General features: G+C 43.4%; 1 protein-coding gene and 1 pseudogene across 1 annotated transcript; both read left to right on the top strand.

Annotated features, from left to right (window-relative positions):
- Nucleotides 1–277,220: 277,220 nt before the first annotated feature.
- Nucleotides 277,221–1,108,869, top strand: LOC124553510 (protein doublesex-like). The gene is made up of 5 exons (XM_047127396.1): nucleotides 277,221–277,425; nucleotides 406,611–406,646; nucleotides 688,425–688,568; nucleotides 898,388–898,634; nucleotides 1,105,610–1,108,869. The coding sequence occupies exons 1-4, from the start codon at nucleotides 277,221–277,223 to the stop codon at nucleotides 898,615–898,617; spliced, it is 615 nt and encodes a 204-aa protein (XP_046983352.1). The 3' UTR covers nucleotides 898,618–898,634; nucleotides 1,105,610–1,108,869.
- LOC124556389 lies at nucleotides 593,776–593,893 on the top strand (annotated as a pseudogene).
- Nucleotides 1,108,870–1,153,433: the final 44,564 nt, after the last annotated feature.

Raw genomic sequence — 1,153,433 nt, 5'->3', positions numbered from 1 at the left:
AAATAAATATAAGTAATTTATGAGTCAAATTTTTAAGATAAATAACCTGTGTACAAAAACATATAATCTGTGGAAGATCTATAATGTTATCTGTGTGGACTACCTGCAAGAAGATCTTTAACTGTTTTGTTTACATAAGATATTTTATATGTGTAAAGTGTACAATTTGTGTGTGACGTTTAGTGTGTGTGAGACTCTGCACAAATGGACTATTGGAAAACTGTAAGTACAAATTCTTCTAAATTGCGCTACTAACTTCACAAAAAGAATTGATACCCAACCAAAAATACGCGTGTTTCTTATATATTGCAGTAAAAGTCAACGAAATGAAGCAGCCTCTCACATACTGACAACATCAAAAGAAATGGATTAATACACACAAAAAACGCATTTGAAAATGGAAATTATTTCTCGAAACGCGTCGTGCAAAAAGTAAAATAAAGAAAAATCGTGACTGGTAGCAGAAGATTTATTTATTAATAAACAAACCTATTGTTTCTACAGTCGCAGCCTTTCAAAAACCATTTATAATGGATCAAATCAGGTTCTTTTATTGATCTGAAAAAGCCGACTGAACAAAAGAACAATCTACTGACCAATCAGGTGTTGAAAACAGTTGGTTGTTCCATCACTGGCTACCAGCCGCTACGTATCAATAGTGAGGCCATTGTGGATACAGCGCACCACTCCCCTGCTGCGGTGCGTATCTCATGCCAGCTGATGAATGACAAATGCAATGGTCAGTGAAACAAGGAAACACCTGCCACCCATGCCTGCAGCCTCCCACCAGCCTCCATCTGCGACAAGAGTTGACAGGTGGCGAGGTCATGCACCCGACACAATGCCTGTGTTAAAAAGGCGAGAAACCATCTGGGCCAATAAGAATCAAGCTGCCTACTCTTCCTCCCCACCCTTTTTATTAACAGAGATTTGTCACTCTCATTCTACACTACGTAGAGAAAGGAAGCAGCAGAGTTATTCTACTTAAAAAATGACAGTAAGTATCCAGTACTGATGTCCAGCACTGTACCTGGAGGGGTTAGCTACATTAAAATATTTAGCCGTAAGTATCTGGAGCAAGCTAAAGCAGATTCTGTAACCAAATCAACCACTCACCTCCTTTGAACACGTGGCACTAGATTTGAGAAGTTATGCACCAATGTAGCTTATTTTCAAAGAGCAAAGATCGATGCAGTGCCATTCTCTAGAGATTAAAATTTGTTGGTGGGTGTCAGTCTGCAGTCTGGTAAAAGAGTAGTATCTGTTCAGCGATAGTATCTTCTTCGGCTTCTAAAATATGGTATGCGTTCGAGAACTGAAACGATACTAACATACAATCGTCGTCAGCAAAGTCCTCCTGCACAGTAAGGTACTTGAAAGTCGAAATCATTTCCCGAAACGTAACATGCAAGTGAAAAACGATTCTATACTAGGTGTTTTACGAATGCCACCATTTCCAGCAGCTTATTACCGTCAGAAGTGGTGTCATGATAACAAGTACATTAATATGACTACTCTACAATTCGTATGTAATTGCCTGGCGGACGTGGATCACCCAACCACCCCATACTATACCTCTATCGTTCCTCAATGTAGAGAAAAAAACTAACATTTTAATCTTTCTTCATGATTCCAGCATTTTGTAATCTTGATTATTGCTCCCTATGTATTGGGTGTCAACTTATGAGCACTAAGGGTTTTTAAAATTATTTGTTGGATAATATTTGGGGACGTGCGTACGAAATAGGCTGCACGATGATTCTATACCAACTTTTACATATCTTAAGAAATAGGAATAAGAGATACATGGAACATAAAGTTGATTTAACAACGAGAAATGTAAGGATTTAGCGCATTTTTCATTTCCTTCCAACATGCTATTCAAGAATTAATTTCTCCGATATTGGATCCCTTCAGTCTGCTGCAGTCACGTCGAAGTAGTTTCCTTAAACTAGGAGACAAAATGTGCCGTACGTGTCGACAACAACAGTTGTTAATGGCGGGACTATACATTTATAGTCCTCCAGAGCAATGGTCAAAGAAACCTGTAATTTTTAATTGTACTACGTTTACTGTAGTACCTGCGTAGTATCAGATTTCGACTAGAGTATACCCAACACACCTCACATGGACACGGCATGAACTCATACCCCCGTGTGATCTACATATGTTATTTAGAATTTTAAATGGCATTCGAAATACAACAGCCTTCTGGGATGACGTCAGTTCTATACATGGGGACCATACGGAGAAACAAAATACCTAACACCCGAATAACATCTTACAGTGTGAAACTTCCTGGCAGATTAAAACTGTGTGCCCGACCGAGACTCGAACTCGGGACCATTGCCTTTCGCGGGCAAGTGCTCCCGAGTTCGAGTCTCGGTCGGGCACACAGTTTTAATCTGCTAGGAAGTTTCATATCAGCGCACACTCCGCTGCAGAGTGAAAATCTCATTCTGGATCTTACAGTGTGTGGCACAGGGTAAGTCAACACCCATCTGGCTCCATTCCCACGGAAAGAATAGTTGTCGGTAAACATCCGTTAATCATCGTTGTGACCATTTCATAAGCTGTTTGTACAATCTGATCACAAATCAATTTGAGTGTGCCTACTGCCTCGTAACTTACTGCATTTTATATGTAACACCAAATACATGTAAGCTACCCAAGTTTATCCTCCTATACATCAATCCCTTATGCACAGATTATTCTTTTATAACAGTAGCATTATCATAGTACTTCCTTCCAATGTGTAACACACCAAGTATTGTAGTCAAAAATGCACTTGAAGATCGGAATCGTACCTCAAAAGTGTCGTGGAGGCGGTAAATAATTCTAGTTTTGATGTAACTGGATGGGTATTCGTAGGTATCCTACCGCAGTTTAATGAAAACTGCGCAGTGGATACTGCGACACACACTGTTAGGTGTTTTGTATCGTTACAGCGGCAACGGTCCTGATATATTGGTCAAAGTGCAAATAACACACATGACGAAACAGGAAATCAAGCAAAGCGATTTCGCCATTAGTATCACATGGATATGTTACCGTTGGGTTCGATCAATACGTAACTATTACAAACTTTGATGGGAACCCGTGGAGAGAAGACGCTCCTTTAGCGAAAAAATTGACAAAATCAAGAGATCAGGCATTTATGCCTATTTGATAAATAATTCTACCTCCATCAAAGTACATTTCACGAAAACAACATAAGAGAAATTAGGATTAGTACAGAAGCAGTGGAACGGGAAACGGAACGATTGGTAGACAGGTTGAGGAGTATGTACGTAGATGTAGGAGTATTTGTGCCCTACAATTTAGGAGTCATAATCAAAACTGACGTCATGGTAACGTGACCAGCTTGTAAACATGAAATGACCCAAGTGTGCAGACTAGTATTATGTACTTCAGCTACTCCTCGTACAATTTTTTTAGTTGTGTAAGCGTGATATAGTGTATTACTTATAAATACTTTGGTACTGAGGGCTTCCTTGAAATGGGGTGTTCAATAGCCTTAATGATGCTACTATGGGAAGACGTCTGTGGACAAATTAGGTCCCAGATGGTTTTGCTGGGTATGCTCCAGCCCGTGGATGTACGGAGGGTTTATTTCTTAATCTTTCCGCTGTGATTCTCGTGTGTACACAAAACAACAATCCTTCCAGCTCAGCACTCCACAAGCCGCGACCTACCGGAAAGAAAAATACATCAAGTTCGCTCCCTTGCCTCTGTGGAGCTACAGGAGTCCAAGCAGTTCCTCTCCCGCCCAGCGAGTCACTCCAACCTACCGGCACAGCTCTGTGCTTAGATGAGTACAGTTAGTTCTAAACGCCGTCTTGCGGTTCTATAACTATTATGGTAATACGTTGACGGTGAACAATCGTGTAGTCATGGTATGCAGGTGTTGATTGTACGGATTAATAGGTCTAAGGAGATGAAGAACAGCACCATCCGATGCTGCTACTGCCGAAATAAATGCTTCTTAGAAGATCCCAACAGCATATTTCATGTTCAGGCCTCCCATCATGTTTTGCGGTGGACAACAGAAGGGTGTTGCACCTTTGAATCTGTCTCTTAAAACACAAGTTCGTTATTTTTCGTCTGGACACAGAATTCCGAAGTATGTCATAATACTTTAACGGATCCTGGATTGAGGGAAACAACATTTATCCATCTAAAATACAGCACCTAGCTATAATATCCACGCGCTCTTAGTTGATAGGTATAAAAACCATAAGCAGACAGACAAACATTACTCTATTATCGCACATAATGACGAAACTGTACTTGGATTAATTATCCGGTATGAAGATGGCAATAATTTTATGAAACTGGTAAGGTAAATATTTGCAGTAATTATTCGATCTTGACGTAGCCATAATAGACTGTTACATGATCATTTATAGGGTCGCATTCTTCCACTTGCCAATATGACAATTTTTAAAAATTGTTGCACGAGCTGCAGACGATATGATTTGAAATGTAACCGCCGTCGCAAAAGCTTCCGCACAGTTTGCTGCAGTTTTCTAAGTCAGTGGGTTGCGCAGACCGTTGATTATTTTGGATTGATGAGGAACCTTCCCCTCATACTCTCCACAGTTGCATCTACCAGACTTGGTAGACGAGTTCTTTGCTGTTCACAGAGACAACTGTCGTCCTTAAATTGTCAACACCAACGCACAATGCTCGATTTACATGGGAGTTATTTTTCATAATTCCTTCTAAATGGATGCTGCTCTGTTGTAATAGATAAACATCACCCAAATTCCAACGTACAAAAATTCTTTCCCTCCTTTGTCGCCATTTTGTCAAGGCACTTCACTTGTAACTTCAACTGGCGGGCCTAATGCTAATTCGGTAAGTTTATGCATCAGTCACATTTAGACACGTAATACTTTGGAAAATATAGAGCTCTGAAAAAGAATGAATTATTTATAGTAGCCCTTCATTTGAAAACACGAATCACATTGAAGTGAAACATGAAGAATTAATTTGGAAGTTGCGACACACGTGGTTCACATCTGAATTCAAGCAGGTTTAGTTGAAGTGAAACACGATTAATTATGAGAATCTCTTAAGCCCTATTCCTAGCAAATTTACCCTAAAACTAAAATATAGTGCTAAGATTCGACGAGTGATTTTGTTTATTTACTTTCTGTATCGATATTGAAACTATTTACGGTAAGAAGTAAGCAGTAATCGGATTTACTACCAGAATTTAGGCATTACGTTGTGAAACAACGTGTGCTACAGTAACACGTTTCTATAACAGAACTAAAACATTGAGCGAAGTGATGTACTGGTTCAGACAGGGGGCCCATATTCGCGATAATACTTCGGTTCCCCTCCGGTCGATCTGACATAGGTTTTCACTTTTTCCGTAAATTACATCAAAAGAACTACGTCCGCTTTTCTTGATTAATTGTGCTTAACGTTGTGTTTCTGCAAAGATGTAAAGCACAGAGATTTTTCATCGAAGAACGCTTCCCCTTCTCGAAATACGAAGCTGTAAAGCTAAGCGAAGCGCTATGATCAGTTTTGGACTAGTAGGCAGCTGACTTATTAAATCAACCGAGTTAGTATTTGTGAAGACAATCTGCTTTGTAAACCTGCCCCTTCTGTTTTCATAATTGCCATTTTGCTAAGGGAATCGTAGTTTGCTATCGCACATAATTTATTAATCTAGTGCTATTGAAATATACAGGTTCTGATCTTCAATACAAAAGGCGACAACATTTGTGGTTCGGTTTCGTCGCCGGTGAAATGACAGGCGGCTTCGTAAGAAAACAGCGATAAAGTGACAAGTCCGAGCTCATTTGTAACCGTAAGAAATACGTGAGTACCACTAGCATACAAAGATAAGAACCGAAACGAGACCTCGTAATCATGAGATTTATGCGACTTGTATAATCTCCTCAAGTACAAGAGAGTTAGAAGCAGTAATTGGCTCTCATAAAACAGTTATTTTCAGTACAGTACGGACAGGGCCCAATAAAAGTCACGTAAATCTCAGGCAGAAATCAATTTAATGAACGCTTAAATTCCAGGAGAAATTCGAATGATACTAGTTCGAGTTTATAACCGCAGCTTTTGTTGATAAGCCGACTCTCTACCTGTTTGCTGTAACATTACGATCAATTTGATATTTACTGCCCAGTTTCCGATACACATGTACAGAAGGGCAATGAACGTATTCTGATCCATTACTGCCTTGGAGCAAATCCGGTTACGCCGATATCTATTGTGCTTTCGACAGTATAAATACACGTTTCCTTTTAATGTACCTTACCTGAAGAATACAGCGATCGAAAAGGACGCTGTGCAGACAAAAAGATGAAACATTCTTCGTTAGCCTTGTGCAAACTTTAATACAGACTGAGAGAAAAACATGTTGCCTGCCATCGCAACACTTGTTAAGATTCACATACCTTCGTTTGGGTCCTGCATTTTCACATAACGCACACATTAAGGTCCTCTGTTCTAGGGTATTTGGCCTTTTGTTTATGTGAGTTAGCTGACGATGGAGAATCTAAATCTGGTGATTCAGATTGTAGTCTAGTAAGTTTATTTTGTTTCAGTAATTATTTAATGATTTTTACTACTGAATATAATTCTTTATTTTCATCGTGGAAAGAAATCTCAGCTCTCGATTCCTTACAATAAAAAAAAAAAAATACAGCCTAACAAAGAGTTTTTGAGATTCAACAGACAACTAACACTTTGCCTTGTTGCCCGTCGGGAAATACCAAAACAGTCTCTACTATTATTCAGAACGAACGAGATATGGAAAATGAAAAACGTCGATAATCTGATCATTATGTCTGTCTCTTCGGCACACCAACTGTAACATTGCATATACCATAATGTTCGTCCGCAGCTCATGGTCTAGTACTCTGTAATAAAAAACTGAGTAAGGGAATCAATGATCAACTTGGCTGGCGTTGTTGCCTCTGGGTCACGGGGTCCTGGGTTCGATTCCCGGCCGGGTTGGGAATTTTACAATCTACGGCGATACAGTGGAAGTTGTGGTTTTTTTTATTTTTTCAGTCAAATACTGTAATTTTTTAAGAGTCTCAGACAACTGCTGAAAACAGAATTTGCTAGTATGAAACTAAGCGTGAGATTTCTTATCTTACTGTATAGCAAACCGACAGAATGAGGTTTTCTATAAGCTATTGACCACCGTAGTCGCCTATTACATTTTAGTAAGACACTTCTAACATTCTGCGTGGTGTCTGTTTGTTCTATATCGTGTTTCCCTACCACTTTCGCGCAACGACACTCTGAGCGTGTTTTTTAGGGAATTGACTAGTTTGAACATGGGACCTGTTGCTGGCAAGAAGACGCCAGACCACACATGACATGCAGAGTTCAGAAGAGTTCAGTGAGACTAGCGATGATATAACCAAATATTTAATTTCAGCGTCAGCTCCACTGCACTCCCTGTAAAAGAATCTTAATACTAACTAAATTTAGTGGAAGGGGTTCAAGGCTTTCCTATTTTTAGTTAGCTGGTAAAATAACGTCGAAAAAGCAGTTAAGTTTACCATTGGAAATTTTATTCTACTCACAAAACATTGTTTATAAATTGCACTATTGATAAAACGAAATGTTTGAATACAGGATGGTAAAAACCAACTGCGTTCAACAAAAATGTGAACGAATATTCCCTGAATGGGTTTCCAAGTTCTACAATGGATCGAAGGATGACCTATGCCATATCACATCTATAATCTAGGTTTAAATTAAGATTCACAAAAGAGAAAACTATCAAAATAGTCTACAGTGACCCTCAACTATCTTTAATTACTTATCTAACTTGTCGTAAATTACAGTGGCTGATACGGCTTCTCAATAACTATACAACAGAAAAATCATCGCGTTTCAGATTTTTACTTCAAGTGGCAAATGTGAACACCATGAGCTTTAATTGACGATCGACACTAGTATTACACAAAAAGGGGGTGTAACAGATGAGACTTCTGCTGTTCTGAGTGAAGCTTTATGCGCTGTTATGCGGCATCGCGTGCGTTCAGTACCTTGTCGGTGTTCGTCAGGGGGCGGTGGACAGCACCGCTCCGCTCACCTCGCGGTCTCGGAAGCAACTCTCTCCTAACTTCTCCTTACTACAATTTACCGAAGTTGGTTTAAAAAAACTATCTGGCTGTGTTTTCATCTGACCAATCAGGGTCTCAATATTAACCTTAAGCTCCGCCTACAAAAATTCTGTCTATCCAATGAGAAACGTTACACTTTTCGTGGTGGTGCAATGTTTTTAAAGTTTGCAACGTAACAGAGACACGAAAAAGTCTCACGCGAAAACTTGCCGCTGGTGTGGTCCTTTTAGTATTATCGTAAGATCTAAGGTAAGGAATGAGGAGGTTCTACGCAGAATCGGAGAGGAAAGGAATATGCGGAAAACACTGATAAGGAGAAGGGACAGGATGATAGGACATCTGTTAAGACATGAGGGAATGACTTCCATGGTACTAGAGGGAGCTGTAGAGGGCAAAAACTGTAGAGGAAGACAGAGATTGGAATACGTCAAGCAAATAATTGAGGACGTAGGTTGCAAGTGCTACTATGAGATGAAGAGGTTAGCACAGGAAAGGAATTCGTGGCGGGCCGCATCAAACCAGTCAGTAGACTGATGACCAAAAAAAAAAAAAAAAAAAAGATCTATACTGTTCTTCTGGAGGGCTCTATCTTTTAACATGGGCTGGGGAGTGGTCCTGACGTAACAGAGATGCGAAAGAGTCTCACGCTAAAGCTTGCAGCTGGGGTAGCCCTTTTTGTGTTATCGTAAGATCTATACTGTTCTTGTGGAGGCCTATAGCTTTTAACATGGGCTGGGGGGTGGTCCTAGCGGTTAGCTAGCGACGTGGGTGTCCGTCCCTTATCGTAGGGCCTTCCAGCTTAACACGGTTCTGCTCTCGGCTTCTGTTCTCGTTTCTCCCCTCGGAACTGCGTCTGTCTCACGGTGGGAAGGTATGACATGCATTTAGGCAATCTTGTGTTAGTCTGTGGTATTCCATTTGCTCACTCGTTACTCGTATTACTTTGGTTAATTTAATGTCACGATTTATTCGGAGCTATGTGACATGCTACTGGATTTGCTTATCATGTCAGGGTTTTCACGGAAGGTGTTCGATTTGCCTGACACCTTACACACTGTTCAACGATTCTGTCGGAACAGATATTGTAAGGCGATCTGCGCAATTTTTACCACATTTTAACAAAGAAAACAAATTTAAACCTGTCAACAAGAGAAATGTAGCCGTTCCTCATAACTGAGGATATTTCTTCAGATGAAGAGTAAGTTAACAATTCAGACAAAAATAAATCGCCAATTTTGTTACAATTTTGGTGGACTCCTTTAACCCACCTTAATTTCAATTGCCAACGACTGGAATGAATGGACGATACTCACCATGGTTTTTCTCTCTGTTTTTTATATGAGAAATATGAAAATAATTCGCAACAAATACTGTACAATATTTCTTTTCCTATCCCCATTCACAGTAAACTGGTAAACTTCTCTACCGTAATTGTATTCTGATGGGTTGAAGATAGATTATACATATAGTAGAAGAAGGTGTAATTATATGAATGACTAACACTAATTTCACTTGACGGTTTATTCAGCACTTGCAAATACGTCGCGGAGAGAACTGCCTCCGGCCAGAATACATACAGTATGTATACAGGTACAAAACATTCCGGTACAATGATTCTTGACATTTGTGGATACTTCTAGAATGTATTCGAACCGAATATAGAAACTAAAATTGTACAGTCCAAAGGAGTTTTGAACTCACGAGCTTCCATGCAACACTTAAGTATCGTAACCACTACACCGAGGTTCAAATGGCGCTACGCACTACCACTACACCATGGTGGTACTCAGCTTCTTCTGTGACATTGCTCCCTCCTTGAGGGAACAGCGTCTCGGTGTTACGTCCTCCTAGTCCGGGAACGAGTCATCTGTCATGCATACTCCGCCTCCCGATGACTGATCCTCGCCCTGGTGGTGATCTTCGTAGAACTTCTTTTGCCGCTACGACCTTCGTCGCCTTTCCGCTTGTTGCGTGTCGCTGGAGCTTCGAATTCACCCTGGGTTGCAGGATCCTTATAGGGCTTCATTCTAAGGACGTGGACCATATCTCTGATCTTTCGTTATCTTGTATCGGGGTCGAAATCTTCAACTTCATAAGTAACATCAGACAACTGTCTTACAACCTTACAAGGTCCAAAGTATCGCCTGAGGAGCTTCTCAGAGAGATCAACCTTCCGAGGAGGAGTGAAGATCCAGACGAGGTCACCAGGCTGGTAGACAACAGGGCGGTGGCTCGCGTCATACCTTCGCGATCGTTTTCTTGAGCCTGCAGCGTGCGGAGCCGAGCCAACTGCCGAGCCTCCTCAGCTGGTTAACACCTGGGCGACGTAGTCGTCGTCCACGTCATCAGGATGTAACGGATACACAGTGTCCATCGTCATAGTCGCCTCACGCCTATGCACCAGGAAAAATAGCGTAAATCCTGTGGGGTCTTGTTTGACAATGTTGTAGGTAAACGTCACGAAACGTAGCACTTGATCCCAGTTGCTCTGCTCAACATTGATAGCATGTCGGCCAAGGTCTTATTAAGGCGTTCAGAAAGTCCGTTAGTTTGCGGATGGTAGGCAGTGGTCATGTGATGAGTAATGTTGCACCGACAGTTTATCTCTGCCACAAGATTCGATTGAAAAACTTTCCCTCGATCCGTAATTAACGACCTTGGGGTACCGTGTTTTAATGCAATGCCTTCCACGATGAATTTGCCTACCTCGGATGCTTCGGCTGTTTTCACGCCTTTTGTAATGGCATAGCGTGTCAGATAATCAGTGCAAACAATAATCCATCTGTTGCCACTAGCACACGTTGGAAATCGTCCGAGGAGGTCAATTCCAACACGCTGGAAAGGCATTTCCGCTTGTGGAATTAGTATGAGCCAGCCAGGTGGTTTCTGAGGAACTGCCTTTCTCCTCTGACACTCTCGACAGTGCGACACATAGTGACGGCCACTCCTAATTAATCCTGGCCAGAAAAATCTCTTGCGGATTCTATCGTATGTCTTAATAAATCCTAAATGTACGGCCTCAGATGTGTCATAAAATTTCTGTAGAACATCTAAGCGCATGTGTTTAGGAATCACTGGTAGCCACCTCTTTCCAAACGGATCAGAGTTTTCCTTGCAAATTAATGCATTAACTACCTTAAAATGTCCTTTCATATCATCTGACCGATTTAAGGCAAGCATAATTTGAGATATCTTAGCGTCCTTCTTCTGCTCAGCAGAGATATCCTGGAGTGCAGCGAGACAGTCACTATCTTCATCAAAGACCTGATGGTCTTGCATAGGGTTTCTTGAGAGACAGTCGGCATCTTCGTGTTTTCTTTCACTTTGTATACTACGGTAATACTCTTGAAGACGTAGTGCCCTCCTGGCGAGTCCTCCTGTTGGATCCTTAAGGCCTATCAACCAATAAATTGAATGATGGTCTGTAACAACTGTGAATGGCCTTCTACAGAGATACTGTCGAAATTTGCACGTGGCCCAGATCACAGCAAGACATTCTCTTCTGTAGTTGAGTAGTTTGTCTCGGCTCTTGTAAATGTCGTAGAAGCATAGGCTATAACCTTCTCTTCTCCATCCGAAATTTGCACCAGAACAGCACCGATCCCATATCTGCTGGCATTTGCGTGTAATTGTGCAGGTGCTCGCTCATCTTACAGACCAGATACAGGGTCAGTCGTCAGGCTTTTCGCAGCACATCGAAATAATCTCGTTGAGCACCACCCCAGATAAATTTAGCATCGAATTTTAACAACTCTTGGAGTGGCCAAGCTTTGACACAAAAGTCTTTGATCAAATGACGGTAATAAGATCATAATCCGAGGAAGCTTCTCACGTCTCTAATACCTTTAGGAATAGTAAATTCCGTTAAAGATCTAACCTTTTCTGGGTCTGGCCGCACACCTTCGCTTGACACAAGGTGTCCATGTATTTTGATTTCTTTTGCTTTAAAGAGACACTTTCTTGGATTAAGTTACAGTCCCCCTTGTTGGAGACACTGAAGAACGGCCCTCAGTTTTTTTATATGTTCATCAAATGTCTCTGAGAATACTATAATGTCATCTAAATAACAGCAACACATCGTCCACTTCAGGTGCCTTACAAGATTATCCATCAGCCGTTCAAAAGTTGCTGGTGCATTACACAAACCAAACAGCATTACCTTAAACTCACACAGGCCCTCAGGGGTGATGAATGCAGTTTTCTCACGATCAGCCTTATTTACTTCGATTTGCCAGTATCCCAAGTACATGTCCATGCTTGAGAAAAACTTAGCCCTTTCAGAAAATCTAGTGTATCGTCAATTCGTGGAAGAGGGTAAACGTCCTTTTTAGTTATCTTATTAATCTTCCTGTAATCAACACAAAAGCGCCAACTGCCGTCCTTCTTTCTGACGAGTACCACTAGTGGCGACCATGGGATCTGCGAAGGGTGAATGATGTCATTCTTCATCATTTTCTCTACCTCGTCGCGAATTATTCGACATTCCGTCTCAGACACACGGTATACTCTCTGGCTTATTGGTTGATGGTCTCACTGTCGATTTGTCTCATTTGCTCTTCACCTGCGGATTGAAGCATTCAGAGAAGTCTTGAAGAGTTGCAGGTACCTTCTTCTGTTGTTCCTTAGTGAGATCTGGTGATAGTCAAGATAGAAGATCTTGTCTTGTAGTGGTAGCGCTAATTTCGCCCACAGACTCAGCATGGGAGGTTTTGAAACGTTCCCTTAAAAAAATTAATGAATTACTGTGCTGATAAACCTCCTCATTATTTGCTTTTCAAACAGCTGAGCAAAACTGAACGTACTCAGACATTCACTAAAGTGGCACACAATATTTTTAGCGCAACGCAATCTGACTTTCAGTAATCCCTACAAAAGAATGGCCCTGACTAACAATAACCTATACCTTTCATGAATTCTTACCACACAAAAATCTTCGTTACTCGAACTACTGCAGTATAGCGAGTGCCAATACTGCCAGCTAAATAAAAGATTCTAACTACTGAAGGCACTAACTACTGATAGGTATACTTAGCAAAAGAAAGATTTTGATAGATAACAAACAATGTATTTACCTTAATAGTGTTCAAAACTCATAATATATATATCAGTTCATGACATCCAGTCTTACAAATTTACTGTCTCTGTCCAGATCATCCGCTCTCAAAACTCCGCCATCTCACTACCCACATCCACCACTGCTGGCGGCTCACCTCCAACTGCGCAACGCTACGCGCTGTTAACAGCCAACTGCCCAACACTACAATGGCGAGTATTACAACAATGCCAACCAGCCACAGACTGCACACAGCACAGCCAGTGATTTTCATACAGAGCGCTACGTGGCGTTACCAATATAAAAACCTAACAGCCTACTTACAGTTTCTATGACACTCAGCTGTTCTTCAATTAACGGCTCAGCATTTGCTATGGCACATGCGTCTTGGAAGGATCAGCGGTCCTCGGCGACAGTTAACTATCCTCTATTCACCGAATCCGTTCTTAAACGAGACGACAGAGGCTGGGATGACCAAGTTATTCTTCAGACGTCAGACGTCAGTCTTCCTTGGTGTCCAAACAGGTTCCTCGTGCGGCATTGTAGGAACGTAACTCCGCCTCGGTCTCGACTTTTTCACTGTTTTAAAGGGAAATGAAGGATGAGAGATTGGGTTGAATGTCTGTTCCATTTCCTCCCTTATGACCTCTTGAAGAGTCTCGGTCTTTTGCTCGCCGTGCAATCCAAGTGCCTTCTGAACTTCCTCTCTCACCATCTGACGACGAACACTTGTGAAATCAGTTACATCCTCCATCACAGACATCGATACGACATTTGGAAGCCGTTCAAACTTCTTGCGTGTAATTCTTTTTTTGATGCGTTGTCTCGACATACTGGCACCATTTGATGAAGACGTCTGCTATCGGAACCTCCTCCAGGAGTAGGGCTTGATACACGTCCTCAGCAACACCCTTCATGAGATGGGCAACCTAATCTTCCTCCTTCATTCTAGGATCCACTACTTTACACAGCTCCAAGACTTCTTGAATGTAGGATGCTGTAGTTTCTCCTGGACGCTGTGCCCCGCACTTTAATTTATCGTCAGCCTTGCATTTCTGTCGTTGTGTGTCACCGGAATACTTGCGCAGTTCCTCCTGGAATACTTTCCAGCTTGTGAATTTCTCCTCATTGTTCTCATACCATTGCTTGGCAGTGGCCTCCACGTAGAAAAATACGCTAGCCAAACACACGGTGTCATCCCATTTGTTAAATTTGGCTATACGATCATATACCTTCAGCCACTTGTTTGGATCTTGGCTATCGTCACCGGAGAACGCGGAAGGATGCCTCATGTGGTGGCACACAGTTGCTGTCATCATAACGTCCTCTTCTTCTTCTGTTTCCGATAGATTGCGATCTGCTGAATATGCATCGAACTTGGGTTTCTCGCCACGTAAACAGCGGCTCTATCGTAACCTGATGGGAGCCACTGTGTCGTCGATAATGTGCACTGTCACATGTTCCAACGCCCAGCGTCTCCGCCAGAATAATGTCACGTAGAAGAAGGTGTAATTAGATGAATGAGAAACACTAACTTCAGTTGACGAAGGTTTATTCAGCACTTGCACATACAAGAGCGCGGAGTGAACTGCCTCCGCCCAGAACACATACAGTATATATACAGCTGCAGAACACTCCAGTACAATGGTTCTTGACATTTGTAGATACTTCTAAAATGTACTCGAACCGAATATAGAAATTAAAATTGTACAGTCCAGGTCAGTTTTTTTTATTGCACAAATACAGTAACAAAAATGGCTACAATGAAATGACATAAATAAGGTGACAGATAATTGCAATCATAGATTACAGCATTCTAAGAATGAGTCTTTAGCAGTAGCGCAAGAACTCACGACCCTCCTTGCTACAGTTTAGTATCATAACCACTACACCACGGTGCTATTCGGATTGTTCTGCGACTATTTTAATCTTAATCATTGGTATCAGGCGGTTCATGAAGTAATAATTATCATTTTTCTGTGTTATTGTTATCCACAGATACTACACACACCTAATTTGTTATTTCTAATAGAACAATACTGCATTTTTGCTGCAGAGTAGAACTGACCCAGTAAAAATATTTCGTAACTCTCAAGCTGTGAACACACAAACGACTTGCTGAACCTTGTCAACTATTCTTGAGTCAATATCACTGATGAATTGAAAGCTATTTGTAGTTATAAGATTCACTCCCTCACTGTGTATAGGGATAGAAATGGAAACATGGTACACTATTCGCTGTACTTTTTATATGTCATATCTAAGTGAGGTGTAGAAAAAAAAATTCTTTGTTAAGTTTCAGTTCCAGGCGTTCATTATTAAAGAGACACGGCGTTATAGGATTCCCCTGAAACTGTAACAGAACTGGAGATGCATTTTCAACTGAGTTGTTAAACTTTTTCAGCAAAAAAATAGCCACCAATTACGCTTTTCGGAAAGAGAGAGGTTAAAAAATCAGGCAAAATAAATCATTCCTTTTGTTGCAATTTCAGAGTAATCTTGTAAGCCAGTGTCTTTTTATAAGGAACAGGCGGTACAGAAAATTAGTAAATTATTTTCTTTTTGCGTCTTAGGTCGCCTGAAACAGTGGGTTATTAAGTGACGAACTGAGGGCGAATCAGATTAATAACTTATCAAGAAGTACATCCTCGACAAGAGAATAAATGTGTAATTCCTTCACTTACATTGTTGCAGAAACTCATCGTTTCACCATTGATGGTCCTTAAAAATTACGTGGTCTCATTACTTTATGAACTGCTCAAAACTATTCATTAAATTTGAAACAGGTTACGAATATATACAATATGTCCTTAACAGATTAAAAGAAATTTATAGTGGGAAAGTTCACAACTTCACTCTGAATGGGGACAGGAAAAAAAACGGTACACTATTTGCTGTGAATTATTTTCATATTCCTCGGACGAAAAACAGGGAGAAAATCTTTTTTCAAGCTTCCATTCCAGTCGTACACCATTTAAAAAAAACGCCGGATTACAGGATTCCGCCAAAATTGCAACAGAATTGGCGATTTATTTATGTCTGGATTGTTAACTATTCCTCATTTGAAGAAACACCCTCAGTTATGAGGAACGGTTACATTTCTCTTGTTAACTGGTTTCATTTTACTTTTTGTTTGTTAAGAAACGGTATAAACTGCACAACCTTCCTTGCAATACCCGTTGCGACGGAATAGTGAAACAGAGTGTCTTATTAAAATGCAATAGGCGACTAGGGTGGTCAATAGCTTAAGGAAAACCTCATTCTGTCGGTATGCTGTACAATAAGATAAGAAATCTCACGTTTAGTTTCATAATAGCAAATTCTGTTTTCAACAGTTGTCTAAGACTCTTAAAAAAAATTACAGTACTGGATCGAAAAAATAAAATAAAAATTAAGCTTCCCCTATATCGTCGTCGATAAGAAAGTTTCCTTTGTTAATCATGTAGCAAAACACTCTCGTCTTTGCATTCTGTCGCTTGCCAAAATCTCTTAACGTAATCTTGAACGGTTTGGAAGGTATGAGCAATGTTATGAATATTTCATTCCTGTGCGATCGGAAGTGGTCGTGCAACACAAATTCCTCTTTCTTAAGATTGGAGACAACAGGTAGAGACCTCCTCCCAAGTTTACAGAAAAACTTAATATCTTAGCTAAGTTTCATTAACAGCGACATATGGTGTAATGTGCACCAAACGCAAAATCATAGTGACCCGTAATTGTCGTTGGAAACTATTTTCGAATTCCGCGCAACGTCGTACTTGGATGCAAATGTCACTTTAAGTATTACCATTATCGAAGTTTTGTGCACTTCAGCATGAAGCTGACATATGTGAAAATCATTTATGCCATTTCACTGTAAGCTAGCTATTTTTTTACTGTTTTTGTGGAATAGACGTGTAAGGGCTGAGGATGACACGGCGGTCCGTCGGTTCCGTTGGGCCTTCAAGGTCTGTTCAGATGGTTTTGTTTTTCAGATAAGAGTTGATATGTAATTAATGTTTTTTAAAACAGTATAATCAACTTTTGTAGCAATTTGAAATTCTGCAAAGTATCCCTCCACCATTAATTAATTTCGAGATATGAAAACTTTTGTTACAACATAAATTAAAGAAGCTCTCATACGTATCTATGAAATAAAGTTGTTTTCTGAAATATCATATTTGGAAAATAAGCTGTACACAATGTGCTTTCAGAGTATTTTCAACATAACTAATTTAAATATCTAAACATTCATTGCTATTTAAATTATATATTTTACTTACATTTTCTTTGTGTTTTAAATTGTTATTTTACGTTTTAAATTCATGTTTTTTTTGTTCTTGAGTGTACTATTTCACATACCCGTAGTTTGTTAACTGGAAACAATAAGTAACTCATTATTGTGACATAAAATAATTACAGCAATGGTAATTTGTAAAGAAATGCTTAAAACTTTTTTTCACCTTGAACGTAAAATGAACGATATTTCTTCACATAATATACACGACAGAGAAGACAATACAAAACATAATTCAACTGGATCTCAAATTTTCACGGATGATCCTCTAAATATCCTGATTTGTATCAGGCATATTTCAGTTCACTGGTAAGCCTTGGCGAAGAGAATTTATTATGTATTAGTGACAGTAGCTTGACTGTATTGTTTCTCAAGTGTAGGTTGACATCATAATCATTCATCAAAACTAGATTTGTAAATATTCTCGCAAAGTTCCTCCGACATCGAAATGCGTGTACTTCTGTACCTGTGCCATCGACCAGTATAACTACTGTCCAAATGCGTACCTCTGCTTGAAGCATGTCACACGGCACGGCGCAAGCGTGGGTGCGGGAACATCGTGGAATAAGATCATGTGTACTGACGAGTCGCTGTCTATGTTTGTACACGCTATTGGCGGGGGACAAGTACAACGAAAATATACGTCACCAGAGCGATAGACCGAAGGGGAAATGGTTCCTCTGAAATACAAGTTTCCCGTTGTGGAGACAAAACGTTGTGACAGCGTTGAACATCAGTTTTAAGAACATCGACGCTTTTCAACCAATGATAATTAGCTGTCGATGCATAGACTACGATGATCGAATCGAGATCAGCATCAACGGTTTGTCAACATTGTACATCCCTACACTGAACACTTCACACTGCTCCCCCAGGGGCTCCACAAATCTTCTGTGGATACCTAACTGCTTGGCGAGCACGGGACCCCGAGCTAGTGCAGCTCTCTTTCCCTTCCGGGTTGCGTACCTTCCCTTCCCACATTCCTCCCTGTCGTCGATCCTACCACCTCTCCCCGCCCCTTCCCTTCCTCTTCTCCCTCTCTTTGGGAGTATGTTTTGTGCCTACGTCCGGACGCGGACGCTTATGACTGTACGTGGTTTCTCTTCTTTTCTCTCTATAGTGGCAAGTCTCTGTCCTCACTTCGTCCTTCTCTTTTCCTTGATTCTTCTCTTCCTCGCTTTCTTTGTAACTCCCTCTCTCTTATCTCCCTGCGCTTGTCTGAAGGCCGATCCATGCGTTCCCACGCGTAGCCGGTGACGGGGTAACGCGTAATTCTCCGCCCCGGGTAGAAAAGTAGGACACATACGTACCCCCTGGTAAAGGCCAGGTCCAGGGATGGGTGATTACCCCAGCTAGTACCTTTCGAACGTGCCGATTGGTCCCTCTGTCCATTTCTCTGGAGGTGTGACCTGAGGTGTGGACGATCACCTAAGGTAGGAGTGCCCTCAGAGAGGGCCCCCACTAGGAAGGAGCACAACATCCGAGACGCTGGTAATCATGGGGGATACTTTCGCAATGATTTCCTCTACTTCTACAACTTCTGCTCACAAGAGAAAGTTAGATCAGTCTGAGCCATGGACAATTCTTCCATCATTGTTAAAGTTACTAGCTGTTTCTCTGTCTGATGCAGGTCAAAACTTCTCCAGAGTCAACTCTTTCATTATTCAGAAAGATGTCGAGGCAACTGCAGGCCCTGTCAAGTCTTGTTCCCAGTTACGAAATGGTACCTTGTTGTTAGAAACGGACAGTGCCGTCCAGGCACATACACTGTTTCGAACTACACATCATCCCCATCTGGGTGGAAGCACACCATACGTGAAATTTATCGCACGGGGTGGTTTATACAAGATCACTCAACGGATTATCCAATGAGGACATTCAAAATTACCTGTCTTATCAGGGCATAGCTCCGGTACATCGTGTCCTGAAACGGGTTGAAGAAGAATTAGTACCGACCCATACTCTCCTTTTGACGTTTGACAGAGTTCAGCTTCATCCAACATTAAAGTGGGATATGAGGTCATTTCAGTTCGCCCTTACATTCTCAACCTTACGCGTTGCTATCGGTGTCAGCCATTTAATCATACCAACCAGTCGTGTTCCAAATTGGCCAATGCTTTAACTGTGGTAGGGATGCCCATGAGAGTGATTGTCCACCTCCATCCCCTCTTTGCATCAACTGTATGGGAGACCACGCTGATTCCTCTAGAGCTTGCCCAACCATTGTCCAGGAAATCCGAGTGAAGGAAGAGGTGTCTACGTTTGCTGCTCGTAAGTTATTCGCCAGTAGAATGCTCACTGGTCCCCCAGCCGGTAAATATAGCATTGTCTTCAGCTCTCCTCGACCTACTAAAGAGGTAGACACACAGACTTGCGATCTCACCTTTACTGCCGTAGTTGTCTGATAGGCCAACCCAAAGATCGCCCGTTCAACCTATCCACTATCACCCGCTCAGTCTAAGGCTCAACCTTCATTGGCCCCTGCTAAATCACGAGCCACAAAATCGGACGCCCGGACTTCCAAAAAAGAGCCTACTCGCGAAGATTTCTTACGTGCCCAGACCTCACAACCATCGACTCCTCCCTTTTCTCAACGTCATGCTTCCAAGAAGGCTCATAATAAACAAAGTTCCTCTCCTTCTCCGCACTGCGTGTCTCTTCTACAATGCCACCCAGCAGTAGCCGCCCTCGGCTGTCATCTGTGTTGCCGAGACGCACTGTTGGCGGCCGATCAACCAGCCGATCACTGGCCGCAGGAGCTGCCCCTGGACAACCTATGGATCAGTATATTCTGCCTTTGGCTGAATGCCATTCCACGCCGTCGGTCGCCGGCTCTCAGCGGTCGTTGAGTTGACGGAAACCTTAGCGACATTTTCCCTTTTCTGTCCATCCTATGTCAATTATCCATTGGAATATCCACGGAATTCGCTCCATTCGGGATGAATTGTCGATTACGATCGTACTGCCCGGTTGTCTTCTCTCTTTAGGAAACAAACCTACGTCCCCACAGTCACTTTTATCCCTCATTTCCAATCAGTCAGGTTTGATCTCCCCTCTGTTGATGGCACTCCAGCACATGAGGGACTTACGATTTTTCTCCATGATATTATCCATTATCACTCAATCCCCTTAAATAGTTCGCCCGCATCTCGTGGTCGTGGGGTAGCGTTCTCGCTTCCCACGCCCGGGTTCCCGGGTTCGATTCCCGGCGGGGTCAGGGATTTTCTCTGCCTCGTGATGGCTGGGTGTTGTGTGCTGTCCTTAGGTTAGTTAGGTTTAAGTAGTTCTAAGTTCTAGGGGACTAATGACCATAGATGTTAAGTCCCATATTGCTCAGAGCCATTTGAACCTTAAATAGTTCCTTACAAGCTGTCGCTGTATGTCTTTCCCTTTCTGGATACACCTCCTCTCTTTGTACCATATACATGCCATCGTCCACACCAATGGAAAGAGCCAATCTCCTTCATCTCCTTGGTCTGCTCCAACCCCTCTATTGGATGGTTGGGGTCTTCAATGCTCACCACCTGCTTTGGGAATCTCCGCGTCCTTGTCCGAGAGGCTCCCTATTGACTGACATCTTCCGCCAAGCGGATCTTGTTTGCCTCAACACTGGGGAACCTGCATTTTTGTCTGCCCCCACGTCAACCTTCTCTCATTTGGACCTTTCGGTTGGTACTGTTCAGCTAGCTCGGCGCTTTGAATGGTTTGCTCTTGCTGATACACGCTCGAGTGACCATTTACCATGTGTCCTTCGATTACGGCCACTACTGCCATTTATGCACCCAAGACTCTGGAAGTTCTCTCAAGCCAATTGGACACTTTTCTCCTCTCTAGCAACATTTGATGACCATCCATTTCCTAACATCGACGATCAGGTCACTCATGTTACGGAAGTTATTCTTATAGCCGCGTTACGTTCAATACCTCGTACCTCCCCTTCCCCAGCCCCCCCCCCCCTCCTCCACAGTTCCTTGGTGCAACGAGGCGTGCTTTGACACAATACGCGAGTCGAGTGGAGAAGTGCTCCTCGCGTTTCCGCCACCATCCTACGTTGGCCAACTATATACGCTAGAAGCAGGTACGTGTGCGATGCCATCGCATCATCCGCGATAGCAAGAAGGAAAGCTGGGACTTCCTAACCAGCTCCCTCGTCTGGAGTCTGGAGTCGAATTTGACGTTATCCGGCACGTCTAGTTTCTCCCAGATCTCTGGGCTAACTGTCGCGCAAGATACCTTAGTGGACCCAGTCGCAATTTCTAACTCATTGGGGCAACATTTTGCTGAAATTTCGAGCTCTTCAAATTACCCGGCTGTCTTTCTCCTGAAGAAACGAGCAGCAGAAGTGCGACCTCTTGATTTCACCTCTGAAAATCGCGAAAACTATAATACTGTTTTTTGTATGCGGGGACTCCAATACGCACTCTCTTCGTCTCGCTCTTTCGCCCCAGGACCGGATGACATCCACGTCCAAATGTTGCTGCATTTATTATACCGTAGTCTGCGTTACCTCCTTCGCCTTTATAATCGAATTTGTACTGACAGTACCTTTCCCAGAAGATGGCAGGAAGCTATCGTGATTGCTGTTCCGAAACCTGGAAAGGACAAACATCTCCCCTCAAGCTATCGCCCCATCTCTCTCACGAGTAAATTGCCGTTTAGGCTGGTGGCTGGAGTCCGCAGTTGACCATCTTGTTGCTCTCTCCACTTATGTCACGAACAATTTTCTCAGGAAACGCCAAACGGTAGCTATATTCTTTGATCTGGAGAGGGCATAACATACCTATTGGAGGACAGGCATCCTCCGCACACTGTTCTCTTGGGGCTTTAGAGGTAGTCTACCCCTTTCCATTCGTGTGAAGGCGTGGGTGAACACTGTTCTCTCTCGTACTTTCTCCCAAGATAACGGGGTGCCCCAGGTCTCCGTGTTAAGTGTTGTACTGTTTGGCATCGCCATAAATCCAGTTATGGACTGTCTCCTTCCCGATGTCTCGGGCTCCCTCTTTGTCGACGATTCTACAATCTACTACAGCTCTCAACGGACCAGCCTTCTTTAAGGACGCTTTCAAGGCTTCCGATTTTCTCCCAGTATAACCGTAAATTTTTGGCGTCTTACGGAGTTTTATTCGCCTTCCCTACGTCCAGGCACTGTCGACCATCTGTTCGCGGACGTCGCCAAATTCTTGGGACTTATCGTTGACCGGACATTGTGCTGGTCTTCGGCTCGCTGTCTATGATCCCTCAACACCTTCCGTGTTCTGCGTGGTACCTCCCGGGGAGTGGACCAAGTGGTCCTCGTTCGCCTATATCGCGCCTTAGTGCGCTCGAAATTGGACTATGTAAGCATAGTTTACTGCTCTGCACGGCCGTCTATTCTTCGGCGTCTCGACTCTGTCCACTACTGTGGATTGCGTTTAGCATCTGGAGCTTTTTACACCAGCCTCTTGGAGAGACTTTACTCTGAGACTGCTGAACCTCTGCTGTCCAATTTGCGAGCTGTCCTTCTGTTACGCTAGTCATCTGCCTTCCATGCCTGCTCATCCGATCCATACCCTTTTTTTCGACACCTCCTTGGATTTAGGGTATGCAGGCAGCCCTTCCTCTCTACTAACACCAGGAGTTCGATTCCGTCAACTGCTACATTCCCTTTCCTTCCAATTTCCAAAAACTTCTTGACAAATGGGGATACGGCGCCACCTTGGCTTCGCCCCCGGACCTGCCTTCTCCGTGACCTTTGCCAGCTTCCCAGGATAGTACCGCACTTTTGGTTTATCATCGGGCATTTGCTGCTCTATGCGTACAATTGGAGGATGCCACATTTATTTTCACTGACGGCTCAAAGACCACATTTAGTGTAGGGAGTGCCTATATTGTTGGCGACACCCCTATTAGATTTCGGCTTCCCGACCAGTGTTCGGTTTTCACTGCGGAGCTCTACGCTGTTCTCTAGGCTGTCCAATACATCGTCGCCATAAGCGGATACAGTATGTTATATGCTCGGATCCGCTCAGCTCTCTTCTCAGCCTCCAAGCTCTTTATCCCGTCCATTTTCTGTTCCACCGGTTTCAGGACAGCCTCCACTTGCTCCACTTGGGAGGCGTCTCTGTGGCATTCCTCTGGATCTCAGGGCATGTTGGGATCCGCGGAAACGAAGCAGCCGATATAACGGCAAAGGCGGCAGTCTCTCTCCCTGGCGATCTACAGAGCGTTTTATGTCGTCATGTTGCTCTTTTATGGCACACACATTTGTCTGCACTTCCCAATAATAAATTACGGAACGTCAAACCTCTTCCCTGTGCTTGGACCTCTTCCTCTCAGCCTCGTCGTCGGGAGGAGGTGATTAGTTAAAATCACCTCCGGATAGAGCGCTGTCTTTTTAGCGATCGACATCTTCTAAGTGGTGATCCTCACCCTCTTCAAGCCCACTGCTCTCAACCGTGGACGATGAGACACCTTTTACTTCAGTGCCCCTATTTTAATCCGCTTCGCGCCCGTTTACAGCTATTGCCTGATATATTATCCCTTTCAGCGGATGACACGCGATCAGCCGATTGCGTCCTTATCAGTTTGAGTGAGATGACACCGGTTGTTTAAGCTCTTCTTCGGGGAAGATAACCCACCTTCAATAGCAGTTTTCTAAGAGTTTCTTCAGTTTTTAGTTTCCCTTCTTCTTGAGCTCCGCTCCCATTGCTGCTCATTTGAAATTCGGATTTTTACCCTTCACTAAGCCACAGAAAGGGCGCTTATGACAGTAGCAGTTCCGCGCGCTAAAACCACAACAAAAAAAAGAACTTCACACTGCGATTAGCCAATGAGACCTGAAAATTTCTGACAATATCGATGTTATGTATCTAACTCCATGCTTCACACTGCTTATCTTTTTCGGCAATCTTAACATCAACATTCCTCAAATCCTCGAAACAGTAGAGTGAACAATAGTAAACCAATTAAGTAAGGGTAAGGAAATTTGTCCAGTTTTATGAAAGATAGCACCGTGGAAACATCAGGTTGCCGCAGTTCTGTGTTTTACACTTCGTGTTAGCATATACAGGGCGTTTCAAAAAGAAAGAGCAGATTTCAAACATTTATTTCTCAAAAACTACAAATGATAGAAACACAATTCCAACGGTCCTTCACTCAATATGAGTACCAAATGTTACACAACAAATATCAAAACTGTACCTCAATATGAGCACCATTTGTTACACGACAAATATCAAACCGGTATCTCATTTCTTGCCACACACGACGCAACTGGTCTTTAGTTACCGAATTCACGGCCGCAACAATTCGATGTCGTACCTCTTGAAGAGTAGCGGGCATAGGTGGGACATAAACACAGTCCTTTATATACCCCCACAAATAAAAATCGCAGGGAGTAAGGTCTGGTGACCTGGGAGGCCACAGACGATGACATTGATCTTGTGCTCCTGCTCTTCCAATCCACCGTCCTGGAATGGTGTTATTTAGGTACCGTCGTACAGGTTCAGAGAAGTGTGGTGGGGCGCCATCTTGCATGAAGATGAAGTGATTTGAATCTTCCTGAAGTTGAGGAAATAGCCAGTTTTCTAACATGTCCAGGTAAATGGTTCCTGTGATAGTTTTCTCCATGAAAAAGAAAGGTCCATAAACTTTGTTTACCGAAATTGCACAAAAGACGTTAACCTTTGGTGAGTCTCTTTCATGTTGAATAACGTCCCTCGGAGTTTCACTCGCCCAAATTCGTACGTTATGCCGATTAACTTTACCAGAAATGTGAAACGTTGATTCATCTGAAAAAATTAATCGTTCGGCAAAATTGTCCTCTTCCATGTCCTGTAGAATTGCAGTTGAAAATTCGAACCTTTTGTTGTGGTCGTCAGGACGCAATGCTTGCAATAACTGCAGTTTGTACGGCTTCATGTGCAGACGGTTACTCAGAACGCGCCATACCGTTGTTTTAGACATGTTTAGTTCGTGACTTGCCCGTGCCGTGGATTTTCTAGGGCTCCTTTCGTAAGCTGCACGGACACGCTCGACATTTTCATCCGATGTGCGTGGACGACCCGTGCTTTTTCGCTTGCAGATGCAACCATCTTCTACGAATCTGTGATGCCACTCATAAATTTGCTTATGACGAGGCGGCTGTTTGTTGAATTGACGGCGGAATGCACGTTGCACACCAACAATGGACTCTAACTTTGCAAATTGCAGCACACAAAATGATCGTTCCTGTGGTGTCGTCGCCATTTTCCTACAAACAAACGCCAGCGCCACTGCGGATTTGCATGGAACTTCTGCGCGGACCATTGAAAAACTTTGAACCTTTCTCTGACAAGAAACGTTTGAATTGTGTTTCTATCATTTGTAGTTTTTGAGAAATAAATGTTTGAAATCTGCTCTTTCTTTTTGAAACGCCCTGTACTTTATGGTAGCCACTTCATCAGAATGATTTGCCTGCCCATACGCGCACTTACGTCCTAATAGGCAGCCTCTTTGTGTTACTGACTACTTCACCTGGTCAGTATTCCACATCTGCATTTACATCCGTACTCTGCAAATCATTATGAAGTGCGTGACAGAGGCTACTTCGCACTGCACCAGTTACTGGGGCTTCTTACTATTCCATTCACGTACGAAGCGCCGGAAGAAAGACTATTTAAATTCCTTTGTGAGTCCTGCAGTTAATCAACCTTGCTGTCACCATCCCTAGGTGAGCGATACAAAAGCGGGCTGTGGTTCGTTCCTAGAGCCATCTTTTAAAGCAGGTTCTTGAAACTTTGTAAGTAGGCTTTCTCGGGACAGTTTGCGTCTGTTGTTGCAAGATAAGCTGTAAGTCGCACACTTTTTAAGGAGGAGAATACAACTAATTTTCCATATGACCACAAAAAAATCTGTGCAGGGGACCTGACTGATCACGTGTACGGGTCAAGAAAAGGTGAATAACGTGACAGTGCCGAGAATTTGCAGCTTGCTGGAAGCCCGTGGAGTTGTGAAACTCCCGTAGCACCCAATCTCTGATGTCCTGTGCGGTCAATTACAAAGCGACAGTTAGTTCTGAATGGCCATTGCACGCTCTCTGCATTTCACTAACTTGGCACTGGCCGCTGGTGCTGATAAATAGTGGGATTGTAGCACTCCTCCACAGCTTGCAAATTTGTCATTTGATGCCATAGAAACAGGTGATTCGGCACTAAAGACAAATTTTACGGCGGTGCCATTTGTATCCATAGAAACAGGTGATTCGGCACTAAAGACAGTACTTCATTACACCGTAGCACTCGAGTGTGACATCTCGTAATATCGCTGCAAACGAGGTGTTCTTGGATGAAGACACACAGCAACATTCTCTGGAAGAAATGTGGGAACGATTACGCCGGTCATTAGCGCAGTATATACAGCAGTATGCCAAAAGACGTACACGTCTCGTGTGCCGTACCGAGGCACCCTGGCAAACCTACCGAGGCAATCCCTTCTCCCTCCCTCCCCTGCCACCATCAGCTACCTTTTTTCAATTTTTTCTATGCAGATTTAGCAAATGTTACAATTTTGTATGTAGTTTTAATAAAAATGAAGCATTATTAAAATGATCACTATTACATGGGCTATATTAATGAAAAATAAAGCAAACAACAAATTAAATGTATCAGTGTAGTAAATAAATGAGGAATTGTGTAAATATTCTAAAATAATTCTAAGTAAAACAAAATCAATATCTTCTATTTTATGGCAATTACCGTACCCAGGATCAAAAATGGTTCAAATGGCTCTGAGCACTGTGGGACTTAACATCTGAGGTCATCAGTCCCCTAGAAATTAGAACTACTTAAAACTAACTAACCTAAGGACATCACACACATCCATGCCCGAGGCAGGATTCGAACCTGCGACCGTAGCTCTAGCGCCGTTCCAGACTAAAGCGTCTAGAACCGCTCGGCCACACCTGCCGGCAACTGTACCCAGGTTTTATTACGATGCTTAATAAGGAACAGATTTGATTTCCTCCTCCTCGATTACTAATACTGCATTAACTCTTAATTAAAAATAAAAGAAGAAGGACTCAAGTTAGCAACTGTGTCGTATTCTATCTCCAAGACAGCTAAATCTGATAGTGCATTTTCAACCGTAATCCTTCTTCCCTAGCTTCTTATCAAGCACTGCCCAGTCACATTAATACGGCCATTTGACAAAAACCGAAATAACCATCTTTTGCAGCGCGAATCGCTGCAAGACGTGCAATAAGGGACTGAGTGAGGTTCTGGGAGGTACCAACAGGGATGTGGATCTAAGCTGACTTCAGTCTCGTGGCTAGCTCCACTAGGTTTCTTGATTGAGCATCCGTGGCACAAACACCCCAGTCGAGGTAGATCGAAAGTTTCTCGACTGGGTTTAAATTCAGGAAGTTTGGTGTCCAATGGAGTACGCTAAATTCGTCCTTGTGCTCTTCGATCCAAGCAGGTACACCGCGAGCTGTGGCACTTTGCGTTGTCCTGCTGGTAGACACCATCGCGCCGAGGAAAAACTAACTGCATGAAGGGGTGAACATAGTCCCCAAGGACACATGAATACTTCTGTTGATCAACTGCGCCTTCCAGAATTACGAGATCACATAGGGAATGCCCTCCTGCCTGGATCCCTGCTTTCAAACGTTTTACGCCAACGGACATCTGTTCGATAGTGCATAAAATATGATTCATCCGAAAAAGCCACCTTACGCTACTCGGTGAACGTCCAGCTGCTGTATTAGCGGGCAAATTCCAGCTTCCGTTACCGATGAACAGCAGTCAGCATGGATGCATGAACCAGGCACCTGCTACGGAGACCCTTACGCAGCAACGTTCGCTGAACGGTCGTTCGGGAGATACCGTTGCTTCAATCTGGGCGGTCAGTTGCTCAACAGTTGCACATCTTCGCAGCCAACGCTTATCCCTGTCATCTACAACCCTCGGTGCACCACTGTTGGCTCGGCGCCGGTTTTGGATGGCGCCATTTTGCAACGAGTGGTATACCATAACGGCGGTGAAAAGTTTGCAAACTTAGCCGTCTCGGTAATGCTTCCACCCTTGGACCGAAAGCAATGATCGTGTAGTTTAGGAAGTCAGATAAATCGCACCGTTTCCGTGTCACGACGACTGCACTGTTTTCTGCATTCCCCGAAAAGCTTTATGTACCCTCCACTACCAGTGCTGCCACCTGCCGTCTGTGAGTGGTTATCGCAAGATGGAGTCGAACTTGGCCGGTAGTCACATTAATGTGACTGGACTGTGTTTTTAATTTGTAGAAACTGCTTGCACAAGAAGCTGCAGGTACTGGTATTGTCATAAAAGTTCAAAGCTATTTTGATGTTTGGATGCGTATACTTTAAAATACTAAAACTAAACTCCGTCCGAACAGGCCTTGGAAGGCCCAACGGTACCGACCGGCCTCCGTATCATGCTCAGGCCACAGGCGTCACTGAATACGGACATGGAGAGAGATGTGGTCAGCACCTCGCTCTCCCGGCGATATATCAGTTTCCTGGACAGGAGCCGCTACTTCTCAATCAAGTAGCCCTTCAGTTTGCCTCACAAGAGCTGAGTACATCCCGCTTGCCAATAGCGCTCGGCTGACCGGATGGTCACCCATACAAGTGCTAGCCCAGCCCGGCAGTGCTTAACTTCGATGATCTGACGGGAACCTGTGTTACCACTGCGGCAAGGCCGTTGGCATACTTTAAAGTAAACTTACAAAATACTCAAATGGAAAGTCGTGTCAACGCTCCTTACCAGTCTTCCACTTGGGACTGGCAACCAGCTATTTCGGTTCTCTGCTATATTTGACACGAAAAATCAGCTGCAAATTTTTCAAAATAAGAAGCAGAGCTTTCCTTTAAGGCATTTCCTGTTACATGAAATGGTGATGTATATGGGAGACATGTCTTATATTTCACTTATTGTTCTATCGAATACTTGAAGCACTCTAGCTCAAACAATCTCACCCCGGTCCTCAGATATCGACAAAAACTGGATGCTTTTATTCAATAGCACATTGTTTGCTTCATAGCCTGTTCTCCGGTCTTTGAATTCGTACAACACCTTATTACCGTAGCAGCAGGTACTCCATTCCTGAATATGAGCCAGCTGTGTAGGCGGCAGCTTTGCGATGCAAACTAGCTGTTGCCACATAAACCATGTTAGCGATAGACAGAACTGCTAAAGTATAGTACAGAAGGTAACATAGAAAAATACGTAACGGGGGCAATAGAAATGACGCTTTTATTAAAAGACAAAAATTACAGTGAAGTTACAGAGAAAATCAGCAAATGCCGCGGTGTTCATTTTAAGAGAAGAAAGCCAATGTCCTTACCTGTATTTTCCAAGCAAAAAAAGCAAAAGGAGCAATATGTTAGTCTGATTCTGAGTAACAATTGCGCAAAATATTTAAAACTGCTTATTAGGCTGCAAAGGTAGCCACAAGGAGCAAACTGTGTTAGCTCATGAAGTAAACAAATTTACAAAATTCAGCGACGAGCAAGTGAAAATTAGACGTATGAAGAAAAAGACATTAATGGAGATAAATCTAAAAAAGCAAATAGAACGAAGCATAGGTGCTGGAAGCCGCTGAAGGGAATTCAAATTGTAATTATGCATAACAGTGTGTATCAGTAGCACTCTGCAAGTCTGTAATAATAAAAACGTACTAGAGAGAAAAAAATACAACTTCACACCAAATCTACAAATTTCTCTGGACTGTACAGGCTGTCCCATTTATCTTGATCACCCTAAATAACTGTTTGTCGAGATGCAAATTACAAAATGTTTCAAGTAAATGTTCTTTAGCCGTCAGGGGGACATCAGTCAGCATGAGCGCCTTCGTTGTAGATTTGAACAGCGGTATGACTTTTTTAAATGGCACCCTCTATTTTTTATTCGGTAATTCATTTCCTCTCCTAAATACCTGTTCAAAAATGTATCACAGTGTACCACTCACTGAAACACAACGTTATTAACTACATAACACAACACTGACGTTGACGCTCCCAGCGCTTAGTGCAGGTACTCGAGGTTCAAATGGCTCTGAGCACTATGGGACTTAACATCTGAGGTCATGAGTCCCCTAGAGCTTAGAACTACTTAAACCTAACTAACCTAAGGACATCACACATCCGAAGCAGGATTCGAACCTGCGACCGTAGCAGTCGCGGGGTTCCGGACTGAAGCGCCTAGAACCGCACGGCCACCGCGGCCGAGGTACTCGAAGTAATGGAACACATCCACTTGCTGACGTTGACAGAGGACAAATGTAAACATTAGCAGAATGTACACTCGTCATTCCGTCAACCAACATCAATTGAAGAGTTATGTGAGTAGAATGTACACCAACGAAGAGAAGGTAGAAATGCTATGGGGAATGTTAGTTAGCAGAACAGTAACTGCAACACTGTTTTCTTATGTATTCGTACATTTAGTACAGTACTTTAGTCATCTTAAATACTGTTGTTAGAGTAGGCGTACAGTAAAGGCTGTCCTTCCTACAAACTGCATCGGCATAACGTTTCTTTTATTGTTGTTGTTGAAGGTAGGCGAAATGCTACGCAGGTAACGGAACTGTACAGAAAGCGATATCCTGGCAAGAACCCACCTTCCCGACGGATGTTTTCTCGTCTTTTTTCGACGCTTCAGGAAACGGGAAGTTTCAACCCACGACAACGCAATAGCTGTAGCACTCGCAAAAGCGAAGCTGCCGAAGATACTGTTCTCGCTTCCGTTGCTTTGTATCCACATGTGAGCACACGAGAGCTTGAACACGAGATTGGCATTCCTAAAACCAGTGTACATCGTATTCTTACACGTCACCGTTCCCAACCATACCATATACGCCTACATCAAGAATTGCATGGGAATGATTTCCAGAATAGTGTACAGTTATGTCAGTGGGCACAGCAGCAAATACTCGTCAACCCGAACTTCTTCTCCAATGTTCTAATTACCGATGAATGTTCCTTATCAAACAAAGGACAGGTAAATACAAGGAACATTCATTATTGGCCCAGCGACAACCCACGATGGCTTAGACAGGTGGAACATCAGCCTCAATGGAGAGTTAACGTCTGGTGTGGGATGCTTGGTACTACAATTATTGGCCCTTATTTCGTCAATGGTAGTCTAAACGGCACAGCGTATGCCAACTTCCTCAGACGAATTCCTCCTCCTCTTCTGGACGAAGTGCCGCTAAGAATCAGAATGATTATGCGGTATCAATACGATGGATGTTCGGCACATAATGCCTTGCGTGCACGTCGTGTTCTGAACCGAAAGTATTCTGCCAGGTGGATTGGTCGAGGAGGACAGTTACTTGGCCTGCTAGGTCTCCTGATTTAAATCTTCTGGACTTTTTTCTTTGTAGATGCAATAAAGACGTTGTCTATCGTGATATTCCAAAAACTCCAGAGGACATGCAGGAACGTGTCGTGCTTTCTTGTAATTCTCTTCAGCAAGCAACACTGGAAGCAGTAAATAATTCTTTCATTTAACGAGGACACAAGTGTATCGATGTCCAGGGTCACCATTCTGAGGACCTTTGAATGTTCTACTCCTGGGCAATGGTACAGGAGAGTCAAAGTAAATTTCGTGTTATGATTTTACTTGGTTTTCATTTGTTTTCTGACAAGTCCAGCAAGTGGACGAGTTTGTGATCCCGGGCTCAAAGTCAATGTTGTGTTATATAATTAATAACGTTGTGTTTCAGTGAATGATACATTGTGATACATTTTTGAATAGGTCTTTAGGAGAGGAAATGAATTATCGAATATAAAATACATGGTGCCATTTAAAAAGTTATACCGCTGTTCATATCTTTGTAAAAAATAAAGCTACAACGAAGGAAATCATGTTGATTGATGTCCCCCTGATGGCTAAAGAACATTCGCTTGAAACGTTTTGTAATTTGCATCTGGACAAACAGTTATTTAGGGTGGTCAAGATAAATGGAACACCCTGTGTATGAGATTAAGAGTTGTATAGTAATGAAGCTGCGGATTCACGTCTAACAGGCGTAGCTCAAGTGTCTAAATTTTGAATTCTAGTTGATTTGTTTCAGGTGTGGTGATTCGGCTAAGACAGGTCGTGTGAGCTGCTAAAATGCGATCCATGAAGGAGAAGATAAAAGTTGTGTTTCGGTATGTCCAATTTTCATTCAGTATTGTACTACGAAGGGAGTTTCGTATAAGATAGCGCAAGTCACCGTCAGAAGTATCTGCGCACATGAAACGTGTGTTAAGTACACCGATAATAAGGCGTCTTGCTAATAAAAGAGTAGGAACGGTGCATAATGTCCTTCAAACTCTGCTGAAACTGCATGCACTGACGAAAATCAAGCAGAAAAGAAAATTAAAAAAAAAGTGTCGAACTACCGTCTGAGACACACTTATTTTCTGAAAAAGTTGTATTGTCTCGCGAGAGCATATTACTAATTTACGGAACAATTCACGGACATAACGGGGTTTCAAGATCCACTTAATGTTCTGGAATATTTGTGCGCTCACCCAAATATTACTTATGTAAATGGAATGTGGAGAGGAGAGAAGGGAAGGGAAAGGGAAGGAACTAATGATTTCATCTGCACCGGGACATTACACGGAATCAGCGCTACTGGTTGAAAATGTATGCCGGTCTGGGACTCGAAACCGGAATCTCCTACTTAGGAGGCAGTTGCGTTGAACATGTCCGAAAGAACAGATACCATGCATTCACGTAAACAAAGCTTATTGTCTGATTGGACATGCAGAGCGAATACGCTGTACTCGGATGGTCTACATATGGCGAGTGCTCTCTGTAAGCACAGGACCTGATTTAGAGTATCTTTTGTTTAAGCTAGTAACCTAAGGCCCATCCTTCCGTATCCGAGCTCGTACTCAGTCTTTAAAGAGCCTATCACCGATGGCATTTCAAAGTCTATCTCATTTTCTTCCCTTTTTCCTCAATACGTATCATTTTCTAATCTTGATCACCTGATTCGAAAAATTTCGGTACACATAAAGAAATGGGAGCTGTTGCAAATCAGGCACTAATCTTACAATTTATATTCACACGAAAGATTCCGCCTCAGGTCAGACCCATTTTTCACAAGTGGGTGGAATACGTTGCCAGGTAGCACTTATGACATTGTTATGCTTTCAAACGGAGCTACTTACTTTTTAAATTAAGGGGCTACTGGTTTAACCTCATTTTCATAGACACACTACTTACGCGATTGTCTCGATGTTGTACTAAACGAAAAGATGACGCGAGGAACAGTGGCGACAGTTTAAAATTGTGTGCCAGGCATAGGATCTAACTCAGAGACAGCCTTTCACAGGGACTGCATAATACGCATGCCTCCCTATCTCTAGGAATCATGGCGTGGATAGCTGTTGCATATGACTGCAGGAGCCCACAAGCCCCTTGAGGAATGTGCGGAACCTTAACTCCCTGCTCTGTCCTCTGACTTGACACCTACAGAGCACGTCTGGGAGGCGAAGGAAGACGCATATGTTCATACCAGCCTCTGTCAACTGACACAACATGTTTTCCAGGGATGGCAACAAATTGCTCATGGCAACATTAGGAGGCTGTTCGCTTCCATGCCATAACGAATATAAGATTTTTTTCATGGAGAATAAATCGTCTCCAGTTGTACTTGACAAATGCTTATTTGGACAAAATTGTACACACGAACAGTGTTTCGGGATGTTGATCCTATCTTCAGGCGCAACAAAAAAAAAAAAAAAAAAAAAAAAAAAAAAAAAAAAAAAAAAAAAAAAAAAAAAAAAAAAAAAAACGAAAACTAAGAGGGTTTCTTCATGAAATTAACCAACATTAAAAGGCCCATGCAGATGTGAACATTAAGTTATACACTAATTCACTAATTGCCTACGAGAAAGTCGTACCACTCATGTACAAAATCTGGAAAATTTATCAAGTAGTGTACGAGATCCCGCCCGGGTGAGGCACGAAAAGGTTGTCCTAGTCAACCAGTACCACACTGCGTAAACTGGACCAAACCGAAAAAGCATGAATGTAACAGCAAACGAACACAAATTTCCAGCGTAATTTGATCTATGAACCTACTGCAAACGACTAGATATACAGCATGCGCTTAAGGAATTAAAATGAAGGCATAAAAACTGTAAAATGCCAATTTGCGAACCTAAAAAGTAGCTTACCATGTAGGTGCCCAGTCCGCCGCATATCGTGGAAGCCCTGCTACTACCGTCCGAGAGACTGCCTCGCGAACCACAGGGACTCCTGCTGTGTACACTTATACCTTAGAGAGGACCGCCACAGGAACTAATACCGAGGGGCAGGCAACACCGAAAAAATCAAATCCAACAACACAGTGGCATCCCCACATTTCCTCCCAAGCGCCACCCGTTACTAATAACGATAAAATCACCTAATTTTAGCATGACGTTAGGTAAAATAGACCTAGTATTGAGCAAATAATAAAGGCAAGACATGCAATGTACAAGGCAATTGTCAAGAAATAATTTGAGGTCAAAAAATTTTCATTCTACGGTTTCTATACCTTAATTGTAATTTCTTAATCTCATGCCACATGTCTATTGTTCGCTGTTGCTTCATTGGTTATATTAGACTGGCACTTTGTGCTTATTTGCTGTTACATTCATGTTTTTTTTCTGTTAGGTCCCCTATGCTCTGTGTGGAACTGGCTGTCGCAGAGAACATTTTCAAGCCTCACCCGTACGGGATCTCGCATGCTGCTTCATACATTTGTTGCATTTTTTTACATGACTGTTACGACTTTCTCGTAGGTATAACCTGTAGTTCACATTTTAATGGGCCTTTTTAATGTTAATTTACTTTTTGAAGAATTCCTCTTCTTTTCCTTTTGTAGATGGGGTTTACGTTCTGAAACCCTGATCGTGTGTACGATTTTATCTAAAGAATTTGTCAACTAGAACTGGAGCCGATTTATTCATAACGAAAAATATTAGAAAGCGTTGTGCGTGTCCCGTAGAGAGTATATTATGAATATAAGAGTGTATTCTTTCTGTGGGAGCCACATCCTGTGCTGATGTTGATGCTGCACATCTGTTCTAAATGCAGTCAAAATTGAATCATTTAATACCCATTATGTGATGAACTACTGCACAAAGGCTTGATAAATGTGGGACTGGTGCTTCATGGTCTGGCACTTTCCATTTCCGTCAGTGTAATTTGTAATCTGGTAAAGAAAAGAGAAGAAGAATATTTGTTCCACATTTATGAAAAATTAATGGCGTTTATAATTAAGATGCTCATCTACCTTGTTTCGAAGTTTGATCTTCTAGTTTGCTTAATGTTAAATTAATTTGTAGTCTAGAAGAAATACAAAAAAATGAGAATTTATGTTTAGCAAGTTTCACCCAAGCCGATAATAAATTATTTTACTGTGTTAAAGGCATCACTTCTCGTGCTGTTATTGATGGACCGTGCGTGTTTTTAGGTTGTAGATTTGATTTTGCTATAAGTCAGGCTGTTGCTACTCCGCCTGGTAACTGCAATGGTTGGTTAACTGTTGTCTTTGCTAGGGTTGGAGACATAAGTGGCTCTGAGCACTATGGGACTTAACATCTGTGGTCATCAGTCCCCTAGAACTTAGAACTACTTAAACCTAACTAACCTAAGGACATCACACACATCCATGCCCGAGGCAGGATTCGAACCTGCGACCGTAGCAGTCGCGCGGTTCCGGACTGAGCGCCTGAACCGCTAGACCACCGCGGCCGGCGGAGACATAAGTGAGTACGGTGACCTTGAGAGTTTTGCTCGTAGAGATGTAATCTGTTATCGTTCTTTTCACTTTAGTAGGTGGTAGTAGTTCTTATTTAGTTACCGCGCAAGCTTTGTTTATAAGTACTCGTGGTCGCAAGAGGTAGATGATGTGGCTGTATATTTTTGGTGCAAAGGACATAGTTGCTGTGATGATGTAACACTTGTTGGTGACTTAACCCTGTATTATCGTAAATAAAACGTTGACCTTGAATAAAAAGAATAGTATACAGGTCAAACGGCTCTGAGCACTACGGGACTTAACTTCTGAGGTCATAAGTCCCCTAGAACTTAGAACTACTTAAACCTAACTAACCTAAGGACATCACACACACCCATGGCCGAGGCAGGATTCGAACCTGCGACCGTAGCGGTCGCGCGGTTCCAGACTGTAGCGCCTAGAACCTCTCGGCCACTCCAGTATACGGGTCACATAAACAAACAAAACAGCACCTAACAGGAAGGGAAATGAAAGGAAAAAAATTATAATGGAACAGCAGAAGGAAACATTTCAGTGTGAAGGTAAAAACGAAGGAACTCCTTCTTGCCGAAACCTTGACTTCCCGATTTTTAGCTCAAATATTATTATTATTTTATAAGATGCATCCGATGACAATACTGTTAGTACTGGAACAAAGTTCGTTCTGACCAGTCCATTGTTGCCAAATGTATCCGAGATGGCGGAACCTAGATGGTGGCGAAAGACATGGCAATGTTGCAATGACATCATGGTGGGAAGTTCAAATTCTGGCGGGAAGATAGGTCACTTGGGCTACGTCCACTAACCTGTCATCCGACCTCTTCGTAGGAATTGGTGGGGAAAGGACTCAGACTGTGCTGGATAGGATGGGCATAAGTCTTTATTTTCTGTGTTTATTTAAACAATTAGGCGCAGTACTGCCATCAAGTGTGTTCACCACGAGGTCCAGAGTCTGACTTTTCTTCACTCCTTCTCATTTGTTTGTTGCTTTCCGTCACACGCTAGCAGCTGTGTTGCCAACTTTGTAAAACGAAGTAAGTTTGAGGTGACTACAATAAAAAGTCAGAAAAAGTTGAAATAAAGCAAGGTGTATCATTGTGTTATCAGCCCATTTTAGGAAACCAGGATATTTTGACGTAAAAATATGTTTAAATAGGCATCTTCATGTGAGATTCTTTCGCACATCTTTCTTTTTCTTACAATAATAGTATAAAATTGTGTCTGCTATGTATTTACAGAACAAACTTCACAATATATGCACTGTAATATTGTATTATTTCTTGGACTGTAACACAGTATTACGTCATTTGTTGCACTTAGCAGCCTAATGCACTTAATAGAAGTTCGCTTCAGTCACTGGAATATTGTCTATCGCAACTGTGAAGCGAATGAATTCTGATTCATCCTGCAGAAACCTAAGTATGTCTTGCGTATATTGACTTCCTTTATTATTGTGAAGTTGCGATATTTTGCTGACGTCAGCTGTGCCGCAACAACGTTTCCGGTAATACTCTCCAGATCTTATATATCATATTTTCGTTCTTGGTCTTATGTATGTGTATGCTGATGAGCCCGGAACGCAAACCAACACGGCTTCTGTTTGCTTTGTTGTGCTTTTTGATTCAGTCTATCAATACAATTTCATGGGATTCTACAGCGTGTCTTGAAATCTTAGTTCAGAGCAAACAATTTTCCATTAATCAAAGTGAAGTTCACTTCTTCCCACCAGTCAAGAAAAAAAAAAGCCAGAGCAAATCCGAATAATTGTGAAAAAAGGCAGCTGGTTTGGGAACAGTGACTAGCGGCGGCGGTTAATAAACAGTTGAACATAATAATCGCAGTTCTCCTAACAGCGTTGTTTCGCATTATTTGCTTAAATTATAATTTGCAGTTTATTATAGTAATATTTTAGTACAGTTAAATCCATAACAACCATCTTCAAGCACAGAGAGTTTTGTACTCAGTCAATTAGTGCATAGTAGCCGAAAGAGAACTACTTTCTATACCTAAAGGAAAAAATGTTACCGCTTTGCTTATTCAACGTAGTGTACAATAGGCTTTAGTAATGATACGTTTCTCTGAGTATGTTTTACAAACTGTTGTCACACTTTAATATAGCCCACGTCTTGCGTTTTCGCTGTTTTTTTGAGCGAGAGAATGCTTCTTTATAAGGGTACTGAAGTGTTTTAGCGTGTAACATCTGCATACACGAACTGGTCATATAAAGAAAAGTAAGCTGCATGCCTACTTTCTTACACCGGGCTCTCTCTTCGCAACCTCACGAAGTAAATACAGCATGATGTGTTTCCTCAGTGCAGACCATAATACGGTTTGTCCTGGCTATAAACTCGGAAGTTCGAACCAGCACGGAGCCGACGCTCTTAATGATGTATTGTTACGGACAGAAACCAGGTGAGTTCAAACGCACCGCCGTAGAACAATAATGTAACGTCCGTCGTTCGACTATTATCACGTACAAAGGCAGTTTATAGCCGGCAAACAAACGTTAGCTGTTACGGCGTAAGCGCAGTGGGCTCCTATTCATGGGAGACTGTCATTTGGGCCGAGAGGCATTCCTCGTGCCGTCACTCCCAGAACAAACGCCTGCACATTGTGCCGCCGCTTCCGACGGCTGCGTGGCGCAAGAGGTCATTGCACAAAGTCGGAATATTAGGCCATTCCGCAGCTTCCTCGTCCGCCTTTTTGTGTTATCTTTGGCCACACGATCCTGCTTGCCCACGCTATAATCCTCATTATTATTACCGTCACGCGGCGCTGTGCCACACATTGTCCCGATTTTCGCTTCTCCTGCTGTCGTTCTTTAGGTGCTACGCTAGTTTCGAGCCTCGACATAGAGAACCTCCTAGTTATTTCTTCATACTTGGGTGACTTGCTAATGCTGTGACACATTCGCTTTCGGCTCACAGTGCTGCACTGCCCATTAACGTCTTCAGAAATATAAATTGTGACTTTAGGCCAGGTCTGTTCATCACTGTAGAAGAGCTGCCAGAAACTCAAGTGTCTTGCTCGTTTTTTATTTATTTTTGTTTATACGTTAGTTTCTGCAGGACCAAATTGAGCAGCAAATCTCCAAGCTCATGGGACGTGTCAGTACACGAAGTTACAACGTAACAGTAATAACAGATAAAAATAAAATGTTTGTGATTCCGAAAAAAGTCAGTCCATAAGTTTAAGTAAACGCAATCAACAATACAACAAGAATCAGGTTAATTTTTCAAGAAACTCCTTGACAGAATAGGGGTGACCCATGAGGAAACTCTTCAGTTTCGATTTGAAACCGCGTGGATTACTGCTAAGATTTTTAATTCGAGTCGTAACTTATTGAAAATGGATGCAGCAGTATAGTGCACACCTTTCTGCACAAGAGTTAAGGAAGTCCGATCCAAATGCAGGGTTGATTTCTGACGAATCGTTTCATTGAATCTGTTAATCCCACTGGATAACGTTACCTCGATATACTCCCAGTATACAGTGAAAACGGCTCCTTCAGAAACTAGTTGCTACGAATAATAGAAAAAATAAATAAATGGATGAACAAAACAAATAAATGAAAAAGTAGTCGACAGATGATACGAGCAAATAAATTCACGAAGGTGTTACTAGTCTAAGTTACAGATTGTTACAAATGGTTCAAATGGCTCTGAGCACTATGGGACTTAACTTCTGAGGTCATCAGTTCCCTAGAACTTAAAACTGCTTAAACCAAACTAACCTAAGGACACCACACACATCCATGCCCGAGGCGGGATTCGAACCTGCGACCGTAGCGGTCTCGCGGTTTCAGACTGTAGCGCCTAGAACCGCTCGGCCACTCGGGCCGGCACAGATTGTTACAGCATATGAGCAGTAAACCAGCGTTACTTAACAACTACTTTGAATAAGCGATCAAAGACCGGGCACGAAGGTACATGACCGTGGTTAATAACACTGCGCTGAAGACGTTCAGTTAAATACCAATCAGGAAACGAAGAATGAGGAAGAGTACTGGGTGAAATTAAACTCCACCGACAACATTTCTGAAGTTGTTCCAGCACATTTTCTGAGTTCTGTGGTAGATGTAGGGGTTACCATCCGTCCCAATATATTGGAAGTGTCGCTGTTATGGACCTTCTTATCCCAACAATACGAAATTTTGTCCCATTTCTGCGAAATACTGCTACGAGATTGGCTTAAATACTGACGTAACTCCATCTGTTAGCGCAACACGTAAATGCAGCCTCGGTTACTTTATTTACGTTCACAAGATTATGTTGACAAGGTCGTCCGACAGATGGCGTCGCATGTTCCGTATCCTGTATCGACGATGCAAGCACCTTCTAGATTTAGCGTCATCATTCGAGAAAATACCGGACTTCTCCAGCGGTACGGCGCTGAAACTATTTAACCAGCGCCACGCGGAATAATCGGACAGTTCCCATTTGAAAAGCTATCTGATAAGACGATTCTTTCCAAACATAATATAAGCAATGAGTACAAGTTAGTAATGTTTACTGCGGGTATGTATAGGGTGTTCCAGTAACAGCGTGCAGCTGAAGGAGATATGGAGATACACTTGTCTACCGCTTTGTCTAATGTTACTTTTTTCCAGTTTATTTACAACTAACATGAGTACAAGTTTAGACGTACAGTGCTGCTTATTTACACGTATCTCCCTTATTTCCAGCAAGGAAACGAGGAGGACGAGACTGATTACTATGAAGTATTTTTTGGTCGCTGGATTGGAAGGGAAGATCCTTTCCAAGGCCTGCGAGGTCACCTGACCGGAATCCCCTTGGTTATTTCCTATGGGGATATCTACACTCACTTGCGTTTGAGATCCCACTGGATACGAAAATGGAATTAGTTGGCAGAATTTTAGCTGCCTGTAATGTGATTCAAAACACGCCAGGGATAATTGTCAGAGTGGTCGCAATCTTGTTCGCCGATGTCATGCTTGGATTGAGGTTAATGGCCGTCAGTTTCACCACATGTTGTGAGACACAGTACAAATAGTACTTTCATTGTGTCAGTGATGGTATTTGCAGTTAATGGTAACTATAAAAACTGAACTCCGCCCGAACAGGGCAGGAAGGCCCAACGGTACAGACCGGCCGCCGTGTCATCCTCAGCCACAGGCGGTTATGGAGGGGCATGTGGTCAACACACCGCTCGCCCGACCGTATGTCAGTTTACGAGACCGGAGCCGCTACTTCTCGATCAAGTAGCTCCTCAGTTTGCTTCACAAGGGCTGAGTGCATCCCGCCTGCCAACAGCGCTCGGCAGAAGGGATTGTCACCCATCCAAGTGCTAGCCCAGCTCGACAGCGCTTAACTTTGGTGATCTGACGGGAACCTGTGTTACCACTGCGGCAAGGCTGTTGGCCCAACTTTAACTAATGTAAATAAAAAAGTACACAGTATTGTGATTTTATTCCTAGTATCTCCTTAAGCTGTCTTCTCCTACCTCAAATTGTTCAGCGCAGAATCCTCTTGTGTCGTGTCAAATTTCTGCACGCTGTTATGGAAAGTATGTTGTGACGTTTACTTTGGCGATTAAATTGTTATTGTCGACTGTGTACCGTGTAGCACTTACCATAGCATGCAAAAGGCCTAAGGATGGAAACAGAAAGTGTCACTTTTCGGATGATTACACAAAAGAGTTACCTTTTGTCAAGGAAGGACGTACGGGTCAGGAAGCGTAGTATGAGATTTGTACCTGTTTGATTTCAGTAACTCACGGAAGTAAGGCAGATGTGAGGCATTACGTTTCTACGAACAGCCATACAAATGGATTCGCGGTAGCATCGACAGCAAAGCCTATTTCTAAATTCATGTTGGAAGAAGATGACCAGGAAGAATTGCTTGTAGCTGCTGCAGAACTAGCAACAGCTTTTAAAGTTCTCAAGCATCATCAACTCTTCCGTTCTGTTGACTCTACCGTAAAAAGCATGCTGCAACGTGTCCCGAGTCCAAAGTCGCCGCAAAGATATCTACAACCAGGAACAAAGATATACCGATTGTTAAAAATATTCTCGCCCCACTGTCATTTCTACAGTCCCATTTCAGTGTCCCGACGAGGTCCCTGCCAGACATAGCAATCCTCGGTATACTCTCCAGAGACTAGTTACACATTTATTGCGTATCAATTGATTTCTTACCCCCCTTCATCTTTGAATCTGCACCACGCTAAAAATATTTGCATATCAATGCAAATATCTAAGGTATATGCTGTGTAGAGGTATATTGATGGGAACCAGTTTTTATTGTTGAGTACAGTAATGCCCTTAAAAACTCTTCGTTCACAACCTGGCGTTCAGTACTGCTCGGACCTATCTCCGGCTTGTTTTTTCCGATAGCGTCTGTTGTAAGTTGACAGTGATACAGAGCGGTAGTGTTACTGATGAAGAGCTGATCGACACGCATCTCGTGCGGAAGAGGGCCACGACCACGCCATCCTTATCTTAGCTGATACTGCAGCGACGTTATCCTCGCCACGCTTTTGTACAGGCGGAGGTGAGTGAAATCTTATGGGACTTAACTGCTAAGGTCATCAGTCCCTTAGCTTACACACTACTTAATCTAAATTATCCTAAGGACAAGCACACACACCCATGCACGAGGGAGGAATGGTTCAATGGTTCAATGGCTCTGAGCACTATGGGACTCAACATCTGTGGTCATAAGTCCCCTAGAACGTAGAACTACTTAAACCTAACGACATCACACACATCCATGCCCGAGGCAGGATTCGAACCTGCGACCGTAGCGGTCACGCGGTTCCAGACTGAAGCGCCTTTAACCGCACGGCCACACCGGCCGGCAACGAGGGAGGAATCGAACCTCCGCCGGGACCAGCCGCACAGTGCATGACTGCAGCGCCTGAGACCGCTCGGCTAATCCTGCGCGGTTGGCGGAGGTGAGAGGGCGGGAGTTGGGGGTGGGGTGGGGTGGGGCAAAGAATGGAAACATGAAAAACACGCTGCCAAGATGCCGTATAGAAGGCGGTGGAGGCGTCGCTCAAGACAGACAGTATATAAGACTATAGAAGATGTTGAAATGTCAACAGCCGCCACCGACAAGAAGAAGAATACAATCAAATCTGTTGCCGCACACGCATTGCTAGATGGACCGTCTGTGTTTTGTGGTTGCAGACTGAATTTCAGCACTGATTCGAATGACACATTTTCACATGGTAATGGCTGGTTAACAGTAGCAATTGTACGTGGTGGTACAGGTGTGTCAAACGTGTCTGGACTGGAAAGCTTTGTCGACAGAGACATAATAGCGTATAAAACATATCATGTTACTGAAAATGCTAATAAAGACTTCGGCAAATCAGCATATATGTCCCCATCACCGTTTGTTCTGTATACTCGTAAGAGATGTAAAATGAATGTAAATGAAAGTGTATTTATTTGGTGTAAAGGGAAAGGAGTTTGTGAATACATTAAATTTGATGGCGGCCTCGCTTGGCAGCGAGCACGGCCCTTAAAATTACTAGGGCCGTGCCGCGGAGTTTACATGGGGCTTATAACATGGAGATAACACAGGCCGGCGAGCGCTGTGTTAACGAGGAAAAATGCTGGCATTCAACAGCTTCCAATCATCTGGGAATGAGTAAAAACAGGTCCTTTACAAGAGAGAATTTAACTAGGTTCCTGTGCACAGTGAAATACTTCCTCCTCTCATTTCGAAATAAATGTACCACCAAGCAACTTACATACATGCGTGACTGAATACTATAACTACTCTTGATAATAATAATAACAACAAGTATCTGCATACTTAACACACAACACTCAAGTCAGACAAGAATGTTTAAGGAGTGTTTTCTGTTTAGAAAAATTCGTCGATCACATCTCCATATTGCAGTTGCCGTTTTGTGTTGGAATTAATACAATTGACGGCAAGGCTTTTGACTTCATTCTACGACACTGATTTTTGCAAATAATTCTTAATACTTACGAGTAGTGACAAAGAGCCTTCGGCCGAACATTCGATAGCAGCTGTTAACAAAAGTGTTCGTAGTAATTCTCAAAATTAGAAAATATTTCTTGAATGTGGTTTTCGTGCAACACTCTATACAAAGTAGTTGGGGGGAAGATTTTTACTTCCTTGCTTTTCAAGTATGCTTTAAAATGAAAAACCTCATCATTCAAAAAGACTTCCAAGTCCTCTTTATAACCGTGCTACAATTTTTTAGCACATTTCAATAGTTCAGTGGTGTCTCGTCCAGGAAATTAACACGGAACTCAAAATTTGCAATAAAACTCTTCCAACGACTTTTTCATTTTCTCGAATGCATATCAATCTGTCTACAATAACGAGAAATGTATTCACCAGGAAATCCTCTTTTCCTTCAAAATTAGTACGAAGCTCGATTGTTTCATCCACTTTCAGCTGTCTTGACTTTTCCCTTTTTGTGGCTGTCTTGTACATTTTTATCTTACTCTTTTCGATACCAGCGTTTTCATATGTGTCGTACATTGAACAACTCTCTCAAACGTATTGAAGTAAAAAATTGTACAATTTCATTCGATTCCAATATGGGTATCGACACTTTGCAACAAAGTATTTGTAGCATTAAATCTCTTCAACATCACTGGTCAAAAAGTTGTCATTATCGCAGTTTCCACACTCGACTGCTCTGAATTCCAGTTGCCTCGCCTCTAGTGATGCCTTTCGAGTTTAATCATTCTGATTGCCGAACCAAAGTTGATTATTTTTTTCCCAGCTAATATTGGGACTTTACCAGGCACCGTGACGCCCTGGCAATCGTCTTTCTGACGGTCGTTTTACGGAGAGTGAACTGTATAATTTTGACTGCAAAATATTGCAACTATTCGTTGGAGCAGAGTGAAAAGTGTAATTTTGTTACAAGAAACGGAAATATGAAGCATCTTGAGAACAACGCTCTGCAGCACACTATTCTGTCAAATTGAGTGAGTAAGCTGTACACAGGGCACACACACGAAAAAGGTTGCGTATTTCAATTCTGGCTTGGATGCTAGAGTAAGTACCAACCATATTGCTTGCATTGTCATATGACTGACTTCCATAGTCCTATGGGTTCGACAACATTGTCTAATGTTCTGGTTTGATGGACAGGAATTCATAGTGTGAACGTTGCTTACTTGTGCATTTAGGCCTAATAATTTACTGCAAATGATTTTCAGCGTTCTAGACGTGCATTCTTTGTGACCCAAGTTAAAACTGTTGTTCCGAACGAGAATCTTTGATCCATGTTTAAGGATCAATGAACGTCATTCCTTAATCGAAACCGGTTACCACTGACATGTAATTTTTAATTTTCAATAAAAAAACTTGTGATCAAGACTGATTATTATTACAGATTTCCATATCACATGTTTGGCTCTAACGTTGGAGATGCGGCAGCCGAAAGTGGTACTATTTGATAATATCGCTGCAACTAACTCAGTCCGTCTCCATATTGCTTGAGTGGCGGGATATTAGATGTTTACTAGCAGAAACGTTACTTACTTGAAAACGAGCTACTGCTCTTCCTCTTAGAAGAATCAGCTGCGGTTTCTTGTATTGGATCTTTGAGAAAATACTAACAGTCGTTACTGAGACCAACAATTCCGATAAAATAAAGAACCAGTGGTCAATAAGATATTTTTGAATGTTTGAGTATTTTTATTTCCCTGTTTGAATGTGAATCATGTAAATATTTACCTCCGTATCTTTCGAGACAAATTGGTTATCAATAGCGCTATTCTAAGACGTTTCATAGTGAGTCCTTTGAAATAACTAGTCTGTATAGTTCCTTGCACCCGAGACAACAGTGGGTGCTTCGCTGTGCAGATAGGCCAGCACTTGTGGGGAAACTGTATAACGGAGGATTCGATTCAGGGATGTTAATGCGATGGCATAATTCTATTCTTTAGCGGCCTATTGGAAAAACTAATGACAAGTTAAGGCTGTGAGTACGGCCACGAAGTGAGCTCGTATAGCGCAGTACGTAGACAGAACTGCCAGCGAGAGACAGGGACCCAATGCCATTCTAGTACGCAGTAATTTAACTACGCTGCTTCCAAACAGGTGTTGCAAGGCCCAACGTTACAGACCATCCGCCGTGCCTTTCTCAGACGATAGGCGTCACTGGATGCGGATATGGAGGGGCATGTGGTAAGCACACCACTCTCCCGGCCGGTGTCAGCTTTCGTGACTGAAGCTGAGCTACTCCTCAGTCACGTAACTCCTCAAGTGGCCTCACAGGGGCTGAGAGCATCCCACTTGCCAACAGGGCTCGGCAGACCTGGGCGGTCACCCATTCTAGTGCTAACCAAGCCGGGCAGCACTTGGTTTTAGTGATCTGAAGGGGATGTTACTACTGTGTGAGGCCGTCGGCTGTACGCTACATCGTCGTGTCACATATATGCACAGTAGTATACAAGTCGTTGTACCGGGTGTTCAAAAACTCGGTATAAATTTGAAAACTGAATAAATCACGGAATAATGTAGATAGAAAGGTACAAATTGACACACATGTTTGGAATGACACGGGGTTTTATTAGAACCAAAAAAATACAAAAGTTCAAAAAATGTCCGACAGATGGCGCTTCATCTGATCAGAATAGCAATAATTAGCATAACAAAGTAAGACAAAGCAAAGATGATGTTCTTTACGGGAAATACTCAATATGACCACCATCATTCCTCAACAATAGCTGTAGTCGAGGAATAATGTTGAGAACAGCACTGTAAAGCATGTCCGGAGTTATGATGAGGCATTGGCGTCGGATGTTGTCTTTCAGCATCCCTAGAGATGTCGGTCGATCACGATACACTTGCGACTTCAGGTAACCGCAAAGCCAATAATCGCACGGTCTATGGTCTGGGGACCTGGGAGGCCAATCATGATGAAAGGCGCGCAAGAGATCTTTCACGCGCCATCTGTCGGACATTTTGTGAACATTATTTTTTTTTTTGTTCTAATAAAACCCCATGTCATTCCAAGCATGTGCGTCAATTTTTACCTCTCTATCTACATTATTCCATGTTTTATTAAGTTTTCAAATTTATACTGACTTTTTGATCACCCTGTATGTAAAAAAACACAATTCTTATTCTGAGTGTTTCCATGTACAGCTTGCGCGCACGTTTGTGTGTGTGTGTGTGTGTGTGTGTGTGTGTGTGTGTGTGTGTGTGTGTGCGTGCGCGCACGCTTGTACTAGTGCATATTAATTTTTCGAGGTAGATAGGAAGAGCCAGTGCATAACACCGCATCTATCAGACCAACGATCGTGAATCCCACATGATCATTCGATACAGGTGTGGGTCACCCTGTGTTGAGAGGAAGCCCACTATGTGCTATTTCAGCAAATGTTCGAAATCTCATTAGTAAGGTATTTACATGAAGATACTTGACAGCATGATTGGAAATTTCTTCAGAAATCGCATTCTTATGGCAACGAGGTCCTCTATAGAATCGGCAAGGAAACGAATATATGGAGTCATTGACTATATTGCTATCTGTCAAACGATACGAGGATAAATGTAACCTATGTGAGGTGCGACAAGACGCAGTTAAGCATCTCTGGCCTCTACGAAGATTTTTACGGTTGAATGTTTTCTAGCGCGCGACAGCAATGTTGGCAATTTTTATCGCTGTATATCGCTTACTTCATTGGCGCGTTCCAATAGACTTATCCAAATGTACCCAGATTTTTAATTTTTGAATACGGTTTTGTCAACGAATTTTGTTAACTCGATGATAGCCTATAAACTATTAGTAAAAATGATAAAAACAATTTATTCTGATTTATGTCTACAATATCTGTTTGGTTCATAATATTTTTAATAAAGTGAAATTAACATAGGCTTTAAATATTGCTGCGCGTTTGCTGATGGAGTTGATTATCTTTGCATATAAGGGCACTTTTCACCGCTTCCAGCCTTCTTTATCATGTCTTTGCTCTTTAAGACGTAGTGCTAAAATTCTACACAGTAGAATTGGTAGTTGCCCAGGATCTGCAGGATTGCTTCAAGAGACTCCACTTCCAGTCTGTTGCTTACCTCAATCCACTGGATGTATTGCAAACAAATACGACTGATGTTGATGGTGTTGAGACAGCAACCAGCCACAAATTTATTTTCAGTTCCTTTATGCGAAAGGTACTGTTACCGGTTTCGAATCATTACGATTCATCTTCAGACGGTTTTCATGCTTTCATTAGAACATGTGGTGAGTTTTTTTACATCTACATCTACATCTACATTGATACTCCGCAAGCCACCCAACGGTGTGTGGCGGAGGGCACTTTACGTGCCACTGTCATTACCTCCCTTCCCTGTTCCAGTCGCGTATGGTTCGCGGGAAGAACGACTGTCTGAAAGCCTCCGTGCGCGCTCTAATCTCTCTAATTTTACATTCGTGATCTCCTCGGGAGGTATAAGTAGGGGGAAGCAATATATTCGATACCTCATCCAGAAACGCACTCTCTCGAAACCTGGCGAGCAAGTTACACCGCGATGCAGAGCGCCTCTCTTGCAGAGTCTGCCACTTGAGTTTATTAAACATCTCCGTAACGCTATCACGGTTACCAAATAACCCGGTAACGAAACGCGCCGCTCTTCTTTGGATCTTCTCTATCTCTTCCGTCAACCCGACCTGGTACGGATCCCACACTGATGAGCAATACTCAAGTATAGGTCGAACGAGTGTTTTGTAAGCCACCTCCTTTGTTGATGGACTACATTTTCTAAGCACTCTCCAAATGAATCTCAACCTGGTACCCGCCTTACCAACAATTAATTTTATATGATCATTCCACTTCAAATCATTACGCACGCATACTCCCAGATATTTTACAGACGTAACTGCTACCAGTGTTTGTTCCGCTATCATATAATCATACAATAAAGGATCCTTCTTTCTATGTATTCGCAATACATTACATTTGTCTATCTTAAGGGTCAGTTGCCACTCCCTGCACCAAGTGGCTATCCGCTGCAGATCTTCCTGCATTTCGCTACAATTTTCTAATGCTGCAACTTCTCTGTATCCTACAGCATCATCCGCGAAAAGCTGCATGGAACTTCCGACACTATCTACTAAGTCATCTAATGTGAAAAGCAATGGTCCCATAACACTCCCCTGTGGCACGCCAGAGGTTACTTTAACGTCTGTAGACGTCTCTCCATTGATAACAACATGCTGTGTTCTGTTTGCTAAAAACTCTTCAATCCAGTCACACAGCTGGTCTGATATTCCGTAGGCTCTTACTTTGTTTATCAGGCGACAGTGCGGAACTGTATCGAACGCCTTCCGGAAGTCAAGAAAAATAGCATCTACCTGGGAGCCTGTATCTAATATTTTCTGGGTCTCATGAACAAATAAGGCGAGTTGGGTCTCACACGATCGCTGTTTCCGGAATCCATGTTGATTCCTACATAGTAGATTCGGGGTTTCCAGAAATGACATGATACGCGAGCAAAAAACATGTTCTAAAATTCTACAAGAGATCGACGTCAGAGATATAGGTCTATAGTTTTGCGCATCTGCTCGACGACCCTTCTTGAAGACTGGGACTATCTGTGCTCTTTTCCAATCATTTGGAACCCTCCGTTCCTCTAGAGACTTGCGGTACACGGCTGTTAGAAGGGGGGCAAGTTCTTTCGCGTACTCTGTGTAGAATCGAATTGGAATCCCGTCAGGTCCAGTGGACTTTCCTCTATTGAGTGATTCCAGTTGCTTTTCTATTCCTTGGACACTTATTTCGATGTCAGCCATTTTTTCGTTTGTGCGAGGATTTAGAGAAGGAACTGCAGTGCGGTCTTCCTCTGTGAAACAGCTTTGGAAAAAGGTGTTTAGTATTTCAGCTTTACGCGTGTCATCCTCTGTTTCAATGCCATCATCATCCCGTAGTGTCTGCATATGCTGTTTCGAGCCACTTACTGATTTAACGTAAGACCAGAACTTCCTAGGATTTTCTGTCAAGTCGGTACATAGAATTTTACTTTCGAATTCAATGAACGCTTCACGCATAGCCCTCCTTACGCTAACTTTGCCATCGTTTAGCTTCTGTTTGTCTGAGAGGTTTTGGCTGCGTTTAAACTTGGAGTGGAGCTCTCTTTGCTTTCGCAGTAGTTTCCTAACTTTGTTGTTGTACCACGGTGGGTTTTTCCCGTCCCTCACAGTTTTACTCGGCACGTACCTGTCTAAAACGCATTTTACGATTGCCTTGAACTTTTTCCATAAACACTCAACATTGTCAGTGTCGGAACAGAAATTTTCGTTTTGATCTGTTAGGTAGTCTGAAATCTGCCTTCTATTACTCTTGCTAAACAGATAAACCTTCCTCCCTTTTTTTATATTCCTATTAACTTCCATATTCAGGGATGCTGCAACGGCCTTATGATCACTGATTCCCTGTTCTGTACATATAGAGTCGAAAAGTTCGGGTCTGTTTGTTATCAGTAGGTCCAAGATGTTATCTCCACGAGTCGGTTCTCTGTTTAATTGCTCGAGGTAATTTTCGGATAGTGCACTCAGTATAATGTCACTCGATGCTCTGTCCCTACCACCCGTCCTAAACTTCTGAGTGTCCCAGTCTATATCTGGTAAATTGAAATCTCCACCTAAGACTATAACATGCTGAGAAAATTTATGTGAAATGTATTCCAAATTTTCTCTCAGTTGCTCTGCCACTAATGCTGCTGAGTCGGGAGGTCGGTAAAAGGAGCCAATTATTAACCTAGTTCGGTTGTTTAGTGTAACCTCCACCCATAATAATTCACAGGAACTATCCACTTCTACTTCACTACAGGATAAACTACTACTAACAGCGACGAACACTCCACCACCGGTTGCATGCAATCTATCCTTTCTAAACACCGTCTGTACCTTTGTAAAAATTTCGGCAGAATTTATCTCTGGCTTAAGCCAGCTTTCTGTACCTATAACGATTTCAGCTTCGGTGCTTTGTATCAGCGCTTGAAGTTCCGGTACTTTACCAACGCAGCTTCGACAGTTGACAATTACAATACCGATTGCTGCTTGGTCCCCGCATGTACTGACTTTGCCCCGCACCCGTTGAGGCTGTTGCCCTTTCTGTACTTGGCCAAGGCCATCTAACCTAAAAAACCGCCCAGCCCACGCCACACAACCCCTGCTACCCGTGTAGCCGCTTGTTGCGTGTAGTGGACTCCTGACCTATCCAGCGGAACCCGAAACCCTACCACCCTATGGCGCAAGTCGAGGAATCTGCAGCCCACATGGTCGCAGAACCGTCTCAGCCTCTGATTCAGACCCTCCACTCGGCTCTGTACCAAAGGTCCGCAGTCAGTCCTGTCGACGATTCTGCAGATGGTGAGCTCTGCTTTCATCCCGCTAGCGAGACTGGCAGTCTTCACCAAATCAGATAGCCGCCGGAAGCCAGAGAGGATTTCCTCCGATCCATAGCGACACACATCATTGGTGCCGACATGAGCGACCACCTGCAGATGGGTGCACCCTGTACCCTTCATGGCATCCGGAAGGACCCTTTCCACATCTGGAATGACTCCCCCCGGTATGCACACGGAGTGCACATTGGTTTTCTTCCCCTCTCTTGCTGCCATTTCCCTAAGGGGCCCCATTACGCGCCTGACGTTGGAGCTCCCAACTACCAGTAAGCCCACCCTCTGCAACTGCCCGGATCTTGCAGACTGAGGGGCAACCTCTGGAACAGGACAAGCAGCCATGTCAGGCCGAAGATCAGTATCAGCCTGAGACAGAGCCTGAAACCGGTTCGTCAGACAAACTGGAGAGGCTTTCCGTTCAGCCCTCCGGAATGTCTTTCGCCCCCTGCCACACCTTGAAACGACCTCCCACTCTACCACAGGTGAGGGATCAGCCTCAACGCGGGCAGTATCCCGGGCAACCACAGTCCTAGTCCGATCAGGGAATGCGTGGGACGAGCTGGCCGTCCCCGACAAACCCCCATCCGGACCCCCACAGTGATGCCCATTGGCAACAGCCTCAAGTTGTGTGACCGAAGCCAACACTGCCTGAAGCTGGGAGCGAAGGGATGCCAACTCAGCCTGCATCCGAACACAGGAGTTGCAGTCCCTATCCATGCTAAAAACTGTTTTACAAAGAACGTCTGAACTAATCTACAGAGAGCGCAAACAAATCGACAAAATTTAAACGGTTATTAAAATACAAGATTGCCTAGTAAATGCAGTAATGCTGCTACTTGCGCACTGCTGACACTGCTCGGCGGCGGAAGGAGACTAAGCGAAATTACACTATTCACGTACTAAAACGCGATGCTACACTCTCAAATACTATAATACGCCCGAAATTTATGAATTAAACAATGCAAGTACCAAAAACACGCAAAGAAATTAAGAATTAAACTATGTAAATGAGTGAGCTAGGAGTATACGACTTGCTGCTCAGCTGCTTATCCAACGGCGGCAGGGAGCACACTGTGACCAACCGACACTGGCCGTTCAAAACAAAAACAGTAGACAAACGACTACGCGAATTTACACTATTCAGGTACTAAAACGCGATGCTACAAGTCTCACATACTATAATACGCCCGAAATTTATGAATTAAACGATGCAAGTACCAAAAACACGCAAAGAAATTAAGAATTAAACTATGTAACAAACGAGTGAGCTAGGAGTATACGACTTGCTGCTCAGCTGCTTATCCAACGGCGGCAGGGAGCACTGTCGGGCAGGGATTAACTGTCCTGAAATGTCGGTTTGGAGTTGTTGTTGTCATAGTTTTCGTCCAACAGATGTGAATACATTCCCACTGCATTCTTATCGTTGCACAAGTAAATTTTTCTCAATGGACACTTTATATTTGTCACAGAATAGATTTCTAACATGCGCCACACGTCTAAAACGAGAAACGAGCGTTAAAGTTTGTCTGACATATCATCAGCAGCTACGCTGTTCTGACAATGGCGGTGTTAAAGTGGCGCGACAATCAGACAGTTTTCACACCTCTTCTCAAGTTGTGCGCCTGAAGCTGTTACTACGGCACAACTAATCTCCAGCCATAGTAACGCTTAACATAAATCATTGTTGCTACAGTAATTACTGTGGGACACGGTGGTTTGAAAAATAAGCTAAAATGTAACTTCCTGGCAGATTAAAACTGTGTGCCGGACTGAGACTCGAACTCGGGACCTTTGCCCTTCCCGGGCAAGTGCTCCATCATCTGAGCTACCCCGAGTTCGAGTTCGGTCCGGCACACAGTTTTAATCTGCCAGGAAGTTTCATATCAGCGCTCACTCCGCTGCAGAGTGAAAATCTCGTTCTGGGAGCTAAAATGTATTAACCCGTAGTGTTGTATGCAGTTTAATCAAAATCTGTAAAAAAATTTATAGAACTTCATAAAATATTTAAAAAAAATGAATTCCAGGTCTCTTGAGCGTCCCGCAACAATTTTTCGGGAGGCCGGCCGGTGTGGCCGTGCGGTTAAAGGCGCTTCAGTTTAGAACCGCGTGACCGCTACGGTCGCAAGTTCGAATCCTGCCTCGGCCATGGATGTGTGTGATGTCCTTAGGTTAGTTAGGTTTAATTAGTTCTAAGTTCTAGGCGACTGATGACCTCAGAAGTTAAGTCGCATAGTGCTCAGAACCATTTGAACCATTTGAATTTTTCGGGACACCGTGTGTTATGACGAGAAACCGGGATAATACCCGTTTTCCGGGACGTCTGGTTACCCCAGCCTAATCAGTAATGAGAAGAATGGAATATAGTAGCAAATGATAATAATCGTTATACATTGTCATATTTATAGCATCAAAACGCGTTGGAAAAGAAACCACAGCGAACTTCCACAATTCTCGAAGTGACGTAACACAGGTGCTGTTGCTTGGGCTGAGTACTCCCCTCCATGACTCGTTAAAGATCTCTTGCGATTCTCTCCCAGTAGCGATTAGCTATTCACTGATCCCTTAGGTGTCACGTGCTACTAATTTACTTAGCGTTCTTTGTTGTACATACATTCAAGCAGAAAATATGTTTATTTTAATTTAAAATATCGCCACATTACTGACACATTTTCTCAAGGAGTGTTTAAATGATCCCTGATTTAATGACTGGTTAACAGAGGTTCCTGATAAAAGTGGCAAGGTAATGTGTAAATTTCGTAAATTAGTTTTCCACGCCAAACATAGCGATGTTGTATAGCACATAAAAACACATTCCGTCGTCCAGCATAAGTTCGTAATGTTTAATTGCATGCCTTTTAACATTTGTAAATACAACAAAATATCCGTGTGACGTAGTTTATCTGAATGCAAAACAGTTTAGAATCGAGCGTCTTTAAGTGGGACTTTGTCTTAGGCATTTGGCGCACATTTCCATGTGTGAAGAGTCTTATGTATGTTTATGACTTTATTTTTCTATTCTTGGCTCTGAGCACTAAGGGACTAAACTGTGGTGGTCATCAGTCCCCTGTAACTTAGAACTACTTAAACCTAACTAACCTAAGGACATCACACACATCCATGCCCGAGGCAGGATTCGAACCTGCGACCGTAGCGGTCGCGCGGTTCCAGACTGTAGCGCCTAGAACCGCACGGCCACTCCGGCCGGCTTTCTATTCTTGAAACTGGTACAACTTCTGTTATTTGTTTCAATACCAGGTAGCTTAAAATGCCCAAGGGCACTAAATTAGCTAAGAGCGCAAAATTATGAAGTAAAGTGTTTATTTACAAAATAAAAATAGCCTATGCAAGACAGCGACTTTCCTGAAGAAACCTAGAATGTCATTGAATCTCTTTCAACTTCCACGCTACAGTAGCCACGGACGCTTTCATCCTTAACTGTTTTCTCAGACACTGCAGTGCCAGATACCTATTTCACTACAGGTATGGTTTTTCTTAGACAGTAGGAGCAATGCTAGAAAGATTAGATACAATTGAAAGAAAATCAGCCCTCGGTCACTATTCTTAACAAATTAACCTGGTTTCGATACTGCTAGGAGTGTCTTCCTCAGAATTTAAAACAAAGAAGGGTCTATATTCTATAACATGGTCACAGAATTATGACGAAAAATGTATGATAGAGTCTAAGTACGGAATCGTCGTGAAAGACTGGCAGTACTTATACGTCATTTATAAAATAATAAATATGCCAAAAGGGCATTAAAGATATTTAAGGTAAAGGAAACTGTGATGGCGAGCCACCAAGGGCTGCTCGTTACTTGCGTGGTGCAGGTTGCGAAACGGCTACCGTTATGTACTTTGCAGTTGTTTACGTTCTGTATTCTTTCCATTGTTTCTACTTTATTATCACCTGTTTGTACTGTTTTGTGGCAAAATAAACGCAACCTTTTTAAATTTCAGTATGTTGCTTTAATTATGGAAACCAGTATATCTTACTTTTGTAGTACTCTCGTACATACGTGGTGTATCGTAATGAACAGCGTAAACTGAGGCATGTGAAGGCGTAATATAATAGAATCAAGAACGTTGCAGGTAACTGCGAATGTCTCGTTATGGGCCGCCACAGACTTCAGTATAAAACGTTGTCCAGGTTAGTATAAAATCATTTAAGATGTATACTTTTCGGTTTAGTTCGGTTCAAACGTCATCCATGGCTTACATTAACAAGCAGTTTTACGTCAACACATCACACGTTGCAATTCAATGTACGCTCGTACCTGATAAATGCGCTATTCGACTTGTCTTCCTCTCATTTGGATGGAATTTTGCTTTGTAGTGAGTAACGAATTCTTTCAAACATTGCAGGATCCTCTCGAAAAGCTTAACAAAATGTGCATTTCTCTGATATACAACGTCCAGTCACATTAATGTGACGGTCTGTCAAAAGCCTGCGTAACCACCTTTTGCAGCGTGGACTGCTCCGAGACGTGCAGGAAGAGACACATAGAGGTTCTGGAAGGTATCGACAGGATGCGGGACCATGCCGACTCCAGTGCTGTGGTCAGCTGCGCTAGATTTGTCGGCTGAGCAGTACACCCCATCGAGACGATCACACCGATTCTAAAAAAAAAAGGTTCAAATGGCTCTGAGCACTATGGGACTTAACATCTGAGGTCATCAGTCCCTTAGAACTTAGAACTACTTAAACCTAACTAACCTAAGAACACCACACACATCCATGCCCGAGGCATGATTCGAACCTGCGACCGTAGCGGTCGCGCGGTTCGAGACTCTAGCGCCTAGAACCGCTCGGCCACCCCGGCCGGCGCAGAAATCAGTCTCCCACCCATGTGAAGCTTGGTAATGTGGAGTTCAGGAGAGTACTTCAGTTGGTGAGGATTCTCTTCCCACCTCTACTCTAGTGCTGATTGGTACCCTCTCTCTGTAAAGGACAAATGTAACTTCTATTCAGGCAGTAGCATAATCAATCTTCAGAACAGCTTACAGTTAACTGATTTGGTTATGAATTTTGAATGATCAGTTATCTATATTAATTACTTGTCTCATTCAGCTTGCTTTTGTGAGCTGCCCAGATGCGGAAGACTGAAATTCATTTCTTGTTCCTGAAGTATTTCAACTAACCGCAAGTCCGACGGAGTTTGGAGTCATTTTAGATTAGTTTGCGACACTTCTCAGGATGTTGCTCTGTATTATTCTTTGTCAGATGTTGACTTGACTGGTTTTCTGCTCTTGATCTGACATACGGAGGGTTTTCACCATATTATTCCCACAATTTTTTTTTAACATAATCTCCGTTCAGTGCGACGGCGTTACGCCACCTAATTGGGAGGGCCTGTAAGTCCGCATGGTACTAATCTACTGGTCGACTTCGGAGCCAATGTCTTGCGTGTGACGATGTTCGGCAGAAAATGGTCACGATTAGCCTCCTAACGCACAAGAAATTCCGGACATATTGGCCTTTGTTGCTCTTTAGCGTCTTCTGTAAGACAGCGAGGAACCCAGGATGCACACACCTTTGAGTACCTCGACTGGTGGATGAGTGTGTCAGAACTACCAACGGAGACCTCCAGTCGTGCACCGAGGTGTCTGATTGTGAGCCGCCGATCACCTCGAATGAGAGTGTCCGCACGTTCCAACACTGCAGAAGTTACGGCTGTGTGCGGCCGGCCGGCACGCAGGTGATCGGACATGTTTGCCCGACCTTGTTGCGATGATGACACACGCTTCGACCAACGACTCGGCGTGCTTTTGTTCACTGCCAGGTCTCCGCAGACACTCTGCAAGCGCCTAAGAATATCTGTGATGCTCTGGTTTTCCAACAAAACAATCTCAGTGACAGCTCTCTGCTTGGAATGCACCTCCGCTACAGACGTCAATTTGGAGGTTGCGTATAGCGCCACCACCAATCGAAACTTCACGAAACTATAGGAGATGAAGCGGTAGTATTCCACGATGTCCCAAAACATATTTTTCCCAGAAAAAAAAGTGTTGCATTACTTATTGAACGCCCTTCGTATCTTTCGAGATCCCTAATGTTCTATAATTTCCCTATGGTTACGCGAACCTTAAGTGACAAATATAACCATCTGCATTTCTGAGATGTTTGCTTCACTGCGACGAGTCTCTGTTATGTGCAGCCGCCAAACACTATTTTTAAATATGTAAGAGATGCAGACGTGTAACAAACGTCACACACATGTTTTTATTTGCGGCAATAGTTGATGCACAAGCTATTGAGCCTCACTTTGACCTCTTCCAGGCCTGCTAATTATGTCACTGTTAATGTTAATTGTGTCATGCGGCCCTTGTAGGAACATTTTGTATACTCCACGTTTAATTTCTACATTCAGTAAATCAGCTAATCACACGCTAATGCGCTTCTTCTTTACTACGTGAGGCAGGTAATTTTCAGACTTCAGGACCAAAGTCCCTTCAGGACCAAAGTCCCTTCACTGAGATACTGAACTCGATGAAGATATTACGTGTACAGTGTAACTCACCGGTTTCTACGGTTTATTACGTTAAGATTAGGGGCGCCACCGACTCTAACCATACAACTAATCAAAGGTTTGGCCGAGTCGGAAAATAAATTATTTGATCACAGACCAAAAACTCATAAAAATGCATACGTCGTGATATCGCTCATAGGGGATGCGATGTAATTAATAATATTGCCCGTGCACTGTTCACGAGAATCAAACATTTAAAATAAAATAGAAAATGCATGAACGCTGCGCATAAGATCAGCTCCCAGCAACACACCTGAAAATATAACTTAATCTAAAGCATTTGTTTTAAAATAAAAAGGGAAACTAATCACTGGACCTGTGCGTAAGGAAACATGTTGGATGTGATAACGGGAAAGCTATGAGGTGAGTGGCTTAGGTGCGAAAACGTAACCTCGGAGAGAAAATTGTGGATAAGATCATTTATTCCTAAGATATGGATGTGAGGCATGTACACAATTCCTGACAACATTAATTCCTAAAACATTAAAGAAAGCATCGATACATTCACAGTTATAATCTACACCTAAAGTTGTATTGGTGTGAACCATTCATACAACTACTGTTGCCTGATAACTGATCGCAATAACTCGTGAAACGGTACACGTTTCGCAGTACACCCGCGTGCCCACGTGGTTTGTGAAGACGCAATTTCTAGGTATCGTGGCCACGTTGCAACAATATCACATCACACAATCATGAACAGTTAACATTCTTTAAAACAAACATGAGATCGGACAGTTAGTGATGACGGTAGCCCAACAAACTCTAATGTTCAACCATGTGGTTGGCTCCCCACGGACGAAAGATACATCGAGCAAGGAAAATTTACGAGAAGGCAAAGCTATAATATTTAGAAAAGTAAAAGCTTATACAGTCACCGCTGAAAGCAAACAGAAATTCATACAGAAGCGAGTTCTAACTTCTTATCGACACCGCTCTTCCGGTGGATCCAAGTCTGCTATAGAAATTTACTAAAAGAAAAATCTGCCAAAGGTTTGCACTCCTTGCTGCGACAAGGCCAAGCATCTTTCAGAGTTGAAAAGCGAGACCAAAAGCCAACAGCTCTCCTCTTGCCTAGTAACAACGCGCCAAGCGGTCAGTCTAACTCACCCTTCTTCGATTGGAGCACAGCTGTGGACGCTTCCCGTACCGGCGGCAGACTGCCTCCCTTTTTCTTCTCCAGCCTCTTCCACGCTGTGCGTGGCCCAGAAAACCTAAAGACGCCATTTCCGCCACCAACCTAACGCAGGTGGATTTCTCACAAGTAGCGCAAACCTCTTTGCCTAATTGACCACTACGAGAGTTGGCTAATCTGTACAACTGCTGCTGAATCTGTATGACTATCACAGACTTTCTGCAGCAGATTACGCCACAGTCTAGCAACGTGACACACAACCACATTCATTCAATCACACCACTATGAGAGTTATGAGAAAAGAGAAACAAGGAAAAGAATGAGAAATACTAGTGAAAATGGGCTACCGGACTAATGAAAGTTAGCTACAGGACCGTTGCAACAGTGAAGTGCGATGTAAAATTCCCCATATACAAATCTGACTTAATTGTGCAGCTATGGTCCTCTTCGAAGTTCTTGTAGAGAGCTGAACAGTTCAAAAAAATGGTTCAAATGGCTCTGAGCACTATGGGACTCAACTGCTGAGGTCATTAGTCCCCTAGAACTTAGAACTAGTTAAACCTAACTAACTTAAGGACATCACAAACATCCATGCCCGAGGCAGGATTCGAACCTGCGACCGTAGCGGTCTTGCGGTTCCAGACTGCAGCGCCTTTTTTTCTTTTACTATGTGCCCGACCGAGACTCGAACTCGGGACCTTTGCCTTTCGCGGGCAATTGCTCTGACATCTTTTTTTTTTTTTTTTTTTTTTTTTTAGCTTCTACTTTTTTTTTATATATGAAGGAAGGTAAGAGAAAGGAGAAACGGAAACCTTTATTATTCACAAAATAAACATAGTACGTCCTGACACATGATAACTGTCCTGGAAGGAACCTCGCTGCCGTCCTACCATGCAGCATGAAATAACAACAAAATCAAAATGGGGCCACTTCCGGCACCCTAAAGAAAAGTATTTATGGATATGAAAACAAAATTTGAAGTACATCCAATTGCTAACTGTTCAAGCGTGAGTTTTTCGTAGGTCGCATACTCGCATAGTGTTCTTAGTCGATCACATTACTTGGTCGGTTTCACAACGAAAGCACCGCCCCTCATCTTTGCGCACCCGGCACACCCCAAGTATATGGCGGGTCCGCAAATACCGTTACCAGGAAATTGGCATACCAATCCTTGTACTTTTGTAGCCGTAATAGTTTCGTGTGTCCATCTTGCAAGTATTGCCAGTAATCCAGGACGTTCAGTAAGTTCGTACGTGTGTCTCTATAGATGTAATGGACCGTCATACCTGTGATCCACGCCACTGCGTTCGTCTTATGACGCGGAAAATACGTTTCCTCTGGAAAAAATACCATGTCAGAACAGACTGCTGTATAGATAGTGCGCCGCATGAACGCTATTATCTTTCTTGCGAGAGTCCAGACAGCCAATGCCTCGCCGCAGACCAGCCGATGGTCGTCCGTATCCAGCACGCCGCATTGCTGACACAAGGGCGAATCCGCCAAATGTATTGCGTACTTTTTATCATTTGTAGGGTATTTTCTGTTGACGACAATGTACCATGTTGACCTGACAGATGTAGGTAGGTGGGGGTGGTGGACCGTGCGCCACACCACGTGCCAATTAACAGCTGGATGTTTGCGTTCCACCCTATTCCGGGCGATCTGTCGAAGAAGCAGATGGTACACGTCCTTCGATGTCGACTGTCGGGTCGTCGGTAAACGCTCTCGAACGTAACTGTGTTCCACGAGGAACGTGCGCACATACGTTAAAGGGGGTGATATATGGCCGACACTGACTGGAGGAAGATGCGATGTGGGTACGAGTTCTTCGGTGATCGTCCCCGTAAGCGAGTGATTCCTGTTGCGCCACCGTTTGAGCACAGTATTAATATACATGGCACGCGCCTTCTCGTGCACGTTCACTAAACCAACGCCCCCCTTTCGCGCTGGGAGGGTAAGCGTGTTGTACTGTACCTTAAAGAGTTGTCCCAGGCACACATAGCACCCAAAAGCCGCCTGAATCCTCATAGCCATCGTGCGCGTCAAGGGAAGAAGGTGCGTCAGGTGGCACATCATGGGCGCGAGATAAAGGTTGACGAGTAACACTCGCTGCAGCATATCCATCGACCGTAGGGCGTTTAGTCGTACTGCCGTGCGGACTCTGAGTAACAACCTTCGGTAGTTGTCCGCAGCCGTTCTCGCTGTCTCTTTATGAAAGGTGATACCCAAACAGCGGAGGGTTTCCACCGCAGGTAAGGGTCCTTCCGTTCCAGGTTCTAGTCCACGCCCCACATGCATGAATTGTGATTTTCGGTAGTTGACCACACTTCCAGCTGCCATCCCATACGTCTGTAGCCAATCCAGTGCTGTTTGAGTCTCCCTCTCATTCCGTACGAGGAACACAATATCATCCGCGTATGCTCTGCATTTGAATGATAATTGCCGTAGGGAGATCCCGCTAAGACGGCGGCGAAGGCCTGCGAGGCACGGTTCTAAGGCGACTGCATAAAGGAGGATCGACGAGGGGCAACCCTGTCTCACTGATCTTAAGATCTTAAAATACTCAGTTCTCCCTCCGTTGACCACCATCGCTGATCTGGCGCCGTGCAATAAACGCATCACAGCATTGGTCAATAATGGCGAGACACCCATCCTATTCATCACCGCCGCGAGGTACACATGATCCACGCGATCAAAAGCATGATCGAAATCTACTGCAACCATCGCCCCCCGGAGGCGGCATGCAGCCGCGAGGGCGACGACGTCACGATAGTCTCCCAAGGCTGTGTGGATATTACTGATGCCGCCAAGACAAGTCTGATCGGCATGTATTCGATTCTCCAGCGACTTTTTGATACGACTTCCCAGGATGCGCATGAAGATCTTGTAGTCACTATTAAGGAGGGTCAAGGGGCGATAATCACAAGGCTGTTTGCCACCACGGGGCTTCGGTATTGGTATCATGAGCCCTTCCGTGAATTGAATGTGAACCGGTACTTCTTGCTGCAGAAGCTCATTAAACATACATAGCCACATCGGTGTCATAATGGTCACAAAGGCACGGTAAAATTCCAACGGGAATCCGTCTGGACCTGGGGACTTGTTGCAAGCACCTCGTGTAATCGCTTCCTCCAGCTCTTCACACGTAATTTCAGATAACCTGTCCGCTTCCCCGTTCACACTCTTCGCGTCTGGGATCTCTTCCAGGACGTTCCCCAGCTCCCTCTGACCCTCCCCGTTGCTCGCATAGAATCTGCTAAAATGATCCGTGAACGCCTGTGCTATGCCCCTCTGTGTTGTAAAACGACGGCCATCGCCGAGATCAATCTCATGTATTAAATTCCTGCGTCTTCTTCGTCTTTCCTTTATTACATAATGCATCGAGGGAACCTCGTTGGGCAGGAAATCCTGCGACCTCGCGCGTATCATCGTACCTGCCATCCTCTGCTTCGCAAGTTGTACCAGCTTCGCTTTAACTCGGTGGACGGCCGTCTGGCGTTCTGGTGTAGGTGGTTGTGCTAACAGTTCCCGGCGAGCCGTAAAGTAAAACTCAGTAGTCGTGCGCTGCCATTGAGAAACTTCCTTCCCGTAACCTATTAACGTCCTCCGTAAAGCTGGCTTCGCGCACTCGATCCACCACTGCAGGACAGAACAGAAAGAATTTCGTCGACGGAGGCAGCCATGCCACGCGTCCTCCACCATGCGTCGGCATTCTGCATCTCGCAGGTGGGAGACGTTCATCTTCCAATTACCCCTCCGTCTCCACACCTGCTGTCTATTAAGGTTAACCGTACAAATATATGCCTCGTGGTCTGTAAATGCCGTCGGCCATATTTCTGCGTCCACCGTCGACGTTGCTAACGCCCTTGAAACGTAGATCCGGTCCAAACGGCCTGCGGAGTGGCTAGTAAAAAATGTATATCCTGGTTGGTTTCGATACTTCAGGTCCCATGTATCGACTAATTCCATCCCGTTGACCAGCTCCCTAAGTTCTTGGCTAGTAGTATAGTTAGGTTGTTGGTCCTTTCTATCGAGCACACAATTAAAATCTCCGCCGAGTATGCAACCATCGTATCGTCCCTGGAACAACGGTGTAACCTCATGGGCGTAAAAATCTGCTCTGTCGCTTCTCTTATCCGAGCCTGACGGTGCGTATATGTTGATCAAACGTATTCCACCTATGGTCACGGCCGTACCACGGGCAGAAGGCAAATATTCCACTTCGTCTGCACGTATCCCTTCCTTTAATAGAATAGCTGTGCCAACGCCCCTCTCGTCACACGGGGAACAGTAAATGTCGTAACCGTAAAAGTCCGAGGGGGGAAGTACCCGAACTTCTTGTAATAGTGCTATGTCTAAATCCGCAGCCTTTATCATGTCACTGAGCATCTTGATTTTTACCGGCGTCCCAATGCTATTGATGTTAACAGACCCTATCCGATAAGCTTGTTGCATGGCTGTCAACGTAGATAGGGCACCGTACGGTCGCTAATTCTTCCGTACATAGGCTGCTGTCGTACTAACGTCCCCCGCCGTACCCTCATATGGTCTGCCGTTATTCCGTGCACCCTTCCGGTCTTACACCGGGAGAGTGCGTGGGAGCAGTTCCTCTAGCATCATCAGTTCCCCACGGGGGTGGGTCTTCTGACCAGTCCCCTAGTGTCCCATCGTTGTCGTGCGGTGCAGGCGCCGTAGCTTCCTCAGCAGCCTGTTGCCGTCGATCGAGCGCCTTCGCTGTGTCTGGAGCATCGTCAGCGGTAGGTCGTGCAGCCGTCCCGCTGGCCACCGTTGCATCCACGCTAGGCAGTTCTTCTGTATCCATGGTCGTCTGTTCTGTACCCGTAAACTTCTCAGAATTGTCTGCTAGATCAGAGTGGTCGTTCTCCACCGTGAGGCGACGCTTCTTCCGGCGTTTTGGTGATCGCTGTTTACGTTGCCGGGCCTCGGAATCAGAGGTCAGCATGGTCTTCAGTTGTTCGTGGGGGACGTCGGAATCATGCGCCGTCGTATGATCGACGTCTCCAAGTGCGTTATCTGAAGGGGCCGCAAGCGGAACCGAAGAGAGGGCGTCCTGTGACTGCTGCAGGCGGTCCACCGCAACGTCGTCTTTCTGTGGCTCGCCACGATCCGTCGCTGTCAGTGTGTTCTGGTACGCGTCTGTCTTGCGGCCCACGTCATCGCGTAATGCGGCGACGTAAGTCATGGGGAGCACAGTCGGATGCGGCGTGAGGGGTGGATCATCCCGTGGCAGCTGTAATAACCTTCGTTGAGCACACTCAGAACGTATGTGTCCCTCCTTCCCACATCCAGAGCACGTCCTTGGTTGTCCGTCGTAAATGACAATCGCCCGACAACCGGCGATGTACAAGTATGACGGGACGTGTTTTCGGAGTTCGATCCGTATTTGTCTGACGCCATTGAGGACAGGATACGTCTTGAAACTCGCCCATTTTTCAGCCACGTGGGATAGGACCGTTCCGTAAGGACGCAGGGGGTCTGTCACCAATTCTTCTGGCACTTCGAATGGAAGCTCAAATACGCGGATCGTTCGGAGGCCCATGCCGGGGTGTTCAACAGTTACCGCTCCAACATTCCCGTCCGAATGACAGAAACGAAGTCCTTGTCGGTGTCGAAGTAGTTGTTCGTCACATGCCGCTTCATTTATGAGCTTGACATAGACCACGCTGCTGACTATAGATAAGTGTATTCCAACTAGAACGTCAGGTTCGATTTTCACCTCGTCCCGTAAATAACGTTCGATCTCGTAAGCCTTCGGTCGAGCATATTCGTTAGCAAAACTAAATTTCAGTGTCGATTTGCGGAACGACAAAGCCATGATTCGTTCTATGTATACCGCCACACACCGCTACACACGTAACGTAAACACCTCTCGCGCAAACGTGCGGCAGGGACGTAAACACCGTCCGAACCGCTGCGCCGCCGAAGGCTGACTGAGCCTTTAACCGCACGGCCACTTCGGCCGGCAGCTGAACAGTTCCTAAAACCATGTCCTCATATTGGAATGTAATTCGTGCAGGCCTTCTTGCTCCTCTGCGACGTGCGAAACTCCCGCGATGTCGAAAACACAGATAGATTATTTTCGCTGTACTATTTTCGGGATGTTTTCTTTCAGGGAATTTCTTGTCGGTACCTGCGTGCCGCTTACTGTGCTGTCCTGCAGTAGATGAAGCCCATCTCCGTATACTCGTCTGTGCTGTAAGGTGCCACTGTGATTGCACCTGACACTGCTCAGACGAGTGACGTGACTGCTTTGACTGTGCGTTGTATTTATTATATTTATCGTGTACAATTGTCTTGATTACCACCTATCGGCAGCATTTCTCTAAACAACATCACATCGCGCAACGCTCCTTGTCCGTATTATGCTGAGCATAATGATGTTTATAACGAATGAAGTTAGTGTTTCCTCGTGCTCACTCATTGTCAAAATATCTCGCTAACGATTGGCTTTGGAGACCCATGTTTACAAGATATTTTGCTTAATAGAGTAATACTTTCATTCGTTTCCAGAATGAAATTTTCACACTGCAGTGGAGTGTGCTCTTATATGAGACTTCCGGGCAGACTAAAACGGTGTGCACTTGCCCTCGAAATGCAAAGTTCTCGAGTTCGAGTCCAGGTCTGCCACACAGCTTTAATTTTACAGGGGGGAACTTTCACTCGTGTCAGTTTTGGCTATTTATTGTGACACACCCTGTCTCCTCCTGAGTAATATCAATGCGCTCGATCATCAGTGGCTGAGTACAGATTTAGCGAACAGCTGGTGTTCAGGGTAGTTAGTGGTGGTGAATGCGACAACTTCAAGAAGTATCGGCCAGTGTCGCGAGTCTCCACTATCACAACACCTGTCGGTGCGCCGTTGAACGTTGTGTACGACAGGGAACAATGGTCCAGGCCTCTGTGCTAAACCACCCCCGGCTCCCCTATGTTATAAACCTGTATTAAATGCATCAGTTCTGGTGACGTAACATAAGATTGTGAAGGCAATAGTTTCTATCCTGTAGCACACCAGTTGATTTACGGGTCCCGAAGGTATGCGTAGATGGACTGCAGTAGAATCAGCATTCTTGTTTGTCTGTTCTCAAAAAATGGTTCAAATGGCTCTGAGCACTATGGAACTTAACTTCTGAGGTCATCAGTCCCCTAGAACTTACAACTAGTTAAACCTAACTAACCTAAGGACATCACACACATACGTGCCCGAGGCAGGATTCGAACCTGCGACCGTAGCGGTCGCGCGGTTCCAGACTGTAGCGCCTAGAACTGCTCGGCCACCCCGGCCGGCTTGTCTTCTCTACTGGGCTATAAAACATCGAAGAGATTTCGGTGGGCTATCTCTACTGATCAAACATTTTGAAACGTGGGGCCAACATATCGTAACAACGCCCAACTCGACTAAACTGTCATTAATCAGTCTGAATGTAAGCACAATTAGTGACCCCTAGTAAACATGATGCAGAAGCTGATCCTTTTTTAGTCACCATTCTTCAAGCTGTCCGTCTCTGTAGGTGAGTGGCCAGCTTACGTGGCTGCCATGCGCAGGACCCAGGCTCGGTTCTCGGGTACTGCCAAGGATTTTTCCTTGATGGCACGGAATGCACTAAGCCTCGTTATGCCAACGGAGGAGCTACTCTACAGAATAGTAGCGACTCCACGAGCTGGAAAGTCTGCAAGACTGCCGGGAAAGTGGTGTGCTGACCACGTGCCCCTCTGTTCCGCTTTCTCATGACGCTGCGTGGCGGAGGAAGACGCGACGGTCGGTAGGCATCCCTAGGGCCACGGGCTGGCGACCAGCTCGTGTTTATTATTCTGACTGTTTGATGCGGCCCGCCACGAAATCTTCTCTTGCACCAACCTGTTTGTCTCAGACTAGTACTTCTACCGCATGTCCTCTTAGCTGTAGGATGTATCCCATACTCTGTCTTGCCATATATACAGCTTTTACCTTCTACAGCTAACTCTTGTACCACAGAAACTATTCTCTGATGCCTTATTAACACATGTTCTATCTTCCTGTTTCTTCTTCTTGTATGTGTTTTCCAAATGTTCGTTGCTTCGCTGATACTGCAGAGAACCTTCTCATTCATTGTAAGGCCAACTACTTTTTAGCATCCTTCTATTGCATCACATCTCGAACTCTTCGTTCCTCTTCTTTCCCGATTTTCCAACAATCCACGATTTACTGCCATACAGTGGTGTGCTCTGAACGTTAATTTTCAACAATTTATTACTAAAAAAGGCCTGTGTTTGAAACTAGCAGACTTCTTCTGACAAGGATTGCCCTCTTTCCATGTGCTGTACTACGTTTTATACCTTCGTTGTGCAACGGGGCGGATTCTAACCTCCTCACACTTCTGCACCTAACATAGATCACAGGTCGACCTACAAGTCTGTGTTTGGCATTTCGGTGCAGAATATTCAGTCCACCTCCTTCTTGAAGTTCATACTGTGGATGCATACCGGTTCTACCAACAAAATGCATCGTTGAAGAATCGTTGAGTAAATACCTACCAAACAAAGGCTACCATAACTCAAGCTAGGAGTCAGTTTTCTGCAAGTTCGTAAGAAAATATCGGGCGTTCGAGATTTTATTAGCTTACATTAAAATGGTTAGTTGAAAGGTTAGTTTCTGAAACAAGATTTTTAATGACTATCAAGTTTGCATTTACTGTAGAAACTATTAGCGTTGTAAGTTCACTACGGTATTACTGTGAGTTATCACAAGAAAAGCAGCCAGAATTTTACCAGTCCCACCCAAATAAATTCCACGTTGTAAACAGTCACTGACCCTCTGCTACTCCGTAGTTACCACATCAAGTCGTTCAGTGTTTGTTGTCGTGGCCTTCAGTCCTGAGACTGGTTTGATGCGGCTCTCCGTGCTACTCTATCCTGTGCAAGCTTCTTCATCTCCCAGTACTTACTGCAACCTACATCCTTCTGAATCTGCTAAGTGTATTCATCTCCTGGTCTCCGTCTACGATTTTTACCCTCCACGCTGCCCTCCAATGCTAAATTTGTGATCCCTCGATCCCTCAGAATATGTCCTACCAACCGGTCCCTTCTTCTTGTCAAGTTGTGCGGCAAACTCCTCTTCTCCCCAATTGTATTCAATACCTCCTCATTAGTTATGTGATCTACCCATCTAATCTCCAGCATTCTTGTAGCAACCCATTTCGAAAGCTTCTATTCTCTTCTTGTCCAAACTGTTTATCGTCCATGTTTCAATTCCATACATGGCCACACTCCATACAAATACTTTCAGAAACGACTTCCTGACACTTAAATCTATACTCGATGTTAACAACTTTCTCTTCTTCAGAAACGATTTCCTTGCCATTGCCAGACCACATTTTATATCCTCTCTACTTCGACCATCATCAGTTATTTTGTTCCCCAAATAGCAAAACTCATTTACTACTTTAAGTGTCTCATTTTCTAATCTAATTCCCTCAGCATCTCCCGACTTAATTCGACTACATTCCATTATCCTTGTTGATGTTCATCTTATATCTTCCTTTCAAGACACTGTCCATTCCGTTCAACTGCTCTTCCAAGTCCTTTGCTCTCTCTTGACAGTTGAGTCGTTCAGTGGTCTTCTTAAAAAGAAGTGCTCACCATAATATTCTGAGAATGTTACCGAAACACGTGACATAGAGTTGTTGCACGAGCAGAAATTTCACAAACAAGTAACTCCCAAACAAATTCACTTACAGTTCTCAGATCTTCACTGGAAAGATTAAAACTGAAACACTTCATATTCGTAAAATAACGGAAAGAACAAAAAAGTTTCTTCAGCTTAGCCGAAATTTGTGTATTGCCATTCAACTTGTTCTACACAGACGATTCCCGAGCGACCCTTGTCTACACAGAACACAGGCAAAAAGCTTATACAAAGCGCAGAAATGCTTAATTCCTACTGGCAGCCGATCGGAACCGTTCCAGCCCTTAAATACACGCTGTAATTCGTAACTCGTCCAGTACTACTACAGAAAGCAATTTACGAAAGAACTTCATAATTTTAGAAACCAAATTTAAATAAAACAAATCAAAGTACGAATTATTCCGAGAATAGGAATATTAACTGATGTAACACCTAATTTTTCTTCTGACTGATTTTATACAAAATTAGCGAATCCGGCAACGCTTCGCAATTGCTAAATATACGTGAAAATTGGATCTACATGCTAATATCCTCCTCCCCCATCTCTCTGTCCATTGTCTCCTCTGCATCCATGTCCTGCTCCCACCTCCTTTCATCCATCTCCTTTCCCTTCTCACCTCTCTATGTTCATTCCCCTCCCACCCTCCGTCCATCCCGTCTTGCCTCCTCTCTCTGACCTTCTGCCGCGTTCATTGTTTTTGTGGAGTCGTATTCCATAGTACTGTTCTAATCATGAGCCGATGGGTAGAACATTTCTTTTCCTGTGTAAACCGTTTGCAAGGCAGAAAAAGACATAATTTTAATATAATGAGAAAGAATACGTATGGGTGTAACAATTTGTCTGATTGTGAGAAAGAAAACAAAGCCGCACAGTTTCACAGCAGAGTAATCATGGTATTGTGTACACGTTTTAACTAAATCGGTCAAGAACTGTTCGAGAATTTTGGTCACAAAGTTTCCTCTGTATGTATTACATTTGAAGTAACTCGGTTAAGAACTTTTCGAGATTTTTGATAACAACGTTAAACTATTACTTGTCTTTATATAGTAGTATAGACATGCACAGCGGACATACGTCATATGACTCATGGCTACACAAGAATTTTCCCACACACACTTTTACATAGCCTTTAATCAAATAAAACATCCACACTTTACGTATGGCCTCCATACACTCCCCCCAACTATTCCACAACACTGACAAAACAAAATGGAATTACTGTTTTTAAGTCAATAAGCTTTTGATAGGAGAGCAAAGAAAATTGAAGAGAAACAATGTATATGAACTGATCTTTTTGATCATAATTTCAAATGAGATTATAAATAAATGCAGTAAAATTCACAGTTCTGTTATACAGTAACAGAAAAGTTATTATGATATTTAGGTTTAATTTTTTATCCCTGGAAATAATGAAGATAGTGAACTGGGGTTTAGACAGTATTGTTTTAATACACGCCTGTAGTACAAGAAAAGTTATTGTGGTATTTAGGTAACATTTTATATAACCTGAAGTACTGAAGACAATGAGTTGAGCTCGTAACAGTATTGCTGTAATATCAGCACACGCCAGCATATGTAGTATGAATAAGATCGAATGAAATTTAATACTATTTCCTTAGATTCATAGGGCATGTGCATAGCTTATGGACAGGCCGGTCCATTCCCATATGAAAAGAAAAGCTGATATCGCTCTGGGCTATATAGCAAGACACATTCTTTACTGCAAGGAAAATAAAGACTTGGTATAATCTGTTACGTTACACTTGCTGGGTCCATCACGTGTTGTTTTGCTTCCAAGGTAAAAGAATTTCTTCGCTACAAATATTATGGGGTCACCAAGTTTAGTTTCAAACTCGTTGTTAATTTTTTTACTCCCGTCTTTCTCCTTTATAACGACCTTAATTCGATGAGGAAGATTGGCCGTAAGTAGCTTCATGTACGCCATACCCGACTGAAGGCACTCGTTGATGATTGTATGTCGAAGAGCTAATAAGTTGTGTGGATGTTGATTGCTGGCAAGGAGGAACACCAGTTCCCATCAAATAACCGATGTTAAGCGCTGTCGGGCGTGGCCGGCACTTGGATGGGTGACCATCCGTACTGCCATGCACTGATGCAATTTTTCAGGATGCACTCAGCGCCGTGATGCCGCTTGAGGAGCTACTCGACCGAATAGTAGCGGCTCTGGTCAAAGAAAACCATCATAACGACCGGGAGAGCGGTGTGCTGACCACACGCCCCTCCTATCCGCATCCTCATCTGAGTCAGATGGTCCCGATGGGCCACTGTTCTAAATAGCTACAGTTAATTTCTATGGGATTAAGATCGAATGATTTAGTGGGTCAATTGCATTGCGATACGCTGTCTGAGTGTTCGTTAAATCAGGAACGTATTCCTGCGGCCCTGTGAGCCCAGGAGTTCAAAATGGTTCAAATGGCTCTGAGCACTATGGAACTTAACATCTGAGGTCATCAGTCCCCTAGAACTTAGAACTACTTAAACCTATCTAACCTAAGGGCATCAAACACATCCATGCCCGAGGCAGGATTCGAACCTGCGACAGTAGCGATCGCGCGGTTCCAGACTGAAGTGCCTAGAACCGCTCGGCCACTCCAGCCAGCAAGCCCAGGAGTGTTTTCAGCATACTCGTAATGAGTACGTAGAAGAAAGGACAACACAACATCACCAAGAACGTTGACATATACCTCCAGCTTCGCGTTCACGATAACCTGAATGAATGGACCCAAGAAGAGGCACGAAAAAAAAAAAACCCCAAAGCGTCACTAATTCACTTCGGGTTCGAGTTACAACTCCCATGCACTGTGCGTTAAGCGCCTCATTGCATCTTCGGTGCACACAACGACTTTCACTATTTGAAAACAGGCTAAAATCGCGACTCTTCTGACCACATTGCGCCTCCAATTAGCTGTTAGCTGTGTTGTTTGACCGTTTGAAGATGTGCAGTTTTGTGTGTTTTAGTGAGCAATGGCCTTTGGAAAGTGGTCGATTCCATAAGTCCACTCAACGTAATTCACTTCGCTATGATCGAACGGAATCTGTTTGAGATGGACTTGCAATCATTGACAGTAACTACTCCTGTCGGATTTAAAACAGATTATCACAAGGTGTGACACTCGTCTCCAGTCTGTCAGTTGGACTCCTTTTACGATCCGTGTTCTTGCTCGTCGTTACGTAGCTGCGAATGGTAGACCATTCCTTACAGACGAGTTGGACAGCGCGTGTCGATATGCCACCAAATTTGGCAACTTCATTCACATCCGAACACAGTATCTCCTTTTTGCCGTTCAATTACATCTTCTCCTCGTCACATCTAACCGTGCTGTTTCCATGCAACCGAATGATACCAGGTAGTTATAAGTAAAGTGCAGCTACTCACAGAAGTTCAGCGTGTGCTGCAATTATCGAATATGTTATGCGGAACCGAATTACGATAGAAAAATATTTAGTTCCTTATTTGGCCACCAGGTGGAAATCTGGCGCTGTGAGTGCAAGAAAGACGTATATGTAATAGATTAGAAACGTGACATGGGTAGAAAAGGTCAAATAGGTGAGGAAGGCATAAGGCTGATTTTATTATTAACAGCCGCTCGCACAATTTCTTCTGTATAAGCAGTGGAGGCGTCAACGAGTTGCCACATTGCACCTAATGGTCAAAATTAGAACTAACTTTTTACCATCTTAAATCGGTTCCACATTAAAGCATGAACATATCTTGCAAGTTTCGCATTCGTACGATAATTACAGCCCACAGTGTACCTCCGTGAGTAGCTGTACTTAAATTTGTATTCACTTGGTACACAATCACCACTTCATTGCCATGACTTAAATCTGCAATTAAGGTTGACATGACCGCCTTACATTAGTTCTGCAGCATCACTGTTTCAAAGCGCCAGCCGTGAGCTTATATATAGAAACGCTGGGCGTAGTCTATTGACGATATACAGGTCTTCTCACCTGTTACCCGGTAATTAACGCGTTGTCACTAGGGATGAGTTAAAAGTCCAATGTGCTTATTCTCTCGGCTAAAATAAACTTTCACGATATTTAGCTTTTCTTTATCAAAATGGGCCTCTGACGTGTAACTATGTCTCTAAAACTAGTTAACAGACTAAACATTGGGTCACTGATTGTGAAGAAAGTTAAGTCATAGTCAAATACCAGGTTACAGAAACAAAAACATATATTTTTCGTTTTCGGGCCAGGGTGGGTCATTGTGATGGAACAGCACCACATCGTTAGCTGTATTACTGCAACATGTAGTGACATTACATACACATAAGGGCTGCTGAGCTCCAAGAAGAGGGCTTACACAAAAAGGTCACTGAAGCTAAGATGTATTACAGAAGTAGGCTTGCCATACGCCCGGGATTAGCCCGGACAGTCCTGGATTGTTAGTGTTGTCCGAGGTAATGCCCATGCTAGCAAAAAATTCGAGGTATGAGAATTTTGTGACTGGCAAGGACTTTTTAAAGTTTTAGTCCTATATGTTCGACACTGCGTTTGAAAACTTCTGCCTCTCTCACCCGATCGTCGAGATATCTGGTAAGGATCCCACACCGCGCAGCAGTATTCTGAAAGAGGACGGACAAGCGTAGTGTAGACAGTCTCCTTAGTAGGTCTGTTACATTTTCTAAGTGTCGAGGGGGAGGCGTGGACTGATTCCGCCACAGATTTCCCTTACATCTACATCTACATGAATACTCTGCAAATCACATTTAAGTGCCTGGCAGAGGGTTCATCGAACCACCTTCACAATTCTCCATTATTCCAATCTCGTATAGCGCGCGGTAAGAATGAACACCTATATCTTTCCGTGCAAGCTCTGATTTCCCTTCTTTTTTCTTCGTGATCGTTTCTCCCTATGTAGGTCGGTGTCAAAAAAATATGTTCGCTTTCGGAGGAGAAAGATGGTGATTGGAATTTCGTGAGAAGATTCCGTCGCAACGAAAAACGCCTTTCTTTTAAGGATGTCCAGCCCAAATCCTGTATCATTTCTGTGACGCCCTCTCCCATATTTCGCGATAATACAAAAAGTGTTGCCTTTCTTTGAACTTTTTCGATGCACTCCGTCAGTGCTATCTGGTAAGGATCCCACACCGCGCAGCAGTATTCTGAAAGAGGACGGACAAGCGTAGTGTAGACAGTCTCCTTAGTAGGTCTGTTACATTTTCTAAGTGTCCTGCCAATAAAACGCAGTCTTTGGTTAGCCTTCGCCACGACATTTTCTATGTGTTCCTTCCACTTTAAGTTGTTCGTAATTGTAATACCTAGGTATTTAGTTGAATTTACGGCTTTTAGATTAGACCGATTTACCGTGTAACCGAAGTTTAACGAGTTCCTTTTAGCACTCATGTGGATGACCTCACACTTTTCGTTATTTAGGGTCAACTGCCACTTTTCGCACCATTCAGATATCTTTTCTAAATCGTTTTGCAGTTTGTTTTGATCTTCTAATGAATTTTATAAGTCGGTAAACGACAGCGTCATCTGCAAACAACCGAAGACGGCTGCTCAGATTGTCTCCAAAATCGTTTATGTAGATAAGGAACAGTAAAAAGGCTATAACACTACCTTGGGGAACACCAGAAATCACTTCTGTTCTACTCTATGACTTTCCGTCAGTTACTATTAAGTGTAACCTCTCTGACAGGAAATCACAAATCCAGTCACATAACTGAGATGATATTCCATAAGCACGCAATACCACTACGAGCCGCTTGTGTGGTACAGTATGAAAAGCCTTCCGGAAATCCAGAAATACAGAATCGATCTGAAATCCCTTGTCAATAGCACTCAACACTTCATGTGAATAAAGAGCTGGTTGTGTTTCACAGGAACGATGTTTTCTAAACCCATGTTGACTGTGTGCCAATAGACTGTTTTCTTCGAGGTAATTCTTAATGTTCGAACATATTATATGTTCTAAAATCCTGCTGCATATCGACGTTAACGATATGGGCCTGTAATTTAGTGGATTACTCCTACTACCTTTCTTGAATATTGGTGTGACCTGTGCAACTATCCAGTCTTTGGGTACGGATCTTTCGTCGAGCGAACGGTTGTATACTCTCTTTTATTTATTTAATTATGGATCTAATGCATCAGCATACTCCGAAAGGAACCTAATTGGTATACAGTCTGGACCAGAAGACCAGCTTTTATTAAGTGATTTAAGTTGCTTCACTACTCCGAGGATATATACTTCTACGTTACTCTTCCGCCCCGGTAGCTGAGTGGTCAGCGTGACAGACTGTCAATCCAAAGGGCCCGGGCTAGATTCCCGGCTGGGTCGGAAATTTTCTCCGCTCAGGGACTGGGTGTTGTGTTGTCCTAATCATCATCATTTCATCCCCATCGACGCACAGGTCGCCGAAGTGGCGACAAATCGAAAGACCTGCACCAGGCGAACGGTCTACCCGACGGGAGGCCCTAGCCACACGACATTTCCATTTCTACGTTACTCATGTTGGCAGCTGTTCTCGATTCTAATTCTGGAATATTTACTTCGTCTTCTTTTGTGAAGGCATTTCGGAAGGCTGTGTTTAGTAACTCTGCTGTGGCAGCACTGTCTTCGATAGTATCTCCATTGCTGTCGTGCAGAGAAGGCATTGATTGTTTCTTGCCGCTAACATACTTCACTTACGACCAGATTCTCTTTGGATTTTCTGCCAGGTTTCGAGACAAAGTTTCGTTGTGGAAACTGTAATAGGCATCTCGCATTGAAGCCCGTGCTAAATTTCGAACTTCTGTAAAAGATCGCGAATCTTGGGGATTTTGCGTCTGTTTAAATTTGACATGTTTGTTTCGTTGTTTCTGCAACAGTGTTCTAACCCGTTTTGTGTACCAAGGAGGATCAGCTCCGTCGTTTGTTAATTTATTTGGTATAAATCTCTCAATTGCTGCCGATACTATTTCTTTGAATCTAAGCCACATCTGGGCTACATTTATATTATTAATTTGGAATGAGTGGAGATTGTCTCTCAGGAAGGCGTCAAGTGAACTCAATCTTGCTATGACAACCCTGTGTTCACTAATCCCTGAATCGGTTTTGATGCTCGTTATTAACTCAGGATTATTTGTTGCTAAGAGGTCAAGTGTGTTTTCACAACCGTTTACTACTCGTGTGGTGGGCTCATGAACTAACTGCTCGAAATAATTTTCAGAGAATGCATTTAGCACAATTTCGGATGATATTTTATGCGTACCTCCGAAATTAAACATGTATTTTCGGCAACATATCGGGGGTAAATTAAAGTCACCACCAACTCGTATCGTATGAGTCGGGTACGTGTTTGAAATCAAACTCAATTTTTTTATAACCTTTCAGCCACTGTATCATCTGATTTGGAAGGTCGGTAAAAGGATCCAATTATTATTTTATTCCGCTTGATAACAATGACCTCTGGCCGTATTAACTCACAGGAAGTATCTACTTCAATTTCGCGACAAGTTAAACTACTTCTGACAGCAACAAACACGTCACCGCCAACCGTGTTTAGCCTATCCTTTCGGAACACTTACTTGTTAGTCATTTAGCAGCATAACACCGTCATAGTGTTATCGCGTGGGAAGTAACTAGTCTTTCGGTCAGTTTATCTATTCGTTTTCTGCCCCATCGTGAAGCAATGGTGAAACTAAAGCGTGTTTATTTAAAGTTAACTTGCGACAGCAACACATCTTCCTTGTTGTAATTTTGTGACGTAACAAAAACAAGTAAACCATTCCTCAAAAAGTCATGTCTGCTAAGAAATACAACTGAACAAATAAAGTCCAATGTTTCAGTTAAACTGTTAAGAGGGTTAACTAATTTCAAAAATATGTCGTGAGTTGGACTCAAAAAATATAGCAATATCGCCTGGTTGGAATCGAAAAAGGAATGTGAAGTCTATACATAAGGTAATTTAATCGTTGGGAAACAGTTACATTTACAGTGACGTTTCACTTGTCCGTTTTTATGGATTCTGTTAAAGCAGGAGATACAGGAGATATGAAAATAAAACTACGCATACCAAATCCATGCAAATGCTTACGTGCTAGAGATTTCGGTAGGACCAAAGATGATGAAAGATATGGTAAATTCCGTTTGGCCAGAAGAATGGCAGTTCTCCACACGTCTTCGATGACTTTTCAATTAACCTCTTTGCACTGCGCAGGAAATCTCCTAGCTTCATTGAACAGACGAAAAACCAAGAATCGAACTTGGATAAGCACATACCATATGTAATATGAAAAACATACAACAACATTTTCAGACTCGTTTATTTGCAACGTATTTCGATGTAGTGCTTAGGAAATACATGTACCGGTATACGGAAACAACGGACGCCTCCACGTGGTCTCATTTGCACAGTTAACCGCTTCAAAACCGCTGCCTAGATAAAGCTGCCTAGATAAAATGTGAACTATATCTGGTTTGCAGCTAGTTAGGCGTCTAGGAAACTTCTGCGTGACGTGAGCGCAACTGTCCAGCACTGCATGCCTTCACACTGATTAGGTGACTTCTCTGTCGGAATTACCTACTCAACAAATCTCTTCCGAATCCACTACGTAACCCTTTTTCCTTGTTCGCCCAGAGAAAATAGGAATTTTCATTTGGAACTTATTCATTGACCTTCGTGCTTGTAAGATAGTTCGTTGTCACGAAAGTTGTGGCTGAGTTTCGTTGTTTGCATTGTAACAATAATTTTACCCCTACAAATTAGTGTCCTGGCTGTTACTATAGAGCACTAGAGACAATAAGGTAAGTCCATGTTTAATAATGGCATAATTTTTACCGAAATAATCTAGAAAGAATCACTTCAGAGGCTACGTATTCATGTTTCATTTTACCTGACTGACTTCATGCTGCCGTATAGACTGTACGCCGTCAGTTTTTCGCCTTAATTTAGCTGTGTTTTGCAACAACAATTTCGGGTGGCGCGAAGGTTTTCAATTGGACATCTTTTCGGCGACTTCCGTGTCCCTAAATCTACACCTGTAAGGGTTCGACGTCTCATTCCCAGCGAATGTTCACATCATTGAGTGGTGGAGGGTGCGTTATAGTCAAACTTAAAAATTTCTGCGTCTTGACCGGGATTCGATCTCGCAGTCAGTGGTTTTCAGGCACGAGTTTTTACGCTCCAGCAGCATGCTGGTGGGCATTGTAACTGATGCTTTCGGCACATGTTCTTCGCAGCAAGCATCGGTATTAGTCAGTGGGACTCGATGACGAGTCGATGGGATGCAGTCAGCGTCGGCTAAGGGCCAAGTGACACACTATTGTAGCAACAACATTTCACAACTTGACACAATGCTGGTCTTTAACAAGAAGGCCCATGTGCCTATACTGATACGAAGACTTTACAGCCAATCTCGTAGTTATTAGAGATTCAAATCTAACGATTTTTTTTCACACTAGAAACTTCGACCGACGAGCGAATGGACGTATTCACATCAGAAAGGTACCACTAGGTAATACAGAGACGTAATAAAGACTATCCATTTCTAAGAATAATGAATATATTTGCACAATACGTAATTACAATCCATTTCTGTCATTACAAGGATCTATGTTTTTTCCGTGTTAATCAAAAAGAATGCAAACGACAGATGAACGTATGGCAGTTGGTGGTGGAAGACTGCACGGTTTATCTTGCCTGGAGGTGCACAGGAATTTGCTTGGAAATTTCTCAAGTCAGCAAAAAAAAAAAAAAAAAATGTTCAAATGTGTGTGAAATCTTATGGGACTTAACTGCTAAGGTCATCAGTCCCTAAGCTTGCACACTACTTAACCTAAATTCTCCTAAGGACAAACACACACTCCCATGCCCGAGGGAGGACTCGAACCTCCGCTCGGCTAATCCCCCGCGGCTCACGTCAGCACCAACAAGAGGAAACACGCAGTTACTTGACAATAAATTCCAAGGCAGTGGAAACGTTGCTGATGAATAAAGCTCCGGGAAAGTAGTCCGAATCATTACGTCTTTTAACCCTTAACTGGCACTGGTTGGCTTTAATACGGACACAGGGAACGATACCGCACAATAAACTCTGTCTCAGTGCGGGCAGCAGTGGGCTTGACCAATGTTGTTTGTGATTGCTTGATAAAATCAAATAAAACCTTTAATTGCCCAGGTATAATGTCACTCACGAAACTACCTGTGATCTGCGAGACCTCAAAAAGTAGTTATTACACAGAAATTAAATAAATGCCGTGCAACGTAGGGTCCTATAGATATTTTTATTAAAACCTCCAGATACATACAACATGAATCATAACAATGAAACTTCGAAAACATAGTTAACTGAATAACTGAAAATATTAATAATCATAAGTGACAAAAACTGAGAATTTGTTTCGTACATATGTAAAAAAACAAATGGTCTATGCTTTTTATTCTTCACTAGCGAACCTGGCAGTGCCCCTCAAGTACCAAATATATGTGGGAATTGCATATACATCCTAAATACCTTCCCCCTCCGCTCTCTCTCTGCCCATGTTCTCACCCTCCTGCACTCTAAAATGATGTTTTTTGGTATCAAAACATGTGACAGTTGAACTGTTAAATGAATGCAATTTTCTTTTATTTTCTTTTTCGTCCCACAAATACAATTACCATCCACAATTACGAGCACAACAACAACAACAACAACAACAACAAAATCAACCAAATCGGTCGAGTCGTACTCGGGTGATGATCTTTCACAATCGATTTCAGTTTCCGACTTTTCTGGTGGATTTTCCAAAAATTTTCTTTCATGCTAGCTTTGTCCTGACAAATACGAAAACAACAAAGACAAAACTCAACCAAATCCGTCGAGCCGTTCTTAACTGATGATATTTTATTAACGCTGCAATTGATGTTAATTTCCGACTATTCCATTGTATTTTCCAAACATTTTCTTTCATACAAGCCTTGTTCTGACAATAACGAACCCAACAAACAAATCGATCAACCCGTTCGCAGGTGACAGTCTTTCATACATATGACAACTGATTTTTATTTATGTAGATTCACAGTAACTGTTGGCTTCGAACAAATTTATGCAGTTCAAATACAATCTGAGAATAAATACAGGGGATAGGCAAACCAATGTGAACATCTGTACTTACTTGGGAATAGTTTATTAATAAGGGGTTGGACTCCCATTTGCCCGTAATACAGCTGCTACCATTCTTGAATTCTGACATAAAATACTGGCATATAGTCTCCAGTGGAATGTTATGCCACTCTTCTATCATAACCTCTTCTAATTCCTTTAGTGACGAGAGAGGCGAAAAACTGCTCCGGAGTCTGCGCTCCAATACTGCCCACAAGGGTTCGAGAATGTTCGAGGACCGTGATAGCCAGGGAAGACGTTGCAGTTCAGTTGAATGCATTTCATACGACGATTGTACTGTCCTGTCTGTGTGAATGGGTGCATTATCGTCCTGAAATATATCATCGTTGTTGGGAAACTACATTTAAAGCATGGGGTGCACCTGCTCACCCACACAATCGTTGGCTGTAACACGATCTTTGAGAATAATTGTGGGACCAGCAGAATACCATGATATGGCTGTCCACACCATCACACTTCCGTCTCTATGCTCCGCCGTTGAAATCAAGCACTCAGGATTGTAGGCTTCTTTGGTTGTTCTCCAGATGTAAACCCAGCCCGATGTTGGAATTACGAAATCGTTGACTCGTCGGATCGTACGACGTGTTTCCACAGATCAGCCGTCCAGGATTTATGCTCCTGACACCATGTTTTACGCTTCTTTGCTTTGGTTGTCGTCACTAACCGTTTCGGTATAGCAGCTCGTCCATGAATAGTAGTTTTGTGTTGTATTGACACAATTCGTGTTAGCGTACGACGATCTCTGTCATCTAGTTTTGTTTGCGTCCACTATTACGTTTACACAATGATGTATTTCCATATTTTATGTAGGCTGTCATGACTGTTGCTCTTGACACATTCAATAACTTGTCTGTCTCGGGTACTGATGCTCCAGCTAATCGGGCCCCCATAATCTGTCATTTTTCGAACTCTGTTTGATCTGCCATTGCTCGTCGCCCTGAGCCTCTTAATGCAAATACGAAGTGTGCACTATTCCTAAACAACCTGCACTGATGCCTAGTCCGTACTGAACACGCACAGTCCAGCGCGACACGTGCCTTACCTGCGTTGTTGACCTCCAAACACAACCTTCCCATTACTACCACTGTTCTCACTAGTTTCCATATCCCCTGTACCTTTATTCAACAAAAATGCAAACAACTGCAACTATGACTACACTGTGGTCTTTGGCCATTTTTTGCAGAATCACTGACACTGCTATACCGCGCACATTTTGCATCCATGGAATCAACACCAGCCTCGATTTCATTGTAGTAGGCATTGTAGTTGGCTAGCTTCTTAGGGAAATACATTTTCAATCTGCATCCTGCAGGCAAATCTATCAATATTTCGTCCCCAGTAGCACAGCCCCTATAATGGACAGTTCTATAAACTGAGAAAAGAGACCTGCAGTCGAAGCTGACGGACATATTTTTTTCCTCTCTTCTCTGTAACACGGTTTGTCAAATCTGAGTCACGTCAGTAGAAATACAAATCTGTTCTTTGATGATGCCCACCAGGATATATCTCTGCCGTTTCCATCTGTAGTAGACAGAAGCCCAAATCTTCATGATTAGATTTGAACACTGCAGTATACAGGAGAAGACCAGTGAAAATCTTAATTTCTACTAAATCGGCCGGCCGTGGTGGCCGAGTCGTTCTAGGCGCTACAGTCTGGAACCGCGTGACCGCTACGGTCGCAGGTTCGAAACCTGCCTCGGGAATGGATGCGTGTGATGTCCTTAGGTTAGTTAGTTTTAAGTAGTTCTAAGTTCTAGCGGACTGATGACCTCAGAAGTTAAGTCCCATAGTGATCAGAGCCATTTGAACCATTTTTTTCTACTAAATCGGTTTTCTGGCAATAGTAAGTATCCTTGTATTTCTGTCTTTCAGCCTTAATTTTTATATTTGTCATTTCTACTGCATCTTGGAACAGGGAATCTGCGAGGAGAAAATTCCATACCTTGCTTGGAGTAGCTTCAACTCTCATCGTGCTTGGTGACGTAAACCAGGAAACTGCACAATAATCAGTTGCATTGTTCTAGATGAAGGAGCGCTTCTTTAGCTGACCACTTGACGTTTCCCATACAAGTTTCTTGCGATTCCACTGGGTTCACATACCTCATCAATGTAAGTTTCCCAAACTTCTTCATTATGTTCTTTCTCATCACCTCATGTCTCCAGTTCAGATGCCGAATCATGATTAGTGTCTAGTACAAATTTTTCATCACTGTCACTTAATTCTTCCTTTAACCACTGCAATACTGTAAGATCAAAATTTGGATCATCCAGCTTAATCCCTCGGTAAGGACCGGCCGCCGATGACATAGCTGCTACCCAGGTGTCGTCTCTTAGACCGCGCAAAAAAACAATTCCAAGCTACAAGTTACATCCAATATGAAAACAGCAACGAAATAAACGCAGTCACTAGTCAACAACAATGAAGGACTACGTGTCCGCGCAGCTATGTAGCTCGGCTACCTTAAAACAAAGAGAACTACGCACCTATGATGTTTGATAGACCATACCTGGGGAATTGAGGATTAAGCAAAGGGTTTAACGTGCCAAAATCAAAGATTGTGAAACTTTTAGAATTTGCGCTAAATAAAAAGGCGTATCACATCCAGTGCTTTACAAATTAGGACAACGGTGTTCACGCAGGGCAGCAAGCTGCGTGTAGCTGCACAAGAAGAACACCTTATGAGCAAGTGCAAGTCAACAAACGTAACTGCTGCGAATGGAGTTACGATCCACCTCACGCTACCACTGATTCGCGAAGAGACACATCAAAATTAATAAGTGGCTTTGATTCAAAAAGGCTACAGTATATGGACTCTTTATTTCTACAGAAAAACAACTGCAGGAAACATTTACCTTGACATGCTAGAGTAGTTCCTGGCACCACACGTCAATTAGATGGCATTGCTGACATTCCAACGGGATGGAGCATACCATCATTTTACTCTCAGAAGAAGGGAGTACCGATACCTAAACCGAAGATTAGCCAACAGATGAATAGGTGTAGGTTCAGCAAGACTGTAGCGATCGCGTTCACCTGATTTGACACCCTTGGGTATCTTTACTTGGCGGTAAATAAAGTCAAAAGTGTACAAAACACAGACAAGGAATTTACGTGATCTAAGAGCTCGAATCCGGGATGTAGTGTCGGCTGTATGACAACATAAGCTTCAGAATGCGTTCAGTTCAACTCTAATGGACGGAAGCCATGTTAAAATGCTTTGAAAATGTATACATAGATTGACGATAACATGTTGTTGTTGTTGTGGTCTTCAGTCCTGAGACTGGTTTGATGCAGCTCTCCATGCTACTCTATCCTGTGCAAGCTTCTTCATCTCCCAGTACCTACTGCAACCTACATCCTTCTGAATCTGCTTAGTGTATTCATTTCTTGGTCTCCCTCTACGATTTTTACCCTCCACGCTTCCCTCCAATGCTAAATTTGTGATCCCTTGATGCCTCAAAACATGTCCTACCAACCGATCCCTACTTCTAGTCAAGTTGTGCCACAAACTTCTCTTCTCCCCAATCCTATTCAATACCTCCTCATTAGTTACGTGATCTACCCACCTTATCTTCAGCATTCTTCTGTAGCACCACATTTCGAAAGCTTCTATTCTCTTCTTGTCCATACTAGTTATCGTCCATGTTTCACTTCCATACATGGCTACACTCCATACAAATACTTTCAGAAACGACTTCCTGACACTTAAATCTATACTCGATGTTAACAACTTTCTCTTCTTCAGAAACGATTTCCTTTCCATTGCCAGTCTACATTTTATATCCTCTCTACTTCGACCATCATCAGTTATTTTACTCCCTAAATAGCAAAACTCCTTTACTACTTTAAAGTGTCTCATTTCCTAATCTAATCCCCTCAGCATCACCCGATTTAATTTGACTACATTCCATTATCCTCGTTTTGCTTTTGTTGATGTTCATCTTATATCCTCCTTTCAAGACACTGTCCATTCCGTTCAACTGCTCTTCCAAGTCCTTTGCTGTCTCTGACAGAATTACAATGTCATCGGCGAACCTCAAAGTTTTTACTTCTTCTCCATGAATTTTAATACCTACTCCGAATTTTTCTTTTGTTTCCTTTACTGCTTGCTCAATATACAGATTCAATAACATCGGGGAGAGGCTACAACCCTGTCTCACTCCTTTCCCAACCACTGCTTCTCTTTCATGCCCCTTTCATAACATAGTTTCATCTAAATGCATAAATTATTTCTTAGCAATGTATCGATACTTTATCACCAACTTGTATAGTAAAGGACTGGCAAAACTACATACGCTGAGGAAACGACAGAGCTTGTATATGATGCAGTAGCAGAGTGTAGTCTGATATTCCATGAACTGTTTGACGCCATGCAAAGACGCATAGAAATTATGGATACGGAAGAAAACAGTGAGTTGGGAGACAGCACTAAATTACTCTTCAAGGATAAACCTCGACTCATAAGGGAACTAGTGCTTTCAGCTTGTAAGAGAAATGGTTCATATGACAGAAGACAGCGGCAACAGAAGTAAGAACGAACCTAGTAATACAGCAGAAAACAACACGTCCCATATGATGAGAGTGAACAGGGTCGGTTGAAGAATATTTTGCCGGACAAACGACTTACCATTTGACTCTCTCCACCACCCCTCCCTCCTCCCACCACCGTTTTCCTCCGTACACTTTCACCTGTGTAAGTTTTCGCTACTAATTGTGATGAACACTGTACACAAATCTTGCACTCGTTGTCAGCTTGGCGTCCAAAGCGGCCGTTACTAATTGTGAAACATTGCGTTTCCACTACAGGTCTTGTGAGTTTCGGGTACAGTATTCCTACAGCCATGATCAATTGGACTGGTACCAAGCGAATAAGTACAGCTTACGCTGCACATATATGTTGTTTCACGTAGCACTAGAAAATTTCTGTACTTATTTTTAACCTGGCAACCTATAATTTTGTAACGTATTTACAGCATTTCGTATATCAGCCAAACGTGATTTCTGCGGAGACCAAGATATTTCCTTGCACTGATGTATCCAGCTAACAAATAGTTTTATGTTCGGGTTGTCATTTTTTGTTCTGTTTATAACTGATAATATTTCTCCTGTTGCATTTACGACGGAATTTCTGTACCGACCACAATATTTTCTCATTTTCTGTTATTCGTGTTTACTATTTGCTAAACTTGTCGCATATTGTTCATTTCTAATAGCACCACCTTCCTTTCTCCAATGCAGTTATACTGAGTATTTTCGCCCTGAAACATAATCGTACAGTCAGTACTCCGCTTTAGTGATAGAGAGCAGAAACCACTGGTGTATGTCTCGGCTATAGGAAGCCTGTTGTACGCGAGTTGATTTCAGAACCATGGTCCTCACTTACAACACTGTTAAATATAATAACTTAATTAACAAAAATGAATCTGAATGAGATTTTCACTCTGCAGCGGAGTGTGCGCTGATATGAAACTTCCTGGCTGATTAGAACTGTGTGCCGGACCGAGACTCTAACTCAGGACCTTTGCCTTTCGCGGGCAAGGAAGTTTCATATCAGCGCACACTCCGCTGCAGATTGAAAATCTCATTCTGGAAACATCCCCCAGGCTGTGGCTAAGCCATATCTCCGCAATATCCTTTCTTTCAGGAGTTCTAGTTCTGCAAGGTTCGCAGGAGAGCTTCTGGAAAGTTTGGAAGGTAGGAGACGAGATACTGGCAGAAATAAAGCTGTGAGGACGGGGCGCTAGTCGTGCTTGGATAGGTCAGATGGTAGAACACTTTTCTGTGAAAGGCAAAGGTCCCGAGTTCGAGTCTCGGTCCGGCACACTGTTTTAATCTTCCAGGAAGTTTAAAAAATGAACCTGTTGTTTCTAGGTTCTTACGAAGCGAGTTTGCGCAGTAGTAAGACCGCGAACAAGCATTTGGTTCAGATTCTCGTGTAGGCATCGAGGTTTAGTTTTTTCGTAGCTTACTTAAATCGATAGAGGCTAATTCCTGGATAATTTGTTTGAAAAGAATAATGCCGATTTATTCACTCATCCTCCTCCATTCCAAATTTCTCTGTCACTAACGACCTCGTAATCCACGAGATATTAAAAATCTGCGGATCTTTCCTGTTTTTGGACGGTTTTTGGAAGGTTCATTTGAATAATTTATGCAGAGAAAGCAATCCTAGAACTTTTCCTTTGTTTGTATAAAGTCTGACAGAGACTGCTGTGAATGTCACTACGGATTAGCTGTATTACTGTCAGAAAAAAATCCTTGACAAAATAATTGAAACATCTCATTATTTTGGTTCAAATAAAATTACTGAAATATAGCTAGGTACAGAATCTGTATGTATCATTTCACCACGAGAAAGAAAGAGAAAGAGAAAAGCAGCTACGCTATTACATAATACAATCTGTCAGCTGCACTAAGGCTGCAATCAAGTTGCATCACCTATTTAACACACTGTTTCATTACTTTTTCATATAAGAGGAAATCGTTCCAACAGCTCGTCTAAGCGTTAGCAAGCGAAATATGTGAGGATGAAACGAAACAGAAGCTTCAGCCCTGAACAGCTTGTGGAACAGTCACAGAACGCGTGAGACTGTCTACTACGCACGTGGCGTATATATCGACTGCAACAGTTGCCCTGATAAGTGAACTCGATACCAGTGTTGCATGTACTGCTTGCGCAAACAGCTTGTTAGGAAAGACAAGTCAGAGAACAATTAGTTGGGAAAAACAGAAAAAAGTTGACATGCTTGTCGAATATGTTGTTACCACGGAAATGCAACATGTAGATACCACGTTCGAATAACTGACGGTGTATTCCACTTGCGTCATACATGTGTAGTAGACAACTATATTTGTGAGAGTAAGACGTCAGTTGATTGTGTGACGCTGTGATTAGAATGAAATTAGAGGCTTCGCGAGGCACCTTTCCCAAATGAAATCGACATATTGTGAAGAAGATTTTCTCCTCTGTCATTAACGTAAATCGCTTCTGTGTTCATTTTTGCCTCATTTATGGCCTAGGTTTGTAATTTTGATGTAATATATGCTTCTAGTGATTCTTTTCTTATACAAATCCTAAAATGGAACTTATACGGGATTTCCCATGAGGAATGGTCAATATGCGGTGGTATGAGAGAAACGTTCAGTTGATTTCCGAGACAGAACGTTTTTAATGTACATTGTTATTTATTTTCTTCATTATCATTCAGTACATTGTCATGTTTATACATGTATAGCAGTTAGTAAACATTAGAACGTGCGTTTTGCAAAATGCTTTTCTGCTTCGAATTTCTGAACTAATCTGCTTGTCGAAATAACGGTGAGCTATTGCAACAATAGAGAAGCAAATGTATTCTTGAAAGTTAAGAGTTCATCTGGTTGTTTCAGGTTATTCCCGCAATCTCCTTCTCCACGTACTGACAGTGTGATCTTCTTAAGCTCCTCCAATTTTGACCATTACCATACTGTTCTGCCTTCCACAAAATTAATAATTTTTCCCGTAATTAAGACCATTGCTCTTCCCCATCCGTACACACACATCTGAGTCTCAGATTGACAGCATCTCAGTACCTTGAATTCCCTGCCCCAAATTTCACCTTCTCTTCATTACTATTAAGAAAACGTCTACTTCTTACAAAATATATCTGTCTTTTCACTAATAATCAGACACGTCACTTTTGTCCATCTTAACTCTCTAAGTCCCATCTTAGAATGGCTCTACTTTACTTGTTACTTTCGCGCTGACATATCATTTTATAGATAAAACTTTCTTACATTAACCAAAGCGCCAAAACAGACAGAGGCTATATATAACCATACTGACAGAAGAAGATTAGAAACTCATACATAATTTTATTTAAATTTTCATTTACATACAGTCTTGAAGTAAAGGAAATTAGAAAGATTAGCATAAGACAAGTTTACAATACTGTTAGATATTAAACTGACGAGAGGCTGTTGTGTAATAACAGAAGAGACTGAAAAAAGTCAGTTAAAGGTGCAGTTAAACTGCCGACACTAAGAGTGTTATCCACCTTAGATCAAAACGCTACCAACAAGTTCCTTAAATAGACTTCCAGCATGTCGTGAGGCGGCACGTAAGAACAATAAGTGGCGCCTACCGTACCAACATATGGGAAGACATTATGCAGCTTATGCAGCTGTACTACCAAGCATTCCTAAAAGACCGTGCTACTACCTTGGTATGTACAGGAAGTTTAAGATCACCACGTTCGCTTTCGTTTCACTCACTGGCGGTTCCAGCTGTAACTACATAGACTTCAGTTCATTTGACTCACTCCTATCTGATTGTGATGCTGGAGGAGGACATCGACCACATCAGTTTTGGCTGCCCACTGCTATATTACGCTACAACCAATTTACTGCAGTGCTTAGTGATCGTGGACAACTTCCCACTCACCTTGCTGAATGGACCATGTCCAAAGACCACAATAAAATCAGATTTTAGATCGAATTCTGAGATAGACTATAGCCTAACAGTAAATTTGTTGCATGTAGAAATGTATACCTTTCACAACATCTCGTACACTTAGGATTTTAAGGACACAGTTCCCTCTGAAAGTCCGGACTCTTTTTCTTCTATTCCATGGAGTTCGGCTTTATGAACTCTGTACATGTGCATGCAACGCAGTATTTATTTTCAATTGAACATCCCAGAATCAGAAAACAGTGGTACTCAATCTGTAAAAAAATTACTTGATGCTCACACCAAACCACATTAAATCATTTATACTTTTACTGACAGTGTCGACTCGCTAATATACCATTTCCAGGTTACCTGACTCATTCGATGACACCTTCCAAACCTTTTCAGAATATAATATTCTCCTCAGTATCAACCATATTTCTATAGTTTTTTCATCGTATTCTACAGATTTGCTGATAGAAACTGCACTGTATCTATCTCAGTTACGCTTTTAGCAGTAGGCAAATTTTTGCAGACAAAAATATTTTTCTTGATATGCTGCATAGCTAAGCAATTAATTATTGTTGGAATTATTATGTGAGTTTGCAGAATTGATCTTTCATACCTATATTAGCTATAGACAGAATAAAACGCAATATTGCTGCTGTGTAGACAATTTTTAGAGAAGAAAATAAAACTTTCAGTTTTTATTTAGTAAATATATTCAGTACAATACGATAACAAATTTTCAGAAATAGTTTAAATTATGGATGAATAATTCAACGACAAGAATATATATATATAGGGTATTACAAAAAGGTACGGCAAAACTTTCAGGAAACATTCCTCACACACAAAGAAAGAAAATATGTTATGTGGACATGCTTACTTTCCATGTTAGAGCTCATTTTAATACTTCTCTTCAAATCACATAAATCATGGAATGGAAACACACAGCAACAGAACGTACCAGCGTGACTTCAAACACTTTGTTACAGGAAATGTTCAAAATGTCCTCCGTTAGCGAGGATACATGCATCCACCCTCCATCGCATGGAATCCCTGATGCGCTGATGCAGCCCTGGAGAATGGCGTATTGTATCACAGCCGTCCACAATACGAGCACGAAGAGTCTCTACATTTGGTGTATATATATATATATATATATATATATATATATATATATATATATATATATATATATTGGAAGATGGTTTCTTACTACAAAAAATATTGGTTTGGTAGATAACTACTGAAAAATACCGAATCGAAACTGGGAGAGAAACATGTTTGGCATGATATAACTCTTCAGGCTTTCCCGGCGATCTAATGACATCTTGGGTTGTCGGGTGTTCTGCCAGATATCAGCGTCGTACTTGCACGATATTTCGGTCACGTAGCTCGTGGCCTTCATCAGGTGTGACCTGAGACTACTCCTCGAGTGGACCTGGTCCAGTATTTATGCCTATGGCGTTCCCCCTCCACCAACGGCTGCAGGCGCTTCCTCTGTGGTCCGCGCCCATTCCCTGCGACCTGCTGGAGTTTTTTTTTTCTTTGTTGTGATTTTAAACACCTTATACAAAGGCGGGCTGTCAGCCCAGGAGTCCCCCGATCTTGTTGGATGGACAGAAAACACACAACCCCTAAAAACGTACCCATTTCAGGTTTCATCAGTGCAGTAGAGCAAGTTGCAGCCACACTTCTACCTAATGTGGCAGAGGAAGTCCGCCGAGAGACCTGCAGGGCCCTCACCAAGGCCAGGCCGCCGAAATCGAACATCACAACCGAGGAGAGGCTTGCACCCAAGAAACTAAGGGAAGACAACAGCATTGTGGTACTGCCAGCAGACAAAGGGAACTCCACTGTCGTCTTGCAGCGGGTGGATTATGATGAGAAAGTACGCCAACTTCTGGAGGACCCTGCATACAGAATTCTGTGTGAGTGTGACCCAACGGACAAGGTGGCCAAGAAGACTAGTGCTCTCTTGAAGGAAACAGGGATGCCCGATAAGATCATCAGACAACTACGGGAAAAAGCGCCAGTGCCACCTAGACTCTATGGTCTACCTAAAATACACAAGGAGGGCGTGCCCCTACGGCCTATTGTCAGTAATATTGGGGCACCTACGTACACAACAGCGAAGTACTTGAAAGGTCTCCTGTCTGCATATGTGGGGAAATGTATTCACCACATCCGCAACTCAGAAGATTTCCTGCAACGCCTCAAGCAACTGCACGTCACAGATTCGGACATCATGGTTAGTTTTGATGTGGTATCGCTGTTCACCAGGGCCCCACTGAAGGAATCACTAGAACTGATTGCAGAGAAATTTGACGGTGCTCTGTTGGACCTGTTCAGTCATACACTGACATCCACGTATTTCCTGTAGAGAAACCAGTATTACGAGCAAACTGAAGGTGCAGCTATGGGCAGCCCACTGTCCCCTGTGGTTGCCAACATGTTTACGGAGAGTTTTGAGGAGAGGGCATTGGAGACAGCCACATTTAAACCCACATGCTTCTTTAGGTATGTGGATGACACCTTCGTGATCTGGCCACATGGGATGGACAGGCTCAATGAGTTTCTTGAACATCTTAACTCATGCCACCCTAATATCAAGTTCACCATGGAACTGGAGAAGAATGGCCAGCTGCCATTTATGGATGTACTAGTCCAGAGGAAAGCAGATGGATCAATTGGCCACAGTGTGTACCGAAAACACTGATTTATATCTGCAGGCCAGCAGCTGTCACCACCCTGCACAGAAGAATGGGGTTCTGAAGACTTTGGTCCACAGAGCACGTGCTCTGTCAGACCAAGAGACTCTACCTATAGAGATAGAACGTCTCAAAATGGTTTTCTCCAAGAATGGATACATGGACAGACAAATTGAGAGGGCACTCCAACCAGCCAATATACCACAGGTTCCTGAAGAAGACCAAGATGAAGCAAAGAAGGTGGCATATCTGCCCTATGCTGGCTCTATTTCTGCCAGAATCAGTAGGATCCTCCGTAAATATCAAGTGTGTTTTCTGTCCATCCAACAAGATTGGGGGACTGCTGGGGAGTGTCAAAGACGACCTGGGGTTACGAAAACCGGGGATTTACAATGTGCATTGTCAATGTGGCATGTCCTACATTGGCCAGACGACAAGAACTGTGGAGATCAGATGCAAAGAACATCAGAGACACACTAGATTAAGACAGGTGACTAAGTCAGCCATTGCTGAACACTGTCTAGAACTAGACCATGCAATGAAGTATGAGGATACCAAGATTCTAGCACAAACACCCAGATTTTGGGAGAGTGTTATAAGAGAATCGATAGAAATTAAAATGGCTGACGATCTTATGAACCGCGACACAGGGTACCAGCGAAGCAGAGCCTGGGATCCGGCTCTGGAATTGTTAAAGGAGCAACGGGGCCAGCTGCAACACTACACAAACAGAAGAACCAGAGACATGGAGATGGAAAACGAGCCCCTGACGGACTGCCAGGCGCACCAGACCGAAGATGGAACACCCAGAAGTGGTACTGGTGGGCGCAGACCGCAGAGGGAACATCCAGAGCCGCGCAGCGGACGAAAAACGGAGCGGCAACGCTCCAACAGGTCGTGGTGAGCGACCGCGGACCGCAGGGGGAACATTTGGTACTCCAGACCGTAGATGAAACCCCCAGGAGCGGGTTTGGTGGGCATGGACCGCAGAGGGAACACATAGAACCGCAGCGGACGGAAAACGGAGCAGCAACGCTCCAGCAGGTCGCAGGGAATGGGCGCGGACCACAGAGGAAGCGCCTGCAGCCGTTGGTGGAGGGGGAAGGCCATAGGTATAAATACTGGACCAGGTCCACTCGAGGAGTAGTCTCAGGTCGCACCTGATGAAGGCCACGAGCTACGTGACCGAAATATCGTGCAAGTAAGACGCTGATATCCGGCAGAACGCCTGACAAACCAAGATGTCATGTTTGGCATGACTTGCCTAATCAAGGGGATATGACACATCGTGTAGCATTAAGGAGTAGTTAGTTTGGCGATGGAGAGAATTGTGGGGAGTAAAATGTTGCAGGAGGCAAAGGCTTGACAACAGTAAGTAAGTTCAAGCGGATGTACACTGAAGTGTCAGAAGTCATGTGATAGCGATATGCACGTATAAAGATGGCGGTTGTATCGTGTACACAAGCTATAAGACACCAGTGGATTAGCGGGGCTGTCTTTTGTAGTGAAGTGATCAGTGATTGGAATTGGTTATGTTCGGCAACCTGGAGACCATTTTCAGCCATTCATGTACGTCATTTACCCAAGCAACCATGGAATATTTTTGAACGGCAATGCGCCATGTTACTGGACCACAATTGTTCGGAATTGGTTTGAAGAACATTCTCGACTGTTTGAGCGATTTGTTTCGTCACCTAGATCGCCTGACATGAATCCTGTCGAAAATTTGTAGGACATAATGGATATGTCAGTTTGTACACACCAGGATAGCCAAGAGCACTAATGTGCTGCTTGCTGGACTCAGGTAGGCACACTGGCCCCGGGTCGAATTCGCCTGGTGGATTAACGACGATAGCCAGTATGCCGGCCAGCCTGGATGTGGTTTTTAGGCGGTTTTTCACATCCCGTGAGGTGAATGCCGGGCTGTTCCCCATGTTCCGCCTCAGTTCTACGACTGTCAGACATTTACAACACGTTCGCACTATTCCATGGCTTACACTAGACGCAGACAGCTGGCTGGGGTACACTAATTCTGTTCCGGGGGGGGGGGGGGGGGTTGGGGCGGTAGCAGGAAGGGCATCTTACCACCCACTGCAACTAAAACTGTCAAATCAATGGTAACCAGACCGATTCCACACTGCCGTGAGTCTAAGGCCTCAAGGCAATGATGATGAATAGGTATGTCAGTTTGTGCACAAAATCCTGTACCGGCAACACTTTCGCAATAATGGAAGGTTACAGAAGCAGTATGGTTCAATATTTCTACAGGGGACTAACAACTACTTGTTGAGTCTATACCCACGCAGAGTTGCTGCGCTATGCCAGACAAACGGAGATCCAACACGATGTTGTGAGGGATTCCAAGACTTTTGTCACTTTATTGTAGGTTGCAATACTTCTACAGACATGATAAAACTTGCACAGGATAGACCAGAGTGGAGAGTTGCATCAAATGTTACTTTATGTGTCCGGTCAGTAGAAGGCGGTTATATTTATGAGCGTTATTCATTTAATGATATCTAGCGATGAGGACAGAAGTACGCGATGAACGATCATTGTTTCCAGTAGGCGATAGGTAAGGCATGCTGTGATGGGGTCTGACTCCTCTTTGCTGGAGTTACTTCTCTTATTGCTATCGGAGTTTACTATGAATTCTGTGCCACAGATGAGGTCACTCTATCTATTGGGCACAATAAATTTTATTCAAAAATTTGGTTTATAACGTGTAGCGTAGGTTTTAGGTGGAGTGAGGTCCTAGCTGGGGGTTGTTCAGACCTGGGGTTAATTTAACAATTTTCTTAAGCATTCAAACTGAAGTTAACAAAGTTGTAAACCACTTACTGTAAAACAAAAAATATATTTATGTGGCCCAAAAGAACTTTGAGCACGGCTAAATTAACCAATTTTACAATAATCCTGTAACAACAGCAAAACAAATTCAAATTCAGGGCAAATTCGGTCTTGATCTACAGGGGTAACTGGACACCAAACAACTATTTACCATTTCAGGCACAAGGCTATATAAAGAGTTCAACGCAAAAGAATATTTAACCTTAGCTAGGATCAGAAATATAACCTACTATTTCTACCACCACCAGACAACTAATTCACCAGCTACCCACAGCACCATCAAGCTAACCACGCTTACCTCTGAATTGATAACAAAATATCAATTCAATACGGTTGAGCAACAGGCGCAATCACATAAAATCAAAATCACAATTAACTCTTAAAACCATTGGAGAAACCAATTCGTTTATTCTCATAGTAGTAAACAATCAGTTTCTGTGCGATACACAAAATCAAACCCACATCATATAATAACACAATTATGCTTGCTTTGCCTCACAGCACACACTGCCGCACACCACGCGTGTCTTAAACAACAGGCAACAACTCTAATATGACAAAAGTCATGAGATACCTCCTAATGTCGCGTCGGACCTCCTTTTGGAAGCTGTAGTGCAGCACTTCGAGGTGGCATGGACTCAACAAATCGTTGGAAGTACCTTGCACAAATATTGAGCCATGTTGCGTCTACAACCGTCCATAACTGTGAAAGTGTTGCCGGTACAGGGAGTCATGCACGAACTGACCTCTCGATTATGTGCGCTTGGTGGGATTCATGTAGGGCCGTTTGGATGGCCAAATCAGTGGCTCGAATTCTCCAGAGTGTTCTTCAGTTCAACCGCGAACAACTGTGGCCGAGTGACATGGTGCATTGCCATTCATAAAAAAAGTCATCGTTGTTTGGAAACATGAAGTCCATGAATGGCTGCAAATGGTCTCCAAGTAGCCGAATATAACCACTTCTAGTGAATGATTGATTTAGTTGGACCAGAGGACACAGTCTATTTCATGTAAACGCAGCCCACACCATTACGTAGCCACCAACATCTTGCAAAGTACCTCGTTGACAACTTGCATCCATGGCTTCGAGCGGTCTGCGCCACACTCGAACCCTACCAACAGAAATCGGGACTCATGTGACCAGGCCACAGTTTTGCAGTCGCCTAAGTATCAACCGATGTGGCCAGGAGTCGAGCAGAGGCTCCGCGGGCGATGTCGTGCTGTTAGCAAATGCACTGGCGTCGGTCGTCTGCTGCCGTAGCTCATTAAAGCCAAATTTCGCCACAGTGTCCTAAAGCACACGTTTGTCGTACGTCCCACATTGACTTCTGAAGTTATTTCCCGCAGTGTTCCTTGATTGTTAGCACCACCAATTATACGCAGACACCGCTGCTCTCGGTGAAGGCCGTCGGCCACTGCGTTGTCCGTGGTGAGAGATAATAACCTGAAACGTGGTATTCTCGTCACACTCTTTGTAACACGCCTGGGAGTACAAATAGTAGGGGGACCTTAAACTATTATCTCTTAGACCGCGCGCCCTAGCCACGCCACGTACCTGTTAATCGGCGGCGGTCGTATCATTTCAGCTCCACACTGCTGCCGGCTTGCCTCAAACTATGTATATAAATATGCAAGCGGGTTTATGGGTGCCACTCATCACTAAAGACAATACTGTTCTGCGTCTGGTATGAACAGTTATATCCGGAGACGATAAGAAAATCGCAGGTTGCACCGTTTACACACTAAGTCGCAAGTGCTGATGCCACTATTTCTATTGCCACTATTTGCTATTTTGATGAGAGGTCATAATTATCATTCCCTTATTACTGTAAAATATTCTTGACGATGTTAATGTCTGACACTATTGTACTTCACGCCGTCACACGTATTTCACAGTCTTACTCTAGCCGAACATTCGGTGATATACACACAGGCAATGATGATGATTATCTGTCCACAGTTATCACTTGGACGAGCGTACGCGTAACCGACACGACGCGTGTGATTGTTGATTATGCGGAAGTGCAATGGTCGAAGGAAAGTTCTTACGCTCGTCACGTACACACTGATAGCTGGTACCTTCTTGACACTTGTAATGATACACTAATGGTCATTTAAACTGCTACACCAAGAAGAAATGCCGATGATAAACAGATATTCATTGGACAAATATATTACACTAGAACTGACATGTGATTACATTTTCACGCAATTTAGATGGATAGATCCTGAGAAATCAGTACCCAGAACAACCACCTCTGGCTGTAATAACGGCCTTGATACGCCTGGGCATTGAGTCAAATAGAGCTTGGATGGCGTGTACAGGTACAGCTGCCCATGCAGCTTCAACACGATACCACAGTTCATCAAGAGTAGTGACCGGCGTATTATAACGCGCCAGTTGCTCAGCCACCATTGACCAGACGTTTTCAATTGGTGAGAGATCTGGAGAATGTGCTGGCCAGCGCAGCAGTCGGATACTTTCTGCATCCAGAGAGGCACGTACAGGACCTGCAACATGCCGTCGTGCATTATCCTGCTGAAATGTAGGGTTTCGCAGGGATCGAATGAAGGGTAGAGCCACTGGTCGTAACACATCTGAAATGTAACGTCCACTGTTCAAAGTGCCGTCAATGCGAACAAGAGGTGACCGAGACGTGTAATCAATGGCAGCCCATACCATCACGCCGGGTGGTACGCCAGTATGGCGATGACGAATACACGCTTCCAATGTGCGTTCACCGCGATATAGCCTAAAGGGGATGCGACCATCATGATGCTGTAAACAGAACCTGGTTTCATCCGAGAAAATGACGTTTTGCCATTCGTGCACCCAGGTTCGTCGTTGAGTACACCATCGCAGGCGCTCCTGTCTGTGTTGCAGCGTCAGGGGTAACCGCAGCCATGGTCTCCGAGCTGATAGTCCATACTGCAGCAAACGTCGTCGAACTGTTCGTGCAGATGGTTGTTGCCTTGCAAACGTCCCCATCTGTTGAGTCAGCGATCGAGACGTGGCTGCATGATCCGTTACAGCCATGCGGATAAGATGTTGTCATCTCGACTGCTAGTGATACGAGGCCGTTGGGATCCAGCACGGCGTTCCGTATTACCCTCCTGAACCCACCGATTGCATGTTCTGCTAACAGTCATTGGATCTCGGACAACGCGAGCAGCAATGTCGCGATACGATAAACCGAAATCGCAATAGGCTGCAATCCGACCTTTATCAAAGTCGGAAACGTGATGGTACGCGTTTCTCCACCTCACACGAGGCATCACAACAACGTATCATCAGGCAACGTCGGTCAACTGCTGTTTGTGTATGAGAAATCGGTTGTAAACTTTCCTCATGTCAGCATGTTGTAGGTGTCGCCACCGGCGCCATCCTTGTATGAATGCTCTGAAAAGCTAATCATTTGCATATCACAGCATCTTCTTCATGTCGGTTAAATTTAGCGTCTGTAAAAGCACGTCATCTTCATGGTGTAGCAATTTTAATGGCCAGTAGTGTATAAAACCGTTCATAAAAGTTAATTTACAGTTCACAGTTCTCACTTGTACGAGCGTACGAGTAACCGCCGCTACGCGGCTGATTGTTGATTATGCGGGAACGCGATGTTCTCAATCTCACTTCCAGACACTGGCACATGATTGCTCTTCTTTGCGGTAAACTATTGTAATGATTCACATCATTTTCATTCTGCATGGCCAAACACGACGCGGATGATTGATGTTGTACGGTAAGAGACCTGAGCGGGCGGACACTCAAATACATTATCGGCGGCGCTGCTCGTACTTAATTACTTCTTTAAGCACGTTTCTCTGAATGCACTTCCATATCTCATTACTTCACAGTAATGGTACTTGCAGCCACACTTGAACTTCCATAATAATAATAATGCCTTTCCCATGAAGAGCTACCCAGAACATAAGATAGCAGTCCCGTGTCCCGTGCTCGACTCTGCATTGCAGCCGCTAGCAAAGACACTGCGCAACTAAGCCAGCGATATGACAATATCGCTTGCACATTTTTTTTCTCTCGTTCTTTCAGGAACCTGTATATCATGTCTAGCCATTTTTATCTGTAAACCTTTTTCTTTCATGGACTTAATATTCTTGCGTCTTATTATATTAACTCTTTGTGTATCCACTGTATTGTAAATGTGTTTTGCTATACAGGTTGCGCCAGCAGCGGTGGACGAGCGGTTCTAGGTGCTTCAGTCCGGAACCGCGTGGCTGCTACAGTCGCAGATTCGAATCCTGCCTCGGGCATGGATGTGTGTGATATCCTTAGGTTAGTTAGGTTTATGTAGTTGTAAGTCTAGGGGACTGATGACTTCATATGTTAGGTCGCATAGTGCTTAGAGCCATTTATACAGGTTTCACTGTAGGTAGGGTTCATTTGTTATGTTTTTTCTGTATTTGACAACTGTTTATTTACTTTTTTTATGTTTCTATCATTGTGAGTAACTCATGTATGATCCGCAATGTGTCGATATGACAGTACGCTTAGACCTTGACACTGTGATCCGCTGAATATTGATTTCTAAAATGTTCAAATGTGTGTGAATTTCTAAGGGACCAAACTTCTGAGTTCATCGGCCCCTAGACTTACACACTACTTAAACTAACTTATGCTAGGAACAACACACACACCCATGACCGAGGGACGACTCGAACCTCCGGCGGGAGGGGCAGCGTAGTCACTGACGTGGCGCCTCTAACCGCGCGCTCACTCCGTGCGGCTATTTAACTCTCCACACTACATATCCGAAATGAAATGTTCCATGCGGCTAGCCCCAACTGCCATTCTGTGTTCAAAATCTGTTAATTCCAGCTGTGCGGCCATAACCAAGTCGGAAAGCTTTTCACATGAATCGCGTAAGTACAAATGACAGTTCCGCCAGTGCACCGGCCTTTTGTAGCTTGTCAACGCGTTACTGCCACCAGTTGTATATGCGCAGATCGCTGCACCATGACCCTAGTCACCTCAGTGTAGTAACACATCACCCACAGATTCCGTGCAGAAAGTCGTTTAGAAATTGTTACACACAGTGCACGGTTCGCCTCAACCACAGTACCACCGGGACGCCGCCACAGTTGCGAAACCTCTCTGGTAGTGCTCCTTGTTACGTCCGGAAGCCGTTCCTTCTTCTCCACTGGAAATGCTGTGCGTCCGGCTGGGAAATACGGTAACATTTCCACCAGGCTGTTGTCCACACGGCAGCCGCTCCCGTGCTGACCGTCCGGCACACCGCCTTCTGGAAGCCCTTGGGCTTAGCTCCCCTCGGAACTGCCATCTTCGTGTCACTGCAGCAACGAACAAGCTCCGACAACTTCGGGCCCATTCCGTGACATGTAGGCCGCCGTGTCAAAACGACGCCAAGCGATGCGCCGCAAGGTTGTCCACCGAGATCGCTGCGACGGAACCGGTCTGCGAAGATGTTGCACTGGTTCCAGTCGCTGCAGCTGACTGCTTACCGCCGTTCGTGCCTGTCTTCTGCCCGGCCACGGCGGTGCTGACATCCATCAGTTGCCTCTAGCGCCCGGCCTCTCGCGACGCACGTGCGAAAGTCCACTCGGAAAGAATCTCCGCTGGTGGGGAAAATCGACCGTGCCGTTCTGCACGCCGCAAGTGTCAGCCAAAACGAAGCGCATTAGATAAGGCAGTGAATAACTGCATTAGAGGAGAGCATCGCCAAGATCCTGTGAAACCAGCTACAGAATACGGTGTACGAGGCATGTTCAGAAAGTTTGTGTACTATGCCAACGGGTTGTGGTTTTGTGTTATTTGAGAGCTGGCAACACTGAGTGGTAGAGGGGAATTCCTGACCTCAGCGTGCATCGCAGGAACACAGTAATACGTAAACTCAGATACTACTGTACCGATGCGTGAAAGATGTCGGTATGAAATCCCGCCAATTAAAACGGTTTACCGTAAATATAATATGAACAGAACGAGTATGTTTAAGTAGTATAGGGAGTTAAATGGAGGCAGAGTAAATGTTCATAACTAACAGAGGAGTGGAAGGCCTTACATTTTAAATCAGGAATTGGTGCAAAAAATCGAGGATACTATTCGTGAAGACCACCGATTGCCAGGCGTTGAAATTTCTGTTTCCAGAACTTTCTTATACGGGACACTCACAGAAATGCTGGGATACTGGAAACTGTGAGCAAGACGGGTCCCAAAACAGCAGACAGAGCAGTACAAGAAAAATCGGGTCAATACAGTCCGTGAGTTTCTTGAACGATTTGAAGTGGAAGGTGAAGACTTTCTGAGCTCTATTGTGACTGGAAATGAAACGTGGGTGGCTCATTACGCTCCTGAGAAAAAATGATAGTCATCACAGTGGCATGCCAATGATTTCCCATAATTTTAATAAATGGAATAAAAGGAAATCACCCCTGTCGGGTGTGTGTGGTGAGTAAGGCAATACCTCTCACCCAAATTATAATTTTTTTCAGCGCTCATCTCGCATACTGCGGCCTTGCAGTATCGTGCTGCAGGTTAATGCCTATTCTGTTAACAATCGCTGGGCACTTTTCAATTAAACATTGATTTACTCGATCCAGTTCACAGTAAAGTTCTGCACCCACCGTTTATCCAGGTTTCAGCACATCTAAATGAAAGACCCAGAGAATACTCTATCGAATACACAAAAGCGCCATTTATGGGTGGAAGGCTTGCTTAGGTGTACTTTGTGGCAATTCAGTCGGAGAGAGCCACGGCTTTTTGCGTTTTTGATTATCATAGAGAAGCCATTTGACATGTCCAGTGATCAAAGTATCAAAAAACGTTTCTGAATTGTGTCGCTGAAGCAAAAAGTTGCGTGTGGCAGATCGGTTAGCTTTGTTCGTTTTTACCGACCTGCTACATATGTTCTTGCATGATCGACCAATTTTGTTAAGGGTGTCTGACAGTTCCTCGATTGTCTGACAATGATTTGCTTCCACTTCCGCCTTTGACATGTCACTGTCTAAAGTTGTTGGTCTTCCTGATCGATACAACTCGGAAAGATAATTACTGGATTTGAATCTAGAAAACCACCTTTAGCATTTACGAACGTATAATGCACTTAGATAAACATAGCAAACGTTTTTGGTAGCAGCTGTCACGTTACTACCCTCGCGAAACTCAAAAAGTAAACGATGCCCGGAATGTTCCTCTTCTGGTACTTGGCTGGTCATTTCACCATAAACGTCAAAGAAAGTAAAATTACGAGTAAGCAAGTCACTCTAACCTTAAATTACCTTTGGCACGAATTTGAAGTACACAATGAGCTGATAAATGACAAACGAATATCGGCGTGCTAATAAACGACATTGCTTTTCGGTCCCCCTAATATAATATTTCTTGAATAGCTGCGTCTGCATTAAAATGAGTCTAGCTCTGAATGTGACATCATTCGTTTAGTAGCCACGAGTGTCAGAGCAAAGAAAGAAAAGTAGCAACAGACAGCTAGCGTAAGAGAACTCGTATAGTCAACAATGAGAAGAATAGTGAGATGCACTCGACAGATTTATTTGTTTAGCGTGTGGCATTTATGTACATTTAAGTATTGGATCACGTTATTCTACATTACGTAACATTACATATATTCACAGACAAACATCTAGTAGTTGTATATATTCAGTGGATAGTTTAGGATGCCATGAGGAAATCTTCAAGTCCCCATTGAACGCTCTGGCACTGCATTCTCCTCCGATGTGTTTGATGGGCTGCTTAGGCTCGCCGCAGTCACATGCTGGCGAAGGCAGCAGCCCCCGTTTGAAGAATGAGTCAGCACATCTTCCATGCCCGGTTCTTAGTCGGTTCAGAGTTGACAACATCTTGCGTGGCTGATCAAACCCAGGAACGGCTTCAGTAATACAAGGATTAGGTGACAAGTTGTTCGGGCATTTTGGAGGTATTCTCTTCTTCAAGACTTGATGTCAGCCCAAGTGAGGCTGTCGAGAGCAAGAGGAGGATGTCTTGAACGAAGCCTCTTGATACTCAGGTCAGGTATATCGACGTGTACGGGTAGTTCGGGGTTTGCCTCGATCTTCGTGTATTCCCTGACCGAGGCTGCTTCTCGTCGCGTTTTTGGGGGTGGTCTGTGACTAAGGACAGGTAGCCACATCTAGGTGTAGACGTAACGGTTCCTGAAATAATGGGCATGGTGTTGTTAAGTTCAACATCGAGTTTGCTCACACGCCTGCTGTTTAGCCATACCGGTGCAGAGTGCGCCGCCGCAGAGTATACCAGGCTCAGCGCAGCCGTTGATCCCCAGGTTGCTCCGCAGAGTTCATGGATGAGGTTGCTTCTTGTTTTCACCTTAGCAGCTCATTCTGTAAGGTGTGATTTAAATGACGCGGTTCTGTCTAACGTGATCCCTAGGTACCTTGGCTCCTTGTTGTGACTGAGGCGTGTGTCGTCAAAGTATACTTCCAGAGCTATGTAGGCTTCTCTGTTATTGAGATGGAAGCAAGTGACTTATGTCTAAACCTCTGTTTACGGAAGTATGCTGTCAGGGCAGACAGATCGGATATCAAGGTTTCTTATATTGTATCAAAATCGGTATGCCTTGTTGCAATGGCCCAGTCATCAGCCTAGCCAATTTCCGTACAAGCTGTTTCTGGCACGTCAACAACGTACAGGCTGAAAAGCAGTGGGACTAATACCGAGCCTTGACATAAACTTGACGTAAGAGACAGAGGAAGGAATCAAATTGGAAGAGAGAATGATGAATTAAGAAGGCATTTACCATTTTTATGACTACCAGCAAACCTGCTCTTACATAAAATGTTTTGACGCGACTAGTGTCAACTTTTAGTGACAGCTCAGAGCCTGCCAATAATTACGAAACTGTGAAACTAGTTGTAGCAAAATAAATTTTTATTCGATAACATCTTTTCTTGGTATTTATCAAGAAATATATCTTTTATCGCTGTAGAGCACAACTTGAAGAAAAGCGTATAATGTATAACAACTAAAGCTAATTTTCGCAACACCTTTTAAGCGCCAATGACTATTGATAAATTTTCAGTAAAAGGTATGGCAGAAAACCTATGTCGCTATGGACGAAGCTGACGCTATCCTGTCTTAATCATAAATAAATTCTGAGAATATTAATAGAAGCAAGCATGCTAAACGAGTTAACTAAAATATTTCGGAATCACCATTTTCAGCAATCTACCCAACGAAGAGAAAAAAAACCAACGTCAAGCTTAACAGTTATGTTTCACAGCACCACACACGCATTTGATTCTATTTACATCCTCAGGTGCACTCTCGACAGCCAAAGTAAAAGAATCACCTACGACCTGTGCCGACCATTTCTAAGTATTGCATCGTGTCAAAAGCATGCCCTACGTAAACTCTGCCTCAGTAGTGTAATCTCCGTTCGCCTCACAAGAAGTTTTCAAGAGGAGCCGCATTACGTGGGTAGGTGGTCCTGCCACGATGTTACACTTTTCGGATGGTCGCCACTTGTTGTCCGTTATTGGCAGCGTTTGGTAGGAGAAGGCAGGGTCTGGATGTCCGCCAACACCGAGAGGATAGAGGACGAACGGATTGTCTGTCACCTGGGAACAGACCCAAAGACAACTACAGATGTCATTTGGCTTCTAGGGACCAGCACGTGTGGCACAGGTAGCACAACGCAATGCTTTCTGCAAGCAGATCTTAACGACACACGCCACTGACACACCAGCAGCGCCTTCAGAGACTCGATAATAGCAGCAGGTCTGCTTAGGTGGCCATGACCACCGGGACAATATATGGAGGCCAAGTGGCCGTGTCACGACAAGCGATTTGTTGTATCTCATCAAACTTGGTGCCAGTCTGGTATTACGGCCGGACATGTGTACTAAATGGTGCTACCATCATCCACATGTAAGCGTAGGCTTCCGCGGCCGTTGTCTTCTTCAATAAAATTCTTCAGGGTATCAGACCGCATCGTCATAATTTAAAATGCGCCAACGTTTCGGCCAGCGTTGCAGCTAGCCTTCATCAGGGCCTGATGAAGGCTAGCTGCAACGCTGGCCGAAACGTTGGCGCATTTTAAATTATGACGATGCGGTCTGATACCCTGAAGAATTTTATTGAAGACATCATCCACATATTTACGAACACCGTGGCAACCGCATGGCGTTGGTGGGAGGTCTACAACCGCTAGCGTTGCCGTTCGTCAGCGTCCCCCCCCCCCCCCCCCCCCGCCACCCCACCGCTGTGTCCAGTTTCAGCAAGACGAATTCTTATTTCGCTGCACCTCCCCAGCGTGTTTTGCAACTGTGGGTAATCCGCCGTGGATCGTCGTGTCGACTGATCTCTGCCCGATGGAAGACGTGTGAAGGGCACTCAGGTGCAAACAACGAGTGCGTGGACGTGACCATTACAGGACGCCATTGGCGACCTTTACAAGGTACTGTCACTACATCTGGATTTGTGCATTCGCGAAAATGGTAGCCTGACACCATAGCAATATACCTTTTGTTGGTCACTGTATCTGCTAGAAATGCTATAATCATTTCACGTATCTGGTAGCTTCCACCTGCCTGCTCACAGTGGCTCCACACACCTTGACCTTTTGTGTGTATTTGTGTGGATTTTTTTTTCTACGAGTAATTCCTGTTGTATTTATGTTCTCAGTCTTGTTTTTTCTAAATATTAGATCTGTATGGCTGTAAAAAAATTCGTTACATTGACAGACAGATCCTTATTCATGCATCATAGTACATTTTAGCAGTATCTTCTACGAGGGTAATCCCAAAAGTAAGGCCTCCTACTTTTTATAAGTATACATAGACCTGTTTATTTCTACAATGTGAAACGTCCCCTTAGAAAAATTAGTGAATTACTGTGCTGGTAAACCCCTTACGTTATTTTATTTTCCAACAGCTGAGCAGAATTGAACGTACTCAGACATTTCGCTCTTTGCCTATTCTGATCAACACTAAACTGACATACAATATTTTTAGCGCAACGCAATCTGACGTTGAAAAATCCCTACAAAAGAATGGCCCTGACTAACAGTAACCTATACCTTTCATGAATCACCCATGTCACAAAAATCTTCGTTACTCGAACTACTGTAGTAGAGCGACTGCCAATACTGCCAGCTAAATAAAAGATTCTAACTACTGAAGGCACTAACCACTGACAGGTATAGCTAGCAAATGAAAGATTTTGATAGAGAACAAACAATGTATTTACCTTAATAGTGTTGAAAACTCAAACTCATTATATATATATATATATATATATATATATATATATATATATATATATATGTATATATATATATCAGTTCATGACATCCAGTTTTACAAATTTACTGTCTCTGATGGACACACGTCCAGATCATCCGCTCTCAAAACTCCGCCATCTCTCTCCCCACATCCACCACTGCTGACGGCTCACCTCCAACTGCGCAACGCTACGCGCTGTTCACATCCAGCTGCCCAACACTACAATGGCGAATACTACAACAATGCTAACCAGCCACAGATTGCACACAGCACAGCCAGTGATTTTAATACAGAGCGCCACGTGGCGTTACCAATATAAAAACTTAAACAGCCTTCTTACGAATGGTTTACATCAGTTTACAGCTTGAACATTTTGCTATTTTTCGACATAATCACCATTTCTGTCGCTGGATTTTTGTAGACGCTGTGGCAGTTTTTGTACGCCCATGTCACACCAGCTCCCCGCCTTGCCGTTCAGATAGTTATGTACCTCTTCTTTCACGTCGCCGTCGGAACTGAATTGCTTTCCGGCCAAATGTTCTTTTAACCTAGGGGACACTGGGCGCAAAGTCAGGACTATAGGGTGGGTGGGTGATTGTGTTCCACTGAAACGGTTGCAGGAGAGCAACGGTTTGCCGAACGATGTGTAGGCGAGCGTTGTCACGGAGAATGTGTACGCCCTTCCTCAACATTCCTCTTCTCCAGTTCTGAATTGCCCGTTTGAGTTTTTTCAGAGTATCACAGTACCTGTTAGCGTTAATTGTGGTCCCAGCGATTCAGCTCCGACGATAAGGTGAAAGAAGAGGTTCATAACTTTCTGAACTGTACGGCGGCGAGCAGGTATGACATGGGCATACAAAAACTGCCACAGCGTCTACAAAATGCCTCGACAGAAATGGTGATTATGTCGAAAAATAGTTAAATGTTCAACCTGTAAACTGATGTAAACCATTGTAAAAATAAACAGGTCTATGTACTTATAAAAAAATAGGAGACCTTTCTTTTGGGATTACCCTCGTAGCAAATACCCTCCAATTACCGTTCACGACCAATGTCTCCAGGTGAGTCTCATATAGAACGTTTCAGTCAACAGTACGAAACTGAAATGCCATCACAGGGGCCACAGCAAGAGGCCTACCACAGAAATGAAGCTCCAGTGAACATAGGACAGACGTATATTGTTTTCGAATGGTTGATTTGTTTCGTTTACACTAGTCGCACTATTTAAAAAAAGGCAGGACGCATGTCAGGCTACTGCGGTTTCGTGACATTCCATTCCACCAATAGCTTTTCCCAAGAGCAACACCCATCAGTATGGGCATTGTCAACTAGGTTACATTATCCACAGACCATCAAAATCAACGTCGTCTTTCCAGGTGTACTATTTTTTTCCCGGCAGTGTGTAATTCCCGCTGTAACTTGCTGGATATGAGCTAGGAGGCTGGAGGAAGGCAATGGCATATTCCCCTGAATAAACATATACGAGGGGCGTTCAGAAAGTAAGCTCCGATCGGTCGCGAAATGGAAACGACTATGAAAATCCGATAAAGCTTTGCACAGATGTGTTGGGTAGTGTCTCTAGTATAACCCCAGTTAGCATCACGTCGCTCTTCTCATTTCTGAGCTCGCAGTGAGTGCGTAAAGATGTGTAGAAAATAGTGTCTGCCGCCAAGTACGAGGGCCTGGTGAGAAATTTCGCCTGAAGCTATGCAGCTAACATTACATAACTGTCGTGCTGTTTCTTCTTCAAGACAATTCTCAGCCGCATTCTGCAGGGGCAATGAAGATGCTCCTGCATCGTTTTCAAATGGAAATGTGAGATTACCCACAATACAGTCCGCAATTGTCTCCCCCTGAGTTTCATCTCTGGTCACATGAACCGCTGTCTTTGAAGACAACATTTTGACACAGACAACGAGGTGTAGGCCAGCGTGGAGAATTGGCGGAAAGCACTGGCGGCTGCCTTCTATGATGAGGCTATTGAAAAGTTGGTACAACGCTATGACAAAAGTCTAAGTCAGAACGGCGACTACGTAGAGAAGTAGCTGAAAGGTGTAGCTAATTGTTACAAGTAAAACATTTCTGATGTTCACTGTGGTTTCAATTTGGCAATCAATCGGAGCTTACTTTCTGAACAGGCCTCGTACATCTAGAAAAAAATTAACCTCCTGTTGACGACAGTTTTAGCTTTTTTATCTTGTATGTGCTTATTAGATTAAGTCTTTTTTTATTAAGCTCCTACAGTAATGATGCATTTGTTCAACAAATGATTTCATTCCATTACGTGTATGAAGGAGGCGAATTGAACGGCTAATTTAAAACCCACATCAATGTCACTCACTAGAATCGAATCTTGTCCACTGTATCGCGAGGCAGCGACGGTACAGCGAAGCCACAACGGCAGCTTTTAGTTTTCTTTTGTTCACAGGAATGTAAAGTCCATAAGACTCTAACATGCAATCATGCAGATAAAATAAATTTTATAGAATAGCGTCAGCTGCAATTAGCAAGAGGAGGGTTAAGGTGGATGGATTGTATGGCGACTGTAAACCTGGACGAAGAACAAGCGGAGTGACATGTTGTGTAGAGACTAACTGCAGTCACGTATAAACTCGCTTTACGATCCACTTCGTTGTTTATGAGCGATCCTGCAAGTTCACCACTTGAAGACAGATGGACAGTCGCTACTGCTAACCATCAAAGCACAGCAAAGTCTGTTTAAACATGTAATCTACCTTTCTATCAAATGCACGCACATCTTTTTTTCTCGTGTACACCTAGCATTATTGAGTCACTAAAGTAAACGTGCACTTACGTTTATTAGAAATTTACTGCTAAAGGAGGATGTCTGTGGTTTACATTTAGTTACGAGTATTACTTAGGTAGGGACTATAGGACGTAATAAATATTTTTATCATCAACCTTACTTACGGTTGAGTTTCTGCATATTAACTTTGTGTAATTCAGGTTTATGCAGACTATCAGAGCTAAAGCGTAGAAATGGTGGGAATGCATGATATGTCCTTGACGTTAAAATGAGAGCTTCTGACAAGTATAGAGATACCTAAAATATACTGATTTTTTTCGCTATTGCAATTCAAATAACTGTTTCTGAGAGTCCGTACGCACAAATTTGATATTATGGACTATTCAGTAGTCTTGTCTGGTATGCTTCTAAGTATGTTACACGCATAACCCCACTTGAATTCATGATTAATTATGTATGGTGATTGAAATGAAAATTTAAATTATTATTTGGCACACGAAATAATACAGAAAAATTACAGAAATATCATTTTTCGACTTAGTCCCGAAGACGGGTTACGCACGTATACCACCGCTTCGGACACACGTTGGGAGAAGGATTTTTTTGGTTGCGAATGCAGCCACTGGTACATAGCGGGTTTCACGTCTCCGTCGTTTCTTAAATGCTTGATTCCCAGCTCTTCTTTGAGACTTCCGAACACAATATGAGTGAGGTGTAATGAGAGAGGTGAGTGTTGTCAAATTTCTTCTCCTGTGTACTTGCAATAGTTGAACGGACGATATGCGGACGTCACGTTGCAACAAAATACCTGCACTCAGACGCCCTTGTATTTTACTCCTGATTGAAGGACGAAGACGATTTCTTAGCAGGTACGAATATGAATAACAATTACTGGTCACTGTTGAAGCCGTTTCCATGTTGTTGTTGTGGTCTTCAGTCCAGAGACTGGTTTGAAGCAGCTCTCCATGCTACTCTATCCTGTACAAGCTTCTTCATCTCCCAGTACCTACAGCAACCTACATCCTTCTGAGTCTGTTTAGTGTATTCATCTCTTTATCTCCCTCTAGGATTTTTACCCTCCACGCTGCCCTCCAGTACTAAACTGATGATCTCTTGATGCCTCAGAATATGCCCTACCAACAGATCCCTTGTTCTAGTCAAGTTGTGCCACAGATTTCTCTTCTCTCCAATTCTATTCAATACCTCCTCATTAGTTATGTGATATACCCATCTAATCTTCAGCATTCTTCCGTAGCACCACATTTCGAAAGATTCTATTATCTTCTTGTCTAAACTATTTATCGTCCACGTTTTACTTCCATACATGGCTACACTCCATACAAATACTTTCAAAAACGACTTCCTGACACTTAAATCTATACTCGATGTTAACAAATTTCTCTTCTTTAGGAACGCTCCTTACCATTGCCAGTCTCCATTTTATATCCTCTCTACTTCGCCCATCATCAGTTATTTTGCTCCCCAAATAGCAAAACTCATTTACTACTTTAAGCGTCTCATATCCTAATCTAATTCCCGCAGCATCACCCGATTTGATTTGACTACATTCCATTATCCTAGTTTGGTTTTGTTGATGTTCACCTTATATCCTCCTTTCAAGACATTGTCCATTCCATTCAGCTGCTCTTCCAGATCCTTTGCTGTCTCTGACAGATTTACAATGTCATCGGCGAACCTCAAAGTTTTTATTTCTTCTCCATTGATTTTAATTCCTACTCCGAATTTTTCTTTTGTTTCCTTTACTGCTTGCTCAGTATACAGATTAAATAACATCGGCGATAGGCTACAACTCCGTCTCACTCCCTTCCCAACCACTGCTTCCCTTTCATGCCCCTCGACTCTTATAACTGCCATCTGGTTTCTGTACAAATTGTAAATAGCCTTTCGATCCTTTTTTTTTTTACCCCTGCCACCTTCAGAATTTGAAAGAGAGTATTCCAGTCAGCATTGTCAAGAGCTTTCTCTACAAATGCTAGAAACGTAGGCTTGCCTTTCCTTAATCTATTTTCTTAGGTAAGTCGTAGGGTCAGTATTGCCTCAAATGTGTTCCAACATTTCTGCGGAATCCAAACTGATCTTCCCCGAGGATGGCTTCTACCAGTTTTTCCATTCATTTGTAAGGAATTCGTGTTAGTATTTTGCAGCCGTGGCTTATTGAACTGATAGTTCGCTAATTTTCACATCGGTCAACACCTGCTTTCTTTGGGATTGGAATTACTACATTCTTCTTGAAGTCTGAGGGTATTTCGCCTGTCTCACACATCTTGCTCTCTAGATGGTAGAGTTTTGTTAGGCCTGGCTCTCCCACGGTTGTCAGTAGTTCTAATGGAATGTTGTCTACTCCCGGGACCTTGTTTCGACTTAAGTCTTTCAGTGCTCCGTCAAACTCTTCACGGAGTATCATATCTCCTATTTCATCTTCATCTCCATTCTCTTCCATTTCTGTAATATTCTCCTCAAGAACATCGCCCTTGTATAGACCCTCTATATACTCCTTCCACCTTTATGCTTTCCCTTCTTTGCTTAGAATTTTGTTTCCATCTGAGCTCTTGATATTCATTCAAGTGGTTCTCTTTTCTCCAAAGGTCTCTTTAATTTTCCTGTAGGCAGTATCTATCTTACCACTAGTGATATGCTCCTCTACATCCTTACATTTGTCCTCTAGCTATCCCTGCTTAGCCATTTTGCTCTTCCTGTCGATCTCATTTTTGAGACGTTTGTATTCCTTTTTGCCTGCTTCTTTTACTGCGTATTGGTCCCGAATTACAGCTCTTACACCCCGAAAGAGAGTAGTCATGACATCTCCTATCTCTGATAGAGAGCGGATTTTATTTTGGTTTTGGCGAAGAGCTGTGACACCACTACTTGCTCGATCCTTTCGTTTCAGTTTGGTGACAGTGCGCCCAGTTTTCATCTACAGTATCAGTTTTGATCTGAAATCCATTATCTTCTACTGCGAAACGACGTAAAATTTTCTTATAGGGATCGATGTGGCGATATCTCAGTTCAGCAGTCAACTGACGCCTCACAACTCTGTGCTGAAGGGAGATGGCTTGCATGTGACGTAGGTGGCGTTGTGCCATCTCATTGGTCAACGCTCAGACGCACGCTCAGAATATCTGACCTGCTGGATATTACCCAGCACGTTCGGGAAGACTACCGAACGTTCTATTCCACGCTATGACGTCAGAAACTCTGCACGCTCAGCGCTCAGCGTTCGGATGCACGGTCCGTGTGCCGACGGATTAAAACTGAACGAGAGAGAGTTACAAAAACTGGACATGAGACGGTAGTAAGGATCGAACCCGAGCTAAAGGCTGAGCAGTCTCGTGAAGTATCATTTACGCTGTGACAACAACTGATACTAATTGCACCTAGCGGGCCTCTTGAATTTGGGAGCTCAACGACCTGACTAGCTAACTGCAATGCTGATTAACAGGGAAACGACGAAAAGTATAGAATTTTTTCGTAATAATTATTCCTCAGCACAATCTGCCCTTCAACATCCTTGCAAGCTTTTCACACTATTTCTGACCACCCTGTAAACATATACACATCTGAAAGATGATATCTATTAAAATTTCGCGTCCATCGCATAAAACTGTCGCTAGTAGCGCCTCTAAAAGAATGAAAATCAGATTTGCTCTACATAAGGGCCGCGCGTGCCGTATGATTGTTCGTCCGCCTGGGTTACTTCCCTTCAAGTGGGTTTCTCCCAACATTCCACTGTTTCGTTTATCTCAGCCATCGTCGGTAGTATCGTTCGTGTGTGTCGTTACGTGTTTAGTTCTTTTGTTCATTTGTTTCATTTTTGTCATTGTTAAAATGCTAACTATTGAAGAACGTGCGTTCTCAGTGGAACAAATGTTCAAAGCTAGCGGTAAATACCATACACAGTTTCAGTTCGTCAAACATTTAATTCAGTTTTCCCGGAGACAAGACTCCCACATCGCGATACTGTGGGAGATTTGATTAACAGATTGCGAAGTACGGGTTCAGTAACAAATGCACCGAGAAGTGGTCGTCCTAGCGTTTTGTCTGAGGATAAACTACTCGATATTTCCGATAAAATGTCCATGAGTCCGAACAAGTCAGTAAGAAAACTCGCCCACGAAATCGATGTTAGTGTCGGAACGGCCCACACAGCTGTAATGAAAACATTAGAACTTTTCGCATACAAAGTGACAGTCGTGCAAGAACTGGAAAATACTGATCATGGCAAGAGACTACATTATTGTCAATGGTTCAAAAATTTCGTCCAACAAAATGGAAGGAATATTCTTAATGAAACATTTTTCACTGATGAGGCGTGGTGTCATTTATCCGAGTACATGAACTCGCAAAATTCTCGTATTTGGAGTACTGCTAATCCATTGTGTATTCACGAGGAACCACTTCATTCTGTGAAAATAGGAGTTTGGTTTACAACTTCTAGGCGTCGGATTGTGGGTCCCATATTTTTCAACGAAACAATAAACGCACAACGATACTGCAGTGATATTCTGTACCCATTCATAGGAGAACTTGTGTTAAGTGAAACACTGAACGGTTAGTTTCAACAAGATGGTGCAACCGCGCATACAGCTCGCGTTTCAATGTCACTGCTTGTTGATTTTTTCGCTGATCGCATAATGTCACAGGGACTTTGGCCTCCACGATCGCCTGACCTAACACCACCTCACTTTTTCTTCTGGGGTGCAGCGAAAGCAACTGTCTATTAAAATCGTCCAAAATCCATCGACGAATTGAAAACTGCAATATCCACTTTCGATGCTTCTGTTACAGAAGAATGTTACAGCTTGTGTTTTTAGCACATTGGACTCGCATTCGGGAGGACGACGGTTCAATCCTGCGTCCGGGCATCCTGATTTAGGTTTTCCGTGATTTCCCTAAATCGCTCCAGGCCAATGCCGGGATGGTGCCTTTGAAAGGGCACGGCCGACTTCCTTTCCCATCCTTCCCTAATCCGATGAGACCGATGACCTCGCTGATTGGTCTCTTCCCCCAAATCAACCAACCAACCAACAGCTTGTGTTTGGAAACATGATTAGACAATTTGAATTGTGTATTCAACAACAGGGGGGACACTTTCAACATTTAACGTGAAAATTTGTAAGTAAAAATGAATATTCAATAAATCAATAACTTGTGTTTCACTGAGTTTCATTTAGGTATATTCACTGCGGCATACGGCACGCGTGGCAAACAATCATACGGCACTGCTGAGAGACTTTTTGAACATCCCGTACACTCTGTAACGGACCTGAGTGTTAAGATACATTTGAGATAGAGCTTGTTGAGTTGAAGTTAGTCAAAAATGCTTTTAGGGCGACAAAGACTAAATTATCACCACCGCATTGGGTTTGAACGGCGTCGTGTAATAGGGGTACCAGAAACTGAATGTTCCTTCTGCGATATTGCAGAAAGACATGGCAGGAATGTAGCGACTGCACGTGATTGCTGACTGGGATAGTCACGAGAATGTACGGCAACAAGAACACCGGTTCCGCACGGTCAAGTGACACAACCGCCACGTGGCACTACTGCAAGGGAAAAACATCGTATTCGGTGTATGGCTCCAGGCCTCCTACAGCATCTGCTGCAGTAATTCGAGCAGCAGTTGGCACAACAGTGACACAATGTACTAATACAAATCTGTTACTTCAAGGACAGCTCCGACCCATGCGCCCGGTCGCGTGCATTCTGCTAACCCCAAACCACTGTCATTTGCGACTTCAGTGGTATCAAACGAAATCTCAATGGAGGGCAGGGTGGAGGTCTATTGCGTTTTCTTGTGTAAGCTAATTCTGCCTCGGTGCCAGCTGTGTGTTGAGGACCTGCAACTAACTTGTCTCCGTGCTAGACGCTCTGGACCTATACCTCGAGGTATGGTCTAGGGTGCGATTTCCTATGACAGGAAGAGCTCTCTTGGGGCTATCCCACTTACCCTGACTGCAAATCTGTTCGTCAATCTGGGACTCGATCAGCTGTGCTGTCATTCATGAACAGCATTCCAGGGTGGTTTCCGATAGGATAACACTTGCCCACGTGCCACCGTTGAAGCCCAACATGCTCTACAGATTGTCGACTTGTGGCCTTTGCCTGCTCGATCGCCAGGTCTGTATATAATAGAGCACAAATGGGACGTCACGGGACTTCATCGGGCTGATAACTCCAGCGTCATCCACAACCGGCATTAATCGTTCCTGTATTGGCCGACCACGTGCAACAGGCATCGAACTACATTCAATAAACTGACATACGGCAGTTGTACAAGAAGATGCATGCACTTTTTTTGGCTTCATTCAACATTCTGGCGGCTACAACTGCTATTAATGTACCAACATTTCACATTTGCAATGGCTTATCTCGCGCTTACGTTAACCTGTGATCTTGCGATGTTAATCGTCTAACTATTATTCCTAGAAAAACTGCATGGGGGCTTAATTAAATATAATGCAAATAATTTTTAATTTTTGGTAGCTGCCTGTCCGGTTACGCAGTCTCGTAACCGGTTGGCCCTGACTAGTATTAGTACGCAATGTGACTGCATAGAATAACAACAAAGAATGGAAGAAAACTTCCGTTAACACAATTAATTAATTAAGTCCCCAGCAACTATAAAACCTACGAAACAACAAAACACAAGTGTAACTGTTCTGTGTGTGGAAGTGTGATTCAACGTACACATCTGGCACGGTTCTTCCTCAAAAGACAAGGTATTTTAAGCACCATTTACACTGAATTAATTAAAAAAAACAGAAATACTATAATTGCACATAGAAACCAGAATTACACTCTAATACATGAACACAAGCCAGATGCTTTGTTGACTGAACCTGTGACCAATAGACATTGTTAGTTAGGGCATTTGAAATAAAAAAAATTTTTCTTTACCTTCATATATATTTACGAATCATACACTCTGATCATTACAACATCCGCAATCGAACAGCATCGGCTGTCTAGCCCATCAGAACAACTGCATACAACGTGCTCACAACTAGTCACGGCTACATCAGAACTCCTACTGCCCACTTCTCAATAAGCACTCTCCACGACGACTTCTCGACAAGCACTAACTACGGGAACTTATGAACAAGCACTGCCAGTGGAGGCGGCTGAATAATACTCTTTGGCGCAATCTCTGGCGCTGTGACTCAGTGTATCCACCTTTCATATGCCCCTCCTCCACGGGCTAGAATTTGATGGTATTTTTGCCAGCATTGGTGGTGAAAATACCACCAAATTCGTCAAAAAAAATACAGACAAAAATAAAAGATAATATTAATAAGTAAATATCACATAACTAAATAAATTTTGGCTTTGCACTGACCCTTCAATAACCTAATATATAAAATACAGTAAGGAATACAAATGCTTGCATTCATCTGATTTACATAATAGTTTACACAAGTATCATGTGGTTAAACAATTCAATCAATAGCGTCAGCAATGACAAATAGGTGCAGGTAAGAGTCTCATAACATTTCATAAACAGTAAATACACAAAAAATCAGTTTATACAAATATTCACATAAAATCCTTTCAATAGTTCAATAAACAAGTAGCATTCCGCAGAGTAGTTGACAGTTCCAACAGTAGCACCCAGCATTGATCAACAGGTGCAAATAGCAGTCTCATAACATTTCATCAGCAGTATTTAAACAGCTTCAACAGTGGCACCCAAAAATGGCGAACAGGTGCAAACACCAACAAGTGACATCATTTCAGCAGAAGCAGTCCATCAGTGGCACCCAGTAATGTTGAGCAGGTGCAGACACCAACAAGTGACATCATTTCAGTAGAAGCAGTCCATCAGTGGCACCCAGCATTGTTGAACAGGTGCAGACACCAACAAGTGACATTATCTCAGTAGAAGCAGTTCATCAGTGGCACCCAGTAATGTTGAACAGGTGCAGACACCAACAAGTGACATCATTTCAGTAGAAGCAGTCCATCAGTGGCACCCAGTAATGTTGAACAGGTGCAGACACCAACAAGTGACATCATTTCAGTAGAAGCAGTTCCACCAGTGGCACCCAGCAATGTTGAGCAGGTGCAGACACCAACAAGTGGCATTATTTCAGTAGAAGCAGTTCCATCAGTGGCACCCAGCAATGTTGAGCAGGTGCAGACACCAACAAGTGACATCATTTCAGTAGAAGCAGTCCATCAGTGGCACCAAGTAATGTTGAACAGGTACAGACACCAACAAGTGACATTTCAGTAGAAGCAGTTCCATCAGTGGCACCCAGCAATGTTGAGCAGGTGCAGACACCAACAAGTGACATTATCTCAGTATGAGCAGTTCCAACAGTGGCACCCAGCAATGTTGAACAGGTGCAGGTAACAGTCCAAAATATTCACTATCACTAATCAGACAGTTCATCAGAGTTTATCGGCAGAAATTAAACATTTCCAAGGCACCCATCATTTTGAACAAGTGAAGGTAACAGTCCATAATATTCACTATCACTAATTAGACAGTTCATCAGAGTTCATCAGCAGAAATTAAACATTTCCAAGTGGCACCCATCAATGATGATAGGTGCAAGCACGAACAACAGTTTGAATGCACACACAATTGCTTTCACAAAATAATTATCAATGCTCTTACACTAAACATACAAATTATAACAAATACACAAATGATATCAGATAATCGTCATATTAAATATTACAAATACACAAATATCAGTAAACCTATAATATTTATGGGTGTCAGTGCAAGCCACAACAAACAAGTAAAATAATATTTAGGAGATAGGTCGGTACGAGTTATTTGGGATTAGGAAAGGAAAACACACAAAACACACTCACTCATCTTTCATCCACATTAAGTACTACTGTGTAATTGAATAGTGTTAACTGTGTAAATGCCATTCTGTCAAAGATTTGATGTTCGACATTTGTATCATGTAGTAGTGGCAGCAATGTATAACAGTCGATAATAGTTAGTCAATGTCATAGTCATCATGTCAAGACCAATATTTGCCAAGCCAAATCAAAATATACGGTTGCTGAACAACTGTCAGTGTACCAAGATATGCAAATGGTTCCTCTCTCAAAAAAAAAAAAAATATATGTATACTGCTTATTGATTTAACAAAGTGTGTGTGTAGACAATCTTCTTTCCACTTGAGTGTTCTAGTCTGCTATCTTCATCCTCCTTGTTCCATATAGACCAAAAAAAAAAAAAAAAAAAAAAAATGCTTCTCACTTACATCACCTCTTATCCGCCAAAACTCCAATAATCATTATCATCACATAATCTTAATACTTCAATAATACCCCTTACTTCGATACATATAAACCTTATCATCAATATCATTTACCTTACCTCTTGTCCACCAAAACTCCAATAATCATCAACTTCACACAATCCCAATACCTCAATAATACCTCTTCAATACGTCGATACATATATACCTTATCACCAATATCATTTCACTTCCATAACAACTCTTTCCTCTAGTCAGTCTCCTCGAATAAGTACAGATAAAATCCTAGTGCAAACTTCAGTTCATCATCCCATACAATCCGAAGACACAATGTCCACACACAACTTCTGTGTAATCCATCTGACCCAAATCTTCTACTCATTATGAATTATAAAATAAATTTTGGTTACCTTGTCCATCATTAAATAAAAGAAATGCATACATGACCTCTAACAGCCTTTAGTTTGAATAACTTTCAGTAAGTAGGTGCGAGTACGTTGTATGAAAGATCACATAAGACTTTCAATGAATAAATCGTAATATTTCACAGTGTGTACACCACTTCAAGAATCATGGCAAAACAGAAGCAAACATGTGGAGTATTTCTTGTGTCAGGTGTCACTTACTATTTCAGTTGCTCACGAAGAATGCAGTGTAATAACTGTCAATGGTCTAAACCTAGTGTTGGTGTGTCATGTCGTTAGCTTCCTTTCTATTACCATAAATTTATACGGCTTCCATAAAACCTCCAGCTCATGTGACTTCAATGAAGTTTCTTGTACTAATGTTGTTCGTAGCATTATTGTAGTTCATTTTCTTATCTTAAAAATATAAGGCACTGAGCGTAAGCAAAACATGCAATTGCGAGACAATATACCAGTGGAGAACAGAATGCCAAGCACAATCCCTACGAGGCTCTGCCAAGTGAACAATCTATAATTAATACCATAGTGTGACCTAAACTCCATGTTTGTACACAGTATATCAGCATTTCTATATACCAAATTAAAGAGTAGTTATGACAACATACAGAAATGTGTAAATATGCAATTCATACGCACAGCAGCAAATATATATCTTACACAATAAACAGGTCATTAGCATCATATCAGCATAAGCAAATAATTGTTCATATGTAATCTTAATAAGTAAACATGAAGGCACAAGCAGATAAATCACCAAGTATAACTTACATACATAACCACAGTCAGCACAATTAATCAGGTGACAATTATGATTTAAATAAATAAGCACAGCAGACACATAATAAAAAAATATGACATCAGTGAAAAAGCAGTGCAGCCAAGCGATGCATAACATACACAAGTAACAACCCTGTTCATTAATCAATCATTGTCAACATCAGTTAACACGAAGTATGAATCACATAATCGCGAGCAGCTAATTACGTCTTAAGTTCGTACCAAGTGGAAATATGTTACCTGAAAAATAAACTCAATTAATAGTTACCTTTTTAGTTTATTACTTTCTTCTTCGAAATTACATTATTCCTGAAATTTTCTCGATAGCAAGTCCTCTTAACGTCGGACACACACAGAATTTACCTGATGTTCTTAAATATTTTATACAACCGTATCCTGAAAAATACTGAACGTTAATAACATAATTTATCAAGTCACTATAGCTTTATACTGAATTTAATCGGAGAAATTAGACTGTGTATTTGTTTACGGCTGTCAGAGCATTCGCACTGCGCGCTCGATCAGCTGTAGGTACGCGTGACGTAGGAAGTAATTGTTTGCGGTCAACGACTGCCTTGTGCGGCGCGCAGACTTGACTGTTGCTTTGAGTATGTGCCGCCGCCGGAACACGGCGCGGTATCCTTGTATTCTCTGCATGTTTACGTATAACTGTCAGTTTCTCAAAAGTATGTCATTCCATAAAAATTTTAACGTTCGATATGTGATGTATTCCCTTAGAGCGCCGAGATTTAAGAGTTTCTACTTCGACAGTGTTATCATGAATAATTTTGCGAATCCTATATGGACCATTATAAAGCAGAAAAAATTTGCGACACTAGCCTTTTCCTTTGTGAGACAAACGATGAGACTTAATTACCACCTTTTGACCAACTGACAAGATTTTTAAACGACCGGGATGTTTAGCTGATTTCTGTCTTCTAGCAGCCGCAGATGCAATATTTTGTAGAGCCAGGTTCACAACTTCAGAATGCCGCAGTTTCTGTGTAGGTGGAAAAGGAACTATTTCAGAAATGCTATTTGTCGGTGCTTTATTTTTTAATATCAATATCGGCGGTAAAGAAGTTGAATCATTAGTGAGTTCATTCAGAATGTTTTGAAAAGTATGAAGGTACTGATCCCACGTTCTGTGATTCTGATGACAATAAAGTCGACACAATTTATTGATCTCCTTCATCGATCTCTCTGAAGCGTTAGATTGAGGGTGAAAAAGTGAAATGAAAATTGGTTTAATCTTACGACGCCGTAGAGTACGAAGCCAAATTTTAGATCGAAACTGTGATCCATTATCTGATATAACCTTATCAGCATGACCCACTTCTTTAAGAAAATGTTTGATGAAAGCATTAGATACTGAACGAGCTGTTGCTTTGCGTAAAGGTGTAAAACACACATATTTTGATGTCAATTCCACTGCTACCAAAATGTACGCAAAACCATTAGTAGAACGAACCACTGGACCGAACAAATCGACTGCAGCCATGTACTTCAATTTCGCTGGAATGATAGGAAACAACGGTGCTCTGTGAGAAATAGTTGGCGGCTTAGCCTTTTGACATAATTTGCATTTGGCAAGAACAGATAGAATACGTTTTTCCATATTACTGAAGTAGCAATTTTCTCGTAATTTATGAAAGCATTTTCTGGGACCAAAGTGTGCATAACTGAAATGTGTGTACCAAATCAATTTATTAACCCACTCATCAGGAATGCAAACTAACGAAACAGAGTTGTCGACCGATTTTCGTTTAAAAAGAATATCATTGCGAACTAAATAATACTGTCTAATCGCTACGCTTTCCTTTCCCTTCTACTTCTCCTTAATGTCCTCCCAGATTGGATCCTTGTTTTGCTCCTTAGCGATGTCCTGGAGCGAAGACGAAATAAAATTCTCAAACGCAACACCTTGAATATACATCAGACAATAATTGTTTTCCTTGCAGTCCTCCTCAGCACTTTGTTTCAAACCTATAGGTACACGTGATAAAGCATCAGCAATAATATTTGAAGAACCCTGTATGTAAACAATACTAAAATCCAATTCCTGTAGATACAGCGTCCATCGTGACAATCTTCCATGAGTTAATTTTGTTGACGTAAGAAATACACATCGTCCACCGCAATCCTGACCAGATTCCGAAGAACAGCACGCCGTCGACGCATGCCGACGCCCGCTCAGTACAACCGTCCACTCGCTACATGCAACTGCTCCAGACTGCTACTACTATCCGACTGACTACTCTCTCTGCCCATTCGCCACACACTACTGAACTCTCGCGCGGTCAAGCGCAGACTAGCAACGATAAATAACTCTCTGGTCAGAGATTCTGTCATGCCTCGCCATCGCTGGTAATGAATACATACGTGTTTCAGTAGGAACAGCATAATTACGAATAGCGTCTAGTTTCTCTGGATCAGGAAGAATACCGTCTGTAGAAACAATATGACCAAGAAATTTCACCTGAGAACGACCAAATTCAGATTTTTCCAAGTTCACTGTAATGCCAACTCTAGCAAAAATGCGTAATAATAAATCCAAAATTTTGTTGTGCTCACTCCGAGAACGTTTAGCAATAAGAATATCGTCAACATATGAAGTAATATTGTCACGAAGATAAACAGGTACAATTTCGTTTAAACTACGAATGAATGCTGCTGAAGACACAGTAAGTCCAAACGGTAATTTCCGAAACTGATAACAGTTACCAAAGGCTAAAAAGGCAGTGTATTTTCTACAATCAGGGTGGAGTTCTATCTGCCAAAAACTTGCGCGCATATCAATCGTGGATAAAACTTTAATTCCATGGAAATGTTGAAGAAGCTCATCTAAATTTTGTGGACGGTTAGTTTCAGGAATGATGATATTATTTATCTGTCTGGAATCCAGAACCAAACGAATTGACTCATCCTTTTTAAGAACGACGTGCAATGGGCTGGTATAAGGACTGACTGCTGGCTCAATAATGCCTTGATCTAACATGTATTGAAGTTCACTCTTAACCTTGTCTCTGTAAGCCAAAGGAATAGCGTACGTTTTCCCCCGAAATGGTGTGTGTTCTTTTACTTTAAATGAATATTGTAAGCCTTGTATAGTTCCTGTGTGATGACTAAATACTGTAGCATGTGAAGTCAAAATTTGGTGCAGTTCTTCTCTTGCAACGTCATCTGGCACTTCAGCTTTGTTAACCTTTTCATTAATTAATTCTTCGCTATTAATTATATCATCCATCTCGTCTCTGTATCTATTGTCGTTGTCATGAATGAACACATTGTCGTCATAATACTCAGCGAAAACATCAGAAGTAAGAAACCTTAAACATTTTGTGTCTGATTCAGATTTTGTTAAACACTCGAAAAATTTCAAACATTTCGGCATTCCGGCAACAGTCAAATTCACACTTCCTTCTTTAAAGTTTAAAATTGCCTTATGTGTGTTAAGAAACTCCATACCTAAAATAATTTGTGTATTGAGTAATGGAACAATAATAAAATTAGCAGAAAATTCGTATCCTTGACAAATGAAATTTAGGTTGGTCTGGTGTTTGACTTCCACAGTTTTTCCAGAAATAGCTCCTCGAATTGTAGTTTTAGAAACAGTTAACACAGGACAAGCAGTAGTTCTTACACATATACGAAAAACTGATTCACTAATAACATTCAGTGGGCTCCCAGAATCTAAAACCGCAGTGAACTTATTCTTACCCACACATACTTCAATAACAGGATGTAAAAATGCGTCTACATTGTTTTCCTTTTCGTCTAGCAAAATGTCTCTCATGTCTTCCAGGCGTACGTAGTGTAAAGTCGTAGTGTCATTACTTTCTGAACCGTCTATATTGCTGCCAGAAGCCGAAGTTACAAGTCATTGTCGATTGTTTGCGTCACGTCTTTGATTATTCGCATCATTTCGTGGATCAATTTCTACGATTTGCACTTGTCTCTCTGAATTTCTGTCACGTAAAGTCGTAGTGCCATTACTTTCTGAATCGTCTATATTGCTGCCAGAAGCCGAAGTTACAAGTCATTGTCGATTGTTTGCGTCACGTCTTTGATTATTCGCGTCATTTCGTGGATCAATTTCTACGATTTTCACTTGTCTCTCTGAATTTCTGTCACGTGGAGGATGCCAATTAGGTCCCTCCTGTCTGTTAGATGCAAATTCTTGGTTGTGTCTGTTATTAAAATCTCTATTTTCCTGTCTATCTGCATGACTGCTTCTTGCGTAATTTCGACTGTCACTTCTGAAATTATTGTTATATCTACTACCCTGGTTATTTCTGTAGTAAGAATTTCTATTATTGTATGAATAATTTCTGTCTTGATGATACCGATTACTGTTTCCGTATGATTGATCATTCCGGTAGGAATTTCCGTTATTATAATTGTCTGTGTAATTTCTGTTAGAACGTCTGTTACTGTCATAAGGCTGGTGTCTATTGTCCTGTCTGTTTCGTCTGTCATTCTCAAAATTACCCATATAACGTCCGTTCCGATCATTATCCCTTCTGTCTGAAAATCTACTGTGATTACCGTTACTGAAAAAATTACAAGAAGTCCCGTCGTCGTTGTCACACTCAAGTTCTTGTAGCAAAGTCTTAAAAGTCTCAATGTCGTCTTTACATCTTCCGGCTAAAGCAATTTGTCTTATCGATTGTGGCAGCTTAGTTAAACAAATACGAATTAATTCAGTGGGGCTATAAGGGCTGGAAAGGAACTGTTTCTTTCGAATCATGTCTTCAAAGTATTCTGCTGGCGTGCGGAACTCAGACTGTTTAAAATTACGCTGCATAATAAGACAATGTTTGACTCTGTCTTGCGTGTTTTCGGACCAATATGCCGATAGAAAAGCATGATAAAAATCATTTAGATTATTACAATAAGTGCGCGCATGCGCGTCGCCGGTTCGTTTTCTAAATATCCACCCATAAATTCCAGTTTGTGACTTAGTGGCCAATTTGGTGGAAGAGCGTACATAAATTGATCTAACCATGAACATGGATGTATGTCGTCCTTAGAATTGCGAAAGACCTTAAATTTCCGAACAGTTAAAAAGTGTTTATAGTCAAAGTTTTCTCCTCGTGGCGACAAAGACCTACCGCGTCTGTCCCAGTCCCAATCTCGATTATTGTCAAGTTCGCGCGCCTGGCGCTCTCTTGTTGCATCTCGTAAATGAAATACATTATCATCTTCAAAACCCGCTGCTATCGGTGATTACAAATTTCTTCTGCTGTCTTTTCCAACGATTTCGCTTTCAATATGTTTGACTTGCTTTCGTAATGCCTCAAATTCCCTTTTAACGCGATCATTAAATTTTCCCAGATTTTCAACATGCTTATTTATGTTCTGGTTCAAAAAATGGTTCAAATGGCTCTGAGCACTATGGGACTTAACTTCTGTGGTCATCAGTCCCCTAGAACTTAGAACTACTTAAACCTAACTAACCTAAGGACATCACACACATCCATGCCCGAGGCAGGATTCGAACCTGCGACCGGAGCGGTCACGCGGTTCCAGACTGAAGCGCCTTTAACCGCACGGCCACACCGGCCGGCTATGTTCTGGTACTCTTCGGTTTCTGCAAATGGCAATGGAGCTGTATCATCTGAATCTCTGTCCCCATTTAAACTAAGACTTGTCAATTTATCTGCAATCTCCTCAACTCTTTCCGATAAGTCACCTATTTGTTCTTTCTGTTTATTTACGTCTTCCGTAAGTGTCGCGACTCGGGTTTCGGTATTGACACATTTAGTAGTTAACTGTCCATACTGTTGTGTTAGGTTATTTATTCTGTCATTTGGTACGGATTCCTCGATTCTTTCAAGTATTTCTTTCTTATCATGTGCACGTTGTAAATTTAACTCTGAAAACTTTTGTACTATCACGCGATCTCTTTCTTCCTGTTCTGAATCCTATTGCTTTTGCCTGATTTGTATTGAAATTAATCTATTATTGTGAGCATTCAAAATCGGTTGTACTTCTTCTCTAATTTCATTCTTTAATTCATCTTTCATGTTTTTGAAACGTCCCTATTCATGAGTCCAACCGTGTTTCCATTGTTCCCATATCTGTTTTAATTGTTCCTATATCAGTTTCTAACCGTGTTGCCAAAGTTCCCATCTCTGTTTTTAATTCAGATCCTAACTGCGATCCCAGTGAGTCTAACCGTGTTTCCATTGTTCCCATATCAGTTTTAATTGTTCCTATCTCTGTTTTAATTGTTCCTGTTTGTGATCCCACTGTTTTTAATTCAGATCCCAAATTTAATATTGCACTCATCAACTGCTCCATGTTAATTTGTTCGAAATTCTTTTCGCCCCTAACATTTCCTGTAAAACTAACTTCCTTCGTCATAGCAGTAAAGCTAACTTGTTCGATACTATTCCAGAATCTTCTGTCGTTAATCTCATATTCTGAAAATTTTTTGATTGTGAAAAATTTTGAACTGGTTCTGGACTATTTTCCCGACTTATTAAATTGTTTTCTACTTCATTATTCATCATACCGTTCTCATGTGTTGGCGAGTTCGCCATGTTAACAATTTCGTCATTCTCACTATCCATAATTTTTGCCTTTTTCATCGATCGGGTAATCATTTACAAAACATACAAAACTCGTCACTGTACGAAATTACACACAATATAACACTTTATCACCAACAATACCATTCACACGAAATGCATCCCAACAACACCCCTAACGAACAATTAAAACCTTCACAATTGTACAAATAGTCAAACCCGTATACGACTCATCACAAATTAAATTCCACAAAAATACCGTCAGAAGAATGACAAGACAACTGCAAATGTTCAATTATAAAATCTATACATGCAGTATAAACCACAATTACTAAACTACAAATTACTACAACAATACTACTGTCTGCTATTTTTACTATCAGAAGATTCCAAGGGACGATCCTGGCAGGGTCGCCACGTGCATGGGGGCTTAATTAAATATAATGCAAATAATTTTTAACTTTTGGTAGCTGTCTGTCTGGTTACACAGTCTCGTAACCGGTTGGCCCTGACTAGTATTAGTACGCAATCTGACTGCATAGAATAACAACAAAGAATGAAAGAAAACTTCTGTTAACACAATTAATTAATTAAGTCCCCAGCAACTATAAAACCTATGAAACAACAAAACTCAAGTGTAACTGTTCTGTGTGTGGAAGTGTGATTCAACGTACACATCTGGCACGGTTCTTCCTCAATAAGACAAGGTATTTTAAGCACCATTTACACTGAAGTAATTAAAAAAAAACAGAAATACTATAATTGCACATAGAAACCAGAATTACACACTAATACATGAACACAAGCCAGATGCTTTGTTGACTGAACCTGTGACCAAGAGACATTGTTAGTTAGGACATTTGAAATAAAAAAAAATTTCTTTACCTTCATACACTCTGATCATTACAACATCCGCAATCGAACAGCATCGGCTGTCTAGCCCATCAGAACAACTGCATACAACGTGCTCACAACTAGTCACGGCTACATTAGAACTCCTACTGCCCACTTCTCAAAAAACAATCTCCACGACGACTTCTCGACAAGCACTAACTACGGGAACTTCTGAACAACCACTGCCAGTGGAGGCGGCTGAATAATACTCTTTGGCGCAATCTCTGGCGCTGTGACTCAGTGTAGCCATCTTTCAAAACACATTCCTTAAATTTCGCCACTCTGCACAGCTTGTTTTTTGCTGTTGTTACTTTTTCATATATACTTTGTAATAAGAGCCAACGTCCGTATTTAAATTTTTGTTTTGAACAGACGATCGGTTTCAACAGTACTTTGCTGTCATCTTCGGATCTGTAATACGACATAGACACTGAAACGACCCCTTGGAAAAATTAAGAACGACTGTGCTGGTAAACTTCTACGTTATTTGATACAGAAACAGCTGAGTAAAACTCAACATACTCAGACAGTTTTATCTTTACTTATTCTGATCATCACTAAATTGACACACAATATTTTTAGCGCAGCTCAATTTGACTTTCAATAATCCCCACAAAAGAATGGCCCTGACTAACAGTAACCTATACCTTTCATGAATCACCCATGTCACAAAAATCTTCGGTACTGGAACTACTGTAGTAGAGCGAGTGCCAATACTGCCAGCTAAATAAACGATTCTAACTACTGAAGGCACTAACCACTGACAGGTATAGCTAGCAAATGAAAAATTTTGATGGAGAACAAACGACGTATTTATCTTAATAGTGTTCAAAAGTCATAATATATATATATATATATATCAGTTCATGACATCCAGTCTTACAAATTTCCTTTTTCTGACGGACACATGTCCAAACCGTCCGCTCATAGTAACCTCTCAAAACTCTGGAATCTCTCTCCCCACATTCTCCACAGCTGGCGGCTTACCTTTAACTTCTCAACGCTACGCGCTGTTCACATCCAACTGCCCAACACTACACTAGCGAATGAGCCCGACCAGCCACAGACTGCACACAGCGCAGTCAGCGATTTTCGTAGAGAGCACTACGTGGTGTCACCAACATAAAAACCTAAACAGCCTACTTATAACACATACTGCATTTCCGAATGTATTTTCTATGTCAGTAGTACATACGTACGTATAACGTTTTACATTTAGCTAACATACCTCATCGTTTCCAAAATTATGCCACATATTTCGAGAATGTTGAAACTTCAAGTTGTTAGGAAATATAAGCACTATCAGTAGGTAGATTACAACCGATCAGCATGGCATTAATAAAAAATTCATTCACAAGCACGTTGCCATGCAACTTTCTCCGGTTTCGTCCGACCACACACATGTACGTCTGGAGCTCTGCTGAATCGGGCGTTGTGACAGGCAATCTAGATCTGACATCCGTTAGGTCGGGGCGTCATAACATATGTTACTTTTGCATTTACATTAGGTTCATTATACAATTCACTTACCGTAAATTTTTGCAGTAATTTAAGACGAAAAATCTGAACTGAAAGAAATTACAAACACTGTTCAAAGATTATACATTAGTAATAGCTGTCAACACAGAAGATTTAGTAAAGGAGCAATATTCTAAACAGTGAAAATCCACTTTCGTGTGCTGATTCTTATCCACTTGACAACTCGGCGTGACCGAGCGAAGTGGCGCAGTGGTTAGACACTGGACTCGCATTCGGGAGGACGACGGTTCAATCCCGCGTCCGGCCATCCTGATTTAGGTTTTCCGTGATTTCCCTAAACCGCTCCAGGCAAATGCCGGGATGGTTCCTTTCAAAGGGCAAGGCCGACTTCCTTCCCCGTCCTTCCCTAATCCGATGAGACCGATGACCTCGCTGTCTGGTCTCCTTCCCCAAAATCAACCAACCAACCAACCAACTCGGCGTGAGGTACAATGTAAAATGAACACGTTTCGCAACAGAAAATTTTTGAGACCTGAAGATCACAGAAAAGTCTGTCTAAAACGGTTTTCTTAAATGAATATTTCATCCAGTCTTCGCTGTTGAACTTTTTTTGGCTAGTAAACAGATCGCTCCTTCAGTACTGTCAAAATGAGAAACTCCAATCAAATAGTAATAAATAACAAGCTTATTTTCATGTCTGATGGCGTGTGTCCATGGTTTATTTTTTTGCGCTGGTATTGTGGCATGTACTGTCTGTCTTATTCTTGCATTTTGTAAAATTTAAATATGAAGGACCATCTGAAATATACCGTTTTACTTATTTCCTGTGTTGAACTGTAAGCGTTTGATTTATCATTCCTCTTCTAATTACTGTAATATGTGCTTCTGACAGCATTAAATACTCGAAACCTGCATCCATGGGCGAAAAGAGTCGTCTGTAACATCAGTCAGTCACTTGAAATAAAAGTTACTATTACCAGTGAATGTAACTGCTACCGGAGAATGAAAGTTCCGTTACAAGTGCCAACGGTAGACACTCCAGTAGCATCTGAGTTACTTAGTGCTTCATGTAAACGGCTTTGAATAAGAATAGCCGGGCGTCTGTACCCTGACGGTAGAGTGAAAACAATGACGGACTCTGTCACTGTTGTCTAAAACATTTGTTACGAACAGTGCCTCTAGAACCATTTCACTGTTATCAGAATAGATGCCTGGCATCTATAAAATTTCAAACTATTTATAACAAGTTTACCACGCCGCCTTTTTTAAGCAGACAATTGGAGGTGAAATGCAGCGATTACAGAGAACTGTGAGCGGTTTGGTCACTAAACTACTCTTGTACTTCCTGAGGTGCCGGGTGCTCTGGTGGATATCAGTATCGTCCATGCACGATACTTCGACAACGTGACTTCTTGTCTTTGACAGGTGCTACCTGAGACTGTACTTGTACTAATTGTACAGGTGACACACACTCTGTACCAGCAGGTCCCCATAACAGCCACTGGGTGCTAAGGAATTTTTACAATCCTCTCTCTGACAGCAATACACTTCCTACAGAGCTTTTACAGTGCTGCAGTAACTGTAGACAACTATGCTCCTTGTTACACTAATGACACTGCAGAGAACGACGAGACAATTATTTAAAGTGCTTGCAATCTGTTTGCCGCCTGCAACATTTTCCCACGTAATACCTCTAAAATAATCGAAGTTACGACTTTAAACTTGTGCATTATTTACAATATTTTCCGCTGTTTTAGTACTATAGAAAGGTTGCTCTGTGTAGAATGGTGTAATAGTCACCATTCACCAAAATCACATTCCAATTTATTTTTTTTGGTCTGATAGAAAAACAATGAACTCAGACTCCTATTACAGACGCATCTATTACGTTTATCATACCGTGGTATGCCTATTACCTACAAAATGATACAACATACACATAATTCACTTGCAATGTACACTTATTGACTCCACAGGATAATACCTTCTCCTAGGTTATGTATGAGTAATGCAAATGACAGACCACTGGCGGTTTCCAAGAAGTCTCCGTATCAACTTCTGGAGCAGAAGATTTGCTGAAGGGCAGTTGCGAACAAGAATATCGGCGTTTTGCTCAATAAGAATGACTTTCTGGTTGAAATGGCTCTAAGCACTATGGGACTTAACATCTGACGTCATCAGTCCCCTAGACTTAGAACTACTTAAACCTAACCAACCTAAGGACATCACACACATCCATGCCCGAGGCAGAATTAGAACCTGCAACCGTAGCAGCAGCACGGTTGTGGACTGAAGTGCCTAGAACCGCTCGTCCACAACGGCCAGCAATGACTTTCTGTAAATGGTTTCAGAATTTAGTTCTTTTATCTTCAACGATCTGACCTTGAACCATAATACGTTCTTCCTTGTAGTTCATATATGATATGAATCCTCTTTTTCCTTTTGAGGACTCACTAATTCTCGATTATCTTAAAACTTTCGCTAGTTGAAATCTGAACATAACATATGAAATTTTCACGCCGGTTATGACAGACATCAGTATCGGAGGGGTCATAACCTGTTCCAGTGCCTTTGATGGAGCCGCCACAACTTTAATAAAAATTTGGAAAGACAACTGTAAAACAGCTGTAAACGTTCAAACGTGTGGGAAATCTTATGGGACTTAACTGCTAAGGTCATCAGTCCATAAGCTTACACACTACTTAACCTAAATTATCCTGAGAACAAACGCACACACCCGTGCCCGAGGGAGGACTCGAACCTCCTCCGGGACCAGCCGAAAACAGCTGTACAATACAGAACTTTCTAATGCATACCTCCAGAAAAATTAATCGACAACACAAGCATTAAACGATATCAAGACAGCACTTCATCACTTCTTTGGCTGGTATGTAATTTCAGTTTCAGTGAAACGTAGTCGTCTACAGTTAAAAAGAAATTGTTGCAAGGAAGTTAACACACTCTTCAAAATTTTTATAGTTATTGTTTTGGGTATTACTGAGAGGTGGAACGCCACTTTCTCACTTTAACAACATTGTCAGTCAGATAAATCTTCATATTTTAGGTCATGATCTCCGTGTGCCCCAGCACTACATTTGGTATTTGCGGTTTATGACTCTTTTACATGAGGAATTTGTGGACAGACTGTTGTTGTTATAACTGCATCTGAGGAGTCGTAGTGGACACAACGGAAAACAGGGACAGACATGAATTGGGGCTTAAATTCCGAGTGCCGCAATAGTTCTGTGTGAGTGATTCTTGGAAGCAGCACTCAGTGGACCCTACCTGTAGAGTGACTTCAGGCAGCAGCTCTCTCCTCCCTTCACTTAGTGGTGAACCAGAGGCCAGCCAGTTGGCAAAACATTTTACCTGGGCGAGCCAGCAGTCGGTCGCGAAGGCGGCCACTTGTGGGAAGTGGGTGGAGCAAGCCGTTTAAGAGAGACGGCCGTAAACTGAGCCCTTGTGCAAACGGTGGGAAGACCATAAAACTCTGTGAATTCTCATGTTAGAAGCTGGAAAGATATGTACAGAGAGGCTGGTACATGTGTTTTGTGAGGAAAGAATGTAAATCCCCTGATGCCATGAAGTCGCCAGGTTCTTTTAGTGAGCAGCAAAAAACATATATATATTTCATGGGCACGACTGGCGGGGTGGCTTAACAGACTTCCTTCAGAAATTGGAAATGGTCAGGCAGGAAAGATTAGATCTATCCGCAAATGAGGGACTGTGGTCACATGTAGGTAGATGTGCTTCTTTTTGCACAAACATGACCATGCTTACCATGAGAACGACGCTCTCTAGTCTAAATTCTTCTTTTTGGAGACAAAAGAGATTTGAAGTCGCTAATTGGCTCCTCTTGGGATACGCAAAGTGAAAGCTTCTCCCCCAGCGTTAGAGCCCCAGTGCTGTGTCTGGATTGGCTACCAGGCCAACAGAACAATCGAGAGGGGAGATTCAATGAACAGAGGAGAGTTCGATTGGTTTGTGCAATGTGGGGGCGGTCTCACTCTTGCTAATTCGGCTGCTGTACCGAGGCCTAACGGAAAGTGGTTGTGATTCATTATCTTCTTCGTGTTTCCCTAGTGGGCGAGACTTGTGGTCTGCATCTTGTGGTGAACTAAGAGCCAGTAGTAGTTTCCAAATGCACAGACAGTGTAACTACACACCATCGCATATCACGAGGGTGAACTTATTCTTCCTGTGCCGCCCATAGTTTGATAATTCCACTATACACCATCGTGCCTGTGAGTCAAATTGACTTGGTCAGACGAGCGAATGGATGTACCTCACAGTGAAATGTGCCTATATTTCAGGACTCTGATAGGGAAGTTTCACATATTCTGATAATCAGAACGCCAGACCGTATCGTTTACAAATTTTCATGGACGCTTCAGATCATTGCAGCTGGGCAGCTCCTAGCCCACAGCGTAACATTTTATGCTGCGGCCTGAATGAAGCTGAAAGGGTAAAATACTGCTGCACTTTCGTAGAGCTGTTAAATGATATCCACAGCTCCCTGTTCTCCGGTGAACTATAGTTTGTGGTATACTTGGTCGTATTTCATTCCATCTGAATAGAGTTGGGCCTCACAGTGAGTTCATGTAAACAAAGTCAGACTGTGTTGTAAAACGGATTAATTCAGTAGAATCCGTATAGCTTCCGTCCCAGTGTATGCTTTGCCAATCAAAAACTATCCCTTTTCTGATTCGTGTCTGTCATGTTTTGTGTGAGATTTATCAGCTCATTGTAGTTACAAAAGGATTAATAAAAATTGTCATTAGTTTTTAAACTAAAATATGCCATTGTAGCCATTCATACTTCATCAACTATTCACTGTTTTTATTTTATTGTGGTATAATGGCGTGTGACGAGGGCCTCCCGTCGGGTAGTCCGTTCGCCCGGTGCAAGTGTTTCGATTTGACGCCACTTCGGCGACTTGCGCGTCGATGGGGATGAAATGATGATGATTAGGACAACACAACACCCAGTTCCTGAGCGGAGAAAATCTCCGACCCAGCCGGGAATCGAACCCGGGCCCTTATGAATGACAGTTTGTCGCGCTGACCACTCAGCTACCGGGGGCCGACATTTTATTGTGATGGTACATGGGAATTCAAGTTTCAGTCTTATTAAATTAATTAATTTGATTATCAGTTTGAGTTCAGAAAGTGACTGCTGGCTTAGGCAACAAACGTTCCAAGCCTAAATTCACTAATTTCGTATATAAAAATTATGGGTGCAGCTCACAATTTGAAGGTTACTAGAAAGGTAATAGATTGGACTAGATTCAGTTTGCGTTCCACTGACCCAAAAAATGAGGTGATTCTCGTAGGTATGGAACATGTCACAAAGTATAGCATAAAAACATAAATCATTTGAATATAATACTTATTACCCTGATCATTTGTCAGGACATTGTCGAAATATGTGAATACAATGCGGTACACTGGGACAGCTAATACTTACAGAATTAATTCGCTGTCAGAATGAAACATTGTTATGCACTATTAATAAATTTGTGATACACAATATACCTAATCTTAACTGTTGTGCCCAAGTGCTTTCAAAACTGAACTTTAACAGACATTTTTACTTAAGCTGGCTTAAGAGTCTCCGTTAAGAGATAATCTATAGAGTAGAAGGAGTCGCCTATCAAAAAGTTTTTCAAACTCCGTTTAAACCGTACTTTATCTGAAACCAAGTTTTTGATGGTTGCTGTCAATTTATTGAAAATGTCTGTTTCGTATATTGGACCTCCTTTTGATCAAGGTAAGTGATTTTAGGTCTTTATGTAGATTGTTCTTATTCCTAGTACTGATACAATGTATTGAGCTATTGGTTGGAAACAGAGACGTATTACTTGCCACAAATTTCATTAAGGAATAAATATACTGAGAAGCAGTGGTTAGAATACCAAGTTCTTTGATTAGGTTTCTACATGGTGTTCTTGAATTTACACCACAAGTGATTCTTATCATGCACTTTTGCACAATAAAAACTTTTGCTCAGTTTGATGAGTTGCCCCCGAATATGATCCCATATGAGGTTATAGAATGAAAGTAAGCGAACTATGCAAGTTTTCTTATATTTATGCCTCCTACATACGCCGTCATTCTCGTTGCAAATACGGACTTCTTTAGGTGTTAAAGCAATTCTGTGGTATGCCCTTCCCAACCGAATTTATTTTCGAGTTGTAATCCCAGAAGTTTGTCCGCAGCTCGTGGTCGTGCGGTAGCGTTCTCGCTTCTCGCGCCCTGGTTCCCGGGTTCGATTCCCGGCGGGGTCAGGGATTTTCTCCGCCTCGTGATGACTGGGTGTTGTGTGATGTCCTTAGGTTAGTTAGGTTTAAGTAGTTCTAAGTTCTAGGGGACTGATGACCATAGATGTTAAGTCCCATAGTGCTCAGAGCCAATCCCTGAAGTTTAACACTGTCAACCTCTTTGGTCTGCATGTCTTCATATATTACACACATGCTGGAAGGATATCTCTTACAGGGTCCGCAGCTCGTGGTCTTGCAGTAGCGTTCTTGCTTCCCGCGCACAGGGTCCCGGGTTCGATTCCCGGCGGGGCCAGAGATTTTCTCTGCCTCGTGATGACTGGGTGTTGTGTGTCTTTCATCATCATTTCATCCCCATCGACACGCAAGTCTCCGAAGTGGCGTCAACTCGAAAGACTTGCGCCAGGCGAACGGTCTACCCGACGGGAGGCCCTAGCCACACGGCATTTCCATTTCCATCTCTTACGAGTTCTGAATTGTATATCGTGGGTCTTCTCAAAGATTAATGACACTTAATTAGCTTTAAACCATTTATTAATCTCAGTGAAAATTTGATTAGCAGCTATTTCTAAATCTGTATTTGACTTGCTACTTGTTGCAATGTTTGTATCATCTGCAAACAAAAGAAACTCAGCATCTGGTAATGTAACAGATGAGAGGTCAATAATCTAAACAAGAAAAAGCAATGGACCCAAGATGGAGCCTTGAGGAACATCATGTGTAATTAATTCTAGTCAGATGAAGACCGACTGCTTACTGCACAGGTATTTCACAACGACACCCTTTGTTTCCTGTTAGATGTGTATGATTCAAACCATTTCACAGCATTGCCGGTGACACCATAATATTCTAATTTACTTAAGAGAATGCTGTGGGTCACACAGTCAAAGGCTTTTGAAGGTCACAGAAAATGTCAGTATCTTCTAATTTATTATCTAATGAATTAAGTACATTCTTACTGTAAGAGTAAATAGTTTCCTCTACATCAGAACCCTTAAGAAAACCAAACTTGGACAATATGTTATTTGCAGTTAGATGCTTAAGGAGAATCTTGAACACAACCTTTTCAAATATTTTTGAGAAAGCCGGCAAAAGAGAAATTGATCGATAGTTTGATGGTGTCTCTTTATCCGCCTTCTTGTAAAGAGTCTTAACTTCTGAATATTTTAGCTAGTCTGGAAATGTTCCACTGGTAAGAGATTGATTACACAAATAACTTAAGATAAAACTCAACTAGCATGAGCACTCTTTGATTAACTTCGTTGACATGTTATCATACCCACTGGAGTACTTAGATTTTAAGGATTTTATGATGGATGCCACTTCTTTAGGAGACGTGAAGGTCATTTCCATTTTACTGAAGCTGTTTTTAAAGACTTGTCTCAGATACTCCATCGCATTTTCCTTTTTTTTAAAGATAATGATATTTGGCATTATTCAGACAAATATTTATGATTAAAGCAAACGACAGGTTGAATTACTTTCAGTTAGACAGGACGTAATGAACAGTACTGGTGCTGGTAATTAGTAACCTGTTTTATTCCGTGACCTGAAATATGTTCCCGAGAGACTCTTTGCATCGTATTCTGTGAAAGACAGACTGGTACGAAATGGTGTTTCAATTCAGTTATTCCTAGAATCGTATCCGTGTCAGACTGAACAAGATGACCCCATAGGATGTCAATCAGTTCGGGCAGATGCCCTTTGCCAGGTAATACAAATGTACTGGGTGTGACTAAACTATGTATACAATGTTGTAGAGTTATTAGAAGAAATAAAAAGAAACATCTTCGATATGTGACACAAATGTCACAAGTGCACAGCTTCCTCACTGGTTGTCCTTGAAGGGTTTGACATTGGACTTAGGCCGAAGTTCACCGTTGTTTTCACTGCTTCGTGTACAATACGGTGACAATGGATTTCATTACTTCTGCGTTCACGTCCCTGTATAAACAATCATATAATTTTATGTTTGTTCTTGCAAAAAAGCTTCTACTTGTCTTTGCAGGTTAGTGATGGTTGATTACACTCTAACTGAATTATATGACACGCATATCGTTCTGGGGAAGGCACGATGCAACAGTCGATCATTAAGGAACTTCACGAAAAACGATACACAGAGATGAGGTTAACAAATCAAGTCAATGACTTGTCGCCATTTTCATGAAACAAGATCCCTCAGACTAGACTGACATGAACCACGTAGACCTCATCAAAGTGTGTCAGACGTTCAGCTTTGGGAATTTGTGTTACAGCGAACTGAGAACAAATCCAACACTAGCAAAAGGTTTCATAAATAAGGAACTAAATACATCCAACGCCAGTGTGTGGAATGTTCTGCATGAGACAGACATTCATCCAGTCAAGTATCAGGAGGTACAAGTCCGTGGAATTCTGCAAATAGTGTCTACACCAAATTGTAAACATCCTTGATCTACAATCGTGTCTTTTGTTTACGGACTAGGGTGCTGCTGCGGGAAGCAATATTCGACAGCTTCGATAACCACATCTGGAAGTCTGGGAGCCCTAAAGCAACTCTTGTGCTCCACAATCAACAGAATGTGTTGGTTTGTTCACTATCAACTCATTGGGTCGTTTCTTCTACCTGACACGCTCGGTGGAAGAAATTACCGTACCTTTCTCTGTGAAAAATGTCATTCTAGTAGTTAGCAAGAATTATAGTTACTGCAGACGGTGCCCCACCACACTTAGCCATTGGTATGGGAGAACATTTAGACTATATCTTGCCCATTTGTTGGATTGAGATAGTTGGGCCGATATAGTAGCCACCAAATAATTCTGGCCTCACTCTTATTGATTTCTTCTTATGGAGGGAGATAAAGCATCTGGTGTCTTGTACACCAAACGCAATAAATCGTTAGACGCTTCAAAAGAATTGGTTGCCTGTTTGTCTGAAGTTGCAGCCATTCGTAAAACACCTTGTCGTTTCGAGCGTGGTTAATAATCATTAGCATGCAGACATCCGTTGTGCATTAACGTAAACGGACAACATTTTCAGCTCCATCGCTAGAACAATATTCATCACACGGTAGTTTGGCACCACTTCTGAACGTCACTATCTTAAAAACCTTCATGGAACCCTAGCGTGGAAAAGATGCCCTGTAACGTTCTTACAATATCAAAAATTTGTTTCGTGTTATGTCTTCTAAATATTCTGAAATGTTGTTATATATGTATGTTTTATACCCGGAATATCGCTGGAACAACTGCTCTATCTGCAAATCGTATCATTAGGCAATTTCTTAGATTTTTTAAACCTTTTAGTGAAAACAAAATAAATAGACCTGTACTATGTTCTAACGTCAAGAAAAATGTACTATCCATTAAACTGTGGAAAGAATTAAAATATCAAACTTATGTTATTTTTTCTTTAGTTATGGAACTTTTCAATTATTTCTTTCCACTTGAAAAATATGTGCTAAAACACAAAATTGATGTGTTTAACAAAAGACGTTATTTAACTGCGTTAGTTGTATGTTACACGGTGAAAAGAGACTCAACAATTAATAGTTAAATTTTATAAAAAAATTTCCTAGGATAAAAACATTATATTGAAATTCTTCTAAACTTTAAAATAGGAAAATCTTTCAAAATGAAGTCTGGTTCCATTGACTTCAGGATATTGCTTTCAATGGTTCTTGAGAAAGTGTTGACTTATTACGTGTGTTTATCGATTTGAATTTTGAAAAACGTGTTTCACCACTAGTTACAAGTAAAAGTAGTCGGGAGGAATCGACAGCTATCAAAAGTATTGGAGAGAATACCAATAAAATTTATTTTTGTTACAAAAGGTAATGATGTATGAGGAGAGCTTCCAGCCGGCAGAATGAGGGCTAAAATGAAAATATCATCATTAAGTTCTGTCTTAATGCTGTCACATTCATCACCATCTTAATACAAAGAGCCATCCATGTGGCTTTTAGTTTTCCATCATCCTACGTCTGTAGATCATGAATCTCGCATAGAAAACTGAAGTTCTTACTACGTACATAAGCTGAAATCTATGCTTAGTGAGCAGACAGCTGTATCGATAGTAAGGTAAAAAATAATTACGTTTAAGATGCGTTCTGCTTCATCTTCATCAACAAGTTCAACTCTATACTCCTATGTCACTGGTTTCGGCACTGTCCTGGGACAAATTTTCTCGTCTTCTCCCACGTCTGAAGAGATCCATGTTTGTCAGCAGCCGCTTTTGCATTCGTTATCAGACTGTTAAATCCCTCTTCTGATCTCATCTTCAAAACACTGCCAACGAGTTCAGCTAGCTCTACAGTACTCTGTAGGTTTTCGGTAACACTTTCGAGAGCTTTGGTGACCTGTTTGATCCTAAACATTTTTCATACCAGACATTTTTACAACAAAGAAATCTGAATCCTGGCGTCCGCCTCAATTTGGCGCCGCTTGGCACTGCTTATGCTAAAATATCGAGGAATTACACCGAATGCCAATCATAAACCATAGTTGTTTCAAAAATGTTTGTGAATGCAACTAGATATTTAATAAATACCACTAGAACGGTGTAAACAGCGCTTCTTTAAGTTTTATTTGCTGTGATTAGAAAAAAGAAGTCGCACTGAATCTGTATATAAGTGTCAATTTTCTCATGGCACTACCAGAACGATGTTAATTGTGTTGTTTTATTCGTCGGTGAAGCATAGTTTATAATTTTCTGTAGTATTTATCTGCTGTCGCGAGGGAGATTTCTGTTTCACTGTGAGAAAATGAAACGACTTTTGTAATATTTAATAGTAAAATAAAACGGCGACTGCCTGGGCCGTAACTAGTTCGCGCAACTGGGATACGGGAATAAATTATCGTGCCGTCGTAAATCCCTGTCCTTATCCCCTCGCACGCGGCGCATGCGCGCGCACAAAACGCTCTCCTGGGTCGGCTCGCCCAGAGAATCGCGGTTTGATGACGCCATAAAATAAGAATGGGCGGGGCGTTCCAACGGACGCGCTCGCCCATAACCCGGGCCCGGCCGTCATTTGCTCATTGAATTATGCATTCATTTCGCGTTTATTCGGTTTCCATGACAACTGCACACCACGATAAGTGTCCCCTGATCCCCGCTTGGAGACGCGTAATAACTCCAAACTCGCGAAATCGTAAGCGTGATGGAGGACCAGGGCAGGATTTTGGAGGAACACTCAAAGATTTTTTTCAGTGAAGCTCTGTGCCACCCTCTGAGACAGATGAAAGTGACACACACACACACACACACACACACACACACACACACACACACACAGACAGACACACACACACACACACACACACGATACGTTGAGTTATGTTTACAATTAAATTTAGGAACTCCATATTTTGTAGGATTCATTGCAATGAGGCCGGCCGGGGTGCCCGATCGGTTCTAGGCGCTACAGTCTGAAACCGCGCGACGGCTACGGTCGCAGGTTCGAATCCTGCCTCGGGCATGGATGTGTGTGATGTCCTTAGGTTAGTTAGGTTTAAGTAGTTCTAAGTTCTAGGAGACTGATGGCCATGGTGCTCAGAGCGATTTATGAACATTGCAATGAGTTACAGCATTAACACCAGAGCTCTTTCTCATTCACAATTTCCTTTTTATGCTACGAGATACAGTACTCCGTGAGTAATCCGTGCCTTTTTTAATAATTTTGGTCTTATCTAGGTTACGTTTGGGGGAAATACAGATTTGAAATAAGGTAAGGACTTTATTAATATGTAAGTGTTGTAGTTTTAACTCAAGACATGAGCGCTGTACACATCACCTAGTTCTTGCCGCTGAGGAGTTTCCAGGTAATCCCGAAAGTAAGGTCTCTTATTTTTTTTTTAAAGTACATAGACCTGTTTATTTCTACAATGGTTTACATCAGTTTACAGCTTGAACATTTAGCTATTTTTGGACATAATCACCATTTCTGTCGACGCCTTTTTGTAGACGCTGTGGCAGTTTTTGTATGCCCTTGTCATACCAACTCACCGCCGTGTTCTACAGAAAGTTATGAACCTCCTCTTTCACCTCGTCGTCTGAGCTGAATCGCTTTCCGGCCAAACGTTATTTTAACCTAGGGAACAGGATCAAAAATGGCTCTGAGCACTATGCGACTTAATTTCTGCGGTCATCAGTCGTCTAGAACTTAGGATTAATTAAAGCTAACTAACCTAAGGACCAGCCGCGCAGTCCATGACTGCAGCGCCTTAGACAGCTCGGCTAATCCCACGCGGCTCAGCCCCTCTTTAAACTGTTTCTTGCTGTCCTCCGTATTCTAAAAAAGTTGCTGCTCTGACACCTGAAGCCTCTGCTTTATTATCACTCGAGACATTGCCCCATTTATTCTACTATCAGCCCTGTCAGTTTACCGTTCCTTTCCTTTTGAGGAGAAGGCCATACGCATCCGCTGACATAACAGGAACCATGCCAGAATGTGAACCGACATGAACAATCGCTCCAAACTCAGATCAACTCTCCTGAGAGAAAAGTTCAGGTGACATCAGTTGTGATATCTCGGAACAGATACAAATTCAACACTGGTGAGCTCCGAAGCTGATACTGTCTTTACCAGGTCACATTCTCTGTTGTGCTCGGAATCTCTGTCAAGAATACTTCACGGCGTGTCCATGATAACCGCGATGTCTTTGGTAAAATATTTACACAGCGATCCTAAACCGTCATTCACCTAACCTAGACCAGTACTAGGCTTTAAAGAAATTGGGGGCTTGGTATTTTGAATTTAGTTTATCCCTCGAAAACTGGCCTACGCCACTAGCTTGAGAACTCCATTACAACAAAACTTTTTTCTCTTTACTGACTTCCGTGCACTCTTATTTTTCAGTTTCTTGCCGAAAGTTTATTGTGGCCTGTTTTCACCTATATCTCATTCTAGTTAGCACTGACGTCCTGTCTGTTACTAGGTTGAAACTATTACGGATATAAGATGTCACTGCTACGTATAGATTGATATCTACCATTGGTTTGCATCAAAAACGTTTTTGTGCTTCCTATGCCAGACTCAGCATCCCTCTTTAGTTCTAGATTTTTATACCTATTAGACAGCTAGCCTTATTAGATTATATTTAATATAGTAGCTAGAGAGAAGCAGTATAGAAGGAAATAATAAAGTCCAAATCGTGATAATTGTGTCTTTATTTCTCTTTACTAGCATAGAAGTCATCAGTATCTCGAATAATAGGATGAGTAGAAGGTAGGTTGCGAGTTCGGGTCCCACCCCGGCCATGGGTGAAAGTTTCAAACATGACTTGTATGATTTTTTGGCAAATATTTGCTATTTCATATTTGCAGAGAGTAGCTGGAGTAATCCCAAACAAATACTGCTCCATCGAAACTTTCATGTAACGCCCATTGTCGACAAATACTTCGATTTATTTCCTGTTACAAATAAAATGATTTTGAAGGCGGAATTTTTGGGTAGCCATACGATAGAGAGGTCCCAAATTAGTCTAGTACGATGTTTGTTTCATCAATATGTATTAACAGGGAGAGTGAAACACGAAGAATAACCAGTACTCCAATAGCAACCGATTAGCGCCGCTGCACGGCAGTAGCAGTCAATCTATACGTAGCAGTAGCGGCGCTGCTCAGTGGCTGCTGGAGTACCGGTCGAGGTAAAAGCGGGACAGATGACTCAGGGGGACTGACGCCGCACTTACATGAAGTTTCTTAGTAGACGTTGTTGTGCATGATGACATTGTTGTTTCAATCGCTAACGAGATCAGTTTACTTGCAATTTTTTTGTACTTCAGTAGTCGAAAATAAAAGAGAAATATAAGAAATAATAATTTCGAGGCGAAGGTAAGTCAAGGAAATTTTCACTATTCCTTTTTAACAGTAGCTACTGGTAGATACAAGCCTGGTAGCTTAAAACTTGTACGCATCCTTGCAACGCTAACAGCAGTCCAAACAATTTTGTTTTACAGAAAAATGCATTACGACAACAGACAGCGGAGAATGGACTGCAGAAGACCTCTTAGATGCCGTGAGATAAGTCGAAGAGGAAGGTAATACTAAAAGGAAAGCAGCCCAAATGAAAAATATACCGCAACGAACATTAGGGAGAAGACTTCCTACGCGCAATTTCAGGAAAGCAGCGTATGGACCATTCTCATCCTTGGGTGAAGATGAAGCAAGGAAATTAGTTGCCATTGTAAAGAAGATTGGATTGAAACATAAATTCAGTCAAGAAAAGAAACTTGTAGGGAAAGACTGGCTTCTCTCACTTTTAGAACACAATGAAAACTTAAGCATCAGAAAAGCGCAAGGGCCTTCTGTCGCCAGAGCGATTGGAATGAATTAAGACGAAGTCAGTTAGTTTGCACTACTGACGAAAACGTTGACAGGAAATGGGCTTTTGGATAAAACAGGCAGTATCTACGACGTAGACCAAACTCGTCTACAGTTAAACAGTGAGCATGGAAGGTCGTAGCGACAAAAGAAAGGATGTCATGTTATTATTTCTGCTGAAGAAACGAGAGACAATAACAGTTATTGCCTGTGGTAATGGCGAGGGAGATTTCGTATCACCTTACTGCATTTGCAAAAGGGTAAAGACACTGAAGACAACAGGACTCCAGGATCAGTTGTTATGAGAAGAGAATCCGCTTATGTCGACACTGATATTTTCATGGATTGGTTCAAAAACCATTTCTCATAGAAAGGCCTGCTCTGCAAGATGGTCATGCCTCTCACATGAATTCCGTCACCCTTTTGGATGTTGAAAACGATGTGTCGATAGTTTGTTTGCCTAGTCATACGACACATTTTTACAGCGACTAGAGAGATCGTTTTCCAAGCCGCTAAAATCTCACTTTAAAGAGGCCTGTCATTCAGGGCTTGTAGCTAAGGCAAACACAGACAGAAGAATTACAAGGCAGCAAGTTGGAGACGTGCTCTTCAAAACATCGACTCGTGCTTCAACTGTCCGGATTGGTGTATCCAGATTTAGAGCTGCTGGAATTATCCCGCTTCATGGAGCTGTAATTTTAACCACCCCTTTGTTTCAGACATTAACAATACTGAGACTAAACTCCCAACTATTGAATATGTCTCTAATAATTTGACTCCAGATCAGCCATCAACATCAGTGTCTGAAACAAATTTGTTAACAGGACACACTTCTACTTGCAAACATTGCACAAATTTGGCTACTGGTTGACAAACTGCACACGCAATTGCAGTGCAAATGACTACTCATTGACTCTCAATGGAGAAACTCCATCAAAACTGCTCGAACAGATCTACCTCAGAGAAGTAAATCCAAAAGAAAACAGTCAGCAATGAATCTAACATGCACCACCAAAGAAGCGACTGTTGGAAGACAGTTTCAGAAGTAAGTGATGATGATATTTGCCTATACGACAGCTCCTCTGATGAATTAAATTTGGAAGAAAACTAATGCGTAGAGTCCCTTGAGCTTTATAAGGAAACGTCGTTTACCTCTCATTGGATTCAGTGCGTAGGATGTCCTAGATGGCTTCATGAATCATGCACTCTCTATCAGAACATGTATTGTTTGTGTGGACTATTTAAAAATAAACTTAAATAATAAAAATCAAAGTGAGTGTCATTTTCAGTGTCATTTCCAGTTGTTCATCTGTTCCTTCCTTCTGCGGCATCTTACCCGTTATTTAATATTTCTTGAAAGTTAAAAGCCATTGTACACCGTAAGAGCGATCCTTTGTTATAAAGATTTTTGTAATACTTTAAGTTCTGTAACAATATACGATGTTCAGACCAAAAATCTTGCTTAAATTTATTGTGCGTTACGTGTTTATATGTAGATAAAAATGATCTGGAAAAAAATGCTTGGTGTTTGTCCCGCCTTTGCCTTATTCTTCGTGTGTCACTGTCCCCGTTAATACATACCGATAAAACAAATACCGCACTACACTAATCTGGAGTCGCTCTATCGAATGGGCATATGAAATTCCGGTTCAAAGATCTGTTTGCTTGTAACAGGAAACATACTGACGAATTCCGTCAACAGTGGGCGTCATATGAAAGATTCGCGACGAGCAGTAAGTGTTTGGGCTGTCTCCAGCAACATATTGCAAAAACGAGATTGCAAATATAGGTGTAAGACCAGAGAAAATGCATCTGACGACTCATGGGAGGTACACCTTGTATAAACACACACACACACATTATGTGCATAATGTGGGTCGATACACGTTAAGGATACTAGCTTTGTGTTAATACTGTTTGTGTACCAACCAGATACTAATAATTCAAAAATAGGTAAATAAAAAAATAATTAAAATCTAGGATCTAGTAAAAGAACTCACCGTATCTGATTCAATGACTCCTGATGCCATATTTGTCCCGTCATAAGTACTGATTTGTTCTTCTTGCTCGTCTTGTTTCGTCTCTATAGATCTCTGACGCTTTGTATATTATAATTACTTTAGCTTTCAGTTACTGGTAACCAAAGTTAGTAGTTAAATTCTAATCACCTCGCAAAATAAAAAGTAAAAAAAATTTTCAGCTGCACTTCAGATAATGACACATTACTGACAGATACGCAGCTTCCACAAACAGATACTGGTAAAGGACCAGCCACTAATATCGCCTGATTTATTTCGCGGAAATTAACAGTTAGAAAATATTATTGGTATCATGAAGAAGGCCGTGTAGTGTAACGATAAAGGAAAGATATGAAGTTACTTCTTTTACAATATGATTTTTACAGCGCACAGGTATCACATATTCACGAAATAGCCACAGTCTCTACTTTAAACACTATAAAGTCCATCGTAAACAGAGATAAAACAATTCACCCAGCGGAGGGAAGAACCAGTCTACGAATGCAGTCGGAATCCATTAAGTCAAGCATGTTTATTTAGCTATGAAATGTGGGTAAAATGTGCTGATTCACGTGTAAACTATGGAAATGCGCTGTTAGTTGACCAAAAATACGTGCAGATCTTAACTGGAGTTTGCAGTGCGGAACGGCGAGCTTAATAGCCCTGCCACATCTATTTCACAGTCAGAATCGCCGGAGGACAAGGTACTTGGACTGTGCCGTATGCACTCTGACGAGTAGAGTATTTATCTCTGAACCCACCACCTTCCTCGATGCAGAGAATTTCCCAATGTAGTTCATATTTTGTTAAAGGAAAGTGTACGACCTCAAATACTAGCTGCTAAGGCAGAAGGATGTGAATGTGGAGAAACTCATAAGCATCGCAGCAACATACCGATCTGAATTGCGCCCCTCCTTGAGAATCATCAGACATATGGTGGAATATAATTTAGCTATCTCCACCAGTAACGCCTGTCCTGAACATTTACTGGACCACATTAAGCAGTATGTGGATGTGAATTAACACTACCGTACACGTTATTCCAATAGCATGGCAATGAAGTATCAAAATTGAACAACTTAACACCCCATATTCATGCTTACTGGCTGTACCTTTAGTTGCTTAACTATTGTGTTTTCAGGTTCTCCTAAGTTTGTTGTGAAACGTCACGTATTCACACAGCAAATGTACAAAACTCAAGAATCAACTGACACGCTTCAGACAACAATTTGAGTTGCAATGTACGTCCCTTTAAGTTCCACTAAAAGTCCTACGAGTAACTCGAATTACTTGCGGAATACGTCTCGTCACTCTAACCGCTATTGACATCTATATGCAGAAATTTATTAACCGACTCTTGATGCAACGGTGACTGTGAGTCACAGTAATTCACACAGGACGCTCGTTCTCCCTTGCGTCAGCTTTTTATTTATGGATTTATTTGCTATAATATCTCTGGTTTGTTACTCAGAAGTACAAGCAATAGTACAACTGCTACTACAATCGTATAAAGGAGAAAAAACGGAAGAAAAATTACATTAATTACTTATATAATTAAATTCTAGTAATTAAAAATGGCTCTTAAAAATAGCAAGTTAATTCTATTTCCAAATTAAAACTGGCATCTTATCTGGATATCAGCCACTCAGTATATTAATTACAATAAGTCATAGTATCCTATTCTGGTTCTCCTGACACACACTTCTGATTCGCAGATGCTCTACCTGCCATCTTGTAGCAGATATGCTCTTGGTCTATAATTTTTACTTTCTTGTATTTAGTCATTGTAGTACGGAATAAATCTCAGTGGCTAACTTGCACATTACGTGGTCTATCAAGTCTTGGTATCAGCTCATGCGTTGCGTCTAGCAGCAATCGAGCTCACAGGGCTATCTATTTTGCGTAAGTCATGCTGGCTGCTTCCAAACCGTAACACCAACCTCGTGTTTCCCACGTACACCGTTAGGTTCTCCTCAGAAATTTCGGTTGAACTTATTTCCGACCTTAGCCAGCTTTCAGTACCTACAACGGTTTGTGCATCAGTGCTTTCTGTTAGCGCTTGGAGCTCTGACAGTTTCCCAACACAGGTATGACAATTTATAACTGTTATACCGATGGTTCCTGAATCTACGTTCTTCCTATGTTCGACCTGAATCCTTTGAGACTGAAGCCCTTTTTGTATTTCTCCGAGACCCTTTAACATAAAAACCACCCAGTCCATGCAACACAACCCCTGCTACCGGTGCTGCCAACTCCTACTTGTTCCTCATGTTCCGTCCACAATGTTTTCAATCGCGTGAGGAACCGCTACATTCTCTGCAAAATCCTGTCAGAGCAACCCACGAACAAAACATCAGCACATTCGCTACTCCAGCTGATACGACCTTTCCTATCCCACATTCTCCCTTCCCTTGCTCAATAAAATTTCGCTCTCCTTCCAGCGGCAAAACTAATCATGAAATTTGGTCAGCGTGCACCTGGGTGAATATATCGCAGCTTCACTGTCATCAAGAGACTGATGTGAACTTATAGCATGATCCAAAACATAAAAAAATAACATTAACAATAACACCATTCACACATCATCAAGTGATACATACCTATTCGTACTGATTGTAGCAAAAATACGGCATTAGAGAGAAGACAGTATCACTTATCCGTCTAAAACAGAAAGACTTGAAGGTAGATTAAGTCAAAATCTGCTCTGTACTCCCTCACGTAGGTGCAGGCCCCTCAGGATTAACGGAGAGGAGGACTTTGGGACCAACAAAAGGCTCCAGTGACAGTCAAGACTCCGAGTCGATCTGTGACGTGTGCTCAACTGACACATTTCGTGGGAGACAGGTGTGCGCGTTTGATTTCCGGTAGTACTAGAATATATTTCAACTTTTCGCACATAATCCACACAGCGTTTACTTCTCTCAGCTCAAATAGCACTCCTGTTATTGAAAAAAAGAAGAAACGGGTAGTAAAGGCGAAACGGCAATCAATTTTGAAAGCTCTTAAATAACCACTGTCGACTATTTCTCTGAAAACAAATGGTTTTATTTGTTCGTTTCTCACAGTTCTGTTGGTAGGTACACGAATTTGTTTCGTTATAAGTGGTACGTGGCAGTACATTCGAGCGTGATCAGTTTCATACATTTTCTTTTGACCTTACAATGGGAGGCCACGACGGTGGGATAACGGATTTACCTCAGACTTTGTACACCTTTAGTAGGCCATTGAAACAACATAATGTGAATATAGTAAAGTGCACTACTCTGACAATTCCGAGAAAATCGGAAGAGAACTTTTACGGGTCTATTATTTACATCATGTATCTGAGCAAAGAGGCTGCCTGCACGCATTCATTGTGGCTATAGGTTAGCATTCGCTCGCGACAAGAGGGTCGTAGAAGAGGCGACGGCTCGAATATCATTAACACTTACATTCCAATCTATATTTTTTCATCACTAGTCCCATAATTGTATTTAGATGACATTTGAGAAGTTTGTTTTGTTGTGGTCTTCAGTCCAGAGACTGGTGTGATGCAGCTCTCCATGCTTCTCTATCCTGTGCAAGCTTCTTCATCTCCCAGTACCTACTGCAACCTACATCCTTCTGAATCTGCTTAGTGTATTCATCTATTGGTCTCCCTCTACGATTTTTACCCTCCACGCTGCCCTTCAATACTAAATTGATGATCCCTTGATGCCTCAGAACGTGTCCTACCAACCGATCCTTTCTTCTGGTCAAGTTGTACCACAAACTTCTCTTCTCCCCAATCCTGTTCAATACTTCCTCATTAGTTGTGTGATCTACTCATCTAATCTTCAGCATTATACTGTAGCACCACATTTCGAAAGCTTCTATTCTCTTCTTATCCAAACTATTTATCGTCCATGTTTCACTTCCATGCATGGCTACACTCCATACAAATACTTTAGGAAATGACTTCCTGACACTGAAATCTATACTCGATATTAACAAATTTCTCTTCTTCAGAAACGCTTTTCTTGCCATTGCCAGTCTACTGTATTTCTTTCCTCCATTCCTGTCAATTGAGAAGTAATATAATCAAAAAAATCACAACCATTTTCATGAAGTTGTGAATCTCAAATGTTATTTGACTATTTACTATTTGTAATTAAATTTTCAAAGACGAGGGACAGGCTTGGAAAGCCAAAGTCAAACCTCGATAAATACACTCCTGGAAATTGAAATAAGAACACCGTGAATTCATTGTCCCAGGAAGGGGAAACTTTATTGACACATTCCTGGGGTCAGATACATCACATGATCACACTGACAGAACCACAGGCACATAGACACAGGCAACAGAGCATGCACAATGTCGGCACTAGTACAGTGTATATCCACCTTTTGCAACAATGCAGGCATCTGTTTTCCCATGGAGACGATCGTAGAGATGCTGGATGTAGTCCTGTGGAACGGCTTGCCATGCCATTTCCACCTGGCGCCTCAGTTGGACCAGCGTTCGTGCTGGACGTGCAGACCGCGTGAGACGACGCTTCATCCAGTCCCAAACATGCTCAATGGGGGACAGATCCGGAGATCTTGCTGGCCATGGTAGTTGACTTACACCTTCTAGAGCACGTTGGGTGGCACGGGATACATGCGGACGTGCATTGTCCTGTTGGAACAGCAAGTTCCCTTGCCAGTCTAGGAATGGTAGAACGATGGGTTCGATGACGGTTTGGATGTACCGTGCACTATTCAGTGTCCCCTCGACGATCACCAGTGGTGTACGGCCAGTGTAGCAGATCGCTCCCCACACCATGATGCCGGGTGTTGGCCCTGTGTGCCTCGGTCGTATGCAGTCCTGCACGGCGCCAAACACGCATACGACCATCATTGGCACCAAGGCAGAAGCGACTCTCATCGCTGAAGACGACACGTCTCCATTCGTCCCTCCATTCACGCCTGTCGCGACACCACTGGAGGCGGGCTGCACGATGTTGGGACGTGAGCGGAAGACGGCCTAACGGTGTGCGGGACCGTAGCCCAGCTTCATGGAGACGGTTGCGAATGGTCCTCGCCGATGCCCCAGGAGCAACAGTGTCCCTAATTTGCTGGGAAGTGGCGGTGCGGTCCCCTACGGCACTGCGTAGGATCCTACGGTCTTGGCGTGCATCCGTGCGTCGCTGCGGTCCGGTCCCTGGTTGACGGGCACGTGCACCTTCCGCCGACCACTGGCGACAACATCGATGTACTGTGGAGACCTCACGCCCCACGTGTTGAGCAATTCGGCGGTACGTCCACCCGGCCTCCCGCATGCCCACTATACGCCCTCGCTCGAAGTCCGTCAACTGCACATACGGTTCACGTCCACGCTGTCGCGGCATGCTACCAGTGTTAACGACTGCGATGGAGCTCCGTATGCCACGGCAAACTGGCTGACACTGACGGCGGCGGTGCACAAATGCTGCGCAGCTAGCGCCATTCGACGGCCAACACCGCGGTTCCTGGTGTGTCCGCTGTGCCGTGCGTGTGATCATTGCTTGTACAGCCCTCTCGCAGTGTCCGGAGCAAGTATGGTGGGTCTGACACACCGGTGTCAATGTGTTCTTTTTTCCATTTCCAGGAGTGTAATTATTCCAATGACTTTATTCACAATCAGTAATACAGTACCACGTTGTGGTGCATTATGCTTAGTATCTGAGCCCACATCTTATTCTGTTACTCGCTCCTGTGAACGGGAACGCGATTTCCGGATCCTGGTGTCTCTCGCGTCCATCTAGAAAAGATAACCTGAAGCTGCCTAAATAAGGCGAAACGCGTCGTTGAAAAATAAAAAAACTAAAATTGCAACCAAGACTGTTTTTAACCAATACTGTTAAGCACTGGTTTGCTGTATACCGCATATGGATTGGAAGGATTTCTTAACTATTTATTGTCTAAAGTACACACACACACACACACACACACACACACACAAACACACAAAAACATACACACACACACACACACACACACATACATTCGCAGTCATATACTTACTGTGAAGACATTGTATAAATGAAAGCAGCTGTCAAAATTCAGGGTGTACATAAAGTTCGGGATCACTTTCAATTACTTATTACACACGAACTAAACATTGTACAGATGTCATACATATTGTATTTTGAAGAGAAACTCTGAAAGTTTGTTTTAGAAGTATTCGATATGCGAAGCATGAGTGACCCTGCAGACGCCAATACGGTAATTGTATTCTAGCCATACCCGTCCCAGCATGGCATCCTCGACTGTGGCAGTCGCTTCCCGTATTCTCTCCCGGAGCTCTGCTGCATCACGTGGTAGAGGCGGTACATACACCAGATCTTTAATGTGTCCCCACAGAAAAAAGTCACACGGAGTGAGATCTGGTGATCAGGGAGGCCATTTCATGAAACAGCTGTCCCCTTCTGTAGCGCCGCAACCTGAACTCACCATGCGCTCGCTATCGGCTAATTACCAAACTACGCTGTGGCGGTCTACATGAAAAAAAAAACACACACACACACACTAGTAATCAATCGTGTCGAGAAAACCTTGGAGAACATCAAAATTCATTGACTTTCTTAGATTTTCATATTGTAAACCAGCAGTCATTCGAGATGTGAAGTTGCTCTACGTAAGCATTTGTAGAGATCCACGTAAGGAAACCAGTCCAAGGAAAGTTGGACATTGTGTTCGCATTTGCGACCGAAGCCGTAAGTGCGGTCGCCAGCCGTTCCTTCTGAACAGAGGCTGTTAACTGTGTTTTAATGTGTTTTTCAATGATACCATCTTTCCATAAACCACTTAACATGCTTTTTGTGTTAAGTTGATTGATTGATCTATGCAGGGCTTATTATGATGCTTGCAAAATGGGTAAAAATTGCTTTTTTTATCTTTGTGAGATGGAAACCATTTATGCGTATCACGAAAAGCGCTCAATCCAGTACTGAAATCGTAGTAGGCGACTTTTTTAACTTAGGAGACGACGATTTCTTATGTAAACTGATTAATATACATAATGTAAAAGTTGGTTTCCATTCGTTAAATTCTAGTTAAATCAGTTATTACTCGGAGATTCAACGCGTATATCACAAGTCTGTCAGGCGCATGTTGTGGTTTGCACCGTCAATTGTCTCTGACCCGCCCTACAGAATCCTGATCAATTATTGTGTAATATAATATGGTGTGTCATTGTGCGTTCGGAGAAGTGATTTACGGTATATACATTGGGTAGTTCTTACCAACATCCAATATGTGAGTGCTTCACCATTTTTATTTCGTAAGGCAGTTCAGTTCTTGATGACTTTAGGAAAACAGATAATCAGTTGATGTGGCTGGTAGTATCCAATATCAGTCTTAGTAGCTTTGTTGTACAGTGGCATCACAAAAGCATGTTACAACCTGCCCATATAAATATCAGATGCCGTCTCCTAGTTTTGACACTACTGTAGAAACGACGTGACTGGATGTAGAAACCATACTGATAGTCACCTTAGATTGTTGTGAATTACTTTACTAAACTTGATCTTGTGTGGTCGAGTCTACTCCAGCCACGTAATTCCGATTCTCTGAGCAGTGCTTTTAAGTTTAAAGATTTTAGTCTATTACATGCGCATAGAAATCAACAGGACGGCCATTTTGAATACTGTCATATTGCTTGAATTAAATGAGTGTGTAATTTTCCGAACACTGTGCAGTACCCATGATACCAATATTTTACTACCGCGAGAAATGGATGCGAATGGCGAGAGGGGGGGGGGGGGGATTTGAGGCAGTTCAAGCTTTTTTACGATACAAAATATTGCAACGTAATGTCTCTTTATGACAAGAACACCTTAGAGTCCGTGACCACGCGTTTATGACTACGTATATCTATGCCTCTTCAAACTGCGGCAGTAAAATTCCTTTGGTTCGTAACCGGTGTACAGATTGTCTTACGACTTCCTCTCTTTCTCTTGATTAATTTCGCAGAGTGCTTCTAGCCGTCACACACACACACGCACACACACACACACACACACACACATTGCGTTCTGACATCTCGTCTTACGGGGAAACGTATGAGAAGTTACCAGTACATCCCCTGCTTTTGCGTTTGTTTCATAGATGTTGGCCAGCAAGTGTGAAGGTCATAAGATTCAGATTACTCCGGTTACAGCTATAACTATGGTGACATCCAATCTTGAAACCGATCTATAATGTAGGTTGGGCACCATACGAATTATCACTATCTGTTCTGTCAAAACGTACTTAGCAACAGTTCGCTTTTCTTAACAGTCAGGGTAGTCTAAACTTTACTGCCTTGGCTCTAACTCTCACGTTGACAAGTTTTAATAATTTCTTAGTGGGAGATCTTATTAATTTTCTCGTAAGATTGATATCAGTGGTCGCGCGCTTTGAGGCGCCGTGTCACGGATTGCGCGGCCACTTCCCGCCGGAGGTTCGAGTCCTCCCTCGGGCGTGGGTGTGTGTGTTGTTCGTAGCACAAGTTAGTTTAAGTAGTGTGTAACTCTAGGGACCGATGACCTCAGGAGTATCGTCCCTTAGGAATTCACACAGTTTTTTGATATGAATGTTTGTCATTAATTCGAATCTTGTGTTGCACCGTAAGTAAAAATCGAGTTCTGACTGGACGACTCTATTGATATGGGCATTGGACGACTTTGTTGATATGGACTGCAACTCCTTTTTCTACTCAAAATTATATTCCGGTAAGCAGGAACTGAAAGTTGTTGACTACTAATTGTGAGACTCAGAGATGCGCGGAAGGTTGGTTCAAATGGCTCTGAGCACTATGGGACTCAACTGCTGTGGTCATAAGTCCCCTAGAACTTAGAACTACTTAAACCTAACTAACCTAAGGACATCATACACATCCATGCCAGGGGCGGGATTCGAACCTGCGACCGTAGCGGTCGTGCGGTTCCAGACTGTAGCGCCTTTAACCGCTCGGTCACTCCGGCCGGCGCGGAAGGAAGAGTACCACCGAGCAGTGGCAATCTATTGGCCACTGCAAGTACTAGAAACGTGTAATGGAAGGCGGGATAGTTGTTGCCTCAGGGCTAATACATCGCGTGCACAGCAGGAACAGCAGTTAAGAGCGAACTATTATGGGCTTTTAAACGTGTAAAAAGCTTTCCAGTGTTTTCTGTAATCAGGGCTACCAATATAATTTTTGTATGAGGTGTAAATGTAGACAGTGTTCAACACATCCTCCGCCTGTTATTGCCTGGATCACGACTCAAGTATTACTGTCCTATATTCCGAATGTCACGCTAGAATGATGACTTTTATAATTTATAAAAGTTAATAACTTTCCCGCAGACTAAAATCATTTTTTCATATTTCAGGTAATTTCTAAATAATCAATCAAACAAATTTCTCTTACCCTACAGTAATTGATGTTCTAAAATTAATTTCAGCAGGAATTATTGAAAATAGTACAATCTGGTAATCTTCAATAATTTCCTTTTTATTTAAGTATACTGATTAATTTTTGGGCCTATTGTGTTACATGTATCGATGTTTTTGCTCTTGTACTGTAACTTTGCAAGAGCGGTTTTTGCTTATTTCAAGGTATTAATATTTCATTAAAGGACAACCAAGAAAAATATTTTGGAATTTAAAAATATTTGTCTGTTAGAATTTGCATTAGAAATAGTTACAGTGAGGTCATCATTATTACCACGTTGCGTTCAGCAGTTACTGATTCATTTGTTATTCTATTATTTACCACATTTAGTTGGTTCAAATGGCTCTGAGCACTATGGGACTTAACTTCTGTGGACATCAGTCCCCTAGAACTTAGAACTACTTAAATCTAACTAACCTAAGGACATCACACATATCAATACCCGAGGCAGGATTCGAACCTGCGACCGTAGCAGTCCCGCGGTTCCGGACTGCGCGCCTAGAACCACTAGGCCACCGCGGCCGGCCTGCATTTAGTGGGCTTAAATTTATGATTCTGATATCTAAGGAAAACAAATTTTTAAGTCCGCTAAGTATCGAACTTACTTCCGTGTCAGTAGTGACTGGTGTCACCGGTACGAGTGTGAATGATTGTTACATGAATTCAAGAATAATCACAAGAAGCTAGTTCAAATGAAAACCGTCCGCTTAAAGGCAGGCGGTCAAAATCTTTTATAATATAGTATTTCACTGCAACATGAATATTAAGCCACCTGCTTCTAGGTAACCAATCTTAACTCTACTTGAAATCCTTTTACTTAACTCTTTGTTAAGATGTAATCACGGTCAGTTAAATTAAGCCGAACGAAGTGGGACGGTTAAATGGGTGTATCGAGTGAGGCGTGCAGTAGTATGAGTTTATACCCGCATTCGGGTCGGTTCAGATCTCTGTCCGCTGTTACAGACTTAGATTTTTCATAGTTTCCCTAAATCTATTAAAAGTAATGTCGGGATTTTTATTTTGAAAATAACATGTTCTGTTTCCTTTCCCTGTCATTCCCCGTACAAGGTTTTGGTCTGTTTCTAATGACCATGTCATCGACTGGACGTTAAACCCTAATGCTCCTTCTTTCCAGTAGTGTTTAATCTGTTTCAAGTGAATTATAATTCACTTGTTACCCACCCGTCACACTGTCTCTTTTAACAGACCTCATGGCAGCGCATCTTAAAGCGCTGCATTCAATTCTAGTATAAGGAACAAAAATAATACTTAACCCAGTACCAATACAGTACAGAAATATTGTTACTGTATAAGAGCGGCGTTTTGCACTGTTTTTACAAATAATGCTTGTCGGTCGCCTAGAGGTTTCTTACCATCTGTACGGCAGGAAAGGAAAAAAAATGAATATTTTGTTTTATCGACGGTGTATTCGTTCACGTTCTCGTATGAGTCGTCAAATGTGATGTTCTTAGACGTGTGGCCGAGCGGTTCTAGGCGCTTCAGTCTGGAACCGCGCGACCGCGACGGTCTCAGATTCGAATCCTGCCTCGGGCATGGATATGTATGATGGCCTTAGGTTAGTTAGGTTTAAGTAGTTCTAAGTTCTAGGGGACTGATGACCTCAGATGTTAAGTCCCATAGTGCTCAGAGCCATTCTGTTCTTAGACGCATTTCTTTGCTTATTTCGGCGCTAACACTCTTCTAGCGCATACATGCATTAAGTTACAGGCCTTAAAGTACGTATTAGTCTCCAAGTTAGACACACAGCACATCACCAAATTTCACTGTCGACATGGAGCGTTGTAAGCAATACTCAGCATCATTTCTTGACTATCGATACCATATCCTAAGTGTAGCGTGAAACTATTTCTTATACTCACGTAAGTGTCGTCTCGATAATTATAAAAAGGCTGAAATGGCGGAAAGCAGAAAGTTAGTTCGTACTCCCACAACGATGGATACAGCGTGCCTGTTATCGCAGCATACACGTTATTCAGTTACGATGTGTGCTAATAAATTTCGGCAGAAAAGAACTTCTAGTCACTGTGGCTAAACATAAGACTGATTGGAAATACAGATATCTGGGTTCAGTCACATTTGAAATATTTCGTAATTTCCATAAACCAGTTTCCAGGCTTTTCACATACATCTCCAGCTGCAGGCTGCAGGAATTACTTTTTTTACGTCTATATTTATCTTCTACATTCCTTGTCGGAAGATGAGCCTGGAAAGGTTCGAAAACAAGTTTACGGAAATAAACAAAAATCCGTAAGCAACTGACTACAGTAATCTGTATTTATATTCAACTGATATACGACGCAGTCAAAACGTTCTACAATATCTGTAACAGATAAGCTTAACCAAAGAAAGCTTAAGAAAGTATTTTAATCGTGAACTGGAAAACAATTTTGCACAGATTCTGTACAAACAATAATTTACTGTTCATAAATAAAAGGGAACTGGGAAACACCCTTTGAAATTCTGAAGCCAGAGGGGATAAAATACAGACAGCAGTAAATCTATCTTGTAAAGAAACTAGACTGCAGTTATAAGAGAAGAGGGACGTGAATGGGAAGCAGTACTTCTAGAAGAGAGCAAGACACGTCTGTAGCCTGTCGCTAATGTCATTTAATCTGTTACATTGAGCAAGCTGTGAAGGAAGGCAAGGAGAAATTTGGAAAGGGAATTATAGTTGAGGAACAAGAAATGAAAGCATTGAGGTTTAGCGATGATATAGCAATTGTTTGTGAGTCGGCAAAGGACTTGGACTAGTACTTAAACGGAATAGACTGTTTTTTGAAAGGATTATATGATGAAGATCGTCAAAAATAAAACAGTGGTAATGGAAGTCAGCCGAATTAAATCACTTGATGCTGACAGAATTAGATTAGTAAATGAGACTCTAAAAGCGGTCTGTGTTCTTTTCTGTTTGGGCTGTAAAGTAATTGACTGCAGTAGAAATGTTATAAAACGCAGGGTACAGTAGTAAGACAACCATCTCTGAAAAAAAGAAATTTGCCAGGATATCATCTAAATGTAAATGTTAGGAAGCCGTTGCTGAAGGTATTTATGTGGATTGTAACCTTGTGTGGAAGTGAAATTTGGACGACAAACATTTGGAACAAGAAGCGCATAGAAACTTTTGAAATGCTGCGATACGAAAGAACACTGAAAAACAGACGGATTGAACGAACAACTATTGAAGAGTTGCTGTATCGAACAGTGGACAAAAGAGCATTATAGTCACAACCTGACTAAAAGAAGGTATCGATTGATACGAGCCGGCCAGTGTGACGGAGCGGTCGAAGGTTCGAATCCTGCCTCGGGAATGGATGTGTGTGATGTCCTTAGGTTAGTTAGGTTTAAGTAGTTCTAAGTTCTAGGTGACTGATGACCTCAGAAGTTAAGTCCCATAGTGCACAGAGCCTTTTTTTTTTTTTATGATACTTCCTGAGTCATCCATGTACTGTTTGATGAGGATGGGAAATGTGGAGGGTAGAAATTGTGGAGAAAAGTACAGTACGCAGTTTCAAATGGCTTTAGGTGAAACCTTCCCGTCTCCTCTATATCTCTTTTGTTAGGCAACCGTCCCTTCAACAACAACTTACGAAACCTTCCCTTAGGATTTCTATCTCTTGCTTAACAAATGAAATCTTCCCTTTGAAATTAATTCTCTTTCTCAATCTTCGCATACAAATTTAAATGCTGCTTATTAAAAGTGATTTTCTGATTATTTCGACGAAACATAGAATGTGTCGTCGTCGTGGCCCTCAGAAGTTACCTGCAATAACCCAAAACTGTTTTTGCCTTTCTTACTGTTACTGGATCGCCATCTGACTGCTACATCGAGCTGCGACATGAATATACTTATTCTGTTTTACTATATTAGCTGCTGGTGGGCTGTCATAATAAGTGGCTATATTTATTACCAAAGCTGACGTTATTCTTTAATAGCAAAGCTGACGTTATTCTTTAATTAATTTGACTGAAGTTACGTAATTCATAGTTACACTTTTTCTTGACAACAATAAATTTTTTGCAAAGAGTTACGTTGATGGGTTTTGGGATGCAACATCGCTGGGAAAAATTAATTATATTCTGAAAACGCTTCTTCAAATATTTACTGCTGGTAATGAAATGATTTTACAAACGTTCAAATGGGACTTACTTTTTACAATAATCTTACGACTAGCATTGCGTAAACATACCTTCAGTAGTCTTGAATTTCTCAAAAAATAATTCAATAATATTAGTTCCTCTTATGATAATAGTTAGCTCATGTCTCTGTACATCCGTTTATAGTCTCTTGTAAATCATAGCTCGTGGCTGGCAGGCACACCGCTCCTCTCAACCTCTCGCTTCGGACCTGCTACAGACTCGCTTCACATCTCGCTTGCTACTGACTTCCTATGAACGCTAAGGTTCGGTCTCTCCCGCCAACAATGCTGGCTGGTGCAGACAATCCCTGCTACCATTACAAAATGTATCAATCCGCGGTCTTTCCCGCTCTTTTCTTAAAATGTTCCCATACGTGGTCTCTCCAGCCCTTTTTAAAATTATATCAATGTGCAGTCTCTCCTGCCAACAGTACTTTGGTGCAGACATTCCTTGCTACTACAATTATTTCCAACATGACAAATATTAATTATTCCTACTTAATCCTATCAATAAAATATAAACATCTTTCGTAAATTGTGGTTTGACAATAGACAATAGAAACATACACGTCTTAAATAGGTTACACTGAAATGAAAATGATCGAGTGGTATTGATGACCGGGAGGCCCCACCTGGGGAAGCTCGACCTCTGAGTTGCAAGTCTTATTTCAGGTAATGCTACATTGGGTGACTTGCCTGTTGGTGATGATGGTAGGCAAAGATGTTACCATTCTTTTTTATTTGTACAACCATAAATACAACAGAAAGGCCATCCTTCCGGTGGAACCGACATAAGATATTACACTCGAGCAAGGCGTGCAAAAGTCTTTGTTGACAAGGTGTGGAGAAAAATAATGATAATACTGAAAGTAAACTAAGAAGTGTGAGGCCGTGGAGAAAGAGGGAAGAAGGTATGGGGAGGGGGTAAGATAAGGCTTGCAGGCATCCCCTGCTCGGCAGATGGAGCATGGAGGCAGAGTGGTCAGCGGTTGACATGTGAGGCCCGGCCACGGTGTCTCTGACACCACTACCGGGAAGAAGCACCCGAAAGGAGGGAAGAAGCCAAGAGGAGGCGACAGTAGAGTTATCAATATGCTCTGGTATAACGCAAATTGGACAAAGCGCAGTGTCCGAAAGTCCGATTGCTTGAAGAGTTGATTTGTGTCGAGTTTTCCACATGCGACGTGGTACCATGTTGCCCGAACGGTGGAGGGAAGGAAATGCTGGTGGACATGATGCCAAACCGTGGGCCACTGCGTCGGTGGATGTTTCAATTCGACGGTATTGCAGGGTATATAATGAGGCAATGGAATGTAGAAGTCTTGAGGCCGAGGAAGGCAAGTGCTCCGTAAGTGAGTATGAGCATAACTGAAGTCTAATAATATGTTGTCGGGTTTCCAATCATGTCAGGTGCTTAAAACTACACGAGCCTTCGGCCAAGGGCTCCTTGGCCATTGTCGAGTTGGTGCGCCCTCATATACACCAGCTGCCGGCTGTGACGTCACTGGTGCTCGTGACATTCCCATATATGGGCATGTTTTGAGTCGGCGTTCGATGTGCCCTCTTCAACCGCGCCATCGCTGGATCCCACGCAGCGCTGAGCTGCAAGCCACCGTCTCTATTCAGGGTGTTTGCGGTAACTTTTATTTCAATAGCGTCCTTTATTAAACTGTCCCAGAAGCCGTTAGTGCGACCCACGACAGAGGTATCGTGAAATTTTATGTGGTGAGCGTTTTCTAGCGCACGCTCAGCTAACGCAGATTTCTCTGGATAGTGAAGGCGATAATACCTCTCATGTTCTTTCCAGCGTTGTTCCACAGTGCGCATTGTCTGTGCGATGTACTTCTGACCACACTCACAAGATATTTCGCAGACTCCATGTGTTCTCAGACCTACTGCGTCTTTAACTGGTCTGAGTAATTGACGGATTTTCGTTGGAGGTCTGAAGATTGATTTTATCTTGTGTCTTTTCAACAAGCAGCTTATCTTGGCCGACACAAAGCCACAGAATGGCAGCAAAGCAAGTCTTTTCCTGCTCTTCGTCGGTGATCTTATACTGATATTTCCCAGAAATCACTTCTTTCACTTGACGGGCGCTATAGCCGTTATTGGCTCTGAGCACTATGGGACTCAACTGCTGTGGTCATAAGTCCCCTAGAACTTAGAACTACTTAAATCTAACTAACCTAAGGACATCACACACATCCCATGCCCGAGGCAGGATTCGAACCTGCGACCGTATCGGTCGTGCGGTTCCAGACTGTAGCGCCTTTAACCGCCCGGCCACTCGTAGCCGTTATTCCTGAAAACCTTGCGTAGGTGGCTCAGTTCATGGGGCAGCGCCCATCAAGTGAAAGAAGTGATTTCTGGGAAATATCAGAATAGGACCACCGACGAAGAGTAGGGAAAGAAACTTGCTCTGCTGCCACTCTGTGACTCTGTGTCGGCCAAGGTAAGCCGCCTGTTCAAAAGACACAAGATCAACTCAATCTTCAGGCCTCCAACGAAAATCCGTCAATTACTGAGACCAGTTAAAGACGCAGTAGGTCTTAGCACACCTGGAGTCTACGAAATATTTTGTGAGTGCGGCCAGAAGTACATCGGACAAACAATGCACACTGTGGAACAACGCAGGAAAGAACATGAGAGGTATTATCGCCTACGCTAAAACCAAACCAAAACAAAACAAAGCTATCCAGAAAAATCTGCGTTGGCTGAGCATGCGTTAGAAAACGGTCACCACATAAAATGTGGCGATACCTCTGTCGTGGCTCGCACTAATGGCTTCTGGGACAGTTTAATAAAGGAAGCTATTAAAATAAAAATTACCGCAAACACCCTGAATACAGACGGTAGCTTGCAGCTCAGCGCTGTGTGGGATCCAGCGATCGCGCGGTTGAAGAGGGCACATCGAACGCCGACTCAAAACATGCCAATATATGGGAATGTCACGGGCACCAGTGACGTCACAATCGGCAGCTGGCGTATATAAGGGCGCACCAACAGCCCACTGGCAGTCATGTCACTTGACAATGGCCAAGGAGTGCTTGGCCGTAAGCTCGTGTAGTTTTAAGCACCTGACATGGTTGGAAACCCGAGAACATTTTATTCAATGTTATCGCCGCGAGACTTAGCATTCATACATCACTGAAGTTGACGAGAAAGTGAGAAATGTACGTCAGATGGTGCGTGATGTGGCCTACTGGTACTGGCGACGATATGAGCGCGGGCGTAAGAATGTCCAACAAGCTGCGCATGAGGGAGGCGTCCCCATTCCATTGCTTGCGCATGGTGGACATGTACGAAGATGCCGCTTCGAGTCGCATATTGACAAGACCGAGGGCCCCTGCTCGCGGGGGGAGGGTGAGCGTTTCGTAACGGACCAAAAGAGATACCAGTCGAACGCGGCTTGGAGGCTGCGTCCCAAAGTATGGCGGTGGGAGTACCTGTGCGATGTGGACCACTTTGGACGCCACTTTCTTGATTGAGGTATGGGACACATTGTAAAAAATCGAGTCGGCGCAGGAGATTTTGTTGAGCTGCCATGTAGAAAATGTGGCGAGTACGCCGAAAATTGGTGGCAGCGGAGCGGCGTACGGTGGAGGTGAAGATGATTCCAAGGTACAGTAGCTTCTCTGTACGCAAGCGAGAGGCGCTAAGTTGTCGTGTGAGCAGTCGTCGTGTGAGTGACCGCATCCAATGGGCTTCGGCGAGGATTTATCACATTCATGTTACTGCCTGCTGCAGTTGATATCAAATCAAGAACCAGATGTGTTTCACTCCGTGAGCCGACCAAGAGGAAGAGGTCACCCGCATACGTACGATACCGAAAAGTGTGCTGTCGCAAATGTGGGTCGTCAGACTTCCGATGAGTGGCTCCAGGTTTTTGGCATATACTCAGCTAAGCAGGCATTACAATAGTGTTGCAGAGATGAAGGTATTTGCGAAGAACAGACGAGCGCGAAGAGTTGAATCAAGCCAGTCTTGGTACTGAATACCATAACAACAACAACAAATGAAAAAGCTATTGCAGCGTCGGCAAGTGTCGATAGAGCAGCTTTCGCTAGTTAAGCATTCCGAGGTGACGGCGTGCTTCCGCAGCGCTTGCGCCCTATAGTGACGGCAGACAATTTACTGCATAAGCAAGCCTGCATACCGTCTCGGGCCGCTGTCCAAACAGCCCGCGCGCCGTCGCCGAACACTTGGCTGCTTTGTTGGGAGAGCGCTCGTGCTGACATCCAGCCGGCTGACACAGCCACCCTCTGTTCCAAGTCGAGAGCGTTGCAGTTGGAGCATGATTTATTTGTTTGGCCGAAAACGGCGCGGTAGGATGCATTAGCGGTCGGCCTAGGGACCTGATGCAGCCTCGAGTTCTCACGCGATACTGACCACGTAAAGTGAGGTGGAACTCAGTCGGTGAGACTCAGATAGGTGTCTAACCTTGCATTAGTCCTTTCTGGACGCTGTGTTAACGAAAGTGCTTAACTGGCCCTGTGGGCTGTCGACTACCTTGCTCCCAAACTGTTGCTATTCCCATTAGCTGTGCACGAGTCATGCAGTTTACTTATCACTTCGTAAAAAATAGTTCCTTAAGTAATTTCTGGTTTATTTGCAGGACATGTCTGCAGTCCAGGAACACATTGAAAAACCCTTGCCATAATACCGTGGCAAGCTGCTAGAGGAGAAAAAATATAAATGTACATTCTTGATTAAGATTAATATAGTGCAGTAATTCGTTTTCAGCATCAGCGGAATCGTTATACCACACCAATTCAGAAGGATAAAGAAAAATTCTGGATTGGCCTGAAACAGGTGCAGCATTTCCGATGGCGCCGAAGATGGTTAACCGTACGATTGTCCGCATTGTTAATGCTATTCGCCATTTTGTTTTGGTTGGCTCCCCAGCTGCGTGATGTGGTACTATAGTATGGGAATTTCAGTGTGTACCTAAACTCCAGAGATGTATTGGTAAACAGACAAAAATTTTAAATAAAATTAAAAATTTACGATTATTGGTATTCTCTTCACTGTGAGTTATAGATTGATAGTTTCCTGTTGTTCGACAATCTTCCTCTGCAATAACGATAATTTATGCTTTTAAAATGAAACGTTTGTAATCACCCAATTTTTTGCACGCCATGTGATCAAACTATTAACCGCAGATCAGTTGCCTTGATAAAGTTTACGACTGCAGTAGCGACCATTTCGCAGTTCCGGCTAATCTGATATTGTCAGTACAGGGTGTATATAAAGTCCGCAACACTTTCAATTATTTATTGCACAAGAACCAAACATTGTACAGATATCATGCATATGTCACTTTGAATAGAAACCCTGAAAGTTTTTTTTCATATATACCACCCCAGCCTAGTTTGGTAATTTGCCGATAGTCAGCGCTATCCGCAAATGTGGCGAGTTCAGGTGCGGAGCGAGCATTTTGTGTGTTGGAGTTCGACAAAAGCAAATGTGCTATAGCTGTTCAACAGATGTTTAGAACCAAGTACGGCAAGAAGCCACCAACAAGGAAGGCCATTTACCACTGACACAACTAATTCGTTACGACGGGTTACTTGTGCCCGGCAAAGAGAAGCGGACGCCCCGGTGCGAGTGAAGTGAATGTGGAGCGCGTATGAGACACAATCATAGGAGTCCAAAGAAATCGGTGCGTCGTGCATCTCGTGATCTTGAAATGGCTCCAATGATAGTGTGGAAAGTCCTGCAACAGAAGCTGTCTATGAAATCATCCAAATTGGAGCTAGTGCAGGAGCTCAATGACGACGACAAGGCAGTTGCAACAATTGAATGAAGATTGGGCTGGCATTTTTGATCGCTTGTTTGTAAAAAAAGACTTTCAGAGTTTCTCTTCAATATGCTATACTTGTATGTATGACATCTGTACAACGTTTAGTTCATGTTCAATAAATAATTGAAAGTGTTCCTAGACTTTATATATACCCTTTATATAGTGTACAACAGGACTTTTGTGCTTTTTTGTGTGTGACATACCGTTGGAGACCTAATAAACGTAATTAACTAATGTATAAACTATAAATTATTACTTTCCTTACAGACATGTGGAGTAGTAAAATTTATGGTGGTGTAATAACCATGTAACATTTTCTGTCGTTTAGTGTTCTGGGGTTAAAAGGAATACAAATTCGGTTGCCTTTAGTAACAGGATAGGTGAATCTGATTTAAAATGCGTAGCTGAGTAGAAAAAGTACAGAGGAAATTTCAGTCTAAGTATAAGAAATTCATTAAAATATCTTCGAATAATGTATAGCTTAAGTATTGCGAATGCCATATGTATAAGGGAAACATCACCATAAAGCACTTTTAGAAAAAGCAACATTATTAAAAGAAAATAAAGTATTTCAAACAGGCATCTCACGAAGGTCTATGCTGAAATACAATTTTAAGTATTAATGACGAACGTCTTCTTCTCAAGAGCTATCGAATGCTGTTAAATTACTGTGCTCCATTTAAAACTAACATACTTGCATCATCAGTCTCTTGGTTGATACAAAACTTAAGAGGATTTACCACACAAGACAATTACTTGCCCCACAGCCTGCAATCATACGCGAAAATCCTTGTTTCCTTAATTCGAATTATTCACGAAATAAAAGAGGTTTTACGTCTAAAGTGACTCATAATGTATATTAAATTTTAGACAACAGTTATCTCAAGGCTCAAACGTAGAAACAATGCTGATGATGATAATAATAATAATAATGGTAATAATAAAAAGCAGAAGAAGAGGAGCAATAGAGATGATGGTGGCAGATAATGGCAAATATAGGATTAGGCAAAATAATGCGTTCGCACTAACACATTCAGAAATTTGTAGTGCCGTAGAGAGATGACGTGATGGAAAGTGAAAGAGTATTCTCCCAGATACATCCTGTCGAGGGTAGAGGCCATCATTCTTAGTTTCGTTTAGTAGCATCTATGGGCTAGATGAGCTGTAGCTGTTAAATATTCCCAGTTTGCGGTTAGCAGCTTCCCGTGTCGCCATACATTCTTTCTTCCACTTGCTACGTGTTGCGTAGAGTTTCGTGGAACCTCTCATTAGCGTGTTGGTTTTAATACGAAGATTCTTTACACTAATCAGTAACTTCTAGATCGAAAAATCTTGCTACTGACTGTCAAGGACGGATGCTCTTCCTTTAAGGTCAGGTTAAACAAAGAACTTTTTGACAGATGGAGTAGCTATGAAGTATTACCGAAAAAAATTCTCTTAATTTCCACAGCATCTCCTAGGATTTTTTTCTGCCACACGGTTCTTTTTCAGCTTTGGCAGTAATTTGTTAATGTGAAGTACTGAAATTACACTGTTCGTTTTTTCAAATACTCTGCAGAAGGAGCGGCCAAGACTTCGGCTCGCGGTCCGTGCCCCGGTCCGAGTACCAAAGCACTCAGCTTTGCTTCATATTTTCCCCACCGCGACGCAGCGCTGTCTGAGCGCGAGGAGGGAGAAGGAAGAAACGGCCAACGTGCCGTATTTAAATGGCAGTGCAGTCTCATTGCATAATACTTTGTTTTATATTTCACATTTCTCAACAACATAGGTCAGAAACAATATATATTTCAGTATTATTTAATTATTTTTAGTCACGAAGGTATAATATAATTTTTATCTGGTATAAATTGTCGGCATATGGAACATTTCACAGAGTTTCGCATACAAGTTGACACGTAATCGTGACTTATTTAGTTTCATAATCGAAAAAAAGGTCTTTCATACAAATATATCGATCGAAATATTGTAGCACCTTCGCAGTCTCTTTATGGAGACTTGGAAACTCTATCTGAGGAAAGCAATGTTGACATTCTGGACACTTTTAACATAAAAGAGTTTGTAAGTAAACTCGGAATTACAATGAAGGTCAATCAGTTACATCGGCACATGCTCAGGGACGCTTTCAATTGAAGCGGCAAACGGTCTCGACAACTACTGAAACAGACGTAAGACTGACAGTGTCTTCAAAATTTTTATAAAACTATCCTCGTAATTCTTGCAAAACCTAATGAATTCTTCAAACCTCACGTTTTCTTTAACGCCAGTGAGCTTAGGGAACTGAACTATGTTTGTCAGAATATGTCCCTTGTACAACACGATATTCTTTTTAAGTGCATCCCCATCAAATCAGAAAGAAGTTACCTGTCTTGCTGCGGGCAGTGTACAGTCAAGTCCACTGAAAATGCAAAGCCTGCAATCAATTCCAAACGACGTATTTTCGTTCCTCCACTCCTTTTTCCTTTATAAATTCAAGAACAGGAAGTCTTAAATCGAAAAACGGTTCTAGTCTTCTTCCTTGACTTAACTAGCGTCCTCTGCAGTGATGTATGAAGTCTCCATATTCTTTGTGCGGTTCCATTGGAAACCGTTGCAACTGCCAATACAATAACAAGAACGCCTTTAGAAACTTTACCATTCGTACCACCGATTTCTTCATGTGCTCCAGGCCTGCAAATTTAGCACAAAGGTCTTTTTTACGTACAGAATAAAGAATCCGGACTGTCGATTATTCTGATTTTTCGCTCTCTCATCATGAGCTAAATCTTTAAACTCTTTCTGCGTGGTACTGTAATGTCGTTACATAGCAGATATGCAGTATCTGTCGTTCATGCGTATTGAGAATTATGATCTCTCTCCTCTGTCATTCCCATTCAGGACTGCGACGATAGGTTTCCAGACTGCCTCTTTTTGTGCAAACAGCCACTGGGCCTGTGAACGTCCTTCATACCGCGAAAGAATAGCTCAGGTTGAACAGCACGCTCCTGACGGCCTCAGAAACTTGTGTCGTCCGAACAGTGCCCCATCGCAATGCTAAATGAAGTGTCGCGCTCTTCCGGCTACTTCAGAGAAGGTCCGAACGAAGCCGCGCCTTGATTCGTCCCAGCCGTATTCTGCAGGGATACTTTCCTACGGCATGGAAGACGGCTCGAGTAGTCCCAATACCCAAGCCAGGTAAAGACCCAGCACAACGCAACAGTTACCGGCCAATTAGCCTCTTGCCAACCCTTGGCAAGGTGCTCGAGAGACTGCTGTTGAAGAGGCTCCATGACACGCTTACAGCGCATGATGTTATACGGTTTCAAGGACAAGTTATCTGCCAAACTTCAACTTCTACGGATCACCGAACGGATACAAGAAGGATACAACAAACAGCACTTCACGACTGGTGTATTCCTTGACACCGAAAAAGCTTACGATAAGGTGTGGCGGCCTAACCTTATCGTCAAACTGCATCGCACTACCCCTATTGCGGATTGTTACATTGGACTCATAGACAGCTTTCTGCAGGACAGGAAACTGTATGTCCGAGTCGACGATAAAAACTCCGAAATGAAACTGATCTCCGCAGGAATTCCGCAGGGCTCTGTCATTTCGCCTCTGCTTTTTAACTTATATATAAATGACATCCCAACAATCCCCCCTTGTGATGGCGAGTTTTTATGCGGACGATACGGCTTTTCTGACAACTGGACGACACTTGGACCAGCTAATCGCTAGGATGCAACGACAACTTGCTGTAATGGAACGCTGGGCGCTGCAAAATCAGATAGCGATAAACCCGACGAAGACGGCAGCCGTTCTGTTCACACGGAGGAAACCAGTTCTGAACGACAGACTACAAATAGCTGATCAATTTATCCCATGGTCGCCTGGAGTCAAGTACCTCGGGGTCCACCTTGACAAAATATTACTCTTTACGCAGCTATTGACGACAAGAAGACGGCAGCCCAGAAGATGGCCAGGTCGTTGATTCCGTTCCTGAAGAGTAAGGATCTTAACCCTAAGACTAAACTCCAACTGTATAAGGCAACGGTGGAACCCACAATGTTATATGGCTCCACCTCGTGGGGAACTATGTGCGTCTCCAGCTACAACGAACTCCAAGCGCTGCAAAACATTTGTTATCGATGGATCACAGGAGCTCCATGGTGGACAAGAAACGTCGACATCCGCACCGCACTCCAAGAGACCACTATACAAGTGAAGCTCTATGACAAGGCTCTACGAGTTTTTGACAAAATCGATGCCCTTAGGGACGAAGTTCGACAATTAGAATCGGTAGGAACGGTAAACCCTGCAAGATGGCACAAGTATCGAGTACCGAAGTCAATAACGTTTCAATCTGTCATAACACGAGGAAGCAGTCACACATAATAGCCTAGACACATTTCACCCTCCACAGCAGATAGACATCACCAAAGACAGCAAGCTAAAGGACCCATTGAGTGCCGAAGCCTAACTGATGTCTAATAAATAAAGTGTTTTTCTTTTATCCTTACATCCCATCGTAGAAGAATAAGTCATCAAGGATGATCTCTTCAGCCCACACTACACAGTAAAAAAAAAAAGAAAAAAAAATGGCTCGCATGCGGCACGCACACGGTGATCGGTCCTCGCGTCGGTCCGCCGTGTGCGGCGATAACTTGTCTGACATAACAGATTTGTTATTTATCATGATAGCCATAGTAGTCAATGATGAACTGGAGTCAGTGAATATGACAGAATATTCTGGATTTATGGATGTACATTCTGATGGAAACCTGAACTGGAGGAAATGTACACAAGAAATTAGTTAAGCTAGGTTTGCTCTTTGTGTAAGTGCTAGTCTTGGAAACAAACAAATCAGCCCCTAAAATATTTCGCGTTTTCTACTCAGTAACATCTTATGGAATACTTTTCTGAGTTGACTCATCACTTAGAAAGGAAGTACTGATTGCATGAAAGCGATCTGTAAGAATATGTGGTGCTCACTCACAACCATTTTGCAGATACCTTGTAAAAGAGTCAGGTTTTTTAGCTTATACGTATTCTCCGAACAAATTCGTCATAAATCATAATCTAACAAAATTTGTGAGAAACAGCGAACACCTACAAAAGTAAAAGAAAAAAATGATCCTGCGAACTAGCACTCCTGAATTATCCTTTCTTTCAGGAGTGCTAGTTCTGCATGGTTCGCAGGAGAGCTTCTGCAAAGTTTGGAAAGTAGGAGACGAGGTACTGGCAGAAGTAAAGCTGTGAGGACGGGGCGTGAGTCGTGCTTGGGTAGCGCAGCTGGTAGGGCACTTGCCCGCGCAAGGCAAAGGTCCCGAGTTCGAGTCTCGGTCCGGCACACAGTTTTAATCTGCCAGGAAGTTTCATATCAGCGCACACTCCGCTGCAGAGTGAAAATCTCATTCTGGAAACATCCCCTAGGCTGTGGCTAAGCCATGTCTCCGCAATATCCATTCTTTCAAGAGTGCTAGTCCTGCATGGTTTCGCAGGAGAGCTTCTGTAAAGTTTGGAAGGTAGGAGACGAGGTACTTGCAGAAGTACAGCTGTGAGGACGGGGCGTGAGTCGTGCTTGGGTAGCTCAGTTGGTAGTGCACTTGCCCGCGAAAGGCATGGTCCCAAGTTCGAGTCTCGGTCCGGCACACAGTTTTAATCTGGCAGGAAGTTTCACGTTCACGTTATTTGGGAACAACAACAAATAAAAGGTGACAATAAATTAGCAAGTGTTCCACGGCTGAAGGCCGTAATGACAACAAATTCAAGCTATTTCTCGGCTGAAGGCCCCAATAGTAATAGTTTAAAACTGTTTCACGCTGAAGGCCTGAATAGCAATCTTAAGAACCAGTTAAACTTCTTCAACTTGCAATTGCAGTTATTAAAATATGTTTAAAGAACAATTATCAGAATCTCACTGCTAGAATGCAATTGTCTAATTAAAATTTTAAGACAAGTAACATTCACGGCTGAAGGTCGTAATGACAACAAATTCAAACTACTTCTCAAGTGAAGGCTCCAGTAGTAATAATTTAAAACTGCTTCACGGCTGAAGGCCTGACTAATAATCCCTTTAAGAACCAGTTAAACACCTTCAAACATGAAAATTACAAATGGTTCAAATGGCTCTGAGCACTATGGGACTTAACTTCTAAGGTCATCAGTCCCCTATAACTTAGAACTACTTAAACCTACGTAACCTAAGGACATCACACACATCCATGCCCGAGGTAGGATTCGAACCTCCGACCGTAGCGGTCGCGCGGTTTCAGACTGTAGTGCCTAGAAACACTCGGCCACCTCGGCCGGCTGAAAATTACAGTCATTAAAATATTTTTTTTGAATAAAACAGTCATCAAATCTGACCAAAACAAGGGGGAGAGGGGCCGCAGACGTTGCTCCAAGAATCGACTTGGGAAAATCGCTCAAAACTTGGCAAGCGATGAGACAGGCAGCCAAGAGTTGTATTCACTTCACGAAATGGTAACTCAGACTAATGGCAGTTTAAACGCATGACCAATAATCATTTGCCAAATCTACCTAACGTGCGATGACCAATCCAACGATGCAATAACACACACAAGCCGGAACCGGCGGTCAGCACTACGTCTTCAAACTTCGGTGTTTAGAGCATCCGGAAGCACAAAGGAACAACTACTACCAGAATAGGAAAAAAAAAAATACCACCCGGCTGACAAATCAAGGAAGCTGTCGAACTACACGCCTTACCAGACAGCATCGGCAAGACGAGGAAAAGTACGCTGCCGGAAAAATACGCTAACCTCCAGGACACGTAACTGGGGCGTTAGCGGCCACTAGGCAGGAAAAATACCACTGGTTGGACTTCACAAATAATAACACAGAGAATGCAAAATTTAATGATAAGAAGTGGAATAAGGCTAATTAGGGTCGCCTTCCTCAAACGCTCCACCCGCTGCTCTTCGTCTCGACACTGCGAGCAGCAACACGTAAGCATATGTCGAGATCGCACAATGGTGGAGGTTTCACTACTTGAATTAAGGCCCATTCAAACTTCCTGGGTCCGTGTAACAACGAGGCTGTACCCTTCGCGACTTCGCGTGCCGCCAGTGCTCCTGGCGTGTTCCTGCGCTAAGCGGACCTGGCTGTTCGTCCGTCCCCAACTGAACTGCCAACTTACACGACATGGAAACACCACAACGTTGCCCCAATGATAGTATCACCGCTACTAGATATCGATAACGGCCGCTGCTGCCAGTAGCGGACAGACCACGCTTGCAAACGGAGTGGTGCCAATGAACACAAGAAGACAATAAACCGTAACTATACCGACTTAACGATGCCACTCTAGCAACGGCACCAACGCGAGCCGCAGCACGGCTCAACTATCTTTTGCATTCGGTTCGTGTTTTGTTTAGTTAACAATAGGTTACACACGGTAACAAGTTTTTTTTGTTTTTAAACTACTTGTGCCCTTTCATCATGGCAGACGAAAGAAACGATACGGTTATTTACGATGAATGGGCTAAGCAAAACTTGAAGCTTGCCACTACATAGCGTAGGTCTCATCATGATCCGGTTGACAGACTTTTCGGTCACATAAAGCAACACCAACTAATAGGCCTACGTGCTTCCTAAACGAACAAACGAGGACGAAGAAACTGCCATGCAGTTCCAAAAACAAAAAAAACAGCAAACTTAATGTGCAAGTCTCGTGGAGTTGCGTTACATCTTGGAGAAATACTAAGTACCAAAGACAATCCAAATAAACAAATGTATGAAACAAACAAATTTTGTATTTATTTACGTACATATATCTTCGATATTTCATGAAAGTAGGGGAACAGGGTTGAGAACTTATGAGAACTAACGATGAGATTAGTAAAACGTAACAATTTATAATCTGCTGATAATTTCAAGAACGGCCGGCGACAAGTCAAGTAATCCAGAATTAGCGTTGCCGGCACCAAGAGAATAAATTTGTACGAGACGTGCGGTTGGCAAAGTGTTAAGAACCATATCCCACCTTTTGCAGTTCCTAGGCGACCATTATAAACATGACTTCCGCATAATTACTGTCTTTGAATAAAAGTGTCATTTCTGTGCGTCTCAGCGCGAATTTCTTTCAGGTACCTTATATACAACGCTGTAACAGTTATTTCCATACATGGTCCAAGATTTATCGAGCTATGTTACCTGGCAGTTACACATAATGTCAAAGTTACTTTTGTCCGGAAGTTTTGCACACTACTTTGTATGCGCATAAGACAACTACTTCTTAATTTGGCGACGAACATGCGATTTCAGAATTTTGAGACAAAATCTTTCAGTGACATATTAAATCTCTCTTGCAGCATCCTGTGCTTCAGAGATGATGCTCGCCACATCCGTCGCGTTCCATAAGCCACACGTCCAATTTGGGTCGACGCAAACAGCGACCACTTCATGGAGTTCAGCCTTCCGTAGTTGAGTTGAACCTTGGCAAATTTGTGATTCCCGAACTGAGGGCTGGTGAGAGTCTGCGTATGTTTCAGGAACCACCTTGCGGCGCGTCAGAGGAAGGCAGGTTGTGTGTCATAGGGAGCGGTAGCGAGTCGTCAGTGGCACGTACAACAACGATAAACTCTCTCAGCCGTTCAAGCGGTCCGTTGTGCAGTAATAACACGCTGGAAAACAAGACCACCCGTACAGTTACTCAGCCTGAAAGGTCTTCACACTTGTGTACACAACTTTAGTAAGTGAGCACAATCATTGGCAAAGAATGTGTTTATTGCTAATAAAATAAGTGAATGACCTGTCGCTTTTCCACGTGAACAAAACATTGCAGAGACTTGCAAAGTCACTAAAATGTTTTAAATGGTGCTCTTCTAGTTGAATCACCGAGTACAGGTCGCTCAAATAAGCAAGTTGTTAAACGCTAAATCGCTAGGAGAGTATGCCGTAATTACAGAGCTACACACAGCGCTAAAAGGAGTGGAGAGAAAGTCAGCTTCGTGGACAAAATGCACTTCCACACCAAAGAGCTGCAACAAGATTGGAAAGATTGAAGTGTGATTGAAGTCACAAGTATTATAAAAAAGAGTAAACGAAGAGCTAGAAAATGCAAGGTGTAATTGAAGTCAGAAGCATTATAAAAAGAGTAAACGACGAGGAAGAAAATACAACAGCTCTTATTCTAATATTTTATGTATGAGTACGAAGTTTTAAGTTTCTGCAAAAACATGGATGCTTTGTGGCAAAAAGATTATGTTACACCGTTCAGCTTTAACTGTTTTTCGATTCTCTAAAGAAATTGTCACGACACATCTAGTGTAACCAAAGAAATAAGCGATTCTTTTCTTGGAAGTGTTTCGCGAATGAGCCACTTTTGGTGGCTTCTGTGAATTTTGGAATATTCAAACAATTACTTGCGATTTAGGTTCCGGCTCGTACGAATATATCTGAATGTCGTATCCCGTTACGATGTTGTGTACGGATTTTGAATTTCATTACAGCAATTGAGACAAGCCTATTTTTGAGTTGTACGAAATCTCTCGGAAACAGATATTTTTCATAGCTGAAATTCATCCGAAAATGCACCTTTAGCTCGCGTTGGGTCAAGCGTCGATCTTCTTCAATTACCTTGTGCAACGCCGAAATTTTGTAAACCAAATGTGAACAGTTTTCTATGAAGTTAGTGATTATCACAGGCTGAAAAGAACTTTTAAGCGCATCGCTGTTGAATTAGGCCTTTACGAAAACAAGAAAAAAAGTATCGAACCAAACCCTTCAAATGAATTTTTTATTTTTCATGACACTGTTGTGCGAAATGCTGACCTCCGGAGTGGCGGCACATCCTTTCTTCGTCCATAAAGGCACATTCAGTCATCTGTTATAGTGTATTATATCATCGTACTTCTTTGTGCTTTGATTAATCTCATTATCTCCGAATTTCTTACAACTCGATAAGGATCCCATACTGCAATAGCACTCAGTTTTACCCAACTGGCTTTGTATCTACCACAAATACATATTGCCACTTTCAAGTTCCACTACTCTCCGCATTGGTAAGATCAGGAAAAAGCGTGTCCTATATAGTAGCAGCAGAAGTGGCTCTGAGCACTATGGGACTCAACTGCTGTGGTAATCAGTCCCCTAGAACTTAGAACTACTTAAACCTAACTAACCTAAGGACATCACACACATCCATGCCCGAGGCAGGATTCGAACCTGCGACCGTAGCAGTCGCACGGTTCCGGACTGCGCGCCTAGAACCGCGAGGCCACCGCTGCCGAGCAGCAGAAGTGCTCGATGTTTCACTAGCTTTACGTTTGGTGTAGCTGGAATGCACCAAGCAAGTAGAATAAAAACAAACCACACTGAAACGTAGGCGATCAGTGAAACGAGCTATGGACTTATCGAAACATTCACTGTGCGTAAGCAAGAACTCAGAGTTGACAGTAAAAGGAAAAAAAAAAGAAAAACAACAAAGCACGAAACGCTCATGTGTAAAGCAACGACGCTGCAAATCTGCTTTCGCAAGTACATGGCAAACAACTACGTATTTGAGGAACGTTGGCAGAATAACGTCGACGCCTAATCTGCGAAGTACACTATCCGAGGAAAAGCATCTGGACGCCATATGTAGCGCGGAAATTACCACTAGATGTCACGAGTGGCGGATCCAACAGCATAAAAGGGGACGGGAATATTCTGTCGTCAACAGGGAAACAGGTACAGCAGAACGAATCGATCCGAAGAGCTCCGTGATTTCGATCGTGGACCAGTCATTGCGTGTCACCTGTGTAACAAACCCATCAGGGACATCTGAACGCTTGTAAACCTTCCCACGTTGACTGCTGGCGCAGTGGAATGGAAACATGAAGCAACCACCACAGTTGAACCAAGATCGGGCGTCCCACATGTACTGGCGGACAGAGGCTGTCAATCATTGCGTAGGCTGGTTCCAAGAAACCATTTTAAATTAGTCGAAGGAATCACTCGTGGGTTCCATAGTGCTACCAGCAGTTCGGCTAGCGCAGTGACTCAGTTTAGAAAATTAAAAAGAATGGGGCACAATGGTCGAACAAATCCTCATGAGACATACAACGAGGTGGCAGAAGTCGTGGGATAGCGACATGCACGTACACAGATGGAGGTACCATCACGCACTCAAGGTAAAAAAGGGCAGTGCATACTCGGAGCTGTCATTTGTAGTCAGGTGAGTCACGTGAAAAGGTTCTCGAGGTGGTTATGGCCGCAAGACAGGATTAACAGATTTTGAGCGTGGAATCGTAGTTGGAGCTAGACGCAGCAGACATTCCATTTCGGAAATGGTTAGGGAATTCACCAAGGACAACGCAGTGGCCGACGGCCTTCGCTTAACGACCGACAGCAGCGGCGTTTGCGTATAGTTGTCAGTGCTAACAGACTTGCAACACTGAGTGAAGTGATAGCAGAAATCAATGTACGACATACGACGAACGGTTTGTCGTAACCGTTAGGACAGTGAGGTGAAATCTGATGTTAGCGGGCTATGACAGCAGACGACCGACGCGAGTGCCTTTGCAAACAGCATGACATAGCCTGATGCGCCTCTCCTGGGCTCGTGACCATATCGGTTGGATCCTAGACGTGTGGAAAACCGTGGCCTGACCAGATTAAATCCGATTTCAGTTGGTATGAGCTGACGATAGTGTTCGAATGCGGCGCAGACCCCACGAAGCGATGAACCCAAGCTGTCAACAAGGTACGGTGCAAGCTGGTGGTGGTTGCATAATTGTATAGGCTGCCTTTACTTGGACTGAACTGAATGGTTGTGTTCGGCTATTTAGAGACCATTTTCAGCCATTCATGGATTTCACGTTCACAAACTACGATGGAATTTTTATGGATTACAATGCGCCATGTCATCGGGCCACAGTAATTCGCGACTAGTATGAAGAACATTCTGGACAATTCAAGCGAAGGTCACCCATATCGCCTGACATAAATCCCATACAACATTTATTGGGCGTAAGCCAGAGGTCAGTTCGTGCACAAAATCCTGGACGGGCAACAGTTCAGCAGTTATGGACGGCAATAAAGACAGTATGGCTCAATATTTCCGCAAGGGAGTTCCAACGACTTGTTGAATCCATGCCGTGTTGAGTTGCTGCACAACACTTGCCAAAAGAGGTCCAACACGAATTCTGAGGTATCTCATGACTGTTGCCACCACAGGGTACATTTCTGTAGCGAATGCAAAGTGACGCTTGGGATTGCGTAAAGAACGATGATGCTGTTAGCTAACTTCTCGTAAAGTTGTCAAGTGGTCTAAACCAATTGCAAAATGATTTAGACAAATTGTGTAATTCATGTTAAAAGTGGCTATCGACTCTAAATAATGGAAATCGTGAAGTCATCCACGCGAGTAATAAAAGTAATCCGATAAAATTTCGGTTACACGATAAGTCACACGAATCTAAAAGCCGCAAGTTCAACTAAGTACTTAGAGACTGCAATTACGAATGACTTAAATCTGGACGATCACATAGATGATGTGGGGAATTCAAAGCAAAGACTGCGATTTATTGGCAGAAAATGCAACGGGTCTACTAAAGAAACTGCTTACACTACTTTTGTCCGCCCTCTTCTGGAGTATTACTGTGCGATGTGGGAACGGCCTCAGCTAGGATCGAGGTAGGAAAAAGGGTTGTTTTGTATTATAGCGGAGCATGGAGAGTGTGGCACAGATATGTTACGTGAATTTTTAGCGGCAGTCAGTAAAACAAAGTCGTTTTTCCTTGCTGCAAAATCGTCTCGTGAAATTTCGATGACCAACTTTCTCCTCAGAATTTGAAAATATTTTGTTGAGGTCCACGTACATAGTGAGAAATGATCATCATAAAAAATAAGAGAAATCTCAGTTCTAACGGAAAGATATGTTGAAACGTCTTTGTGTTTACTGAAACTTCTTTGTGTTTACTTAAACTGCTGAGTGCAACTGAACCTACTGTCTCGTTACTCATTTTTATCATTTCAACACTGACCTACGGAATTTTCCCTGACAAAGACAACACAGACTTAACCTATTCATTTATTACCCACAATATATAAGCCCAACGCAATCTGATTGCTCTGCAATGATAACATGTCTTCAAATAATTAACACAAAACTGGAAGATATCCTAACAACCATATTTTTTCATAAGTCACTTACCTCACAGAAAATCTTCATAACACGAATTACAGCAATCACAGCAAATGCAACTACAGCCAGTTAAATAAGAAGATTCTAACTACTATAGACTCTAACTACTAGGAGGCATATTGTTAGCTAAAGAATGATTTTGTTGAGGAGCAAACAATGTATTTAGCAGATTTTACCTTATTCATGTGACATCTAGTTCCTAAAATTATATAGTCGTCAATAATTCCACTACGCAAACATCACCAACTACACCCAACATCATTTTACAATGCTTGTCCTACCAACACTGAGTCTACACGAAGTTCACATGTGCAAGCCGTCCACCCAATAACTGTTAACTGTTAGTCCGCCCAACCACAGAGTCTCTTACTGAGGGCACAGAGCGCAGTCACCGATATTAATTACAGTCTACAGTACTGCCAACATACGAACATATAAACAGGCTACTTACATAGCCCCCTGCTCCCCTCAAAAAATTTTACATAGTGTTTTGGGCAGTGGCCAAGACTAAGTTGTTATTTTTTTCTGTATTAACAATGTCAAATAAATCAGATGCACACAAAGGTTAAGTAATATGCTGTTGGTCAACAAAATAAAAATTCTCCTCACAGTCGCTGATGACAGTTCTAATTCAGCAGAAGAGAAGTCTACGCCAGTTTTATGCACAAAGGCTGAGCAGTAAAAGAAAATGCGCTCGTAAGTAGTGGACCACCATGCAGTCTTGAAGATGTAGTGTTGTTCTCCCCACGGAAACACAGTGCTGATTCTTGATATGAAGATTTCAGTTGAGAAGATTGGTAATGGGCCACAACAGAGCAGACCCGCAGCAGTCTTGAAGGATATTGGTAGAATTGGTGGGTCACCACCGAGCAGACCCACAGTAGTCGTCGTAGAGATTATGTTAGTAATGGGCCACAAAAGGTGCGGACGCACAGTAGTCCTCGTAGAGATTATGATAGTAATGGGCCACAAAAGGTGCGGACGCACAGTAGTCCTTGTAGAGAGGGCCAACAGCCAACCGTTGCGACTGTGCGGGTACACAATCGCAACTGAAAAGTCTTGAGGATAATGTAGCAAGTCCATGAATCACCACTTGTACGCTCACTTTTTTTTCTTTGCAATACTCATAGACTCGGCAATGCTGTTAACCATTCCCTTGTTGAATTATCAAGCCACGTGCATCACTAACACAGTCATATGATCTCTGATTTGATACGTACAGTATGGCCAACAGACAAATGTGTGCAGTAACATGAATCCCTACTGTTTACCTAACTCGAAGAACTGATATCCATACAATTACAGTTTAACAGTATATGGATAAAACTACAAATTTAAAGAAAACATCATTATAGTAAAGAACATGACAATACAAATAACATTTGCAGCAAAAAAGGCTTTAAAAAAAGAATAAAAATAAGCATATATACGAGTATTATAGGAATTACGACATAAATAAATGAAAAAAAAGAATATCAGTAGCAGCATAACAGAATAAATAATGTTTAAAGATCTTCCGAATGTAAAGAACATGGTACGAAAACAGAGATTAGATTTGAGGATAACAGTATTCCTCATCATAGTGAATGTAGCTTAGTATTAGAAGGAAGAAAAATTCTGCCAAATTTATCTTATCAGGTGAAGACACAGAGATAGGAAGAACACAGACACAGAAGGGCACACACAAACACAGCGGGATAACACAAAAGGAAAGGACAGATTCTGTTTTCAAATGTAAATGTGACAAGGTGTAAGTGTAACATCTGATACTGCAGTTCTTGTGGTTACCCTTGTATACCTACACTACTGCCCATTTAAATTGCTAGACCAAGAAGAAATGCAAATGATAAACGGGTATTCATTGGACAAATATATTATACTAGAACTGACATGCGATTACATTTTCACGCAATTTGGGTGTATAGATTCTGAGAAATCAGTACCCAGAACAACCACCGTGATAACGGCCTTGATACGCCTGGGCATTGTGTCAAACAGAGCTTGGATGGTGTGTGTAGGTACAGCTGCCCATGCAGCTTCAACACGACACCACATTTCATCAGGAGTAGTGACTGGCGTATTGTGACGAGCCAGTTGCTCGACCACCATTGACCAGACGTTTTCAATTGGTGAGAGATCTGGAGAATGTGCTGGCCAGGGCAGCAGTTCAACATTTTCTGTATCCAGAAAGGCCCGTACAGGCCTGCAACATGCGGTCGTGCATTATCCTGCTGAAATGTAGGGTTTTGCAGTGATCGAATGAAGGGTAGAGCCACGGGTCGTAACACATCTGAAATGTAACGTCCACTGTTCAAAGTGCCGACAATGCGAACAAGAGGTGACCGAGACCCCATACCATCACGCCGAGTGATACTCCAGTATGGCGATGACGAATACACGCTTCCAATGTGCGTTCACCACGATGTCGCCAAACAAAAATGGTTCAAATGGCTCTGAGCACTATGGAACTTAACATCTGAGGTCATCAGTCCCCTAGAACTTAGAACTACTTAAACCTAACTAACCTAAGGACAGCACACACATCCATGCCCGAGGCAGGATTCGAACCTGCGACCGTAGCAGTCGCGCGGTTCCGGACTGAGCGCCTAGAACCGCTAGACCACCGCGGCCGGCACACCAAACACGGATCCGACCATCATGATGCTATAAACAGAACCTGGATTCATCCGAAAAAATGACGTTCTGTCATTCATGCACCTAGGTTCGCCGTTGAGTACACCATCGCAGGCGCTCATGTCTGTGATGCAGCTTCAAGGGTAACCGCTGCCATGGTCTCCGAGCTGATAGTCCATGCTGCTGCAAACGTCATCAAGCTGTTCGTGCAGATGGTTGTTGTCTTGCAAACGTGCCCATCTGTTGACTCAGGAATCGGGACGTGGCTGCATGATCTGTTACAGCCATGCGGACAAGATGCCTGTCATCTCATCTGCTAGTGCCGGCCAGTGTGGCCGTACGGTTCTAGGCGCTTCAGTCTGGAACCACGTGACCGCTACGGTCGCAGGTTCGAATCCTGCCTCGGGCATGGATGTGTGTGATGACCTTAGGTTAGTTCTAGGGGACTGAAGACCACAGATGTTAAGTCCCATAGTCCTCAGAGACATTTGAACCACTTAGACTGCTAGAGATACGAGGCCGTTGGGATCCAGCACGGCGTTCCGTATTACCCTCCTGAACCCACCGATTCCATATTCTGCTAACAGTCATTGGATCTCGACCAACGCGAGCAGCAATGTCGCGATACGATAAACCGCAATCGCGATAGGCTACAATCCGACCTTTATCAAAGTCGGAAACGTGATGGGACGCATCTCTCCTCCTTGCTCGAGGCATCACAACAACGTTTCACCAGACAACGCCGGTCAACTGCTGTTTGTGTATGAGAAATCGGTTGGAAACTTTCCTCATGTCAGCACGTTGTAGGTGTCACCACCGGCGCCAACCTTGTGTGAATGCTCTGAAAAGCTACTCATTTGCGTATCACAGCATCTTCTTCCTGTCGGTTAAATTTCGCGTCTGTAGCACGTCATCTTCGTGGTGTAGCAATTTTAATGGTTAGTAGTGTACTTTATCCTCATACCTGTTTTACTTTCAACCAAAACTACTTCATTCCCAACTAAAATTTCATTTAATTCTCTCTTACTTCGACATTTGTTTCCACAAAAAAGGCTTATCTGCTGTATTTAACCAAAACGAGTTAATTTCCTCTTTCAAAATAAATATCCTCGTTATACAATACGTTTGGCCAGACCTTTTTCCTATAGCTCCTCAATATATTTCTTTCCAACTCATCATACCTCATTTTCATGTATAGCATCCCCACTTTTTAAGCCTACTTAAATCTACTGAGCTCCAATTCATAAACTTGAGAACGAGACAATGCAGCAGCACAAAACAATTAGCACAATCAACAACGACAAAAACGCAAAGTGGAAAAGCAAGTAGCAGCTTATTTAAATTAGCAAAGCAAATGCAACTTTACCACTAATATAAGGAAATATGCAAGAAACGAGAAGGTGAAACTTCTGTGTGTATGTCCGCTGAAATAAATGAGTATGTGAAACTCCGTTATGTTTACTGAAACTTCTTTGTGTTACTTAAACTGCTGAGTGCACTGAACCTACTGTTTCATTACTAATTTTTATCATTTGAACACTGACCTACGGAATTTTGCCTGACAAAGATAACACAAACTTTACCTATTCATTTATTACCCACAATATACAATCCCAACGCAAATCTGACTGCACTGCAATGACAACATGATTTCAAAGAATGGCCCTCAATTGGAAGACATCCTAACAGTAACCCATAATTTTTCATAATTCACTTACCTCACTAAAAATCCTCGTAACACGAACCACAGCAATAGCAAGCAGCACCTACAGCCAGCTAAATAGAAAGATTCTGACTACTATAGGCTCTAACTCCTGGGAGGCACGTGGTTAGCAAAAGAATGATTTTGTAGAAGAGCTAACAATGTATTTGGGAGATTTTACCTTATTCATGTGACATCCAGTTACAAAAATTATATAGTCGTCAATAATTCCACTACCCAAACATTAGCAACTACATCCATAATCATTTTGCAATGAATGTTGCTAGCTAACATTCCAAAGACGTTCGGGCTCACATGCGGTTCCTTTTCGCCAAAATGTCATGGCTCAAACTCGTCTAGGGGTTAACCGCATGGTTCAAATGGTTCAAATGGCTCTGAGCACTATGCGACTTAACTTCTGAGGTCATCAGTCGCCTAGAACTTAGAACTAATTAAATCTAACTAACCTAAGGACGTCACGCAAATTCATTCCCGAGGCAGGATTCGAACCTGCGACCGAAGCAGTCGCTCGGCTCCAGACTGTAGAACCTAGAACCGCACGGCCACTCCGGCCGGCTGAATAGCATGTGTCGCATTATATGCCATAAATTAGACACTTCTTACCCTTTGGTTAAATTGTCTGTCCGATGGCAAGTTTGCGAAATACAAAGTTAACATAACATATATTTACAGTAATAATAATATCGGGAACTAAATTAACGACTCATAAATGACGTAGGCCTCACAGTTGCTATTTGGTTAGAATAATGTTTATTCAGAAAGCAAACTAATAGCGCAAGTGGTCGTATTTAGAGTTACTGTTACACTCGAGCGCATATCCATTTGACACAATTCGATCATTCACAATCTCTTCGAGAATTATAAGCCCAACCCTCCCCTCGTTAACTACGCGAAAAGTTAGAGTTCACACCGGGCGTGCGGCTGCTCACTGCTCAGATACTAAGTCCCACGATACCACGATTCTAAGTCGTTTCACTTCCTAACTACCTAAAGACCGACCGTCGAATTTCGTGTCTCAGTTCGAACCGTTCCCTTTGGCGTCTCCAGCCGAACTGTACTCTTTGGTGTCTAGATCAGAACTGCCTTCTGCCGTCTCCGACAGCGTTTCCCGCGTGCTGAACATCTTCGCTCAACTGACTGCGCAGTTCCCTTTTCTGAAGCCGTCCATCTGATGGCTACAGCTTATTCTACATTACTTTACATTTTAACATATTTAAATAATCAAAGCTTGACTACTTTCACATTCTAAATTAAGTGACATAATAGCCATTACATAATAAACGTTTATTCTTTTACATAAAACCAATACAATTTTCTTCTTAACTTTAAATGTCACGGCCAGTAGCCTTGTATCAATGTTCTTTCTGATAAATAAATAAGGGACATAAGTAACTATTATGCACTAAAATTTACGACAAATATTCTGTTACCTATTGATTCAATAAGGTGTCATGCTGTCATCGTTATGTGTTTTGCGTGGAGGAAATGATGATCTGATGCTTAACTGAAAATATTGATAGTTTAAATTTACTATATCTTTTAAGGGGGGTAGGACGTCAAACGGGCCGAGGCACCACAGGACATTTTAATTTCTACTGTCTATACTTTTACAAATAAATTCATAATACTTTGTCAGCATGACCAGGAAGGATAATGTTTATTCAGAAAGCAAACTAATAGCGCAAGTGGTCGTATTTAGAGTTACTGTTACACTCGAGCGCATATCCATTTGACACAATTCGATCATTCACAATCTCTTCGAGAATTATAAGCACAACCCTCCCCTCGTTAACTACGCGAAAAGTTAGAGTTCACACCAGGCGCCACGCCAGATACTCACAGCAGTGGAAGTTCAAAAACGTAGCAAAATACCTTTTTTTACATGTGATATTTCATCATTTTTTCACGTACTACTGGTTGCATTTGTTTCTGTAGGTACACTTTTCTTCCTAAGTAAGAGAGATTCTTCGATGAATTTTGCACACCATACAAGTATTACTTACAGGTGTATGAAACTCCAGAATTTTCCAAATCTATTAAAAACTGTGGTAAAAACTGAAATAATTACCTATAAAATTTGAGTTTTTTCTGAACATTAAGTTTAAAATGTAACAGTTCATTCATTTTTTCATGAATTAAATAAACTCTAGAGTTTCATGCACATGTAACTATAGTTCGTATGCTGTGCAAAATTCATCGAAGAATATCTCTTACTTAGGAAGAAAAGTCTACCTACAGCAACAAATGCAGCCAGTAGTAAGTGAAAAAATGATGAAATTTCATATATAAAAAAATGTATTTTGTTACGTTTTTGAGCTTCCACTGCTATGAGTATGAATCCTGAATCCTTCCTGATCATGGTTTCAAAGTTTTATGATTTTATTTGTAAAAGGTAAAGACAGTGGAAATTAAAATGTCCTGTGGTGCCTATCCTGCTCCAAGTCGGCCCGTTTGACGTCCTACCCCCCTTAAGCAAATAAAGTTACAGAGTTGATATTTACAACGTTTTTCATTTTAATGACGCGCTTCTATATGTAAGATCGACCAAAGCGTTCAGATTTTAGCATTCAGATATGTTACAAAACTTGTTAATTTCATTTTAACGGTAAATACTAAACTGTTATTGATATGATCAATATTGAAGTTTTATTGGGATCACAATGAAAATTTATGGAGGATGGCAGATTAAAGGTACTGTGGCTTGATTACCTGCTCTACTACAGAATTAAATAGTTTTCATAAATGTTTCCCTTTATGGCCGATCTTAGGTCCGCCATGTTTAACACTGCTATGTCTCTTTGGCCACGAAAGCCTTCGACGGGTTTTCCCTGTCTCACACGCACACTACAGCGCTTAGGTCTCAATAGACAATAGACGCCTGTGGGTTTCCTGATCTCGTGGTGAATCGGCGCCCTTTATGGCTCGCGGTCCTGGACGGCAGGGTTCATTTCACAATTCCTGTAGCCTGATTCGTTCTACCGTATACTTAAATGAGGGCGAAATGCTCGTTAACTCACAATGTCGTACCAACACTGAGTCTCCACGAGGCACACAAGTCCAAGCCGTCCGCTGCTAAATGTTAACTGCTACTCCGTCCAACCACAGAGTCTCTTACCGAGGGCGCAGAGCGCTGTCAGCGATATTGATTACAGTCTATATTGCTGCCAACATACAAACATATAAAAAGGCTACTCACAACCAGCCAGGCACTTACTGTGAATAACAGAGATATCTTGTAGACGCATATAATGAAGATTAGAGCCTCCACCCGACACAGTTTACGAAGGTGTTAATAATGTAAAAGGCTAGGGCTATACTGTTGTTTCATTTCACACTCCGAGTCACTGCACATAGTATGTGAGGCATTCTAGAGAAACAGCATTTACTGGTCTCGAAAAAATGAAATTATGTTTATAAAAATAACAATCCTTTGAAGTGAAGATAACACTGTAAGGAATTCTGAGATATACAAGGTACTGCAATTACTTTAAACATCGTTTGGAGATTCGGGATTTTGCAAGCGGTGTCCGTGGACAGCCATAGTAATTCGAACACAAACTAGTAAATACATGCGTATAACATTAATGGAGACTAGGACACACTACTAGAAACGGAGCGCTCACAAAGGACCAAAATTAAAAATTTAACTTCATTGAGAAGTGGCAGTGCACGGGTGGTGACCGTTCCGCTTCCGCTCTCTATTTCTGCCCCGAGGGAATCGTGAAGGGGTGGGGAGTTTGTACAATCTTCCCCTTCCTTTGTACTACCATTAACAAATGCAAATCTAGTCACAGGTGGCGTCACTCCATCAACAGAAAGCCATAACTCTACCGTTTGTAGACACATCGGTCTAGGAAGCATATCAGCTCCTGAACAAGACGCCAAAAAGTTTCGAAAACTCGAGTTTTACCTCAAACATAATGCTAATTGAACACCAGTGTAGTGGGCTACTCTTTTACCGCAACTCACAAGATAAATTTGACCGTAATCTCCAGAGACCTATATATTTCTTGGCAACTGAAAGCTTTTATGTGGATCAGTGGGCTGAAAGAGAGATCACCAGGACACAAACACACCTACTTACAATCCCTTCTTCCTATGATTTTCTCGAGGAAGTTTTTTCCGACAAGTCAAGCGAGAGTTGATGACTTCATCGGAAACCTTTATAATTTCGTTAGCTTTTCAAGTATTGGTGGCAGCGGGTTATTCTGGTACAGTTACCACAGTGGAGAACACAAAATAGTGGCTTGTGCCCGAGGAAGGTAACCATTAAAAAGACACATCGTCTGATGTCACATCTTCTTAGCGGGTGTTGCTCACCAAGACAGACAGCAGCATTGTTTACCAAGATAGACAGTAGCAAACTGCTGCTGAATATACCGGCTCCAGTGAAATGGTGGGCACTCAGCATATTACTGAGACAGTTTCTTATTCGAATTCGTTAAACGAGGTTACAGTTATCAGTTTAGAATGAGACATATTAGCGGTTCAGTTGTACTGGCTATAAAAATCACGGATAATCGTCGGAGAGCCTAGAGGTGCAAATCTAATGTCACCGCTACTGATTCGTATTTCCTGTAGTTTCTCCAAATCATAACAACCGTTGGAAGATTTCAGAATGATACCAATTAATATTTCCAAGCCAGTGTCCGATATTTTTATGCACGTGTCCGGTTTTCAGCAGTTAAATCTGTACTCACATGTTTCGTAGATAATTTTTGCATTATGATCTACTAAGAATTTGAGAATTACAGCGAAAATCTCTAAGTCAGTAACGTAAGCAACAATATGCGAACAGCATCTGTGGAGAGATGTTCCTTTACTTTCCTGAAAATTTCAACCTCGGAGCCTCACAGGTGTCGGTATGATGAACAAACCTTTGCAATTTCACAGTGGCACACCACTGATTTCGCGAACCTGCCCCCCCCCCCCCCCCCTTCACGTCACACTGTACTACCGCATCCATAATTTTCATTATTTCAATCTCGTACAAGTGAGGCAATACGCATGGCCTCGCTATTGTCTGGACGTTAAATGTAAAGCCAGAACGTGGTTCCATAAAGAAGACAATTCCTTACCGCAATTTATTCGACACCGACCACTTGATACATTCTTGAAACGGTGCAACTGTGTGTTACGTTGTCAGACAAACAACGTCGTGAGCAATTTTTGATTAAATGTAATCGGCAATATATAATGAAGCGTAATTTTCAATACATAGTGACATCTCGGATAAAACATGTCGTCCATCTTCGTCATAATAGCTAATTATATAGGGATATCTTTCTTTTCCCTAATTGATAGTCTGTTCTGTGGGTATGGAGAGTATTATTCGATGTGTAAACGGCGACCATTTTTCACTTTGGAGTACAAAAGTACCAATTTCAGGTCAATACAGTATCCAAAAACAGTTTCCAAGTGAGTGCTAATAAAGCAGTTTTACTGTCTTAAACAATGCAATAGTTATAGCTAGTTTTTCTGCCATTGACTTAGGAGGATGCTATCTTTCTTGACGTTTGTTTTAGAGCTATTAGTGTGTAACATTTTTAAAGTAGTAGGAGTACACACAGCAGTGGTACAACTCTGCTGGTCTTGATGAAGAAATACTTGGAGAAATAATATTCTATAGAGTTAAGTCACAAACATAATGTGAACAAAGCAAAATTACAGTAATTTAGGCATTCTGCACGGTCATGACGAAGGAAAAGATGACACAGGACTGAGCCATCAAGGCGGCAGTTTGAGGAGCCCTAAAGCCTTGCATGTACGAGCAAATGACGGGGATTACGCCAAAAGGGAAAAATGTAAGGTGTCCAGCGGAAGGAACAGCAGCAGACGTGGTACGATCACTGCGTCCTCAAGTGGCCGCTCAGCTGTGCAGAATAATTATTAAGAGCCCGGCGTGCGTACTAGCCACAATAAAATGTAAATATCAGTAGGCACGCGAGAAATGTGGCTGTTACTCTCAACCTATTATAACGTCCCTAAGATCTTAGGCAAGAAGTAGCAAGGCTACCGTGTTTCTTAAAATGAGCTTGTAATGGTGAATTTATAAAAGCAGCAACAAAAACCCTCGAATCGCACAGAAATATTAAAGGTGGTTTCGTAGGTGGAATACTTTTGTTACTGGGACACAACATGAAAAGAATGACTTACCTCGGACTTATGTAACATTAGAATGTTTCCTAGTGGGAGTGATTAATACGTGTTTGGAACCGTATGAAGAAAAAGTACGTGCCAGTAATTCTTAGCAACGACGGAATTCGCTTACTGAAATCAATTTTGATATGGGGTTGATATTTAAAAGCACATGAACCTGCAGCCAATGAAACTCAAAGGAAAACGTCGACGAAACTCGTAATAAATCCGGTTGTGGGCGGCGCTTTAACAGACCATGTATTGGGCGTGCGAGTATCTACACTCCAAGAGTATGCACATAAATTACTGCCACATTTATACACGCTTGCTGCGCTAGTGCACAAACTGATTCGTCGTCAGCCTTAGTAGTAGGATATTTTACTGTTTTCTGCAAATAGTCTTAAATGTCACTTTATGCTCATAGTATGCTTTTTCCCTCACCAAATTCAGTATTAAAAAGCAAAGAAAACGTAAATGAAATTCAAATAATTTGAAAGCCCGCTAAAGCGCTCCGTTTGAGTCACGTAATGCCTATGACGTCACTAGCTAGCATGTTTCTCCTACTGTTGAAAAGCTCATTCACAGTGTTTTCGAATTTACTTTTCGGACAGTGGATTACAAATGATGCGTAGTATCACATTGTACAAATACCTCTATAAAAACTCTTAAAATTATTTTTTGTGTTCCAAAGAATGAGAAGCTGCTTAAATGTGGTTTAAGTTCGCTCCGAGAGATCTAAATGAGATAATAGTCACTGAGTTTGTTTATTTTTGTGCAGATCATTGTGATACACACCGATGAGCCAAAACATTGTGACCACCTGCTTAATAGCTCGTTTGTCCGTCTTTGAAACTAAATACATCATTGATTCTGCATATCAGGGACCCGATAGTTTGTTGGTAGGTTTTTGGAGGTATGCGGCATTAGATGCCTACGCACAGGTCGTGTAATTCGCTTAAATAACGGGCCGCTGATTTGCGTAGGCGGTGATGGCGCCCGACAGCGATCCAGATAGGTTTCATAGGATTTACACCAGGCGAATTTGTTCGGCGAGACATCAACGTCAGTTCACTATATGCCTTTCAAATCACTGTAGCTCGGTTCTGGCTCCGAGACACCGGTAATTATACTACTGGAAGATGGCTTCGCTGTCAGGGGAAGACATCGAGCATGAAGAGATGCAGCTGGTTCTTAGCTGTCAGCTTATCTTCGATTAATACCAGAGGTCCTACGCAAGCACAGGAGAATGTCTTCCATAGCACAATACCGCTCCCACCAGCCTGCGTCCGTGGTGCGCTGAAAGTTTCGAACCGTCGTCCACCTCGTTTGTGGAGCCGACCACCGACGTGTACCAAAAATGTGATTCAGACGAGGAGCCGACACGTTTCCATTGATCGACGGTCGAATCACGACAGCCCCGTGCCCGCTGCAGTCGTAATTGATGATCTTTCGGTCACCATGTCGTTGCGTCAACATGTGAACACGTAAGGGGTGGTCTGCTGCGGAGCTCCGTATTCAACAATGGACGATGAACGTTGTGCTCCGAAACACTCGTGCCTGCACCAGCATTGTGCTCTTTCGGCAGAATTGCCATAGATCACCATCTTTACAGAGCAGACAAGGCTCCGAACCCCATGTTCTGCGAAGAGCCGTGGACATTCAATCATTTAGCGGCTAGTGATAGTTTCACTGTACTTTGCCTCTTTCCGCAGATGCTCACGAGAGTAGCACGTGAACATTCGATTAGCTTCGCCATTTACTCGTTAACAGGCTCTGCGTAATAATAATCTGCCCCTTGTCAAAGTCGCTTATCTCAATGGATTTCCCCATTTGCAGCCCCTATCTTCGTTGGGGTGATCCCCTGTCAGTGTTTACTCCGCTTACATACTTTTGTCACCGCGTCACGCACTCGCCGTGCCATCAGGTGGCATCGAAAGTCTTGGTGGGCAGTGGTCATAATGTTTTGGCTTATCAGTGTAAAAACACTTCCAATAAACACGTTGTCTCTTGTAACGTACCGGTTCCCGTGAGATCACTCAAGTTAGGCGCTGTCGGACGTGGCTGGCACTTGGATGGGTGACCACCCAGGTCACCATGCGCTGTTGCCTGTTGCCATTTTTCGGGGTGCACTCAGCCTCGTGATGCCAATTGAGGAGCTACTCGACCGAATAGTAGCGGCTCCGGTCACGGAAAACCATCATAACGACCGGGAGAGCGATGTGCTGACCACACGCCCCTCCTATCCGCTCCTCAACTGAGGATGATACGGCGGCCGGATGGTCCCGATGGGCCACTTGTGGCCTGAAGACGGAGTGCTGAGTGCTCTTCTAGTGTAAAAGATAGCGTGCTGGACTCCTTAATGCAATATTTGCAAAATCAATCCTCATTCAGAATGATTTTTTTTTTTTTTTTTTTTTTTTTTTTATTTTGGCCCCTGATGCCACTGTCTTCTTAAGGTTACTTTGTTCGAAATACAGTTACGCAAGACCCTTAAATTCCACATTGACGGAAAAATATCGTAACACCAAAATATAATTAATGTGGATTAATGAAATTTCGGGAATAAATTTGTCTAGGTAACGTACTTAAGTTATTAACATTGCATGATCACAGGTTAATGTAACCGCGATGCCAGTAATGCAAATGTGTATGCATTCGGCTGTACAGGTGCCGGATGTCAGTTTGTGGCTGGAGCTCCGTGCTTGTTGCACTTGGTCGGTCAATGCAGCGACGGCTAACGATGGTAGTGGATGACAGGAGTTGCCATTCGATGATGTCCCATCTAGAGACGATTTGGGACAGATATGGTTATAGAGCAGGCCAAGGTAACGTGTCGTCGCTCTGTAGAGCGTATTGGATTAAAACAGAGGTACTTGGGTGAACGTTATCCTGTTGGAGATGTGATGTCTCTTTTTGTCTCGGCTCGATGGTGATGATTGTCCCAGTCGAGATGACGTGGAACGGCGTCCGTCGATCACGACAGCGCCAGTCTGTAACTATTATAAAAACAAACTCCTCGCGTGGCTTGGTTATTTTTCAGATAGTGTCCCTCAAAACTGATATCAACGTCTCCATGGAGCAGCACGGCGGAGGGTGCGCGTCGCCCTTGGTTGTAATTAAAGCAATGGTGTTCGATGTCTATCGATCTTCTCCACTTATAAATATAGCGACTGCACCACTCGATAACGCGATGACTCCCTTGATCTGAAATGATACCCAAAAGTCCTTTGGGTGTTCGCGACAGACTTTTCAGTTCACGCGAACTTGCTGACTGTAGTTCTTATGCCCGGTTTGAGAATGGGTATTCAAACGTTGAAAATATAATGTCTTGAATCATCAATCTATCACCCAAGCCGATGTCACATCACGATTTTAGCGAGGATATTGAGTTGTTAATTATTAATCCGTCATCAAGGCGACGCTACATCGCGTATTCAAGAACTACACGACGTAATTCTAGACATAGACATAGACATAGAGCAATGCACAGAATGCATCGTATTTCGGGGTAAACTTACAGCTGTTTACAGTTAAATTTTCACTAAATCACCTTTCACTTTTATGTTATCCGAAGAATCAGTTAATTCCACAAATACACTTTAAATGTCCATTAAATGATGTATGCGTCACGAAGAATTAAAGGTAAATTAAAGTTTATTGTTCTTTGTAATTATTTGTCCGTACACTGAGCACACCGATTTTTCATTCAGGGAATTGCGTCTGTTAGCATCAGCAATTCTGACTTTGACAGTAGCTTCTGATAACACGACCCAATTGTAAGTTCTTCGTGACTGCGTTTATCTGCTGCCTCCTCAAGTCTAATAATTGAGTTTATGTCGGCGATCAGTCTCTCTCTGTGTCCTTTGATGTTTGTGACTATTAAGTATCACGAAGGCTAAGTCCCATCACAAATCAGCAATCACACGAGCTATTTTTCTGTCACATGTATCAACTATCCCGTTATCTGTCTAAACGGTAAAGATGATTTTACTTCAGTCCGACTTCTGACTAATACTTCCAACCGTAAAACTTTTAAACTTCAGATCGGTTTTAAAACAATCTAGGAGCTCTTAACATGCGTGCTACTACTGGAAGAGTACAAGAGAGAAGAGAAGTTAACATTTCCATCGCCGAGTTACATTGTAGTCACAGCGAACTTACAGCTCGATGCGGCTACAACTCTCTTCTAGGATAAATGTTATCTTTGGTCGACTTATGGTCTGGTCTTTAACATTCGTACACAACAATTTTCTGAATTCTTTCTTTAATGTTTCTGTTTCGTATAATATAGTATTCTTTCATTCAGACCTTTCTTTATGATAAGCATTAATCAAACTGTCAAGAGTGTAAATTTTGTTGTCAGTAGCTATCATCACTGTCAGGATAACTGATTTTCCTATTTATTTTTGCAACAAAAGGGTGTTCATTATGCGTTCTATAACTGGGGTGTTACACAGAACACCTGGAATCATGTTCATGAATAGCAGTTCAGCAGGTCGAATCACCAGATTAGCACACAAATGTGGTGTTAGGTTGCGTGAGACAACCACGAAAGAGCTCCTACTGTCGTAAGAAATCGCACCCCAGACCTTAACCCCAGTTGTAGGTCCAGTGTATCTAGCACGCAGAAAGCTTGGTTGCAGGCCTCAGCTGGCCTCCTCATAATCAACACACTTCCATGTACAATGGCTACATTCCTGGCAAGTCCTTCTCTAATATCGCGGAAGAAGTATCGAGGCTCCTGTAGCGGTATTACAAAATCTCTTTCAAACTAGTAAGGTGCTGATAATGGCGTCTTTGTCTCTTTAAATCAATTCTTGATGAATATCAATTCACCACTTTCTATCTCAAAGGTAACTAACGCTCACGACCAATACAGCGTATATTTAAAGCAAACCTGATTTGCATATTTGCATCCTCACAGTTTCGTCACTAGCGCTACTCTTATCCAACAAGCGCGAAACTTGAAGAGACATCATGTAGAAACATGCCTACCAACGTTCATTTATGTCGCAAAACTCCTTCTTTTGTTGTGATATCTTTCCATCATTGTACGACAGTTGCCCAGAAATAAATGCACCGCAATTTTTTTCTCAGCCGAAAACAATGCTACGATTGCGAAACGTTACTTAAGTATTATTTGAAGTCTCCTGAGTAAGTGGGTCAAGTTTTCGTCACTTCAGACAGATAGCTTGACAGTTTCAAAATGGCGTCTGTAGGTGATGTACGTTACAAGCGACGTGCTGTTATTGAATTTTTCACACCAGAGAAAGAAACTGTGGGGAATATTCACAAACACTTGTGCAAAGTCTATGGAGCATCTTCTGTCAACATAAGTACGGTTAAACTTACTGGCAGATTAAAACTGTGTGCAGGACCGAGACTCGAACTCGGGACCTTTGCCTTCTGGGGGCAACAGCACTTGCCCGCCAAAAGCAAAGGTCCCGAGTTCGAGTCTCGGTCCGACACACACTTTTAATCTGCCAGGAAGTTTCATATCAGCGCACTCTCCGCTGCAGAGTGAAAATCTCATTCTAGAAGTACAGTTAGTCACTGGGCATGGAGGATGAGGTCATCAGAAGGCAGCTCGGCGGAGCTCCAGGATTTTCAGAGGTCGGGAAGACCATCCACGGCTGTCATATCTTACATGTTTCAGGGAGCTTCCACTTGTATGGGCTATTAAAGGGTGCCATTCTTGGAAGACATTTTGAGGACGATGAGGAGGTGATTCACACAGTGAAGCACTGGATCCGCCACCAGGACAATGATTGGTACCGACAGGGCATACACACCCTTATTTCGCGCAGGAGGAAGGCCATAGAACGGGATGGAAATTTCGTGGAAAAATAGTGTGTGTAGATAAAACACCATTCTTTCGTGAGTGTAATTCTCAGTATTTTCAATAAAGAACTGTTGAAGAAAAAGAATGCGGTGCATTACTTTCTGGGCAACCATCATATATCACATTACATTTTAATATCTATTTTCATTTGATGCCTTCATTTTACACCTGATTTACTTGAAATGAATCATCAGGATGGTTTGGAGAAACTGAATTTCAAGCCTCATCCAGCTCTTAGGCTGCGTTCACACTGGCGGCCGGGCCGCGCCGACACGGCGTGAGCCTCCCGGAGCCGAGCCGACGACATTCCGAGTGTTTAATATTGCCGGCGCGAGCCGACCGCAGGCGCGAGCCTGTGGAGCAGCACTACAGCTTCTGCAGTACACGCATCACACGTCCCCCTTCTGCTTTCTTCACAAGTGTGACTGCACACGTCTTTTATTTTAAGATGTTACCTCACATTTCACAATCAGTGAGGAAAAACTACGTTTATTATGATGATACATGCGAAATTACTTTTATTTCATTTATTTAATCCACCGTATTTACATGCATTTACAACAATAGCTTGCCAGCAATCGCGGCATTGCCGCCACTGAATAGTTCGCATTTACTTATTTACTTGTAAACGGAGGCAGATATGAGTGTCACTGAGGGACGGAAATGTGTCCCTACCAGATGATAATGCATTGTAAAGTCATGCTGTGGCAGTTCCTTATCAGTGGAGATAGAACCACTGAGTCAAAGGGCATTATCTCAAAACTCTTCGCCTATCAATCTGTCTATCTTACAAGGTAATGAAAAGAATTCTGTGAGGTCATCAGTGGCTCCACATGATCAACCATCACCACTGCCAAGCGCTGCATCATGAAGAAAAAAGAAGAAAAAAGTTGGAAAATTCTGAAGGAGTATTTCTGCGATTCTTCGTTGAAGGCACAGCAAGACATTACCCAAAATGACGAAGCTAATTACTTCCTAATGATTCTCAGGAGTCCCATAAACTCTCTTCCTCTCAGAGGTTAGCGTTTGTGAAATTTAAAATACAAAAGCATGACTACAATTAACTGGAGGTAGCGAATGCTGTACAAAGTTCTACTGCAAACCAAAAAGTGTGTACTAACGAATCTTACGTTATCGTTATACACAATTTTTCTTCTGCTGTTATACTTCTGCGAAAATTTGTGTTCTGTTTAGAAATTTTGTCTTGAATGTTCTGCAGCACATACTGAAATGTATTATGATTCATTCTGTAATTTGAATAAAATTTTTCAGGATAGTTTTTAAGTTCTTCATATAAAGAAAAAAACTCTCCTAAATGTCTGTCGCTATTCATAGGATGAATCCATAACCTCCTAGATCTTCTGTACTTCAAAACTCGACGAGTTACTGCAGAGTCAAAACAATACCAATAAAAGAGTGAAGACATTGTTCTACACGACAGCACAAACTAGCTAAAGGCGAGCAACTGTTGACTGCAGCTGCATTTTCTACTGACTTGCTTGTCAGCTGTCGAAGGGTGGAGATCTTTTTAAATTTATTTATTTGGCCTCCCGCCAGCCATTTAGCCAAAGAGTGGGGATTACCTTGACAGTGCAGCGCAGCCCGTCAAGGAAGAAAAAAAAACAATGAAGAACAATGAAACGCACATCTGTGCCGATCTACAGTAGTTTCATTAACTCTCCATTATTTTTTTCTGTCAAAGTAGACAACGAGACTACAGAATTGTGCTTCAGTTATCTTTTAGTTCGAAATACGAAATGTACATCATACTAATTGTAGGATGTTGATGACAAATAATTGTTTGTCTTTTGTGATGCAACGTGTGGCCAATTATAAAAGCATAGCAGATGAATTGTCCAGTAGCCGAGGGAAAAATTCTTATACATTTGGATTTATCTAGAGAATGAGACCATTAAAATAATAAGAGGGACCGGCACTAGGTCTGCGCTGATCACTAGTAATTAGTTTTTTTCTGTCCTGCATTATATGACTACACTAAACCAAGCTGTAACCGCGCGAACTCCGTGGCTTGCGGACGCGGCACTGACGCCACTGAATAGCTCGCATTACTTGAGACCAGAGACAGATATCAGTATCACTATCATTTCAAAAACTTTTTGGTACTTTTAGCTACATTTCATTCCCAACAATGTATGGTCTAAAACGGATCTAACAGTAAGCTAACCGCTACATAACCTTTTCACTACAAGATTTGCAAATCAAGTGCACAACGTTGACAAATAGCATCATTTCACAATGACTGTTAAGAAATATGGAAAGATAAATGATTCAATACGAAGCTAAGATGTTGCACTACCACGTGTACAAAAATCAGATTCTTTAGCAGCATACTTTCTTCAAAATCGGTTGGGAAGCGTTACGAAACTAAGAAATCACGTGAAACGAAAAGTAGACTTTTTCTTTTTTCACGACGTAAGTAACGCTTTTAAGGAAAAAATAAGTTCATAAAACGATGTGGCGAAGTCTTATATACCGCTAAGAATTTTTAAAACATGAAAATCGGAGAAGTGGATTTTCCCCCATTTCGCCGTCCCAGCTCGGCGCGGCGCGCAATGTGAATGCACTACTCGTCGGCTAGCCACGAGCCGAGCCAGTACGCGTCAGCCCGGCTCGGCCCGGCCGGCAGTGTGAACGCAGCCTTATTCTGAAGAAACTGAGAAGTTATTTAAGAACTTCCTACCAATTTATTCTTTTCAGACAAGTCGTTGCTATTTCCACAGATTAATAAATTAAATCAAGAATCTTAATACAAAACGTAAAATAATCATAAAATCAAAATTTGCTACGAGGGCTATCCTTAAAGTACATTACGTTTTCGTTTGTGTCCGTTAGGGACGGGGCTAGCGCGGCCATCTTGGTGTCATGGCATTCCGCCGCTCAGTCGGCATCCTGCCGTGCTAGTGAGAGGTTCGTGCTGTACTCCGTTGAGTTACTGTGACAGTTTGAAATGTCAGCGTTAATCGAAAATGCCGCGAAGTGTGAAGTGCGTGCTGTAATAAGGTTTCTGACTGCAAAAAACTGCACACCGATAGAAACCTATCGGCAGCTCTGTGAAGTGTATGGGGACAACATAATCACTGAAGGTGGAGTGCATCAATGGGTCATAAAATTTAAAAATGGCCGAACTAACGTTCACTACGAAGAGCGAAGTGGAAGACCCAGCATAGTGACTGCCGAACCTGTCGAAAAAGTTGATGCCGTGATGCCGTGAAAACCATAATTTCACAGTAACGTAACTCTCTATGAGTTTTCCACAAATTTCACGAAGTTTGTTGCACGAAATAATTACCGAAAAGCTTGGTTACCACAAGTTTTGTGCAAGATGGATACCAAAAATCTTGACAGAGATTCACAAAAATCAGCGAATGGTTGCAGCGTTAACGTTTTTGGACGCTTACGAGAAAGATGGCGACTCATTACTCGATCGCATCGTTACTGGTGACGATACATGGGTTAAGCATGTGAACTGCGAGACAAAATTGCAGTCAATGCAGTGGGGCACACAAATTCCCCCCAAAAACCCAAGAAATGCATGCAGACAATGTCGGCAAGAAAGGTGATGGTGACTTTCTTTTGGGACAGAAAAGGTGTGATTTTTGTAGATTTCCTGGAAAGAGGCACTACAGTAAACTCTCTAAGGTATTGCCAAACTCTGCACAACCTCAGAAGAGCAATACAAAACAAGCGCAGGGGAAAGTTGGGCTCAAAGATCTTGCTGATTCACGACAGCGCCCGGGCCCACACGGCAAATGCCACTCGTGAATTTCTCGAATCTTTTAAGTGGGAGTTGTTTGCTCATCCGCCGTACAATCCCAACCTGGCACCGAGCGACTTCCACTTATTCCCAGAAATGAAGAAGTGGTTGGCTATGCAGCGTTTTGATGACGACGCACAGCTTCAAGAAGAGGTAACCACGTGGTTGAAGGCGCAGGCGGCCGAATTTTACGACGAAGGGATTTCCAAGCTCGTCCATCGCTACGATAAGTGCCTTAATTTAAATGTCAACTATGTAGACAAGTAGTATTTAAGTGTGTCTTTCATCTGTATATAATAATTTTTTTTTCCAATACTTTATTTATTTTTAATTCCAAAACGTAATGTACTTTGTGAATAGACCTCGTATTTACATCTGTCTCTATTGAACCTGTTGTAAAACTGTATAATTTTGACAAAGGGAAAAATTGAATATTGCCTGGAACCTATCAGGAAACGTAGTAAGACCAGGAAATTACGATAAAATGAACGTTGTTTCCGCTTCAGCGCTTTTGAATAACAATTAAGTTCAAATGGCTCTGAGCACTATGGGACTTAACTACTGAGGTCATCAGTCCCCTAGAACTTAGAACTACTTAAACCTAACTAACCAAAGGACCTCACACACATCCATGCCCGAGGCAGGATTCGAACCTGCGACCGTAGCGGTCACGCGGTTCCAAACTGACGCGCTTAGAACCGCACGGCCACACCGGCCGGCTAACAATTAAGTATGTAGAACGAACTTCTGGTAGTTTAAATAAATGACCCGGAGGAACAGATAAATTGCAATGTGTAAAATTTTTGAGGGTAAAAACGATACGTTCTTACTTCCTCACGAGTGTTTTTACTCAGTTTGAAAATCTGAAAAATGAGAAAAGAGGTACCTGGAAAACCGTAGTAGATCTGGCAACCACCACATGAATTAACAATCAGAATTTATTGTGAAGGCTTTTACTAATTGACCTGCGCCTTTCTTCTTCGTCGAGAAAACTGTGTCTTTCATTACCTACAAATGCTGCAAAACCGGTTGTTTCCTCAAATATTCAGAAACGTTTCCAACATATCTTTCCCAGCCACGGCCTGGGGGTGACCTCTTGATTGTAAGGACGCAAGAGCCAGGAAGCAGTATCGGGTGGATTTGGACACTGTGTATCCTGGAGCCTAAAGAGCTGTAGTCGGAGGCCTGTAGGCTCACTTAAGTGTGTGTGTGTGTGTGTGTGTGTGTGTGTGTGTGTGTGTGTGTGTGTCGTTCATGGGCGCTCAACTGAGAGGTTATCAGCGCCCTTTCGAAAATTAGTAGGAACGAATACGATTAAAAAGGCTAAAAATGTTATACAAGAAGAATGGGCAGTCCTACAGAATGATAAACGCTCTCAAACCCATGTAAAATCACGTTATCTCACTTCCTTCAAGATAACGTAAAAGTGGTGAAATGTTCTAAAACTGATAATTAAAATACGAGAAAGACAAGCGAAAATATATTAAAAGTCATACGACATACGTTTGATTGTCATTAAAATAAAGGGCATATCTGTTGGACGGTCTTCTCGCTGGTGCACGAGGCCGTCCGTCGTAAGGCTTTGTCCTAGGCGGAGATAAATAAGGAGGACCTCACCACGTCTGCGTGCCTGGAAGGAGAGGAGGTGCGTCATGACCATGTTGCAGACTTCACTAGATGCGATACTGACAACTTCTGAACAACACAGGCACTACAATAAGGAATCCATCCTCCGATACCGGACAAGCGACTTACAATTAAAATGACTCCCCTGCACGGTGATATAGGTAATGGATGTACGAGTGCAAGTTGTAGAGTCATGGTTGACGCCATATGGATGTTTCGCCGTGAAGCGTTCTCAGATAGCCTAGTCGCAAGGCGACAAATCGTGATAAACGGGAAATCCAGGTTCGAGTCTCGGTCGGTCGCAAATTTTCTCGGTTTTCATTTCATTATACAGCTGATGGTTGTCCATATTCGCAACTGCGAATAGATTTCATATATTTTACGAGGTGCTGCTTGTTCTCTGACGCTTCCTGTCACTCTTCTTCCCATGCACCAGTTCGTTTCCCTTAATAACAATGTGCCCTGGGTCCCAGCAGAAAGACACCTTCTTCCCAAGCCTTTGCAGGTGGAGAAGGGCCTCCTGGATATTCTGGACCACTTTATCTGCTGGATAGCGAGTGGTGGGCACTCACGGAGTCGTAACAGATGAGGAATTTAGCAGTCGCTACACATGTGACCTGCTCCAGTGTTCCACACAGTTCTGCATCAAACACAGTGAATTCTTGAGATAATCTGATCTTGGAAACGAAATCAGTGAAAACAGCAGAGCAACCAATGGAGTCCCTCTATTTAGAGCCATCTGAGAACGTAGTTTTGGTGATCATATAATACGTCACAAAATATTGTATGAAAAATTGAATCAGTCCGGAACCGCGCGACTGCTACGGTCGCAGGTTCGAATCCTGCCTCGGGCATGGATGTGTGTGATGTCCTTAGGTTAGTTAGGTTTAAGTAGTTCTAAGTTCTAGGGGACTGATGACCACAGATGTTAAGTGCCATCGTGCTCAGAGCGATTTGAACCATTTCAAAAATCGAAAATTGCTCTGGGTCTCTGTGGTAACCAGGATTGCAATCGATTCCAACCCTGGACTTGTGTGTGTACTTCCCCATACCACGAAATCCAAGCACATGTTATATGGGCATCTCTAACGTCCAGGTTGCTCGTGGGCGATTGGAGCAACAGTGTGGTATAGTGGTGGAATGGGAAAAGTGAGAATATTCTAAAATTACCATGAATAGTTGCCAAATATTGATGAATTGCAGTTCCCCAGCCTCAGGACAGGGACTAGGTATGGGGCTGTTCCTGTAAGCCCTCGTGGATTGCCTGATCCCCTCATGGTGGGTAGCGTCAATGATGTTCAGGTAAGAAGGTCTAGCTGATCCGCACACTGTGCACCCATAGTCTAGCCGCGATCGCACGAAGGGCCTATAAAACTAAAGTAGATGTGTTCTGTCCGCTCTTTACGACTTGTGGCTAAGCCACTTTAAGAGCCGGCCGGAGTGGCCGAGCGGTTCTAGGCGCTACAGTCTGGCACCGCGCGACCGCTACGGTCGCAGGTTTGAATCCTGCCTCGGGCATGGATGTGTGTGGTGTCCTTAGGTTAGTTAGGTTTAAGTAGTTCTAAGTTCTAGGGGACTGATGACCTCAGCAGCTTAAGTCCCATAGTGCTCAGAGCCATTGGAACCATTTGAACCACTTTAAGATGTTTCCTGGGTCCTTTCTCTTGGGTTCGCCAGGTGTGGTAACCACGACAGTTTGGAATAAAATATGAAGCCCAGTACCCTAACCAAATCTCTAAAAAGTACAGGGTGCGGAGCGGAAACTTCCTTATTTGGAACGCGCGGCGCACAGCGGCTGTCACTCATTGTCGTGTGGATTTCAGTGCAATCAAAAGTGCGAGACTTAACGTTTTCTTAAAGGTTAATTTAGTAGCGATCATGCAGCGGGCAAGAGAGGAGAGCGCGTTCGCCGTTGCGGCCTACTTTTCGAGTGGACGTTCGGTCATCAGAACCAGCGTGTATACAGGAAACAGTTCAACATCGCACCTGCAGGCCGTGTTCTTGACGGGAAATCAATTGTTATGTGGGCAGACACCTTTATGGATACTGATTGTGTGCAGAAAAAGAAACCAGGACCTTCGAGAACCACCAGAAAACCTGAAAACATCGAGAAGGTAAGTGTGTCGATTTTGAATTCCCCCAAGCGATTTGCACGCAAACATGCACCTGCCTTTACAATTTCTGAATGTGCAGTGTGACGAATTCTTCATGAAGAGTTGAAATTTCATCTGTATAAAGTGTCAGTAGTGCACACACTTCAGCCATTCTCCTGCAAGACCGACATAGTGTGGCACAAAATCTGTTGCTTTGGTACAAATTAACCCGCCGCATGCAACATAGGCCGCAAGATGTTGTCTTTTGCAGCATACTACAAGACGACTCACGCCACATTTCCGTAGCACACCACGAAGTTGTAAGATGTTTCCCCAGCGTAAACGAACCTAAAGATAGTCGTTTTGTAAAAGACCGTCTCCTGTTGCCTGAAGAATTCCGTAACTGCCTGGTGCACATCCTCGTCCGACAGGAATGGTCGACTCACGAAGGCTTTTTTTTGAGGGACCGAAGGCGTGATAATCGCATGGGGAGGGATCGGGACTTTAGGGGTGGGTGCTCGAGTGTCGCTCACTTCAATTTTGCCTAATTTGGCCGTAACGACATTTGCGATATAGAGACGTGCATTATCATGAAGAAACAGCGCCTCCTGGCACACCACACCACAACGGCGCTTTTCGACAGACGTGCTGTCCCATGGACACCCTTCATTCTCCAATGTATGTGTTCAGCTGTCTGGCCTTCGGCAGCCAAGAAAAGAATAGCAGCACCGTGGTCCTGTTCGGACGCATGTGGTAACAACATCGCCGTGGTTCACATTGCCGCATTCCCCACGAATGCCACAGTAATTCCTTGCCTACACATCGGTGCTTATGTACCCGCATCGGAATCGTGTTGCACTGCATATACGCTGCAGCAACACCTTCATACGGAAACCTTTTTGATCGCCCCTTATATTTGGTAAAGTATCAAGTACGACGAAATAACATTACACCAAATTTCTTATACCTTGACTTAAGTAAACACTAGTGAATTCCAGGAGGTCTGTTCTACACATCATAAAATGTTATAGATGTAGCTGTTTTACTTGAAGTTAAATATAAATTTTCCGAGTCCGAAAACGGTTACTTTCAAACATGGCTTCTCAATGTTAATTTATGTATGTTACATAACTACTTTCCGTAGTCCTTAAATTGTGTATATTCTGGTAAATTTGTTCTGTGAAGGTGTTAAAAACTGTAGCCATATTAACCAACAAACTTTACTTCTTGTCTCGGTTCGTGCAGTCCAGTAGCTGTACATTCCATAACGTTGACCTATCCACGTACAGACTAATTACATGCCCATCTTTGTCACGAATCCACTTCCTGGCAACTTCCTTCACCACTTTTTTTGGCCCTCACATCATTGGCATTCGCTTCACTGTGCGTATGCATCGCGGCATTACTCTTCAGTGTCCCGACGATGCCGGTACGCGTTAATAGAACGGTAAGGTGCAATACATATCCCGCTATTTGTTCCTTCATATTAACGTAGGGTGAAACATTCTCAGTGATTCTTTTTTTGTTTATAATTGTATTGAATTTATGTAGGTTGCATTGTTTATCTCTAGAACTTTCGAAATAGTTTAACTGCTCGTGCTGTTCCTGTAGAAGGCAAAACTGCAGATTTTTTCGCTCAGAAACACGTGATGGCCCAAAACAAGCAGTTCCTTGAGTAATTTCATTTAATGTTTGCATGAGTACAGCAAAATAGACCACCAAGATGTGGTAGCGTAAAAACTCTGAAATACGGCACAAATCCTGGACGAAATACGGCCGCTCATTATTCACCGAGTACCGTCACCTCTCCCGACAATGCCGACATAGTTCCCCTTGTCTCACAGCTCCCGAGGGATGGAAGCTGCCATCTGCATGACAGATCTAAATTCACAGGGCACGACTATCACAGATCTTACCCCACTCTCCAACACAGCCAGCGAGCTGACTGGGCGCCGTTTACACGGCGTGCATTACCCGCAAAAAGCCCCCTGAGAGTGAAAAATTCTCACGTGTATTCCTATCCTAAGAAGATTTCCTTTTACGGCGTTTGTAAGTCTCGCAGCATGCTTTATAGGATTGGGTCGTGACCGAGCTCACTATCACGAGATCAGGCAGTACCGAATCCAGCTCCAGCATGGAGATAGGGCAGTTGTAGGATTGAAAATTGTTGGATCTGACATCCAATTCACTCGTCTCGTGGTCATATGGTAAAGGCGGAACGCTGGATCCTGGCTGGCTGAGACAGTGGTCGTCGAAAAACGCTCCGCCATTGCCTGGGCCATTCCTCTGGGCATTGTTTGGAGACACCAGCTCCACTTCTGTAGGTAAACGATGCATCTAACAGAAACTCTCCTGATGGCTTTTCATACTTTCGTAGAACAAGTGGAGCGACTGACAGTTCATGAACGCGTGCCACGCCCTCTGCCTACTCTCGTTGATTATGCGTCGAGGTTTTCTGCTCTTTGGCTGTACTTGAACCGTCGGAGAGCCGCATACACGATCCGTGTTGCTGAGTGAAATGAAGCAATCTACCAAGGTACAGGCTGCCGTCGAAGGTCACGAGATGCCTTCAGGATGCATAAGTAGGTGGCACTGTGGATCACTTGTGTGATGTGCTCCACCCACTCCAGAACGCTACCACTAACTTCTGATACAGCCAAATGGGATAACAGCGTCCACTTAGATCTGTTGATGAACCACCCTGTTGCCTGTCTTACAAGTATTGGTCTACATGTTGGTGAATCCAGAGTGATAAATGGTCATTGAAATGAAGATCCTACATAGGGAAAAGCAGAAAGAGGTCTGTGGCTGATGATGAGCCAGTAGTAGTACTGAAATGAGTGGGACTGCCCGTGTGGAGCATGCACAGCTACTGAAACATCACAAGGGTCTCTAAAATACAGCTCGTGAGGCAATCAGAATGTGTGCTCCATAATACGATTACCTTATGGCTACTGAAGCCTCCCAGGAGGAGAAATGGTAGGTAGAGTTGGTCTATAAGAATCGTGGGAGCCTCAGAATCTATCGCTTCTTGTGGAGGCAAATACAGTGAACTTCATAATGTTTCGGCTCACATGATGTACAACTACTTGCAGGTTAGTAACTAGAAAAACCACGTAGGAGTCGTGTGTGGGATATTGACAAACTCAGGTACCTCTCCAAAAGCCCTGTCTTTGCAGTGGAGGGTACAGCCCAGTAGCACAGAGGTACCAGTAAAAGCGGATCCTCTGTTCAGTAATCACGAGAGGAGGAAGTACACGTGGAAGAGGCCCTGAGACAGTGGAAGATTCCAGTCGGATTATGTAACTGTCAGAACGAGATTCCGAAATCATATATTGGATTAGAATGCTCTCTCAGGTGCGGATATAGACTCAGATAACTAAAACACACCTCGAAAAAATTTTTCATCACCTCGGTTCCGAGAGTTCCGGAAACAGAAAATTGGAATAGAGATCAACATAAACATCATTTTCGCCATTTTTATTGCTCATGAAAACCACACATTGCATGTTGTACCACCATACAGCGAGACCTTCAGAGGTGGTGGTCCAGAATGCTGTACACACCGGTACCTCTAATACCCAGTAGCACGTCCGCTTGCATTGACGCATGCCTGTATCCGTCGTGAGCCCATCTGTACCGCGCTGCTTGGTGTCGTGGTTGCAAAGATGGACGTAGGGAGTGAAGTTGCGCATCATACTGCCTATTGCGCACAGTTTGAGTCGTAGCACGACGCCCTCAACAGTTCCTGTCTCTCTGTATCTCCTCTATGTCCGAACAACATCGCTTTGGTTCACTTCGAGACGCCTGGACACTTTCCTTGTTGAGAGCCTTTCCTGACACAAAGTAACAATGCGGACGCAATCGAACTTCGGTATTGACCGTCTACGCATACTTGAACTACAGACAATACGAACCGTGTACCTCCTTCTTGGTGGAATGACTGGAACTGATCGGCTGTCGGACACCCCTCCGTCTAATAGGCGCTGCTCATGCACGGTTGTTTACATATTTGGGAGGATTTAGTAACATCTCTGAATAGTCAGAGGGACTGTGTCTGTGATACAATACCCACAGTCAACGCCTGTCTTCAGGTGTTCTGTGAACCGGGGTGCTGCAAATGTTTTTTTTTTAATGTAAGTGATGATGACGACTGAAGTTTAAGACAATCGTAATGAAGACTCAGTGAGAAAGGGATGATGAAGTACTCGGCAAGGATAACACAGTAAACATGTGTAAACTGCGATAAGGAACAGAACGCTTAAGTTGAAGAGAGCGGACGTATAGAAAAAGAGCAATCACAAATATTTGAGGCACAGATATAGGTACTACAGAAATAAATGCAAAAAAATGTTGGATAACACACGAAATACTTCAATTGATTGACAAAAAAAAAAAAAATCAAAAATTTTCAGGAAAACGGAAGAAGACAACAACATAAATCATCTAGGAATGAAATAAACAGGAAGTGCAGGTAAGCCAAGGCGAAACGGCTGCAGAAATATGAAAAGGAATAATCGCCGGAAGGACTGAATCAGCATACGGAAAAGTCAAAACAGCCATTGGTGAAATTAGGGGTTGTAGCATTTACAGTACAATGGGAGAGTGGACAGATAGAAAGAGTACACTGAAGGCGCCTATGAGGGAGAGGGAGGAGACTTATGACGAAATTTCACAAGAAGAAATTCGACTTGATAATGAGAGACAGGGGATCGAGTATAAGAGCCAGAATTTCAAAGAGCTCTGGAAGCAATGACATCAAATAGAGCACCAAGTATAGCTAACATTTCATCGAAATTTCCAAAATCTTTGTGGCAGGTGACAACCAGACAGTCATTCAAGTTGGTGTGTAAAACTTATGAGACTGGCGACACACCACCAGACTTTCGAAAAAATGTCATCTATTCAATTCTGTAAAAAGCAAGAGCTGCTAAATGCGAGAAGTATCGCACACTCAGCTTAATAGCTCATGCACTCTGATTGCTGTCATATCTTGTCCGTTGCATATAAGCTTTACCTATTATGAAGCCTTCGTACAGATGTCTCATGAATCAGTGCTGAGAATGTTACGCACCAATTGTCAACCGTGTCAGATATTTACCACAAGATGTTTCAGAACTACATTATCCCATTATCGAGTGCTATAAAACAAGGAAAAAAATTAGTACGTCACAATTCTACAAATACTGACAACTGAACATACGTTTATATCGTCGTACAGCACAACATACCTTAAATCTTCTGTCACTTTTTTTTTTTTTTTTTTGGTCGTCAGTCTACTGACTGGTTTGATGCGGCCCGCCACGAATTCCTTTCCTGTGCTAACCTCTTCATCTCAGAGTAGCACTTGCAACCTAAGTCCTCAATTATTTGCTTGATGTATTCCAATCTCTGTCTTCCTCTACAGTTTTTGCCCTCTACAGCTCCCTCTAGTACCATGGAAGTCATTCCCTCATGTCTTAGCAGATGTCCTATCATCCTGTCCCTTCTCCTTATCAGTGTTTTCCACATATTCCATTCCTCTCCGATTCTGCGTAGAACCTCCTCATTCCTTACCTTATCAGTCCACCTAATTTTCAACATTCGTCTATAGCACCACATCTCAAATGCTTCGATTCTCTTCTGTTCCGGTTTTCCCACAGTCCATGTTTCACTACCATACAATGCTGTACTCCAGACGTACATCCTCAGAAATTTCTTCCTCAAATTAAGGCCGGTATTTGATATTAGTAGACTTCTATTGGCCAGAAATGCCTTTTTTGCCATAGCGAGTCTGCTTTTGATGTCCTCCTTGCTCCGTCCGTCATTGGTTATTTTACTGCCTAGGTAGCAGAATTCCTTAACTTCATTGAATTCGTGACCATCAATCCTGATGTTAAGTTTCTCGCTGTTCTCATTTCTACTACTTCTCATTACCTTGTCTTTCTCCGATTTACTCTCAAAACATACTGTGTACTCATTAGACTGTTCATTCCGTTCATCAGATCATTTAATTCTTCTTCACTTTCACTCAGGATAGCAATGTCATCAGCGAATCGTATCATTGATATCCTTTCGCCTTCTGTCACTAGGCACCTTTAAAAGTAAAGTGTCAGCAATGCGTTGTTAAAAACAAAACTCTTTTAGAACATCTCAGAGTTGCGAATCATACTCTCATAAGAGTCAATGGTAAACAAACGGCAGCTACCTTCATCTATCAAAGACAGTACTATCTTATAACGCATGTGTCACAGCCCCCAACTATACTACTGTGTACCGAAATATCTTTGAACATCGTGTCTCAAGTCCAGCAAATTCTAAAAACCAATACTAGACTATATGAAGCACACGTTACAACAAGATTAGACTAATTAAATACGCACAGAGGCGTTTAAGCAACCACCCTTTCCGTGTTCCACACGCTAATGGAAAGTAGAGAAGTCCATTAACTGGTGTAGTGGAAAATACCCTCTGCCATGCACTTCCCAGTGGTTTGCAGAGTATGGATGTAGATTTAGTTGTAGTTGACGGAGTAGCTGACTATAGAATTTCGAACAAAATACAGCTGAAACGCTGTAGAGTGGATGCTTGGCAGAGAGATGTGTATCTCATGCGGATCGTCGAGTATACGAAGTCTTCCCACGGACCAGGGAAAGATTAAAAATGATTCTTGTCTCTCAAGGTCGGAATGTGATTCACTTCATGACTGGGCACGTTACCTGTCCCCAACATCTGCACCAAAGCCAGCAAAGGCAACGGGATTGTGAAGTGTTTGCAACAGATGAACATATCGTATTTCAAAGTCAAAGGTACCAAATGTTGAGAACGGAAGGCGTCCTTCAGTATTACCGAACCCAGTTCTGTGGCAGAATTTCAAATGTACAGCGGACTATCTCACGATACATACTATTTCAAGATACTCATATTCTGAATTGCCTTTGTGACATGGTTCACCTCGAGGTTAGTCAAAAACCCGAGTAACTGCTTGTCGCTGCGAAACTGGCACTGCATCTGAAGTAGACACTGCAGGTGGTCTACCCAGTTATGGGTCTGATGATGTGCTGTAGCCTGGGCGCAGGGGCATAGCTTACTGTCTCCTGCGACAGCACTCGTGCCATCACCCCTGCCCCTGCCTGACACTTTCTGTTGCCATGGCACCATAGTACCTATTACGATCAACGGGAACATCATCATCATCATCATCGTCGTCGTCGTCATCGCCACCATCGATAACGTAGACGCAAAAAGAGCCTACTGGAACGCGGACACCACACTGACGGTTAGACATAGAATCAAACGTTGGTGCAAAGTCTGTTTGTCATCAATCACCTCAGAATAGCACTTGTTTCCAATGTCTTCAGTTATTCGCTTGATATATTCCAATCTCTGTCTTCCCCTACAGTTTTTTCTCGCTACGGCTCCCTCTTGTACCATGGAAATTATTTCTTTGTATCTGAACACATACCCTACTATCCTGCCCCTTCTCCCTTCAGATTTTTCTGTGTGTTCCTCATTTCGTCGATTCTGCATTGAACCTCCTCATTCCTTACCTTATTGCCACACCAATGATTCAACAACTTTCTGCAGCACCACATCTCAAACGCTTAAATTTTCTTCTTTTCGGTTTTTCCAATGGTCCGTAATTCATTTATATGCAATTCTGTGCTCCAAAGGTACATCATCAGCAATTTCTTCACCAAATTAAGTTCCATGTTTGATATTAGTAGACTTCTTTTTACCCAGAAAGATCTTCGTGCCTTTGACAGACTGCTCTTTATATCCTCTTTTTTCCGAGCGTCATGAGTAATTTTACTGCCAGCATAGCTGAATTTCTTCACCTCGTCTCGTTTGGTGTTAAGTTTATTGCTAATCTCATTTCTGTTACACCACGTTACTTTCGTCTTTCTTCGGTTATTCTCACTCCTATGCTTATTACGCTGTTCTTTCCTCTTCATTTTCACCGACGATAAAAATGTCGTCAGCGATTTGTATCCCCCTGAATTTTAATCCCACTGCTGAAGCTTTCTTTTATTTCCTCATTGTTTCTTCGATGTATAGATGGAACAGTAGCACTTCGCTTTTTGCCTCCCATTCTTATATACTCTTATTGGTTCTTTTACGTATAGTGTATTATCCGTCTTTCTATGTAGCTTACTACCCAGTGAGATGGCACAGGTGGTTAGCACACTACATTCAAATGCGGGAAGAGGGAGGTTCAATTCCCCGTCCGATCACCCTGATTTCAGTTTTCCGTGATCCCTCCAGGCAACTGCCGTGATATTCCATTAAACGGGCGCGGGCGAAATTACCCACTATCCATGAAACAACCCCGACTTGCGCTCCGGCCGGCCGGGGTGGTCGAGCGGTTCTAGGCGCTACAGTCTGGAACCGCGCGACCGCTACGGTCGCAGGTTCGAATCCTGCTTCGGACATGGATGTGTGTGATGTCCTTAGGTTAGTTAGGTTTAAGTAGTTCTAAGTTCTAGGGGACTGATGACCCAGAAGTTAAGTCCCATAGTGCTCAGAGCCACTTGAACCATTGGAACCTTGCGCTCCGTCTCTAATGACCTCGATCCGACGGGCAGTTCAACCCTACTCTACCTACCTCTTCTATCGCTTACTCCGATTTGTCTGTGAATTTCGAACATCTTGCACCATTTTACACTGTCGGAAGCTTTTCTTAGGTCGCCAGATGCTATGAACGTATCTGGAATAATGTGTACTCAGGCTTATAACGAGAAAAACGATGGACGTCGTCTGCCTGTATTCATGGCAGAAAAGAGTATCAGTACAACGAATTCCGAAAGGTTTAGTTAGCTTTTTTCCACTCGGCTGATGGAATATTAGTGCTAGTAATAGTATTAACATAATAATACCCCCTTTCTGTGATTTTAAAATCAATCCAACGAGCGTCAAGTAAGTTCTCTCGCTCTCTCGGCAGAGAATGTTAAAAAGCAGAAATCGCACTCGAGCAACTTCAGCATTGTTTCACAGTGGTACCTATGAAGCTTTCTTCTTTCCTATCCTGTATGCCAAAAGCGATACAGTTTTACACCGAATACTTTCGAGTTATCTCTTAGCATTCGTCACGCTCATAAACTTTTCGCAAACTAATGAACTTAACTGGACTGATTGTAAATCGTGATACTAGCTGAAACTTAAGAAGAAATACTCTGAGTCTAATACAGAAGCTGCGTCAGTAATATAGAAAAAATTATACACAAACATTTTTAGCGGTTTATACGAAGGTACTATTACGGCTAAAAGCTGAAGATTAGCTTCAGTGTTCACACAGTTAAACGTGGCAGGAGAGTAAAGAACGCAAGGCGGTAGCTTTGTTCTCTGCACTAGTCGCTTCCCACAGAATGTTCCTCTCACACTACGTAAGATGCGGACAGAACTAATCAACATATCATGTTGCTCTGAAGTGACCATTCAGCGCCGGCTAAGCAAGCTAAATATGCGTGCAAGCACTTGGGTCACCTGCTTTCCTGCTTTATGACGCTCATGTCTAAATATTAAGAGGGACAATGGCATATGTTTAGGGAAGGAGATTACTCCTAATGGAGCTGTAACGCGTTATGGGTCTATGAGCGGGACAGGCTGCAGTAAGACAGCGAGCAGATACGCGTAACTGCGGTCTACCCGTCGTGCCGACTGCTGGGGAAGTAGACAGTAACAGATACCTACACAGGAGAACACACATTTTTAATGACATTTTCGTTACTCCTGTGTCAACAGGATGAAGTAGCTAACACGGGGCCACCCGAAATACGTTAAATGGTGCTCTGAGTGACCTCTTCCTAATATCTAACGTTTAGAAATTATTGCTGTAAGAAATTATAACATAGTTTTCACACACATGTTCAAGTAAGCAAATAATTCAGATTTACGTATAACAGCCCTATCTACAATTAAAGTAAAAGAGATGCTTTGCAGATGAACCTGGTTGTTAAAAATCGGCATCAGGATACCACTACGAGATATCTCCGGCTTCCGCTCCTTACTTTTGCTGTCGGTAGCCAGGTGTTTTCCTTTCAGGAACCTGGTCTCCAGATAAAGATGTCCTATCGGACAGCATTTCTTGATGCAGGTGAGCAACCAAACAGAGATCGCCGTAATTAAAAACCAACAAATTGTTAACGAGCTGTTTTTGCATCTTAAAAACAAATCAAATTATAAATATCTTTAATTACAGACGAGTGATGAAGCTTTACCTCAATAAACCGAAACGCATTTGGTAAAGAAAACATTCATTTTCTTGTAGTTGTAATAACGGAACGAAAATACCCTCAGGAAGATATATCATCTTCATTGCTTAAAAGTCTGTCTTCCATTCACTTGCAGAACCTTTCATAGAGTGATACTGGATCAATGGAACTAGGCCAAGAAGTACAACTCTTTTCATTTTCTTTCGGAAAAGGAATCCCCTCGCCCTGTAAATGTTCCTTTGCTCTTAGAGCTTAGTTATAATATGTACCTCTATTTACCTTTCTCTCTTCAAACACTCTGCGTTTTTATTTCTTTGATAGCAGTTAAACTGGTCAAACAACTCCTGCAGTGCATTACAGATTAAACCCACATCCAAAATAAAGTCAATACTGGCGATTTTCTAGAAGATCTTCATTCCTTTCCCTGTCATGCTTGTCTCCGGCCATTTCACTCTTAACACTTGTAAAATATGAAACTAGTACCTCATAATTTCTCTACGCTGCTGAAGTACTTCTGAAACCAGAGGTAACCTGCCCAGTACACAAGACTGTCAATTTTCAGAATTTGGGTTTCAAATTTTTCTGCATGTCTTCTTAGTTCTCTGGCATTTTCGTGCGACTGATGGTACTGCATGCACCACTATCCAGGATAGACTTAAAATGTCTAATTTCTGAAAGGAGCTCTTCTCTTATAAATCACCAGTCAATAGCAATAGCTTATGACTGGTACAGAGCCTACTTATAATTTGTGAGAAAGCAATGCAACTGCACCTTTCTTTTCCCGCAACATAACTGCCGCGCTATCACTTGTACTTGAAACAAAATTTTTATTCAGTAACACTTGGTTAAAACCTGAAACCTTTCAGTTATTCTTCACAGCACTGAATATACCTACAGCTATCGTTCATTCTATTGCAATCAAATATAGGGTAGTATTAGTTTGTACTGTCATATCCTGTAGCATTGTTCGAATACAAACCATCAATTAAGACAACTGGCTGATCGTTGAACTTCCGTCAAGTATCGAGGAAATTTTTCTTTGTAATTCAATCATATTTTTGTTGACTCTGGCTTTTATTTCTATGTTGGCACATGCAAGCCTGGAATGAAGAATACGACCAATATCCATTGCATTTAATTTCTGAACATCCACTTCTGACTCATCATCATTTAACAATTCATTCTTTTTGGTAGCTTTTGAGGCGGTTGAGAAAACTTTAGCTGTTCCTGACTCGTCATTCTCCACCTCTGTAACACCGACGGACTCCAAAGATTTTTCACTTGCTGCAGACAATATTTTCAAAGCAGCTTTATGGGCTGAACTTTCTTTGGGTTTAAAAATTTTCTTTCGGAGAACTGTTGTCTGATATGTTTTGGTTTCTTCGAAGTATGACAGCGAAATTACCGAAAACTGCAACGAAATTTTCAATCCTTGTTTGCTTCTTTCTGGCCCTAATGTCCCAACTTTCCTACAACTTTTGCATTCCGATTTCTTGTTTTTAGATATGAGCACTCATTCTTCTACAGACTTCTTTCTGTTCCATTGTCCAATAGTTGGGAAGACCACAATCGACACTTTACAGAAGTAGGCCCGCAAGTGAGTAGCACATATTCAGTGTACGCGGTTTCGTTTCCATTTTCCTTGCTTTCGTCACCTGTGCCATTTTCATATCACTAGCGAAGAACCTAGCCATCTTATTCGCTGTGAATGAGGAATACCGCATAATGTTATGATTCACTTCAACGCTGAAACTCTTACAGAATGCCGGCCGGAGTGGCCGAGCGGTTAAAGGCGCTACAGTCTGGAACCCCACGACCGCTACGGTCGCAGGTTCGAGTCCTGCCTCGGGCATGGATGTGTGTGATGTCTTTGGATTGGTTAGGTTTAAGTAGTTCTAAGTTCTGGGGGACTTATGACCACAGCAGTTGAGTCCCATAGTGCTCAGAGCCATTTGAACCATTTTTCTTACAGAATTCCCCACTTCGCTTCAACTTCTTCAGCACTGAATCCGGAAGTGAACAAAAGATACTACGCCGTAACTGCCTAACACTGAAAGCGTGCCTTCTCGCAATATACTATAAAATCTAACAGCATAAGACTACTAGTTATAACTCTGGCTTAACATTCACAGCCGGCCGCTGTGGCCGAGCGGTTCTAGGCGCTTCAGTCCGGAACCGCGCTGCTGCTGCGGTCGCAGGTTCGAATCCTGCCTCGGGTATGGATGTGTGTGATGTCCTTAGGCTAGTAAGGTTTAAGTAGTTCTAAGTCTAGGGGACTGATGACCTCAGATGGTAAGTCCCATAGTGCTTACAGCCATTTGAACCATTTTTTTAACATTCACATGTGGAAAGATTTCAACAAGATTGTGCACTTAGATATTCTAGTCATGTTTCGGAAGCTGTGAGATTGACTGCCATGGCACCTAAAAGGAATACTAACGCACCATTTATAAATGTCCCAGATATAGACGAAATCGGAAGTCATTACATGCTTTTGCTAATAATGTCATTGATGAATAATTTTTGTGTCTTTTAATATAAATAAAATGCAGTTATTTTTTCTCCCCTGGGGACGCATTCTCGAACGTACCGCTGGAAACTCAGCACCGTGAGAACCACACAGTACAAGTAAATTTGGCTTTGAGTAGTTTCCGAAACGCTACAGCAGAAAATGCGGCGACAGTTCTGACGTAATCAAATAATGTTTAACATTTCTAGCTGCCGAAATAGATTTGTTATTGGAGAGAGCTTTGGAAGACGACTTCGACGACATAAGAAGTGTAGAAATTTATCAAATAGTAACAAGTAAACAGGAGAAGAGGTGCCACAAACGTCTGCTCTCCTGTACCAAATGCAAAGAAATACGTAACTCAAGTACGTTTTGTGTGTTTACCCGAGCGCTTGAACCTCATCAGATTGTGCTCTGCGATCAAACTACTTGCTCGCAGGACTATTGAGATTTTCACGATATATACGAAAGTCGAAAACATTGATATGATTTTCGTTTACGGCGAATGTCATCAATCTTTTAAAGCAGCTATGCAGTTAAGTGTTCAAAGGTATCCTGATCCTGCCAAACCTTCAAATTCTGTCTTTTAAGAAATAAAAAAATGTTTAGAGAAAAGTTTTCAAATGTTTTGTGAAATGATTTGTCTAAAAGTAAAAAATAAACTACGTTAGAGAATCACTTGAGGAGTCTTTAGACGTTGCTCGAAGTCCTGTGCAGCAAATGAAGTGTATCAACTGTTTATCTACTCTTTAGACAATGCACTAGACCATACTTTTACCATTTCTTGTATTTTCAAATTCAAATAGCGTGAAATACATTTAAATATCTGTCAATATCTGTTATTGTTAAGACTAAATACATCCAAAGAAAGCAGAGAACTTTCAATTTATGCTGCAATTTGATACTTATTTTACTTTTCAAGCTGAAAGAAATAATTTCATAATTTGTACACTGTCACTTTTTTGTGGACAATATTGCTTTGGCCCGGAGAGATGAACTTCGCCACTTAATTTAGGCACTGAATAAACGACGACCTAGGTCCATCACTGTGTGGTTGAGCAAACGCATCACCGGTCGCTGTTTTTTGACTATACTCTGAATTTAACTATAGTTATCTACTGCTCCTAACAAATAGGCTGCCGCAGTTGTTGGAACACATCCAAGGCGACGTAAGGTAATCCATATGGTATGAAGCAGATATCTCAACAGTTCCACACAGGTAATTCCATGTTATCCTTACAGAACATTTGGAGACAGCCTTGTATCTACGATATTTCCGAACCGGAGCAGCGCAACCCCACCTACCCCCTCCTCCCACACGACGGTACTCTCTTTTTTTAATCGATTTTTCAAAATATGTTCATTCTGTAGCCCACATCTTTCTGAAGAGGTTGATATACAAATATGTATCATTATAATATAATAATAATAACACATTAAATATAATAATATTTATATTTTGAGGAAATGTAAGACATGTTATTTGGTCTTAATGCCAAAGTGTAGTGCAACGCCTCTTCACACAGCATTCTTCTACCGCACCTCACTGTGCTTCGCTCTGTGGAATTCGAACGTGCATATTTTGTATTGAACACCATCATGCCTATATATCTGACACTGGGTATTAAAATGTCCTGTTGTGCCTCTCCTGCTTCCAGTCGGTCAGTTTGACATCCTACTTCCTGCTAGCTATTGCAATGTTGTCTGCGCGTGAATTTGGGAAGCAGTATGGTATTAAAGAATGGCCCTTAATGCTTTAAATAACTAACACAATTCTGAATATTTGAAACTCAATGTGACTCCAAAGTAGACATTTTACGTGAGTTACCTCATCGCCTATCTTTGATTTAATCTCTGTCTGGTCTTCTCCCTTCATGTATCCAGCAAGTCCCCTCCTGACAGTCTCCAGTAAAAGCCCCCTGTGCTGAAGCGAATATTGCCGCCGTTTCCATAGATACAGAGTGCCATTGTTTAATGGGAACAGTTAAGGAACCATATAATAACACATTAAATACAATAATATGTATATTTTGAGGAAATGTAAGACATGTTATTTGGTCGTAATGCCAGAGTGTAGTGCAACGCCTCTTCACACAGCATTCTTCTACCGCACCTCACTGAGCTTCGCTCTGTGGAATTCGAACGTGCATATTTTGTAATGAACACCATCATGCCTATATATCTGACACTGGGTATTAAAATGTCCTGTTGTGCCTCTCCTGCTTCCAGTCGGTCAGTTTGACATCCTACTACCCTTAAAAAAAACTCACAATTAATACTGGATGCGATTATTTGTGACCGGGAGAATAAGAACTCTTCAGAAAATTTGTACTCTTTTTATTGGCTACTAGCTAATAACATTCTCTTTTTCGTAACATAAAATTAAATATAGGGAACATAAAACCAGCAATGGATAAGAGACAAGCAAGACGGTACACGTTTCTTCAATCCTTAGGTCCAAGTATTTTTTTCTCTCTAATCTTGCTACAGTTCTATATGGCGTGCTTTCCTTTCTGCAAAAGAATGTATTACCTCAGCAAGGTTCGTCAAACTTTTTGCTCCATGAAGTACCAAAACGTCCTTGTTTAGTATTGAAAAAGCTGTTAATACGAATAGTACCAAAGAGTGGCGTGGTTTGTCGATTTGGTTACATCTATTTTGTCACTGTCTGCTCGATAAAACGAAACAGGCCTTCCTAATATTGCAGTAGTTGTAACACACGCCAAATGAGGGAAACTTTTTTGGCACAAATAGCCATTTTTATCTTTCTCATTTTCATGAATAACATGACAGAATATGATTGACGAAGTACCAATATCAAATGCCTACTACGCCTATTACAAGGAAAAAGTTTTATGTTAAGAAATAGTTTCACATGTCGTTCACACGCTCCAGTTTCTCAAGCAGGAGATCACTGTTTAACACTTTATAACACGAAAAGTAATTACTTTAAGAGAACCAAGTATGGTAGCATTAATTTCCAGAGTATGGGGTGCATGATTTCCATGCTTCACAGCGCCACCGTCCAGTTCCTACTATGGCCACCAAGTGCCGAGATCACTCATCGTGACTCATAGTCTCACACACCTGACCAGTTGCAGTGCACTTGTTGACGTGTCAACATGAGCTTGCACGAAAAGAGCAGGGCATTATTGATGAAGCTCTGTTATCAAAACAGTAATGCACTTCGAGTATATCGCCGGCTGAAAGGGTTACGGAAGGGTCCTCTTTCTCCACCTGCTGTGCGGAGCATGATGAAGAAGTTCGAATCAACTGAAGAATTGTGGATCTCTCCGGAAAGAGGCCGACGACCGATTGCACCACAGGTGGTTGATGAAATCGCTGTTGCAGGGCAGACGCTGCGCGCAATCCCCGATAGACGGAGTGCGCGTGCTGTGTCACGACAGTTGAACATCCCGTGGTCCACCGTACGGAATGTGCTTCGAATCGTTGTCAGATGGCATCCGTACAAGAGCCTATCGTACAGCAGCTTGCACCACAGGACGCACAACGACGTGTTGACTTTTCTCGTCACTTTCTCGCAAGGATTGAAGCTGACGAGGGCTGACCCTGGAGCAATGAACAGACGAAGCTCATTTGTCTTTGACGTGTGGGGATTTTCACCTCCAGTCACTGTGAATGAAGTCCCTCTGTATGGTGAACGTGTCACCGTACAGTGGGGCTTCACGGCTACGTTCATCATTCGCATATTCGTTTTTCAACAGTTTGGAGCACAAGGACCAAAGACGTGGAGTGTGACTGGCCAGGGTTACTGCGATATGCCTCGCCAGCATGTCATACCAGCCCTACAGGACAGAGACGCATTGAACTCAACAGTTTTCGTTCGAGGCGGGGCTCCACCGCACATCGCTCGTGAAGTCCATCTGCTTCTCCGAAACACATTTGGAAACGATCGAATTATCAGCTGATCGTTTCCAAATGCTTGGCCGGCACGATCACCTGATCTCAGTTCCTGTGATTTCTGGTTGTGGGGCTACCTGAAGGACAGGTTGAAAGTTCTGTTTCTGATTGTAACAATTGAGCTGTAATAATAAATGAACTGTCGTAATGTAACTTCAAATGTCGTAACGTGAAAGCAAAGCTCTACTGTAACAATAATTAATTGTCGTAATGAAAAGGGAAGTATTTCATACTGTAAAAGTTAGCAATCTGATTGCAAGCATTTTGAAACAGTGTAAACTGCCTGAATAATGAACTTTGACAAGAAACCTTCAATAATTAGTTTTGCAAAACTGATCACAAGAACTGTCTCTGAAAGACGTAAGTTGGCCTCGATTGAGTAAATAAAAGAAGACCATCAAGATATTTAGTCCTTATCTCTGTCCTGCGAAAATCTGGATAACGCCTTGCGGTAGTGCTCTGTCTTGCACGCCGCTATGCTAAAGCTGCGAGTTACTGTATCTACCCAGAGATACTCGAGAGTGCAATGAGTTCTCTGTAACTTGCAAATCGTAGTACTTTCCGAACACACTTGCTTCCATGATCAATCAAAAAATAAACAAGTTAGTCCGACGGCGCAGCAATAGCGAAAAAAAACGTCGTCATTTTAATATTTACCTTTGATGTTCCATTAGACTTCGTCCTTTACGAATAAGTTTCCGTTACAATCTTGATATAATCATGTTTGAAACATAGCACTGCCTTTGCTTCCTCACTCTAACACAGCTTAACATTGTCTGTTCCACTGTGCCGTCGCGCACGTAAGAGATACTCCTTAGCTCTGCGATACAGCTTTACAACATCGCTGCTCGCTCATAATCTATTCAGATAACAAAATTATACATGACACCTATCAAGGTTTACCAGGGGAACAATCACACATGTGCTGATCTGAAGCGCAGCGTATCACGAGACGTTGCAAGCATGCTTACGGACATGCTTCGTTCTGCTGTGTAGAATGCAATCCTGCGTTCTCAGACTCTTCTGGACAGTGATGGGTGTCATATTGAGCGCCCTTTGTAGCAGCAATGGTACCGGTATGTAATGGTATGATGTATCGTAGCAGCACATTAAAAGTGTTTCAATTGAACTGGTTCTGCGTGTCCTTGGCATTAATGCTACCAAGTCTGGTACTCGTACGGTAGTTAGTTTCCGTGTTATAGCGTGTTAAATATGGAAAGTTCAATCAGAGCACGAAATTTTTATACAAATTTGGAATCGTCATATTCTTCTACATAATTTGTGTGATTTCCCCCGTTCCTTTTCCTTCCTCATTCTAATAAACAATCTTGTCATCACTAATTCTGTAACTATTCCTGCCACTGCCAAAACTTATTCTTCGGTTCTTTCGCTAACACTACCAGAATCACCGGTTCAGTCATCCCGTGTTTATTCTCCGGTTAGGCGTTATTAAGTATTTGTACGACGCGTTTACCGCGTTATCCCGAGAACAGAACTTAAGCGGCTGCTAACCGGAGATTCTACAAATGGCCCTTACTAGTGTAGCGATCTGGCAAGACTTTTCTGTCAAAATTTCATTTTCTTGGATACACCAAGAAGATAATATATAATATTTCTTACCTGTTGTTCCTGTTAGCTGTTTATTTCCCCTCCGTTACTCTGAATCTATGGATTTCGCTAATAACTGGAACAACGCTGAACATTCGCACACACAATCAAGCACATAAACAGTGATTGGCATTCACCCTTCGGGTTTATTCGGCTCAGCTCGTGTAGTCCCGCCCCCTTTGTCTGCTGGTATTTTTTCTATTTTTTGATGCGATGGGGATTCCATTGTCAGAGACACCACGCACCTTATGCTCGCATTCACATATCAGTTTATGATTCCGTTCATAAATCAATTAGAATGTGTTCAAAAATTTCAGAAACCATCAGCGATGCGTTTCAATATCATATGAATAATCGATAAACAACGTGTGCTGGATGCTAGGCGCTTTGTGAAACCAGGTTTTTTTCCTCAAGAATATGAATTTGGCGCCCCCTGAAACTGCCGCCCGTGGCAGATACCGCGGTTTGCTCCCCCCCCCCCCCCCCCTTCCCCCCTCCAGGCCTGTTTGGAGATCATTCGAGGAACACAAAATGGCCTGCACGTTCACCAGACTTAACACATCTGGACTTTTATCTCTGTAGAAAACGAAAACATGAGATCTACAAGGGAATACCAACGACTCCCAAAGATATGAAATCCCGTATATTACTGGCCTCTGCTTAAGTTATGTCCGGGCAGTTCTGTCTGTATGGAATCGCTTTACATCATGTAGCAATGCTCGACATTCTGAGCACAAGATATCATGTTTGTATTAACAAACACACGAACCGTACCTGTTTTATGTGTTTGCTTACATTCTGTACACTGGCGGAAACGTTTGTGGGGTCTCCGCTTCTGATACTGGGACACTGGTTTGCGACCTTTACAAGTTCTGCACCTTATACCTACGAGGGGCTGCCTGAAGGGTCTTTAGGTGGCATAAAAGGAGTGTGGAGTTAAATAAAAAAACAAGGTTATTATCATATAGTTCTTATAAGGTACTTCCGTGCATGAGAAAACTCGCCACATTGCACCCTACAACTAAGCGGAAACCGCATCTCAATTTATTTACTCCTTTTGGATATATCTTGGGCTGCCTTTCTTAGCTGAGTTACTCTCTAGAATTGCGGGCGATCATTGTTTTTCAATCCATAGAAAGAAATCCGTATTTGGTAATAGAACTGGCATCATAATGACTAACAAATAGTACTGGTTTTGTAGTTCATATACATATTGTCTACCTAAGATTCATGCGCCTTCTCCAATAAAACTTCGCTGCCTATTCAGATTTAAGAGACCATGAAGTCGTGCAGTTCAGAGCACATACACATTCGGGCACAGCGAGATTCAAAATCCCTTATGGTTATCTAGGTTCCCGTTTCCCATTGTTTCCGCACCACAACTGACATACATTCCATAATGATTCCCATTTTACACTCTTCAAAGTGTGTTCAAAAAGCAACGGTAATTTTGTAATTTCGCGTGTTCCGTTAAGCCGATTTGCGCGAATTTTTCGCTGTTTTGCTGAACACGTCTGGAAAGTATCTATACAGCGGTATCCGTAATGGATATTTAGCCTTTCTTGAGCTGTCAGAAGGATTACATGTGTTTTGGTAGTATCGAAGATTATTTATATTCTATATAAACGCATCACAGAAATGGTATTTAATTTTCCTTAAGACAGGAAAAAAAAGTGCAGCAAAGTTTTTGAACTATTAAATACTGCTTTCGGTGAAATTGCCGTGAGTAATACAACGGTTTTGCGAGTGGTAAAAGCATGTTAAAAATATCGTGAAGACATTGAAGAAGAGGAGTGCCCTGGAGGCCCAGCACGTCATCAGCCAATCAATTCGTGGAAAATAATGTTCACCGAATCACAGTCACGAAAGTTGCTGACAATGTTGTCATGTCACCTGGTTCAACGCGTGAACTTTTTTTTTCAGTGTTTTGGGTATGAAACGTGTGCAGCAAAATTTGTTCCAAAACTGTTGAATTTCGTACAAAAACAGCGGGGAATTCAAGTTGCTTGGGAGCCAGTAGATGAAGTCAACAACTTTTTTTATGTATATAGAGTGAAGTGGAGAGCGACTATTTGTACCAAGGCCGGGAATCGAACCCGGGTCTCCTGATTACTAGATAGGTGTGTTAACCACTTTTTTTAAGGCTAAGTTAATTTTCTTTTGGGGGGGGGGGGTTGTGTCGTGGACCCATCTCCTTATCTAACTAATTTGGATTCTAAAAATAAAGAAACGAAAATCAAATCTGCCCCTACTTGGCACCGCCACATTAAAACCCTAACAAAGAAAAAAGAAAAAAATGAACTATCCCTCTTCAGGCGTTGTCCCTAACTGTTACCATAAATTCTCCCAAGGTGACAGGCTCCACGAGTCTATAACTTTTTCCTTATTTATTTATTTTTTTATTTACCGGTACATGATTAAAATTAGTAAATGAGTGCAAATGAAAATGCTACAAAACAGAATGTTACAATAAAAATATGATTTAAAGCACAAACTAAAATAGAATTTGACAGTTCGATTTCGGCACCAGCTGCCGCCACTTAGAATTCCCGTCGAGTGGAACCTCCGGCGCTGACTGATATAGAAGGCGCTCCGGCATCGTTCGCGCCCGTGCTCCTGGCAACGTTCGACCAGAACTTCCGGGAGGTGTACGACTCAAGCTTCTCGCTGCGAGAGAGACATCTGTTGAAGAGTGGCTGCAATCTTTTCCCTACTGTTCCGGTGGACTGGTCGGGACACATGTTCGGTCAACCGGAGGTTCCAAGCCTTTGCTGGATCGAGTGGACATGAAGAGTGTTATGAAGGGAGCTGCGGCATACCGCCATTCGTCGAATTGTGGACTATTGTAGTGTAACGACGTAAGTTTTTTATAAATGATTTTCTTTTGACATATGACCATGTGTGCACTTCGTCACCTACGTCAGTTACAACACACTTCAAAATTATTTATATTCTTTTTCAATTGTCTCTGAATGGTTCTTGAACGAAACTGTAAAACATCATTTGAGTCGTATGCGCAGAATTACGTCACTCAGTCCAATTGGTTTGCGCAAACTTTTTTCAATTTTTTAGATGTCGTTTGTTTCTCCTCAGAAATTATTTTAATGCACGTTACCTGATTTAATAAATATTAGAACCACATTGAATAAACTTTCGAGATTCAAACTCCCGATGAACGTTGTCAAAAATTAATAATCTTGTCAAATATATTATTAACTCAGTCACATAATTCTTCATAAATAAATTCTCGGAACACGTACATAAACTTTTGTAGCGTCCACTAATTTATTATCTTCCTACATATAGACGTGAACCTGAGCCTTGATAAGACAGAACTGAACATTTACAACATGATTAAACTTTCTATGACGTCATTGTTGTACAAACATTACAAATTCTCAATTTTTTAATTTTTAGAAACACGACGCAACAACTCGGTTTCAGGATCTTCTGTTGCTCTTTGGCTGTCGACCCGCGACGTATAGTGGCCAGCAATTTTCTCTCTGGCCCCGGCAGCGAAGATGCTGTCTCCGTTCGTTGCGCCGCCCTCTCCGTACATGAAACATAAAAAATAAATACAAAACTTTAGATAATTGACAGCTATTACAAATATTACAAAAACACATAAAGAAAACAATACATTAAACTTATATTCACCTGCAAACTGGGCTGACACTGGTGGATGGGGGACGCTTCAATTTCACGTCCCACTACATACCCCACCCACAAGCTCAGTTTGTCAGGTTTCAACCGAAAATAAAACTTTTTCTATATACAATATTTAACTGTTAATATTATACATTTTTCTCACATTTTCCGTAATCTAAAGTTCTTGCTCTTAGATAGATTCAATCCATTTATGACGATATTGTTGTGACTATTTGTCATTTACTTTTAATTGAGCTATTACGGTAATTCACAACCGAATATATGGAGATTACTCCTTTTCATTTAATAGTTGGTAGTAAATAATGATTTTGTACGTTCTTTAACGTTGTTGTATTAGGACAGAGCGTTCAAATTGTGATAGGTTAGTTTCGGATTTATTCATTTACTAGAGTTATTCTCTCCAAACATGTACATTACTAATAAGTTTCTCACAATAACTAATAGTACTATTTACTTTACGTCATTATTTTCCCTAATGCTTTATTTATGCCTGAGGTCAAGAAGAAATAAAGCATACCTTTCTTCAGAATCTCGTCACGGCTTTCTTTACCTTCGGACACTTTGCTGGGTAATGGCAATTTATTTAGGAGAAACAAGCGAGAGAGCCCCGTTTGGTGTGTTCTACGTATATTAACACTATTACAATTCTCTATTAAAGGCACTCTGCTATGTTCTCGTGAGCCATATAGCTCTGGACGCCCATGGTTCCTAAAATTATTAACCATACCCTTTGGTTCCTACTATCCGAGTAAATATAAAATATATAAAATTCCTTCTGACCTAATAACAAAACTTTCTTCCACATAAATCCCCTTTTAGTTATCTTTCCCTTTTTGAAGTACCGGTAGATTATTGTAGAACACTTGTTTAAACTTCCTGTCATTTCTTTAAAAATAGCACGTAACTATCGCGAAAAACTTCACATGAATAAACTATAAATGCTCTTCCGTATGTAACATATACTAAATATTAACTTATTTAGGAATGATGGGTTTCATTTGATCGACACTATATAATCCTTTAATTACACCTGATGAAGGTTCCATAAGAAGTAACGCTTTGGGATGTACAATCTTATGTACAACATATGGACCTTCAAAGATAAAGAAGAATTTTCTACATTCCTTATTGATCTTCGAACTTTTAGGATGAGATCGTACTAATACAAGGTCTTCCTTTTCTCGTTCGGATGGACACTTCGTAGAATAACATTTTTCTTTCCTTTACATAATACGGTAACCTACTAATTAAGACTCGTATTAGCTGACTTTCAATAATTGGTTCTTCAATTAATTTAGCACGGTTTAAATGCCATTTGAAATAATTCCTATAACCTCCCCACCGTTTAGAATATGGAGGAGGGTCTAACAACTCTAAAGTTAAGTGTGGTTGTTCTCCTCTTGACCAATAATTTTGTTTAAACTGCTTATCAAAATCATCCAAGTCCCTAAATTCAGTTCTATGCAGTACTGCCCATTTCTCAGCTTCTGCTTTCTAAATATCCTATTACAAATTGAATCCGTTTCTCATTACTCCATTTAGGAGATAATGAAGTTTCAAAAGCTTTTATAAAGATTATAGGGTGAAGTTCGACTCCTGGTTTGAATACAGGAAATCGACTTGCTACATTGGAATTTGTCGTTATATCATCCCAACATTCTGCGAGAGACATAGTTGGATTTTGTTTAGATTACAGAGACGGAGTTGCGTCGGATTTGCTTGCCGTGATTTCTTTATTTGTGTTGTTGTCGTCCGAGCTAGCAAACACGATGCGACTGTTGTCTCTGATTACGTTATTACTTCTACTACCTGAAATGTTTTCATTATTATCTAATTCCGATAACTGTTTAGTAATTTCCTGTATTCGCATTTCTGTATTGGATACGTGGTTAGCTAATATCGATTCTTCGCTGTGTTCACGATGTGAACGCTCTGTACCTTCGTCAATGTTGTTATCTTTGGAAGTCTCAAGGTTACTGCATATTTCGGTAATTAAAAATTTCATGTTTTCTATTTCAGTATGATCCTTTTCTACTCGATGAGTTAATATCTCTAATTCTACATTATCTATTGAAGAAATCTCTACAGGTTTGGTAGAAACCTCTTTAATAGATTCTAATAATTCTCTACGAACAGTTTCTGTTTGCATAGAAAATTCATCTCGTAACTTATCGTTATTTTTCTCTATTTCATTTACAACTAAGACATTGACATTATCTAGTCTCTTGGTTAAGTCAGTAATATCAATTCGCATGCGAGCTTTTTCCTCACGCGATTCCTGGATATGTTCTTCTAACCTTTTACAATTATCAGCAATCTTATTACTAAGTCCTACTAGTTTTTTCTGCATTTCAACTTTAGAAGCCTCTATTTTATCACTTAATTCTCGACTGGTTTAATTAAGATGTTCCTGTACCTGTCTGTCGATTTTGTTAGCTCCCCTTTAAGTTCCTCTTTTAATCTAGCCGTAGATTCTTCGTTAGACTGTTTTAATCTAGCAGTAGATTCATCGTTAAACTGTTTTAATTCCTGTTTTAGTTCCTCTTTTAATCTAGCAGTAGATTCTTCGTTAGACTGTTTAATTCCTGTTTTAGTTCCTCTTTTAATCTAGCAGTAGATTCTTCGTTAGATTGTTTCAATTTAGCGATCGCCCTAACAAGGGATTTCATGCTCTTGCTCTTCGTCTGACATTTCACTTCCCGATATTATTGTAAGATATTAACTAGTTACACACGCAGACTTGTAATCAACAATCCTATTCAAGCACACACCCTATGTACAACACTCCACTTCCAACTTAAAACAGACTCACCGGACACTAATATTGTAGTTTGTAGTTCTCGATGATCAGTGTGCTGCTATGGGCTGCAGAAGTAACAGCCGTCGATGCAGCCGCTGAGATGCTGCGACCCCGCTTCCGCACCCGGCAGGGCGCTGAGTCGAACACCGGAGACGTCACTGGCTGCAACCACGCCCGGCCCCACCGTAGACAGGCGAAGCCCTCAGCAACACCTCTAATACCAGCCGGAGGAACGCCCCCCTGCTGACGTACTGGGCCTGTTAGTTTAGGGAGAAAAAGGTTGTCGGGGTTTGCAGCGTTCAGCTGCTGCCCAACAGATGCTCCTTCTCGTGGAATAACTGCGTGATCGTACTGCTTGGCTGCGCTCCGTCAGATGCCCACACCCGCGAAGTCGCCGCTGGCTGGTGAAGGCTCTACGAAACTCGCGTTGACTTCCGAAGGACTCTTGATGTTTTGTTTCGTACCTGTGTGTCTTAGTTGCACAAGTCCTGTTTTTAAGGTCGCCACGGTGTAGTGTAACGACGTAAGTTTTTTATAAATGATTTTCTTTTGACATATGACCATGTGTAGACTTCGTCACCTACGTTAGTCACAACACACTTCAAAATTATTTATATTCTTTTTAAATTGTCTCTGAATGGTTCTTGAACGAAACTGTAAAACATCATTTGAGTCGTATGCGCAGAATTACGTCACTCAGTCCAATTGGTTTGCGCAAACTTTTTTCAAATTTTAGATGTCGTTTGTTTCTCCTCAGGGATTATTTTAATGCACGTTATCTGATTTAATAAATATTAGAACCACACTGAATAAACTTTCGAGATTCAAACTCGCGATGAACGTCGTCAAAAATTAATAATCTTGTCAAATATATTATTAATTCATTCACATAATTCTTCATAAGTAAATTCTCGGAACACGTATTTAAACTTTTGTAGCATCCAGTAGTTTATTATCTTCCTACATATAGACGTGAACCTGAGCCTTGACAAGACAGAACTGAACATTTACAACATGATTAAACTTTCTATGACGTCATTGTTGTACAAACATTACAAATTCTTAATTTTTTAATTTTTAGAAGCACGACCGCAACAACTCGGTTTCAGGATCTTCTGTTGCTCTTTGGCTGTCGACCCGCGACGTATAGTGGCCAGCAATTTTCTCTCTGGCCCCGGCAGCGAAGATGCTGTCTCCGTTCGTTGCGCCGCTCTCTCCGTACATGAAACATAAAAAATAAATACAAAACTTTAGATAATTCACAGCTATTACAAATATTACAAAAATACATAAACGAAACAGTAAATTAAACTTATATTCACCTGCAAACTGGGCTGACACTGGTGGATGGGGGACGCTTCAATTTCACGTCCCACTACACTATGAGCGACGATAAACAGTCCCCTGAGCCGGCCGTTGTGGCCGAGCGGTTCTAGGCGCTTCAGTCTATGCTGCTGCTACGGTTGCAGGTTCGAATCCTGCCTCGGGCATGGATGTGCGTGATGTCCTTAGTTTAGTTAGGTTTAAGCAGTCTAAGTTCTAGGGGACTGATGACCTCAGATGGTAAGTCCCATAGTACTCAGAGCCATTTGAACCATTTTTGAAGTCACATGAAAAAAGGTGTTGTTGGCCGAGACTGTTTAGACCATTTGGACTCGAGTGACCATGACATTTTGTAAAGGTGTATTCACTGCTCGGAGATTGAACAACTTTGTTGGTTGCAATGAAGTACGTATCGAAAAATGGCTCTGAGCACTATGGGACTTAACTTCTGAGGTCATCCGTCCCCTAGAACTTAGAACTACTTAAACCGAACTAACCTAAGGACATCTCACACTGCCATGCCCGAGGCAGGATTCGAACCTGCGACCGTAGCAGCAGCGCGGTTCCAGGCTGTAGTGCCTCGAACCGCTCGGCCACACGGCCGGCCACTTGATTATTGTTGGAACGGCTATCGTTCACATTTTGGAAGGAGAACCGTATGTGGGTAATGTTAATGGTGAGTATTATTTACTCTGAAATGCAGGACGGTGAACTCAGTGCATAAATTTGAATATTTCTCGTTGTTAGTGAGATCTATGCGATTTCCGTCTGCCATGTTATTTAAAGGAATTTGTCTGCGTAAAGATTATCTGTGGGTGCTTTAAAGTTGTTTACTCTAAATGCAGGAAGGTGAACCTAGTACTTAATTTGAAAGTTGTTTTGGTTGATTCCAAGTACGCTTATGTCATGCTGGTTTCTTGTTAATTGCTTGTGCGATCTGTGTGATTTCTCTCTACCACGTTAGTTGAAGGGATTTATTTTTTATGTGAATAATATCGGTGGATCCTTTTTAAAACTGCTTATTCTAAATGCAGGAAGATGAACTCAGTACATAATCTTTTGGTTGGTTCTAAGGACGCCGATGTCATGCTGGTTCATTAGCTGTTGTCTTAATATTAGTTGTTTCTTAAGGGTTGGCACATTGCAGGGCACTCTCACTTCTGATTCGGTGTTATGCTGCTTCATGTTCTTATGGAATATGATCTTTACTGCGATTTGACTTCATACATTATGATGAAATAGTGGCAGTAATTAATGGTCTTGTTCGCCTGCTCTAGGGAAGGAATGTCGGTAAGCTTTGCCTGAGTTCAAAGGAATAGGGTGCCGATTTAAACGACTGCAGTGAACGCTGCGGCGATGGCGGACCCAGACAAGCGCGTTTTTTCTGCGGAACATGTGGAGACATATCCGGACGCCCGAGTTCTGCGGTCTCATTGTGAAGACACATTTAGCTGATGCCGGATGGGAGGCAGGCGTGTCCAGTTATACAGACTAGCGCCGAGAAGTCTCCCCTGCACTGGCTAGTGCACTGTAGACCGGCAATAAAGCACAGGATGGGCCCTTGTTACGGAGGAAGCCGACAAAAAGAACTGTGAACGTTCTGTGAATTGCCATGCGACAGGGCGACTAGCACCCAGAAGTAGAGACTGTGTTTCAAAACATATTTATGAAAGCACGAAGCTTTTGGTGGTTATATGGCCGTTCTTTGGAACTTTTGAAATGGACGCAACAGGGGAGGTAACAAGCTGTTTATGGAGGGATGTGCTTCCATCCTGAGCATTTTGTTAGCAAAAGACACAGCAAACGCGTGGGAAAGAGGCTGCTAAGCTGAATATTTTTTCCTTTTTCACACAATTAACTTTAAAGTCTCTGATTGGTCAAATCGGTGTTTGCAGAGCAAAGGCCGCTCTCCCAGCTAAGACTGCTGGGTTCCAGCTCGTGATTGGCTTGTGTGAAAGTGAGAGGAGTCTAAAATGTGAATGTACTTTTGGTACCGAGCTGAGGAGGAAGCGAACAGAAAGGAAGAAGTCTCACTCTTGTACCGCCGGTTCGCTAGGAAAGAACTGCAGGTCTCTACCTAAATGATGAGACGTGTGTCCTTTACTAATGTGCCACTTACAGCCTGTGCCAGTCACTTTCTGTACTGTCGGAGGTACTGCTTATAGCATCACGCACACAACGAGTGAAGCGTGGGTGTACTTATTTGTCTTGAGTCGGCCGTCTAAACATTTGACATATTCCGTCACGCACAGTCGTGGCACGGAGTCAAATTGGTTTGGTAGACCATCAAATGAGTCCACCTGCACACTGGAATCCGCCGGAGTTTCAGAGGCTCATAGGAAAGTACCTGCGTTCCGAATTAACCGAATTCGAGACAGCGTACTTACATTTTTCGGGAACGCGCCATTGATAACATATTGCCGCGGTCCACGACTTCCGTCGCCAAACGCATCGTGGTGTGCCGCCTCGACTAGCAGGAGGGTAAAAGTATTCGCTACTGCCTCTTATTATATGTTTCTCAGCACCCTGTTCTTTCGAACCATATTTTTCTTTTTTGGATAGTATAGCTGGTTGATGGTGGCGTAGTTATGTGCCATAACCCGGATTCACGTGTATGAAGTCAGATAAAGCGATTAGTGTTCTGGTTAGTGTCGTGTGTCGATTCCCAAGTGATCACTTTGTACACCATAGACCCCATGTTTGTGAAAGAGTTTTTTAAATAAAAAATGTTTGTGTAATGTTTCTTTCGACATTTTTGTTGTCTTGTAATGTTAAGAATGAATAAATCTAGTGTCATTTAAATCACAAGTTCGCCCTGAGTTCTGATTAACAGTTCCTTCACATTCTATTATTACAGTCTAGATTAGAAACAGAAGTAGAAGCTTTCAAGGTAAATGGTTAATGAAAGTTTACATTGAAATTTTCACGGTTTATTAATCTTTAAAGTTGTATTTAAAAAACATTGTGTGATAAAATTGTTTTATCGATTCTCTAGTAGGCTAACTGGGGTTTCACATATTGAAAGAATTTTCTGTTAAGTATTTGTGTGTAATAAAAGTATGAAACTTGGTCCATTCGGATGTAATTATGTATGCCTGTAAACCCCAGCACCATCACTCCACTGCACCGACACATTTTTGTTCCGCCAGCACCGCTGCCAGCAGCAGGGGCGTGACCGACACCGGAGCGCCCTCTCAGTCATTAAGACCACCGGAGGCGCTACTCGGCGGGAATTCGAACTGGCGGCAGCTCGCGCCGTAATCGAACCGTCACAGCTCTGTACACTGTTTCCGCTACTTCAGCTAAAAGAATTTTTCTTCACGAAATGGTGCAACTGGAGTTTTCTTGACCACTGTCACTGGCGTTTTCTGCTTCCAATAATGCTTTATAAAATATCTGCAACAGACTCATGCTGCATTGCTCATGCCTCAATGAGTGCAGCGTTTCTTGAATCAGCCGGTCGCTTTCCTTTCGCACTGCTTGTAGTTCAAGTCATTATATCTTCGATATGATGCTGCGTGGTGCTTTACGCATAGCCTGTCACTCATCAACAAGCTGGGGATTAACAAAAAAACTGCGTAAATAATTTACAACACGCGTTCTAAGCGTTGTGAGCGTTTTGCAGGTACCACCGGTAATCAAGCTCCACTGTCAACTCTTCGCAGAAGATGTAGTCGATTTTTATTCCCTTGAACCATGTCAGTGCATGATATTTGAGAGGGAAAAGGAGTAGTCATCCGGACATAAAAGGGACCGAGGCTCAACAACGTCGGATGGGAACGGAGGTAACAAGCTAAGATCTTCTGTGTCAGTCGCCAAACGCCGGACGACAACACACACGTGGAATGATGCTCATGGGTGCTCAGGAGGTGACAGTCGGCATAAAGTGTAAGTCCGTTAATCCAATGGCGTCTCGACGCATATTTTTAGTTGGTGACTTGATGCCACGTCACTCGCACTGTGGTTGGCAGAAAGTGCTGATGTATCGTTTTACACATTCTTGGCCCGTTGACAGTTGGGTACTTGGTTTCTACCACGTTATGCGGAACTCTCCGCAGAAGAGTGTTGTAAAAATCTTGTAAGTGGACGATAGTCACTGACCGATTACCCTCCTGCTGGCTTGTGTACTGGTACGAAGGCCTTCGACGAAGGAAGGTGCTATTGTGCAGCCTGGGGACGTGAGTTCTCGGATCCAGGGACACGACTTCTCGGAACATTGTAACTGTTGTGGCGTAACAAGACAGTTACGCCACACTGAAGTAGCCGAAAGGCACGCGTTAATCTCACGTAGGCTAGAGAGAGGTCTGAAACAGGATACGTAATGAATGGTAGCAAGAAAAGTACGTAGCTGCTATAATACTTAACTTTTAATCCATCATTTGTATACAGCATTCCTTGATGATACAAGTGAGACTCTATCTTAAAATGGTTAATGGCGCCTTGCTAGGTCGTAGCCATTGACTTAGCTGAAGGCTATTCTAACTGTCTCTCGGCAAATGAGAGAAAGGCTTCGTCAGTGTAGTCGCTAGCAAAGTCGTCGTACAACTGGGGCGAGTGCTAGTCCGTATCTCTCGACCTGCCTTGTGGTGGCGCTCGGTCTGCGATCACACATTGGCGACACGCGGGTCCGACATGTACTAATGGACCGCGGCCGATTTAAAGCTACCACCTAGCAAGTGTGGTGTCTGGCGGTGACACCACAGTAACTCAGTGAGGGATCATGATGTCACGGAAAATCCGGTAAACTCGACTGATAACCTTTCTGGTCTTGGAGACAACAGACCACACCCTTGTTCAAGGTGCCCCCACCTCCTCAGACGAGATTTTCTCCATTATTGCCGTCGGCGTTGATCTGTCGATAGTGCGTGTCACCTGCTGTAACGCTTCGCAAGTGGCCTCGTCGTCCATGGCTCTTTCCAAGCAAAGATGACGAAAATGATCCTCCATGGCTTGAGTCATGCAGGAACAACCTTCTTGCGCAGTAAGACGAGTGATTAACAGTCAGCGGTGTCGACGAATATCCGCTGCAATGTAGTTCATGGTGGAGACCTCTGCAGCTGTTCGGTCATGTTGTCGCGAGCGGACTACGGCGCCTTCTGGGTGGCGCTTCGTCAATGATAATACGTGAGCCTTCATTCGGTGCCATTCTCGTTTTCTGTTCGACGACTGAGGTAGAGCGTCGAGCTCCCTGAGCGCCGCATAGCAACAGTGCAGGGTCTGCCGGTGTCAACTAGCCGTGTCCCCGCCAAACTGCACAGGTTTCTTGCGAATTGCCGGTTTGGCACAGAGAAGCCACCTCGCCAAAGTCGAGCGGTACTGGGAGTCACGTCGTTCACATCTGACCCATGTTGCGGCGACTTGCGACTGCAGTCCGGGTCCTGGAGGTGTCTTACATTCATCTTCCAAAGGCAGTTACTAGGCCAGACCTGTTGCGGGTGGAGATGCGTCAAAACAGATGCAGCCACTGTGATCAGAGAAGGCCAGAGGCCATCATTCGGCGGCCACCACTCGCTGCGTAAGACCCTGTGACACATGTATGCAATCCAGCTGGGTCACTGAATGACTGGTAAGATGCTTGTGTTGCACAAGTGAAGATCGTGAATCACCATACCCACTTCCGGACCAGCCATGTAGTGTGGGATTTGGTTCTTGGGGTGCAGGATGCAATTAAAATCTACTGCGAAGACGTTGTGTTCGTACCATCCTAGAAAATGGTGGACAATGTCAGTGGAGTAGGACCTGGCCTGGTCACGACGTTTGATGGTGCCCGGCGGTGCATAAACATGAATCTGGTGTAAAATGCAGTGACCGCACTAAAATTACCGTGAGGGAATACCGGGTGTCACGTACGTTGCGTAGCCATAAAAATTCCGCCATGTTGCTGGAGGAGGAGATTAGTGATTAACGTCCCGTCGACAACGAGGTCTTTAGAGACGGAGCGCAAGCTCGGGTGAGGGAAGGATGGGGAAGGAAATCGGCCGTGCCCTTTCAAAGGAACCATCCCGGCATTTGCCTGAAGCGATTTAGGGAAATCACGGAAAACCTAAATCAGGATGGCCGGAGACGGGTTTGAACCGTCGTCCTCCCGAATGCGAGTCCAATGTGCTAACCACTGCGCCACCTCGCTCGGTCCGCCATGTTGTTGTTCGCATTTCTTGCAGGTATGCAAAGTCGACTCCTGTGGCAGGTATTGTTTCTATTAGAAGTTGGATCTCTGCAGCAGAGCTAATCATGTTGATATTCATCGTGGCCAGGCGGTAAGCCTGGCTGTGCGGTCGTTGGGCAGGGTTATCCGTGGTGATGGTGCAGAGAAGCAGGCGTTGCGAGTGACGTCACACCCCGCAGACCGCGGCCATCCCTTTATTGTTCAGATCCTAGCGGGCCCGGGGTCGGGGTGTAGTTGACAGGGAGGAACCGAACGACCTGGTTCAGAACCTTCCTGTTGATCACTGAGGACTGGCAGACGGACCCCTCGCCCCCGTGTGTTCTGCAGGGGAATGATGTCAGTCTCATGATCGGCGTTCTGCAGCATCAGTTCATCTTCCTCCTGTGAGTGGGAACTGCCGTGTTCTGACGTGGTCCTATGGCGTCATTTTTGGCGTTTTGGAGAGTACAGTTTCCGTGCGTAGCCTTCGTGTCGGACGATGGGACTGACTCACACCTCGCCGGCACAAAGGTACCATAAGTGCATCGATTGCCATCATGATGGCGACAGTGTCTAGTGTCAGGTGGCGTAGATGGCATTGGACGGAGTTCTGCCACTGGCCAGTCTGACCAGGTGTCGGTTTGCGGAGGGCGTTTCCGGTACTGCATCGTCGGTCTGCTGCGCCTCCACGGACAGAGCCGTCATCGGCGCTGCCGCTGAGAGAATTATCGGCGTCGGTGTGGATGGAAGTCGTGTGATACGACGTTGGAGCCACTCAGAACGTAAGATAACTTCCTTTCCGCGTACGGAACGCGTTTTAGGGTGGCAGTCATAAATAACTACGGCCCGGCTGCCTCCTATTAGGAATTATGGTGGTACATGTAGTCAGAGTTCAATGTGCACCTGGCGATCTCCGTTGAGGATCGCATACGTTTTAGTTATGGTCTACTTTTCTGTTACGTGTTCGTGTACTGTACCGTAGGAGCGGACAGCAGCCACTGGTAGTTCGAAGGATAGTTAGAAAAGTTTTGAACACGTGCGTGGGCTTATATACTGCAGCCCCAGTCCGGCATGAGCAGCCACGACGTTACCAACATTTCCGTCTGTGTGGCAGAAAAAGCGGACCTGGAAAAAGCGTTCGACAATATAAAATGGTGCAAGCTGTTCGAGATCCTGAAAAAAAGTTGGGGTAAGCTATAGGGAGAGACGGGTCACATACAACATGTACCACAACCAAGAGGGAATAATAAGAGTGGACGATCAAGAACGAAGTGCTCGTATTAAGAAGAGTGTAAGACAAGGCTGTCGCCTTTCGCCCCTACTCTTCAATCTGCACATCGAGGAAGCAATGATGGAAATAAAAGAAAGGTTCGGGAGTGGAATTAAAATACAAGGTGAAAGGGTATCAATGACACGATTCGCTGATGACATTGCTATCCCGAGCGAAAGTGAAGAAGAATTAAATGATCTGCTGGACGGAATGAACAGTCTAATGAGTACACAGTATGGTTTGAGAGTAAATCGGAGAAAGACAAGGTAATGAGAAGTAGTAGAAATGAGAACAGCGAGAAACTTAACATCAGGATTGATGGTCACGAAGTCAATGAAGTTAAGGAATTCTGCTACCTAGGCAGTAAAATAACCAATGACGGACGGAGCAACGAGGACATCAAAAGTAGACTCGCTATGGCAAAAAAGGCATTTCTGGCCAAGAGAAGTCTACTAATACCAAATACCGGCCTTAATTTGAGGAAGAAATTTCTGAGGATGTACGTCTGGAGTACAGCATTGTATGGTAGTGAAATATGGACTGTGGGAAAACCGGAACAGAAGAGAATCGAAGCATTTGAGATGTGGTGCTATAGACGAATGTTGAAAATTAGGTGGACTGATAAGGTAAGGAATGAGGAGGTTCTACGCAGAATCGGAGAGGAAAGGAATATGTGGAAAACAATGATAATGAGAAGGGACAGGATGATAGGACATCTGCTAAGACATGAGGGCATGACTTCCATGGTACTAGAGGGAGCTGTAGAGGGCAAAAACTGTAGAGGAAGACAGAGATTGGAATACCTCAAGCAAATAATTGAGGACGTAGGTTGCAAGTGCTACTTTGAGATGAAGAGGTTAGCACAGGAAAGGAATTCGTGGCGGGCCGCATCAAACCAGTCAGTAGACTGATGACCAAACAAAAAGGCAGAGGCGTAGTCCTTGTTTCATGTCTCGAAGAACTCTGTTGCATGTAGCGTCGTTAACAATTTTTACACAAACCGTGTTACTTACGATCGAAAAGTGGACGCCGACGACGTCAGCCTCTTCGTTCAAATAGCGCTCGACGTCGAGTGGTTTTGGTCTAGCAAAGTCGCTTCTAAAAGTGAATCTCATTGTCGATTTTCGGTATTGATTCGCCATTATCTTGTTGCGGTACGACGTCGCGGTTGTGTTGGACGAAGGAAGTAAACAAGGTGAGCATGTCCGCGCTGCACTCAAGCGTTATCTTTGCTCGCAAACGATCTACGAGTTTTCTGCAAATCCATAAATATGGCAGTCTGTATTCTCATAGCCGATTATCGTTCGTTGTGTCTCTTCTATATATTTGTATCACATTCTGAGGAAATGTTTTTACAGCAGTTATTTTGTACAGTATAATGTAACATGTCTGTTTCAGCATTTATTATTGAATTTTGTAAAACTATTCTGTGTATATATTATTGTAATGAGAGTTTTAAGTCTTGTGTGCCTGATTGGCTATTACTGACTTCATGCGGTCTCGGCTGGTGGAGCATCGCATATTTAAGCAACAAGTTCGATGTTTTCTTAAGCAGTTGACGTTAGTGGATCCACAATACCTGCTCCGTTCACTACCACACCTGCCATCATACGTATAATTTCTTTCTTTTAACTTCGGTTATATTTCATGTATTTTATGTTTTACTATCAGATTTCCCTCTAAATCTGTCTATATGTATGTTTCAGTGTGATGTGGTCTGAAGATGGTCGCATTTAGACCAAAACAGGTTACCATTGCTAATAAATATATTGCTGCGGTCAGGACCGTTTTCAATTAAATTTTAAAACATTGACATTTGCCTGTCATATGCTGATAGCTGGATAACGTCAGCTTCCACTTGACAACAGTTGAGTTTGGCAGTTAGTGAACAAAGAAACAATTTTTTGATAGTGGTAGCCAGAACAGTGCTGTCATTTTTAAAAGGAGGGCAGTGTTCCCTACTGGGTGTGCTATTCAGTTGCTCCACTTGGGCATTATACGAGTTAATAACAGATCGTGGTCGCGACATTGAAACATGTCTGTTACGGCGACGTAAGAAAGGAGGAGGAGATTAGTATTTAACGTCCCGTCAACATCGTGGTCATTAGAGGCGGAGCAAAAGCTTGGATTGGGGACGGATGTGAAGGGCAATCGGCCGTGCCCCTTCAAAGGAACCACCCCCGGCATTTGCCCGAATCGATTTACGGAAATCACCGAAAACCTAAATCAAGATGCTCGGACATGGGTTTGAACCGCCGTCGTTCCGAATGCGAGTCCAGTGTGCTAACTACTGCGCTCGGTGACGTAAGAAAGACATAAATCAATTACGTATACATTGTTCGAACCACAAGATTTTTTAATTGGTTAGGAGTATACAATATGATGTATAATTTCAAAGCGAGGCATAGATTTTGTGCGGATCGCGCACTCTCCAATGCAGCATTCTGCAGAGATCATGGGAAGAAAGGATTTAAAATAAGGGTCTCTGTGGTTGTGTCCGACACAAGCGTGCAAGGTAGAAATACAGCAATCTGAAGTTTCATTTAAGTTCTGAATGGTATTCTAGCTGCCAAAAAATAGTGTTACCTACTCATTTTCCTGCTGCACGGAGGGCTCGCCCATGGGAAAGTGGCGGCTCGCCACAGCAACCGCAAGATCGTAGCTTTCCATTCGCTGGAGCGGTACGTGACTAGAACTCCGCTGTTTTCTGCAACGCGGGCCGCCGAGCGAGACTGCCACAAAGGGGGCATTTGTGGTGGGCTGCGAATTGGCCTGTGATTGACGGTCTGTCAAGAGGGCCATAGTTCCTATTCTTCTGGAACTCTATTGGTTGATGGGGTACAAATAAAACGGTTGCTTAATAAATTTAAACGGATAATCACTTTGCAGTACTGCACACGTTTCGATGTTATTCAGCCGGCCGCTGTGGCCTAGCGGCTCTAGCCACTTCAGCCTAGAACCGCACGACCGCTACGGTCGCAGGTTCGAATCCTGCCTCGGACATGGATGTGTGTGATGTCCTTAGGTTAGTCAGGTTTAAGTAGTTCTAACAAGGGAACCTCCCCATCGCACCCCCCTCATATTTACTTATAAGTTGCCACAGTGGATAGGCCTTGAAAAACTGAACACAGATCAATCGAGAAAACAGGAAGAAGTTATGTGCAACTATGAAAAAAAGGCAAAATATACAAACTGAGTAGTCCATGCGCAAAATAGGCAACATTAAGGAACAGTGGGCTCATGAGCGCCGTGGTCCTGTGGGTAGCGTGAGGAGCTGCAGAACGAGAGGTCCTTGGTTCGAGTCTCCCCTCGCATGAGAATTTTACTTTCTTTATTTTCGCAAAGTTATGATCTGTCCGTTCTTTCAAAAAAATGGTTCAAATGGCTCTGAGCACTATGGGACTTAACATCTGTGGTCATTAGTCCCCTAGAACTTAGAACTACTTAAACCTAACTAACCTAAGGCTTGACCGCACGGCCACACCGGCCGGCTCCGTTCTTTCATTGACGTCTCTGTTCACTGTAAGAAGTTTAGTGTATGTGTTTTGCGACAGCACCGCAAAACCGTGCGATTAGTAGACGAAAGGACGTGCCTCTACAATGGCAACCGAAAACGTTTGATCCCAAGGTCATAGGTCAACCGATTCCTCCAAAGGAAAACACGTCTGATATATTATATACGACACTCGTGACGGCATATGCGTCACATGACAGGAATATGTTGTCGGCCCACCTAACTTGGCGAATGGGTAAAAAGATTCTTCTACCTTGCCCGATTTAGGTTTTCTTGTTTAGGTGTAGCGTCCCCATACTACGGCGCAGTTACTTCGCATCGGAGGGACGCATAATAATTGTCTGAAAATAAAACATTAAAATTTTTACACGAGGAAAGACTTGAACCAAGGACCTCTCGTTCCGTTGCTGTTCACGCTAACCACGGGACCACTGCGCTCCAGAACTTACATTTGCCTTAATGCTGCTTATCTTGCACATGGACTACTCAGTTTCTATATTTTACTTATTTTTTTCATTGTTGCACACAACTTCTTCCTGTTTTCTCGATTGATCTGTGTTCAGTTTTTCAAGGCCTATCCACTGTACCAACTTATTACTAAATCTGAGTGGGTGCGATGGGGAGGTTCCCTTGTAAGTTCTAGGGGACTGATGACCTCAGCTGTTAACTCCCATAGTCCTCAGAGCCATTTCAACAGCTTTCTCCGAAAAGAAAATTATCTATAAACTTTCGAAGAGGACAAGGCACAAACGATGTTAATTTTAGGAGAATCACAAATGTGTTACACAGCCTCGTGTGGAGGTTTATGAGCAATTAGTTCAGGAGACCACTCGAGGTATAAGAGGTTGTCAAAACAAATTTGACCCCTCAGCAATAAGTCATTCTGAGAAAATAGGGGCCATCATAACAGTAACACGGATTAGTGACGACAAGCTCGTTGTAGCGAGACTGAATATCGCAGCATCCAAACACATCAAAAGTAAACGCAAAATGTATCTATTTAAAAAATGAGATAAAAATTAGCTGCACGCCTTCCTGAAATACGGTACCCATCCCTTCAGAACTAACTTCGTTAGCGTATCCCTGATGTGGCATGAATTCAAAGAAATAATGTCGACAGCAATTGAGAGATTTACATCAAATAAAATAATAAGCGATGGATCTCCCATGGTACACAAAACAGATCAGAATTCATTGGAGAACCAACGAGAAAAGCATGCCAAATTTAGAAGGATTCAAAATGCCCAGGACTGGCGAAGTCATACAGAACGGGAAATTTAGGAGGGAATGGGACTGATATGAGCTATAGTAGCAATCATTGAAACAAAAGCGTTATTCGTTGCCGCGAGATCTTTTCAGGAAATTTCAGTCACCAACTCTCTCCGCTGAATTCGAAAAAATTTTGTTGACACCCACCTACAAAGGGGAAAATTATCATCGTGATAAAATAAAATGAGTGCTCGTACGGAAAGATTTAGGTTTCCGTTTTTTCCTATGCGCTGTTGAAGAGCAGAACTGTAGAGAAATAGTGTGAAAGTGATTCAGTGAATCCTCCTCCAGTCACTTAAATTTGAATTGCAGTGTAGTCATGTCAATGTAGATGTTGTGTGCCACAAATACGCACGTTATGACGGTTCACCTTTCCAGACGCATAAAACGCTAAGCAGCTTCGTCACTGAAAACCAATTTCTGTCAAAAGCCGTTTTCCTCGAGTAGTCGATGCAATCACTACAAAAGTCAGAACGAAGCTCGTTGTCCTGCGTAGTCAGCACATGTAACAACTGCACCCGGCATAGTTTCACAGACAGACGTTTGGTTCAAATGCCTCTGAGCACTATGGGACTCAACTGCTGAGGTCATTAGTCCCCTAGAACTTAGAACTAGTTAAACCTAACTAACCTAAGGACATCACAAACATCCATGCCCGAGGCAGGATTCGAACCTGCGACCGTAGCGGTCTTGCGGTTCCAGACTACAGCGCCTTTAACCGCACGGCCACTTCGGCCGGCACAGACGTTTGCGCAGAAAGCTCCAGACACCTGACTAAGATGTCTGAAGTTCTCTGCTCGCACGTGTCTTTGATTTCTTCCGGTTCCGGACGAACGATTCCTACACGCGCTGCTCCTCCTTTGCTGGTGGTCCCGAACGGCCCGTTTTTTTCACACCATATGAGCAACCAGTCTCACGGAATATGTTGTACAACCCGCAGATTTTGTCTGTTGGAGCTTTCATCTAATACTTGGTACGAAATCTTCGCTGAAATTGACAAACATTAGCGGATTCAAGGACACAAAACGAACGCGTCGCGTCATTACATGCCATGTTGTGACACACCCGCTAGTGGTGCGCTCTGGAAACACGCCACGGTGCGTACTACGAATCTAAACCTAGAGAGAAGCTGTCAATCGTTATTTGTTATTTTTCTGTACGTCCTACAGTTTTCAAGCAGTGATATTCTGAACCCCAGAGATGCTTATAAACAAACCTGTATAACTGCAACATTCTTGGATAATGACATGATATATATGAAGTTGTTCGACGAAAAACTGGTTGTATACCTTTCAGAATAGACGGTTTGATGATATTTGGGGAGACGATTTACTCGTCTTCTCGATCACTTTCGAAAGAGAACTGCGTGTAGCTAGACAGTCTATGTTGACTAGTTCGTCCTAACATGAGGAATAAAGAAAGGTACCCCTTGATGAAAGGGTGTAAGGAAGATATACATGGCCCAGTCATATTTTGTGACCACCAACAATGTCTCACATCAACGTGCAATAACCACTCACAGCCGGCGGGTGGCAGCACTAGCAGTGGCGGATATATAAAGCATGCCGGGGGGGGGGGATGTGGAAAACAATGTTGTCGTAGCGTGTAAACTGTTATTGTGACGCCATAGTTAAAGTATACCGTGCATGGCAAAATGCCACCATCCGAAACTCGGCTCTGAAGTAACTATGGTACACAAAGAGCCATAGATTACGGAGGTGGACAACGGCTGCGGAGATGTGTACCCTGGCGAATAGCAGTGAAAGTGTTGAACAACTTACCGCCCGCGCCCGGATGAATCAAAGGGCTACCAATACCAACTGCTCAACGACAGTGCAGCGACCATCGCAATGCCTTGGGCTGCACAGCAGCGCCTGGTTCATGCACCCATCTTAACTGCTGCTCATCGACGATGAAGGCTGGAATTTGCGCGTCAGGACCGCAACTGGACGTCTACGACAGGTGACCTTTTCATACGAATGGCGTTTTATGCTCCATTGGGCAGATGCCGTTGGCGTATACGGTGCTGCAACAATCGTCGGAAGGGTCCAGGCCAGCGGAGGAAGCGTTATGGTCTGGGGGCTATTTTGTGGCGTCCTCTGGGTGATCTCGTCACTCTGGGAGTCACAGTGGATCAACAAAAGTATTCATCTATCCTTGTCCACCGCTACATGCAGTTTGCGGTACGATGGCATCTGCCAGCAGCAGCACAGTGCAACGTGTATGTGCGTGCTTCGAAGAGCACTAGTTTGCGGAATTCCCCTGGTCACCAAACTGCCCAGATTTAAACCTAATCTATAATCTATGGTACCAACTCAGTCGGGCTGTTCGCGCCACGGATCTTCTTCAGCGTGGCGCCACATCCCTGTCGGTACAGCCCAGGGCCTGACTCTCTTCTTGAACGTCTCGCAGCGGTCACTGCTGCAAAAGGTTTGGGGAATTTTTTTGTGGAATTTCCTGGGTAATATCGTCATTCAGTTTTTGAGACGTGGTCACATTAATGTGGCTGGACAGTGTAGAATAAGCTCGCCTATTAGGGGTGCACTCATTTCTGGAGGAAACTAGGGAAATCATTGGTGATAAGTCATAATATAAATGCTCACTCGCTTTCCTTGCTGATACAGATGAGAACATATCTCTCTCCTATAAGGCTCAATCAAAAGATTACCGTTTGAGGTCGTTTCTGCAACGTATACGCACTGTAGCGCGACTCCAATGCGGGTATACAAGTGCTACCATGTATACAAGGGATTAGAACGGCATTCGCGTTTTTTCATCACGCGTGCAGTAAATTCGGAAACGTGAACTACGGCGACGTTATTGTCAAATGCATCCAAAAAAGACCAGCGTACTGCTATTCTTCTCTTGGTTGCCGAAGGACAAACATGAGTAGACATTCGTCGGAGAATGAAGAATGTCTGTGGTACGACATAAAGGAATTTTACTTTGAGAGAGACTTTGTATGTTGCCATCACTGCACTGAGCGAACTGATTGGGGTTTCTGATAAAGTTCACCAACTTTCAATCTTCTGTAGATGTCCCCTGCGCAGGAAACGGTACGTAGGTCGTAGATCCTTTGTCTTACCCTGTAATAAACTGTTACTGAGGAACTGATAACACTTAAATGACTGATATTTTACTCTTTTTGGAAGCCAGTCGTGTCTGTTCTAGGGAAACACCAGAACCTACGAATTACAATCATTATCCACCGCCTATTTAATAATTCGCCGTTATTAATAATTTCACGAGTTCTCTCTAAATACTGGTAATTTATCATACTTTTACTTATTGTTTCGACTGCTCTAGGATTAACATTCATTTACAGAATTAAAATACAACCGATCGCACTAGACAACGTGTGTGTGCCTAATGACTGCTCGTTCCGGAATAGCTAGGCAGCGTAGTCCACTCTGCTTAGGCGCTCTGTTAAGGTGCTTTGTCTGCCTTTCCGTTTAACTTTTGTTTTTAGCTTTGCTTTTTATTACGACTTTTGAAATTAATAGGCGCTAGCATACAACTTAGTGATGGCTGTATTCGAATTTCAAGGAAATTTATTATATAATTTTTATAATATTAATAATAAAAAGTTAGCATTTTGACGCGCACCTCCGAACACAGTAACCAGTCACAGTGATGGACTACAGTCGAGCAGTTCTTCCCACGAAAGGGGTACCGATCTTGGCATCTGGTACCTCACACTTCTTGTTAAGCCATCTGCTTAATTTTGGAACCTCAGCTGCTCTGAGGAGAGAACCTTGGAGCTAGACATGATAGCTACTTATGCCAGAAATATTACAATGGGACAGCACGTCTGTTGAAAACTGGGAAAACTGCAACAAGGATGCGGCTGTTTCATGATAACGTGCGTCCCCATACCGCAAGTGTCGTACGTGAAAGTTACACCAACTCAAGTGTAAGCGACTCGAGCATCCACCCTATAGTCCTCATCTCTCCCCGTATAATTATCACACATTCGTTCCATTAAAGAAGGCCTTGTTGAGTCGACGGTTCCTGTCGGACGAGGATATGCAGCAGGCAATTGCGAACTTCTTCATGCACCAGGACACGGTTTTTTGCCTAACGGGTATATTGAACCTGGTGATTGCGTCAGTACTCAAGGCGATGTTGGCCGATTGGCATCCCGATTCTGAACTGTATGGCCTTCGATTCGGAAACTTTTTGATCGCCCCTTGTGACTACAGTTCACTATCATAAACACTGATGACAGATTGAGAAAGAAACACGGCCTAATGTGGAACTGAAACCCTGCCGCACTTGAGGTAAAACCAAAAGCATAGTTAGAAGTAAGAACGACACCTAATGCCTACCTACCACAACTGAGCTAAATAAGTATAAACGAACGCGAAAGAATCACAACCCTAACAAAACTCAACACCTTCCTTCCAAAGGGGAGCAGAAGAAATCCGGCGAGTTCATGTACTCAGCTGTTTCACTATGACAGGCCCGAAAGCACTCTCACAAGTCATTCCGCTGTCCTTAGGAGTGGCGGAAGGCAAGATTCGTTAAACTTGTAAACGAGTGATCTGCCTCTCTGACACACAACGTAACTTTTTCAGCCTTCCTGAAACTACCGCTGCCCCAGTTGTCTCTCCACCCCTGCACTTTGCCGTGGACGTCTGTTTTATTCAAAGGGGTGAGGGGAGATTTTGAAAACATCCCATCGCTCTCTCGTTCGAGACTCTGCGAGTTTTCTGTTTCGTTCAGCTTCTGGTCGTCTCTGGCGCATCCAAGACAGCGCTCAGTTCCTAGTTATGGTGGGAGACGTCCGTTAAGTTTGATCAACCAGATCATTCTCTCGTTTGAGATTTTGCGTTTTTCAGTCGTACTCAGGCTCCCTGCCTCTCTACCACGTCCCAGGTGACGTTTTGTTCACAGTAGCGAGGAAAATTTCTCCGAATTTGAACCCAAACTTTCCCGCCTGTTCTATCCCATTCCATCCTCTGCCACCATGCCACATTAATTCTCCCATACAATCGTTCAACTACAATCACAAGTGAAATAAAGGTCAAAGAAACTTAAAAAAATAGCATCCGTAGGAGCAAATAAAAACATCTAGAAGGCACCGGTTCCAGCTTCTTTATGTTGGAGTCAAGATCCAGGCACCCTGTTATGGACGAAGTTAAAATAACAGAAAAAAATGGAAATGAGCGTCAGGCTTCATCGCCCGGGAGGCCCCTTGCGGGGCAGGTCCGGCCGCCTTGGTGCAGGTCTTATTACATTCGACGCCACATTGGCCTACCTGCGGCCGAATGCGGATGAAATGATGATGAAGACAACACAACACTCAGTCCCTGAGCGGAGAAAATCCCCGACTCAGCCGAGAATCGAACCCGGGCCCGTAGGACAGCAATCCGTCACGCTGACCACTTAGCTATTGGGGCGGACAAAATAACAGAAGAGTCCCACAAAAGGCTTAAGAATGCACAGGAAAGCGAAGTTAGCTTATTTCATACGAATGTCAGAGGACTGAAAAATAAAGCAGAAGAGCTTTTTGCCCGTTTGTAAAATTTACTGTGACAGTTTCAACAAACTGCTGGCTCGATGGGAGAAATGTGTGCCTATCTGAGCAACACACAATCACAGGGTTAAAAGAAGTTAAACCTAAAACATTCCACTCCAGCATCTACTTCGTGCGAAATTAAAAAAAACGGAGGGAGAAACTGTCAAATTCTTTAAGACAGAAGTCCAAAAACATTTTGTAGATACTTGTGAATCATTTCTGAAAAATAGTTTGCTCTAAATTATAACTATATCTACGAGGGGGTACTGAAAAGTAATGCCTCCGAATTTTTTATTCTGTTCTCAGTATCAGTTGAGGTATTACATGTCATGCATATTACTCGGTCAACTTTCCCGCTTCGCTGACGCAAGTTCCAACCCTCTGCCGCTAGTGGGCTCCGAGTTGTAGCGAGTAACATGGCGGTGTGTTATGTAACTGTGTCGGTGCACGAGACACGCTTAGAAAGCAGAAAACATGAATTCTAAGAGTTTGTTCACACGTCGAGCACCATCTCCTTCAGCATGACAGACCTAGACCACACACTAGCACTCTGACATCTGCAACAATCCGATGCCATGCGTTCACTGCCATAGATCATCCTCCATACCGTCCCGACTTGACACCATCCGATTTTCATCTGTTCCAGTATTACAGGGTTTATTCGAGGACCTTACTTTAATAGTGACGAAGTGTTGTAAACAGAGATGAGATTGTGGCTATGTAGAAAATGTCAGAGATTCTACAGTGATGGTATCAACAAATTGACCTCTCGTTGGGAGAAATGTGTTCGTTCCCAGAGTGACTATATTGGGAAGTAAATATGTAGACATGAAGAATAAAGATGTGCGGATTAGCCGAGTGGTCTAAGGCGCTGCAGTCATGCACTGTGCGGCTGGTCCCGGCGGAGGTTCGAGTCTTCCCTCGGGCATGGGTGTGTGTGTGTTTGTCCTTACGATAATTTAGGTTAGGTAGTGTGTAAGCTTAGGGACTGATGACCTTAGCAGTTAAGTCCCATAAAATTTCACACACATTTGAACATTTGAAAATTGTGCAATTTTAATAATGTTTGCTTGATTTGAAAACTATAACCGTTTTCGCATACATAATTCGGAGGCGCCGAAACTTCCTGGCAGATTAAAACTGAATGCAGGACCGAGACTCGATCTCGGGACGTTTGCCTTTCGCGGGCAAGTGCTCTACCATCTGAGCTATCCTAGCATGACTCACGCCCCGTCCTCACAGCTTTACTTCTGCCAGTATCTCGTCTCCTATCTTCCATATCAGCGCACACTCCGCTGCAGAGTGAAAATCTGATTCTAGAATTCGGAGGCATTACTTTTCAGCATGTGTTCGTAGATTATGACTGTGCTGTCATATAGCAACGAGCAGTTAATACTCTGTGGTGATTTCAGTGTAGATGTACTAAAGGATTCTGGTAGGGTAAATAACCTGGAAACTTTATTTGAGTTCTGTAAGTTGGTCTCAGTAATTAAATTTCCAGAACAGGTGGATAAAGACAGCAGGAATCTAATAGTTAATGTCGTCTTTGATGAAACTCAGAGAAGAAAACAGTATACCCAGTACAAACTTTGTCTCTGAACATGATGCACAGTTAGTTAGGGTAAATAAGGGCTTACTGAATAGATTCTCTTCAGTGAAAGCCAGAATAACTGACCGCAGGACAAAGGTTTTTGAGCATAGTTTAAGAGAGACGAAATGCGATTAGATTTATAATGAACCAAATGCTGACGTAAAATTTGATCTATTCCGTGACAAATTCATATTATTATTTGAAAATTGCTTCTTCTTAAAGTAATCAGAAAGGACATTAAACAGCCATGTAAAAAAGCCATGTATCACTAGAGGGATTAATGTACTTTGTGAAAGGAAAAGGGAAATATCTCTGTTGGTGAGATCAATTAAAAGACCACGCAGCAGTGGCCGACTACGAAAACCACTCGAAATTTTGATGAAAAATTATAAGAAAATCAGAGAACATGAATGTCAGAAGCTAATAATTCTGAAAACAATCTTAAGTCTATTTGGAATGTAGTGAAACAATAGACGTGACAACATACCGCAGACAGACACTCCTAAAGCAACTTAGTTCAGTCACATTTACTTTGCGAATCACTGAAACATTGAGACAAATCAGTAAGTTAACGCAGTTGCATAATTTTGCTCAATAATGTTGTATGGAATAATTTTCTGAGGTGACCCATCTTTAAGAAAGAAATTCTTCATTGCTCGAGAAGGTTCTCTAACAATAATAAGTGATGCTCTCACAAGATCATTTTGTAGACAACTGTGTAACTGCTTCACGATGTATTTATTCTCTCATATAGTTTTCTTGCAAATAACCCGTTCCAGTTCAATAGGAAAAGTGGTGCACACAATTACAAAACAAAAAGAAAAAAATGTCATCCATTAAGCCAACTTTAGTACGAAATGGAGTGCACCATGTGGCACCAGAATTTTTGGTCACTTACCCAGTGACATAAAAGTCTGACAGTTCTCCTTCACATTTCTGTAATGTGTCAAACAGTTATCTGCAGGAATTAATAATATACATTTATATTAGAAAAAAACGTACAACTAATCCATGGAACATGACCCTAATTACCTAACTAACTAACTCTCATATAGCGTTCCTCTGCAATTTCTTTCTTCAGACTTTGCGGTGATGTAACACAGTCCTTCAATCGTTTTTACTTATGCTCTCTTTTTTAAAGCTGTGGTTTGCATGTTATCTTCCTAAAAAAATACGGATATACTCAAATAACTGCTTTTCTTGTAGTCGCTAACGCAGGAAGGTAGTCCTCACGAATTTTTCCATAGCCTTCGACTGGGGAAGGAAATCAGCCGTGCCGTTACCAGAGGTATTGTCCCAGCATAGTCCTTTAGCTACAAAAGGAGACCACGGAGAACCTAAATATGAATGTTAGTCCGAGTGTACATTTAGTGTAGGTAACGTCACACCCCACTAGCTGATCACCATACAGGAGTATTATCGGCGGTTCAGGGCTTAAACCGTACAATACTGGCCCTTGTATGGAGCGTTGGGCATAACTTTCAGTAATTCGTCTAGCCACGTTGAATGTAACATTGATCCCACGAACTATCCGCCCTCCGTAAGAACCAAGTAGGATCACTTAGTGGGACTTGAAAATGTCCTGGAAGGGAGAACATCGCTAGCCAACGCAAGCTGTCACAGGGGTCCGCAATGTATACACAATTATCTCTGTCGCATATTTCATGTCCGTAATGCTTGCAATTTCTGAGGATTGTTTACGACGCTGTCTGTTGATTATTCGTACCTGAATACGAATTGTCTTTGGTTAATGTGGCATGTACGTCTACATTTAATTCTAGTCTGTTGCATAGTAAAAGGTCTCGTACATTTCCCAGCTCACCAGCCATGTAGGTATGTAGCTTTTAGCACCCAAGTTGGTCTCTGTCATTTCCCTTCTGATTAATTACAGCTTCTGCGTTCATCTGAAAATGAGGTAATGTTTTCTTTAGCAGACCGCAGTCTTTACTGGCAAATGTCGTCAGAAACTGGGGTTCCCAAGTCCTTGGATATCTACCATCGCCACTTTGCAGTGTGGTTGTCAGCAGTCTATTACACGTAGTGTGGTTAAGGTAATTCAGTTCCTGCTCGAAGAGTCTCCAACCGTCCTTTAGTAGTTTCACTGACGTGCTTTGTTTCCGAAATTTGACGCCGCGCCGGCCGCGGTGGCCGAGCGGTTCTAGGCGCTACAGTCTGGAACCGCACCACTGCTGCGGTCGCAGGCTCCAATCCTGCCTCGGGCATGGATGTGTGTGATGTCCTTAGATTAGTTAGGTTTAAGTAGTTCTAAGTTCTAGGGGACTGATGACCTCAGATGTTAAGTCCCATAGTGCTCAGAGCCATTTGAATCAATTTGGTACTGCTGCATGGAGATGGATAGTCCTGTCAATACAGTGTGACCACTACACTTGGACCATTCCATAAGATAGCCAAGTTTGCAGCTGACCGATTTGCTAATAACGCGTTATTTTTGTTTCTGGATGCGACGAGTTTATAAACACGCGTGGACGTGCAGACTAGTTTGACGCTAATAGATCCAGATTCCGCGAAATGTTATTCGCGTAAGGTCAGAGAAGGATCTTCCGCTTTCATCTTACATTTAGCATGTGGCGTAAGCGAAGGGAAAAATGGCATAAGGATACACTATGAGGTAACAGTCAAATGGTTCAAATGGCTCTGAGCACTATGGGACTTAACATCTGAGGTCATCAGTCCCCTAGAACTTAGAACTACTTAAACCTAACTAACCTAAGGACATCACACACATCCATGGCCGAGACAGGATTCGAACCTGCGACCGTAGCGGTCGCGCGGTTCCACACTGAAGCGCCTAGAACCGCTCGGCCACTCCGAGGTAACAGTCAATTTTCCTTATTACATTAGCATTTTTTAAATTTTTTTGTACAGCTTTCATTTCCTACTCACGAAGAACGTGTAGGGTGTTTTAGAACTTCGTCCTTTTCAGCCAATATTGCAATCTACTAGCGAAAAGTCACAAGCGAATGGAGGAAAAGCACCAGTGACTCTTGTATACAAGAAAGGTGAAAGAATGGACCCGCATCAATACAGACGAATCTCCTTAACATCGGTTTTCCGCAGAATTCTTGCACATATTCTGAGTTCGAATGTAATAAATTTCATTGAGACAGAAAAACTTCTGTCGGCATATTACCAATGATTTAGAAGAAAGCATCGCTCATGCGACACAGCTTGCCCTTTTCTCACACACGTTACGTACCATGGACGGAGGGCAAAAGGCAGAGTCCGTTTTCCTACACTTCTGGAAAGTGTTTGCCACGGTGTCCCTCTAGACTGTTGACCTAATGTCCGAGCACACGGCATAAGTTCCCAGATATGTGAGTGGCTCGAAGACTTTTTAAGTAATAGAACCCATTAAGTTATCCTCGAGGGCGAGTGTTCATCAGAGACAAGGGTATCGTCAGTAAAGTGTAATATGGCCGCTGTTATTCTGTGTATGCATAATTGATCTGACGGAGTGAGTGAGCAACAATTTACGGCAGTTTTTTGAAGCTGTGGTGTGCTGGAAGGTATCGACGTCGAGTGAAAAAAATGTTTCAAATGGCTCTGAGCACTATGGGACTTAACTTCTGAGGTCATCAGTCCCCTAGAACTTAGAACTACTTAAACCTAACTAACCTAAGGACATCACACACATCCATGCCCGAGGCAGGATTGGAACCTGCGACCGTAGCGGTCGCGCGGTTCCAGACCATAGTGCGTAGAACCGCTCGGTCACCCCGGCCGTCCCGTCGAGTGACTGTAAGAGTATACGAGATGACTTAGACAGAATTTCTGCTTGGTGTGATGAAAGACAGCTTGCTCTTAATGTAGAAAAACCTAAAGAACAATCATTTGAGGCCAACTGCAGAACGATTTTCCTACCGCCAAAGTACATTTCGCTCGCATAAGGATCACAAAGACAAGATACGGGAAATTCGGGCTCGTTCTGAGGCATTTAGAAGGTCGTTTTTCCCTCGCTCTACTTGCGAGTGGAACAGGAAAGGAAATGACTAGTAGTGGTATGTGGTACTGGGCGGCACACGCGGTACGGTAGCTTGTGCAGTGTGTGTGTAATTGTACAGTGGGGCAGAAGGAGTATTTGGGAGGGGATTTCCAGATCCGGCTTCCCCTAATGACCTAGAGAAACCTCCTGAAAACCTCGATCGAAACCTATTTTAAATTCATCTCTCGAACATTTACTAAAATTGTGTGTGTGTGTGTGTGTGTGTGTGTGTGTGTGTGTGTGTGTGCGTGTGCATGTCATATGACTGCAACCTATTAAAAAGAGCAGGTGACTTCTCTTAGACATAGCAACACTGTGGAGAGTAAAGGAGCAAAGACACATTCTCTCCACATGGAAATGTTGTCTATCACAGCTGTCAGATACAGAGAAATTTAGCCATTCAATCCATCTGCAGATTTTACAGCTATTTATCGGTTCATCTGTCACAATCCAACTACATTTCTAAAAGAGTTTTACTGTTTGATTTTTCTATTCTGTGACAGTAATTATTCTATTGTGCCCGTGCCTCAACGAACTTCACAGTTTCATGATTTCCTGTGAAAGGCGTAGCTATCACTCCTCGTGATTGGTCGAATTCAGCTCCTGCGTTGCTGAGTTAAGATCATTCCGGTTTATGGCCTTGGCAGAGTCTGCACTTGAAGGCGAAAATATAACCCGGATGCACTGTTGTAAAGTTAAATATTCAATTGAGCAGACTAATGTCACGATTCGTATTCTCTCTACACTGACAGACGTAGTTGTTATGCGAAAATGGTTATTCAGCTGCTTCTATGTTCCATAACATTCGTCACTGGGAGATTGCCAAGCTGCAAGCTCTAAACCACCGACTTATTCTAAAGATGCAGTCCGAGTTTATCCGATTAAACGCTCTTAAGTTCTGTATAAATCCGGTGACGCACTGTCTCCCCCTCGCAGCACCAACCTGGGCGGCACCTCATCAGTTTGCCTTAGCCCGCTGTTCTGGAAGTAGTAAAGTTTTGGCGCCGACTTGTGTAGCTTTCCCGCTGATTCGCTACAGCCCGACCTTGTCTCCAAACTGCGCAAGCCGTATTTTTATGGCGCTCTTCTCTGCTCTTCTGTTGTTGATAGCTTCGGAAGATCAACTGTGTTTCCCTCCGGCCACCATACTCTCCGTCGCCTGTAATGCTTCATCACTGAAACAGTACGCTCAATAGGCCGCAGCTACCCATTTAAAACTGTCGGATATGCACGGTGCTCCGTCAAGTCACGCTTTGACAGTGCGTTAGTGCATAGAAAGTGTAAAATAAGTAGTGCGTGTACTATTGAAAGATCTCGCCTCGATCTTCACTTGGAACCTAAATCTATATGACTCCATCGAAAGCGAGCTGAATGCCTTAACTGTTGTTCCACCTCACTCGATGATATCTGGCAAACTTGGATAAACGGAATAGAAAGACGGGAGTTAAACGAATAAATGTCTGTTCCGTCTCCGATTTGTTTATCCACCGCAAGGGTGTCAGAGATATGGTGAACAAACTTCCATCGGGAATGCTAAAAACAAGGCGTCAAGCATTGCGGGAAGCCTTCGTCTCATGCATTGAGGTGACAAAAGTCACAAGACAGCGATGTGCACACATACAGATGGCGGTAGTATCGCGTGTTGTGATTGTGGTGGTCTTCAGTACAGGAACTGATGCAGCCCTCCATGCTACTCTGTCCTGCGCAAGCTTCTTCATCTCCAAGTAACTAGTGCAACCTACATCCTTCTGAATCTGCTTAGCGTATTCATCTCTTGGTCTCCCTCTATGTTTTTACCCTCGACGCTGCCTACAGCACTAAACCGGTGATACCTTGATGCCTCAGAACGCGTTCTACCTACCGATCCCTTCTAGTCAAGTTGTGCCATAAATTCCTCTTCTCCCCAATTCTATTAAGTACCTCCTCATTAATTATGTAATCTACCCATCTAATCTTCAGCGTTCTTCTGTAGCACCACATTTCGAAAGCTTCTATTCTCTTCTTGTCTAAACTAGTTATCGTCCATGTTTCACTTCCATTAATGTCTACACTCCATACAAATATTTTCAGAAATGACTTTTGACTTTTAAATCTACACTCGATGTTAACAAATTTCTCTTTTTAAGAAACGCTTTCCTTGCCATAGCGAGTCTACATTTTATATCATCTCTACTTCGACCATCATGATTTATTTTGCCCCCAAAATAGCAGAACTCATCTACTACTTTAAGTGTCTCATTTCCTAATCTAATTCCCTCAGCATCACCTGATTTAATACGACTACATTCCTTTACACTTGTATTGCTTTTCTTGACGTTCATCTCATATCCTCCTTTCAAGACACTGTCTATTCCGTTCAATTGCTCTTCCAGGTCTTTTACTATCTTTGGCAGAATTACAATGTCATCGGCAAACTGAAAAGTTTTTATTTCTTCTCCTTGGATTTTAATTCCTTCTCAAAATTTTTCTATTGTTTGCTTTACTGCTTGCTCAATATACAGGTTAAATAACCATTGCTTCCCTTTTATGCCCTTCGAATCTTCTAAGTGCTATCTGGTGTCTGTACAAATTGTAAACAGGCTTTCGCTCCTTGTTTTTGCCCCAGCCTATCTTCCAAGATGAGTCGCAGGTTCAGTATTTCCTCACGTATTCCAAAATTTCTGCGGAATCCAAACTGATCCTCCCCGAGGTCGGCTTCTACAAGTTTTTCCGTTCACTTGTAAATAAATCGTGTTAGTATTTTGCAGCCGTGACATATTAAACTGATAGTTTGGTAATTTTCCCACCTGTCAACACCTGCTTTCTTCGGCATTGGAATTATTATATTCTTCTTGAAGTCTGAGGGAATTTCACCTGTCTCATACATATTGCTCACCAGATGGTAGAGCTTTGTCAGGGCTGGCTCTTCCAAGGCTATCAGTAGCTCTAATGGAATGTTGTCTAGTTCCGGGGCCTTGTTTCGACTTAGGTCTTTCAGTTCTCTGTCAAATTCTTCACGCAGTATCATGTCTTCCATTTTATCTTCATCTACGTCCTCTTCCATCTCCATAATATCGCTCCCAAGTACATCGCCCTTGTAATGACCCTCTATATACTCCATCAACCTTTCTGCTTTCCCTTCTTTGCTTAGAACAGGTTTTCCATGTGAACTTTTGATATTCATAGAAGTGGTTCTCTTTTCTCCAAAGGACTCTTTAATTTTTCTGTAGGCAATATCTATCTTATTCCTAGTGAGATATGCCTCTACATCCTTACATTTGTCCTCTAGCCATCTCTGCTTAGTCATTTTGCACTTCCTGTCGATCTCATTTTTGAGACGTTTGTTTTCCTTTTTGCCTCCTTCGTTTACTGCATTTTTATATTTTCACCTATCATCAATCAAATTCAATATCTCTTCTGTTACCCAAGGACTCCTACTAGCACTCGTCTTTGTACCTAGTTGACCTTCTGCTGCCTTAATTATTTCATCTCTCATTGCTACCCATTCTTCTTCTACCGTATTTCTTTCCGCCGTTCTTGTCAATCGTTGCCTAATGCTCTCTCTTCAACTCTCTACAAACTCTCATTCTTTCAGTTTATCCAGATCCTATTTCATTACATTCCCACGTTTTTGCAGTTTCTTCAGTTTTAATCTACAGTTCATAACCAATAGATTGTGGTCAGAGTCCACAACTGCCCCTGGAAAGGTCTTATAATTTTAAACCTGGTTCCCATATCTCTGTCTTACAATTATATAATCTATTTGAAACCTTCCAGTGTCTCTATGCCTCTTCTACGTATACAACCTTCTATCACGATTGTTAAACCAAGTGTTAGCTATGATTAAATTATTCTCTGAGCAAAATTCTACCAGGTGGCTTCCTCTTTCATTCCTTATCCCCATTCCATATTCACCTACTACTTTTCCTTTTCTTCCTTTTCCTACTAATGAATTCCAGTCTCTCATGGCTATTAAATTTTCGTATCCCTTCACTATCTGAATAATTTCTTTTATTTCATCATACATTTCTTCAATCTCTTAGTCATCTTCGGAGCTGATTGGCATATAAACTTGTATTACTGCGGTAGGCGTGGGTTTGGTGTCTATCTTGGCTATAATAGTGCGTTCACATTGCTGTGCGTTGTAGCTTAGCCGCACTCCTATTTTTTTGTTCATTACTAAACCTACTCCTGCATTACCCCTATTTGATTTTGTAATTATAACCCAGTATTCACCTGACCACAAGTCTTGTTCCTCCCTACACCGAACTTCACTAATTCCCACCATATCTAACTTTAACCACATCGCGGAGTAACCGTGCGTCCTAAGACGTCTTGTCACAGACTACGTGGCTCCCTCCGTCGGAGGTTCGAGTCCTCCATCGGGCGTGTGTGTGTGTGTGTGTGTGTGTGTGTGTGTGTGTGTGTCGTCCTTAGCGTAAGTTAGTTTAAGTTAGCTTCAGCAGTGCGTAAGCTTAGGGACCGATGTCCTCAGCAGTTTGGTCACATAAGACCTTACCACAAATTTCCAAATTTCGACTGTACCAAACCATTAGTCACATTGTGGCGTTGCAAGAGTAGATATTTCAGTTTGTACTTGTTCTGAATTACTTTCTTACACTGAAGCACATATATAAATTTGGAGAGATCAACAGCCACAAATAAATGTTCAACCAAGAGGTATTTCGCGTCGTAACTACTAATTGATTTTATAGAGAGTTGTGGTAGATATTCTGCAGGCAGTGTCTCGCACACTGTGGATCTAGGTGCAGATGAACAACTGTCTTGCAGTTTGGCTGAAATCACGTGATTTTTGGACACTTTTTAACCAAATAGGTTCCAAATGGATGCTTTCCTGTTGTCTGCTCATCCGATTTCTTCGCGAACTTCCTACATTATTTCTTCTCTAGTAGACGTCCACAGTTTCAGTGACGATCGTCGCTTGTTTTTCTGTAGATGCCCACCAGCTGAATGTAATGACGCCTGAGTGGTATCTAGTTAAAAAATAGATATTTATGAAGTAAATATTGTAGAATATCAACATTTTTTGTTTTTAATTAACAAATGCCGGCCTGGTGGCCGAGCGGTTCTAGGCGCTTCAGCCTGGAAGCGCGCGACCGCTACCGTCGCAGGTTCGAGTCCTGCCTCAGGCATGGATGTGTGTGATGTCCTTAGGTTAGCTAGATTTAAGTAGTTCTAAGTTCTAGGGGACTGATGACCTCAGATGTTAAGTCCCATTGTGCTCAGAGCCATTTGAACCATTTACAAATATGAAATTCTTGTAACAAGCATCGATGGAAGCATCAATTAACAAAAGAAAAAAAAATTTCAAGAGAACTAATTGCAACCTACCCTTGCTATAATAATTCTCCAAAAAATTTCCGTGTTTACACACAGAAGAAATAATATACTTCTGAGTTTTAAACAAGAAAAAGCATTGTAGGTAGCAAAAATAAAACTAAATAGGATATTAATAAATATATACTTCATTTGAAGACATCTGATATCTCAGTCATTCCTCAAAGAAATGGCTGCGATATGAAGCAAGTAAATTTGAAACACAGTTACTTTCCTTTCCAATTATCGTACAATCAATTCGCGCTATTGCAATTTAATTTAGGGTACCCATAACAGCCGTATATCGAAATATGGTCGCAGAAAATGATACAAAAAAGGTATTACGAATCACATTTAACTACGACGGAAAATTTGCTGACTAGGAGGTAACATACATTAGATTGTACGTTTTCATCAAACAGACCAAAAAGTGAGTGTTCTATAATTTCGCAATAGAATGCTATAACAGGGAAACATGCTTCCGTGTCTGTACTGAAAGCTAAAAACGAACTTAGAAGAAAGGAATCACACTACGATTTAAACGCAGTCATTTCTCCTTAATATTTTACTTCCAGTCTATTGCAGACTATCGGCTGTAATGAAAAGAAAGGTGTTATGCAGTGTAGAGAGCGTAACAAACGTTGTGTGACTTAATTACGAATTATTAAATAAGCAGCATCCACCAAAGATGAGACGTCTCCTTTGAAACACGTCTAGACCTCAACAAAAGATTAAAAATAATCATAAATAGTAACGGCAAACTCCCATCAATTAATTTAAAAAATAGCGTCTCTCTCGTGTATCCAATAACCAGATTCGAATGAGAGGAAACAGTGATTTATCACATGACTCATTTGCGAGTATAGTTCAAATTCTGATCTGGGCATCAAGATTTAACTTTCGACTTAACCACTTTAGTCGAATGAGTCCTTCACAACTGCTAATTTTCGTCTCCATCGATGCTCAACTGTACGAACATGACTGGTTCGTTTCTAATGACAGTGTCGTTCACTGTTCGTTCAGATAAACTATTCCTGGCCGCTTAGTTTGACGAAATGAACCTACCTTAGCGTGTTTTGCACCTTTCATAGGGTGTAAATACAGCGAAGTGCATGACAAGTGAAGGTTCCTAGCGGACATGCGAAAAAAGTGATATTCCGCTGTTTCAGTGTCATCTGCCTCTCTCTTCCTAAAGCCAGGCTAATTATAGCCATATGTTGCACACCGTGTGTGTGGCCCAGTTTTAAGTAATTTTTGGAGAAGGTTATATTGGAAGTCCATTCGACAACCCATCATTAGGTGAGTGCAGTACAGGTTCTTTCAATAGCGCCCAATTCTCGTTCAACGAAACTTTTGCTCGATCTCTATTGACTGGTTCAAATGGCTCTAAGCACTGTGGGACTTAACATCTGAGGTCATCAGTCCCCTACATTTAGAACTACTTAAACCTAATGACATCACACATCCATGCCCGAGGCAGGACTAGAACCTGCGACTATAGCAGCAGCGCGGTTCTGGACGAAAGCGCTTAGAACCGCTCGGCCACAGCGGCCGGCTCGACTGACTTTTATGTCGACAGGGTGTTTGTGTGAAAGGAAAGAAAACCAGCTGCGGCGATCGTCGTTTTAGTTCCCCCTTAAAATATTGCGATTGTCCATCATTCCTTCCAAATGCGACTGCGATGTGCCATCGACTGCACCATTTCCTCGATATGTCGGCACAAATAAATAGGTGAAGTGGTCTTTGTAACGTTATGAAATACGCAGATAATATTATTCAAATAAGTGTGACAAGAAATATCAGCGTTCCAGGAAAAACTCTTTAATACAGGTATAATGAACGATTTCATTGCATTATGCGATTTTATAAAAACAAAAAAATTAGAAAAGGAGCAAGGACGAGTTAATGATCAACTGGAGGTGCAAACTTAAAGCAGGCATAAATTTTCACTGGTGACGTCATTGGAATTGCACCTACTGTACTGCTTGCGCATATGCAAATTACTGCGAGATTACATAAATGCTTCGAGTTTACGTTACAGAGGCTTTAAAGATGAATGTTTTCTACAGCTGATTAACTGTAGAACCATGGCATGGGTGGTCTGGAGACTATTACTGACAAGCCAGATCCAGGAATTCCGTGTCTGTGTAGTAGCAATTAACATTTAGTAACGACTATGTTCAGTATCATTGCAGCTTTCCAGGTGATTACACTGTAAACTCCCACAAATGTCATCACCTGATTATGAGCCTGTTGTGACTTAAAAATCCAGCTAAGGGACAAATAAATAACTTGTGAGAAAGAGTTCTACTGGTTGCTGTTTCTTCTAGGATTATCATCCGAATTTGATCATATCTCACATGTATCTGCAGCTCAAATTGCTCAAATTAAATCTACAGGAAATAAGGAGTAGAAACTACTAAACTTGACCAGTTTTAACTTAAGGAGCAGGTAACAGTTTCTAACTTTGTTTGGATCGTTGATATCGAATGACCCAGAGAAAGTGCTCTTCCATCGCAAAACGCCAATTTCTAGACAATGTTACAATATGAAGTACAAAATCATTAGAATATTGTTCGAGCTGCTCTAGAAAAACGAAGGTATATACATACTGATCTATGCGCGTCGTACTATATCAATAGCGAGGCTAAGCCCGTGCTGTTGTGGTTGTATTTAATTAATTCGAAGAAAAATATTATTTGAGTTTAAGTTGAGCTTCGACTGAAAAACCAAACAATAGCAATGCGGGAAAGAATAGCTTCTTGGAAATATTGCTGTTCTTCACTGAAGCTACATTCGCAACAACCAATAAGATAAACTTATTTCATTGTCATTACACAATACATAATTGTAATTTATAAACCAGAACACAATACGTCAAGAACCACTTACGCGTTTAAAGCTTGAACTGTCACTGATATTTTTACAGATACCAATAATTTCATGAGCGTGGATATTTCGAAAGTTGACCGATTAGTTTGTATCTACAGCACCATGCTTAGCGTCACCTAGTTCATAGGCAATAAATGCGAGGCCTGCCCTGTTCTTTTCTGAAATCATCCATTTTCTTCTGAGTAATCACAGAAATCAGTGTCCGGTCGTACTACCCTAATTTGTGTATGTTCCATGCTCACTGTAAGTCCTATTTGAGATGGGTCCACTGGACACTTGAACAATTTTTCAGTCTCCATTGTAGACTTACTGTACTTCCCAGTATTCTGCCAAGAAACCGAACTCACCATCTGCCTTAGCCACGACTGAGCCCAAGTGATCATTCCATTTCACGTTCCTACAAATCGTTACAAGCAGTTATTTGTATAATTTGACTGATACTGACGGTGACTCACTAATATTGCAGGTGTTTTGTGAAGTGTACAGTTTTACATTTCTTAACATTTTCAACATGCAGGTGGTACCTGCACCTTATTGAAATCTTATCAAGAGCTTACGGAATATGTGTGCAGTTTTTTTCGAACAGTACTTAATTATAGATATCTACATCATTTGTAAAATGTCTCAGATTAGGCCTACAATCAGTATTGTCTTCCAGGTCATTCATATACTACAGGAGCAGCAAAGTTACCAACAAACTTTCCTTTGTCAAGCCTGAAGTTTCTTCTAGAAGTGTCGATGACTCTCTGTCCAAGACGGCCTGCTACGTTCTCCCTGCCAACTCCATATGACCTTACTTTCGTTAATAAGCGTCGGTGTGGTGGTGAGTAAAATGCTTTCCGGAAGTCAAAAGATTTTGCATCTACCTGATTGCCTTGATCAGTGGTTAACAGGATGCCGTGTGAGATAAGCACGAGTTGAGTTTCACATGACCAATGTTTCTGGTATGCATGCTTGTTGGCATGGAGGAGGTCGTTCTGTTCGAGATACCTCATCTACGAAATTCCACCAGTGGCTGCATAAATTTCTTCATTGGACCTAAAATAATTCTCCATAACCACAGATTTGTTCAATTAGGCAGTATCTGGCATCCAGAGGCAGTTAAATCTGACAAATAGTCTGTAAGTTATAACTGTTCGTTGAGCTGATCAGTTTTCCCACGTTCAGTGCACGTTCTGGGCCTATAGATCGACCTTCTGAAAAACTATCTTCCTTCTAAAACCCAAGCATTGTCTCACTTTTTGTCATACAAGAGTACCAGAAAATTTTTGTAATCCTCGCCACCTAATGTTTTACGCTTTGCCATACGGTAAACAGTAAAAAATCCTTTTGCAATCCCACCCAGCTGATAAAACTGCTTACGTCTTTCTTTGTGCAGAGTCACCAGTTGTTTTTATTGCTGTCTCAGTCCTGCATGGAGTGGTGGATCCGCGCTATATAAACAGAAATAATCGGCACTGAGAATCAGTTGGATTATTTTGATAACTTTCCCGACATCGTGGAGCGATTTTGTTTTGAGGAAGCAACAGATGCTGCAAATACCTTGCACAAAGCCATCTCACAGTAAACTTTTCAAGTAAAATACGTTGCATTCTTCCTTCTAATATGTCTACGTCCTCGATTATTTCATACCCGTTTAATCACCCGTTCTCGATTTTTTTCGTCTGTGTTTGCTGTGTTGTAACCAACCTCACATTAGTCGTTTTCAAGAGAATTACAACGAAGTTCTATGTTATTTCAGATAACTATTCCCTAACAGTTGGAAATAAAGAAGCAGACTCGGTACAAATAAAGCTATACCCCAGACCAAGCTGGCATTTAACTTAAGCATAAGTGCGTAACGTGTACCACACATGTTTGCAAGAAATATGGCAGAAATGGCGCACAAAAGAACCGTTCACCATTATTGACATCCATCCGTCTTAGATACATTTGCTGTATTTCATACCTCGCATTTCACGAAATTTAAAGGTTTATTTCACGACATATCACATTCTCAACACAGGGCCAAGCTCAACAATTGAATACGTTATCTAAAGTACGTGTTACATGAGGAGAAAGTTTTTGAAATGAATGTATTCAGTTTTCTCACAAACAGGCAACAGTTTTCACAGATATCTTACACCCTCTAACCATTTAACAGTTGGAATGACTCTAGCACCCCTAGCGGCGAGAGAGCCAGCGGAAAGAACATTGTTTCTTTTTAATTATTTTTCTACATACTTAGCGAAGTAGTTTCTATAATTTTGCGTTCCAAACATTAGAAAATTACCAAGAGACATGAACTGCCGTGAATTAAATGTAGAAACAATCGAATCTCACTGATTCAGTGACTTGAGATGCAACTTATTCACGAAGAAATTCTTTGGAACCCATACATGTTATAAAAATGGATGTATATATCACTGTATGGGTAAGAACCATCTACCTATCATAGATTAGGAGATATGACGTCATAAACACAGAGGTTAGTGAAAAACTTCCGCATCATACATGACGTTTAGATTTATTACTTATTTCCCACTAACTCAATTGGCAACATATTTCGCTAAAGCCATCACATATGCCGTTGAGTGTACCTACACGAATATATCATTATGCGACACTTAATTCGAGAGATATGATGTCCTAAACACCGAGAAGCGGGGAAAAATGCCGCATCACGCATGAAGTTTTAATACGTTTACACTTTACTACTACGACATACCTACAGTTGAGTCAAGGAGATCTCTATCACCTGGCAGCGCTTTTGTCAACTTTCAACTTCGAAGCGCAAACGGCTGTAGGCAAAAACAGCAGACGTCTAGAGTTCTATGAAGAGGCGTTGCCTTGAGACTTTTACAAAATCGCATTATATCTCCTGGGCATGTAACTAGAAATATTGTTTATAATCAAGTTCTGAGTTAAATAAACATTACAGAGAAATTGTATTTTGCATACTATGTTTCTTAAGTTGGATACTGCACTTACGCGTTTGAATGTTATGCATTTCTCTTAGCACGACTGTTACGTATTATCAAAGGTGGCGAATGCTTGGAAATTAATTATTTTTCGATGTTACTCTGTAAGGTGGTCATATCATTTTGGTTTTAGTATGTTATCGATGTGCACGTCAGAGAGACAGCAATTTACATTGCTGTTAAGCCATCTTTGGTCTTGTCGTGGCACAGTCTTTGCCTCTGCGCAGTCTGATACGTTCTTAGTTGAAGCGTGGTGGGTGATGGACGTATTCACTAGTGCTGTGTTGACTTGTGCTTATATCTGTTACATGAAAGATTGGTTGTAAAGGATAGCAAGGATGAATAAGATACACTACTGGCCATCAAAATTGTTACACCACCAAGATGACGTGCTACAGACGCGACATTTAACCGACAGGAAGAAGATACAGTGATATGCAACTGATTAGCTTTTCAGAGCATTCACACAAGGTTGGCGCCGGTGGCGACACCTACAACGTGCTGACATGAGGAAAGTTTCCAACCGATTTCTCATACACAAAAAACGGTTGACCGGCGCTGCCTGTTGAAACCTTTTTGTGATGCCTCGTGTAAGGAGGAGAAATGTGCTACCATCATGTTTCCGACTTTGATAAAGGTCGGATTGTAGCCTATCGCGATTGCAGTTAATCGTATCGCGACATTGCTGCTCGCGTTGGTCGAGATCCAATGACTGTTAGCAGAATATGTAATCGATGGGTTCAGAAGGGCAATACGGAACGCCGTGCTGGATCCCAACGGCTTCGTATCACTAGCAGTCGAGATGACAGGCATCTTATCCGCATGGCTGTAACGGATCGTGCAGCCACGTCTAGATCCCTGAGTCAACAGATGGCGACGTTTGCAAGACAACAACCATCTCACGAACAGTTTGACGACGTTTGCAGCAGCATGGACCATCAGCTCGGACACCACAGCTGCGGTTACCCTTGACGCTGCATCACAGACAGGAGCGCCTGCGATGGTGTACTCAATGACGAACCTGGGTGCACGAATGGCAAAACATCATTTTTTCGGATGAATCCAGGTTCTGTTTACAGCATCATGATGGTCGCATCCGTGTTTGGCGACATAGCAGTGAACGCACATTGGAAGCGTGTAATCGTCATCGCCATACTGGCGTATCACCCAGCGTGATGGTATGGGGTTACACGTCTCGGTCACCTCTTATTCGCATTGACGGCACTTTGAACAGTGGACGTTACATTTGAGATGTGTTACGATCCTTGGCTCTACCCTTCATTCGATCCCTGCGAAACCCTACATTTCAGCAGGATAATGCACGACCGCATGTTGCAGGTCCTGTACGGGCCTTTCTAGATACAGAAAATGTTCGACTGTTACCCTCGCCAGCACATACTCCAGATCTCTCACCAACAGTAAACGTCTGGTCAATGGTGGCCGACCAACTGGCTGGTCACAATACGCCAGTCACTACTCTCGATGAACAGTGGTATCGTGTTGATGTTTCAGGGGCAGCTGTACCTGTACACGCCATCCAAGCTCTGTTTGACTTAATGCCCAGGCCTATCAAGGCCGTTATTACGGCCAGAGGTGGTTGTTCTGGTTTCTGATTTCTCAGGATCTATGCACCCAAACTGCGTGAAAATGTAATCACATGTCAGTTCTAGTATAACATATTTGTCCACTGAATACCCGTTTATCATCTGCATTTCTTCTTGGTGTAGCAATTTTAATGGCCAGTAGTGTATGTGTATTAGAAAGCGAAAAGGATATAAATTTTGAATAACATTATTATTTTGGAAGAAAAGAAGTTTAACGTAAGTCTGCAGCACTGTACAGCTAGGAATGATTATTGTCAGCTAGCTGACTTGCTCAGAGGTGAGAGGAAGACAACCCACTTCTCTGAGTCATGCATTACAATATTAGTTGATTAAACTTTTTGGTTTTTATAGAAATTATCTGTTAAAATTGTACCCTTTTTAAATCATTGTTCACTTTGTTAAGCATAGTATTGTTCAGTTGTATGTTGTGTGTGAAGATCTCACGGAGTTTTACTCTGTCTTTTTGAAAACGTACTTCACTCTAAAATCGTTGTCTTGGAATATCATTTCACGGGAGTAGTTACTCTCTCCACCCCAATTTTTATTATTAAGCATTTTTGGAGAAATCTGCAACAATGTTGTAAAAACGTGAGATAAGTGTAAATTTTGATTGGGGCCAGATAATTGTTTTACTTCAGTTTTCATTTAACATAAAGGCAAATTGCATTCAGACCACAAGTCAGTTCAGATTAGGTTCTGTTTAGTCAAAGATTAGCATACGATTTTAAGTATGACAACAGACTTTCATAGAGTGGGAGGTAAAGTTGGACTAAATTCCATACAGAAACCATACACGGTGGGGAGGTTACTACACTGCAAACACAATTTATTTTTTGTTTCCGTTTCTAGTAGGAAATTGGCAAAATGAACGGTGGAGCAATCCCGTGTTTGTCAGCTAGTATGTTAATAATTGCAACTTACTCCGGTGAAAGCAAAAGAATATAGAAAAATAGTTCATGCATGATAAGCATATATTTCTGTTGTTGTCTGTTCTAATTACGGCAGGCGTTTTCCTTGACACGTAACACTTTTGTATGGAGTGTAATGATTCGCATATCACTTTGTAAGACACGAATATTTTAGTAAATTTAATTACTTTTGCTTCAAAAGTGAATACGTTGAAGAGTCTTGCTGTTTGTGGCGCAAATGTAGCAATAATTGTGGGCTTTGTGTTCTCTGTGTTGGGAAAAAGTTTTATTGCTTTCGACCTTTTATTATGATGTCTGTGTGATTTGCCCCTCCACTAGAGTTTTCTCGGGTTATTTGATACGTTAAATAATATAGATATTGCATTCTACACAAGTTTGTTACGTTCCATATTCACTGGTTTAGCTGGACGCGTAGTGAAGAAAACTTCACGTTGTTGAATAGATATAGGAGGCATTTGTGAATAAAAGTAGGGTCTTCGGCTGTTTAGTCGGCATAGTTTTGTTCTTAAATGAAAACAACAGTCTTCAGTAAATAATTTTTGGCTCACAAAAGAATCGTTAATAAATTTCTCTTTAATGTACCTTTTCATACCCCCCAGTGTTAATAGGAAACTAAAGAAAGACAAATGTGGCGTAGTGCCAATTTTTGTCTCCCTACTTACGCTCCCCATTGTAAAAACGGTATGACAAATGAATATACACTACACTATTCGCAATCATCCCATACCGTATTCATAAGTTTTCATTTCTATCCGCTTAGAGCGCTTCTGTCGCAGTGTATTACGAAAATGGCCAGGAATATCGTGATTGCAGTACCGTGCTAAGTAATAAAAGCTGGGTTGTTTGTAACGACCCGCTTACAGGTGATTTAAAATCAAACAACATGTGGCGTAACCAAGCGAAGTTGCTTCGAGTTAAAATAGCTTCGAATTAAAATAGCACATTACACAACTGAGTGTAACTATGTGGCTACTACATACAGCTGTGTGGAACGTTTCAAATTGTGTCTTCGCATCACAAGATGGTGTGAAGCAATAAATTTGAGAACATTCATTTTCTTATTGCTTTCACATCTGTATTTCTCCCTTGCGGAGACTAACATCACGTACGCTGTAAGTCATCACTATTACGGCCTGTTTCCCGGACTATTTATCTGAGTAGCTGGCATTCTCTTGCGGCACACACCAACATGGCAACGTGCTGCCGTCGTTGTCAGACTCATATATGCGCTGGGACGTAGTCCACATTGAAGGCAGTAAAGTTGGCTTTGAAAAGCGCGCCGCAGCGCGTAGCGTGAAGCAGTCGCCCTCCGTTTTCTGGCGGTGGCGCCGTTGTCGCAATTGAAGGCTTCGGTGCCTCCCTCTAGCGGGAAAGGGGAAAAGTGGGTTGTTCGCCTGGGTTTAAGAAGTGGTTGTATTGGTTCTCGTGGAGAGTTGGCAGTCAGGTCATCAAGAAGAAGCGACTTCTCTGCCGGTGCTAGAGGGACAGCACGCAGACCGCGGCATCAGCGAAGGCGACGCGAGCAGCGGCTCCGTGGTATGAAGCGTTAACTGCTCGTCGCGAAAGGAATCTTCCTGAGCGTGGGTCCGCGAGGGGCCTAATCTGCAGTTCGGCCGTGTGCTGTCGACCGGCGAGGAGGTTCTGAAAATCGGCGCGCTTTCCTCCCTCCGTTGAAACGGCTGACAGCGGGCGGCTCGGCGGAGCATTTGTAGGTGCTGCGTCGGTTCAGTCCTGGGAGTCGTAACGCACCAGAAGTTGAGTATTGATTGTTAACAGATTTTATGAATTCAATTTACTTATTCTTATTAATTATACCAGCCGTATATTTTGGGGGTTTTCCGCCATTCATTCTCGTCTGCCCACCCGCGGGAAGCTGGTAATGTTGAAAAGGGTGTTCCGTTGGTCCCCTTTTGAGGGCGAAAGGGGGTTGGGGTAGGGGGAGTCAGAGTAAATCTGTGGTTCGGATTGCTTCTTTCCCCTCCCAGCTTTCCTAAGGGTTATTCGACTGTTATCCTCTGCCATGTCTGTGAAAGTCTAAGGCACCAATGGCTGTACTGTTTAAAATGCAAGGCACTAAGACCTGATCCATTCTCTCACCTGTCATAACTAGTATTACTAGACTCACGTGTGAAAGGTACTCTAGGAAAGGAGAAAAATTCCTTCTGCCTCATGGTAAGAACTAGTCAATTTCGTAATGAATTCCTGCTCATCTGGAAGCTGTAACTTACGTAAATTTGTGTTTATTTACATTTGGCTATAATCAAGCAAGGTAGTGTATTTTATATATTGCTTCTAGTCAGCAAAAACTTGTGTGTTTTTTTCCAATTCAATACCTTTTAAGGTTTTTACTCAACGTGCTCGTGTCTTTAATACAGGTAGTTGGTTATTAGAGTGTTTTCCTGCCATGCAAAAGTTTGCCATTTCATTACGGGTAGAAATTATTGCCTTGAAATGAGAATGTTGTAAAAGTTCGCAAGTCCTACCTTGCGAGCGTGTGTGTTTGCCGTAAGTTAACTGGCAGAAATTTGTAAAATTTGTTTTTTATATATATTCGAAATGTTTATGTTATTAACTGTGAGCGTCCTCCCCCCCCCCCCGTGTGCATGACTCATGCGTTTTGGTTTTTCTATTTTGAGAACTTTTGTAAACAGGATTGTCTTTATATGTTGCAGACAAGTTAGATTCTGCGCCATTTAATGAGCCTGAGTGACGCTGTTGTGGGCGGGGGTAGCTACGGCTGTTGTAATCAAATGGGAAATTTGTCTGCCCAAAAGTGAAATCATATATTCAAGTTGTATTCATTTATTAATGGAGTGAAATTCACCTGTAATTTATCTGAGCTTGAAATATTATACAGCGTCGCGTTGTATACGTTAAATTACTTGCCTGTACTTGCCTTTTACTGGCGTGAAATTTTTTTATAATAATTTAATAATTTTAGAGTCCTTTCCTATCGTAAATTGTGATTATTCGTTAAATCATTGATGGTTTTTTTTTAATTTTTTAAAGTCTTGCACCAAATTTGAATTAAGAGTGTTACTGAAAATTGTGTGTAATTTCACCAGTTATTCCTTGGCACCTACTTCCACTTTACATTTTGTGTATTAATTGTGATTAATAACCTTTGGTGAACCAGTAGTAATTTTACGCTTCAAGTGTGAAGGAGACGCGTTACCTGTTCATAAATGCAGTGGTGTGAATATAATAATAGATCTGAATGTTTTAACAGCAGTGTTGAAAGAGACTTTAGCACGCAAGTTATGTGGTGGAGATATAGTGCTTTCAGAAGATGTGACTGCTAGGAATGGAATAATGTGTAAACTTAAAATTATAAGAAAAATTATGGTGTTGAAAAATCATTTCTAACTTACCCCAAATGCTCAAAGAATGAACTATATGAAGCCAATGTGCGGTTAGTATATGGGCTTAGGTGTATTGGGAAAAGTAGTAGCAGTGGTAAACTACTTTTCGCTCTCCTGAATCTACCGAACCCTCCCACACAAAATGAGAAGCACACAGAAATTATTGGCAATTGCACAGATTCTGTTGCAACAGAATCCATGAAAATTGCAGCTGTAGAAGCAGTCAGTGATAATGATGGTTTAACAGACATTATTGTAGCATTTGATGGGTCATGGCAAAAGAGGGGCCACACTTCCAAAAATGGATTTACTACTGCAATAAGTGTTGATACTGGTAATGTTCTAGACTTTGAAGTTCTTACTAAATATTGCTAGAGTTGCACCTTAGTTGGTGATAATGAGGAGAAAAAGAGTGTCCATAGGCCTTTGTGTACAAAGAAATATAAGGGATCAAATGGTAGTATGGAGGTAATGTGCACCATTTCTTTTCCAGTTTGTCTGTGTTGTGCATCGGGGCAGTAGGGGCTTGGCGTGCTTCTTCATCTCTCTACTTAGAATTTTGTCAGTGATGCTAGAGTCAAATCCATAGTATAAGGGATCAAGTGGTAGCATGGTGGTCGCAGCAGCTATGGCTATTTTTCATCGATCACAATCAGAGGGAGGTGTTCGATGTATGAAATATCTGGGAGATGGAGACTGCATATCCTTCAACACTGTTTTAAAAAGCATACCCTACGATGAACCTATTACAAAACTTGAAGAGTAGGCCATGGAATGGATCGCAGCCCGCCTTCGGCAGCTGAAAAAGAAACTTGGCACCACCAAATTGTCAGATGGTAAAAGAATATAGTATGCTGCAACGCTTTCTTATAAAGTTATTGATGAATTTCAGGAATACTATGGTTAAGCTATAAGAGAAAACACCCATGATTTGGGAAGCATGAAAAGAGCAGTGTGGCGAACATGCTTTCACAGGCTATCCACAGGCACTAACCCTGTACATAGCTTGTGCCTGCCTGCACCAGATACGTGGTGCAAGTTTAGAAAAGCAGAGGCAGCAGGAAAATTAGATTCATTTAAACATAAACATTCAGTACCTGAAGCAGTAATGGAGGCCATTAAGCCTACATTCAGAGACTTAGCACATCCATACTTGCTAAAGAAATGCCTCCATGGTAAGACACAGAATGTTAATGAGGCATCTAACAATATTGTGTGGACACGGATTACAAAAAATATGTTTGTAGGCATAAAAACTTTAAGATTACATGTGTTTGATGCAGTTATTTCTTTCAATGATGGGAATTATTGGAGATTAAAAGTCCTGTATCAGCTGGGAATAAATATAGGGCAGAATACAGCAAATACATTAGAAGCCATGGACCGATAAAAGAGTACGTAAAGCTGAAATTTCTGCTCAGCGAATGACCAAGGAGGCAAGAAAGAAGAGTAGGATGAAGAATTTAGGTGAAGAAGAAGGATCAAATTATGGAACAGGCTGCCTTGAGCCAGTTTTGTTTTTAAGGAGAAAGGTGTCTTTCTATAGACTTCTTACTTAAACTTGAATTTTCTCAAAACTGTAAATTTTCATGCAAAATACCCATTTTCTCATGAACCAATAAACATATAAATATAAAATTTATGGGGATTGTTTATGTAGAGGAGATGATTATATAGGTCTGCAATCAGTGCTTTGAGAGTTATATAACTGAAGTTGTATTGTATAAAATACAATAATTTGTTGAGATAAACAGGCATATTTATAAAAAACTGTGTCTCAATTTCCACTACGTGTACTTTTTCCATTCTAGATCAGTGAACTAAATACATTCAAATAACCAAATGTTAAAAATTTGGTGGTGATATCTTCAATAGTTTTAGAAATAATGGGTTAAAAGTTGAAAGAATTTATCATCGGTGGCACAGAGGGCCTGATCTAACCTTAAGTCAGTTTATTTGCAAGTAAGGTCCTGTTGTCTCTTTAATTTATTTTAATTCATTTTTAGAATTTTAGCTTCGTAGTTCCTTATCTGACATTTCAGACTTGAGGATCTCCTCCGATGGTCGTGTACACAGTGTTTTCTTTATTACAGTATGCTAGCTGATGGAACTTTAAGTGTTCCGAAACCGGCCATGTTCACAATAAAGGATTGTGGATTAAGCAAGTGTCGTGCGGTTTCTTCAGTTTACAAAATTGACTTACGCAGTTGCAACTGCCCATAAGAAGAACTCATTGTGATAAAGAATTGTGTGTAACATACCACTTTACGTAGCCCTCAAGGACCACCATAAATCGTTCGACATAATCGAAACCTGGGGAGTATAGAGGGCGATGAAACAGCCCGAAATGACTACAGATAGACCAGATTAAGCCAGTGCATTTACGAGAATTCCACTCTCCTTTTGAAAATAAAGGAACACTGTATCACTGGAAAGTTATTTAGTTTGGCTGTGGAGGCAATGTTCATTTGTCCTGAGGATAGAAAGGTATTGACACAGCGACACAAACTAACTATCGATAATGATCTTACAACTCCAAGATACTCCCCAAGCCGTAGACCCCAAAGTTAGCTTTAAGAGAGCCAACGTCATTAGTTTGTATCACGGTTTCCATCGAAAACTGTGCTCTGGACGTAGTAAATGAAAACATTTATTTGCGTCATTAAATCCAGCTTGGGAAATTTTTCTTCAGGTGGGGCACCACAACCGTACATATGTTAAACGATATTTTGAAGCCTGCTGTTTTTTCACAGGCATTCAGTTATCTTGCACGATTGGGCAATTTTGATTTTATAGGCCATTTTGAAGAGCCGTCTACAGAGGAACAGATCAAAATATAACAAGTATGAGTTTGGTTTATTGACTTACAAAACTAATATTTTACAACGAACAGGATAAAATTGTATTTACAGGTGTCTATGTTTTATACGTTTTTTCCTTTAATGTCATTTGAAAGCCCTCTCCCCACATGGGCGGAGTGTGGGCTGTCGACAGATACAAGTCGCCGCTTCTCATACATATGAGAGTAAAAAGTTGAAAACACATTATAAAATTTGGACATAGCAGTTAACAAAACGAATGTTTGACATAATAAAAAGACATAGATTCCACTGCATAGTTCAATATATAAAAGGCAGATTTGTCGATTACGTAAAATACTGACACAGATGAAATGGCTAATAAGCCTTTCACAAAAGACTGCAAACGGAGGGATAGTTACGTTAAAAAGTAAAAAAACCGGTGTGTTGACTAAGATAGAAACATACATGAGTGAAGTGATGAGTGGGCCTAGACTACCCAGAAGAGGGGTGTCACAGAAACGTAGCAGTTGGGGTAATGCGTGAGAGGGTGTTTTTGTGGGTGGTTGTTTGGAAGAGGAATTCGAACGAGTGGAGGGGGATGCCGTTCCGGACCATCTCTAGGATGTGGGCAGAGGAGTGGAACGGAAGGTGGGATGACATCTTCAACTTTTGTAGTCCTGTCTTCCTCAGCTGTGTGTAATATTGCGGTATACCGATAGTTTTTACTTATGGGGCGTCTGACAGCAACTGAATGAAACACAGTTTTAGTGCCATACGCGTTTCGCCTTTATTTTCTGCAAGGCATCACCAGTGGCCTGGAATATTGCATTGAAACAAGCGTTCAGTTCATAGTGCTGTGGAATGTGGGGAAAAAAACCGCAAACTGGCATTCATAAGATTAAGAACAACACCAAAAATGCAACAGGAGCGTAATTTGTAAGAAATTGTCCACGCAACCTGTAAGTAGAGTTCAAAACATTACTACTTAATAGGAAATGCCAACCACCAGAACTGTTTATAACCTATAGGTACAGTGACGAAAATGTAAATTAAATAGCAAACTTATGTACATATTCCAGGCCACTGATGAAGCCTTGCAGAAAATAAAGGCAAAACGCGTATGGCTCTAAAATTGTGTTATATTAATTTGCTGTCAGACGGTCCATAAGTAAAAATTATTAATATACCGAAGGTGGGATGGTTTATTTTTGGATCCGTTATGATAGGTATACATCAGGGTGGGTTTTATGGGCAGGTATGGGAAAGCAATTAAAATTTCGTTGGGAGAGGGTATGGAGTGTGCAGAGGTGCAGTGTTGGGAGAATGTGGTGGTAGATGCGCAGCAGAGTGCCAGGATCAGGGAGCAGGAGGAAAATTAAGGGGTGGATAATGACGAGTTCACGGGTAACGTAGGACATTCAGAGGCATTCAAGACGGAAGAGTAGGCTGGGGAATTTTATAAGTTGGGAGAGAATGCGGATGTGGGAGGCTAAATGGAACCGAAAGGCTTGGCGGGTTGCATGGGGGTCGACGATCTGTAGGGCGTGATAAAAGGAGGGAGGAGCAGAAGTCCGTGCCAAATTGACACAGCAGACGATGGGTCGGATTGGGCTTCATAAAATGGGTGCATATGGCTCTGAGCACTATGGGACTTAACATCTGACGTCATGAGTCCCCTAGAACTTAGAACTACTTAAACCTAACTAACGTAAGGACATCACACACAGCCATGCCCGAGGCAGGATTCGATCCTGCGACCGTAGCAGCAGCGTGGTTCCGGGTTGAAACGCCTAGAACCGCTTAGTACGGCTTAGTACACGGACATTAGTAGAAAGTATTCTCGGAGTATTAGCACGGCCTAGCAGGGAGTGCTACAAGAACAGTTAGTACTAATCCCCAAAGTGTGTGACAGACTTGCCTGAACATTGCATGGATCACAGGACTCGGATTTATGTTGCATATCGCCCATCACTTGAAACACCTTTGTACATTAAAGTTAAGTATTATCAATCTGCTTTATAGAAATAAAAGTACTAATGTTATTTGGTTGAATTGTTGTACAGCATTCCGGGAACGCAGCATCCCTTCAGCACCCTATTCGCGGCGAGTGGGCAAGCTGCGGGTGGTCTGGCGTATAATTATTGCCTGGGCTTCGGTCTGCTTGATTTCGAGGAGCCACGGGTTGCACCAGGAGATGAACTGACTGAAACTGAACTAGAGTGATCCTTGGGATTTCTGGAGGATAGGGTAGAGGGCAAGGAAGGCAATGTCATCGGCAGACTAGAGGAAACAAACAGGAAGAGGGGGCTTTGGCATATCGGCAGTGTGGAGGACATTCAGCAGAGGTGTGAAGGATGTTTTATACAACTATCATCCTGTTAATAAACGGCGATATAGCCGATCTGAATGCGAGTACATAACGTTCAAGCGTTGGAATTAAAACTGGTATGCTTACTGTGTGCAGCAGCTAATGCCACAAAGAAGTGACAGTTAATGTTCGACAACGAGAGTATTCACATATAGTTTCTTATAACGAGGCATTATCTATAAAGATGCCAATTACTGCAAGCTGTAAGCTTTCCAGTTTTAATTCCGACGCTTGCACGTTATGTGCTCGATTTCAGATCGGTTGTATCGCCTTTTGTTGAGAGGATAGTAATTGTATAAAACATCGACATCTGTTAGTACAATTTTAGGCTGTCCGTTGTAAAACAATACTTTTGTAAGTCAGTAAGCCAGACCTATATTTGATGTATCTTTGATCAGTTTTTTAGTAGACCGTGCATGGGGGGCTTAATTAAATTATCATGCAAATAATTTTAATTTTAGAATTTAGTACCTGTCTGTTCGGTTACGCTGTCTCGTAACCGGTTGGCCCTGACTAGTATTAGTACGCAATCTGACTGCATTGAATAACAACAAAGAAAGAAAGAAAACTTCCATTAACACAATTAATTAATTAAGTCCCCAGCAACTATAAAACCTACGAAACAACAAAACACAAATGTAACTGTTCTGTGTGTGGAAGTGTGATTCAACGTACACATCTGGCACGGTTCTTCCTCAATAAGACAAAGTATTTTAAACACTATTTACACTGAATTAATTAAATAAAACTGAAATACTACAATTGCAATTAGAAACCCGAATTACAGTCTAATACATAAACACAAGCCAGATGCTTTGTTGACTGAACCTGTGACCAAGAGGCATTTTTATTTAGCACATTTGAAATAAAAAAATAAAAGATTTTCTTTACCTTCATATACATTGACGAAAAGTACACTCTGATCATTACAACATCCCCAATCCAACAACATCTGGTGTCTAGCGCATCAAAACAAATGCACACGACATGGCTTCAAATAATACAGCTATCAACATCCTCTCAGCAAAGCACAAACCACCACCACTTCTGAACAAGCACTGCCAGTGGAGGCGGCTGAATAATACTCTTTGGCGAAATCTCTGACGCTGTGACTCAGTGTAGCCACCTTTCAACCGCTTGAAAATGGCATGTGAGGTCGAAATTGGGCAGTTGTGCAAGACCTAATGAATTGAACACTTGTGAAAAAACAGTGGTGGTGAAATATTTCAAAATACACTTCAACTTGGGAAAGGTAACCAGCAGCAGTGATCACTGGCCGAATTGACCTGGCCTGGATGGTGTTCGGGTAACGAGGTTACATATTAAGTATAGTGACTGTCTTTATAAACTTAGAAAGAAAGGTTTGTTGGACACGTATCCTCCCAGTAACGACACACAATGACACAACAAACAGCGGCAATCGGCCCCGGGTCTGTCAAAGGGGAACAGAGGGGACACTGCTAGGAGTGAGTTTGAGAGATAGAATCAGAAACAAAGAGATAACGAGAAGAACGGGTGTCTGTGACGTGATTGAGAGGTAGCGTGATGACGCGGTGCTGGGCAGGACAAGTTCAAGAGGACTAAAACGCTGATGGAAAAAAAATTTGGAAATTTGTGGTAAGGCCTTATGGGACCAAACTGCTGAGGTCATCGGTCCCTAAGCTTAGGCACTACTGAAACTAACTTAAACTAACTTACGTTAAGGACAACACACACACCCATGCCCGAGGGATGACTCGAACCTCCCTGGGGGGGAGAGCCGCGCGGACCGTGACAAGGCACCTCGGACCGCGCGGCTACCACGCGCGGCATGCTGATGGAGTGGCGTACGACGTAGTCAGATATAACAAAGAAATATCTCCATACTGCCATATGTTTCCAGAAGTTTCGGCATCTTATTAATGCCATCTTCAGGCCTCTACGCCGTCCATGTATCGAGAATCAGATACGTCAATGCATGCATAACCGGAGCCACCAAAGCCTGGATTCCGTGAAATACGCTACTGGTCATTAAAATTGCTACACCAAGAAGAAATGTAGGTGATACACGGGTATTCATTGGACAAATATATTATACTAGAACTGACATGTGATTACATTTTCACGCAATTTGGGTGCGTAGATCTTGAGAAATCAGTACCCAGAACAACCACCTCTGGCCGTAATAGCGGCCTCAATACGCCTGGGCATTGAGTCAAACAGAGCTTGGATGGCGTGTACAGATACTGTTGCCCATGCAGCTTCAACACGATAGCACAGTTCATCAAGAGTAGTGACTGGCGTATTGTGACGGGACAGTTGCTCGGCCACCATTGACCAGACGTTTTCAATTGGTGAGAGATCTGGAGAATGTGCTGACCAGGGCAGCAGTCGAACATTTTCTGTATCCAGAAAGGCCCGTACAGGACCCCATCTGTTGACTCAGGGATCGAGACGTGGCTACACGATCCGTTACAGCCATGCGGATAAGATACCTGTCATCTCGACTGCTAGTGATACGAGGCCGTTAGGATCCAGCACGGCGTTCCGTATTAGCCTCCTGAACCCACCGATTCCATATTCTGCTAACAGTCATTGGATCTCGACCAACGCGAGCAGCAATGTCGCGATACGATAAACCACAATCGCGACAGGCTGCAATCCGACCTTTATCAAAGTCGGAAACGTGATGGTACGCATTTCTCCTCCTTCCACGAGGCATCACAACAACGTTTCACCAGGCAATGCCGGTCAACTGCTGTTTGTGTATGAGAAATCGGTTGAAAACTTTCCTCATGTCAGCACGTTGTAGGTGTCGCCACCGGCGCCAACCTTGTGTGAACGCTCTGAAAACCTAATCATTTCCATATCACAGCATCTTCTTGCTGTCGGTCAAATTTCGCGTCTGTAGCACGTCATCTCTTTGGTGTAGCTATTTTGATGTCCAGTAGTGTACTAGTGGAGTGTGTACTTCGTAAACTTGACAACGAAGCACACATTCCACAAAAAATTCACGGAATCCAGATATTGATGGCTCCAGTTATGCGTGCATCGAGGTATCTGGTTCTCTATACATTAGAGTGTATTCGGATCTGAAGATGGTGTAAATGAGATGCCGAAACTTGTCGTGTAAATAAAACAATAACTTTCGAAAACATACGGCAGCTTGGTGATTCTTTTTTGTAAATATCTGAGCGGCTGCTGTCCCGTGCCGGCCGGAGTGGCGGAGCGGTTCTAGGCGCTCCAGCCTGGAACCGCCCGACCGCTACGGTCGCAGGTTCGAATCCTCCCTTGGGCATGGTTGCGTGTGATGTCCTTATGTTAGTTAGGTTCAAGTAGTTCTAAGTTATAGGGGACTGATGACCTCAGATGTTAAGTCCCATAGTGCTCAGAGCCATTTGAACCATTTTTGCTGTCCCGTAATCACGATGGATCAACAGGGATAGTCAAAGTCTGAGGACGTGGAGAGACGACATCCGAGGACATGCGGGAGAAAACGGGATCCAGACCGGCCAGCAAACACCGACGTGGAAATTTTCGGAAGAGACATATGCTCTGTAGTGGATAACTAGAAGCTGAAGGAGGAGGTCCGAGTAGCTTTCTTTCTTGTAAGTCTTCAGGCTTTCGTGGCCGTTGTCATTGAAGTCTTCTGGGCTGTTAGGCCGCGTCATATTTCTTCAACAACCTACGTTTCAACCTCTCTGCTGGGATCTTCAGGATCTTGAGCCCAATCTGTAGTGGACACTGAACAAGATCCCACCAGAGGAGTCTAAACGTCGATTGTTTGGAGTAATATGGGGCGACCTAACAACCCAGAAAATTTTAACTTCAGTTCTCTTTCTCTTGCTACGCAGCCAAACACAGATCTGTGCGGTCGACTTCCCCAGACAAGAGGATTGCTTGGCTGCGATCCAATCGGAGCGATTTGCAGATGACAAGAGTACGTGGAGGATGAATATTACTGACCACCAATCTACAGACAGGGATTTTAAGAAGAGGGCGATGTGTTGTGATACGTTAGCGGGTCAGTGGCACGTGTGGACGCGACATGGAAACAGTAGAGTGATCGGATCGAGCCGTGCAGTGGATCTGTGGCAGTTGGCCTGCGGCCAGTGGTGTGGCGCGAGCTCTGGCGACGGGTCGCAGCCCCGGCGGCCGCCGCCGCGTCGCCGGATTGAGATACAATGTGGCACGTGCGGCCGCGGCTATTTTGTACTGGCCAGCGCATCCGCCGCCAGCACGGACATGGGCGCTGCGCTGCTTAGATTCGCGAAACAGTCCAAAAATAAAGACTCGCCGCTCTGCCAGCTGCAGCCGAGGGCGGCCGCGACTGCCCCAATACCGGGGGCGGCAGCCGGTGCATCGCGGCTGCGGGTCACTGGCGGCGGACGCCGCGAAAGGAGAGCGAAGTCCGTGGACGAAGGAACGCGGGAGGGAGAGAGAGAGAGAGAGAGAGAGAGAGAGAAGCGTGCCAGAGGGACAGGTGGTGGGGACGGGCATAAAATGGGGGTCTGGAGGGGGAGACTACAAAATTTCATTGGCCCGGCCAGCGCGTCGCGAACGTTTTACGACCGGTGCACATCAGCCAGGTTGGCTGCGCCGGGCTGAAAAATAATACCGCACCGGAGAGTGCGAATAATGGCAAACTGCAGCGGCTTAAAAAGGTTCGGTCACGGCGCGGGGACGCCACGGGGGCAAGAGGGGCACACGGAGCATGCAAGCAAGCACGCGCGAGGACAACACACGCGCGTATTTCTATTTTTTATTTATTTTTTGGTACTTGTTCATTAAACAATGTTATAGAAGAGAGAAACAGGTCGAACAATCAAAGCAGAGTTATAGCTGCAGCGGCGTCCGCGTCGAGCGATAAGACGGTGCAGTTTATGACGTAAAGTTCGAATGAGACTGCGAGTCGTAAAAGTCCCCCCTCCGCGTGGCGCGGCCAGACCGCGCTCCTCCTCCCGGCCGGCGGCTGCCCCCACCGCCAGCGCCGGGGCTCAAGGAGGCGCTCGCAGAGGCGCTCTGGCGCGCCAGTGCAGTCGCCGGCGCAGCGTGCAGCAGCAGCAGCAACGGTGCCCATGGCGTCGGCGTCGTCGGTTGCCACCACGACCACGAGCCAGCGCACGCCGCCCAACTGCGCGCGCTGCCGGAACCACGGCTACAAGATCCCGCTGAAGGGGCACAAGCGCTACTGCAAGTACCGCTACCACACGTGCGACAAGTGCCTGCTGACGGCCGAGCGCCAGCGCGTCATGGCGATGCAGACGGCGCTGCGGCGCGCCCAGGCGCAGGACGAGGCCATGGGCCTCAAGAAGCCGCCGTCGCCGTCGCCGCCGCCCCCGCCGCCGCCCCCGCCGCTCGCCGCGGGCACCGTGCCCCCCGCCGAAATGGGCGCCGCCGCCGCCGCAGCCGCCGCAGCCGCCATCGTGGTGCCCGGAGAGGAACACTTGCGTCCCGTGGCGGCGGTGCAACCGCGCCACCTGGCCGACGGCAGCTGCGACTCGTCGTGTTCCCCGCCGCCGCCCGGAGGCCGTCGCGGAGAGTCGCCGTCGCAGCACCCCCTGCCGCTGATGCACCACCAGACGCCGTCCGGTGAGTACCGCCCTCCGCCCCCCGCCGCCGAGCCGCACTGCCACGTGCTGCGCCCGGCCGCCTCCGCGCGCCGATTTCAAACTGCCGCCGCCGACAAGCTCTTCTGGCATTCCTCACCTTCCGCACTAACTAGTTACACGTAAGGTGAAAGTTCCTTTAGCCACCGTGTGAAATGCAGGTGCCTTCGGAGCGACTGTCACGACCCTTTTTCGACCGTGACGTGCCTCAAGACTTTCTAAGATCTGATCTATTAGCTATTCATTATTTACCTACGGCAACGAAACACTGGAAGTGACAACATTTTTGGAAAGTGCCAACGTAATGCTCATTCCTCGTGCAATATCTGAGACAGTTTTCCCCCTGAACTGGATCGTCAACATTGAATTTCATACCTGCATCAACTCAACTCTTCACTCACTATTTGTTGCCAAATTATCAGTGGTGTATCAACATTCTAAAATGTAGATAGCATCTGGATAGCCGTCACGACTGCTCTTTGATTGAAGGCTGCAAGCTTATTTTTGAACGCCCCACGACTGGTTTATGACCATGAGTTTTGTTGTAACCCGTGTTCACTCAGGTACGAGCAGCCCTTAGCGGCTCGCCATCTTATTTACAACTTTTCATGACGTCGCCTTTCCGGCTTAGATTTTCTTTAGAATGTGACTTGTAAGTACTGCATCTCTTCCCAGTCAGTACACACTTTAGTTCATTAATGTCTTATATACCTATTATGTTTTAGAACAGTTAGTTTAATTCTGAAGACGACGCTCATAGTAGCGTCGAAACCTGGTCAATTTTGACTTAATATTTGTGACCGAGGGCTCATTTGTTCTAATACAATCTCCATGCGTGATTCGTGAAAACTGGAAAAATATTGAAAGAATGTTAGCACCGAAGTGAAACATTTATTCGTAGTTCATACAGTGGATCTTCGACATAGTTATCTCAATTTTCTTCAGTTGTGCACGCAATCCGGTATGCACGTGGAGAAACTTTATGAACAAAAATTAAATGCGAGAAACAGTGATACAGCTGAGGATATAATTTGTGCCAATAAAGAGCATTGTCGGCTTGTGAGATACAAAGAGCATTCATTTTTCATTTTCCACACGTGTTTAGCACCTTATGTGCTACCTTCAGTGGTTTTTTAATTTTATTTATATTTTATTAAATTTGTATCACTTGACGATGTCATTTGTTTCATGCTGGTAGCGTTTACCTACCATGCTCTAATCCGCTTCACATGTTTCCCCGTGCTGACGTCTTGTTTACTGTTGCTTGAGACATCTTAAATCTCTTACTTTGTTCATCTCGCCGTTTCAACAGTTACAAGAGCTTTTTATTTTTATCTCCTAAAAACAAAATTCCTGCCTGCGGTTCGTGTTTATCAAAAGCCGATTATTGGTGCCAAGCGCAAGAGTAAGTAGCGAATTTACGAGGGTATCAGAGACGTTGGAAGATGAAATTATGTACTTCTTGTAATAGACGGATTGGAGTACTAAGACTGTTCTCTGATAATGGTCGTGTCTCACATAAAGAACAACTTTGTAATTGGTTGCTCACAATTACTGATTTAATTTCTACGTCTGTAACGTCAACATTGCTTAGAGGGTGCAATACTTATGTCTGCATGAAACCTCTACCATGTGCATACCTGGTTTTGTTGCTACATGTGGCCCTCATTTATCCCACACTTCGCCAGTGCAATTTTATCACCTGACGAACCAAAATTAGCTCTTACACATGTCGCTAATCGTCGTAAAATGCACGAATTTCCCGCTTCTGTCCCACCATACTGGAAAGCATTCGACAATGCGAACAGTATAACCGCAGTTCGATCTTCGACAGCTCGAGATGACTGCAATGAGACGATCTGCGGCCACGAGTGTCCGAATAACAGTCAGGGCTAGCCTCAGATTTGGACACTAATGCTCCTTTATCAGTATTGCAGTGTTTCTCTCCACGTTTTAGTGCATTTTAGTAGTATAAAAAAAACTCATTCGCATAACGTGTGCATTTTGCTTTATTAGAGAGTTTGAAGCACTCCATTGTGTCACTGCGCCACAACTCATCTATTTATTTCAGACACAGCTACCAGCTTCCTGAAAGATAAATACTGATTCACTAAATATTGTTATTGGGTCTGCACTCCATTTTGGCCATTAGCTGGTGGTATAAATAATTTTTCTGTGATAATCCCTGTTTATTTTTCATACTTCTTCTTCGTTCTCGCCGGCCGCGGTGGTCTAGCGGTTCTAGGCGCTCAGTCCGGAACCGCGCGACTGCTGCGGTCGCAGGTTCGAATCCTGCCTCGGGCACGGATGTGTGTGATGTCCTCAGGTTAGTTAAGTTTAAGTAGTTCTAAGTTCTAGGGGACTGATGACCACAGATGTTTAGTCCCATAGTGCTCAGAGCCATTTGAACCATTTTTCTTCGTTCTCGTCAAGCTACCGAAATTCACAGGCATTTGTCGATAATAGAATGCACTACAGTCAAGATGACGAAGGGGTGCTGAAACGTAATGCCTCCGAATTTTTCATGTGAATACTTTTAAAGCTTTTAAAATAAAACAAAACGTTATTAACATGCTTCATTTGTATTCTTCATGTCTAAGTATTTATTTCTCAACATAGTAACCCTGGCAATGTACACATTTCTCCCAATGGGAGATCAGTCTGTTGATACCGTCATTGTAGAATGTTCTACTTCAGTGACGGAGCCACAACCTCACATCTGATTTACTGCTTCATCACTATAAAAATGAAGTCCTCGATGGTCTTCTTTAAGTTTTGGAAACAGATGAAAATCGGTTGGAGTCAAGCCAGGACTGAAAATCGGATGGGGCCAAGTCGGGACTGTATGGAAGACGATCGATGACAGACAGTGAACCCAAGGCGTCGGATTGTTGCAGATGCCGCAGAGCTCGTGTGTTTTCTGCTATTGTCACACTGACGTAGAGGGTGCTCTATGTGTAGACGAACTTCAAAAAATGGTTCAAATGGCTCTGAGCACTATGGGACTTAACATCTGTGGTCATCAGTCCCCTAGAACTTAGAACTACTTAAACCTAACTAACCTTAGGACATCACACACATCCATACCCGAGGCAGGATTCGAACCTGCGACCGTAGCAGTCCCGCGGTTCCGGACTGAGCGCCTAGAACCGCTAGACCACCGCGGCCGGCGTAGACCAACTCTTCGAAATCGAAACTCGGTTACTCCATGCTGTTTCTCTCGCAGATCACACAACACGATGTCACACGCTACAATTCCGAGCCATGTATTCTATTTGAAACATGTGATAGAAGCAGCCATGACTTTTAAGACACTAGTATAAAAGTAGACTGCCAACACTGACAGCCATATATAGTTAACGTAACTTTTCTGACTGTATGTTTCATTGTCAAAGACCTCATCGCCAGGTACGCATAAGTCAGTACCAACAGTTGGCGCTTGAATGGAGATAAAAATCTGCCAATAACGTAAGCGGAGTGTAACCCAAATTTCAGTAATTTCTGATAACAACACTAACTCAAAACACACTGCATAAGTTTCTGATAATAAAGTTGGGCCAATTCTGATTGTAGTTTAATGTGATACCATTACTGAAAAAATGAGCATACATTCGTAAAGGAGAATAATTATTTACAGAAGAAAACTGTGTTCCTTTATAGTTTTTGCGATTAGTCTGTCACCAGAATCTTCCAGAAATGTATTACTTTTACAGTTGCGTGTTATTTACCTTTTTAGACAAAAGTAGTTTTCATATAAGTTGTTAACAAGGAATATAAATTTAAATGGAAGAAACTGTTTTCTGAAGGTATTTGTCTCGAGTGTAGCCTTGTAAGGAACTGAGATGTGGATGATAAGCAGTTCAGACGAGAACACAATAGACGCTTTTGAAATATGGTGCTACAGTAGTTGCTGAAGAGTAAACGAGTAAATCGAATAACTGATGAATAACTGAATCGAACTGGGGGGAGAATAAATTGATGGACCAGCTTGAGTAAATGCTGAGATCGTTTGACAGGACACGTCCTGAGACATCAAGAAATTGTCAAGTTAGTAGTGGAAGAAAGTGTCTGAAATGAAACCTGTAGAGGGAGACCAAGGAATGAATAAAGTAAGCAGGTTGAAATCGATGTGGAGACATGAAAAGGCTTACATAGGATATACTAGCCTAGAGAGCTGCATCATACCAGTCTTCGTACTGAAAATCATAACAACAACAACAACAACTGCAACTAAAAGCCGGCCGGTGTGGCCGTGCGGTTAAAGGCGCTTCAGTCTGGAACCGCGTGACCGCTACGGTCGCAGGTTCGAATCCTGCCTCGGGCATGGATGTGTGTGATGTCCTTAGGTTCGTTAGGTTTAATTAGTTCTAAGTTCTAGGCGACTGATGACCTCAGAAGTTAAGTTGCATAGTGCTCAGAGCCATTTTGCAACTAAAACAACATCTGTAGAAAACAAGCCATACAACATTCGCAATTCCGTAATTTATGGTTTTCCAAAAGTATGTAGATCTTACCTGAGCGAACTGCGTTAATGTAATGGTTCATTTACATTTCCCTTTTTGTTTTACTTTTTCAAAAACTATGACTCAGTTAATTCAAAACATACCTTAATCATTTTTATTTTGCTTACAATAGCTGCTGACTCATAACTTGTGTTTGTATTGCTATCCTACTCCTCACAACTGTTGATCACTCTTAACTTACCCTCTCTTCCAAGTAGGCTTAGAACAGTTTCATCCTAGCTTCTTTATCTGTGCTTCAACATGTAGAGATAAGTGGGAAAAGTAATGCCCAATCTATAATTTAATTTCCAACTTTCAGGAAGTCATGTAAAGACACATAATAAAATGCATTGTTGTACTTGGGAACTCTTTACGATAAATTATTCGCCAGCTATTTACCTAAGAATCGTGAAGTCACTAACACTCAGCAGTTTACTAGCGTTTGCAAATATGTCTAACCCGAATATGAAGTGTTTGGATCTGGCTTGAATGCCCATTCTGCGCAATCAGTCCCTTTCGCGTTGACATTTATGGTCTGTTTTAGTATTTCCCCGAGTAATATACTAATTATCGCATACCTTTAATTTCATTTTGGTATCCATTTTATCACAGTACCTGAAATAGAGGCAAACTAAAAAAAAACACGCTTAAGAGGGAAAGAAAACAGACACATAATTACTGTTATCCATCGAAAAAATACCGCATGGAGTTCACCGCGTGTTACCAGGATGCCGTTTCCTTCTTTCTCCCCATTCGCTATTGCGACAGCAAAAAAATGGATGTTTACTCTTTTTGCTACAGACTTTGTAGAGAAAGATACGTCGGAAGCAGCATAATCGTGGTAGAACCTGTAACGCCGTATTCAAAGATTATTTCGTTAGTTTTTCATTAAGAGACCATTGGCTTATTTCTTTCCGTGATCTCCTCGTAATGGTTATGTCTGACTTAGCAGTCCAACTTAAAATTCTTTTATCTCATCAAGAAAAATGAACTCGTCGGGGACCAAAAAGCTGCAACGATATTCAGTAAGTGATATCTTAATAAACAGTCCCCTCAGCAACTGAGTTCTGCCACGAGTGTGTCATAAAACCGATATTTTTTTACACTTGATATTAACTGACACCATTATCCATCTTCTTCTCTCCGAGAACTAGGAGAGGGCAAAGTCTGTTCCGGTGGCCATCCCTTTTTGGTCTTCCAACTCTTCACCTTTTTGGAGCATAGTACACAATTGCTGCCGGTAATCTATGCCCAGGCACCCAGTGTAAATGTACGTAACATATGCTCTTTGTTGCTTTTGTTTGCTTATTCCCCGAAGTTTGAATTGTGTCACTGTCTTCATAAACAATGGAATATGATCATCATTTATGTACACTTTTTGCATTTAGCCACATTTATCGTGAGTTGTTTATTACTGCAGGTACCACTATATCTTACGGTGCCCTACCGACAGCGAAAACTGTACGTAAAATATTAAACCACGTCTATTTTTTACCGCCGGCAGTATGCTTTTGCATAAACTGCAACAACTTGCATTATTCGTTTGCTTTTCTTTGCCCGTCTGCAGCACAGTTTTCCATTGTAAGAGACACATCCTATCTACGTTCTCAACCTCCAACCTTTTCTTGGTCAAACAATACTTTATCTCAGTAACATGGCACAGCACCATTGGCGGATCTCTCCATAATTTTTAAATTTTCTCTTTTTTTGAAAACTTAAATTTAAATTGTTGAAACAAAAGCTTACAACTTTGAAGAATTTCAACAGTTACAATCTTAACGCATGATGGAAATGTCTTTCAATAACGAAACTACCCCAGGTGGCCAATCCACCGTCGGCAACGACGCAAGCAGACCCATGGATTCTGGGGAGTCTGCAACACCATGCAAATCCAACAAGATTAAACCCAGAAAAATCTTCAACATAGCAACTCTCAACATAAACTCCCTTCTCAAAGTGGGAAAACTTAAGCACCTTACAGACCAGTTACACACGGAAGACATACAAATTGTGGCGCTACAAGAAACTCGCTTCACTGATGAAAACACATTTGAATCAAACAAATTCAGAATATTTAAAGGAAAACCTGGAAAAATTGTAATGAAGAAATGCCCTCAGCTTGGCACAGCTTTTGCTGTAAACACAAAAATTCTGAACTCTGTCGAACATTTTTGGTCAACATCATCGAGAACATCTTTCCTCACTTTTCGATGTGCAAATAAGAAATACACATTAATCAATGTTCAAGCTCCCACAAATGACAAAAATAGTGCTAAAAATAGGGAAGAAACAGATGAATTCTGGGAAAACCTTAAGGATCATATATCAGAAATCCCAGAAAACAATGCAAAAATATTTCTAGGAGATTTTAACGCTCAGATTGGAAAAGAAAAGAAATTCCGCGATATTGTCGGCAACTTTCCCACACACAAACGAACCAACAAAAATGGAGAAAGGTTAATTATGCTCTGTAAGCAGTTTAAACTCAAGCTAATGTCAACACGTTTTAAACATCTTCCCAGAAAACAAAAAACCTGGGTATCTCCGATAAAGAGTATCGGAGAATTTCAAATAGATCACGTTGCCATCTCCTCCAAATGTGAAAAAGAAATATTGAACACACGTGTCCGAAAATCTCTAAACCTCGACTCCGATCACTATCTCACGAAAATAAAAACTAAACTGCTCCCACAAAACAAACAGAAAAGCAGAAACGGTGAATATAAAGACAGAAATAAAATAAATTTTGATCTTACAACCCTGAGAAATTACAACCTTAAGTCCAACTCTAACCTCAAGGATTTTCAGAAAAAACTAAAGGCATTCCCCCCTTCACAAAACCTCCAAGAATTTCAGAACAACTTGATTGAGGCAACAGAAACAACCTTTCCAAAAAAGAGCAAACCGAGACACCCGTGGTGGGACAGCAACTGTAATGAAGTTCTGCATGAAAGACTTAAAGCCTGGAAAAAGTGGAACTCACATAAAACTGAAAACAACTTTGATGAATTTAAGCAAGCCAGAAAGAATGCCTCGAAAACTATTCGCAACACCAAGAGACAATATGAAAAACAACAACTGGACTCAACCGAAGAGAATTTCAAGAAATGCAACACGGCAGCTTGGTACAAAACATTCAACCAGAAACTCCGAGGATACCAGTCCCCTTGCCTAAACCTTATGAGAAATAATAAGACTCTCGCCACCAACAATACTGAAAACTGTGAAATCCTGGCTGAATATTTTGAGACACTCCTAAACTGCCAAACACCCATCCAGACTCTCAGTTTTACGCAACCAGAAACATTACCAACACATTCAACACCTCCCACACGAGAGGAAATCACAAACATAATCAAAAATCTCAAAAACAGGAAAGCATGTGGAGAAGACACAATTACAGCAGAAATGCTCAAGCTTGGGGGAGAAACATCAGTAGAAGCACTACACAAAGAACTTGAACAAGTACGGGAAACCAAGAAAATCCCAAGTCACTGGAAAACTGCCCTAATTCACCCTTTGTTTAAAAAAGGTGACAAAAGGGATGTTAACAACTATCGTGGAATATCGCTTCTCCCAGTCCCATACAAAATTCTATCAAAAGCCCTGCTCAATCGTGTATCACCAATTATAGAGGGAAAACTTGGAGAATATCAAGCTGGCTTCAGACCAGGAAGATCCTGCGCCGAACAAATTTTTAACCTCAAAACAACAATGAACTATTTATCTACAAGGAGCAAGAAATATTTCATAACATTCATTGATTTCAAAAAAGCTTGTGACTCAATCGATAGGGACACATTCATCAAAACACTTCGAGAATATGAAATAGATGAAACAACAATCACCATAATCAAAGAAACATTAACAAATACCACATCAAAAGTAAAATTCCAAGGAGAAATTTCACGGCATGTCGAGGTCAAAACCGGCGTCAGACAAGGAGATGCGCTGTCCCCGGTACTCTTCAACTGTATTCTGGATAAAGTCATAGCAGAATGGAGAAAACTCACGCAAAAACATGGAGTTGAGAAAGACCAAATTGGAGGGAAGTGCTACAAAGCCATTGAAACCAACTGTTTTGCCTTCGCTGACGATCTCGCCTGTTTAGCTTACACACAAAAAGACACAATAAAACAAACAGAATTACTTAAAGAAACTGCTGAAAAAGCAGGCTTGCAAATTTCATTTGAAAAGACAGAAATCATTACAAATATCAAAAATCCACCAAAGAAAATAACTACGAAATACGGGAAAATACAGGTATCTAAACATTTTAAATATCTTGGTGAACTAATTCAGCTTGTGGCAAAAGGTCATCCAGCCTGCAGGGCTAGAATACAAAAACTAGAGACAGCAACTCACTACTGCAGACAAATGTATTCAAAAAAATGTATATCCAAAAACATTAAACTCAGACACTACCAGACTGTCATTAGACCGCAGATACTATATGCATCAGAAACACTGGCAAATTTTACATACGCAGAACAGATAGAAAATCGTGAAAGAAGAATTGTGAGGACAATTCTTCGACACAGGAAAATAACAGATGATCAAGGCAAGTCTGTATACAGACTAAAAAGCAACAAAGAAGTGTATACGAAGTGCAGCAAAATTACAGACGAAATTAGAAAAAGGAGATGCTCCTTTTATGCTCACATCATGAGGATGAACCCGAATAGGCTTACAAAACAAATATTTTCGTACATCGCAAATCTAAAAAATAAAAATTTATGGTTTATCAACACAGAAAGAGATCTAAAAGAAATGGACATAGATCAGGAAACAATATTTAACAGAAACCTTTTTAGAAAAAAACTGAATTCATTCACGGGTTTCGGTGTGAAAATTAAGAAGACTTGTGGAACTAAATGGTCTGAAGAGAGAAAAGCCGCCTTCAGCGCAAGAATGAAAGAAGTGTGGACTGAGAGAAAGAAGACTTCCCAGAAGCGCAAGAAATAACTGTTTTCACGGTCTTTAACGGCCAAATTTGTAAAAAAAAAAAAAAAAAAAAAACCTTTACTAACGACAATTAATGCTTTTGCGTATTCGTATCGCATATTGATTCCTGTTGTTTGAATATCAGTAGGAATTATGCACTACGGAAATTCAGTAGTTCTTTATTATGGACGTTGAAGACTACCACGAAGACCTTGTATGCCACAATATTTTACAAACGTAGAGTGGTGACATAGTACACCAAGCCAACCACTTTGTATGAGAAAATGTAGGAGAGAAATGTTTCAAAATGGTTCAAATGGCTCTGAGCACTATGCGACTTAACTTCTGAGGTCATCAGTCGCCTAGAACTTAGAACTAATTAAACCTTGCTAACCTAAGGACATCACACACATCCATGCCCGAGGCAGGATTCGAACCTGTGACCGTAGCGGTCGCTCGGCTCCAGACTGTAGCGCCCAGAACCGCACGGCCACTACGGCCGGCGAGAAAAGTTTAATTTTGTCATAAGTGGCGTAGTATTTTGTTGTTAGGACTGCCAGAAGTATAGGTATATTTAACTGCGGTTCACACAAATGACAGCTAATTGTTACTCTGGTAACTTTGAGACCATCTGAATACAGAGGAGGTACTGTTGGCTAGCCACCAAGACCACGCGACTTGACGTGAATAAGTTGCCTGCCGTTCGATCATGTAAAAAATTTGGAATGCCTGTGAACCGAGCAGGTACTGGAAGATCTCGAGCTTCTGAAAATGTCAGCCAAATAATGGAAATCTTAGGACCAATCCGACAGTCATTCCTGAACAGATTTTTCTGTCGTGACAGTAGTAGCCTGAAGTACTTACAATATTGCGGACAGCGTTATTATTACACATCGGTTTACCACTTTGGCGTTTTGGCTTTCAGAAGGAAAACACCATTTTACAATCCTTTTCTCTTGCATGAAGTTGTTTGGGTTCATATGCTTCATTATCCCTGGAATTTTTTCTTTGCGTTTCGTGTATTATTAATGGTGTCTGTGTATTATTAATGGCATCTGTCCAATTACAAAGCAATTTACTTTAGCCTTCGTCAGTTCTGTCTGTCATTCTTAATATTTTCTGAGAACAAGCACTATACAAGCAAGGACGAGCTAAGACCTTACCCATTGCACTGCACTGTGACGTAACTGCCATTGAAGAGTTATCACTTGTTACCTTTCTCAAACAGGCCAGTTGTTATTTTTGTTTTGGCCTGAGCCTCCAAGAGTTGAGAAATACAGAGCCATAAAAATAAAATATCATGGTTTGGATTGTGACACTCGACAAAGACCTAAGGGTAGGTGTTGATAATCATCGTGTCATAAAATAAACTTCAACAGTAAATTTTTGGATGTAGTCTTGAAAATAAATTTGATAAGAATAAGTAATGTATAATCAACAGCTTAAAACGAAAAAAAATGCACAAATTGTCAAGCAGCGGAATAAATAATGAACAATTGTGCTGAGGGTAGCTGAAGACAATGTTTACATATACAGAAAAAGGTATAACCAGATGAGTCAAGATATCCTGGGAAGCTTTCGGTAAACTAGACTTTTGAAACCTAAGCTGTCTGTAGCACAAACACTACGAAAAGTGTGTATTGCCAGTTGTTACTGTTCGCACCGTGTCATGAACTTTGAAACCTTCAATATGAGAACTTTCAACAGCCAACCGGTTGCACATAGACGGTAGGTATATTGACCTAGATTTCATTCAGAATGAAGTGTTACTAAATCGTAAAATTAGTCTGATGTTTTTCCAAACTAGGCACACGTTGCAAAGGTGAGAACGTTGTATTTTACTTTTGACATGAGCGTAACTGGTCCAAATTCTGGCTATTGCTTTTTAACAATATAATTTTACAATTCAGCAACATTTCATTCTGATGAAGACACCTCTAGTAGGTGTTGAAACCTAGGTCAACGTACCCACCGTTTATAGGCAATCGGTTGGCTGTTTAATCCTGTGTTGAAACTAGTAGCCTATACGGCTGCTAAATAACAGCCATGTTCTAAACTGTAATATGAGAACTTCCAAATCTAATGGTTACTAAGCGGGAAACGAAGTGACTTATGTCGGAAATTATTTGGAGAGACAAGAAAACAAACAAACAGAAAAGGTGACATACTATTGATAGATGATGTAATTATGACTGAAACGAAAATGTAGTTAAGATGGAAGTTAAGGTGAAAGAACGGAAGATGGACTAAGGAAGTTACTTGATGGATTCCACGAGGCAAGACGATATAGAGACGACGACCTAATCGGAGGTGGTTACATGACGTTCGAATGCGTGCAGGAACAACATATGTCAGAATAACTGAAAACTGTAGAGCATGGAATAGTCTGATCGCGGTCTCAGGCCAACAGTGAACGCCGCATGGATGATGATGAAAAATAAAATACCTCTCCAGAAAGAATAGTCGTAATAATGAGCAAAATTGATAATAACTGAATCTGAAAAAAAAGACGCAGGAATAAGAAAAGCGTCAAGAGAAAGAGAGTGGTCTTACTTTTCATGTATTTTGGTGTGTCATTTACATGGGAAGATGATTTTGGATATACGATGGGACTTCAAAAAGTAAGTTACACATTATTATGGCAGGCCAAGTACCTCATATTGAACACTGACAGCACGTCAAAATGACACAGATATTTCTAGCAGTCGTTCAATTTTTCGACGACAGAAATCCCCTCCTTGGTCACGGAACTATTCGACAACCGCTATGTGGACTTTCTCATCTTGGAAAGTCACTTTCCCATCACATGTTCTTTCAAATGCCGAAAGGATTGAAACTGCCTGGAGTAAGATCGTGGGTGCAATGTGAGCACAATTACTGGTGACGAATCCGGACGATGGAATGAACATTGGCTATGGAGAAGCGCACCTGCCGAGGAATGTAAGCGGTAGTCAATCTGCGATTGATGAGAGTCAGTTCCTCGACTACCTGCGCATTGTCGTCTTTGGTTAATCTCGATGGCCTTCCTTTACGATCACTATTACCCACGTCTGTGTGGCCTTAGCCAAATTATTGGCACCATTTCGCTATGGCTCTACCGCTCATTGCAGCTAGTCCATACAGCGCCAGAATCTCACGGTGAATCTGTGTGAAATTTAGATATGTTGCCCACAAGAATCGTACTGTCCGCCGTAAATGAACTTCGGTGGACGTTTTCAGCTGCCCTCCGTTTCATCGCACACTGTGATCTACACGTTACCCGTACCGCAGCGGAACTGTGTCTGAAGGAAACCGGGAACTTTTACTGTGTTCCGAAAATTTGCCACTGTTGTTAAACTATGGTATTAGCTTGGAATGAAACGTGTAATATACTTTCCGAAGTCCCTGCATATTTGGATACGTTATCGAATCTGTTCAAAAAATGGTTCAAATTGCTCTAAGCACTATGGGACTTAACATCTGAGGTCATCGATCGAATCTGTCACGGACACATTGGCACCGGAACGCGCTTGCTTAATTAGAATTTGGATGTTGTCAGTGACGCCAAATAATAATTTTGGAGCGACGACAAACAAGTGAAATTCTTATTTTCCCGTTTTTTCAACTGATCCATGCAAGAAGTGGCAAAGAAATTTGTGAGTTTTAAAATGGCAACGTACTATTTTTTTTAAAAATGGGCACAGTGAAGCACAGTAGATAATGAGAAAAATAGTCAAGAAATATAAAATAATACTCTCGAACATTTTACATTACTAGCGCAGAATATTCTTTCTGTAAATGCCAGGCAACTCTCCCGCTTTTCGTACGCTTTGAGAGCGCACACTGGATGTTTCAGGGAATATCTGACGCGTTGCTTTCATCTCCTTAGAAGCTATTCGAAGTAAGTCTCGCTTTTGAACCTCCAATAACTGCTCATGACAGAAACCTTCATTCTCTAGCAGTTTCCATCAGACACGTGATCCGACTCATCCTGCACGTTTTCGTTAGTAATATATATATATATATATATATATAAAATACCCACTCTACTGTCATCAGTAGTAAAGAGCTTTAATACAGTTAAAATTATTTTATACCCAGACTGCATTCAGATTCCATGTTCCTGTGTCGAGTGCACTCTGCAGAGTGTGTCGGACACCTCCTGCAGAGATTACAGGATGTCACACATTCCTACTGACGGTAGAATGACCGCATACAGAAAAAAAAATTTCTGTAATTGTATATTAGGAAACCAATACCTGTCAGATATGAGCCGTTTTGATTGTGACGAATATGTAGTATTTGGTGGTGAAGCCACTCACAAGTGACGGCACATTAAATTACCAGAAGACGCCCGTGTGGTCAGATGCAAATCCTCGAGAAATCATGGATGTGAGGCACCAGGATCGCTTCGTTATCAGTGTGTGGGCTGGAATTGTCAGCAACAGACTTATAACGCCATACGACCAAACAGATTGAAGGGTGCTATCACCGATTTCTGTGCGATGAATTACAGACGCTATTGCAGAACGTGACCCGTGTGGCAAGACAACGACTGTGGTGTATGCAGGAAGGGACACCACAGTATTTTCTAACGATCGTGCGACAGACCTCACAGCAGTGTTTCATGGGCAATGAACTGGACGAGATCGTTCAACAGTATTGCCTCCAATTTCAACGGACCTGAAACCGTTGTCTTTCTGGCAACGATGATATTTAAAGGCACTGGTGTACGCCCAATACATTGACAATGTGCAGACATCACGGGAGCTTGAGATCTATGCACGTGACACATTCGGAGCCAGATGTACTCGAAACAGTGCGTGATTCACTGAGAAGGAGGGCTGAAGGGTGCGTCAGGAAGCGTGGTAACCACGGCAGCACTGCCTGTAGTGTGTACTTCTATGTAACACACAGATGGGAAAGGGAGAACTGATTGGCCTATATCTCAACAGGAACTGATTTCCGACATTTGATTATAGAAAATTTTCTTCTAGTTTCGATCAGTTCTAGCTACTGAAAGGATATACGAATTTTTTCTCAGCCAATGTAGTGAAGAAAAGTTGACAATAACAGTGCCTGCGTGTTGCTAAGGTGCATGACATCTAGATAATTTACGTGCCTAGACTTTTACGATTAGAACCATTTTCCACTAAATTCTGGATATACGACCACATTATGGTGTAAAATACTTGTGTTTCGGTCACTACTGTCCGGTCGGAACGCTGCACTGCAACTTAACGTCGTGTCACATCCAGAATAAATTATCGAAACTATGTGAACACTAATCATTCATGCAGTTTGGTAATACAGCTGACTCGTGTCAACATACAGAACGTTCGAACCTCCGACTGATAGTCTGAGGAAAAGCCATATGCTGTTTCCAGCATGACTACTCTGTAAATGCGTGGCCCGTTCGAAAAATTTGCCCTCGACGAGACTCTTCTCTCCCAGAACTATTTTTAATGCCGTGAAGCAGGTATGTTGTATTTCTCGGAATATCAGCTTGGGAGAAACAATGAATGATGTTCACTAGCCTTCCAGAAACAGCAAAAATTTTCACCCTGACTAATTTCCCTCTTCCTCCATCTCATTGCATCTTCTATGGTCCACTGGACGTTGAGACTAAAGGCCGAATAGCCTACGCTACATGACGAGAACATAAGCTTTGTGTACTCAGTGCTTACAAAGTCACCCATGGTTTTTCAACGCTAATTTCAAGCGGAAGAAAAAACTACAGTTAATAGTTTAAACGAGAGCTACATGACTAATAAAACCAAGTAACTTCTAAAATGGATTCTGCTGTACAATTACGCCTTTTAATGGGCGGGAGAAGGGGTAGCTTACACCAAACAAAGTACAAAAGCCATTTTCAGGCTTCGCAAAAGTGTTTATTATATCTCATTTCGGTTAGTTCTAAGTTAGTGGAACATCAAAGCCTGCAAATTGGCTTATTCACAGTAGTCTGTAAAACGGAATATTTACAAAAGTCATATGTTGTTACCGGGGTTAGAATATAGTGTTCCTCGGCTGTTCATTTGTCCATATTATTACCACGTGATTGACTAAACGGGTACATGCACTTCAAGAAAACAGTTCAATAACTGACGAGCAGCTGAGGCCGTTGATGTTAGGCGAAGGTAGTGATTATGCAGTGGAATGGGGCACAAGCTCCCACCAAGTGACAATAGGTCGCTGAGTTAACGAGTGATCATAGAGGGAAGATGGTACTTGTATTTGCGGCAGTAGACAAAACTTGTTGCCAGTCGGATACTAACAGAATGCGTTGGCCGAATACAGTGCTCAAACACAAAAGCGTTATTTGAGTTGCTGCGTGTTATATGTTCGGTTAAATTCAAATGTTCAAATGTGTGTGAAATCTTGTGGGACTTAACTGCTAAGGTCATCAGTCCTTAAGCGTACACACTGCTTAACCTAAATTATCCTAAGGACAAGCACACACACCCATGCCCGAGGAAGGACTCGAACCTCCGCCGGGACCAGCCGCACAGTCCATGACTGCAGCGCCTAAGACCGCTCGGCTAATACCGCGCGGCGGTTAAATTAAAAAATAAAAGCATAAATAACGTAACACAAAACAAACTACATAGCAGACACGTCTTTCTAGAGGTACATTTGGAAAAAGAATCTGGCGCATTCGGAAACACAATCGTTTCTAAATTGATGGTCGGCACTGTCTTCGAACGATTCCTTGAATTTCCTGCCACCCTCGATCGTCCTTGATCAAAGGAGATGACTGCCATCTTCCCTTTGTTCGATTATAATGTGAATTATTTTCTCCAGAACACAGTTTCGTTAAGTGTCTAACTTCCAGCAGATGTACCACTGTCTGATGCAGTCTTGAACAGCCTTCTTCAGGTTGTTTAAACTGTTGATTAGCAGTCTTGACACTCTCGTGGTACTGACACACTTGGAGTAAAGAGTGTGGTTCCATCTAGCTGCCGAATATAATAAAAAAGTGTCTCGTTATCGAAGGAAGGCAGGTCTTGTGGAATTGTTACCCAACAACAATCCGAACCTTCTTTTGATTCCCTTACACACATCTCTATCTCCTTCCCAATTTAGTGCCCTTCTATACTTTCCCTCCTTCTTCTTGTTTCTTTTCTTTTCTCTTTCTTCTTCTTCCCTACGTACTTTGCTCTCTGCCTCTTCCTGTTTAATACATGCACATTTACGAGATAGACAGCTACCTAAAAGTGTGTGGTGGAGGGTGTTTCTGATACCACTAACTGATCTCCCATTCCCTGATCCAGTCGCATAAAGCGCGTGGGAAGAACGATTGTAGGTAAGCCTCTGCACTGACTCTAATTTTTCGAATTTTCCCGTTGTGATCAAATGGTTCAAATGGCTCTGAGCACTATGCGACTTAACTTCTGAGGTCATCAGTCGCCTAGAACTTAGAACTAATTAAACCTAACTAAGCTAAGGACATCACACACATCCATGCCCGAGGCAGCATTCGAACATGCGACCGTAGCGGTCGCTGGGCTCCAGACTGTAGCGCCTAGAACCGCACGACCACTCCGGCCGGCCTCGTTGTGATCATTTCGCGAAATATATGTGGGAAGGAATAATAAGTTGCCTGACTCCTCCCAGAAAGTGCTCTCTCCAGATTTTGGTAGTGAACCTCTCCGTGTTGCACTAGGCCACTGTTGCAACTTCTGTCACCAGAGTTCTTCTCTATTTCTGCCATTAGTCCTACCTGGTAAAGATCCTAGACGGGTGTGAAGTCTCAAGAAAAGGCCGAACGAACACAAGTGTCTTGTAAGTAACTTCTTTCATGGATGAGTTACATTTCCTTCAGATTCTTCCTATGAATCTCAGTCTTGCATGTTCTTTTCCCACTGTTTATGTGGCCATTCCACTCAAAGGCCGCCCCGTTACCGAGTGGTCAACGTGTCTGTCATTCAGTGGACACGCGTTCGATTTCCTGAGGGGAGGAGGAGGAGGGGCGGAGATGGTCTCCGGTCGGCTACTGAGTGATGTGTTGTCCTCATCATCATTTCATCATCATCTGCAGGTCGCCCAAAATGGCGTCAACTAAAAAGGCTTGCGACTTCTCGAGTGGAGGGGGGGGGGGGGGACACTCCCGGCCATCAAAGCCATACGATTATTTCATTTCAATTATTCAAAATGACAGTCACAATCGCATTATTTATTTTGCTGCCAACCGGTTTCGACACGCGACGGGGTCATCTTCAGGGCAATATACACTATTTGGTCGTTCGCTGGAGTCGTCACCCTGCCTGTGCACGGTTGGTAACTACCAAAAAAGTTACCAACCGTGCACAGGCACAGTGACGACTCCAGCGAGAGACCAAACGGTGTAAATTGCCCTGAAGATGACCCCATCGCGGGTTGAAACCGGTTGGCGGCAAAATAAATAATCCGATTTTGACTGTCATTTTGAATAATTGCTTATAAGTAAATTAATCGCTGTTTATCTCCATACAACTATTCCAGTTAAGGTCACGCTGGATAGTTACTCCTAGCTATTTCCTTTTCATTTTCTCTTCTTTATTTTTGGCGCCTGTTACAAAACTATGCGTCCATGGGCTTCTCGCGGCTGCCATTTCCTAGTTACACCACAGGTGCCACACTGGCTTTCACCTTCTCATTTCTCTTTGATCGTCTCCACCAACAGAAACAACCCACTAAAAATCCGCACGCGCTGATAGCAATCACAGTCAACACGTACACTTACGACATAGCTGCGCGGGATTAGCCGAGCGGTGTAAGAGGAATTTCCTACAAAAAGGAAGTACACTGTCTTTCTTGTGGATTACCAGAAATCTTCGTTAAACTTATTTAGATGTAGTTCACAATTTAGGCTGTAGGCAAAGAGCTAGTTATTAGTGCTGATAATGATGTGCGGTCCTTATTTTTGATGAATATATCTGGATGCAAGGCTCAGTATGCGATGTTTTGTTTAAACGTGGCGTATATCCCCGTCAGTCCAAAAAGATTAGACACTGGATCCATAAAAAATGAAGTGACGTCAGCCGCGCGGGATTAGCCGAGCGGTCTTAGGCGCTGCAGTCATGGGCTGTGCGGCTGGTCCCGGCGGAGGTTCGAGTCCCCCCTCGGACATGGGTGTGTGTGTTTGTCCTTAGGATAAATTAGTTTAAGTAGTGTGTAAGCTTAGGGACTAATGACCTTAGCAGTTAAGTCCCATAAGATTTCACACACATTAGACATTTTTGACTTACAACATAAAAGATTTTGCGAAGTGCCAGCCTGTATGAGGAAACGAAAACATTACCAATTAGCCAGCTGCACACACGCTACGGGGTTCTTCGAACCAACACGACTTCCCTTTTGCGTGCCGTTCCCGATACTTGCGGAAGAAATACTTGCTGTTCTCGACACGAATAAGCTGTCTCGCCAGGTTGAACGGCAGATGAGCGCGGGCGTAATTAGCCCCTGGAGCCGAGCTATCGGTGGCTCGGCGTCGCGTCGGCGCGAACCGTTTAGGCGGCAGGGCGCCGCGCATGCGCAGACCGTGGCGTCGCCGCCGGCGGCGGTTTGGCCGAGTACCAAACAACGCCACTGCCGTCACGTCACGTTACATATTTATGACGCAATAAAAACCGAACCTACCCCCACTAGGGCAGGCGCGGGTGCCGCCCCTCGTCTCCCTTGCCACCCCGCCTTTGGTTTACGGCGACAGTAAAATTGTTTAACAGGGCCGCGCCTGCACCGCGCCGCCTTTCTGCCCAGACGTGCCTGCTGCAAGCTCCGAACTGCACGTTTACTGCGCGTTTAGCTTAACAGCCGGGACGCGACCTGCTCGCGCGCCGGACCGGCGTGGCGTCCGCTTGTCCTCCGCCTCCGCACCGCAACCGCCGCCGCCGCCCTGGCCCCGAAGCGCTACTTTCAATTTGACGCTTCTCGTAGCTGCCTAGCCCTTTTGGCAACCGATTGCGGCCCCAATGTGCAGAACGGCGTTGGCTGTAACCGCCCCAAGTCAGTCAGCAGAGGCGCGCAACAGCCACTCCGAGAGATGTCGTTCCTCTCGGTGCCGAAGGGTCCTCTAACGGTTCCTCGGAAAACGGCTCAAAGTAACAACGCGGTTTCGTGGGACATCGTGATGGACAGTGTCTCGTGTACTCGTAGAAATCCTCGACACAGAATCTCAGGATTGCACATTCCAGACGATTTAACAGTCCAACGAGGAGTCGTAATGAAGTTAGCCACAATCGACTACCTTGCGAATACACACCTCCTCCCTTCAGCTATTTACACTACTGGCCATTAAAATTGCTACACCACAAAGATTACATGCTACACACCCGAAATTTAACCGACAGGAAGAAGATGCTGTGATATGCAAATGATTAGCTTTTCAGAGCATTCACACAAGGTTGGCGCCGGTGGCGACACCTACAACTTGCTGATATGAGGAAATTTCCAACCGATTTCTCATACACAAACAGCAGTTGACCGCCGTTGCCTGCTGAAACGTTGTTGTGATGCCTCGTGTAAGGAGGAGAAATGCGTACAATCACGTTTCCGATTTGATAAAAGTCGGATTGTAGCCTATCACCATTACGGTTTATCGTATCGCGACGTTACTGCTCGCGTTGGTCGAGATCCAATGACTGTTGGCAGAATATGGAATCTGTGGGTTCAGGAGGGTACGACGGAACGCCGTGCTGGATGCCAAAAGCCTCGTATCACTAGAAGTCGAGATAACAGGCATCTTATCCGCATGGCTGTAACGGATCGTGCAGCCACGTCTCGATCCCTGAGTCAACAGATGGGGACGTTTGCAAGACAATAACCATCTGCATAAACAGTTCGACGACGTTTGCAGCAGCATGGACTATCAGCTCCGAGACCATGGCTGCGGTTAACCTTGAGCTGCATCCCAGACAGGAGTGCCTGCGATGGTGTAATCAACAACGAACCTGGGTCCACGAATGGCAAATCGTCATTTTTTCGGATGAATCCAGGTTCTGTTTACAGTATCATGATGGTTGCATCCGTGTTTGGCGACATCACGGTGAACGCAAATTGGAAGCGTGTATTCGTCATCGTCATACGGGCGTGTCATCCGGCGTGATGGTATGGGTTCCCATTGGTTACACGTCTCCGTCACCTCTTGTTCGCATTGACGGCACTTTGAACAGTGGACGCTACATTTCAGATGTGTTGCGACCCGTGGCTCTCCCCTTCATTCGACCCCAGTGAAACCCTACATTTCAGCTGGATAATGCACGACCGCTTGTTGCAGGTCCTGTACGGGCCTTTCTGCATACAGAAAATGTTCGACTGCTGCCATGGACAGCATATTCTCCATACCTCTCACCAATTGAAAACGTCTGGTCAATGGTGTCCGACTAACTGGCTCGTCACAATACGCCAGGCATTACTCTTGATGAACTGTGGTATCGTGTTGAAGCGGCATGGGCAGCTGTACCTGTACACGCCATCCAAGCTCTGTTTGACTCAATACCCAGACGTATTAAGGCCGTTATACGGCCACAGTTGGTTGATCTGGGTACTGATTTCTCAGGATCTATGCACCCAAACTGCTTGAAAATGCAATCACATGTCAGTTCTAGTATAATATATTTGTCCAATGAATACCCGTTTATCATATGCATTTATTCTTGGTGTAGCAATTGTAATGGCCAGTAGTGTACCATTGTAGACGATATAACTTTGGCTGACTTCTTCCGGCTGATTAGTTGGCTACTTTATAATTTTCCCAGAGGATTTACTTCCAAAATCTGACATTACATTCAATATTTGTATATGGAAGAGCTTATTCAGTCGTTTCACACAGGCGTTTTCTCTAAACTGTCCAACTACTAGTCAACATATGGGCAACTTTCCCATAAATCAAAGATATTGGTTAAAAACAGTCTTGGTTGCAATTTCAGGTTTTTATTTATCAACTATGCGTTTCGCCTTATTTAGGCACCTTCAGGTTGATCTTAATTTGGTATTTCTTAGAACGATCCTTTAGAAAGTGTAGCCAAAGGACATCGCTAAATACCATCAGGCCAACATCGCCGTCGTTAAACTCAGTAAAAGTTGTTACTGAGTTTAACGAAGGCGACGTTGGCCTGAGTTTAACGAAGCCGATGTTAGCCTGATGTATTTGACGATGCCCTTTGGCTACACTTAATATAGGATCGTTCTAAGAAATACCAAATTTAGATCATCCTTAAGATGCTTAAATAAGGCAAAACGCGTAGTTCAAAAAATGGTTCAAATGGCTCTGACCACTATGGGACTTAACATCTAAGGTCATCAGTCCCCTAGAACTACTTAAACCTAACTAACCTAAGAACCACACATCCATGCCCGAGGCAGGATTCGAACCTGCGACCGTAGCAGTCGCGCGGTTCCGGACTGAAGCGCCTAGAACCGCTCGGCCACAGCGGCCGGCAAACGCGTAGTTGAAAAATAAAACCTAAAATTGTAACCAAGACTATTTTTAACCAATACTGTTAAGCACTGGTTTGCTGTATGCCAGAGATGGATTGGAAGATAAATTAAAGAAGTTTTGATCACGGTCACTCAATTTTTTTTTTAGATTCTCCCTTTCCATATAGGTCCACATCGTAACGACCTGTTCCTGTCAACGTCTGATACTCCCGATAATTGTTTTCTATGCAACGCTTCTTTGTAAGGTGCGAGAATTATCGCACAATCAGCTGAACAGCTCATACGTCCAAGTTGGTGCCACGCTTAGTATACAGAAGAATGGGAAAGAAAATTTAGGATATGTTAGATGACGGTCGGTTTGTCTTCAGAAAAGGTGAAGGCACCAGAGAGGCAATTTTGTGGTTGCGGTTGATAGATAATGCAAGCCAGACTGAAGAAAAATCAAGACACCTTCATAGGATTTCCCGTCCTGAAGAAAGCGTTTGACAGTGTGAAATGGTGCAAGATGATCGATGTTCTGAGAAAAACAGGGGTAAGCTATAGGGAGAGGTGGGTAATATACGTACAATATGTACGAAAGCCAAGATGGAATAACAAGAGTGGACGACCCGAATGAAGTGCTCGGATTAAAATGGGTGTAAAACAGGGATGTATATTTTCGCCCCTAGTGTTGTCTGTACATCAAAGAAGCAATGATTGAAATAATAGAAAGGCTCAGGAGTGGAATTAAAATTCAAGGTGAAAGGATACGAATGATAAGATTCGTTGATGACGTTGCTATCCCGAACGAAAGTCAAGATGGATAACAGGATCTCATGAATAAAATGAATCGGTATAGAATATGGACTGAGAGTAAATCGAAGGAAGACGACAGTAATGAGAATTAGCAGAAATGACAAGAGCGAGAAATTTAACATCAGAGGTGGCGATCACGAAGTATGTGAAGTTAAGGAATTCTATTACCTACGCAGCAAAATAACCCACGACGGTCGAAGCAAGGAAGACTTAAAAAGCATGCTAGAAATGGCAAGAAGGACATTCCTGACCAAGAGTAGTTTACTGGTATCAAATGTAGGCCTTAATTTGAGGAAGAAATTTCTGAGAATGTGTGTTTGGAGCAGCACGTTTTATGGTAGTCAAACGTGGACACTGAGAAAACCATAACAGAAGAGAATCTAGGCATTTGAAATGTGGTGTTACTGAAGAATGTTGAAAATTAGGTTAACTGATAAGGTAAGGAATGAGGAAATTCTCCGGAGAACTAGCGAGGAAAGGAATATATGGAAAACACTGGCAGGGAGAAGGGATAGGATGACAGGACATGTGTTAAGGCAACAGGGAATCACTTACATGATACTAGGGGGAGATGTATAGGGTAAAAACTGCACTGCAAGACAGAGATTGGAATACATCTAGCGGATAGTTAAGGACGTAGATGGCGAGTACTACTACTGGTGACTCAAAATAATAAATAAATAGATAAATAAATAAGTAAATAAAAACTGATAACTATAATACCTTTGATATGTGTCGGTAAGTCTATCCAATAAACTTTTATTCCTTCCACTTGAGTTTTTTGCAATTATTACAACCAATAATTGCGTTGATGGCAAATTACTTTACTTTTAAAGCAGAATCACAGAGTTACTGAGAAGAAGGTAAAGGAAATATTTTCTTATAATTTTTTTAATTTTTCCTGCTTTCGTATCCCAATACACTGAACGAGAACGAATGAAAAAAAATATGAGACCTATTTGAATTTTATTTGAGACCATTTTATATACGCCGCGTCAGCATAGTGTTTAAAGAATCTACGTTTCAGATTCTTGACCTGACGCCTTTTAATATGACATCGTCAGCCTCATATGAATGTGACAAATGTCATGTCCTACCTAAGTTCAGATTCCACGTTAAGCAACTGGCAGCAGTAATAAATAATCTAAATCACGGTGACCGCAAATCAAGGAACGATCTGTGAGACAATCACGGGTAGAGCACTTCTGTAATTACTAGTATACCTGACACTCGTGCACTCATCACGGGTAATTATACTGAATGAAGATTGTGGTTAGCGTGTTCATCAGAGACAGAATGAAACCGCGCAAAATGAAACCGCGCAAGTCGTAACGTAGTAAATCGCAGAAACCTTTTCCAAAGAAACCATCGCAACACTCGTTTTCTACCTGAAGTAAGCCCGGGCCACATGTACGGTTACAGAGATGAATTGTACATCGCGAAGAGATTCACTGCTATGATTCTTCGAATCCAAGTCCCGACATGAGTCAGGCTATATATTATTTTCCTTCCATTACATGTCGGAAAGACTATGAAGGGAAAATTAGAGAAATTCACGTCCATGCAAATTCTTACCGACAGTCTTTCTTTCCACGCACTATATCCACAGGGAATATGTAGCGTAGTACCCACCCGCCATACCCATTGCGAAGTAGAGGTGTAGAAAATGCTCAGAATGCCTGTGTTTAACGAGATCAGGTCCAAATCGTTCAAATGCCTCTGAGCACTATGGGACTTAACATCTGAGGTCATCAGTCCCCTAGAACTTAGAACTACTTAAACCTAACTAAACTACGGACATCAGACACATCCATGCCCGAGGCAGGATTCGAACCTGCGACCGTATCGGTCGCACGGCTCCAGACTGATGCGCCTAGAACCGATCGGCCACGCCGATCGGCACGAGATTAGGATTTTTACTCTAAGATCGTAATCACACTACTCGCTTTCATATTCAGCGAATAGAAGACACTGTAACGATCTTTACGACGGAAAAACATCATGAAGTAATGTTGAGAAAGGGCACAGCGCTCTGTAATACTTACTTTAACAGGTTTCAATTTGAATGAACTCTTTCTGCCCCTGCAGAAATAACATAGCCCACTTACTTCTGTTGTGAGGGTGAAACGAGTGGACTAAAGGACAATACTGTTCAAGTACGAGTACCTACTGTTCATTTCTTCATGTATTAAGTTTTCAGTCACTGAAATACACAGAAAAGTACAAGAAAACCGATCACGTAAGGAGAATATACACCTGTGTACGTGATCATGTTCGTTTGGTTTTTTACTTATTCTCAAATCATTTCAAAAAATGATGGGATAATTCCTACTAAGCTCCCGTGATCCCTTGTCACCCCCTCCTGCTCGTTATTAAGATTTGTTGATGATGATGAAGTCCCATACTCCTTGACAGAGCGTAGGGGAACGATGCGGGAGATTTGTTACATAAAGTAAATTTGTATGTTGTTGTTGTGGTCTTCAGTCCTGAGACTGGTTTGATGCAGCTCTCCATGCTACTCTATCCTGTGCAAGTTTCTTCATCTCCCAGTACCTACTGCAACCTACATCCTTCTGAATCTGCTTAGTGTATTCATCTCTTGGTCTCCCTCTACGATTTATACCCTCCACGCTGCTCTCCAATGCTAAATTTGTGATCCCTTGATGCCTCAAAACATGTCCTACCAACCGATCCCTTCTTCTAGTCAAGTTGTGCCACAAACTTCTCTTCTCCCCAATCCTACTCAATACCTCCTCATTAGTTACGTGATCTACCCACCTTATCTTCAGCATTCTTCTGTAGCACCACATTTCGAAAGCTTCTATTCTCTTCTTGTAAAAACTGGTTATCGTCCATGTTTCACATCCATACATGGCTTCACTCCGTACAAATACTTTCAGAAACGACTTCCTGACACTTAAATCTATACTCGATGTTAACAAATTTCTCTTCTTCAGAAACGATTTCCTTGCCATTGCCAGTCTACATTTTATATCCTCTCTACTTCGACCATCATCAGTTATTTTACTCCCTAAATAGCAAAACTCCTTTACTACTTTAAGTGTCTCATTTCCTAATCTAATCCCCTCAGCATCACCCGATTTAATTTGTCTACATTCCATTATCTTCGTTTTGCTTTTGTTGATGTTCATCTTATATCCTCCTTTCAAGACACTGTCCAATCCTTTCAACTGCTCTTCCAAGTCCTTTACTATCTCTGACAGAATTACAATGTCATCGGCGAACCTCAAAGTTTTTACTTCTTCTCCATGAATTTTAATACCTACTCCGAATTTTTCTTTTGTTTCCTTTACTGCTTGCTCAATATACAGATTGAATAACATCGGGGAGAGGCTACAACCCTGTCTCACTCCTTTCCCAACCACTGCTTCCCTTTCATGGCCCTCGACTCTTATAACTGCCATCTGGTTTCTGTACAAATTGTAAATAGCCTTTCGCTCCCTGTATTTTACCCCTGCCACCTTCAGAATTTGAATGAGAGTATTCCAGTTAACGTTGTCAAAAGCTTTCTCTAAGTCTACAAATGCTAGAAACGTAGGTTTGCCTTTTCTTAATCTTTCTTCTAAGATAAGTCGTAAGGTTAGTATTGCCTCACGTGTTCCAACATTTCTACGTAATCCAAACTGATCTTCCCCGAGGTCCGCTTCTACCAGTTTTTCCATTCGTCTGTAAAGGATTCGCGTTAGTATTTTGCAGCTGTGACTTATTAAACTGATAGTTCGGTAATTTTCACATCGGTCTACACCTGCTTTCTTTGGGATTGGAATTATTATATTCTTCTTGAAGTCTGTGGGTATTTCGCCTGACTCATACATCTTGCTCACCAGATGGTAGAGTTTTGTCATGACTGGCTCTCCCAAGGCCATCAGTAGTTCTAATGGAATGTTGTCTACTTACTTACTGGTTACTGTTTAAAGTGAATGTTGTCTACTGCCGGGGCCTTGTTTCGACTCAGGTCTTTCAGTGCTCTGTCAAACTCTTCACGCAGTATCTTATCTCCCATTTCATCTTCATCTACATCCTCTTCCATTTCCATAATATTGTCCTCAAGTACATCGCCCTTGTATAAACCCTCTATATACTCCTTCCACCTTTCTGCTTTCCTTTCTTTGCTTAGAACTGGGTTTCCATCTGAGCTCTTGATGTTCATACAAGTGGTTCTCTTCTCTCCAAAGGTCTCTTTAATTTTACTGTAGGCAGTATCTATCTTACCCCTAGTGAGACAAGCCTCTACATCCTTACGTTTGTCCTCTAGCCATACCTGCTCAGCCATTTTGCACTTCCTATCGATCTCAATTTTGAGACGTTTGTATTCCTTTTTGCCTGCTTCATTTACTGCATTTTTATATTTTCTCCTTTCATCAATTAAATTCAATATTTCTTCTGTTACCCAAGGATTTCTATTAGCCCTCGTCCTTTTACCTACTTGATCGTCTGCTGCCTACACTACTTCATCCCTCAGAGCTACCCATTCTTCTTCTACTGTATTTCTTTCGCCCATTCCTGTCAATTGTTCCCTTATGCTCTCCCTGAAACTCTCTACAACCTCTGGTTCTTTCAGTTTATCCAGGTCCCATCTCCTTAAATTCCCACCTTTTTGCAGTTTCTTCAGTTTCTATCTGCAGTTCATAACCAATAGATTTCGGTCAGAATCCACATCTGCCCCTGGAAATGTCTTACAATTTAAAACCTGGTTCCTAAATCTCTGTAGTACCATTATATAATCTATCTGATACCTCTTAGTATCTCCAGGATTCTTCCAGGTATACAACCTTCTTTTATGATTCTTGAACCAAGTGTTAGCTATGATTAAGTTATGCTCTGTGCAAAATTCTACAAGGCGGCTTCCTCTTTCATTTCTTCCCCCCAATCCCTATTCACGTACTACGTTTCTTCCTCTCCCTTTTCCTACTGACGAATCCCAGTCACCCATGACTATTAAATTTTCGTCTCCCTTCACTACCTGAATAATTTCTTTTATCTCGTCATACATTTCATCTATTTCTTCATCATCTGCAGAGCTAGTTGGCATATAAACTTGTACTGCTGTAGTAGGCATGGGCTTTGTGTCTATCTTGGCCACAATAATGCGTTCACTATGCTGTTTGTAGTAGATAACGCGCACTCCTATTCATTATTAAACCTACTCCTGCATTACCCCTATTTGATTTTGTATTTATAACCCTGTAATCACTTGACCAAAAGTCTTGTTCCTGCTGCCACCGAACTTCACTAATTCCCAACATATCTAAATTTAACCTATCCATTTCCCTTTTTAAATTTTCTAACCTACCTGCCCGATTAAGGGATCTGACATTCCACGCTCCGATCCGTAGAATGCCAGTTTTCTTTCTCCTGATAACGACGTCCTCTTGAGTAGTCCCCGCCCGGAGATCCGGACTATTTTACCTCCGGATAATTTTACCCAAGAGGACGCCATCATCATTTAATCATACAGTAAAGCTGCATGTCCTCGGGAAAAATTACGGCTGTAGTTTCCCGTTGCACGTATGCTATTATTATTGTCTTTTCATTATTATGGGTGTTTTATAATGCATTCCTTTGTTAGTCTGATTTTTTACGTTAATGATTTTGGATAATGTTGGGACATATTCTGCAATTTTATGTTAGTTACTCGAAGTTGCAAGTGCACGAAACGCAAATAAAATAATAGAAGTAATTAACTGAAAGTGAGTACAACAAATCTTACTTCCCGACTACATTATGACTCATTCCGTCATCACTGACCACTCTTTCACGTACAAAAATCACTTTGGTGTCACGACGTAGAAAACCATTCCTATTTTATAATCTTTTAGTCCAAAATGTTCGTCTACAGTTTCTTTCGTCTTTCTGTTGATTTTGGGAAGTTAATACATGTGTGTGCAAAATATGCTGTAGCTCAGCGTTTCTCAACCATCGTCGCGAATACATGTCAACTGTATCGCGAAACTTTTAATTTCTTCTAATCCTCTGGAGATAAAATATCTAGAACATAAAAAAATTACCGCTAAATCGTGTCTTGGAGTAATAAATTTGCAACACACAGTCGTTCCACAGTAAAAATGATTTATCTACTTCATGTGCATCCATTTTTGCACCTGTGAAAAAAAACCACGAGCAGAGGTTGCGCGAAAGTTGGAAACGCACTTTGGTGTGCCCCAAAGGAAAAATAGTTGAGAAACACTGCCTTTGCAGCAAATGAATTACGGTTCTGAGCAGCAATGCAGATGGTACATACACGTATCTGAAATAAAACAAATTGCTACAATTTTTTACTGTCAACTGCTCACTGAAGGTGATACCATTGACGATAATTGAACTTTAATGCTTTGGAATCAGTAGAGATCTACAGGGTGCAAAAGTTAAATGCAGCGACTAGAGCTGCGTGGAACCTCATAATAACAAGAAGATTAGGCTGAGTGAAAAGAGTCACTGCAGATGGAATAACCCGCTAGCTAATTATTCAAAACGTCTGTGTTTATACAATGCTTGTATATTGCACTACAATGTCCTTCAAACAAACATGCGTGTCTGGAGAAACAGACAGTGTTTGACGATTCACAGCTGTTGTAATTATTACGAAATGGATTCGCAAATGGCGAATACAGTTTGACGTGAGCTATATATTTTATTCGTGATACATGAAAATCTGTGCCGTATCGGAACTTTAGCCCGTATTCCCCGCTTATCGCGAACGGTCGCCGTAACAGCCTCGGCTACCTGTGCACGCCTTCCGAACCGACGGTAACTTCCGTGTCGTATATCGCCCACATACCCTAAGCCCGTTCGTTTTTATTCCGGCGCAGGTTCATAAATACCAATGATTTACACAGTGTCTGTGTTTATACAGCGTCTACATATTACATTACATTACAGTGTCTGAAGAACTTTGTAATATAATAAACGGACTCTGTATATACAGTGTTTCTATTTTACCTCACAAAATCGTTCACACATTGTAATGTAAGACGTAGACACTGTAAGCATGCATGTCTAAAGTACATTGCAATGTACGAGGGCTATTCGGAAAGTAAGGAACGATAGGTCGCGAAATGGAAACCACAGTGAAAATCAAAACTGTTTTATTTGCAACAGTTGGCTGCAACATCCAGCTACTTATCTCCATAGTCACCGATCCGACTTAGACGTTTGTCGTAGCGTACCAACTTTCCAATACCCTCGTTATGGAAGGCAGCCGCCAGTGCTTTCCGATGATTCTCTACGCTGGCCTACAGCTCGTTGCCTCTGCCAAAATGTTGTCCTCTTAGCCAGCGGTTCATGTGAGCAGAGATAAAACTCAGATGGAGACAATCACGGGCTGTATTGTGGGTAATCAAACGTTTCCAATTGAAAACGATGCAGGAGCATCTTCATTGCCCCTGCAGAATGCGGCTGAGAACTGTCTTGAAGAAGCAAACGCACGACAGTTATGTAATGTTGGCTGCATAGCTTCAGGCGAAATTTCTCACTAGGCTCTCGTACTTGGCAGGAGACACTATTGTTCTAGGTATCTTTATGTCCTCCCTGTGTGCTCAGAACTAAAAAAAACGACGTAATGCGATCGACGGGCATACTAGAGACACTGCCCAACACACCTGTGCAAAACATCATCAGATTTTCACTGTGGTTTCTATTTCGCGACCCATCGTTCCTTACTTTCCGAATAACCCTCGTAATATATAGACACTGTATAAAATCAAATGTTAAAATGTGTGTGAAGTCCTAAGGGACCAAACTGCTGGGGTCATCGGTCCCTAGACTTACACACTACTTGAACTAACTTAGGCTAAGAAGAACATACACACTCACGCCCGTGGGAGGACTCGAACCTCCGGCGGGAGCGGCCGTGCAATCCGGGATATGGCTCCTCAAACCATGCGGCCACTCCGCGCGGCCAGACACTGTATAAACGCAGACACTGAGTAAATCATTGGTATATGTGTCCCGATGAGCTAAAATGAGAACAATAACGAAATTTTGTCTCTCACTGAGCGGGAATCATAAAGTGCAATCGTAGGGTATACGTACAATACATGACATGTGGAATCACTGAGCGGGAATCATAAAGTGCAAGCGTAGGGTATAGGAACAATATATGACATGTGGAAGTTTGGGTCTGTCCGGGAGGCGTGTACAGATAGCAAAAGTAGTTAAGGCGACCGCTAATGATAAGCGGGAAATCTGGGTTCGTGTCCGAGTCCGGCCCTGCTTTGCATGTGTCAGAAATAAAATACACAGCTGACGTCAAACGCTATTCGCAATTTGCGAACCCATTTCTTAATCGTGTAGCTGTGACCAAATTTCTAAAATTACTTGTTGCGCTTTCGGTGTACTGATCTAAATGACGAAGAAAAACTGTGTAAAAGAAGTAGATTATTTCAACGGAATAGTAGTTTTTAGCTCATTATTGTCTAAGAGGAATTTTCTTGCGGTTTATCTGAAATCTTCGTTAGACTTATTTAGATGTAGTTCATAGTTTAGGCTGATAATGATGTGCGGTCCTTATTTTTGATAAATATATCTGGACGCAAGGGCCAGTATGCAATATTTTGTTTAAACGTGGGGTATACCACCGTCAGGCCAAAAAGATTAGAGACTGGATCCACAAAAAATGGAGTAACGTCAAGATGTGTTTTAATGCTTCAGGTGTGTTACATAGTCTCTTTCCCCTCGAGCACAACGCACTGAACGTCCATAAAACAGTGTGAAACTGTCAGAAAACTCATTCTAAGGGATGTTGTTCAACTCCCTATTCACATAGGCTTTAATGTCGGCATGTCGCTAAAGCGTTGACCCTTCATGCGAATTTCTGCATTTTTCTTTTTGTCATAGGTTAGGACTGGTAACACCAATTCTTGTCACCCTTGATGATTTTTTCCAATGGATAATTATCTGCCTTTAACATTTCAATCAAGTACTGTCAAACATCAACGCTCCGTCATTTTTGTTCAGGAGTCAAACTATAAACCTTGCACACCCTTCTGTCTTTTATAAAAATTGTGTAGAATATCTTGATCAGTTGATTCAGACGTGTTGCTCCGTTGTGATTTGTGACACAACGACGTTAACCGCTACGGTGGAACGTCCACTGCTTAAAACACTGCGCGCTCACAATGGACTGGTATAATGTATATGTATTTATAGTTATTACTTAAAGTTTCGAACGTAGTTATTGCGCTGTCGTCGCATACACGCCAGCAATAAAATCAGATACGGAAATTTTTGGATGGACTGTGTATGAATTTTCGATAGTTGAAGAAGTCATAAATATATGCTGTTTGAATGAAAACGACAATTTTTTTCATTTGGCATAAGCTGTGTCGAAATAGGCGTCGCTCCGCAAGTAAGTGGATGTAATAGCAATACTATATTTGTTTGTAATTTTAGGTGACGTAACACGTGTCAGCAGAGTTTTTTTATCACTACATCCCGCATGACCGTAGTAGGCATATTGAAATGTAGATAATTATTTTGTTATTCTTGAATTGGAAGAATAATTTCTCTCTCTTCTGTTCTTCCGTATTTTGTCTTTTCACGGTAAAAGACTGGTTCACTAGAAAACCGTCGCTTAATCGTGGAGTAAATACAACGATGAATTCCCGAACTGTAGTTTTGACTGCGTTGTCCAGAACCGCAGGCAACACACGCACCCAAAAAAAAGTCTGCCTGTGGTGACAGGGTCCTGTGACAAGAACAGAAATGGTCGTTTTCTGTCATATCACTACGCAGCACATGGTTCAGTCCATAATGGTAGGAAATTATTTTCAAAATCCAACAGAGGACGTTTTGCAAGTACTGATGGAAATAATAATAATAATAACATCTGCAGATCGTTAACGGTGAACAGCATCTAAAAATTTAATTTTTTGTTACGTTCGGGGACACATTTGTAGATACCAGTCTGATAAATATTTTTGATTTTGTTTAAATACGGCGCACTTTGCTACATTTCAGCGAACAACAGCGTCTGAGATGTCCAATGAATTTTACATGATGTTTTGAGGTGTTGTAGGTATAGAGGATTAGGGTGATTCGTGGAATATACTGATATTAGAACAACACAAACTGTTTTTGAGGACTGAAGAATGTTTGATGCAGAATACAAAAAAAAAATTGAAGAATGACTGTCTCCGTGTTTACATTAAGAAGAGGTATTAGAAAAAGAATTGAAAGTTACATTTATTTACGTAATTTCATTTTTTCATTTTTTTATTTGCTGCCATACACGTGTTATCTTAATTACGTACAAATATTTTTCTCAGTGACGCACCTGTCTTCCTCAATAACTGACTCGAACAATAATTCTTTTTACACGTAACGCAATAAACGTAATAAAACTAAGTTTTCTCGGAAGAGAAATTCTGGATCCTGTGAATAAATATGTATGCCCAAATATAGTTTCATGCTCTTTAAATTCCCTTCAGAAAAATTAAAATTTAGCTTGTTAATGGTGCCCGATATCGCGATTTAATTTGAAACTTTTCGTCCCCAAAGGTTTTGGTTCTCCGGTGCATATCATGACCCGTTGTGATAGTTTCTTCCCAGTTGATGGAGAACGACAGATTCATGTACAGAGGGCGACAGACAGAACACTGAAATGACGGGGATAATTCGCTGTCTCTGAGATACCAACAGACGGTCGTAGGTCGAAGCTAGTCCACGGCACGCGTTTGTGACAGCTAACTCTACTTGTGACAGCATACGACAAAAGGTGAACTTCCTACCTGGTAACAAAAATAGTTCCTTATTCTCTGTGCTAGGTAAGCAAGAATTAGACGCTAAGAAAACACGGCACTTCGCTGGCACGTGCAACCTTATCCACATATTCTGTAGATAAAGGCGCTGAGAAACTACTAGCTGCAATTGCTATCAGCCGCACTACTTTGTAATTGCAGACCCTCATATCAGTAAGATAGCATTTTTTACGACCTTCACTCCTAATCGGTTGGATTTTTTCTTGCTCTGTGATTCAAAGAAACAATAGAAGATAATACAATTAATAAGCGGCTTTCTGTAAAGCGACTTATTCTGACTAGTAAAAGCATTTGGTGAAAGGATACATCTGCACTCCGCACACGGATAGCTGCAACGTAGTTGATAACAAGAAATTAGTGGATATGCAGATTGACTTTAATCCGAGCGCTCCGTCGAAATGTAAAAGAAGTAACAATTTGCTACCCAGAACAATCGACATCTACATTTATAACCACACTCCACAAGTCGACGTACGGTGCGTGTCGGAGGCCGCCCTGTACAGCTACTAGTCATTTCCTTTCCTTCTCAGCCGGCCTGAGTGGCCGTGCGGTTCTAGGCGCTACAGTTTGGAACCGCGAGACCGCTATGGTCGCAGGTTCGAATCCTGCCTCGGGCATGGACGTCTGTGATGTCCTTAGGTTAGTTAGGTTTAATTAGTTCTAAGTTCTAGGCGACTGATGACCTTAGAAGTTAAGTCGCATAGGGCTCAGAGCCATTTCCTTTTCTGTACCACTCGCGAACAGAGCGAGGAAAAAACGGCTATCTACATGCCTCCGTATGAGCCCCGGTTTCTCTTATCTTCTGTTCGTGGTCCTCACTCGAAATGTATGCTAGTGGCAATAGATTCGTTCTGGAGGCAGCTTCAAGTGCCAGTTCTCTGAATTTTCTCAGTAGTGTTCCTGGAAAAGAATGGCAGATTCCCTCCAGGGATTTCCGTTCGATTTCCCGAAGCATCTCCGTAATATCTGTATGTTGTTCAAACCTACCTGTAAAAAAACTGAAAAAAAACTCACTGAAAAAGGCCTTTCTGCGAAGTTAGCTGCTCTGTCTCAAACGCGCTACGGGCTTCAACGTCGCGCCTGCATCATTACATATCTTTACACAAGATCAAATGAAACTATTGAGGGTGGTCCACTGATCGTGCCCGGGCCAAATATCTGACGAAATAAGCGTCAAATTTAAAAAACAACAAAGAACGAAAGTTGTCTAGCTTGAAGGGGGAAACCAGATGGCGCTATGGTTGGCCCGCTAGATGGCGCTGCCGTAAGTCAAACGGATATCAGCTGCGGTTTTTTAAAATAGGAACCCCCATTTTTTATTACATATTCGTGTAGTACGTAAAGAAATATGAATGTTTTAGTTGGACCACATTTTTCACTTTGTGATAAATGGCGCAGTAATAGTCACAACATATGGCTCACAATTTCAGACGAACTGTTGGTAACAGGTAGGTTTTTTAAATTAAAATACTGAGCGTAGGTACGTTTGAACATTTTATTTCGGTTGTTCCAATGTGATACGTGTACCTTTGTGAACGTATCATTTCTGAGAATACATACTGTTACAGCGTGATTACCTGTAAATACCACATTACTGTAATAAATGCTCAAAATGATGTCCGTCAACCTCAATGCATTTGGCAATACGTGTAACGACATTCCTCTCAACAGCGAGTAGTGCGCCTTCAGTAATGTTTGCACATGCATTGACAATGCGCTGACGCATGTTGTCAGGCGTTGCCGGTGGATCACGATAGCAAATATCCTTCAACTTTCTCCACAGAAAGAAATCCGGGGACGTCAGATCCGGTGAACGTGCGGGCCATAGTATGGTGCTTCGGCGACCAATCCACCTGTCATGAAATATGCTATTCAATACCGCTTCAACCGCACGCGAGCTATGTGCCGGACACCCATCATGTTGGAAGTACATCGCCATTCTGTCACGCAGTGAAACATCTTGTAGTAACATCGCTAGAACATTATGTAGGAAATCAGAATACATTGCACCATTTAGATTGCCATCGACAAAATGGGGGCCAATTATCCTTCCTCCCATAATGCCGCACCATAGATTAACCCGCCAAGTTCCCTGATGGTACGGGTGCAACAGATGTTGATGTTGCGTTCTCAACACCAACGTTTTTGAGATTCCCGATTCTCGCGCAATTTGTCTGCTACTGATGTGCGGATTAGACGTGACAGCAGCTAAAACACCTACTTGGGCATTAGCATTTGTTGCGGTCTTGACAAGAATGTTAGAGTGCTAATTTTAAATAAATTCTTTCGCTCATGCTGAAGCCAACCAAATATGAATAATGTACAGCGCTGAACCGTGAGGAAAATGGCAATGTTGTTAATTGAAAGCCCATACTAATCTTTTAAAACTAATATTCAGTAGTTATAACATTTGCAAAACCGAGGTTGAAGTGGTCTGTGTCCAGACACTGGTGTTAGAATCTGGTAGAGAATATACTGCCTGGACTTGATATAGTTCGGTATTTTCTCGATTACCAAAAATCTGCGTAGCGGAATATCGAACTGACATTTAATCGACGTGCTATGTAACATATTTTCTACCAAAATATGATCTCATCTAATAAGAAGACTATATTTTCTTGTACCATTAATCCCTTGCTTTTTATATTTGATCGGGTCTCCTTAAGTGTAGCTTCCAAGTATATCAAGAAAATATTTTTTAACTGAATTCAACGTGATCGTAATAAAATTGAAAATTGAAAATGTGAAGCTTCTGCGCAGCATTCCATAGGACGATCTCTCGTGGTCTCTTTCACGAGTGTTGTATATTTTTACAATCGTGGCACGTAGGTGGCGAATAAGAAACAAGTAATGAAACCTGTTAACTTTTACTATTTCTTGCCGCGCGGGGTAACCGTGCCGTCAAGGGCGCCTTGCCACGATCCGCGCGGCTGCCTCCGTCGGAGGTTCGAGTCCTCCCTTGACCATGAGTGTCTGTGTTGTTAGTGTAAGTTAGATTAAGAAGCGTGTAAGCCTAGGGACCGATGACCTCAGCAGTTTCGTCCCATAGAACTTATCACAAATTTCCAGTTTTACTATTTCTTCCAAATTTGGTGTCACGATCTAAGCACGAATTTTAGACGTCTAAACTATAGGCAGTGGCTCAGATTTCACTTACGTGCAGGCTGAGAGGAATCTACGTAGAAACAATTCCATCGTACTTCAGTCCTGTGTTTCTTTGCTTGCAACTCTAGAGCGCTAAATTATGTCTGTGTAATCTACTGGCTGCAAGACGGAATTTACCACTCTATGTAACAGACTTTTGTATTACTTCACTAAGCGTAATTAGTCTCTTCTGATGGCAACCGCTTTCTGCGTGACAATTGACAACACTGAATATTCGTGGGAAGCTTGTGCAGTACACGCTAAAACACGACAAAATTGATATTTTAACTGTGTAAATTAATGAAAGTTGCTATTTACTAACGGAAATTCAGAATTTTATGACTATCGCATCAACAATTATAGGCGCAATTGCACTATAAGATACATTAAAAACTGCAATGATTACCCTTTCATAGTCTGTACCGTTACCTTAGGAGAGAATAATGCCGTCATATCGCGTTGGGAAATAACTAAAATTTTGTGAAAGTACTTCTTTTTTGACCACACTCAAGACACCTATCTTAGGAGACAGTAATGTCGACGAATTAATGAAAATTTTCAAATTGCTTCTTCTTTGGCCACACTCATCACAAAATTGAAAGACGTGCGCGGGCAGAGAATGATAAAAAATTGGATTGTCATCACTCTCAGCCCTCGTAAAAGTCAAATTTGAATGTAAATTCTGAGCCGCATCTGGCCTTCTTCACTGTGTTAACACAATCCGTACATTTCTTGAGATGTAAGATTACCTATTGCCTACTGCCACATAACAGATTATCTACATCGATTTAACTACCTGTTATTTATGCAGGTTGAGTCTAGTCCAGCAGTTTGTTTAACAAGTGCTCTCCGAGGACTTAATTCCTCACCGTCGTCCGTATCGTGTTATAACACCTCAGAAACATCACAACTGCTCCTATCATCAACGCAAAGCTTCTTTTTCTAACAGAATGAAGCGTAATAATTCTCCTTAATATTTTCGATTAAGTGGCAAATAATTTGTTAACGCTTCACACTGTTAAGATATATTTATTTATTCATAAATGTACACAACAGAAAATGCTTCCTACTAAAATAATTTTATGAAATGAGTGTAATTGCTTTTTCCAGATTTTTTCCAAACTGGTCAATCTATGACCGTTATAGAACAGGCGACTCTCATTTTTGAAATCCACGGGACTACTAATTACTTCGTTGTATTCGCAAATTTATTTTCTTAGTAATTTAGTTTTGCTTCTCTATAAATCTCAGATGTGAATCCATACCACTTGTGCACGACCAGCTACTAAGAATCTGAAACAGAAAGGTAGCATTCGTCTCATTCAGTTATTCAAAAAACGGTCTAATAAGGAACCCCTTGAGTGCGAGGTCACAATTTTAGTGAGGCTCATTTTAAAGGGTTGTGTTAACAATTAGGGAAATTTTGGAAATTTGTGGTAAGTTCGTATGGGATCAAACTGCTGACGTCATCGGTCCCTAGGCTTAAACACTACTTAATCTAACTTAAACAAACTTACGCTAAAGACAACACACTCACGGGCTAGAACCTCCGACGGGGAAAGCCGCGCGAGCCGTGGGAAGACGCCTCAGACAGCACGGCTACCCCGCACGGCTGACAGGAAAGGTATCAGCTACTTGTACATCAGAAGGGCGACAAAAAATGAGTGTTCGGGAGGGGTAGAGATCAACCTTCTATGGGGCGTATGTATTACGCTTCACGAAATAGAGATCGTCGACATTCAATGGATGCTCAAAATAAGACATTGACTTGCACCATGATCATCGAACGAAAAATGGCGTGATACTGCGGTCACAAGCGATCGCATCATTAAGATCGAAGGCGAAATCCTTGCGTTACAAACCGTGCAGACGTTCAGCTAGGTACCCACTCTTGTAGAAGAAATTATTTATTTATTTATTTTTCATCAGTCTTCTGAGTGGTTTGATGCGGCCCACCACGAATTCCTCCCCTGCGCCAACCTCTATTATTTGCTGGATGTGTTCCAATCTCTGTCTTCCTCTACAGTTTTCCCCATCTACATCTCCCTCTAGAACCAGGGAACTCATTCCCTGATGGCTTAAAAATGTCCTATCATCCTGTCGCTTCTCGTCAGTATTTTCCATACATTCCTTTCCTCACCGATTCTGCGAAGAACCTCTTCATTCCTTACCTTAGCAGTACACCAAATTTTCCACATTCGTCTGTAGTACCACATCTCAGGTGGTTAGATTCTCTGGTGTTCTGGTTTTCCCACAGTCCATGTTTCACTACCATACAATGCTGTATTCCAGACGTATATTTTCAGAAATGTCTTCCTCAAACTTAAGGCCTATCTATCCGTCAATCATTGGTTACTTTACTGTCTAGGTAGCAGAATTCCTTAACTTCATCTACTTCGTGACCATCAATTCTGATGTTAATTTTCTCGCTGTTCTCATTTCTGCTACTTCTCATTACTTTCGTCTTCCTTCGATTTACTCTCAGTCCATAATCTGTAATAATTAGATTGTTCATTCCATTCAGCAGATCATGAAATTCTTCTTCACTTTTACTCAGGATAGCAATGTCATCAGCGAATCCTATCATTGATACCCCTTCACCTTCAATTTTAATTCTGCTCCTGGACCTTTCTTTTATTTTCATCATTGCTTCTTCGATGTACAGATTGAACTGTATGGGCGAAAGACTACATCCCTGTCTTATACCCATTTTAATCCGAGCATTTCGTTCTTGGTCGTCCACTCTTATTATCCCCTCTTGGGTCTCGTACATATTGTATATTACCCATCTCTCCCTAGTGCTTAATCCTTCTTTTCTCAGAATTTCGAACATCTTGGACCATTTTACATTGTCGAACGCTTTTTCTAGGTCAACAAATCCTATGAACGTGTTTTGATTTTTCTTTAATCGTGCTTCCATTATCAATCGCAACGTCAGAATTGCCTCTCTCGTGCCTTTTCCTTTTCTAAAGCCAAACTGATCGTCATCTAGCACGTCCTCAATTATCATTTCCATTCTGCTGTATATTATTCTTGCCAACAACTTGGATGCATGAACTGTTAAGATAATTGTGCGATAATTCTCGCACTTGTAATCTCTCGCAGTCTTCGGAACTGGATGGATGATATTTTTCCGAAAGTCAGATGCTATGTCCTCCTGCCTTATTTGATCTTCAGTCCTCCAAAGCTGTTTTAAATTCTTATACTTGATCTCCTATCTCTTCTAAATCGACTCCTGTTTCTTCTTCTATCACATCAGACAAATCTCCCTCTCAAAGTGGTCTTCAGTGTACTCTTTCCACCTATCCGCTCTCTCCTATGCATTTAACAGTGTAATTCCCGTTGCACTCTTAATATTATCACCCTTGCTTGTTTTGACTTTCTTATGCTGAGTCTGTCCTTCCGACAATCATTTCTTTTTCAATTTCTTCACATCTTTCATGCAGCCATTTCGTCTCAGCTTCGCTGCACTTCCTATTTATTTCATTCCTCAGCGACTTGGGTTTGTATAGTCCTCAGTTTCCCGCAACATTTTTTTTGTACTCCGTGCTGAAGTATTTCTTGTTACACAAGGATTCTTCGCAGTTACCTTCTTTGTACCTATGTTTTCCTTTCCAACTTCTGTAATGGCCATTTTTAGAGATCTTCATTCCTCTTCAGGTGTACTGCCTACTAAGCTATTCCTTATTGCTGGATCTATAGAGAACTTCAAGCGTATCTCGTCATTCCTTAGTACTTCCGTACCCCACATCTTTGCGTATTGATTCTTCCTAACTAATGTCTTAAACTTCAGCCTACTCTTCACCATACAGAACGCATATAGAATCATATTGGTGTAACGGGGTGAGGAGAACTGATGGAATGTGGTGGCATGCATCCGAATGCGAAACTGTCTGTCATGGAGCTTATGGTGAAACTGGTTATCATTTCAGGCGTTGCTGCAGATAGTGCGATAATGTTCTATAGGCACTGAAAAAATAAACATACAAAGGCCGAATTTGTCCAGTGGTTCCAGGTGGTTTCAGGAGGGATAATTTGCTTTACACCAGTATGATTTTTACATGCAGATCAGGATTCAAGCAAAAGCAAGTTATTTTGACCAGCTATTGGCCAAAAGCAGTGTTCATACCATTGTTCCAGCTCTCTTACGCCCGTTTTCCCACTCTTACTTGCTGTGACCTAAATATTCCCTACTGCCCATGCAAGATCACGCACACGAGTAAGAGTCGTAGAGCCCAGAGCATCTCCAACTTCCTCACAGCACAATAATTAACTTTCCTGCCAATTTACCATCCTGATTAACAGTCCACATAACTGTATACGAATGTGTTAAGGCATTGAAGTTGGCCGATCTTGATACAACTCCCTTGGTACCAACAATTTCCATGGTTACTTTCAGATGAATTTCCTCTTCTAATCCCGATTGGTCGTAGTTGAAAACAAATTCCATACTGAAGGATGGGATAAGTTTGTTTACCTCATTTACAAATTTTCGGCCGATTGCGCATTTTGCTGTGCGTCGTCAAGTTGACATTTTGTTTGAAATTTCGTTACCTTACGTCTCCAATTCTGTAGCACTGTTTAAAGTTCTGCAACCATCGATTTTCTCCCTTGAAATTGCTGTAAAATATGTCGCGCGCAGTTTTATGTGCATAACGCAATAGGTCACTATTATCCACATCCTGCAAATTGTATCGAGAATCCTTGACAGGTGTAGATTCCAGTGTTTCACCAAGTGCACCTTGTCCTCCCTTGAATATCCGTGGCTTTTCTTATGCGCTACAGGGTCATATTGCTGAAGACTCATTCTAAATCTGTTCATAATTTTCTATTTTACTATGCTGCGAATGATCTTCCATGTACGCTATCATATTTAGTAACCGCTCCTTGGACAACGATTGTTCTTTACTGTGTTTCACTGGGGACAGGATTTGTGGCTCCCTGTCCACAAGGGTGATGAAGTGAATGGCACGACACCTCTTTCAAACTCACTTTTATTAAGCACGTATCGTCATCACTGTATTTCTCATGTACATTTTCCGCACTATGGAGCATATACGACGCCACATATTCAACTCTCTCATCTTGCAGAAACGCTAGTATTTGATCTGTCATTTCTTTCTCACTATGCAAAATTTCTTGGGTTCCTTTCTGACGAAATGTCAACTTTGGCAACTGTAGTTGTAGATATAATACAATGTTTGCTTTGTTTATAATCGGCATTTCTCTGCTTTATATCAACACCACTGGCACAGTAGCATTGTTGTGAGTTACTCGTCGATTAAGCAATTCACTCCGTAGCCTCACGCTGTGCTCACCATTAGACATCCTCAACCCGTCCCCTGTTGCCATTATCAACCAGTAGTGTGGTTGGATACCGTAAACGTCATTGCACTTTTGCGACCTCGCACTCCAGGAGTTCCTTGTAAGAGGGTGCTCCGAAAGTTTGCTGTAGCCATCCATGTGTATGAATAATTGAACCTAGTCATTTTTTTTTTGTCATGCTCAACGAACGACGTAAGAAAAATTCTAGTCGAAGAAAGATTGACCAATTACTTGTATTACTTTTGAAGGAGAATTTTACTGGCGAGCCCGTAGTTCACAAAGATATTTGTTTAGGAATAGACTTTCGAAAACTAGACTTTTTCTAGCTTATTTTTGTGTCTTTCTTTCTTTTCGACTATTCTCGGGTCCTCAGCCCCGTAGGCAAGCAATACTACGTCATCAGCCAAGCCGCTGGGCTGGAATCCTGCATCACAAGGGGTAGCAGGAGCAAAGAAACTGTATCGTACAAATGAATTCTCTTGCTAAGCGCTAATGCCTCGTCTGCTGTACGAGTTCAACAAGAATCATAATCATCAGCATATGGCTGTAGGAAGAAGAGATTAGAGCCTTTTTTGTTTGCTATACCAACGTAAGACAGTAGCGAGGAGTCATTAACGTAACTAAGTGTTGATCAAAAATGGTTCAGATGGTCCTGAACAATATGGGACTTAACATCTGAGGTCATCAGTGCCCTAGAACTTAGAACTACTTAAACCTAACTAACCTAAGGACATCACACACATCCATGTTCAAGGCGAGATTTGAACCTGCGACCGTAGCAGTCGCGCGGTTCCGGACTGAGGCGCCTAGAACCGCTCGACCACAGTGTCTATGAGTTACGATGCATTTTGGAAAGATAACTCTGATTTCTGTGAAAGTCAGTGTGGAGTTTCTAAATGTGAGCAAAACGTAAGTGAACCGGCGAGCAACGCCATTATCACGTTAGAATCCAGATGCGTGGGAGAAACGTGGGCCCCTACTACTCCTTTAGCGAAATGTATTTACAATAAGCCACTTCGCTAGCACAGTTCTGAGGTCGTTTACATCTGGAAACTATATCTGATAGTTACATACTCTTTATCCACTACACCACCTTAGCACTGTGGCTGACGCAACCCTCGCACCTGATGTTTGTCAACGCGTCAGGTGTTTGCATCCACCATTAATTTTAGAGTTATTGCCATTGGATTTTTGTCCTACTGGTATCGCATTGCAAATATTATTATCCACAGTTGTTCCCAGATGAGAAATAACCTTACGCAGGGTTTTATGTATGATAAAAATGTCATGTACGACGTGGTTCTAGTACATAACAGGTTTGTCACGACTGAGTGGGTAAGCTGTTTCTGATAAAGTGTGGGACACTAACGCACGAGACTGCAGGATGCGACAAACGTAGATTAGCTTCATGTGCAAGTTAACGAGTACTGCTCAGTAACGAGCTGCATGTGTTTTTCACACTGTTTTCTTCTAAAGTTTTCTTGTAAGACATCAAGCTGATATCCTATTTTCGACTCGCGTGTGTACGGAAACACAGAGAACACAAATGTTTCTTGTCTTGGGGATAGTTGGTCTACACAAAATAACTTCCGCTAAGTCCTTCATAGGTAGGATACGAGTGGTCGAATGGCTGCAGAAATAACTTCCAACTTTCCTTTATTTTGTATCACATGAGAAAGAAACGGCAGACTGGACCTCTACTCTGTTTCATCTACATCTTCATCTCAGTCATCACTCCGCAAACCAACTTTCGTTGTGTGGCGGAGCGTACTTCGTGTACACTATCAGTTCTGCTCTTTGCTGTTCCAGTCGCGAATAATTAGCAGGAAGAAATATTGCCGACGAGGGTATGTGCACGCATCTCTCAAAATTTATCTTCACGGTCTTTTCGTGATATATACGTAGGAGGAAGTGATATATTTGTCGACTCTTCTAGGAAAGTACGCTCTCGCAACTTTCACAGTAAACCACACAGTGATGGGGAACGCGCAGGTATTCTTTTGATCTGCTCTATTTCCACTATCAGTCCTATTTAGCAAGCATCAAATACTGACGAGCAGTACTGAAGTAATGGTCGAACGTGGATTTTGTGAGCTACCCCCTGTGTTGACGGACTTCTACGCCTAGACATTTTAAGGAAATAACTGCTTCCAGTGATTTTTCTGCAATCCTATAATCGTAAAGTGAGGGTCTTTCTGTCTACGTATATGCAGTGCTTTACGTCTGTTTACGCTGAGGATGAATTACCACTCCCTGCACCACTCGTATCCTCTGCAGATGTTCCAGCATTTAGCTACAATTTCTTAGTGTTGCGACTTCCATGTACATAACAGCATCATCCGTGGGAAGCCTCATGGAACTATCGACGTTGCCTAGTACGTCATTTACACAGGGCGTCTTCGCGATGATGTTACAAACTTTCATGGATGATGGAGGAGGGTAAATGTATCAATTTGAGGTAAGAGAGCCTGGTACGGGAAAGGCCGAATCGGATAAGTTAAAAACATTCCGATACCTCTGACAGTAGAATACGAATCCCGGTAATGTTGTTGCTAAGACTGTAAGCAGCTTTCAGAGGTGATAGTATGAACCACATCACGAAAAAATTGTGTGGTAAACGTGGACTCTAAGATGCACTCATTAAGAACAATGAACGCTTGTTCATCTTCGGTATTGTGAAACACATCTCTTATAGTGCAAACTCGTTGGTTGCCGTATTTTTGGAGGCGTTACTATGGACCTAAACAAGAAAAAAATGTCCTGTAAATATGGGTTCTAAAAGGCCTACCCGCAAGTTGCCGAAGTGGCATCAACTCGAAAGACTTGCACCAGGCGAACGGTCTACCCGACAGGAGGCCCTAGCCACACGGCATTTGCAGCCTTAGCAACAACGGTACCAGTACATGTATTCCGTTGGCAGGGCTATCAGAAGAATTTTCGCTTATAGCTTTCGACTCGATCGTTTCCAGAGCCCGGTCCCTTACCCCAAATTGATACATTTACCCTTCTCCATCATCCCTAAAAGTCGGTAATGTCATCGTGGCATCACCCTCTATACTGGGTGTCCAAGAAATGTTGCGACAGACTTCGTGGAGCTGTTAAAGGTGTTGTGAGTAACAAATCCACGGCAGAAACAAATGACTCTAAACGTCATGCAACGATGCTACAGAGCGTCGAAGTCTTAGGGCGCCGTCTCCTGCCACTGCGCCATTCATTCGGCAGCAAACGTGACTCTGTACGGGGACGGACCGAAGTCGGGGTGTCTCAAAATGTGATTTGTTATTCGGTGACAGCGGCTGATCAGCACGATCGCCAGTGGAGAAGACGGGGCTAGTTGCTACGTAGACAGGCCATGTCTCTCATGAATGCGATGCTCTGTTACATCGTTGGATGCCGGTTTCGGACACGAGTTTCCGTCTGCAGTTTATTTTTTTTTTCCTTTTGTTATTGTAGTCTTCAGTCCTGAGACCGGTTTGATGCAACTCTCCATACTACTCTATCCTGTGCAAGCTTCTTCATCTCCCAGTACTTACTGCAACCTACATCCATCTGAATCTGCTTAGTGTATTCATCTCTTGGTCTGCCTCTACGATTTTTACCCTACACGCTGCCCTCCAATGCTAAATTTGTGATCCCTTGATGCCTCAAAACATGTCCTACCAACCGGTCCCTTCTTCTAGTCAAGTTGTGCCACAAACTCCTCTTCTCCCCAATTCTTTTCAATACCTCCTCATTAGTTATGTGATCTACCCATCTAATCTTCAGCATTCTTCTGTAGCACCACATTTCGGAAGCTTCTATTCTCTTCTTGTCCAAACTATTTATCGTCCATGTATCACTTCCATACATGGCTAGACTCCATACAAGTACTTTCAGAAACGACTTCCTGACACTTAAGTCTATACTCGATGCTAACAAATTTCTCTTCTTCAGAAACGCTTTCCTTGCCATTGCCAGTCTACATTTTATATCCTCTCTACTTCGACCATCGTTAGTTATTTTGCTCCCCAAATATCAAAACTTCTTTACTACTTTAAGGGCCTCATTTCCTAATCTAATTCCCTCAGCAACACCCGACTTAATTCGACTACATTCCATTATCCTCGTTTTGCTTTTGTTGATGTTCATCTTACATCCTCCTTTGAAGACACTGTCCATTCCTTTCAACTGCTCTTCCAAGTCCTTTACTATCTCTGACAGAATTACAATGTCATCGGCGAACCTCAAAATTTTTATTTCTTCTCCATGGATTTCAATACCTACTCCGAATTTTTCTTTTGTTTCCTTTTCTGCTTACTCAATATACAGATTGAATAACATCGGGGACGGGCTGCAACCCTGTCTCACTCCCTTGCAAACCACTGCTTCCCTTTCATGTCCCTCGACTCTGATAACTGCCATCTGGTTTCTGTACAAATTGTAAATAGCCTTTCGCTCCCTGTATTTTACCCCTGCCAACTTTAGAATTTGAAAGAGAGTATTCCAGTCAACATTGTCAAAAGCTTTCTCAAAGTCTACAAATGGTAGAAACGTAGGTTTGCCTTTCCTTAATCTTTCTTCTAGGATAAGTCGTAAGGTCATTTTTTTCCTACATATCGAAAAACATTGGATATCTTAGGGGGTCCCAGGACAAAATTTAACTGCAGATCACTGAATAACAAACATCATTTCGAGACTTCCGCCTGCGATCCGTCAGCGTACAAACTCACGTCTGCTGCCGAAGGGCGGCCCAGTAGCAGGCGACTGTACCTGTAACTCCGACGCTTTGTAGCATCGTTGTATGATGCTTCCGGGCACAGATTTGTATCCTCGATTTGTTCCTCAAGACACTCTCTGCGACCCCTCGAAGTCTGTCGCGGCATTTCTGCGACACCGTGCATGTAGTGAAAAGCAATGCTCTTGGGGCATGTCCGAAGCTACTTCAAAATTCGAAGATTTGTCTCCGTCCAGAATGACGCGCTGTGTTCTGTTTGCTAGAACAGGGGAGGCGGGGCGTCGGTGGTGGACGCGGTGGCTGCCACCTGGGTCTGTGATGGCGTGGCGTGGCGTGGTATGGCGCGCTGAATGCGCCAATAACCCGATCGCTGCCTGGGACGTCGCGGTTGTTTATGGGAGTCCCCACGCGCCGCTTCATAATGCCGGCAGTAAACCACCCTACGAATAGCGAGGGAAAAAAATGCCTGCGAGTACAGCATTCGCAAAACGGCCGTGAGAACAAACTTCTGAGGCCACGAACAAGCCGTCGTAAACGCGGTAACGCCGTTTTAATGACTCCTTTTATGAAACGCTGCAAGCTGCGTCGGCGAAGAGTCTCCCAGGCGTGTCTCCCACTGGTTTACACTCTGCGGAGGAGAATATTGGTAGCTATAGCTCTGGAAACAATTGCTACTCGCTCCCAACATGTTTCCACCACAACGCACTGAAAACAGCACTTATCAGCCTTACGAACAGCCAGAAGCGATGGAAGTAGCCGTCTGAGCTAGGGCTAGAAACGCCAAGTTACATGAAACAGCTTTTGACTAAATATTGCTATTTCAGGTATTTGTGTGGTTTGTTGACTCTTAAATGAGCTGTTCTGTTTTCAGTGAATTCTGACACCTGGTGGACAGGGGGGAAGGATTGTTTACGTGTGTTGGTTGAGCAGCGCTGGAACGTGTCCGATGCGCGTGACAAGTGAACAAACGTCGAAAATCACTCTCGAGCATATGACTATTCTATGAATGATAACTATGCGTCCATTCACGGTGTCCAAGAAACGACAAACACCAAGCCGCGTTGTGCCATTATGTGAAGAGAATACATTTAACAGGTCGTCGAGGCTACAGAGAAACCTCTCGAAGCCGACAATACCCCTCCTGACGAGAGATGTTTGAATGTGTTACAGAGACAACGATACCCTTAGCCGCGAGAGACGCTTTGTGTTACAATACGACCGCGCCTGCTTCATCATAACCGCTTTCGTCCAGACTTATGACATTTGCAGGGCTTGATCAGAGATGGTAGTGAGAGTCGTGGGAACGCCAGACGGTAAAGCCTCTACAAACAGTAGCGTTTCTGGCGCGGACCGGGAGAGACATGAGTCACTTAGTTTCCACGCAGCTATAGGCTTAGCGCGATGAGTACAGAATGGTAATTAGAGGGTCGTGATTTCCTTCAGTATAGTCCAGTGAGATAGAACCTTTTATTAACATAAACCACGTCTGTTTTTCTAAAGAAACTTTAAAAGAAACATGTAATTATAATTATGCAGCGTTGACAGCGTGTGCTAGATGCCGAGGAAATTACTGCTTCCCCTGTTTTACGATGAATATCAACGCAGCACGTATTGCATCAAATATAAAATGATAAAAGTAATTTTGTGTACAAAGTTTTCCTGTGGGCTCTACAGTCTCATCCTGGAAAATTATTTGCAATTCCCAGTTTTTCCTTTGCGTTTCCCTTTTCATGTATTTTCTGAAAATATTGAGTATTATTTCTGTTTATTGCAGTATAAGCAACGTAAAAATTGGAGATAAAAAACGTCTGCATAGCGATTCGACCCCACGACCCTTGGATTACCGTTCTATAATCTTTCCGCTGCGCCAACCACTGGCTGAAAACAGAGCTAATGTAAATGGCTCATGCCTCACCCGATCCGCGCCCGAAATGCTGTTTTTTTTTCTAAACGCTCACTATCTGGAGCCCTCATTCCTGTCAGTCTCATTTCTGAAACTTCCTGGTGGATTAAAACTGTGTGCCGGACAGAGACTCGAACTTGGGACCTTTGCCTTTCGCAGGCAAGTGCTCTACCATCTGAGCTACCCAAGCACGACTCACGTCCCGTCATCGCAGCTTTACTTCTGCCAGTAACCTCGTCTCCTACCTTCTCATTCTCGAAACATCCCCCAGGCTGTGGCTAAGCCATGTCTCCGCAATATCCTTTCTTTCAGGAGAGCTAGTTCTGCAAGGTTCGCAGGAGAGCTTCTGTGAAGATTGGAAGATAGGAGACGAGGTACTGGCAGAAGTAAAGCTGTGATGACGGGGCATGAGTCGTGCTTGGGTAGCTCAGGTGGTAGTGCACTTGCCCGCGAAAGGCAAAGGCTGTGAAGATTGGAAGATAGGAGACGAGGTACTGGCAGAAGTAAAGCTGTGATGACGGGGCATGAGTCGTGCTTGGGTAGCTCAGGTGGTAGTGCACTTGCCCGCGAAAGGCAAAGGCTGTGAAGATTGGAAGATAGGAGACGAGGTACTGGCAGAAGTAAAGCTGTGATGACGGGGCATGAGTCGTGCTTGGGTAGCTCAGGTGGTAGTGCACTTGCCCGCGAAAGGCAAAGGCTGTGAAGATTGGAAGATAGGAGACGAGGTACTGGCAGAAGTAAAGCTGTGATGACGGGGCATGAGTCGTGCTTGGGTAGCTCAGGTGGTAGTGCACTTGCCCGCGAAAGGCAAAGGCTGTGAAGATTGGAAGATAGGAGACGAGGTACTGGCAGAAGTAAAGCTGTGATGACGGGGCATGAGTCGTGCTTGGGTAGCTCAGGTGGTAGTGCACTTGCCCGCGAAAGGCAAAGGCTGTGAAGATTGGAAGATAGGAGACGAGGTACTGGCAGAAGTAAAGCTGTGATGACGGGGCATGAGTCGTGCTTGGGTAGCTCAGGTGGTAGTGCACTTGCCCGCGAAAGGCAAAGGCTGTGAAGATTGGAAGATAGGAGACGAGGTACTGGCAGAAGTAAAGCTGTGATGACGGGGCATGAGTCGTGCTTGGGTAGCTCAGGTGGTAGTGCACTTGGCCGCGAAAGGCAAAGGCTGTGAAGATTGGAAGATAGGAGACGAGGTACTGGCAGAAGTAAAGCTGTGATGATGGGGCATGAGTCGTGCTTGGGTAGCTCAGGTGGTAGTGCACTTGCCCGCGAAAGGCAAAGGCTGTGAAGATTGGAAGATAGGAGACGAGGTACTGGCAGAAGTAAAGCTGTGATGACGGGGCATGAGTCGTGCTTGGGTAGCTCAGGTGGTAGTGCACTTGCCCGCGAAAGGCAAAGGTGTCGAGTTCGAGTCTCGGTCCGGCACACAGTTTTAATCTGCCAGAAAGTTTCATATCAGCGCACACTCCGCTGCAGAGTGAAAATCTCATTCTGGAAAAAGTCTCATTTCTGACCAAGCCCTGTACGTAGCGTGTATTTGTATGAAAACGGTGATGACAAGCAGGCACAGTCCCCTTGTTAGGGCCTTAAAGAGAACGTAATAATCCCGGTCCCAGACTGCAGAACGAAGTCGACCACACCCGTGCTGTCGGAGAGTGAATTGTCCAAGCTGGAATCATAGGCATGAAATGACGTTACAGATGACACTGAGCTTCCAGTTCTCCTTGTATTGATTGTGAGCCGGCTACGGTGGCCGAGCGGTTCTAGGCGCTTCAGTCCGGAACCGCGCGTCTGCTACGGCCGCAGGTTCGAATCCTGCCTCGGGCATGGATGTGTGTGATGTCCTTAGGTTGGTTAGGTTTAAGTAGGTCTAAGTTATAGGGGATTGATGACCACAGACGTTAAGTCCCATAGTGCTCAGAGCCATTTGAACCATTTTTGTATTGATTGTGGTCATCTACGAACCACCAGTGACGGAGTGGTAGGAAATAAAGTTAAGGGGTCTCCTCTCCGCCATTTCGCTTATCTACAACAGTTTTCCGTACCGTACAGCATGCAATGAAATCCACTGCAAACAAATCCTACGGCAAGACCGACTATAGAGGAACCCTGTACTCTGATTTAAATGGCTTCTGACAATAAAGGGCCGTAGTGGCGAGAGCTCCAACGAGAAAAAGGCAGCCGCAACGGCGTTTCACTCTCTGCGACGATACAATGTTACTTTAAAGTCATTACCATTTACAAAAAATCATGTGAAAAATTTGAAAGTGACATATGGTGCAGATCTCTGTTGACTCTCGAAGTATATCAAAAATCTTAATTTTAATTGGACCTACAGTAACGTCAATTTTCTGGAAACGGATGAAATTATACCGTCCGTGGAACAGCTTGAAACTTGAGGTGTCATATCTCGAAAATTACTGCACGTACTGAAATACTTTTTTACACTGATTACTATAATACAGTGTCCAGTCACACTAATGTGACACCTGTCAAAAGCCTGAGTAACCACCTTTTGCAGCGCCAACCGCTGCGTGACGTGCAGGTAGAGTGTCACTGAAATTCTGGGAGGTATCAACAGGGATGTGCAGCCGTGCCGACTGCAGTGCAGAGGCTAACTGCACTCGGCTTCTCAGTTGGGGATTCATGGCGAAAACAGCCCGATCGAGGTGGTCCCACAGATTCTCGACTGGGCTTAAAACCGGTGAGTTTGGTGCCAAGTGAGTACGGTACACTAATCCTGGTGCTCTTCAAAAGCCGTGCGTACACATTGTCCTACTGGTACCTCATCGTGCCGAGGAAAAACAAACTGCATGTAAGGGTGGAGCTGGTCCCCAAGGGTAGACGCATACTTGAGTTCATCCAGCGTACTTTCTGCAATGGAGAAAAAAATGTTCAAATGTGTGTGAATTCCTAAGGGACCAAACTGCTTAGGTCATCGGTTCGTAGACTTACACCCTACTTAAACTAACCTACGCTAAGAGCAATACACACAACCATGCCCGATGGAGGAAGTGAACCTCCGACATGAGGGGCCACGCAGTCCGTGACATGACGCCTCAAACCACGCGGCCACTCCGCGCGGCTGCAATGAAGAGATTACCCAGGGAATACACGAAAACATTCCCCCAACGATAAGGCTCCCTCCTATGGCCTGGACCGTTCCGACATTTTTTAGATGTCTAACCTTGTGATTGGAGGCCTGAGGAACTTCGGCGGCTCACTTACGTAATAAAATCATACACTACATCCGTCCTTACATCTACATCTACGTGATTACTCTGCAATTCACATTTAAGTGCTTGGCAGAGGGTTCATCGAACCACAATCATACTATCTTTCTACCATTCTACTCCCGAACAGCGCGCGGGAAAAACGAACACATAAACCTTTCTGTTCGAGCTCTGATTTCTCCTATTTTATTTTGATGATCATTCCTACCTATGTAGGTTGGGCTCAACAAAATACTTTCGTATTCGGAAGAGAAAGTTGGTGACTGAAATTTCGTAAATAGATCTCGCCGCGACGAAAAACGTCTTTGCTTTAATGACTTCCATCCCAACTCGCGTATCATATCTGCCATACTCTCTCCCCTATTACGTGATAATACAAAACGAGCTGCACTTTTTTGCACCCTTTCGATGTCCTCCGTCGATCCCACCTGGTAAGGATCCCACACCGCGCAGCAATATTCTAACAGAGGACGAACGAGTGTAGTGTAAGCTGTCTCTTTAGTAGACTTGTTGCATCTTCTAAGTGTCCTGCAAATGAAACGCAACCTTTGGCTCGCCTTCCCCACAATATTATCTATGTGGTCTTTCCAACTGAAGTGTTTCGTAATTTTAACACCCAGGTACTTAGTTGAACTGACAGCCTTGAGAATTGTACTATTTATCAAGTAATCGAATTCCAACGAATTTCTTTTGGAACTCATGTGGATCACCTCACACTTTTCGTTATTTAGCGTCAATTGCCACCTGCCACACCATACAGCAATCTTTTCTAAATCGCTTTGCAACTGATACTGTCTTCGGATGACCTTACTAGACGGTAAATTACAGCATCATCTGCGAACAACCTAAGAGAACTGCTCAGATTGTCACCCAGGTCATTTACGTAGATCTGGAACAGCAGAGGTCCCAGGACGCTTCCCTGGGGAACACCTGATATCACTTCAATTTTACTCAATGATTTGCCGTCTATTACCACGAACTGCGACCTTCCTGACAGGAAATCACGATGTCATTTACTACTTGGTTAACAGTTTTGGTGGTTCAGTGCACCAGCTTGAGGCCTTAGCTCATGCTGAGCGTGTTAACACCATCCGTGTACATGATTCATCAGTGGCCAACGTCTATAACTGGTTTCCGCAGACTACTTGCAACAGTAATGTTGTCCTCCGTTCATCAACTATCAACTAATAGTTGATGGTTTGAGAGACAACATCGCCGTTACACATAGTCTGCGAAAACCAGTTACAGATGTTGGCCACTCAGCGTCAGCTATGGCCTGAAGACGGTGCACTGAAGTACCGAAACTGGTAGCCATATAATAAATGATATTGTAAGTACAGCAGTAGGTATTCCATGTTATTAAAAATGGTTCAGATGGGGCTTAACATCTGAGATCATCAGTCCCCTAGAACTTAGAACTACTTAAACGTAACTAGCCTAATGACATCACACACACCCATGCTCGAGGTAGGATTCGAACCTGCGACCATAGCGGTCGCGCGGTTCCTGTCTGAAGCGCCTAGAACCGCTCGGCCACTGCGTCTCGCCCATGTTATTACCTTCCGACGACTGGATGACTGTCGCAGGGCGTTTGCTTTCAGTTGTTTGACGCCGTGCACGCCTTCAGACGCTGGAGCTTTAAAACGTGATTCATCAGAAAATGTCATGCCTAGCCCCTCAGTGGGCGTCCAGTACCGGTACTGGCATGCTGCTTCCGATGAACAGTAGTCAGTACGGATGCATGAAACAGGCGCCTGCTACGAATGGCCACATGCAGCAACGTTCGCTGGACGGTCGTTGAGGAGATACTGTTAGTGGCCCCTTGTTTCATCTGCGCCGTCAGTTGCTCAAGAGTTGCACGTCCATTCGCCCGTACGTGTCTCCGCAGGCGTCATTGACCCCTGTCATCTATGGCCCATTGTGCATCACAGTCGCCTCGACGCTGGTTTCGGATAGCGCCATTTGCCGTGCACGGTATGACTTAACCACGGCGGCGCGCGAACTGTTTACAAACTTAGGCATCCTTGGCCCAGAAGCCAATGGTCATTGGACTGAGATAAGTCGCTCCGTTTCCGCATTACTGTTTCCTGCGTCCCCCAAGACACCCTCGACTGCTAGTGATGCCACCTGTCGTCTGTAAGTGGATATTGCACATCGGCGTCGAACACAGGTGATGCTCACATTAATGAGACTGCACCATGTGTTTCGCAAGGCAACGGATCTTAGTATAGTTTCGTCTCGCATTCAGTTGGTCATGTGTAACAAAAGTGAAACGTATGTGGCGCACAGCTCGTGACCCGGCAGGTCCCCTCACTGTAAGTACGACACAGCCTTTCATGGTTGTGGCACAAGGTCAGAGAAGGACGCCTTTTACCCAGGGGAAAAATCTCCGGTACTCATTTTGACAGCAGGCAGAGTGAATCTTGGACACTTCTGGAGCGACCCCAACAAGAAAAAATCCCTGCCCTTACCTTAGACCGAAACCAGGGCATACAGGCCCTCGGGCATGGATGTGTGTGATGTCCTTACGTTAGTTAGGTTTAAGTAGTTCTAAGTTCTAGGGGACTGATGACCTCAGAAGTTGTGTCCCATAGTGCTCAGAGCCATTTGAACCATTTTGAACCATACAGGCCTAGAGTGTAGTGCTCTAAGTTTAGTGCTCCACCCACTGCCACTAAAGGTACCTTTGTCATGTGTAAGTTTCGATTTTTTAAATTTTTTTTCGCAGTTTTCACAATATTTAACTAGCAACTAGCTTAAGGTCTTTGTCTCCTACAAAAGTCATGTGAACATTCTAAAATTCAGTTTTCATAGTCTCTATCGCTATAGAATCTTCTATCCTCCCCTCTTTCGACTACTTTCATCGCACATTGTAAGGCACGCAAGACTTGACGTCACACGAATGGCTCACTGAGAACTGGCAAGAACAATCCTTGAAACTTTTAAATAGGTTTTGGGATGGTAACTGGGAAACTATGAGCGTAGCTAAACATCTCGCCAATAATCTTAAAGAGTTAATCAAAGATTCCAATTACAATTATCTAAAATCTCCTTTGCTACCATACTTTTGGACACGAACAGATCTGTCAGTGTATATTACCTTTTTTATGTGTGAGATCCTGATTAATCTGAAACGCATCTGACTATCTATAAATTAGACTGTATATGAATACTGGTTCACAAAAATACTCAGCATAACTATGTCATGAAACAATGACTAACTGCTACGTAATCTGAATATGCCATGCCACAAAAAAGCGTCTGTCGAATTTACATGAAATTTTAATATTCTCTCAGGAGGTTCATTTAGGCCCCACAACAGTCTTACTCTGCAACGGATAACTCGACCCTGCTCTGCCTGTATTGCAAAATAATGAGCTCAATGATGAGCTTTAATAAATTATTGCGCGGCAGTTTGCCTTTTTATCTTATTTTATTTGATACTGCATCAGCAAATTAAACTTTTGTTCCTCTTCTGAAAATACGATTTACTGTCCACCCAGTACTGCAAGACGTAACAGTACAGGATTCGCCAAATTTATCTTTCTCTTAAAAGCTGCGATAACCTTCATGAGATGTTAATAAATAAATCGGAAAGCATTTTGAGATTATGCTGAACCGTTTCGATGACACAAAAATGACTCATACCATCGTAAAATACTATTTCTCCTTAGTGTTGTCACTCATCAGAAAGTACTACTTTTGTGCACGATCTTTAGATTACATCAGATTCAGTCTCTTCCTTTTTAATAAAATACTTTAACTACCAGTCGAGTGAGAAAACTAATTAAAATACTACAAATAAATCTGGTTATTCTCCTTGGTTGCCAACACGTTCTTTGCCTTCCTAATGAAATTTATTTTTAACTAACAATGGAGGGAGTAAGATAATTAGAATACTTAACACATGACTAATAATTAACTCTGGTACCAACGTGTAGATATTGTCAGACACAATGAAACTTTTACACTTCAAGAATTACTAAAGTAGCGCACTCAGCAAAATAAACTCAGTGCAGTTACCATTTTTCCAAATGACCCGTCTCTTTACACAATCATACCAAATCATTCTCAGTCCTCAGTTATGCCTCACGGAACGTCTTAAATAAAAATCTCTGTGCGGCACATCCGCCTCCAAACTTCTTACTCTGTCATGACACAACACTCTCTCACTCTCCACAATGCGACTACTGCTAACACTTGCAACTTAGCTCGCCCGACCTCTACGCAGTAATACAACCTCTGGTAGCCAAGGAATATGTCATCCATGTGTTCAGGCATGCGAAGATGTTCAAAGTGGTGAACATTCCGAATAACTGATATTTCTCAAGCTAATTACATTTTTTACTACCATTTCTCACAATATGAGTACCTATCATGCTTTGTGTGGCGGAAGCAGCAACACAAAGGTAGCCGACAGTTCCAGACTCCCGTTCCTTTATTGCAAGCAGGAAGAACGCTAGCCCATTAACTGTGAATTGTTAAGTCCAAAAATAAAGTAACAAACGGAAATTTGCAAGACTGTGTTTATTTAGCCAAAAGAAAACTCCAAACAATTGAAAGTATAGTAGGAATAATGCGTAGAATACAGAACGTAAACAACTTCAACAAGCGTAACGGTAGGGAAAAAAAATGTTCTTCGTTTATTCCAACTTGAGTTGTTTGCGCAGACATTCCGACAACTGGTTAATGTGCTCAGTATGGGGTACTACCACCTCTGGAAGCAATACAGGCCTGACAACGATGGGGTATGCCGAGAATGATGTCATCAATCTCATGTCGAGGCAATAATGCCCATTCTTCTTGCAGAGCTGCACGCAGGTCTTGAAGAGTGGTTCGGTGTATGCTGACGTGTTGGAACCCGTCTTCCTAATGCATCACAGACGTGCCCTATGGAATTCAAATCGGGAGAGCCAGCAGGGGATGCCATGTGTGGAGTATCTTCCGTTTCCAAGAAAACATCAACCACCCTCGATATCGGTCTCTTCCCAAAATCTTTGTGTCCTGAAATCGTGTTCCGCGTGCCATAGGGATGCGAATCCGTCGAGAATCACTCTCCAGACCAAATCGGACCTCATCTTTAAAAAGAACATTGTCCCTCTGCTCAATCGTCTACGTTGTATCTTGACGTTCCAAAAATGGTGAAAATGGCTCTGAGCACTATGGGACTTAACATCTGAGGTCATCAGTCCCCTAGAACTTAGAACTACTTAAACCTAACCAACCTAAGGACATCACACACGTCCATTCCTGAGGCAGGATTCGAACCTGCGACCGTAGCGGTCGCGCGGTTCCAGATTGAAGTGCCTAGAACTGCTCGGCCACACCGGCCGACCTTTGACGTTCCCTTCTGTGTCGACGCGTCAGACCTAAATATACAGCGAATTTGGGACAGTGAAGGCCATTCTGCAGAAGCCTTCTGTACACCATCTGCCTCGGCGCGATACGTCCAGTGGATGCTGCGAGGTCAGATGCCAGCTGCAGTGCAGTACTAAGGCCCTTACAGCCGCATAACGGTCCTCTTTTTCTAATGTCACACGTCATCGGCTCTGCCCTGGTTTTCAGGATACAGTTTCGGTCTCTATAAACTGTCGCAACGTCCGAGAAACAACAGAAAGATTCATATTAAACTATCGGGCCACATCAGTTCGCAACTGTCCAGCTTCCATACTTTCTACGGCCCTCCACTGCAGAGTGACTGGTAGACGTCTCCTCTGTGCCATACTGCACCGTCTGTGACTGCGCACACAGTGATTGTGGATGTGGTACTACGCGGCCAATACGACCCCGTTTGATAGGTGCTCTGACGTCATTGTTGGTTGGTTGTCCGTTGACCGGAACGCCATCTTCCGTGCAGAACACGATCCTACGGACATCTGTTGACAGTTTGTATGACTATGGTTCAAATGGCTCTGAGCACTATGGGACTTAACATCTATGGTCATCAGACCCCTAGAACTTAGAACTACTTAAACCTAACTAACCTAAGGACAGCACACAACACCCAGCCATCACGAGGCAGAGAAAATCCCTGACCCCCCCCCCCCCCCCGGGAATCGAACCCGGGAACCCGGGCGTGGGAAGCGAGAACGCTACCGCACGACCACGAGATGCGGGCTTGTATGACTATATCATGAATTAGACACAGGGCGGGGAAATAGCGGTTTGGCGCTACAATTTTGGACACCAGTGTAGCTTCAATCGGACTATAAGCTGCCTCGTAGTCGTGACATTATTAGTCCTAGTTGCCCTACCACCGTTTAGCGAACACACTTTCACAGTGTAATGTTTTTGACCTTGACCTTCAGACGTGAACACACAGTGCTCCAGGACAGTCGGACAAACAGAACTCAGACCTCGGTTTTAGGCAGATGAAACTTGTCACAGCTCCTTTGCTGATACTCACGCGTAATTTTTTAGTGCGCACGGACACACTGTTGCAGTGTTTCTGCACGAATAGCCGCCGACGCTGTTTAGTCTGGCGGCTGGCTCGCAGATGACGTGGCGTCTTGGGCCGGCCACTTAGTGCTGGCCTCCAGCAGAGCAAACGCGTATCTGACTACCGGCTGGTCCACAGCCACCGGCCAGCGAGCGCGGGAGGAAAATCTCCGCTATTCGGGGTATCGCTGTTACCACACGAAAGTGGAGTACCTGAATTTCTAAGCCAGGTACTTATGCACGGGCTCCACGTGCAGGAATCAGCTTCACCCATCTGTACCAGTGACCAACCACTTCCTGCGGGCATAAGGAATTTGCTTCATGCCGATGATATAGCATTTGTGGGACAAGGGAAATCTTTTGAAGATGTTGAAGGCCACCTTACAGAAGCATTTAGAGCAACGAAAACAACCCTGTGCGTTTCGTCTTAACCACAATAAGGCACATCGCAAACTTAAGATCACATGGCATAGGAGACAGCTAGTAAACGAGGCCCACCCAAAATCTTTAGGAGTCACTCTGAGTCGTACTTTGACGTACCAGCAGCGTTGTGAGAGTTCAAGAATGAAGATAGAAGCCAGAAATAATATCCTTCGCAAAATCACTGGTAGCATGTGGGGCCCTCGACCGCAAACTCTCAAACGACAGCACTAGCAAGATGCTACACATTGCTGCAGAGAATGAGTGCTTAGTCTGACAAAAATCCACTCCCACGAACATAGTTGATAAGGCGCTAAACGAAATAGGCTTATTACAGATTGTTTGAAACCAACGCTACTTCCAATATTCTCCAAATTTTGTGACACAGAGACGCCAGATATTCATCGTGAAGCACCTGCCAAGTCAGAGAGAACAAATCAGGCCCAGCAGGAAACCCATTCATTTCATGAGCACATTCCAGCAGCCGCAAGTTTGAGGTCCAGAGGAAGTTCCCTTAAGTTGCTAGGCATAAAGACGACGCGCCTTTTAGTAATGAATGTGTGAAACATTTTCTCCGTAAATTTCCGGAACAAGTCTAGGGACATGCAAGAGAGTACCGAAAAGACAACAGCACTGCAGATGTGTTTTGCGAAACAATGGCACTTGAACGTTTTCTATTTTCAATCTTCAATTGATCGATGCAGTGGAAGAAGCGAGACTGAAGAGACTACTGTGAAAAATGTATCTGCCGTAGTCTGTAGCCACACATATGTTATGTCTGCTGGTTGCCTCGCTGACTACAATGCTTCTCGTCAGATCATCGAAGTTAAGCGACACTGGGCGTAGTCAGTACTTGGGTGGGTAACCGCATGGTTACACTACTATCTGCTGTTGGCTGCTTTCTCTTCGTCCTTGCGTCAGAAAAGAGGAGAGGTGCTCACGTCAGATTCCTGATCACCAGACTTTGCGCCAATGTCCTGGATTAAATTCCAGTTCTTTCCGCAGTGTCTCATGAGGTGAGAACAGGGACACCGTTGATGGTGACTTTTAGTGCGGTGTCCCCTTGGTATTATTCGCGAGGAGTAAGCTACATACCGGCACCGTCTTTCACGATCTCCCTTCCCTCATCATCATCCAGGACAAGAAAGAATTATTAAGCTACACCAGTATTGACCAAAATCTTGTAACGTCACTTGCTCTCAGAGTCGCATACAGAAGATCTTCTTCTGTACAAGATACAGGGCATAGTTGGCAGTCGAGTAGTGCTCCATGGTCTGTGGTTCCCCACAGAGGCAGTTGGTGGTATACACAGAGCAGTGACTTTCTGTAGATTACTCCTGGATCTTCCAGATTGTGCGTCACAGCACGATCCATACTCCCATATATTTTGGATAGTTCATATTTTACTAACTACATTCCTTGCCATGTTACGTCAAGTTTGCGATCGAGTGACATCCACCCGGGCCAAATCTGTTCTTGTCCAGCTTGGAGGGTTTCCCAAGAGAGAGGCAAGGTAGTATTCTCAAGTCGAGAAATCCACAACTGTTTTCGTGCTGTAGCTGCTGTCGTTTGCAGGACTGAAGTGGTCTTGAGGAAACTTCTTATGGACTTCAAACTTGGACACTAACCTTGACATACCCTTTATACTCACCTATACGTATCAGATACTATGAAGCAAATATCTCTTACACTTCTTGAAGAACGGGTGCCACTGTGCAAAGGACAGAACATGTTTTCCAATTAGGTGGCTGAATCTGTCCATGGGGGGTCTTCCTGTCGACAATGGCGAATGACTTTGCTGTATTAAACTCGATAAAAGTGCGGCTATAGACTAAGGCAAGTAAATTTATGTCATTTTATTGGACGCTGTTCCAACCGACAGCATTTGTGTCACGGATATGATACGCGATTTGTGGTGGGAATCGTTAAAGCAAAGGCTTGCTACGCTGCGGGGAGTTTTTACAAAATTTAAACTCTAACTTTCTGCCCCGAACGCGATAATATTTTGTTGACTCCCACGTACATAGGGAGAAGTGATATTGCAATAAGATATGAGAAATCAGTGCTTGCAAGGAGAGATTTAATTGTTCGTTTTCCCGCTCGCTGTTCCAGAATGTAACGATAGAGGCACTGAAGTGCGGACTGCAGAGTAGTCGTGTAGATGTAGACGGTGCTTCGTATGTGCTAGAAGTTATTTTTCGTATCATGGGTGGACAGACGGTATGTGGGGGGCTGTAGGATTTCCTTAGACGCTAAAGTAGGCATTCACAATGCAGTACACATTTTTCTGATAGTCTCATATCAATACAATTCTCGTCGTCCTTTGTAACTATACGATGTAACAAAGTATTACGATCTCCTGTACAACCAACAAACTCCATCACAGCTCTCACACAAGTAAGGAATCAAACACGGCCATTTGCTTTATTCACGACTGATCGTACTTTATCGTTCCATTTCTCTTTTTAATCCATAACTTTGTAGTGTTAAGTTGTTAATGCATGATAACTCTCTACGAGTTTTTAGTAATAATTTAATTCCATGCCAATCTCACAAAATTTGAGTGTAGCAGAAATTAGTTGTAAGCGCTTGTTGTGTAGGAAATCTATAAATATATACGTTAGTGTGGAGAAACGCTGAAGAAGTAGTTGAGTTTCACGTCGCACCACTTGCTTTCGCGTGAACACCCGTGGGCCGACAGAGCTACGTGGACAGTTTTATGGCTTTCTTTTTATTCGCGACGATACAGTTTGGGAACAGAAATCTCAATAGCACTCAAGCGAACTCTTCGAGAATTTATGGCAACAATTCCGAAGTAATAGGGCCGACTTCGACGGACTGTCAATCTAACGGCGTGGAATAAAACGCCAGCCTGCTGATGGAAAGAAATCTCTGTGCTGATGTATTCATGGCGTCACTTCTGAGGAGCCGTCCGGTATAAAAGCTCCACGAAAGCGGGGGTAGCTATCGAAAGCCGAGTAATACGGGTTTCTGTAATTTAATGAACAATTTTGTTTTGCGCACAAGGAAGTCAGGGTGTAAAACACTAACGCGCAGTGAGTAGTCAGCCATGACCAGGTTTATTTGGGGTATCAAGCGTATCTGAAGCTCTTTCAGTACTTACTCTAGTAGCTGGAAATGGGAAAGCGTAACAAAACATATTCCGTCAAAATGTTGTCATCGTTGCGTAACACCAGGGCATCAGATACGTGCTGCAGTATAGTAATTGAACCTATTGTCTGCATCAGAAACATATATTTCTAACCTGGAAATTAATTTGTTTTTGGAAGGGGTCCACCCTTAGCAAAACGCAAGAAACTTTGTTTTGCTGAAAGCTGATACCCTTCCAAAAACAAATTTATTTGCAAACAAACATTGACAGAAGAGCTGATGACAACTGAAAATTAATGCTGAAAGATTACTGCTTTATAGAGGTAACTGTGGATAAGAAGCCTTACCGTTCTAGTGTTGCAAATGCCATACCTCATTATAACTTCAAATGATTTATTTTCAGTTTATCCCTTATTTTGTGGTCATGACTTTATTTTTTCAGTTGCCACACGAATTATCCTGCTAGTCTTTCGCAGACAGTCTGGTTGGCATAGGCATTGCCTGCAAAAGAGAATAGACTGATTCCTAGTCTAGATGTCAAATAATTTCAGTCTGTCCCGGAAATTTCATTGCATCCAAGATCCCACAGAACAGAAGCAACAATGCGGTAATTTCTTTTACATACTTACGTAATTTAAATGGTCGTACAAACCTCAGAGGACGTTGTGATTTGTCTCAAAACTTTTTCCACTGTTATCGATAAATAATACATTTTTTAATGAGCAGCCGAGTTGTCGATAGCATTTTTTGCCTTGAATTTCGGAGAGTAACCAAATTGTCTTTGTTTAGCACCGCGCGCAATGATTACAGATGCAGTCACTGCCTGGAAAGCGACCCGAAGCACGTGACGAAGATGACTACGGCAGACGTAACGTCTACTACACGAAATTATGTCCCATTTTCATACAGACAGAAATAGATTGCGTATGCCTCAGGTAACTTTATCTGATATGAGTCTTTGCTCCATGTACCTCCATGCTTTAAGGGCGATTGTGCGCGGTCGGAAATCATTACATCCTTACTTACCAAAGAGTAGCGGTGTTTGAGGCACCGAACTAATAAGCGAGAGGAGTTGGTTCAAAATACCATCCGGCAAACCAGATAGAGATTTTCTGTTGGTTCGCTCAACTGCTTAACTAAAACGGCATGATGGCTCTTTCTAAAATGAAACGCCCCGGTTCCTTCCTTTTCCTCGTCCAATGCTACCTACTGCCTTATCTTTAAATACTACGTTGTCGACAGTATGTCAAATCCTAATCTCTCTTACGTCATGCGTCTTACATTCCGCCATTTCCGTTTGGCCGATAGTAAATTATAGTATGAGTAAACCATCAGAAATCTACTGAGTGTGTCTGTGATAGCTCCGTTTAATTCGATAGCTAGAACACCAAGATGACTTCAGAAAATAGTGAGGCGAAGACTCAACAACAAAGACCATTAGGTTGTACGGTTCTCGACTCTGAAACTTAAATCTAACGTTGATTATTTTTTGGAAGGGATCTTCCAAAATGGTTCTCAAAGGAATGATGGTATCAGGTGGTTAACGAAACATGTGGTATAAGACTGTTTCTCCCAAAACCACCGATGGATACATAACATGAATTCTTAAGAGGATTTTAAGAAACCGTAAAGTTGCATTGCGAGAAGGCAACTGTCAAAGTTTAGAGCAGATATGCTCAAGTCAAAAATTAAAATTAAAAACGTTCTAGGCTTTGGTACGTATGCCGTACTAGAAATAACATCAGCCTGATGCCAAAGGCTGGAACGTGTTTAATTTTAATTTTTGACTTGAGTATATCTGCTCTCAACTCTGACCATTGCCTTCTCGCATTGTATCTCTACAGTTCCCAATTTTTTATTTTTTTTTCTGGTGAAGACATTCTTAGAGGTGTCGAAACATGGGTCAATGTATGAAACAGTTATTTGCAACCGGTTGGCTGTGTGATTCCTATGTTGAAAGTTATACACAGTTGCTGAGAGACAGTCGTGTTCAAACCTATAACGTAAGTTTATACCTCTTAATGAGTTGATTATGGTAATATTTTATATTTTTAAATTCGGTCAATAATTATAAGAAATAGTGAAAATGATATTTTTCTGGCCCCGGGAAGCCGTTAGACAGACAGCCTGCAACAGAGACAGAGCACCGTGCATCGCGTTACCTCTTTGTTAATGCAGTGTAGATGTTCTTCACCTCTGATTGCCACGCACGAACTTTGATCGGCCGACCCTACTGCGGTGACCACCGTTCGACTGACCGTGTCTTCGTCAACGGATCGTACACAGAACACCATGTTTCATCTTCCGTAGCAGTATTCAACAAAAAATCCGCCTGCATGACGGTTGTCGTAACAGTGCTGTGGTCACGCCTCCACGCCCTTCTTTTCCTGTGGCATCAACTATTGTGGAACAAATAACACATATTCGCTGTAGGCCTAAACTGTCAAGCTTGACACTGTGAACCATGGCTACAGTAATACGGAGTTTTCAGCTATGTTTTTGACGTTAGCCCGTCGGTCACCGTGAAGAAATCCGCTTGCGCATTTCCCGGCTGTTTACTTGCCTAACCGCGTGAGGATCACCTTTAGGGTTCAAATGGTTCAAATGGCTCTGAGCACTATTCGACTTAACTTCTGAGGTCATCAGTCGCCTAGAACGTAGAACTAATTAAACCTAACTAACCTAAGGACATCACACACATCCATGCCCGAGGCAGGATTCGAACCTGCGACCGTTGCAGTCGCTTGGTTCCAGACTGTAGCGCCTAGAACCGCACGGTCACTCCGGCCGGCCACCTTTAGGGGCTCATGACCATTTATGAAACCCGAAAACTATTCCAGCAAGCCGGCCGGAGTGGCCGTGCGGTTCTAGGCGCTGCAGTCTGGAACCGGGTGACCGCTACGGTCGCAGGTTCGAATCCTGCCTCGGGCATGGATGTTTGTGATGTCTTTAGGTTAGTTAGGTTTAATTACTTCTAAGTTCTAGGCGACTGATGACTTCAGAAGTTAAGTCGCATAGTGCTCAGAGCCATTTGAACCATTTTGAACCATTCCAGCACCTTGCTTCGACTCAGATCATCATTTTCATGCGACTGTTGCATCATGTAGTAGGTTCAAATCACTAGTTGCTCTATTTTGACAAATAACAAAAAATAAACTTGCACAATTGCAGTACGTCTCGTGCCAACCACCACAAAAAAACAGTAAGATTTAAGTCTGCACAATTCCGTATTTCTCCGCGTAATATGTTTCTCCTGCAGAAATTCAGTCTCGAAGCATGTTGAACCCACAGTGTAAGTAATGAAACAGTCAACAAAATAGCAGATGGGATATGTGCTCAATGTAGAGTACAATACTACTGGTAGACAGAAGCTGCTGTAGTTTTGAAGTTCACCTTTAGAGAATTGCTCACTTTTGTTAACCGGATAAATTAATTCCTGCCTCCTTTACTTACCATCAGTTGACCGAAACAATGTATGATGTGTTGCATCTAGGACAGGACGTTACTTAGGACATTCTCCCCTCTTCCTATACATATGAGTACATATTCTGTGGTTCATAGAGGCATACAGTTCCAAGAACGTTTACTATGGTGTTTTTAATGGTCATAAGCAAGCTTGGGTGATTCACGCTAGTTAAAATAGTGATTGTTTTAGTATCGAGCTGAACTACCGAATTCTGCTAGCAACAATACTGGTCTAAACGCGAGTCCGCGAGATGTCAGACGAAAGAAAGCGGATTTGAGTGTTGACAGCTAAGTTTGCAAACACTGCGGAATACGGAGAGACGGCGTTGGAAATACAAAAACGTGCACTACAGTTGAAGACAAGCGTCTCTTACGAGCCACATGCCGTTCGAGCCAGGCACTTACGGTGCTAATGGCAGTAAGGAGAAGCGAAGCGCACACATATCACAGTCGCCAGAGCATTAGCACACTTTAATGCTTCCGCCAAGCGTTACTGTAGTACTGTAATAAGCTATGACTGAAGAGATGAACGTGGAGTTAAACGTTCCTCATTTCACTAGGTCGGTACCTACACTGCATCTGCCACACCCCCCCCCCCCCTCACCCCCACCCACTGTGTTCCGCCTCGGCGTTGTCCCCACGTCTTGCAACTGCAGCCAGTGTACTTCCCCTTCGCCATCACGACCGAGTTACGCAACAGAAGATACTAGCATTCACTTAGTATAGGTTGCAAAATATAGATGCAGATACAGAATTTACTTAGAAGAAATAAAACCCTGCAACGTAATTACATAACGGACACGATAGAGCCCGGAATTATAAAAGATAATCCGATCAAACGTAACTTTCTGTTGTTACTTACTTAGTTAGTTAGTTACCTATCCCACATATCATTTGACGGATTGCTGTTTCCAAACGACGTGGATCGATTCAGATTATGGGAGGGGTATACATAATTAGTTTTAATATTAATGAACATAACATTTTTCCACCCTTCTCATTCAACTACATTTAAAACTAGCTATTTTTTTACAGGCTACAAATTTTTAAATAAAAATTCGTCCGTGGTAGTAGCTGACGTAGCCGGCCGCTGTGGCCGAGCAGTTCTAAGCGCTTCAGTCTGGAACCGCGCGGTTGCTACCGTCGCAGGTTCGAATCCTGCCTCGGGCATGGATGTGTGTGATGTCTTTAGGTTAGTTAGGTTTAAGTAGTTCCAAGTCTAGGGAGCTGACGACCTCAGATGTTAAGTCCCATAGCGCTTAGAGCCATTAGAACCATTAGATATCCGTAAGAAAAGATTTTAGGTTCGATTTAAGACTTGCTTCGTTGCCTGTAAGACATATTAAGTTAGGACCTGTTGAGTGAACGTTAAATTTTTTTAAATACAAATTAACGTCGCTCTGAGCCCCTGACACCTTTTATAATCAGTAGAGAAAGACTTTTTTCTTCTAGAGTTGTAGGTAGAGACGGGATTAGAAATAAGAGGTGGAGTTTACCTACATCATTTATTGTTTGCTGATGATCAAATAGTCGTAGCACAAGATGGGGAGGATGCTAACTATATTTGCAGTCAACTAGCAGTAGCATACAAAACTTGGGGTTTGAAGATTAATTACAAAAAAAAAAGGATACTTGACTAATGATTCAGATGAGCTATACATTGAAGGAAAGAAAATCAAAAAGATAAACACGTTCTGTTATTTGGGATCCATTTTAGAAATCGAGGGAAAATCAGAGTCAGAAATCAATAAAAGAATTAGTAGCGGACGGAGGGTCATTGGGATGCTTAACTCAGTCTCATGGAGCAGGAATGTAATGAGCAGAACTAAAAAATTAATATTCAAATCGATATTAGAGAGTGTGGTTCTGTATGGAACGGAGACCTGGACAATTAACATGAAGCACATTAAAAAATTGCAAGCTCTATAGATGGACTTCTGAGAAGATCGGCAAGAATCTTCAGGAAAGAAAAGATAAGGAACACCGAAATAATAAGGAGAATGGAAATAAAAGAAAGCATATATGACGTAATGGATAGGAAGAAATTACAGTGTTACGGGCATGTACGACGAATGGAGGGAGCCAGAATACCAAAATTGATACTGGAGTGGGAACCGGATGGGAGAAGAAGAAGAGGACAACCTATGACCACCTGGCTCCAAAATGTAAAGCACACAATGAGGAGAATGGGCGCAGAGGAAGAGGACACACAAGATCGAAACACCTGGAGGAATATTTTGAAAATATAGTTTAAGAACGTTTGTTCTTTGTATAGTAATTTCCAAGTAAATTATTATGTTGGAGATAAGCCTCTGTAATGAGGAAAAGCTCAAAATAATAATAATAATAATAATAATAATAATAATAAATTGTGATGAAGTATTTGTGACCAATTTCATTAAAACATATTTTTGTTGTGAAAGTGCAGAAAAAAATGCCTAAAAGATGAGTACGGGTGAGCACTGCATATTATTGCTATTGATCGATTTTGTGTAATCAGTATTTTCATTCTAAGTGATAAGTTACCCCAGAAATTTTTTCCATAAGAGTAGAAATACGCAAAATATTTTAGGAGGTTGGTTCATCTTCTTCCAGGGCTACAATTTTTGCGAAGAGCAGAAGTAGCTGAACATAATTATTTTAGTAGCTCAGTAGTATGTTTCTTCCTGTTTACGTTTCCATCAACATGTAGACAAAAGGAATTTGGAGCATTCTGCTCTGTTTTCTGACTCCTATCCTACACCGTTTGCTGTTACTACTATTTATTGTACAGAACTGAATATGTGTGTTTTCTCAAAATTAAAGGAGAAACCATATTCAGAGAGCAACTTAATAATTTTTTGAAAAGCTTGATTAACGATTTCTACTGTTGCTTTCTCTCTAACGGTATGTATTATATCATTTGTACCGTCTATACAAAGTACCGGTACCAGTAAATTGGAAGGTCACTGGCACATCTAAATACTTAAACAAGATCTCTTTTAGTGTAATAATGCGTCATATAGCAGAAAAGGGAAAAGAAAGTAAACATCGACGTTCCGACCGAGGATTAGCAGTTGTTTTCGGGCTTCGAAACCACCGGTTACTGATGATGCATCCCTCAGTGCGTAATTTACGATTTCGGCTCCCATATGAAGATTTTACTGGCGGGTCCACAATCAAGCGCATACTGCCTGATATGTATCGTTCTTGGCAAAAGTGTTTTGATGTACTGGGTGTGTAGTACAAACAACTGACCTCAGTGTTGCTACAAGAGACGTTCTCAAAAATTATTAAACAGTTACTTGTATTTTTACACATACATACATGGTCGTAGGTACTCAGGTTCCTTTGGCTCTTCCCCAGTGCCGACACAAACACTTAACGTTGTAATTTTTAATCATAGTTCCATGTTCACGTATTTGTATGGCCAGTAATCCATTTAGTCAGTCGTAAGGAGTGAACAGACTCATAATATTCTTTTTTAAACAAATGTTTGATCGAGATTTACGATTTTTAAGCAATATGTTCTTTGATTATGTTGTTGCTTACTCGTAGAGGATAACTTAACGATATGAAAATAACGTGTGATGTTTTCAGCTCATTAAACTCAATTAACTGATGTGAAAGATTGTCGTCTGCACGAATAGTGTTGATTTCCCTTTAGCAGAGCTCTGTAATAAACACACATTGTAACAAATTATGTGTTTTTGAACAATACCTCACAAACAATTAGTGAGGAGAATATTTCTTTCTCTACATTCACACTGCTATCACAGTCTAACTCATTGTTTAAATTGTAAACAAGTACATTCTTGTATAACCAGTTATAAATATTACTTAGAAAATGTGAGTAAAAACAAAAAGGAAGAAAGTAAATCAGGAAAAACAAGCAGGAGGTAATATGTTATATGGGTTTCGTTCTCACAAACTGAGCCATACATTAGAAGTCAATAATAATGTTATTGTAGCAATTCATCTTAATAATGTGATAATTAATATATTCCATAGTTCAGAATCCGGCATAATTACATTAATTCATAAATAGAGGGGAAATCTTCCGCGGGTATACAAATTTTTAAACGTGAGACAGAAATGAAAACATTAGGATTAAATGCGTATGTTATCTCCGAGGTAAAGAAAATAAACCAGCTTAGTCTTAATGACTATATAATTAAACGACTAGTTGTAGCCTGCATCTGATTATTGGAATTTAATTTATTGTTTTCGGTACATAACATTGTTAGCACTGTGACAGCACGTATCTGGGCTATAGACGCCGAGCCAGCTCTATAAAGTTTTGTTTTGTCCCCGTCCGTCGCACGTCTCTTCTGTGGAGGTATCCAGGAAAGGGTGGGCGGGCCGAGGTTAGGGCGAACTGGAGTTTCGTTGTCCATGTCGAGATGGAGTCGTAAAACGGCAGCTAAGCGTGCTCTGCGCGTTCTCCTTTTCTTTAGATTGAGTGTATGCTGGAGCGAAGCCTCTCTGACAAAAGTAAGTTCTTCGTTAGAATTCCTGACCTGAGGCTAGACAGCGTCGTAAAACTTGGAAACGTCTTCCAAGTCTTTAAGACGTCGAAAATAGCTTCAGCACGCCGATGTGAAGATGTCGCGTTGGCGGAGCTGCAAACGAAGCAAACTGTTGTCTACTGCCCAATAAGAAGACATGTTTGATACGGCAATAAATACAGGAGTGATCACCTAAAATACTGTTGCCTTTAGGCTGGATTGTCGGGAGAGCATAACTAAGGCCCCTTGAAGTTGTCGTCATCAGTGTCAATGGCATTGACATTCTGAACTGCCTGATCAACGAGTTCAAAATGGTTCAAATTGCACTGAGCACTGTGGGACTTAACAGCTGAGGTCATCAGTCCCCTAGAACTTAGAACTACTTAAACCTAACTAACCTAAGGACATCACACACATCCATGCCCGAGGCAGGATTAGAACCTGCGACCGGAGCGATCAACGAGTTGCCATAGTTTCTAATTCGCGTTGCAGCCGGCATCGTGACCCGCCAAATAACTCGAGATCAGGTTATGCTTCGGAGTCTCTCATACGAATATGGTGCATATTTTTTGCGGGCATTTCACTGCACTAATAATGATCGTAAGCTAAGCGTGCTTACGAATTATTTTGTGGTGGCGCAACAGGAGGCGCTGTCCCTTCCTCAGCCATGTACCGATTCGGCGTGGCACCACAACAAGAATAAATGGTTATCCACCGTTCTAGACGACGCTGTGATTAAGACACAGGACTTGTACTAGGAACGTGGTTCAAACTGATTTAGGGTTTTCGTATCTTTTGTTTCCTAAACGATTCCTCCAACAAGTCTACCATCGATTTCCTTCCTTGTCCGTGTCAAAATGAGTTTCTGCTCAACCTTTAATGACATAAACGGCGATTAGACGACACACTACAATCTACGTATTAACCTTAAATTCAAGACCACACTCCACTTCTATCTTGGACCAGTTTCTTCATACACTTCAGTTCTGTATACGTCTTCTCATACCCCATTACATTCTTCTTTATTCTGGCACAAACTCACCACAGAGTCCTCTCTTCGCCTTGTGCCTTATCTCACACTTTATTCCTCTAACTTCTAACAGCATTCAGCAGCAGCGTACTTCATATTTTTTATTTCTTTTTCTCTTGTGGTTTTACAGCAGTCCATTCCCCTTTATCATACAGATTTGTGTTGAACATACAGACCTCCTGTGTCACTAATTAACACAAAACTTGTAAGCCTCTACACGGGCATAAGTCGACAGTCCGGAAGTCGTGGGAGGAAGTATTTGGGCTTATGATTAACATTCGTAATTTTGTGAAGGAACTGTACAGAGCGTTCAAAAATGTTGTGGCAAAACTAAAAGGAATGATGACGGAGACCAAAATAAATATATTTCTTAAGGCAACCATATTACGGAAACAATATTATTGCAGTACTGGGTATGCAGGAGGTTATTGTGTGTGACTGAGAATTAAACAGTGTTAATTAATTAATGTAGACTGGCAATGGCAAGGAAAGCATTTGTGAAGAAGAGAAATTTGTTAACATCGAGTATATATTTAAGTGTCAGGAAGTCGTTTCTGAAAGTATTTGTATGGAGTGTAGCCATGTATGGAAGTGAAACATGGACGATAAATAGTTTGGACAAGAAGAGAATAGAAGCTTTCGAAATGTGGTGCTACAGAAGAATGCTGAAGATTAGCTGGGTAGATCACATAACTAATGAGGAAGTATTGAATAGAATTGGAGAGAAGAGAAATTTGTGGCACAACTTGACTAGAAGAAGGGATCGGTTGGTAGGGCATATTCTGAGGCATCAAGGGATCACCAATTTAGTATTGGAGGGCAGCGTGGAAGGTAAAAATCGCAGAGGGAGACCAAGAGACGAATACACTAAACAGATTCAGAAGGATGTAGGTTGCAGTAGGTACTGGGAGATGAAGAAGCTTGCACAGGATAGAGTAGCATGGAGAGCTGCATCAAACCAGTCTCAGGACTGAAGACCACAACAACAACAATTGTTTTCGTCGCTTTATTTTTCTGATGACTGTTACGTTACAATAAATGTTTAAAATACGCTCCATTAACATCAGCGCAGAACCGTTATCGACGTAGCAGGCAGTCCCATGTTCGCTGGGTAATGCGTGGGTGATCTGTATTTGTGTGCTGCGAGGAGTGGCAGCGCGGTTGGAGGCGCCATGTCACGAATTGAGCGGCCCCTTCCGCCGGAGGTTCGAGTCCTCCCTCGTGTAAGGGTGTGTATGTTGTGATTAGCGCAAGTTAGTTTCAGTAGTGTGTAAGTCTAGCGACCGCTGACCTCGGCAATTTGGTTCCTTACGAATTCACACGCATTTAAACATTTTTGTATTTGTGTGACCGCTGCAAGAATTCCTGCAACCAAATCCGCTTCCTAGTCAACAGGGCCAGAATACACGCTGGCTCTCATGCAGCCCCAGAGAAAGACGTCTAATGGGGTGAGGTCCGCAGGTCTCGCCGTTCTCCCCCATCTGTAGCGCTCCATGTTGACACTGCAGCTGTCATACAGGCACTAGTGCTGCCCGCTGTGTACTACCTCAGTGTCGAAGAGCAAACATCACAAAATATCACATATCTCAAACTAACATTTGGTGTAACAACGCTAGACACAACGACTTTTATCTGCTACACTCGTGTGTTACCTACGTCTGCTCAGTGCACGCGCAATACGGATTTCCGATACACAGTTTGCGAAACCTATTCTCTTTTGTATCCTGTATCATCCCTCTTGTTTGGACACTGAGATTTTAACTGAATGTGTCTTATCCTTAATAGATATTTTAGAAGCTAGTACTGTTTTATTTAATGGCAGTACAGGAAATTGCAGTTAATTACTTTTTCGAATTACTCTTTTATTTCATAAATTAGTTCTAGCACCTTTTCAGGTTCATGTTCCGATAGTGCACATGGAAGTTCCATGACTATTTCACAACGTGACGCAGGATACTGGCCTGCGACAGTATAAGCGGCTTCTGTGGGTGGTATCCACCTGGCAGCTTCCATTGTGATTTCCTCTTGGTTACAGATCACTCACTCTACACTGGATGTTGACCCAATAGACCGCCAGCATCCAGAATGTGCCGAACAACTGATAAGCAACTGATAACTGTAAACAAGTGGAATCCACAGTGCAAGCTGCGAGATGGATAGCAGTTACAAAAGTCGCTCATACTATCAGAAGCCAGTATCCTGCATCAAGCGCCATCTGAAGAAGAACCTGAAGGGGTTCGAAAACTAGTTTATTGAACGAAAGAGTAATTTGAGGAATGACTGGTTGCAGGTATCTGTATTTACATTTAATACGTATATGTACTTTTCGTGTGACACTACAGACACTTTGAAAATTGACGAATAGAAGGATGACCACCCAAAACTGCGATTGTACCATTCTCACTGAACGCAGGTACATACAGTTAGTCTATAGTTGGACTGCAATATTGGTGTAAGACATGTTTAACAAGATCAAATGTACATTTATTAAATGCAGCAGTGCCAGTTATTACTGATAGCAGAGATGTTTTGAATTGCAATGTAGTTCATAGAGAATTATAGTGCAAGAGGTTCTAGAGGTATCGTCATCTGAAATATGAACGTTGTTTGTCTCAGAACTACCACTGACATTTATTCTAAACTACCGCAGCTGTTAGTGACTGTGTACCAAATGTTTTCGACATGGTGAACGTGTCCGGTCTTGTGAGCATGGAGCACAGAGTGATGCGTAGTATTTGATACGAAATGTACGTAAACTGTTCTTATGCAGCTTTTCATATCATCCAATGAAGTCAGCGTTGGTATATGAACAACAGCCTTTAGTCCGAATTATACAATTGCGCCATTTGACTGTTGTTTATTTGCTTTTGGTCAGTATTAGAATTTCAGTTCTACAGTCATTTTTAAGCAATTCATTCCGATCTTATGGTAATTAGTCATACCGCATGTGCAACGGCATGCATGAAACGAATGTGTCAGACGAAAACTAAAGACAAATGGTTCAAATGGCTCTGAGCACAATGGGACTTAACTTCTGAGGTCATCAGTCCCCTAGAACTTAGAACTACTTAAACCTAACTAACCTAAGGACATCACACTCATCCATGCCCGAGGCAGGATTCGAACCTGCGACCGTAGCGGTCGTGCGGTTCCAGACTGTAGCGCCTACAACCGCTCGGCCACCCCGGCCGACCAACTAAAGACATATTGTCTCAGTGAAGAAATAATAAAATAGCAGCAAACAGAAAGAAAACGAAAGTAGAATAGACAGAGATAAACTATTAGCCAAAATATGGAAGAAGGGTACCTAGGCAAATGAAGGAGACAAAGTTTAACCAAGACTTTTGGCTGCATAACGGGAAGTGATTTAATCTATGGTGCTGATGCCGATGAAAATGTTCGTACTCGTTTCAGAAGCGGTCGTTTTACCTGCTTCGCGTATGTGTTAAAGATTTAACAGAGGCTGCTGCTAGTAATTACAGGTGAGTCACAGCACAGTGCTTCATTTGACGCTGGCGGCGCGTAGCCCATGAAGTGCCTTACGTGTCGCCAAGTAGTGTGAGAGGCATAAAAGGCACACTGAATGACGCCTGCATACTTATGACCGTTTCCTTTCAATCGCAAAGGAGACCTCGCACAAAAACGTTTGAATATTGACATTTGGAAGTACGCCCGTCCTTCTCAACTGGAACTGCATCACTAAAAATACAGAATTGCTTTAGAATAGGAAAAAAGAGACCAACATGCGTGGGAGTTACAGAGTACAAAGTCTGAGAGCAAAACACTAGCAGCGGACTTATGCGATGAGCAAAACAACACGCTGGTGTGGGATGTCTATGGTACAGTGGTTTGAGAATTGCCTAAAAGCAAGGTTCTTGTAGTTGCAAAAACGTAAACAGATAGTTATAGTACCTGCACATGGGAATCCTTGTATACCGATTCTCTGAATTCAGCCAGCAGGGTTTTGTGGAAAACTTTTAGTCTTATTGTCAAATATTGGCATTTAATACCGAGTGTAACCATAACATCAACTTAACACCTTCGCACTGGCGGTACTGACGTGCCAAGTACTTACCTGCTTCGGAAAAGGACATTAGTGTTTAACGTCCTGTCGACAATACGGTCATTAGAGTCGGAGTAGAAGTCCAGTTAGGTGGAGGACTGGAATGAAAATGAGACGTGCCGTTTCAAAAACCAACCCAGTATTCGCCTGACGGGGATTTCCTTAGTTTTTGTTTCTTCCCCTTTTTTCTGTTTGTTAACTATTTTATGCCACTAAGGCTTCATTTACTACTTTTAAATCGATCGGAAACATTAGAAAAACAATGAATATAGCTGTCTGGAGACATAATATAAACAACACATAAATATTGTTCTCAGTAGGAAAATGTTTCAGTGATGAACAAATACATCACAGTTGTGACATGCTTTTATTGACCGACGTCTTACACGACAGAAGTTTCTGTGCACCAACACGGTTTCGGGGTCTTAGCCCCATGTGAAATCTAGCAGTAGTAGGAGTTGTGTACTCACTCACCCGTACAACTAATGAGCAAACAGCTACCATCACAATAGCATCTCAAATTGTGGCTGGAAAGAGTGACAACTTTCAAGCGAGGACTGAGAAAATGCCTCTTGCCCCACAAAATTGCCGCCGGAAACGCATGCAGTCGAACGGTGATACAGAGCGTCTGTGTGCTCTGTTTGACTGCTGCAACAGATTTCAGATACGGCTGGTGATGCGGCTAAGACCGCAACCGTGGTGAGTATAGCGACTTCTGCCATGTAAGACTTCGGTTAACAAAAGAGTTTTACAACTGTGGTGGATTTTTTTACAATGAAGATGTTGCAGAACAGTTGTGGATGTCCCAAAAACAAAAATTTATAGTAAAATATTTACTAATTGACGCTCCCAACATTATGGAAGCAACGAGATTCTCGTTTTCTACTTCATGGAGTAAATAGCCGACTACTGAATGTATCATCTGGTCTTTCCCTTTGGGTGATGTATTATTCATTTAATTAATCGTCGCCGGCCGGTGTGGCCGAGTGGTTCTAGGCGCTTCAGGCTGGAACCGCGTGACCTCTACGGTCGCAGGTTCGAATCCTGCCTCGGGCATGGATGTTTGTGATATCTTTAGGTTAGTTAGGTTTAAGTCGTTCTAAATACTAGGGCACTGATGACCTCGGATGTTAAGTCTCATTGTGCTCAGAGCCATTTGAACCATTTGAATTAATCGTCCATGCCTCTAGTTCTGTCTATAGCGTTGTATTTTATCAGTAAAAGTGCGTGCAGAGAGATAATTATGAGACAATAGTAAAGTCTACAATGCTACAACGTTGTGGAAACTATCAAAAGGAGAAATGACATACACAGTCATCTAATATCATGTACTTGAAATTCACCTCTACGTCAGCGTCCTACTGCTTCGGAACATCAGCCTCATCTTCAGGCAATAGTTCGTGGACATCCACAGGAACATGGCACATTGTGTGACATATGCCTGTTGTACGATCTCATAATGCTTTTGCTGGTGCCGCCAAGTGGCTATAATTGTCCTCGTTCAAAGACTAAAAAATGTTAACCTACCGAAAAACGCAACCTTCAATAAAGAATATCGTCAGACAAGCAAAATTTTAATCGCTGTATTGGTAACTAGTATGAACGGATCACTTATAGATAAGCTGAAGCTAAAATTACGCTTTCAGGGAAAATGAAAGGTTCAAAATGGTTCAAATGGCTCTGAGCACTATGCGACTTAACTTCTGTGGTCATCAGTCGCCTAGAACTTAGAACTAATTAAACCTAACGAACCTAAGGACGTCACACACATCCATGCCCGAGGCAGGATTCAAAATGGCTCTGAGCACTATGGGACTCAACAGCTGAGGTCATTAGTCCCCTAGAACTTAGAACTAGTTAAACCTAACTAACCTAAGGACATCACAAACATCCATGCCCCAGGCAGGATTCGAACCTGCGACCGTAGCGGTCTCTCGGTTCCAGACTGTAGCGCCTCTAACCGCACGGCCACTCCGGCCGGCAAATGAAAGGCTGTACTGTATTACACAGTCGGACCTTATCACACAGTATGAGAATTTTAGGTCTACTACTCGGAAAGCGATGCCCGGCCGGTGGTTGGATACTTTTGTCACCTTAAGTGTACACGAGGGTGAAGACTTAACGTGCTGGTCATTCTGTTTGAGTCTAACCAGTGTGTCAGTGGTACCTCATCGTAGTCCGTTCGGTGAACATTGCCTCTGCACCATTCAACCAGGATGAGTAGCCCAGACGTCTTCTGGCGCCTACGCAGAACCAACTGTGTAAACTCCATGTCAGATCAAAACTGTGTGTAGGACCCAGACTCGAACTCGGTGCTTGCCTTTGTCAGGCACACAGTTTTAATCTGCAAGGAAGTTTGATATTAGCACACAATCAGCAGAAGAGTGAAAATTTCAGACCGGAAAGACGCTGTTGTTTGCCAAGTACAGTATTTCTCGAATATATTGCTCTTTCCTTAAGTTTTCTCTAACGCAAGGGAATCGTCGCATATATCGCAAACAGAGGTAGACGAAAGGAGGAGGATGGCGTATGAGGAGCTGACGAATGCTGTTACTTGGAACCAGCTCGTGACGCTAATGCTGGAGTGCACAGCTTAGCTTGCAGGAGAGATCAAAAACCGCGGGGATAAAAACTCATTAGGTTGCTGACGGCCTGCGGAGGATATGGCGTACAACTGCACGACGACCACCTTAACCGTGTGTCGAGACTGGTAAAGCGAACTGGCATGCAGTGCAGACAGCGGCGATAAAACGAGTTCCAAGACGCGCCAGCCGTTCTGGCGAGGCAGAACACGTGTGGCCAGCCGCAGCCACGGCGCTGGAACGGATCCAGCGGCCAGTGCGGGCAGCGCGGGCCCAACCAGCTCGCGCAGCCACACACTGGCGTCCTCGCATCTGCTCTGCACCGACGCTATCTTATTAGAGGCCATCTCCTGTGCGAACAACGCATGCTGCATTGTGATCATCTCCCTTAGCAGCACCTTCAGCTAGTTTTTTTTTTTCTTTTCTTTTTTGAGTTTAGATTCCTCCCGAAGGGGGCGGGCTGGAAGCAGCTTAGTACGCCGCTCTTCAGCCTGCAGAATTTGTTTCAAAAATATGAAGATAATAAATAACAAAAGCTGGCGATAAAATCGGCGACTTAAATGGTAAAATGACGGAAAATTGTGGAACTTAAAACACAAGACAAAGGGTTGATGATGCTAACAAAATACACAGGTAGCAGAAAAGTAATAGACAGACAATTAAAAAACACTGCGACAGTCTGGTTTCTCTTGGCAAGAGATATAAAGTTCACACCCAGCGACAGCATGATTCCTGTTCGCAACACTTTGGAAAGATGCACAACACTGAACACTCACTTGAACACTGCACTAAAAAGTTGGCGCAAATACGACACACCACAGCCGAGGGCAGATGGGGGGAACTTGGACAGATGATGGGAAAGGAAAGGGGGAAGGAGAGGAAAAAACGAAGTTGGGATGAGGGGGGTGAAGGAGCCGATGGAGGACGAGGACCCATAAGAGGGGGGGGGGGGGAGCGGGCAGACGCGACAGGGAGTGGCGAAAGGCAGAGGAGGGGAACACAAATGACTCAAGGACTCGGGGGGGGGGGGAGAAGGAAGGCAGAGAGAGGTTTGGTTGGGAGAAAACAGGATGGAAGGGGGGAGAGGGAGCCTGGGGAAAGGACAGAGGAAAGGAGGGGGAGATGAGGATCAGAGTTGATAGGAGAGATAAATGGAGGGAGAGAGGGCATCATCTGGAAGGAGGAGTTGACAGAAGCCACCTTGGGAAAGGAGATGAAGGGTGTAGAGATGGAGGGTAGGGGGGACAACAGTGAAGGCGTGGCAGAGGGGAGAAGAGAGGAGAGGAGCAACCAGGGGATGAGGGGGATCAAGGCGGCGGGAGGCGTAGTGTATGCGGATATATTCGAGGAATAGGAGCAAATAGGAGAAGGAAATGAGGTCGTAGAGGATCCGGGTGGGGGAAGGGAGGCGTGTACGGAAGGCGAGGCGGAGTGCATGACGCTCGAGGATCTGAAGGGACATAGAATTTGGGGGAGGGGGGGCTGTATCCAGGTGGGACTGGCATAACAGAGGACTTCAACTAGTTCTCATCCGCTGATAGAAAAGAACCTCCCTAGACTTTTCTGTGTAATAACCATCTACGATGTTCCTCCGTTAGGTCTCTTATGCTTTCCAGCCAACAGCTTCCTTGACCCACCGAACTTGGACTGACTTCCTCGGCCAGTCGATCTTGGACTGTTGAGGTGGAACATTATAATCGTAAACCACCGAATGAATAAACGCAGCGTGGTGGCGTTTTGTGCGTGTTACGTGGTGAGGAAAGTCTATAAGCAAAAGAGACGAACGAGGAATCATTCTAGTGACAGGGTATGTCAAACTGATTCCACATTTCTAAGTTACCAGAAGGGTTTCGATACCGTTCCTCACAAGAAACTACTAATCAAACCACGTGCCTATGGAGTATCGTCTCAGTTGTGGGGCAGTAGTCCTGATTTCCTGTCAGAAAAATCGCTCCTCATAGTAACTGACGGAAAGTCATAGAGTACAACAAAAGTAATGGTTCAAATGGCTCTGAGCACTATGGGACTCAACATCTTAGGTCATAAGTCCCCTAGAACTTAGAACTACTTAAACATAACTAACCTAAGGACATCACACACACCCATGCCCGAGGCAGGATTCGAACCTGCGACCCTAGTAGTCCCGCGGTTCCGAACAAAAGTAATATCTGGCGTAACCCAATGAACTGTTACATATTCTCTGCTGCTTCTGACATGCACAAACGATTGAAGAAACAATCTGAGAAGCTCCCTTACATTTTTTGCATATGACATTGCCGCTTTCTGTTTCCTAGCGTCATCAGAAGATAAAAAAAATTTGCAAAATGATCCTAAAGGTGGCGACTGACTCTAAATAAGGTTCAAATGGCTCTGAGCACTATGGGACTCAACTTCTGAGGTCATCAGTCCCCTAGAACTTAGAACTACTTAAACATAACTAACCTAAGGACATCACACACATTCATGCCCGAGGCAGGATTCGAACCAGCCACCGTAGCGGTCGCGTGGTTCCAGACTGTTAGACTCGGTCTAAATAAGGAAAAGTGTCAGGTCATCCACATAGGTACAGAAAAAAATCGTTAAATTTCGGTTACACGACAAACAGCGCAATTTTGAAAGCTGTTAATTCAAATAAATACCCAGGAATTACAATCACGAAAAACTTATATTAGAATGATAACATAGGTAATATTTCTTTACCGATAGTGTGATAGACGCTCACTTCTTGGGCCGCTTTGATAATCGCTTTGGCGGGCCGTGCGTTTGACACCCCTGACTTACAACATGCAAGAGGTCTACTAAAGACACTACATACACTACACTCGTCCGTCCCCTACGAGAGTACTGCAATGCGGAATGGGCTCCTAATCAGATAGAACTGACAGAGGATACCAAAAATGTCCAAAGAACGGCGGTTCGTTTTGTATTACGCGGCTCGTTTTGTTTTACCAAGAAACAGGGAAGAGAGTATCACGGATGTCATATGCGGGCTGGGATGACAATCATTAAAACAAAGGCATTTTTCGATATCTTTTCACGAAATTGCACTCACTGTCTTTCTCCTCTGTATGTGAAAATAGTTTTGCTGACGCCAACCTACACAAGGAGAAATAATCACCGTCATAAAATAAGCGTAATCAAAGCTCATACAGAAAGATTTAAGTGTTCATTTTCCCCACATATGTTAGAGAGTGTCTGAAAGTCTTTAGAAATAGTCTTAAGGTATTTCGAAAAACCCTATGCCAGGCACTTAAGTGTGAACTGTAAAGTAATCAAGTGGATATAGATGTGGATGAAGGTGTTCGGCTGTTCACGTGCTACTGTCGTGATCACCTACGGAAAGTGGTTGAAGGACAGTGTGGGGAACATTCACCTGAGCTTCTACGGGACCTGTGGTAGTAACCGATGGCACCATGACCTTCGAGACTGTACGCTGGGGACTATATTACGCTGAAGGGAAGGTTCACCTGGGTTTTCACAGGATCTGTGGTAATAACCGATGCACCATGAACTTCAGGACTGGCCACTGGGAACAACATTACACTGCGAGGTACATTCATCTGGGCTTCCACGGGACCTTTGACAATAAAAAAAAAAAAATGGTTAAATGGCTCTGAGCACTATGGGACTTAACTTCTAAGGTCATCAGTCCCCTAGAACATAGAACTACTTAAACCTAACTAACCTAAGGACAACACGCACATCCATGCCCGAGGCAGGATTCGACCCTGCGACGGTAGCGGTCGCGCGGTTCCACACTGTAGCGCCTTTAACCGCTTGGCCACCCCGGCCGGCTATGACAATATCCCATGGCACCATGACCACGAGCACTAGCCGCTGGATACAATATTTCTATGTAGAGAACGTGTACCTGGGCTTCCTCTGCACCTGTAGCAAATAACTGATGACTCCTTGACAATGCAGGCTAGCCGCTGGAAACAATATTACGCTGTGGGGTACATTCACCAGCGCTTCCAAGGGACCTGTGGTAATAACCGATGGCACCATGACCATGTGGATTTTGTTATGGATCATCTGCATCCCTTCATGCTTGATGTCTCACCTGAGGGCGATGGCATCTTCCAGCAGTATAAGAGTCCATGCCTCAAGGCCATAATCATCGTGTGAGGAGCATTATAGTGAACTCAAGCTGACATATTGGCCACCAAATACGTTTAACCTGAGTCTGATCGAACACATCTGCACGGATGGGAAAATGCTCCGTAAAATCAGTAAGTCATTATTTTTCAAAAAATGGCTCTGAGCACTATGGGACTCAACTGCTGAGGTCATTAGTCCCCTAGAACTTAGAACTAGTTAAACCTAACTAACCTAAGAACATCACAAACATCCATGCCCGAGGCAGGATTCGAACCTGCGACCGTAGCGGTCTTGCGGTTCCAGGCTGCAGCGCCTTTAACCGCACGGCCACTTCGGCCGGCATTATTTTTCAGATTGGCCAGTTTCACGTATATTTTTCAGTTTTGGTCTGTGAAGTCAGTTTCATATGATGACTGTACCAATGAAGATTTACGTGATATTAAAAGAGGTTTGTAAGCGGTAAAGCAATGTTTTATGTTGCAGATGGATTGGAAAATCAGAAAAGCCATTCTAGATTCGTCTGAGTATTAACAACCTTGATGTCTATGTTGGGAATGTTATCCAAGTGACGTGAAGTTACTGAAAACTTGGAGATGTTCGGAAAACCTCAATATAAGTCAGAAATTTTCTGTTTTTGGGGCTTCAATGCTGTAGATGAGCATACTTCTTCTCAGAAACACAGAGAACAATGAAAAGTGAAACTGGATTCTATGCAACTACATTTGACTTCTGCCAGTCCTGTATGTAGCAGTGATGCTATAATTTCACCCCCCTGGAACTAAACCATCGACTCAGTTTTATTCTGCTAGACAAGCTGCTTCAAGAGAAGAGTTAATATGGTATTTGAAAATAGCTGGCGGGAACTTTGCTGACCATCCAACTCGTGAACTTGCCGAAAACGCCTACGAGGCGATGTTTCCTGAAAGTGTTACTTTTGAATTCATCCTATCTAGTGCAAAGGCAACATAATTAGCATGTGACACTTTAGCTCTATGAGAAACATTTCATGGGTAATGGACGAGCACATTGCTCTCTTCATTTTGATGAAACTTTACGAGGTGCATACAAGTTCTAAGGCCTCCGATTTTTTTTTCGAATTAACTACTCACCCGAAATTGATGAAACTGGCGTTACTTCTCGACGTAATCGCCCTGCAGACGTACACATTTTTCACAACGCTGGCGCCATGATTCCATGGCAGCGGCGAAGGCTTCTTTAGGAGTCTGTTTTGACCACTGGAAAATCGCTGAGGCAATAGCAGCACGGCTGGTGAATGTGCGGCCACGGAGAGTGTCTTTCATTGTTGGAAAAAGCCAAAAGTCACTAGGAGCCAGGTCAGGTGAGTAGGGAGCATGAGGAATCACTTCAAAGTTGTTATCACGAAGAAACTGTTGCGTAACGTTAGCTCGATGTGCGGGTGCGTTGTCTTGGTGAAACAGCACACGCGCAGCCCTTCCCGGACGTTTTTGTTGCAGTGCAGGAAGGAATTTGGTTTTCAAAACATTTTAATAGGATGCACCTGTTACTGTAGTGCCCTTTGGAACGCAATGGGTAAGGATTACGCCCTCGATGTCCCAGAATATGGACACCATCATTTTTTCAGCACTGGCGGTTACCCGAAATTTTCTTGGTGGCGGTGAATCTGTGTGCTTCCATTGAGCTGACTGGCGCTTTGTTTCTGGATTGAAAAATGGCATCCACGGCTCATCCACTGTCACAACTGACGAAAAGAAAGTCCCATTCATGCTGTCGTTGCGCGTCAACATTGCTTGGCAACATGCCACACGGGCAGCCATGTGGTCGTCCGTCAGCATTCGTGGCACCTACCTGGATGACACTTTTCGCATTTTCAGGTCGTCATGCAGGACTGTCTGCACAGAACCCACAGAAATGCCAACTCTGGAGGCGATCTGTTCAACAGTCATTCGGCGATCCCCCAAAACAGTTCTCTCCACTTTCTCGATCATGTCGTCAGACCAGCTTGTGCGAGCCTGAGGTTGTTTCGGTTTGTTGTCACACGATGTTCTGCCTTCATTAAACTGTCACACCCACGAACACACTTTCGACACATCCATAACTCCATCACCACATGTCTCCTTCAACTGTCAATGAATTTCAATTGGTTTCACACCACGCAAATTCAGAAAACGAATGATTGCACGCTGTTCAAGTAAGGAAAACGTCGCCATTTTAAGTATTTAAAACAGTTCTCATTCTCGCTGCTGGCGGTAAAATTCCATCTGCCGTACGGTGCTGCCATCTCTGGGACGTATTGACAATGAACGCGGCCTCATTTTAAAACAATGCGCATGTTTCTATCTCTTTCCAGTCTGGAGAAAAAAAATCGGAGGCCTTAGAACTTGAATGCACCTCGTAAATGCACCTTCAAAGAAAGTGTTTTAAACCGCAATTAAATACTGACGTACTTCGAAACAAGTGATTGTGGCCCGACATGTACAGACTTTTTTCACTGGTAAAGCCACTGCTAGCGATATTTATTGCAGGTTGACTGAAACAATGGAAAATGTCAACCTTTCTCTTTAAAATGTATTGATGGTAGGTGGTGATGGACCCAATGTTAACAAAACTCAGCATCGTCTAATGACCGACTCTGTAATCGTGTTAGGAAGAAAACAGTTGTTTGTTGTTGACACACGACATCCTCAAAGCAGCAAAAAAAATTGTAAGACTAGTGAAAATGTTTTGGACAGGATCTTGTTTTTGTATAATTCATTTTAATGGCCAAACATCTGATTGGGAAGACTTTGAGAAAATACAATCTGATATGAAACTACCGGGTCGTCGGTTTATGAAACATGTTGCCCCCAGATGGTTGACATTAGAACCAGCTAAAGGGAGACTTCTAGAAAAATACTCTCTCTTCACACTCCAGCACAAAATCAAATTTATAAGTTCTTTGGATTACAAGAATATTATTAAATTAGTAAAAAACAAAACTACCAAAGCATAATTATGTTTGCTTGTGCAAGTACACGTACGTGCTTAAGTTTATTAGGTTTCTTTCAAATGAGAGGTATTTCACTGCATCTAATCTATAACAGAGTCACGAAACTTGTCAGAACACTCATCAGTTGAGTTTGTGTTAATACTTCTCCATTGACCCTGAAAGCATTTTGTGATAAGTATTACTGGCTACTGAAGAACATAGTGTTCGACGATAGAGGAAGTGAATATTTCAAGAAGCTAAGAACGCATGAAAGATGCTGTATTTCCGTGCAAGCTAGGAAGTACTAGGCGTTTGCTTGTCTGAAGGGCTCTGCATAATACACTGTAAAAGACAGACCCAACAAAATAGTATTACGTACATAACAAGCAGAGACAATAATAAATAGAATCTCTCCCTGTGCGGGAATAGCATAAACTGCGCGAGTGCTGGAGGTGGATACATGGTGACATACGGGGTTTGGGTCGGTCCAGGAGGCGTACCCGGATAGACGAAATTGTTAAGGCGATCGCTCGAGTAAAGCGGGATAGCCGGGTCTGACTTCTGGTTTGGCACAAACTCTTGTAGGCCGCCAATAAATTGTGCAGGAGAAGTCTACTCGTAATCGCAAATGTAAATATATTTCTTCTGTGTCGTACAGTTGTGGATCGTAGCAGTGTATGTTCCTTCAGACATGGATACATGTGCCGGCCGGTGGTGGCCGAGCGGTTCTGGCGCTACAGTCTGAAACCACGCGACCGCTACGGTCGCAGGTTCGAATCCTGCCTCGGGCATGGATGTGTGTGTTGTCCTTAGGTTAGTTAGGTTTAAGTAGTTCTAAGTTCTAGGGGACTTATGACCTCAGCAGTTGAGTCCCATAGTGTCAGAGCCATTTGAACCATGCATACATGTCTGAAGGACAAGGCGTAGTAAACCATAAAAAAGACACACCGTCAAATAGTATATTCTCTCTCTGTCCAACAGTGAACTAGAATCTTTTTCATACTGTCACGACTGCACATGTTTTTCTCGTGCCTGTGAGTTTCTATTTTCTTTCTTCGTCAGTTTCTTCATCTCATCTGATTCCCTCCCTTCCCTTTGTGTTACAACCATACATTTATATTACATTTCATTGCTTACATTCGACAAGAGCGTAATGAGGAAACTGCAGCTTGGATAAGACAACGAAGGTTACAGCTTTTACTGATAACTGCTGCTTCTAGTCTACCAGGTACCAGGAGTAAAGAAGACTGGTATAAAGAATTGAGCTATGAGAATTAGCGTCAAACTAATAGGTAAACAGGGAAAAAAGACCATCATTTGCCTATCATTAATTTAATTTCTAGAACAATCGCGTCTGAACTGAGCGCCTTGTCAATTACAAGCGGTGAATTTTATTGTTCCTTTACTAACACAAATGTCTTGTTTTGACCGATAAGGAGACTGATTACTTGCGCAAACAATGTTATTAAGTCAAAAAGAGTTACTGTTGTTACAGACAAGTTGCGTAGAAAAACTTTCTGTTTTTCGTCTACACAAGAACACTTGCTGAAGACTTCATGCAAGCTAGATGTGAATACTCGTATAGTGTTCTTAAAGGGACATAGTACGGTCGTGTTAGATCTGACTGATGTAACCTCGCCGACGTTTCGAAAGTCATTTACTGAAGAGTAGGTCAGTCAACAACACGCTTCTTTCCTATCCAATATAAGCGCTTTCACTTCGCCTGTAACAGCGTCTGGTAGATACAAAGCACAAACGTTGATTTCAGCAATAGAGATTAGGTTTTGCTGAAGCTCGGCTGCTCGTTCTCCTGTGCGACAGTTTGCAAATTCTCCATAAGTCAACACGGTTTTTTGTGACGTTATGAGTCACATAAAAGTATTTTCTCAAAGCTACAGTATTTTGTGCTCCCCATTATATATCTATACGTAGGGGTTCTATGATACTGCTTTTGCTTCCAGCACTAGTAGGTTTGTTCCTTTTACAATCGCAAGGTGAACATCCTTAGCTGCCATATTTCGAAATCGTTGTCATAACATACTTCATTTTGGAATGCAACAACCTAATGCTTGCGTAACGTGGATGTCTCTAAAACAAACCACTACAACACTCACATATCTTATTTGTAATTTTAGAAAAAAATGTATAAGAGAAAATCTCGGTATTTCAGGTTTTGAGTAGCAATGTTGAACGTAAAACAATTTAGGGCAGTAAAAATAAGTCAGTAACCTACGTCATGTAGACGACCGTTGTTCCTTTACGTTAACTGCTATGTAATTAAAAAGGAATGCAATGACTGCTGGTCTGTGAGAAAAATATCTTGGTCATTGTTCCACAAAACGTTGCAGAGTTGAAACAGCTTAGAAGACCTCCCACACATATATACAATCTATTGTTTGTGAAATCATGGTTGAAGAGCATATTCTGTTGCCGTGCATCGACCCATCGAGAACAACATCAAGAGATTTCCCGTTCGAGATTAACTGCAGTCAGGACTATTCGTTTGAAGTTCATGCACAAGAATTGAAGCTGAAATACGAGGGTTGGAACTTTAATAGTGACAACTATCTGTTCAGCTCGTACAAAATAGATAAGTGTTTCGAAGTTTTACTGACCTTCAAAGTAGTGACCAGAATTGTGTATAGCCCGTTGCCAGAGATGTGGAAGTCGTAGGATACTCTTAGCAGTACCAGTTGTGTTGACAGTTCGAGCGGCGCGGTCTATTGCACGACGAATTTGTAACAGTTCTGAAGCGAATGCTGTGAAGTGTTTCCTTCAGTTTAGGAATCGAGTTGAACTCACGAGGGCTTAAGTCAGGGGAGTGCAGTAGGTGGTATAGCACTTAGCAGCCCCATCAGTCAAACAAATCAGTAACAGCTTGCACTGTACGTCCTTGAGCATTGTACTGCAGAATGATGGTCGGGTCCTGCAGAAAGTGTCATCACTTCTGTCTCTATGCTGTTCATTTTTGGAACACAACCTACGACCAGCCGATGGGGCTGCTAAGTGCTATACCACCTACTGCACTTCCTAAACTGAAGGAAACACTTCACGGCATTCGCTTCAGAACTGCTACAAATACGTCTTGCAATAGACCGCGCCGCTCGAACTGTCAACACAACTGTCATTGCTAAGAGTATCCGACGACTTCCACATCTCTGGCAACGGGTTATACACAATGCTGGTGAATACTTTGAAGGTCAGTAAAACTTTGAAACACGTATCTATTTTGTACTAGCTGTAAATAAATAGTTGCCACTATTAAAGTTCTAAACCTCGTAGATTCCATTCATGGTAGTTATTACTTTACCAATACAGATCTACCCTTTGGATGTAAAAAGCGAAGCGAGGCACTGGACAGGAAACTACGTGCGAAAAATTCAAAAACGTGAACTTAGGCGGAACACTATACTATCTTTGAGACACCACTGACAAAACGGCACACAAAAGAAGTCTAAGGTACAAGTCAGACACTAACTGATCAGAATGATTCAGTCTAATTTACACTGCATCTGTTTATCAGGAACATAATATGCACCTCTATTAAGGTTTTCTCTACGTCTACACACAGAGTTAGAAAAAAAAAATTGCCTGCTGTATCTACATAGCTACAAAATCGTGACAACCATATTTAGGTGAGAGTATTTTTCGTCTTTACGCTGATTAATCATTTGCTGTAAGTGTCTATTATTACGTTAAAACGTGTTAGCCTACAGGATGATAGTAAGCTGTTTTCGCATCCGTAGATGCAATTGGCCAATTGTAGTTGAGACAAAATACGAGATCTCTTCGAATTTATTTGAGGGCTGCAGCTAAGTTTTTGACTCACTACTTGCGATCGAGATTTTCGTTCACGCTATCTAGATGACTAGCAATCTGATCATTTTTAGGTAAAGCATAAAGAGAGATATATGCCAGGACGAAACCTCTGATTTTTTCCCCCTGGAGTAATCGGGTTGATTGTTCTTTGCTCATCGCGAATGTTCATGCATATCCGTAACTAGATTTCCTTCTCGATGCTCTTAATAAAATTGGAGGAATGTTGAACAGTCCACCTGCTTGCAAATTGTCAGGTCCGTTCTATGTGTCTTGGGGCTTAACAACTTGTATGCTAAGTTTCTGCCGGCCGGTGTGGCCGAGTGGTTCTAGGCGCTTCAGTCTGGAACCGCGCAACCGCTACGGTCGTAGGTTCGAATCCTGCCTCGGACATGGATGTGTGTGATGTCCTTAGGTTAGTTAGGTTTAAGTAGTTCTAAGTTCTAGGGGACTGATGACCTCAGACGTTAAGTCCCATAGTGCTCAGAGCCATTTGAACCATTTTTCAAGAACAGTTCATGGAACATGGCTGTGAATTATACGAATTTTTCAACATTTAATGAGGGTATTTTTGATCCGTCGTTGCAACTACAAAAACGCGTGATTTTTTCACCAGACGCGTTTCGCTTTATTGAGGTAACGTATCATCAGTTGTAGTGATTTTTCGGCTGTTTTCTCGCTTACATCGGGAAATGCCGTCTGCTAGCACATCGTTGTCAAAAATACAATCATGAATTATAAAGCAACACTATGGCCACTCAAATGAAGACTTTAATGTCGCCCTATTAGCATTGTCTGAATTAAACATTTGTTTTTTCAGAGTAATGAAACATCAAATAATATTTTCTGGACAGTGAATCTCATAGATTTGTTGTGCTGTTTTGGACCATTTGGAGTTCCCTATGGCACCAAGATTGTCTCCAAGGAAGAAAATTGTACTAAATTGGTGATTATAGCTACAATGGTGCAGCTGACACGTCGGCATCATTTTTTTTCTGCAACTATCTTCTTTCGTCGTTTGAAGTTCTGAAGGCACCATTTTAAAAAAACAGACCTATAAACCGAACGAATCCACTGCATTTACTCGTGATTTGTGAACCAAGGAACAGCAGGTTCGCTTGAGTATCGGTGCCGTGACTTAATATGTGGTACTTAGTGGAGATGTAAGATTCGGCTGAAGCCGAAGTACGCCAATTAAAACATTAAGTGTGTAAGTAGCCTCCTAGTTTGTGAGATACGCTGTTATTGGCAATCAAATATCTTTACTGCCAGCGCCGAGCGGGCAGTAAATATTGACTACCCATACAGGAGAATCGAATAAAAATCTTGATGGTATCGTTTAGCGCTGAATGTCGGGCACATTTATTATCATGGCAGATACAAAAGACGCTACTCACGAATCTTTACTTCCAGATACGCTATAACGATCGCGTACACGTAGTACGGGCTTAACATTCAGTTACGGGTAAAGTCGAGTCATAGTGACTCGTTACAATTCCAGTACGGTGTGGCATCAAATCCGCTCTCCAGACACTGTCCTTGCCGACAGGTCTGACGAAGGCGGCCCGGCGAGCGTTTTGAAAAATTTCACGGTAACTGCGTTGCGTATTTGCGAAGAAAAGGCTCCATCATAAATATTTGTTGTTCTGATTTCGGAAATTCCTTTGTGAGAGGAGATGCATGTACCTGTACTTTATGTCCTTGCTTAACGAGATCGCGCAAGGGCGCGTCAATCGCGGATGACTTTACTGCGAGTGCTCGGCGCAGCAATTACCCGTTCGCCTTCCTGCTGTTGGTTTACGGCCCAACTCGTTCGGCTTCATGTCCTTTCCATCGAGCTTACCTCTCTCTTCCGACTGCAAGAGGACATGAAACTTGCTCCGTTTCCAGGTGCACTGTTATGAGTCAACTCAAGAAGTGTTAGTGTTGTGGCAGAATTAGTTTTCGGCGCTAACATTTATTTCCCGGAGTTACGCTTCGGACTTTCGATTTACACCACCAAACACCGTAAGCCCACCTCTGGTAAACCATTCCCTCTTTGCGTCCGGTTCCAGTCGTCGAAGATCCACGATGTCTACCGAGCGAGGTGGCCCAGTAGGTAGCACGCTGGACTCGCATTCGGGAGGACGGCGGCTCACACCGCAAACCCGCGTCTAACCATCCAGGTTTAGTTTTCCGTGATTTCCCTAAATCGCTCCAGACAAATGCCGGGATGGTTCCATTGAAAGGGTACGGCGGATTTCCTTCCCCATTCTTGACACAGTCTGAGCTTACATTCCGTCACTAATGATCTCGATGTCGACGGGGCATTTAAACCCAATCTTCCTTCCTTCCACGATACTACGGCGAACAACCGCTCCGCCATCATCAGGTGGTGCTGAAGTAAGGATGTATGTGCTATGTGCTGGCGGTATTTGTACCTGCCGGTCCAGAGTTCGAGCCTCGCCAGCCAAGCGATGTGCTCGCTGGTGGGGGAGTGGGGGCGGCGTGCAAGCAGTTGGTGGTGGGGGATGGGTGAGAGAGAGTCTCAGTTGCCTTCCGCCCGCCATTCCTGTCGCATCTCGCTTCCGGATGGAGCTTGGTATTGGTTCCCATCCACTGCTCAGTTGGTAGCTCTTGTCCTGTTGAGTAAATTATCGGTCACATGAATTTGAATTGCTTCGTTGAAAATGCAATCCCAAAATTTAAATCGGTAGTAGCCAGCATATACCCCGAGAAAGCTTCAGATCCAGGGTTGCGCACTACCAAAACTACGGTTCGGTAGTTTTGCTACACTACATAAATGACGCAATAAATAGTAGGATTACCGGTAGCACTGGTAGTGGAAGAAACATAAATTAATATGTAAGAGAGAAACTGGGAGCCAGCAACTTCTCTTTCTCTCTCTCTCTCTCTCTCTCTCTTTTTTTTTTTTTTTTCACGTAACCCCACATCATTCAGTGTTAGTCCATTATGTATTTATACCCTTACAGAATATAAATTACATTTCATAACTAATAAAAATTAATTGGTCGCTAACTTTTGCGCCTTTTTTAAATTTATGCAAGTACATTTTATGTGCACAAATATAAAAATTATGTATATAATTATTGTTGTTATTTTGTACTCGATAGAACATTTCCTCATCAAGATCAAAGGCAACAGTTCCCTGTTATTTTTGATTAATGTGGAAGTTGTTTTCAAATAACATAAAACTGTTATATGTAAGGTCGACGAAGTATCGAAGCCATGTTTGACATATTTTGTTTTGCATTTTTTTTTTTTTTTGTTGAGGAAATTGGGTTTTCTAGCGTTGTATGGTAAATCTGTATGGTTTTTTGTTATTTTTACTGTAACATCCCTCTGTTTCGCGTTACAGATTAACACTATTCGAATAAAACCTGAATTAAACACTGACAATTTCAATTTGCTATGAGTAGGGTACTGTTTAGCTTTAAGTGACAGACGGGAGGATAGCTATGTAGAACAAAAATGTTCGATAGGTTACCCTGCCCTTCGTATGTCCTTACTCTGTTTCTAGACGGTTCCTCGCTGCCGGCTTTTAGGGAATCTAGTAAGACACTGGTCGAGTACATAAAGAAAGCGACCGTTATGAGCTACCCTTCAATATCTGAGAAATCGAACTACTCAAGCTGTCGATTCAGTGAACAGGGACCTGTTGATTCGTGTGTAGAATGAAATGGATTACCGTTTCCAGATCTCTCGAGCAACACATGGCGCTCTTGTTGAGTGTATGGTAGAGTCTGTACGTACATAAAACCCTGAACCTTCCCCTATGCAGTGACGTGAGCAATGTGTTTCTATCTTTTGCAGTTTTTCTGTAGTTAACTATTCCAATCTGTTCTTTCCTTTTGAATGAACCTGTACAGATTGTATATTACCCTCATTCACGATCAAAATCAGAGGATCGTAAACCAGTTGATAGATATTCTTGGGAATCAGTTTCAATACGTTGCATAGCTAGTAAGTCCAGTTGATCCCTCCTTTATGCAGTAAGGACGTGATAAAATAATATACAGTTTTGAGAATTAATATTCCAAGGTAGTTTTATCTGTCAACACGAATGGACGTTGGGAGGACCACAGGTTAGACGGGGCGCCGTTAATCGCGCTATCGGAAATGGGTTCTTTTCTAGTGCTGACGCCAAAGAATGAATCTGTAAACCATCTACATTAGCATACATACTCTGCAAGCCACACTCCACAAGTCACCGTGAAGCGCATGGCAAACGGTATTTCCCATTGTGTCACGTATTCCATTCGCATATCGAGCGCGCGAAGTTTGATTCATTTAATGCGTCAACGCCCGTTGTAACTAAAAAATCTGGAGAGATACCTAGAGGACTGTACTATTGTAATGTTGTTGCTTTAATTTGTTCTGATTACGGTGCTGATATTCAATGAAAGCGGGTTAAAAGCTGTGAGCTGTCTGGGGAAGTTAACCTTGCATTACTGCGCAACTGTTTCACCAGGTATCCAGTCTAGCTTACCAAATTCCCAACCAGACTAACATTAATTATAATCTTTTAATAGTCATACGACAACCGGTGATATATATATATATATATATATATATATATATATATATAGAATTTAAATAAAAAGAAATAAATGAGTTTATATTTGGAAATTTATTTTAACATTGATCATTGAAATTTCAGCATCTTAAACTTGATTCATAACTAAACTGGTGCCTTATTTAGAATTGTGAAAATGTGAGATTGTAATCTTACGGAACACATCAAATATGGAGCCAAGATTGGGAGACTGCATACAACATTGCATTCATAAAATAACACACGAAGAACGTTGAAACATATGCAAGAGGAAATTAACCACAACCAACCGATTCAATTTTCACCCAAAGAAGTTACGTTCCTAGCGCAATGCTGTCCATCAAGAAATTACCACACACTGGTATACTAAATTCATACTAACTCTCTGTGAAATCTTCCCGAAAAGAATAGCTGAGGGCTTCTTTGATGCGTACACCACATGCTTCACGTGGTCAACTTGGTTTACACAAAGAGTGTGTAACTCCACAATAATTTTGATAATTAAAATAAATTACATCGAAACGCAATTTACTAAAGAAAAACCTCGAACTGGTTACTATCGTCTTGCTACTAACCTGATGGGTCAAACAATTGTATAAGCACGTGGTACTGGTCTCACAAAGTACACCGTACGTGGGTTGAACATAAGGAAAAGTTGCTACATTGAAAAATATGGTCAAGATGAGACGTTATAATCACACGAGCATTCGAATATAAGATTGATGATCTTAGTTAGAGTTACTGATCAACACGTGGTTCCACTTTACTAACAAGGTAGTGACAAAGCAACTACCGGAAGGTATTCTGAACTTCACACGCGAATTACAATGCGTTGCAATTTAAGATAACATTAGATATTTTAGAGCTAAACCTGAAATAAAGCTGATTAAATTTTCAGTTAGGCTGATCTTAAGAAATCCATTGTCCTACGGACTTAGCAGACACGCGCTTAGCCGGAGATCTTACCACTTCAGACGCTCGCCGCGGACAGACTGCCCTGGTCCCTTCCTGAGGGCGGCTCACAAATACAAACGGAAGTGGCCAGAGAGGCAGCTTCCTATACCAACATGACAAGGGATGGACAGGACCATACTAAGGATAGAAACCTCTCTGCTTTTAGAAAGCGTAGCTACCTGTTCCGACGTTGGTCCTACTGTTCTCTAGCAGACAGGCTTGTCTGCTACCCTCAAGCATGCAACTAGAAATACATTTGCTCATTCATCCTCTCACACAGAAGGGAAGGGGGATGACAGTATCTTATCATATACAGTATATAAAAGAAAGCGGATGTAGGTTCCGTACGAGACTGTGTGACATGAGTTACATATAAACTGTGTTTTAAAGTGTAGTATTGTGACAGATCGTTCTTGTTTAAGTGTAAAAGTAACACGTTTCACTACTCAGTCTCCTTCCAGATAGTCAGAAACGCCACAGTATATTTAGAAGAGGAATTTATGCCGTAAATGACAATAGATTTAAGAAATTAACATGAAAGGAATCCAACAGAGACCTTTCACTATATTCACAGATTGATCACTTAATTTTGCACTTCAAACTATGTAAGTAGGGTTTCGCTGGATAATCAACGACTTATGTTCTAGTAACTGCTAGTTTAGGTTTTACAACCTGTGACCATTCAGCTTATGACCATTCATATTATCCTACTCCTCTATTCGTTCTATCTGATACGGGTCCCACACACTCGGCCATGTTCCATAATGATGGCAGAAGTATACTGTAAACAGCCTGCTTTATAGACTTATTGCAATTTCCCAGTACTATACTAACGAACCGATGCCTACCATCTGCCTCGCAAGCGACTGCGCCCTTGTGACCATTTTATTTCACATACCTAAAAACTAGACCCATCTATGGATTATCTGAACCAACAGTTGCTCAATTACAACGTAGTTAAACACTTGTGAGGTACACAGGTTTACATTTCTCAGCATTCAAAGTAAGCTACCAGTATTTACGCCAAATTGAAATCTTATCAATATGTCTAACTGAATATTTGCGCTGCTTTCTTTCAGGCAGTATCTCACTTCAAATAACTGCATCATCTGTAAAGTTGCAGGTCAATTTTCCTGCTGTCTGCCAGGGTATCAATATACAACATGTGCAGCAATGGCCATAACACAATTCCCCTCGGCTATATCCCAAGTTCCTTCTAGATATGCCGATATCGAAGATGGTTCAAATGGCTCTGAGCACTATGCGACTAAACTTTTGAGGTCATCAGTCGCCTAGAACTTAGAACTAATTAAACCTAACTAACCTAAGGACATCACACACATCCATATCCGAGGCAGGATTCGAACCTGCGACCGTGGCGTTCGATATCGAAGATAATACGTTGAATCTTCCGTACTAAGAAACCCTCAAGCGAATCTCAAATTTCAGTTTCAATTCTATTTGACTGTATTTTCGACAAAAAGAGTCGATATGGTACTCACATACTTTTTGAAAATCATGAAATAGCGCATTTACCTGAGAGCCTTGATTAGTGGTTTCGAGACGTCATATGGGAAAAGCGTACAGCATACCCTCAATACGACCTCGCCTATACTGAATCCGTGGCACGAATTGTGTTCGTTGAAGCCGTCTTTCCAAATCTTTGTTGTTTGCTGATCCAGTATGTTGACTGAAACAACAGACCACATTTTCACGAAGTAAAATCAAATATTTATTGGGTTGCGTCTGAAACTCTGTCGCATTAAAGTAACGAAAGTAGAATTCGTTATCATTAACTCCTCTTTCAGCAGTGTTGTTGCTTGCGAGGACGTCGTCGGAAAGGTGAACGGTGAGAGACGAGGTGAAATTTGCACGTATCCCTAAAGTGGGTGAAATCCATTTTTTTATTTATATCCCCGACGTTTAATGCGCAATCGACTCAAAATTGACAGGATCGATAGATAATTGAAAACTGAGCATTTCTCGTGATGATATATGGACTCTGCAAACACCTTTTTATCCCAGAAATCTAGGAAATAAACGATTGCCGTTTACTATCCGTAAGGCAAAGGCTATGCAACGAAAGCGGCGCTGCAGTAATGATAGTGGCATGTAGCTGGTAGCAGAGAACCTGTGTTCGATTCCCAGTGCATTCATTTTATTCATTGTAATTGTTTCCGTTTCGAAATTGGTAGGAATAGGAGGATTATTAACATAAGTAAAACAGCAACGAATAGTAACAAGATAGGCAAATAAATGTATCAAGCGATTTGGATTGGTAAAGAATTAAAAATTTAACGCTGGTCGCTTTACAAAGGCTCTTTCACTCACTGTGTTACACCTAATCCATTCCTTTCAGACAGGTGGATGGACGGTACTTGTCATATAAACATTCGAAGCAAATATACTCGCGGCATCAGAACGTCTAATGAATGCAAACTTCCCTCAGTTACATCGTTCTTTTCGAAGATACGGAGGAAAACAGATCTGGTTTATATTTAAAAATATTTGTTTTTCTGGAAGTAATTTTGCTGTGTACCATACATCAACATTGCCTGAAAGACCGGTACTGAGAGTTGATCATCAGCTCTGCAGTGAATCCCGCTGGGTTTCCAGAAGCGAACTGCAACCTACTTCCTCAGTTATTTGCTGGATGTATATTCTAATCTCTGTCTTCCTCTATAGTTTTTACCGTCTACAGCTGCCTCTAGTACAATGGAAGATATTCCGTGGTGTCTTAAGAGACGTCTTATCATCCTGTCCCTGCTCCTTGTCAGTGTTTTCCACATATTCCCTTCTTCTCCGATCCTGCACAGAATCGCCTCATTGCTCACCTTACCAGTCAACCTAATTTTCAAAATCCGTCTATAGCACCACATCTCAAATGCTTCGATTCTCTACTTTTCCGCTTTCCCCACAGTCCATATTTCACTACCATACAATGCTGTGCTCCAAACGTAAATTCTAAGAAATTACTTCCTTAAATTAAGGTCTATGTTTGATACTAGTAGACTTCTCTTGGACAGGAATGCCCTTTTTGTCAGTGCTAATCTGCTTTCTATGTCCTCCTTGCTCCGTCCGTCACTAGTTATTTTACTGCCTAGGTAGTAGAATTCCTTAACTTCATCTTCTTCGCGACCATCAATCCTGATATTTTCTCACTGTTCTCATTTCGTCTTTTCTGTCAAACCATATTCTGTATTCATTAGACTTCATCTCATTCAGCAGATCATGTAACTCTTCTTCGGTTTCACTCAGGATAGCAATGTCATCAGTGAATCGTATCATTGATATCCTTTCACCTTGAATTTTAATTCCCGTTCTGAACGTTTCTTTCGTTTCGCTCATTGCTTCTTCTGTGTACAAATTGAACAGTAGGGGTGAAAGGCTATATCCCTGTCTTACAGCCTTTTTAATCCGATCACTTCGTTCTTGGTCGTCCATCTTACTATTCCTTCTTAACTATTTTACGTATTGTGTGTTACCTGTCTCTCCCTATAGCTTACCCTATTTGATTTCGAATTTCAAACTTCTTGCACCGTTTTACATTGTCCAACGCTTTGTCCAGGTCGACAAATTCTATGAACGTGTCTTGATTTTTCTTTAGTCTTGCTTCCATTACCAACCGCAACGTCTGAATTGCCTCTCTGGTGCATTTACTTTTCCTAAAGCCAAACTGGTCGTCATCTAACACATCCTCTATTTTCTTTTCCATTCTTCTGTATATTATGCTCGTCATAAACTTGGACGCATGAGCTGTTAAGCTGATCATTCTCGCAGTTGTCGGCTCTTGCAGTCTTCGGAATTGTGTTGATATTTTTCCGGAAGCCAGACGGTATGTCGCCGAACTCATGAAGTCCACACACCAACGGGAATAGCCGTTTTTTGCCATTTCCCGCAATGATTTTAGAAATTTGAACGTTGTCGTTACACGTCCTGTATGATCGTAACGTGTACTGGAACAACCTAGACATACAGGTCTGCTGCTACTTTCTCTTCTTTGGCGCTCAAACCATGAGCCATTCCTCCTCCGCTGACGCCTCTGCCGTAGTTGAACCAGCAACGGGTGCGGATTCACATGGTATTCGTTTGTCACCTGGTGTACCATCTTCTGTTTCAAAAACAGTGACGAGACATTTTCGGAACGTCCCTCGTAAATATATCGGTATGTGGGCCCCGAATACGATGGGCGTTCAATAAAAAAAGCAGCAGATTTTTTTTCTCGGCCTCTTTCGATTTAAAAAATGCGTTGTTTGTTGTGGGACATAGTGGCATATTCCTGCTTCAGCCTCTGTAGTTTCCTGAAGTTCCGACTGGTGGCGGCGCTGTACCTAGTCTTCAAAATGGTGTCTGTTCCAAGCAGAGAGCTGTGATTGAGATTCTTTTGGCGCAAAACTAGAGCATAGCAGATATTCATAGGTGCTAGCAGAATGGCTACGGAGAATTGGCAGTGAACAAAAGCACGGTGAGTCGTTGGGCAACAGGGTCACGCAAACCTGTCCATCTCGCACGTGTCGGCCGGCCACACACAACTGTGACTCCTGCAACGTTGGAACGTGCAACACTCTCATTCGAGGTGATCGACGGCTCGTAAACAAACACTTCGCTGCTCAACGGGACGTGTCTGCTGGTAGTTTTGACACACTCGCCCACCAGTTGGCGTACTCAAAGGTTGTGTGTCCGCTGGGTCCCTAGTTGCGTAACAGAAGACCATAAAGAGCGACGGAGGACCATGTGTGCGGAACTGCTTGCACGTTATGAGGCTTTTTATGGTTATGATAGTTTTTTGTCGAACCTCTTCACACACGATGAATTATAGGTTCATTACTTAGAACCGGAAACAAAATGGAAATGCATGGAGTTGCGCCACACCAACAGTCCTGCGAAGAAAAAGTTCAAAGCCGTAGTCTCTGCCGGTAAAGTCATGGCGGCGGGCTCCTGGGACTCTGAAGGAGTTATTCCGTTTGATGTCCTCCCTCATGGTGCAACGATCAACTCTGGAGTGCACTGTGCTTCCCTCAGGAAACTGAAGAAACGACTTCAGCGTGTTCGTCGCCACAAAAATGAAAAAAAACAGTCTCCCTCGCCACGACAACGCAAGGCCTCACATACGTTCGCGGACCCGAGAGGAGCTCACTAAACTTCATTGGTCTGTTCTTCTTATCCACCCTACAGCCGGACCTCGCTCCTCTCGATTTCCATCTGTTTGCGCCAATGAAGGATGCACTGTGCGGTAAGCAGTACGTGAGCGATGGAGCAAGACTCTGAGTCCGACGTCGACCAGTAGAGTTGTACAGGCCCTCCGAGTAGGGTGGGCTAAGGCCTTCATATTGAACGGAGGTCATGTTGCAAAATAGAGTTTTGTAGCCGAAAGTGTGCGAAATAATATGGCGTATTGGAATCGAATAAATCGTACCTGCTTCCAGAAAAAAAAATGTATCACTTACTGAACTGTCCTCATATGATGAAGAAAAAGACTCATTTTTCAATTATCTGTCACTCCCGACTGTTTTGAGACGATTGCGTGCTATGAATTTTAGAGGTAGTTTTCTAAAAAAAATAATAAATATTACACGACAGGAAAAAAGAAATCTATTGGGTCATGGTAAATGACCCATCCCAAGTCATCCAGATACTGGTTCACCAACAGACACTGACATCTCAGCTACGGTCGCAGGTTCGAATCCTGCCTCGGGCATGGATGTGTGTGATGTCCTTAGGTTAGTTAGGTTTAAGTAGTTCTAAGTTCTAGGGGACTGATGACCTCAGCACTTAAGTCCCATAGTGCTCAGAGCCGTTTGAACCATTTGAACTGACATCTCAGAGGGGGGAACCATGGCGATGGGGGGAGCTGTTCTCCCATCATTGATTATATATATAAACATTCATTTGCTACCAGTTTCTGCGGTATGCTAGTGCACTACGTGCGGCGTTATAGGTACCATGCGTTGCCCACTGGGCGTTCTAGCGCGACGCTACTAGTTTTACTTAGCGTCGGGCGCTCTATTGCTCACAGACCGGAAGTAGATAAGGGAGCCAAAATACGAACAAATCATTCGGCCGTGTCTAAGGCCTTCACCATTTTAAGGCGAGTACACACTACACTACCCAACGTCAACGAACGACTGGATTCGGCAGAAAGTTGGTTGCCAACGCATTGGCGCTCGGCTCCTGATCCACGCCAAATGAAGGATTTTGGACCATGGGATTCGGATATGTGGAATCGCAGTTGGTTCTTGCCGACATTCTTCCGTTTTGATAGTGTTATAAAACAGCGTTTTCATAACAGTTTCAATACCCGATATCATGAAGGAAGAAGACGATTTAGAAGTCGTTGCATGTACAGCATTTCAAGAAGTTGATCGTCAGAAAAGGAAGAAGAAAGACGACCTCTCTTTTAAAAAGAAGGATCTTTGTGGTAGTACAAAATTAATATGTACTTTAAAAAGGGATCGCAATATGGGCTGTTCAATAAGTTTTTCCATGATAAAAGCTATAGCCACTGAATTTTTATTGAATATTTCCATAGATACAATCTCTTTTGGTGGAACTGTACCTGCAGCAGCAAGTTAATAGTCACTCCAGTTTTGTTTGTTTCAATTTCTCGTTTACGGTGAAAGTATGTCGATAAAACGACCATTTTATTTTTCAAATCGTGCGTATCACCTTCTAATATCTGAGTTATTTGTTTCCAAGCTTGTAGTTTTTTCAGTTTCTTTTTATAGTCGCAGTTCGTAGATGGTCATGAAAATTTCCTTTCACGATAAAAGCCTATCACCTTTAATGCTCTCTTCAGATTCCACTCTATACTTCAGTATTTTTAAACACAATAAATACGTAGATATTTACCTGCAGGGGAAACAGCGACTGCGGAAATTACGTTTTTCACAACAGACAGCAGTCAGTGCGTTTTATCGACTGGCTTCACTCTTTACCAGCCAACTACTGTGCTTTAAACTGTAAAGTCCAATGTGATGTCCTTAGGTTAGTTAGGTTTAAGTAGTTCTAAGTTCAAGGGGACTGATGACCACACATGTTAAGTCCCATAGTGCTCAGAGCCATTTGAACCATTTGTAAAGTCCAAAGTTTCTGACGATGATCTTGATAAATTAAAGAGCGAAACCGGTCAATGAAACATACCAAGTGCCACTTTGGCCGTTCTTAAAAACTTAAATGCACACGCGTTCTAGAGACAGCAAATCGTTACTGAACCAACGAACATTCAACCCGACGTACGCACTATGACGGGGATCCCAACGCCAACCAACCGCTAACGCTTTCTTGCTACGGCCAGCAGACCGAACCGCAACCGCGGCCAGCCGCTTCGCTGCGTCCGACTTGCCTCCCGCACGTACTGACAAGGGAACCTCCCATCGCACCCCCCTCAGATTTAGTTATAAGTTGGCACAGTGGATAGGCCTTGAAAAACTGAACATAGATCAATCAGGAAACAGGAAGAAGTTGTGTGGAACTACGAAAAAAAAGCAGAATATACAAACTGAGTAGCTCATACCCAATATAGGCAACATCAAGGATAATATCGCCTCAGGAGCGCCGTAGTCCCGTGGTTAGAGTGAGCAGCTGCGGAACGGGAGGTCCTTGGTTCAAGTCTTCCCTCGAGTGAAAAGTTTAAATTATCTTATTTAATTTATGATTATCGCATCCACAAGAAAACCTAAATCGGGCAAGGTAGAAGAATCTTTTTACCCATTCGCCAAGTGTACAGGTTAGATGGGTCGACAACATATTCTGGTCATGCGACGCACAAGCCGTCACCAGTGTCGTATAGAATTTATCAGACGTGTTTTCCTGTCGAGGAATCGGTTGACCTATGTCCTTTCGATCAAATGTTTTCAGTTCCCATTGGAGAGGCACGTCCTTTCGTCTACTAATCGCACGGTTTTGCGGTGCGGTCGCAAAACACAGACACTAAACTTGCTGCAGTGAACGGAGACGTCAATGAGCGAACGGACAGATCATAACTTTGCGAAAATAAAGAAAGTAAACTTTTCACTCGAGGGAAGTCTTCAACCAAGGACCTCTCGTTCCACAGCTGCTCACGCTAACCACGGGACCACGGCGTTCCTGTGCTCACACTATCCTTGATATGTTGCGCATGGACTACTCAGTTTGTATATTTTAGTTATTTTTTTCATAGTTCCACACAACTTCTTCCTGTTTTGTCCATTGATCTGTGTTCAGTTTTTCGAGGCCTATCCACTGTGCCAACTTATAACTAAATCTGAGGGGGTGCGATGGGGAGGTTCCCTTGTGAGCAAATCTCGGCCAACAAAGCGTTGGCTGTCGTTCGTTGAACTTCGTTGGTCTAGTGTGTACGCGCCGTTAGAGGTAGCGGTATTTGTCATTGTGGCCAGCGATCGAGTAAGCGGGTTCCTGTTTTTGAAAGTAGAATCTTTTGTGCGCCTGTAACGGCGCTGTCTACTCGGCACGGTGCGGTGTGCTGTGCGTGGCTGCCTCCCGGCGCCGGATAGAGGCGTCCTACGGAAACGGCCGCCGACGGGCCTCGCAGTCACTTTATGTTGCGGTACGGCGCGCCGCCGAGGCCTGCACCGCCAGCGCCACCGCCGCCGCCACCGCTACGCCATATTATTAGACCCAGACGCCACCTTGGCCGTCACTCGCCTCTGGCCTCGCTCGACCTGCTCCTTATTTCTCCGTCTTTGTGTCGCGCACTTCCCTTACGAGAAGTTTACGTTCTTTTCTCTTACGGGGAGGATAATTTACGACCTCGAACGCTCGAGAAATAATATATTTTAAAGAGGTCTTAACACTCGCTCGGATTTAACGATGGGCCTTTCAGAACGTCTCGCTCGTCATCCGAAGCCTTTGTACCCTGTACATTTTTATGAAAGAGGAGGAGCAGCTTTATTGGCTTTAAATCCGTCGTTGTGACGAGGCGAGCGGTTTTACGCGCCTCTCCCACTTCTGCTTTTTTTCATAAATGTTTTGGCAATAAATGATGCTCAGAATGACTCTGTCACATACATCTTGAATGTACTTCGAGTTTAACACTTGCCGTTTAGAAATCGGTAATTTTCGAAAGTCGGTGGACAACGTTTACCGAAGAAAATCCTTGTATTGTTGCCTCTACGGAGCCGGACTCTAGTGTGCTTTTTCGCGTAATTCGTAGCTGTTAAGTTTAGTTGCTTTAAGTGAGCAGTCTTTACAGTGCTAGGTCCACAAGTTTCCTTCCGCCGTTTTGCAATAGATTGCAGTCGCGGCAAGCGGTATTGCCGATGGTAGGTCGTGTCATCCAATAAGCTTAGGCATAGTAAACATATCACCATCATAATATTAGTCTATTTGTGATTGCATCATGAAGTTATTCTCCACTGAAGATGTCAGCTTACGATCCCAGTTATAGTCTTTTGTGGGAAATTTTAATTTTCTATCTTAACATAAAAAAAAATCTGCGTCTGAGGTTCATAAAACGGTGCGTAAGACCAATGAAAGAACGCGCAGAAAATGGTTTTAACACTTCAAGAACGGTGGTTTTGACGTGGAAGACCGGCATAGCGATGGAAGCGAGAGGGTTTTCGAAGTTAGTGAAGCCGACGAAAACAATCACAGAAGATCGTTTGTGGCCGAGCGGTTCTAGGCGCTTCAGTCCGGAACCGCGCTGCTGCTACGGTCGCAGGTTCGAATCCTGCCTCGGGCATGGTTGTGTGTGATGTCCTTAGGTTAGTTAGGTTTAAGTAGTTCTAAGATCTAGGGGACTGATGACCTCAGATGTTAAGTCCCATAGTGCTCAGAGCCATTTGAACCATTTGAACAGAAGATCGTTAGCGGAACCAGTTGACGCGTTTGAGCCGAGCACTGAAATCCAAACGGTCACAGTACAGCGATAGACATGAAGAGGTGATTTTTCAGCATGACAGTTATCTACCTCATGTCGCAAAACCTGTCGAAACATACTTACGTGTACGAACATCCATAGCTACACGATATGTTTTTCAACTGTATTGTTTTTATTTGTGACACACTGCTGTTAATTTTTATTTTTAACAAACCTGTATGGAGTGTCCTGCATTATATCCAGTAGAATCGGCATGGTATGTGCGATACTGTCGTAATGGAACAGGACGTATAACAACAAGTTTTTTAAAGATCTGAAAACGATAATCTTAACTGTTGAAATCGGTAACCAGAAATAAATAGTACTCAATGTGATCTTGGCCATTAAATTTTGTCCAGATGCTTGGAAACAGTGAAAATGGAAGTCCTACCCCGTCCGCAGTATTCTCCAAACGTCGCTCTCTCTGACTAAGACCTTTTTCGTTCAGTGTCGCACGGCTTGGCTGACCACCTCTTCTGGTCATGTGAACAAGTGCAAAATTGGATCGATTCATGGGTCTCCGCGAAAGACACCCAGTTCTTCTACAATAGGACTCGTATGCTGCCATAATGATGGGAGAAAATAGTGGCCAGTGGTCACCAGTACTTTGAATCGAAAATGTTTTGTAAGATTTGACAATAAAGCCTCGAACTTCGAGAAAAAAACGTCGGATGCAAAGTTGCAGACATAATAGTTACGTGCTTTTCTACTCATAACTTGTGGAAAAATTTTCGGTTGTCCTTACTTACTAGACCAAATATCCTTGGTAACTTGTCACATGACCTTATATTCTCTACTCTGCAATTCCCCCCCCCCTTTTCGTCTACTCTTCCCTGTTACGAACTTCACTAAATGGCGTATCACACGTGTTGTCAACCTTTTCCTCGTTTTTGTAACTGTTTCCTACAAACTTCTTTCTTCACTTATTCTTTCCAGTAAATCCTCATTTCGATCTGTATCTGTCAACATAATTTGAACCGTCATCTTCTGCCGCATATTTCAGATGTTTAGAGTTTTCTTCCACCCATTTTCCTCGATGTCACCGATACGCTTAAGTCTAACTCTTTTTCCTTCGCAAATGACGTCTTCAACCATTTAGCAGTTGCCATACTCACATACATTATGTATACATATCACTCTCAACACCTTTCTGTCATACATTTCGTTCTCTCTAACTGAAGTTGGTCGCAAAAAAAAAAAAAAAAAAAAAAAAAAAAAAAAAAAAAAAAAAAAAAAAAAGGGCTCTGAGCACAATGGGATTTAACATCTGAGGTCATCAGTCCCCTAGAACTTAGAACTACTTAAACCTAACTAACCTAGGGACATCACACCCATCCTTGCCCGAGGCAGGATTCGAATCTGCGACCGTAGCAGTCGCGCGGTTCCGGACTGACGCGCCTAGAACCGCTTGGCCACCGCGGCCGGCGGTTGGTCGCAGTCTACTGAAAAATTTACGAGGTCGTCGCAGTAATAGGAGTCCCTTATGACGCTTGGAGGTTGATAATCGCTTGCAGACTCTGCACTCGCGGTAAGTTACACACCCATTACCGAAAGTCCTGATTGATTACTAGCGACTGTGGCCATTTAGCGTTGTTGTGATGTTCAATCCAAAGACTAATTTCATGTAGCTCTCCACAGAAGTCTATCCTGTGCAGCCTTCTTCACCTCTGCGTGTCTATTGCAACCTATATCCATTTGAACCACGTTATTCTATTCACGCCTTGGTCCACCTGTACCCTTCTGTACCTCCCTCCCTCCCGCCCCCCTCTCCACACTTCCTTCCGTTACCAAACTGAGACATCCTGGATACCTCAGGACGTGTCCTATCAACTGATATCTATTTTTAGACAGGCTGTGTTACACATTCTTTTTTTTCCTCATATCAATTCAGTACGTCTTCATTAGTTACTCCGTCCGACTAGCTAATGCTCAGCATTCTTCTATAGCACTACTTTTCATAAGCTTTAATCCTCTTCTTGTCAGAACTACTTATCGTCCGCATCTCACAAGGCTACACTCCAGACAAATACCTTCAGAAAATATTTCCTTACACTTAAATTTATCAAATCAAATTCAACTACGTGGTAGTTTCATTTCATTAAAGCACCTATGCCTGGGTTTCAATGTCCAGGATCCCCCATTTAGTTCGACGCTGAGGTGCAATGCCAATACAGTTGGAGAGCATCTGCAATTCTTTTCGAGTTTAGGGGCGTACCAAGTGAGCTGAAGCGTGAATCGAATTTGGATTGGGGATGGAGGCGTGCTAGGATAGACTGTGCAGTTGTGCGAAGCGACTGTGCCAGGGTGGCGTGGTGGTTAACGCATGTGCCCAGTGAACAGGATATTTGACGCGAACTAACACAAGGATCTAGAACCACAGGACAAGAGTACCAATTTCGGTTTCCTCGTTAGCAACTTTCCTTTGCCGGATATGTTTCCGATGCGTTAAAGATCCAGGTGTTCTCAATTTATTTCTTTATTTAAATGTACGACGTATAGGGAGACTACGTTGAGGATATCTTGCAGCGTGTAAGTCTCCAGCTCCCACTGAATTTTGTTGGTATTCTCCATAAATGAGAAGCATGTCTACTTGTTCCTCGAAGGAATACATCATTCAAATTCGCTTGATACTAGCCTTACCGTTCCTATTAGTGTTGTATTGCGGAACTGTCGAAATGGTGTTTACATGTCAATGTCACGTTATATGGATACGCCGTATCCGACGAATATTTACTATGTGCACGATATACGAGAGAGAACTGTCAGAGTATGTGCTCCGATATGAGCCAATGTGATAAGGAATACCACTCAGTCCATGATAAGATGATTTCAGCACTGCATTGATACCAATGGCGATCACTTCGAAAACCTTCTGTAAATGTACGTTGATGCCACCTTTGCGCCGGCCGGGGTGGCCGAGCGGTTCTAGGCGCTACAGTCTGCAACCGCGCGACCGCTACGGTCGCAGGTTCGAATCCTGCCTCGGTCATGGATGTGTGTGATGCCCTTAGGTTAGTTAGGTTTAAGTAGTTCTAAGTTCTAGGGGACTGATGACCTCAGAAGTTAAGTCGCATAGTGCTCAGAGCCATTGGAACCATTTGAAGCCACCTTTGTAACCTTCGTTGACCTTCAAAAATCTGCCTGTTAGACATCATTGGATTCTTATCGATAGCCACTATCAGAAAATAAGAAACAAACTACAGCATTCCGTTTTAAAAAACAAAGTCGATCTTAAAATCTCTGACGCGACTCCACCTAGCGACAAAAAAAAAAAAGTAAATAAATAAAAAAAAATTGTGAACTCTTATGGGACTTAACTGCTAAGGTCATCAGTCCCTTAGCTTACACACTACTTAACCTAATTATCCTATGGACAAACACACACACCCATGCTCGAGGGAGGACTCGAACCTCCGCCGCACAGTCCACGACTGCAGTGCCTTAGCAACAAAAAACCAACGTCATATTATGGCCCCCGTTGTCCCTGCAACATTTGTCTCACAATCTTTTCAGCTACTATCATACTTTCGGAGTCATTCTAGGTGGCAATAGTTAGTGACTCACCCTGTATATATGCAGACAGGAGGGACAAATGAAAATTTGCACCAAAGCCAGACCAGAAGCAGTGCTCTATCCTAGTATCATTCATCGACCGAACCGTCTACATTTTGCTCCAGGCGAGATCTGGTACCAACGAGTACTTTCCAAAGGAAGCTGCCGCGCAACTGTATGACCAGATGGTCTGACGGTGGCTCCCGGCCTTTACCGCAGTGGGACCACTTCTGGGGGTTTATAGCCCATATCGTTCGTTATTCTCGTGCTGTGTCCTGACGTCGTGAGTATTATTGAGAAACAACGTAAATTTGACTACCGTGCCCTAACTATTGACGCAACTCGTACCGTCATCTTCCAGAACTGGCCACATCACGACATCTGAACCGGGTTACGTATGTCTGAGGATTGTGACCATGAACTGCGGCCGATCTTTCTCGTCACTAATTCACCAAGTACGACCCCTGCGAGACAAAATTTGAATCGGAGGTCACCTGTTTCGTTTTAGTAGTCCTCGGGAACTACGTGACTCGTACTTTGGCATTACACACTATTTTCATCCAGCCACGTATGAAGAGCATTCAATCGTAGATCTCTGGGTGCCACAGGGAGGCTTTGAATACGACGTCCGGTACTACCACGTGTTGCTCTGCTATGTAAGGACTGGAAATGGGCGCACTTGACTGGTGAGGACAACTGAGGAGATGCATGAAGAAAACGTAGCGGCTCTAGTTTCGGAACCCGACACCTACAGACGGGAAAGCGGTGTGCTAACCACATGCCTCTCCAATACCGTCGTCTAATGGTGCCTTAAACCACATTGCCACGGTTCTAGCTTTCTAGCCGCAAGAATATACCGGGAATACTCATTTTTAAGCAGTGCTGAACCGAAGCCGTATGCACTTACGGTTACCTAGAAATACTGTCTGGCCACTCTGAAAATGTAAATCGTAACAAAATCGTGCAGTTGACTGTGACGTAGCTGCTGATGGAGTAAAAATTGAAGGACTGCTTCTACAGATATAATTTTTTCAGAATGACGTCTGTAATGTTAGGACACATGCGCTTTTATTTATGTATGTGTCTATTTTCTTAGATTTTTGTAGTTTCTATAGCTGTTTTTTTCTCATGACACTGTCCCACATGTTCCTATGTATTTCAAACCCACTCAAAATTGTGGTGCAATGGTTAGCTCAGTCGACTTGCATTCGGGAGGACGACGGTTCAAACCCGAGTCGGGCCATCCACATTTAGGTTCTCTAAATTTACCTAAATCACTCCAGGCAAATGCAGGGCCCATTTTCTTCCCCATACTTGGCTCAATCCGAGCTTGTGCGACGTCTCTAACGACCTCGATGTCAACGGGACGTTACAAACAATTTCCTTCCTTTCCCACTGAAAATTTTCGCTAATAATACCCATCGGTTTACGCTGTTGTTTTTGCTGGTTGTCAGCTGGGAAAACACATTGTCCAGTCGCGTTACTGTTACCACCTGTCAAAAGTATGAATAACCACTTTTTGCAGCGCGTACGTACTCAGAAGAGAGTGAGGTTCTGGATTGTACCAACAGGGGTGTGGAGCCATGCCAACCCCAATGCCGTGGCCAGCTGCACTAGGTTTCCAGAATGAGATTTTCACTCTGCAGCGGAGTGTGCGCTGATATGAAACTTTCTGGAAAGCAGGACCGATTTTCTTCCCCATCCTTGGCACAATACGAGCTTGTGCGCCGTCTCTAATGACCTCGATGTCAACGGGACGTTAAGAACAATTTTACTTCCTTTCCTGGAAGTTTCACATCAGCGCACACTCCGCTGCAGAGTGAAATTTTCATTCTGGAAAGATCCCCCAGGCTGTGGCTAAGCCATGTCTCCGCAATATCCTTTCTTCCAGGAGTGCTAGTTCTGCAAGGTTCGCAGAAGAGCTTCTGTGAAGTTTGGAAGGTAGGAGACGAGGTACTGGCAGAATCGAAGCTGTGAGGACGGGTCGTGAGTCGTGCTTGGGTAGCTCAGTTGGTAGAGCACTTGCCCGCTAAAGGCAAAGGTCCCGAGTTCGAGTCTCGGTCCGGCATACAGTTTTAATCTGTCTGGAAGTTTCTGCACTAGGTTTCTCTGTTCAGGATTCATAGCTCGAACAGCCGGATCCACGTGGTCCCAAGGATTGTCTAATGGGTTTAAATACGCAGAGCGTTGGCCAAGGGAGTATGTGAACTCATCCTGCTGCTTTTCAAAACCACGCTCGTGCAGTGCGAGCCATATGGCACGTTCCATTATCCTGCTGGTAGAGGCCATCAAACTGGGAAAAAAACAGGCTTCATGTAGGGATGGACATCATCAAAAAGGTTAGGTGCATACTTGTGATCCAATGTGCCATCCTGAATGACAAGATCACTCAGGGAATGCCACGAAAACGTTTCCCAGCTCATAACGCTCCACTCCTCCGACGATTGTGTGGGTATTTGCTGTCAGTTTCAAGACGTACACGCCAACTGCCATCTGTCAGCTGCAGAGGCCACCTGTCACCGCTCAGTGGACGTCAGCATGGGTAACGAACCAGGCGCCAGCTGCGCAGGTCTATTCGCTGCAACGTTCTCTAAACGGTCGTTGAGGTGTCACTGCTGGTGGGCCCTTGGTTCATCTGTATGGCCAGTTGCTCAGTAATTGGGTGTCCATTCACCCGTACATGTCACCACAGCCATCGTTCATTCCTGTCATACATGGCTCGTGATACACCACAGCTGCTTCGGCGCTCGTTTTGGGTAACGCCTATTTTCGCACACGATATACTTTAACTACCGTGGCACGTGAACAATTTACAAACTTAGACGTTTTGGGAATGCTTCCACCCTTGGCCCTAAAGCACGACAACAACTGCACTCTTTTTCCACATTCCCCGACACCGTTTATAGAGCTAGTGCTGCCGCCTGCCGTAAGTATGTCGCTATTGCACGTCGAAGCCGAACACAGGCAGTGGTCTCATTAATGTGATTGGATTGTGGCGGTGTTAATACATGGGAACAATGAGCCCGACATGTACACCGCGAAGTAATTGGGGCTGAACCGCATTTGTTTCACGGCTTGCTGTAAGCTATCGAGACCGTACATTTTGGATAAATTACCTATCAAATGTTTCGTTATTCTCGTCTTTCATCACAATATAAATTCCTTCGACGATGACCTGTTTCAGTCAATAATGACCATCTTCAGATCTCTTCTACACCATGACCTAAGTAGGTTTTGTACAGTAACACCAGTTGCAAAATGACTGTGTGGGCGATGTCGCCTATTTTACACCATATTATAGTTCTACGTGACGGAGCTTTGCTGAGTGTATTTATATGTTTTGACGATGCCATTACGGTTTTATCATATTAGGACATGTTGTAGAACAGATCTGTAAGTTGGTCATTACAGACTGAAACTGGACATTGTCGAAGGAATTTATATTGTGATCAAAGACTGGAATAAAAAAAAAAAAAAAAAAAAAAAACATTTGACGGTACATGGATAAAAAAAAAAGTTCAAATGTGTGTGAATTCCTAAGGGACCAAACTGCTTAGGTCATCGGTCCCTAGAATTACTGACTACTTAAAGTAACTTATGCTAAGAACAACAAACACACACACCCATGCTCGAGGGAGGACTCAAACCGCGTGGCCACTTCGCACGGCGTACCTGGATCACGGTTTATATTCGCGACTGGTGAAATTATCTATCTACTATACTGAATATTGCAAAACAGATCGGTAATAATTCGGCTTCCGCAGAATAGTATCCTGGAAGCGTCGCCTTAGTTACGTTAGTTTTTTAACTCCAGTGGGAAAAAGATCTTTTTTGCTAGTGAGACCTGGACGGACACGATATTTGATCGCCATAATGTTTTGGCTGACGAGATTTATTTATTTACTTATTTATCTGTATAAATTTTCACCGAATTATGATGACGCTCTAGCCATCTGAGCCACTAAGGAGCGTCTGCCATGTAAGCAGGAGATCCCGGGTTCGAGTCCCGGTCGGGGCACACATTTTCAACTGTCCACATTGAGGTATATCAACAACACCTGTCGGCAGCTGAGGGTTTCAGTTAATCATCATTTATTCCGGGAGAAAGCTGCACGGTCATCAACAGTATTCTGTTCTTTCGAGAACAGTTACTGTCTTCACATATAAAGACAAATTTCACTGCACTTTCCTAGCGGATACGTTCGTCCTACTTCCCACATTGTTTTCTGCGGTTATTTCACACAGTACTGCTCTGTTAGCACTGACAATTCTCCGCAAACTCCGCTGCTCTCGGTCGTTAAGTGAAAGCCTCTTCTCGGGATGTTGGAATACTGAACTGCCTAACGATTTTTGAAATGAAGTATGTCATACGGCTACTTTCAACTACCGCTCCACGTTCAGAGTCTGTTAATTACGATCGTGCGACCATAATCACTTTGAACGCCTTTTCGCATGAATCACGCCATTACAGATGGAACCCCCCCCCCTTAGAAACATTTATGAGTGACTGTGCAGATAAACCTCTTACATTATTTTATTTTCAAACAGCTGAGCAGAACTGAACGTACTCAGACATTTCGCTCTTTACTTATTCTGATCGACACTAAGTTGACACACAACATTTTTAGCGCAACGCAGTCTGACTTTCAACAATCTTTACAAAAGAATGGCCCTGAGTAACAATAACCTATACCTTTCGTGAATCACTTACCTCACAAAATATCTTCGTTACTCGAACTACTGCAATACAGCGAGCGCCAATACTGCCAGCTAAATAAAAGATTCCAACTAGTGAAGGCAGTAACTACTGTTAGGCATAGTTAGCAAATGAAAGATTTTGATAGAGAACAAACAATGTATTGACCTTAATAATATTCAAAAGTCATCATATATATATATATATATATATATATATATATATATATATATATATATAAGTTCATGATATACAGTATTACAGATTTACCCTTTCTGATTGACACACGTCCGAATTGTCTGCTCTCAAAATTCTGTCATCTCTCTCCCCACATCCACCACTGCTGGCGGCTCACCTCCAACTGCGCAACGCTACGCGCTGTTCGCATCCAACTGCCCAACACTACAATAGCGAATATTCCAACAATGCTAACCAGCCACAGACTGCACACAGCACAGTCAGTGATTTTCATACTGAGCGCTACGTGGCGTTACCAACATAAACAGCCTACTTACCCCTAAGCAGCCTACTTCCAGAGACGAGAGATCCGCCAATGCGCGCGAAATTACTGCGATCTGTATATGTTCGTATCGCTGCCCCCTGACTTCTGTCACCTCATTGTATAATGTCGGCGTTCAGATTCCCTGCTATTGTAGGGAGTGAATCATCCTTTGTTGCTGTCTTAACAGTGTAACGTCTGGTCACAATGGACATCTGGGATACATTTCCACGAGGTTGTGGTGTGCGTGAAACTGTTGCGAGCGCCGCCAGCACGGTATGCGGGGAGACGTAAACAAATCGGGACGGGGCGCGGCTCGTCTGCTGTGTGCCGTCTGCCCCCGGCAGCGACAGCCCGGCGCCGCCGCCAGGACGGCAATCGTCGGCCAAAGGAAGCGCTCGTAAACGTCACGGCGGCCGCTCTTTATGAAGAGTCTCGCCACCAACTGTAGCGCGCCACACGCCACAGGCCACAACCAGCCGGGCGTCGCCGCAGCCCCGAGCACTGCGCCGCTGCTCCGCCTCCCGCACCCTCCCTCTCCACTCATTAACTCTCTAATTCTGGCCACGGGCCTCCCCATCTCCCTCCTTCACAAACCAGATCACCAGGGAGATTTTTAGCTTCTATGCCACAACTGTACCGTAGCCTTTCGCCTGTATATTTTACTTTTAGCACAAGTCGTGAAGTGAATTATCTCTTCAAAAGAGAGGTTATAAGGTGATTGTGAACAAAAGCAAACTTTTGTGAAACGGACTGTAGTCGAATTAATTTAGGCGATAATTTCCAAATCGTACTTTAAGAATACAGAAAGAAAATCAGAATTAAAGTTTACTGAGAACGGTGGTATTCCGGCCGAAACTAGTGCGGGTGTAACAGGCAAAATACCAGTAGTGATGCGGAACTAAGAGGTCCTTTGTTGTACCTTTGTAATTCGGAGAAGTACGAGCGGCGTTCAATAACTAATGCAACGGGTCTTTTTCTCAAAGTAGGTTGGTCTCATTCGCATCCCAATACCGGGTGATCAAAAAGTCAGTATAAATTTGAAAACTTAATAAACCAAGGAATAATGTAAATAGAGAGGTAAAAATTGACACACATGTTTGGAATGACATGGAGTTTTATTAGAACCCCCCCCCCCCAAAAAAAACCAAGTTCACTAAATGTCCGACAGATCTCTTGCTCGCGTCGTTTGGTGATGATCGCGTGCTCACGCGCCACTTTCGTCATGCTTGGCCTCCCAGGTCCCCAGACCTCAGTCCCTGCGATTATTGGCTTTGGGGTTACCTGAAGTCGCAAGTGTATCGTGATCGACTCAACATCTCTAGGGATGCTGAAAGACAACATCCGACGCCAATGCCTCACCATAACTTCAGACATGCTTTACAGTGCTGTGCACAACATTATTCCTCGACTACAGCTATTGTTGAGGACTGATGGTGGACATATTGAGCATTTCCTGTAAAGAACATCATCTTTGCTTTGTCTTACTTTGTTATGCTAATTATTGCTATTCTGATCAGATGAAGCGCCATCTGTCGGACATTTTTTGAACTTTTGTATTTTTTTGGTTCTAATAAAACCGTATGTCATTCCAAGCATGTGTGTCAATTTGTTCCTCTCTATCTACATTATTCCGTGATTTATTCAGTTTTCAAATTTATACTGACTTTTTGATCACCCGGTACATCACATTATTCCCAACTCTTTGGGCTACAAGGAATTATTTTTCAACATAGCCTCCGTTCATTACAACTGTCCTCGCCACCTTACTGGAAGGTGCTGTACGCCCGCATGCTGCAGCTCTGCTGATCCCGTCGGAGCCGACGTCTTGCGTGATCAGCAATCTCCCCGTCATCCACATACTGCTTCCTGCGGAGTGCATCCCTCATTGGACCAAACAGATGCAAGTCACAACGTCCGAGATCCGCGCTATAGGGTGTATAGGGTGGAGAAGGTGCGGAGGCGTGTGTGGGACCTTGCGTTATCTTGGAGAAGTAGAAGTTCGTTTGCATTTTCGTGGCGACGAACACGCTGGAGTCGTTTCTTCGATTTCCTGAGGACAGCACAATACAGTACGGAGTTGATCGTTGTACCGTGATGGAGGACATCAAACGGAATAATCCGTTCAGAGTCCCAGAACATCGTCGCTCTGGCTTTACATGCGGGGTGCGGCTTTGAACTTGTCTTCTTAGGAGAACTGCTGAAACTCATGTTTCATCGTCTATGACGGACAACCAGTTGTGCCGACGAGCCTCGTAACGTGCAAGCGATTCCACACAGGTGGTTCTTTGTTGCTCTTTATGGTCTTCTGTGAGGTGGCTAGGAACCCAGGTGGCACACACCATTGAGTATCCCAACTGGTGGAGAAGTGTTTCAGAGCTACCAACAGAGACGCCCAATAGAGCAGCGGAGTGTTGATTGTGATCTGTCGATCATCACGAATGAGAGTGTCTGCACGTTCCAACATTTTTTTTCTTTATTGTATTTTTCCTTTATACAAAGGTGCGCAGGCAGCGGCATACAGATGCTGCTCTTCGGCCAATAGAAAAACATACAGCGAACATGGACACGTAGAAACAGAAATACATGAATGGTAAAAACAGAAGACACACAGAAGAATAGTAATGAAGGCGTTCGTCGGAAGGCACTGGTTTCAGAAACAAGGCCCACAGTGCAGACAAACGAAGTTAATCTCCCTTACACTCGAACGAAGGAGCACATCAAAGATAACACCGACTCATGGAAATGAAGAAAACGCCATTGCACTAAACACTGGTGACGATCTTTGGCCCAGATAACACTGAACACACTTAATGAGATGGGGGAGCTGCCATCTGATGTAGGGGAGAGGCAGGGGGGGTAGGAGGGGGGAAAGCCAATGGGAGAAAAGAAGGGTGAGGGGAGGGGAGAGAGGAGGGGAGTGGGGAGGGGAGAGGTGTGAGGAGAGGGGATGGGAGAGGGGAGGTGTGGCTAGAGGGGAAGGGGAGAGGCTTAAATGGTTCAAATGCCCCTGAGCACTGTGGGACTTAAGTTCTGAGGTCATCAGTCCCCTAGAACAGAACTAATTAAATCTAACTAAACTAAGGACATCACACACATCCATGCCCGAGGCAGGATTCGAACCTGCGACTGTAGTGGTCTCGAGGTTCCAGACTGTAGTGCCTACAACCGCTCGGCCACTCCAGCTGGCCGAGGGGAAAGGGGAAGGGGGAGGGGAGAGGGGGAAAGGGAGAGGGGAGTGGAGAGGTGGGAAGGGAGAGGGAAGGGGTGAGCGGAAGGAAGAGGGGGAAGGGAGAGGGGAGGGGAGAAGGGGGCAGGGGAGGTGAGAGGGGAGGGGAAAGGGGACAGAGCAGGGGAGGGGAGAGGAGAGGCAGAATAGTGGTCAGGGGAGGGTAGAGGGGAGAGGAGGGGGAGGGGGAGGGGAGGGGACAGGGGAGGGGTTAGGTGTGAGGGGTGTGAGGAGGTGAGAGGGGAAGTGAGTGGGGAGGGGAGAGAGGGTGTAGAAGGGAGGGGAGGGGGGAGGGGAGGGTTATGTGTGTAATCCTGGGGAGGAGGGGGGGAGGAAGTGGGAAAAATGGGAGAGGGGAGGGGGCAGGAAGAAAGGATGGTGCAAAACAAGAGAGAGGGTGCCCTGGAGGAAAGGGGGGAGGGGAGAAAGGAAGGGGAGGATTAGATGTGGTAGGAGGGGTATATAGAAGGAACGAGGACATCATCAGGGAGGGAGAGTTGGCAGAAGCCACCTTGGGCAAGGGTATGGAGAGTGTTCCAACATTACAGGAGTCACAGCTATGGAAGGCCAGCTGGCAGGCAGGAGATCGGACAGGTTAGTTCGACCTTGTTACAGTATTTACAGTCACCTCGCCCTGTGACTCACTGTGCTTCTGTTCACTGCCAGGTCTCTGTAGACATTCTGCAAGCGCCTTTTGCCGGCCGCGGTGGTCTAGCGGTTCTAGGCGCTCAGTCCGGAACCGCGCGACTGCTACGGTCGCAGGTTCGAATCCTGCCTCGGGCATGGATGTGTGTGATGTCCTTAGGTTAGTCAGGTTTAAGTAGTTCTAAGTTCTAGGGGACTGATGACCACACAGTTAAGTCCCATAGCGCTCAGAGCCAAGCGCCTTTGAATATCGGCGAAGCTCTGATTTACCGTCAAAAGAAACACAATCTACACGTCTACGCTTGGAACAAGCTCTGTTACAGAGCCATTTTGAATGCTATGGATAGCGCTGCCACCTATCGGAACTTGATGAAACTATAGGGGCTGAAGCGGGAGTAGTCCACGACGTCCCACAAAAAAATCCGTTCTTTTTCGACCGAAATTGGCCGAGACAAAATGTGTTACATTACTTTTTGAATAGCCCCCATAATTTTTCTATTCCTCCAGACTTCATACTTTTTTTTTGTAGAGCTACTCCGATGCACGCCTCAACAGTTTCCAGTGTTGTACGGTAGCGAATACCACTCAAGGCAGGCTGCGACCACCTTCTGCCGGTCAGGGGCCGTGGTAGGTGGTGGAACAGGTTTAAGAAGAAAACAAGTCTAGTTACGAGCGCCTTGGAGAAAAATAACTATCCTATCATCAAAAAAACCTCGTCATACAGTCGTAGACGCATTGACGATCTGTGCTTTTGCTGTGTTGCATTAAAATACAGTAGGTTAAAAACAGTAGATTTTATATTAGTACTTTAATCGTTGAAAAAAGAAAGAGAAATGCATTGTATTGTTCACATACCTGTCGGAAGTAATGGTTATGTGGAGAAAACCGGCTGAATGTTCGAGTGTCACTAAGAGCAGACCCGCCTTCTGTTTGCAAGTCATGTTGAGGCTCTTGATTTAACATACGAGAATTTTCAGTACTCCAGTGTCTATGTAACATGTTAGCACCAACCTCGTATTCATGCACAGACTGCAGTACCCAGTTACAGTATTCATACTGAACAATAGTGTCCGAGTTGATCAGCCGATGCACAATTGTCACCTTGTAAGGTATCAGTTTGAGTTCGTGCGTATCTCAAGTGAGCAGAAGCAGCTGTCACACCGATTTGAGGTGCTAAATGGCCCAACAGTTTGTTCTGAGCTATTTCCAAAGTCGCTCTTAATTCGTCTGTTATATACATACATGTCCTCTATATATTCTTAGGTTATCTGACGATGGCCAAACAATAACTTGGTAAATCAAACGAAAATGTGACCGTAAGTTCCCGTTTGCACACATAGTTTGGGGAATTTAAGACCAATTCTGTTCGTCCCTGATTCTCAAGACAGTCCTGAAAACTACTCTTCTGCTTTATTCATTTCGTTAATCGTTTCCGTAACAAAGCCATGTGTTAGGCATTGCTAGTCAATGTAAGCGCAACGCTGTCAAGGAATCGCCAAAAAAGTTTACACTGGTTTCCACAAACCAGGGAGAAGCAGCGATACCTTAGCTGATGAAGTCAGCAAAGCGCATGAAACGCTACAGCAACAACGTGCGGCATGTAATACAGATAATAATGGTTTCTGTGCTCTAGATAGTATGTGAATGCATTCTTTCTTCAGAGTAGCCCTCAGTATGGCCATAGTCGAGGAAGATGTATACGAGCGCTGTCATATCTCTTAGAGATATTACAAACTCACATTATGTAATTCCCGAAGGTGTTCCACTGTGTTCTGGCCCGGAAGCTGGGCAGGCCAATACATCTCAGGAGTGTTATTGCCTCACAGGCTCTGCTTTATGACAGGATCCATTGTGATGACGGCAAAACAAACGTCGTATCAGAATTGTTCCTCTAATGTGCGCAGTATGCAATGCTGTAAAAATGCCCGTATCATTACGCATTTAGTGTTTTTTTTTTATCTTAATAAGGGGAGCACACCCTAATCTCATAAAACACCCCCATATTGTAACACCACCTCCTCCATATTTCACTGTTGACGCTATACTTGAGGGCAGGTAAGGTTTTCCAGGCATTCGCCAAACCCAAACCCTTCCACCGGGCCGGCCGAAGTGGCCGAGCGGTTCTAGGCGCTTCAGTCTGGAACCGCGCGACCGCTACGTCGCAGGTTTGAATCCTGCTTCGGGCATGGATGTGTGTGTTGTCCTTAGGTTAGTTAGGTTTAAGTAGTTCTAAGTTCTAGGGGACTGATGAACTCAGATGTAAGTCCCATAGTGCTCAGAGCCATTTCTACCATTTCCACTAGAAGAAATCTAGGATGATGATAAATCTGTATTTAGAATGTTACAGGTTCCTTCTGCTAATAAACTGAGACGAACAACCAAACTCACTTTTATTTCAGGTTTCTAGAAGACACTTTAGCTTATGCTTTTTGCTTGTTTTTGTTATTTCTAGTTAAAACGATGTTAATATTTGTCAACGCGCTTAGTTTTTCGAAAGTCTCTCTTTGTGCCAGTGCTATATCAGGTAAAAATTTAATACCTGTACATTTAATACCTGTACACCAATACAAGATGTAAAGAGCTACGTTAGCGACGAAATTTCATACATGCTTACGGTTCTATCTTTTCTGTCTACGATGCTGATTCTATTATTGGTACAAACACTTGAGGACGTTGAATTTTCAGGAATTGATGTTTAAGGGACTTGGAGGGAAGATAGCATATTTAATATAATGCGTTGAGGGTTGTTTGTGTAAAGAAGGCTGTTTATAACTTTGCAAACGTCTTTTCGCGAGTTTGTAAAGTGAGCATTTGTCTGGCTCTGTACAAAGAAAAATGGCTAATATCACTCCAGGATTCTCTGAAAAATCGTGAACGTAAATAGTACTTAAATACCTTTGTACTTTATGCTTTATCTACTACCCATATCAACAGAAGGCGATATGCAAGATGAGGTGGTACAGAAGATGAGGTGTCCAAGCAGAGTTAATAGTTTCATGCCAGCGAGGCGCCTAAGTTCATGTACAAACTTCGCTTGGACAACCTCATTAGCACTCAGGCCAAGTACCATCTCGGGTGGCATCAGACGGAGTGGCTGTTATCTCGCAAGCACCAGACAACAAGCGACTGTGCGCCACTTGCGTCGCAAGGACAAAACACTCCGTGTTTCGCAGACAGTAACTAATTGTGACTAGGGACTTCCTATACCCATTATTCCTTTAAATGTTCGTCCACGCTATACATACATCGCAGACGTCGCTAGCAACTAAGGCACATTAAACTTCTCGTTGCATCCCTGTATTAAGGATTAACTGCCAATGTGCTGTCAATGAATATGATCGTGCCACCTACAAAATTAAACATTTTATTTTTTCTCTCGATATAGTTTTCATCAACAACAAATGATAGTCAAGAGCTCCTCCTCCAATTATTCAGGTCTATGTAGCTCCAGCGATGGCACGTAGCGACTCGACAATTTAACAGGTTCTACTTCTTTGGGTTATCTGCAAAACATACCACTTTTTATGCAAATAGTATTGGAAATTACATGGGAATTTTTATATTGATGCACGCACAATGTAACCGGAGGAAACAAGAAATAAAGATGTCTAACCCGAAGAAGTGACAACATTTCATATTAGCTGAAATCACACAATTGTATTTTCCCGGCTCATTATTTGCTCCTGGATCGATGTAGACACAGGCTTAGGTGTAATACGAAAAAATTTTTACAGTCTGCCTTCACGGGAACTAATGAGTGAAGAGCTTGTCGTTATTGTTCTGAAACAAAATTCGTTACAACATTTGAGGTCTTGCTAACAGAGTGGATGGGTCACAATCATGTGACATGTGTCATCGACGCACTCACAGGCGTAATCTCGGATTTGGGAACGAAGCTTGCCGTGTCATTTTCAAAGGAACCATTTCGCATTTGCCTAAGCGATTTAGGGAAACTGTGGAAAGCCGAAATCTGGATGACTAGAGGGAGAACCGAACCACTATCTTTCCGAATGCGGGTCCAGTGCCTTACATTCATAACCGATTTGTGTATTGTTGACAAATGTAGGAGGGATTTACCCAGCTGCGAAGTAAGACAACATCTGATGGGAAAAGTGAAAGGAAAAGTTGGAGTAGATACACCATTCAAAATTAGCTTTCAGCAGGAGGTTGTAAGTATTAGAAAAGATTTTTGAGAACGAATTCTGTTACGTACTTTGCATGCTGTTTGGTTACTACAAGGTGACTATCTCGTTGATCATAAAAAGAAAACGACGACGACAAACAGGATCCAAAGGTGACAAAATTTTTTTGTTGAAATACGTAATTGATTGGCAATTCATGCAGTACAACAGATGTTTAAATACAGGTGTTAAACATATTAAAATATAAAATCGAATGATAAGTCAAATATTCCGCTAGAACTGTATTTATTTAAGTCGGTTAAAGATCCACAGAATCGCTTTAGCAACTTTTAAGGTGCGTTTTTGGTGTATATCTGTACAGAAAATTTTAGAAGTTAATGCTATGATGATGTTGAATAGAAGCTATCTGCTATATCTCGAAGTACTGAGTGAATATACGTGAAGAAAGATGACGATATTACACATCTAGTTAGGAAACTGTGTGTCCATCACACACCCCCTAGAAAGAAAGGGCTATGGCGCTGCAGTCATGGACTGTGCGGCTGGTCCCGGTGGAGGTTCGAGTCCTCCGTCGGGCGTGGGTGTGTGTGTGTTTGTCCTTCGGATAATTTAGGTTAAGTAGTGTGTAAGCGTAGGGACTGATGACGTCAGCAGTTAAGTCCCATAAGATTTCACACACATTCGAACATTCAAAGAAAGGGCGCATACTTACTTAATAAATAAGATATTTAATTTCATACCAAAAGAAGATTACTTACAAATGGCATTTTATATGGAACAGGGAGTTACAGAACGCTGCAGAGTAATAGTTGGCGTGGCTGAACAAAGTTCTCAGCCCTCCTCAATTGATGAAAACCGTCATCAATTATGAATGTACAGTCTAAAAAACGAAGGAATAGAACTAGGAATCAGAAACTGACCCTTGATTAAAAAAACAGCGAAGCAGTAACTAAAATAAAAAAAGATATGGGAACAGTCCCTATGTAACGTGGAACAATTGCCACAAACGGGACTCAACTGTGTTAAAACCACGAACTATCCTCATTTTAGCGATTACAGTATGTTCTTATCGGCCTATGTTAAGCAACAGACAATGCTCCTCATAAACGATTCCTGGAACATATTGGGTCCGGGAGTAATTGAAGAATAAAATAAAAGTTAGTAGTTAAAACTATGCTGATGGTCAAGAAAGCCGACACGCTTGTACGTGTTTGTCTACAACATAATAATAATCGCAGCAGCTGACACAAGCTACGTGGCGTCGTGTGTGCCAACCGGACACTGAGACGGTTAAGGACATCAACTATCGCAGGCAACACGTGAGACGAGATAAGCACGATGCTAATGATCTTCTGAGGAACTGTGGGCACCACACGAACTATTAGGCTCGGCTCTCTGTATTACACAAAAGTTGAATGTGGGTGATACTAATATAATAACTCCACTAAGGTGAAAATTTTAAAAATTCTTCTTGTTTCAGCATCATTAAAACAGTGCATACATTAAACGGATCAGATGATCTACACGTGAACCGGCAGTGGGACATTAATATTTAAAAAAACCTGTATCAAGCTAACTAACTAGTTAGCTGCTGAGAAACCTTACTTCAAAATTTAGATAGTCAAAATTGGCCAGTAAGCTCACTGTCTTCATTCCGTTTGGTTACTGAATTATCAGGGGACTTTCTTATCGACTTTGTTACAAAATGGTACGGCCAAACTTTCAGGAAACATTCCTCACACACAAATAAAGAAAAGATGTTATGTGGACATGTGTCCGGAAACGCTTCATTTCCTTGTTAGAGCTCATTTTAGTTTCGTCAGAATGTACTGTACTTCCTCGATTCACCGCCAGTTGGCCCAATTGAAGGAAGGTAATGTTGACTTCGGTGCTTGTGTTGATATGCGACTCATTGCTCTACGGTACTAGCATCAAGCACATCATTACGTAGCATCAACAGGTTAGTGTTCATCACGAACGTGGTTTTGCAGTCAGTACAATGTTTACAAATGCGGAGTTGACAGATGCCCATTTGATGTATGGATTAGCACGGGGCAATAGCCGTGGCGCAGTACGTTTGTATCGAGACAGATTTCCAGAACGAAGGTGTCCCGACAGGAAGACGTTCGAAGCAATTGATCGGCGTCTTAGGGAGCACGGAACATTCCAGCCTATGACTCGCGTCTGGGGAAGACCTAGAACGACGAGGACACCTGCAATGGACGAGGCAATTCTTCGTGCAGTTGACGGTAATCCTAATGTCAGCGTCAGAGAAGTTGCTGCTGTACAAGGTAACGTTGACCACGTTACTGTATGGAGAGTGCTACGGGAGAACCAGTTGTTTCCGTACCACGTACAGCGTGTGCAGGCACTATCAGCAGCTGATTGGCCTCCACGGGTACACTTCTGCGAATGGTTCATCCAACAATGTGTCAATCCTCATTTCAGTGCAAATGTTCTCTTTACGGATGAGGCTTCATTCCAACGTTATCAAATTTTAAATTTTCACAATCAACATGTGTGGGTTGACGAGAATCCGCACGCAATTGTGCAATCACGTCATCAACACAGATTTTCTGTGAACATTTGGCAGGCATTGTTGGTGATGTCTTGATTGGACCTCATGTTCTTCCACCTACGCTTAATGGAGCACGTTATCATGATTTCATACGGGATACTCTACCTGTGCTGCTAGATCATGTGCCTTTACAAGTACGACACAACATGTGGTTCATGCACGATGGAGTTCCTGCACATTTCAGTCGAAGTGTTCGTACGCTTCTCAACAATAGATTCGGAGACCGATGGATTGGTAGAGGCGGACCAATTCCATGGCCTCCACGCTCTCCTGACGTCAACCCTCTTGACTTTCATTTATGGGGGCATTTGAAAGCTCTTGTCTACGCAACCCCGGTACCAAATGTACGGACTCTTCGTGCCCGTATTGTGGACTGCTGTGATACAATACGCCATTCTCCAGGGCTGCATCAGCGCACCAGGTATTCCATGCGACGGACGGTGGATGCATGTATCCTCGCTAACGGTGGAAATTTTGAACATTTCCTGTAACAAAGTGTTTGAAGTCACGCTGGTACGTTCTGTTGCTGTGTGTTTCCATTCCATGATTAATGTGATTTGAAGAGAAATAATAAAATGAGCTCTAATATGGAAAGTAAGCGTTTCTGGACACATGTCCACATAACATATATTCTTTCTTTGTGTGTGAGGAATGTTTCCTGAAAGTTTGGACGTACCTTTTTGTAACACCCTGTATGTCCTTAGGTTAGTTAGGTTTAAGTAGTTCTAAGTTCTAGGGACTGATGACCTCAGAAGTTAAGTCCCATAGTTCTCAGAGCCATTTGAACCATGTCGACCCGCGGGTTCAGGGTCAACATTGATACCGCGGCGCAACACCACCTACCGGTAAATTGTGCATGCGGCTCTCGTTCTCGCCATGTGGCTCGTGCAGGAAGCCTCGCAGACGAATGCACTAACCGTACCGGAAAATCAGTGAATTTGAAAGAAGGCGCGTTATTGGCATGAGAGAATGTGATGCATCAATCAGGAACAGTTTTGCTCTTGTGGGCCTAAGTGTTTCGCCAGTTCACGTGTCTGTGTGCAGAATGGTTCACGGAAGGCCTTAGAACACGAGGAAATTGGTCAGTTCGCACCACCCAAGCACCCCCTGAGAAGATCGACACCTCATCCGAATGGTACAGCAGATCTGTGTACTCCTCGGCTCTGGTATGACAGTGTATACTATCAGGGGAGACAGTCCGTCGCCGTATATTACGGCATGGGTTACGAGCGCGCCGCCCACATCTTCGCCTACCTTTGACGAATGTGCACAAACGTGCTAGACGGCAGTGTTGTGTGAAAAGACATCACTGGGGGCTGAAATGGCGTCAGATAGAGTTTTTAGACGAATCCAGGTTCTGTTTGAAAATATGGCCGCATTTTGGTTCGCCGCAATCAGATGGAGCGCCTTCACAGTGCCTGCATTCGCACAAGGCATTCAGCGCCACCTCAATGCCTTATGATGTGGGGTGCTATTGGGTACAACCACAAATCACAGGTGGCGCGTGTCCAGGACACTACGTGAATGACATCCAGCGACTCATAGCCATAGCCATATCCTTTCTGCACAACTCCCCTGACGCCATTTTTCAGTAAGACAATGCACGACCACATGTTGCTGCACGAACACATGCCTTCTTGGTGTAACAGGATTTGAGTCTTTTGCCCTGGCCCTCCAGATCACCAGACTTGTCGCCAATCGAAAATCATGGGTGTAGCGTTGTGACCCAATGCCAACCCCCACAGACGGACTTTGGAACCAGGTGAACGCAGCTTGGATAACTATAGCACAATACGCCATTCACGACTTAATGAGTCGATACCATCAGTGGGACAAGCTGTCAGGATCCATGGCGGATGCTGTGCGTACTAAACAACAAGGAACATGCTGAACCGAGGTGACTGAAATGCTAATAATTTCTGCGGAACATACTAATGTACATCTCCCGCTTGCATTCTACCGTCTGGCAGTTACATCAGAATTTCACTTTTGCAATGGATTATCTCGCGCTTGCATTAACCTGTGATCCAGCAGTGTTAACCATTTAAACATGTTTCCTAGACAAATGTATTCCCAAAATTTCGTACTCTACATTAATTATTATTTGGTGTTGCTATTTGGTTTTCATCAGTGTATTTGTCTGAAGCTCAGTTGTAATTTGCCACTCTCCCTCCCATTGCCCCCCGTGCTTCTGCCCCCTCCCCACTTCTCTACGTATCATCCCTGACGCAAGGAACTGTGAATCTTTCCACCACATAATTGAATTAGTAATTGCTGGATACCAGTGAATAGTTGAAACATCCCCTTAGAAAAATTTATGAATTACTGTGCTGGTAAACCACTTACGTTATTTGATTTTCAAACAGCTGTGCAAAACTGAACGTACTCAGACATTTCTCTCTTTACTTATTCTGATCATCACTAAATTGACACACAATACTTTTAGCGCAACGCAATCTGACTTTCAAGAATCACTACAAAAGAATGGCAGTGACTAACAATAACCTATACCTTTCATGAATCACTTACCTGCCAAAAATCTTCGTTACTCGAACTACTGCAATACAGCGACCGCCAATACTGCCAGCTAAATAAAGGATTCTAACTACTGAAGGCACTAACTACTGTTAGGCATAGTTAGCAAATGAAAGATTTTGATAGAGAACAAACAATGTATTTACGTTAATAGTGCTGAAAACTCATGATATATGTATCAGTTCATGACATACAGTCTTACAAATTTCGTTTTTCTGACGGACACACGTCCAGATCGTCCGCTCTCAGAACTCTGCCATCCCTCTTCCCACATCCACCACTGCTGGCGGTTCACCTCCAACTGCCCAACGCTACGCTCTGTTCACATCCAACTGCCCAACACTACAATAGCAATATTCCAACAATGAAAACCAGCCACAGACTGCACACAGCACAGTCAGTGATTTTCATACAGAGCGCTACGTGGCGTTACCAACATAAAAACCTAAACAGCCTACTTACATGGTGTTCCAAATCTGATATTGCGCTATTCTTCTTATTTTACAGTTTATGATTGAGTTTTTTCTCAAAAAAGATTTGGTCCTTTCACAACTCGTGATTAATCAGGTTGTTGTTGTTTTGGTCTTAAGTTCGAAGATTGGTATGTTATAACGCTAGTGTATGCTGTTTAAGTCTTTGAGTAACTACTGCAACCTACAAGGGCGTGCTGAAATTTAAAGCCTCCGAATTTTTTTCGTGAAAACTCAAAGCTTAAAAAAAAGTTATTAATATTATTCGCGTTCATTCTTCATATCTACATATTTCTTTCTCAACATAGTCGCCGGAGCGACGACCACATTTCATCCAATGAGAGGGCAGTTTGATGATAACGCCACTGCAGAATGTTTGACTTTGTTGACGGAGCAGCAACCTCACCTCTGCTTGCAGCGCTTCATCACTATTAAAGTCAAGTCCACGAAGGTGTTTTTTTTTGAGTTCTGGAAATAGATGATAGTCGAATGCTGTCAATTCAGGACTATATGGACGATGATCGATGACAGTGAACTCAAGGTGTCGGATCGTTGCAGATGTCACGTAGGTCGTGTGTGGTCTGTCATTGTTGTGCCAAAAGGGGAGGGGGGGGGGGGGAGCTCTATGAGTGGACGAACTCTTCGAATTCGAAACTTGACAACAGCGCACTGTTTGTCACGCACCGACGTAGTTACGTTGCACATCGCATCTTACATGCTACTATTCGGAGACTCCTTGCGGCAAAGTGTTGCAAATATGCAGACATGAAGAATTAAGACGTAGAATGTTAGTAGCTTTGGTCTGGAATGGTACAAGGACAATCCAAAGATGATAAGAATTGGAAGTGCAAATGATGATATTAGCTTAAACTGCTTGGAATTCGCTGATGATCTTGCTCTCCTAGCCAACACCGTTCAAGAAGCTAAGCAACAAGTGAAATCACTACAAGAAATAGCAGAGAAAGTAGGCCTTAGAATATCATTTGAAAAAACGGAGATTATGCTAACTGATCCACCACTTGCAAAGAAAATTACAATAAGAGATCAGGAAATCAAAATTGTTGATAAATTTAAATAATTAGGCGAAATAATAACATACAATCTAAATGAGAAGCCATCATGGCAGAACAGAATAATAAAACTGAACTATGCAAATTACATTACCAAAACTACATACAGGAAAAAAAGCCTATCTATAGATGTAAAATTAAAACACTATAAAACAGTTACACAACCAGAAATAACGTATGCAGCTGAAACTTTCAAAACAACTAACACAGCAGAAATTGATAGAATACTAAAAATAGAAAGATGAATAATTAAGACATGTATAAATAAACAGTATAACATAAATGGACATTGGAGAATAGCATCAAGTGAAACAGTATATAAGAAAATAGAAGCAGTCATGAGCACAATCAGGAAGGGGCAGACAGAAGAGCAAAACACCTTTCATACACGAATAGACTCTTATAATTATATTACCTAAATATCATATTTATTGTTGAACCAAATTGTATCCCTGTGTAACAACCTGTTTACAACTTTGTATTTTTGACTAGAGTGGTCCAATGAAGGCCATAAAATAAATAATAATAATAACTTTGGTCTTATTGAAAAAGGTTGAAGAGTTTCACACAAAAAAATGGGAGGCATTACGGTTCTGCACGCTCTAGTACATCCACTTCAATCTGCTTATTGTGTTCATGCCTAGATCGTCCCATACCATTTTTACGCCTCACAGTAACCTTTACCAAACTGATTATTCCTGATTCCTTGATACCTTAGGATGCGTTCTGTCACCAGATCCCTTCTCTTAGTCAAGTTGTGCCACAATTTTTCTGGCAGGTAATCTTGCAAAGGTGCAGCACGCAGCCTACACCATATGTTGCTCAAGAAAATCGAACGTTTTGTTCAACGTAAGAGTCGAATCACACAAGAAGTACGTTTCTCAACAAAGAAACAGCACGACACCGGAAGCTGGGAGACAATTCGAGATGCCGTTTTGCTGCTACCTTTACTCTCCGTCCGCTCCGTTGTTATTTTCTCGGAACTGAAAGCAAGGATGCAGCCACAGCGCATTTCGTGCTGGCGGGAGTGATCTTTGTGTGGTTTCTGCATAGCGGCAAACGAACAAGACTGCCGCCAGAGGCTTTGTGGCAATTAGTGTTGAATTCCATCGCGTCCCTGACGCTTTTCATCTGGCGCACGCTGCTCACTGCAAATTTACTTGCTCGACACGTGTGAATAACTGATGCCCGTAGGACAGGAAAGCTTATTAGCAACATTTTGTCCAATGCTGGAGATACGAAATAATTTACAGAGGGTCCAAATTGACTTATTCCCGAAGCGTATATACCAGACGTAATATCACCCAACGATTATAGCAATAGTTTTCACCAACTGCCGGGAGGCTCATTTTAACGTTAGTGAAGGGACTCGTGTATCATTTTCGCGTAGCCGCTTCGGTCTCTGCAATCATAATACGCGAAGGCTTTCATCAGGAGCTACATAAATTCCAGAAGATAGCAAAACTGGTTTCTGGCGCATTCGTCGTTTGTAATTCATGACTGTAGCGTGCAGGATGAGATTTGGTCCTCCGAATGTTGAATTGCGTGAGTGGCGCTGAATAACAAGTGAAACATTTTTCACTGTCATTCATATTGCAGATTGCGGTGTCAGAGATCGCCTTAGATACAGCCTGAAGGGGCACATTTCGACTCGACTAAGCACGTTGTAACTTACATAATCGTTGCCCAAAATCTACGAAAAGTATAAGGTAGCAGAAAAGAGTAGTATTTTTTATGCCTTCATAAAGCACAGTAGGTTTCACGTAACTAGCTAAGGGTTGCGAATAGTATTATCTTTTCTGACTCTACAAGTACTAGCTCCCGTAGGAAGTTTAAGGCGATGAAGTACATAATTTTGATTTTTGGTGAGATAATATATCTACATTCTATTTCCATGAATATTTCTCGCAAACGTGATTACCATCCTCAGTATACATATTTAAACTGTTTGTGTCGATTATTTTAGGTCTGCGTCTTGGTCTTAGCATGTTAATTCACATTGAGAAATCGGTTATTTCCGTTTAATTTTACGTCGGTGCAAGGCACGTCAGTCGTATTTTTATTCATTTATTCTTTTTTTCGAAACAGTGATGGGACAAGACTGTTTCTGTCTAATTTTTTTGTTAAAATAGTTTTCCCGCTGGACCTCTACGAATATTCTTCATTAATTTTCGCAACCTCTGTTTTCAGATGGATCACGACCAACGGAAGGGAGTAGAACTTACGGTAAGTAGTAAACGACTATGTAAATACCCACAAGTACTACACAGTCATTTATGGATTATAGCTCTGCTTCGGATTAAATTTAAGCAATAGTTACGCAGAATGAAAATAGTAATAAATAACAACTATCAGTTTACATTTCGGCACTTTTATATGGATGGTAGGTCAGCTTCTAATTAAAAAGCATGTAATGCTTTACGCGTATAAAAAATACATAGGTGTTGTCTTTTCGAAGAGAACGAGTCCGCCATTTTCCGTAAGCGGCTATAGGGAAACCTAGGACAATGTAAACCTGTTTGGTCTCGTACACAGAATGTGAGTCCACTGCTTGCTTTATTGTGTCTCCTCTCTTGGTAAAGCCCCTAATGTGCTCGTTAAGTGTAAAGTTTCGAAGATTCGAGTTCTATGACAAAAGTGTAACAGAGCTTCTTAGAACATACGGCAGCTATCTTCTTGTGGACCTACCATTTTTGAGAGTCCCAAGTATTTTCCTGATACTGTCTATCCAGTGTCACATATCAAAGTCTCATGCCATCCACGAGAAGTCGTCACAGAGCAAGGAGGGCGAAACGTAGCCTGATACGCAGGAAAACTTTTCAATTTCACTGTTTTATTAGGATGATCCTATTCCTTAAATTCAAGACGTTCATTAACATTGTCACCATTACCAGCAAATGCCAATAGATTTTAATCATGTAAAGGAACTAGCCAGATGCAGAAGTGGATCACAGCGGGCCATTTGGAAAGACTTTAAGGAAATAATAGAACGGAGAGACGACTATCAATTACCACTTTCCCTGTCATAGATTTCGAGATAGCTTTCGAGTCAACTACATTTTTACTGATAGCCTTTCACGAACAGAGCAGTAATTTAACGTATGACAGTGTATTGAAGAAAACAGAATAATTTAATAAAGCAACACGTGTTCATACGGGATACGGTATTGGTCAAAACTAGAAGAAATAATATGCTCGGAAAAAGTCTGCTGCGTACAAGTAGACACTATAGGAACTACTGCATGTCGTTACCACTCATCCTGACATGCCCTTCATTTTTTCTTCTTTTAAATTCACGTGGCTCAATTGGAACTGCGCTATGGAACGTATATTAAGCTCAGGAATTATGAAGCTTTTGAAGAATGACAATCTCCACAGTAAAAATCAACACGGATTCCGCAAATACACTCCTGGAAATTGAAATAAGAACACCGTGAATTCATTGTCCCAGGAAGGGGAAACTTTATTGACACATTCCTGGGGTCAGATACATCACATGATCACACTGACAGAACCACAGGCACATAGACACAGGCAACAGAGCATGCACAATGTCGGCACTAGTACAGTGTATATCCACCTTTCGCAGCAATGCAGGCTGCTATTCTCCCATGGAGACGATCGTAGAGATGCTGGATGTAGTCCTGTGGAACGGCTTGCCATGCCATTACCACCTGGCGCCTCAGTTGGACCAGCGTTCGTGCTGGACGTGCAGACCGCGTGAGACGACGCTTCATCCAGTCCCAAACATGCTCAATGGGGGACAGATCCGGAGATCTTGCTGGCCAGGGTAGTTGACTTACACCTTCTAGAGCACGTTGGGTGGCACGGGATACATGCGGACGTGCATTGTCCTGTTGGAACAGCAAGTTCCCTTGCCGGTCTAGGAATGGTAGAACGATGGGTTCGATGACGGTTTGGATGTACCGTGCACTATTCAGTGTCCCCTCGACGATCACCAGTGGTGTACGGCCAGTGTAGGAGATCGCTCCCCACACCATGATGCCGGGTGTTGGCCCTGTGTGCCTCGGTCGTATGCAGTCCTGATTGTGGCGCTCACCTGCACGGCGCCAAACACGCATACGACCATCATTGGCACCAAGGCAGAAGCGACTCTCATCGCTGAAGACGACACGTCTTCATTCGTCCCTCCATTCACGCCTGTCGCGACACCACTGGAGGCGGGCTGCACGATGTTGGGGCGTGAGCGGAAGACGGCCTAACGGTGTGCGGGACCGTAGCCCAGCTTCATGGAGACGGTTGCGAATGGTCCTCGCCGATACCCCAGGAGCAACAGTGTCCCTAATTTGCTGGGAAGTGGTGGTGCGGTCCCCTACGGCACTGCGTAGGATCCTACGGCCTTAGCGTGCATCCGTGCGTCGCTGCGGTCCGGTCCCAGGTCGACGGGCACGTGCACCTTCCGCCGACCACTGGCGACAACATCGATGTACTGTGGAGACCTCACGCCCCACGTGTTAAGTAATTCGGCGGTACGTCCACCCGGCCTCCCGCATGCCCACTATACGCCCTCTCTCAAAGTCCGTCAACTGCACATACGGTTCACGTCCACGCTGTCGCGGCATGCTACCAGTGTTAAAGACTGCGATGGAGCTCCGTATGCCACGGCAAACTGGCTGACACTGACGGCGGCGGTGCACAAATGCTGCGCAGCTAGCGCCATTCGACGGCCAACACCGCGGTTCCTGGTGTGTCCGCTGTGCCGTGCGTGTGATCATTGCTTGTACAGCCCTCTCGCAGTGTCAGGAGCAAGTATGGTGGGTCTGACACACCGGTGTCAATGTGTTCTTTTTTCCATTTCCAGGAGTGTAGTAATGTTGCGAATCTCAGCTCGCTCTGTTCCTCCATGAGAACCATAGTGCTGAGACAACGGCGCTCAGGTTGATGCCATGTTCCTTGACGTCATGAAAGCATTTGACACCATTCAACACTGCCGTTTAGTGAGAAAAAATACGACCTGCTAAGTATCATACCAGATCTGTGACTGTATTCAAGACCTGCTTGCAGATAGGACTCAACAGACCGCCCTTAACGGAACAAAATTGACTGATATAAAGGTAACTTTCAAAGTACATAAAAGGAGTGCGATAGGACAGTTGCTGTTTTCAGAGTAGATAAATGATTTTGTAGAAAGCTTCGGAAGTTCTTTAAGACTGCTCGCAGATGATACGGCTGTCTACGGGAAGATAGCAACGCCAGAGGATAGTATCGATTTGCGGAATGACCTGCAGAATATTGGTGAATGGTGCAGGCTCTGGCAGTTGATCCCAAACGCAAACAAAGGTGACATAATGCGCAGACATAGGAAGAGAAATCCACTACTGCACAACTTCACGTTGTGCAGTATCTGCCGTAAAATATTTAGGATTAACTATCAGGAGCGACCTTAAGTGGAATGACCACCTAAAACAAATAGTAGGAAAAGCACATACCAGACTGAGATATATAGGAAGAATCTTAAGGAAATGTCACTCATCCACGAAGGCAGTGGCATACAAGGCGCTTGTTCGGCCGATTCTTGAGTATTTTTCAACTATCTGGGGTCCTTCCCAGGTAGGTCTGATAGAGGAAGTAGGTGAAATCGAAAGTAGAGCGGCACGTTTTGTCACGGGATCGTTTAGTCGGTGCGAGAGCACGAAGGAGTCGCCAAGACTCAGCGGAGGAGCGCCTCTGAGGATGTTCAGCGCAGTCCTGGACGAAACGTCTGGAACAGAAGAGTTTCTTGGACCATGACCTCAGATCCCGAAAGGTTTACCAGCAGCTATATCTTAATGAAAAAAAAAAAAAAAGCACTCCGTCTTCAGGCCACAAGTGGCCCATCGGGACCATCCGACCGCCGTGTCATCCTCAGTTGAGGATGCGGATAGGAGGGGCGTGTGGTCAGCACACCGCTCTCCCGGTCGTTATGATGGTTTTCTTTGACCGGAGCCGCTGCTATTCGGTCGAGTAGCTCCTCAATTGGCATCACGAGGCTGAGTGCACCCAGAAAAACGGCAACAGCGCATGGCGGCTGGATGGTCACCCATCCAAGTACCGGCCATGCCCGACAGCGCTTAACTTCGGTGATCTCACGGGAACCGGTGTATCCACTGCGGCAAGGCCTCTGCCCATATATCTTAATGAAGCCCGAAGTTTCCTCAGTGATCGTATACAGGTCAATGCATAGATCTAACGCGGCTCGTTGCGCGGCCACGTATTCGACAGTCCCGACGGACTCTGCCTTATTTTCTTTGGTTTAATTACGAACAGAATTCGTGTACTATCCTCAACGGACACACTCGCGGCGTTCAGAACAAGTATCTACGCCGCTCTTGAAGAAATAAACGCCCAACATTCTGCAACGAGTTTGGTGAGAAATCGGAATCAGACGGGATGTTTGTCGTATTAGCAACTAAACTGACGCTTAGCCTACATAAAATATGAAGTGGAAATGTTTGTTTTGCTAAGGAGTGACTTCAGAACCTACGTTATGTTGTTGTGGTCTTCAGTCCTGAGACTGGTTTGATGCAGCTCTCCATGCTACTCTATCCATGAGTCCTAAACGAAATAGAAATTTTCGTCGAAAAAGAATGATGGTGAAGGTTTCCTAAGAAATACTCCAGCTCAAGTTTTCGCCTGACTTCCCTAGACCCCCCACTGCACCCTCGTGAACACCCCTTATAGTTTATCTGGAAATTGCACAGTGTCAAGGAAAGTCCACGCTCCGAAGGCTGCCTGCGGCGAGGGGGTGGGGTCTGGCTGGAGCCATGCGTGGAACTTGAGCCCTCGCAAGAAGCCCCGTAAATTAATAAGTGAGGAGGCAATTTGCTGCGGTCGCGCCGCCCGGCGCCTTTACTTGTTAATTACCGCCCTCCCTTCCCACGGAGAGTGACCGGTGGCCGGCGGCGGCCCTGCTGCAGCTGAAGTACACGATAGGATAGGATGGGATAAGGTAACCGTGCCAAGTTGGCCAACTGCTGCTTCGCTGCCCGCCAACGCGAACTCTGAAGCTGCCTCGCCCCACATCACAAGTACGTCGCAAGTGACTGGTCAGCACGTATCATATTAGCGCCGCTCGTTATACTGTACCAGCCGTTTACAGTACGGAGCTCGGAAGGTTGCCTGCGTGAGATAAGGTGGGATGTGGGGAACCTGTGTCTCCAATTGCTCTGCAGGTGACGATACAATTGGGCAGGAACGCGTGAGGATGTCTTGACACCCCCTTCCCTCAATAAAAACTTACTTATGAATATTAATTTCCAGCACTGGATTACTTACATGAAATCTCCGAGAAAACAAGTCTAAGATATTGTATGATAAGACAATATATTGAAAGAAGAAACAACAAAAACCAATGCATGTGCACAAAATAAAGAAAGGTTAAGAGGAAAAATTCAAACAACTCGCGCACACGTCGACAAAAGGGCTCGTCCCCGATTTATCTGTTGATCCTCGGCGCCTCGTAGCTAGAAATACTGTGACGTATTTCATAATAATTGAATGTAAGAGGACATGTTCGCATTACTTGTGGTTGTGTTCTGTCAGAGTGGACATGAGTCGGTGACCTATACATTGGAAGCAACAGTCGCGTGTGGCAGGAAGTGGCATCTGTGTAACGGTGTCGTTGCGAGGGTTGAAAAATGGTTCAAATGGCTCTGAGCACTATGCTACTTAACATCTGAGGTCATCAGTCCCCTAGAACTTAGAACTACTTAAACCGAACCAACCAAAGGACACCACACACATCCATGCCCGAGGAAGGATTCGAACCTGCGACCGTAGCGATAGCGCGGTTCCAGACTGAAGCGCCTAGAACCGCTCGGCCACACCGGTCGGCAGCGGGGGTTGAGTTTCATAGCCACGGAGCAAGGTCAGACAGGGTGGAAGACGGGAGACAGCACAGACCTATAAAGCCTGTCTTTGGGTACGACGCTACGACCGAAAATTTAATTTAATCATTAACGAATAGATGGCGAAAGGATCCATTGTGGTTCTTACATGTTGTACCCGGAAGTTATCGCAAATGCAGCACGTAAATAGCGAAAGAAGCGGTAGATAGAAGCTTGTTGCGGGAAGAGATGCCTCCTGATTGGCCAATTTACACCATCTTTCCTGGTAGACGGAGAAGGCCCGTTTCGAACTACAGAAACAATCACGTGGATCGCTGATCAGGATGAAGGAGGACATAATTCAGACTATCGGCAAGGTGTGAAGCATAGGCTCTGACTTGAGTGTTTTTGGCAGTGAAGGCTGGCGGTTGTGTCTTGTTCGCCTGTGTTGCCATTAACCAGTTTCTATACTAATAGATGTCACATTCAAGTTGTTCAGTACACCATGTTGTCAGTTTAACAGTATATTTATTCGACAGAGGTCAGTATTTTCTGTAGTGTCAAACTGTGTTTAATGAGCATCTCAATAAATATATATTTTCAGACGAGGTTCTCATTCTGGGATGTATCACACTTTCCACCCTGTCTGTCAACGTAAAGTGATTGATAAGATTGTCTCAGAACCGCTTGCCACAACAATCCATCGTCCCTCTCACATAACATACAAGAAGCGCCTAACTCCAAGACGTCAGAGTATCACATGATTTGATTTTTCTTTTGTTGAATCGCTTTTCCATTTTACTGTTTGATATTAATTCAATGACAAGTGACATGACTTAACATCCTAACCCGACTGCACTAATCAGCCTGCCCGACTGCTCTTTTGAAGGACCGCATTTTGAATGTAGCATGCTGCTGTACGGATGAGGAACTTCTGTTTTGCTGGCAGTACGTCGTTGGCTGACATATTATGACAAACAGCAGCTGTTCACCTTGGCGGATTAGGACGTCGGATATATTAACAGACAATATGCGTCTGTCGTGAAATATAGTTATCTGTTTGTAATATCCAAACGCATAGTTCACCTACGTGAACGAAAATGTACACAAGACAGATAGCTCTTAGATACTAATACGGAATATTATTATGAGCATGTGCAAAGCTGAACATGTCCACTTTGCATATGCGAATATTTGCCGTCTGTCATGATACGTATGCCGGATGATCCATCTGTAGACCGCCACTAGAAAGAAATAAAATACTGTCATTAGTACAGAATTTTTGATGGCTTCGAAACATCTATATTTCATTATACTGAAGTGATGGAGCACTTCGTTCAGAATATTTTCTACTTTTTAATTTTGAGGTATCTAATAGTGACCAAATGAGGATGCGACACAAGACTCGGGAGGCCGGCCGAAGTGGCCGTGCGGTTAAAGGCGCTGCAGTCTGGAACCGCAAGACCGCTACGTTCGCAGGTTCGAATCCTGCCTCGGGCATGGATGTTTGTGATGTCCTTAGGTTAGTTAGGTTTAACTAGTTCTAAGTTCTAGGGGCTAATGACCTCAGCAGTTGAGTCCCATAGTGCTCAGAGCCATTTGAACCATTTGCTCAGAGCCACAAGACTCGGGAGTTCGTGAATTCCTAAGGGAGGTCATCGGTCCCTAGACTTACAGACTACTTAAACTAACTAACGCTAAGAACAACACACGCAACCATGCGCGAGGGAGGACTCGAACATCCGGCTGGAGGGGCCGCGCATTCCGTCACATGGCGCCTAAAACCACGCGGCCACAAGACTCGGGAGGAACGGCCAAATTACCATTGGCTAAGATAGTGATTAGATCGTCGGAACCGAACGAGACTGCCAGCTGGCACCATCATAATATTCGCATTTGTGATGCTATGGAAAGGGACGTGCAAGCCTGCCTTTTGATGAGTTGCTGACTTAAATGAGTAGATAAACAGACAGGCAAGCACCTGAATATAAATTGAAGGGGGAAGGGAGAGAACGGAAAGGGAAGTAAATAATGAAATGAATACCCCTAGCTGAATACAGGCGTTGATGTAAGTCAAGGGGGACACTTGAGAATGTGTACCCCGACCGGAACTCGAACCGGGGATGGTTCAAATGGTTCAAATGGCTCTGAGCACTATGGGACTCAACTGCTGAGGTCATTAGTCCCCTAGAACTTAGAACTAGTTAAACCTAACTAACCTAAGGACATCACAAACATCCATGCCCGAGGCAGGATTCGAACCTGCGACCGTAGCGGTCTTGCGGTTCCAGACTGCAGCGCCTTTAACCGCACGGCCACTTCGGCCGGCTCGAACCGGGGATCTCCCGCTTAAAAAAATGGCTCTGAGCACTATGGGACTCAACTGCTGTGGTCATTAGTCCCCTAGAACTTAGAACTACTTAAACCTAACTAACCTAAGGACATCACACACATCCATGCCCGAGGCAGGATTCGAACCTGCGACCGTAGCAGTCGCACGGTTCCGGACTGCGCGCCTAGAACCGCGAGACCACCGCGGCCGGCTTCTCCCGCTTACATGGCAGACGCTCTCTCTATCCATCTGAGCCAGCGAGGACACTGAGTACAGTGCGACTGCAGGGACTTATCTCTGGCACGCCTCCCGTGAGACCCACATTCGCAACTTATTGTCCCTCACTATATTCATAGTGCCCCTGCCCGTTATACTCATTAGTTGCGGCTTTGCTGCCGATTCCCTAAGAGTTCTGGCACTGTTTGTGCATCTGCTCAGAAGAAGATGGTCAAATGGCCGGTGAGCCCGAACTCTTACGGGAATCGGCAGTAAATCAGCGAGTAATGAGTATAATGGGGAGGGGCACTATGAATATAGTGCGGGACAATAAGTTGCGAATGTGGGTCTCACGGGATGCGTGCCAGAGATAAGTCCTGCAGTCGTACTATCCTCTATGTTCTCGGCGGCTCAGATGGACAGAGCATCTTCCATGTAAGCAGGAATCCCGGGTTCGAGTCGCGGTCGGGGCACACATTTTCAACTGTCCCCGTTGACTAACATCAACGCCCCTATGCAGCTAGGGGTATTCATTTCATTTATGTAACTGGTTTGCCTCGATGGGCAATGAATTCCACAAACTTTAGTGCAGATGCACATTTACGCTCGACCACCAACGGGAATCTAAAATTAGCGAAGATGGAGTGCATGGACGGGGAATGTGGACAGGTGCCGTTAGATGGGAATGTCTGCCGACCAGGGAGCGCACCGAGACACTTAGCGCATGGGCGATAAATAGTGTGTCTGTGTGGGGCAGTGGTTAAAGCAACTGCCTCGCACCCAGGATATCCTTGGTAGGAGTCCAAGTCCAGTACACATTTTCACTCTACGTCTCTGATTCCACACAAAGTATTGATGCAGCTGAAACTATTACTTTCTTCCCCCCCCCCCCCCCCCCCCCTCTTCAGTTTACATAATATGTATCACAGCTGAAGATCCCACGCGGTGTCTATTGTTTATCAAACAGCATGCATTCATATAAGCACCTGAATGCTGAGTCAGTGGTAGCTGCACATTTGACATTCTAAATTAAAAATTATATTACAGTGGAATTACTTTCAATCAACACACAGTCCTCTGCCGTAGGAGAGTGGAGGCGGCTCAGAGGCCAGCGTGTTCGATCAGGCGCCGGAGGTTCGAGGCCTCGGGCATGGTTGTGTGTGTTGTTCTTAGCATAAGTTAGTTTAAGTAGTGTTTCAGTCAAGGGACCGATTACCTAAGCAGTTTGGTCCCTTAGGAATTCAGCCGGTCAGAGTGGCCGAGCGGTTCTAGGCGCTTCAGTGTGGAACCGCGCGAGCGCTACGGTCGAAGGTTCGAATCATGCCTCGGGCATGGATGTGTGTGTCGTCTTTAGGTTAGTTAGGTTTAAGTAGTTCTAAGTTCTAGGGGAGTGATGACCTCAGATGTTGAGTCCCATAGTGCTCAGAGCCATTTTTTAGGAATTCACACACATTTGAACATTTGTTCGATCAGGGGACTGGCCACCCCCGTAATGAAAAGCAAAGCGAAGCTCTCGTCGATGGAATGTGAAAGATGTGCGACATCGGCACGGAACCACAGACGATAAACCGCGAAGGAACATATCGAAAGATAGAAGACAAATAAAAAAATAATAGTGTTTAGCGCTTTTGAACGCCATGCGGAGGATCCGGGTTCAATTACTGGTGGTGGCCTTGGTAGGACGACTGGAACGGGGTCCAGCCAGACTCGTGATGCTAGTTGAGAAGCTACAGGAATACGAAGTAGCGCCTCCAAGGTCTGGAAAGCCGACAACGGCCGGAAGAGCGGTATGCTAATCGGGAGACCGTCCATACCGCATCCGAATGGCAGAGGACGACACGATCGCCGGTTGACATCGCATCGGTCCTTTAGGCCTGGTCGCTGAGTTTGGTTACATATTTTAGCTACTGTATCCGTAAATATTAAAGTTCACTGATGGCACTGATATCCTCACTGAAATTGAAGCAGAATTACAGGACATGTTGAATGGACTGAACAGTCTAATGAGTACGGTATACGAATAGAGAGTAAAACGAAGAAAGAAGAAAATGATGATCGTGAGCACAGCTGAGACCAGCGAGAAACTTAACATCACAATTGGTGATCACGAATTAGTAAATGAAGTTGAAGAATTCTGCTATCGAGGCAGCAAAGAAAACATAAGAAACAGAGTAGCGTCGGAAAAAAAGAGAATAGAAGGATCTGAGATGTGGTGCTACAGAAGAATGTTAATATTAGGCCGACTGATAAGGTAAGGAATAAGGCGATTCTCCATAGAATCGTCGAGGAAACGAATGTACGGTGGACAGCGACTAGATGAAGGGACAGGATGAAAGGACACCAGGGAATGACTTACGTCCTACTAGAGGGAGCTGTAGAGTGTAAAAACAGTAAAAGAAGACAGGGATTGGGATACATCGAGCAAATAAATGAAGGCGTAGACTGCAGTTGCCACAGTGAGATGAAGAGGTTTGCACAGGATTCATTGCGGGCCGCAGCAAACTACTCAAAAGATTGATAGCTCAAAAAATCCTCAGATGCCATGTTTCCTGGAAGAGTTAGTTAAATTCATACTCAGAAAATTTTTACGCTTGTTCAAAACACTGGAAGGAAAGATATAAAAGTAGCAAACTCTACAAATAAAAGTTAAAACTGTATTGTCTTGCTGATTGCGGTTCCCTGGGAGGTTGATTCAGATGCCCGATAGGAGACGCTTTCTTTCTTCGTTTTCAGTATCACATTTGCTTTGTGAAGCGTCTTATATGTAACTGTTTTCTGCAGTTGACTGGTGAATCCATCCCCGTAGAGTTGTATTTTGGTTAACAAAAGAGGAGAAGTGGTTGAGCGGCATCGGAGCTTAGCTAATCGGCCGCCGATACTAATGTCCATATCTGACATATGGATTACCATCATCAGTGTCACTGTACGGGGAACTGCTGTCAGGTTTCGAATTTAAGACAGAACAATGGTACACGATCTGGTAATCACCCCGTTTCATTCAGACCAAATACTGGAGACAAAAATTGCCCCCCCCCCCCCCCCCCCAGGATCCGATTTTGCTGTGGCGAACGTCACTGCACTCACGAGTTTCAACTTCCACGGGCTCCGTGGCGTCTATCTTACAACTACTAATTCTGACCGGAAAAAGAAATTAAAGTTATCCAGTTGCTTAGTTATCAACCTGAAGCGAAAGAAAGCAGGTAATGTTCAAATGTGTGTGAATTCCTAAGGGACCAAAGGACTGACGTCATCGGTCCCTCGACTTACACACTACTTAAAGTAACTTTCGCTAAGGACAACATACACACACCCAGGTCCGAGGGAGGACTCGAACCTCCGACGGGAGGGGTAGCGCAATCCGTGACATGGTTCCCTAGACCGCGCGGCCACTCCGCGAGGCAGCACGTAATGACTAACAACTACGTATGCGAGAGTGAGCAGAGGGTGCTCCGCAAGACCGGCTATGTAAATTTGATGGAATAGCGATGACTCGAAATGAGTGCCAAAGATAGAGAGGTCACTCCTGCATCAGATAATACAACCGTACCGAATTATTGCTCTGTGCTGCAGGGTGAAGGGGTCAGGGACGGTCAGACGGACATCTTGTAGACGGTCAGCAACCTCCTGGAGGAAGCGGCAGCCTTAGGTAAGGGGGCGACGCAAGGCGGCCGTGCCAACCCGCAGGCGCCTCGCAGCGTGTGTGGCGTACCCGCACAGTGGCGGCCTTTTACGAGGTTCATTTGCTCCAGTACCGTCCGCGGGCGCTAATTTATTAGTAAGGTCTTTGCTTGTCCAAAGGCTGTATTCACGATAGACGTTATGACGTGTCAGAGTGTCATCAGAATACACACATACACACATATCCAGGGTGAAAAGTATTTAAACCGACAAACTCTGGGAGGTTGTAGGGGACATCAAAACAAATATTTTTCCCTAATGCCATTTTTTCCTATGAGGAGTATTTCAGCCGGTAGAGGAAGGTTTCTCTGGCGGCAAATTAATTAAACCAACGAACACTTTTCCATTTTTTTATGACCAAGAGACAACAATTAGGTAGCAGATAAGGCCCAATTAAACAGTCTCCAACAACACCGACCCACACATTAACGAAGAACCGCACTTTATGAGCGCAAGTAACTGTGGCATGTGGATTATCCTCGCTACAAACATGCGAATTGTGCATGTTGAAGACTCCGTCACGCCCGAACGTTGCTTCGTCGGTAAACAGCACAGAGGATGGAAATGTAGGATGCATTTCACACTGTTCCAGGTACCACTGCGAAAACTGTGCTCTGGGTGGATAATCAACTGGTTCCAGGTTGTGGACACGCTGTAAGTGAAATGGACGTAACAATTGATCTCGAAGGACTGTTCTTACATTCGTTTGATTCGTCCCCATGTGACGTGCAATTGCACGAGCACTGACTGAAGGATCCCGCTCCACATGCTGCAAGACAGCTTCCTCAAATTGCAGCGTTCTTACCGTGCGACAGCATCCCTGTCCAGGTGATCTGCTAAATGACCTGGTCTCACGCAGACGTTGGCACACAGCATCAAAGGTCGTATGATGCGGGATACGGCGATTGGGATATTGTTGTTGATAAACCTACTGTGCAGCTCGTCCGTTGTGGTGCGCTATGTAGTACGCACCAACCATAACAGTGTATTCACTCCAGTTGTATCGCTCCATTAGAGACAATGCACTGCTACACTGGTGGACAGCAGTTGCCTATAACTGAAGAGCGCAATACTCCCTCTAACTACGGAAGAGCGTAATACGGCCTCCAACGGTTTAAATAATCCTCGTAGGAAAAAATTACACTAGGGAAAATATTTGTTTTGATGTCCCCTACAACCTCCCCGAGTTTGTTGGTTTAAATACTTTTCACCCTGTATATAGGGTTCTCACCTAACTCTGGCATCTCAAGTACCTCTGGAATAACAATAGATATTCAAAAACGGTTTTCACCGGCATGAACGTAGGGCAGGGGCTTAGGAAACCAAATACTACACGAAATTTTAAAATGTACACAAATACATTTTCAACTCTAACTTGTGTATTTTTAAATAGACACCCCTATTGTTTAGTATGTAATCAACAGCACGAAAAATCACAAAAATAATGGCGTGGGTTGCATTGTAATACGTAAATTACATCCCGAGAAATTGCAAAGCGAAGTTGACGCTTGAAATAAAAGAAGGGCACGGCTAGCACACGTCCTGAGACTCAAGCGTGCTCCTCACGCTGCCGGTAATAGAGATGTGATTGACGTACTACGTCAGTCGAGTGTTAATGTATGGTGTGATATTGTATGACAACACATCATTGGCCTATATTTCGTTGAAGGCACTCCTAAAGGGGGATACTTTAGCCCCTTCTTGAGCTGTATCTTACTTGAACCGGTCAGCAGAAAAAATTTTGAACTAAATGTGAAAGTAGTTCTGCTATCTGTCAGACACTTCAGACACTTCATTTCCATTGACAGCTTATCAGTAAGTTATATAGCTCCTTGACAATCTACCCGTGTCAAGAAGTCGAGAATGTACATTTTATTTAGGCCAAATGCAGCAAAACGACTGAACATGATGAGATATTACACTAGCACAAACAGAAAGTTCCCACTTGTTTAGTGTGTTCTCAAGTGCGCTATCAGTGATTGATGCGTTCCTATCTGTGATGGATACCGCTTACTGTCTTTGATATCCACCTCCCTTGGACCGCCTTTCCGGCCATATGTCCATATGACCTTTCTCGCAAGTTATCCACCCAGGGGTCATTTCCTGTAGCAAGATCACCCTGCGTATAGTGTTATTAGTTGCAAGCTAGTTCATGGCGCTTGTGGGGATAGAACACTCAGGTTTCACAGATTTCAGTAGTAGGCCCACAACTATATATCAAAATCAGATGCCATCGTACAGTGCATGACTGATAGTACTTCGTAACAGTATTACCGATTTTCTTTTCTATTCCATTCTCGTACTGGGCGAGGGAGAAATGACTATGTATTTCTCTGTACGCGTCTCAATCTCTCTTAATCTTCTGGTGGCAGCGGAATGGTCGTACAGTTTTTCTCCTAAGAGGCTCTCTAAATTTACTCAACAGAGTTCAGTGAGAGCATGCCGTTTCTCTTTCAAAAATTCCCATTTGGGATACATGGGCATTTCTACTAGAGTATCATGATCACTATTCAGTGTCTTCTTGATAAGCACTCCAAACGCTGGAGCAGCAGCATTGGTCGTACTAGCGTCTTACGTGGAAGTTGCTTTACAAATGTACTGCACTGTCACAGGACCGTTCATTTCATGTGCCTTCCTTGATTCTGATTTTAAGTGCTCGTCCCGATTTATGTTGATTCTTAGGACTACCCCAAAATACTTACACGGTGTGACGTGCTCAACATGTTCACCACTGATCTTGGATCACATACTATCGGGTTCTTTCTTTTCGTTGTAGCCATTACCTTGCATTCTTGCCGCCGTGGTAACACCGATTCCTGTCAGATCACCGAAGTTAAACGCTGTCGGGCTGGGTTAGAAAGCGCCAAGCTCTTGGCAAGCGGTATGCACTCTGCCCTTGTGAGGCAAACTGAGGAGCTACTTGACTGAGAAGTAGCGGCTCCGGTCTCATAAACTGACACACGGCCGGGAGGACGGTGTGCTGACCACATGCCCCTCCATATCCGCATCCACTGACGCCTGTGGGCTGACGGTGACATGGCGGCCGGTCGGTACTGTTTGGCCTTCAGGGCCTGTTCGGGCGGAATTTAGTTTTTATTGATGATGATGAGGTCCCATACTCCGAGGAGCGTAGGGAACGATGCGGGAGACCCGCACCACTGACTAGGCAAGGTCCTAGCGGAGGTGGTTTGCCATTGTCTTCCTCCGGCCTACTCGCTAAAAGGCTCGTAAAGTACCTCGAAAACTTTGGGTTTTTCTCGGAAACGGTCGAGTATCTACTGATAATCCGAGACATTTGTTTACTTGTTTTGGCTCTTCTTCGGCTGGGAAATCTAATTATGGCACTTGCCGTGTTCTCCTCGTCAGTCGTAGGTCAGGTAGGTGGCAGAATTAGGTTCATTGTCAGGACTCTGGGAAAATGCAGTCCGTCTACAAAGGAGACTGGTTATAAATCACTTGCATGTCCGAGTCTATTGGACCTACAACAAATACCTCTAACATTGGTTGCTGAAAGTATATCGGCCCAGTTATCGTCGATAGTCTCAATGAGTCTGACGTCTTGCTGCGCCCTCCTCCTCGCGACGCCGGTTTCCTGCAATTCTCAGTGGTATTCATGTTCATTACAGAAAGAGGAAAATAAGTAAATAAACTATTGATGTTCATTTTACCTCTACTCCACGTTCCCTAGGCTTTCATTTGTTACAGGAGGGTGAGAATGGGACGTGGTGACTAGGCCTCGGGTTGTGATCACCGTCCACTTTGCCCCCGGTACTGGGAGGTGCACCTATGCCGAATCGAATCCACCCGGGGGATTAACTACGGAAAAATTGGAAATTTGTGGTAAGAACTATGGGACCAAACTGTTGAGGTCATCGGTCCCTAGGCTTACACACTACTTAATCTAACTAAGTTACGCTAAGGACAACACACATACCCATGCCCGAGGGAGGACTCGAACCTCCGACGGGGGGAACGGCGCGAACCGTGACATGATGCTTGAGACTGCGCGGCTACCCCGCGTGGCGATTAATTACGAGGGTCGGTATGGTGGCCAGCCTGGATGTGGTTTTTAGACGGTTTCCCTCATCCCTTTTGTGTCCCGCCTGGAAGGCGGCGTGTGGGTCTGCTCCTGTAACTGAAGGGTAGGCCGAATGTAGGAAGCTAGGAGGAGCAGGTGAGGTAGAACTCTCGGTACAACTTTTTACGTAAAAGTACATTTTATCTAGAATATTAGTCAATGATGTATACGTAACTTTTGGTAAAGATGAGAACGTAAGTGCAAAGCTGTACATCAGTCAAATCTAACATCGGCTATAAGTTACAAAGGGAAAATCCGTCTAGTGGCTCGCCCACTATGAAATAATAATAACGGTCGTCTACTCGGAATCAAATGGGTAGAATCTGGAGCGGAGCTCGTAGAGCTGCACAGCGCCGGCTAAAGGGCGCTGTCATCGGTGTCGGCGTCGTAGTGCCAACCTAAAAACTTGTGCCTACGCCGTGGCATCGTAGCTATCGATAGCACAATCCCAATATGTGAACACTGGCCTGTTTCCCAAGTCCCGTCTGAGTTACACGCTTCGCAAACATTTCGAAAACTTTCGCTCAATTTCATATGTACAACACTACTCGCAGACAATTGGGTTACACAGTTCCGCTCTAAGAAGAGGGGTAAAGCGATGGTGACAGGAAGGGCTCGGCCATCCCTCTAAATTTACCATGCCAAATCTGCCATGCCGAACTTGCGCCGCTGCGACCCTAATGCACAAGAAAAATAAGAACAGGGAATACTGAACGTATATAAAAAAGGCAAGACGAATGGTCGTAGGTTTGTTTCACTCACGGGAGAGCTTCACGACAATTTTCCAAAACCTGAACTGGCTAACGTTTGAAGACAGAGTTTCACTTACAAAGTTTGAAGAACAGTGTTGACCGAAGAAGCTAGAGACTCGTCCACTTACACATCGCTGGACAAGATTGGACTTATTACAGCATGCACAGGGCCTTCTAAGCAGTAATTTTTTCCGCGCTGCACACGCGATTGGAAGAGGAAGAAACCCCAATAACTGCTATTACGCTATGTACCCTCTGCCATGAACTTCACAGGGGGGGGGGGGGGGGGGGTGCGAAATATGTATGTAGATGCAGATGTAGAAATGATCTACCGCGATTGGAGAGGAGAGAAAACCCGTTATGTGATGCATGTGGTGTCACCGCCAGACACCACACTTGCTAGGTGGTAGTTCTAAATCGGCCGCGGTCCATTAGTACATGTCGGACCCGCGTGTCGCCACTGTGTGATCGCAGACCGAGCGCCACCACAAGGCAGGTCTCGAGATACGGACTAGCAGTCGCCCCAGTTGTACGGACGACTTTGCTAGCGACTACATGGACGAAGCATTGCTCATTAGCCGAGCCAATAGTTAGAATAGCCTTCAGCTAAGTCAATGGCTACGACCTAGCAAGGCGCCATTAGTAACATTGCATGTATCTAAAGAGTCTCACTTGTATCGCCACAATCTCCAGATGTACCAAAAGGATGGATTAAAGTTAAGTATTCCAGAAGCCACGTACTTTTCTTTATAGCACTCATTACGTATCCTGTTTCAGACCTCACGCCCTCCTGCTTTAAATTAGCGCGTGCCTTTCGGCTTCCTCTCATTGTGTCTAGGCTGTCTTGTCTAGACACAACAATGCAGAATATGTACATAGATCTAGACGTAGAAATGACCTGCACCCTTTTACAGTCACACTGGTCTTCACGCTGCACAAACTAGAAAAGACGCCGCGCAGAGTGGCCGCGTGGTTTGAGGCTCCATGTCACGAATTGCGCGGCCCCTCCCGCCGGAAATTCGAGTCCTTACTCGGGCATGGGAGTGTGTGTTGTTTTAGCACAAGTTACTTTAAGTTAGTTTAAGTAATGCGTAAGTCCAGGGACCGATGACACCAGCAGTTTGGTCCCTTAGGAATTCACACACATTTGAACTAGGACTGAGAGAAGCATTTTCTAGGGCTCTGCTGAAAGAGATATCCGGCGAGCAGCGACGGAAACGGAGCAGAATGCATCTGGAAGAGTGGCGCGTCCAGCGATAACTTGAACAAACAGCAGGCTGCTGCCGGGCCTCGCAGGCAGTACCGGCGCCTGCTATCTCATCTCGTGGCCCTCTCACTGCACAGACCAGAACCTTAAAAATGCAGCTAATTTTTCCCACGGAGGACGCTGTAACTTCCTCCCATCATCCTGCAAGGAGGTGTCTTGTTCTAGTCTCCGCAGACAAACCACTCCTTTTTATCTAAGGGGGAACGTTCATCGCGGCCGTGAGTTGTGTTGGCCGCATTCCTCGCAAATAGTGCTGCGTGCAGGCCCTGTAGCTACGTGTCCTCAGAGAGAACTGTGAGGGAACTGTGTGATCGGTCCAGACGATGCACAGCAGACCGAGAGCGCTCGGAAAGAAGCACATCCACTCCGGATGGATGACAGTTGAGTGCTTTGTGAAGTAAAGCGATTATGTAAGCAAACAGTAAGGCCCGTTGCTATCTTAGGGCGCCTTACGTAAGCCCGCGTCAACATTGAGCTGCGCCAATGCCGCGTGTGGACTGGTCGGCTACTGCACTTGCAGCAGCACGCTGAAGATTCAGAGGATGGTTACGAGCTGTCGTACCAATGTATTAATGTAGAACCTGCGCTGAAAGGGAGGCTCAGATTAGTTTCATCGTTCGTTCAGTACACCCACACTGAGGATATCCTTGATGATTGGACCATGGAAAATAAAAATATAAGGGTCATTCGATAAGTACTGCAGCACATTTTTTTTTCGGCCAACATGGACTGAAAAATAAAAATGCAGAATTTTTTGTGGGACATCGTCGAATATCCTCGCTTCAGCCCCTATAGTTTCAGAAAGCGCCCTTTTAAATCCACAGGTCCAGTTTTCAACATCCGACCGGCTGCCCAGCGGAAAATACACTTAATGGGGAGAAGGTGATTACAGCGTATCCTTGGAGATACTGACCAGTCTAAAAACATAGCACTCCTAGTACCTATAATTATCTGTCCGCAAATGAAGTAAATACTGTTGTAGCGTCAATCACCAGTAAAAATATCTGCACTTTTACAGCTAACATCCCGTATATTCTTCTCGTTGTATACTCTTTTAAACAATAACTGTAAATAAACTACGAGCAGTTTCGTTTTCTTCCTCGCAGTCGGTTTTAAAGGAAAACAAGAAAGTTCTATTTACTGCTTATCGACTTACGATTGGAATACTACTACGGGATCTGAATCTCGCCAAACTTTGTAATCCTATCCTGATCCCAGCCGGTTTACTCATTCATTTTAAGTTATTTTTGAATCAAGGCTTCGTTGAATAACAGTAAACTAGGCTGAAGATCAGAAAGAGGGAGTAAAGGAAAATGGACAGAGTGGGGGCACAGAATGTGGAGATAGTGAGGGGTTAGGGTGGAGATAGAGAGTGGGGATGAGGAGATGGAGGTAGATAGAAGAGGGATAAGGTGATGGAGGTGGTGGACAGAGAGAGAGCGACGGAGGTGATATAAAAAGAGAGGGGAAGGAGGAAGGGATGGACAAAGAGAGGGAGTAGGAGGAGATGGGCAGAGAGACGGGGGGGGGGGGGGGGGGGGGGGAAGGTGATTACAACGTGTATCCAATTCCCATAATTGCGAAGCATTGTCGGGTTTACTAGTGAATCTATAATGTCAACTGAAAATTCGTGCCAGGTATGGATAACATGACTGATTGCAGAAAGCAGGATATCCCGTTTCTGGCCCACGTCTTGGTATCGTACAACTTTTTATTCGCATTTCAGGTTCAACATATGTGAACAGTTTGTTGCACCTTTATCGTTTCGTGTGGGAATGTAATCCATAATCGCCCACTGTTTCCGTTTCGTGAGCAGCGTAATTTTCACATACCCTATGTTATGGCCTTTGATAATAGTCGTCACAAATCATAGATTGAACGTTGGGCCCTGTGGTCTAGCGGCAAAGTATGTGTTCATGTGTTTTGAATACGAGAGGGTGCAGGAACGAATCCTGCTTGGATCACAGAAATTTTGAGTCTGCTTTGATCTAACCTACTCCTCCCAATATGAGTTGCCAGGAGTAGTATAGCAAAGGTGATTCTGGGGCACATCTGATATCAAATTGACTGTTTAATTAAATTGATCAATTAATAACCCTATCTCCTCTGGGGGAGTGTCAATTACATTGCTGAGGACATAAACCTGCAATGCAGTTGACTTCGATTTAAATTTTGTGTCATGAGGTCTCTCCACCACAGCGTCTCAGCACAGACCAAGCGATTTTTCCCACCATTTTCTTTTACATTGGTAGGTGGGAGGGGATGGGAGAATAAGAATTGGGAAGAGGGGAGAGGAGGGTGGCGAGGGAAAGGGGGAGACTGGGGATTTCCAGAGTGGTAGGGGGTAATTAATTGGTCAGTTTTATTAATTATTCAATTAATTTTATATAAAAAATGACCTATAATCACTTTTTCTGTACGACAGTACTGCCAGAAACGACATGAGTTCCGTATTACACGTTAAAGCGCAGCTCTACTTTTTTAAGTTGGATAAATGGGGTGGATTGGGGTCGCACAACTCGTTGAAGTGGTGTCCTGACCATAGAGTCACATGCAGTTATTATAGGTGGGAGCATCGCTGAGAATGAATGGCTGAATGAAGCCTCGTGGGGTTCTCAGGTTGTCTAATCTTAATGGTGAAGGCGACTGCGTGAGAAAAGCAGGAAACCTTTTTTCGTATTCCGCTCTGGCTCATACTTTCAACTGTCCCAAGAGATAACTTCTTTACTCACTTCTAAACAAAGACATTATATGCAGAATCAATAACTCTCCTTCAAAAAATTCTGAAAAAAATTAATGTTCACAGTAGTTCACTCCAGAGTCATGTCAGAGCGCAAAAATCTTATTCGGATAAGATCACGTGTTGTGTGAGCAAGGTGTCCATGAAGTTGATTCTTCAAGATTACGAAAATCATACGCTGCAGTCAAACCTGTAGAAAAAAATATATAGTCTTGATATCTGATCAGACTCCTAGTAGTGGTACAGGGTACCCTCCGCCACCGACCGTACGGTGGCTTGCGGAGAACGTATCAAGATGTAGATCTGGAGGAACCTACTGACCAAGGATCGGGACTGCGACGGCTAGCTAAACGATCAGATAAGTACAATTTAGTCGTGGGACTGGCAGACGCCCTATTACATGTTCATGTTTTTACCATCAGAGGTAGTTGTCAGTAGCAAGTGTCGTGACAGCTAAGTTGCAAAATACGTGTCTGTTTTTCGCTGCCAAACATTCGTCGACAGTAACGGGTCATTAATAGACCATCAGAGCGTCAAGGGCTGACGGAAGATCAAAATCATTCAGTGTGTTGCATCAAATTTCACACTAAATACTCGAATAGAATGTCTTGTAGCTATTATTTCACCAATCTATATGATCGCTTTATCACAAATTATCACTTACGTAAAAATGGTAGATAATAATAAATTCCGTCCATCTCCAAACATTATTTTGATAATATGGATATCAAAATCGATGAAAGTACTCCTTATTCCAGTTGCGTTAACGTCATCGGAGAACACTGACTGATCATATGTATCCGGACATTAATGTGGGATGAATATGGAATGAAATCTTCATGTCTACTTGGCGGAAGGGATAAAACAGATACGCCGGCCGGGGTGGCCGAGCGGGCCTAGGCGCTATAGTCTGGAGCCGCGCGGCCACTACGGTCGCAGGTTCGAATCCTACCTCGGGCATGGATGTGTGTGATGTCCTTAGGTTAGTTAGGTTTAAGTAGTTCTAAGTTCTAGGGGACTGATGACCTCAGAAGTTAAGTCCCATAGTGCTCAGAGCCATTTGAACCATTTTGAACCATAAAACAGACACCAGGAATATCGTTTCTATAGGCCGGTGCAGACGCAGTATCCAGTAAGAAACAAGGGCAGCTATGCGTCTAGTTAAAGCTAGTCTCTCTTATCAGAAGTATCCGGACACCTGTTAGTAGGCAGTATGGGGTGCGTCCGCCTTTCATCTCTGTACGGCTCGAAGTCTTAGGAGGACACTATCATGCCTGAATGACTGTTGAGGAAAAGCAGCCCACACTTCCCCAAGAGAAGAAACCAAGGAATGAGGTGATGCTGGATGCTCGGGTCTCAAGAAAAGTACAACTTCTAACTTATCCCAACGTGTTCCACTGGTTCCAGGTCGGTACTCTCAGGAGATAGGTTTCAGCAATGTTATTACCTACAAACCATTCCAGCACTGCTCTTCTTCGATTTGGCGTTTCCTTAGTCACAAAAAGGGGACCACATCCTAACATCTCTTACCGTAGCCCCATCTCCTTCCTGCTTCTCTGTTGCAACTCCACACAAGGTCAAGCGATGTTCTCCATGCTTTCGCCAAACCCAAATCTTTCTGAAGAATTGCCACAGATTATAGCGTGAACCATCAAACCACTCGACTCCAGCCATTCATTGTCCTGTGGCGTTGCTCTTTACAGCATCCCTAGTGTCACTATGCACTGACTACGGAAATTTGTAGCTTAAGAGGAACTCCTCGACCATTCTACTCCATTCTTTTTAAACCGCTACTCACATTGTTTTCGCTGTGCTGCTGGCAGCACTTTTGAACTCACGAGTGACTACTTGCGCTGATTCCGTGTAATTTTTAGTCACCTTTTGCTCGACCGCCCCTCTCCATCAGTACATGAGACCTGCCTGTTCTTCGTCAGCTGTGGGTGTTCCTTCGCGTTTCACTTCATAATCACATCACCAACATCCGCCTTGGACAGCTTTACAAGGATTCAGATGTCCCTGATGGCTTTGTTAATCATATGACATGCAATGACTAGTGTATGTTCGAAGTCAAACAATTCTGCTGTTATTGCTTCTCTGCTGACTACACAATACTCTCCACCTTTTATATTGGTGGGTAGGCCTCTAGTGGCATCTAGCAGTCAATTACATAGAAGTCTTCGTGAACTTTTGGTAAAACAGTGTAAATACAAACCTATCTCGCAAGCTAAAAAAGCACTCCTTCAGGCCACGAGACTATCCGACCGCCGTGTCATCGTCAGTTGAGGATGCGGACAGGAGGGGCATGTGGTCAGTACACAGCTCTCCCGGTCGTTATGATGGTTTTCTTTGACCGGAGCCGCTACTATTCGGTCGAGTAGCTCCTCAATTGGCATCACGAGGCTGAGTGCACCCCGAAAAATGGCAACAGCACATGGCGGCTGTATGGTCACCCACCCAACTGCCAGCCATCCCCGACAGCGATTAACTTCGGTGATCTCACGGGAACCGGTGTATCCACTGTGGTAAGACCGTTGCTTCGCAAGTTAAGTTTAGTGCCGAATATTGACTTAAAAATTACGGAATTAAGCTTATAAATATCTTACAATATCCTACTGTGCATTAGGTCACCTCATTTTGAAAAGTGAAATCTCAGTTTCAGAACAAAATCCGTTATTTCGACCGAAGTGCAGTGGTGCTCATCGATGCCACGAAGCTATTAAAAGTTGTAAGAAGTGCTGCAAATTTAATCCTGCGACTGAAAACATTCCTAACTAGAAACTACTTACGCCTGACCTTAGAGACAGTAGGAAGAGCACGGAATGCGATGGCAGAAGGAGTACAAGTCTTCCCCAATCACAATCCTAATGCTAAGTGTACTTCTTTTGATGGTACTTACTGAAGGACGTCCGAACGACCTCTGTGCTCCAAGGGACTTGACTTTGTTCCTGAATTATCTGAAACACTGAAATACCATATCCGTAGAACGGTATGGATCCATAAACTTCAAATACATTCGCTGGAGTCACCGGTTTCATATTCGACACTTTTGAAATGGAAGAGGAAATGGAGAGAGGGGGAGGAAGATATGGACTAATATAGGGGGGGGAGGAGATGGCAGAGACGAGGGAGGAGGAGTTTGAAGAGGTAAGGAGGAGGCAGGGGGCAGCGGGAAATAGAAGTGGGAGGAGGGGAAATGAACTGATGGGTGGAGAGAATGGGGAGGAGCAGATAGACTGTGGGAGAAGCAGAGGGGCATAGAGAATAACAGGAGGATATGAACAGAGATTGGAATACTCTCTTTCAAATTCTGAAGGTGGCAGGGGTAAAATATAGGGAGCGAAAGGCTATTTACAACTTGTACAGAAACCAGATGGCAGTTGTAACAGTCGAGGGACATGAAAGGGAAGCAGTGGTTGAGAAGGGAGTGAGACGGGGTTGTAGCCTCTCCCCGATATTATTCAATCTGTATATTGAACAAGCAGTAAAATAAACAAAAGAAAAATTTGCAGTACGAATTAAAATTCACAAATAAGAAATAAAAACTTTGAGGTTCTCAAATGACACTCTAATTCTGTCAGAGACAGCAAAGGACCTGGAGGAGCACACGAACGGAATGGACATGTTCTTGAAAGCAGGATATAAGATGAACATCAACAAAAGCAAAACGAGGATAATGAAATGTAGTCGAATTAGATCGGGTGATGCTGTTGGAATTAGATAGGGAAATGAGACGCTTATAGTAGTAAATGAGTATTGCTACTTGGTGACCAAAATAACTGATGATGGTCGGAGTAGAGAGGATATAAAATGTAGACTGGCAATGGCAAGGAAAGCATTTCTGAAGAAGAGAAATTTGTTAACATCATGTATAGATTTAAGTGTCAGGAAGTCGTTTCTGAAAGTATTTGTATGGAGTGTAGCCATGTATGGAACTGAAAGATGGACGATAAATAGTTTAGACAAGAAGAATATAGAAGCTTTCGAAATGTGGTGCTACAGAAGAATGCTGAAGATTAAATGGGTAGATCACATAACTAATGAGGAAGTATTGAATAAAATTGGGGAGAAGAGAAATTTGTGGTACAACTTGACTAGAAGAAGGGATCGGTTGGTAGGGCATATTCTGAGGCATCACGGGATCACCAATTTAGTAGAGGGCAGCGTGGAGGGCAAAAATCGCAGAGGGAGACCAAGAGATGAATACACTAAACAGATTCAGAAGGATGTAGGTTGCAGTAGGTACTGGGAGATGAAGAACCTTGCACAGAATAGAGTAGCATGGAGAGCTGCATCAAACCAGTCTCTGGACTGAAGACCACAACAACAACAATCAACGGACAGTGAGGGGTGAGGGAGGTGAGCAGAGAGAGAGGGGGCGGACTAACAAAACTGGAACAAAAACAAACCCGAGCAACGCCGATTATTAGTTATTAATTAAGTCGATTTCGCTTTCCACATCATGCGCTAAGGCTGATCTAGAACTCAGTGTCACAAACTGTTACTGATCGCATCGTTAACGGTAGTGGAAAATTATACATTCGAACGATAAACAAGTGAGCGAAAAGCCGGTTAAACTCGCCAGCGGCGTGTGCTTCGCGGTCGTCGGCCCCTCTGACAACAGGCCGCGGTAAATCTCAAGGATATCTAATCGCATTTCAGAAAAATGAAGGTCTTTTTGACGCCACTCATGCCTGTGATTCGTGAAAAAAAAAAATACATAGTTGCAACTTTCCTCCCTGACACGAGAACCAATTCAACCGCGCAATCTTTCAAAAGTCGAACGTTCCCATGGAGCTCTAACTTGATAAAATCAGACAATTTTTCTTTTGAGTTGTCTGTTTCCTGACGTGTTTGACGCAGCCCGTCAAGAATTACTGTCCTGTGCCTACCTTTTCGTCTCAGAGTAGCACTTGCAACTTATGTCCTCAATTTTTTACTGTATGTGTCACAATCGCTTTCTTCCTGTGCAGCTTTCACCCTTTACACCTCCCTCTAGTACTATGGAAGTTATTCCCTGATTTCTTAACAGATGTCCCAGCATTCTGTCCTTTCTTATTTTCAGTGTTTTCTCTGTATTCCTTGTTTGCAGCTCGTGGTGTAGTGGCTAGCGTCACTGCCTCTGGATCACGGGGTCCCAAGTTCGATTCCCGGCTGGGTGGGGTATTTTTCTATGCTCAGGGACTCGGTGTTTGTGTTGTCATCATTTCATCGTCGTCGTCATTATTTGTAACAGTGGCTACGTTGGGTTATGAAAAACCTAGACCGCGTAAAAACTGCGACTTTGTACGGGCACCGATGACCGCGCACTTGAGAGCTCCACAAATCAAATATCATCAGCACGTTTTCCTTTCGTCGACGATTCTGCGGGAAACCTCCTTACCTCAACAGGCGACCTAATTTTGAACTTCTTTCTGTAGCACCACATCTCAAATGCTTTGATTTTCTTCTGTCCCTGTTTTTTCCACTGTCCATGTTTCACTTCCGTACGATGCTGTGCTCCAAATTTACATCCTTAGAAATATCTTTCTCAAATTAAGGGCTATTTTTGTTACTATTAGAATTCTCTTGTCCGGAATGCTCTTTTTGCCAATACTAGTCTGTTTTTATGTCCTACTTGCTCTGTCCATCGTATGTGATTTTTGCTGTCCAGATAGCAGAATTACGAGATCTCTTCTAGTTCGTGATCCTCGATTTCGATATTAAGTTTCTCGATGTTCCCATTTCTGATACTTCACATTACTTTCGCCTTTCTTCGTTTCACTCTCAATCCATTTTCTGTACTCATTAGACTGTTGATTCCATTCAGCAGGTCATGAAATTCTTCTTCAATTTCACTGAGGATAGGAATGTCATCAGTAAATCTTATCATTGATATCCTTTCAAGCTGAATTTTAATCTCAATTTTGAACTCGTCTTTTATTTCCGTCATTATTTCTTCAATGTTTGGATTGAACAGCAGGGACGAAAGACTACAACCTTACTTTAAAACATTTTTAATCCGAGCATTTCGTTGTTGTTCTTCCAGTCGTATTATTGCCTCTGTGTTCTTGTAGATATTTTATATTATTCGTATTTCCCTACAAATTACTGCTATTTTCCTCAGAATTTCGTACACCTTGCCACATTTTACACTGTTGAATGCTTTTTCGAAGTCGACAACTCCTATGGATGTATATTGAGTTTTCTTCAGCCTTGCTTCCATTATTAGTCGCAACTTCAGAACCACCTCTCCGGTGCCTTTACCTTTACTAAAGCCAAATTGATCGTCATCTAACAGATCATCGTTTTTCTCTTCCGCTCTTCTGTGTGTTATTCAGGTCTGCAGCTTGGATACATGGGCTGTTAACCTGTCTGTGCGATAATTCTCGCACTTGTCGGCTTTTGCTGTCTTCGGGATTGTGTGAATGATGTTTTTTCTTACGTCTGAGTCTGTAACACCACTCTCATACATTCTACACAGCACTCTGAATAGCGGTTTTTTTGCCACATCCCAGGTTATTTTAGAAATTCCGATAGAATGTTATCCACCCCTTGTACCCTGTTTGGTCTTAAGGTCATGTAAAGGTATTCTAAATTCGAATTCGAATACCGGACTCGCTATCTCTTCCCTGTCAACCGTTGTTTCTTGTTCTGTCACGTCATCAGACAAGCTCTCTCCCTCACAGAGGCCTTCAGTGTACTCTTTCTACCTATCCGTTCTCTCCTGTACATTGAACAGTGGAATTACCACTGCACTTTTGATGTTACCGCGCTTGCTTTTTATTTCACAGAATGTTGTTTAACTTTTATATGTCCTGATTAAGTCCTTTCGACAGTCATTTCTTTTAATATTCCTTCAAGTTTTTCATGCAGTCATTTCGCCTTAGATTTCGCGCTCTTCCTATGTATTTCATTTTTAAGTGATTTGTATTCCCTTATTCGTGAATACCCCAGAACGCTTTTATACTCCCTTCTTTCGTTTATCAACTGAAGTATTTCTTCTGTTACCCAAGGCATCTTCGCAGTTACCTTCTCTGTGCCTATCTTTTACTTTCCAACTTCTGGGATTGCCATTTCTAGAGATGTTAATTCCTCTTAAAACAGTCTGCCTAATGAACTATTAATTATTGCAGCAACTATAGGCTCAGAGAACTTCAAACGTATCTCTTCATTCCTTGGTACATCTGTAGTCCCACTTCTAGTCTTAAATTTCAGCCTACTCTTCGGCATTGCTAGATTGTGATCTGAGTCTATATATGCTCCCACCTAAGCCTTACAATCCAATATCTGATTTTGGAAACTCCATCTGACCATGATGTGATCCAGCTGGAATATTTCTGTAACTCCCAGCCCTTTCCAAGTATACTTCCTCTTCCTCTTGTGATTCTTGAATAGAGTATTCGCTATACCAGTTCAAATATATTGTAGAACTCAATTAGTCTTTTTCCTCTCTCATTCTTACTGCCAAGCCCATATTCTCAAGTAACCCTTTCCTCTTCTGCTTTCCCTACAACGGCATTCCAATCTCCCATGACTACTATATTTCCATCTCCATTTAGTACAGAATTACCAGTTCAATGTCCTCAAATTCTCTCTCACTCTCTCTCTCTCTCCATCCTCTTGTTGTGACGTCGGCATGTATACTGGAACTATTGTTGTCGGTGTTGGTTTGTTGTTGGTTCCGATGAGAACAATTCTGTCAGTGAAGTCTTCACAGTAACTCAATTTGTGTCCTGCCTTCCTATTCACGACAAATCCCGCCATTGGCAGAACAAGGGTGACTTCTTATGGCGGTAGTCTTCGGCCGTCATTACTGATAAATTTTCTTCAAAAGTTAAGAAGTGACGAGTTTCGAACTCGGGTTCCAGGATATGTTGATTATTAGTCAAAGACGCTACCCACCTTTTTTAATGTCAGCTGTTGTATGAACGTGATAAATACAGGTCACAACAATCTATTGATACTTTCTGGTACATAAAAACTGTGTGCGGAACGGAGACACCAAATAGGGACCTCTGCCTCTTGCGGGTAATGCTCTACCAATTTTTTTTTCGACCCATGAACTTAGAGTTTTTTCTTTTTTTAAAAAGATTGGTTCGTTAAGAGTACCTAAACAAGAGATACTCCACCTATGGGGCACCGCCACTTATTATGTTACCAAACAAAAATAGACTGAATCCTCTACAGGCGTTGACATCCTACTTATATCTAAACTTCCTCTCCGCCTCCTCACCCACCTAAAGTGACTAAAAAGAGTGATCGTTCGAGCGTCAATCCTTAAGGTCGATCTGAATAAGGGATAGGAGATCCCAATAACCACAAAACACTGTTTCTTTTTTCCTTTTGTATTCTACCCGTTTATTGGCCTACGTCGTACCGTGGAACGTGAGCACAGATGCGTCGTGAATGCGGTGGTGGTGAGGCAGGGGGAGGGGTCAAGAAAGATGCTGTGGACATATCCTGCGAAAATTTTCGGTAATGGGGCGATAGGGCGAGAGTACTGTGCGCGATCACAACCCGATTCCAGAATTCGAGGACCGTTTGTGGACAGTTGTGAAAGAGGCATTCTAAAATTTGTCCTCGAAACCAATTGAGTGTTTCGAAAATAGGTAGTGTGAAGTCTGGGGTACCAGTAGGAATTGCTTGGTAACCCTCGTTGTCGGGGCACGGAGGTACCACTATGGATTGGATGAGGAGGCAAACGTCCCGTTTCAGGGGGGGGGGGGGGGGGGGAGGGGGAGGGGGGCACATAAGATGATACTCATCGATGTCGTCGAGTTGGTAGTCAGAGCAAAGTGGTAAAGTAGCCAGTCCTATATGGTGAAGTCGACGATTGGTCGGGATGACAACGACATACCAGACTGCAGATGCGGTCGACGGTAAAAAGGGTGCTTGACCATAGATCCAAACCGTGAGCCAGTTAACGTCTAGATGCTGTACCTCAGTTGGGTTGCGAGGGATGGACAATACAAAAAAAACGATAAAAGCCCGTCAGATGGGGAGGTCGGGTGACTGGGAGATCGTTCTGAACGTAACTGAGTTGGACAAAATGAGCTACAATGTTGTACAATAATGAGGAGTTGTGCGCTATATCGATTGGTGGCTGGACAGAAACTGGTCGGAGGATATCCAAGAGCCTGCATGTTAAAGACGGTGTGGCCCCCCGCCAATGCCGCAGCATAGTATGCATGTAGAACGCGGAAGATCGCCCTCCTCACACGTTGACGAGACCGCGGTCGCCATTTAGATTCCCGTGTGGAGCAGGCTATAAGTAGTTCATCTGCTCTACACCCCGGGTGCAACACATATGATGCTTCATGTCAGTCCTGGCTTAAATCTTTAAGATACGTACGGAATTAGTAAGAAAACCAACTTTTTGCAGTTTTTCTGGAGTGTCAAATCAACGTTGGTTGGAACATCACTGAAAAGGCAACACACAATTACAGTTATAGGGCAAGTCCCAAACTTTAAGGGATGATAGAGAAGAGTAAATGTATCAATGTGAGGTAAGGGACCTTGATTCGGAAACGACACAGTCGAAAAGCTATGAGCGAAAATCATTCTGATACATCTGACAGTGGAATACACGTACCAGTAGCGTTATTGCTATGATTTTAGCGTAGGAAACTTTCACCTGTGGTAGTATGGAGCAAAACAAGGAAAAACATTTCTACTAAACACGGACTCTAAAATCCATATCCAGCACATGTTCATCTTCGATAGTGTGAAACTGCAAGCTCTCTCCTTTCAGTATTTTGGGAGAAGGTACTACGGGCAAAAACAAGAAAAAAGGCCAGTAAAAGTGCGCTCTAAAATGCATAGCTTAAGAGCTGTGGGAACTTGTTCAATAGGAGAGATGTTTTCACAGTAGTGAAGGCTAACTGGTGGCTTATAGCTCTCAAGGTATGCAATTTACAGCCCATATTTACAGGATTTTTTTTCATCTTTTGGTTCATACTACCTCCTCAAAAATATGGAAACCTAAGACGTGCCATTAAAGAACATTTTTTATTTTGGACAATTAGATGCATCAGTCTGAAGGGCAACGACGGATGGAAATATAATCATTTTACGCAAGGCTCGATGACGGAGGAAACCGTGTAGTTCAAGGTACGCCTGGTGTCCTTGAAACTGAAAATTGAGGCCCACAGGTCGATTACCTCGGTGAGCCGTGCGCCGCACCCTTTCATTTGGCCGCGGCGTGGCCTGCGTTGAATCAAGGCGAACATGTGGAAACGCTCTCGCTAGCAATGTGTTCGACGCTTGGTGGCCCACTGGGCTGTTAGAATGCGTTTCTGCAGTCCATTCGCGAAAATGAGGGAAGCAAGTTTGTGGGTCGTTCAACTACGCGGTTATCAGCACCCCTACAAATTCCCAGTCGTTTCACAGTCCAGTCTCGCCATTTCCCTGATGATGATAAAATAATGAGCATAACACAAATACCCAGTCTCCAGGCGGAGAGAATTCGCGACCCGGCCGGGAGTCGAACCCGGGGCCCCCGTGATCCAGAGGCAGCAACGCTAACCATTAGACCACGAGTGGCGGACTACTGGTCTGTCGATGTCGAAGTTGTTAGAGGTAGAGTGAGAGCTTGCTGTAGTTAGGGCAGGTGGGTGAAGGCATAATACTCTGATCGAAAGAAACATCTTTCACCTTAAATAATGTGGGTCAGCCATAGGAATGCTGTTCTATTCAAATGTATGCCCATCGTTTTATCCATTACATTACATTTCAGTCATTCCATACAACAGTTCAGAAGACATCTGCACCGATGTAACCTTATTTCACACTGCAGGTAGCTGCTTATAACAAGTATCTAATAGGGAAGAAGGATGAAACACTGATACGCCAAAACGTTGTGACCGCGACGTTGGATGCCGCCTGGTGGCGTTGCGGACACATGACGTGGTAACAAAAGTAGGTAAGCTTGGCAGACACAGACGGAGGATCGCCCTTGCGAAGAATAGGGCTGCAAATGGGAAAATTCGTAGAGATAAACGACTTTGACAAATGGCAGATTATTACTACGCAGAACCTCTCAACGAATATCTCAAGAACGGCGGAGCTGGTCGAATGTTCACGTGCTACTGTCGTAAGCACCTACGGAAAGAGGCAAAAGAACAGCGAAACCCACTAGACGCTAAATTGTTGGACTTCCACGACTCATTCACAGTACGTGGTGTTCGGAGGCCTATCTGCTCGGTAATGTAGGATAGATGGTGATCTGTGGCATCTCTTCCGAAAGAGGGCAATGCTGGTGCAATTGTATCGGAGCGCGTAGTTCATTGTATATTGTTGAACATGGAGCTCCGCAGCAGACCACCCCTAGGTGACCCAACGACACCATCAGTTACGACTGCAATGGGCACGGAACCGTAGGGATTTGACGGTCGATCAATGGAGACGTGTCGGCTCTTCGAGTGAACCACATTTTTACTACACTAGGCCGATGATCGTCTCCACAAACGGCGTCATCGCGGTGGTAAGCGGCTCGAAGCGTACAGCGAGTCAAGGATGCAGGCTGGTGGGAGCTGTATTATGCTATGGGAGACATGTTCCCGTGCCTGCATGGGGCCTGCGGTTGTAATTGAAGACACACTAACAGCTGCGAACCACCTGAATCCATTCGTGCTTGATGTCTTCCCCGATGGCGATGTCATAATTCAGCAGTGTAACTGATCGTGTCTCGGAGCCAGAACCCTGTTACAGTGGTATGAGGAGCACTATAGTGAACTCACCTTGAAGTCACGGTGATCCAATTCGCACGAGGTAAATCCTATGTAACCCATCTAGTTGGCTATAGGGCGCCATCACCGCTTACGCAAATCAGCGGCGAGTTATTTTCACTAACGGTATGACCTGAGCATAGACATCTAGTGCTACAAACCTACCAACAAACAGTTGGATACCTGATACGTAGAATCTGTGGTGTATTTCGTTCCAAAGATGGACGAACGAGCTATTAAGCAGGTGGTCATAATGTTTTGGCTTATCAGTGTACATCATTTGTGATATGTGTGAAATCAAAGGAGCTTTCGTGAAATGCTGCGGTAAAAGTTTCTGAACAATAAGTGAATCGCACTGGCGATTTTCGTTTCGTATTTATAAGGTCGTGGTCTAAGTCATGTTTCAGTGTCCGTCACTTCGTCTTCTAAGGCAGGAGACATTCTCAGTTAGTATACAGACGTAGTTACTTAATTATCAAACTGAAGTAAATTCAGTAAAAAGAAAAGTTTATACGTAACCGAGCAACCATTGGGTGGTGTCATCTGTCCGCTGATAGATGACGGAATACCGCCACCGTGTGAAACTGAGCTGGTACTGCAGATCTGCATTACTTAGCACTAAAGCTCACAATCTGTTCAGTTCTTCTTTCCTGTTAAACTGAATATATAGTGGTGAAGACGCAGATCATATTCAAATTCAGCCTCACTAAATGCCTCCCACGTTCTGCATGTATACAAACGTCTCTTTATCGTACAGCATTTCAATGACGCCGGCGTTGAGAGTCTTCAAGCGTCTCAGAAGCTGTAACAGGTGCGTCATGCCCAGCATCTAAAATGCGATGGGCTTGTGACTGTTCTAATATCTCTCTAGCTCTTAAGGACGCATCACATTAGGGATCTAAGGTCCGCCAGACCTGACAGCGCTCTGAGGTTTGTTGGGTTCGCGTAGCACTCGCAGATCGAGCTCTCTTACGGCTATGCACTAAATGAGACATTTTGCGAGGCATAAAACAAAAATATTAATAACACGTTTCTTAAATCTTTCCCTATGTAACCATTTTGAATGCGGTTCCCAGGCTTAACCATCGAATTTTATTATTGTACCCCACAATATTTTACCAGGTGACGTAGTAGTTGTATTTTAAATTTGAGAAACCGAATGCTTGAATGAACATTCGATTCCACTGTCAACAAGTAATCTATAAATACTCGCACCCACCAACTCTGCACAAGCGTTGTCTGCACCCCACTATAGTACATCATATTAAAAAATATTAATAATATTCAAAAAGATAACACAGCCTGTGTTCTTCCTCAGGGTTCAAGCTATCTCCACGCTAAATTTAAAAGAAACCCGTTCTCCGGTTTAGTCTCATAAATGTAACAGAGCTACTTTCGCATTTGTAATATTAGTACGGATTGTCAATAACCTAATAAGCAACATTGTCAGCTACGCTAATTTTACATCCCTTTTTTAACTTACACAATTTCCTTCTGCCAGCATTTGATCGATTGTGTTATGCTTTGGTTGATCCTTTGTTAGTGTGACTATTTCTTTTTCGATACACAAGTGAGAAACTGTTGACTTTGAACTTCTATATTTCTCGAATTGCTTTTCGTACTGATATAACATCTTATGTACAGGCGGTTATGTATAGGCTTCAGCTGTCGTTCACAACAGAGCCTCGGCTGCCACCATTGTTCCCTCCACTGCCGCGTCGTGCCAAGTTATTTTGTACACAACGTACCAACTGTTTCCAGCCAACGAGACCCAAGCTCATCAACTAAGTATCGCCGGCTATGGAAGTACCTCAGCTAGAGGTGGTTTGGAGAAGTTAAGAACAATTCAACTGATACGCTCACTCGTCTCATAGATACGAAAATTTCACCCCGTCTTTGTCTTTCACTGGCTTCGCTATGTATGTTTGATCTCATAAGGCGTATAAATCATATGATATATGCGAAATGTTTCTATGTCTCACCAGCAGTCTTTGTCAAGTGCTGCAAGTTGCGTCGTTATGCTTTCTACATGGCTGTGCTCAATCCCAGTGTGGTTGGATTCCAGATATGCGGTCATCTTAGTTATTTATGTGCTGATTTTCTCATTTGGTACAATAGTCATAGATTACTGACTTGTCGAATTACTGGTCCTACTGGCATAACTTGTTAATGCGATCGTCTGCAGGCTGCTTAATTGTATCTAAAGAGTTCTGCATGTGAGTAGGCTTCCCCATCGTGCAGTGACCTCTTGCAGTGGAGCCCTCACCACTACCTTTGCCCCACCCCTGTCTGTGCCATCTGCACAGATGTAGCCCAAGTTATTTTGTGCACACAACGCAACTTGCAAGACTGCTGAACTGGTTGTCGAAATACTGCGCATAAAATGGAATCGACAGCTCGGCTACACACTGAAAAGCTCACCATTAATACCACACCAGCCTCCAGACACTCAGCTACTCCAGGCAAGTTCGCTGATTTCAGCTGCCCGCCCTGAAAAGCCACATAGATGGTTCACAATAATACGGTGTGAAGAAAGAGAATTGAGATTTTTCAGACTACTTATTAATGACATGAATTATCATGTCGATCTTTTGTTCCAACAAATCTTTGAAAAATGTGAAACTTTCACTAACGCACGGCAAGTCTCGCTGTCATACATCGTGCCCTCTCGCAAAGGTTCACGCTCATGAAGTCACCGACGGCTAAGAACGGTAATCGCATAGCGGGGCCCACACAACCAGTACGTGCCGGTCCCAGCAACTGTTCCTTTCACTGGAAATAACGATGCTCTGCTGAAGAACAGGCAGCGCAATGAATTTCACAAAATAATGACAACTGGAAAGTACTATGAAGCAGTCTACTACACGACAAGCCACAGCTGGAATAATCACGTTCTTATTGTCATTGCATTCTTTAGAAGTGTCTTGTAGGCAGCAATTCTCGTTGTGTCATTATTTCCATTACCTGCCCTGTGTTTGTGAGACAACTCAAACCAGTGTGGAAGTTTATTCGGTAGTCTTTCAGCTTTTTCTTACTGCCTCTTAATTGTTCACTTATTCGCTTCCGATTATTACACGCTAGTCGTGTGTTCTCCTGTTACTATGACCAACTGTAGTGTAGCAATTGATGCACGACGACAAAGTCTGCGTAAAAATAACTGCAGTAAGTCTACTGAAATGTTAAGTAGTAAAAATCGTTCCTGGACTGCTGACATCTTTTACAGTGCAGAGCAAATATTGCTATTGAACAACCTCTACTATATTTTGGTAACTCATCGCCCCATTACACAAGCAGATGCAGCACGGTGGAAAGGAACACGTGTAGCATTGTTTCTGCCTTTCGTCTAAGATGTTTATCTTGTAGATAAAAGATGGCTACGTCGCGTTGCGAAAATCTTGTTGCTACTGACGATAGTGGTTTATCCGATGGAATGACTGAATAGTTTCTGTGCTCCACTAAAAGATAATGGGACTGCAGGCTAGACACTAGGAAAATGACTTACAGACATTGAAGGCTCATGTATACAAATCATTGTCATCAGAACATTGCTTCATCAAGCATTGCCCTTAAAAACCTGACATGCTCATGCCTTCCTTGACCAAAAGTAAGGTCGTGCGAACAGTTACAGTGTATATTCAGTTAACTCTGGAATCCTAGCCACATGCCAACTACAATTTTTTCATATACAATACTATCTCCCGTTAGGAATGACAAGCCATATTGTTATTTTAATAGCTAATTAAACAAGAACTCTGTTCATCGCACACATCTTGTGATCAGCAGTGTCAGCAACCGTAGATATTCATAAAAGACAAAATGACTTGGAACACGGCGACAACGAATCAGAGATGGTTCAAATGGTTCTGAGCACTATGGGACTTAACATCTATGGTCATCAGTCCCCTAGAACTTAGAACTACTTAAACCTAACTAACCTAAGGACATCACACAACACCCAGCCATCACGAGGCAGAGAAAATCCCTGACCCCGCCGGGAATCGAACCCGGGAACCCGGGCGTGGGAAGCGAAAACGCTACCGCACGACCACGAGATGCGGGCAAACAACGAAGCAGAGAACGGGGTTTTTTCTCCTCTTTACTAGCTGTCCCTACATAGCATTATAGAATCTGCGGTAAACAGGCTATAACCCGGTCAGGCTGAACGCCTTAGACACATTTTCCAGCGGTACAGCAAGATGGAGGTTCCCTGCGGTTTTGGGGTGGCATTATGTCGGGCTAACGTACGCCGCTGGTGGCCATGGAAGATGCCTTAACAACTGTACTACACGTGAATACCATCCTCCGACCGATTGTGCAAGCATATCGGCAGCGTATTGGCGTGGCATTCGTCTTCGTGGACGACAATTTGCGCCCCATCGTGCACATCTTGTGAATGAATTCCTCCAGGATAACGACATCGCTCGACTAGAGTGGCCAGCATGTTCTCCAGACATAAACCCTGCCGAACATGCCTGGAATAGATTGAAAATGGCTGTTTATGGACGACGTGACCCACCAACCACTCTGAGAGATCTACCAGGTGATCAAAACAGTCAGTATAAATTTGAAAACGTAATAAACCACGGAATAATGTAGATAGAGAGGTGAAAATTGACACACGTGCTTGTAATGACATGGGGTTTTATTAGAACAAAAAAACAAACGAAGTTCACAAAATGTCCGACAGATCTCTTCCGCGCGTCGTTTGGTGATGATCGTGTGCTCAGCCGCCACTTTCGTCATGCTTGGCCTCCCAGGTCTCCAGACCTCAGTCCGTGCGATTATTGGCTTTGGGGTTACCTAAAGTCGCAAGTGTATCGTGATCGACCGACATGTCTAGGGATGCTGAAAGACAACATCCAACACCAATGCCTCACCATAACTCCGGACATGCTTTACAGTGCTGTTCACAACATTATTCCTCGACTACAGCTATTATTGAGGAATGATGATGGACATATTGAACATTTCCTGTAAAGAACATTATCTTTGCTTTGTCTTACATTGTTATGCTAATTATTGCTATTCTGATCAGATGAAGCGCCATCTCTCGGACATTTTTTGATCTTTTGTATTTTTTTTTTTTTTTGTTCTAATAAAACTCCATGTCATTCCAAGCATGTGTGTCAATTTGTACCTGTCTATCTACATTATTCCGTGATTTATTCAGTTTTCAAATTTATACTGACTTTTTTATCACCCGGTACGTCGAATCGCCGTTGAGGAGTGGGACAATCCGGACCAACAGTGGCTTGATGAACTTGTGGATAGTATGCGACGACGAATACAGGCACGCATCAATGCAAGAGGACGTGCTATTGGTTATTAGAGGTACCGGTGTTAAAAGCAATTTGGACCACCACCTCTGAAGGTCCCGTTGTGTGGTGGTACAACAAGCAGTGTGTGGTTTTCATGAGGATTAAAAAGGGCGGAAATGGTGTTTATGTTGATCTCTTTTCCAATTTTCTGTACAGGTTCCGGAACTCTCGGAACCGAGGTGACGCAAAACTTCTTTTGATGTGTATATATTATCGTGAAATTTCAACACTCCAGCTGCATTACCAGTGGCGAAAAAAAAAAATATTGTGCGATACTCTCCGATCCTCTCTCGTATAAACAAAAAATATTGTGCGATAGTCCCCGATGCTCTCTCGTATAAACAAAAAGAAGTTACTGTATTGTCTTCGCATTTCAGAAAGTAAGAATACAGATTATCGCGCCATATTGTCACGAATTCAAAGTTCACTGCTACGCCACTAGGAACGCCACAGTCGGTCTCCGTTTCCATATCCTAACGTGGGCCTTGCACTTACGATATTTTGGTGTTCTGTGGTTACGGGTCAGTGGTGACTGATAGTTGTCGCCAGAGCTGAGCGCGGCAGAAGCTGCCGCTGTGGACGAGAGAGGGGCCCCGGTTGCGCGTGGCCGCCCGTTAGCCGCACTTAGCACGCGGCGGTCAGCGACGCGGGCCCGGCCGTATATTTGCATGCTGATGCGGCTTGCTTGTAGCATAATGCGCTACACGGCACTCCAGGGCGCCAGGCGCGGCGCGGCCCCGCGGGACTGCCTGTCTTCCTCTTGTATCTGTCTGCTGGCCTGTCTCAGAGCGACCGCCACACCGCCCGCAGTCGTTGCCGAGAAGCGGCTGTCTGTGTAGCTACAAGTCGATCGCCCAGCATTTACCGACTATTTAATTTCACGTCTTATGTTACACTACTGGCCATTAAAATTGCTACACCACGAAGAAATGCAGATGATAAACGGGTATTCATTGGACAAATATATTATACTAGAGCTGACATGTGATTACATTTTCTCGCAATTTGGGTGCATAGATCCTGAGAAATCAGTACCCAGAACAACCACCTCTGGCTGTAATAACGGCCTTGATACGCATGGGCATTGAGTCACACAGAGCTTGAATGGCGTGTACAGGCACAGCGACCCATGCAGCTTCAACACGATACCACAGTTCATCAAGAGTAGTGACTGGCGTATTGTGACGACCCAGTTGCTCGGCCACCACTGACCAGACGTTTTCGATTGGTGACAGATCTGGAGAATGCACTGGCCATTGCAGCAGTCGAACATTTTCTGTACCCAGAAAGGCCCGTATAGGACCTGCAACATGCGGTCGTGCATTATCCTGCTGAAATGTGGGGTTTCGCAGTGATCGAATTAAGGGTAGAGTCAAAGCTCGTAACACATCTGAAATGTAACGTCCACTGTTCAAAGTGCCGTCAACGCGAACAAGAGGTGACCGAGACGTGTAACCAATGGCACCCCATACCATCACGCCGGGTGATACGCCAGTATGGCGATGACGAATACACGCTTTCAATGTGCGTTCACCGCGATGTCGCCAAACAGGGATGCGACCATCATGATGCTGTAAACAGAACCTGGATTCATCCGAAAAAATGACTTTTTGCCATTTGTGCACCCAGGTTCGTCGTTGAGTACACCATCGCAGGCGCTCCTGTATGCGATGCAGCGTCGAGTGTAACCGCAGCCATGGTCTCCGAGCTGATAGTCCATACTGCTGCAAACGTCGTAGAACTGTTCTTGCAGATAGTTGTTGCCTTGCAAACGTCCCCATCTGTTGACTCAGGGGTCGAGACGTGGCTGCACGTTCTGTATTACCCTCCTGAACCCACCGTTTCCATATTCTGCGAACAGTCATTGGATTTCGACCAACGCGAGCAGCAATGTCGCGATACGATAAACCGCGATCGAGATGGGCTACAATCTGACCTTTATCAAGGTCGGAAACGTGGTGGTACGCATTTCTCCTCCTTACACGAGACATCACAAGAACGTTCCTCCAGGCAACGCCGGTCAACTGCTGTTTGTGTATGAGAAATCGATTGGAAATTTTCCTCGTGTCAGCACGTTGTAGGTGTCGCTACCGGCGCCAACCTTGTGTGAATGCTCTTAAAAGCTAGTCATTTGCACATCACAGCATCTTCCTGTAGGTTAAATTTCGGGTTTGTTGCAAGTCATCTTCGTGGTGTAGCAATTTTAATCGCCAGTAGTGTAGATTCACATGTAGACTGTCGGGAAAAAAACACACTAAGAAGGAGCAGTGCACCATAAACGGAAATAGGTAAGCGCGTTTCTACATCTGAAAGATGGCGTCTGTTCAAATTTCAAACCAGTTGCATAAGAGCATCGCTAGCAGCGCCACCATCTTACCTTTGAAATTGTGAGTTGAGCTTAGTGAAGAACGCCTTTAAGACTATAAAGACGCCATTATTTACAACTCACTGAGTTTGAACGAGATCGTTTGACTGGACTGCAAGAAGCTGGACGTTCCTCCCCCCATAACGCAGAAAGACATGGCAGCATTCTAGCCACTGTACATGATTGCTTGCAGCGGTGGTCACATGAATGTGTTCCCCAGAGTCGTTTAATTAATGAAGTAAGAGCATATGGACTATCAGACCAATTGTGTGATTGGATTGAAGAGTTCCTAGATAACAGAATGCAACTCTCATTCTCAATGGAGAGAAGTCTTCCGAAGTAAGATTTCGGGTGTGCCGTTGCTATTCACAATATACATAAATGACCTTGTGGATACCATCGGAAGTTCACTGAGGCTTTTTGCGGATGATGCTGTAGTACATCGAGAGGTTGTAACATTGGAAAATTGTACTGAAATGCAGGAGGATCTGCAACGAATTGACGCATGGTGCAGGGAATGGCAATTCAATCTCAATGTAGAAAAGTGTAATGTGCTGCGCATACGTAGAAAGAAAGATCCTTTATCATTTAGCTACAATACAGCAGGTCAGCAACTGGAAGCAGTTAATTCCATAAATTATCTGGGAGTAGACATTAGAAGTGATTTAAAATGGAACGATCATATAAAGTTGATCGTCCGTAAAGCAGATGCCAGACTGAGATTCATTGGAAGAATCGTAAGAAAATGCAATCCGCAAACAAAGGAAGTAGGTTACAGTGCGCTTTTTCGCCCACTGCTTGAATACTGCTCAGCAGTGTGGGACCCGTACCAGAGAGGGTTGATAGAAGAGATAGAGAAGATCCAACGGAGAGCAGCGCGCTTCGTTACAGGATCATTTAGTAATCGAGAAAGCGTTACGGAGATGGTAGATAGACTCCAGTGGAAGACTCTGCAGGAGAGACGCTCATTAGCTCGGTTCGGGCTTTTGTTGAAGTTTCGAGAACATACCTTCACCGAGGAGTCAAGCAGTGTATTTCTCCCTCCTACATATATCTCGCGAAGAGACCATGAGGATAAAATCAGAGAGATTAGAGCCCACACAGAGGCATACCGACAATCTTTCTTTCCACGAACAATACGAGACTGGAATAGAAGGGAGAACCGATAGAGATACTCGAAGTACCCTCCGCGACACACCGTCAGCTGGCTTGCGGAGTATGGATGTAGATGTAGATGTAGAATGTGCTGTCGCAAGACGGCCGGGCACTGCCATGTGGCACTGCCGAGAGAGAAGACCATCGTGTTCGGCGTGTGGCTCTGCCGCATCGTACTGCGTCTGCAGCAGCAATTTGGGCAGCAGTTGGCACCACAGTGATGCAACTATCTGTTACATATAGATTTCTTCAAGGACAGCTCCGACTCAGTCGCCCTGTAGCGTGCGTTCCACTGGCTCAAAGCCGCCGTCTTTTACGACTTCGGTGGTGTCAAGCGAGAGCTAATTAGAGAGCGGAGTTGAGGTCTAGTGTGTTTTATGATGAAAGCCGGTTCTTTCTCGGTGCCAGCGAAGGCCGTGTGTTTGTTAGGAGGCAAGGTGAATAACTGCAACCCGCCGATCAAAGACCTAGATACACTGTACATGCATCTGGAGTTATGGTCTGGGTGTGATTTCGTATGACAGTAGGAGCACTCTCGTAGTTATCCCAAGCTTTCTAACCGCAAATTTGTACATCAGTCTGGTAAGTCCACCTGTTGATCTGGCATTCATGAGCGTTATTCCAGAGGATGTTTTCCAACAGGATAAAGTCCGCCACATACCGCTGTTGTAACCCAAGATGGCCTACGGAGTACCGATATGTTTCCTTGGCCTACTCGTTCACCAGATCCGTCCCCAATCGAGCATTTATGGGACATGCTTGCATTAAACAATCTGGCAGTTACACCAGTATTTACCATCTGTATTGGCTTTTCTGCCGCTTACATTAACCTGTGAACGTGTAACCGTTAATCACATAAAAACGTCACCTAGGTGCATGTACTCCCGAAATTTCATTACTCCTCACGAACTAGTTCTTAGTGTTCGGATTTTAATTTCAGTCACTGTACATCCTGCAGACACGTGAGAAGTGCATAGCACAGGGTACCTCCCACTGTAACCATTTGTGTTTCTTCCCGCTCCACTGATTAATGGAGTGCGGGAAATTAACTGTTTGAATGCCCCTTTCTGTGTTGTTTTTAATCCAGTCTTGTCATCACGATCCTTATTGGGGGATGAAATGCAGAAGGTTATGTAGTACTCCAAAAGTCACAATTTAAAACTGGTTCTTGAAACGTTTTAAGTAGGCTTTCTCGGGATGGTTTACGTCTATCTTCAAGTGTCTCTCAGGTCACTGTGAGACTCTTTCGCGGGAAATACAAAGCTGTGATCATTCGTGGTACTCTTTTGTGTGTTAAGTTCAACATCCCCTGTTCGTCCTATGTGGTAGGGGACCCACACATTTGAGCAATGTTCCACGATGAGTCGCACGAGTGATTTGTAAGCAATGTCCTAGTATCTTATCGTCCGCAGCTCGTGGTCTTTCGGTAGCCTTCTCGCTTCCGGCGCAAGGGGTCCCGGGTTCGATTCGCGGAGGGGTCAGGGATTTTTTCATCCTTGAGATGACTGGGTTTTGTGCCGTCGTCATCATCGCCATCATCGTCATCATCGAGGAAGGCAATGGCAAACCACTTCCACTAGGACCTTTCCTAGTACAGCGGTGCGGGTCTCCCGCATCGTCCCCTACGCTCCTCTGAGTGTGGGACCTCACCATAATATTGTATCAGTTCATGTCCCTACGCAGTGTCACAGGCAGATATTTGTATAAGTCTACGGATTCCAACTGTAATTTGTTATACCGTAACCATAGAATAATATTTTTTTTCTTTTGTAGAAAAATGAATGAAATTTATCTACAGTATAAAAACGGTTGTGTCCAGAAGAAACTACAATCGTTCGGCCATAACTGCGAGTTCTTTGAGTGCTGTGTGAGCAATACGGTACATTTTCAACTACAATAGATGAAATATTAGTTCACTTTATTAGGCAAATGTACAAAAAGATTTTATTAACTTGAAACTGCTGTTCGGCAGAGGAGAGCGTAGAATATTTACAACAGTCATTGACTATGAAAGCGTCACTTGAAGCACTGAATCTCAAACTGCTCTCTTGAAGTTCACTGTTCAACTTCAACCAAAGCGCGTGTTCATCTGAACCTTCACGATCAATAATCATCTTGTGAATGTTGCAGTTCTTCTTTCATTGCTTGCTAAGAAAATTGGAGAGGAATTACACCTTGTGCAAAAAACATTTGTTGTTTATTTCCACCCAGACATGTTTCAGCACTTTTTGAGCTATATTCAGTGGGTTTATTTGTTTATTTTCCTTCTGCAAATTCGTTACAGGCAGACCTTTAATGGAACTTTTGATGCAAAAACTCTATATTTCATTCGACAAATGTAAAGATATTTGACAATAATCCCTCATTTTACAAATGTAAATATTTTTTACCAAAAGTTTCATTAAAGGTTAACATTTAACAGTTTTTCAGAAGGAAAATAAACGAACAGACCCCTGAAGATAGCACAGAAAGTGCTGAAACATGTCTGGCTGGAAAACTAAACAACAAAGGTGCCTTGCATAAGGTGGAATACCTCTCCAATTTCCACGGTCATGATGATGTTGACCGCTGAAGCTGAGGTCGCAGACTGGTCTGAGCTCTTGCATGTTCGTCGCTATGTTGACATCGGTGCGAGGGCGCTGCTGTTGCTGAGAGGAGAGGTGTGGTCTTCTGAAATGCCTCCCGCACATCACTGCCGATTGCAGCGAGCCCTCGCTGATGTCTGCGGCATCGATTCGCGTAGCCGACTTTGGTGTGGCAGCACAGCTCTAGACAATATCACAAAACAGTCAGTTTATTTACGTTTCACTCCCTTCTTACCCCTGACCGCAATTCCAGGGGTGAAATGTCAACACGACTAGCACAATTCAGCTTACCAACACCGAAAACTGTTGTTTTGACACCAGTGTCTACCAGTATCTATCGTTTTCGAATACTTTTACGTGTCTTCTACCTCCCATCTCCATGTCACAGTCAGTCATTTCAGTCCTGGGAGTGTCTTACTCCGACACCATTATTTTTTACACAGTAAGGTACATTAGAAGGAAACTACACTGCAAAATTTTGCTAGATAACTGCAAGCTCAGGCTGATCTTTGAGTGGACATAGTCATCTTGGCTCAGGGAGAAGGTATCCTTTGGTTGGCCACAGGAAACTGCACCCCTCGACAGGTACGTTCCAACAACTATGAGGTGCTTTTCTCCTCGAAGGAGTCGTTTGGGTGAGAACGGGCGTCCTGCTCCTCCCCCTCCTCTCTCCCCCTCCATTTCCATCGTCGACAGGAGGGAGATTTCGAATGAAAACACCACTTTGGTAAGAGAGCATGGCGAATCCCAAATTACGGATTAGCACCACAGTGAACGATCTGAAGTAAGATAAGTTCCAAAAGTAAAGACTTTAATAAAGATAGATGCACATTTTACATGTGTTGCGTAAAACCATCGTGCAGATAAGTCCAAGGCGGACGCTAATCCGTTACAGCTGCAGGGCAGGCCCTCAATCGTCACTCCTGTCTGACAGAGGCAGTGCAAGTCCAAGTTGCTGCACTGAGACTAAGTAAAAAGTCCGTGAAACTGTAGTAGCAAACATGGATGAGTAGCTAGGAGTAGCTGTGTAGACAGTCTGCAGCTATTTATTTACCTGTTTTAAGACTTCTAAAATATTTTGTCAGTACTTGATATTAAATTTATTAAATTAAATATCGATGAATGTTTGTTGTGCCTCGTGGTACTAAAGCGTCATCATAATTTGTAAGTGCGTTATTCCAGATGATAATACAGGATCGACATTCATAAAAACCGAAAAACTGCAACGACGGATTCCTGACTGAAAATGGAGGAAACAATGTGTCCGTAAATGCATAGCGTGCGTGCAACGACAACAAATCGTCCAGGAACAAAGTACAGAGCTGCATCGCATCCTCAACACAACAGATTTTCAAAGTGGCCTCCACTGTGAGGGGAGACTGACAAAGGTTATAGGTGACAGTGTAGAGGCTGGTGGTGGGATCACTCATGGAAAATTTCCTCTAGTAGTTGGCGTTAGAGCTGCACATTTTTTAGGCTGACGTCAGCTTATAGGTATACCTGATTAAAGGAAACTTTTGTACTCAAACAAATGTCACAAATACTTAAAAACTATGTAGGAAAGTTAATCCAACAGCAGTAGAGAGTTTTTTAACCTTGTCAAGGAACAAGAGTGGCAGGACGTTTATAGCGCCGATAACACAGATGATAAATATAATGCTTTCCTTAACACATTTCTCATGTTCTTTGAGAGTTGCTTTCCATTAGAACGTACTAAACAGGGTACTAGCAGTAATAGGCAGCCTGGATGGGTGATTAGTGGGATAAGGATATCATGTAGAACAAAGCGGGAATTACATCAGAATGTGAGAAATAGTCACAATCAAGCTACAATAGCCCATTACAAACAGAATTGTAAAGTGCTTAAAATATTATTATAAGGGCAAAGAGTATGTGGTATGCAGATAGAATAGCTAATTCACGGGATAAAATTAAAACCATATGGTCAGTTGTGAAGAAAGTGTCTGGTCAGCAGCACAAGGTCGACGATATAAAGTCAGTTCGTAGTAAAAATATTTCTGTTACTGATAAATCAGATATTTTTACAGTATCTGACAATCATTTTCTGAGCATTGCTGGTGAATTAAATAAAAATTTAGGTTCTGCAGGGAATCATATAACTTTCTTGGTAAACGCCTTTCCGAGATTGATGTCTGAAACACTCCTCTGTGACACTGACAAATGGGAGATTGAGTCAATAATTAAATCATTGAAGACTAAGGACTCTTATGGATATAATGGAGTGCCTAGTAGAATGTTAAAATACTGTGCCGCACATGTTAGTCCTGTACTTATCCATATTTGTAAATTTTTTCTTTAGGAATGGTCAGTTTCTTGAACGATTAAAGTACTCAGTATAAGAGCCGCTTTATAACAGGGGAGAAAAGAATAATGTAGACAATTTTAGCCTTTTTTATATGCCATCAGGGTTTGCTAAAGTTATTGAACAGGTTGTGTATGCAAGGATTATTGATCATTTTATATTACACGATTTGCTATCAAATATACAGTTCGGTTTTAGAAGTCGTTTAACAACTGAAAATGCTATATTCTGTTTTCTCTGTGAGGTACTGGAAGGGTTGAACGAAAGGTTTCGAACGCTAGGCATATTTTTTTATTTAACTAAGGCGTTTGATTCTGTTGATCACAAGATATTGCTCCAGCAGTTGGACCATTATGGAATACGGGGAGTAGCTCACAATTGGCTCACCTCTTCCTTTAGCAACAGACAGCAAAAGGTCATTATTCACAATGTTGAGAATGGCTGTGATGTGGGGTCTGAGTTGGGGACAGTCAAGTGGGGGGTGCCCCAAGGATCAGTGTTGGGGCCACTCCTGTTCCTTATTTGACGTAAGTTCATAGCTTGTAGAAAATAAACTAACCCTAAATCACAGTAAGACTCAGTTTTTGCTGTTTCTAACACACAATTCAACAAAACCTGTTTTAATTTCACGGAATCGGCATACGATTAGTGAAACTGAACAGTTCAAATTTCTGGGTGTTCAGGTAGATAGTAAACTGTTGTGGAAAGCCCACGTTCAGGATCTTCTTCGAAGACTTAATGCTGCCATTTTTACTATTCGAATCATATCTGAAGTCAGTGACGTTCGACACGAAAATTAATCTACTTTGTTTATTTTCATTCACTTATATATTTTGGGGTAACTCTTCCCATTCTAAAAGGATATTTTTGGCTCAGAAACGGGCGGTTCGGACAGTGAATGGTGTACGTTCACGAACCTCTTGTCGACCCCCGTTCACGAGTGGGTGTTTTGACATTGGTCTCTCAATATATATATTTCTTATTATCATTTGTTGTTAACAGTGTTACCTTATTGCTAAGAATAAGCAGCTTTCACTCAGTTAATACTCGGCAGAAATCAAACCTGCATTTGGATCGGACTTCCTTTACTCTTGTATGCAGTACACTGCTGCATCCACTTGCAATAAACTACCGCTCGAATTCAAAAATCTTAGCAGTAATCCACACGCTTTCAAATCGAAACTGAATAGTTTCCTCATGGGTCACTCCTATTCTGTCCAGGAATTCCTTGAAAAATTAATCTGATTCTTGTTGTATTGTTAATTACGTTTACTTAAACTTACGGATTTACATTTTTCGGCTCATAAGCATTTCATTTTTATCTCTTATTAATTTTATGTTGTAATTTCATGTACTGACATGTTCCATGACTTTGGAGCTTTGCTCCTCAATTTGGTCCTACGGAACTTGACGTGTAAATAAATAAATGGGATGGAACGCACGCGGTAACACGTCGCATCATGGATTACCGTAATCTTCTGCAGATTGCGGCCTCTTTCCGAATAACATCAAAGGTGTCATGAACACTCTGTTGAAGGGCCTGCACAACAGAAACTGGTTCAGCATTAACAATGTTTTTCAGATGCCCCCAGACGTAAAATTCCTGAGGTTTCAGTCGGGTGATCTAGCAGGACATGCTACAGGGCGTCAGCGACCTATCCAACTTCCGGGGAATATGTCGTTGAGGTGTGGGCGAACTGTAATGCGAAATTGGGCTGATGCTCGGTCATGTAGAAACCATGCAACCTATCGTACTGCCAAAGGCACATTCTCACGCAGTCCAGGTGGAGTGCTCCGCAAAAAGTCTAAGTACGTTTCTCTGTGTAGGTGTTGTCGAATAGTAATCGGTCGCCAAGCGTCCCTGTCCACAGATTGATGCTGAACCGATGCTTGCAAGATGCCTCAACGATTCTCCGAGGATTGTGTGTAGCTCACAGATAACGATTATGCAGATTGATGGTGCAATTTCTGATAAAGGTTGCTTCATCGGTAAAGAGGACAGATGACAGAATCCCATAATTTTGATGTTCTAGTGCATAGAGGGCAATGCGCTGCTCATAATCCTTGCACTCGTTGCAGGTGATAGTGATAGTAGCGTTGCTACGCAGGATACAATAATTACACCATGTCGGCGGGGCACTTGCCTGGAGCTTGTATTAGGGTTCGTCTCAATGTCTTAGAGAAACCGGGCCTCCAGATCTGTTGTAAACACAGTCTGCTGCCTCCCTACACATCCGTCTGACTGAAAGGACCCACGATCACGCAGACGCCCAAAAAGGACTTGAAATGTTGTCCGATGTTGTTGCAGCCTGTGAGGGCACTTATTTTGATACAGCTGTACTGTCTCTCGACCGTTTCCATCTGCTTGGCCGTACACAAACACCAGCACGACTTGTTCCCCAGTCTGCTGTTTGCAGCGTACTACGTCAATCACACAGCCCGCAACGCACAAGGAACACATGGTCGGAGGAACTGTCATTTGTCAGCGCCATCTATCGTGTCAGCGATGCATTTCCGGACACGTATTCATAGGATATTTTTTCCTCTATTTCCTGTCACGAACCCGTTCCTGCGTATTGTCGGTTTTATTAATATTCACCCTGTATATGGTTAGAATAGGCGATTCTCTGCCCAGACGCGAAGAGCAGCAGAACCCACTTCTTCTTTTCTGCGAGTAAAGCCTAGTGCTAACCCTATTATAAAACATTTATTTTTGTCATAATCCCGAGTTTCTCATCAACTTGCAACTGCGTCTTAGTCAAAATGTTAAGCAATAATCTAGGAATCTGTGCAAAAATTATATGGAGATGCTAAGATAATAAAGGAACTGGTGCTGTGAAAGCCAAAACTGATGCCAAAATTCGCATAGTCCCACAATATTTATAGCGTGTCTGGTCGAATTCCTGCAGACGTGCCACTGAGCGAGGAGGGGCGATTGCAAGACACTGCCCTCGTGTTCGAGAGTGCGGAGTTTCAAATCACCGTCCAGCATCCAGATTTAAGTTTCTCGAGATTTTCTTTAATCGTTTAAGGCGAATGCCAGAACGATTCCTGTGAATCGTCATGGCCGATTTCCTCCATCTCCCTTCCCCAATTAGAGATTGTGGTTGTTCCCTCGCCGTTGACAAGACGTCAAACCCTTAACATTCTTTCTTTTATTCTCCAGAAGCCCTAGAGCTGTGCTAACATCCCACCTTCGTTCCTGTATCCTTCTCCCCATCCCCTGTACCATTTAGTACCAGCGGCTTTCTAGTCCCATAGTATATTTTCTGTCAGCTATATATATGTGCATCAAGTTCAGTTAAAACTACTTGAAGCGTTCCAGAGTTTTGGTTTGTATGTCACCCCTTTCCTATAATCGCCTCGACCACACCAACCCCTCCAGCAAGACAGAAAACTATTAATACAAATCTAATATAACTCCTTTTCTATAATTTTATTTTTAATTTCCATCCGTAAACACCCCATCCACTCCTAAAGGTGATAGGCGTGTCCAACAGCACATTTTCCAGATCATAACTCCTGCATGTTAAAATTTACTTAACTGTTAACATTCCGGGAGCGTATATATCTAGAAGAGTCAACCAGTATATTGCTTCCCCCTACGTACCCCTCACGAAAAGATCGTGAAGGTAAGAGATTCGAGTCCACGCGAAGGTTAACCAATAATCATTCTCCCCTCCTACCATTTGCCATTGAAAAACGGAACGGTGCTAGTGTCAGTGAATGTGATTCACTAAGTACCCTCCTCCATACACCATATCGTAGCTTGCAGGAAATAATGTAGACGCAGCTTGACACTGCCACATGCGCCTTAGGGTTACGCTTCCACATCACCAGGAACCCCACATTCACAAATATGAGTACAACAGGTTCCTTACTCTTGGCATAAAGGTTTACATGCACGTAGTGTGATTACGGTCCGCTGCTCGTGGTCTCGCGGTAGCGTTCTCGCTTCCCGCGCACGGGGTCCCGGGTTCGATTCCCGGAGGGGTCAGGAATTTTTCCTGCCTCGAGATGACTGGATGTTGTTGTGTCGCCTTCATCATCATCATTCATTCCCATTACGGTCGGAGGAAGGCAATGGCAAACCACCTTCACTAGCACCTTGCCTAGTAAAGCGGTGCGGATCTCGCATCGTTCCCCTACGCTCTGTAAAGAAGCATGGGACTTCATTTCATTTTCCAGTTTCATTACAGTTGCTCCAGGTGTTCCCCACCTCTGCTGGAATTTCTAAAATGTATTCATTGCCTTCCCAATAAAGTTCATTCACTATTTAGAAAAAAAATAGGCGGCCTATCTGGTGCACCAAAATACGAAATGTGTTTCATAATACTACGAAGGACACGTACCCTTTAAAGTAATTACTTTGGATGTCGTGGCTGGAAGTCAGATTATTACCCGTGATTTCAGAACAGGTGCGGAGGCTATGGGTAATAAACAGTGATATCCGTTATTAATTTGAACTTTAATTTTCACACACATTGCTTACATAACCGGTTGCAGATTAATTATAACCGCACGCGGTATATGACAGAGCGGCGTGTGTAAGTTTATTACAGACTGGTCTTTTAAATGACTCAGCTGGTTTCAAACTTGAAACTTAGTATTCACCGCAACAAGATGCGCTACAGGTCAATTTCAACGATACTTTGTAAACGAAAGTGTCTGTTGATATGGGAGGCATGCGAAACTGTTGTATTTAATGTGTAATTGTCATTCAGGTATATAGCTTTCTTTTGAGAAGGCAGGCCACAATTTAACTCCTAAATGGTTATCTGTTTCGAGACTTTTGGTGAAGTCATCATCGGCAGTAGCTACAGGGTGTTTCAAAAATGACCGGTATATTTGAAACGGCAATAAAAACTAAACGAGCAGCGATAGAAATACACCGTTTGTTGCAATATACTTGGGACAACAGTACATTTTCAGGCGGACAGACTTTCGAAATTACAGTAGTTACAATTTTCAACAACAGATGACGCTGCAAGTGATGTGAAAGATATAGAAGACAACGCAGTCTGTTGGTGCGCCATTCTGTACGTCGTCTTTCTGCTGTAAGCGTGTGCTGTTCGCAACGTGCAAGTGTGCTGTGGACAACATGGTTTATTCCTTAGAACAGAGGATTTTTCTGGTGTTGGAATTCCACCGCCTAGAACACAGTGTTGTTGCAACAACACGAAGTGTTCAACGGAGGTTTAATATAACCAAAGGACCGAAAAGCGATACAATAAAGGATCTGTTTGAAAAATTTCAACGGACTGGGAACGTGACGGATGAACGTGCTGGAAAGGTAGGGCGACCGCGTACGGCAACCACAGAGGGCAACACGCAGCTAGTGCAGCAGGTGATCCAACAGCGGCCTCGGGTTTCCGTTCGCCGTGTTGCAGCTGCGGTCCAAATGACGCCAACGTCCACGTATCGTCTCATGCGCCAGAGTTGACACGTCTATCCATACAAAATTCAAACGCGGCAACCCCTCAGCGCCGCTACCATTGCTGCACGAGAGACATTCGCTAACGATATAGTGCACAGGATTGATGACGGCGATATGCATGTGGGCAGCATTTGGCTACTGACGAAGCTTATTTTTACCTGGACGGCTTCGTCAATAAACAGAACTGGCGCATATGGGGAACCGAAAAGCCCCATGTTGCAGTCCCATCGTCCCTGCATCCTCAAAAAGTACTGGTCTGGGCCGCCATTTCTTCCAAAGGAATCATTGGCCCATTTTTCAGATCCGAAACGATTACTGCATCACGCTATCTGGACATTCTTCGTGAATTTGTGGCGGTACAAACTGCCTTAGACGACACTGCGAACACCTCGTGGTTTATGCAAGATGGTGCCCGGCCACATCGCACGGCCGACGTCTTTAATTTCCTGAATGAATATTTCGATGATCGTGTGATTGCTTTGGGCTATCCGAAACATACAGTAGGCGGCGTGGATTGGCCTCCCTATTCGCCAGACATGAACCCCTGTGACTTCTTTCTGTGGGGACACTTGAAAGACCAGGTGTACCGCCAGAATCCAGAAACAATTGAACAGCTGAAGCAGTACATCTCATCTGCATGTGAAGCCATTCCACCAGACACGTTGTCAAAGGTTTCGGGTAATTTCATTCAGACACTACGCCATATTATTGCTACGCATGGTGGATATGTGGAAAATATCGTACTAGAGAGTTTCCCAGACCGCAGCGCCATCTGTTGTTGACAATTGTAACTACTGTAATTTCGAAAGTTTGTCTGCCTGAAAATGTACTGTTGTCCCAAGCATATTGCAACAAACGGTGTATTTCTATCGCTGCTCGTTTAGTTTTTATTGCCGTTTCAAATATACCGGTCATTTTTGAAACACCCTGTACATAAATTGTGTTAATTGCCAAAATTGCTTTTTTCGCTTACATCAAGGGTTCTTGTTGAAACATACTCAATTCAGCACACAACAGTTTATGTGTCTACTCGTAAATTTCCGCTTAACAACACATGGGATATGGGCCACTCTGTGTTCGGGTAATGGGGAAAAAACTTTACTATTCTTACAACTTGATGACATGTAGTACTCTAATTCATATCACTGAGAGTATAAATGCAGCAGGTAACACCAAGTTCAATTCCCTCCGGGAAGCGAAAGACATGTGCACCATGAACTCGATCTAAACTGGAAAGTAAGCAAAGATTGTACAAAATAACGATATTAAGTTGTAAGCTATGAACAGTGCTATCAATTGCGCAGCTGGGTCAGTATATTCAATTGCGTAAGATACTTTTTTGGATTAAAAAATATGAAAACTTTATTTTTGCGTTTCCACTTTTCTTATTCTCCAATAATTTTTACGTAATTATACCGGTACATATTTTATTACCGATGTAGGAACCTGGTCGTAAGACGAAAGCGTTTTCGTTTTTATTCAGATCGATGAATACGAAACTTTTCTCATTGGAAAGTTTGGGGCATGGTTGTAAACTTCCATGTAACTTGAATAACTTTGCTACAGAGCTACCGAGGGTGGTCTACGCGTTTTCCCAGCCATCTCAGTGACCTCATCTGTAGATGATGTATAAGTACGGAGAGAGAAAGAGAGAGAGAGAGAGAGAGAGAGAGAGAGAGAGAGAGAGAGTGGGTGAGAGAGAGAGATAGAGGGGGGGGGGGGGGGGATGGCTCTGAGCACTATGGGACTTAACTTCTGTGGTCATCAGTCCTCTAGAACTTAGAACTACTTAAACCTAACTAACCTAAAGACACCACACACATCCATGCCTGAGGCACGATTCGAACCTGCGACCGTAGCGGTCTCGCGGTTTCAGACTGTAGCGCCTAGAACCGCTCAGCCTCTCCGGCCGGCAGAGAGAGAGGGAGAGAGAGAGAGAGAGAGGGGGGGGGGCTTTGGAGATGAACAAGTAATTAAATTTTGTTTACAGAGTTGATCTTTCAGCTACAAAGACAGAACATTATTCTGATTTGGTGGGTGAAACTTCCCGACGAACAACAGGATCACACGCTGAAATCTAAACGTTGTTTACAGTGAATTTATGCCTCCAGTTGGAACTGCAAATGTGGAATTCTGCGAGAAAGTATTCAAACGCTACCTATTAGGAGACCTGTGATTTTTCTTGGTCCTCTACCACGATTTTTTCTGCTGCACGAAAACGCCGCAGATTATTCGGCAAAAACGACACACCAGTTCCTCACTGAACTGCACCTCTCATAGTTGCCCGTACGTGATTTATTTTCACTACCGGTTTCATTTAATTGCCTTCATTAGTGTATGAAAGTTCATTTATGTAAATGACGACATACAGACAGCTGCATGGGTATTTCATGAAATATCTACAGGTGTTGGCAATCGCCTACAGATAAAGTTTACTGTTATCGATCACCATTCACCTAATTCTGCAGATTTGTCATCTCAAGGCTTTATTCTGTTCTCAGAACGGTAAATGCAATTGACAGGTTCGAAGGTCGGCGGAATGGAGGAGAGCCAGGAGACTGTGAGAAACAAATAAAAAAAAAGACTGAAAACGCTCTGCGCAATTAAAACTAACAACCACAACTCATACTCCTTTGAAATTCAATATTTAAATTCTTGGTACCGGAACTAACGTAGTACAGTGTGGAGAAGCTCGCCCTGGCAAATACACCACATAAAACGTTTTAAGTACAGTTAGAAAAAAAATATTTCCTCACATTTTATCGCATGTTAAAAGTGTGCTTGAAACTTTCATAACAATTATTTGCCATGTAGTGCATATCAGGTAGACAACTGATCTGATGGAATTACACTAAAAATGGTTCAAATGACTCTGAGCACTATGGGACTCAACATCTTAGGTCATAAGTCCCCTAGAACTTAGAGCTACTTAAACCTAACTAACCTAAGGACATCACACACACCCATGCCCGAGGCAGGATTCGAACCTGCGACCGCAGCAGTCCCGCGGTTCCGGACTGCAGCGCCAGAACCGCTAGACCACCGCAGCCGGCGTAATTACACTGTCATGGAGATATATTGAGTATGAGCTTTATCTTAGATTAGTGTAGAAACCGATGTAATAAATTAAAATTTATGTCACGATCGGGACTTGACCCCTAGTCTCCTGATTGCTAGTGGGGATTGCTATCCCCTAAATCACGTTTTTTCCTTTTTCTTGTTTTTTTTGTTTTTTAGTAACTTTCCCGGCTCCAAAAGGGACGGTTGGACGCAAAGTGGGCAGGGGTCGCAATCCGAGACCTGACCACCATGTCCCGTTCCCACCCTCAAGAAACGAAGGAAAGCGTGGGGAACATGGAGCAGAGGTACAATGAACTTCGTTTCGGTAGGTTTTTTTTTTTTTTTTTTTTTTTTTAAAAACCATCGAGATCAGTGGGATAGGGGCTTCGCGAGGAGGAGGGCGCAGCAAGACGTCAGATTCATTAAGACTATCGACGTACAGTTCTTCCGAGAAGAACATTCCGATGACCAAAGAATATATCGGTTCTAAGCGTGGAACAGGCGGGGTTCAGCTCTTCATGATAGGAATAGCCCAGCTCTGGGAATCCAATTATGCTGGAAAAAAGTTAGTTCCAACTTGGGCTATCATGTGGAAATCTGGCGCTGTGAATGTAAAGAAGACGTACATAAATGTATTTATATGTAACAGATTAGGAACGGACCTGGGCAGAAAAGGCCAATCAAATGAGAAAGACTACTTACGCAATTTATCCACTATGAGTCCCAAAGACGTCCACGAAATATTGTACAGATATGCACTTGGAAGCCAACATTGGTACTAATTTTTTCAGAGCAAATGGGATCCGCATTAACGCATTAGCATATCTGCGAAGTTTCGCTGCCATGCCACAGTTACAGCCCACGCTGAACCTCCATGAGTAGTTGCACGTTAATTATAGCCACCCGGTACGTGGGAATAAAACCATGGCTCCAAGAGCTAGAAATGTTACACTTGCTCGAGGTAATTAAAGACCAAACAGAGGGTTGGACTGGGAAAGAACTGGAAGAAATAGTTGACCAGAGTCTTGCTCGAGACACCTTCGCGGCTTCTACATCTACATCTACATCTATACTCCGCGAGCCACCTTACGGTGTGTGGCGGAGGGTACTTATTGTACCACTATCTGATCCCCCCTTCCCTGTTCCATTCACGAATTGTGCGTGGGAAGAACGACTGCTTGTAAGTCTCCGTATTTGCTCTAATTTCTCGGATCTTTTCGTTGTGATCATTACGCGAGATATATGTGGGCGGTAGTAATATGTTGCCCATCTCTTCCCGGAATGTGCTCTCTCGTAATTTCGATAATAAACCTCTCCGTATTGCGTAACGCCTTTCTTGAAGTGTCCGCCACTGGAGCTTGTTCAGCATCTCCGTAACGCTCTCGCGCTGACTAAATGTCCCCATGACGAATCGCGCTGCTTTTCGCTGGATCATGTCTATCTCTTCTATTAATCCAACCTGGTAAGGGTCCCATACTGATGAGCAATACTCAAGAATCGGACGAACAAGCGTTTTGTGAGCTACTTCTTTCGTCGATGAGTCACATTTTCTTAGAATTCTTCCTATGAATCTCAACCTGGAGCCTGCTTTTCCCACTATTTGTTTTATGTGATCATTCCACTTCAGATCGCTCCGGATAGTAACTCCTAAGTATTTTACGGTCGTTACCGCTTCCAATGATTTACCACCTTTGAGGAGGCCAGAGAACGGCAGGGCGGAGTTTTTCAGTACTGTCCTCCGAGTCCCAATTTCTTAGCTATTGAACCAACTCGGCCCGTAGATTTTGTTTAAAGCCTTAAACGTATCCTCCGTTCATCGCAGACAGCGGCAGACGCATCCCGACCTGCCCTCCGATCGCCAGGACCTAAATCAGTTCGCGAGTGCCGGAAAGTAGGGCGGGATTAATTTGAAGACTGTGTCAGAGCAATCAGTCGGCCAGAGAAGATACGCGAGGCCGGTCCCTCGTGGGAGATTAGGGGCGGCGGAGGGCTGGGGGGCAGGACGTGGTAACGGGGGCAGCGGAAGCGCTCGTATAATCTGGGGAAGCGCCTGGGGCAGCGACTGCGGACAAACTTGGTTTATGTGTTCCACTACACGTGGCCCCCGCAGCATCCGATAGCCGGGGCTAGGCGCGCCCCAGCCCAGACGGCGCCCAGCGCCCGGCCGCTCTCGTAAAAGTGCCTCCGCTGCGCTACGAGGCGCCCCCCTCGGCGGGGGTGGGAATGCACACGCGAATGGAATGCAGGTCGTAAATCCGAGATCCTTGAGGGCGGCCAGTGCGCGCACCCGCTGCCCGGCCACTTCTTTCCGTCTCGCCGAAAACCCGTCTTTCGGCGAGTCGCTTCATTTCCAGTTCGGATTTCTTACTCCTATTCGAGCACGGCTTCTGTGTATTCTGTTCACATCACCTCTTCGTATCTACACCCGCACGTCATACGCACTGTTCTCTGCATAACAGGTACTGACACTGACAGATATTAACGCGGTGCCGACAATTCTCAGTGGTGGGATCGACTTTTTAAAACCACCTACGCGTTATTGTAGGTTAAGGTCCCATGTATCACATCCTGCAGCCACTCACTGGAATGGGCCTATATATCCGAGTAATGGACAAAAAAAGTTAAGAATTCCCGTGGCACTTTACAGCTTTAAAACAATAAGCTTATGGAGACTAGTTGTGTAGCATAATGGTAAAAGTTCTAGACACAGATGCAAGAGGTCATGAGTTCGAATCTCGTTAGATGCTGTGACTTTTTTTTTTTTTTTAGGCCGGCCGGAGTGGCAGAGCGGTTCTACGCGCTACAATCTGAAACCGCGCGACCGCTACGGTCGCAGGTTCGAATCCCGCCTCGGGCATGGATGTGTCTGATGGCCTTACGTTAGTTAGGTTAAGTAGTTCTTAAGTTCTAGGGGAAAAATGGTTCAAATGGCTCTGAGCACCATGGGACTTAACATCTGTCGGCATCAGTCTCCTAGAACTTAGAACTACTTAAACCTAACTAACCTAAGGACATCACACACATCCATGCCCGAGGCAGGATTCGAACCTGCGACCGTAGCGGTCACGCGGTTCCAGACTGTAGCGCCTAGAACCGCACGGCCACACCGGCCGGCCAGCTCTAGGGGACTGATGACCTCAGCAGTTAAGTCCTATAGTGTTCAGAGCCATTTGAACCATTTTTTTTAATTTTTAAATCCTTATCGAAATGACCTTGATCATTAGTTTTATTCAGTTAATGGATTTAAATACATTTTTTGTATTGCTGCACCATTGACACGTCATTTTAACCATGGCATTAATTTTTTCAGTTGCTCTCATTTCTTCTTCACATCATTATTTTTCCATCTGGAAGCCTTGTGAATGTGAATTTAATTATATTATTATTTTTATTTATCTAAAATAATATTTAAACATTTCAAAATGGACTTTTATTGGTTAAAAAAGACAATATTATTAAACGTGCAGTGGTGGCGAGAATTCAGCTTTCGTCACATAATGAACATTATCTTAGATGCTAACGACTAAAACATAAATTCTCGCTGCACTATCGACAAAATAACGCAGATGAAGATACAATCGAAAGAAGGGATTATAAGTTAAAATGAAATTCCTGCAAAATGAGGAAAAGACATAATGAATAGTGAATGCAATAACATGGATGAAAATACAGGATGATGAAAGGGAAGAAATTAAAGCGATGTTAATGCACGGAAATAATTAGAGTCACATGCACAAAGGTTCGAAGCGGTAAAACAATTGCATGAAGACAATTGAAAGCAATTGATAAAGATAATACGGTGATTAAAATAATCTGACGAAGGAACAGAAATAAAAACAACACATTTAAAATCAGTAGTACATTAAAAATGACCATCGAAGATATAAAGATTTAAAGATTTAAAAAAAAACTTATAGGATATGAGGCTTGTACAAAAACCATTGCTCTACGCAACAGATCTGCATAACTTTTCTTTTTTAAAGCTACTGAGCATGATGCGAAATTTTTAAATTTAGCTTCGTCGATTACCCGGAAACGAGGGCTCAACAAATGGTTCAAATGGCTCTGAGCACTATGGGACTCAACTGCTGTGGTCATAAGTCCCCTAGAACTTAGAACTACTTAAACCTAACTAACCTAAGGACAGCACACAACACCCAGCCATCACGAGGCAGAGAAAATCCCTGACCCCGCCGGGAATCGAACCCGGGAACCCGGGCGTGGGAAGCGAGAACGCTACCGCACGACCACGAGATGCGGGCGAGGGCTCAACAGGGTGAATGACGGCATTGTGTGACACCTGGGCCCTTAGCCTGCAGTACCGTACAGATTGTTTCAAAAGTCGATCTGACCACTGGGGAACCCTTCTTGGGGGTATTTTTTTTCCTGTGGATACTAATGTCTTAAATTAATTACATGAATACGGAACTTTTTCACCTATGGAAATATTTAACTTTTTCTTTGTGTCAGAACTAGTTCTGGATTTAAGCTACAAAATACATACGTTATCGCTACGAAACGGGAACACAATGGTGTGGACAAAAGGTAAGAGAAATACAATTTTAATATTTTGTGCGTAGCTGCAGCAGCAACTGTGGAATGAAATCTTGTTGTAGCATTAATAAACAACCAGTCACTTGCAAAATGAAAGGTATATTTAAACCCCTTTGCCATGGTTTCAAGGTATCCAGGTGGCGTAGTTGTCAGTTGGAAAGTAGTTGCACCAGGAACAATTTCGAACCCAAATTCAGTACGTAAATAAGGAAAGTGCTAGGAGAAGGCCTGAAATGGACCGCTGTCGTACAATGTGACAGGAAGTGTTTTATAATCAAAAATAGTCTACAAAACTTGGGATCTGTAGTGCACACCTCGAGAGATATGAGCAGTTTTTCATCTTTGTTGGTGTCAAAACATATCTATTTTACTGAAAAAGTGCTCATAGCTCTTACAATATGCATTTTAGAGCCCATGTTAACCTGACCATTTTTCCTCGTTTTATTGCCTTATCTTAGTGCATTACCTCCTTCAAAAAATAAAAATAAAAAATTTAAAAAAAAATGAGACGAAACAAGCTTGCAGTAGAAGAGGTTTGTTGCACAGTATCGAAGATGAAGTGCTCATAGCTCTTAATCCACGCACTTTAGAGCAGAGTCCATGCTTAGTAGACTGCTTTGCTTCGATGAACGTTTGTGTCATATCCCTGAATCCTGACCGCTCCTGGACACCCTGTGTGTAAGCTTTCCCTCATAAGAGTCTTCAGGTGCATTCTCTTTGGTGTTTCAGCAGGTATGTCAAATTTCGTCTTTGCGATGTGTAGCTGGAGTCATCCCGAGCAAAAACTGCTGATCACGTCTTTCATGCGACGCCCATTGTCGACGAAAGCGTCGGTTTGTTGTCCCGTTACAAACACGGAGAATAACCAGCAGCGACATTACCGCCCTGACCCGCGCTAACTGCTACCGCCACACAGTAGCGCTGCTCAGTCGATGTTGGAGTACTGGTCACTCTTCGTGTTTTACTGTCCCTCTTAGCACATATCCATAAAACGAATATCGCACTAGACTAATCTGGGACCACCTTGTCTAATGACTAAGAAAAATTACTTTATAAAAATCACTCTGTTTGTAAAGGGAAACAAACCGATGTTTTTCGTCAATATCGCTCGACGCGTGGACGACATGACGAGCAATTTTCCAGCTACATAGCGCAAGAAGGAATGACACATACCTGCCGAAACATTGGAGAAAATGAGATTCACGAGTCTTCGAAGGGATACTCGGAATATGAGTGTATCCAAAAAAAGAAGAGCTACTAAAGTAAAGTAAGTAGCTAACTTACCAATATTTTGTGAAAATTCGCAACATATGTTAACAGATTCTTAATAATCAAATGCCATTTATGTTCCGAAAGCACCACATAATCCGTGTTAAAAGTAATGTCAAGCAGTAGGCTACCTGTATGCAGTTGACGGAAATGTTGTTGTTGTGGTCTTCAGTCCAGACACTGGTTTGATGCAGCTCTCCATGCTACTCTATCCTATTCAAGCTCCTTGATCTCCCAGTGCTTACTGCAACCTACAACCTTCTGAATCTGCTTAGTGTATTCATCTCTTGGTCTCCCTCTACGATTTTTACCCTCCACGCTGCCATCCAATGCTAAATTTGTGATCCCTTGATGCCTCAACATGTCCTACCAATCGGCCCCTTCTTCTTGTCAAGTTGTGCCACAAACTCCTCTTCTCCCCAATTCTATTCAATACCTCCTCATTACTTATGTGATCTACCCGCCTGATCTTCACCATTCTTCTGAAGCACCATATTTCGAAAACTTCTATTCTCTTCTTGTACAAACTATTTATCGTCCATGTTTCACTTCCATACGTGGCTAGACTCCATACAAGTACTTTCAGAAACGACTTCCTGACACTTAAGTCTATGCTCGATGCTAACAAATTTCTCTTCTTCAGAAACGATTTCCTTGCCATTGCCAGTCTACATTTTATACCCTCTCTTCTTCGACCATCGTTAGTTATTTTGCTCCCCAAATAGCAAAACTCCTTTACTACTTTAAGTGCCTCATTTCCTAATCTAATTCCCTCAGCAACACCCGACTTAATTCGACTACATTCCATTATCCTCGTTTTGCTTTTGTTGATGTTCATCTTATATTCTCCTTTCAAGACACTGTCCATTCCAGTCAACTGCTCTTCCAAGTCCTTTGCTGTCTCTGACAGAATTACAATGTCATCGGCGAACTTCAAAGTTTTTATTTCTTCTCCATGGATTTTAATTCCTACTCCGAATTTTTCTTTTGTTTCCTTTACTGCTTCCTCAACGTACAGACTGAATAACATCGGGGAGAGACTACAACCCTGTTCACTCCGTTCCCAACCACTGCTTCCCTTTCATGTTCCGCGACTCTTATAACTGCCATCTGCTTTCTGTACTAATTGTAAATAGCCTTTCGCTCCCTGTGTTTTACCCCTGCCACCTTCAGAATTTGAAAGAGAGTATTACAGTTAACACTGTCAAAAGCTTTCTCTAAGTCTACAAATGCTAGAAACGTAGGTGTGCCTTTCCTTGATCTATTTTCTAAGATAAATCGTAGGGTCAGTATTGCCCCACTTGTTCCAACATTTCTACGAAATCCAAACTGATCTTCCCCGAGGTCGCCTTCTACCAGTTTTTCCATTCGTCTGTAAATAGTTCGCGTTAGTATTTTGCAGCTGTGATTTATTAAACTGATAGTTCGCTAGTTTTCACACCTGGTAACACGTGCTTTCTTTGGGATTGGAATTATTATATTCTTCTTGAAATTTGAGGGTATTTCGCCTGTCTCATGCATCTTGCTCACCAGATGGTACAGTTTTGTCAAGACTGGCTCTCCTCCTAAGGTCGTCAGTCGTTCTAATGGAACGTTGTCTACTCCCGGGGCCTTGTTTCGACTCAGGTCTTTCAGTGCTCTGTCAAACTCCTCACGCAGTAAAGTATCTCCCACTTCATCTTCATCTACATCCTCTTCAATTCCAATAATATTGTCCTGAAGTACATCACCCTTGTAATGACCCTCTATATACTCCTTCGACCTTTCTGCTTTCCCTTCTTTGCTTAGAACTGGGTTTCCATCTGAGCTCTTGATATTCATACAAGTGGTTCTCTTTTCTCCAAAGGTCTCTTTAATTTTCCTGTAGGCAGTATCTATCTTACCCCTAGTGAGATAAGCCTCTGCATCCTTACATTTGTCCTCTAGCCATCCCTGCTTAGCCATTTTGACGGAGATAACCACTTCAACAATGTCATATAAATTATGTATAAATATCAATACAACGGAATATAAGAGGAACCTAATGAAGTGGCTTGGCGAAATCTAAAAAGCGCAAACCTTCCATTGCGAATGAGGCTGTTTATCAGCTGGAAGCTCGGTACCATGTGGATAGCTTAGTCGGGCTTCACCAGAGGCCGTCCACAGCTGTAGCTCCCTGCGCTTCTCCACCGCACCCTCCTTCATTGGGTTAATTGGTGCGCTGTCGGGGTTTGACACCGCCTATCCGTTTGTGAAGCTGTCGTGGTTGAAACTTGGGGTTCCCGAGCGCGTGTGGCAAAAGGGGCTCAGTGTCCGGCGCGGCCGGTGCCAACCTGATCGAGAATTCTCTTTAGAGTCTGGGTGTACACTAATCTGTGGTCCGCAGGTGATGGCGTGCCGCGCTGTTCAGCTCTGTGGGCATCGCATGTTCCGGCTGACGAGCTGGGAGCATGGCTCCATTTGTAGGTTGACAGTTAATTGCTTTCCAGAGGAGATATGAACATAATAGGCCGTCCGAGGAGTCACGACGGAACAGGTTAAAAATCTGTGCTGGATTACGTCAGAACTCTTTGTTTATGTAGGAAGAAAGAATACCTCATGGAAAACAAAATGAGAAAGTTGGGGAGACCTTTGTACCTTCAGGATAGAGTAACTACAAAGACATGAGTCAATGTAGTGAATGATTTCAGAAGCATTAGACACCGCCAAAAGCAGTATCAGTCATTTTCTGTTGTTATTTGCTGTTCCTATTTTCGGGAAATTTGTCAATATTTTTAGTTTTATACACTTAAAAGTCGATGGACCTGAACGAGCAGCAGTGGTTGAAAAGGGCGTGTGACAGGGCAGTATCGTATCTCCGATGTTGTTCAACCTGTGCACTAAGTAAGCAGTAGAGGAAGCCAAAGAAAAATTTGGAGAAGGAATTGGAGTTCAGGAACAAGAAATAAAAACTTTGAGGTTTATCAATGAAAATGAAATTTTGTCAGAGATAGCAGAGAATCTGTAACGGAATGGACAGTGTCTTGAAAAGAGAAAATAAGATGAATATTAACAAAAGCAAAACCAGGATGTTTGAATATAGTCACATTAAATGAGGCGATGCTAAGGAATTAAATTAGGAAATGAGACACTACAAGTAGTGATGAGTTTTGATACTTGGGCAGTAAAATAACACGTGATGGTCGAAGTAGAGAGGATATAAAATGTAGACCGGCACTAAAAAGACAAGCTTTCCTGAGAAAGTGTAATGCAAGTGTTTGAATACCTCTTCTGAATGGTCTGGAGTGCAGCCTTCTACAGAAATGGCATTTTCAGACAAGAAGATAATAGAACCTCTTGTAATGTGATGTTACAAAAGAATACTGAGGAATATCTAAGGAGGACATACTGAATCTGTAACTCGAGAGCGAAGTGGGGTAACAAATGGTTCAAATGGCTCTGAGCACTAAGGGACTTAACTTCTGAGGTCATCAGTCCCCTAGAACGTAGAACTACTTAAACATAACTAACCTAAGGACATCACACACATCCATGCCCGAGGCAGGATTCGCACCTGCGACTGTGGCGGTCGCACGGTTCCAGACTGTAGCGCCTAGAACCGCTCGGCCACTCCGGCCGGCGTGGGGTAACAAATGGTTCAAATGGCTCTGAGCACTATGGGACTGAACATCTATGGTCATCAGTCTCCTAGAACTTAGAACTACTTAAACCTAATTAAGCTAAGGACAGCACACAACACCCAGTCATCACGAGGCAGAGAAAATCCCTGACCCTGCCGGGAATCGTACCCGGGAACCCGGGCGCGGGAATCGAGAACGCTACCGCACAACCACGAGCTGCGGACGGTAACATTCCGCTCTTAATTTTAAATACAAATTCCATATCTCATATACATTATATATAATGCAATGTTTGAGCTAAAATCAACCATTCACAAAGTTTTGTAAGCGCGTTTCTACCACTGCAAACTCCTTAAATTTTACTTCGTTTGAAGCAACGCAGTAGCTATGACGTACAAACGAAAAAAAAATTGCTCCTTTATCAAGCAAGATATCAGATTGTAAGGTGTGAAAAATCAAATATTTTCAGCGAATAGTTTTCTTAAAATCGGATGATGGACATGTCGTAGTGGTAAAAACGCCCCTCCTCGGTACAGGTAATAAGCATGTGGGGAGCAGTACAACCACAACAAACTGGCACTCGGCATGGGATGCGGAGAGCACGTGTCTAGCAGCGAAAGGATTAAAAGTATTTGGAAGACGTTGCTAGCTCTTCTTTACGGAATTTTATGACAAGTTAAATTATATATATTTTCACATTGAAGCGCGAAAGGAACTAGTATGGGCATGCGTATTCAAATACAGATATACGTAAACATGCAGACTGCGGCACTGCAGTCGGCAACGCTCATATAAGACAAGTGTCTGGCACAGTTGTTAGATCGGCTAGTGCTGCTACAATGGCAGGTTATCAAGATTTAAGTGACTCTGAACATGGTGTTATAGGCGGCACACAAGCGATGGAACACAGCACCTCCGAGGCAGCGAATAGATGGGGATCTTCAAGTACTACCATTTCACGAATACACCGTAGACATCAGGAATACGGTAAAACATAAAATCTCCGATATCGCTGTTGCCGGAAAAGGATGCTGCAAGAACGCGAACAACGACGACTGAAGGGGCCGTTCAACGTGACAGAGCCGGCCGAAGTGGGCGAGCGGTTCTAGGCGCTACTGTCTGGAACCGCGCGACCGCTACGGTCGCAGGTTCGAATCTTGCCTCGGGCATGGATGTGCGTGATGTCCTTAGGTTAGTTAGGTTTAAGTAGTTCTAAGTTCTAGGGGACTGATGACCTCAGAAGTTAAGTTCCATAGTGCTCAGAGCCAATTTTTGCATGTGACAGAAGTGCAATCCTTCCGCAAACAGCTTATTATTCGGTACTGGACCATCAGCAAGTGTCTGGGAGCGACCCATTCAGCGAAACATCATCGATATGGGCTTTTTGAGCCGAAGGCTCACTCGCGTATTCTTTATGAGTGCATGAACACAAAGCTTTACGCCTCGTCTGTGCCCGTCAACAACGACATTCGATTGTTGATCAATGGAAACATGTTGCCTGGTCGGACGAGTCTCATTTCATATTGTATGGAGCGGATGGACGTGTACTGTTATGGAGACAACCTCGTTAATCCATGGACCTTCATGTCAGCAGGAGACTGTTCAAGCTGGTGGAGGCTCCGTAATAGTGTGGGGCGTGTGCGGTTGAAGTGATGTGGGACCCCTGATACGTCTAGATACGACTCTGACAGGTCAAACATACGTAAGGGTCCAGTCTGATCACCTGCATCCACTCAATTCCATTGTGCATTCCCACGGACTTGGCAATTCCAGCACGACAGTGCGCCACTCCAGACGTTCAGAACTGCTACGGAGTGGCTCCAGGAGCGCTGTTCCGAGTTTAAACACTTCCGCTGGCTACCAACTTCCCAGACGTGAACATTATTGAGCATATCTGGGATGCCTTGCAACGCGCTGTTCAGAAGAGATCTGCACCTCCTGGTACTCTTACGGATTTATGGACAGCCCTGCAGGATTCATAGTGTCAATTCCCTCCAGCACTACTTCAGACATTAGTCGAGTCCACGCTACGTCCTTTGACAACAATTCAGGGTGTTCGCGGGGGTCCTTCAGGATATTAGGCACGAGTATCAGTTTCTTTGGCTCTTCAGTGTAAAAACAGTAATATAACGTGTGGACGTCTTCGTTCGCGCGCCATCCTGTACCTCGAAACGTAAGGAGGTCTTTTACCATGGAGCAAGTGATTTTTGCAAATTAACCGAATTTCTTCAAGCTCTTAATAATTTTACCCGCCTTGAAATTTTGTGGTAGTTCGCAATAGCTCCTGTTTACGAATGTGTTTAGCTTGTAACTGGTTTCTGATAACACTCCTGCTTAATGTGGTGTCAGTTACTGATTACTGTTGCACACTACAATAGTACTGCGGCATACAGATAATTAAATACAATACTGACAAGATTTTCTCGAGTGCAGTACTTACATATTTCAATAGAATATTTGTTACTAGGTACAAGACCATGTTGTTCCTTGGAATTTTTTTGACGTTTGCAGGAACTTACTTTTCCGGAGAAACTTTTGTAATTTCAGAAAAAAATATTGCAACAGACAAAGCCTGAACGTTGTTGTTTACAAATGGAATAAGAAAATATATTGAACTTCCAGAGGCGAAAGTAGGAAAAATATTCCATACTACAATACTCCCCTTCTCCTCTAATTCATGTGCAAGCAATACAACATCGCAATCTCAGTATCGTTACTGAGCACTTTTCCAAAATTTTTCATGTCTGAAACGGTTTATTCGTTTCTGTTGTGTTGTGGGTCAATAACAAGAAGTCAGAATGACTTTAACAACGCGTTTAGGTGGGCAGACATGAGTAACTCTTCCACAGCTCCATAGAATAGCCAATACTGATTTAATTTTTTTTTTTTTAATGCAGGCCATGCAGAAATCTGTGTTGTAGGGTTTCTTTACAGCTGTGCAGGGTAAGAATATATTTATTGAACAAATTACGTTGATACTCGTAACAATTTCTGAAATTATATTATTTTTATGAGTGAGAATTTCCATATTAGTGAGTAGTAATTGATTGTATCTGATTAACTGCTCTAAGTAATCAAATCTGACTGATATACATTCGAAAAAACTTTGTTTTATATCTATTATTGTTATATTCACAATGAGGGTAATTTCTTCAACGTATCCGTGGAGACGACTGGGGAGTGATCCCTGATTAAATCGCTTGGTGACTTGTGGAACTTACAAACAATTTTATTCACTTTAACCACGTGGACCAGGGACTTCAAGGAAACGTTTGGCTCTGTTCGCCCATTTTGAGTTTCCATACCTTTTTCCAATTTATTTGCTTTCGAGCCGTGCCCAGGGATCCACCTCAATAGTAATGTTCATTATGACGATTCAGATGTAAGGACAACACAACATCCAATGCAGAAGCGGAGAGAATCTCCAACCCGGTCGGGAATCCAACCTGGGCCCCACCGCTTATTAATTCGCTGTGATGACTGCACAGCTACCTAAGGAGGACAGTTTCGGTACTTGACATTCGCGTTCCCGTTAGCGTCTTGTTCTTCTGCAGCTGTACACAACGTAGTCCACGCCTATCGGCGGTCTAAAGGAATCTAAGCGGCCGATGTCGCCGATGTAGAACGCCCGTTATATCTGCAGTTGCGAAACGTTAGCGGCACGGAAACCGTCAGGCTCTCCCATGTAAAGCTATACTCTTGGTGGGGGTATTTCCGGGAGTTTTTCCCGGGATTCTCTAAATGCCATGCATCTAGCAATACCTGCCCCGTCCGGCTTGTTACTGCCTGCTTTGGCGTCAACTGTGACCTCAGTACGAGATGACGCATGAATTCCCTTTTCTCTGCCAACACGTAGTAAAATGGTTCAAATGGCTCTGAGCACTATGGGACTCAACTGCTGAGGTCATTAGTCCCCTAGAACTTAGAACTACTTAAACCTAACTAACCTAAGGACATCACACACATCCATGCCCGAGGCAGGATTCGAACCTGCGACCGTAGCGGTCTCGCGGTTCCAGACTGCAGCGCCAGAACCGCGCGGCCACTTCGGCCGGCACGTAGTAAAACTTAAGTGTACGCAAGAAATGAAGTGTGCATTATATTTTATTAGTCAAGGAATCTATTCACGAGTGTTTACGTATACACACTTCCGTGCGCAGGCTTTGCTACCAGTACTTGTGGGACAGGGCTTTATCTCACCGTAGTGGGAGGATAAGGTTGTAACCTCGTCCCGTGGTATTCTTTACGGCTGACTGCATCATGCGTAAAATGGCTCTGAAACTGGTAACGGTCGCTTAAATGTAATGAATTTAATTGCGCCAAGATAAATGAGACAGGCGAGAGCGGTTTCACAGCTTTATCCTCTGGTGGGACGGAACTGGACCATTAGACTTATCTGAAGCCAGCCACGACGCAACATTCTACAGCGTTATGTTGTTACATCAGGCTCTAGCAGATTGCAGTGAGTGAAAAGGAACTTAAATTTGCAACATTTCTTGGATCTTGTTATCAAGTAACCAATCATTGGAATTACGAGACAGTAAATTTGTTTGAATGTTTGTCGTTGGCTTGCGACGAACTATCGTTTTTGTAACTCCAAACAAAGGACTTTGATACTGATCAGATGTGTGAGTAATTTCTTTAATATGACGTAGAAATAAAATCAATAGATTTTATGGGCTTTTTTACTCCTATAATCATAGCATTTCTTCGTTCTTTTCCCTGCCATTTACCTCGTCTAAATGAGGATTCTGCGTTTTAAGGATTTCGCAAATTTTGTTTTATTGCTAGCTGTTCCCACCACACGTTTCTGTGGCTCAGTCTATGGGAACTATATATACATCCTAACCATCTCCTCTCCCTGTCTCTGTCCATCTCCTCCTCACAATCTCGTTGTCCATTTCTTTCTGCTTTCCTCTCTATCTGTCCATCATCTCCTCCACCTTTTCTGTTGCATATAGTCTATGTCCGTGAGAATTTTCATTAGAATATTGGTCCAGATTTTTGGTAAGAGCCCTTCTACTTTATGTGGTACATATTTATTTATCTATTATATATATTAATTAATGGGCACAGACAACACGTGCATATTTGAATGCAACATCGTGTCAAAATTACAAAGGGATTGGTAAAGAACTTCCAGAGATTTATGATATTGTGCAAACTAAAATTTGTATTTTTTTTTGTTTCCCCTATTACATGTAACGTTTTAGCAGGAATATAAAAACACTCGCCTGTACAAATGAAAGTTTTGTCAAAATTTCAGAGCCATCGATGAAGAAGTTTGCGAGATTTAAGGTCTTAAGAGCGCGCACGCACACACACACACACACACACACACACATACACACACACACACACACACACACACACACACACACATACATTTGATGCAGATGTTTGTTTGTACAGAATCCTAAATCTCTGAAAGTTGTTTATCGAATGCTTTGTAATTTTTACTAAAACATTGCATTGGAACAGCTGCATGTTTCTGTATGCGTACTGGAGCGGCATGTCGTCACAGGGTGGTCAGAAAACAAATCTCTTGTACGGATGTTGCAGGGCAGGCTGTACTGAGAGATAAATGTTGAGAAAAAAATTGGCACGTTGCGCCGTTTCCGAGTTATTTAGAATTGAGATTAGCCAATAGGGGCGTTGCGCGCCCACATTCAAGCGTATCAGGGGCGGTGTTGCCGAAAGAATGCTTTGTTTCGTTAACAGAAACTCGAATTTGCGCGCCGGCGACCTAATCGCTTAACTTCAATGCTAGTAACTCGGAAACAGCAGTATAATTTTTTCCTTAGCGTTTTTGTCTCAGTACAGTCTGCCCTGTCTGCCCTGCAACATCCCTACAAGCGTTGGATACGACGCCTCAGTAGGTGTATAAAAACACACGTGTATTCGAATGCAAAGGTGTGTCAAAATTTCAAAGCAAATGGTGAAAAACTTTCGCTGATTCGTGATTTGAACAAATGACATCTATGACATTTTTACTTATACAGAATTAACTTCGTAGCCGGAAGCACTTCCCGACGACACAGTCATCAAGGTAAACTAAAGGAGGGAAGTCGTGTGCCCCACCCATCTAACTCCCTTAAAGGTCGTACTGTGCGTCGTTGTATTTTCACTGTTCTTGTATCGTATTTTCTGAGACGAGATTTCTGGAGCAGCCAAGTATTTCCGTAAACGAGCGTGGGAGACCGCCTAAAAACCACTCTGAGGCGAGGTATTATCCACTGAGCAGATCCGGCGTGCTTGTTGTTCACTCACAAGTTAGCGTGCGGTGCGTCACACTTTGCGAGCAGGTCGCTTTTCTGACAAATCAGTAGGAGCAGTTGCGAGGGGTCGGTTGAGACTTGGCCATACTGCCACTTTGGGCACAATGCTTGTTGGATTGTGCAGCAACTAGTACACTCTCTGCCACTCCATTACGCAACAACTAAGAACCTGTTCTACTTTAAAAAGTGGCCCTAACTTACGAGAATAACAGACCCGCCTCTACACGTATTCAATTTATTCACCAAAGCAAGTGAAGTGAGAACGCCGTCTGTAACTTAATGAAAGTGTGGAAGTCCAAATCATTCGACATCTATTCAAGTGCAGGTTACGTACGCTAAATCTCATTCGCAATATTATAATTTCCCAACTCCTTATTCACTGTAGAAGGAAACATCCGGCTTGACACAATAGAGCTGTTAATCGTTCACGGATAGTACGTCAGAGGACTGCAGGTGGCAACAGGCGCCTTATTTGGCTTGACTGCTCACACATTTACATAGGGATAATTATTCTGGGCAGTCGTGACGTGCAGGACAAATTAATAGCAATCGGTTGGCTAGCAGGCTTCATCTTGTTCCATGTGAGTGACCATCTAAAGGAAACACCAAAAAAATCAGACCAGTTTTAACAGCGACTGATCGCGCACGATCTCTCACATTCCGATCAAAATTGAGAAAGGGATCAAACTCAACAATTCGGCATCTACTTGGTATTGTAAGCGATTTGGAATAATATCTAATCCATGTGTAGCTCATCACAAAGAAAATACGTCTCATTTCAAGAATTCTTTTTAGAAAGCACCATTGAAATAATTTCAATTCATGGAGGAGTACGGTGGGATGATTTAACTCGTCTGAATTACGCAAGACTCTTGCTAGCCCCAGAATGCGGAAATTGTAGAACGGGAAGTATCACAAATGTTGTAGAAACGTTACTAAAATGAGTATGTCGGGTGCGACACACTCTACAGGCCCAGTTAAAACTACCACACATCACCAAGCCAAACTGGCCATGCTCGGTTACAATCAGAAAGACACAGTGGAAAATTCTGAGAATTAAAAATCACCAAATACCGAAAAATAACGCAGAAACAGTTGTTGAGCAGATTTAAAGTGCAGAAGACTACGAAATAATTGACTGCATCTATCGAACCACTCATCCTAAGAATCCCTAGTCTAACGAACGTTTACAGCGGAGCAGCAGCTTACCTACCCACTTGCTCCTACCTCAACCAAGCGTGAAGAGATAGCGCCCGTTCTTTTTCTAACTCAACAGGGCGCCAATTTCACAACGATCGTCGCAAAACACGTCAACGCTGACAATCTTTGCTCTTCAGACGAAAAAGCGAGTGATCCCTCTGGCCAGTGATCTCTCTGCTTACACCGAAACAAGGCTCTCGGCATTGCTAAGTGGCGGGATTTTTTGAAAGTCGTTCACTCATTGTCATAACTGTTACTACCTCAAACTGACAGGAAGAGGCAGTATGGATGGGCCATATGCCAGCAGATACCAGTTATTTCTATTTCTTTTTCTACTTTTACTCACATTTCGGCACGGTGGAAGTTTAAATCTTTAGAAATCTGAAACGAGCGAGCCAAAATTTGGCAGAAATTTGAAAGAGGCCTTTCACATTAATCATCGAGAAATATCGTGTAGTATATCTTGGACAATATAAAACTAGGGTCTTGGAATAGAGAAATATTACAGTGCTAGCCCAAATTCACAAAATATGTACATTACATCTCCGAGATGCGTGTTCGTCTCGGAACACTTCTGTAAGCTATTCCTTACTGAATGAAAGTTCTTCAACTCTTCTGTGTAGGCTATGTAGGACTCCCACGAACTGCAGCTGTAGATCTGTGACGAGAAAAGTGCACTGAACACACATCATACCGGCCACTAGGTAGGTGGTCATATTTCTGGCTGATCAGTCTGAGGGTATGTGACATACATATCACACCTATACATCTGCTCCATAGAGAATATTAACTTCATTGTGGTAGTCATCCCTGTGGCTTGATCTTAGGTCCCTTAACGAGTTGACGAAATTGTTCGCTCGCTACAGTACTCATTCTCGTAACTTCGTTGACGCAATGAACAGCACAAATAAGAGACATTTTGCGTTCCACATTTTTAAAAGCATTCAAATGCAGAATCTAAATGCCATCCGGTCGTTTTGAACATTTTACGTCGCCCTTTCTTATCCACACCGCCACCAATAGTGGTAGTAGAGAATCTTACACTCACATGATTTTCGTACCCGTAGTGGATGTAGCGAACGGCCTTGCCACAGTGGTAACACCGGTTCCCGACAGATCATCGAAGTTAAGCGCTGTCGGGCTGGACTAGTACTTGGATGCGCTACCATCCGGTCTGCCGAACGCTGTTGGCAAGTGGGGTGCACTGAGCCCTCGTGAGGTAAACTGAGGAGCTACTTGATTAAGTAGCGGCTCCGGTCTCGGAAACTGACATACGGAGGGGAGAGCGGTGTGCTGACCACATGCCCCTCCATATCTGCATCCAGTGACGCCTATGGGCTGAGGAGGACACGGTGGCCGGACGGTACCATTCGGCTTTCATGGCCTGTTCGGGAGGGGTAGTGGATGCATGTGGTCCTTAATCCTACAGCACATCTTTCCAGAAAGTAAGTAACCAGTAAACCCCCAATCTTCAAAAAATCGGTTTACGCTCTATGAAACAGCTTCAAACTTCTGTTTACTTTACAAATGAGTTAATGCGTTGAATATTTCAAAAAAATGGTTCAAATGGCTCTGAGCACTATGGGACTTAACACCTGAGGTCATCAGTCCCCTAGAACTTAGAACTACTTAAACCTAACTAACCTACGAACATCACACACATCCATGCCCGAGGCAGGATTCGAACCTGCGACCGTAGCGGTCGCGCGGTTCCAGACTGAAGCGTCTAGAACCGCTCGGCCACACCGGCCGGCTGAATATTTCACTTAAAGCTGTAAAGCGAAAAGAAATTTGGCAAGTATTTAAATTATGTTTAAAGTTTGTTGCAAGTTGCGAAGCGCTCCCATTCTCAAATGTAGTTTCACGCAGTGATTTACGCTTCTCTTCCAACCTCGACCCCAGCCGTTGGAGGTTTAAGTGGTTCCGACCCGCACTGTGCTTCTTTCCAGATAGTAAGTGATGTGTGTATCAAGATTGGTTGAAATCCACCCAGTGGTGTTGAAGATGTGGAACATGACGCATTTTTATAAGACACAGGGTGCTAGGGGTATCAGTGCAGATACTTCTGTTGATGACTGACGACAGTCTACTGAAAACCCTTACATCAGTATTTACCTCTTTTGCAGACTATTAATTATAGCTATTACGGGTAGTTTTTTTTCCTGGTTGGTTAATACTTTCAAGTACAGCCATTAAAATTTATGGTCCGCTGGGCAGGAGGTCAAGTGTTGTAATATGAAACGTGGATGCAAGAAGGGAAATATATACTGACACACGTACTCCATTTTGCAGTGCAGTTATGACGGTACAGAGAACATCAGATGGCCAAATACATCATTTGGTTGTGGTAAGATTGTTAAACGCAGAGAAAAGACAACTAAGACAGCGAACTGGTTATATTCAGATATTAATGATCACATTATGTATACTATGCGCCTAAAATCCTGATAGTGTCATATCGCTTCTTTAGATGGGGGAATAGGACGTCAGGCACAGCCAATGAGCGTTGTTATATAAAACTAGAGTGTCTTTACACATTGCATTGCGTGTTTAGACACACTCGTACTCTGCCCAGCATTAAAGTCTGATGTTAGAACGGCCACAATCCGCCACCTGTCGTGTTTTACCAGTGTGTCCAGCCTATGACGTCCGACGTGAGTAATGAGCACCAACGACTTCCGACATTTCTAAAGGCGTGTGGCCGCCCGACCCCAGGACGTCTGGACGTGGCTTCAATTTCGTTTCGCCACGTGTTGAAGACACTCATCACAGCACTCCTCGCCGGCTGAAGTGGCCGTGCGGTTAAAGGCGCTGCAGTCTGGAACCGCAAGACCGCTACGGTCGCAGGTTCGAATCCTGCCTCGGGCATGGCTGTTTGTGATGTCCTTAGGTTAGTTAGGTTTAACTAGTTCTAAGTTCTAGGGGACTAATGACCTCAGCAGTTGAGTCCCATAGTGCTCAGAGCCATTTTTGAACAGCACTCCTCGAACACCCGACGAGTCGTGCAGTTTCTGAAATGCTCGTGCCGAGGCTCCAGACCATTCAAAATCTGCACTCGGTCAAACTCAGATAGATCATGCACTTTGCCCCTTCTACACAGGGACATCACGCTCTCTGGAACTCATGCACCGTGTGTGTGTCTGACTAGCAGTCATTTCTCGCCAAGTGACGCTGCTATCGCTTGGGCGGATTTATATCGATAGTAGGTCGATGGTCACATTGTTATGGCTGATCAGTGTATATTCTACGTGTCTTCCTAACTCCTGTTTCGATTTCAACCTGCCGGCTGGGGTGGCCGAGTGGTTCTAGGCGCTACAGTCTGGAACTGATCGACTGCTACGGTCGCAGGTTCGAATCCTGCCTGGGGCATGGATGTGTGTGATGTCCTTAGGTTAGTTAGGTTTCAGTAGTTCTAAATTCTAGGGGACTGATGACCTCAGAAGTTAAGTCCCATAGTGATCAGAGCCATCTGAACCATTTTTGATTTCAACCTAACTTAGCATATGTATTACTTACTACTGGAAAGAAATACTGTGGGGGTAAAAACCGCCAAACTCCCGCTTTTATGTGCGGAGGAGGAGGTGGAGAAACAGAGTGGGAATGAGGGGAGAGGCAGAGAGGGAGGGAGGAGATGGGGAGGGAGGGGGAAGAGGAGGAGCAGGAGGGGAAGGAGGAAAAGGAGATGGACAGAGCATTGAGAGGACGACATGGACACAGAGATGATGGATGAGATGGGCAGAGGGTTCAAATGGTTTAAATGGCTCTAAGCACTATGGGACTTACCATCTGAGATCATCAGTCCCCTAGGGGCAGAGGGAGGAGGAGAGATTGACAGAGAGAGACGGTGGAGATGGACAGAGACAGGGGGGCGGAAAGAGAGAGGGGAAGGAGGAAGTGGGTAGAGAGAGAGGAGATGGGCAAAGTGGGAAAATTTTTAAAGTTGCTGAAGTAGGTAGAATGTTGCAGCTGGTACCCCACTTGTCAATCAGAGTACTTTAATAAACTTATTTATTACTTATACGAAAGTTTTGCATGTGCATCTGTACTACAACAACATGGGGTTTCCAGAACCCTTCTGATGATAACGGAGACACATTTCTCCATGTTACGTCACTTAATACGCTACATTTCCTCCTCATACTGGAAATGTTTTTGGAAATTTGTGGTAAGGGCTCATGGGACCAGACTGTTGAAGTCATCGGTCCCTAAGCTTACACACTGCTTAATCTACCTTAAACTTACTTATGGTAAGGATGACACACACACCCATGCCCGACGGAGGACTCAAACCTCCGACGGGGCGAGCCGATGGACACTGACAAGCTATCTCAGACTCCACGGCTACCCTGAGTGGCCTCACACTGGATTTTACCTTTATAGGAAGTGCAGCTTTGAAACTCTGTATTTTGGAAAGGGATAAAGCTATGAAGAAAATTTGTAAGGTTGCTCGAGATCGGGATGTCAGAAGTTTATAGCAAAAATTTAAGCCTTTTGCTGTGCCCGTCGTCTTGGATCTGATGTTTGCTTTTGGTATTCAAACATCATGTTTTCCGGGTTTTCTCAGGAACTACATAGAACTAAATGATGCCTCAGTAAGCCACGTAAGGAGCACTGTAGAACATACCCAATGAGAAAAAGAACCAGCCGATTTTCTCCAGTTGCCTCAGCTGGAGGAAGTGTGTAATATTCAAACTTTGTGCTGTGGGATAGATGCTGTAAGACGACCCCTCTGTTGGGTGTTTAAATCGTACTAGCCCAAGGGCTATCCAAAACAGTTGATCCCACCCTTCTATCGCCAACAGAAGCCGAAATACGAGCCCCGGGAAGATTCCGTTTTTATGTGTGGAGTTTTGGAACATATTAGGTAGCGTATGTTGTCGCATGTATACCAATTAGATATGGCACCTTATGACACCATCTCCATCTGAAGAAAATTATGGTGGAATGAAGGAGTTATTGCTGTAGCTGTTTAATAGTTGTCTGTACATACGAGGCGTGTTTTTTTAAGTAAGTACTGTTTTGAAATTAAAAAAGGACATGTTAAGATATCTCAATAATTTTATTTTTACATGAAAGCCTGTACCTTAATCTACTTTTGTACATAATTCCTGTCAATATTGAGGCACTTGTCATAACGTTGTAGCAGTTTTGGAATACCCTCCTCATAGAAGTCTGCTGCCTGACTTGTTAACCACTGCATCACCACTGTTTTGACTTCGTCATCGCCTTGAAGATGCTGACCACCCAGGTGTTTCTTCAAGTGCAGGAACAGATGGTAGTCACTGGAGGCAGGATTGGGGCTGTACGAAGGATGATCTAGAGTTTCCCATCGAAAAGATGTGATGAGATCTTTGGTCTGATTCGCCATATGTGACGGGCATTGTCTTGCAGCAAAACGATGTCCTTGCTCAACTTACCGGCGCAGATTGTGCAATGACTTACAGTAAGCTGCTGCATTGATTGTCTCGGCAGAAATTACACAAGCAATACTTCTTTTCTGTCCCAAAAAACTGTGCACATCATTTTCCAGGCAGAAATTGTTTGCTTAAACTTCACTTTTCTGGGTGAATCTGTATGCCGCCATTCCATGGACTGTTGCTTTGATTCTGGTGTGACGTAGGCTACCCATGTTTCATCACCCGTAACAATTTGGCTTAAGAAATCATCACCGACATTGTGGTACTGCTCAAGGAAAGTCAGTGCACTGTCTAAACGTTTGGTTTTGTGCACATCCGTCAACATTTTCGGTACCCAACGTGCGCACAATTTTCGGTAATTCAAGTGCTCGGTCACAATGCCATACACAACACTACGAAAAACATTAGGAAACTAGGAAATCATAAATTATCTGTTATTCTCACCTTATTGTCCACTTCCTGCACCAAACTTTCATTAACGACCGAAGTACGCCCACTCTGTTGTTCCTCATGCACATTTGTGCGGCCGTCTTTAAATGCTCTCACCCACTTTCTTACCATTCCATCACCCGTAATGTTTTCTCCATAAACTGCACAGATCTCACGATGAATATCGATCGCTTTTAGGCCTTTAAGGAATCTTATAATAGCCCGTACTTCGCAGTCGGCGGGACTCACGATTATCGGAGGCATCTTAAATACTCAGTACACAACATAAACAAGGAAGAATCAGACTGTAATGGCGTTAGCGCGTAGACAACAGATGTAGGTACCCGGTGCGCATGCGCAGAACGCCGACCGCAGCGCTGCGACCGCGGTGTGGCAAAACGGTACTTACTTAAAATACACGCCTCGTATGTGACATTCCAGCTTCGCACTTTGGGAGTGGAAACGCGTGTTGACCCGAAAGGGTACTAAGTCAAAGACGAGCGAAAATCTGAACTATTCTTTCAATGCTAGGAAATTTCTGTGCACAATTACTGTTCCTTCGCTTCGTGCATGAATAGAACAGGACGGGGTGCGCTACCACTGGTGCGGTATATCCTCCAAATTGTACTGTCGAGTGGCTTGCATGTTTGTTTACCAGTAGAGGCGCCTCGCTGCATTGTATCCAGCGGTGTGTTTGCTATCGCCAGCCGTCAGAAACAGCCGCGTCATCCGCGCTGCGCTCGTGCAGTGAGGCGGCTGCGGCGCAGGGCCTGTGGCGGCCCGCTTCGCTTCGCCTCCGCCCGCCGGCGGGTGACTTGCTCGGAGCGGGCCACGTGAGGCAGGCGCGAGGCCACTGGGCCGACGCGGCGCGAGTCGCCGAACGGCCGTGACTACGGCGTGGCCTTGGCGTCTCGCCTCACAGACGTTCGAAACCTCACGCACGCCACGCTCGGCCCGCCCACGCCGCCGCTCCTGCTCTGACGTGGCGGCGCCGCGGCTTCGAGTCTCGTCCGTGTTGCACTACGAAGGCTAGCGTTGTGGGGTTACGCGAACAGTGGGGGTTGGTTATGTCTTTGTCATTCTCAGCACCAACTCTTTTGTTGCCTTGGCACCTCCACTTCTCTTCCGCTCGTTAGGTTTTAACTCAGGCCCGATGCAAGTCAACTGTGAGCCTGTGGGTGCTATTCTGTTATTCTGCGCAACGGTTTAATCTGATATGTACCCTTTACCCTGTGGCTCCTGCAAGATGCAATTTCCGACCCCCCCCCCCCCTACTACAGAAGTCAGACAGACGCTCCTAACGTTCTAAAGAGAAATGCCTGAAAAAACTTTCAGCAATAAATATCTTCTGGAGTCGTCTGCTGTAAGGAAATGACACAAATATTCACAAAATTTCTTACGTAACTAGTGAGATACTTGGGTACTGCAGCAGTGCTAGTTAGTGTAAGAAAAACATGAAACTAACGAAAATTATTATTTATTTTGCAAAAATTCTGAGAAATCACAACGGCACTTTTAGTTATGAACTGAACAAGTTATTTCCGGGTTCTTTTTGGAATGTGAAGTTACCTCTTAAGGATAGCATTCGCTAATGAAATTTCTATACAAAGTTTAAGATTGTTATTGACTTGGCAGGATGGCTGGAGCTGTGCCTACTCAACTTGAATAATTATGCGCTAGAATGTTGCTAGGTATGGTCGAGGCTGTCGCTTGTGAAATGTAGTGAAGTGTCCTGTTGTGGAGGAAATATGGGACTCGCTAGAGCTGTAGTGCACAATACCGTAAGCTGCAATGACTGCTGTCTGCGCCGCTCGCTGCTGACAAATAAGATAACTCTCGTTCTATCTGGATTCACCTTCGCCAATCAAACTCTCCCTATGTCCTGATGAAGTCAAGGACTCCTATTCGCCCCTAGTCTAACTATTGGCGTGGTACACCGGTCAGATAACCAGTCCACCGCGATGCCACTCAAAAATTCGCTCACAAGCATTTAACTGTAACTCTGTCAGTTCACACCGCACAATTAGTGTGGCGGCCAACACAGTGAACAACGCTTAATAGCAAGGACTCAACACAGAGTCGCACTCCGATTCGCTATCGACAGAGGTGCTCTCCCAGTGAATTACTGAGGAGAGACTTGTTCCTCGCTCTTTGAGTACACATACGAGCGCACACGCGCTCATTTAATGTTCTCGCTCCAAGAGCGACAACGGAATGGCTCCTCTCCACGCCAGACGTGAAGGGGTATATCTTTCAGTCTCTTCCATTACTCCTTCAGCTCAAGGCGTCAGAAATATCGTCTGTCAATAAGCATTGCTCTTCTAAAACAGGAGAATGACGTTTCGTTTAAGGCGACCAATCTGGAAATCTGTAGTATCGGCGTTTGGCGTTTGCTGTCTCCCTGTGAAAACCTCTGAAACTGCGTGCTATGTTTGTAAAGAATGTGTAGGCTAGGTGCTCTCACACAATGTAGCGGAATCTGCTTTTAAGCCGAACACAGGGTCGTTCTTCCTTTCACTCAGGCAAACGCTCTGTGCTCTATGGGCGGTCGCCTTGGCATTTGGCATTGACTCGTCCTCTGAAGGGACCGGCCTCCTGGCGTGCAGTTTCCTTCTCCCGAACTAAAAGCTTTTGTGACTGTTGTGTCTTGAACGTGTGTGTGTACGCCAGCCTCGACTATTTCAACCACGGTGTGCACTTGCGATTTGCTAGTTATTTGTATATCGTTTACATGAATTCATACAACAATGACTTTATCTTATCGAGTTTGGGTTCGAATGAAGCGTCTTGATGTGCGGAATATGATTGTTTAGGCAGATTATGTAAGCAATGAAGGTCAGGAGACCAAGACGTCTTACACAACTGGTAACTCTCGAATACTACTAAATTAAACAGCACATTAAGAAAAGAAATCAGTAAGTGCTACTGCACTCCATGCCCTGGTCAGAGCAGCGAATCAAGCTTCCTCCAGGCATATTGTATCAGCTGCCTAGTTGAGATGATTTTTTTGTAAAGTGAGGCACAACAAACATTCGTTAATGTTTAATGTAAGTAAATTTACTACGAAGTATTTACAAATACATCTTAGAAATATTAAACAGGCAAGTAAATGCCAGCAAACTATCTACATATCTAATCGTAGGTACTCATCCAAGTGTGGTACCACACCTATGGGGAATCGTTGCTCATCTTTGTCTGCACTCCATCTCGCGGAGCACCTCCTATCAAATCGCAACCAAGAATGCCCAGCGGCTTATGCGGGCTGGCCTCAGCATTGCACCCAAGTGCACGATCGTGAACTGAGCCAATCCACTTTCGCCAGATTCGCCACAATATGTCGGGGCATCTACCCTTGTTCAGACTATAATAATTGGTAATGAAGCACTACTTCCCGCCACATTCTCTTCCCACAGATTTTCTCTTCGTTCAGAGTCTCCTTCCTCTCGAGGTTTGGGGTGAGGGGACTGGAGGGGGGGGGGGGGGGTGTCCGGGTGGGGGAAGGCAGTGGGAAGAGAGAGATGCCCGTTTTTCGAGGAAAAAAGTTAGTTAGTTACTGACTGTGATGTGCATATAAGAAGGCAGGTGGTAGCAAGGGCTGCTGTGCCATGTGATGCTTCAGCCACTAACGTTGTTTTGCCACATGTGTCTGTGGGGTCTTCTCGGACAAGCACGTGAATGATACAGTGTAGCCTGTAAGTAGATCTTCACGGATTATTAGACCGCATCATGTAATTTTTCAAAGTTCTTCAATGGTCGACATTTCGCCCTCTCTGCGAAGACTCTCGTGGCGTTCCCTGTTGACTTGTATTCAGGCAGTCGAAGGCACCTCAAGAGCCCTGAATAAAGTCCCAGCAAAGGCGTCGAAACGTCGACTCCTGAAGAACACTGAAAAGGAGCATGCCCAGAAGATTTCACATGATACAAAATGGATTTTGGTTCTACTGTTCGTATCGTGGAACAGTGCTACCCTTAGTGAAAGTGAGGAAGAATTACAGGATATGCAGAGTAGAAAGAACAGTCGAATTATCACATAGTATCTACTGAGAATAAACGAAAGAAGGGCGAAAGTGATCATGTGTACCAGAAATGAGATAAGCGATAAAATCATCAAATTTGGGGACTACGTGATAGACTAAATGTAGGAATTCTGTTACTTTGGAAGCAAACGAACGTAAGATTGAACGAAGCAGGGGATATATAGGAAGCAGAGTAACATAGGCAAAGATGACGTTCCTCGCTAAAAGAAGCTTAATTCTGTCATGCATAGACCTTAATTTAAGATGCACACATCGTTTACAACGTCGCTTGCATAGTAAACTACCGGAGTTCTCTTATTTAAAGAATGAATTTGTGAAAACTTTTCCTCTGGAGCACAGCATTGTGTGAAAATGAATCATGAACTGCATCAATAGCCGGAAGAGAAGAAATCAGAGCGTTTGATATGCTGTGTTACAGAAGGATATTGGAAGTTGATACTGAAAAGAAATCGCCGAGGAAATGACTTCGCGGAAAACTGCCTAAAAGAAGGTACAAAATTATATGACATAACCTGCATTGTGCCGGAGGGAGCCGTAGAGGAAGAAAACTATAGGGAAAGACACAGTTTGTGAAATCGGCCGTAGCAGAGTACGCGCTGTGTTTATTTATTTATTTATTTACATGTCACGTTCCGTAGGACCAAATTGAGGAGCAAATCTCCAAGGTCATGGAACGTGTCAGTACATAAACTTACAACGTAAAAGTAATAACAGATAAAAATAAATGTTCATGAGCCTGAAAGAAAATCAGTCCATAAGTTTAAGCAAACGCTATCAGCAATACTATGAGAATCAGCTTAATTTTTCAAGGAACTCCTCGACAGAATAGAAGGAGTGATCCATGAGGAAACTCTTCAGTTTCGATTTGAAAGCGCCTGGATTACTGCTAAGATTTTTGAATTCGAGTGGCAGCTTATTGAAAATGGATGCAGCAATATACTGCACACCTTTTTGCACAAGAGTTAAGGAAGTCCGATCCAAATGGAGGTTTGATTTCTGCCGAGTATTAACGGAGTGAAAGCTGCTTATTGTTGGAAATAAACTAATATTGCTAACAAGAAACGGCAGTAAGGAATATACATATTGAGAGGCCAATGTCAAAATACCCAGACTCGTGAACAGAGGTCGACAAGATGTTCGTGAACTCACACCACTTATTGCCCGAACCGCCCGTTTCTGAGCCAAAAATATCATTCTAGAATGGGAAGAGTTACCCCAAAACATAATACCACACGATATAAGTGAATGAAAATAAGCAAAGTAGACTAATTTACGTGACGAAGTATCACTCACTTTCGATACCGTTCGAACAGTGAAAATGGCAGTATTAAGTCTTTGAACTAGATCCTGAGCGTGGGCTTTCCACGACAGCTTACTATCTATCAACATCTAGGAATTTGAACTGTTCAGTTTCACTAATCATATGCCCGTTCTGTGAGATTAAAACGTCAGGTTTTGTTGAATTGTGTGTTAGAAACAGTAAAAACTGAGTCTTACTGTGATTTAACGTTAGTTTACTTTCTACAAGCCATGAACTGAGGTCATGTACTGCACTACTTGAAACCGAGTCAATGTTGCACACAACATCCTTTACTACCAAGCTAGTGTCATCAGCAAACAGAAATATTTTAGAGTTACGTATAATACTAGAGGGCATATCATTTATATAAATAATGAACAGGAGCGGCCCCAACACTGATCCCTGGGGCACCCCCCACTTGACAGTACCCCACTCAGATCCCACATCACAGCCGTTATCAACATTGTGAATAATGACCTTTTGCTGCCTGTTGCTAAAGTAAGAGGTGAACCAATTGTGAGCTACTCCCCTTATTCCGTGATGGTCCAACTTCTGGGGCAATATTGTAAGTAGTGACCGGCCACATAGTAAAATTCGCCGACATACAAGTTCCGGCTGTAGAGAAGAGCTACCACACCCGCTTGTTCAGATAAACTATAGAAATACACAAACACGAGAGTAGCTTCAACAAGAAAGAAGGAAGCCTCAAGATAAAAGGATCCTGGCTTCCCATGCTGCAGCGAACGACCGTGGCAGGTAGCGAGAGGAGAACCGCGCGGAAAATGTCCGCGGAGAAGCCCTTCGACGTTGGCGCGCCAAGTGCATATAGTCTGCGGTCGCGAGCACGGGTCCAGACCACCACCAGCAATGGAGAGTGAAGCTTTGACAATGCCAGACACCCGTGCTGGCGAAACGTCAGAAAAATCATCCGACGATCGTCGAACGATGAACTCGAGAAAGAAGCCAACAGGCAGTTTGTCAAACTTAATTATATAGGTAGTTAATCCGACGCGGGAATCGAGATTCTCCACGATTTTTGCCTGTCATCGATATCGATACTGGCAAGATTTGGGTCCCTGTAATTCCAAGACTTTCAAGAATACCTTAATTTTAAATATTTCTGTAATTTCGCAATTGCTACTGTAATTCCAGAGAAAAGGGGGTCTTAACGGACGGACAGACCGACAGTCGGACAACAAAAGAAAAAAAAATAGTTTTCGTTTTATAAGTGCAAATTAAGAATTTTCAGATTTTGTCTTCCTTATTTGTACTGTGAAACCTTGCTTTTTGCCATACTTCACATTTCGTGATTCCAGATCAACGGGAGGTACACTGCAGGTTTTTATGAGTGAGTTTGCGAGTGTCAAATTATGGGACATAAATGGCTATAGCTTTTGACTGCACTGACTTAGAAGTTTAAATTTCCTACACCGCCAAGGGACTGTAGCCTAAGTCCGTGCCATAAATCTCAACTTGACACATCCACCTGCCTTAAGAGACGGACCGATAACAAATGACAAATAAATAAATTTTTCGTGTGGTGTAAGTAGAAATTAAATATTTTGGGATTTTTTTCCTTTATTTGTGCTGTGACAGCTTGCTTCTTGCCAAATTTCATTATTCTAGGTCAAAGTACTCTATAGATTTTGATGAATGAGTTTCCGAGTGTCAAAATTATGTGACATAAGTGGCCGTTTCTTCTGATACCGTTGATCTATAAGTTTATTTAAATTTCTTGCAGCGACAAGAGATCAACGACCTTAGTAGCTTACTTAAATGTCAACTTGGTACATCAACCCATTCCTAAAGGGTCGTAAAAAGAGACAGACAGAAGGACGGACGTACAATAAAGTGATCCTTTAAGGATTCGGTTTCAGGGACTGAGCTATGGAACCCTAAAAAGGCGTACTGTTGTTCATATCTTCGTAACTAACCAAGGTAATCATGCTGGTTAATGCCCCCCTTGTAATGGTACTTGAATTACGTAACCATCACGGCACCTCATCTGAACCTCTCAATACCAGCTGTATTCTACTGTGTTTCTGTGAAGTAGCTAACATATTTCTGAGACAATATTTAGATTTGATTTCATTTGTGATACATCGATATGTTTATATTGCAATGATATTATCCTTATGTGTATTCTTTCTTTTGTCACTATGATCTTCGACGTACTTGTAACTCTGATTTTTGAGCGCGTAAGCGATTATTAGTTAGTTAGTTGTTAACGTGTTAGAGAATCGGACCTTGAAAAAGTCAGGTGTTGGACATCATGTTGGAAAGACGCATAACGTAGTCAGCTTATGAAATGTGAACTTTAACAGTGACTGTGAGGAAGATGTTTTCAAGTATGTTTTGTATTGTGAAGTGATGTTTTGTGTGTTACGTGATATTGCAATTAAAAGGAAGTGTAACTTAAACTCGGAGTGCTGATTATTTTTTTACATCACCATTGTCCAGCAAAAGTGTAATCTTCAAGAATGGTTTGTGAAGCGTATCTACAAAAACTTTTGAATATAGCAGAATAAAACCGAGGCCTCTTTGCATCCGAGCTTGGAATCATAACCACCTAGATTTTCAACGATTGAGCCATGATTTTTCGACGAGACCTGGGTGGGAAATGACTATTAACTGTGTTTTAATGACACCTGCCACATAATATGACTGATGTTGCCCGAAAATGCTGTATTTAGTAGCGTGAGCGTCACCACAATTGTTATTAAAATTTTGACCTTTGTCGTGGTAGGGTTGTTAGACTCTGCAGGACAAACATTTTCTTGGTACACTTTTTTGTTTTAATTCTGGACAAAAAGTTATTTTGGTGGTCTGTCTACATTCGTTTCTGTCTCCGGCATGCGTTACAGTAGTACAGTTAGTACTGTTGGTTGGTATGCTTGCGCTTTACGCTTCGCACTCCACATCGCACAGCAGGTCTATTTTCATGTGGTATGGACGTGGTTAACTGGTTTGCTGTTAATGACATTACTAAGACATTACCAGAAGTGTAAATGTGAGATAAAAAATTTTAACGTGTTCGAGTGTAATATCTACAAGGGTAATGTGTGATTCCCCACACTCGCCCGTATGCCTTGTTGTTCGTACTCAAGCAAAGTGTCAAGGTGGCGTTAATTAAAATACCTTAAGTGACAAACGCCTTCCCGTCCCATGCGGGTCTCGCCGTCCTTTAGTTGTAACTGTATCGGCTACTTATCACATCGACAGTGCCTTAGGACTGGCTGGTCGTCCAGCCAACAAGTGAGCTAGCGGCTGCGCTGTGTCGCGGCCTGGAGTCTATCCGTAATTCCCGCCAGAACTAGTTGTGCGCCGTTTACGTCTCTCTTGCAGTCCTGTGTCGTGGTTTATATCTCTCGCAACGGGTAATGGCACACCGTTGCAAGACTTTCAAAAGCACGTTGGTCGTTAAGTATTTCATTGTTGCTGTACTTGGCACTATTAGGCTAACCACTCGTGCGCTCTTAACACAGGTTCAGTCTTACTGGACCATTGCAGCAGCTTTCTTCCTAGTTTACGCTTAATGTTCACTAATTATTTCTCCATCTAAGAGGAAGATCCGAGCATTTTATGGCAAAAGCGTGAGTTTTGTCGTTTATTTGTCACGTTTCGGTTCAGTTCAGTGTTTAGAGAAAGTGTAAAAACTCATGCACTAGTTCAGCCCTCCAGATCCGACCAGTGAGGACTTAAAATTCATTGTAAATTCAGCTCGGATTCCCAACGATGCGAACTGTAATTTTATCCTGTAGTTCACTATCTTGGATGTTTTATGTTTAATACAAGAAAGAACCAAACAGAGAAAGGAAGACAAATGAAAGTCTTTCAATCCAAAATGCTTGGTCCTACTGCTGGTCTTTGATAACCTCAGTATAACCATCGTACACGTAACTTGCGGAGCGTTATAAGTGTACCAATAAATCACGATAATTGAACGAGGATTGCAACATGTAATACTACATATAGAACATTTGGGATTTTGATTAAAACTCTAAAACTTTTAAACCTAAAGAGATGCTGCAGAAGATGTTTTTTTAATTAAATGTGTAGTTTTTCAGGTCACTGAAGTTCCGTTTAAAGAGATGCACAGTGTTATGTGGCTTGAAAAAGTTAACGCTGTTTCCACAAAGTGCTAACTGTGGAGGCCGAAACTCTGCTACAACGAAGTTTCACGCTACAATCCAATATTTACAAAGCTCACATCTTTTCTAAGTTTCACCATTAACGTGAACATGCGTCACCCCATTCTGCTCCTGTTTCCAAGTCTGCTAGAATGGAGCGCCGTACAGTACATGGTTTCATTTGGGAATAACATATTTTATTATCTCGGTGGACTTTGATTCCTGAAAATGCTTGATTGCGACCGCTCATAAAGTTGTTCCTTTGATGGCAATAAGCACTGACTTGAATATATTTGATATGATACACTTACGTACAGGTATGGCTTGTAACGTTCTTTTTTTCCTTTTTTTCGTTTCCTATCATCTTCCGAAAAACGTTTACCCTTTACCTGAAATACTGAAAATTTCATTCGACTCCCGATCGAGATGCTTGTGCAGTCTAGATGTTTGACGTATAGGACTGTCTGGACGTGAGAAACAAAGCGTGGGAAGACCTAGAAAGTAGGACTTTGAGGTGTGTTGGCACAGAACAGTGTTGGAAGTGAAGTGAACGAGCATATGTTAGACCAGTGGTTCCATGCCAGAGGGGTCCGCAAGATGCTATTAGAATAAAAAATATATTAAATATATTTCGTATGATAACAGGTTTTTTTTGTTTTGGCCGCTTCTGATGGAGTACTCTGTTGTAACTGTATTTTTTCAAATAAATAATACCTTGTATGTAATTAGTGTTTTCTTATTTTTCGCACATGTCTACTCAATGCAATCTCAAGTGTAGTACACTTGAAAGACCAATACACTCAGTTTTTTTTCCTTTCATTTTCAGTTCATACTCATTTTTTTAAGGAGTTTGTTATACTAAACACCCAGATTTGAAGACAAAGATTTTGAGCAATAATCAAAAATTTAACAATAACCATGGTGGCTAAATTGGAAAAGTTTTAAACTCAATATTTTTTTCAATAAGGAATATGTCCATGTTTTTTCTAAGTACCAAAGATAGAAAACGTATAAAAAGACTCTTAATTTGGCCTTTTTAGGTACTTGGTACTGTGATAGGACAAGGTACCAGTCATGCTCGATAAGGGGGTCCTCGAGAAAATTTTGTTGGGAACCCCTGTGTTAGCCAAATGTGAAAAAGACGTTTTCTGTAAAGCATCCGATCCGAAAGAAGAGAGAGGTCTGTGCGACGTAAGCTAGAAGATTCATGAAGTGGATAGACCAAGGACCGGCTGGGGAGAAGAAATGGTAGATGTGTGTGCACGGCTTAATGGGGACGTCTGACGTCGACAGCATTCGAAAGTGATAAAGATGGCTGAGAGCAGTAACCATTCACGAAAATACGGTACAGATGCCTTGACGTTAGAAATCTTTGAAATGGGAGAAGGGCGGCAAACTGAGAACAGAAACCGTCATGGTGTTACTAGGAGTAGCATTTAAATTGAAATAATATGTTGGAAGACCTCCATAAAGCATCCAGTTAATCCAGTAGTAACATGTCGCTTCTAAATGAACGATAAAAGAGTAGATTCCAACCCAAAACTATAAACTGCACCTATGGCTCATTGAGATGACTGAAGAGACCCTATCCATTATCTTGAGGAACAGAAATGATAGTTTACTGAACAGGAAACAAAAGGCTGCCCTCAAACCAGAGGTTCAGTATATACCCTCTACTATCTTTTTAAGCTCTACTGGTACCAGGAACGACTTAAAGTATTCAGACGCGTTGAGCACTTTATCGAATACAATTCCCATGGCGCAGAAGCAGTAGACTTTCTATAGGGGCCGATCGAAGAATTTCCGTTTGAGATCCCTGCTGCAACATACATGCAGCGTAGTGCGACTCCGATGCGGCTAAAAAAACACTGGCATGTGGGCAAGGAATTACTGTGGCAGTCCTGTCTTTCTGAAGTGCCCGCGGTTAATGCGGAAACGTGAACTATGATGGTGTTACTATCACATGTGTCCAAACGGGATCAATATGCTGTTACTCTTTTCTTGGCCACCGTAGGACAAACACCGGTAGGCATCCATTGGAGAACGATCAATGTGTATGGGGCTGCATATCTGTCGAAATCCACCACTATGGAATGGTGCGCCAAGTTGCGTGCTGATCGCGATTCGACGGAAGACGCCAATCGATCTGCGCTCATCCACTACGGTCCATCACAAATGGGAGACATTCGAGCACCCGCCCTGTAGTTCTTATCTCTCCCCACGCGAGCAAACAAGGTACTGGCGGAACTGAAGCTGTGATGAGGACTGGTCGTGGGTCGTGCTTGAGAGGAGCACCTGGCCGCGAAAGGTTCGAGTCTCGGTCTGGCACACAGTTTTAATCTGTCACCCCCCCCCCCCCCCTTGCCCCATGTTTCCTACCAGCTGCAGAGTGAAAGTTTCATTCTCGTCTGAAATAGTTACACGCTATCGCCATAGACGGCTGCTAGCACTTGTAAGACATGCAGTGTCGCTTTCTGTGACGAATGCGCCACGATCTGTCCTTGTGGGTCTCGGTTGAAGAACCATGCACCTCGCCCAGGGCTTAATTTCCAGCCACCCGCGCCAACCGGGTGCTGAGTTTAGCCCAGTGCGCGTCTCTATGCGGTTTTGGAATTTCTGCTTCTCGCAGATTGACTCGCACGGCGAATTTCGTTTCTTTCTGCTTCCCCAGTTATTGTCGAGCCACCGTCCACCCGTGCAGTACCCGCGCCGACGTTGTAATGCAGCACTGTTGGGACGCCTGCGCTGATACTAAAACATGGATTACTAGTACAGGGTATGATAAAATAAGTATTTCGAACGCATATATTTATTACACTGTTATACATACAGCTATGAAACTTGAGACATATTCAAATGGTTCAAATGGCTCTCAGCACTATGGGACTTAACTTCTGAGGTCATCAGTCCCCTAGGCTTAGAACTACTTAAAACTAACTAACCTAAGGACATCACACACATCCAAGCCCGAGGCAGGATTCAAACCTTCGACGGTAGCGGTCACGCGGTTCCAGACTGAAGCGCCTAGAACTGCTCGGTCACATCGACCGGCGCTCTTTCTGTATAGAATACTAAAGCTATATTTACGAATCCCTCTAGATTACAGATGTTTTGTGTGTCCTCCACCAGCGACAGGAACAGTATCACATCGATACTCGAATTCCTCCCATACTCGGATAAGCACGCACGTCGTTGCTGATGTTGCGGCCGTACGGATCCGTTTCTTCAACTATTCTAGGTTCTGTGGTAGTGCTGGAGCGTAAACGTTGTCCTTAATAATACCGCACCGAAAAAAGTCGCACAGGGCGTCAAATGCGATGACCATGGAGGCCAGTGCTCAGTCGCCGGCCCTTAGATAACCAGTCCAACGGCTCTTTAGGGTTTCATTGGAATATTCACGCTCTTGACAAGCCCAGTGAGGGTGAGGCCAATCTTGTTGAAAAATGAAGTTGTCCTGGTCAACCCTCCACGGCAACAACAATTTGTTAACATAGCAAGATACTGCTGACGGTTAACCATGTTTCCATCAAAGAAGAATGGACCAAAAGCAGTTCAATGCGATATCGCACTGTCTTTGGGTGAATCTCTACAAATTCATTGTGTGCATGTGGGTTTTTAGGCACCAAATTGGAATATTGTCTTTGTTTACTTTCCCACTAAAGTGGAAAGTCGCTTCATCACTGAATACGATGCCGTGTGGTGAGGTGTAATCGTTGTCAACAGCATTCTGAAGCTCGTCAGAAAATGCCAAACATTTACGTTTGTCGTCATGATGTAAGATCTATATCAGCTGTAACTTGTAACTTGTGCGGCTTCATAACCAACCGACGTCTCTAAACATGCCCGACTGTTACCGTAGGTAGTTGTAACACCCGACGAGTTGATTTTGTAGAAATAAAGCGGTTTGCATCCATGCGACGTTTTCGTCGGTAACGCGAAGGCGGTCAGGTCTCTTTCCTTTACATTTACATCCTGTGTCCTCAAACTTTCGATACCACTTCCGGGTGTTCCAGCCATTCGGAGAATCAGTCTCATCCCTCAATATGAAACGTCTTTGCACTGTACTTATGGAATTACGCATCACAAACTCGACTACACAGAATGATTTCTGCTGCGGAGTAGCCATTCTGAAATATGTGGCGGTAACCAAGTAAACAGTGGACAACCGCAGCTGTTGGCAACATATATAAATTAGACAATGTATTTGTTCTTCCAATTACCGAGTACTGGCGCAGCGATCGAAAGTTTTGACAACGTAATATACTGTAATGCGTATATTCTTTTTGAAACACTGTATTTCGCCAGGTGCCATGGTATCAGGTGTGTTCATTAGAGGTTCAAAATGATATTGCTGTATTGTGCTTGCCCATGCTGATTCCATGAGCTGCGGAAAGCAAGGGACCGAAATCTGCTTTGTAATACTCAAACACAATTGACCCTTCACCTATACCTGGACGTGTGTACCCTGCCTACACATCCAACACCCTGCGTACAGAATATGTAACAACATCAAGGTCGTTGCCGGTTTTCGAACATGGAATAAACAGACCTAAGTCAGGATAGGACCGATTTTCATTACAATTGTGGCACCCCACGTATAATACATTTCTGAACGGCTTTGCAAAATCGCTATTTACATTTTATGCTGCCACTATTTGCACTAAAACGACTAGGCCACAAATTGTTCCTGGGGAGGAAAAACAAACAGCAGTGGATCAAAAGTATCTGACAAACGTCTTACCTACGTTAGGCAATAATATCTCTCTAATGTCTAGGACGAAGTGCTGTGGCCTTTCGTATTGTCTTCTGCCAGCCTATTCTTGCGTCCACACTAGCTTTTAGTGTAGCTTTATATTTACTGCGGCCTTGAAAGAAATTGAAGGTGTCGATGAAAGAAAGCACTACCGGATAAGAGCATATTTTGAGCTATTGCATGTCACATATTTGATTAAGTCTGAAAACAAGGATACAGAATCAATAAGACAGAACAGTTTATATAGTAGATACTGGATTCAAACCTTACATGTGAACTGCTTCCTATCGGAATGTGGTAAACTCCAAACTACAACAGATAACCCTTATAAGCTCCTCTTTATAGAGATGATTCCGGGGCGTCAGCTGTTCATTGAGAAATGTCGCATAAAAACTTTCAGCCGTCTAAACTTCCAGTTGGTACTTTATTTGAGAGCGAAATTTTATTAGAAGTCGGTGTGAGGAACGGTGTCGAAAGCCTATCGGAAATCCAAGAATACTGAACCAATTTTTCATCCCCTGTCAATAGCACTCATTACATTGCGAGAATAAAGAGTTGGTTGTGTTTCACAAGAACAATATTTTCTGAATCCGTGTCGGCTGTTTGTCAACAAATCGTTTTCTTCGAGGTAAATCAGAATGTCTGAACACAGTATAGGTTCCAGAATCTTACTGCAAATCGTTAGTGATATGGATTTGTAATTCAACTGATTACTCCTATTTCATTTCTGGGCTATTGTGATCTGCGCAACTCTCAAGTTTTTACGATCTTTCGACTTGCGACTGGGTGTGTATGACTGCTTAGTGTTAAACTATTGTATCAGCATACTCTGGAAGGAATGTTAACTTGTGTGCAATCTGGACCGGAGACCTTGTCTTTATTAAGCGATATAAGCTAGTTCGCTTCACCAAGCATATCCTAATTTGCTCACGTTGGCAGTTGTTCTGATTCAATTTCTGAAATATTTACTTCTTCTTGTTTGATGAAGAGGTTTCTGAAGGCTGAGTTTAGTAACCCTGCTGTAGTGATACTGTCAATAGTAGGATTACCATTGTTGTCGTGCAGTGAAAGTACAGACTGAGTCTCTCCGCTGGTGTGCTTTACATAAGAACAGTTAGTGTTTGGGTCTTATACCAGATTTCGAGACAGAATTTTGTTGTGGAAACCGTTATTTGGAGAGCGCCTCTGCTGTAGCGCCTGATTTAACTCGCGTCAGTTTTCCTTATTAATTAAGTTACATACCGCACACTCCGTCCCAAATGCAAACTACGGTAAGAGCGTGTTATAAATAAAGTGCCACGTTACCGTGCCCAGCGTGTGTATGAAAGTCGCCACTAAGTAAAGACAAACAGACGTGAACGAGGTAGATATTCCTGGAAGCAGGGGATGTAGTTGACGGACTCAGCTCGTAGTGCACTACTGGCCATTAAAATTGCTACACCAAGAATAAATGCAGATGATAAAGGGGTATTCGTTGGACAAATATATTATACTAGAACTGACATGTGATTACATTTTCACGCACTTTGGGTGCATAGATCCTGAGAAATCAGTAGCAAGAACAACCATCTCTGGCCGTAATAACGGCCTTGATACGCCTGGGCATTGAGTCAAACAGAGCTTGGATGGCGAGTACAGGTACAGCTGCCAATGCAGCTTCAACATGATACCACAGTTCATCAAGAGTAGTGACTGCCGTATTGTGACGAGCCAGTTGCTCGGCCACCATTGACCAGACGTTTTCAATGGGTGAGGGATCTGGAGAATGTGCTGGCCAGGACAGCAGTCAAACATTTTCTGTATCCAGAAAGGCCCGTACAGGGCCAGCAACATGCGGTCGTGCATTATCCTGCTGAAATGTAGGGTTTCGCAGGGATCGAATGAAGATTAGAGGCACGGGTCGTAACACATCTGAAATGTAACGTCCACTGTTCAAAGTGCGAACAAGAGGTGACAGAGACGTGTAACCAATGGCACCCCATACCATCACGCCGGGTGATACGCCAGCATGGCGATGTCGAATACACGCTTCCAATGTGCGTTAACCGCGATGTCACCAAACACGGATGTGACCATCATGATGCTGTAAACAGAACCTGGCTTCATCAGAAAATATGACGTTTTGCCATTCGTGCACCCAGGTTCGTCGTTGAGTACACCATCGCAGGCGCTCCTGTCTGTGATGCGGCGTCAAGGGTAACCGCAGCCATGGTCTCCGAGCTGATAGCCCACGCTGCTGCAAACGTCGTCGAACTGTTCGTGCAGATGGTTGTTGTCTTGCAAACGTCCCCATCTGTTGATTCAGGAATCAAGACGTGGCTGCACGATCCGTTACAGCCATGCGGATAAGATGCCTGTTATCTCGCCTGCTAGTGATACGAGGCCGTTGGGATCCAGCACGGCGTTCCGTATTACCCTCCTGAACCCACCGATTCCGTATTCTGCTAACAGTAATTGGATCTTGACCAACGCTGGTGTAGCAATTGTAGTGGCCAGTAGTGTACACCTTGTGCACTCCGTCGCAAACGCAAAATGCAGTAAGAGCAAGAGGTGGCTGAACGTGTTATTAATAACTTGCCATGTTACCGTGCCCAGCTTGTGTATGACAGTCGCCACTAAGTAAAGACAAACAGACGCGAACGAGCTAAATATTCCTGGAAGCATGGGATCTAGTTGACGGACTCAACGCTTAGTATATCCTCGAAACACGACCGCCACCTAAACCGAGTCGCCGGAGAAGCTTAGCAGCAGCCATTTTCTTCGCAGAGGCGAAGTATTCAGAGGACGAGACGCATACGGAGGGAGAGCTGAGTACCGTGAGACAATGCGGGCGGTGAGGCGGTGCGGCGTGGGAGGGGATTTTTGCAGCTGTCGGCGGCAGGCGGCCAGAAAGTATGACGCAAATAGCCGGGCGGCCCAGGGAGACGCGGCGTGAAGCGGCAAAGGCCGAGGCGGCGGCGGCGGCGGCGGCGGCGGCGGCGGCCCGGATCCTGACCTGCCGCACGCGGACCCTGCCAGAGCACTCTCCGGCGCGGCTGCGCGGGGAGCGATGACCTCGCGGGCCCACGCGCACCACACTCCGCGCCGCGCCGCACCGCGCCTAGAGCCGCCGAAATCCGCCCACGGCATTCCAGTTGCACGCTGCTTACATTGGCTGCCAGCGCGCGAGCGCGTAACTGCGCCGCTTGCGGCCTCTCACCGAGAGGTCACTGGCCCCTCCCGGACCATTTGTCGCATCTCAGTTCGAGCAGCTAAATGTGATACCGTACACAGCGATATCAATTGTCTCGAGGTTGAAGCTCTTCTGTCCGTGTTACAAATAGCTTTGTTTTTGGAGAGGGTCCGCTTTGAGCAAAGCACAATCGTTATCACCGAGCGAGGTGGCGCAGTGGTTTGCTCACTGGACTTGGATTAGGGAGGACTACGGTTCATCCTGATTTAGGTTTTCCGTGATTTCCCTAAATCGTTCCAGGCAAATGCCGGGAAAGGGCACGGTCGACTTCCTTCCCCGTCCTACCCTAATCCGATAAGACGGATGACCTCGATCTTTGTTCTCTTCTCCCAAACAACCCAACCCATCAACCCAAACACAATCATTATCTTTTCCTTTATTTCACAGACATGTTTCGCTGAAGTTTCAACATCACCAGTGGGCTTTTATTAACTCTCTTGTTAGCACATTTCCTGCATTTTATGCTTTTCTTATTTTTTTGTTTTTGTTTTGTTTTTATTGACATTCCAAGCAAAGCATTTATGAAGAGGAGAAATTTGTTAACATCGAGTATTGATTTAAGTGTCGGGAAGCCGTTTCTGAAAGTGTTTGTATGGAGTGTAGCCATGTATGGCAGTGAACCATGGACGATAAATAGTTTGGACAAGAAGAGAATAAAAGCTTTCGAAATGTGGTGCTACAAAAGAATGCTGACGATTAGATGGGTAGATCACACAACTAATGAGGAGGTATTGAACAGAATTGGGGAGAAGAGCAGTTTGTGGCACAGCTTGACTAGAAGAAGGGATCGGTTGGTAGGACATGTTCTGAGGCATCAAGGGATCACCAATTTAGTATTGGAGGGCAGCGTGAAGGGTAAAATTCGTAGAGGGAGACCAAGAGATGAATACACTTAGCAGATTCAGAAGGATGTAGGTTGCAGTATGTACTGGGAGATGAAGGAGCTTGCACAGGATAGAGAAGCATGGAGAGCTGCATCAAACCAGTCTCATGACTGAAGACCACAACAACATTGCCGTTATTTGCGTAAAAATGACAAACTCCAATAAAAAATATAAAAATCCAGGAAAATCACAGAATGTGGCAACAAGAGAGATTGTAAAAGCGTACTGATGATGCTGAAGCTTCAGAGAAACAGACAAGAAGAAATAGAAATTTTGTTTTTGGAAATCTGGAATGTTGTGGTAAGATCCTATTCTACCAAACGGCTTAGGTCATCAGTCCCTAAGCTTACACACTACTTAATCTAACTTAAACTAACCTACGCTAAGGACAACACACACACACACCCATGCTCGAGGGAGGACTCGAACCATCGACGGGGGAAGCCGCGCGGACCGTGACAGGCGCCTGAGACCGCGCGGGTACCCCGCGCGGCCTTTGTGTTTTTCTCAAGGCGGATCCTCTCCAAAAACAAATCTAATGATAGTGAAGGTAATAAGCTCACCAATATAATGGAATGGAACATACATCAAAGTGACAACAAGTTTATTGTTAGGTTGCGCTCATAGTGAGTCTGGCGCAGAAGTGGAAATCAAGTGACAGAGAGGTACAGTGAGTAAGATAATATTCGGCCATTATAAGATATTTACTCTGTAGCATCATGGCTTTGTTCTTAAGAAAACAAAACTAAGAAGTAATCAAGTATTATATGTAGACGTCCAGTCAACAATACGAAGGGCATCCAGTGAGTAGTGCAACCCCGTTTTTTCTCGGCCAGTTTCGTTTGAAAAGATGCAGAATTTGTTATGGGACATCGAGGATTATCCCCGTTTCAGGCTCTACAGTTTCATGAAGTTTCGTTTGTTGGCGGCGCTATACGTAGCCTTCAAAGTGGCGTCTGTAACGGAAGAACCGATAGAGGTACTCAAAGTACCCTCTGCCACACACCCTGTGGCTTGCGGAGTATGGATGTAGATGTAGAAGTGCTTCACAAGCAGAGAGCTGTCATGAGTTTCTATCTTCTAAAAACCAGAGCATCGCAGATATTCATAGGCGCTAGCAGAATGTCTACGGAGACCTGACGGTCAACAAAAGCACGGGGAGTCGCTGGGCGAGGAGTCTGCCAACATCGCAACAAGGTCGCACAAATCTGACCGGCCTCTCATGTGGCAGCCGGCAGCACACGGCTGTGACTCCTGCAGTGTTTGGACCTGAGGGTAATTGTCATTCGACGGATCACAGTCAAACACCTCGGTGCCAACTGGACGTATCTGTTGGTAATGCTGACACACTCCTCCACGAGCAAGCGTACTCAAAGGAGTGTGCCCGCTGGATTACTCGCCGCGTAACACAATACCATAAATAGCAACGAAGCAACATCTGTGCGGAATTTCTTGCGCGTTACGATATTGGTCGTGACAATTTTTTGTCGAACACGTAACAGGCAATGAAACATGCGTTCATCGCTTTGAACCGGAAACAAAATGGGAGGCCATGGAGCGGCGCCAAACCATCTTTTCTCCGAAGAGAAAGTTCAAAACCGCGTCCTTAGCCATTAGAATCATGGCGACTAACTTCTGGGTCTCTGAAGCGGTTATTCTCTTTGATGTCCTTCTTCATGGTGCAGCGATCAGCTCTGAAATGTACTGGAATTGAAGAAGTTTTCCTTCTCCTTGAGAACGCAAGGTCTCACCGAAGTCTGCGCGTCCGAGAGAAGCTCACTGAACTTCATTGCACTGGTCCTCATCCACCCGACAGCCCGGATCTCGCACCTCCCAACTTCCATTTGTTTAACCCAATGCCACGGAAGAAATACTTGGTTGATGTCGAGGTTATCGATGCAGCAAGACTTTTCGCTCCAACATCGACCAGTAAACAGGTGCCATGCAGGTATGCAGGCCCTCCGAGTATGGTGACGTAAGGCCGTCGCACTGAACTGAGATTATGCTGAAAAAATACAATTCTGTGGTCAAAACAGTCGGGAATAATATAGTGTACTGGGATCCTGAATAAAACTAACTTATTGAACGCCCCTCGCAATGTGAAATTTTTACACAAATTATAACAGTTGTTAAATAACACGATTTAAAAAAACACTTGAATTTTCACGTTACTTTAATATTTGACAGTTTGTCGTTCACGCCAAGTTACATACTCTGATTCAGAAGGCAGTGTTTGTTTAGTAGAGCGGACGACTGTCAAGGAGGTATAATGGCGCGCAACGATGATACCGCTTTTGATATACGACACCTTCTGATTTTTCATAACGCGAAAGATAAATCGGATAGAAAAATGCTCCCGTCCTCAGCGTGACTAAGAGTACTGTTGCAGATGTCATCACACGATTCAAAAACGACGACTATATGGACCATATACCTTAAAAAGGGCCAGCAAAAATATAAATGGCTCCAAGCACTATGCGACTTAACATCTGAGGTCACAGTCCCCTAGACTTAGAACGACTTAAACCTAACTAATCTAAGGACATCACACACATCCATGCCCTAGGCAGGATTCGAACCTGCGACCGTAGCAGCAGCGCGGTTCCGGACTGAAGAGCCCAGAACCACTCGGCCACAGCGGCCGGAAAAAAGGGGCAATCCAAAGAAGTTGGATACACATGGGAAGAGGAATCTAATACGAAAACTAAAGGAGGATCCTGCAATCAGTGCACCCAGATTAAGTAGTGAGCTTCTAAACGGTGTAACACCCCACCCGTCACTTAGCTGGTTTTGGCGTGTGTTCATCCCAACTAATTGACTAACGGATCAACAGAGAGTGCAAAACTGCCGCAATATCGGATAACGCAAAAAAGTAATATGGCCCTGTGACTCTTGATTGAACTGCGGTGGCAGTGTTGACATTAATTTATTCAGAATTGATCACTTTTAATTAAAAAGGGGTGCACATTGATGTTATATTCAGCTATTGAACACCAGATGCAAATTTTGAACATAAAATTAATTAAGAAAGTGACGAGGGATTTCAACTACTTGATTGAAAACAGATGCAGTCCATTAGCACAAATTTATTTTAACTCCCGACCTTCAATCATCACATTACAAGACTCTCCTATCAGGCGGTGGTAATCAATTGCGTTTGCGTGGAGTAAAGCACGATAACTCAAAAGTAATTCCTATCGACTGACCCAGGCGTAATGCGAAGTGCGAGAAGAATTCTACAGTACACGTCCCATGAAACCCTTGTGCAAACTTTGCCGACGTGATCCAACAAATTAATCAGTGACCGGAGAGGGCACAATATCACCGAATACAGCGTGGCAGAGCTGCGTCGTTGTGCAGACGTCGGCCGACCTCGTGGTGCTGCAAGGCTGCGCTCGTCTATTCACTCCTAGCTATCTAGCTCAGTATATAGCTGAACCAAAATTTCCTACCTCCAAGCTCAATCGTTCCATTTGCTAGGTCCTAAACTGCAGAGATGCTCACTCTTTCCCAGGCAAGCTGAGTAAAGAATGCCACGTCCGCACTCTAGGCAAGCTGGGAACAGAAGACCTCTACGGGGACTTCTCCCAGTCCGCTCTTTGCCTCGGTTTCCCCTCCAGCAAAATCACTTACGCCAATTGCAGTGCAAGTCGCATTAATTATGCGTAGCTTCCCAGCGCCGACCAATGCCTGCTCTGGGAAGTGAACAAATTCCAACAAAATTTCCCTTCCTCTCAACATTTTTCTACTTAGCTCCTCCCATGCCACCCATCAAGGTTAAGGTTAGCATCTGCATAAACACCAATTTTTCCGGAATTCTGGCTCCCAGGAGAGTACTTCAAATTCCTCAGTCCTACGTTCCCATCGGAAGCTGGCGTATTTCATTCTGTCGTTCTTCATCTGATTTACTTCAGACTCTGCAGACCGTGAATTCAGCGTGAAGTTGCTATAGTCACGAACACGCATATTTCGACCTCTGTTGACTGCTCCACCGTAGCTTTGCACGGCTTTCTCGCATGTTTCCCTGAAAACGGGACGGCGGACATTTATCAACAGGCATACAAGTTCTCCGTCTGCTTCCCGGTACACCAGCATTGGGTCGGGGTCAACCACCCATGCTGTCACTCATCTTAAGGCGGCTGGAGGCCGTGCCGCGTTACCGCTTTCTCAGAGCTGCCTATTGTCGCTTCCCTTCGCCGTTCCCCAGCCAGCCATGGTCAACTCTAAATACTTCCCTGGGGTAAACTAGCGTCCAGTAAATCGACTCATTTCCACAAAGTTTTCATGTCGTGTGAATTACTGTAAAACCATCACCCGACATTAATTATTCCAATACGTCCATACTATACCCTCTACAAGATGCATTGTGCCTTGTCAGTCATTTTGTTCAGCCCTACTGTTCGCTCAACGTGAGTTAGGTGATCTTTAATGACTTCATGTAAGGGGCATAGTTCTTGCCATCTTACAACGAGACTGGAAAAAAGGTGCTTCATCAGACTATTCGAAGAACACTGAAAGACAGTGGCTACAATGGAAGAGTGCTTAGGAAGAAACCCTGTGTGAATGAATGAAGTCGAAAAAAGGGATTGGCTTTGCTAATGAGTTAATTACGAAGGAAGGAACTCGATGGAACGACATTTATACCGACGAAAGTAAATTTAAAATTTTTGGGTTGGATGGACGAATGACGGTGTGGCAGAAGAAGAATGAAGAAACTAAAATCACATATTTTAAGCCGACTGTAAAGCACAGAGGTGCAGCGTTCTTGTCTGCGGCTCTTTATACACATTTGGAATTAGTGTTCATCACCAATAATATGGGAAAATATGTCTACCTGAACGTATTAAAAGAATTATGGTCACAATGGTGATGAAAAATGTGGATATTAAAAACGTTCAAGTTTACCTGGCCAATGAACCGAAACATAAGGCTCGCGTTATGCAGGAATATTTGTTGTACAACAGCCTCAAAATCTTTCAACCTCCAACTCAGTCACTAGACCTCAACTCTTTTGAGAATGTGTGGGAAGACCTAGAGCAGCGTATTAGAAAAAGACACCAGTATTTTCCAAAGGAGCTATGAAGCGTCGATTAAAATAACAGGAAGGTCTATGATGATTAACAGCGTGTTTCAGGGTTTGAAAGGAGTGATACAACAGAATTACTACCCGACAAGATACTGAAAAATATATTTTCACAGAAACTTGAAATAATTAGTTCTGAAAAGCGTCCGAATATTAAAGTAGTGTGAAACAGGATCGAGTTTTATTTAAATCGTATTATTAATGAACGTTCCTAACCCGTGTTGATAAAGTTTGTAGTATTATTTACAAGAGATATAACTCAATATAATACATGGTTACATTTTTTTGGTTTGTTTTGCGAAGAATAAAGTTATGATGCTACAAAGAAAAAGATCTCATGGTGTCCGAATATTAACGTTACTCCCTGTACCCGACAAACGATTGATTATGAGAGCTAGAACTGCTCTCTTTGCGTGGTCCTGTGGAATGAAGCTTGCGAGTTAGGGGAGCGTTGGGGACGGGATGACACCAGCCAAACCGTTGATCGCTCTAGGATGGAAGCCAACGCGGCCTTGTTCGCTTAAAAAATCTGCCAAAAACTGAGTCAACGAACACATCCCCGCATTTAAATCATGGATCTCCTGTTTAATGTAAAAACTGCCTCCTAAACTCAAGACAAGCTGGTAAAGAGAGACGGCTGGCAGCAGAAAATGCTAATCGTCAAATCAGTAAAGATTAGACCGTTATGTTTTGTAAAACGTCGAATCACAGCACCTTCAGCAGTCTAAATTTCCAGTTGTTATTTTGTGCCTGTACCTACGTCTCAGTTGTGCTAGTGGATTTGTGATTTCCCGTCACAAGGGTCACACTTCATAGTAACTGACAGAAAGTAATCGAGCAAAACATAAGCAATATCCTGCGTTCTTGGCCCTCTGCTTGTTGTTCCTCATCAGCATAAAGGATTTAGGAGACAACCTGAGTAAGCCTCTTGGACTGTTTGCAGATGATGCTGATATTTAGTTTCATATGAGGTCGTCAGATGATCAGAACAAATTGCAAACCGATTTAAGTTATGTGTCTGTATGGTGCGATATGTGGCAGTTGACTCTAAATAATGAAAATTGTGAAGTCATCTACGTGAGTACCGAAAGGAATCCTGTAAATTATGGTTGCGAGAGAAATCACGCAAAATGTAAAGGCTGTGAATTCAGCTAAATAGAGATTACAATCACGAATAACTTAAATTGCAGCGCTGACATAAATAGTATAGTGAGGAAAGCGAACCAAAGACTCCGTGGGATTTATTGGCAGAACATCTAGAAAGTGCAACAGGTCTAGTAAAGAGACTTCCTACACTACGCTTCTCAGCTCTATTCTGGAGTATTGTTGCGCCATTTGGGATGCACATCAGATAGGATTGATGGAAGGCATCGAAAATGTTCAAAGAACGGCAGCTCGTTTTGTACTGTCGCGAAACAGGAAAGAGAGTGCCATGAATACGATTGTGAATTGGTGGTTTATCCTTGCGGCAGGAAATTCTCATGAAATTACTGTTACCATCTTTCTCCGAAGAATGCGAAAATATTTTGTTGGCGTAGGGAGATATGGTCATCATCATAAAATAAGAGAAATGAGGGCTCGCACGGGAAGATTTAGCTGTTCCTTTTCCCCGCACGCTTTTCGACAGTGCAACGGTGCATAAAAAGCTTGGCGGTGGTTCTACGAAACTTCGGTTCTGAATTGAAGAGTCAACCAATATATTGCGTTCCCTGAAGTACGTCTCACGAAAAGACTACGAAGGTAAAATTAGAGAGACTGGAACTCCCTCGGAAGCGTACCAACAACCTCGCGACTCGAACTGGAAAGGGAAGAAGCGACAGTGATACACAAATGTTTTGTATTCATCCACAGTATTTCTCTTTACTGCGTTGCTGTACTTCCTGGCAAAGTTATGTATCATCGTAGGCTTCTAACATCGATTCAATAGTTTCCATCTCCAAAATATATATTTTCCCTTCTCCATCATCCCTGAAATTATTTATCCCATGGGGTGAAGAGATTGGACCAAATAATACACTCATGCTAGCGAAAACTGCAGCACCGCGATCACTGTCCGCGACTTAACTGAACTTGATATCACGAATTTGGTATACGGCGATCCACACATGATTAGTATTGCAGAACTGTACATAGTCTCCAAACCTGAGAGAGTGCGGTGCGAGGACGTCAGGCGCTTCAGATCAAGATTCAGTACACCGCAGCAGTCGCTACACATGGACCCGCACCTTTGGCGAGGTACAGCGTTGAGTGTGGGTGAGACTGAGCTGTCTGTTATGCCATACAAACACGACAGTGATCATGCCGTGCTGTGAAATGTCCTTAGGCCACAGATACATCACAGGTACATACAGATCGGGCAACTCCTATCACTGCTTCGCTGAACACTGAAATAATTAAGTTACTTGAGGGATGGAACAAGACTGAGTCCCTGTGAATCCTCGTTATTAGAAGTAAAGCGGATAAATATGTTTTTTCTTTTTAGATTATAGGTGAAATGAAGTGTTTATGGGTGCTCTGGACAGAACGGAATAGCGGGATACAACGAGTTGTGCAATTTTCTAGACTGAAGGGTGCCACAATCAATTGTAGCGACATGTAACAATATCTCTGAATGGAACGGAAGGAGCGTCAGCAATTTTAATTTAGTTTTGAGTGAGACTTCACAGTGATCGGTTGCCCTTAACGTTTACAGTTGCGCTTTTATAACTTTGGGCTAATTTCAACGGAAGTTAAGCCGTTGATTGTTAATTGCACACCCTTAAATATCATGTAATCTTAAAGTGAATGCCTCTTGCCTTACATCAGTTATAAAGGGTGTAACGATTGTAAGTACAGACATTTTTTACATGTGTGGTACGTAAATATGTACACACAGCAGTACGTTGGCTGTTCTTTCTCTGCGTCAGTCTTCCCATAAACACATCACAAACTTTATTACCCGATGTTTTCTGCACGATCGCACCGCAGCAATAACTAGACTACGTGCAGACCTGTAAGTATAGACTAACAGTTTTGCGTCCACATGTCTACACTTCAACACCTGACTTGCTGGCCAGGCGAAAATAAGCCTTAATGGCTTTCTCTTTAAACAACCTAAAAACATACAACTTGCATTGCCTATAATGATTATTGTACAAATGACGTAAATAGTGACGTAAAGTTATTTAGTCACCAACAGAAAATCTATACCTACACCCGTTACATACGGCTCTGAACACTAGGGGACTTAGCTTCTGAGGTCACCAGCCCCTAGATCTTAGAACTACTTAAAGCTAACTAATCTAAGGACATCACACACATCCGTGCCCGAGGCAGGATTTGAACCTGCGACCGTAGCGGTCGCGCGGTTCCAGACTGTAGCGCCTAGAACCGCTCGGCCACCAGGGCCGGCACACCGGTTACAGCCTGTATAACACGCTTAAGTCTGTCAGTTATTTGCACCCTACAAAAATTCTTAATCTGGAATGTAGTCTTGTGGCGGAGTGGGACAGAGCTGAATTGGATAGTATGCGGTTCTACTCCATCTTTTTTTGTGCTAGTAAATTTTAAACTATGTAACTATTTTTTCTCCTAACTTTTCCAGATGATGTGAACTTACGGTCCAGCGCAAATTTTCATTGTCTTATTCCATTACACAGCTGATGGTTGTCAATATTCGCAAATGGGAATAAATTTAATATAGAATATGCTTGTTACACTTCATCCAAGGCTCTTGTGATTCCATCCAAAGTTCGTATGATTTCCACGAGAGAAAGGACAAGCTGAGTTTCTGACGAACGATGTTTTCTAAATCCATGTTGCCTGCATAGGAAACTAAATATATTCGAACTTAGAATACACTCATGAATTCTGCAGCAGGCCCTCGTGAAGAGTATTGGTCTGTAATTTTGCTGGTCTGTTGCTTGGCCCTTCTTGTATACTGGAGTCGCCCGCGTTTTTTTCCAATCGCCTGGGACTTTCCACTGGGTGAGGGATTCACCGGAAGACATGCCTAGATAACTAAATTTTTCGAATCCTGCCTCGCGCGTGGATGCATATGATGTCTTTAGGTTAGTTAGGTTTAATTAGTTCTAAGTTCTAGGCGACTGATGACCTCAGAAGTTAAGTCGCATAGTACTTAGAGCCATTTGAACCATTTCGAACTAAATTTTTGTAGAAATGCCCTAGGAGGTATCTGCACGCCGGTGACTCGGTCGGCCCATTTTTACCCTCCAGCTCAAATAATCCAGGGTTTGCCATGCAACCGGACTGTTGGTCGAGTGTCGTGTAATTATATGCAAATAAAACCTGTAACGACGTCTCGTAAACACACGGACAAAAAGACAGAATTAAAGTACAGCCGCGCTTTTATTGCCGAGTTCTGCTTTTAGCGGAGGTCAGTAACGGCGATCGATGCAAAGAGCACAAAGTGTCGGAGATCCGGGGTCGGGATAAGGTTTACAGCCGCGGCGGTGACTCACTACGCCGCCACTCCTTTACACCTTTACTGCCTCACGCGACGCGACGCGACCGGGTCCTGGCCATCACGGCCCCCGCCGGCGTGCCGCTGCGAATAAATGCCGCAGTCGACGCCGACGCCGACGCCGCCGTCACGGTGCGCGCTACGCACTGCTTTGTCAATACGCACCCCGCACACGTGTAGCGCCTTTGTCCGGTCGACGCGGCTTCACCACACTGTGTATTCATCAGCGGCTGCACGGCTTCCTATTGTGCTCCTCACGGTAGCCTTTCATCCGGACGACCTCCGAAGTGTCGTGGAGCATTACTGAAACGGCGACTCGGCTTCAAAATTCTAATTGGCGAACAGGCAGTTATCGTCACGCTTACCTACACTGCTGGCCATTAAAATTGCTACACCAAGAAGAAATTCAGATGACATACGGATATTCATTGGACAAATATATTATACTAGAAGTGACATGTGATTACATTTCCACGCAATTTGGGTGCATAGATCCTGAGAAATGACTACCCAGAACAGCCACCTCTGGCCTTGATACGCCTGGGCATTGAGTCAAACAGAGCTTGGATGGCGTGTACGGGTACAGCTGCCCATGCAGCTTCAACACGATACCACAGTTCATCAAGAGTAGTGACTGACGTATTGTGACGAGTCAGTGGCTCGGCCACCATTGACCAGACGTTTTCAATTGGTGAGATATCTGGAGAATGTGCTGGCCAGGGCAGCAGTCGAACATTCTCTGTGTCCATAAAGGCGCGTACAGGACCTGTAATATGCGGTCGTGCATTATCCTACTGAAATGTAGGGTTTCGCAGGGATCGAATGAAGGGTAGAGCCACGGGTCGTAACACATCTGAAATGTTACGTCCACTGTTCAAAGTGCCGTCAATGCGAACAAGAGGTGACCGAGAAGTGTAACCAGTGCCACCCCATACAATCACGCCGGGTGATACCTCAGTCTGGCGATGACGAATACACGCATCCAATGTGCGTTAACCGCGATGTCGCGAAACACGGATGCGACCATCATGATGCTGTAAACAGAACCTGGATTCATCCGAAAAAAATGAAGTTTTGCCATTCGTGCACCCAGGTTCGTCGTTGAGTACACCATCGCAGGCGCTCCTGTATGTGATGCAGCGTCTAGGGTAACTGCAGCCATGGTATCCGAGCTGATAGTCCATGCTGCTGCAAACATCGTCGAACTGTTCGTGCAGATAGTTGTTGTCTTCCAAACGTCCCCATCTGTTGACTCAGGGATCGAGACGTGGTTGCACGATCCGTTACAGCCATGCGGATAAAATGCCTGTCATCTCGACTGCTAGTGATACGAGGCCGTTGGGATCCAGCACGGCGTTCCGTATCACCCTCCTGAAACCACCGATTCCATAATATGCTAACAGTCATTGGATCTCGACCAACGCGAGCAGCAATGTCGCGATACGATAAACAGCAATCGCGATACGCTACAATCCGACCTTTATCAAAGTCGGAAACGTGATTGTACGCATTTCTCCTCCTTACACGAGGCATCACAACAACGTTTCTTCAGGCAACGTCGGTCAACTGCTGTTTGTGTATGAGAAATCGGTTGGAAACTTTCCTCATGTCAGTAAGTTGTAGGTGTCGCCACCGGGGCCAACCTTGTGTGCATGCTCTGAAAAGCTAATCATTTGCATATCACAGCATCTTCTTCCTGTCGGTTAAATTTCGCATCTGTAGCACGTCATCTTCGTGGTGTAGCAATTATAATCGTCAGTAGTGTATTTGCATTTTATTCGAGATACGTGTGCATGTTTCCTCCGGTTTGCGGCACGTCATAAACGTTACGTACAAGGCGTGAGGCAACGTGATTTTTCTCTAGAATGTCATGTTTGGCCCGCGTTGATGGTGTTTAATGTTCTCGCCTGTATGCTAGGGTTGTTGTGTCTTCTTGACACAATATTTGCACAGTGTACTGGAGCATCAAACTCTTACCTTACAAGCGATATGGTCCTACCTTAGTTGTCTGAACTAAGATTGGGATAACGGATAGCGACACATCGAAGCAGCGATACATTGTAATCGATAATGCGACTAAAATTTTTGGAACACTGTTCCAGGAAAAAACAGTGGTACTTATATTATAATAACTTATTTCAATGCACAAAACCAAGATCGTATTTAAGTTTTTTTTTAATTTATTATTTTTAGATGTTCTGTTTCGATCTTCGAAGAGATGCTCTTCAGATCGTACATTCCTTGACGACCGCAGGAACTGTTGGCGCGGAGCAGGTCCATCTCTGCAGGCATGGAGAGCACTGCACAGATCGACCTGCTCCGCGTCAACAGTTCCTGCGGTCATCAAGAAATATAACACACGAATACGATCTCTTAGAATATCGAAACCGATCATCTAAAAATAAAGGTTGCAATATTTTTCATCGATGTCTGTCCAGCCAATACTTCGGTAAAATCGATATTTTGTTCCGATATATCGGATACTACTGCTACCATCATCATCATCATCTAACTCATAACACAGAAAACTCAACTCTATTTCCTCTTTAGTATTGAAATGTTTACAATGTGAGAACGGTAACTACAGGTTTTTACTTTGAAGATCTGGGAGAGATTTTCACTGTTGTCAGTTGCGTATTTGTGTAACCTCATCTCACTCGGAATTAAGGTTTCTAGAAATATTTGAAACGTGGAAGCTAAAAAAGGAAAGAGAATAACTGCAGAAATTGAAGACACTTCTCTCGAATTACCAATAAATTTAAGAATGCCATCCACTGGACAGTTAGGAGGTAACCCATTCACACTCTGGACGGAAATGTCTCGATCTAATTCTACTCTTTATTAGATAACTAGGAAATATTTTGTATTGTAGGGACTTAAGTTCGAGCAGAAAAACTATTTTTAAAAGCTCGTGAAGTGATTTCCGCTGAAAGGAGTAAATTAAAAACAGAAAATGTCGATAAATTAATTTTTTAAGTTATTTAGAAAATAAGTTTCCCATCTGATAATTTTTACGTTTATATTATCTGCATTTTGAGTGCTTTTCTTCTGTCTGTTTCATCATATTTTGTATTATAACCTGTTTTGTGTTTCCTATGGTTTCTCTATTTATATGTAAAATACTGTATAATTAAATTTAGCTTTCCTAAATTTTTTATTAGTTCTTAAAACCCACATTTATAAATAAGACATGCAATCATAACTTATAATCTGGAATCTTGGAACATTTATACTGAAATGTAAATATTTTTGAATCGATTAGTTGTCGATGTCAATGTTTAGTAACGTGAAATTAGACTACATCGAATATCGTTATTTACGTTTCAATGTCCCAGCTTTAGCCTGAACATAAGAAAACGGATTGCGGGGCGATGGGCAATGCCAAGGAGCTTTGTACCACGTGACATTCTAGCCAATAGCGTGATTCTGACGCGTCCGTCCGTATCCTGCGCTTCAGGATGCGCGTAGATCACTAAAGCCGTCCTCACTAGCGACTTGTTTATAATCGTAGGGCGCACCAGACGCGGTTGACATCGTGGTTGGTGCAAACTTAGAAACGAGCTGGTGCATCGCATAGGAAGAGCTGTTCATCGTGATTAGTGACTAAAACATCTCCAGCGTCTGCTGCCGCCTGTTTCTGCCCCGCAACACAGTTTGTTTAAGAAAATAGTCGGATCTAAAATTCCTACGTTAGCTGTATTAAAATGCTCGTTTCCCCCCTCGTCCATATGCTAGTCATGTTGTTCTGTGCCTACTATACACGAATAAAAACTTCAATATACGTGGACATTTTATAAGCCAAAAAGGAAAGTTCCTTGTCCAGTCAGTAACGACATCAGCTCATAAAAATCCAAATTTACAACTCTCTTCCATATCAGATAAAAACTGTTTCACCTTTCTCACTTCATAGCAAAATCATCATGTCATTCTTCCTGGATCATTGTTTTTAATCAGTAGCAGTATTTTTAGATCGTGTGAAACGTAAGATTTGTAACAAAAAGTCTAAAATATTCTACTGCTAGCAACGAACTTTCCTTGTAGATTAAGCCAAAAAGTCATTTATTTTCGGCAGTGCTGCTTTCTGTACTTTGTGTGTGTGTGTGTGTGTGTGTGTGTGTGTGTGAGAGAGAGAGAGAGAGAGAGAGAGAGAGAGAGAGAGAGTGAGAGAGAGAGAGAGAGAGAGATGTAATATTTATAAAGGGATTATGAACGACAAAAATCTTACCACACTGCAACAGAATCAGGCAGTGATGTAGAAAGCAGTCTTGCAGTTTGTTGGTCCATTTTCTTTGGCATGTCTGCAAAATCTAACAAACTCACTCCTGTGCTCTTCGATTACTACAGAACAGAATCCTTTAAATTAACAAGAAACTCTTAGAACCTTTTAGAAAACACAAATGTGAATAAAAAGGTTTTTGTGTACAGCAGGACATAAACCAACTTCACTTTTCTTCATAACTCTGCAGCTCTGTCCACTAGACAATACTGAACTTGTGCAACGTACAGTCACGTCTTTTATGTTATGGCTTCCTGAAGACTGTAACTGCTGACATGTCTGTAACTGACTTTTAATTATAAGAAATCATATCAAGACCATCTCGTTTTTTATGAATCACAATGTACCTCTGCATTCAAACGTATACTTTTATAACATACAAGTAATAATACGAAAATAACCAAATACAGAGAGTCTTTAACCACCAGTGTGATGGTTACCGTTATTTTATTACAACAAATAACACCAGTAACAGTGAGGTTTAGAGATTCTCTCAATGTGTTGAAGCTTTGAAACAGCATCTATTCATAGGAGAATGTCGACTCGAATACACTCTTTGAAATTCTGTAGGTAACAGGGGTAAAGTACAGTAAGCGAAAGATTATATACAACTGGTAAAGTCGTTGAGAAGTGAGTGAGGCAGGGTTGCAGCCTATCACCAATCTTATTGAATCTATACTTTGAGCAAACAGTAAAGGAAACCAAATAAAAATTTGGAGAATTTATTAAAGTTTGACAGAAGAAATAAAAACTTCGAGATTTGCGTGACATCATAATTCTGTCAGACTGAGCAAAGGACTTGAAAGAACAGTTGAATGGAATGGACAGTGTCTTGAAAGAAGGATATAAGATGAACATCAACAAAAGCAAAACAAAGATAATGGAATGTAGGCAAATTAAGTCAGGCGATGTTGAAGGAATTGGATTAAGAAACGAGTAACTAAAAGTAGTAGATGACGGCCGAACTAGAAAGGATGTACACTGTAGACTGTCAATGGCAGGAAAAACATCTAGTAAACAGGTGGAGAAGAATGTAGACCGCAGTAGTTATTCGGAGATGAAGAGACGTGCACAGGAGAGAGTAGCATGGAGAGCTATAATCAAACCAATATTAGGCTTCAATTGGAAACAACAATATCCAGTACGTTGTCTCCCAAGCAACGTGTGATTTAGAACGCGATCTTATATCTCATTGGCCTCATTGGCCATGTTTCTCTCCATAATGCAAAACTCTGATTTGTCTTCTTTAGTCTTACACGCTGCATAATGCCTTGGAACGTGAAATTCCACGCTATGTGGTCACTAAACTCGACCACCTGCTCGTCTACGAACACTTCTTATCGCGTATGGGGACAGCTTAAGCGTTGATTTTCATGTTACTTTAGTTACGGTCAGCGTACTTAGCTATTGCACTGTTTGTCATGGGTGTCAGGAAACAAATACAAGTTTTACGCTATGAAGGAACGGAGGCAGCTTTCCCAGTATATAAACTCTTCTAGGAAGAGTCGGAAGCAGAAACAGTGGCTTGCTTTGGCGTTCACTCCAGCATTGCCAATTACCAAGGTAGAGCAACGGCTGGAGCGTGACGTGTGGGACCGAGACAGACAGCAAGGTATTCTCCATCCCTTTCTCGTAGAACGGATCACATAGTCATCTCCATGGTTCTATACCACTATGACAGTAGAAGCTTCACAGGCCTTCGTGCCCTTGACCTCTTACTCTGCTACAGGTGATTAGAAAAAAAATACCAAATATTATTTGTGTACAGTTTTGCTGTTCGTGTAGTATAAGTGTCGCCTAAGGGTCATTATCGCCCTTTTATGGAGAGAATTTGAGCGTTCTTGCTCTAGTGAATTTTAGAGATTGTGGCGCAGAAAATTTGTTTTCATATAAAATTTAATGGGCTTTCTCTGTATGGTTTGGTAGACCCATGGTTGTTCTAAATATCACCTAATGTGAATGTTGAGAATATAATGCGGAGGATTCATAACAACCCGAGAAAGGATTCGGAGCTGTTTCAGGTGCGTGTCGGCCGCCACTTACACTACTTCCCAATCATACAAGCTGGATGGCAATACGATGGCGTGCCAGGGAGTCAGGTATGCGCTTGCTGGTAGTCCATCAAAGAGCGGGCACCGCTGATAAAATAGGCCACAGCAGTCGTTGACCGCAATGGTTATGTGCGATCCTCAAGTAAATCTCCTGTTTGGGGTAGTTCCAAGGTATTTCACTGAGTTAGACCAAGTCAGATATATCGCGTCGGTTGTGAGTTGGTTGTTGGGGGGCTTGAGCTTGGTGTGAATAAAATTGCTTGGCTCCGGTTAGGACTGATTTTCACCTTTCAGGCAGTGCACAGTAGGGTCCTTTGAAACACAGAGGAGGTTGCTCTTCTTTCTTTACACACTGATCAGGACAACAATTGTCTGCCATGGTCCTGGCTTCTGAATTCCGTATTCAGTATGAAACGCCTCGGAAAGCGTGGAGTGCTTGGAAGCGAAGTGAATACGGTACACCGAAACCAGGATAGGGGAAGGGAAGAGGTAGTCCTCTTGTATGGAAGAAATAACAGTTTCCTCACGCTTTCTGTACACCAAGGAGTACTTGATGATGATAGCAACGTTGCCGAAATATCGTGCCGCGAAGGCACAACTATCCGGCAGGACCCCTGTGAGGACATTACACAAGATAGTATAAATGACCGAAGCAATTCCATAAATACACTGTATCTACACTGACTGACGTTTTGTCACAAAACTCAACGGTCAGGTAGAAAAACTGTACAAAAAACTTTTGTGTTGTTGCAGTCACACCTCATATTTCCGCCACGAGAGTGAGCAATTAGGCAAGATAGCGTCAGGTACTGAGAAAGTGTATGTTGTGTTTGAAATACTTTCACATCATTTTTTGTGAATGGCTTAGTGAACAGGGACGATGTGCGATTCTGGGGGCGAGAGAATCATCACGCAATTGTGCAGCACATTCAAAATTCAGCGAAAGTTAGTATGTTCTGTGCAGTCTCGCCGGCCGTGGTGGACGAGCGGTTCTAGGTGCTTCAGTCTGGAACCGTGCGACCACTACGGTCGCAGGTCCGAATCTTGCCTCGGGCATGGATGTGTGTGATGTCCTTAGATTAGTTAGGTTTAAGTAGTTCTAAGTTCTAGGGGACTGATGACCTCAGATGGTAAGTCACATAGTGCTCAGAGCCCTTTGAACCATATGTGCAGTCTTGCGAATTAAAGTTTACGATCTGTTTTTCTTCTGCGAAATAATCGTTACAGGACACGTATATCTGGAGATGCTGGAAAAGTGGCTCATGTCACAATGGAGGCTGACAGTGTGGAATTCATGCGCGAACAGGATGGTGCTCCGCCCACTTCCATCATGTTATTCGTGAATTCTTAAGCAGGAAGCTGGGATTGATTATTAGCAGTTCATGTCATGTCCTCCATGCTCTACTGATATAAACTAATGTACTTTTTTGTGTGTGGTGTTTACAAGAAAGATTCTACCGACAAACCTACCAGGTTCAAATGGCTCTGAGCACTATGGGACTTAACTTCTAAGGTCATCAGTCCTCTAGAACTTAGAACTACTTAAACCTAACTAACCTAAAGGCATCACACACATCCATGCCCGAGGCAGGATTCGAACCTGCGACCGTAGCGGTCGCGCGGTTCCAGACTGTAGCACCTAGAACCGCTCGGCCACCAAACCTACCACAACTGCGGCATGGTATCGATAGTGCTGATAGGGACATGCTACGCCGAACGTGAGAAGAACTTGATTATCGACTAGAAATCTGCAAAATTAGTAGGGGGAGACATCTGGAGCGCTTGTAATACGTAAAAAAAACAAAAAAAATTCTTCAGTTTTTTTATTGTGTTCAAAGCACTGTGACAATGTGCAACTAATAAAGCTGCGCAGCAAATATTTGGTTGGGCTCTAAGACGCTGGTCTTTATATACTGAATCATATTTCTTGTCAATGTTTAGCGACTCAAAAGTTAAATAAAGCGGCTGTCAACTTGAAGATCGGATTTAATGGTGTAGTATACAGTACGTGACCCTTTTTGAGGATATATGCCGTCGCCTGTCTGCCACTAGGACCGACTATCTCAGCCCCTTATAGGAGGTCCTACTTTTTATCGTGTAAGCCGGACCTTGCACGCTCACGGAATTATAATTGCAAACCTCTCCGTGAGGCACTACGGCTCTTTGTAGAGTTGAGCACCCTCATGACGCCCTCGTGCTCACAGTGAAGACGCGAAGAAGAATGGTGTGTTCTCCTGTACGTTCAGCCTGCAGGGAAACAGACCATTCTTCTTTTGCATCTTCGCAACCTGCCAAATGAATTTTATCTGTAAGAAAGTGGCAGCACTGTCAAATTCTAGAACTAATAGATGCATTACATTTTTATGTTTAGTTTTCCCACACTTGACCTTCTGGAAAGAATAAATTGAAATTCATAATCAGCCACAAATGTATCTTAGGACTCTCAAGGTTTCAATCCTCCTCTTCAGGTACTTTTGACGTAAAGTCAGACTAGTCTATAGCTTTTGCCTTGCTGTTCATCTGTGTGATTCTGTTGCGGCGCTGGGCAAGGACATGTTGAAGTTACTAAAATTAAGGCAAAACCTCATTGCGAACGAAGTGACAGTCTTCCTCACTTCGATTAAAGATTGCATTGTACGAGGGTCACCCCAAAAGAAGTGCACACTATTTTTGTAACGATACAGTTTTCATTCTGCATGTGTGAAAGTTTTACAGTGTGTAGATACATCTTTCCCACTTTTTTCAAACTTAGTTCAACCTGTTCCCGTGAATGGCGCCGTCACTGCATGTCTTCAAGATGGTTGCTACACTTGACGTTTGTCAGAAGCAACGTGCTGTCATAGAATTCCTGTGATGTGAAAACGAGAAAATGGGAGACATCCACAAGAGGTTGAAAAAGGTGTATGGAGATGCTGCTGTACAGTTAGTCGGTGAGCAAGCGGGTTACGTGATGAAAGCGGACACGGCAATATTGAGGACTGTCCTCTCAGAGGCAGGCCTCGTACTGCACACACTCCAGACAATGTGCAGAGAGTTAACAAATTTGTGACCGCTGACAGACGACACTGAAGAAACTTCAAGCTCGACTGAGTCGTGTTCAACCACATCGGCTGAAGCAGGATGTTTTGCTGTTGGACGACAATGCACGGCCACATGTCAGTCAAAAAACCATGGAAGCGCTCACTAAACTCGGATGCACAACGCTGAAACACCCGCCTTACAGTCCTGACCTGGCTCCATGTGACTATCATCTCGTTGGGAAACTGAAAGACTCTCTTCGTGGAACAAGGTTTGAAGATGATGACTCCCTTGTGCACGCTGCCAAACAGTGGCTCCAACAGGTTGGTCCAAAATTTTACCGTGCGGGTATACAGGCGCTGGTTCCAAGATGGCGTAAGGCAGTTGAGAGGGATGGAAATTACATAGAGAAATGAAAATATTGTTCCTAAAGTATGTATCTACACACTGTAAAACTTTCAAACATGTAGAATAAAAGATGGATTTAAAAAAAATAGTGTGCATTTCTTTTGGAGTAACCCTCGTATTACCCAAAGTATTATCAGTAAAGATAAATAGCAGTCTGAAGAGCATGTATTCCAGATGTGTGCCAGCCCAGATGCGGTGGACCAAACGTAGACCAAAACTACATTAAGAGGATAGTTAAATATTTGGAACGCATCGTATGACCGAGATAAATACCTTATTTCACACAGTAAGTATGTCTGCCATGAAAAAGAAGAAGATTATTGCCAGAAACAGATACACACCATGTATCATGCTCAGACAACGTGTATTAGTTAAGGACGTACATTTGCACAATGCATGCGTTGGAGAACGTCTAAGAATACTGCAAAGAAACTTGTAAGACGAATTAAGACCATGCGTACTACTGAAGCCTGAGAATGAAACTTTAAAGACTAACTTTAACTTAAATTCTTTATCGTCTGGCCATAGTTAACCGTATATACGTATCCATCTTACCGTTTTATTCTGCTGGAACACAAGACGGGCTCATGGCTCACTTTAAACACTTATAGCGCACAAAGCAGTGGTTGTTTATGTCCTAAGAACACGCTCCCATCCTAGTTTCTTGTAACATGGTGGAAAGGCATGTCACATTTCCACAGAATAGAAGCCATCGGCACAAATCATATGACATGCGATGCCAGCTGCTGATTCTTAAATGTCGTGCGCAGTTGCACACAGAGTTCGTGTTTTTGCCACTCATTCGTCACAGACGGACAGTCTGTATAACATATTTTCTCTTAGTACTCCGCTTCAGAGAATATACGAGAGATGGAGATATTACAGTGCCCTGAAACGAATCCATTGTCAATTAAACGGCCGTGAACGAATGTTTTTCTCATTCGTTATACGTGCAGTACGTTTTGCTTACGCTATAAATCATGCAATGGTGTGAGAGCGCGTTTGGTATTTAGTAAACGTCGCAATGAAAATTGGTTTAATGACGTTCCTCCAACCTTACTTCACTACCTTTCGTCATGACGCAGTTTCAGTTTAGTAATTTTTATCTTTTATTCAAACGTAGCACAACGCTAGCATGTCCCTCCAGACCGTCTCCACACTTTTCCGATCATAAAATAAATATAAAAGAAACGGATTAAGCCACTGTAGATGGGCATCATGCCAAAAACTGGTTTGGCGGAATGCAGTCAACATGCGACTGTTTCTTTCCGTTACTGCTGCAACTAACCTTTGCTCCTTTCTCTGTTGCCGTGTTGTTCGTATCACTTATCTCGTAAACTGATGCCAACCAAAAGTAGTTCTCTGTATTGGAGCAATATTGACTGCAAATAAAAGGCACATCATGAAATACTCTACTTGTTTCTTACAGCTGTCGACGTTAAACAGTTCTCTTCACTCTCCAAGTAACAAAATTTATATCGTTGTGCAGCGTACATCTTTGTGTTATATAAGTGACATTGCAGCTCTTTCTCAGATGACAAAGGACTTGGAAAGCCAACTGAGTTGAGTGAATAGTATCTAGGAAAGAGGTTATAAAACAAATATCAACAAAGGGCAATGGAATGTAGTCGAATGAAGTCGGCCGATGTTCAGGAAGTAAGATTAGGAAATGACATTCTAAAAGTAGCCGATCCGCTTTACTATTTGAGCTGCGAAATAACCTACGCTGACGCGGCTAGAGAGAGTATAAAATGCACACAGTCAATAGCAAGAAAATCGTTTCTGAAAGAGGGAAATTTGTTGACACTGAACATAAGTCAATGTTCTAGAAAGTCTTTTTTGAGGGTGTTTGGAGTGTAGCCATGAATGGAAGTGCAGCACCAAACTGAAATCGACGATTTCCCGGAAATTCGGCTACGTTTTTCACGGCAACGAGAAGAAATTAAAAGCTGTACATGGTGTGGATAAAGACAAAGACATCCACCATAAGAGAAAGAACAATCGAACTGTGGAGTACGTACATTACAATGACCTTAGCGAAATCATGGAACAGTTATTCGTGCTCACAGCATCGTCTGCCGCAGTGTATACTGCTCGCATAGCATATTAATCAATTCAGAGTTTTGCGAAAGAAGCATTTTTGAATAATTACAGCGACGGTCGCCCAACAGCTTCATAAATCATCGCGGAAAACGTTCACATGCAGGTGTGTTATTACGTGTGGGTTGTTTTATTTATGGCAGAAAGATCTAATCGATATGAGGCAATGGACGCAAGTGAATAACGGTTTCAAGGATATTTTAAAGGTTGTGGACACCTATTCCAATTTCGCCTGGGCCCTATCTATGAAGACTGGTAAGTAAGTTGCAGGATTCTTTGTACAGTTGCTGCAGACAGGGACGAATCGTGGCCTAGACAACCTTCAATCTGATCATTAAGGTGAATTCCACAATGTGTATTTCAAAGCTATAAGTGCTTGTTTTGCATTTAAAATAGTGTTTTCTCACAGCAGACACCGACTTGTGAGGTTTGACAGAATAGTATCAGGTTATGCTAAGATTCTTGGAATTCAACCAGATACAAAGGTAGTACAGCAAAAAACGAACTCATCAGTTTTGCCAGAAAACACTTTATAAGCTTTCGAGTTTGCATCTGGAGATAGTTTCGTCAAAACGACACTGTTTGTAATTGATGTGGGACCAAGTTGGTGCTGAGCTTTAGGGAATTGCTACTTCATCTAACACCATTTAAAGGAAGACAAAACAAACTACTAGTAATGATCCGCTTTTGCATTCTTAGTAAGAGAATGTAAATTACAAAGCGCAACTGCAGCACGCCAAAATTCAGCGACAACCACAGCACCGCCATAGGTAACGTGTTAAAGTTTTTTTTCCGTGGCCTTCTAACTGGTTTGATGTGGTCTGTCACAAATCCCTCTCTCGTGCCAATCTCTTCATCTAAGGTAGCATTTGCAGCCCATCTCTCTCTTCCCCTCCAGTTTTTGTCCTCTACAGCTTCGTCAAGTACCATGGAAGTTATATCTTGATGTGTTAATAGGTGACCTATCACCGTGTCCTATACATTTGTCAGTGCTTCCCACATGTTCCTTTCCTCGCCGGTTCTGTGAAGAACCTCTTCACTTTTTATATCATCAGTCCACCTAATTTTCCACATCCTTCTGTAGCACCACATCCTACTCGGTTTTCCTCCAATCCATGGCGGTTTACAAAATTTTAATACCCTTGGATACGGATATGAATAACAGACTTTCCGGATGTGGATAGTAATTTTTTTATTATTTGTGAAAATTTCTCTGTTGTTAGAATGCCAACTGACCTCTGCAAATCAAAACAGTGACTCTCGGAGACTGTCATTGCAATGGGACGGAAACGCTTCTTACAGAAAAAAACTTTATTCGAATTGACAAATTTTCCGATACAGCGGAATCGTAGCAATAGCTGCAGCTAAGACTGTAGTCGAGTGGGGACACGCAAGTCGTCAGCGAAGTTAGTAACTGGTGGGGAAGGAAACGTGTGGAGGTACAAGGAGACAGCACAGGGTTCGCAGTAACTAAAGCCGTGAGAGGAGGCGTGCCTGCAAGGTGTTTGAGAAGTTGGCCACATTTACGACTTCCTGCGAATGCATTAGCACGGAAACGCATCGGCACGATGCCGCATAGCGGTAATGAGCCATTGTGCTGAGGAGACGCCACCTGCGTAATTGCGAAACGCTTCTTTACAGCGCTCGGACAGGGCTGTAAAAAGCCACGTTATATCCTTCTTCCCTGGCGAATCCAATTTCTGCAAAATTGCAGTAATTTAATTGTAAATACACTTTTGGGCGTTCAACAGTTTGCTTTATGTTTTGGAGCACTGTTCCAAAGTCGTTACTGTGACTTTACGGGCTTGCTGTAAGTTTACGTCTGTTTCTGTGTCGTTAATTAGGTCAGGTGTTAATATTCATTAGGCGCAAGCCATTTTCAGAAAAGTAACAAACCATCGGTAAGAGTTGCACTGGCAGCAGCGTGAACGCTGAGGCGAGAGAGTGGCCCATAACGAGAGAACTGTTCCAGAAGCTATTGGCTCGTACAAACACGTCCGATATTTCATTTGCCATGAGACAGACATCAACTTTCAAAATGGTAAAGAGCAGCAATCAGCCGTCGTTTATGATCTCGGTTTATTAGAGCAGATCCAGATTGCCAACTGATCTGTTCTCCATGAAAGGTTACCTTCATTACACAGTAGGTTTTAATGAACTGTGACAAGAGCCTGAACAACAGATATAGATGTAGGGCCTAGTAGGGCGTATATAACAACTCCGAAATACTGGTATGTAATTTAGTGTACAAGCGATATGAGTTATGTCATCAGCTGTAATTTTTGTGTACAATGCTCAGCTATGTACTTCTTCTACACAAACAAAAAAAAAAGGTTTTGCATCACCTCGGTTCCGAGGGTTCCGGAACCTGTACGGAAAATTGGAATAGAGATCAACATAAACATCATTTCTGCCCTTTTTATTAATAATGAAAACCACACGTTGAATGTTGTACCACCATTCGCCGAGACCTTCAGAGGTGGTGGTCCATATTGCTGCACACATCGGTACCTCTAATACCCAGCAGGACGTCCTCTTGCATTGATGCAAGCCTGTATTCTTCGTGGCACATCCACAAGTTCATCAAGGCACTGTTGGTTGAGATTGTCCCACTCCTCAATGGCGATGCGGCGTAGATCCCTCAGAGTGTTGGTGGGTCACGTCGTCCATAAACAGCCCTTTTCAATCTATCCCAGGCATCTTCGATAGGGTTCATGTCTGGAGAACATGCAGGCCACTCTAGTCGAGCGCTGTCTTTATCCTGAAGGAAGTCATTCACAAGATGTGCACGATGGAGGCGCGAATTGTCATCCATGAAGACGATTGCTTCGCCAATATGCTGCTGATATGGTTGCACTATCGGTCGCAGGATGGCAGTCACGTATCGTACAGCCGTTACGGCGCCTTCCATGACCACCAACGGGGTACGTCGGCCCCACATAATGCCACCCCAAAACAGCAGGGATCCTCCACCTTGCTGCACTCGCTGGACAGTGTGTCTAAGGCGTTCAGCCTGACTGGGTTGTCTCCAAACACGCCTCCGACGTTTGTGTGGTTGAGGGCATATGCGACACTCATCGGTGAAGAGAACATGATGTCAATCCTGAGCGGTCCATTCTACATGTTGTTGGGCCCATCTGTACGGCACTGCATGGTGTCGTGGTTTCAAAGATGGACCCCGCGATGGATGTCAGGAGTGAAGTTGCGCATCATGCAGCCTATTGCGCACAGTTTGAGTCGTGACACGACGTCCTGTGACTGCACGAAAAGCATTATTCAACATGGTGGCGTTGCTGTCAGGGTTCCTCCGAGCCGTAATCCGGAGGCAGCGGTCATCCACTGTAGTAGTAACCCTTGGGCGGCCTGAGTGAGGCATGTCATCGACAGTTCCTGTCTCTCTGTATCTCCTCCACGTCCGAACGACAAAGGTTTGGTTCACTCCGAGACTCCTGGACAATTACCTTGTTGAGAGACCTTCCTGGGACAAAGGAACAATGTGGACGCGATCGAACCGCGGTATTGACCGTCTAGGCATGGTTGAACTACAGTCAACAAGAGCCGTGTACCTCCTTCCCGGTGGAATGACTGAGACTGATCGGCTATCGGACCCCCTCCGTGTAATGGGCTCTGCTCATTCATGGTTGTTTACATTTTTGGGTGAGTTTAGTGACACCTATGAAGAGTCAGATGGACTGTGTCTGTGATACAGTAACTACAGTCAACGTCTATCGTCAGGAGTTTTGGAAACCGGAGTGACGTGTGTGTTGGTTGCATTGATAATGGCTAATTATTAGCCGAAATCTGGATCTAGAGTGGAAACGGCGGCTGATTGCTACTCTTCACCATTTTGAAAGTTTTGTCACAGTTACGGAGCCCTTTCTACTTTCCTAATGGAAAGTAATTTGATGTTAATGAACTTTGATGTAATCCTTTTTTGTAGACCTCTAAAATATTTATTACCACAATTAATATATTTCTTAGCACACTGACGAGATGACATGTTAGGGGGCATGATGTTCTCATGTCTACCCTAGTTGTGGAATAATCGAGGAGCGGTCTGAGACATCCGAATCGAGGTTTTCAGATTTATCCGTTGCCTTGTAGGAACTGTCTCGAGGAGCTGCAGGATACACTACCTGTTCAAAAGGAAATTAGAGAGAAGTCGACGCTCTAATTCGCTCCAAGGATACTACACTGGGTTCAAGCTGGAACTCTGGGCAGACCAATCCATTTCAGCAATGCTATTGTCCGCAGACCATTGCCTCGTAGATGCTGCCGTAGCACAGGACGCATTGGCACGCTGATTCAAACATTCATCAACTCCGAACTGTTCCTCTACTGCACGCAGTACACAGTAATGTAAAATGTCTTCATACACTAGTGCAGTAACCGTTTCCTTAAGCGCAATAGGGGACCGTAGCTTTATCATGAAAACCATATTCTCCAGGCCATCACCAAATCCAAACCATCCCATCGGATTGCCGCAAAGTATACCGTCACTCATCGCTCTAAATCACTCGTTCCCATTCATCCACTGCGTAGTTGCGCCCCTCTTAACACCGCCTCAGAAACAGAAAGAGAATAAAACCTTAAACATCACAGTAATCCAATCGCGTTCCCTGCTCCTAAACGTGTGGTTTAGTGGGATCTTAGACAATAACCGCTAGAAATGCTAGTTTTGTAACAAGAATGTGGTCTGTTCTCTGAGACTCCAGGAGGGCCAAATGCCCCTCCGTATGGACATCTATTGTGACATACTCTGACTAGTCCACGTTCGAAGTGCCTGCTCTCTAGTGACCGAACCATTTTGCTGTTGCTGCCTCTCTAATGACTGTTGCACCTCTTTTACATATAGTGGTAAATTCTGCATTAGTTAGAGTGTCTGGATAGTTTTGACCGGACAGTGTATTCCGAGATCAAACATGTTCAGCACCATGACATGCGTACCTGATGTCTGTTTTATGCTGTTTACGGGGATGATGTACCCACATCCTTTGTGTAGCTCGAAACCAGCGAATAGTGCTTATTTTAAGTTAAAAGAACAGCTTGGTGTAAAAGAAGTCAATCTTTAAAATGTGCCTGTATAGAATATCGTAGCTTATTTGTGATTAGATTGCAATGTGTGTAGCAAATGGAACACAGCATGTAGTTGTTAAAGGAAAGAAGTCTGTAGGCATAATACTAGCTTGGGACGTGCCCCAAATGTGTGCACCGTTCTCAAAGTCGGAAGTACAATGAGGTCATTTCGCGTGGTGTTATTACGTACAGACAAGTAGCGACCCTAGAGAACTGTACCGAAATGCAGAACGACCTGCAGAGGACCGACGCTTGGTTCACGCATTGGCAGTTGACTCTCATCATAAAGAAATGTAAACTATTCCACAGAACTAAGAAGAAAGGCTCTTTATGGTATGATTTCACGATTGCAGAACAGTCACTGGGTGCAGTCTCATCAGTACTGTATCTACGAGTATGCATACGGAGTGATTTAAAGTAAACTACAACGCGAAATTAACCGCAGGTAAGGCAGATGCACGACTGAGATTCATTGAAAGAACAGGAAGGGTAGTCCACGCACAGAGGAGACCGCTAACAAAAACTTCCTTCGATCGAAAAGAGCACCTTCTCCTCAATCCGGGACATTTACGTGGTAGCTTTGATACAGGAAACAGAGAGCATCCAAAGAAGAGCAGCACGTTTCGTCACGGATTCGTTCAGTAAACGAGAAAGCGTTACGAGATGCTTATCCAACTATAGCGGCAGACGGTACATGTGAAGGGTGCGTAGGTTCGTACAAGAGTGAACAAAATTATTGCTTCCTAACAAGTACGTTTCACGAAAAGATCGCACAAGTAAAATTAGAACCACTCGAGCTCCTTCAGCGGCTTAGGAACAGCCCTTCATCCAGAGATTGTAACACGGAACTGGAGAATCGACAGTGGTGCACTAAGTGTCCTCCGCCACGCAGAGTGTATATTTAGGTGTAGATTGGTTTCTCTGGTTCATCAGAGGGCGGCTGGTATGTTAGTCAAAAGATGAGGTTTAAAGACAAGGTTACCGTTATCGTGAAGCAGTAGACATAACTCCATCCGGGGTTCAGGAGCTTTGAGCAGAGGCGGGTCAGTGAAATGTAGCGATACTGTACCAGCAGCCGATACTTTGACATTGTTTTACTAGGCAGCCGGTGTAGACGTTCCAGTCACGTCGTTTTAGAGCTGTCGCGTGAATAACACCAAGTGCCACTCGTGCATGTATAAGACCGAGCACCAATATTCGTACCCGGTTCCGTAGATATTCGAACTTCGTGAGCATGTATACTCTTCACACATATGACAGCAACTGTGACATATGTGAGGAACACACATGGTCAGGAATTCCGGATATTGGTGCCTTGTCTTGTACGTGCGTGATTGGTACTTGGTGTTATTCACGCGACAAGGCTGAAGATGACTACAACGTCTAAACTGATTGCCTAATAAAACAATATCAAAATAACGGTTGTTGGTACAGTGTTATTACATTCTATCGAATATCGGCGTAGCACCAGAATTGGCAATGGGATATACTGCTTGACACTTGAGACATTGTTGGAAAGGGATAATCACGGGCCATGATTGTCGTTGTGGAAAACAGTGCATTCGTAAAAGAGGTTGTAACAAAAATGGTACAGATTCCCCGTATGAGAAAGAAGGATAACAGACATAAATAACGTTCATGTTTGAAACAGGTCAGACTCCCAACATAGTGGTCGATATGGAACACTCGGTAAGGAATGGGCTCCACGGGCACTGATGCGTACTTTGCGCATGTTATTTATGCTGGCTACCAAACTGTTGAGTAATCCTTGGGCGATACTTCTCACTCCTTTCTCAAGGCGTTTTGCAGTTCTTGCACTGCTCGGGGAATGGTGTTCGTTGCGAACCACACTGCGAAGAGCATCCCTGCCATGCTCCATAGGTTCAATTCCTTCACTTTCCACTGTGTTCGATACCTCAGCGGCCCTGTGCGGGCGAGCATTGTTGTCCTTAAACAGATCGTTGGCACCTACCGCACTCCCAAAACAGACGGGCATCAAGCAGAATAATGCCCCTGCAATACCGCTGTGCTGTAACGGTACCTCTCGCGAAGATATGCAGCGGTGTTCGGCCATTGTGCATAGAGCCTGCTCAACCTAAATCTTACTCCATACCGGTGACGTTCAAGAGGATTCTGTAGTGTGTCACGTGTTCCCCTCTCTCCCCACATTAACTGGTGATCAGAATAGAATCATTTGCCACAGTGAAGCGGTATTCGTCGGAGAACATAACTCTGGACCACTGTCGTTGACCCCAACTAACATATTCCCTACACCAACGAACTCATTCGCAACGATGGTGTGGATGAAGTAGGTTGCATTGAGTGGCTTTCGAGCATATAAACCAGTCCGATATAACGGCCGCGAAATAATTCTGGCACAGACAGATGTACGTTGTCGGTTCAAGATCTGCAGCGATCTGCCTAGGAGTTCTGTTTCATTTTGGCACTACTGCTAAATACCGATCCTCTTGCGGCGTGGTGGTGCGTCTACGAGCATCGGCGTGCTTTCGGATAGCATTCTCACCTTCAACTGACTTTTTTAGTCGCGTGAGTGCAGTTTTGGACGCACCCGTTACTGTGGCCACATTAGTGATACTTTGACCGACTTTGGGGCGCCCAAATGCTCATCCACGATGGTAACCACGCAAATGGCGTCTCACAGACATGTTACTGCACCACACGGAATGTCGCACTAACCGGTTTCACAACTACCTTCGTCAAATACCGTACTGCATGAACTGTTTAATGCTTCGCTGCAGATAACACGTCTCGCCGTCTATATTTCCATTTGCTATCAATGGTTGGTTGTTCTGTAACAATTGTCGGTTGTTCCGTAGCAATTGGCGGTTGTTCCTTAGCAAGTGCCCTATGTTCCTTGGCTATTGTCAAACAGTGTACGAATACAGGCGCTCTCAAATCCCCAGCGTATAGGATTTCGCAAGGAATTAACTCGTCGAAGAACAGAGTCTGTTGACTGCTCTGGGGAAGCACACGAGAAGAAACCATGGGAAGAACTGGGCAATTAGCAGTCGTCCTCATAGAAATAGTTTTGACCAGCGCAATATAGTATGACTTAAATCTTATCATCATAGTCAACGCATATTTACTCACACGAAGTGTTGAGTGCTCTCGACGAAGGATTTAAAATTGATTCCGTATTTCCAGACAGCTTTTGACACCGTACCTCAAAAGCGGCTTGAAATCAAATTGCCAAATTGCATGCGGATGGAATATCATCTCAGTTAGGCGACTGGATTCGTGATTTCCTGTCAAAGAGGTCACAGTTCGTAGTAACTGACGGAAAGTCATCAAGTGATTTCTGGCGTTCCTCAAGGTAGTGATACAGGCCCTCTGTTGTTCCTTATCTGCATAAACGATTTAGGAGACAATCTGAGCAGCCGTCTTATGTTGTTATTGTTTAATAAAGTTATCAGAAGTTGAAACCCAATTGCAAAACGATTTAGATAAAATATCTACATGGACAGAAAATTGGCAATTCACCCTAAATAATGAAAACTGGGAGGCCATCCATGTGAGTGCTAATAGAAATTCGTTAAACTTCGGTTACACGATACGAGAAAATCAGTCAAATCTAAAGGCCGTAAGCTCAACTAAATATCGAGGAATTACAATTATGGACAATATTAGTTGGAAAGAACGCCCAGAAAATTCTGTGGGGAAGACGAACCGAAGACTGCGATTTATTGGTAGAACACTTGCAAGATGCAACAGTTCTACTGAAGAGACTGCATAGCCTAGGTAAACTTGTTTACCCTCCTTTGAAGTACTGCTATGCTTACCAGAGAGGATTAACGCTATAAATCGATGAAGTTCAAAGAAGGCAGCACGTTTTGCATTATCGAGAAATAGGGAAGAGAGTGTCGGACATGATAAAGGATTTGGGGTGGACATCATTAAAACAAAGGCGTTTCTCTTTACGGCGGAATCTTCTCACGAAATTTCAAAAATTTCAATCACAGTCTTTCTCCACCGAATGCGAAAATATTTTGTCGACGCCGGTCTACATAGGGAGAAACAATCATCACAATAAAATCAGGAAAATCAGAGCTCACACGTAAACATACAGGTGTACCCTTCTTCCGATTGCTACTCCAGAGTGGAATAACAGAGAGTTATTGTGAAGGTGGTTTGGTGAACCCTCTGCCAGGCACTGAACTGCGATTTCCAAAGTAGCCATGTAGATGCAGATGTAGAAGACATAATATTAATTCGTAAGTAGTACACACAATGTGTGCATTATTCTTTGCAGTGACAGTCGTGCCGTTTAAACTAATCTGAAGCAAGAATGCCAGGGTGGGGGCAGCACGGCTTCTGCCTGAGCTTGTTAAAGTGGAAAGCACGTTTCGCAGAAAAGAGGTCAGTGCGACGAGACAAAGCAACGAGCCTGGGATTCTGAGCCGGCAGGTAGACGCTTTACTGCTCGCACGTGGCCGCCTGCCAGGGTTAGCACCCCTTTACGAGCACCGCCAGCTCACCTATCGTTACGCCCCTACCCTCGCCACCCTTTCATTTGCTGCACAACCATTGGGGGCAGCGAGCTCCAACCCTCGGCGCCTTAACAAGGTCACCGTTTGAAGGCATGAAAGACGGGAGAATAATAATCCGCGTCATTCGTTGTGTCTGCAGTGGACCAAGCGCGGATCCTGAGCAGAGGGAGTCTCACGACATCTCCCTCCCTCCCCGCCCCCCCCCCCCCCCCGGATAACCGTTTAAACAAAGGCATTTATATTTTTAAAACGTTTTTAAATACAGGGTGGTTATAATTACATTTTCGACACTTGATGCAGTGGTGACGGTAAACTATTTATCGTATGGGTACCTAACTCTAAAGGAGGGAAAGGAATACTGTTCAGATTGCGCACTGAAAGATTTATGTAACTGGTAGTTTTCGTGTCACGTCTTGGTATTTGGCGCCGATACTGGTGTGGTGGCGTATAGCTGATGCTGGAGTTGTAAAACAACCGTAGCATAGTGTAGACTGCCATAAATAAGCGTAGACTAGTTTCAATCAGTTAAGGTCGCACCCGCGTTACCAATACTTTAGGTGTGGTGCTCATCGGCCGTCAGCTCATAACGATCGCTTTCTCCTACATCTACATCTACATATATACTCCGCTAGCCACCAAGCGGTATGTGGCGGAGGTTACAATTCACGCCAAAGTCATATTTCCCCCTTCTGTTCCACTCGCAGATCGCACGAGGGAAAAACAACTGTCTGAACGCCTCAGTACGAGCCCTTATTTCCCTTATCTTTGAATGGTGATCATTACGCGATTTGAAAGTTTGTGGTAGTAATATATGCTCTACATCCTCGGTCAAGGTCGGATTTCGGAATTTAGTGAGCACCCCCTTCCGTTTAGTGCTTCGTCTATCTGCAAGTGTGTCCCACTTCAAATTATCTATGAGATTTGTAACGCTCTCGCGATTGCTAAATGTACCAGTCACGAATATTGCCGCTCTTCTTTGGACCTTCTCAATCTCTTCAATCAGACCCAACTGGTAAGGGACCCATACAGACGAACGATACTCCAAGACTGAACGAACTAACGTATTGTAAGCTATTTCCTTTGTTGAAAGAGCGCATCGCTTCAGAATTCTACCAATAAACCACAATCTAGAGTTCGCCTTATCCGTTACTTGTGTAATCTGCTCACTGCATTTGAGATCATTTCGAATAGTCACACCCAGATACTTGACGGACGTTACCGCTTCCAGAGACTGGGCATTTACTTTGTACTCGTACATTAATTGGCGATTTTCGCCTTGTTATACGCAGTAGGTTACACTTCCTACAGTAATAGTGAGAAATAACTGCCAGTCATTACACCACGCATTTATTTTCTGCAAATCCTCATTGATTCGTTCACAATTTTCGTGTGATACTACTTTCCTGTAGACTACAGCATCATCGGCAAACAGTCTAAGGCCGCTGTCAATACCATCAACCAGATCGTTTATGTAAATCGTAAAAAGCAGAGGACCTATTACGCTGCCCTGGGGCACAACTGAAGTTACGCTTGTTTCTGTTGAAGTCACTCCGTTCAGAACGACATACTGCTCCCTGTCTGTTAGAAAACATTCTATCCAACCGCATATGTCATCAAATAGACCGTACGCGCGCACTTTTTGTAGCAAGCGACAGTGCGGAACTGAGTCGAGCGCCTTTCGAAAGTCGAGAAATATGGCATCAACCTGGAAGCCAGTATCTAGAACCTGTTGTATATCATGCACAAAGAGGGCCAGCTGTGTCTCGCATGACCGCCGTTTCCTAAAACCGTGCTGCTTTACGTAAGGTATCAGTGTCTTATTGGAAAACGGAAGCAGGGAACCGTCTAGAAACTGACATAGCCGGATGTAAATGTAACGTGGCACATTTGCCAATATCTGAATGATTCGAACTGCAGTTCTCTGTGGCAGGTAGAATGGCCACCATAATTTATTAGTCTCGTTCCTGTTTAGTGTTGTTACCAGGCCTGTTAGGGTACGTGAATATAAAGGGCGTAGAAAGCGTCAGATATTGAGTGATGATCGTGAGAAACACAGAGATGCCGCGGGCTGGTGTGAGACAGCGCTATCGGCACTCGACGAAGTTTGAAAGGGGCTTCATCAAGATTCTCCATTTGGCCGGCTGGTCGAATCACGCATCATACAGATTTGCGACTACGGTCCGATGCTGGGCTGCGTGGGGGCGTAGCTGCAGGCAAACACGTCAAGGTCCCGGTCGACCGGATCTGACGACGAAAAAGGGAGGAGCGTCGAATTGTGCACCGACCACACCACAGCCCCTCCACATCTACGGCTGGCATCCGAGAACGAGTAATGTACTCCCTGCAACATTCTGTCATCCTGCGCCAATGGTCGCAAACTAGCAGCAGCCGGCCACGGAATTACCGCGCCATGTGCAGCTGCCGTTAACTACGGACACTAACGTCTCCGGTTGGAACAGTGCCTAGACCAGAAGGTACGGACGGGCCCAGCCGAGGCTTTGCATCGCGCAGGCATCAGGGGTGGATGAGTGGGCCTTCGGCTCCGAAAGCCCATATCGATGATGTTCCGTTGATGGCCCAGCATTGTAATCTGCAGCAATTTGCGGAAGGACTGCATTTCTGTCTCGTTGAACAATTCTCTTTAGTCGTCGCTGGTTCCGTTCTTACAGGATCTTTTTCCGACAGCAGCGATGTCGGAGATTCGATGTTTTACCGGATTCCTGATATTCACGGTGCACTCGTGAAACTGTCGTAGGGGAAAATCCCCACTTCATCGCTACCTCTGAGATTCTGTGTCCCATCGCTCGTGCGCAGACTAAAACACCACGTCAGACTCTTGATAACGTACCACTGTAGCAGCAGTAACCGGTCTAAAAACTGCTCAGACACTTGTCGTCTTATATAGGCGTTGCCGACGGCAGCGCCGTATCCTATGTATTTCATTACACATGCGCATACCAGTTTCTTCAGCGCTACAGTGTATGTTGAGGAATTAGATTCCTAATAACTTGAACGAACTCCAATTTTTATACATTTTGATTTTTAATGGAAACTAAATGATATTTACTGCTTATAGTCAAGTTGCAGCATTCAAAATGGTTTCCGATTTTGTCAGTTTACCACATAACAATACGCATCTCGTTTATACAGTCGCAGACGTGATGGAGAATTTGTTTTACAGCTAATGTGGCACTTCATTTATTAACGATTACGGGTTTGTTTCGCCGCATGACGTCCAACTGTACACTGAAGAATTTTGCATAATATGGGGAGAAATGGTAAACGAGATATGCTACCAATCACTCTACTGATTGAGAATAGTAGAATAAAATGATATACCTACCGAACACGAATGACTCCATTAATCTACAAAAAAATAAAACATATTGCGCAACTAAAGCGACTGCACGAGTAGATTAGGGGCACTGATTTGTGAGTGAGTTTTCTCTTTCTTTTACGACGAATATTAGCAGTCTCAAACTCAGAAAGTATCGTCCCGACGTCTTCAACAGGGATGAATAAAAATTCATGTCTCATTAATGTATGATGACTCACCCCACATTTTTAAGCAATCTAGCGGTGCTTTATCGTGGAACTGTGTCATGTACGTGTCGAAGCGATTTCTTGGGGTGAACGTAATCTTTCCTTCAATGTCAAGTACTGTTGTTGTTATTTCTGCTTGGTTGGCACTGACTGTTGGAAAGTCGATGAACCGGTCTGACGGCTCCCACTTCAGATTGTCTCTGGTGACGGCAGGGGAAACAGGGAAACCTGGGCTATCTGTTAAGTACGCCAAGTACGGCTGACACAAACAAACCACGAACTTCGAGAGTCTCCAGTAAATTCGTGTTATATCAGGTTTCATTATTTGGTAACGACTTGTAATATACACGGGGGAAAACTTCTTGTAACGAGACTGTATTATGCACCGATTTGGAAGGCGGCTTATTCAGCGACATTTATGCGCTTTCAGTGAATTTTTTGGCGGAAATTGCAAGTATTACACCGTAACACCAAGACCGAACGCTATCAAAGTGATACCCTCAGTGTTACCATGAATGTACGATACGTTGTTTAAAATTTCATCCTGATGAAAGCTTATTTTCAGTACAGAATTTAGCTATTCATACAAATGAAGAATGGCGTGAGCACATGATGGCTGTTCAATGTGTCTAACTTTTATCGAAATTTGGTAATAGCAACACGACGTGCTCAGAGGACGTACTTGTGTAGATTATCGTCAACTTTCAACTCTGAGAAAGGTCGAATCACTGGAATGGGAGATGTCTTACGGGCAGTTAGCGTAGAAAATTGGTTGTGCTGCAATGACTGCAGAACTAGTCGTGGCGAGACGGACTTACGACAGCAGTGTTGCAAGAAAAGCTGGCTCGGTTCTTTTAAAAATATCGTAGGATTGTTCGACAGTTTCTGACGAGTAAATCGATGAGAACAGATAATATCCAGACAGAGGTCACAGGAAGAGTATCACCACGAACCGTTGAGAACAGATTACAGTAAATTGGGTTGAGATCTCGTGTTGCAATGCGTCGTTTACCTTGGGCGCCATACGGGATACAACATTATAAACTACGCAAAACAATTAAATGACCACTTTTAGAAAACCTGTAATTGTCCCCATTGCGATCTACAAGCTTGAATTTTGGTTCAAAAGAGCCTTATTACCTTCCGCTGTAATGGTACGAAAGCGCGGCGCCCTGCGACGTCGCCCTCGGTCGTGACGACGCTTTAAACAGCAAGGCCAAAGCTCAGAAGTTCATGCGAGGATTGACGTGGGTTAACGAAGCCACATTAACTGACATCGGAAGGGTGTCAAGTGGTTGCCTGCCTGCAGGCGCCTAGGGCTACTTCGCAGGTTATCTCTGTAAAGATACATTTTTAAAATTCTCAGTAAATGCGGGCGGGTGCCACCCAAGGTTTTGCCGAACTAGGGGTTGTTAGAGAGACTCTTAGCCATGTATTCACGCATGTGTCAATGCCACACACAACTGTGATCCTGCCACACGAGAATGCAAAACAGGAAGGCTGAAAAATCACAAGTACTCTTTGCTACGAAACTTCCTGGCAGATTTGCTACTCCAGATCGTTCTCTAAATTCATGAAACTGTTTTGAACGAAGACCAGTGGTTCCAAACCGCTGAGACGAGCAAAAATAGCGATTTCCCTGCACTCCAAGGGGTGCTGAATTGGGATGCAGCTTCACAGTGTTGTTAGGGAGGGTTTGAACCGTCCGCGGGTGTCAGCAGCGTCAAAGGATGGCAAGAACGTTGACCAGTTGCTCATCGCAGTGAGAACCGCCAAATGTGCGTGAATCAGTGCCCCTAGGGAAGGGCTCGTGGTTTCAGTGACGCCCTTTATGCAATCCTCTGAGGCCTTTTCGTGTCGAGTCTGAGGGCGGTTCGTCTGAATCCTTTCCTCGGCAACCCATAAGGAATCCGCGCGATTTCAACGCTGGATATCGCGGTTCTGGCCTCAATGGCAAAGGCGTCAATAAAAGAAGGTGAAATGTGGGTGAGAGGGGGTCTCACGACCTTCACAGCGTGTGTCACGTCCACGGTGGCGATGGGCAGAATTGCGCTGGAATTTGGTGCCAATGTAGCATCTTTAGCCCACGTTACACGTCGCATGAACTACTGAGCTCTGGCCTTTTTTCGTATTTGTCGACGTCTTGGTGTTTGAAGCGTCGTCGATCCCGGGGATGATGTCGCAGGACGCCACGCTTTTCTGCCATTACAGGGGAAGACTGTAGGCACATTTGAGCCAAATTCCAAATTTATACGTCCCAAAAGGGAGTCGACTACGGGTTTCCGAAAAAGTGGCCCTTTAATCGTGTTCTACAGTGTATTTGAATCGTATAAAAGCCAACTGGGAACACAAGTGGCTTCTTGTGCTGTTGAGCCGTGAGTCTCGTTCCTGTTTCAGGAGGTCATATCGGCGCTAAATTGTCCATATACGACCTACTGAAAGCCGCGATTTTCGAGATTACTGGAATGATCATATATCGAGGACTAGTTTGGTAATCGGTGAAGGAAGGTTGAATGTTCCCCAGTATGTGATTAGAATGATAACCCTTCAGTCGTACCCTTCATGGCAGGGATACGAACCAGCATATTCCAGCAGGATGATGCAAGACCCAAAACTGCAGTTTGCGCCACAAACGCCCTGAAGAATGTAAGCGTAGGCTTCCGCGGCCGTTGTCTTCTTCAATAAAATTCTTCAGGGTATCAGACCGCATCGTCATAATTTTAAAATGCGCCAACGTTTCGGCCAGCGTTGCAGCTAGCCTTCATCAGGGCCTTAACGCAAGGCCCTGATGAAGGCTAGCTGCAACGCTGGCCGAAACGTTGGCGCATTTTAAAATTATGACGATGCGGTCTGATACCCTGAAGAATTTTATTGAAGCCCTGAAGAATGTACAGATCCTTCACTGCCCACTCAGTTCTCTATTTGTCCCCACTAGATCACTCTGAGATACTACGAGAAGGCGTATTCTTTCATACAAGAATTCTGCCAGCAATTTACAGGCACTGACACAGCATGTGTTTCAGGCATGCCAAAAGAGTCGTCATCACTTGAGGAGGCTGTATGCTTCCACTCCAGAGTGAATTCAAGAATGCATTCGTACTCATATGGTCACACCTCATTGTAATGAGGCTGAACACTGGTTCTGAGTGGAAGGAGAGTTTAATTACTTATGATGGCTCTATATATATTGACCTCCAACTGCTATTAAAAATGAAAGAAGTAGTTTTTTATATACAGTCTGTACTTACATTAAAGGGTACAGTACAAGTGTTAGAAACTTTGGTGCTAGTGGCCTCTTTCCCTAACACCAGATTCCGAGCATCCATACGCATCACTTCATTATAACTGTCACCACGACAATGACATACTATAGATCAGATGGCATCTAATTTAAAAACTTCGACCACATTGCTGGTGTTACCTGTAACAGCAGTATAAATGTACCCCATGACATACAGATCACACTGTTGACTTTTTACATTACGTGTTAAGTACCTGCAATAGTCAAATCGCACTAATTAAACTGGACTCATTGGCATTATTACATAACATATTTAGCAACTACTTTTTGAGGAAACAGTCCTTTTACTTTAGTGTTCCAAATAAAAATTTGCAAATTTTGCTCTGAGAGACCAGCCTAACAGTTGCCATTACTGGTGTTTTATTCTATGATGAGAAGTATGGTATTTGCATTCCTACATATTAGTAGAATATGTCTGCTACATAGACAATTTTCAGTGCCAGCGCCAAGTGTTCTAAGGCAACATGCTAAGGGCTGATATGTTGGATTAGTTTCTCCTATCCATCAATCTATTAGGACAAGAAAGAAATGCCAGGATTCCATGCTCTCCTGTCATTCTGATAGTTTCTGCCGTTCCTATCCGCGACGCTGTCTGACCTATGAGTCGTGTTTCCGTTCACCATGTTGCTTCCATTACCCAATTCTTGCAACAAGCGCTGAAATGACGCAGAATCGTGTAAGCCTCTGACTGCTATCGCTATATCTCTGCGCAATTTCACTGGCAACTTCGTTATACAGATCCTAATGAGGTCCCCAGGTTCGTATGGCACATCCAAATACCTATTTCGTCTCAGCATTTCCTGATAGCACGCCAATGGATCTCTTATACCACCTTCGTTACAATTTGGCATAATCAATATGCTTTGCTTAACCTGGTCCTGCTTACTTTTCGACCAGAACTCATTTAAAAACTTGTCACAAAATTTCTTGTAGCTACTACAGTCTTTAATAACGTCCTGCATTTTCGCTGTAGCCTCGTCCCGCAAATGGTTACACACAAACTTCATTTTGAGGAGCGGTCCCCAGGATGAAGGTAATGAATCTTGAAATTGAGACAGCCTTGGACTATACCCAGCTGGGTTTGCCACCTGTTTTATCCGACACAACCGTTCTTCTAACTCTCTGAGTTCGTCTTCCTCTTTCTGCCCATTTTATTTATTTGAATTTATCTCCCTCTCCCTCTGAAATCTACCTGGTGGTGTGTCACCTTCGCTACTGCACGCTAATTGCAACTGTGCTAGGTCCTCCCAATGTTTCCTACTTATTTCTAATTGCGCCTCTTTAAGCTGTAATAGTGATTGTATCTCCTCCTGGTCGGCATAAACCTCTCGCTGCGTACTGTCAGAGCCTATCTCACCTCTTATACTGATCTTTTCTACATCTGTACTAATCGTATTAATCCTGACAACTACCTCCGCAACTTCATCCTTTTGTTCATTTAGCGCCACTTCCTGCCGGGTGACTTGAGCTTCCACGCTGTTTAATGCCCCTTGTTTATCTGCAAGTAAGTCCTCCACTACCTCTTTGATTCGCTCATCCGGCAACACGTCCCTAGGGTCTGTAATATCACTCTCTATTGCAATTATTCGTACCTACAAATTATTGGCTTTTTCTTTCACGGCGTCACATACTTGCTTCAACACACTCAGATTCTTCTCCCCTCATCTAATCGATTATAAACTGTGGGCAGACGCTCATTGATAACTGAGTGTAGCTTCCTCATTGCCTCTTTATTTCCCTTATCCATTGCCTCTAATCTTTCCTTACTATCTTTATCCATCGCTTCCAATCTTTCCTTATTCGCTCCCAATCTTTCCTTAGTCTCCCTATCTCTCTCCTTATTATCTTTATCCATCCTCTGCAAAAACTGCAGTAGCACATTGTCATTTGCTAATTTCGATGCGCTCACCTTGTTCGTCTGAGAAACTGTAGCTTCGCTAAGGGTAGCTACACTTTCACTGCATACCTGACCTAGTCCCGGCTCGCCCGCATCGTTGGGAAAAGCCCCCGATTGTGGACAAAGCCCGCCGCCTAAAGGATCACCCAGCCCCGGTCCGCTGACCAATTCAGCCCCTTCCGAGTGTTTGCCGTTCTCGCTCATTAACCCAAGGTCGACACCTAATTCCTGTTCCACTGCTACGTTCACCCCAGAATCACTCTCCTCCATGGTGACTACACTTTCCGACTGCAACCTAGTTACTATGGACATTACGCAAAAAAAGTTTTATACAACGATCTTCCAGCCTTGGACGATATAGCAATTAATTACATAAAAAAAAATAAAAGATCCTCACCAATCCAGAAAGAAATTGCAAACAAAAAATTTTACTTCTTATCGCTATCACAATATATCCCATTAAAAAAAAAAAAGAAATCTTAACAGCAAACCCTAACAGCACAATCCTGGCAGGATCGAAATTATGAGAGGCACCCACATGCCTTGCTCATACTGTGGCATCAAGCAGTCAGGCCCGCAAGATGAGTGGTCTGCCAAGCTAATGGACTCATTCTTACTTATCAAATGGTTCAAATGGCTCTGAGCACTATGGGACGTAACATCTTAGGTCATCAGTACACTAGAACATAGAACTACTTAAACCTAACTAACCTAAGGACATCACACACATCCATGCCCGAGGCAGGATTCGAACCTGCGACCGTAGCAGTCCGGCGGTTCCGGACTGCAGCGCCTAGAACCGTACGGCCACGGCGGCCGGCTCTTATTTATCGAGTAACATGAACTCTAGTACTCACAATTAAGTTAAAAGTTATTCTCCTGTTTGAATATTACGCAACGGACATGGAAACGCAACTCTGACTATTAGTAATTTACACAACTCTGACTGTTCACTACATACTGGCAATACCACATCTTCTTTCTTATTTAACGGCTTTGATCAACACGTGGCCATCACACTGAATATGAATGACGCACACATTATAAATTCTGGGTATCATGACAAGATACTATTCAAAGGAAAAGGCCACCAATCTTTTCCTTTTCACTATCTTATTTATTCCGACAAATTCTATAACCTAAACACATGAATTCTATAACCTACAACAATAACACATGAGAAATTCCGCCCAGTGGGCATGGCTTTACATTGGTGATTCTCTATCTTATGGTCTCGTAATTATTTAACGCTACAGTGCACTTTCTGGATAGGATGGTGGATCTCTTGCTATATCTCACACTTCGACTCTCACACCCATCATCACGAAAATTTCCTCCAGACCGAGTGGTACAAAAAGGAACATGCATAACCCACTGCCTCTTAAACTATCTTGATACTCTCCCATGCCAACCACACATACTTAAATTTCATGAAATACATCACACTGGCAACATACAATACAAAGAATAGTCACAACGTTATAATCACATCACTGTCAGCTTTCCCACTTCAATTAGTATTTATCCCAGTTTCACACAACACTGACCCACTTCGTAACTTTTCTTTCCTACTATCAACTCTGGAGGATATATGCACGTCTTCCTGTGCAATGCAAGCCAAGTGGCGTTGCTGGATAGACGGCTGACTCACCTTGCTTCTCTCTCAGAGTATTATAGTTTGAATCAAGCGTCACACGGAAACATAACACGCAAAGTAATATTAAGAACATATTCATCACATACGCGAGTCCTCAACTGATACCATGGACGAGTTCTTCTCTTTATCCTTTGTCTCATACAAAAGATTGAGACTCACACAGTACTCACCACATGGAAGTACTCGTCTCTAATTTCAAGTCCTGCACACGCCATTTCTTAAATATTTCCAACTTATAGTACAAACACTAGTAATTCAGCTTAACTTAAGCACTCAGAAGTATTTCAACTTATTGCTACATGTGGTTTCATTGTGACCATTGGTCACTTCCGAAGATTACTACGATCCCCTTAATATCACCTGCCTGAAATTTAATGCTCCCCACAAAAGTTCCTGAAATAGAGAAATTATTATTCCAAACTACTCTTAAGTTGTTCACACGCATACCACATCTCCACTCTTTTGTCTTTACGGAGCACACCTAAGACAGGTCTTACCAACACTAGATCCAGTGGCAGAGTACTGAAACATGGCCATTCTTCAGGTCATCTCGCACCTCCGTCGAGGTGGGGGAAGACCATGCTACCCACTGGTCAGCCACATTTCAGGCGCTCAAAGCTCAGGTAAATTTCATTTCTTTGGTTCCACCAAAGGTGACCAAAGGACCGTCTCAAAGATGATCATATATTGCACATTCACTACCTGTGGTTAGCAGACGACCATACATTCATTCATTTCGCAGATCTCACCAAATTAGATGTAGGGATTTATTTTGTGGGAGTGCACATGTAATCAATTAAATAAATAAATTGTCCTTCTTTCCTGCACTGGTATCCGGCTTCGCTGTATTAATTGAAATTGAGTTATTATTAAAAAAAAATAAGTTGTTCTGACAAGAATAACGAAGAATGTTGTACCTATTTCCAATGTAGGGCGGTACTGTACCCTTTCAACATGTTCACATTACTTCTGCACATAGTCATCATGCAAATTTAAGCATTTGCCGTACTGTCACACCAGATAACTTACCGCTTCTATCAAGCAATTCTGTAGCCAAGTGCTTCAAGCAATTGTCAATAACATACTTGAGCTCATCGTCGGTCATAAAGTGCTGAGGACTCAGCCACGCCTTAGCCTTCGAGAAGACATGGGAGTCGCTCGGTGGCAAGTTGAGATTATAAAGAGGATACTGAAAGATCTCCCAGCCAGAAAGTCTGAATTTTTCATATTAATAGAATCTTCCGTCGGTTGTTGGTAGAACAACATTATAATAATAAATGAAAAGCACCAGTTTGCTTTTGTTCTACAAATATCATAATAAACAATTAGATGGCTTAGCTATGGGATCCCCTCTTAGTCCACTGTTGGCTGAAATATTTATGGACCATTTTGAACAAAATTTTCTAAAAACAGAACCTTTGAGTGCAAACATCAACTACTGGTTTAGATATGTAGATGATGTCCTGTGTATGTGGACTGGTACTACAAGACAGCTCAACACATTCTTGAAAAACCTAAACAGTCAACATAAAAATATCCAACTCACTATGGAAATTGGCAACAAATCCATAAACTTCTTAGATCTCACCATTGACATCAGTACACACACACATTGTTTCAAAATTTACAGAAAAACAACTACAGACACAGTAATACCTTCCTGCTCACAACACCCCATAGCTCACAAACATGCATCTTTCCACTCAATGGTACACCGTCTCATATCTATCCCCATGTCCAAAGATGATTTTAAAGCAGAGTTAGATACAATAAAATTTATTGCCTCAGCCAATGGCTACAATCCAGTTCTTATTGACCACATCTTGCACAGGAAACAAAAACAGAAAATTATACCCCTCCTCTATGCCGCACCTGCTTCCACATCCACTGTCTGCAAAAAATGGTGTACTCTACCATTTCTAGGTCAGGTATCACAGACTGTAGCCAAAGCACTGAAATCCTGCAAGTATAGGGTTTCCTACTATGTCAGGAACACTACAGCCCAGTGTGTTTTTAATAGCAAAGACAAGATCCAGTTACTAGCCAACAGTGGTGTATACTAAATCACCTGTTCTGATTGTGACAAATTTTACATTGGTCAGTCAGGCAGAGACATATCAACTAGGCTGGCTGAACATGAACGCAGCTGGAGGTTGCAGAATTCAGACTCTGCATTTGCTGAGCATGTACTGAGTGAGGGTCACAACTACCAGCCAGTGTCCCATGTACTTCACTTAGCAAACAAAGGCCATAAACTCAACCTGCTGGAAGCCCTGGAAATTAACAAACATCTTGCTCACAGTCCAGATCTCATCCTAAATGACCAGACACAACTCAACACTTCCCCTCTCCTAAACTTCATATAATCGTCTTTGTTGTTCATTACTTCCCACACTCTCTCTTCCTACATATTCCCATTTTCCTGTAGTCATTAAGTTGTTTTATTTGTTGCAGTTGTCTTTGTATTCCACATATGCTGTAGTTTCAATAGTTAAGGGTTTGCTTTTAACTTGTACTTGTATTACTGTCCGTGTTTAACTCCCCTTGTAGTTGTCTCATCAAATACTGTTCATATTTTACTTTGCTCATTTATTTAATGTAAACTGGTATACAGCCACTGCTTTGATTATAGTGTTAATGTTAAAATGCAGTACAACGACACTCTCAAACTGTAGGTTCCCTCAAACACGTCAATTTTCCTGCATTTACTAATTTCTGTTTATCTTATTGATATTGTTTAAGTTCCTCGTGTACTCTGTATTTACATTGACAACTGTCTCTTCCTTTTTTTTAATTGGTTGTGTATCACTCTCCATGTTTCATACCTCTTGATGCAGCCTTGTCTAGTACTAATTTTATCTTATATCATTAGTTCTGTTTATTAATAGAAACTGTTATGTAGGCATGTTATTCCTATTTTGTGCTAAAGGTCTTCCTGTCAACTCCATTGTTATTTATGTACTGTTCAGTTTTTACTATTTCATTGCAAAGATGTTACTCACTGTATGTTTCTAGTTCACTCTAGATGTGTTACTTCTCTTCCAATGTTGTCTGCTAACATTTAACTTCTTTGGTGATAATACTCAGTAAATGTCTGAAGATGGCCTTGTAAATCTGAATTTTTCCTTCGTTGAATTCGAAGTATGGGTCGTGCTCTTCCTTCTGGACTGACCTTCTCAGTAAACTTTTGATGACGCAATATTCTCACACATTACCTTCATGAAATCGATCCCAAAAAACCGTAACCATCATTTTGTCGTTTTCGGCGTCTAATTAAGTTTTTAGGGCTTTCTGGGAGAACGAGTGTGCACTGACTTTTTGAAGTGAGCCTTAATTTCAGTATTCGCGTACTGTACCCATGTCTCTCCCCATGTCTCTATTCTGTTTGTAAATAATCCCGTCTTCATTGTAGTGCTGAAGGAATGTCAAGCCCGAAATCATTTTTTCACTTTTGTGAACATCGCTTAGACATTTTGACACCTCCTCCTGCACAAAATTTAGCATAACCTCGAACTCTCCATGACAGCGTTAAACTTCAGAAAGTTTGGAAATTGTGAATCGACGCCTCAGGCGCACAATTACATCAACATGATGAACAAGTTTATTAGACACATTTGCAATTCTTCCTCAACGACTTTCAAGATGGCCATCGCTGCGATCAGGCTTTTCTGGACCACATCCTTACAACATACATCACTACTCATTGTCCGGTCACTATAAATACGATAGAATCAGTGATGAATATCGGGGGAATTAACTCCTTCTGCCTGCAGGAAGTGAATTGTAGGAGGTACAGAGGTTGAACAGAAATATAGGAAGACGAAAATCAAATTACCAGCCTAGTGCGGTGTAAAAGCCCGTTGGCATTCAAAACAGCTTCGAGCCTTTGCAGAAGATATAAATACAGGTCCCGTACTTTTCTTCAAAGTAATGTTACACCATTGTTCCTAAAAATACTGGTAAGTTCAGGTGTCTATGACGGAAGGGGATAGTGATCTCACACCCTTCTGTTCAAAATAGACCACAGAGGCTCAATAATACTGAGATATGGTGACTGTGGTGGCCACGGGATATGCGAAAATTCATTGTGGTGCTCACAAAACCAGTCCAGGCGACGCGAGCTGTGTGAAAAGGGGTCCTGTCGTCTTCGATTACAGCATCATAATTGGAGGACAGACACTGTACAATGGGATGGAGCTGATCAGCCAAAATGGTTACATAATACTTGGCCGTAATGCGACCTTGCAAAGGAACCACGGGGCCCATGGGATACCGCGATATGGGTGCCCTTATCATACCAACACCCCCCCCCCTCGCGATATGGCTGCCCTTATCATACCAACACTCCCCCCCCCCCTGAGATATGGCTGCCCTTATCATACCAACACCCCCCTTGCGATATGGCTGCCCTTATTATACCAACACCCCCCCTTGCGATATGGCTGCCCTTATCATACCAACACTCCCCCCCCCCCGCAATATGGCTGCCCTTATCATACCAACACCCTCCCTTGCGATATGGCTGCCCTTATCATACCAACACCCTCCCCTCCAATATGGTTGCCCTTATCATATCAACACCCCCCTGTGATATTGCTGCCCTTATCATATCAACGTCCCCCCCACTATATCACTATATAACTGCCCTTATCATACAAACGTCCCCCCCCCCCCCACCATTCCCCGCTTTTCACACTGAAAACGTAAGCTCGACCAGAAGCTGTGAATAGTGTGCAAGAAAACTCATCCGACCAAATAACATTCTTACAGGTCTACACAGCCCAGGTTTCATGGTTTCAGCACCAAGCTTTCCTGTTACCGGCATTTGCATCACTGATGAGTGGTTTTGGAATTCCAGCTCACCCTTCAGTTCCCCGTTCACGTTGATTTGCTGCTGACAGTGTTTGGGAGTGCAACATTCCATTCTGCAGTGAGTTTTGCAGCTGTCGTCCTCTGATTTTTCGTCACATACCTCTCAATGACCATCTGCATCACTCAACATCCACTTTCGTCTGCGCTGTGACTTGGCGGATATGTTCCTCTGCTTCCCTGCATGCGGCATACCGAGCGAAGTGGCGCAATGGTTAGCACACTAGTCTCACATTTGGGAGGATGATAGCTGAAACCCGTTTCCAGACATCCGGATTTAGGTTTCCCGTGATTTCCCTAACTACATCTCTCTAGGCAATTGCCCGGATGGTACCTCTGAAAGGGCACTTCCAATCTCCTTCCGCGTTCTTGACACATCCGAGCTTGTGCTACGTCTCTATTGACATCGATGTGGACAGAAAGCTAAATCCAATCTCCCTTCTTGCGTGCGATGTGAATCTTCTTGGACAATTTTCTTCCTAAATACTGGTGTGTAAGTAGAGTTTCGGCTAGTTTACTTACGGAGCACTTAGCACTCCGTCTTCAGGCCACGAGTGGCCTACCGAGACCATCCGACAGCCGTGTCATCCTCGGTGGAGGATGCGGATAGGAGGGGCGTGGGGTCAGCACACCGCTCTCCCGGTCGTAAGATGGTATTCTTGACCGGAGCCGCTACTATTCGGTCGAGTAGCTCCTCAGTTGGCATCACAAGGCTGAGTGCACCCCGAAAAATGGCAACAACGCATGGCGGCCTGGACGGTCACCCATCCAAGCGCCGACAACGCCCGACAGCGCTTAACTTCGGTGATCTCACGGGAACCGGTGTATCCACTGCGGCAAGGCCGTTGCCTTACTTACGGAGTACCAACAATTTACCCACTTTCGAATTCAGTTAACTCAGGTATAAAATACTGACAACTACATGAAACGCTATTGTGACCATGACTGACACTTGCAACGTATCGAGAACGTTGAGCAGGTGTGGTTCGTGGTCGTATACAACAGCGCATCTTGGCTAGCATCTATGTTCAAGCGTGCATATTTGGTGGTGTTTCCATATTTTTATATGGTCCCTGTACCTCGCAACTGTTGGGAGGCATAATAACGCTGTCCATTTCATTTGGTAGCTAATTACAAACCGACGAAATCATCAGAGAGCTAACTGACACAAGATGACGTTCAAAGTCTCCTTTCCCACAAAACGCCATGAACCCAGGAGCATTTGTTGAACTTTAATTGCCGATCGGTGGTTAATTAATGAACAGAAATCGTAATATCAATTATGTGATGAAGATATCCGCAAAATTGGATAAGTATCTGCCTGGTGCTTCATCATGTAGAATTTTCTCGAAATCCAGAATGAATCATCCACTGCACGATGAGTGTGTGCTGTTTTCAATCTTCAGATTAGAGCTTTGTGTCCGACAGGGATTCGAATCAGGAACTTTTCCTTTCGCAGACGGTGCTCTTTCTCACTGAGCTATGCAGGCACGCTCGGTCACTCAACTTGTTTTACATGGGGCTGTGTCGGAGATAAGAGTGCAACATGTGTGTTTGGACGGAGGCAATAGCCAACATAATGAGCGGTCGAAGGAGGTGGCGGTGCATACAGCAAGGCCGGACAGGGTTACATCCTCGCGTGCGACTGCCGGCGACAGGTAACGGTAGCCGCGTAATCCACGAGCTGACGCCTCGTCTGCAAAAAGGTAGCCGCAACAGGTGCTCTCTGCGGGAGGCAACACGGCCGCAGCCACAGCCTCCAGCAGCAGCACAAGCAGCAGATGCATAGGCAGGGTCCCACCGGTAACTCTGCCCTCCACTCCGATTCGGCTCTAAGCAGGAGCGGCCTTCTCGCTATATGTACGGTACAAACGTCCGTGGCGCTACGGATAGTGCGGTCCCTTTGGTTATATTCTGTGGTCGAAGAGAGAGGAGTCACAACAGATCTGCCCTCAACAGAATAAAGCGATTCCTCATTCGTAGCTAATTTTTTACTTCTTCCAAAAAACGCTTCAAATAGCTCTGAGCACTATGGGACTTAACATCTGAGGTCATCAGTCCCCTAGAACTTAGAACCACTTAAACCTAACTAACCTAAGGACATCACACACGTCCACGCCCGAGGGAGGATTAGAACCTGCGACCGTAGCTGTCGCGCGGTTCCGGACTGAAGCGCCTAGAACCGCTCGGCCACAGCTGCCGAATTACTTCTTCCAAACGATTTCTTTTCCTTTACTGCTTTCAGCAGAGTGAGCTATAATTACACACCTACTCGAAAGTACGAGGCGTGTTTGTTACGTAAGTACCAATTAGAAATAGAAATAAAATATGTAGACTTTTCTTAGCTACGAGCGTTGGAATTTCAATAGTGGCAACTATTTATTCAGGAGCGATACAAAAGAATTACATGTTTACAACTGTTACTGTCCTTCAAGGTAGTCACTAGCGTAGTGTAGAACCTGTTGCCAGCGATGTGGAAGGCTTAGTATACCGTTAGCAAAGCCTGTTCTGTTGATGGTGCCAATGGAGCCGTCTACTGATTGTCGAATCTCTGGAATAGTTCTGAAGCGAATGCCACGAAGTGGTTCGTTCATCGGCCGGTCGGGGTGGCCAAACGGTTCTAGGCACTTCAGTCCGGAACCACGCGACTGCTACGGTCGCAGGTTCGAACTGCCTAGGGCATGGATGTGTGTGATGTCCTTAGCTTGGTTAGGTTTAAGTAGCTCTAAGTTCTAGGGGACTGATGACCACTGATGTTAAATCAAATGGTGCTCAAAACCATTTTTTGGTTCGTTCATCTTCGGAATCAAATCAAAGTCACAAAGACTTAAGTCGTATTACTGCGCGTTTTAGGAGCATCACCTGCCACTAGCATTGCGAAAGAAGCGGTGACACTTCCTGCGCAACCCACCCATCATTTTGCACGACAATGCGCGGGCGCATACAGCGCAAGCTGTGGCTGTTCTGTTCGGTCGATGGTAGTGGGAAGTACTGTACCATCCACCATACTCCCCGGACTTAAATCTTTGTGACCTTGATTTGATTCCGAAGATGAAGGAACCACATTGTGACATTCGCTTCAGAACTGTTCCAGAGATTCGACAGGCAGTAGACCGCTCCATTCGCACCATCAACACAACAGGCTCTGCGAACAGTATACTACGCCTTCCACATCGCTGGCAACGGGTTTTACACAACGCTGGTGACTACTTTGAAGGACACGTGGCACGTGGAGGTTTGGGTGAGTCCTGAAGGCGTGCACGGATGGCCGAAGTCGTTTAGGCGAACGGCCGCGATAAGCGGGATATCCGGGTTCGAGTCCGAGTCTGGCTCATATTTTCATGTGTCGCAAACTACTAACTTCAACTTATATCCGTAAATTGCGAATACATTTCGTGATGTTAGGTCCATTAGCATGAAGCAGATTTTCATGTCCTAGATACAATGTCAAAGAATGGCTCTGAGCACTATGGGACTTAACTGCTGAGGTTATCAGTCCCCTAGAACTTAGAACTACTTAAACCTAACTAACCTAAGGACATCACACACATCCATGCCCGAGGCAGGATTAGAACCTGCGACCGTAGCGATCGCGCGGTTCCACACTGTAGCGCCTAGAACCGATCGGCCACCCCGGCCCGCAAAAAATAACAGTACTCGTCTTACTGTCGATGACTGTCTGTTCAGATATATACGAAACTAGCTTGAAGAAGTGTAATGTTTTTATTCACGCGATCTTGTGCACCTTTGTTTGATGTAAAATGTTTCCCTCTTTTCATTGGGATATCAGAGGTTATGGCCTAATGACGATGATGCAGAGATGCTGAAAGATGATTGGCTACGGTTATGAAAAACAGCTGTCATTTTGCGGGAACACTCATTTTACGTTTGGAATTCCAGGAGGGTCATATGAATCACTCCATAAAGATAAGAAACATCTACAGTGAAGCGGCTACCACTTGTGGTATATAGTCTCGTCCCAACATTAAAAGAATAGGAGATCTTCTGTTCTTAAGAGATAACGCTCAACATTGATTTCCCGTATACTAAAGTGGCGAAGTGCCGCTCGTTGGAACACAGTTTCATTGCAACAACTACGTCGTTTCTTACAATCTGCTATCTCGTCCACGTCTCCCCAGCACAACCAAAACACGAGTATCATTGCTTCATTCAAGAATCTCGAAAGTCCACTATTCTGCGTTGGAGTTGCGCTATCGCGCGTGTCTGACGAGAAACAAGGGTGTTCTTGCAGCCCGGTACAACTATCTCATTTCACACACGAGTGCAAGCGCGGCTCGGCAGTTGCGGCTACATTGTGCTGCTAAGTGAAGTAGCGTGTAGCTAATTGCTTAAGGAAACTGGAACCCAGACTCGGCGTGTCGTAACTGCAGTGTGCCGGCAGCGGCCGCTCCGTCTGGTAGGCGTTTATCATCGGCTAGCTGCAGCGCCGAGCGGCCGGCCGATGCTGCGCCAGATAGCGACGGCGGTCCGCGCGAAAGCGCCGCGCCGCGCCGCGCCGCTCCCGGGGTCGGGTAACCGCGGCCTCCAGTTACGTGAGCCGCCGAGGCGCTAATCTACCGTTACCTGTCTGCATCGAGAATGTCACACCACACGCCGCAGGGAGTCGCAGGCACGCAATGCCGACACCTCGCTGTAATCTTTCCTGTCCACCCGTCAACACTGTAGGCGTCTGTGCACTGCTGTTTACACACTGTGCATGAGTGAGCAGTCAGTAGTACAGCACACTTCGCGTACTGATCCGATAACCTCCCCACGCCACCAAAGAACGCAAAATCCCCAAGACTGGCAAGGTATTACAGAAGTTCGAAATATGGCACGTACTTCAGTGCGAGATGCTTTTAATAATTTCCACAACGAAATAATGTCTCCAAATCTGGTCGGAAGCCCAAAGAGATTCTGGTCATACATAAAGCACACCAGTGGCAAGACACAATCAATACAATCATTGCGCGATAACAACGGTGAAGTCACTGATGACAGCGCCGCTAAAGCAGAGTTATTAAACACAGATTTTCCGAAACTCCTTCACCGAAGAAGACGAAGTAAATATTCCTGAATCCCAATCAAGAACAACTGCCAAGATGAAAAACATAGAAGTAGATATCATCGGTGAAACAAAACAGCTTAAATCGCTTAATAAAGGCAAGGCCTCCGGTCCAGATTGTATACCAGTCAGTTTCCTCTCAGAGTTGTTGTTGTGGTCTTCAGTCCTGAGACTGGTTTGATGCAGCTCTCCATGCTACTCTATCCTGTGCAACCTTCTTCATCTCCCAGTACGTACTGTAGCCTACATCCTTCTGAATCTGCTTAGTGTATTCGTCTCTTGGTCTCCCTCTACGATTTTTACCCTCCACGCTGCCCTCCAATACTAAATTGGTGATCCCTTGATGCCTGAGAACATGTCCTACCAACCGATCCCTTCTTCTAGTCAAGTTGTGCCACAAACTGCTCTTCTCCCCAATCCTATTCAATACCTCCTCATTAATTGTGTGATCTACCCATCTGATCTTCAGCATTCTTCTGCAGCACCACATTTCGAAAGCTTCTATTCTCGTCTTGTCTAAACTATTTATCGTCCATGTTTCACTTCCATAAATGGCTACACTCCATACAAATACTTTCAGAAACGACTTTTTGACACTTAAATCTATACTCGATGTTAACAAATTTCTCTTCTTCAGAAACGCTTTCCTTGCCATTGCCAGTCTACATTTTTTATCCTCTCTACTTCGACCATCATCAGTTATTTTGCTCCCCAAATAGCAAAACTCCTTTACTACTTTAAGTGTCTCATTTCCTAATCTAATTCCCTCAGCATCACCCGAATTAATTCGAATACATTCCATTAACCTCGTTTTGCTTTTGTCGATGTTCGTCTTATATCCTCCTTTCAAGACACTGTCCATTCCATTCAGCTGCTCCTCCAAGTCCTTTACTGTCTCTGACAGAATTACAATGTTATCGGCGAACCTCAAAGTTTTTACTTCTTCTCCATGGATTTTAATACCTACTCCGAATTTTTCATTTGTTTCCTTTACTGCTTGCTCAATATACAGATTGAATAACATCGGGGAGAGGCTATAACCCTGTCTCACTCCCTTCCCAACCACTGCTTCCCTTTCATGTCCCTCGACTCGTATAACTGCCATCTGGTTTCTGTACAAATTGTAAATAGCCTTTCGCTCCCTGTATTTTACCCCTGCCACCTTCAGTATTTGAATGAGAGTGTTCCAGTCAACACTGTCAAAAGCTTTCTCCAAGCCTACAAATGCTACAAACGTAGGTTTGCCTTTTCTTAATCTATTTTCTAAGATAAGTCGTAGGGTCAGTATTGCCTCAGGTGTTCCAACAATTCTACGGAATCCAAACTGATCTTCCCCGAGGTCGGCTTCTACCAGTTTTTCCATCTGTCTGTAAAGAATTTGCGTTAGTATTTTGCAGCTGTCAGAGTATGCTGATAAAATAGCTCCACATTTAGCAATTATACACAACCACTCGCTCACAGAAAGATACGTACCTAATGACTGGAAAATTGTTCAAGTCACACTAATACCCAAAAAGGGAACTAGGAGTAATCCGCTGAATTACAGGCCTATATCACTAACGTCGATTTGCAGTAGAGTTTTAGAAAATATACTGTATTCGAACATTATGAAATACCTCGAACGATTTATTGACATATAGTCAGCACGGATTCAGAAAATATCGTTCTTGTGAAACGCAACTAGCTCTTTATACTCATAAAGTAATAAGTGCTATCGACAGGGGATGTCAAATTGATTCCATATTTTTAGATTTCCAGAAGGCTTTCGACACCGTTCCTCACAAGTGTCTTCTAATCAAACTGAGTGTCTGCGGAATATCGCCTCTGTTGTGCGACTGGATTCGTGATTTCCTGTCAGAAAGGTCACAGCTCGTGGTAATAGAAGGAAAGTCATCGGGTAAAACAGATGTAATATCCGACGTTCCCCAAGGAAGTGTTATAGGCCGTCTATTGTTCCTGATATGTATTTACGACATAGGAGACAATCTGAGTAGCCGTCTTAGATTGTTTGCAGATGATACTGTCATTTACCGTCTTGTAAAGTCATTAGATGATCAAAACGACCTGCAAAATGATTTAGATAAGATATCTGTATGGTGCGAAAAGTGGCAATTGACCCTGAATAAAGAGAAGTGCGAAGTTATTCACATGAGTAGTAAAAGAAATCAGCCAAATTTCGATTACGCGATAAGTCACACAAATCTGAGGTCTGTAAATTCAACTAAATACTTCGGGATTACAATTACAAATAACCTAAATTGGAACGATCAAATATAAAATATTATGGGTAGAGCAAACCAAAGACTGCGATGCATTGGCAGAACACTTATAAGGTGCAACAGGTCTACCAAAGAGACTGCTTCAATACGCTTGTCCACCCTATTCTGGAGTATTGTTGTGCAGTGTGGGACCCGCATCAGGTGGGACTGACGGATGACATCGAAGAAGTACAAAGAAGGGCAGCTCGTTTTATATTATCGTGAAATAGGGGAGATAGTGTCACAGACATGATACGTGAATTGGAGTGGCAATCATTAAATCAAAGGCGTTTTTCGTTGCGACGGGATCTTCTCATGAAATTTCAATCACCAGTTTTCTCCTCGTATTGCGAAAACATTCTGTTTGCACCCACCTACATAGGGAGAAATGATCATCGCGATAAAATAAGAGAAATCAGGGCTCGAACGGAAAAATTTAAGTGTTCGTTTTTCCCGCGTGCCGTTCGAGAGTGGAACGGTAGAGAGTCAGCTTGAAGGTGGTTCATTGAACCCTCTGCCAGACACTTTATTGTGAATAGCAGAGTAATCACGTAGACGTAGACGAATTGCACACAATCCCTTACTAACTTGTCAATCGCTCGCCACATTCCTCAGTCATCTCTATATTCGTACCACACGTCCCTTAGCTTATAAGGAGAGATCCCCCAGCGCTGGTATTGACTTTTTGAAACCATCTATACGCTGATACAGATTAAGATCCCCTGGTAGTCACTCCTTTTAGAGTACTAGGTTAAAAAAATCGGAAATTTTATGTGACGTTCAATAGAATAAAAAAAAAAAAACAGGTTTGCAGGATGATTGTGTGGTGTAATATATAGGGCAAGACTTTCTTGTGCAGAGGACTGTGAGTTCGAATCTGCAGGCACGGTAACTCAGTGTGTTCGGTCAGAGGGCTACTCGCCCTCTGTAATAAGAAAACTGAGTAATCAACGGTCATTTTGAAAGGATGTCTTGTGGTGTCCGCTTAGACCAAACGCAACGAACAATACCCAATAAAAAAAAAAAAAGAAATTTCGTAAAGTCTCTCAAATTCTTTTCTTTTTCAAATCTTTGTCAAAATGACTTTGATCATTATTTTTGTTCAATTTATTGCTTTAATTGTAATTTTTTTCACTTTCTGTATCACGTCGTTTTAAACGAACTTTTTTATTTGTTCTCGTTGTTCATTTTTGTCATTCTTTCTGCGCTCGGAATTTTTGTGAATGTGAATTTAATTATACTTATCCATTACAGTATTTAAATATTTGAAAATGACGATCTATTGTTTAAAAAAGAAAAGGCTGCATAATGTATTTATACTGTCTGTGCAATAGTGTCAAAAATGTACTTTTCATTAAAAGATAGGCACTTTTTTGGATGGTGATCTTCATACAAACATTTAAAACATAGCCTAAATTCCTATTGCACTATTGCAAATAACACAGATGAAGATTTAAATAAAAGAAGAGATTATACTTAAACCGTAATTCAGAAAAAATCAGAAATATATATAATGAATGCAGGAACATGGGCAAAAAGAAGAGTGATAAAACGATAGAAATTAATTAAAATACCACGAACAAAGATTTCACGTGGCCAAATGATAGAAAGAAAAATGAGAGCAAATGAAGAAGATGATACGATATTTAAAATGATATGACAAAGGAATAGAAAAAGTTACATTTACACCGATTAATAGAAAAGAATTATGTTCCAAGTCATGTCGATGAAAATTTCAACTAACTAACATGGTTTGAACTCACGATCTTCTGCATATGAAGATATTAAACTGGCCATTTCACCACGCAACCAGATGGCAGAACAATACCTTTTTTAGGCTATTCTGCATCGCGTAATTTTTTTTTTTTTTTGTTCGATTACTCACAAACGAAAGCCCTCAAGGATGAAAGGCTGCAGGATCTTAACATACAACACAGTGCAAGTGGATTCAAAAAGTCGATCCCAACCCTGGGGATCTCCCCTCGTTACCAGTAAGTGTTTCATTGACAGCACTCAAGTATGGGGCCAGTGTAGAATAATATGAAATAAAGAAGTAAAAACGTCAACGGCCAAGATCACTAACCATAACTTTCTTTTGATGATCGGTTTCGACAATCTAAGTTGCAGCCATTGGATCTTATGCCAATACACCTCAACGAATCTCCAACATCGGTACAATATATCGTGTCTCATCATTCAAGGAACATGAAAATGTGGTACATTCATCTATTGTATGAGCACTGGCTTGTGTAGTAGGTGCAACATGCATGTTTTTTACGTAAACCTCTAGTTTAATGATTGACGTGCCGATGTTTCACATTCTTCATGTTCCTGGATGTTTTATTATGATGTGACACGGTGTGTTGTACAGATGAAGCAGATTTATTGAGGTATATTTGCTTAAGATCCGATAACATCAACTTACATTGCCGAAGATGGTCGTAAGAAATAAAGTCATAGCTAATCTTCGCTGTTCAAGATTTCCCTTCTATATTTGACATTAAGTAAGTGTTTCGTTTCAGTTTCATGTGCACTTCTGGTTCCAAGCAACATCTATCACAACAGGACTTCCCAGCGTTGCAGCATCACTCTCCACGTCCTGTCCCTAAGCAATTTTAACCTACTACTCCCCCATCCTCCTCTCTCTTCGCCCTACTTCCACCCTCCTTTTCTCGCTTTCTCTCCCATTTCAACCTTCTCCTCCTCTCTCCATTCCACCCAACCACCCAACCTTCTCCCCCCCCCCTTTCAAATTCATTATCTCTCCTCCCTTCTCCTACACTCATTATTAGTCCCATTCCCTTCCCTCCTCAATCTGCCTCGTCAACCCCTCCTCCATTCCTCTCCTTCACATCAATAATTTTCCTTCTCCCCTTTCCCCTTGTCTTCTGTCCACTAATTTCCAAAACCAATTTTTTTTTCAAGACCCTTCTTTATCATACGTCCATCATCTCCTCTACAATCCGTCTTCAAGACCCGAAGTTGCACTGTTGGCTATTAAAGCCGCAACATCGTGAAGGCGGCATACAACAAACGTGAAGTTGGCATTAAATATTCTACAAGCTTTGATATGCAAATGATTAGTTTATCAGTTTAACTGCACAAAAAAGGTTGAAGTGAAGCTATACCCTCGGGAAAATTACGGCTGTAGTTTCTCCTTGCTTTCAGCCGTCCGCAGTACCAGCATAGCAAAGCCGGTTTGGTTGATATCACAAGGCCAGAATAATCAATCATCGAGACTGTTGCCCCTGTAAGTACTGAAAAGGCTGCTGCTCATTTTCAGGAATCGCACGTTTGTCTGGCCTCTCAGTAGATACCCCTCCGCTGTGGTTGCACCTACGGCAAGGCTATCCGTATCGCTGAGGCACGCAAGCCTCCCCACCAACGGTAAGGTCCATGGTTCATGGGGTGGGGGGAGAAAATAAAGACATAAAATATCTTCACCGATTTATGCGTAGTTACTATGCATTAGTTGGAGCAACGTAATTAAAGTATGATTTGTAGTACAACCCATTCGTACTTACTTAAAATTGTGGTTCTTTGTTGCACAACTCGTTATGGAGTGGAGAAACTTCTCCACAAAAGCAGTAAAACTTTTGTTAAGTATCTCAATCCTTGTACGTTGCTTTACTTTTTTCTCGTGGTTGCACAAGGCTTCAGATGATTTTACATGTGGTAGATTCGTCATTCTGTTGGAGAACTGTGTCTTGACTCTAACGTGGTCTTGAGACTTATTAGGATTAATTGTTGTCTTCATAATACTACTGCTTTAGTGGAATCCGTATTGGGTATCGAAGCTGAAATGTCGAATAAACATAGTAGTTGCTTAAAATATGATAGGAAACGGCACACAAGATATTAAATTTTTCCGCTGGTGTTGGATAACCCATTGCTGATATTAAGGTCGTAAGCGACAGAGCGTGTATACTCAGTTTACATAATGTTATGAAGTTGTGGTCGTAATTCATACAGTGAAATAAGGCTCTTAAAGTGACAGCATGGAATGCTGAAGAGAGGTCTTTCGCTCATGACTTCTTTCCCTTGCCCTTGCAAATGAGACAGTGACAGGATCAGCAATAAGCACGGAGACTGTGTGTTGTGTGGAGTGGAATACAAAAGAGACAATCAAGCTACGGGCTTTCAATACATGAACCGTTACACCAGAAAATAAAGAGACAACTAACGAGATTTCTAGTACTAGGCAACATTGAATACTGGTCATTGGTGATATATTTTGTTGCGAAACAGTAGAAGAGATGCAGTTGATAAAAAAGATTGGATACAAAGTGCCCAGAGGAGGTAGCAAAAACAATGAATTATTTACCTTCTCTTGAGTAGCAAAAGAAGTGTTAATGAGACAAGACGGAAAGAATGAATACAATTGATGCATATAGTTGGCAATGTGAGCGGCAGGAAAAGATAAGAAGTTGTTCATTAACTATGTGCGACTGTGATGAATGACTGAAAGATCAGTGTATTTGTAAAACAAATGAAGAAACTCAAGGTGAACGGGTGGAACGAAGTTACCGTAGCTGTGTGCAAGGAGAACGAGTTACGCACGTTTGAAAATAACAATGGTGTGGCAGTACAGAGTTGACGATACAAAATAGACAAGTTGTAAAATGTGCTACTGCCTTACATTCAGTTCAGAGAATGTAAACAGGAAGTGAACTAAAGACAACATAAAAGATGGTGGTCTGTGTTATTAGATAAGGACAATAGAAACACCTAGTACAGAACTTAAAATATCTACTCTAATGTTCACTGAGTTACATGACATTCAGTTGGAAAAGACTATTGTTATTTATTGTTATGTATGAGAGAAAAGGTTCCTATAGCTAGTCTTTCAGATATTCTGACGAAAGGAGAAAGAAGTCACTAAACTACATATTATTTCGACAGGTAGTATACAAATAGATTGACAGAAAACGTAAAAAGAGAATACAAGCGTTTGAGATGTGGCGATCCAGAAGTATGGTGAAAATGAAGTGGACTGGAGTTCAAGAATTGAGCAGGTTCTGTACCGAATCGACGAGAAAAGTAACATGGAAAACACTAGCAAGCAGTAAGCACGCGATAGACTGTATGTTGCATGTATTAATACATCAGACAGGGTTTCGAATCGACAGAAAATCGCCATATTGGTACAAAGTACTCCCGCCATGCCCTGTACAGTGGTCCGCGTAATAGACCGGGGGGGGGGGGGGGGTTGTGCTGAGAAATTACTGTTAAGAAAAAAATCCGACACATTGCCCCGTGTCCGAATTATTTAGCATTGAAGTTAGCGAATCAGGTGGTCGCGCGCACAAATTCAGGTAGATCAGAGATTAGATTAGATTAGTACTTGTTCCATAGATCATGAATACGACACTTTGTAATGATGTGGAACGTGTCACGTTAATAAAAGCTGTCTATACAAGATAGTACATTACACAAAATATTACATGACACTTAATATTTTTAATTTTTGTTTTTGTTTTTTGTGTGTGTGGGGGGTTAGGGAAATTACCCACTTAATATATCCAAAAATTCATCTAATGAGTAGAAGGAGTTGCCATTAGAAATTCTTTTAATTTCCTTTTAAATGCTATATGGCTACCTGTCAGACTTTTGATGCTATTAGGTAAGTGACCAAAGACTTTCGTGGCAGCATAATTTACCCCCTTCTGAGCCAAAGTTAGATTTAACCTTGAGTGGTGAAGATCATCCTTCCTCCTAGTGTTGTAGCCATGTACACTGCTATTACTTTTGAATTCGTTCGAATTGTTAATAACAAATTTCATAAGTGAATATATATATTGTGAGGCTACAGTGAAGATCTCTAGCTCTTTAAACAAGTGTCTGCAGGATGATCCTGGATGAACTCCAGCAATTATTCTGATTACACGCTTTTGTGCAATGAACACTCTTTTACTCATTGATGAGTTACCCCAGAACATGATGCCATACGAAAGCAGAGAATGAAAATAGGCGTGGCAAGCTAATTTACTCAGATGTATATCGCCAAAATTTGCAATGACCCTAATAGCACAGGTAGCTGAACTCAAATGTTTCAGCAGATCCTCAGTGTGTTTTTTCCAGTTCAACCCCTCATCAATGCATACACCTAGAAATTTTGAATATTCTACCTTAGCTACCGATTTTCGATCGAAGTCCATATTTATCAATGGTGTCATTCCATTTACTGTGTGGAACTGTATATACTGTGTTTTGTCAAAGTTTAATGAGAGCTTATTTGCAGAGAACCACTTAATGATTTTCTGAAAAACATCATTTACAATTTCACCAGTTAATTCTTGTCTTTCGGGTGTGATAGCTATACTTGTACCATCGGCAAAAAGTACCAGCTTTGCATCTTCGTGAATATAGGATGGCAAGTCATTAATTTATACTAAGAACAGCAGAGGACCAAAGACCGAACCTTGCGGCACGCCATTCTTGATTGTTCCCCAGTTTGAGAAACGACCTATTTTTTACATATTACGTGAACTGCTTATTTCAACTTTCTGCACTGTTCCAGTTAGGTATGATTTAAACCATTGGAGCACTGTCCCATTCATGCCACAGTACTTGAGCTTGTCTAGAAGTATTCCATGACTTACTCAATCAAAAGCCTTTGATAGATCACAAAAAATCCCAACGGGTGACTTTGGTTACTCAGACCATTTAATATTTCATTAGTGAAGGTATATATAGTATTTTCCGTTGAAAACCCCTTTTGGAAACCAAACTGACGTTTTGTTAAAACTTTATTTTTACAATGGCCTGTAGCTACTCTACTATACATTACTTTTTCAAAAATTTTGGATAAGGCAGTCAGAAGAGAGATTGGACGGTAGTTGTTGACATCAGATGTATCCCCTTTTTCATGCAGTGGTTTAACAATGGCATACTTCAGTCTATCTGGGAACATACCCTGCTTCAGAGAGCTATTACATATGTGGCTAAGAATCCCACTTATTTCTTGGGAACAAGCTTTTATTATCCTGTTGGAAATGCCATCAATTCCATGTGAGCTTTTATTCTTGAGAGAGTTTATTATCCTCCTAACTTCAGCAGGAGAAGTGGATGGAATTTCAATTGTACCAAATGGTGTGGGTGAGGCCTCTTCCATTAACTTCCTTGCTTCTTCTAATGAACATTTAGACCCTATTTTCTCTACAACATTTAAAAAATGATTATTCAAAACGTTTTCGACTTTCAGCTTGTTGTTTATCAAGTTTCCATTCGCTTTGATGGTGATGCCATCATCCTGTACTCTTGGTTGCCCTGTCCCGCTTGTAATGATATTCCAAATTGTTCTGAGTTTGTTATCAGAGGTATTAATCTCAGACATGATGCACATGCTTCTGGACTTTTTAATAACCTTTCTTAATGTAGCACAGTTGTTTTTATAATATTTGGCTGTTTCTGGGTCATTATTCTTTCTTGTTGTTAGATACAGTTCCCTTTTGTGGTTACAAGATATTTTTATTCCTTCAGTAAGCCAAGGTTTTTTGCATGGTTTCTTATAATTAGATTTAACTACTTTCTTGGGGAAACAGTTTTCAAATTCTCTTACAAGTGTATCATGAAATAAAGTATATTTTAAATTAGCATCGGGTTCCTTGTACACCTCATCCCAGTCTAACTGCTGAAGATTTTCTTTGAAATTTCTAATTGTTGAGTCTTTAATTGAATGCACAACTTTGGAGGGTAGTTTTGAATTACTGAATGGAGCTATGTCACATACTGTAACTAGCTGAGCATAATGATCAGAAATTCTCTTTTAGTGAATCAACATTGAAGTCCCCACAAATAATAATTTGCGTACCCCTACCGACAGATAGCACAACAAGGCATTCAAATTTTCCGGGAATGAATGAAAGTTTCCTGAAGGGGACCTATGTACTGTAACAATTATAAAAGAGCCCTCCTTCAGTTTAAGTTGACAGGCACATGCTTCTATATGTTGCTCTAGACAAAACATTTTTGTATCTATCCTTTCTACACAGTGATAACTTTTGACATATATGGCAACTCCTCCTTTCACCTTATTCTCTCTACTCATATGTGCAGCTAGTTTATAACCACTGATATTTACCTTTTCCATATCAGACGCGATGTGATGCTCAGACAGGCATTTTATCTATTACATTATAAGTTTCAATGTCATCTAAACAAACCAGGAGCTTATCTACTTTGTTCTTCAGTCCCGGGATATTTTGGTGAAAAATGGTAACATTATTTATACTTTACTTTTGTGAGAATCTATTTTTTTCTTTAATCTACCAATATTTTGGTTAAATATGGCAACATTATTACTTACTTACTTGTACGTGCTAAAATGCGGTAATGCACGGACATTTATGGGTCCGTGAGTTTCCAATTATTCCGCTGCTCTTTACCATTTGTAATGTGCCTTTTTCGGAAGTGATAAATTTAAGTTAGAAAACCAAACAGAGGACGCGTGTGGCGACACTGACTCTGGCAGGTTGATTAAATTTGCGCGCGCAGCGGCGGGATTGGCTAACTTTAACGCTAAATAACTCTGAAACGGCGTAACGTATCGAATTTATTTCTTAGCAGCCTCTGCTGAAACACACTTATAAGCTTTTCAGATTGTTTCTGACCATCTTGTATATACAGGTCTGGTTTGACTGCGTAAGCTATGATTTCCTCTCGTGCCCCATTCCCTTCATTTCAGAGTAGCTCTTACAGTCAACGTACCTAACTATTTGGTATACGTATTCCAGTCCGAGTTTTTCTCTACAATCTAATACCTTGCACGGGCCCCTTTAGTACCATTCAAAGCTTCCATGGTACTAAAGGGGATTATATAAAGTGAAAAACAGTAAGGAAAAGAAACAGATCGGAATATGTATAAGATATAATTGAGGGCATAGGGTGTAAACGCTACTCTGTGATGGAAAGAATGGGACAGGAGAGGAAATCACAGCAGGCGGAATCGAACAGGAGGCTGATGACACAGACTGAATACATGAATACTTTCTGATAATATACAGATGCGGGCATACAGCAAACAAAGTTAATATGCTTCGTGCAACACTACCTGCTCAGTTACTTATTTTCCCGCTTACTGAATCTGTAAGGGGAAGGGATATTTCAAGATTATTAGCTCTTACACTTAATGATATTAATAGCAGATTAAAGCCTTGAGTTGATCCATGAGGCGTTTTTGGATAAATCAGTTTGTCATGGCTTTTAGCCGCCAAAGGGCACGGTCCGATTGTATGTTCCACTTCAACATAAACTTTTAATCAGACAGGTAACCAGTGCTGGTGAGTGCAGAGGACGTCCAGCGGTAGTAGTTCGAGTAATGATCTGCAGGCCCTTCTACGTCTACCTCTACAACTACATGGCTACTCTGCGTATCACACATAAGTGCCTGACAAAGGGTTAATCGAATCTACTTCCAAGTTACTCATGCTGGCAGTTGTTCTTGATTCGAATCCTGGAGTATTTACTTCGTCTTCTTTGGTGAAGAAATTTCGGAAGGCTGTGTATAGTAACTCTGCCTTAGCAGTACTGTCATCGATAGTATTTCTATTGCTACCGCGCAGAGGAGGCATTGATTGTGTCTTTCCGCTAACATACTTTACATACGACCAGAATCTCTTTGGTTTTACTGTCAGGTTTCGAGACAAAGTTTCGTTGCGGAAACTATTATAAGCATCTCTCACTGACATCCGCGAAATATTTCGAGCCTTTGTAAAAGATCACTAATCTTGGGGGTTCTGAGTCCCTTTAAATTTGGAATGCTTTTTTCGTTGTTTCTTGCTACAATATTCTGATCTTTTTTGTTTATCAAGGGGGATCAGATCCGTCGTTTGTTAATTTCTTTGGTTAAATCACTCAACATTTTAGAAGCAGGTAATGGTTTGAAAATTGACGAAACGCTTCGAAACAAGTCATTAATAAAAACCATTATATGCAACTGTGAGGGAAACCTTAATAAATTATTAATAAATTAAGTTGCTGATCTTTACACCAACACAACGTTAGAAATGCATAAAGGAAGGTGATCATGTTTCACTTCACTTTAGTTGGCAAATATTTTCGAAGTATATCGTAATAAAAACTAAAAATCATAGTAGACGGAGGGACTTACGTGTAAATCGTAGGAGATCGCACAAACAAGTGGAATGTCGTGAATATTTTTGACGGAAAAACGTTACAGCAACTATGGTGTCGTGGTAATAACAGCAACAGTAGCAAAATCTGACTTGGTAATTACTGCGGCGTGGAGCATCTAAAGCAGTGGACGTCAAACTGTGATTTTGCGGCCCGAATTTAGTATTCGTGCTGCCCGCTTTCCCAGCAGTATTTTATAGTAATCTGCAGCTAGCAAGAAACAGCCGAAACCAAGAACGTCACCTAACGTTAAGAGCTTCCTAAGGGTATAGTTTTCGTGGTTAGTAAGAAACATAAATACAGAAACAGTAACATTTTAAAATGTGTTTAATTTTAATTTACGTAGGTGAATTCGCCATGAGCTAAGTACAGTTGACCGCTTGCCTCAGCGGCAGAGAGGAGAAAATGTAACGCGACCACTGTGCAGTTAAGAGGAAGTGAGAGGAATCATGTTTAATTGCTTGTCTTCTATTACTGACAACAAATGGGCATACGTCACTCGTACCGATTAGATATTATATATTTTGTCACGGAAGTACCATAGATTCATTAATGCACATTACACAGAGCGTCATCTTAAAGTTCAATACTTCTTTGCAGCAAGGAACATTAAATTAATTAAGGCTTTTGTAATACAACGCATAGTGAGCAGAAAAAACTGACATTCAAATCATTTATCAAATTTTTGTGACAATGTCGTATTCAACAGTGCCTTCAAATCTAGGTGCAAATAAACTACTATTATTAACCAAAGTCATTCTCGCAAATAGTAAAAGCGACACTTTACCACGCAGCTGTACTGTCTATCACAAGTGTTAGGTTGCAGATGTTGTCGGCAATCTGAAACCACAGTCACCACGAAGTGTTCCAAATGGTGCCGACATATAGCGATCAGTACTTCGAGGCCGCCGGCCAACTTTTCACGCCTCTACTATAGAACGATGCTATCAATAACATAAATTACCTAGACGCGGAATTTTGTGAGCGATCTTTAAATTATAGAAACAAAAATCTTTAAGGTCGGTGCGCTTGATAGTTCAGCTCACGTCTTCAGTGGTATCTGAGTGGGCCAGTCACGTCTTGTAGTCTAGTGTACAGTGAGGTGACAAAAGTCAAGGGGTATCTCCTAATAGCCGGCATCTGTGGCCGAGCGGGTCTAGGCGCTTTAGTCCGGAAGCGCGCTGCTGCTACGGTCGCAGGTTCGAATCCTGTCTCGGGCATGGATGTGTGTGCTGTCCTAAGGTTAGTTGGGTTTAAGTAGTTCTGAGTTCTAGGGGACCGATGACCACAGATAATAAGTCCCATAGTGCTCAGAGGCATTTGAATTTGCTCTCCTAATATCGTGTCGGATCTCCTTTTGCCCGGAGTGGTGCAGCAGCTCGACGTGACAACAGATCGTTGGAAGTCCCCTGCAGAAATATGGAGCCCAGCTGCCTCTATAGCCGTCCATAATTGCCAGAGTGTTGCCCGTGCAAGATTTTGTGCACGAACTGACCTCTTGATTATGTTCTATAAATGTTCTATGGGATTCATGTCGGGCGATATGTGTGGACAAATCATTCGCTCGAAATACCCAGAATGTCCTTCTTGCCAATCGCGAACAATTGTGGTCCAGTGACATGACATCGTTGTTTGGGAAAATGAAGTCCACGAACGGCTGCAAATGATCTCCAAGTAGCCGAAGATAATTATTTCCAGACAATAATCCATTCAGTTGGACCAAAGGACCCAGTCCATTCCATTTAAACACAGCCCACATCATTATGGAGCCACCACCGGCGTGCACGGTGCCTTTTTGGTAATTTGGTTCCATGGCTTCGTGGGGTCTGCGCCACACCCGAACCAGTTCTTACCAACTGAATTCGGGACTCGGCTGACCAAGCCACGGATTTCCAGCCATCTAGGGTCCAACCGATGTGGTCACGAGCCCAGGAAAGGTGCTACAGCAAAGACTTCCGCGTCGGTCATCTGCCTCCACAGCCCATAAACGCCAAATTTAGCCACACTATCCTAACGAATACGTTCGTCGTGCCTCCTACTTTGATTTCTGTGGTCATTTCATGCAGTGTTGTTTGTCTGTTAGCACTGAAAACTCCACGCAAATGCCGTCTCTCTCTGTCGTTAATAGAGGGCGTCGGCCACTGCGTTGTCCACAGTGAGGGGAAATCACTGAAATATTGTATTCTCGACACGCTCTTGACACTGTGGATCGCAAACACTGAATTCTCCACGCATCTAGCTCCAACTACCATTCCGTGTTCGAAGTCTGGTAATTCCCGCCGTGCGGCCATAATCACGTCGGAAACCTTTTTACACGAATCACCTCAGTACCCTTTGTAGCCTGTTTACTAGAAATGAATGCCATTTCTATATGTGAATATCGCTGTCCCAGACTTTTGTCAATTGTGTGATTTCAGAAGAGGAGATGGGGGGGGGGGGGGGATCGGAAGTAGCAAGCCTGGCCCTCACATAAACCACTGCGGGGTGAGGAGCTTTGCGAAGGGAATACGCCACGTTTGGACCCTGCGGTGGTGGCACCGTAGAATGAGCTTCATTTTTCCAAAAAAACAGAAGTCACGCACGGAAGTAAAAGTCCGCATAAAGGTTCTTCAGAAACGATGCTGAAACCGTCTTGTATGCTTGCATAAGTAATAAAGATCTTAACTGCAGCAACTGCGTACACTTATCGCAAGAAAAGGAAACACTACGAAATACAGTCAACAAGCTACTGTTGGTCGCAGCCAAAAGGAAATGACTAACGGCTGAAGCCGGCCCACTTCTGCAGACTTCAACAGATTGAAGACTAGGGAGCGATCGGCCTGCTTGAAGGTAACACATTGTGCGTACTCTGAATACTTGGCCGTCTGCCCGACACACACTCTGTTGCAGTTGTCGGTGCGCCGGGACCGATAGCAGCGCGGCACGACTGCTCCGTCGGCTGTCAGGTGCAAAGTGGCTTTAATCGCGGTGTAATGAGAATACTGTCTCACATGACAGTCAAAGGTATCACGCCTTTAGAAGGCGCAATGAGGATCGAATGCCATCGAATAGGCGAAAATATGGGCGAGATACCAAAGAGGTACATCACAGGTACATTAATTAAACATTTTTATACTTAAATATAGTTTGTCGTTGTCATCATCGTCATCGTCTTCAAGGATCAGGTCTTTCGATCTGTTCAGCCTCAGAAGTGTTCATGCCATCTCTTTAAGGGTCGTCCAAACCTTCTCTTTAAGGGTCGTCCAACCCTTCTCTTTCGTGATGAATTATATTTTATTGCAGCTTTAGTTATCCTAGTATTAGACATAATAACTTAGTTCGCAATTTTAGAAAATATATAGATTCAAGACCATTACATAGCCATTCACATACGAAGAATATAAGAACAGGAGGGACTATATCAGTTTTTGCCAGTTAACTTGTAACTGCTTGGACCCTGTCCCTGTAGAAACTAAAGACACCACACTTTTCGCCAATCTCCATCAGCCATTCTTCTTTTACCTTGTTCCTTCATTTCTCTGCTTTTATTTAACTTTAAATTCACCTTAAACGAAACGTGATTCTGCAATTTTTAAATATTTCCAAAACAATGCTAAAATGTGTGAGAATTATTAAGTACCTTTATTCTACAATTTTTCTTTCATTAACTCTTGACCTAAACTATATAATCCGGAACCGGCCATTGTGACCGAGCGGTTCTAGGCACTTCAGTCCGGAACCGCGCTTCTGCTACGGTCGCAGGTTCGAATCTTGCCTCGGGCATGGATGTGTGTGCTGTCCTTAGGTTAGGTTTAAGTAGTTCTTAGTCTAGGGGACTAAGGGACTAATGACCTCAGATGTTAAGTCCCATAGTGCTCAGAGCCATTTGAACCATTATAATACGGATCTTGACGTCTGGATCCTAACTTTATCAATTATGTAATTGATCTGATAACTGTCTTTTCCTGGAGATAAATTGAATCTCGTATTTGTCTTCGATAATGATACAAGCTGAAGTAATTAATTAAATTTTGGGTTAATTTTAGGACTTCAACCCTAGTATACTGCTTACTACAGCATATGTCCCGTACACTACACCACGCCCGGATGTGACTAACGCACCTGCAAGCATTGTCTTTGTCCAAAGCCTTCCGTAGCACAATATGCAGTTCATCCATCAGCCCAGTTTTATTTTCCCTTTGTTATATCGTCAGTATTGCCGAGGCTCTCCAATACTGAAATAGCATCCCACTTACCTGCAGGATTTCTCCATTACTTACAAGGTTGGTGAGCTATTTCAATATTGAAAACTCTCGGCAGTGCTGACGATTTAACAAGGGGAAATCTAGATGGACTGAGGCATGAACTGAAGTCTCTGTTAGAAGGTGCACTAAAGAAGAGTAGGCTACGAAGAGGTGTTAAGCACCATGCTAGCGTCGTGTAGTGGCCAGCACATCCTCCACGTAAGCAGGAGACCAGGGTTCGAGTCCCAGTTTTGGCACAAATTTTAATTCATTACTTCAGCTTCTATGTTTATCGAGCATTACGTAATTGTTACTCTGAACGTATTGTCATTTTTACAAAGAACTGAATAGCTTGAAAGGTATCTTCTACGATTTTTCGTAAGCTCTTATCGTGACAAGAATGGTCTCATTATCGGGACCTGCGTTCGAATCCCCATCACAAAAGCACGTTAACATTACAGGCATGCCTAGGGTGAAGTGAGCCGCGAGGGAAACGCCGAGAAAGGGGGTGCACAGTCCGTGCGTCCAGTCCACCGCCCCCTCAGCTTCGCCATGTCTCTCAGTGTCAGCCAGTCGCGCTCAAATTTTCGGTGCTCCTGAGCGCTCTTCAAGTTGAAGTGTATTTGCACTTTTTCGTTTTGTGAGTAGGTGTAACACCTAAAATAGTCATTAAGAGGAAGAGAAGTGAAGAGAATATAATAAAATTTTCCAAGAAAAATGGCAAGGAGAATTTTGTTTTACAGTGGACGAAATAAGATAGTGCTACTTGCTTAAAATGCTGGAAAACGGTTGTGGGAATGGAGAGATATAATTTATTTCACTAAGTGAATATACCTCATTTATCCTAGCTTTCCCATTAGGTTGAAACGAAGGAAAGGGAAAAACTGCTCATCTAAAATCAACTCAGAGTTGTCACAAACCAAGTGAGGTGGCGCAGTGGTTAGCACAGTGGATTTGCTTTCGGATGGACAACGGTTGGAACCCGCATCCGGCCATCCTGATTTACGCTGTCCGTGATTTTCCTAAATCGCTTCAGGCAGATGCCGGGCTGGTTCCTTGGAAAGGACACGGCCGACTTGCTTCCCTAATTCGATGGAACCGATGACCTCGTTGCTTGGTCCCCTCCCCCCGATTCAACCAACCAACCAGTCGTCAACAACAGTAGCAGCTAGGGAAAATATATGAGGCTGCCACGAAAGCATTATACGAAGTACGCCACATTCTTCCAAGAATTATTAAACCTTTAACTGACGCTTAATTAGTCAAACAATGCATCATAACTTAAACATTGTTTCAACGTCCCTCAAACAGTAAACAAATGTTGGCTGAAACAAATAAATTTAAACTTTCGGAATCTACCTGTCACTCCAGCGTAGAACATGTTTCAACACGTTTAATAAATTATAAACGGGGAAGTTCTTCAGTCTTATTCCAGTACAGATAATTCGATGGTTCAATTTTCATTATTTGTACGTTACTGCACAAATCACGGGATGGTAGAGGAAGACTTTCTAGCAATTATAAGCACGATAGCTCTCATAGAAGGTTAAGATTTTGTAGATGCAATTAAAGATTTTGTCGGAAAAAAAATGGCTTACCTATGAGCAATTTAATGACAGTTCAGTGATTAAGAGGAAATGGGATTTACCAAATTTACTGTCCATTCACTGCTTACTGCATCGAGAAAGTTTGACGTATCAAATTTCAAATAACAAATTGAAGACTGTTATGAAAACCATCATAAATTTCATTCGTGTGCGTGAACTTAATCACCGAAAATTTAAAGAGCAACAGGAGAACTTACAGGCTTGTTACAAAGATGTCTTACATCCTTCTGGCAGATGGCTAAGCAGAAGAAAATTCCGGAACCGTTTGTCAGTTTGAAATCTGAAATTATTTTATTCTTATAACACAGCGATAAAAACTACGCTGAACTTGATAATGATGAGTGCCGCGCACGTACACGTTTTTTGTCTGATATTACACAAGAATTCAAAAAACTTGATTTGGAAATGCAACGATCTATTTTTTCCAATTCTTGTTATGCTCCTATCAGACTTAACTATTGCTGAAAGTATTTACCAAGATATGGCGTCATATTTGTAGGAATATTCGGAAGAATAAAAAGTAAATTTGAAGGTGTCAGAAATATGCGTGGTTGTTTCATTCTGAGAAAGAACCCTTGGCATGTTGATCATAATGAGCTCAAGTTATTCTGCCATTCTGAGTCTCATGAAATTCATTTGGTAAATAAAATAATCCAACACGATTCACAGCTCAAAGCCCTATTTACAAATTGTCTTGAAAAGCAGGAGTACACTGAGGTTTGTAGGTGTGTGCCAACCAATTATAAAAATTTATAGTACTGCGCACAGTTTATTGTAACTTAGTTTCCTTCAACGCACCTTTTTGAAGCTTCGTTTTCAAAGACGGACTACTTGTAATATAAATGTCTGAATCATACAATATTAAAAATCTCATTAATTAACATTCCACTTAATGTGAATAAAAATCCAGGTTCGAGAACGAACCTGCAGATTCTTTTACATAGACATGGCACGTGAAAGGTAGCGGAAATGAAGGGGCTCACAGGCTTTTCGTCATTTCGAATGGCATTAATGACATTAGAATAAAGTTTATGTGGCCGTATGAATAATGTAACGTAATTTTTTAATTGCGCTACTGCCTGATCTAGCGCGAAAGTACTTTGGAGTCAATTTCAGGGACAAAATGCTCTATTTCCCGTTTCGTTTTTGTCAGAGACTAAAAATGATTAAATTACTGGTGATCTCCTTTCTTTCCTGCGCCGATCCTGTGCACCTGTCATGTGATGTGAACGTTGTAAGCCTAGGCACGACAGGTGAACCGTTTTTTCGCAGGAGTTAGGTGGAATGGACTCAGTTGGACGTGTGCACTGTTTTATTATCATTATTTATTGTGACGCAGACAACACAACAATTCTGTGCCAGACAATTACGCTGAAACAGAGAACTGTCAACACTAATTGTTGCGAATGGCGCCGAATTTTAACGATTAATGTCTGGGGACCCTTCGGACTACTTATTGCGCCCGTAGTATAGCTAGTCTATTGGGAGCTCGTAGCATACTGATTTATGTAGGTTACCATTTAGAATAAGATCGATATAGAGGCGGGTAAGGTACCCCCCACAACTCCTGTTACAGACGTCTAGGACTTGTAAAGGGGAGTTAGTAGATAAATTTTTGATAAGGTGCCCAAGTCCGGAAATATACCCTTTGGATTTAAAACAATTTCGAAGATTGCGTAACTTTCAGACTATGGGCGTATCGTTAAGCGGGATATTTGAAAGTCATCAAATTTTAAAACTTACTTTATATCTCTATTAAAACTTTATTTAATAAGCCGCTTCTACAGTTCCTACAGACATGTATTAGGAATTTCAAACGCCCTGTGTATTCTGGTGCACAGTAAAAGAGTTAATCTGGCAGTAACCTTTAGGTTGGGGACAACTTTTTGAACCGAGTGAGGTGGCGCAGTGGTTACACACTGGACTCGCATTCGGAAGGACGACGGTTCAATCCCACGTCCGGCCATCCTGATTTAGGTTTTCCGTGATTTCCCTAAATCACTCCAGGCAAATGCCGGGATGGTTCCTCTGAAAGGGCACGGCCGACTTCCTTCCCCATCCTTCCCTAATCCGATGAGACCGATGACCACGCTGTCTGGTCTCCTTCCCCAAACCAACCAACCAAGCAACAACTTTTTGACCAACTGTTTCTTCCTGGAATGCTGCTACAGAGAGATATGTACAGGAGTCTGTTGGGTCTGAATGTGCTAACAGAGGTGAGAATCGGTTTACGAACCAAGCTTGGATAGCTTAGCGGGTAGGACCAGTTCCTTCAAAAAGCAAGGCCTACCTAGCAGATATCTGTTATTTATCATTTTTCAACTTATGCTGAAGTATTTTCTGTCCGGCCATTACTCTGTTTAACCCTTTTTTAAAATGTCAGTACAACCTACACTCCGTTGCAGATTGACTCTCAGTAAACTATGCTTCATCCGAATACCAGCATTTCACTAATTCAAGTAACTGTGTCGATCACATTGTGGCCCGGTTAGTCAGACTGCCGCGCAAAACAGTGAAAGAGAAAACTGATGCGTTTGTGGGCGAGGGGTATGGTGCGGAAAGTGGTCGCAAGCGTCGCATTTGGCTGTATGGGTGTGAAAAGCCGGTTTGAAGCCACACCCAAGTTTACGACAGCCGATCCGATACACTCTTTCGATCCGAGATAGCACCTACCGCCCGCATCTCGTGGTCGTGCGGTAGCGTTCTCGCTTCCCACGCCCGTGTTCCCGGGTTCGATTCCAGGCGGGGTCAGGGATTTTCTCTGCCTCGTGATGGCTGGGTGTTGTGTGATGTCCTTAGGTTAGTTAGGTTTAAGTAGTTCTAAGTTCTAGGGGACTGATGACCATAGATGTTAAGTCCCATAGTGCTCAGAGCCATTTGAACCATTTTTTTAGCACCTACCCGCGTTACCCCATAATGCAATTGGATTATGTATTAGCCAGACGCCGCGCGGGATTAGCCGAGCGGTCTAAAGCGCTGCAGTCGTGGACTGTGCGGCTGGCCCCGACGGAGGTTCGAGTCCTCCCTCGGTCATGGGTGTGTGTGTTTGTCGCTAGGATAATTTAGGTTAAGTAGTGTGTAAGCTTAGGGACTGATGACCTTAGCACTTAAGTCCCATAAGATTTCACACACACACATTAGCCAGACCTGGTAGACCCGCTAGTGACATGATTTGTTCTCTTGTTTGATCTGCTGATAACAGCAAGAAGAAGATGTTTCCTCAGGTATGGTCCAACTCCCTATATACTCTTTGAATCCTGAGGGTGGCAACGTCGAGGAGTTAAGGCTGAAATTCTATGGATCCAACCAAAGAGCACGGACAAAGACTTTGACTCAAGACGTATCGTTCCGAAAGTATATTACATGATGTTGTGGCGCCCTCCGCTCCCCCCCACTCCCTTGCTGGGCCGCCTATATTGCCACCAGCGCCGCCCCCGCCAGTCAGTCCGCACGCTACTCAATCGTTTCTTTCGTCAGTCGACTCGACTGATTCGAGTTATCGAGTAGTTGTACTTTCCTATGTAGCACGCGCGTCCGTATCATCGTATTTCATACGTTTCTGTTTGGCAAATAGACAGCTAACACATACCTACGAGAAAAGTCGCGGGCATTCTAGTGATCTCGATACGTTATTCTGTCTGGCATTTGTTCGAGAAAAGCTGCGAATATTCTACTGTTTTGTGATTAGAAAGAGACTAATGGGAGAGATTCTTCAATAAAAGCAAACGAGCATAAACGCCTTATAATGGTCGTGATTCTGTTTTGCAAGCGTTGTCTGTGTGTCCTAGATCTGACTACCCAACTTTGCACAAGCTGTACAAAATATGTGCTTGCCTACCTGCATCTATTGCTACAGTAGAATGAAGTTTTCCAACACTGCGGCGTACAAAGACATGGATGAGGTCGACAGTGAAGGAGGATCGACTTAATGGCGTAGCTCTGTTGAACACTCGCTCTGACATTGATTGTCCAGTTGACGATGTAATTAACCAACTTGCCAGGAATAATAGGTGGATAGAATTCATCATTTAAATAAGAAAACCAGAATTGTAACTTTTTTATGTCATAAGATGCCATTGTCTTGTATATGTGTATAACCAGTTTAAATAAAACTTTCTTAAACTTTGCATGTGACTTGATTATTCCTTATTACGGTAAAAGTAAAGGTAACTCGAGATATCTTTAGCGCCCTCTCCTTGAGATTTTTCTGTATCCGTCAATGATTTACACAAGTAATACATTGCTCTGGACGCGGAGTTGGCTATTACCGAGCGAAAGAGAATTGTTCAGTGGTCATAAATATTCGGATTGTCTTGCAATCTCTGATCTGTTGGAAACTCTGTTTTGTAGCAACGACTTGATAAGCTTGGTGGCTAATAGGCATTACACTTTGAAAAACGCCGTACATCCGAATTTCAGAAATTTCCCTTTGAAGTAAACCGCCTCACATTCAAACTACGGGTTTGATCAATAAAGGTAAACAGTTCTCAGCAGTTGTGATTCATAAAAAGAAGTGTTGCACTTTTACTGTTAATTCACGCGTATACTGATGAGCAAAACTTAAGGACGAAAGAAACTTTCGCACTGTGTGTCACTGCCAAGTAAAACAGCTCGATGAAACATAGAACATACATACAAAGAACTGATGCAGTATATTACAGAAGGCAACTGAAATAACTACAAGGTGAGAACAGAAATAACAGTTTTATCCAAAGATGATAATTACATTGAAGTCACTTGCCATTTATGACGGTCCCCTGCACATTACAAATAAGGTGTGTGATTCCCTCGGACAGTAATGAATGCTCTGCAACGTGCTCCTATACTGACCACAAGGTTGGTACGTTTTTGTGGTAGGGCGTTCCATTCTCCACCAACACCGGTATGTGTCCAGTGTTCGAGGAATTGCAGTGATGTCAAGAGCGAAGGGTGTGATCCAAGAAAGAGTCAGTTCGCATGCTTCTCTCGCATGAGAGCAGTTTGTCTGCGTAACGACTGCGGACATGCCCACAGTGGTGGGAACATGTAATGCAGCCAGGAACATTTCCGAACGTGATCGGTTTATTAATGAAGGTGTTGTGGCGTGGAGAGGCATAATGTTGCATGGGTGTACTGACCTCCAAATCTTTCAACACGATACACTCAGTAGTCAAAATTATTGTGACGTTGCACTTCTCCCCCACTTGTGTCTCTTCATGCGTGCTTACGCGACCGCGTCGAACTGCGTGGATGGAAGAGCTCATGAAAGGGAGGATATTCGTCGAAAGAACTGGCCTGCATGATTCCCCGACTTAAATCACATAGAGCACGTGTGGAATGCGTTTGGGAGACGTATTATGGCAGTTCCACTGAGGCGGCCGGGGTGCCCGAGCGGTTCTAGGCGCTACAGTCTGGAACCGCGCGACCGCTACGATCGCAGGTTCGAATCCTGCCTCGGGCATGGGTGCGTGTGTTGTCCTTAGGTTAGTTAGGTTTAAGTAGTTCTACGTTCTAGGGGACTGATGACCTCAGAAGTTAAGTCCCATAGTGCTCAGAGCCATTTGAACCATTTTGAACTTCCACTGAGCGAACGACCTCCTCCGCTGATGAAGGAATGGAACGCCCTAACGCAAGCACTCCATACAAACACTCCTTAAAAACCTTGTGCCCAGTATGGGAGCACTTTGCAGAGCATGTATTCCCATCCATGGTGACCACAAACCTTATTAAGAACCATGTCCCACCTCTTATAATGTACAGGAGGTCACCATAAATCGCGGCGTTTCCAGTGTAATTACTGTCATTGGGTAAAAGTGCCATTACGTTTTATCTTTCAGCTACCTTTCGTGCTCTACTATACCGGTTCTTTCTATCTGTGTTCCTAGTTCCATCGAGCTATGTTATTTGGCAGTGATACATAATGCGGAAGCTACTTCCGTCGCTAAGTTTTGCACACCAGTGTATATTTCTGCTGTTTCTCTTGAAGCAAACAGGGGATTAAAGAGCTTGGCAGCGTCTCGAACAAAGAAACATTTTCAACGTTCCTCTGAATGTACAAAATTTTCTCGAATACGTACTGTCCACGTCATACCTTGGGTCTGTAATGTGACCACTGAACATTTCGGACTTACGCTGTAGTATTCAGTCCACTGACTGAATTTATGCTGCCTTCCACGCTAGCCTATCACGTACAAACCTTTTCACCTCTGCATAAATGTTGCAGCATACATCCATTTGAACCTGCTCGCTGTATTCAGGCTTTGGTCTACCTCTACAGCTCCCCCCCCCCCCCCCCCCTCCCCCACTCCCTACGCCAGACCACCGCTTCCCACCCACGTACACGCTTCCTTCAATTTACAACTGAATTAACTGAATTATTCCTTGACGCCTCAGGTTGCTTCTTAATAACCGATCCCTTCTTTTGGTCAAGTTGTAACGTATTTTTCTTTCCTCTCCAGTTCTATACAGCATTTCTTCACTAGTTATCCGTTCGCGCCATCTTATCTTCAGCATTGTTCTGTAGAACCGCGTTCCTATTCTATTTGTTGGTTATTAGTAAGAGAATACTAACTGTGTTTGTACGAAAATAGGCGATGAAGAGGCATTAGACGAAGTCATCTATGCATGTGACAATAGAGATTTAGTAATTAAACAGATAACCAAAATATACAAGTCGAATCTAAACTTGGTTCATTGCCATCTCTTATAATCGACAACAGCTCCAGAACCAAGACAACGGTCGTTGTATCTTGTTTGCTAGAAGTGTCCTGTCCATCATGTGAAAGAGGCATTTTCGAGTCAGTTCTGTTAGACAGCCGAAATATTTGAGCAGTGTATTTCCTAATCTTATGGTTCTGTTAAATACTTAATTGCAATCGAGAAGTTTCATATTTTCTCATAAAACCAATGGTAAGTTAATAAAGTAAAATAGATAAATCTCCATAGCAGTTTTAAAATAAGGAAACCGTTAGGTAGGAGAAGTTCTAGGAAACTAATCTGCCGAGAAAAATAAACAGACTCAAGATTCTTGCATAATGAAGTGTGAAAAATATCTCTATAAGCCAATATAAGAGATGAACATGCTACTGGAATCATACGGTAACACAAAACTTTCTTAGAGTCAACGGACCCTGTTTAACCTGACAGGTTGCCCTGTGTTTCCCATGTATCAGTGTTTTCCTGTTAGGTTTCGATGAGTACGCGTCAGCGTATAAGGCGCTAGATTCGAACTAAGCTTCTACGCCACAGTTATTCTTGAAAGATTCATACGGGGTCGTATACAGAAGACTCAACTGTGACACATGTCGCAAGTGCCTCGGTGGGCAAGCTATTATTACCTTAGCTAACGAAGTCTCGTAAAACGGAGTCATTAAATGCTAAGGTTACTTGCCCATCACACGAGAAAGCGTACACCTATCTGTCCTGCGAATATACTGCCTGTGCGCACACTGAACGCTAGTTTTACGACAAGAGTAAGTACGTAAAGTTAACAGGAGACTGTACAACTGTGTTTTTAGTAAACCATAAACAATACATTACATTTCTGACATACGCCTTGCTCTACACCTATATCTATATTCCGCAAACCGCAATAATGTGTAAGACGCAGAGTAGTTGGTGTACCGTTGTTAGTTTTCCCCTTTCCTGCTGCATGGAATGCCTGATGGTAGTTTCTGTACAACAACGACTGCGATTTACTTGTCTGGGTGTGTTATGAACATACCGATGTCCACATAACGTTCAGTATTTTTCATTTTTCCTGAAGTAAGTGCGCCATCAATTTACTTTTTGCGTCTCAATAAGAGGACAAGGGCACGTTACAGAATCAATCTTTCGTTAATGTGCTCCATTATCGTATACATGCCTTATGCACAGAAGTAATTATTTACATTATCGTCATTTGCTTTCTGTATGAGATTTTCCCTCTTTCGCGTTTTACAATTCTAACAGAAAAAAAATATGCCACGTGGATTTACAAAAATGGCTCTGAGCACTATGGGACTTAACATCTATGGTCATCAGTCCCCTTGAACTTAGAACTACTTAAACCTAACTAATCTAAGGACATCACACACATCCATGCCCGAGGCAGGATTCGAACCTGCGACCATAGCAGTCGCGCGGTTCCGGACTGAGCGCCTAGAACCGCTAGACCACCGCGGGCGGCCGTGGATTTACAGTTGAAGAAATTCTAGTGGAATAGGAGAACTATGAAGTGAGTGAAGATGAAGCTGATGACTTAGAAATGGTGATTACTCCCACCGATGCAGATGAAGAAACAGATGAAGAAGACACTGACGAAACTGCTCTGAACAGTAACTCTACATGATGTAACCGGTACGTTAGAACTTATAACCAGCAGGGATGAAGCTGACGTTATCGATTTACCTTCGAAACCAAAGACAAGAAAAGCATTAGGAGAGGGAGTGGGAAGTGGTGCGCTATCCACAAAAATACATAAATGTAAGTAGTATAAACGTGGACCAACGTATACAAACACTAATGAACGAGGTAAGAGCAATGAAAATTATGTTGCAAAATATCTAGCAAATAATACAGCGCCATAGCTGTTTGAGGACTTTTTCTGAGAAACTGGTAAATACTATTACTGAGCGAAGAAAAATCTACACCTGCCAACACAGAACTAAAATTTTTTATTGACAAACTTCTGAATTGATATCATAAGCTTCCCCTCGAGAGTACTGGGAACGGGTTCCAGAAGTTGATGTTCCTTTAGTCTTCAACTCCATGCCAAAAAATAGCTTTCGGGAAATAAAAAGATTTATCCACCTGAAAGACAACTCCAGAATAACTAAAAATGGCACGACTTACAAACTGAGGTTGTACTTTAAGAATGGTGAAAAAGGAATTTGGTAAATTTGGCGTATTTCATTCAGAGATCTCCTTTGATGAAATGATGGTAGGTTATTATGGCAAATATTTTCAGCTAAGATGTTTTTCATGCGAAAGTCTATCGAAATTGGATATAAAATTTGGTGTCGTACGAGTTCCAATAGCTTTCTTCACAATTTTTCACCATACTGTGGCAAGACTGCAAGAAACAGGAGCCTTTACGTGCGTGGGTAATAAATGGACTAAGCTGCATGATTCCAGAATCAATGTATCCAAATCAGAAGCTTTTCTTTGATAACTTTCTAGCAGTGTAGACACACTCATCACATTGGGAAATAGAAAAATGAAAGCCACTGGAATAAGAGGAATGCAAACTAATGCACGTCCCTTGGCTGATACGGAAAAAGAGCGAAAGGAAATGAAGGAGGATTCTATGACTATAAGTTTCACAAAGAGAATAAAGTTCTGGTAGCGGAATGGAGGGCAATAAACCAGTATATGTAGCCACAAATTACGCCACTGTTGCTCCTCTGAGTTCTGCCGAAAGATACTCACGGGTAAAGAAAAAGAAAATATCTGTTACAGTGCCACATGTCATTGAAGAATAGATTGTCCATATGGATGGCGCTGATCTACTGGCCAAGGAGATGTCACTTTATAGGACGAGGGTGAGATCAAAGATGTGGTGGTGGCCATTATCGACACCGATGACTGATATCTGCGTGATAAACACATAGCGCACATACCAGATTGCTAATCCATATGAGAAGCTTTCACTTTTGGATGTCCGACGGTGAATAGTGATGTACCTTTCGAACGCAACATGATCAACTTCAAAACGCAGAGGACCACAAGGAAGCATGGCAGGGCAGGTGAGGATAAGTATACGACAAGATCCAGTTAGCTACTTCGTTGTGCCAAGTATAACATGGAAGAGAGTGCGTACTGCAAGAAGAAAACGACAAAAAAATTTGTGATAGGTTCAATGTTGGGTACATGAGAAGTGTTTTGTTTCATTTCTTACTGAATAAACACTCAATGACATTACACACACTGGTTTTATTTCGTTCACGTTGTTTCTAACAGTTTTATGCATTGACAATAATGTGGTGCATTTTTATAGCTCAATTTGCCAATATCTCAAAAATGGGACGGTCTGTAGTTTTTGTTCTAATATTCCGAAATTTTTTAAAACTGCCTTTTTTCATTTGTCACTCAAAGTATCATACTAACGTAAAAGGGTTGCAGTAATAAAAAGTTTTGGCAAGTAATGGGTTAACAGTGAACCGCTCAGTCATGCAGCGTCTGCCGCTGGAGTTGGGTGAGCATCTCCGTGACACTTTCGAGCACACTAAATGAACCCGTAACGAAACGTGCTGGAAATTTTGGAAATTTTGGAAATTTGTGGAAATTTGTGGTAAGGTCTTATGGGACCAAACTGTTGAGGTCACCGGCCCCTAAGCTTACGCACTACTTAATCTAACTTAAACTAACTTAGACTAAGGACAACACACACCCCCATACCCGAGGGTGAACTCGAACCTCCGACGGGGGGAGCCGCACAGTCCACGACAATGCGCCTCAGACCGCGCGGCTACCCCGCGCGGCTTCTTCCACTGAACCTGCCTTTTCTGAGACTAGTTTTATGTGGTCGTTCCTCTTTTAACTACTCCGTAAGCATCCTCCTAGATATTTTATGGCTGTCGCTGTTTCCAGCGATGGTTCTGCAGTCGTGTAATCATACAATAAAGGCTCGATGAGTTACATTTGTTTATGTCGATCCTATGTAGGTGTTCCTGCATGTCTACGATTTTTTAGCGTTGCGAATTCTCTGTATACAACTGCATCATCCGCGGACAGGCTCATGGAACTTCCGACGTTATACACTAAGCCATTGGCATACACTGTGAAAAGTGACACATCGTTCGTGGTACGCCTGAAGTTACTTTTACGTCTGAAGACTTCTTTCCGTTAGGAATGACATCCTAAAACGAGTTAAGGAAACATAGTAACAATCAGTAAGTGACTGACCATAAACCTTGAAAGAAATAGGTGAAAACGTTAGGAGACTGAAACCATTGTAGAGCAGTAGCAGAACTGTTAAAACATTTGCAATAAAAGTAGTAAACCTAAGTGATAGTCGAGGGTACAGATCTGATTTATACATTCTTTCTGTTTGTTTAGCACAACAGGGAGAACAACAGGCAACGTAAAAGCTGTTGACTGTGCAGTACACGGTTTACAAAAATGTACAGCCCTATGAATTCTTGTAAGAGAAATCCTGTCCGAGGAACACGTTAAAGCAATCTTGATCGGCAAAGCATTAACCTTCAGTTATAGTACTAACACGGCGATGCATCGAACACAGGCGATGCTGACCTTTCATAAGAGCAGCGGAGTGACTTCTTCAGCTTGCTTGGATCAGTTCCAAAAACCGTGCCAGTCATCAACGGCCAACATTCTGTAGATTGCAAATGGTGTCAAGTCACTTCACACAGACCCGGAAACGCCCGTGAAGGTAGTAGTTTGAAGAACTTGACCACGGCGTCTGACAGACGTGTGGCAATGCCAATCAAAATCGTCACTTCGCCATTAGCAGACATGTAGTGTCGGTGTGGCACCGACAAACACCCACTGACATTCGATAACAGTCTTAAGTCACAGTGGGTCAGACATATATAACTGGCTGCCGGACGAGACTCAGAGAGACCACCAGATGCCGCCCTTAAAACGATGAGTCGTCTCTCAGCTTCATCACCACGCCTACTAGGTGGGCGATGCAACGGGTGTTGGCCGACGAAAAAGTGCAGAACTGGTGAAAATCGATGCATCGCACTGGAGACAGTACCAGACTGCCTCACTATCGACGTAGTTTTGGGTGTCTTTAAAGTGTTATGCCATTATTCGCAGTCACAAATAAACAAGCGGCAAATATGCATTTTCAAACATAGAAGACTCACGATTATCGTAATATTAATATTTGAACATGAAATTAAAGTACAGATTTTTAATATTCATTATTAAAGAGGGCTGGCAGCTGTGGCCGTGCGGTTCTAGGCGCTGCAGTCTGGAACCGCGGGACTGCTACGGTCGCCGGCTCGAATCCTGCCTCGTGCATGGATGTGTGTAATGTCCTTAGGTTAGTCAGGTTTAAGTAGTTCTAAGTTCTAGGGAACCGATGACCTAAGATGTTAAGTACGATAGTGCTCAGAGCCATTTGAACCATTTATTAAAGAGGCCGATGAAACTTATATAATTCGAAAAGTACTTTGCCACAGATGTGCACAAAGAAAAATAAATCATGTGTGTATGTAGCCGTTAAGAGTGGTAAAAGGAAGTAGATGTTTCTCTGATGATACCTTTTGTATCACGCATGTGGACATCGAAAATTTAAGCGCTACCAAGTTCTGCCCTGCATACTTATTAGGTTCTGTGGTAGAAATGACACCCGAAAGTAACAACATTTCGTGAAATCACTTTCTCGGAACGTTCATGTTCAAATGGTTCATTTGCAATAACACACGCATACAAGGTAGCTAAAATCCGACAAGTGCAAGGTCGATGATACTGTCAGCAGTGGAAATGAAAATATTATAGTAACGAAGTCTGTAAATAGCGTTGTATATTGGCGTTGTTATTTCGCTTACTTTTCTGTAAGAGTACATGTGATCATTCGCCGCTGTTACCAGAAAATTTGAAATAAGTTCCTAATTTTTAATTTCTAAATTTTGAATAACTACAACTTCCGTTTTCCCTTATTGTATGGAAACTATTGCCTACAAGGAGAATGCTGATTGCTCGAGCTGAAAGGAAAAGAGTCAGAGAGAAAGAGAATTTTTGCGCAGATGAAGTAACAGTAATAATTTTGGCATTGATAATGATAATTCTATTGTTGTTTTGAAAGACACATTTAAATGTTCACTGACCGTAATTGCAAATAATTTTGAGACTCATAAATGCAGTTTGGTGTATTTGCGGTGTAGGTTTTGCAATGCAAAACAATTTGCGTCTGGGGTTACTTTGGGTGATACAACAGCATTCACAAAGTATTGTCATAAGGGAACAGCTTAGCTGTCACCGTTGACCAAAATTTTTCAGCGGACTGTATCAAAGACTCACTAGAAATGATGGAACAATTAAAGAGAAACCAAAGAACTATTTCAATAATATTTGTAGGTACAATATAGCATCTGGTATGGGCAGTTCTAAAGCTAAAATTCAGACACATTTTACATGAGTGTATCAACATTTTTTATCACAGACCAGGTCCAAATACTTCTGCATATGATCGTTAACCATATTATGTGCAGTTATAGTTTTATGACATAGACACTCCTTGATCTTCGCCCTTTCTTACTCTTTTCCTTATAGCGTCGAGGTAAGAATTAAAAATCGTATAAAATCCAGTTAATTACATAAAGAAATCGGATGTTCGTCGCGTTATAAACACAACTGATCGAATTTCGACCACAGGAGATACTAGTACATATCAGTGCAGGACGTTCATGAAATATCAGTCAGTAATATGTTCTGTCAGATCTTAACAGACGCAAACATTGTAACATAGGCGTAAGATGCTTTTAGGTTTTAATTTGACGTAGATATAAAGACGTTCAAAGGTATCTGGGTCGACAGCTGTATCGTTCATGTCACTGATACGTACGTAGCAAGATATTACAGTCTTACGGTAGATGATTGGCAGTTAACGATAGTTAGCCAGTTAACGGAGCTACCGTTAATTACAAATGGCAGCTCTCCTCCCCTGTGTCTCGCTGAGCACACTCTTGGACGACCACTTGGACGTAAGAAACCTGTTGACGATCATAAACCAACTCGTGATGGTTGGCTCGCTGGACGTAGCGCTAATACCGTCTATTACCGATAAATAAGAGGAGCAGTGTTCAAAAATGGTTCAAATGGCTCTGAGCAATATGGGACTTAAGATCTGAGGTCATCACTCCTCTAGAGCTTAGAACTACTTAAACCTAACTAACCTTAGGACATCACAAACACCCATGCCCGATACAGAATTCGAACCTGCGACCGTTGCGGTGGCGGGGTTCCAGACTGAAGCGCCTAGAGCCAGGAGCAGTGTTCCTGCTAGCGCCACGTGCCGGAGGCCCAGTCGGGTGCGCTGTGCAGACAGTACTTAAACCGATGGAGAGCTCGCCTTCTTTAGGTCAAGGCTGCGAGAAACGTGGCTTCCATACTAGGTTAAGTGCTGGAGCTAGCCATCGCCATGTTCATGCGCTACTGAACCCCCTAAGAGAACAGAACGTATTGTAAGTTGTGTGTGCGGTATAGGAAGTGAACGACTCCCATGAGTAGTGAATAGAAAAGTCCTGCTCTTTTACGCTAAGCATTAATTATGCGTTTTTATGCTACAGATTTTAAATAGGAACGCAGTCACACCCGAAATACATTAAAGAATAGCTGCACGGAATAGCTGCGCGGTCTACGGCGTGGACATGGGTGTATGTGAGTGTCGTCCTCTGCGTAAGTTAGGTTAAGTAGTGTGTAAGCTTAGGGACCGATGACGTCAATAGTTTGGTCCCATAACACCTTATCACAAATTTCCTATTTACTTGTCCGCAGCTCGTGGTCGTACGGTAGCGTTCTCGCTTCCCGCGCCCGGGTTCCAGGGTTCGATTCCCGGCGGGGTCAGGGATTTTCTCTGCCTCGTGATGACTGGGTGCAGTAGCGTGGTTCCAGACTGAAGCGCCTAGAACCGTTTGGCCACAGCCAAAAGATTTGGTATCTGAGCCATTATCAAAGAAGTTGCTTCAGAAGTGCCAACGTACAGCGCCAGTTCACAGGAACTACCGAGTTCAGGTAATGTGAGTCCATTGCAGAGGACAATAGGCAGGAAAGTCCATACACATTTTCCCATACCTATACATTACATTTTCCTATACCTATACCGTATACTTACACCTTATGTACCATGGAAAGGGGAAGATCCGTAGACATTTAATTATGATAATTAATTAAATTCTGCGAACTGTGTGCAGTGATTTCCTTGGCAACAATGACAGCTCTTCTCAGATTTCAGCAAGTTCTAGTTAAGTGCATTATTAAATATATTTGAAATACATAACTGACTACCATACGAATTCATTACTGGAACACAAAGTGCATTAAGTAATTTTCAGGAAAATATGTATAGTGTATAGGTATACGAAAATGTGGTGTACATTGAAAAGTCTCTGGGAGAAAAAGTCAGTTGTGCAAGTTTCTGTGTAGAAATCCATCAATCAAACACAGCCACTGAGGTGCTTGAGACAGAGAAGGACCGAGAAAAGACAATAGACAGGAAATCAAATGGTGGATTGACTGATCTTAGATAAGAGCAGGGAAAAATATGCTGAAGCAACTGCTGCACCACCTGACATGGAGACATCTTCAAGTGAACTGTGATAGTTAATAATGGTAATTTTTAAATGAGATTAAGTTTTTCAAAGCGTAGTTGGTACAGTCCTGTCGGGGATAATCAAAGATCACCAGCCCCAGCACCAGTGATTGTTACTCTGTCAGAAAAGTTCATTTTCAGCAGGTACACTGTTGCAACATAAACGTCTCGTCCCTGTTTTCTAATTTAGATGCAAAAGTAAAAATCCGCGGTCTATATAACAGCTGTCGAACAATGCTCTTTATGTCCAAGTGAAATGCAGTAAGCACCGTTACTTGCTACATTATCACACATAGCTTTTTCCTGTCATTTCTATCACCGTGAGTTTCTTGTAAAGAGGTAACTGTCACGAGCGGGCAATGTATCTGTCGATTAATGCAGCGCCTTGTGTGTAATGCCCGTTGCTGATTTTACTCCCGAGGCTCTCGACAACTGCACAGTCGGCGGGAAGTGCCACATATATCGTGAGAATCACTCGGGCTCTTTACTGTCAGTTCGTCTCACATAACGACTCTTTTACGGCGTGCCAGCTTGCGCTGCAGCTACTCGGCGATAGAGCAGTATGCGTGGTCGGTTAGAATGAGACAGGTTTCCAAGGTCAGAGCGCAGGGGCGGGCGCCGCGACCTCGAAAGTACCAACAGACCAACAGCCCGCTGCAGAAGGTCGGCTGCAGTCGGCTGTCCGCGCAGCGCCCAAGTCCACATCTCCAGAGACTCATCAAGGGCCTCGAAACTGGCCGGCCGAAGTGGCCGTGCGGTTAAAGGCGCTGCATTCTGGAACCGCAGGACCGCTACGGTCGCAGGTTCGAATCCTGCCTCGGGCATGGATGTTTGTGATGTCCTTAGGTTAGTTACGTTTAACTGGTTCTGAGTTCTAGGGGACTAATGACCTCAGCAGTTGAGTCCCATAGTGCTCAGAGCCAGCCAGCCTCGAAACTGCCGCGGGGCGCACCGGGAGCTGTGCAAACGCGACGACGTGACATCCACAAAGGAAGCATACACCTAGTGGCCGCACTGCTTTTGCTCATATTATGCACAATTGTAAAGCTGCATGCCCTCGAGGAAAAATTACGGCTGTAGTTTTCCCTTTCTTTCAGCCATTCGCAGTACCAGCACAGCAAGGCCGTTTGAGGTTCACCGAAGACATTGTAGTTCTTTCAGAGACAACAAAGGACCTGGAAGAGCAGTTGAAAGGAATGGACAGTGTCTTCAAAGGAGGATATAAGATGAACATCAACAAAAGCAAAACGAAGGTAATGGAATGTAATCGAATTAAGTAAGGCGATGCTGAGGGAATTAGATTAGGAAATGAGACACTTAAAGAAGTAAAGGAGTTTTGCTATTTTGGGAGCAAAATAACTGATGATGGTCGAAGTAGAGAGGATTTAAAATGTAGACTGGTAATGGCAAGGAAATTGTTTCTGAAGAAGAGAAATTTGTTAACATAGTGTATAGATTTAAGTGTCAGAAGTCGTTTCTGAAAGTATTTGTATGGAGTGTAGCCATGTATGGAAGTGAAACATGGACGATAAATAGTTTGGACAAGAAGAGAATAGAAGCTTTTGAAATGTGGTTCTACAGAAGAATGCTGAAGATTAAATGGGTAGATCACATAACTAATGAGGAGGTGTTCACTAGAATTTGGGACAAGAGAAATTTGTGGCACAACTTGACTAGAAGAAGGGATCGGTTGGTAAGACATGACTGAGGCATCAAGGGATCACCAATTCAGTATTGGAGGGCAGCGTGGAGGGTAGAAATGGTAGAGGGAGACCTAGAGATGAATAAACTAAGCAGATTCAGAAGGATGTAGGCTGCAGTACGTACTGGGAGATGAAGCAGCTTGCACAGGATAGAGGAGCACGGAGAAGTGCATCAAACCAGTCTCAGGTCTGAAGACCACACCAACAACATTGCACGACTGTAGTACGAGGAGAGTTCAGTAAGTAATGCAACATTTTTTTTTTCTGAAATTAGATTGGTTTCATTCAAGATTCCAGTACACCACATCATTCGCCACTCTTTTGGCTACAAAACCCTGTTTTTCAACGTAATCCCCGTTTAGTGTGACGCCCTCCCGCCACCTTATTCGAAAGGCCTGTACGCTCACATTGTACGATTCCAGTGGTTGACGTCAGAACCAACGCCTTGCTGTACCAATCATCCACGTACTGCTTCATGCGGAGTGCATCCTTCATTGAGCCAAACAATTGGAAGTCGGGAGGTGGGAGATAATGGAACGTCACTCTATGGATTGCCGTTTTGTTTCCGGTTCGAAGTGATGAAGCCATGTTTCATCGCCTGTGACGGTTTCCAACAAAGAATTACCACGATCAGAGCCGCAACGCGCAAGTAGTTCCGTACGGATGGTCCTTTGTTGCTCTTTATGCTCTTCTATTAGGCGGGGAGAAACCCAGCGGGTGGTCAAGTGTGTCAACACCACCAACAGAGTTGCCCAGTTGAGAAGCGAGGTGTTTGATTATGATCCGTCCATAACCTCGAATGAGAGTGTCCGCACGTTCCAACATTGCAGGAGTCACAGCAGAGTTTTGCACAGCCTTTTTGTGGTAAGGTCTTATGGGACCAAACTGCTGAGGTCATCGGTCCGTAAGCTTACGCACTACTTAATCTAACTTACGCTAAGGATAACAAAAACACCCTTGCCTGAGGGAGGACTCGAACCTCCGACGGGGCGAGCTGCGCGGGCCCCATGACAATGCGCCCTAGACAGCGCGACTACCCGGTGCGGCTGCGCAGCCTTGTTGCGACTCACCGTGCTTTTGTTCACTACAAGGTCTAGCAAGTGCCTGTGCATTTTCTACGGTTCTCTGGTTTTCCGCAAAAAGAACAACAGAGACAGCTCTCTGCTTGGAACGCACCTGTGTCACAGACCCCATTTGAACGCTATCTATCGGAAGTTCGTGTAAATATAGGAGCTGAGGCGGGAATACTCTACGATGCCCAACAAGAAATTCCGCATTGCTAATGTTGAGTTATTTACTGAACACCTCTCGTTCATATTTAGATACAGCAATGCTGTTCTCATACGATGTGCTTCTCAGGCGTTATCGAGAAATCGAGGTTCAAAGGTTTACGAACCTGCTGGAAACCGTACGAGAACGGTAGCCGTCGGGCAGCGGTGTTTGCGCAGAAGGTTAAAGCCGTCGTCACACGGATCATGCATTCGAACATAAACGTCGAGCGTGTCGAGTTTCTGACGTCATAGCGTGAAGAAAGCACATGGTGAAGTCTTTCCCAAAGTGTGGAACAGTATTAAGCCTGTCAAATACTGTGAAAGTGCATTTGAACGTATACCAGTGAGACGGAACGGCGCCATCTATGTCATATGCTGGACGTCTCTCTTTTCAGTAGAGACTGGGCAGTTGTCTCGCGCCGTATTGCATTTTAGTTCAAGCCCTTATTTGGTGGGTCTTACATTATAAATTACGTCCAATGAATATACGCCGTTTCAAAGCTCCAGATCACTGAGGATCTCTCGAAACGAGTCGTTATTTTTTTCTATTTGCTGCAGTAAAATGACGGGAAACGTCTTATTGTTAGTTAAAAGTATTCATTTTATAATATCTACATCTATACTCCGCAAGCCACCTGTGATGTGTGGCAAAGAGTACTTTGTATACCACTCACACTTCCTCCTTTTGTTGTTCCAGTCGCGAATAGTCCGCGGGAAGAACGATTTTCGGTGAGCCTCCGTGTGGGCTCCAATCTCTCTGACTTTATCTTCATGGTCTTTTTGCGAGATATACCTAGCACGAAGCACTATAGTTGTTGATTTTTCTAGGAACGTACGCTCTTGGAATTTTACCAATAAACCACACTATGATTCAGAGCACCTCTCTTGCAGCGAGTACCGCTGGAGTTTGTTGATCATCCCTGTGACAGTCTCGTGCTTACTAAATGAACCTGTAACGAAACGCGCCGCTGTTCTTTGGATCTTCTCTGTTTCCTCCACCAGTCCTACCTGGTACGGATCCCATACAGACTAGCAAGTATTGGTCGAACAAGTTTTTTGTAAGGAACAGCCTTTGCTAATGGATTACATTTCCTGAGGGTTCTTCCAGTCTCTGGCATCAGGCCTGCTCCCGATAAATTTTATGTGGTCATTCCACTTCAAATTGCTCCGTTCGCTTACTCCTAGGTATTGTGTGGAAGGAAGGATTTCCACTGACTGTTCTGCGTCTTTCTGACCATGCACTCGCGATACATTACTCTTGTTTATGTTGAGGGGCAACTGCCAGCTGAGAATGACATGCTGCATTTTGTTTGCTAGAAACTGTTCGGTCTAATTAGACAGATCGTCTGATATTCCGTACCCTCCTACTTTGTACAACAGATGGTAGTGCGGAAATGTATCGAATGCCTTACGGAAGTGAAGAGTGCGGCGTCCTCCTGGGCTCCAGTATCTCCCTGCTTCTGGGTGTCGTGGACGGACAGAGCGAACTGGGTTTCACACGACTGTTATTTTCAGAATCCATGTTGAATCTCACAGGGAAGATTTTAGATCTCCAGAAGTTTCATGATACGCCAGCATAAAAAAAAAAAAATGTTCCAAACTTCTACAACTGACGGGCGTCACAGATAGAGGTCTATAGTTTTGCGCGTCCGTTCGAATGAGGTGTGCTTTCTTCCAATCACGAGGAACGCTTCGGTCCTCCTAAGATCTACGGAAAACTGTTGCTAGAAGTCCACATACACTATGTAGAATCGTATTGGTATCCCATAATGTCCAGTGGCCATCCCTCAGACCAGCGATTTTGGATGCTTTTCTATCCCATGGTCACTTATTTCGATGTCAGCACTTATTTGGATATCATAACACGAAGTTGCGTGTTCTGAAAGTATACCATTTCATTGAATCGGCATATTGAAGATTCATAAAAAAGTGTTCTTCTTCGTTAATTATATGCGATGTATTGATCTTTAACACATGTCTTCACCTCTAAGCTCAGACCAGAATCTACAAGCACGTACACTTCATAGTTTCTTGTACAACTGTACAAAAACAAAACTTCTTTTTACTAGGCCATATGCCCTACTGTGCTGATACAATTAGCTATAAACGTTGCACTACATATAAATTAAACGAGACGTTGGAGCAAACAAAGTGTTTTCACTGCAGTTTCTTTGGCAGACGTCTAAGAACAGATAATCTACGAGTATTTGGTACTCTGCGTGACGTTCACCGCCGGTAAGCTGCTTTTCAACCATGGCGTGACATATATTACGCGTTCCTTTACGTGTAAAAGCTATCCCACGGAGAGCGGACATCAGCCGAATTTCTATTTTCTTGTAGGACGTTGCTCTCCGTGACTCCTGGAAGACAATGCCGACTCCAATCAGCGCAATAATAGCTTTCATCTGCGAGTTGCAAAGGGCATTCTTCCTTCACTTCTGTTCTAGTTGTCTCCTGCTGCAGCAAGCAGCGATTCTCCATGCAGATATTTCCAAATGATTTTGAATGGGTACCGCTTAGTTAAGAGTTCCACAGTGCACTGTTAAAAGGGGACAATACAGTGAAAGAAGCATACAGCTGCTTACAACATACTTCCAAGAAGGCACTTGTACGGTATCCTTGTGGCAGAGGCCGTTTACCTTGCTCGTCTCCGTTTAAATAATTATTTAAATTACGCGAGAGCGAGGAAGTCACTGCTGTCGTTTTCAGGTCTTGCTTAAACATCAGATACGACTCAGGAATTAATCACTTCATCTGTCAGCTATAAAAGAACTTGAGGAGTCCCTTAATTCGAAACAGAGGTTAGCTTGACTGTAATTTACACACAGTCTTACATAGCCATGGACATTTCTTTCTTAGAAACAAAGGAATCAGATGCCTACTCGACATGTTTTGGCTTATCATTTGCAATTATTAAGTCTCAGTTTACTACCTGTAGAACTAACAGTTGTCGATTTTATGTACCTCGTACGAAAATAAATACTATCAGAGTATCCGCATTAGATTGTTTTTTTAGTAATCCCTGTAAAATATCCCTACCTCACAGGCCGCGCGGTGTAGCCGCGCGGTCTGCGGGGCCTTACCACGGTTCGCGCGGCTCCCCACGTCGGAGGTTCGAGTCCTCCCTCGGGCGTGGGTGTGTGTGTGTTGTGCGTCAGTCAGTTTAAGTTAGATTAAGTAGTTTGTAAGCCTAGGGACCAATAACCTCAGCAGTTTGGTCCCATAGGAACTTACCACCGCCACCTAACTCACAAGCAAGCACTCAGTGGTACGATTACAGAACACATTCACTTGAGCTAACTCGCTGATGTGAAAGTTGCACTGAGTGTGCCCGTTATTCATACAGCAGTTAATGTAAGTAACAGGTATACAGCTGCGACAAAATTCCAATGTAACAACAACTAGAATTTATTCTGTCCTGGGCTTGAATGAGTAAACAAAATCACAGAGGATTCAGGATGCAGCCGTTAGTCTCACCTCATGAACTGTCCTTAGCGCCCATGTAAGATACACAAAAATGTTGAGACGAAAAATATGCTTTTCCCAAGACCTCACTTCAATCCGCTTTAAACTAGAGATAACTGCTGTCCAAAAGGGAAGGACAAAATGATATAATGTTAAAAAAAGGTTTATTATGTAGCATGTCACGATAATTCGAAAGTCACTGACTCTCCAATATGGTACTGGCAACGGCCTTGCCGCAGTGGATACACCGGTTCCCGTGAGATCACCGAAGTTAAGCGCTGTCGGGTGTGCCCGGCACTTGGATGGGTGACCATCCAGGCCGCCATGCGCTGTTGCCATTTTCGGGGTGCACTCAGCCTCGTGATGCCAATTGAGGAGCTACTCGACCGAATAGTAGCGGCTTCGGTCACGAATACCATCATAACGACAGGGAGAGTGGTGTGCTGACCCCACGCCCCTCCTATCCGCATCCTTCACTGAGGATGACACGGCGGTCGGATTGTCCCGGTAGGCCACTCGGGGCCTGAAGATGGAGTGAGTGCTCCAATAAGGTACTAAAGGACCAAAGATGAAAATCACTGATATTGAAACGCTCTACAATAACATGCAATGAAAAATCTCACAGATACGGATGTCCCAAGTTACCAATTCGTTTATAAGTACTGCTGGTTAGGATAATAATGACAGAAATGGTATAGTGCGTGATATGTAATCTGCTTCAGCAGCTGAACTACCTGTACGTCTGACCTGCATGTGGAGGACCCATGGACAATTCTCGATTTCCCGGTACTGGCACGGATATTTTCCTATACGGGAGGGCTGGACCGGGGTACACTCAGCCTTGTGTTGGATCCAACTGAATTTTATCCATCTTGCTAACCGTCCAGTGGCAGCGAGGTAAAAACTACGAAATGTCTGAATGAAGATGGTCAAACAGGAAGCTAAAATGTCATATCCATCATAATGCAATATTTTCGTTACTTATTGAATGATCTATGCTATAGAAAATTTATAGAACGGAAATGCAGATTCCACCTTCACCCATAGTGAATTTAAATTTCTATATTCGCCTCTTCACTCTCGGAAATAGGTGGTTGCAGATTTTATGAAAGATATATTTTTATTTTTTTTTTCATAAGAGAACAATTTGATTTGATAGTCTCGGAAGGAGCCTGTAATCCTGACTGTTAAATGAAACAATGAATCAAGATTTCTAATCAACAGCATTTGGCTAGCAAGGCGAAAAGAAGTGGTGACGTAAAGTTTTCGATCACCAGGCTTTGAGCCATTACCTGAGTTAAATTTGAAAATATATCCGCAGTATCTTACGGAGAGATGGCGTGTTACCATGTTGTTGATTTAGTCTGTCAGTACATTGCGTTTGTCGCTACGTTTCGTTCTTTTATACACGTTTCATCATTTCCCTTCTCTCTGTCATAAGTTACATCAAGAATAAATACAAAAAAAAGCGTCAACAATGCGCACACGAATTGAACTCCATATTCGCTATAGTGGTGTGAATCTAAGAAATGTGTGTGGAGGGTCGGTGCATACATAGTAACAAGGAGCCGGCCGGAGTGACCGAGCGGTTCTAGGCGCATCAGTCCGGGACCGCACGACTGCTACGGGCGCAGGTTCGAATCCTGCTTCGGGCATGGATGCGTGTGATGTTCTTAGGTTAGTTAGGTTTAAGTAGTTCTAAGTTCTAGGGGACTGATGACCTCAGATGTTAAGTCCCATAGTGCTCAGATCCATTTGAACTATTTTTCAGTGTACTACTTGAAGCTCCACACAAAACAGCCTCCCTTGTCCGTAGCATGTGCTCCGTGGTGCGCGTAGAACATTTAGCACTCATTTTTATATTGGTTCAAGTACACCGATGGTACAGAGCCAATGTAGTGTTAATTATGGTTGGCAAGAAGCAAACACGACAAGTGTTACCTCAAGAACCAACAGCGAAAATTTCCTGAGCGTACAAATTGTTCTACGGAGAGTCAGAAATAGAAATAGAGGCCCAATTGCGCGCTCACTCCAGCGTTGCCAGTTATCAGGGCAGACACCGGCCGGTGCGTGAGGGGTGGGACAGAGAGAGAGAGAGCACTCTGACGACGCCGCAGAATAATCTCCGTCCCTCTCTCTGCGCTGAACGTATAACGCAGCTGCTGCCTTATTTGCACACCACTGCAATACCAGACATCCATGTTAAACGGCTACTCTTAGTACATTTAACTCGCAACCTAAGGATACCACTATGCTGTGATACACACGTATAAAATTGCTTCATAAATTTAATAAAAAATGTAAAATATATAAGACATTATCTTATTTAGGAGTTAAAATTTGACAAAATTTGTTCTGTGTAGCAGTTACTAACGTTACTGCCACGAACCTCTGTTTCTTTTGGTTTTCATACACTAAATTACACCTTTATCTAAATTTATGCAAATATATTTTAATTTCTCAAGAAAATAATTTAAAATAAGGATATTACTTCATTCAAGCGACATTTCTTCGTATTATAGTTATTATTTTGTTACTATGAATTACGAGATAAAGATTTAGCATGGTGGCGATACCATGAGCGTTAGGCCTGCTAGCGTGGGGCTGGAAATAACGAAAAACTTATATCAGGATAGCCGGAAAGTTACTACAGAGCTTTACCCAATCACGAGCTTTTCTTCGTTTGAAGTTATGACTTTCTTTATTGTTGAAAGGAATCAAGTCAGTTCATCACTTCTTTCGTTATAACCGACGAATTTACTGTAGACATGAATTAGTGGTTGATAGGTTCTTCATCACTGAGCTGTGTTTAAAATATATCGTTGGGCTCCATGGTGTGTGCATATCTTCTTTGAGGTGCGAGTCGAACTAGTATTCTCTCTTGCGACAGGTTTCCGGCTGCGGCTGACTGGGTAAGTCACATACTACCATTCGTCTTCCGGGACCTTAAAAGATTACTCGTTTGACTTGCAGATCTATAGAGAGGAATGGAGTTGCAGGTATCGTGCGCAAAGCTGATTTACTCTGTTCATTTTGTTCTTTCCTAAAATTCGTTAAATCGACCAAGGAGGGACTAAATGCACTATATGTTAACTTTGGCATGTTCAGGGCCACATAGAGCAAGAGAGGGAGAAGTTCACGCGCACCATTGCCTGCAGTGTTTAAAATCACTCTTATTCAAGTTGTACAATTGATGTCAAAACAATGTAGCCGATTCACGTCACTTTTGTCAAGTTATTTTATTTGGTTGCCACTTATTCTTAAGGCTGAAAGGACACGTGGCCTAACTCCGGATTTACGCTGAGCTTAGACTAGCAGATACATTTTTAAGCACTATGTCTTATTGGTGTATCCCACACCGAACCCAGGGTTATTTCCTGAGGCTTAGTCCTCGTGAGCGTTAGTTAGCTTTGAAACTGGACATGGTGAGTTGATGTTAGTCAAGAATGTCTTTAAGGCGATAGGGAAGACATTATCAGCACATCACCGAATTTGAACGAGGTTGTGTAATACGGCTATGAGAAGCTGAATGTTCCTTCGACGGTAATACAGGAAGACTATGTAGGAACGTAGCCACTGTACATGACTGGAATGTAGCCACTGCACATGAATGCTGGCAGAAGTGGTCACGAGAAAGTACAGTCGCAAGAAGAAAGAGCTCTGGAAGCTCACATGGTACTGCAGAGAGGGCAACCATCGTGTTCAGTGTGTGGGTCTGGAACATCGTACTGCACCTGCAGTAGCAATTTGAGCAGCAATTGGTACCACTATGAAATAACGAACTGCTACAAATCTGTTACTTCAAGGAAAGCTCCGAGCCAGACACCCTGTAGCGTGTATTCCATCGACACCAAACCACTGCCCTTTGCGACTTCAGTGGTGTCATGCGAGAGTTCATTGGAGGGCAGCATGGAAGTCTGCAGTGTTTTCTGATAAAATCTGGTTCTGCCTCGATGCCAGTGACAGCCGTATCTCGATTAGAAAGAAGCCAATTGACGGCCTGCAACTAACATTTTTGCGTACTGGACACACTGGACCTACACCTAAAGTTATGATCGGGGGTGCGATTTCATATGTCAGCAGGGGGACTCTCGCTGTTATCACACGTAACCTGAGCATAAATTTGTACATCAGTCTGGTGACTCGACCTGTTGTGCTGTCATTCGCGAACAGCGCTCCGGGTGGTGTTTTCCAACAGGATAACGCTCGCCCACATACCCACGTTGCAATCCATCATGCTCTATAGAGTGTCGACATGTTGCTTTGGCCTGTTCGATCACCAAATCTCTTTCCAATCGAGCAGACACGGGGCATCACTGCACGATAATTCCAGTGTCACCGACAAACAGTATGAACCGTCCTATGACCGACCAAGTGCGACAGGCCTGGAACTCCATCCCACAAACTGACGTCCAGCACCTGCATGACACAGTGCATGCACGTTTGCAAGCTTGCCTTCAACATTCTGGCGGTTACACAGTTATTAATGTACCTGCATTTCACATTTGCGATTTATCTCGCGCTGGCATTAATCGGGTAGGCGGCACGTCCCCGGATCGAATTCACCCGGCGGATTAACGGCGAGGACCGGTGTGCAGGCCATCCTGAATGTGGTTTTTAGGCGGTTTTCCACATCCCACTAGGTGAATACTGGGCTGGTCTCCACGTCCCGCCTCAGTTACACGACCTACTGACATTTGAAAACGTTCGCATTATTTCATGGCTTACACTAGATGCAGACGGCTGGGGTACACTATTTCGGTCCCAGAGGGGGGGGGGGGGGGTATAGGGGGTATGGGGTGGCGACAGAAGGGCATCTCGCCACCCTCTGAAACTAACATAGCCAATTCCATAGTAACGAGGCTGACCCCACGTTTAAGGGGGACTAAGGCCCAAAGACAATGATGATGATGATCTCGCGCTTACAGTAAGCCGGCCGGAGTGGCCGAGCGGTTCTAGGCGCTACAGTCCGGAACCGCGTGACCGCTACGGCCGCAGGTTCGAATCCTGCCTCGGGCATGGATGTGTGTGATGTCCTTAGGTTAGTTAGGTTTAAGTAGTTCTAAGTTCTAGGGGACTGATGACTTCAGAAGTTAAGTCCCATAGTGCTCAGAGTGATTTGAGCCATTTGAACTTACAGTAACTGTGAAACGGAAATGTATAAAATCAACGATTTATATATTAAGGAGGCAGGAAGGTACATTTGTTCAAACTAATTGCAGAGAGGACTGAGCATCTTGGTCTCAGTGAAAAAAGACCGCCCGCATCCACACGGCTGAATGTTAACTGGTTCGGTGCAATCGATGTGGCATTTTCGTAGTCTAACACTCTTTTTCCCTAGATGTTTATGACTTCTCTGTCTGGAGGGATAACTGTTAAGCCCATCTATTACGTTATTAAGCCCAGTTTAAGAGCCTGACGATAGTACTCCGACGTTTTACTGTTCATATTGTACTCTGTCGCAGGGTGTACAAGCTTGTCCTCGCAGCGACACACACTTAACTCCATTCCCGCTGAGCACGTCAATCTGCGGAGAGCGCCGGCATCCACTGTCTTGGCCGTACTACACCCCCTCCCCCCCCCCCCCCCCCCGTCCCAACCCTCTTCTCCAGGAGGCCAGACAATCGAGTTCATTGCCAGAGGCGCGAGAGAGATCGTTACGCCTCCGAGGTTAGAGCGCAGTGGGATACTTGGGTCGAAGCCGTAAGACGCGTACAATTAACACGAAAACTGTTATTTTTGTTCGCGGATAAAATAAAGCTGTGGCAAATACGATTCATTAAAATTTTTAGTGCTCCTGTGGAGGGCAGCAATTTCGCCGCCGGAGAGGCGATAAACACGAGATGAGCTCGCGGGAGCGCTTTTCCACACTCAGCTGGCCACCCCGTGCATACCTGACGGATAACGTTCCGAGCGGCCGGCTTCTGCACGTCCCGACACTCTACACAGGAATGCATTCTGCCTTTTTATTTATTTTAGGCGCTCTCAGATTTACAGCAGAAGATGCGGTCATGTTCATCGCATCCACAGTTTTGCGTGATCGTCGAAATCCGTCGCTTTACTATCGCAGTCTGGCCACATGGCGTAAAGTTGAAGGGGCAGTTCCACGGATTTCTGTACAGTTGGTTTACATTTGGAAATTCCGTCCGCTAACACCAACCACTCAAAAGTTTTATTCTTCGTCTCTTTCTTCCCATTTCATACAATAACACGCAGAATGTTAGAAAACCTTCATAACTCTAGTATACTATCCCTTGTACCCTGTGCTTTGGATTTGAGGTTGGAAGAATATTTTACAACATCTTTCCCATATTCAGTTCGCCTCAGTACCTGACTGTTTACTGTAGATGGCTGCCATGCGGAAGACTGGCTTCGATTCTCGTTACTGCCAAGGATTTTTCCTTGGTGGAAGGACGGGTTCGGGATGCACTCAGTCTCGTGTTAACGATGGAGGACCTCTTGAGCGAATAGTAGCGGCTCTACGGCCTGGATAGTCCGGAAAACTTCCCGGATGGATGATATGCCGACCACATGCCCCTCAATACCGCATTCGCACGACGCCGCTAGGCAGAGGAAGACACGGCGCCCGGTCAACTTCTCTTGGGCCTTCACGGCTTGGCGAGAAGCTCGTTTCCTCCATTGGGGTGGACAGGGAAACAAAGCATGTTTCAGTTTCTCTGATGTAGATTGTCTGTGACTCCCTAAAAAAGAGGAATCCACAAATAATTCCTTAAGTTTCTTGTGTTTAATGAAGTGGTGCTGATTTCTGAATACCCACCAGGAGATACTACGAGAGACATTCCGAAAGTAGGTTTCGTCATTGAAACTTCCTGGCAGATTAAAACTGCGTGCCGGGCTGAGACTCGAACTCGGGACTTGCCTTTTGCGGGCAAGTGCTCTACCAACTGAGCTACCCAACCACGACTCACGGCCCGTCCTCACAACTTTACTTCTGCCAGTACCTCGTCTCCTATTTTCCGAGTTCGAGTCTCGGCCCGGCACACAATTTTAATCTGTCAGGAAGTTTCATATCAGCGCACACTCCGCTGCAGAGTGAAAATCTCATTCAGGTTTCGTCATTGTTTCCTACACGGAAATTTTATTGCCAAAAAGAAAGACAACGAGGTTTTACGAAATATAGCCCTTGCACTATTTTCTGACATAAACGCCACCGACATTGATTCATTTATCGTAGCGTGCAATCAGTCTGAAGAAACCACTCTGGTAAAACTTAGTGTACTGCGATGTCATAAGTTGTCGCACAACCTGCTCCGCATCAACGTTGGTTTGAAGGTGATGTTCCGAGTGTGTGGCTTTCAATGCGGGGAACAGACGAAAGTCCGATGGAGCAAGATTGGAACTGTAGGCAATGCAGTGCCAGCTAGCAACCATTTGTCGAGACATGACCTCTTCGTTATACACGTTCTGTATGTGTTCCGGACACACTAGACTCCCACATACTGGATAACATCACGCACTTTCACTGGTTACCACGTTTCAGTGTACGTCCGTCTGCCATCGTGATTTGTACTGCAATAACATCAGGGGCGCCGGTCTGTTGCCACTTTCTCTTCTTCGGGGCTCAGCACTGGCGTCAGTCCTCACGCGCAGGCGCCCCTTCTGTCGTTGAAACACACAACGGGTGCGAGCCTTGGGGAAACTACAAGACTTATCGCGTGTTCGAGGAGTGCTGTAATGATTATCTCCAACACGTGGAGAAACCAAGGTAAACCACGTCCAGACGTCATGGGGATGGGCGGCCATCCCTCATTATACATGTCACACGTCGTAGGCTGGGCAGGCTGATGAAACGGGAGAGGCGGTGAACTGTGGCGGAACTAACATCATACTTTAATGTTGGGCAGACTACAGGTATATCTGAAATCACAGTGCACCAAACACTCTTAACGGTGGGCTTCCGCAGCCGACGACCCATGTCTTGTATGTGTCAATGTTAACACCACGACACTACGGTCGCAGGTTCGAATCCTGCCTCGGGCATGGATGTTTGTGATGTCCTTAGGTTAGTTAGGTTTAACTAGTTCTAAGTTCTAGGGGACTAATGACCTCAGCAGTTGAGTTCCATAGTGCTCAGAGCCATTTTTGAACACCACGACATCAGTAACTACGACTGAAATGCATACTTCATCATCGGTACTGGACGTTGGTTCAGTGGCAGAGCGCTGAATGGTCTGATGAATCCTGATACCTTTTCCATCATGCCGATGGGACGGTGCGAATTCACGGTCTTCCAGAGGAACAGCTCCTTGACACCTGTACTGTGGGACGGAGATAAGCTGTTGGCCGCTCCACTGTGTTGTAGGGAACATTCACGTGGGCGTCCATGGGTCCAGTAAAAGTCGTGCAAGGCACCATGACGGTCAAGGAGTTCCGCACACTGGTTGCGGACCGCGTCCACCCCTTCATGACGATCATGTTTCTCGACGGCAGTGGCATTTTTCAACAAGATAATACGCCGTGTCACGAGACCAGGGATGTGATAGAGTGTTTCGAGGAACGCAGTAGCGAGTTCCAATTGATGTGCTTGCCCCTCTGTTCGCGAGATCTGAATCCGATGGAACACATCTGTGATGTGATTGAAGGGGGCGTCAGAGCTCGTGCCCCGCTCCGCGGAATTTACGGAAATGAGGTGCCTTCTGTGTGCAGATGTTGTGCCACTTACCTCCAGTGACCTACCAAGGCCTCATTGCTAACGTGCCATGACGCGTCGTTCCTGTTACCCGTCCCGAAGGTGGGACATATCAGCTGTTAGGTAAGTGTTCATTATGATCTGGTTGATCAATGGTAATAATTTCACTACTAGGTTTGAGTTTTTGAACCAGATTTGACTCATCTCGCGGTGCTTCTGAACGGGGGGGTCCTGTGGGGCCCCCTGACGGAGGGAAGGAGGGCCACTATGAAGCGAGCTGCAACACATGACGGCGCTGTGGACTTTGCGACGGCCGGAGGGCGCGTCGTAAAACGCGGTGCGGTCGAGTTGGGCGGCGGGCGGCGGCCAGGAAGCAAGCGGCGTGGCGAGGACAGGACAGGGGTCATCCGGCAAACGGGCTCGACGGCGACGATGATGGATGCCGCGTCTGGCGCGCGCGCCGCCCCTGGCAGCGCAGAGCCGCCCACAAAGGCCGGCCACTCCACTCAGCCCGCTTCCGCAGCCATTACGTCGTTACCGGGCGCTCCTTCCGGCCGTCTTTGTGGACGCCGCTGCCGCTGCCTCTGCCTTCTGTCGTCTTCTTCATCCTCTGTCCACCGCTAATGTCCTTCGCGGCTGTCGAAGAAAGCTGACGTTCAGCCTCTTTCCAAGGGTTACATATGCACCGGAACTTAAGCCAAGAAAGTATCGTAGCCGTTTCGTACAAATTCTTATTTGCGTGTTCAGTCTTCTTATTATAAGAGGCATATTCAAAAAGAATCCGAAGGTTTGAAAAAGCTCGTCAAATGGAATAGGGAGCGAGCTGCTGCTTCTGGGCGCATATAGCAGCAGGTTTAGACAAACTGCGTAAATTGCAGTGGGAGAGAGGAGAAGGAAAAGGAAAGATTTAATGATAACAACTGCATCGGGACTTTGTGCGGAATCAGCAGCATCGTGTGAAAATGTGTACCTAGTCGGGCCTCGAACCCGGGATCTCCAGCTTAGTGGGCAGTTGCGTAAACAACAGCGCCATCCAGACACCTCAAACGCTCAGACTACCTCGGCACGTTCCACAGCCGACCCACATTCCCACCTAGCGCCCCTCTATCTTCAGTCCCCGTCCATGTTCTCTAATTTTAGAATCCCGCTGGAGGTCGAGCGCAAATGTACATCCGTTGTGAAGGTTGTGGATTCATTGCCCATCAAAGCCAGCAGACACCACTCATTCATACTAAGGGTTAGACAACAAACTGTCATCTGCCGCATATCGCCGTCACCGCTAATTAAGCGTGCTACAACTGCGGAAGTGAGCAAGTGCACAAGCTTCTCGTTGGATAAGTGTCAAAGTGACAAAAAAAAGAGCTTGAAGAACCAGTGACCCTCGAAAATCAATCCTTCCACGACCAAGGCAATCATCGTAGGTCATACCACTCTCTCCTTCTGGCTCCTTTACCATCTGCGCCTGTCCTGTCTGCCTCTCCCCCACCCTCACCTACCTTGACCTCACCATTGACCGTCACTTCACCTGGATCCCTCATCTTCGCTCTATCCAACACAAAGCCCACAACTGCCTCCAACTCCTCAAGCTCCTCTCTGGCTGGACAAGGAGGTTGAGCCCCTCTACCCTCCTCCACTCCTACAAATCCTTAATCCATCCCATCCTCTGTTATGGCAGTTCCGCCTGGATATCCACTTCCCCACAAATTCTATAAGTCCCTCCAGATCCTCGAGCACCATGCACTCCACCTCGCCTTCCGTATATACCTCCCGCCGCCCATGTGGATCCTCTATGACCCGACTCCTTTCCCCAATCTGCTCCTGTTTCTCGAATATATATACGCATACTCCACACCTCCCGCCACCTTGATCCCCCTCATCCACTGGTTGCTCCTCTCCTCTCCAACCTCTGCCCTCTGCCGCATCTTCACTGTTGTTTCCCCCCTACCCTCCATCTCTACACCCATTATCTCCTTTCCCAAAGTGGCTTCTGTCAACTCCACCTCCCAGATGATGCCCACTCTCCCTCCATTTACCCCTCCTATCAACCCTGATCCTCACCTCCCCCTCCTTTCCTCTGTCCTTTTCCCAGGCCCCCTCTTCCCCCTCTTCCATCATGTTTTTCCCCGTCTACCCTCTCTCTGCCTCCCTTCTCCCCCCTGAGTCCTTTCTGCTCTCCCTTCCACTGCGTTTCCCACTTCTTCTCGCGTCCGCCCAGCCGGCCCCCCTTTTTCAATGTCGCCTCCCTCCATCAGCTCCCCCTTTTTTTCTTTTCCTCTCCTCCCCCCTTTCCCCAATCATAGTACCGGTTCCCCCCCCTCCACCATCTGCTGCCGTGTCACCTGTACAGTACTGTTATAAGTGAGTGTTCAGTGTTGTGTGTCCCACGTTGCGAACAGTCGCCATACTGTCTACTTCTTCAGCCGCATCATCACCACAGTGTTTTTATATTTTAAATTCCACAACTCACCGCCAATTTACAGTTTTTTGCAATGTTACCGTTTTATCGCCTGTTTTTCTTGTTTGTTTCTATTCTCGTTATGTTTTTTAACTTTTCTGTAGGCTGTAGAGCAGCATATTACGCTGCTGCCAGCCCGCCCTACCCCACCCCTCCCTCTGAGAGGGGGGGGGGGGGGGAATTAAAATCCAATAAAGAAAAAAAGAGTGTTTGCCACAAATTTGGCAAACTTTTCACAGAGACGCATGCAACCGCTTATCCAAGGATATGGGAGGACTGTATGAGTCGCTCACAGTGTTATGAGTGGTTTAAGCGTTTTCAACAGGGCAGAGTATCAGCCGACGACGCCAGTGCTGGACGATCTTCCACATCAACAGACAATAATCATGTGGAGAGCAGTCATGGCCGGCCGAAGTGGCCGTGCGGTTGAAGGCACTGCAGTCTGGAACCACAAGACCGCTACGGTCGCAGGTTCGAATCCTGCCTCGGGCATGGATGTTTGTGATGTCCTTAGGTTAGTTAGGTTTAACTAGTTCTAAGTTCTAGGGGACTAATGACCTCAGCAGTTGAGTCCCATAGTGCTCAGAGCCATTTTTTTGAGCAGTCATGGTGCGATTCGCGGAATCGTCGTTTAAGTCTGAGAATGTGCTGATGAAGTGGGCATCAGCAGAGGGGTCGTGATGTCAAATTTTGAGTGACAAACTTGAGATGCCTTTTGTCAGGGCCAAATTCGTGCTGCGTTTGTTGAACTGGAGGTCAGAAACATACCCGTGTTGACATCAGGGGGGAACTGCTTGCCACTGCCAGCACCAATGAAATTTCCGTAAGAACATCATAACAGGCGATGAGACTTGGGGTTATGGTTATGCTACTAAAACAAAGCAGCAGTTGTCGCAGTGGGTGGACAAGAGGTCTCCTCCTCCATGAAAGCGTGCATGAGTCGGTCAAAGATCAAGGTCGTGTTGGATGTGTTCTTTGACTACAAAGGCATCGTCCATGAGGAGTTTATACCACGTAGCCAGATGATAGCGAGTAAGTCTACCGCGGAATTCTAACACGCCTGAGGGATACTGTGTGGAGGAAGAGTCCTGAATTGTGGGAAAACCAGGTTTGGATGTTGCATCATGATAATGTGCTGGATCATGCCCTTGTTTCACTCTGTAGAAAGGCCTTAGAACGGGATGGAGATTGCGCGGAAAAATAGGATGCGTAGATAAAACACTGTTCATTCGTGTGTTTAATTCTCATTATGTTCAATAAAGAACTATTGAAGAAAAAGATGCGGTACATTAATTTCTGGGCAACCCTCGTAATTTTTACCCACCACCTTCTACGCATTACACTAACAGAAATTGGGCTACGCAATAGCAGGAGCTGTCAAGGAGAAACTTTCTCAAGTTGTTTTCAAACGTCACTTTGCTGTTTTTCAAACATTTTATATCACTGGGTAATATTTGTTGCAGCGTTTTGCATCGCTTTTTCTTCTAAAGACAACCTTAATGTGGAGTAATAAATTTCATTTTTCCTGCTGGTGTTGTAATCATATTCATCATTGTTCCGTTTGAACTGTAGTGGATTATTTACAATAAACTTCACGAGGGAATAAATGTACCTTAAAGCAGTAGTCAGAATGTCCAGTTCCTTAAACACATGTCTAGAAAGTGATCGTGGGCGAGCAACACATATTATTCATACAGCACGTGTTTGCGTAATGAAGACTTTCTTTCTTATGAATGGGTTACCCAAAAACATTATTCCATATAATATTACTGAATCAATATATATAACATATGTCGACTTATTGATTTGCCTCCCCCCAAGATTTGCAATTATCCTAGCACAAACGTGAGTGAACCAAGTTGTTTAAGGAGTTCCAAACTATGTTTTTTCCAATTTAAATTCTCATCAATATAGACGCCTCCAAGAATTTTGAAGTTTCAACCCTATTCATTATGTCCTCATTATTTGTCACACTTGTCATTGGTGTAGTACCCCTAGATGTTCCAAACGAAATATGTTGTGTCTTCTTATACCTGAGGGTGAGTGCATTCGAAGAAAACCAGTCAATGATACTCTTAAGAACATTGTTTACCGTTTCTGCTGTTTCTGTGCGTATGCTTGGACTGATTACGATATTAGTATCGTCTCCAAAAAGAACTAATTCTGTTTGTTGTGTACCAGGCGGGAGATCGTTTATATATTTGAACACTGGGGAACCCCATACGTGATACTTCGCCAGTCAGAATTAGACCCCTAGACTATATTGCTTGGAATTATTAAATACAGCTTTTTGCATTGTCTATACCATCAACCCCATAAAACGACACTTTATTTAGAAGAATACTTTGATTCACACAGCCAAATGCCTTATAGATGTCGCAAAAAAATACTAAACGGTGCTATGTTATTATCTAATATTTATAAAATCTTTCCTTAGCATCCATTTGTGTGTGTGTTCTTTTTGCTGGGGCTATTATGTGTGATGTAATATGAAAGAAATGTAGTAGACCTGTGTTTCGGGATCTAATCACCGCAAGAAAGATTGCCGGACAAGCAATCAGAAGTGAACTGATCAATTTTTATGGCAGTCTGGCAACGGCGAACGGTTCGGGCATGACTTTGAGCGCTCTGACCGGAGGAAACCAGCTCAAAATGTGAAGCGTCAACTATCAAGTTATTTTAATCGGGGTATAGCATGAAATTTGTACCTTGAGATTCAGGGACATTCAGGTCGCATGGTCTATAACATGCTCATTTCATTCTACGTCTACACATACATCTACACAGCTAATCTGCAAATCACACTTAAATACCTGGCAGAAGGTTCCTGGAACCACTTTCACAATAAATCTTATTATTCCGCTCTACAAGAGCGAGCGGAAAAAACGAACACCTGTATCTTTCCGTCCGAGATCTCATTTCCATTATTTTATTATAATGATCGTTTCTCCCTATGTAAGTCGGCGTCAGCAAAATGTCTTCGAATTCGGAGCAGAAAGTTGGTGACGGAAATTTCGAGAGAAGATCCCGCCGCAATGAGAAACGCCTTTGTTTTAATGATGTCCACCCCAAATCCTGTATCATGTCCATGAGACTCTCTCCCTATTTGTCGATAATACAAAGTGTTTTGCCTTTCTTCAAACTTTCTCGATGCACTCCGTTAATACTATCTGTTGAGGATTCCACACTGCGCAGCAGTACTCTAAAAGAGGGCGGCGATGTGTAGTATAGGCAGTCTCTTTAGTAGATCTGTTGCATCTTCTAAGTGTTCTGCCAATAAAATGGTTCCCCTTCCACACACCATTTTCGATGTGATCCAAAAAATGGCTCTGAGCACTATGGGACTTAACATCTGAGGTCATCAGTCCCCTAGAACTTAGAACTACTTAAACCTACTAACTAACCTAAGGACATCACACACATCCATGCCCGAGGCAGGATTCGAACCTGCGACCGTAGCAGCAGCGCGGTTCCGGGCTGAAGCGCCTAGAACCGCTCGGTCACAATGGCCGGCTCCATGTGCTCCTTCAAATTAAAGTAATAATCGTAATTCCAAGATATTTAGTTGAATTGACGGCCTTTCGAATTGATTACTTCATCTTGTAAGCGACGTTTAATGGATTCCTTATATACCGGGTAATCAAAAAGTCAGTATAAATTTGAAAACGTAATAAACCACGGAATAATGTAGATAGAAAGGTAAAAATTGACACACATGCTTTGAACGACATGGGGTTTTATTAGAATAAAACAAAAAGACAAAGTATTGCTAGACGCGTGAAACATCTCTTGCGCGCGACGTTTAGCGACGATCGTGTGCTCAGCCGCCACTTTCGTCGTGCTTGACCTCCCAAGTCCCCTGACCTCAGTCCGTGCGATTATTGGCTTTGGGGTTACTTGAAGTCACAAGTGTATCGTGATCGACCGACATCTCTAGTGATGCTGAAAGACAACATCTGACGCCAATGCCTCACCATAACTCCGGACATGCTTTACAGTGCTGTTCACAACATTATTCCTCGACTACAGTTATTGTTGAGGAATGATGGTGAACATATTGAGCATTTCCTGTAAAGAACATCATCTTTGCTTTGTCTTACGTTGTTATGTTAATTATTGCTATTGTGATCAGATGAAGCGCCATCTGTTGGACATTTTTTGAACTTTTGTATTTTTTTTGGTTCTAATAAAACCCCATGTCATTCCAAGCATGTGTGTCAATTTGTACCTCTCTGTCTATATTATTCCGTGATTTATTCAGTTTTCAAATTTATACTGACTTTTTGATCACCCGGTATGTATAAGGAACAGCAGAGGGCCTATAACTCTATCTTGGGGACGCCATAAATCACTTCTGTTTCACTCGATAACTTCCCGTCAATTACTACCTCTCTGATAGGAAATCACTAATCCATTCACACAACAAAACGGTATGCCATAAGCACGTAATTTGATTACAAGGAGCTTGTAGGATACTGTGTCAAAAGATTTCTGGAAATCTAGAAATACGGAATAAAATTGAAATCCCTTGTCCATGGCAGTCAACACCTAGCGTGAGTAACGAGCTAGTTGTGTTTCACAATAACGATGTTTCCTAAATCCGCGTTGACTATGTGTCAACAGACGTCTGTCTGCGAGGCAATTCATCTTAACGAAACAAACGAGAAACAATGAGAGTCGCGCAAAACAAAGGGTTTCACTCACACCGCGGAACCGGCGCCGCAGGCAGCTCCGCACCGGCTGCAGAAAGACCGGGTAAGCCGCCGCGAAGAGCCATCCCAATTCTCCCGACGGGGACGGCGCGTGCCGCCTCCGGAACCACCGTTTTACGGCCTCCCTGAGAGAAATATCCGCACATTTACGGCGCACGCGTAGGAAGCCGCCGGCGCCGTCTTTCCGCTGCGTAATTAGCGGCGGACTGCGTCCAACCACACCTGCATGTACAAAACCGCCGCTCTTTGCTCTCCTTCCTTTATTAGACGTGGGAGGAAAGGCGCCGACACCTCCTGAATGCAGACCGCTGAACGCAATGGCGGCTGTCCAGGTCGCGTCATTTAGCTCTCGCAGATACTTCGCATTTTTTTCTTTTTCTTTTACTCATATCTTAACGAAGCTCCAAGTGGAGTTTTTCAATAATGAGTGGTTTCCAAGTTCAGAGGTGCACCTGCCGCGCGCTTGCAGGCCTGCGCTTGTCTACAAAAGACAGTTTACGACGTGCAGCGAACGTCAGTGGGCCGTTTGCGTTCAAAAAGATTCAACAAGAAAACCGTACACGGCGCTCGCACTAGTAGTCGGCGAAACGTGTTCTAATGGATGCGTGATTGTATCCTTGCTCCATGCCATTACTCTTAATATTGGGCTTCGGCAAATAAATTACAGGCTATGAAAATGTTTTTCCCGAAGTCGTTTTTGTAGTGGCGGAACGTATACATACGCACATTAATGTGACGTAACGCCATTCGGTTTAGTACCTAAAGGAACGATCGACGCACACAAATTTCTGAATTCCAACGAACGTGGAAATAAGTTAAAAAGATTTAAAAGTTAACATATTACAATTTTTGCAGAATGAGCGAACAGTTTCTGTAACTCAAAAAGTCTCCTTTTTTGATAGCTAAAATTATATTATTACTCTTATTTACAAATATAATTTGAAGAATATGAGGTCAGTTTTATGCCTACGCTGTCAGACTACATATAATGCAGTTTAACATTTCTATCTAGATTATAAGTTTAATGTCTTCATATGGAGGAACAGTTTCATTATTCTTTGTGTCCTGTTACTCGTAATCTTACTCTTCTGAATGCATAAACTACATAAATGTAATTTTAATGTTCTGAAACTAGACTTATCGCCATTCACCTCCTTGCTCCCCAGTACAATGTCCTCCAGTCTGAATTTTTATCTCTTAATTAATTGAACAGTACACCAATATTTGTTCAGATATGAAGAAGTACATGCTAAAATTCTTACTTTGTTAAATGCTCTTTCTTCATGATTGAATCAGTCTTGTAACATTGTGGAGACGACATTTTGGACACGACAGGATGGACATTTAATGCAACTGGGCGGCAAAGCACTCATTTCCAGTAGTCAAGAGGAATATGGCTACTGCTCCTCTTTTTGTTCCATCAGGTACTACCAAGTTGTCCATGAGGTTTCTCCAGAAATTAACCTCTCATAAAATTTAGACCATCTAGTATAACCAGCAGGGAACAAGTAATATGTGACAAAAGGCGTGTACAGTCTTGTTATACGTTCTTTGGTGCCCATATTACTTCCTTTCTTTTTCCGTCGTTAGACTAAGCTTTTATGGTCTTGTTGGGTTTTTCTCTTTGGTATATCACGTTGTTATGTTTCTACTTCCTTCAGATCTTCTTTTGCTGCACCTATCCATTTTACTGTTTCAATTTTAGGTACATTTTTACAATTCCTGTATTAATCTACTTGATTGTATTCTTTTCTTTTATTATGCCCATAGAATTTTAGCATGTATTTCTTCATATCTGAATAAATATTGATGTACTGTGCAATTACTTTATTTGTTCTTAGTTTCTATGTTATTTCTTCAGTATAATTCAAGCCCAACACACACACACACACACACACACACACACACATATATGGGCGAACACTTGGTATTTCAGCCCCTGGCATACAGGCTGTCCTGCATGTCAGGTATGTTGTGTGGTAAAAGTGTCAGACTGCCAAATCAGTCTGCTTTGCAAAGCAGCCCACATATCATGGGCAAGAAATGGTTTTCCAGGCCCTGCAATGATTTAAATAACTAAGAGTGTGAGGCATTTAGTGTGCCTACTATTTGAACAGATTTAGGAAAACTAAATTCACCATTTAATGTCCTCACTGGACAATGATCATTTGAAGACAAGTAAAGGAAAATCAAGGGCCTCAAAATGCTGCAAGCAAATATTACACCAACCTGTCAGAATGCAAGCTGCCATCTCATCATCCTTTAGCAGCTTGTTGCTTGAGAATGACTGTCAGGAAGCAAGTCCAAATAAAGTTACTGTCGTCTGTACAGAAGGATGGAAGCAAGACCCAGAGCCACAAATAGAATATCAGCCGGGAAGACAGGCAGGAAGAGACTGGAATGCTTTGTATTGATCAAACAGGACACAACGCTGAGGCCACGCGGGTGCATTCGCTTAATATTAAGTCGTCCCTCTACTCGGCCAATTACCTCTTGTCAGGCATGCCTTCTCAACTCGACCAAGACAGTGACACCTTCTATTACGACGAGATGAAGCTACAGTCGTCCAGCCATAGCTGTGAGTTCCTTGAATGCGCTCAGAGATGGCTCATGGGAACTACAACATATGGAATATTAATTCACTTTAGTATATGAATGAATAAATAGATTTACGTACCATCATTTTTTTCCGTTTTGCGTCGTTCCTTAGTTGCTTCAGATTGTCATGGAGGTGTGTTTCGTCCAAGCAACTAAATGAAATGCAGTTTGTTTTTTGCCATACTGGTTTCACTTCTTTTATTTATGGAGAATCTTCAGTGGCTTGTAGTACATGTTTCTTTTTACACATGATGTAGTACTTACCATGTGTTACTACGTTACATTTTGTCATATTTTTCTCTTGTTTTTCAGATTACAAACAACTTCTGTAACACAAAACGAAACTTGTATTACAGGCCACTGAAGACGCTTTTTAAATAAAAGAGACGAAACACATATGGCAGAAAACGAACTACCTTCCATTTAGTTGCATAAACGGAACATCCATCCATGAAAAAAAAAGTGATTTACTTAACTTTATACAATCCTTTGCACAGGGAGACTTGAAAATTTATAAGTGTTTATGACTATTTAAAGTGTCACCTGAAGCACAAATTAACAGACTGTTCTCTTGACGCCCAATGTTCAACATTTACAAAGGTGCATTTCCTTATGAAACTTGAATAACTCTTTACTCCTACTGAATTATGTTGACTGCTTCAGCTGAAGGCACGAAGTGGGCAGAGCACTTCCATGCTCGGCTCTACATTGATCTCCATGTACGGCAGCTGTAGCGCTGAGAGAGAGGCCGTGTCCTCTTCCGCCCTCCCATTCGTTGTTGCCGATTACAGCGAGACATCGCTGAAGTAGGTAGTATCGGTGCACGTTGCCGACTATTGTTTGGTGCCACGATCTTCGGACGATAACACAGCTTCTGTAATCGATATCTTGATACAGAACATCTTTACAGTGTGCTTGCGATTCAGAATACAGATAAGAAGGAATAATTTGAGAAGCTGACATGGTGGCACGTATCTTTCAACGGATTTTCAAAGCTGTGCACTTTTATTTACCGGGTGATCAGAAAGTCAGTATAAATTTGAAAACTGAATAAATCACGGAATAATGTAACAGAGAGGTACAAATTGACACACATGCTTGGAATGACATGGGGTTTTATTAGAACTAAAAAAATATAAAAGTTCAAAAAATGTCCGACAGATAGCGCTTCATCTGATCAGATTAGCAATTATTAGCATAACAATGTAAGACAAAGCAAAGATGATGTTCTTTACAGGAAATGCTCAATATGTCCACCATCATTCCTCAACAGTTGCTGTAGTCGAGGAATAATGTTGTGAACAGCACTGTAAAGCATGTCCGGAGTTATGGTGAGGCATTGGTGTCGGATGTTGTCTTTCAGCGTCCCTAGAGATGTCGGTCGATCACGATACACTTGCGACTTCAGCTAACCCCAAAGCCAATAATCGCAAGGACTGAGGTCAGGGGACCTGGGAGGCCAAGCATGACAAAAGTGGCGGCTGAGCACACGATCATCACCAAACGACGCGCGCAAGAGATCTTTCACACGTCTAGCAATATGGGGTGGTTCTAAGAAAACCCCATGTCATTCTAAGCATGTGTGTCAATTTTTACCTTTCTATCTACATTATTCCGTGGTTTATTACGTTTTCAAATTTATACTGACTTTTTAATCAGCCCGTATATATCACATTACAATAATTCCTTTGTTCGTTCCATGATGCTTGTTCTTTCATTCTCTGCTCTTCTTCAGTCTACGATCGCAGACATGCAGGTGGCACGAAACTTTTTTTGAGCAATCTATGTGGACGTCCTTATGCGGAATGAGATAAACCAGTGGATGAGAGCGGCGTGGAGGGAACTGCAGTCGGCTCGGAAAGTGCAAACCGGAGCAGATCGGGGCAGGGCTGCAGGGCTTGCCCCGGTGGCCTAGGGTTTCCCCAACCCTCCCCTCTATCCCCTCCCCCCTCTAGTCGGGGGCAGACGGCGGCCCAGACAGGCCGGAGCGGGGAGTGGCGAGGTGCGGCGTTAACGGCGCGCACTTTACGCGGCCGTAAAGTCGCTGCGGCGGTGGTCGCCGCCTCCCACCCCTGCCGCTCGCCCCCGCGCCGGCACTAAAAACGTCTCGCCTCACCCCGCAGCGCTCTCCTTCACCGCGATTAAATAACCCGACCCCCTCTCCTGTCCACCCGATCGGAGGTGCGTCTCGCTACTACAGTATCAGTTTTCCTGTTCTTACCTGTATTTCAACATCCTGCCTGTCCCACTTGCACGATAACATCTCAAGATACACGCACTCACGCGAGGAACTAGCTCCATCTTGTGAGGAACACTGCACTTCGTTTAGACCGCTATTCTAATAATGCTGCTAGGTGCCGGGGCTAGCAGTGTATTTAACACTAAATTCTTCTAGAGTCTTCATATGGAAATGATGCTCTAAGCCACCCCCCCCCCCCTTTTCTAGCTCCGACTTTTGCTGTTGCACATGGATTAAGGAGAAACGCGAACTGACAGTAATCGACCCTGCAAGTGGAGTAAAAAAAAGTTTGGCACCTGCAATGATTTAATTTGATAGAAATTAATTAGATAAAGGAAAATTTCATTAACGTAGTGAGAAATGAAAGGGTTGCTCTACCGATTAACAGAATGAAAGTTCTGTCCAAAATAACAATTTGATTTATTATAACTAAACTCAAAATAGTAAACAAAACACATGAAACATATACAGTACATCAAATTGGATACTCAAATAAATGCTGTGAAGGTGAGGATGTCCATAAACTAGATTATGACATTGATAACCAAGTGGTATGTGGAGCCAATTCCTTGCAACTCAAATCTTAAGAGAATCACCCAGCCAACCCAATATTAATTGCTGCTACAGTAGTGAGAACTCAGACAATGAACATCTAAGACAGAACCACGTAAGAAAAGACAGGAACAGGCGCGCTCTGCTGAGCTCTGATTACCACAGAGCAAATTCCCTAATCTGCCAGTGCTGCAGACATACATTACCAAGCTGTCTTCTTAACTGCAAGTACACGATCTGGCGTACCGGAAGCGATGGCTGGTTGCTTCGACGTCCCGTCGTGGTGATGATAATGTCGCGAGTATAGCCCGAAATAAATTATCCTGGTCTGGTTGTTCCAGACTAAAGACGTCCTATCAATACAAATGCGCCTCTGAGGGAGACGAAGAAGGCCCGCCACAGAATCAGTGACGGTAGTGATTAACTTTAACAAGCGAAGTCACACAGTAACTCCGATACAGTCAATTTTAGTCAAAACTGCTCAAGACGGACAACATAGGCCGCTTGTACACAGAACGCTCAATTGCCAACTGTACTCAGAAAGTTACGTTGAAGTCGAAACTTCCGTAACTTCGTCGAACAGTTACAATTAAATGAAAGTATATGAGGCAGCCAACGGAAGGCAGGCTGTCCAGAGCAGCGAGAGCTCAGTCTTGTAACCTACCCCAACCGAAAGGCGAGAGCCGAACATAGAACATTCCTGCCCTCACGACAGTGGCCGTGGTTAAACGTTCCAATCAGCAACTTGAAAACCGGCGGAAAATTCCACTCTATTGCCGACGCACTACTATTCCACCAATGGAGATACTTGGCGCCAATTTCTGCGCCGATTTTGCTACATCACCGAGCTATCCCCTGAGCCAGCCAATCACAGTTATGATTTTACAGAAAACGCGAAAATTTGCCCGCCAAGACTGCCTGGGAAAACAAGTCATCACGCCTCGCTGGTAGCCCACCAGAAAGTGTTTTCAGTAAGTTTCTGTCAAGTAACGGAATCTCTAGCCCAGCCACTCCGTCAGACCCCTGTGGGCATGTTGCTCCCACTCTTATGACAACGTCGGCATCTGGAAAGCATCCACTCGACTCCCTCACACCTGTCGTCTTAACCCTTTCAAGTTCAGCAGAACCCGCCTGTCACCGGACCACCCGGGTGACGAGAGACGCTGCGTGGGAAGTCCGCGTGTGGAGGAATAGCGACTTTTAATCACATGCAATTAGAGAGGAAAATCGAATTACTCGGAGTGAGATAGAAATATGAGAGGGGGCTCATGCCACCTCTCAATGTGAATCGATGACCTATATAAAGAATCTTGGTTTCCTCCTCAGAACGACCAGTAGCAACAGCAATTGAAGGTGATTGATTAGCTGACGGGACAAATCTGTAATGTTAACTACACATTTGTTGTAATTAGAAGAATAATGGTTTAAAAAATATTTACATTGATACCTTGATACGTGGCTCCAAAAACTAGAGACTAATGAGCTATCTATGTACATTACTATGCATAGGTTCAGTGATTTTCTAGGCTCTCGAAATACCATGAAGCACCATGATAATGTGCGATAAGAGGTCCTGTTACTACATATTTGGCTCCATTACTAATCCTCATTTTCCAAGTCCTATTCAGTATTAAGAACCCATTCTGCAACGATCTCCTTCACTGTGATAGCAAAGTAAATAACATATCCTGCTGTAAAAGAGAGCCATTGACACGTCTGTTAAAATGTCTGAATTTGTTCTGTACGTATCTCTCACCTCCTTACAAGCAAGCACCTTTCTCTCTCCCCAGTCGGTCCTCATTTCCCAGGGCGCATAGCTGGTGCAGTCCCTCAAAACTGTCTGTGTTGTACTTCTTCACACATAAACATATTGTGTATCTTCTACTGGAACCACTGGTAACCACAGGTTCATGGCGCACAGTCTAGACTGCGGGTTGCCTACCTAGCGGCTTCTGGGGGGAAAAAAATATTAATTTTCAGTACCTCATACAATTATTCACCGAATTTAGAAATATAAGTTACTGTGATGATATTCTCATTAAGAGGTACAATCTTGCGTTAAAGATTTAACACATGAAGACGATTATTATAGTTTGAAACTGCGTATGTGTCCTGGGGCAGCGTAGTTCACGACCGACGTATTACGCAAACTATACTCACCCAGTATTTGAGAATGACAGCACTTAGCGACCTCCAACAAACTTTAAACTCTTTTCTAAACTTTTTCTCCCTTGCATTCTTAACATCAAATGTTTAAAACGTTAACTCATTTGTAAGTTAATCAGATGCTTTAGGCTGTTTTATATATGAGAGTTTGATTGCTGAAAGAATCTGGGACCAGGGCTTTAAAGCTACTTGCTAATAGCAATAGTAGACGTACTGCTAGTATCCAATTATTGCACTTAATTCTTAATCAGTGCTATCGTTCCAAATGTCACGTTAATTCAGACATTTTCAAGCTATTTTCAATTCTGTTAGTATTTCATTACAATGTATCACAATAGAATAATTATTATACTTTAAGTAATCGTGACGTCAACACCATTGCCTGAGGAAAACCGTGGTTCGATTTAATTTAAAAAAAAAAAAACACGATTTGTAATTTATTATTACAACGATACATTTAATCTGTTGCGTGCAATACTTTTCATCGATATAGCTTATTTTAGAAACACTTTGCAACAGTTCTTCACTTCTATTAAACCTACTTACAGAATTTTGGAATTTCCTGTATATGAGTGGGAAAAATACGCGACGGTGGGAGGAGCAGGCAAGTTTGGAAGTGGCACTAGCGGCTTAGGTTCATATTGGTACAGCTCTGCGTTGTGGTTTACAATAAAATTCTGAGAGAGTAAGTTCCTAGAAGAGTAACACATCATAAGGTATCTTGCAGAGTATAGGTGTAGATGTATTTGAATATGACTCTCAAACTGACGATAACCGTTTCTCTTAGATCAATTAATTATCGTTTCCCAATGTTGTGCGTTATGTGAAGAAGTGAACGTTGGCACTAATATTGTCTGCTCCATTTTGATTTTGTCGGAACTAGACATCAGCGAAAATAAACTTTTCGAGTCTTATCTGGCGAAAATGTTGCCACTAAAAATTATTCTTACCTACTAGCTGCGGAATTTACAATTCTAAAACTGTTGGTAATAATACCATTTACAGTGTAATTAGGTACAGTGTACAATAGTGACATATAGTGGCGACCCTGTGTGTAGTGCAACATTAATGATACGTGTAGGTAGTTGTGATGATGATTGTAGTCTCAGTTAATAGTAGAAATAGCTTTGGATATGGCAATTAGCAATACATTAGATGTGGTAGCACATGTAGTTTCAGTATTGCGGGTGTATATTAATTGTGGATAATAATAATTTTAGTAAGATTGGGTGCAGGCAGTGTTTAGGTTGCAGGTAACGGGCCACAATGTGAGAAATAAATAAATGATTACTCGTCTTCTCATCACCTCGTCTATCACTGCAGTGACAGGATTAGCTCCAGAGCAATGACGAATGCGTCTGGAATAATTCAGTCCAGCGTTGTTTTAATGTTGAGACTGTGTATCATGCGGCACTTCGCCAGGAGATTCATCAGAGACACTGCAGAAGACACATGAAATTCTGTCGCTCGGCTCTTTTGCGAATCAGGACAATTCTCTTTACCAATGAAGCAGTCTATAAAGTAATGGAAAATTGAATGTGAGAAATATGCTAAGAAACAACACTGGTCGAGCCAGGATGAGCATCAGTGCCGGTGGAACGCGAGCGTTTGGTCTGAGTTCGTTGTAGGACACCAGACAAAAATTAATAAATTAAACCTTTTTGCTGACAGATTGGAGGATGCGATCTATCTATTTGAGATAGACTCGTTAATTCGCAAATGCCTTTATTGCATTTGACAGATATCAGGCGTTGGTGGAAAAATGCGCTAATCCCTGAGAGAGCACTTTGACGTATTGCATGTTACAGGTTTGATTAAATTCAAAAACAAAAACACAAGGACTGTAAGACAAAACAGTTTATACAATAAGCAGTATTTTCTAGCGGTACATAGGGAACTACTTGTTATTAGAAAGTGATACATCTGAAAACAACATATTACGTTTGTGATCAGACTATATCTTACAAACCAGAGGTTTAGCCCTTTCTCCCACCGATTTCTTCAAGTTTCGACTCTAATGAATCATCATCAGAGCTAAAGCCTAGAAAAGACAAAAATAAAAAATTACTATTAAATAAAACATTGAAATGCACAAACTAAAGAGCAAAATAAAAATATTCGCATCGTCTTTGACGTGTTACTTCCAGAACAAGATACCGGGTGCATTTTTATTTAATCTTTGATGTGTTATTTGCCGAAGTAGATAACGGATTTATCTTTATTTCTCTGTTTAGCTTGAACTTTTTTATTATTTTTAGAGTTGTTTATATTCAGTAGAAACTTTACATTTTTTGTCTTTTCTAGATTTTTAGTTCTGATGGTGGCTCATTGGGGTCGAAATCTGTTAACTGCAGAATATAGCCCAAATCCCAACAAGATATATGTGAATGAAAGAGTGTGTAAGGGGTTAATCACATCAGGCTAACACCGGCAGCACAGTCTCCTGCCTTGATAATGGCTTCCATTCTACAATCACGTCAGATACAATTTAGTGCTGAATTCTTAGCATCGGCGGCTGACGCCCACCAATTCCAGCCGCACAATAAGTGACGACCTAAAGGGACAGCCAGCTGATTTCTCGACCCGGTAACCCAGCCGCTTGGCGGCCGAGTACCAACTTGGATGAGCTATCGATTTGTCCCGTCCAGCGACGGTCGTCAAGTTGTACTCTGCGAATGCAACTCTCACGACCCGCTTTCTTCTTTCTTTCTTCCATCGGCTGGACAATGACCCTCCATTCCCCCCGAGAGAGGGATCGAAATCTCATAATTCAGACAACCGATATGAAGTTTTTTTTTCCTTTTGTAGGAAGAGCGACGTACAGTTCTAAATACGAAGTACAGAAAAGACAGCTTTTTGTGTGCGAGTAAGCGAGTGCAGGCGCGTTGGGAGAGTCTGAGGAACTAATTAAATCCGGAGAATGCGAGTTAGTCCGGGCGCCGTCCATTAATTGGTATCGAATGGAAGCCGCCGGCGCCGGGGAGGGTCGTCATTCCGGCGTTAGCCCGCTATCTGGGGACCATTGTATGCTCCGGGCACAGCTGTGGACCATCTGACGGACCGCGCGGCCAAGCACCAATCTTTTGTCAGGCTGCCCCACTTCCGTTCCGGCGGCGCTTGCTTACCTTGTAAAAGTCAGTCAGCTGTCTCCCGAGCTGTCCAGAAGTTGCTTTATAAAGATGTAAAACCTACATCTTCGTTTTAATTCTCCGCGTGACACTGTACGGTGCATGGCTCAACATCTATAGTGAATCCTTTTCTGCCCTCCCGGTTCTAGGTGTGGATGTTGCACGAGGAAACCTAAGACTGATGGGCTACAGCAATTCTCTATATTTTCTCATGAGAGCATTATGGGTGATTTGTGCAATAAGTCATGACTTGTTTCTTGACTCTCTTTGGGACTTAAATTGGAAGGAACACACAGAAAATGTTGTGGAGAAGGCTAACTAAAGACTGCGTTTTGTTAGCAGGACACTTAGAAAATGTAACAGACCTACTAAGGAGACTGCCTACACTACGCTCGTTCGTCCTCTTTTAGAATACTGCTGCGCGGTGTGGGATCCTTACCAGATAGGTCTGACGGAGTACATCGATAAAGTTCAAAGAAAGGCAGCACGTTTTGTATTATCGCGAAATATGGGGGAGAGTGTCACAGAAATGATACTGGATTTGGGCTGGATATCATTAAGAGAAAGGCGTTTTTCGTTGTGACGGAATCTTCTCACGAAATTCCAATCACCAACTTTCTCCTCCGAATGCGAAAATATTTTGTCGACACCGACCTACATAGGGAGGAAGGATCACCAAGATAAAATAAGGGATATCAGAGCTCGTACAGAAAGACATAGGTGTTCTTTCTTTCCGTGCGCTATACGAGATTGGAACAATGGAGAATTGTGAACGTGCTTCGATGAACCCTCTGCCAGGCACTTAAACGTGATTTCTAGAGTACCGATGCAGATGTAGATGACGTATGCTTTAAGAATCTTAGAAGGACGGCAGTCATTATGGGTTCCAAAGTGGCTAAGAATTTGTCAGCATTGTCATCAGAAATTTAATTAATTCATTATTCATCACTACAGGCGTATTTCAGCTGGTACGCCATTGCCAGGTAATACCTCAAAGGTAGAGAATGCAAATAAAACTGCCCCGAGAATATACTGCCTGGCAAAAACAATCTGTCGGATGTCATTTTAACTTTGTACAGGTACACACCATCGGCACCTATGTAAATGATTTTAGAGTTTCAACTTGAGCGGCCAATACAATGCATAGTGATGTTCGAGTTTAATCATGTTATCAGGACTAGTAGACCTGTAAGGGACGTGACCAGCGTCAGATGTTAAATGGTCACCATAAAGTACACAGAGATACCGGGCACACAAGTGAGACAGCGTTATCACAACCGTGAAGGGGGCGTCTTCGTGGGTCTCCACTTTGCAGCCAGGTCGAATCGTACAATATTCAGATTTGTGGAACGTTCTGACGTGACAGTGGACCGACCTTGGACTGTATGGGAAAATTTGTCATCGGGATTCTGTTCGATCACGTCTGTCGATCATAATGGATCATCGCCGAATTGTGAATCATGTACATAGTACCCATTCACACCTGCGCCTGCCATCCGAGAATAAGTAATGGACTCCCGCAACATTCTGTTTGGACGAGCACGATTAGCTGAAGACTGGTGGTATCTGAACTGAGGAATTACCGTCCCATGCGTAGGTTGCCGTTAACACCACGACACGAACGACTGCGTTTGGAGTGGTGCCATTATCGGAAAGCAAGGACTGCCGATGAATAGCGTCGCTACGTGTCCAGCGATGAATCGCGTTTCCAAACTACTCCGGATAATCATCGTTAGCTAGTATGATGGCTGCCTGGAGAAAGATCCCGTTTGTCCAATGTTCTGAATGTTTTGGAAAAGCTCCTATTGGCGTCATGGTGTGGAGAGCCATCAGGTGTGAGTTGAAGTTCAAATGGTTCAAATGGCTCTAAGCACTATGGGGCTTAACATCTGAGGTCATCAGTCCCCTAACTAACCTAAGGACATCACACACATCCATGCCCGAGGCAGGATTCGAATCTTCGACCGTAGCAGCAGCGCGGTTCCGGACTGAAGCACCTAGAACCGCTCGGCCATAGAGGCCGGCGTTGACTTCAAGTCACGGCTGGCATGACTGAGGGAAATCTGGTGGCACAAAGGTACATGACGGCGATCCTGCGTCCTCAACATAAAAGCGGAGCGCCTGAAGACGACTGCAGGCTTTGCAACGCTGAGATGCGATAACGGTACCATAACAGAGGGATGGAGAAGTTCTGCGGAATTCCTGCTAAACGAACTCCTCATCGATGACGAGCAGCAGTCGGATGCACAGATTCATGCTGGATAGCCAACTTTAATGAACTGTCGGTATGAAAATGGTACCGTCATTATTGCATCTGCGTGTGAGGAAGACGCACTTGCGATTGCCCAGGCCAGATGGCATCCACTCCGAGACACTGAAAATTGTCGTTCCGCAGATTGTTCCGTACCTGACGGATCTACTCAACGAAGCGCTTCGACTGGTACGGATACCTGCGGTCTGCAAAACAGCAAATGCCATCATAATTAAAAAGCCAGGGGACAAGAATTCCTCAGATCCTATATGCTTGATCAGCACCTTGGCCAAGGGCCAGGAACGACTTCTATGGGATCGCTTGAAATCGCACAGGGATCTCCTTGGTCTCAGTCCACATCCGTTCGGTTTCAGGGTGGGAGAATCTATAGATGACTCACTAAATAACATACCATTGTTTATAGCATAGGAAGCAAATACGCAGTTGGCGTTTCGGGCGCCTGCGGCAATCTCTGGTGGCCTGCAATGTTTGCAAGACTCAGAGAGATGCAGGTAATCTAAGGCTCTCTACGACAGGCTGTCGGACTACTGTAGGAACAGGGTGATTGAATGGCGCAAGGGAAGTCAAAAACTGGCGAAAAGAATCACCAAATATTGCCAAAAATGTTCAATCTGTGGCCACGTCTTTTGGGATATCGCCTTTGAAGCACTCCGGTATCAACTGGATGCGGGTAACCGGAGCGACAGCATAGCAGATGATCTTCTGGCCAACACAGCCACTCACAAGCATCAGCCAGCGGTACAAGCAAAATAAACTTCAGATGGCTTTGCACAAAACAGTTTGTATACTAGAATACTACGAAGTATTCCAACCATAAAACTACATGACATTAGGTTACACAGACGACGGAAAATACGATATCTTGGTGTGAAACTCCACGAACGACCGTCCTTTGACGAACACATCAGAACAACGATTGACAGGGCTGCCAAAACCATGCACAAGCTGGCCAGACTCAACATAACACACTTAACGGTACCATTACACATATTGAGAATTTACCGCTGTGCGCATTTTGAGTCTGTGGTCTGTTTTGTAGGCAGTGCTTGGGCCCAGCGAGTACGTCTGGTGTCGTATAGGATCATCGTGTGGCGAGGGCAGAGAAGTGTCCTGATAAGGCTGCCAGGAACTTGCAACACCGGGTCAGTGGAATCACTCTGCGTGGTGATCGGAACCTTCCATGTCGACATAACCATTCTGGTTTTAGTCTGCAATGTGCTGGCTCATGAGGGGAAGACAGGATAAGGTAACTGAGATTACCGGATGTCACCGAGAAGTGCTAACTCGTTAAATGGCAAGGGGATACCTGACATAGGGAATGGGAGTTGAGTGATAGGGGCCATAGGATACATCATTTCTTCCCGGATATCAGGGAAGGTCTGAGACTGAGGCATATCGATCCCAGCCGGGGTATGGTTCACTTTCTGATAGGTCACGGTCCTTACCCTGCGCAATTACACTGCGTAGGTCACAGCCAGAGTACCACTTGACATGCGGGGAACATGAATCCCCAGAGCACATACCTTTTCACTGTCACCGATACAGACGAGCACACCAGACACAAACGCAATACGACAATGACGTGGTACACCAATGAGAGACAAAGAGGAGTGAGGGACAATAAGTAAAACAGCTGATGGTGTCTCAAAGAGATTACATGACGGATACAGACAGACACGTTCGTACAGCAGGACACTGCAGTACACACTAAGCACGTAAGACAGCAGTTCCAATTCGCACACCAACACAGACAGCAGCACTGAAACACACACGCAGTCAAATAGCGAACACTTTCACCAACACGTACCACAGACAACTTCATACCGGTAAACCTGTTCTAGCTTAAGTATAAACAGCAGGCACATCCATCCAGTGGTCATTATACCATTGTTGAGATGTAACACTTATAACTGAACACTTTATAAGCAACATACTAGGTAAAATTCAAGACATATAATATAGGATCTGAAGGTTAATTAATAACCCCAAGAAATAACATACTTTACACTCACACACCACGGCGCTTGCCAAGGTGTATACAATAGTTATAGTGTTTTTGTAAACAGTGCTTAGAAGTATTAATCCTTAAATTAAACTATAGCGTACCGGGACTGCAAGGCCGGAAGTGGTTTCGAGGCTTTCAGACGAGGCTTGCTCAGATAGGGTAACATCTCTCTCTCTTTCTATCCAAGTCTTTCCTGTAATCTTTCATAATATCTTCTTAAAATCTGAATATTTTTGTGATTTTTGTTTCAATTTCTAATGTATTTTTAATTGTTATTACTTCCATTGTAATTGCTGAAAACAATAATTACTGTTTATAATATACAGTAGAATATGTTTTGTAATCTACACGCAAAGCTGGAAAATGAACGACCTGTTATAAAATGTAAGGCACCATGTCTCTAAATGAGAACCTGCCGGGTTGGGGATTTTCTCTGCTCGGAGACTGGGTGTTTGTGTTGTCCTCATCATTTCATTCTCATCATCACCATTCGTGACAGTGGCTCGAGTGGACTGTGCAAAAAATTGGACTGTGAAAAATTTGGGACTTTGTACGGGCGCTGATGACCGCGCAGTTTAGCGACCCACAAACCGAACTTTATCATCATCATCTAAGTGAGCAATAAATCAAATCAAATCAAAACCAAATCAAATCCTCAAGTGTTACCTTTCATGAGACAGAATCATGGTGCCATTTTTCGACAGGACACGTGTCTCTGGGAATTGTATGCATGATGCTGAGGTGGTCCCGAGGCCAGGAAGATCCGCAGATCTGTCTCCGATAGAAAATGCATTTTCAACTAGCTCGGAGATCATGTCAACATCGTATCAGTTCCAGTGTCCATGACATCGAGGGCCAGATACAATAGCTGCGGGCCAGCCTGCCTCAGGAGAGGATACAACGGCTGTTAAGACGTCCTTCCCAGTCGAAACAGTGCATGTATATAAACCTGAGACCCCCTGTTAAGGGGCTACTGGCAAGTTCTCTGTAAATTTCGCTCAATTTTCTAATCTTTGAAATAATATTACATACCATCTCAACAATAGAAGTTTCCTTTCTCTTCTCCCTCACTTCAAGAAACTTCACTTTTTTTGTCAGCCAGTTAACTTCATCCACCTTAAGATAGGCAACCTGACTTAAATCATACTATCCCAGTAAGGACTGCGTAACTTGCAATGCCTATCGTAAGGTGCACAGAATATTTTCCAGGTCAGTTTCATTTTGCCCTTTCTGTATAATGAATCTCCATCGTATGTTTTCAGGTGTATAATAACATGTACATTGGGCTGTCACAGTCATAAAAAAAATTGTCTTTTAGGATGAATCACTTCTTAAGCATTATAATTTATAATTACTAACATTTAGATGCTCGTAAAAGGCACATCATTACATCCCCAAGCGTTTATTTTTGTGCACATCTATAGCGCACTTGAGCGTCTGCCTAAAGATAACGGAAAAAACACGTAAACAACGGAAGCGATCTGCAGAAACGATTGATGGCCGACAGGAATTTGAACACCGGTTCTCACGAATGAGAGTCCGTTGTCCTAGCCACTACACTGCCTCACTTGCTCCCTATTCACTCAAGTTACGATGTTGTGTGACTGAGTTCACTAAAGTTGGCCCGCGCTGCTCAGAGAGATTTATATTGCGTCCTGTTACTTTGTATATCTCCGCTCATATATCTCAGCAATTAGTAGCCACCATCCCGCGACACATGCATCAGACTTACTCAAAACATTATATTCTCAAAGGGGCTTCCATTCTGCTATGCTGTAACGACACAGTATCGGTTAGTAGGGGAGAATGCTGTACCCAGAAGATAGTGTACACTTTTTTTTTTTTTTTTTTTTTTTTTTGTTTTGTCGGTACGTCAGTGGAGTGGCTGGTATTGGAATGAAATGAAGGAATGTGCACTAGAGGCCGCCATAATCAGTTTTCACCATATTCTACTGTTTTTACTGTTGCTATACATGAGATTTATTTTGTGCAGCATTTGTAAGTATTTCGCTTCAAATGCTGTATAATATATGAAAGTTATATGGAATCCGAGGCATATTTCAAAAATAATACGCACTATTTTTTTTACTTATACGCTTTTTTTTCAGTATCTCTTTCAGGTCCTTCAGTATAGTCTCCCTGCTTCTTTATGACTGAATCCCGACGTCTCGAAAGCTCTATTATTTCATCCAGGACATCTCTTCTGTTCATCTGGGGAATGGTCGGGTAACCGTGGTTGAAAGCTCTTCCAGAGAAAAGTAACGACGTCCACGCCACAGTTTTTTTCAACTTCCGGAATAAATCAGTGTCTGGTGTACTCATGTCCGGCCTGTAGGGAGGATTCTATAACACTTGCCGTCCGTATTCGAGCAGTTTTTGGGCTACTATATTGCCGATGCGCGGGCGAGCATTTCGTGGAGAATAAGTGATGTTGAGGGAATTCTCGTATTTTCACAAGTCGCACGGCGATCTTCTTCAAGGACATCTGCCACAAGTTTCACGTTTCTTTCATCTGTTGACTTTTTGGTCTCCGGGTCTTCAATTATCATCTATGCTCATACGACCACCATGAATCGATCACCCCAACATGGAACTGTACTACGGTCCACCGTAAACTCACCACAAACTTTACTTAAGGGGGGTAGGACGTCAAACGGGCCGACGTGGAGCAGGAGAGTCACCACAGGACATTTTAATTTCTACTGTCTATGCTTTTACAATTGAATTCATAAAACTTTGTCACCATGACCAGGAAGGATTGAGGACTCACACTTACTGCAGTGGAAGTTCAAAAACGTAGCAAAGTACCTTTTTTTACATGTGAAATTTCATCATTTTTTCACTTATTATTGGCTGTATTTGTTGCTATAGGTACACTTTTCTTTCTAAGTAAGAGAGATTCTTCGATGAATTTTTCATAGCATACAAACAGTAGTTACAGGTGTATGAAACTCTAGAATTTTCCAAATATATTAAAAAACTGTGGAAAAATTGAGATAATTAACTATAAAACTTGAGTTTCTTCTAAACATGAGGTTTAAAATGTAACAGTTCATTCATTTCTTCATAAAATAAATAACTCCAAGTCGGCCCGTTTGACGTCCTGTCCCCCTTAACGCACCGTGGATTTCTGTCGGGTTTTTGCTGCTTACAGTTTTTATCTTGATGTGCGACGTCTGGTCTTCAACAGTCACAGCGCCCGAGACCCCTGCAGCGTCCATTTCTACCTCTCACCAATTTTATGTTAGAGAACACAGTGAAAAAACAAATACATACGGCAAGAAAAACTGTGTTCAATGCAGTATCTTCGCTGATGTTGAACGTAGTCCTCACTTGACAAAGGTATCACCGTCAATGGAATAGCATGTTTTCGCATCATGAGACACATCGGATGTCTATGGGGTTTAACAAAGTACACTGAAGCGCAATGTGATAGCGAGAAACAGCACGCCATCACATCCACCGACTATGTAGGAAAAATCCTGATGGTTAAAATTTCTTTCTCCGGAGGGACATGAACCGACCAGTCACAAATGGCCAGAACAAAAAATCAGCATTTAACATTCTGTCGACATCGACATAAAAGCTTTAGCTTATTTGGAGAAGAGTGTAGCGCATCAAATTCGATCTGGCTTTCAAGAAGTTTCTAGGAAGTAATTTAGTAACGACAGCCAGATGAAAATTAGCTCTCTTTTGTGTGCTGTTGAAAGACAGTCTTATAGACTATTGCAGGAAAAGTGTGCAACAGGCGTAAAACAGTCGTGAAGAGACAGAATAACTAAACTGGCTTGGCTCGTGTAGCGCACAGGGAATACAGTGAACTGCGTACGCCTACTGACATTCACTACGTTTACATGGGGTTCCCAAAACCAGTTTTCGTAAACTGATTTCACAATCCCGTTTCTGGTTGGTCATGTAACCACTCCAAAATCGGTTCTGGAAATCCGTTTCTTGATAGCGATTTTCCACTTCGATAATCGAAAAAATTGTTCAAATGGCTCTAAGCACTATGGGACTTAGCAAAAAAAAAAATGGTTCAAATGGCTCTGAGCACTATGGGACTTAACTTCTGAGGTCATCAGTCCCCTAGAACTTAGAACTACTTAAAACTAACTAACCTAAGGACATCACACACATCCATGCCCGAGGCAGGATTCGAACCTGCGACCGTAATAGCAGCGCGGTTCCAGACTTAAGCGCCTAGAACCGCTCGGCCACAGCAGCCGGCTCGACAATCGATTTTCGCTCCCGTGTAAACGCAAAACCGTTTTTGGAACGTGCTTCGATTGCCAGGTAATATTTTGTTTTCAAAGTATTCGACTAATATGGACGAGATTACTTATTGTGAAGTGAAGGAGAAGCAGCAGTATTAATGCTTAAGTGAAGAGAAATAGCGATTGTGCTGACTAAATCATGAAATAGAACAGCTGTTTTCTAGACACCATGTTTAGCTGAGTTAGAAAATTCGTTTCACACCTTAACATGTAAACAAGACAGTGAAAAATGGTATCCGAAATTCGATTTTCGGCTTTCGGAAGACGTGTCTCATGTAAACGTAGAGGTTATTAGTCGACATCAAGGCAGGACAGTTTTAAAACTGAGAATGACACCAAAGTAAGTCCTAGTACGCTGCAAATAATGTGTATAAAATGTAGCAGAGGAACTTGAGGAGAACCGTAAGCAAGTACTAATCCAATGCGGTAAGTGGTCGTAATACCCAGTTGTAGAAACAGTTGGTGCAACCATTGAGAAGAAAACCACGGAGAGAGAGATGTATGGGGCCACGCTGCGGCATATATGCTCAAACGGGCCAGAAGTTCTGTCAAGAGAACAGTGTGATTGCAGCGGTGCACCTATCCTGCTCACCAGTTCGGCTGGCATGTGAAAAGCATAGGCCGAGATTCCGATTTCAGTAACCTCTGGAGCGTCGCTATCCATCGTAGTTACGGGGTGAATCAAACAGTCAGTTGCCGGCCGGGTTGGCCGAGCGTTTCTAGGCGCTACAGTCTGGAACCGCGCGACCGCTACGGTCGCAGGTTCGAATCCTGCCTCGGGGATGGATGTGTGTGATGTCCTTAGGTTAGTTAGGTTTAAGTAGGTCGAAGTTCTAGGGGACTGATGGCCTCAGAAGTTAAGTCTCATAGTGCTCAGAGCCATTTGAACCATTTGAACCAAACTCAGTTGATTAATCAAGGTTAATCAAGGATATGGAGGTCAGGAAATTCAGGAAGATACTAAGTGCCTCTCTATAATTAAGTATGTTGTACACCAAAAATTTATGTGTATTTCAGAAAATGAATGTTTTTTATTGAATCCGGGGGAAAATAGTTGCCTAATTATAGTGGCTGAGCGGGTTAGCCGAGCGGTCTAACGGCGTCTTCTCACGGTCCGCGTGGCTCCTCCCGTCGGAGGTTCGAGTCTTCCCCCCGGACATGGGTGAGTGTGTTGTCCATAGCGTAAGTTGGTTTAAGTTAGATTAAGTAGTATGCAAGCTTTGAGACCGATGACCTCATTAGTTTGGTCCCCTGAGACTTTACCACAAATTTCCAAAATTTTATTATAATAGCAAAGTAGATGTAAAAGGCGTTGCGAGCGGGGGAAGGGGGAGGGGGGGAGAGGTATGTTGACAGGAGTGAGCTGTGGAAAAGTGTATGGGAGCGATAACTATTGTGATAGGAGATGTATCACTAGCTGTCTTTTGAAGTTCGAGAGGAATTTAATTTCTCTGATTTTTGTGAAAGATTATTCCAAACTTAGGCTTCTGACACAGAAAATGATTTTGAGCGGCTGGAGGTGATTTGTAGTGGTATAGAGAGGATTTTAATTTGGTGACAACGAGTATTTCCGCTGTGTTGTTCAGATAGTAGTGTCCGAGTTGAAGATAAGCAAGAGCGACTGAGAAGACAGTAGAGAAAGCACGGTGTATGATAGTGTCTTCGCTTACTGGCATGTACCCATAATAATCGTTTGTAGGCAAGAGTACTGTGGTCGAAACAGCGAACTTCAGAGATTTATATAGCACACAAGCACTAAACTCGAGTTAAAGCGGGCGTAAATTCTCATACGAAAGTCCTTAAATGAGGGGGTCACTATATTCAAGTATGGGGAGTATTAGTAATTCTACGAGTTTCCTTTTAAGCTCTACAGAAAATATTTTTCATATTTCTGTATAACTGAAGTAATGCTGATACCTTCTTACAGACTGCAGTTGTGTGTTCAGTTCAACGTTAATGATGGTCCAGAACTACCCCTAAGTTCATTGCAGAAAGAGGAAATCTTACCTATGTCCTATTTACCGTTAAGGGTGGTAGAGATTCTCTAAAATCGGATTAGAAATGGACCCAATACTGATCCTTTTCAGATCCCTGATACTTCATGACTCCACTGTGACCTTTTTTTTCGATCATTACCCACTATTAGCGGGACGTAAGATATTAGTGAAACTGTTGTACAATTGAACAAAAATTTAGGCTTGTGGGAGTTTGCAAGTAGACTGACAAACTCGACAATGACGAAAGCTTTCCTGGACACCAAAAGGCACATAATCGTCGTCTCTTTTTTGTCCATAGTTTACTTCAATTCGTCAGTCACTTCTATAAGAGCAATAATTCTGCAATTGTATTTAGAAACCTGACTGGTATTCGTCTTAAAGGTTAGCTGAGGTTAAGTAACAGGTAAGCCTATCTTTAACTATGTATTCTAGGGCCTTATATAACGCTGGTTGAATGCAGATGGGTGGGTAGTCGGAGGGCTGTTTCGCAGCTTCTTTCTTAGGTAATGGTTTAATGAGTCCCTGCTTCTAGGCTGCCGGGAAAGTGTCGGAGATCAGAGCGTGGCTATAAGGTCATAACTTTAAAAATATATTATGATTTCCAAATTGAATATCTTATGATATTTACAAAAGCTCTATAAGGTTGAGATGAATGAGAGAGACAAATGAGAGAAATGTGAAGCGACAGTAGATCATAACGGAGTGTTACCAGCCTTTTGTTGGTAACATATCCGTGTGGAACATATCCGCGTGGAGCTGCAGGCTGCTATTGGTGCCATCGCGCAAATTCTGAAGGTAATTTGCGCCTCTCGAACGGTGAACTTGACGTTCTGTGTTAGGGATCTTGCTACTCACCTGAGTACGTGTGGTTTCAGTAAAGGACTTCAGGCAACGTGGCACGTTGTGGTGGACACTGACTACACAACGTGGACAATTCTCTTTGGCCGTTTTACAAGAACAGAAAAAAGTAAGACTCAATGATTTCGCTGGATCCCATTTTATGACCCGGTCCCAGAAAGACAGTGATTGGCACCATTTTCGGCTCCCATCCTAAATGGATGCTACTGTAAAAATGGATATCACGTTTACAAACAAGCTCTCAGGGAACCTGTACAGATCTGTTAGGTTGCCGTTTACTGTCTGCTCCTGACCGCTGTTACCTCCCCAGCAGACATTTGCTGGTGGTCGTAGTGTCTTTCATTCTCGAACAGAGGATGAAATGAGATAGCCTGAGCCATCTTAATGAACATTAATAATTACAAGTTGAGAAAAAAGTGCATTAAAATTATCGTCGTCTATGAATGGTTCCAAATCTGACGAGAATAATATTTTGTAATTCCCATTGTGGATGGATAATTCAGCTTTCGACATACCCCTGTGGTTGTTCGGGTGATTTGCGTCGGTAGGACTGGCCGAAAGTCAGATCACTCCCCACGGGTCCATATGCTTTAATAAAACCGTAGCGCACTGATAACGAACAGGACAGTGGTAGCCCTGGCAAACATGAGAGATCGGTGTTGCATGACACAAAAGATATTTAACAAGGGGTCATCTGACTAAGAAATGAAACACTGGTCCAAATTAACTCCTATTTCTCATAAAATTATAAATGTACAAGAAATAATCACAGGATCAATACGATCTTGAGAAATGTAGAGAACACGAAAACTGATATTTTTGTCATGAAATAGTTGTAATTTAACATTTAAGTGAGCTGGCAAAGGCTGGCTAGATCAATGGTACAAAACTGGGATTCTACAAATGAGCTATGGAAAGACATATTCATGGTGGACACACAGTGGTTGCCTGATTTCGACACAAGAATGAAAAACTACGACATGCAAATAGCATCTCTCATTATGGAAACGTAACTGATGGAGCCATGAATGGGCCTTCACTCACTCGCAGAAATCATAAGAATCCTACTTGACCCCTAAAACGCGGCTACATACGCTCGGTAGGTCTCATACCTAAGCTGCAATTTTTTGTCATGTTCTGCGTTCAGTACTGTGGGAAGTTGCCAGCATCGTGATCTGCTGCAGTCCGCAGCGCATCAGCTGTTAACTGCGGGAATATGCTACCTCTTCGTCTCCGGACGAAGTATATCGCCAACGCCTCCCTCAAGATCCTCAGGTGATTTCTTTTCTTCAGAAACCCCAGATCAAGCGATATCTACGGAAACAGACTTCCCTCTGTCTCTCCTACAATTCCACGCAGTTAGCCAATGCCAATGAAAAACACTGCGAAGTGCTGGCCAATTATTTTGTTGTAACCAGTCGTACAACTCCGATATTCGCAGATCTTAAGCAATTCTGTGTTACACTCCCACTTTTCAGTTAAGTTTTCCATTTCAGCCAATACGCCAGTCACCACATCCGAATTTCTTGGAAACTGGCGGTTTCATTTCCGCTTCTCTATTTTTTTTTTTTTAAGATTAACTAGTGAAGAGCACTCTTACAACTTTTTAGGCAAGGGGATGCTCACCCCATGTAAAGCAGTGCCAGCAAATCACTCCACGTTATACAACTTTTGGACAGAGACCAAGACCCCATACTGCACAGAGAACATTGCGTGAAGAACTGAAATCCTGGACCCAGCTTAGCCACAGAGAATGTCACATGCAAAAATAATAGCGGAAACGTGACGAGTTAATATAGAAGTAGATGGCTTAATTCAGGCAGTTATTACAAGCATTAAATATTTACTAATTAACGAGGATATAACATGCGAGCCAAGCAACGGACTGACAAATATCACCACCATTCTCTTCTCTCAGCGACAAACAGAAAAATTTTATGCGATATTGTGAACACATGAATTAACAACTTACTTTTTCAACAAATTATTATGATCCCTATTAGATGCTCATGTACTTCAGCCATTTAATTACATTAAAGCTGTATTGCTTTGGACATGACGCTAGAGGGTGACACAGTCTCTACCGATGCAGCGTTCTTTGGACAGTGGCGTAACTAAAGCATGACAAGCAGGGGTGCCGTTTCCAAGGACGCGAAGAAAAGCGATGAGCACAAGGAAAGGCAAGAGCGAGAGGGAAGAAGCAATGCCACTGTAAAAAGAAGAAGAGGGGAATGGACTGAAGGGCACTAAGGGGGCATAATATCCAGGATGTTTCCGTAAGAGCGAGCAAAAATTTAGCAGGACATAGAGGATGCTTTATCGAAAAATATGAGACAGGTAACCTGGGGTCGGAGAGGCACGCTTAAGGAGGTAACAGGAATAAAATAACAATACTGTTTACTTTTTTATTTACATTAGTTAACTGCAAATACCATCATTTACACAACGAACGTTCCATTTATACTTCATCTTACAAAATGTACTGATGTTAACGGTTATCAACCTCAATGCAAGCATGACATTGCCGAACAAGATTCTGATGCACCCTGAGAAACGTCCCTGGTGTGTTACAAATCACACCACAGGCAGCTAAAATTCAGGCAACTACTTCCAGCTCCGTATCCACTGGGGCCTCACAAACAATTGACTTTAGATATCCCCTTAGGAAATAATCAAAGGGGTTCAGATCAGATGACCTCGCTGGCTATGGAATAGGAGCTCCCCTTCCAATCCAGCGACTAGGAAATACTGTACCGGTACTACTCCATCGTACTGTACTGTATGTCTCTGAATAGCACTGAGTAATGTATGAGTCTGTCATTGATTCAAAGCACATTCTGTCACGAGACCATGTAAATACAATACAACAGAGTCACTTTATGGACAAATAGTCCGCCCCCGGTAACTGAGTGATGCCGGCACGGTAGCTCAGCGTGTTCGGTCAGAGGGCTATCTGCCCTCTGTAATAAAAAAAAAACTGAGTTAACGAATCAACAACGAACTGAAACGGGTGTCTTTCGACGTCCGCCCAGAGCAGATACAAAGAATAAAAACGAACAAAAATGAGATTTAAAAAAAAAGTGGTCAGCGCGACAGAATGTCAATCCTAAGGGCCCGGGTTCGATTCCCGGCTGGATAGCTCAAGGACTGGATGTTGTGTTGTCCTAATCATCATCATTTCATCCCCATCGACGCGCAAGTCGCCGAAGTGGCGTCAAATCGAAAGAATTGCACCCGGCGAACGGTCTGCCCGACGAGAGGCGCTAGTCACACGACATTTTTTTATGGACAAATAAAGTAGCCAAAACCTTCATCATGACTTCCTAATGATCAGGCTCGTCCTCCTTGTTTCCTTGTAGGAAATAAGGGATGTACTTGTAAATAAACAGCACAGTACGTGTACACATTTACGCATGTTAGTTATAAATAAGTTGGAAAACAGTAATGCTAGACAAAGCGGTAGACAAATTTACTTCCATATCTCCTTAAGCTGGTTTCTTCGACAACTGGTTCCCTACCTCAAATTGTTCAGAGGAGCATTCTCTACTTCCTGTTACATTTTTGCACCGTCTTACGGAAACGTCCTGTATGAAAGGAAATCTTAAGGTCTTTGTCAGGCAAATTCCATAAAACTTACCTTCACTGCTGCAGATTCTTTGATTCCGACTACTATATGGAACTACTGCCATTACGTCAAGTGAGCCAACAAAACGAAAGTGTAAAGAATATATTTTCCGATTGTTGTTTTATTTATTTCTTCCTTGCAGTGATCGGCAATGACACAATGAATAAATGAATTACTTACTGTTGCAAGCATTCCGACTTTGAATTGTGTTATTACATGTTTTTAAATGTATCACACAAAATAGAATTACTGAAATTTGCACTTTGTAGTTAATTTTGAAAATGGTTCAATTTGTGTGTGTGTGTGTGTGTGTGTGTGTAACTGTTTATTTCGACTTGTTGAAAACCTGTAGGTTAACCTAATGCGCCTGTGTCTTTAGTTATGTGTTATTAACCACGTAAACTAAATTTATGTTTTAAATACTCGTATCTTAGAAGTTGTTAAACCGGTAGATTGATATTTTCGAAGGAAAGGCATCCCAGTAAGTTTGTACTGGCTGTGCCTCTTGGTGTACCCACGGGGCATTAAAATAACCAGGCGATTTACAGACGATAAAAAACAAAAAAATTCGAGATTTCGGAGAAGGGACAGGTGGAAGACTGCAAAACTGAAGGCTCCAAAAATATTTCTTAAATAAACTACTGGCCACTAAAATTGCTACACCAAGAAGAAATACAGATGATAAACGGGTATTCATTGGCCAAATATATTATACTAGAACTAACATGTGCATACATTTTCACGCAATTTGGGTGCATAGATCCTGAGAAATCAGTACCCAGAACAACCACCTCTGGCCGTAGTAACGGCCTTGATACGCCTGGGCATTGAGTGAAACAGAGCTTGGATGGCATGTACGGATACAGCTGCCCACGCAGCTTCATAACGATACCACAGTTCATCAAGAGTAGTGACTGGCGTATTGTGACGAGCCAGTTCCTCGGCCACCATTGACCAGACGTTTTCAGTTGGTGAGAGATCTGGAGAATGTGCTGTTCAGGACAGCAGTCGAACATTTTCTGTATCCAGAAAGGCCCGTACAGAACCTGCAACATGCGGTCGTGCATTATCCTGCTGAAATGTAGGGTTTTGCAGGGATCGAATGAAGGGTAGAGCCACGGGTCGTAACACATCTGAAATGTAACGTCCACTGTTCAAAGTGCCGTCAATGCGAACAAGAGGTGTCCGACACGTGTAACCAATGGCACTTCATACCATCACGCCGGGTGATACGCCAGTATGGCGATGACGAATACGCACTTCCAATGTGCGTTCACCACGATGTGGCCAAACACGGATGCGACCATCATCATGCTGTAAACAGAACCTGGATTCATCCGAAAAAATGACGTTTTGCCATTCGTGCACCCACGTTCGTCGTTGAGTACACCATCGCAGGAGCTCCTGTCTGTGATGCAGCGTCAAGGGTAATCGCAGCCATGGTCTCCGAGCTGATAGTCCATGCTGCTGCAAACGTCGTCGAACTGTTCGTGCAGATGGTTGTTGTCTTGCAAACGTCCCCATCTGTTCACTCAGGGATCGAGATGTGGCTGCACGATCCGTTACAGCCATGCAGATAAGATGCCTGTCATCTCTACTGCTAGTGATACGAGGCCGTTGGGATATAGCACGGCGTTCCATATTACCCTCCTGAACCCACCAATTCCATATTCTGCTAACCGTCAGTGGATCTCGAATAATGCGAGCAGCAATGTCGCGATACGATAAACCAAAATCGTGATAGGCTACAATCCGATCTTTATTAAAGTCGGAAACGTGATGGTACGCATTTCTCCTCCTTGCACGAGGCATCACAACAACGTTGCACCAGGCAACGCCGGTCAACTGCTGTTTGTATATGAGAAATCGGTTGGAAACTTTCCTCATATCAGCACGTTGTAGGTGTCGCCACCGGTGCCAACCTTGTTTGAATGCTGTGAAAAGCTAATCATTTGCATATCACAGCATCTTCTTCCTGTCGGTTAAATTTCGCGTCTGTAGCACGTCATCTTCGTGGTGTAGCAATTTCAATGGCCAGTAGTGTAACTAGTTGGGAGGCAAAAGAAGCCACTCCTCCCCGGTATCACCACTGGGCCACTTCTTTCAACAGCGTGCTTCTTGCGTTCCACATTATTTAAATGACAATTCCGTAGTGCGCCTTGTATGTAGATCAGTCAGACGAAGCGCGCCGCCTTGGACTCAAGAATTCCAATTATCTCCTGTAACCGATACTTGGAAACTGTTCGGCGAGATATACCGGTGGGCCCGTTTTCCCCCAGGACGTGCGAATTCAGTGTCGCGTTGAATGGGGGGTTGGTTGGCGAGGGACTGGGAGATTGCGACGGACAGGCGGAAGGAGGCAAGTTTAATTGATTGTGGCCGTCCGACAGTGCACACGGCAGCGCATGCGCATTAATTAAGGCTGCTGGCCGCCGAGGAACGCCGGCCATTAACATACCGCACGCTCGCCGCTAGGAATGCCAGCAACAGGTCCCGCCTCCTCCCCCTCTGCCCATCTGACGCCCCCGACACTTCCGCTACTTCCGCCGCCGCCCCTTGATACACACAGCCCGCAAGCACCTGCGGGAGTCGCCTCCCAAGAAACGCCACAGCGGCGAATCAATCCACATCTATACTCCGCGAACCACTGCGAAGTGCATGGCAGAGGGTACATCCCATTGCACCAGTTATTTTTGGTTTCTTCCCTTCCCATTCACGTATAAAGCGTGGGAAGAATGGCTCTGCCTCTGTGCATGCAGTAATTATTCTAATTTTATTCTCACGATCCCTACGTGAGCAATACACAGGGGGTCGTGGTATATTCTTATAGTCACCATTTAAAGCCGGTTCTTGAAACGTTGTTAACAGACTTGTCTATCTTCAAGACTCTTCCAGTTCCGTTCCTTCAGTATCTCTGCGACGCTCTCGTATATATTGGCCACGACATCTTGGTAGATGATTGTTGCAGTGTCTGTGTGCCTATGGGTTGCATTTTTTCATATGACTTGTTAAGCCAATGGCAACACGGCATCTCTTGCCGCAATTGTCACAAGTGTATCTGGCTGCTGAGGCAGAAGCAGTGGTAGCATTGCGAAGCTTTTTCTGCCTTAATCTGTCTAACAAGCCTTCATCATGCTTCGACATTCCAGATGATATATCATCACGCCACTCTGGTCTCATGCTAGTCCGTGCCTCCCATCTGTTTGTGTCGATTCCCAAGCTCTCCATATCTCGTTTACAGGAGTCCTTGAACCTCAATACACAGCGTCCTACAGGTCTTTTGGCTGTAGAGATCTCTCCCAGCATCACCTCACGTGGTAATCTGTCAGGATCCATACGAGGGACGTGTCCCAGCCAGCGGAGTCGTCTCTGCTTCAAGATAGCTGAAATACTGATGCAGTTAGTTTTAGATAGCACTGCTTCGTTGGTCACTCGGTCCTTCCACGTTACTCCGAGGATGAATCTCAGGCACCGCATGTGGAAAGCATTAAGGTGACGTTCTTGTTTGGCATAGGCAGTCCATGTTTCCGATGAAAAGGATGCTGAGGACGCAAGTTTGATATACAAGAATTTTGTTGGTCAAAGAGAGTTTGTTGTTTTTCCAAAGACGTGTAGAGAGTTTGCCAAAAGTTGTCGCAGCTCTTCGAATGCGAGCATCAATTTCCTTGTCAACAGACATGTTTGATTCTATATTAGATCCAAGACAGTAGAAGTTATCTACGACTTCCAGAGTAGTGCCATCTAGTGTGATATTCGGCTTTGTGTTAGCACCCTGAACCATAATTACGATCTTACTGCTGTTTACACTCATCGAGAATAGGTGGCATGCGTCACTAAATCTTGATACTACCTCTTGCAGCTCTTCTGCGGAGTTCGCAACAATTGCAGCATCATCAGTACACAGGAGTTTACGAGCGACTATCTCGTAGCGCTTTGTCTTACTCTTCAGAAGACTGATATTGAAAAGCCTTCCATCTTTCCTAGTATGCACACGTACTCCAACATTGCAATTCTCGAAAGCCACTTGGAGCAGACCCGAGAGGAAAATTCCAAAACGTTTAGGTGCCAACACACAGCCTTGTCTTACGCCACAGTTCATACTGAATGGTTTAGATGTACGGATCAAACAAACCTGCTGCCCTTCTCTGGACACGTTCAATATCCCCTGTTAGTCCTATTTGGTACATTTGAGAAATTTTCTGGAAACGGATGTACGAGCGATTGGTAAGCACTTCCCCAGTATTCGACCAATAAACCAAAGTCTCACAGCTGTGCCTACGTGATTATTCCATTTCATATCCGTACCCAGGTATTTGTATGAGTTGGCCAATTCCAGGTGTGACTCACTGATATTATCTTCATGGGATACTAGGTTTTTTTCGTTCTGTGAAGTGCACAATTTTATGTTTCTGAACATTTAAAGCAAGTTTCCAACCTTTGCACATCTTTGAAATCTTTTCAAGATCTCAATGAATATTTATGCAGCTTCTTTCAGGCAGTACTTCATCGTAGATACCAGCATCGTGCGCAAAAAGTGTGAGATTACTGTTAATATTGTCTGTAAGGTCATTAATACACAACATGAACAGCATGGGTTCCATTCACTTCCCTGGGTCACACCTGAATTTACTTCTACATATGAGGATGACTCTCCATCCAAAATGACACGCTGCGTTCTTCCTACCACAAAGCGCTGAATCCAGCAGAAATTTCACTTGATACCCCATATGATCATACTTCTGGCAATATGATTGGGTGTGCTACTGAGTCAAATACTTTTCAGAAATCAAGAAATACTGACTTTACCTGACTGCCTTGATAAAAAGCTTTCGGTATGTCACATGAGAAAAGTGCGTGTTGGGTTTCAAATGATCGATGTTTTCGGAATCCATGCTGGTTGGCATTGAGGAGGTGATTCTGTTCAAGATGCCTCATTACGTTTGAGCTCAGAATACATTATAAGATTCTACAACAAATCGCTGTCAAAGATACTGGACAGTAGTTTCGTGGATCACTTCTACTACATTTCTTTCAGATGGGAGTCATCTTTGCTTTTTTCCAAGAACTGAGCACGTTTTTTTGTTCGATGGATCTACGATAGATTGTGCTTAGAAAAGGGGCTAATTCAGTGTAGAATGTGATAGGGATTTCTGATAGGGATTCTGATGTCAGGGCACTATTGTGGAGGGGGTCCGCAGAGGGATGGGGAGGGGGGGGGGGCAGTGGTGGATCCTAATTTTGTAGAACAAGACGAAGAGGTACGTACGTGCCGCTCAGCAGCGTCTTTGGCTCTGACTCACATGCGCAGTGCCGTCACGGAGAGCACTGGGCTGTAAATTGCACCGTGTCGTTATTCTCTTGACTCACTTCGAGAAAGGCAGGACGCGACCGAAATATTAGTAAAAGACAGGGAATATGCACGGCTACAGGCCCGAAATTTGATGGAATAGTGGATTGTTGGAGGTGTAGTCGATTCAGACACTTGCCGATCCGCTCGGCGTTTGTAACCAGCGAGCCTGACCCTGTGGCCTATCTGGTTGTGGCGTTTACACGTCTGTGTAGGCAAAACTTCCGTTATTAACGGAGTTACAAACTGGACTTTGCTCATTTGCACTTAAAATTCAGTATCGTAACATACGCTTTCCATTGAGATACAAATCATTCCTGAAGATTGACCACAGTACATGAAGGATATCCATTGCTTAACGTCTTGCAGATATCAAGGGCATTAGAGACGCTTTGGGCACATTCCTAAAGTGATTTATACAAACCAAAGAGAGCTTAAACAAGGATCACGCGAACGCAAGTTCAATATCGAAATTACTGCTTCAGTACACTTACTAGTTCTTTTGTCACTGGTGATAAAGGCGTCGGAGATATATACAGCATTACGTAGGGATGAGTTACAAGATTCGAGAGGCAGGAAAGGGAAGCAGTGGTTGGGAAGGGAGTGAGACAGGGTTGTAGCCTATCTCCGATGTTATTCAATCTGTATATTGAGCAAGCAGTAAAGGAAGCAAAAGAAAAATTCGGAGTAGGAATTAAAATCCATGGAGAAGAAATAAAATCTTTGCGGTTCGCCGATGACATTGTAATTCTGCCAGAGACAGCAAAGGACCTGGAAGAGCAGCTGAACGGAATGGACATTGTCTTGAAAGGAGGATATAAGATGAACATCAACAAAAGCAAAACGAGGATAATCGAATGTAGTCGAATTAAATCGGATGATGCAGTGGGAATTAGATTAGGAAATGAGACGCTTAAAGTGGTAAATGAGTTTTGCTATTTAGGGAGCGAAATAACTGATGATTGTCGAAATAGAGAGGATACAAAATGTAGACTGGCAATGGAAAGGAAAGCGTTCCTGAAGAAGAGAAATTTGTTAACTTCGAGTATAGATTTAAGTGTCAGGAAGTCGTTTCTGAAAGTATTTGTGTGGAGTGTACCCATGTATGGAAGTGAAACGTGGACTATAAATAGTTTAGACAAGACAAGAATAGAAGCTTTCGAAATGTGGTGCTACAGAAGAATGCTGAGGATTAGATAGGTAGATCACATAACTAATGAGGAAGTATTGAATAGAATTGGAGAGAAGAGAAATTTGAGGCACAACGTGACGAGAAGAAGGGATCGGTTGGCATCAAGGGAGCACCAATTTAGTATTGGAGGGCAGCGTGGAGGGTAAAAATCGTAGAGGGAGACCAAGAGATTAATACACTAAACAGATTCAGAAGGATGTAGGTTGCAGTAGGTACTGGGAGATGAACAACCTTGCACAGGATAGAGAAGCATGGAGAGCTGCATCAAACCTGTCCCTGGACTGAAGCCCACAACAACACGTAGGGATGAGAGATTCTGCAGCTTTTGAGAAGATGCTTCTTGATGCGCATGACTTTCGTCTTTGTCAAACAACTGAGACTTGATGTTGTACCTAATTTAATCTTCGAATGTAGCGCAACAGGCGATATTTCTTGCTTTGAAGAGCTCCGCGTTCGGAACTGCGGAGGAGACCCGTCACCTTTGTATAATATTAGGCTATAAAAGTCAGTCTGCTTAATCAACTAAACTGATCTACAAATGTATCTATGACTTATATTTGCAATGACAGTAGAAGTCGTGTTGACACAGTCAGTTTCAATAGTCATTTGATGAACATATATAAAAAAAATACTACGATGTTGGCGTGGTTAAGGCACAGAGGTCGTATTACAGAGGAGGATTAATCTTTTCATATTTTTCTCAGTCACTAGAGGCGATGAATTGAATGGTTTCTTAAATAAAACCATCACCAGTTTGCTTATCCTGGTCCTATCTCTACCTTTAATGACATCGTCGTCGACGAGACATTAACTGCTACATATCGTCCCTTCCATCAAATTTTGCCTACCTTATTGTCCTGATGAAGTTTTCAAAACGCGGATTTCTTTATTTAAATGAACTGTTTCCTAACGACGCCGTACTTTTCCGGCGTTACTTTCCCTGAGCAATAACGTCGTTATTATTGAACTTCCAGGTACTTGAGAGGGCTCCGTGAGAAACGATTTGTCGTGAGAAAATGAAACGTAGTGGAATAATTTGTAAGTAAGAAAAATAAAGAATATAGCATTGAAAGAAACACATTCTGAGTTCCACATGAGGGGACAACATTTGTTAATTGCGTACTATGTTCAGGTTTCAGGCTACAAACGTTGCCCAGTATGAGTCCATCTGCATTCACGACAGCCAGGTATCGCACCACAGATTGCTGTACTACTGCCCAAAACATTTCAGGTGGGATTTTGGGCTACGTCGCTCGTTACGCTCATCTTCAAGCCCCAACCTTTGTTAGTCTCCCGGTGCTAAACCATGTCATTGAGGTAACCCCATAGCCAGAAATCACAAGGTTCAAATCTTGTGATCTTCTGGGCCATGCAGTTTGAAACGATCAGTAATTAGAACTTCCGAATCATGTTGTTCTACCCCAGTGCAGAAAGAGAAACAGTCCATATTCCTTTAATACGGCGGTGCTAGCGAAGGGCAGCAGCGCTATTGTTGTTGTTTTGACAAAACAGTTTTACGAGTACCAGTTGACCGCAATGTTATTACACCTAGCAGTGGGGGAGCTTCGCTCGGCTTATGGTGAGTTTTTATCGTGATATTTTACGGGCACACTTGGTAGTGAGAGAGCTATTCGGATAGTAACGTCCGATCGGTCGCGATGCGGAAACCACACTGAAAATCAAAAATATTTTATTTGCAAAAGTTTTCTACACCTTGCAGCTGCTTTTCTACCTGGTTGCTGCTCCGACTTAGACATTTGTCAGCCGGCCGTTGTGGCCGAGCGGTTCTAGGCGCTTCAGTCCGGAACCGCGCGGCTGCTACAGTCGCAGGTTCGATTCCTGCCTCGGGCATCGATGTGTGTGGTGTCCTTAGCTTAGTTAGGTTTAAGTAGTTCTAAGTCTAGGGGACTGATGAGATCAGATGTTAAGTCCCATAGTGCTTAGAGCCATTTGATTTGAAGACATTTGTCGCAGTATTGTACCAAATTTCCAATACCCTCGTCATAGAAGGCAGCCGCTTGTGTTTCCGCCACTTTATATGCTGGACTACAGTTTGTTATCTCTGTCAAAATGAAGTCTTCATAACCAGTGGTTCGTGTGAGCAGAGACGAACATCAAAAGGTCCCAAGTCCGGGCTGTATGGTGGGTGAGCAAGCACTTCCCATCTGAAACGATGCAAGGAGTCCTCATTGCCCTTTTATATACGGCCGAGAATTGTTCTAAGGAAGGAAATGTATGACTGGTTCGTTGTATGGGGTTACCTGAAATCAGACGAAATCTTGCAGCGGGCACCCATACTTGGCGGGAGACACTGTTGCTCTTGTCACCTTTACGTGCTCACTGTGTGCTCAGAACTGTGAAGAGCCTTCTATCGGACCTTACTTTTCGAATACCCGTCGTATATGCACAGCTGTCTTGAAACCACTCACAATGCGATGCGTTTTCCTTAGTCACTGCTGTACTTGTTTACTCTAACGTCACCTCGTTTTTCCAGAAACGACTACGGGAGGCCACGTGCAGTAATATCGCGGTGGGGTAATAAAACCCTGCTCACCTTGTCCAGGACCATGTTGACTCTTTGCAACTGCAATACACACTCAGGCTTGTGTTTCAACTCTACGTCGCCGTACCGGTACTGGCGACTAATGACAAGTCATGACATTAACACAACTAACAAAGCAAATCCTGAAGCACACAGTCTGAATTTTTTTCGTATAAAGTTTTCCGCCTACACTGGCTCGAGTTGCGAAAGTTTGTTTATAACCACCCTGTATGTCTGTTACACCTGGAAATTAGGCACTGCTAAGCCCTCGGATAGCTTTCCGTGACTAGTTCTTCGTTGAACTTTCTACCTGACCGCCCGGTCCTGCATCTAGTTTTTGCTATGCGAGCCTCTCCTGCAACGGGTAGCGCGACTGAACCGTTACGTTCGCCGACTCTCCTAGAACTTGTCGCTCTAACGGCTTCCGTATCGTCCTCGAAGAAGCTCTTCCGGCGTACATTTACTGCTAGCCGAGTTACCGATATTAGCATGCTAGGAACTAAGAATGTGCTGAACTGATCACTATGATACGAATTTTTTTTTCATTTAAAAAAAAAAAAAAAAAAAATGGCTCTGAGAACTATGGGACTTAACTGCTGAGGTCATCAGTCCCCAGAACTTACAACTACTTAAACCTAACTAAACTAAGGACATCACACACATCCATGCCCGAGGCAGGATTCGAACCTGCGACCGTAGCGGTCGCGCGGTTCCAGACTGTAGCGCCTAGAACCGCTCGGCCACACCGGCCGGCTTTCATTTTCAAAGAGTTGGCACAACTGAAAAGTACTATCGAAGTCAAATGGAGTTTATTGTTAGCAATTTTTTCAGAATATTTATGGATGTTACAACTATAATGAGATCATGTGAATTCCTACCGTATCCCTTTAAAATTCTTTAAATTTAGGAAGGAAACAAGAGGGAAATCAAAGTGGTACCTAAGCCTGGTCGCTTTAGATGTCGTTAGAGACGGAGCAAAAGCCTGGAATGCACAAAAATTCGGCAGGAATTCAGCTTCCAGGGAGCCCTGGCGGAATTCAGCTTCCTTAGTAAAAAGAACAACTGAGATACCAAGACTGGATAGCCAAGTGGGCATTCGGCAGCCGTTAGTCTCGGCTGAGCTTACAGCACCTTAATCAATGAACTACCTCGTCGGGTTGGTGACGAAGTCATCCGTCGCGCTCGAGGTCACTAGCAATAGAGTAGTTGCTCAGTAGGCCAAGGAGAAAGAAAGACGGTCGGATAGAATCGGCCGTGGCTTTGTTTAAGCAATGACGCAGATAGGTAGGTATATAGAAGGGGTAACAGTCACTTAGTGTAAGGCATCCTGTGATACAAATCTAGAATGATATGTGTAACTCAAGAATATGTCAAATTAAGAAATCCGGACAGAAATTTGGGCTAGACTCCTCCCCCCGAAATAATTCAGTACTTTGGTTTCACCAGCTTGCTTAGCAGACTTCGTGCATACTGAAAAATGGAAATGTAAAAAATACAGAAATTTCTTGTTGGTGGCATCCACGATCATATTATCATATGGAATATTGCTTCTGGGATTTTTAAAAGTAGTTCTCTCGTAGGGTCAGCGAGTGAACCTTATTTAGCATATTTAAAACGCTGTAACAGTGATAAAAATATTCTTGAACAAATGGTGCTGATGTCCTTTGTTCTTATTACTTTCTTCGTTTAATTCTTGTCGATTAGCAACCCACACAGATCTCTAATGGTCTTACTGTTCCGGCTTTCCATACTTTGGAGCCAGTATTTGTCACTCAGCTGTCTTCTCGTGGCTGAGTATACCCTGTTGCATTGCTTCCACTACGGATAATTCCCTGGTAGTACTGGGAATTCAAACCTTGTTCTCCGCTAAGGGCGTAAGTCCTGAGGCGTACTTGTGTTTTCTATAGTTACTCTATCTAAATCGTTTAAGTTACATTCCGCAATGATTCCATTGAAAAGCACGCGAACAGTTTCCTTTAGCTCGGGCTAAGCACCTTGTCGATGGGGCGCTAAATCCGCATCTTAATAACTCGTTCTTAAATAAAAACACAAAAAATAGATATCTAGGATAAATAAATCAAACAAATTTCAAGAGTATTACAGAGTGTAGCACAGTGGTCGAATATAAGTTTATCATCATATATGCAGAACGTATAAAGCCTTTAGTAACTGTCAGCTTCCCAAAACTGAGACGATACAGCACTGCTTATACTTCAAACCGGGATCGCGATGGCATCGCTGTATTGCCATTCACACCAGGCATGCTTTGCCATATGTCGGTCAGGAAAGAAACCTTCGTACTGAATGGGATTCTGAGTTTAGCACGAAAACAAAAATTGTATGTAGTACCTGTTTCGCGATATTGAGCTCTTTATGAAACAATTACTGATACTATTGTACGAAAATGAAACACGTACAGATGTCCTTAGGTTGTCATTGATTGCATAGCTACCAGTTTCGGCGCTTGACTGCGCCATTCTCAGGCCTTAGTTGATGCTGAAGGGGTTATCACGAACCACATACACGATGCGTCAGTGGCCAACAACTGATTTACGCACACTACCTGTAACTGTGATGCCGTCTCTCCAACCATCAACTGTCAACTCATTAACGAAGGATAAGAAGAAGGAGAAGAAGAAGAAGAAGAAGAAGAAGATGATGATGATGATGATGATGATAATGATGGACAACAGATAAACTGATACGGGCTTAAAAAACACTGGAAAAAAAGCATGCGTCCGCAAAGCACTAAAACAACTGAATACCTACACAAATGTTAAAAGTTGTTCCACACTCGTCTTCGGCACAGTTAAAATAGACAGCAGATCCCCACTTAACTTTACGCCTGCCGTCTCGTCATAATATAAAACAGACTCACAAAGAGACCTCCCGGCAATCAGATTTCAGTAATTTTTTGTATGTATTGTTCGTGAAGCCCAAAACTCAAATACCAATATGCCAAAGGAGTTCGATGCAAGTATCAAAAATTGCCGAAGAAATCTACTTTGAATTTTTCCAAGGAACTTCAGGAAATTTAACCCTCTAAAAATAGGGCTGCTTTTACGACAGGTATTGGGTCCTACACAGTAACGTCGGAGTACGGTAATCAGGGAACCAATGGATCGTTGGTTCGAGCCTGACTATGGTCTTGTATTCATTTTATATACCGTGGTTTATATGAGAAGTGCAAGTATTCTTGTTTCTAATTACATATCGAGCACAAAATAACAGTTTTCTTTGCAAATATAAATTCTTAATTATCGATATTTTATAAAAGGTTGTTAATAAATTTAAAATGTTCTTAAATTTCAATAATGCTGTGTGTAATATGCAATTAGATACAAGAAGAAGTGCATTTTCCTTAAGATTAATTATGTGTTAAACGCATGTTTTGTGACTTTTATATTAAATGATGTAGGGATCCGAATTGAACGAAAAAAAAGGAAGACCGAAGCTAGACTCCAGTCAGCTATCCTTTTATTAATCGATAAACACGCACGATGCATGTAGTATCAGTGAGCGTGCTGCCCTTGTGTAGAATAGGGATGCCGGCAGTTGTGGTTGAGCGGTTCTAGGCGCTGGAGTCCGGAACCACGCAGCTGCTACGGTCGCAGGTTCGAATCCTGCCTCGGGCATGGATGTGTGTGATGTCCTTAGGTTAGTTAGGTTTAAGTAGTTCTAAGTTTAGGGGACTGATGACCTCAGATGTTAAGTCCCATAGTGCTTAGAGCCATTTGAATCCATTTGAATCATTTTTGTAAAATAGGGAGGGCGCGCGATCTATCTGAGTTCTGCCGAGGGCAGACTACGACGCCCCGGAGGCTCGTCCCTAGCATTCCTGAACCTGCACGACTTGTCGGGATCGAAGAGAGCTGTGGTGAGCGTGTTCAACACGTGGCGAAACCCAGGTGAAACCACGTCCAGACGTCGTTGGTTTGAGCGGTCATCCTTAATTGCAGATGTCGGATGTCGTAGGCTGGGCGGACTGATAAAACAGGACATGCGACGAACTGTGGCGAAACTAACATCAGACTTTAATGTTGGCAGAGAACAATTGTCTCTGAACACACATTGCGCCGAACACTCCTAACGATGGGCCTCCGCAGCCTACGAACCATGCGTGATCCAATGTTGACACCACAGCATGGGCAACTACGACTGAAATGGGCGCATGGGCATCGGTACTGGACGTTGGCGCCAAGACAGAGCGTTACACGGTGAACTGGATATTGGTGGTGAGCTCCTATGGGACTGCTGAGCCGCACGGGATTAGCCGACCGGTCTAGGGCGCTGCAGTCATGAACTGTGCGGATGGTCCCGGTGGAGGTTCGAGTCCTCCCTCGGGCAAGGGTGTGTGTGTTTGTTCAAATGGTTCAAATGGCTCTGAGCACTATGGGACCTAACAAAAAAATGGTTCAAATGGCTCTGAGCACTATGGGACTTAACATCTGAGGTCATCAGTCCCCTAGAACTTAGAACTACTTAAACCTAACTAACCTAAGGACATCACACACATCCATGCCCGAGGCAGGATTCGAACCTGCGACCGTAGCAGTCGCGCTGTTCCGGACTGAGGCGCCTAGAACCGCATGGCCATCGCGGCCGGCTGGACTTAACATCTATGGCCATCAGTCCCCTAGAACTTAGAACTACTTAAACCTAACTGGCTCTGAGCAGTATGGGACTTAACATCTGTGGTCGTCAGTCCCCTAGAACTTAGAACTACTTAACCCTAACTAACGTAAGGACATCACACACATCCATGCCCGAGGCAGGTTTCGAACCTGCGACCGTAGCAGTCGCGCGGGTCTGGACTGAAGTAGTGTGTAAGCTTGGGGACTAATGACCTTAGCAGTTAAGTCCCGTAACATTTCACACACATTTGAACATTTGAACCAAACTGCTGAGGTCATCGGTCCCTATCTTACACACTACTTAATCCAACTTAAACTAACGTACGCAAAGGACAACACACACACCCATACCCGAGGGAGGACCCGAACCTCCGAGGGGGGGAGCCACATGAACCTCGGCAAGGAGGCTTAGACCGCGCGGCTATCCCGCACGGCACAGAGCGTTACACGGTCTGATGAATCCCGATACTTTCTTCGTCATGCCGATGCGAGGGCGCGAATCCGTCGTCTTCCAGAGGAACAGTTCTTTGACACCTGTTCCGCCAGACGGAGGAAAGCTGGCGGCGGCTCCATTATTCTCCGGGGAACATTCACGTGGGCATCCAAGGGTCCAGTGGAGCCTTGTCAAGGCACGATGACGGTTAAGGAATATCGTAGACTGGTTGCAGACTACATACACAGAATAACGACGATCATGTCTGCCGATGCCAGTGGCCATTATCAAGAAGATAATGCGCCATGTCACAAGGGCAGCACTGTGATGGAGTGATTCGAGGAACACACTGGCGAGTGGCAAATGATGTGCTGGTCCCCCAACTCACAAGACATGAATCCGATCGAACACGACTTGGATGTGATTGAACGCTGCGTCAGAAATCATCGCCCCCCTCCCCAGAATTTACGGGAATTAGATGACTTGTGTTTGCAGATGTAGAGCAAACTCCCTCCAGCAACCAACCAAGGTCTCATTGCTTCCATGCCAAGACGCGTCGCCCTGTTATTTATGCCAAAGGTGGACATACCGGCTATTAGTTATGTGGTCGTAATGTTCTGGCTGACCAGTGTAAGTTGCCGGGTCGCCAGGCCGAGGAAACAATTGAGCAGATGGTTCGCTGGCGCGGCCGGAGGCGTGCACACACTCCGGGTCAGCAGCGGACTGCCGACCGGGAGGCGAGCGGCAAATGTATTGCGTCTCCGGCGCGCGCTCGGGTCGTTTGTCAGGCGGGGCGCGTCGGCTGAGGAGGAGCATAACGGCGACCGCCGTGTTTTTTTTTTTTTTTTTTTACTTTATTGTTATTTTAAAGCCTGTACAGCAGGCAGGCTGTCAGCAGCATACTACGCTGCTCTTCAGCCATAGATGGTACAATCAGCAAAAACAGGAGAAAAACATAAAAGTTACAAAACGGTGGGCAATAAACAGGAGACACAGAGAAACAAACACGGAGCCGTTCACACTCGACGATAAGCCACACTGCAAACTGTTGAGACGACGCACAAACACTGAAGGAGACGATGGCACTGGTGAACGATGGAGTGTGACGGTAAACACTGAACACTAAACATGACGGCACACACGATACACTGATGGCGGTGATCTCCGGCGCGCGAAAGTCCACTGAGCGTGTGCGAGTCCGGGGACCTGCCAAGAGGGCAACAGGGATGAGGAGGGGGAGAGGGGAGGAAAAGAGGATGCCATGGCTTAGGAGATGGGGACAGGAGGATAGGGACAGGGGAGGGGGGGGCCCGGGGGACGAGGGACGAGAAAAGGAGGAGGGAGGGAAAGGGGAGAGAAGGGAGGGAGGGTGCCCCGAGGAGCAAGCACAGGAGGAGGGTGGGAGGATCAAAGTTGGTAGGAGGGGTAGATGGAGGGGAGGAGGGCATCATCAGGGAGGGGGAGCTGGCGGAAGCCACTTTGGGAGAGGGTAAGGAGGGTGGAGAGATGGAGACCGGGTGGGACGTGGGAGTACAGGCGTGGCAGCGGGCGGGGGTGGGAGAGGATCGGGGAGACGAGCGGGTGAGGAGGATCGAGTTTACGGGAGGTGTATAGGATGCGTATCCTTTCGAGGAAGAGGAGGAGGTGGGGGAAGGGGATAAGGTCATACAGGATCCGCGTGGGGGAAGGGAGACGGATGCGATAGGCAAGGCGGAGAGCATGGCGTTCAAGGATTTGGAGGGATTTATAAAAGGAAGGGGGGGCGGAGATCCAGGCGGGATGGGCGTAACAGAGGATAGGGCGGATGAGGGACTTATAGGTGTGGAGGATGGTGGAGGGGTCCAGACCCCACGTTCGGCCGGAAAGGAGCTTGAGGAGACGGAGTCGGGAACGTGCCTTGGCTTGGATTGTCTGGAGATGGGGAGTCCAGGAGAGGCGACGGTCGAGGGTGACGCCAAGGTACTTAAGGGTGGGGGTGAGAGCGATGGGACGGCCATAAACGGTGAGATAGAAATCAAGGAGGCGGAAGGAGGGAGTGGTTTTGCCTACAATGATCGCCTGGGTTTTGGAAGGATTGACCTTGAGCAACCACTGGTTGCACCAAGCGGTGAACCGGTCAAGATGGGATTGGAGAAGGTGTTGGGAGCGTCGCAGGGTGGGGGCAAGGGCAAGGAAGGCGGTGTCATCGGCAAACTGGAGAAGGTGGACGGGGGGTGACGGCGGCGGCATGTCCGCCGTGTACAACAAGTACAGAAGGGGGGAGAGGACGGAGCCTTGGGGCACACCGGCGGAGGGGAAAAAGGTGTAGGAATCGGTGTTATGGATGGTGACATAGGAAGGACGGCGGGAGAGAAAGGAACCGATCAGACGAACGTAGTTAATGGGAAGGGCGAAGGTTTGGAGCTTGAAGAGGAGACCGGAATGCCATACGCGGTCATATGCGCGTTCGAGGTCAAGAGAGAGGAAGATTGCGGAGCGACGGGAATTGAGCTGTTCGGAAAGGAGATGAGTGAGGTGAAGGAGAAGATCGTCGGAAGAGAAGGACGGCCGAAAGCCACACTGGGTAACGGGGAGGAGGCGGTGCTGGCGGAGATGCTGGTGGATGCGGCGGGTGAGGATAGATTCCAGGACCTTGCTGAAGACCGAGGTAAGGCTGATGGGACGGTAGGAGGAGACGGCGGACGGCGGTTTGCCAGGTTTGAGGAACATGAGGATACGGGAGGTTTTCCACAGGTCGGGGTAGTAACCGGTGGACAGGACTACATTGTAGAGCCTGGCCAGGGTGGAGAGAAAAGAGACAGGAGCTTCACGAAGGTGACGGTAGGTGACACGATCATGACCAGGAGCGGTGTTGCGTTTGGTGCGGAGTGTATTGATGAGATCCTGTGTGGTGATGGGGGCATTAAGGTCCGTGTGTGGAATGTTGTCCAAGTACTGGAAACCAGGAGCGAGGGGAGGGACAGAGGTATCAGTCCGATCGCGGATATCTGGGAAGAGGGAGTAATCGAACTGGGGATCATCAGGGATGGAAAACACATCAGACAGGTAGGAGGCAAAGTGATTGGCCTTACTAAGGGCGTCAGGAAAGGGGCGATCATCGTGGAGAAGAGGATAGTAGGGGGAGGGTTTAGTTCCGGTAAGGCGACGGAAGGCGGTCCAGAACTTGGACGAGTTTATAGGGAGGGTAGCAGTTAAACGGGTGCATGTCTGTCGCCAGTCCCGGCGTTTCTTGGCCGCGAGCAAATTTCGAATGTGTCGCTGTAGTTGCCGGTGGCGTCGCAGGGTGTCCGGGTCACGCGTGCGGAGGAAGGCACGGTAGAGACGACGGGATTCACGGAGGAGGAGGACGGCCTGTGGTGGTAAGGTAGGACGGTGGGGGTGGATGGCAACAGTAGGGACGTGGGCCTCCACGGCCTCAGACAAGGTCTGCTGGAGAAAGGAGGCGGCATGGGTGACATCATCAGGACGGCGGTAGGCGAGAGGGTGGCTATCGACCTGAGTGGAGAGGGTATCCCGGTAGGCATTCCAGTTGGCACGGGAATAGTCATGGATGTACTTAGGGGGAGGGTCATGACGAGGGTCGGGGCGGGGGCGACGGCCGTCTGAAACGGTGAGGAGGACAGGGAGATGGTCGCTACCAACAGGCTCCAGGACATCCACCGTAATGCGACCAAGGAGGTTGGGGGAGGAGAGGATAACATCGGGAGTGGAGTTGGATTCGGGACGAGTATGCTGGGGGATGGGGATGAGGTCGCCTTGAAGGGAGGAGAGGAACCGATGCCACCGCCGTAACTGGGCAGCGGAGCGACTATGGATGTTGAGGTCGGCGGCGATCACATAGGAGGAGAAGGTACGGTCGATGTGGGAGAGGAAGTCGAAAGGAAGAGGGGCGTTGGGGCGGACATAGATGGTGGCACAGGTAATGGTAAGGCCGGGGAAGAAGAGACTAAGGATCAGGTGTTCGGTGGGGTCGGGAAGGAGAGGCTGGAGCCGAACGGGGATCTGGCGGTGGTGGCCAATGGCAACTCCGCCACGCGCAACTGGGAGAGGATTATCGGAGCGGTGGAGGAGATAGGGGGAGGTGTGGATGGAGTGGTGGGGTTGGAGGAAGGTTTCATTGAGGAGGAAGGCATCCACACGGTGGGTAGCAAGGGTGTGCAGGAAGAGGTTCTTGTTGGCGGGAAGGGAGCGGATATTGTTGAAAAGGATACGATGCTGTCGCGCCATGATAAGGACTTAGACGAGGGTGTCAAGGCGGGAGAAGGTGAAATGGGCCTGGTTATTGGAAAAGGTGGCGTACATTTTAAGGTGGAATATGGAACGGGCGGCGAGGGAGATCTGTTGTAAGGTGTGGGGGCGCTGAAAGGGATGGACGTTTTGAAGGACAATGGTGAGGAACCTGATGATGTCCTCAGCAGTGGGGGGGGGACGAAGGGAATTGCCAGGAGGGGTGGGGGCGTCCAGGGGACGGACTGGTACGGTGAGTTCAGGAGTGGTGGGAGGGGGTCGGGCTTTGCACTTTTGGGAGTAGGTGGGGTGGGGGAGGCTGCAGGTATTACAGGAGGGAGGGGATTGGAGGTTGGGGCACTGCCGGAGGAAGTGCGCTTGCCGACAATGTGGGCAGGTGGGGGCCTCGCGGCACTCTGCTGTTGGATGTGCATTGTAGCGCAGACATCTCTGGCAGCGCAGGGATTGAGGGGGGGAACGGGAGGGGTCGACTTTGAACCGCTGATTGAAGAGGAGGGCACCCTCCTTCAGGAGACGGTCAATGGAGGGGGCGTCCTCAGAGAAAACCCGCATAAGGCGGGTGGGGCCGGTCGCGTTGAAAATGCGGCGGACCGCCCGCACCTCCAGGGTGGGATGGGCCTTCAGCTCCGCCAGCACCTCCTCCTCCGTGATCGACGGGCTAAGCCGAGTGATCACGGCGGTGAGGGTCGGCGGGCGACGCGGGGGTTGGGGTTGGCGGGTAGGAGATGGGGAGGGAGCAGGGGTGAGGGAGGCGTGAGGACCAAAACGGGTGATGGGGAGGCGGGAGAGGATGTCAGTATGGAGGGTTGGGCTGGGGGAGGAGATAAGAACAGAATCCCGTCTGGGAGTAAGGAGAGAGATGGGGACGCCAGGGAAATGGTGGCGGAGGAGGAGGGAGAGATTCCGGGCCTCGAGGAAGGAAGGATCGGGACGGGACAGGAGATATTTGTAGAGACCGGGTGGGGAGGAGGAGGAGGAGGAGGAGGAGGTGGAGGGAGCGGGGCCTGGTGGGGAGACGTCCATGGCATTTTGGGGTGGGGATGGCGGGCGGGGTGGAGCCTTTTTAGGAGCAGAGGAAGTGGAGGCGCCACTAGGGCGTTTGACAGCGGCAGATGGGCGGGTGGTGACAGGAGGGACGGGAACGATGGGGAGGTGGTGGGAAGGGACAGGTCCCGGCACGGACGCAGCAGGCGGCGCCGGAGATAGTGACTGTGACGGTGCAGGCGAATGTGGCAGTGATGGTGACGATGATGACGGTGGTGGCGGTGATGGCGATGGCGATGGCGATGGCGATGGGGAGAGCTGGGCGTGGGCAGTGGCCCGACGGGCCACCACCCTAGCCGGAGCTGCAGTGACAGGCTGGGGGAGTGGGGGGAAAGGATCAGAACGAGAGGAAGAGGCGGGAGATGGGGAGACAAAGAGCGAGGGCGAAGGGATAGAGAGGAGGGGAGGGATGGAAGGAGGGGGGTGGGATTGGGCACACCAAGTGATAGTGGTGGAGGCGGCGGAAGGGGACGTATACACGATGGCGGTGGTGGTAGTAGTGACGGTGGTGGTGGGGGCGGACATGACGACAAGAAGAAGAAAGAAAAACGCAGCACTAAAAGGACAGGACACACACTGGGGGACGACGGACGGCGACGGCGACGGCGACGGCGAGAGGCAGGGACGCTGCTGCCGCGGACGGGGCCCGGGGCGGCGGCGGCTGCGGCTGCTGCTGCTGCTGCTGCTGCTGCGGCTGCTGCTGCTGCTGGCTGGACTGCTGCTGCTGGCTGGACTGCTGCTGCCACCGGAGGGCTGGCTGGCTGGCTGGCTGGCTGGCTGGCTGGCTGGCTGGCTGCGGGACCACTGCTGCAGGCCGGGACCGGGAACTGCTTGCTGGCTGGCTGGCTGGCTGGCTGGCTGGCTGGCTGGCTGGCTGGCTGGCACCTGGAACCCCTAACACTTCGATTAGCGCGAAAAAGGCACAATCGAAGGGCGGTAACCTTGCGGTGTACCGCCGGAGATGGACCGCCGTGCAGCGAGACCGGTATTTATAACGCAGCGCGCGCGTTTAGCGAGTGTTCCAGAGGAGCGGCCGCGCCGCCCACGGCGCAGCCGGCCGCGTGTGCGCCGGGGCCTCTGGCTAATCGCTCCCACACTGAGAACTTCCGTGGTTTCCGCCTGCGACCTGCTGCACTAGCCTTATCGCTTCCGCGTTTGGGGTACGCGACACAGTCCCGTGCGCTATAGCAGAATTACCGACCCATTCATCCATTTTTTTTTTTTTTTTTATCTGCGTCCATCCCCTGCATTGCATGTCATATCGCGTTATGACTTCCCCAAAACGAAAAAGGAGAGACTTCTGGGCGTGCCCGGTGGACGCATATTACGACCACTAATGTTTCCAATATACAGGGTGTCCGTAAATCCCGTTACAAACTAGGAACTGTAGAGGCGACTGAATGTGTAATATTTTGAGTAGGAATCCACGTCCGGAAACGTCATCCAACGGAGCTACTGAGCGTCAAAGTTACTGGCGCCGGCGCCTGAAAATTTATATGTACACACGGTGATTCCGTGACGATGATCGAGAAGGATCACTGCATCACTTTGAGGTAAGAGTTCAAATGGTTCAAATGGCTCTGAGCACTATGGGACCTAACTTCTGAGTTCATCAGTCCCCTAAAACTTAGAACTACTTAAACCTAACTAACCTAAGGACATCACAGACATCCATACCCAAGGCAGGATTCGAACCTGCGACCGTAACGGTCGTGCAGTTCAAGACTGAAGCGCCTAGAACAGCTCGGCCACATCGGCCGGCCTAAGAGTCCATCTACCGGAAACGAAGATTCAGAAGTTATAATCGAAAACCGTTCTGATACCTCTGATGGTCGAATACACGTACTGTTCTTGCTAAGCATCCAGGATATACAACAATCAGAGGTGGTAGTAGGCACCAAAACAAGGGCCTACCTTCGGGTAGACCGTTCGCCGGGTGCAAGTCTTTCGATTTTACGCCACTTCGGCGACTTGCGCGTCGATGGGGATGAAATGATGATGATCAGGTCAACACATCACCCAGTCCCTGAGCGGCGAAAATCTCCGACCCAGCCGGGAATCGAACACGGGCCCTTAGGATTGACATTTTGTCGCACTGACCACTTTCTTTTGTATTGTTCGTTGCGTTTGGTCTGGCCGGACGTCAGAAGACATCCGTTCGAGATGATCGTTGATTCCTTTACTCAGCTTGTTATTATAGAGGGCGAGCAGCCCTCTGACAGAACACGCTGAGCTACCGTGCCGGCCGTCCACTCACCTACCGGGGGAGGACGCCAAAACAAGTAAAAAATGTACAGTAAACACCGGCTCTAAAATATACACCTGAGGAGGAATGAGAACTTGCTCACCTTCGCTAGTGTGAAAACACGTCTCCTCTATTGAACAAATGCTCATAGCTCTTAAGGTAAGCATCTTAGAGCTCATTCTTACCAGACATTTCTTCTTGATATCGTCCATATCACCTTTTCTGAAAGTTTCTTACTCTACAATCTTAGCAGCAAAAGTATAGGCAAAGGTGTAAAAATGGGCCCCTGCTGGTATTATGGGCCCCCTACATATTTGGAAGTACAGGCCACGAATTCTAGTGGAGAGGACATGAACTACTAGAACTAGTTGCCAAACTTCACTGTTCAGTGCGCAGACGTAGTAACTGTCATGGTTTGTGAGTAGTTGTGCTGCGAATTTTTTCACTGTCATCAAAAGTTTGAAAGGTTAGTGTTTACTTGAATAAAACTCAAATTTCTAACATGTTATTAGTAGAACTAAGGTAAGGTATGTATTTGACTTGCTGTTGGGATACCGTTTTACGTTAACTAATGTCGGTTGCGAACCAAACTATTCGTAGGCAAGATCGTTTTTCCCAAGATGGCGAGGGTGGATATATGGGCCCCTTTTGCCGCTGGTATTATGGGCCTCGTAAAATCAATCAGATATTGCTACTCTTTATGTTTCAGATGCCTCGAACACATCTTGTACCACCAAAAAAATCGAAACGGCAATCGTGGAACAAAGCAAATATGGCAAATGCTATTGTAGCTATTAAAGAGAAAAAAATGGGGTTGAAAAAAGCGGTTAAATTGTACTCTGACCCTCGTTCTACGCTCCAAAGGCTTTCCACCGGTTTTACCACAGGGACTTGAGGACGAACTGATTAAATATCTTCTCATTATGGAATCCAAATTCTACGGCCTTACCAGAAATGACGTCAGCCGCATGGCCTACCAGCTTTGCACAAGGTGTTTCTGTCCCTGATGTTGACGACGCTGCACGTCTATTTTGTGAAGGGATTTTTTCAAAAGACACAAAAGGCGAACTTTGGGTCCAGTGTATAGCCTGTGAGATGTGGGCTCAAAACGAATGTGCTGGATGCTAAAAAGATGCTTATGTGTGTGACTATTGTAAATAGGCTAGGCGTAGGCTGTGAAAATCATCCCACTAGTAGACTAATTAACAATGTTCAGAGTGAATCTTTCTTTCATTAAACAGAAAAATTAAGTAAAATTATATTTTCCAATTTTTGTTTCTTTTTATTTCAAACTACCTTGGGGCCCATATTACCAGCACAAATTCTTGACGCAACAAAATGCAGAGTATCAGGAAAAAAATAAAATTTTCTTTTAAATATTAAAAAGTTGGACCAAAACATGTAACTATTGCAGGACATACTAGAGAAATGTTTTATGTTAATTTCAGGTGATTATACTAAAAATAAAAGGTGTTATATTAAAAAAAACAGAGTGGGGGCCCATTTATCCACCTTTACCTCTACAAGTAAATGTATACGATTGTCCGAATCGTTCGTTTCCGGTACAGGGACCCTTACCTCAAATTGATACATTGACCCTTCTCAATCAGCCTTGAAGGTTTGTAGCATCATCACGGAATCACCCTGTATATACATAAATTTGCAGAAGTGTATTGTACGTGCGCTGGTACCATCGTGAATAGCCGTCGCGTAAATTGTGGATGCTCTACTTGGTTCAAATGGCTCTGATCAGCACTATGGGACTTTAACATCGGAGGTCATAAGTCCCCTACAACTTAGAACTACTTAAACCTAACTAACCTAAGGACATCACACACATCCACGCCCGAGGCATGGACCGTAGCAGTCACGTGGTTCCGGACTGAAGCGCCTAGAACCGCTCGGCCACCGCGGCCGGCGCGATGCTCTACTTGCTTACACAATTTACATCGGATACGAATTTTGATTATGACAGTGTCAGAAGGCTACTAAGGCGCCACGGAGGTATACCTCAACGCCAAAATAAACAAAAAGGAAGGGAGGGCTCATCACTATCAGAACAGTTCAGCAATCATTGGTGATTGCTGGATATGTCAGCAGTTTACGCTTCATTCGCAGAGCCGAGCATCGTTTATGCAACACGCAAACAATATCAATGGTCGCACTTTGCTTGTAGATGACCGAATTCGTGAATAGTCACAACAGCTGTAAATAACTCTATTAAGATGAACTGGAAGTCAAATCTGTATCAGAGTCGTGTTCGTCATTAGCTAACGTTGAAACAGTGTCACGAGTAGTCCAAATGCGAGGTCGAAATAAAATCATAGCTCCGTTGTAGGGAAGAGAGCAATCTAAACAGCGTCATGCTGGGCAGAATCGAACTGTGGGTGGCGGCAGCAGCTGGTTTTATGTGGACCCAACAGCCGAAGTGATTCGCCAAGAATGGCCGTCGGTGCAGGCAACGTCTTCCCGTCGGCTAAACGGTAGATACGATGGCTGGCGCGCCACTGCTGTAGCCACACAAGACAAGGTACGGCGCTTCAAAGTAGGCATATGGTGCCTGCATCAGTGCTAACGATTAATGGAAGGAATAGCTTGTATTAGCTACACCTTGTCGAAATTACATTCTAACTGACTGGTGACAGACAGTTTTCTTCGATTAGTCACATTTTAGAGCTTGGTGACAGAAGTTGGATATTGAAACATTCTGTAACTATCAGCTTTGGTTCGGGAAGCATTTTGGTTTGTGGCATGATTTTGAGGCGTTGTACAGGATCATTACTGCAAGTGGAAGCCATTCTTGAGCGAGTCAGTACTTCTTGATCGCTTTCACCCGCACTTTTATGATTTTCGTCTCTACAATGGTTTAAATCTTTGAGTTAGATAATGCACTTCCCTAGAACTGTCCGAAAACTGCCGGACGCGCACGATAAATACTTAATCAGAATGAAATATACTCCTATCCCAGCACAAAAAGGCAAATATGTCATGGGCAGAGTTAGGGATGTTAAGGAAGGGAACTAGTTTTTCGACTTACTGGCAGCTTCAAAGACATTTAAATCAAAACATCTTGACATATATGCCCTTTTTTACTTGTTAGCATTAGTATCTATGTCACGTAATATAATGCATCAAGTCAAACACAGTAATACGGTACATAACGTCATCTCTTATATCTTGACATATACCATCCTGTCATCGATTATGGCATTTGGCAAGTCGTGCAATATGAGACAACGTGGCATTAAAGCGTAGGATACATGTTGTAACTTCTCCGCAAAAATTAATCAATGAGAATTTGTAAATGGTGCCAAACGTAACCTCCCAACAAAATAATGTTTAATAAAAAATTTGAAATGGAACCATGCGTGAACTCCCCACAAAATTGATAAATGAAAATTGACCAAAAACCCACAATAATATCAATTAAATAATGAACCATAAACGAAATGTAACCTCCTAACAGAAATAATAATATCTGGTAAATTTTATAAGGACAGCAGCGCTGACCTTCGGCCCTGTATTCTGAATAAAAAAGGCAAAAATTCTTACCTCAATAAAAACTGCAACTATATCTGCTCTTATGTGTACATTCTTCGACACAGCTTCGTGCAATGCTGCCATATATATTTTTTTTTTTTATTCTTGGAAGCAATGATAATGCATTGGAAAAATTCTTTAAATTGAAATGAATGTTTTTCTTCAAAAGAGTTACTTTATATTATAAAAATTATTATTGGGGCATTTTTTTCTGAACAAAAATTAATTACAATTAGCATACATTACTAAATATGCGCAAGGCTGCTTCTTTACCTTCTACAACAATACTCATCCTCCAGAGTCCTGACCAGAGTCGCGACCAGAGCAGACAGCCGACACATGCCGACTCCCGCAGACTACTACCGTCCACTCGCTACTAAAGCCGACCGACTAATACTGCAGCCTCGCGCAGACAAGCGCAGACTCGCGACAAGCAACAACCAACAATACACTACTCTCTGGTCAGAGATTCTGTCATGCCTCGCCCATCGCCGGCGAAGCATACACCTTACATAACCCTCCACTGGGGGGGGGGGGGGGGGGGGCAAAAATTTGGCAGCGATGGTGAGTCAATTGGACTTGCCATGAGCAAAAATTTGGCAGCGATGGTGAGTCAGTTGGACTTGCCATGAGCAACAAATTTTTCATAATTAATTAACTTTACAATCACAGAATATATACATATATATATATATATATAGGTGCAGAACATAAAATAAAATATAGTGCACACGCACTGAGTACAGAACATATCAGCAAATCACAAAATGTATACGGAATGAGTAGAAATGACACAAAGTGCACACGCACTGTAAAACTCTCTAATATTTTTACAACAAATAAACATAATGAGTAAAAATCATATTGACAAATGACAAAAGTGCACACGCACTGAAGTTCAGAACATATCAAGTAAAGACAAAAATGTATACACAATGAGTACAAAACATATTAACAAATGGCAAAAGTGCACATGCACTGTAGTTCAGAACATATCAGCAAATCACAAAATGTATAAGCAATGAATACAAATCATGTTAATCAAAATGACGAAAGTGCACACGCACTGTAATACAGAACATATCTGGGAATCACAAAATGTATACGTAATGAGTACAAATCATATTAACAAATGGCATAGAGTGCACCCGCACTGTAAAACTCTCTAATATTTTTACAACAAATAAACATAATGAGTACAAATCATATTGATAAATGACAAAAGTGCACACGCACTGTAATACAGAACATATCAAGTAAAGACAAAATGTATACACAATGAGTACAAAACATATTAACAAATGGGCAAAATGCACACGTACTGTAGAACTCTCTAGCATTTTTTTGCAACAAATAAACATATCAAGGAGTGAAATAAAGTGCACATGCACTATAGAAGTCTTTAGTATTTTCAGGACAACTGATCTTATTAACAAATGAAAGGAAGTGCACACGCACAGTATACGTCTTTATCATTTTACAAGAATTAGGAAAGGAATGGGAAGGATTGCGTCATGGTTGTAGCATTTTAGGTTGCACGCAGCTGCACTGAAAGTCCATATCTTTCTACAGAAGCACAACACCAAGTGAGACAATCTGAAGCTCTTTTCCTTGAAGTATTAATCAGTGTAGCCGAGACACTGAAATGTCGTAATAATATTCCACGCTATCATTTTGATAGTACACTAGGTACACCAAACCGTGGGACCATAATAACATCTCCATCGCTCAAGGTGGTGGACAGCATGTCGTGTCAACACCATGTTCTTGTAAAGTAGACCAACGTAGAATTAGTGCAAAAACCAAATATAGTGCTCCATGATCATGAGGATAGACAGGACAAATGGATATTGCAGTAATTTCTGGTAATTAGGTCAGAAGGTGAAGGACATTAAGTCACATAGTAGTCTTCATTGAGAATTACACTAGTCTAACAACTGATTTGAGTAATTGGTGGCACTCATCGCCCAGTTACTGAACATTTCTGTACCATGTATGTAGTATTACAGAATAATGTTCATAAAGTTATCTGAATATAGTAATTAATGGCACTCATTGCCCAGTTACAAACCATCAAAAGTCATCATTCAAAACAGAAGTTAATGAATGGCATAGTATTAACATAATTCACTTAATTATAGTAATCTTTGGCATCATAGGTCATCTTATTACAGTAATCAGTGGCATTCATTGGCCAGCTACAAAGCATTTTTTTTGTATTATTCAGAAGTCATTATTCAAAATGAGTTAATTATTGGCATAGCATTTATACATAATTAGTCTAGTTATAGTAATCATTGGCATCATAGGTAATCTTATTACAATAAACAGTGGCATTCATTGGCCAGTTACAAAGCACTTTTTTTTGTGTTATTCAGAAGTCATTACTGACGTGACATACTATTCAGAGCTGATCAGTATTATTCAGAACTCTCTTAAACTAGTAGCATTATTTGGGACTGGTAATTACTTTGTTTGCTTTTGAGTTATTGCTGCAAATGAAGATGTGTAGCGTCATTCGTCATGAGACAGCTGTAGCAAGGTTATGAAACAAGTAGAGTATATGTGATCACATTCATAAACGACATAGGTTTAATAAACAGCTATTTATACCACATTAATTTCATGAATAATTTCTCCTGCAAAATGTACAAAATGGATTATTAAACTGAAAGAAGAAACGCATATTATGCTGAAAAGTAGTGAACTTCGAATTAACAGGTAGTGAAATGTGTTCGTTCAGCAGGTGACAGAATGCGACTTGCAAAAGCGACTTTTTAATTACTGTAAACCATCTTCTTCAATTTCCTGAAAAATGTGTACGCTTAAAGCGGTGTTAGAAGTGTCGGTGGCAATGGAAAAATTTCTAGTAAGATCTGGGTGCGATAAAAGTGATGCGTTCAACAAAGCATGTTTCAAATAACATTCTCGTGAACACGATTCTGCGAGTCAAAAGTATTGCTTGCGTTACTGGAAGATGCAACCTGTACTGTATCTAGTCAAATTCTATCTGACGTGTTATTATTTTCAGGAGGATGCTGTGGCATTTCCACTATTTTTACTGTTCTGTTATTTCTTCCTGACGTCTTACGTTCTGGATGATACCTACTGTCTGGTTCATTCATGATTATTTGTTGTGGCGGATGTTCTTGCTGCTGATAAGACCGACTGATATTTAATGTACGCTGAAAATTGTGCTCATTATTTTTACGTCTGTCATGCTAGTTATTTCTATACGGCGCATTGCGATAGGAATTGAAATAGTGTGTTTTCTGTACATACTAATTCCCTTGTTGCTGTGCGTTACTATTTGTTGGGGCCGACGCTATACGCGTACGCGGCGAAGCATTAAAGCCTGGTTGGCCTTGTACATTACATTGTTGGTTAGGTATGCTAACCGGCTGGTTTTGTTGCTATTGCGGAGAAAAACCTCTGTTGCTACCAAAATGTGTTCGCTATTGCTGATAATTTTACACATACTGATGATTAAAATTTTCTCTGATATTAAAGTTCTCGTGGTTGTCATTTCTTGAGCGTCTAATGAAAAATTGTCACTTTCGGTAAAAACTTGTCATATCGGGTTTTCTTTACACTTTTCTTAATACTAGGTAGAGCAATAGTTAAAGAGCTGTTTTGATGGGTATAAAGGATAGTAGAAGAGAAGGCAGCAGTGCAGAAAACTAAAGATGAAACAGCACTACTACGGCTCGGGGCCCTGTGCACGCTACGGCACATATTCATTAAAGCGCAATGAATCCCTTGAGGTCGATTATGCGCTGCAAATACATTTTAGCTTTTGCGTTACAGGCAATACCGGTGAAAATTCAAAAGCGAATTGCTGTATCCATGCTAATTGTAGTTTCTGCATTACAGGCAATGCTGATGAAAGTACAAAAATAAATTGTCGTATACGGTTCAAAGCGTGTACCTGTGCTCTGTCATTTTCAAACACCTTAAATTTTCTTGCGGATACAAATTGCTTATAATCAACGTTATCGTCTCTGAATTTGCGAACACGTTCAGGTTCGTGTGAGAATTTGTTTGTCTGTGTCATTTCGGATTTTAAGTCGCGTAGTCTCTGTAAATTACCCATATTACACTGACTGTTTGAGTCTGACAAATGTTTGCAAAGTGGCGTCTGCTGTGATGTATTGAATGCTGAAACATTTTTCGTCTCTGTTACCTCTTGCTGTAAAGTTGACAATTTTCTACGTAATGTACGAGGGCCGTTCAGAAAGTAACCTCCGGTTGATTTAAAAAAATACACCAAGTTAAATAAAAATATTTTAATATATACATCTTACAACTACATCTTTGCACTATTTTTCTACATAGTCTCCATAGCGATTGAGGCACTTATCGTATCTCTTCACAAGCTTTGAAATTCCTTCTGCATAAAAATCACCCGCTTGTGCCTGGAGCCAGCCTGTGACCGCATCTTTGAGCTCTTCGTCGTCATCAAACCGCTGTGACCCGAGCCATTTCTTCAAATGCATGAAGAGGTGATAATCACTTGGCGCCAGGTCTGGGCTGTAAGGTGGATGGTTGATAACGTCCCACTTGAAGGACTCAAGAAGGGTCGTTGTTCTGCGAGCAGAGTGAGGACGGGCGTTATCGTGCAAAAAAACGATACCGGAAGTCAGCATACCACGGCGTTTGTTCTGTATAGCCCGTCGTAACTTTTTTATTGTTTCGCAGTACACGTCTTGATTAATGGTCGTACCACGTTCCATGAATTCAACCAACAACACCCCTTTGGCATCCCAAAACACCGTTGCCATCAGTTTTCTGGCAGAAAAATCTTGCGAGGCTTTTCTTGGTTTGGTAGGCGAATTTGAATGTGCTCACATCTTTGATTGTTCTTTTGTCTCAGGGTTCACGTACTTAATCCAGGTTTCGTCACCGGTCACGATTCTGTTTAACAATGGTTCTCCTTCGTCCTCATAACGTGACAGAAAGTCTAATGCAGAGGCTATTCTTTGAGTTTTGTGGTGGTCGGTAAGAATTTTGGGCACCCATCAAGCACAGAACTTACGGTAACCCAATCTTGCTGTCACTATCTCGTACAAGAGAGTCTTAGAAATCTGTGGAAAACCAGTAGACAACTCTGACATTGAGAAACGTCGATTTTCACGAACTTTTGCATCAACTGTCTGAACGAGTTCGTCAGTCACCAATGATGGTCTACCACTCCTCTCTTCATCATGAACGTTTTCCCGTCCACTTTTAAATAAACGTACCCATTCACGGACAACTCCTTCACTCATAACTCTTGGTCCATACACGGCACAAAGCTCACGATGAATAGCTGCTGCAGAATATCCTTTGGCTGTAAAAAACCTTATGACAGCACGCACTTCACATTTGGCGGGGTTTTCTATTGCAGCACACATTTCAAACTGCCACAAAAACTAAACTAGCGCAGGTACGACGTTCACTCGACCACGGCTTGATGCCGACTGACCTGTTGAGTGCGTGAACGCACAAATGGCGTCGCTACTCCCCCCACAACCCGCACTGTGACCAATCAGAGGTTACTTTCTGAACCGCCCTCGTATTATTAGACGAATCTATCTCACTGATCGTCTGCTGTAAATTTTGGAATTCAGGTGTTTGATTAAACGAAATCGGCGAAGTATCATCTGATTTGCTGTCATTATTACTTTCAATAACGTCAATACGACTGGCCAGTTCATCTTATTTTTCTGTCAGTATTTTTACCTGATCATCGTTTTTAATGTCAGAAGCATTAATTTGTTTTTGTATTTTACGTGTGCTTTCGTTCAATTTTTTAACGTCAGCTTTGATGACATCGGAATCCTGTGATAGTTCTAATTGTTCGAGTCTGTCGGTCACTGTTTGAAAATCTACTGTGTGTATCTGTTTTTGATTTAAGGTCGGAAATTTCATCACGCAATTCGGTGTTCAACTGTTTGATGGTATTAATTTCGTCCGATACTGTAGCAATATTGTTGTCTACGTATGTTTTTGCTTTCGCAAACAATTTACGTTTATCTTCCTGTCTCTGTGCAGTAATTGTTTCCATGACTTGTCGTTTTACTTTATTTTGTTCCTGTATAAATTTACGGAAACGCGTTTCACTGTTTTGCAGGTGGTGATTAAAACGCTCGTCAATTTGACTGTTCTGTTGGTCGAATTTCGCGTCTACTTTTGCATCCAGTGTGCGCGAAAGTTCTGCTGTCATTAATTTAAACTCGTCGCGTAACTGTGTTGCTTTTTCAGAGCATTGTTTACCGACTGCACTAATTTCGTCTCTAAGTGATTCTGTTGCAGCTGTTTGCATATCCCTTAATTCTTGCGCAACAGATCTAATTTCCTCGCTACTTTTCCTAGCACAAGCCTCAATTTCCTCACGTAACTGTTCTTTCGTATCATGACATTGTGCGGCAACGGCTGTAATCTGTTCACTAAGCTGTCTGGAATTGTTGTCTAATTTTTCATTAAGGTTGTCTTGTTTTTCATTAAGTTGTTTGAAATTTTCCTCTTGTCTTTCATTCGACTGTTTGGAATTTTCATTAAGTTGTTGTTTGGAATTTTCACTAAGTTGTTTGGAATTGTTGTCTATTTTTTCATTCATTTGTCGTAAAAATGCCATAACCTGACCCCAGCTAAAATTATCGGCTCTATTCTCTGTGCTATTTTATGGTGTATCTACAATTGTCACGTTTTGTGTAACCATTTGGTCATTCTGTGATTCTCGAAAAGGTTTGCCAATCGGATGTGCACTGTTAGTCACTACCTCAGAATCAAATAAATCTGCTGTACTTTGAGTACACTGTTCATTTTCGTTAGAAAAATTTGACTGTTCGTCACGTAAACCCTGAAAACCGGGTGTGTTAAGCTGGGCAGCGTTCATGGTAACAGAACGTCCCGCGTCATCAATTGTCGTCAAATTAACAGAGGACACAATTGAATTCATTTGTTCATCATTAGGATCAAAATTATTACAAGTGGTCGGTACGCACTGATTGTCTGAAAATGGAGGATTGTCATCATTACACTGCGTATCGCAAGTACTATTGGTCAAATTATTTGAGTCGGCTATTTCATTCATTACACATCGCGATGTACTGTTAACAGATTTTCGCGGCATTTTTCACTAATCAAAATTATTCACAAATGAAACAAAGGCAATGCAAAATGCAACAAACACAATTATAACAAAGAGCAACAAATTGCCGATGATCTGTGGAAGAAAGAGTGACAAATTAGTAAATGCGTTGCGCCAAATGCTAATTACATTTAAGTAAATAAGAGCAGATATATGACTACCTCTCAGAAGATTCACAAAGAAATACGATCCTGGCCGGATGTCGCCAAGTGTAACTTCCCCACAAAAATTAAGGAATGATAATTGACCATAAATCACACAATAATATTAATTAAATAATGAACCATGAACGAAATGTAACCTCCTAACAGAAATAATAATATCTGGTAAATTTTATAAGGTCAGCAGCGCTGACCTTCGGCCCTGTATTCTGAATAAAAAAGGCAAAAATTCTTACCTCAATAAAAACTGCAACTATATCTGCTCTTATGTGTACATTCGTCGACACAGCTTCGTGCAATGCTGCCATATATATATATTTTTTTATTCTTGGAAGCAATGATAATGCATTGGAAAAATTCTTTAAATTGAAATGAATGCTTTTTTCTTCAAAAGAGTTACTTTATATTATAAAAATTATTATTGGGGCATTTTTTTCTGAACAAAAATTAATTACAATTAACATACATTACTAAATATGCGCAAGGCTGCTTCTTTACCTTCTACAACAATACTCATCCTCCAGAGTCCTGACCAGAGTCGCGACCAGAGTCGCGACCAGAGCAGACAGCCGACACATACCGACTCCCGCAGACTACTACCGTCCACTCGCTACTAAAGCCGACCGACTAATACTGCAGACTCGCGCAGAAAAGCGCAGACTCGCGACAAGCAACAACTAACGATAAACTACTCTCTGGTCAGAGATTCTGTCATGCCTCGCCCATCGCCGGCGAAGCATACGTCTTACAATGTATCCCCGCTCTGGTATACTTCTCACTATGGATAGACCCCCCTCCACTCCCTTTAGGGTACTTTCTATTATACATGCACCCCACTCTCTATTTGTTGTTACACCGTTCACAGTATATGTGGTAGGGACTGGTTATGGGGACAAATGGTCCCCCCTGGTCCCCCCGGCAAAAAACCAACCCATTTTCCCACTCAGAAATCAACAAATTGATTCCGTATAGATCTTTTTATTGTCTTTCGAAGCATGTTGCTTGTATTGTGGCTTTCACAAAACAATTGAACGACCTTTATTTATATTTATTTGTCCACCATATTACAAAATTTGAACCGATTCGCACCAGTTTGAAACATGAAAGTGTCTCTTGCACTTAGAATCCGAATGAAGCCAGACTGCTGAAAACAAGTTTTCAATTTTATCCTAAGAACGCATTTTTTATTTGTTTCTCTTTAAACCTTTTCCGCTCATTTAAGTCACGTAGGGACGAATTTTACAAGCTACAAATTAGCTTGCTTTTAAACCATCGTATCTTGACAACACGTTAAGATTACTGGATTAAAAAAAGATTCCTTTTCACTCTGCCTTCTTGCTAAGTTTGAACCGACTCGTACAAGTTTAAAGCGTATACGTGGAGCGTTTCAAAAACCTCCCAGAAGAATGTGTACGACATTTAGCTCGACTTTGAAACTCTTTGACAACGGGTGAAGGTAATAGGATTTTAAAAATTCTGTTTGACCTTATCAATATACTTACTTTCGTGCAAAGTTTGAACCGATTCGTACAATCTACAATTGCAGAAGTGACGCGCTTCAAGAAACACCCCGAAAAATGTTTGTGCACTGAAAATCTATACGAAGCCCATACAAGTGGTGCCGTAAGCTGAGCATTAATATCCGTACAATTAAAATATTTTACGAAAGGAATCAATGGATTCGAACAATTTGTCTTGCCTGGGCGCCAACTCCGGTCCGTCGCTCAAACCTAAATTAATTTACTGTAATATTGCTACAGTAAGCCCGGATGTTCGAATTATATAAAAATGGCCGGTGATCCGGACTAAACTAAAAACTTTTCACCCAATTTTCGGAGTTCAAATAGGAACCGAGCACCAAGCCAACCCCTATTCTCCCCAAACCGCGATTCTGCGCTGTAATGACACTATGCCTGTGCTACCATACTGAATATCTGCAGGAAGAAATACAGCGAAATGGTTAAGAAGATGCAGGTAAAATTTATTAGTGAGGGGCACCTTGCAGTAACAATATTCTGTTTGTCTCTATACTCTCTTTCCAACTCGGGGCTCCAAAAGTCTTACCACACGTACGTAATCGAAATCTTTCCCCTGTTACTTGTAGGCATGTACAGTGGCTCACATTTTCTTCAAATGCGTAAAGCTCATGAATTTCTTCAAAGTTAATGACACGTTTCCTGCTGTATTTAATGTATGTACTTGTGTCAGACTACTGCATGATGTTCCAGTTCATGCGCCCCCACTCTGATCTAGGCTTCCTGACATCATTTACTTATTTATGGCTTGAATTTCAGGACGATCTCGAATTGAAAGATCTAGTTGTTGTTACCAAATTAACTCAGCAGTAATTGGTACAAAATATAAAAATAAGTTAAATCATATCTAAGAAACGTTAGCGTTTAGTAAGGTCTTTTTTGTGGATTCGTTTGGACTTACGCTATTTAAACTGCTAAACTATTGTAACGTATTTAGCTAAAAGGAAGAACAAAAAATTATGCGCGGATCTTCCTTTGTAGACGAAGATTTCACGCTGCAGATTATCACAATGACGCTGACTGGCAAAGCTCTCGTCTTAAACCAATGTAATTGGTTGTGCTCTCATGAGTTATGTCCATTACCGTAGAATAATACGTCAATATCCACAAGCTCTGTTTGCCCGTGAGAGGGAAATGGCATTCATCACTGACGAGCGATATGGTGGCACTTACGCTATGTGAGTCACGTTATTTACGTAAACAGTGATACAGGTTTGCTAAATGTAACGGTTTCAGATACCGCTGGCAGCCAAGGAGGTAGGACGACGCAGCATTATTCATTCACAAACTGCTTCGTCATTGTTCTCGGAAAAATAAAAAGCCACACAGAGTGTCGGGAAAATATGTGACGTGTTAGCGAAGGTCAGTGATTCAAAACACAGACAAACTGTTCAGAAGATTACCGTGGTTTTCTTTGCAAGTCCGGCAGAAAGCGAAAATTTATACCAGTTCTGTAAGAGTGGCATTCCTACTGTTGATTACTGATGCCGTGAAACTGAACAAAAATCTTTTTACAATATTCCTGTCGATATTGGAATTCCATGTGGCAATTAATGATTGATATTTTTGGCGAAAAAGATTTTCTCACGGACACACTTTTGTTGGCGCAGATGCATTCATAATAAGATCGTGGTCACAAAAATCATCTATTAGTGGTAGGGATGATAATAAATACTACCTCCTCGATAGCATCAAGAAAACGGCGTTGGTGACAAGTAAATGACATTTCTGGGTCAGCCAGTTGCCTGTCCTACCACAAATGGATATAATGACGACGTACTTCCTTTGCGTTTACATTCACTTATTACCTCCTGTGCACATCATTTTCATCTTTCAAAAAGTAATAGTATACGGTTATTATTAGCCGCCTCCTTTCACGTTCCATCTACACGTAAGCCATGATGGAACAACAAACTCTATACGGTACTTAATATCCCGTATCTTGTAATTACGATCATTATGCGGAAAATAGGAGTCAAGACTAATTCTTTTACAGTTTGCCTGAAATATATGTTTTCTAAATTTACCTGACAGCATCAGGTGAAAGCATGGTGGGTCTTTTCCAATAATTCTCTTTTACATTCCGCGAGAGTCATCACACAACACTGCTGTGGACGGAATAGACAGAATACCAAAAAGAGGCAACACAGTGAACAGAGAGAAGCAAACTCAACAAACCTCTGCCATGATTTCGGAAGTTAAGAAAGGGGCCTGGTGCATAAGGGAATTACGAAATTGCAGCTAAAAATGGTTCAAATGGCTCTGAGCACTATGGGACTTAACATCTGAGGTCATCAGTCCCTTAGAACTTAGAACTACTTAAATCTAATTAAACTAAGGACATCACACACATCCATGTCCGAGGCAGGATTCGAACCTGCAACCGTAGCAGTGGCGCGGTTCCGGACTAGAGCGCCTAGCACCGCTCGGGAAATTGCAACTGTTAGTCCTTAGCAACTATGGCCAGAAACAATATTACCTCTGAATACAGCGTACTAACACTCTATATTCATCGTCTACCGACAGTGTCAGTAGCTTTAATAGAATTGCAGTAATTGCAGACGGCTGGTAAAGAAATAGGCACTTAAAATAAGAAATATTCGTAGCGTTACTGCTTCTGTGCGTGCAGTTACACTCTGGACGATTTCAAAAAGAAATTCGGAAATTGCTTCTCTCACAAATTAGCACACTGACTATGTAGTTCTCAAATCAAGCACAAATTGACTTCCGAAAATATCGTGGATGATACTACAACGTTCCACAGCCTCTTTACGTATACTCTGTCGCTTTGGTACGGACGAATGTCACATGTTAAAACGTGTCACAGCCTCTCCACGTATACTCCATCTCTTTGCTGTTGACTAATGTGACACGTTAAAACGATATCGGAGCGTCTGTGACTTCTGTTATCAGCCGTGACAAGAGCTAGGAACACTCCGAATAGTATCAGCAATAAAGAAGAGTAGGATTTGTAGGACAATTTTCCAAAGAATGTACAGATAACATACCCATCCGCATTAAGGATACTGGCCAGTCATTCCAAGATACCCCAAAAAATTTGCATTCATGACGTAGTACTTGGCAAAGAGTTACTAATCGTCGGGCTAGAAAGTACAAACGTAAATACTTCAAAAAGTGCTCCAATCTGGGATATTTGAATTCTTTCGAACATAAACAACCGTAGGAGAAAGTGTAAGGTAATAGTTTGTATTTGTACATGTGCTCTGTGTGTCAGAAAAAAATATTTATTCAGCAAAAATGGAAGTAATGCCATCAGTGAGATTATTTAAGCATACAAGACACGTAACGGTCCACAATGAAATAAATGAGTCGTTCTCGACAGGGATAAATTTCGGTATATAAGTTCGCTCGCACACCAAGCAAATAGACTTTATCATACTCCAAGAGAATTTATCCCCAAAATTTAATGAAAATTTAACAGTGAGGCACCTGATGGAGGCAGACGCAGCCGCAACGCCTCATGCCAATACTATTGGCAAATGAAAGTCACGGAAGCTCGAAAATTATTTTATAAATTTTGTAATACTGTCGCAGGCCTCAGCAAATTCGCTAAAGCGTGAATATACCAGCGGAAAAATGCTGCTATCGGAGCACAAAAAATACGAATATTTTCCTGTTTATTTAAAGGACTCTGACTGAAAAATCGCTTACCAGCTGCCTCTTTCTGCCTTCCTCAGCATCTTAAAAATTTTCCCAAAAATTTTGGCATGAGAACATATTCGCGCTATTCTTCACATGCAACCTACCTCAAGTCCCTACATCCTCCCCTAAGTGTAACTCGCTCACACACACTAGTCCATCGCTCTAAGTCACTCATATCCATCCAATCCCAGTTGCCCTTTGTCACTCAATCATTCAGCCCATCTCACTGTCATTATCTTTTTGTGTGTCTCTGTCATTGTCTCCTGTCTCACAGTAACATTCCCCTTCGTTTTGTCCTACTGCTACGATCTTCTCTCAACTGTCACTGCTCTCTCTTACTGCTAATATCTCATTACTTCCTTCCTACAAGTGCTGTTTCTTCTCACTCTCACTTTCTCTCTCTTCCTCGTTGTCATTGTCATGTACTCTGTCTCTCATTATCTGTGGCTCTCGCCCACTTTCTTTTTCTCTTTATTCCTACCCCTCCGCTGGTACTGTCTCCTTCACTCTTTCCCTAGCACTGCTCTGTCCCTGTCAACGATGTTCCGCTGCCACTGTGTCCCTATCTTTCTCTCACGCCCGTCGTGGTCTCCTTCGTTCTTTCTCTAACACAACCAGTGTCTACTATCTTTCAGTACTTATTACTTTTCCGTCACTCTGCCACTGCCACTGTCTCCTCCTCTTTCAACATAGTGAAACACAAATAAGTTCGCATCTCAATTATTTGGGAAATTTTAAAGGTGCCGAGGAAGGTAGAATGAGGCAGCTGGTGCCCCACTTTTCAATCCTTTAAATAAACGGGAACGTATTCAAATTTTTTTTCTCCGACAGGAGCATTTTTCCAGTGATTCCCTTTTTTTCCTTGCTGTAACAGGGCATGTAACTCATACGAAAAGAAATATTATGGTCATTAAAATTTAGATAATTTACTTATGCGCAACTGATGTAATGCGAAACTAACTTTAGACTTCACACCGCTGTGCACGGACAACAGAAATTTACATGTGCTTCAGTACTGCAACATGGGATTCCCAGATTATAATGGGGACACTTAACAGTATTTTTCTTCACTCTACGTCACTCTATAAACTATGTTCTCGCCTCACTTGAGATTTTACGTGTGAATTTGACGTATACAAGTAGAGTAACTTCCAACCACTACATCTCGTAAACGGACAAAGATACCAAGAAAATTCTCAAGGCTGTTCGAGATCGAGATCTTAAGAATACATCGTAAAAATTACAGCCATTTGATGTGCATAGCGGTCTCGAAATCCGCGGCTGGATTTTGGTACTGAAAAAGAAAAAGGGTTTTTGGGGTGTTTCTCGGTGATGGATACAGATTATTGAAAACGGAGAGATGGTTCTTCCACATAAATGCGTAGAGAATAAACAGTTAAAATTTGAGAAATTTGCTGCTGTTATTTATTATTTAGATTTCGCTTAATACCGGATTTTATGTGTAGAAGTAAGGTAACTTTTAACCTGTGTATCTCGGAAACTGGAGAAGGTATCAAGAAAATTTTCAAGGTTGCGTGAGACCAGTAAGTAAAAACTTCACCCATTTGCTGTGTATAGCCAACTTGGATCCTCGGCTGGGTTTTGGTGTGTTGGTAACGGTGAAAATACAGTAAAAAAACCTTTTTGTAGAGTTTACCGAGGAACCGCCCATGAACTAATGGTTCCATCAAGCCCATTGTAAACCAGATCAAATGCAAAAAGAACCAACCTGTTTTCTCTTAAGCAGGAGAAAGTGTCTGATACCCGTACGTAGGATAGTGACACCAAGACGATCCTTCTGTTGGGTATACGAATGGCCCCTAGTGTAAGGCTTATCCAAATCACTTGACGCTAGTTTTTTATCACCAATAGAACCAGAGGTATGAGCACCAGAAAATCCCGTTTTTATGCGCGGGGTTTTGGAACATATTAGGTAAGCATGGTGTCTCATGTACACCGATTTAAGAACTGGAAGATTATATCCTGTTGAGAGCGAGGCCATTAGAGACTATGCACAACTGTAGATAGAGACTGGACGAGGGAGAAAATCGGTCGTGTTCTTTCCAAAGCCACCATCCCCATCAACCACCTCAAGCGATTTCGAGACGGGAACCCAAATCTGCGTGGCCAGACGAGAATATGAACCGCACTCTTCCCGCATGTGCGTCCAGCGCAGTGCGTCGCCTTGCTCGCTGTTACCAACAACAGCTTGCGTCAATCCTGTGTGTTCTCCTGGAGCCTCCAAGCAGGTCTCAGTCTCACCTTCAAAGCTTGACAAATAATTTATGTGGTATTTCTATGTATATCAGATTGTGAGTGTATGTCTTAGTATTTATCTGTATCGTAGAGCTCTAGGAGTCAGATACTATGAAACCATTCCTAAATACACTCCTGGAAATCGAAATAAGAACACCGTGAATTCATTGTCCCAGGAAGGGGAAACTTTATTGACACATTCCTGGGGTCAGATACATCACATGATCACACTGACAGAACCACAGGCACATAGACACAGGCAACAGAGCATGCACAATGTCGGCACTAGTACAGTCTATATCCACCTTTCGCAGCAATGCAGGCTGCTATTCTCCCATGGAGACGATCGTAGAGATGCTGGATGTAGTCCTGTGGAACAGCTTGCCATGCCATTTCCACCTAGCGCCTCAGTTGGACCAGCGTTCGTGCTGGACGTGCAGACCGCGTGAGACGACGCTTCATCCAGTCCCAAACATGCTCAATGGGGGACAGATCCGGAGATCTTGCTGGCCAGGGTAGTTGACTTACACCTTCTAGAGCACGTTGGGTGGCACGGGATACATGCGGACGTGCATTGTCCTGTTGGAACAGCAAGTTCCCTTGCCGGTCTAGGAATGGTAGAACGATGGGTTCGATGATGGTTTGGATGTACCGTGCACTATTCAGTGTCCCCTCGACGATCACCAGTGGTGTACGGCCAGTGTAGGAGATCGCTCCCCACACCATGATGCCGGGTGTTGGCCCTGTGTGCCTCGGTCGTATGCAGTCCTGATTGTGGCGCTCACCTGCACGGCGCCAAACACGCATACGACCATCATTGGCACCAAGGCAGAAGCGACTCTCATCGCTGAAGACGACACGTCTCCATTCGTCCCTCCATTCACGCCTGTCGCGACACCACTGGAGGCGGGCTGCACGATGTTGGGGCGTGAGCAGAAGACGGCCTAACGGTGTGCGGGACCGTAGCCCAGCTTCATGGAGACGGTTGCGAATGGTCCTCGCCGATACCCCAGGAGCAACAGTGTCCCTAATTTGCTGGGAAGTGGCGGTGCGGTCCCCTACGGCACTGCGTAGGATCCTATGGTCTTGGCGTGCATCCGTGCGTCGCTGCGGTCCGGTCCCAGGTCGACGGGCACGTGCACCTTCCGCCGACCACTGGCGACAACGTCGATGTACTGTGGAGACCTCACGCCCCACGTGTTGAGCAATTCGGCGGTACGTCCACCCGGCCTCCCGCATGCCCACTATACGCCCTCGCTCAAAGTCCGTCAACTGCACATACGGTTCACGTCCACGCTGTCGCGGCATGCTACCAGTGTTAAAGACTGCGATGGAGCTCCGTATGCCACGGCAAACTGGCTGACACTGACGGCGGCGGTGCACAAATGCTGCGCAGCTAGCGCCATTCGACGGCCAACACCGCGGTTCCTGGTGTGTCCGCTGTGCCGTGCGTGTGATCATTGCTTGTACAGCCCTCTCGCAGTGTCCGGAGCAAGTATGGTGGGTCTGACACACCGGTGTCAATGTGTTCTTTTTTCCATTTCCAGGAGTGTATTTTCTTGTATTTATTCGCGTTTAAGTCCAGCTCCTACTCAATCTACAATGTGGAATTTGTGCCTCAGTAGATCTGAGCTTTCTGAGAGCGCCCATTTCCATCTATAAAGTCATTTTTATATGCTGTGTATCGATCGATAGTCAATGATGAGGAGTATTATAGTTTGATCAAATAAAATCTTATTATTGATGTCCGTTTCGTCAAAACCCTTCCTGATGTTGTATCACCTGATTAAGATTCCCATGTTACTTAATTTTCTATGTATTTCAGTCAAATGTCTTGTAAAAAGATTGTAATTCACTAGACAAAATATTCTATCACAAAGGTAATGTATGCGTGATCTAAATCGCAAGCAACATAAAATATGCTACTAGTACGAAGCCTATGTTCGAAGTTAAGGAATCTTACTGTAACGCTACATCTAGAGTAGATTTACTAGATAGAAGCTGAAAAATACCGTGACACAAGAGAAATATATCTCTTAACACTGTAAACGGTAGAAAATACACAAAAAAAGGCGCAGGGAAACGCCGTAGACCTCAAAATATCTTCCACTCGAAGTAAGCAAAATGTCTTTTAAACATCACATATTAAATATTCGTTTTGTAAATTCAAACGCTTTTTATTGCTGCAGTCTATCTTTACTTATGTTCTGATACGTCCCCTTAGAATAATTATGAAATGACTGTGCTGATAAACCTCTTACGTTATTTGATTTTCTGAGCAAAACTGAAGGTACTCAGACATTCCTCTCTTTACTTATTCTGATCATCACTAAACTGAACTACAATATATCTGACTTTCAATAACCCCTACAAAAGAATGTCCCTGACTGACAATAACCTATACCTTTCATGAATCACTTTTCTCACAAAAATCTTCGTTACTCGAGCTACTGCAACAGAGCGGGCGCCAATACTGCCAGCTAAATAAAAGATTCTAATTACTGAAGGTACTAACTACTAATAGGCATAGTTAGCAAATGAAAGATTGTGATAGAGAACAAACAACGTATTTATCTTAATAGTGTTCAAATATATATATATATATATATATATATATATATATATATATATATATATATATATATACAGGGTGAGTCACCTAACGTTACCGCTGGATACATTTCGTAAACCACATCAAATACTGACGAATCGATTCCACAGACCGAACGTGAGGAGAGGGGCTAGTGTAATTGGTTAATACAAACCATTAAAAAATGCACGGAAATATGGTTTTAACACAAACCTACGTTTTTTTAAATGGAACCCCATTAGTTTTGTTAGCACATCTGAACATATAAACAAATACGTAATCACTGCCGTTTGTTGCATTGTAAAATGTTAATTACATCCGGAGATATTGTAACCTAATGTTGACGCTTGAGTACCACTCCTCCGCTGTTCGATCGTGTGTATCGGAGAGCACCGAATTACGTAGGGATCCAGAGGGAACGGTGATGGACCTTAGGTACAGAAGAGACTGGAACAGCACATTACGTCCACATGCTAACACCTTTTTATTGATCTTTTTCACTGACGCACATGTACATTACCATGAGGGGTGAGGTACACGTACACACGTGGTTTCCGTTTTCAATTACATGGTAATGTACATGTGCGTCAGTGAAAAAGATCAATAAAAAGGTGTTAGCATGTGGACGTAATGTGCTGTTCCAGTTTCTTCTGTACCTAAGGTCCATGACCGTTCCCTCTGGATCCCTACGTAATTCGGTGCTCTCCGATACACACGATCGAACAGCGGAGGAGTGGTACCAAGCGTCAACTTTAGGTTACAATATCTCCGGATGTAATTAACATTTTACAATGCAACAAACGGCACTGATTACGTATTTGTTTATATGTTCAGATGTGCTAACAAAACTAATGGGGTTCCATTTAAAAAAACGTAGGTTTGTGTTAAAAAACATATTTCCGTGCATTTTTTAATGGTTTGTATTAACCAATTACACTAGCCCCTCTCCTCACGTTCGGTCCGTGGAATCGATTCGTCAGTATTTGATGTGGTTTACGAAGTCCAAATCGTCCGCTCTCAAAACTCTGCCATCACTCTCTCCACATCCACCACTGCTGGCGGCTCACCTCCAACTGTGCAACGCTACGCGCTGTTCACATCCAACTGCCCAACACCACAATAGCGAATATTCCAACAATGCCAACCAGCCACAGACTGCACACAACACAGTCAGTGATTTTCATACAGAGCGCTACGTGGCGTTACCAACATAAAAACCTAAACAGCCTACTTACAGTTCCAGACGCGTTTTACCCTTTAATTGAGACATCTTCAGTGTATTTAATCTGGAAAAATAAAGTTTTGTTTTTATGCGCGATACTTAAGGGTCATAAAACAGTTCACACCATAATTTTTATAAATTATTCGGTTTTCCTACCGAGATGACCAGATGGGAGGAAATGCAGTTGTGATCTGGAAAAACGAATAAACGTAATTACATTTGAAACAATTAGATTTTTTTTATAAAAATTGACATGAACTGTTTTCTAATCTCTGTGCATCGCATATAAAAACATAACTGTATTGTTCCAGATTAAATCCATCGAAGATGCCATAATGTAAAAGGAGAAACACTTTTGGAACATAAATATAGGCTGTAGAAAAAAAAGGCAACTGAATTTATGAAACTAATATTTGTGTAATTGCTGAAGATAATGGCAACGCAGACAAAGTTAACATTATTAAATCCTTCATAGAACGCGGTGGCCGTGCGGTTCTGGCGCTGCAGTCCGGAACCGCGAGGCTGCTACGGTCGCAGGTTCGAATCCTGCCTCGGGCATGGGTGTGTGTGAAGTCCTTAGGTTAGTTAGGTTTAAGTAGTTCTAAGTTCTAGGGGACTTATGACCTAAGATGTTGAGTCCCATGGTGCTCAGAACCATTTTTGAACCTTCATAGAAAATTCCTACATAGGAAAAGGTACGTCCCTAGCGCAAAAACACAAAGTACAATTACACAACATTCTTCATTCCACCTTTGCCAAACCGACAGACACAAATAACTACAATCTACATCGCCTCCTGGTTTCTACGCAAATTTTCTGTCCTGCTTTCCTTTCATTCAGTGAAACAAATTTGGAATAAATTACTGCGATGACTTCCACAACGTAAGTTTTGTGCTCAGTAGTGTATTTGTTGGAACACTTATACAGAAGTGCTTTTCCGGAAGAGTGAAGCAACGCACTGATGGAGTGGGAGTTGCAAAGAAAATAAATAGAAATATTAAGAAGTTGTGGGTCAGAAATCAGAAACATCATTAAATCGTGATTGCCCTTAGACTCGTCATAAGTCTACAAGGAGGCAAACTGTTTCGTAGTGCGTTACCTCTTAAATTGTCTTCAGCTTGGGAAATAGTTAAACATATCATTACAGGAGTCTTTATCAATAATGCACGTTGTGAGATAAGACGTGTAACTGTCTGTAAACAATGCTTGTTAAAAGTATAGAAACTCTCACTAATTTCGACTTCAGTAATTCGGAGTTCGAGATAATTCGGATTGATTTTTATCGCAAAGTGAAACACTGCGTTACCGGACTGAACAGCATCCTTTCCTAACTCATTTACTGTAACATGCTGAACGCATCCACTCCCTTCCCATTGGTCACAAGCACCCAACTAAGTCAGAGCCTGCTTCGTCCGCTTGCTGAAGCCCACATGACAAGTTGTGTTAAATTTAATCTCTGTGATAGGTTGAAAGTGTGTTAAAATATCGTACAGTAAAATACACTAACAGACAGTTAGTGTAGAAGATAAAATGAGAGTGCTTGGTAACATACAAGACAGTGCTCCTGCCCAGAGTATTATGACAGAATCTTATCCGTCATGGTTAGAGAACACCGCACCTGTTAACGTAAATTGCACTGTAGGAAATACTGTAAGCAGCCACAAGTTGTTTGGAAATGATTTTACGGTACCGTTACTAGTTTCGGGTCTGAGGCCATCGTCAGGCAGTAGCGTTCATTTCTTGGCAAATTTTACATTTTTATCGTAAAGTATAACAATTTTTTGGCGATTTTTACTTTAAAGTGTGTAATCACCAAACTTTTATGTTTTAGGACACAAACGTTAAACTAGCCAAGAAATCAATGCTACTGCCTGACGATGGGTTCAGGCCCGAAACCAGTGGTTGTTGTTGTGGTCTTCAGTCCTGAGACTGGTTTGATGCAGCTCTCCATGCTACTCTATCCTGTGCAAGCTTCTTCATCTCCCAGTACCTACTGCAATCTACATCCTTCTGAATCTGCTTAGTGTATTCATCTCTTGGTCTCCCTCTACGATTTTTACCCTCCACGCTGTCCTCCAATACTAAATTGATGATCCCTTGATGCCTCAGAACATGTCCTACCAACCGATCCCGTCTTCTGGTCAAGTTGTGCCACAAACTTCTCTTCTCCCCAATCCTGTTCAATACTTCCTCATTACTTATGTGATCTACCCATCTAATCTTCAGCATTCTTCTGTAGCACCACATTTCGAATGCTTCTATTCTCTTCCTGTTCAAACTATTTATCGTCCATGTTTCACTTCCATACATGGCTACACTCCATACAAATTCTTTCAGAAATGACTTCCTAACACTTAAATCTATACTCGATGTTAACAAATTTCTCTTCTTCAGAAAAGCTTTCCTTGCCGTTGCCAGTCTACATTTTCTATCCTCTCTACTTCGACCATCATCAGTTATTTTGCTCCCCAAATAGCAAAACTCCTTTACTACTTTAAGTGTCTCATTTCCTAATCTAATTCCCTCAGCATCACCCGACTTAATTCGACTACATTCGATAATCCTCGTTTTGCTTTTGTTGATGTTCATCTTATATCCTCCTTTCAAGACACTGTCCATTCCATGCAACTGCTCTTCCAAGTCCTTTGCTGTCTCTGACAGAATTACAATGTCCCGAAACCAGTAACGATACCATAAAATGATTTATAAAAAACTTGTGGCTGGGTACAGTATTTCCCACATTGTTGTTTATATTATGACAACAATTATGAGTTTGGCAATGCTAAGTTGATTTTTTTGTGACATTAAAATCAGAAATGTAAGGACTATGGTATGAAGATAAGCATCTCCAAAACGAAAGTAATGTCAGTGGGTAAGAGATATAAATGGATTGAGTGCCAAATAGGAGTAACAAAGTTAGAACAGGTGGACGGTTTCAAGTATTTAGGATGCATATTCTTACAGGATGGCAAAATAGTGAAAGAACTGGAAGCTTCGTGTAGCAAAGCTAATGCAGTGAGCTCAGTTACAATCTACTCTCTTCTGCTAGAAGGAAGTCAGTACCAAGACTAAGTTATCTGTGCATTGTTCAAACTTTCGACCAACTTTGTTGTATGGGAGCGAAAGCTGGGTGGATTCAGGTTACCTTATCAATAAGGTTCACGTTACGGATATGAAAGTAGCTAGGATGATTGCAGGTACTAGTAGATGAGAACAATGGCAGGAGGGTGTCCACAATGAGGGAATCAAAGAAAAACTGGGAATGAACTCTATAGATGTAGCAGTCAGGGTGAACAGGCTTAGATGGTGGGGTCATGTTACACGCATGGGAGAAGCAAGGTTACCCAAGAGACTCATGGGTTCAGCAGTAGAGGGTAGGAGGAGTCGGGGCAGACCAAGGAGAAGGTATCTGGATTCGGTTAAGAATGATTCTGAAGTAATAGGCTTAACATCAGAAGAGGCACCAGTGTTAGCACTGAATAGGGGATCACGGAGGAATTTTATAAGGGGGACTATGCTCCAGACTGAACGCTGAAAGGCATAATCAGTCTTAAATGATGATGATGATGATGATGATTAAAAGTCGCAATAGAGCTTCTAACGAGCTAGCATAGAAACGAAAACGGACAACTGGACCGAAAATTACCACCATTCATTGATGATTTATACGTGCGTACGAACGAAAACGCTCTATACTCTTCGTTTAGTTGTCTCTCTCTCTCTCTCTCTCTCTCTCTCTCTCTCTCTCTCTCTCTCTCTCCCTCTCTCCCTCTTTCCCTTCTTCTTCTCTCCGTCTCCGTCTCCGTCTCTCGCTCTCTCTTTGTAGTGTCTATGCACACAAATATATAGAGAGAAATAACATTCACACCGAGTAGCAGTAAGTAAAATTTTGGCACGTAGGCAATGGCGTAGGCTTGAATTATATGAAAATGGCAGCTTGTTTTACACCGTAATAACTGCGTGTGTTATACACGTAAGATATAATAATGCAACCACTATGTAATTTATGAGACCGCAAGCGTCCATTATCAGTTGCTTATGCCATTCTCCTTCCCGCCTTTAAACAGTACCTTGCAGTTAATCTTGAAATTTTATGCGCGCCTGTTAGCGTAAGTGATACCATTTCGCAATTTCCTCGGCAAAACGTGCAGCACCGCCAGTTGCACAATGCCTGCTGCGACCAGCCAAGGCCGGCCGCTGCTACAGCTCCGTCTGGCTGTGGTTCGCCACGCGCCGCCCTTTTTGCTGCCCTGACGTGCCGTGACGCGATGTTGTGCAGAGTTTGGATTAGTAGCTGGCCTGCTTATTTTGTTGTAACTACTTGCACGCAGTCATACCAGTGCTGCTGCTACGCACTATGCACGGTATCTAGGTTGCTCATCACGTTGGAGGGTCAACGCGTACAGGTACCGACAAACTTTAGGGATAAATTCCTTACACAAAACAAGGAAAAAGGTCTAGTAAACGAGGGCTCTCATTTTTTTGGAGGAGGTAGTATGGGTCAAAACAAAAAAAGTCTAGTAAACATCTGCTGTAAAATGTGTACCTTAAGAGTACGTTTTCAGTAGAAGAGATGTATCTCACACTTGTGAAGATGATCAAGTGTTCATAACTCTTAAAATATGCATTTTAGGCCCCGTGTTTACCAGACATTTTGTTCTTATTTTGCTCAATTCGTCTTCATCCCAAAATACGGAAACAAAGACTTTGCAGTAGAAGAGATCTGTTTCACAGCATTGAAGCTAAACAAGTGCTCATACCTCTTAAGTTACGCAGTTTAGATCCCATGTAGACTACACTTTTTTACTTACTTCTTCATAAAGAACCCGTCCACACATTTTCTAGGTGTTTTGCGGGACTGCCTTCAATTCGCCAGCGGCGGTTGTCAGCTCTGAGTGTAGAATGAGAGCTGTCTGAATTTTTCTTCATTTATCAGTTCCTTAGCACGTTCAAAGAGCCTTCATGTAGATTTCTCTAAATGTAGAAATATACGAAATAATGCAGATGAGTAGGAGAAACAATCCCGTAATGTTCGAATACAGTATTAGTGGCGTGCAGCCTGACACATCAGGTCGATTAAATATTCAGGCGTAACGTTGGAAGGCGACATAAAAAGGAACGAGCTCGAAAGGTCGGTTGTAGGGAAGGCGAATTATAGAGTTAAGTTTATTCAGAATTCCAGGAACGTTTAGCTCTTGTATAAAGACGACCGCTTACCGAACCCTTGGGCAACCAACTCATGAGTACTGCTTCAGTAATTGGGACCCCTACAAGGCCGGAATAAAGAAAGACTTTATTCAGAGGTTTGCTGCTAGGTCTATTACCGGTAGCTTCTAGCAACACGAAAGTATTACGGAAGCGTATTACGGATTACGGAACTCAAATGAAAGTACCTGGTGGGAAGAAGACATTCTATTCGCGAAATGTTACTGGGAAGGTATAGAGAATTGGAATTTGCGACAGACTGCAGAACGATATTACTACCACCAACATACATCTCGCGTAAGGGCCACAGTGACAAGATAAGAGCAATAAGGCTTGTACGGAAGTGTGTAGACAGACAGTTGTTTTTCCCCTTGGTTCATTTGCGACTGGGATAGGCAAGGGAACGACTAGGAGTAGTACATGCTGCCCTTCGCCATGCTGGTTATAAGTGATGTTTTTCTTGCTCATAATCTTTGACATCAACCTTCACGACAGGTAGAGTACACCACCCAACGAAAAACTTACGAGTCTGATGTTATTATTGTCGTATAAGCGACGTAAGCGCAGTGTCTCCTGTGGCAGACCGAAGTAACAACTCTAAACAACAGATGCGTTTCGACCAGTCACATGTGAGCAGACAATATTGAGTAATGGGCATGTGACCATAATGCGCCAACGTTGTTGCGTCTCAGATCACAATAGAGTAACATCTCTAAATCAAGTGTTCAGGATATTCTCCGGAATTAAGAAGAGAAAAGGGTGTGCAAAGTCTGCCCCGCACGCTTTGACCCCCGGACAAAAACAACGACGCGTGAACAGCAGCCGCAACTTGATTGACATAGATATTTTTTTCTGCAAAACAATTATGACGGGTGACGAGACTTGGTGTTATCAATACGAACCTTCCACAAAGCGACAGCGTGCAAAAATTCACTTGAAGCGTCAACCCTTTGACGACATAACCGACAATGAAGCAAGTGGAACGCGCGATTTGATCGGCATCCCAAAGAAGGACATTTGTGACAAATGGTTCAAATGGCTCTGAGCACTATGGGACTTAACATCTGAGGTCATCAGTCCCCTAGAACTTAGAACTACTTAAGCCTAACTAACCTAAGGACGTCACATACATCCATGCCCGAGGCAGGATTCGAACCTGCGACCGCAGCGGTCGCGCTGTTCCAGACTGAAGCGCCTAGAACCGCTCGGCCACACCAGCCGGGACATTTGTGGCAGTTTCAAGTTCTGTATGATGTACTCAAGTGTGGGAGGCTATGTGGAACACCTAAGGCATTAAAACCACCATCTTAAGTTGTGTCTACTTTTTATCAATCCAGCGTCGGAACTTCGTGGACCGATGTAATGTTGATGAGATAATGGACCCTGTGGAGAAGATGAGAATTTAGCCCAGACCACTGGTGCTCTTTCTACATTCTTTTGATCAGAAGCTGCTGAACCCCTCTCTTTTCCCTGTACTAGTGTACTGCTGGCTGGTCTGCTTCTGGCTACGAAAACTTTTTTCGACCGGCAGGATTCGAGCAGGGAGCCTACTGAACAAATCCCACCGTCGACACGACGAGCCAGGCGATCTTCGCGGCGTCACATCTTTGTCGCCGCTGTGTGGCCGTGAATAGAAACAGACAGGAAGGAACGAGTTGTGGACCAGAAGCGGCTGCAGCAATTGGTGCGTGGGAGGCTGACCCTCAATCTCTCTGCGCCCACCGAGATCTCTGCGCACCCAGGCTGGCCGCTAGGCAGGCACGTATCGTCTCGCCCCCCCCCTCCCCCCCCCCCCCACACACACACTCCGACCTATCCCCACCCCCTACACCATCTCCATTTCCCTGCCCTTCCTGCACTGAATCACCCGTTGTGGGGCAGCGGATGAAACTGCAGTACCAGTCCCAAGGCTGAAGCTGCACTCTCCCAAATTTAACTGGCGCTGTTGTTGTCTCAGATTTCTCCTGATCCGCCGTTGCCCTCCTGACTCTATAGGAAATTCTATCTCCAGTTAAACTTGTGGTGCGTCTAACAACCCCGTTCCCTCAGTTCAGCAATCACGATAGTAATTGAATGAGGATAGTTAAGTTTCAACATTTCTATCGGCATCAACTAACATAGAAACTATAATACTTTAAGTAGGAAAACGGAATTGTAGATAGGTTAATCCTAAAGTAATCGTAGCAGTAATTACCAGGCAATAAATGTACTCATCTGGATTGCTCCAAGAAATTATTGGCTCGGCTAGTTGTCCTGTGAAATTCGGAGTACGATTCCTTCATAGGACCTGCACTCGACATGTTTACGAAAAGAACATTACCTTGTCAACGTTGAATGGATCATAGCATGTTCTTGAAATCGACTTGGACAATACCATGCTTCTCTTTATGTACGTACCAAATAATACTAGTCAAAAATGCACGCTTTCCAATTAAACACTGTTTTTAAGAGTCACTGGTTTTATATTTCCTCCTATCTCTGATGTTATATGAACAATGACATTCTTGACACAGTCTCATTTTACCGTAGATATTTCACGGTACAAAACTTCGCACTATTCAACCTGGAAGCAAGTTACAGACTTGGCTTCCCACGTCGTCCACCTTGAACAAACCGCAGAGACTCTCCTCAAAAAGTTATAATGCAGTAAACAAAGACAGAAAACCTAGTCTCCGCAAAGAGTTTGTGAGGTACCGTTACAGCAGTTCTCAACTGGCAATTGTAAATAACGGAAAAATCAGTACACAAAAGTATTTTAAGGACAAAAAACAAGTATAATTTTTGGTAATGAAATTTTGTGTTTTGGATAATGTTAAATATATAAGTATCTTGAAGCTATTGATGAAGAAACAAATCCAGTTTCAAAGAATAATTAACATTCTCATAAACAACGTGAAAGGGGAAGTTATGAATTTTCAAAATATAACGCAAATAATATAAAAAGATAAATGGAATTTCAAATATTAGTCGCCAAACAACGTAATGATCCGGAAATGTCCCAGAAGGAAAGTAAGATATGCAATTTTCAGAGAAACATAATCAAAATCTGAACGGTATCCAACGATTCATTAAAAAGAGAAGTATCGTCAGGTACTAGCGATCAGGTGACAGAATGGTACAGACTCGTTTCACGCTCTACCGTTTCGAAAATGATTAATTTTTAGCTGATTACGGGGAAAATGAGACTCTAAGAACGATTTTTCAATGGTAAATTCTGTTCTCCTGACTTTGCTCTGGAACACACAAGAGCAATTCATCAGTAGTATTTGATTGGAAGGAAGACTAGATTTCAATGCAGAGTCGACGCCGAGGACATTAGAATCGAAGCAGATCTCTCTGTTGAACAACTGTACTCAATAACATCGTTAGCGACTTTAGAAGAACTATACCTTCACATGCCTGAAGTGATTTGCGTCCAACAGTCTCCGACTTGAACAACACACTAAGAATGCAATCAGTCGTTTTACAAGATGGCAAAAATTTTGTCGTAAGATCTTAATTTTTCTTAACTATTGAGAAATGTATAGATTATTTTCCTCACCTTTAAAAACACATTTCTAACTATCCAGCCATTTCTGTGGAGGGTCATATCCGGAATGCCAACATGCGATGTTTATACTCCTAACTCTCAAGCCCACTTTAAAAAGGGCACCATATGGTCGAAGAATTTCATTGCGTTCCAGTAAATATTTAAACGACAAAAATAAAATAGCAGTCCATGTTTCATTTTTTATTAATAGGTCATGAGTCTCGGTGCACTGACTGTAGTCAGATATCTTCTTAGACATCCATCGGCATGACTCAGCCACTGCACGAGATGTACTTAATGGAGACATGTAACGTAATTTCAGCTTTATCTTCCTAGAAATCTCTGTAGTTATATGTCATGTACCTGTTAGGCATTAATATCCCATTCTGCTGCTGCTTTATGCTGGTGGATTTCCAGGATAAGGTATTATGTCGACAGTGAACCAAAATCACTAATTGTAACCTGGACTTTTATTTGGATTATTATGCCAGTAGATTGGTTCCAATTGACAGTATGCTGAAATAAACTAAAACAGTAAAATTCCATCAGTTTACTATTGTGCTGCATTTCGAAAGTGGCATAAATTTCTTCTCAGCGCTGTGCATTGTTATAAATATTTAATCATAGCAGAACCCTCACTTTACTGAAATTTCCATTTTGATCGAGAATAAATAAATCCAAGACAAAATCGTAAACAAAAGTTGCCTTCCACAGTCATAATTACAACTATGAATAGTCGGCCCATACCTTCTACTAAAATTACGAAAACATTGTTGTTTTCAATGTGGCATATGGTCTCATACTGCGTCTTATCTTCCAGGTGAAAACACGGAGGTTCTTCGGGAATCAATCCAGGCTATTCTGGACACATTCCGGTTCCCAGTGGAGACGTTACCTCTCATCTACGTTGTTCTCAAGGACGCCAAGTCCGACGTCAAAGAAGCGTACAACCGCATTCTGGAAGGTTGGTTACTATCATCATTATTAAATCTTTGTCGACTATTATATACGAATAAGTTTTTAACCTGTCTCGTGCAATTTATTCCGAATCTAATCATTTTTATTTTTATTTTCACCTCATAGGCCCGTCGGACGATAGCTTCTTGGAAGTGTGGACGTTGTTTGTTATTATCTGTTCCGGAAAAATATGTTTTGGTTTTTATAAAAACGTTCGGGATACTATAACGTCAGTCTTAATCAGTGGAAAAGGATGAGATGGATTTTACTGATAGCACCTGTAATTGATTCATATAGATTATTGACATTGCTTATTTATCTCCAAGAGAAAAAGAGGGAAACGATAAAGCGAATTAGGAGTCGTGCAAGTGTGCGTACGGTCTCAGTAAGTGCCAGCAGAAAATATGTTTGCAGTTAGAGGACCGGCATGGATAGGAAACAGCAAGACATATGGCATCAGTTTTGTTGTGTAGTGAGCCCCTCAGGTTGAGTTAGGGTTTGTGTAATTCGTGTTATTCACTCAAAGGTAACTTAAAAGGAAGTCGGTTAATAGAATGACCATGTTGCGTCAGAGGTACCATCAAATATCAGAAAAGTTTTAGACTTTGAGTAACTGCAAATTGTGAGAATTTTCTGTTGTAAACATTTTAACGAATATCAATTTCTTACTCAGGTACCACAGCGCTAGGAGAGAGAAAACTACGTTGTTTTCCTTCAGTTAGAAATCGAATTATGGATTTTTTCGTAATGCAGTACGTATACATATTTACGTGCTCGAAGGAGGAGCATAAATTACAGTAAGACAACGTCATAATGACAACTTTTTCCATCCTCGAGAATATCTATAAAATAATAGTATTTGATTGAGTTGATTACGGAAATAATAGTTTGAAATCACAAAGCATGAATTCGCAGTTATGGAAAGTAGGAAAAAATATGGCGCTAGAGCGAGAGAAAATATGAATTTCACATTTTGAAGCTTAATAATACTATTTCGTCTTTAAAAAATGTACTTTTCATCAGTTAAAACAGCGTGAGCAGCACAGAAAAATTCATAGATAGTAATTACTGAAAAAATTCCAAATATGTAAATGTGTATATTAAAATAGATGTATGCGACTAGCAGAACTCAAGACATCGAACAATAAGAAGACAAGAAGGAAGGAAACAATATTACGAATTTCAAAAGGAGATTTTTCATGCCTCATTTACTTCTAAATTTTCATCTGTATCCCAGAACGTATAATTGTTGTTGTAGGCAAATAGTGACACGTACAGAAGAGTGTTATTGAATAAATTTTAGTTTACGTATGAAAGTTTGGAGGTGACAGCAGGAAATAATTTTGAGAAGGTTGTATTAGCGCAACGCCTCTGCACTGTGAAAATAATATGACGTACAAGAGACAACCAAGGAAGAGAGAAAATTTTTCATGGGAGTACTCCACTACAGGATGTCAGCATATAAAGGAACATGTAAGAAGAGAACGTTGTGTGTGTACAAATGATTCAACACCCTTTTGTTATGAAATATGACAAACAGTATTTACAGAATAATGAAATGTTATACATAGTGTTTACGTGTTTGGAAATGAAAGTGGTGCTGTTAGTGGACTGGATACAGTGGCTTTGACAATAACGAGAAAGAAAAAATTCAACAATTTGAGTGAGAGATACAGATTTCTTAAAATCGGCAAAAAATAAGCGCTAAAGGCTTATGAGCTGAAAGTCTTATAAAGTGAACGTTATTAGGTTTACAAAGCTGATTTAATAAACTGTTTTATATTATTTCCTAGTGTTCTTACGTAACTATATACAAATATTTGTATTGTCTATACTAGGAGATCCATGGTGGGTGTCAGTTACAGCCTTTTTATACTGCCGAAGAGTGAAGAGAAAAGTCTTTTTATACTGCCGAAGAGTGAAGAAAAATTTCGACGATTTAGTTTGAAAGTTATTGCTTCAGGTCATGACGAATTAGATGACTCTTTCTTGATAGCGAATGTCGGCCAAATGACAGTGGCTTTAAGCAAGTGAATGAAGAAAAATTCTACCTTTTCAGTGAGAGGTACTTTCGACAGATTTCTTAAAACAGCCAGAGAATAAGAGTTAAAGACTAATAATGAGCTCAAAAAAGTAAACATGAAACGTTTTCAAGTTAATAGAAGTGATTTAGGAACTGTTTTAAAAGCAGTGTTTGCTATTTTTTCATTTATTTCTATGAAGCTACACTCATGGAAAGTATGTACAAGAGGAGAGCTACGGTACATGGAAGGTGTGGAGTTATGGACTAGAAAAGACGTAAGTGTTGTTGGACTGTGGGGGAAAAAATGTGACGATCTCAATGAAAGTTATGCTTGAGATGTTTTGGAAGAAGAATAAAAAAATAGCTAATTTTACAAGATATTAAAAATGTAAAGGTATTTTTGACAGTGGAAATACAGAAAATATTGAATGTCGAGTGGGAAAAAAGTCTTATACAGGGTGAGTCAAAAAAGACATTACAACTTTGGAATGATAAAAAGATTTATTGAGATAAGTTAAAGAATCGGTAATATGTCATTCTGAAGCAAACAACATCACGTTTGATTCACATAATCCATGAGTCCCCCAGTCCACCACCAGGAGCGCCAGTGTTGCACACACTTAAAACTGATACTTTCACTGGTGCAGAGCGTACTCGCTGTGTATTTTCGTTTCATGAAAAGTATTCTGCAACAACTGTTCGGCTTAGTTTCGCACTGAATACGCTAGATAACCTTCAAGCTACATTTTACTCTTGGCACAAGAACTTTGTTGTGTTTGCTGACCGTAGCAAATTGAAAGTGTACAGCCATTTCTTCTCCATCGAGAAAACTGTCACTGGTATTGTGTATCTGGCTATGTTTGAAAACTTCTTAATTCTATATATCGATGACGATGACCGTGACGGAATGGTTTACTACCAGCAAGGCGGTGCACCGTGTCATTTCTTCACGGAAGTAGTTCAAGGTTTCGTAGATAAACGCTTCACAGGTCGGTGGAATGGCCCTGAAGGGTCAGTCGCATGGTCACCTCGCTCCCCAGACTTCACATAACTGGATTTCTTTCTCTGAGGTTTCATTAAAGATTGTGTGTATGTTTCTCCCCTACCGAACAATGCAGACGACCTGAAATATCAAATCTACGCTGCCGTTGCACAAGTTAAGCCCGATTTAGTGCAACAAATGGGGGAAGAAACTGGTTACCGGTGGGATCTTTGCCGCATCAGAAATGGTAGAGACTTCCAACCAGAATGACACGTGACAGCATTATGTAAAACTAGATATTGTTTGTTAAAAAATGACACTTCTAACGATTGCGTAAGTTACCTCAATAAATTTCTACACTGATAAGTCAGAGAATTATGCCTACTGCCCACCGTGAAATTGGTTGCCGGCTGGTGGCGTTGCGGCCACGTGACGTGGTAGTAAATATTTGTAAGCGGAACAGATCGGACGGGGGATCACCCTAGCGAAGATATGAGCTGAAACTGGGGAAATCCATTGCGATAAACGACTTTGACAAAGGGCAGAGCCTGTGAAAGAGCATCTCAAAACGGTCGAATTTTCACGTGCTACTGTCGTGAGTATCTACGAAAAGAGGTAGAAGGACAGTGTACCGCTAGGTGCTAAATGGTTGGACGTCCACGACTCTTCATTGAACGTGGTGTTCGGAGATTTGTCTGCTCTGTAAAGTAGGACAGATGGTGATCTGTGGCATCTCTGTCGGAAGAGCACAATGCTGGTGAACACACAAGTGTTTCGGAACACACCGTTCATTGTACATTGTTGAACACGGAGCTCCGCAGTAGACCACACTGCGTGTTCACATGTTGACCTAACGACATCGTCAATTACGACTGCAGTTGGCACGGGACCATCGGGATTCGACCTTAGATCAATGTAAACGTATCGGCTCTTCAAGTGAATCATATTTTTGCTACGCTACGTCGATGGTCGTCTCCACAAATGCCGTCATCGAGGTGAACGGCGGCTCGAAACCTATAGCGCGCCATGGATGCAGACTGGTGGGAACAGTACTATGCTCTGAGAGACATTCTCCTGCGATTGCACGGGACCTGCTATTGTAATCGAAGACACGCTGACAGCCGTGTCAGCATCACTTCATGCTTGATGTCCTCCCCGGCGACGATGTCGCCTTTCGGCAGTATAATTGTCCATTCCCGGAGCCAGACTCGTGCTACAATGCGCCACGCCGGCAAACGGAATGAGCACTGTAGTGAACTCACGTTGATGTCTCGGTGACGAAATTCGCCTGATGTAAGCAAATCCCGTGGAGCCCATCTGGGTTGCTATCGGAAGCAATCACCGCGTATGCAAATTAGCATCCCGTTATTTACGCGAATTACATGATCTGTGCGCAGATATCTAATGCCACAAACCTCCAAAAACCCACCTACAAACTATCCCTGCCACGCAGAATCAGTGATGTACGAGGGCTATTGGGAAAGTAAGGAACTATAGGACGCGAAATGGCAACCACAGTGAAAATTAAAACTGTTTTATTTGCAACGGTTAGCTACATCTTCCAGCTACTTCTCTACACAGTCGCCGCTCAGACTTAGACATCTGTCGTAGCATTGTACCAACCTTTCAATTCCCTCATTATAGAAGACAGCTGGCAGTGCTTTTCGACAATTTTCTACTCTGGACTGCAGCTCGTGGTCTGTCTTCATAGCCAGCGGAACATTTGAGCAGAGATGAACCTCAGGGATAGCCAATTACGGGCTGTATTGTGGGTGACCAAACACTTCCCATCGAAAACGTTGCAGGAGCATCTTCATTGCCCCTGCAGAGTGCGGCCGAGAATAGACGTGTAGAACGAATGGCATGACAGTCATGTTATGTGGATTGCATAGCTTCAGGCGAAATCTTTCTCCAGGCTCTCATACTTGGCGGGAGACGCTAATTTCTAGCCATCTTTACGTTATCACTGTGAGCTCAGAACCGAAAAGAAAGACATGGTGCGATTGACGGGCTTACTATACACAGTGCCCAAAGCATCTGTGCAAAGCTTCATCAGATTTTCACTGTATTTTCCATTTCGCGACCGATCGTTCCTCACTCTCCTAATAACCCTCGTATTTCTTTCCAAAGATGGACAAACAAGTTATTAAGCAGATGGTCATAATGTTTTGGCTCATCAGTGTGTATCGCTCCAAAACTGTACAGTCCTTTTTTGACTCACACTGTAAAATACGCCAAACAGGAAGAAGAGGAACTTGAAGCATTGTTTCAGCAGATGTGTACAGTGACAGAGAGTTGAACACTGGACGGATCGTGTTTATGGACCACTACAGTGCTGCGCTGAGAGGGGAGTACCGTGCAGCCCGCGAGGCTGAACAAACACGTGGACAGAGCAGGAGGACAGCCGCACTCGCCTTGTAAGTCCGGCTCAATCCCCAGTAGCAGCAGAAGCAGAAGCCGGGGCGTCCTACACACCGCGTCGCCGCGCAACAAAACAAGGACGCCGAGCGGCCACTGTGCGGCGATGCATAATGAAGGCGCGCGACCGCGGCCGCATCCGAAATATATGTGTTACGCGCCGCGCCGGCAAACGGAATGAGTGATGGCAGCCGCATCTGGGGAGCGCCGGCGCCTGAATAATTGCGGGCACCCGCGGGCCTCGCGCTGACTTGTTGCACGGCGCGCTGCGGCGCCGCGCCCAGATTGCAATTGCGCCGGGGGAGCCGGCGGCTGCGCAGCCGCGGTCACCGCCCGGCCGCCACCATACCGGCTCCGCAGAAGTGGATCGACGATCACCCACGTGGCGAGACAGTCGAAATGCAGTGGACAGAAAAGGTGGAACATCCTGGAGCTAGACGAAAAGCCATCTCGTCTCCCAACAAATTATTCAAACTTTGCTACTGTGAAAGGTACGAGATTCAGAGTTAGTGACAGGCCATTCGGTATCCGATCCGATCATAGTATCTTCATGTACAGAGTGAATCAGCTGCACCTACCGATAGGTTTTATGCAACCCGCAACACCTTGAAAAAACCACGTGCGAAACTTTCGTATTCTCTCGCCCACTGCGCGCAAACTATTAGCGCAAAGAGAAAGGAGTCCACAGATAACCGCATTATGAGGGACATTTCATAAATAATGCACAGGTTGGCATTGCAGTGGATTGTTTGAACAGAACAACAATGAAAATTGCGTCAGATATGGTTGGGAGCTTGAGGAAAAATCATGTGTTCTTGATTTTTCACTATGTACTCTAACATAAAATTGGTGAGAGGTAGAAATGGACCCTGCGGGGGTCTCAGATACTGTAACTGTTGGAAGACCAGAGATCGTACATCAAGATCGAACCTTTACTCAGAAAAAATCAGAAAAATCTTCAAATGTTTGTGAATTCCTAAGGGAGCAAACTGCTGAGGTTATCGGCCCCTATACTTGCACACTACTTAAACTAAATTAAACTAGACGTCAAAAGAAAGGGTGAAATGTGGGTAAGAGAAGCGTTTGTGTATGAATTCGTAAGGGACCAAACTGCTGAGGTTATCGGTCCCTAGACTTACACACTACTTAAACTAATTTATGCTAAGAACAGCACACACCCCTATGCCCGAAGGAGGACTCGAACCTCCGGCGGGAGCAACGGCGCAATCTGTGACATGGCGCCTCAAAGCGCTCAAAAATCCGACAGATATTCACAGTGCAGTAAATGAAGTATGTGCTGGGTTTACAATGAACCATATTACAGTTGCACGTTGAGTTAATCGTTTTCGTGGTCGAGGTGTCAGCATAGACGTTAATCCAAGACCAGAAAGCCATAAAGGTCAGTAGATGAATGAAGTGTGAAACTTATGGCAGATATTCTTTAAGATCGCAGTGCGACTTGTGAGGAGCTCTCTGAAGCCACGGGAATTCCCCCAACATCAGTATTCCGTGTTCTCACAAATGATTTGAAGAAGATAAAAATGTTCACGAGATACGTTTGACTGCTGATGTGAAGCGGAAACGCCTGGGCGCTGCAACCTTGTTCGAACAACTATTCGACGGTGGAGGTCAGGGATTCTTATGTGGAATTGTTGCTATTGATGAAACATGGTTTAGAGACGTTGAACCAGAGCTGAAATCGTAGTCCAATGAGTGAAGAGCTTCAGATTCTCCACGTACAGAAAGAATTTCGATGTGCTCAGATAAAGCTCAAGCTAATGATGATTTTTGTTTATGATCACCCAGTAATCAACACGACAGATAGAGCCCCATGAGAAACAAGTGTCACAGCAGTGTATTATGGTAACTGCATGCAAAACCTGAGCAGAAAAATGCATAACGCCCGACCTCAGTTATCAAGGCTGCGCCACTCGTTCTCCACGACAGAGCTTACCTTCACATCGGCAACGTTGTAGCCCAAACACTGCGCGAATTTGGATGGGAAGTGTTGCCACACAATCCCTACAGCTTGGAATTAGTCAACCAGCCGTCGACTTGTTCCTGAAGTTGAAAAAAATAAGCGTGGACGTCGTTACCTTTCTCTGGAAGAGCTTTCTGCAACCGTTACCCGAGCCATTCGACACGTTAACGGAAGTGACGTCCTCGATGGTATAATAGAGTTTCTGAGATGTTAGGATTCAGTCATAGAGAAGCAAAGAGACTGTAGTGAAGGAGTGTAAAGAGATATAGAAAAAAAAGAACGTGCAAGTAAAAAATATAGTGTGCATTGTTTATGAAATGTCCCTCCTAAACACTAATGTATTAGAGTTCTTAACAAACAACAATTCATTGCAAAACCGTAATTAAAATATTGTAGTAAATTGTACTTTAATCATAGTAATATGTGTAAAAATTCAGCACCAAATCAATGGCCCAAGTTTTTTGCATTATTTCCATATTCTGCCGTATCGTTAACACGTTTTCACTATCCAGACATTGTTCGGCACTAACGGAAACCAATGGCTGTCTTCCAAAACAGTTACTGTTCAGCGCTTGCAGTGTTCGAGCAGCACATTATTTACTACAATCGTATTGTAAAGTGAGACTATCGCTCACCCGCGATCCCTCCCAGATTAAAGAAAATTTTACTCGCGAAAAGCGCGTTTTTAAGGTCAATCTTGTACGTTTTCCTTGAATAATTAGAAAGTTACAGCCTCCAGTGAAAGGTCCCGCTTGTTTTCTCTGTAGGACTAATAGTCTGCGTGTAGCGGGCGAGAGAATATGAATATCTTATGCATGGTATTTAAAGGTGTTGCGGGTTGCATAAAACCCATAATTAGAGGCAGCTGAATCACGCTGTATACTGCTCCTCAGAATTGATGGTCTCTACATGATTCTATATGACAGTCGTCGAGGATTTTACACCGGAAGTGAAACGTCAACAGCCCCTTACCGGAGGGTAACACGTGGCAAGATATGAGGCACTAGAGAGTTAAAATGCAAAAGGAAGTGGAAAATAAAGACGGAGCGTCCTGAACTTGTACGAAACATCATTTGGCTCTCAACAGACGATACAAATTCAACAACAATGAAAGGTGGGTGATTCAGAGTTCTTGAGAGCTCACTTGATTTCCAAGCGGGGTAGAAGATCTTCATATGTTGCAGTTTAGAATTTATCAGTTTGCTTTCTACGTGAACGGGAGAGCGGTGTGCTGACCCCAGGCCCCTCCTATCCGCATTCTCAACTGCGGATGACACGGCGGTCGGATGGTCCCGATGGGCCACTTGTGGCCTGAAGACGGAGTGCTTTTTTTTCTACGTGAGATTGTATGGCATTCATATAGCTTTTTAAAATCTCTATTGCAATCACTGCGACATTCTGCTTAAACTGCCTTGCCTAAAAGCTACCATCATTGTCCAACTTAATTTCGTATGGAGTTACTGTTATGGGGATAAATAAATCAGGGTGTACAAAACTGAAACTCAGTTGTTGAAAATCACTACACGACACCAAGCATCTACGTCTAATATGAAGCTGGGGACAGAAGATGCCTCAAAGTATGCAGTCTCACTATTTGAAAGTCGGTATCAAAACTGATGCAAGAAGTCCTGAAGTTATGTCTGTGTGAATTCTCAAGCGAAATGACTTTGGATACAGAAATGAGAAAGAAGAAAACAGATATAACATAGAATACGCAGCCTCGTCTGTTTCGTCGTTAGTAGGGCTGATAGGAGGAAAACTGCAGTTCACTTATATTTTTGTCTGAATTATCAAACAGACTGTTCCCAGAATCAATTAACAAGAGTCACAGAAAGCGGACTTCAGAAAGATATAGCGCAGTAGCAAGGAAAGGAAACGACAACGCAAATGAAAAGAGAACAAAAAATGTAATTTACTAAAATCACTAATAGTCTATTTATAAAACACTAACGTACGAAAACTGCAGTGTGCAAGGGATGCAGGCAACAGAGATAAACTTAAGAATTGGATTCAGCAATAAAAGTGAAGAAACAGGAAAAGACTGTAGCTGTGTTAGGAAATGGAAATCGTGTGCAGGATAGTCAAACATCGACTGATAAGTGTAATCGGAAAATTCAGTGTTAATGAACTACTGAAACAGCGAAGCATCCTTCGGTTATAGTTGCTATTATGAAGAGGAAACAACGAATAAAGTGTACGTAATCAGTGTTGTAACTGTAGCTGCACAGAATGAAAATTATTGTTGGGGGAAATGTGATTTAACATTAACAAACAGGACTAATACCTCGAAGTTAACGAGGAAGGAGAGATCCACGAGGAGAGAAAGGGAAGAAATATCAGCAATTTCGATGTACAGTTTCATAGAATGCACGAAGGACGAGAAGTGCTGAAAATATATTAACGTGAAAGAGCTAACATTTACTGTATTTGGTATTACGGAAACAAGACTTCTGTTTATTAGTTGTTTGCAGCGGAATGCTATGTGACGTCCATAAGAAGAATGCAGAAAGTGTTGAAGCAGTCCTATTGTATCAATGCAAAAATATGAAAGGAAGAAGGATACTGGAGAAATAAGAGTGAGGAAATTTAAACCCGTGTATCATCAAATGCTTGTACGAAAGGAAAGGAAAACTAGACGAAATTTCTGACAGCGCAGAAGTAATTAAACTAGAAATAGAAATAACCACAGAAAATAATATTGCAAGGAATAAAAGAAAAAGCAATATTTACAGAGGTGAAGATGTTGACTAAAGTTGGAGCAATGAGAATTAATAACAAATGAGTCAGTAAATTGATACCTTACGCAATATGTATTGTTGTTGACACTATAAGTTCGGTAACTACAAGATAAGACCAACTTACAGCAGAATCTTTGTGACAGCTGCAGGAAGTTAGGGAGAGAAGAAGCCTAGGCAAGGCACGAAACCATCAGCGAAGTTACGATGTATCTTGATAATAAATTGCGCCACTGATTCTACCAACCTTCGCTGTGAAGTATTAGCGATGCACAATGTACTGAGCAAATATGGTGAACATATAAACAGTTCGTTTGCGTGTAAGTGGTGACTGAAGAGTTGCCATGAAAAAGGGAATAAAACTGAGGGCACGAACAAGATTTCTATCAATTCCACAGCTAAGGAGTTAAGGATACCTTTAAGTGGCGACGCTATTGTACTTGAAAATTTATTGAATTCAATAGTCACATACTTGAGGAACAGATAGTGAGCCAATGAAGGATTCGTCGTCATGTATGTTTTCTGTGCGTCTGGCTGAAGAATTCGTCCTGCCTCTTTAAACGTTCCAGTGAAAAAGGAATGTATCCACAGGATACGAATGATTTACTGTGCATTCAACGAGATGGTGGTAGTCCGTGTACAAACTTCAGGTCAGCTTTCAAACTACACTCCGATATCATTTCTTTAGATATTGCATAGCAAATGCCAATGACAGACGTGCTAAAAAGAATGGGAACATTCATAAGCAGTTATATTAGGTTATTGAAAATTGAAATTAAGATCTGCTTTGGTAACAGTAATTAGTAACAGCGACTGAACCCGAGTAGAAAAAAAATCACACGTTGTTAAACAGTTAATGGAATTATGTTGTTTTCACTACTTTCAACACGAATACCTAATTTTCAGGAATCAAATGTGTTCATTTCTAAAGGAGTGGTTGAATATCATCCATTATTTTAGACTTTGTAATATTCAGAAAAGTTTTATTATTTTATTATTTTTACGTTGTGATTTCTAACAGTGCGGTGCTAAATGACAAGTACTAAGATAATAAATATCTATGGGATGAGGTATTGTACACTTTATATATAATCTGAGAATAATATTAAGTAAAAACGAGATAACTGACAAAGTAATGTTAAATAAAATAAGAGATCACTTTGGCGTTTCGAGAGGAGGTAAGTGGATTGCAGTCTGCCAGTCACCGATCCAACTGCAAAAGATTTGTAGGTAAAAGTGTGATGTAATGAGTTTATACGGTGTATATGTTGTTTTGTGTATATAAACTTAGATGAGAGCTGTTATACTAAAAGAAAGTATATGAAACGTTGACGCAACATGACAATGACGCTTACTATAAGTAGTCGAAAATGCAAGCACGGAGTTCAACAAATAGTCCAGAAGACTTACGCTTATAATACGCAGTCAAGCTACCGAAATTGAAATACCTGTAGATCAAAGTTGTGCTTTTGTGGTGCTGCGCAGATATTAGACAGTTAATATAAAAACGCATGACGAGAATTATTCCAGTTGTGAAAAAGGAAAAGTATCATTCAATTCCAGATGCTGGTAAAAGGTGAAAAGGCATTCTGATGAAAGGGTTACAGCCACTTACGTGAACAAGAGTGGAAGAAGACGACTCGGAATTGCTAAAAATCAGACAGAATACCTCGAAAACTACATGAAAAGTTAGTCTCTTGTGGAGGATTTACTCAAAGTTTATATTGAATGTTTTATTACAGTAACGATATTGCAGTTCCTTTCCATAATTAGTGAGTATATCTGACAAATCATTTTTCTGTTAATAATTTTTATCAATAACATTATGAATGTAGTAGATCTTTTGTAGTTTCTCAACAAGCTCCAGTATACTACATTGGTGCTGCAATGAAGAGAATAATAATAAAGGAACAAAAAATTTAAGTTAAAGTTTGAAGAATATTACGTCTGCTAAGGACAGTATTCGTTTGATGCAATGCGTTTGAAATTTAAATGCTGAAACTGAAGTGTTCGTTGAAGTTCGGCTAGAAATAATAGTGAGGTTTTTTGTGAAACATTCGTATACAGTAAAACTACAGAATATAAAGAAACAGCATCATTGTATTCTGGATATAGACACTTTTTAGTTTTTTATTACAAGTAAAAATGCATTCAGAAAGATTAAGTCTTCCTTGATAACAAAGGTATTTTTGTATTTGCTCTTGGATCCTGCACTGAAAGTCTAAACTTCAGTGATACCATCAATTCTCCCACAACGTTTGCCAGTTCGGTGGATATGAAGTTGTAGTTCATGAATGCAATTATTTATCAACACGATTTACAAGGACATGCTTTAGAAGAAAATTTGAACTTAGTTGTTGTCATGAACTGAATTCATAGCTGACTGTAAAAAAGAATTTTAAAAAAGTGTAATGAATTCTTTTGGCACCGTTCAGTACAATGATACAGATCAGAAATAAACAAGGTGGAAGAAATTACAATGAGCGGGTGATGTTACAATGTAATAACATGTTCAGTTAATGCAAGGATCTGCATGTCACTTCAGTGCTCACGGTTCCGTATGTACAGCGTCGTAAGGAACAGGAGATGTTAGAGTGAAGAGTGAGCAAGTATCAACAGTATCAAAGAGCATGAAATCAAAACTTGTTGCTGTACGTAGTGAAACACCAATACGACTGTTGCATGAGTATTCGCCTTTCAAAGCTCTTAGAATGTGGAAGATGAAGCTTACATGTCCTCTCATCTTGACGCAGTGATGTTTCTCAACACGCCGCCTGGCCGTAAGCATCGAGTGGTAAGTAATAAATTACTGTCTGTTTTTAGAATAATATGTTGCTTCACAGTGGTTTCACCTTTCAAAGCAAGCGAACGGTGCTGGATAGTCCTTTTCCAGTGATTAACAGTATTATACATCAAGTCATTTGGTATTCATATCTTAAAAACAAGGAGTGGTATTGTAATCAACCATTTTTATTATGTTTTGTAACCTTGGCATTCATATGTAAAGCTAGATTTGTGTCTGAGACAATCTTTCCTAAATTTGTCATAAAACTGGCTAAGATCTTCAGACAGTTTGCTGCAAAGGTGAAACCACTGCAATGACTCACGCATGGAAAATGCAGACTATTATGTGAAGTTTCGCTAGCAGCACAGTCGCCTTGAAATCGCACATCATAAATATTTATAGCAGAAATGCTGTAAGAAATATGTTATCTGTTAATGAAGCCCAGATACTGCGTTGTTAATAGGCACGAAACAGGTTTTCTTTGTTGAGTTCGTAGACATCATTGCATACTCAGTATCTACTAAAATTCTGCTTTTTGTCCGTATGGACACATTTAAGTATAGTTTACCTATGTAATAAAATAAATCTGCAACACAAGGCTATCACATAGCACTTTATAGAGAGGGTGGAGGATAAAAACATTTTGTCTTACAGCGTATGTCATTCGTTCACAGTCCTGAAAAAAATATGGCAGAGACAGGACCACCACACAGGAACTGTTGCCTACGGATTTCGAAACAAAAAAGAAAAATATAGATTTTCAAGTCAGGTCATCTACACGCAATTTCACTATTGATTTTAACGCCTTAATAGGCGAAAACATATTCCACAATGGTACACTGAGTGCCATGTTATTTGTCCATTCATAGCTCCACATTATCGTACGGTATGTCTGCTAAGAGTTCAAATTAAGCACACTATTCAGAAGTATTTCCTCGTATACGTGGATAATATCCTGCCAGTGGCTTGGACTGATTAGGAGGAACTGCGGAAAAGAATAATCGAGCTAGCTGGATTGACGCCCAGACCACGGTAATTCCTCTGTGTTCCCAGCGCTTCAGACCTTGTTTTCGAGGACAGCCCAATCTAGAGTAGATGTCTAGGTGCAGAAGTCCAGATGTAGTCAAGTAGGAAATTTTCGATCACACAGAGACCCACAAAACAAGTGAAGGTAGCATGATGTACTTTTAGTTTCCACCCAAAATGAAGACAGCGCAGTTAAACGCACAGTGGGAAACTAATGTAGATAGTGAACTTTTGTTGAGCATTCCTTGGTAAGCTGTTTATCTGGCGGAGGGTTTATTGCGTTGTACAGCATGACAAGCAGATTTAAAGTAATTCTTTTTAGTAATTATGAACAGTGCACTTTAATGTGGCGTTTCTAAACGTGTATACAAACTTTAATAAAATACCATTGAATTATTTTATTTCAATATTAATTTGAATTTTTTAAAGCCAACATTAATCTTTATTTTATGTATACGCTCTTGTTTTTTTTCTCTTTTTTTTTCCTCTGTGATTGATAACGTATTTAAGCGGACTGCAGTTCGTGATACAAGTTTGCCGAGCTGACGGGTAGCACCGTTATTTATTTTTTTCTCGTAAGCTGTAATTCAAATGATATTCCGAAACTCGCAGGCTCTAGCGTATGCAACAATCAACTCACCAAAACATTACCATACGATATGTGTTAATTAACCCGCTAAACATGCTTACTAATTTTTTGAAATATAAAAATTCTCTAACAACAAAAATAACAGCGTTTTTATGAGAAAAATTCCCGTCGCAATGGTCGCGTCTTTTCGTTTCAATACATATCTTACGATTACACAACCTAACGGGAGAACCGCGGAAATGTGGCAAGTTTGGATAGATAGAAACTAATAAACGCAGGAAAACGGGAGTCCTGAGAGGGGTTTTGTGAAAACCTCGCTGTAGATTCGAGATCCCACATCTATTTTCACAACATACGACTGTTGAAAACAACTGTCGAATTTATTATGAACACGGACACAAAGCTCAATCAAAATCGCAACAACTGACTAATGAAAAACGACCTATACCGCAAACAGTATACGATATAATAAGAAATGAATATACCACAGAAATAAAAGAAAAGATACCTAAGTAACGTAAATAAGAACCGTTGATTATGTCACTTACTAAGATAACCAAAGATCATAGTATGGGAAATACTAGATCCTCAAAGAGAGGGCACTGCCACTGTCGTTAACACGGCAGAAACGTGACGGTGCTGTCCAAATTTTCGGCTCTGCGAACCAGAAGCGATCGTGTTTCGTAGCCACCGGCACGCCGCAACTTTACGCAGGTGCTGCTGATGATGATGATGATGACGAAAGCAACTGAGGATGTCCGTTCTCCTCGGAGCCTCCACACATGGATGCGTCCACGGTGATGCTGCACGTACAATTGGAACTCGTTTGAAAATACCTGCTGCTAATTTTATTTATTTTTTATTGTGGTCAACCTTCTTCATGACGACAATGGATGTTTACATAGACAATTACATTTATGTGAATCTGTGTGATAATGTATTTCTTTTTCTTTTTTTTCCCGTTCTGCTTAATGGACTAAGTTTACAGTGTCTGTTATATTATTTTTCCTTATCTCTATTTCTTCCCACTGCTCTAGCTCTAACATTTAGGCGGCTCCCTGTACGCTATTCTACGTGTATCCCAGTGGCATCTTTTTCCACTGTCAGTTGGGTACTACCGTAATGTAACTAAAAAAGAACCATGGTTTTCGTTATTTCAATCAATTTTGACTAATTTTACAGTTATTTTTATCAGTTGCTGCTGTTAGTAGTAATGCAAAAGCACATGCTACTATTACAATAAGAAATAATATAATTTTTACAGTCATAAAGAGGCCCTTTTACTGTTACCACCGCCTCGACTTTTCTACAACAACTACAAGTACTGAAACTTACATTATTAACTAACCCTTCTCCTCTGACTAACCCTTCTCCTCTGACTACTTATCATTATGTGAGGGTCATTTACTCTCAGGCAGCAGTTAAGTAAGTTTGACTGTTTCTCGTCGCCTTAGGCTGAGATGGACAAATACACACACACACAAACACACACACACACACATGCACCTACTGTTGTCTCACTATACGTTCCGTACCAGACTCTGTCTACTCAAGCAGTATCTTAACTGCCTGCAGACAGCACGGTAGTGGATCAGAGTCCATCACATAACTTTCACTGATTCTTCTCGTTCTTCTTAGGCACGGTTGTGCCCACTTTCCTTCACTTTTCCGTTACTGGGCCAAGCGATCGTAGAACGATCGGGCTTCGTTCTCGTTTCCTACGGTCATCTACAGGCATTAATCGACTTTGCTATGGTGTCTGTTGGCCTTACTTTTTCTGAGACAACCTCAACTCGAAGATTAGGGTAGCAAAGTCTTCCTTTACTATAATTGAGTTGTAAATGGTTTTAGCTTTTAAAGCCTGCTTAGCAGTCCTTCTATATTGTCAACTAGGGCGCTTCTCATAGCGTACAACCTGGTGCGCTGTTATGCCACAGTCACAGATTGTCGTTGCTTTCTTGCCAATTATGTTCAGATATTGTGCAGGACATGTCTCAAGTGCGGAAATGTAGTGGGCCAGCGGCACAAAATGTATTACTTCGAGCCATTTGTTTACACCAGGAAAAAAATTAAAACTGCAAACCATCATTGTGTTTCTAGGAATACATGTACGTGTTAGATCAGTGATGTGTATCGAGTATCCCCTTTCGCAATACAGATCGTCCCACTATAATTCAGGTATATGATAATGAGGTATGTGCAAGGAGATGGAAGAGGTGGATCGCCCTGACGAATGAATCGTAGCTGTGGGTCTTGTATTAAATTAATAACTGTGGGTTAGTTGAGGGTACGCTCAACAACTAAATTTAAAGTGGAATCATTAAGATCGTGATTTATTAACGAAGTTTGACCGTAGGTAAAGTAACATAGAACGTGAAATTACAAATGTTACTGTCTCACAAACTGGAGACCAGTGCAGGATGGAATCCGAATCCTTGAAAATTAGCCTCTTATGATATGAGATCACAAAGAATACCACAGGAAAGAATGGGGAAAAAAAGCTCTGGTAATAAACTCGCGAAGTACCTAACTGAACATCAAATGTGGTGTCGAATTGATCACGATGATTGCGTCGATTACAAAACGTGAAGGGGTTGAAACAGACACAGAGTAAATTTCTGAAAGTAATTGGGGTAAAATACACGGACCGAAAGGTTATTTACAACTTGTATAGAAACTAGACGGCAGAGCCGAAGAGCATGGAGGGAAAGCAATAGCCAAATAGGGACTGAGGTTGTAGCGTGGTTCCAATCTGTATATTGAGGAAGGTGTGAAAAAAAGCAAGGAGAAATTTGGAAAGGTAATTAAAGTTTAGGGAGAAGTAAAAAATAATATCTCGGTTTGCCAGTGACGTAATTCCGTCAGAGACAGCAAAAGACTTGGTAGAGCACTTGCACGGAATAGATAATGTATTGACAGGAGAATATAAGATGAACGTTACCACAAGCAAAAAATGTCGAATTAAATTAGGCGATGCTGAGGAATTAAATTAGAATTAACTCACAAACTTCGACTGTGGTTCCGCATCAGCTGTAGAATATTTCAGAACAAACGAAAATTTTTGCCAAACCGGGATTCAAACCTGGATTACCTGCTCGGTGCGAGGGGTCGCCTTAACCACGCCCTATTATTTTTAATGTGGCCTCTATCTCCCCTTATATCCCTTCCTTGCTATCAACAAATGTGTGTACTTCGTCCAGGCTTCAGTGCCTTTGTTTGTATTGGTGCATGTCCTCATGACAATAATACTCAAATAATGAAATAATACAATAATAAATGTAATTTTGTTGTTCTTCCCACTTCATAAACTAAGAAATGTCCGTAAGAAAATAAAAATGATTAACTAAACTTATGCACTTATTACTCTTGATGAAGAAACAGTATTTCTTCACACTTAAAAAGAATATGAAGCCTTTTTCTGGACGATACGGAGGAGAGTGACTGTATCTCCACTAAAAAAAGAAAAATAACTTTCCACTGACTGAATAAAAGCAATCTTCTGTACTCGATAGTCATGAAATAATATGGGGCTCATATTCCAGTGAGTAAAAGTCGGGTATCAGAGCACGGTTCCAGGAGTGGCGCAAATCTCCGTTTGTCCTGGTGTAAAATCTCCCTTTTGCTCGCACTATATTACCGTGATTCCCGCACAGGGTGACCCTATTTTCTATCAGCGTTACCTCGCACTGCAGTAATTAAATTAGGTTCAAAAATGGTTCAAATGGCTCTGAGCACTATGGGACTTAACATCCAATTAGATTAGGAAATGGGATGTTAAAAGTAGTAGATGGCTTCTGCCCCTTTGGGCAGGAAAATGATTTATTGTGGCTCAGGATATAAAACACAGAATGGCAATTCCAAGAAAAGCTTCCCTGAAGAACAGAAATTTGTTAACATTGACTGTAAATTTAAGTATTAGGAAGTCTTTTCTGAAGATATTTGTCTGGGGTGTAGCCTTGTACGGAACTGAAACGTCGACGATAAACAGTGGAGACAAGAGCAGGATAGAAACTTTTGAAATGCGATGCATCATAAGAATTCTGAAGGTTGGATGGGTAGATTTGGTAATTAATCAGTAGGTACTGAATGAAACTGGGGAGAAATGAAATATGTGGCATAACTTGACTACAACTAACTAAAAGAAGGGATCGGTTGATAGGACACCTTCTGAAACACAAGAGATCACCAACGTACAACTGGAAGGGGTGTGGGTGGGGGGGGGGAGGGAGGGGGGCGTGGCGTGTAAAAATTGCAGGTTCAAATGGAAATCGGTTGCAGTAGTTACTCGGAGATGATAAAGCTTGCACGGGACGAAAGAAAATGGTATGGAGAGCTGCATCAAACCAATCTTCGGACTGAAGAGCACCATATGTTCTACAACTAAATCTACATGATTTTTGCTCTGGCCATTAATAAAGTCTGTTATCATTGTTTGTCCTTCATGTCGGTACTCTATTTCGATTCTTTTGTAGAGCGTTTGCTCTGTCACAGCATCACCTTCACCGTTCGGTTGCCAAACAGCACAGCACACAGCTCTCACATCATACTCAATTTTGGCGCCGATGTTTAAACGAAAACGAGAGCGCGTGGCAGGCAAGACTCACGAGGAGAACACGGCAAGTGCCATCACCCGATTTCCCACGAACTTCGCTCAGTCGAAGCGGAGTCAGAAAACAATCGGACACGTATTATCCGTAGATACTCGACCGTTTCTGAAAAAACGACGCTCCAAGTTTTCGAGATATTTTTGAGGTACTGTACATGTCTTTTACCGTGCGGGAACCTCAGACTAAATGGTGGCTCAGTGGTTCAGTCTGGCTTTAGCTGTCGCAGCGGTCGCACGCTCCTCAAGTTTGCTCCGTGAACGTTCAGTGCTTACACCAGTGTTCTCGTGTTTTGTGCTCGTTTATTGACGTTTTGCACGTGAATTAAGCGTTATCAATTGAGCATTTGGTCTTCTTTCGTGTCATCTTTCTACGTAGTGCCGTTGGGATTTCGGCGTTGTCCGAGATTTCTTCGCTGCAGAACACCATGGAAAACTCCGTGAGAAAAAACACCGTGATTTTCACCTTCGACAAGTACACCCGTCGAGTACAGCCCTCTGCACTTGAAATACACGACTGGATTACCGAGGTAATTGGCCTTCATTCTGAATCTGTTCATACCATGCAGCTAGACTCTGATGAATACTGCATTTTTGTAAAGTTTAACGATTCCGTGAGTGTAGACCGCTTTCTGGCAAAATTTGGTTATGAAACGGAATTTATACACCGTGATGGTACTAAAAGTACTGTCAAACTCCGGAATTCCGAGTCTGTAATTAGGAATGTTAGGGTTTTGAATATTCCCATAGAAGTAGACAACTCGAAAATTAAAGATGTCCTTTCAAAGTATGGGGTTGTCAGGCAAATAGTCAACGTAAGGTGGGCTTCGCATTTCAAGCTGCAGTGCTTTAACGGCATTCGCTCCGTGGAGATGGAAGTGAAGGCAAACATTCCCTCCCACATCTTTGTTGACGGGCACAAGGCGCATGTTATGTACTCAGGGCAAACCCCTACATGTCATGTATGTAACGAGTCTGGTCACCTCCGTCAGGACTGCCCTCGCCGTGTTTTTGCGCTAAAAAATAACCTTACGCAACGCCGGAAATTAACACTCAACGATTTGTTGCCAGCCAGTAATACAACAGAGCCGGCGGCTGTCGTGGATCCTGTTACTACCTCTGAAAATGTTGCACTTAATGTTAATGACTTTCCGTCTTTAAAACCTGCATTAACTGCTGAAATTCCGTCCCGTGACAGCGAGATTCCCACTAAAAAGCGTCCTCTAGAGGACACTGAAAAAAATGTTGATGAGGACTCTTCCCGTGAAACACCCGTTGCCAGGAGGCCGAAGCCCAGTCCTGAAGATCTGTTGGAAGTGGAAAAAGGAGATGGAATGCAGGTCGATGTGGCTCCCACTTCCGCACAAGGACTTATACCGGCACGAACAGATAGTGACGCAGCTGGTAGTGACCTTTCACGGAAATGTGACCCTGAGCCTGAGGTCACGGCTGAAATAGCCGCATCAAGTGCACAACCCATACAGTGCGAACAGTACGAGGAAGTACCAAGTAAACAACCTGCTGACTCCGAAGCGCAACGCCGCGCCGAAGGAGGAAATAAACAAGCATCACCGCCTCGCCAGCAAGACAACACAGCAGACACCACGCTGGAACCAAGCATTGATGACTCGCAAGCCACGTCCGTTGCCCCATTCAGCCACCGCCGGAGGCTGCGACCGACACCGGGTCTTGCTGTCACGCGTCATCAAGCGAAAGCCACACCAGAGAAGAAAGACATCAAGAAGAAGAATATTAAATATGGAGTCATCAGGGCCAACACTGACGAGGACGATTGCTACGGTCGCAGGTTCGAATCCTGCCTCGGCCATGGATGTGTGTGATGTCCTTAGGTTAGTTAGGTTTAAGTACTTCTAAGTTCTAGGGGACTGATGATCACAGTAGTAAAGTCCCATAGTGCTCAGAGCCATTTGAACCATTTTTTTTAACCACTGACGAGGAGAAATAGAATGGTCACAGTGACTTATAGCAATGCATTGTCAGGATTTCAGGATACTTTTCTTCTCAAGCTCTTTGTTTAAAAGCAGTGTAAATTTTTCTAGGAAGTTAGTACATGTAATGGGCACACAGCTTGTAAAGATCGTGCCTTGTAGGGGAAACACGTTGCTGCTATAATCATACCGATCCTCATCCCAAATAGCTTCTTCTGGTATGTCTGTGATGCAAGCTTATAGCATTACTACTATTAACATTAATAAAATACAGTCACCCTTGAAATTGGCAACACTAAAAGAATTCTTGTATCAGTCCGGGACAGATATCGCGTTGCTACAAGAAATTCCGATAACGGAATTTCGGATCCCAGGCTTTTTTGAAATTGTTAATGTTTCTAAGGAAGCCAATATCGGTACAGGCATTCTTATAAGGGAAGGCATTCCGGTGACTGAAATCGAACGACTAGAATCAGGAAGAGCCATAGGCATAAAAATTTTCGATGTGACAGTGCTTAACCTTTACACACCATCAGGAAATTCTCACAAATTGGATCGTGCGAAGTTTTTTCAAGATGAACTGATTTATTTATTGAGGAAAAATCCGTGTTCTCTTATACTAGGTGGAGATTTTATCTGTGTTTTAAACCAGAAAGATCAACAACCCAACTTCAACTACTCGCCACAGTTAAAAAAGTTAGTAAGTGATCTACACCTTAAGGATGTGTGGGAACTTCAGCACCCGACGTCAGTCGGGTTCACGTATATAACCAGCCACTCCCGCAGCAGAATAGGTAGAATTTACGTGTCACCAAATTTGAAAAATTATTTATTAAACGTTGAATCTATTCCCGCGTATTTTAGTGATCACAGTACACTTTTAACTTGCTTTAATTTAAGTGTACAGCCAACCCGTCGATTCAGAGGCCAATGGAATTTAAATATCACTGTTTTAACTGACGGAGAACTGTAACAGGAAATAAGAGTAGCGTGGACTATGTGCCTCCGCACAGTAGACAAGCACCCAACAGTGATTGACTGGTGGAGTAGGAGGGCTAAACCAAGGCTGCGGAAAGTTGTCATGCAATATAGTGCAGCGAGGTACAGGGGGTTTGAGGAATACAATGGAATTTTATTATAAAGTTTTAAGAGACTTATATCAACAGGCCCTTGACGACGTAATTCGTCTGAATGATATCAAAAAAATAAAAGCCAAGTTATTAAGAATTAAACGGCAACAGATGGAGGGACTCAAAATTAAATCGAAAGCCACATCAACCGTAGCAGATGAAACAGCTTCTCTGTATCACTTGGTGCGGCATGCTAAAAACAGACGTCTAACTTTAATTGATGAAGTCCAGACGCATACTGGTACGAGGCTCACATGCCAGAAACAAATACTGGACCAAGTCCACAGGTACTATGAAACCTTATATGCCCCTACCACAGTGGAAGATGCAGCTCTCGAGGACTTTCTCACTATTTTAGGTCCACAATTGTCGGGAACAGACAACGCTGACATCCTGTCACCTATTACTAAAGATGAAGTGCATGAGGCAGTGCGTAACTCACCTCTCAAAAAATCTCCGGGACTTGATGGCCTCCCTGTGGAGTTTTATGCCCGCTACTGGTCTATAATTGGGGACAAGATCACTTCCATGGCAAATGAGGTCCTGAACGGAAAACCGGTCCCTGCAGAGTTTAAGGAAAGTAAAATAGTGCTGATTCCTAAGAGTAAAGGCAAAACCAACTTAAACAATTTTCGGCCTCTTTCGCTACTAAATTCTGATTACAAAATAATTTCGCGTATTATCAACAAAAGACTCTCTGCCTTTTCCAACAAAATATTGAGTCATCATCAATCTTGTTCTCCGACCAGAACGATATTCGAAAGTCTATCTGCATACAGAGACGTCATTGCAATTACCTCAGTGACAAGTATAAAATGTGCGTTAATCTTCATAGATTTCAACAAAGCTTTTGACCGCTTTAGTCATAGATACCTCTTTGCGACGCTGTCAACAATGGCTTTCCACCCCCAGATTGTGAACATGGTAAGGAATTTGCAACAGGTATAAATGCGAAAATAGCAATCAATGGCCAAACATCTAAACCCATACAGATAAGGCGAGGGGTTTCACGGGGCAGTCCCTTATCTATGTTTTTATTTTCCGTATCTTTAGAGCCCTTCCTCCGCACTGTCCACGCAATATTAACAGGCATAACATTGAGTGGTGAGAAAACTGTCATACGAGCTTATGCTGAAGACGTGGGCGTTGTAATAAGGAATAAGGAGGAGATAGTTACACTGGAAAGAGAAATCCAAAGGTATTGTCTAGCGTCGGGAGCGACAGCAAATGAAAATAAAAGTCAAATATTGAATCTACGGGGCCTAGATCACCTTCGACTGGCATGGGCAAAAGAAGACAACAAACATAAAACTTTGAGAATAACCTTAATGGCAAGTCCGATGCGGATGGCTGCTTTTAACTGGACGGAAACTAGGAGGAAAGTTCATGGTGCTGTAATGGAGAACATCCATCGAACTATGGACCTGGTGCAAAAAGTCAGATTCATCAACTCCTGCGTTTTGTCTAAAGCGTATTTCACTGCGCAGGTATTTCCAATCCCTAAACTAGTAGCGAAATGGATCATGCCCACTGTTACCAATTATTTATGGCGAGGAGACATATTCAGGGTTGGTGCGACTACCGTTATACTGGATGTCAGAAACGGGGGCCTCGGTTTGGTGGATATTCGCAATAAAGCGTCTGCTCTGTTCCTCAAACGGACTTTCCATATACTCAGAGAACTTCCACAATGTATAACCGCAAAGCTCTTTGAGGCTGTGACACCCCATAGCCTGCAAGCACCGATTGATGTGCGAAGGATTAATGCCCGTCTGCAGTATGTGAGGAACTATTCCCTCGAAGCAAGTTATCTTAGTGACGAAATCAGAAGCAACACACGTATCACAGCGCGCGACATCATACTTGAAAGGAAGCTAAATGAGGGTAGAAACAAAATTGAAACGAAATTCCCAAATTGTGACTGGAAAGCTGTATGGCGGAACATCAACTATGCCGGGCTATCTACAGATGCTATTTCCTCATGGTATAAAACAGTTAATAATGTCATCAGCACCAACGAGAGACTGTATGGGATCGGTTTAAACCAGACACACCTTTGTGGAAAATGCAATCTGGTGGATACACTCAGCCACAGATTCACCTGTGGTGGCAGTGTGCATAACTGGGATTGGATCAGGCAACAAATCGCCTTTCTCACCAGATCCTCTACGGAATATATAACGCCATCGCTCCTCCTGAGACCGGACATGACATACTTTCCGAAATTAAAAACCAACGCCATTAGCTGGTTACTGGGAAAATATGTTAGTTATGTCATCCACACACTTGGGTCGGACAACGAGTTAGAATTCCGTGTTTACATGAAGTGTGAATATGCAAAAATCAGCACGTATCGCAACCACAAGAAGCACTACGGAAACATGCTTAAGATCATTTTTGAAAGAATGGGTGTTGGTTAAATATGTGGAACCACTACAACACCTTGAACGAGAACGAACAGAAGAAAATCAAAAGTCACTTGGTTTCTTATTATTATTTACTACTACCTTGCTTCCGGAACTTTTTTTTTTTCAAAACATTTTGTTCAAAATTACTCTTGTTAGGCTTCCAAAGTATTTGTGTGATTCGAGAAGAATTGTTAAGTTTTTTTTATCAGTGTTCAGTTTCTACTCAGAGAAGAGGTTTCTTTGTCTTTCTTACATCGGAGAATGGGAAAACTTTGTTAAGAATTCTGTACACTTAGTGCTATGACCCAACAGGGAACATGAAAAAGGGGTGGGAGGGGTTTGGGCCTCGACGCACTGGCAGTGCCGTGAACAGACCCTACTGCTAGTGCGGCGTGTACCACGCCCTGACCATCCTAAAAATACAAATAAATAAATAAATAAATATAAAATGAAAAAACAAATAAAAAATAAAAAGAAAATAAAAGTGGTTAATAAAAATTGGATTGCTGGAAAAAAAGGATGGATAAAAAAAGTGGATAGAGAAAAAAAAGGGAAAAAAAGTGGTTAGGGTCACACCTTCTTAACTTTGCGTCCCACGTTCGAAACCCGATTATTCTTTTTGTTTATTTTATTTTTATTATTTTCATTTACCCATCCCTGTCAGTAGAAGGTTATTACACGAACGTTTCTTAACAAATCAAGAGATGCAAGGGCATTATGTTAACTGTAAAATTACAACTGGATTCCACAATAAGTATAAGAAATTTATTATGAAGTATATATATATATATATATATATATATATATATATATATATATATATATATGTGTGTGTGTGTGTGTGTGTGTGTGTGTGTGTGTGCATATGTATGGTATGTTGTGGCGTTAAAATCTTTTTTAATTTCTTAAATTCTGATATTTTATTCTGATATATTTTATTCTTCAGGAAGATTTGGTACATTCCCTCGTATGATACCTATCGCAGAAACAATTTAAACATATTCCGAACACCACGACCATTGAGCGGAGGCAGGTTTGCCACAGTGACGTTTCTTCATATGAATCTCAGTCGGGAGAGAAACGTCGTTAACATTGCTGAAGGTATCGCGTGTTGACAATAATTTCGCGGCAAACCATGCATAAAGGATCACTTTTCGGAAAACGCGCTTGCAGGTGATTATAAAACAATATACACTACAGTAATTTTACCTAAAACAATTCCTGATAATTTTCTCATTTTTTTAAATTCATTCATCTGACATACAATTGGTAGACGAATAAAGATAACGCTCTTTCTTTCTTTCTTTCGCTTACGCCCTAGTCCTGCAGCGATCGCAGGGTCGGCGTGGCTACAACGGATTTGGCAATGTTAGTTTTAGGGGTGGCCGGATGCCCTTCCTGCCGCCGCCCTGGACGCTCAGGGATGGAGATCGGTGTACCTCAGCTGTCTGCATCTAGTGTAAATCGTGAAATAGTGAGGACGTGTTTCAAATGTCTCCGACACGTGTAATTGAGGCGAAACGTGGGGACCAGCCCGGTATTCACCTAGTGGGATGTGGAAAACCTCCTAAAAACCACATCCAGACTGGCCGGCACACCGACCCTCGTCGTTAATCTGCCGGGCGGATTCCATCCAGGGCCGGCGCGCCTACTCGAGTCCAGGAAGCAGCGCGTTAGCGCTCTCGGCTACCCTGGCGGGTTGAATAAAGACAACGTTATATTTCTAAAAAAGAGAAAAAGAAATCCGCGACGCTAACCATTGCGCCACCATTTCGTCTGAGGTCGTCACATGGTAAAAGGCACATAGTGTATGTCCAAAATACCACGAAAACGTTGACGGCCATTTTTGCAGAAACTGTCGGTCAGGTATCTATGGACAAGCCGAGACATGTGTTAGCTTTATTTGACCCCTCTTCCACAGAGTGAAGAGTCTAGGATATCGGTTTATGGCACTTGCCGCGCTCTCCTCACCAGTAATGTAATGCGTGTGAAATCTTATGGGACTTAACTGCTAAGGTCGTCAGTCCCTAAGCTTGCACACTACTTAACCTTAATTATCCTAAGCACAAACACACACACCCATGCCCGAAGGAGGACTCGAACCTACGCCGGGATCAGCCGCTCCTCACCAGTACGGGATGCTGTAGTAGGCTCATTTGCCACGGGTAGTCGACACAGACAGGGAAAATGTATACGCAAGTAGGTGGGGAAACATTTTCGTCTGCTATAAGATTATTGACAAAAGGGATGAAGTGGATGTAGTAGCTCTTATCCTTGGTAAGTAAATAGCATTATCTCTCTCAAAGTATTCATATCCACGTACGTCATTGCAAGTGTATTCACATCATTCCATTCACATCATGTTTTCGGGCATTTCATGTACATGTACCTCTGACGTGGAAATCAACCGCAAGTTCCGCAGTGTGGTACGTGTGACAAGAAGCAGTTTGTTGTCAGAGTGAAGCCGGCGCGCGGCGCTGTGGGCCGACAGTGTAGCGGTTATGTAACGGCTGGCATGCGGCAAGTGCTCGGCGCAGGAATGCCTGTGGCGACAGAGTAGCAACTGCTGCGTGGGGCACGGGCCGTCAGCGCAACGCGCGTGGCACGCTGTGCCCCAGGTACAGTTCCGCGTGTATGAGATAAATACTGACCGCATCTACATCTACAGACACTACCACTATGAGCTGCATGGCAGAGAGAATTTCCCCATATCAGCTATTATGACTTTTTCCCGTCCCAAACACAAATCGAGCGCGGGATGAATGAACATTTAAACCCCTCTGTGTGCACTGTAGTTAGTCTGATCCTGTGCTCGCGATCCCTACGGGAGAGATACACAGGGGGTTGCTCGTTCTTGAAACACTGTACGAAGACGTCTAGTGTCTATCAGTTCAGTTTCTTCAACATCTCCTTGACGCTCTTCCACGGGTCAAACAAATCTCATACCATTTTTGCTGTCTTCCTCTGTATATGTTTAATATTCCCTCTGAGTCCTGTTTGGTATGGAACCCAAACTTTTGAGTAGTATTCTACGGCCGGCCAAAGTAGCCGAGCGGTTCTAGGCGCTTCAGTCTGGAACCGCGCGACCGCTACGTTCGCAGGTTCGAATCCTGCCTCGCGTATGGATGTGTGTGATGTCCTTAGGTTAGTTAGGTTTAAGTAGTTCTAAGTTCTAGGGGACTGATCACCTCAGAACTTAAATCCCACAGTGCTCAGAGCCATTTGAACCTTTTTTGAAAAAGTTTCTTGGGCGCTTCAGTGTAAATAACCACTTCATCTGCCAAAAATATGGGATTACTATTAATTGTGTCTGATGATCATTAACATACAAATGAAGAGTAGAGTCCCCTGGGATTTCCGTGGCGTTCACCTGAAGCTAATTCTTCGTCTGCCGGCCGAAGTGGCCGTGCGGTTAAAGGCGCTGCAGTCTGGAACCGCAAGACCGCTACGGTCGCAGGTTCGAATCCTGCCTCGGGCATGGATGTTTGTGATGTCCTTAGGTTAGTTAGGTTTAACTAGTTCTAAGTTCTAGGGGACTAATGACCTCAGCAGTTGAGTCCCATAGTGCTCAGAGCCATTTGAATTCTTCGTCTCTCGATAGATCTCCATCCAAGATAACATGCTGCTTCCCCCCTAGCAACAAATCCTCAATTCAGTCACTTGATTCCCTCATACGAACATGCTTTCTATATTAAGCGTAGTTGTGGTACTGAATCAGATGCTTTTTGAAATTAGGAACTACTGCATTTACATAATAGCTTTGCATCATGACTTTCAGGGTATATGAATGAACTTACATACATTGCGGCGAATAATTTAAAAATCCATTAAAAACTTAAACGAATGCAGGTCACTGGGAACAGACATTCCAAGGTTCGGTGGTGAGGTCGTGGACGTCTTCTGACGCGACCCTGAAGGACGTATCGTGGCAAACCAGGGCCAGTTGGACATTTGCTCCACAACGGTCGCATCAGGGACATTCTGAAGCTCCCTACTGAGTGTGCTTCTTGTTGCAGATACAAGAGTTTATGCGGATCCTGGTAATGTTGCACTACTGTCTTCGGAGAAGCGGAATATCCTGGTACCTTATAAGTTGTATCTGTTGCGAGGTTCTAGGCGCGTCAGTCCGGAACCGCGTGACTGCTACGGTCGCAGGTTCGAATCCTGCCTCGGGCACGGATGTGTGTGATGTGCTTAGGATAGTTAGGTTTAAGTAGTTCTAAGTTCTAGGGGACTGATGATTGGTTGGTTGGTTTGGGGAAGGAGACCAGACAGCGTGGTCATCGGTCTCATCGGATTAGGGAAGGATGGGGAAGGAAGTCGGCCGTGCCCTTTCAGAGGAACCATCCCGGCATTTGCCTGGAGTGATTTAGGGAAATCACGGAAAACCTAAATCAGGATGGCCGGACGCGGGATTGAACCGTCGTCCTTCCCAATGCAAGTCCAGTGTGTTAGCCACTGCGCCACCTCGCTCGGTGAGGGGACTGATGACCTCAGATGCTAAGTCCCATATTGCTCAGAGCCATTTGAACCATTTTTTGTCACGAGGTGGGAGTTCGTGACATTCTGATATTATCACTCTGCCAGGAAGTTTCATATCAGCGCACAATCCGCTGCAGAGTGAGAATCTCGTTCTGGAAACATCCTCCAGGCTATGGCCAAACCATGTCTCCGCAATATCCTTTCTTCCAGGAGTGCTAGTTCTGTAAGGTTCGCAGGAGAGCTTCTGTAAAGTTTGGAAGGTAGGAGACGAGATACTGGCAGAAGTGAAGCTGTGAGGACGGGGCGTGAGTCGTGCTTGGGTATATCAGTTGGTAGAGCACTTACCCGCGAAAGGCGAAGGTCCCGAGTTCGAGTCTCGGTCCGGTGCACAGTTTCAATCTGCCAGCGAAGTTTTTCAAAATGTTAAAATATGTGTGAATTCCTAAGGGACCAAATTGCTGAGGTCATCGGTCCCTAGACTGACGCACTGCTTAAACTAAATTAAACTAGCTTATGCTAAGAATAACAAACACACATCCATGCCCGAGGGAGGACTCGAACCTCCGGCGGGAAGGGTCGCGGAATCCGTGACGTGGTGCCTCAAACCGCGCGGCCACTCCGCGCAGCACGATGTTTTTCCGAGGCTAAGGGGATAGCAATAACGCTGCGTTTTGGACGCCTTTAGAGAAAACCATGAGCTCGTTTCCACATGCTAGTTTTCTGCGGAATCCATGCTGGTTGGCATGGAGGATATCCTTCTTTTCGATATACCTCATTACGTTTTAGCTCAGAATATGTTCAATGATTCTAAAGCATAATGGTGTCATCGATTTTGGACGGTATTTTTGTGGATCACGCCTACTACCCTTCGTGTAGGCGGGCGAGACCTGTGATTTTTTCCAAATACTGGTCATGTGCTTTTGCTCCAGGGTTTTACGGTAGATTATGGTTGGAAGAGGAGATAACCCAGCCAAAAATTTGGTACAGCGAGTTATTCATCAAAAACTTACAGAAGTGGTCATCAGATGCATCTCTCCCCTACAACCGTCCTATGCACCCGGGTCAGATTTTTTTAGTATCTTGTTCATGACACTCTCTCCTACCACTGTGCAAAGATATTTTACAGTTTTATTATAAATGCATAAAATTAACAACTATGTAATTTTGTTTGTCTGGCCTTCTTACTAGAAAATTACTGGGTTTGTAAGGGTTAATTTAAAATCTAATTTTAAACATAATTATCTATAACTGTTACAAAAGTCTTTTTTCTCTTTCAAAACACTCACGGGAATGTTTAAATTAATAATGTTAACGAAATGACCGACTAAGCCGATGGCATAGTGACCGATTCATTGAACACCTTAGAAGGTCCTTCTCGAGATTCATGGAGACTGTTCGGTTATTTCCAGGACCACATCTTCGAGCACAGGTGTAATTCGTACCCTACCCGCTCCCCTATCACATGCAAAGCTCCCAATTTCTCGGACGTCTGCACCCTTGTCAGCATTCGACTCGGGGTGCTTTCGAGTAGGATATGCTTCTTGATACCAGAGCGTGACTGACTCGCTGTCAGTCATACCGTATTCCTCATTACTGTAATGTTCCACGTTACCGCCAACACGCGTGCAACACAACTGACGCACCGCAAACAATTGACGTCAGTTGCACTCTGACTGTGTTCTATACTGTCGTATCCATTCTGTTTACATCCCCAAATCTCGAAAATGTAGACAAAGACCACACAACGGACCGGACTGTGGTGTTTACACAGTATCAAGCCATTGGTGGCTGGTAGCAGAAAGTAGGAGTTATCTCGCAAACGGTTCGTTTGCGGACCTATGTTTACTGAGAACTTTTTTCTTCTAGTATCGAGTAATTTCAATTGTAAGCGTTTACAACATTAATTAAGATACACTCTGTATGTGGTAGAGAAAGTGTTTGTACTCAGGTCTTGAAGATGGTCATCAAAGATCGAAATTAATTACCTATTTGTAGGACTGTGGTCCTTGGTTGAGCGGTGTTCTAGAGCATACTACCTTAGAAAAACCCGATATGGTCTGTGGGGAAAAACCAGAGACCTGCTTTATTACAGGCAGGCAACACGCACAAATCTACAGAAATTATGGCACAGTCTGCATAATCGGTGGTGAAAATTGGCCTCTTCTTTAATCGAGCCCCTCGACAAAAGTGCCGAAACTCCTGTTAACAGCCAGAAATAACAACTTCTGCTACAGTTTTTATTGAAACGCTCCGGTCTCCCATCCTACAGCCGAGATATTACCGCTTTCGCATATCTCATTTGAGAAGCGTACGTCTTCGATGATCAGCGGTCTTAAAACTAGGAAGAAACAGCAAGTAATTGGCGCGAGATGGTGACTAGACAAGTTGATCCCTGTTTTTCCAACGAAGCCGCCGAGAAAGCTGCCGACTTTCAAAATGTTCAAATGTGTGTGAAATCTTATGGGACTTTACTGCTGACGTCATCAGTCCCTAAGCCTACACACTACTTAACCTAAATTATCCTAAGGACAAACACACACCCCCATGCCCGAGGGAGGACTCGAAACTCCGCCGGGACCTGCCGCACAGTCCATGATTGCAGCGCATCAGACCGCTCGGCTAATACCGCGCGGCTGCCGACTTTCGTTGACATGAGAAAACTCATCACTTAAACGACAGTAGTTCCGCTCTCATTTGTCGACAGTGGCTTTCAAACTGCCCGGCGTATCGCTGCATTGCTATTTGTTGTCCCTACACAAAAGAAATTGAGGCACAAAATTCGTTTCCCGACCAGAACACAGCGTGGCAGACGGGTCTACCGGGATTACTGAGGTGCTACGACAGTTGTCCATATAGTAACAAGCATCTCGGACAAATGAATCCAATGTTGTAAAGCTTCCAGTCCTATTCTTTATTTCATAGACTACTTAATGCTAATACTTGCAGAGGGTGGACAAAACTATAGAAACACCAAAAGCACAGCCGCGCGGGATTAGCCGAGCGGTCTTAGTCGCTGCAGTCACGGACTGTCCAGCTGGTCCCGGCGCAGGTTCGAGCCCTCCCTCGGGCATGGGTGTGTGTGTTTGTCCTTAGGATAATTTAGGTTAAGTAGTGTGTAAGCTTAGGGACTGATGACCTTAGCAGTTAAGTCCCATAAGATTTCACACACGTTTGAGCATTTGAACCAAAAACACATTACCACGCCTGATACGGTTTAGGGAAACAGTTGGTATTCAAAACCGTTTCCAGCCGTCTCGGAGTGGATATATACGGATTACGTATGGTTTTCAGGAGAATATTATACCATAATTCTTCCAAAAATAGTGGAAGGTACAGGTGGACAACGACCGCGGAACCTTCTCTCCGAATTGTACCATGGACGACCAATAATTTTGAGAACTGGTGACTGTGGGGGACAGGGGAGATGCGGCAATTTATCCTCGTGCTTACAAGACCAGATGTCGACGATACAAACTTTATTGACAGGGACCCCATCGTCTTGAAATACAGGATCACCGGAGAGGAACAAATATTTTGCCATAGGACAGACCTGATCAGCCAAAATGGTCATGTAACCCCTGGAAGTGAGCCGGCCTTGCAGACTACCCGTGGCTTCAATGGAACACCGCGACAGGCTCCCCAAATCATCACCGAACCCATGCCATATTTCACTCTAGGGACGAAAACTCGGCCAGAGTTTGGAAACAGTGTGAAACACGACTCGTCTGACCAAACGACTTTCTTGAATTGCTCCACAGCTTAGGTGCTGTGGCTTCGGCACTACGTTTTCCTGTTACGGCCATTTGCATCACTGACGAGAAGTGTTGGAGTTTCAGATCTCCCTACAATTCCTCGTTTATGGTGCTCCCTTCGCGTTGTTTCGATGCTGACAGGGTTCACGAGTGCGGCCTTCAGTTCTGCAGCTATCGTCAGAATTCTCTGCAGTGACCGTCCGTCACGATTACTCGACACACACTTTCCACTGCTTTGTGACTTAACCAATGTTCGGGATTATAAATACACGATGTAGTGCCTCTTGAAACACCAACGCATCTGCTACATTGGTTACGGAAGCTATCACTATACGAATACCAACAACCCGCCCTCGCTCGAATTCACTTAACTCTGAAAAATACACTCACAACTACACAGAACACTTTTCTCGTCACGACTTACACTTACGGCGTATTGACGGCATTACTAAATTGCCTTTCGTGGTCAGATACAACAGCGCAATCTGTAGGCTTGGCTAGCATGCGCATTTATGTTCAAACATGCATTTCTTGCGGTGTTTCCATATTTCTGTCCTAGCCCTGTCTGCAGCTCGTGGTCTTGCGGTAGCGTTCTCGCTTCCCGTGCACGGGGTCCCGGGTTCGATTCCCGGCGGGGTCAGGGCTTTTTCCTGCCTCGAGATGGCTCTGAGCACTATCGGACTTAGCATCTGAGGTCATCAGTCCCCTGGAAGTTAGAACTACTTAAACCTAACTAACCTAAGGACATCAAACACATCCATGCCCGAGGCAGGATTCGAATCTGCGACCGTAGCGGTCGCGCGGTTCCAGACTGAAGCGCCTAGAACAGCTCGCCTGCCTAGAGATGACTGGGTGTTGTTGCGTCGTCTTCATCATTACCATTCATCCCCATTACGGTCGAAGGATGGCAATGGCAAACCACCTCCCCTATGATCTTTCCTAGTACTGCGGTGCGGGTCTCCCGCGTCGTCCCCTACGCTCCTCGGAGTACGGAACCTGATCATTCATCACCCCTGTCTATCGACCAGAGCTTCGGTAAGAGGAAATAAGAAATATGGTCTTGCCATTTCATGTGTGTCACAACCTGGTGGCATCTAGAGGAAGGAAAGAAGGAAGAAGGGTTGTGAGGTAGAATATATCAACGGGCGATCGTGATATCTGCGGTGAAAAGCGACGTATTATACACAACTGAACCACTTACGTGTGAAGGGTGCAAAACAGGAAGCGCTATTCACGACTGTGGACACATGAGCGAAAACAATGCACACGTGCCGCACGAAGCAGCTTGCATGCCATGATAGGAGCTCCCGCGGCCTCACTCGTTAATTGCAGAGTTCAGCAACGAAACATCACGAAACTCTGGCCTGCTCACGGATGGACTGACACCTCAAATACTTGACAGCGAACTTTTTGAATATTTCTTGAGATAATTAAAAATTGAGATACCAAGAGGTGTTAGTTCACGTTACCAGTACAAGAGGCCAGAAATCTTTGTATTGAGATGGCTTATAGTCGAGGACAAGATTAGACTAGAATGAAATTTTCACTCTACAGCAGAGTGTGCGCTGATATGAAACTTCCTGGCAGATTAAAACTGTGTGCCGGACCGAGACTCGAACACGGGACCTTTGCCTTACGCGGGCAAGTGGAAGGTAGGAGACGAGGTACTGGCAGAAGTAAAGCTGTGAGGACGGGGCGTGAGTCGTGCTTGGGTAGCTCAGTTCGTAGAGCACTTGTCCGCGCAAGGCAAAGGTCCCGAGTTCGAGTCTCGGTCGGGCACACAGTTTTAATTTGCCAAGAAGTTTCAAGATTAGACTATACTGACGGATAAAAATCGCAACACCAAAGAATAATTAATGTGGTGTAATGACATGGAATACATTTGCCTAGGTAACATATTTAATTAATTAACATGGCAAGATCACAGTTTAATGTAAGCGTGAGATAAACCATTACAAAACGCTTCAAATGGCTCTGAGCACTATGGGACTTAACATCTGACGTCATCAGTCCCCTAGAACTTAGAACTACTTAAACCTAACTAACCTAAGGACATCACACATCCATGCCCGAGACAGGATTCGAACCTGCGACCGTAGCGGTAGCGCGGTTCCAGACTGAATCGCCTAGAACCGCTCGGCCACAACGGCTAAACCATTGCAAATGTGGTACATTAATAACCGGTGTAACCGCCAGAATGTTGAATGTAGGCGTGCAGACATGCGTGCATAGTGTCGTACAGGTTCCGTATGTCAATTTGTGGGATGGACTTCCATGCCATACAGGTAGTGTTAAAGTTGGTTGTGGACGGCGCTGGAATTGTCGCCCTGTGATGTCCCATGTATGCGATCCTCGAGACAGATGTGGTGACCGAACAGGCCATGCAACATGTCGGGACTCTGTAGAGCATGTTGGGTTACAACAGTGGTATGTGGGCTAGCGTTATCCTGTTGCGAAACATCCCCTGGAATGTTGTTCATGAATGGTTGCACAACAAGTCGAATCACCAGAGTGCGTACAAATTTGTAGTGGTGCGCGGGATAGCTACGGGAGTGCTACTGCTGTCGTACGAAATCTCACCCCAGACCATAATTCCATGTGTAGGTCCAGTGTTTGTAGCACGCAGACTGATTGGTTGCTAGATCTCGACTGCCCTCCTCCTAACCAGCACGCGGCCATCACTGGTACCGAGGCAGAACCAGCTTTCATCAGAATACACAAGACCTCCACCCTGCCCTCTACTGCACTCTCGCGCTTGACGCAACTGAAGTCGCAAACGGCGGTGATTGAGTCCAGTGGGATGCACGCTACAGAACCTGTCCTTGAAGTAACCGATTTGCAACAGTCCATTACGTCATTGTGGTGCCAACTGCGGCTCTGATTGCTGCTGCAGATGCAGTACTAAGCGCCAGAGCCATACGCCGAACACGATGGTCTACCCTCTCGGTAATGCCACGTGACTGTCCGGAAACCGGTCTTCCTGGGACTATACATTTCCGCTGCCAGCAGTTATGTACAGTGGCTACGTTCCTGCCCAGTTTTTCTGCAGTATCGCGAATGGCACATCCAGTTTCTCGTAGCCCTATAACAAGACTTCGTGAAAATTCAGTGAGGTGTTGATAACGGTTTGTCACCTTAAAGGCATTCTTGACTAGCATGAACTCACCACGTCCAGCCTCGAAGGTAACTGACATTCACGACTGTTACAACGTGTAAGGACATTGAGGCTTATCTCACTAGGGGTAAGATATATGAAGCCTGCATGAAAATTAAAGAGACCTTTGGAGAAAAGAGAACCACTTGTATGAATATCAAGAGCTCAGATGGAAACCCAGTTCTAAGCAAAGAAGGGAAAGCAGAAAGGTGGAAGGAGTATATACAGGGTCTATACAAGGGCGATGTACTTGAGGACAATATTATGGAAATGGGAGACATGATACTGCCTGAAAGATCTGAGTCGAAACAAGGCCCCGGGAGTAGACTACATTCCATTAGAACTATTGACAGCCTTGGGGAGCCAGTCCTCACAAAACTCTACCATCTGGTGAGCAAGATGTATGAGAAAGGACAAATACCCTCAGACTTCAAGAAGAATATAATAATTCCAATCCCAAAGAAAGCAGGTGTTGACACATGTGAAAATTACCGAACAATCAGTTTAATAAGCCACAGCTGCAAAATACCAACGCGAATTCTTTACAGACGAATGGAAAACCTAGTTGAAGCCGACCTCGGGGAAGATCAATTTGGATTCCGTAGAAATATTGGAACACGTAAAGCAATACTGACCCTACGACTTATCTTAGAAGGTAGATTAAGGAAAGGCAAACCTACATTTCTAGCATTTGTAGACTTAGAGAAAGCTTTTGACAATGTTGAGTGGAACATTCTCTTTCAAATTCTGAAGGTGGCAGGGGTAAAATACAGGGAGCGAAACGCTATTTACAATTTGTACAGAAACCAGATGGCAGTTATAAGAGTCGAGGAGCACGAAAGGGAAGCAGTGGTTGGGAAGGGAGTGAGACAGGGTTGTAGCCTATCCCCGATGTTATTCAATCTGTATATTGAGCAAGCAGTAAAGGAAACAAAAGAAAAGTTCGGAGTAGGCATTAACATCCATGGAGAAGAAATAAAAACTTTGAGGTTCGCCGATGACATTGTAATTCTGTCAGGGACAGCGAAGGACTTGGAAGAGCAGTTGAACGGAATGAACAGTGTCTTGAAAGGAGGATATAAGATGAACATCAACAAAATCAAAACGAGGATAATGGAATGTAGTCAAATTAAGTCGAGTGATGCTGACGGAATTAGATTAGGAAACGAGACACTTAAAGTAGTGAAGGAGTTTTGCTATTTTGGGAGCAAAATAACTGATGATGGTCGAAGTAGAGAGGATATAAAATGCCGACTGGCAATGGCAAGAAAAGCGTTCCTGAAGAAGAGAAATTTGTTAACATCGAGTATAGATTTAAGTGTCAGGAAGACGTTTCTGAAAGTATTTGTATGGAGTGTAGTCATGCATGGAAGTGAAACATGGATGATAAATGGTTTGGACAAGAAGAGAATAGAAGCTTTCGAAATGTGGTGCTACAGAAGAATGCTGAAGATTAGATGGGTAGGAGGTATTGAATAGGATTGGGGAGAAGAGGAGTTTGTGGCACAACTTGATTAGAAGAAGGGATCGGTTGGTAGGACATGTTGTGATGCATCAAGGGATCACCAATTTAGTATTGGAGGGCAGCGTTCAGGGTAAAAATCGTAGAGGGAGACCAAGAGGTGAATACACTAAGCAGGTTCAAAAGGATGTAGGTTGCTTCAGGTACTGTGAGATGAAGAAGCTTGCACAGGATAGAGTAGCATGGAGAGCTGCATCAAACCAGTCTCAGGACTGAAGACCACAGCAACAACAACAACAACGTGTATTTACATCACACCTGATTTCCATCCTCGTAGTGGCGCTAATAGCGCCACTTCTATGCGATTGGCGCGGAATTTGAATAGACATCACCTTTCAGATGTAGAAAAGTGGTTACCGTCTTTGGTTTACGCCGCACATCTACTTCTTGGTGTTGTGACCTTTACTCGATCAGTGTAATTACAGCGTGTCCAGAGGCATTTAAGTAGTCATTCTTCCCGCGCCCCGTACGTGAAAGGAACTGGAAGAAGATCTAATAGCCGGTAAAATGGAATGTACCTTCATACAAGCACTTCACAGTGATTTGCGGAATGTGAACGTAAATCTAGACAGCTGTTGTTCTACCATGCGAAGAAATAAATAACCAACACTGCCATAGCACTGGAGGAGCAGGCAACGACACTTCACTCCGTTACTGGCTACAACGGTTGGAATTTGGCTAAGTGCTGATACCATGTCTACATCGCATTTCTCTATCATGCATACAGTGGATGATAGATTAAACTTGTGCAGCAGATACTTATTTAATGGTTTTTAAACCTTGCCTGCAAGCAGAAAAGCCCATCTCGACTAATTACACTCGTATAAGCATTTCAAACCGCCGTCCCTTCTTTTGCAAAGCCTGGAGAAAACCGCAGAAAAACTAGTACTGAAATGAGCCTATAAGAAAAGCGAAGGATACGCAGCACATGGCTATGGTGGGGGGGAATTGCGACCTTGTTGTCCTGATTAAACTCGTCCTGCACGCCACGTGTTCGGCCTTTGCCTTTGCCGTTAATGTGCTGTCTAGCAAACCAGGAAAGGCGATAATAGCAGACGCGAGACGAAGTGGATCCATTACCGTCAGACATAACTATATATTTACGAACAGTCACTCCTCAACAGGCAGCACAGTGCATGACGGAGCTACCTTACACCAGCTACGTGTGTAACGAGCGACAGAAAAAAATGACTTAATGCCGCTGCACGTGCCGTAACCTATAGTACCGTATTCTCATGGTGCATACATGAGATATATAATACAGGTAGCAGAATTGTTCCGCAATCTACGTCTATAATTTGACACATCGGGACTTTGTGAGTAAAGCGGCACCTGAATGAAACGTCCACCCGAAGCGCTGTTTTCTGAAACTTCCTAACAAATTTAAAGTGCGTACGTAACCAAAAACGGCTGTTCGCTGGAAAACCTCTTATCGATTGAGCTATCGAATCACAGCTCACGAACTGCCCTTGCAACAGAAGCTCTCTACTCTGTACCAGCACCCCTGGGAGACAGGCTGTGGCTAAGAGATTTCTGTCCAACATCGTATCTTCCCGGAGCACCCCTCCATAAAAAATATCGAGTGGAATTTCTGGTAAGTTTCGAAAGGAAGAAGAAGGAACTGGCAGAGTTGGAGCTATAAGGTGGCCATGAGCTACGCTTAGATGGCTAAGGAGTTTACAGTGTTGCTCTCGAAAGGAAGGGTTTCAGGTTCGAGTTCCAGTACGGCAAACAGTTCCAATCTGCCAAGAAGATTGAAAAAGTAACTCATCTTACAACGATTCTAGTTAAGTTCCCTCATTATGTTAGATTTTTCTCTGGCCTATTCTGAACTGTTATGATTTTTGCAGAATGTCTCTAAAATAATCTGAAGATTCAGTCTTAAATAAGATTTTGGTGCCATACATCGAAATGTTCTTTCATTAAACGATCAGGTGCAAACTACATCTCTGTTTGTCCCACTGAAGGCATTCCTTATAACGTCGGGCTGTGGACCCGAGGGTATGCAAAAGGAGGCAAAATTTGTCATCGTCGGAGACTGTGTGCACTATAACACTGGCTTTCTTCGTATGTTGGAAGTAAGGTGAAAAATTTCTGTTGAATTGATGTAAAGCTCCCGTGATCGGTGTATACAGAGTATCGATACTACTGCCTCCATGGTATACTTCTCTTAGGTTTCGTGAGAATGAAATAGGATACATGAGGACTCTTATAGAAACAGTGTGTGATTTCCCTCTTGTACACAACCTACTCGAATAGAATAGGCAATGGCTAGTATTCACGCGAAGTATGGCCCTGTACATTGGTTACACATGTGGAAGCAAACCCAAAAAGTAGCTATACATGGTAGAAATATAAACTTTTCAACGAGTACTATATTATTTGAACTGATGTCTTAAGCAATATGTTTTCTATGATTGTGACGTTTATTCATCATGTGGATCTGATGGATCTCCTTAACAAACGACCTTCATCAAGCCCCTCCTCCCTCCCAAATTGTTTCACAACAGATGGAATATCTACTAAGTATCAAAAAATTTGTGTTTTTCAGTCTGATGTTTAAAAACTAAATTGGCACTGACAAGTCTGTTTGTGTGGCCATTCTCCCCAGCAAGCACGGACATATTTGTTTTTATAAACAAAAACCGCTTTTTCTTGCTGCACTTTATAAACACATCAAAAAAAGTTTTGCGTCACTCCGGTTCCCAGAACACCTGATGATAGACGTTGACTATGAATATTTTATTACAGACACAGTTCCTTTGACTGTTCAGGGATGTCACTAGACCCGTCCAAAAATGTAAACAACCATGCATGAGGAGCACCTATTAGACGGAGGGGTTCCGACAGCCGATCAGTTCCAGTCATTCCACCAGGAAGGACGTACACGGCTCGTGTTGTCTGTAGTTCAACCACACCTAAACGGTAAATACCGCGGTTCGATCGCGTCAGCATTGTTACTTCGTGCCAGGAAGGGCTCTCAACAAGAGAAATGTCTAGGCGTCTCGGAGAGAACCAAAGAGAAGTTGTTCGGACATGGAGGAGATACAGAGAGACAGGAACTGTCGGTGACATGCCTCGCTCCGGCCGCCCAAGGGCTACTACTGCAGCGGATGATAGGTACCTACCGATTATGACTCGGAGGAACCGTGTTAGTAACGCCACAATGTTGAATAAAGCTTTTCGTGCAGCCACAGGGCGTCGTGTTACGACTCTGTGCACAATAGGCTGCATGATGCGCAACTTCACTGACGACGTCCATCTTTGCAACCACGACACCATGCAGCGCGGTACAGATGGGCCCAACAACATGCAAAATGGACCGCTCAGGATTGTCATCACGTGCTCTTCACCGATGAGCGACGCATATGCTTTCAAGCAGACAATCGTCGGAGGCAACCCGCTCAGGCCGAACGCTTTAGATACACTGTCCATCGAGTGCAGTAAGGTGGAGCTTCCCTGCTGTTTTGGGGTGGCATTATGTGGGGCCGACGTACGCCGCTGGTGGTCATGGAAGGCGTCGTAGCGGCTATACGATACGTGAACGCCATCCTCCTACCGGTAGTGCAACAATATCGGCAGCATATTGGCGAGGCATTCGTCTTCATGGTCAACAATTCGCGCTCCCATCATGCACAACTTGTGAATGACTTCCTTCAGGATAAAGACATCGTTCGACTAGAGTGGCCAGCATGTTCTCCAGACATTAACCCTATCGAAGATGCCTGGGATAAATTGAAAAGGGCTGTTTATGGACGACGTGTACCACCAACCACTCTGAGGGATCTACGCCGAATCGCAGTTGAGGAGTGGGACAATCTGGATCAACAGTGCCTTGATGAACTTGTGGATAGTATGCCACGACGAATACAGGCATGCATCAGTGCAAGAGGACGTGCTACAGGGTATTAGAGCAATCTGTACCACCACCTCTGAAGGTCTGGCTGTATGGCGATACAGCACGCAATGGGTGGTTTTCGTGAGCAATAGAAAGGGCGAAAATGATGTTTATGTTGACCTCTATTCCAATTTTCTGTACAGGTTCGGGAACTCTCGGAACCGAAGTGATGAAAAACTTTTCTTGGTGTGTGTATTATTTCTCCCAGCGTTTCGCCTTTTGTGCTTTAGGGCATCTCAGGGGGACTAGAAAAATACAGTTTTGTTTTGGTATGTGTTATTCGTAGATTATAAAACAGTTCACTTCTCATTCTTTATGTGAATAAGTAATTACTTACAGTTCGCGTTTTTTGGTTGGCATCTGCTTTTCCCCTCGTCTGGTCGTGGCGTGACCTCCAGCATGTGGATGAATATGCCTTAAAGTAGAAAAAGGTGAAACGCGTCTGGGAGAAATAAAATACAGTTTAGCAAGAAAAGGTGGGTTTTACATACAAAACAAATAAATTGGCATTTGTTATTCCAGTATTATCAGCAAACAGTGAACTAATCTTTTCATTCAAGTACAGCAGTTAGCCCAGATATTGTGATTAGAAGAAGAAACGAAGTGTAAACCATTATTTAGCATCGTTTGCGAAGATCTTACACTCTGGCCCCTAAAACATGCAATCGTATGTGAGGCATCCTGTTACCATAAATTTATTTCCCGTCTCTCTCTAGTGCACTTTCTTTACCGCTGTTGATAAGGCGTCTCAATAATAGATCATCAATCGCAGAACTTGCAGTACAGTCCAGAAGTTCGACAAGAACAAAATTTTAAATCTTTCTGACAAAAATGTGCCTTTTTATACAGAGTGTTTCAAAAAGAATGACCTGATTTTAAAACTCGGTATTTTTTTTTTATAAAAACGCGGTGCAAACATGGGAGGGATTGCAAAATACTCATAAAATCTTAAACTTCTAGCTATGCTATTACAAATGCTCTGCATGTCCATCAGCAGCAGTACGAACACCAACTACACCATAGCTACATTCGTCATAAGCTTTTCATAATGTATCTGATTTTACAGAAGTTATGGCAGCTATTATTCTATTCTTCGCTTCTTTCATGTCACGACGTAAAAAGCCGCATGGAGTCATGTCTCGCGACCTTAGACGCCAAGAATGCAGGGCAGTGTCGCGGGCTTCCATGCCAACTATCGAGCGTTGAGGCAGTGTCATTGAGAAACTGACGTACATTACTGTGCCAGTGTGGTGGAGCTCCATCCTGTTGGAAAAAGGAGACATCGGAGTCCTCTTGAAGCTGTCGAAAAAGTCAATTCTTCAGCATTTGAAGACACCTTACTCCAGTCACTGTGGTTTACCCAAAACAGAAACGATCTTACACTTTTTCACTATAAACGGCACAAAAAAGTTCACTTTAGGTGAGTCTCGTGCTCAGTAGTGCCTCGAGGATTCTGGAGCCTGCATATGGGCACGCTATGTCGGTTTACTTTACCGCCTACATGAAATGTCGCAACATCATTGAAAATTAACCGTGGTGAAATTATATCGTCTTCCATGTCCTCTAGCAGAGCGTTGCTGAAGTCAATCTGTTTCCTTTTATCACCAATCCAAAGAGCTCGCAGTAACTGCAGCCTTTATGGTTTACAGACAAAACGAGTCTTAACACTCGCCAGAAAGCCGTATGAGGAATTGCAGTTCTCTGCTTGCGCCATGAATAGACTTCCGTGGACTCCGCTCAAACGTTTGCCGAATTCTTTCCACCATGTCATCAGAAGTGCAAGGTCGACTTGGCCTTTTATCTTTGCACAAGCATCCTATCTCTTCAAATTGGTGATACAAAGACAAATTTTTTTTTTCGGTGCTTCCGGATCAGTGCCAAAACGCCGACGAAACGTACGCTCTACCGAAATCACTGGCTCACTCTTTGCAATCTGCAGCACGCAAAGCGCCTTCTGTTGATAGGACGTCACCTTACTTCCGACTGGCTGCAAACTGAAAAGACGCGTTGACATCTAACGACGTTTTTCTGAAACTCTAGGCCACTCCGTTTCAAACAACACAGATTTCCTTGCCGGGACGTCCCATTTTGCGCAATTATTACCGTCCAAAATCAAGTAATTCTTCTTTAAAAACCCCGCATGTACAGCAATCTACAACAATTCCTCGGATGTGGCTTTCATATTTGAGAGCCTTTGTAGCTATTTGTCTTTTCTGTAAAAGAACAGAAAAAATATGGAAAAAATAGGTCAATATTTGTATAGTAATTTATTTATTTATTTATTTATTGTTCCGTGGGATCAAATTAAGGAGAAGTCTCCATGGTCATTGGACGAGTCAATACATGAATTTATAACACGATATTAGAAACAGATAAAATGAAATATAAAAAAACATATTCAGGTGACAAGTCGTAAGTTTAAATGAAGAAAATCAACAATGTAACACTGGAATTTGCTTAATTTTTTAGCTCTTCAAGGAGCTCCTCGACAGAATAGGAGTGAGCCATGAGGAAACTCTTCAGTTTAGACTTAAAAGAGTTTGGGCTACTGCTAAGATTTTTGAGGTCTTGTGGTAGCTTATTGAAAATGGATGCAGCAGAATACTGCACTCCTTTCTGCACAAGAGTCAAGGAAGTGCATTCTACATGCAGGTTTGATTTCTGCCTAGTATTAACTGAGTGAAAGCTGCTAACTCTTGGGAATAGGCTAATATTGCTAACAACAAACGACATTAAAGAAAATATATACTGTGAGGGCAATGTCAGAATTCCCAGATTTTTGAATAGGGGCCGACAATACGTTCTCGAACTTACACCACACATAGCTCGAACAGCCCATTTTTGAGCCAAAAATACCCTTTTGGAATCAGAAGAGTTACCCAAAAAAATAATACCATACGACATAAGCGTATGAAAATATGCGAAGTAGACTACTTTTCGTGTTGAAGTGTCACTTATTTCAGATACTGTTCTAATGGTAAATAAAGCAGCATTTAGCTTCTGAACAAGATCCTGGACATGGGCTTTCCACAACAGCTTACTATCTATCCGAACGCCAAGGAACTTGAACTGTTCCGTCTCGCTTATAATATGCCTATTCTGTCTGATCAAAATATCGGTTCTTGTTGAATTTTGAGTTAGAAACTGTAAAAACTGAGTCTTACTGTGATTTAGGATCCAATTATTTTCCACAAGCCACGAACTTATTTCATGAACTACATTATTTGTTACTGTTTCAATATTACACACAAGATCCTTCACTATCAAGCTGGTGTCATCAGCAAACAGAAATATTTTTGAATCACCTGTAATACTAGAAGGCATATCATTTATATAAATAAGAAACAGCAGTGGCCCCAGCACCGACCCTTGGGGAACGCCCCACTTAACAGTGCCCCATTGGGACTGAACATCACTACCACTCTCAATATTGCGGAGAATTACCCTCTGCTTTCTGTTCTTAAAGTAAGAGGCGAACCAATTGTAAGCTACTCCCCTTATTCCATAATGGTCCAACTTCTGCAGTAATATTTTGTGGTCAACACAGTCAAAAGCCATCGTTAAATCAAAGAAAACACCTAGCGTTCGCAACCTTTTATTTAATCCGTCCAAAACCTCACAGAGAAAAGAGAATATAGCATTTTCTGTTGTTAAACCATTTCTAAAACCAAACTGAACATTTGACAGCAAATTATGTGAATTTAAATGCTCCAGTAACCTTGTATATACAACCTTCTCGATAACTTTAGCAAACACCGATGGCATAGAAATAGGTCTACAATTGTCAACATTATCAATGTCTCCCTTTTTATAAAGTGGCTTCACTACCGAGTACTTTAATCGGTCAGGAAACCGACCACTCCTAAAGGAAAAGATCGCATATTTATTACTGTACTCATATAACCGCTTTCCGCGCTGTATTTCCGTCTTCAGTTGAGATAATTAATCTACAAGCACTTTAATCATGTTATATAATTTTGTGACGAGCCATATCGGGCGAATAATACGTTACCAACGGTATATTGTTATTCATTTTCCAAACCAAAACTGCCTTTTACGTGATGCAATGTATTTTATTTGTTTCAGACGCGTTTCGCCTTATTCTTTAAGGCATCTTCAGTGGAATCTAGAGTGATACACTTTTGTTTTAATATGCGATATTTTTTGATTATAAAACATTTAATGTCTTGTTTTTTACGTAAATAAGTGTTTACTGACAATTTTTCGAGTTTTTGGTTGCCATCTACGTTTTCTGTCATCTGGCCACACGCTGAAGGTCACACTATAACTTCACATACGAAACATAAGCATATTTATACGTTACGAACTTTTCTCTTCACAATTTTCGTGTTCTTTGCGCTAATTGCTGTCGAGCACTACTATTCTTCTGTCACTAGTTGTAGATATTTGACCGAAAATTGTGAATTAAAACCGTAACTATTATCTCTTTCTGTTTGATTTGTTTACGTACATGTTGCCAGCCTAACGAAGTAGTTGTTGAGAGAGAGAGAGAGAGAGAGAGAGAGAGAGAGAGAGAGAGTATATGTATAGAATAATTTATTTCAGTAGGGCAAGAGAGTCGGCAGGTCGTAGTCTCGCAGCAGCGTTATCCCTTCCCGAGCACGGGGTCCTGGGTTCGATTCCCGCCGGGGTCAGGAATTTTCACATGCCCTGAGGTGGCTGGGTGTTGTTCTATTGTCTCCATCATCATCATTCATCCCCATTACGGTCGGAGGAAGGCAACGACAAACCACCTCTATTAGGACCTTGCCTAGTAGGGCGGTGCGGGTCTCCCGCATCGTTCCCCTACGCTCTGTCAAGAAGCATGGGACTTCATTTCCATTTATCCAAGAAAAAAGTGGTTTTTATTTACAAATGTTCTGTGCTTCCTGCGGATGATGGCTTCGCAGTGGCTAAGCCACCTCAATAAAAAATAAATTAAACGTATTAAACAGGGTAGATTTAATGGACGACTCAGGATAGACTTAGCGCCTCATGTATATCTGCTCTGACAATTACGAAAACTGTTTTAGAACCGGATAAAAGCAGTCAGCAAGAAACTGATTCTTGGCGTTGTTCATTATTAACTCTATCCGGTTGGTTCAAATGGCTCTGAGCACTATGGGACTCAACTGCTGAGGTCATTAGGCCCCTAGAACTTAGAACTAGTTAAACCTAACTAACCTAAGGACATCACACACATCCAGGCCCGAGGCAGGATTCGAACCTGCGACCGTAGCGGTCTCGCGGTTCCAGACTGCAGCGCCAGAACCGCGCGGCCACTTCGGCCGGCACTCTATCCGGTTTCGTGACGATTGTCTCATGACACATGCTTGTACAACATGTTGCCGGTATCAAGGAACTGTATTACAAGAAAAATCAGATTTGTTATGTATGTGTTACTCAACTCCTGTAATTTTTACGAGATCAGCACTTTTCCAGAATAGAGATTCATTAGCAGAATAATTTCAAAATGGTTCAAATGGCTCTGAGCACTATGGGACTTAACATCTGTGGTCATCAGTCCCCTAGAACTTAGAACTGCTTAAACCTAACTAACCTAATGACATCACACACATCCATGCCCGAGCCAGGATTCGAACCTGCGACCGTAGCAGTCGTGCGGTTCTGGGCTGAGAGCCTAGAACCGCTCGGCCACCGCGGCCGGCAGAATAATTTCACTACATAGTAATACTGCACATTTTCATAGGCAACTGTAACGATACAGTCCTCGTGAAATCACAGTGTGCATTATTTCTAAGTAGCACCTATCACGTACGTGCAGACTCAAAATAATCTGTCTTTGAGGACTGATATTTGGAAGCTTTTTTTCGAAACAAATTCAACATAATTGTTACAAACTTGTATCTGTAAACTGGCACAAGGAATGTGGTATCGTACGTAATACAAGCCGGAGGTACACACAGACTAACAAGAACACTATGACCTCCGACCTACTATCGACATAAACTCGTCCAGGGGATAGCAGCGTCAGCTGTCGAGGAATGACTACTAGTCAGACACACTCACAGTGTATGTAGTATCAATGAAAGTGGTGTCTGTCTGTAGAATGGGGAAGGTGCACGATCTATCTCAATTACGCCGAGGGCAGATTTTGAAGGCTCGGGACGAGCATTTCGGAAACTGCATGACTTGTCGGGTGCTCGAGGAGTACTGTGGTGAGTGTCTTCAACACATGGCGAAACCAAGGTTAAACCACGTCCAGAAGTCGTGGGGTTGGGTGGCCACTCTCATTACACATGCCGGACGTTGTAAACTGGGCAGACTGGTGAAACGGGACAGGCGGAAAACTGTGGGCAGACTGGTGAAACAGGACAGGCGAAAAACTGTGGCTGAACTAACATCAGACTTTAATGCTGGGCAGAGTACAAGAGTATAAACGTAGGCTTTCGCGGCCATTGTCACATTCAATAACATTTTTCTGGGTTTGTGACCGCATTGTCAATACATATAAAACTACCTACATTTCGGTCCCTGTTGCAAGCGACCTTCTTCAGGGTGTCTTTTTAAACCTGAAGAAGGTCGCTTGTAACAGGGACCAAAACATCGGTAGTTTTATATGTATTGACAACGCGGTCACAGATCCAGAAAAATTTTATGGAAGAGTACAAGTGTGTCTGAACACACAGTGCACCGAACACCCGTAACGATGGGCCTCAGCAGCCGACGACCCATGCATGCACCAGTGTTAAAACCACGACCTCGGCAACTACGACTGAAATGGGCACATGACCATCGACACTGGACGTTGGCATCATGGCAGATCTTTGCATGGCCTGATGAATGCTGATACCTTCTTCAGCATGCCAATGAGATGGCGCGATTCCGTCATCTTCCAGGGTTCAAATGGTTCAAATGGCTCTGAGCACTATGGGACTTAACTTCTGAGGTCATCAGTCCCCTAGTACTTAGAACTACTTAAACCTAACTAACCTAAGGACATCACACATATCCATGCCCGAGGCAGGATTCGAACCTGTGATCGTAGCGGTCGCGCAGCTCCAGACAAGCGTCTAAAACAGCTCGGCCACAACGGCCGGCATCTTCCTGGGGAACAGTTCCTTGACACCTGTTCTGCGGGACGGAGACAAGCTAGCGGAGGCTCCATAATGCTCTGAGGAACATTCACGAGGGCATCAATGAGTCCAGTGTTCAGTAGAGCTCGTACAAGGCACCGTGATGGTAAAGGAGTATCGTAAGCTGGTTACAGACAACGTACACTCCTTCATGACAATGGTAAAGGAGTATCGTAAGCTGGTTACAGACAACGTACACTCCTTCATGACGATCTTGTTTCCCGGCGACAGTGGCATTTTTCAGCACGATAATGCGCCATGTCACAAGGTCAGGAGTGTGATGGAGTGATTTGAGGAACACAGTGGCGAGTTCAATTGATGTGCTGCCCCCTAACTCGCCAGATACGAACCCGATCGAACACATCTGGGACGTGACTGAAAGTGGCGTCAGAGCTCGTCGCCGCTCTCCTATAATTTATGGGATTTGGGTGACTTGTGTGTGCAGATGTGGTGGCAGTTCCCTCCGGCAACCCACCAAGGACCCACTGCTTCTATGTCACGACGTGTCTCCGCTATTATCCGTGCCAAAGGTGGTCATACTGGCTATTAGGGAAGTGGTCATAACGTTCGGGCTCACTGGTGTAAGAGTACATGCAATGCTGTCACAAACCATCAATGAGCTTACAGTTAAGACATTAGACTAAATTACCTTTCGCATGGTTTCGACCCATCTATAGAAATGGGTATTGTGTACAAAGCAACTAAATCTTGAAGACTGCACTCATGGTAGAAATCGTTCCAAGTTTCGAAGTCTGCTACATTACACCTTAAGAAAGTACACTGCTTATTAGGAGAGGAGAGGGATAGCGTTCAAATGCGGCGATGAAAATTGTTGTCTGGCAGTGAGTGAGAGTAAAAACATCTTTCCTTCTATTTTCATCTGGATATGGTAAGCTTTTAATAATCGCAGATGGTGGGTTGATTACTCCAACCCACGATTCTTTCTGCTATCTGTGTCCAAATGGCAGTGCTATCTTTCCACTGTGTAGGAGGTCGATCGGAGATATCTCTTAATTCTGCTGCCTACTATTTCTTTTCGGCATGCCTAGTCCTCTTCTCTTCCACCTCCCTCTGGTCAGCAGTTTTGGAATTGATTGACAGCAGAGTCCAGTATCTTAGTTCGCCAGCCAGCCTCTTCAATACTGTGCAGTTTCTTGGACCATCTGTTGGATGTACTCCGCCACTGCTCTTCCTCAGTTATTTCCCGTTCTACAGAAACTTCTAATATGGTGTTTACTAGACCTGTGTGCGTCAACAAGTTTCCCACCCAGGTGACACACCTTCCTTTAGTGGTATTCCTCTACTTCACCGAACCAGAAATTCACGGTGAATTTTAGAATTCATGTAGATCAAAGCACATTTAAAATTCTTCTGGAAGTCTCCCTTTCATTGTCTCAAATTGGCCTCACCTTCTCTTTCATAAGGCACTGTCTTTGCTACACTTCAACGGATTACAGTTGTGCATCTACTCCATCCATTGGAAGCTATTGCCTAGCAGGGCAGATGTCTTCTATTTAGGTTTTGTTTGTTCGTCGAAACATTAGTCTGCTTGCTTAAAGTGCTCACGGCAAAGACTTCGGCTCTCGACTCCTCCATTATCATGTTGTACTGATCTTCTAGAAGAGTTGTCATGTTTTCTATACCGGATGCTTATTTTCTTCTCGTTCTGTCAGCCCTGCTGTATCGTACGGGGAGTGACGCGTGTCCCCTAAACCATCTGGCACCTAGTGCCTCCATCAGCTTCAGTATTCAGTTACCTCATCATTTCCAATACTTTCTGGACCTACGTATTAAATAACAAGGACGTATTTACGAGCTCTGAATGCGAAACTTCGACGGCCTTCAGTAGAGAGCACGACGCCAATTCCAGCACACGTTTTTATTTGGGTTTCCGCTAGTATATTGCCAAGTACTGTTGGAAACTGCCTTCTCATATGAGATTCTGTTCATTCGAGTGATACTGTAGAGAAAGGGACCCTGGGGTGTTTTCCATTTGATTTAATTCACTAGGTAATAATAGTTGCTAACAAATTATAAATATTATTGTATTTACCACAGGAATCGCTTTGCGGAGAGTTCTGTGTCCAACGAACAAAAACATCGGCTGTAACAACAATTTAATCCTACTTGAAGATGATGGTATGATCTTCTAAAGGAATCTTGGAGAAATAAATGATTTACTAGACCGTTGAATCGTTTTGATTCATCACGCCTGCCGATTAATAAGCATGTTACGAATAACGTAACATGAAAAATGAGTTCTTCCACGACGAATAACATCCTAAGGAACAATTAACCATCAGGGTTGTGCTTTCTCTGCTGAATGTACCTATATTCACTGCGCTACGTACAATCAAGCGATAATTACTGCAGTTTCCTAGCTCGACAAGTTCAAAAAATAATGTAGTGTTTCGTTCTCGTAACAACCAGACATTACCTCACTGCCCGAACAACTGGCCATTACACCAATTTACAAGTGCCTCGCAGTCTGACACAACCTTTCAGTTTTCGGTTGCGGTAAGTGTTCACGAGTCCCAGTCAGTTTTCCTTAGCCTGTGGCTCATTATGGCCCACATAAACTGGTTTCTTCTCCAGTTAAGTTTAATAAAATGAGAAAAACAGAATGAAACCTGGTTTGTTGATTTCGGGTCAGGTCAAATGATTTTATTGATAAAATGAAAGTTACGAAAAAACTGATCGACTAAGTTTATCTTTCTGATGAAGCTAAGCAGATGGCATTGCTCTTTTCTTTCTCAATATGAATCTCTCGTGCGTTTGGAATTGGCGATAATGAATTCACACAAACGTCGCAAGCGAAATAGTGAAGACAGCTTCGTATTTGGGAGGAGAGGGATGCAAATTTCCACTCACCCTTTTTTACGTGGATTTCCTTAAACTAAGTTAGATTAATACATATATTTATTCGCAGTTGCGAATAAGGACAACCGTCAGCTGTAGAATGGAATAACGACAAAGAAACTCTGTACTGCACCGGGACTCGATCCTGGATTTCCGGCTTATCGCGAGCGGTCGCCTTACCATTTTTTTTTTTTTTTTACCATTTGGCTATCCGCGCACGATTCACAGCGAGATCCAGACTTCCACATGTCATCAACCATACATCTACGACTTGTAGTGTATATTCCCGTTCAGGTTAGGCGTTGTACTTGGAAGCCGCTTTCCTGGTATCGGCAGATGAATACGATACTGCAGTGCCTGTGTTATTCAAATTACGATGCAAAGTTCTTTTGGAGATGCAAGTGTGTCCAAAGGAACTTTGGCGTCGTAATCAGAATAACACAGCCACCGCAATGTCGTAATTAGATTAATGACGGAGTCACTCAAGGCCGATTTCCCGCTCCGTTCTTGTCGAATCCAAGTTTCTGATATGGCTATAGCGACCTAATGCCAGTGTGTCGTTAAACCATAGCTAACGTTCATATTTTTGAGAAGACAAACGTAAGTTAACGAAAACCAGATACCGCTCTCAATGATGTTACGCGGATGCCCGAAAACAAATGTTTGTCTCATACGGGTATAAACAGCGATAACAAAAACGATTGCGGAATGTAAATAAAGAAACACAAAGAAGAGACACAGCCTACAAAAATCTAAATAAGTAATAGAAAACTAAACCGTCATCTAGCAGTGAAAATAAAGAAAGATTGCTAATTCTATCTGTCGGTGAGTGGATTGAAAAAAAAAACAGACATCGGTATTACCGTTAGCCATATAACTGCGAAATGTGTGAATTTAGCTGTGTATTTGTTGCTACGTTTTTTTTTCTACCAATAAAAAATATTTCGGCAAAAAATAAAAGGGTGGTAACGTTCGCGGTAGCACAAAAGCTGGCACGAAAAACAGGAAAATATTTTCTAGTTTTGCAACAGTGTTTTACTCTTCGTAGTTCTTAAATATTGCCTCTTACGTAATCAGAATGCTCGGTTTATATCCATTAGGCGTGTGGTATGAATCATAGACTGGCTCAGGTCTTGCGATTTCACTTTCGTGTAGCTCATTACGTCTCAACTCGGCTGCATGTTCGTTCAAGCTGTTTCTGAAACAGCCTGTAGAAGGAGACTCGATATTATTGCTATTGCAAAATAATCAGAATGTTTACCACTGATTGCCTACTCAACGGTCCTTATTTGGCGGTACATGAAGATCTCTCTCTGCATTACTTAGATTTAAGATAGTGTGCCGGTCTTGACTCAGACCAAAACGCCTGCATCTCGCGGGCACTAACTTACACACCAAAAGCTTCATCCTGAAGCTAGCTTCTTCCCATAGCTTACAAACTCTCATGACGATCTCCCGCAAAGTTTTGGGCTTAACACATCTTGGAAATTGGATGTTGTGGCGAACTCGATGTTATCATAGTCTCAGTAATGCTACTGACTTGAAATATTTTACTTCTTTCGCTGAGTCTGTGCTGCAATAAAGATTTGTGACAAATTAAAGCTGTGCCTCTATCCAGCCACACAGCTGGTCTGATATTCCGTAGGCTCTTACTTTGTTTATCGGGCGACAGTGCGAAACTGTATCGAACGCCTTTCGAAAGTCAAGGCAAATGGCATCTACCTGGGAGCCTGTATCTAATATTTTCTGGGTCTCATGAACAAATAAAGCGAGTTGGGTCTCACACGATCGCTGTTTCCGGAATCCATGTTGATTTCTACAGAGTAGTTTCTGGGTTTCCAGAAATGGCATGATACGCGAGCAAAAAAAATGTTCGAAAATTCTACAACAGATCGATGTCAGAGATATAGGCCTGTAGTTTTGCGCATCTGCTCGACGACCCTTCTTGAAAACAGGAACTACCTGTACTCTATTCCAACCATTTGGAACCTTCCGTTCCCCTAGAGACTTGCTGTACACGGCTGTTAGAAGGGGGACAAGTTCTTTCGCGTACTCTATGTAGAATCGAACTGGTATCCCGTCAGGTCCAGTGGACTTTCCTCTGTTGAGTAATTTCATTTACTTTACTATTCCTTTGACACTTATTTCGATGTCAGCCATTTTTTTCGTTCGTGCGAGGATTTAGAGAAGGAACTGCAGTGCGGTCTTCCTCTGTGAAACAGCTCTGGAAAAAGGTGTTTAGTATTTCAGCTTTACGCGTGTCATCCTCTGTTTCAATGCCATCATCATCCCGGAGTGTCTGGATATGCTGTTTCGAGCCACTTACTGATTTAACGTAAGACCAGAACTTCCTAGGATTTTCTGTCAAGTCGGTACATAGAATTTTACTTTCGAATTCACTGAACGCTTCACGCAATGCCCTCCTTAGCTTCCACTGATGACTTTACTAGACGATGAACGACAGCTCAGAAACGCGGCCGATTTCTTTCCCTTTTACTTCGTCACCACTCACTTTATTGTCGGCAGGATATTTTAGACATATATTCCTCTCTTTTTCGTATGTCCCACTGTGCCGATACCTGTATTTGGCTCTGCACAACGGATTCAAACGTGGGGCGAGTGCGGCACGGCGCGCTGTTTTGGTCGCAAAGGTAGCGGCACTGGTGGGTGAGGGGCCTCTTTATTGGTGGCAGTACCTGCAGCTGCGCCGCCGAGGCCGCCAACTGCGCAGGCAGGCGTGGTGCACGAGTACGTATCCGTCTGCCAGGCGCAGCCAGCTCCCGACCTTGGCCTTGAGGCGGCCACGTGGCGGCCGGCGGCGCGTGCGCCCCCCAGAGGTTGGCGGACGTGACGCACCGTGACGTCAGCGCACAGCTGACAATGAGCGGCCCCTACTCCGCCTCCTCTGCGCGCTCTCCCCACTCCCGACTACACCTCGGGCACAGCCAAATACTGTGGCTGGCGACCGCGGCATTGGGTGAGGTCTCGAGCGGCCCGCACCATTCTTACAGCCAACTGCCCGTGACACGCCGACTGCCATCTCCACTAGATGTTCGGCTCTCCCCCCCCCCCCGTCTCCTCTCCGTCTGGATACTTCAATCTTGCTCGAGACCTGGCGTCAGTCCCGACGCGTATTTCACATTTTTTCCGCTGTTATTACCTAGTGACGGTCGTACCACTTGTACATCGCTATTGTCGAGTTACTTCCCACGGTTGGGATTCACAGTCACATTTTAAGCAGCTTCTCGCTCGTTTAAACTTGCGGTATTCTTAAAGTGGAAAGGCTCAGTTCTGACGATGATATTCTGTATGTCGGCAGATTTATTCTGAGCTCAAACATAATTCTGGATTTTGAACAGAATGACCTCCTCAATGCCAAAAGCGTGAATTCTGCAAACATCGATCACGTGAAACCCAGCTCGCACTTTTCTCACAAGCCATACTGAAACCTTAGCATCAAGGCTGTCAGGCACATGCAGTATACCTTGATTTCCGAGAAACATTTGACTCGACGGAAGATTCGTAACCAAAGACTGGAAAGTTTCACAGGTCACACCAATATTCAAGAAATGTAGTAGGAGTAATCCACTAAATTACAGGCACATATCGCTAACGTCGGTATGCAGCAGGATTTTTGAACATATATTGTGTTCGGACATAATGAATTACCTCGAAGAAAACTGTCTATTGACGCAACATGGGTTTAGAAAGCATCGTTCTTGTGAAACACAACTACTCTTTATTCACATGAAGTGCTGAGTGGTAGTGACAGGGGATTTCAGATCGATTCCGTATTTCTGGATTTCCGGAAGGCTTTTGACACTGTACTACACAAGTGGCTCGTAATGAAATTGCGTGCTTATGGAATATCGTCTCAGCTATGTGACTGGATTTGCGATTTCCTGTCAGAGAGGTCACAGTACGTTGTAATTGACGGAAAGTAATCGAGTGAAACAGAAGTGATTTCTGGCGTTCCCCAAGGTAGTGTTACAGGCTCTTTGCTGTTCCTTATCTATATAAACGATTTGGGAGACAATCCGAGCAGCCGTCTTCGGTTGTTTGCAGATGACCCTGTCGTTTATCGACTAGTAAAGTCATCAGAAGATCAAAACAAACTGCAAAAAGATTTAGAAGAAATATCGGAATGGTGCGAAAAGTGGCAGTTGACCTTAAATAACGAACAGTGTCAGGCCATCCGCACGAGTGCTAAAACGAATGCGTTAAACTTCGGTTACACGACAAATCAGTCTAATCTAGAAGCCGTAAATTCAACTAAATACCTAGGTATTAAAATTACGAACAATTTAAATTTGAAGAAACACATAGAAAATGTTGTGGGGAAGGCAAACCGAAGACTGCGTTTTATTGGCAGGACACTTAGAAAATGTAACAGACCTACTAAGGAGACTGCCTACACTCGCTTGTCTGTCCTCTTTTAGAATACTGTTGCACCGTGTGGGATCCTTACCAGATAGGACTGACGGAGTACATCGAAAAAGTTCAAAGAAAGGCATCACGTTTTGTATTAGCGCGAAATGTGGGAGAGAGTGTCATAGAAATGATACAGGATTTGGGATGGACACCATTAAAAGAAATGCGTTTTTCGTTGCGACAGAATCTTCTCACGAAATTCCAATCACCAACCTTCTCCTCCGAATGCGAAAATATTTTGTTGACATCGATCTACATAGGGAGGAACGATCATCAAGATAAAATAAGGGAAATTAGAGCTCTTACGGAAAGATATGGGTGTTCATTCTTCCCGCGCGCTATACGAGATTGGAATAATAGAGAATTGTGATGGTGGTTCGTTGAACCCTCTGCCAGGCACTTAATTGTGATTTGCAGAGTATCCATGTAGATGTAGATGTAGAAGTACCACACCTAAGTTTATTGTCGAAAGTACGATCAGGTGTGGTATCAAGTGAAATTTGTGACCGGATACAGGGCTTTGTCGTAGGGGGGACGCAGCGTGTATTTTGGACGGAGCGTCATGGTCAGACGGAGAAGTAAATTCAGGTGCGCCCCAGGGAAATTTTTGGGACCCATACTGTTCACGTTGTACGTTAATAATCTTGCAGACAATATTAACAATAACCTCACACTTTTTGCAGATGATGCAGTTATCTATGATGAAGCATTGTCTGAAAGAAGTTGCATAAATATCCAGTCAGATCTTCATAAGATTTGAAAGTGGTGCAAGGACTGGCAACTAGTTTTAAATGTTCAGAAATGTAAAATTGTGCACCTCACGACATGACGATAATATCAGTGAGTCACAGTTGGAATTAGCCAACTCATACAAATACCTGGGTACGGATATGAAATGGAATGATAACGTAGGCTCAGGGCGTGGGTAACCAGGGGGTACACTTCGGTTTATTGGTAGGACAAAAAAAAATGTGTCTGATATCTTATGGGACTTAAGTGCTAATGTCATCAGTCCCTAAGCTTACGCACTACTTAACCTAATTTATCCTAAGGACAAACACACACGCCGGCCGGGGTGGCCGAGCGGTTCTAGGCGCTACAGTCTGGAATCATGAGACCGCTACGTTCGCAGGTTCGAATCCTGCCTGGGGCATGGATGTGTGTGATGTCTTAGGTTAGTTAGGTTTAAGTAGTTCTAAGTTCTAGGGGACTGATGACCTCAGACGTTAAGTCCCATAGTGCTCAGAGCCATTTGAACCACTTGAACAAACACACACACCCATGCCCGAGGGAGGACTCGAACCTCCGCCGGGACCAGACGCACAGTCCATGACTGCAGCGCTATTGGTAGGACATTGACGAAGTGCAGTCAGTCAACAAAGAAGATTGCTCATTCATGCGAACTCTTCTAGAATATTGCTCATTACTGTGGGATCCGTACCAGATAGGGCTAATAGGGGTATACTGAACGTATACGCAGAAAGGAAGCACGAATGGGCACATGTTTGTTTGACCTGTGGGAGAGTGTCACAGTCACAGTGAAGGAACTGAATCGGAAGACTCTTCAAGATAGACGCGAACTATCACGAGAAAGTCTGCAAACAAAGTTTCTAGAACCGGCTTTAAACGATGAATCTAGGAATCCTCTATGCATCGCTCACATAGAGATCGTGAGGATAAAATTAGAATCATTACTCCACGCACAGATACTTTCAATCATTCTTGCCGCGCTCCATAGGTGAACGGAACGCAAAGAAACCCTAATGAGTGGCATAATGGCACGCAGCCCCTGCCATGCACCTCACGGTGGTTTCCTGAGTATGTATGTAGATGAAGATTTTAAAGTCTGACGCATTGTGAAACAAAATTACAACTTATAGTGGCGTTAAGACCGAAATAGCAACTGCGAAATAAATAATTTCTGCAGTCAATATCGAATAAGATGTCCTTAAAAAACTATTATTACCGGTTTCACATGATGATGTTATTTGCCTCATGTCTATTAATTTATGTCGCAAAGCAGGTTAAAAAATACTGAAACCATGATCGAACAATAAATTAATGGTGCATAGATTGACACACAGTAGTCTGGATCACCTGTTCTTATATACCTACCGCCAACAGTGCGCATTGAAGATTGCAAAAGGTGACAATGCCAGGCGGTTCGAACCTTGTGGATCAGTAATTACCAATAACGAATTGAACAGAGAGATTTTGTCTAATGATGAATCAACATCTATTCGCGACAGAAATAATACCTTTCACAGTATCAACTTGTCACACTCGTAATGTAACTTTTAGCGTTGTTTCTCAGCTAACGTGTACCTCGGTATCATTGCTAAAGAAGTCGTTAGTCCAACCACAATCATCATCATCAGTTTTCTGTTAGCAGTTCCTATGCGTCTTCATTTCACGCGATCCATTGCTTCCTTCTTAATACCGGTGTGCTGCCCTCCATCACATCACCCAGCACCTGAAATATCTTCCTCCATTGCCTCCTCTTCCCTTCCACATAACCTTCTAAGAGGCTTTATATAAGCCCCTCCTTCATTCTTATTATATGTCCAACCCATTCTCGATTCCTTCTTTTTATTACATCCAGTAATTGTCTTTGCTCTATGACTCTTCTCAGTAACTCTTCATTTTTCACTTTATGCATCCATCTCATTCTTTCCATCCTCCGCCATGTCCACATTTCAAAGGCTCCAGCTTTGCTGCAGCTATCTTCCTCCGTGTTCACGTTTCAGCACCGTACAGGAGGACACTCCATACAAAACATATTACACTCCTGGAAATGGAAAAAAGAACACATTGACACCGGTGTGTCAGACCCACCATACTTGCTCCGGACACTGCGAGAGGGCTGTACAAGCAATGATCACACGCACGGCACAGCGGACACACCAGGAACCGCGGTGTTGGCCGTCGAATGGCGCTAGCTGCGCAGCATTTGTGCACCGCCGCCGTCAGTGTCAGCCAGTTTGCCGTGGCATACGGAGCTCCATCGCAGTCTTTACCACTGGTAGCATGCCGTGACAGCGTGGACGTGAACCGTATGTGCAGTTGACGGACTTTGAGCGAGGGCGTATAGTGGGCATGCGGGAGGCCGGGTGGACGTACCGCCGAATTGCTCAACACGTGGGGCGTGAGGTCTCCACAGTACATCGATGTTGTCGCCAGTGGTCGGCGGAAGGTGCACGTGCCCGTCGACCTGGGACCGGACCGCAGCGACGCACGGATGCACGCCAAGACCGTAGGATCCTACGCAGTGCCGTAGGGGACCGCACCGCCACTTCCCAGCAAATCAGGGACACTGTTGCTCCTGGGGTATCGGCGAGGACCATTCGCAACCGTCTCCATGAAGCTGGGCTACGGTCCCGCACACCGTTAGGCCGTCTTCCGCTCACGCCCCAACATCGTGAATGGAGGGACGAATGGAGACGTGTCGTCTTCAGCGATGAGAGTCGCTTCTGCCTTGGTGCCAATGATGGTCGTATGCGTGTTTGGCGCCGTGCAGGTGAGCGCCACAATCAGGACTGCATACGACCGAGGCACACAGGGCCAACACCCGGCATCATGGTGTGGGGAGCGATCTCCTACACTGGCCGTACACCACTGGTGATCGTCGAGGGGACACTGAATAGTGCACGGTACATCCAAACCGTCATCGAACCCATTGTTCTACCATTCCTAGACCGGCAAGGGAACTAGCTGTTCCAACAGGACAATGCACGTCCGCATGTATCCCGTGCCACCCAACGTGCTCTAGAAGGTGTAAGTCAACTACCCTGGCCAGCAAGATCTCCGGATCTGTCCCCCATTGAGCATGTTTGGGACTGGATGAAGCGTCGTCTCACGCGGTCTGCACGTCCAGCACGAACGCTGGTCCATCTGAGGCGCCAGGTGGAAATGGCATGGCAAGCCGTTCCACAGGACTACATCCAGCATCTCTACGATCGTCTCCATGGGAGAATAGCAGCCTGCATTGCTGCGAAAGGTGGATATACACTGTACTAGTGCCGACATTGTGCATGCTCTGTTGCCTGTGTCTATGTGCCTGTGGTTCTGTCAGTGTGATCATGTGATGTATCTGACCCCAGGAATGTGTCAATAAAGTTTCCCCTTCCTGGGACAATGAATTCACGGTGTTCTTATTTCAATTTCCAGGAGTGTATTAGCTTTTCCCTTAAATCTATGTCCATATTTCTCTTTTTTTGTATAAAACTCCTCTTTCGCCATTGCTATTCTGGTTGTAATTTCTGTACTGCTCTTGCAGTCGGTTTCTGTGCTGCTTCCGAGGTATTTAAAGCTTTGCACATGTTCTAATACTTTTCTATCTAGCATCATCTTTGCCTTTTTAATTTCTCCCAGTTTTATTACTTTTATTTTCTTTGTGTTTGTTTTCATTCTATGGATCTTTCCTTTAGCTTCAGTGGCATCCAAGATATCCTGTACTTAATTTTGACCTGTCGCTAGGAGTATCAGGTCGTCAGCAAACCTACAATGTTTATCCCGTTGTCATATAATGGGCAATGATCAATCGTGTTTTCTAAGTGCAGATGAAAACGGGTAGGAGCCAGACAGTAGCCTTGCTTCTTGTTCTGTCCAGTTGATTCTTTCCCCTCTCACTTTCACTGATCGTTTTTGTCTTAGATATAACGTAAGTCGTCTGGTTTTCCAGTTTAACCGCAATAAACAGCGCTTTAAATGGTTCACAGTACCTACATTTTCTGCAAAATCTGTTGTGGAGTGTTTGAAGGACGCGCCTTTGACAACACGGTCGACAGCCTTTGCATATTCTCCATGTACATGTTACCATACCACCTCACTGAAGCCTGCCCAGAGCGTCGGCCACGAGGCTCGCTCGGCGCGTTTCTATTAGATTATTTTTGTAGCGTTGGCCATGGACCAAGTCTACAGCCAAAACCTGTAAACACGGGAGGAACACGTTTAAAATTTCTTTTGTGCTCATTAGAGAGCGATCTTGGCTTGCTTATCCTAATCAAGCCCGTGTCTCCCTCAACAGCAGTGGTATTCAACCTTTTAGCTTGCCTGGGTCACAATGAAAGAAGACGAGTATTTTTTGACCGCACATAATATACTGAACATTTATCACCGAGCAAAACAAAAACAAAAAATAAAAACCAAAGCGATAAAGAGAGAGTAAGAGAGTTTCAAACGGAAAATATTCAATTTATCATAACTTTAATCTTGAACAAGCGATTCTGTGCGTCCCACAAGAAGATTATTTATGGCCGAGTAGGCTTTTTAGAGTCTAAACTATAGACAACAGATTTGTCTGTAAGTCTGACTCACTGAAAATGCTACACATAACGTGTTAAAACAACAGCTCTGGTGGAGCTGGCGTCGCGTTTGCGCATCTACCAGGAGGAAAACACTGACCCTACAAGCCCGTCGCCGATTTATAGTGGGGCCATTAATTACAACCAAACTTTTAAATCCACATATAGGATATCATTTTGGAGGTCTGTAAAGAAGCAGTTAATAACAATGACAGAAAGATAAAAATTTACGGAAGTACTAGCGTTGTGTAGCTACAGCTTAAGGATCTAGCCGTTTATATTGTAACATAACTATTTCTGATAATCGATGTAGGTTTCAGCGTAACTGTGCTACTTTGGAGCGCCATATTACTTCAGGTAGCATCTCTACAAATGCACGTGGAAGTAGAGAAAACGTCATACAAACTATTTTTTTCTCCTGCGATGTGCCAGACCAAGCTTCCATACTTCTACTAGCGATTTGATTCCACATCTTTTCCTGTTACTATATTCATTCGAAGTGATCGGAATAATGCTGGCTAGACGAGGAGTCATTCTAAACTTTTCTCGAAATGATTCAATGTACGAAATGAGGCAGAACTTTGGCCTTAAATCGCGTTACCCTCTCGTCCTACGAGTGATTTCGGTCTCAGACTTTAATGCACCTTCGACTGTTAGTTGCTGACAAGGGATTTCTGCCAGACAGTAACGTTGAACCAGCTAATAGAGTTGACGCTTTTACACAGAGGTAGGTTATACTTCGACGCAGTTTTTCGTCTTCTTCCGCCTTAACTTTGCTTTCAATAACAAATAAGAGAAATTTGTGGCACAACTTGACTAGAAGAAGGGATTGGTTGGAAGGACGTGTTCTCCGGCATCAAGGAATCACCAATTTAGTATTGTAGGGCAGCGTGGAGGGTAAAAATCGTAGAGGGAGACCAAGAGATGAATACACTAAACAGATTCAGAAGGATGTAGGCTGCAGTAGGTACTGGGAGATGAAGAAGCTTGCACAGGATAGAGTGACATGGAGAGCTGCATCAAACCAGTCTCTGGACTGAAGACCACAACAACAACAACAGAAATATAGAAATGCACTGAATCGACATTCATCACAACCATTCAGAAAAATCACAATTTCGTTACGAAAACAACCATCCCTACCCCGCGAAAGATGACGACGTCCTTCATCAAATGGTTCAAATGGCTCTGAGCACTATGGGACTTTACATCTATGGTCATCAGTCCCCTAGAACTTATAACTACTTAAACCTAACTAACCTAAGGACATCACACAACACCCAGCCATCACGAGGCAGAGAAAATCCCTGACCCCGCCGGGAATCGAACCCGGGGACCCGGGCGTGGGAAGCGAGAACGCTACCGCACGACCACGAGCTGCGGGCCGTCCTTCATCATCGACTGTTGAGCACAGCATGTGTTCTAACACCATAGACATCATATCTTTCACTTTGTTTGAAGTCAGAAGCTACCCCACAAATTAATTTCGAAATTTCGGGGAAAGAACGAGAACATATTGCGGTGTGATACTTCAGGTCAACTAACAACTTCGTGAATTTTCGGGATAAGTGCTTAACATAAACGCTTTAGTATACAGAAACAATTTTTGAACAAACGACGATAACTTTGAGTCTTTTTATCTGTTCTTCACAGTCACGACTTTTTATGTGCGGAGATACTGAGTCAACTGCGGTTTATTAAAAGTCGGCCTCCGTAGCTGAATGATCAGCGTGTCTGACTGCAGTGCTGGGGCCTGCGTTCAGCTCCTGGTAGTGACGGGGCCCACTCAGCCTCGTCACGCCAGCTGAGGAGGTGCCTAAACGATAAGTAGCTGACAACGGCTGAGAGAACGCTACGCTGACGTCACACGCTCGACATCGCATCTAAATTGGCTTGGAATGATGTGGTGACAGGTCGGCATCGCATGGTCCTCGCAGTCGCAACGCGAAGTGTGTGTATGGTACATCCACTGCGTTCGGTAGCTCTTGAAAATACTACCAGAGCGTTGTTAGTCTTATTTGCAATGAAACTTTTCTTAAATACAGTCTAGTAATTGCATTAATGTGATGGGAAAGGTAGTGATTACACGTGCAGATTCCTCTAGGCTGCCACGTATCTGTTTGATAATATGACTTATGCCAATGCTTTGGCCTAAACAGAACGAAAAATTAGCTACAATTTCCGCAAAAATGACACTGTAATCAATAAAAAAGTTGTATAATTTACTTTTCTTTTTAGCTATTCGGTAACAATACTACAAAAGACAATTGGCACCAACTAAAAGAACCTCGGGAAGATCAGTTTGCGACCCGGAAGAATGTACGGTAGAACATGCGAGGTAATGATGCTCTACGATTGCCGGCCAGTGTGGCCGAGCGGTTCTAGGCGCTTCAGTCTGGAACCACACGACCGCTACTGTCGCAGGTTCGAATCCTGCTTTGGGCATGGATGTGTGTGATGTCCTTAGGTTACTTAGGTTTAAGTAGTTCTGAGTTCTAGGGGACTGGTGACCTCAGACGTTAAGTCCCATAGTGCTCAGAGCCATTTTTTGCTCTACGATTTATCAGAGAAGATGGAGTGAAGGAAGGTAAACCACGGCTATAGCATTTGTCATTTACAGACAGCTTTTACTAGTGTCGACTGGAATGCACTCATTGAAATTCTGAAGGCAGCAGGAGTAAAATACAGTAAGTTATCTACAACTTATACTGCATCAAACCAGTCCTCAGACTGAAGACCACAAAAACAATACCAATAACAACAATTGTCTCAATATCTCTCCAGAAAAAAAGTTATCTGTATCAACCAAATGGTAGGATGCATTTGGAAGATTCTGTTTTCAAAAAATAAACGACCTATGAAATATTAGGGAAATGCGAGTGTGTATTTACTAATAATGTACGAATATCTCTATTAATGAAGATTACTCTTCTTCATGATTAGAAATAGAAATTAGTTCTGAAGATAAGAGAAATTCTATACCCTGAAGATAAGAAAAATTCTACACCTAGAATAAAATCATTTAGCATTAACGTTTATGATAAATGAGTTTTTTTGTGTGTCACAAAACTGTGTGGGCAATCAGTTGAATCTCAGGGTACCTTCAGAAAATAGTAATGCTGGATGATATTTATCTAGCAATCCTTTTAACGAAACTTTAGTAATCCGCATTTTATTAATGGCTCTATGTTCAAGGCATATGTGCAACATTTGTCAGCTATTGCTTTAGTACATGATATGGAAATGGTTCTTCAATAAAGCTGCGTAAGTATTGTAATGACGTACCTGTACTAATTACTTATGGCGAAAGAAAACTCATTACTACTGAATTGGGTGTGACGTGGCTGCTTCGCGCTCGTACCACAACCAATCATGTAACGCGGTGTTGTTTATGTTTCTATGGAAACGCCTCAATGTTGCCTCAGTTTTAGGCGACTGTGGCAATCAGGCAACACTGACGTTTATTCATCGCTGGTGCGACAGATCACTGAAAACCGTAAAGGGGATAATTCGTTGGGAAAGCAAGGTTAAGAACTTGAGGCACTGATTGCGTGTCTTCCGCAGTCATGCGCGCGGAAACGAGTCAGCCGGTGTCTTCGTTCGTCTTATCGCGAACGCCAAGCGTGCAGGTAAGCAGTTGGTAACAGGGTTACAGATAACGCGATAACTGAGTGAAGGGCACCTCCCGTATTCCGCGACCCCTATTATGCCAACCGCGTAGCAAGCAATGCCGGTCGTAAACAACACGTGTTACTGCAGCTCTGCAGACGGCGCATTAATGCTTTGCATATCGCTGACGTCTCACAAGCTGTCCATTTTGTTTCAATACGAAACCTGCTTTTGCATTATTTATTTTTGAAACCACGCAACACATTTTCTACTGATTTTATGACATTCTCCGTCTTTTGTAAACTAGTACTTATTTCCAATGTGTTTACTAACAAGGGGGGCGTTCCCAAGTGTCAATAAACGATCTTAACGAAACTTGGTGCGTCTGTAGAGTGGGCAAAATAGTGCAAGAAGTGTTTTTTTTTTTTTTTGTTTGTGCTCAGTTTCCCTTTTCAGGCGTAAAACACACATCGAAAGATAATTTGGCAGTCTAAGTTTAGAGGGAATCTCTTCGAAATGACCCAAAGGGCTGAATGAAACAGGTAGATCTGTGGAACTTTGGAAAGACTGGTGATTTCCATATATAATTCTATCGAATGATTATGATGTCAGTCTCCAAATGAGAGACAATACAATTAAGAAGTAGTCACTAGTCTCTTCGCCAAGACTTACCAGTGTACTGGAATATGCCTGACACAAATCAGGGTATTTAGACGGTCACACGTGACTATCTAAAATCCTGCTGAATTTTGTTTTATATTGTCTGCTCCGTAGCGTATATTACATGGAGAAATTTCATTCAGTTTATGTGCATCGTCTAAAAAATGTAATTATTTTATATTTTAAGCTTTTCTTTGGAGATTATCATTACTTTCTATCATAATAATGTATTACTAATTATTTTTACTAACAAAATAGAAGTATGAGAAATATTAAATTTAAATAAACGTGAAAATAAATCGTAAAATAATTTAAATCATAAAATAATTACAATAGTAATGAATGTTTAGATATCTTAATTAGGCATGTTGAAAGTACTCCGACAGCACAGTGCGTACAGCTCATTTGCCAAAAATGGTTTCTCTGCCTCGTGATGACTGGGTGTTGTGTGATGTCCTTAGGTTAGTTAGGTTTAAGTAGTTCTAAGTTCTAGGGGACTGATGACCATAGATGTTAAGTCCCATAGTCCTCAGAGCCATTTGAGCCAATTGAACCGAAAATGGTATTTCAGGATTCAATTTATTACAAAGGGATTTATGCGGCTTGAAAGGTTCTTTAATTTATGTTGAAACAAAAATATTCATTTCTCAAAATTAATTAATGGTGGTGAGGTATTCCGCAAAATTTCAAACTATTACCAAAGTTAATTACACGGTTTTCAAGAACATTAATTACATATCAACTTTTTTATGTACCTCGTTTAGAAGATATTCTCTCTAATAATAAAATACCAAATTATCTTTTGGGGCATGTTTTAACCCTTAGAAGTGAAATTAGTCACAAACAAAAAAACAAAATACGTTCTATTTTGCCCCTCTTCAACCCCTCCCCCCCCCCCCCCCCCCCCCCAAGTTTCATCAAGATCGTTTATTTACATTTGGGAATGTACCCTCGTAAGATATATATCGCGATAATGTATAAGTTTGTTGTGTAACAATTTAAAGCGTTTGTTGAAGATTCGTAATTTGGCAAATTAGATGGATGTCGATTTATTAAATCTCCCGGTTTCGGCCAACAACAGGTAATGTTCAGGTAAAAATAACCGATATTAATTACGGGACATGTGCTCAGATATGATCACTGGTGTTAAGATCAGTGTTACACATCAAAATTGTAGATGCTAATTCATATTTTGTCTCATAAAAATTATCCCGACACCCCAATGTAATGCGGAATTGACCAAAAGTTGCTGCAAGAAGAGGGCTCTTCATTGCAAAATAAGGCAGGGGTATTGTGTACTCAATAAAGCAAAGGAGTGGATCAGCTATGAGAGCTCTGTGACTTCTCACGTGGACGACTCCCTCGGTATCAGCTAAGTAACAAATCCATCAGGGACATCTCAATCCCTGTAAAGTTGCTCAAGTCGACCGTTGATGATGTGATTTTGAAGTGGAAATGCGAAAGAAAAATCGCCACTAAATCAAGGCCAAATGGTTGCAAAAAAAAAAAAAAAGAACAGCTCCTAATAAGTCACACATTTCTGAAGTCAGAGCTAAGTGACGATCGAGGTGGACTAAAGAGCGACGCCAGTAGATATCTGGAAGCGAGTGATTCGGACTGATAAATCACGTTGTACCCTGTAGCAATACGATGAACAGTTTGCGTTTGGCGAATGCCTGGAGAACGCTAGCTACCATCATATGTAGTGTCAGCACTTAAGTACGGAGTAAAAATGGTTCAAATGGCTCTGAGCACTATGGGACTTAACATCTTTGCTTATCAGTCCCCTAGAACTTAGAACTACTTAAACCTAACTAACCTAAGGACAGCACACAACACCCAGTAGTACGGAGTAGTTTATGTTACGGTAAGGGGGTATTTTTCGTAGTTAGGGTGTGATTCCTTAATGCTCTTAAGAAAACGCTATATCTGAAAAGATAAGAACACGTTTTACAAAATTCAAATCGTTCAGATGGCTCTGAGCACTATGGGACTTAACATCTGAGGTCATCAGTCCCCTAGAACTTAGAACTACTTAAACGTAACTAACCTAAGAACGTCACACACAGGCATGCCCGAAAAAGGATTGGAACCTGCTACCGTAGCAGTAGCGCGGTTCCGGACTGAAGCGCCTAGAACCGCTCGGTCACAACGGCCGGCCACGTATTACAGAATGGTGTACTGCAGACAGTAGAGGAACAGTTCGGAGATTATGACAGTACGAATACGTCAATGAACACTTTCATAAAGTAGCATCTGTGAGGCAATGCTTATGAACAAAAACATTCCTGAAATGGACTGACATGACCAGAGTCGCTATCTAAGCCCAGTAGAGCACTTTGGGATAAGTTAGAATGTTGATTTCGCTCCAGTTCCCATCGTCCAGCATCACTATCTTGTCTGATTTCGGCTCGTGAGGAAAAATGGGCTGCAATTTCTCCACAGACATCCAGACAGGCGGCCCATGTGGCCGTGCGGTTCTAGGCGTTTCAGTCCGGAACCGCGCGCTGCTACAGTCGCAGGTTTGAATCCTTCTTCGGGCATGGCTGTGTGTGATATCCTTAGGTTAGTTAGGTTCAAGTAGTTCTAAGTCTAGAGGACTGATGACCTCAGATGTTAAGTCCCATGGTGCTCAGAGGCATTTGAACCATTTGAACATCCAGACACCTCCTTAAAAGTGACCACAGCATAGTTAAATCCGTGATAAAGGCAACGGTTGGACACAGTCCATATTACTGTCCACTGGTAAGCGTCCACATGCTTTTGATCACATTGTGTGCATAAGGTAAAATATTAACTGGGCGAGGCATGCAGTTATGTACTTTGTACGTGTCGTATGTAACACACTGACAGGAGCCAGATCCTGAAGCGAAGACTGCAGTGGATGGAATGTTTTAGAACATCCTTCAGTTAACTTAGCGGCAGCTTTCAGAAACTGCATACGTGATCTTTGTTACTGCAAACGAAACAAGGATGCCTCAGACGTAAGATAGCGGCTGGTGTCACCAATTTTAGCCTATGGAGGTGTCAACAACGCATATGTCCTCCGGAAGACATGAAGCATTCAAGGCAATATAGTGGCACGTCGTCTCGAATGGGACGGTCGCTTGTAGCGAAAATCCTGATAATGATACTATCTTCTAACTTTAATCCGCAAGGTATTATTATAGCGAATATGCGCAGAGATGCTCGCAGAGATCTTTATCGGTGCAGGCATTTATTCGCAAAATAATTATTACTGCAGACATCCTTGGGTATTTTGGCGCATATCCGCATCCGCGCAGAACCCTGCGGCATTGAGCCCTACCGACACCCCCGGGATAACAAGGCCGTCCAGCAGTGTTAGTGACGTCACACTAAGCGGCCCATAGCCGACGCAGCAGTCCACGGACACCTCCGTACAGACGCGCCTGATGCTAACGACCTTCTGTCCGTCATACAGAAAGGAGCGAACTATAATTCGAACCAAAGACCAAATTACATATACGGGCAGGAATAGGTTCTAGAACTCCTCTGAAAAGTGTTTATCTTCATTACCAGAATGAACATCAAATTGTCAGGTTTTCTAAATAGAAAAGTACTTTGCTAGTAACAGACAGCAATAATGAGACTTGCAGTTGGTGATTTCTACGTGGAAAAGCTGTAGAGAGATTGAAAATGATAAGTAAAGAGAGCCTCAGCCTTTTGCTCACATTCTTACATGTAATGCACTTGGTTGTTTTTCATTTCCTTACCTTTCATAACATTTTTAATATTGTTTCAAGAAGTGTATCTTCAATAGCAGAGTGAACTTCAAATCGTCAGGCTTTTCTTAAAGGAAAGAGCAGTCCCTTAGTATCACAGTGCAAGACAGAATCTTGTGTTCAGTGATGTCTATGTTAAAAGGAGAATATTTGATATCTATCTTTTGTTTCCATTCTTTATTACTGAGGATACACTCGTAAAAATTCTTGAAAAGAGCTGTCACCATGAACATATGAGTAAATTCACAATAGTCATGTGTTTTATGAGATAAAGCGAACTCTTGTTACCTTATTGTAAACGAAAGTTGTGAGGGTTTTGGTATGTATGACAGTGTTTAAGATAATTTACTTTCAGTGTAATAGCTTGCAAATGTTAAGTCCTGCTGTCAGTTCGCATTTGTCACCACCTGTATGCGAGTTTTAAAGCTAAATAGTGTTCTGACAATTATAAAATAGTGGCAAAGTTCCTCAATCGATTAAACTTATTCCTGCCCGTATATGTAATCGGTATTTCGTTATGAACCTTTATGCTGTTTACAAGAATACATATAATTTGGTCTTTGGTTCGAATTATAGTTGGCTCCTTTCTGTATGACGGACAGAAGATCGTTAGCATCAGGCGCGTCTGTACGGAGGTGTCCGTGGACTGCTGCGTCGGCTATGGACCGCTTAGTGTGACGTCACTAACACTGCTGGACGGCCTTGTTATCCCGGGGGTGGCGGCCCTATATTTAACGAACTTGCCGGCTATTTTTGTGACAGGTTTGACAAGTAACATAATTAAGCCTCATATTACTGTACTTATCTTTCCAGGCGATACGGACGGCGTTAAAAGTAGTACTGTTTGTCATTCTGTCTAGGAAAAGAAGAAGAAAACACCGCCGCCTTAGTACGTCGGTAAGCGCAAGTGTTAAAGAGCACTGATCATGCCACGGCCTACACGCCTCTTTGCATACTACCCATTATCGAAAACGATGTTTCCATATCTCGAATCGAACTGAAAATGTTATGGGTGCTCGCGTTACATCCTACATGTTTTCCATCAACATATACGTGTGTGAGGATCAAGGAAGACAATCGACTAAACACGTTATATTCGTCTAGATAGAAATCAGCTTAATGTAACGCGAGACGTGACACTGATATCACGTGCTGTGTGGATGTTTTCAGGTATTCTTGTAGTAATGTTGTCAATGTTTGGAACAATTCTCCCTCAGGTTTCTACACTTCGGTTATGTATATCACGTAGATAAGGAAAATTTCGTTTTTCGTAACTGAACATTTTAGTTGTGTGCACCAAACATGTTACGCCTATTCATGCTAGGGATTACCAATGAGCGAGCCACGCGGGATTAGCCAAGCGGATTAAGGCGCTGCAGTCATGGACTGTGCGGCTGGTCCCGGCGGAGGTTCGAGTCCTCCGTCGAGCATGGGTGTGTGTGTGTGTTTGTCCTTAGGATAATTTAAGTTAAGTCCTGTGTAAGCTTAGGGACTGACGACCTTAGCAGTTAAGTCCCATAAGATTACAAACCAATTTTTTTAAAAAACGAACCAATGGGCAACAATATAAAGAAAATTATCTAATTACACCTATTTTATTAGATCTGTCGTGAGTCTTGGCAGCTCATTATTGCAGTGCTTGTGCTGTTAAGAAGTATGAAGCAATGGAATATTGAGTGTGGCCGTGAGTCGTGCTCGTGTAGCCTAATGTCAAGGCGACCGCTCGAGATAAGTGGGAAATCCGGTTTCGAGTCCCGGACCGGCACAAATTTCAATTGTCGTCATTCCATTATACAACTAGTGGTTGTCCAGATTCGCAATTGCGAATACATTTGAAGCACTTAAATTATATTATTATTTTCAAATATATGGTTGTGATTTTTCTCTTGCATTCATTTTTCGTGTAGCTGTACATAGTACAGATATCCAATTGATAGGTCATATATAAACAGTTGATTATACGTAACCTTTTCTGTTACGCATTGCATGTGATCTTCCTTGTTGACATGCCAACAGGCTGACTGGAGATCACAGGACCTCTAGGGGATAAGAGTGTAATTGGATTTTGTGTATATTTTTACTATTTTTATTATTTTTATATGTGTGTTAAGTTACGAACTAGTGAAACTATTGTCCTTTTTTGCCTTTCTTTCACTTAGCATGTTTTTATTTTCATTTACATCCTTCTGCATGAAATATTCTTCCTGTAGATTGAGCACTTGCTGTTATGACATAGGCTTCCCGTGTCTGTTTTTATCTGAATATGGAAATCTTGTGCACAGCAACAAAACAAGGATAATGCTCATTCTACAGGAAGAATATTATTGGCGGAAGACTAATAAACAAAAATGAAAATACACTAGATGTAAAAAAAAAAAAAAAATCTAGCAGTAGGACAGTATTCTCATTAATCAATAATTTGGAAGAAAAACAAAATATGAATAAAAGAGCAAAAACAAATACTACACGCACACACACAAGCGTGCGCATGCGCGAACGCACGCACAGTGCTCTCACCAGCCACCATCCCTCCAACACCTCCCCAAAAACCCCAGTGCACTCTCAACCTCAACAGCTCCTATGATCTCCCTGTCAGCCGTCTAGAATGCGAGCAAGACCACGTGCAGTGTGCAACAGGAAAGTTTATGTGTAGTAAAATGTGTCAATTTGTACTATCAATGGGAAACCTGTACTGCGTACATCTAGTACCTACAGAACAATACACGGGTACATTAGAAGGGCCGGAAACAAATACCACCTTGCAAGTGCACTTTACGTCTATTAAAATTTACATGGTGATTATAATTGAAGTTAAACTTTCGAAACGCTGTAGAAATAACACCAGTGATCAGAATGACGTCAAACGGCAACGGAATATTATCGGAGAAGGGGAAAATTGATCAATAGATGGAGCTGTATGTGTCAGAAAACGTAAATGAAAACACCTGCCATGAGCAAAACCCACTGAAGTTGCTGTAAACACGCCAAGTGCATGGCTTTACCTCCTTTCGCATCTCCGACGTTCGCCATGACTGTCTCAATGCAGGATCGCGCTCTTCTTGTAAAGCTATATTACAAGAATGATGATTGTGCGCACGTCGCTCTGCAGAAGTTCCGGACACTGAAGGGTTTGAAAAAAGGCGTTGGTCCGGTGACTGCCGTGGGTCTAGCGAAAATGGTTCGGAAATTTGAAAAGACAGGTTCTTTTGGTGTGCAACCTGGGAGAGGGAGGAAACGAATTGATTCGACGTCAGTGGAAGCAGTGGCCAGAGCAATGCAGGAGACGAGTGGTGGTGTGCAAACGTGTAGTGCACGGAGAATCGCCGTGACATTGGACATACCCGTGAACATGGTGGGTAAAATCCTGTAAACAGCCTTCTTTGCTATCCATTCAAAATTACGTATGTACACGAGTTGCTTCCTATTGACCTGCCAGCAAGAGAGACCTTTACTTCAGAATTTCTTGCTCGCATGGAAGTGGACAATGATTGGCCGTGGAAGATTTTGTGGACAGATGAAGCCCCCTTCCATCTGACAGGATATGTCAATACACACAATTGTCGAGTATGGGCAACGGAAAATCCTGAAAACGTCACTGTGCTGCGCCGGTTTACGGCATCATTTATCAGAGGGCCATGTTTTTTCGAGGAGACACGTGCTTCCGGTCCTGTTACCTGTACCGTCACTGGTAGCCGCTATTAGTGTCTTTTGCGCAACCACGTCATCCCAACTCTCCAACAACGTGGATGTGTGGATGGGATCATTTTTATCCAAGATGGCGCACCTCCGCACATTGCGAATCCAGTTAAGCAGCTGTTGAAGCGCCAATTCGGAAATGCTAGAATTATCAGCCACCATTTCCCTACAGCCTGGCCGTCCCAATCGCTTGATCTTAATCCTGTGACTTCTGGCTGTGGGGCTATTTGAAAGATGTTGTGTTCAGTGTTCCTATTGCAAACTTAGCTGCATTGAAGGCACGCATTGCGCAACCCATTCTGGACGTGATCCTGGAAACATTTCCATCAGTTGTGGAACATGCTGTTCCTCGATTTCAGCTTGTTGCAGTTAACGGTGGACAGCATATTGAACATGTGTTGCGCCCGTCACACGGATATTATGGCACCTTTGAATTATATCATCCGTAACATTCCTTCATTCTCCACATACCTGTCCTTCCAGGGTTTATATGCATCGTTGACCCTGAAACCATACTTCCCTTTAACACTACTTTCTTTACATGCATCCGAATACACAATCACTTATTATTACAAGAAATTATTTACAAATTTTATGTTTCGTTTAACTTGATTTCAAATGAAAGCAAATTAACAGAGTGTTGCTTCTTCATTTTAGTAAGATCAAATCAACTAGAAATTTTTTCCAAGAATTTTTTTCCTTTAGAATACTTAATTAGTTGAAAAAAAAACTAGTTGCTATTGAAAGCAAAACTTAAACTTTTAATTTACTTTAACTCAACTGGAGAAATTTTACATGTGTAAAAACACATTTCACATCAAGCTATTATTTACAAACATTTTATGCTACGTAGTTACCACTTTTATGCAGTGTCTGTTTGCGTCGCTTCTTCTTCATATTTTTCTACCACTATTGAACAGAAACCAAAAATTTTTATTTACAGTATTTATATTCCTTTCATAATAAATGTTCTCCAGCTTTATCTAAGTACATTTTTCGTCATATTTGTTAAACTTTCTTTACCAATGTGGCCACTGTATACACCTTTTCATCATTACAACACGCCTTTTCCTGACTGTTCATCACCAAAATCTCCTTTATTAACAGCACTTGTCAAATCCGTTTACTTTCATTTCCCTGCATTAACATATGTATGTCGTCACTTCACTCCTTACAATTTGAACCCCATTTCTCTCACCATAAAACTTATTTCGTCATAAGACACCATAACACCCTCTGAGGGTCTCAAACACATTACATACACTGATACACTGATAGAGAAAAAAAGTAACGATGATAGATTCAGCTCAGAATGACAGAAGAGGAAGATTGACAATACAAAAAGAAACTGAAGTACATCATCAGTAACTCGAGCACCTGGCGTTTGTCGTAGAATAGGCTGCAACACCTTCAGCTCACAACTAATTCTGGTCCAATGTATCTTTTCGAATCGATAACATTTCTTAAGCCCAATGGATTCATTTCCTCAGGGTCCACCCCCACATCATCCCCATACTCATTGTAGCCCTCTAAATCCTCCATCCTTCAACAATACCTAATTGGTATACTGGCTACTTCTTTGGTCAACTTATTTTTCTGAAAAAATGATACAACCAAATCTTTCCCATCTATTTCAAAAATTAATACATTTTCATCAAAATTTAATCTCTCTTTGTACTGGTTAATGAAGTCTACACCAATTGGCATTTTTATACTTAGGTCAGGGATTATAAGGAAGTTATAGTGTACTTGCACACCATTTATTTTTACTGGCAACAGAACTTCGTGTTTAACAGGTCTTTTAACTTTTCTTGTAGCTACAATTATCTGCACCCCGATTACTGGCATTATTATAAGTTCATTTCTGTTTGGCAACGATTCCAACCAACTTTTACTCACAGCACATAAATCACTCCCACTATCTGCGAAACATTGTACTTCTTCGTTACACTCTTGCAGACTAATTATTGGCTGACTCAGCACCTTCCTTTCATTGTTAGTGTCAGAACCCTCCTCCAACGAATCATTCATCACCTCCCTTCTATTGAAACCTTCCCTGTTTCCTGAAATTAGACAGATTTTTGCAGAATTACCCACATCACTTTTCTCCCCCGAACTAAATGTTCTGTCCACTAATGACAACTGAAAAATTTTTTTCCGGCATTTCGCCATTCTACCTTTCGTCCCTCTCTTCCCCTTTTTCTACAATTAGTTGGCTGATCCCCATTTTGGTCACCATTTTCCTGCCTCTCCCTTATAGCCTCACAAATTTCTTCATTTATAGATGCTAGTATTTCTTCTACTCTGGCATCACTAATCTCCTGTAATTCTGCAAGGTGTTCAGAAGGGAACCCCCTTTCTCACTACGCCCCATCAAACACGTTCCTTGTTGTGATATTGATGGCATTGGCAATGCACTTTTTAGATTCTGTAGCAGCTCTGGAAGTGAAAGGACTTACACGTTGTCAACGAAGCGCCACAAGAAGACCTCACACGCTGTTGAATCTGGCGATCCTGCTGTCCACCTACAAAAGATAGGTTCCACAGCCAATCCAACGGCTTGCCAGGTTTCATGTTTATGAGTTCGTGTGAATAATGTAGTGAGCCTACTTTTATTGTGCAACGAAGCACTGCCCCTTTTAGTCTATCATGAACTAGCGTGTTACCCAGTGTTATGTCATCAGATTTATGGTTAAACATACGTCGTCTAGATACAGCACTAGACATGCTCAATGTTTATTTAGTTGGTCTTAAGATTTCAGTAGTTGCGGAATTTTTCTTCGATTGTGGTACTTTGGTGTGATGCCTGTTGTCTTTTCAAGATAAAGGAAATGTGCTTGATCACTCTTAAAAATTGTGTCCGCTAATAACAGTAACATTTTCAAAATGTAGATCAGAATATCGTTTCCACCATTTCCATGAGCGTCACGTTCAGCTGATTGGTTCCTTTTGATTCCGTGTGCGTTGAGGGACCTGGAAGCGATATCGTAAGCAATGCATCTACGAGACGACGTCGCTCATTTATGTCTTCCAGGGAATTGTGGAATTTCACAAAGCAGACTTCGAGAGGATGATCAAGGTGAGAACGTGGCAAAGCGTGATCACTAGCTGAAGCTTGGTTTTTACTTCCTGATGATATAAACAGCATTCATTTCTTTGATGTTAGTATAGGCTGTGCAATACTCTGCGTCAAGTTTCACTTTTCTCCTTGGAGGATTTTCGTTTGTACGAATTTGTAAAGTAATCGTGTGTGTTTCAGTCAAATGTAAAACTGAAATATTGTGTCATTCTAAAATTATTTACTTTAGACGTTTTATAGGCAACAGAAATTCTTCCTAATTTGGCAAAAGCTTGTAAGACGCCCACTCCTTCATTTTTGGTATTTAAAAATTGGACGGCTGTATGCGAATGTCACATGTTTCGCTAGCTTGCAGAGTTTCGGTCCATATTTGGCTACAGGATTTCCTTGCAGATAGAATTCAACACATCGTTCTTAACTTGACAAAATGCAAAAAAGCTAATTTCGGGTACTTCGGACACCACTAACTCTTCCCTCCTCCCTTGTTCCATTCATGAAAGGCGTATGGGAAAATGACTGTCGATAAAATGTGTTATCTAATTCTCTCGTAGTGAACATTTCGCGAGACACATGCAAAGTGCGTAGTGAGCATAGATGTAGAAGTAATGGACGTGAAGGATGTTACAAACCAGCAATTACAGGTTAAGAAACCTGGAGTGCGTGATATGGCGTTGGGCATTTGGTGATAACACACATATGAAATAGGTAGCAAAATAGGCGTATGAGAGGAAAGAGCTCGTTACATTTGACTTGGTACTTTTTCTCTAAATGAGAGCAGCATTATACCGAACGTTTCTCGTAAGGGCTGTCAGGTGCATTTTCTTTGGTGTTTTAGCAGATACTTGCAATTTCGTTCTTGCATTCTGTGTCTGGAGTCAGCCGAAACAAGCACTGTTCGTTATGTTTCTCATGCAACGCCCGGTTTTGATAGAAAGCGTCGATTTGTTTCTCATTACAAACAAAATTATTTTTAAATCGGAATTTTACAAGACCATTCGACGGAGATAGTGCGATATTCGTTTTATCGGTATGTATCAAGAGGGGCTGTAAAACGCGAAGAATAAAATAATATTCCAGCAGCGATTGAGAAGCGCTTTTGCATGACGATAGCAGTCAACGTGGGATAGGGTGCTGCTGTCGCCGCTGTGCGCTGTGGTACTCATTATTCATACTGTTTTACTTCTCCTGTTAGTATAAAATGAACACAGCACTAGCCTAATTTGAGGCCCTGCTGTCGAATGGCCATGTAAAAATTCCGCTTTAAAAATTATTTTGTTCGTAACGGGGAACAAACCGACGGTTTCCGTCGAAACTGGTCGCTGCATGAGCTGCAAGCGGCTAACGGGTAGCAGGGGTTGTGTGGCGTGGACTGGGCGGTTTTTTAGGTTAGATGGCCTCGGCCAAGTACAGAAAGGGCAGCAGCCTCAAAGAGTGCGGGGCTAAGTCAGGACATGCGGGGGCCAAGCAGCAATCGGTATTGTAATTGTAAACTGTCGAAGTTGCACTGGTAAAGTACCGGAACCTCAAGCGCTGATAGAAAGCACCGAAGCTGAAATCGTTATAGGTACAGAAAGCTGGCTGAAGCCAGAGATAAATTCCGCCAAAATTTTTACAAAGGCAGAGACGGCGTTTAGAAAGGATAGATTGCATGCAACCGGTGGTGGCGTGTTCGTCGCTGTTAGTAGAAGTTTATCCTGTAGTGAAGTAGGATAGTTCCTGTGAATTATTATGGGTGGAGGTTACACTCAACAACCGAGATAGGTTAATAGTTGGCTCCTTTTACCGACCTCCCGACTCAGCATCATTAGTGGCAGAACAACTGAGAGAAAATTTGGAATACATTTCACATAAATTTTCTCAGCATGTTATAGTCTTAGGTGGAGATTTCAATTTACCAGATATAGACTGGGACACTCAGATGTTTAGGACGGGTGGTAGGGACAGAGCATCGAGTGACATTATACTGAGTGCACTATCCGAAAATTACCTCGAGCAATTAAACAGAGAACCGACTCGTGGAGATAACATATTGGACCTACTGATAACAAACAGGCCCGAACTTTTCGACTCTGTAAGTGCAGAACAGGGAATCAGTGATCATAAGGCCGTTGCAGCATCCCTGACTATGGAAGTTAATAGGAATATAAAAAAAGGTAGGAAGGTTGATCTGTTTAGCAAGAGTAATAGAAAGGCATATTTCAGACTACCTAACAGATATAAACGAAAATTTCTGTTCCGACACTGACAATGTTGAGTGTTTATGGAAAAAGTTCAAGGCAATCGTAAAATGCGTTTTAGACAGGTACGTGCCGAGTAAAACTGTGAGGGACGGGAAAAACCCACCGTGGTTCAACAACAAAGTTAGGAAACTACTGCGAAACCAAAGAGAGCTTCACTGCAAGTTTAAACGCAGCCGAAACCTCTCAGACAAACAGAAGCCAAACGATGTCAAAGTTAGCGTAAGGAGGGCTATGCGTGAAGCGTTCAGTGAATTCGAAAGTAAAATTCTATGTACCGACTTGACAGAAAATCCTAGGAAGTTCTGGTCTTACTTTAAATCAGTAAGTGGCTCGAAACAGCATATCCAGACACTCCGAGATGATGATGACATTGAAACAGAGGATGACACGCGCAAAGCTGAAATACTAAACACCTTTTTCCAAAGCTGTTTCACAGAGGAAGACCGCACTGCAGTTCCTTCTCTAAATCCTCGCACAAACTAAAAAATGGCTGACATCGAAATAAGTGTCCAAGGAATAGAAAAGCAACTGGAATCACTCAACAGAGGAAAGTCCACTGGACCTGACGGGATACCAATTCGATTCTACACAGAGAACGCGAAAGAACTTACCCCCTTCTAACAGCCGTGTACCGCAAGTCTCTAGACGAATGGAAGGTTCCAAATGATTGGAAAAGAGCACAGGTAGTCCCAGTCTTCAAGAAGGGTCGTCGAGCAGATGCGCAAAACCATACACCTATATCTCTGACGTCGATCTGTTGTAGAATTTTCGAACATGTTTTTTGCTCGCGTATCATGCCATTTCTGGAAACCCAGAATCTACTCTGTAGGAATCAACATGGATTCCGGAAACAGCGATCGTTTGAGACCCAACTCGCTTTATTTGTTCATGAGACCCAGAAAATATTAGATACAGGCTCTCAGGTAGATGCTATTTTCCTTGACTTCCGGAAGGCGTTCGATACAGTTCCGCACTGTCGCCTGATAAACAAAGTAAGAGCCTACGGAATATCAGACCAGCTGTGTGGCTGGATTGAAGAGTTTTTAGCAAACAGAACACAGCACGTTGTTATCAATGGAGAGACGTCTACAGACGTTAAAAGTAACCACTTGCGTGCCACAGGGGAGTGTTATGGGACCATCGCTTTTCACAATATGTATAAATGACCTAGTAGATAGTGTCGGAAGTTCCATGCGGCTTTTCGCTGATGATGCTGTAGTATACAGAGAAGTTGCAGCATTAGAAAATGGCAGCGAAATGAAGGAAGAGCTGCAGCGGATAGGCGCTTGGTGTAGGGAGTGGCAACTGATCCTTAACATAGACAAATGTAATGTATTGCGCGTACACAGAAAGAAAGATCCTTTATTGTGTGATTATATGATAGCGGAACAAACACTGGTAGCAGTTACTTCCGTAAAATATCTGGGAGTATGCGTACAGAACGATTTGAAGTGGAATGATCATATAAAATTAATTGTTGGTAAGGCGGGTACCAGGTTGAGGCCGGCCGCGGTAGCCGTGCGGTTCTAGGCGCTGCAGTCCGGAACCGCGGGACTGCTACGGTCGCAGGTACGAATCCTGCCTCGGGCATGGATGTGTGTGATGTCTTTAGGTTAGTTAGGTTTAAGTAGTTCTAAATTCTAGGGGACTGATGACCTAAGATGTTAAGTCCCATAGTGCTCAGAGCCATTTGAACCAGGTTAAGATTCATTGGGAGAGTCCTTAGAAAGTTTAGTCCATCAACGAAGGAGGTGGCTTACAAAACACTCGTTCGACCTATACTTGAGTATTGCTCATCAGTGTGGGATCCGTACCGGGTCGGCTTGACGGAGGAGATAGAGAAGATCCAAAGATGAGCGGTGCGTTTCGTCGCAGGGTTATTTGGTAACCGTGATAGCGTTACGGAGATGTTTAGCAAACTCAAGTGGCAGACTGTGCAAGAGAGGCGCTCTGCATCGCGGTGTAGCTTGCTCGCCAGGTTTCCAGAGGGTGCGTTTCTGGATGAGGTATCGAATATATTGCTTCCCCCTACTTACACCTGCCGAGGAGATCACGAATGTAAAATTAGAGAGATTCGAGCGCGCACGGAGGCTTTCAGACAGTCGTTCTTCCCGCGAACCGTACGCGACTGGAACAGAAAAGGGAGGTAATGACAGTGGCACGTAAAGTGCCCTCCGCCACACACCGTTGGGTGGCTTGCGGAGTATAAATGTAGATGTAGATGTAGAACATAATAAGCAGTATTTCTTTGGGCTGTCTCCAGCTACACAATGCACGAACGAAAGTGGGGAGCAAGACACCCATTCACGAAAGTGTTTTGGTGCCGAGTATTCTAACAACTCCGGCACTCAAAATATCGAGACATTTGTCGGATTTGGCACGTTGTTGGTCCTGCCTATTTGCACATCCTCGAAAATTTATGACCGGGAAATGAGTTCAACGGAGGGATTACTGTAGCCGTAGATCGAGCTACTCGTCAAGGGAGACACTGGACGAAAAGCACTGGCCAAAAGCTTTATGTGACAGACAGACTCCATTTTCATCAAAATAACAGTCTTTCACTGCCAGACCGAGAATTTCGCAACTTGTTCTCATAGCACGAATTCGATAAAACGATCTTTTTGTTATGACTAATGAAACGGAGAACGAAAGGTAAGAAACTGCTGTTTATGTCATTTCCGACTTTGTTTAATGAAACGGAGATCGAAAGGTACAAAACAGCTGTTGATGTCATTTGCATTTGTTCACTTCTATAGCTGAGTTGTCAATATGTGTGAGTGATTCGTGTGGGACGCTGGTATTAACAAGAATTTTATTTTGGATTCCCTTTCACATGCATAGTATTATCGCCTCCTTCCGCAGCATTTGAATTTTTTCACCCTAGCATATAGCCTGCAAAATGTGAATAAACTGTGGGAGAGAGACCAGCAGCCGTCGAACGCGGCTATCTTCCTTCCAGACGCTCGGATCAGTTTTAACCTCATGTTTACAGACAGCCGTACTCCCTTGTGGCGTCATCATCCGGTATATATTTTGCTTCCTCCATTACGTTTATGACCAAGTGTGACGCGCCCAGGTCATTATGTTAACAGACGCTTGCATCACCCGGCGATCCTCTCATTACCCCACTTACATTCTGTTGCAGTTGTTGCCATGTAGCTGCTCCGTTAGATCAACAAATTCGGTAGCAAAGAGGGGTGAAAACACACGGGGTTGATTTCGTTAGACTGTTCTTCATAGTGTATACCCACTACGTAGTTTCTGTATGAATATCTGCTACACCATTTAGAGAAATCCCATAATTTATTCCCACAACCCAATGGGTCCTGGCAAACCAGTAATCCCGGCATCGACGTCTCCGATATTTGCCTGTATTCCTGTTATAGCAACTTTAGATATGGAGCTATCCGTAGTATTCACTCTCTGATGGCAGTTATCTTGGTCATCCCAATGTAACGCGGAATTTACCACTAGGTGTCACGAGAGGCGGAACCCCCCCCCCCCCCCCCCCACCCTATAAAAGTAGCCTTGAGGGGGGGGGGGGGGTATCGTCTTGCTGCAAAAGAAGCAGTAACGACAGAATGGATCGGTCAGGGGAACTCAGTGACCTCGAACGCGGATTAGACATTGGATGTGACCTGAGAAACAAATCCAGCCCTTCTAAACCTACCCAAGTTGACTGTTGCCGATGTGACTGGGAAATGAAAACGCATAGGAACAACCACAGCTAAACTAGTACCGAAAATATCTCACGTACCGACGGACAGGAACCGTCAAGCATTGCGGAGGTTCGTTCTAAAAAATCACATTAAATCAGCAGAAGAAATTACCGATGAGTGCCGAAGTGCAACCAGCTGCCCAGTTAGCACAATGATCGTGCGTTGGGAGTTAAAGACACTGGCATACAGTGGTCGAGCAGATTATTATAAACCACTCATTTCTATAGCCAGTGTTGAGCAACCCTTGAGGTATTTAAAGATCGATAGCATGACTGCAAACGGTTGATTTGGAGTGGTGAATCACACTCCGTACTATGGCAATCCGATGGGAGGGTTCGTTTATGGCGCCTGGAGCACATTACCGGCCATCATGAGTAACGCCAAGAGTGAAATACGGAAGAGCCTGCGTTACGGTACGGGAGCATTTTTCGTCGTGTGTGAGTCCCTTATTGAGTTAGAAACACGGTAAATACGGAAGGGTGAAAATAGACTACACAGCATTGTGTAATGCGTACAGCAGAGGTACAGCTCGGATCGTCGATCGTTTGTAACAGTATAACAGTGCACCCTGTCATAAGGCAGCATGTGTGGAGCAATGGTCTGTGGAAAATAACGTCCCCGAAACGGACATTCCCGCCCAGAGTCCCGGCTTGAACACAATAGCAAACTTTTGGGACGAGCTGGAACGTCGACTCCGCTCCACACCCTAGCGTCCAAAACATCACCAGCCTCTCTGGTTTCGGCTCACGATGAAGAATGGTCTGCCATTCCTCCACAAACTTTCAGACATCCCATTGAAAGTGTCCCCAGCAGAGTTAAACCTTCCATAAAGGCAAAGGTGGACACATCCCATATTAACGACTACTAATATGTGGCTCTGAGCACTATGGGACTTAACATCTGATGTCATCAGTCCCCTAGAACTTAGAACTACTTAAACCTAACTAACCTAAGGACATCACAGCCATCCATGCCCGAGGCAGGATTCGAACCTGCGTCCGTAGCGGTCGCGCGGTTCCAGACTGAAGCGCCTAGAACCGCTCGGCCACACTGGCTGGCTACTAATATGTGTCCACATACTTTTTGTCAGATATTCTAGGTATATTGCGCCAGTTCCATCGGAAGCCCACTAGAGAAATATGAAGCTGGTATCTGTACAGATATCTTTGGTGATCTTGCAGCTCTAGAAGAATGAAATTATAATGAAATCTAGACCTTTAGCTGCTTACAGTCGGATAGAGCGTCTGCCATGTAAGCTGGAGATCTCGGGTTCGAGTCTCGGTCAGGGCACACATTTTTCAGCTGTCCCCGTTGATATTTATCAACGCCTGTAAGCAGCCAAAAGTCTACATTTCATTATAATTTCACTAGAAAAATGTCTGTTGAAACTACTTCTTTAATAATTTTTTTTATTAAACACTGACCTACAGAATATTCCCTGAAAAAGGCCACTCAAACTTAACCTTTTCATTTATTACCCACAATGTACGAGTCCCATAGTGCTCAGAGCCATTTGAACCATTTTTGAAATATAGGGTTTTGAAGGGCAGAGCCACGGGTCGTAACACATCTGAAATGTAACTTCCACTGTTCAAAGGACCGTCAACGCGAGCAAGACGTGACCGAGACGAGTAACCAATGGCACCCCATACCAACACGCTGGGTGATACGCTTCCAATGTGTGTTCACCGCGATGTCGCCAAACACGGATGCGACCATCATGATGCTGTAAACAGAACCTGAATTCATCCGAAAAAAATGACGTTTTGACATTAGTGCACTCAGGTTCGTCGTTGAGTACACCATCGCAGGCACTCCTGTCTGTGATGCACCGTCAAGGGCAACCGCAGGCATGGTCTCCGAGCTGATAGTCCATGCTGCTGCAAATGTCGTCGAACTACTCGTGCAGATGGTTATTGTCTTGCAAACGTCCCCATCTGTTCACTCAGGGATCGAGACGTGGCTGCACGATCCGTTACAGCCATGCGGATAACATGCCTGTCATCTCGACTGCTAGTGATACGAGGCCGTTGGGATCCAGCACGGCGTTCCGTATTACCCTCCTGAACCCACCGATTCCATATTCCGCTAGCAGCCATTGGATCTCGACCAACGCGAGCAGCAATGTTACGATACGATAAACCGCAATCGGGATAGGCTACAATCCGACCTTTATCAAAGTCGGAAACGTTATGGCACGCATTCCTCTTGCTTACACGAGGCATCACAACAACGTTTCACCAGGCAACGCCGGTCAGCTGCTGTTTCTGTATGAGAAATCGGTTGGAAACTTTCCTCATGTAAGCACGTTGTAGGCGTCGCCACTAGCGCCAACCGTGTGTGAATACTCTGAAAAGCCAATCATTTGCATATCACATCATCTTTTCCCTGTCGGTTAAATTTCGCATCTGTAGCACGTCATCTTCGTAGTGTAGCAATTTTAATGGCCAGTAGTGTATAAAGTGAGAAACCGCAGCTACCGATACGTAGCATTCACAGAAATCAGTAGTATTGGAAAGTCTCGGTTTAGGCCATCCCCAGTGGCTAATAAGCTGATCGTCCTGTTGAAGGGATTCAGCACGATTCTGAACGCCAGACGTACAGCTGTTGGAAAACGTTGCTGTTGCTGCAGCCGCTTTGCAGCTTCGCCTCAGCGATATTCCGGCAAAAAGTTACCAGACCTTCCCGACGATTCCACGATTTCCGCAGTCAGTCGCTGTATCCCCCTCCAAATTCCAATACCAATTGAAATTCGGGTCAGATATCGATTTCGTTTAGAAAAATAGTGTATTTGCTTTCAACTCCTCTCACTCATATTAATCAGTTCCTCCTTCAATATTTCAGCACCAATGCAGAAAATCTACAATAGTGGACCCTACGTAACTTGACTTTTAAACCTACAGGACTTTTACAAAAAGAAATTATCGAAAAAACCTGACACTCCTTAGGTCTTCAGTAATCAACTATTCCGAAAAGCTAATTTGTACTATGTATTCGTATACATAGTACTTTCGTCCAACATACCTATGGACAAACAACTGTGACTTGTAACATGGGAACAATCTTGACCCACAGCGACAAATAAAACTATTCCACCTTGACATGGGCTTTACAGCCCGCTATCCACAACAGGTCATTAATGACTGCGCGAACTCTTGCGCGTGACCTCCGGCGGAGCAGTCGCTACAATAAAGCGGACGAGTAGTGTCAGGCTCGTTCCTCTCACGCTTTTGCAGATGGTGTCGTCTTGTTACGCAATTTCTGGTTCTTATCATCCAGAAAGGCAATCCTACACGAGAAGGGGACCAAATTCCCAACCCTGAATCAGAAAATGAGACAACCTGAGCTTCGTGAATGGGTCCTTCACTGTGCAGCACAGTGCGCCCATTAATACACTGGGGACGGATCTCGAGTTTTCTCATGTTTCGTGTGCCATCCGTTACGGATGGATCTCGAGATAAACCACGTTTTCTACACACTGTAGATGCCACCTGCTGTGATGTATTTTAACTACCTCGTCTATTAAGGCGTTCACACCAGTAGTCAATGCATCAAACTAGATTGCCTTTATGTATTTTTCCCTTATTTACCATTATGATCGTATTTTGATTTTCCTACAAGAAATTTCGTCTTCATGTTCCTCTTTTTAGAGACAGCCCTATTCATAAGGAAGGAAATGAAGGAATATAAAATGCTTTCGGTGGTTCTTGGCGATGATTATTCAGATGTCCTAGTGATAATGAAGGCCTGGATGACTGTGTGAAAGAATCTTTTATGGCTCTGATGACGATTACTGTGATAGCGACATCGTTAGACCTGTAAAGAAATGTAAAGTGGCAGTGTTTTCTCTGTAGTTACTGCGCAACAGTACAAAATTTCTATAATTGGTACAAGTGGTACTCATATAAACTTAGAGAGCACGAACTTTAACTCCGGCGTCAAGACAGTAAGCTTTATTTTGCCTAATTCTGTTATACCGACAAACCTTTTAGTCAAGTTATGTTTCCAGATTGTATATACAAGGGCTACCCACAAAGTGCATTACGTTTTGGAATTAAAAATAAATAAAGTATTGGATTTTTTTTTATTATATACAGATGAAAGCCACACTTAAATACTACTTTTCTACATATTTTCCATTTAAATTAAGGCACTTATCGTAGCGATGGACGAGCTTGGAAATTCCTTCGTCGTAAAATTCGGCCACCTGCGTCTTCAACCACGTGGTTACCTCTTCTTGAAGCTGTGCGTCGTCATCAAAACGTTGCATAGCCAACCACTTCTTCATTGCTGGGAATAAGTGGAAGTCGCTCGGTGCCAGGTCGGAACTGTACGGCGGATGAGGAAACAACTCTCACTTAAAAGATTCGAGAACTTCACGAGTGGCATTTGCCGTGTGGGCCCGGGCGTTGTCGTGAATCAGCAAGATCTTTGAGCCCAACTTTCCCCTGCGCTTGTTTTGTATTGCTCTTCTGAGGTTGTGCAGAGTTTGGCAATACCTTTGAGAGTTTATTGTAGTGCCTCTTTCCAGGAAATCCACAAAGATCACACCTTTTCTGTCCCAAAAGACAGTCCCCATCACCTTCCTTGCCGACATTGTCTGCATGCATTTCTTGGGTTTTTGTGGGGAATTTGTGTGCCCCCACTGCATTGACTGCAATTTTGTCTCGCAGTTCACATGCTTAACCCATGTTTCGTCACCAGTAACGATGCGATCAAGTAATGAGTCGCCATCTTTCTCGTAAGCGTCCAAAAACTATAACGCTGCATCCATTCGCTGATTTTTGTGAATCTCTGTCAAGATTTTTGGTATCCATCTTGCACATCACTTGTGGTAACCAAGCTTTTCGGTAATGATTTCGTGCAACAAACTTCGTGAAATTTGTGGAAAACTCATAGAGAGTTCCGTTATTCGGCAGTCACTATGCTGGGTCTTCCACTTCGCTCTTCGTCGTGAACGTTAGTTCGGCCATTTTTAAATTTTATGACCCATTGACGAACTCCACCTTCAGTGATTATGTTGTCCCCATACACTTCACAAAGCTGCCGATAGATTTCTATCGGTGTACAGTTTTTTGCAGTCAGAACCCTTATTACAGCACGCACTTCACACTTCGCGGCATTTTCAATTAACGCTGACATTTCAAACTGTCACAGTAACTCAACGGAGTACAGCACGAACCTCTCACTAGCACGGCAGGGTGCCGACTGAGAGGCGGAATGCCGTGACACCAAGATGGCCGCGCTAGCCCCGCCCCTAACGTACACAAACGAAAACGTAATGTACTTTGTAGATAGCCCTCGTACATTCATCTGTACATATGTTGATTGTCGTAAATTCTGCCTTCACACTGAAATAATTTTATTTGAGTTATAACATTTCAAAGTGTATGAATTCCATAGCTGCTACAACACACGATAGTTATAAAGCTCAACTATAATAGAAATACCCTCATTTAAAAAAAAAAAAAAAAAAAAAACAGAGAACCTGCAGGTGGATCAAAAATATGATTCAAATTTAAAGTAAGCTGTTTGTCACTGATTTTCTGATTGCAGACTAACTTCAAAACGACACAAGAGAGGCAGAAAATCACACTTGCAAACATCACCAAACATATTCATGTAAAAACCCACAAGTGTGATTAATTCTCGAAACAAGTTGTGCTAAGCATAAAAAAATAAGTAACTGGGGCAGGTTTCATTATTTAAATCACTGTTAGTTTTATTGAAAAAGGTATAAGGTTTTTCACAAAAAAATTGGAAGCATTAGTTTTCAGCCTGCCCTGGTATATATAGTGACGAATGACAACCACTGCACTGAAAGCGATTTAGATATTAAGGAGAAACTTTTATTTCTACCTTTACTTCAAATTAGTTTGTTTAGTGCCGTAAAGAAGCTCCCTATAGTTAACTGCAGCGAAATAGTAACGATTTCTTTCCTGAAATTCCAAAAAGCACAGCTGTGTGAGACAGTAGTGAGATAGGGCTGAAACCTATTGCCGATGTTATTCTATTTAGATGAGTCATCTATAAAGGAAACCATACGAGCAATTGGCAAAGGGAATTAAAATCCAGGGAGAAGACGTAAGATTTTGAAGTTTACAACGATATTGAAATTCTGAGATGGAAAGGGCCTTGGAAGAGCAGTTGAACGGAATGAATAGTGGCTTGAAAAAATGTTATGAGATGAATATGAACAAAGGTAAAAGAGTGGTAAGAGAAGATAGACAAATCAAATCAGATGATGGTGAGGGAATTATATTAGGATGCGAAACTCTAAAAGTAGAGGAAGAGTTTTACTTCCTGTGTAGCAGAATAACTGGTGATGTCCGAAATAGACAGCATATTAAATGTAGAATACTAACCGCAAGAAAAGATTTTCTGAACAAGAGAAACCTATTGATATATCAAATGTAAACTTAAATGTTAGGAAGCCTCTTCTGACGATATTTGTCTGTCTGGAATGTAGCCTTGTATGGAGGCATTAAACGTGGACGATACGCAGTTCAAACTGGAATAGGATAGAAGCTTCTGAAATGCCGTTTTACAGAAAAATATTGAATATTAGATAGGTAGATCGAGTAACTAATGAAGCAGTACTCAGTGGAATGGGGGGGGGGGGGATGAAACTTATGGCACAACTAGTCTGAAAGAAAGGATCGGTTGACAGGACACATCCTGAGGCATGGAGGAATCGCCACTTTAGTACTGCGGGGAATTGTGGGTCGCAAATATTGCAGAAGGGGACCAAGAAGGGGACGGCAAGCAGGATCAGGTGGAAGTAGGTTGCAGTAGTTAGGTCAGAGATCAAGAGGTCTGTGCAGGATAGACTAGCGTGGTGGGCTGCACTGCACCAGACACTATTGAATGAGGACCACAGCAGCAACAGCACTTGTGGCTGTGTTTCGTTGGTGAAAAAAAAAAAGTTTGCCCTATGCTTCAGAGTCCACATTATAGTGTAGGTTTTTCTATAGCCGGTATGACAAGTCAATTCAGAGGGCCGTCCGGAGTGGCCGAGCGGTTCTAGGCTATACAGTCTGGAACCGCGCGACCGCTACGGTCGCAGGTTCGAATCCTGCCTCGGGCATGGTTGTGTGTGATGTCCTTAGGTTAGTTAGGTTTAAGTAGTTCTAAGTCCTAGGGGACTGATGACTTCAGAAGTTAAGTCCCATAGTGCACAGAGCCAATTCAGAGGCCAGAGTAATGCACTTACACTGACCAGAAGGTGTCAGTACACAACTATCATTGCGGGAAATGCAGCCATATATTTATTAAAGGAAGGCAACATTTTTTTCCATTTAGGCTGCATTTAGTTGAGTTTCTTTTTCGTTCCACAACTAGTTCCAGCTTCTCAAGATGTATCGAATGTTTAGCTGACTGTTCTTCAACACCATGACTACGACAATAACGAAGAAATGACAATTCTTGAAAGTGTTATCAAAGTAAACGATTTTGAATAAAAAATTAGTAAGGATTTGTACAGATAGAAGCTGAAAGTTAAAGAAAAGTCAGCCGCACACAGAAATTACTCTTGAGAGAGAAAGAAAAAACTAATTTCGCAGTTCTCATCTATTGCTGTAACGTTTCTAAAAAACCGAAAAAGAAGCCGAAATTGGGTTTCGCACCGAAATCAAAAAGTATTATAAGGCACGCCAACCATAAAATGGAGCCGTTAAATAAATCAAGAATGTAGTAAATCGGACGTGGCGATTGTAACATGGTGTACATCAGATACACAGGAACAAACTTTCCCTCACCCTCTGTACGATTGCATCTGGTACACTCGGTCGAACATTACTTTTCTGTTCACAGAGACAATTCAGTGTTCGAAACCAACGCACAATGCTGTGTTTGCCTGGTGGTTCTTTCCATAATTCCTTCTGAATGTACGCTGCACTGTTGTAACAAATAAACATCTCTCATATTCGAACGTGCTAAGACTGTTTTCTTGATTTGTCGCCATTCTGTGAAGGTCTTGCACTCTTAACGCCAACTAGTGGACAGAATGCAAAGTCGGTGAGTTTACGGTTCAGTTCACACATCAGTAAAGTTTCTAAATGTAGTACTTCTCTAAATATAGAAGTCCGAAAACTAATGAATTATTTATAGTAGGCCTGCAGTACGAAGCGGCCACACACCCAAAAGAACATTGCCGCGACCGACACCTATTGCTGTTTACTAGCCTCAGGACTAACGCGTACCCGGAGCAGCGACAAGTGTGCTAGCGTACGTAGTGTAGTCATGAAAGGAGCTCGGGCAAAATGGAAACGCGACGCAGCTTATTGCCGCGCCGTGGTGTGCGGCCTCGGACAGTAAAGTATGCAGATGCGGGCAGAATTTCTTGCCAAGTGCGGCGCGGACCGTGCAGCCGTCGCAAATTGCAGGCGGCAGAGCGGCTAGGGGCGTCAAGGCCAACCGGCGTACACGTGTGGCTGTGACTGCCCGGCTGGTCTCGTCCTTCGCTGCACTCAACCGCGCAGTTGCAGCGCGACCGCGCGCGCTGTACCTCCTGTCATCCTCTTCTCTGTCTCATCGCTCTACTCGCGCTGTTCGATGATTACAAATCTCCAGCTCTAGAGACGTGATGAATACATCCGAGAGTAGTTGATCAGTAAATGCCTGTAACCCGCGATTTGCACAACTCGTTGACGCTCCTAAAATGAACAAAAGTTTTACTTCAGACAACGCTGGATGTTGCTGAAAACTCGGAATTTTATATAAATTTAACGAGATAAATTTGCACAAAACATTTTATAAAAACCATGTCAGGAAAACGGCTTCATATCTTGCGTCACTAACTGCTCTGTCTTAACACGTAAGAATGTAACTATTGTTCACGATGCAAACTTGTTCTAACTTCATTAAAGTAAGAACATACAGCATACGTCCGCCCTGCTTTTTTCGTGAGAAACATTTACAGTGCAGATTTCTGTTCAACCATTTCTTTTGCACAAACTGCAGACACTTTTGTTGTTATATTTCTGCATCGCTTCTGTCATCTCGCGTTCACGTTGTGGCCGAATGGAAGATGTGTTTCTCAGCTATTTGCAGAGCTAAAGCTCAGAATTTAAGCGCTAAAAGTACATCTTTCGTGATAATCTACTTTATACTGGCACTCATGACACACTACAGCTAAAGAACTGCGATACTTCACAGTAAATTGAAGTAATACAGTTTTCTTTTGAATTGAGCGATGTGCATTTTTAGCTTATTGAAAGACCTTCAAAATTAGGTACAGCGATCGAGTCCATCTCAGTGTGTGAAATGGAACTTTTCACAAAAATACTATTGTGGTAGAACTGAAGATCTAGACCGTCAACCAAAAAGAAATATTACTCAGATTGCCGTGTTCACGTCACATAACGAAGACGATACCGCTATATTCCGACTGACGGTTTTTTTTTTTTTGTGGTTTTAGGGCGCACAAGTAGAATGGTCATTAGCGCCCAGACTAAATTAGGAATGCACCGCGAGACACAAGGTTAGAACAGCAACGAAAAGGGACAATACTATAAAAGACAGACAGGCTTAGGATTTAAAAAAAACGGCATAATCAAATGTCCTTAGACAGATTTGTCAAGTTGATAAAACGAAGAACGTGAGCAGCTGCTCCGGGGTCATCCGCTAAAATGGCCAAGATCAACGCGCAGCTTAGTAAAAGTCGGACAGGACGTTAAAATGTGGCGTACCGTCAGCAATTGCCCGCATGAGCAGAACGGCGCCGGCGCAGCCGTCAGCAGATGGCGATGGCTGAACCGGCAGTGTAAGAGCGTTAGAGAATAACGGGAACTCACTTGCACAGTAGTAAGTAAGGCAGTATTCGTATCGTTGTAGCGAATGCTTTGGTGTCTCCCACTATGCACCCTCATCTTCTATCTTCCTTTCTGGTTAACTTTTCCACAGTGAGGTGACAAAACTGGCATTCGATATGCTCGTATGCAGATGGCGCTATTATAGCGTACACGTGGCATAATAGAGCAGTACGTTGGCGGAACTGCCGTTTGTGCTCAGGTGATTCATGTGAAAAAGTTTCCGATGCCATTACGGCAGCACGACGGTAATTAACAGATATTGAACCCAGAATGCTAGATGCATGGGACATTCGATATCGGAAATAGTTAGGGAATTCAATATTCCGAGACCCACAGAGTATAAAGTGTGCGGAGACTAAGCAGTTTCAGGATTACCTCTCACCATCGACGCACAGTGGCCTATTCCTTTCACTTAACGACCGAGAGCAGCGGCTGTTGTTTAGAGTTTTCAGTGCTGACAGACAAACAACACTGCGTGAAATAACCGCAGAAATCAGTGTAGGACGTACGACGAACGTATCCGTTTCCGCAATGCGGCGAAATTTTCCATTAATAGACTATGGTAGCAAACAATCGATGCGAGTGTCTTCGCAACCAGCACAACATCGCCTGGCGCGGCTCTCCTGGGTTTGTGACCATTCAGTTGGACCAGAGACGACTGAAAAACCGTAGCCGGGTCATGTGAGTCCCGATAGTAGGATTCGAGTGTGCTGCAGACCCCACGCAGCTATATACCCACGTTATAAGCAAGACACAGTGTAAGCTGGTGGTGGCCCCAAAATGGTGTGAGGTCCGACTGAACCGATCATCGATTGGAAATGGTTGCTTGCAGTCATTCATGGACTTAACGTTCCCAAATAACGAGGGAATTTTTTTGCATGACAATGCGCCATTCACTGGGCCGCAATAGTTCGCGTTTCGTTTGAAGAACATTCTGGACAGTTCGAGCGAATGGTTTGGCCATCCAGATCGCCCAACGTGAATCTCATCGAATATTTGTAGGAAATAACTGAGAGGGGGCTTCGTGCACAAAATCCTGCACCGGCAACAGTTTGCCATTATGGACGCCTACAGATGTAGCATGGATCAATATTTCTGTAAGGAACTTCCAACGACTTGTTGAGTCCATGCCAAGTTGAACTACTCCACTACTCTGGGCAGATCGTGGTCCGACACGATTTAGGAGATATCCTATGATACCATAAAACAATCGATAGGTCTTGTAGCCTAAGTTAAGACAGTCTTAGACATGTGGATAGCATACTTATCACAGAATATGGATTAATGATAAACAAACCTTGCAAAACATCAAAATTCTTAATGATACAGTAAGGAAAACGTGAACGGTTTCTCCTAGTGGCGAGCAGTATTATGCAGAATAGTTGTCGGACTGGCAGCGACCAAGCTACCGCTCTTCCAACGTTCATTTGAAATTAAACGGAATGATAATAACAGTGGTGATATGCATAACGTGATGAGCGTTTTTCCGTTGACTGATTATAATGGTGGGAGCTTCTGGCCACTGTATGCTAACAAGGAGTTGGATGAGGAAGAAATAGGACAAGATGTCGTGTGAAAGAGCGTGAGGGATGCGTATTGGAGAAAACAGTTGATAGTTGGATGTAGGAACAGATTATTAGTAGGATTTCAGCTGCACAGAAGGGATACTTCACAAGGAATGGGGCAGATGGGGTAATTTACGGCTGACAGGTGGGTAGGTCTCAGTAGGAGATTTGAAGAGGTGCAGGTATGGGAACATCATGAACTGGTACACGGTGTGGATGGGAGAAAGTAGTTGTATACTGAAAGCAACATGGAGGGCATGTCGTTGGCAATAGTAAATCTTGTGAGAAGTCAAGGCTCATGCTGCTCTTGGGTAGATGAAGATTCATTTACGTATGATGACCTTAGGATTTAGTTCCCATGTTCGACTGGTTAGCAGTCTGCCTATTGTGGATTTTCTAGATACTCCGCAAGCCACCTCATGGTGTGTGCGGAGGGTACTTTTGATACCACTATCTGATCTCTCCAACGTTTTCCCACTCTCGTATAGTGCCTGGGAAGAAAGATTGTCGGTAAGCCTCTGTACTAGCTCTAATTTCTCGAATTTTCTCCTCGTCGTCAATACGTGAGATGTTTGTGGGGGGAAGTAATATGTTGTACGACTCCTCCTGAAAAGTGCTGTCCCGAAAATCTCTCCTGATGCACAACGCCTCTCTTGTAACGTCTACCAGTGGAGTTTGTTTAGCATCTCCGTAACGCTCTCTCGCCAGCCTAAACGAGCCCGTGACGAAACGCACCGCTCTTCGTTGGATCTTCTCTATCTCCTCTATCAGTCCTACCTGATAGGGATCCCAGATAGATGAACAGTATTCAAGAATCGGATGGAAAAGCGCCTTATAAGCCACTCCTTTCGTGGATGAGTTACATCTCCTTAAGATTCTTCCGGTGAATCTGAGTCTGATGTCTGCTTTTCCCACAATTTGTTTTATATGGTCATTCCACTTAAGGTCGCTCTGGATAATTAGGTCTTGATATTTTACGGCAGACGCTGTCTCCAGCTGTTTGTCATCAATAGTGTAGCCATACAGCAGTGGATTTCTTTTCCTATGTGTGCGCAATATATTACATTTGTTTACGTTCAGGGTCAACTGCCAGAGCCTGCACCATTCATCAGTTCTCTGCAGGTCGTTCTGCAAATTCTTACTATCTTCTGGCGTTGCTGCTTTGTTATAGACAACTGCATCATCTGCGATGAACTTTAAAGAGCACCCGACGCTTTCTACTAGATTATTTATATATATTGTAAACAGCAATGGTCCAATCACACTTCCCTCTCGTACTCCGGATATTACCTTAACATCTGTCGATTTTGTTCCGTTAAGAGCGACGAGTTGAGTTCTATCTGCAAGAAAGCCTTGAATCCTATCGAACGTCTGCTCCGATATTTCGTAAGCCCGTATTTTTTTCATTAAACGGCAATGCGGGACGGTGTCAAATGCCTTACTGAAATCAAAAAATGCGGCATCAACCGGAGCTCCGTTGTCCACTGGGGCTGTGGATCTCATGGAGGAACAGAGCGAGCTGAATTTCGCAGGATGTCCGTTTGCGGAATCCATGTTGATTTTTATAGAGGAGATGTTCATTTTCCAAAAAACATCATAATTCTTGAGCATGAAACATGTTCCATAATTCTTCAACAGATTGACATCAAGAATACAGGTCTATAATTGTGTGAATCTGTCTTATGGTCTTTCTTGAAAACGGGAATGACCTGCGTTTTTTCCAGTAGTTAGGTACCTTTCGTTGCTCAAGTGATCTACGATAAATTACTGCTAGAAGAGAAGCAAGTTCTTTCGCATAATCTTCATAGAATCTTATAGGTATTTCACATGGTCCTGACGCCTTCCCACTAGTAAGTGATTGTAACTGCTTTTCAGTTTCGCGACCGGTTATCTCAATATTTGCCATTTCGACGTTAGAACGACGATTGAAAGAAAGGACAGTGTCACTATCTTCCCCGGTGAAACAGCTTCGAAAGACCGAATTCAGTATTTCGGCCTTCTGTCTGTTATCTTCCGTTTCGATGCCGGTGTGGTCGCTGAGAGAATGAATAATGATTTTGACATACTTACTGATTTTAAATACGATCAAGGCCTCTTAGGGTTTTTACTCAGGTCTTACTTTAAAAATCATTGAACCCTTCTCTCATTGCACTGCTTACACTCATTTTCGCTTCGTTCAGCTTTGTTTGTCAGCTAGGTTTTTACTTCTCTTGAAACTGAGATGAAGTGCTCTTTGTTTACGTAGCGCTTTTCTAACACGGCTATTAAACCATGGTCGATCTTTCCCATCCCTTAAGACCTTACTCGGAACATACTTGTCTAGGGCATATTGAACGATGCCTTTGAATTTTTTCCATTTGTTCTCCACATCTTCGTCCATCTCAAGCAACGATGGAGTTTTTATCCGTGACAATGCTCTTTGTGACCGAACTACAATTGTTCACGATTGTTTTGAAGAACATTCTGGACAATTCGAGAGAATGATTTAGCTACCCAATCTGCACGACATAATTTATTTTTCCTTTATTGTATTTCGATTCCCTCCGAAGGGGGCGGGCTGGCAGCAGCTTATTACGCTGCTCTGCAGCCTATAGACTTTTTAAAGCGTAAGAAAGAAGATAAGAAACAATAAAAGCAGGCGATAAAATGTTGACTGAAATTGTAAAACGGCGGAAAATTGTGGAGAGTTAAAACAAAAAGCAAAGGGTTGGCAAATCTAATAAAATATACAGGAAGCAGAGAGGGAACATAGTAGACAGACAATTAAAAACCATGGCGACAGTCTGGTTTCTGTTCGCAAGAGATACAAAAATCACACCCAGCGACAGTATGATGGGCATTCGCAATGCTTCGGAGAAGACACATAACACTGAACACTCACTGTAAACACTGTACTAAAATGTCGGCACAAAGATGACACACCATAGCCGAGGGCAGATGGGGGGAGGGGGGAGGACCTGGGCACATGGGGGGGGGGGGGGGGAAACAAGGACAGAGGAGAGGAAAAAACTAAAGGGGGGGGGGAACTAAAGGAGGGAGAGGACTCATAAGGGGGGGGGGGCGCAGGGCAGGCGCGAGAGGGAATGGGAAAAGGCAGAGGAGGGAAATGAAAAAGGACTTGTGGGAGAGAAGGGGGCAGAGAGAGGGTAGGTGGGGAAAAAAGAGGATGGAAGGGGGGGAGAGGGAGCCCAGGAAAAGGATGGAGGAAAGGATGGGGGTGAGGATCAGAGTTGATATGAGGGATAAATAGAGGGAGAGAGGGCATCATCGGGGAGGGGGAGTTGATGGAAGCCACCTTGGAAAAGGAGATGAAGGATGTAGAGATGGAGGGTAGGGGGGACACAACAGTGAAGACGTGGAATGGGGCGGGGATGGGAGAGGAGAGGAGCAACCAGGGGGTGAGGGGGATCAAGGTGGCGGGAAGTCACGACATAAATCCCAACGAACATTTATGTGGTATTATCGAGAGGTGGTCAGTTCGAGCACAAAATTCTGCACCGGCAACACATCCACAGTTAGGGGCAGCTATAAAGGCAGAATGGCTCAATATTTCTGCAGAGGCTTCCAGCAACTTTTTGAGTCCATTCCACGTCGAGTTGATGCACTACACCAGGCGAAAGGAGGTCCGTCACGATATTAGGAGGTATTCCATGACTTTGTCACCTCAATGTAATTCAGTTGCGCTGCCTTAGAATTGAACACACTGGAGAGACGGATTAGAAAGAGTGGCTGTCGTCCACACTCGTTCTCGCAAAGCGAATGGAAGAGCGTTGTGGCGAGCTTCAGGAGCGGCGTGGCAGTCGCGGAGCCCAAGGCGGCTCAGAGCGCGGAAGGCGGCTGGCCGCATCCACAGGCCAGGCCCAACACGGGTCGTGTTGAGGCTCGCCCCGCCGGCAGGAGTTACGTAAGGCGGCAGGATAGCGGGCCCGCGCACCAGCGCTGCACTGCGCGCCTCCTGCCGCGCAGTGAAAGAGCGCTGCCCTTCCACTGCCACTCTGCTGATCTCCAGCTAGTTCCTAAACACTGTGTTCCCTCTCTTATTAGTCACTGGGGATGGCCTAAACCGTGACTTTCCAATACTACGTATCGGTAACAGCGGTTTCTCACTTTATACACTACTGGCCATTGAAATCGCAACACCACGAAGATAACGTACTACAGATGCGAAATTTAACCGACAGGAAGAAGATGCTGTGATACGCAAATGATTAGCTTTTCAGAGAACTCACACAAGGTTGGCGCCGGTGGCGACACCTACAACGTGCTTACATGAGGAAAGTTTCCAACCGATTTCTCATACAGAAACAGCAGTTGACCGTCGTTGCCTGGTGAAACGTTGTTGTGATGCTTCGTGTAAGGAGGAGAAATGCGTACCATCACGTTTCAGACTTTGATAAAGGTCGGATTGTAGCCTATCGCGATTGCGGTTTATCGTATCGCGACATTGCTGCTCGCATTGGTCGAGATCCAGTGACTGTTAGCAGAATATGGAATCGGTAGGTTCAGGAGAGTAATACGGAACGCGGTGCTGGATCCCAACGGCCTCGTATCACTAGCAGTCGAGATGACAGGCACCTTATCCGCATGGCTGCAACAGATCGTGCAGCCACGTCTTGAACCCTGAGTCAACATCTGCACCAACAGTTCGACGTCGTTTGCAGCAGCATGGACTATCAACTCGGGGACCATGTCTGCGATTACCTTTGACGCTGCATCACAGACAGGAGCGCCTGCGATGGTGTACTCAACGACCAAAATGGGTGCACGAACGGCAAAACGTAATTTTTTCGGATGAATCCAGGTTGTGTTTACAGCATCATGATGGTCGCTCCGTGCATGGCGACATCGCGGTGAACGCACATTGGAAGCGTGTATTCGTCATCGCCATACTGACGTATCACCCGGCGTGATGGTGTGGGGTGCCATTGGTTACATGTCTCGGTCACCTCTTGTTCGCATTGACGGCACTTCGAACAGTGGACGTTACATTTCAGATGTGTTACGACCCGTGGCTCTACCCTTCATTCGATCCCTGCGAAACCCTACATTTCAGCAGGATAATGCACGACCGTATGTTCCAGGTCCTGTACGGGCCTTTCTGGATACAGAAAATGTTCGACTGCTTCCCTGGCCAGCACATTCTCCAGATCTCTCACCAATTGAAAACGTCTGGTCAATGGTAGCCGAGCAACTGGCTCGTCACAATACGCCAGTCACTGCTCTTGATGAACTGTGGTATCGTGTTGAAGCTGCATGGGCAGCTGACCTGTACACGCCATCCAAGCTCTGACTCAATGCCCAAGCGTATCAAGGCTGTTATTACGGCCAGAGGTGGTTGTTCTGGGTACTGATTTCTCAGGATCTATGCACCCAATTCGCGTGAAAATGTAATCACATGTCAGTCTTAGTATAGTATATTTGTCGAATGAATACCCGTCTATCATCTGCATTTCTTCTTGGCGTAGCGATTTTAATGGCCAGTACTGTAGTTCCGATGTGGTGCTATAAGTAGGCTTCAATTGGCGTCTGTAACGGAGGTCCGTTCAAAGCAGCGGAAAATCAGAGCATCGCAGATATTTATAGGCGGTTGCAGTACGAGGGGCGTTTGAAAAGTCCGTGAAAAATAAAAACTACTTATATGTTTGGGGTAAACCTTTTTTATTTTCGGCATAGTGTCCTTTTAGACTTATAGACTTTGTCCAACGCTGTTCTAATTTATTGGTCCCTTCCGAATAATAGGAATTGTCCAAGTCTGCAAAATAGCTATTAGTTGTTGCAATCACCTCTTTGTCCCGCCAGCCGTTTCTTCAAATGGGGGACAAGTAGTAGTCCAAGGGAGCCAAGTCTGGAGAATAGGGGGGATGTGAAACGAGTTAGAATCCTATTTCCGTTAATTTTGCGACCACAACTGTTGAGGTGTGTGCTGGTGCATTGTCGTGATAGAAAAGGAATTTTTGCGGTCCCATCACTGGCGTTTTTCTTGCAACTCGGTTTTCAAACGGTCCAACAACGATGTATAATATGCACCTGTAATAGTTTTATCTTTTTCCTGATAGTCGATGGGGATTATCCCTTGTGAAACCCAAAAGACAGTCGCTGTAACCTTTCCGGCCGAAGGAATGGTTTTCGCCTTTTTTGGTGCACATTCTCCCTTGGTAGCCCATTGTTTAGATTGTTGTTTAGTCTCAGGAGTATAGTTATGTATCCATGTTTCATCCACAGTGACGAAACGACGCTTTAAGTCCTGTGGATTCTTCCTGAACAGCTGCAAACCATCCTTGCAACACTTCACACGATTCCGTTTTTGGTCAAGGGTGAGCAATCGCTTTCTCATGTCCAAATGCTTATGCAAAATATTACGTACCCGTTCATTCGAGATGCCCACAGCACTAGCAATCTCACGCACCTTAACTCTTCTATCATCCGTCACCATACCATGGATTTTACCAATGATTTCTGGAGTCGTAAGCTCCACAGGGCGTCCAGAAAGTTCAGCATCACATGTGCCCATATGGCCACTCCTAAAATTTTGAAACCACTTATAAACTGTTCTAATCGAAGATGCAGAGTCACTCTAATGTTTATCAAGCTTCTCTTTAGTCTCCTGAGGCGTTTTACGTTTCATAAAGTAATGTTTAATCACCACACGAAATTCTTTTACCTCCATTTTTTGACAGTCACTCGACTTCCTTGATTCACACGAATGCCAAACACAAAGAAATAGACCAATATGGCTGAAACTTTGTGTGCGTTCTTTCCAAAGATGCTACTAATCAAACATGACCTCGATACACGCCGGTGGTGCCATCTCTCGGACTTTGCACGGACTTTTCGCACGCCCCTCGTATGTCTACGGAGACCTAGCAGTGAACAACAGCACGGTTAGTAGCTGGGCGAGGTGGCTGTCATCTTCGCAACAAGGTTGCGCAAACCTGTCCGATCTCCTGCGTGCCGGCCGGCTGCACGAAGCTCTGACGACTGCAATATTGGGACGTGTGGACACTCTCATTCGACGTAATCGGCGGATCACAATCAGGCACCTTGCTGCACACTCTGCTGCTAGAGCTGATACAGTTGTCCACCAGTTAGGGTAGTCAAAAGTGTCTTCCCACTGGGTTCCTCGCCGCCTAGCACAAGGTTATAAAGTGCAACGAAGAACCATCTGCGCGGAATTGCTTGCACGTTACGAGGCTGACCGCGACCTTGTCGAACATCGTTACAGGCGATGAAACATGGGTTCATCACTTCGAACCAGAAAGAAAATGGTAATCCATGGAGTGCCGCTCCACCACCTCTGATCCGAAGAAAAAGTTCAAAGCCGCACCCTCAGCGGGTAAAACCACGGCGACGGTCTTCTGCGACTGTGCAGGGGTTATTCTGTTTGATGCTCTGCCTCATGGTATAACGATTAACTGTGAGGTGTATTGTGCTACCCTCAGGTAGAAGAAACGATTTCAGCGTCTTCGTTGGCACAAAAATGCAAACGAACTTCTTCTCCGTGTCAACGAAAGCTGTCAGACTAGTCCGCGCAGCCGAGAGGAGCTCACAGTACTTTACTGGAGCGTTATTCTCACCCATCCTACAGCTCGGATCTCACCCCTTCCGACTTCCATCTGTTTGGTCCAATGACGGGTGTGTTCCGTGGGAAGCAGCACGTGGATGATGTGGAAGTTATTGAAGCAGCAAAGCGTTAGCTCCGACGTTGACTAGTACAGTGATACCATGCGGGCATACAGGCCTTCCCGGTAAGGTGGCGTAAGGCAGTCACATTGATCGGAGATTATGTTGAGCAACAGGTTATTTTAGCGATAAGAATAGGGAATAATACGGTGAGTTGGACTCCTGAATAAAACAAAACTGCTTTCAGAAAATTACTTATTGAACGCCCCTCATATATCTCGCCAAGTGAACTGTGTCAATGCCGGCCGGTGTGGCCGAGCGGTTCTAGGCGCTACGGTCGCAGGTTCGAATCCTGCCCCGGGAATGGATGTGTGTGATGTCCTTAGGTTAGTTAGGTTTAAGTAGTTCTAAGTTCTAGGGGACTGATGACCTCTGAAGTTAAGTCCCATAGTGCTCAGTGCCATTTGAACCATTTGAATTGTGTCAATGCAACTGATGCGCTGTGTTCTCGCCTGTGAAGTGTGCAAGATGAATACTTCCACAGTGTACCACAAAAACCATTATTCGATTTGAAAAGGATGGTAAATAATTGTGAAATATACTGTGAGCGAATAACGATAATTCCATTTTCCCTTTGTTAAAGTCGTCCCGTAACCCTAAATTTTCAGCCAAGCAGTTATTGGTTGAGCCCCTAATGTAGAATGCAGTCTCTGTTGCTAGTGTTTTATTAATAACTATGCGTTTTGGGTGGTAAGTGAATGTTCATATTATCTTGAACAGTGAACACCGCATTAATCACATATGACGCTTTAAATATACACCGTAACGGTCGCGAGCGATCGTTACCTTTGAGATTGAGTGTGGTGAATTGATGTTAGTCAAGAATGCCTTTAAGGCAACAAGGACGCCGCGCGTTATTGGCCAAGCGGTGTAAGGCGCTGCAGTCATGGACTGTGCGGCTGGTTCCGGCGGAGGTTCAAGTCTTCCCTCGGGCATGGCTGTATGTGTTTGTCCTTAGGATAATTTAGGTTAAGTAGTGTGTAAGCTTAGAGACTGATGACTTTAGCAGTTAAGTCCCATAAGATTTCACACACATTTGAACATTTGAGCAACAAAGACGGTATTATCAACAACTCACAAAGTTTGAACGAGGTCGCGTAACAGGGCTACGAGAAGCTGGATGTTCCTTCTGCGATACTGCAGAAAGACTTGGGAGGAATGCAGCCACTGTACATAATTGCTGGCAGCATTGGTCCCTGGAATGTACAGTCACAGGAAAGCAGTCCTGCGGACTGGCTCTACCGGGAGGGTTTGGCGGTCGGCTCTGGCGCATAGTATTGCATCTGCAGCCGGCCGTTGTGGCCGAGCGGTTTTAGGCACTTCAATCTGGAACCGCGCTACCGCTACGGTCGCAGGTTCGAATCCTGCCTCGGGCATGGATGTGGGTCATGTCCTTAGGTTAGTTAGGTTTAAGTAGTCTAAGTTCCAGGGGACTGATGACCTCAGATGTTAAGTCCCATACTCCTCAGAGCCATTTTTGAACTGCATCTGCAGCGGGAATTTGAGCAGCAGCTGGCACCATAGTGACACAATAAACTGTTGCAAATCACTTACTTCAAAGACAGCTCCGAGTCTGACGCCCTGTAGCGTGCATTCCACTGACCCCAGACCACCGCCATTGCGACGTAAGTGGTGTCAAGCGTGAACTCACTGGAGGGCGGGACTGAGGCTTCTTGTGTTTTCTGAAGAAACCTGGCTCTGCCCCGATGTCAGTGATGGCCGTATATTGGTTAGAAGGAGGCCAGTTGAGCGCCTGCAACTAACCTGTCTGGGTGCTAGACGCCTGTAGGTATACCTGGTGTTATGGTCTGTGGTGCGATTTTGTACGCAGCAGGGGTGCTGTCGTGGTTACCCCACGCACCTTCACTGCAAATCTGTACATCAATATGGTAATTCGATCTGTTGTGCTACCGTTCATGAACAGTATTCCAGGGAATTTTTCCAACAGGTTAACGCTCATCCACATACCTCTGTGGTGATCCAACATGCTGTACAGAGTGTCGACATATTTCCTTGGTCTGTTCGATCACCAGATCTGTCTCCAATCGCGGACAAATGGCACAGCATCGGACGGCAACTTTAGTGTCATCCACAAAAACAGCATTATCCTCCCTGTATTGACCGAACAAGTGAACAGGTCTCTAAAATGGTCCAAATGGCTCTGAGCACTTCTGTACTTCTAAGGTCATCAGTCCCCTAGAACTTAGAACTACTTAAACCTAACTAACCTAAGGACATCACACACATCCATGCCCGAGGCAGGATTCGAACCTGCGACCGTAGCGGTTGCGCTGTTCCAGACTGTAGCGCCTAGAACCGCTCGGCCACCCTGGCCGGCTAATAGGTCTCTGTCCATCCATTATGGCTAGGACACATCGGCTGGTACGTACTTCTCAATTCAATAAACTTTACCAACAGCCGTATACTTTAGGGTATTTTATTTCGAACGCAACCAATTTTGGCAATTCATTTTGCCATCTTCAGGCCACATACGCTTTTTTCGAAACAACGTGCTTATCGTATAGCGCCATAAACCTGGATACCGTGAATCCCAATCCTTGTGCAACTGATTCATACGAAAGGGTGGAGTGTGAAAAAAATTGGGCCTTTCTGCAGGCGCTAATGACCGCGCAGTTGAGCGCCCCACGAATCAAACATCATCATCATCATCATCATCATAGTCATAATGCCTGTTCTTGTAATGCCTGGCGCCCTTCATCCACACATGTATCTTCTTGTGTCGAAACCTAGTGCGAAATTTACAGAAATCATTACATTAAAATACCGAATGTGAAAGCATATCCTATCAAATCACCAAACATGACAAAAAGGGATTAGAAAATGCTGATAGAACGGGTGTCTTGGTCGGATTTCCATGGCAGAGACAAAATTCTTCTTTTGAGTAATTCTTGGACAGCAAATTAAAATGATGCTCTAAACAATGAGACAGTTCAAGAAGATGTTGAATTGCATAAGAAGTAGAGGGCTGCAGAACTTGCTGGATTGGTACAACCAGCAGAGGTTTCCTATCTCCATCCATTCAAAAGTACATCAAAGATACAGTAGTCTCATCGTCCGCAGTTAAAATTTAGTAGAGAGAACAGTTTCTCCGCATTCATCGTTTGTGGAAATGGGTTCAAAGTATTGATCCGACTTGTTTTCTTGACATATGGCTACATTGATGCACATCCAGGACCATTTCTGACATCTTCCGAATACTGTTTCGAGAATGGTTTACACGAAGAATGTTTCAAAGATGAACTATTACGCTTGCCTTCATTCGATGTGCTTACTGTAAAAGATGTTTATTTCTAGACCACCGATTGCTTATCGACCTTCATGTTTACTGCAGCTGAAGTTCTATGATTGCGTAATGAAGTTTATTTCCATTATATAAACGTTACTGAGTGCGTTTGACCGTTCATATACAAATTCAGTTGCTTTGGACTAATCTGCACGGGGATTCCTGTCCTTATGTGTACTCGTGGTCTATATTTGGCAGCTCGTATTTCCTATGTCTCATACCCAAAGCTGGTGTAATTTTCGTGGTATGCATATATCGATATTGGCTATTCAACGCACTATATAATACAAAATGTGAGAGACAACAGTTGGGTACCATTCCTTGTAAGATAATTCTAACGTAGGCAAACGGTTGGTGTTCACTTGGAGGGTGCTTCGGTAATCAAGGCAGCCGCACTTTTAGGTGTCTCAAGAGGCACCGTATGGAAGATTTATACCGAACACAGGGAAAGTGGAAAATCATCATCCGCTAAGCCACAACTCTAACGAAAGTGAGTGTCGAGTAATCGTGACAAACTATCATTTAAGAGGATTGTAACGATATATAAGAGGACGACAGCTGCAAGAGTAACGAAACACCTAATGCCTCATTCGCCAATCCTGTCAGCACCAAAACAACGTAACATGAACTCCATAAGCAAGGATTTGCAAGGTGAGCTGCAATTCCAAAACCACTGTTCAGTTATACAAATACGCATAACAGGAAAACGTGGTGCCGAAGCCACAAAACCTGAACCACTGAGCAATGGACGAAAGTCATTTGAGCGGTTGAATCTTGTTCCACACTGTTGCCGTCTTCTAGCCCAGTTTGGGTCATGAGTTTCCAACAGCATGCTCCACTCAACATTGGGAGAAACTTTCTCTAAATCCAGAAATGCTATAAAGGTAGATTTGCCTCTTGTTTAATGTCTATTGTGGTATGCAGCAACAGCTGGAAAGTTATTACTGATTATTAATTTCAATTATAGTGACGACTTCATATGGGTCTATTCCCGGTTTGAGTCTTTGTCGCCTGCTTCAGATATTTTCATCTTTTTTTACGGTATAACTTATCGCCTTCGTCGCTGTGCATAGTTTCCTCGACATAAAGTTTGAACGCCGTCTGTCAGTAGCCGAGCCCGGTAATCGCCCATATTAAACTGCAGCTGTTACTGAAATAAGTAATTAGAGTACTTTCTACTAGAACTGAATAAGGACTCCACCCCGAATCGATAGTTTTATAGTCTTATACTTACTCACTTAGCATTTTAGTCACTCTACTAACGGCGTGAAAAAGAAGATCCAAAAATTCGGAAAAGTGTTGACGGCTTCTTGTAAACATGAAATAATGTAAAATCTCACTGCGTACACTGTCATTTTCTAGTGACTTTTTACGATCGACCAAACGATCTGGTTGGACTTAGTCACTGCGGTGTGAATTATTAAAGAACTCTCGTTTGCCTTATCGCAAAGGAGTCAGTTTTACCTCGTCATAAAGCACACTGTTCGCACCATACTTTGTTTAAATAAAACGTCGAGGCCAAAGTGACGGTAATGATAACAATGATAATAATGTTTGCCTGGAGCGTGGCCACTAATTCTCTCCTAACCTGGACTGAAAACACTTATTCTTTGCGTGCGGTGCATAATGGGGAAATGGACTTCAGGATAACTGTTTCTGCCGATTTAGGATATAAAATCGTTTCTCGGCCCTTCATTTGTGGAAGAAAACGCCCAATCATAGTTGAAGATTACGTGTGATTGGTCACTGTCCATCTTTTCAGTAAACGCAATTCAACATAATCAATATTTTTCGTTTTTTCTTTATTTACTTGCAGGATTGTGCGCTCTCGGTCGATCCTACTCCAGACAACTAAGCTTTGTATTTCAAGTAGCTGCAAGAGTTGCATTCTTCCTATAGCTACACGGGATATCTTAGAAAACGTTTACTTGAACTGCAGAAGGGAACGATTGTCCTCTACTAGAGCTGGTGACTTCCAAGGTGTTAGTTCCACGAACCATCGGATACTTTCCTCGCCACGGATTACCTGTAAAATATAGCTCGACAGTTACGACAGCGCATAAAAGTGCCTGTGTGACAACATTACGACCAGCTCCCAACACATTTTTCTGGTAATGCGTCGCTGCAGACAAAGAACGGTAGGTTTGTTTGCACATGCGTCCCACATAGGAGTCGAGTGAAATCTGAAACTAAACTACAGCTATCAATCACACTCATGACGCTATTAAATATCTGTGTCAGAAGTGAAATAAAAATAGTCGTTTTGAATAATTCGAGCGTTGCAGTCAGGAACGCCGAGTACTGTAAGAATAGACCACAAATGTTCTCACTCCCAATATGTATTGGTGTACGTTTAGTATAACATTGGTCGGCCGCTGTGGTCGAGCGGTTCTAGGCGCTTCAGTCCGGAACCGTGCTGCTGCTGCGGTCGCAGGTTCGAATCCTGCCTTGGGCATGGATGTGTGTGATGTCCTTAGGTTAGTTAGGTTTAAGGAGTTCTAAGTCTAGGGGACTGATGACCAAAGATGTTAAGTCCCATAGTGCTTAGAGCCATTTGAACCATTTAATATAACATTTACGACAAGTTAGAACATGTGGATGACCACGACTCATGCCAGAGCAGCTGTCTTTCTGTATCAAGTGATATGGCCTAGTGTTTTAAGAAATTTTACTCCTATTTAGGAGAGAAGTGACTCAAGACACCTTACAACCAAATGAGTTTCAGAGTCTTACAGGGGTTGTCTGTCAAGCTGGTAAGGCACTGTGTGGCGTATTGCAGCAAACCTAGTTCGGGAGGAGGGCGAGCACACAAATTGTAAGTAATGTATTAGAACATGAACGTAGTAAATCTTTAACTCTGAAAAAAATTGTGTTCACTCAGATGCCGTGTAATTGATGCTGTCGCTGACATAATATCTAGCACTTGGTTACAGTTTCACATCAGAGGACAATTGTCTTTAACATAAAGTTCTAGTCGCACGCAGCCGATCTATACTACGACGATAGTGACGTCGTAAGCTATAACTGTAGTTGATGGCTGATTACCTAGAGAGTGGAGTGAACGGCACTGCTCTCGGACATAAATAACTTTCCATGCTACGGCGATAGAAAGAAACACTTGAGGGCGTGTGTACCCTGACGTCTCTGATTCGTTGCTGCGTCTTGCAGCGACTGTCTTGCGGTACTAACTTTTGCATGAGACCTCGTTCTCCTTACGACAGCAAACACTGTACACCATTTGAGCACCTTGACAATTTGTTGCTTGCAGCACATCCTTGTAGGTTATATTTCACAATATGTTTTGTGATACAGCTCGCGCAAAATAACGTGACACCGGCGCAGAAACATTCTCAACGTGAGCGCTGCACGGCTCCATCCCGCCTTCCCGTAGGGACGGCTCAATTGGCTGTCTTCTGCCGATCTGGACACTTAGAGCATTCTCGTTTCCACCTGTTCACTACATAACATGACATCGCAATCTTCGCCCAACGTAGGTGCGGATAATAAGGCACGTACCATCACTTGCAGTGCCTCGAAATGTTCTGAGAAAAAACAAATCAGGAAGCAAAAGTCTTATTAGGAACTGTGCTCTAGAGTGCGTTAACTTTGGCTAGTTATTTCAGTCGTTCAATAAAGAGAATAAAGATAGAGGGGGAAAATGACTACAAGTTATTGATGAATAATGCAACCCCAACAAATACTTTTAAAAATTATTTATTTCACTGTCCTTGATAGCACTGAAATAAAGCAATGTTAAAGATATTTTGACTAGTTGCGTTACTCACTAACAATCCTAAACGACGTTTTAAATCACGACATCCAGCATGGATAAAATAATGTGGCTAGAAGTACTATCCGGGGTTTCGGAAAGACGTAGAAGAAGGAGAAAAAATTCATTTGTAGGTAATATCGTCAAAAATGTTATCAGGGGAACGAGACATAATTTCCACGTAACTCATGTTCTTTATTTTACATTGCCAATGTCGTATCAAGTGACGTTGACTGCTGTAGTACGTTTTTACCCAGTTTTTCTTTTGTGGGAATCCCTTCTGGCAGTGCACAGTCGAACTTGTTTCGATTTGTTTAGTCTCATTTTTGTGTAATTGTTTCTTTTGCGGTACTCTTGTGAAGAACTATTGACATAATATGAAGAGTTTATTTCAATTGTGGTACAAGTCCATTACCTCCACTTTTCTGCCTATAATGCGTCTGCAATTAATGATCCAAACAAACAGAAAGAAAGGTTCATCTCTAGCAAGAAGCCACATGCATGGATATTTCTGGTATCTCAACTGCAGATTTTTCAGTGCTCATCTCACAATGAACAAAAATGGACTTGTAGCACTATTCAGATAAGCCCTTCATGTGTTAGTACGATCGTTTATAGACTCGATAGCTGTTGCTTATAAGTTACAGGAGATATTTAGAAAAGAAAACAAAATCGAATGTTTGTGAGGGTAAGCATCGGTCTCCAATGAAATCAAGCAAAGACTCGGAGTGTGAATCAGTTCGACATGGAGTAAAATGAAGCCATAATGGGATGGTACCAGCACCACGGGTAAGTGCAGTTCGAGACCTGACTGTCAGGTCCCAACACGAAAGCTCTCTAAAGAATCATCACAGAGTCTCCCTCGTTACTGAGTGTTCCCTCCGAAAAGTTCCACCAAATGTGATTACCTAATAAAATCACTCTAGGCAAAGAGCGTCGTCCTCCGCCCCATAACTCTTTGGTTTTGATCCATGTCTTCTTCCTTTTGATCGAGTGCTCTGAAATGTCTTATTATTGGCTGGCGACGCATCAGCTTCAGCCAGTAGACATTACCTCGAGGACAGATCTCTTCCGTTTGATTCCTCGTTCCGAGATGGCAACATTCTGCTGAAAACTGGCCGGGCTTCCAGCTATACGCGTCCAGTCGGCGTTCTCGCGGGTTTCCCCAGCATGATGACTGCTCGCAGCGTGTGGCAAACAAGCTTACCCCATCTTCAGATGTGTTCAGGGTTTCCCCGACCTGCAGGAAGGTTAACTCTCCGTTATGTTTCTCACGGAGGTTAGGTATAGCGAAAGGATTTGATTTCCTATTGCAGAAGGCATGTTGGTAACTAGTCTCCACTGTCAATCCTAAGCCTTTCACTGTAAGGTCTCTCCAGTGGGAAACAGTGCACTTCTCGATACGCCTGCGTTCTCCACTACTCGTGTTTCGAGGAAGGATTTCCACAGGCCACTAGAAAGCACTAAACAGTTTCTTCTGTGTGTAAATCCGGAGCGTCGCAGTCACACTGCGTCTTTTAAAGCTTCATATTCACTACAGTATTTCGTTTCTGAGTTTAGATAGAAAAATTTGGAAATTTCTGTTAAGGTCTTGTGGGACCAAACTGTTGAGGTCATCGGTCTCTAAGCCTACACATTACTTAATCTAACTTAAACTAGCTTACGCTAAGGACAACATACACACCCATGGCCGAGGGAGGACTCGAACCTGCGACGAGGGGAGCCGCAAAGACCGTGACAAGGCGCCTCTGACCGTTCGGCTTCCCCTGCACGGCTTTAGATAGCATTTCCCTTCCAGCTGAGCCAATACGTTTGGTGAACAACAGAGCGAAGTGGAACACGTGCTGTCAGATCCCTTCCCTCATGCCGCGGCAATGTCCTTTAAAAAGTACACCACCAATTTATTAACCACCCTTGCCAAATATGAATTAGTGTTGTAGCTGGAGGCTGTTTCCTGGTCGTTGTTTGAATCTAGTGACCGATGGAATCACATGAAGGAATGCGCACTAGAGACCACCATGAACGGTTTCCGGCATTTTTCACTATTGTTATTGTTGTGAGAGATGAGGTTATGCTTTGTGCAGCGTTTGTAAATATTATGAGGTATACATACTGAAGTGCTATATAGTACATTAAAGCTAAGTATAAAGTGTGAACAGCTTATCCATATTGTAGCTTCAAAAGGAAGAAGCTATTCTATATCGCATCACGTGTATTTGCAAATGAACTGACTTTCTCTGGCATCTTAAGAAATTTCTTTGCACTGAAAACGAAAATTTTTATTAGCTGTCAGTAGCTTCTATTTAAAACTGTTTCGACATTTGACTAGTTTTTGATGCTACTCCTTCTCAGTTTGGCTTCAGTTACTGCTTATCGGCGTGAAGTACAGTAATTGTGTAACACAGAGACTATTAAATACGGCACTTACAAGATTTTGCCGATTGCAACATAAAAAATTTGAAAAGAATATTTGTAAAGGGACACGAGTAAATGACCATGTTGTACTTGGGAATAGTTTTTCACTTCCGGAAAAACCTTATTTTTGTGGAGTAATTTTTGTAATTTCGGAAAGAGACTGCAAGACACATACAGTGAATGCTGTTATTTCAAAATGGAATACGAAAATCTATTCTAGACGCGAAAGTCTGAAAAGTGTGCCGTGGTGGTACAAACATTCTCCCCTGCTCCATATCTAATAGCCCCGTCAAGAAAAAGTTAGAAATTAATCTTCCAAATCTTCCTTCATGTTGTGCTCACCCATAAGATAAGAAACAAACATCGTGTTTGTTGCCAGGCTTTGAGGATTGAAGGGACTGTTCTCAATTCTCAGCATAGGATGCCATTCGGGATAGCTTTCACTGTAATGGTATTCTGAAGGTTTTCTGTAACATAGTCTCCATCTACGCCTGTACTCCACAAGACACCTTAAGGTGCGTGCCGCAGGGTACATAGTATATCTATACCGTTCTCCCCAACTATATTCCACAGGATGGTGGTACGTGAGAATAAAGACTATCAGTACCGTTTATTACGGCCCCAAATTTCTCTGTTTTTAGTGCCGTGATTAGAGTTTGATATATATATGATTTAGGAGGAAGTACGTTGGCTCATAAGAGGTATTCTGACACCTATTAGTGGACACAAAGGTGGAGTGTGACGACCCTTCGAATTTATGACAACTTCATCTCTGATGGCGACACTTTCAACGAGATGTCTGTGGCGGAACTGCAGCCCAGTCTGCCTCAAGTGTAGAAACTAGTTGAACACTGAGGTCTGGAGAGAAGTCGACGGTCTAACTCATCTCATAGGTGTTCCATTGGGTTCAGGTCCAGACTCTGAACAGGCCAGTGCATTCCAGAAGTGTTATTGTCTACGAACAATTGCCTCACGAACGCTGCTTCATGACAGGGTACAATAGCCACGCTGATATAAACAATCGTCGCCTCCGAACTGTTCGTCCGCTGCTTGCTGCACATAATGTTGTAAAATGAGTTCATATCGTACTGCATGTAGCGCACTCTCAAGTGCTCTAAGGGGACCACACCCTAGCCACGGAAAACATCACCTCCTCCGTACTCCACTGTTTTCACTACACATTATGGCACGTAACGTTCTCCAGGCATTCAGCAGCCCTAAACTGCTCATTCGGATTGCCAAGCGATACAGCGAGATTCATTACTCCAAAACACTCCTTTCCAATCATCCAGTATCCAGTGATATCGCTCCTCACACCACCTCCAGCATCGCTTAACGTTGACTACAGATTTGGGTTGCTGATGAGGAGTTGCTCGACCACTGTACCGCATTATTTTGGGAACTCCCTCCGCATAGCCACTGTGCTTTGGAGCTTACGAATGTTTCCTTCCTCTGAGTTCAAGTGATTTTTTACAACCACTATCCTCAATGCTCGGCTATCCCTGTCTGTCAGTTCATGAGGTCTACTCGGTCTTGGTGTAGCTGCGGTTGTTCCTTTGAGTTCCCACTTCAGAGCATCGTCGTCAATAGTTGACTTGAGTTACTTTAGAAGTGTCGAAATGTCCCTCATGTCAGTTGACATCCAATGACTAGTCCATTTTCGAATTCATTGAGCTCTCCTGACCGACACATTCTGCTGTCAGTGCTTCTCTGCTGACAACATAACACTCCTCGCCTCCTTTTATACCGGCGGGTCCGCCTCTCGTGATATCTAGTGGTCAGTTCCGCACTACATAGGGGTGTACGGATACTTTTGACCAGATAGCGTATGTGTCTTATGGTTGAAAACACAAACAAAACTTATTCAAAAAATGGTTCAAATGGCTCTAAGCTTTATGGGACTTAACATCTGAGGTCATCAGTCCCCTAGACTTAGAACTACTTAAACCTAACTAAGCTAAGGGCATCACACACATCCATGCCGGAGGCAGGGTTCGAACCTGCGATCGTAGCAGCAGCGCGGCTCCGGAAAGAAGCGCGTAGAACCTCTCGGCCGGCAAACAACACTTGTGAAATATTCTATATGTATATAGATAATTTCATATTATTATTTCATACTATATATAACATCATATTATATGTTACACCATCATCAGGTACAAAGGTAAGTATTTTGTACAGTGAAATTTTGTAGGATCAAATATTTTAAACGAGTGCATTTGCAGAGTATCTCCATTTCCAGATACGAAAAATATCAATTTTAGGTTTAGGAATACAACAAGAGAGATTATTTCAGTTTGAATACGATGTAAGGTTATTTAACGAAGATAAAATATGTGATACATTAATTAATGAACTATACAGGGTGTCTCATTTATCTTGACCACCCTAAAAAACTGTTTGTCAAGATGCAAATTACAAAATTTTTCGAGCAAATGTTCTTTAGATGTCAGGGATACATCAATCATCATGATTGCCTTCGTCGTAGCTTTGTTAATATAAAGATATGAACAGCGGTAAGACTTTTTTAAATGGCGCCCTGTATTTTTTATTCGGTAATTCATTTTCTCTTCTAAAGAACTATTCGAAAATGTATCACAGTGTACCATTCACTGAAACACAACGTTATTAATTACATAACACAACTTTGACTTTGAGCCTGGGATCACAAACTCGACCACTTGCTGGAGTTGTCAGAAAACAGATGAAAACCAAGTAAAAACATAACACAAATTTGACTTTGACTCTCCTGTACCATTGCCCAGGAGTAGAACATTCAAAGGTGCTAAAAGTGGTGACCCTGGAACAGATACACTGGTGCACTGGTTGAATGAAAGAATTATTTACTGCATCCAGTGTTGCCTGCTGAAGACAATTACAAGCAAGCACGATACGTTCCTGCATGTCGTCCGGAGTCGATGGAATATCGCGATAGATAACGTCTTTAATGCACCCCAAGGAAAAAAGTCCAGAGGATTTAAATCAGGAGACCTAGCAGGCCAAGTAACTGTTCCCCCTCGACCAATCCACCTGGCAGAATACTTTCGGTTCAGAACACGACGTGCACGCAAGGCATTATATGCTGGACATCCATCGTGTTGATACCACATAAGCATTTTGGTTCTTAGCGGCACTTCGTCCAGAAGAGGAGGAAGAGTTCGTCTGAGGAAGTTGGGATACGCTGTACCGTTTAGACTACCATTGATGAAATAAGGGACAATAATTGCACTACGAAGCATCCCACACCAGACGTTAACTCTCCATTGACGCTGATGTTCCACCTGTTTAAGCCATCGTGGGTTATCGCTGGACCAATAATGCATGTTCCTTGTATTTACCTGTCCTTTGTTTGAGATGGAACATTCATCGGTAAGTAGAACATTGGAGAAGAAGTTCGGATTGGCGAGGATTTGCTGCTGTGCCCACTGACAGAACTGTACACGATTGTGGGAATCATTCCCATGCAATTCTTGGTGCATGTGTACATGGTAAGGATGGAACCGGTGACGTGTAAGAATACGATGTACACTGGTTTTAGGAATGCCAATCTCGTCTTCAAGCTGTCGTGTGCTCACATGTGGATTCATAGCAACGGAAGCGAGAACAGTAACTTCGGCAGCTTCGTCTGTGCGAGTGCTGAAACTTCCCGTTTCCTGAAGACGAGAAAACATCCGCCAGGAAGGTGGGTTCTTGTCAGGATATCGCTCTCTGTACAGTTCCACTGCCTGCGTAGCATTTCGCCTATCTTCAACAACAACAACAACAACAAAAGAAACGTTATGTCAATGCAGTTTGTAGGAAAGACGGCCTTTACTGTATGCCTACTCTACGCAACAGTATTTAAAAGGACTAAATTACTCTACTAAATATACCCGTACGTAAGAAAACAGTATTGCAATTACAGTTCTGCTAATTTACATTCCCCACAGATGAGTAGCATTTCTACCTTCTCTTCGCTGGTGTACATTCTACTCACACAACTCTTCAACTGACGATGGTTGACGGAATGACGGGTGTGCATTCTGCTTATGTTTACATTTGTCCTCTGTCAACGTCAGCACGTGGATGTGTTCCATTACCTCGAGTACCTTGCACTAAGCGCTCTGAGTGTCAACGTCAGTGTTGCGTTATGTAATTAACAACGTTGTGTTTCAGTAAATGGTACACTGCGATACATTTTTGAATACGTCTTTAGGAGAGGAAATGAACTATCGAATAAAAACACAGGGTGCCATTTAAAAAAGTCATATCGCTGTTCATATCTTTGTATAAAAGCAAAGCTACAATGAAGGCAATCATGATGATTGATATCCCCTTGACGGCTAAAAAACATTTGCTTGAAACATTTTGTAATTTGCATCTGGAGAAACTGTTATTTAGGATGGTCGAGATAAATGGGGCACCCTGTATACAGATTACAACAGTTATTCATAGAAGAAAATAAACTGAACAGTGAGCGTTGGTGATATGATACAAAGGCGTGGCTGAACAACATAATCTTGTCTTTAATTGGTCCTAAATTGCAAAGAGATAAGATAAACTCGAAAGGTTAGGCTTGTAAGTTGCGCATCTGTGATTATACAAAGTAAATTTCTTAACACAACTAGAAAAATTATAGTAACTAAAATAAAGGAAAATGGGGCATGTGAGTAAGAGGGGTAATTTACAACATGGCTTGGATGGGATTACGACTAGTACTTGCAATCAGAAGTGGCGAGTAGGGGAACTCTGCCTGTCGTTCAGTACTAAGCTTGGGCTGATTGCCATATGTTTATTAATTTCCGTTATTTCAAGGTAGTTCATCTTCCTTTCATTACGGATTGATGTAATACTTCATGCTTCACCTTGTAGCTGTTACCTTCTTTAATCAGGTGGTCTGCAAAAGTATGGTCTCCTTTTCTAAGTTTCCAACTTCCGTGTTGTTCCTTCAAACGGGTGCATATTGCCCTGCCAGACTAACCTCAGTAGAATTTGTCACAATTACAAGTAATTTTAAATGTTAACTCTATTCTGAAGCTGGAGTGCTGTCTTTACCATAGGCCAAAAAGTGTCAGCGCATAAAATTATGTTTTTCCGTTCCTAGATTTAAGCTTTCTGGCTACATCCAGTGCGCCAAATCCGGTTTGTGAAATAAATATTATAAATATTAGAGCAGCGTTGTGTATGTTCCATTCATAATATATAAAATATTCTACCAAGAACCGAAGAAACAATAGATAAATGCAATTTCTTGACATATTCTGCAATGGTTCGTCTTCATGCTGCATATTCTGTCTCTTGTGACGCATTCCACAGAAATTTGTTGAACATTTATGTCACGCACTCGCTCTGATTAAACAAACCCGTGACGAATAGTGCATTTCTTCTTTCGATCTTTTACGCCTCCTCCGTTACACCCGCTAGATGAGGGTTCCAGGCTGATCAACAACAGTCCCGAACTGATAGAACAAGCGACGTCTTTCGTGTGTGAATTAAACGTCCTCAGGCATCTTACAACAAACCTTCATCTATCGTATTGGACATGGGTTCTAATATATTTTCTTCCGATTACGTCTCTAGTGTCGTAATTATTCCATGAGAATAGTCCACTTTGAAGCACAATAATATGACTGTCGTTTAAAGAAATCGAAGGAGAGTAAATAAGTTGCCTGGGGATCATCTGTAATGTATTAAAGTCCTTTTCGCACTATTGACGTTTCTTCGTCAGAATGGTTTCATTATTTAAGTTAGTGCATTTATGTCGCGCTGAGTACTAATATTTCAAGTAACATACGAACGACATCAAGAGACTGCTCTATAAAAGATTGATGTGAGTAGGAGGACAGGTACAACACAAGCTTCGTGAATGTGATACTGTCCCTACCGTATTATGTGGAAGCTAAGTAAGATCTCCATACTTTCAATTGTGCATTTCCGTCTAGTCCATGATGCGCGGGCCAGATTTGATCGACCAAGAAAAATGCGGCCATTATTAACGAAAGTTAGAAATCAAATTATTTTATGCAGTAGCATACTGTGCTACATCACTTTAGTTACAATTCCTTAAACTATTTGTGTTGATGCTCACTCAGTCTTTGAGTTTTCAGTTATTACCTTCATGTATCGAAGCGGCAAGGCAAAAAACAAAGTGTTAGCCTAGTTTTATCGTAGAGAAAATAAACAGCAGCTTCCGAGTGACATTTGTAAGCAGTTTTATATCTCTGTTTTCATCAATAGGGTGGGAGTCGAAGAAGGCAACCACAGGTGAGAGGAACGACAAGCGATTCTTCTGTTACTTGATCCAAGCGACACGTATGCCGATTTGTTTCTGCGTCTCTGCTTACAGCGACCGCAGTCGGGCTGTTTTTATGAAACCTGTGTCCACGTGCGCCGTGGTGCAACTACCTGTTACGCCACCTAATGAGTAGGACGCATAACTCTTCCACGCCTAATTAACGTACATGTGTAAAAAATGACATGTTTATTTGCGCTTACTCAAAGCTTTATTTGCCACCTATAAAAATGCAGCTGCCATATTATGGTGACTGGATAACTTAAAAATTGTGTGCACGTAATTACGACGTCGGTCTACTCTTTGAGGAAACACTTGGTCCATCGCTTCGTAGTTTGTATGTAATACACTAGTTGCAGTATATAAGTGAAGTTAATGTACTAGTGTTAATATGGTATGTGATCTCGCAGCAGAAACGTACAATGTCAGTGCTATTAGGTAAACAATTGCTGTCTGCCTTCAAGGGTCTAAAATACCTTAATGTTGCCATGTTGCTCCAGGTTGCTAGCAATATTCTGAAAAGTGACGGGGCTGAATTTAGCACTTGATAGCCAGTACTTTATCCTGCAGATTTTACAGACCGTGCAAACTATGTGCATTACATAGATGCAGTTTCATTCTCATTAACTACCTAAAAACAAATGTCTAATTTTGTAATCAAATTTTACAATTCTACAATCCTTCTCGTTCTTTCTGTTGTTAATTATTAGTGGTCTACCACTTGTATTTCGATTTGATTCTACATTCTCTAAATGATGGTGGTAACGTGCATCTGCGGCGGTAAATTACAAACTGAGTAACATGACTACTTGACTATTAAAATACGTTGCCCATTTCCGGCCACTCTCCTGGGGGAATTAAATTTTTTTCTCATTTTGTCCGTAATTATATCTCAGTACGTGAACCAATTTTACAGTTTGCTTTCGGCGAAAACTTTCCGTTCGTTCCAGTTTTTTGGATATCTTTTTCTCTGATTCCTCAATGAACATCAATCATTGACTTGTAGTTTCGTTCCTACTTACGTTTACATTTTGCGTAATAGAGCGAATAAAGCGAAATTTGGAAAATTATTTTTGTGTGTGAAAACGAGCCAGAAGTGATGAATTGTCGTAGAGGGCCTTCTTTCTAGAAATGTTTTCAAATTCGTGGAAAACTTGCGGCTATAAAATAGAATGACTATCCTGTGTAGGGCATACCGTAACCAGCGGGAGCAGCAATTTATTACACAATGTATGAATTATTTTACAGTAATTAGATACGAACCGTCAGATAATAAGAGTTACATTGCTTTGGATCTTTCCTCAAAATTTTATTATACGCGTCATTTTGTTGTGTTAGTTGTTTCTGTCGAGTTTCAAGTGAGGGGCCAACGGCCTTGCCACAGTGGTAAAGCTGGTTCGCGTCAGACCAGTGAAGTTAAGCGCTGTCGAGCTTGTCTAGCCCTTGGATGGGTGACCGTCCGCAGCTGAAGAGTGCTGTTGGCAAGCGGGATGCACTCGGCCCTTGTGAGGCCAATTGAGGAGCTACTGGACTGAGAATTAACGGCTCCGGTCACTAAAGTTAACAACGGTCGGAATAACGGTGGGGTCAACGTACCGCTCCGCATCCGCATCTAGTGACGCCTGTCGGATGAGAATGACACGGCGGTCGGTCGGTACCAGTGCGCCTTTCAAGGCTTCTTCGGACGGGATTTAGTTTAGTTTTTGAAGTGATGGAGTTACGTATTTGCCCTGGCCAACGCTTTCCCCAGATCTCTCAATGTCTGGGTTGCCAGCTGACTGCTACATTACGAGGACCAAAACTCTCCAGCCCAGCAGCAGCAGAAGCAGTACTACCAGCTCTTTCAATAGCAGCAGTCAACAGAACGTTACCATTACTAACCGACTGCTGGTGACAAGCGGAGCTAAATCGAGAGCAGGCAGACTTCATGTACTGACATAAATGGACCGTCGAGCATTGCGAAAGGTGTTCGTAAAAAATCACCTGTTATCAGCGGAAGGAATCACTCGTCCGTTCCAAATAACTACCAGAATACAATGGCTGTGTGTGGGAGTTGCGAAGAATGGGGAACAGTGGTCAAGAGGCTCCTCATAGGTCACGAATTTCTATAGTCAGATCTAAGTAAAGCTTGATGTGGTTTATGAGCGACGCCACTGGTCAGTAGATGGCTGGACATGAATGACTTGGAGTGACTGGTTACACTATATCCTGTGGAAATCATATGTACTTTATAGGTTTGGCGAATGGGGTAAGATCGTTGACCTGACATGATGGCCGCGCGTATTGAAGCGCTGATTCCGAGACGGGGAGGTGCGAGCGTCCCAGATCGAATTCGCCCGGCGGATTAACGTTGGGTTCTTTTGAGGGAGGAGACCAGACAGCGAGGTCATCGGTCTCATCGGATTAGGAAAGGACGGGGAAGGAAGTCGGCCGTGCCCTTTCAAAGGAACCATCCCGGCATTTGCCTGGAGCGATTCAGGGAAATCTCGGAAAACCTAAATCAAGATGGCCGGACGTGGGTTTGAACCGTTGTCCTCCCGAATGCGAGTCCAGTGTGGTAACCACTGCGTCACCTCGCTCGATGCGGATTAACGACGAGGGTCCTTATGCCAGCCTGGTTGGGCGTGATTTTTACGCGGTTTCCTGTATCTCACTAGGTGAATATCCAAGTCCAGCCTCAGTTACAAGAGTCGCAAACCCTTAGAAAACTGACACCCAGTTTCACACTAAAATCATATACTTCAGGTACACACATATTCCATCCTCGGGAGTAAGGCGATGGAGACAGGAAGGGCATCCGTCTACCGCTTGAGTTAACCACGCTAAATCCGTTCGTAACCATGTTGAGACTGCACTGATAAGAGACAAAGGCAGAATAAAAACAAGATGGAGAAGAGAAAGAAGAAGCCGTGGAGAACGTTAGCTGCCATCACGTTTAGCACCAACAGTGACGTACGGAGATGGTGGAGTCAGGATCTGCACTTTTTTGTCGTGGTCAGGGTGTGGTCCTTTACAGCGCTTAAGGAAACGCTAGATGAGGAAGGATATCAACATACTTTACAGCATTCTGTTCTGCGTACAGTAGAGGAACAGTTCAGACACAATACATCAGCACGACAGAGTGCCCTGTCATGTAGTGGCACCTGTGGGATAATGGGTTGTGGACAGTAATATTTTTGAAACTGAATGACCAGATACCTTTCTGAATCCAACTGAACACTTTTCGGACGAGTTATAACGTCGATTGCACTCCAGATGCCAGGGTCCAACATCACTACCTTCTCAGGTTTCGGCTCTTGAGGAGGAATGGGCTGCCACCCGTCGACAGAGATTCAGACTCCTCACTGAAGGTGTCCCGAGCGGAGTTCAAGCCACTATAAAGGCGAAAGATGGACACACTCCATATTAATGTCGGCTAATCAATGTCCAAATATTTTTGACCAAATAAATTCCTACTACCACCATACTATGAGTACTATGAGTAAAGTTCAAAATGGTTCAAATGGCTCTGAGCACTATGGGACTTAACATCTGAGGTAATCAGTCCCCTAGAGCTTAAAACTACTTAAACTTAACTAACCTAAGGACGTCACACACATATCCAAGCCCAAGGCAGGATTCGAACCTCCGACCGTAGCGGTCTAGCGGCTCCAGACTGAAGCGCCTAGAACCGCTCGGGCACACCGTCCGGCTGAGTAAAGTTCTTTATTTGGTATCCTCCTTGGTGTTGCAGTTTTAAGGGGGGGGGGCTATGTACTTCACGGTGGCAATAGGATAGCTGCCTCTTCTTTGTAGCAGCTATCTCCTATTCAGTTGCTCACGTGTGCAAAATCTCCGGCGAGACGTGAACCATCGACCGTTTAGTTATCTTTGGTCGCTGTTTCCAGGTTGTCTAATCATAGCAGCTTCTCCTCCGTACGACGTGTGACTGAAAAGACAATAAGGTAAAATATGGAAACAATGAGTAATGTCTAAAAATACTAACACGATATTACTGTCAAGTGATACATACATTGTATGAGCAAACCTGTGAAATATTTACCCTGCCAGCTTGAACCTGCAAGGGGTTGGGTTGGGTTGTTTGGGGAAGGAGACAAGACAGCGAGGTCATCGGTCTCATGGGATTAGGGAAGGATGGGGAAGGAAGTCGTCCGGGCCCTTTCAGAGGAACAAACCCGGTATTTGCCTGGAGTCATTTAGGGAAATCACGCAAAACCTAAATCAGGATGGCCGGACGCGGGATTGAACCGTCGTCCTCCCGAATGCGAGTCCAGTGTCTAACCACTGCGCCACCTCGCTCGGTGAACCTGCAAGGGCTGACCCATACTCGATTTTTGATGTTGTTGTTCACTTGAGAGGGACACTCAAAAGATATCTATAAACTGAAGTCTCATGTTGTTCTGAGTTTTCTCTCCCTGGAGCCATGACTCTTGCTGTTCCGCGCGATTGCCATGTGCACTAACAGAAATCCGGGAGCGATAGCTTTTACATCTCGCCTATTTGTAGCGAACGTGGGTTTCGAGGCACTTTGCCAGGGCACGATACGTATGCTTCAAATCCGACAATAGCGTTCATTAATTTGCATGTAGTCATTTATAAGCCTCCTTTTAGCCGAGGGGAGCGTGCCACTTGGAAAGTACCAGTCCCCATATTTCACAAGAGCGACCAAGTGACGTGGTATAGTATTGCTCTGTAGTGTTGTGTGTCCCACTGGTAAAGGAACCTGACTGCCTGTATATCACTTGAGTGCAAGGCGGTGGCTGGTATGTGGCGGAGAAAATGCTTGTTACTGCGACCGATCACTTGGCTCCGGTAAGTTGCCCCACACAAAGGTAGTATTGCTGCAACCTCACGGGTGCCGCACGCTTGCACACAATCTCCTAGGACCAATGAGGTCTCTGGGTGGACAATGGTTTGATTAGGAAATCTTATCCTGAGACGCTTCAGTGCTAAAGGAATGAAGCACGTAAAACAATATAGTCCACAGTCTCGCATTTACTGTTGGAGGAGCGACTCTACTAATGATTTTATATCCAAGCAGTTAACTAAGGGCTGAGTTAATATGCTTATTTATTCGAGGCAGGGCCAAAACTATCAGTTCTACTATCTCAACCCACCTCTTCAATATATTATTAAATAATAATTATAACCAAGTGACAAAGGACGCGTTACTCTAGACGCTCTTGGGTATGTTGCAGGGGGCGCAAACGAGTTACCGTTTCCGCTGTATATTAAGTCTCCCCCACACAGCAGCGAGTGGAAACGAACGCAGACGGACATCCATTGGCAGACAAGATGCCAGTGTTCGCTACCATTTTCTTCCACCCGTGAACAAGCAGCGTTTACACGGGAGGGGGGGGGGGGGGGGCATAGTGTGTCAACCTTAGGGACGCACTATTCTTGTCTTTTTGGTGCTAATAATTACCACATAGGTTTCACTCTGTACAACTGTAGAGCCACGTTGCAAAACTACAGTATTCAAGCAGGATTAGTTAGCATGACACGCACGTTGATTTTGACGAATTAAGGAGAGTTTTATACGAGAAGTAGAATTTATACGCAAGAGTGCAGTGCTGCAGGTAGTACACTTAACACTAAACTGCGTAGATATCTCGGTTGATTTTTGTAGCTGGTTTCTCATTACAGCTGAGGCGGAAGTTTAAAATCAGAACACTAATAACCGGCGAGAAAGTAACTTGAAGAAAGGCAAGCAATTACGGCACGGTTATTAGCAGCTGGCGACATTTAGTTTAAATTGTTTGTTATGTGAATAGCTGCTATATCTCAAATAATTCCTGATGTCTGCAGTGACGTACGCGAAGCATTTGTAGAATTTAAATAAAGCACGTACAACGAGGATAATGTAAACAACGTAAGATTAATGAAATGTGTGTAAACGGGGTGTACCTAAAATGCATGTAGAAAATGAGAAGGTTGGTAGGGTGGGTCATTGTAAGGAAATTTAACATAGCAACCCACGTCCGGATTCCTTAACGTATGGCGCTGGGCGTCGTTGAACAGCGTCCCCCCCCCCCCCCCCCCCCCATCACCAACGTCAAGAGGGTAAACACACGACATACCATCCGATCCGACGTGGTAGCAGGTCTGCAGGGCAATGTTTTCAATTTATTTGTAACGCCAAGGTGAAGGAGAAGCCGGGGTGAAGTTTTATAACATTTATTTGAAAACAACTACAAAAACTGCTCGAAATTACGTCCTCCTGTTTAAATGCAAGCCGTGCAATGAAGCTGGAGTGACTGTCGCTTTCTTTCGAACATTCCTGGCAAAGTGGAAATTGCATCAGAGGTTGCCATAATGCGCGCTGTCAGCTCTTCATCAGTCTCAATGGGTGTTTCATTGACAAGAGATTCAGGTGGCCCCAGAATATAAAATCAGTGGACGTCCAGTCGGGGGAAACATGTCGGCCATACCACCGGCCTACGGCGTCCTATCCACCTCTCACCAAAGGATTCATCCAAATACATCATCAGTGCGTGTACGAAGTGCGCAGTTGCACCATCGTGTCGCTGCTGCAGTCGTTGTCTCAATCTGACGGAGTTTCTCGCAAAAAGATTAAGTATCTGCTTACGTTCAGTTGCTGGGGAGCCGACCGTTGTGGCCGAGCAGCTCTAGGCGCTTCAGTCTGGAACCGCGCGACTGCTACGGTCGCAGGTTCAAATGCTGCCTCGGGCATGGATGTGTGTGATGTCCTTAGGTTAGTTAGGTTTAAATAGTTCTAAGTTCTAGGGGACTGATGACCTCAGATGTTAAGTCCCATAGTGCTCAGAGCCATTTGAACCATACTAAAACGAACAGTCTGCAACCGTCCTGTCCCACCAGAGACTTTACAGGCCGCTGTGGAGGAATTATTTATTTCTACAGTTTGGTAAAGAGTATGCCTAATAGCATTCAAAAGAGCCTCCATTTAAGGCGAGGGTCAGTTGGTTAATAAGCAATGTATTATGCTAGATGGCAGTGAGAATAAATTGTAAATCGTGGCGTTTGTAGTGGAATCTTTAGTAAGGATTTTATTTTCTTATTGGTTTATCAAGTGGAAATGTCCACTATTGACAATAAACCAATACGACACATTCATTTTGACCACTGTATAACCATTTTGCCTGATCATATAGATCACATGGTATAATGATTGTTTCTTCAATGGTGATGCTGCGTTGCAAGACAATAGGCTACCTGGTCAGAAAGCTCGCATCGTCCATAACTGGTTTTGTGGGTACAAGGGTGAACTGCGCATCTCTCTCACCACCGCTGTCAACAGATATCAGTATTATTGAGCGTTTGTGATGTGCTTTAGAGAGAGTGGTTCGTGATCGCTATGCACTTCCATCACTGTTACCTGGGCTTGCCACTTTTTTACATGAAAAATGATATAAGATTTCCTTGAATATAATACGGGACCCATATTTATCCACCCCGAGATGACAGCATGCTGTTCGGAATGCAATCTGATTTTTAACACCGTATTTGGCGTGGTAATATGTTGTCCTTTGGTGTTTCCATGTTTTTTTGTGAAATTATATATGCTGCAAGAGTCACTGGTTGGTTACTAATATTTTATTAGCAAGGTACGTTTCTGCAGCATGCTGCCATCATCAGGTTCATTTACAGTCACTTCTACATTGTAATTAATACGGAGTGAGGTTCGTTTCCTTTGCTTTGTGTGTAAGTGAGTAAGTGAAACTAACCTAATTTCATTTTAATTACAATGTAAAAGTAAATGTAAATGGAAGTGAAGATGGCAGCATGCTGCCAAAACGTGTCGTGCTTATAAAATATTAGTAGCAAGTCACTGCTGCAGAACATATTATTTCAGGAAATCTTACAATGCAGTCGCAGACCTCAAACACTTTCCATATAATACGGATAAATTTAAGATCCACAGTTTCGTTCAACTCCCGCACGTATTCGTGCTTGTTTACTTTCAATGAAATTTATTGAGCTGTTGCTATTTAATACATAATTTATTGTCTTTCTCACATCGCCTGTAAGATCTTATGAGAGCTTCGACAGTTTTCTGCCAATCATTCTCGTCTGCTGGTGCTTGCTTGTGTTCGCTCCGGTATGAACCAGGCCTTCATACTGGATGGTTTAAACCAGGTGGAAGAGAACAACGTGCACACCTCACTAAAGCCACATTTTTACATCCAAAATCACTTTCGTATTCAAGCAGTCCAGTATCAAAAGCCTCACTAATTACATTTTCAAATGATGACATGTGTATGTCAATGTCATAACCTACCTTTCTCCAAGCATATTGCTACGTAGGCGTATACCTTGGTACAGAAAACTGGTTGTAAATTACAGAGTGAAGTCTGATGATGAGATAACGGTCCTGTATCTTCGCTTGTGGTTTGGCACATTGTAGTCGTACAAAATCAGCAAAAATCAGCAGTCCCTCTGAAATATTGCCGAAAGAAGTAAACATCAACTGGTTGGCAATACTTTGTTGTTTTCGGTGTCAATACGTTCAGTACAACATCTTTGATTGGAAAACTTTCATCAAGAGAGGAACCATCTGTATAACCTGACCAGGAATCACACAGCAATAGATTCTTTTCACTTTTTACATGTTCGTCAAGGATTGAAGTTAGGAAACATTTCATGTCTTCTTTAGTCATTTTCCCACTTTTACTTGCCTCGAAATAGATGTTTCGTGGGTAGATTGTTTCAAGTTTCTTTGAAATATATGGGTCTTGTGTCTCTTGGAAACAGAAGAACAACTTGTTTGCTAGTCCGCCTGTCACTGACAAAGCCACATCAAAAGCGTAGCTGTGGATAGAGCTTTGCAGAGACTGCAACGCACTAGCTGTAGTTTTCTCTCCTCTGAGAGACGGTGTAGATGATGAACACATTTCATACTGGAATTGACTCTGGTCACTGTTCCAAAAATTTCATTTCCCCACACCCTGCTATGTCGTAAACATGTTCACTTCCTCCACAAACTGTTGTGCCTTCTGACGTACTATTACGGTATTCTGTGCCCTTAGTTGCGAAAAATGTAATAATATGCCTGGATGAAATGCCATATTCAGCCGTAAGACTGTCGATGAAAGAAACTAAAGCTTTGAAGTGATACAGGCCAACCATTTTAGACGCTTTAGTGCCAATATTTTCAGATGTCAATGGTGAACTGTAGATCCACATGACCTTGCTCTTACTAATTCCTATGTTACATGATCTTTTATAGTTTTTAATTGGGACAATCTATTTTCTTTGAAACGAGCTCCTGCTCGCCTTTTGCTGGACACATAATTTAGAATTAATCTGCAATCTGATTTACTGTTAATGCACTTATAGCGCTTCATTAGTTTTCTGTAGGAACTGAAGCCACGACTGTAACAGGCTTCATAAATTTTCTCTGATACCCTGTCATCATTATCTTCTAACACACAGGGTCTCAACTGTTTGGGTAGAGATAGTTTGTACTCACTTTGACTGGACCTTTCCTCTTGCTGTGGAGATGAACGTCGTGTACTGCTTCAACAGCCACCTTAGCGTTCACGTTCTTCCTGTTCTTAAAAACCGGTGCAACATCATCTATTTTTGTGTTAGCCCCATCGTATATCTGAATTATTATGTTATATCTGTGAACTCTCTCTCCTCGACTCCGATTTCATTTCCTTTTCCCAGCAAATCGCAAATTCGGACTACAGTCGTAGGATTTATTCTTTTAACAATATCAATGTACACAGTTTACAACATGCCACTATATGATAGCGCTAGCAAACAAGTGCTGAGTTTTTTTTTTTTTTTTTTTTTTTTTTTTTTTTTTTTTTTTTGAGAGTGTTAGTTTAACCACGGTTTCGTGCGGTTCCGAGCGTTCGAGCGAGGTCAAAGGTGCTCCTTGTGAGTGCTTTTGCCCCCTTGGGAGTTTCCAACTCTGCAGTAAGATCGTGTTTGTGGCTAAATGTTATTCTGTCATATCCCTGGAAAATTCTGCGATCTTCCTAAAGAAGTAAAGAACCATCCAGTTTACTTCATTACTCGACAAAACATGAAGTGCATCTAAAATGTTTGATAAATGGACTGCTGTATAAATTTGAATAAATGACTGCTTTAGTTGCATCAATATGTTTAGCCACGACCAGTTTCTTCTTAAGCTTGGTGCCCGAACACTGACTAACTAACAAACAAGGCAACATGTTTTTGTTAGATATTTCCTAAATACATGAAAATAGCCCAAAGGCTGAAACTGGTCATGGCGAAGGTATTTTTGTTGAAGGAGCTATGACTTAAGCAAATTATTATGAATCGATGTAGATACCATATGTCCACAACGAAAAAAGTATTGAACAAAATAATGAATGAAGTACAAATGAAAACAAGTTAAAAATGCCATACATACGCACTTGAAGTTACATGTTGAGAAGGTAATTAAGAAATCGTGCCTTAGCACATTAAAATAAGCCCGCATCTCGTGGTCGTGCGGTAGCGTTCTCGCTTCCCACGCCCGGGTTCCCGGGTTCGATTCCCGGCGGGGTCAGGGATTTTCTCTGCCTCGTGATGGCTGGGTGTTGTGTGCTGTCCTTAGGTTAGTTAGGTTTAAGTAGTTCTAAGTTCTAGGGGACTTATGACCACAGCAGTTGAGTCCCATAGTGCTCAGAGCCATTTGAACCATTTGAACATTAAAATAACGCTTTTTGTAAAATGTTGCGATAAACAGTGTAAGTAGACTGTTTAGGTTTTTATGTTGGTAACGTCACGTAGCGATCTATATGAAAATCACTGACTGTGCTATGTGCAGTCAGTGGCTGGTTTGCATTGTTGGAATTTGCTATTGTACTGTTGGGCAGTAGGCTGTTAACAGCGCGCAGCGTTGCGCAGTTGGAGGTGAGCCGCCAGCAGTGGTGGATGTGGGGAGAGAGATGGCGGAGTTTTGAGAGCGGATGATCTGGACGTGTGTCCATCAGAGACAGTAAATTTGTAAAACTGGATGTCATGAACTGCTATATATATTATGACTTTTGAAAACTATTAAGGTAAATACATTGTTTGTTCTCTATCAAAATCTTTCATTTGCTAACTATGCCTATCAGTAGTTAGTGCCTTCGGTAGTTTGAAATATGTTAGTCAGGGCCATTCTTTTGTAGAGATTATTGAAAGTCAGATTGCGTTGCGCTAAAAATATTGTGTGTCAGTTTAGTGTTGATCAGAATAGGTAAAGAGCGAAATGTCTGAGTTCGTTCAGTTCTGCTCAGCTGTTTGAAAATCAAACAATGTAAGAGGTTTATGAGCACAGTAATTCATTAATTTTTCGAAGGGGACGTTTCAACAGGAACGGACACCCATCTGATGACGCAAGTGTCTGGAATAAAAGCTAGGTGCATGGCCAGAAGCTTTGTGGATAGAAAGAGAACCGTCATTTCAACGTGCATTGCGGTAGATATCATAGAGCAAATGGCGTAGACCACAGCTCAGAATAGACGAGTGTGTTTGACATGACACTGACAGAAATAGAGAACAGCAAGGTTCGACATTAGCATTCACAATGATTTAGACACTTGGACGATCTGTTTCCTATTTCTTTCGTGACAAGTAGTGAAGCGTCCCCTTTGAACAATTATACATGACTGTCCTTAAACTGACACACAATATTTTTAGCAACGCAATCTGACTTTCAATAATCCCTACAAAAGAGTGGCCCTGACTAACATTAACCTATACCTTTCACAAATCACTTACCTCACAAAAATCTTCGTTACTCGAACTACTGCAATATAGCGAGCGCCACTACTGCCAGCTAAATAAAAGATTCAAACTACGGAAGGCACTAACTACTGATAGACATAGTTAGCAAATGAAAGATTTTAATAGAGAACAAACAATGTATTTACCTTAATAGTGTTGAAAAATCATAATATACATAGCAGTTCATGACATCCAGTCTTACAAATTTCAAAACTCCGCCATTTCTCTCCCCACATCCACCACTGCTGGCGGCTCACCTCCAACTGCGCCACGCTACGCTCTGTTAACATCCAGCTGCCCAACACTACAATGGGGGACAACAATGCAAACTAGCCACAGACTGCACACAGCACAGCCAGTGATTTTCATACAGAGCGCTACGTGGCGTTACCAATGTAAAAACCTAAACAGCCTACTTACAGTAGGATGGCGTTCTCGTTGATGAGCGTGGCAAATATCCATCACAACTTTTTTGCTTCACCTTCCGACGGACACCCAGTCCGACTCTACAGTCGATTTGTTCGAAGTCTGTCGTAAGGTCACGTGGCACGTTAACAAAACGTACTGCGGTTGCGTAACAGTTGCAGTCATCTGAAACTCTCGGTCTGCCACGTGCTGGAGGTTAATTCAGACTTATCTTTTTCTGTATCTAATGAGTTCTGAGGGGAAGTTCAGCGAGAAGATTTCATCACTTTTCCATCCAGTCTTGACGTAGAGGTCAGTGCAGTTTCTCAATGCTTCAAAGGATGTGCATCATACATTAAAGTGATGGTCTGTTAGGTCATTTACTATTAGTGAGAGGCTTGTTGCAAACAGTGGAAGCGTAACTTATCGTTGCAATGGTTTTATGCTATTTTAGGGGCCCGTACCTTAACCGGTAGAACCGAAACAGTTATAGGATCACTTCGTTTTCTGTCTGTTTGTCCGACTGTTAAAAACACTATTTCTCAGGAACAGGCAGACATATTAACTTGAAATTTATGTCACATACTAAGGTATACGGTCTCCTGGCGTTGTAAAAATTTGAAGCTTCTAAGTCAGTGCAGTCAAAAGCTACGGCCATTTTGTGACATATTTTGATACCCGCAACCTCATTCATCAAAACCTGTAGGCTGCTTCCCATTCGCGTACAATCATGAAATTTGTTCAAGGACAAGGTTTCACATTGCACGTAAACGAGAATATCCGAGAAATGTTAATTTATAATTATATCACACGAAAAAGTATTTCTTTTGTCACTTGTTGTCCGACTGTCTAAGGTCTATAGTCTCTTGGCGGTGTAGCTTCTAAGTCAGTGAAATCAAAGGATGCGACGGTTTATGTCACGTATTTTGATTCGCACAAATTCAATCATCAAAACCGATAGGGTAGTTCCCTAAAATCGTGAAACTTGGCAACAATCAAGGTTTCACAGTACAAGTAAAGGAAAAAATGTTAATTGGTAAATATATGACACGAAAAAATAATTTCTGTGGAGACTGACCGCCTGGCTTCACCCATTCGCCATGTGAGTAGAAAGATGGCCCCTCCTTCAGCAGCGTCCGTGAAGGCACACGGGGGGAGGGAACTGCTACTTATTGGGAGCCCAATGTTAGGCGCCTTGTGGAGTCCTTTAGGCAGATAGCGTTCAGGGCTGGAAAGAAAGCCAGTGTGCACTCGGTATGTCAGCCTTAGGGCCTCATCAGGGATATGGAGGCGGCGTTACCTGTGGCTATCGAGCGTGCAGGCTGCAGTCGTCTGAATGTTGTAGCTCGCGTCGACACCAATGACGCGTATCGCGTGGGTTCTGAGGCGATCCTCAGTTCGTGCAGGCGGAGCTGCAAGCATAACTCGCAATTTGCAACATTATTCCCAGAGTTGATCGGGATCATTTAGTTTGGAGTCGAGTGGAGGGCTTCAACCACAAGCTTCGTGGATGTGACGGTCTTGGCTGAAGGTTTCTGGACCTGCGTTATCATGTGGGGATTTGTAGGACTCCCCTTGATAGATAAGGGGTGCCCTACACAAAGGAAGCAGCTACTCGGTTAGCAGAGTACTTCTGGAACGCACATGAGGGTTTTTTAGGCCAAGCAGTAGTTTGAGGTGCTCTGATGAACACTCGCCAGTCGTTATGCAGCAAGGGAAGTCAAACGGCTTTCAGAATAAAGACACTTCGATTGACACAATTTTAACAATAAACTGTCGAAGTATTTGTAATAAAGTTCCCGAATTTACTGCCCTCCTGGAAAGTTCTCGCCCCCAAATTATTCTTGGGACCGACAGCTGGCTGAAACCTGAAGTGGAAAACTCGGAGATATTTAGCGAGTCGTGGAACGTATATCGGGAAGACAGATTGGAGACAGTAGGAGGTGGAGTATTAATTGATGTCGAGAAAAATATTGTCTCTATTGAGGTCGAAGTTGAGTGTGACAGTGAACTCATCTGGTCGCCTGTAACAGGTGTAGGTGAAACCAAGTTAATTGTTGTATGTTTTTACCGACCACCTGATTCTGCCGTAACATTTCTACAGTCATTCAAAGAAAGTCTACGGTCAATAGCGTGTAAATAGCCAGATCATGTAGTACTAGTTGAAGGCGACTTTAACCTGCTGAGTGTAGACAGGGATTTCCATTCATTCACTATAGGGGGTACAGACAGACAGTCATACGAAATATTTCTGAACACGTTGTACGAAAATTGTCTTGAGCAGCTAGCTGGGAAGCTCACACGCAGTGGAAATATCTTAGACCTTGTACCTACAAATAGGCCGGACCTCATCGACAACGTCAGTATAGAAACGGGAATTAGCGATCATGATGTCATTATAGCAACTATGATTACGAAAGTTAATAAATCAGTCAAGAATGCTAGGAGAGTCTTTCTGCTAGATAGAGCAGATAAGTAGTCATTAACGTTTCACTTAGACGGCCAATTGGTATCACTTTGTTCCAGTAAGATGGATGTAGAGGAATTATGGGCAAAGTTTAAGCAGATTGAAAAATCGTGGTCTGCAGAATTATGTGCGTGGTAAGTGGATAAAGGATGTAAAAGATCCACCATGGTTTAATAACGACATTAAGCGGATGCTGAGGAAGCAGAGGTTGTGGCACACTCGGATGAAAACGGAACGCATAAATGACGACATACGAAGGTTAGCAGTGCGTCTGTGAAAAGATCTATGCGTGAAGCATTCAACAACTACCACCATCATACACATTAGCAAAATATCTGGCAGGGAACCCGAGAAAATTCGGGTCGTATGCAAAATCGCTAAGAGGGTGTAACGCTTCCATTCAGTCCCTTGTTGACCAGATTGACGTGGCAGTTCATACGACTCAGAGAGATGACACGTACGTAAGCATCCTGTCTCATCACCTGCATCCATTCGTGTCCATTGTTCATTATGAAACACTTGGCAATTTCAGCAGGACAATGCGACACCCCACCCGTCCAGAATTGTTACAGAGTGACTCCAGCAACACTGTTCTGAGTTTAAACACTTCCGCTGGCCACCGAACTCCCTAGACATGAACATTATTGAGCATACCTGGGATGCCTTGCAACGTGCCAATCAGAAGAGATCTCAACCCCCTCGTTCTGTTACGGATTTACGAACAGCCCTGCAGGATTCATGGTGTTAGCTACCTCCAGCACTACTTCAGACATTAGTCGAGCCCATGCCAGGTCCTGTTGCGGCACTTCTGCGGGTCTCGGGGGCCCTGTACGATATTTGGCAGTTGTACCAGTTTCTTTGGCTCTTCAGTGTATAATTCATCATGGATGTTGTAAATCTACTCCACATATACTCTTTTTAGATTCCATAAAGTTCACATATAGCTTCTGAGAAACGGTAACTGTAGGCTGGGGCTCTAGGCTACGGTTAAAACGAGAAAGAAACTGCGATCTGCTCCTTGGCTTGTTTGGCTACAATACAGTGCAAAGAGTCACCGCCTACGGTGGCTTGTCTTTAGGCAGCACCTGAATGCATTCAGTTTCAGCTTCGGAGTGGGAATATTTCGGAAACTGCGTCACTAATAGCAGCTAAGGTTTTGAATGTGTACAATCCGGGAGCTATTTCTCTATGTAATCCGTGGCCACTGACCTCTATATCTGCATGCTTGTACAGGTGTTGTGTAGATTAAACAATTGCAGTTCGCAGAAATAGAAACGAAATTAAATTCATTAAGCAAACCACTCGTGGACAGGAGTCTAGTGACGAAAACAACGAAAAGAGCTGACCGTCAGTTCGACGAGATGTAGAAACAATCACTAGCGCGGCATGCAGAGTTAACTAATAATCCAAGACCTGCACTTCTCGAATGGAGGTTCACAGAATTCCTTCGAGTCGATCCATTAACTTGACATGATGATGTACCCAAACGCACGAGCAGTATTCAAGAAAAGACTATAGAAGAATCCTGTACGCTGACACCTGTTTAGGTCCACTGGTCTTTCCCACATAGCTCTCAGGATATTTTACTCATCTACACGTCGTCCGTAAAAGTGATTTAGCATTTTCGGCCCATATAATATCGCTTCAAACGGACAGGTTCCTAGGTTTACTGTTGTTCTGTAAGACGGATTCTTCCCAATCAGACAGAAAAATTTAGTTGTAATATTTAGGTCTACACTCATGTAGTATTTAAAAACATAGTACAGAACACTTCACGGTCCCACGTGTACTTCTCAAGGTGGGTTATGTATCAGTGATAGAGAAAAGCGGTAGAGTGTGGTGATGCCGACTCATCCCACCCCTCCACCCCCCACCCCGTTTTTCCCAAATGTGACATTTTGTATCGATGAAACATTTATATTTATTCCTAAAATAATTATTTCATCTATTGTATTATGTGATGCGATGTCTTAGTATGGACATACGTACTATATTTTCCAATGCTAACATCTCAAAGAATGGAAAAACTGGTAGAGGCCACCCTCAGGCATGATAAGCTTGGGTTTCAGGAAAACGTAGGAACGCACGATGCAATGTGATCCTGTGCTTATCTAGGAAGATAGGTTAGTAAAAGGCAAACTTAGGTTTATAATTTTTGTAGATTTTCGACAGTGTCGACTGGAATACAGTCTTTGAAATTCTGGATGCAGTACGGGTAAAATACAGCGAGCGAAACGTCATCTACCATTTGTAGAGAAACTAGACTGCGGATACCAGAGACGGAGTGAAGTTGAGAATGGAGTGAGACGGGTTTGTATCCTGTCCTCTATGTTATCCAGTCTGGGAATTAAAGTTCAAGAATCAGACATTAAAACTTTGATGTTCGCTAATGGCATTGTATAAGGGGCGATCAAAAAGTTTTCTTCCGAAAGCCACAGTAACCCCTTCCCAACGTGTCTATACTTATATACCCGCATCGGAGTTTCGCTGGGTTGTGTGTACATTGCAGCATATCCTCAAACGGAAACCTTTTGATCGTCCCTTATAATGCTGTCACAGGCGGCAAAGGATTTGTTAGAGAAGTGCTCGAAATGGCTAAGATGAGAATCAACAAAAGTAAAACAAGTTTACCGAAATGGTGTCGAAGTAAATCAGGAAATGCTAAAATAATTAGATTAGAAAATTAGACTCTAAAAGAAATAGATGAATTTTGCTAGTTTGGCAGCAAAACAACTGATGATGAGTGGAGTGCATAGAAAGTGGAGACTGGCAATAGCAAGAAAAGCGTTTGTGAAAAAGAGCAATTTCTAAACAAAGATTTAAATTTGAATGTTAGAAAGTTTTTTCTGGAAGAACTTCTTTCTATCGAGTGTATTGTTGTACAGAAGTGAAATGTGGACGATAAACAGTTCAGGCAAGAAGAGAGTGGAAGCTTTCTGAAATGTGTTGCTGTAGAGGAATGCTGCACATTAAATGGGCAAATCGAGGAGATACTGAAATGAACTGGGGAAAAGGAAATTTATGGCACAACGTAAATAAAAGAAGGGATCGACTGATAGAACACATCATCAGACATCAGGGAATGGTACATTTGATACTGGAGGAAGGTACGTGTTTGTTTGGTGAGGGGGAGAGACATAAAATTGTAGAGTGAGACCAATACATGAATGCAAGCAAGTTCAAATAGACCTAGGCTGTAGTAATAATAATAATAATAATAATAATAATAATAATAATATAGACATGAAGAGGCTTGTGCAGGATGGAATAGTATCCAGAGCTGCATTAAACACATCTTTGGACTGATGATCAAAACAACAACTATGTAGAAATCGGTTATAGTTGTACAAACAGTAATACAATTAGCACTCATAAATCAAGTCTTCACACGGAGTTCATCTCTTGTGCAGCACCCATTTCTTGAGAATATATGCGCTCAAATCTTTAGGTTGTGTATGTGCCCTCCGATTCCAAACACTCTCACAATTATCTCAGTAGAAATTTATACGATAAGAAAGTGTTTGCCTCACATTCTATCTGTCGCTCGAGCCTTGTCCCGCAGTTACGCAGGGTCAGCCATCGTTAATCGGATTTGGCATGTTAATGTTTAAGGGGTGGTCGGATGCCCTTCCTGCCGCCACCCCGTACCTCCCTGGGACGGTATTAGTGTACCTCAGCTGTCTGCGTCGAGTGTAATCCATGGAATAGTGCGAATGTGTTCAGATGTCTGCAAGCCGTGTAACTGAGGCGGAACATGGAGATCAGCGCGGTATTCACCTAGCGGGATGTGGAAAAGCACCTAAAAACCACATCCACGCTGGCCGGCACATCGGCCCTCGTCGTTAATACGCCGGGCGGATTCGATCCGAGGCTGGCGCGCCTGCCCGAGTCCAGAAAGCAGCGCGTTAGCGCTCCTTTTTTTTTCACCAGAAACAGGGTAAATGAACAAAAGATCTTTATTGGTACAAACTTAAATACAACAGAAATGCCATCCTTCCAGCGAAAATAACACAAGCCATTATACTAGTACAAGGCGAGCAGTTTTTTTTTTATGAACAAGGTGTAGGAAAAAAAAGAATAATAATACTGATGTAAGCTAAGAGGTGTGAAGCAATATACAGTGGAGTGAGGGAAAAACCAGTGTTTTTTGGTGTAGTGCATAAAAGAAAGGAGGCGCGTGTCCATGCGCCTACTCCACTGTGGGTTACAATGTAAAAAGTAGCGCGGGGGGTGTCAGATGTCAGCAGGGGGGGGGGCGGGAGTGCTGTCGTCGCGTGGCACCATCCAACTGAGCGGGGGTGACGTAAAGATCGCATGTAGGTAATTGGCGAAGAAGGCGCGGTAGCTCGGTCGGTGTTCGACTTCACTGTGGGCGGTTTGTAAGTACTGCCAGAAATCAAGGCGTGATTTGTCGCCATCATTATACATGTAGCTGATCGTCCATCCCTTGACCCATACAACAGCATGATTTTTGGTGGCGGGGAAATAAGTATTCTCAGGATGGATAAAAGTCCATGGGTCAACCGAGTCCGGCGGAACGCGGAGGTAACAGGCAACGAACTGTCGAGCAAGTTTCCAGACGTCACTGGTGGCAGCACAAGTCAGTTGATGGACATCGTCATCCACGAGGTGGCAAATGGAACAAAGTGGAGAGTCCTTTAGTCCGATGGCGTGAAGACGATGATTTGTGGCGAATTTTTCATTTGCGACTTGGTACCATGTTGCCCGGACGTTGGAGGGAAGAAAAGGCTGGTGGATGTGACACCAAACCGTGGGCCACCGCGTGGACGGATGTCTCAGTTCGATATTGTTGCTGGATATGGAACGAAGGAGTGGGGTGTAAAAATCTTTGGGTCGAGGAGAACGCGTGGTCGGTAAGTTTGTGTGAGCATAACTGAAGTCGACGATGAAATCAGAAATGTGCGTCAGCTGGTGCTTGATGTGTCCGACTGGTACTGGTGGTGTTATGGCCGCGGGCACAAGAATTTCCAGCAAGCTGCGCGTAAGGGAGGTGCCCCCGTGCCACTGCTTGTGCATGGTGGACATGTACAAGGACGCCGCGCGGAGTCGCACATTGACAAGGCCGAGGCCCCCCGCTCGTGTGGGAAGGGTGAGCGTGTCGTAGCGGACCTTAAAGGGCGTACCGGCCGTAAGAAAGTATCCGAAGGCGGCCTAGGGACTGCGTCCAATAGTTGATGGCAGCGGGAGGACCTGTGCGATGTGGACCATTCTGGACGCCACATGTTGATTGAGGTATTGGACACGTTGTAAAGAACCGAGTCGTCGGAGAAGATTTTGTCGCACCGTCTGCGGATAGTTTGGAGCGCACGCCGAAAATTGATGGCAGCGGAGCGGCGCACGGTGGAGGTGAAAATGATACCAAGGTATCGTAGTTTTTGTACACACGGGAGAGGTGCTAAGTCGTGTGAGAGGCCACGTCCAATGGGCATCGCCGCTGATTTAGCCACATTCATTTTATTGCCCGCTGCAGTGCCGTACGTTGATATCAAATCAAGTACCGTGTGTGTTTCACTCCATGAGCGGATCAAGAGGAGGAGGTCGTCCGCATACGCACGACATCGAAAACTGTGCTGTCGCAAAGTGAGACCAGAAAGGTGGCTCGTCAGACTCCCGATGAGTGGCTCCAGGCTCATGGCATAGAGTAGGGTCGAAAGTGGGCAGCCTTGCCGTACGGAACGCCGGATCGCCACTGGTCCCGCCACACGGCCATTAACCTCAATCAGCGATTCGGCGGTGCCGTACAGGCGCCGGATCAAGTTGATAAAGGCGGTTGTAAAACCCATGCGGTTCATCACTGAGAACGGAAAAAGATGCCGCACTTTGTCGAATGCGCTGTCAAAATCAATGGCAACCACTGCGGCGTGGAGTCTGCACGCCACTGCCAGTGCAATTAAATCGCGACATTCTCCTGTGGGCGTTTGTATATTAACTGAGCCGCCCGGAGTTGTCCGTTCCGGGGATAGAATGCTATGCAGGACCTTGCGGCATCGCGTTGCCAGTAGGCGTGTAAAAATTTTACAGTCTGCGTTAAGCAGAGTCAGGGGACGGTAATGTGCTGTCGTCACACCTGGTGTCGGTTTGTGGATGGGTATAATAATTCCCGTGACGAAGGACGGCGGTACGGCGTTCCCCATCGTCAGCAGTTCATGAAACTTCGTTGTCCACCGTGACGCCATGAGTGTGAAGAAAGCGCGATAAAATTCTTTCGGCAATCCGTCGACACCAGGTGACTTATGCAGAACACCTTTTTTCATTTCATCGTGGATTTCGTCACGCGTAATGGACTCCATCAGCTCGTCCGCTTCGTCGCTGGTGAGGGTGCGAGTTACGTGTGGTAACACAGACTCCTCAGCGTGGTTGTTGATAGTCTCCTCCTGGTACATTGTGCGGTAGTGGTCGACAAAGGCACTGACGATTTCGGCCTGGCAAGTGACGTGCTGGCCGTGACAGGTGTTGATCTCGGCGATGAGTTGTTGTCGTCGATGTTTCCTATCGGAGGCGATATGATGCATGGTCGGATGTTCTTGTTCCGCCGAATCTTGACATCGGGTTCGCACCATAGCCCCCTGCAGTCTACGGCGTGTCAAACTTACAATTTGCGCCTTAATCCTGCTGCGTTCCCTCTGGGTGTCGGGGGTGCGCGGTTGGGCGTCCAGGTCGCGGAGAACGGCGTAGAAATAGTCGGTAGTGTGCCGGCGCCACATAGCTACTTCCTTTCCATACTGAATCAAAGCGCGTCGAATGGCAGGTTTGGCACATTCCAGCCACCAGGTCAAGGTTGTGCGGTATTTAGGTAAGCGACGTTCACAGGTGGCCCATGTCTCGGTAACACGTTGAAGACATTCGGGATCATGAAGACGGGAGGTGTTCAGCTTCCACGGTGCACGACTACGCCAGACCACTTCCTTGGGGAAGAGAATGTTGCAGATGTAGGCACAGTGGTCCGAAAAGGCCAGGGGCCAAAGTTCTGCACCTTGGACTGCAGGTGTGAGTTCCCGAGAGACGTAAATTCTATCAAGGCGGCTCGCGGAGTGACTCGTCTGGTAAGTATGTCCAGGCGCGTCGCCGTGCCGAACTTCCCAAGTGTCGCGGAGCAACAGATCTCGGACGACAAGACGCAGTTCTTGACAAGTGTTGCAGTGGGGCACTTGATCTTCAGGGTGCAAGACACAATTAAAAACACCCCGAAGCAAGTAATGGTCGCAGCGACCAAGAAACAAAGGAGCGATTTCTTCTGAATAGAAGAGTGCAATGTCGCGTCTGCGGGTGGAGCCTGACGGAGCGTAAATGTTGACGATACGCGTCCCCATGACGGTGACGGCTGTGCCTCGCGCAGATGGAAGGTATGTGATATCGGCCACTGGAATGCCTTCTCTGGCGTAGATGGCTACGCAGCGTCCCAGGTGGCCACCAGGAGAAGGATAAGTGTTATATCCCGCGACGTCTGGAAGTGTGGCCAAGTGTACTTCCTGTAGTAGTGTGATATCGACATCCGTCGCCCATATCATCTCTCGCAGCAGTTGGAGTTTCACGGGTGAGCTGATAGTGTTAGTGTTGATCGTCGCTATTCGGTAGGTTTGGAGCCGTACCCCGCCGTGGAGGGGAAGCACTGGCGGAGGATGAAGAGGGGCGAGGCAACGGCGAGTCGTGCCGTACGTCACCTGACGGCGTTATCAGCAGCGTAACGATGCTTCCGTCTGAGGTAACTCTGTCCCCAGCGTGTGGTCCGGGTCCTCATCGACGTCCTCACTCCACACCATGGAAGGCGATGTCGTTGTGATGGTCGTACGTTCCACTTCGGTCGTAGGGGCGGAGGACGTCTCGGCGGCAGTCGCATCGGTGGAGTCCATTGGTTCAGGAGCACCTGGGCGAGCCAGTAGAGTAGGCATCGACACATCCACAGTCGGCGTCATGTTGTCGTCATTCGTATCGTCGTGTAGGTTCTCCGAGGCCTCGTCGTGTCGGACGGCCTCTGGGGCATCAGGGGGAGGTAATCCGTCTCGTTCCGAGACCGTACGGCGCCTCCTCTTGCGCCTCTTAGGTGAACGTTGTTTGCGGGTTCGTCCCTCCGTGTCGGAAGACGGAAGGGAGTCGCGTCGCTCTGAGAGGAAGGCCGTCGCGGGAACGTCAAATGAAGGGGCGGGTGGGTGTCGGAAGTCGTCGCTGTTGGTAGTGGCGCCGGAGTAGCGTCAGGCTTTGAGCGCGACGTGTCGGCCCCAGCGGTATCCGTAGCAGCTGGAAGGGTCAACGGTACGTGGTCCGATGGGCGGCGGCCGCTGGGAGGAGAAGAGAGCGCCGATGCGTAGGTGATCGGTAAAACCGACGTCGGAGCCGGAGGTGCCACGATAGCGGCTGGCAATTGGGTGATTCGTCGCTGAAGACACTCAGATCTGAGGTGGCCTTCTTAGCCGCACCCGGAACAGGTCTTGGGTTGGCCGTCGTATATGGCAACCGCGCGGCACCCGCTAATTTGCAGGTAAGATGGCACGTGGCGATGGAGGTCGATGGTGATCTGCCGTACACCGTTAAGAACGGAGTACGTTTGGAATTGCGCCCAGCGTTCGGCAGTGTGGCCATGTACAGTGCCCTAGGGGCGGAAAGCCTCGATAACGTCTTCCGCCGGAAGCTCGAACGGGAGTTCGAAAACTCGTATGGTGCGCATTCCTAAGCCGGCATGGTCGACAGTGACCGCTCCGATATTGCCGTCGGCGTGGCAAAAGCGTAATCCATGGTTGGTGTCACGACGTATTCTTTCACATACCACGTCATTGACGGCTTTGACGTACACAGTACTGCTTAATATGGACAAATGGATGCCCAAGATGTCGGAAGCTGGGATCTTAGCAACGTCGCGTAGAAAGCGTTCCACTTCCAAAGCCTTTGGTCGTGCGTAGTCGTTGCAGAAGTTGAATCGTAAAGTTGATTTTCGAAAACGGTTGGCCATGGTTCTAGTGCACGTAAGCGACACGTAAGGGACGGCCGCTGAAATGTAAGCAAGAGCGAGCGCGCGCGCTCCGCGGGCTTAAACAACAACACGTCCGCACTGCACGGCGGCGAAAGCCGGACTGGCGCTCTCGGCTACCCTGGCGGGTAAAGTTTTTGCTTCACATGTACAGGTAAAGTACGAATTATCTAACTGGTTAAGTAGACTTTCCTCGAACTTGATAAATTATGGTAACCGATCAACTAAGATGCTACAGCGCGCTGATAGTTTACAGTTATCAAAGATTTAACGGGCTTTAATTTTATTTTCACTGACTATAGTTCGCTCTGATGCACTTATGACTTTTTGATGTCCAATGATGTGATGTTGAAAACATTGCACACATTAATTAATACACTGAAACCATCACTGCCAGTATATAGATTCAGTAAGAAAAATTTATACTAACAGTTACGAATGCGTCCTGAAAAGTAACGGCTACAAACTTTTTATGTGAAAACTTTTTAAGCTTTTCAAATAAAACAACGCTATTAACTTAGTACATCTTTATTCTTGAAGTTTACGCACCCTGTGCCGCTAGAGGCCTCCGAACTGTAGCGTTTAACAAGACGGTGTTTAATGTAACCACGTCGATTTGTGCGAAGCAGCATGCTGTAATCGACTTTCGAATTCGTAGGGATAGTCCGCATATGGACCACCCTCTCCTTCAGCAGTACGATCCCAGACCACACACCAGCGCTGTGTCATTTACAACAATTGGGTTCACTGTCATCGATCATCCTTGATACAGTCCCTACTTGGCACTAGCCGATTTTCATCTGTTTTTCAAACTTAAAGAACGCCTTCGAGGACTTCGCTTTGGTAGTGATGAAGCGGTGCAAGCAAAGATGAAGTAGTGGCTCCGTCAACGAAATCAGACATTTTACAGTGACGGGGGTCAACAAAGTGCTCTCTCGTTGGGAGAAATGTGTTCGTCGCCAGGGTGACAATGTTGAAAAATAAATATGTAGACATTAATAGCGAAGACGTAGAATGTCAGTAAACTTTGTTTTTATTTGAAGATATTTCAGAATTTTCACATGAGTAATTGGGATGCATAAGTTTTCCGCACGCCTTGGTGCATGCAGTCTAAACATAGGCGAAGAAGAAGTAAATAAAAAATTTCGTGAGAAACAGATTTATTTGATTTAATTTTTTTTTCTCTAGTGCTATTCTTCCACTTTTCCGTGTCCAACGTTAATCATTGGACATGACATTTCTTTTTGTGGCCAGACACTCTCAATGACATGACAACAACAATTTAATGTCAAGTTTTGTGTTGTGAGTCTAGTGCTGACAGGCGACACTAACCTAGAAAAACTCTCTTCATTTTTCTTTGGATTTTGCGATCTTGCTACTAATGAGCAACTCTCCGCACACGACTGTTCTGTTTTTAATGTGTCGCCGAGTGCCGCGATGTCGTCCCAAACGCCAGTTAATAGTAAAGGAGGGAATTCATGCCCGCCAACTATCTGTAAATCGGGTAAACTTTGTTCTGTGTGAATTCTCATTTTATTCGCGTGTGAAATGATTCTCAGGAGAAGAGAGGAAATCGTTGCAACTCAGTGATACTTCAGCCTTGTCAATATCTCGATGGGATTCTCTTGGATCTCAGCAAGCTGAGACGCTTACTCAGCACACAAAAGTAAAGCTGTCGATAACCGAGGTTGGTCCGAACACCACAGAACTTTACGAGACATCGTTCTGTTGGACATCGTCTGCGCAGTCCTTCCTCCCAGCGGAGGGCGAGCTGTCACTGCCACAAGCTAGGACGCTGCTGTTAAAAATGGAATCCGAATTACTACGTAATTTTTATTTTGTCATATGAGAGACACTGAAGATGTAACGTCACGTTAACTGCCTTAAAAACTCCAATCGAGGAGACTGATGTTTGACGGCCAGTCGACGAAGAGGTCTTTAGAGATGGAGACGTAGCACAGATTCCTGTTAAAAGTTACTGTCCTAATGTCTCTCTTACACGATTTAGGGAAACAACGGAAAATCGAAATCTGAGTGTGCCGACTGGGAAGTGAAACCCCAGTCCTTTGGAATTCGAATCCAGACTCTTGACCGTTAGGCCACATGACTTTGTTTGGTTCTAGAATTTTTCCTGACGCTACGTACTCACTCAGTAGTAGACATACGTAGTTCTTGTAATAAATTAGAACCCTGTCGTGGTACAACGGCTTGACAATTGCTAAGGAACAGAGACTTCGTTGGACAGGAATGATCATAGTGAATGATGGACGAAAGGAAGCAGAGTATATACGTGGTGGAGTGGTATATTTGTAACGAAAAGTGTTACAGATTTCACCACACGCGAAGGCAGGACAAGCGGCATAAATAACGCTAATTTTTTACGCAGGTCAGATTCTTAGCATAACGTCGATATCGGACTCACAGTAAGAAATATGCTGTCCTCGGAAAGTAACGCACATTGTGCACATTGTTCTTGCACTGTCCAGCTGGCCGGAGTGGCCGAGCGGTTCTAGGCGCTTCAGTCTGGAACCGCGTGACCGCTACAGTCGCAGGTTCGAATCCTGCCACGGGCATGGATGTGTGTGATGTCCTTAGGTTAGTTAGGTTTAAATAGTTCTAAGTTCTAGGGGACTGATGACCTCAGATGTTAAGTCCCATAGTGCTCAGAGCAATTTGCACGGTTCAAGGAGAGCGTGTTCGTTGGGTAATACGTTTGCCAAGAGCATCCCAGGTACGTTCTACAGGGTTTAGGTACAGGGAATACGCAGGGCATTCCATACGTTCAGTATCTTCACATTCCAGTGTGTCCTAAGCTTCTGCGGTGGTTTTTGTGCGGCAATTGTCGTCCGTACACAGGAAGTCAGGACCTACATCGCTTCTAAACAGGCGGACATGATCCGAATAATAACCCCGCAATGCCACTGTGCCGTAAATGTGCGTTGCGCAAAGATATGCAGCAGGGTTTCGCCATTTTGCGTAATGCCTGCAAATAACACTTTGGACACATCCATTGCTGATGCCACAGTTAGTGACACTTGGGCCGGCCGCGGTGGTCTAGCGGTTCTAGGCGCTCAGTCCGGAACCGCGCGACTGCTACGGTCGCAGGTTCGAATCCTGCCTCGAGCATGGATGTGTGTGATGTCCTTAGGTTAGTTAGGTTTAAGTAGTTCTAAGTTCTAGGGGACTGATGACCACAGATGTTAAGTCCCATAGTGCTCATAGCCATTTGACTCTTTTAGTGACACTTGGACCGGCTACGAGCCATCCAACTGCTCTTCCACGACTGTATGCACTTAAATGCTGTGTTACAGACACGTTGCCGTATTACACGGAACTTCAACTGGCTCTGAGCACTATGGGGCTTAACATCTGAGGTCATCAGTCCCTTAGAACTTAGAACTACTTAAACCTAACTAACCTAAGGACATCACACACATCCATGCCCGAGACAGAATTCGAACCTGCGACCGTAGGAGTCGCGCGGTTACGGACTGAAGCGCCTAGAACCGCTGGGCCACAATGGCCGGCAGTTGGCAGTTGTTCCTTGGCAAGTGTCAGCTCTTCCTTAGCAACTGTCAGGCTGTGTGTTATCATACCAGCTTGCGATACTGCGATAAAATAATAAATTTACATTTTTTCTGTTAATTTGTTTCACGTATCATGAATCACTGTAGGTTACTCTTAACGGCATCGGCGTCAGAGTGAACGCTGTAGGAAACGAATCCGAGTCAATGAAAAAGTCAGCAAGACGTGTTGTTATTTCTTGGTTAAAATGGTTCAAATGGCTCTGAGCACTATGGGCCTTAACTGCTAAGGTCATCAGTCCCCCAGAACTTAGAAGTACTTAAACCTAACTAACCTAAGGACAGCACACACATCCATGTCCCAGGCAGGATTCGAACCTGCGACCGTAGCGGTCACGCGGTTCCAGACTGAAGCGCCTAGAACCGTTCGGCCACTCCGGCCGGCTTGTTATTTCTTGTCAGGCAACAGAAGGTACATGTACTTGACAAAATTTGAACCAAAGGCATCAGTCGCCAGCAAGACACTACACCGTAGACCCACCTCAATCACGCCCACATAAAAACTCACTTGCAAATCGATAAGACAAAAGACAGTAGACGATCACCAAATTACACCGATGTCGGCCGTTTCTCCAGTTCGGCGCTATCTCACTTGTTTTTGTTTTATCGTGTGTCGTACAAGGAAATATTGGAGGCGACGCTCGTTTCGTCTCGCTGCGCCTTGGCATTTAGCACAGCATTTTATGCGCGGGCTGTAAAATCCGTGCAAGCGTGCACTTCGTTTTGCATGGAGCGCGACCGGCCGCGGACAAAGCGTAGAGGGGAGGGGGGGCAGGTTTGGGTTGGGGGAGGGACGAGGGGGGGGGGGGAGGAGGGACGCGACGCCGACGCCGCGGAAACTGACCACCACGAACTCTGCCGGGTCCCGCCATTAGACTGGCCCGGCAACCCGTCTGCTGTCACTCGACTGGCTATTCTCCCGCCTGCCAAACCTCTGCTTCGCACTGCCTCGCTAATCACGCGATGCGCGAGAAATCTGGAAGCTGAGAGAGAAGTGAAGCTTCAAACCGGCGACCATCCGATGCTGAAGGCTTGTCCCAATTTGCTAACGATTACTGTCACGCTAAGAAAATCCACTGTCATCCTCACACATAATACAAGGTGTAACGAATGGGTACTGCCAAACTTTCAGGACAATCCTGCATACCTAGGAGAAGAAACTGTGTTATATGCCCATAGATGTGGAAACTTCATTTTGATGTCAGAGCTAAATTTCGTCAACTCTTCAATACATTCATCATCTACTTTGAAGCCTAGCCTCTGTTATGAGACTACTTTTTTCCAGAACTGCACCGTAGCTAATATCTCACTGCCGGAAAAAAATTAGTACACGTGGAAAGATGACCTTGGTCTAATGACGGCTTGTGCCACCTGGGGGATAGTAGAAATACTGATCATGGTTTCAACGTCGTCCGCTAACCACTGCGTAGTGGCATAGCTATGGGAGCGCCATCTGTGCCTACCCTTTAATAGGGAATGCCCACAACCATAAGGCTCAGTGTGGCGCAAACGTGTGAGGCAGGCTGGCAACCATGCCACAGAGATGTACACGTGCTTCCTACAACCAGCTGAGCGTGTCTGAAAGGGGTCGAACTGAGGCCTTCCGAGTCGCGGGATAGCCCTTTCGGAGAATTGCCACACAAGCTGGACGTGCTGCGTCAGTTTTGCCACGATGCTGGTATCAGTTGTAACGTGTTGATCCTCACACCCGTAGACGAAACTCTGGACGTCCACGCAGCACAGACGGCCTCCAGGATCGTCGTAATGTAAGGGCAGTAGTGGCAGCTCGTACAGCACAGATAGGAGGGATTGCGAGCCCAGACGTGTTAACATGACGTATTGCTAACCCGTTGTTAGCATGAGATTACGGGCACGCACACCTCTAGCTCGTCTCCTACTCGCCGGCCGGGGTGGCCGAGCGGTTCTAGGAGCTACAGTCTGGAACCGCGCGACCGCTGCGGTCGCAGGTTCGCATCCTGCCTCGGGCATGGATGTGTGTGATGTCCTTAGGTTAGTTAGGTTTAAGTAGTTCTAAGTTCTAGGGGACTAATGACCTTAGAAGTTAAGTCCCATAGTGCTCAGAGCCATTTGAACCATTTTCGTCTCCTACTCGCGCAACAGCATCTATGTGCACGGATCGACTGGTGTTGTCAGAAGATCACTTGGAAGATGGAATGTTGTGCCTTGGCCTGCAGCAATGGAAGCAGATTCTGCCCTCACCCAAGTGAAGATGATATGGCTCTGTTCCCTTGCCCCCTCAGATGGCCTGGTCTAACTCCTTGAGACTTTTTGGAATATGGACATTTCAAGGTTCGTGTTTGCGTACGGTACCCCCACTGCCAAGAACACTTGAACTGCTCAGAACACGCGTCAGTGCTGCTGTGATGATCATTGAAACGATGTTTTCATGGTATGGAACGAACCAGACTTCCGCTTGGATGCGTGAGCGTGATTAGAGAGGCATTCATAGAATGTTTGTAGACTACAAATTGCAATCTTGGTGAGCGTACGGCTCTTTTCATGCATCAGTAATATTTGTACACGTTATACTTTGGGAAGTATAGAGTTTATGAAACAAATGAACCACTTGTCGTAGCCCTGTAACAAAATTAATGTAGTGTCTGGGTTCCAGAGTAAACTTTTCGGCTGGAGATCTTAGTTCGTTGCAGAACGTTAGCTTATCCTTCATTTACTCCATTAGTCAGTTAAGCAGATATGTCTGTTGCATTTTTTATCATTCCTTACTCTTTCGGGGAAATGTTTAGGAATTGACTAAACATTATTTTCGTATCTCTGAGTGTTTGCGAGTATGTACATAGTTTTTGGGTATTTTTAAACACTGCCGGCCATTGAAATTCCAGCACCATACAGGTAACGTGCAAAAAATGTCAAATTGGCGTGAAGTGTGATGCATGCTTGAATATGCAAGTCATTAGCGTTTCAACGCAACTGCTAGAAGTAGCCACGAGCAACGGTATCTACATTCTTTGTACAGGGGAAGACTATGGAGCGAGTGTCTCATTCAGACATTTCTGAACGTAGTTTATTTGTGGGAAGATCGTTTAATAAGGGGAGAGAATAGTCATGACCTGTCTACAGGATGTTTTCGGGATCATGTTACGAACTTTCAGGGATGATGAGAAGGGAAAATGTATAAATTTGAGGTAAATGACAATAGCATGGAAACGACGGAGACGAAAAGTATATTTGAAAATCTACTCGCGTTCTACAGCACTCAAATTAAGGGCCCCAAATTCCGAACCTTGATCACGGATATGAAATTCCCGCTGAATTATTTCCCATGTTGATGGACTAGTAACTGCACACGAAACTTGTTGTCAGAGACACCGAAGGTCGTAAGTCTTTGGTACAGGAATAGTGAACCACCCGCCCGGCTAGTCGCTCGGTCTAACGCGCTGCTTCCCGAGGGGGAAGGTGTGCCGATCCCCGCCACGAATCCGCCTTGCGGATTGGTGTCGAGGTCCGGCGTGCCGGCTAGCTTGTGGATGGTTTTTAAGGCGGTTTTCCATCTAGCTCGGCGAATGAGGGCTGGTTCCCGTTATTCCGCCTCAGTTACACTATGTCGACTATTGCTGATCAAACAGCGTCTCCATGTACTCGCACACCATAATTACTCTACCACTCAAACATTTGGGGTACTTGGGGTACACTCGTCTGGTATGAGACGTTACCCGGGGGGGGGGGGGGGGCGGTTCAGTGGGGGCTGAACCGCACAATAACCCTGGGTTCGGTGTTCGGTGTGAGGCGGCGGGGACTACTGTAGGGTAGGGTGGATGGACTACTGTGGCCTGGTGTGCGGTTGTGAACCACTGAGGGCTACGGCGGGACGAAGCCTCTCCGTCCTTTCTAGGTCTCCAGTTTAATAAACAATACAACAGTGAATTCACTTTTCGGAAACAATTTTCAGAATCTGCTACATTGACAACAGTTGTTCAAAATGGCGTCCACTAGCGTCAATGCAGGTATAACATCTTCGCACAAAGTTCTGCCGTACCCGTTCTAATATCCCCCGTGTCATTCGAACAGCGTCGCAGGCAGCGAGAATTCTTGCGAGGAGAGCCTCTTCAGTCTCAACAGGCGCCTCGCCACAAGACTTTTCTCAAGGCTCCACAAGAAAAAAATCAGGTGATGTGAGATCACGTGAACGTGGTGGTCAAGAAATAGGACCTCCTCTGCCACTGCCTCTGTCTGATCCGAATGTCCTGAGTGAGGTGGGATTGAATTACGTCGGAGCGGCTATCGTTGACCAGTAACAAGTAGGCTATATTTCAGGAACCTGCCCGTCGGCATTGCCTACCCTGTTATCTTAGCAACAGCAATGCCGGTACATGTGTTTCACTGTCAAAGGTATCACAACTAGTTTCACTAGTTTCCGAACCTGGGCCTCTCGCCTCAGATTGATGAGCTTGCCCTTCTTCATCAGTCATGAAAATTTGTAATATCTCGGAATTATCCTGTATTTTGGGCTTACTGTCTTGTGACATTGCTGCTCCCGTTGGTCGCGGTGCTTCAGTGTCAAGCGAAAATGAAATCGATAGAGTCAGATGGGGTATATTCAACAACATTATCGGTTCTAACGCCTCGGAGAGACTACCGCCCGAGAGGGCAGACGTACTACTATTTCAGGAACCTGCCCGTCGGCATTGCCTACCCTGTTATCTTAGCAACAGCAATGCCGGTACATGTGTTTCACTGTCAAAGGTATCACAACTAGTTTCACTAGTTTCCGAACCTGAAGAGGACCATAAATCAGTCACGTCACGTGCCTTGAGACAGAAAATGGGTTTGTTTGCAGTAAGACAAGTACCCACACGGACAGTGCGACGACATCTGGATCACCACGGGCTGTCAGCACGGCGACCATTGTTACCTTGACATCGACAGTGCTGTGCCCAACAACAGTATTGGAGACAGTCGTTTTTTCAAGCTTGTCCCTGTACTACGTACACCACCTTTCGAACGAATCGGTTGTAGAATCTCTGAAGAGGACAAACGTTGCCAGAGTTCATTCGACGTCGTTATAGGGGCCGAGCACCTGGCGTGATCGTACTAGGTGTCATGATCGCCTGTGTTTCGCGTAGCCATTAATTTGCACAGCAGGTATTACATTTCTGACGCGTTAAGGCCAGTGGCCCTACGCCTTTTCCGAGGTCTCCGTGGCTGTCTTTTTTTTTAACACAATAACGAAAGATGGTGTTGATGATATTCGGTTTGTGGGCCGCTCAACTGCGTGGTTATTTGGATTGAAATGGTTCAAATGGCTCTGAGCACTATGGGACTTAACATCTGTGGTCATCAGTCCCCTAGAACTTAGAACTACTTAAACCTAACTAACCTAAGGACATCACACACATCCAAGGCAGAGGCAGGATTCGAACCTGCGACCGTAGCAGTCGCGCGAATTGGAAATTTGTGGTAAGGTCTTATGGTACCAAACTGCGGAGGTCATCGGTCCCTAAGCTTACTCACTATTTAATCTAACTTAAACTAACTTACGCTAAGGATGACACATACACCCATGCCCGAGGGAGGATTCGAACCTCCGACAGCGGAAGCCACGTGGACCGTGACAAGACCCCTCAGCCCTCTCGGCTACACCGCGCGGCCTGCGTGGTTATCAACGCCCGTACAAATTCCCAATCTTTTCACAGTCCAGTCCCGCCACTTTTCCCAAATGATTATGAAATGATAAGGCGGACGCATACTAGACCAAGAGCTGCAGACGATAACGCAAGAGTCGTGTAGACCGAGTTGTCACGACAAACCTTGATACGGAGGGTGATCAACTGTATCCCTTATCAGAAAGTGCTCCAGATATCTCACTCAATGAATATATCTGGTCACAGGTTTCCGAAGAACTGATGAGCTCTGGCATAGAGTTGAAGCTGCATGGAATGACGTCATCCGAGCTTTGCTCGGCTCGTTGCTTAGCCGGACTTCAGACGTTGACTTCCAGAGGTGACAGCTCCGTGAACTAAATTTCGCACCGTATACACCCCGAAATTAGCTACATATTTAACAATTTATTCTTCTCAGTACATACACACAATAAATTTTTCGTTATTTACTACCCTTCCTGGCGCTGCAGTTTCAGCCTCCAACACTGTATTTCAGTTCATACTGACCTCTAACTCTTTCACCTGTTCCAACTCCGCTCATCTCTTAAAAAATTTCTGTACGGCAGCTAAACACCTGGCTGTCGTCTACTCAAACCAACGTCATTAACATTCTCGCCATCTTCTCGTGTGCCATAATACTTCTTTAGAATGGTCTCTAGCACCAGTTTACATATATTTATACTGGGTGACTTACTAATGTTAAGAAAAAAGAACCGAAATGATGTAGATGACGCTGAGACAAGTAATTTAATACTAGCGGAAAAATGCTTCTACTGGAGGACAAAAAAGGCGAATATGTCCCTGTTTAAAAGACTCTGACTGAAAAGTATGGTACCAGCTGCCTCATTCTACCTTCCTCAGCACCTTTAAAAGTTTACCGGAAGATACTGGCTTGCGAACATACTCGCGCTTTTTTTAACATGCTGCTCATTTCTAACTCCCATAAGTTCATCTAACTGTAACTCACACTCACTAGTCCATCGCTTTAAGTCGCTCATACCCAACCAGTCCCAATCGCCCTTTCTAACTCACTCATGCAGCCCAACTCATTGTCATTATCCTTTTGTATCTCTCTGCCATTACCTCCTGTGTCCGCCCCCGGTAGCTGAGTGGTCAGCGCGACAGAATGTCAATCCTAACGGCCCGGGTTTGATTCCCGGCTGGGTTGGAGATTTTCTCCGCTCAGGGACTGGGTGTTGTGTTGTCCTAATCATCATAATTTCATCCCCATCGACGCGCAAGTCGCCGAAGTGGCGTCAAATCGAAAGACTTGCACCCGGCGAACGGTCTACCCGACGGGAGGCCCTAGTCACGCGACATTATTTATTACCTCCTGTGTCACAGCCATAGTTCCCTTCCTTCTGTCCTACTGCTACAGTCTCCTCTCACTCTCACTGCCTCCCTCTTGCTCTCGCTTACAACCACTATCTCAGTCATTCCGTTTCTTCTCTCTTCACTACCTCTCTCTTCCTCGTTGTCACTGACATGCACACTCTCTCTCATCATCACTGGCTCTCACCCACTTCCACTTCCTCCTTCTCTTTATTCCTCTCCTGTTCCACTGTCACGTGTCCCTCTCTTTCTCTCACACTGTTGTTGTGTTCTTCGCTCTTTCTACCCTGCAACCGCTGTCTGCTACCGTCCAGTATTTATTGCTTTTCTGTTTCCTTCTGACTTTCGTTGTCTCCTTCTCTCTCAGCATAAAGAGCGCGACTATATTTGTAAGACAAAATCTTTGGGAAAAAATTTTAAAGGTACTGAGAAAGATAGAATGACGCAGCTCATACCCCACTTTTAGGTCAGTCTTTTAAACAGGAGTTTTCTTCATTGCTCTCCGATAAGAGCATTTTTCTGCTGGTTCCCTTTCTGTCCTTCCACAGCATAGCATGTCACTCAAATGAGAAGAACTTTATAAAAAAAAAAGCACTCCGTCTTCAGGCCACGAGTGGCCTACCGGGACCATCCGACCGCCTTGTCATCCTCAGTGGAGGATGCGGATAGGAGGGGCGTGTGGTCAGCACACTGCTCTCCTGGTCGTAATGATGGTATTCTTGACCGAAGCCGCTGCTATTCGGTCGAGTAGCTCCTCAATTGGCATCACGAGGCTGAGTGCACCCCGAAAAATGGCAACAGCGCATGGCGGCCTGGATGGTCACCTATACAAGTGCCGACCACGCCCGACATCGCTTAACTTCGGTGATCTCACGGGAACCGGTGTATCCACTGCTGCAAGGCCGTTGCCGAAGAACTTTATAGGTCAAGAAGATTTTGATTCTTTACTTAGGTGAAGTAGAAATAACGCAAAACAAATTTTGCACCTCGGACCAGATTTTACGTGCAGAAAAATTTTGTATGTGCTTCAGCACTATGACATGGGGTTCCCAGAACCCTTCTGATGATAACAGCGACACTTCACAGTGTATTTCTCCGTGCTACGTCTCTTTATGAACTATGTTTTCTTCTCACACCGAATTTTACGTGTACAAGTAGGTTAACTTTGAACGTCTGTACGTCGGAAACGGATGAAGATAACACAAAAGTTTTTCGAGATTTGGATCTTAGGAATATATCATAAAAATTTCAGCTATTCGTTATGCATAGCCGTCTTGGAATCCGCTGATCGGTTTTGGTATGAAAAAATGGTAAAAAAACGATTTCGGGGGTTTCTAAGGAACTGTCCGTGAACTAATGGTGCCTCCATAAGTCTCTTAAGGCCCATCGTAGACCACACCAAATGCAAAAAGAAACAACAGATATTTTTCCATTTAGGTAAGCAAGAGGCAGTGTCAAATATTAATACTTTCACCCTGAAGTGTAGGATAGTGAGACTAAGACGATTCTTTTGTTGGGTATAAAAAGGTCCCTAGGCCAATGACTATACAAAACACTTGACCCTATCTTTCTGTCATCAATAGAATCCGAATGAACCCCGGAATGTCCTGTTTTCATGTGTGGCTTTTTCTGACATACATATCGTCATCTACGTCGCTTCGAGGTTTTTTAAACTTTAATAAGAATCACCTTCTACATGACATTCGTCTCCCCAGACTTTTGTATAGGCTCTGAAGGCTCAGGTGTCGTGAGACCAAATAATTGTATTATCATCATCGTCATCACTTCTGTTTACGTACTGATTCAATTAAGTAGCTGTGCAAAATCTGAAGTGTACGTCGTCGATAAAGTGATTAGTTCCTCTGTTATAGAGGCGGCACGAAAATACCATTAGGTAATATTGTGACTGTTACTGAAGTGACCGCAATATAATTGACAGTCATCCTTGCAACAAAAAGTTTTTCAGAAAGGAACATTAAAATAAACACCAAGCAAAAAAGAACGAAGGAACTCTGTCAAGAAACCTATCGCTGTAGATGGTTTCGACAAATCAGCCATCTCACAAGCAATTGTGGACTTATACATAAATTCAATTTGTGCTTGCTATGAAAGAGAAAATTCATTTTCCGTAACATAACGATGTATTCCTGAAGGTACTATGGGCAGTGCGGTTGCATTGGAAGAGATCTGTAAGTAAGCGAGAGTCTGTGATAGAATTGACGTCGTTATCTGTTAGTGTAAATCTGCATCAGTAAAAATGTGCTCGTCAATGTTCGTTAGTACAAAATCCTATATATCTCCGAAAGATCTTCATCGATTGCTTGCAGATTTTGACACAACGTCGCATTCGAATAGGAGTGCGTTTCTATATATCTACTGGAGCGTCATTTTTACACGACCTTGCATTCAGGTACGGGCGTCTTTTTATATAACTACTGGAGCGCCTTATGGTGTACATATTATACCACGTGGCACTTCAGTGGGCATACAAAAAGACAAGCGTATTTGAAGGCAGCGTTGTGTCAAATTTCAATGGAATCGCTGAAGAACATGAGATTTTTGCTAACAACGTATCGTCGGTGAAGAACTTCCGGAGATTTACATTTTTGTTCAAACGAACATTCGCGTTTTTATTACTACTTAATAAAAGCAGGAAGTCTGCGTGAGCAAAGCAGATTTCTTTAAATGATGACACTTAACAAAATAGTTTCTCTATCCCAGTGACGAAAAATGGTTCAAATGGCTCTGAACACTATGGGACTTAACATCTGAGGTCATCAGTCCCCTAGAACTTAGAACTAGTTAAACCTAACTAACCTAAGGACATCACACACGTCCATGCTCGAGGCAGGATTCGAACCTGCGACCGTAGCGGTCGCGCGGTTCCAGACTGAAGCGCCTAGAACCGCTCGGCCACTCCTGCCGGCCCCAGTGACGAATTTGTTCGTTAAGAAACAATCAGGATTCCTTGGGAGGGAACATACTATAGAATACTGAAATGCACTGCAGACTAGAAGGGCTTATGATCTCCTATCGATTCTAAAGTAACGCTTTTTTCTAATTTTGTTCAAGTTGGCTTTTGGAAAATTCGATCGCAATTTTCATGTATTTTTTTTTTCTTTTTTAGTATGGTATATGCAGATGCTTCCTCCAAGCAGGAAAATTAATGTGGGGCCATTTATCCACTATCAGATCCATGAAGACGGAAGCACGTTGCTTTTGAGGCTTTCAGATGTATGTAGAAACTGAGTTCTTTTAATAAGACTTTATTTAAATCTTATTACTATCTCTGTAATGCTTTTTATGAACGACATTGTGTCAGATGTGAATTACCGTATTTTATATGTCAGCATTGTAAAATAATATTTCGTAATTTCGCCACAACCGTCCGTGAGAACGACTCGGTGCAGTAATTGCTCGACGTGATGTGACGTTGTAGTTAAAACATTCACAAGTCCAAGAAGACTGTGCAAGGGGTAAAAAAAAAAAAAATCCGGTCGGTGAAGAAAGGTTTACGGGTCTCAGACTACTGAAAATAACTCGGGTAAATGGTTCTGGGTCCGCAGTGGCCAAAGTGTGGGACGGCGATAAAAAAGATGCGTAAATTTTAGAGCGGCCCTGTTATGGGCCTTAAACAGGTGAGGTCGGACTTATTTTATGATCGAAATGCGAAAAACCAACGAGGCTCAAACGCCGCGTGAGCGCTCATAAACCGGCGGGCAGAGCCGCGGGCAGCCGTGTCAGACAAGTGAGACGGAGACGCGCAAAAGGCCGAGCGCGGCGGGACCCGCCGGCGGCCGCCCTCTGCTCAAACCCGCGGGTCGCTTTTTGCGAGGTTGGCCGCACTGGACCGCTCTGCACTGCGCGGCCGCTGCCGGCTCTCCTGACCACACACGTTGCACGCCAACCGCGTGAGGGCGGGTCTACTGTGCACATCGTTGAGCTCGGGAAGCAAGCGCTGCCCTGCTGATCCAGGGCGCCGGGGTTCGTTCCCCGATCCACCTCACGAAGGTGGACTTAACGTTTGGGCCTTCAAGGATTTCAAGTACAGTTCACGTGCACGTGTATCAGATTCCTAAACCAATACGTCGCAAGTCTGCTGATACAAGGTGTTACAAAGCGATATCTACCGATTGCGAGAGGCTCTAGAGGGTGTACAATCCGTGTCCGTGAACGCCAACCAATGACGCTACAGAGCTTATAGGCGCCTGCAGACGCCGCTAGGCCATGCCTTCGGCAGAACACACGACTTATTACGCTGAGCGACCATTCCGGAATGTCTCGCAATGTTGTTTGTTGTTCAGTGAACGCACCTGATTACCTGGGCGGATGACTCTTTCGCTCACTAGTTTCCGTCCGCATCCTATTTTTCTTCTGGAACCCTCTAAAATCGGTGTACAATAGAAAAATAAATAAAGATTCGAAAAGTGGGAGGCGTACGTCAAGGATCAAATGGTTAGAGATAATTGGAGTTTTCCATACAAAGTTACAACAAACAAAGTTCGATCACCTGGTGTTATCGGCATTGAGACGATCCGATAGCACGTTGACGATAGACTGGGATACATCAGTGTAGAACGTTACAGGAACGCAGTTCCATGACGATACGATGCTGGAAGACACAGAGTACCATAAGAGCCGGCTGCGGTGGCCGAGCGGTTCTAGGCCCTTCAGTCGGGAACCCTGCGACTGCTACGGTCGCAGGTTCGAATCCTGCCTCGGGCATGGATGTGTGTGAAGTCCTTGGGTTAGTTAGGTTTAAGTAGTTCTAAGTTATGGGGGACTGATGACCTCAGGTGCTCATAGCCATTTGAACCATTTTGAAGAGAATTGTGATTTCATTCGCTCAAGAAATGAGGTTAGCTACAGTAAAGTTAAGGAAAAAGAAAACACCTGGGCCCGATAGTATTATGGCGGAAGTCTTGCATCATCTAGTAGTCCAACAGTCTTGTTAAACGAATGTCTCCCCCCCCCCCCTGGTAGTTGAGTGGTCAGCGCGACGGAATGTCAATCCTAAGGGCCCGGGTTCGATTCCCGGCTGGGCCGGAGATTTTCTCCACTCAGTGACTGGGTGTTGTGTTGTCCTAATCATCATCATTTCATCCTCATCGACGTGCAAGTCGCCGAAATGGCGTCAAATCGAAAGACTTGCACGAGGCGAACGGTCTACCCGACGGGAGGCCCTAGTCACACGACATTAAAAAAATTAGTTAAACGAATGTCCTTTGCAAGAATGGGCACTTACAATCTGGAAAATCTCCGCTGCCACTTTACTAAGAAAGTGAGAAGACGTAGAACAAAGAAAAGCACAGAAAAAGTTTCAGTGCTGCCACCTGAGGGACCACAGACAGGTAACTGACAGAGGCCCCCTGTAGTACGTTTCAGTAAAGGGAAATCCACCGAGGACGCGGAAAGTCGCGTAGTGCATATTGTGAACATCAGGTGACATGTACGTTACAGATATAAATATTATTGCTGGGTCACTCGATAACTTACAGTGGTCTGCCCTGTTCAGAGGCTGAGGTGATGGGCTATCCCAGGTGCCTCTGTAACAATCTAGCAGATTACTGCAAAGATAAGAACCCCAGAAAGAAAAGTGTGAAAAATTCTGCCAGAGATTGCCCGCAGGGTTATGTTTAGGGTGCAAAGTTCTACGAAATTGGCATAGACTGTGCCAAACACTAGAGCAGTGGTTTCCAACCTTTCATAGACAGCTAGCCTTGAGTGCTATTTGACATATGCTAGTACCCTCTGCCCTCCCCACTCCCCCACACATTATCACCAACTTAAGCACCTTGCTAAATTGTAGAATGAAAGACTTTTCTTAGAACACTTTTATTTTTAAAATGACGAAAGAAGAATGATGTGTGTGTGTGTGTGTGTGTGTGTGTGTGTGTGTGTATGTGTGTGTTTATGTGTGTGTGTATGTGTGTGTGTGTGTGTGTGTGTGTGTTAGATTGACGAAGGAATTCGTGGTGCATCACAAGTGCTACTCACAACCCCTTCTCAGATACGAAAGCTAACAAGTAGACACTTGTTACAAAACATTCTTCCCCTGCAGTAGTCCTCTCCATTGCAGCACTTACTTGACCTGCACACTGCAACCCATTTAAAATCACCCAAGTCAAACTGTGCGCACTATACTTACTGTCCTCAATCTCTTGACTACTCCACTCCTTACTTCTGAACTGGCAGAAATTGGAAGACTTTATGGTTTTAATCAGCCAGTAATAGTAATAATACTGTGTAGAGCACTATAATAGCCCTTACGTAGTTGCTGCTGTGTCATGGTGTCAATTCACTTATCTGTTTCGAAGCGAGCAATGAAGCAACTTCTGGACTCCTGCAGGAACAATCCACAACTTGATGAAGACATTTTCTTGAGATATTTAGCATGTTACGTATATGTCTCACTTTCATCACCAGCGATGTATGGTACAAAGCACAACATTAGTGGATGGACTATGTGAGGAACCTGTAACATCCATCGCATTAATGCTACTAATTGATAAAAAGTAATTATTGATAACTTATATAGTCATCATTAGAATCTTACAATATTATGATAACAGTAACGGTCTTTTGAAAATAATTTAGTTTCGTGACTAAACAGAATCGAATCGTTTGGTTTTTACTCCTCAGAAAATTTCATTTTACCTCTAAGGAGGATATTACTCCAAGGTCGGGAACCAGTGCTCTATAGGCTGCATCGCCTGAGCAAACGATTCGATTCTGTTTAGTCACGAAACTAAATTATTTTCAAAAGATCGTTACTGTTATCATAATTTTGTAAGATTCTAATGATGACTATATAAGTTATCAATAATTACTTTTTATCAATTAGTAGCATTAATGCGATGGATGTTACAGGTTCCTCACATAGTCCATCCACTAATGTTGTGCTTTGTACCATACATCGCTGCAAATACAAGGGCTATGTTGGAGGAAAATATTAGGGAAATTCTTGGAACACTTTGTAATTTGTATGTAGGAAATTAACTAATGATAGCAACACTCAAAATAATTTACATTTGACAAAAAGGAAAATTATCAAGAACGAGTAGCCCCACACTCCGAATTAACGACCAATCTGTTTATAGAGAATGAGTATACAGGTACCTGGGCATAAAAATCACGAAAATCAAAATTTTTATGCATATGCAGAAATCGTTTGCCAGAGAGGTGTCAAAATTTTGAACAAAATAGCAACAATTGGCCGAAGAATCCTTCAGCTGTCTCTAAATACTATAAGAAGGTACCACAAAGCGATCTTAATCATTACGGTGGGCTAAGGTGACAGTATGGGCTCGTAGAGATAGAAAGGTGAGGATAGAAAAGGCTCTACGGCAAGCAGGAGGCGTTGCTTGTGGTACTCGATTTACTACCGATTGACCTAGCACTGAGAAAGAGAGGTGCACAATATTGGCTCATGTAGGGCGAAAATATTAGGGTAAAGGAGATATTGCCCACAGGAACCACAACAAATACGGAAAGCGTTCATAGAGAATTGCATGAAATCTGGGACAGGGCAGAAACAGGGAGGATAACCTACCAGTTCCTTCCTACCGTAAAAGAAGAATCAATAAACTCGTTCTTCTTTCCGACCAGGGGAGCTATACACTGACTATCGCGATATGGTCCGTATCCCAGCTATTTACTGAAAAAAGACAATGGACCACAGAGACTTGTGAATGTGGAGTAATCGTCATTCCGGACCACATCGTCTGGGGGTGTACCGTGACACAAGATGTTACCGAGCAGGACAGGAGCATCTTTGGCAACATACCGGTCTATGAGAAAATAATGAATGGGAAGCTTTGGCAGAAACTGAGCTTGCTGTCGGCCAAAATATCAGCTTTTCGCAAAATATCGGCTTTTCGCGGATGATGCTGTAGTATACAGAGGAGTTGCAGCATTAGAAAATTGCAGCGAAATGCAGGAAGATCGGCAGCGGATAGGCACTTGGTGCAGGGAGTGGCAACTGACCCTTAAGATAGACAAATGTAATGTATTGCGCATACATAGAAAGAAGGATCCTTTATTGTATGATTATATGATAGCGGAACAAACACTGGTAGCAGTTACTTCTGTAAAATATCTGGGAGTACGCGTGCGGAACGATTTGAAGTGGAATCATCATATAAAATTAATTGTTGCTAAGGCGGGTGCCAGGTTGAGATTCATTCGGAGAGTCCTTAGAAAATGTAGTCCATCAACAAAGGAGGTGGCTTACAAAACACTCGTTCGACCTATACTTGAGTAGTGCTCATCAGTGTGGGATCCGTACCAGGTCGGGTTGACAGAGGAGATAGAGAAGATCCAAAGTAGAGCGGCGAGTTTCGTCACAGGGTTATTTGGTAAGCGTGATAGCGTTACGGAAATGCTTAGCAAACTCAAGTGGCAGACTCTGCAAGAGAGGCGCTCTGCATCGCGGTGTAGCTTGTTGTCCAGGTTTCGAGAGGGTGCGTTTCTGGATGAGGTATCGAATATATTGCTTCCCCCTACTTATACCTCCCGAGGAGATCACGAATGTAAAATTAGAGAGATTAGAGCGCGCACGGAGGCTTTCAGACAGTCGTTCTTCCCACGAACCATAAGCGACTGGAACAGGAAAGGGAGGTAATGACAGTGGCACGTAAAGTGCCCTCCGCCACACACCGTTGGGTGATTGCGGAGTATTATTGTAGATGTAGATGTGGTCGCTTACGAACTGCAAGACTAAATGGCCGAGAGACAGTCAAGAATAGGCCATACACACATCATGACAACCAGGCGAATCAAAGCAGAATATCCACCTATAACAACCTCCTGGAAGCAGCGAGGAAATGAGCCTTGGGGACGACCAGAAAATGTTTCCTGAGACCCCTACAGCCACATCCGAATGTCTTCAGCTTAGGTGGCACGGCAGCACAGTCTCTGTATTTCAGAAACCGGGAGAAGGCGATTCTTTGTCGTCAACCGAGCTATTTTTTGTAATACCGAAAACTGCGAGACTTCGGAAATTCTTTCCTGTGCGCCTCCGTGGATTGTGGATTGAACCTTGCTGGTTCTCTAGGCGACAGTTGCCTCGAACAGTGGATGCGACGCTAAATAGGTAGCCCCCTTACATCATATCGCTGAGCCAGTAGTTAGTTGGACGGTAGCGTTTCACTTTAAAAGACGAACTTGGCGAGGATTAATAAAGGCCAATAAATTGTATTTTTTTCCGTGGACTTTTTTCCTTTATTGACGTTGAAGTGTTTTCTTGTTTCGTCAAGTGGCGAATATCAGTGGAAGTGCTTAGGCACCAGTTGGAGGCGATGATTGAACTTTAAAAATAGATTAAAACAGTCTTGTCCACAATACAATGTTTATTTGTAATTGTAACCGGGTTCGGTCAGAATGGGACCGTCTTTTGACCATTTATACCATTGTGGTAGGCAGTGGGGGTAAACGGAGCAGTGTCGTGGCTCGACGAACGTCAACTGCTCCGTTCACCGCAAGCGGCTACCATCGTGGTATAAAATGTGTGAAGATGTCACTTTCTGACCAATACCGGTTACCATTACAAATAAATATTTCATTGCGGTCAAGACTGTTTATAATCCATTTTTAAAGTGTTGCAGCCAGACCGCCAATTTTCTCCACGAGAATTTTTTTAAAAAATTAGTGGTGTTTGACCTGTTGCGAAGAGCGTATACCAGACCATTGACCTGATCTGGCCACGGGCATTTGATGACGCGGCGGTTGGTCGATACCGATGGACTCGTTAAGGCCTGTGGACGGCGTTTACGTTTACGTTTACTTTCTGTTTCCCCTATGTTACTTTTGATTACATTCATTCTAACATTCTGCGTGGAGTCTTTTTGTTCTATGTTGTGTCTCCCTACCACTTTCGCGCAACGACGCTCTGAGCGTGTTTTTTAGGGAATTGACTAGTTTGAACCTTGGACCTGTTGCTGGTAAGGAGACGCCAGATCACACATGACATGTAGAGTTCAGAAGAGTTCAGTGAGACTAGCGATGATATAACCAAATACTTAATGATTTCAGCGTCAGCTCCACTGCACTCCCTGTAAAAGAATCTTAATACTAACTAAATTTAGTGGAAGGGGTTCAAGGCTTTCCTGTTTTTAGTTAGCTGGTAAAATAACGTCGAAAAAGCAGTTAAGTTTACCATTGGAAATTTTATTCTACTCACAAAGCATTGTTTATAAATTGCACTGTTGATAAAAGGAAATGTTTTAATACAGGATGATAAAAACCAACTGCGTTCAAAAAAATGTGAACGAATATTCCCTGAATGGGTTTCCAAGTTCTACAATGAATCGAAGGATGACCTACGCCATATCACATCTAAATCTAGTTTGGTACAAATTGTAGGTAATTTTTAGCTCGCCGTATTTTGCCCGTGCTACGTTCAACATTTCGAAGAGTGTACTCCAGAAAGTCAAAAACTTTCCGTTCGAAGGCCTTGCAGTCCAGAATCTGTATGCCAACGATTCAAAATCGTCGTGAGCATTGAGGCAATCATCCAACGTACGCACCAGGTTGAATATACCGGGATGGTAAGACACAGTATCCCGCTGCGTGAAGAAGTCCGTAACTGCCTGGTGCACATCCTTATCCGACAGGAATCGTCGACCTTTCAAGTCGTTTTCTAAGGCTCGGGAGTCATGATAATGGCATGGGGAGAGGTAAGGACAATGGGGTGTGCTCGAGTGTCTCCCACTTCAGTTGGCGTTAACTTCTGCGTTACGACATTTGCGGTATGGGAACGTGCGTTGTCATGAAGTAACAGCACCTGGCATACCATTCCACAACGATGGTTCTCGACAGACATGCTGTTCCATATACATTATTCTTCGCCTTCGGCAGTCAAGAAAAGACCAAAAGCACTTTGGTCCTGTTTGGACGCATTTATTGATACCGTCGCCATAGTTCACATTTCCGTATTCACCGCACGCGTGGTGGAAAGACACCAATGCCGCACGGACCTCTTGCCTGCATGTCAGTGCTTATATACCCGCATCGTAGTCGCGCTGTATTACATACATTTTTTTTAAATTTATTTAGCCTGATCTGCAGCAAAGCCCTCAAACGGAAATTTTTTGTTCGCCCCTTATACTATGCAATACAAAATACCACATTTCGAAAACGAATGGTACCAAACATCCGTGACGACCGGAGGTGATTGCAAATAAAATGGTTCAAATGGCTCTGAGCACTATGGGATTCAACTTCTGAGGTCATCAGTCACCTAGACCTTAGAACTACGTAAACCTAACTAACCTGAGGACATCACACACATCCATGCCCGAGGCAGGATTCGAACCTGCGACCGTAGCGGTCGCGCGGTTCCAGACTGTAGCGCCTAGAACCGCTCTGCCACCGCGGCCGGCTGCAAATAGAAACTATGACAAAAAAAACTGGGCTTTTTGAGACCACAGAATGATGACTCACGAAGTAGTGGTTCCATACCTCCCTTCCAGAACAGAATCTGACTGAAGCGGTGTGGCTCACGTAATTTTTCTTGGGGTCATCGTGTTCACATCCCCTGTGGCTAACGAAAGTGGGAGTATGGTGTCAGAACAGAAATGAATAACTCTTCACAGCACGATCATTTTAAAATACCGAATGAGTTTAACATCTGAATGGTTGTGTCAAGGGGAACAGTCGTGGAACTGTCGCCACGCCTGCTGCCACACGGAGGAGGAAGACCATGTCGACCGAGTTGAACGAACGCCCTCCGCCCGTGACCCTCGACGACCCCTCTCCACGGTTCCTATGCGTGCTGCAGCAGATGCCTGTCCGAGATAGACTGCGACGCACCGAGGGTCGCTCTAACATACCGCTACCGCTTGTGACAAATCTGTGACATGGAAACATTTGCCTCCTGTTTCCATCCATAATTGTTCCTGGTGTTACTGTGAGCCTTTATGACCCCCTGTCTGTACCTGAGAAGTGTGAACATGTAAATTTTATTCATGAGATGTTGTGTCACATGCAACTGTTGGCCAGCGCTTATGCAGGCGAGCAGGACAACGAACCCGTATCATATGCAACTGCACTCAACATGTCCATCGCGTGAAAGCTGAGATCCGAATGGAGCTCGGTATCTGCCTTTTGCGTATCATCTCCAGATTCGCTATCCTATCGTACCTCTCCTCACTGACCGACTCAAAGCTTCCGCCACAACATCACAAAGACGACAACAACATTTTTAAACAATCGTATTCTTATGGTACACAGTGTGCACACAGATCGAAAGTCGCTAAAACGGAACATGGTGCAGGAACCCAACGGAGATTTTATACCTTGCACCTAAATTTGCTTCCGTCCTTACCACTGTTTACAACAAATTCCATGAAATGATAACTGATTCTATCCATTCCCCGAAATGGGCAGTGGAATAAGTCGAAATAAATAGTCCTAGCGCTCTTTGCCTCTTTATTTCTAATACAGTTTCAGAATGTGTTTTAAATTTACTCATAAATATAATAATCTACCTTGGGGCAAAACGGTTATTGCGTAGCAATCTACATAGATTTATGAAACGCCTATCACGAAAAATTTGTCGCCAGTCCTTCATGTATGGTATCCCAAGAGCCACGAACCACAAATTACTTCAGGAGCAGTGAGTCCGCCCCCGGTAGCTGAGTGGTAGCCGGCACGGTAGCTCAGCGTGTTCGCTCAGAGAGCCGTTTGGCCTCTGTAAAAAAAAAAAAAAAAAAAAAAAAAAAAAAAAGAGTGGACGGATCAACAAACGAACGGATGTCATTGTGACGTCCGCAACGACCAAACACAACGATCAACAACGAACAAAATGGGAAAAAAAGTGGTCAGCGTGACAGAATGTCAATCCTAAGGGCCCAGGTTCGATTCCCGGCTGGGTCGGAGATTTTCTCCGCTCAGGGTCTAGGTGTTGTATTGTCCTAATCATCATCATTTCATCGCTATCGACGCGCCAGTCGCCGAAGTGCCGTCAAATCGAAAGACTTGCACCCGGTGAACGGTCTACCCGACGGCAGGCCCTAGTCACACGACATTTACATTTTTAGATGCAGTGAAAGGTAAAAGCCAGAAACTGACAAATCTGACGAATACGGAGGATGCTTATGCAGTAGTTATTTCGAATCCTTCCGTTATTCCATCTCCAATGCACTTTCGTGACGCTGCAGTATTAGTCTTTGCTTTTTATTATGTATTTTCTGTGCCAAGTGACCGAAAATGTGCGCAGTGATGGCCAACCATCGTGTGAGCCTTTGCAAGGTAATAAACAAGACTTACGAGGTGTGGCTAGAAAAAAGCCGGACTAGTACTGGTGAAACAATAAAACGAATGCAATAAGGCTGAAAGTCGCGTGGCCTGTGAATTGACTCTCGCTCCGCCTACTGCTCGAGTTTCATCTGCCTCCTGCACTCAGTCTGCCCGTGGCGTCTGTTTCAAGTAGTTGACGTTTTGTCTGTGCGTCGGAAAATGTTGAGTGTACAGAAAGAACAGCGTGTTAACATCAAATTTTGTTTCAAACTAGGAAAATCTGCAAGTGAAACGTTTGTAATGTTACAACAAGTGTACGGCGATGATTGTTTATCGCGAACACAAGTGTTTGAGTGGTTTAAACGATTTAAAGATGGCTGCGAAGACACCAGTGATGACACTCGCACTGGCAGACCATTGTCAGCAAAAACTGATGCAAACATTGAAAAAATCGGTAAACTTGTTCGACAAGATCGCCGTTTAACAATCAGAGCAGTGTCTGAGTTAACAGGAGTTGACAAGGAAAGTGTTAGGCAGATTCTTCATGAAAGTTTCAACATGAACAAAGTGTGTTCAAAAATGGTTCCAAAGTGTCTCACAATTGAACAGAAGGAACGCCGAAGAATGATTTGTTCTGACATCCTGGAAAACATTGAAAGTGATCCCACCTTCTTACAAAATGTTATTACTTGCGATGAATCGTGGTTTTTTACTTACGATCCCTAAACTAAACGCCAATCGATGCATTGGAAAACTCCTGGTTCTCCACGACAAAAAAAAAAGCACGAATGTCAAAATCGAAATTCAAGGCAATGATGATTGTTTTTTTTGACATCAAAGGGATTGTGCACATTGATTGGGTACCAGATGGACAAACAGTGAATCAGCATTACTACATTAGCGTCCTGGCTACCCTACGTGAGCGAGTACGGAGAAAACGGAACGATTTGTGGAGAAAAAAAGTCATGGATCCTTCACCAAGACAATGCCCCAGCTCACAGCGCGTTGTCAGTGAAGACGTTTTTGGCAAAACACAACATTCCCATCTTGGATCATCCACCCTACTCACCTGATTTGGCCCCCTGTGACTTTTTTCTTTTCCCTAAAGTCAAGTCAGCTTTGAAAGGAACTAGATTTGAGACTGTTGAAGCAGTAAAAGAAAAAGCGACGGAAGTAATGTATGGACTTACCGAAAATGATCTGCAGCATTGCTATGAACAGTGGAAAATTCGTATAGAGCGGTGTAGAGACCGAGGAGGAGAGTACATTGAAGGAGATAACATGAAATTGTAAATAATTGTAAATAAATGTTTCTTCCAGCATCAGTCCGGTTTTTTTTCTAGCCGCACCTCGTAAGCCATTTGCATCCTAGAAACAGTAACTGAAACCAAGGACACAGACAGAGGAGGAGCGTGGAAGGCCATCTCCTCTCATCAGCCTTACCCAATTAAAAAATATTATTTTCGTAAACCGAACTCATATTCTGCCCTGCTATGTAAAACGATTTTGAATTCAGTACAAGTTTTTAAAGAAAGCCAGAACATATAACGGATACTGACTAACAGGAAATGCACCCATTGTAATTTGTCGTGAAACCTACAAATAGTTTCGTCGTTCTCCGCTATCCTCCTTGCAACTGAATATGCTCTGTGTTCGAAAAGTATCCAGTTGCGTTGTACTTCCAGCTCACGATCTTTTTCCTCATGTTACCAGGTGATGCGAAAAACTGCTGAAGTGTGAATGTAGACAGCATTCGCATTTATCTAAACGTTAGTGGTAGGGAGATGGCAGTATCAGCGCATTTTTTATATCAAATGCAAATTAATTAAATTGATCAATTAATTACCCTCACCTTGCACTCCATCACCACCACCCGTCACCCACCCCTACACCCAGATGGAGACCCTGCCCCTTCCCCATTGCCCATCCCTCCCCCTCCTTCTCCACCTCCCCCACCTACCCTATTGGCGAGAATTTCCAATTTTGGCGGGAATTACTTTTCCCAGGGCTGTGTTGACGTCACACCCCACCCCCACCCCCGGAAACTGATGGGAAATTAAAAATGGCGGTGACCTTTCTGGGATTCCAATCTTGGTCCTTATGGACAGAAAGCCCAAGTGCGCCTTCCAACACACGTAAACTGACCAGATGCAGGAGAGGAAGGTTAGTTTACTGTACTTAATTTATTTTAGTTGGGAAACTGAAGAAAAATCGGTCTCAATTATGTAATTACTCATAAAGATCTGTCCTAATTACACAACCATATGCATAGCGCTACACAAGGAGAGACTAAAATCGCAATACAACTCAAAAATTGACGATGCCATACAACTGGTGTTATCCTGGTGGGAGAAAATTTCACGATACGACTCGAAACTAGTGGCAGACATACTCAGACTCTATCCTTCACCTATAACCTGGCAGGAAAAAGGCTGGGGTGTAAGGTACTATCTTTATTTGCTTTTGGTGGGAAATATGTTCAACTAACAAGATGCTTGTGCTGGAGAGAGACGAGTTTAATGTGTGTATTACCTTTAAGTATGCAGCTGAGGGCCGTCTCTATTGTAGTTTGACTTCAGCTACAGATGCCTCACCCTGCAGCCCAGGTAATCGAAACCAATACATGCTACCGCAACTGACGGTAGATGCTTCACTGCTCTCATTACACATCGAAATCGTCATGAAAAAGAAACCTGCACTCATAATGAACAGGTCATAATGCAATACATGTACTGGGGATAAGTGTCGCCCCAAAAGATTGCAGATGGATGGCAGTTGAACGTGCGTTCTCTTCGATATATAGCCAAACACTAGCGAATTATAGGGACCCCTACCTCCCCTCATCCCTCCCCTTCCCTCCCTCCCACCCACCCTCCTGTCCTCCCTCCACTTATGGTGGGGACACAGGCGTTTTCAAGTAGTCAACTGCTACCAAGTGCCTCACAGTTTTTTCTGCTGCCTACCACCCTTCTGTTGGCAGGTCCTAGGCCAACACAAAAGAATGTAAAGGCAACTAAATACGAGATAAATGAGGGCCTCCATGTTCCACAAACTGCGCCCTGGTTGAGGCACAGTGATCCCATACATTCACTCTACACTCAGCACACTGCCCCTGCAAGTGTCTCCCATGAAAACATTGCACTGTAACAATTGTGCTTAATGTCAATGCATCTCCTATAATCAAGCATGTACTAAAGACCAAAACATATACATGACGATAATTCTTTTCACGAAAACAGGAACAGTACATTTTCGTTTAGTTTTGTGAGCAAAGTCGGTATAGTTTTCACCTTAGACTGCAGGGTACGATTTGCGTCTCATTATTTAGCAACATCGAGTGAAGTACATCACCGCCAATTACAGATGATCAAAATTCAGAGGTCAGGCTATACACCCCCTATACACGTTCACCCTGAATAAAACTGGGAAAAAAGAGCTTTACTATTTTGCTGTAAAAACTGCGTATCACCACAGAATGTCCTCATTATTTCGAAATCGTCATCAGAGTAAAGAAAATGCGAGAATTTAAACTCTTAAGAAAAAACGTCCACATCAAGCAATTTCTTACAGCTTGATGGACAAGTTAGACTCTCTGAGAGCGTTCTCTTGCATTCAGATCAGTGTCTGTAGATTAATTGTCATTCACATGTCTATTACAAACATTTCAGACACGTGAAATGACATTAGAGAATACAGTCTTTCACGTCATTTGTTCACATGTCGGAAAAAGCATAATCATTTTATGTTTGACAACAACAGGCTATAATTCAAGAGGATGTTGTTGTTTTGTACACTATGGAAGGTCCTACGTTATCAATGCAACCCTATATTAGACCCGTGTTTACAAAACAAATCATGGGAGTCTGTCTTGTATCAGAACCTCGTATAAGATTTTACTCTTTCTTCCATTATATCTACCATCTATGAGCTTACATTTGACAATTTTGATTCGTAAGTAGCCTCTACCAACCTGCATGTAAAATTTCTGTCACACAACAGACATTCAGTTGCAATAGCAGCAGATTCTTGTGTTCTAGGTTTGTAAGCAATTTGATCACTGCAACCTGTTTCACGCAGTCTACTCACATGTCGGGAAAGAAACACTCATTATTTGTAGATTCTACGATGAACCAGAATTCAAGTGGTGTCTACTTTATAATTAGAGGATATGAAGCATGAAATAACACAGGACTTGTGGTAATACCCATTTTTAAACACGCAATCATGATGGTAATAATAGAAACAGTCATCATTCCATAAGAATAGACACACCCGATTTCTATTAGTTTTATGGACAAAATCGGTGTAGTTTTGAGAGAGCTATCTGCATCCACACCTTAATTAGTTATACCACCCCTTGTAATAGAACCTCCTATAAGATATTACTACATTTCTCTCTCTCTCTTCCCATATATTGAAAAACAAATGCTGTTTGCATGTTGACATCGAGCATATTACATGTACATGTATTGCTCCATTGGACAAGGTGGCCAGTGCTCAAAGTTGCTTGTACAGATCTGTGTGAAGTTTTGTCGACCGTACCGGCAGAAGATCCATATTCAACGGACTATCAATAACAAGAGAGGGTTCCTGTACTGTTCCTTATAAGCAGTTTAATACATTTTTGTTTTTCCACTGTAACCACACCCAAGCAGTGTTTCAGTACAGCTTTATACACTGCTATACATTTTTGTTGTTCTACCATGACTTCAAGGTCTTTGTTAGATGCTAAACTGACAGATAGCTGAAGATCACATGGTATAAACTGCGTAGAAATAAAACACAGAGGTGATGTTACTCATTGACAAAAATGTGGACGACATCGCAACTTATGGAAACTAGAAGAGTTTGCAGCGTGGCCTGGCCACCAAGAGCTGTTGCAGGACGATTTGATTCACGGATCCAGTTACATGGCTTCATACGTGTATAGCGATTTTACGACTTTGACGAGTGGGGCCTGAAGATGGCATCAATGTAATGCCGAAACTGGTAGCACATAGAAGTTCATTAAATAAAATAAATTTCTACAATACATACGGCTGTTGGTAAATTATTGCATCGAGAACATCTGCTGTATTCTTTTTTTTACAAAATGTTCACTACACATACATCATTTTCCAAGCAGACCAGGGGCCCCATCTACACTCCTGGAAATTGAAATAAGAACACCGTGAATTCATTGTCCCAGGAAGAGGAAACTTTATTGACACATTCCTGGGGTCAGATACATCACATGATCACACTGACAGAACCACAGGCACATAGACACAGGCAACAGAGCATGCACAATGTCGGCACTAGTACAGTGTATATCCACCTTTCGCAGCAATGCAGGCTGCTATTCTCCCATGGAGACGATCGTAGAGATGCTGGATGTAGTCCTGTGGAACGGCTTGCCATGCCATTTCCACCTGGCGCCTCAGTTGGACCAGCGTTCGTGCTGGACGTGCAGACCGCGTGAGACGACGCTTCATCCAGTCCCAAACATGCTCAATGGGGGACAGATCCGGAGATCTTGCTGGCCAGGGTAGTTGACTTACACCTTCTAGAGCACGTTGGGTGGCACGGGATACATGCGGACGTGCATTGTCCTGTTGGAACAGCAAGTTCCCTTGCCGGTCTAAGAATGGTAGAACGATGGGTTCGATGACGGTTTGGATGTACCGTGCACTATTCAGTGTCCCCTCGACGATCACCAGTGGTGTACGGCCAGTGTAGGAGATCGCTCCCCACACCATGATGCCGGGTGTTGGCCCTGTGTGCCTCGGTCGTATGCAGTCCTGATTGTGGCGCTCACCTGCACGGCGCCAAACACGCATACGACCATCATTGGCACCAAGGCAGAAGCGACTCTCATCGCTGAAGACGACACGTCTCCATTCGTCCCTCCATTCACGCCTGTCGCGACACCACTGGAGGCGGGCTGCACGATGTTGGGGCGTGAGCGGAAGACGGCCTAACGGTGTGCGGGACCGTAGCCCAGCTTCATGGAGACGGTTGCGAATGGTCCTCGCCGATACCCCAGGAGCAACAGTGTCCCTAATTTGCTGAGAAGTGGCGGTGCGGTCCCCTACGGCACTGCGTAGGATCCTACGGTCTTGGCGTGCATCCGTGCGTCGCTGCGGTCCGGTCCCAGGTCGACGGGCACGTGCACCTTCCGCCGACCACTGCCGACAACATCTATGTACTGTGGAGACCTCACGCCCCACGTGTTGAGCAATTCGGCGGTACGTCCACCCGGCCCCCCGCATGCCCACTATACGCCCTCGCTCAAAGTCCGTCAACTGCACATACGGTTCACGTCCACGCTGTCGCGGCATGCTACCAGTGTTAAAGACTGCGATGGAGCTCCGTATGCCACGGCAAACTGGCTGACACTGACGGCGGCGGTGCACAAATGCTGCGCAGCTAGCGCCATTCGACGGCGAACACCGCGGTTCCTGGTGTGTCCGCTGTGCCGTGCGTGTGATCATTGCTTGTACAGCCCTCTCGCAGTGTCCGGAGCAAGTATGGTGGGTCTGACACACCGGTGTCAATGTGTTCTTTTTTCCATTTCCAGGAGAGTATTTTCGCCGCCATGGGCCTCCGAATGGGCTTAATCCGCCACTGGCAGCACGCCGTTCAGCGTGCACGTGGCCCCACAGCAGACGGCCTCCACTCATTTCCTTTCCGACGCAACGACATCTTCAGTTACTGTTGCAGTGGGCACGAGACCACCGAGACTGGGCTGTAGATCAAAGGAAACGTGTCGGCTGGCCGGATTAATCACGTTCCTTGTTACACCTGGTGTACGGATACGCTGTCATCCAGGCAAACGGCTACTCGAAACATGCATCATGTGGTAGCTGACCCAAGACACCATTTCAGCTATGGGCTATATGAACATCGTTGCAGACCACCTGCATTCCCTCATGCCTGATGTCTTCCGCGACGGTGATAGCATCTCGCAACGGGCAAACAGCCCATCTCTTGAGGCTAGAGGCGTGCTGTGGTTTGAGGACTGTGGCAGTGAACTTATGTTCATGTCTTTATCGCCAAATGCTTCTGATTTGATCTCTATGGAACAAATCGGGGACGTTATCGGATGCCAGCAGAGCACCCTCAAACTACCGTCCCGCAATTTACAGGAACTGTGTGACCTGTGTGTATACCTCTAATGGCACGTAGGTCTGCTTCCGGAAATCTACCAAGATCTTGTCGAATCCATGCCACACTGGATCGCTACTGTATACCAAAGGTCGACCGAGACAGTGTGAACGATGCAGTCACGACGTTTTGGCTCGGCCGTGTATCTACACGGCAAAATATACCGAGATGACAAAAGTCAAGCGATAGCGATGTGCACATGTACAGATAGCAGTAGTATCGAGTGCACAAGGTATAATATTAGGGCAATGCATCGGCGGGAGCTGTCATTTGTACCCAGATGATCCATGTGAAAAGGTTTCCGGCTTGATTATGGCCAAACGACGAGCACTAACACACTTTGAACTCGGAATGATAGTTGGAGCTATACGCATGGGACATTCCATTTCGGACATCGTTTGAGAATTCAATACTCCGAGATTCAAGTGTCAAAAGTGTGGCCGAGCGTTTCTGGGCACTTCAGCCCGGAACCGAGCGACTGCTCTGGTTGCAGGTTCGGATCCCGCCTCGGGCATGGATGTGTGTGATGTCCTTAGCTTAGTTAGGTTTAAGTAGTTTTAAGTTCTAGGGGACTGATGACCGCAGATGTTAAGTCCCATAGTGCTCAGAGCCATTTGAACCATTTCAAAAGTGTGCCGAGAATACCAGATTTCAGGCATTACCTTTCGCCGCGGACAACGCACTGGCCGGAGGCCTTCACTTAACTACCGAGATCTGTGGCGCTTGCATAGAGTCGTTAGTGCTAAGAGAAAAGCAGAACTGGGTGAAACAACCACAAAAATCAATGTGGCACGTATCACGTACGTATCCGTAACAACAGTGAGGCGAAATTTGCCGTTAATGGGCTATGACCCAGATGACCGATGCCAGTGTCTTTGCTAACAGCACGGCATCGCCTTCAGCGCCTCTCCTGGGTTCATGAAGCATGTCAGTTGGACACTAGAGGACTGGAAAACCGTGGCCTGGTCAGATGAGTCCTGGTTTAAGTTGGCAAAAGCTGATGGCAGGGTTAAAAAAATGGTTCAATGGCTCTGAGCACTTAACTTCTATGGTCATCAGTCCCCTAGAACTTACAACTACTTAAACCTAACTAACCTAAGGACATCACACAACACCCAGTCATCACGAGGCAGAGAAAGTCCCTGATCCCGCCGGGAATCGAACCCGTGAACCCGGGCGCGGGAAGCGAGAACGCTACCGCACGACCACGAGCTGCGGACTGGTAGGGTTCGAATGTGGCCCAGGACCCAAGTTGTCAAGAAGGCTCTGTGCAAGCTGATGGTGGCTCCACAATGGTGTGGGCTGTGTATTCCAATTATGGACTGGGTCCTCTGATGCAGCTTGTTAGGAAAGCAGGAGGACGGCATAGGTTACCCTCAAACAGAAATATTACCAACAATTAGTAATAAAATGATATTTATTAAGTATGAAGAAACACCCAACTTAAACGATGCATCTTCTTGTGAAATTTCCAACGTAATTAGATGTTTGAAACTATTACAAGTCCCCTAGATTATTAAAGTCCTGCCATTGTGGCTGTGAGGTATACCTACGTAGAGTCCAGAGTTGGCCTACGATGCCTACGGAGCCTAACCCTCGGAGACGACGGTCGGACACTGCAGCTTCTTGAGTCGGCGGTAACTGGAGACTGTACACGATTCGGCGCACTGAAAAGAACTGTCCGCGGTAGTTCAATGCTCCGTTATCCAACGAAGGCATCGACCAGTCGCTATCCACACTCATGATGTTCGTGGGTTGGCAGCTGCGGCCCTTGCGGACCTCGGTACAGTTCGTAGTGCCAACGCGTACAGCTGCTGCGCTACGAGTGTTTCGAGCGCGGCTTATCGAATGTGGTGCTGTACTCTCAGGAGTCATGAGTACCGTCACCGCACAACTAAATCGATCATTGATTGAAAACGATTATGTTAGGCCACTTGGAGACCATTTGCAGTCTGCGAAGTGCCGGGGCTAGCAGTGTATTTAATACTAAATTCTTCTAGAGTCTTCATATGGAAATGATGCTCTAAGCCCCCCTTTTCTAACTCCGACTTTTGCTGTTGCACATGGATTAAGAAGAAACGCGAACTGACTGTAATCGACCCTGCAAGTGGAATAGAAATGAGTTTGGCACCTGCAATAATTTAATTTGATAGAAATTAATTTGATAAAGGAAAGTTTCATTAACGTAGTGAGAAATGAAAGGGTTGCTCTACCGATCAACGGAATGAAAGCTCTGTCCAAAAAAACAATTTGATTTATCATGACTAAACTCAAAATAATAAACAAAACACATGAAACATTTACAATACGTCAAACTGGATACTCAAATAAATGCTGTGAAGCTGAAGTTGTCCATAAACTAGCTTGTGACATTTATGTCCAAGTGGTATGTGATGCCAATTCCTTGCAACACCCAGGCAGCTCAACATTAATTGCTGCTACAGTAGGGAGAACTCTGACAATGAACACTCAAGACAGAACAAAGTTGGAAAAGACGAACAGGCGCGCTCTGCTGAGCTCTGATTATCACCTAGCAAAATTCCCTAATCTGCCGGTGCTGCGGACATACATTACCAAGGAGTCTTCTCAACTGCAAGGACACGATCTGGCATACCAGAGGCTATGGCAGGTTGCTTCGATGTCCCGTCGTGGTGATCATAATGTTGCGGGTATGGCCCGAAACAAATTATCCTGGTTTGATTGTTCCAGACTAAAGACTTCCTAGTAACACAAATGCGCTTCTGAGGGAGACGAAACAGGCTCGCTACACAATCACTGACGGTAAAGTGATTGATTTTAACAAGCGAAGTTCGGAAAGTTACGCTGAAGTCGAAACTTCAGCAACTTCGTCAAACACAACTGAATGAAAGTGTATTAGACAGCCAATGGAAGGCAGGCTGTCCAGAGCAGCGAGAGCTCAGTCTTGTAACCTACTCTGACCGAAAGGCGAGAGCTGACTCTACCAAGAGCAACTGTACAGACCGAACACAGAACATTACCGCCCCCACGACAGTGACCATCGTTAAATGTGCCAATCAGCAACTCGAAAACCGACGGAAAATTCCACTCTATTGCCGAAGCGCAACTATTCCACCGATGGAGATACTTGGCGCCAATTTCTGCGCCGATTTTGCTACGTCTCGGAGCTATCCCGTGAGCGAGCCAATACAGTTATGATTTTGCAGAAATCGCGGGAATTTGCCCGCCAAGACTGCCTGGGAACACAAGTCATTCCCACGCCTCGATGGTAGCATGTCAGAAAGTTTTTTCACTACGTTTCTGCGAAGTAACAGAATCTCTAACCCCAGCCGCTCCTTCAGGCCCCCGCAGGCGTGTCGCCCCCGCTCTTATGACGATGTCGACGTCTGGACAGCATCCACTCGACTCCCTCACACACGTCGGCATAACACTTTCACGATCAGCATCACCCGCCTGTCACTGGACTACACGGGTAACGAGAGACGCTGCGTGGGAAGTCCCATGTGAAGGAATAGCAACTTTTCAATGCATGCAATTAGAGAGGAAAATATTCATATCTTCTGACTTCTCCATACTAGCCTTGTAATGACCATGCTCGGCTATACTTCCCCAAATCGAATTACTCAGAGTTGTTGTTGTTGTTGTTGTGGTCTTCAGTCCTGAGACTGGTTTGATGCAGCTCTCCATGCTACTCTATCCTGTGCAAGCTTCTTCATCTCCCAGTACCTACGGCAGCCTACATCCTTTTGAATCTGCTTAGTGTATTTATCTCTTGGTCTCCCTCTACGATTTTTACCCTCCACGCTGCCCTCCAATACTAAATTGGTGATCCCTTGATGCCTCAGAACATGTTCTAACAACCGATCCCTTCTTCTAGTAAAGTTGTGCCACAAGCACCTCTTCTCCCCAATTCTATTCAATACCCCCTCATTAGTTATACAATCTACCCATCTAATCTTCAGCATTCTTCTGTAGCACCACATTTCGAAAGCTTCTATTCTCGTCTTGTCCAAACTATTTATCATCCATGTTTCACTTCCATTCAAGGCTACACTCTATACAAATACTTTCAGAAACGACTTCCTGACACTTAAATCAATACTCGATGTTAACAAATTTCTCTTCTTCAGAAACACTTTCCTTTCCATTGCCAGGCTACATTTTATATCCTCTCTACTTCGACCATTATCTGTTATTTTGCTCCCCAAATAGCAAAACTCCTTTACTACTTTAAGTGTCTCATTTCCTAATCTAATTTCCTCGGCATCACCCGACTTAATTCGACTACATTCCATTATCCTCGTTTTGCTTTTGTTGATGTTCATCTTATACCCTCCTTTCAAGACACTGTCCATTCCGTTCAACTGCTCTTCCAAGTCCTTTGCTGTCTCTGACAGAATTACAATGTCTTCGGCGAACCTCAAGGTCTTTATTTCTTCTCCATGGATTTTAATACCTACTCCGAACTTTTTCTTTTGTTTCCTTTACTGCTTGTTCAATATGCAGATTGAATAACATCGGGGATAGGCTACAACACTGTCTCACTCCCTTCCCAACCACTGCTTCCCTTTCATGTCCCTCGCCTCTTATAACTGCCATTTGCTTTCTGTACAAATTGTAAATAACCTTTCGCTCCCTGTATTTTACCCCTGCCACCTTTAGAATTTGAAAGAGAGTAAGATATAAATATGAGAGGGGGCAAGTCACTGTGTGCATAGTAAAGGCATGCCACCTCTCAAGTCATTCATGAACATCCTTTTTGTGTATGACAGTGCTCCCTGCCACCTGGGCCACAGTCGTTCGCAACTGGTCTGAAGAAGATTCTGTATAATTTGAATGATTTTGCCACCCAGATCGCTCGACATTAAGCCCATCGGAAAGCTGCTCCGGCAACACTTTCACAGTTACGGATGGCAGTCGAGGCAGCACGGGTCAGTATTTCTGGAGGAGACTTTCAGCGACTGGTTGACGCCGTGCCATGTCGAAATGACGCACCACACCGGGCAAAATGAGGTCGGACACGGTAATGGCAAGTATGCCACCTCAGAGTACATAATTTCTATGATTTTAATGGCAGATTGGTCCCCGGCCGCGGACTTCTGACCGTGGCCTCGTAACAGAGCCATCGATGAACGTTTTCGTGGATAGAAATTTGATTCCGTTGCGGAGATGCACGTGTCAAGTCGGCTGGTTTACAAAATTTCGTGGCGCTGAGGCCGCGGGGGCCGTAAAAGGCGCCCCGGCGCGCTGCTGCCTTTGTTCCCACTGCGCGGGCTGTCCGCCCGAACCGCGCGCATCGCCGCAACACTAAAACATTATTACCATTCTTCCGGCTTTGGCTCGTAAATTATATTTTAATAGCGCGGTGCGCGTCCGCGCGCCCGACTGGGGATGACTGCTCGCCCGGCTGGCCGGCCCGCCGAATGACCTGGGAGGGAAAGTCCGCCGCACAAAGGCGCGTCGGCCCGGCCCGTGCTGCCGCCACTAAAACGGCCTAATGATCAACCGTCAGCCACACGGAGTGATGGCCGCGGCCTGCCGATCTTCCATTTTCTTCTTTCATTTTTACCTTTTTGCTCCCATCCGCGACCGGCCTCGGGATCGTTCTCGCTCTGTTCGGATTCTCATTTTCGCCGCCTCACATTTCACCGGACAACAAAGCGCGTTCAGAAGATTAGACTGTTCTAAAAGGTCAAAACCTTGCAACTCGAGGATTTTACTGCCCGACAAAAGAAGACGACGGAGAATGGGAGAGGGGGGAAAAAAATATGGAGAGAGAGAGAACAGCACGAGGAAAGAAAAGAATACTCGTGTCGTAAACTGTAAATCCCGGCACGAGCAGTAAATTATATGGGAGACACTTTTTATACTTCTGTGAAATGCCCTTCATGCAGTCGACGAACGGCCCGGATGACTCCATGTTTATAGATGTCGACGTATTTTGGCACTCGAGCCATTTAGTAAGGTCGGGTAGGAGAATAGTGTCGGCAGGAAATTAAAACACTTAAAATCGGGGAATCAGTGACAGCGAACGGCGCTTTCCTCCCAGTTCGTAACCTGTACGTTGATTGATACACGATGCAGAGTGCGACCGTGTATGCGAGGTGAACTTTTTATATCGCTCACTGTCAAATGAATAGATCACACGTACTCCTTTAATCGTCGCTCATGAATAGACTGTCTCATGTCAGCAGTAAACGGTTTTTCATGTTCTCCTTAGTGTAGTAAAACAAGCGTCTGAGTACCCACGTATGTCATGTCTCCATTATTCGTTCACTAACACTCAATTAATTCTTTGCTGATTGCTACCACGCTAAATATTCTGGGTACGTATGATCTATTTCCCGGAAGTGAAACTTTGAACATCGTATTGATATGCTATTTAATATATTGACGGATTTCTCAGATACACTGAAGCGTCAAAGAAACTGGTGTAGGCTTGCGTATTCAGATACAGAGATATGTAAACAGGCAGAATACGGCACTGCGATCGGCAATGCCTATATAAGACAACAAGTGTCTGGCGCAGTTGTTAGATCGGTTGCTGTTGCTACAACGGCAGGTTATCAAGATTTAAGCGAGTTTGAACGTGGTGTTACAGTCGGCGCACGAGCGATGGCACATAGGATCTCCCAGGTAGCGATGAAGCGGGGATTTTACCGTACGACAATTTCACGCGTATACCCCGAATATCAGGAACCCTGTGGAACATCAAATCTGTAACATCGCTGCGGCCGGAAAAAGATCCGGCAAGAACGGGACCAAGTACAATTGAAGAGAATCATTCAACGTGACAGATGTCCAAACCTTCCGCAAATTACTGCAAATTTCAATGCAGCGGCATCAGCAAGTATCAGTGTGCGAACCATTCAACAAACCATCATCGATATAGGTTTTCACAGTCGAAGGCCCACTCGTGTACCCTTGATGACTCCTCGACACAAAGCTTTACGCTTCACCTGGGCTCGTGAACACCAACACTAGACTATTGATGACTGGAAACAAGTTGCGTTGTCGGATGAGTCTCGTTTCAGACTGTATCGAGTGGATGCAGGTGCGGCTATGGAGACAACCTCATGAATCCACGGACACCGCATGTGAGAAGGGGACTATTCAAGCTGGTGAAGGCTCTGCAGTTTCGTGGGGCGTGTACAGTCGGAGTGAGATGTGATTCCTGATACGTCTAGATACGAATCTGACAGGTGACATTTACGTAAGCATCGTGTCTGATCACCTGCATCCATTCATGTCCCTTGTACATTTCTGCGGACTTGGGCAACGTCCAGAATTGCTACAGAGTGGCTCCAGGAACACTTCTGAGTTTAAATACCTCTGCTGGCCGCCAAACTCCCTAGGCATGAACATTATTGAGCATATCTGGGATGCCTTGCAACGTGCTGTTCAAAAGAGATCGCCACCCCCTCGTACGCTTACGGATTTATGGGCAGTGCTGCAGGACTCATGGTGTTAATTCCCTCCACACTACTTCAGACATTAGTCGTGTCCTTGCAAGGTCGTGTTGCGACCTTCTGCGTGCTCGCGGGGGCCCTACACGATATTAGGCAGGAATATCAGTTTCTTTCGCTGTTCAGTGAATACGAGTGTGTGGTGACGATGGAAGAGGTAAATGGAAATGATAACGAAAGCTCAAAATCAGTGTCAGTCTGACAGTGAGCAGTGGAATTGTACTAGATTGTAACACTGTGTAGTACTAATACACAATGCAGACTGTTACTGTGTCAAGTAAGATAAATATTTTATGTAATCAGTCGTAAAACGAGTAAATGATCTGTCTATTCCCTCATAAAACGGCTGGTTTTTTTTTATAGTTGTTGATGCATTGGTGTATAAATATCATGAATGAAGGTAATTAAAAGGTTTCATACTACATATTATCAGTACATTTTTGACTGTTTGCTCGCCGCCACTCCCCCCAGAATTCTTCGGACTCGTCGGCGAGAGAAGAAAATAATCGCCTTTTGATCCTGCAAATTACGCTATTATCTAGATTCAAGGACTTAAAACTCGTGTTACGAGCATGTTCTTTGTAAACATGCCGATATTGTTACAAATCGTGTATGTGACACTTGTCACTGCAGTCGTGCATTGTCCCAATAGTAGTAGATGAGTAGCTACTTCGTGTAACGGAGCAAACAGCATCTACACCAAAGCATCCTCTTTATGTTATGAGTCTTATGCTCGCATATAGCCTGTATAAGCACAAAAATAATGTAGCATTTAAATGACAGTTCGTAGTTAATACAGCATATGGAATTAATTTGTAACAGCTAATTTTAATCATTAATGTATACCCCGTTCGTTTCTCCTCCATTAAGATTTTTCCTTTTGGTTAGATTATGAATGTACTTCCGACAGAAGTAACTACTGGTTTTGTAGATTTGTTAAATGATTCAGAAGAAAACTACTTAATATTAGGTCAATTAAAAAAATTCGGCTACCTACATTGTTTCACTTCGTCTGCTAAATCTCTGCTTATAAAGGAAGGGAAATTACAGCCTTCAGTAACTGTCTGACAGCAAACAAAACTGTCGATCAACTTCGTAAATCTGTGCATTGATCCTCACTGCATCATGAGAATCCTTTTTTATGGGTTGCTCTTTTTATAATGAACATATTTAATACATTTCACTCACGAATAAGTTGTCTGCTTACTTCTCGGTAGTCGCTGATTACCTGAAGTAAACTTTTTCGTCTCACTGATTGGCCTTTCAATAAACGATGGTGACGTGTGCTCATGAATCCGTTCATTAACCTCCCAATACGCGTCCACTCATTGATTTGATAGGTTCAGTGGCTCCGAAGTCTCTACGTCGCCACTTCAGAGAAGCTTCTAGGACTGTTTAATGCAATCGTAAGAACTGCGAATCCTTTTTCCAAAAAGGAGCTTGGTAGATGGCAGAAACAAGATATCGAACAAGTTGGCGTCTTTTCCAACCACCTGCTCCGGACGTGCTTTTAAGTACCCGAATTCTCGCTTCCAACTTAATTTGGAAGCCTTCCTCATTCATAGCTTAGCCTCAGAATATTTCTGACTTCAGATGATAAAACAACATTAAATTTATTTGGTCTGTGGCTGTTTCTCCCAGAGAAACACGATGTAAAATTTAGTCTAACAGCTGATGGTGGTAATATGAACTCACGATCGTCAGACGATCTCAGTGTAAACATTAGTTTACGTAGAGAAAATTTTGCAGTAATAATCTGTTTAAAACGTCCTTGCTTTGCTGCTTCTCATGGAATTTGCTTACACAGCTTAATACACTAAATTGTGACACAAAGACGTGAAGCAAACCTGTACCTAATCGGCAACGTGTTAACATTGGGCTACTTATTTCCTACTATTTCCTCTTATCCTTTTCATTTTCATAGAGCAGAAAGAACTGAAACATAAAGATACACACAAACAAACCACATGAACAGCATATAATTGAGGGTAATGCACTCCGTCTTCAGGCCACGAGTGGCCTACCGGGACCATCCGACCACCGTGTCATCCTCAGTGGAGGATGCGGATAGGAGGGGCGTGGGGTCAGCACACCGCTCTCCCGGTCGTTATGATGGTATTCTTGACCGAAGCCGCTACTATTCGGTTGAGTAGCTCCTCAATTGGCATCACGAGGCTGAGTGCACCCCGAAAAATGGCAACAGCGCATGGCGGCCTGGATGTTCACCCATCCAAGTGGCGACCACGCCCGACAGCGCTTAATTTCGGTGATATCACGGGAATCGGTGTATCCACTGCGGCAAGGCCGTTGCTATAATTGAGGGTAATGAAATAGTACTAAATGACAGAGTGGCCACCATGACCGAAAACCCTACACTTTCGGGAAAAGTGACTGAAAAATCTAAGACAGATAGATTGGAGATTAACGAACCGCCGAAATCGAAATCATAGGAGACTGAATTCCACACCGCTTTGACCGTGGATTCGGGAAGGAAATCGACTGTGAGTTTTCTAAAGGAGCCATCAATGAGGGACATTTCATAAATAATGCACAGGTTGGTATTTCTGTGGATTGTTTAGTGCAACAACAATGAAAATCAGTTCGGATGTACATCTACGTGGGTACTCCGCAAATCGGACTCAAGTACCTGGCAGAGTAGAGGGGGCCTTGAAGAGGAAGCACGTGCTTTTATTTTTTCGCTGTGTACTCAAACACAAAATTGGCTAGAAGAACGAAACTTTACGCTGCAATTACCTGACAGAAATCCACAGTACGTTAACCAAAGTTTGTGGTGAGTTTACAGTGGACTGTAGTACAGTTTAACCTTGGATTAATCTTTTTCGTGGTGATCGTATGAGCACAGACGATAATGCAGGACACGAAATGCCATAAATGTCATATTGCAGATGCTCTTGGAGAAGATCGCAGTGCAACTTTTGACGAACTCTCTGAAGCAACAATAATTCCCCCAACATCAGTATTACGTACTCTTACAAATGATTTGAAGGAAAGAAAAATTTCTGCGAGATGGGATGCACGCTGTTTGACTGCTGAAACGCTGGAGGTTAGAATCTTGCTCAAACAACGATTCGACCGTGAAGGCCAAGGATTCTTGTACCGCATTGTTGTCATTAAACGTGGGTTAGAGTGTTGAAATCACAGTCCAATGAGTAGAGAGCTTCAGATTCTGCACGTCCAAAAATATTTCGATGCGTTGAAAGCTCAAGCAGGTGATGTTTTTTTCTTATTATCAGCAAAGCCTCATCATGTGGAACATGTGTCACAGCAGTGTATTATCGTAACTTCAAGCAAAAACTTCTCAGAAAAATGAACCAATCGCGGTCTGAGTTGCTGGAGGCTGGCCCACTCATTCTCCACGGCAATGCTCGCCCGCATATCGGCAATGTTCTAGCTCAAAAACTGCGCGATTACGCACGGCAAGTGGTGCCGCATCCTCCCCACAGTCCGGAAACGAGTCCTTCAGACTTCGACTTGTTGGATGGAATAATAGAGCTTCCGAGACTTCCTAAAGTCGTAGAGAGAAGCAGGGAAATTATATTGAAGGACTGTAAAGATACATTGAATAAAAGTGTAAGTAAAAAATTAATAGTGTACATTATTTATGAAATGACGCACGTACGTCGTCATCTAGATATTTCTCTGCAAGTCATATTTAACTGTTTCCTAAGTATTTGGCACGGGATGTATATAATCATTTTGAGACTATTTCCCAACCGTTCTACTCCCGAAGAGGGCGTAGGAAAAAAGAACTCATACATACACTCCTGGAAATGGAAAAAAGAACACATTGACACCGGTGTGTCAGACCCACCATACTTGCTCCGGACACTGCGAGAGGGCTGTACAAGCAATGATCACACGCACGGCACAGCGGACACACCAGGAACCGCGGTGTTGGCCGTCGAATGGCGCTAGCTGCGCAGCATTTGTGCACCGCCGCCGTCAGTGTCAGCCAGTTTGCCGTGGCATACGGAGCTCCATCGCAGTCTTTAACACTGGTAGCATGCCGCGACAGCGTGGACGTGAACCGTATGTGCAGTTGACGGACTTTGAGCGAGGGCGTATAGTGGGCATGCGGGAGGCCGAGTGGACGTACCGCCGAATTGCTCAACACGTGGGGCGTGAGGTCTCCACAGTACATCGATGTTGTCGGCAGTGGTCGGCGGAAGGTGCACGTGCCCGTCGACCTGGGACCGGACCGCAGCGACGCACGGATGCACGCCAAGACCGTAGGATCCTACGCACCGCCACTTCCCAGCAAATTAGGGACACTGTTGCTCCTGGGGTATCGGCGAGGACCATTCGCAACCGTCTCCATGAAGCTGGGCTACGGTCCCGCACACCGTTAGGCCGTCTTCCGCTCACGCCCCAACATCGTGCAGCCCGCCTCCAGTGGTGTCGCGACAGGCGTGAATGGAGGGACGAATGGAGACGTGTCGTCTTCAGCGATGAGAGTCGCTTCTGCCTTGGTGCCAATGATGGTCGTATGCGTGTTTGGCGCCGTGCAGGTGAGCGCCACAATCAGGACTGCATACGACCGAGGCACACAGGGCCAACACCCGGCATCATGGTGTGGGGAGCGATCTCCTACACTGGCCGTACACCACTGGTGATCGTCGAGGGGACACTGAATAGTGCACAGTACATCCAAACCGTCATCGAACCCATCGTTCTACCACTCCTAGACCGGCAAGGGAAGTTGCTGTTCCAACAGGACAATGCACGTCCGCATGTATCCCGTGCCACCCAATATGCTCTAGAAGGTTTAAGTCAACTACCCTGGCCAGCAAGATCTCCGGATCTGTCCCCCATTGAGCATGTTTGGGACTGGATGAAGCGTCGTCTCACGCGGTCTGCACGTCCAGCGTGAACGCTGGTCCAACTGAGGCGCCAGGTGGAAATGGCATGGCAAGCCGTTCCACAAGACTACATCCAGCATCTTTACGATCGTCTCCATGGGAGAATAGCAGCCTGCATTGCTGCGAAAGGTGGATATACACTGTACTAGTGCCGACATTGTGCATGCTCTGTTGCCTGTGTCTATGTGCCTGTGGTTCTGTCAGTGTGATCATGTGATGTATCTGACCCCAGGAATGTGTCAATAAAGTTTCCCCTTCCTGGGTCAATGAATTCACTGTGTTCTTATTTCAATTTCCAGGAGTGTATTTTCCTGAGAGTTGTGGTTTTTCTTATTTTATTACGATGGTCGTTTCTTCCTATGTATAAAGAGTAAAAAATTCTTTTAGCATTAGGAGGAGAAATTTGGTACAGATAACTTACGGGAATGCAGGCATAACTCATTTAAAATGATAGGGTGTTCTCCTGTCGAAATATCGGCGGTTGTCGATGTCGTCACCCGTCTGCATTCCCGTAAGTTATTTGAACGTTGTATACGCGGGGAGAAACTCAGGAGATTGTTAGAGCTCGCCGAAATGGAAAACCTTCGATTATCATCGTAAAATGAGTTGCTCTTCTTTGAACTCCATCAATTTCTATCTGGTAAGCATACCATACCATGAAGCAACACTTCAGAAGGTGACAAACGAGTCAAGTGTCAGGAGTCTGTTTAATAGATTTGTTGCATTTTGTATGTGTTTTGTCAATAAAACGCAGCTTTTGGCTCGCCTTCCTGTTCTGCTATGCCATGGTTCTAATTTAAGTAGTTAGCTGGAGGGAAATTCCACCTTATGCAAGATTCCGTTTGGTCAGTTTCGTTTTAAACAAGATAGCACAAAAAGTTCTGAATCACGTTTGGGTAAAACAAAACTAATCAAACCGTGTCTTACATAAGGCGGAATTTCTCTCTAATTTTTGTTAGCAAACGTAGAAAGTAAGGAGAGCTACATCATCCGAGAGATGATTAAGTTGCTTATAATTATAATTCCTAAGAATTTAGCTATATCAAATTTATAGTGTAACCAAATTTTAACGGAATTTTTTAAACATTCATGTAGAGGAACTTGCGCTTTTATGTTCAGGATCAGTGTCTACTTTTCGAACTTTGCCTATATCTTGTCTAAATCTCTTGCAGTTCGCTTGGAACATCTGATGATTTTTCTAGATGATAAACGACCATATCACCTGCCAACAATCTGCGAATAAGAGTCCTATTCAGATTATTACATCGATTAAGAACAGCAGAGGTCCTGTAATGTTTCTTTATGGAGCACCAGACCAATAATCCAGTCGTACAGTTAAGACGACAATCCTTGGCACACAGTTTCTTCAGAAGCCGCTCGTATGGTACTGTGTTAAAAGTTGTCTCGAAATATTTACGTATGGAATCAACTTGAGCTTCCTGTCGATAGCACCCTTTACTTCGTACGAATAAATGGCTACTTATATTTCACAAGAATGAATTTTTCTGAAACCCTGTTGCTTATGTGTCACCGTATTATTTCCTTCGAGAAATTTCGTATTGTTGTAATACTGAATATGTTCCAAAATGTTACTTGCAAAGCTATTATGGACATATTGTTGTGATTTACGTGTGGTGTGATCTGTGCAGCTTCTCAGTCTTTCGCTGAGCGAGAGGCTATATTGCCATTTGTTCTTGCTTCGAATTCTATAAATTTCGCTGTATCTTCTTTGGTGAAAGAATTACGAAAAAACGTGTTTCGTAACTTAGCTTTAATGGCGCCCTCGTTGGTAACTTCAGCGTTACTATCACGCAGTGAATGTATTGATTGTGTCACGTCGCTGATAAACTTTAAACACAACCGGAGCCTCTTTCGATTTTCTAGAAGATTAGACGATTTAGTTATGGAAACTATTAACATCTCGCAGTAAATTTCGCATTAGCTTTTGAGCACCTGTAAACCTATGTTTCCCGTTCTGTTTCAATTTGGCACTCTTTCTTCCTTGCTTCTGCAAAGTATCCTGATCTGTTTTGTGTACAGTGAGGCATCTGACCTAACTCGTATTAATTTAGTTTCTGTTAAACGCTCAATTTTGATTGATGTGAGATCGACGCTTCCATACCTAGTATAGAAGGAATGAAGACTGACCCTTAGGAAGGCGTCATGCGAAATTTTATCCGATTTTTTAAAATGGATATATTTTGCGTTTATTTTTGGTGGCCTTGGATGTTACGTTCTCCAATCATGCTACATGGACCTTGTCGTCAATCATTCTCGTATTCGTCACGAGGCTCTATGTTTGCTCAGAATTCTTTACCATCAAGAGGTGTAGTATGTTGTCGCAGCCCTTTCCACTTCGTGTGGTCTCCTTAACTAATTAGTTAAAATATATTTTTGAGAAAGCATTTAATACAATCATAGAAATTAAACACGTATTGTCGGTAACATATTGAAGGTACATTCAACTCTCTAGCAACTATAATTGTATTAGTCTGTTACTTACTCGAAATGTGACTCGAATTTTCCTCGAACCTTTCGGCAACTGTGTCATATGAATCGGGGGTCGATAAAAGGAACCAATTCGGTTGTTGAATATAACATTACCCACACAAACTCGCAGAAACTATGTAGTTTAATTCCACTCTATGTGAGACTACATCTAACAGCAAAGAAGAGGCCGCCTACACCATTAGATACTTTTATGAAATGTTGAGCTGAGCTTATTCCGGATTTAGTTACTTTTCAGTAACTGTAACAATTTCTGACTCTGTACTTTCTTTGAGAGCTTGGAGTTCTGTTTCTTTTCCGACAAAGCTACGACACTTTATAACTATGACACCGATGTTTCCTTTCCTAGGTCTACCCTCGGCCTGTGTTTCACCTGCTCCCTTTGACACTGTTCCCCTCTGCACCGTGCTACTCTGTCGTGAACATCTGGGGAAAGTATTTGAAGGACGGTGAATTTACAAGTAAGCGACGAGGTGTTAGACAAGCGGAGACACCACGAGAAGGCGACAGCGTGTTGGATGTTCGCACCTCATCGCAGAACCCCCAAGTTGGAGGTTTGTTCTCTCTGTAAAGCGATATAGCCAGCGGTGCGCAGCAAATCCGACTACAGAGTACATTGTTGGTACAGCCAGAAGTGATTCAGAGCTCGCCGTTCTGCGTACGTTTCTGAACTTGCGGCCGCGCGTGGTAGCCGCACCGTCTTAGGCGTCTTGAAACGGTTCGCGTGGCTCCCCCCTTCATGCCTTCTCGGGCGTGGGTGTGTGTGTTGTCCTTAGCGTAAGTTAGTTTAAGTAGTGTGTAAGTCAAGGGACCGCTGACCTCAGCAGTTTGGTGCCTTAGGAATTCAAACATTTCGATGACCTCAGCAGTTTGGTCCCATAGGAACTTCCAAATTTTCTGAACGTGGGGCTCTACAACAGACGATCTCTGCGTGTTCCCTTGTTGAATCAAACCACAGGATGTATCAAAAAGAATCATCCGATTTAAAATAATCATACCTATTATTTCAGATATGTGTGTGAACAACGTACTGTAGTAAAGAGCAAACTCTCGAGTTTTATATGGTTCCCGCTAAGTAGCAGCAGTGTGCGCGCCCACTTCAGTTTTAGTAAAAATGGTGTCGGGACAACAGAAAGCGTTTTGTGTTCTACGTTTTGCGCAATGTGGGTCAGTAATAACTGTTCATCGTGACTTTCGTACCAGGTGTGGTGTGGATCCTCCTTCAGGGCAGAGCATTAGACGATACCATGAACAACCCAAGAAACAGGTTGTTTGTGTAAAGGCAAATCGCCGAGCCGTCGCAGAGTGTCTGAAACAGACGTCGAACGCACCCACCATAGTTTCACAAGGAGTCCGCAGAAATCTGTTCGCCGTGCAGCTCGAAAGCTCAACGTGTCCCCGATGTCCGTCTGGCGCCTGCTGCATCGACCGTACAAAATTCAGCTACTGCGAGCTCTTCGTGAAGGTGGCAAACCACAACCTGTGGAGTTCTGGAATTTCTTTCTTGGCAATATGGAGGATGGCAGTTTTCTTCGACGCCTAATGTTCAGTGACGAGGCTACATTCTACTCAAATCGAAAGGTGAATGGTCATAATGTGAAACTATGGGGTACGGAACAACCACATGAAGTTGTACTACATGAGACGGACTCTCCAAAATTTAATGTGTATTGTGCAGTTTCACGGGAAAAGGTGTATGGTCCATTTTTCTATGCCGATAATGCTGTTACAGAAAGCACATACGTATATGTCGATAAGTTTGAGAACTTTCTCTTCCTGCAGTTGCAGACTGGCTCGAACGACTTCATTCCGACAGGATGGTGCACCGCCACGCTGGCACATGGAAGTGCGGGAATATTTAAATCAAAGGATTATTGAACGATGGATCGGTCGCACTGGACCAAATGATTCAGCCTTACATTACTGGCCTCCACGGTCGTCATACCTGACTGTATGTGATTATTTCTTCTAGGGATTTGTAAAAGACCCTTTTTATGTGCCTCCGTTACCAACAACAACGAATGAACAGAGACATAGCATAACAGCAGCTTTGGAAGCTGTAACTCAAGATATTCTCGCTGCAGTGTGGGAGCAATATGAGGACCGCATTGACATATGCCGTGCTTCTTAGGAGGGGCAAATTGAACACCCATGAAAAGGTATAAAAAAATACTTTTTGAGTTTTCCATTCATCAGAAAGCAAAATTCATTGTATATGTTTATTAGTTTCAAAAATATAGATGTTCCAAATCGGGTGATTCTTTTTGATACGCCCTGTACAGTGTATCGTCAGTTACGATTGCATTTGGGGTGGGGCATCGATGTTGGACAGCGTATCGAAGTAAACAAGTCGCCTGGTCCGATGAAGCATGCTTATCGTTACACTGGGTGATGATTGTGTTCGGATACACCATCATCCAGACGGACAGCTGATCGAAACTTGCAACACGCCACGGTCGTAGGCCGGTGGAGGCATAACTATGCTACGGGAGTCATTCACCTGGTCTTCCACGGGATCTGTGGTAGACATTTTTGCGGGTCATCCATTTCCCTACGTTCTTGATGCATCCTCTGACAGCGATAGCATCTTCCGGTGGGAAGATTGTCTACGTCACGTGGCCAGAATCGTTTTACAGTCGTCCGAGTAACGTGATGATGTCTAGGTCAGCACATCTGTCTGGTCTCAACCCGATGGAACACATCTGGGACGTTATCGGACGGCAGCGCAGCGCACACAAACCACTGGCCATTTCAAAACGCTGTAGAAAGAGAACACTGCTCTGAATGACGTAAAATTTGAACAGCAAAGTACTGACGCAGGAAGGAAAGTCATGGAAAAAATTAACGAAAATGTTAACAATAAATGGTGCCGTAAGCTTCTTAACAGAAATGTGGTCCGTTACAAATGACAGATGAATCGCAATACGACGGCTACGGTGTACGTTGCACATTACACCATCCGTACTTTACAATATACATGACTGCACAAGTGCGGCAGTCAACAGTTTTGCCACTGTTAGCTTAGTCCATCCTCAACGGCAAGGTCGTACCACATCGGATGGGAGAAATCGATTTTTAACTGTCGTATGGCCAAGAACGGCAAAAAAAAAGCAAAATGACATCGGTATTTAACTGTCCTGAGGCCAAAAACCACATAGAAAGCAAAATGATTTCGATTTCCAATTTTCGTTAGAATGGCGCAGGATACCTTCCGTACGCTATGCACCGTTTTTTTGCCACTTGTTGAGATCGAGAAGCTGCATGTTCAGGGGTCACTTAGCGCAATGCATGCTGCCAGTTCAGCGACGTTGGTAATTGGAGCACTGAACACAAACACAGTCAGAAGTCACGCGGATGAAGAAGAGGTGATCTGGCGGGCAGGTTGTAGGGACATGACGGCTGATAATTCTAGGAGACGGGAATTGCCTCTGCGGCAGCTATTCGACTGGCTGTGCAGTGTGCGGAGGAGCGCTTCTTGCATAAAAAGCATCAATGAAGGATTGGAATGAAGTCTGGTGCGCAAAAGACTCTCATAGCGTGTACCAGTGAAAGCACAAATAACAGGACCCGGAGAAGTCATTTACTCGAATAAATACCGCTGTACTATAAACAATGCCGTCAACCTGCACCACGTTCACATGTCGAGTTCTAGTGGCTAGCGTTGCTGCCTCTTGATCGCAGGGTCTCCGGTTCAACTCCCGGCAGGGTTGGGGATTTTCTCTGCCTGGGACTGGTTTTTTGTGTTGTCCTCATCATTCCATCCTCATCATCATCATTCGTGACAGTGGCTCGATTGGACTGTCTAACAAAAACTGGACTGTGTAAAACTTGGGAAAATGTACGGGCGCTGATGACCGCTCACTTGAGCGACCCATCAACCAAACATCATCATGAACCCGCACCACACAGCCATCTTTGTAGAATGAAGTGATATTAGTTGGTGTGCGTGCGGATTTTCCGTTGCCCATATTCTGCAACATTGCGTATTGACATGTACTTGGGGAAGGAAATGGGCTTCGTGGGTCCACAGAAAGTTCCACGGCTATTCATTGTGCACTTCCATGGGAGCAAGAAATTCCTGATCAAGAGAGATTTTAATGCCTAGAAATGCAGGATGTTTCGCAGGATATTATGCACCGTGCTCGCAGTCATGTTCAACGTTCGGGCGGTTGCCCACGCACTACATGTTTTCACATTACCGCTCACCTCCTGCTGCAGTGCTGTGGCCACATCTTCGATAGGCGTCGAATCAACTGCTTTCCTCCCTCTGCCACATTCTACTTAGAAACTGTCTTTTCGAATTTTATAATCATTTCCTCCAGAGCCTTTTTTCATAACTTCGAATGTCCGGAACTTCTGTAGTGCTACTGTTGCACAGATCCCGTTCTTGGAAATGAGCTTTACCAGCAACACACGGTCCATGAAAGAGATAGTCATGCTGGGTGTTTCGGACGCAATCTGAGGAATAGCCGTGTGCTGCGCGTCTGTTTATGTTCACATTCCGACACTTACAGCGCCATCTATTGGTCAAATTTTTGTTAATTTTTTCATGACTTTTCCCCCTGCGTCGCTAACTTTCTGTCAAAATTTCACCTCATTCTGAGCAGTGCTTCTATTTCTATAGCTTTGTAAAAGTGGAACTTGAATTGTGGACATCCTGTACCTAAGCATTCGATGTAACATAATGAGATTTTCACTCTCCAGCGGAGTGTGCGCTGAAATGAAACTTCCTGGCAGATTGAAACTGTGTGCCGGACCGAGACTCGAACTCAGGACCTTTGCCTTTCGCGGGTAAGTGCTCTACCAAGTGAGCTACCCAAGCACGACTCACGCCCCGTCCTCACAGCTTTACTTCTGCCAGTACCTCGTCTCCTACCTTCCAAACCTTACAGAAGCTCTTCTGCGAACCTAGCAGAACTACCACTCCTGAAAGAAAGGATACTGCGGAGACATGGCTTAGCCACAGCCTCGGGGATGTTTCCAGAATGAGATTTTCACTCTGCAGCGGAGTGTGTGCTGATCTGCTAGGTTCGCAGGAAAGCTTCTGTAATGTTTGAAAGGTAGGAGACGAGTTACTAGCAGAAGTAAAGCTGTGAGGACGGGGCGTGAGTCGTGCTTTGGTAGCTCAGTGGGTAGAGCACTTGCCCGCAAAACGCAAAGGTCTCGAGTTCGTTTCCCGGTCCGGCACACAGATTTAATCTGCCAGGAAGTTTCATCCGATGTAACATACCTTCGGAACGTACCGAGAACTTATCGAACATGTGCAACGCGGAGTCGCTGCGTTCCAGAAATGGACGAACACCCCATGAAATAGGTGGTCATCATGTTTTAGCTCTTCAGTGCAGATGTAGAGTGTCGCCGAGCTCCTGAAATATCCTGGTTTTGTAGATTGATAACGGCAGAATGATGTAAGCCGGTGTGTTGTGGGTGGTGGCGCGGTTGCACTGGAGAATGTGACGTGCTCCAGTGGACGCTGTTCCGCTGCCTGTATCACCTGTCGAACTCCGCGGCTCAGCGGCGTGCGCTGATGGCCAGAGACGCGGGCCGGAGGCGGCACCCCGGGGCTGTGCCTCCTGGGGTAGGCTGGCCGCAGGGCCTCCGAGTGCTGGGCGCTGTCTGCGCGCCGCGACAGGCGCATGCATATTCATATCGCCCGATCGCAGAGCAATGCCAGCTGCTGTCAGCACACCGTCATCGCCAAGGAAACGTCTCTGCCGACGCAAAGGCACAACAGCCGTTACGGAAAAGCGTCCGAACAGCCACCCGTATTTTCATTCCTTCTTTCGCTGTTAGAAAGTTTGCTTAATGTTTAATAATGTTATACGGGGCGTTCAAAAAGTCTCTGCGCAGTGCCGTATAATTGTTAGCCGCACGTGCCTTATGCCGCAGTGAATATACCGAAATGAAACTCAGTGAAATACAAAATATTAATTTTGAATGCATGGTTTCGCGGCGATATGAATTGAAAGCAAGGGGAAACCACAGCGGTAATTTTTCCCGAGGGCATGCAGCTTTACCGTATGGTTAAACTTTGAGGTTCGCCGATGACACTGTAATTCTGTCAGAGACAGCAAAGGACTTGGAAGAGCAGTTGAACGGAATGGATAGTGTCTTGAAAGGAGGATATAAGATGAACATCAACAGAAGCAAAACGAGGATAATGGAATGTAATCGAATTAAGTCGGGTGATGCTGAGGGAATTAGATTAGGAAATGAGACACTTAAAGTAGTAAAGGAGTTTTGCTATTTGGGGAGCAAAATAACTGATGATGGTCGAAGTAGACAGGATATAAAATGTAGACTGGCAATGGCAAGGAAAGCGTTTCTGAAGAAGAGAAATTTGTTAGCAGCGAGTATAGATTTACGTGCCAGGAAGTCGTTTCTGTAAGTATTTGTATGGAGTGTAGCCATGTATGGAAGTGAAACATGGACAATAAATAGTTTGGACAAGAAGAGAATACAAGCATTCGAAATGTGGTGCTACAGAAGAATGCTGAGGATTGGATGGGTAGATCACATAACTAATGAGGAGGTATTGAATAGGATTGGTGAGTAGAGGAGTTTGTGGCACAACTTGACTGGAAGAAGGGATCGGGTGGTAGGACATGTTCTGAGGCATGAGGGGATCACAAATTTAGCACTGGAGGGCAGCGTGGAGGGTAAAAATCGTAGAGGGAGACCAAGAGATGAATACACTAAGCAGATTCAGAAGGATGTAGGTTGCAGTAGGTACTGGGTGATGAAGAAGCTTGCGCAGGATAGAGTAGCATGGAGAGCTGCATCAAACCAGTCTCAGGACTGAAGACCACAACAGCAACAACAACAACGCTTCCAGCCGCGTCAGGCGGTTAATATCCCACGAGCTTTCAACCGATCTCTCCTCAGTCATTGTTAAGTGGTAAGACTGACTGCTGTGTCGCCGTGGCCGCGTCGTTATATAGCCGCACTGCTGGCTGTGGCGTCACTAGTGCTCTCTTCCTCGCCATATATGGTAATGTTTTCATTCCGCGTCCGTCGCGCCCGTTTTAACCTCGCGATGGCCGACGGAAAGTCATTGAGTAAAACAGAAGTGATTTCTGGTGTTCTCTAAGGTAGTGTTATAGGCCCTTTGCTGTTTCTTATCCATACAAACGAATTTGGAGACAACTGAGCAGCCCTCTTAGGCTGTTTGCAGATGACGCTGTCGTTTATCGACTAATAGAGTCATCATGAGACCAAAACAAATTGCAAAACTATTTAGAAAACATATCTGAATGGTGCGAAAATTGGCAGTTGACCCTAAATAACGAAAAGTGTCAGATCGTCACATGCGTGCTTAAAGGAATTCGTTAAATTTCGGTTACGATAAATGACTCAAATCTGGAGGTCACAATTCAACTAAATACCTAGGAATTACAATTACGAACAACTTAAGTTGGAAGAAACACATAGAAAATGTTGCGGGGAAGGCTAACCAAAGACGGTATTTTATTGCAGGACACTTAGAAAATGTAACAGATCTACTAAGGAGACTGCCTAGACTACGCTTGTCCGTCCTCTTTTAGAATACTGCGCGGTATGGGATCCTTACCAGATACAACTGACGGAGTACATTGAAAAAGTTCAAGAAGGACATAACGTTTTGTATTATCGCGAAATATGAGAAGGAGTCTCACTGAAATGATACAGGATTTGTGCTTGACATCATTAAAAGAAAGGCGTTTTTCGTTGCGACGGAATCTTCTCATGCAATTCCAATCACCAACTTTGTCCTCCGAATGCGAAAATATTTTTTTGACACCGACGTACATAGGGAGAAACGATCACCACGATAAAATAAAGGAAATCAGATCTCGTACGGAAAAATATAGGTGTTCGTTCCTTCCGCGCGCTATACGAGATTGGAATAATAGAGAATTGTGAAGGTTGTTCGATGAACCCTCTGCCAGGCACTTAAATGTGATTTGCAGAGTATCCATGTAGATGTAGGCAGATGACACTTAGGTCAGCACTCTTTAGAAGGGTCAATCAAACACACGGGTTGGCTATACAACTCCCACTCTGCACTCTGTCTACTTTTGCTGTTACTCTTTAATCCTTGGTTGTATTAAATTCTGGTTTTGTTGTCTCAGTCAGGCTTTTCTCTATCATAAGTTTTTCTCTTGTAAACATTAGTTTTAATTATTGTTGTATTTCTCTAATAATCTGTGATTTGCTGAAATATATCTTCGCTCTGGTAGGATCGTTAGGTGTCCTTTCAACTCGCGGAAAGCCATCTGCGCCAATTTTCTGGCCTTCAGCGTGGTCATCTCCGGGAATACGTGGTCTCTGATCTCCAAGTTGCACAGCCAGTCGTTCGCGGCACTCTCCCTGCCCATCACACAAAACCCAAAGCACAGAATTCAGTGGCCTATCTTCTTTAACGCGTTTTATCAGCTGGACGAGAGGGTTGTATCGTTACACTTGACAATTTCGGCTAAACGATAACTCGAAAAATAACGCAAAACGGCTGGGCTTTCAAGACGGTGCCTGCGAAATCCTGCTCTCGAATGCGAAAATGTAGAAACTCTTTGGCTGAACTTAGCTTAATGTTCACACGGGATATTGACTTTTTTCCGAAGTTCGCGTATTTGCTTAAAATCACCGTTGAATTTCATAGTAGAAGACCTAGCTTGATAGTGACCTACTTTATCAATGCTAACATGTCAATCGATTGTTACGTATATCCGTAGGAGACTGTCTCTGCAGTGTGAATATTCCAAAGGGATGAAAATAAACTCTTTAAAATTTGCATAAATAGAAAAACACTTTCCCTGTCAACACGAAATTTGGGCATTGACAAATTTCTGCGGGCAACAAAATTTGGTAAGACACAATTTGTTGATGTTTCACCGAAGGAAGCTTGACTCCGTGAGCCGATATAATTTCTGTGCGGCTATATTCACAGTATAGTTGTTGAAAGTTTAGAGGCAGCATCTCTCGGATCAGAACTTAAGAAAAATCTTTCTTTTGAAAACTTTGTACAATGTTTAGTAGTGGAACTATTTTTTCTTTAATTTAACATATGTAATATGTTTTAATGAGGGAAATGAATGTAATGTGTCATATCAATAAATTAATGTAGAGAGTAGTTATTATTTTCAACATAAGATTGAAAAACAGCTAATAAAGACAAAAATAAATCAGTTATGTTAAAAATAGGTCGCAAGTAAATAACAACGAGATCTCAAAAACGTGCCCCGAGTTTAGCAGAAAATAACACCGAAATTCCTGAATGAGATTTTCACTCTGCAGCGAAGTGTACGCTGATATGAAACTTCCTGGCAGATTAAAACTGTGTGCCCGACCGAGACTCGGTCGGGCACACAGTTTTAATCTGCCAGGAAGTTTCAACACCGAAATTGACTGTAGTATAAAAATTAATTTTTTTCTTTTACCTAACAAAAATTTCTTGACTTGGCGGTGAAAACCTTCGTTTGCTAGGTGAAAGTTGATGTAAGTCAATGAAATGTTGTTGCAGGAATAGGAGAAAGTGAGATGACGTAGAATCAGATGAATAGGATCGATGTTAACAACCGTTATAAACTAGTCGCTCTTCGCAGTCCCAAGACACCTTGCAGAGCAGATGCGTCGGAACGTTACAACTGTTCATACTGTTTCTGTTGGTTAAAATCCCGTCATAGGACGCCAAGTATGACGTGTCTGATTTTGTGTTTTTGCTGTTTTTGGACTTTTAAGTATTAATTTTTACATGTTTATTTGCGAAATGGTTTTTATGTCTGTTCGTCTGGCATAATCTGACTGCAATACGAATTTTTTGAGAGAATTTGCAACATGCAAACTTCAACGTCGGTTCCCAGTCTTCATAGTGAAACAGTATTTTGATGAATCTTCTACTCTGAGGAAGTATTCTGCTACACACGCGCATAATCTGTCATTCCGGGAACTCGTCTGAGGATTGAGCTGTCCATCTGCCAACATCACGCCTGCTCAGTCGCAGCTCAACAAAATAAGTTTCCAGAGTGGCGTCTTACTTATATGAACCATGCAGTATAGTGTAAAAATGCAGCTTACGTTTATTAGCTACTTGCAATCACCGGTGCTGATGTGCATCTCATTAGTTAGTGGGGATGAAATATTCTGATATGATTGCACTTTTCAACTCTGGTTTTACATTAGTTATGGGGCAGTGTTGGGAAAAAGGTTTGTGTAACAGACTACGTGGCTTGATGATACCAATATTCTTCCAAACATTTTTTTTCCGTACCAGTTCCTCTTATCAAACATCTACATAAAATTGTGTCTGAGTTCAGGGCGTATTTAACTATTTATTTACGTATATAAAAATTTGAAATATTTTTAATTTAGTATGAATGTGAGACGGCATCGAAGGTTTCCTTTTTTCTTGTGAAATCCAGCCCCTTTCTCCCGCATGTTTTCACTTCCTTGGTCCAAAAGACTAGCATGACTTTCTCTAATAGTTGTTTCTACCTTGCAAGATAAACCGCTGCCCCTGCAGGCAACGATCCTGCCACTGTTGAGATCCTAAAGGTGCTGGAAAATATTTATCCTTCCTACACGAGACGTAAGAGGACATCTCACAAAAAAACCAACACTCAAGCACGATTTCTTAACGAGCAGCACTCTGAGTATTCTTTCTTTGTGGATGGCATTATTTCTGTTTACTTTTTGCCGTAGCGCTGAAATACACACAATTTGCATATCTATGCACATAGTACAAACGCTGGTTTGTCATTTACTGCATCCCGTCCTTATAGTCTTGTAGTTTTAACGGTTAGCAAAGTTCAGTGTTTTCGAAAATGTTGGTCACCGTACTTGCGTCACGAGCGTGTCACCAAGATAGTTGTGATTCGTTATTCCGGCTTCGTGCCGTCGTTACTGGCATCAGTGGAGCGGCGCCGTCTGTGGCTTGTTGCCAGTCAGTGGTCAGCTCGCGATCTTGAGGCACTGTGCTGCTAGCGAAGCGTCCTGCTGCTCGTAGCTGCGCGAGGGGAATGGCTACCAACGTCCAACAGACCGAGAAGTCGTGGGAAGGAGGTAAGTGGACATGAGACAGGAGGAAGGTAAGTGAATGTGAGCCACGTACAGCCTGCTACTCGGGTAAGTCCTCTCAACCTGACATTTCATGGACAAGGCCGACCAGAGGCGCAGCCGGTGAGGAATACCACACTCTACAAGTAAATGTTCTGCGCCTGACTTACGAGGAGAACAGGGTAAGTGCCATCAGCCGATTCCTCAGAAAGAGGGGTCAAAAAAAGCGAACACGTGTCTCGGCTTATCTGTAGATACTCGGCCGCTTCTGAGAAAATGAGGGTCAAAGTTTCTGCCGTATTTTATATGCGTTTTAGCACACGATGAGGTCAGCTGAAGCGGTGGTACACGTGGATAGCTTCGCGGCTTCACAGTTGGGCGTTCAGTGTTCGAATTAGATTATTGTTTTTATTTATTTCTTTATATTTTTCGTTTATCTATCATGTCAGTAGAAGATTACTATTCGAATGTTTTTTTATCACGTCAGGTGATGCAAAGGTGCTATAGTAAAATTACAGCTCGGTTTCACAATAAGTGCCATACATCTATACATACAATAAAATTGTACTGTCAGATGTCTGTACATAGGGGATATTTAGGAAAACTTAATATGAGCGGTCTTCATAACAGCAATAGGAGCCAAAATATTATTATCAGAATTTTTGTATATTTGTCTGTCTGTTTGTTCGTATGTTTGTACACACAACCCAAGAACTACTGCACGAAACTGCATGTGGCTTTCACAGATTTATTTTGGGAGGTATGACTTAAGATCTTGTACACGTTTCATCTTGATACGCGGCCAGGAACCTGAGTAACCTAAATATAAAGACTGTTTTCTTTAATTGGATCAGTACGGGGACATGAGAATTCATAGGAGATACAGGGAAACTTTCTTAGAATCTTCGGTGCTTTCTTGTTAAAACAATTTTGCCATAATCAACTTTTTGGTCAAGCGTGAGTTGTTCATCAAAATGAGTAAACTTAGCAGTTTTTTTTACGTGGGTCGAATCAGTTTCGTTTATATTTCATCTTATGGGAAGATAAAAAAGGATCAGGACAGGAGAAGTTTTATAAAACTAAAGTAAATAAACCAGGACAGAAATGATAGAACCTGAAAAAAGTAGTATTGTGGAACGTTTCATAACAATAATAATAACGTTAAAAATTTAATCGCCGGCCGGAGTGGCCGTGCGGTTCTAGGCGCTACAATCTGGAGCCGAGCGACCGCTACGGTCGCAGGTTCGAATCCTGCCTCGGGCATGGATGTGTGTGATGTCCTTAGGTTAGTTAGGTTTGATTAGTTCTAAGATCTAGGCGACTGATGACCTCAGAAGTTAAGTCGCATAGTGCTCAGAGCCATTTGAACCATTTGAAAAATTTAATCCCGTTATTCATAGATATTTGTAAATTCATTTATGAGTCGGTGCAACTATTACTTTTGATAAGTTGGTAGATTTGACGCAACTAAACACATCAAAAAAAGTTTTGCGTCACCTCGGTTTCTAGAGTTCTGGAACCAGTACAGAAAATTGGAATAGAGATCAACATAAACATCATTTCCACCCCTTTTATTTCTCATGAAAACCGCACATACAATGTCGTACCACCATGCAGCGAGATCTTCAGAGGTGGTGGTCCAGATTGCTGAACACACTGGTACCTCTGCAGAACCCATGAGTCTCTTGTGTAACCTTGCTTCTCCCATGCGTGTAACATGACCCCACCATCTAAGCCTGTTCGCCCTGACTGCTACATCTATAGAGTTCATTCGCAGATTTTCTTTGATTTCCTCGTTGTGGGCACCCTCCTGCCATTGTTTCCATCTACTAGTACCTGCAATCCTCCTAGCTACTTTTATATCTGTAACCTCAACCTTATTGATAAGGTAACCTGAATCCACCCAGCTTTCGCTCCCATACAATAAAGTTGGTCGAAAGATTGAACGGTGCACAGATAACTTAGTCTTGGTACTCACTTCCTTCTTGCAGAAGAGAGTAGATCGTAGCTGAGCACTCACTGCATTACCTTTGCTACACCTCGCTTCCAGTTCTTTCACTATGTTGCCATCCTGTGAGAATATGCATCCTAAGTACTTGAAACTGTCCACCTGTTCTAACTTTGTTCCTCCTATTTGGCACTCAATCCGTTTATGTCTCTTTCCCACTGACATTACTTTCGTTTTGGAGATGCTAATCTTCACACCATAGTCCTTACATTTCTGATCTAGCTCTGAAATATTACTTTGGAAACTTTCCCTCGAATCTGCCATGACAACTAAGTCATCCGCACTGCATGTGTTCACATATCTTAAGCTCACCCAGCCAGTCTATTGTTTTCAACATATGATCCATATATAATATGAACAGCGGTGGAGACAGGTTGCAGCCTACTCTGAACCATGAACTCAATTTACCGTCAACTCTAACTGCTGCCTGACTATCCATGTAAAGACCTTTAATTGCTTACAAAAGTTTGCCTCCTATTCCATAATCTCGTAGAACAGACAATAACTTCCTCCTAGGAACCCGGTCATATGCCTTCTCTAGATCTATAAGGCATAGATACAATTCCCTGTTCCATTCATAACACTACCCTATTATTTGCCGTAAGCTAAAGATCTGGTCCTGACAACCTCTAAGAGGCCTAAACCCACAATGATTTTCATCCAATTGGTCCTCAGCTAATACTCGCACTTTCCTTTCAACAATACCTGAGAAGATTTTACCCACAACGCTGATTAAAGAGATACCTCTGTAGTTGTTACAATATTTTCTGTTCCCATGTTTAAAGATTGGTGTGATTACTGCTTTTGTCCAGTCTGAAAGAACCTGTCCCGACCCCCAGGCCAATTTAATTATCCTGTGTAGCCATTTAAGACCTGACATTCCACTGTATTTGATGAGTTCCGACTTAATTTCATCCACCCCAGCTACTTTATTGCACTGCAATCTATTGACCATTTTCACGACTTCCTCAAATGTGATCCTATTTCCATCATCATTCCTATCCCATTGTACATCGAATTCTGAAACATTACTGATCGTATTTTACCTACATTGAACAGCTCTTCAAAATATTCCTTCATCTGCCCAAGAAATCCACAGGATTCACAAGCAGTTTTCCTGACCTGTCCAAAATACTTGTCATTTCCTTCTTACTTCCCTTTCGAAGATTGCTAATTACACTCCAGAATGGTTTTCCAGCAGCTTGACTCAAAGTGTCCAACCTGTTTCCAAAGGCTTCCCAAGATTTCTTCTTGGATGCTGCGATTATCTGTTTGGCTTTGTTTCTTTCTTCAACATAACTTTCTCTGTCTACCTGAGTTCTAGTATGTAGCCACTTTTGATACACCTTCTTTTTCCTTTTATAGGCTGCCTTGACTGTGTCATTCCACCAAACTGTTTGCTTAAAAAAAATGGTTCAAATGGCTCTGAGCACTATGGGACTTAACATCCATGGTCATCAATCCCCTAGAACTTAGAATTATTTAAACCTAATTAACCTAAGGACAACACAGAACACCCAGTCTTGTTTGCTTCATCCTACCTTTACACACTACTGTTCCAAGACATTCTTCAGCCACTTCTGGTACTGTGTCCCTGTACCGTGTCCATTCATTTTCCAATGACTGTAATTGACTACATTCAACTAACCGGTACCTTTCTGAGAACACTGTTATATACTTGTGCCTGATTTCCTTATCCTGAAGTTTCTCCACTCTTATCCTCCTACATATGGACCTGACCTCCTGCACTTTCGGCCTCACAATACCAATTTCGGTGCAGATTAAATAATGATCAGTGTCATCAGAGAATCCCCTGAATACACGTGTGTCCCTCACAGCCTTCCTGAATTCCTGATCTGTTATTATATAGTCAATGACAGATCTGGTTTCCCTGCCTTCCCAAGTATACCGGTGAATGCTCTTATGTTTAAAAAAGGAGTTTGTGATTACTAAGCCCATACTGGCACAGAAATCCAAGAGTTGTTTCCCGTTCCTGTTGGCCTCCATATCCTCTCCAAATTTACCCATAACCTTTTCATACCCTTTCTGCTCGATTTCCAATCCTGGCATTAAAATCACCCATGAGCAGAACACTGTCCTTCTCCTTTACTCTAACAACTACATCACTGAGTGCATCATAAAAACTATCCATCTTATCTTGATCTGTCCCTTCACAATGCGAATATACTGACACAATCATAATTTTCTTGCTAGACACTGTCAAATCTATCCACATCAGTCGTTCGTTTACATACCTTATTGCAACTACGCTGGGTTCCATTTCTTTCCTGATGTAAAGCCCTACACCCCATTGTGCTATTCCTGCTTTGACTCCTGACAGGTAGACCTTGTATTCTCCCACTTCCTCTTCTTTCTCACCCCTTACCCGAATGTCACTAACAGCTAAACATCCAGCCCCATCTTACTTGCAGCCTCTGCCAGCTCTACCTTCTTCCCAGAGTAACCCCCATTGATATTAATAGCTCCCCATCTCATTACCATTTGTTTGCCGAGTCGTATCTTAGGAGTCCCTGGTTTGTCAGTTAGAGGTGGGACGCCGTCACCTCCAAAGGTCCGAGGTATTTGAATTCACATATTCTTACAGTCCAAGCTTATATCAATTCTTATATTGATTCTTACATATTATTATTATGTTTATTCTTCAGGAAGATTTGGTGTGTCCCCTGATACCGAACGTACAAACATTCGAAACAGAAATTGCTAACATCATGAGTATCGCGCGAAGCCAAATTCCTTACAGTGACATTTCTTCGTGTGAATCTCACTCGGGAAAGAAATATCGTTAACGTTGTTGAAGATTTCACGCTTAACAATAGTTTCCTTGCAAACCATGCATAACGGATCATTTTTCCGAAAACTGGCGCTTGTACTTGATTGTGAATCAAGATACACTACAGGGATATCACCGTAAACACTTTAAAATAATTTTCTCGTTCATTTACAGCTTTTAAATTCGTTCAGCAGACAGACAATTAGTAGACGAATAACTACAACAGTGTCTCATCATACACTGGAAAACATTCGTATAGTAATCTTCTGCGACATGGGTAGATAATTGAAAACAGAAAATCAGTACAGTAATCGAGTTTCGAACATGGGGCGCAGGCGTCTAATGCCGTGAAGCTAGCTACTGTACCACCGCTTCGGTTAAACTTGCACTAAAAGACCGATAAAGTACCTCGAAAACTTTGACTGTCGTTTTCTCAGAAACGGTCGAGTCTGCTGATAAGCCGAGACGCGTGCTCACTTGTTTTCACCCCTCTTTCACTGAGCAAATTTTCTGGGAAATCGTGTGATGGCACTTGCCGGGTCCTCCTCTTTAGTAGTGAATAATATGTCTCATTACTATTAAATTAATGGCTTGTTTTTCTGTTACGTAATAATTGTGCTGTAACTCATTTAGTTATTCGTAGATACATTGATGGTCTCTGCTGTGACTTGGCAAGACAGCCAAGCCACTATGAGGAAGCCGAAAGGCAAGCGTTTAAGCTCACGCAGGCTGGCGTGAGGTCTGGAACAGTTAAAGGGATTGAGACTGGCAAATAAAGTACGTAGCTGATGGAATACTTAACTTTAATTCATAATTGGTGAACATCGGTCTGACGGTACATGCATCACAAGATAAATAGCAAATGATAATGGCGCCTTGCTAGGTCGTAGCAAATGACGTAGCTGAAGGCTATGCTAACTATCGTCTCGGCAAATGAGAGCGTAATTTGTCAGTGAACTATATCTAGCAAAGTCGGCTGTACAACTGGGACGAGTGCTAGGAAGTGTCTCTAGACCTGCCGTGTGGCGGCGCTCGGTCTGCAATCACTGACAGTGGCGACACGGGGGTCCGTCGTATACTAGCGGACCGCGGCCGATTTAAAGGCTACCACCTAGCAAGTGTGGTGTCTGGCGGTGACACCACAGTCTCTTTTCAACTATGATAATTCATTACATCACAGTGAGTGAAAAGATGCAGTCTGGTGGGAACATGAAGAGAGAGCGGCATGAAATAGCACAAGAACTAAGTCGCTGTTCTAAGGACTGAGTTTTCTTCGTATTTTACTAGCACTGTCAATTAATTTAAAAAAAAATGGTTCAAATGGCTCTGAGCACTATGGGACTTAACTTCTGAGGTCATCAGTCCCCTAGAACTTAGAACTACTTAAACCTAACTAACCTAAGGACATCACACACAGCCATGCCCGAGGCAGGATTCGAATCTGCGACCGTTTCGGTCACGCGGTTCCAGACTGAAGCGCCTAGAACCACTCGGCCACATCGGCCGGCCAGGGCACATGTTTAGGGTGCCGTGACTGTGTGGTGAAATATATTGCGAAGCAGCTATCAACCACTATACTGATGAAATATTTAAACCACTCGATTTTAACCTAATATATTGAACTGATCGCCATTTTTACATGGAAACCGAAAAGCCTTGTTCCACGACGTGTTTCAAAAGAAAACGACAGCGTAAACGTAGCACGCAACGGGAAACAAGAGCTACAAACAAAATACCTTTACCGGGTTTCAAAGTTATCACCATTAACACAATCCTGTCATCGGCTGTAAGGCTGCTGGTAACTGCCAGCAAACGCTTCTTGTGGAATCATTCGAAGCACCGTAGTCACGCGTTGTTGGATAAGTGCAACGCCTGCGAGTGTTCGTGAACAATAGTGTGGACACTGTCCTTATTGGTCTTCAACTCTTCGGCTCTCATTCTCGAGGTTATTCGCCGATTATCTACAAGTATCTGGGATTGTGCATGATGACACGAACACGGCTGATCCCCGCCACCTTCCTTTCCGTCACGAAAGCGTTTAAGCTTCACAAACACAATCACATTTTTACTCGCTACATCAACACCGTACTCTTGCACTAACATGCCAGGAGTCTTCGTCGTCGTTTTCCCTATCTGGAAGCAAAATTTCATATTAACTCGTTCCTCCATTTTGCGCTCTATTTTACAGTGACACGAGTGCGACAGATGCTTGCGGATGATAGGCGGCTGTCTTCTAGTATGAGGGCAGAAGAGTTGAAGATAAACAAAGACAGTGTAAGCACTAGTGTTCATGAAGTTTTGCAGACGTTAACGGGAGCCCAACAACACAGGCTCCTATGACTCTTTATCATTGACGATAAAATCTTCTGACTCATTAACCCGCGTCATAATCCTCTTCAGATTTATTCAATGTTCTACATTTCAACCCCTCCACTGGAGTCAATGGATGACTGAACACGGTCGAAAGGCAGTAACACGTCCAATTAAAAATGCTATTTTCCAGCGCTTTTTTCGGTGAAGTGGTTTTACAGGGCAAAAAACCTTTAGGCTGCTGCTGACTGGCCGCCATCATTGGGTAAATAGTGAAAGCAGATATGAAAAAGACGGGGAAACCGAAATATTATTGTTCCTGTACCACCTAGGTTGCTTTCTGATATTTCCCGCTCTCCGTGGCTCGTTATTTATTTTTGTGATAGCAAGAACCCACGGGGACGGAAGCGTGTAGATGTCAACTGTATTGAAATTGTACTTGTTCTTCGATATTTCAACGTGCAAGGAGTTCCTTTCTATAAATATTACTTTCTATGGGTAGCAATCGTATGTACTTAATATCCATGACCTGATCACATTCTCACTGGCGCTCTGCTAGCACTGGTTTTACGTTTTGTCCTTAATATGTGCGGAATTCGTGTTAGGTAGTGTGTAATTCTGTTGACTTTCGAGTTTCGCCTATACATTGCACAACCACACGTCACTTCATGTACCTCCACACCGTGAGGGATGCTTCGCACGTCCCTCGCAGGCTGGAAGAAGTCTTTTACCTTTTGTTGACTAAAACAAGTAATCTGTATATCATTTTTCCGAAGGTTTCTGCCTATGCAATAGGTTACTATAGTGACAAAAAATAACCTTACAGAGGTCCCTCGTTACTCTTGTTTAAATTATTGTTATTACCTCCTCGTTTGAAAGCTTTGTTTATGGATAGCTCAACATAGCCGTTGGCTATAAGAGTTTTCCTAAAAAAATCTAGTTCTGATGGCAAACTCTCATTATCACTAATGCCGCGGATACAAGGGTATTAAGACTGTCGTACTTCTCGGCTTGGCAGTGGTGCGAGGTGGCATCTGAATACCTATTTGTATTGTTAGGCTTCATATTAACTCCGAGCCGTACGTTACTGCCAGCTCTTTTGCAGATCAACAGTACCGAGAACATGAGGCCGGCTGCAATCTTCATTTCCATACTGAAGTTGATTTCCGGATGAACATACAGAAAACAGTAAAATTTATGCAGTTGCTCCCTAGTGTGTGGCCATACAACAAACGTGTCATCCATATAGCGAAGCCAGAAACAGGGTTTTAGTTCCGCAATACTTAATACCTTTCGTTCGAATGTTCCCTAAAAGTGTCAGCTGTTACGCGCTACAAATGAGAGCCCGTAACAACCCACTCACATCGTTCATGAAATTCTTGTTTACACCTATTCTCCGTCCGGACAGGCACTGAAAGACCCAGCGGTACCGACCCACCGCCGTGTCATCCTCACAGCCAAGGGGCGTCACTGGTTGTGGACACGGAGGGCCATGTGGTCAGCACACCGCTCTCCCTGCCGTCGTCAGTTTTCGTGACCGGTGCCGCTACTTCTCAGTCAAGTAGATCCCCAGTTTGCCTCACAAGGGCTGAGCGCTCCCCACTTGCCGACAGCGCTCGGCAGACTGGATGGTCACCCATCCAAGTGCCAGCCCAGCCCGAGGTTGCTTAACTTCGGTGATCTGACGGGAACCGGTGATACCACCACGGCAAGGGCGTTGGTTCGGAAACCAATCAGTGGACATAAATATGGAGTGTGTCCACGCTTCGCCTTTACTCTGCTGGAGACAGTTTCAACGAGCTGTCTGAATGTCTGTAAACGAACTACAACCGATTCTTCCGCAAGAGCAGAAACCAGGAAAGGTAGTGATGTTGGACTCTGGGGTCTGCAGCGCCGTCCATAAATCCGTAAGAGTTCGAGGGAACGGAGATCTCTTCTGAACAGCAAGCTGCTATGCATTGCAGATATGCTCAATAATGCTCATTCCTAGGGAGTTTGATAGCCAGCGGAAGTATTTTATACTAAGAATAGTATTTCTAGAGCCAATCTGTAGCAATTCTGGACGTGTGGGGTGTCGCATTGTCCTGCTGGAATTGCCCAAATCCGTGGGAATGCACAATGGACACGAATGGATGCAGCTGATCACACGGGATGCTTACGTACGAGTCACCTGTCAGAGTCGTGTTTAGACGTGTCAGAGTTCCCATATCGTTCCAACTGCACACGCTGCACACCATTACAGAGTCTCTACCAGCTTGAACAGCCCCCCGCTGACATACAGGGTTCATGGATTCATGAGGTTGTCTGCATACCCGTACACGTCCATCCACTCGATACAGTCTGAAACGAGACTCGTCCGACCAGGCAACATGTTTCTGGTCGTCAACAGTCCAACGTAGGTGTTGACGGTCCCAGGCGAAACATAAACCTTTGTGTCGTGCAATCATCAAGGGTACACGAGTGCGCCTTCGGCTCCGAAAGCCCATATCGATAATATTTTGTTGAATAGTTCGCACGCTGACACTTGTTGATGGTCCTCCATTGAAATGTGCAACAATTTCCGGAAGGGCTGCACTTCTGTCACATTGAACGATTCTCTTTAATCATTGTTGGTCCCTCTCTTGCAGGATCTTTTTCCTGCCGCAGCGATGTTCGGCGTGTGATGTTTTACCGTATTCCTGATATCCACGGTACACTCGTGAAATGGTCGTACGGAAAAGTCCCCACTTCGTCGCTAGCTTGAAGATGGTGTGTCCTATCGCTCGTGCGCCAGCTATAGCACCACTCATCCTACATATCTACCACTCGGTACCGGTCGAGACTCTGGGCAGGCCAGTCCACAAACGGCTGCCTGACGGAATTTTGTTTAAGACCGAGTGTGTTGTCATGCTGATACAAACCATCATCGACTCAGAATTGTTCCTCTGTTGTAAGCATTGCACAATGCTCTAAAATGGATTCATATCCTTCCGCACTTAGCGTTTTCTTAAGTGCAATACGGGGACCACACCCTAACCTCTATTGCGTAACACCATGTCCTCCGTAGGTCGCTGTTGGCCCTACACAAGATGGCAGGCAACGTTCTCCAGGAACTCGCGAACGCAAACCCTTCCATCGGATTGCCGCAGGGTATAGCGTGATTCATAGCTCCAATTCGCTCATTGCAGTCACCCACTGGGTGGCGTCGCTCTTAACAGTGCTTCAAGCGTCGTTTCGCACTTACTACAGATATGTGTGACTTATAAGGAGCTGCTCAAGCACTGTACCTTATTCTTTTTAAGTTCCTACTCACGGTGACTCTGTTACCAGACTGTTAGTAGCAGTTTAGAGCTCACGAGTAATTATTTCCACTGATTTCATGCAATGTTTTGCAACCATCCTGCGCAGTGCTCCACGGTGTCTGTACGCCAGTACATAAGGCTTCGTTTACCTATGTTAGATACTTCAAGTATCCATTCCACCGTCAAACTGTGGACTTTGATAGGTTTGGAATCGTTGAAGTGCCTCTATGTGATTGTTACTCAGATGACATCCAGTGTGATGTCCTTAGATTAGTTAGGTTTAAGTGGTTCTAAGTTCTAGGGGACTGATGACCATAGATGTTAAGTCCCATAGTGCTCAGAGACATTTGAACCAATTGACATCCAGTGACTATCCCACGTTCGAAGCTCTCTTGACCCACGCAGTCTGCTGGTGCTACTTCTCCCTAATGCTCGCCGCCTCCATTTACACAGAAGCGCCAAAGAAAGTGGTATAGGCGTGCGTATTTAATCATAGAGATATGTAAACAGGCAGAATACGGCGCTGCGGTCGGCAACACTTATGTAAGACAACAAATGTCTGGTGCAGTTGTTAGATCGGTTACTGCTGCTACAATGGCAGGTTATCATGATTTAAGTGAGTTTGAACGTGGTGCTATAATCGGCGCACGAGCGATGGGACACAGAATCACTTAGCTAGCGACGAAGTGGGGATTTTCCCGTGCGACCATTTCACGACTGTACCGTGGATATCAGGAATCCGGTAAAACATCACATCTCCAACATCGTTGCGGCAGAAAAAAGATCCTGCAAGAACGGGGCCAAAGACTATCGACGAGAATCGTGCAACGTGACAGAAGCGCAACCCTTCAGGAAATTGCTTCAGATTTCATTTCTGGGCCATCAACAAGTGTCAGCGTGCGAACCATTAAACGAAACATCATCGATATGGGCTTCCGGAGCCGAAGGCCCAGTCGTGAGCCTTTGATGACTACACGACTCAAAGCTTTTCGCCTCGCCTGGGCCCGTCAACAACGACACTGTCCTGTTGGTGACTGGAAACATGTTGCCTGATCGGACGAGTCTCGTTTCGAATTGTATCATGCGGACGGACGTGTATGCATATGGAGACAACTTTATTAATCCATGAACCCTGCATGCTAGCCGGGGCTATTCAAGCTGGTGGAGGCTCTGTAATGACGTGGGACGTGTGCAGTAGGAGTGATATGGGAGCTCTGACACGTCTAAATACGACTCTGATAGGTGACTCGTACGTAAGCATCCCGTGTGATCAGCTGCATCCATTCGTGTCCATTGCGCATTCCGACGGACTTGGGCAATTCCAGGAGAACAATGCGACACAGAATTGCTACAGAGTAGCTCCAGAAGCTCTCTTCTGAATTTAAACACTTCCGCTGCCCATCAAACTCCCTAGACATGAACATTACTGAGCATATCTGGGATGCCCAGCAGCGTGCTGTTGAGAAGAGATTTCCATCCCGTCGTACTGTTACGGATGTATGGACAGCGCTGCAAGATTCATGATGTCAGTTCCCTCCAGCACTACTTCAGGTATTAGTCGAGTCCATGCCACGTCGTGTTGCGGCACTTCCGCGTGCTCGCGGGGGCCTTACACGATATTGTGCATGTGTACCAGTTTCTTTGGCTCCTTAGTGTATAATGGGCTGTCACAATTTCGTAACTCCTTGTGATAGGTTCCGCATTGCGTAACTGTGTACGGATATTTTTTTTTCGGTTTTAATTAACTCGACTGCACGCATAATTCGATGGAGACGCATATATCTCGAGCAAATTCACCTCCAGTGATCTCAGTTGTATCTGCTACCACGAAAGTCAACAGCTATCCGCGGCGAGAGAGGAAGACAGACAACCACAGGAAATAACCTTGGTTGATACAAAAACAATATATTTTGGTTTCCCCCTCTCTTTCAGTACCTGCTTCCAATATTTACCCAGTGACGACCCACCAATAACAGACTGAAAATTTTTATTCAGTACTCCCTTCTCTGTAAAATCATTGTGAAATAGCCTTTCGCAAGTAAACACAGGACAGTCTTTCGACAGTGTTCAGCCTTCAAGGGACATCAGTCGAGCCCCAAAGAAGACATCAGCAGAGGGATCGCAACGTAGAGTACTGTAGAATTCTGAAGAGGAGTACGTCGCTCCCTGATGACTCGTAAGGTTTTACCGGTGCGGTTGCACAGCTACTTTGGTGCAGAGCTGCCCTTAAAACATGCACAGACGAAGGAGCAGCTGACATCTATTCTGGTACGCCACACATTCGAGTACAGAAGTCACAGCAGGTGGACTCGAGCCGCGGTAAGTACGCTCGCCTCAGCCACTCGCGAGTAGCGCGCCCTGACTGCCGCGTGCCCACAGCGCAGGAGGAGCTGCGCTCGATGGCGATCCGCGAGGCGGCGCGCATGTACCTGCACCACCCGACGTCGTACTACCTGTCGGCGGGCCCGTACCTGCCGCACACGGCCATGTACCCGGCGCACACGCCGCCCGCCGTCTTCCCGCCGCCGCTGCACATGGGGCCGCCGCTGCCCTTCGCCGTGCCGCCGTCGCCCGAGTCTCCGCCGCAGTCGCGACCGCCCACCATGTAGCCAGCCGGCGCAGCACAGTGAGTACCCACTCTGTACTTATACCACTTTTCGTGCGCGACAGATCTCTGCTCTTCCCAGCCAAAACCCAGCGTTCTAGCACTGGCGCTGTGTGGTTCCCAATGGGGAATATTGGGGAGGGGTTTCCAGGACTGTCAATCAGACAATCAAGGAAATCGTCAAAAAATCATGCTCCGGACCTAGGTTCTGGAACTACTCTGCCTGACGGAGGTAGTTCCCAAACACATGGGACATGCTTGGATGTCAATACTATTTCGTATAAGTAAAAATCAGCATGGATTCCACAAACAAAGACTCTGCGAAAGTCAGCTCTCTCTGTTTCTCCATGAGATCCATAGAGCCGTAGGCTGATGCCGTGTTCCTTCAAGAAGGCGTTTGACACCATCCAGCACTGCTGTTACAAGCTTATGGAGTATTGGACCAGATTTGTACTGGATTTAGGAAGGTTATGTAGGACCGTTATTGTTTACGATGAATATAAACGATGTAGTAGACAGAGTTGTATGCTCTGTAACTCTTTTCGCAGGTGACATAGTTGTCTACGCCAGAAGACAATACCTATTTGCAGAATGACCTGTAGAGCACCGCTGATGGTGCAGGCTCTGGCAGTTGACACTGAACCTAAATAAATGTAACGTATTGCGAGTATACAGAAGTGAAAACCAGTAGTGTACAGCTACACTACTGATGACAATTTGCTGGAAACAGTATCTAGTGTAAAAAATCTACGAGATCTTAAGTGAAATGACCATATACAACAAATTCGAGGCCTATTCGAAAAGTAAGGTCGGATCGGTCGCAAAATGGAAACCACTGTGAAAATCAAAAATGTTTTGTTTGCAACAGTTAGCTACACTATGCAACTACTTCTCTACATAGTTGCCTCTCCGATTTAGACATATGTCGTAGCGTTGTACCAATTTTCCAATACCCTCGTCATAGAAATCAGCCTCCTGTGCTTGCTGCCAATTCTCTACGCTGGTCTACAGCTCGTTGTCTGTGCCAGAACATTGTCTTCATAGCCAGTGGTTCATGTGAGAAGAGATGAAACTCTGGGAGAGCCTATAAAGAGCCCTATTGTAGTTGATCAAACACTTCCCATCGAAAACGCTGCAGGAGCATCTTCATTGTCGCTTCAGAGTGCGGCCGAGAATTGTCATGCTTGAGGAAACGCATGACAGCTATGTTTTGCGGGCTGCATGACATCAGGCGAAATCTGACTCCAGGCCCACGTACTTGGCGGTGGATACTATTGTTCTAAGCATCTTTACGTGCTCACTGTGGGCTCAGAACATGACGCGATCGACGGGCATACTAGAGGCACTGCATCCGTGCAAAGCTTCATCGGATTTCACTATGGCTTCTATTTCGCACCCCATCGGACCTTCCTTTCCAAATAGCCCTCATAGTAAGAAAAGCAGAACCCAGACTGAGATTCGTAGGGAGAATCCTACGGAAATGTTACTCATCCACGATGGAAGTGGCTTATAAGGCGCTTGTTCGTCCTATTCTAGAGTATTGTTCATCAATATGGAATCTTTATCGGGTTGCACTAACAGAAGAGGTAGACAAGACCCAATTAAGAGTGGGACGTTTCGTCACGGGATCGTTTAGTCAGCGCGAGAGCGTTACAGAGATGTTCAGCAAACTCCAATGGCAGTCGTTATAAGAGGAGCGTTGTGCACTAGAGAGGTTTGGTGCTGAAATTTCGAAAGAGCATTTTCCAGGAAGAGTGGGACAACATATTACTCCTCCCATGTACATCTCGTGTAATGACCACGAAAAGAAAATTCGGGAAATTAGAGCTAGAAAAAGGGTTTACCGACAATCATTATCCCCAGGCGTCATTCGCGAATGAACAGAGCAGGGGGAGATCAGTTAGTGGTACCAGGAGTACCCTCCGCCATACACCGTTAGGTGGCTTGCAGAGTATGATGGTGATCTACATGTAGATACACACCATTGACTGGTATATGAATCATTACACCTCCAGCTACGAGAATGGATTAGTGTTGCTCGTCTTTAGTGTCGTTACCATGCCTGATAGGGTATTTAAAGGGCGTGATCAGCGTCACATGCTGAATGATCACTGTGAACGATGCGGTGATGCCGTGCACTATACGGATGCATGGAGGATCTTATGTGACAGTGGCGTGATGGTGGACTGCGTGGGAACGTCAGGGCAGGTGTATCATCGTCAAGCTTAGGGTCGACCACGTGTGACCATTACAAGGGAGCCACCCCGTGTTGTGTTGTGCACCAAGCACACTGTAACCCCTTCACAACTGCTCCTGTCATCCGAGAACAAGTAATAGACTCCCTGGAACATTCTCTGTCGTATTGATATTAGTATGCGACGTCTGCTCTATCGGACATGTCTGTCAGAACGGACACCACATATCAATATACGAGGGCTATCCGGAAAGTAAGAAACGATAGGTCGCGAAATGGAAACCAGAGTGAAAATCAAACCTGTTTTATTTGCTATAGTTAGCTACAACTTCCAGCTACTTATCTCCATAGTCGCCGATCCGACTTAGACGTTTGTCGTAGAGTTGTACCAACTTTCCGATACCTCCGTTATAGAAGGCACCCGCCAGTGCTTTCCGTCAATTCTGTACGCTGGCCTACAGCTCGTTGTCTGTGCTAAAATGTTGTCTTCATAGCCAGCGGTTCATGTGAGCAGAGATTAAACTCAGAGGGAGGCAATTACGGGCTGTGTTGTGGGTAATCAAACATTTCCAATTGAAAACGGTGCAGGAGCATCTTCATTGCCCCTGCAGAATGCGGCTGAGAATTATCTTGAAGAAGAAACCGCGTGACAGTTATGTAATGCTGGCTGCATAGCTTCAGGCCCTCGTACTTCGCGGGAGACACTATTGTTCTAGGTATCTTTATGCGCTCCCTGTGTGCTCAGAACTAAAAAAAACGACATAACGCGATCGTCGGGCATACTAGAGACACGGCCCAACACACCTGAGCAAAACGCCATCGGATTTTCACTATGGTTTCCATTTCGCGACCGATCGTCCCTTAATTTCCGAATAACCCTCGTATATGTATGAGCGAGGACGGCTCTAGGTACTTTCAGTGGAGATGCACAGTGTCTTCTGAACGCCTTTGGGACGTAACGAATGCTATGGGCACTGAAACTAGCGGATGGGGGTGCCACTTGCACGTGACAGAGAATTTGGGTCGAATGGGAAGTCGATATGGGATGTCATATTCGCTTAAGTGCCACAGTCCGTTTTATCGATCTTTCTTTATTCTGATAACAATCGCTATGAAAGCTCGTGCCGGAAAAGTTTAGACTCTTGAGCTACTTGATGACACTGGAGTTGCAATTTCGTGTTCGTAGACAGTAAAACAGGAGGCATTACTTTTCGAGCAAGACTGACTGTGACAAACAAAATATTTCTCTTTCCTACTTTCTTTTGTTCTCTGCACCTTCACCGTGCATATTGTGATGTTAATAGCGCCACCAACAAACAGCTTTGTGGCTGCAATGAATGTGTAAAACGTACATTAGGCTTTCGATTCTCACTAACCGTAGTTAGGCAGCAGATAATCGTTAGGCGGGTTGTTTTATGGCACGGCAGGTCGCTTTACGGCTAAGATTGACGGCAGATAGCGGTAATGCGAGGGAGATGCCGAGCTGGGCGAATTAACATCTGGCCTCGCTGTAGCCCGCAGCGCCATCAGTTGCAGTCGCATTAGCTGACACAGCGGCAGCTCCTCAGCAAAGTCCTTGCTCTTTCTAGATCCATTCTTAGCTGCGTGGTCAGAATCACTTGTTTCCTGACTACAGCAGGACGACTTAAGTTGGAATGACATCATCCATATACACACATCAAAAAAAGTTTTGTAATACTCTGCTTCCGAGAACTCCTGAAGATAGACGTTGACTGTGGACATTGTATTACAGACACAGTCTCTTTTGACTGTTCAGAGATGTCACGAAACCCGCCCAAAGATCGAAACAACCATGCATGAGCAGCGTCCATTAGATGGAGAGGGTCCGTCAACCGATCATTTCCAGTCATTCCACCAGGAAGGAGGTACACGGCTCAAAACGTCTGTAGTTCAACCGTGTATAGATGGTCAATACCGCGGCTCGATCGCGTCCGCATTGTTACTTTGTGTCAGGAAGGCCTCTCAAGGAGGACGGTCGCCAGGCGTCTCGGAGTGAACCAAAGCGATGTTGTTCGAAACTGGAGGAGATACACAGAGACAGGAACTGTCGACGACATGCCTTGCTCAGGCCGCCCAAGGGCTAATACTGCAGTGGATTACCTCTAACAACGGATTATGGCTCTGAGGGACCCTGACAGCAACGCCACCACGTTGAATAATGCTTTTCGTGTGGTCATAGGACGTCGTGTTACGACTCAAACTGTGCGCAATAGGCTGCATGATGGACAGCTTCACTCCCGACGTCCATGGCGAGGTCCATCTTTGCAACCATGACACCATGCAGCGCGGTACATATGGGCCCAACAACACGCCGAATGGGCCGCTCACGATTGGCATCACGTTCTTTTCACCGATGAGCATCGCGTATGCCTTCAACCAGACAAACGTCGGAGACGTGTTTGAAGGCGACCTGGTCAGGTTGAACGCCTTAGACACACTGCCAAGCGAGTGCAGCAAGGTGCAGGTTCCCTGCTGTTTTGGGGTGGCATTATGTGCGGCCGACGTACGCTACTGATGGTCATGGAAGGCGTCGTAATGGCTGTACAATACGTGAATGCCATCCTTCGACCGATAGTGCAACCATATCGCCAGCATACTTGCGAGGTATTCTTCTTCATGGTTAACGATACGCGCCCCCATCGTGCACACCTTGTGAATGACTTCCTTCAGCATAACGACATCGGTCGACTAGGGTGGTCAGCAAGTTCTCCAGACAAGAACACCATCGAACATGCCTGGGATAGACTGAAAAGGCCTATTTATAGACGACTTGACCCACCAACCTCTCTGAGGGATCTACGCCAAATCGTCGCTTAGGAGTGGGACAATCTGAACCAACTGTGCCTTGACGAACTTATGGATAGTATGCCACGACACAGGCAAGCATCAATGCAAGAGGACGTGCTACTGGACATTAGAGGTACCGGTGTGTACAGCAATCTGGACCACCACCTTTGAAGGTCTCGCTTTATGGTGATACAACATGCATTGTGTGCTCTTCGTGAGCAATAAAGAGGGCGGAAATGATGTTTATGTTGAGCTCTATTCCAATTTTCTGTACAGGTTTCGGAACTCACGGAACCGAGATGATACAAAACGTTTTCTTATGTGTGATGCCTTACTACTTTCGATCGTCAGTCGTTTACACAAAATTGTAAGACGAACGTTTCCGTTCTTGAGTCTCGTTATTATGACACCAGCGAAGAAGTGACACATCGTGAGAAAGAAGTATACTCTGCAGATCACGTGCTCTGGGCCCCCAGGTTGATCTAGTTTGTAAATAAAACCAACCTACGGTCAAATATTCTTTCTGTACCCAGCAACACCCCTGCTGCTGTTTCTTTCTTTGCCCTCGTCAATCAGATAATCTCACCCAAGAGCAGGATTGCTGAACTGTAGAATTCTCTACGCTGAAACCAAACAGCTTCGACATCAAGATGTTCTGTCTGAGAGGAATTTACGGGTTGGGTGATGAGGTCTGTTAGTTCCAGGATTTTGCTACGGCCTGTAAGCAGGGAGATAGGCTGATAGTTTTCCTCAGGAGAAATACGTTCCGCGGTTTATGTAGACCTAGTAGCCAGACGAACAAGAGTCGCAAGAGTTGGCTGAAAATGATTTTGAAAGGTCTAGACCAAACAGGAGATACGGATCTATACTCTCTCCATTTTCATTATAAAAACCATTCGTGGAAGGGTGCACATTTGAAGCTGTCGATGAACAAAAGGAGATAGAACGGCCGAGAACGAGATGGATTGAAGGAAGTAGGGAAGCAATTGGTCTCATCATTAAATATCTCCGGGAAACAGCACGAGACCAATTAATTAGGAGTGTCCTCGTCAACATGAAAATGGACAGTCCGAGACCACTTAGCAAGGTATCATCGTCATCAACAGAATTGTCACTTATAATTTTGTCTATGGATAATGTTACGTTTATTCCATTGTTATGGCTCTTTCCTTCTCAAAACAGAAACATGAACAGTTAAATCATTACTACCCATACACATAGAGCACAGTGATATACGAATATTTGTTTTTGTGGCAATCTTACGCAGCAGCTGTTATGATCAGTATTTTTTTCTTTTTTTTGCCTGTTGAACACGTGGCAGTTAAAGAATATTTTTACCAGGAGAGTTTCGCTTTTATTGATAAAGCATTTTCTGTGGTTGTTCTGGAAATATAGAGACATAATATATACCTACGTTTTGGTCTTTCAGGTAACATAACCGAATGATAACCGAATAACGCTCCTTATCTAAATATGGCCACCCTGTATAAACTCTCCAACAAATGGCGCAATCATGCGTTATTACTGTAAACTTCTTCAGAGGGTACTGGTAAGCTTCCCACGCAAGAACTTCAGAGCTGAACTACTAGACGGAACTCCTCCAGGTACAATCGGGGCAACTCATCCTTCTGGATGTATACAGCTGGACTTGTTCACGAAATGGTTCCAGCACTTCATCAACATTGTCAATCGATCCAAAGACGATCCAGTACTCCTGATTTTAGATGGCCACATCACGTACACTCGTAACATCGGCGTTATTCTGCTTGGCCGAGATAATGATGTTTCCATAGTTTGCCTCCCGCCGCACTGCACTGATAAAATGCAACCATTGGAAGTTTCTTTTATGTTGCCATTGAAATCATACCATGCCCTAGAATTTGAAAATGGTTGGATGCTCACGAAAGCAGAGTTCTTACCCATTACCAAACAGCTGCTCTGACTGGGCGTGCTTACATAAGAGCTGCAAATATGTCTATGGCTATTAATGGTTTAGATCCACAGGAATTTCCCCCATTGATGAAAATACCTTCGACTCACATTTTATGGAACCAGACCGTGCTCCAGAAGTTGATAATCGTACCATGTCACGTAAGGTTACGGAGTTGCTGGTTATAGTGTTGACACATAAGTTTTCAGGTTGTCTACGTATCCAGTTATGCTGTCCACTGATGTGATATATATAGCGATCGTATCAACCTGTTCCGCCTGAGGATGGCGTATGAAGCGCCGAAACTGGTTGCAACAAAATAAATAAAATTACAAGGACGGCTGTAGGCGTTTTATTTTCTCACGACAGTAAACGGCCGTCGTCCCAAAGAACTCTTGCCAAAAGGTTGATCACACAAAAACTTAAGGCAATTCGATCTGTGGCTGTCATCAACCAAGCACTGCCTCCCGTCGCGGTTCGGCTACCCTTACCACAGGCTCACCTCACAAAAATATTACTGTGGAAGCACATCAAAGGAAGCAAGACAAGGAGGAATCAGCTGCGAGAAAGAAGACAGGTTGAGTAAACCGAAGGGGGAAAGAAAAGTTTCTTCCTCTGAATCCTCTGAAGATTCTGTTGCTGATGAAGATTTAGATTCAAATTCTGATGAAGTAGATGTCACTGACGAAAATGACGGCGGTGAAGGTATGAAATGCCCAGCGTGCTACAAACTATATTCGCAGTACAACCAAGGGCAAAAATGCATTCGGTGTGTACAGTGCTTTTTGTGGAGCCGTGAAAAATGCTGTGGACGAATCTCACGTAAAACTGCGTTTATTTGTGCTCCTCGTTTCATACTTTAATTTTAATACTCGTTACTTTTCTAGAATTAACTTATTTTTGTAAGTTCTTATGTGTTTTGCGATTTGATTACCAACTGTCTAAGTTTCGTGTGCCTTTGATAGATAGGGGCCATATTTGAATCACCTTTCTCATAAATAAATCAATGCCACTTTTTTGTATTATTTTTTACATTCTTCATAAAGTTATTACAAAAGTTGACCCTGGCACATATAGAAAACATACTTGGGTGTATAATGACACTTTCAGTTGTTTTTCTTATAGCAACTTGATGAATTTACAAGTGATAATAAAAAGAGGGCTCGTATTTGGGAACCTTACCTTATGGATTAAAAACCTTATAAAGCTGGCAAATAAATTACTTTTCATGTTTTTGTCTCTGATTTACATATTCTGCACACCTTTGCTTTTCTCTTCGTTGTTAGCGGGGATTGAGGTCCAAAGAAACTTGGTTGTACGTTTACTTTCGGCAGTTTTTCGCCATTTTTTGAAGTTACTTTTTCTTCCACTGCATACGTGTGTTTTTTCCACTTCACCTTCCTTTTGCTAAACTTCGCTAGAGAAATACTACAGCAGTTTTACGTGTTGCGCGCTCAGCACAGTGTTTTATCATTGTTCGTTTGTTTCCTGTATATACTCTGATTGTTGCCGATTCAAATGGTTCAAATGACTATAAGCACTGTGGGACTTAACATCTGAGGTCATCATTCCCCTAGACTTAGGACTACTTTAACATAATGAACCTAAGGACATCACACACATCCATGCCCGAGGCAGGAGTCGAACCTGCGACCGTAGCAGCAGCGCGGTTCCGGACTGAAGTGCCTAGAACCGCTCGGCCGCAGCTGCCGGCTGTTGCCGATTGTGAATATACATTTTTTTCTTTGTAGTCTCTCGTGTTTGTGTGTATGTGTGTGTGTGTGTGTGTGTGTGAGAGAGAGAGAGAGAGAGAGAGAGAGAGAGAGAGAGAGAGAGAGAGAGAGAGAGAGTGTGAGAAAGAGAGAGAGAGAGAGAGAGAGTGATAACCTGCGGTGGGGGGGGGGGGGGGGGGGGGGGGAGGGGGGGGGGGAGAGGAAAAAATAGTGCGTTTTTCGTTTTTATGGAACAATACAATACTAAGAGGATGTAGTGTCACCACATAGAGGATGCGCTGACATAATTCGCAATCAGCGCAAAAGACTTTGCGCTCTTTTGGTAGGAGAAGACTGTGACAACAAAAAAGATATTCAGACACAAAATAAGCGTAAAAATCATACCCAAAACATGGATAAACGGTACTATACAGGGTGTTCCAATTCTCTTCGTTCAAATTAGTGCAGGAGGTAGAGAACATCAAAATAAATATATTTAGATATGTTAAACATGTTCCCTGACGGCAGTTTCTGATGCTAGGAACGATTTGCACAGAAGGTAGTTTGGCATGCTAATTACAGTAATGGCATTCACCATCGGCCCTCGTGCACGCACTACATCGTCGTGTCCGTTCGAAGATTCCTGGCATGTCCCCAACGTTACCAGAGGCGGCTGCAACTGTAGCTACCATGTCTTCTTCTGTTTCCATAATGGTTTCATACATCAGCTGCTTCATCTGGCTCCATGTGAGCTGTGTGGCCAGACCACTGCGGCCGATCCATAGTTTCCAGATAGCGGCTGTCAAACGATTCCTCACAGCAATGCTAGAATGCGCTGGCGTCCCATCGTGCTGGAAGTACATCCTATATCTAACATTCAGAGGTACATCCTCCAGCAGCTCTGGCAACACGTATTCAACGAAGCTGCGAAATCTCCGTCCGTTGAGGCGAAATGGAAGAATGCGTGGTTCAATCAACTTATCACAGAGAAGGCCGGCCTACACATTAAAATTGAATTACTGCTGACGATCACGAGGCCGAGTACCTCGTGAATTCATAGGAACACAACCATGCGAATTGTGGATGCTGAAACAGCCTTCACTAGTAAACATAGCCTCGTCGATGGTTAGGACCACGGGCGGGAATAAATGGTACAGGGTAGTGTCTTGTAAAAAAACGATTGTGCGAAATGCACACGTTGGAGAAATTCTGTTGGTCCTGCCACGCGCTGAAGCTGCTGGTCATTAACACGTTTCACACAAGGCTATGTCTGACGGCAAGGGTGTGTGCAGTACGTCGGTTACTTGTAGAGGGAGTGTATTCAACATGCGGCAGAATCTCGTCTTCCAGTTCGCACTGTTCGTTTCCGACCTGTACCATGCATACTTGCACAGGAAGTGCCTGCTTCACGTAGCAGATGATGCAGATGTCCGAATGTTTGGTGCTGTGGAACCCGTCGACTGTCAAAACGCTGTCGATACTCCCTCACTGCAGCTCTTCAGTTTCCATTCACAGACCCGTATACCGGTGCATGTCAGCCATTTCACCACAAGTAAACCGCTCCATGTTCACTGTTGTTGTCAAATGAATCTGCGTATTTCCTAGCACACCTCAGAGCAGAACCAGCCATCCGCACACAGAGCAGCTTTGAATATCAGTACACATTCCGTCAACGACAACATCGACAGAACAGTTTACGTCATCACGACTAGCGAAATGTTGCCTAGTGTTACAAGTAGACTTCAGAGACCACACGTTCGTACAGAGGTGTCCAAAAAAATGTATTCACTGTTTAAAAGTCCATAACTGGCTAACTAATTGACGGAGTTGTCTCATATTTGGTAGTCTATTAGTCTGTAGTTCCGGCAATCGCCACACAAGCGTTGTATTTCGTTGTTTTGTTTTGTCAGATGACAGTCGCCAGATAGTCAGTGGTTTGTTCTTAGTTGCACCTAGTTACTCGAGTAAAGATGGCTGGTGCAAGGATTACATTCGATGAAAGGTAGTCAGTTTTGAAGTGGTATTTTAAGTACGAAAACATTAATGAGGTTCAACGGCAATGGCGAAATGAGTATCAAACACAGCCACCGACACGTTTAACGATCCGTCGCATTCGAGACAAATTTGAAGCCGAAGGCTGTGTTAAAGATGTACACAAACAACGATCTGGACGACCTGTAACAGTAACAAGTCCAGCTAACTCCCGTCGTGTGTTACAACAATTCACTCGCTCTGTGAGACAGTGTGCCCCTGAAGCTGGAGTGAGTCACTCAAGTGTTCGGTAAATTTTGAAGACGGCAAAGTGGAAGCGCTACATCCCTCGACTGCTACATGCAGTGAACGAGGACGACCCGGATCGTAGAATGGAGTGGTTTACAAACATGCTGTACAACGATGAAGAGTTTGCAGAGTTGATTGTGTGGTCTGTTGAGGTACAGTTCGAACTCAGTGGTACAGTAAATCGCCAAAATTTCATCTACTGGGCCGCCGGAAATCTGAGCGTCCATGTATACAAAGCCGTGAATTTGCCAGGAGTAAATGCGTGGTGTGGGTTGTCTTACCGTTGTTTGATTGGTCCATTCTTCTTTGACGGCACAGTTACCGATGAGGTGTACCTTCAGAAGCTTCTGACTTGCATTTTACCTCCCATCCGAGACTTCTATGGAGACGGAAGAGTTTACTACCCCCAGCCCACTACCAAAATCGTGTTAGGGCGTATCTCGACGAAAATCTACCAGGAAGATGGATAGGCCGTAGAGGTGCTGTGGAGTATCCACCAAGTTCCCCAGACCTAGCTCCTCTGGACTTTTACCTGTGGGGAACACTAAAGGACGTCGTTTATCGAGAAAAGGCCACGCACATTGGATGAACTTGGAGAATCCATCGAACATTCGTGTGCAAATATCCAACTGAACACATTGCAGTCAGTAGTTCGTGCTGCAGTTCGGGGGCATCGTTTGTGTGTGGATGTTAATGGTGACCATTTCGAACACCTACAGTGGTATATTTAAGTTTAAGCTACACTTTCATCAAAAATGAGGCAACTCCGTCAATTAGTTTGCAAGTTATGGACTTTTAAAACAGTGGATGGCATTTTTTGGACCCTCTGTATATTAGTTTTGGTGTCCTGTACCTCCTGTGTGTGTTAGAGTGAAAGAGTAGCTTCAGAACACTCTGTAATTTTCAGCCCATGGACAAACACTGTAGTAGCTTGAAACACAGTAGGATACTAATTAGAACTGGTTGGACGAATTACTTGAGAGTTGGGGCTACCGGTGCGAAAAGGCGGAGCGCGTCGCTTGTCCAAAGGCGTGGCAAGCCCTCCCACGGGTCGCTTGCGTGGTAAGCCTCAGTTGGTCGCTGCGTGGCCGCGTGGACAGGCTGGATGGAGCCTCCTCTCCTGGAAAAGCAGATGAGCTGAAGATACGGCACGACTTTCGCACCGGTGTGAATAAAACAGGGGCCTGCTGTACAGTACAGCACGAATAAAGCATTATACACAGGTGGTCACATGAAGTCAGTCGAGAAAGACGTCTCGATGGTTTTTGCGCCATTGCGACTTATGCGACAGTCCCCATTCACTAATTTGCCGAGATGGTACCGTATAATAAGTGGTTCTTTTAAACACTGCAAAGTAAAAATCATCTGGATGAGGTAATCATTTTACAAACAGTTACACTTCTGACAGAAAAGACATTGATATTATTGTTTGATTTGTATGGTAACTACGAGGTAATGGGTCTCTACCTGATACTAAAATAGGCGCCTGGCTTACTGTTTCTTGTTTTGTGAACTGGGCAACATCCTCCTCTTAAAAAAGAGTAATTACCCTTGGACTCTATTTAATCACTTTGATTATGGTCTCGTCTGTTTAGTTTGCTAGTTCTGATAATTTGCACGATAAATCGCAATGATGTGGAACGAGTTATTCTACATTGAAATAACAAATTTCATTGTAAATATGGTTACATACTGCACAATGTTTTTATTTTTATTTTGAATACACAGATGTGAGTTACTAATTCCCATGCACCTCTTTTTACACGTTACAGTACCAGAAATTCTTGTACCCAATAGAAGAAATTGTCAAGGTGAAACTTTCTCAGTTTTTTTAATTTAATTTTCTGTCTGTAGGACATTTTATATCACTGGCAAAGTTATCAAAAATTTTGGTAGCTACATTGTGCATCGCATTTGGTGCTAAAGACAAACTTAATGTGGAGTAATGAATGTCATTATTTCTTCTGGTAATGTAATTATGTGCATAATTGTTCGCTTTGAACTGCAGTGGATCATTTAGAATAAACTTTGTGGGAGATTGAATGTACGTAGAAACAGAAGTCAAAATGCTTGACTCCTTAAACAGATGTCTACAGGATAATCGTGGGCGAGCATCACATATTTTTCTTACAACAGATCTGTGAGCATTGAAGACTTTCTTTCCTAAATATATGAGTTGTACCATAACACTATCCCATTTGATAATATTGAATGAAATTATGCAAAATACGTCATCTTATTGATTTGTTTCTCCATAAGATTTGCAATGGTTCTAAGTGCAAACGTGGCTGTACTAAGTTCTTCTAGGAGTTTCAAAATGTCTCTAATCAGTACGGAAACCTAAACCTTGTAGTTTGCAACCTATTTATTATTTCCTCGCGATGGTTTATACTTATTATTGGTGTAGTATCTCTTGATGGTTATGATCAAGGTAGTAATAGAAATTAACGACAGGTGACGAGATTACAAAGCAATATGAGTAAGACCTCTAAATGGACTAAAATAAACCGATACATTGAATAAAGTCCTCAATTACAAATACAAGAAGTTCAATTAATGTGATATAACTGTAATGAGTAGAAAATCATGCTTAAACCGTTCAGCTTTGTAGCGGCAATTACTGCTCGGTAAGCACGAGAAATTAGGGTTACCTGAGCGCCATCATGAATGACTCTGCACTTCAGTTGTGGTCATACTTTCGACCTTTCGAACCATTATGGTAATATTTATTAATTGGGTCATTGCTACTACCGAATGACAAGACGCTTAAACAGTTTGCACGTCTAAAACCTCCAGCCTTCCGTAAACATCTAGTGCTCACTAATCCTGCTACAGCATGGCAGCTGAAATAATGGTTCATCTGACTCGGAGGCTGATTTTACATGTGGTGTAGGTGTGTATCGACTTCTTCAAAGCTCTCCAGAAGTTTTAGGCCACTGCTCACCTTGCGTACGATGTAAAAGCTCTTCTCTGAAGGAAAACGGTCGACAAACCAAAGAGACACTACTTTGTATGGCCAGCCAAACTGGCGAGGTAAGGAACACATGGAAAACAGTTACACGAAGAAGGAACTTGATGATAGGATATGTGTTACGAAATCAAGGAATAACTCCCTTGGTATTAAGTACCTAGGGTTAACAACTACGAACGCTTTAAATTGGAAATATCACATAGATAATGTTATGTGGAAGGCGAATCAAAGTTTGAGTTTTATTGTCGGATCACTTAGATGATGGAATAAATCGACTAAAAAAACTGCGTACATTACGCTTGTCCACCCTCTGCTAGAGTGTTGCCGTGGAGTGTGGGATACTCACCAGACACAACTGACTGTGGACGTCCAAAGAGTTCAAAGAAGGACAGCTAGTTTTTGCAGTTGCGAAATAGGGGAGATAATGTTACTGATATATGATCTGGCCTGGAAGTCATTAAAAAAAAGTTTGTCGATGCTGCTAGATCTTTTTACGAAATTTCAAGCTCCAACTTTCTCCTCAGAATATGAAAATATTTTACTAACGCCCACCTACTTACGGGGATATGATTATGGTAATAAGTCTGAGCTCGCACCTAGCGATTTAAGCGTTCGTATTTACCGCGCGCTGTTTGAGAGCGAAACGCTGGAGAAATAGTGTGAAAGGTGTTTCCTTGAACTCTCTGCCAGCACTTAAGTGTGAATTGCAAACTAATCACGTAGATGAAGATGTAGATAAGTTTCACTTCACTGGCGTCGCCTAATGGCTAACGTCATCTTGCACGTGTATCCCTGCACGTGAAATCGTTCAAGTTCGTACAGAAGCTTAGTTTTATTAGTCTTAATGGAAGTCGCTGTCTCGGCTATCGTCAGCTTTTAATTGTAGCTCGGTAATTACCCGCTGAAATTGGGGAAATGTGCCTCTGTACCTAGAGCTCTCTATACAGTTATGTCTCATTCGCTCTCCTATCGCACATAAAACTCACGTACAGTTTTGCCCAACCTTTAAATACAGTAGTGTCTAAATTAATGTTGAGCCTCAACTTCTTCACTTTAATCAATTACACATTTTTATCGCTGTCGCCCAGAGGGTGTGGATCACAATGTGTTGCCTTGTCCCCAACTTCCGTACGACATTCCGCGAATATTGTGCAGCCTTCGTGCAGTCTGTATGGCGTGACAGACGGTATGTGAAACACATTCGAGCATTCCCAGGGAGAAATGTATCTACCTGCTGAGAGCTAGAAGGCTGTACAATAGGTGAAAACACTTAGCTGAAGGTATTTTCTTAATGTGTCGTACATTAAACGTCTTCTTCACTGTACTCGCAAGTACGGCAAGGAATGAAAGTTTGCTAGGAAGGAAAGAAAATTAGGGTTTATCGTCCTTTAGACAATGGCGTTGAAGTTGCGACGCACCAAACTTTTGGACTGGACAAGTATTTGGTTGAAAAGCTGTCTAGACATGTTCAAACCAACTACACTGCCAACTACTTAAGTGTGTGCCGACGGGCCAAAAATCGCAACACCAAAAAATAATTAATTTAGAGCCTAGCTAACATATTTAAGTAATCAACATCGCAAGATCGCAGGTTAACCTAAGCGTGAGATAAGCTATTACAAATGTGAAATACTGGTACATTAATAGCTGGTGCAACCGCCAGAACGTTGAATGCATTATGTTGTACACGTGCCGGATGTCGGTTTGTGGGATAGAGTTCCGCGTCTGTTGTGCTTGGTTGGTCAATACAGGGACGGTTAGTGCTGTTTGTAGATGCCGTCGGAGTTGTTCTCCGACTATGTCCCCAGTACGCTCGACTGGAGACAGATCTAGTGATCGAACAGCTCAAGACAACATGTCAGCACTCTGCAGAGCATGTTGGGTTACAACAGCGATACATGGGTGAGCGTTATCCAGTTGGAAAATACCACCTGGAATGCTGTTCATGAATAGCGGCAAAACAAGTCAAATCATCAAACTGACGAACAGATTTGCAGTCAGGGGGCTTGGGATAACCACGAGAGTGCTCCTTCTGTCATAAGAAATCGCACCCCACACCGTAACTCCAGGTGTAGGTGCAGCGTCTAGCATGCAGACAGGTCGGTTGCTGGTCCTTAACTGCCGCCTTCTAACCAACACACGGCCATCACTGGCACTAAGCAGAACCATCTCTAACCAGAAAATTAGGCAGACCTCCACCCTGCCCTCCAATGAGCTTAAGCTTGACACCCCAAATCGCAAATAGCGATGCTTTGGGGTCAGTGGAATGCACGCTACAGGACGCCTGTCTCGGAGCTGTCTTTGAAGTAACCGATTTGTAACACTTCGTTGTGTCGCTGTACTACCAACTGATGCTCGAATTGTTCCATAAAATTTCGAGAGTGCAGCCGCATAAATTCAACTTCTTCTACTAATATTTCGACTGAATACCGTCCAGCCATCTTCAGAGTGAGCCGAGGTGACTGACGCTCCAGCACTTGCTCCGTCGTTTTAAACCCGCGGCCACAGATACACAAGGCGCCAGAGACGTTGATCGGCGGCAAAGAGGTATGTCATATGCATGGAATTAGATCTGTGGCTGCGCAGTTGATCCACGCGGTGATATTGATGTATCACTGCGGCGAGCTGCACCATCCCGAACGAGTCACTTTACATTCACATCGCAAAGTAATTAGTGATTATGACTATATGCTGAACATTTTATGTGGTTTTTAAAGAATATATACGTGACTTAGTTATTCCTACTCACCACCTTTTACACATTGCAATAATATAAATTCTTCTGCGGAATAGAAGGAGTTGTCAAGGAGAAACTTTTTCGGTTTGTTTTGAGATTTTACTTTTCTGTCCGTCAGACATTTTATTTCCCCGGGTTAGTGATCAAAAATTTTAGTTGCAGCATTGTGCACCTCTTACTCATGTAATTTTTTCACGGGATCCTTCGATGCAGGCCGTATGCAGGTGAAAAATTTTTGCAGATTGAGCTCAGAAAACTTCTGTGTCATTTATACTTACATACTCACGAAATATTAGACTTTCCGAAGTGTCTTACTGGTTCTGATTTTACACAATTTGTGTCACGCTTTTCGGCAATTCAGAGAAGCATACCACCCATCGCCATCCCATCCTTTACACACACTCGATGAAGCAACATAGTCCAAACTGGTGTCGATTCACTGACTTAAAGACTATTACAGTAAAGGCGGTAAAAGTGCTTTGTAAGCAATCTCTATCGAAGCTAAACCGCAGTTTAATGGGTTTGATGAAATGGAACAACTGAGTCTGTATGAGCGTTCCACATCATTTCCCTAAGAATTGTTACTCCCAGCTGTTCGTAGAATGTATTTCAGATTTCATCCATTCTGTAATCAGCACTATTACAGTTTTTTCGTATCATGAAATAATTAAGTTTACAAATTTACAGACCTTTTCACCAGTATGCAGTGCACTCCTTGGATAACCCTGACGTACTTTGGTAGCCGGATAAAGCTGGGGAATCATAAAAGGCGTATTTAGTGATACTCATTATATCTTCTCTCATCAGTTGGACTGATAAGAACGACTTTTCTTCACTGCAGTAGCAGTGCTAATGAATGTTTATGCCCATTAGCTTCTCAGAGGCTGTCGAGAAGTGGGAAATGACGAGGCAAAGAAGCTTGGCTCTGAACTTTTTCGTAATTAGCGATGCCCACTAATTAACAAAGAAAAAGAAATCTCATCTTTTAGAGGTGCGTTACGCATCAGCGTTTACCGCATGCGTATCGCAGAGAAAACACTGAAGAGACTGACAGTTGTTTTGGGCACGATTCGATACGTCATAAAGAAAAAATAGACACTTGTCAGTTAAGCCTGTCATGGTTACGCGCTTAATGTGCTTGAATTAATGATGTTGTGTACCTACTGCTACTCCAGCTCTACGCTCCGCAAATTACGCTAGTTAGCAGTCTTCCTTCGAAGACACGCACTCAGTGCCTAAAATCGTCTCATCTAAACACTGACTGCGAATGATTTATTTTCGCTGTTAAGGAATTTTAATATTTTGCGCTATCTGAAAATCAGTTATACCATGAGGAGGTAAGCTCAGTAGTTGGGAAATAATTCTCATAAGCTCCACAGTGTCACAGAAATTCTTCTGAGTGTTTATCTAGCCACATGCTGTTAAAAAAGTCCAGTGGTCGAATGGCACTAAAGACCTTCTAGCTTTGTGCAGTGGCCGCTCAAAAATCTGAATGTTGAACAAAGAAGTAACGACTTCATTCGAAACAGTGCAAATGCTTATATTCTAGTGTTGTGCAGGATCGACATAATCGTTTGTCGTTAAGTCAATGAGCGCTGTCATTTAACTGTTTCGGGCAAGTTAGGCATTAAGAAAGAAACTATCGAACATCGGTAGCATCTTGAATTTCTGCACAGAAACAAGTCACGTGTGCAGTTCATTTATGTGGGTACCGATACATTTACAACAACCATGGGCTATTCAGTCTCTACATATAACCGCCTTACGTGTATTATGACCTTCGTTTACCGTTAAATGTGTCAGAATCTGGCAACCGCCTCGCTATTCGCCAAATAAAAATTCTCGTAAAATCCTCTACTCTAACTAAAGTTTAATAATTTCAAGTAAATAAAGCTCAACTCTTCCTCGGTTTACAGCTCCCCACTTTTGTGTTCTTAAGTTTGAAATTGTTGACACATTCTTAACTTGGTCGCAGCTTAAGAAAATAGGGTGTCACGTCGAAGAAGGCGTTTTATGTGTGTGCAAAGCTGGTTTTTATTGCTTCCAGTTCCCCCCCCCCCCCCCCCCCCCCTCCCTATCTGTTTCAGTGTATGTCTTGATTTTACGCACTTGGTGTGTCCACTTGTCTCTCGTAAATCACTCGTTTAAGCCTGCGCTTGGTTCTGTTTTTCTCGGAGCTTTGTCCTGCTGCCCTGTGAGATGCTGTCTGGACTCATGACTGCATACAGATGTCTCTTCATTTGCCATGCTGTTACGAAACCCTAGTACAACTAAATCTTCACAGATAATTTAATGAAACGGTTAAGAAACCGACGAAGAGAATGACAGAGAAGAAACAGAATGGTCACAGAATAAGGTACTTCTAGAGTATGTTCACGGTTCTATATTTCATCCTAGTTACTAGTGTGAGTATTTTTTATTTTTATTTTTACAGTTTCCAAACGCAGTAAACCAATAGCAGGAATTCACAGACAGATGCACTCTTATCTTCATTGTGAAAGTCAACCCTTCGCTGGCCGGCCGAAGTGGCCGTGCGGTTAAAGGCGCTGCAGTCTGGAACCGCAAGACCGCTACGGTCGCAGGTTCGAATCCTGCCTCGGGCATGGATGTTTGTGATGTCTTTAGGTTAGATAGGTTTAACTAGTTCTAAGTTCTAGGGGACTAATGATCTCAGCAGTTGAGTCCCATAGTGCTCAGAGCCATTTGAACCATCAACCCTTCGCTCATTTTGATGGCCTGTCGCATGTCTCACGCTTCATTGCTTGTGAATGTGAGAATCAGCAACCTTCAAGTAACTCTACACCACCTATTTTTATGGGTATAAAGGTAACGGCCACAATTTAGTTCATTCTGTCATGTAATACTGTCTTCAGAGCAAGCAGCTTTTATTCTGCCCGATTACGCGTTTTCCTAGGTGCAACGATCTTTTCAGCTATTTGTCTACTGGGTCACTACACTGCAGACATTGCTTCTGTGTAGTATAACGACTCGTTTGGTTTTCTTACCTTATTAATTTTTAATACTTTTGAGTAATTATTACACTCGTTGCGTTATAGGTTGATACGAAAACTTAAAATGTATAGGGAAGATTATTTCTGCATATTTACCTGGCCCTGATGTTGCCTATTTGTCGCCAGGAGATTCAAGTAAAAAGGTTTCCGACGTGGGTATCGCCACACTACAGGAGTTAACAGACTTTTTAACTTTTCATAACTGGGTTTCACAGTCATGTAAAATTTTTGAAAGACTTCATGTTTACGCCAGTGACTGCTAAACTTTTTATTTCCACTATTGCATTTTCAGGCTTAGGCCATTGTCAAGTGCAGATGTTTTGGCTTTAAGACATGTCAACTTTATACGCGCTGATACATTTATATGCCGTTATCATTTGCGTTAATGTATATAACAGCAATAAAAATAGGTGGTGTAGATTTACTTGAAGGTTGCAGATTCTCACATTCACAAGAATTGAAGCTTGAGACATGCGACAGACCATCAAAACGAGCGAAGGGTTGACTTTCATAATGAAGATAGGAGCGCATCTGTCTGTGAATTCCTGCTATTGGTTTACTGCGTTTGGAAGCTGTAAAAATGAAAGTAAAAAATACTCGTACCAGTAACTAGGATAAAATATAGAACCGGTTCCTTATTCTGTGACCATTCTGTTTCGTCTCTGTCTTTCTCTGCGTAGGTTTCTTAACCTTATCATTAAATTGTCTGTGAAGATTTAGTTGTACTTGGGTTTCGTAACAGTATGGCAAATGAAGAAACATCTGTATTATTTATGCAGTCATCAGCCCAGACAGCATCTCACAGGGGAGTAGGACAAAGCTTCGAGAAAAATAGAACCAAGCGCAGGCTTGAACAAGTGATTTACGAGAGACAAGTGGACACACCGAGAGCGTAAAATCAAGACATACACTACAACAGATAGGCGGGGCCTGGAAGCAATAAAAACCAGCCTTGCACACACAAAGAACGCCTTCTTCGACAGAAAACCCTGTTTTCTTTAGCTGCGACCAAGTTAAGAATGTAAGTGTCAGCAATTTCAAACTTCTACGTCTAGGCTCTACAGTCTGGAACCGAGCGACCGCTACGGTCGCAGGTTCGAGTCCTGCCTCGGGCATGGTTGTGTGTGATGTCCTTAGGTTAGTTAGGTTTAATAAGTTCTAAGTTCTAGGCGACTGATGACCTCAGAAGTTAAGTCGCATAGTGCTCAGAGCCATTTTCTTAAGTCTTGCCCACGTTCATCAAAAATACATTCAACAGGAAACTCTTCATTTGTTTTCGCTGATTTTATTTTCCGTGACCATCGCTGACACACAAGGAAGCAAGCTTCCTCCAATAAATAAGCACAGATTCGGAAAAAGACTGGCCCGGTGCAAGTGGAATTCGCGCTCTGAGCGTTCCGCCCAACCTTAATTACGTGTACAGGCAATTTTTCCATTCCGGGAATCGAGGATCTCGATGATTTTTGTCTATTGTCGACTTTGATACTGGCAAGATATCGACCCCAGGGATTCCGAGACTTTCGACAATGTTTTAATTTCAAGTTTCATGTCGGATAAGAGAAGACAAAAGAAATATTTTTTCGTGTAATATAATTATAGATTAACAATTTTCGTATTTCCTCCTGTGGTTGTCGTGTCAAACTTTGCTTCTTTCCATGTTTCCTGTTACTAGACCAAGCATGTAAGATTTGATGAATAAGTTTGAGAGCATCAAAACATGTTACGTAAATGGCCGTGTCTTTTGGTTGCATTTACTTCGAAGCTAACATTTATTATACTGCGAAGGGACCATAGTATGTGACGTCAGTTTCATATCGATACGCCTACCCATTCCTAAGAAACAGGGATGATAATAGACAAACGGGCAGTCAGACACTCTGATGACAATGGCAAATTTTTTCGCGTGATATAATTACAAATTAACTCTTTTACGGATTTTTTTCCCTTGGTTGTGGAGTGAAATGTTGTTTCTTGCCAAATTTCCAAATTCTGCGTCGGGGAAGTACTCTGTAGATTTTGAAGGCTGAGTTTAGGAATATCAAATTATCTGACGTAAATGGCCGTATCTTTTGGTTGAATGGACTTAGAAGGTTACATTTATTACAACGCCAAGTCACTATAGACCTTAACACGTGACATAAATTACGATTTGGTACATTCTCTTCCACAAGAAAGTGTACACGATAATTTTAAATGTAACGTCCGCAGTGACATCTCTGGTATTGGTCTCGAATCAATGCGCTTTTGCACGGTGTATAGATAAACAGTGTGAATTGGATATTTTATGTTGTCGGTCGAAGTTCAGAATGAGTGCAAAATATTTAAACACTGAAAGATTGTCTGATATTTATCAAAAATGCCTCTTGAGGTCCGTTAAGAAGCTATTTGGTTCAACGAGGCAAACTGGGTGCTTCAAAAGGGTAATGATCCGAAATATCGCAGCAGTCTCTGTACAGCGTGGAAACAAGACAATGCGGTGTCCACGATGGATTAGCCTAGAATGTCTCCGGATGCAAATCCGATCGAAATGTTTGGTTGTATGTTAAGATGCAGCTTAAAGGAAAGCCAGTATACAGGGTGAGTCACTAACTATTGCCACTAAGAATAACTCCGAAAGTATGATAGTAGCTGAAAACTTTGTGAGACAAAACTTGCATGGGACAACGGAGGCCATAATATGACGTTATTTTTTTTGTTGCTAGGTGGAGTCGCGTCAGAAATATGAAGGTCAACTTTTTTTTTAATGGGATGCAATATTTTGGTACTTATTTTCTGATAGGGGCTATTGAGACGAATCCAATGATGTGTAACAGCAAGGTCTTTGAAGGTCAACGAAGGTCACAAAGGTGGCATGAACGTCCGTTTACAGAAGGTGTTCGAAGTGATGACCACTGGTATCAATGCAGTGCTGAAATCTTCTTATCACGGATTGAGCGGTATTCGTTATCACGTCGGCACTTATTAAAGTACATGCTCTGACAATTCTCTCTCCTCTAGTACAACGAAAACATTACCTTAAATGGCACTTTGCCCGATAGCAGTGACGTCACAGACGGTAAAGTGTAGACTTGCACTCTACCAAAACTAGTGTCTAGTGGTTTTGGCCCAGGACATAAATGACATATAAATGGTAAGATTACGGGTAATATGGGCACTGACAGAGAAAGAAACAAATAAATCGGTGACATAAACTTGGAGCCTCCGACTTCTCTTTGTTTCTTGTGTACTTGTTTTTCACATAATTAGAACCGCACATCGTCCAGTGTTAGTTCATAGTGTATTTTGTACTGTTGCAAAACACAAGTTGCATTTATGAGTAATAACAGTTAGTTGATCGCGTAACCTCTGCGGTTTATGTAACCAAAGCAATTACTTTTGACGCAGGTGCAGTTTACGTGCATAAAGATAAAGAAACCTATACAAAAATGTTGTTGTTTTGCACTCTATAGAACGTTTTTCATCATGATGAAAGACAATAGACTCCTGTTATGCTTGCCAAGTGCGGGAGTTGTTTATGAACAAGAACAAAAAAGGTTCAAATGTGTATGAAATCTTATGGGACTTAACTGCTAAGGTCATCAGTCCATAATCTTACACAATACTTAACCTAAACTATCCTAAGGACAAACACACACACCCATGCCCGAGGGAGGACTCGCACCTCCGCCAGTACCAGCCGCACAGTCCATGACTGCAGCGCCTTAGAAGCACGTTTCATGAATGCTCGACGAAGTACTGAAATGATATTTGTTATGTTTTTGTTCTATCTTTTCCGTCAATTTTTTTTAGAAAATACCATTTTGTACTGCTATTTGATAAATCTGTATTTTTTTTATTATTATTTTTACTGCAGCATTCCTCTGGTCCACGTTACAGATGAACAGTTTTCGATAAAAACCTAAATGAAACATTGACAGTTTCAATTTTGCTATAAGTACTGTTTATTTTTAAGTAACAGACATGAGGATGAGTATGTAGAACAAAAATATTCCGTACGTTACTCGGACCTTTATAAATCTTCAGTCAGTTTCTGGTCGGTTCACCGTTGCCAATTTCTAGGGGAGAGTGAGACACTTGTCGCATACGCAAACTAAGCGATCGAAATAAGGTAACGCCCATTAGGTATGCAACGCACCTAACGTAGAGGTAACACGGTCTTAACCGACCAAAGCTACTAGGAAAACTACGACAAATGATGATGATGATGTTTGGTTTGTGGGGCGCTCAACTGCGCTGTCATCAGCGCCCGTACAAAGTCCCAATCCTTACAGAGTCCTATCTAGCCACTTTGATGAATGATGATGGAATGATGAGAGTAACACAAACACCCAGTTCCCAGACAGAGAAAATCCCCAAACCAGCCGGGAATCGAACCCGTGATCCAGAGGGAGCAACGCTAGCCACTAGACCACGAGCTGCGGACAATTGTAGCAGTGAGGCTATACAAGAGGAGCGGCAACCACGCGACACTCACCACCTGACAATGGCAGACGTGTGCTCGGTTTAAAGCTCGTATGTTTTTAACGAACAGACGTTGCTGGAAGCTCGAGTATCAAATGGTCCAAATGGCTCTGAGCACTATGGAACTTAACATCTGTGGTCATCAGTCCCCTAGAACTTAGAACTACTTAAACCTAACTAACCTAAGGACATCACACACATCCATGTGTAACCTCGCCGCAAGAAATTTGAAAAGTCCTCCCCACAAGAAATTAGAAAGTAAATGATTATAAAAAAAAATTGTGCCAGATGTTGTCTTCGCACAAAAGTGAATAATAAAAAATGAGCCAAGCGTAACCTCCTTGTAAAATTAAAGAATAATAATGGCCCATATGTAAACTCCACACAAAAGTTAAGGAATGAAGATTGCTCATTAAGCCCACAATAATATTAATTAAATAATGAACCATGAACTGTATGTAACATCTCAACAGAAATAATTAAACCTGATAAATTTTATAAGGGCAGCAGCGCTGACCTTCGGCCCTGTGAAATAATGAAACCTGATAAATTCTTACCTCAGTAAAACTGCGTCTATATCTGCTCTTATTTTTCGGCGCAGCTCCGTGCAATGCTGGCCCATATTTAATTTTGATTCTTGGACGGAATGCATAGGAAATATTGTTTAACTTGAAATAAATCTTTTTCTTTAAAAAGTTACTTTATAGAAAAATTATTATTGGGGCATTTTTCAAACAAATTAATTACAATTAATATACGTTATTAGCTGAGCGCAATGCTGCTTCATTACCTTCTACAATAATACACATCGTCCATCACAATCCTGACCAGATTCGGAAGAACAGCACGCCGTCGACGCATGCCGACTCCCGCAGACTAGCACCGACTACTACACCAGACTGCCACTACTATCCAACTGACTACTCTCTCTGCCCACTCGCCACACACTACTGCCGACTGACTACTACTGCAGACAGAGTGCAACTCGCAACAGAACACTCGCGCGGTCAAGCGCAGACTAGCAACGATAAATAACTCTCTGGTCAGAGATTCTGTCATGCCTCGCCATCGCTGGTAATGAATACATACGTGTTTCACATGCCCGAGGCAGGATTCGAACCTGCGACCGTAGCAGCCGCGCGGTTCCGGACTGAGCGCCTAGAACCGCTACACCGCCGCGGCTGGCCGGCCGCTCGAGTATCACTTTGGTAGCGTACGATCAAGGTGTTCATGGTGTACTACTCTTCCGTCACCATATAAGGGATATGTTTTTGTCATCTGTTGGAATCTCGCCAGCCGGCCGCTGTGACCTAGCGGTTCTAGGCGCTTCAGTCCGGAACCGCGCTGCTGCTACGGTCGGATGTTCGAATCCTGCCTCGGGCACGGATGTGTTTGATGTCCTTAGGTTAGTTAGGTTTAAGTAGTTCTAAGTCTAGGGTACTGATGACCTCAGATGTTCAGATGGCTCAGAGCCATTTGAACCAGCCATAGTGCTTGGAGCCATTTGATTTTGAATCTCGCCACACTTCCGTCTGCCTCTTGTGAGACGATACTGTCTCTTATAAAGGTGAAAGCAGAAATACTCCGAGGACGTGCTAAGCTGAGAGAAGAGACAAACGTAGTAGTTGTCGCAGTGTTTGGGAGGTGACGTTCGCGGCTGTGGAACGCTGTTGGCGTCCGCGTCACACTCGAGCCGCTGTTAAAAAGTAGACACTGTGGGAGACGGCGGGAGCCGTCGCCGCCGCCCCATAAAGCAGCCGAGTTTACGGCCCGCCAGCCGTCCAGCGCGACCGACTGCCTCGGCGAGACGTTATTTGGCAGCGCGGATCCCGCGTCCCACGCCGCTGGCAGGACCGGGCGCGAAGAGAGGCGTTCCGCGAGACGTTTACGCGTCGTGGAGCTGCTCTTGGCTGCCACGCGATCGGTCCGGCCGTATTTCGCTCCGTCATCCGCGCCCCGCTATTTCAGGGGACCCGAAGCCACTCAGCCTGACTGTACCGTTTACAGCGTCTCCCCACGGTGGGCCTTGCTTCGTGATTTGTAGCCAGTCTCGAGTCAACATTTAAAGAAAAAAAAGGAGAAGCCTCGTCCTTGCTTCTCAAATTCTTTTTTTTTAATGAAAAGTAAAAGCGGAAATAAAAAAAAACGGCTTGCTCCACAACATTTTTAGTGGACCGTGCAGTTCCAATCTGAATGTTGATACAAAGTAGCGGGCGCCGTGACGCTCCAAATGGCGGACGTGTCCTTGTGGCGCGCCGCTGTTTGCTGCTGGAACCAGTCCCACCTCGTCAGCCGGTTTTTAGTGGGTCGCGGAAAGTTGTGGGGCTTTCTGTCCGGCAATTCCCATCTCCGGCACTGGAATGCTGCCAGAAGAAAACTAAGTGCACTGTGGACGTATATTGTTGATTGAATATTCCTATCGGCTGCCGGATTCTGAAACGTCGCTCGTAAAGTCGTCTATCGGCAGACTGGGATGCGGCAGTGCGGATTCACGCTGCTCATACTCCGGACTCGGTCAACAGTGGTAGGAGCGGGGTGGAGCTGAATGTGCGTGCAATGATCCGTTCTTTTTTATTTACAGCAAGCTCTCAGTTCTTCTTTCTCTTCTTCTTCCTGAAACGTTTCAGCTAATGCAGGCCGTTTACAGAGCCTCTTGCAACTTCTCTTTTGCCCTACAGCTATCGTTTAGCATTTCCCCCCATTGTCGACCTCTTCGGTTCACACCATCCTCCACTTGGTCTGTCAGTCTGCTTCGTAGTCTTTCAGTTGGTCTTCTCCCAGATTCTGTCCATTCTGGATCTCTTCTTGGTTGTGTTTCTTCATCAATTCTTTTGAGGTGACCAGATCATTTCAGCCTGATTCTGCCCGTAGTTTCTGTTAGAGGACTGATCTGAAGCGTGTTTCGTATTGTTGGTTTTTCTTCAACTTCTGCTCATTGTCTACCCAAATTATCACTTCGTCTGCATATGCTATGATTTTCATATCACCTTTTGTTGACCATTGGCGAATTTTCATTACGAAATAGTCCATGAGTGTGCCGGCCGGGGTGGCCGAGCGGCTCTAGGCGCTACAGTCTGCAACCGCGCGATTGCTACGGTCGCAGGTTCGAATCCTGCCTCGTACATGGATGTGTGTTATGTCCTTAAGTTAGTTAGGTTTAAGTGGTTCTAGGGGACTGATGACCTCAGAAGTTAAGTCCCATAGCGCTCAGAGCCATTTGAACCATAGTCCATGAGTGTACTGAAGAGCGCTTGTAAACGCCCTCTTTCTGTTCTAAACCATTCTGATTTTTTTGTCGTCTATTGTAACACAATTAAGGCATTTGTTATGCTTTTTTCGCGTATGGCCGACAACACTTATAACGCAAAATACGCAGTCCCGATTTAGGTTTTCACTGGGTTCCCTAACTTGCTTAAGGCAAATTATGGGTTGGCTGCTTGCGACGCGATCGAAAATACTTGTAGTCAGTGTGATGGTTAGTCTGGGAACAAAATGAATATGAGTAAAAACCAAGAAACATACACACAGCTAGAAGGGTCGTGGGCTTTACATCTGTCTAGGAGAGAAGGAATAAATCTGACCTTCCTGTAACTTACCTCTTCGCCTTTCCTTCAGTCGTATAATTACCAGACCAGTTATGGAATTTAATGATTAGCGATAGTCATACAATGTAGCGAGGACGGATTAAACACAGTAAAGAGAGAACACCACGACCTATCAAAGAAAATTCTTTTGGTTTGTACACCGAAATAAACTGTAACGGCGTAGAACATCAAACCTATCAAGTTTTCACTTCTTTTTTTTAGTATGTGTTGTCCAACAGGAAGGGGATGATCTGCGAAAGCTTAAACCGGTCGGTCGGCACTGTGCAAACATTTCCATATAGCTGTCCGCGTTCCCACAGTCTGCCTTCCCGGCTGCAACAAGTTATTGAGTCGTGCGTGTTCGCATCGCGTGCATGTCCGCTAGAACGGGACTTCAATAGTAAACGTAGCAAATTAATTTTTTCGTTCAGCGTGTAATAATCTCAGCGATTGTTTCTGCAACAAGTACTAACCTATTCTCAGTAACTCTAATGTTTGTAACAGGAAAGAAAAGGAAGAAAAAAATATCGTAACCGGAGCGTTGGAACCTACTGTTAAAAGTCGGAAACGTTGAAGAACAGGGTAGAAAATATTCCATTACTAAGTATAATCAGTTTTTGATAATGGCCACATATTTATCTTGCCAACGTTACCGAAGATTTAAGCAATTAACATCACGGACCAAATTTAAATTTCCTATTAGAGAATGACGAGGTGTAGAGCGATGAGAAGGACCTGAAAAATTCCTTACACGCACCCTAAAATTAGAAAACAGTGCACCGCACGGCCAAGCTGAATGCAGATTTTGTTTTGGATTCCAATCCGTAATCTTTCACTGTGACTTATTGTACCCTAGATCGTATTCCTTTCTGACAGGCTACAACGCTGATTTTTTAATCTGGCACCCTGAAATTATAGTTATTTGTTTGGTTGTTATCTGTCTACTACCGTCGAACCTACGTTTCCTGTTACGAGTACATTAAATATTATCGGTAGTTTTGTCACGTCGCTCTTGCGATGACTTCCTACCTACCGTATAATCAATAGCAAGATCTTATAAACCTATGCACCACTTACACGATTATGGTTACAACTAGAAGTATTTTGATACAAAGTACGTACTTGAACTTGACTGCCAAGGCACTGTCTTATCAATGTACTTCGAGGACGGGACGGTAATAGTTTTTGATGGGTGTAGGTAAATCGACTATACGTAAAAAAATAATTATCAATTTACTATCACCAGACACTTTTCGTTTCACAGTATCATCAGAAGTGCCGCACTGCAAAACTATACAAAGAATAAATTTCATTCTCGTATTCTAGTAGAAACAGTTCGTGGAAGCAGCATCTTGCTCCGTTGAAGAGAAGGCGTTCTCGTCACCACGGCGTATGGAATAATAATGGACGTCGGTATGGCAGTCACACGGGGAATAGGCTCAACAGGCGTTATTAGAGAATCTGACCGCGGCCACAGCGTAGGTGCCTCATGCATGGGACGTTCAGTTTACGTGGTTTATATTTATTTATTGTTGTTAACGAACTAAACCTACAGTCGCATTATCTAATGTGGACTGCATAACACGAACTGTAATTGTAAAAATGTTAAATCATGCATTCATACAATTATTATTTGCTGTTGAATAAATCTGCTACAGCTAAGCTAATGAATCCTAAGAACCAACCACCTTAAGCATTTATACAGAGTGATTGAGGCGGTCCTGCAGATGGGTTTTATGCAAACCGCAGTGCCTTCAAAAACCGCGCACTTGATGTTCATGTTCTTTTTCTCCCTATGTGAAAACTATTAATTCTTCAGACAAAATGAACGTGACCTTTTTGTAAGAAATTTAATGCAATTAAATTTTGTGCTGGGTTAAGTTTTCGCTAGAGGCGACAGTTTTAGAGCTAGTCAAGAAAAACGAGTTTGAAGGTCACTTTCGTGCGTCTTTCATGAATAATTCGAAAACTACAGCCTCTAGCCAAAATGTATTCCAGTACAAAGATAGGTTACATTAGTATTCCAGAGGTTCTGTTCATTTTTGGTGTAGTGAGCGAGAGAACTCGAAAATCTTCCGCACAGTATTTGAAGGTGTTGCGCTTTGCATAAAACCCATCGGCGCCAGCAGTTGAATCATCCTGTTTATGAAATGAATAAGTGGTTTTGAAAAGCGCATCAGTCACATTTTTTAAGAAAACAAAGTTAGAAGCCGAACTCGTTCATTACGGTTGTATCTACCAATTTTTATTGCAAAGGGCACCAGTCCATTGCATATTGTCATATTTACTCTGTTTCGAAAATTCCGTATGGTTTGAACAGAGGCATCAGTCCAGACTAATGCCTTATTCAAAACAACTACGCTAACGCTCTGATGCGATCAATGGCGAAACTCTTATCAGTCCTACAATTCCTTGCAGGTAACGTTGTTGATATTTTTACTTTAGTTACATCTTTCTGAAAAGATGAATTCTGAATCTGACTTTCAAGAGGAAATAATCCCTGAATACCATAAAAGAGGAATAAAAAATCCTGATAGTTATGATTAAAACATCATAAAAACGGCAAAATTAACGAACTTGAATACATAGAGTATAGCGATAAAACTCTGAAGGCAGCTCTGCTGAACATGATTGCAAGTAAGTTGATAGCCTTAAAATATATGTTTGTGTGGATGTTATGGAACTACTTTATCTCATGTAAAACATGTAGGTTCAAATGGTTCAAATGGCTCTGAGCACTATAGGACTTAACAGCTGAGATCATCAGTCCCCTAGAACTTAGAACTACTTAAACCTAACTAACCTAAGGACATCACACACATCCATGCCAGAGGCAGGATTTGAACCTGCGACCGTATCGGTCTCGCGGTTCCAGACTAACGCGCCTAAAACCGCACGGCCAAAACACGTAGGAGTACGTACGTTTTATCTTCATAATGAAAATACCAAAGTGATCTCGGTTCCAAACGTAGTTAGATAACTTGGTGGTCAGAGCAGGGGTTGGTAGCCGGTAACCTGTGTTCGAAACCAATGTTTCTCTTACTGATAGAAATCTTTCGAAATGGCTAACAAAGTGGTTAGTTAAATTATTGAAATACGCCGAGGCGCGTAGAACCTGCCGCCTCATCTGTGTACGCCTGCTCCATGGCACAGAAACCACCATGGGTATCCTATCGCGGCGCTAGAGCGACTATATAGGAGGATGGCGCCCCAGTGCTTTCCGCTTCTCGTGTAGTCCATACCGTGAATGGCGGCAGTCATGATTATGACGAGTGGTGGTGCTACGTGCTTACTAGATAGGTGACTAATTCAACTGCTGGTACGTCTGTTAAGCAGCAACGAGCAGAAACATTACTTAAACACGTCGTTGTAAAGTAGGCTACAGCTTCAGTCAGTGGCTACACATATAATGATAAACAATTTATTCTTCAAAGATGGAAAGTCGTTTATCAATACTTCACATGCCAGATCGATCATACTGTGTAGCTTCATCCTGCTGCATTTCTGTCACGTCACGACAAATCGCATCATGTTAGCCATCAGAGAGCGTCGGTGATATTACGTATATTGTAGTGTCTGTCATTCTGCAATAAGCGGTGTGTGATCCAAGTCACTGTAGTGATTTAGTACTGTTCCCTTGTCTGATCCACAGGTATTTCTTTTCTCTACTTCGGTTACTATTTTCCACTTAGCTTACAATGAAATGGTCTCACACTCAGAGGTACCAGGGTTCAAATGGCTGTCCATCCATCCAGATTTACGTTTTCCGTGGTTTCCCTAAGTAGCTTCGAACAGAACACGCTTAATTTCTATGCCTATCCTTCCCTCGTGCGAATCGAACTTCTGACAACCTCGTCGTGGAGAAGACTTTAACCCTTGTTTTTCATTTATTTTATAATAATCATTTCATTAATTATTTTCAGAGTGTTCCATCACTTAACAGATACGAAGTACGAAAACATCTCATAAATATACACAATGCCATCATATTATCGTGACCACTGCCTATGTTCTACGTCGAAATGCAGTAAGCACTCACAGACGGCAGATGGCAGCACTAGCTGTGGAGGGTACATAAAGCGTGTCGAGGGGACGCGGAAGACAGTGTAGTCGTTGTCTTAATGCGGAAACGGAGCGATTTATCTGACGACCATAAAGGCATAATGATTGGTTTCCAGGCCAAGGGTGGAAGCATTTCAGAAACGTCCAAGAATGTTAACTTTTCGCGTGCCCCCATGGTTAGGGTAAACTGTGCGTGGCAAAATGGCGCTATCCAAAACCAGTGCTGAATCAAGTGTGGTCTACCACAAGTCATAGGTTACAGAGGTGAAAGATGGCTGCGGAGACCTGTACAGGCGAGTAGACGTGTAATCGTTGAGCAGCTGATTGCCCAGATGAACCTAGGGGTTACCAACAGTGTCTCTTCAAGGACCGTTCTGTGAACGTTGCTTTGTATGGGCATCCGCAGCGGGCGTCTAGTTCATGCACCCATGCTGACTGCTGTTCATCGGCGACGAAGGCTGGAATTTTCACACCAATACTGCAACTGGACATCAAGTGAAAGGCGACATGCGGCGTTTTCAGATAAATCATGTTTTACGAGTTGTTGTTGTTGTGGTCTTCAGACCTGAGACTGGTTTGATGCGGATCTCCATGCTATTCTATCCTGTGCAAGCTTCTTCATCTCCCAGTACTTACCGCAGCCTACATCCTCCTGAATCTGCTTAGTGTATTCATCTCTTGGTCTCCCTCTACGATTTTTACCCTCCACGCTGCCATCCAATACTAAATTGGCGATCCCTTGATGCCTCAGAACATGTCCTACCAACCGATCCCTTCTTCTAGTCAAGTTGTGCCACAAACTCCTCTTCTTCCTAATCCTATTCAGTACCTCCTCAGTAGTTATGTGATCTACCCATCTAATCTTCAGTATTCTTCTGTAGCACCACATTTCGAAAGCTTCTATTCTCTTCTCGTCCAAACTATTTATCGTCCATGTTTCACTTCCATGCATGGCTACACTCCATACAAATACTTTAAGAAGCGACTTCCTGACACTTAAATCTATACTCGATGTTAACAAATTTCTCTTCTTCAGAAACTCTTTCCTTGCCATTGCCAGTCTACATTTTATATCCTGTCTGCTTCGACCATCATCAGCTCTTTTGCTCCCTAAATAGCAAAACTCCTTTACTACTTTAAGTGTCTCATTTCCTAATCTAATTGCCTCAGCCTCGCCAGACTTAATTCAACTACATTCCATTATCCTCGTTTTGCTATTGTTGAACTTCATCTTATATCCTCCCTTCAAGACACTGTCCATTCCGTTCAACTGCTCTTCCAAGTACTTTGCTGTCTCTGACAGAATTACAATGTCATCGGCAAACCTGAAAGTTTTTATTTCTTCTCCGTGGATTTTAATACCTACTCCGAATTTTTCTTTTGTTTCTTTACTGCTTGCTCAATATACAGATTGAATAACATCGGGGAGAGGCTACAACCCTGCCTCAGTTCCTTCCCAACCACTGCTTCCCTTTCATGTCCCTCGACTCTTATAACTGCCATCTGGTTTCTGTACAAATTGTAAATAGCCTGCCACCTTTGAAAGTGAGTATTCCAGTCAACATTGTCAAAAGCTTTCTCCGAGTCTACAAATGCTAGAAACGTAGGTTTGCCTTTCTTAATTTTTCTTCTAAAATAAGTCGTAGGGTCAGTATTGCCTCACGCGTTCACATATTTCTACGGAATCCAAACTGATCTTCCCCGAGGTCGGCTTCTACCAGTTTTTCCATTCGTCTGTAAAGAATTCGTGTTAGTATTTTGCAGCCGTGACTTATTAAATTGATAGTTCGGCAATTTTCACATCTGTCAACGCCTGCTTTTTTTGGGATTGGAATTATTATATTCTTCTTGAAGTTGAGGGTACTTCGCCTGTCGCATGCATTTTGCTCACCAGATGGTAGAGTTTTGTCAGGACTGGCTCTCCCAAGGCTGACATTAGTTCTAATGGAATGTTGTCTACTCCCGGGGCCTTGTTCCGACTTAGGTCTTTCAGTGCTCTATCAAACTCTTCACGCGGTATCATATCTCCCATTTCATCTTCATCTACATCCTCTTCCCTTTCTATAACATTGCCCTCAAGTACATCGCTCTTGTATAGTCTCTCTATATGCTCCTTCCACCTTTCTGCTTTCCCCTCTTTACTTAGAACTGGGTTTCCATCTGAGCTCTTGATATTCATACAGGTGGTTCTCTTTTCTCCAAAGGTCTCTTTAATTTTCCTATAGGCGGTATCTATCTTACCCCTAGTGAGATAAGCCTCTACGTCCTTACATTTGTCCTCTAGCCATGCCTGCTTAACAATTTTGCACTTCCTGTCGATCTCATTTATGCACCATTAAACAGAGGGTCGTTGGGATGTACGCTGTGAAACGACTGAAACCAAACACACTGTGTGCATTATTGTCTGGGAGAATATTTTCGTTGTGTTCCCTGGGTAATCTCGTCGTTCTTCAAACGACTATTTATCAACACAGTTATGGATATTATCCTTGAGGACGAAGTCCACCCTCACATGCAGTTTGTTTTTCCTCGACACGACGACATCTATCAGCACGACAATGCAACGTGTCACATAGCTTGCAGTGTACGTGCGTGATTCGAAGAACACGAAGTTTATTTTACCGTACTTCCCTGGCCACACAACTCCTCGGAATTAAATCCAATTGAGAATCTACGGAATCACCTCGATCGGGATGTTCGCGCCAGACGAGAACGCTAGCGCAATTGGTCGTGGCAGTGAAGTCGTCACGGCTCGACTTCTTTGTCAGCACCTTCCAGAACCTTATTTTTCCTTCACGTCTCTCAGCGGTCCAGGTTTTAGCTTTTGACAGGTGGTCACGCTAATGTGATTGGACCGAGGAAAGTCAGAGAGGTAGTCGAACACTTTTAATAATGATATCGGCTTGCTCTCAGTTCAGGGATGTCTCCGCCGGCGTACGCAAACATACAAGCCACTTGCGCCCCGTCGTCCAGTCAGGAACACACCAGTGAACACTTCAAAAAATCATTACAACCTCATTAAATGGCCAATCATGATCGTTTAGAATAATAAATGCGGGATATAATCTCCTTACTTTTGCGAAAGTCTGACACGGTGTCACTGTGTGCTGCCAGTTCACAGAAGAAGGCATCAGGAAGACACCAAAACCTAGGAGGTGAAGACCCTGGCAAGAACTACGCGGTTACAGTATCAAATAACTCTTTACATTATCGACAATGACTGCAAAAGTCTACGGTCGTGTGTGATCTAGGCGCAGTGCAGGGCAGCAGCGAGCAGCAGAGGAAAAGCTTCGCGACGCAGTGCGAACGCCCACTGAGAAGTCGGTATCGCGCAATATTTCCTTGCAAAACAACGAAAGACCTCATGGATCGTATTTCGGAGCTGGTTTCTGATGAGGAAGCGAACATACTAATATTATTGCATGACACTTCAAAATCAGAACGAAAAAAAGGAGACATGTCATCAAGAGAAAACTGACGGTGAATTCCTTTTTTTACGTCTAAATTTTCTGATAAATAGTTTACTAACACCTTCTGTTTGAATCGAAGTCAGTTCGACGAGGTTCGTGAGCCTGTGTGGAAGCTTGTGACGCCCAAATACCACTTGGAAGTGAAGAAAAACTAGCTATTTTCTTTAGGTAAGTTTTATTCATATTTCTTGCTAAATGTAAATTTAGTCATTCTCATACCCGGGCAGTTGACAGTGTTCATGTGTTGAGCATGGGGTTTAGCAACTGAATTCGAAGGCATATCCATGGAGTCAAGGATGGACGTTGTCTTCTACATCTATACTTTGCGAACTACTGTGAAGTGCATGGCAGAGCACACATCCTATTGTACAAATTATTAGGACATTTACTCGGTGCATTCACATATGGAGCATGAGAAAAAATTATTACTTAAATGCCTCTGTGTGCTGTAATTATTCTAATCTTATCATCACGATCCTTGTGGAAGCGATATTTGGGGTCGTAGTATATTCCTAGAGTCGTCATTGAAAGTCAGTTTTTGAAACTTTATTAGCAGACTTTCTAGGGTTAGTTTCAGTCTATCTTCAAGAGTCTGGCAGTTTATTTCTTTCAGCATCTCAGTGACACTCTTTCGTGGGTCTAACAAAACTGTGTGACGTATCAGTGAATTATATCGCAGTATAACCGGAGTGTTCCGGATAGTTGAGCCAGAGGACTATAAATGTCCAGTAGAGAGGCTCCGTGTACGAGAAAGTACGTGACATGCAAGCAGTAATCTGGATCTCCGACAGTGAGGAGGGGAAAACGGCACGTGCCACCACTCCATTTCTCAGGGACTTTGCTCAATGGAAGAGGAGTCAAATTAAGCGAACACGTGTTTCCGTTAATCTGTCGATACTCGTTTCCGAGAAAAACAACGGTCCAAGTTTTCGAAATAGAGTCAAAGTTCTCCATGTGGCTTTTAATGCGCGACACGCTCAGACGCTATCTTGGCTCAGTGATTAGCATCGAGGCTTTTTAATTTTGGACCATGTTCGAAATTCGATGATTGTTTTCATTTATTTTATTTTATTTTTATTATTTACATTTATGTACCCATGTTCATAGAAGGTTACAGCACGAATGTTTCTTACCAGGGTAGGGGATACAAGAGCGTTCTATTAATTGTAAAATTACGACTAGATTTCACAATAAGTGTCTTACATTTATTACATAATATATGTGTGTATGATATGTTGAGGGGTTACAATCTCTTTAAATTTTCATATTCTGATATTTCATTCGCAGATCAATTCTTATATTAATTCTAATACTTCATTCATGCATTTGTTAATCAGGAAGATTTGGTGCGTATCCTTGGATGATACCGATCGTAGAGACATTCGAAACACAGATATTCCGAACACCACAAGCATCACTCAAGACACGTTTGCCACAGTGGCATTTCTTCTTATGGATCTCTCACGGACAAAAAAAAAAGGAAAAAGAAAAACGAGTATTGTTAACATTGCTGAGGATTTCGTGCTTTGGCAATAATGTCGCGGCCATATATGCATAAAGGATCATTTTTCCGGGAATTGGCGCTTGAAACAAAACGGGAATTCTATCGAAAAAAATTGAAATAGTTTTCTCATTCTGTTTTTTTTTTTTTTTTTCATCTGACATACAGTTAGTAGACGACTAGGGGAAACGCTATGTCAATATACATTGGAAAACATTCTTGTAGTAATCTTCTACTGATAACGATGTATAACGGAAAACAAAAATAAAAGTAATAATCGGTTTTCGTATACGGGGCGTAAGATTAAGAAGCCGCCACGCTTATCATTGTGCAACCATTCCGTCTAAAGATACCATGCGGTAAAAGGCATATGAAGTACCTCGAAGATACCTCGAAAACTTTGATCATCGTTTTTTCAGAAATGGTCGAGCATCTACAGATAAGTTGAGACACGTGTTCGCTTGTTTTGACCTCTCTTCCACTGAGCGAAATTCCTGGGAAATCGGGTTATGGTACTTGCCCTGTTCTCCTCTCCTCGTCAGTCGCAATACTCTGCAGCCTTGCCCTGCTTCCCAACTCGCGTTCTGTATCGAAAGTAAAAACCCATGAACCAAATCGGAAAATGAGTAGAGATAGTTTCTGGAGTACCAAAAGGAGGTGCGATAATGCCTCTACTATTTGCAATTAGTATTACCGATCTAATGCAGTGGTTTCCAACCAGGGCGTAATTACTCCTCTGAGGGGCAAAATGTAACTTTCGGCCGGCCGAAGTGGCCGTGCGGTTAAAGGCGCTGCAGTCTGCAACCGCAAGACCGCTACGGTCGCAGGTTCGAATCCTGCCTCGGGCATGGATGTTTGTGATGTCCTTAGGTTAGTTAGGTTTAACTAGTTCTAAGTTCTAGGGGACTAATGACCTCAGCAGTTGAGTCCCATAGTGCTCAGAGCCATTTGAACCATTTTTTTTGTAACTTTCGGGAGGGTAAAATCAAATAGGTTCTGTTGTGCCTCGGTCAGAGATCATAATGGTTACCACTATTTCGTAAGACTGTAATACTGATTACATAAGTTACCAATAATTATAACTTTTTCAAATGCTAACATTAGCGCCTGACACATTGTTGCGGAGGTTGAAACTTGTGAAATCAATGTATGAACAAGATCTACCGCACGTTGTCCATCCGCTACACACATGCTTTGCACTTTCAACCATTCATCTATGACAATAAACGTGTTACATATACGTCATATATGCTTACATATCTCATGAAGATGGTTTCTATGAGTTGTTAGTAGATCCCGCAATGGACTACAAACTGTTTCATTATTCACTATGCAATTGTAAATGAACTGATTGACAGCACAACAATACCCACACTCTTCTGTCAAACCTTCCGGGATGTACCCACACTGTATTATCATTAATGTTTTGGACATCATTACACTGACGGAAAGAACTCGCAACACCAAGAATGTAGTGTTCGACATAAGCCAAAGTTGGTATCTGACTGTCTACATCTAAAAGATGATGCTATTCAAATTTCACGCCATTCGTAAAAGAGTGGCGCCAGTAGCACCAGTGTGAGGATACGAATCAGGTTTACTTGAATACACGCTGTAACGGCAGTCAGCGTTAGTTACATTTGATGTTGGACATGGTGAGTTGATGTTAGTCAAGAAGGCCTTTTAGGCGACAAAGACGCCATTATCAACACCTCATTGAGTATGAATGAAGTCGTGTAATAGGACGACGAGAAGCTGTACGTTTCTTCTGTGATAACTGCAGAAAGACGGGCAGGAATGTAGCCACTGCACTTGATTGCTGGCAGCGAGGGTCACTCCCTCTGCATATGGCAATGGCGCGTCGACCTGCATCTGCAGCTGCAATATGAGTAGCAGGTAGCACCACAGTGACACAACGAACTGTTGCATATCGGTCACTTCAAGGACAGCTCCGAGCCAGTTGCCCGTGTGCGTCCCACTGACCCCATTCGCGACTTCAGTGGTGTCAAGCGAGAGCTCATTGGAGGGTGGAGTTGAGGCCTAATGAAAGCTGATTCTGTCTCGGTGCCAGTGATGGCCGGAGTTTTGATTTCGTATGACAGAAGGAGCCCGGTACGACAGTCTTGTGATTCGACCTGTTGTGCTGTTATTCATGAACAGCATACCAGGGGATGTTTTCGAACAGGATAACGCTCGCCCATATACCGCTGTTGTATCCCAACATTGTCTGCAGAGTTCGACATGCTTCCTTGGCCTGCTCGATCATCAGTTCTGCGTCCAGTCGAGCACACAAGGAATATCATCAGACGATAACTCCACTTTCATCCACAAACAGCATTAACCGTCCCTGCATTGACCGACTAAATGCAACAGGCAAAGAATTTCATCCCAAACTGATAGCAGACACCTATACAACACAATACATGCACGTTTTCAGCCTTGTATTCAACAGTTTGCTGGTTATACCGGTTACTAATCTAACAGTATGTCACATTTGCAGTGGCTTATCTTGGGCTTACATTAACCAGTGGTCTTGCAATGTTAGTCACTAGAATTTGCAACCTAGACAAATGTATTCCCAAAGTTTCGTTACTCTACGTTACTTATTTTTTGGTGTTCCGGTTTGTATTAGTGGCAGTGGTAAGACAGAAAGTATTAAGAACCTTTATTCCAATTTCTGCCATTTCGGAAGTAAGGAGTTCAGGATTCAAACGGTTTACAAACAGTTGGCGTAAGTATAGTGCATACATATTAATTTGGTTGATTTTAAATGGGGTGTGGGTATAGGATGTGCCGCTAGAGAGGGGGGCGGGGGTGTTGCAGTGAAAGCATGTCCTGTTTCAAGTGCCTGCCTTCAAAGTGGACAGTTAGCTTATTTTCTAACAAGAGATGCACTAAAGATTAATTCATCATTCTATAAAAAAGTTTGTTACAAATAATGCGTACTGGTTATCTCATTGATTCATTAGTTCGTGGTCTAACAAAATAAATATCATTATCTAAAGTCGTTTTAAAACTGAGTGTTCAAAGAAAATTACTTTTTTATACTACATTTAGGTTAAACGCTAATGTTGATGCTGGTCGGGGAAGGAGGTGGAGTGCTAATACCTGACTGCAGTGAGGGGTAACAATCTCACAAAAGAGGGGAACCACTGATCTAGTGTATAACACTGGGGGTCAATGTGGCTGATCACGAAGATGATGATGTCTCTAGAAAGGTTGCTGGTTATACCGGTTACTAATCTAACAGTATTTCACATTTGCAGTGATCTTGCAATGTTAGTCACTTGTATTTGCAACCTAGACGATTCGTGCACGGGTTGGCAGTTGAACAGTAAAGAAAATAAATGTAACGTATTTCTTACAAATTTCTTCTTCTTATTATTCCCCTTCTCTTCTTCTTTAAAGTGATCAGGCCCAGAAGACTTCAGGCTGCTACAAGTTTCCTCCTCCATTGTATTCTGTCCAGTGCTGCTATCCGCCATCTGTTTACGTCTGTTAATGCTTGGTTTAAATCTTCATGGAGGCCATCCCTCCAACACTTCTAGGGTCTCCCTGGCGGTCTCTTTCCTGTAGGTGTGAAATCCAGGAGCTTCCGAGGCCATCTGTGATATTCCATCCGGGCCACATGGCCAACTCACTGCATTCGTTTGGCTTTGAGAGTTCCTGCTATGTTGAGCTACTGGTATAGTTCCTCAAGCTCTTGTTTATGTCTGATCCTCCATTCCCCTGAGTCTGCATCCAGAAACCGGACCGAAGATCTTCCGAAGCACTTCTTTTCTCAAAAACTAGGAGCTTACAAATAGGCGAAGAAATCCACTACTGTTCGATTACACTATAAGTGACAAATCACTGGAGACAGGTACCTAGAAGAAACCAAATGGGGTGACCTAAAGTGAAATATGTACATAAAACAAATAGTAGGAATAACAGATGCCAGAATATGACACACTGGGAGAATCTTAAGGCAATGTTAACTCATCCTCGTCCGCCCCGATAGGTGAGTGGTCAGTGCGGTGGTCTCTCAGGCGTCACGCCAAGGGGACCGGGTTCGATTCCCGGCCGGGTCGGAGATATTCTCCGCTCAGGGACCGGGTGTTGTGTTGTCCTCATTGTCATTTCATCATCAGCGGAGGAAGGTAACGGGAAACCACCACTGGAAACACTTCCCTAGACGCTCATGCGGTGGACCTCTCTGACGAGGATTCCCCAATGACAAGACCTGCCGTAAGACAAAAAAAAAAAAAATCCTTGAAAGAAGTGGTGTACAAAAGACTTGTTAGATTGATTCCTGAGTACTGATTATCAGCTTGTGAATAGGTTTAATAGAATATAACGGGAAGATCCAACGAAAGGCGGCGCCTTACATCTTGAGAACTTTCACTCGACTCGAGTGAAAATTCTCAAGACGTTACAGCGTTAGACGCTACAGGAGAGGCGTCCGTATCACGGAGAGGTCTGCTGCTGAAATTTCTAGAGCATACGTTCGAGAAAGAGTCGACAACATACCACTTCTTCCCGCAGAAGTTTCGCGACATGATCACGACGAGCAAATTAGAGAAACTGGATATCATATCAAGCTCTACCGACAGCCGTTCTTCCCACGTTCCCACGCACCATTTGTGAATAGACAGGAAAATGATACCGTCGACCATACACCAGAAGGCGTCTTATAGAATCTCAACAACACGAGCCGCACTGCTGTGCCGTCCGCCCCCGGTAGCTGAGTGGTCAACGCGACAGAATGTCAATCTTAAGGACCCGGGTTCGATTCCCGGCTGGGTCGGAGATCTTCTCCGCTCAGGGACTGGGTGTTGTGTTGTCCTAACCATCATCATTTCATTCCCATCGACGCGCAAGTCAAATCGAAAGACTCGCACCCGGCGAACGGTCTACCCGACGGGAGGCCCTAGTCACACGACATTTACATTTTTACTGCTCTGCCTTGTATCGTGTGTGCTCAATGTGCGCCTGACCTAAGTCTAATTACGTCGTGGATATTTTTTTCTCCTTACAGTCCTCGCCGTAGGAGACAGTCCCGTAGCATATGGGACTGTATGGCAATTTCACCCACAGTCGAACTGTCCGCGGTTCTTGAAGCAGGAGCCCGTCCTGGTGGCTGTGTCCTTGTTTGACGGCATTGACGGCACTTGCCTTCCGGCCAGTGTCCGGCGCGGCGCGTTTTATTAACGGGCTTTGCTGCGCCACTGGCCGCTCACGGCCGCCATGTAAACACGCCGCACCGCACCGCCCCGCAGCGCAGCACTTTGATCTTGCCAGACTTACTGCTTATCGAGCACGTATTGTTGCTGCTGTCCGCCGAAGGCGCTCGGACATCCACCGGAGTTCCCGTGTTAAAACACGAGACAAAGTCCAACAGCGGCTCCTAAGCTCGGATTACCGCGGTAAAGTCATTAGACGGCTTCGCAACAAGCTGCAAACAAAGAACGAGTATGTGGCGCTGTTGCTTTGCTGGGCTTTGGTCCTCTTTACGGTGTGGGCGAAAATTATAATCTTATGCTATTAACAATTAATTTCTGCTGAAAGAGTTGTAGGTAGTGCTGAGCCTGGAGGTTTAATCACGGTTCATTAGGAGACGGTTCCTGTATACCCGCGAGGGATAGCCGAGTGCGTTGACGCGCCTATTTCGGAATAGCAACGCCGGTCGCCGATCGTGTCCGCCCTCCGGTTTAACGACGATCGTCGGTGCGCCGGCCACCCTGCATCTTGTCTTTGGACTGTTTCCCACACCCAACTAGATAAGTACCGGGCTGATTTACACGTTCCGCTTCAGACACGCGATTTGTGAAAATTTAGACATCTTCCCTACTCTAGGCTCAGTCAGAGAGGAACACGAGTTTTGTCCCGGGGGAAGGGGTGGCGTTTAGGAAGGGCACACGACCAGACACTGTCACTAACATTTCTTCAACTGATACGGCAATGCCAATCGTGTAGTCGAGCGAGACAAGGCAACTGAACGTTTACAAGTGGTTCAAATGGCTCTTAACACTATGGGACTTAACATCTACGGTCATCAGTCCCCTAGAACTTAGAACTACTAAAACCCAACTAACCTAAGGACATCACACACAACACCCAGTCATCACGAGGCAGAGAAAATCCCTGACCCCGCCGGGAATCGAACCCGGGAACCCGGGGGACGTTTACACATACAGTATAGAGCTAATGTGAAGAAGCTTTTGCCCGATGATTAAACGGAGAAGATATGAATGTTACGTCGCGTAGATGGCGGCTGGAGACGGTCAAGAGCTACACACTCGTGTAGTGACAGTGTGACTACTATGACAGCGTTCTTACGAAGCCACCTGGTTGTGTTGGTCTGCGGACTGGCGGAATTAGTTAGACCACTCAGTAATTGAAAACTATTGTCTTCGCACGAATCTAGCTGAGAGGTTGACATACAGAATCTGATCTACGGAATGTTCGACGACGTTTTCGAGTCATTCGCAGGTTGGTACTTCCTTAGCAAGTGATTGCGCGCGACTCTGTTGATAGTAATCTGATCTGCGCAGCAGACGGAATGTGAAGGCTGCGGAAGCTGAATTACTTTTCGGAGCAACTAATTCCACGTAGTCAACCAATGCAACCCAGTCTTCCGTAGATTTAATCCTTGTTTGCAACGCCCATGTTAGGTGTAGAGCTACGAAATTTTCGTAAACTGTTTAATTACTATACGTCGATTATTTTATTTACTAAGACGAAGCATTTGAATCAATATTACTTATGCTAAATATAATGTTATAGGTATTCTTGCCGCGTTAAACTTGAGTAAAATGCCGAGTTTTCGACGACTTCCACCATTAATAATTTCGGGAGCGCGCTACTACTGATATTTATACCAACAAGTCAGTAACCAACTGTATATTTTTCATGTATATTCACGTAACTTTAGAATTCGTTAATTGCCGAAAAAAATACCCATAACAATAATAAAATGTTAGATTGTAAACTGAGAACAGAGTATCTCCATAATTCGTAGACTTTACGAAGTTCTGCAGTATTTCGAATTCTATTACTGAAATATAGAAAAACTGATAGCTATCAAAATGAAACTTTTTCCTAAGGAAAACGTAAGAGGTTAGAAATCTGAACTGGGTTCGTAATTTTGTATTGTATCTTGTTTCTAAGACTACTATTTCAATAAGCGGTGCCTGTTTCATGCTTGATACAGGTTATGTCATCGACCCCGTGATAATGGTTTGCTACAAACTGTCTTGATCCATTATTACTGCTGTCTATACAGTTTAAAGTCAATGGTCGGCCGAAGTGTTGATGAAGGTAGAGGACTTCTACTTCTCAGAAGCGTTATTCAAATGCTCATCCTGCCATTCAAATTTAGATCTACCGTGTTTTCCTTAAACAGCTTAAGACAAATGCTCGGATGGTTCCTCCGAAAAGGAGACACATCTGACTTGCTTTCCCCATATGAGATTGCGTTCCGTTCCTGATGATACCGTCTTTGACGAGATGTGAAACCTTAATCTTACTGCCTCCCATCAGGTTCAGTAAGATAAGGAATTATGATGAGATTACGCAAACCGTCGACGAGCAATATCTTAATTATTACCTCTTATTATCTCCACAGACGTTTTGTATCTCGGTATCGTATAGGTGCTCTTTTGTGAAATTTTGCGAAGAGTTAATTTCAAATAATTGTATTTCAGTACAAAACAGCTCCTGAGAATATACGTCGCTACATGAGGGATTACAGGCGCGTCGCACGCTGTCATGTCTATCCGTGTTTTTACGTGGATGCAGTCTGTCTCTTAATGGCGTAAGAGTATAATCGGTGACTTCCACTCGCATTAGTCATCTTCAGAACCCCCCCCCCCCCCCCAGTCAATCCCCCCAGTCCTCACATCTCCGTTCAGTCAGCTTCAATTACCGTCACGCAAAGGCTAGAAAACTGAATCTTTCAACCGAATTTAATCTTTGATTTTGCTCTTGAATCATTAACAAAATAAACGCAATAGTTACACATTTTCTGACGGAAGTCTCACGAATTCCAGTTGAATATAACTACGGTGTATTGGGACTGTAATTCTGACCCGTACGTTGGGGAGAGGTGGGGGTAGGTGGTTCAAATGGTTCTGAGCACTATGCGATTTAACATCTGATGTCATCAGTCCCCTAGAACTTAGAACTACTTAAACCTAACTAACCTAAAGACATCACACACACCCATGCCCGAGGCAGGATTCGAACCTGCGACTGTAGCAGTCACGGGTTCCAGACTGAAGCGCCTACAACCGCTCGGCCACAGTGGCCGGCTGGAGGTAGGTACATCTGACGAAAAATGTAGTTTCTTCTCTGGCATCAATGTTCGTATTCCGGTTTTGCATTCTTTTCCAGTTCCTTCGATGATTTGCGAACTCATTCTACGGTCAGTCTGCCCATCGATGACCATCGTATTTGTCTCTTCTAAATGGGTGAATTGAAGACATTGAGACGTCATCATCACCCGTTAGAGGAATTCATCCGTATTTGACTGTTCTACAATTTCATACAACTCTGATCACACAATACCCCACAACCGAGGCTTAGACTCCACTGCTGCTGCTGCTTCAGCAGGTTTATTTCTGTGAATCAACATATAGCGTGTTTTAACTTATAATTACTTAGTTTACTCAGGACCACCTGAGCACATTCCATTATGCTCTTAGGAAACAAAGCGTGGGAGCCTAGAGAAATTTTCTCTACTCTCTCGCAACGTGAGCAGACAAGCGTCGAAATGGAAAGTGGACTAGAATCTTTATAGCAGAAACGACAGTACTGAGACGGTAGACGTTGGTTTGTGTGCCGGGGAAAAACTGCCAGCAGGCGCTATCAGCAACAGCGCAAAGACTGTGGCAGGTTTCCAACAAGTTGCTGGTTCCATTCCCGCTGCTATACTTTATGCGATTACAGTTAATTCTCGGTGTTATCTCCTGTGTTACAGATGGCGACTGTAGATGTTGATGTCCACATAGGCATGGAAACCTGTGTTTCTTTGTGTGTGTATAGTTATGTATGAAAGACAAGGCTATATAAGCCATTAGCACGATGACAGATACTGTGGAAAGCGAGCATACGACAAACGAAGGAAGTAACGTCTGCACCAGAATGAAGCAGCGGTTAAAACTGCCGACAGTCGTTTTGGATGACGATGATATTTGGTTTGTGGGGTGCTCAACTGCGCGGTTATCAGCGCCCGTAAAATTTCGAGATCTTTACGCAGTCCAGTCTCGCCACTTTCACGAATGACGATGAAATGATGAGGTCAGCACAATTATTCATTATCCGCCTCCATAGCTAAGTGCTCAGCGTAGATGGCTGCCATGCGGAGGACACGGATTCGATTCCCCACACGGCCAAGCATTTTTCGTTGGTGGGAGAACTGGTACAGGGTGGGATCCCAGAAGTGGCGGCCAGTCGGCAAAATGACCGAGCGAGCGGCGTGCTGCCCAAATGGGTCTCCACACCGTGTTCCCATGACGCCACAAGACAGAGGGTGACACAGCTGCCGGTCGACATCCCTTGGGCCGTCGAGGCCTGGAAGAGGAGGTCATTAGGTTAGAAATGTGTTCAGTTTTGCAGAATTAAGTAGAAGGGAGAAGAAATTGTTCATGAGATTCAATATATTTCCCACCACTAATTAGCGGAAAATTACGATATCTTAGAACAATTTTTGATTGGGGTTGACAATATAAGGATCACAGAATTTTGATTACTTTTTTTTTCTGAGTGATCAGTCTTCTGATTGCTCTGCTGTGGCCCGCCACGCATTCCGCTTCTAAGCTAACCTCTTCATCTCAGAGTAGCATTTGTACCCTAAATCGTCAGTTATTTCTTGGATGTCTTGCTCTACAGTTTTTATTCTCTGCAGCTCCATCTGGTACCATAGAAGGTAATCCCTGATTTCTTAACTTATGTCCTGTCGTCATTTACCTTCTTCTTGTTAATGTTTTCCATATATTACTTTCGTAGCCGATTCTGTGGAGACGTTTCTCATTCTTTATCTTATCAGTCCACATAATTTTCTACAACCTTCTGTAGTACCACGTGTCAAACGCTTCGATTATTTTTTTCCGGTTTTTCCACAGTCCATGATTCGCTATCGCACAATGCTGTACATTCTCAGATAAGGAACCACCCTGGAATTCACCTCAATCTATTTACAAAAACCATGGAAAAGCAAAACTTCCATCGCCGGATAGGGATATGAAACTTGGTTCTCCTTTATGCAAGTACAGTGTCTTTATTACTGTGCATCGCCTCACTCGGTAATATAAATGAAACAACAGAAGAAATTTATTACAACTGAGGAAAGATATCTTCAATAACACAACTCACTAGTGTCTACTGGGAATAAGCTCTGAATTTTTTTGAAATCAAATGACAGAAGATGCATATGAAACTCGGAAAGTGGGAAGCATTATAAACTAAAATTTTTCGGAATTTGGTCCTCCATAAGTTTGTAAAAATGCACAAAGTACCACGTGACGAGATACAAAAGGGGAGGGGCAAAGGGAGGGAGAGTGAAAGAGAGAGAGAGAGAGAGATTTTTTGTTGGAGGGGGGGAGGGGGGGAGAGAGATCTCTGTAAACATTATTATCAAAAATTTGTAAGATTTTTTGGAGATAGAGTGAGGCAACCATGAGCATTTAAAGCGACCCTGATTGGAAAAGTCGGGGTAGAGAGAGATTAGAATATGTGGAATTGATAATCGACGATAGTAGATATGCGAAGCTATAAAAAGTGTAGCTGAAGCTTTGAAGAGAAAGACAGAAAAGGAAAGTAGCAGTACTAAAGGCATGCTATAGGTAAATATTGCACCTCATCTAGTTGTACGAAGGGCAGTAATCAGGTGTGCTCAAGAAGTAAACTGAGAATCTTGTGAAGTAGATGGTGTCAGACGTTGGGAATGAAAAGGTTGTTTCATACGTTACCTGTGCATGATTTGTTAGGTTCATTTCAGGAGAAGTATTTCGCCACGTCGTTACCTGAAATTTGCAAAAATATTTATAAATCCAAATTAAAGTGCTATTTGCCCTATGTGTTCCAATCTATTTCGTTATCCCATAAACAGGCTATGTGTAGCGCCTAACTGGCACGCAAGCTTGTTTCTCCAAAGGAAGATCAGTAACAAATACTGTACCACGAGAGAGCAACGCTTACACATAGTGAAGCAGCCTGCCCAAATCTTATTGACAAATACAGCCAAATGGCCTATATTTAAGATCTGGACGGTCAGTAAGGTTGCCTTTTCCATAAGTCCAAATGTTTACAGTGCAGGATTGTGCGATCCCAGGCATGGATTTTGGGACCGCGCGTCCATGGGAACAATGAGCCCTTCTCTAGCCTTCTGGATATACGACTTACCTGGTCAGTCCAGATCTCTATAGTCCTCTGTAACTATAACGCGTTATTTGAGGATGCCAGGTTAGATGCAAGTGCATTTCTGGTAATGAGATCCTCATCTCCTTATGTCTAGTCCTTGGATTAAGAAATTATTCATCGACGCTCATGTCATGGGGCTAAGGCCGATGGCTGACGAGCTGTAAAGACTTTAGTGCAGTATTCCCGGTAGTTCACTGGAGTAATTGAACATACAGCTTGGGAGATGGAGCTTCCCGACCCGTTTTACATAAACGCCACGACATTCCTCCGGAGACCGCAGCTTGTGATGTCTCTGCCTTCAAAAATCGGATCAGTTTATCAGTACTATTCCATGATTTTTATCCCGTCGCTTAACATATTTCTTTTCCTCGGTATAGCGCAATCTCGTTGTAATCACTGTTCTGGTGATAAACGGATTATTTATTCCTTGCTCAGTTTTCGGTGTGGGTTCCTCTAGTCATGTCCTAGTTCATGAACCACGGGCAACGTATGAGTGGCCAAGTAAGTGGTCCCGACAGTCGGGATACCAGTCACTTTGGAATAAGGCTGGGCATCTCGGACATATTCTGAGTCGTGGCCACCTTCGTGCTCATACGGCAAAGACTACCAAATCCACCGGTTAGTCCCTCAACCGTTAGGGTTAAAACTCAATGGGACTCGGAGCAAGTAAGGCTAGCAACCTGCTTCCCTGGTACTTTAAATATGATGCTGGCAACAATCAGAGCAAAATGCCTCGGACCTTTGGAGGAGCCGGAGTACCACTTCTAACTGACAAACCAGGGATTCCTAAGATACGACTTGGCAAATAAATGGTAATGGGATGGGGAGCTATTAATATCAATGGGGGCTACTCTGGGAAGAAGGCAGAGTTGGCAGAGGCTGCAAGTAATATGGGGATGGACGTTTTAGCTATTAGTTACATTCGGGTAAGGGGTGAGAAAGAAGAGGAAGTGGGAGAATACAAGGTCTACCTGTCAGGAGTCAAAGCAGGAATAGCACAATGGGGTGTAGGGCTTTACATCAGGAAAGAAATGGAACCCAGCGTAGTTGCAATAAGGTATGTAAACGAACGACTGATGTGGATAGATTTGACAGTGTCTAGCAAGAAAATTAGGATTGTGTCAGTATATTCGCATTGTGAAGGAATAGATCAAATAAGATGGATAGTTTTTATGATGCACTCAGTGATTTAGTTGTTAGAGTAAAGGACAAGGACAGTGTTCTGCTCATGGGTGATTTTAATGCCAGGATTGGAAATCGAACAGAAGGGTGTGAAAAGGTTATGGGTAAATTTGGAGAGGATATGGAGGCCAACAGGAACGGGAAACAACTCTTGGATTTCTGTGCCAGTATGGGCTTAGTAATCACAAACTCCTTTTTTAAACATAAGAACATTCACTGGTATACTCGGGAAAGCAGGGGAACCAGATATGTCATTGACTATATAATAACAGATCAGGAATTGAGGAAGGCTGTGAGGGACACACGCGTATTCAGGGGATTCTTTGATGACACTGATCATTATTTAATCTGCACCGAAATTGGTATTGTGAGGCCGAAAGTGCAGGAGGTCAGGTCCATATGTAAGAGGATAAGAGTGGAGAAACTTCAGGATAAGGAAATCAGGCACAAGTATATAACAGTGTTCTCAGAAAGGTACCGGTTAGTTGAATGTAGTCAATTACAGTAATTGGAAATGAAATGGACAAGGTACAGGGACACAGCACTAGAAGTGGGTAAAGAATGTCTTGGAACAGTAGTGTGTAAAGGTAGGATGAAGCAAACAGCTTGGTGGAATGACACAGTCAAGGCAGCCTGTAAAAGGAAAAAGAAGGCGTATCAAAAATGGCTACATACTAGAACTCAGGTAGACAGAGAAAGTTATGCTGAAGAAAGAAACAAAGCCAAAAAGATAATCGCAGCATCCAAGAAGAAATCTTGGGAAGACTTTGGAAACAGGTTGGACACTTTGGGTCAAGCTGCTGGAAAACCATTCTGGACTGTAATTAGCAGTCTTCAAAACGGCTCTGAGCACTATGGGACTCAACTGCTGTGGACATAAGTCCCCTAGAACTTAGAACTACTTAAACCTAACTAACCTAAGGACATCACACACATCCATGCCCGAGGCAGGATTCGAACCTGCGACCGTAGCGGTCGTGCGGTTCCAGACTGCAGCGCCTTTAAACGCTCGGCCACTCCGGCCGGCTTTAGCTGTCTTCGAAAGGGAGGTAGGAAGGAAATGACAAGTATTTTGGACAGGTCAGGAAAACTGCTGGTGAATCCTGTGGATTCCTTGGGCAGATGGAGGGAATATTTTGAAGAGTTGCTCAATGTAGGTGAAAATATGATCAGTAATGTGTCAGATTTATATGTACAATACTAGAGGAATTATGATGGAAATAGGATCACATTTGAGGAAGTGTAAAAAATGGTCAATAGATTGCAGGGCAATAAAGCAGCTGAGGTGGATGAAATTAAGTCGGAACTCATCAAATACAGTGGAATGTCAGGTCTTAAATGGCTACACAGGATAATTGAAATGGCCTGGGAGTCGGGACAGGTTCCTTCAGACTGGACAAAAGCAGTAATCACACCAATCTTTAAACATGGAAACAGAAAAGATTGTAACAACTACAGAGGTATCTCTTTAATCAGTGTTGTGGGTAAAATCTTCTCAGATATTGCTGAAAGGAAAGTGCGATTATTAGTTGAGGACCAATTGGATGAAAATCAGTGTGGGTTTAGGCCTCTTAGAGGTTGTCAGGACCAGATCTTTAGCCTACGGCAAATAATGGAGAAGTGTTATGAGTGGAACAGGGAATTGTATCTATGCTTTATAGATCTAGATAAGGCATATGACCGGGTTCCTAGGAGGAAGTTATTGTCTGTTCTACGAGATTATGGAATAGGAGGCAAACTTTTGCAAGCAATTAAGGGTCTTTACATGGATAGTCAGGCAGCAGTTAGAGTTGACGGTAAATTGAGTTCATGGTTGAGAGTAGTTTCAGGGTTAAGACAAGGCTGCAACCTGTCTCCACTGTTGTTCATATTATTTGTGGATCATATGTTGAAAACAATAGACTGGCTTGGCGAGATTAAGATATGTGAACACAAAATAAGCAGTCTTGCATATGCGGATGACTTAGTTGTGATGGCAGATTCGATTGAAAGTTTGCAAAGTAATATTTCAGAGCTAGATCAGAAATGTAAGGACTATGATATGAAGATTAGCATCTCCAAAACGAAAGTAATGTCAGTGGGAAAGAGGTATAAAGGGATTGAGTGCCAAATAGGAGGAACAAAGTTAGAACAGGTGGACGGTTTCAAGTACTTAGGATGCATATACTCACAGGATGGCAACATAGTGAAAGAACTGGAAGCGAAGTGTAGCAAAGGTAATGCAGTGAGTGCTCAGCTACGGTCTACTCTCTTCTGCAAGAAGGAAGTCAGTACCAAGATTAAGTTATCTGTGCATTGTTCAATCTTTCGACCAACTTTGTTGTATGGGAGCGAAAGCTGGGTGGATTTAGGTTACCTTATCAATGAGGTTGAGGTTACGGGTATGAAGGTAGCTAGGATGATTGCAGGTACTAGTAGATGGGAACAATGGCAGGAGGGTGTCCACAATGAGGAAATCAAAGAAAAACTGGGAATGAACTCTATAGATGTAGCAGTCAGGGCGAACAGGCTTAGATGGTGGGGTCATGTTACACGCATGGGAGAAGCAAGGTTACCCAAGAGACTCATGGGTTCAGCAGTAGAGGGTAGGAGGAGTCGGGGCAGACCAAGGAGAAGGTACCTGGATTCGGTTAAGAATGATTTTGAAATAATAGGCTTTACATCAGAAGAGGCACCAATGTTAGCACTGAATGGGAGATCATGGAGGAATTTTATAAGGGGGACTATGCTCCAGACTGAACGCTGAAAGGCATTATCAGTCTTCAATGATGATGATGATGATGATGATGATTTCAGTTTTCACATAAATAACTTATACTTAAATATTTTAAGAGTCGTTGCAAGCGATAATATTATCCGTAAAGTAGGCCGTCAAAAATTTCTTCAAAGCTTTATCCCAGTTTACTGTCGGCTCGTGAGTGCTCTTAACGCCCGAAGTACGAAGCTCTTTAGTAGCAATATATGCATCAAGCTCCATATTGTTTATGGAACAGCGAACACACTAAATTTTTGTGCAGTACCGTCAGAATCATCCGCCTTTATATTGTTATTTATGAAACACGCGGAGGCCGCAGTGAAACTGGGCCTTATGATTCACGATGCCACTAGAGCTGTACCTACAAGTATTATTAGCTCTGCTGCTTCAGCGCTGATCATCACACAGAATTCTAGCCAATTTTAACCAGAGAAACAGTTTCCCGCAAGTTTAGACATTTCTTGCGGTTTTTAGAGAGGTTTACGTCACGCACGTAGTTGGAATTTAGTACATACAATGGCATCTGCAAGGCAGAGTTCTTTCCCAACCCTGTTCGACATTTTTATGGGTTATCTGGCAGCCAAAATACGGAAACTCACCTCCCAGAAACTTTTGTGTGCCAATGATGTACTCTACGTGCCCTATGAAGACAACTAGCTAATGGTTTCAAATTACCAAGACTTTGCAAATTCTAATACCTTTTTGTCTGTAACAACAGAATTTGAAGCCATACATGCAGTATCGGCCGAACATAAACGACATTCAATAATGGCTCACATTCAGAAGAGCCCCGTGAGACCGAAAAACTCCAAATTTACAAATCAACCAACTGGTCGGCAATAATGTATGATTATGGAGCCAGGGCTGCGGAAAAACATGCAAGCTCTAATCGTCAGAAATGCGCATTCATCAATTATTTCGTGAAGGCGTCCGCCAAAGATACATATCGTAATGACTATATAGTTATATATTTTTACACTATTACCCTGACGTTTATTATGTAATAGACGACTAAATATAAATTAACAGCACAACTTCGTCTTGAGGAAATCCGATGGCTGTTTCGTAAAGAAAAGTCTATGTACTGTAATGGTATTGTAATAGTTAAACAGTAATCAAACTCTCCTAATTAAAACTAGTGTTTTAGTCTCTGGCGTTGGCAGACACATGAAACGACTTTACGAACTGTTGGTGGATTGGTTATGCTACACTTAGTCTAAGACTGAATGCTACCACACACTAAACCTCCACAACTTCAGTCACACACAGTTGTAAGTCAAATTTTGTGTGATGGATAAAGTTAATTCAAAATGTTTGAAAATAAACAAAAGATAAAAATAGTAACTGATATGTGCCTTGAGTGGACATACAACGTAGCTATAAGCGAAGAGCGCTGGTTGCTACTTTAAATCGTTCCTGTTAGGTACTGTTGATCACCACATGGCCCACACTGTCTTTGTTATGAAATCATTGGTGCCCATCGCATCACACACAAACAGTACAAACACTGACAAAGCTGAAGGTATCACAATGGTTATAGCTGTTCAAATTGTTATCAAACAGCACTCCTCTATTTCTTAAAACACACTGTTTAACAATGCCGTCTGTAATTCATTCACTTTTCAGTAAGAAAGCCGCAAGTTCTGTGAATCCTGCTTTCGACCAGATCGACGGTCGTAGATGCCACAACACATCCACACCATAACACGAACAGAAGTGTGTATACATCAGGCAATTATTGTAGCGACGACAAGGACCGTAAACGGGGACATACATTGACATAAGCGACTTCCACAAAGGGCAGATTATTATGAACCTTGCTCTCAAGCGTCCCGACAGGGGAAAAGCCGCATGTTGGATCCGGCGGCGAACAAGGTGGCCTAAATGTTTGCTGACAGTTCGTTCCTTAGTGAAGACACCATGGACACGTTCCAGGGATATGTTAGACGAGTGGCATTTGTCGCATCTTCCTGGAAGAAGCGGTATTGTCTTTCATATTGAGCGAGTTGAGGACAAAATTGATCACAACTTTCCATATGTGAAACCGTGTTGAGGGCAGTGTCAAAAAATATCGGTCCAATGATGCGCCTTCCCGTTACACCGCACCAGACGCCGATTGAGTGATGGCTGACACACAGGGTCCTCCCTTGCCCAGTTTCCCGTGTTCTGTGAATTCACTTGACGGAAAGATGAAACAATGCTTCATCGCTCATGATGTAATGGAAATGTTATAACAAACTGTCATTGTTTCTGACTGTCATGTCCCCGTAATTGCTGCAGAACCGTCACACGATATGGCTTCAAATTAATACTTTTCAGTATGCAATGGCAGCTCCTCCTACTTTAGAATCAATTTACCTCAGACTTCTTTGGGGTGTGAAAAATACCTCGGCGAATGTCTGCAATAACTTCTGGCTGCGAACTGAAGGAAATCTATGTCATTTTACATTTTGCACAGATCCGTAGGTGCACCAATTTTTATACAGACTATATATTGCTCTCTTTTCTGATAGTCCTCTCCTGAATACTTAATTCCGAAAATTTATCGATTTTCCTTAATCGAATCTATTTTCACATATGCTGCCACAATTTCACTTCTTCCTTTCGTCGGGAAAGTCATTTTGCAGACAAAGAGAAACATCTAACTCTACTGATGAAATATACTGAAATTCTGAAAAATGAATGCTAGCAATCGATCATTGGATAAGACTACTTATTGCTGTAGCTGTTTACTCTACAAAAGTCGAAATACCACATTCGCACTCAAAGGGGAGGCAGGCTAATTTTAACTGCTACACCCCGTACTATCGTGAGCAACTGTTGGAAGTTGCTGAACGACGGTGAAACCGTGGAAGGCGGCAAGATGTTCGTCGTCCATACCTCATCATATAATGTTGAGGTCGGGGCTTCTCTGTAAAGCCAGATCTGGGGCAAATCTGACGATCTGAGTACAATGGTGGCGCAGGCATAAAAGTCTCGGTGCACACTTTTCATCGTACATAGAACTCCGCTGCAGATGACCCCCACATGTCCCCATGTGGACCCAACACCATCCTGAGTTACGGTTGTAGTAAATACGGGATCATCATTGCTGAACCGTGGAGCAATGGAAACTTGTTGTCTGGTCGCATGAATCGCGTCTCTTGATGCACCAGGTCGATGGCCCTGTCCAGATACGCCGTCATCCAAACAAAACGGCTGCTCTAAACATGCACCACGCTACTGACGCAGGCCAATGGGGGCAGTCTTCATTTGTGGTGGACATCCACCTGTGGTAGTAATCATGACAGCTCTGGCATAGAGAGATGGTTCAAATGGCTATAAGCACTATGGGACTTAACATCTGAGGTCATCAGTCCCCTAGACTTAGAACTACTGAAACCTAACTAACCTAAGGACACACATCCATGCCCGAGGCAGGATTCGAACCTGCGAGCGTTGCAGCGGCGCGGTTCCGGACAGAAGCGCCTAGAACCGCTCGGCCACAGCAGCCGGCGCATAGAGACAACAATGTTATGCGCCACCTGCATCCCTCCGAGGTTGATGCATTGCCCGCCGGCGATTGCATTTAAGGCGCTGTAGTCATGCACGGTGCGGTTGGTCCCGGCGGAGGTTCGAGTCCTCCCTCGGGCATGGGTGTGTGTATGCTTGTCCTTAGGATAATTTAGGTTAAGTAGTGTGTAAGCTTAGGGACTCATGACCTTAGCAGTTAAGTCCCGTAAGATTTCACACACATTTGAACATTTTGGCGACAGCATCTTCCAACAGGATAACTGTCCGTGTCATACAGATAGAATCGTGGGACAGCAGTTTGGGAAGCACAACAGCGAATGCACGCTGATGTCTGGGAACACCGGATTCGTCCGATGAGAACGCAATGGGACACATCTGTGACGCTGCTCGGAGCCAGCTCCTAGCCCACAGTCAGCCAGCCAGTGACTTAAGGGGGCTGGGCGATATGACTGATGCCACATACCTCCAGAAATATAACGACAGCTTGTTGAAACCATACCACACAGAATCGTTGCTGTATTGCTCTCCAAAGGCCGACCAACAGGCTGTTAAGCAGTGCTCATATATACCCGTCGTCAACGTTCCAGTCGCCCACGTCTGAGCCCCACAAGGGACGACCACCGTCTTGTGCACCAAGCACATCGTAAGCCTTTCACATATACACCTGCCACCCAAGAACAATTAATGGATACACTGCTACATTCTGTATCATCCCACACCACTGGTCAAACACTAGCAGCAGTCGGACTAGGCAATTACCGCCCCATGGCTCGGCTCTGAGCACTATGGGACTTAACATCTATGGTCATCAGTCCCCTAGAACTTAGAACTACTTAAACCTAACTAACCTAAGGACATCACACAACACCCAGCCATCACGAGGCAGAGAAAATCCCTGACCCCGCCGGTAATCGAAACCGGGAACCCGGGCGTGGGAAGCGAGAACGCTACCGCACTACCGCCCCATGCCTAGGTTGCTGTTAACACTACAACAGAGACGGCTGCGTTTGGTGTGGTGCTGTGATCGGGAAACACGCACTGCTGATGAATGGAACCACATCGTGTTCGACAGTGAATCACGGTTTCTGCACTACCCCGGATAACCGCCGATGAGTATGGCGGCGGCCTGGAGAGAAGTCCCATTCTTCCAGTGGTCTGAAGAGGCACAGCGGTGTTACTCCTGGCGTCATACTGTGGGGAGCCAGCAGACCTCATTGCAGATCGCAACTGGTAATGATTGAATTAACTCTGACATCACAACACTGCGTCCTCCTGTGTAACCGCTTACGCGACAGTATCGCAGCGCCATTTATCAACCGCACAGCAATCGTCCACGCCCGGTACTGTCTGAGTAACCTTGTGGTACTCCCGTATTCAGCAAAATCTCTGATCTGTCAAGGAGAGAACATGTGCGGGACCAACTCGGAATGCACTCCATGCCAGGGCCAGTGTCCAATGCATAACGGACTTGTTACGACAATTGTGGGACAGCTTGCCTCAGAAGAGGATACAACGGCTTTATAACACACTTCCAAACTGAATCATCGCATACATCCAGGCCAGAGTGGTTATGACGTTATACTGATAAGTGAGCTTATACTGCCAAGTTCTTTATAAAAAATGGTTCAAATGGCTCTAAGCACTATGAGACTTAACATCTGACGTCATCAGTCCCCTAGACTTAGAACTACTTAAACCTGACTAACCTAAGGCCATCGCACACATCCGTGCCCGAGGCAAGATTCGAACCTGAGACCGTAGCAGCAGCGCGGATCCGGACTGAAGCGCCTAGAACCGCTCGGTCACAGCGGCCGGCCTTCTTTATAAATTTGACTCAATTTTGTAATGACCGAAGTAACATCACGTAGCCATTCAACACGCGAAGTTCCATTTCGTTTCCTCCAACCCTTCTGGGCACTTTTATATATATATATACATATATATATATATATATATATATATATATATATATATTGCCTGAAAAAAGCGGGTTGAAAGTGTTCGTGATGTTACTTCGGTGATTACAAAATGGCGTCAAACATATCTATAAGAGGGTTGGAACTTAAGTAGTGCCTGTCACTTTGGCCGAGCGATTCTAGGCGCTTCAGTCCGGAACCGCGCTGCTGCTGCGGTCGCAGGTTCGAATCTTGCCGCAGGCATGGTTGTGTGTGATGTCATTAGGTTAGTTAGGTTTAATTAGTTCCAAGTCCAGGGGACTGATGACCACAGATGATAAGTCCCATAGTGCTCAGAGCCATTTGAATCATTTTTTGAACTTAAATAGTGGCAGCTATTTATTCACAACCGATACAAAACAGTTACATGTTTGCACCTGTTATTGTCCTTCAAAGTAGTTTCCAGCGTTGTGTAGAACCCGTTGCCACTGATGTGGAATGCGTAGTATATCGTTAGCAGAGCCTGTTGTGTTGATGGTGCGAACGGAGCGGTCTACTGCCCGTTGAATCTCTGTAACATCTCTGGTACAGTACTTTCCAGCCCCATCGACCGAACAGAGCAGTCATAGCATGCGCTATATGCATGGAGCGGTCTACTGCCCGTTGAATCTCTGTAACATCTCTTGTACAGTACTTTCCAGCCCCATCGACCGAACAGAGCAGTCATAGCATGCGCTATATGCGCCCGCGCATTGTCGTGCAAAACGATGGGTGGGTTGTGCAGAAAGTGTCGCCGCTTCTTTCGCAAAGCTGATCACAGGTGATGCTCCAAAAACGAACAGTAATATTGTGGATTGACGGTCTGCCGTGGAGGAACGTAATGCATTAGGATAACACCATCACGTCCGCAACTCGTGGTCGTGCGGTAGCGTTCTCGCTACCCACGCCCGGGTTCCCGGGTTCGATTCCCGGCGGGGTCAGGGATTTTCTCTGCCTCGTGATGACTGGGTGTTGTGTGATGTCCTTAGGTTAGTTAGGTTTAAGTAGTTCTAAGTTCTAGGGGACTGATGACCGTAGATGTTAAGTCCCTTAGTGCTCAGAGCCATAACACCATCACAGTCGTACACGAGAATCACCATAACTTTAGACCGCACCATCAACAGAAGAGGCTCTGCTAACCGTACGTGTGTGTGTGTGTGTGTGTGTGTGTGTCTGTGTGAGAGAGAGAGAGAGAGAGAGAGAGTGTGTGTGTGTGTGTGTGTGTGTGTGTGTGTGTGTGTGTGTGTGACACGTAGGCAGTCCTGTAAGTATTACAACTGCGTTTCCGTGCAATTGATTGAACAACTCTGAACCTGTAATCGGGCGCTATGAAATCTCGTTCCTCATTAAACAAGTAGAGTGGGGTTGGGCTAGTTCGTTAGGGTAGCACAATCATGCTTTAAAAAATCAGTATTTCCATTCTTCGATCGATTATCCTAGCACGTGTTTTTCATGGTACCCCTGAATCAATGTTGCTGAATACTTGCATAATTCCTTAAGCACCTACGATGGGTTCCTTCTGCAGGTGAACTAATGTTTCGTCCGTAACTATTATCTTATCCCTTTTGTATCTCCAGTTTTCAGCTTGTTGACGTAATCGGCTTATTGTTAGCTCCAGAACTGGTATTATCCACCTGGTCCGTCTTGTCGATAGGCTCGACCGACACGAAATGCTGGTGGGTATCTCTGATCGCGCTCCTCTCTTTCCATTTCTGTCTACAATTCATGGCATTTTCGTTTACCAGCCAGCTACTCGTATCCCCTCAGATGTCTCCTTTGTAACCTAATAACCACTTTGATATCTCTAAATTATTGTTGGAGAATCATAGGTCGGTTGCCTGGGTAGGTAGTCGATCTGTACCTCAATGTGTTTCGAACACTTATTGTGTAGTAGAACAGAGGGATGCATTTGTTTCTTACAATTTATTCCTCGCGGTTTTGCCAGTTACTTTAAAAAAATGGCGGTGAGTTTTCTTACTTTTTTTTTAAGTGGCCAGCTCCAAGCTATTTCAAATATATCAGTTAACGATAGTTAATCCGCTCTCTTCTTCCTCTTTAGTAATCTAAACGTTTGTGTTTTCCTGTACAATTCAGCTAAAACGAACATTGCTCTTTGTAAGTTATCTTCATCATTGGCAGATACGTTGACACGAACAAGCTTTAGTCCGTCGTCTGTTGTTCCTAATGGTTGGTCTACACGGTTAACAGCTGATCCAAATGGATGCAACTGAGCGTCTACTACAACCTGCCCCTTATTTCATTCTCTTTCTCGCTTATGGTAGATCTTGTGGCTATCCGACCTATGTATATTACTAAAATTTTGTCGCTGGAATGGCTGAACGAGAATACTAGGAGATGTAGACCCAAACGTATCTCTGTCCCGACAGCAGACAAATAATAATGAGGACAGGAAGCTTACTTTCTGAAGAAATTTAGATAAACTAAGACCTACAACGTCAGGGTTGTAATTTATCCCTTACACTTTTTGCTGTTTACACAGATAATATAATTAGAAAATGAAACTTCAAAGCAAGGCCAGGAATTAAAGTAAGCCGAGCGGTCTAAGGCGCTGCAGTCATGGACTGTGCGCCTGGTCCGGGCGGAGGTTCGAGACCACCTTCGGCCATGGCTGTGTTTATTTGTCCTCAGGATAATTTAGGCTAAGTAGTGTGTAAGCGTAGGGACTGGTGAACTTAGCAGTTAAGTCCCATAAGATTTCACACACATTTCAACATTTTTTTGAACTAAAGTAAATGAAAGAATTTACCTAAATACAATGCTGTTTCAACAAACTGATGATGACCTTCAGATACCTGTGTGTTAACTTCAACACATCTGCTTGGGGCATGACACAAAAGAACAAGACTATGGCCTTTAGAGGCAAATATCCAATTCGGACGAAACTAGCCAAAATAATAGACCCTTGAATGAAAGTCTCCCTTTCAGTGCCGTTGTTGTGACATAACCTGCAACATTGGTCTTGATGTGACCACAGTCCTATGATGGACGAACTGAAGAAGATTCTACGAAGGCGTGCTGAAAATTAAGGTCCAATTTTTTTTATTCTCTCCTCAGTATCAGTTGAAGCTTTACGTGTCTTGCTTATTACTCTGTCGGCTTTCCCGTTTCGCTGACGCCAAGTTGCAACCCTCTGCCACTAGAGGGCTCAGAACTATCGTTTAACACGGCGGTGTGTAACGTAACTGTGTCGGTGAATGAGAAACAGCTTGCTGGAATCGAGAAAACTCAAAGCACGAATTCGAAGAAAAAAAAGTTTCAAATGGCTCTGAGCACTATGGGACTTAACTTCTGAGGTCATCAGTCCCCTAGAACTTAGAACTACTTAAACCTAACTAACCTAAGGGCATCACACACACCCATGCCCGAGGCAGGATTCGAACCTGCGACCGTAGCGGTCGTACGGTTCCAGACTGTAGCGCCTACAACCGCTCGGCCACCCCGGCCGGCGAATTCGAAGAGTTCGTCAACACATGGAGAGCCCTCTCTTTCAGCACGACAATGCCAGATCACACACGAGCCCTGTGATACCTGCAACAATCCAACGCCTTGGTTTCACTGTCACTGATCATCCTCCTTACAGTCTCGGCGTAGCCCCATCCCATTTTAATCTGTTTCCAAAACTTAAAGCATAACTTCCAGAACTTCACTCTGATATTGGTGAAGCAGAGATGAGGTTTGTAGCTCCACCAACAAAATAAGGCGATGTTCACAGATGTAAAAAAATAAAAAAATAAAGCAGTGGGATACCTCCTAACATCGTGTCGGACCTCCTTTTGCCTGGCGTAACATGTAGTTGGAAGTCCCCTGCAGAAATATTGAGCCATGCTGCCTCTATATCTGTCCATAACAGCGAAAGTGTTGCCGGTGTCGCAATTTTTGCATGAACTCACCTCTCGATTACGTCCCATAAAGGTTCGATGGGATTCATGTTGGGAAATCTGGGCGGCCAAATCATTCACTCGAACCTTGCAGAATGTTCTTCAAACCAATAGCGAGCAATTGTGGCCCGGTAACATGGCGCTGTCGTCCACAAAAATCCCGCCTTGTTTGAGAACATGAAGTCCATGAATGGCTGCAACTGGTCTCCAAGTAGCTGAAAATAGCCAGGACCCAGTCCATGGCATGTAAACACAGCCCACACCATTACGCAGCCACCACCAGCTTGCACAGTGCCTTGTTGACAACTTGGGTTCATGGCTTGGTGAGGCCTGCGCCACACTCGAAACCTATCATCATCTCTTACCAACTGAAACAGAGAGTCATCCGACAAGACCGCTTTTTTCCAGGGCTCTAGGGTCCTACCGGTACGGTCACGAGCCCAGGAGAAGAGCTACAGGCTATGCTGTGCTGTTAGCTAAGGCATTCGCATCGGTCGTTCTAACGGATACCTTCGTTGTACGTTCCACATTGATTTCTGCGGTTGTTTCATGCAGTGTTGCTTGTCTGTTAGCACTAACAATTCTACGCAAACGCCGCTGCTCTCAGTCGTTAAGTGAAGGCCGAAGTGAGAAGTAATGTCTGAAATTTGGTATTCTCGGTACAGTCTTGACACTGTGGATCTCGAAATACTGAATTCCCGAACCATTACCGAAATGAAATTTTACATGCGTCTAGCTCCAACTACCATTCCGCGTTAAAAATCTGTTAATTCCCGTCGTGCGGTTATAAACACGTCGAAAGCATTTTCACGTGAATCGCCTGAGCGCAAATGACAGCTCCGCCAATGGACTGCCCTTTTATTTCCTGTGTACGCGATACTACTGCCGTAATAAAGAAGAAGAGTGGACTCAGGACCTAAGAGGACAGAGCGACAGCACAAAACAGATCACACCACTGATACCAGTAAACAACAGGGTCTTAAAGACGGATGAAACTGACAGCGTCTCTTCGTAGGAAGCACGCGGACACAGTCTTAAGACCTGGTTAACTGGTAGTTTCGAATGCACCTCGTCAGCGGCGCAGCGGCCGCATTGAGTTACGGTCCAGTGAGATATTAACGAGACCGTGCTCTGGGAAGTTTAAAATACAAGGGGGTGGTGCCAAGAACTCGCTTCGCTCTATTGGAACTTTTACGACTTTGTCTTATCAGAAAAAGCAGTAAAGCGTGGCAGTTATGAGCGTCGCCCCTGAAACAAGTCATCGAACTAACTGATTTACGAGGTTCTTCGGTATTAGTTCTTGTGGCACCACAAGAATATCGGTGTGACACGGGCGCCAAACACGGTAATGGAATAAAATCTTACCTGGCTAGATAGTTTCTCAGGTTTACGCACTTCTGGCGGAACTTACGTTGTAGATGGACTCGTTGCCTTGGTGAGGGGAAAAACGTAATATTTCACCACTCTACCTCCGCATTGCGTCCACCTCCGTAGCTGAGTGGTCAGCGCTGATGACTGCCACGTCGAAGAGCCGGGTTCGATTACCGGTCCTTCATGGAGGACCGGAAGGGGGTGTTCTCAGGCTCGTGACGCCAACTGAGGAGTTGCTTGACAGAATAGTAGTGGTTCCAGCTCACGAAAACTGACAATGGCCGGGAAAACTGTTCAAAAATGTTCAAATGTGTGTGAAATCTTATGGAACTGCTAAGGTCATCAGTCCATAAGCTTACACACTACTTAACCTAACTGATCCTAAGGACAAACACACACACCCATGCCCGAGGGAGGACACGAACCTCAGCCGGGACCAGCCGCACCCCGGAAAACTGTGTGTCAACCCCACGCCCCTCCATTGCGCATACTAAGACGCAATTGGCAGACGATGACACGGCGGTCGGTCGGTACCGATGGACTGGTCGGGGCCTGAGGGTGCGTTGTGCGTTTTATCTTCTCACTTCTGGTATTAATAAGAAACTACGCAGTACCAAAAAATAGCTAATGTAGAGCAATGGAATTTCGGGACTGCATTTGTCTAGGTAGCACTTTTAAGTGATTAACAATGCAAGATCATAGGTTAATGTAAGCGCAAGATAAGACATTCCAAATGTGAAATGCTGGTACATTAATAACCGGTGTAGCCGCGCCGGATTAGCCGAGCGGTGTAAGGTGCTGCAGTCGTGGACTGTGCGGCTGGTCCCGGCGGAGGTTCGAGTCCTCCCTCGGGGATGAGTGTGTGTGTTGTTCTTAGGATAAGTTAGTTTAAGTAGCGCGTAAGTCTAGGGACTGATGACCTCAGGAGTTTGGTCCCTTAGGAATTCACACACACTTGAACATTTTTTTTTTTTTTTAGTTCCGCTACGCTTATTACAACAAAAACAGCCCGTATCCAGAAGGAAGACACCAAACTAACAAACTATTCAGCCACATTTGAACCATGAGACACGTGGGCTGTTGAATGCTCATTGTTGACTTTAAAAGAAACACCAGCGGGTGTGATCTTAGCCCTATAATTCTGTTACATAGTCTATCAGTGTTTGGTCTGTATCGCATTACTTACACTGATACCTCTGTCACTGAGTAATGTGCCTTGGTGATGGCTGCACGAGCAATTCTTCCACGAACACACAGTCTAATAGCAGATCTTTACATCGTGACTAACTACTGTTCACATTTTGTCATCTGTAGTGCATTAGTGAAGTTTCCTGATACTAAACCTCGTTAAGTGGACCCATACGTTGGATATGTTTGCCTTACCTGCAAAGTTATGAAGTGTAGTTATTGCTGTGGTCTTCAGTCGGAATATTGGTTTGATGCAGCTCTAAACGCTTATCTGCCCTGTGCAAACTCTTCATCTCTGAATAATTGCTGCAACTTATACTTACTTTAATCTGTCTGTTATAGCGAAGCCTTGGCCATCGCCTGTATCTTTTTACGTTCCCCGCACCGCCCACCCCCCCACCCCCCACCCCTCCCCACATGCACATACACATCACTCCAGCAGCAAATTAATTATTATGTGTGTTTTTGGATAGGGTCCGCCTTTAGCAAAACACAATTTTGTTTTTTAACCCAAACATGTTTTACGCAGTTGCAGCATCTTCAGTGGGCTTTTAATTTTCATCTGTTAAAGATAATGAATCTTCTTTACTGTTTCTATACATGTACCTATTAGTTTTTAAATCGTAGTTACAGATATCTGAAAAAACACATGAATTACGAATTTATACCTTGTGTGTGTTGTGTTTCTACAGTGACTGTTTTGAACCACAGTTTGTCATCTAAAACCGCTTACACCTTAAAGTAGATGAATTGTTTAAGCCAAAATTACGATTTGAAAATTGTTATTTCTATACCTGAAATTAATTAATTCCATGTGTGTGTGTGTGTGTGTGTGTGTGTGTGTGTGTGTGTGTGTGTGTATGTGTGTGTCTATTTACATAATGTTTCACTTACGTTTTCTTTTTCCTCATCTTCATCACCGTCAAACACTATATATTGAGTTGCCACTATCACTGTCACTGTTTCACTGTTTACCAGTTGTAAAAACAAACATGGCGGGAAGTGGAACAGTTGAAGGTGTAAAACAAGATGGCTGACAGTTGAACAGTTGAAGGCGTTCTTGGCAGGTGTTCTGAATCTTTCAAAGATGTCTGTGATTTTTGTATGTGTGTGTGTGTGTGGGGGGGGGGGGGGGGGAGGGGAAGAGTGAATGCTGTATAGGTTGGTCTTGTCTAATAATTCTTTAAAAAACAAAATTATGTTTTGCTAAAGGGGGACCCTATCTTAAAACATACGTATTGTTAAAGCAAACACGGAAAAAAAGAGCTTCAACCCCAAGATGATTAAATTAATTATTCTTTGATGTCTCAGGATGTATCCTACCAACCTACAACATCATCGAGCTACACTTCAAATCTTCAGCATTCTTCTGTACATCATTTCAAAAGCTTTTTTTCTTCTCTATTCCGTACCATTCCATGTAAGTGTACACTCCACACAAATACTAATGCTTAAACTTATGTCCGATGTTAACAAAGTCTTCCTGATTCTTCAGAAACACTTTTGCCGTTATTGACAGTCTGTACCTTACCTGTTCTTTACTTCGGCCGTCATCAGTTACCTTTCTGCTCAGACATCTACATTGATCTCCTGTAAGGGGCGACCAAAATGTTTCCGTTTGAGGTCATTGCCGCAGCAAATATGCAACGTAGCGCGACTCCGATGCTCTTACATAGGCACCGACATCTGCTCAAGGGTTTAGTGTGGCGTTCGTGTCTTGCCCACGTCCACGCCGTAAATGCGGAAAAGTGAACCATGGCGACATTATTACCAAATGCGTCCGAACAGGATCAACGCGCTGTTATTCTTTTCTTGGCTACCAAAGGACAAACACCGGTAGACACCCATTGGAAAAATGTGTGTGTAGCAGCATGTCTGTCGAAAAGTACCGTTGTGGTATGGTGATCGAAGTTCCGTTCTGTTCACGGTTCGATACAAGACGCCGATCGATCTGGGAGTTACTCATAAGTTACGGCAATTCAAATGGGAGACGCTCGCACAACCCACCCTATAGTCCCGATTTCTCCCCATGCGATTATCACACCTTCAGTCCCTTAAAACTGACCTTAAAGGGTCGACGACTACTGTCAGGCGAGGATGTGCAGCAGGCAGTTACGGAGTTCTCCACGCAGCAAACCACGGAGTTCACCGAACGGGTGCGTCGGCGGGGTTACTGCCTCAGTGCCTGATTTGCATACTGATTCTGGAGTGTGCGAGCTTCAAATGGAAACTTATTGATCTCCTCCTATATCTTCTATCGTTCCTTTCTAGTGAAATAGGATATTGATGCCTTCTCAGGGTATAAATTCCGTCTTTGAGACTAAATTACAGGCTGTTTGTTTGGTTGCCAGACACAGTTCTCTCTCTCATATGGGAACGAGACCACATGAAATTGACACTGGAGAAGGAAATAAAAGAAACGCAATGCGTATGGCATTATTCACGAAATGCATCTGGCAATATTGGTGTATTTAGTCACAAAGACGGAATTTTTACCCTAAGAAAATACTAATAACAATATACTACTTTTGAGTGTCTCACATTCCACAGAAACGCCTGATTAATTCAACTCAAAATAACTGATGATGGTCGAGGTAGAAAGGATGCAAAATCTAGACTGGCAATGGCAAGGAAAATGTTTCTGAAGAAGAGGAGTTTGTTAACATCCAGTATAGATTCAAGTGTCAGGAAGGCTTTTCTGAAAGTATTTGTATGGAGTGTAGACATGTATGGAAGTGAAACGTGGACGATAAATAGTTTACATAAGAAGAGGATAGAAGCTTTCGAAATGTGGTGCTACAGAAGAATGCTGAAGATTAGGTGGGTAGATCACGTAACTAATGAGGAGCTACTGAATAGAATTGGAGAGGAGAGAAATTTGTGGCACAACTTGACTGTAAGAAGGGATCGGTTGGTAGGACATGTTCAGAGGCATTAAGGGATCACCAATTTAGTACTGGAGGTCGGCGTGGAAGGTAAAAATCGTAGAGGGAGACCAAGAAATGACTACACTAAGCAGATTCAGAAGGAAGTAGGTTGCAGTAGGTGCTGGGAGATAAAGAAGCTTGCACAGGATAGAGTAGCATGGAGAGCTGCATCAAACCAGTCTCTGGACTGAAGACCACAACAACAACAACAACACTCCGTCACCTCGATTAACTTTCGTTGCTATTCATTGTATGGCCTGATTCCTTTTAACTTATCTTACAAAACTTTTGTTGTTTCTGTCAGACATACAAAGTCAGTGCAAAGTTTTAAAATTTCTACTTCTTCTCCCTGAATTTTAATGCCCTTTCAATTTTTCTTCACAGTTTCCTTTACTACTTCCCTTGCGCACTCGCACTTGGCATCCAAACCGATGTTCCCGCTGGTCACTCGTTCCATCCTCCTGTAGGTACTTCGAGTTAGTATTTTGCTGCAATTACTCATTGAACAGATGGTTCGGTAGTACTGTCATCTATTAGCATCTACCATGGGATTATTACATTCTTCCTGAATGCGGAGCATATTTCACTTGTTTCATATACCCTCTACGTACATAAAAAAATCAATGTATCGCATCGTACAAGTGATGATTGGATGATTCTCGTATTGTACTAGCAAAGTTTTGTCGCGACACATTTGGCTTCGTGACTTTCCATTCAGTCGTCGCCGTCCTCCGTCCTCGGATATTTGTATCATCTTCTCTGAAACACACAGCATAACCTGACGCTACAAAGAATGCATTCAGCGAGGCACCCACCGTGCGTTACACTCACATTAGAACATTTGACCGTATTAGGCAGACTTCTTTTGGAATCAACCCTGGAGTTAGCCAAGTATTTTAAAGCATGTGGACTACAGTGTTTTCAGTTCTAACAGCTTTTCATTTCAAGTTACTCCCTATGCAAATTTGTAACTCGTTCTGAAACTAACTTGCTACCGTTTCTAGTTTAATCTGTTTGTCGTTATTTCCTTGATACGTTCAAGGCTGGATGCATCCGACTCGTTTTTTTCTGTGTGCCTCGTTTTATAGTGAAATAAATTTGCATTCGTGGTGCATAAAACGACTCGGTGCAACAACTTCGCTGAAGCTCTAAGTGGAAGCCATCTTATTTAAATTTTATTACAAGTACGCAGGCCGGTCTCTGACGTTCGTCCCGCTGCGTGAGTGTCAGGGGCCGTGCTGCGTGCCGCGGGTCGCTGCAACCATCGTCAGCGCTCCCAGCCACTGCACATCAAGGATTCCGTACGTACTAAAGCGAGACAAAAAGCGCACGTTTTCCTGCACCTGGACTGATCGGCAAGAAAACAAGACCGTAATGTTGGTAATATAAACCTACGTCGAAACGCAGGACTGTCAGTGGGAGCGCTTTATGACTCCACATTACCGAGACGTTAAAACCTTGCGGAGTACCCAGTGATAAAAAGATAGGTGTAAACCACAGGCACTTCACCGCTTCCTATCTCGCTGCCACCATAGCTAAGTCGCAAAATAAAAAGAAAAAAAACTTTTGGTCTTTAAGTACCTCTGTTGCAATTATTTGTCTTCTGCCGTATTTAAATCTAACCATAAAACTTTTTATAGATTCGTTTTGAAACGCCAAAATCATAAAGATATGGTTCTTGTTCCGCCCAGTTGTTAGTACTTTTTCGCATCGCAGCTTGCGCAGACGTTTGTGACGCAGTCTGATTAATTACTTAGAAAACAAATAACCTCATTTCCATTTTCCATACAACTTCTTCCCGTAGCATAGTACATACTGCACAAGTTTGTGGTACAAGGTGATGATCCTCACCTTCCTAGGTCCGCGCTTCAGTCTGGAACCAAGCGACCGCTACGGTCGCAGGTTCGAATCCTGCCTCGGACATGGATGTGTGTGATGTCCTTAGGTTAGTTAGGTTTCAGTAGTTCTAAGTTCTAGGCGACTGATGACCTCAGAAGTTAAGTCGCATAGTGCTCAGAGTCATTTGAACCGTCCTAGGTCCGCATTAATGATCAACCGAATGCCTAGTACCCTGTTCAGCGTGAGTGCCCCGAAATCCCGCCCAAGGAAAAGACGCGTCGACTCTCCAACTCAAACAAATCGGATAGCCTCTCTCCTTCCTCCGTCGTTCCACCGAGAGTCATGATGTAGTGAAAATATGGTAACAGGAATATCATGTTGTTACAGAAATTTTTGTGTACACATGTACTTTAAGAACAATTACGAAGTGCATGGCACAATGATCCTTTATTGTATGATTTTATGATAGCGGAACAAACACTGGTAGCAGTTACTTCTGTAAAATATCTGGGAGTTCGCGTACGGAACAATTTGAAGTGGAATGATCATATAAAATTAATTGTTGGTAAACCGGGTGCCAGGTTGAGATTCATTGGGAGAGTCCTTAGAAAATGTAGTCCATCAACAAAGGAGGTGGCTTACAAAACACTCGTTTGACGTATACTTGAGTATTGCTCATCAGTGTGGTATCCGTACCAGGTCGGTTTGACAGAGGAGATAAGAAGATCCAAAGAAGAGCGGCGCGTTTCGTCACAGGGTTATTTGGTAAGCGTGATAGCGTTACGGAGATGTTTAGCAAACTCAAGTGGCAGACTCTGCAAGAGAGGCGCTCTGCATCGCGGTGTAGCTTGCTGTCCAGGTTTCGAGAGGGTGCGTTTCTGGATAGGGTATCGAATATATTGCTTCCTCATACCTCCAGAGGAGATCGCGAATGTAAAATTAGAGAGATTCGAGCGCGCACGGAGGCTTTCTGGCAGTCGTTCTTCCCGCGAACCATACGCGGCTGGAGCAGGATAGGGAGGTAATGACAGTGGCACGTAAAGTGCCCTCCGCCAAACACTGTTGGGTGGCTTGCGGAGTATAAATGTAGATGTAGATTCTAGTACTGGCCACGCCTCGGCCTACTTTCATGACAGTCTGAATGTGTCCGCATGCGCCCTGAACCACTCTATCTTATGTTCATTATCTCTACACAATATGCAAATAAATTCTAGCATAGCTTTCCGCCAACACTGATTACCTAATTTGAGGCAAGGGCGATTTGCAAGACAACACCACCTTTCTTATTAATGTTTCCATTTAAATTGTCTGAGTATCTCTCTTATATGGGCCATACCAACGTGTAAACGTGTAACGCTCCCTGGAGTCTCTGAACTCCAGAATGTAAGTCTTCAATTACACGTCTGTACAACTGATACATCGTGATCTCTCCATATCATTCATTAGCATTACCTGACGATTTTTAGGAGACGTAGCAGACTCCAAAAGTCTTACCACTGATCTGGCAACAGGATACTACGGGCTTCTTTCCGTTTTCTGTTGGCATTTTCTTGTAGTCACCAACTTTTAAAGATTGCGTTATTTTTAGTTGCGTAAATTTGTTATACTGTTTTTTCCGAACATTGCTTCGTGTTAAACGAAACTGAAGAAACGAACGACAGATTGGGAGTTTGTCCAACAGGCCTTCGGCAAAAGTTTACCCACGGTGGGTAATCGGCAGGCGTAAGGCCCTACACACGTTGCTCGTGAAGTATCCCCCAGATTGAACTAGGCGATGTACCAAATCACGTCGTAAATATACAGGAGGACTTCAAGAAGTATGTTACCCATTATGAAGGCAGGCCACGTAACTTTTATTGAATGCTGCACGATACCTGAAAGCGAGTCAGACGCATGACACTATTCTTGAACACGATCACCAAGTATCTGCAAACAACGATCGGAACATCCTACCAGTCACTGAATTCCTCGGACACAGAAATCCACTCCTCCGTCACGGAGGCATTGAAGGACAGCTGTTTGGACGTCCTCTTCGTCGGAAAATCTGTGACTGCTGCGAATCAGTTCCTCGGTTGCCTGGACATTGTCCTCCGTGGTCGATATCGATGGCCTGCCTTTCCTATTGGTATCACTCACGTGTGTGCAGCCTTGGTTAAATTGTCGGCACCATTTCACGACAGCTGGACGCAACACTACATTTGGTCCATATACCGCCAGAATTTCGCGGTCAACCTGTGCGCAACTTAGACGATTTTCCCATAAGAATCGTACTGTCCAGCGTACTTCAACTCTGCAGTATGTTTCCAGCTGTGGCGCCATTTCATTCCCACACTCTGATTCCCCTGTTACCAGAGCCACAGCACAACTGTCTCTGCAAGAAAGCCGGAGCATGCACTCACTTCTAACGATGCGCCACTCGTCTTGCGTTATGATCCTAGCACGGGACGACATTTAAAACTCACTTTCTGAAGTTCCTACGTAATTATCCCCCTTCGTAAGTGAATTATAGCGTTCACGCTTTTCACACGGGTGTGCCCGGTCAGATTACTGCTGTCCGCACCACCTGAAACTGACTTACCCATCAGGGAAATGGCGACAGATGAAATGTATTTGCAAGCCGTCAGCCATACAAGTCTCACTACTTATTTTAACTAAAAACATTATAATAAAGATTTTATTATTATACAGTATGTTTCAAACATACTTTTACAGACTTTGGTGACAGGTTCTTCACATCAAAACAAGTAGAAGTTCATATGCACAAATATATCCTAACATCCTTAGTTTTGGTGTTGTGAATGAAAGTTTACGTTTAGCGCCCTTCCACGTACAACCAAACAACTTCAATTTCCTATGCGCCCGTTTGACTCGTCGTATCCTAAATGACGTTCTGTTGCCATGGAGATTTGTTTACATTCGTCGTGCCACTATCTTCAACGTGTCAGTTGTATACATTATTACTGATAGTGCGATAACTAACTGAAAGGGCTCCGCTCGAACATGGCAAGATGTTCATTCCATAAAAAAAAAAACAAAAAAAAAATGGTTCAAATGGCTCTGAGCACTATGGGACTCAACATCTGAGATCATCAGTCCCCTAGAACTTAGAACTACTTAAGCCTAACTAACCTAAGGACATCACACGCATCCATGCCCGAGGTAGGATTCGAACCTGCGACCGTAGCGGTCGTATCGGGACGTTATTTTGCACCCTTACAGGGGTGCCGTGGTCCCACCTTCCTGCTGATCGATGATGACGTACGGCCCCAACCGAGCTGCCACCGTGGAGGAGTACCTTGAAACACAAGATATGAGGCGAATGGAGTGGCCTGCCTGTTCTCCAGACCTAAACCCCATCGAGCACGTCTGGGATGCTCTCGGTCGACGTATCGCTGCACGTCTTCAAACCGCTAGGACACTTCAGGAACTCCGACAGGCACTGGTGCAAGAATGGGAGACTATACCCCAGCAGCTGCTCGACCACCTGATCCAGAGCACGCCAACCCGTTGTGCGGCCTGTGTACATGTGCATGGTGATCATATCCCATATTGATGTCGGGGTACATGCGCAGGAAACAGTGGCGTTTTGTAGCACATGTGTTTCGGGAAGGTTTTCTCAACTTATCACCAATGCCGTGGACTTACAGATCTGTGTCGTTTGTGTTCCCTATGTGCCTACGCTATTAGCGCCAGTTTTGTATAGTACCACGTTGTGTTACACCACATTCTTCAATTCTCCATAATTTATGAGCAGGAGTGCAGATACACAGCACAGCACAAAATGTCGGTATATGAACTGCTTGCAGATATTTTCAGAGCAATACAGACAGAAAGATAAATGGGTGCAAGAATTCAAATGGAATGTAATTACTCTGCAACGAGCCAGTGGAGACCGTAAGTCCTTTTAGCTCCCAAAATAATGGCTCATCCTGTAGACACCGTTGATGATAATTTGTTTATCGACCATGTCTGGAATCGATCTGGGCTACGGAGATGTGAATTGTGGAGAGGGATCACTAGATAGATGTCTTAGCCTAAATGCTTAGCCCAAACAGTTGCACTCGATACTCTACGTCACCAAAGAGACACTTGGTGCTACCTGTTGACGATGTGTGGAGTAGTGGAGGCGCTGCTATCTTTTCTTTTTTTTATGGACAGCGGGGTGACACTTCCTCCGGCGTCTTATATGTTAGTTATGCAAACAAGTTTCTGATCTGGCTTTATGAGACTGATCTCTCTACCTTGGAATTTAGTGTGCTAGAACTAATCGATACGTCTTGGAGGCTGTGAGGTGTCAACAGACAGAAGTTCAAGTTTCTGCTCTGCAAAAATACTTTTATTTGTGCCGTGGAAGTTTCTGTGAAAATACGAACCTGTTGCTCGACTAGAGGTGAGTGGGAATGTTTGTGCAGATAATGGGCTTGTGCGCGAAAACGGAAGATGGCTGGCGGGAGTGACGGCCGTGAATAGTGCAGGAGGTGCAGCCGCTGTCACGGAAGCGTGGCGGGCCGGCCAATGAGAAGGCCGGTTTACGAGCGGCGGCGGCGGCGGCGAGCCGGGGCGGCCTTTCAGGAAATGCACTCCGCGAGCCTCGGCTAGCGCCCCGACCCAACCACTCCGCCAGGCTGGCGCGGATCACAGCCTCCACCGTGCAAAGGCTGTGGCCGAGGAGCACTGAGCGCGCAGTGCACGCACCGCGCTGCGCAGCTTTCATACGGCTGCCAGATATTACGGCGCTCCCGCCAATGCCCTTCGCTGAATTCGCTGCACAAAACATGACGCACTGCTGGCCGCCCGCCGGACCAACGCTCTCTGCTTTGTCAGTCACTGCCGGGCCTCACAGAAAGTCTCAAGTGCGGCGTTTTGGCGCGCTCGCTGGGCGAAGACAGATTAACGAGATAATTGGCGAAGTGTACAACTTTAGTGGCCTGTTTTTATCCTTGCTCTTACTCTTCCTTGCTGAGAAGTATCTCGACTTTTATTTAGTCTTTGTCAAATAAATACACTGACAGCAATGGAAAGCGCTAAATCGTGAAGCACCAGTCCAATATTTATCGAAATTTCTGAAAATGTCCATCACACAACGGATATTAATCGATCAGAGTTTCAGCCCATTGGCAATAGATGACCGTCATCAACAACAGTAAGAGGTGTGACCCCATCGACACCAATAACTCTTCTAATTTATTGTGGCCTGGACGCAAACAGTCTCCGAATGCCTTGTTGATCATCAATCAGGTCGGGTGGTCTAGCGCTGCCGGCACTGTAGCTCAGCGAGTTCCGTCAGAGTGCTCTGGAAAAAAAAAAAAATTGTCGAAGTATTCGACGATGAGATTAAAGGCGTGTCATGTGACTTCCGCCCAGACCAAATTCAAGAACAATGCGGAACGAAGTGGGGGAAAATGTTAATAGAACACTTGCCCGAGAAAGGCGAATGTCCCGAGTTCGAGTCTCGGTCCGGCAAATAGTAAAAAAAGAATTAAAAAAGCCGCGCAGTACAGTTCTTGGCTTCAAACCAAAGAAAGAGAGGTCGCGGGGTCGAATCCCGATCGGACCTTGGATTGTGCATTTTTCAGCATGCGCCTTAATATAGCTTTCATCTCTCAGCAACGTGGGATTCGATAACTGAGGTGGGTCAGGGACACGCAAATCGCCGAAGTGGCGTCCAATTGAAGGACTTGCACCAGGACAGTGAGCCAGCCGAAGTTTTTGTTATTATCTAGATCAGTTTCTTGCCATACCTGAAACACAATTTGTGTCAAATGGTTCAAATGGCTCTGAGCGCTATGGGAATTAACATCTGTGGTCATCAGTCCCCTAGAACTTAGAACTACTTAAACCTAACTAACCTAAGGACATCACACACATCCATGCCCGAGGCAGGATTCGAACCTGCGACCGTAGCGGTCACGCGGTTTCGGGCTGAAGCGCCTAGAACCGCTCGGCCACCGCGGCCGGCCAATTTGTGTCAGTTCGTGAATACTGCCGGCTGAAGGTTTGATATGAAAGTACACATCTTCCCGTCACAGTCCATACATGCTCGGTGATTCATAAATCAGTGGACTGGACTGGACAGACCAGTCAAGGCGTTTCTGGTGTGAACTGCGTTGCGGTGTCTTGCATTATGCTACTGGAGTATCGCAATTAATTCCCTAGGTCATGAAGAGTATAAAAACATGTTTCATCATTATTGTCAGTTACTAACGGAAGCTCACCCTCGCTTCCGTTTTTTTAAATAAAGTACTAATTTAATAAACACGCATATTAAAAACTATAGTATAAAGACGTAAACAATTCATACTGTGGCTAACCTTTTCGTGTAACTGCGGAGAACTGTTTTGGCACTCAGAAATCTTAACATATACTTTTATTTATATTAAATAAATAGTCTCTTTAGGTGTCTGTCAAATACGCTCATTTTATAGCAGACTCCAGCGCTAACAGATGATATATCGCATGCGTTTTTAGAGTATCTGTAGCTTTTGTTACTGTTGTTACAAACAACTTCACATACAAATGTTAATAATTTATTTAATATACATGGTACAAACATGGTGGCAATTTTATAGCAAACGAAACTTTTTTGCCATTTCGACGCAGTCTTTGTGTTGTATGTAATTGAATTCCAGATACATTCAGAACCTTGGATGCTGGTCTCCGTAGCCGCACGGTGGCTTAGTTCTACCGTTCTCCCACGTGGGAAAATCAAGGCGACATTCGCTCCCTCTCTACCTTCCTCTCACCACAATCGCTGCTCCCTTTCTGGTCTGGCCGGCCAGTATGCTGCAGCTAGGCAGCCACATACTGTTCAATCAAGCCTTCCATACCATAAACGTTATATGTATATGGCCAATTGCTTGTAGCATTATAATATGCAGGAATGCCTTTTGTCTGTACTAAAAACAAGCTGGCATAAGGCTGAAAATTTTAGTCAACATATCCCACAGTCTTGGAAACGATGGAGTACTAGCTTGGTAACCATTGGCCAAGGTGTTCAGAGTGGTAACAGTTTCCATTTCCATCCGTGTAGAAACTGTAAGTTTTAATTAACGGCCGGCCGATTCGGCCGAGTGGTTCTAGGCGCTTCAGTCCGGAACGGCGCTGCTGCTACGGTCGCAGGTTCGAACCCTGCTTCGGGCATGGATGTGTGTGATGTCCGTAGATTAGTTAGGTTTAAGTAATTCTAAGTCTAGAGGACTGATGACTTCAGATGTGGAGTCCCATAGTGCTTCGAGCCATTTTAATTAACTTGGGTTTATATTCACGGAGAAACATAGTAACTGCTGGTTACGATAATGCACTTCCGTCTATGTTTTTGTTTTCACACGACCTGGTCTTCGGATTCCAAACACATTTGCTGGTTTTATTCAATTAGAAAGACGTTGTTCATGTCTTATACTGTAACTAAGAAACGAAGAACCTACAACTATCGAAAAATTTTTAAATTTATCGAGAGTTTACAGCGTACAACTAGGAAATTCCATTGTAATACTAGACTATGATGATCTAATATCTAACTGGAACACATGGTATCTCCCAGCGCCAGTAATGCTTATTGGTAAACTAACTATATTCTAGACCCGTGTTCTAAGCTAGATATATGTATCTCGTATTATCAATTAATTTCTTTTGTAGCTGCTTACGAGTTAATCTTTTTTTTGTATTCCTACATTTTTGTGTACTTTTTTGGGGAGTTTGGGATTTTCCAGCCATCCGACTTGGCACTGTAAATCGGTCATACGTAGATTTGCAACTGGATTGCAAAAATGTTCAAGATTTCTACCTTAGCTTGTGTCGGAAAGAGCATCGCATGTTGGCGATGGTGCTCCGTTTCTGCTGAAACACACAAGAAACACAGAAAACCAGGTGAAGGCAAGCACTGCCCCATCTGTGCCATCTTTACATGGGTTCTGAATTTGTGTTCCGCTCTCATCTAACAATCTAACGAGGAATTTATATGTCTGTGTGTGTTAAAAATGGAAAAAGGAATTCCATTGGTTTCTGTACATTCAGTTACAGACATCAGTCATGAGATGTGATTGAAATTAATCTCTATGTATAAAAGACAGCCGGCCGCTGGTGGCCGAGCGGTTCTAGTCGCTTCAGTCTGGAACCGCGCGACCGCTACGGTTGCAGGTTCGAATCCTGCCTCGGGCATGGATGTGTGTGATGTCCTTAGGTTAGTTAGGTTTAAGTAGTTCTAGGCTCTAGGGGACTGATGACCTGAGATGTTAAGTCCCATAGTGCTCAGAGCCATTATAAAAGACAATGTTCTGACTGTCTGATCATCATCTCCCAGCCCATACCGCTAAGGATAGGAGCTTGAAATTTGGAGATGGTGTGGACCTTACCCTGCAGTCCTCATTTACACAGATATTTTTCGAAATTCCAACTCTAAGGGGGTGAAATAGGTGGTGAAGGGTTTTTTTATGTCAATAGTAAGCGAATTTTGAAGCTAGACTTACGAAAACTGGTATTTGGTTTCACGGCCGGAAATAAAGAAATACATATTTCAGTATTTTTGGGAACTTAATCGTGTGGGTGTGAAACAGCGGGTGAAAGCTTTTTCTGATAAAATATCATTATTAAACAACTACTAAAATATATTTAAAGCTACAGCTGTGAACAATGATATTTGACTTCCCGGTTACCAATAAAAAGCTACTTGTTTCAGTGTTTTTGGAAACTGAACCCCTAAGGGGGTGAAACAGAGGATGAGGCTTTCTATGAAGATATTTTATTATGAAAACATTTAAAAACTAAAGCTATCAAAATTTAAATTTGCCTTCTCAGTTACAAATAAAAAAAAACGTGCTTCACTGTTTTTGGGAATTCAACCCCTAAGGAGGTGAAACAGGGTCAGACTGATTCACTGACTCATCATCGCCCAGCCCAGACCACTAAGGACAGGAACTTGAAGTTTGGAGACGCTATGGATACTACTGTGGGCTTTGTTTAAGAAGGGATTGTCCGAAATTCCACCCTAAGGGGATGAAATAGGAGATGAAAGTCTTTATGAAAGTCTGTCATTATTGAGGGAATTTTGAAGCTAGAACTAAGAAAACTGGTATTTGATTCCTCAGTCAGAAAATTAAAAATGCGTGTTTCGGCACCTTTGGAAATTCAAACACTAAGGCAGTAAAATTGTGGGTGAAAGTCTTTTTTTTAATAAATAATTGCTAAAAAACTACTAAAGGATTTTAAGGCTACATCTGGTATTTGACCTCTCGGTTAGAAACACAAAAATACGTGTTTCAATGTTTCTGAAAAATCAACCGCTAAGGGAGTGCAATACAGGATGAAAATTTTTAAGAAAATATTTTATTGCATTAAAAAAATAATTTATGAAAATTGGTATTTTAATTCTCCGTTAGATGTAAAGAAACATTTGTTAGGGGATAAAAGTCGCTATGGAAACATCTCCACAAGAGCGCAAACGGCATGATTAACAAAACATTTGGAGTCCAGCTACCAGAATCGCTTTTTGATCAGATGTACATTCTGAAAAGACCATGATGATCCGGCCTTAATTAGCGTAAAAAACTTAGAAGGTGTTACAATTTGTGAACAGCATAAAAATTCGATTAAATAATCTCTGCAAGCCATACAGCTTACGCTAGCGAATCCTCCCTCAAGCATGGGTGTTTGTGTTGTTCTTTGCGTAAGTTAGTTTAAGTTAGATTAAGCAGTGTGTAACTTAGGGACCGATGGCCTCAACAGTTTGGTCCCATAGAACTTACCACAAATTTACAATTATGCGAGCAAAGCAGTGGGCATTAAATTAGTTAGAAATAAACGATGCAAATCTTCGCCCACCAATCCATAAAGTCGTTTGCTTCAACACCCACGAATACGTAAATCTAATCGCATCACAACAGCAATCCAGTTAAGAAAAACATATTGTGACTGTAACAGTTGGTATTTGCATGCTGAGTTATGAGACACAGTCATGCGCTGCTTCATCACCATGCCTTCCGTCAACATTAGTATCTTCAACCATTTGTCATCCACTGTTGAATAGAGATCTCCCCCACTGGAGTTCTCCGCGCGTTAACGTCGTCAGACACGCGTGTCCGTGTTGTTCGAGCATGTCTTCTGTCATCTGGCCACCTGCCATTAGGCCGTCGTCAAGGTCTGTTCTTCTTTCTTGAAATCCAGAAACCGTCTGTCTTACTCTGTCTCCCATCCAGTCACCTGGCTTTTGTGGTTGTTGTGGTCTGCAGTCTGCATTGATGCAGTTCTCCACACTGGTCTATCCTATCCACTTCAGAAAAAGTATAGCAAACTGTATTCATGCCTAGGTCTTTCTTTACAGGTTTTACCCCTCTTCCTCCTCCTCCTCCTCCCCCCCCCCCCTCTTGCCACACACACACACACACACATACACTTCCATCCATTACCAAATCATCGACAGTTCCCTGAAGCCTTAGGATGTTCCCAGTCAACTGATCTTTTGTTTTAGTCTAGCTGTGCCACAAATTTATTTCTTCTTCAATTCGACTCAATACCTCCTCATTAGTTTTTCGACATACCCATGTAATCTTCGGCGTTTTTCTGTACCACCGCATACTTTAAGAGCTACAAGTACTTGTTCAGTAGAAGAGATGTGTTTCGGAAACGCGAAGATGAGCATTTCAGAGCCCATATTGACTAGACTTCGAATGATAGTTCCTGTCATACCCCTAAATAGTGACCATTCTTTCTGGGTTGTGCGGCCGCGGTGGTCTTGCGGTTCTAGGCGCGCAGTCCGGAACCGTGCGACTGCTACGGTCGCAGGTTCGAATCCTGCCTCGGGCATGGATGTGTGTGATGTCCTTAGGTTAGTTACGTTTAAGTAGTTCTAAGTTCTAGGGGACTGATGACCACAGCTGTTAAGTCCCATAGTGCTCAGAGCCATTTGAACCATTTTTTTTTCTGGGTTGTGTTTCTTGGGGAGGAGACCAAACAACAAGGTCATCGGTTTCATCGGATTATGGAAGGACGGGGAAGGAAGTCGACCGTGCCATTTCAAAGGAACCATATCGGCATTTGCCTGTAACAATTTAGGGGAATCACGGAAAACCTAAAGCAGGGTGGCCGGACGTGGGATTGAGCCGACTGAACAGAGTGCGAGTCGAGTGTTCTGCGTCACCTCACTCCGTGATTCCTAATGGGGCACTCTGTATAATGGAAGCTTCACTTCTTTCATTGCTTTCATGGCAATGCTGTTCAACAAGTACACACATTTAACAAATGGTATCAGTGAAATCGGGGTTGGTCTCAAAACGTGTTTGAAGCACTCACCATTTGCTAGTCATCACGCAGAAGGCACACTCAGTAACAAAGTATATTATTAGATGTTGTTTTTGACGGCACAACTTTTGATTCCGGATGGCTTCATTAGGTACTTTTTAAGAGGATGCATTAAAAAACTTGCGTCTCTCTGAAATTAGACGTTTTCGCGACGTTTGCCTCTGCTTCAGAAAAAACTACAGTGAAACATCTGTCAGACATCCTGTAATAATGGAAGATTTTAGTCAAGGTGATAGAATTCTCCCATAGGCTTCCTTTTAACTAATACTGAATTCGCCCATTGCCCACGTTTTTTTTACTAGTTGCAACCAACACCTCGTCAAGGTTGCAGATTGTGAAAAATTCATCAGTATAGCTTGCACTCAAAACCACCTTTGTGCAACATGACAGGCATGGAGTGTTCAAAAAGTATGTCGCATCTACAGACTCAAATGAGTAACTCAAAGTAACGATTTGATCGTCTACCTACAGATGCCAGTCACAAAGTGACATTCGCGCGGTAGCGCTTACCGTGAACGTCATCCGACTTAGGTCGTCCGTAATCGCGTGTTCTCGCAGTCGATTGTTGTCGCGTACAGTTATCGAACAGTCTGAGAGGGAGATTCGTTTAAATCAAGCAGTTGGATGATCTGTACAGAGAAGAGATGATACTTCGATAATCGCAATAGACGAGCATCAACTGGAAACCGTCAAGCGAGGGTTAGCCCAACGAAGCAGAGAATATGGTCTTGAAACAAACAATACAAAGGTCAAACACATGACTGTAGATCGCCCTAATGATAACGGACGACAACAGACCTGACATCGCAGGTATTGCTGGTTACGAGGTCGTCAGTCACTTCGTGTATTGCCGGCCGGAGCAGCCGAGCGGTTCTAGGCGCTACAGTCTGGAGCCGCGCGAACACTACGGTCGCAGGTTCGAATCCTGCCTCGGGCATGGATGTGTGTGATGTCCATAGGTTAGTTAGGTTTAAGTAGTTCTAAGTTCTAGGGGACTGATGACATCAGAAGTTAAGTCCCATAGTGCTCTGAGCCATTTGAACCATTTGAACCACCACGCAGGAGAAAATACTGTTCCTTGGCGCCAGCACTATAGACAGTGAAATGCAAATGGAGACGAAAGAGGTGGAGACAGTGTTGCTAGATTTACCACCTACAAATACCGTGCAAATCAATCGTTGTCAACAAACTGGTATTTTACAAAAACAGGTTAGTGAAAAAGATTTCGGACAACGGTTTTGAAAGTTAAAGCCATGGTGATCGAATCGTCGATCGCGATGGACGGGTTGAGCACCTCTGGACTAGATTAAAAACTTTATCGGGATGAGCTTGGAAAGCAAGTCTCCATCCGCAAGGCAGAGCTGCGTGGAGACCGGTCGTCACCCCTGTATAGGGTTATAAAATGGCTCTGAGCACTATGGGACTCAAAATCTGAGGTCATCAGTCCCCTAGAACTTAGAACTACTTAAACCTAACTAACCTAAGGACATCACACACATTCATGCCCGAGGCAGGATTCGAACCTGCGACCGTAGCGGTCGTGCGGCTCCAGACTGAAGCGCCTTGAACCTGTATGGGGTTAGACCAAGAGAGAGAGAGAGAAATCATTCATCATAGGGTCTACACATGGCAGCGGTAGAGAAGTGTGAGTCAGAGAGACTGCATCACAGATGTGGACTGACTGCGCTCGAAGAAAGAAACTTTGCATTTGACGATGTGTACCCCCTAAATTTTGCCTTCCCACGTTTCCGCGAACCCGTTTCTGCAGGAACCACTGGCTCTTTTTGATGGAACTGGTTGTCGACCGATAACCGAAGGGTGCTGCTCCGCCTACTGGTTTCCGGTCACAGGCGCTGCTGCTATACGGTACGGGCACGGCTAGTGTCCAGCGCTGCTGCGCCGCGTTCCGTTCGCAGTTGAATACAGCAGAGGATGGCCGGCCGGCCACGACGCTTTACGATCGCGCCACCCCGTCGTTAAGGCGGCATTATCCGCGCGTCCTGATGGACTATAAAATGCGCGAAGGCTGGCTGTAAATCATAAACGGCGCGCCCTTCGCCGCCAGCTGCCCGCTTCTTCCTCCCGCCTTTGTTTCTTTTTGCCCTCCTCGTGTACAGCTCGCCTTGTCCCTGCGCGCGTCTCTTTTGTTATTCGATGCAACAAGAGGTTCGCCTGTCTCCGTAAATAAATTTACGGTAGTGTCCTATCTCGCTCAACGATTTTAACGTTCGCCTCCTCGACTTCTGCTGCTTGGCGATGCCGTGTTCCCTTCATTTCGCGCGTAATGACTGACTCACTACTGCTCTCCCTCCTTCGGCCCCTCACATACCCCTCCCCTTCTTCTCCCCTCCCCGCCCATTTCACCCCCCCTCTATTCATACGTTTTCCTTTTCCTTCCACTCCTTTAGAGACTACACGAAGACGTTCCCTGGACCGTATTCGCATCAAAAGTAAGTTGATGGAACTAAGTACTGTACCCTTTTAACGACAACTGAAGTCTCGGCGGTAATTAGCGTCAGCGGCGGACAGTGCAGGGTATAACGAAACACTAGCGACGCTGCACTTGGCAGCGCACTAGGGGAAGCCATTACCGGCAGCCGCTATTCGGGACTCCCGTGCGCGGAGCAGTCTCGGTGCGCCTCTCCTATTTCTGTCTACCGCCTGGAACAGGTGTCCCCGCGGAGCGTCCATTTCACGCTTACAAGCAACGCGTTTGCGGCGTTTCGTCGCCGCACGTGCACTTGCTGGCAGGCGGACTGTGCCGCGAGATTGCCCTTTACAGCAGTTAATGGTAACGTCTCCACCCGTCTCCTCACAATTGTCACTGACGCAAGCTACTACAGCTTCTGTTGTTGCTGATTCTAGCATTTCTTACATTCACTATGTGATTAAAAGTATCTGGACACCCCCAATAACATACGTTTCTCATGTCAGGTGCATTGTGCTGCCACCTACTGCCAGGTAGGATGTCTCTGTGTCATACGTCTGTACGCGAGATTTCCACACTCCTAAACATCCCTAGCTCCACTGGTTTCCGATGTGATAATGAAGTGGAAACGTGAAGGTACACGTATAGCACAAAAGCGTACAGACCGATTTCGTCTGTTCACTGACGGAGACGGACGACAGTTGAAGAGGGTCGTAACGTGTAATAGGCAGACATCTATCCAGACCATCATACAGAAATTGTAAGCGGCATCAGGATCCACTGCAAGGCGGGAGGGGAGAAAACTTGGATTTCATGGTCGAGCGGCTGGTCAAAAGCCACACATCACGCCGGTAAATGCCGAACGACGCCTCGCTTGGTGTACGGAGCCTAAACATGGGACGATTGAACAGTGGAAAAACGTTGTGCGGAGTGACAAATCATGGTACACAATGTGCCGATCCGATGGCAGGGTGTGGGTATGGAAAATGCCTGGGGAGTGTCACCTGCCAGCTTGTGTAGTGCCAACAGTAAAATTCGAAGGCGGTGGGCGGTGGTGTTATGGTGTGGTCGTGTTTCTCATGGAGGGGGCCTGCACTTCTTTTTGTTTTGCGTGGAACTATCACAACACAGGCCCTACATTGATGTTTTAAGCACCTTTCTTCCCACTGTTGAAGAGCAATTCGGAGATGGCGATTGCATTTTTTCAACACGATCGAGCACCTGTTCATAATGCACGGCCTGTAGCGGAGTGGTTGCACGACGTGCCATGCCTCACCGACAGACATCGATACCTCTCCGCAGTGGAGCAATCCGCGAAGAATGGACTGCCATTCCCCAAGAAACCTCATTGAACGTATGCCTGCGACAGTGGAAGCTGTCATCAAGGCTAAGGGTGGGCCAACCTCATACTGAATTCCAACATTACCGATGGTGGGCGCCACGAATTTTCAGCCAGGTGTCCGGATACTTTTGAGCACATAGCGTATATATTTGCGTTTTTCGCTTGTGTGGGAAGACGTAAAAAGGAAGGAAGATTAGGGTTTAACGTGTCATTGATGGCGACGTTATTAGAAACGGAACACAAGTTCGGGATAGAGGAAGAATTAGGGCGAACCTTTTCGAGGGAACCATCCAGGCATTCGGTTTAAGCTATTAAGAGAAATCACGAGAAACGTTACATGCCCGACAAGGGGTAGAAATGCCCTCCTCCCCAATACCTGTCCACTGGCTTTCCACTACAGTTACACCTTCAGAACATTTCAAATACGTATGCAATAATTCTTCCTTCTTTGGCTTGAAACAGAAGCTGAACTGGATAGATAGCATATTTTAAAGTCAACAAAAGGAAAACAAGCATAATGGAATGAAGTCCAGTTAAACCAGGCGATGGTGAGGAAATTAGATTCGGGAACGATACGTTGATAGAGGCTGATGAGTTTTGCTACTTAGGCAGAAAAATAACTGATGGTGGCCGAAGTAGGGAGAATGCAAAATGCAGACTGACAACAGCGACAAAGTATTTTTTGAAATAAACAGAGTTACCAACGTCGAATATAAACTGAAATGTTTACAAGTCTTTTATGAAGGCGTTTGTCTCGAGCATAGCCTTCTGAGGAAGTGAAACCTGGACAGTAGGCTTTTTAAACAAGAAAAGACACGAAAACTTGAAATGGGATACAATAGACGAGTGCTGAAGTTTAGATGAGTACAAGGAAAAAGTAATGAGACATTCTGAGGCATCAAGAAATCCTTAATTTCATAATGGAGGGAAGTGTACGTATGTGAGCATGTGCAGGGAGGGAGTAGGAAGGGAGGAGAACTTGTAGAGGGGATTAAGGCTAGAATACAGTAAGCAAGTAGTAATGGATGTAAGTTACAGTTGTTACACAGACCAGCACAGGATAAATAGCGTGGGGAGCTGCCTCAGATCCATCTTCCAACTGGCGACTACAACAACAATGGTTATTAAAATTATTAAATTTCTTCTTAGTTAACAAACAGAATGACGCGTTAAATGAATATTCTCATATAAACCTTATAAGATAAGGAGCAGCAGAATTCGAAGAAGATGTCAAGACACTAGTCACCAAGCATTTGGAAGATAAGATTATCGTTTTCTGAAGTTAGTAAGTAGTTAAACGGTATTCATAATCATCTTCTGTATGCATTACGCTTTGGCTGTTACGTCTGCTTATAGATATTAAGCACTCCCACCTGCTTTTGGGTCTCCCTATGTTTCTTCTTTCTGTCGCTTCCTGGTTGTACACTAATTTTCGTAGTAGTCCTCCAATCTACAGATGTGCTCTTTCCATTTACTTCTGTAATCTTCTATTTTTTCATTAATTTGGCTACTAGTTTTCCCCTTTTCGTTTTCCCGCTCGATCTTGTCGCGTGATTCCTGATACACTATGTGATCAGTGGTATCCGAGCACCTACTAGTGGACATTAATTGCGTCGACCGTTCGTATTCACAATGGCTTGAATTTTTTCTTAGTCTTTGAATGTCTGAGTAGGAAAGGCAGCCCACTCTTCCAAAAGAGCCGAAATCAGATAAACTAGTGATGTCGGATGACGTGGTCTGTAGCGAGATCGACGTTCTGATTCATCCCAAAGGTATTCCACTGGTTCAGGTCGGGACTCTGGACAAGCCAGCTATTTCAGGAATGTTATTGTTCACTACCTCATAGCAGCTACCTTATGACGGGGCGCGTTGTCATGTTGATACAAACAATCAGCGTCACTGAACTGTCCCTCTACTGTGCGCAGCACACAATGTTGAAAAACGTGTTAAAAATCCTTCCTCATTTAGCGTTTTCTGATGCGCAATAAGGATGAAACACCCTAATCACGAAAAACGGCACTACACCTGGCTGTAGGTAAGATTCTCCAGGCGTCCGCCGAACCCAAACCCTTCCACCGGATTGCCACAGGGCACAGCTCGATTCGTCACTCTAAATCATTCGTTTCCAGTCATCCACTCTGCAGTGGCGCCGTTCTTTAGGTCACCTCAAGCGTCGCTTAGCACTGACTTCAGAAATGTGTAGCGTACGAGAAGCTGCTCGACAACTGTAACCCATTCTTTTTAGCTTACAACGGATTTTGTACTAGCTCAGTTATCGTGACATCTTCCCCATCGTCTGTTAGTGGGGGTTCGAGCTTTCATCATGGGCGGTAGGAGACGTGTTTCTAAAAATATTTTCAAGATATTTTCATACAATGTTGACGTAAAGTATTTTGTAGGTAGTTATTATTACATGACAGTGACTAGTTCACATTCAAAGTTATTATTATATGACAGTGACTAGTTCACGTTCAAAGTTATTATTATATGACAATGACTAGTTCACATTCGAAGTTAATGCTATATGACAGTGACTAGTTCATGTTCGAAGCTATTATTATATGATACTGAGTAGTTCATGCTCGAAGTTATTATTATATGACAGTGAGTAGTTCATGTTCGAAGCTATCATTATATGACAGTGACTAGTTCACATTGGAAGTTATTATTGTATGACAGTGACTACTTCACATTCAAAGCTATTATTATATGACAGTGACTAGTTCACATTCGAAGCTATTATTATATGACAGTGACTACTTCACGTTCGAAGCTATTATTATATGATAGGGACTAGTTCATGTTCGAAGTTATTATAATATGACAGTGAGTAGTTCATGTTCAAAGTTATTATTATATGACAGTGACTAGTTCACATTCGAAGCTATTATTATATGACAGTGACTACTTCACGTTCGAAGCTATTATTATATGATAGGGACTAGTTCATGTTCGAAGTTATTATAATATGACAGTGAGTAGTTCATGTTCAAAGTTATTATTATATGACAGTGACTAGTTCACGTTCGAAGTTATTATTATGTGACAGTGACTAGTTCACATTCAAAGCTAATGCTATATGACAGTGACTAGTTCATGTTCGAAGCTATTATTATATGATACTGAGTAGTTCATGTTCAAAGTTATTATTATAAGACAGTGACTAGTTCACATTCGAAGTTATTATTATGTGACAGTGACTAGTTCACATTCAAAGCTATTATTATATGACAGTGACTAGTTCACATTCGAAGTTATTATAATATGACAGTGAGTAGTTCATGCTCAAAGTTATTATTATATGACAGTGACTAGTTCACGTTCGAAGTTATTATTATGTGACAGTGACTAGTTCACATTCAAAGCTATTATTATATGACAGTGACTAGTTCACATTGGAAGTTATTATTATATGACAGTGACTACCTCACATTCAAAGCTATTATTATATGACAGTGACTAGTTCATGTTCGAAGCTAGTCCTATATGACAGGGACTAGTTCCTGTTCGAAGCTATTATTATATGACAGTGGTTAGTTCACATTCGAAGCTAATGCTATATGACAGTGACTAGTTCATGTTCGAAGCTATTATTATATGACAGTGAGTAGTTCATGTTTGAAGCTATCATTATATGACAGTGACTAATTCACATTGGAAGTTATTATTATATGACAGTGACTAATTCACATTCAAACCTATTATTATATGACAGTGACTAGCCCACATTCGAAGCAATTATTATATGACAGTGACTAGTTCATGTTCGAAGCTAGTGCTATATGACAGGGACTAGTTCCTGTTCGAAGCTATTATTATATGACAGTGGTTAGTTCACATTCGAAGCTAATGCTATATGACAGTGACTAGTTCATGTTCGAAGCTATTATTATATGACAGTGAGTAGTTCATGTTCGAAGCTATCATTATATGACAGTGACTAGTTCACATTGGAAGTTATTATTATATGACAGTGACTACTTCACATTCAAACCTATTATTATATGACTAGTTCACATTGGAAGTTATTATTATATGACAGTGACTACTTCACATGCAAACCTATTATTATATGACAGTGACTAGCCCACATTCGAAGCTATTATTATATGACAGTGACTAGTTCATGTTCGAAGCTAGTGCTATATGACAGGGACTAGTTCCTGTTCGAAGCTATTATTATATGACAGTGGTTAGTTCACATTCGAAGCTAATGCTATATGACAGTGACTAGTTCATGTTCGAAGCTATTATTATACGACAGTGAGTAGTTCATGTTCGAAGCTATCATTATATGACAGTGACTAGTTCACATTGGAAGTTGTTATAATATGACAGTGACTACTTCACATTCAAACCTATTATTATATGACAGTGACTAGCCCACATTCGAAGCTATTATTAAATGACAGTAACTAGTTCATGTTCGAAGCTAGTGCTATATGACAGGGACTAGTTCATGTTCGAAGCTATTATTATACGATGGTGAGTAGTTCATGCACGAAGTTATTATTATATGACAGTGAGTAGTTCATGTTCGAAGCTATCATTATACGACAGTGACTAGTTCGCACTGGAAGTTATTATTATATGACAGTGACAACTTCACATTCAAAGCTATTATTATATGACAGTAACTAGTTCACATTCGAAGCTGTTATTATGTGACGGTGACTAGTTCACGTTCGAATCTAGTGCTATATGACGGGGACTAGTTCATGTTGGAAGGTATTATTATATGACAGTGACTAGTTCATGTTCGAAGCTATTATTGTAAGACTATGACTAGTTAACGTTCGAATTCACTGAACTCTCCTGACCGACCCATTGTGCAGTTACTGCTTCTCTGCCAACAACACAGCTACTCCCTGCCTCCTTTTATACTGGCGGGGGTGTGTCCCGCGACACCTAGTGATCAGTTTCGCCCGGTTACTTTTGATCAGTTAATGTATATTCAACAAAGTCGGGCGGATAAACTTCGTGATGTTCTAGAGGGTGTCTTCAGCAACAAACTGAAAGCAGATTCGCATCTCTGGAAACTTCTAAGTTATATGGACCAACGCCTGACACTAAGCCACCGTTCCGATAGAAAAATATTGAGCCTGTACGCTGATTACGATTAGCGGTTCCTACATAACTGTGACAGGTGTGGACGCGCTCGATACAGTCTGACGTTCTGAAAGAGCCAGTTAACAAGTTACGAGTGCGAGTCGTTGGTACCGTTCTTTCAGGATCTTTTCTGGCCGCAGATATGTCGGAGATGTGATGTTTTACAAAATTCCTGATATTCACAGTACACTCGTGAAATGGTCGTAAGGGAAAATCCCCACTTCATCGTTACCTCGGAGATGCTGTATCCCGTCGCTCGTGTGCCGACTATAACACCACGTTCAAACTCATTTAAATCTTGATAGCCTGTAATTGTAGCAGCAGTAACCGATCTAATAACAGCGCCAGACACTTGTTGTCTTGTATCGGCGTTGCCGATCGCAGTGCCGTATCCTGGCTGTTTGTTTCATGTTGTAAGTGTTCTGCCAATAATATGCAGTCTTTGGTTCACCTTCCCCACAACATTATCTATATGATCTTTCCAATTTAAGGTGTTCGTAATTCTAGGTATTTACTTGAATTGAAATGTGTGTTTTATCGTGCAGTCGAAATTTAATGTTTTTTTTTTTTTCTTTTTAGTTTCAACGTGGATGAACTCATATTTTTCATTATTTACGGTCAACTGGCAGATTTCGCATCGTACAGATATTTCGTCTAAATCATTTCGCAATTAGTTTTGATCTTCTGATAACTTTACTACGCGGTGAATAACGCCACCATCAGCAAACAGTCATAGAGTAATGCTCAAATCATTCGCTAAGTCATTTATATAGCTCAGGGACGGCTGAGAGGCCATATCACTTCCTTGCAGAATACCGAATATCACTCCTATTTTGCTTTCCGTCAGTTACTACGAATTGTGACCTTTCTGACGGGAATCCACGAACCAGGTGGCAAATGGAGTTGCAGGCCGATGGTAAACATGAACACTTCTAATGGGCGCAGTAAAATTATGTTTATATTTGTGCAAAATATATTAATATTTGACGTGCCGACGTTCAGTGATCTTCATGAAACGTGGAGTGTTTGTACTCTGTGAAGCATCATGCAACATTGTTGGACAATATGTTGTAATAAATTATAAACATAAGATCAGATCATCATCTAATAAAATGCTTTTTTAGCGATCTTGGATTTTGAATATTTCTTCATTTGTCATACACTTCAAATCGTCCCCAGACTGACAATGATAGGAATATATAAATTGGCGTAAAATTGAGTAAGCCCGGCAGGATACCGAATATAATGGAAAGGTTGTAGTAGAAAAATTGAAAAGTTGAAGCTTTAAACAACGGCAATGTATTGTTATGAACGGCATTAAAAGGGTGTAGAGATGAAGTATTAAATCAGGATTTGCTAGATTATATGAAGAAAAATGTTGAAAAATTTTATTAAAGAAAGAATAATGACGTATAGAATTGTTAATCCGTCCTAGAGTTGTTGACCTGGAAGTGAAGGGAGCGTTCTAGACGGAAACAATCACGTGAGACGACGAGAACTAAGGGAGAGATTATTGATCCTTAATCGATGTGCCTGATTTAGGAGGAATCAGTTTCACAACAATAGTGATACGCGTTGACGGTTTAAAAGTGGACAAGTAACAGCCGGCTGCAGCTAAGGAAAAAGGACCGAACACTAATGTTTACCGAGCGGTTTAAGGCGCTGCAGTCATGGATTGTGCGGTTGGTCCCGGCGGAGGTTCGAGTCCTCCCTCGGGCATGGGTGTGTGTGTTTATCCTTAGGATAATTTAGGTTAAGTAGTGTGTAAGCTTAGGGACTGATTACCTTAGCAGTTAAGTCCCATAAGATTTCACACACATTTGAACATTTTTGAACTAGGGTTTAACGAAGTCGCTAAGATAACACCAGTTTAGATGCATAGGTGTATAGGAGTGTAGTGGCTTTGCCTTGTTAGATTCATCCCTAGGATCGCTGTAGGTTTCGAGAATTTTGGTAATGTTCATATAAACACGAGTTCTGATTAATGCGAAATCGAGATCCGACTGGAGAATGAAGCAGGAAAGGTTCGGTGATCGTTACTGCCTCACCATTTGTGTCGTCACAACTTCACTTTAACTTAAGCTAGAAAGGAAATTTTTCCCGTGTGATTTACAATTTCACTGTTTTGGGTAATGCGTTTCCAAGGCGGAGATGGGAACTTGATCACGTATTTTCCATATGGATGTCGGATACTACTTAAAAACTCCATTCGATGTAGAGCAACGGCCACTTATTACAGCACCCGCGTTATATCCATATTTGTATTCTGCCCGTCACACATCATTGCCGATGCTCGTTTCCACTTAGCCCGTATCTCGTGGTCGTGCGGTAGCGTTCTCGCTTCCCACGCCCGGGTTCCCGGGTTCGTTTCCCGGCGGGGTCAGGGATTTTCTCTGCCTCGTGATGGCTGGGTGTTGTGTGCTGTCCTTAGGTTAGTTAGGTTTAAGTAGTGCTAAGTTCTAGGGGACTGATGACCATAGATGTTAAGTCCCATAGTGCTCAGAGCCGTTTCCACTTACGACGAACATTTCTCTCTCTCTCTCTCTCTCTCTCTCTCTCTCTCTCTCTCTTTCCCTCTCTCTCTCTCCCCTTCCTCCATACTGAAGCAGTAACAACAGCGCACGCAGCAATGACTACTTCATTCAGACATTGATAGACATTCATATATCTTACGAGAATAACTCCTGCCATCTACCGAAGCATCCCGCCGTCCATTAACTTACGATGATAGACCATGAGTAACTACTTCTGCGGCGCTGATTAACTTCAGTGGCACCTTCCTGAGGCATCCTCAGGCGACATTTGCTCATTGCACCGGTACTAAACTTCGATGAATCGCGGATCGAAGATGTCTTTTATCTTCTTGACAATCAATAAGTAGGTGTTTGGTAGCACCCAGCGTTCCTTACGGCCCATTATTTCAGAACATTACTCGTTACTGTCCGTTCAAGTGTTCACAATGATTATATATCGACATTAGAACTCAAGTGCAAATCGTACGAATACAGTTCCTGTTTTAAAGGGCTGCGTTCTGGAAAAAAAAAAAAAAAAAAAATGGTTCGAATGGCTCTGATCACTATGGGACTCAACAGCTGAGGACGTAAGTCCCCTAGAACTTAGAACTACTTAAACCTAACTAACCTAAGGACATCACACACATCCATGCCCGAGGCAGGATTCGAACCTGCGACCGTAGCGGTCGTGCGGTTCCAGACTGTAGCGCCTTTAACCGCTCGGCCACTCTGGCCGGCTTTAGCAGTCTTCCAAAGGGAGGTAGGAAGGAAATGACAAGACGACCGTAGCAGTCACGCGGTTCCGGACTGAAGCGCCGAGAACCGCTCTGCCACCGTGGCCGGCATTCTGCAAAAGCGGCAGTTACTAATGACTAGCTTCTTTCCCGTTGCTTTGACCATGTATGCGCATGTGGCATGTATTGCATACATATGTATCTGATTCTCTGCTGTTTTACACTACATGACTCCAGAGAGGACGTTAAATTTATCTGTCACTTTCAGCAGTGTCACGTCATCTTGGGTCTCGAAACATGCTGACAAAATTATTGGCCCGCTGCTGGGCTCGTTCTTGAGACCTGCCTCATTCAGTGAGCAGCATGAATGAGAGACAAATCGCATTTTAAACTATTCTAAGGTAACTGAATACAGGAAAGAAATACCGACAAGTCATTTTCGACGATTACTACAAGTCACTCCGCTCTCATCTCCATTCCAAGGGGTAGTAGGGGTATATAAAAAATGAGTCATGTATGCACTAAATTTCATTGACGTCCCTGAGTTATCCTTTTTTCCATTCCCGCTTTCAGCCCTACGCGTGGTAGGTCGGGCTTAATGCCACAGCAATTTTTTCCAGGTTGCAAATGATGCGCTTGCCCAGTTGGCCAGTTTGGTAGAAATTGATTCAGGCATTACAGAGATGCTGTTATGCCAGTCTCTCTGCACTCCCCCCCCCCCCCCCCCCCCCCACCTACTAGAGGCGAGACGTCATTAGAACTGTTACCATTGAGCATAACGACTCCAAAAACTATGCATTCTATACTAATGTTGGTGGCTGTCTAATTTTATTACATGTGACGGCTTCTCATTCCTACACCCACCGCTTGCAGTGGTAGGTTGCGATATATTACCCATTCATGGTTTTTATTTGACTAACGCAAATAATAATTCATGTTCATACAAAATTTCATTGAAATTGCTACACACAGTCCTTAGATATGCTTCTATATTACCCCTTTGTCACCCCACCTCCGCCCTTATGGACGATCGGTTGTTCTTAGTCACACAGTGCTTCTCTGGAGATTAGTAAATGATACGTGTTTGAAGTGTGGTTGATATCGATCCACTGATTTCGGAGTAGGTGTGGAACATGCATGCAAGCATGTGTACACACATACATATATTTTTGTTAAAGATGGTTTAGTCCGTAAAATTCCATCATGCGGGCTGTATGTAAGTCAGGTGTGAGGTGTTAGATGACTGGTTTAGTGACACTGACTAGCTCACTCCATCAATAGCTTGAACTGCGAACAATTTGTACTTATAAAATGAGGGCTAAATGCAGTGTGGTATACATGAGGCGAGTGAGCTTGTTATTCCCGTCTCCTCGCACACAAAAGAATTTTCTGCCTTTTCAGGTCCATTCCCAATTACAGCGCGCGTGACTATACGCAGAAAAAATAGAAGGAACTCTTTAGTGTTGAGAGGACAGTCTTGATCGTATCTGTCTTGTTTTGTAACAAATTCATTTCCGAAATAGATGGAATCAGATGGACAGAATTAATTGTGAGACACACCTTTATCGTCTGGCGGGTATGGAAATTAATAACCTTTCTTGCCTCTGATAAATGTTTACCTGACGTATGTACAGGCAGCAGCGCAGCAAACGTGCGGATGATAAACTTTTTGCTGACATCTGACAGCGGCCCACAGGGCTTCTATGTTTCTAACGTTATTTAGAGGCCGTGGGCGGAGAGTGCAGAGGCTGACTTGGAAATTTAAGCGTGGGCTACCGCTGCTTACGGATCAGCGCCGCGAATAGACTTCCGGGTTCTCGACGGCCGGCGTCGCAACTTTGTCTGCTGGGGTGCGGATAGCGACAAAGTGAACGGCCAGAACACAGGCATATTTCACTGCAGACAAGACATTGGTACGGAAATCTTTATTAGTGGATTCCGCTACGATCTGAGCTGGTGAGAAGTGGGAAGGCAATGCGTGCCCCACTCTGTCATAAGGTCGGTCATTTGAATTCTTCCTTTCTTTACCGAAATAACAGCTTTTGTGGAGTTTGGAAAGTAGGAGAATGGCACTGACAGGATTAAAGTTGTGAGGGCGAGTCATGCCTAGTATACCCAGTCGATAACACCATTTTTCGTGAAAGCTAATTACGTCACACAGCTTTAGTCTAACGGGATGGTTCAAACAGCGCACATTCCGATGCAAAGTGAGAGATTCATTCCGGATTTAAAGCACAGTGTTGCACACAAGGTAAGTAAATGAAATAAGTGAAACATCAGACAACCATTCGTGTTTTGAAGGATTCATTAAAAGCAGACATGATAACTCAACTGCTGTACAGTTAGATGGCAGGGTGCCTCCTGGTACAACAGACACCAGGGATCTTTGAGAGAGTTCATGCGCCGTTGCCATGGCGGTCGTTACTTTGGTAGTCACTTTGAACAACTACTATGAGCTGCAGTGTTGTTATGCGGTGTACATTGTGCTATTACTGCATGAATGTAGAGCACAGTTGATTGGCGGTCATGGTATTGTAAAACTGAGCAACTTTATGACACTGTTACCACTTTTTGTAACAGAACCTTATTCATATCTGTACTGTGACATTTAATGTCCACATTTATGAAATTCTACAGCTTCTGTCTCTTAATTTCGACAGCAATAAAGTTCTTGTGTCAAATTAGATACTGAGAATAGAGAATTATCACAAAATTAAACCACATCTCAGGACAACATTGTGGCATGTCTAAGGGAAAGTAAAATTCATCTTTCAGAAGGATGGGCTGACATATTGTTGCTTTGACACACACAGTTATATCTTTGTTACAAATTTGCCCACTTTTAAGAGTTTTGTTCTATACTCACATAGAAAAACATCTGTCACAAAGTTTGTCAAAACGGTGAGATTTATTTTTCTAATTTTCTTCAAGTCCAAGTAATTACTGGTGTCTCCTCATGAAACAAAATAAGAATGAAAAAAAGGAAGAGAACTAAACTGCATTAAGCAAAGAAATTTAAAAGAGGTTTTACACAATTATTTGCACATTTGTTCAGTTATTTTGCATATTATTTTTGTGAGGAGCTTCAGTCTAGTCTGTGAGCCCGCAGATGTCCACCGTAAATCACGGAGACTGGAGCCGCGTCCAAGGCACTCACGTGACACCCGATAGCGCTGTAGGTGTGTTCAGCTGTACTGGCGTCGGTGAACGTGGGAAGTCGCGCTGGAACCACCACGTCCGTGAGCGAACGCCTAACCTTTCTGACAGAGTTCGAGAGTGGCGGCGTGTTGCACTGTCTGTGGGATGCGTGTGGTCGGGCAGTTGTTTCGTGTGTCGGCCACGGCTGAGAGACGCACGCAGTCATACCAGCGATCCCATTTCATCCCGAGTAGCAGAGGTTCAAAGTACCGCTTCAGCTGTAAGGTTCTTTTTATTTTTCATTGGTCAGAACACGAAAAATAAAAAGAACCTTACAACCGAAGCGGTATTTTCAACCTCTGCTATAATGCTCAGTTGGGGATATTCTTCAGGCAGGATTGTTTATCCCCAGTAAATGCTCCCATACAGTACCCTCATCAACAGACTGAAATGTGCCCTCATGGTAAGCAGTATGTTTCGCCTCATCAGACCAGGTGTTCTTTTTTCCACATTATGGTATTCCTGCAGCCATGGTAATCTCTGTGCCGTACACTGAATAGAGGTGCACATTTGGAGAGGGGGCTTTCGTACCCCATAGCGTGGAGATGGTTTTGGGAGATATGGCTTCTCAAATTTTTGTTGCCCACCGTTGAATTGTAGAGTGATTTGTTGTCCAACTACTCGCTCTTACAACTCTCATTAGGTGGCGGTTACCTCTGTTACCAATATGACGTTGGCCATTGCACTTGACTGATGGCTGTGGATTTTCCGAATCGAGGTACTCAAGTCCATCAAAGTTTAATAACAGTGTTAGATTTACGCCGTGATTTGGGATACACCGTTCATCCCCCCCCTCCCCCCCCCCCCCACACACACACACATACACCAGGAGTTTCTTCTATCGTCTGGCATTCAGGAACAGTAGTGTTCTTACAGCTTGCAACTTCTCCGCAGACTGCACGTTCCTGGATACCGATGCCTGTAAAATACAGAAAATTGGTGTATACAGCAACTATAACGGAAACAGACATTCGATCAAGAGCAGACATGTGCAAACAAGTGAACATCATCTTGTGTTATTTATTTTTATTCAGTGTTTCGTTGCCGATTCAGCTCTAGTATTTCTCATTTTCAGATGGGCATTTTTGAACATTATAGGTTAGTTTTCTGTGTATCGCATGTAATACTGCATGATATGTGGTTAAGTCCTTTCTTTTTACGAAAAGTGTGTGTAGTTCAAGTCGTGAAAGCTTTTTGATAATTCTAACTTCGTGTTAGAGGTTTAAAATTTGTAGCAGTCAACGTAAACAAGAGTGTCTTGGTGCCATATTTTACTCCTATGACCATATACAATCGTCCACATCGTATGTAACTGCACAAAACAATGTTAAAATACAGTTCCCCTAATTTTGACAGCACCACAGATTCGATCTTGCGAGAATTTTGATTTTTTGTACCACTTTGCGGTGATTCAGCTTTCTACCACACCATCCAAGAGCAGAACTGCGTGTTAACCTCACGTTTTCTCATCGGAGAAATATTCAGTAAGCAGGAAACGCTAAATTTAATTTTTTAAATCAGATACAAGTAAAGGCATGCTGGAAAGGCTTTCAACCGGATATCTAAAGAAAGAAAAAAAAAAAAAAAAACAACTCGCACTTTAACATAAGATGCCATGGGACGTCGCTGCTCCTTCGTAGTCAACAATTTCTAGTTCATGTTTCCTTTAGATATTCCGATCCGCTTCGGAGAAAGATTAATATGCATGCTACACAGCCATTACTACAGAATAACCAGTGTGAGTAATAGATAAAGTTGCGTGATTGTACAGGGCAGGGCAAATAAAAGCCACCCGCTGTGGCCGAGCGGTTCTAGGCGCTTCAGTCCGAAACCGCGCGTCTGCTACGGTCGCAGGTTCGAGTCCTGCCTCGGGCATGGATGTGTGTGATGTCCTTAGGTTAGTTAGGTTTAAGTAGTTCTGAGTCTAGGAGACTGATGGCCTCAGATGACCTCCCATAGTGCTCAGAGCCATTTGAACCATTTTTGGCAAAAACAAGTGGCCCGGAGGAGTGGATACGATTGGACGTGAATGTATCTGTCAGTGTGCGACTACTTTGTGTGGGGATCCTCAAGTCTTGGGTGTGCCGCAACAACCCTAACAGTCTTCAAGAACTGTAGCACATTTCGTAAGAGACTGCAGCAATTCCGACAGTCCAGCTTCGATCCGTCTTCAGCAACTTGTTGACCAGGGCCCAAAAGTGTCAAGACACGAATGGCGGTGACTTTCAACATCTTCTATACTCCGGTTAGTATACTTTATTTCCTTTCCCCTGCTGTGTTTCTTTGTACTTTGGAACTCTGTTCTCCAGACCACTTTTATTTGCCCCACCCTGTAACCTGAGTGGCGTGACAGAGAGTCCGGGTTTCGCAGGCCTCCGCTAACACGTGAGCATTGCGCCTACCCTAATGAATACAGCTGCGGAATTGCCGGTTGGAAGATTTACTGTTGCGAGTGTGCAGCGAATGGCGGTTACAAATCTCATTTGACACGCGAATGCAGTAACCAGTAGTATCTTGAACTTCTCAGACGCTGACGGAAGTAAATGGGTCTGGTTGTTCATCCGCCTCTGCTCCGTCGATCTGATACGAAATCTCGCTGTCTAACGTAATTATTAATTATCCTTGATGAACAGGTAAAACTCAGCAGCTGTCTTTTGATTGCGTTACTGACAGTAGGTATTGATGGTTTTGTCTTGACAAGCCAGTTTCAGACTCAACACCGATCTTCAATGGCACGCACCTTTCTTAGCGTTTTTTCGATCGTAGAGAATGTATACTAACGGTCTGGATCACGTTCTTGCGCCATCCTATAATTAAATCAGAGACAGAAATCACGCAGTTTTTTAAAGTTATCAGTCTCTTCACTGGATTCATGCTGCCCCCCATCTCTTCTTTTCTTGGGCTAACCATTCGTCTCTACGAACCTAGTACACCAATATCATCTGTAATCTGTTTTGCATTTTCCAGATTTTTTGTGGTCCTACTGCTTTTTTCAATCTGTTATTTATTCCAGTTCCAAGTTAACTTTTCCCGGATACTGTCCCTTATATCTTCCTAGATTTCTTTCTCGGCTCTACTTTTAAAACTTCTTCATTTCGTCCTTTATCCTGTCCATTTAGTTTGTAACATCTTTCAATAGAACTACATCTAAAACGCCTGCAATTCTTGTTGATTGGATTGCCGATGGTCCGCGTTTCGCTTTTATTCAGTGTCGTGCTTTAGTCGTACTCTTCCGAACACTTTTTCATTTCTGTATCCACATCTCACATCAGCAGAAGTATTTCATGAAGGAAGCTTTATTCGTTGATGTCACACTACATCTGACGTCTTCCTGCATTCAGCCATCCAAAGAAACCTTACGTCTAGTAGAAGATCTCTTTCCCTTTTTTTTACTTTCTCCATTTCCAATTTGAATGTTATGACTGCCCCCATCCCGTGGTCGTGCGGTAGCGTTCTCGCTTCCCCCGCCCGGGTTCCCGGGTTCGATTCCCGGCGGGGTCAGGGATTTTCTCTGCCTCGTGATGGCTGGGTGTTGTGTGCTGTCCTTAGGTTAGTAAGGTTTAAGTAGTTCTAAGTTCTAGGGGACTGATGACCATAGATGTTAAGTCCCATAGTGCTCAGAGCCATTTGAACCATTTCTTGTTATGACTGTCGTTATTCCGCCTTCTGTTACGACACTCCTTGTGACTTTCCTCTTTGCTTTGTTTACATTTAACCCACATTCTGCGCCTGAATGTGCTGTATACTTCTTTGAACAGGTCTCGTAAGTGTTCTTTGCATCCGGCCGTGACATCCGCGAGCCCTAGCGTTGGTGTATGTTCTTCTTGGACTTTCATTCCCACATCGATATTTTTCCTTCATAGCTTCTAAGACTTACAGGTTGTCCTATAGCGATGACAAGATACCACTCTACCTTCACATATTTATTAACACGAACTTGCCTTTCTTAATCTACCAGTTTAATTACTTATACATAGATTTTGCAGATGTTGTATATTATTCGCCTCTCCCTGTTATTCAACCCCGTCTTACTTGATCTATTTTGTCGATGGCTTCATCTATGTCTACAAATACTAGGAAGGTACCCTTATTTTTCTTCAGTCTTCCTTCGATTACGAAACGCAATGCCAGAACTGTTTCTTTGGCACCTCTTCTCCTACTGAAATATGTGATCTTCGTCCACGTAATATCATTGTAATAATCGTAGTGACCATAGGTTCGTCATTCCGTCTGGTTGCTACAAGTTTTATATAATTTAAATTGTTCTCGAAACCGATTTGGCTGAGAAAACTCAACAGTTGCTGCCATCACTGTATTACCAAGTGTATTTCTGTTTTCATAATGGTATCGACAGTGGTTCTGTACAATAACGCAAAAAAACTAACAGCAGGACTATTTAGTGACAGTTCACAACGATTAGATGAATAGCATTGTGACGTTATAGTCTGAGAGGTGCGCAGTAGCAAGTGCGGCAATCGGGTGAGAGTACCACATATTCACCGAACGATGTGAGGTGCAAGCACAAAGGACGTGATTGTAGTGGTGGAGACAGCAAGTATAGCGCAATAGGTTAACTTTGCCTGCAGTATACGCGATGATGGCGACACAGTACCCACCAGCTCCGGCAATGTGGGTTTGTTGAAAATACCATGGCCACGTTGTAGTCTCCGAATTGTTATTTTATTGTTTTGTAGTCACCGTAATCTAGCATGGGATAGCGTCCTGGATTCAGGGTTCGACCCCAGACACAGCTTAAATTATGAATAAAAATCATCAGTAAAGGCCCCCAAAGATTTCCTTTATAGGAGGTCACTCTCGTTCTGCCAACGGCTTTGTAAAAGAGGGCAGAGGAGGAGACAGAGGTTCGGGGCACATCCTTGTCATTGGTATCCCTCACAGGCGGAAGAATCAGCAATGGTCAAATGCATGAACCCGCAGAAGGCTGTGGAAATCCACTGCATTGAACACATATAATGTGTACCCATAGGACGAGGAGGCTGCAGCGGGAAAAGTGTCCTGTGATCCGTCCAGTGTCAAAGATTTCGGACTGGTCCAACATTCGGTTGTCCAAGTGGGGTTTCCCAAGGGAAAGGTGACCATGAGAAAGACTGGACAATCCGTGAAAAATTTAACATTCTACGAATCGGAGCATGGAGTGTTAGAAGTCTGAATGCGGAAGGCAAGTTAGAAAGCCTGAAAAGGGAGATACAAAGGCGCCGTCTAGATATAATGTGGGTCAGTGAAGTGAAGTGAAGTGAAATAGAAGGATTTCTGGCCATATGAATATGGGGTAAAATCATTATAAATAGGTTGTTAGGGCACAGAGGTAGTTACTGTGAATAGTTTAGTGGTAGGACTTTTCTCATCAGAATCTATAGCAAAAGTATTTCTGCAGAATAACGCAAGAAAACTAGCAATGTTTAGTGAGAATTCACTGTGAGGTGAGTAACGTTGTGCCGTTATATTATGTGAGGTACGAAATAATAAGCATAGCAAATCGGTAGGAGTACTACTTATGCACCGGATGTGGCAAAAATAATTCAAGTATATACATGGACACCATAAACGAAAGATGAAGAGACAGAGTATATGAATATATGCAACGTGTAATACAGTACGCAAGGGAGATGAAAATGTAACTATAATGGCTTATTGGAACACTATAGTAGGGCAAGGAACAGAGGACGGGAGAATATGGGCTCCACTAGCAGGAATGACAGAGTAGAAAGACTAACCGAGTCCTGCAATAAATTTCAGCTTCCAGTATGGAATAAACTGTCAAAAACCACAAGAGCAGGTATACTAAGAAATTCAACTCGATTACATCACGGTCAGCCGGGGATTCCAAAACCAGACACTGAAGTGAGGTCTACCCAGGAGCGGACATAGACTGAGGTCACAATTTAGTAATGATGAAGGATGGACATAAGAGACTCGTCCGAAAGAATCCATGTAGAAAGAAGTACTGAGGAATGACGAGGAGCGTCTGAAGTTTCCTAATTTTGTTGCTACTGTGATGATAAATACCACAACAGGCTGTTCAGTTGAAGAGAATTGGCCGTATCTACAAAAGGGAAATCACAGAAGGTCAATACACAAAATTAGGTACAAGAAAGATAAAACCGAAGAAACTTTGGTAACAGAAGAAATTCTTCAATTTAGCTATAAATGTAGGAAGTACAAAAATATTCAGAAAAAGAGAGGAACACAGTATTATGAATTACTTAGGAATATAATAAGTAAGAGTTGAGGGGAAGTCAAGCCGAAATGTCTGCAGGAAAAATGCGAATAAGTCATAAAAGAAATGGTCGTCGGAAGGACTGATTCAGAATATAGAACAGCCAAAACAAATTTCTGTGAAATTAAAAGCAAAGGCGTCAACATAAAGCGTACAAGAGGAATTACATTGATAACCGCAGAAGAGAGAGCAGAGAAGTGGAAAGAGTTCGTTGTAGGCCACTACTATGGGATGGAAAGGTCTTACGAAATGGTATAAGAAGAAATGGGAATATATATGGGAAACATGGGAGATCCAGTATAGGTGTCGAAGTTTAACAGAGCTTTGGAAGACTTGCGAACAAATAAGTCGGAAGTAATAAATAACATTCTTTCAGACTTATGAAGTCACTAGGGAAAGCGGCAACCAAACGACTTTTCAGCATAATGTGTTGATTATGTGAGACTGAAGGCAAACCACCCAAATTTCGTGAAAATATGTTCCACACATTCCCGAAAATAGAAAATGCAGGTAAGTACGAAGACTATCGTACTATCAACTAAACAGCTATGTCTGAAAGTGCTGACAAGAATAATATACAGAAGAGTGGAAAAGTAAATGGAGAATCTGTTAGATAACGGTCACTCTGGTTTTAGGAAAGGTAAAAGCACAAGAGAGACTTGATTATGGAAAAAAAGATTAAGAAAAAGCAAAGCTTTCGATAATGTAAAATGGTGAAATTCTCAAAAAACAGATGTAAGCTCTAGGACAGCACGGAACATGTATAAGAAGTGAGAACGATTACGAAAGATTGTGAATGGAAGACCAAGAATAAAGTTCTCGCTTTTAAAAAGGTGTAGACAAAGATGCAGCCTTTCCCGCTCACTGTTCAGTTTGTACACCGAGAGAGCAATGCCGGAAATAAAAGGTTGAGGAATAGTATTAAAATTCAGGGTGAAAAAATATAAACGATAATATGCGCTGATCCTCAGTGGAAGCAAGAAAGAATTACAGTCATGCCGAACGAAAGAAACAGTATGCTGAGCACAGAGTATGGACAGAGTAAGCTGAAGAAAGACAACATTGAGGAGTAGTAGCAGAAATGAAAGTAGTGATACAATAAACATCCAAATTGGAGATCACGAAGTAGGCGAAGTGAAGAAATTGTGCTGACTTGGAAGAAAAATAACGTATTACATATGAAGCAGGGATGACGTGAAAAGCAAACTAGCACGTAGAGGGCATTCCTGGCCGAAAGAAGTACAATGTCCGGCAATAAAACCTCCCACATTTTAATAAGTTGTCTCACAAAAACTAAATATGACACAGAAAAATTACTTTTATTTAGCGGCTGGTCCCGGCGAAGGTTCGAGCCCTCCCTCTGGCATGCGTGTGTGTGTTTGTCCTTAAGATAATTTAGGTTAATTAGTGTGTAATCTTAGGGACTGATGACCTTAGTAGTTATGTCCCATAAGATTTCACACACATTTGAACATTTTTTGAACTTTTATTTATTAAAAATAAATACCTTGCCATTTAGGGTTTTTTTTTAATTATATTTGCTAAATGACGTCCTCCATTGCTGACACATCGACGAAGTCTATCCCGAAAGTTCTCCATACATCTTCGCATCATTTCTCTTGGAATGGCTGCCGCTTCTTGGGTAACGGCCTCTTTAAGTGCTTGCAATGTTGTGGGACGATGTCTGTACACTAGAGCCTTTACGTGTCCCCGAAGAAAAAAGAATCGCAAGGCGGTAAATCAGGCGACCTTGAGGGCCACTCTTAGTCTCCCCTCAAAGAGACAAGATGCCAAGGAACCAACTCGTGCAACATTTTCATAGAACGCTGAGACGTGTGGGAGGTTGCTCCGGATTGCTGGAACCACACTTCTTGATCTTCATGATCTGCAATAAACTGGTTTAGCGTAGGTTGGAGGAAGGTCTCTGGCATGTGACAGTAACGGTTTGAATTAATCTTACCGTGTGGACACCTTCTTCGAAAAAATACGGTCCCCACACAAAACATTCAGCAACGGCGCACCAAACTGTCACATGAGAGCTGTGTAGTGGCAACTGATGGATTTCACGAGAGTTTTCTGCAGCCCGTTAGCGGAAATTCTGTTTGCTTACAGTTCCTGATAAGTGTAAAATAAGAAATAAACCAATCGCCATGTGGAATGTTTTGAAGAACTTCCTCACACGCAGCTCTGCGAGTTTCAAGCTCTCTTTCACTTAATTCCTGATTAACCATCATTTTGAAGGGGTGCATGTAAAGTTCTCTATGAAGAATTTTTCTCACACTCCTATCGGATAATACCAGGGCAGCTGCATGTTTAAGTGCTGAACGCACTGCTCACTGTTGCACAAACACTCTCACACGCGCTACATTTTCTGGCGTTGTTGCAGGCCGAGGTCGGACCGAAGGTTTTCTTTTCAGTGCTGAACCTGTCTTTCTAAAGTCTGACACACAAAAATGAATAGCTTTTCTATCAGGGACACGAGCATGTCGTCCGAGTACGAATCGTCTCCAAAACGCTCGCTGATAAGGAAACCTGCCCATCGCACCACCCTCAGATTTAGTTATAAGTTGGCTCAGTGGATAGGCCTTGAAAAACTGAACACAGATCTATCGAGAAAACAGGAAGAAGTTGTGTGGACCTATGAAAAAAATAAGCAAAATATACAAACTGATTAGTCCATGCGCATGATAGGCAACATCAAGGAGAGTGAAAATTCAGGAGCACCGTGGTCCCGTGGTTAGCGTGAGCAGCTGCGGAACGAGAGGTCCTCTGTTCAAATCTTCCCTTGAGTGAAAAGTTTATTTTCGCAAAGTTATGATCTGTCCGTTCGTTCATTTACGTCTCTGTTCACTGTAATAAGTTTAGTGTCTGTGTTTTGCGACCGCACCGAAAAACCGTGCGATTAGTAGACGAAAGGACGTGCCTCTCCAGTGGGAACCTTGTTATTGAAGTCGCGAGCTATATTTGCTGGATTCATATTGCCCACGGAATACATCTCACGTATTTAATGCACTCTCGTCCAAAGTAGCGAACAGTCAACTGCCAGCCAGGGAGCCTCGTTAACAGGAATACTCTCTCTTCCATGCGCTGTAGTCGACTGACGTCGTGTGTTTCGATGTTTGTTTAGGTGTAGCGTCCCCATACTACGGCGCAGTTACCTCGCATCGGACGGACGGACGGACAGATAATAATTGTCTGAAAATAAAAAATTAAACTTTTCAAGATAATAATTCTCTGAAAATAAAAAAATTAAACATTTCACTCGAGGGAAGACTTGAACCAAGGACCTCTCGTTCCGCAGCTGCTCACGCTAACCACGGGACCACGGCGCTCGTGAGATTGCTTCCTCCTTGATGTTGCCTATCTTGCGCATGGACTACTCATTTTGTATATTTTGCTTATTTTTTTCATAGTTCCACACAACTTCTTCCTGTTTTCTCGATTGATCTGTGTTCAGTTTTTCAAGGCCTATCCACTGTGCCAACTTATAATTAAATCTGAGGGGGGTGCGGTGGGGAGGTTCCCTTGTGAATACTAATCACAGAACCACCATTACGAATAAATTCCTCCACAACAAACGCAAGATGCTCACCAAGCCACGGCATGACACACTGAAATGGCACGTACACCGCTTTCAAACAAAACAGGCTCCACATTAATATCCTCACTACAGCTCGCACACCGGCTATGTCAAACGCGCGAGGTTTTATTGCCGGGTCCTGTATAACAGTATCAAATGTAGGACTTAATTCGAGGAAGAAACGTCTGAGAATGTGCGTCTGGAGCACAGCATTCTATGGTAGTGTATTATGGACCGTGCATAAACTGAGAGGAAGAAAATCGAAGCTTATTCTATGTGGTTCAATAGAAGGAGGAAATTACGTGTACTGATAAGACACTTAGAGTCGGTGAGGGTAGAGATATGTGGAAAACATTGACAATAAGAAAGGACAGGATGATGGGCCATGTGCTTATTTCCATGGCAGTAGAGGGATTTGTAGGGGGTAAAAACTGTACGAGGAGACAGAGATTGGAATACGTACAATAAATAATTGAGAACGTAGTGTGCAAGTGCTACTCTGAGATGAAAAGGTTATCACAGAAGAGGAATTCGTGGGGACCGACTCAAACCAGTCAGGAAACGGATGGAAGAAAATTACTAGTTTTTGCTCTGCGTCGGAATTAGAGAATTTTTTATACTGGAGGTTATCGAATCTCCTATGATGTAAGCTGTATGCGGAACCATTCTGACCAGAGTAATTCCGAGAATTTCACGAATATTCCGCTTGACACCTGACGTATAAATATAAACTGTTAGTCACAGTTTGTTCTCATTAAAAACTCATCGTACCCCTCTGCCTTCACGACAAAATCATCGGTTAACTGTTCTCTCAATAACATACCCTCTCTCAGATGAAACATGCGTTTTTCTCGTCCTTCACACCCTTTGCGATAAACCAGAACGTCTACTGAGGAAGTACAGCGTTACAGCAATTAAAGATAAGTAATGCCGGCAAACTGAGATATAGTGTGTTACTGTAAATGCAGTCGTTTCGACAAATGTTGGTTTCAGACACTGTCGTACAGATTAGTGATTAATCTCAGCGTCAGTTGTAGCGCTTACAAACTGAAGCACAGATAATAATTGCTTAATTCAGCGCCTCTTTGAAACTCAAAAGGACGATTTACTCATTATTCTGGAAACATAACCAGAGTGAAACTTCACGACACCCGCCAGCGTGAACTTAACTAGCGGCTTACTGTACGTTCCTACAGAGGCACGGAGTAGCAGTAATAACCAGTACTAACAACTTCCATAGTTGGATATATAATATCTCCAAGAACCAATGGTGAAGACAACAATTATAATCAATTAATTCTATAAAAAAACCTCAGTGCAGTTAATCAACCTGAGACCTCTACCTAAAACACAGGGTAACAGGATATAAACATGACTCGCAGATTTTAATCGCTTTCTCTGTGATCTGAACCCGTAAAAGATGTTTTTCTTTACCTGTCCTCGAAAGTGCAGACACGAGGCAAGGTCGACTACAAACGTCTAACAATGTAAGCTATGTTAATAGAGATAACTTCACGGATGAATGTTACGAAACTTGCTAAGGAAAATAAAACTATGCTTACGAGAGCAGCTGTTTATTATGCTGACTGTCTCTCTGGCGAATTACGTACCTTTGCTACAGTTCCTTGCTGTCTCGAGATTTAAGGTGTCGGAGATCTGATAGTCGACTTTTTATTTTAGTCTCGTCGCTTCAAATAGACCCTTGAAACTTAATTTAGTCTGCTCTGGCTGGTAGATGAGTTTACCATATTGCAATGGATAGTGTGGGCAACTATTAATATCTGCTGACATAGGATCCTTTTTGCATCATCAGAAACGATTCTTTAATGGGTCGCAGGTATATGGTCGAAATGCCCCAATCTTCTGATCTATTCCAGAACCATTGCCGGTTTTTTCCGTCGTATAGGCGACAGTGCCCCCATGAAACATGGACCTTGCCGTTGGTGGGGAGGCTTGCGTGCCTCAGCGATACAGATAGCCGTACCGTAGGTGCAACCACAACGGAGGGGTATCTGTTGAGAGGCCAGACAAACGTGTGGTTCCTGAAGAGGGGCAGCAGCCTTATCAGTAGTTGCAGGGGCAACAGTCTGGATGATTGACTGATCTGGCCTTGTAACACTAACCAAAACGGCCTTGCTGTGCTGGTACTGCGAACGGCTGAAAGCAAGGGGAAACTACAGCCGTAATTTTTTCCGAGGGCATGCAACTTTACTGTATGGTTAAATGATGATGGCGTCCTCTTGGGTGAAATATTCCGGAGGTAAAATAGTCCCCCGTACGGATCTCCGGGCGGGGACTACTCAAGAGGACGTCGTTATCAGGAGAAAGAAAACTGGCATTCTACGGATCGGAGCGTGGAATGTCAGATCCCTTAATCGGGCAGGTAGGTTTTGATGTGTTGGCAGAAGAGCCAACACCGTTTTGCTAGAGGAGGCCGAAATGCACGCGTTTAATCTCAAGCAGACTGGCGTGAGGTCTGGAACAGTTAAAGGAGTTATACTATGAAGAAAAGAACGTAGCGGCTGGAATACTTAACTTTAATCCATAATTGGAGAACATCGCTCTTAATGACACATAATTACAATCTCAATATAAACTGGTAATGGCGCCTTGCTAGGTCGTAGCAAATGACGTAGCTGAAGGCTATGCTAACTATCGTCTCGGCAAATGAGAGCGTATTAGTCAGTGTAGCACCGCTAGCAAAGTCGTCTGTACAACTGGGGCGAGTGCTAGGACGTCTCTCTAGACCTGCCGTGTGGCGGCGCTCGGTCTGCAATCACTGACAGTGGCGACACGCGAGTCTGACGTATACTAACGGACCGCGGCCGATTTAAAGGCTACCACCTAGCAAGTGTGGTGTCTGGCGGTGACACCACAGGTTAGAAAATTTAAAAAGGGAAATGGATAGGTTAAAGTTAGATACAGTGGGAATTAGTGAGGTTCGGTGGCAGGAGGAACAAGACTTCTGGTCAGGTGAATACAGGGTTATAAATACAAAATCAAATAGGGGTAATGCAGGATAGGTTTAATAATGAATAAAAAATAGGAGTGCGGGTAAGCTACTACAAACAGCATAGTGAACGCATTATTGTGGCCAAGATAGACGCGAAGCCCACACCTACTACAGTAGTACAAGTTTTATATGCCAACTAGCTGTGCAGATGATGAAGAAATAGTCATGGGTGACTGGAATTCGAGAGTAGGAAAAGGGAGAGAAGGAAACATAGTAGGTGAATATGGATTGGGGGAAAGAAATGAAAGAGGAAGCCACCTGGTAGAATTTTACACAGAGCAGAACTTAATCACAGCTAACACTTGGTTCAAGAATCATAAAAGGAGGTTGTACACATAGAAGAACCCTGGAGATACTAAAAGGTATCAGATAGATTATATAATGGTAAGACAGAGATTTAGGAACCAGGTATTAAATTGTAAGACATTTCCAGGGACAGATGTGGACTCTGATCACAATGTATTGGTTATAAACTGTAGATTACAACTGAAGAAACGGCAGAAATGTGGGAATTTAAGGAGATGGGACCTGGACAAACTGATCAAACCAGAGGTTGTACAGAGTTTCAGGGAGCGCATAAGGGATCAATTGACAGGAATGGGGGAAAGAAATACAGTAGAAGAAGAATGGGTAGCTCTGAGGGATGAAGTAGTGAAGGCAGCAGAGGATCAATTAGGTAAAAAGACGAGGGCTAATAGAAATCCTTGGGTAACAGAAGAAATATTGAATTTAATTGATGAAAGGAGAAAATATAAAAATGCAGTAAATGAAGCAGGCAAAAAGGAATACAAACGTCTCAAAAATGAGATCGACAGGAAGTGCAAAATGGCTAAGCAGGGTTGGCTAGAGGACAAATGTAAGGATGTCGAGGCTTATCTCACTAGGGGTAAGATAGATACTGCCTACAGGAAAATATATGAGATCTTTGGAGAAAAGAGAACCACTTCAATGAATATCAAGAGCTCAGATGGAAACCCAGTTCTAAGCAAAGAAGGGAAAGCAGAAAGGTGGAAGGAGTATATAGAGGGTCTATACAAGGGCGATGTACTTGAGGACAATATTGTGGAAATGGAAGAAGATATAGATGAAGATGAAATGGGAGATACGATACTGCGTGAAGAGTTTGACAGAGCACTGAAAGACCTGAGTCGAAACTAGGCCCCGGGAGTAGACAACATTCCATTGGAACTACCGACGGCCTTGGGGAAGCCAGTCCTGACAAAACTCTACCATCTGGTGAGCAAGATGTACGAGACAGGCGAAATACCCTCAGACTTTAAGAAGAATATAATAATTCCAATCCCAAAGAAAGCAGGTGTTGAAAGATGTGAAAATTACCGAACTATCAGTTTAATAAGTCACAGCTGCAAAATACTAACACGAATTATTTACAGACGAATGGAAAAACTGGTAGAAGCCGACCTCGGGGAAGATCAGTTTGGATTCCGTAGAACTGTTGGAACACGTGAGGCAATACTGACCGACTTATCTTAGAAGAAAGATTAAGGAAAGGCAAACCTACGTTTCTACAATTGTAGACTTAGAGAAAGCATTTGACAATGTTGACTGGAATACTTTCCTTCAAATTCTAATGGTGGCAGGGGTAAAATACAGGGAGCGAAAGGTTATTTACAATTTGTACAGAAACCAGATGGCGCCGGCCGAAGTGGCCGTGCGGTTAAAGGCGCTGCAGTCTGGAACCGCAAGACCGCTACGGTCGCAGGTTCGAATCCTGCCTCGGGCATGGATGTTTGTGATGTCCTTAGGTTAGTTAGGTTTAACTAGTTCAAAGTTCTAGGGGACTAATGACCTCAGCAGTTGAGTCCCATAGTGCTCAGAGCCAGATGGCAGTTTAAGAGTCGAGGGGCATGGAAGGGGAAGCAGTGGTTGGGAAGGGAGTGAGACAGGGTTGTAGCTTGTCCCCGATGTTATTCAATCTGTATATTGAGCAAGCAGTAAAGGAAACAAAAGAAAAATCTGGAGTAGGTATTAAAATCGAGGGAGAAGAAATAAAAACTTTGAGCTTCGCCGATGACATTGTAATTCTGTCAGAGACAGCAAAGGACTTGGAAGAGCAGTTGAACGGAATGGACAGTGTCTTGAAAGGAGGATATAAGATGAACATCAACAAAAGCAACACAAGGATAATGGAATGTAGTCGAATTAAGTCGGGTGATGCTGAGGGAATTAGATTAGAAAATGAGACACTTAAAGTAGTAAAGGGGTTTTGCTGTTTGGGGAGCAAAATAACTGATGATGATCGAAGTAGAGAGGATATAAAATGTAGTCTGGCAATGGCAAGGAAAGCGTTTCTGAAGAAGAGAAATTTGTTAACATCGAGTATAGATTTAAGTGTCAGGAAGTCGTTTCTGAAAGTATTTGTATGGAGTGTAGCCATGTATGGAAGCGAAACATGGACGATAAATAGTTTGGACAAGAAGAGAATAGAAGCTTTCGAAATTTGGTGCTACAGAAGAATGTTGAAGATTGGGTGGACAGATCACGTAACTAATGAGGAGGTATTGAATAGGATTGGGGAGAAGAGAAGTTTGTGGTACAACTTGACGAGAAGAAGGGATCGGTTGGTAGGACATGTCCTGAGGCATCAAGGGATAACAAATTTAGCATTGGAGAGCAGCGTGGATGGTAAAAATCGTAGAGGGAGATCAAGAGATGAATACACTAAGCAGATTCAGAAGGATATAGGATGCAGTAGGTACTGGGAGATGAAGAAGCTTGCACAAGATAGATTAGCATGGAGAGCTGCATCAAACCAGTCTCAGGACTGAAGACCACAACAACAACAACAACAACAACAACAACAACAAGCGTCAGTGCCTCCTCCTCAACCGCACCCTTACTGTACATGTCTGAATTACTTATATTTCGAATCTTGAAGTTCTTCCAGTGTACTGAATACTCGGCAATGTTTCGGGATTGTAGCCACGCTTCCTTCTCTATCGCGTATGATATTTTATCTGGGCACCTGCCGCACATCTTCAGGTGAACTGTCGAATACAAATTGCGCACTTAAATGTGTCTGGCAAGGCGAAGTACGAGATATAATATGTGATAGTGAACGAGCACCAGCTGCAATCCCGAAACATCGTCGAGTACGTTGAACTATTCTGAGATACGCTTTGATGTTGTCCTGCGGCTTGGCCCACAGCTCACATCCCTATTCCTAGGATAGAGATTACTTGAATTGCCGAATGGCAAAATGTCTTTCAAGAATTGGCCAATAATCTCATTGTTTAAGTCCTTTCGTGGATGCCGTCATTGGTGGTTTAGCTCATGAGTTGCTAGGCAGTGTCATATTCCACTTCAGAACTCTAGAATACTCGACCCTTTCGGCCCCTCTGCTGCGTTCTTCTTCCGGATTTTTGTTTTGTCCCTATATGGTTGAAACCTTCAACGTTCAGCCGCTCTGGGAGAACCAACGAATCGTGGACAAGATTCCAGCTGAAGAGTCGAACATCTTCTACAGTTTTGAAGAGGAATATGACACTGCCTTCTAACTCAAAAAAAAAAAAGAAATTATCGCCAGTAATTTCGTTAATTCCACACCATACCTCGGCACGGAAAACTAATGTTAGCGCTGAGCACACGCTGTATCGCAAGGGAGAAACTACGGTTGGCTGACTTATTTATGAGCTATTCCACGGTGTAAAAACAATCGTCTAATGTCGTGAGCAATGTACATAAAGATACTATCTGACGTGGTGCATTGATGTGCGATTGTTTTTCGACCATGAACTGAGTTTTTAGGCCCTAACGAATTTGAGCTTGCTTCGTGAACTGAAGCGTTTACAACGGACAAGGTCCTACGCTGCCCTGGGAGGCAAGAACGGTGGATCTCTTGCACAACCTCATGGGAGAAGATGTTGAGAAATGTAATGGACAGCTGTTTGTGGAATCAAATGGTATCCCAATTTGAAGGTGACCAGCACTAATTGCACACATCTGGAAAGTCCAAAAACTTTGGAGTTGTAGTTTCGTTTATTTCTTGTCAGACCTCTATCGGTACGTAAACAATTGCCTACAGTAAACTGCCAATCCTCTTCCGCTTACTTGATCGGCTTTAAGGAAACCAGTCCCATGGAAAAGCATATAGTTCAACTTAGAGAAACAGTTGCGGAGTTTAATTCCACAATAAATAGTTCCTTAGATAAACGAATAGTCTCGTATGTTTCGTGACGAGGTAAGAGTCTAGTATACAATACTGCACCTATTTCAGACATTGCGCTTGTATTTATGAAGTGTAGCCCTAAAATCCGTGACCAATTAGCGTGATTTGAAAAACATTCTGAAAGATTAAAACTGTGTGCTGGCTCGAACCAAGAACCTTCCTTTTCAGGGTATTTCTCTTACCGTCCGAGCATCCGGGAACGACTCACGACCAACCTTCACAGATTTACTCCTACCAGTATCTCTCTCCGACTTTGCAAAGCCAAGGTTCCGCTTTCGAGTCCCGTTTCGGCACATACTTTTAATCTGCCAGGAAGTATCAAAATAGCACCTACTCCGCTTTAAAGATATATTCTGAAATCATGATTTAAACTTCACGGTTTTCGTAAGTGGTTTTGGATCATGTTGGAATATTTCCTTTAACGACAGTAAGACCGATTGTATACTTAATTTTCTCTTTGTGATCTCCTGCTCTGCATGTAATAACCTCGGAAGACGAACAGACCTTAAGGTCTGATTTTCCTTTCAGAGGCTCTATACGCCGCTGAGGTTTCATATTATTTAAGACACTGGACATTCAAAAGTGTGGGTGTTCAAACCCCATCCCATCAAACAGACTAAGGTTTCATAGAAACACTCGTTGGCTGCAGAAATCAGTAACATTTCATGTTTAAGAATGGATTATTTTCCAACACGGCTGCACTTCAAGTAAAAGATAAACAAATTCGTTCTATTCCACGATCTTCAGATTTGTGGTTGTCATAATGTGATCCCTTACAGTAGAAGTCCTACTATTGTTGGACTTCCACATGAAGGAGTGGGGAGAGGGGATTGGAAAACTCCCTGGATTTCCACTGAAAGTATACGGTTAATCAACATAATATCCTCCATCCCCCCCCCCCCACCCTACGAAAAAAGAAATAACTTAAACGTCAGATACATCGACCTAGAAGATCTTTTAGCAAATTAAAAATAAATCATATAATCGATCGTTAAAACAGGTCTCTGCAGTGTGTTTGGTTCTTCAGTAGCGACAGTCTGAAAGGGTCATGACAGGGGGATAGTCGATCAACTGCAAACACACTATCTTCAACTTAGCAGCCACAGCTTAGGAACCGTGCGAAGGATCAGTTTCCTCCAACGTAAGACTCCCTTTGGTCAACTGTCCATAGTGTTCGTTTTTCTTCAGTTGATCTACGAGAGTGGTGTAATACTCCCCGGTTTCAGTGCAAACATTAGACAGGTGGTCCATCAAAACAATACCGCATTTGCCCCAGAAAACAGGTGCGAAATTTCTTAGATCGGGGCTACTGTGTGACCATTCTTTTGCTGTCCTCGTTTTTCGGTATTATGAATGTTTCCTGAGGTTCCATCCTCAGTCTTCAGTCAGTAATACAGTAGCATCAAAAAGGTTGAAAACAAATCTACGTGGCTGGCCGCGGTGGCTGTGCGGTTCTAGGCGCTCCAGTCCGGAGCCGCGCTGCTGCTACGGTCGCAGGTTCGAATCCTGCTTCGGGCATGGGTGTGTGTGATGTCTTTAGGTTAGTTAGGTTTAAGTAGTTCTAAGTTCTAGGGGACTGATGACCACAGCAGTTGAGTCCCATAGTGCTCAGAGCCAAATCTGCGTGAGTCAAAGGGTGCATTTTTCTGTTCAATTTTCTAACTTTCCTGCACCCACTTCGTTGAAAGCTTCCTCTGTCTAGTATACTGTTAGTAATGAAACCAACACGCTCCTGGGAGATGTTAGCTGTCCTCCTGCTGGAAATTCGGCAGTTGCTGCACATCACCACTTGTCGAGTCTGTTGGCATTGTGGTCGGCTACTGCGAGTTCGTTTTCAAAGGCGAAAAGACCAATCTTGAGACACCCAGGTTTCGAGAGAGCTGTAGGAGCGGACACTTCTTTCACTGTGTTAGTGATCTGTCAATGTGAATGTGCCTTGAAGATATTCTCTGGAGAAACAAACGCTTCATATTCTCCAGTAAGTCTACAGACGTGGAAGGCATTAGTTCCTCTCTCATCTCACGCCTCTGTCGTCTCACATTCTACCTGAAAATAAAAATTGTTACAAGAATAAGAAACATGATGTTTGCACAGCTGCATAACAATATATTAAAATTCCACATGGTACAAAATTCACTTTTCAAATGGTTTAAATGGCTCTGAGCACTATGGGACTTATCATCTGAAGTCATCAGTTCCCTAGAACTTAAAACTACTTAAACCTAACTAACCTAAGGACATCACATACATCCATGCCCGAGGCAGGATTCGAACCTGCAACCGTAGCAGTCGCGCGGTTCCGGACTGAAGCCCCTAGAACCGCTCGTCCACCGCGGCCTGCTAATTCACTTTTCATTTCCAAAGCTAAAAGCTGAAGCTGTGAAATTTTCAGCATGCGCTCCCCTTAACCTAGAAGATCGATGAAAGCTAATGGGTATTTGATACCACTGAGAAGGAAGCGACCTACTTCCGAGTCCATCATTGTCCCACCTAAACATGTCATCAGTCTCTGACGACTCCGTCATCGGACGCTCGTTAAACATTCCTATCCTTTTCTTGAGGTATATCTGGAGGTATATTCTCATATTTACGAGGTGCGGCTAGAAAAAAAACCGGACTGATGCTGGAAAAAACATTTATTTACAATTATTTACAATTTCATGTTATCTTCTTCAATGTACTCTCCTCCTCGGTCTCTACACCGCTCCATACGAATTTTCCACTGTTCATAGCAATGCTGCAGATCATTTTCGGTAAGTCCATACATTACTTCCGTCGCTTTTTCTTTTACTGCTTCAACAGTCTCAAATCTAGTTCCTTTCAAAGCTGACTTGACTTTAGGGAAAAGAAAAAGTCACAGGGGGCCAAATCAGGTGAGTAGGGTGGATGATCTAAGATGGGAATGTTGTGTTTTGCCAAAAACGTCTTCACTGACAACGCACTGTGAGCTGGGGCATTGTCTTGGTGAAGGATCCATGACTTTTTTCTCCACAAATCGTTCCGTTTTCTCCGTACTCGCTCACGTAGGGTAGGCAGGACGCTAATGTAGTAATGCTGATTCACTGTTTGTCCCTCTGGTATCCAATCAATGTGCACAATCCCTTTGATGTCAAAAAAAAAAAACAATCATCATTGCCTTGAATTTCGATTTTGACATTCGTGCTTTTTTTTGTCGTGGAGAACCAGGAGTTTTCCAATGCATCGATTGGCGTTTAGTTTCGGGATCTTAAGTAAGAAACCACGATTCTTCGCAAGTAATAACATTTTGTAAGAAGGTGGGATCACTTTCAATGTTTTCCAGGATGTCAGAACAAATCATTCTTCAACGTTACTTCTGTTCAATTGTGAGACACTTTGGAACCATTTTTGAACACACTTTGTTCATGTTGAAACTTTCATGAAGAATCTGCCTAACACTTTCCTTGTCAACTCCTGTTAACTCAGACACTGCTCTGATTGTTAAACGGCGATCTTGTCGAACAAGTTTACCGATTTTTTCAATGTTTGCATCAGTTTTTGCTGACAATGGTCTGCCAGTGCGAGTGTCATCACTGGTGTCTTCGCGGCCATCTTTAAATCGTTTAAACCACTCAAACACTTGTGTTCGCGATAAACAATCATCGCCGTACACTTGTTGTAACATTACAAACGTTTCACTTGCAGATTTTCCTAGTTTGAAACAAAATTTGATGTTAACACGCTGTTCTTTCTGTACACTCAACATTTTCCGACGCACAGACAAAACGTCAACTACTTAAAAAAGACGCCACGGGCAGACTGAGTGCAGGAGGCAGATGAAACTCGAGCAGTAGGCGGAGCGAGAGTCACGTGACAGGTCACGCGACTTTCAGCCTTGTTGCATTCGTTTTATTGTTTCACCAGTACTAGTCCGGTTTTTTTCTAGCCACACCTCGTATTATGTCAATTAATTTAAAAAATTTTTGAGAATGATATCGTTTGCTTTGCGGATATTGAGCAATGCAATGGTCGTAACCAAAAAGCTAGTGCCGTACCGTTGTAGATAAATGCTCTCGATGGAGTGAAAGATTTCTTTCTTGGCGAAAGCGATCAGCGTATGAATGAGTTACACTCCCTGCTACATCCTTCCTCTACGAGGTCTTAGCTGCTACGGTGGGAGAGTTCGTGCGACTCTGGCAAGGAGAACAGCCGATGTCGATGAGTGAGGCGAGTTCGGATGTCGCAATTCATAGCGCACTGTCGGCCAAAGGCGGGGATCCTAGTTTGATTCCCGATTTGGCACACAATTTTTCCTTCCCAGATACAGAGCGTCCCAAGTGGAATGGTTAGTATGCAGGGATAGGACAGAAACGATTATTCGAAGTAAATAATACTACTAACATGGGCTCTAAAATGGATACCTTAAGAGGTACGAACACTCCTTCATCTTCGACACTATGAGACAACACTCATCTGCTGGATGCGCTTTGATTTAAATATGTTCAAAGGAGACAGTATCGACCTAAGCAAGAAAAAATTGTCCAGTTAACTTGGGTTCTACAATGCATAACGTGCGAGCTATGAGTACTTGTGCAGTTGAAGAGGTGTGTTTCATATTATGAAAGATGAACAAGTGGTCACAGCTCTGAAGAAGAAGTGCTGATAGACCTAAGGTACGCATTTTAGAACCTATGGCTCTACACGTTTTTGCTTCGAATGATCGTTCCTGGCATATCCCTGAATACTCACGATTCATCCTAGGACATAATATAGTAAAACTTTATTTTCTCTTTTAATATGATCTCCTAACTGTTTTATCAAGGCGTGCGGATGAGCCCTCAGTCAACAGACGGAGGCTTGAAGAGAAAAATGAAGAAAAAAGAAAGGATCCGAATTACGAGTAGTACAGCTGTTTCCTCTTCCCATACGATTATCGCCTTTTAGTCTACAAGGCTTCACCGGCATGATAAGTCATTCGGAGCCAGAGATTATAAACGTTAAAACTTAATGCTATGTTTATATGTATAATTGTGGACGCTGTAAAATTTTTGTGTTGTGTAAACCGATATATATCTGAGACCATTGTTACATTTGCGTAGCGGCCATTGAAACACAAAAGTTTCCTTACTGATGTATGTTTTTCTGAAGCCTCTTTCGTTGCTAGCTATGTTCAACAACTGTGACTTGGAGACTACACATTTGCGTATCGAAGTCCGAAGTCCAGTAATAGATACCAAAAAAATCTCCATTTTTCTTCTTTCTCTCACTGAAAATGACATCCTGCTGACTCCTTTCGCAGTGGTTCGGTGCAACAATAGGTCCTGAGTTCAGAAGAAGTCACAGGCATGTCGCGTCCAATAGGACAGCTCGAACTACAGGGCTGATACCAGCTCTGAGGCCAGACATCGGGTTGATTACTGCTTCATACAGTGGGGATGTAACACCGGCATTCGCCAGGTTCTGAAACTTCACCACTGCTGCGTGGCTATATTTTCGCCGGGAAATATGCATAAATAGCATCTATATACATCACCGTAAGCCCGCAAGAAAATTATAGCACATCGCGTATGTAGCCGCTTGAATAAGCATGTAATAGCATGAAGTGAAAGTGTAGTACCGGTGGCGTCGTTGCTGCTGTTTAATTTCGCCAGTAAATTGCACCGTCTGGAATCAGGCCGGATCTAGGGCGGCAATTTCAGGGGGGTGCCCATTCATATTCTTGAAGAAAGAAACCTTGTTTCACAAAGCGCCTAGCATCCAGCGTACCATGATCTATCGATTATTCATTTGATTTTTAAACGCAGCTCTACTGGCTTTTGAACATTTTTAACACATTCTAAGTTGGTTTCTGAACGAATCACAAGTTGAGTAGTGTACGTGGTTTCTCTGCCACGAGAATTCCCGTCACATCTACAAACAAAAAACTTTCCCGCAGACAAAAGGGGACGGGGCTATCCGAGCTGAGCCGAATCAACTCGAACGGATGAATGCCAATCGCTGTTTGTTTATGTGGTTGATTGGATATGCGAATGATAAGCGTTGTTATAATTATCAGCGAAATCCTTAGATTAGGACTACCATAGTGGAAATAAACGACTAACACGAATAACAGAGAAGAAAGGTTACGTATTATGCTCTCGGCGTATCCAAGAAAATGAAATCATGACAGGAAATTTTTTGCCAGATCGCTACTCTGCCAGTTGTACAGCCCTCAGTTAGAAGCCACTTTAAGTTCTGTTCTCGGAATAGCGCGGAAAACACGTTGTACGAACTCGGAATAAGTCTTAACAGAAGAATAAACGCGGGATAACGAAACTGTTGATTCTGGTAGGGTCACTGAAGTTAACCAGAGAATAAGTTTTGACAATGGTAGGAATAGATAAAGAATTAGTGATGACAAGATTGTTTCTTAGAACGAGAAAAGTGAAGAAACATGGACATCACACAAATTAATGGAAGACTATGACGATTTAGTACTACTAGTTTTCAGTGTCATGCATGAGAAACTGTAGCGTATAAATGAAATGTGAAACTATTTCCTAACATAAAACTTTCTGCTTTTAGTATACCTAATAGGCATTCGATATTGGTACTTAGTGAATTATATTTTGTCGTGTTATTTATGTAAATGAGATGGGCAGAAATGACCATATGTGACAAAACAGTCTCGCGTATTTGGCGTGTGTTACAACTACTGCTATATTATGAAGGCCTGTTTCCTTTTATCTAGCAGACAATGACAAAACAGATGTAATCTAATCGAGAAACCACACCAATCTCGGGTACTATTCCTATTAACAGCTTCCTCAGTATTACACAACGACATTTTGATTTTTCGTGTAGTAATACGTTTGTCGAAATTTGATGAGGTAATAGATTCTTTCGCATAAAGGAAAGCACGCCGTTAAAGCTGTAGCAAAATTAGAGAGACAATAGGGCTGAGGACTGAAGAAATGTGTACTGTCTTGCTTGTCTCTTGTCTTCACTGGTTTTATGTTTCCTATATTTAGTTTTGTTACATTAAAGAGAAATTTATTAGCCAATAGACAATAAAGAGTGCAAATTTTCTGGAGAGTTCTTATCCTGCGAGTTACAAATAAGTAATTTTAAGTAGGGTAGGATGTCAAGCCGTCCAATTGGGAGCAAGAGAGGCATCACCAAACATTTTAATTTTCTCGGACGTGCCGATGAAGTGGGGATTTTCCCATACAATCATTTCACGAGTCTCCTTGAACATCAGGAATCCGGTAAAACATCCTGCAAGAACGGGACCAGCAACGACTGGAAAGAATCGTTCAACGTGACAGAAGTGCAACCTTTCCGCAAATTGCTGCAGATTTCAATGCTGGACCATCAACAAGTGTCAGCGTGCGAGTCATTCAACGAATCATCATCGATATGGGCTTTCGGATCCGAAGACCCATTCGTGTAGTCTTGATGACTGCACAACACACAGCTTTACGCCTCTCCTGGGCCCGTCAACACCGAAATTGGACTGTAGATGACCGGAAACATGTTGCCTGGTCGGACAAGTCTCATTTCAAATTGTATCGAGCGGATGAACGTGCACGGGTAAGGAGACAACCTCATGAATCCATGGACGCTGCATGTCAGCAGGGAACTGTTCAAGCTGGCGGAGGCTCTGTAATGGCGTGGGACGTGTGCAGTAGGAGTGATATGGGACCTCTGATACGTCTAGGTACGACTCTGACAGGTAACACGTACGTAAGAGCCCTTTCTGATCACCTGCGTCCATTCATGTCCATTGTGCATTCCGACGGACTTGGGAAAATCCAGCAGGACAATTCGACACCCGACGCGTCCACAGTTGACACAGAGTGGCTCCAGGAACACTCTTCTGATGAAACTTCCTGGCAGATTAAAACTGAGTACCGGACCGGAACTCAAACTCGAGACCTTTGCCTTTCGCCGGCAAGTGCTCTACCATCTGAGCTACCAAAGCACGACTCACGCCCCGTCCTCACAGCTTTACTTCTGCCAGTACCTCGTCTCTTACTTTCCAAACATTACAGAAGCTCTCCTGCGAACCATGCAGAACTAGCACTCCTGAAAGAAAGGATATTGCGGAGACATGGCTTAGGCATAGCCTGGGGGATGTTTCCAGAATGAGATTTCCACTCTGCAGCGGAGTGTGCGCTGATATGAAACTTCCATGTCTCCGCAATATGCTTTCTTTCAGGAGTGCTAGTTCTGCAAGGTTGGCAGGAGAGCTTCTGTAAAGTTTGGAAGGTAGAAGACGAGGTACTGGCAGAAGTGAAACTGTGAGGACGGGGCGTGAGTCGTGCTTGGGTAGCTCAGTTGGCAGAGCACTTGCCGGCGAAAGGCAAAGGTCTCGAGTTTGAGTCTCGGCCCGGCACACAGTTTTAATCTGTCAGGAAGTTCCATATCAGCGCACACTCCGCTGCAGAGTGAAAATCTCATTTGGGTTATTGAGCCTATCTGGTATGCCTTGCAACGTGCTATTCAGAAGATCTCCACTCCCTCGTACTCTTACGGATTTATGGACAGCCCTGCATGATTCATGGTATCAATACGCTCCAGTACTGCTTCAGACATTAGTAGAATCCATGTCACGTCGTGTTGCGGCACTTCTGCGTGCTCGCGGCGGCTCTACACGATATTAGGCAGGTGTACCAGTTTCTTTGGCTCTTCAGTGTGTATGCATCAAGCCCTTCAGAAAGAGGTGTGGTGCAAAATAAACATATTTTTGAAAAATCAGTGTTTTTTATAGTTTTGACGTGTATCTCAAGCACTCGAGGGGCGAGAGGGTGGGGGGGGGGGGGGGGGGGGTGCTCGCCACAATCAAGCTTTTGCTCTGTTTCGGAAATATCGTAGATGCGGGCTGTCTGGAACGCTACAGCGCTTACGCAGACGCATGCGGCTGTAGCAACACCGACTCAAAGGAAGGCCTCGGCGCTTGTCGGTGACGTCACGTCAGTTAGGCACGGCGAACGCCAGGTCTGTAGCAAGCAGAAACGCCTGGGCGTGCGTATCACTATAAATCTCTTATTTTTGGACAAAATGTATGGTATTGTTTTGGATTCTGCAGTTTTATGTAGATGAAAGATTTTCTTACGATCGTAAAGCTAGAAATGAAGATCATAGTTTTGTATTACTTAATCCTGTCGAAACAAACGTAGATCAATATGAGAAGATGCTCTGCCCCAATTCAAGCTTAGGAAATTTTACATTCAAGTAACTATATTTACTTGATCCATTTTGCTATCAAAATTTACCCCAACCGTCTTACAATTAACTCGTTTCTTTTAATTATTTATTTATTTTCGCTTGACATCGTCACTGGAAATGTGAACTAATTTAGATGTGTAAATGTCCAACTGTTGCCAGTCATTAGATTACAGTCGTTTTCAACGAAAGGATTCGAAACAGGAGACAAAATAGCTTCATACATCGAAAATACTGCTGAACTTAAACTTTTTTAAACATGCACATTAGAAAAGATAAATATTCCTCTCTTGCAACTGAAAGGAGAAACTTTATAAGATAAAAAAAATTTTATTTGATAAAACGAGTATCTCTCTTTTGCCTCGTCTTCTGTCCCCCACCGCCTCCCCCAACGTGTACAATCGCAAGATATTTCATTGACATTCAGTGCTCCTCACCCCATAGTCAACCAAGATACCTAAAGAAGAGCACCAATATGTTCACAGTTTCTTGTAAAAGCAACCCAGTACTTCCTCAGATTTACAAATAAGGTAAAGAAGCACGAATTCTGTTGCTGCTAGACCATGAAGTTGTTTTTGTATGTCAATCCTTAAAAAAGGCGGAAATTTAAGTTCTGGAGTACACAATTTTTTAAGGAGTGTAATAAACTGTACAATTAATTGATTGCAGAAATCTCTCAGAACAATGTGTGTTGGTCAACTACTGCCAATAGTTTCACATTTTCCTGTGTCAGAGAGGGAGACACCACCATTATGAGTATGCCTGCAAGAGATCTAGCGTTCGCCGTGCCTAGCTGACGTGACGTCACCAACAAGCGCCGAGGCCTTCCTTTGAGTCGGTGTCGGCTGTAGTCGCAGCGGCAGCCACGGTGTCTGGCGCCCACGACGGTGTGGCGCGTCCAGCCGCCAGCGAGGCCGTCTGCAGTTGGGCGCGCCAAGGCCGCGGGCCGTGCTAATAGCAGCGGCGGCGCGGGCGCCTCCAGCAGCGCCTAATGCGCCCGCTATCACTGACCACCGCAACCTGGCCGCCACTCCCACGCTCGGCAGCTCCCAGCACCGTCGAGTGGTGACTGGCCGAAAATGGTTTGCGTTCACGCTACGCGGGCGTAGCACAGAGATGAGACGTTTCTGGGAGCTCATGGGTTGGTTCTCATTTGATTATTTCGAGGTTTAGCGTATACTTATACAAATGTGCGAAGGGCGTTCATTACGTAATGTACACACTGCTTCTCTCGGCCAGTTTCGGTTGAAAAAATTTCGAATTTGTTGTGGGACGTCGTGGAATGTCCCTCCGTTGTTTCGTAAGTTCCGACAGGTGACAGCACTATACGTAGCCTCCAAAAAGGTGTCTGTAATGGAGGTGCGTTCCAAACAGAGACCTGCCACTGACTTTCCTTCGGCGGCACTACCCAGCAGCAAATACCTGGATGCGTGCAACTGTTGTGTCGAGTAAGTACTATGATGTGGTGGCAGATCTGCTGGAAAGGCTGAAGAGTCATATCGTCCTGATACGTTTCGTCTGTTACACGTAAGTTATACTGAGCGCATCAAACATTCTACACTACTGGCCATTAAAATTACTACACCACAAAGATGACGTGCTACAGACGTGAAATTCAACCGACAGGAAGAAGTTGCTGTGATATGCAAATGATTACCTTTTCAGAGCATTCACACAAGGTTGGCGCCGGTGGCGACACCTACAACGTGCTGACATGAGGAAAGTTTCCAACCGATTTCTCACACAAAAACAGCAGTTGACCGGCGCTGCCTGGTGAACCGTTGTTGTGATGCCCCGTGTAAGGAGCAGAAATGCGTACCATCACGTTTCCGACTTCGATAAAGGTCGGATTGTAGCCTATCGCAATTGCGGTTTATCGTATCGCGACATAGCTGCTCATGTTGGTCCAGATCCAATGACTGTTAGCAGAATATGGAATCGGTGGGTTCAGGAGGGTAATACGGAACGCCTCGTATCACTAGCAGTCGAGATGATACGCATCTTATCCGCATGGCTGTAACGGATCGTGTAGCCACGTCTCGATCCCTGAGTCAACAGATGGGGACGTTTGCAAGACAACGACCATCTGCACGAACAGTTCGACGACGTTTCCGGCAGCGTGGACTATCAGCTCGGAGACCATCTCTGCGGTTACCCTTGACGCTGCATCACAGACAGGAGCGCCTGCGATGGTGTACTCAACGACGAACCTGGGTGCACGAATGGCAAAACGTCATATTTTCGGATGAATCCAGGTTCTGTTTAGAGCATCATGATGGTCGCATCTGTATTTGGCGACCTCGCGGTGAACGCACATTGGAAGCGTGTATTCGTCATCGCCATACTGGCGTATCGCCCGGCATGATGGTATGGGGTATCATTGGTCACCTCTTGTTCGCATTAACGGTGCTTTGAACATTGGACGTTACATTTCAGATGTGTTACGACCCGTGGCTCTACTCTTCATTCGATCCCTGCGAAACCCTACATTTCAGCAGGATAGTGCACGACCGCATGTTGCAGGTCCTGTACGGGCCATTCTGGATACAGAAAATGTTCGCCTGTTCCCCTGGCCAGCAGGTTCTCCAGACCTCTCATCAATTGAATACGTCTGGTCAATGGTGGCCGAGCAACTGGCTCGTCACAATACGCCAGTCACTACTCTTGATGAACTGTGGTATCGTGTTGAAGCTGCATGGACAGCTGTACCTCTACACGCCATCCAAGTTCTGTTTGACTCAATGCCCAGGCGTATCAAGGCCGTTATTACGGCCAGAGGTGCTTGTTCAGGGTACTAATTTCTCAGGATCTATATACCCAAATTACGTGAAAATGTAATCACATGTCAGTTCGAGTATAATGTATTTGTCCAATGAATACCCGTTTATCATCTGCATTTCTTCTTGGTGCAGCAATTTTAATGGCCAGTAGTGAAATTACGTCCATTCAGTAACCTTGAAACTATATTGAAATTATTTGTACTTTATGGGGGCTAAAATACTAAAAGCTACTGCTTCTTTTTCAAGGCCTCGCCGTACTCCAGCTGACTGAGTTTATGATTCGTGTGGCGTTCTCACAGTTAAATGATTTCCGTTCTTTTTACGCATAAAAATGAAATCACCAAATCCACCAACACCACAAAATAAAAACACCAGACACACTGTTAATCAGCCCTTAAAATAACACGTCGCTTGGGAGCTCTGTGAACGGTGTAGAACTGATATTAGGCGATCATGCGTCCCTCCGCAGGTGACGTAAGTGACAGCAGTGAAGTGCTGTTGTATGCACATTTGTCCGTCGCTGACATAGGAGACCGCAAACCTTCTTTCCTTCCCGTCTGGGCAATCTGTGCAGTGACGAGAGTACATATAAAGCTTACTGGGACAGGGAAAATGCTAGCTACAATGAGGTCGATAATTCGATTGCAATACTGGCATTTTGATTGGATATTCCCTACAACTGACAAAATTTACAATAAAAATGTGAATTTCTTTGTCCACCTACAGACTCCTGAGAATGGCACATTAACAATTTGCAATTACGCGCCCCTATTACCGGCAGCTTCGTTGATAAATACTCGGCACCTCGCAGGGATAACTACCAGATCAAGAATATTAGGTAAATTGTTGGAAGTGGCTAAGCTTGGTGAAAATCTCGCTTCTGAGCACACAAAGAGCTCTTACCGCAGAACTCTGCATGGAACACGCGTTGGTGCAATGCTGCGATACAGACCGTATATCTCCCTTTGAAGACGATGGCCGAGACGCCGTCTCCAAGCCCGCACCGCTCGATGACTGAAGGCGAAGTTCTCTGTCTCCACAGTTCTCCCGTCTCCCACGCGTACGAAATCGCGGCGGAAGAATACTGTTTCGGCCAATGTCGAACGCTCTATCATCGCCTAAATCCCTCCAACGGCATTTCTGAGATCTAGTCAATTATCGAGTAGGTCATAACGCCCCTAGGCAAACGAAATTCCCGTCTTCGCCACGTGTTGCCCAGCACAAGTGGCTCCGGATGCCGGGCCATCCCCAAAAGCACCGTATTGTCCCGCGTTTCCGGTGAGCGCTACCTGCCGCCCATGGCAGCCCGGCGAGCTACGGCCAGCTGCAGACTTTATATTCCACAATTCTCAACTTCCAACACTTTTCACCAACACTTTAAGTTAGTGACTTAATCATGCAGACATACAGGGAATACTGCTCGAGAGTGCCTGATATTTATCATAATGCAATAGAGTCATGATCTGATGCTCATGCCAGTCCCTTTATTATTAATACTAATGTTGGTAAGCTAACGTGTAAGTGCCCATGTTCTGGCACCTTACACTGTGCATGTGTCAGTCGTATAAGGGATCATCTCAGTAACGTTGGCGACGTGGAGACGCGATAGTGGCATAAATAAGACGTCGAACTTGGCCGTGCTCATGATCACACCGTAAATGAAGTGGCCCGATTTGTTGGTTTATCAACGCGGATGTCCATTGTGTTTACAAGTAGTGCTGTACCACTCCCAGCCACGTGACGTGTTGTTGAAACAAGGGTCGTAAAAATATCCAAACTGACAGAGACCGGGAACGGGCGTCACGCTTTGTCAGGGACAATCTGTTTGAAACCCAAATGGATTACTTTCATCATTGAATGCAGATCTATCTTAGACAGTTTCGGAGCGAACATTACGATGTTCAAATGGTTCAAATGGCTCTGAGCACTATGGGACTTAACTTCTGAGGTCATCAGTCCCCTATAACTACTTAAACCTACCTAACCTAAGGACATCACACAGATCCATGCCCGAGGCAGGGTTGGAACCTGCGACCGTAGCGGCCGCGCGGTTCCAGACTGTAGCGCCCAGAACCGCTCGGCCATTTCGGCCGGCCATTACGATGTTAAGTGCATGAAGTGAACATTTGAAATCGAATACCTGGCAAACGCCATTACTTACAGCTGCGCATAAAGCTGTGCGTCTTCAGTGGACCAAATAACACAGCAACTGAACAGCAGGTGAGTCGCGAATTTGCCTTTTTTTAACTGGTGCAAGGAGTCAAGAACGCCGATGACTCACAAAGGCGTTGAACTCGTAGGGCGTGGAGGATGTACATGAGGCCAGAGGAGATTCTGTGACGCTTTAAGGGATGTTTACCGTACGATGAGTTGGACCCGCTGATCCATTTTCCCGTTGACGTTTCTTCCTTGCTGATTTTGGGCCATTATCGAACCTAGAAGCGACGTTACACGCTGTTAGCGTAACGTCTCCTTGAGTGGCAAACGTTTTGTCTGGTGTGCTTACGCTTCGTGTCACAGGTTACTGAGTGCTAACCCATATAATTGGCAAAGTCGGGTCATTAGCGCTGCGAGGAAGAATTTCTCCTGTAGTACTTCGGGATTATTAACCGTCAGCCCCGCAAAGTGTCACTAATGAGCCACGAGGAAGGAACGTGCAGGGACCCCTTAAGTAGAGCAGGCGGCGAGTGAGCGGCAGTTTCGCGGCGCAGTTCTTCTTAAGTACGGCACACCAGCGCTGGCGTTACGCCCTGGGCCTGGCCAGCTCGCGGCAGCTGGACATTCCGCTCCGGCGCAGGCGCCGCCGGCGGGACCGCTGCTCGCCCATAAACCGCAACAAGTAATCTCGCGAGCGGTGCTTTACGACGTCCACCTTCCGCAGCGGCGCATTAAAGTGCCTGCGGAACACGTGATTAACGGGGGCAGTAAAAATTTCTGCTCGGCCCTCTGGTCATTAACGGGCATGCAACTGCGCCGCTGTTTCCGATTTCCAGAAGGCCAGCGACTGGCATGGCCGCTGCAGTTCTTCCAGCTAGCCAAAGGGCTGAGCGATGGAAAACCTTTAGTGCAGCTCTTGGGCTCTTTCTATTGCCGTAGGTCCGGCACGCCATCTGTTTGAGTCCTTTTCTCGGCTTATTCTCTGGCAGTGGGTGGACCACCAAGAAGATACACATAGGCTACCGACACCGAGACGAGTTACACATTACGTAATATATCGTCCGAGAATCTCACATGGTCTGACGAAGCAAAGTTCGTACCACAGGGTGTCCCAAAAATACACACAGGTTCCTTACGTCAACACAAGAAAAAAAATCTATAAAAACAAGGGCACCAAAGCACAAATCTTAAGAGATACGCGCAGTTCTTCATGTTTAACACTGTGAAGAAGATATCTTCTACTACAAGGTCCTTGCTTACTATAGTTTTGGTGGAGGAGGTATTGACCAAAAGTCAGCCTGTGTGGCCGAACGGTTCTAGGCGCTTCAGTCTGGAACCGCGCAACCGCTACTGTCGCCGGTTCGAATCCTGCCTCGGGCATGGATGTGTGTGATGTCCTTAGGTTAGTTAGGTTTAAGTAGCTCTAAGTTCTCGGGGACTGATGACCTCAGATGTTAAGTCCCATAGTGCTCAGAGCCATTTTGAACCACTGACCAAAACAAGAGAAAAGGTTAGTAAACACGGGCTCTAGAATGCATACCTTAAGAGCTATGAGCACTTGTTCGATAGAAGAGATGTGTTTCATACTACTGAAGATGAACAATTGCTCACATCTCTTAAGGTATGTATTTAAGAGCCCATGTTTGCTACACTTTTATTTTATTTCTCTACAAGGAACCTGACCCTAACGTCTGTCGGTGTTTTTTTGGACACCCTGGATGGTCGGCCGTTGTGACCGAGCGGTTCTAGGCGCTTCAGTCTGGAACCGCGCGACCGCTACGGTTGCAGGTTCGAATTCTGCCTCGGGCATGGATGTGTGTGGTGTCCTTAGGTTAGTTAGGTTTAAGTAGTTCGAAGTTGTAGGGGACTGATGACCTCAGATGTTAAGTCCCATAGTGCTCAGAACCATTTTTTGAACACCCTGTATGTTTTCAGGAGGTGGTGCCCCAGCTACAGCTGCCCCTACCTCTGTCGTAACCCGCAATTTCTATACTGGTCATCATAAACCACACGCGAAATTTTCATATTCTCTCTCTCGCTACGAGCAAACTATTAGTTCTACAGAAAAATTGAAAAGGACCTTTTTGAAGAAAATCACCATACTCAGGCCCCTCCGGTGAGGATTTCTCGTATGTTGTTCATGGCACTCTCTTCTACCACTGTACAAATATTTACGACTGCACGAATTGTTTCCCACATTCGATCTCTTTTGGTCTTCATCAGTTGGCCATAATACACCACCGAGTTAGTCTAACACTTTAAGATTGTGAAAGTGACGTTGATGTTAATTTTACCTAGCAATTTTGTGAATTTTAACAACAGACAACGAAACTCCAGGGCTTGCAAGGGTTAAGTTTGAATCGAATTGTCAATGTAATTACTTTCAGTGTAACGTTTACAGAAGTCGTTTTTTCGTTTATTACCCACTTGGGCTCGTCTACTTCAGTAATGTTAACGACGTAGGTAGCTATACTCTACTGCAACATTGTGGTCTGCATAAAATTACGGCTTTAGGGCAGTTGAAACAGTCGGTACATTTTAAAAGTGTCGTAATACTACCTCGAGATGTTAGTGAAATTCTTTACGTGCACATCATGAGGCTCTTAAAAGTATTTACAACATACAACCACGAATTATACGAGTACACTGTTGTAATATCGTAATATGAATTACTTCGTGAATCTACAAAACAAAACAAAAACTGTGCTAGGTAGTGTACTCATGAATGGTTGCTTGACTGGTTGATTTGGGGGAGGGTATCTAATGGCGAACTCATCGGTCCCGTCAAATTAGGGAAGGATGGGGAAGGAAATTAGCCGTGACCTTTCAAATGAACCATTTGCCTGAAGCGATTTAGCGAAATTGCGGAAAACCTAAATCAGGATGGCCGGACGCAGGTTTGAACTTACGTCCTCCCGAATAAGAGTCCAGTGTGCTAACCACTGCGCCACCTAGCTCGGTGCTCGTGAATGATAACAGTGTATAATTCGTGGTATCATCGTCTGATGATAATTATTTTATATGTCATGTAACATGATGCGGTGAATACTTTTATGAACCTGATGATTTTCAGATGTCTGAAACTGGATGTGTAAATAAAGAATTTTACCACCAGTTCAAGGTGGTAATATGGCAGTTTTCAAAATTCATATTGGTCCCGGACAATCTGGACCTAGTGCTGCAGGAAGCCCCCGTGAAACTAGTCGTTACAAAACTGCCGCAAAAGATTATGAAACGCTACTATATCGCTGCTTGACAAACAATAAACAATTTAAGAAAGGGGCATAACAACAGTGGTCGTGGGTGCGCTAATAACTAATTAAGGTAGTCACACAATTTACTAAATGAAAATTAAAGATCCAGTAATATTAATTCATTTATGCAAATACTAGAAAAATAGTAACCACATGTATCAAACAAGCTTGAAAAGAATAACTATGCTGTACTCTCTAATGTAAGTAATGACACAGTATTAATAACGAGTAACAGGTAACTCAATATTTATCTGAAATCTGTGGAAAGACCATGGCGGTTATGGTGAAGGACACGAATATAATTATCTCTCTTATGATTCAACAACATGTATTCCCTCGAGTTTATCTACACTACTGGCCATTTAAATTGCTACACCACGAACATGACGTGCCACAGACGCGAAATTTAACTGACAGATGAAGATGCTGTGATATGCAAATGATTAGCTTTTCAGAGCATTCACACAAGGTTGGCGCCGGTGGCGACACCTGCAACGTGCTGACATGAGGAAAGTTTCCAACCGAATCCTCATACACAAACAGCAGTTGACCGGCGTTGCCTGGTGAAACATTGTTGTGATGTCTCGTGTAAGGAGGAGAAGTGCTTACCATCACGTTTCCGACTTTGATAAAGGTCGGATTGTAGCCTATCATGATTGCGGTTTATCGTATCGCGACATTGCTGCTCGCATTGGTCGAGATCCAACGAATGTTAGCAGAATATGGAATCGATGGGTTCAGGAGGGTAATACGGAACACCGTGCTGGATCCCAACGGCCTCGTATCACTAGCAGTCGAGATGACAGGCATCTTATCCGCATGGCTGTAACGGATCGTGCAGCCACATATCAATCCCTGAGTCAACAGATGGGGACGTTTGCAAGACAACAACCATCTGCACGAACAGTTCGACGGCGTTTGCAGCAGCATGGACTATCATCAGCTCGGAGACCATGGCTGCGGTTACCCTTGACGCTGCATCACAGACAGGAGCGCCTGCGATGGTGTACTCAACAACGAATCTGGGTTCCAGAATGGCAAAACGTCAATTTTTCGGATGAATCCAGGTTCTGTTTACAGCATCATGACGGTTGCATCCGTATTTAGCGACATTGCGGTGAACGCACATTGGAAGCGTGTATTCGTCATCGCCATACTGGCGTATCACCCGGCGTGATGGTATGGGGTGCCATTGGTTACACGTGTCGCTCACCTCTTGTCCGCATTGACGGCACTTACATCTCAGACGTGTTACGACCCGTGGCTCCACCCTTCATTCGATGCCTGCGAAACCCTACATTTTAGCAGGATAATGCACGACGTCATGTTGCAGATCCTGTACGGGCCTTTCTGGATACAGAAAATGTTCGACTGTTGCCCTGTCCAGCACATTCTCCAGATCTCTCACCAATTGAAAACGCCTGTTCAATGGTGGCCGAGAAACTCGCTCGTGACAATACGCCAGTCACTACTCTTGATGAACTGTGGCATCGTGTTGAAGCTGCATGGGCAGCTGTACCTGTACACTCCATCCAAGCTCTGTTTGACTCAATGCCCAGGCGTATCAAGACCGTTATTACGGCCAGAGGTGCTTGTTCTGGGTACTGATTTCTGGGGATCTATGCACCGAAATTACGTGAAAATGTAATCACATGTCAGTTCTAGTATAATATATTTGTTCAATGAATACCCGTTTATCATCTGTATTTCTTCTTGGTGTAGCAGTTTTATGGCCAGTACTGTATTAAGGTGAGTGATAATTCGATTCAAACAGTATAAGAAGAAAAGATCAAAAGTTAATTACCTACCCGGCTTTAGCTCTGCGGTCCGTACCGACACATATTACTATTAATCTAACGCCCACGTTGCCTAACCCGAAAACTAACTCGATGTTCACTCAAACCTTTACATTGCACGCTGTTCTCACCACAGGTGGTTCGATGATTATGGCTGCAGATGACACAGTGCTGCCGCCAGTCGCGTCCTCGCTTCGTTTGTGACTGACGTGCACAGAGAAGCTGCCAACCTAGAATACCTCCGCAAGTCATCAACGCTGATGGTCCAAGTCCGAGGCAACGTTCAGTGCAGGATGGAAGATTGTTTAGAATCAAAGCAAGCTATTGCTCACCGAAAACTTCCTAGCTTCCAATACGAGCCACTGCTCTCTGTAAATCAGAAAGTACTCTCAGACATCTCACCACGGAATAAGACTGTGTTGCTCTCCGTGGCTCGCCACCTGAGATCAGAGCAGTGCGCCCTTCCCGTCCCCACGACCTGTCGTGAGGCAGACGTGAGACACAGCTATCAGTCAAAAGAACTGACAATCATATTTAGCTCCCACAAGCATAGTCGGCACGTAAGAACCAATCAAACATACTCCCAAGTGAAGCAGATGCGTGTCCGAACTAACGCCCCCAGCCTCTCACGGAGGTGCCAAGTACCTCCCCACAACAATGCAAGTCAAAAGCCAAATATCTAATTTCAAGCGCTCTATGCTTTCGCAAGACTCAGGAAAAGACGTTATCTGTCCCGAAACACCATTTCTAAGGAGCGAAGAAAGTTTCCGCGTCCTTTCGGCCTTCTGAGCGTTGTTGAAGGCTCAAATTTATTACCTAGAGGGTCTCTCTGCATTGTTCGCTCCCTGTTTCTAAATAAAAGGCGTCCTCCAGCGTGTCTGCAAAATATGAGCAGTATAATGCCCTCTGACTTTTTCAGACTCAGGTAGGCACCGCAACGCCTCAGCGTTTACCTGTGCGCCTAGCGGCTAGTCTCGCCGTGCGGCGGTATTTTGCCCCACACGCAAGTAGAGAGACGCTCTTGCTCTTTCTCCACAGGTGCGTGGGAGTGATTTCACCCAGGACGCCTCGGATTCCATGCGGGGCAAGCTACGGCCGCACGGAGATGAGCCCGGTCAGACGTCGATTGCCTTCCCATTCCGCTCGCTCAGCCCACGGGCAAGTTCCCAAACAGGAAGCCCATCATACACTGAAGAGCCAAAGAAATTGGTACACATGCCTAATATCGCGTAGGGCCCCCGTGAGCACGCAGAAGCGCCGCAACACGGCGTGGCGTGGACTCGACTAGTGTCTGAAGTAGTGCTGGAGGAAAATGACACCACGAATCCTGCAGTGCTGTCCATAAATCCATAAGAGAACGAGGGAGTCGAGATCTCTTCTGAACAGCACGTTGCAAGGCATACCAGATATGCTGAATAATGTTCATGACTGGAGGGTTTGGTGGTCAGTGGACGTTTTAAACTCTGAAGAGTGTTCCTGGTGCCACTCTGTAGCAATTCTCGACGTGTGGGTGTCGCATTGTCCTGCTGGAATTGCTCAAGTCCGTCGGAATGCACAATGGACATGAATCAGTGCAGGTGATCAGACAGAATGCTTTCGTCAGAGTCACCTGTCAGAGTCGTATCTAGATGTATCACGGGTCCCATATCACTCTAACTGCACACTCCCCCATACCATTACAGAGCAGAGCCTCCATCAGCTTGAACAGTGCCCTGCTGACATGCATGGTCCATGGATTACCATAGCGTTACACTTCCAGCGGCTCCATACAATTTGAGACGGAACTCGTCCGACCAGGAAACATGTTTCCGGTCATCAACAGTCCAACATCGGTGTTGATGGGCCCAGGCGAGGGGTAAAGCTTTGTGTGCAGTCATCAAGAGTACACGAGTGGGACTTCGATAATGTTTCGTTGAATGATTCGTCCGCTGAGACTTGTTGTTGCCTGATCATTGAAATCTGCAGCAATTTGCGGAGGCGTTGCACTTCTGTCACGTTTAACGATTCTATTCAGTCGTCTTTAATCCCGTTGTTGCAGGATCTTTTTCCAGCCGCAGTGGTGTCAGAGATCTGATGTTTTACCGGATTCCTGATATTCACGGTACACTCGTGAAATGGTGGTACGGAAAATTCCCCACTTCACCGCAACGTCGGATATGCTGTGTCCCATTGCTCGTGCGATGACTATGATACTAAGTTCAGACTCACTTGATAACCTACCATTGTAGCAGAATCAACCGATCTAACACCTGCGCCGGACACTTATATAGGCGTTGCCGACCTCAACGCCGTATTCTGCCTTTTTACGTATCCAAATATTTGAATGCGCATGCCTGTACCAGTTTCTTTGGCGCTTCAGTGTATATTTTTCTCTTTCCACCAGCGTGGGGCAATAGAACATTTCACGCGTGCTATCCTGCTGTATTGTATCTTCGATGCTCCACTAAATGCGAGAGGGAGGTAAGGAGATGAAATTATCTCAAGAATCCATTACATACGAGCGTAGTAATCACTCACTACCTGTTTGTAAATTAACTTGTTATCAAATAACAAAAAACTCATATAAAGTCGCTTTTAATTTAGTTAAATACTGAATGAAATATTTGCAAAGTGCGAATAGGAATCGCGCACGCAGGGTTTCGTAAAAACCTAATTATACAAAATTTTTAAGTCTTTCGTGGCCACTTGTTGACAAATTGCCTGTTGGCTTCTGTCTCAGGATCTTCGGCCGACGTTCGTCCGATGATTTTACTGACGTTTCGCTAGCACCAGAGGCTGGCATTGTCAAAGCTTCATCCTCCATTGCTGGTGGTAGACTGGAGGCAAGCTCACTGCCGCAGACTATAGGTACCTGGCGCGCCAACGTCCAGGGGCTTCTCCGCGGTTATTTCCGGTGCGGCTCTCCTCTTGCTACTCGTATCTGCAACGATCGTTCGCTGCAGCACGGGAAGTCCGGATCCGATTATCTTGAGGCTTTCTTCTTTATTGTTAAAGCTATTCTTGTAATTCTGTCTTTCTACAGCTTCTCTGAACAAGCGGGTGTGATAGCTGTTCTCTGTAACCGGAATTTCTGTACGGAGAATTTTATTATGCGTTCGGTCTCACACAGCGCGTTCTCTGCCAAGACCGATTTCTCCATCTGCCCCAACCTGCAATATCGCTTATGTTTTTCGGTCCCGGTGTTGATTGATTGTCCAGTCATTCTAACATAAGCTTTTCCTCATGTGCATGGTATGCGGTATATTCCGGAGATTGCAAGAGGGTTCCTTTACTTCTTTGCCTACCTGCGACTCTCTTTGGTCCTCTTTGTCGGTTTTTAAGTAGTCTTTACGACGTATCTGAGCAATATACGGCCTATTCTATCCTTCACTCTGGGAATGTATGCATAAAACCCGAACCCGACATTTATTTTTCTGATGTGTCACTTTGCCGAGTGTTAGACTGTGTTATACTTCTAATATAACCTGTAGAGTACCCATTACTCCTCAGAAAACTTTTCAAGTGTTGCATTTCGCATCTGAGGTGCTGCGAATCACATATTCCGCGTGCTCGCGTTACGTGCGTATTTATCATGCCAGAGTAGAGGCATGCTGGCAAGATATCGGTGCCAAGAATTTCGAGAATATTTAGATTTTAATAAAATTCGATATTTGTTGATAAAAACATACTATAAACACGGGGTGAATTGCAGTATACTCACAAAATCTTGAAGTTTTAGCTATGCTGTTACAAATGATCTGTGTGTCCACCAGTAGCAGTACGATCAGAATCTAGACGATAGTTAAATTCGTCATAAACTTTACTCAATGTATCTACTTTTATAGACATTATGGCGGCTGTTATTCCGTTCATCACTTCTTCTAGGTCGGGAGGTGAAGTCGCTTTCCTTCATATATCCCCAAACAGTGCATTCTTGGAGGCCAAGAATGCACTGTAGTATCTCGAGGGCCGTCGTGCCCTATCCAGCGTTATTACAGAGTAGAATCGCTACCACAAAAGAAGAACCCCGTAGCCTATCTAACACTATCGATGGCGTATATACAGAAGTTGCATGGAAGTATGGTAACCCCAAAAACACAACACATTGTGATGACTGTTACGGTGTAGGAAACCCGTTGGCATTCAAAACACTTTCTAGTCGACTCGGAACGGATAAACACAGGTTCTGTATGGTTGTCAAGGGAGTCTTATAACATTCTTCCTGTAAAATATGGCAAGTGCCGGTAATGAGTTCAATAATATTGAAATCTGGTGACTGTGATGTCCAGCGGATATGCGATATTTGCCCCTATGTAGATGGGTGCAAAGAGGATGTTTCCGGAATCGGAGGAGAAAACTGGTGATTGAAGTTTCATGAGAAGATCCCGTCGCAACGAAAAACGTCTTTGTTTTAATGATTGCCACTCCAATCTACGTCTGTGACACTATCTCCCCTATTTCACAATAATACGAAACGAGCTGCCCTCCTTTGTATTTTTTCGATGTCATCCGTCGGTCCCACCCGATGTGGATCCCACACCGCACAGCATACTCCAGAATAGGGCGGTCAAGCGTGATGTAAGCAGTCTCTTTAATAGACCTGTTGCGCCTTCTAAGTGTTCTGCCAATGAATCGCAGTCTTTGGTTTGCTCTACCCACAATATTATCCATGTGATCGTTCCAAATTAGGTTATTTGTAACTGTAATCCCTAAATATTTAGTTGAATCTGCAGCCTTCAGATTTGTGTGACTTATCGCATATTCGAAATTTAGCGGATTTCTTTTAGTACTCATTTGAATAACTTCACAATTTACCTTATTCAGGGTCAATTGCCACTTTTCGCACCATACAGATATCTTATCTAAATCTTTTTGCAAGTCGTTTCGATCACCTGGTGAATTTACGAGACGGTAAATGACAGCATCATCTGCAAACAATCTAAGACGCCTACTCAGGTTGTCTCCTATGTCGCTAATATATATCTGAAACAAGATAGGGCCTATAACACTTCCTTCGGGAACGCCGGATATTACTTCTGTTTTACTCGATGACTTTCCGTCTATTACTACGAACTGTGATCTTTCTGACAGGAAATCACGAATCCAGTCTCACAACTCAGGCGATACTCAGTAGGCAAGCAGTTTGGTTAGAAGACGCTTGTGAGGAACGGTGTCGAAAGCCTTCTGGAAATTTAAAAATATGGAATCAATTTGATATTCTCTTGCAGCATATGCCACTGGAGTCGGTTGAGCACATCTGTGGCGCTTTCACGCTTACTAAAAGAACCTGTAACGAAACGCGCTACTCTTCTTTGGAGCTTTTCTATTTCTCGTATTAATCGTATCTGGTTCGGATCCCATAAAGGCGAGCAATATTCAAATATTGGTCCAAAGAGGTTTGTAAGCCACCTCATTTGTGGGTGAACTATGTTCCCTAACGGAACTTAACGATGGATCTTAGTCTGACATCTGCCTTACCTGCGATTTATTTTATATGGTCGTTTCACTTTAAGTCAGTACGTACGAGTACTTCTGTCTATTTTTGGAGATAACTGATTCCAGTGATCCTTCTGCAATCGTGTTGTCATAAAATTATGGGTCTTTCTCCCCGTTTATGTCCAGTACTATACAGTTGTGTATTGTTTGTCATTGTATGCGGTTAGTGGTGTTTTTTACAGAAGCTTTTTGCTGCAGATATGTCTATTTTATAGAGCACAGAAAATTTTACAAGATAAACGTTCACTTCGAGAGGTACCCTGACTGTGAAGAGGACTTGGTATATACTGAGACGAAAGACGCGAAACATTTAAGAAGACAGAGCTTTAAGAAGCTATTTCAATGTCAAAACCTAAATAGGCACATCTCTGCTTACAGGAGGTAAATGTAAGAGAACTAAATCTACATCACAGACCCCTCCCTAACATAATTAATTGTGGGTCTGGACACGAGATACAGCTGTTGTTCTCTGAAAAGAGATATCGTTCGTGTACACAGGCCAACATAAGATTCCTAGCTAAACTCCACTGGGCCGCCGCCAACATCTGACGAATTCTTGAGCGCTCAGCCAAGAAATAAACGCCAGTCCACCGCGTATGATACACTTCAAGTAATCCTTTACACAGAGAAGTAAGGACTGGCAAGATGGTGTGGCAACTAGAAGTCTGGTTTACAAGAACACTATTTTTACCAACGCGCGTAAAGTAGAAAAAAACTTTTATGCCAGTAATTATACTAGATTAAAAAATAGTGCATAATGGACAGGTCTGTTCGTAACTATTAGCAAGCGGCTAACATGTATCGACGGTATCAAAGCAATAGAATTTATTAGGAAGACGAAGTTGTGTCGTAGATGCTTCCTTTTCTTTTGAGGGAAGAATTATAATTTTTACCTCAAGTAACTAGAGATGGAGCAGTAACTCAGTTTCTGTAAGATGGGGAAGGGAATCGAACGCTTCCCAGTGGAAGGAACCATCCTTCTCATCTTCAAGGGCAATACGTGAGAAAAATGAAGATGGCTCTTGTGCAACTTGGGACCAGCTCTGCATGCCATTGCTCCCGAGTTTTATTCACATGGGATTCACAGTTCATTGTGGTTTGTGATGTAAGGAATATCGTTAGTCATTAGCGTATGTCAGGGATGCACAAACCGAGGCCCGCCACTGTTAGTCCCTCGCTGGTTCTTATTCCCTTTTGCTATTTCGTCTAAAAATGCACCAGAAAGGGTGCAACTGGAAAGCAACGCAGTGCAGAACTGTGAGACATTGTGAATTAACGTCGATTAAGCAAATCTGTCGATTCTCTATCATTGTAACAATAGAAACAATTTGAAGTTATTGGTAGATAATGCATTAAAATGTAGTATCCTCTTTGGGTCAACTTGTGCATGTGAAAACTTTTCCCATAATGAAAATGAAAATATCAGAAAAGTAGGAACCACTTGACGAATGATAATTTAGTCAACTTTTCGCTTGTATACGACGAAAATTGAGTCAGACATCAAAGCAATTTTGAAAGGAATGTAGTGTCACGTTTTGTAATTACATTTGGTAAATAACATGACTATTTGTGAAACAAATTATATGAACTAATTTTTTTCTCCCTTGTGGCCTTTACATAATCACAATGAGCAGTTCGCTGCCCGTGATATTAGTATGTCTGTAAACCCCTGGTGTAGGGCATCCACATTATGTCGATTACCATCTCGTTTAAACATCTGATGTAGATTTATTATTGTAACCGTGAGCTGTTCTAAGACTTTTCTTTCACTTCAAGATCATCCTATAAAATTCTTCTCATTGTTCTCAGCGTAGGTTTTCTCTTTACGAAACGATAATAATTTCCGTAAGTCTTGGATCCTAATTGTAGTTCATGTTACTAGTTTCTGTCGTAATTTTCACGTTTCATTAGTCTCGTTCATAATCTTTTCCGTACATCTTTTGCTAAATTAGAACGTGTATCATTTTAAAACGTGACAGTGATGTTATTTATTGAGTTAAAGTTCGTATGATTAAAAACTGCAGTTCCTTTATTAATCGTCGAGGAAAGGGAATCCCAACATGACCCTTATCATAACTGTTCAGAATAATTCATCATCATGACATTTATATTCTCCATCACACAGGTGCACTTCGCGTTTGAGACGATTCTTCAAATCTATGGAGAGATAGTACGCATACGGATTAGCGGGGCCTACACGATTTTGAAAATGTGGTGCTAAAAGTTCTAATGGGCTTGCTGGTCGGGCATGTTGTGCTGTCCCACAGGAAAGTGGAAGGTAGCACCGCGAAACTGGACGAAAGTTAATAACTCGATAACCTGAAAAGATATTACTGTCAATATTACAATATTTCGGCCCATGATAGGACTTTCAGTGGCAGCTAATTAATAGTTCGTCTTGGGCAAGCATTTTAGTAATTATTCTCTCAATTATTCCATCACATCATCACTATTTTCGTCACACGTAAATTTATTTTCGAATAATATTTCCAATCCTAGTTTAGTGAAACTTGGGTAATTTTGTGCTATAGAAATTACGGAATGAAAAGGTGTTGTTGTCGTCTCAACTCCGAAGACTGGTTTGATTAGACAAGCTATGTCACAAATTACTTTTCTCCTCAATTAAAATACAGAAATTACTGCACGAAATAACCTAATATGATCCTGTGTTCGTAAATCATCATCACCATCAGCCATTTGACATCACTTCCGACTAAAGGTAACCTTGCATTAAGCCAATATCGATGGAAATGAACCTGTTACAATAAAAATGTCACAATAACACTAGAAAATGAAAATTCCTTCTTTAGAAATGGTACACCTAAGTAAATACGATACCTTTCCTTCTAGTACGATTTACCCGTTAAAGTGTTGATGATAAGGGAGAGGCAATGGACTTTCATCTCCACTACGGCCATGCCTGATAATGCACTGTGATATTCCGAGCAACCTTCGATTGGATGTGTCATTTAGTTTTAATAAAGGCAGAATTAAAATAACAATTGAAAAATAGTTGCAGAATGGTAGCAATATAAACCCGATCGAATCTGAGTCCGCCCCTTGTGCTGACTGGTTTATTTCTCTGTCAACACTTCCACTGAATTCTAGTTCTGCTGTCACGCTTATAATTGTTCCTATGAACTTTACACTGTTGTTGATAATTCCATCTGCTCCTTGCTTGCGAGAAGTCCTACGACACATTTAAGTGTGCTTAAAATAGGTGCTCTGTCTGTGTGGTAGTACTGTCACTGATTCAAAGATACCGAAAATAGACAGTCTCTCACATGCCTATGTTATTTTTCTTATTACAACCACTTACACATTGTCTATTCAATAAGGGAATTATTTGGTAGCTACGAAACGGAAACGTAGAGGAATGTACACTACCGGCCTTTAAATTGCTACACCAAGAAGAAATGTAGATGATAAAAGGGTATTCATTGGACAAATATAATTATACTAGAACTGACGTGCGATTGCATTTTCACGCAATTTGGGTGCATAGAACTTGAGAAATCAGTACCCAGAACAACCATCTCTGGCCGTAATAACGGCCTTGATACGCCTGGGCATTGAGTCATACAGAGCTTGGATGGCGTGTACATTGTACAGCTGCCCATGCAGCTTCAACATGATACCACAGTTCATCGAGTAGTGACTGGCGTATTGTCACGAGCCAGTTGCTCTGCCACCACTGACGAGACGTTTTCAATTGGTGAGAGATGTGGAGAATGTGCTGCCCATAGTAGCAGTCGAACATTTTCGGTATCCAGAAATGCCCGTACAAGACCTGCAAAACGCGGTCGTGCATTATCCTGCTGAAATGTAGGATTCCGCAGGGATCGAATGAAGGGTAGTCACGGGTCGTAACACATCTGAAATGTAACGTCCACTGTTCAAAGTGCCGTCAGTGCGAACAAGAGGTGACCGAGTCGCGTAACCAATGGCACCCCATACCATCACGCCGGGTGATACGGCGGTATGGCGATGAAGAATACACGCTTCCAATGTGCGTTCACCGCGATGTCGCCAAACACGGATGCGACCATCACGATGCTGTAAATAGAACCTGGATGCATCCGAAAAAATGACGTTTTACCATTCGTGCACCCAGGTTCGTCGTTGAGTACGCCATCGCAGGCGCTCCTGTCTGTGATGCAGCGTCAAGGTAACCGCAGCCATGGTCTCTGGGCTGATAGTCCATGCTGCTGCAAACGTCGTCGAACTGTTTGTGCAGATGGTTGTTGTCTTGCAAACGTCCGCATGCGTTGACTCAGGGGTCGAGACGTGGCTGCACGATCCGTTCCAGCCATGCGGATAAGATGCCTGTCATATCGACTTGTAATGATACGAGGCCGTTGGGATCCAGCACGGCGTTCCCTATTACCCTCCTGAACCCACCGATTCCATATTCTGCTAACAGTCATTGGATCTCGACCTACGCGAGCAGCGATGTCGCGATACGATATACCGCAAAAGCGATAGGCTGCAATCCGACCTTTATCAAAGTCGGAAACGTGATGGTACGCATTTCTCCTCCTTACACAAGGCAACACAACAACGTTTCACCAGGCAACGCCGGTCAGCTGCTGTTTGTGTATGAGAAATCGGTTGGAAACTTTCCTCATGTCAGCACGTTGAAGGTGTTGCCACCGGCGCCAACCTTGTGTGAATGCTCTGAAAAGCTAATCATTTACGTATCACAGCATCTTCTTCCTGTCGGTTAAATTTCGCGGCCGTAGCACGTCATCTTCGTCGTGTAGCAATTTTAATGTCCAGTAATGTATATGCGCTTCGTAATCTTCTTACAGATACAGCGATTCAAGGGTTTACTCTATCAAGTCACAGCAGAGGCCTCGTTCCAGATTTCCGACAGTTTCAACTTTTCTCTCGTTTTTTGTTTCCCCCAGTAAACATCCTCAACCTGAACGTTGGCGAGATTAATGCATGTCCGTTCGTTCCGCAATATATTGTACCCGGCGACGATAGCGCCCATGAACTGCCTGCTTCTACTGAACATTACGGGGTCTGGCTAGTCAGCTGTTGAAGTTGTGTTGCACCCACTGTGAGACACTAGACATACGAGGTAACCGGTAGTCTGTCTATAAATCGCGGCTCTTAACCGCTCTGCTGAAGACGGGTCAGAGTACTTGAGCACCACCGCCTCTCACAGAAGAGAGTAGTAACACTGCAAACCACACAGAGCCATTCTAACAGCCGCCACTTAAACACAAGTAAGCTGACAGCGCGCCGGAGTGAGACGCCTTCACAGAATGACAGATATCGTATAATTAATACAGTAGTTGTAGCGTGCAGCAGTTTTCCGAAACGGAAATGCTGCTGGATTCAGGATATCGTCTTGGTTCTTGAGGGGGACAGTGGAACACTGACTCTGGAGAGAAGAAAAAATTCTAATTTTGTCTATAGCCTGATGGAAGTGAAGTCACCGTTGTAATTTGACAATTCGAGAGAATTAAATTGCCAGATAAAGATGTGACGCACAGAAGATATACACAACGTTTTTATATTGTGGCTAAAATATGGACAATACAGCAGTTATAGTTTATGTATAACGTTTTCTGAAATAATTTAAGTAATTAAGAAAAAAAGCAAGTAAGTATCAAGCAAAGATTATACTCATATTCGTCCCACAAATTTTCAGTATTTGGTTTGTTTCAGTGCGATATATATATAATAAAATCATTAATTGCGTTAACATAGTTTTTGATAAATTGTGTAAACTGTTACGTAACCATTCATGGGGTGTATTACGCATAGCGTCCGTATATTAGCACCAGTTCATACTTTTAGGATACATTCCATCATAGTTTTTGGGTACAACCTCTGTCACAGTTCACTGTTGAATGTGTCACTCTATGATGCATGTCTCCATACCGTTAGCAACCAGAGATTGCGGCAATCATTATACCCGTAAAAGTTTCAGTGTATCTCGACTTTTCCGTGTGTGTAACATTCTTTTCTAGTACCAAATAGAGTTTTTTATAAGCCACGTCTTCCTGCTTCTGCTGTCTGCTGTTCTCCTTCCATTTTGTTTACTGTGTGCACCGCTGGACGTATGAAATAAATCAATAACTGAATTCGACTGGAACACAGGAGATCGAAGAAAGGGGTTTAATGTCGCAATGACCGCAGGGTAATCAGAGGCGCAACATTAGCTTAGTTGCAGGAGGTTAAGTCGTTATTAGAATGTAACAGGTTAACCCGCATTTCTTGTGATTTAGATCAATATATTCGAGTTTTTGTCAAATATGTCTTTCTTCTAGTCTGTAGTATTCCCCTATTGGCTCGTGTAAAAAGTTCTGTTTTGCTATCAGAAACCTCTGCGAGACAACAGCAGATCAGCAGATAAAAAAATGGTTCAAATGGCTCTGAGCAATATGGGACTTAACATCTGAGGTCATCAGTCCCCTAGAACTACTTAAACCTAACTGACCTAAGGACATCACACACATCCATGCCCCAGGTAGGATTCGAACCTGCGACCGCAGCGGTGGCGCGGTTCCAGACTGTAGCGCCTAGAACCGCTCGGCCACCCCGACCGGCAGATGAGCAGGTAAGGCCAAGTGTTCTAGCTAGTTGGAAATCAATGGCAGGCAGTTTAATTTATCTCACAGCCATTTCTATTACCAAAACCCAGCCACGTGTAACGACCAGCACTTACACATTCAACCGAAATAATTTTGAAAAGATCGCTTCTCGAATTCCGCTTAACCATGGCGTCGCTCCATCCTCTCAGTGAAAGTAAAGTCATACGGCACTGTTTGTTAGCAGACAACGAGGGGATGGGTCAGTTGCGTAATTGGACAGGTTTTTCTTCTACGAACACAACAGTACCTTTCCTTCACAATGTGGGAGAGCTATGTCTTGGAGTGCATCTGTCCAGTATAGCTGACTGTGATGTTTGCGTGTAGAATGAAGTGACAAATTTATATTCATCATGAAAGTGAGATAGGAGGGAGAGGTTGAAACCTAATCCTGACGCATGTGCTACTTCTTTCCAGTAGCAACAAGGGAGACAGATCACTTGCCTACTGTCACTTGACCTCATAGAGATACTGAGGTGCTGTTTCGAGCTGAACCTACGTTACTGGCGCAAATGCTGTTGACGATGGCGTATGTGCTGCCTCCTAGCGTCCTCTTGCCGGCCAGATATTGGCGATGAGTGTTTCATCCGCCAGCAGGATTCTATCCGATGGTCCGTGAGTGATCACCAACTCATAAAAAGGCGTGTGGCATATCGGCGACAGCGAAAGACCGGCCGACTAAACGAATGTAACATATCAGCAAGAAGAACGGTTACCGGGAAACGAATGTAGCAAAATGATACAAATGCTTGGAGTGTAAAACTGCGTTGAAGTAAATTTCAGGTGGACCATCACTATCATACAGGGTTTAACAGGTATAAAGACAGTTATTTTAAATGTCTGAGGACAGTATACTGAACAACATTACATCAGTATTTACTTCATTTACAGACAAATAATTGTAGCTATTAGGACTAGTATGTTTTTAGGTCGATTAGCACTTCTCACATGCGGGAAGAGCAAGCCATTAATGTTTATTTCCCATGGGCGGCAGGTCATGTATCGAAGTCTGGACGGCCGGCCGGTGTGGCCTCGCGGTTCTAGGCGCTACAGTCTGGAACCGCGCGACCGCTACGGTCGCAGGTTCGAATCCTGCTTCGGGCATGGATGTTTGTGATGTCCTTAGGTTAGTTAGGTTTAAGTAGTTCTAAGTTCTAGGGGACTGATGACCTCAGCAGTTAAGTCCCAAAGCGCTCAGAGCCATTTGAACCATTTTTTTGAAGTCTGGACGCGTGGACACAAAACCCTAGCTCCATACTGACAACTGTAGTCCACTTAGTGGTGTAGTTGCAACTGTGCAGATAGCATCAAGCCATTAACTTCGTGTAGTGTTTGTGGGAAGACTGTTTGACGTAGAGAAGGAACAACTAACATACTGACTTGTGTACACATTAAGCTAACACATCTACAAATATCTGCACTTCTACGCATTACACCATGCATACACTCACATAATAAAGACAATATAATGCCCAGAATGATATACTTAGAATAAGTTTCAGCATTGTGTCACAGCACAGTGTGCCTCGTCAGAATAGACAAGGTGTGGACATCTTCAGGGAGCGTTCAAATAAAAGACTAGGATCTGCTTGGGCCATAAGAAGTTCATTCCTTATACAGGTTACAGTTCGGTGACTCCAGTAACGTTTTCACGGAAGCTACAATGAATTATGCAAGATAATATTTTTGTACAAGAAAACATTTTTAGAAGATGACTGAAGATCATAATTATACTGGCAACCGGTTCAGTTTATTCTTGTTCCAATGTTTAAGAGAGCGGAATTCTTTTATTATTCAACATTTTGGACACATGAAATTACCGCGGGTATAAATGTCCCACTGTTTAGCTATATAATCTCCGGTTCTACCGTGTTGTCTTCCATTGCCCAACATTACTACTCCACCCACACCTTACGAATTGTGTAGTGATTCTTGCATAGGGTATGCCTAGGGCCTGCCTCTTATTGCAGAAACTTCCTGGCAGATTAAAACTGTGTGCCCGACCGAGACTCGAACAAATCTCATTCTGGAAACATCCCCCAGGCTGTGGCTAAGCCATGTCTCCGCTATATCCTTTCTTTCAGGAGTGCTAGTTCTGCAAGTTTCGCAGAAGAGCTTCTGTAAAGTTTGGAAGGTAGGAGACGAGATACTGGCAGAAGTAAAGCTGTGAGTACCGGGCGTGAGTCGTGCTTCGGTAGCTCAGATGGTAGAGCACTTGCCCGCGAAAGGCAAAGGTCCAGAGTTCGAGTCTCGGTCGGGCACACAGTTTTAATCTGCCAGGAAGTTTCATATCAGCGCACACTCCGCTGCAGAGTGAAAATCTCATTCTGGAAACATCCCCCAGGCTGTGGCTAAGCCATGTCTCCGCTATATCCTTTCTTTCAGGAGTGCTAGTTCTGCAAGTTTCGCAGAAGAGCTTCTGTAAAGTTTGGAAGGTAGGAGACGAGATACTGGCAGAAGTAAAGCTGTGAGTACCGGGCGTGAGTCGTGCTTCGGTAGCTCAGATGGTAGAGCACTTGCCCGCGAAAGGCAAAGGTCCAGAGTTCGAGTCTCGGTCGGGCACACAGTTTTAATCTGCCAGGAAGTTTCATATCAGCGCACACTCCGCTGCAGAGTGAAAATCTCATTCTGGAAACATCCCCCAGGCTGTGGCTAAGCCATGTCTCCGCTATATCCTTTCTTTCAGGAGTGCTAGTTCTGCAAGTTTCGCAGAAGAGCTTCTGTAAAGTTTGGAAGGTAGGAGACGAGATACTGGCAGAAGTAAAGCTGTGAGTACCGGGCGTGAGTCGTGCTTCGGTAGCTCAGATGGTAGAGCACTTGCCCGCGAAAGGCAAAGGTCCAGAGTTCGAGTCTCGGTCGGGCACACAGTTTTAATCTGCCAGGAAGTTTCATATCAGCGCACACTCCGCTGCAGAGTGAAAATCTCATTCTGGAAACATCCCCCAGGCTGTGGCTAAGCCATGTCTCCGCTATATCCTTTGTTTCAGGAGTGCTAGTTCTGCAAGTTTCGCAGAAGAGCTTCTGTAAAGTTTGGAAGGTAGGAGACGAGATACTGGCAGAAGTAAAGCTGTGAGTACCGGGCGTGAGTCGTGCTTCGGTAGCTCAGATGGTAGAGCACTTGCCCGCGAAAGGCAAAGGTCCAGAGTTCGAGTCTCGGTCGGGCACACAGTTTTAATCTGCCAGGAAGTTTCATATCAGCGCACACTCCGCTGCAGAGTGAAAATCTCATTCAAGTATTGTCATAGCTACTAAAAACGCACACAGTTTCAGGACCATCTGTATGGGTTTGGAATCTGAATAGAACTTGGAGAAATTATCGTATACTTTTTAGTCCATTTTAAAGTTTTATTACATTAAAAAGTTTTTTATTTACATAATTTTTTCTGCCTTTTAGCCACGTCTCTCTGAAAATTTTCAGTCGATTTTGAACGATTTGCTAAGATTACAATAGAGAGGGGTGCAAAATTTTTGATTTATCTCAGTTTCTCTTTACTTGAGTCAACCGAGATATTGCTTCCTTGTAAATATATCATGGACAGTGGGAAAACCGGAACGGAAGAGAGTCGAAGGATTTGTGATGTCATACTACAAAAAAATACTGAAAATCATGTAGATAGGGTAAGGAATGGAGAGGTTCTTCGTAGAATTGACGAGGAAAGGAATATATGGAAAACACTGACAAGACAAAGGGACAGAATGATGGGACATGGGTTAAGACATCAGGGAGTAAATTCCACGGAAGCTGTAGAGAGTAAAAACTGTAGAGGAAGACGGAGATTGGTATATATCCACCAAATATTTACGGATGCAGGTTGCAAGTGCTACTCTAAGATGAAAAGGTTGGCACAGAAGACTGGTGACTCAAGAAGAGAAAGAAAAAAAATTGGCATATTGTGAGAAAAGACCGTGAAGTTAAAACTAGAAAGAATCGAACTCACACGGAGGCTTATCAGCAAACATTCTTGCAGCGAAACACTCGCGAACAGGAAAAGGGGGCAGTGACAGTGGTACGCAAAGTACCATCCGCCATACAACAGACAAGAAAATGAGTTACTATTGCATTGCCATCCAGTCCTGAGCTGTTTTGAAAGTTTCAAACCCGTAGCTCATCGGGAAGTTTGTTTAAAATCAATTTCAAAATTTGTACTGAACGGACAGATAGACAAGAAAAGTGACCTAATAAAAATGTGTAAAACTATATTTATTCGTATGGCTACGGCTCCCCCCCCCCCTTTTCCCCCGTCGGGCAGACCGTTCGCCGGGTACCGGTCATTCAATTTGACGCCATTTCGGCGAACCTACAGTCGATGAGGATGATAGGATGATGATGAGAACAGCACAACACCCACTCCCTGGGCGGAGAAAATTCCCTGACCCAGCCGGGAATCGAACCCGGGCCCAGAGGACTGACAATCCGTCACGCTGACCATTGAGCTACCGGGGGCGGACTGTAAAATGTTAGATCCTGCTGTAAAAATAACAAACACACTTTGGCCTCCATTATTAGTCTTAGAACTAACGTTTAAGAAACACACTGAATATATTCGCTGTAAAGGAACTAGTCTAGTATATCAAATAAGAGGCAAAAAGCTTAATATCAAGACTAAACTTATTACCTGTCAATTTAATTTCCAAGTAATTTATACAGTTCTGAAATTTGGTCGTCAATATCAGGTACAAAAGCTGGGGAGATCGAAATGAATCGATATAGATTCATTCGCAACTTGTTTGCACTGAGCTTTAAATATGCAAAATTTTCCACAGGATAGAAGAGAGGGGCGAATAACGTTTACACAAAATGAAATACTTCGTTCCAAGCACTTATTGAAGCCCATTGGCAACATCCCACCTAACCCCAGATTCATATTTGCTCGTAAGAGCCTAGATCTCCTATTTAGTTTCTAAATTTGAACAGCATCTTAAAATTTGACAGTACATAGTGAAAAGACACTCGTTATGTATACAAAATCATTTCTGTAGCCGCTCAAATAAAATTCAAGAACTGAAGAAGTAGCAGTTCCGGCTCTTGTACGAAGTGAAGAACCCGGAAAATTTCTCGGTCGGTCGGCCATTGCTTGATAGTTCGTCTGGAGCCCGAATCATTCCTTGCAATACACATGGATCACAAAGTCAGCCGACAACAGTTGTATGTTAAAAGGCGGGATCAGTTCCTTCTGAAACTCGAAACTGAAGATTACCTTTCCCCTTCCTCTTTCTGCCCATCCATCAGTGTGTCGACCTTCGCAGACGTGCTTATTTCAGTCTCAGCTAGTGTCGTACAAGCTTGCGATATGTATCACATTTCACGAGAAATAACACCACAGGAGAAAAGTTGACGTCAGTGCTCTGTGTAGCTAAAGCTGCCAAAGTAAATGATAGGTCAATATAGTTGTTGCCACAGCAACGGCTTGGCTACGGAAGCAAACAGCTTCTTGTAACGAGAGCATCCTGTGCTGATAACACGTACAGGGGAGCGTGCAAGGAACGCAACAGCTCTTGCTGCGAGACAAGGCGGGAATGCTGCGCCGTGTGCCAGCGGCCGATGCAGAGAGCTGTACGGCTTAGCTGGCTCTATCACGCTTGCCAACTTATACTTTGTACCTATAAACGCCAATTTTTTTTTATCCTCCGCGGTCGAGAGGCAGTCTGTAAAAATGCACACGTGTCGGCTAGATGAGGACGGAGATAAAGGCAGATCTGGAAATATCTTGGCGGCTCAGGCAACAGGCCAGCGGCGGAGGGGGAGTGGAGGGGGCGTCGAGCGCCCACTCCTCTCCCCCCCACCCTCTCCCTCCCCCTCTCCCATCTTCCTCCCCATCCCAGCAACTCTCAGTGACACAACGCGAGCGGAGCGACGCATTCGCTTCAGTGAGACTAAGTGCCAGACAATGACACATTAAGATGGTCGACAACAACTTCGCCTGATAAATGGGGTGTCAAATGGCTTTCCACTGCTCGAGGTGTAGCAGTGTTTTTCAAATGAGGGGAGAGTAAAAGATCAAAAGATAGACGAAATGAATCACATCCAGTAACTACTGTACCATTTGCTTATATGACCCTACACGTTACTGAGCTCTCTGCTCATCTTCAGCTATACAAATACATAATCTCAAAACATTTTATTGTTAATACGGCTATTTCACACTCACTGATTTACGGGCTCATTTCACCACAGAGGAAGAGCGGTGTTTTAACAATCTAATTTACGGAAACTTACGCCATGAATGGGTAAATCCTATCAAGAATACCTCTTTTACTCTGCAAAGGAATGCGTACAGTTTTGAACCCTCAGTGCACCGAAACGGCATCCGTTCACAGATCGTTACTTTAGCATTGCTCTGCTGACGTGGTTGTCCAGCTGCAAGACTAGATTATCGGCGTCACAGATTCAAATCTATCTCCATCTTTCTTCCACGTTACTATCCCCAGTGGAGCTTGTAAGGCGGCCGTCTGAAATTATTTTTTAATTATCTTGCTTCATTACGAAATGTGATCGTGAATGCGTCGGACTAACCAACGCCATGTTATAAGAAAAGTTTAAGCACGAGCGGTATAATATTTTACTTTCACCTCCACGAACTGATAACTTGAAATTAAAAAAAGATAGAAAATGTTGACGATAATCGGAAGGTTGGTGTAGGCATTGCTAATGATGTAATATACTGAACGACTGAATCATTAACACAAGGGCGTGCTGAAAAGTAATGCCTCCGAATCTTTTATGTGAAAACTCTAAACCTTTTAAATAAAACAAACGTTACTAACATTCTACATTTTTATTCTTCATGTCGATATAGTTATTTCTCAAAATAGTCACGCTGCCAACGAACACATTTCTCCCAACGAAAGTCCAATTTGTTCATACCTTCACAGTAGAATGTTTGACTTTGCTGACGGAGCCATAACCTCACATCTGCTTGCACCGCTTCATCGCTATCAAAGTGATGTCTTCATAGGTGTTCTTTAAATTTTGGAAACAGATGAAAATCAGGTGGAGCCAAGTTGGGACCGTATGGAGGATGTTCGATGACAGCCACTCGTGTGCGGTCTGGCGTTGTCTTGGAGCTATGGACGAACTCTTCGAAGTCGAAATTCAATTACAGCATGCTGTTTCTTATCCAACCACATAGTTACGTTACACACTGTCGTCTTACACGGTACAGTTCGGAGCCCTCTAGCGGCACAAGGCTGCGAATATGTAGAGGTGAAAAATAAAGATGTAAAATGTCAATAACGTTTGTTTTATTTAAAAAGCTTAAAGTATTTTCACAAAAAAATAAAGAGCCATTACTTTTCAGCACGGATCTCGTAATATGGCGTCATAATAATTTAAAAACTCACTCATGCTCATTCTTGCAACTACATTACTAATTATACACTAAAAATCGTTGATGTTAATATAATTAAACCATGCAGCGATGGCTGTGAAGGACGTTTGTGAAGCGACTTTTTATTTTAGTACCAAACTTCAACTAAGTATCAATATAAATATATGGTCATGAACCGTAAAACAGTCAATATAAAAAGCAAGTTATCTACATCTTATTTAATTTTCAGATTCCAGAATATGATCGCAAAGAGTGATCGAGAAACTGCACTTCACAAAACACTGTCGAACTTAGCTGGATTGCTGTGGTGTTGACAACGACGTTGCGTATTAATGGCATCTTCGTGGCCAATTTAAATCTCATCATCCAGGACGATAAACGTCTTCTTCCCGCATTGGAATACCGCCCCTGCAATTATGGCAAGCCACGTTTTTCATCCAGACAATACGTTCTCATTCCACGGCACCTCAAGCGACATTTAGCATCATGTTACCAGCCGGTTATCCGTTGAAAATCCTTTGAAACTGACAGAAAAAGTCAGTTCAATCTGATAATTATATTCCAGTGTACATTTGCACATAAAGAAATGATGCAAAAAAGTGACTTCCGTCATTTACCTCATCCGTTTATTTTTTAGTTACTATTCGCGGAGTTAAAGTGCCAACATCGACCTTCACTCTGCCTATCCTCCATTTTCATATGAATCCATAACAACACGAAGAGAACAATACGTTATAGAACACTCATCGCCGTCATCCACACTACAGACACACACTAAACTATTGCTAGGAGAGGTGACCCCCATACTACATCACTGTATCGCACGAAAATGAATCACACAGTTCAAAGGAAGGAAGGAATATTGGGTTTAACGTCCCATCGACATCGAGGTCATTAGGGACGGAACACAAGCAAGAATTGTGTTAAGGATGTGTGAAGGACTCGGCCGTGTCCTTTCCAAGAAACCATCCCGGAATTTGCCTTAAGTAATTTAGGAAAATCACAGAAAACCTAAATCTGGATGGCCGGACACGAGTTTGAACCGTTGTCCTCCCGAATGCGAGTCCAGTGTGCTATTCACCGCTACAAGGTTCAAGACAGAGCGAATAACAAGACAAAACACCGCACTTTACATAACAGAAAAATCAGTTAAGTAAAATTAATTTTACTGTAGACATTTTTACAAGAGTGCTTATGGAATTCATGGGTTCTTCGTTTCTTTTTCTTATATTGACCCACAACCTAAAGATTCACTTAGTCCAAATGCCCATATTCTCGTTGACAGCCTCTCCTGAAAACTTTTCCAGTTCCACATTTAAGCAGATTTCCCCATCTGTTTTATCTCTAAGTAATCTACCAACTTCCCACAACACGAATTTTCATTCACATGTCCATACACGCAAAAGCCATATGAGGCCACGTCCATATTGTATACCACATGTTTCAGCGCTCATGATTTTAGAGCACAAAGTCGTTCCACTGTACGTTTTAAAACAACGTACAACAACCAGTTTCTCCAGATTCTCCACTGGCTTGGGGTGGCTCTGCGTCTTAAGCCGCAGGCTCATGTGTTTGTCTGCTGGGACATTTCTTCATGCAGACAACGTTCTTTCTTGCAATGCAAGAAGTGACAAATGCATACTTAAATGAGAGAATCTGGAGAAGTTTAAGGTGAATAATTCCAGTTCCTTTGCATTTTCGCCACCTCAAAAATCATTCTAGCTTCTGTGCAGAACAGAGATTTCTTTATTCCAAAAGCCCTGCTGGTAATAACCGCAGCGTCCGAAAAAATTAGCACTCGTTTATTCCTGCACACTTCTTCAACTCAGATTCAGACTCAAAGAAGAAAATGTAAAACGACCTTGGAGGGTGAAGGCAGATTGGAACATGACTGCTTCTTAGTCAAGATACAGTACTCCGAAATAACGAGATTATATTTCCGCATGGTGAAAACTCTGAGATCATTTTCGAATAAAACGGTTTATGGTCCTTTATAGAAATTTTCAGAATGAATGAAAAACATGAATCTTTGTAAGGTCCTCTTCAACAAATCCGACCCCCGCTCTTGCAAAATCCTGGCTACGTTCTTGACAGTGTGGTAAGGGAAGCCATTCTGCTCAGCATGGGGTGATAATGCACAAATATTAACCTGCGCGTAGTACACGGATTTAGTTCCAAGATTTCAGAGGGCAGCGAAGGAGGTTTTTTTATTTATTTATTTGTTTTCAGAATGTCCCATACAGTCATTCATACACAGGAAATGTTATACTGCAATTGCTTTCGACAGTTATTGGTAGACATTGTTGGAAATCGTGCCCTGGCAAGATATAGCATAGGATTAACAAAAGATTCGACATTACAGTCATAACAATGAAGAAGTTCTTTATTATATAAAACCAGGTCAGTAGGAATATGGGATTGAGTATCAATAAGGCTAAATACGTGTCTTCTGACAGAATACATACGGGAACATGCTGATATCAGTAACTATACATGGTTCGGAATTTAAGAAGACTGAACTGTTTAAATATCTGGGATCGATCAAGACCCATTACAGCGATGACTCTTATGAAATTAAGCAAAGACTGTTGACAGTAACAAGGATTATTTTATAGTAATAAACCAACTTTCTTCAAAGCCTTTGTATCGCTTCACTAAATTATTCACTTATAAAACATTTACAAGACCAGTGGTTAATACGACATGCTTCTGAAAAGCCAAGGTTAATACCGACCTGTAGTACCAAAATAAAGAAGGCATGTTGCGGACAAGCTTCGGACTGGTGTGGCACAGGTGTTTTTGTATGTTAGGTACATCACAAACACGTTAAGCGGAATAAGTGTTGCAATAACAACGAAAACTCAGGTAAAGTCATTGTGTACAATCGCAGGGAAAACACGTCGGACAAATATCAAATATTTCATCGCTCTTTCTTCTACTAAGTTTATTAAACGTGATTTACGAGAAGCACTTAGCTGTTATTTGTAACAATGAGGGAAGTTGTTGCAACCAATCACAAGTAACGTTTTTTAATTACGATCTGTCGGTAACCTGTTTCACATTACCACGGCCATTTAAAGTGAAAGCCAACTATATCATGCTGTACTTGCCTTAAAGATAATCACCCATTATGTCCGCTCCAACAGCTAAAGTTAGATCGCAGTTTTCTTTACCGCTGTAGACAATAACTTGGTGTTCTAAATAGTGGTGTACCTTTATTAAAAGTCAGAGTTTAGGTAAAATAAACGTTTTGTAAGCAAATAACTAACTTCAGTCTAGTTACAGAATCTAATCTTTCATTTTCATTCAAAAATATGGTTCAAATGGCTCTGAGCACTATGGGTCTTAACATCTGAGGTCGTGAATCCCCTAGAACTTAAAACTACTTAAACCTAACTAACCTAAGGACATCACACACATACTTGCCCGAGGCAGGATTCGAACCTGCGACCGTAGCGAGAAGTTAGTGTAATTAACGCAAACCATACAAAGAGCAAGAAAAGGCGAGCTTAGCGAATCATGTTATGACTGTACAATTATTCTAATCGATTCAAATAATTCCTTACGGTATTTGACTCACTTGGAAAGCCTCTACTGCGAATTACTTTTGAAGTTAGCGCCTTAAACTACATATTGGAGAGAGACACACCCTGATAGCTTGTATACTTGTTGTTTTAATAGTATAAATTCTGTTTGAATGATAAATGACCATTAATAAGTACCTTAGCAGGGCGCCCATAGCTAGAATAATAAATATCTCTGAAAATACTTATTTATATTTTTTTCCTAGAAAGCTCTTTTTAGGATAAAAGATTCGCTTCCACTATTTTCATACGTGGCTGCATAATGTGTTATAGGACGAAGTTAATTTATTCATTTGTTTCTTTGAAAGCAAACATTTTGAGATTCTACCTACAATGACAAAGTAAAACGAGACTATAAAATCACCAACCTATGACAAATGATTTTCTTTCTATAGTACGACTAGTTTCAGAGTTTTAACCCATACCTTAAAGTGGTTGTGTTGACATACATCGGTTAAGCGGACATTCTTGCTGCCCTTTGTAGCAGTTCATTACACTTTCACTTACGGGCGACGCGATTTTTTCAGAAGAGTGGGAAAGTGGAAGCAAAAAGTTGGCTTATTGGGCGTCTGGGCTCGTCTCGCAATGAAAGACAACTGTTTATGTTAGAATTTTGGCTTTGGAGCCACCGTGATCGCTCTTAAATTACCTGAAGACTAGGGCCAAAAACTTCAAAAAGTGGTAAAATATTAATATGATCATTAATTACTGGCGGCGGATTCAGTTTGGTTTTCACTTGTATTTGCCTCTTGTTAGTTACATCTACTATATCTACGTGATTACTGTGCTATTCACTTTATTAAGTGCCTGGCAGAGAGCTCAATGAACCACCTTCAAGCTGCGTCTCTACCGTTCCACTCTCGAAAGGCGCGTGGGAAAAACGAGCAGTTAAATTTTTCTGTGGGAATCCTGATTTCTCTTGTTTCATAGTGATGATCATTTCTCCCTATGTAGGTGGTTGCCAGCAGAATATTTTCGTAATCAGAGGAGAAAACTGGTGATTGAAATTTCATGAGAAGATCCCGTCGCAACGAAAAACGCCTTTGTTTTAATGATTGCCACTCCAATTCACGTATCATGTCTGTAGCGCTATCTCCCCTATTTCACGATAACACAAAACGTGTTGCCCTTCTTTGTACTTTTTCAATGTCGTTCATCAGTCCCATCTGATGCGGATCCCACACCGCACAGCACCACTCCAGACTAGGGCGGACAAGCGTGGGGTAAGCAGTCTCTTTAGTAGACCCGTTGCACCTTCTAAGCATTCTGCCACTGAATCGCAGTCTTTGGTTTGCTCTACCCACAATAATATCTATGTGATCGTTCCAGTTTAGTTTATTTGTAATTGTAATCCCTAAGCATTTAGTTGAATTTACAGCCTTCAGATTTGTGTGACTTATCGCATAATCGAAATTTAGCGGATTTCTTTTAGTTCTCATGTGAATAACTTCACACTTTTCTGTATTCAGGGTCAATTGCCACTTTCGCATCATACAGCTATCTTATCTAAATCATTTTGCAATTCGTTCTGGTCGTCTGAAGACATTAAGAGGCAATAAATGGCAGCATCATCTGCAAACAATCTAAGTGGGCTACTGACATTGTCTCCTATATCCTTAATATAGATCAGGAACAATAGAGAGCCTGTAACAATTCCTTGGGGAACACCGGAGATTACTTCTGTTTCACTCGATGAGTTTTCGTCTATTACTACGAACTGTGACCTTTCTGACAGGAAATCACGAATCCAGTCGCACAACTGAGGCGATACTCCACAGGCAAGCAGTTTGGTTAGAAGACGCTTGTGAGGAACAGTGTCGAAAGCCTTCTGGAAATCTATAAATATGGAATCAATCTGACATCCCCTGTCGATAGCACTCATTGCTTCAGAGTATAAAGAGCTAGTTGTGTTTCGCAAGAGCGATATTTTCTGAATCCGTGCTATGTGACAGTAAATCATTTACTTCGAGGTACTTCGTAATGTTCGAACACAGTATATATTCCAAAACCCTACTGCAAATCGACGCCGGCCGGAGTGGCCGTGCGGTTCTAGGCGCTACAGTCTGGAGCCGAGCGACTGCTACGGTCTCAGGTTCGAATCCTGCCTCGGGCATGGATGTGTGTGATGTCCTTAGGTTAGTTAGGTTTAATTAGTTCTAAGTTCTAGGCGACTGATGAGCTCAGAAGTTAAGTCGCATAGTATTCAGAGCCATTTGAACCATTTTTTGCAAATCGACGTTAGTGATATGGGCCTGTAATTCAGCGGATTGCACCTTCCTTTTTTGGGTATTGGTGTGAATTGAGCAACTTTCCAGTCTTTAGGTACGGATCTTTCTGTGAGCGAGAGATTGTATATAATTACTAAATATGGAGCTATTGTATCAGCATACTCTGAAGGTAACGTGACTGGTATACAATCTCAATCTGGGCCGGAGACCTTGCCTTTATTAAGTAATTTAAACTGCTTTGCTACACCGAGGATATCCACTGCTACGCTGCTATGTTTCTCATCTTGGCAGTTACTCTTGATTGGAGTTCAGGAATATTTACTTCGTCTTCTTTGGTGAAGGAGTTTCGGAAAGCCGTGTTTAATGACTCTGCTTTAGTGGCACTGCCATCAGTGACTTCACCGTTGTTATCGCGCAGTGAAGGTAATGATTACGTCTTGCCACTGGTGTGCTTTATGTATGACCAGAATCTTTTTGGGTTTTCTATGCAAATACCAATTCTTAATTTCAATTCAATCAGGCCATCTGTTTATGTCTGTATTTCATTCACGGTAGTTTGGGGTAACATTCGTGGGCGTCCGCAAAAACTTATCCAGTAGAGGGCAAGATTCTAAAACTGCTGTTATTGATATAGCTGGTTCCGCTAATTTGAAGACGTCGTGCTCCCAGGAATTATGCAGGGAATAAAATTTATTGTGTATGGAAGTAGTTATAGGTGTCCATACTTTCTTTTTTGTAGATAGACTGCTGTCATTCCCAATAAATTAAAATCTTAACGGGGCTTGAAGGCCCAACGGAACCGACCGACCGCCGTGTCATCCTCAGCATCACTGCACGCGGATATGGAGAGGCATGTGGTCAGCACACCGCTCTCCCGGCCGTACGTCAGTTTTCAAGACCAGAGCTGCTACTTCTCAATCAAGTAGCTCCTCGATATGTCTCACAAGGGCTGAGTGAACCCTGCTTGCCAACAGCGCTCGGCAAACCCGGACGGTCACCTATCCAAGTGCTTGCCAAGCCCGACTACGCTAAATTTCGGTGATCTGATAGGAACTGGTGTTACCACTGCGGCAAGGCCGTTGGCTTCGTTTCTACCACCTATGCATGTTTCATTAGAGTGCACAAACTGCGTCTTTCTATGTTATTAATTTCATTATGGATCCCATTTTTATTTTTGAGCTATGATCCATTTATGGGTAAGTCAGTTGTATCGGACGAGTTACAAGATAAAGATTGAAAATAAGTATTCACAATGTATCAGTAATGTTAGGTTGTCGGTGAAAGTCAAAAAACTGAAACTGAAAAAAGCAAAAGTGAGAAATTCAATACATATAACAAAGAAAAAATACCATTGAGCAAAACTTCTCAGTGTAGAGCTACAGGATATAACATTTAAGAAAAATAAAAAAAATACCTTATTTAGTTTGATTGTTCGCTTATGAAGCTTCACACTTGAGCATTTCAATGCATTTCTTTTTGCATTACTTTCGTACTTATCTTTTTTACTATCGACGGAGATAATTGAAGTTAAATGAAGCTGCATTATTTAGATTTGTTCGTAAAAAGTGCATCCCAGGCTTAACATTCAAGTTGATGAATGTGGAAATCCGACTAAATTAGTTTCAGGTTAGACTGTAGAACAGAATGAAACAGCCTAGGATCCTAAGAGTTCCGCCTCCCCACCTGGAAGCATAAGTAAGCATTAGTAAGCATCGAGCCAACTTGGTTGTGGACTACGTAACTCCGTAACAACATCTTTTTTATGTCAAAATATCATGCTTTTTAATCTTTCATAAAGCAGAAAACAGCATTGTCTCTTTTCGTGTTTTGCATTTATTTCGACAGATAAAGCATTTATGAGCAGAACTACTGTCATTTTTAGGATTCTGTATCTCAATCGAAAAAAAGGGACCCTTGTAGGATAACTTTTTTGGCCATCGGTCTGTCTGTCTGTGTGTTCGATTGTTAAAAACCCTTTTCCTCAGGAGCGGGTAAACGTATCAAGTTGAAATCTATGCAACATACTAAGTTCTACGGTCCTAAGGCGGTGTAAAATTCTGAAGCTTCTAAGACAATTGAATCAAACGATACGGCCGTTTGTGTCACATGTTTTGATACCCTGCCAATATCGTAATCGGCGACATTGGAAATCGTCGAAATTCTTGATTGCCGAGATGAACAAAGTATATACCGGGTAATCAAAAAGTCAGCATAAATTTGAAAACTGAATAAATCACGGAATAATGTAGATAGAGAGGTAAAAATTGACACACATGCTTGGAATGACATGGGGTTTTATTAGAACCAAAAAAAAATACAAAAGTTAAAAAAATGTCCGAGAAATGGCGCTTCATCTGATCAGAATAGCAATAATTAGCATAACAAAGTAAGACAAAGCAAAGATGATGTTCGTTACAGAAAATGCTCAATATGTCCACCATCATTCCTCAACAATAGATGTAGTCGAGGAATAATGTTGTGAACAGCACTGTAAAACAACTCCGGAGTTATGGTGAGGCATTGGCGTCGGATGTTGACTTTCAGCATCCTCAGAAATGTCGGTCGATCACGATACACCTGCGACTTCAGGTAACCCCAAAGCCAATAATAGGACTGATGTCTGGGGACCTGGGAGGCCAAGCACGACGTAAGTGGCGGCTGAGCACACGATCATCACCAAACGACGCGCGCAAGAGATCTTTCACGCGCCATCTGTCGGACATTTTGTAAACTTTATTTTCTTTTTTTGTTGTAATAAAACCCCGTGTCATTCCAAGCATGTGTGTCAGTTTTTACCTCTCTCTCTACATTATTCCGTGGTTTATTAAATTTTCAAATTTATACTGACTTTTTGATCACCCTGTATATATCGTTGTCGGCTTTTTTTTCTCACCTCGTAGACGCTACTAGCCACTCAAGTGGCTTCTCAGTCAGCAGAAAAGAAGTTGAGTACATATCGTTCCAGTTCTCACAACATGGAAAAATCCCTGGCGGTAAGGAATCGAACCAGGGTCCTCCGCATAGTAGCCAGGTATGCTGGACACTGCTTTACAGTAGGGAGACAATTTTTTTTCGGGACTTACTACAATTGTCTCCTTACTGTAAATACCTAAATACCTAGCTGCTATGCGGAGGACCTTGCTTCGATTCCCGTTACCACCAGGAGGTTTTCCATGTTGTGAGAACTGGATCAATATGCACTCAACTTCTTTAGTGCCGACTGAGAAGCCACTTGAGTGAGATGTAGCGGCTACGAGGTGAAAAAAGCCGGCAAAGGTCAGCAGACCAGTGTGCTGACTGGACGCCCCTCCAGACCGCATCCAATAACTCCAATGGCAGAGGATGGCAGGGCGGTTGGTCGGTCCCGATTGACCCATCACGGCCAGAACGCGGAGCTTTGCTTGCTTATTGCAGCTCCTCTAAAGTCTAAACTATAAAAGTAGATGCAGTTTCAGCAAGCCGTCAGGGCTATTGGTTGCCCGTCGATAAAAGTTGACTACTGTCGTGACTAAGTTGTGCAGAACGCGAAGCGGGCGCCCTTTGGGGATAGCTGTCAGTGAAGCATATTACAGCTGTGTGTGCGCATCGGTGGTGTTATGGATGTGTGTCAACAATTGGCGACGGGCCCTGTGCTGCGTGTCTGACCGATCCTTTCCCGCAGCCCGACAAGGCTACACGAGCAAGGGGCGGAGGAAAGACTGCAAATGTTCGCATCCTCTTAGATCGCTTCTCTTAGCCGATGCCGCCGCCGCGCCCAGGAAGTTGCCCAATTGCCCCTCAACAGCGTGACAACCGGTCGAACATCATTGGCTTGGCGCTCGGCACTCGGCACTGCTAAATATGTTGTTTTAGAATCACTGTAATTTCTAGGAATACGCCAGAATACGGAAATGAATGAACAGTCTGTCCCTTCCCTCTCCCCCCCTCCCCCACCTACGCTCGCCAAGATACTCTCTTGCTCCCATCCTTCCCCCCCTCACCAATTCTGTTGCGGACGCCTAGGGTAACACATTTACCACTCTCTCGTTTGCCTCAGTTACATTAACGTCGGAAAACTGCAGCTATCGAGCAAAACAGAAAAACATGAGAGACGAAATTTGAACAAATTAAAAGATAATTTGGAAAATACTTACGATTTACAGCGACGCAGCACCTCATTTTATATTCATTATTCGATAGGCGATACGGGTACTCCTCTCGCCTAGGCAGCTGGAGAAGTGTCCTAGAACTGAGCGTAGAGAAAGCTGCCCTGTGTGAAACCGCAGGCCGGTTTTCTAGCGCGCTTGCGAAATTTCACTTTTCGTAGCAGATCTTGCAAATCGATTTGCCAGTACTTCTCTGCGTGCAGCTGTTTACCGCCAATTTACCGCACGCAACATTAAGCCAACGTGTACTTAGATAAATAAAAACGATGTATCACATTATTGCTTGCAATAGCCTTGCGTCCACATTACTTATGTTAAATAGACGTCTCTGACGGTTTGTGCAGAAAATAGTTGATGTTAGCTTCCTTCGAGGTGAATTAATCGAGCGGTTTCAGAAGGTCTACAGATACGGGTGCCTAAAAATTGATTTAGGGTAGCACATGATGAAGTTTAGTATTAAAGGTAGACGTAAATAGATATAGACAGGGATAACTATAGGTAGATAGATAGGTAGACAGATAATTATGTAGGTAGGGAGGTACATAGACAGATATGGAAGAAAATGTTAGAACTAGATAATCCTTACTCTAGCAACAGAGTGTCTAGCCCTCATCTACACTTTTAAGCGTTTTATCAGACAGGCAAAGTTTTCTGATGCACTTGTTTTAGATGGATTCAAAAACCCGTTCAGCTATCCTGATTTACGTTTACCGAGATCTTATTCCTGTGTACACAGGCTAGTTGCAAGTTATCGGAATAAGAACATGTTTACTACATTAAAGCATACTGTGTTAAAGCAACAAATGGTTCAAATGGCTGTGAGCACTATGGGACTTAACATCTGAGGTCATCAGTCCCCTAGAACTTAGAACTACTTAAACCTAACTAACCTAACGAGAGCTTTGGTTCTGTCTCCTCAGTTAGGCGCCATCACCTACAAGAAAGTCACTCTATTCATACGCGAGGCCATACATGGTAGTGGTCTCATTTTCATTGACATATACATCTATACTCCGCAAGCCACCTTACCAGTGTTATTTCCCCCTTTTCTCTGTTTCAGTCGCGTATGGTTCGCAGGAAGAACGATTGCTGGTATAACCCTCCGTGTCGGTTCTAATCTCTCTAATTTTGTCTTGATGGTCTTTCCGCGAGAAAGGAGTAAACAATATGTTGGTTGACCCTACTCTCGGTACTCCAGAAATAAACCATTACGTGATGCAGAACGCCTCTCTTACAGCGGCTGCCAATGAAGTTAAGTGAGAATATCAGTGACGCATTCTCGTTTATAAAATGAACCTGTAACGAAACGTACTGTTGTTCTTGGGATCTTCTCCATTTTCTCTATTAGTACCGTCTGTAATGGAACCCATCCTGACGAAAAATATTCAAGTACTGGTCGAACGAGTGCATTATAAGCTACTTCCTTCATTGATCGGTTACATTTCCTGAGAATTCTTCCCGTGAGTCTGGCATCTGCCTTACTCGTAATTAATTTTATGACAGCGTTCCATTTCAAATCGCGCCGGCTGCGCTGGCCATGCGGTTCTAGGCGCTTCAGTCGGGAACCGCGCGACCGCTGCGGTCGCAGGTTCGAATCCTACCTCGGGCATGGATGTGTGTGATGTCCTTAGGTCAGTTAGGTTTAAGTAGTTCTAAATCTAGGGGACTTATGACCTCAGATGTTAAGTCCCATAGTGCTTAGAGCCAGCCGCGCGGGATTAGCCGAGCGGTCTCAGGCGCTGCAGTCATGGACTGTGCGGCTGGTGCCGGCGGCGATTCGAGTCCTCCCTCGGGCATGGGTGTGTGTGTTTGTCCTTAGGATAATTTAGGTTAAGTAGTGTGAAAACTTAGGGACTGATGACCTTAGCAGTTAAGTCCCATAAGATTTCACACACATTTGAACATTTTGCTTAGAGCCATTTTTGAGTAACAATCTACTAATATAATTTGCTTATCGGGGGTCTGTGTAAATGTAGTCAAGTTAGAACTGACATATGTCCAGGCATTTAAGTCAGAACTGGCAGACATCCAGGCATTTGCAGAAAGACGTTTACTACCCCACGAAAAACGACCTTAAAAAATTTCAAGAACCGTTCTACAGAGAAGATCCTATAAACCCTCTGTAAGCAGCTAAAATCGCTGGCATTTTGACAGTGAAGATAAAATAAGACAAATAGCCCGCACAAAGTCATACAGATAATCGTCTTTCGACAGAAAATCTGCGAATAGTACTGCAAGAAATCTTAACACGATTTACAGTGAAATGCACATAATGCTGCTAATTTTTGAGTGATTTGGAGAGTACATTAATTATATTTTTTTATTTTATTTGCTGCCATTTACAGATGAATGACATGCCCACTAGTTACTAGGACGTGTTATGTTTTTGCAATATTAAATTATGCATGTATATAATATGAATCTCCTTTGATTTCTTACAATTTTAAACCATTATTTACAATTGTCCCTTTCTAGGTAACTTTTTTGACATGTAAATATATTATTTATTTCTCCTTAAGCAATGGAACTTTTTGATTATTGTACCTAAAGGTTGACCTGACTGCTGTAAAGCCTGCCAGCTGAAAAGAATTTTTTTTCCCATTAGCTTATTTTAGTGAAGGAGTTAATATTCCTATTTTCTGTTTTCGCAAATGGGTGCACTGTATGCGGGATGGTAATTTCTGCACAACAATGAATTGTGATTTAGTGTCTGGGTGTGTCTGTTATAAATATACGGATGTCCATATAACATTCTGTGTATTTGAAATTTCCTGAAGTAAGTGCAATATCAAATTATTTTATGCGTCCCAATAAAGGGACAATGGCATTTTACATTACCACTCTCTTTCCTTGTGCCGGTTTGTACTCATTTTGTACACAAAAATTTCTATTTCAGTTGTTGAGTTCTTCTTTCTTTACGTCGTTTGAGAGTTTCTCCAGGGTAGGTAGTAGAATGAAATATTCCCTATCAAATTTTACGATTCCAGTTGGAAAAAAAAGTCTCGTGGACTTGCAATTGAAGAACTGAAGAGTTATGAAATAAGTGAAGACAATGCTGATGGCATAAAATTGTGGTTACTCCACCCAGTGTAGATGAAATAATAGATGAAGAATACATTGAAGAAAATACATTGAAAATGGCTATATTGTACAAGATGTAACAGATACTTTAGAAAGTTTGGAAGGTAAGAGACGAGGTACTGGCAGAAGTAAATCTGTGAGGACGGGGCGTGATTCGTGCTAGGGTGGCTCAGATGGTTGAGCACTTGCCTGCGAAAGGCAAAGGTCCCGAATTCGAGTCTCGGTCCGGCACACGGTTTTAATCTGCCAGGAAGTTTCAGATACTTTAGAACTTATAACAGAGGGGATGAAGCTGATGTTATGGTTTTACCTCCAGAAGCTAAGCGAAGGAAAGCATTAGGACATGGACTGGAAAACTAAAAACACAAAAAAGCAACACAAATGTAAAAGCCAGAAATATAAATCAACCTAAGCAAACAATAATAAACCATGTAAGAGCAACTAAAATTGTGTTTCAGAGTGTGTAGCAGGTAAAACAGCGCGACAGGTATTTGAGGATTTTTTTCCTGAGGAAATAGTGAATATTATTCCAGAACAAAGCTAAAACTCTTTCAGGCATACTGCTTCCGAGTGGGTATCGTACGCTTCCCCATGAGAATATGTACTCCGAACAGCCGATGATCTACTGGATGAGCATATATCACTTTCTCGGACGAGAACAAGATCAAAGATGTAGTGGTGGCTACCATTCACAAAGATAATTGATATCTGCATAGTAAAGCAAATCAAACTGCTAACTCATATGAGAAACTCTCACGTTTGTATGTGCGGAGGAGAATACTGATGTGCCTTTCGAAGAAAACAAGATGAACATCGAAATACGGGACCACCAAGAAGCAAAGCGATGGGAGGACGGGTGAGTAAAGATGTACGATTAGATCCAGGAAACTGCTTTACTGTGCTAAATAAAAAAGAGAAGAGATGTGTATATTGCGAGAAAGAAAGACAAATGTGTGATAGGTGCAAGATTGGTGTTCTTGATAAGTGTCTTGTTTGATTTCATAATGAATAGACACTCAATAATGCTAAAACAGTGTTTTTATTTTGTTCACGACGTTTCTTATAGTTTTCTGCATTGGCATTGACACTGTTTATTTTGGTAGCTAATTTCGCCAATGTCCCAAAAGTGGCACAGTCTAAACTTTTTGTGCTAATATACCGCATTTTTTTCAAAACAGATTTTTCTTTCGTTTATGAATCAGAGTATCAAGCTAACGTCAAAAAAGGCTGGAAAAATAAAACAATGAAGTTCTGGAATATAATGGGTTAACAAATCTTGACAACTTATTAGTTTACTTGATCACGAAGGGGCAATCTGTAGACAGGAACACTATAAAAACTTTATGTAGATGACTGGTTTTCGATAAAACTATGTTATCGCCTTCACACCTGTAATAAAATGACATGAAGTGAACAGACTGTCATACAAATAAAGCAACTTTAACCCATAGACGAAACAAATGACAAAATACCTTCATAAAGGTTATTACAAACATCCTGTGCCAGCTACACACAAAATCTTTCTATTGAAATCACAGGTACATAAAACATGAAATGAGTGATGCGTTGGCACGTCGATATTAAAATTACTATGTATGTCACAAGCACATCAGATGTCGCTGCGGTACATAAATTCTGTCAATAAAAGTCAATTATGTAATTTAAATCATGGGTCCAAATGCTCAAATATAATAAATTCTGTCAGAAATTGAGGTCAGCTCGTTTCATGCGTCGGCTGCTGACAGTCTAGTGTCACTCTGGTAGGCTTGACGTGTTATGATACGGGAACGATTCTTTGGCGAATAGCAATTTTAATTTTGACGTGCCAACGCATCGCTCATTTCATGTTTTATGTACCTGGAAGTTCAATGGAAAGATTTTGTGTGTAGCTACCAAAAAATGTTTGTAATAACGTTTATGAAGATATGTTATCATTTGGTTCTTCTAAGCTAATGTTGCATTATTCGTATAACAGTTTGTAGGACTTCTTGAAATTTTATTACACATCTGAAGATGGTATCTTAGTTTTACCAAAACCGATTATGAACAATAAAAAATTTTGTAGCTATCTCGGCTAAGAAGTTCTTTTTCTACTTAGTAAAGCTTAACATAGTTGCAGCTCAAAATATTTGTCGTTGTCACTGGTTACCAGAAACTATCCCCACTTGGTTACCAGCCGATGAACAGTGCTGATTGGCACTTGGTTGCAGATTACAGGTGACGCAAGTAGATTCCAACCGAAAAAGAATGATTGGAAGAAAAATAACAGCAAATAAAAAAAGTCAATACAATGATGAAAATAAAGCGGCGAAGTATTAGAAATAGGTTGCAGTATATCACCCATCTTGTTCAATTTATATGTAGAAGTGGTTCTCCGAAATTGGAAGAGCAGCTGCAGAGAAATAGGAGTCACTGTCAACGATTTACAGATATTTGCATTAAGTTTTGCTGACGATCAAGCTATTATAGCAGAAGATGATTATGACTTTAACTTCATGATACAACGCTTATATCAGGAATACAACAGAGGGGGACTACAAATAACTCTAACAAAGACAGAGTATGTTGTGGTGAATAGTAATGCTAAATTTGAAGTACACATCAGTGACAAAGCAGTTATGAGACAGGTAGAGAAATTTAAACATCTCGGGGCACATATTGATAAAAATGGATCGGGCCATACAGATGTAAAACGTAGAATACAGCAAAGCAGAAAAGTGTTGGGGTGTATGAATTCTTTTTGGTGGGATAAGAATATTTTCAACAGCAATAAGAAAAGAGTAGGTAAGATAATGATTGAATCAGTGATATACTATGGATCATAAATGCTTATCTCAAAAGAAGTCTAATAGCTGTGGAAATGAATTATTTGCGTGGGAGTGCCAGAATATCAAGAACCGAAAGAAAAACTAATGAGGAAATAAGAGCTAGATACCGTGATGGATAGAATTGAAAGAAAATCATTAAAATGGTACGGACATATGATGAGAATGCCAGGTCATCGGTGGCCAGAGAAGGTTTATGAATGGAAAACATCCACCAAGCGTAGTCGCGGAAGACCACGACGTTCTTGGACAGGCCACATAAATGGAGTAATGAAACATCGCAGCATCGACAAGGAAAATGCGCTTGATAAAGAGGCATGGCAGAGAATAACAGGAATACAAGAAGATGTTGTTATTAATTAATCTTTGTATTTTTTAATCCTGTAATAATAATAATCATTATTATTAGAAATAAGGAAAAATGGGGTGAAATACGAAATAAAAGGGCCTGACCTAGGATTCGGGATCCAAACACATCAAGAAACAAAACCTGACAGGGAATTGGAAGTGAAGTAACTGCTGTGGCAACTTAGCAATGGCGAACGATTCGGACGTGACGTTGAGCGCTCTTATCGGAGGAAACTAGCTATAACGTGTGGAGAGTCAGCTATCATGTAATTTAATCGAACTGAGATATTTTGTCAGAGTAGTCGTTGAGATCGGTCCACAAGGTCCGGTTACTAAGTGATTGTGTTATGTCTTCGTGTGTGCTAGACGTCCTTACTTCCTGCGACCAACGGTTGTGGAGTCCCTCTCCAGAGGCAAAATCAGCTTCCTGACCGAAGTTAGAGGACGTCCATTAAACACGTGAGGGGTTTTCTTTAAAATCTGGTTTCCCCCCCCCCCCCCCCCCTTCCCCGTTGGTGAGATGTGGTTCCCTCTCACGTGACATTTACCCCTAGTCTGGCAAAAATACGTAAAATGAATTTTTTTTAAATTTATGTTAAACATTGATTAAAAACACATTAATAAAATTATGTTTCATGTGTAAAGTGTATTTAACAAAAAGGTTAAAAACACTTTATTTTAATCATAAATATGCCAAACTTGTGTAGTCTTCAGAGGGACGGACGGACAGACAGACAGATAAAAAGTCTACACGAAAATAGTATTAACATTTTGACGGGTCGTGAAAAAAATGACAATTTATTGGTATATTGTATACATTAAATATCACTCAATCTTCACTTATACTGCAGACGAAAGACGACATTGTTTGTACTTTCCTTTGAACAGCCTCTTGATTTATGCGATCGCTAAGAGAACTCCTGTCGGTTAACTTCAGCTTGTTAGCTTCATTCCGCAAACGATTAATTTCTTGTTCGCTCGTGTGTGTGAAAGTTTTGATATAGATACGTATTCAAGGCAATAATATCAGCTTTGTAGGTGCTGCAGAGATTTTGACATGTGCGTAGAGAACACTTGTTCCAAACTGGTGAATCCTGTGTGTTTCAGCTCAGTTCATTTTAGAGTGGTCTTGAAGATTCGTGGACGCGTTAATAGTGCCTGTACTCGGGATTATGTATGTAACACAAAATGTTACCCCTATAATAGTGTATATTCTCTGAATTGAAAAGTTGACGTGAGATTTTCACGCAAATGCGTGGCGTATGGCCCATGACCGGTTAAGAAATAAATTATGCCCCGGTGAGACTGACATATTTCACCCTCCGTCGTTGCGTGATGTTGGAAAAGAAGATACATACCCTACTGGATCTTTCGTATTTGTACCATTCTATTTTGCCGTGAATCCACTTTGCACATCTGTATTTCCTCCCCTAAGAAGTTTCTCACCGTCACTGTTCTGACTGTTTTCAGCCAATATGTACCCCCGCAATACTTACTAGTTACGTACGTCGGACCGAGCGAGGTGACGCAGTGATTAGCACACTGGACTCGCATTCGGGAAGACGACGGTTTAAACCCGCATCGAGCCATCCAGATTTAGGTTTTCCATGATTTCCCTGAATCGCCTCAGGCGATGGTTCCTTTGTAAGGGTACGGCCGATTTCCTTCCCCGTCCTTGACATAATCCGAGCTTGTGCTCCGTCTCTAATGACCTTGACGTGGACGAGGCATTAAACCAATCTTCCTTACGTATATCGGGTATTTTCCGACCACCACGAGTAGTGCCTTCCAAGCACCACGCATAGTTTGGAGAGCACAGCTTCGCTTTTTCTTAAAGTGAACTAATCTTTAGGGGACGGACCAGATGACAGTTGAATAGAAAATTTTGATATCCCCTACAGTGGGACAGGGGCATAGTTATTTAAAACATCTCCCCCTTGCACATCTTTCACTAGCGACATTCTTTGTGCGAGACGATTATCAAGAAGTGTTTGACAAAATCGCGTACTACTAGCAGAAATAAATAATGTTACGCATAAAAAAAGAGATAACCCGTAAATATGAAAATAAAGACTGTGAAAGATTATCAGAATCCACGCAGAAAGCGGTAAGCAAATCACTATTGAGTGCATAAGATTCAACAGATGCGCCAAATGTACCGGTGGTACCGTGCTGCGCTCTGCCGGGTATTAGCTGAAACGCATCGCGCTGCCGATGGTGCTGCTGCGTGCGGACATCTCGCGAACCTGATGCAGCGTTTGACTAACTGCGGGGATGCTAATGCTATTAATTTTAATTAGCTGATTTGAGATTACGAGGGTACTTTCCTTTTATCGAAATGTACGCAAATATTAAGAAATATAAAATTAGTATACTGTGATCGTATTGATTTACGTGATCATTAAATACTTCGCGATGCTTGACGTACTGTTTCTGATTATTAATCGCGTTGTACTTAGCGATTTCACCAGCAATAAATATGTTTCTCGTTGCTTAAAATTAAGTTCTGTATCGTTTGTACGTAATTTATTCGCGATGAACCCAGAGATCGAACTACTGAAGAACACATGCATAAAATATCATACACTCCTGGAAATTGAAATAAGAACACCGTGAATTCAGTGTCCCAGGAAGGGGAAACTTTATTGACACATTCCTGGGGTCAGATACATCACATGATCACACTGACAGAACCACAGGCACATAGACACAGGCAACAGAGCATGCACAATGTCGGCACTAGTACAGTGTATATCCACCTTTCGCAGCAATGCAGGCTGCTATTCTCCCATGGAGACGATCGTAGAGATGCTGGATGTAGTCCTGTGGAACGGCTTGCCATGCCATTTCCACCTGGCGCCTCAGTTGGACCAGCGTTCGTGCTGGACGTGCAGACCGCGTGAGACGACGCTTCATCCAGTCCCAAACATGCTCAATGGGGGACAGATCCGGAGATCTTGCTGGCCAGGGTAGTTGGCTTACACCTTCTAGAGCACGTTGGGTGGCACGGGATACATGCGGTCGTGCATTGTCCTGTTGGAACAGCAAGTTCCCTTGCCGGTCTAGGAATGGTAGAACGATGGGTTCGATGACGGTTTGGATGTACCGTGCACTATTCAGTGTCCCCTCGACGATCACCAGTGGTGTACGGCCAGTGTAGGAGATCGCTCCCCACACCATGATGCCGGGTGTTGGCCCTGTGTGCCTCGGTCGTATGCAGTCCTGATTGTGGCGCTCACCTGCACGGCGCCAAACACGCATACGACCATCATTGGCACCAAGGCAGAAGCGGCTCTCATCGCTGAAGACGACACGTCTCCATTCGTCCCTCCATTCACGCCTGTCGCGACACCACTGGAGGCGGGCTGCACGATGTTGGGGCGTGAGCGGAAGACGGCCTAACGGTGTGCGGGACCGTAGCCCAGCTTCATGGAGACGGTTGCGAATGGTCCTCGCCGATAACCCAGGAGCAACAGTGTCCCTAATTTGCTGGGAAGTGGCGGTGCGGTCCCCTACGGCACTGCGTAGGATCCTACGGTCTTGGCGTGCATCCGTGCGTCGCTGCGGTCCGGTCTCAGGTCGACGGGCACGTGCACCTTCCGCCGACCACTGGCGACAACATCGATGTACTGTGGAGACCTCACGCCCCACGTGTTGAGGAATTCGGCGGTACGTCCACCAGGCCTCCCGCATGCCCACTATACGCCCTCGCTCAAAGTCCGTCAACTGCACATGCGGTTCGCGTCCACACTGTCGCGGCATGCTACAAGTGTTAAAGACTGCGATGGAGCTCCGTATGCCACGGAAAACTGGCTGACACTGACGGCGGCGATGCACAAATGCTGCGCAGCTAGCGCCATTCGACGGCCAACACCGCGGTTCCTGGTGTGTCCGCTGTGCCGTGCGTGTGATCATTGCTTGTACAGCCCTCTCGCAGTGTCCGGAGCAAGTATGGTGGGTCTGACACACCGGTGTCAATGTGTTCTTTTTTCCATTTCCAGGAGTGTATTTACTAGTGCTCCATATAACGTTAAAAGGGTTTTCACAGCAGTTGTAAGCTTTAGACAAAACGACTGTGGGAAATGATGAAAAAACCCAGAGAGTCATCCCGTGATGGCGTTCACTGATGAATTATCCTTGTTTCTCTTAAGCCTTTGCGTTCAGTCACTGGAAAGAAAGTAAAGAACGGTCATGTGCTCGAATTCATAGCAAGTTTAACTTTATACGTGATGACCGGGCTTATGGTTAAAGGCGAAAATCCATAATTTGTCAGTGCACGTGATCGGTGAATGATGTTCATGCCATTTTCATTACCACCACTTGTTTTGAAAGTATTTGAATCGATAGAATGCAACGCTTTTTCTGTTTGTTTGTACATTTATATTTTATTTTTGGAATAATCTTGTTAGAAGCACAGACAGTTGATTTGAGTAACGAAGTGGAATTAGGATTAACTAAGACTTCATGTTTGATCTACGGTTTTCCAGTCTGTCATTAAAAGCGTAACAAACGTGGTGCTCGTGGGAAGTGGTCGACATTGGAATTACATGCAGAAATTCATGTACTAAATTGAGCAGTAATAGTTCTGCGCTGGTAAGTTTCGGATTATTTCGTTTGCTAGGTTTATATAATATGACTAAGCTGAGAAACTATTATTAATACAGTATTATAAATACAATAGCCTTCCTAGAAACGAACTACGTAATGTGTAATTTTTGTTTTCTGAATTGAAAGTCACTTGCCATGCGGTTCAAAAAGAATACAAACAATCTGGAAGTTTAGAAAATAAAAAGAAAAATGCTAGCCCCTGTTATTGTTGTCCTGTTACCGTCCGATACCATAATATCAACAAACCATCATCCAAGCAGGCTGAAACGAGGGTAGGAAACAAAGAAGTGCTTTCTTTCTGTGGCTCAGTTAGTAGATTCAACTGATCATGCTGCGAAGTTTGGACAACGAGAATTAATTACCTTTGTTTCCTTTCGTGAATGAATAAATGAAATCTGTGCGGGTATATCAGTGCCTCCATGGAGGTAAGGTATCAGTGTGGCTTTCGTGTCTTGCGGAAGCGCGTGCGGTAAATGTGGCAACATGAACTACAGCGACACTAGTACCAATTGCGTCCAGAGGACCAACGTGTTGTTATACTTTTCTTACAAGGAACCCCTTGAGTGCGTGGGTGCTATGGCCAATGATGTTTACGGCTTTCCATGCCCCACATATTGCCTACCATGTGACCACAATATTGGCTGCTAATGGCAGCAGGGAGCGGGACTGAATGTATCCAGTGGTGAGCACAGCATGAAGCTACGGAGCGTAGTTGAGGTGCAAAGTTGACTAGTAACTCACAACGATCTACATTGCTAGTGGTGCTGATACAGGGCAGAGCCATGGTAAAGATAAACAAAGCAATTATTGAGTTATATATACAATAGCAGTTACAGAATTTGACATTTCGTCAACAAGGAACCCAAGGAATTTCACAGAGCGAGAAAGGATCGGCAGATGAAATATTAGCGTTTCTGCAAGATGAGTCAGTAGGATGTGTAGTGTCGTAGACGCTCGAGTGTGCGCACAATGTACATGAGGAGTACGATGACGACGTCACATCCTTAACAGTGAAAGTAATACTGAAACAGGCGTCGAGCCATGCAGTTCATCATCCTTGTGAGACAGGGAGCCACAAATCCCGTCTCAAGTGAAACGTAGTAATGGACGTTACAGGATATGCATAGTAGTGACCTACTGCGTTATGCGCATCAAATTGCGCGCGACATAGATTACAATGACATCAGGGGAAGCAGTGGACGGTTGCGTAACTCCAAACAGCGCTACAGAATTGGAAGTCGTAATACACTCCTGGAAATTGAAATAAGAACACCGTGAATTCATTGTCCCAGGAAGGGGAAACTTTATTGACACATTCCTGGGGTCAGGACCATCACATGATCACACTGACAGAACCACAGGCACATAGACACAGGCAACAGAGCATGCACAATGTCGGCACTAGTACAGCGTGTATCCACCTGTCGCAGCAATGCAGGCTGCTATTCTCCCATGGAGACGATCGTAGAGATGCTGGATGTAGTCCTGTGGAACGGCTTGCCATGCCATTTCCACCTGGCGCCTCAGTTGGACCAGCGTTCGTGCTGGACGTGCAGACCGCGTGAGACGACGCTTCATCCAGTCCCTAACATGCTCAACGGGGGACAGATCCGGAGATCTTGCTGGCCAGGGTAGTTGACTTACACCTTCTAGAGCACGTTGGGTGGCACGGTATACATGCGGACGTGCGTTGTCCTGTTGGAACAGCAAGTTCCCTTGCCGGTCTAGGAATGGTAGAACGATGGGTTCGATGACGGTTTGGATGTACCGTGCACTATTCAGTGTCCCCTCGACGATCACCAGTGGTGTACGGCCAGTGTAGGAGATCGCTCCCCACACCATGATGCCGGGTGTTGGCCCTGTGTACCTCGGTCGTATGCAGTCCTGATTGTGGCGCTCACCTGCACGGCGCCAAACACGCATACGACCATCATTGGCACCAAGGCAGAAGCGACTCTCATCGCTGAAGACGACACGTCTCCATTCGTCCCTCCATTCACGCCTGTCGCGACACCACTGGAGGCGGGCTGCACGATGTTGGGGCGTGAGCGGAAGACGGCCTAACGGTGTGCGGGACCGTAGCCCAGCTTCATGGAGACGGTTGCGAATGGTCCTCACCGATACCCCAGGAGCAACAGTGTCCCTAATTTGCGGGGAAGTGGCGGTGCGGTCCCCTACGGCACTGCGTAGGATCCTACGGTCTTGGCGTGCATCCGTGCGTCGCTGCGGTCCGGTCCCAGGTCGACGGGCACGTGCACCTTCCGCCGACCACTGGCGACAACATCGATGTACTGTGGAGACCTCACGCCCCACGTGTTGAGCAATTCGGCGGTACGTCCACCCGGCCTCCCGCATGCCCACTATACGCCCTCGCTCAAAGTCCGTCAACTGTACATACGGTTCACGTCCACGCTGTCGCGGCATGCTACCAGTGTTAAAGACTGCGATGGAGCTCCGTATGCCACGGCAAACTGGCTGACACTGACGGCGGCGGTGCACAAATGCTGCGCAGCTAGCGCCATTCGACGGCCAACACCGCGGTTCCTGGTGTGTCCGCTGTGCCGTGTGTGTGATCATTGCTTGTACAGCCCTCTCGCAGTGTCCGGAGCAAGTATGGTGGGTCTGACACACCGGTGTCAATGTGTTCTTTTTTCCATTTCCAGGAGTGTACAATATTTCAAACAAAGCGTCAACTTGACGATGCGGAATCGGCCCAAAAATTCATAGATGGCATAAACAAACATATCCCAACGCTTAGTGAGGAATTTGTTTTCAACTACGAGGAATCTGTTTTCAACTACCGGGATTTAAAGAGGAAAAGCGAATGAAAAGGTCTTTGGAAATTAGAGGTACCAAGAGAGTTGTATCAAGAACAGCTATCACTGCCTTAACGCAATCGTATATAGTTATGCCGTCTGTTAATCGGCTGGAAAGTTATTTATTGCGATCCGTATGGGAGCGATACCTAAGTGGTTTTAGTATATCCCTAGGTTCGTCACTTGAAGCTGGTTCCTGAAACTCTGTAAGTAAACTTTCTCCCGGATAGCTTGCGTATGTCATCAAACGTCTGCCATTTCAGTTTCTTCAAATCCATGCTACTCTACTATGAGCCAGACAAAACTGTGGCCATTTGTACTTTAGTTATCTCTATTAGTTATCTCTATTAGTTATCTCTATCCTTCAATATCCCCTGTTAGTTCTGTTTGGCATGGGTCCCATACAGTTGAGCAATAGATCGCACACGTTTTGTGTTAGCAATCTCCTTTGTAAACTGACTGCATTGACCTAGTACTCTACAAATGAACCGAAATCTGCCACTTGCTTTACGTACGACTGAGCCTATGTCATCGTTCCGTTCCACTTCCGTACCAATTATTACATCTTGTTATTTGTGCCAGCTGACCAATTTCAGTGGCTCGTCGATATTGCATCCATAGGATATAGAAGGGAAAACTGAAAGATTCAAGGAGTATATAAAGGATCTATTCAACGGAGATGAACTGAAAAGCAGTATATAGAAATGGGAGAGGACGTAGATGACTGTGAGAAGAGAGATATAATACTGTGAGAGAAATTTGACAGAACACTGAAAGACCTTTGTTGATTCAAGGCCACGGGAGTAGACGACATCCCGTTAGAATTGCTGATAGCCTTGGGGAAGCCAGTCATGGTAAAACTCTTATATCTGCTGTGCAAGATGTATGAGACAGAAGAAATAACCTGACTTCAAGAAGAATATAATAATTCCAATTCCAAACAAAGTAAGTGATGACTGGTGTGAAAACTACCGAACTATCAGTTTAATAAATCACAGTTGCAATATACTAACACGAATTCCCTACAGAAGAAAGAAAAAACTGGTAGAAGCCGACGTCGGTGAAAACGAGTTTTGATTCCTGTAAGATTGAACTAGTCCTTTGCTATTTACTGCTTTTCTGAATACAAGAGGTACAAACGTTATATTCGGCGTTACGTTTTTCTTGATTTCGGTTTCTTGTGCTATTTCCTCCGTGCTGACTGTATGATCTGCTTTGCCTAAAGAAAATGGATTAACCTTCTACCCCAGTAACTGATGCCAAATGACATAAGAACATTTTAACCCTGTCCAAATTGTTAACAACGTTCTGTAAATGCAATATATATTACCTTGCTTCTCCTAAATCTACCATCTATTATTAACAGCAGAGCTCAAATTGCTATTCGGATTCCCCTGCTTCACGTAAACCCTAAGAGGTTCTCTCCGAATCTACTTTCACTCCATTCTTCGGTGAAGTACTCTTGAAAGTATTTTTAACGTGATATGAAACTGACTGTTTCATTAATTTCATTTTCGAGCATGTGCAGTTGTTGTGAAGTTCTTAAAAGTTCCGCTGGTATTCCATCAATATATGGAAACTTGTTGTTTCAGAATTATCTTCAGGCAATCTGAAGATGTTTTACAACTATCGTTTGCATCTTCTCTTCTTATTTTCTACTTCCGTTAGTCAATTACTTTTGCGTTTCTAATCATTGTGCTCCTAACAAGAGGGAAAGTTGAATGATGTTGCTGAAAGTCTTTGGGCAAACGACATATTAAGATGTAGTTATGTGAGATCGATGATGTTTTCGAATATGAAATTAGAGGAAGAACAAAATCAGTAAAAATATGTGGTTTAGGATAGCGTCACAACGAACTCTATATCGGCCATAATAGCAACAATAACAACAATGAAGTTCAAACGGTCTTGTTGTTATTGTGGTTTTCAGTCCAGACGCTGGTTTGATGCAGCTCCCTATGCTACTCTATTCTGAGCAACCTTCTTCATCTCCAAGTATCTATTGCAACCTGTATCCTTCTGAATCTGTCTCTTGGTCTTCCTCTACGATTTTTACCCTCCACGCTGCTCTCCAATACTAACTTTGTGATCGTTTGATGCCTCAGAACATGTCTTACCAGCAGATCTCTTCTTCGAGTCAAGTTGTGTCACAAATTCCTCTTGTTCCCAATTCTATTCAGTACCTCCTCATCAGATACGTTATCTACCCATCTAATATTCAGCATTCTTCTGTAGCAACACATTTCGAAAGCTTCTATTCTCTTCTTCTCTATACGATTTATCGTCCACGTTTCACTTCCATATATGGCTACACTCCATACAAATACTTTCAGAAAAGGCTTCCTGGCGCTTAAATCTATACTCCATGTTAAAAAAAATTCTCTTCTTCAGAAACGTTTTCCTTTACAATAGACAATCTCAATTTTATATCCTCTCTACTTCGACAATCATCTGTTATTTTACTCCCCAAAGAGCAAAACACATCTACTACTTTATGTTTCTCATTTGCTAACCTAGTTCCCTCATCACCACCTGATTTAATTCGACTACATTCCATTATCCTCGTTTTTCTTTTGTTGGTGATCATCTTACGTCCTCCTTTCAAGACACTGTCCATTCCGTTCAACTGCTCTTCCAGGTCCTTTGCTGTCTCTGACGAATTACGTGTACTTAATGGAAGTGAAATATGATTGTTATGCATGTCTTGATACTGCCCACCAAGAGACCAGGCAGTCGATAACGTGAAATGTTTTGATATAAAATGTACAATAATAATGAGAATTAGGAACAAATTTATTGAAACTTAGATGAAAACTGAAACCAATTTTCTGAAACATATGAAACCTCCAGTTCAAGGGAATCAAGGAAACGCTTTCTTTCCATCTGCCTCCAAGGCGAACCAAGCAGTAACTTCCACTTCCTCATTTACGTGTATTCCGCGTATAGCCTAGGAAATGTGTATGATAATGTCATTTGCGTGTAGTATAAGTGAAACACACTGCTGTTAGCCGCCTGCTATTACCATGACTAATGCCCCCAAAGCGTCAGTACAGCAAGCGCCACCGTTTACATCAGTACAGATTATCTCCCGGAACGTTTTAGCGTTCAACTGTTTCGAGTGTTTCGTACTATGGCAGCAATGATATTTCCGTCTTTTCTGAAACAATATACACTCCTGGAAATGGAAAAAAGAACACATTGACACCGGTGTGTCAGACCCACCATACTTGCTCCTGACACTGCGAGAGGGCTGTACAAGCAATGATCACACGCACGGCACAGCGGACACACCAGGAACCGCGGTGTTGGCCGTCGAATGGCGCTAGCTGCGCAGCATTTGTGCACCGCCGCCGTCAGTGTCAGCCAGTTTGCCGTGTCATACGGAGCTCCATCGCAGTCTTTAACACTGGTAGCATGCCGCGACAGCGTGGACGTGAACCGTATGTGCAGTTGACGGACTTTGAGCGAGGGCGTATAGTGGGCATGCGGGAGGCCGGGTGGACGTACCGCCGAATTGCTCAACAGGTGGGGCGTGAGGTCTCCACAGTACATCGATGTTGTCGCCAGTGGTCGGCGGAAGGTGCACGTGCCCGTCGACCTGGGACCGGACCGCAGCGACGCACGGATGCACGCCAAGACCGTAGGATCCTACGCAGTGCCGTAGGGGACCGCACCGCCACTTCCCAGCAAATTAGGGACACTGTTGCTCCTGGGGTATCGGCGAGGACCATTCGCAACCGTCTCCATGAAGCTGGGCTACGGTCCCGCACACCGTTAGGCCGTCTTCCGCTCACGCCCCAACATCGTGCAGCCCGCCTCCAGTGGTGTCGCGACAGGCGTGAATGGAGGGACGAATGGAGACGTGTCGTCTTCAGCGATGAGAGTCGCTTCTGCCTTGGTGCCAATGATGGTCGTATGCGTGTTTGGCGCCGTGCAGGTGAGCGCCACAATCAGGACTGCATACGACCGAGGCACACAGGGCCAACACCCGGCATCATGGTGTGGGGAGCGATCTCCTACACTGGCCGTACACCACTGGTGATCGTCGAGGGGACACTGAATAGTGCACGGTACATCCAAACCGTCATCGAACCCATCGTTCTACCGTTCCTAGACCGGCAAGGGAACTTGCTGTTCCAACAGTACAATGCACGTCCGCATGTATCCCGTGCCACCCAACGTGCTCTAGAAGGTGTAAGTCAACTGCCCTGGCCAGCAATATCTCCGGATCTGTCCCCCATTGAGCATGTTTGGGACTGGATGAAGCGTCATCTCACGCGGTCTGCACGTCCAGCACGAACGCTGGTCCAACTGAGGCGCCAAGTGGAAATGGCATGGCAAGCCGTTCCACAGGACTACATCCAGCATCTCTACGATCGTCTCCATGGGAGAATAGCAGCCTGCATTGCTGCGAAAGGTGGATATACACTGTACTAGTGCCGACATTGTGCGTGCTCTGTTGCCTGTGTCTATGTGCCTGTGGTTCTGTCAGTGTGATCATGTGATGTATCTGACCCCAGGAATGTGTCAATAAAGGTTCCCCTTCCTGGGACAATGAATTCACGGTGTTCTTATTTCAATTTCCAGGAGTGTATTATTGGTGCCGTAAAAAACGGATATCAACAACGAAGAAGAATCGCAAATGACGCAAGTTAAAAAAGGAAGAAGCCTAAGCAAGTAGTTACAGCTAACTTAGTGGACATAAAATTGACGTGCTTGCTACAGATAAAAGCAAACTGAATCTAATAGCTGTCTAACTCGGATTTCTATATTTCCTTTGTACACATTAGCACCTTCCTTTCGTGTATTAACTATCTCGTGCGGGAGCTCTTGGTCAAAGGAGACAAGAGTGCAGTGTCGTGTTTGAGTCGTTGGAAGTAACGAGAAAGAAATAATGGAGGGTGAAACCCGATGTCTCTTCTCGGATAACACCAAGTGTGCCGCCGACCTTAACGTCACCATCCGAGAGACAGATCACCACAACGGTTTCGCATGCCCAAACTCCTTGAGAAACTGCGGGAAGTAACACTTCCAATTATTTATTGCACAAGAACTAAACATTGTACACATGTCATACATATTGCCTTTTTAAGAGAAACTCTGGAAGTTTTTTTACAAACATTCGATATGCGAACCATGAGTGACCCGGCAGACGTCAATATGGTAATCGAATTCTTGCCATACCCGTCCCAGCATGGCATCGTCGACTGTGGCAGTCGCTTCCCGTATTCTCTCCCGGAGCTCTGCTGCATCACGTGGTAGAGGCGGTACATACACCAGATCTTTAATGTGTCCCCACAGAAAAAAGTCACACGGAGTGAGATCTGGTGATCGGGGGGGGGGGGGGGGGCATTTCATGAAACAGCTTCCCTCCGCACTTGGATTCGCCTTGTTTGCGACTAGCACTGACGATCGGAAAAATTACCAAACTACGTTGTGGTGGTATACACAAAAAACTTTCAGGGTTTCTCTTCAAAATGACATATGTGTGATATCTGAACAATGTTTGGTTCTTGTGCAATAAATAACTGAAAGTGTTCCCGGACTTTATGTTCACCCTAGTATCAACGATTTTTTTAAAGTGGTTGTGCTGCTTGTGAACTGTTGAAATACATAAAATGGGATATATAATTCTTTGTTTTAAACTGTTTATCCAAAGTTGGTCGTAATTACTAAGGAGTATGCTACAATAAATGCCCCGTTGTCTTCAAATGTTTCGTGCGGCTGCTCGCGGACATTACGGGGGTATACAGACAGTTCGTTCTCGCAAACGATTCCGTGTCACGTGAGGCCTCTCAGTGCGGCTATCGCCGGCGTTTGAGGTGTCAGTAGTGCCCAGTATTTCAGTGAACGGGCGAAAAATTTTCTTTTTGCATCAGTGAACTCGTAATGATAATTAAAATCATGTACTTTCCTCTGGCACATACCGTCGTTTAAATGAGTAAATATCTGCTAATATATATATATATATATATATATATATATATATATATATATATATATATATATGGGGTGAGTCACCTAACGTTACCGCTGGATGTATTTCGTAAACCACATCAAACACTGACGAATCGATTCCACAGACCGAACGTGAGGAGAGGGGCTAGTGTAATTGGTTAATACAAACCATAAAAAAATGCACGGAAGTATGTTTTTTAACACAAACCTACGTTTTTTTTAATGGAACCCCGTTAATTTTGTTAGTACATCTGAACATATAAACAAATACGTAATCAGTGCCGTTTGTTGCATTGTAAAATGTTAATTACATCCGGAGATATTGTAACCTAAAGTTGACGCTTGAGTACCACTCCTCCGCTGTTCGATCGTGTGTATCGGAGAGCACCGAATTACGTAGGGATCCAAAGGGAACGGTGGTGGACCTTAGGTACAGAAGAGACTGGAACAGCACATTACGTCCACATGCTAACACCTTTTTATTGGTCTTTTTCACTGACGCACATGTACATTACCATGAGGGGTGAGGTACACGTTCGACGGGCGTTTCATAGGACGTGGAGGACGCATAAATTGGCCAGCCCGTTCTCCTGATCTTACACCTTTGGACTTCTTTCTGTGGGGTACGTTAAAGGAGAATGTGTACCGTGATGTGCCTACAACCCCAGAGGATATGAAACAACGTATTGTGGCAGCCTGCGGCGACATTACACCAGATGTACTGCGGCGTGTACGACATTCATTACGCCAGAGATAGCAATTGTGTGCAGCAAATGATGGCCACCACATTGAACATCTATTGGTCTGGCATGTCGGAACACACTCTATTCCACTCCGTAATTGAAAACGGAAACCACGGGGTTCCATTAAAAAAAACGTAGGTTTGTGTTAAAAAACGTACTTCCGTGCATTTTATTATGGTTTGTATTAACCAATTACACTAGCCTCTGTCCTCACATTCGGTCTGTGGAATCGATTCGTCAGTATTTGATGTGGTTTACGAAATATATCCAGCGGTAATGTTAGGTGACTCACCCTATATATATATATATATATATATATATATATATATATATATATATATATATATATATATAATTTTACGACTGCCACTGTTGCCAAAGCTTTCGCTGTTAGTGCTAAGTAGCGGTGATATACGTGTATGCCGTCCTATGTAAGGTTTGCCGTCTAGTGGCTATTGGAATGGCTGTGGGAAACTAGGATACCTAGTATTAAAAAAAATGTATTCGTATACTATGATTTCAAACACAGTCTCTGTTGTTGCTTGAATTACGGCTTAATGTACCACAGATCAGCATCAAGAGATGTATTATAAATTCAGTGCATGAGAACTAATTAAAACTACGTCTAATTCATAATTATTTATTGGACTTCCTATTTCTAATGTACCCTAGTATCAGTAGAATCGAATGCGTACGTCTAGGGCAATCACAGATAAGTAAGTCCAGTTGATCGCACAGTCCATCACTGGTTCCCTGCCGTTCAAAAATTCCTAAACTAAATTACCTAATAATATCCTGTGTATAATAGCCTAATAATCACCTGTCCAGTTTTGATCCTACTTGTAAATGTAATACTACAACGATAGTTCATTTTTGTATCCTTACGTTGCGGCAAAAAAAAAAAAAGATACTGATCATCTATTACATATCACGTCAGGAGAGTGGTACAAAAAACGTGTAACCTTAGAGCAGCTTGGCACGGCAACTTCGTCCTCCATATCTTCAACGCAATGCTTCCTCGATGTGATGCAACCTAACATTATCTCTCAGACGACTAACAATGTGCAGAACTTTATATTGTTACTTCATTTACTTTTTTAGTGTATGCATGGAGTGTCAGGACGGAGAAACACACTCTGTTTACGCAAGGCCCTGGCACAGCTCAACAGATTTCTCTCGAATGCGAACATTGTTCAGTATTGTTATTCGTGGCAATATCTGTTTCTCTGCTGTTTATTAGTTCTTAATAGTTCCAGCCTACCATCTGGAATGGTAATATAGGTCATACAACTCATATTTTCTTTATAATGAAAAGTAGGCCTGTTTACGAAAATTACGGAAAGGAATTCCTAATGCTTCGACAACACTGCAAAAATCCAATAATAAAGCAAACAAAGAAAGATAGAAGATAATTTTTGTCACTGTGAAACCACTATTAACCCCATAACTAATACTTAACTGCCGGCCGCTGTGGCCGAGCGGTTCTAGGTTCTTCAGTCCGGAACCGCGCTGCTGCTACGGTCGCAGGTTCGAATACTGCCTCGGGCATGGATGTGTGTGATGTCCTTAGGTTAGTTAGTTCTATGTTCTAGGGGACTGATGAGCTCAGATGTTAAGTCCCATAGAGCTCAGAGCCATTTGAATGATTTTAAAACTTAAATACTATTATTACTGTTGGTTGTACAGATTATGTTCATTTATTAGGGTACATCTAGGATGTAGGAGTCCATGGTCAGCGTGTCCTCGCTGGCATTCGGGTCAATGTTTCACTGAACTTCTTAGAATCCACACTTCCGTAACCAGAGCGATGGAAAGCTTCAAAATCCGATTGATTCCGTGGTCACTAACCTCAGTGCCTTCTGTCCGCCTGTACGGAATGTTGTCTTGCTTGGATGGTAGCATGCTGACCTGTGGCTCAGCACCTCATCCCTGGAAAAACCGAGCGAGGTGGCGCAGTGGTTAGACACTGGACTCGCATTCGGGAGGACGACGGTTCAATACCGCGTCATGCCATCCTGATTTAGGTTTTCCGTGATTTCCCTAAATCGCTCCAGGCAAATGCCGGGATGGTTCCTTTGAAAGGGCACGGCCGACTTCCTTCCCCGTCCTTCCTTAATCCGATGAGACCAGTGACCTCGCTGTTTGGTCTCTTCCCCCCCAAACAATCCAACCCCACCTCATCCCTGGTCTTATTGGATACTGAGGATGCGATATCGCCCAAGAGGCGCCATGTCATGTTTCTCAGTCATCTTTGTTTGGCGATAGCATTACGGTCAATATCTAACGTAAATGCTCGAAAAACATAATACAGACTTGCAATAAGCGTATCTTGTGAAATTGGAAATTTGTGGTAAGAGCCTATGGGACCAAAATGCTGAAGTCGTCTGTCCCTAAGCTTACACACTACTTAATCTAACTTAAACTAACTTACCCTAAGGATAACAAAATGGTTCAAATGGCTCTGAGCACTATGGGACTTAACTTCTGAAGTCATCAGTCCCCTAGAACTGAGCACTACTTAAACCTAACTAACCTAAGGACGTCACGCACATCCATGCCCGAGGCAGGATTCGAACCTGCGACCGTAGCGGCGCGCGGCTCCAGACTGTAGCGCCTAGAAACGCTCGGCCACTCCGACCGGCTAAGGACAACACACACACCCGTGCCCGAGGGAGATGGTGGAGGGGGGGGGGGGGGGAGGAGCCGCGCGAACCGTGACAAGACGCCAGAGACTGCACGGCTACCCCGCACGCCCAAAACCTTGTGAATGACACTTTCTGATAGCGTGCATTTGATTTTTAACAGCGATAGCGAAAAAGGGATCTAACTAATATTTAATTAGTTTCGAAATAAGCCCGTTTCCTGACTCAAGCCATGACCGTAGGATCCTGCGCGGCTTTCTGCTGCGAAAGATCGCTTGTACAAGTGACAGGGGATGGTCTCGTGTTGGACCGCAGGCACCACGCCAGACGCGGGAAAGGCGATAGCGTCCGCTCGGATACTGTTTTGTTTGCAGCCGCCGTGCAAGCGCTTTGCAGATCAAGCCGGAAGCGGTACTCAGCGTATTGTGCGTCGCTGGTGGAGGTGGGGGGTTGCAGAGCGCGCCGGCCTTGCCGCAAAGCGAACGCCCAACGCCCGCGATAATCGCCGGAAAACGTGCCTCTGCGCTCCACTCGCCAGCGCAAACAGCGGACGTGGTGACACCACTGCGGAGACTCCCGCCCGACCCCCGGTCGCCAGTCGAGGAACGCTGCCCCCTCGCTCACCAAACACACAATACACCGCGGCCTGCCTACCTGAGATTCGGGCGCGGAAAACAAATGGTATGAAGCGCGACACAATTGGCACACTGTTAAAAGGCGTTTACACGGGAACCATTCGTCCAATGGATCACCGACGTTGCTCATCTTCCACACGCGCTTACAAGGGGAGACCCCCTAGGTTGGATCGATATTTTGAAACTATATACAAGGTGGTGTAGGCTAGGATGTCAGGTATCACATCAGGCAGTCATTTATCAAAATTGGCCCCAGTTTACGGGTAATCGCCAAAAAAGATTTCCCAGTGACCTCTCTTAAACATAGTGGAGTGGTTATGTAATGTAATGGTTAGAATGCATCTCTAATGTGCATCGGTTTGAGGGTTCGAAACTCGTCAGGTACTTATAATTTTCGTTGAAATTCCATTGAAATGACTTTGATAATTATTTTAATTCTCTTAACTGGTTTCAATGTATTCTTTTATGTTTCTAATTCTTTGGCTCTGAGCACTATGGGACTTAACATCTGAGGTCATCAGTCCCCTAGAACTTAGAACTACTTAAACCTAACTAACCTAAGGACATCACACACATCCATGCCCGAGGCAGGATTCGAACCTGCGACCGCAGCGGTTTCACGGTTCCGGACTGAAGCGCCTAGAACCGCTCGGCCACCCCGGCCGGCTTCTAATCCTTTGCTGCGTCATTTTGATCATCATGTTGACTTTTATATTTGTTATAATTTTTTCTTCCTATCACTCTTATCTCATCTGGAATCTTTCTGCATGTAATTTTATTTATTTTTATTTATCTATCACAATATTTAAATAATGAAAATACCAAAATACGGTTGAAGAAAAAAAGACGAAACAACCTATTTATATCGGCTGTGTAATAGTGTCAAAAATGTATTTTTCGTTATAAAATGTACTTTTTTGTACAGTAATCGTCATACAAACACTAAAAACTTAAATTCTTGATGGGCAATGGACAAGACAACGCAGATGAAGATTTAAACGAAAGAAGGGATTATAAATAAAGCTAAATTCAAGCAAAATGAGAAATATAAATAATGAATCCAACAACATGGACGAAAATATAAAATGATAAAAAACGGAGAAACTTAACTCGAATTTTATGAATAAAAAAATTAAAACCACGAAGATTCCACATTTAAAAAGGGTAGGACGAGAAATTAGATCAAATGAGAATGTTAATATGATCATGAAAAAGATTAAAAATAAAAGAATTTCATTTAAAGCACTTCATTGAATAAATATAATAAATTAAAGTAATTTCGAAAAGATTTAAAAATAAAAATTGAAAACACCCATCAGGACTTGGACCCAACCCTTCTGTTCGTCAGAAACGTATCTTGAGCACTATCCTACACCACTGCTTCGTAAAATAATATTTGTAATACAAAGTATTACGCGAAATCCTTTTTCGGCTATTACTCGCAAACCAGGTCCCACTTTCTGAATGGTCACAGGATGTGATATCTGGAATGCCAAACGCGTAACCTTATAGACTGTTTCACAAGGTCGATCCCACCCACAGTGACCTTTCGTTGTTAGATGCAGCAAGAGCTGCTCCAGTTCGATGCACTTCTTAAGCGTTTTTGAGATATGAAGGTTCAAAGTTATAGTAGCCTGTTGAGTGTGGAACAAGAATGCCAACCATCAAACAACGCTGTTCGTGTAACTGGCTGTCTGCGGCACTGATTATGATGATGATGTTTGGCTTTTGGGGCGCTCAACTGCGAGGTCATCAGCGCCCGTACAAAGTCCCAATTTTTTCAGTGTCCATTTTTTTTCACAGTCCAATCCAGCCACTGTCACAAATGATGAGGATGATGATGAAAGGATGAGAAGAACACAAAAACCCAGTCGTCGGGCAGAGAAAATCTCCAATCCGGCCGGGAATCGAACCGGGGACCCCATGATCCAGAGGTTTTGCGGTACTGCATTTGTAATCTTGCTGCAAAACAAATAGTTACAATGAGTCATGTTTCTTGGGAAGAGAATTATGTTAATGATAATAGTAATGATAATCAATGTGATATATTGGTGTCGAGGCATAATACAGAATCATGACATTCATGCACATATGAAAGACTAACGATTTTTCGTCGTCATTGGAGATCGACAGCATTTATGGTGGTATCTGTGAAGTTATTCTTTTTCGTGGCCTTACCCCGTGTGTTCATGGAATTTTAATCTGGATTTGGCAATGTTGCTCTTCCTGTTGTCACTCTTCCCCTGTGGGAAGGAATATCCTTACCCCATCTATATGCGTCTAGTGTCTCCATGAGTGAGAACGTTTTCGAAATATTTTCTAATCGAGTAACTGGGCAAGAGCATAGGTAGCAGTCCAGTACTCATCTACCTGGATGGGACAAAAACTTGAAAACTACATCGAGTCTAGCCTGCACAGCCGCCTTCATAGTTAATCCGCCAGGTGGATTCGACCCGGGGCGGCGCGTCTCCCGAATCCCGGATGCGGAGCGTTAACGCGGGCCTTTATCTACCTTAAAAACTTGAGAAACGTGTTACATGCTTGCACGAAGCACACTTTATCAATGCCACTTGCTGACAGTACATTTGATTTTTAATAATGATAGAGGAAAACACGCCACATCAACGTTTAAAAAGAATGGCAGTTCATAAATAATTTTTGACGATAACCATGCGTATTTCAACATAAACACGAATGCCGGTGGAGTTGCGGGGAGTCAAAAGTAATGCGACTTGATAAAGTAATCCGTATACCTCGTAAGATTGACACAACTTTGTTCACATCGGCGGTAGCATTATCACCGTAAACGGTGCTCGTCTTGAATGGATTGATCATACAAAATGGGATTTTTCGTTGTAGCGATGAAAGTGATTGGTGGAAGACTAGAAAAGTGACTAGTGTCGAAAGCACTAAAAGCAAATGCATTATAGCCTACCGCCATAGCTTGTTGTGCGAACACCGCAGATAAATTACTGGCTGCAAGGAATCTGGGAGAAGTCCGAGACCATTATAATACTGCTGTCAGATCATTAATATACGACGTGAACAGCAAGATTCCCAACAATCTTGACTGGGGCAAACCCGATGTTATTTGTACATTTGTCAATGACAGTCCATTAAATACGAGGTGCTGCGTCCCCCTTAGGAAGAAATCGTAAGAACATCAAAACTGATTCAGTATTTGCAGATTTCGAGGAAAATTTTCACACTGTTGCTCGCAAGAGACTTCTAATCGAATTACGTGCCTATCGCTTCAGTTGTGCGACTGGAACCGTGATTTCCTCTCAGAAAGGTCACAGTACGTAATAACCGACGGAAAATCATCGAGTGAAATAGAAACGATATCAGCCGTTCCCTAATAAAATGTTATAGACCGTCTGCTGTTCCCAGTCTACATCAAGGATTTAGGAGATAATCTGACCAGCCCACTTAGATTATTTGCTGATAATGCTGACGTTTACTGTCTAATAAAGTCGTCAGAAGACTAAAACCAATTGCGAAATGTCTCAGATACGGGATGTGAATGGTGCCAAAAGTGGCAATTTTGTCTCAATAATGAAATGTAGTCGGCTGCTGTGGCCGAGCGGTTCTAGACGCTTCAGTCCGGAACCGCGCAGCTGCTACGGTTGCAGGTTGGAATCCTGCCTCGGGCATGGATGTGTGTGATGTCCTTAGGTTAGTTAGGTTTAAGTGGTTCTAAGTCCAGGGGACTGATGACCTCAGATGTTAAGTCCCATAGTGCTCAGAGCCAATTGAACCAATGAAACGTATGAGCTCATCCTCATGAGTCCAAAAAGAAGTCCGTTCAATTTCGATTACACGCCAAGTCACACAAATTTAAGGGCTATCAAGCGTTCAAACGTGTGTGACTTCCTAAGGGACCAAACTACTTAGGTCATCGCTCCCTAGACTTACACGCTACTTCAACTAACTTATGCTAAGAACAACACAAGCACCCATGTCCGAGGGAGGACTCGAACCTCCGGCAGGAGTTAAGGGCTATCAATTCGACTAAATGCCTACTAATTACAATTACGGTCAACTTAAGTTGGAACCATCACATAGATAATGTTGTGGGGAAGGCTACCCAAAGCTTAACTTTTATTGGCAGAACACTTAGAAGATGCAATAGATATACTAAAGAAAGCCGGCCGTGGTGGCCGTGCGGTTCTAGGCGCTCCAGTCCGGAGCCGCGCTGCTGCTACGGTCGCAGGTTCGAATCCTGCCTCGGGCATGGGTGTGTGTGATGTCCTTAGGTTAGTTGAGTTTAAGTAGTTCTAAGTTCTAGGCGACTGATGACCACAGCAGTTGAGTCCCATAGTGCTCAGAGCCATTTGAACCATTTGAACTAAAGAAACTACGCTTGTTCATTCTCTGCTAGAGTATTGCTATGATGTATGGAATCTTTACCGGATAAGACTGACAGAGGATATCAAAATAGTTCAAAAAGGGCAGCTCGTTTAGTATTATGGCGAAATAGCCGAGGGAGTGTCTCAGATATGATAAGCAAGTTGGGATGACAATCATTGAAGCAAAGGTGTTTTTCGTTGCGACGATATTTTTTCCATAAATTTCAATTACCAACTTTCTCATCTGCGTGTGAAAATATTTTATTGTCGTCAACTTACATACAGAGGAAGGATCATCACAATAAAATAATAGAAATCAGAGCTCGTACAGAAAGATTTAAGTGTTCATTTTTCCCACGCGCTGTCAGAGAGTGGAATGGTAGAGAAATAGTCTGAAAGTGGTTCGAAGAACTCTCTGCCAGGAACTTAAGTGTGCACTGCAGAGTATTCATGCAGATACAGATGTAGATTTAGATGTAGATCCAGTCACAAACGTCGCTTGATAGGCCACACGATCGATAATTAGCGTACATGCGGTACTGTATGGATAATCTCAGCAATCACCATCTCCATGACGACCTGATGACGTAAGCCAGCCATTCAGATACGTTCTTTAAGTGGAAGCCTTCTCAGTTCCAAATCAGACATAGTCTCCAATACGATAATGGAGGCTGTCGTCGAAAACTTGGCATTTTATCCAGATTTGGCACAGTAAGTTAACAGAGAACCTTTTATCCATCACGAAAGACTTTGTGGCCATATTCATGTACGGCTCATGTTGTACTCATACGTCACCGGTGGCTAGCCCTTCATAGCGTCACGAGCAAAGGAGCAGAGTTAAATCGTCCATAAAGGAGAGCTTAGGGCGAGATGAACAGCACTGCGAAGGCGGCTGGAAGGGCTTCCCGCGCAGAGCAGGCACAGCACCAGTCGGCTACGGCACAGCTGGTGTGGGAGTCGGACAGAGCTATGTTAATGGCGCATGTGCGCCCTGTTTACGACGGCCTGTCCGCCCCGATAGCTGGCGTCTCGCACCGAACTGTTTTACTGCGGGACGCGTCGCGAATACCGCTCGCGACACTCTCGGCCGGGAACACCACGTGTGGGAAGCTGGCTCTGCACGCGAATCGCAGCCAGGAGAGCTTCATCTCCATTAGTTCTTGCGATTTCCATTAGCGCGCTTGTAATTGTTTCCTCGAGCTGCTGTTGTTGTCTTCAGTCCGAAGACTGGTTCGATGCAGCTCTGACGCCTGTGCAAGTCTCTCCTTACTTGGGTTGCTACTGCAACCAACATCCATTTTAACCTGCTTGCTGTATTCGAGACTTGGTCTTCCTTTACACTTTTTACGTCCTCCCCACTTCCTAGCGTTATCAAACTGTTCATTCCTTCATGCCTCAACCGATACCTTTCTAGTCAATCTCGATTACACGTTTCTTTTCTCCATAATTGATTGAGCATCTCGTCATTCGTTATTCGATCGACCTAACTGACCTTCAGTATTCTTCTCGAGCACCACATTTTAAAATCTTTTGTTCTCTTCTTGTCTGAAAAGTTTATCATCCACGTTTCGCTTCCGTAACTGCTATATTCAAGATAAATAAATTCAATAATTCCTAACATTTAAATTTATTTATTTTTTTACTCGTATGGCTAGGGTCCCCGCGTCAGGCAGACCGTTCGCCGGGTGCCGGTCTTTCAATGTGACGCCACTTCGGCGACCGACAGTCGACGAGGATGTTAGGATGATGATGAGCACAGCACAACACCCAGTCCCTGGCAGAGAAAATTCCCCGACCCACCTGGGAATCGAACCCGGGCCCAGAGGACTGACAATCCGTCATGCTGACCATTCAGCTACCGGGGGCGGACAACATTTAAATTAATGTCCGATGACAAAAAGAATCCCTTTTATACACTGTGTACGTATATCATCGTCGCTGATTTTACTGCTCAAATGGGAAAACCCATCTACTACTTTAACTGTTTCATTTCCTTGTCAAATTCCCGCATCACCTAATTTGATTCGACTACATTCCATTACGCTTATTCTTCTTCGTTGATATTCATCTTATAACCTCACTTCAAGATACTATCCATGCCACTCAACTGATCTAATTCCTTTGTCACCTCTACCACTATTACAATTTAATCGACTAGTCTTAAAATTTTTATTTTTACCTCCTAAACTTTTTTTCTTTTCAATATTTCTCTGTGATTTCCTTTGCTGCTTGCTCAACGTATAGACGGAATAACTAGAGTCATATGTCACAACCGTCCCCCACTTCCTTCTCAACAACTGCTTTTATTTCGTGCCCTCCCGCTCATATAACTGCAGTTTAATTTCCGTACAAGTTTTAAATAACATTTTGCTTCCTGTATTTTATCCCTATTACTTTCAGAATTTCAAAGAGTGCGTTCCACTTTTTCTTGTACGTGACGTCTCCCCTCTTTCCGGACTTTCATAAAACACTACGATGCTTCCAACAGTAATCGTGGTGGCCTCAGGGAAGTCGAAGAGGGTTCAAAAGTTGAATGTTTGTTTCAACAAGTTTGTAAGTAATAGTGGTTTCATTCTGTGGGCCACTTCTTTCTGTCCAGTGATAATCGTTTCAGTTCTGCTTGCTTTCTAGTGTCGTCAACGGCATTTATTTCAAATGGTTGAAATGGCTCTGAGCACTAGGGGACTTAACAAATGGTTCAAATGGCTCTGAGCACTATGGGCCTTAACTTCTGAGGTCATCAGTCCCCTAGAACTTAGAACTACTTAAACCTAACTAACCTGAGGATATCACACACATACATGCCCGAGGCAGGATTCGAACCTGCGACCGTAGCGGTGGCGCGGTTCCAGACTGAAGCGCCTAGAACCGCTCGGTCACAGAGGCCGGCCATTGTATTTCACACTTTTGTCTATCGGTGATTTTCTCCTTCACGGTCTTTCTTTTCACATTCTCTACTCACCGAACTAAGCGCCAGACTTCAGAGTTGAACGTCAAACTCTCCTTGGTGTGTCGTGGTTACAGGGCACGTACAGTGTTGCCAGACAGATGAATGACAACGTTAAAGTTTGCTATCCTTTCCATGATCCCGAAAAGGTGTGAATTATGTTTTCCGGGTTAGTCCTCGTTAGGAAGATCTGACTTTTACTATCGTTTCCGATTAAAGTGGTTCAACTGTCAACAGAGTCCAGAATGATTTTCGAGGCATGCCGGAAGCACAAGTGAAGAGATTTTCCCTTTTTGTAGTTTTCATCGAGCTCGCTTTAAGGCTGCCAGAACAAAACGTCTTGGACTTCGAGGTCCTGTTCGTCAGAACAGTGCTTGTTGGCGACTAATGTGTTTCATTTTGCATATTTTTACTCACATGACTGGTTTAGAGATTTTAAACTTCATTCTATCATCCTAAAATGCTTCCTGTAGAACAGAACGAGAAAAATCCCTCTAAGTAGATATCGAAAACTGTATAATACACATTGTGAATTATGATATCCTGATACAGGACACCTTCTCGTGTTGTGCTACAGAATGAGGTTTGGGATTCCTAATCCATTCTTGAGAGTAAAAATACACAAAATTTTGCTTAGCGATAACATTTACTATTCATCAAGGTACTGAATTGTATCAAGATCGAATGAGGGAAGTGTTTTTTGTTTGTCCTTTTCTAAGAGTTGAAGAACGTACGAAACCGCTTGAATTTAAAGTCCACCTCTTATATTCGTCACTTACTTGATTCTTCGCGTGGAAGCCAAAGCAAATAATAGATTTTTTGCTTCTATTAAGCTACTATATCGAGAGTTATGTATCAAGTCTCGGATACTATCTATTAATCGTTCCTTTCCTACTAAGAGAGCAACGAAGCGACTGCAGAATACATTTCCCTTGCTTTTGATCATACTAATCAAATACCGAAGGTTGCAATCACGGTCATCCACGTGCTCTTTTACAAATCTGTAATATCTGGGCAGCTCTCACGTCCGAGTCCCGACCCGGCTTATAGTTTTAATCTCCCAGGAAGTTTTAGTAATTATTTTGGTTCTGTATTATTTTTCGTGTTATAATTTATGGTGACCAACCATTCTGCAATGCAAGATTGTGAGTTGACGAAACTATCATTGGCTATGTTATGAGAGTAACCATATTTCTTCTTATAGTACGCAGGGCGTGTGTTGGATTTAGATGAGTGGTGTATGTCCGCGTCCTTATGACGCTATGGGTCAAAGTGGACGGATAGTATCGGCAAGTTCAACATTTCGGTGTGAGATCCTAATCTTCTCGCACCCTTGTCTAGGGTTACGCAGAGCGCCGCCTCCGACTCCTTCAGTATACCCGGGTGTCCCAGGAAGAATGGTCATTATTGAAGGATATGACAGGAAAGTTCATATGAAGCAAAATATTCAAATGCACATATGAAGACATTTAATATAAATTGTTATTTATTTTCTGTATTATCAAATGTATATTCAGGTTTACACATCTACCCGCGTGCAACCATTAGTAAACAAGCATTATAAAAAATGTCAGTTGTGTGCTGGCTGTAGGACTACACTGCACCATTTCGGCACAGTGCTACTGTTTCTGGACAGGTTGCTGAACTACACGTTCAGAAAAAAAATGGGAACTTGGAAGAATACAAGTTTCATGTAATGTGCTGAAAGCTCTGGTAAACACTCTACGAGTAGGAATTCGACATGTAGGAAAGCACCGACCTTATTCTTTAACTGCGGAAGAAGCACAAGTATCGCAGGAACCGTAAGTATACACCATATCTGCATAATCTTCTGACGATGATGATGATATTTGGTTTGAGGGACGCTCAGCTGCGCGGGTATCAGCGCCCTGCATATTCTTCATTACTGTAGCTGTGTGGTATTTTAGGTAGTACGTGTGCAAGCACTGTTAAGCGATGCTTCTTCCTGGTACACTTCTCAACCTCTACACTACTTCATCTCGCGATACACGGTGGACAACTGCACGTCCAAAGGGCTGTTTTAATGACAGAAAGACAACCCGAGCAAGGGGTTGAAAGCAAAGAGGTAAGTTGGGATGAAGAAAAAAACGTCGAAGTGGTGCGTACGTAGGACGCATAAATGCACGCCGCTAGCCCAGAAACAAATGTGTAATATTTTAAACGTGTTCTGTCTCGGATAGGGCTTATGTTTATGTGAAGCTTTTTACTTTAGATGAACGTGCCTGTCATATCCTTGAACATTGAACGTTCCACCTGGGACACCCTGTATTATTGTAGTTCGATTAAAAATGTTTGATAGTTGACCCCACACTGGTTTCCTCCAGCCAGAGCGCCCAACGCCGATGCCATATTGCCACACTTCCAATTCCTTGTCCGGCTTTCTTTCGTGACGTGTCGGGATCCCGAATCCTGTGTCTGACCCTTGTATTTCATTTTTCATCATACATGATAACAACACACACACACACACACACACACACACACACACAATCACAAAACGATGCTAACGAAATACACACGCTTCATACATAGGCTAACCAAGCACTACTGAACCCTTCCGCGCAAAAATCACATAGATCTGCTTGATCGCTTACATTAGATAAGCTTCGGACGACATTGTGTCACGCCGAATTTTTGAATGCTGTCAGTTAATCGTTGCGACTGGGGTATCAGAGTCATACGAGACTCATTCAACAATTAGAGACAAAGTGGTCTGGAGAAGAAAGCGTTTATTTTTACAAAACAATACTTTTTCCACTTTTCAACATAATCCCCTTGAACATTTATGCACTTATTCCAACGGGCTACAAACTTTTTTATTCCGGCTGCAAAGAACTCCTTACCTCGATGTTTGAACCAATTTCCCACAATCATTTTCACTTCCTAGTTGTCCTGGAACCTCTTCCCACGTAATGCCTCCTTCAGTGCACCAAAGCCGGCCACGGTGGTCTAGCGGTTCAGGCGCTCAGTCCGGAACCGTGGGACTGCTACGGTCGCAGGTTCGAATCCTGCCTCGGGCATGGATGTGTGCGATGTCCTTATGTTAGTTAGGTTTAAGTAGTTAAATTCTAGGGGACTGATGACCACAGATGTTAAGTCCCATAGTGCTCAGAGCCATTTTTTTATCAGTGCACCAAAGAAATGGAAATCACTAGGTGCTAAATCAGGACTGCGAGGGGGATGAGGCAGTACTTCCCAGCCCATTTTGTCGATGGTTCCACGGGTTAATTGAGCAATATGAGGACGTGCATTGTCTTGCTGGAGGATCACACCTCTCCTCTGAGATCCACGGCGTCTCTCTCTCATGGCTGACTTTACCATATTTAAAAGCAAATGCGAGTAGTGTTGGCTGTTCATTGTACGCTGCTCTTCGACATAATCACAAAAAACTGGACCTTCAGCATCCCAAACACCGTCAACCTGACTTTTCCTGCTGATACTTGGGTTTTGAATTTTCCTGCTGATACTTGGGTTTTGAATTTTTTCTTGACAGCTGAGTTGGTGTGCTTCCACTCCATGCTTTGTCTTTTTGATTCTGGCTCATAAGAGTGAACCCTAGTTTCATCACAAGTTGAAATTTTGTTTAGGAATTGCTCACCTCTTGCATAACGTTCCTTTAGCTCTGTGCACACTCTCAACCTTTTTTCCTTGTGTAGCCGCGTCAACTCCTTTGGGACCCATCTTGCACATCTCTTGCGCTACTTCAGCTTGTTACAGGTAACGTCACAAACTGTACCAGTACTAACTTGAACCTTATCAAATATCATCTCCACGGTCACACGGTGGTCGGCACGAATAATGTCATCGATTAGACTTTCAAGTGAGGGAGTTGAAACTGCAACTGGTCTGCCATAACAGCGTTTGCCAGTCACTGAGTCGCGACCATTTTTGAATTGCTCTACCCACTTGTAAAAATTTGCACTATTTATACAACCTTCACCATAAACTTTAGACATTTTACAGTACACTGGTTTCTCGCCTTCAGCAAGTAAAAAACGAATAACACAATGTTGTTCAACTAACGTGGACGCTCCAAGCAGACTGGCCATCTTGAAATGTATTTTTGAGGTTATAAATAAAATAATGTTGATACGTTAACTGATCAGGGCTCACCCCAGTGATGCCAATTTAAGGCCATAAAAGTACCAAACTTGTCCTACTAACAGTTTTTTCCCTAGATCAATTTGTCTCTTTAATTATTGAATGATCGTCGTAAATACAACACATTTTGTGCTGTAGTGGCAGAGCGTAGTGGTTAGCGTATAAACGTGGAGTTTAGAAGGGTGGAGATTCGAATTTCATCAAGTGAAACGAAATTATTGTTTTTCCATATGTAATTAAAAGACTTTGATAATCATTTTTATTCAGTTAACTGGTTTAAAGGTAATTTTTCTATTTAAAATACTGTACCGTGACATTTCAACATGTTTTTATTTTCTCTTATTATCTTTCTTATCATTCTTTTTTTTGTTTGGAATCTTCAGTTCTGCCGCACATTGTTGATCGCCGATTTCCCGGACACATTGTAAATCACGAATTTGTTGGTAACTTAGGACGTGAGTTTAAATTCAGGGCTACAGAACGCGTCGTGCGCCGCAGTTCTGTCACAGGTCACTTAAAATCAACTACCGACAGAGTATGTCCCATATCCGTGACACCTGTATGTCCTGACGGCCGCTTCCAACATTGCTGCGCGTTAGACATTAACAGCGTTTGTTAAGTGACTCGCTATGTTTTGAGCGTCGCCTATCGTCGAGAGGTATCCGGCGGCAGTGTGGCAGCAACACTGCAGCGACAAGTGACAGACGTCAACTATCAAGTAATTTTAATCGGAATATAGGCTGTGTTAAGATGAGTTACGGTGAAACTGCACTTACAGTGAAGTGCAATGTTTATATTGCTTTTATTAGAATGATGAATTTATATTTTTCCAGTAGAGCCACCAGCACGCTCCACTCCCCGATTATCTCTACCGGCACAATACGGTTAATGGTTGTTATTAATGAATATCTTATACATTACGGCGGAGAGGCGGAGATGCCTACAGTTTGTCTCGTTTGTCTCCTTTTTGTGAAGTTAGATAAATACAACGTATATGAACTTTCCGGTAATTGTTGTCCTCCCCGTACACTTTGTAAGCGCCGGCCAGGTGGCCGAGGGGTTATAGGCGCTACAGTCTGGAACCGCGCGGCCGCTACGGTGGCAGATTCGAATCCTGCCTCCGGCATGGGTGTGTGTGATGTCCTTAGGTTAGTTAGCTTTAAGTAGTTCTAAGTTCTAGGGGTCTGATGACCTCAGAAGTTAAGTCCCATAGTGCTCAGAGCCATTTGAACCATTTGAACACTTCGTAAGCGATGTTGCATTTTCCGTTTGCGTTAGTTTGCCACCAGCTTCAATTACTTGTATTGAAACACCATCATCCCTAGGCGCCATTCCTTTCTTAATGCCTCGAAAGGCTGTATACACCCTATCTGACACCGCTTCCAGAATGGCAATTTTTTTTAATCCACATGTTTTTTGTTCATGTAGAATACCCGAACAAAACAGCGACTGTATCCAATCATTTATATATAAAACAAATAATTTGATTACAGCAGTAATACAGAAAAGTCAACGTGACTCAATAAATTTTTAGGAAATAAAGCACTCCGTCTTCAGAGCACGAGCGGCCTACCGGGACCATCCGACCGCCGTGTCATCCTCAGTTGAGGATGCGGATAGGAGGGGCGTGTGGTTAGCACACCGCACTCCCGGTCGTTGTGACGGTTTTCTTTGACCGGAGCCGCTACTATTCGGTCGAGTAGCTCCTCAGTTGCCATCACGAGGCTGAGTGCACCCCGGAAAATGGCAACAGCGGCTGGCGGCGTGGATGGTCACCCATTCAAGTGCCGGCCACACCAGGCAGCGCTTAACTTCGGTGATCTGACGGGAACCGGTGTATCCACTGCGGCAAGGCCGTTGCCTTTTAGGAAATAAGGATTCAGCTAAATCGCTGTTATACTGGGTGGTTATAATTAAAGTGCCGCTACCCAAGGAAGTCCAGTGTTGCTGTAATTATCTTATGGCAGCAAAACTAGGTAGATATGTTAATGCGTAATCGATTTACGCTGGAAAAAGTTTAGTTCCGATTTTCGGCAACATGTGGCGTTAACCGCATTCCGGATGGAATAGAAAGACAGGTTCGCCCTTGTACCGTCTACCGTGTATTATGCCAGAATCCTGAAGTCGTAATTTTATTTTTGGATCACGTGTGTGAGGCGAGAGGATAGGAGACTGGATCGCAGCGGGCAGAGCGCCCTCGTTTCAAAGGCGTCATTTGCCCGTCATTCGAGAGAGCAAACGGCCGCCCTTCGGCTGTCAGCGCAGCTGCGAGTGAGCTACGCTTGCATATTCCGGCGCTGCGCTGCGAGCAGTGTGTAAAAGCAGCGTCGATACCAACTTCTTCTCCAGCTGTACGGTCATCGCAATTGAGCGCGCGCGCCCCGCGGCAGTTTCTGAACGCCTCTCCGCGCCACCCCCACCGCCCGCCCCCCCTGGCGGCGGCGTCCCGGGCGCAGCGGGCCCGCAGCGAGTCCCGGCCGGGACCGGAGCCCGCCTGGGCCCGAGATAAGCGAATTAGGCCGCCAGCCCGCGGCTGATTCATCTGCAGCGCCCACCCGCCGCTCCGTAGCTGCTGCTGCTGCATCGATTTTTCCGTCCGAGGGGCACTTTGAAGTGCTCGGGGCTAGTTGGCCGGAGTTATGTGTACCGAGAGCCGGGAGGGGCGGCAGCCAGGAGGGGGCAATTGGGCGGGGTTCAACTCTTTCTCTTCCCCTCACTCCTTTCCCCTCCCTGCCCCCCCCTCCTCCAACCGTCGTCGCTGGCATTACTCTCGCTCTTGCCCAGCCAAAGGAACATCCTCTATGTTAAGATGAAAGAGGAAAACGGAATGCTCGCCCCCCCCCCTCTATCTGCCCGCCTCTCTCTTTCCCCTCCTCCCGACGTTTTCTGCCCCTTCCGCCCTCGCCCCTCCACACCTCTTCCCCTCATCAACTTCTCTTACTGTCCTGTCGCGCAAGCCATGCGACTTTTTTTTGAGAGAGAATTAACGTAGCACGAAGCAGCATACAGCGCTCGTCTCTAAGACGCTTCTTATTCATCTGCATCTGAGAACGCGCGTCGATCGGAACGGCAACGACCAGCAAATCGTTATGAGGACGAGTAAATGCATCCTTTCATCACAGAAGAAATCTCCTGCAATGAAAGAGAAAGGGCATTTCCAAGGCCGTATCCAAATGTCTGATATACCGGGTGATCAAAAAGTCAGTACAAATTTGAAAACTGAATAAATCACGGAATAATGTAGATAGAGAGGTACAAATTCACACACATGCTTGGAATGACATGAGGTTTTATTAGAACCAAAAAAAAATACAAAAGTTCAAAAAATGTCCGACAGATGGCGCTACATCGGATCAGAATAGCAATAATTAGCATAACAAAGTGACAAAACAAAGATAATGTTCTTTACAGAAAATGCTCAATATGTCCTCCATCATTCCTCAACAATAGCTGTAGTCGAGGAATAATGTTGTGAACAGCACTGTAAAGCATGTCCGGAGTTATGGTGAGGCATTGGCGTCGGATGTTGTCTTTCAGCATCCCTAGAGATGTCGGTCGATCACGATACACTTGCGACTTCAGGAACCCCAAAGCCAATAATCGCACGGACGGGACCTGGGAGGCCAAGCATGACGAAAGTGGAGGCTGAGCACACGATCATCACCAAACGACGCGCGCGAGAGATCTTTCACGCGTCTAGCAATATGGGGTGGAGCGCCATCCTGCATAAACATCGTATGTTCCAGGAGGTGTTTATCAGCCAGGCTGGGGATGATGCGATCCTGTAACATATCGGCGTGCCTCTCACCCGTCACAGTAGCAGTCCAGCGCCATCTGTCGAACATTTTGTGAACTTTTTTTTTGTTCTAATAAAACCCCATGTCATTCCAAGCATGTGTGTCAATTTTTACCTCTCTGTCTACATTATTCCGCGGTTTATTAAGTTTTCAAATTTATACTGACTTTTTGATCACCCGGTGCTGCCAACGCATTACAATTTACCCGCAATGAATAGGGAGAACTGTTCCTGGAATAGTTGGTGCAGTAATGGTAGTAAGATGAGTGCTGAAGATTAAGTGGATAGATCAGATTACTGGTGAAGAAGTAGAAAATCAAACTGGGCAGTAAAGGAGTTTACGTCATTACGGCCGAATAGGCCTCTGAAATCCCAACGGTACCGACCGATCGCCGTGTCATTCTCAGGCGATAGGATGGAGGGGTGCGTGGTCGGCAGACCGCCCTTCCGGCCATTATCAGTTTTGTAAAGTAACTCCATCCTGGGGTCAGGAGTATGGGACAGTAGCTCGTCGATCAAATGTAATAACACTGTACCAACAGGCGCCAATTTGATTGTTTTATTTGGCTACCAGTTTCGACGTTCCAGTCACGTCATCTTCAGACCTGTCGCATGAGTGACACCAAGAACCACTCGTGTATGTACACGACAAGGCACCAATAATCGTATCTGGTTCTCTAGATCAGGGGTCTCCGAACTTTTTAGTCCACAGGCCACATTGACTCCTCTACGAAGTCATAAGGGCCAAGATCTTCCTAGTGGGATTAAAGTATGCTAGCACTCCACGATCACCGTAATGTAAGGCTAAAGGAAAGATGAAATCACAAAAATCTAAGGTTGTTGGAATAGCTAGTGCTGAAACGAACGACGATTTTTATTTAATCACATAATTTTGATTGGTGGACGTACTTGACCGAAATTCTGCTGTGTTTTATTCTGGCGAATTTCACCGACAAAAAAGTATGTCACTGCACATTCTTCACGAAAGCGTCCTGCAAAGTTAACGAAATCTCAAAATCATTGTTAGCAACACTATTACTGCAAGACGTAACAGAGGTAGAGTATGTGAACGCATTGTTATTTCAAGCGGTGCAACAATAAGTTTAGTTATGTAGTCTTGTAGCGAGTAGTAGAGCCAATGTCGCGGTGTATTGGTCGCGATAGGCCTCGAAACTCAGTTGTTGGCAGTATAGGTACCACCTCAAATAATTGGCGGGCCGGATACCGGGGATGTCCGGCCAGCTAACGCGGGCCGGTTTGCCGGCCCTCGCGGCCCGGTTTCGGCCCGCGGGCCGTAGTTTGGAGACCCCTGACCTAGATCTCTGAACTTTATAAACCTGTGTGATCGTCACACCGACACACAAGTGACAGCAAGTTGCACCAGTCGTACTTTGTGTCATTCTTGCGACAGGCCTGAAGGTGGCGTGGTTCGAACGTCGCGTCAGTTTTCGTGACCGGAACCGCTGCTTCACAGTCAAGTAGCTCTTCAACTGCCCTCGCAAGGGCTGAGTGTACGTCGCTTGGCAACAGCCCTCGGCAGACCCGGGCGGTCACCCATCCACGTCCTAGCCGAACCCGACAGCGCTTAATTTCTATCATCTGACGGGAACTGGTTTTATCATTTGTCACCTTACGTTTTTTAACTAAGAAATTGATTTTTAGTTCATTATTTTTGTTTGGGTAATCTTATTATTATCAACAACCTTATTTCGTCAAGTGCAAGCGCTAGTTTATTTAGTTCTCCTGTTATTTATCTGTTGTTAATTTAACTTATTAGCAATGCCGTGAATTCAGTGGATTCTGAATAGCTCACAAAATTTCAGAGAATTTCCAGAAGTGGCTGCTCTGTCCTTGAAGATCTCGTCGATTAGCTCCAACTCCACTAAATATTGTAGTACGATCGTCTGAAACTCCGCATTGCATTTACTCCCACACACAGAGTCTTCGGAGCCTGTACTGGTACAGTTATAGTACTGAAATGACTCACGGATGTCGTACTGGGTAAATATGAGTAGATTCCACAAAATACCAATGGCTTATTAATTCTCCCGATGAAGTGACGGTGCTTGCAGACTCGCCGGGAAATATTCAGAAATCGAATATCCAATGGCACATTGATGTGCACATTCAGATCCGTCACTTGCGGATGAGTAAAAAATGCTCTATGTACCTTAAACTTTTGCTGCTCTGTTTTCTTGAAAACATTACACTGCTTTAAACAGAAATATCACTAACCAGATACTGTCCCGAAAAACTGTCATTGAATGACTACAGGCAGTAATGGCATAGTGCAAACTGCTGCTAATCAATACACACGACCGTACTCGTTGAGTCATCGAACCACATTGTTGCGTGCTCGTATGTTCATTTCGAGATTTGCTCTCCAAAGGAAAGTGCTACTACGGCTACAGGACATCTACCTCGCTCTCGCAGTCTGAAAAACGTTTCGTTGTCAGTTCAACAAAGCCCGTTAAACAAATAAATTAGATCTTACATCCACAGTTCCCGTTTTGTGGGGAAGTCCCTAAACTGTGGGGAATGTCAGTTCTGTTGGGGATTTTGTGCGATTGGCGCTATACGGGGAATATGTAGGGATTTTAACTATTTACTAGTTATTAATATCACGTAGTTAATACATCGACAATTTGATGATTGGTGCGTTTGTTGCTGGTGTTGTTCTAATGATTTTCAAGACTTTAAGCTCGGAATGAGTTTCATAGATAAGATTTCAAGCAATAAAATATAAAAAGGTAGATAAATACTCTTTTATACATAGATATTACTTAAGCGAGGCTGAACAAAGCAATAGCTGAGCGCACGCGAGAAAAAGCTGTTGAGTGCACGCTTAGAGCGAAGCATCACGCTATATAAAAAACATTTTTGTGGCCTCTCGAATTACTTGAATTTCTGCTTTTCGTGTAAATACTTATATTTATGGAGAATAAAAGCCTATTATGAGAGTGAAATAATGTAATCAGTAATTAATTCAAGACGACTACCAGAAAAAACTCAAATATCCTATTATGTGGGGAATTTGCAGGGAATCGGGAAGTTTTCCTATCCAAATATGGGGAATTTCTCCTAAATTTTTTGGGTAAATTGGTATATTGACATTGGTAACGCTGCTTATATCTCGCTCTGTAAAACTTGAACCTTCATTAAGTTCTCCTAACAAAAGGACTGACATAAACTCACACCATGTTACACTATACACTGCAGCAAGGTCGCTCGAAAAATTTATATCTTAATTCACCTACAAGAACGGATCGATTGATAGGCCGCACCCTAAGGCATCAAGAAATTGTCATTTTGGCAATGAAGCGAAACGTGGAGCATAAAAACTGTAGAAGGAGATCAAGGCTTGACTAAAGACTACCTGCTGAGTGTAGCGAGCAGGTTCAAATGTACGTGCGTTGCAGTAGTTACAGAGAGATGAAGAGGCTTGCACAAGATAGAGTGGCATGGAGAGCTGCTTCAGACCACTTCTCCTAGTGAAGATAATAACAAAACATAGTCGGCGCAGTAATAATAGGCGGAAAAAAGGAAGCAATAATTAGGGTAAGACGTACACATATTTATTAGGGTGTATCCGCAACCATCCCTTTAAAATACAAGTAAAAACACGATGTTACCAGTAACTGGTGACTTCTTATGACTGCTTTGTGCTTTTATACATGTTTTAACTAATATGTGCGTCACCTGTGGGGAATACATAGCAGACTCAAAAACAAGCAAAAAGTTTCAGTACACATACGATCAAGTATTTTTTTTTAAATTTTATTAGTTACAATCACTTCGTTGTTACATGTTTGCTTCGTTCCTGTGTTTTTGTTTCCAGGTTTCCAGCTTGGTTCTACAGGTATCTTTTATCGTTAGAAATGTTTTTTTTTAATTTTCGTGACTGTTAAGTATACGTATCTTAGTTGCCACAGTGCTAATAAAGAAACAAATCCTTTTGGTATTGAGAACAAAATCTGTAGTGGAAGATTACGCTACAGTTCTTATTGGGCTGGTGTTTAGTGTGTACTGAACATTCTGTCTCCACCATGTATCGAATCGGCTATTTCCGAAATGGACACCAACGAACAAACGTGCATTAGCGACGTCAGCTGGAGAGCAACGTCTTGCGTCTGACTTCCAGCAACGGGCGTGACGCCTACTCGACCACATTCTTATTGCGCTAGTGTGTGGTGTATATTTTCGGCTGAAATGTATCGTAATCAGCCCAAGACGGACAAGTGACTGGTGTATTGATTTGGACATTGGAATGCATCTGAAACCACATGTTTGCGTACTGAAAGATTTCCTAATAGACGTATACCAAACAATAAGACCTTTCCAACAACATATGAACGTCTTGTGGAGAAAAGGCTCTATTGAAAAAAAAAGTAATTTCGTTGTGGAAGACTAGAACACCTGATTTAGAAGGTCGAGTAATTCGTTACAGTGAGAGCAATGCCGCAGTGATAACACTGGTTCCCGCCAGATCACCGAAGTTACGCGCTGTCGGGTTGGGCTAGCAATTGGATGGGTAACCGTCCTGTCTGCGGAAAACTATTGGCCAGCGGGCTGCACTGCGCCCTCGTGAGGCAAACTGAGGAGCCACTTGATCGGGAAGTAGCGGCTCCGGTCTCATAAATTGGCATACGGCCGGGAGAGCGGTGTGCTGACCACATGCCTCTCCATATCCGCATCCAGTGACGCCTGTGCGCTGATGCAGATACGGCGGCCGGTCGGGGCCGTTGGACCTTCATGGTCTGTTCGGACGGAGTATAGTTTAGCGAACAACAGTGCCAGCAACACCAGAGAAACAGCATAAACGGTGAATGTTAGGCACGTGACAGTACAGAAAGTGTCAAGAGTCAACTGTTTCATCCATACCATGTTCAGAGGGTGCAAGGTCTTATTAAAAAAATGTTTTCAGTTCAGCAAAGCTTTTTGTGCTTTGCCACTAGTGATGTGCCATGGAGAAAGAGCATCCAATTAACCTGTCTCCAGTGATACTAGTGCTAAACTTCTGTTGATGTCTTGTTTCCAAAACAATACTCGTCCGCTCACGCATGAGTGTTGTGAAAATTCTGCACTGTTCCTGGTAAACTTCACTTCATCAGTGAATATTATAGTAGACAGAAAGTGTCGGGTTTTCCGTCATTTCCCTAAATCGCTTCAGGGAAATACCGGGGTGGTTGCTTTGAAAAGGGTACGGCCGACTTCCTTCCCCATCCTTCCCTAATCCGATGGGACCGATGACCTCGCTGTTTTGTCCCCTCCTCCAAATCAACTATCCAACCTCGTTTGGAAGCTAATCTGTCGCATTCGTTCACAGTAATTGCTGTTGACAACATTAACACCGACTGTACGCTTTGCCCTCAAGTTTGTATTCAGTACTGTCTCGAGTTTGTTTTCCTACTTGCGTTAGTTGTATCTCAACAGCGGTACACAGCAGTTATCGATATCTTCACTGGCGAAAAGTTGGCCAAAGTGCACCTCGTGTATAGGTTCAATGAATGGATTGGAAGAGCGATACAATAACGGTATTATGAGCTGTTTCCCCAGTGACCCTTAATCACCTTCACCTTTATGAAGATAATCACGGAAAGAAACTGGGTGAACAAGCCGAATGAATCATAATTGCCCTACTTAAATTAGACGAGCCAGCAGAGACCACTGCTCCGTTATACCAAAATACTCAGAAAATATTTCTGACCAAAATCTGAAATTCTGACGGTTGAGTTCGGGCTCGCCCTGAAGACAACACTCTTTCGGCCACTGTTGCAAGTGGACGTTACTTTGGCCTATAATGCAACGTAACGACGCGGTCAAATACCAGGTATTTTTTTGCGCTGTGACGGAAGGAAAGGAAGGAAGAAAATAATCTATCGTCCCGTCGACGACGGGATTATCCGCACACGACCTCGGGTTGGAGAAGAATGCGAAAGGAAATCGACCGTTTCCTTTATAAGCCACTAACCCGTCATTTGTCTTACGCTCATAAGGGAAACCAAGAAAAACCTGAATGTGAAAGGCCGGATGAAACTCCTTCTCTCTCGAATGCTAGTTGAGTGCCATCGCGACACCTCGCTCGATGCGTTTTAAGTCTTTATGAGTGGTATTACTGAGATGGAGGTGAAGGACGTGCCCACTGTTTGCTTGGAAGGATACGACGAACTAAATCTTCTTCCTGTGTTACCAGTAGAGTATGATCGTAAAATGGGCTACGAACATCGCGAGTATCGTGATGGAAGATCCAACAGTCTATGATCAAGCAATCAGGCAGACCAGGAAATATCTGTATTGGAAAAGTAACTGAAAGGGACAGACCTGCCTGTATAAGGGAGCCTTTGGACAATCGCATCCATTTCGTTGAAGTCATGCTAAAGTATCTGACTCCACATAATACAGGAAAAATGTAATGTACATTGGTCTGGTCGGTGCAGCAGACGCGAGAGAATAAACGTAAAACAAATGATGTTGCGGGGGCCAAGATCAAGGGTTAATAGCGGTACATTGGCCAAAGGTACTTATATTCACGCTGAATTCCAGACGGCAAACGCGCTTGCAATGATCGGTCGCAGCATCTGGCGAAGAGAACTACATTAGCTGCTGAAATATTGAGCAGAAAACGAAATTTGTTTCGACAGCATATTAACTGAAAAAATATTATCTGTGTTAGAACTAAAAAAATGAAAGTGCAGATCCTAGCGGAGTATAGAGACTAGTTCTTCTTCTTACTGATAAAATGAACTTATATCCTGACTAGGGAAATATCTGTTTATTACTTAATGTTTGGTCGATCAGATGTAATCGTTTGTTTAAATCTTCAGAATTTTTATTTTTGTTCTCGCTAGAATATAACGTCCTGCACATTCCTGTCCGTAATTTTTAATTGTGTTCAGTATCTAAGAGAACACAGGGAAAACTCTTCCCTACATTTATAGAGCTCAGTGAATTGCTAAGGTTAGTTTAAACATTACAAATATATCTGTGTATGTTTCATGCTGTGTGGAAGCTCTCATCAGGAGCAACAGAAAATTCTAGTTATTAACAGACTGTAAACTTCTCATATTGCTCTTACGTCACTTGATCTTCTCATGCTGCTTAAGCCAAATTTCTTTGATATGATTTCCAACCCATCTTGTCAAAACGCTCATCCTCTAACGTCACCGCTTCTGCTGGAGAGGTGAATCGTCAAATGTTACCAAAGCGTGACATTATATAACGAACATGTGCTTCATTCTTTTTAGGTTGTCGTCGACCGAATGTTGCCAGCCAGTGAGTGCTCTGGAGCCGACGACTTGCTGAGTGATCACCACCATCGAGGCGTCGCGAGGTCTTGGGGACAGCCCAGGCGTCTGGTCCGCCTGCCCTCTGTCGGTCGTGTGGGGCGACATATCCTGGAAGAAGATGGAGAGTGGATATTGGTAGTGAGCATTATGCACTTGCTATTTTCGTGATCATTCAAATTTTAATATGTAATATGTTACCCAGGAGGAAAAGTGAAAACATGGTTGTGTAAGGAGTAAGAGACTAAAGATAAAAAATATAACCGAACTGTACCAGACTAGTGGTAAGATGTAGTAAGGTGCTGTGCAGTTTCCACCATGTTAAGGGCGCCACAAATGACTTTTTTGATGTAGCAGTAATAAGTAAATATTGTGCTGTGTATGAAGTAAAGTGCTAATAATCCAAAGATCTCATAATGATGGTAGAAATTAGGTCTCCAGATCTACAAATTTGGCGCAGGTGTGTCGATGTGAATGCAACCAACGTGTGACTTCTGCTGTCATGTCTGAAATGAAAACAAAATGCTTCTAATCTCTGGGATGCGCACTACATTCAGTTTCTTCAGCATATTCAGTGGAAAAATATCCTTAATAGACACTTTCAACGTCATCTTGGAGTTCATGGAAGGAGCAGTACATGCTGTAATTTCAGTGCACACACACACACACACACACACACACACACACACACACACATACCCACAGAGGAAAAAGTTAAATGTGTTTGTATAGCCACCTTGTAAACTTGCTATAGAGTCAGGCATTTTTATGCAGTTTTAAAACAATATGATATTGTGAAATAGTTTGGAATAAATGTTTATTGGAGAGCCTGAACTATGCCTGTTTATTTTTCCCATAAAAAGAAAATTTTGTCATATTAAATAATGACATTTTTAAAATTTGGAACAGGATAAAAATATGGAACATCATTCTTATTTCTAACTTGTTATGGTGGTAATAGTTCCAACTGGAAATTCAATCGAAAAATAAGTGTCAAACACTTTTTAGTTTGGACACATTATTGTTCATATCTATTTGCCACTCTGTATGTTAATATGTGATTGTTTACTTTGGAGAAACTATGATGTGAACTCATGTATATAATTTATTGTTGTCACCTGCTATTATTATTCTAGATTGTTGAGAGTATTTCTGTTATTACTACAGCTGTCCTATATACATTAATATGGCTATACTGTCATTGTTATTAACTGAGAACAGAAACTGGTGCTGTAAATGGACCTATGAAACAATTATATTGTCTCATCTGTTTAGGAGCTTTATGTTTGACATCTCAACACACTGCAAAGACTTGATACAGTAAACCAAGAGAGAGACTACATAGAGGGCAGGTGTCAATGTGTTTTACTTGTTCCAAAATCAGAAATTAATAAATAACTTTTTATTAATTTTTATAGCCAGCCAGCCTGCAGTTGTAAATTATTTAGTACTGAACAGCTCCTATAAAGCAAATAAAGTAATTTTAGTGATCTGCAAGAGCAGAAAAAGATAATGAACCTCTCTGCAAAGGGGTATTCATCACATGTGTTGGATTAATACTAAGATTTAAAGGCACATTTCGAAATATTCTTTTCTGTACTCAAAATTCTCCCATGACTTACATAGCAAATTGGTAATGACTGCCCATTGAGTTACCTATTGATGTTCACTTGTGAGAAAGTAAAACAAAAATGATTGTGTTTTGTAGTCTACTTCATCAAAATTCCTCCACATATGTACACTAATTTAAATATGACTTACTCCAAGTTGATATACATTTACTGTTTCTCAATATATAGATCATCTACATCAATATAAAACTGTGTGAGCATGTAAAACAGTTTTACTATCAACTACATAAAGAAGTACGTTTACTTGATGTTAGATGTAATGATGTTAAATTAGGTGTAGAAAACACATAGTTTTGATGACATATAATGAATTCATAAATATATTTCCCACAAATTCAATACAAATAGATCGTATTTGGCCATATTTAGCAGTCACTTTATATATTGGTGTATACAACACTCTTTAATATGAAATTTCTATTGATGTCAATGTTTAAAGAAGAAATTTAGCTTCAGTGTTTTATAATAAAATTATATTCTATATATAATTATGTAATTAGTATTATATCGCCGAAAATCTTCTATTTTAGTAACAACACAGTTACTAATAAACTTCTGTGTGTGTATAATATTTCCCCAAATTATTCACACAGGCTTTGAATGGCACATTTAATGGAAGAAGATGGTTATCTATCTGAATCAAATATAAATTAATAATTGAATCTTCAGAGATATGTATATAAACAATTATGTTTTCTAGATGTTTTAATTGAGGGGAAATAAAATGTGAATGCTTTTATGAAAAATGTAATGAGAGGCTATAACCATAATAGCTATTATGATCAAATCAATGAAGTTTCTAAAGCATTGAGTACCATTCTCTTTCTGTTCACAAGACTTCAATTCTTCTATTGCGTCCATTTGCTGTAAAGATATTATCAGAATATTTTTTATAATGTACACAGCATGCCAATCATGGTCCTTATACTTTTTTAAAAGAATTGATTTTTGTACTGTTGTACTTTAGAAAGGCAAACTTTTGAAAAATATTATAGTTTCTTGAAGCCAATAGCTATAAGAATTTAAAAGTATTCACAAAGTAATGATGAAGACGACCTTCCATTAAAAACAAAAATTGTCAATGACACATCAGAACACCCATCCGAATTAATTATTATAATGTACTTATTAATGTTATATGTCAATGGTATATGTGGTAGTGTGAAATATTAATATGTACACTGATGCAGTGTGTAAAAGGCTAAGTTGTATGTAAATGCTTCAAATTTGTGCATGTAGTATTACATACCTAATTCAAAATATATAGTGTTGTTGTCTGATTCAAAATCAACTTTATGTTGAAAAGTCTTAGTTGGGAATGAATGTTTGTTTTAACACAGATTGCTTGGAGGACTTGTGATATCCTATTCCCTCCTATTTATGTGCTATGACCTCCTACATATTTTGTAACTGCTATTACAATTGTAATATTAATGAAACTAGTAGCTATAATTAAAATATTTTCAAATATATTATTTAGCTTCTCTTATTAATAATCGATTTCATTTTACACTACCCCATTACTGTGACCTGCCATACCAGTACAAAATACTTAAATGACAAATCTGTAAGAATTTGATATAAAATACTTTGTAATGAATACTTGAATAATAGAGATGTAAACTAAGTGATAATTATCTTTATAATTCTCATACTCTTTATCAAATAATACTAAGAGATACCATTACAGTAATTGAACCTCTCATAAATTACAATTCATAAAGTATACTCTCAGAGCACAGAGAGTTTTTGACGAATGAAACATAAAAGAGAATGAAAATATGATTGCTTTGAGCTTTTACATCTATTTTCCACCAAAGAAAGATATTTATCAATGTTAGTATTTATATCAAGCTGCGGAACCTTTGGAAACAAAATTACTATGATATTTGTTACATCATTTGGACACTTTACGAGGTACCGAGAAAATATGGAGTTGTATTTTAGTTATGAATAATAACCAAATAATAATCAGTAAGAAATACTGCTTAGCTTCTTAAAGTCCGATATCACTGTTTAAACAGTTCAAATTGTTAATGGTTTCTATTTCTAAATGCTATTTTCAGTAGTATAACATGATGTGGGAAGTCATGTGCAAATGACATAAAACACTAAGTATAACAACAGAGTAACTACAACTGACTTAGCTTATTGTCCTGATGAATCAATTAACAAAATCCATATAGAAGAAGTTAGAAGTAGTTTTCAAAACAACTCTCACGAGAGATATGGTTAAGACTTATATCTGTCCAACTGTAGAAATGACAACTTTCTTTTACAGGAGACAAAAAATATCAGCAGAAAAAGGAATGCTTAAATCGTTATACTTCAATGGTTTAGATATTTATAATGTTTGGGCTTTAATTTATGTTACACACAACACATTGTTAGAGCACTGTAACAGAAAGTTATGGGATACTGATTGGTCAACATGTGTTGTTGGGGCTTCCCTTTTTCATGGGTTACTCATTCTTACTTTAGCAGCAAATGACATCCAGAACCCTTACAAAAGAGTAAAATCATATGGATCATGTGGATCCTTCACCAAGAGCCATATATTATCTCACTTTTGTTGCAGCATATGTATTATGCAGCACAAGAACTTAAGGTATACTATTGGCAACAGAGTGAGCCCAAAAGCACTGTGAGTATTGTTGCCTAATACATACAAGATTACAACAGTAATTAAGAAATGAAGAGATTTTTAAATGATGCAAATAATAGCAGTCACTATCATAGTTGATCCAGTCACAAAGTTAGGCAGAGAAGTGTCATACATTCATGCACAATAAATAAATAAAAGTATACTAAAGAATTTTTGTGTTCATGGCACGTGAGATTTATAATTTAAACATCTTAGCAGCAAAACTAGGTCCAGCACACATTTTAAACTAGAAATACTTCAATATTTGCCATTTAAAAAATGAAACTAGGCCCATACTTTCCACTGAGCAGAAAGAGTAGCAAACAGAACCGTTACCAGTTTTTGAAAGGTACTTTATACTCTTTACATTGTGAAACCAAAAAAATCATCAAATATTTACACAACAAGCAAAGAAATGAGAGTGTTGTCTAATAGTATATATAATAACATTTTGACTGTATTTTTGTCTTAATTTTAAATTTGACCATCAATAACCATTGTGTGCAAGTATCTAAAAGCTCAGGGAGAACAATGAGTGAGTTATGTACAGAGTAAAGTACTAAAAACAGCTTGGTGTAAGTAGTGACACGCTGTTACTTCATGTTTTTAGAATTATATCTTCTAGCCATATTCTTACATCAATAAAACATTGTTCATGAAGTTCTGTAAAGGAACAATGTCACACTAAAAGTAATAACTGATGTCAGGCTATTCAGAATTCTGCAATAAGGAAGGCCCTCGTAATAAAAGCAATAATGATAACTTGAGAACTATAAAAATGACAGTCCCTTCATCTTAATGAGCACTAAATTTTTCTTTGACTAATAGCAGTATACATAAGCACCAAGAATAGGATTGTGCATACTTGTCCTTTAGTCCATGTACATTACAAGTAGATAGCATCAATTACATTGTCATGAATATGTTTTAATAACATTGTATATGTCCATTGACTATACATAATAGTAACAGTGCTTATCACTGAGATTTGAATCAAAAATGAAGGAAGTGACTTAATTTCAGTATCATCTTATAAGATATTTTGAGTAATAACCATGTAGTACACTGAGTTTCTCTGATAACTGTGGCAGTAAAGTATGTGAATAATTACTGGATCATGACAGTCTACCATACTCATTTCAGCACACATACAGCATTGACCTGATGGATTTTAATGAACCCTAGAATATGTCTAGTGCTACATGTGATCACCATACTGAGTGACTCAGTGTCACTTCCCAAGAAATTTCAATAAGGGTCATATATGGTGAAACATAATGTCAGTCAAGGTGATAAAAGATGATGCTGCACTATTTTCACACATAATTTTCTAATGACAAGAATCAAAGTCAGTTTCAGAGATAATTTCACCCAGCTTAGATGAACAACAACATTGTTGGCGCCAATGAGTGCACAAAAAATTGTGGTACTAGATACTGGTCATGCAGTCCTTCATATATGGCACAACTCAAATTTCTTGGCATTTAGAAGAATTCTTCTGTCCTCCACATTTGTGCCCAAAAGACCATTCTAATGTAAATGTTAATATCTTTTGATTACAACAGCATTTATAATAATAGAAGTGTGGACAATTGCTGAATCAGGCAGCATATTCCTAGTACCTACAAGCCTTCCTAAAATAGTGAGAAATCGTTTTATATAAACTAACGGAGTACATATGCGCCTATGGCCGGATTTCTCTCGATGTAGTAATAATTTAGTGAGCACTAGTTGTTTCAAATTTTTCTTACTGACTTACATTCTTTCAAATTTGTTTTCATGCTCCAACTGGCGATAGATTTCACTGAATAATGTTTTATCCTTTAGTCCAAACCAGTATGGATATGTAGATATCAGTAACCTGTGGGATGGACACCTCTCACATGTAAAATGCATACTGATATGCTGAGTACTGATGACTAAAGGATTAGGCAGTAATGAAAATAGAGGAATGTAATTTTCAGGAATAGAATCCTTGATATAAAGCATGCCTGTCAATGGATATTTGTCAAGGCCCATTGATGACAGAAGTTCCAAGGATTCTATATTAAAACTGAAGTAGCGAAAAATTTCAGGAAAATGGACATTGATGAATAAGGCACTAATGCTAGTGTAAATGGCAGTGATGATGAGGGTCAGAAACAGTGAATTTAGATGCCTTATTCTTGTAGTTTATATTCAACAGATATTTTAAGCATAAATTTCAGAAGAATACTGGGACAAGGGTTGTATCAATGAAACTTGAAAAGGTATCCATAAAATGTGAAATAAATTTTAAATATAAATTTTATGCTACAATGAAATAAATCCACCGCCAGCCGGAGTGGCCGAGCGGTTAAAGGCACTACAGTCTAGAACCGCACGACCGCTACGGTCGCAGGTTCGAATCCTGCCACGGGCATGGATGTGTGTGATGTCCTTAGGTTAGTTAGGTTTAAGTAGTTCTAAGTTCTAGGGGACTTATGACCACAGCAGTTGAGTCCCATAGTGCTCAGAGCCATTTGAACCATTTGAAATAAATCCACCTTAAATTAAGTGCTACAAATTGGTTGAATAAGAATGGGAATATGAACAGAAACAAGCTTTTAAGATAGAGGTTATTCAGGTCTGCAACAAAATAAGGTTTTTCAGTGCAGTTTGACTGCAAAATTGTTGCATAAAAGAACAAACTAGCAGTAAATCATACAGTGTAGAAACTAAATTGTGATTGTATTAGATTAAAGATTGGTGGTAATTATCAAAATTTCACTTATTAATCAATAATAAAGTACTGCTAGAAAGTAAAATATAGTATTTTTGGGGCAGGATGTAAAAGGAGCAACTTAATACAAAATAAATAGACTATTATAGGATGAACTAGCAATGTTCCAACAGAATCTGAGTTGCAGTTAAGAAGTCTTCCATTAAGATGGTAGTGCATATAGTGTCACATTTTTGATGGTGAAAACAAGTTAGCTTATCAGCTTTGTAAAAGGGGAGGTTTGTAAAGGAGAATGAAAACTGAACATAGCATTTTAAAAGATAATGTTACAGATCACAAACATGAAACATATGCCAATGCATAAAAATACATGATGGTATATTAATCAGTTATAAGAAGTACTGTAAATTTTGTCAACATGGACATACAAAACTAAAATTTATCATTGTATGTCAGAGGTGTGTTCCCCTACTGATCATACAAAGAAAAATAATCTTATTGTTAGCAGCCATTTGTTACAGGGACCACATTAGGAGATCTGTGAAATCATGTACATATGAGGCAGTGTACTGGAATCTGGAGGGAGGTACCCAGAATAATTTGGGGAAAACAAATAGCAACTTCCAGCAGGTTAAGATATTAGCCAAAACAGAAACACTGAAGTCAATTGTCAGTTTTGTGTGTCCAAGAGATATGAATGGTAATATTCATAATAGACAAAATACGATCCAATACTGAGAAGGGGGAGACATGCATGAACCATATACTCCCACATTATCAAACAGTGTGCCTAAAATATTAAAGAGAAAATAGTAAAATTTAATGTGGTGGTTAGTAACAGTATAATGCAACTTGATATTCAAATTCCTAATTTAGAAATTACTATAAACATAACAATTTTAATAATCTACAATTATTAATGTTCATTTTTCTCAGAATCTATTAAAACAATCACTGCTGAAGTTTAACCCTGTTATGTACACATCCATATAAACAAGTATACATAAGCAGTTCTGAATATCTTCGATAAAAAAGATTTTTTAGCATTGTACATCTTTGTGGTAGGAATATGTATAGGAATTTCAGCACCCAATATCTCATGTTAAACAAAACGTTTGAAAATTTAGTTGTATGTGTTTCTTTGTTGCACTGTGAGATATATAGGTCAAATATCAAGGAATTATATCATCCATGGCCTGAGAAAAGGTACATAAGTGTCAGGTAATGAAGTTTCTGAGAAAATGAATCTAAAGATTAAATTTATATTTCCTTCAATATTACTTTCTTAGGAGACTGTACTCATGATCTTCTTTGTCCTCAAGATTTGCCTTGTAATTTCTTTTCTTGCGTCTTGTTTCCTTTGCTAGGTCCTGCACAGACATTTAAGCTCTATTTATTTGAGTGAATATATAAAATATTGTAATTTAAATGTGGATTTTATTGTAACCATTATACATTCATAAATGCATTTCTTGTCAGTGTGGAAATTATTATTCCACAGATAGTTGTCACATGGTGTGTGACCAGAAAACATCAACTTAAATTTTTTAATCACTTCATATGCGATTTCGAAAACGAAACTTTGGGAAATAGTTTCCATGATTCCATACTGAATGGAAACAAACTGCAAAAATAAAATTTTTCGTCTCATTTACATACTATGGTGTAGCTGCCTTCGATTTTGTAGGAGTGTTGTAGATAGTTTCATCATTTGGTTCTACATACATACACTCTAAAACAAAAATTAAAAAAAAGACGAAGCACCACAAAGGAATCATCCAAGTAGGACGGAAATCAGTAGGTGTGATGTACATGTACAGACAAACAAATGAGTACAACTTTAGAAAAATTGAGCGATTTATTCAAGAGAAAGAGCGCTACAAATTGGGCAAGTAAATAATGCGTCGGTACACCTTTGCAGTTATACGGCTTGGCACTAATTGACAAAGTTGTCGGATGTCTTCCTGAGGGATACTGTGGCAGATTTTGTACAGCAGGCGTGTTAGATCCTCGAACTACCGAGATGATTAGAGGACCCTGCTCATAATGCTACAATATTGTTGGTTGAGGAGAGATGTAGCGACCTTGCTGGCCAAGGCAGGGTTTGGCAAACACGAAGATAAGCAGTAGGAACTCTCGTCGTGGGCGATCGGGTATTATCTTGCTGAAATGTAAGCTCAGGATGGCTTGCCATTAAGGGCAACAAAAGGCGGCGTAGAATATCGTCTACGTACGCGGAGCTGTGAGGGTGGCTCGGATGACAATCAAAGGGGTGAGCTATGAAAAGAAATAGTACTTCAGACCGTCACTTGCGGTTATCGGGCCGTATGGCGGGCGACACTCAGGTTGGTATCCCACCGCTGTATGGGACTTCTCCAGACACATCTTCGGCCTGGAATCCGATTGATTGGAGTATAATTGTCTTCAGTGATGAGTCTGCTTCGAAATGCGTCCCTATGACCAGCGAGACATGTTTGAATATGGGAAGCCATCCTGGGTTTATATTTCAGCAAGATAACGCTCGCCCGGGCAAGGTGAGAGTTGCTACTGCTTGTCTTCGTACTTTCCAAATGCTATGTTGGCCATCGACCGACCACTCCCCAATTGAGGAAGTTTGGAGCGTCACGGGCAGTGCCCTCCTATCAGCTCGGGATTTTGTCGAACCAACGCGTCATTGGACGGAATTTGGCACGATATCCCTTAGGGGGACATTCAACAACTCTGTCAATCAATGTCAAGTCTAATAACTGCCAGGGTGGACCAGCGTGTTATTTACTTGCTCAATTTGAGACGCTCTTTCTCTTGAACAAATCGTCCAATTCTTCTGACATTGTAATCATTTGTTTGTATGCACATGTACATCATTTCTACCGACTTCCGTCCCTTTCAGATTCCTTCGCGGTGCGTCGGACTTTATTTTTTGGTGTATTTACTCCTAAGGTCACTGTGCTCTGCTTGGCGGAGGGCACTTTGCATCAGTATTAACCATCTCATATCCTATTCCACTAACGTACTGAGAAAAAAATGGCTGTCTAAATGACTCTGTACGTGCCCTAAACTTTCTTTTAATGATTTATACGTGAGACATACAGTGGCCACAGCAGGATGGCGGCGCTGTTCTCTGAATTTACCGAACAGGGTCTAGCTAGAACCACGTCGTTTTTCTTTCAAAGATTCCCATTGAAGTTCTGCGAATATCTCGACTACAGTTTTGTGTAGGCTATAAAGACTTGTTAACATCATAGCAATGTGACTCTACATCAGTTCCACGTTTGTTGCCACCCCGACGATAAGGACTCCAAATGTTGGATGATTACTCCAGGCCGGCCGCGATGGTCGTGCGGTTCTAGGCGCTCCAGTCCGGAGCCGCGCTGCTGCTACGGTCGCAGGTTCGAATCCTGCCTCGGGCATGGGTGTGTGTGATGTCCTTAGGTTAGTTAGGTTTAAGTAGTTCTAAGTTCTAGGGGACTGATGACCACAGCAGTTGAGTCCCATAGTGCTCAGAGCCATTTGAACCATTTTTGATTACTCCAGGCCGCGCGGGATTAGCCGAGCGGTCTAGGCGCTGCAGTCATGGACTGTGCGGCTGGTCCCTGCGGAGGTTCGAGTCCTCCCTCGTGCATGGGTGTGTGTGTTTGTCCTTAGGATAATTTAGGTTAAGTAGTGTGTAAGCTTACGGACTGATGACCTTAGCAGTTAAGTCCCATAAGATTTCACACACATTTCCGAACATTACTACGGAATAAGTCGCACTAGCGCCTGGTACACGTTTCGTCTTATAGACGCCCTGCGCTTTCTCCGAAGTCCAAGTCTTCAATTCGCTTCCCCTAATTTATTTTACGTGTTCGTTCCATTTCATGCTTACTATTACCCATTCATGTGTATTTGATGAGGCATGTTCCAAACGTTCGCCACTGATCAAATAATCAGATGCTATCGAGTTCTTTCTCTTTGTTGTGGGAGTTACATTTATCTAAAGAAATTTGCCGACTCATTGGCAACAGTCGAACTTTTGTACTTGCCAGTATGCATTTCGATACGATGTTCCTTCGGAAACACTTGATGTTACTTTCGTTTCTGTTGATCATTCGCCTTACAGGGATCTGTTATTATAATATTCGTCGAGGCAGCCGCATATCTGCGAAGATACTACATATGGGCCACATACAGCCTTCCACACAAAACGTCTCCAGATCCGGGAACGGCCTTCCAGCCAGTGTCGTGTCATTGCTTGGTGCGAGAGCAGCGCTCTCTGTGGAACATGTGAGCAACTAGGACAGCCGCCAAGGTCCGAGGCGTATGCGCAACACAGGACGTTCTGTCACTCCATTACCCTCGCAATACCTAGCAACTGCAGTATATGACGCGGGTCGGAAGTTGCCAATGCTCAACCGAATCTGCCGTTTTCATCACGATAGACAGCTTTTCAAGGAGTTGGACGTTCTGACTACTGCTTCACAGAATATTTAGTTCCTCATGAAATTTGTTATAAATAATCCACTACAGTCCAGAGTGAACAATGATGTACGTAATTACAACACCAGAAGGAAAAACGACGTTCATTACTCCACTTTAATGTTATCTTTAGCACAAAAAAGGGTGCAGAATGCTGCAATAAAAAATTTTGATCATTATTCAGTGATATAAAATGTCTGAGAGACAGCAAGGAAAAATTTTAAACCAAACTGAGAAAGTTCCTCCTTGACAGCTCCTTGTATTCCGTACAACAATATCTGCCACCGTAAGGTGTAAAAGGTGGTGGGTAGGAAATATTAACTCACATCTGTATATCGTTTCTCTTTTTTAAAAAAAAACGAAAAAGAAACAAAAATCTTAGAAATGTTCGGAATGTAACCGTGTGAACAAACTAATTTTGCGATGTGAATGTAAAATGACTCGTTCCACATCATTACGATCTATCGTACAAAATGATCCATGGAACATGTAACTAACTAACTAACAAACTAATTAAATAACCCGCTACAGCCGGGCAGAGTGGCCGAGCGGTTCTAGGCGCTTCAGTCCGGAACCGCGCGACCGCCACGGTCGCAGGTTCGAGTCATGCCTCGGGCATGAATGTGTGTAGTGTCCTTAGGTTAGTTAGGTTTAAGTAGTTCTAAGTTCTGAGGACTGATGACCTCAGCTGTTAAGTTCCATAGTGCTCAGAGCCATTTGACCCATTTTTTTTTAACCCGCTACAGCCACAGTCCCTAGCCGTATATCCTCCCAAACATATCTGTTTCAAAGCCTAAAAGAAATGTACGTGGAGCCGTCAAATGAAAACGAGACAGATGGAAAAAAGTAAGTAAACTGTTCATTAGCTCAAAAGTAATCCCCATAACCGTTAATACATTTAGGCCAGTGTGGGACAAGATGGTGAACACCTTTATGAGAAAAGGTTTTCTGTTGCCTAAGGAACCCTGATCGTATCCAGGCGTGCTCCTCTTCGTCCGAAGCAAATCGATGGCTACGAATGTATTTTCTCAGGGCTCCGAAAATATGGAAATCGGATGGAGGAAGACGGGACTCTAAGATGTGTTAGGGCTTCCCAGTGAAACTTTTGCAACGTAGTCGAAGCAACCTTGACAACATGTCAACGGGCACTATCCTATAACAGAACGATGTAATCTGTCAACCCATTGCTCACTGACTTCTCGGAACACGGAACCAAAATTAATGAAAGCTGTACGTGGACGCTTTGCAAAAATTGAAGCATACGGTCCAAACGCCCGTTTTTGACAGAGGGCATCATTCTGTTGCATAAAATTTTCTCTCTCGTTTCGAGTACGCTGCAGAAGTTTCGCTGAGAAGCCCTTACATATCTTCCGTACAGCTCCAACCTCTTCCCATGCGATTTTCATAATTTTAGAGTCCTGAAGAGATACATTTACAGCTGTTGTTTTGCTTAGGAGGAAAAGGTCCACGCCTGGGTACAATTACGGTTCCGTAGATAACCGCAAACATTTACCCATGAAGGCGTTTACGGTCTTGTCTCACAGTGGGAAAAAATGCCCAACACTTTTGAAATAATGAATAGTTAACACACTTTTTTCCATGTCTCATTTTCATTTGACTGCCCCTCATATTAAGTCCAAAACAAGATTGCGTGTACATCAAAACTAAGCTAAGCGCATGGCACGAATTTTCAAGTCGCATTTGCTGCAGTTGTCGCTGCCAACTAGTGCTGATGATTCGGAATCTAAATACAGCTGTTTCATAATGAATCAGCCGATAGTGGGGCTTATGGTGCTTCTAAATACTCTGCTGACTCAAACTGGAACGAACAAAAGCTATTCGCTGACTATTTCCCAACAAAAGCACTTAAGAAACACTAAATTAAGCGCAAAGCACAAACCTTAAGCTGTGGCTGCTGCTAGTGTCACTGCCATCTACAAAGACCAGCCACATTAATGTGACCACGGATTACGTTCGACGTCAATCTACAATAAACGTCACAGACGGCGAGTGGCAGCACTAGCAGTGGAGGGTGCACAAAGCGCGACAGGGGGACGTGGGAAACAATACAGTCGTTGTCGTAATGCGAAAACGAAGCGATCTACACTCATGCTCATAAATCAAGCATAATTGCAGAATGTGGTGCCACACAATGTGGCACTACAGAAAACTGGCGCTAATAGCATAAGCACATAGGGAACACACACGACACAGATTGGTGATAAGTTGAGAGAACCGTCCCGAAACACATGTGCTACAAAACGCGACTGTTTCCTGTGCATGTACCCCGACATCAATATGGGATATGATCACTATGCACACGTATACAGGCCGCACAACAGGTTGGCATACTCTGGATCAGGTGCTCGAGCAGCTGCTGGGGTATAGCCTCCCATTCTTGCACCAGTTCTGTCGGAGCCCCTGGAGTGTCCTAGAGGTTTGAAGACATGCAGCGAGCCCGCATCTCGTGGTCGTGCGGTAGCGTTCTCGCTTCCCACGCCCGGGTTCCCGGGTTCGATTCCCGGCGGGGTCAGGGATTTTCTCTGCCTCGTGATGGCTGGATGTTGTGTGACGTCCTAAGTTAGTTAGGTTTAAATAGTTCTAAGTTCTAGGGGACTGATGACCATTGATGTTAAGTCGCATAGTGCTCAGAGCCATTTGAACCATTTGACATGCAGCGATACGTCGACCGAGAGCATCCCAGACGTGCTCGATGGGGTTTAGGTCTGGAGAACGGGCAGGCCACTCTATTCTCCTGATATCTTCTGTTTCAAGGTACTCCTCTACGATGGTAGCTCGGTGGGGCCGTGCTTTATCATCCATCAGGAGGAAAGTGGGACCCACTGCACCACTGAAAAGGCGGACATAGTGGTGCAAAATGACGTCCCGATACACCTGACCTGTTATAGTTCCTCTGTCAAAGACATGCAGGGGTGTACGTGCACCAATCGTTACCCCACCCCACACCATCAAACCACGATCTCCATACAGGCCTCTTTCAAGGACATTGAGGGGTTGGTATCTGGTTCCTGGTTCACGCCAGATGAAAACCCGGCGATAATCACCGTTCAGACTATAATTGGACTCGTCCGTGAACATAACCTGGGACCAATGTTCCTATGACCATGTACTGTGTTCTTGACACCAGGCTTTACGGGCTCTCCTGAGACCAGGGGTCTGTGGAATGCACCTTGCAGGTCTCTGGGCGAATAAACCATGTCTGTTCAGTCGTCTGTAGACTGTGTGTCTGCAGACAACTGTTCCAATGGCAGCGGTAAGGTCCCGAGCAAGGCAGTTCTCCTTGGCCGTCTGTGAGCACTGATGGTGAGATATCGGTCTTCTTGTGGTGTTGTATACTGTGGGCGTCCCGTAGTGTAGCGCCTGGACACGTTTCCTGTCTGCTGGAATCGTTGCCATAAACTTGAGATCACACTTTGTGGCACACGAGGGGCACGTGCTTCGTCCTGCTGTGTTTGACCACCCTCCAGTCGCCCTAGTATTCTACCCCTCATAACGTCATCAATATGTGTTCTTTGAGCCATTTTCAGCACACAGTCACCATTAGCACGACTGAAAGCGTCTGCACACTTACTCACTGCACCGTACTGTGGCATGTACCGACACACCTCTGCATATGTGGACTGCTGTCAGCACCACCGTGCGACGACCACAGGTCAAATGCACCGCATGGTCATACCTCGAGGTTATTTAGACCCGCATACCACCCACCAGAGTGTTGTTTCACCATGTATCAGCATTATCCTTAATTTATGAGCATGAGTGTATCTGACGTCCAAAAGGGCGTTAACATTGGCTTTCGGATCAAGAGTGGTAGCATTTCCGAAACGGCTAAGGATGTAAACTGTTCGTGTGCCGACGTGGTTAAAGTATAACGTGCATGGTAAAATGCTGCTATCCAAAACTGGTGCCGAGGCAATTCTGTTGCACCACGGGCCACAGATCACGCAGGCGAGCGATGGGATGCAGAGATGTGTACAGGTGAACAGTCGTGCTACTATTTAGCAACTGAACGTCCAGATGAACCAAGGGACTACCACCAGGGCCTGCTGTTCATCGGCAACTGAACGTCCACTGAGTGCCGGTAGGTGTCAGTTTCAGATGAATCACGTTTTATGCTTGATCGGACTGAAAGAAAACACCCTACAGCAATCGTCGAAAGGGTTCCGGTTGGAGGAGAGAGTGTTATGGTCTGGGGAATGTATTCGATGCTTTGCCTGAGGATCTCGTCATTCTGGAAGGCACAATAGATCAACATAAGTGTGCATCTATCCTTGGGGACCCTACATGCTGTTTGTTTTCCTTCGTCACGGTGACATCTTTCAGCAACACAATGCAACCTGTCACATAGGTCGCAGTCGTTGGTTCGAAGAGTACTGAGATGAGTTTTCCGTGCTCCCTTGGCCACCAAACTCAGCAGATTTACAACCTATCGAGAATTTGATGAACTTGATCGTGCTCTACGCGCCATCGATCCCCAACCGAGAAACGTAGCGCAGCTGGTTGCGGCGCTGGAGTCGATATGGCTGCACATCCCTGTCGGTGCCTTCCAGAATCTCATCAGTTCTCTTTCTGCACATCTCGCAGCGGTCCTCGTTGCGGTATACGGTTGGTTATTCAGGGTTTTGACAGGTAGTCACATTAATGCGACTGGAAAGAGTAGCTGCTAATGCATCGGGACCTGAAGCACTATTAGGAAAATAATAAAGAGGCAAAAGAAGTTCTGACAGCACGGAAGGTTGTGGAAGGTAAAGAGCATAAAGTATATGTAGAGACAACAAAATGAAAACAAAAAGGAGACAATAGAATATGAATGCCTATTTACAAAGTAGAGGCTGTTTTCGAGGTCGAATAAGAGGTGGAAGTTTCCAAAAAGACAATGGATAGGCAGTGCATGCAGAAGTAAACTTCTCGAGTGTTGCAGCTGAGCTTCGGTCTGAGGCGAAATTGAGAAACCAAATGAGCGCCGAAGCTTGAGAAGAGCTAATGTGTAAGTATAGTCTGAATGGGAAACCCGGATATTGACCGGTTCAAAGAGACAGAGAAGGAGCTGTGGGAGCATTTCAAGATTAGAGTGAAGAGCTTTACTAGATCGCACTGTGGGTCTGTGAAGATAATGAAGCAATAAATAGGGGTGTACACAGGGTGACAATTATTGAACTGTTGCTATTATTGTCTTCAGTCCAGAAACTGGTTTGATGCAGCTCTCCATGCTACTGTACTCTGTGCAAGCTTCTTCATCTCCCAGTACCTACTGCAACCTACTTCCTTCTGAATCTGCTTAGTGTATTCATCTCTTGGTCTCCCTCTACGATTTTTACCCTCCACGTTGCCCTCCAATATTAAATTGGTGATCCCTTGATGCCTCAGAATATGTCCTACCAATCGATCTCTTCTTCTAGTCAAGTTGTGCCACAAATTTCTCTTCTCCCCAATTCTGTTCACTCATTGGTTATGTGTTCTACCCATCTAATTTTCAATACTCTTCTGTAGCACCACATTTCGAAAGCTTCTATTCTCTTCTTGTCTAAACTATTTATCGTCCACGTTTCACTTCCATTTATGGCTATACTCCATACAAATACTTTCAGAAACGACTTCCTGACACTTAAATCTATACTCGATGTTAACAAATTTCTCTTCCTCAGAAACACTTTCCTTGCCATTGCCACTTTACATTATATATCCTCTCTACTTCGACCATTATCAGTTATTTTGCTCCCCAAATAGAAAGATTCATCTACTACTTTAAGTGTTTCATTTCCTAATCTAATTCCCTCAGCATTACCCGACTTAATTCGACTACACTCCATTATCCTCGTTTTGCTTTTGTTGATGTTCATTTTATATCCTCCTTTCGAGACACTGTCCATTCCGTTCAGCTGCTCTTCCAGGTCCTTTGCTGCCTCTGACAGAATTACATTGTCATCGGCGTACCTCAAAGTTTTTAGTTCTTCTCCATGTATTTTAATTCCTACTCCGAATTTTTCTTTGTTTCCTTTACTGCTTGCTATTTATCCAGATTGAATAACATCAGGGATAGGCTACAACCCTGTCTCAATCCCTTCCCAACCACAACTTCCCTTTCACTCCCCTCAACTCTTATAATTGCCGTCTGTTTTCTGCACAAATTGTAAACAGCCTTTCGCTCCCTGTATTTTACCCCTGCCATCATTCAACTGTATGAAATAAAATCGTCGGAACTTCTGAACGGCTTGCATTAAGACTGCGACCGCGGGGCAATATGGGAATTAGTATGCGTGATATGGATTGGTTTAGCGACGAAGCCCACTGTCATTTGGATGGGTTCGTCAATAAGCGAAATTGACGCATTTATGAAACTGAGAGTCCGCATTTCGCGATCGAGAAGTCTTTTCATCATCAAACGGGTGACTGTGTGGTGTGCAATGTTGACTCACGGAGTAATCGGTGCGATATTCCTTGACGGCACGGTGACCAACGAACGGTATGTGAAGGTTTTGGAAGATGATTTCATTCCCATCATCCAAAGTGACCCTCATTTCGGCAATATGTGGTTCATGGAAGACGGAACTCGACCCCATAGAAGCAGGAGAGTGTTGTATGTACTGGAGGACCACTCTGGGGACCGCATTCTGGCTCTGGAGTACCCCAGCTGAAAACAACCCCTGAGGAGGTTATCGGCTGCATCGATGTACCGACACTTCAGCGGGTCATGCAGAATTTCGCTATTCATCTGTTCCAAATCATCGTCAATGATGGCAGCAATATCGAACATCTCGTAACCTAAATCTGAATATCTGTAGTGACGTTTACATACTGAATAAAGTTTGTGGACGCCGTAATTTATAACCAATTTCGTTTTTTTTGTATAGTTAAATAACTGTCACCTTGTGGGAGTCGAAGAGGAAAGTTAGACAAATTACGTAGACCATGAAAATATAAACGAAAATGAGGAAGATATTATTGAGATATTTTTATTTGACTGAAAATGAGGCATGGGAGCACAAGGAGAGCTAATATGAGCAAATAATGCAGGTTCGCAAGGAAATTCTGAGATTATTTTGCTTTTTATTAGACTTATTTATAAAGAATACTGTCGTTATGTACCTTATAAGGACACACATTGAACAATCTGCAGAAAATTAATTTTCTCCTTTTAGGTGGCAGCCAAGGTAAAGGACTCTACCATGCAAGGTGTTCACACAGGTTAAATATTGCCCTCAAGTAAAGACAGCACTCAGCCACTGTTAATAATGCATTAGTCACGTTAAAATTAAACATATTTCGTGGTAAACATGTGATGTTGACTGATTTTCGTTGTGTAAAAGTGAGGTGGTTTTACCATCGAAGATCTAGTGTTTACTTCATTGCAAGAACTAACCTGTATTTTCACACAGTCGCCGTCTCACCATGTAAATTTTCAACAAAATACCACAAAACGTGTTCGCATTCAAGTTTTAAAAGACGAAAGTAATGAAATGAGTGGAGTGTAAACAATTCTTTAGACTGTGGAAAGGATAGCAGGTTCCACGGAAGATAATGAAGACTATAAGATAGCATACGCTGGTGAGCCAAAACTAGACAACCACCTGTTTGATAGCGTGTTGCCCCACCTTTGCAGCGCAACACAGCAGCGATTCTGCATAGCTTGAAAACAACAACTCTTTGACACGAATCCGAGGATGTGTGGTCCTACGTGTCTGTGCACAGATCACGCAGTGCCCATAAATTATGGGTTTCTGGATGCGAAGCTAGCGCCCGGTACCACCGCAGATGTGTTTCATCAAGTACAGATAAGGCGACTTTGGTGGCCAAGATTTCAGAAGTCACTGTCACGCTCCTAGAAATCTCCAATCTCCAAGATCTGTGATGAGGCGTTGATGTCCGACACCTTGTCGCCCGCGGCAGATGCGCATAAACAGGCGATCACCTTCGCCGTTTCCGAAATGCTCGTCCACAGGCGCAAGGCCAACAACATTTTTTGACGATGATGATGTTTGGTTTGTGGAGCACTCAAATGCGCGATCATCAGCGCCCGTACGAAGTCCCAAATTTTACACAGTCCAATTTTTTTTTTTACACAGTCCGATCTAGCCATATTCACGAATAATGATGGTGATGAAATGATGAGGACAACACAAACACCTAGTACCTGGGCAGAGAAAATCCCCAATCCAGCCGGGAATCGAACTCGGGGCCCCACGATCCAGAGGTAGCAACGCTAGCCATTAGACCACGAGCTGTGGGCTCCTTCGCTTTATGGAAGTCGCTCTTGTCAGTAGATTTCCACTTTCGTCACTGCAATGGTTCCGCATTCCAATCTGCCCGCTTGTATACGTTCCTTACCGCGTCACGCTATCGCAGCACAAACAGACGGCGTTCAGTCTCGCGGTGGGCAGTGGTCATAATGTTCTGGCCAGTCAGCGTATATTTTTATAGTCTACTACAATTGAGAAATAAGCAGTGTTTTTTCACCTGGCTGTATATGAGCTGACTGTACTACAGTTTTGGGTGTTGACTTATTCAGAAAAGTAATAGAGTTCATAAAGTGGAAGGAAAGTACGGAAATAATAAAAAAAAATACATTTGAGAAATGAGTGCCTGACAGAATACTGAGGCAAGAGACTTAAAACTGAGAAGTTCTGGGGCAAAAAAGAAAAAATAATCGTCTGGCAAAGAGGAAAGTGAAGTGGAAAAAGACTTCGCTTTCAAGGTTAAATAAGATGAAGATATATCGAAACGGCAAAGTAATTAGAAGAAGTATAACAGGAGAACAGTAATGTTGGCTAGCAAAGTATATCTACTGAAAGATTACATACATTATCTCAATCATTCATTGCAAAATCTTTTAATCGGACTTTGACTACGGGAAACAAATGTGGTAGACAGGAGGATACTGCAGTAAACGTCAAGTATGCACAAAAATCTATTAACAGAGCTAGAGCTCTGGTAGCATTAATAGGAAGTTGGTTAATCAGTATGCTCCTGAATTTCCAACCTCAACTGTCCTGTATGCTGGTACTGAAATCTGAAGCTGCCTGATGAACCAAGCACATATTTTTCATATGAAGGTAGCCGTTGACTGTATTTTGTAGCGCCATTTTACGTGATAGTATATCCATGCATGAATTTAGAGGATAATATGTTAGGGTACTGACTGTTAACAAATTAAATTAAATCCCTAAAACACTGAAAACTACTTGGTGAAATATGAGCACCTTTTGAATAAGAATGACTGAAATTAAGAATCTTCACATCAAGAATTATCGACAAACAAGTTTTCAGTTTAGCAAAGTGGGAGGAGAATAATGTACAAGATACACAGATAAGAGGGTAGGTAAAAATAAGATGATATAGTGCAATTTCGTCTCTATGAAATAAAAGGAGGAACAGAAATTGAATTGAAGTGCTGGTGTTGCGTTCTTCTGAGAAGTAATTAAATCAGAATTTGAGGCAACATTATAACGTCCACAACAGGAGCGGAAAATTGAAATACGTATTAAAATATTCTCATCTTTGTTGTATTAGTCTGCTGCAGTAAAAAAAAAAAAAAAAAAAAAAAAAAAAAAAAAAAAAAACGCATTTGGTTACCTGCGTTAATTGTCGTCCGGCCCAGAGCCTTTGTTGGCGAGCACATACGTTTATTGGCGGTGCACAGTGTCAACATGTCTTATATTGCAGTAAAATGTTTTGTATTACACAATAAAAACATTAATCGGATTTCATGAAACAAATATAGACTGCAAGGTTCGACATTGCTAATATGAAAATCTGCAAATAATGGCTCGCAAATCGACACTAGGGTTACCAGACACTCCGTTTCTCCGGGATTTCTCCGTGTTTTATTGTCTAATTACGGTACGCCTTTTTTTCGTTCCCCAGAGTCCCTAATAATCCGTTTTTTAAGTTCATGTCCATGCAAATACTTTCCTGAATTCCACTACGAGATCGCCTGGTAACTGACTGAAAAGAACCACGACTGTACAACGGATGCTTCTCGAGGAATCTGCTGTTCTCGTTGGAATATGGCGCAAATAGAGGACACCTGAACATATCTGTAGAATAATGTTCTCTAACAAGAGTTTTAATTAACCAATTAATAAAATTTAGGAAAAAAGTTTAAATTTTTGCAGGTGTACTTAACTTCTCTACTGCAAATTTCTTGACAAGAAACTACAGAGAATGTATTTCGCTACATTTCTTTTACTATAAATATTGATGAAGAATTGAATTCAGAAAGAAAAAAAATATGGACTGTGCGTAAATCCTGCACAGAGAAATGAACAAATACCACTTTGACAAATAGATAAAAAAATTTTCCTTCTGTCTGTAGCCCGTAGGACTGTGTATACATTAGTGCAGTACTGTATTATTTTAAAGGTGTTCAAGTCTTGTCCCAACGGCATTGCATGCGCTGTAATTTACCTGATTAAGTAGAATTAAGGCTCTATACTGGGAGGACCGCATTAGAAGCTGGTGTCCAGGAATTGAATAAGGAATGAAAATAGTATTCACAAACTAAGAGGGCGTCCGTAAGTGCATTACCAGTAAAAATAAAGTTTTCTCTTAATTTATTTATAACAAATCAATTGAAGTATTCTATCAGCTCCATAAGAGAGCTCCTTGTCATTTCTATTAACTCAGAAAAAAAAACAAATAATTTGGCAGTTTACTGTAGCAGACTGTGAGTCACTCCTGTAGAGGGCCACTACTAGATGTGTCATATAGGTGGTCGATTTGAACCTCGGGTTAAGAACAATCTTTGATCAGTGGGAATTAGTGGGCTAGGAGAAAGACGTTTCCGCTTGCAGAGTTCCCCCGTGCAGTCACACATGAAGTGAAGAGGTACAACACTGTTGATGACGGTCTGTCCCTTGGACCAAGATGTTAACATGGCTTCCTGATGCTACTCGGTAGGAGCAGACTATGTGCAGGCACCAGACATCATCCTCTTATGACGTGCATCTGTTCTTTACGTTTTGTCTTTTTTTTTGTTCCCGTCGATGAATAAAACCGTAAAGCATTATGTGAAACTGATATGGTCAAAGGTACGCCTTTATAATGCATATACTCGGTGAATATGTATAATATAACCGCTAGACGTTCCAGAAAGCACAAAAAATCGTATACGGCCGGCGTTTGTTTCTCTGGTTCAAAAAAATGGCTCTGAGCACTATGGGACTTAATACCTGAGGTCATCAGTCCCCTAGACTTAGAACTACTTAAACCTAACTAACTTAAGGACATCACGCACGCCGGCCGGGGCTGGCCGTGCGGTTCTAGGCGCTTCAGTCTGGAACCGCGTGATCGCTACGGTCGCAGGTTCGAATCCTGCCTCGGGCATGGATGTGTGTGATGTCCTTAGGTTAGTTAGGTTTAAGTAGTTCTAAGTTCTAGGGGACTGATGACCACAGATGTTAAGTCCCAAAGTGCTCAGAGCCATCTGAACCATTTTTTTGAACATCACACACATCCATGCAAGATGCAGGATTCGAGCCTGTGACCGTAGCAGCCGCGTGGTTGCGAACTGAAGCGCCTAGAACTGCTCGGTCACAAGGGCCGGCTCGTTTCTTTGGTTATACGGTGTTGAAAAATGTATGACAGTGAAATGTTTGTGAAATAGTGAAGTTTAATGTACCTTCATAATAGAATAAATTAAATACTAAACAAAATCAGGGGCGGGAAAGACTCTGGTGTACTGAGACAGCTCACAAGAAGAGTTTGCGACTGTCGGTACCAGACGTATCGCGGACGCCCATCCTCAGCAGGAACGTCGCTGTAAGCAAACCAGTCACGCTGCCCCCAGGAGTGGCAGCGCCATCACGAAGAGAGACGCGCCTTTACTCGCCTCTCGCGACTACAGGCAGCAAATTCCATATTACACAGGGATGTCCTAATATTTTCGATCATACTGTGTAGACTGGAAAGTGTGCGGCTTGGCCTCAACTGTGACCAATCTAGCTGCGCTGTAGTCTGTAGCTGAGTTATTAGGAATCAGAAAAGTTACTGAGTGGTTGTGAAAGTGCATCCAACACTCTACCATATTGTGTATAGTACAGTTGCTCATGCATGTATATATCGCTCACAACTATGATTCCAGTGTTGTCTTACTGGGAAAAAGATCTAGATAGTTATGAAGGCAATTGCTCTGATAGCAGAATCACTCAAAAAAGTGACGTCTCTACCTTATTGTTATTATTGTCAATGATGATGTTGCTACATTGCAAAAAATTTCGCATTATGATGACGAATGGAGCTACCTCAAAGCTGCAATTTGTTCATACATACAACCTTTTGGGAAGGAAGGAATTAGTGGGAGTAACAATTTAGCATCCTGTTGGCAGCGATGACAAGAGAGGAAATTGTGGGATACCTTGAAGGCATCGTCACAGCTAGTGCCTAACTGATGTGCATAAACCACAGAAAACTCCAACCAAGATAACTGTTCGAGAATATGGACATCGCTACTCTCAGATGTGTGTGTTGCGTCTTAACCAATGCGCCCTGATGTTCTTGACTAAATTCTGAGTTGATGTAACTGCATTAGCTTTGTAGATGTTGTAAGCATACCATATTGTCTATACTGAATTATAACACCAATTCATGTTTATTCCCGCTTAACAAAGTGACACAGGCCATTAATTCTCTATAGAGGCCTGGCTGAAAGACCTTATGATGGTTGTGAAGCTGAGCTGCTAGTAGTCAGGAGGGCCTGCAGCAGTTACGGTGGTACAGTGGGGACCGGGTAGTTGTCTGACATCCAATCATAAAAACAGAAAATGCGATAATATGTTATTCTGTGGTAAAATAAATCATTCGTGATGGTACTAGGCGACGGTCAGTGCCCCAAAGGTTGTCCTTGCGCAGAGAAGCGCACTTGAGTCAGTAAGCGATCACCGTCAGGCACGTAAGCAGTGTTGTCTCCATCAAGCAGGCGGTAGGTGAAGCAATGTGGTCAGCTCTCCAGCAGTATAGCATCGCATCAGTTCCCAGGAAATCGGTCAGCACTCCGTTGGCTGGACAACTCCATAACTCAGTGCGGGATTGCGAAGGCGTGCAGAGTCAAATCACGGACGCTGGTGACAGTTGGAGCGTCACTGTTGGCTGCCAATGAGTTTTCCCACACAGAGCGACGGACAGCAGTAGAGTTTTCCCAACAGGGCCACCAACAGCATCAGAGCTTGACCACGCAGGGTGATGGTGGCTGGCAGCTGAGTGATCCAGGCACGAACTATGAATACCAAAAGTAGGCAACCTACAGTGGCTGGAACCCAGCATGGGGCCTGCTACCTAGAAGGCACCAGATCATCAGCATTCGATCTCAGGTACACTCACAGTTAGCAAACACAACGTCTTGTGGTGACACATCTATGATCTATTTCAGGACGTTGATTTGAGCAGGGAGATAAAAACAACAGCGCTCCTAGCCCACTACTGCCACCACCGAAACAGTGCAATTTGTGTATTCGGAACGTTGATCAGCATATACTGGTGGCAGGCGCTGACTAATGCTACTTGTTTGAAATGGACAATATTTTTGGAGAGCTCGGTCCACCACTACTGCCGAAACGGCAGCACTGTCCTTCTCTCCCCCCCCCCCCCTCTACCCCTCCGTCTCCCCAGCAGAAAGTGTGACGCCATTGCCTCGGTGAGGGTGTCCTTCTACTATGTCACAGCGGTGCTGCTGCCCTGGTGTGCTGTGACAGTGGCGCGACTTTCTCGATGTCACCATAGTCTGAATACAGCTATTTTACACAAACACGTACCCTACTGTGACGTTTGTGTTGTGAGTCAGTGAGCTAAGCCAACCAGAGCCGTGGCATAACACGCCTCCCTCTTTGGGATATCTGATCTACTGGACTGCAGAGTGTACATGCCTCTGGAAAAAGACCTCGCGACATTTTACCTATATGCACATCACATTTAGGTTTTCCTTATTCTAATTCGGCTTTAACCACCGTGTTTACTGGCTGTTTACTTTAGTGATTATTACTTCCTGTCGTTGATCCAGACGATAGGTAATCGGTGTGTAGTGAGCTCAGGTTAGTGGGCGGCTTTTCGCCTTAAGTAGGTGCAAGCTGCAGTAAGTAGAGTAACTACTCGAAAATCAAATATTTATCAACACTACTCTGTGGTACCGAATACTATGATCTTGCTACACATCCTGGAGCACCTGCTCCGTAGTTACACGTGATTTTTGAGTTGGTATTAACTCGTCCAGTGAATGAAGAAGGTAGAGCTCCGTGGTGATACCTTCTGTGCCAGAAGTACTTCCAGTGGTTCATCTACCCTGCACAACTCAAGTTGCATCACATTCACAATAGCAGTCTGGTTATGTTAGACAGGAGATGAAACATTGGTCCAGATATGTCACAGGTTGTGCTGTTGATGAGCAGACCACTGTGTTGCAGTTCCAGTGGCAACCCGCCCTTAGCCTCAGGTGCTCTTAGCTACTCGTAACAGCTCCCTTGGATTTGTACATGAAATATATCCAGTAGACCCTTGTTCTTTCGGAAAAGAATTGCAGTGCCAGGATGTCCCATGGCTGTTCTTCCCCATAGGAATAACTGCAACCTTACCTATCCCTGCAGCAGTCTGGACCACTTGGTTCAGGCATCTTGTGGTCCACTCTCTGACAACGACCGAGTTCATCTGCTGACATTAACACAGAATATTTACCTTCATTGGAAATAAGCATTACCTTTTTCATTCTAATTTCTATGTACTTCCCCAAAGCATCCCATCTTACCAGTTAGGGGTGCGCTGTAAACAAATTCATACTGGGCATCAAAGTCTGTCCCCGGAAATGTAACCGGCACATAAAGTCGGGCACAGTTGTTGTCACTCCGTATCAGTGCAACGAGACAAAATCCTGCAAACCCAATAAATTGCGCATCCCCTACATTGTCAGTCATTGTTGCTGCAGCTACCCTGGTGTCCACCAAATGTAGCTGGATCCGTAGACCTATGACCTGCGTGCGCAGATAATATATGGTCTTGAAGTTCCTTTAATATTTTTTCACACAGTGTGGCAGGCATTATCATGCTCGATCGAAGTCGAAGATTTGCTGGCCCAGATAACACACCATCATGAGTGAAAATTGCACTGCAGATAGCTTGCAGACTGTATCAGCAATTTGTGCTCTGCGTTTTTACAAAGCTACAATCCAGTACTTGTATTATGACGGTCTTCTCGCTCAGCCCATTTGCATTACCACGTTTCTAAACCAAATTAGGAATCACTTGAAAGTCAAACTCACTTAGTTTTAATACCCCAATGTAACTGTACTTGATGGACCTTTCAAACCTGATAACCGATTCAATGATGCATTATCTATTTTTCCTATACAGGTAATATTGCAAATATGTTATGCAGTGTATCAAGCTTAGTACCCCATTCTCAGTGCTATATTAATTCTTTTTAGCCCTGTTCAATTGCTGTGAAGCATTAGCTACTGGGAGCTCTTTGCCTTACATTTCCTGATTTACAACGCAACCCATCACGTGGTTGCTAGCATCACACGATGAAATAAATACCTTTTCACAGTTGGGTAATCAACACAGAGCTAGTTGCTAACAATTCTTTCAAATCTTCAAATATGACTTGAAATTCTGTAACTTAACGCCCTTCTTCAACATGGAAATCCCATTACAACACTAATTAACTAATCTCAAAGTAGTATATCTACAAGCATTCTGGCCTACAGCTCAATTTTCCACCACTAGTCGCTGCTATAGTTGTGGCACTGCAGTCGTAGGTAGTGGCAGGAAATTTAAAAATAAAACATGGTAGGTGGTAGGAGATTCATAAATCCAAGATAGCAGATGGTGGGAAATTTAAAAATTAGCAGGAAACTTAAAAAGTTCAAGATGGTGAAACAAGTCCAATTGTGCTTTGTATTCCCCTCCAAACCGTTCCCTCCTCTCCAGCCAATCGTAGTTCAATACTAAAATGAAGCAGTCAGTTGCATAAAAATGATGGCAAGTTCGAAGATAAGCAGTAAAGAAATTATGCAGCCTCAGCATAAGTGAATGAAGTGCATTGGAGAATGATGGTAAGTGAGCAACTATGATCAGTGGAGAATGACGGTCAATGGCCAATGATGGTTAGTCTACAGCTTGACCACTGTTACCTTGCCTAGTATTGGGTAGGGGTAATTACATAGACACACTACACATACTTCTATAATTACTGTACTGTCTAGTCATTTCAATTTTAATTTTATGGTGCTTGACATGCTCAAAAATTTGGAAAAGCGATCTTAATTTTCGGGGCAACCTGTATTTTCTAGATCACACGTTTATAAAATGATATTACAGAATTTGATAGTGCCAGCAGTCATCTTCAGATCATAAAATAACAGGTCACATATTATACAATAAAGTATTGACTCATTAAAATTCCATAATGATATTTTATGGTCTGGATCATTGTTAGCGCAGTCTAAACTGGTCTTATTGAGAGCTAGACCAATAAAGATAATATTAAATTTCATTTCACAACTATTTTTCCTATTTCTATTTCCAGCTCTGCGATGTCATTAAATTTCACCTCACATACATGTGTGCCTAAAATATTCCCATCGTTCTACGATTTATATACCACAGTAAATATATCTTTCGAGCTCTGCCTTATCATTAAATGCCATCTATCATGTGTAGTAACACAACACGGAATAAACAGGTCAGTAGCTGACACCCATTATGCTGTGGGCTCAACTTTTTCATCAAAAAGTATGAATATTTGAACACACAAACACACACACACACACACACACACACACACACACACACACACACACATACACTTGCTTTGAGAGAGGTGGAGGGCCAGGGTTATCTCCTCTAGTCTCGAGTGTATTGATAAGACACAACTGTCAGGCCTGCTAAGAGAGAGAGGGAGCGAGAAAGAGAAAGACAAAGAGAGAGAGAGACAGAGAGCAAATGTCAACTCTTAACTCGTTAATGGTATAAACTACAATGAGAATTGGAGGAAAAACATGTAGACATATAATTTATTACAAAAAAAGTTTCATACAGTGCTTTTCACTACCTGAGTATTTACGATGGATTAAAAAATTTTCGTTAAGTTAGTGGGAACATGAAAATGTGATTTCACATCATTAGCAAGATACACTTCTGTTATTTTCAGATATTTTCATTATTTAACGGTATTTATATTTTTACTATGAAATCAATCATTTTCGTTTTTCATATATTAAGGGCCCAATGCTATGTGTTGACATTATTAGGAAGTATCAAATGTTTACCGTCTTGTAGAGACAAAGCCAGTTTATATAGTCTAATAGTAGAAACAAAACGCTCCTTAGGAAGTATCAAACGTTTACCATCTTGTAGAGATAAAGCCAGTTTATATAGTCTAATAGTAGAAACAAAAGGCTCCTTAGGAAGTATCAAACAATTACCATCTTGTAGAGATAAAGCCAGTTTATATAGTCTAATAGTAGAAACAACACGCTCCTTAGACTGAATTATGTACTGCGCTGTCGTTAGTACTTCCGAATCCATCACACAACGCCTGCATCGTCTACAGTTTACCTATTAAAACAAGATTGGTTGGTACCTTTTGCTCTGTGAATTATGAGTCCAGACTCGGTCTCTAGACCATACATTCTTGTTCATAGACGAACAAATTCTGTAACAGGTTCACCATTAAGTTCGTCTTTCAGTAAACCAACCTCTTTTTTATTTACAAACAGAATATTGTATCTGTTATTTGCAGCGAATCTTGACGTATGCACATCACTTCTGTTGTTCTCGTAGACATCTGTCATTTTAATGCTATATAGTATGCTACTGGTTCTGTCTAGTGCATTTTTACATGATTTGGCGGACACTTGTTTAATATGTATGCATAGTGAAAGTTGACAAGAAAGATTTCTGAAATATCCACAATGGCCATTCCTATGGCAGTGGGTTTATCAAAAATTACATTAAGCTTACCCAGCTCTATGACAACTAAATTTTCCTCAAAGAAGACGCTCCTTTGTAAGTCTGCTTTGGCAATTAATGCTTCCCCAAATCTGCTTTCCCAGGATGTTGCTAGTACTATGTGCCACATCTTTCGCAATAGTGAATGGTTCATGCAAAAGTACCTAATCAGAGGATGAACCAGAGTCAGTGCTACAACTGCAATTAGCAACTAGTTCTAACATGCATTCTTTATCAGCATAAATTACACAAAGCAGTTTCATTCAGTTGCTGAACATTTTAAATTTCACAGATTCGTTCTTGCCACTAAGTAAAACACTCCTAAACCTTTCAGACTATTCACTCACCTAAACAACTTCTAACTTTTCCTGGGAATGTAAACAGCATGGGCAGTGTTTGCACACTGCAACTGAATGGTGATGATCAGTAATGGTCTTCAGTGCTGGCCTTGACAAGGTTTTTTGCAATGGGAACGATATATATATATATTAGATTAATAGATTAACATGTTTCTCAAGCGCTGTTTCCATGAATGCACAGCAGCCGATTCTTGAAGACTCTTATGTTTCCGTAACAGCTTATCAACGACATTAGTTGAGTACTAACAATCAGTAATTTAGGATGGCATTAAACTCGCAGTCTTTGTATTGAGATTCATTTATTTTCCCTCTGAATTAGACGAGCTCGCTTCTCAAAAATTCGAAAACAAGCATTCAAGAATGGTCTAGGCCCCTAAAATCAAAGCATGTTATCTATTACACTACTATATATTCGACTTCTGAATGTGGGCTTGAAAACAAGCCATTCGAGATCACCTAATGGATTGTGTTTCAATGGCAATTTACCACTTTGACAAAGTTCATCCTATCGAGATCTTCTTCTTCTGCAGATTCTTCGTTGCTGCTGCTGCTTGAAGATTCTTCACTACTCGATCACAAGGAGTGTACCGGACCACAAATTCCTCACTGCTGTTTACAAATTCCCACCTGCACAATCAGCAGGAGGCTACTAGACAACAGATTCTCCACTACTTTTTGCATATTTTGTAATATTGAACGAAAAACATGTCTGAGTTGCATTCATAGACACGACAAGAAATGAAGAGGCTACATAACCAGAAGAATAAGTAGTTGAAAAATCTCTGACTTACTTTTTTTTTCTTTTTCAGAGAGTTGCCGTGGTTGTCGAATTTCAGCATAATATTTTGGGGAAACGACTGCTCTCTTTTCAACAGCTTGCAGAAACTGAATCACTGAATGAAAAAAAAAGAACATGCATGAATATTCAGTACGTTAAAGCGGTAATGCTGTTAATAGCAAAAATATATTTGTTACATTTTTGGTTACACAGAAGCCCTAAAAGGAAAAATAAACGATTTGAAATAAATGCTTCCATGAGTTCAAGCTCTGATTTTATACCTCAACTTGTCCGACGAATGATTCTAAACACTTGCGTGTAGTTCAGAATTTACCTGACAAGGTAATACCACACATCATCTCCGGGATTAAAGCACATAGTCTCTTCATTTTTGTGATGTGCACCTGGTGCAGGATTCTAGAGGATTTTATAACTCCAAAATTATGGAGACAAAGAAGTGGGTCAACAAGCGATGAAGCAATGGTACAGGTTACGACCTTCATGTACGATATGTTGCAAATAAATAGATTCTGTCCTAGATTTTGCAAAGTCGTACTAATTTCTTTGTCCATCTAAAAGATTTATTAGACTGTCTGCAGATTGTTTGCTGCTGTCCACAGACTGATAGAAAGGAAATGTAAATTGACTTGGACTTGATGTAGAAAGTGGGACAATGTAATATTATGCCTGAAACAACCTGATATTGTCAGCTTTTAGAGTCAGTGGTAAGTGATATAAAATACATGAAATTAATAGTATACTTTGTAATTTATACTGATCTTCTGAAGAATTTACTAGATGGTAAACAAGAGCTATTTATTGTTTAGCCATTTAACCAGTGCTATGCGTCGTTTTATTCGAGGTACTAGGCATTTTACAACGCTATATACAGTGAACAGTAGAGAAGACGATGCATCAACACGACAGTACATCCTGTTATATTGCAATATCTGTGAGACAATCATTTGTGGATAATAACACTCCTGAAATGGGCTGCCCTACCCTGAGTCTCGACCTGAATCCAATGAAATTGGGATAATTAGAACATCGAAAGACATCAGCGTCCAACACGACTACTTTCTCTGGTTTAAGCCATCTGGGTAGAATGAGGAGCAACAAACATTCAGATGTCTCGCGGGCAGTCTTTCCAGCAGAGCTCAAGCCACCATAAATGTGAAGCTGGACACGTCTCTTATTAATTTTACAGTGCCGCAAGTTTTTGCTGAGGCAGTTTTGCTGTAATATCAACCTATCAAAAGCGAAGGCCGTAATTAAAATGATTATGAAATAATAATAATCTATTGAATAAGAGCATCGTCATTGCTCGACGTTTATGATGACTCTATTGAAGTTGTGTATGGAAACATTTCATTGGTTGACAAAAACTGCATTTTGAAGTTTTGGAAACTGATCACATAATTAATTATTGCACGAGATTGTGAAGCACGTTTTAGATCCTGGATAAGGGATCGTACTCACTCACACAGAAGAACTGAAAATGTTTCACGCATCGTAGACCCAGTAGTACATCGACAGCGTGTTGAATGTGAGCAAATGGGCCCAGCTGGGAGAACTACCACTTCATAGGAGACAGCAAGCAACCTCTACTTGGGTGTGGTGGCTAAGCTTGGATTCTTATGGGCGGGTTAAGAGAGCGGGGAAAATATTTACTGAATTTTTTTTCCACCAGCATTATACCACAGGCATGTGAGATCCGCGTACCTGTTACCTGTTACAGAGGTTCAAAGTGCACATCCAAGGCTGAGTTTCCCTATATCTGAAACCTTGCATTCCTCAAAGACAATGTGCATGTGGCTAACGAACATCAAAATAGGAAACATGCGGACTAAAGCTTGGTAATCGCAGTTTTTCCTGCTAACTCATCATGGCAGAATGTTACGAAAGCAGGAAGACTCGATCTAGTAGCGTAGTAGCCTGTAGTTGATGGCACTATCGTCATCGTCGTCGCTATCTTTGCACTAGTAGTAACAGAATCCAAGCATTTTGCTTATCAGTTACTTTTAGTAACACAAGAAAGTAGGGATTCCATGTTACAGAACTTGTTCGTGATAGTGCAGTCCACACTCTAAGAGTGGAGGTTGAAAGACAATGTTTTCACTGTGTGTGACAACATAACATCTCAAAGTTCACTGTGAAAAGTTTTAAAATCAAGTTTATACATGCATATTTTATTTTTTTCCTTCCTTTCTTATATAACATATTATCAAGGTTAGCCAGAAATGGAAATAATTTTGTGTGCACAACTTTGCCAGATAAAATTTAATAAGAATTCAGAGGTCTAAAGAGAGATAGTAAATATTTTGTATTATGAAATTTAAATGATGTGGCGGTACAATATTTACAGATGTGGTACATTATGCTCTCTGTCAGTCTCTCTCTCTCTCTCTCTCTCTCTCTGTGTATGTGTGTGTGTGTGTGTGTGTGTGTGTGTGTGTGTGTGTGTGTGTGTGTGTGTGGGGAGGGGGGGGGGGGGTTGTGTGTGTTCACACGATTTCTTGTATAAATATATTTTGCTTTCACCGAAATAATGTAACTTAACACAATTTTTACTTATCACTCTAATAGTACACTGATTAAATGCAGAAGTATGTATGAGAGTCTACTAAATGGTAATATCTCTGAATGTTTCATGTGAAATCCTTTATGGCTTTTTAAACGAAACCAGCGTTATTAACATTCTACATCCTCAATCTTTATCTCTACATATCTGCAGCCCTCTTCTGCTAGAGGACTCCATATTGTTGCGTGTAACATGTCAGTTATCTATGTCAGTGCGTGAGTAACAGCGTGCAAAAATTGAGTTAGTCCACATATGTCCTTCAGAATAACAAGCCAGACTACACACAGGTGATGTGACATCTGCAACAATCCGATACCTAAGGTTCACTGCCATCGATCATCCTCCATACGAGTTTGACTTGGCCTCATCAGTTTTGCATCTTTTTCCAAAACTTAAACAACACCTTTGAAGATTTCGCCTTGACAGTGATGAAGCACTGCAAGCAGAGGTGAGGCTGTGACTCGATCAACGAAGTCAGACAGTGGCGGAACTAACGAATTGATCTCTGCTTGGGAGAAATCTGTTTGGTTGCCAGGGTGACTCTATTGAGAAATAAATACGTAGACATGACATATAAGGTGTAGGATGTTAATAAAGTTTCTTTCATTCAAAAAACTTTAAGAGTTTGCACATAAAAAAGTTGAAGGCATTTGTTTTCAGTGTTCCTTATATCTGTATGCAAATATCTTTGGCTGTCAAGGAAATAGCACATATCTTTGACCTTGGCACCTATTCAAGTGGAGGATACATAATTTTTTACTGCTTTTTTATCTTCGAATTTGTGTCATTTTTACGTAACTGAGTGTCTCATTTTAATACTGTGCCCTGACGGACTGGAGAGGAAGGGAAGGGGAGCGAGTGGGCTAGTTTCGTCTCCTCGGAGTTTTTAAATTTCCAAACAATTTTTTAATTTTCCACGGCCCCATTGCGCATTTTTAAATTTACCACCCTCCACCATCTCGTATATTTGAATTTCCCAATAACTGCAATCTTTGATTTTCAAATTTCCCACCACCACCACCAGCGAGTACAGTCCCATGGCAGAAACATGAACTGTGGATCAAAATGATCATAGATATACTACTCACAAAAATGTCTATTGTGTTGAGAAACTTCTCACTGCATGCACCAATTTTGGAACGATTCTTACTCAGCTCTGGTTGGCGAGGTGTCCTAAGTAACTCACTTCCTTCAGCGCAAAATGACATTTTTCGATGCTTAAGTCAGGTGTGCAGAACATGTTGTTCTTGCTGTGGTCTTCAGTCCTGAGACTGGTTTGTTTCAGCTCTCCATGCTACTCTATCCTGTGCAAGCTTCTTCACCTCCCAGTACCTACTGCAACCTACATCCTTCTGAATCCGCTTAGTGTATTCATCTCTTGGTCTTCCTCTACGATTTTTACCCTCCACACTGTCCTCCAATACTAAATTTGCGATCCCTTGATGCCTCAGAACATGTCCTACTGACCGGTGCCTTCTTCTTGTCAAGTTGTGCCACAAACTCCTCTTCTCCCCAATTCTATTCAATACCTCCTCATTAGTTGAGTGATCTACCCATCTAATCTTCATCATTCTTCTGTAGCACCACATTTCGAAAGCTTCAATTCTCTTCTTGTCCAAACTGGTTATCGTTCATGTTTCACTTCCATACATGGCTACACTCCATACAAATACTTTCAGAAACGACTTCCTGACACTTAAATCTATACTCGATGTTAACAAACTTCTCATCTTCGGAAACGCTTTCCTTGCCATTGACAGTCTATATTTTATATCCTCTCTACTTCGACAATCATCTGTTATTTTGCTCCCCAAATAGTAAAACTCCTTTACTACTTTAAGTGTCTCATTACCTAATCTAATTCCCTCAGCATCATCAGACTTAATTCGACTACATTCCATTATCCTCGTTTTGCTTTTGTTGATGTTCATCTTATATCCTCCTTTCAAGACACTGTCCATTCCGTCAACCGCTCTTTTAAGTTCTTTGCTGTCTCTGACAGAATTACAATGTCACTGGCGAACCTAAAAAGTTTTTATTTCTTCTCCATGGATTTTAATAACTACTCCGAATTTTTCTTTCGATTCCTTTACTGCTAGCTCAATATACAGATTGAATAACATCGGGGAGAGGCTACAACCCTGTCTCACTCCCTTCCAAACCGCTGTTTCCCTTTCACGCCCCTCGACTCTTATAACTGCCATCTAGTTTCTGTACAAATTGTAAATAGCCTTTCGCTCCCTGTATTTTACCCCTTCCACCTTTAGAATTTGAAAGAGACTATTCCAGTTAACACTTTCAAAAGCTTTCGCTAAGCCTACAAATGCTAGAAACGTAGATTTGCCTTTCCTTAATCTTTCTTCTAAGATAAGTCGTAGGGTCAGTATTCCTCATGTGCCCCAACATTTCTACGGAATCCAAACTGATCTTCCCCGGGGTCGGCTTCTACCAGTTTTTCCATTCGTCTGTAAAGAATTCGCGTTAGTATTTTGCAGCTGTGAATTATTAAACTGATAGTTTGGTAACTTTCACATCTGTCAACACTTGCTGTCTTTGGGATTGGAATTATTATATTATTCTTGAAGCCTGAAGGTATTTCGCCTGTCTCATACATCTTGCTCACCAGATGGTAGAGTTTTGTCAGGACTGGCTCTCCCAAGGCCGTCAGTAGTTCTAATGGAATGTTGTCTACTCCCGGGGCCTTGTTTCAACTCAGGACTTTCAGTGCTCTGTCAAACTTTTCACGCAGTATCGTATCTCCCATTTCATCTTCATCTACATCCTCTTCCATTTCCATAATATTGTCCTCAAGTACATCACCCTTGTATAGATCCTCTATATACTTCGTCCACCTTTCTGCTTTCCATTCTTTGCTTAGAACTGGGTTTCCGTCTGAGCTCTTGATATTCATACAAGTGGCTCTCTTTTCTCCAAAGGTCTCTTTAATTTTCCTGTAGGCGGTATCTATCTTACCCCTAGTGAGATAAGCCTCTACATCCTTACATTTGTCCTCTAGCCATCCCTGCTTAGCACTTCCTGTCGAGACGTTTGTATTCCTTTCTGCCTGCTTCATTTACTGCATTTTTATATTTTCTCCTTTCATCAATTAAATTCAATATTTCTTCTGTTACCCAAGGATTTCTACCAGCCCTCGTCTTTTTACCTACTTGATCCTCTGCTGCCTTCGCTACTTCATTCCTCAGAGCTACCCATTCTTCTTCTACTGTATTTCTTTCCCCCATTCCTGTCAATTGTTCTCTTATGCTCTCCCTGAAACTCTGTACAACCTCTGGTTTAGTCATATTATCCAGGTCCCATCTTCTTAAATTCCCACCCTTCCACAGTTTCTTCACTTTCAGTCTACAGTTATTAACCAATAGATTGTGGTCAGGCTCCACATCTGCCCCTGGAAATGTCTTACAAATTAAAACCTGGTTCCTAAATCTCTGTCTTACCATTATATAATCTATGTGATACCTTCTAGTTTCTGCACGATTCTTCCATAACATAACATAACATAACCTCTTAAAAACATTCTTTAGGTGACTTTCATTTTCTTCCTTATCCTTTCAAACACAATAGTGTCATCAAGGTAGACCACGCACTCTGTCAGCTTCAAACACGTTAATACTCCATCCAGTTACTGTTGAAAAGTGCCTGGTGCATTTTTTATATCAAACAGCATTCACTGATACTGCTAATGACCGCAAGGAACTGTAAATGTGGCCTTCACGTTCAACAGTGTTCCTGAGTGCAGTCCGTGTTCTCACCTCTCGTTATAATAACTCGTTTCCTCTGGAGATATATCAAATAAATTGGTTTTGCACCCATATTTCCACACAACGTCACTGACGTACTAGGACGTTTTGGCACACTGTGACTGACTTCCGTGTTGACACTTTAGGGCGAGTGTGGGCATGTTTTCCACTGTCGACTGGACATGTGGTCATGCGACTGTCGGTTCACACACTTAACATTTGTGGACTGGCACAAGAAAGTCTTTGAGCTGCTGTTTTCATATATATCATCGTACAGTATCTAACCTCAATACAAAGAATTTTTAAATCACTAGACAATGTCTAAAATAAGCAATGCTGTTTCTGTGTCAACGATGTCTATTATTTTGCCAGAAAAATTGTCTTAGTTATGCTGAAAATGATATCAAATTTATCCATACATTATAGTCACCCCCTGCTAGAGTACCTTCCGACATTTACAGTTACTTGACATTACCTTGTTTCTCTTTATTTTGATTGTTCTGTATACTTGTCTGAGTGGAACATAATGATCACTTTGGAGTGACATATTACATATAAAATTACATAAGAGCGGATACTTTAATAAATACCTAAGTAGTTATTTTGGAACACAGTGTAATACTACGCATACAAAAGACACATGAATGTTGCTTGTTGTAATTTGAAAGTATGATTACAGATGATCAAAAACGTCACAAATTGATTGGGGCTTTGCAGTATTCTTCACTGTGCCGTGGAAGGATGTAATGTAGCTGTCTAGCAACAATAGAGATGTGGGGAGAGGGGGGGGGGAGATGTCATTTTAATAAATATACAACCCTACTCTTTCAGGATCACTTTGTTATCCATCTGTCTTTCTGTGCATCTCTCCGAAAATTAGAACGTCTTTGTCCCAGGCTAGGGTAGGGGTATTAACTTGAAAATTATGTCACATACTAAGGTGTATGGATCCTTGGCAGTGTAACAAATATTACCTTTTAAGTTAATGCAGTCAAAAGATAAGGCCATTTATGTCACATACACACAAAATATATTCGAATTTGCGACTATGGACAAGCATCATCTGTACAATGGAATGATGGCAATGAAAATTTGTGCTAGACCGGGCCGGAGTGGCCGAGCTGTTCTAGGCGCTACAGTCTGGAACCGTGCGACCGCTACGATCGCAGGTTCAAATCCTGCCTCGGGCATGGATGTGTGTGCTGTCCTTAGGTTTAAGTAGTTCTAAGTTCTAGGGGCCTGATGACCTCAGAAGTTCAGTCGCATAGTGCTCAGAGCCATCTGAACCATTTGTTTTTTGTTTGTTTGTTTTTTTTTTCGCTAGACTGGGACTCAGATTTCCCGCTTGTCACGAGCGGTCCGCTTACCATAGGCTATCAGAGCTCGACTCACATCCAGAGCAGAATATCCATATGTCATTAACGATGTGTGTATAACCGCCTCTTGTATATTCATTACGCGTATTCCCGTACAGGGGAGACATTTTAATTGAAAGTCGCTTGACCCGTATCGACGGATAACTACGATGCTGTTGTGCCTGTATGGTTCAGAAGTACGACGCAGTTCCATCGGACACGTGCGTTTATGTCCCTAGGAACTCTGCATCTTACTTCTGGACAACACAGTTACTGCAATATTGTATGTGACGTATTTCGATATTCACAAACTCAGTCACCAAAATATATGGAATACTTCCCACTGAGCTGAAATCTTGACATTTGGCAAGTAGCAGGGTTTCGCAGTATAAATAGAGGAAAAAATCCGAAAATTGTTAAATTATGATTACACCACATAAAAATACTTTTTTCCTTTATAACTTACATTACATTCATCATCCGTCGAAAGCATAATAGAAAATAGTACTGCATGCAAACATAAAATGTGAAGTTGTAGTCGTGTTTTAGTAAATAAATAAAAATATTTTTTTAAATCTTTTCTCTTTACATATACAAACGAAAGTTCCCTGCTCGCTTCTTTTTGTACCCTCCTGGAAATGGAAAAAAGAACACATTGACACCGGTGTGTCAGACCCACCATACTTGCTCCGGACACTGCGAGAGGGCTGTACAAGCAATGATCACACGAACGGCACAGCGGACACACCAGGAACCGCGGTGTTGGCCGTCGAATGGCGCTAGCTGCGCAGCATTTGTGCACCGCCGCCGTCAGTGTCAGCCAGTTTGCCGTGGCATACGGAGCTCCATCGCAGTCTTTAACACTGGTAGCATGCCGCGACAGCGTGGACGTGAACCGTATGTGCAGTTGACGGACTTTTGAGCGAGGGCGTATAGTGGGCATGCGGGAGGCCGGGTGGACGTACCGCCGAATTGCTCAACACGTGGGGCGTGAGGTCTCCACAGTACATCGATGTTGTCGCCAGTGGTCGGCGGAAGGTGCACGTGCCCGTCGACCTGGGACCGGACCGCAGCGACGCACGGATGCACGCCAAGACAGTAGGATCCTACGCAGTGCCGTAAGGGACCGCACCGCCACTTCCCAGCAAATTAGGGACACTGTTGCTCCTGGGGTATCGGCGAGGACCATTCGCAACCGTCTCCATGAAGCTGGGCTACGGTCCCGCACACCGTTAGGCCGTCTTCCGCTCACGCCCCAACATCGTGCAGCCCGCCTACAGTGGTGTCGCGACAGGCGTGAATGGAGTGACGAATGGATACGTGTCGTCTTCAGCGATGAGAGTCGCTTCTGCCTTGGTGCCAATGATGGTCGTATGCGTGTTTGGCGCCGTGCAGGTGAGCGCCACAATCAGGACTGCATACGACCGAGGCACACAGGGCCAACACCCGGCATCATGGTGTGGGTAGCGATCTCCTACACTGGCCGTACACCACTGGTGATCGTCAAGGGGACACTGAATAGTGCACGGTACATCCAAACCGTCATCGAACCCATCGTTCTACCATTCCTAGACCGGCAAGGGAACTTGCTGTTCCAACAGGACAGTGCACGTCCGCATGTATCCCGTGCCACCCAACGTGCTCTAGAAGGTGTAAGTCAACTACCCTGGCCAGCAAGATCTCCGGATCTGTCCCCCATTAAGCATGTTTGGGACTGGATGAAGCGTCGTCTCACGCGGTCTGCACGTCCAGCACAAACGCTGGTCCAACTGAGGCGCCAGGTGGAAATGGCATGGCAAGCCGTTCCACAGGACTACATCCAGCATCTCTACGACCGTCTCCATGGGAGAATAGCAGCCTGCATTGCTGCGAAAGGTGGATATACACTGTACTAGTGCCGACATTGTGCATGCTCTGTTGCCTGTGTCTATGTGCCTGTGGTTCTGTCAGTGTGATCATGTGATGTATCTGACCCCAGGAATGTGTCAATAAAGTTTCCCCTTCCTGGGACAATGAATTAACGGTGTTCTTATTTCAATTTCCAGGAGTGTATATTCAGCCTAGTCACAGGAACTCCTGTAAAGATTCTGGTAGTGTTTTTCTTAATAGTGGGTTGATTTACGAGGAAAATTTGCATATATAACTTTATTTTAATTTAATTTTCGATTTTAATACGAACTACTAAAGCCACATTGGATCACGATCACACTTGATTACGATTACGCCGAAGGCGCTCGTGTCTTGTAATTATCTAATTACTCTCGCCCTAAAGATGCCAGTGGTGTAGCTACACGTTTCGGAGACTGTTTATTTTGGGATATATTTGTTAGTAAAATATCTGCTTCTAGTTTTAACGGGAATTTATGTCCCTGGACTAAGCATCGAAATTCTCTATAGTAAGAAGTATAAGATGTCAGTATCCTTAGTCAATTTCTATCACAATTATATCACTTTTATTACTGTAATTTAAAATCTCAAATAATGACTGAGCGCATATGGTAGCAAATAATTACGCTCAGAGATATTTCAACTTTGGTTCAGCTAAATTGAAAAAATCTCAAATAATTAGTGTTGCTACCTAGCACAGTATGTTAATTAACTCAACAATTAATAAAACAAATTAAAAATTGCAATAGCAATGCGAAATTTCCCAAAAATTTAAACTTAAGACCTAAAATTAAAATATTGTCGGAAGTCTTTTATTTTTCTATAGAAGACTGTGGCCGATACCTCTTACCCTGATGTGTTGCATTTTTTGCTTTTTCCACAACTGACTGCTGATTCTGTGAATTTCATCTTCCAACAATACAGCGGACCTCCAATCACTGGAGCAGTCATGTTTGTCGTTACCTAAACGATGAACGTCCGCTCGCTAGTTTGGGCATAGTGGTGCAGATGACGTGGCTCTGTTCCCTTGGCTTCCCAAGTCGCCTGTGATAATGTGTTATGACTTTTTCCTTTGGTGCAACTCCACTTTCAAAAACACTGGAACATCTCAGTGAACGCATCAATGCTGCTGTGATGATCACTGAGAGGATGTTGTCACACAGTGTATGAAACTAACTGCACTACCAATTGGATGTATATCCTGTAAGCATTTTTAGAGCGCAAAATGCAAAATCATGAGTTTACGGTTCTCTTCATTCATCAGTCACATTTGTAGATATTGTAACAGGAAGAAAAGATTTTTTTGTCATGTGAGTGCAGTTCTCTGCCGAAGACTGGATCCAGGTGCACAACAGCTGAAAACACCAGTGAGGATACAATAATTTCGTTTTTACTCCTTTATTCGTTTACTCAACGTAGGTCCAGCTTGTAGTTGGTCATAAGGGCTGCGGATGAGGATAAACAAAAACAAGTGCTTGATTAATCAACACAATTTGTACAGTCATTTGAGAATGTTCCCACTTTAATGTAATATTCGGTCACTATAGTGGCAGGCATAACAGTGGCCGGATGCACAAGGACATCAACCGCTTACACAGTGGCATGCCAACTTGCCTTGCTGACTTGATGGTGGCGTCGCAGACACCATACGTGGCTCTGTTATAGTGTGATATGAAGTAGCCAGCAGCACTCTGCAGTAGGTCATGGCACCCCAGAGACCTGGTGCTGGTGTTGTCCAGAGTCGTAGGTCTGAACCAACAGCAGAAGGGCAGGGGCAGTCAACCGGCTGCATGATGGCCTCCCAACCTGGGCAGACAGGCAGAGGTCCGTGAATCACGACCCAGCCACGGCAGAGTTACAGCGAAAACTCCAATGATGCAACAGTAGACTCGTAGTGGTGACAGACACGAGGCAGGCACTGTACTTTATTCTTCTGTGACAGCTGTCATGTACTCATCTGGACAGGGATGTAAATGCAGCTACTCGGTGCTGACTTCATGATGGGGTGGAATTTATGTGTCACTGCAGAGAAGCCTGGAGCAGGGTCAGCGATCGGGTTCTGTCTGCTCTCAGGTGACAGTATGTCAAATTGTTGGAGCTTGCTGGAGGCTGATTAAAGATCCAGGCAGTCGGCACATGGAAGTGTGATGACACAAAAGCAGGCACACAGCATGCTTCTGTCCGCTGGATTTTGACTGCAGTTGCCGGCGCAGCATCATGGGCTACTGCCTGCAACCTAAAACACATCCAAGTTCCACCGTAGATGGCTTTCTTACAGCCGAGATTCGAGGGTTGCTATACTACAACAGACACCAGCTGGCGACCTGAAAGCACAAGGGGAGATCGATGGCCCTATGGACTTATTTCTTACACTGACAACATGAGAGGAAGCAAGAACAACTGTATGCTGGCGCTGAAGGCTGTACGTAGGCCAGCACATGGGTCCTCAGGTAGCAGTTAACTTTGAGTGGGCTTCATTGGTCAGACACCAAATATTAATGCATGCCTTCAATCAGAGCTCACTTTGTAGCTGCCATTACACTTTATTTGCCGTCTGAGCCAGCCTTCTCATCCCAGATTCTGCAACGTGGACATCCAGAAAAAGATGTGATCCTAACATAGTGACCAACTGAACCCTTATATTTCAGAATTTGCATTCAATTCGGCCTCGTCAGACTTTGACATTTTTCTAATTTCAAGTTTGACTCTTATTATTCCCTTCCAGATTTTGTTTCTGCACAAAGTGTGTCAAGAGCTTTAAATCGGACTGTGTTTCTACACGAGCAGTGCTAAGACCTTTCTAATTGGGGTTGTTTCTCCACGAGGCGTGTCAAGAACTCTTAGTTTAGAACTTTGTTTATCCCACTACCAGGCCCTCTGGCTGAAGTACTGTTTTATGTTCAAACCAGAAGATTTCCTCCAGTACCATGCCTTCTGCCTGGAGTACCACTTTGTGTTCAAACCAGAAGACTTTATTTTCCAAGAAGAAAATTCAAATAAACTTGGTATCATTTTGTACTAGGGGCCTTTACTTTTTCACCGCCTGTGGTGGATTCTTCAAATGAGACGAGGTGTTCATTGTTTTCCCGAATCTGTGATATGCATATACTTCCATCCCAGATCGACAGTGTTTTTGCATGCGTTTCTTTCCGTTGTGCTGTGGCTCTCTTGCCACTATTCTGTTTCCTGTTCCACAGCTGATGGCGACATGGTTCTTGTGGAGCTTCATTTTTCAGGCATTACTTCATCACACAGTGGAAGTTTTCTTGTGTGTCCCTTTTGTGCCTTTCGGTCTCTTTATCGAAAACCAGCTTCTGTCACCGGTGTTAGGCGTTTGTGCACGATACATTGCAACTCGATTTTGATCCCCCTCCAGTCTATCTAATGGAGCGAAGCAACCTTCTATTTTCTCTTTATTGTGCGACCTCTGCCAGATGCAATGCCGTCTTCTGGAACTGCTGGTGAGGTCCCCACGACGTCAGAGTTGCCCTGTGAGGTTGCTCTCCCTCAGTCTCTGCCACGGTCTCCCTGGGTCAGCCTCCGAACCGGGGCAGGGGTGGTGTCTTCACGACTGTGGAGGTACCCTGCCATGGCCCTGGTCCAACGACGGAGACCACCACCTCCAGCCAACGGGGGTGCTCCCTCCTGCTGCTGCTGTTGCTTTGGCACTCGACCCTGCGGACAGTATTTCGACACTATATGCTTCCCACCGCTGACGATGTCGGTCCACCAAAACCTGCCAGTGCTTCCACGGTTCCCTCCCTGGATGCAGCACTCACATCTTTGTCTACTTTGACCTGGTGATTCCTCCTCTGCCTGTTCCCAAGATCATATTCGGCATGGTGCCTCCTCTCCCCCGCCTGGCCCAGACCCTTTCTGCTTCATGAACGCACTTTTTGTTCTCATCTTCCACACGTTTTCCAAGTTCGCTTCCTGTGCCTCCTTCATGCCCTCAGAATCTTGATAAATCCACAGTGCTTTAGCAAGACATACTTCTCTCCCAAGTGCTTCTGCATTATACTTTTGTCTCCCCAGTGCTTCCACTCTTTCTTCCATTTCCATTTCCACTTTTTTCTACCCTCGGTATGATCTTCTTACAGACTGGGTCCCACATAATTTATTTCCGGTTTCTTCCTCTTCTATCCCCGCATTCCTCATAATGTGCTGCGCATACTGACTGAAAAAGTAAGGTGATAATATGCAACCTTGCCATACCCCTTTCTGAATCCTAATCGATTTGGTTGTTCCATACATAGTTCTCACCCCGGCTTCTTGCTTAGGGCATAAACTCCGTGTGAGATGAATGAGGTGATCTGGTACTCCTATATTTATGAGTACTTCCCGTGATTTATTGTGATCGACACAGTCAAAGGCTTTGGCTTAATCAAAAAAGCAGAGACACACGTCTTCCTGGAATTCTGTCTTTAATACTGCGTAATTCCGTCCCTGGACATGATAATCGCTTGGATTAGGTTAGGAAGTGACTCCACAAGTTTGTGCAGGTACATCGCATCCAGGTTATGTCACTCGCCAAGGATTTGCTCACGCAATTCCACCAAATTACGGGTATTCAGTGGTCGGCATTTTATCCGTTGTTCCAACATGTCCTTCAGATTTTCATTGGGACAGGTGATTTTGCTGGACAGTGGAGATGTTATAGGGAGAAGGAGTGTCCAGGAAACCAGTCAATATTCTTCCATCCCAACGAACTCTGCTGTTGTCGTCTTGCAAAATGGGGTATCAGTGGCATACTCATCATGGAGATGTTGACTGAAAGGAATCGCCTCATCGTTCAGACTGTTTAAACAAAAACACGATGGTTCATCAGTGAGCGGGCTCAATTAATGATAAGAGAAACATCTCCAGAATACCGCAGGCCCACCTCCGAGTTGAAGCTGATCTTCCACACATTCAGGATTAAATACTTCATTTGGTATTCCGTGCTCTCGACGAGGTGTATTGTTTGAGTACAGGCAAAAACGCGATTCGTCAGACGACATTACGTTCCGCCAGTAACCTACAGTCCATGTTCGATGATTTCCTGCCCACTGAAGATGCGCAGCTTTATGTGCCTGTATGAGCAGTGGCCCCTTACGAGGTGAATGTCATCAAATGTTTATGGCATACAATTCCCGTGGCCATGTTTGTTCGCTAAGAGGTGGGGATGAACCTTCATTCGAGCCTGCAGCAATTCCCGGCAGGAATGGAAGAGATTTTGATTCAAAAAGTCGTGAAACACCTTTTACGTTCCTCTATGTGAGGGTCTTTTTCCGAAAACAATTGTGACGTCACGTTTCGTGGCGAAGTGTGATACACCACTGGTAGTAGACACACAGAAGTCTGCACGAAGCACCAACAGATACAGCAACTTCATGCAGCTTACGGCGATAAGTAAAGACGATTGCCCCTTTCTACCATTCTGTCACGTCCTTGCTTTTACCCACTTTTACGTACAGTGTCCACCTGAAACATAAGTGTCTCACTGAACGCTACTTCCTTCCGCTCACGTAAAGGCAGTACGCGAGGGGCTGAAAGGCTTAACGAATCAGCTGTGCGTGCGTATTGGCATGACTATTTTTTTGTTCGGTGAGCTTATCTCTCACATCAGGTGGAATAGATTTGTTTTGGTTGGCTCTACCAAGGATCTAAGGGAATACCATCTACTCAAGGGGCCTTGATTTGACCTGGATCTTTCTGTATCTGTCGAATTCTTCTCGCAGTGTCATAACACCCATATCATCTTCATTTACTTCTCCCTTTTTACAATACGCTGAGGCGACAGAAGTCATGGGACAGCGATATGCCCATATACAGTTGGCGTTAGTATCGCATACATACAGTATAAAAGGGCAGTGATTTATGTGAAAAGCTTCCGACGCGATTATGACCACACAAGGGGAATTAACAGATTTTGAAAACGGAACCTCAGTTGGAGCTAGACGCATGGGACGTTCCGCTTCACAAAATGTTGCGGTATTCAGTGTTCCGAGATCCTCAGAATCAAGAGTTAGCTGAAAATGGCAAGTTTCAGGCATTACCTCTCACCACCACAGTGGCGACGGCCTTCATTTAACGACCGAGAGCAGCAGAGTTTGTGCAGAGTTGGCCGAGCTGACAAACAATTAACACTGAGTGAAACAGCCGCAGAAATGAATGTGAAACGTACGACGAACGTATCTGTTCGGAGAGTGTGGCGAAATTTGGCGTTAAAGAGCTATGGCACAGATGACCAACGCGAGTGCGTTTGCTAACAAAAAAATGGCTCTGGGCACTATGGGACTTAACATCTGAGGTCATAAGTCCCCTAGAATTTAGAACTACTTAAACCTAACCAACCTAAGGATATCACATACAGCCAAACCCAAGAGAGGATTCGAACCTGCGACCGTAGTGGTCGCGCGGATCTAGACTGAAGCGCCTAGAACCGCTCGGCGAATGCGGCCGGCGCGTTTGCTAACAGAACAACCTCTCCTACAGCCCCTCTCTTGAGCTCGTGACTATATCGGTTGGACGAGTGGAAAACCGTTACCCGGTCAGATGAGTCCCGTTTTCGGTCGGTAACGACTGGTGGCAGGGTTCAAAAAATAGTTCAAATGGCTCTGAACACTATGGGACTTAAGATCTATGGTCATCAGTCCCCTAGAACTTAGAACTACTTAAACCTAACTAACCTAAGGACATCACACAATACCCAGTCATCACGAGGCAGAGAAAATTGCTGATCCCGCCGGGAATCGAACCCGGGAACACGTCCGCGGGAAGCGAGAACGCTACCGCACGACCACGAGCTGCGGACGGTGGTAGGGTTCGAGTGCGACAAAGACCCCACGAAGCGGTGGACCCAGGTTGTCAAACTTGTGGTGGCTCCATAATGGTGTGGGCAGTGTTAACATGGAATGGACCGGTTCATCTGTTCCAACTGGACTGATCATTGACTAGAAATAGTAATGTTCGGCCTCCTGGAGACCATTTGCATCCACTTCATGTTCGCAGACAACGACGAATTTTTTATGTGTGGCAGTGCACCATGACACCTGGCCACAGTTCCTTTCTTTCAGGAGTGCTAGTACTGCAAGGTTCGCAGAAGAGCTTCTGTAAAGTTTGGAAGGTAGGAGACGAGGTACTGGCAGAAGTGAAGCTGTGAGGACGGGGCGTGAGTAGTGCTTGGGTAGCTCAGATGATAGCACTTGCCGGCGAAAGGCAAAGGTCCAGAGCTCGAGTCTCGGTCCGGCACACAGTTTTAATCTGCCAGGAAGTTTCACTTTGGCCACCGTTGTTCACGACTGGTTAGAATATTCTGGACAGTTCGAACAAACGATTTGGCGACCCATATCGCCCCACATGAATCCCGAGCTAATGTTTATGAGACATAACCGAGAGTCAATTCGTGCACAAAATCGTGCTCAAGCAACACTTTCGCATATATGGACGGCCGTAGAGGCAGCATGAATCAGTATTGTTGCAGGGGCTTCCAACGACCTGAGGAGTCCATGCCAGGTCGAATTCTGCGCTACGCCGGGCAAAAAGAGGTCCGACACGATATTTGGAGGTATCATAAGATCTTTGTCACCCCTGTGTACTGGCTTCACTGTGTCGTTAGGAAATATAAAAACGATAATGAATCAATCACATCTCTTCATTGACAATGAGCAATTCTTTTCCATCTAAGAAGAGGGGAGGGACG

This window comes from Schistocerca americana, chromosome 1 (assembly GCF_021461395.2).
Source record: "Schistocerca americana isolate TAMUIC-IGC-003095 chromosome 1, iqSchAmer2.1, whole genome shotgun sequence".
Lineage (NCBI taxonomy): Eukaryota > Metazoa > Arthropoda > Insecta > Orthoptera > Acrididae > Schistocerca > Schistocerca americana.
Note: the sequence above shows the minus strand (reverse complement) of the source record. Positions and strands in the feature narration are given on the sequence as shown.

What these genes read in the sequence shown, in the direction of transcription:
- LOC124553510 (XM_047127396.1), top strand. Translation starts at nt 277,221, where the DNA reads ATGGGCGCCGCCGCCGCCGCAGCCGCCGCAGCCGCCATCGTGGTGCCC. An exon ending in GGAAGGGAGTAGAACTTACG is followed by an intron (nt 406,647 to 688,424) that starts GTAAGTAGTAAA and finishes CTTATCTTCCAG; the next exon opens with GTGAAAACACGGAGGTTCTT. An exon ending in GTACAACCGCATTCTGGAAG is followed by an intron (nt 688,569 to 898,387) that starts GTTGGTTACTAT and finishes GCGTGCCCACAG; the next exon opens with CGCAGGAGGAGCTGCGCTCG.